The following is a 930,849-nucleotide window of genomic DNA, read 5'->3' as shown; positions in this document are numbered from 1 at the left end:
CCTGAGAGACACAGAGAAGGAGGCGGAGACACAGGCAGAGGGAGAAGCCGGCTCCGTGCGGGAGCCCGACGTGGGACTCGATCCGGAGACCTGGGGTCACGCCCTGGGCCAGAGGCAGACACTCCACCACTGAGCCCCCTGGGCGCCCCAGCCTCCAGCAATTTGTTAAAAATGCCAGCAAGCTCTTCCCCACTGGTGAGGCCTGGTGTGTGTTCCCCACTTGCTTTGCCTCAGGCCAGTCCGTGCCTACATCCCACCTCTCCTTGGAGGGGCCTGTCTGTCCAAGGGTTCTCCGTTACTTGGTGGCCCTGTGTCCCAGCTCTCTGAAGGAAATCCTGATTTTGTAGTTTATCTGACTGCTTGTTACTAGGGTGGGAGCGGCACCCTTTCTAGTTTGCGCATCCTGAGTGGAAATATGCCCTCCACTCACGCTTTACCCATATAGAGGTACCCCCCCCCATACACTGTGCATATTGGTTCTTTGAAGGGGTCCTGGACCTCCTCGATAGCCTTAAGAAAAATAAAAATCCTTTTCCTGACCCCCCTCCTAAATGCACACGTGATGCAATTTTGCCTACGGGCCCAAGAGCATCTTTACTTCATTTCTAGTGACTCATTCTCCAGATAAACTCATGTCAGTACAAGGATATCCCTGCAGAATTCGGGGGGAAATGACAAAATACTGGAAACAAGAAAATTAGTCACTTAACTGAGCGGTTATCGTGTGTCAGATGTAGTTAGGGTTTTACATGTGCAAACTCTGAATCTCCACAACTGCCTTTGGGGCTGGGCCTGCATCATCCCCCACGTTACCGGTGAGAAAATAAGGTGCAGAGCATGAAGGCCGATCGATCACTCAAGGTTTCCCAGCCGGTCAGTTTGAAACAAGGACTCCAACCCAGGCAAGTGGGTTCCAGAGTTTATGCTCCTGAGCATGTCTAAATGTCTGGTAGGAGAGCACTGGTTGGAGGAATTTTTTTTTTAATTTTTTATTTTTTTATTTATGATAGTCACACAGAGAGAGAGGCAGAGACACAGGCAGAGGGAAAAGCAGGCTCCATGCACTGGGAGCCCGATGTGGGACTCGATCCCGGGTCTCCAGGATTGCACCCTGGGCCAAAGGCAGGCGCCAAACCGCTGCGCCACCCAGGGATCCCTGGTTGGAGGAATTAAATTGAATTAAAAAGAAGGCATGAATTTGTGTGGACCAATCTCCGAAACCAATGAAGTAGAAAAAGCAGATAATAGCAAGATGTATAGTTAGTTTGTTATCACATCCGTGGGCAGGTGGGCGGGGGGGGCAGGGGGGAGAAAGAATGAGAATCTCCGCAAGGACACAAGACCAACTGGTGACTGGTGTTACTTCCAGAATAGGAATGGGAGTCCATGTGGAGGACGAGACTTTTCATTAGTCTCTACTGAATACTTTTGAGCACTATTGAGCACTACTTGGATACTTAACTGTATATAAATTTTTATATTTTGTAGCTTTATATATTTTTCATTTTATTTTATTTTTAAAAAATGTTACGCATACATCTTTTTTAAAAAAATTTATTTATTTACAATAGACACACACAGAGAGAGAAAGAAACAGAGACACAGGCAGAGGGAGAAGCAGGCTCCATGCCAGGAGCCCGATGTGGGACTCGATCCCGGGTCTCCAGGATAGCGCCCTGGGCTGAAGGCAGGCGCCAAACCGCTGAGCCACCCAGGGATCCCCTATTTTTCATTTTAAAGGATATCCTTTAAAAATGATTTAGCATTGTTTTTTGTTTTTTGTTTTTTTGTTTTTGGTTCTCTCTACACACACCATGGAGCTCGAACGCAGGACCCTGAGATCAAGAGTCACGTGTTCTTCTGACTGAGCCTGCCGGGTGCCCCTCAGCATCGTTTTATTTTATTTTATTTTATTTTATTTTATTTTATTTTATTTTATTTATTTTATTTTATTTTATTTTATTTTATTTTATTATTTTATTTTATTTTATTATTTTATTTTTTTTCTCATCATCGTTTTAAAGCACAGTATCTCGTTCACTTACAAGAGTCATATAAAATAGGAATTATGATTTCCGATTCACAGGTGAGTAAACCAAGATTTAATAAAGTTGAGTAACTAGTCTGTGATTATACAAACATTAGGTAACAGAACCAGGATTTGAACTCAGTGTGCAGGACCCAAGTCCACAGCTTATCTTGTATGGTGTTATCTCTATGCCTCTGTCTTCACTCACTCATGCCTTCTTTCCTAAAATACTTATTTAACACCTACGATGTGATCACCAGGGGGGAGTACCTGGCTTCAGAGCTGATTAATATTCTCTCCAAGAGATTGGATACATAAACATTTCTCCCCTCACCCCGGGTGAACAAAGAGAAAATGTATGGTAACGCACAATATTGGCCAGGGTGTGGGAGACACATTGTCATACACTGCAGCTGTACGCTGAAGTGCAGCATTGCACAGTTGGGCGAAAGCATCAAAAATCTGCAAGCCTCCAACCCAACTAGTCAACGTCAAGGAACGTATCTTAAGCAAATAACCAGGTACGTGTATAAGGGTGTATCTACAAGGAGGTTCGTGGCATCTTGATAAAAACCAAAATGTCTAAAGTGAGGGAATTTGTTAAATAAATGGTCACATGCACACATTGAAACACTATGCAGTCATGAAAAATGATATGTGATTATTTAACGACGTGGAATCTTATTATTTTGTTCATTTTGTTCATGTTCTACTGTTACATAAAGAAGATTGGTTAGAAAAAGCATGGACAGTATGTCTCAATTTTGGTTTTAAATGTAGAGATAAATATAAGATATGCATGCATAGAATGCAGCTTGGAAAGATGTATGTCGGCTTGATAACAAAGCCACCTTCGGATGGCTAGATTACGCATGATTTTTCCTTTGGTTTTCATGCCTTTCTGTGTTATCAGATTTGCTTGTTTGTTTTTTAATTTTCTTTCACAATAAGCCTGCATTGCTCTTAAAATAAAAAAGTAGACGAAAGCCTTTTCCATTCTGAAAAAATAAACATTAGCAATTCAAAAAAAAAGTAAAACAAACAACACATCTAATATTTGGGATAAGTTAACTCAAGTATGACTCACCTAGTTACAATCTAGAATATTATGCCTCCACTAAAAAAGATGATTCATTGAAGAATCTGCTGTGTGCCAGACATTGATGATAATGAAGGAAGCAAGGACTAGGCCAGCGCTCTCCTCATCACGAAGTCATGTGAGTAAGCAGGTGTTTACCACACATCGGGATTCCTAGTGTGATGAAAGTAGTTACCAAGTGATATTGAAACCATAGAGCAGAGCACAGAGCCTGGAACTAGGTGCGGGTGGGAAGAGGAGCGGGAACTCGCCAGGGCACAGAGACGCGGCTCATCCAGGCTGAAAGAACATCATGTGCAAATGTAAAGATGCACAGAATGGTCCCATTTATACAGAGAATGGTAAGAAACTGGGTAGGTTTGGAGCATAGTATTCCAGGCCGCGGTGGCAAAAAAAAAAAAAAAAAAAAACGAGGCCAAGAGGTTTGTAGATGATGAAATGCTGTACTGGGTCCTGAGGGTAATGGTAGCCTCTTAGGGGCTGATGTATGTGTAATGGGATGACAGAGTCATAATTGCTTTAGGGAAACATCCCGCCGAGGGCACCATGGGGTGTAGGTGGAGGGGGTGGTACCGAAGACAAGGATGGCAGCCAGAAGGCTGTTCCCAGTGAGAGGGGTGAGGACCTGAGTGATGGTGATGGCAGCAGAGGTAGGCTGTGGTGGCGCAAGGAGTCGGGGGTCCATGGACGTGTAACGTGTAGAACCTGAGAGATGAATGTGGGAGAGCAGGGTCGGGATAGCACAAGGGGGGCCCCCGGGGGGCTCAGCCGGTGAAGCATCTGCCTTCAGCTCAGGTCATGATCCTTGGGTCCTGGGATCGAGCCCCGTGTTGGGCTCCCTGCTCCGCGCAGAAACTGCTTCTCCATCTCTCCCCCGCCCCGCCCGCTCCCCTGCCCGTGCTCTCTCTCTGTGTCAAATAAATAAAATATTTAAAAACAGAAACACGGGATCTGCTTCTACGACGGGCGGGTAGGGCTGCCATTCTTCAGAGCAGGGCCTGAGGGAGCCACCGATCTGCCCCTGTGCTTGCTAGATTTGAGGGGCTTGAGATGTTCAGCAGGCAGGCGTGGAGAAGGATTTGAGCCAAAAACACAGGCTTCAGGGTCATCAAGCATATATATGATAGTTAAAGCTAATGGGTGGATATCACTCAGGGAAGACGTGTAGAAAATAGAGAAGAAAAACGTCCAGGGATGGAGCTTCTGGATTTTTTTTTTTTAAGATTTTATTTATTTATTTATTTATTTATTTATTTATTTATTATTTATTTATTTATTTATTTATTTATTTATTTATTTATTTATGTTAGACATAGAGAGGCAGAGACATAGGAGGAGGGAGAAGCAGGCTCCATGCCGGGAGCCCGATGTGGGACTCGATCCCGGGTCTCCAGGATCGAGCCCTGAGCCGAAGGCAGGCGCTAAATTGCTGAGCCACGCAGGGATCCCCTTCTGGGTGTTTAGAGGCCGGGCAGAGGAGGCCCGGCAGCTCTACTGAGAAGGCGAGATGGGCTAGGGCGGAAGACGAGGCCGGGAGAGGACGGCCCCGGGAGGGGGACCATCAAGGCAGAGCGGTCAGCGGTGTCAGATGTCAGAGGAAGCTCTGGAGGCATTTTATGAGAACCGTGGCGGGAGGCCGGGAGGGTGAGTGAAGGGTGGTTTCACTGGGGCTGCTGTGATTCGAGTAGTGGAGAAGGAAACGGCGGGAGCAAGTGAGGGCGAGGAACGGTCGTTGGTTCTACTAGGGTGTACCGGGCACCTTCTGGGGTCGGGTGCCGCCTCACCAGGAGCACACAGCTGGACCGGACGGAGCAGACGCAGCCCCGCGTGGACGTGGACTGTCGGGAGCACTTTCCGCGCCGAGCGCCGGGCCCCGAGGCAGCTCTGCATCCTTGTACGCCTGGGGTCAACAGGACACTGTGCGTTACCTACGCCAGACTCTTTTTAAAAAAGTATGAAAAAGAAAGAATGTGGACTTCTCTTGGAGAAGTTGGATGGAACTATGGATGAGGATGTAGACGGGTTTTGATTTTTAGGATGGACACTGGGCGTGTCTACACGTCAGAAAGGAGAATCCAGAGGCTAATAATGCGGAGCATTTGCCACGTGTGCCAGAGCTTGGGGCTTCCCGGCCAGATTCTGGGGAACAAAATGCCCATTTGACAAGAGCAAGAGAGAAGGAAGAGTAACATGTCAGGTGTGTTCCTGATAAATTGGACGTTGGAGAATGTGGATTTTCTCTGTAGGCAGGAACAATGGGTGACAATTAGCCACTCACTCACCGGGTCCTGGAGGCACTGGACACGCTCTCCTTCACACCCCAAGCACCACGGCCTCTCCGTGTACAGTGAGCCGCACGGAGGCCCAACGGACTTGCACACTCTCTCTGCAAAGAGGAGGAAGGCTCTGGCTGCAGTGCTCCACCCGCGCTCCTCAATTTACCCGTTGCTCCATCCTGCCTGGAGAGCAGCGAGTGGGGGCCTTGGGAAGGGCGGGAAGGTCCCCGAGCCCCCGCAGACACAGCAGGACTGAGGCGTGGGTTCCCCTTGAGCCAGCACTCTGCTCCCGGGTGCCCTGACTCACACTGCGACCCCCCACCCCACCCCGTGCAGCTGGGCTTGCCGCCATCCATGTGGCACCGGGTCCGTTAAATAATCGCCTGGAGTCATAGAGCCGAGGAGGTGCCGGGACCAAGGGTCCTGATCTGGAGACCTGGGTCGCACTCGTGATCACAAACGTCTCGGGGACGCGGTCTCTTGGGGCAAGAGGGGGTGCAGAGGCTGCGAGACCAGGGTGCCGTGAGCGAGACGGGGAGTCCCGCCCGGACGGGGCGCCGCGGTGGGGCAGGTGGGAGGCACCTGGAGGCCCGCGCAGGAGGCTCGGTGCCCAGAAAGGAATCGCTGGGCCGTGGCTTTAGAGGGTCCGCGAGCCAAGGGAGAGGCTGGGTGCGACCCCCTGAAAACGGTGTCGTTTCCCTCCCCTTGAAAATAGTTGGGCATTAGCGACTCTAAGGGGCGCGACGCGGCGGGGACGGTCCCCTGAACTGGCTCATGAAGGGCGGCGGAGCGTCCGCCCGGCTCAGTCTCCTGGACACTTGCTCCTGGGACGCAGCCACCGTACCGCGAGGAGGCCCGAGCCCCACAGGCCCGACCACACCCGGCATCCGGGGCTGGACACAGACGTGGGGAGGCGTCGGCGGTGACCCCAGCCTCAGCCCCTCGTGGTACGACCGTGCAAGATGCTCTAAGCGGAGCCGCCTCGCAGGGCCCTGGGCAACCCCGAGAGCCATGGAAGATAATCATAATCAGGGGGCTGCTGTTGTTCTAGGTCACGCGATGCGATGTGAGGAGACTCCCGGCGGCAGTGGTGACGCGGACGGCATTGGAGGCGTGACGCTGCTGCGACAACAAACAGCAGCCCTCACCGTGTGCCGTTGGCCTTAGGAGCACGTGGCGGGCAGAAGCCGACGGGCCACCGAGGAGGCGGAGCGTGGAGGGACCACCGGCCCCAGCCCCGGCGGGCCCTTGTCCCCGAGGCCGGCCGTCGTCATCACCAGCGTCCCTCAGGGGCCCTGGCCCCCTGCCTCCTTTTGCTGTGGCTTCCTTGCCTGCAAAGCCGCAGCTGTGACCTACGTCAGCTCTCAGCGCCCCCAGCTGGGGTTTGTGCTGATCAACGGCCACATGGTTTTCAGCCTCGGCCGCGGGGGCCCGCGTGGCTGCCGGGGTCACCCTGGGAGGGCTGCGCTGGCACCCAAGGGGCAGAGGCCAAGCCTGCCGGGCACCCAGCAACACCCGGGACAGCTCCCCGCAGCAAACACGGAGTGAGCCTACGACGTCCGCAACACTGACATGAGAGACTCAGCCACTGACCGCGCATCTCAGGTGGTGCCTGGGTCACCCGCCGGTCCTACTGCCCTTCCCTGGTTGGCTCGTCGGGTTCTCTTGGAGGAGCGTCTCACGCGTGTCACACGTCCTCTCCCTAAGTCACTGAGGGAACGGAAGCCATCGGAGGAGAGCCCCGCGCCCCCACCGGGCCCACCCCTCACGCCGTCCCCGCTCCTCCCGTTGCTCCAGGTGAGGCCACCCTGCACCCACGCACTAAATCCCCTCCCATGTCGCCTACTCAGGGACGAGGCCCCAGCGATCGATCCCCGCTCCCCTCCTCAAAATGTTCCTCTTTGCTTGATTATCCCCATAAATATGGCGTATAAATGTGCTTTTCTTTCTTCCGTCTTGACCGTCAACAACTCCAAACTCTCTCTTTTCCTATGTTTCCGTCCGGCTTCTGCGCATCTCCCGGCTGCCCTTGACGGCCAAGAACTGACGTGCCTGGGGGCTCCTAAGCTTGGGCCTCAGGGGCCCCCAACTGCGCCCTAACCAATGTCAGCAGCGACCTTCGTCGTGTCCAGTCCAGGTCTGGGTGCTCACCTCTTCCGTCTGGCGGGGGATGGGACACACTGATCACGTCCTTCTTCACACTGTCTTCACGAGGCTTCACCGGCACACCCCCCTGGGGACCATCCTCCTCAGACTGCCTTCCCGGTGCCGCCCCATCTCCCTAACCTCAGTACCGGGGTGCCCAGAGCTTGGGGCTTGCTCTTTCCTGTCTTTGCTTCCCGTCGGTGACCCGACAGCTGCACGGCGTTAAATGCCATCCGAGCACCGATGGCCCCCGACCTCCAGACTCTGGTGTCCAGCTGCCTCGCTGATGCCTCCACTTGCAGCTCCAACCCGACATGCTCGACCTCACCTCTCCGACGCCCTCCCAACCTTCTCCCACGATAAGTGCAACCTTTCTTTTTGTTGTTGGAGCCAAAAACCTTGGAGTCATCCCGGACACCCCCCCCCCACCCCGGCCTCACGTTTCAGATCCAATCTGGAGGCCATCCTGTTGTCTTTACATCAAAATGTACCAAGAATCCAACCACTTTGGCCATCCGGACGCCCTGGTCCCTTCACCTCTGGGCGCCCCGGGTGCCCTGCGCTCCGCTCCAGGCGGGCACTCTCCACTCCCAGCTGCCTGCAGCCGCTTCTTTCTGCCCGGGGTCCTCTCCACACCCAAACGCCTGGATGCCTCACTTCCTGTGAGTCTTTGTTTAAAAATCACCTCCTCCGTGAAGTCCCCGACCTCCCTGATTAAAACTGCACCGGCGCCCCCAGGCCTGCCCCTGTTCCCCCCCTTCTGTTGTGGTCCATTTTCTCCATTGTACTAACTATGGTCAGACCCACCGTATACGTGTCTGTTTATTTATTTATTTTTGTCGATCGATCTTCTCTCCCGTGAACCTGTACGCTCAGGGAGGGTGTGGCGTCTTGCCCATTTGTCGCCAGGCCACAACGCAGAGAAGACATTCAATAAGTAAATAATTTATTGAAGAAATGAGCGGATCCACTTCCTGCTTCACAAAGAAACTGATGGCCGTTAGTTGTCACCTTTGACTCCTCCTAACTGGGGACCTCTGGCAAGGCTGGGACCTTTAGGTCTAATCAACGGGTAAAAGATGGGCGTCTTGGCTACTGGGGGACTTTTCTTTGTCAGGCTCTTGGGAGGGATGCGGAGACTGTGAATGAGCTCATCACGGGCTTTCATCTCAGGACTAACGGGGCCAGGGGTCCACCAGGAATTAGTAGGAGAAGGACGTGGAGGGCCATGGTGGGGTGGGGTGGGGTGGGATGGGGTGGGGGTGCGGAGCCCAGGCAAGCTGGCACCGAGGTTCAGGCCCTGGAGTCAGCCTGCCTGGGGTGGAGGCCCACTGGGCCCTGCTGCGGCGAGGCCCTGGGGCAGGTACGCCCAGCTCCAGGCCTCTGCCTTCTCGCCTAAAAAACAGGGCCAGTGCTCATACCCATCTCCTGGGGTGTTCTGAGGACTCAGAGGATCATCCATGTAAGGCACCGGGCAGCACATGCTGGGGACTTGCAAGCAGAGACAAGGGACCAGGAACTTAGGGAATAAGGGTAGGGGCCTGGGGGGTACAGTATGCAGAGCCAGGGCCAACGCTCTACAGACTCCGAGTGCAGGGCTTTCGCCCCATTTCCTGTGTTGTCTCCACCTACTGGGTCTCTTGCCCTGCCCCGCAGCCTGTCGCCACCACCACAGCCCCTCAACTCAGGCAGGAGGCTCTTCTAGGTTCTCTCTCCTTTGTTTATTTATTTATGTATTTATGTATTTATGTATTTATTTATTTATTTAAAGATTTTTTTTATTTATTCATGAGAGACTCACAGAGAGGCAGAGACACAGGCAGAGGGAGAAACAGGCTCCATGCAGGGAGGCCGATGTGGGACTCGATCCCAGGACTCGAGGATCAGGCCCTGGGCTGAAGGCAGCGCTGAACCGCTGAGCCGCCCAGGCTGCCCCTTTATTTATTTATTTTTAAGGATTTTGTTTATTGTTTGAGAGAGAGCACAAGGCGGGGAGCACGGGGGCGGAGGCAGGAGAGAAGCAGACTCCCCGCTGAGCAGGGAGCCCCGGCTCGGACTCGGGGCTCCATCCCGCGACCCTGGGATCATGACCTGAGCCAAAGGCCTATGCTTAACCAGCTGAGCCCCAGGGGCCCCAAGATTCTCTCCCCTTCGTCTGCGGTTCTTCTTGCTGCGCCCGCCACGTGGGCCTGGGTTACCAGGAGGGGTTCTGTGGGACAGCTAGGGTGGGGGAAGGGGTGACTTTGGTCTGGAATGTGCCCTTAGTTCAAGAAAGCACCCCCTGTTCCCCACCCACTTGAGGGCTGGCCAGGGCAGCGGCCTCGGGAAGGGTCAGGGTGACATCAGCCCTGCGATGCAGGCTGGGCTGGTTTGCCCGTGGGTAGTCACCTCTCCCCAGTGAGCTCGGATTACCTCACCCTGGAGCAGAGCAAATGGTTAACCAGGTCCACATGGAACTGGAGGGCCAGTGGCCAGGGTATGCAGAGCCTTGAAGACCTGGCCTGGGTGGCACGTCTGCAGGGCAAGGGACAGATGAGCGCCTTGGGAGAGCTGGGTATGTGGCAGCCCCTGCTTCGGTACCTGGATTACTGCTGCGGAGTATTGCAAACGTGTGACCACAGTTCGTGTAAATACACATGCGAAATGGAAGACGTCCTGAGAGCAAACCACATTACACGTTTTGCATGAACTTAGGTGGCTTTTTATTCACCTAGCATCGTTCAAAAAGTGTACACCTGTATCTAAACCATGTAGGGTGTATATTCTTTAGTTTTTTTTAAGATTTTATTTATTTATTCATGACAGACACACAGAGAGAGGCAGAGACACAGGCAGAGGGAGAGGCAGGCTCCATGCAGGGCCCGACGTAGGACTCGATCCCGGGACTTGGGGGTCACGCCCTGAGCCCAAGGCAGATGCTCACCCATTGAGCCACCCAGTCGTCCCTTTACATATTTTTAAAAGAACACTGGGGAAAGATGAAAATTTAGTAATAGGTACTGGAATGGATGATCACGGATATATTGGTTCATCCCACAGATATTCAATGAGCTGCATTACCTACGCAGATATACTGAGTCCTGTGTTAGATACGATGGGGGAACAGAACAGGGCTTATCCCTTCTCTCAAGGGTTTATGGTATGTGGGATTAAAGAATAATATACTATAAACCGCACAGCTGGGTGAGGCCTGGCTGCTAGTGAGAGCTAACCTGAGTTAGAGACTAACTGATCTGCTTCCAGGGCTGGACAACGGCCCAGAGGCATCCAAACCACAGAAGAGGCCGTGGTCCCCCGCACAGGCCTGAGTGCACACTCCCACTTAGCACAAAGCACCCCGGAGCATGCACATTACATTTACTTAGAAAATTCCAGGCAGGGCAGCCCTGGTGGCGCAGTGGTTTAGTGCTGCCTGCAGCCCGGGGTGTGGTCCTGGGGAACTGGGATCGAGTCCCACGTCGGGCTCCCTGCGTGGAGCCTGCTTCTCCCTCTGCCTGTGTCTCTGCCTCTCTCTCACTCTCTCTGAATGAATAAATAAATAAATCTTTAAAAAAAAAGAAAAAGAAAAAAAAGAAAATTCCAGGCAATGAATGTGCTTCTCAGAAAGAAATCACACATCCTGACGATGCTGGCTCATTGGGCTGCGGCGCTAGGAGTTAGCCTCCGCAGTCCTTGAGTCTGGAGTTTGCCAGGACCCCCGGCCCTCGGGGAAGAAGTGGCCTCCCCGTCCACTCCGAACATGCTTTCATTTGTTGCAATCTCAGGAGCCTGGTCCCTGAGGATTCCCCAGCCCGTCTTCTCTCTGCCTGGTTCCTGCCCGAAGTATTAGCTACCCCCTGATGCAGATCCTTGAGCCGTGTGACACTCAGTTGCTGGTTTCCACGTGGTGTCTTGGACATAGCTGGGTTAGCAGCAGTTTGAAGTCCCTTGGGTGCCATCACTTGGGCCCTGCCCCATCAGATTGGTGGAAAAATATGGCACCAGAAGGCTTGGAGTGCAGCCAGGTGTAACCGGTAGATGGGCCATCTATCAGCTGCCCATCAGGCATTCACAGGGCGGAGAGCCAATCCCAAGGCCCTGGGAGTGCAAAGTCTCCCAGAACGGCCCCGTAACACCTGGCTAATTCTTTGGATGAGGAGTTTCTACTTGACTCCTCCTCTGCCTCCTTCACTGCCTCCTCTTCCTCATGTCCCTGACATGTTTCCTACACATCCGGGCACAGCAGATGCATTTCTGGCTTGTCCTCTGCTCTCCCAGGCTGACAATTCCCCATCTTATTGACCCCCATGCCACTCCCACACCTGCAGACCAGCTAAGCTATTTATTCTGATGTTTTCTTCTAGTTTAATGATTTTTATTAATTTGAGAGAGAGCGAACACGCAAGTGAAGGGGGAGGGGCAGAAGGAGAGGGAAAGAGAGAATCTCAAGCAGACTCCCCACTGAAATCAAGAGTCAGATGCTTAACTGACTGAGCCATCTGTTTTAAATAGGCTCCTCTTGGGGGATCCCTGGGTGGCTCAGCGGTTGGGCGTCTGCCTTCAGTCCAGGACCTGACCCTGGAGTCTCGGGATCGAGTCCTCCATCGGGCTCCCTGCATGGAGCCTGCTTCTCCCTCTGCCTGTATCTCTGCTTCTCTCTGTGTGTCTCTCATGAATAAATAAATTTTTAAAATCTTAAAATAAATAAATAAATGAATGAATAAATAAATAAATAAATAAATAAATAAATAAATAAATAAATAGGCTCCTCTTGAGAATACAAGTGAAATAAGCTGGACAGAGGACAAATACTGAGTGACTCCACTTATATGAGCTCCTCGGACTAGCCAAGCGCTTAGAGACAAGAGGTAGAATGATGGTAGGGGGCCGAGGGAAGGGGGTGGGGAGCCGCTGTTCAACGGGAGCAGAGTTTCAGTTGGGAAGATGAAGACATTCCAGAGATGGACAGTGTGATGGTCGCAAAATAATGTGAATATACTTAATGCCACTGGGCTGTACGCTTAAAATTGGTAGGATGGATGGAGCAGCTGCGTGGTGCAGTTGGCTAAGCATCCAGCTCTTGATCTCGGCTCAGGTCATGATCTCAGCGTCATGAGCCTCGCCTCGCCTTGGGCTCTGTGTTCTGGGCAGAGTCTGCTTGAGACTCTCTGTCCTTCTCTCTCTGCCTCTCCCCACCCCCACCTTGTGCTGTCTCTCTCTCTCTCTCTCTCTCCAATAAATAAGGTCAATCTTTTAAAAAAAATGGTAGAGCAGTCCATTTTGTTTGTATATTTTACCAAATTTAAGAAAAAAGCTCTATTTTATCAACTACTAGTTGATAAACATAACATTTTTATGTGATACTTAGAAGAGTTTTTACTAGAAGGGGATTGAGACCTTAATTTTATTTAATTTATTTATTTATTTTGGATTGAGATCTTTTTTTGTTTTGTTTTAAAGATTTATCCATTTATTCATGATAGACATAGAGAGAGAGAGAGAGAGAGAGAGAGAGAGGCAGAGACACAGGCAGAGGGAGAAGCAGGCTCCATGCTGGGAACCCAATGTGGGACCCGATCCCGGGACCCCAGGCCTACGCCCCGGGCCGAAGGCAGGCGCCAAACCACCGAGCCACCCAGGGATCCCCACTGGATTGAGATCTTTAAAAGAAGGCTCCCTCTTCACCTGCACCCCAGTGTTTACAGCAGCAACATCCGCGATGGCCAAACTATGGAAAGAGGCCAGGTGTCCATCGATGGATGAATGGATAAAGAAGATGAAATATTACTCAGCCATCAAAAAAAATGAAGTCTTAAAAAAAATGAAGTCTTGCCATTAGCAATGACGCGGATGGAACTAGAGGGTATTATGCTAAAGAAAATAAGTCAATCAGAGAAAGACAATTATGATTTCTCTCATATGTGGAACTTAAGAAACAAAACAGGATCATAGGGGAAGGGAGGGAAAAATAAAACAAGATGAAATCAGAGAAGGAGACAAACCATAGGGGCTCTTAACCATAGGAAACAAACCGAGGGTCGTGGGAGGGGCGGGGGGGAGGAGGGGTCACTGGGTGCTGCGTGTTAGTGAGGGCGCGTGATACAGCGAGCACCGGGTGTGATTTGCAATCGGTGAATCACTGAATTAATAATACAATGTTAATTAATCGAATTTACATAAAATTAAATTTAAAACAACTCCTCCTTTCACCTACACAAATCTAGTTCAACAAAAAGGCTTACGTTTCTATTTCTCACCGAGGGTTTGACACGCTAGTTACTGTTTTCCTAGCATACATTGTCTTTTTTTTCATTTTTAAAAAACAGTTTAAATTCACGCCTATTGAATCTTTGGAAGTGTCTGTCCTCGTACCATCCGGGACCATCGTGGATGACGGTGAACCCGCAGCAGCGCGCTCGCCCACGCCTTGCGACAGCCTGTCCTTCGGGGCTGCCTGGGGGACAAGGGAGCCAGCTGAGTAGGCCGTGCGGCCCGCGGTCCCCTCGCTCACCTGCCCTGGACGGGCCGCGTCACCTGGAAGGTGGCTGAGCTCTCCGAGCCCTGGTCTTAGCTCTGCAGTGGAGGTGCCGAGGGTGTCCGCCTCCCTGGTCGGTGCCGAGACTCCCGGGGCCACGCGTCGGCTCTCCTGCCTCGACTCCCGTCGCTGTAAGTGGGCAGAGGAAGGAGCAGTCCGTGGTCACCTTCGGCAGGTGACCCCCCTCCACGGCCTGGCCTGCCCGGCGTAGGTCCCCCTGTGCTCCCTCGTTCCCCGGGAACGGCTCCAGCGCAGCATTTGTATGGGTAGCTGTCGGGGTGAGTCACCTGCTCTGGGGAATGGGCAGCGGGCGGCAGGTGTCTGTACGGTGACAACACACACTCAACAGGTGACGCATCTTGAGCACGAGGGGCCTGGAGGAGGCTTCGGCTTCCGGTCCCTCGGGGGGCTCAGTGCAAGGACCCGAGGGCCCCCCCAACGAGCCCCAAGCTGCCGACCCAAGGCCAGCGGCGCTCATCCCGCCTCCCGTCCGGGCGGCACGTCGCGGGCAGCCAGGCCCCGCGGGAATCGGGTCTTGCCATTTAGGGCGGGGGGTGGTGGCTTCCCGCCTGCCACCCGCTCGGGGCCTCTCGTGACAGTCCGAGGCCATCAAAGCAAGTGCCATCACAGCGGCTTCCTAAGGTAGGAACGGGAAAGCAGCAACGGGGTGCAGCACGCGGGCTCGGGGGGCCAGCACCCACCGCCGGCTGTCGGGGCGCGGAGCCCAGGAGACGCAGGAAGCCGAGCGCCCATGGCCCGGCCCGGGGGAGGCACGGGCCGCTGGGGCCCACGGGACATCCAGCTGCAGCCAGGGGGACGCCGCGCTCAGACACAGAAGGCGGCGACGGCTGCTAACCGTGAGGAGCTGCCCGACGCCTCGGAGCCGCCCGCCCGAACCGGGATAAAATGCTAAATGCGGTGCCGCGTATATTACTGCGTATATTACTGTATTACTAGCGAGCATTTAAGGATGATATATATTGGGGTGCCCGGGGGGGTCCGGGGTTGTGCATCCACCCTCGGCTCCGGGCGGGATCTCGGAGTCCCCGGATCGAGTCCCGACTCAGGCTTCTGTGCTCTTACAAAAATATTACTATATAATCCAACATAGGTCCTACCACACACGTGTGACCAAGCAGCCGGACTGTCCTGGTAAATCCTCCTCTGCTGCGAACCCTCCGCGGCGCCTCTCACGCAAGCACCTGTGGAGGTGCGGGCCCCGCCTCCAACTGCGGCCTGGCTGGCCCCTCGCTCTTCCTCCCGACCCTCGCAGGCCACGCGTGCTGTCCCCTCAGGATTCCTCAGGGTGCCTCCCTCACTGTCTTCAGGTCTTCATTCTATTTGACGCCTTAGGGAGGTCGCCCTGGCCATTCCCCCCAAACCTCTCTGCACGACGATTTGTGACGTGCGGTGCACTGGCGTGTTCCTCCTTGACGCTGGGGTGGACGCTGGCTCGGATGGGCAGGCCCTCGTCCACCGCCTGACCGTCACCCCTAGTCGGTAAATGTCTGCTGAATGCGTCGGCAATTCTCGATTTCCTGTGACCCCGGGACTCAGAAGCACCTAACGGGGATTACCGTCGAGCGGAAGGGAGCACGGTTGCCCTCCTTCCGTCTGGACTCCTGGCTGATGGTGGCTGAGGCCCTTTTGGACGTCTCCCTGAAGTGGGGAGCCGCAGCCTGAGGCAGGCCACGTGGCAAACCAGTGACTCAGCATCCGGTGCTCCCAGCTGTGTCCCGGCGACAGGGCCTTGCCTGAGGCCGAGACCTGGCCCGAGAGGACGGTGGGCCAGGGCAGCCCCAGGAGGGGGCGGGGGGCGGGGGACGGCGGGGCACCGCGCGCTGCCCCTCGGTGGGCGGGTCCCCGGGCCCCTGGGTACCACCCCCGTCCCCCCTGGGGTGTGATGTGAGCAGCCTCTGGGCTGAGTGAGGTGCAAACAAAAGGCTCCGGTCGCCTTTGTCCTCTACCCGCCCCTTGTCCTCTGTTTACATCCTTCCTTCCCGTAAATGAGTCGGGCACTGGCCCCGCTGGCAGGGAGCCAGACACACCTGTAGGACAGGTTGGGCAGAGCTCGGGGGTGGGGAGGCGGCCGCAGTGCTGGCAGGTGACTCAGGCCCTTGGGGAGCAGCTCTGGGCCAGGGATTCTCGGGCAGCTGAGAGGATGCGAGGCCCGGGGGGCTCCCTGGCCCAGGGCGCTCCAGGTCACAGCTGTTCCAGGGGGCGCCTCCTCGAGGGAAGCCCAGGTGGAGGGAGAGGGAGAGTAGGGCAGCCAATAGGATCCGCGCTTGGGCCGCCCGACACCTGCTGGAGACCCCACGGTGCCCGGCGAGGGGCCTTGCGACCAGGGGATGCTCTGGGCGGCTCGGGTGGGAGCCAGGAGGGTGACCCTGGAGTCACAGCTGTGGAGGGAGCGACAGGACGCAGGCGGGGCAGGGGGTAGGAGCGGCCCACCTGGCGGAGACTTAGCAGGTGGAGCCTCAGGCCCAGGGGAGAAGGGCGGCCTGTGCCCTGCAGGTGGGCATGGGGCCGGGCCGGGGCCTTGTGGCTGGGGGCAGCGCCGTCCTCCGTGGGACGAGGAGCGCTCAGCCCACCAGGTCACGAGCCCGTGTCTCCCCGTCCTTTCCACTCTGGGCGGTGACGCCTAGACGCTGTCACCCAGTGCGCCCCACGCTTTGGCACCGGGAGCACAGCCGTCCCATCCCGAGCTCGCAGCCCCTGGCGAACCCCCGACCCCCGGGCAGCTGCCCTCCGCCCCCAGCACCCGCGTCCCTCTTCTCCAGCTCCTGGTCCCAGCCTCCAGTCTTCTCCCCGCCGCCCTCGCGGGGACAGCCAGGAGGTCGCTCAGGACCCTTGGGTGGCCTCCCCCACCATGCGGCGCCCACATGGTGACTCCCCAGAGGGCTGGGGGCTGTCTCCCTGCGGGGACCCGTGGCCGCTTCTCAGGATGGGGCCCGGCCTGCTGTCCGCAGGCCGCCCCCGCCCCTCAGTGGCCCGGACGCAATGGCTTGGGGTTCCTCGCACCTGCCCGCGTCACGCGCCGTGTGTGTTGGGGGCGCACCTGGGGTGAGCTCCTCTGCTTTCCTCTCGGCGGCACCTGCACAAGGCTCTGGGGACCCTGGGCCCGAGCTCCCCCAACAACCCCCAGTGAAGGTACGACCGCCCGGGGTGTGGCGGTGCTCCTATCCTGGCCCCGAGCCTCACCCCCGCCCACAGCCCCCAGCCTGGCCCCTGCAGCCCACGGCCACGGCCCACCGCCCACGCTCCCACCCCGACGGCCACCCCACCCGGAGCAGCTGCAGGTCACCCATGGGGGCCACTGGGGTCCCGAGGGGCAGACAAGGGCCTGGCCGAGGAGCCACAGCAGGTGGTACCTCTGCCCTCGAGCAGGGGGGTCTGGGTGAGCAGGTCCCCGGCCGAGCGCCTCTGTCCCCATGGGACCCCGCAGCTCTCCTTGCTGCCGCCTGAGTCTTCCAGAGCCTGGACTCTGCCTGTCTCCAGCCACGATTGCTCCGTCCGACCGTCTGTCACGAGGTCCCTCCTGTCCCCTAGGACATGTGTCCCAGGGCGCCCGGGGGGCTCAGCGGCGAAGCGTCTGCCTTCGGCTCAGGGCGTCGCCCCAGGGTCCCAGGATGGAGTCCCGCGGCGGCTCCCTGCTTGGCAGGGCCAGCCTCTCCCTCTGCCTGCGTCTCTGCCTCTCTGTGTTTCTCATGAATAAATAAATAAAATTAAAAAAAAAAAAAAAGGAAAAGAGGTTTCACAAATTACAAGCCCCTTTTTGTTGCTGTCCTATCAGCAGATACAGTCCTACCCCGGGGTCGCCCTAGAACCTCTGAGCACAGGCCGGCTCCTCTGGTGCAACACCAGCTGCGCCACAGGCCCCGACGCCCCGGCCTCGAGCACCATCCCCAGGGATGAGCCAGCGGCCGGGCTCGGGCGAGAGCAGCCTGGGCTGCAGACGGCGGCATCACTGGCTGGAGCCGGGTTTCTAGGACCTCTGGTTTCTGGGCCGGGATGGCGAGAACGTGGATGATCAGAGGAGCATTAGGGTTCCCCTGTGGTGCTCAGCTGATGGGGCCTCGGGGGAGGCCGGGCTTAGCCCTCTTAAGCTCCCTGGACTGAGCCCCATCTTGGGGACACTCGAGGGGCTCACGCTTCAAGGCTGGGGACAGACTCTGGACTTGGCCCAACCTTTGTTCATTCGATGCAAAAATGGGGTGGATGATGCCTTCTTATCTACTGATGTTCAACAGACATTTAGGAAAACACAGGGGAGCTGAGGCACAGGAGATGCTTCATAAATTCTGAATTTACCCCAGGACAGAGGAAGGTTGGTTTATTATTATTCACAACCGTGGAGCCTCTCCGCAGAGCTGCCCCGGGGCCACATTTACTCTTTAGTTTAACTACTCAGTTTATCTATTCCTGCATTATTTTCCATTCATTTCATAAACAGGGGCCCACCTGCGGATGCTCCCTGCTGCAGCCCTGCAGCCCTGGTGAGGCATCGGAGGCAGCAGGACGCAGGGCCTGGCTTGGTGGGGCGCCCACCCTGGGGGGCAGAACCGGGGGAGGGGGACATGGAGACCTGCTGGAAGCATTCACACTGGCTCAAATGGTCCCCAAGTCCTCCTAAAAGAGATGGAAGCTGTTGAGTGGATCACGCCGTGTGCACACGGTGGACTCTTGCACGCTTGTTAGAGACGGGTGTGGGGCTTCACGCGGTCATGGGGAGAGACACCCAGGATGAGAAGCAGGTAACAGCTGGGCATCCAGGATGTCGTGCCATTTATGTAAGATTTCCAGTGTGCTTTGCTGTGTTAGGATTGCCTGGGGCGCCCGGGGGGGCTCCGTCAGCCTAAGCACTGCCTTCAGCTCAGGTCGTGACCCCGGGGTCCTGGGATGGAGCCCTCCATCCTGCTCCCTGCTCAGCGGGGCGCCTGCTTCTCCCTCCCCCTGCCCCTCCTCCTACTCATGCTCTGTCTCTCTCAAATAAATAAATAAAATCCTAAAAAAAAAAAAAAAAAAAAAGAATTGCCTGGTGGGTCTCTGCAAACCAGAGACCATGCCTCCCATCAATACAGTCCTGTCCTGATATAGCCCCTTAGCAGGGCTTGCTGCTGGTGGAGAATCATTCCTAACTGAGCGCAGATTCCCGAGTGGTGTGTCATGGTCTTCAGATGTTTCCATTACAAAAAAAGTTGAGAATAACTGTCTGTATATATGCACAGAGAAATGTCTGGATGTGCACTCTCCCGTAGGTTATCAGTTTTACCTCTAAGGGTGAGATGTTTAGTTGAGTTTTACTTTTCGGTGCCGTTCGAATCAATATAATAACCATGGACAACTTTAAAAGTTTTCAATTAGCAAAAATCGCGCCTCAGATAAACCTCATTGGCTGAGACTGCCACTGTGCAAAGCTTCATGCACTACTTAAAAAGAACAGCTCTATTTTATATAGACATCATAAAATCCACCATTTAATTTTTTTAAGATTTTATTTATTTTAGAGAGAGAGAGAGAGCATTAGCAGGGTAGGGGTAGTGCATAAGAGGGGTGAGGGAGGGGGATAAGCAAACCCCTTATGGAGCACGGAGCCCCCGCAGGACTCCATCCTAGGGTCCTGAGATCGTGACCCAGGCCAAAATCAAGAGTCAGAAGCTTAACTGGCCGAGCCACCCTTGGGCCCCCAAATTCACCATGCAAAGTATACAATGTGGGGATCCCTGGGTGGCTCAGCGGTTGAGGGGCTGCCTTCCACCCAGGGCGTGATCCCGGGGTCCTGGGATCGAGTCCTGCGTTGGGCTCCCTGCGTGGAGCCTGCTTCTCTCTCTGCCTGTGTCTCTGCCTCTCTCTGTGTCTCTCATGAATAAATAAAATCTTAAAAAAATAAAAATAAATAATAAAGTATAGCATGCAGTGGCTTTTAGTATATCCAGACTTGTGTGACCATCAGCACCATCTTGTTTCAGAATATTTTCATCACCCCAAAAAGAAACCTGGTACCTGTTACGGAGGTATGGCCCCTCCCCCTAGCCCCTGGCAACCATGAATCTTCTCTCTCTTTCTTTCTTTCCTTTCTTTTTTTTTTAAATTAATTTATTTATTTGAGAGGGCAAAGGGCAGAGGGAGGAGCAAGAGAATCTTAAGCAGACTCCGTGCTGAGTGTGGAGCCCAACATGGGGCTCGATCTCAGGATCCTGAGCCCAAACCAATAGTCGGTTGCCTAACTGATTGAGCCACCTGCTGCCCCTACTTTCCGCTTCTACGGATTTGTCTATTTTGGAATTTTCATATAAATGAGATTATACAATTCATGGTCTTTGTGACTGGTTTCTTTCATTTGGCATTGGCCCCTGAACAACACAGGCTTGGACTGGCGGGGTCCACCTGTAGGTGTGTTTTCTACAGTCCAGTGCTGTAATTGTACTTCCTGTTCCTTATAATTTTCTCGGTAACACTTCTTTTTTCTAGTTTATTGTAAAAATGCAGTGTAAATACATACAGCATAAAAAGAAGTGTTCGTTAACCGTGTGTGTTATCACAAGGTCTTCTAGTCCACAATAGGCCGTGAGTAGTTAAGTTGTGGGGGAGTCACAAGTTATGCAGATTTCTGACTGTATGAGGGGCCAGTCTCCAACCCTCATGATGTTCAAGGGTCAGCCAACGGCATTTCATTCCTTTTTATTACTGAATTACATCTCGACTACATGTTACTATTACAGATAGTTTACCAAAGACCTGATAGGCCTTGAGTTTGGCGTAGAAATGAGAAGATATCTGAATTGTTAGCGTAGCTCATTTCTCAAAAATGTTTCTGTTGAGCATCTCTCCTTCGGAGCGCTGGAGATCCACCTGCGAACGTGAGCACAAAGCTCTGTGCCCTCAGGTACCTTGTATTCGAGTCGACAAGGGACACGTGATAACCAAGTAAAGAAAGACCTGGGTAACTTAGGTGATAGTAAGTGCTCTGAAGGCAGGACGGCAGGATGCGTGCTAGAGAGGCAGGGCAGGGTTGGGAAGAGGGTCTGGTTTTGATAGGGCGTTGGGTGAAGCCCTCTCTGAATGGGTCAGACAAAGCTAAGAGCTGTCTGGAGACAGGTGAGCCATGGGACGAGGGAATAGGAGGTGGGCCCTGAGACCGGGCAAGCTGGGTGTTTTAAGAAGCAGCAAAGCTGTGCGCTAAGCCCCGGGACCCCACGGCATGCCACAGGAGATGAAAAGGCAGGCCTGGAGAGCCAGAAGGCGCAGGGGCTCGAGGGCCACAGCAAGGAGCTGGGTGGCGCTCCAACCGAGACGGGCCGCCGTAGCTTTCCCCTGGGCAGTGACCCAGCCCGATCGCTGCTTGTAAAAGCTCACTCCGGGGACCACGTGGAGAGCACGCGGGGTGGGAGCAGGCACGGAGGAGGGACAGTAGTCAGAGGCCACGGCAGAGGTCCTGGGCGGAGGCGGCAGTACATGGACTGGACTCAGGATGGTGGGAAATGGGCAGATTAGGATCATATTTCGGTGGTAGAACAGAAAGGGCTTCTTGGTGGACTGGTGCACACACAAGACGTAGAGCCACCAACACGAGCATCACAGGGATGCTTAGGGGAGTAGCAGCGGGGCCAGGCCCGGATGACAAGCGGTCACCATTACTGCTGCTATGATCTGGAACTGTTTCCCAGGCCTCGTGGGGTCAAGACAGGGAAAGGCTAAGCCTGGCACAGAGGCTCGACTAGGTGTGCAAGGCAAGTATGGGCAAGCCCCGAGTGGCTTGATGAGGCCCCAAACAGTGAGTCCTGGGAAAAGGAAATGAAGCTGCCCCAAGATTCTGGTATCTATGACAACTGAGGCCGCCACATGCCCTGACGGTTCTCCCAAGGACCTCAGACAAGGCCCTGCTATGTTCCTCAAGCGCCCAAGCTTCGTGGGGGATGGGGCGAGGCCCTTCCCGCCCAGTCCTTGGCCTCCTTTGTAACCATAGATACACTGGTGTAACCTGAGCTGGTCTCACTGGTGTGTGGGCGGGTGTGGTCTGTGGGCCTGGGGCCAGAGAGCGAAGCTGAGCGTCAGACCTGTTGGCCAGCTGAGCTGGGTGCCAGCACTCTGCAAACAGACTCGAGTCACGAACCCAACAAACCACTGAGCTGGGTTGTCATCCCAGCACTGAGGGCAAATTGGCTGCAGAGGGTGGGGCTGGTCACACCGCGCTGACCAAAGTGTCCTTGCTATGGTCTGGGCAGGGTTATCCTAGGCAACGGGCTCGCCATGGGGGCAGACTAACAAGAGAGTAGGGGTGGCCTGGGGGATCCTGTGATCCTCACTGGAAACATATCCCGGGGGAATGAAGGTAGGTGGGGAGCCAGTAAAACTGCCTTTTCTGGTTTCAGGAATGGAAAGGAAGAGTGGAGCCCTCGTGTCCGTCTGCCAGCAGGCTTGGTTGGGAGACCCAGGTGCATGTGGCCACAACTAGGGGACGGATTCATATTAACTCAACAAGCACTTGTAGAGCCCTTACTTACATATAAGACAGAGCTGAAGGGAGCACGGGTTCTGTCCTTGTGGAGCTTAGAATCTAGGGAAGGTGAGCCAGGATTATACATTCCTTAACTTCCTGTGCCTCCCTCCCTCCCTCCCTACCTACCTCTCAATTTCTCTCTCTCCTCCCCCTTCCTCTCCCCTTATCCAACTCTCCATTTAGCCTTCCTTCCATCCATCCATCCATCCATCCATCCATCCATCCATCCATCCACTCATCAGAGCCCTTACCGCATTGTTTCATCATTGTTGGTTGATCAGCCTGTCTCCTTCACCCAAAGTCTTCACCCAGAGATTGTGTCTTGGGCACGACTGTGTACTCAGCACTTAGCACAAAACCTGGCACTTCGAAGGTGCTCAGTAAAAGTTTGTTGATTAAATAAATAAATGCATGATTGGCCATGACACGACACAGTGTGAGGTAAGTGCCGCAGGAGAGGTCTTGTGTCTTCATCGCTCACTATTAAATCTCAGGGTTGAGAGTGTAGTGGTTGCTCAATAGACATTAATTTTAAAAACGAACAAGTGAATGCATGGATGCATGGAGCTACAGAGTCGAAAGGAGGGAACAGTGAGGTCCTCCTGGAGAAAGGGGCACAAGGCCAGAGGAGGAAGCTCTGGTATCTGAGAGGGCTTTCTGATGAGGATCCTCTGAAGGACCCTGTGAAGGTCTTTGAGGTAGTGAGAACCCCTTGAGGTGCAAAATCACATTTAGAAAAATCTGGCCCTGGTCTTCGGGACCCCTTGCAGAGCTGATCCTTCTTGCGGTGGCTTGTGGAATCGTTCTTGCCTTGGTTTCACTGGGAAAAAATGTTCAAGTGCTCGAGGTGAGGAAGCCATGCTCTAGCGCTCTGCTCTGGGTGACCAGAGGACGAATCAAGGACCAACGGGCACTGGTCCCTTGGTGGCAGATGTTGTCTTAGAAGATTTCCAACCAAAGGACAGGCAATTTCCTTCTGAAAAGGGGACACAGACGTGTGTCAGCCAAGGCCAGAGGCCAGCGGGCAAAGGCTCACAACCCGATGCGCTCGCTAACAGGCTCATGACTCCCCACCACCCTGGACTGGCTCCTCTGCGTACTGACCACAGACAGTGGACACAGCAGGGCCACGAAGGAGCAGATGGACCTTCTGGAGAAGGTCCTTGTGGACCGGGTCTGCGGTGGAGAAACCCACCGTCCGGTTTCCCCGTCTGTGTGGTCATCTCTGCCCTCCTGTGCACCCATCCCCTCTCTGCGAGGGCCTTGACCTCACCTCCCATCCTCTCCACACACCCCCACGAAACCCTCCTTCCCTTCTGGCTTCGGTGAAACTTGGTTCCTCTCTGTGGTCACTTCTCCCCCCTGCAGCCAGGTCACACTGGGGGTGGTCAGCGTCTCGTGCCCTCGGGGGCTGGAGGGGAGGTCAACACGGTCTTCCCTCTCGGCTCAGTAGCTGGCACCTCCATTGTTGCTGTGGCCCCAAATCAACTTATCCTTGATGCTTCTGGACCCTTCGTACTTCAAATTTAATTTTTCCAACAATTCCATCAAACTTTAGAAGTATATTTATTCAGTTCTCCCTATCTTCACCCCTCAGAGCCTAGGTAGGTCGTCCCCCACTGGGGGCTACTTACTACATTAGCCCCTCAACCTCAATCTCCCTGTTTCCATCCATGACCTCCTGTAAATATTTTCCACAGATTAGCCAAAATGGTTTTTGGAAACTCTTTTGAAGGAAAACCATTTCCGACTCAGAATTCTTCACCTAGCTAAACCCTTGACCAAGAGTGAGAGGGGAATGTACATTTTCAGCTATTAATAATGTCAGAGAAGTTACCTTCCACATAATCTCTCTCAGAAAGCTACTGGAAGGTGTGCTCCACCAAGATGAGAGTGAAACCTTTTTGATTCTTGATCATTTGGGTGCGTTCTCTCCGTCTCCCTCTTGCCATTTATATAAGCTTGTAGGACTTTCTTTATTCCTGGAGTTCTGAAGATTAACTGTGACGTGCCTTTGCATGTATGTCTTTTCAAACATTGTCCCAGGTACTTGCTGCCCTTTGAAGTTGGAAATTGAAGGATATTTTGGTTTAGTTTGGGGACATTTTCTTGGACTATTTTTTTTTAATTTATTTTTTATTGGTGTTTGATTTGCCAACATATAGAATAACACCCAGCGCTCATCCCATCAAGTTTCTTGGACTATTTCAGTGATGATTTTCTTACTCCTGCTTTCTCTCTTCTCTCTTCCAAGAACCCCTATTTTTCAGAAGTGTAACTCTTCGGAGCTTGTTCTCTCATTTTCTCATCTTTTCACTCTTATTTTGTATCTCATTGCCTTGTAGGCCCATCTTCTGGAAGACTTCCTCAATTTTATCTTCCAACTGTTTTCTAACTATCGTTTTCATAGCGTCCTCTTCTTGCACATTTGTGTTCTCTTCTTGCACATTGTGTTCAAGGGCACATTTGCACATGGCTAAATAGCACATGACTCCAAAACATAGATTTGGTTCAACAATAAACCTCTATTGTCTCACAATTTCTTTGGGTCAGAAATTCAGGGGGGGCTTGCTGGGTGGGCTCTGGGTCAGAGTCTCCCAAAAGCCTTTGCTCCAAATGTTGGCTGGAGACTTGCAGGGACCAGAGGGTCCATTTACTCACGTTCTATTCTTCTTTTTTTTTTTTTTTTAAGATTTTATTTATTTATTCATTAGAGGCACAGAGAGAGAGGTTTTAGAGACACAGGCAGAGGGAGAAGCAGGCTACCTGCGGGGAGCCCGATGAGGGACTCGATCCCGGGTCTCCAGGATCAAGCCCTGGGTCAAAGGCAGGCGCTAAACCGCTGAGCCACCCGGGGATCCCTACTCATATTCTATTCTTGTAGATTGAGTTGTCCCTGGCCTTTCCCTCCACTGTCTTAGGATTCAGGATGTCACCGGGACATGGTGCCAATGGCCACAGCTGAAACGATCTGAACAACAAAGTAAGGGTAGCGCTGCGCTATAACCACGCACATCAAGTCAACATCCATGCACACACACCGTATAAATGCTTGTCCTGTTGGATGGCTCTCCATACTCAGCTTTTGCCTTGCTAACTGCATTTTTTAAAATCTTGAAACACAGACAAATCTCATTTGAGGAGCATTTCCCAAAATCTCCGACCAGGAGTCCTCAAAAATGTGAAGGTCACTGAAAACGAGGAAAGCCCGGGTGACTGTAAAGGCCAAGGAGAGTCTGAGGACATACGACAACTAAATTGAATGCGGTATCTTGGATGGGATCTTGGAACCGAAAAAGGACATCGGGTCAAAGCTAAGGAAACCTGACTGCAGCAGTCCCCCTTGGCCTGTGGTCTCAGTTTCCCGAGGTCAATCCCACTCAGGAAGCAGATGGCCCTCCTTCCGGAGAGTGGCCAGGAGGTCAACAGCGGCCTCACGCTGCGTCACTGCGCCCGCGTCACCCCCGCACTTCGGCTCATCACGTAGGCATTTTATCATCTCACATCATCACAGGAGCAGTGACCGCGGTCCAGTAAGAGACCACGAGGGAGAGAGAGAGAGGCCACATCCACATAACTCAGACGACTGCGCTTTGTTACAATTGTTCTATTTTATTATTAGTTATTATTGTTAATCTCTTAGTGTGCCTCATTTATCGCAGGTAGAGAGGTATAGGAAAAACCATAGATACACACGTTCAGTACGAGGGGCGGTTTCAGGCAACCCCGGGAGGTTGGGAACATACGCTCCTCCGTGGATACGGGGCGATCGCCGCGCGGTGTGGAATTCAGCTAACAATCTCGCATCAGTATTGGTTCCTTAATTGTGACCAGTGCCCTGTGCGAAAGTGAGATGTTAATAACGAAGGATGCTGGATATGGGGAACTTTTGGTGTTTTCTCAAATTTTCTAGAAATTTAAAATTATTCTAAAATAGAGTTTATTCCAAAAAGAGAAATATAGGGGCGCCTGGGTGGCTCAGTCGGCTAAATGTCTGCCTCTGGCTCGGGTCATGATCTCGGGGGTCCTGGGATGGGGCCACACGTTGGGCTTCCTGCTCAGAGGGGAGTCTGCTTCTTTATCTCCTTATGCCCCTCCCCAGCCACTCCCCTGCTGCTCGTGATTTCTCTTGGTCAAATAAGTAAATAAAATAAAAAAACGTTAACGAAACAATTAAAAAACAAAAAAATGAAACAAAACAAAAAGAGAAGTGTAAACCAGGTATGTCACTTGCCTTTTTAATCCCCAGTGACTTTCTATCACACATGAAATAAAATCTAAATCCCTTATCCTGGCCCTTGGAGACTAACAGATCGGCAGCATCTCCAGTCTTTCCCGCCACTCTCCCCGAGCCAGTCTGCCCCGGCTTCTTGGGGCTCCTCGAGCAGCTCATGCTGGGTCCCAGCCCCGAGGGCTTTTGCATTGACCATTTCCTCTGACTTCGGGGTCTCTGCTCCCAGTTGAAAGGTCACCGGCTCAGGGCTCCCTGAGCACCAGGCCCTTGGAGGCAGCTCAGTCGCTGCAGAGCCCTAATCGCCATCTGATGTTTCTCGTTTCATCGTTCTCCAGTGGCCCAGCTCCCTCGGTGGGGATGTAAACCCTGAGAGAGTGAGCCCTGTCTATCTCGTGTCCTGCTTTCATGCCCAGAACCTAGAACATATGGCCTATAAAAGGTACTCAATATTCATTCCAGAAGGGCGGGACCGGGCACCTGGCTGGCTCAGTCCGGAGAGCTCATGACTCTTGATCTCGGGATCTTAAGTTCAAGCCCCACGTTGGGTAGACAGGTTACGTAAAGATAAAATCTTTAGAAATAATAAGTAGAGGCAGGATCTTCAGAAGATATTTCAGGTTCAAATATTCTGTTCTCAGGTTCTGCAACCCAGTTTCGGGGAGCAAAATGTGACCACTAAATACCATTCGTTTGGACCCACCAGTCACGTCCCTGTTACTTCCTCCTGCCCTGTCCCGTCAGCTATCTTGTCATGTCACCCTGATCAGTGGTTTTCAGACTATGCTTTACGAAGTCCTAGTAGTTTCAGCTTTTGCCGTTAGGGGTAGGCTCTGGGGAGGATGCTGGCAACCCTAACCCCCGGCTCTATGTCTTTGTATATTAGACTTTGCTGCAAGCTCTCGTCTGGAAAAAAAAGTCTAAAAAAAAAAGAAGAAGTCTAGGACTCAAGCAAGTGTGGAAAAGCCCTAAACGGGACCATTTTGATGCCAAGCTATAAGTCTGGAGGCTCAGTAAGTACCGGACAGGATGCCAACGTCATCAGGGGCCAGGGAAATGCGAATCAAACCCACAGTGAGACACCCCCAGGGTGGCTGTAATGAAACAGAAGGATGAGTTTGTTTTTTTTTTTTTTAAGATTTTATTTATTTATCCATGAGAGACACAGAGAGAGAGGCAGCAACCCAGGCAGAGGGAGAAGCAGGCTCCATGCAGGGAGCCCGATGTGGGACTCGATCCCAGGTCTCCAGGATCACAACCCGGGCTGAAGGCAGGTGCTAAACCGCTGAGCTACTCAGGCCGCCCAGGAAAGCTGTTTAGAAATAGAACAGTTGAGCCCCTTGGGGGGCTCAGTGGTGAAGTGTCTGCCCTCGGCTCAGGGCATGACCCTGGGGTCCTGGGATCGAGTCCCGTGTCGGGCTCCCTGCAGGGAGCCTGCTTCTCCCTCTGGTCCCACCCCCCCAGCCCCCCGTGTCTCTCATGGATAAATAAATTCTTAAAAAAAAAGAAATAGAGCAGTCAAGGCCATGCTACGTGGAGTGTTACTCTGGGGCTCGATTCCTCCTCCTTTTGCCCTCTAAAGCAGGCCTAGAACAATCAGCAGAAGAAGGTTGTCCTGGTTGAACAGTGTTAAGTCCCAAGGCTGGGGGGTGGGGGGCTCTGTGCCCACCTGCTCTCTTGGGGGTATCAGAACAGTGCTTGGCAGAGAACGTTTGTTGGATGAGTGGATGTTGAACTGCTCCTTGGTGGATACAGAGACGAGGCCTCAGGGAAGAGCTTGCTGTGTGGACTGGGCGGTGAAGTCCCTAGAAGCTCCAGGTCCAGGACAGCTGGATGCAGACCCGGTGACTGGGTGAGGACCCCTGTCATCTCGGCCCCGCAGAGCCAAGGACTGGGTCTGAGTCTGGCAGCCAGGACTCCCTCCGGAGCTCCCCGCGGCCGGCCCGGCTTTCAGGGCGGCCCCACTTCTCTCTCCGCCGGCTTCCTCTCCTCGTCCTTGAGAAGTGTTGGCCCCCAGTATGCGTCGCACACTCCAGCGCTGTCGCAGCCCCTTCTTCCAGGTGCGAGGAGTCCTAGAAAACAGGTCGGAAGGTGGGTTTGGGGGCTGGACGCCTCCGTGTCTGGCTGCAGCGGGGACCCCATTGCTTATGGGGTGCAGCGCCCCCCCCCCGCCCCCAGCGCAAGGTACATTGCGGAGACTTCCGCTGGTGGTAAACTGGGGTGGGGTGTCAGTGGGACAGAACACACTGGAGTCTGTGACAAGCCTGGAGTCTGACCGAGGTCAGGGAAATGGGGTCTCTAAGGAGCGGGATGTTGAGAAGGCCACGGCTAAGTTACTGATGCTGTGACAGCTCAGGGCACAACAGGCCCCTGAAAGTCAGGTGTGGAAGTCCCGCCGAGGACGCCTCTGGTTGGACCAGAGAAGCGCCTGCAATGGGAAGGCCCAGAAAACCGAAGACCAGGCCTCGGATTTAAAAGTCAGACCACGGGGCGCCCGCAGGCTCAGCGGTGGAGCATCTGACTTTGGCTCAGGGCGAGTCCCGGGGTCCTGGGATCGAGTCCCGCCTCGGGCTCCCCGCTTGGTGGGGAGTCTGCTTCTCCCTCTGCCTCTGTTCTCTCTCTCTCTCTCTTTTTTTTTTAATTTTTATTTATTACTCATGATAGTCACACACACAGAGAGAGAGAGGCAGAGACACAGGCAGAGGGAGAAGCAGGCTCCATGCACTGGGAGCCCGACGCGGGACTCGATCCCGGGTCTCCAGGATCGCGCCCTGGGCCAGAGGCAGGCGCCAAACTGCTGCACCACCCAGGGATCCCTGTTCTCTCTCTCTCTTAAGTAAATAAATAAAAATATTGAAATTTTAAAAAAGTCAGAACATCTGGATTTTAAGCTTAAATATTCAGTTTATTATAAGGACGTCAGGGCCCTGGTTCCCAACGACTGTGACCCTGACGCCTGGAAATACAGGTACCTGCAGATGGAGACCCCGAGTGAGGCCCAGGCCTGCTATCCTGGCTCCCTCTGAGTCTGCGAGGGCAGCGGCGGCAAACATGGCCCGGGGACTTGACCGTTTCTACTTCCGCTGTCACCATCTGGGGGCTCAGCACCTTACCGGCTGCTCTGTGCCTCGATTTATTCACCTGTGAGACGGCGGCCACCCACCTGTAGGATAGGCAAGCCCGTCTACGGTGAGGATCAAATGGGGCAAAGCATTTAGAACCTTACAGCCCTTGGGGCGCCTGGGGGGCTCGGCGTGGAGCGACCACCTTGGGCCCCGGGCGTGACCCCGGGGTCCCGGGATCGAGTCCCACGTCGGGCTCCCCGCAGGGAGCCTGCCTCTCCCTCTGCCTGGGTCTCCGCCTCTCTCTTTCTCAGGAATAAATAAATAAAATCTTTAAAAAAAGAACGGCCAGCCCACAGGGAGAACCGACGGAGGCAGCCACCACGTCCTCCCTGGCTCTGCAGGACCTTACCTCCCGCGCCTGCGGCCCGGGGCCGTGCTGGTCGCCCCGTGTCACCGTTCACAGCGGGCCCCTTCACTCTCAGGTGTATCCCAGCTTGGATAATACCTTATAAGGTCACCTGGACCTTATCCAACTTAATCACCGGCATTCTCTGAGCCACATGTTGCCGTGTCCCAATTTACAGATAAAGAATTATGAGGCCTGGGGAATGTGATAATGTGCTAGTTGGCCTGTCTGAATTCCTGTGACCGTTCTGTCCTCTACCTCCAAGGGCTCTCATCCCTAGTTAGCAACTCCAGAAAATTCCCGGCAGCTGCCGGGGAGGCGGGAGAAGCCGGGCCCTGCAGGGCGGGGGCGGAGGTGCCCATCCAGCCGGGGCCAGATGAGCCTCCCAGAGCCCGGCTGCTGGGCGGGCTGGTGGCAGGCCCTTGACGGTTGGCTGTGCCACACCAATGCACACGGGCACTCCCCGCGCCTCAGGTCCCTCCCAGAGCTGTCACCACCCTGACCTACCTTCCTTTTTTTTTTTTTTAAGGATTTATTTATTTATTTGCCATGTGGGGGTGGGGAGGTGGGCGGAGGGAGGAGAGAGAGGGTCCCCAGGCAGATTCCCCAAAGAGCGCAGAGCCCCACCCGTGCGAGGGCTCTATGTGGGGCTCAGGGCTCCATCTCAGGACCCTGAGACCGTGACTTGAGCCCAAACCAAGCGTCCGACGGAGCCACCCAGGCGCCCCACCAGCCTTCGTTTTTGCTTTTGCTTTTCTCATCCTTAGCCATCGTAAAAATTTTTTTTTTAAATGTTATTTTCAGGTTGAATCTTTGTGACACCTGGGGCATCTTATCTTCCTCATCGGTGCTAAATGGTTGGCTTTTGGATTCCGGGAGTGAGGACATTGTGGGTGAGGCCAGAATAACAAAGTCACCATTGATTTGACATTTGCCAAACCATGAATTGCCTGATTGTATTCCTCTATTCCCCTAATGGAATCGGTCCTGTTCGGGCCCTCACTTTCCCTGGTGGAACCTGAAGCAAAAGGGGTGGCCCAGGTCACCTTTATTTATGTATTTTTTAAAAAGATTTTATTAATTTATTCATGAGAGACACAGAGAGAGAGGCAGAGACACAGGCCATCTTTAAATTCTGCAGCCAGGATTTGAACCTGGATTCATCCGAGGTCCCTGGGGGGCCCCTGGGAGGGCGTGGGTACTCGTCTCGGCCAGGGCGCCTCGGGGTAGCTGCCTTGTGCTGGGCGGTAAGGACCCCAAGGTGCCAAGGCCCAGGGCTGGCTCTCCAGGGTCGTTGCGGACAATCCGGCTGCCCAGGTGGAGGCGCGTGCTCCGCCTGCGGGAGGAAGATGGGGTTGGCTCTGCGGAGCGTAAGATGACCAGGCACCAGGCACTGTGCTGGGTGCTGGGCAGGACACAAGAGGAAGAGGGGCACCCTAGACACAGGGGCCATGCACCGCGGTGTGGAGGCGGGGGCGCTGCGGTTCTGGGGGGGGGGCGGTCAGCGTGGGAGGGAGGCAGGCTTGCAGCGCATCACAGATGTCTCTGCAGGTCCATGCACGGGGTCTGCCAGCCTTTTGGGATACGAAGATCCCTTTTTTAAAAAAAACCACTTAAGGGGCAGCCTGGGTGGCTCAGCACTTGAGCACCTGTCTTCGGCCCAGAGCGTGACCCCCGGGGTCCCGGGGTCGAGTCCCACGTCGGGCTCCCCACAGGAGCCTGCTTCTCTCTCTGCCTGCGTCTCTGCCTCTCTCTGTGTCTCTCAGGAATAAATAAAATATTTAGAAAAAAAAAAAAACATTTAAAAACACCTGAGGACCCAGAATCTTTAGACCGAGAAGACACGTGGGCTGGTGCACTTTCTCAAGGTGGCCTCTTCTCTCCTGTGCCCTGTGGACGTCTTTCCTGCAAGCCTGGGTCGCTCCCCCAGAGTGCCCTCCCTGCACCCCACCCCAGCCCTGCAGCCCACAGGACCTTTCCAAGCTGCAGATCTTCCCCTGGAAGAAGCCTTTGAGGGTGTCCCGTTGTCCCTAGGGTCAAGTCCACGGGGCTCGGCCCAGCTCACAGGCCACCGGTGACCTGAAGGCCTGTGCCTTTCCCTCTCTCTGTCCCTAGACCCGCTCTGTCTAGGTGCCGACAAGTGCTCCTAATTCCATTTCTGCGTGTTCCCCTTTTCCTTGTTGGCATCGGCCCTGCTTCCTGAGCGACCGTGCAAGACGGTGGGGGTCTGGCTGACGTCCACAGATGCTGCACGAGGTGTCCCATGCCCCTGACCGAGGCGGGCTCCTACAGCGGGCGGTGGAGGCGGCTGGCACGGTGCCTTGGGGCACGCGGTCCTGCCCTCTCTCCTTCCCCTGCCCGAGGTATGGGGAGAGCCGGGGCCCAGGCCCTCCTATCTCAGTGGGGCCCGGGCCAAGGCACCACCTGGTGTGAAGTAAGGTGAGGCAGATGTCAGCCTTGGCCTCCTGGACTTTGTTTGCGCTTCGTGGGGAGTCAGTGCTCTGCTGGGGATGGTGCGGGGGCAGCTCCAGGGCCTGCTCCAGGCCGCAGCGTGGCCTGGTCCCCCCCTTGCTCACTTGGTTTCAAGGTCCTGAAGGTGACTGGGGCGGGTGGCAGGTGCTGGGGCAGGGTCGACCCCGACACCCGGCCTCCCTCTCCCTGGCCAACCTCTTCCTTCCGAGGGGTGTTGCAGACCAGGGACATTGTTGAAGGAAGCCCACCCCCCGGGGCTGCTGTGGGACTTGAACCCATGGCTCAGGTTGTAGGAGGAGGCCCAGCACCTGTCCCCTCGCAGGTCAGTGAGGACCCACCAGACCCTGGGCTCTGATCCCATCTGAGGGCTTCGTGGAGCCTACCCCCCCGGACGGTGCTGAGGCGGGGGGCTGGGAGTCTGGGCCCTGATGCGGGAGGAGAGGGCAGGCTCGAGACCCGGCGCTGGGCTCCTGGCAGCTTGGAGAGCTGTTGCTCTAGAACCTGATAACTGCCTGGGCCGGGCCGAAGATAAGGGGCAGCTGTTTGAAGTCCAGAGAGATAAGAACTTCAGAGAAAGTTGATAAGAGGACTGAGATGCACAGGGTTCGGCTCCCCCATCTCGCCTTTCTCCAGTTTCGGTGCAAGTGTGCGAACCCCGAGTCAGACCCCCAGCTTGACGAGGGGCCTGCTGATGGGTGTGCGTCCCTGCCACCGCGCGTGGGTCTGTGGGCCTGTGCCCTGGCCCTACGGTGCCCGTTGGCAGCGGGTCCTGTGACCCCCCTCCTCGCCGCCCACCGGGCCGCCTTCCCAGGTGCACTTACTCATGCACTCATCCAGTTGACAAACACTGTGTGCACGTCCAGGCGCGGCTCCGGGCACCAGGGGTCCACCAGGCACGGTCCCTGCTCTCACGGGGCTCATGCTCCGGGGGCTGGGGACGGACCACGAGCCAGCAATGACAGCGACTGGGGTACAGCAGAGGAAATGGGGACAGGATGTGGAGGGTAATGGGGGGCAGCGGCTGGGTGCCTTGGGACGGCCTGGAGGATGCAAAGGGGCAAAGGGAAAACCTTTCTGGAGTCAGCAAGTGCAAAGGCCCTGGGGTCAGACAGCGCAATCTGTCTGGCGGAGAAGGAGGAGGACAAGGACAAGAGCAGCCGCAGGGGATCGGCAAGGCGACCGCAGCCAGAGAGCCCCACATGAGCAGCTTGCGGACGGTTCGATGCGCAGCAGGAAGCCACGGGACGTTGAGTCGGAGGGAATCTGACACACATGCTGAAAGTTCATTTTCGTGGCTGCAGGGGGACAGGCTGGAGGGGACAGGTTGAGGAGCACAGTCTGGGGGCACGAATCCTGGCTGTGCCACTTGCTGTCTGTGGGACCTTGGGCCGGTCACCTAACCTCTCTGTGCCTCTGTGACCATGGAGACAAAGCCAGGCTTTGTTTGTGCTTGGTGCCACCCCCGGGGGGCTCAAATGGGGAGTGGGGGGGTGGGGGGCAGGGCCCCTCGCATCCTGATGGGGAAGATATGGAAGCAGAACCCCGCAGGGAGCACCGCGTGCCTGGTGGGGAACTGGAGCAGGAGCCTATTGGCGGGACTGGGTGCGGTCAGGGGTCAGGATGGCGGAGGGGCGGGTTCAGCCCAGACCCACCTCCCCGAGGGGCCCGGGAGGGAAGGGGAGCAGAGCTCGGGGCTGGGCTGCAGGACCGCCTGGTGCCCCCCCGGCCCCCAGGCCTGGAGGAAGTGCGATCTGGGAAGAGGGGGCCTGAGGGGAAGGAAGGATCCAGAAGGCTCCCAAGGCCTCGGCCATGTGGGAACCAGGGCGGTTGCTGCTGCCTGGCGGCCTGCCCTCTGCCCCAAGGATCCCCGGCCCTAACCAGGCCCCCCCCCTGCGCCCCCCGCCTCGCCCTGCGGCCGGGCCTGGCTCCTCAGAGCAGGGAGCAAGGCGGCCTGTGCGACCCCTGGGGACGCAGACCCCTGCAGACGCAGCCTCCCGCCCCGCTCTCCGGGGTGGGGGGGAGACACGGGCGAGCCCAGCACTCCCCTCCCGTGTTCTGGATCCTGATGGATCCACCGTGGGCGGCTTCGCCTCTTAGGCCGTGGACACAGGCTGCGCCCGGCAGAACGACGCGGTCCCCGAGCTCCCACCCCGCGGGGCCCGGGGGAGGCACACAGTAAAATGTAGTCACCCATCAATAAACAAGTAACGATGCGTGTGTCCCTGGGGGGAAATAAAGCGGGGCAAAGGGATCGCGGTGAAGCCAGGGTCATGGTGTGGGCTCCGCAGAGTCCCGGTTCCGGAGCGCTGGGCCGCAGACCCGCGTGCGTCAGCCGTGGGCCCACCGTGAGGAAGGAGTGGGGCCGACGGCAACGACGGGGCGCCCGAGGCTGCAGGGGGCTGCCGAGGGGACTGCGGAGCGGCCGAGGGTGCGAAGACCTGGGGTCCAGAGCGGAGGCAGCGCTCGTAGGGTCTTTGCAGGGCTTCAGGGCTTTCACTTTGGGGACGACGACAAGCCACCCAGGTGCTGGGGCCGCCTGGCTGCTGTCTGCGGGCCTCTCCCCAACACGATGCTGCCTGTCTCGGGGGGGGGGACCCCTGCCTCCGCCCGCCGTCTGGGCAGGGCCAGGCTGTGCACCGGGCCAGGTCGGCTCATGGGGTCTGCTGCTCGGCTGGCCGCTGCGCCGCTGTCCTGGGCCCCCCGGGGCTCACCCAGCGCCCCCCTCAGGCAGTCGCCCCCTGCCAGCCGGGCTGGGCACCCAGGACCATGACCCGCGTGCTGGTCACTGCCTCCGTCGGCGCTGGTCAGGTCCCTCTGTGCCTGACTGTAAGGTCCCTAGGGGGACCGGGCTCCCCGACGGGTCTCCCTGACGGGAGGCCCCACACGCTGTGGGGGCCGCCTCCCCAGCGCAGGAAAGCACAGGGGTTCACGGCCATGGCCTGGGGGTTAGGGGACCTTTACCGCCCACCTGCGGAGCGATTGCCCCACTCTGACTCAGTTTCCCCACCTGTAAAGAGACATAGACTGGGCAAGGTCAGGGATTCCTACATTATTTTGAAACGTCCACAAAGTCTGTGGTTCCCCCGAGGGTGACGAACAGATCCGTCCCGCGGCGTGCGAAGGGGGCTAACAAGTCTCTAGACTTGTCCCTGACGCTTCTTTCAACTGTGACAATGTGGTTCCTGGTGCTGGGACTGTGACCCGGCCTTGGGGCGGGTGGGGGCAGGGGGCTCCTTCCTTGGCCGAGGGGCTGCTGCCTCCCCGTGGACCTGGGGCTGGTTTCTGCGGGCCTCCTTCAGGAGGCCCGCGACCCGCTTCTGGAGGCGGAGGACGAGTTTGTGCTCGGGAGCCTGTGTGTCCTCAGTCTGGCCCGGACCCGGGGTGGTGGGGAAGACGGGCCCCACCCCCATGCTGGCTCCAGGGGGTTCCCACGGGGGAGATGCAGCGAAGGCGGGAACAGAGGAGGCAGGGGCTGCAGGGCTGGGGGTACGGGCCCTATGCCTGCACGTAGACGCTCACCCTATGCCAAAGCCGCTGCGGAGAGAGGCCCCGTGGTCTGAGGCCTTGCCCGCTCCCCCCTCGGCTGGGCATCCGGGAGATGGGGGTGGCCCGGGGCCAAGCCAGGCACCACCCTTTCTCACCAGGTAGTGCCTCCCGGCACGTTCACACCCAGCGCTGTGCTGGTGAGGGCTGTAAACTGAGCCCTGGGTGCTGGGGGGGGGGGGTCCTCGGTCTCCCCTGCACCCTCGCGCTCTGAGGTCCACACAGGCCCAGCCCAGGGAAGAAGGTGCGTTCTCGTGGGCTCCGGACGGGCACGGATGAGGGCCAGAGGACAGGCCAGCGGCTGAGGCCGACTGCAGAGCCCCAGCAGGCCGCACCGCGCTGCCCTTTGATCCAGCCTCTGAAAGCTGGATTATGAGACGCGGCCCATGTTTCCATAAAGGGGAGGACGATTGTTTCCAAGCCAGACAAAGGACTCTTTGTACAGCCCCAGGACCCGAGCCCCGGGAGCCGCTGGGGGGGAAGGAGCGCCCCGCCCGGGGTGCAGGGGGTGGGGCAGGGCAGTGCCGGGCCGAGCCTGTCCCTGATGGGCAAAGGGCGTTAGTGACGTCTCGCGGCCTGAGAGGCACGCCCGAGCCTGCGTGGGGCGGACGGGGCTCCTGTGGGGTTGCTCCAGCCTTGGCCTCGAAGTGCATGCAGGCCTTCACCCCTGCGAGGGCTGGCGCGGGGGCACTCAGGGAGGGAAGGGCTGACTCCTCCTGTTGCCCGCTTCCCACACCTGAGCAAACAGGTGTCAGGGTAGAGAGTGAGGGCTTTGGCGGTACAGAGACCTGGGGGCCAGGAGAATCTGGAGAGTGTTGGAAGTAGGAAGGAAGAAGGGGGCACGGGGTGGGGGGTAGTTCCCGCTGCAGTAGAACCCACCGCCTGGCCCCCCCACCCGCTCTCGCGGCTTCCCTGGGGCCTCGCACAGAACATCCTCATAGTTTGCAAAACAAATCAGGCTGTTGCAGAGGGTGAGAGTGTTGCTCTCCTCCCAGCACAAGTGGGAGAAGCCTGGATTGGTGGGGATTCCATCCAACCCCAGTTGCACCCCTCGCCATTTGTTAGTTAAATCCAACCGTTTCCCTCCCTTCCATGTCTTCTGTCTGCCTGCGAGCGACAGGACGGGGAGGGGGCGGCCTGGCTGTGGACCGGCCTCCTGGTCGGGGCAGCTGTAGGGCAGGGAGCTGGGCTCGGGGCCCAGGAACTCCGGAGACACAGCGTTGGGGGGCTGCAGACCCGGTTGAGGGTCTACCCCCCAGGTAACAGCAGTGCAACCTCCTGAGGACAAAAGCCCAGCTAACGGGTCATCTCGGGGAGGGACAGGGCCACCTCAATGGAGGGTTGGCAGCCTTTGCGCAGGACAGCAAGGTCCACACGGCTTCAGAATTGGGAGCTGGTCCCAATGCAGCAGTCAGGGACCGGTGGGAACAGCAAAGCAAGCACTTTTGAAGCAAAGGATGTAAGGAATCTGAGGGAGCAAACTATTGAAACCTGCCCCAGCAGTTCTTGGAGCGAACGACTGGGCCTCTCACCTGGAACAGTAGTGCTAATGGGGCGATGGGATAGTCGAGGCACAGTAACGGGGCCATACATTGGTAGGTAGGTGTGTCCATCTGCGTCTTAGGGTCAGGCTGAGAGGGTGGGACCTCCAGGGGCTTGTTGGAGGGGCCGGCCGCGCTACGGTCCTAACAAGCACGACCAGACAGCGTGACGGACATGGGGGAGCTTTATACCCGGAGAACTTGGGGTGGGGGAGGAACTCCAGCTGACCCCAGAGGAGGCCGAGACCAAGTATGTGGGCAGCAGGTGCCAAACCAGTCCCTGCCCGTGGAGGCAGGCTTGTTGACTTTGGCAGCCCCACCCCGAGCCTCCTTCTACCCCAGGAAGGCCCGAAGCTGACACTGGGCCCTGCTGGGGCTGGAGGTATTCCCAACCAGGCCTGCTGGGGCAGGCTGCGGCCGGCTGCGGCCCTGGGGGGGCTATCCCAGGGTGGGGGCCTGGGCCCTGCCAGGTGAGGCCCCGGCCGGGCAACGTCAGAACCCAATGAGCGGCCTCCCGTGGGCCTCAGAGGGCAGGCCTGACAGACGAGGCTAAGGAGGAAGGGATGGGGGACGTCAGCAGGCATCCCCAGGGTTTGTCGTAATGGGGCACCGACGGCGCACGGAGATCCAGACGTGCAGTCCCCCTTCGTCACGGCAAACTGCTGATGGGTAAAGAGACGGGCGGCGGGTGCCTGGGGGACCCCGCTGGTTAAGCGTCCAACCCCCAGTCTGGCTGAGGGCATGACGTCAGTGTCCTGAGATGTAGCCTCACGCGGGCTCTGTGTGGGCGCACAGCCTGTCTCCTCCCCCGTCCCTCCTGCTCACTCGCTCTCTGAAAAGAAAGAAAGAAAGAAAGAAAGAAAGAAAAGATAAATAATATAATAACTAAATAACGAAATCCAAGCCCCTCCCCCAACCCTTCCATCCCATACGAAATAAATCCTCCCCCCTCCCACACTCCAGCCCTCACCTCCTTCCTACACGATCACTAATCCCTACTACGCATAGACCTCCTCCCTCCTCCTCACTTCCCCCTCCGCCCTCCAGCCCCCCTCCTCCTCCCTCCCTCCTCCCTCCCTCACGCCCTCTAATTTCTGATTATTTCAGGTAAGAGAAGACCCTATGTCCCGTGACCTTCAGTGACCTGGATGGACAGGACGGACCTGGACGAGCTCCTGGTGGAGCTGCTGTGGCTTCAAAGGCCCCTCCACAGCCTCCCGAGCCACGACTTGTCCCCACGGATGCCTCCGGCGCGGGTCGGGGTGGCGGAGCACGGGTGGGAGTGGCGGAGCCCAGGCTGGGGCAGAGGGAGATGGGGAGGTGCGTGTGTGCCCGCGTGCCCCCGAGGCCCCGTGCGCCCGACCAAGAACATTCGACGCTCTGCACACCAGCTCCGTGCCCGCCGCGCCCTGAGCACAGAGACGGGCCAGAGGAGGGCCCGCGGGGCGTGGGGGGCAGGCGGTGGGGGAAAGGCCGGGCCGTGGGCCGTGGGCTTCCTCCCGCCGCCGGGCGCCCAACCCTGGGGCCTGCCTCTGCCGCCCAGGGCTGGTCCTCGGGACGAGGTTTTGCCCGCTGCAGGCTGAGGGGTCGGGGCACTACCCCTGCAGGGGCTGGGACTGAGTGGAGGGGTCTGGGCTCCCGACAAGGAGATGCGGGGTGGTCCACCGGGCAGCGGATCTGGTGTCTGTCTGTGATGGGGGCTCTGTCTTCAGTACAGAGAAGGCCCGGGTCCTAGGGGGAGCCAAGGGCCACATTTATTTCTTCCTTTTTAAAAAAATTTCTTTGAACTTTAAAAACTTAAAAAAATATATTTTATTTATTTATTCATGAGAAACAGAGAGAGAGGCAGAGACACAGGCAGAGGGAGAAGCAGGCTCACTGCAGGGAGCCCAATGTGGGACTCGATCCCGGGACTCCAGGATCATGCCCTGGGCCCAAGGCAGTGCCAAACTGCTGTGCCACCCAGGGATCCCCTAAAAACTTTTTCTTCTTTTTTTTTTAGATTTTGTTTAAATTCAATGACCATATAATGTATTATGGGTTTCAGAGGCAGAGCTCAGTGACTCATCAGTTTTAGGTCACACCCAGGGCTCGTGACAGCAGGTGCCCTCCCCAACGCCCGTCACCCGGTGACCCCGTCTCCCCTACAGCGCCCCTCAGACTGTTTCCTGTGATTCAGTCTCTTATGGTTTGTCTCCCTCTCTGTTTCGTTTCGTTCTATTTTGCCGTCCCTTCCCCTATGATCCTCTGTTTTGTTTCTTAATTCCATATGAGTGAAGTCATCGGATAATGCTCTTTCCCTGATTGACTTATTTCCCGCCCCGCGATACCCTCCGGTCCGTCCACGGCGTGGCAAGATTTCACCCCTCTGGGGGCCGAGTGGTGTCCCACTGTGTGTGTGGAGCACATCCCCTTCATCCCGGTCTGTCGTTGGGCGTCAGGGCTCGTCCTGCAGTCCGGTTACTGTAGACACTGCTGCCGTGAACCCGGGGCGCAGGTGCCCGTTCGGATCACGACATCTGTATCTTTGGGGTAAACCCCCAGCGGTGCAATTGCGGGGTCATAGGGTAGCTCGATTTTCAACTTCTTGAGGACCCTCCACGCGGTTGTCCAGAGCCACCTGCACCAGCTTGCGCCCCCCCGCCCCCCGCCACCTCCACGTGCACTGGAGGAGGAGGCTTGAGGGTGAGGAGGGGCGGGAAGCAGGAGAGGAAGGCGTGGGCTGCACTCCTGGGTTTCTCACACCCTCTGACTTCAACCCCACACCGTCTCTCATCCACGCCTCAGCCTTCCCGAAGGGACTTAATCACAACAGTAGGAGAAGTCACAGCAGCTATTGTTTACTGAAAACATGTCTTGGGCCAGACACTTGGTTAAGTGACTTATTCTAACTTTATTTCTAAAATTTGGAACATCCTGGCAAGTTAGGCGTTCTTTTTTGTTTGTTTGTTTGTTTGTTTTTGTTTGTTTGTTTTTTTGTTTTTCTGAGAACAAATAATTTTTTTTTTTTTTTAAAACAAATACACCAAAGAATCATGCAATGCTGCCAGCATTGGAAGCAATCCTGGGCCACAAGTCTGCACACTCCTTTGCGACTGGTCCTGTAATAGCAGAACCTTTCATTTCACCTTTATTATTTACTATGACCCCCGCATTATCCTCAAAATAGAGAAACACACCATCTTTTCTCCGGTATGATTTTCGTTGTCAAATCACCACTGCTGGATGTACCTTCTTCCTGAGCTCTGGTTTGCCTTTCTTCACTGTGGCCATCACCATGTCCCCCACACCAGCAGCAGGAAGTCTGTTCAATCGTCCCTTAATCCCCTTCACAGAGATAATATACAGATTTTTGGCTCCTGTGTTGTCAGCACAATTGATGACGGCTCCTACCGGAAGACCCAGGGAAATCCGGAATTTTGCACCAGAGGACCCACCACGTCCTCGCTTAGACATCTTGAACACCGGAAAAGGACCAAGTTAGGCGTTCTTGTACGCATTTTACAGATAAGGAAACTGAGTCCCAGAGACGTTAAATAACTCTCACTTGGTTTAGGATTCCTTTTTTTTTTTTTAATTTTTTTTATTTTTAAGAGTCAATTTATTTTGGAGAGAGGGAGAGCCAAGGGGAAAGGGGCAGAGAGAGTGCTAAGCAGACGCTGTGCTGAGCGCGGAGCCAGAGGAGGGGTCAATCCCATGACCCTGGGATCAAGACCTGAGCCGAAACCAAGAATCAGACGCTCAACCGACTGCACCCCCCGGCACCCCTAGGATTCCTGTAAAGCCCGTCAGTCTTGTCTAGGGCCAATCCCGCCCCCAGATGCCAACCCACCCTCCTCCCCAGCTTTCTATGGAGACTGTCCTCCCCCGAGAGGAGGCCACCGGCCACGGAGCTGAGCATCCTCTCAGTTGTACAGATCACCACCTGAAGTGTCAGCCCCTTGGGGGTGGATTCACCCCCGTGTGCTCATCCCCTTACTGGTCTGGGCTTCCTCTCCCGAGACCAAGCCTTCCGCTGCTTTCCTTTGTCCTAGACTTTTCCATTTTGCCATTTAGGAGTCGGCCCACGACGGTTCCCCACGTGCTCACCTCAGCCCTTCCGTGGATTATTCCCAGCACCTGCGGCCTCGACAGGACCCTGGCTCCCTCGAGGACCCCAGCTCCCAGCAGCATCCGCGGGGTGACGGAGGCTCCCTGCTTTCCAGGCGTTGGGGGTGTCACTGCTAGAGGTCCCTCTGAGGCCCCTTCCCTGTGACTTTGCTACCTGTCCCCTCCTCATCACTCCTCTCGACCACCTGCTGCTTCCGTGACTCTTTCTTTACGGATGGGGGGACGTGCGGGGCCTCTCTCCTCATCCTGCCTTCCTCCTGGGTGCTTCCAAAGCCCACGGAGACGCCCCATCCAATCCAGGAGCCCCTTTGTTTGTTGGCCTCAACCCCAAAGACCCTCCATCACCACGGCCACGTCCCGTGTTTTGTGGTCACTGAACCGCCCTATGACCTCACTCTTGAAGTCAAGTACCCCAGGACCTCCCCTTTCCCTCTGCAGCTCTTCCAAGCTTCCTTTTTTTTAATAATAAATTTATTTTTTATTGGTGTTCAATTTGCCAACATACAGAATAACACCCAGTGCTCATCCCGTCAAGTGCCCCCCTCAGTGCCCGTCACCCAGTCACCCCCACCCCCCGCCCTCCTCCCCTTCCACCACCCCTACTTCGTTTCCCAGAGTTAGGAGTCTTCATGTTCTGTCTCCCTTTCTGATATTTCCCAAACACTTCTTCTCCCTTCCCTTATATTCCCTTTCACTATTATACAGAGTTTTGAAACCTGTGTCCCTGGTGCTCCAGCCTCGTCCCTGTATCTGTCCATACTTTTTTTTTCTGTCCATACTTCCTGCTTTCGTCCTCTGCGCATCCAATCCAGACCTCAGCCTGTCCTTCTAACCTCTTTGTGACTGCCCCCCCCCATAGTTCTTTTGCATACGTTGTCCGTGCTCTTAAAGGCAAACAATGGGGATCCCTGGGTGGCGCAGCGGTTTGGCGCCTGCCTTTGGCCCAGGGCGCGATCCTGGAGACCCGGGATCGAGTCCCACGTCGGGCTCCCGGTGCATGGAGCCTGCTTCTCCCTCTGCCTATGTCTCTGCCTCTCTCTCTCTCTCTGTGTGACTATCATAAATAAATAAATAAATTAAAAAAAAAAAAAAAGGCAAACAATGGAATCCCTTCTATTTTAAGCAACAGGGTTTTTTTTTTTAGCTTCCGAATTGTTGGCCAGGCTCAACACACAGAATCTTGGCTGAGCTTCCAGATAAAAATTCCCAAACACATCCCAGAATGAGGCTGCATCTGTGCTCACACAGGGGCTGTCAGCAGGGGGTTCCTGCCTGGCTGGGGGCTCAGAGCCTGCTCCTCGGGGACTGACTCCACCCCCCTGGGGCTGGAACTGGCCTTTAGTCTTTGCCGTAGATGCTTTCGTATGGCTCCACTTTGAAGAACAGCATTAGTTTTTTTTTTTTTTAATTTTTTATTTATGATAGTCACACACAGAGAGAGAGAGAGGCAGAGACACAGGTAAAGGGAGAAGCAGGCTCCATGCACCAGGAGCCTGACGTGGGATTCGATCCCGGGTCTCCAGGATCGCGCCCTGGGCCAAAGGCAGGCGCTAAACCACTGCGCCACCCAGGGATCCCTAGTTTTGTAATTAGAACCTATTTTATGGGCACCCCAGTGGCTCAGCGGTGGAGCGTGTGCCTTGGCTGGGGTTGTGACCCTGGGGTCCCGGGATCGAGTCCCACGTAGGGCTCCCTGCATGGAGCCTGCCTCTCCCTCTGCCTGTGTCTCTGCCTCTCTCTCTGTGTCTCTCATGAATAAATAAATAAAACCTTTAAAAAAAATAAAATAAAAAATAAAAAAATCAGTTTAAAACCCCTTTACCCGTGGTGAGCCGCTCCCTTCACGCAGAGCAGCAGCGCGTCTCGCCTGCCCCCGTCCCGGCCTGCTGAGGGCCTCAGCCTCGGCTTTGCGCCCTCTTCCTGCCGCCTCCAGTGGGCTCTCGACTGTGCCACGGAGCCGTGATCTTCCCCGAGCGCGCCTGTGACCTCAGCGCTCTTACCTGATGTCCATCTGCGACTCTCCGCCACCTGCAGGGTGAATGAAGCCTGGGTAAGGCCCCCCCCGGCCTGACCACAGGCCATCGTATCGCTACCCCAAACCCCTCTCCGCGGCTCCGGGCTTCTGCGGTTTTATTTCCTCAGCTGGGAAAACTCCTCTTCCCCGTCCTTGCCTGATTAAATCCCTCTCTCTAGATTTAGGCCTAAGGGGGTCCTAAGGCGCTTCCATGGCACCTCTTCCAGGAAGCATTCCCAGATTGCACCCCTGCCCCCCGAGTAACTTCTGCTCCTGGTGACTCTGTAGAGCTCTGTGCTGCTTGTTCAGTCATCGTCTCCTCTGGACTGTAAACTCCGGGGAGGATCTTGCCTCGTTTCCTGCTCCAGGCCAACAGCAGGCAGAGCTTAAGGACATTCGGCGCGTGTGAAATGAATGAATGATCACATTAACTCATTAATCAACAAATGCCCAGGCTCATGTAGCTAGGAGGTGCCAGACAGACCTGGCTCTGTCGTTTTACTTCACGCCATTCTGCTTCTCTGAATAAATCAGGACAATCTGGTTCTCAGGGTTGTTTTTGTCTTTTCTAACAGTTTTATTGAGTAACAATTGACATACGATTAACTGCAGATATTTAAACCGTACAATTTAACAAGTTTCAACATTTGCGGAAGCCTGTGGAACTAACAACACAATAAAAAAATAGGGAACGTATCCATCAACCCCCCCAAATTTTTCCGCAGAGCGAAAGATAGAACAATGGGTTTTAATGTTGCAGGGTACCAGACGTTCCCCGATACGGTTTCGGATCCCACAATTGTAACTAACCTCTAAGAAATTCCATTTGTTGAGTTTCAGTTTGGTGTCAAAGAAAAGCCACAATACAGATTCAGAGATCTGGAAGAAAAAAATGTAAAGCAATGTCATATTCTCATGAAAGTTTTTGTTTTAGAAAATGTTTTTTTTTTTATTTTTTTAAAGACTTTATTCATTTCTGAGAGAGAGAGAGAGAGAGAGAGAGAGAGGCAGAGAGCGCGGGTTGGGGGGATGGCAGAGGGAGAGGGAGAAGCAAGCTTCTTGCTGAGCGGGGAGCCTGAGGCAGGCCCGGACCCCAGGACCTGGCCGAAGGCAGACGCTTAATGGGCTGAGCCACCCAGACGTCCCTCAAATAGGTTTTTATTTTTATTTATTTATTTTTTAAAGATTTTATTTATTTATTCATGAGAGACACTGAGAGAGAGGCAGAGACCCAGGCAGAGGGAGAAGCAGGCTCCACGCAGGGACCCCGACGTGGGACTCGATCCCGGGTCTCCAGGATCACACCCTGGGCCGCAGGCAGGGCTAAAGCGCTGAGCCACCCGGGCTGCCCTCAAATAGGTTTTTAAATTAAAATGTTATTTATGACTTAATAGAGTGAGTTTATTATTGTTATTTTTAAAGTGATATTTTGAATCCTTCCGTTTTGATTTCTAATCTGATAAATAGCAGTAGAAGTCCCCCACATGAACAAAACAAAACAAAAAAATCTTTGGAGACTTCAATAAGTTTTCAGAGAATAAAGAGGTCCTGAGACCAAAACGTTGAGAATGACTGACATTCAGACCCGAGGTTGGGAGCGTCAGCTCTGAGGTCTGACTACTCGCTTCGGGATCCGGGCTTCACCCCCCGGCACTTTATAGCAGAACTTTGGGCAAGTTTCTGATCTCTGAGGTCCCTGGGTACCGCCTCGTACCTACCACAACAGGTTGTTGAGGATCAAATAAGTCAATGCATGGAAAATATTTAAAACAGTGCCTGGTGCATAAGGAAGTGCCCCATAAACTTTAGAAGGGGACCAGAGTGTGCCGCCCCGAACACGCCACCTTGCTGAAAAGATTCTTTTGAGCTTAAGGCAACTGAGGAAAAGCAGCGGAGGCAAAGCTCTCTGCCCTCCCCCAGCTGCCTCGAGACAGGGGGCCTCCCTGGGACGGTGCCTCCCCTGGGTCGGTGCCCCCGCTCTGCCACCAGGAAAAGAAGAGCCGTCTTTCCCGTGCAGATGAAGACAAGGCCGAGAGGAGTCCGCGCGATCGAAATCTTACTAAATAATCCTTATCTTCCAGGAATTCCCACATATATTCACCTTCCCACAATTACCACCTCCAAACCCCTTCCCCTTCATCTTCTCACAATTTATCCCTGTTTCTTAAAATGGTAAGAAAAAAAATGGGAAAAAAATTATTTATTTAAATCATCCCTACACCTGACACGGGGCTCGAACTCACCGCCCCGAGGTCAAGAGTCGCCGGCTCTTCTCCGGGAGCCACCCGGGCGCCCCCAAGGTATACGTTCACCGCCCTTTCTGTCTTCGCTTTGCCTCCCCGAAGGCCTGCACGCGCGCTAATATTAAAATACCAACGGCAACTACGGGGTAATCCGTGTAGGCCTTTTCTCCTGCTAATTTGTTTTTTTTTTTTTTTCATTAATTCTTAGAGTCTAGTCACCGAACCTAAGAGGGACTAGAAGACATTTCTTTCCTCCTCCACCTCGCAGTCACCGTGGCAGGCCGACAGCCCCGAAGGACCAAACACGCCTCCAGGGAGAGGCCTCCGGTCGTAGAGCATTTACCCTAAAGACCTCCACACATCGGCTGCAGGAGGAGCGCGCAGAAGCCGATGTCAGGCCGGGTCCCCAGGAGCTCCGGGAGCCACCAGCGTGATGAGAAAGGGGTGGAGTGACCTGGGCACTGGGACCCTGAGGCGCGTGTCCCAGCGCAGCCCAAAGGAGCCTGTTCTGACCCTATTCTCCCCACAGGCCGCAGGCAGGATACGATTAGCACCGGATTTCCCCGTGTGGACCCTGGGATTGGAGCCTGGGAATTAGGCCGTCCTCCAGGGTAAGGGATCATCATCCAGGTGAGGGGCCATCTTCCAGGTAAGGGACCATCGTCCAGGTGAGGGGCTACCCTCCAGGTGAGGGGCCATCCTCCAGGTAGGGACTGTCCTCCAGGTGAGGGGGCCGTCCCCAGGTAATGGCCAGTCCTCCAGGTAAGGGCCCATCCTCCAGGTGAGGGGGCCGTCCCCGGGTAATGGCCAGTCCTCCAGGTAAGGGGCCATCCTCCAGGTGAGGGGCCGTCCTCCAGGGTAAGGGACCATCGTCCAGGTGAGGGGCTACCCTCCAGGTAGGGACTGTCCTCCAGGTGAGGGGCCATCCTCCAGAGTAAGGGACCATCGTCCAGGTGAGGGGCTGTCCTCCAGGTAGGGAGGGTAATGGGGGCCGTCCCTGGGTAATGGCCAGTCCTCCAGGTGAGGGGCCGTCCTCCAGGGCCTGGGGCCCCTGTTTCCGAAGCGCTCTCCCGTTTGTGTCATGCCGGCCAGGGAGGCTTGAACGCCCGGGGGGGCTTTGCGCCCTGGCCCAGAGCCGAGCTGCCCAGACAGAGCCTGCTCACACCTGCACACTCCATGGATTCCACCCCTTATCTCCTTCCTCCCCATCTCAGCAGAGGAACGCTCTCTCTTCCTGCCTTGGTAACCCTGCCCCCCCACCCCCAGGGCTCTCAGGGACCTTTCCCCTTCTCTCCTTTTTTTTTTTTTTTTTTTCATTTTTTTATTTTTAAATATTTTCTTTATTTATTCCTGAGAGACACAGAAAGAGGCAGACACCCAGGCAGAGGGAGAAGCAGGCTCCTGCAGGGAGCCCGACGTGGGATTCGATCCCGGGACCCCAGGGTCATGCCCTGGGCCGCAGGCAGACGCTCAACTGCTGAGCCACCCAGCCCCCCCACTTTTTAAAGCGGTTCACTAGAGATACCAGCTCCATACAACAAAATACACTCCTCTTATGTGTTGTCCCGATGCGTTTGGTGCATGCGAGCCGTCCCGCACCTGCCACCACCGCGCCGCCGCCCGTTTCCCTGGCGCTCCTCTGCAGTACGCCTCCTCCTTTTCCAGTTCCGGACAAACCACTGGTCACCTCACTGTGGCTTCGCCTCTTCTAGAATCTAAATGGAATCATGGGATCACGAGCGCGGCCGCCCTTCCGCAGCCGGGCTCCGGGTCCAGCCGAGGTGCGCCGGGTGACGGGCGCCGGCCGGCCGGGCCGCCCAGCAGCGCTGATAGCCGCGCTGGCCCTGATCCTGGCCTCGAGTGGGTAACGCCGCGGCCGACCTTCCTGGACTCGACTCGGTGTGGACGTCTGCTTTCGTTTCTCTGGGGCTGGTCCTGGGGATCGGCAAGTCGTAGGATAGGGCCGTTCCTGGGACACTCCCCGTGCCGTGTCCTGGTGTGCCCCATGTGAGGCGTCCACTCGGGTGTGACGCACGGAGACCCCCTTCCCCGCCACGACGTCACACGCGTTCCAGAAGGCACAGGCCCCGGAGAGTTCCAAACACGCGTCGCCCACGAGTGGCCGGCATCCGCCTGGACTCTGCGGTCGGGGTGAGCGTGACGCAGGTGGAGCCGAGTGCCAGAGCCCCGTGGAGCTCGCCCGGGGGCGCGGCGTGCGGGAGCCACACGAGTGGTCCACGCTGTCACACAGCCCAGCCTCACCCGTGACACTATCCTTTCTACGGCATGAAAATTGCTTGCGGCCTCAGTTTCCCGCCAGTTGCCGTGCGCCCAATGGTCCCGGCGGGCCCACCCAGGAACGAGGGTGAGGCCGACGGAGCCGCCTCCCAAAGTCCCGCGGAGCGAGCGTGCCTGGCCGTACAGGCGCCTAGCACTGCCCGAGGCCACGCAGTCGTCGGTGGCGGCGGCCTTACTTCCCGATTTGGGGGAAATACGTCTCCAGAGGGCGTACGGGAGGGAGCATCTCCCTGCGACCGGGGCGCTGCCCAGACCTTGAATCGCTTCATAAAGCCAATTACATCTTCAAAAAAAGGGGGGGACCTCATATTAAAGTCCTCCAGATTCTAGAGAGACCTTGCCCCCTCCTGTGTCTCTCCGGGTGCCTGTGTGCTCCCGGCTGGCAGACCCTCGCCTCCCGCAGGCCCGAGGCCCCACGTCCTGTGTGGGACCCGCCCGCCCCCCCAACTGCCCCGCACAGCTTCTGGGTGTGGGCCCCACCACCCCCGCGCCCCGCCGGCTTGCCTGCTGCTCTCCTCCCCTCTGGAGGCTTCCCGGGGGTGGGTCTGTGTTTTCAGTCCTCTATCCCCAGGGCCTAGCCCAGTGCTCGGCACCCCATAAAGCTGAATAAATGTTTGCTGAAGGAATTGAATGAAGTGCTGGCTAGATGCCTCCTCAAGGTCTCTTCAGGCTTGATGAATCTCCACGGTCACTCCTCAATTAGCCCTCTCCCCCCTCCCCTGCCCGTCCCTTCTCCCAGCCTCCCGCACTGATGCACAAGGAAGGAGAAAGGCTCTCCCCACAGGAGCTGGAGGCTGTGGAGAAACTGAGGCAATTCTCTGGGTCCCCCTGAGCCCTTGCCCTAGGAGGTGGCTCGGCCACGTGTGAGAAGAGGGCCCACACCGCGTGTTTGGGGGCAGGAGATTCAGGTCCCTAGCCTTTCCCCGGGCACTTCGGGGGAGCTGCCCCCAGGGAACTCCTGCAGCTTCAGGAATACGCGAGCTTGATCACAGGCAACTCCCTCTACGTGTTTGTCCCGGGCCTACTGAGCTCGTGGGGACTTTCGGGGCTTTTTAGTCCTGAATTCCAAAGGCCCCTGATGACGCCCCTGAGTCTAAGGCGCCCAGGCCGAGGCTGGGACAGATGCTCCACTGTCATCCGAGAGCTCGGCTGGGGACGCAGACAGAGGGACATCACAGAGAGAATGATGGGGAGGCCCAGCGCGGAATCCTCGGCTGGCAAGGCCCCGGGTCTCGGCCCCGGGTGACTCCCCGCGTGACACTGGCACAGGGGCGTGCAGTGAATGGCCCCGTGGGACGGCAGCAGATGCCGCGACTGGCCTGGGCGCTGGGGTGCACCGTCCGTCGGCCCCTGTCACGGGGAGGGCCCGTTCGGTCCCTGCCTTCACGGCCCAAACATTTCCTCATCTCTCTTGGGAATTCGAGGCCGCGAGAGGTCCCTGGCCGAGGGAGGCTTCCGGAGGCGACAGCGTTGGGGAGCGGGGGCAATGCTTGGGTGAGCCCGGGACCCACACGAGAAGAGGCTGCGGGAGGACCGCCCGAGGGCACCTGTACCGCTCCACAGGGTTGGAATGGGGGGAGGCTGCTGGGGGAGGCCAAGGGCCCAGGCCAGGAGGCGTGGCTGCTTCGGGGTGCACGCTGAGCCCCAAGCAGCCAGGGCTGCTGCCTTTCTCCGGCCTTGCTGTTCAGAGCACCCTGTGTGCTCTGCCTCCCAGCAGGAGCCCCCTCACCTCACTGGCCGGGGTGCTCGGGGGCCACCTTGTCACGGCCTTTCAGAGATGTCGGCAGCTCCGCGTCTGCCCTGGGCTCAGGCCCTGGGATCCAGTCCCGCATCCGGCTCCCCGCGGGGTGTTGGCTTCTCCCTCCCCCGTGGCCTCACCCCCTTTGTACCTGCTCTCCAGCTCAAATAAATAAATAAAATATTAAGAAAAAAAAAGAAAGACAAAGGCTCATCACCACTCTCCTGGATATAAACTCGGGCATTCAGAGTCCCCTCCTATATACTAGTTTTTTTTTTTAAGATTTTATTTATTTATTCGTCACACACACACACACACACACACACACACACACACACACACACACAGAGGCAGACACCCAGGCAGAGGGAGAAGCAGGCTTCCTGCGGGGACCCCGACTCGGGACTCGATCCAGGGACCCAGCATCACACCCTGGGCTGAAAGCAGTTCTAAACCGCTGAGCCCCCGGGCTGCCCACTATTTCTATCTTCTGAAAACTGGGGCCCACACGCCGGGCGGCCCCCCGGTGCCCACGCAGGGCGCTCCCTGGGGCCCGCACAGCGCCGCGGGGCAGCGCTTGTCATCCCCGCCTCACCGATGAGGCTCAGGGCTGCCGGAAAGCTGCCCAGGTCCCCGCCGAGCTGCTCCTCCGACTTCTCCAGCTTCCGCCCTCTGACCATGGACCCCCATGTCGCCGGGGAAGGCTGGACCTTGCGACCCACGGCGTGGCCCCCCGTGACTGACCCCATGCAGCCCCCGGGGCCCAGGCTGGGGGTGGGAGGTGGGCAGCAGGAGGGGCACGGGGCCTTGCAGCCAGGAGAGATGGGTCGGATGCCACGCCAGGCCTGGGTCCCTTCGCACCCCCTCCCCGGGGTGGAACCGTTCTTTCTGGCAGAGCAGGTCCAGCCCGTGATGTCAGGCCACTGGGCAGGGCTTCCGGGGACGGGTGACACCTGGCTGGCGGCGGGTTGCGGTGGGGCCGCACGTCTCCCCTGTCCCCGGGGCAGCTTGGGGACGCACCTGCTTCTTTGGCAATGGTCATAATTACAAATGTCTCTCAGGAAGCCCTCCAGGAGGCTGGGGGTGCGATTCCCGGCGGGGCCAGCCCACTGCGAGTTTCACGCCTGGCCCTGGGATTCGAACCCACAGCGGCCAAGGGCCAAGACCGGTGATGTCCTGTGTGTCTCTCGATGGGTCGCTAGTCCCCTCTGGGCCTCCCCTGGGACATGAAGAGGTTGGAAGGGAGGGTTCCGAGCAGAGGAGGGGCGTGCGGGGTCTGGGCAGCCTGTGCTGTGCCCCGGCTGTCCTGCCCCCACCCTCCGCGGCCCTTCTCTCCCCTGGTGGCCTCAGAGCGAGACGGTGACTCATCGGGCTCCCGGCACCCAGTTTCAGCCTTGCCCCGCCCCCGCCCCGGGCCTTGCATTTGCTGTTTACTCTCAGAGCAGGTGCACTTGGGTCACGGCACGGCGGGAGGGAGATGGGGCCTGGGGACGCGGGTGGGGTCGGGGCACCATCCAGCCCCATCACCCGCGGGTGGCACAGGCCAGGATGGGGTCCTGAGGCCCCCAAGGCTGCAGAGGTGCGGGTGGCCTGGCACCCCGGCCCCGCTGGCCCTGCCCCTCCCATGGGCCCCGGGTTTCAGCCTCCCCCCCCACGCCCCGAGCCCTGGGCTCTGCCTCTAATCTCCTCCTGGGAGTCTTCCAGCCTCCCCTGGTCAGCAGCAGTTTCAGACTTCGTCATTCAGCAGCTCCTCCTATGGCAGCCCTGGCCCCACCCTTGACCCCAAGGCCCCCTCCCAGGGAGAGCTCAGCCAGGAGGGGTGGGGGGCTGGAGGGGCGCCCTGGGGTAGGGGGTGGGGGCTGGGAGGATGCCTTGGGGGAGGGCAGGTGGGAGGCTAAGGGAGCGCCCTGGGGGAGAGGGGTGGGGGGCTAGGGGGGGCGCCTTGGGGGAGGGGGTGGGGGCTGGGGGGCGCCCTGGGGAAGGGGAGTGGGGGGTTGGGGGGGCATCCTGGGGATGGAGGTGGGGGGCTGGGGGGGCCTTGGGGAAGGGGGTGGGGAGCTGGGGGGTCGTCCTGGGGGAGGGTGGGGGGCTGGGGTCCCTGGGCAGGGGGCACCAGAGCTGCCTGTCACATGGAGGAGGTGTGCAGGGGAGTCGGGCCCCACAAACCCTGTGTCAAGGGGCGTCTGGGCGGCTCAATGGGGTTAAGCATCTGACATGGGCTCAGGTCACGATCCCGGGGTCTCTTCTCAGGCTCTGTGCCCAGCGGGGTGGGGGCAGTTTGTCCCTCTCTTTCTCTGTCCCTCCCCCCTGCTCACTCGTTCTCTCAAATAAATAAGTGAAAAACCTTTCAAAAAAAAAAAAAAAAAAAGAAAAAGAAGAGAAGAGAAGGTGTGCGAGGAGTGGGGCTGGGGAGGCGCAGCCCAGGCCTGAACTCAGGGGGAGGCTGGAGGAGAGCGCTCCCCGGGGAGACCAGAAGGTGTGTCCACGACCTGGCATGTGGGTCTGGGAACCTGCATTGGTCCCCGCCCGCAGCTCCCTCCTGCAACCTGGTCCCACCCGCTGCTCTCCGGGGCCTCAGGTCCCCATCTGAACAAGGCAGGGGCGCGATGGGGTGAGGCAAGGCTCCTCCCAACCCCGCGCTCTGCGGGTCTCTGCGGGTCTCCCAGGTGGGCTCCTGCATCTCCCCATGGGAGGGACGACGTGTCAGCGGCCGTGGGACAGCCAGGAGTAGGTCAGCACTGCGTGGGGGCGTCCAAGACAACCAGGAGCTCCACTCCGGCCCCCAAGGAGCCCCTCTGCCCCCGGGCCCAGCAGGTGGATGGTTCCTCTGGCGTCCTGCCCAGGTGTCCCACATGGCGGCCGGGCCGCGCCGGGTGGGCAGCCGGGGGAGCTGGCAAGGGGCCCGCCAAGGCCTCTCCAGCGGCCGTCCCCCCGCGGCCGGGCACACACTGTCCTCCGCTCAGGCGGCAGGGGGAGGGGGAGGGCAGGGCGCAGAGCTGTGGGCTGAGATCCTGGGCTTCTCGGAACTTGCAGCCGTCAACCAGGACCCCCGCTGCGTGTCCCCGGGGGTCGCAGCTGCTGCCCGGGCACAAAGGGAGCCTGGCCAAGAGCGGCTGACGGCTGACGTCCCCGTGTCGGCTCCTGCGGCCCCTGTGTCCGCCTGGGGCCTGGGCTCTGTGTGTGTGTCGAGGCCCACAGAGCCCATCTTGCTCTGTCCCATCTCGGACTCGGGGACAACAGCCCGGCCCAGCCCTCCCGGCTAGGAGGCCTCGAAGCCACACCCACAAAGGGCCTGGGAAGAGTGAGCCGCTGCATGTGCGTGTGACCCAGGCCGGGGGACGGCACCCTTGCCGCGACCTCTGTGTCCAGGGGTCCCTCGTGTCCGGAAAGCCAGGGCACAGGGTGCTTTCCCCTCCACGCCAGCCCTCTGCTCCTCTTCCCCAGCCCCTCGGAGGCTTGCTGGGTCACCACGGCAACATTTCCCTGCTCCCTGGAGGCCTCTCCCCGGGTCTGGAATTATCTTCCAGAATGTTTACCCACAAGCATTTTATGTTGTCGGCTAGTTCAGGCGAGTCTTTCTGGGCTGAGGAAACCCCTTTGTGGCCTCGCCAGGTCGCAGGCAGCCAGCAGGCCCCTCGAATCCCTCTCGCGGCAGGTGCGCTCCTCCCTCCTCGGCAGGGAAGGCTCGAGGTGTCAGGGTGGGGCAAGGACAAGGTGAAATCATGCACTACTGGGAAGGCCACCCAAAGGGCATGTCCCACTGACCCGCAGTCAGCAGCCCGAAAGCGTCACTGCCAGTACAGGGAGCGTTGTCCGTCTGGGTGGCGGGAGAAGCCTCGAAAGATAAAGCAGGGCATGAACCCGACTCCGTGACAGCCCATTAGCTCTGCTCCGGGACCTGGCTGCAGTGACTCACTGACAGCCAATCAGGAGACGCTGAGCCGAGACCTTTCTCGGCCTGACACACCTGTAACCTGCTCGCCATCTGTTGGACCACACCCCTGCCCCGACCATTCCAGAAAGAAATGTAAATCTGTGTATAGGGCTGCCTTCGGAGGGCTCCGTGACTGCGCCCGACCGGCACCCACCCCGGGCGGCACTGGCGGGAGAGGAAGGGTCCCGGAGATTGCGGGGGACCTGAGTAGGCCTCTCCGGTGTCCGCCGCCAGCTCTCCTCGAACCATCCCTCCTCCATAAAACAAAAGCAAGCAAACAAAAAACACCAGTCAGATGGCAGCCCCACAAGTCCTTCCGTGGATACCGGGCTTTGAGGGGCCTGAAAGAGCTCCCGGCGAAGCCCACGTTCATAGACGGATCCCCGCTACGGAGTTCTCTATCCAAGGAGGGCACGAGGCTCCTTATCGTTGGCCAGGGCGTCGCCCACAGTGCTAGGAGCCTGGCCAGCCCCTGGCCACACGGGCCCCCCTGGAGGATGTCCCAAGAGGGTGCCCCCTGGGAGGCCACGGTGCGTCAGACATGCTCAGGGGAAGACCAACGTGCCACCTTCTTACCTTAGCTTGGAGCCCGGCCCGGTGTCGAGGGGTGGGGATACCCTGTCATTTCTGGCGTGGGACAAATGGCTGAGTTTTAAGCTCATTGGTGCAGGAGGGACCTGGATGGAGGGAGGTGGGGACAGCCTGCCGCAGGGTAACCCTGGAGGAGCCATCGGGAGAATTCCATTCATTTTCAAGTTGCCTAGAGGGGGGTGCTTGTGCTGCAAGGGCTGAGCCCCTAGGCTCTGCCTTGGCTGAAGCCTGTTGCAGGGTCGCAGGGTCACAGGGTCGCAGCTCACCCCGCCGGCCCAGCCCTGCTAGGAAGGAAACCAACGAGTGCGTGGAGTGGGCTCCGAGGGGCGCTGGGGGGTCCCCGTCCACCAGGAGCTGCCTCCCCACAGTCCCTGCTCGTGGAGGGTCCCTTCCGCAGAGGGCCTCCCATCGACGCTCCCAGGATCACAGGGTCCAGCGTCGGGCAAAGCCAAGAGCAGCTCTGCAAGCAGACGTGGGGGACTTCTGTGCTGGTCTAGACAGGAAGGGAAAGACAGGAACCCCACGAGGATTCAGGAGGCGCCGCTCTGACCCCGGTACCAAGGGTAGGGGCCGCCTGACGTCGTTCTCTCCCTCCGTGGGTTGGGGCGGGCTGGCTGTGACTCCAGGGCGAGACCAGCCCAGCCCGGGTGGGGTCTCTGGGTCTGTTGTCAGTCTCTGCATATGGGGGAACTTCCGCCACGGGCCCCACTGGGACTCTCGGTCTCCCTCTCTGGGGGCATTCTCTCCTTCTCCACCCCAGCCTGGGGCAACCATTAGGGTGGGCGTAGATTAAACTTTTCACCCTTGGAGAAGGGGACAAGACCCTCGAGCTCATTCCGGGGTCCCTCAGACTCCAGGTCCCAGCACCAAGGCCCTTGGCAACCCGTGCCAGGGCTGGACGGCCGGGTGGTGGTCGGCAGGTCCAGAGGCCTCACGCCGCGGACGTTCCAGGGGCTGCGCATCCTGAGCTCAGAGGTGCAGAGCCCTGTGAGGAGCGCTTTTTGTGGGACCAGGGGAGGAGGCAGGAGGGGGATGGAGGGGGAAGGAATACGCGGACGGAGGAAGGGAACAGACACGTATAGAAACCCGCTGTGTGTCAGGAATGTCGCTTGAGTATATAATTCGAGGCTCACAACCCCCTGTGAAGTGTGTGTGACTCTCCTCCCTTACACCCAGGAAAGCCGAGGGGCACACAAGTTGAGCGACTTGCCCAAGGCTGCAGGTAGCAACGGTGGCTCGCGCGGATCTGCAGTCAGGACAACCCAGCAACAGAGAAAGAGCGAGACACGCGGCTCCTAGGCCCAGGAGGGCTCAAGAGGGCGGTTCAGGGGCACCTGGCTGGCTCACGGGGCAGAGCCGGCGAATCTGGAGCTTGAGGTCTTGTTTGGGCCCCACCTTGGGCCTGGAGGCAACTTAAAAAGACAGAGAAAGCCGAAGTTCAGCTCTCTTCCCCTCGACACCTACCCCACCTGCGCTCCGTGTGCCGCCGGGCAGGTGCTGCCCAGGGAAGGGTTAAGCCTCCTCCTTGGCTCCCCCCTGCATTCTTTTGTGCTGAGCTCTGGCTGGCAGCTTATGTCAGGACATCAGGGCAAGAAAGCAGAAAGGACACGGCCAGGGCACCTGGCAATGAATAATCTGCTCGTCCTGGCCCGGCTGCCCCGCGGCTGCCCTGTGTGGGGCGGTGAGGGGGACGGCGGGCAGCGCCAGCGCCGAGGGCAGGGCCGGGGGCTGGGGCTGGAGCTGGCTCCGTCTCCCACGCAGTCACCATCTCAGCAGACCTCCAGTGGCTTTCCCACTGCCCCCCGCCCCCGGCTGCGGCCAAACCCTGAGCAGTCACAGCCGGGGCCCGGCTGTCCCCCGAGGTTGTATCCCAGTCTGGGTCCAGGCTCCAGCGGGCCCTCCAGTCGGCTCCTGGGGGCGCGAATCCTGTAGCCGTGTCTTAGGGGACGGCCGGGTGTGTGTCTGGGACCTCGCGGGGGGAGCAGACAGGAAAGGACGAGGATGCCCTCTGTGAGCTCCCCGGCTCCGTCAGCCTCACCCCGCTGCTGCCTGGCCCTTGAGCTCTCGGCCCCATGGTTCCGGGGCCAGGCTCTCCCCCGCAGCCGGTGACACTTGGCTTCGCCCCATCAGCTGGATCTGCCTGGAATCAAACCTGCCCCCAGCCACCCCCCCCCCCCCCCCCCCCCCGCTTCCTGCCAGGAAACGTCGCCCTCCCTCCTTTCTGTCGAACCAGCTCCCTCACCTGCACCCAGACTCTGTCCCAAAGAAACCCTCTGTGCGGCTTGTCTCTAGGAAGCCTTGACTCATCAAACACCTGCCCATTGCCCTCAAGCTCTCTTGCCCTGCTGGCCATCTTCACGCCCCCCTGCCTGCTGCCGGGGCCAGTACCACCCCTCGTGGGACCCATCCTATGTCTCCTGTCTCGTACCCGACGGTGTGTGCGTGTGCGTGTGCATGTGCTGCGTGTCCTCCGGGGACAGATCCAGCGCCAACAGCTGGGCCCTCCTGGAATCACATTTCTAATAAAGGAGCAGCTTCCGCAAGACTCCAGCCTCCGGCATGGGAACGAGCTGCCTTGAATGGGAGTGACCTGTCTGTCAAGAGGGGGTTTCAAAGAATGGCTTGCCCTTCCTCGGTGACAAATGCTTTTGAGCATTAATGAGGTGCCCGGCACATCGTAGGCAGTCAACAAACGTTGTTAGACAAATTCCAACACGACTTACTCCCCCCACCCACCCCTACAGTCATGTAAAAATTGGCGATTTTGTGCTGATCGGGCCAACCGGTTGGGTCCTGAAGCTTAGGCTGATGTTTAAAGCGTCCTGATGGGGGATCCGTCACCCAGAGGGGAGTCTGGGTAAGCAAGAGGGGACACGCAGTCACCCCTGCAGGAGAGCGGTGCCCCTCAGCTCCCTGGTCTCCCGAAGACCACCGTGGAGGTGCTCGGGATCTGCAGCTGGAACCTTGTCCGCCAGGTTCTGATTCCTGGTAACCAGCTGTGCTTGAGTCGGCGGGAACCCAAACCTTCCCCTGAGCCCAGACGTTCTCGCCTTGCTTCCACCGCTTCCACCGTGCTGCAGAGGGCTGAGGAAAGGCGCGGCGTGTCTGGAACGCGGCGCTGGGCTGGGGCAGGGGCATGGCTCGGCGAGAGTGAGAGCGAGGGACACGCCAGGGACGGGACACCTGGGGCGGCTGGATGGCTTCTCACCGAGCACCCTGGCGGTTGGAAGACTTCCTTTGTTGAGCAAGCCAGATGTTTCCTCACCCCCCACCCCCAGTGAAGGGATTTGGGTGAACACAGAACAAGTGGGATTTGGGGAGTATGCCTCTGCTTACTATTTATTTGTTCTTTCATTATTTTTAGTTTTTTTAAAGATTTTATTTATTGGGATCCCTGGGTGGCTCAGCGGTTCAGCACCTGCCTTCGGCCCAGGGCCTGATCCTGGAGTCCTGGGATCGAGTCCCACATCAGGCTCCCTGCTTGGAGCCTGTTTCTCCCTCTGCCTGGGTCTCTGCCTTTCTGTGTCTCTCATGAATAAATAAAATCTTTTTAAAAAAAGATTTTATTTATTCATTTGAAAGAGAGAGAGAGAGAGAGCACGAGCCAGGGGAGAAGCAGAGGGAGAGGGAGAAGCAGGCTCCCTGTGGGGACCCTGATATGGGACTTGATCCCGGGACCCTGAGGTCATGACCTGAGCCAAAGGCACACACTTAAGCAACTGAGCTACCCAGGCATCCCCCTATTTTTTTCCCCCCATAAACACACATATCAAGTGTCTACTGGATGCCAGGTGCCAAGGAGGCAGATGGGAAGATCCCAGAGTCCGGGGAGTCCGCGTTCTGGGGGCTCCCGGGGCCACGGCTTCTTCCCTGGGCTCCTCGGCAGGCGCAGCCCCAAGGCCGCTGGAATTGCTTGCACCCCGCTTGCAGCAAGTGTCACAACCTCCGGAAGAGCTGCAAAAGCGTGGGTCGCTCGGCCCACCGAGGGATCCTGATGGAGCGGGTCAAGGGGCCTGAGAAGGTGTATTTAAGTCAGTTTCCAGGTGCTGGTGAACCACGGACATGCGGTAGTGTAGACGTTGTACCTTCTGGAAACACCTTTGCCGTGCCCGCATTTCACTGCCACAGTGTCCCTGGGAGGCCTCGAGCCCGAGTGCTCCTTCTCGCCTTCGACCAAAACGAGGAAACGGGAGGACAGAGGGGTTCCGTGATTCCGGGGCACCGCCCTCGTTTCCCCCGGGGCCTTCACACTCCATCCTCAAGCTGTCTGGGAGCTGGTTTCTTCGTGGGCGCTTCCTTCTCTCCAGTGTGACCCTCCGGGGGGCGGAGGGTGTGCCCGTATGTCTGTCCACTGTTCCCGGAGTATCTCGGTGACGGCTGCACATAGCAGGTGCTCAGCAAGTAGTTGTGAGATGGATGGATGAGGGATGGCTGAGATGACAGGACTAGCTAGTCGCAGTGCTGGGGCCGGGGCTCGGCTCCCCTGACTTTTAGAAGCACCTCTGCCCTTCGGGGCCCTCCGCCTGTCCTCCCAGCGGGACCCCAAGGCCCCCTGGGCCTGGCACAGCGGGATCCAGCAGGAGTCGAGGTGCCTACACCCTCTTGCCCCACCGCGTCCGGTGCCAGCCGCAGCCCCTTTTCAGGCCCGGAACCCGGCGGGGGTGGGGCCTGCCTCAGCGTTTGCCCCCACCCCACCCCACCCCACCCCCACTCCCGTGCCCTGTCTCTTGAGCAGCTCTCTCCTGCTCTGTTGGCTGCAGTTTCCAGACCTGCAGCGCGAAGATCCGGGTCCGCCTCCTGCGGCCTGCGGGAGCCCAAAGAGCAGCACATCTGCCGCGGCGCTCACGGCTGCTGACTGCGTGGACCTTGCTCCGATCATAAACTAAGTGAACTCACTTCATCTGCACAACAAGCCTGCCATCATCCCCAAGAAACAGGCGAAGAAATTGAGGCACAGAAGGGTTAAGTGCTTGACCAATGCGCCTCCCCCCCAGGGCTCGTCCTTGGCAGGCCCATGAGGACCCCGTCCAGCAGGCCGGGCCCCGAGGGCTGAGCCGCAGGCCCGGGAGGCGCCTGCTCCTGTGATTTCCCAGGTGGCCCTGAGCAGTGCCCGCGCTGCCGGGACAGCCCCAGGCTCCGTCCTACGCTGTCCCCTCGCTCTCCTCTCCGGCAGCAGCGGGAAATTCCCAGGGAGAAGGACGGGGAATTCCTGGGATCAGGGACACACGTTCCCCAGGAAGCCTCTGCCTCCTGCTTGGTGCGAGGAACAGACGTGCTTGCAGCCTCCACCCCAGCACAGGGGCGGGGGAGTGGATGGGGGGGGCTCATGTTGGGGGCCCGCAGGAAGGGCGGGATGGAGCAGTGGGAGGGGACAGGACCGTCCACTATCAGTACCCCACAGACTACACACAAGCCCGGACCCCCAGCTGCCGTCTAGGACAGGGGATGGGGGGGATGGGAGAGCGGCCCGGGAGGATGGGGGGATGGGGGACAGGGGGACAGGGGGCATGGGGGGATGGGAAGATGGGGGGCGAAGGGGGGAGGGGGATGGGGTGACAGGGGCATGGGGGGGCTGGGGGCCGGGGTGACGGGGTAGGGGGGTGGGGGGATGGGGGCAGGGCTGAGGCAGGTGGGGTGGGCAGGGCAGGTAGGAGAGGCCGGCCTCCCTCCCATCACTGAGCCTCTGGTTCCCTCTAGTGGCCCCGGATGCTCCGAGGCCCGCACCGCAGGCCGCAGCAGAGGGGGCGCTCCTCCAGGGGTTCCCTGAGCGGGGCTCCGCGCCAGGCCCCCCCTCCCCGAGAGTAGGAAGGAGCAGAGGGCTGACATTCGGCTCATCACAAGCCGGCCCATGGCCAAGGGCTACCCCGTGTGGACACATGTTTGGTGGTGGGGCCCCGGGCATCACCCCCGGGCCTTGACGTCCCTGAAAAGTAAGAGGGCTGGTGTAGGTCATCCTTGGGGTGTCCTCCCGGGTGAGAGCTCCGTGGGGCTACACAAAGGAGGCATCAGGAGTTCACCCCCGGGTCCCAGCTGGTGGTGTCGAGCGGCCAGGACGCTCACGTGTGCATGAAGCACCCTGCTTACATCCGCTTACACCCGCTTATACCCTGTTTCCACGGGCCGGCACCTGGAGCGCCCAGGGGTACGGGTGGTGACTTCCTACCACAGCAGCCACCCCACCGGGTGGGAGGTCGTTTCCACGACAGCAGCCTCAGTGCCAGAGGCGTATGGAAGGACCGGACTCCCAGGGGCAGGTCCCGGGCCAGCTGTCCAGTGGGATTAAGAAAGCACAGTTCCAAGGGGGGCTCCTCCTGCCCCCGTCCCCCCTACAGAAGTTGTGAGCCTGAGTCCTGGTGCTGCCCCCGCTCCGGGGCCCCGGGGGGGTGGGGGGTGCTGGCCACACGGGGACAGTCGAGTCCTTGGCTGGTCCGACTTTCGGGTGGACTTCTGCCTCTTAGCTGTGACACCCTGGAGCCCAGGCAAGGTCGGTCCTGAGCCCCCTGAGCCCCCAGAGCCCCAGGAGGGTGAAGGGTAAGAAGCCAGAAAGAGAAGATGCTTGAAAGGCCAACGACCTTCCCTGACCTCGTCCCAGGGCACCTCAGGCTTTTTCTTTCCTCCTCCTCCCCGTCCTCCTCCTTTTTCTTGCCAGTCCTGTCTCCGGGTGGCGGGTGGGGCGCTCGGGGAGGGAGGGAAGCTGTCCTGCTCAGGAAGTCCTCCGGGACAGACATCTGCCACCGCCGTCCTGGGGCCCCGGGGCCTGGTGATCTGCAGCCCCGGCTCCGAGGCGCCGACATAGCAGCCGGCCTCCTCCTGGATTCTAGTGCATTTTCTTCTTGCGCCCCCTTCCTGGGCTGCCTGGGGGCATGGGGGCTCTGGGGCCTCACCCTGCACCCTCACCCCCCTCGGGGCCCTGACCTGCCTGCACCCCCACCCTCATACCTCCCGCCTTCCGCGTGAGCCGCACATAATTGCTTCCAGGACCGTGACCCGAGCGCGGCCCATGCAGTCCCTTGTGCGCAGAGCCCAGGCCCCCGCCCTTGTGCGCCTTCCCTCTAGCAACCTGCTCAAGTCCCCGGCCTCCCCTCCCCTCCACTGCCCTCGGGATAAAAGTAAGGGGGCCTCCGCCGCCCCTTCGGCTCCCCGCACCGGCTCCCGGGCTCTGTCCCCGCAGCCCCCGCAGCCCGGCCGCCCTGACGTGCCTGCTGGCTCTTGGGTGGTCGCCCGGCCACCTCCGAGGCCACTCCTCCACCTTCCCCATTGTCTGTCGGGCAAACTCAGGAGCCAGTGAAATGCCCGCTTGTCTGGAGCCCAGATCTCTGCGGGTTCCCTCGGCGACTCGTCCTCACCTTTCACGGCATCTATCACGCTGAACCGGAGTGACTTATTTACACGCCCTTTCCTCCTCCGACTGAAGGCCCCTCGGAGGCACAGGCCCTTTACGCTTCTGTCGACTGGAGCACGGCAGGTGCTCGGCGACTATTGCCCGCGGCACATGTCCAGGCATCGCGTCTGGATCCGAATGTGGTTCTCCAGGCTCGACGCCGCTGCCTGTTGCTGGCCGTCCACGTGGCAAGGTGGCTGGCGGCGGCCTGGTGCCTGTGAGGAGCTCCGGAGGCAGATCCAGGGCCCGGCTCGACCGCGTACCAGCTGCGTGACTGACCTCTGCGAGCCTGAGAAGTGGAAATAGTAACATTTGCTCCGTAGAGCGGTCGTGAGGGTTGACGGGGAGTCAGCGGGTGCTGGATCCAGTGAGTGTCTACTAAGGCACCGTGGGTAAGTTATTGTCTGGTTGTTTTTTTTTTTTAAGATTTTATTTATTTATTCATGAGGCCCAGAGAGAGAGGCAGAGACACAGGCAGAGGGAGAAGCAGGCTCCATGCAGGGAGCCTGACGCGGGACTCGATCCCAGGACCTCGGGGTCACGCCCTGGGCCCGAGGCAGACGCTCAGCCCCTGAGCCCCCGGCTGCCTGCGTTGGTCACCCCAGTTGGAGCGGCCGGCGGGTCGTCTCCCAAGGCAGAGTCTGGAGCCCGTGGTTTGGTCTTGGCGCCGCCTCTGCACCCCATGGGCCCCTAGGCCAGCCATGTGCCCTCTGGCTCCTGAGGCCGAGAGCGGGTGGCCTCTGAGGGCCCTGTGGCTCTGGTCCGCTGCTGCCCGAGGAGGAGTGTCCTGGAGGGCGAGATGCGTGAGGACAGCAAAGAGTGCTCTATGCCCAGCAGAGGGCCCTGCCCAGCGCCCGGCCAGCAGGGTGGGAGGGCGCAGCGCGAGTCTACTGGAGCAGGCTGGTGATGCCAGACGCCTGACTGGAGGCGGACCAAGCGGCCAGCTGCCTCCAACCAGTCCGCCCGGCGCCCGGGTCCCTCGCCCTCACCTACTGTCCGTGGGGCCGCTGCCTCCTGCTCGTCCGGCCATGCAGTGGCCGTGGCCGCTGACCGTCTCTCTTGCCGTGGTCTTGGCTGCGGGGCCGAGCAGAGTGTGGGGGGGTGCGGCCCCGCACTCAGGCAGGCACGGGGCTGAGGCCCAGGGGCAGCAGAGCCGGCCCAGAAGAGGCACTGAGGACGAGGAGGCCAAGGGGGTGCAGCAGTATGTGCCCGAGGACTGGGCCGAGTACCCCCGGCCCATCCACCCGGCTGACCTGCAGCCCACCAAGCCCCTGACGGCCACCAGTCCCGACCCAGACAAGGACAGGGGCGCCCCGGGCCGCGGCCCGGAGCCTCGGGGCAATCTGACGGGGACGCCGGGCCAGAGGCTGCAGATCCAGAACCCCCTGTACCCGGTGACCGAGAGCTCATACGGTGCGTATGCCATCATGCTCCTGGCCCTGGTGGTGTTTGCTGTGGGCATCGTGGGGAACCTGTCGGTCATGTGCATCGTGTGGCACAGCTACTACCTGAAGAGTGCCTGGAACTCCATCCTGGCGAGCCTTGCCCTCTGGGATTTTCTGGTCCTCTTTTTCTGCCTCCCCGTGGTCATCTTCAATGAGATCACCAAGCAGAGGTTGCTGGGCGACGTTTCCTGCCGGGCCGTGCCCTTCATGGAGGTGAGTGTGTGTCCTGCTAGAGGGAGGCTCTGGGGCTGCAGGCGCCAGGCTGTTGGGAGTGGGACGCGCAGGCGCGCAGGACCCCGGAGGCCTGGAGCCCTGTCTTGCTTCTCTTCCAGTTTGGGCAAGGAGACACCTGCTGTATGGGCTCCTGGGAGCTGTCGGGTAAACTCAGCGGGCAAGGTGGGGCAGGAACGTGTGCGGGAGCCGGCGGGCCGGCCCCAGCCTGGTCTCCCGCGCGGCAGATCTGTCCCCCTCCCTCTTTCCTCTGAGCTGTCCCCTCCCCTGCCTTCACCCCCTTCCATTTTCCTCCTAAAAAATCGCTCTATCTGGGCGGGGTATGTCTCCTTTTTCTCCCTTTGTACCACTGACACTGCCCTGTCCTTCTTTACTTCTTTTTCAAAAAATTGTTTAAAGGATTTATCTATTTATTCACGAGAGACACAGAGAGAGGCAGAGACACAGGCAGAGGGAGAAGCAGGCTCCCTGCAGGGAGCCCTGGGCGAGACTCAATCCCAGGACCCCAGGGTCATGCCCTGAGCTAACCACTGAGCCACTCAGCCGTCCTACCCTCCTTACTTCTGAATACCCTGCTTCCCTAAGCGGACTGGGAAAGGAGACCCCAGTGTCCTGCAGCCCTCCGACCCCCAGCCGGTGTCCACTCCCCATGAATACAAACGTTAGAAGGAAAGTCCCTTCCTTGCCATGATGGGTGTTGCTCTCAGAAACGGTGCTGGAGCCGGGGGTGGGGGGTCAGCGTCAGCTCTGTCTCTGACATGCAGGGGGTCGCTGGGCAGGTCACAACTCCTGCGCAGGTTGCTTAGCTCCCAACCGTGGGGTAGACCAGATGGCCCCGCCGGCAGGTTTCTCTACCCAATTCTGGAGTGAACCACCCACCTCCCTCTCCTTTGGGAACTTCCACCTTCAGACGGGCACACGAGCGGTGGTGGTTGTGTAGACAGCGTGCGGACGGCCGAATCGGAACATTACAGAGATACCCCAATAGACGTGCACCGCTGCAAGCCCCGGGCAGGCAGGCCACTGCGTCCCTCTGCACAAGAGCACGGCATCAGCAGGCGGCCTTTCAGACTTTGGCTATGCTGCAGGGGCGGGGACTAATGAGCACTGGAGTGACTGGCCTCCCCGGGAAGGCTGCCGCTCTAGGGAGGGCGGACGGGGTCGTGGGACCTGGGTGGAGAAGGGATTAGGGTCAGGTGTCTATGTCCTGTGCCCAACTCTGTCCCCAGTTCACTGCATATCAGTGAGGACTTCATGTCTGGACAGACGGAGGCCCAGCAGCTGGTGTGGCCCCCTGGTGTCCTCCCCAACCCAGGGAGACCACCCAACGGGCACCCAAAGTTACTCGAACCTGAAAGAAGATCCTACAACTGGGGCTAGCCTTGACATCCTCGTTGTCATGGGGGCACAGAGCCCAGCACCCCGTGAGAGGTAGGAACCGGGCTTGGCCCCTCACCAGCTCAGTGACACAGGTGACTTACCTAACCTGTCTACACCCCAGGTTTGCCCTCTGTCAGTTGGGGATAATAGTAATAATAAAAGTATCTCAATAGATTCTCGCAGGATTCAGTGAGTAATATGTACAAAGTCCTTAGAGTCAAACTAATTCAGTAAGTGTAGGGTTTTTGCGGGAAAGGGTCTAAGAACCGAGAGGAGGAGGGCAGATGTACGGGAACCCGTGCCTGCACGTGGCTGGCGGGCCGTGAAGCCTGGCCCTGCCTGACCATGGATCTCGACACACCTAACACCTCGGCGGTGGCCGACACAGCCCAGGCCGCCCGCCCCACACCTCCTAGAGGTGGAGATGCCCGGGAGCTGATCGAGGCCCACTTGAGGCTGCGTGGTGGGGTAGGAGGTAAAACACCCCCGCCTGGAGCCCCTCTGCAGGAGGGAGCAGCAGAAGGCAGCTTGGAATTCGGTTTTGTTTTTTGTTGTTTTTGGTTTTGTCCGAGCCCAAAGGCTGCCCCTCCGCCGGCCTGGGCTCCCCCGCCAAGTGAGGGGCACGGGTTCTCACAAAGATCCCTTGGTGGCAGTGCTAATGAGCCAGAGATTGTCTCCCCCGCCAGAAGAGGGAAGCGTTTGGACAGAAGGGGGAATCTGAGCACAATCCCTGAGTGTGGTTGGCCATCGCCCAGCAGCGTGGGAGGGTTCGCCCCTTCCTCTCTTCTCTTCCCCTGCGGCCCTGGCTTCTTCCCCTCAGCTCCTAGGGGGGTCTTCCTGTGTGCTTGGGGCTGCTTCCCCACGCAGCCAGGCCCCGGGGGCTTTTCTGGACAGGACAGGGAGACTGAGTGTGCGAGAGCGAGTGTGAGTGTGAGCCACGTTTGGAAACCATTCACCCTGATGCACATAATGGGACGTTGTGGGGAAGGGACTACGAGGGCCCGGAACCTCTAGGTGTTTGTCTTGGTTCCTCAGTAGAGAGGAGTTTCCAAAGTCTCAGCGAGCGCTCGGGCCCCCGGGGACCCAGGCCATTCACTCCCTGGCCCAAAGGCAGAGAAGGGGGGTGCACAGGGTTGGGCCGGCCTGCACGTGGCCCCCATTGTCCGGCCTGAGCGGCTTCTTCACCTGGCTGCAGGGGTTGCTGACGCGTGTGCAGGGCCTGACGCCTGACGCCGGGAGATGCTCACTGTCAGGCCTGTCCTTTCCGCCCTTGGCACTCAGGCCTGTCCTTTCCGCCCCGTCTCGGCCGGAACCGGGCCCCCTCCTGGCCCCCGGTTTGACCGCGCGCCCCTCTCCCCCACGCCTCTGCCTGCAGGTCTCCTCTCTGGGGGTCACCACCTTCAGCCTCTGCGCCCTAGGCATCGACCGCTTCCACGTGGCCACCAGCACCCTGCCCAAGGCGCGGCCCATTGAGCGCTGCCAATCCATCCTGGCCAAGCTGGCCGTCATCTGGGTGGGCTCCATGATCCTGGCGGTGCCCGAGCTCCTGCTGTGGCAGCTGTGGCAGGAGCCGGCCGCCGGGGGCACCGCGGACTCCTGCATCATGAAACCCTCGGCCAGCCTGCCCGAGTCCCTGTACTCGCTGGTGATGACCTACCAGAACGCCCGCATGTGGTGGTACTTTGGCTGCTACTTCTGCCTCCCCATCCTCTTCACCGTCACCTGCCAGCTGGTGACGTGGCGGGTGCGGGGCCCGCCGGGCCGGAAGGCCGAGTGCCGGCCGGGCAAGCATGAGCAGTGCGAGAGCCAGCTCAACGGCACAGTGGTGGGCCTGACGGTGGTCTACGCCCTGTGCACGCTCCCCGAGAACGTCTGCAACATCGTGGTGGCCTACCTCTCCACGGAGCTCACGCGCCAGACCCTGGGCCTCCTGGGCCTCATCAACCAGTTCTCCACCTTCGTCAAGGGAGCCGTCACGCCCGTGCTGCTCCTGTGCATCTGCAGGCCGCTGGGCCGGGCCTTCCTGGGCTGCTGCTGCTGCTGCTGCGGGGCGTGCGGCGGCCCCGACGCCCCGGGCGGCGGCTCGGACAGCAAGCCCAAGACCGAGATGCCCTCCTCCATCTACTTCCACAAGCCCAGGGAGTCGCCCCCGCTCCTGCCCCTGGGCACGCCTTGCTGAGGCCGGGCTGCAGGCTGGGGAGGCTGGGGAGCAGGGTGGGGGGGTGAGGGTGGAGGGCCGCCCCAGCCTGTGTCTGGTGTTTCTGTCTCCATAGGTCTTGCTTCTCTGCCCGTCTTGCTGTCTAGGGTGGACTTGCTTCCTCTCGTTGGGGTTCGGGTGCAGGCCTGTCAACGCCCCCTCCCCCGTCGCTCGCGGGGCCTTCCTGCCCTGTGCTCTCAACGGGTGGGTGGTGATGCTTCCGGGTCCCCAGAACTGCCTAGAAAGCCCCAGTCCCCCCAGCTGGGAGCCAGAGCTTCGCCTGTCTGTCTTGGAACGCTCTGCCCTTTAGTTGGGCCCTCTCTACGTGTCGGCTCCTGACACTCATCCGTCCTAGACTAGGGGCCCTTGGAGGCCAGCCCTGCCTGGCTCTTCTCCAGACCAGGTCTGCCCTGGGCTCGGACTCCTCCTCCTCCTCCTCCTCCTCCTGGCACCTGCTCTTCTCCCAGAGGATTGCTCTCTCCTTCCTCTTCCTCCTTGGACGTATCCTGGGCTGCCCGGTCCCCACCTCCCTTGGTAGGCCCCGCGCCCCGTAGAAGACCCGTCAAAAACAATAAAGTAGGTAGCAGCACCCCTGTGCCCACTGGAGTTTCTTGCCACGTCCTGCCAGCCCAGACGCACCCAGCCCTCCCCAGGACAGGCGGCGCCCCTGAGGCTTCGTGCTGGCCACCTGGGCCCCTCCCGGCCGTGGCTGGAGTCCTGGGCAGCCCCCCGGCCCCTTGGCTTTCGCAGGCTCAGGACGCAGAGCACTAAGCCTCCCTCCTGGCCTGACCCGAGCGCCCTTGGGAAGCCGAGAGCTGCAAACTCGTCTCTCCTGGAGCCCCCACCGCACTCCCCTCTCACAAAGCCCCCATTCTGGAGGAGCCAGCGGCCTGCCCTCCGTGAGCCCGGGGGGCTTCCAGCCTCTGACTCTGAGAGCTGCTCTTGTTCAGCTTCTAGAACAGACTGTTTTGCCCATAGCCGGCCCAGCTGGCTGGTCCCTGTCTGCCCCCACCACACCCCTTCCTGGCAGCCAGAGCTCCATCCTGCGCCCCCAGAGACCCTTCGGCCCCTCCTGCTGGCCCTGCCCGGGTGTCCCACTTCCGCCGGGTCCCCCCGGCGCCCTTCCAAAGGCTCCCTCACCCTGCTTGGGCCCAGAGAAGCTGGCACAAGGTCAAGCACAAGGGACACCTTGGCCTCGGCCACAAATCACCCCCTGCTTCCTTCAGAACCGCCCCCACCGCCTTCAAGGGCAGCCCTGGGTGTCCCTGGCCACGCCTGCCTGCCAGATCCACCTGGCACATGAGCACAGGGCCTCGGCAGGGTCCCAGGGGCTCGGGAGGATGAGGGACAGCGGTCACTGAGAGCCCCGGGCTCCTTTGTCCTTGTCCACCCCACCCACACCCCTTGGCCTCAGCCCTGCCCGGCCCCAAGCCTCCTTCCCCCCTCTTGGGCATCTTAATGGCCTTGTTCTCCCTTCCTGGCACCCACCCCCAGGACGGGTGACGCCAAGAGAGAGGGAGGCCGTTGCTAAGTGATGAGGCTGCCATGCGCACAGTCTTTGTGCTGGGGAATGACACCCACCCATCTCTCCGCAGACCTGTTGCCACAGTGACCGAGGCCCGCAGCTTTGTCTGTAGAAACTTAAGATGGGTGGGTGGGGGCCGGGCTGGAGAGGGGGCCAAAGGGAGGCTGGGTGCTCCGAGGCTACTGGGGCCATTCCCTCCGCACCCCCCACTCCCCCTCCGCCCCCGCTACCGCCCCCCCAGTCCTAGCTGCACCAGTGGCTTCCTCCGGGCTGTAGGGAGGGGGCTGGGGGTGAACCGAGGTGAAGGCTGAGGGCAGGGGAGGGGGGCGCCTCGGCATCCTGTTTGGGACGCCTTTTCCACAGAGGGCGCCCACCCCCACAGCCCTGCCTCTCGGTCCAGCTCCGGGCCTCGGGGGTTGGGCGGTGGTGTCTCCGAGGCCCTGCCACCACCACTGCCTCCCATGCCTGCCAACGTGAAGGGCTTGCAAGATTAGTCAGCAGGCCAGCAGGCCTTGGGAAAGAGCCACCGTCCCTCCAGCCTGGGCCAGCTGGGGGAACAATGTGGCATTTGTTGCTTAGGGGTCCCAGGCCTGGGCTGGGAGGGCAGGTTGGCGCAGTGGTGGGCGGCAGATTCGAGCTGGGATGCTCAGAGGCAGCGCGGGCATTCTCCCTCCCTGGGGCGCACTCTGCACCAGCCCTCAGACCCTGACGCCGGGGGAGGGCGACCACCGGGCCTCCCACAGCAGCTGGGCGCCCAGAGCCCAGAGAACCACCTCCCGCCAGTCAGACTGGACGCAGTTGCCGAGCCTCTCAGTTTCCTCATCTGTAGAATGGGAATAAGCCCTCCTTTGGAGTCATTAAATGGGACAAGATATATACGGCATCTGGCGTGACACCTGGCACCTTTTCTTCCTTGCTCCCTCTTGGGAAATGAATTCCCTAGTACCACAGGGTAGGCTTGGCCGGGGGACTCTCCAGGCTCACCCGGGTTTCGGCACTTCAGAGGGTCCCTGGCACGGGCATTTACACATACACGCAGTCTGTTCCTTGTCCAAATTTTACAAGTTCTTTAGGCAGTTAGGCACCTGCTGTGTGCAGGCCCCAGGAGGAGGATGCCTGCTTGCTGCTCACCAGCTCAGCCCGTCAGGTCTCAGGTGTCACCCTCACAGGGGACGCAGGACGGGGAAAGGCAGGTCAGCCCCGACACCTGCCCCGTCCTGGTCCCGCTCCCTGTGTGAGGGACAGGCCTGTCCCGGCCTCCCAGGCCAGGGGCGAACCGCTGCCACGTCTGCAGCCAGGAGAGCACGGGGGCAGCCCGGTCCCAGCTGCCACCTCCTTAACCAGGGGGCACGTTTCCTATCCCTTAGAACTGGAAGATACCCTAAAATCATTTTGCTCCATTTGCCAACTTCCATCCACGTTCTTTCCTCAAACTCCCCTGTCGGTGGGGAACCACGTCCCCCAGCAAGTCATTTCTGGCCAGAAAGTATCTGCAGGAGGGAGCCCTGGACACCGAGGGAGGGCTGGGGAGGCTCAGAGCCCTGAGCCCTGGGGTCCCTGCTCCCAGATCCCAGCGGACCGCGGCTCCTTCTCCCTGCAGACGCAGGAGCTGAGGGCCTGGAGCGGCGCAGGGCGGGCTCCACTTTCCAGGTGCTGAGGGACAGGGGGGGCTGGAGGGCGGGGCCTGGAGGGGCTGGGCGGGGAGCCCGAAGGGCGTGGCCGGGGAGCCTGGAGGGGCGGGGCCTGGGGGCCCCCGAGGGGGCGTGGCCGGGAGCCTGGAGGGGCGGGGCCTGGGCCCTGAGGGGGCGTGGCCGGGAGCCTGGAGGGGCGGGGCCTGGGCCCTGAGGGGGCGAGGCCGGGAGCCTGGAGGGGCGGGGCCTGGGCCCTGAGGGGGCGTGGCCGGGAGCCTGGAGGGGCGGGCCCGGGGAACCAGGGGGCGGGGCCCGGGGCGGGGCCGGGACCCTGGAGGGGCGGGGCCGGGGAGCCCCGGCTTCCCGCAGATCTGGGTCAAGGCGGCCCTGGATTTGGGTGAGCCGGGCCCCGAGGCTTTGAGGCAGCCGCCGCGGGGGGGGGGCGGCTCCCGAGGCTGGGGTCACTTGGGGAGGGGACGGGGACTGAGCCGAGGACTAAGGAGCAGCCTGTCCAGGAGGCCGGTGGCACCTACCCGGCAGGGAGGCGGGGCCGCCCTCAGCAGCGCCCCTGGGGAACGGCGGGGGGCTGGGGGCGCGCGGGGGCGGGGCTCGGGCTGCGGCCCCATCCTGGCTGCGGGGAGCTCTGCTCCCGCACCCGGAGCCCACAGGCTTCCTCGCCCCGGCAGCTGCAAGCCCAGGGCTGGAGCTCGCGGCGTGTGCATGCACGTGTGCAGGCAGGGCCGCGGGCGGGGGGGGGGGGGGGGGGGGGGGGGGGGCACGCGTGCGGAGGCTGCTCTGTGGGTGCTATTGTGTGCCCGTGTGAGCGCGTGCCTCCCTCTCGGGGCGGTCTGTGCCCGGGGCGCCGCCCGCCAGCCATTCCGCGGCCTCCACGCACAAATAACCAGGTCCCGACACCCCCCCAACACAAAACTGGTCATTTATTCTTGTTGTTAGGAGGCAAAAAAATGTACAGTTACAAGAATCATTTTCCAAACAGAGGTTAAATATGAGCTAAAAGTGTAAAAAAAGGAAGAGGAACATCACTTTACAAATCATTAAATTAAACAAATAAACAAAACAAAACCCAAAGAACCAACCCCCCATGCTGAGTTCTCTCCTTGTGCAACTCTGCAAAACGAGAACAGAAAATGAGGTGGCCCATGGAGTTGGGGGCCCTGGGAACCGGGCAGGAGCCGGGAGCCGGCAGGAGGGGCCGTGGGGGCAGCGAGGAGGCTGGCCTCCCGCCCCTGCGGCCCGGTGGTCTGTGGCACTGGGTGGTGCCCGCTGGCCCCCACTGAGACTGGGGGCGGAGAGGGGCGCCTCTGGAGGCTCCCTGTCAGCCTGTGATATTCAAGCACTGCAGGGACAGGCCAGACTGGCAAGGGAAACAAACAGGACCTGGGGACGTCCACGGGTGCCCAGCTGGTACCTGCCCCAGGTGTCAGCCTTCACTTCCCTAATCCCCACCTGCCCCCAGGCCAGCCCTGCAGCTCTTTCCTTCTTTCCAGACCGTCCCCCTCCCAGATCCTGACGGGCCCCTGCAGCATCAAATGCTTGATTTTAGTCTTTGCTTAAATTAAAAAATTAAAAGATATATACATATATATACTGTACACACAGGACAAAAACAGAAGAGTGTTGAAAAGGGCAGCGTGGGGGGGGCACTGCGGGGAGGAGGGCAGGGGCTGTGGGGCTGGGTCGTTAGGAGGATGGAAACAGGGTGGGTAAAGGGCGGAGGGCAAGAGGTTAGGGGATCAGAAAGGGGAGCAGTTTATTTTACAATAAAATCAGGAGTTGAAACCTCAGCAGAACAGGACTCTGGGATCCCCAGAGGACCCCTCCCCACACTAAGTGAGGAGGGGCGGGCTTAGGGGGGACGGTGGAGTGGGCGGGGAGCTCGGCTTCGGGTTTGGATGACAGCAGGTCCCTGGTCCGAGGGGGAAGGCCCGCAGTCTCAGCTTCTCCGTGACTTTGAGTGTTGAATAAGCCACTGTAGGGTGATGTCTGGGCGGGGGACAACAGAGAAGTTTATAGGCCTTCCCACGGTGGGCCGGCTGAGGAGGTGCAAGGCACACCCAGGGGAGTGGTGGGAGCCCTGGGCCTACAAACCACGGCTGGGGATCAACTTTAAGGTCACCCAGAGCCAAAGCATGGCAGGGGTATCCGGGTGCTGGGAAGGGGAGCCGCCATGGACTGCCCCGCCCCAAGGGGCCTGGGCATCACCTCATCCAACCCTGGGGCCTAGGCATCACTTCATCCAACCCTGTGACGTTACAGAGGGTGAAGTGAGGCCCACGGAAGGGGGCGATTTGCCTAAGATCACACAAGCCAGGAGTGGGGGGAGCTGGGGAGGGCGAGGCTGACGCTCAGAATCTGAGCCCCCCGGGACCTGTCCTACCGAGAGCTAGGGACTCTGGGCGTCAAGGCCCCCCCGCGCAGTGGAAACCCTCGAGAGTCCTGCTCCAGCACACCCAGAAGCGCCTCCATGCCACCCACCCACCCCCGGCCCTGGCTGTCCCCAGAATGCCAGCAGCTCCCCCATACCCACGCGCACCAATGTTGTCCTTTTCTTTGCAGGAGATGGAGTAGCAGCAGATCTCTCGGTCCTGGATGGCAGAAAGATTCCTGGGGGGGACCAGAGGAGAGCCTGCTGAGGCTAGGACTGCCCAGGGCGCCTGGGGCTGGGGCTGGAGTCCGTCCCTTTTGCCCTCCCCACCCCCCACCCGGGCGGGGTGGGCTCTGCTGCTGCCAGGTGGCCACACTGACAGCAGCAGTGGGCGCCTCCCCACCTCCTGGGAAATCCGGGAGGCGGAAGGCTAGGGTAACCACTCACATTTTCTCAATCAGCTCCTTCTCGTCCAGTGCTCCCGGGAGGTCTCGCTTGTTACCCAGGACTAAGACCTACAGAGGAGGGACGGCAAGGACTTGGTCCAGGGTGGCCGGGCCAGGCTATCTGCTTCCCGGTGTGTCCCCCCCCCCCCCCCCCCCCCCCCCCGCCACCCTGAGGGCGCCTGGCCTTCCCCTGCTTCCTGCCCTGCCCCCAGTGACTGCCCAGCGGGCTCCTTCCCCTCCCGCTCCGTTAGGGCTGCTGACCGGGATGCCCTGCAGCTGGGGTTTGTCCAGTAGGTTGTGCAACTCGTTCTTGGAGGCCTCAATCTTCTCCTGGTCAGCGGCGTCCACCATGTACCTGGGGGACAGACGGCAGGATGGGGCAGGCATGTTGACACTCAGGGCTGAGAGGTAGGAAGAGGAGGAGCTGTGCTTGCAGGGGAAAACATCTTGTTCCGGCTCGGTCACCTCTGCATCTCTGGGCCACCTGGGCCTCCTCCACGGCCCGCCATTACCCTGTCATCCAGTCCCCTCTAGAGAAGCTGTCACACGGGGTGTGTGTGTGTGTGTGTGTGAAGCTTGGCCCTTTCAGATTAGGTGTAAATCCCTCCCAGTGACCCTCTTAGGTCTGCATGGGAAGACTGGCCATGGTTGAATGAAAAAAGCAAAGGAATCCCCAGATTTTCTTACAGCGAGATACTTCTAAAAAACAGTGAAAATGAAACAATCTTTTGTTGGGCATGTATATACATACATCTACATACAGATAAGATACAATTATTTTTAAAAAGCAGGGGAATGAATCATTTAAATCACGAAACTCAGGATGGTGGTAACTCTAGGTTGGGGGAGGCAGGAAGACACCGGTGCCTTCGGTTGACACTCTGGCCCTCAGATTGGCCGGGAGGTGCTCCGAGTGCTTCGCAGGTGAGAAACATGCGGCTCGTGAAGTAAAGGCAGGCCCCGCATGGACTGGACGGTGTATCATGGACCGAGGTTTGTGACTCATCCGGTTCTGCCCCATGGTCCCCGCAGGCAGGGAGGCCGGGTGGCAGGGGAGGCTGAGCCCCGCGTCCTCCTCCCCACCTGGCCCTGCACTTACACGATGGCGCTCACTCCTCGGCAGTAGCGCTCCCACATGCTGCGGAATCGGGGCTGTCCCCCGATGTCCCAGAGCTGAGTGAGAGAGAGGGTGACATGTCTCAGCAGCAGCCCAGCAACCTGACCCAACCGGCTCCCTTCCCTCCTGTCCCTACAGCCCTTGGCCTGCCTCAGGCATCTTGCGGCCTTTCCCCAACTCTCCCAGCCTCTCCCGCCTCTCCTCCCGGGGTCTCAGACACCCTCCCAGCTCCCCCCGGCTGCCCCGCCCCAATATGCACACAGGTGCTCTTCTTCGCCTTCCTGCCGCTCACCTTGATGGTCACGTTCCCTTTGGTGATTTTGCGCATGTTGAAACCCACGGTGGGGATCATGTCCTCATTGAACTGTCCTGACTGCAAGGAAGAGTCAGAATTGGAAGGGGGGGTACAGATCGGTGGAACCCAGACGCGCCGTCCCCGGCAGCCACAGCCATGAGGCCGCGAGGATAAAGCAGAGGCCAGGCCAGAGCCTCGCGGGCCCTGTATGCAAGGGGCACGGGGCCATCTCCCGAGTGTCCCCTGCTTCCCAGCAGGACGGCCGTAAGCATCTCAGGGGCCCACCCCACGCCACAGCCCCCCCCACGCCACAGCCCCCCCCAACCCCCACCCCCGTGAGCACGAGGCACCTCCCCTCCAGGCACTCTCAGTCTCAGCCTACACCGAGAACAAATTCTTCCTGAGGTCTCACCAACATCTCTGTGTTGGAACAGAAGCCCCTTTACTGTACTGAGTCTCCAGCGGAGCAGAGGAACAATGAGCTCCCAGCAAAAGAATTTCAAACAGGTCATGGTAAAACAGTGGGGGGACCACAAGGGAAGCGGGCATACGGATCTTCAAACTAGCAGCAAACAGTGGGAGGGAAGATGAACAGGGCCCCCCAAAGTGCAGTGCACACCCAGCAATTTCTGGACTGTCTACGGTTCTGGTGTATTTGCACTACCCTCCATTTGTTAGGGGGGGTGATCCACACTCTACATCCCCTGTTGCCTCCTGCGTCCCCACGAGACTGAGCGCTTCCTGGGGCGGCGAACCCTGCCCCCCCGTTAACAACACTAGCACGTGTCTGCTGGATAATTAGGAGTGGACTGTAATTCCAGACCCCACAACCCAGTTTTTGAATTCTAATGATGTTCGTTTCTCCCCTTCTACATTGTCTCCAAGATGTCTAGATTGCTCTAAACCAGCCCCAGGCTTGAAGTAAGGCCAAAAAACTCCCTCCAAGGTCACCTCCATGTTCACAGGTAGGACACTTGTGTTTACTACCCGCCTCCCCCAGATGCAGGAGACGGGGCTTCGGTAGCCTGGAATCTCAGGGTGACAGCCGTGTCTCTGAACCATGCCATTGTCTGCTGCTAGCTGGTAGCAATAATTTGCCTCAGGTCACGTAAAAAAGTCAGAGGCTCGGCATCAGCCAGGATGGAGGAGGCATGAGCTCTTACTCAGAGCCTGCAGGCCCGAGTGAAGACTCCCAGGGTCCCGTCTGAATGAGAGTGATTGGTTCCCTTTCACCTGCGGGAATTGCCCAGGCTCATGCTCCAAGGCCCGGGAAGTGAGGACTGAGTCCCCATGACGGATGCTCACGGCAAGGTGCAGGGAGCAGGTCCCTAACCTGCGGGCCACACAGATGGACTTCGGAGAGTCCCTGAACCCCCTGAAACTGCACCTGACCTACATGTGCAAAATTTCGGTTTGTAGGGACACCTCTCTGGGGAAAGGGTCTCTAATGTGTGTTTTGTTTTAGAGAGAGAGTAAGTGGGGGTTGGGGAACAGAGGGGGAGAACATCTGAAGCAGGCTCCACACCTGCTGTAGAGCCCCATGAGGGGCTCAATGTCACGACCCTGAGATCCTGACCTGAGCTGAAACCAGGAATCGGAGTCGGGTGCTTAATTGACTGAGTCACCGAGGGCCTCTAGTTTTCATCAGATATCAAAAGGGTCCAAGAGCCCTAATAGTTAATCACCGAGAGAAAGGAGTGCCCTGGAGGAGGACGGCTTCCCACTAAATATGGAGACCCTAACCACTTGCCCTCTAAGTCCCAGACCCCAGCAGGGTGCCAGGGTGGGGGTGGGGGTGCCTGCTGGACCAAAGTCCACTCCTCCCCCATCTGGGCTTATGAAGAACATAAGGGTCTGAAGAAGAAAGCCCAGTTTTTGTTAATCACTCATCATGATGCAGCTTGGACAAGACACTTCAACATCTCTGGGCCTTGAGGTTCCCTTCTGCAAAATGGGGAGAAGGGTTTTTGTTTCCTAGAGACTGGAAAACAGGCTCACAAAGTGCTTGGAAATGGTCTGGATATACATGAGAAGCCATCTGGCGTCTCTGGCAACTAGAAGACCCACAGGCTCCCATATAAATGAGAAGCCCAGCCTGGCCGCATGTGATCCTGGGCTAGGAGGCCCTTTAGGGAACAGGCTCCCTGGCACCCATATTTCCAGTTCAGCTGTGAACCTAAGCTAAGTTGGAACCAAGTTATGACTTCATTTCCCTGCTAACACCTCCTGATCTCACAAGCTGTTCGTTTAAGGTTGGAAGTGACCCCAAAGTCACCTGGTCTAACCTCTCGTCCCAGACTTGAATACCCTGTGGCTCATTCCCTCTTAGGTGGGCTCCAATTCTCCAAGAGAATTCTTTATAATGAGTCAAAAATCCATCTTCCTATAACTGCCATCCCTTGCTCCAAAGGCTTGGGAACCCCAAGACTAGTTCTTGCACAGGACAGTCTTTTACATATTTAAATGGCTTGAGATATTTGAAAATGGCTCTCTTGTTTCCCTCAGGCAAATCATCTCCTACCTTCTACATGACAGCTTTTTCAGAAGAACTCCAAACCTAAGTTTTAAGTTCTTAGAAGTGGCGAGAAGTCTCTACATAATTTTTTTTCTCCAGTTCACATTAGCCTGCTGAGTGGCTAAGACACATAAACTCAATTTTATTTACAGTCGGGCCTCATATAGTGAGTAGAAAAAGCCAAATGGGAAAAAAGCTGAGGCAAACAGATGCCAAATGAACAGGAAAGGTGATTCAGAGTCAGTAGTGGGCATGGGAACAGAGCCCAGGGGTTCCGATTCTTCATTTCCTTCTGAAAGACGCTCTACTGTGGTTATACAGCAGGTGGGCAGAAATGTGAGTGCTGGAACCCGGGAGGATCTGAGAACACCAGTTCCCCTGATGCTAGAACTCCCACTGAAATCTCCATGAGGGGTGGTTTTTCTTTAAAGGGAAATTTTGCTTGCACTTTTTAGGATGTGAGAGCCAAAGTGGCAAATTTAATTTCAAAAAAGGGAATGCATGGGCTAGGCTGTCTCTGTACATCCCGGAAACTCTGACCCTGGCAGTGTCATTTGTGACTCTTGAGTTCTGTTCCTGTTCTGGACGTGATGCAGGTCTAGAGGAGGCCCTCCTGGCCAGGGAGTGGAACCCACCCAGGGGCCTGTGGATCTCCACCCAGGAGCATGACATTCATAAATGCCCCATGAGAGAAGCTTCCCTGGGGCCTGGAGGTGACACCTAGGCTGAGCCATCAGAGCAGCAGCAACTTGTTCCTCCTCTTGGCCTTACCCTGGAGACATGTCCCAGGTCAAAATGCCTAGAAGCCGAGGCACCCAGGCCTGCAGGATCAGAGTCCAGGCATTATGCTCCTGCCCAAGGGGCCCAAGGGCTTGAGTCAGTGCCAAATCTAACTAGGGGCCAGACTCTAGGGCCAGAGCCTGGGCAGACGGGAGCTCAGGGGTGCACGCTGCCTAGGAAACCGGCATGCCAAAACCCCCAGCAGGGGCCCGAAGGTCTCACCCTGGCAGATGAGGAGCCAGGAACCATGGGGTGGAGGAAGGAGCAGAGGTCATGTGCAAGGCATGTTTGGAAAAGGGAAGCTGGTGCCTAAACATGTGACCATGGGTCACCCGCAGCTCCAGGCCGGAGCCGAGGCGAGGTGCGGCCCTCCCGCCTCAGGCAGCGCTCCTCCTGGGATGCTGAGATGCGTCAGGGGGCCCTCTTCTTCCAGGAGGGCCGGGAACGCGGGCGCAGGGAGGTACCTCAGGTACCTCAGGTACCTCGCTGACCCACCACACTTCTTTGCTGACCTATCTCGCGATGCGCGTTTTCGGGCACTATGTGGCCAACCCGGCCTTCTCGGGGAGCATGCTGGGGCGAGGCGGGACCACCCCGGCCCGGCCTCAAGGCCCCCCGGAGTCCCAGGCCCAGTGCAGCCGGGTCTGCAAGGCAGGCCGCAGCCATTACTGCAGCCTCAGCTCACACTGCCATGGAGCTCGTCTTCCCTTTTTCTGAGACAGATTTTAACTCTTTCCCCACCACTCCCTGGCTGCGAACCGCCAATCGCGCCGGCCGGCCTCGACCCAAGGCCTCAGGGCTCCGGGTCCCCAGGGTGGGCAGCGCCCCTCCAACTCGGGCTGCGGTCCGGGGCTCCCCCCGCGGCAACTTCTGGGCGCGGCGGCCTCTCCAAAGTCCCTTAGGAGGCCGCCCTCCCGACCCCCAGGACCAGGACGCCGCGGGGTCGCCCAGAGGAGCCGCTGAGCCTCCGCTGATGCCCCGGCTCCAGCCCCGGGGCTACCGCCCCTCCCCCTCCAGCGCCAGGCTTCCTCTTCCGGCAGCGGGTTAGAGCCGCGGGGGCACCAGGGGCGCCGAGGGTTAGAGCCGCGGGGGGTCCGAGGGTTAGGGCCGCGGGGGGGTCCGAGGGTTAGGGCCGCGGGGGGTCCGAGGGTTAGGGCCGCGGGGGCACCAGGGGCGCCGAGGGTTAGAGCCGCGGGGGGTCCGAGGGTTAGGGCCGCGGGGGGGTCCGAGGGTTAGGGCCGCGGGGGGTCCGAGGGTTAGGGCCGCGGGGGCACCAGGGGCGCCGAGGGTTAGAGCCGCGGGGCGGGGCTGGGCTCGCCCGCGCCCCCTCCCCCAGCCGGCCGTCCGCACGCGGGGCGGGGAGGCCCGAGCACTTTCGCCCCGTCATGCCCCCTCCGCGGGGCCGGGGGCGCTGTGCCCTCTGGCGCCCCCGCCCCCCCTCGCGCGCCCGCGGCCCGGCCCCCGCCCCGCCGCGCCCCCCGCCCCGGGTCCCCGCGGCCGCGCTAGGCCCCAGGCGCCCGCCGCTCCCCGCCCGCGCCGCCCGCGCACCGCGATCACGTTGACGAAGGTGGTCTTGCCCGAGTACTGCAGCCCGACCAGCGTGAGCTCCATCTCCTCCTTCCAGAACAGGGCCTTGAACCAGTCCAGCAGCTTGTTGAACAAAGCGATCATGGTCGCCGCCGCCGGCCCCGCCCGGTGCCCGCCGCCGCCGCCGCCGCCGCCGCCGCCGCCGCCGCCCCTCGCTGCCCTCGCGCTGCGGCCCGAGCGGCCCCTCCCGTGCGGCCCGGGTCCGCGGCTCGGAGCGGGCGGAGGCTGGAGCGCGGCGGCCGACGACTCGCTGCCCCGGAGCCGCGCGCCGATGGGTGTGGCCTCGGCGCCCCCGCCCCCGCCCCCGCCCCCGCCGCCGCCGCCGCCGCCGCCGCCGCCCTCCGCCGCCGCCGCCGCCGCCGCCGCCCGGCGCGCCCCGGGCGCGGCCCCCCCCGACCCCAGCGGGCGGCCGGGGCGCGGGGCGCGGGGCGCGGGGCTCGGCCTGCGCCTGCGGGCGCCCGGGGAGACGCGCCACCCCGCGGCCCTGCCTCCCGCCCGCGCCCGGCACCGGCCCGGCCCTGCGGCGGGGGATGCGCCCGCCAGGGGGGGGGGGGTGGTTGGCGTCCGGCAGGCAGAGAAGGACGCTTCACCCACTTTCCGGGGCCTGCACGGAGGCTGATGGAGGCTTTTTGTTCCCGGGTCCTTGCCCCGGAGCAACCTAAGCAGCCGACAGTGACCGACAGTGACCACCGGGCCGGCCCGTCAATGCTCCGTCTTGTCCTGTGACCCACACTCGCCCTCAGCTGCTGGTTTGGGCAGCCCCGACCCCAAGTGGAACAGCTGCCCGCCGGTGCTTCTGTCATCATAATCCGTAGATAAACCCCTGCAGGGGAGGGGCGGTTCCAGGGAGGAAGACGGGCAGTGCTCGGAAAAGTTGGCCTGTTTTGGTGAAAGCCAAAGTTTTCTCCCAAAGGAGAGCCAACGGCGGGAGGCACAGGGCGGGCCAGGATGCTGCGGCCTCCGAGGATGCGGCTGCAGGGCCCGCTGAGCCCCCGAGCTGGCCGTTCCCCCCAGGCCCCAGGGCAGTCCCGACCCAGGGCGGGTGCTCCTTAGTATCTGGTTTTTCAGATGTACTCACAGTTGGGCGTCCGACCCAAACCCTATGTGTCAGGCCTACCCAAGGAGAGCCTGGATGACCAGTGGCCAAAGTGGAGGGATCCCAAACTATCATCCTTCTAGCTACTGCCTCTTCTAGGTCCCGACCTAGCTCCAAGGCACCCCTCTGCCCCACTTCCTAAACTGCAGTGTCACTATGCCACGTCTCAAGAACTTCTAGAAACATGCATGCCCTGGGGTAAGGGTCTAGAGCTCACTCCTGGTCTGTGGCATCTTACTCTGTTGCTGTGAAGAGGCTCCAAGGCTTGAGAAAAAGATGGGAAGAAACGAATCAGTCATCCAAAAAAGCCTTTATTCTTCTACCCGGTCCCTTCTCCAGAGCTTGTACTAAGTTCTAGAAGGGGTGGGGGCGGCGTACCAGGGAGGGGAGCCTGCGGGCCCACGCTTACACCTCTGTTTCCCTCCCTGCCCGGTCTGAGCTGGGCAGGCTCAGGCACTTGAGAGCTCCTGCCCCGCAATCCGGGCGGGCACAGCCTGTGCGCACCTCCCATCAGGCGCAGGGAAGGTTGGGGGGCTGGGGACCCAGCTCCCGGGGCTGCAAGGAAGGAGAGATTCCGTTGTGAGACCAAGCAGAAGCATGAAAAAAATGAACCTCCGTGTCCACACTGCACGCTCTTCAGAAGGGGCGTCATGCACAAGGAGACTCGGCTGTTCTCCAGGCTCCAGCTCCTTGGGGGGCTCCCGAACCGGCATCAGCAAAGGCAGCCCCTGGGGGCTGAGCACCCAGAGGGTGGCACTTTCCTTCACCCTCACGAGCAGCACATCTTGGATTCGAGGATGAAGGACCGGAGGTCTCCCGGGGGCGTGCAGGTGAGCCCTGAGAGTGATGGTGGGTGCCCTGGAAACTGTGCTGATACTGAGATGCCGAAGGGCGTTCGCTCTCTGAGATAGACTCAGAGGGATCCCAAATTAGCCTGAGGCCCCAGGTCCGCAGGGAGCGCTTTCACCCCGACTTGCTGTGGAAACAGCCAGGCTCTCCAGGCACACTCTGCAAATGCAGGGGGACGGGGGGGGGGGGGAGGCAGGGGCAGGCGGCTGGCTTTCTAAAATCAGGCCAAGCCCTTTGTTTCACCCTTTCTCCTCATTCCTTTGTACCTCCTGCTACCGAGGGCTCTCCTGAGGTCGTGGAAGGAAGACCGAAGATGCTGGGCCCTCCCACGGAGCAGCTGGGGTAAGCGGCTGGCAATTATGGAGGCAAGGACCCCGCTGGACTTCTGAGGGGTCCCCACGCCTCCCCTCTTCCAGAGGTTCCGACTGCCTGGCCTGGTCAGCCCTGGAGCCTGATCCCAGGACTCCAGTGTGGGCACAGGGGCGGTCTGGGGCCTTGTTGCCCTTCGGTGGGTGGTATCCAGCCCTTGCAGGTGTGGGGCGAGGAGACAGTCCCTGCGGGGATGCTGGGAACGTGGCCACGGTCAGGACCAGGCTTCTCTGGCATCCGGCCTGTGCTTGGGCAGGGCCAGGCAGCCGATGGTCTTGGGTCACTGTCTCGCCGGCCCCAGGACGGGGGCACAGCTGGCGCGGCTCCTGGGAGCTTTTCCCATTGCTTTCGCCATGGCAGGGAGGCACCTAATGTCCACGTCCCAGAGATGAAGCTTGCGGAGCGCTGTGGGCAGGACCCGGACACCTGGGCTCCTTTCTCAGCTGTCCTAAATGCCGGCTCCTCGCTCAAAGCCCAGAGGGACACGGGAGGTCCCCCAAGCGTCCGTTTGGGGCCGCTAGTGGAAGCAGAAGGGCGGCCCTGCTAAAGCCCTGAGTCTGCTGCAGCCTCCTGTGGCCGCGCGAGTCCACTGAGAGGGGCAGCCCTCCCCACGCCCCTCCAAGGGGTCCCTCAGGTCACGAGGCCCACGTTCCCAGCCCCCCCACCCCACCCAGGCCTGGGGGAATTTGGCCCCTGGGCTGGTGGAGGGCCCCCGGAGTCAGGGGCAGGGCCCCTCCGGCAGCTGGGCCGCATACAGGGCCAGGGTGTGGTGCAGGAACTGGTACTGCTCCGTGGTCTGGATCATCCCGCCCCTGTATGGGAAGCACGCAGACGGGGAGTGGGGAGGGTGGGATCAGGCCTCAGAGCCCTGCATGGGGGGTCCTCCCAGAGAACTGTCAGCCACTTCCCACCTTCATCCTCTGAGCTTCCTACGCCCTCCGGCTGCCCCTCACTCCTTCCCTACAAGGAAGGCCCCTCTGCCCCATAGTCAGGGCGACTCATACTGAGACTTGTTCTTCTCTGACCCATTGGCTCCCAAGGCAGGACCAGGCCTCGAATTTTCCCAAACCTCAAAGTTTCCGCCTCCCCATCTTAAAAGCAAGCATAACCATTCCATATATCTGTAGAGTAGGCTCTTATATACGAGAAAAGGGAGTTAACTCTTTCCTTACACCAGCTCTCGGGGGAAAGAGCCATTATTTCTCTCCAGATAAAGAGATGGGGCCTAGAGAAATACCAAGACAGCTCGGTAGGTGCAAGTCAGAAGGTGCACCCTGGTTCCCATGTCCAGGTCCAGGGCCTTCCATGCATTATCTAGAACCAACCGTACCCTGTTCTTCCACCTTCCCCTCAGTAGGGAATTTGGAAACAAAACCCAAACAGATTTGTGCTCAGATATCCACAGAGTGGCGTATTTAATTCTCAGCCTGCAAAGCTAAAATTCTAGTCTTTCCTGGGCGCTAGTTGCAAAAGAAACAGATCTTTAAGCCAAGAGTCCCTTTCTTCCTCAAGGGAAGGGCCCGATGGCGATGTGCCTGCAAGTTCTGTGGTGCCCAGGAAGCACTGATGCCAGTCCTCAGGTTGTGGGTCCCACCCACGTCCGCAGGCCCGTCCACCCACCCGTCCACCTCCAAAGACCCGCCTGTCCACCTGTCTACCTCCGCGGACCCACCCGTCCCCCTCCGCAGGCCCATCCTATCCACCCATCCACCTCCGCAGGCCCATCCCGTCCACCCGTCCACCTCCGCAGGCCCATCCCGTCCACCTCCGCGGACCCACCTGTCCAGCCGCAGTTGGCACACAATGCCCAGAATGTCCACTTCCCCTCGGGCCTTCAGCTGTTGGCAGCCAATGCGGGTGGCGATGAAGCAGCCGGTCCGGCCAATCCCTGCACTGGACACGGCCGGGAGGGGGTGGGAGGTTACAGGGCCCAGGGAACGTGGCCCCGGGCCCCAAACTACGGAGAAGCAGGGGGAACTTAGGGCACTTTCTTTGGGGGTGGAGGCCTGGGGATGGGGGAAGCTGGCGAGACTGTCGCGGGTGGGAGCTGGTGCTGGAGGAGGTTACGTGTCCCTAACCCTGTCCCAGGGCAGCGGCCATCCCTGTGGACGCTCGGATGACCGTCTCCTGCTTAGCAGCGGGCGGTGCTTCCAGCTTGGGGCCCCCCCAAGTTTGCTGAGCCCCCACCCCGCCCTCTCCAGCCGTGAGGCCCCCCCACAGCTGCTCATGCTCAGGGGACCTTCCCGGCGCCCCCTTCTTTGGGGAGACTTCTCGTCTGAACCCCGACAGAGGTGGCCTGTGGGGAGGGGGCCCATGAGTCCCTCTGCCTGTGCTTGTGCCCGTGCTCTGCTCTGGAATGGTGTCCTTGTGGGAAGCGCGTGCCTGTTGCCCCCTCCGTCCCACTCAGCTTCTCACTCTGCAGCCTAGTATTCCTCTGGCTAAATCCAAGTTTCTTAGCCAGTCCCAGGAGGCGTCTTGTCACGGGCCTTCCAGAGTGACTCTTAGCTCTCTCCTCGCCTCCCCCACGTGACCCCCAGGCCCCCCATGTCACTCTACTCCAGCAATGCGTCCGTTCAGAAATTCTGTCGAGGGGCCTTTGCACATGCTGTTCCATCAGTCGGGAGCGCCTCCCCTTTGCATGCCTCACTTGGCTACTTCACCTCTCGGGCTTTCACTTAGTTTAAACGTCCTTCCTCCTGGAAAAACTTCCCTGGCCCAAGTCTGGGATGTGCGACTTGGTCCTGTGCTCCCCGGCACCGCCACACAGCCCTCATCACCCTGTGTTGCACTTCGTCCTTTGATGTGCATCCTTCCTGGGGCCGTAAGCCAAGCTGTCTCCTCAGCAGCAGGGGCCATGACCCCTGCCCGCCCCAGCCGACGGGGAAGCTCTCTGATAGTGTCCGCTCTCTGGCCTGTGCCCCAGTGTCCGGCCCAGGTGGCCAGGCCCTGCCTGGAGGAGAGGATGAGCACGTGGTGCTTGCTGGTGGCCTAGAGGGCCCTTCCTGGGAGAGCTGGGCCTGCCCGACGCTGTCCTTCTTGGGCCCCTCCGGGGACAGACCCAAGGCAAGGACGGGGGCCGCGTACCTGCAGTGGACCACGATGGGGCCGGTGCTGGCAGCCGCCTCTGGGCTGTCCTCCACCTCGGCCACCAGGCGCAGCAGGGGCCCCGCCGACTCCGGGGTCTGGTGGTCAGGCCAGGCGGAGAAGAGGACGTGCTTCACTGGCCGGGTCTCCTCCTGGTGCTGTTACGGGGACAGGCATGAGGCCCGGGTCAGGCTGGGGCACCGCCAGGCTTCTCCTCTGGTGCCAGGGGTGGCGAGGGCCAGAATCACCCCATGGACCGAGCGGGTGGGATTGGGCCTCCCCTCTGCTCCCCAAGCCCCACCACTCCCTGTGCCGACGCGCCTGGAGGACTGTGCCCACCGACGGGGAGGGCCCAGGTTCAAGCCCTGGCTCTGCTCTAACCAGCACGTGACTCTGGGCACGTCCCTTAAGCTCATTCTTTTTGCTCAGGGAAAGGAGGCAGTGGTACCGTGTAGGACACTTCTCTGGACGCCTGGGGGATAATGAACTGATAGAGGAATCCTTGGAAAAGTATGAAGCGCCAGGTGCTGATAGAAGGCACTTCCCAGCCCTTGGCGTGTGTCACCATGCGTCTCCCGCCCTGGCTCCTCCAGCAGGACTCCGGGACCCCACCTCTCCTTTCCGGGGCCTCCTGGTGGCTCCTGTGGGTTCGTTGGCTCTGCCCTGACACTAGGGCACTACCTATGCTTCTCTTTCTTCTGTGCCTCAAGCTCTTCTTTTACTTTCTAAAAGATTTTGTTATTTATTTATTCGTGAGAGACAGAGGCAGAGACACAGGCAGAGGGAGAAGCAGGCTCCATGCAGGGAGCCTGACATGGTACTTGATCCCAGGACCCGGGGTCACGGCCTGGGCCGGAGGCAGACCCCCACCGCTGAGTCCCCCGCCCCGGGCCCCTCAAGCTCCTCATTTAGATGCGTGTTTGAGAAGGTTTGGAAGCGCGAAGCCCTGGCTCCCCGTGAAGGGTGGGCCTGAGTTTCCGGGTGGAGGTCAGGGGCCGCCGGGACTTCCTGTACCTGGATGCTGAGCTGCCGCACAGTGTACTCTGGACATTCTTTGGTGTCTTGGATGCGGATCTGGAAGGGTCCATAGGTCTCCTCTTCTGTGGGCCAGTAGTGGACACATTTCTAGGAGGGAGGGAGCTGGGAGTCAGAGGGGGAGTGTCTATCAGTGGAGCAGGGCCAGGATGCCAGAAAGGGGAGTGGGCCCCTCTCCTGCCCACTGGGGGGCTATGGGCGGCCTGGGTCAGCCCTGGGGCAGGGGGGCTCCTGGAGCTTGGCACCTGCTCGCTCCTCCCCGCCCTGCCTCTGACACTCAGAACTTTCTGAGAGGCGCAGACTGGGGCAGGGGGCGGGGGTGGGGGGCCTAGTGCTGAGCTGCCCCCTAGGGGGTAGGGGCCTGTGAGGTGCGGGAGGGGGTAGCCGGGCGGCTCCCTAGGGACTGCGGCCCCACCTCCTACCTCCTTGCCCTCCCGGAGCTGAGTGAGCATGACGATGAGTGACACTTCCTCCTGCCACACCATCTCCCAGAAGTCCGACACAGTGTTGGGCATGGGGCCCTGGGTGGCAATGTAGACCTTCTCCTGCCCGTCATAGCCCTGGGTGGGGGGGTGTGCAAAGGAAGGGCGGGAAGCAGTGAGAGAGGGCCGGGGCAGTGGTGGGGGGACCTGGACCCTGCAGGTCCTGGGATCAGGCCGCCCCACACGGGCTCCGGGAGGAGGAGCACGGGTTCAGACCACCGCTCTGCCCCCCTCTGCCGCGGGAAGCGGGGTGGCGGCCTCCGTAAGCCTCAGCTTCCTCCTCTGGGAAGTGGGCTCGTATCTGGCATGCGGGAAGCGGTACAGATCCGATTCCAGAAAGTGCACGGAGAGGCCGGCGCCTGTTCCGTCCTTTGGTCCTTTGTGGGGCGCGTCCCCTGCCTCCCCGCAGCCTTCTACCCGCACAAAAGAAGAAAACCGCGTTCAGCCCTTGGTGGAGGGACCGGCTGGCCGTTCCGCATCACTTTTACATATTTAGTAGCAAGATGCACTCGGGGCTGCGGCCCCTTCCTGAGCCCTCGGAGCCTCAGCTCCTCCAGATGAGGAAGCCCAGAGAGAGGCTGCTCGCCCCGTTTCTGCGGCTCATGGGAGGTCTCCTTCCGACCGCCGTCCTTGCCACCCCGGGCCACTAGGGGCGCTGCCTGGACAGCTACTTAGGGCCCCCGCAGAGGTGGGGAACCCGGGTAGGGAGCCACCGCCCCCTGGTTCCTACACTGATGTTAAACCATCTCCACGAAGGAGAGAGAGAGAGAGAGGAGACAGCTAAGAGCTCCTTTGTGTGCAGCACCTTCCAGGCTGAGCCCCGGGATGGAGGGGGCGGGGCAACGGTGCGACTTGCTCCCTGGGTGCAGGGCGGGCGGGGATGAAGGGCCCTGGGCTGGTATCATCCCAGCGTAACATCTGCTCTGTGCTCTGGCTGGTGGCCGGGGCCCCTTCGGGGTCTGCCCCAGCTTGGCGGGGCCGGGCAGCGGTGACTGGAGCGGGACCCACAGCTGGGAGGTGTTCTCTGGGGACAGATGTCCTCAAACACAGCCCACTCCCCGCAGGGCAGCGGCGGCCAAGGCCACTCACTCGGATGTAGTTGGCGTTGATGTAGTCTCCGTCCTCTTGGCTCTGTGCCCGGCCCAGGCAGACGCGGCTCTGGGGATCTGGGAAGTAAAGATCAGCAGAGGTCAGAGGTCAAAAGGGGACCGACTAATGCTAGCTCCCACGGGGTCAGGAAGAGGTGAGTCCCCGCGCTTGTCACAGCGAGTCCGGGATAGCAGGTGGCCACGGACCCACTAAATTACTTCGTGTGCAGACAATAGGAGCCGCAGAAGGCCTCTGAGCAGCAGAGGGACGTGAGCAAAGGACCTCCCGGGGCGGGTTGACCCGGCGGGTTGACCCGGTGGGGCTGTAGGGGACGGACTGTGGAAGAAAGGGTTTGGAGCAGCAGGGGCTCGTGGGCGGTCGGCGGGACACTCCAGCCCGGAGGGTGGGCAGGGGCGGAGCAGGACTGTGCCAACGGGGACGGAGAAAGAGACGTCGAGGAGAAAGCGTCTTCTCTGACGGTGAACACGGGATGTGGACGAGTGACTTGCTAAACTCGCACGGTGGTGACGAGGCGCCAGGACTCGGGCTGCACTGGGCCTGCCCAGCTCTGCCTCGAGCGGGAGGGCTGTCCCCACGCGAGTCCCAGCAGGGACGGAGGCCGGGCTCGTGAGCAGGGGAGACAAACTCCCCCAGGGCTGGCCTGGTTCTGGACGGGGCCCTGCAAGCGGGGGGACCTCCCCTCCGTCTTTGACTTGGGCCGGGACGAGGGCCACTCCCTCCCGCTCCCTGGGCTGAGTGCTGACCCACCAGGCGGGCAGGGGCAGGGGCGGGGGTGGGGGCGGGGATGGGGGCGGGGGCGGGGGTGGGCGGTGAGACGGCCTCAGGGCTGGGAGTTGCTGGAGGTGGGTGGGCAGCGGCAGGAGTCAGTCTCCCAGGGTCTGGAGCTTGCTTCTGTGCGGGGCCCTGGGCCTTTAGGGCCTGCGGGGTCAGCCCCTCAGAGCCCCGGACTCCCATCCCCAAACCTGCCACTGCTCTCGTAGACGCGCCCTCGCTGGGGCCGCGCCTGTCGCCCTCACACCGTCCAGCCCAGGGACGGCTGCACTCCCCTGACACGCGGTTCTTACTCGGCAGGATGGTCTTGTAGCGGTCCTTGGAGGCGTGGCCAGGGATGTCCAGGTCTTCAGAGTTGACGAAGTTCGAGGGGATCTTCTGGCAGAGGGAAGAGATGAGTGAATATCGACCCCCGTGCCCGCCTGCCCCCGCCGCCCCGTCCTTGTGTCCACAGGGGCTGATCCCGGCAATTCCCTCCTGGCCTCCGTGGGTCTGCAGGGGTGCAGCGCAGAGGGGCCCACGGGGTGGTTTTCTCCCTCGTGGGTTCTCTTTCCGGAGGCCCGAAGACAAGACAGTACGGTGCCCGCTGGCTGGCTGTGCTTCGGAGGCACACAGCACCGCGGGGGGACCCCAAGTTCTTACCAGGAATTCCTCCTCCAGCTGTTTGGGACTGGGCGGCTGGTGCTGCAGGGCCCAGCGGGTGAGGGGGTGTCCAGCTGTGCGCAGAAAGTGCAGGGTGACCTCCCGGGGCGTGTTCACTGAGCAAATGGGCTCCACGGCCCCCAGGGACCGCACATCCAGCATCAAAGCGACGTTGGAGCCCCTCCTGTGGGCACGACAACACCACTGGCTGCTGCTTTTTGCTGTTGCTGGTTCAGGGCACGTCTGAGGAGGCTGCTCCTGGTCTTCCCCTGGGCGGAGGCCCGGTGGGTTCGAGGGCTCTGGCCCCGCTGCGTTCCCTCCTTTTGTCACCTCGACGCTCCAGCTGCCTGCCTGCGCCCCTCCTGCCACACCCAGAGCGTGGACGAGCCCAGACCCAACACAGCCCTGCTCCAGGGACTACAGCCCCGCCTCGGGTTGGGGAGCAGCCCAAGGAGGCGGGAAACTTTATCCCGACCTGTCAGTGCATGCAAATGACATGCAAATGAGCACATCTGGGTTCCTTTCCAGGTTGGAGCCCTCAGCCCTCGGCCTCGGAGCTGTAGGGGCAGGCAGAGAGCACCGCGCAGGGTCTCAGGGCTGGGACACCCCCCGCCCCCCAGGAAAGGCCTCACCTCTCCTGCAGCCGCACGTGCTTCTTGGCCGGAGCTTTGCTGGGTGGCGGCTGGGTCATGGCTCCCCCCAAAGACCAGGTGGACGGCCGTGCTCTCGAGCACCCCCCCCAGTCCTGGACCATGCTGGGCTGGGTGCTGGCCTGGGGGAGGCTCACGCAGCCATGAGGTTCACCTGAAAGACAGGGCCCTCGGCAGCTGACCCCGGCCTCTCTGCCCACCTGAGAGGCACCCAAGCCCAGGCCCGCCGCCTGCTTTCTGGCACCTCCGCTCTCAGGTGTCGTCCCTTCTCCGAGCAGAGCTGTCGTTTTCACGGCAAGAAGGCCGGGGTCCCTACGAGGGGGGACCCAGGGCGGTGGGGTGGCCGGGGTTGGAGGAGGGACCCAATGAGGTATGGAGCTTGTGCGGGGAGGCAAGGTCAGGAAGGGCTCCAGACGGAGGGGGATGGGGGGCAGAGGCTGCCCGAGGCTGGAGCACAGGGGGCCCGCGCGGGGCCCAGGTAAGGAAGGAGAGGGAGGAAACAGGAGCCGCGCGTTCTGCGTGGAAGGGAGAGAGAAAGCTCACGGAAGCCACCTCCAGGCCGGGCCCGCTCCGAGATGAGAGGTTTGAGGCCTCTCGCGGCGGCAGCAGCAGAGCCAGCTGGGGACCCTTGGGGACCCTGTCCTCGCTGCGGGCGGGCCCAAGGTCATTCTGGCTTCTGAGGTCTCTGTCCAGGGAGGTAGGCTGGGGGTGTTTCCTTCTTCCCCGCCCATCCCCCCACCTCCCGCCTCTGTAACCGTCACAGGAAATGGCCTCACAAGCCCTTGAGCGGCAGCGCATGGTGAGGCGACAGCTGGGGGGACGGGGGGCACGGAGGTGGTGGGCCTGAGTCCTCCTGGGGGGGACCGTCCCCACCTCCCAGAGCCAGGCCGTGGCGTCCGAGGGGTGGGGGCGGCGGCGGAGCCGCTAAGCCCCGAGGTGAGGGGACACCCCGGCCGTGCAGATGTGCGGGGAGCGAGAAGCTCGTACGAAGCAGGAAGGGATGGCTGGCCTCTGGTCCCCCTGCAGCGCCCTGGGGCTCCCTCCCCGCGCCCCTCGGGGCCGTCTGATGGGGCAGCACCCATTCCCCGGCCACACAGCGTGGCACCCCACGCAGCCTCGCTCCCACCTGCCCGGAGTGCCCCCCCACCTCCCCGGGGTCCCCACCACCCCAGGACCACGGGGCCCCTCCTCCACCGGTCAGGGACTCACTGAGGCAGCCGTGGCCTCCAGGCCGCCTCTTGCCAGCTGTCTGTCTGTCTGTTGGTCGGTCTTTGAGGGCTGAGGAAGCTTCAGGAAGCCAGCTTCCTCCCTCGCCCCTCCTCGCTGCCACCCACGCACACCCCAGCCGCCTGCTGCCCTCCTGCGCCTGCTGCCACCACCAGGGGTCGGGTGCCTCTCGCCTGTGCCCCGGGGTGGGCTGCCCGGGTCCCTCGGGCGGGGGTGCGGGGACGGAGGGGGCCGGACCGCTCCCCGCCACCCTGGCTCCCCTCGCCCCCCGCCCGCGTGCTCCCTGGACTGTTTGGCCTCTGGGCTCTGGTCACGTGCAGCGTCAGCCCGCTGCCCCCAGCTCGCTGCTGGTTCTGGTCCCGCCGGCCCTGCCCGGACACTGCTTCCCACTGCCCTGCTTCTGCCTCGGCGCCCTGTGGTCCGGGGAGCCCTTGCCCCCTTCAAGCTCTGGAGTCAGGGGCAGGGGCTGGGGCACCTGCAGAGGTGGCTGTAGGTGGTGGGGCAGGCTGGGAGGGAAGCAGGGGCAGAAAGGCCCAGGCCAGGCCAGAAGGGCCGTCCCTGGGACTCGAGCCGCAGCCAAGCTGCCAGCTACCTGTGGTGGCGATGGACCAGCAGGCCCGGGAGTGGGTGGTAGACACGGTTCATAGGAGAATCTGGGGGGCTCTCCCCCTGCCTCCCCCCCAGCCCCTCCAGTTCTCCCCAGCATCCTGACATCAGTTCAGCAGACTTACAGATAGTGGACAGTCTCTGGCCCTCACGGGGCGCGGCGGGTGGGGTGGGCGGGGGGTGGGGGACTCCCATGCCTTCTTCGCGTCTGGGGTCCCAGGAAGTGGCCCCTGCGCCCAGGACTCCAGCGCCCCCTGCCCCCGCCTCGCCTCGGGAGGCCCCTTGCTGGCCAGCTGCCCAGCGGGTCATGCTCGCTGCACGGCTCCTTCCACCTCGTAACACCGCGAACACCCTCCCCGTCCCGGCCCCAACACGCGCCATCCCCGTCCTCTTGCGTCCTCCCATTTCTCTGATTCAGCTGTCAATGGTGACAGCAAAAAAAGAAACCATTTTCAACAGGGGGTGGGCACACAGGAGGGGCGGTGGGGAGGGGGCTGGCCATTGGGGGGGTGCTTGGGGCCAAGCCCGGGATGACTCTGCGCAGCTTGCGAGGCCTTCCAGCACCTGTCCGTGCTCCCGGGGGTGCGGATCGGGAGCCGGCCCCTTCCCGGCCCCTCCAGGGCTGGCTGGTCCCGGAGGCTTCTTCACTCTGGGGAGTGGGTGGCTTCCCTGAAAGGAGGAGCTGGAGCAGTAGCTGGCTCTGGTCCCCAGAACAGGGCGGAGGTGGGGGCAGGAGAGCCTGGGAATCCCTGGTCGACCTTCGGGAAGGGACCCGAGGTGGCTTCTGCCTCCACCGCTCCCCCAAACCCACCAGTGGGGCCCTGGGATTCAAAGAAGGGGGCAGGAGGGAATCAGAAAGAGGGCCAGCCCCGTTGGGCCAAGCTGTTGATGGTTATCGAGAACAGGAAGCTAGGATACCACAGGGGTGGGGAGGAGGAAGCGGGCCCAGCCTTGCCCCCTGGCCGGCCCGTGCCTCCAGGTTCCCACCAGGTTTCCCGGGTCTGAGCCCCACTGGCCGTGAGCACACCCTCTGCCCTCACAAGGGCCCGGCAGCAGGTTGAGGAGCTACACGCTGAGGGCAAGGAGGCCGGGAGCCAGGAGACGGGGAGGGGGGTGAGGGTGGGGGTGGGGGTAGGGGTGGGGGTGGGGGCAGCAGCGTTAGGCAAAACCCTGAGGATCTCTCAGTTCCCGTTGCGTATGTCTGGGGTTGGGGGAACAGTCACTCCCCGCCTCCTGTCCTCCCGCCTTCTGCTTAGAAGAGCCTGGACGTGCATGGAGGGCAGAGCGTGCCACCCGTGGGCCTGGTGCCCCCCGCGGGAGCTCCCCAGACCGGCCAGCCTGCTGGAATCAGGGCAGGCCCGGGGCTCCCTGGGAGTGGGGCCCCCCAGAACCTCCTCATTCCTGGGGGGGAACTGCCCAGATCCCTCCAGTAGCTGGCTTGCCTTCCAGAGTTGGGATTTGGGCTCCAGCCACCCTGACTCCCAAGGAAGCCTCGCAACAGCAGGAAGGCAGGAAGACCCATGTGCGATGGGCAGACTGGCGGCTCCGCTGCTGGGACCCTGGGGCGCCCCTGCACCGCCTGAGGCTCAGTGTCCGAGGCAGGCTCCTCCCCAGGCGGGTGATCGGCTCCTCTCTAGTGCTCGGGAGAAGCCGGCACGGCCCAGAGACGCGCGCGTGGCCTGAGGGTCTCCAGTCCTGCAGACCCCTCCCCACTGCCCGTCCGCACCCCCCTCCTCGCCAGTCCCCAGATCCGGGCCGCCGCCCCCAGCTAGCCGTGCCCTCCGTCGGAAGCCCCGTGGAGGGGCCGCTGTGTCTGGAATTCCTGGCAGCACCCAGGGAACAAGACCCCGCCGCCAGCCCCAGAGGCAAGGGCTGCCACCCTGTGGGATCCCAAGGGGACGCTCCTGGGCTTGGGGCCCGCAGCCGGCGGCCAGGACTCCCGTGTCCTGCACCCTGCACGCGCCCCAGTCCTCCTTAGGCCTCCCCGCCCCTCTCCGGAGAAGCCCTAGGGTCGTAGGTGCCCCCCACGTCCCCCCAAACCCCGGGCCAGCCAAGGCCTGCTGGCCAGCCCAGCACTCCAGGCCCTGCTTGGCTCTGGCGGAGGGGGGGGCCCGAGACACAGTGAGTGAGGAGCCGGGGGGCCTCTCCTGCCAAAGCCGGGGGGCTCAGGGGACCCTGGGAGTGGGGCACGGCAGCCCTAGGAGGTGGGCCAGCGGCCGTCTGGCCAGGAGATGCCAGCCTGCCCTGGGGCCCTGCCACCGAGCCGGCCATCCTGGAAGCTCACCCGCCCGACCCAGTTTCCCCAACACCTTTTGGGTACCTGCTGGCGAGGGGGACTTTCCCACACCCCACACCCCCAGCCGAGGACCGGGGACTCAGGTGGGCTGAGCGCCCGGGGAGGCCGGGAGGAGCCCATTCTTGGCCAGCTGCTGGGGCTCAGGTCCCTCCAGGGGGACTGGAGGCCCGAACAGACCACAGCCCGAGGGCCAGGGGGGTGAACATCTCTCCTACCATATGGTCCGCCCGTCCGGGACCCTCCTGTCCGTCTCCCCCTCCGCGATGCCCTTGGATGCCCCGTGTACACATGTGCCCACACGTGCTCGTGCATCCGGATGGGTGTGTGCTCCCCTGCAGCGCCCACCTGCAGGGTGTCCATCTGCCCGCGCCCATAGCCCCGCACGGCCCCCCAGCCCCCCAGGATCCCGGTCTACCCCGCCCCCAGGGACCTTGCCCAGGGTGTGGGAGGAGGAGTGGGAGCCTCGCTGTCCCGCGCGTCCATCCGGCCCCTGTCCTGCCGGCGACTATCCTCCCCTCGCGCGGGGGACACCCTGGCTCCAGGCCGGGGACAGGAGGGGCCTGGAGGGAGCTGCGTGGGATGGCTGTGGGCAGACACTGCTGGCTGGCATTTGGGAATCGGGGTGCCCTGCCCTCTCCAGAAGGGATCGGTAGGTGCTCTGAGACTCAGGAGGACCCCGGGGCTTCTCTAGGGAGAGGATGTGGGTTTGTCTGTGGGAGTGGTTGCCGCGCAGGAGACAGCCCTTGTGGTACTTTTTTTTTTTTTGCTGAATGGGGAGCCTGGGCTGGGGCGGCTGACCTGTCTGTGGGTTATGTCCACCCCCTCTGGGCCCCTCCTCCCTCTGCCGGGCGGGCGGGCAGCTGGCAGGTGCAGGCGTGCTCCTGTGGCCAGGTGTGGTCCTGCTTCCCCGGGACTGTCCGCAGCACCAGCTGGGGCATCTGTGCTGCCCCCCGGACCCCCCACGGGAGCTCGCGGGCAGCGTGAGACCCGCCCCCCCACCTATACCCTGTGTGGCCGCATCTCTGTGGAGGTTCTGAATCAGGATGTCTCCACCTCGCGTCTCCTCTTTGCTGCTGCTTCTGGAGACTGTGCTAGAAAGAGCAGAGGGGGTACCCCAGGCGCGGGGGGCGGGGCTGGCGGCACGGGGAGGAGGCTCCCCACCTCCTGGCCACACTGGGGCCTCTCCCCGGCTGCTCTCTGACCCCCTGCTCCCCGCTGAAAGAACACACGTGTGCATGTACACACGCACGCAGCCTGGAAAACCTGATGAGTGTGCAGCGCCGTTTGCAGGCCCCTATCCCGAGGCCGGGTAGGTGGCTGGCTCTGAGGTGGGGGCCGGGTGGGGGCCGGGTGCGGAGGGGGAAGGGCGGCGGCCAGGCTCTGGGCGTCCTCCTGCGGCCCCCGAAGTTCAGCTTCTATCCCGCCTGCTTTCTGCACCTGCCCCTTGCCACTTCCTGAGGGGGCGGGAGTCCCGGGCTCCTTCCCCAGGGCCCGAGCCCTTGCTTTCCCTCCTGCTCCCGCCCTTCTGTCGGGGTAGGGACACAGGGTGCGGGCCTCCAGGTGAGGAGCTGGCTCTAGGCCGGGGTGAAGCTGACCCGCTTCTAGGCCAGGCCTCGGGGAGGCTCCCCTGCGCTTAACCTGCTTGCAGCCTGGTGGGGGCGGGGGGTGCAGGGGGACAGGTGGGCACCGCTGACCTAGGTAGGGGAGGTGCGGACGGGAAGCCACCACCGCAAGACTTAGGTAGCTCCTAAGAGAGCTCCAGGCCGAGAGGACCCCAGTTGGGGGTTAGGAGCAGGATTTGCTATCTGGGGCCGGGGTCCCCCTCCGTGGAGCTCAGTGAGGATGTGGGAGCAGATGGGTCCCAGGGGCCAGGCGGGCTCTTCTAGACCTGTCATCGCGGTGGTTCGCGGCCTTTAGAATGGGGCCCCCAACACACACCCCACCCCACCCCGTCCACGAAGGCCTGGAGCCACGTGGGGGCACCGAGGGGGACGCGCTCCCAGCGGGCGCATCCCCTCAGCCCCACCCGTGCACGCGTCCCCAGCCCTCGCCTCCCCGGCTGGCCGCAGAGCCCCTGTGTCCGCCTGCTGATAGCACAACCGCACTCTTCTTTGGGGCCGGGGGTGGGGAGCCACTGCCTGTGCCCTGTGTGCCCGCTGGCAAGGCCACCCTTGTCTTTGTCCTGGACTTTCCCAGGCCTCCCTGGGACTTATCTGCTGGAGGAGGGGCAGGGCGGAGGGGGGTGTGCTGGGGCAGGGGAGGGAGAGGAGGGCTTCTCTGCAGCCTCACAGGTGCAATCGGCTTCCACCCTCCGGCCCTGGGGGCTGGGGGAGACTTGGAGCGGCCGAGGGCTTAGGGTCTGCGTCCAGAGACAGCCCCTTGCTCTTGGGCCGCCTGCTGCCTGCGCCTGCTTCCACCCCTGCCCACCAGGCGGCAAGGGGAGGGTTGGGGGGCCTGGCTCCGCCCCTGCTGCCTCCATCGTTCCCTTACAGCGTCAGGATGAGGTCCCCCGTCCTGTTTGCAGCCTTGCTCTGGCTCTGCGGTTTCCTGGCCAAGGTGCGGTGGGCCCTGGGGGCGGGGGGGGGGGGCGGGGGGCTCCCTCCTCCAGGGCCTGTCCGGCTGTCTGCGGGGCCCCACCGCCGCCCTCCCCAGATGGCCTCCCCGTGCCCGGCTGCCTCCGAGCCTGGCTGTGCCTGGGGGGCTGCTCTGGGGCCTCTCTGGGGCAGTGCCAGGCCCAGGACGGCCCTCTCACTGATCCTGACCCTGTGGCCCACTGCCTTTCACGGAGGCCCAGACCCCACAGCCTCTGCCCATCTCCTCCCCCTCCTCCTGCAGGGAGACGCCCCGGCTGGGAGCCCAGACACACCGAGAGGAGGTAGGTGTCTCCACGGGGCGGGGGTCCAGGAGGTCCGGGGGGCGCAGGGTCGATTTCTCCATGCCAGCTTTGGCCTCCGCTCCGGCCCTTTTTTCTGCCTTCCGTCCTGTAGAGGAGAGGGCATTGGGAGACTCTGGATGCACCCCTTTCCCTGGAGGGAGGCCAGGGGAGGCCGACCAGCCTCTTTCTGAGCTGGGCAGCCCCGGGGCCAGACAAGTTCAGCCGTGCCCTCGGCCTCACCCACTTGCGTCCCCCGGGCTGTAGAAGGGCAGCGCTCCGGGCCCGCACCTACGCAGCCTGCGCTCCGGGCCCCGGGCCGGAAGTCGCTCCCTGCTGGCGGGGACTGCCCTGCGGCCCTGTGGACGGAGCCCCGCCGTGTCGCCTGCGGGCTGGGGCCGAGCGGGAGGCGGCTGTCCCGGGGGGTGGCCAGGGACCAGGGAGCCCAGGAGGGCAACTTCTCCGAGGACCACGCTGGGACGGCAACCCGTCTAGAGGCCCCGGGGGGCCCCGGGGTGCGGCCCCTCTGGTCCCGACGTGCCGCTTCTCCCCACCTCTGCGCAACCCCCGCCGCTGTCCGCGACCTGCAGCTCCGGAGCCCCGGGAGCCCGTCCAGCCTCGAGGCCTCGTGGGCTGCTGCCCCGGGGGAGCAGGGGGCCTGCTGCCTTCTCCTCTACCACCTGGAGTCCCAGACGCTGGTGCGCAACATCTCCGTGCCACGGGGCTCCCTGTCCTACACTTTCAGTGACCTCCGGCCAGGCAGCGAGTATGTTCTGGAGGCCACCACCTGGGCCGGCGACCCCCAGGCCAAGAGCAGCGTCCGCCAGTGGACAGGTAAGGCCGGTGCTTGGCGAGGCCCAGACGGCAGCCGGTCTGGGAGCGGCGGGGACAGGCCAGAGCCGCACGGGCCGCCTTGGCCCAGCAGAGCCGGGCTTCCGCTCTCCTACCGCCAGGGCTGGTGCCGGCGCCCACCCCACGGCCCTTCGGGGCCTGACTCTGCTCTCCCCACCTTCTTCCAGCCCCCGTGTCCCCTCCCCAGCTGCTGCTGCGTGCCCTGGGCACCGGTGCCCTGCACGCCTCCTGGAACCACTCGGCTGGGGCCGCCGGGCTCCTCCTGGTGCTCACAGACCTCTTGGGCGGCACCAACCTGACTGCAGTGGTCGGACGCGGGGTCTCCAGCCACACCTTCCTTCACCTCTCCCCGGGCACCCCCCACGAGCTGACGCTCTGTGCTGTGGCCGGGCCGTGGCGGGCAGTGGGGCCCCACGCCACCGAGTGGACCTGTGAGTGCTGGGGGCAGGGGGACCAGGACAGGCTCCCAGCTCTTCTCTGGCCCAGTGGGTGGGATACGTGGGGGGGCCCCTTCGGGACCCTGCGGGAAGGGGTGAGGCTGGGCGGGGAGCAGCCTCCCTTGCTGCCTGGTGGGGGGCCACCTGAAGAACCATGGTGGTGTGACATCACCATCACTCCCCGTGCCAGCCACGGTGCCAACGCGGTCCTGTCGCCCCCAGTGTGTGGTAGGGGGAAGGGAGCCGAGGTTCGGAGAGCAGGCCAAGGTCAAGCAGCTGGGGAGTGGCCTTGGGTGCCCGCGGAGCCCAGGCTGACGTCCCCATGTTGCTGCGAGAAGCGCCGTCTTGCCCTGGTCGAGGGAGAAGCAACCGCACCGTGGAGCGGGTTCCAAACGTCACGGGTGCCCCTCCTGGCCGGGGGGCTCCGGGCAAACCACTTACCTTCTCTGTTTGTTTCTGGTTCGGTAAAGGGGGCGGTGATGACTCAGTTCGTGGCCTTGAGGGGAGTACACACGAGCACAGTGGGGGGTGCTTAGGACCTGCTGGGGTGGCCACGCTCGGTCACCGGCGAGCTGTTACTCCTGTTACGCTGTCACAGCCAGATCCCAGAATTCACCCCGAATGGCGGGTGGTGGTGGGTGGCGGTGCCCGCCTCTGGCAGTCGCGCGGCCTGGTGCATGGGGAGAGGACGGCGCGAGGAGGGCAGGCTGTCTCGCCCCCACCGGGTGGGTGCTCTGCACATATTTGCGCCCTGTCCCCCCAGATCCCTCTGCCCCTCTGGACCTGGTGCTCCTGCCCCGGCCCGCGGCGCTCTGGGCAAGCTGGAGGGCGGGGCCCGGCGCCCGGGACGGCTATCTGCTCAGGCTCAGTGGGCCGGCGGAGAGGAACACCACGCGGGGTCCGGGAGCCCTCCGTGCCACGTTCCCGGGGCCCCTGCCCCCTGGACACTACACTCTGGAGCTCGGGGCTCTGGCTGGGCCCTATGATGCCTGGGCCCGGGCCAGCGCCTGGCTGCCTGGTGAGTCTGGGCTGCGGGAATGGGAGGGGGCACCTGCCCGGGCACCTGCGAGGAGAAGCAGCCGCGTGCTCACTCCCCACAAGCTGCATCCTCTGCAGACTCTGCGGCCCAGCCCGCGCAGAGCAAAGGGTCCGAGCTGCCGCTGGACGGGCTGGCGGCCCCTGCGGAGCCGAGCAGGCAGGCCTTGCTCTACACCGAGGGGGCCCCGGGCCTTCCTGGAAACATCTCTGTGCCACCTGCCACCGCGCTCGGCACCTCCGGGGGGCCTGTACCTGGGGCCCACTCCTGGGTGGACATCGCCTCGTCTCTGAGAAACACTACCCGGAATCTCACAGACCACATGAGTGAGCGTCAGCCACCGTGTCCCCTGACCCCGGGGTGGGACCCTGCGGCTGGGGGTGGGTGACCGGGGGAGGAGAAAAGCGGCCTCACAGGGCCACACTCCATGCCCCCCTTACCAAACCGCCCCTCCTTCAGAGCCCCCGGCACCGCGGTCACTGGAGGTCACCGGCAGGGGCAGCCCCTCTGACCTGGCCATTGGCTGGGCCCCGGCCCCAGGGCCGCGGGAAGGCTACAGGGTCGCCTGGCATCAGGAGGGCAGCCAGAGACCACTGGGCGGTCTGGTGGACGTGGGGCCGGAGAGCTCGGGCCTGACTCTGAGGGACCTGCTGCCTGGCTCCTGCTACACCGTGTCCGTCTGGACCTGGGCAGGGAGCCTGTGCTCCAGCACCCAGAGGACCCGCGCCTGCACCCGTGAGTCCTGGGCCGCAGCCCCCGGGCCCGCACAGGACAGTGGGCGTGGGGTCCCAGCTTCCTCTCTGGGCTCGGAGGGTCGCGTGTGCATCAGGGTGGGCCTGCCGTGGATCTGTTTGCAAGCATGCTCCGCCTCCTACCACCCGATCAGCCATCCAGCCACCCGTCCACCTATTCAGCAGATATTTAATGAGCGCTTCCCATTGAGCGCTTCCCATTGTTTAGGTTTAGGGTTAGGTGCTGAGGCTAAGACTCACGAGCAGGACGGTCTAGGAAGGAAGACGACAGCAGACAGAGGAGATATGTGAATACATAGGCGCACATTTGTTACGCGTCACACAACAGACGTAAGCGAATGATGAGAATACGCAGCATCGATTTGGAGCCGCCAGCTGTGTTCTTATAGGTTAAAACTGATGACTATTGGGGATTTTATGAGGTTCCGTCTAATGTTTTAGGACTCATAGAAGGGCAACCTGCGTAGGGAGTCAGGGAAGGCTTCCTAGAGAGGGAGGAGGGTGAGCTGAGAAGCTTAGGGTCTGAGTCTGACAGAGAAGGGCTTTCTGGAGAGGCTAAGCACGTGCCAAGGCCCTGGGGTGGGGGGAGAGGGAGAGAGACGGAAGGGGCTGGGGGAAGAGAGGGGGAGGGTGGAGCTTGCAGGGAGTGAATGCCAGCAGGTGAGCTGGAGACAGGGCCCTGAGGGCCTTAAGAAGTAGGTGCTGGGTTTTGCGGGGACCCTGTGACCAGACCTCACACCCTCAAGGAGCCGCAGCGTGGGGACGAGGTGGGGGGCAAGCATCAGGGCAGGGACTGTGTTGTTCAAGTGGTTTTCTTTTTTCTTTTTCAAAGATTTATTTGAGACAGAGAGAGACAGAGAGAGAGACAGAGAAAAAGAGACAGAGTCAGAAACAGAGAGACAGAGATAGAGACAGAGACAGAAACAGAGAGACAGAGATAGAGACAGAGAGACAGAGACAGAGAGATAGAGACAGAGAGAGCGCGCACACGCCAGCGCACTTGGGGTGGGGAGGGGCAGAGGACAGGGAGACTCTCTAGCAGGCTCCCTGCTTAGCGTGCGGCCTCCATGGGGTTCCGCTCTCAACCCCGAGATCATGGCCTGAGCCGGAATCGAGGCTTACACGACTGCGCCCCGGGCACCCCGCAGGAGGCTCACCTGGGAGACACGAGGAGTGTGTCTGGAGCCCCTGGGACGTTGGCCTGAAAAGGGAGGAGGGTGCCGGTGACGGGGCAGGGGAGGTGGGTCACTCCAGGAGTGTCTCCACCTTGACCTTGCAGTCCCTGCTCCTCCTGCCAACCTGAGCCTGCGCCTCGCCACCTGGCCCCCCACCCTGACCGCCTCCTGGAGAGGCCCCCCCGGGGGCAGGGATGGCTTCCGGCTGCGGCTTTACCGCCTGGGGCCCCTGACTCTGGAAAGCAGGGACACTCTGGGCCCCGAGGCTCAGAACTTCTCCTGGGCCCGGCTGCCCCCAGGCGCCGAGGTTCTGGTTCAGCTGGTCACCGTGCGGGGCCCAGACGAGAGCAGCAGCGCCAACGCCATGGGCTGGACGCGTGAGTGCCCTGCACACCCTTCCTCCCCGGCCTCTGTGCTGCTTGGGTTCCCGGGCCACGCGTTCCCCGTGACGACTCTGCCATCTGTGGGCAGGCCGGCGGCTGGGTTGCTCCCGGACCTCCAGGCACCGGGGTCCCCACGTCCCTACCTGGGCCCCCCACCCCGGGGCATCCCAGAAGGTGGGCAGACCCCGGGGGGTGCTCTCATTCAGCAGCCAGGGCATGCCCCCCTCCGCTCTCGCGTGGCCAGGGAGACCCAGCCAGGACCCAGGCTCCAACACCCCCCGACCCCCCGCCCCGCCCCCCAGGCTGGGTAATAGCCGCAGTGGCTCAGGCTCACGGGTCCTCTGCTCAGGCCTCCCCGTGGTCTCCCATTTCCTCAAGACAACCAGCTTCGCAGGCGGACTTTACGGCTCTGTCCCTTTCACATTTGAGAAACTAAGGCACAGATAAGCCCCCTCACTTGCCCTGGGCTCCTAGCCCTATGTGGGGAGCCGGGGTTCCCTTTCCAACACTGTGACCCAGTCTCTGCTCCTTGCTGCTCGCTGCTGTCCAGGGGCGCGGGGCAGGTGCCGGGCTGGCGGGGAAGGCGGGCAGGGCTCGCTGAGCATCGCACGGTGGGTCCTCTCCCGCTCCCCTGAAGCCTCCAGGGCCCTAGAGCCGGGTTTGGAAGCCCCTGTCACACTGGCCTGGGTGCCCCCTTCTTGCTGGAGCCTCCCTCAGCTCGTCCTTGCCCCCACCCTCAGCTCGTTCTTCTCCAGTGTGGTGACTCCCTGCACCCCCTTCCTCCCAGGGACCACGTGACCTCAGGCAGGCCTCGGGGGAAGCTAGAAAGAGCTTCAGGCAGGAGACCCGGGTGTTAGCCGAGGCTCAGTCTCCAGAGCGAGACTCTGAGCCTCAGTTTCCCCCATTTGCAAAGGAGATGTTGACTCAATGACTGGGCCAGGCTTCTGTGACTCCAGGGCCCAGGCTCCAGCTGAGGGTGAAGGGGCCCCAGACAGTGCCTGCCCTTAAGGACCTGCCTGTCACGTGGGGGCCTTTATTTATTATTATTTTCTAAAGACTTTATTTATTCTTGAGAGACACAGAGGAAGGCAGAAACCGAGGCAGAGGGAGAAGCAGGCTCCCTACGGGGAGCCCGATGCAGGACTCGATCCCGGGACCCCGGGGTCATGCCCTGAGCCCCCTAGGCGCCCCACATGGGGGCCTTTAGAAGCAGTGGCCTACAGGGCCTGGGGCTGGAAGAGGCAGTGGGTTTAAGTCGGGAGCAGCCGGGGGCAGCCCCTGCCTCCCACAGGGATGGTGGGGGGTGGAGGGGGAGTAACTGGTGAGTGCGATGCTGGGTGAGCTTGTGCGCTGCTGCCGCTGCTCCTGCAGGAAGACCCTGGCCCACCTGGGCCACCGCCCCCTCTGGCAGGGTGAATTTGGTGAATTTGCAGGGGCGCAGAGTTCGGCCCCTAACACCTCCCTTCCGCTCAGCCTTGCCATACCTGGCTCTCCCCGCAGCCCCCCGCGCCCCTCCCCTGGTGCACGTGACCACCGAGGGCCCCACCGAGCTCCAGGCGTCCTGGGTCCCTGCGCCCGGGGCGCGCGACGGCTACCAGGTGACGCTGTACCTGGGGGGGGGCCTGGCGGGCTCCAGGACCCTGGTGGCGGGGGTGGGTGGCACCAGCTTCTCGGCATTGACCCCGGGCACTCGGTACGACGTGGAGGTCGTCGCACGGGCTGGGCCCCTCCTCTTGGCGGCCACCACTGCCTCAGGCTGGACCTGTGAGTGGGGGCTGCAGAGACCCCAGACCCCGGCCCCTCCTTAGCTCCACCTGCCAACCCTGCCCCCGTGCACCCCCAGCCCCCTCCAGCCTCGCCCCGCCCGGTCGGTACCCCCTGGCCTTCCGTGCCCATTCACCCGCTCCCCTTCCGTCCGCAGCTCCGCTCCTGCCCAACGAGCTGCTGGTGTCCATGCAGGCGGGCAGCGCCGTAATCACCCTGGCCTGGGCCAGCGGCCCCTTGGGGCACGGGGCATGCCATGCCCAGCTCTCGGAGGCCGGGCGCCTCCCCTGGGCGCAGCCCCTGGTGCTCGGCCAGGCCCGCCTGGTGCTCAGGGACCTAACCCCCGGACGCAATCTCTCCCTGTCAGTGCTGTGCCAGGCGGGGCTGCTGCGGGCAGCCACCCACCCGGTGGTGCTGCCTGTGGGTACGTGGCTGTGTGTTGGGGGGGGATGCAGGAGCCCCGGGGGCAGGCCCGAGGCCAAGCCACAGCGCTGCCTGCGCCGCGCGGAGCCCCTGCCCCTCCTGCTGGGCGCCTCCCCGCCCCTGCAGCCCGTGCTCCTCCAGAGGGGCGCTCGGGGCCAGAGGGGGTGTCGTGTGTCCGAGGGACCAGCGCCCCACCCCTTTGCCCCAGCGCCAGCCTCTTGGGGTGTCCTGACACCCACACAGCGAGGAACCTCTGATTCCCGCAGAGCCCGGCCCCGTGGAGGATGTGCAGTGTCAGCCCGAGGCCACTGGCATGGCCCTGACCTGGACGGTGCCCGCGGGGGATGTGGACAGCAGCTGGCCGTGGGGGGTCGCGCCCACCTCGTCTTCCAGGCCAGCACCTCCGGGGACGCTCTCCTCTTGCCCAGCCTGCTGCCTGCCACGTCCTACCGCCTCGGCCTCACTGTGCTGGGCAGGAACGGTCTGCGGAGCCGTGGGGTCACCCTGCTGTGCACCACCTCTGCGGAGGGTGAGCGCTTTCGTGGCCTCCAGAGCCGCCCTTGCCCTTACCCCAGCACTGCCCACTGGGGGGTTGCTCCCCTGTGTCCCCAAGCTTTGCTTTGGCCCTGATGCACACAGCACACCGTTGAGCCTGTGCCCGGCACCCTGGCCCCGGGGGTGGGGGTCCCAGTTCTTCCTTCCTCGTCCCCGTCAGGCACTGGTTGCCAGGCATCATGACAGGTGCTAGGGACGTGACCTGCCCTTGGCCGCTGGCTCCTGGTTAGGCCCTGGCTCTGCCCCGTCCGTCCCCAGGCTGGCACCCCCCGGACTTAGCTGCAGCCCCCCAGCTGGAGCCCGAGGCGGGGATGGGCGTGCTCATCACACGGGGGATGTTTGGCAAGGACGACGGGCAGATTCAGTGGTACGGCATCATCGCTACCACCAACCTGTCACGTGAGTCCCGGGACGGAGGGGACGGGGTCACCCTGGCTCCTGCCTGGTGTGGGACGGGCGAGGGGGCTGCAGACGCTGGACCGGCAGGACGAGATGTCTGAGGCTAGCGTGAGTGCTGCAGCAGGAACATTCTCAAAGACGGGGCTGATGTGGTGCGATGCCTGCTGGGCATCCGCGGGAGAAACGGGGGCAGCGAGGCCGCAGCCCGCCCGCCGATCTGCACTGGCCCTTCCTGTTCCCCTGCAGTGGGTCGGCCACCCCGGAAGCCCTCAACCACACGTGGCACGACCACTACTACGGAGGACGGGACTCCTACCTGGCCACCCTGCTCCCCAACCCCTTCTACCCAGGGCCCTGGGCCGTGCCGAGATCCTGGATGGTGCCTGTGGGCACAGAGGACTGCGGCCGGACCCGGGGAATATGCAACGGGCAGCTCAAGCCAGGTTCCTGGTACCGGTGAGGGCTGAGACCAGAGGGAGGGCGAAGCCGTTGGGAGTCTCCCGGGAGTACGGGCTGTTGGCACATCGGCTCCACAGATGCATTTGCCGGTCCGTGAGGTCCGCAGGGTTACTGACTGAGCCTCCCGGTGGGCGAGGCAAACAGGGAGCGCCCGTCTGCTACGTGGGTCTTTTGTGAGGGGGAAAAACACCAGGCCGGGGCGGGTGTGGACGGACTCCGTCTCAGCTTGCCTTGGCGTGTGGGCACCTGCTTCGGGGGCCTCTTGCTGTCCGGAAGGGCAAGGAGCTGGGGGGGAGTTAGGGGCAGCCGGTTGTGCAGTCAGGGGTACGTGGCATGTGGCCCCTTAACAGGCGAGGGGCGGTCACTATTCGAGTGTCCACCGCCCGGGACCCCGTGGTTTGGAAGGGGCTTTGCTTTCCTCCCCGCCCCTCCCCAGCAGAGGCTCCGGTGTCGCTGCCGCAGGTTCAGCGTTGTGGCCTCCCGACACCATCATCTCCTTCTCCGCCTTCTCGGGTAGGTGGGCACCGGCTGGGCCCCGGGGAGGGCAAGGGTGCTGCTGCAACTGCCCGCCCGCCTTCTGAGGCTCAGCCCCGACCAGCAGCAGGAGGGACTGAGCTTGGACTCCAGGGAGGGAGCGTGGAGACGGAGACCCAGGGCCAGTGACACAGGTGCTCCAGGCACCAGGCGCGGCCCGGGCGGGCAGAGGCCGAGGGGTTCGTGCTTGGTCCCTCCACGATCGCCCTACCTTCCTGCGTGGCCCTGTAATAAGCCGCAGCTCCCGGGCCACCGAGGCTCTGCAACAGCACCGTCCAGGGAGGCAGGAGCAAGCCGCGAGCGTGCACCGTAGGGTCCTCAGGTTCCTCGGGAGCTACGGCCCACGGGCGAAAGTGAACAGGCGACATGAATTTCTCTCACGTTTTATTAGACTGAGATAGTAAGCACACTGTCATATCCACACGCGACCAATCTTAAGAATTATTAACGAGATACTTTACGTTCTTTTGTATTACTAAGTCTTTGAAATCCTTTTTTAAAAAAAATTTTTTTTTAAATATTTTATTTATTCCTGAGAGACACAGAGAGGGGCAGAGACCCAGGCAGAGGGAGAAGCAGGCTCCCTGCAGGGAGCCCGGTGCGGAACTTGATTCCAGGACCCTGGGGTCACGCACTGGGCCGAAGGCAGACGCCGGACCCCGGAGCCCCCGGGCGCCCCTCTTTGAGCTCCTTACAGCAAATCTTACCTCCTGCAGTGGCCAGTTCAGGCACCCAGTGGCTCCCATGGCTAGCAGCTGCCCGACTGGACGGTGTGGTTGGAGACGGTCCAGGGCACCAGGGCCCGGCCCGCCCTGGGGGTGTCGGGGGAGCGTTTGGGGTACCCTGGAGGCAGGCCGGGGACCGGGGCTCCGGGTGCCCTGCGGGGCGACCTTGCTGGCATCCAATGCCGGCCTCCGGCCTTGGGCTGGGATTTGGAGCTGCGGAGGTGGGCGGTGACCGTGCGGCCCCAGGGGACAGCGACTGCGGGTGGAGGGATGCGGCCGACGGCCCCCGTTTGCGTCCATAGAGCCCCGTGCCGGCGTCTCCAGGGTGGCTGTGCCCCTGCCCGCGGCCGTGGGCCTCCTGGCAGGCTGCTGCCTTGGCGCCACCGCACTGGGCCTGCTGTGCTGGTGGAGGGCAAAGGCCCGGAGGTGAGTGGGGGGACGGCTGCCGCCCTGCGAGGCCCCCGCCGCGGCAGGGCTCCTCCCACCCGCCTCTTCATCCTCCACAGGGCGGACAAGAATCGGTTTTCCCAAGAGCTGACCCCTTACAACCTGCGGTGAGCGCGGCTGCCCGCCTTGGCTGCACCCCCGGGAGCCCCTGTGACCCTGCAGGGCTGGACATGGCCATGAGTGCACGGGGGAGGGGGGGACCAGGGCCGAGGCCGTGCTCTGTCCCCCAGCTCAGGGCGGGCTGTTCCCCGGGGCCCCTCGGCCCCCCCAGACCCACCTCCTCCCTCTCCTGCCAGGCGGACCCACCGGCCCATCCCCATCCAGAGCTTCCGGCAGAGCTACGAGGCCAAGAGCGCCCACGCTCACCAGGCTTTCTTTCAGGAGTTCGAGGTGAGGCCTCTGCGGCCCTGAGCTCCGGGTGAGAAGAGCCGGGGCCCCGAGGCCCTGCCACGGGGAGAGGTGGGTGGGCCTCAGCACCCAGCTGCCCCGATCTCCGCAGGAGCTGAAGGAGGTGGGCAAGGAGCAGCCCAGGCTGGAGGCCGAGCACCCTGCCAATGCCACCAAGAACCGTTACCCGCACGTGCTGCCCTGTGAGCGCCGGACGCCGGGCTGGGCAGGGGTACGGGGCTTGGCCTGGCCCGGGCACTGAGTGCACAGCTTCCCCCGCAGATGACCACTCCCAGGTCAGGCTGAGCCAGCTGGAAGGAGAGCCCCACTCCGACTACATCAACGCCAGCTTCATCCCGGTAAGGGCCACCTGCGGGGCCGTCTGTGGGCGTATGTGCCTGGGGGCCGAGCCCTTCGTGGAGGGCCTCCCGTGTGCCAGGCCCTGGCGCTGCTGACCCGCAGCCTCGCCTTCGAGGGAGCCCGCCGTGTGTGCACGGGTGTGCCCACGCGTTCACGCATGTGTGTGTCATACGTACCACTCAGCGTGACAAGCGCCATGCCAAGGGCACAAGCGTGATCCTCAGAGCGTGGAAGAAGGAGAGAGAAAGCCTACCTGGCAAATCAAGAAGGGCTTCTTGAAGGACGTAATCTCTTGAAGGATGCGCAGAGTTCTGATAAGAGATGGAAGAGGGGAAGGGCATAGGGCGGAAAGGACAGCCGGAGGACACGGGTGGGAGGGTCCGGGTGTGGCGAAGGTTTCTGAGGACGGAAGAAACATGGAGTTTGGACTGAGAAGGGCTGGTGAGGAAGTTGCGCTGGGAACGCTGCACGTTAGGACCTTGTTATTCCCACGGAGGTGTTTCTGGGCCCTCCAGGGTCGTGCCTGGGCGGCGGCCGTGGCAGTGGTGGCATCTGTGCAGCCACCCTCCTGGCTTGAGCTCCTGGTGCTCCTGCATTTGCACAGTGTGGGCACAGCACCCTCACTCCTGTATGTCGTTCAAGGGACGTTTACTGCCATGTGCTCGGTGGGGCCTGGGGACCAAGGTGTCCCCAATCAGTATGTCCCCGTCTTCTGCCCACAGGGCTACACCGACCCGCAGGAGTTTATTGCCACCCAGGGGCCTCTCAGGAAGACCATGGAGGACTTCTGGCGGCTGGTGTGGGAGCAGCAGGTCCACGTCATTGTCATGCTGACAGTGGGCATGGAGAACCGGGTGAGCGGGCCCTGCGGCTTGGCCACCAGGTGGCACACGTGCAGCCCTGTCTGGGAAGGCGGTCAGGCGGGAGAGGCCCAGAGGCGGGTGGGGTCCCCGGGGCCACCAGAGCAGGGACCGGCACTCAAGCTCCCAGGTTGACTCCGTGTCCTCTGACCTCTGCTGTTGCTCAGTGTGTCCATGTGCTCTCGCTGTAGGCAGAGGGGGGCAAGGGGGTTAGGAGAACGGGGCACGGCCGGCCACAGGGCAGGCAGCAGAGAGAGGACGTTCTGCACGCTGTCCACCAACGAGCCTGGGGACGTCTCCTCCATGCACTGTGCGATGCGGGGCCCTGGGCAGAGAGAGCCCCTGCTGGGTCTGTCCTCCAGCTGGCACGCTGCGGTGAGGCCACGCAGCCCTAAATAGAACCGCCCAGTTTTGCAAAAAAGCCCAGCAGCTGCCTGGGACCCCTAGGGGTCATACGGCAGGTGTGGGGGTGATGGTGCCGGCGCCAGCGGAGGAGAGGGGCTTCTGGATGAGGCAGCGCGGAGCTGGCTTGGTACCAAGAGCAGGACTTCAGCAGGTGGCAGAGACCTGAAAGCTGGCTGGGAAGGGTGGTCCCGGTAAACCGGAGGGTGGCAGTGACCAGGTGTGGGCCCACAGCCACCCCTCTGCTCTGTGCCCCTGGCCCTAGGTGCTGTGTGAGCATTACTGGCCCGTGGGCTCGACCCCCGTCACTCACGGCCACATCACGGTCCACCTGCTGGCCGAGGAGCCCGAGGACGAGTGGACCAAGCGGGAATTCCAGCTGCAGCACGTGCGTGCCCGGAGGGGAAGGCGGGGGGGGGGGGGGGGCACTCTGGGTGCCCTGGCCTGGGGCCTTCCGAGATCTGCCCGCTTGCAGCTGCGCCCCGAGGAGTCTGGCAGGGAGGGCACGGGGACCGCGGGGACGTTAGTTTTATCCAGGTCAAGGGTAGAGCCGTGAGGCAGCTTCCCCGCAGCCCTTGTGGCCTCACAACCGCTCACCGGGGCAGGAGAGCCAGGGACCCGCCTCGCCCCTGTGCCCGCCCCAGGCCAGACTCCCCGCGGGGATGCAGCGGGAGCGGCCCCTGCGCAGGGGGCGGTGACCGTCCTGGCCTTCTCTGGCCTTCCTGGGCGGCTCAGGGCGTCAGGGCCCGGCCCCAAGTGGAGCCCCGGGTCGGGGTGGGGGCGTCTTGGCCCAGCCGTGCGTGCGCCCCGAGGCCTGGCGGGGCAGGAGCGGGGAGCGGGGAGCGGGGAGCGGGGAGCGGGGAGCGGGGCTCGACCCGAGTCCTGGGGGGGCGGGGGGCGGGGGGCGGGGGATCAGGGCCTCTGAGGCCTGGGGCTTCGGTGCGCCCCTGGAGGGAGCGGGGAGGAGGGGAAGAGGCTGGGCCGAGCGGCGCCCCGGGTCGGCCCCAGGTCAGGCCCCTGCTCCCCGCCGCCCGCTCAGCGGGCCCAGCGGCAGCCGCGGACGGTGACGCAGCCGCAGTTCACCACGTGGCCCGACCACGGCGTCCCCGAGCCCCCAGCGCCCTGCTCGCCTTCGTCCAGCTGGCCCGGGAGCAGGCGGGGCCACGCGGGGCCTCGGCCCGGTGCTCGTGCACTGCAGGTGGGGCGGGGGGGGCCTGTGGCGGCTGCTCCAGCAGCTGCAGGAGGAGCGCGCGGCGGACTGTTCCACGCGGTGTACGCGCCGCGGCCGCTCCTGATCCAGACCCCGGTGAGCGCGGGGGGGCGGGGCGCGGAGGGGCGGGGGCGGGGGCGGGGCCTCCCCTGGGGCGCACCCCTGAGCGGCCGCCCCCCGCCCCCCGCCCCCCTGCAGAGCCAGTACGTGTGCCTGCACCGCTGCCTCCTGACCAAGGCCCTGGAGGGGCCGCCGGAGCCGTCCGAGTGAGCGGCCGCCCCGGGGTCCCGCGGGCGGGGGCGCCGGCCGTGCCCTCCCCCCACCGACGCCCCGCGGTGTGCAGGGAGCGGGAGCCGCGGAGGCCCGATTGCGCCGCCCGCCGCCCGCGCCCCGGGGTCGCAGCCCATCGCCGTGAGCCGCTGGGCCGAGGCCTGCGCGCGGAGGGCCGCCCACGCCAACGCCGGCTTCCTGCGGGAGTACGGGGTGCGCGCGGGGCGGGGCGGGGCGGGGCGGGGCGGGGCCCCCGGGGCGGGGCGGGGCGGGGCGGGGCCCCCGGGGCGGGACCCCCATCCCGATCCCCGCCCCCGCCGACGGCCGCCCGCGCCCCCAGCTCCTGCTGCGCGCCCTCCGGGACGACGCCGACTCTCCCGCGCCCCCTGCCGGCCGCGAGCAGCACAGCGCGGTGCCGCGTGAGCGCCGCGCCGCCCGAGGGGTCAGGGGGCCTGGGGGGCAGCGGGCCTGGGGGGGCAGAGGGCCTGGAGGGGGCACTCGGCCTGAGGGTGGTAGCAGGCCTGGGTGGGCACCCAGTCTTTGGGGGGGCAGTGGGCCTGGGGAGGCAGCATGCCTGGGGGGTACCCAGTCTTTGGGGGGGCAGTGGGCTGATGAGGGCATTGCACTGGTGGGGTCAGCGGACCTGGGGGGGTCACCTGGCCTGGGGGGCAGCAGGCTGGTGGGGGCAGTGGGGCTGGGGGGGCAGTGGGCCTGGGGGGGCACCCAGCCTGGGGGGCAGCAGGCCTGGGGGGTACCCAACCTGGAGGGGGCACCCGGCCTGGGCGCGGCTCCCACAGCCTCACCCCCTCGCGTTCCCTCAGGTGACCGTTCCCACCTGCGGTTTTCCGCGGCCAAGGAAAGCCTCACTAGCAAGATGCTGGAAGCCTGGCTCTTCCCTGTGAGATGCCGCCCTGTCCTTGGCCCCCCCCCCATCATTGGAGCTTCTTGGGCAGGAGCTCTGGGGGCCCTGGAGCTGCGCCGGGCAGGGGGCACCCTCAGTTCCTGGGAGCCAACAGGCTGTGCTCTGCAGGGCGGCCCTTCTGGCCACGACCACATTGTGGTGACCGGCCCTGCGGGGCCCGAGGAGCTCTGGGAGCTGGTGTGGGAGCACGGGGCCCATGTGCTGGTCTCCTTGTGCCCGCCCGACACCTGGGAGCAGGTGAGGGGGGCAGAGGGTGGGAGGGCTCAGGTATGGGGGCGGGGCAGGGGACCGCATGGGCTTGGAGAGCCCCCTGAGCAGCCCCCACGTTCGGCTCACAGCAGTCCTGGCCCACGGAGACGCAGCCCATTGTCACAGAGACAGTGACGGTGCAGTGGGTGGCGGAGAGCGTCACGGCGGGCTGGCCCTGCACCCTCCTGAGGGTCACGCACGTAGGTGTTGGAGCCACAGAGTGGGGGCGGGGGCTGTGTGGCCCGTCGTCCCTCTGCTCCTCCCTGCGCCAGCGCCAGTGTCTTTGCGCCCAGGGGGAGAGCAGGAAGGAGAGGCAGGTGCAGAGACTGCTGTTCCCGTGCTGGGAGCCGGGGCGTGAGCTCCCCGCCACCACCCTGCTACCCTTCCTGGCTGCCGTGGGCCAGTGCTGCTCTCGGGACAGGACGAAGCCGGGGACCCTGCTCAGCCACTGCAGGTGCTGCTGGACAAGGGCTGGGGGAGTGGGTGCCCACACCCCTCACTGCCCACTGAGCCCTGCTTGGGTCATGGAGCAAAAGGACACGGTCCCCCAGGGCTCCCACCTTCCTCCTTGCTCTGCCCTGATGGCTTCCGGCCATATGACATCTTTTAGGGATTTACCCCCCCACCCCCGGGCTCGCCAGGTGCCCGGTGTCCCCATATACCTGGGTACCCCAGCCTCCTCTGCCCTTCTGCGCCCCGCCCGCCCTGGCACCCCATCCAACTCGAGGTCAATTGCAGCAGGGGTGTGGCCCAGCTGGGCACTTTCCTGGCCCTGGACCAGCTGCTGCAGCAGGCGGGCGTGGAGTGCACCGTGGACGTTTTCAGTGTGGCCTTGCAGCAGTCACAGGCCTGTGGCCTCATGACCCCAACGCTGGTGAGTGGCCACCAGGGCTTGGTGGTGGGCAGGGGCACGGGGTGGGAGGAGGTGGCAGGGAAGGTTCTAGGAGGCAGGCGCAGCTCCTGACCCCGCGTCCCCCCCAGGAGCAGTACATGGACCTCTATCACTGTCTGAACAGCGCACTCCTGGATGGGCTGCCTTGAATCGGCGCTGGTCGCCGTGCTGCGCGGGAGCAGCAGAGGTCTGGGCCTGGCGTGCGGGGATGGGCGGCCTCGGCAAGCCTTCCGGGGCCCGGCTTCCCCAGGAGGGCAGCCTGCACGCCGGGCTCCGTGCCGGGCAGGGCCCGAAGTGAGGAATAAAGAGAGTGGCCGAGCCTGAGACTGAGTGTGTTTCGTGCGTCCACCCTCCTGGGAGGAAAGAAGCGGCCTCCAGGACATGCAGGACATGGGGCGCGGTGCAAAGTCCTGGTCGGCAGGCAGCCCTGAGCAGGGTGGGGTGTGGCCGGGGTGGCCGGCCCAGGCCCCCGTGCTGATGGCTTTCCTGGGGAGCAGCCCCCAGCGCCCCATCTTCCAGTTTTCCAGTGGCCTTAAACTCAGGTCTCTCATGTCTTGGGGGCCCCAGCTTCAGAGCTCCAGTTCCTCAGGGTTCTTCTGCCCCACCCTTTTCCCTTCTCCTGCCATCCCCAGCCATGCCTACCTGCCAGTGTCCCCGGGGTCCCCGGCGGGGCTGCCGGCGCCGCAGCCACACCACACCGGACACAGGAGCGACCAGGGGCTTTGTCGCTTCGTGGGAGGCTACTCCTCGGGCACAGCTGCCAAGTCTTCTCTGCTCCTCGGCTCCCCACCTCGTGCCCTCCGTCATAGGAGGGAGGGAGGGAGGAGGGAGAGCAGCAGGGAATTTGGGAGGTGAGAAAAACCAGGAGAAACCGGAAACAGGAGGGGGTGAGGACCCAGGAGAAAGCAGCCGGTGGCACACACGTCAGTGAACCCCGCACCGCGTGACACGACACGGCCTCGGCGCTCCTGCCTGACTCCCTGACCCGGCTGCACGATTTTGGATGGCCAGGCGCCTGATGCTGGACACCAGTGGTCCCTGCACAGGGCCCTGGGGGTGCGTGGGGGCACAGAGAGGGCCTGGGCAAATCAGAGCAGGAGGCCCGAAAGGCGGGTAGGTCCCCAAATGGGAAGGGAAGGCGGAGGTCCCACTGGCCAACCCGCGTTCCTGGTAGAGAGCAAGGGGCCGCAGCCCGAGAGGCCTTTCTCAGGCCTGGTTGGAGAAGGGGCACAGAGGCGGGGCTCCCTGCCCCCTCGGAGCCTTCTTTGGTGCACCCCCAGGGGGAATGGACGTCACGTCCTCTTCTAAGCTACGCTCATGGGGAGTCCCAGAGGTTAGCCCCACGGTGACCGTCCGGCTGGCTGGACACTAGCCCTGAGCGCCCCAAGCCCGCCACGAGGGCGGCTGTGGAGGTTGACACGGGCCTCAACAGTGGTCTTTGTAGTCCTGGCCCCTCGCACGGGAGCAGTGGAATGGGGCCACGCTCGGGAGGAGTGAGGCCGGAAGCAGGGCTGGCAGGCATCCGTGGGTCTGTCCGGTGGCAGGACCCAGGACCGTCTCTGGCCTTCCATCGGTGTCAGGGCCCGGCCCCAGGTGGAGCCTCGGGTGGGGGTGGGGGGCATCTTGGCCCAGCTGTGCAGCCCTGAGGCCTGGGCCGGGGGTGGGGGGGCAGGAGCAGGGAGCGGGGTTGCCATGTGAGTCGGTGGGGGGAATCACGCTGCCTCTGAGGCCTCCAGGCTTTGGGTACAGGTTCTGGAGGGAGCACGGGAGGTCAGAGCCCCCTGGGGGGACCGACCAGGGCCGACGGGGCAGGTGCTAGCTCGGCCGGGCCTTGGCTCACTGTGGAAGGCCACGGGCCGAGGCCCAGGCGGCCCCATCTGCACTGAGGAGAGGGGACCGGCCCCCCAGGCCCTGGGACTGACCGCAGGACCTTGGGCTGCAGCTGCCCAGCCGGGCTGCAGGTGGCGCCAGCCCGCCGACCTTCGGCAGCGGCCGGGGCTGCCCGGGCGGCTGGGTCCCCGTCGGTCTAAGCAGCTGGTCCCCGGGGCGCACCGAGGTGCTCCAGGGCCTCAGACCCCAGCAGGCGCGGCCAGCACCCTCCGTGTCCCGTCTTCTTGGGGGCAGGCCTGTGCTCGGGGAGGAGGCCACCCCCTGCACGTGGTGCGCCCCTCACCGCCTGACCCCCTGCAGGACACACAGTGACAGGGACAGACCCCGAATCCCCCACCCGGGGCTGGGCCTCAGCCACGTGACCTTGGACACTTCACTCCCCTCTGGGGACTCCCGCAGCCGGCGGTGGAAGGGGGGGCGGCCGCGGGGCCCTCAAGGCTGCTGGGGGGGGGGCGCCCTGCAGGTCCCGCGGGACTGGGGGCTGACCCCGCGGGCGGCAGGGTCCCGGGTGCGCCTGGGCCCTGGGCACCACCTGGTTTCCGGACAGGAGCAAGTGCAGGTCCCTGCGTGCTGCCTCTGCGGCTCTTAGGGTTTCTGGGCCTTTTTTTTTTTTTTTTCTTTCCTGGATGAAATTCCTGCCAGCTCGGAAGGAAGGAGGGAAGGGGAGCGAGCCACAGCGCAGAAAGTTTCCTTGACTCCTCCTCCCCTGTCTCCCTCCCCTGCCAGGCCCGGCCCGTGCGGCTCAACAGCGAAGATCACTCAACAATGCCTGCCCCTCGCTGACGGCCAGGCCCGTCCGCCGCAGGTGCCCACCGCAGGTGCCTGCCACCAGGTGCCCGCCGCCAGGTGCCCGCCGCCAGGTGCCCTCCACCAGGTGCCCGCCGCCAGGTGCCCGCCGCAGGTGCCCGCCGCCGCGATGCGCAGCCCGGCCGGCCTTGGGGCGCTGTGGCTGTGCGCTGCGCTGTGCGCCTCCCCCCCGGCGGGCGCCCCCCAGCCCCGCGCCGCACCCGCCTGCCCGGCGCCCTGCCGCTGCCAAGAGGACGGCATCATGCTGTCGGCCGACTGCTCGGAGCTCGGGCTGTCTGCCGTGCCCCGGGACCTGGACCCCCTGACGGCTTACCTGTGAGTACCGCCCGGCCCTCCCGCCCCTGCTCCCGGGCTTGGGCACCTGCCGGGCTGTGATGGAGGCCCCGGCGTCGGGGAGGGCTCCCGGCTCCCGGCTCCCCGCGGGCTGCAGCTGCGGCTGCGGCAGGCGGGGGTGCGGGCTGGGCTGCCCTGGGTCTCCCCGCGGCTCCCATGGGAGCGCAGGCCGGGCAAGAGGTGGGCGTCGGGACCCTGGGGCTGGAGGGCACCCCCCCCCCCCCCCGGGGCTGGCTGGCCCTCCTCCTGCTGCTGCTTTCTCACCGGCCACCGGGCAGTGCCCAGGACCTGGCTGAGTGCAAAGCCCACTGATTCCGGCAGAGGGGAGGGGAGGGGGGGTGCCCAGGGGGTGCAGACCGCCCGGCCCCCTGCCTCGGGAAGGAGAGCACAGCTGTCGCACCGGGGGGACCCCAGAAGCTGGGAGAGGAGCCTGCTCCCTCTGGGCTCCTCCAGAAGCACCCGTGCGGGCACTGGCTCCCTCTGCTGTGGCCTCCTGGCTCCCCCAGGGGCCTCCCTGAAGTCATGTCCCAAGAGGCCGTGTTGGAGACACTAATTTGTGGGCAGGCTCCCAGGCTGAAAACCAGAGAACCATTTTTAGAGCTGAGTTGGGGTGAGATGGCACGTGAAGGGGACCCTACTGGGGGCAGCTGCCCCAGGAAGGCTCAGAGGCGGAGGGCTGGGGGCATTGCCTGCTCCCCCCTGGGGGCAGGAGGAGGCTGTGAGAGCACCCTCCAGACCAGCTACCTCCACCCCCACCCCTGCTCCGGGGAGGAAGCCTGCCCCCCAGCCCTGCCCAGGCTCCTTCACCTTTTCTCAGGGGAGTTGGGGTGGGAAACTCGGGGACCAAGCATTTGTTGAGCTCAATGGGATGAGGGCAGTCAGTTGGGGTGGCGTCCTGGTGGCGTGTGGCGGTCCTTCCCCAGCAAGGGAGGCCCAGCAACCCCTCCTGGAGCTCCCCTCCCAGCCCTGCCCCTAGTCGGAAGCACCTCTCTACTTGGAGAGGCGCAGTTTGGGAATCGGGGCACAGAGTGAGAGGAGAAAATCGTGCCCATATTCCAGACAGGCAGAGTGACTCCTTCACAGCCCCGGGGGGTGAAGGCAGGAGCAAACACTGGGGGCAGTGAGGACGCTGGCTCTGGGCCCCATGCCTGCTAGAGCTAGGGTGGCCCCGCTTTCAGCCATTTTGTGTATTGGGGGGTGTGTGACACTGCTTCACGTGAAGACGGGGCTCTGGGGCTACAAGGAGTTTGCAGATGGCCTCTGTAGGGTGTTTCTCCAGCGGCGCAGGGGGAAGGTCCCTTTCCTGGGTTGAAGGGACCTTTGCAAGAGCGGTTGCTCCAACCTCTCTCAGCACCGTCTTTCCAGACTGACCCTCTCTCTGGAAGAACCTGGGGAAGGAGAGGCGCGATGCCACCTCTGCAATCCAGGCGTCCCACCATCCGTGCCGATGCAAGACATTCCGTCACCTTGTTCCCTGGAGCTGGGAGGCCTGCATTTGGGTCCAGTAGAGGTGGTGCTCTCTGAGCTTGTCGCGTGTCTCTGTGGGACTGGAGAGGCTCTCCCGAGGCTCAGGTTGTGCTTCAGAGAGTGGGAGAGGGGAGGAGACGGAGTAGGGTCCCCCGGCAATGTGGGCGACTTAGCAGTGGGCTCTGGAAGGCCAGAGGGAGCTGGGGGAGAGCCGTGTCCCTGCCCTGGGCCCCAAACCCCAGCTCCTTCCCCGCTTTGCCACCTACTGAGTCGAGGAGCTCCTGGAGCCTTGGGTTTGTCATCTGGGTGTGGAGAGAAGCGGGGCGCAGAGAGAGTTAGATGAGACAACGTGCACGCACGACGTCCCCAGCAGTGGGGACCCACGGGGCTGAGTTACCCTGTCGCCTGCTGCTGGGCGTTCAGAAGTGGGCGCCAGCTCCAAGAACACTTCCCACCGGAGGGAGAGGGAGTCGGGGGTGATGCAGAAATCAAGGGAGGGGCGCCTGGGGGGCTCTGTGGGCATTGGCAGAGCATCTGACTCTTGATTCCAGCTCAGGTCAGGACCTCAGATCCTGGGAAGGAGCCCGCCTCCGGCTCTGCGCTCAGCCTGGAGCCTTCTTGTCCCTCTGCCTTTGCTCCTCCTCCATCACCCACCTCCCTGCTCACTCTTTTTCTTAAATAAATAAATAAATGCATAATCTTAAAAAGATTAAAAAGAGAAAGAACTCAAGGGAATGGATTGTCGCAGGGAAAAGAAGGGCGTGTGCGAGGGAGTCATCTGCAGGCGCTGGTCTGGGTCAACGTTGGCTGTTCCGGGGTCCGGGGGTCCAAGGAGCTGGTTGACGGTGGGGGTGGCAGGGCAGTGGACACGTTAGTGTTCCCAACGGCGGCAGGAAGGGGGGTTGACAAGGCGAAAGGTGAGGTTAAAGCCGTCAGGTACACAGTCGCAGGCCGCAGGTCCCTGCGGATCTTACCGGGAGCCGCAGGTTGAACCCCAGGCGGCACCAGGAACCGCGGACTGCGAAGGTCCTGGGAGTCCTAGGCCTGCCCCGGGAAAACTTGCTTCCCATCTGCTTCCGGGAAGGGGACAGTCCCTCCTCGAAGCCGTCACCTTGCGCGGTGTGCACCCCTCTCCCTCCCGCCGTCTTGGTTCCAGCGAACACCAGAAAGTCCTCTTCATTCCCAACTGCTAGCCTTTGCCTCGATGCTCGACGCTCAAGTCCCCAAACCGTGATTCCTTGGGGCCCGATGCCCGATCAAGTCAAGGAGGACAAGGTCAGGAGGACAGACCACAAATTATGTCTTTTACGCCTTTTACGTCCCGCTTGTTTGTTAGTCTGCTCCCAAACAGAGCCTCCGTGGGCCTGGCCAGGGTTCGGGCCTCCTGCCTGGGTAGGGCCTGTTCTGGGCACTCACGGGAGCCCTGGGGCCCTGGGCCAGTCCTGTCTGCTGGTGACACGGAGGCCTCAGGCCTCTTGCAGTTTCCTCCCCCACGTCCACGTCCACACGGCAAAGCCTCGGGGCCGTGTCCGCCTGAGGGAGTCTGCCGAGTTGCTCTGTGTTCCCCCTTTTGCTTCCGGAGCCAAGGAGGAGAGGGCTAGGAGCCCCCGTGTCTACCACCCAGGGGGCTGTGCCTCGGGCCGCCCGGCTCCCCGCTTGCTGCCCTCAGGGCGGCCCGTGAAAACCACGGAGTTTGTTTGAAAGGTCAGCCGGGTGCGCGCATGGGTTCCAGGGAATTCGCAGTCTCATCACCGCCCGGGGCAGTGCCGGGGTCCAGGTGGAGGCAGGCCACGGGGCGCGGGGGCTGGGGGGCTGAGAGCTCGGCCTCGGCCATGCCGAGCAGGGACGAGGACCCATCACTGAGCCCTGTGAACCTGGCCCAGTGGCTCTGTGACTCAGTTTCCTCATCTGTAAATGGTGCTCATATCTACCGTAGGGCTGCCGTGTGGATTCTCCAAAGTGATGTCTGTAAAGGTTTGGCATGGGTGTGTGGCCTGTGGGGAGGGCTCAGTCAGTGCCCCCCAGTGCGGTTCCCAGGGCCACCAGGGCCACGGAGGGCCTCCTGGAGGAGGAAGTCCTGGCGTTGGCGTTCGGGGGAGGAGGAGCACTGCCCTGCGGAAGGAAGGGAATGGTGCATGTGTGTGTTGGGGGCACGAGGAGGAAGGGCAGGCAAGGGGGCCCGAGTGGTCATCCCGGGAACCCCGCCGGCCCATGCCACCTGGGGCGTTGGGGGCAGGAGGTGGGCAGCAGTGGAAGCGGGCAGCTCCTCCCGCCCGCTCCGCTGGGCTCCAGGTGGGGACAAGCACAGAGGCCTGCCGCTCAGGCCTCGAGGCCACCCCTCCTGGGCCGGGCCTCAGTTTCCCATTCAGGGAGATTCTAGGAGGCTGGGCCGGCTCTGCCTTCCCGAAGCCCGGGCTCTATGAGTTCCCATCAGCAGTCCCCCAGTTGCGGTCATGCGAGCTCCCCAGCTTTCCTGGACCTCGCCGTGTACACATTTTGGAGAAGAACTAGAGTGGGAGAGGCAGGGCGACAGCAGCCCTGAGGCCGCCCGCCATGGGAGGGAGCCTCCAGGGAGCCGGGGTGGCGGGGGTGCCACCTGGACAGGCCACAGAGGGGGAAGGGAAGCGGGGGGGGGGGGGGGAGCCGTTCCTAAGTGCCGCCCCGGGGGGGGGGGGGGCGGCCCATCACAGGGCGGTCCCGGAGGGGTTGCCAGGAGGGTGAGTGTGCGATGAGCCAACACCCCAGTTCAAAGAAAAGGCAGGAAGCAGCCCTAGGCATGAGAAAAAGGAAAGCTCTGGGCTCTGGCAGGGCGCGGCTGGGCGGGGCGGCTGCAGAGGGAGGAAGGCCTGGCTCAGAGCAGAGCACCTGGTGCCCCCGCCCCGGCCCCCCGGGCCCAGCCCTGATGCCCCACGGGAGCCCCAGCCACCCCCCCAGCCTCCCAGGCGGAGGGTCACCGGCGGCACAGGACGGGGCGCCGCGGGGAGGCCCTCCCGAGACGCCGGCCGGCACCTGCTGAGAGACTCTGCACACGGGGGAAGTGTCGCCTTCCGGGTCACTCCTGCCTGGAGGGGCCAGCTCCTCCCCAGGAATGGGAGCTCTGTGGCATTAGGGCCCGAGGAAAGGTGGGCGTGCTGGGGGCCGCTGGGATCTCTGCCCCGGACATGGCCTCTGCGCGCCGCGGGTGCTCGGGCTCATCCCTATGGGACCTCGGGCTAGAACCCACCGGCGGGCACAGGCCGAGGCAGGGAGCCCGTGGGGCCTTGGGGGGCACAAGACGTGGGGTGCCGCAGGGCTTCCCGACCCTCTTTCTCATGTCGGAAATGATGACTTGTTTCAGCCAAACTGAAGTAGACTCACTGGCTCGGGGGCTTAGGATGCCGGGAGCCCCTTTGGGCAGATTAGTTCCCCCCTGAAAAAAGGAGGTGGACCCCGATTTCTCTTGAGAATTCAGGTCTCTCGTCCCGCCTGTCAGACGTGGGAGAACAGGTCTCGGGAGGAGAAAAACACCCAGGAGGCCAAACTTGGGCAGGGAGCAGAGTTATTTTGGAAGCGGCGCGAGGACCTGGGGGGGCTGGGCAGGGCTCGGGGTTGGCAGGGCGCCCCCCGGAGTCATGCCAGGCCGGCTGGCAGCGGCAGGTGGGGCTGGGCCGGCACGGCGGGCGCCTCTGAGCCGCGGGGGTGTCCTCCTGCGCCATCCCTTCTCCCCCGGAGCTCGTGACCAAGGCCCGTGGCCCTCGTCACCCCAGCTCTGGGGTCGCGGCCCCCTCTGAGGACTCGGTCAGATCCAGACTCTAGTGGGGGCCGGGGAAGCGCCTCATGCCTGGCTTCCCGCCCTCCTGGCTGCCCTGGCGCGCCCGAGGATGCCCTCCGGGTTGGCACCTCTGTTCTCTGGGCTGTGACTCTTCTTCCAGGAAGAAACCAGGTTGGGGCACCCGGGGGCTTAGCGGTGAGCGCCTGCCTTGGGCTCAGGTCATGACCCCAGGGGCCTGGGATCGAGTCCCGTGGCGGGCTCCCTGCAGGGAGCTGCTTCTCCCTCTGCCCCTCCACGTGCCTAAGCTCTCTCTCCCTATCTCTGTCACTATCTCCGTCTCTTTCTCTCAAATAAATAAATAAAATCTTAAAAGAAAGCAGGTTGTCAGGAAGGTCACCCTGGGGGCCTGGATGCACACATCCAGGACGCTGACACGGCGCTGGCATCGCGGCCTGACCTGCAGGGGCACCAGCTGGCACTTTCTGCCTTATGTAGCCCCCCCTGCCCGCCCCGACCCGCGGTGGGGTTTCACCCTAATCATTGCCGCTCAGGGGGTCAGAGCTGGGGGTTTTGGAGCCGAGGGGCAAGACTGTAGCACCTTAGACTCCCAGGCGGAGCAGCCCCTTCCAGCCTATTTCCAGTTTCTTGCGTTTCTCGGAAGCGGTGGCGGCTTCATTCCGGTCCCTGGGCCTGCAGGGCCTCTGGGCGCTCCCCTGTGGGGCTGCTGGCAGGGGAGGCGCTGCGCCCTCTGGGAGGCCGTCGGGGCGGCCACGGCGGGTCAAAGGAGGCAGGGCAGCGTGGCTCCTGTGCCGGGTGGTCATGGGAGCGTCCCCAGCGGACCGGCAGGGAGGTCGCAGGACGCAGGACGGGGAGGACCCTGCGGGGCAGGGCAGGCCTGGGCAGGCCGGGAGCCTGGTACACGGAACAGCCTGGGGCTCCGCTGACCTCCCGGGACGACCAGCCTCACTCCTCCAGGCAGGATGTTCCAGAGCAGGGCTCCCGGCCTTTATCGCCTCGGGCCACACATTTTAAAAAACAAAAACTGATTCAAGGTGTTCAGCAGCTGGGATGAATCAACACGCTGCTCCCAGCCAAAGGCACATAGCCAACCGCAGGCAGCCTCCGGCCCCCAGGGGCTGCGGCCCCCTCCCCCCCACACCTGGAAGCACTGCTGTGGAGGAAGAAGCCTGCGTCTGCCCACTGACCGCCCGGGTTCAAGCCTCAGCTCCGGTGCTAACTGGTGGGAGGGCCTCCCTGCTTCTGCTCCTCTCCGGGCCTCTACTTCCTGAGCCTCAAAATGGGCATAAGAACAAACTCGGGGCGCTGGGGGGCTCAGCCGTGGAGCGTCCGCCTTCAGCTCAGGTCCCGAGATCGAGTCCCTCTGCCTGTGTCCCCGCCTCTCTCTCTGGGTCTCTTGTGAATGGATGTATAAAATAGTAATAAAAAAAAAGAATATCAAGCTTTTTGAAAGATGTTTGCAACTTGGCAGAGTGCTTGGCATGCAGCAAATGCCCGCTACACGGGGGCTGCTGATCACCCACTCTGATCCCCCTCGGGAGAAGCCCTTGGAAGGAGAAACTGAGGCTAGCACCAAGCGGCCTGGTGTCTCACGGGCGCAGCTCCACCGACCTGCGGCTTCGCTGGGACTGAGCCCCAGGGGGTGGGTTGTAGAGCACGGTTCTCCGCACCCAGTCTCCCCCTGCAGCCCCTCCCCACGGCCCCTGGAGGTGCTGGAGGAGGTGGGGCTGTCCCCGAGAGTGTGCAGACGGGCGGGTGGGCGGGAGGAGGGTGCCGAGTGCCTTCCACTGCTCTGGTGTCAGGGGCTTGGCCACGGTCCCGAGGCCCAAAGCCAAGGCAGATGGACCACTGAGCGGGGAGGAGGGGAGGGTGCTGCTGCGAGGAGGTGCCACCACCGCCTGTCGTCCAGCCAGCACCTAGCACCTGGCTAGGGTCCCTGCGGGCTGGGAGGGGTCCCTGCCCAGTGGCCTCGGGAGGACCCAGACTGTTGGCGTTGATTCCGCCTCCCGGTGTGATCTGCAAGTTTGAGTTGTCCCCTGACCCGGTTACCGCTGGCTCCTGGGAAACAGGCCAAGGCAGCCGCCGCTGAGGGGCTTTTAACACCTCCTGTAGGAAGGAAGCCTTCCCGGGTTGACCCAGCCCGAGGAGCCTTTCCCGGCTCCCTGGGCCTCTCCCAATTTGCCTCACGTTCCTTCTGCGTGTGGGCCTGTGCCGTCCTGGGGGGACATCTCCGTGGGCACAGCGCGTGCAAGCCCGGCTCCCAGTGGCCGCAGCGCAGTCCCCGCCCGGGCCCCTCTCACCCCGGCGCCTGCCGCACTCCCAGTCCCCTCTGCTAGTGGATGGTGACAGGGCCACGCACACTCAGGCTGAGCGGGACGCAGACGTCCCCCTGTTCACCTGGCAGACGAGGACTGGCTGCCGCGGCTCAGACAACACCGGGCTGACAGCTTCCTCCTGTGTCCACCGTCGGGAGGCCGGGACCTTGGTTCCTCCCCTCGGGGGCGGGGGGACCCCGGTGAAGGGGGAGAGCCGGGTGGCTTGGGGGCTCCAAAGCCCACTCTCTTTGCTCTGCCCTGGGGGCTCGGGGAGGGAGATTAAGCAGCGCACAGACAACCGTGACACTGCGGAGAGTGAGACGTACACCCGGCAGGCCCAGATAAGGAGCAAGGAGGGTGGGCTCAGGAAGGACGTCGAGGCAGAAGCCCGGGGGAGGCAGCTGTGCAAGGGAGAAGCCACAGAGTGGGCATGAGAAGCCCTCGGTCCGACATTCATTTGCAAAACAGAATAATCCTCTCTCTCCGGGGAGGGGTTGTATTAAGCGGGGGTCCTGCTGCGGAGGACGAGGACGCGTCTCCACCACCACCTCCCCTCCGCTGTGGAGACACCAAGTGGATGACCGCACACCTGTGTCTGTCCAGGGCGTGTGTGCGACTGTCCGTCTGTGCCCCTGACTGAGGCCTCGGCAGATTCAGAGTCAGGGTGTCGAGGTTAGAGTCCTAGCTCAGGCTCCGGGCAGGAGCTTGCTGGAGGCAGGGTCTGCGCGGCTGGCTCCCTCCCTCTTAGGACCACATCACGTCTCCCCTCAAACACCTGGGCACACGCACACGCACACGCACACGCACACACGCGCACACCTCCACCTGCAGGGGGCACTCGGAACAGGGCACAGCCCCCACCCCCACCCCCACCACCGGGAGTCCCCCGCCAGCCTCCCTCCCTCCCCCTGGCTCCAGATCTGGGGCAGCCCCAGGGTGGGGGGGTCTGAGGAAGGGGAGGTGGATCAAGTGTCCAGGGATTGTGAAGGTTGGGGCAGGAAGGGGCCGTAAACCAATCCGCTGCCTTTGTGGTGGACAGAGCCGATTAGGAGGCCGGAGGAGCCTAGGATGGAAGGGGTCTATTGTCTGAGACAAAGGCAAGAGGGAACAGGAATTGGGACGGGGCCTGGGCTCCCGCCCTCGCTCACCCGGGGGCAGACGCAGGAGCCAGCAGGACCCCAGCTCCCCGACACAGACCAGCTTCTGCACTAGGGAGCCGGCGGGGACGGGGCCCAGCCCAGCCCGGGCCTTCCTCGCGGGGTGTCACAGACGCCACCGCCGCTGCCCCGCGTGGACTGACGCGCTGCCCTTGCCTCTTCACAGTTCCTAACGATTTCCTAACAGGTTTTCTCCTGCGAGGGGTCCTGTCGATGATCCTGCTCCTCACTCACCGCCCCTCGTCTTTCTGGTTCATAGAACGAGGAAATCCCTTGCCCGGCCTCCGTTCCAAGTGGCCATAGAGTCACATGAGGCCACTTCTGCGCCTCCTGTGCTCTGCTGCTAGCACGGCAGCTACCTGGCGCCTGTTCTCACCGTTGGGGCAGACAGGGCACGAGGGCAGACAGGGGCAGATGGGGGCAGACGGGGCATGAGGTGGGAATGGATGGCAGGAGGGATCTCCCAAGGGATGCCGCTGGGTAAAAGAGGCAGCTGCCGGCTGCACGCATCTGGGTGGCCTCAGCGCCGGAAGGGACACTGGGTGCCACCGGGCTGGGGCACACCTTGGCCTGGGCAGGTGGCATTTTAGGGGGCAAGGGTCAGATGGAGTGCACAGTGCGCAGGTGAGGCGCGGGGCACACCTGGATCTGGGTGCGAGCGAGTGTTTTGTCAGACTCTGGGGGGCAAGGCCGTAGCTTGCCTGGCAGGGCCTCTGTGTGCCTTGGGCCCCTCCCTGTGTCCCGTGGTTGGGCGCAGCGCTCAGGGCAGGAGCTCTGGGCCGCCCTCCAGGGCGCCCAGCCCCCGGGCTCGGCCTCTTACCTGTCTGCCGAAGGACGGGCCCTTTGGTGCCCTACAGTCCCCACCTGTAAGTGCTGGGACGATAGCGACCTGCCTCGTGGGGCTGTTGGGAGGACTGACCGAGCTACTAGGTGGAGATGCCTGGGTGGCCGGCGGCGCCTAGCACACTCCGTGGGCGCTATTATTTATTCAGCCCACGAGAGTGACCGAGGGTGCACACCCCCCCACCCCACCCCCACCCCGCGGGGCCGGGCACCGTGTTCCACGGACACTTCTCCGTATCGCAGCCACAGCGGCCGATCCGGGGAGACACAGGTTTAGTGCCACCCTGTGTAGCCCTCCCCAGGACACCTGCCGGCCCTGCTGGCCCCGCCCCTGCTGCCCCGGCTGGCCCCGCCCCTGCTGCCCCTGCTGGCCCCGCCCACCGCCCCTGCAGCCCCTGCAGCCCCTGCAGCCCCTGCAGCCCCTGCAGCCCCTGCCACCCCCGCCGACCCCGCCCCGCCCAGCTCGCCCACCCTCCTGCGCAGTGAGGGGCCGCCCCTTCTGGAAGATTCCGGGGCTGCCCGTGTGTCCCCTCCTCCGCCTTCATCTGAGCCGCCCCCGGGACCCCACTCCGTCCTGTGCACCCGGCGCAGGAGGCCACCTTGCTCGGGCCTCTGGACAAGTCCTCTGGTCCCTCCGGGCCTGTTTCCCGTTGGGCTGGGCTGGCAGTTCCTGACCCGGGATGTTCTGGAGACAAATGACGGGGTCTGAGCGAAGAGGGGAGGGAGGAGAAGGGGAGGAGGAAGGGCAGCCAGGCCAGGCCGGTGGGGGGAGGGAGGTGCCGGGTCGCGGGGCCTGCAGCTCCCTGAGGTCCCGGGCGGGGCGGAGGCACGGCACCCCCAGCATCTCCAGGGCCGCGTGCCCAGCCAGAACAAGGCCCCCCATTAACTGTGTGCAGCCAGCGGAAGGAGGAATGCCCGCCCCCCGCCAGCCGACGCCACGCCAACCCTCGCCCCGCCGCCCGCTCCCCCGATCTGAATGCAGAAGCCCAGGGTGCCGCCTCCCCCTCGGCCCGCCCTGCCTCTACCTGCCAGAAAGTATTAGCCTCACCCTCCGGATTGGCATGGGGGTGCAAAGGCACCCCGCTGCGGCCCAGGGACCTGCTGGGGGTGGGCTCAGGGTCAGGAGGCACCTGGGTTAACCCCTGGGACCGGGGTGCCCAGCCACCGACAACCCTGGGGCCTTGGGGGGGCAGGGACCAGAGAGTGTAGGACAAGGGAACTTCTGGGGCCTCCTGAGGTGGTGCTGCAGCCGCTGCCCCCGCCCCGGGTGGGGGGACCCCGGGCCCCTCGCCCCAGCGCTTGCTGTAGCACTGCCCCTCGAAAATGTGATCATTGCTGGGAAGTTCTTCCCTGTGTCCTTCCTTCTCCTGCTCTGATATCCTGGAGCTTCCTCCTGCTTTGGTCAGGGCGGAGTGGGGGGGAGAGCCAGCAGCTACCCCCCATCAGCCTCCAAGGCCCCGACGGGTGGGCTGGGTAAGCTTCCCGCGGGAGCCTACCCCAGGGGCAGGAGGTGGAGAGGCCACAGGGTCCCCAGGGATGGGGGGCTGCAGGGGGCTCTCAGCGGGCCCCTCCGTGGGGCTGCCCAGCACTGTGGCCCCCTGACCCCCAGCACCTGCTTGCTGCCCCCAGGCCCCACTGTGCGGGGAGGGAGCGGAACTGGAGAGTGGAACGAGGGCTGGATGTGAGCCTCTGCTTGATCCCGGGGGCAGGCGCCCTGGTCCAGGCCCCGCCACAGCCGGACATTTCCTGGAGCCAGTCACGAGGGGCTGCTTGAAGAAGACCTCTTCTGTCCAGTCCCTTGGGGCCCTACTGAGCCCATGGAGCAGCCGTGCTCCTCCCCGCGCCCCAGCCCAGTCCCCGCCGTCCCAGAGCTCGCAGGCCACTGTGTGACGGCTGAGCCCCCGCTCTGGCCCCCACCAGCCCACTGCCTCCTGGTCCTCGGCTCTGGAGGTCCCCCGGCGCCTGCGCTTGCGCTGTGCCTGCTTCTGCCTGTCACAGTGGCCACGCGGGCACACGCATGCCTCCCCAGGGCTCAGCGAGGCTCTGCACACACGGGCACACGCACGCCTCCTGGGGTCAGTGGGGCTCTGCACATGGCGGGTACATTCACATCTCCCCGGGGCTCAGCGAGGCTCTGCACACGCAGGCACATGCACACCTCCCCCAAGGCTCAGCAAGGCTCTGCACACATGGGCACATGCACGCCTCCTGGGGCTCAGCAGGGCTCTGCACACGGGTGCACTAGGAAAGGGAACTGGGGCCAAGGGCAGCCTTCCAGCAGGGTGGGGTCTGACAGGCGCACCATGCCCAGTGGCAGCCTGGGGGCCAGGCCATCTCCCCCAGGCCCCACCACCTCAGACAGAACCTGGTTGCTGCCGTGTCCCCGGGCTTCTGTGGCCATGCTGGTCACACACGCGTGCACACACACGCACACCCACAGGGGCAGGGAGGAGCGGGGAAGGGGAAGGAGCCAGCCCTTTGCTCTTTCTTGGAGGAGGCCTGGGGGACAGGAATGTCTTTGGCTGGGGGACCCTGGCCTGAGATCAGAGGATCAAAGGATGCGAAGATCCTGGGGCAGGTGGCAGCCACTTGGAAGCAGCAGCTGGTGCCTCCTCGGGGTAGGGCTGACCCAGAACGCCCTTCCCTCCCCTCCCTTTCCCTCCCGCCTCCCTCCCTTTCCTGCGGCCCTACTGTGCTGCTTCTCAGGACAAGGGCTCGGGACAAGGGCTGGGGGTTGAATGCCAGCAGGGGAGGGACGAGAACTGCCCCTGGGTGGACAGGGCCACCACCCCATGTGACCTCCCAAGGGAGGTCCGCCCCGACACACCCTGTCCCTTTATCCTGCGCAAAAAAGGCTGAAGGCAGCGGCTGGAGCGTCAGCTAAGCAAGTGGCGCTGAGGACTGCGGGCTGCACACTGGGGCCCCTCCGGCCCGCAGGCGGCCCTAGTCCTTCCCACCGGGGCCCCCTGGGCGCCCCCAGCTCCTCTCCTGGGGTGCCGAGGGGAGCTCAGGGACTGCCCAGTCTGAGTGACGGTCATTCTCCCCCTTTGGGCTCCCGGGGAAAGGCACGTCCTCTGCAGAGGGCAGGCCGAGTCCGCTCCCCTGCACCGGCTCCCCAAGTGCTGCCCTCCCCTCGGGGTGGAGCTGGAGGTGGGAGCGGCGGGAAGGGCTTACCTGCGCAGGTGCCCAGCTGGCCCCGCTGCTGGAGAACAGACCGAAGAGGCTGCTGTGTGTTCCTGGCTCATGTGGGGGGAGCAGACGCGCGGAGGAGATGCCCCCCTCGCACTGGGACGGGGCTGTGCAGACACCCTGCACCCAAACCCTCACCACCACGATCCAGGGCCGCTAGGACCGGGCTCTCGGGGGCAGGGCTCGTGCATCATGGACCTCGCAGCTTCCTCACCTGGCCCGGCCCCAGCGTCGGGTGGTGGGTGGGCGGGGCGCTTGGTACTCGCGGTGGAGTGAGGAGGCCCCGTGGGAAGCGCGTGGAGCAGGTGCCGGCCCATCCTGGCTGCCTGCGTGCCCTGCGCTCCGCACCCGGGGGCCACTGAGGCACAGAGAGGTGACAGCGTGGCCGGCAGGGGCGGACCCGAGCCTCAGACACGGTCCACACCAGAGGCTGTGTCGTCCCACGTCGCCGTGGCGGTGGCCGTGCTCGCACTGCGCCGTCTGCGGTGGTGGCCCTGGCTTGCGGGGCCGAGAGCCCCGATTTTGGATTTGACTCCATTTGAGTGAACTTCCAGTGAAGTGGCCACGTGTGCTGGTTGGACTGTGGGGCTGTGCTGCCTCTCGGGCGGCCGAGGGGACCCCCTTGGGGTCCCTGCAGCTCGCGGGGGCTCTGCTCTGTCTCCTCACGTTCGAGGGCAGCTGTCCGCCCCTGGGCAGCCCCGACTGGGCCCCGGAGGCCTGTGTCTCCTCGACTCCCTGCCCGTGGGGCTGGCATGGCCTGGGGAGCACACACACTCTCACAGTGTGACCCTGGGGCCCCGCTCAGCCCCCAGAGCCTCCTCCCAGCCTGGGCCCGCACTGAGGGACAGTCCCCGGGGCCCAGGCTCCACCACAGGTGCAAGTCCCTGAGGCCGTGACTCCCGCCTGGGCCGGAGCAGCCCTGCCGCTGCCCCGTGGTGAAGCTCCGACAGGGACGCGGGGGCACCCAGGACGTCCCTCAGCCCCGGTGAGCTGCCCCCCACGAGGGGAGGCTCCGCCCTGGAACTCCGACCCATCCCCCGTGCCCGTGCCCCCCTTCGCTCCCGCGCCTTGGCAGCTGCCACTGCCATCGCATTTGCCCCTAGAGTTTGGTCTGGGGCTGGTTGTGACGGTGGCGCCTGACCACCGTTTCCCAGATGTGGCGTCTCTGGGTGGGAGGGGCCTCAGCCGGGCCTCCTCCTCCCTCCCCTCCTCCCTCTGCCCTCAGAACCTGACACCCCGCTTCGCTGACCTCACCCCTTCCTGCCCCACCTGAGTCCCCGGGTCACCTCCCCTCCGCTGGGCAACTCTTGGAGATGAGCCCCAGGTGGAGGCCGGGCCGCCCCGTCCAGCCCTCCCGCTCCCTCGTGCTGCCCAGAGCGCCATCCGCTCCAGGCGGCAGCCCGGAAGACGTGCTTGTCAGGAACAGGGGCCAGGATGTGACACAGTGAAGCAAGGGCCCTTCATTGGAAAGCACGGGGCCGTCCTCATGTAGGACTTTGTGCGAAGCCTGAGGGAACGTGTTGCGCGGTCATGCGTGTGTGAAGATGCACTTTATCCCGATTAGAGGGACTCCCTGGTTGGGAAATCTGGGGAAATTGCAAAAATCCAGGAGAACTTTGTGTCAACTGGTGTTGTTTAGACTCTCAAGACACAGCCGGAACCACGTGATCCCTGATAAGGAGGTGCCACCCGGGTGAGTCCCCCGGGCTGGGCGGGGGGGGGGGGGCGCTTTAGGAAACCCAAGATCAAGGAGGCGCGGGTGGAAGGAGCGTTGCCCCAGGGTCTGGGGGGGCCTCATCCTCGCAGCCATCAACCCGTCAACCTCCTGCGACCTTGGGCCACTCTGTCCTCCTTTGCATCTGCTTCCTCCCTCGTCAGCTGACCGAGCGCAGGGACAGGACAGTACCTCTCATCCAAGGGCTGTTTGGAAATCCCGGGAGAGGGGGGGTGTCGCGTGGTCACAACTCCTGGGAGATGCTGCAGGCCCTCAGGAGTGAGGCCGGGGCGCTAACACCCTGCGGTGTGTGGCCACCCGCGGCCGCCGCGCTGACCCCCCCGCACCGTGGAACACGGGACATGCTCTCCGGGTGCTTTCCACCCTGAACTCAGTTCTGCACAAGCGCCTCGAGTCTTGCATTCACCCCTCACTCATTTCTGCCCCAGGAAGCCAGGCTGCTTTATCCTTGGCCTCTCCTGAGCCTCTGTTTTGTCCACGTCTAGACGCACGGCTCCCGACTGAAGCGGGACGGCTGGAGGAGCAGTGGGGAGCACGCAGCACAGTACATACGCGGGGCTTTTTGTTGCTGCTCCGTGAGTCAACCACCCTTCGCTGCAGGGCCCCGCGCCCTCCCCGTGCTGTGTCCACGTCCCCGGGGCGGTGCTGTGGGAGCCCCCTGCAGCCCGCCGGGAAATACTGGTCTGCAGGTGGTGGGGGGCCCTCGGGCGGCCTGAGCCAGCCGGCTTCCCCGATTCCTTCCCCGATTCCACGTTCCCAGTGCTTTGCTCTGCGCTGTGTCACTCATGGCCCCGGGCAGCCACCTGGCCACTGGCCCTGCTCAGGGGAGGGACGCCCTGCCACCCCCACCCCCACCCCCACGTCGGGCTCGTCCTACACTGCCCGGTCCTGCTCCGTGTGCACCCCCAGCTGTCTCGGGTCCCCCGGTGGGTGATGTGCGCAGAGGGCGGCTGCGTCGGGAGGTTGTGGCGCACACTGGGCCCTGATCACGCTGCTGCCCTGCAAGGAAGGTGCCTGAGGGATCCTGCAGAGGAGGGCCACGCTCGACCCTCCCCGGAGGAGCAAGGGCTGTGAGCTGCGGGGAGAGGAGCTGGGGCAGGCTGGTCACCCACTGGTCTCCGTCTGTGATGCATTCACTTGGGCATTTCGTACACGCCCCTGTTTGCCGGGCGTCCAGCGAGATTGGAGGACACAGCCAGGCTGCCACGGTTAAGGCCCTGCCCTGAGGCTCGTCGTTGTCTGGGCGTTTCGTCCTAGTCCTCCTGATCCAGCTAGGGGAGTTCCTATTAGTGGGCCCCTTTATCAGGCCCCGCGCTTGTTTTATAGTTGGTAACTCATGTCATTGTCACCACGGCTAGTGTGAGGGGAGCCCCTTCCTACCCCGATTGTACAGATGGGAAAACGAGGCTTGGGGAGGCTGAGCGGCATGAGCAGGACCGGGTGCTGGTGCGATGATGAGGTGGTGCGGCGCCAGGTAGCGGCTGCAGCTCGGTCATCGTCACGGAGGTAGCGTGCGCAGGGGCTGGGCAGGGTGGCCCCGCGGCGTGGCCATGCCCAGGGACAGGGGCTCACCCGCTGGCCACCGGGATGGGCGAGCTCAGCCCACGGTGGAGACGGTGCCCGAGGGGCTCTGCTTCCGGGGCCGCTTCTCCAGCGGGGCAGGTGGGGGGACAGTGCCAGGCCTGCCCCAGCAGAGCCCCAGGCCGTCCGCTCTCCCGGTGTCTCCCCCACCCCGAAAGAGGCAAACAGAGCAGATGCAGCAGCGCCCTTGGGCGTCGGCCAGAGTGCCGGGGGCGGGGTCCCCTCTCGCCCCACCCCCTCCAGTTTCGGGTCCTACTTCTGGCTGCCCCCCCACCCCGGCATCCTCCCAGTTATCAAACCCGGCTCCTTGTCTCCATGGTGACACTGCCTCACCCAGCTTCCTTGGGTGGTCCGGTTGCCTCACAGGGTAAAGCTCTGAGAACATTTTCCGAATGTGTGGCCAGAAACTTCCCTTCCTGCGCCCAGGGCTGCCCAGCCGTCCTCTCCCTGCCCCGCATCCTGCCAGCCTCACCCGCTGACACCACCCCCCCTGCCCCGCTGTGTCCGGCTGAAAGAGCACGCAGCCCTGTGGGGACGGCAAGGACTTCTGACGGTCCTGCCACCCTCTGTCCCCCTCCCACGCAGTCCAGGGGGCAAGCGACTTGCAGGGCTCGGTGCAGAATGAAAGTGCAGGGCCGCGTGTTCAGAGTGTGCGGAGGGTGTCAGCTTCTGGGTGTGGGTGCATGTGAGCTACACGGGGCAGGTCGAGTGTCCAGGAACCGGGCCTGAGAGCGGCAGCACGGACGTGCGTGCGGGTGTGCACATGCATGTGTTCATAGTGGCCCCGGGTCAGGCATCGGGCGTCTGATTCAGCCGCAAGCTGGACCCCAGGGAGCGTCGCTGAGCCACCAGGCCCCTTCCTGGGGTCGGGAGCCAGACGGGGCAGGAACCTGAGCCCAGAGAAGGACCTGGTTCCCCAACAGTCACACAGCCTAAAAGGGGTTTCCAGCCCTGGGAGCGAGGCCTGGGCAAGGCTGATTGTTTCCCTCAAGGAGGACTCGTATGACTTAGCACCGCACGCGGCCCTGTCCTCGCCGCACACGCGGGCCCAGCACCCCCGAGGCAAGCACATCCTGGAGCTCGTGTGCCCTGCGTGCGGCACTCCGCTGCCCTGTGGGTACCTGCGGGTCCTCACGGCCAAGCCCAGGCCCCCGGGGGCCCCGCCCCAGAACCGCTGCTTCACAGTACAGCCCCTTTGTTCAGGGCACCCGCGTGCCCCACCAAGCTGGGGAGGGATCAGCTGGGGATCCAGCTCCGAGGCCCGCCCCGCACCTCCCTCTCTTGGCCTCCCTTCCTCTTCCTCTCCCTTTCCCAGGCGCCAGCCTTGCCCCTCGCCTGAGCCACGGGGAGAGCCACCCTCCCTGCCCCCTCCCCGGGCCCTGCGGCTGGATGTGGGGCGGGCTGGGGGGTCCAGACCCCTCCTCCCCAGGGGAGAACAATGAGGCCGCTCGTCAGGGTGGGGGGCGGGGCGTGGAGCCACATCAGAGTCTCCGAGTCGCGAGTAGCGGCCCCTGGGGGGACAGCTGAGTGATGAGGCCTGCGTCATGTGCCCGCGTGCTCCTTGAACTCCCGCTCCCGCTCCTGTGGAGACACGTCCAGAAATGCACGGGGCAAACGTTTAGAGGTAATCAGCTCTGGGGTGCCTCGTGCTCCCCGCCGGGCTGAGCTGGGCCGGGCCCGGGACTCGCAGAGAGGCGCAGGCTCAGGGCCTAGGCCTCCTTGCCCCGCCGCCCGGCGGTACCCCTGCCCGCGGAGCCCGGACGTGCCCGAGGGCCACACGCTGACGGAATCGAGCAGCCCTCGGGGTCCTGCCCCCCGAAAGCGGCTCCAGCAGCCCGCCGGCCTCCTGGCCCGCGCGGAGCAGGCGGGAGCTGTGGACACCAGCAGCCCTGCCCTCGACCGATGCCTTCCTTCTTCGGGGCACGTGCGTCAGAGCCGAAGCGTCAGGGGACGCAGAGCACAGAGACGAGCAGTCCTTATAGACTGGACCGGCCCGGCCCAGCCTCCCTCGGTTCCCCGGCCTCCGGAGCCTCCGCACGGCGCGCACTCGGGCCTCGGGGGAAACAGGTCAACGCGGCCCGGGGGTGCCCACCATCTGGCGGCCGGTTGCGCTCACCTCCGCACCCCACGGGCGGTGGGCTGGGCCGACAAGAGTTAGAAATAGCGTGGACCCCAAACGTCGGCCGCACGCGTCCCTGAGGCGCCGCCGCTCACCCAGGCGCGGGCTAAGGGACGGCTGATGCACGGGAGGCCTCCCTGTCCCCGCAGCCGTCGGACTGGGACTCTGGCCCTCGTGTTGCCGCCGGGCGTGTCCTGTCCAGCGGGCGGCCCGTTGGTGCTGGCTCACTTGTGAGGACCCGTTTCCGGATGAGGAAACCGAGGGCCACGGTGTCTGAGAGCCCAAGCGCTGATGGGTGGGGAGACGCAGCTGGCCTCGGGCCTTGTGATCTCAAGACGCTTTGTTTTCTTGTCCATGAAGCGCAGATAACAATGGAATCTACCTCGGGGCTGCCGAGAGGATTACTTGGAATTATGTGGTTAAAGGTTACCAGTGCTGACGCGGGAGCCGTAGTTAGGGGGTCACTCTGTGTCAAGGCATCTCTGGAGGACCGGTGACCCCGAAGCCACCCACCGGTCCCTCCCATGACGTGGGAAGGCTGGATCAATGCAAGCCGGGGACCCAGGGAGGGCCCAGGGTCTGCGACAGGAGGCTGGGCGGCTGTGGGGGCGTGCCCGGGGGTCCCCTGGTGGGGGGCTTGGGAGGAAGGCCAACAGGAAGGGGCAGGGAGTCCCCCCGGTTCTGGGACGGAACAAAAGGACGACGCCCCGCCGCTGTCGCGGGGATGAGACAGCAGTGCGTGACTGTCGCGTGAACTGCCACGGCCACAGCCGCGACCTCCGGGCTCCAGCCTCCCCTTTGAACCCCCCCCTTCTCTCGGAAACTCCACGAATGGTCCCCTAGCTTCTCCCTTGGGCGGGGTCTCCCGCACAGCCCCTCCCCGAGGGCCTGGCACTGGATGGGCCACAGCCGAGGGCAGAGCCGGAGGCCGTGGAGGGTGGTGTCGGGACCGGCCCCCCGCCCCGTGCTCCCCCCCAGGGAAGGCACCTGCTCGGCCAGGTTGGCTCTGGGGCCCGACGGTGCGGCGTCCGCGTGTGCTGGGGCCCAGACAGGGCGGCTCACGGCCCCTTCCCGTTTTGTCTCCACGCAGAGACCTGAGCATGAACAACCTCACGGAGCTGCAGCCTGGCCTCTTCCACCACCTGCGCTTCCTGGAGGAGCTGTGAGTAGAGGCCTCCGGGGCCTGGGGCAGGGCTTCGGGACCCTGGCAGCTGTAGGAGCCTGGGCTCCCCGGGGGGGCTCAGAGGAAGGGGCCCCGGGGCTGTTCCGGAAAGCGGGGAACTCAGCGGCCCCCGGGGCAGCTCTGAGTCCCAGGCCGGGTGGAACCACATGGTCCAGGGCTCTGAAACCTGGCCCGTGTCCTCGAGGCCAGCGCCTGCTTGCAGCTTCCCCGGCTGCTTGCTCCTCTCCCTGGGGTCATTTTGGACCCACTCCCTGGTGTCCAGCGACCAGCCACCCCCAAGTCCCGCTGGCTCTTCTCCGCGGTGCCCGTCACCTCCACCCCCCCCTACTCCCAGGGCCGCGGCCCCAGGGTTCACGCACAGCTGCAGGCCGCTCCCGCCTCCCGACTGACCCCCCACCCCCCCAGCCTCCTTTCATATGTACCCTGCCCGTCTTTAGGGGCAGCTCGCCAGCTCAGGGACCTTCTCTGACTCCCCAGCGGCCGAGGGGTCCACTCCTAAGGCCCTCCCCCAGCCTGGCCTGGACCCACCTGGCTGGCTTTGCTCTACGGAGGCCAGTCGTGTTCACTGTCCTGGCAGGAGACGTCCCCTCAACCTGTGCCCACCGTCTCGGCCACAAGCCGTCCCCGGTCACTGCCAAACACAAGGCCGTGTCCTCCCCCGAGTCCTCCCGGTCCCAGGCCTTCCCACGGCTGCTGCCCTGCCTCAGCCTCCAGGGGAGCTCAGGAATAAATCCTCTCTTGGGTTCAAGCACCCGGCCTCCCTGCCCAGGGAGGCCAGGTCTCTGTGTGCCCAGTCCTCCCTCGTTGGTCCTAATCCCCAGCCCCCTGCCCCCAGCCTGCTCGGACCTGGTTTGGCAGCACCACTGACCCTCAGGGCTCCCCTGAGGTCCGCCTAAACTGCAAAGCCTGGGCTCCTGGCTGGAAAAACATTCATAACCGCGCCCCTCCCCTGACTCGGCTGCTGCCCTGCCAGCACCCTGGACTGTGCCCTCCCCCCCCCACTGCAGAACGCAGTCGGCCTGCCCCTGCTGGAGTCAGCCCGGGGCCCTGGCCAGGCCGTCGGGGTCACACGCTTACTGAGCTCCCCCGTGGTCAGAGACGAGCTCCGGGTGCTCTGGGGGAAGCACGATGGGGACCCGCCTGCTGCCCTCAGGGACGTGCGGGTGAGGCAGCCCGCTGTGCTCGGCAAGGGGGCAGGTGCGCGGGCGGCTCTAGGCGGCCCCGCGGGTGGGTGAGGGACGGGGCCAGGGCGGCCTCTCACCCTGCGCGGGGGAGCTTTCCGGGGGAGGACCACTAAGCCCGCTCCCCAAGGCAGGGCAGACTGAGAGGCAGCAGGGGCCCACGAACAGGAGGAGCCGCGTCGTGGGGGGACTGAAAAGTGGGTGTGAAGGCGGAGGGTGGCGCGCAATGCCCGGGCTCGGTCTGCCAGCCGCAGGCTCACCTTTGTCCTCGCAGCCCCGGGAGGAGCTTGGGCCCCTCTAGAGGTTCCACCCGAGAGATCACGGGACAGTCCCGTGGCTGGCGTCCACCTGCAGAGCCCAGCTGGGGGGCCTCGCATCTCGTGATGCCTTCCCTGCACGTTGTGCTTTTTTAAAAAACAACAAATACCAAATAACAAGATTCTTATTAAAAAAGGAAAACGACAGCTTTCCAGGCAGCTTGTGAGGAATGTCAGCACAGCATCCGCATGCATAGCCCCTCGGGGGCACCCAGAGAGCCCGGGGCCTTCCGCACCCTCCGCACCCTGCGTGCTCGGTGCGTCCCGCCCGCTTTGGGCGTCGAGCATATCCTGTCGCACTTGCTCCCTTTAGGGCCGGCGGTGACCCCACAACAAACAGGGAGACGCTTCGTTAGGCCCGAATGTTGGGCTCATTCTAAACCGCCCCTTCCCTAAGGCTCCTGGCCGCACGGTTGAGGGCACAGGAGACCCCCCCCATGTTACCTGGGTCCCCTGCTGACCCGATGCAGGTGAGGGCGGCGGGAGGCATCCGGGTGAGGACGGGAGCCCAGAAGTGAATCAGGTCTGGGTGACAACTCCGTGCTGCCACAGCCTGCCTCTGTCACCCTCGGGGGAAAGTGTCGTGACCCCCTGTCCATGCCTCAGATTGCTCCTATATATCTAGGGACAAGCTCGCCACCCGACCTCCCGGGGTGTTGTGGGAGCCGAGTGACCTTGGGTGTGAAGCATCCACCACGTTGTCCACCTCCGTAAATGGTAGTCAGCACCCCGTGCCCGTCCCAGGCCCCTGGGCACCTGGCAAGTGAGGCCCGGCCCCATTTGGGTTCCCCGCCCGCCTCACTGTTGCCCCGTTTGCAGGCGCCTTTCGGGGAACCATCTCTCGCACATCCCGGGACACGCGTTCTCTGGCCTCTACAGCCTGAAAATCCTGTAAGTATAAGCCGTCCCCATTTTCCCAGGGGTGCGCCCTGGGGCCCCGTGGGCAGGTTCAAGATCCGTAACCGGGTCCTGGTGTGTTACTGGCTCTGCTTACTTCCTCTTTACTTCCCATTCTAATCATGATTTCTGTTTCTTTGTCTTCACCTTTTCTTTTCCCCTTCTTTTTTTTTTTTTTAAGATTTTATTTATTTATTCATGAGAGACACAGTGAGAGAGAGAGAGAGAGAGAGAGGCAGAGACACAGGCAGAGGGAGAAGCAGGCTCCCTGCAGGGAGCCCGATGCGGGACTCGATCCCGGGGTCACGCCCTGAGCCTAAGGCAGATGCTCCACCCCTGAGCCTGGGGGGGGGGCAGTCTTTTCACCTTTTCTATAACAGACCCTCTGATTATCTGTTAATCAGTCTGTTTGCTTGATAGTCATGGCAAACCCTCCAGGGAACTCAAGTATCTAAATATCTCCTTTTTTTTTTTTTTTTTTGGTGATGTGAATAGTGGCCAGAGAGGCGGGTCCTTACTGTCCCAGTCCCAGGCTGGAGGCGGAGGAATCAGGGTTTCCTTGCCTCTCTCCCTGCTGAGACCCAACCTGGTCTCCCGGCCCCGGCTCAGAGTCCCGTTCCCATGGAGTCTCTCTGTTCCCAGGCTTCCTCGTCCTAGTTCCCTTCATCTTTCCCTTAAAGCAGACGGAAAGTGAGGGTTGCGGAGGACCTTGTGTCAGTTTGGTGACTTTCCCCCTTTTGCTGTCGGGCTGATGGCCCATCTCAGAGAAGGAGCAGCCGAGGCACATCCCCTCCCTCCGCCCGCCCCAGGTGCTTACACTGTCCCAGCCAAGGCCGTCTGTCTCCCCCAAGGCCCCCCTCATGTTATGAGGAGTGAGGATGGAGGGCCGCGGGGAGGAAGTGGATGCACAGGGTCTGAGGGTGGGGGGAGAGGTTCCTGGGGAGGGTACATCACTACACAGACTGGTTTGGGAAGAAAATGAGGATCTTGAAGGCTGATCCTGGAGCAAGACAGTGAGCGCTCGGAGCTTCCCCGGACTGGCCAGCCATCGCCCAGCCCTGCGGCTCCCTAAGTCCTCACTTGACCTGCGGGTCTCCTCTGTCTGGTGGAGCAGGGTGTTCACTGCACAAGAGCATCTGGCTGAGGGGCTGAAAAGGGACCAGAATCCCGTCCTGTGCCTGGCTTGGGGCTAGCTCCACCTGGAAGGACGGTCTTTGTCGAAGGTGCTCAGAGCTGCTCAAGGCAGGCATGGCCCTGGCCCCTCGGGCTGCCAGCTGGTCTGCACCTGGTGCACGGCTCAGCGCTTCCTTTTCATGCTGCTGGTCTTGGACCCCTCTGGCCTCTAGCTCTGGTCTCTGCCCCACAGGCGTCCTGGTGTCTTGTGCCCCTGCCCCAGCCCGTGCGGTGCCCTTGGGTCCCACCGCGTCTCTCCCAGCCCTCCCTGGGCTGGCTTCTCTGTGTCAGCCCCGGCTCCCCTCCCTCTGCCCCTCTGTGCCCCCCTTCTTCCTGCTTCTCCTCGTGGGCTGTCTCCATCCCATCCGCATCGCTGCCCCGGGGTGTGGGGAGGCATCCTGAGCCAGACGCTCAGCGCAGGCAGCCTGCCTGGTGGCGTGTCTGTGCCCAGTGGCAGGCTCAGGCCTGCAGCCGGATTAGAGCGCGAGCTCTGTTTGCTGGGCCTTCAGAAGATGTGAGGCTCCCATCCCGTTCCTAAGGCTCCGGCTTAGAGAGGAGCCTTCTCTTTCTTCTCTGCCTGCATTAGGCAATAAATCAAAGCCTCCGAGAAACCGCAAGCCTCCCGCCCCCTTTCTGCCAACGGCGCCCGTGGCCGGGTGAGCTGGGCGGCCAGGAGAGGCCGCTGGCTGGGGGCCAAGGCCACCGGACCCCCACGCTGCTGCTCGAAGACCCCTGGCCTCCCGTGGCCTTGGCCTCCGTGCTCTGCCCGTGGAGGTCCCCCCTGAGAGATGCCCCGGGTGCCCCGGGAGCCTGTTCTCCTGCTCGGGCGGGCGCTGCAGGGCTCCAGAGCGGGCTTGTCCTGCCCCTGGGCAACCAGGCCAGCTCCTGCCTCCCGTCCTTCCCTTGCTCAGGGCTCAGAACTGCAAGGGAACGGGAGCCTCAGAGCCCAGCATCCGCAGGCCTCTCTGTCTGAACCAGAACTCTGTCCCTTTTCTGCTGCCCGGACTTCATCGGGGCCGGGACTCTTTTTTTTAAAGATTTTATTCATTGATTCATGAGAGACAAAGAGACAGAGAGAGACAGAGACAGAGACACAGGCAGAGGGAGGAGCAGGCTCCCTGCGGGGAGCCGGACACGGGACTCGATCCCGGGACCCAAGGTCACGCCCGGAGCCAGAGGCAGCCGTTGAGACCCCCAGGTGCCCTCGGGGTCTGACTCTTCTGAACCCTATCTTCCTTTCTCTGAGGCCAACGCTCTGCCTCTTTCGTCTCGGAAGCAAAGGACATAAGAAGGGGGGTTCGTTCCCTGTCCAACCGGCTCCTCCCTGTGCCCCCAGCGCAGCCCCCGCCCCACCTGGGCGCCTTCCCTCCTCCACCGATTCTTGGAGCCCACAGGCCCCGCCGGGCGCCTCTGCAGACAGCCAGCCCCGCCTTTTCTCCAGACCCTACAGGAGGGATTGTCCGTCCCCGGGAGTCAGGGAGCCCGAGACCCCTGCCCCTGCCCCTGCCCCTGCCCCTGCCCGGCTCTGTGTTGGGACTGTCCCGAGGGAAGTGCAGGGCTGGCCGCTGGCCTGTGGGAAACAGCCTGCCCCTCTGAGAGCGCCTGCCCTGCGGCCCCGTCAGGGTGAGGGGCCAGCCCTGTGACGGTGAGGGGCCTGCGGAGGCCGGAGCTCCTGCATCCTGACCCCCAGCCTGAGCATGTGGAGCCGGCCTGGGAGACAGACGGAGGGAGAGGGAGGGAGAGAGGATGTGTGCGCGCCCCCACTGCCTCTCCCCTCACAGGCCTCCTCCCCACGGCTGCCTCCCCCCAGGAGCTGCGTGAGGCTTGACCTCCCTGCCTTGTCCACCAGGCCCACCGCCTCACTGTGTCAGGTGGCTCTGGCCCGTCCAGAAGGCCTCCCGTCGGGCCCAAGTGGCTCTCCTGAGACCCAGACCCAGGAAACAGGGATCGGCAGCCCGAGGACGGGCTCTCCCCCGTGGCCCCCGGAGGCTGGGCACCACATCGTCCCCAGCGACCTAGTCCTAGGTTGAGCCTGTGGTTTGGGGTTCCTGGTCCTGCCGCCTCGGTGGAGCTCGGCCTGCAAAGAGCAGCCGCTGCCCGGGGAGCTGCAGCCGAACGCCCGGGGCCCCAGGAGACTGCCCTGGCTGGCCGCCCTGCTGCCCCCTCCAGGCTGCAGTGGGCCATCGGGGGCTGCCGTCACCCCGTCCACTCCCCACCTGGCCTCATGGCGGCCACGCCCGGCCCAGCATCGGGCTCCCTCGGGTGCCGATGACATGACCTGGACTGACCTGTGAGCTGTGCACGGCGGGCCGGCCGCTGGGAGAAGGCCCGGGGGCCCTGGGAGCCCAGGGAGCTCCTCGAGCCCTGCTGCCCCAGGAAGGGGCCACTACCGCCCTCGTCCCGTCGAAACGCGGATGTCAGGTGCAGCAGATCCCAGAACAGGTGTCAAGAACGACACGCAGACGCCTCAGTCTTCTTACTTTTAAAACGGGGACGTTGGATATGTTTCCCGACGCTGCCAGCTACAGAGCCTTAAAACACAAATGCCTGGGGCAGAAGTCCTGATGTGTAACTGGAGGGAGGGCGTCTCCACTTAGGGCGGACGAGGGGTGGGTGGACCCCAGGCTCTGTCTTGCCCACCCACCCCGGGGACCCCGAGGCCCCTCCGCAGAACCAAAGCAAGGGTCTTTGTCAACCGCGGGTGGATGGCCTCTCAGGAACTCATGGTTCCTGCCCCCAGTGCCTCTCAAGCCACAGGGAGCACCCACCCCCAGGGCTTCACAGGTGACCAAGGGAGGAGTCCTGAGGGCTCCGCTTCCCGTAGACTGTAGACTGAGGGCCTCGCAAAACCTACGCCCTGACATCCCTCGCCCAGAGGTTGGGCCCCGGGCCATCATCGGGCTGCGGTGTAACCTGGACATGGGGATTGGAAAAAATCCTCCCAGGTGGTTCTAATGTGTAGCCAGGGTTGAGACCCGGTGCGTCGGAGAGTCCGGCTCGCCAGGCGGATCAGGGCCAGCGAGCGAAGCAGGGCAATGTGGTCACAAAAGCAGTGGCCCCGGAGGCAGGACTTGGGCCTTAGGCCAGCTGCTGCCATTAGGCTGCTTTGTGACTGGGGGCAGGTCCCCTCCCCTCCCGAGCCCCCCCTTCGTCTCCTCATTTGGAAAACAAAGAGGCTCTCCCCTTCTAAAAGGTACTTCAGGCTTTGATGACCCAGTTGTGTTGCCCCAGAGGAGTGAAGGCTGGGAAATGAGGACTGGGACAGCCAGGGAGACAGCCCGGGCCCAAAGCCAACCGCCGCCGACCTCCGGCTTAGTGGGTTGGGATTCCACGGAAGCCAGGGCTTTCTGGACAAACAGACCAGACCGACTGCCTGGCGCGGGATGAGTTGCCTGGGGAGGTACCAACTTCCCAGGATGATGTGCCCTAAAGTGCGGCAGCCTCTGTGTTGGGAGGGAGGCAGGATTCGGAGACCGTAAAGATCTTTCTAGATTTGGGATGTGACAGAGGAAAGGGTAGGAGGGTCTGAGCACGTGATGGGGGTGGAGACGCGTTGGGGTGCCCAGGGGAGGCCGGGTTCTGCACGGAGTTGGCCAGATGCACCTCGGGGGCCCCAGGAGAGTGGAGGGTGGGGGGGGGGCTGTGAGGTGCCTGAGCAGCCTGCGGCCCTTCCTGTTTGCCCAACCGGGATTTCTCCATCTCCTCCCTCCGAGTGTCCTGGGGCCTCTGGGGGATGGAGTCAGGGCGGCTCCCTGAGATCTCCCGGTGAGGTTCCCACTCAGTAGTTGCAAGGGGTTGAGGCGTCTGGAAGGACAGGAGTACTAAGCAGGGCGGACGGCAGGACAGGTCCCCGGCCCCTGAATATCGTAGCTGAGTGAGGGTCTACGCGTTGTCTGGCAGCTTCTTCCTTTGAGAGATGAGACAACCAGGGCCCCGAGAGGGGAAGTGGTGAAACCACATGGAGGAGCAACACCTGCTGACGCGCCCCGCGCCGCGCAGGGGTTCTTCTATTGAATCCATTTAGTCGGCGCCTCAGGTCATTATCATCATCCCCAGTTTACAGGTGAGGACACTGAAGCCCACAGGAGTTAAGTAGACGTCACGGCCATCAGGCAGCTGGACAGAGGCAGAGCCCAGGCCCCAAATCCCAGGCTACTTCAGATCCTGCAGTGTGACGGCTACGCTTTGAGGAAGCCTGGACAGGTTTAAATTCTACCTTTTTAAATTTATTTTTTAAAGATTTTATTTATTTATTCGTGAGACACACACAGAGAGGCAGAGACCCAGGCAGAGGGAGAAGCAGGCTCCTTGCAGGGAGCCTGATGTGGGACTCGATCCCAGGACCCTAGGGTCACGCCCTGGGCTGGAGGCAGATGCTCAACCGCTGAGCCACCCGGGCGTCCCAACTTCTACTTTTTTTAATTAAAACATGTTTAAGATTTTATTTATTTATTCATGAGACACACAGAGAGAGGCAGAGACACAGGCAGGGGGAGAAGCATCCTCCATGTAGGGAGCCCGACGCAGGACTCGATCCCAGGATCCTGGGGTCATGACCTGGGCTGAGGCAGAAGCTCAACCACTGAGCCCCCCCCCGGGCGTCCCAAATTCTACCTTTTTTTAAAGGCTGACTTTTTTAAAAAAGATTTTTATTTATTTACTTATTTATTTGAGTGACACAGTGAGAGAGAGACACAGAGCGCAAGAGCAGGATGGGGGCACGGGGAGGAGCAGGCTCCTGCTGAGCAGGGAGCCAGATGCGGAACTCGATCCCGGAACCCCGGGATCATGACCTGAGCTGAAGGCAGACGCTTCAGCGACTGAGCCCCCCAGGTGCCCTTTAAGGTTGACTTTTAATTAATTAGTTAATTATTTGGGGAGGGGATGGGGCGCCCAGTGTGGAGCCCGAAGTAGGACTAGAGCTTACAACCCTGAGATCACTGCCTGAGCCGAAATCAGGTTGGGTGCATGACCGACTGAGCCCCCTGGCGCCCCCGACTTCCACCTCTGCAGCACGACTGTCCTCGCAGGGTCCGCTCCTGGGACCACCGAGCCTGGCCCCCTTGGCTCACCTGGCCTGGGGCAGGGCCCGGGGCAGGGCAGGCCGGACCCCAGCCCCAGGCTTCTCCGCCGTCGTGGGGGGCTGACTCCCCAGCTTTGCCGGCACCAGGGCTCTGCTCGTCTCCAGGCCAGGCCCACGGCGACGCCAGCATCCTTCCGTTCGTGGGCTTGTGGTTCGGTATCTTGAGCTCAGGAGGGGGCAGGTGTGGCCTGAGCGGGACAGTCACAGGGCGCTGTCTCCCTCCGCCTGGTTGAGGTCGGCCCCTCAGTGCCCCCGTCTTTCAACCTGAAGACGGGGAACGAGCTCCTCTTCCTAAAGCCCGGGGCCTCCGACTGTCCGGAGCCCCACGCGGAGCTCGGCCGAGCTCACCCCTCCGGAGGGCGTAGGGTGTAGGGTCGGGGGAGGGCCCACTCCCTCTGCCCCGGCGGGTGGCTGCCCTCCTCCCCCCATCCCGGGCCCAGCTCTCCAGGCCCGCAGGTGAGAGGCGCAGACGGCGATGCCCCCGGGGCCCGGGGACAGGCCGATTCCAGCCGAGCAGCCTGCCGAGGGGACCCCGCTCTCTGGCTGGCGTGTCCCCCCTCCCATCCCCCCGCCTGGGCTGTGTGAGGCTGGGCCGTCGGGATGGTGCTGACATGCCGACCTGGGTATCTCCAGCTGTTCCTGCGGACTTGGGCTCCACACCAACATACTTGCCCGGGGCCCTGCCTCCAGGGGTCTTGCCCCGTCCACATCCTCCCCTCCCCAGAGATGCCCCCTCTTTGCGTCGCACCGACAGGGAAACGGGCCTGGGGAGACCAATGCCGCCGCCGCCCAGGCCCTTTCTGACCAAACTGTGACAGAATGGCTGGTGCTCTGACCTCCGGGCGCTCGGGCTCCCCGAGCTCTCCTCCGCTTCCTCCCCGGCCCCCCACAGGCCTGCCTGGCCCCCTGCAGCCCTGCCCAGCCCATCTGACCCCAGAGCCCCCCCCCAGCTAATGGGCGGGTGGGTGCAGGGGGCTCTGGCTAATGGGCGGGTGCAGGGGCCCCCGGCTAATGGGCTGGTGCAGGGGACCCCCGCTAATGGGCAGGTGCAGGGGATCCTGGCTAATGGGCAGGTGCAGGGGATCCTGGCTAATGGGCGGGTGCAGAGGCCCTCTGCTAAGGGGCAGGTGCAGGGGACCCCCACTAATGGGCGGTGGGTGCAGGGGCCCCCTGCTAATGGGTAGGTGTGGGGGGCCCCGCTAACGGGTGGTGGGTGCAGGGGGCCCAGCTGCGCGCGCTCCTCCAGCCCTGCCCTCCCCTTACAGGATGCTGCAGAACAACCAGCTGGGAGGAGTCCCCGCGGACGCGCTGTGGGAGCTGCCGAGCCTGCAGTCTCTGTGAGTCACAGGGGGCCCAGGCCGGGCAGCTTCCTGGGGCCTGACTCACAGCCCGGCCTGCCTCGGCTTCCCCTCCTTTCTGCGCCCCCCCACCCTGTGTTCCAGACGACGTGCCGCTCCGGGGTTGGGTTTTTTCGGGGGTTTTTGTTGTCGTCGGTATGTGTGCGTGTGGATCCGAGAAGGAAGGCCCTGGGCCCCCCCAGGACTGTGGGAGTGGGACCTCCCGGGGTGGGGCCTCCGGGGCAGCAGCCCTGGGCGTCTGGTGTCCAGCCGAGGAGCCCGGGGCGCAGGGTGGAGACAGCCACCCCACAGAGGTCGGGCAGGGGCGACCCCCCCCCCCCATAGCTTGCTGTAGCCCCGAGGCAGGGGGGACGCTGGGCTCTGACACCATTGCCTTGCCCCAGGGCTGGGACTGCATTCAGGGACCCGCTGCCCCCAGGACACAGCCGGCCTGGCCCGGGGCCCTGCAGCTCCCGCCTGGCCCGGTGGGGGCATCGGCATCGCGGAGGCAAGGTGCCCAGTGTGCCTGAGCGCTGCGTCTCACTCCCGCGGGCACCTCGTGGGGCCTGGGTCTAGCGGGCGCCCGACGCGGGCCTCCTGAACCGCCTGACTTCCCAAGTACGCCTACGTTTGATGGGAGACTGAACAGATGTCCCGGGAGCCGTCAAAGTGAAGAGACAGGCTTGGGCATGACGTTTAGGCATGGGGAAACTGAGGCACAGCCAACAGGCACTGCATCTGGACGACGGCTTCTGGCCTCCCCGGCCGGGGTTCACCATGGCCCCCGCCCAGTCCACGGATGTGTCCCATTCTTAACTGTCCTGATTGATCCTCAGGGAGCGGGGGGTGGGGAGCGTGGCTTTCCGTGCTGTGACCCACACTGGGGCCGAGGTACAGCCGCGCCCGGCCGGCGGTGTGTGCCACAGCACCCCTGCTCAGGGCTCTCTGCTACCCCTCGCTGGCCGTCTCCCCCCTCCTGGGCCGCCCCTGCCTCCGCTCACTCTCGCTTCCCACCTCCGCCCCAACGAGCGTGGCCTCTGGCCCCAGACACCTGTTGTCCCGCATCCAGCCACACTGCGCATGAAGGTTCAGTCTTGTTTGTTCTATTTTTTTTTAATTTTTATTTATTTATGATAGTCACAGAGAGAGAGAGAGAGGGAGAGACACAGGCAGAGGGAGAAGCAGGCTCCATGCACCGGGAGCCCGACGTGGGATTCGATCCCGGGTCTCCAGGATCGTGCCCTGGGCCAAAGGCAGGCGCCAAACCGCTGCGCCACCCAGGGATCCCTAATTGAGAATCACATCTTTTGGCTGCTCGGGGGTCCCCGAGGCCTTGTCTCTCCGACGGCATGTGGCTTTGGGGGCACCGTCTGAACCTCCTGAGAGATGGGCAGGCCCTGCGGCCGGGGGAATGGGACAGCTGGCGTCTCCCCGCGGCCCTGTCAGTCCCCGTCGCATGGGGGGTCAGGGCGGGGTCGGAGGCCGGGTCCCCCACTCCGCAGCTCTAAGGCCGATGAGCAGGTTCCGCCTCTTGGAGCCCTGTGAGGAGGCTCTGATCCCGGACACCCTGTCCCTGTCCTCGCTGTGCCCCCCTTCCTCCCCCTGCCCGTTGGGGATGATCCCCTTCCCCGCCTGCCTCACGGGGTCGTCGGAAGGTCACGCAGGCGCTGGACACGGAGGCATCTGTAAAAAGAAGGCCCCACTCCGCTGCCCGGCGTAGCGGTGCTAACGGGATAGCGTTCGCGTAGCCGGGCACTGAGCCATGCATTGTACGCGTATTTTTGAGGCTTTGCTGGGGAGGGTTTGCAGCCTGAAGAGTCATCAGGGAGCGTCCACTGGGCAATGCGTCGGGGAAGGGCGTTCCGGGCAGAGGGAGCGGCACTGCCACGCCACGACGCTGGAGGACCTAGGAAATTGTAAAGGCTTCGCCAGGAAGTGGGCCCGGCTGAGCTTTGTGTGCGTCGGGGGCTGGCGGGAAGGGCAGGCGCGCAGAGATCCGGGGTCAGCAGAGGCCGCACCGTCGGGAGGGCGGCCCTCGCAGGGATGAGGACTCTGGGGAGCGCAGGAGGATTTCTAGCAGGACGGCAGGGTGACGGGGTTCGCGTCACTGAGAGATGATTTCGGCAGCAGTCACCGAGGACAGCCTGGAGGTGTGGAGCCCTGAAGGGGCCGGTGAACCAAGGGTGCTGAAGAAAGGCACGGCCGGTCGGTAAAAGAGGTTGACGGGCGCTGGAAATACCAGGATGGCCCGGGTCCGCGCTCTGGATCTGACGCCCTGGGGGGGGGCTCCTTCGCTTACCACCTGCGGGGCCCTGAGCGCATTGGATCACACGGCTCTGCTCCCCTGTGTTTACTGGTAAGACGGAGGTGGCACCTGCGTCCTCAGCAGGGCGGAGTGGGGGGAGTGGATGCGCGGTAGAACGGTAGCTCTGGTCGCTACTACTGCAGCTGCTGCCGCCGTGGGGTGGGCGGAGGTGGGCGTTGCGGGAGGAGCAGTCAGGCCCAGGCCGCCGGGCGTGCCCCCGGCTTCCACTCGGTGTGGACATTGGGAGCCGGGCACGCAGTGAGAGCACGGTGGGAGGCAGGCGGGCCGCCCAGAGGGTGAGCGCTTGGCGGGGGGCACAGGGAAAGGTCGCTTGGACCTATTGAACTTGAGGGACCCGTGGGTAGGGTGACGGGGCGTCTCAGACACCCTGGAGAGGGGGTCACGACCTGCAAGACAGCCGTGTGCGCGCGCATGTGTGCACATGTTGGGGAGAAGGGGGGCGCTTGACCCAACTCGAGCGTTCTGTTTGGTAGGTGTTTATCCTAAGCTGGGGTCCTGAGACCCTGTCCTACTAATCCGGGTTCCTGCATCACAGAGACAATACAACCAGCCCGGCTACTAGGCTGAAAGGAGAAGGTGGGAGCAAATGATAATTTGGGGAGCCCCTCCGTGTGCCTGCCGGATGCTCATGTGCTCCGTGAGATGTTTCATGTGCGTGGCCTGAGTCAGGGAGGACCCCAGGGCCCGGGCTGGGGAGTGAGGAAGGCAGGGCCATACCCCCACTTGCCGTCGTCGCTGCGCCCTTTCCATCCCAGCTGCAAGGGAGGTGGCTCTGGGCGGCCATCACTGGGTGCCCCCCCTTCCTGACAAACACCAACAAATAGAAATTTCCCCCTTCCTGTAGGATGTCGGTGGGTGGGTGGGTGGGGGCAGCGTATAGGAGACACATCCCTGCCCTCGTCCCTCCTGGGGGCGGTGCGGCTCAGGTCCCTGGAGAAGGCTGTTCCCTGCCTCCCGGAGGGAGAGTCCCCCACAAAGTCTGGAGCCCGTTCCTGGAAGCTCAGTGAAGCTCCGGACCGCAGTTCACCTTCTAGCAGCTAGGACCAGACGCGGGGGGATGGGAAGCGGCTTTGGACCAGTGGGGAGTGGGGCCAGGTTAGGGGACTGGCCCTAGGTGGCCAGCGGGGCCTGCTGTAGAGACTGTTTGGCTTGGCCCTGGGGCGGGTGGCACCAGCTCCACGTTCCCCCTCCCTGGATACACTTGCTTCTTCCCCGAGCAACGTGGGAGGGAGACGATGGCAATGCCAGATGTGTCACGCCAGGCTTGAGCCAAGGCCAAGAGAAACCACGGGAAGCCAGTGGAGCCTGGGGGAAAATAGAAACTGGGTGGGGGTGAGGCACGGCGTGGGGAGAGGCACGGAAAAGCAGAAAAACAGCCCAGAAAGACTTCGGGACGGGACGGGGCGGGGCGGGGTTGGGGGGGCGGGAAGCACAGGCCAGCTGGTCCCTGGAGAAGAATCAGAGAAGCACAGGGGAGAAAACAGGAGCACAGCCCCACCCTGGACACCCCACGGGGCAATGCATGGTCGCCAGGGGTAGCCTCACGAAGCTGGCGTGTGTGTGTGTGTGTGTGTGTGTGTGTGTGTGTGTGTGTGTGTGTGTGTGAGGCCAGGGAGGTGATGGGGAGCAGGGCCACAAGCTGAAACCCCGAGCTGGAGCCGGAGCCGGCAGGACCCTCTCCCTCCGTGCAAGCCAGCCAGCCTGCCTGCTGCCGTGGCGGGGGGTGGCGGAGAGCATTGCAGAAGTCAGGGATGGAGCGGGGCAGGGGTGCCCGCCTGCATGGAAGGAGCTGGGCTCAGGGAGGTGCGGGAAGGGGCTCCCGCTTACCATGCTTCCATCTCATTTAATCCTGAAATCCCTACATAGTAGCTTCCATCGGTCCCGTTTCATAGAAGGACAACCGAGGGCCGGAGAAGTTAAGCAACCTGCCCGAGGTCCCCCGGCTGGGATGTAACTGAGCGGGTTTCTATTTTAACTCTGACTCCAAAGTTCCATGTTCCTTTTTTTGATTTTTCTTGAAAGAGCAAGTGCGCACATGCAGGCAAGGGGAGAGGGCGGTGGGAGGGGCAGAGGGAGCTCGGGAGGGAGAATCCTGAGCAGGCTGCGGGGTCCGCGGGGTCCGAGCGGGATCCATCGGGGCTCGAGCTCACGGCCCAGAGATCGCGACGTGCTCTGGAGAGGCAGGTGCTCAGCAACTGAGCCACCCAGACGCCCCCAAGGACCAGGTTCCCAGCCTCTGTCTCCTCACACCCACTCTGGGACGCAGCACTGTAGGGTCCACACCCGGCTGCATCGCTAACTAGCAGAGGCCGCGGGCAGGCCCCCCGCCCGTTTCTGGGCCCCGGGCTCCGTACCTGTGCCATGGGGGTTCACGTGAGACGGCTGCCGACGGGTCCCAAGACGAAGCACGTCGGGCTCCAGAGATACGAGGGCGCCCCGATGGGGTTAAGGCCCTGTGCCTCAGCTGCCTGTGATGGCTGTGTGCTTGCTCTCGGGGTCCCGGGGTCTCTCTGTGCGACGCAGAGCAACCCCCTTGAACCCTTCCAGCCTCCTGGGAGCCTGTGAGGGGGGATGAGGAGGCAAGTCTCGAGCTTCCCCCGGAGACAATGGCTAACCCTCTCTGGCCGGTGCCAGGGGTTCTATGAGGGCAAGGATCGGAAATGGCGAAAGCACAGGGCTTCTGAGCAGGTGCCCCTTATTCTGTACGTGTGACCCCCTCCCCAGGACAGTTATCCCCCCAGATGGAGGGCCACAGCCCGGCTGATGACACCCGGCCCGTAAGTGGCACCTCCCATGTGGGAGGGGCTCATACTTCTTCCCTCTCTTACTCCTCCCCCGACCCGCCTGGGGTGCTCAGACTAGTAGTGTCCTTACCCCGTTTACGCCGGGGCAGACCACTGAGGTGCCGGGCGGGGCGGGGGTGTTGATGTGACTCGATGGAAGGCACTACAGTGAGTACGGAGCAGAGCCATGGCCCGGCCTGGAGTCCACGCACAGAACCGTGGGGCTGGGCTGCCTCTCGGGCGTTCCACGGCTGCTGGGTGAGCGGGTGGTGAGCCCTGGGGCCGGGTCATTGCTGGGGCTCTGGGGTCCCGGGTGTTTCTGGAGCCCCTGCCCCCCGGGCTGGGTTCGGGTAGGGTGCTCTGCTGGGGGATGCCCGAGAAGCCCAGATCGGGCTGTTTCCGTCCTCACTCTGGGAGCTCGAGGGTTGAATGAGCCCAGTTTGGGGGCCTCTGACCAAGCCCTGTGGACCGCGTGGCCCCGTAACCAGCAGAAGCCTATTCCTAACAGTGTTGGAGGCTGGGCAGTCCGAGACGAGCTTGCCAACACGGCGGGGTCAGAGGGTGAGGGTCCCCTCCTAAGCTACAGGCTGCCGACCTCTGTTTGCACTCGCACGTCTGGAGGAGCGGGGCGGGAAGCAGGCTGTGTCCCGGTTCTGACCAGGGCTCCACCCTCGTGGCCTCACCTAATCCCAATCACCTCCTAAGGCCTTAGCTCCTAAATCCATCACACCTCGGTCCATAAGAAGGCAAGAGGGTTGGTTGCCTGGGGAGCGAGGGCTGCTGACACTGGCATCAGCATCGATCCTGCAGGCCTCTGGCTTTGATCGTGACCCCAAAGGCTCCTTGAGGGAGGGCCTGCGGCTGGCTGTGCCTGATAACCATCTACTTGTGAAAAGCATCAAGATTTTTTCTTTTTTTTAAGATTTATTTATTTTAGAGAGAGAGAGAGCACAGCAGCAGGGGCAGCGGGAGAGGGCGAGAATCTCAAGCACACTGCCCGCTGAGCTCGGAGCCGACCAGGGCTCCGTGACCCTGAGATCACGACTGAGCAGAAGTCAAGAGTCAGACTCCTGACCGACTGAGCCACGCGGGCGCCCTGGGAAAGGTTCGCCCTTGCAAGGAGGTGCCCCTGCCTTTGTAGCCCAGTTCACAGGCCCACCCAAGAAGGACGGTACAGAGGGGAAGGGCTCTGCTCAAGATTCCCCAGTGAACTAGACATGGAGCAGGAATGGGAGTCGGCAGGGTCTTCCTGTGTGGGGGGAGAAGGGCCCGAGCATGACTCACCTTACCGCTCGCAGCCTCCCCAGGCACATCTCCGAGAGGCCCCAGTGCAAGGCCTGGGCGATTCCGAGGGAGAGAGCCAGTGACGCACGAGCCTGGGGAATTCCCTCAAGGAGGCGTGTCCCCCCCCCCCCTCTCCTGGGAACCTCGGGCAGGAGGAGGATATCCCTGGGGGGGATCGAGGAAGGTGCCCTGGGGGCACAATGGGCCAGCACAGTCACGACTAGGACTTGTGTGAAGTGTGCTCTCTGGACCTGCAGCCTCAGCAGTACCTGGGAACCTGTTAGAAATGCGAACTCTCAGGCCTTACCCTGGACCCACTGCAGCAGAGTCGAGGACCACACACACCAGCAGTCTACGTTTTAAGAAGCCCCCCCACCCCACCCCCCGCCGCCCTGGGGGTTCCGTGCACACTGGACATTAAGGATCCATCTTGGAGAGAGGAGATCTGTTTGCTGGCACTGCCACAGGGAGGCTGAAGACGACAGCGATCCATGCTCTCCGAGTCCTGGAGCCGGGGGGTTGGAAGTCCAGGTGTCGGCGGGGCCTCTAGCAGCTTCTGTCGGCGGCCAGTCTGCGCTCGCCGTGGCCGCGTCATCCAGTCGCCGCCTTCCCTCGGCACGCGGCCTTCTCCTCTCTTGTGCCTCTGTGTGCTCTCCTATCAGGACACTTGTCACCGGATTTAGGGCCCACGCAGGTAATCCAAACTATTAATGACATCTGCCAAGACCTTTCTGCTGAATGAGGTCTCCTGCACGAGTTCTGGGAGTTGGGACGTGGACTTGTCCTTCAGGGCACCACTCTCAACTGGCCACGAGGAGTAAGATGGATGGCGGGGAGGGTGAGCGAGCCTGCACCCCCGGGAGAGTGCCTGGGGTGAAGAGCTGAGAGTCGGGTCAGAATGAAAAGAGGAGGCTTCCCCTTGCCTGTGAGCCAGTGGTGCGGGCACCTGGCGAAGGAAGGCCCGAGGCTGGCAGGCCATGGGGAGGAGGCCCTGAGTCTGGGCAGTTCCGGTCCAAGTCACATCCTGAAGGTGCCAGGCTGCCATGGAGGAGCCCCGAGCTGCCCCCGAGCCCGTCACGCCATCTAGACAATATGATCAGTGCCACCCAAGCTTGCCTGCCAGCCAGAAAGGGCCCTGAGACCGGGCCATGCTGTGGGGCCCAGCCGAGGGGTCCCCAGGGACGCACGAGGTGGCAGATGGCCTCCCCGGCGCAGCTATTTTAGGTTCCATGATTATATGCTACCGTATTTGGATCTCCCCAAGGTTCCGGGAGTTGATTACTACATTCGTCTGGGGCAGAGGCTGCTCTGAGGTGGGTGGGTGGGCGGGCGTGCAGGCAGCCCCCCGCATGTGAGGAAGCTCTGAACGTGGGTAATTTGGCTCCTGGAGACTCTAGGAGAGTGTCCGTGGTGGGCTGGGCCCTGGGATCCTGTGGAGGTTTTTTCAGCGGTAAATACTGGTCTGGGATAGAGTCGGCCCAAGTGGGGCCACCCAGGAGCAGCGTGGTGCCTCACCCCGTGAGGAGCACCTCAGTCTAGACTGCGGGTCTCACCACCCTCCTGCCCCTGAGTCCCACGGGGCTCTTCCAGGCTTAGGCCCGAGAGGTCTGAGGAGCCCCCCCAGGTTGGGGTGTGGAAGCTGATAACTCAGATGCAGTTTAGGTGCCCATGGGCCCCAGGGAGAGCCAATAACCAGGGAACTCCCTTCCCCATGGGGAGAAGACAGGAGCAAGTCTCCTTCCTCCATGTTACTGCCCTCTCTGAGCAGCTGACACTAGGGCAGAGCCCTGGCCTGGGTTCTGGGTATGTCTGGGGGAAAGAGGAAATACAGCCACTCGTGCCCGACTATCCACCCACCTGTCCGTCCATCTATCCGTCCATCTGTCCTTCCATCCGTCCATTCATTCATCCATCCTTCCATCCATTTGTCCATCCTCCCACCCACCCATCCATCCATCCATCTATCCATCCATCCATCATTCCATTCATCCGTCCTTCCATCCATTTGTCCATCCTCCCACCCATCCATCCATCCATCCATCCATCCATCAGTCCATTCATCCATCCTTCTATCCATTTGTCCATCCATCCATCCATCCATCAGTCCATTCATCCGTCCTTCCATCCATTCATCCTTCCTTCCATCCTTCTGTCCATCTGTCCATCCATCCATCCATCAGTCCATTCATCCATCCTTCTATCCATTTGTCCATCCATCCATCAGTCCATTCATCCGTCCTTCCATCCATTCATCCTTCCTTCCATCCTTCTGTCCATCTGTCCATCCATCCATCCATCCATCAGTCCATTCATCCATCCTTCTATCCATTTGTCCATCCATCCATCCATCCATCAGTCCATTCATCCGTCCTTCCATCCATTCATCCTTCCTTCCATCCTTCTGTCCATCTGTCCATCCATCCATCCATCCATCCACTGTCATCCTTCCACTCATCCATCCATCCTTCCTTCCATCCGTCCTTCCATTCATCCATTTGTCCTTCCATCCATCTGTCCATCCTTCCATCCACCCATCCATTCTTCTATCCATCCATCCATCCATCCATCCATCCACCCATCCATCCTTCCATCTATCTGTCCATCCTTCCATCCATCCACCCATCCATCCTTCCATCCACCCATCCACCCTTCCATCCTTTCATCCATCTGTCCATCCTTCCATCCATCCACCTATCCATCCTTCCATCCACCCATCCACCCATCCACCCTTCCATCCTTCCATCCATCCATTTGTCCTTTCATCCATCTGTCCATCCTTCCATTCATCCATTCATCCATCCTTCCATCCATCCATCCATCCATCCATCCATCCATCCATCCATCCATCCTTCCTTCCATCCGTCCTTCCATTCATCCATTTGTCCTTCCATCCATCTGTCTATCCTTCCATCCATCCACCCATCCATCCTTCCATCCACCCATCCACCCATCCACCCTTCCATCCATACATTTGTCCTTCCATCCACCTGTCCATCCTTCCATCCATCCATCCATCCATCCATCCATCCATCCATCCATCTTTCCATCCATCCATCCATCCATCCATCCCTCCATCCATTGATTTGTTTGTTCAAGCTTTGCTGAGTGCCTGGAATGCCTGGCAGAAAAATTCCTGAGATCAATCATAAAACAAGGGCCTGCCTTTCAGCAGCTCGTGGTTTGCTGCGGGCACATCCACACACACCCAGACACCCGCCTTCACTCCACCCTCACATACACTATGCTCTTAAGCTTCCAAGACAGAAAATTGGTGCCAGTGAAATGACATAAAACTAGTGTGTGAGAGCAAAATGTGGGTTGACTAACATGATGAAAGCCAGGTGAAGCCCAGGAGGGCTGTGATAAGAATCCTACTGGTGGTTACTGTTGTTGAATGCTTACCCTATATTATATGGTCCGCAGCCCTAGGCAAAGGCTTAGCAGATATCACCTTTGTTCCTTGGAACAAACCTCGATGGGAGGGACCGTGATTTCCATTTCATAGAAGAGAAAATTAAGGTTTGGGAAGTTGATCACAGAATTGAGAAATGGTTCACCTGAGTTCCAAGCCTGTGCGTGCCCGTAACCACCGTCCTAGGCCATGCAGGAGGGCAGCTGGGAGGGACCCAGGGGTCTGGTTTCCATGGTCATCTTAGGGAAGCTTACAAAGTGCAGATTCCTGGGCCGTTTCTCACAGCACCTGCGCAGGAATCTTGAAGGCTGGGGCCCGGGCTGCGGATGTGAGAAACCGTCCTCCCAGGTGGTCTCTGAGGCAGGGCCAGATGTGGGAACCACATTCTGGGCCTCGCTACTCCAGCAGTGCTGGGCACGGAGCTGGGGAACGTGTCAGCAGTGCCCACTCTCGAGCTGCCATGGTCAGGAATCTATATTTTAACAAGACCCACCCTCTTACCTCCCAGGCAGCTGGTGCGCAATAAAAATTTGAGAATCACTGTTCTTTTGTGCAGGAGCTTCTGGGGCACCCTACCCCTCTCCCAATCTCGGTGAGGATGGGCAGTAGTCATTCTTTGCCGTCCACGTCCATTCAGCCCTGCCCGTACCCCTATACGATGAAGGACGGTCTATGCAAAGTCCTCAAGCGTTAAAATACATTTTTTGTTCCCTGCCATGACTTGCACATGTAGGGTCAAAACGCGAGGTTTGGGTTGCTTTGGCTGTGGACCCCCCTAAAGGCAATGAGGTGTATACCACGCGATCTCTTGGAGGATGCTTGTGGAGACACCGTGGTTAGACTTTGGGAAGCACTTCCCAGCTAAGACCCCAGGGAGGGTGAAAGCCTGAGCACTTGCTTCTGAACCTCTGGAATCACACTCCCCACCTGTGGTGGGGGCGGGGCGGAAGGGGTTTGACCCCATCTCACTCTGATCCACTTGTTTTCTGGAAGCTCACAAGGTCTCATTAAAAGTCGGTGTCACGGGGGCCTTCGAGGAGGAAGGAGGGGCCCCGCTCCTGGCAGGAAGAGGGGGCGCGCCTGCGTGCCTGCAGCCCGCCTGCCCCGGCTGCACCCCCGCCCGTGGCGACCGCCTCCTGCCTCCCGCCGCCGCCGCCCGGGGACCCAAGCCTGCTGGGGCTGGGAAGGCTGGACTTTGAGAGTCTGTGAGTCATTTTCCACCCGTTTATGAGCCCTCGGAGCCGGGGAGGCCGCCAGCGCCGCCGGGGTGTGGAAGACACACACGCCGACCGGAAAAGGCTGTGAGCACACGGGGCTCCCGCCTGGCCGCGGCATGACCGACCGCAGGACCTTGGAACAGCCAGCGGAAGGCGCGGCGGGGTCACCGGTCCCAGGCGGTTGTGCAGGTGAGGAGCCGCAGGGAGGGGAGGGCTCCCGGGCGCCCCGGAGCCCAGGGCAGGCCACAGACGCTCCTTGGCTCTGAAAGGGGACGACCTACCCAGGAGCCTCTGTGACCTCTCTGCCCCGTGGCTCCGAGCTCAGCTCTGGACCACGGCCCCGGCCCCCCTCCAAGGCGGCCTCCCTCCCCCACGGGCCCCAACACCTGGTTTTGGACTCGGAGCCACTGCTTCCCCTGTCAGCCGAGAGCAAACAAGACCAGCAGGAGCTGGTCGGGAGGACTCGGGGGCCCTGGAGGCGCCTGGGGTCTCTGCAGGCCAGAGGGGACGCCGCGGGGCTTGGTGGGCTCCAGCTGCTCTGGGGTGGCGGCACTTGAAAGGTTGCAGAGCCTTGGGGGCCGCAGCCCCGGAGAGCCGCTCACTGCCGTCCCCCTGCAAAGCCGGCACGTCCCTGAGGAACAGTGGCCGGCCTGGCCACCCCGGCTCGGTCCCCTGTCCCCGTGCCTCCCAGGAGACATGAACTCTGCATGTTCTCTGTCTCTCCTCCTGCGGACGTCCTTCTCCAGGGTTCTCTGGCCCGAGAACCGGCGCCGCCGTTCTGTGCGTCCCTCCAACGGGGACTCGGCAGTCGTCGCGGCCTGGGGACTGTTCATCCGGTTGCGCGGTCATAAGTCCTCCCATCCCCCGTGCACCATCCCCGGCCCGCCACCGGCCGCTTGCTGCCGCCACGGCCTCTGAAGGGTCCCCACTTCGCTCTGAGCCCACCGTCACCTGCCCCGCGCTGCAGTCCCTGGGTCTCAAAACACGAACCCCATCATGTCGCTCCCCTGCTTAAAGTTCTTCAGGGGCTCCCAGTCGCCCAAGGACCAAGCCCAAAGCCCTTGCTCGCTCCACGCGCCACCTGGCCCCTTCCCTCCTGCCCGCAGCCCACCCTCCGCCTCTGCTGGAGCCCGAGGGGGCGGCCAGCAGCTCGGGGCGCGGCCCAGGTGCCCGAGGGTTCTGGAACACTCGCTCCTGTTTCTCCTTCCGCTCACCTACCCAAGTCCTGCTCCCCCATTAGGCCTTAGCTTATTTATTTATTTATTTATTTATTTATTTATTTATTTATTTATTTATTTATGAGAGACCCAGAAAGAGAGGCAGAGACGCACAGGCCGAGGAAGAAGCAGGCTCGTGCGGGGAGCCGGATGCAGGACTCGATCCTGGGACCCCGGGGTCAAGGCCTGGGCCTGAGGCAGACGCTCAGCCCCTGACCCCCAGACGCCCCAGGCCTTGGCTTCAGTGTCGGCTCGGCAGGAGGCGTTGTGTGTCCCCGCTTGCACCGGGTGCCCTGCGATGCCCTCCCGGAGCGGCCTGCGGTGCGCCCCCCCTTCCTAGCTCGGTGCCGACAGGCACTCCTATACTCTGAGTTCCCGGAGGTGGAGACGGCGTCCCTGCCCTGCCTTGGGGTTCCCCACACCCGGCACAGCGAGCACCGTGGCCCCGTGGCTGCTGAGTGCAGGAGTCGCCGCGGGAGGAAGTGGTGAAGTGACTTGCTGAGTATGGGCCGAGGTGTCCGAAGGGGGCTGTGAGGTCAGCCCAGGGTCAGGCGTGTGATGCTGACGCCCCCGCGGGGAGAGCTGGGCAGCCCTGAGCCAGGCGGGGAGCCTGCTGCCCCCCACCCACCGAGGTCGCTTTTAGGGGAGGCCGGACGGAGGAGGAACTAAGAGGGGAGCGCGGCCGTGGGGAGGGGGCCAGGGGTTCAGAGGGAGAGGAGCGGGTCACCCCTGACAGAGGAAGGGCCTGCGAGGGGCACAGAGACCGTGTGCGAGGACTGCAGCCCCCAGCATCGGACACCTGCCGTCAGGGCCTGCGCCCTAGTGTGTGTATCAACCTAAAAGAAACAGAAATGGGAAATAGATTTATTTTTTAGAAACCCGCGTCGTTTTTCTTCCAGAGCCAAGAACAACATTCTCTGCAAGTACCTGCTACTCAGGGCTGGTCTCGGCCGGGCAGCCCCGGGGCTCTAAGATAGAGAAGCAGGGGCTGGGGACGCACCTCTCCAGGCTGACTACTGGGGGGCACTGGTAATTTCCAGGGCTCCGGGTGGGGGGGTGGGGGTGGAGAGGAAACCCCGGATTCATCCCAGCCGGGCGTTGGGAGGCCCTATCCCCCAGCCACTCCCCAATGCTTCCTGCCCTGTCGGCGCCGGTGGTGGGGCTGCTTGGCCTCCCCGGGGGCACCAGGCCTTCTGGGCCCGCGCAGCTGCCTCGGCCCCAGCGGGCTCCCCGGGCCCCACGAACCGTCTCTCAGCCACACATCTGCAACCTGCGGCCTGGAGGGCCCCGTAGGACAAACCCCTCCAAACATCTGGAGAGCAGGGGAGGGCCCACGGGCAGGGGAGGTGGGGGCTGGGAGGGACTAAGCAGCCCCTGGACTCTTAGTTCTGCTGTTCGCTGAAACAGAATGGGGGGGCCCCGGCTTCTCCACGTCGTCAGAGGGCACCCCGAGGGTGGTCTCGCTCCTCTGACCGGCAGCCACGCGCAGACCCCCAAGGACTAGCGGGGCAAAGCTTCGGTTGAGTTCCATCTGCTTGCCACCCATCGAGCAAAGTCGCTTCGCCCCACTTCCCTCTAGCTCCCCAAACCTGTCCCTTCCCCCCCCAAGCTTGGGCGTAAGCTCTTCCTCGCCTACGATGCTTTCCCCTTCTTTCCACCAAGCCTTGCCTCTCGACTTCCTGTATCAGCGCAACACATGCATCATCTCCTCCAGGAAGTCCTCCTACCCTGATTCCCTCTGGCTCTGAGCCCGATGGACACACAGGGAACACTCGGTCCCAGAAGCAGGGCTCCTCAGTCTTCACAACCAGGAGGGCAGGAGGGGAGGCCCCGGGCCAGAGCAGAGGGGGAAAGATTCCAGCAGAACTTTTTTCTTTTTTTTTAAGATTTTTTACCTATTTATTCATGAGAGACACAGAGAGAGGCAGAGACCCAGGCAGATGGAGAAGCAGGCTCCATGCAGGGAGCCCGATGCTGGACTCGATCCCGGTACCCCGGGGTCACGCCCTGGGCTGAAGGCAGGTGCTCAACTGCTGAGCCCCCCGGGGGCCCTCGAGCAGAACTGTCTCGTCTTTGGAGAAAAGCTGACCAGAATTCAGGCTGATGCAGAGGGACGGGGTGAGGGCAGAGGAGACACCAACCCCCTAGGTGCTGTCTAGAGTGTCTAGAGACCTGGCTTCAGACCTGGAGGGGACGGGGCGCTGGGACACTCGGTGGGCGCCTTCTGGGGGTCTGGACGGTTCTGAGGAGGGGCTCCCTGCCTCGCCCGGGCAGATGGCTGCTCTTCGGGGCTCGTCCGGCTCCTTGCTGTGAGCTGACAGGTGCCCCGCATCTGCACGGGCCCACGCCGCTTGGGTCGGAGAGGCGGAGGGCGGAGGAGACTGAGTCTGGGCGCACGTGTTGGGGCCTAGTGCCGTACCAGACACACGTGTGGGCTCTGTCCCCGACCCCTTAACCCAAACCGTTCGGGTCCAGCCTGGGAAGACCCCGCACAGGGCTCGCGTCCCCTGAGTCTTGGCTCCGTCTGGGGCTCCGCACTGCAGCGGCCCCGGGGAGCTGCCTCGCTCCAGCTCAAGCGGTGGCTTGTGACTCGGGGCCTTCTCTCAAGGAAGCCGCTGCTTTTCTTGGGCTGCATTTTCTAGATTGTCTAGCTCTGCTGTTCTCTAGATTCAGGATCGTGGGCCGATGGTTCTGAGCCTCCGTTTCCTGACCTGGAAACCAGGGATGAGAAAGCGATTGTCATGAAGGAGGCGACGCCGTATCTCTCACGTGCCGTCCACAGCAGGTGCGTCCTGCATGCACGTGGACGGTGGTCCTGCTCTAGACGAAACTCTACAATTGTCTTCCGCAGCGTCATCGTGTTGCCCTTGTGAGGGTCCTGCAGAATAGGGCCGCAGAAGGGGCAGGGCCCCCCAACCCCGGCCTGCCGTCAGTGAGTGGGGGGGGGGGTCTCACCCCCACGTCCCATTCCTTGCGCGGGTCCGTGCCAGCCGGGCCCTTGCGGTGACACTCAGGACGCGCAGGGCGTCCCGCGAACAGTCCCCGGTCGGCGGCGGCTGCTGCACTGGGGTGGGCGCGGCGTCGGGGGCGGATTTCGGATCTGTGGCCAGCGCCCGACGCCTGCTGTTTGCAGTGCTGAGAGGTCTGACAACCCAGCTTCTTTCTTTCTTTTTTTTTTTTTCTTTTTTGGTTTTATGTATTTATTTTCAAAGGGCAAAATACTTGGATGATTTAAAAGCGCGTCCAACGGAGTGACGCCGCCAAGCCAGCAGTGACGCCAAAACGCGTTCTCACTGGCAGATGCCGGCGGTGTGGTCTGAGTCTTCTCTCGGTGAGAAAAAAAAAAAAAAGAAACGGGGGTGAGGGGGTCTGATACGTTTCCTTATCCGCGGTGTCATCTACCATTTCCTGTGGACACACCTGAACTTTTCCACACTCATCTCAGGAATTTCAAACCCAGATCCATCGTCCGAGGTCATGGTCGCGTCCACGCGGTCCAACCAAGCTGGGGTCTCGTACAATAAGAGTCTCCCGAGAGCTCTTCTGGGCCAGGCTTGTCGCAGAGGTGGGCATGCCCGGGACACAGTCCTCGGTTCCTCTCGGACCTCGGGGGCGGGGGGCGGTCACTCCGACCTGGAAGCCAGAGCACACGCAGGAAGGAAACGCCACTGCAGGACGTGGGGCCCTGATACAGGTGCATGGGCCTGCAGCTGCTTCCCGAGCTCTCGGGCTTCAGAGCCCCCCCCCCCACCCCGGCGGGCAGCTGGGGACCCACAGGCGTCTGCGAGGAGGGGAGGAGTCCGAGCAAACGGGAGGCACAGGAGGGATTGGTGGGGCTGCTGCAGGATGGGGCCGGGGCCCAGGGGGAGGGGGCAGGCGGCAGGGCCTGGTGATGGCTTGGGCAGGTCAGGAGGCGGGGGACGCGCAGGTGACACGAAGCCGGCTCCCCTTGCGCTGCTCGCTCGCCCGCGCGAGCCCTGCGGGGAGCTCCCTTGCCGCCTCCCTCATCTCGGCTCTCCGCAGCCTGGGACTTAATTACACACTGACGCACTTTATTAAAAAAATAAATAAATAAAATGTTTATTTTTGTTCTGACTCACTGTACAGAATTTAGAAAATACAAAAAAAATAAAAAGAGGGAAATAAAAAATCCCCCACAAGTCTACCTCCCAGACACAAGCTTGTTAGCGCGGCCGTGCGGGTATTGCTCCACGAACGCACCTGCGCGTGCTTCTCTTATGCCACGGCCCATCTTTACAAACCGCTTGGGATCGGTTTTGTCGTTGCTCCAAGAGCGTACCGGTGTAGCGCCAGCGCGATTATTTTAGGTTGGGAGAGTCTTGAAAACCGAGGTGCCATTCACATGGCGGGAAGTCCCTCGCTTATGAGGTGGACGGTTGGGAAGGTTCTGGCACATGGGCGGACTTGTGCACCCACCAAGCCGATTCCAGGGCATTTTCTCGACCCGTTGGCTGTTATTCCCGCCCCCCTTCCCCAGCCCCTGGCGAGCGCTAACCCACTTTCTCTCTGGATTTGTTGTTCTGGATGCTTCGTGAAAAGGGAATCCTAAAGTAGGTAGCTTTTCGCATCTGGCCCCTTAGACTTAACACCATGTCCTCGGGCCTCACCCCTCCACGTAGCCAGGCAGGTGATCAACTCTTCATTTCTCTGCGTGGCTGAAAAATACTCCATCATATGGCCGTGCCACGTCTTGTTTGCCTGCCCTCCGGGCTGGTGGGCCTGGGGTTGTGCCTACTTTCTGGTTTTCATGAATAATAGGGCCACGAACGCCGTGCACACGCACGTTGTCAGTTGAGCATCGACCGGGAGCGCCGTTGCTGGGCCGCGTGGTCGCCCTACGTGGTCGCCCTACGCACAACCTTTTGAAGTGGCTACAGCCTCTCCCGTCCCCACCGGCGCGGGCTGAGGGTCTGATTTCTCTCCCTCCTCGTCGACACCTGTTGCTGTCTCTTCAAGCACAGTCCTCCTCGTGGGCGAAGCGGGATCGCGTTGTGGTTTTGGTTTACATTTCCGTAGCGACGCACGAGATCGAGCGTTTTTTTCACGTGCCTATCGGCGATTTGTTTGTTTTGTTTGGAGAAATGGCTGCTCAGATCCTTGGCCCGTTTTTGACTCGATTGTCTTCTTTTTTCATTGTTGAGTTGCAGGAGTTCTTTATATATTGTAGATACAAGTCCCTTATCGGATCTGTGATTTTTCAGATTATTTTCTCCTGTTCCGTGGCTTGTCTTTCTGTTTTCTTTTTCTTTTAAAGCTTTATTTATTTATTTTAGAGAGAGAGGGAGGCTGAGTGTCCAGAGAGGGGAGGGGCAGAGAGAGAGGGAGAGAGAGAGAACCTCAAGCAGACGTCCTGCCGAGCAAGGAGCCTGACGCGGGGCCCAATCTCACGACCCTGAGATCATGATCTAAGTGGAAATCAAGAGTTGGATGCTCCATTGACTATGCCACCCAGGCCTCCCTCCATTTTCTTGATGGTGCCCTTTGAAGAACAAAAGCATTTCGTTTTGATGAAGTCAAAGTTGCCTGTTTTTTCTTTTGTTTCATGTTCTTTTGGTGTCATATTTAAGAAACTCTCGCCTAATCCCAAGTCAGGAAGATTTATGTCTATGTTTTCTTCTAAGAGTTTTATAGTTTTAGGTCTTTGATCTGTTTTGAGGTGATTTCTGTAGATGGTGTGCGGCAGAGGTCCAACTTTGTTCTTTTGCATGGAGAAAGCCGGTTGTTCCAACACATTTTCATCACCCTGAAGACTGTTCTTTGAAAAGACTGTTCTTTCTCCTGAGAAACTGTCTTAGCACTTATCAACTGTCCATTAAAGTATGAATTTATTTTTAGACTCTCAAGTTCATTCGGTTGATCAGTATGTCTACCCTAATGCCAGGACTGTGCCGTCTTGATTACTTTAGCTCTGTGGTGAAATTTGAAATTGGGAAGTGGGAGTTCTCCAGCTTTGTTCTGTTTTGAGATCATTTTGGATATTCTGGCTCCCCTGCATCTCCATGTGGATTTTAGAATCAGCTTGTCCATTTCTTTTCTCTCTTTTCTTTTCTTTCTTTTCTTTTCTTTTCTTTTCTTTTCTTTTCTTTTCTTTTCTTTTCTTTTCTTTTCTTTCAGGGGTACAGGGGCGGGGGGGGAGAGTCCCAAGCAGACTCCCCCGCTCAATGCAGAGCCTGATGGGGGGGGCTCAGCTTCATGACCCTGAGATCATGACCTGAGCTGAAACTAGGAATCCGTGCCTTAACCTCCGCAGCCACCCAGGCGCTTGTCCATTTCTGCAAAAAAAAAGGACATCAGGAGTTTAACAGGGATTGTGTTGAATCTGTAGGTTAGGGCAGCCCCAGTGGCCCAGCGGTTTAGCGCCGCCTTCAGTCCAGGGTGTGATCCTGGAGACCTGGGATCGAGTCCCGCGTCGGCTCCCTGCATGGAGCCTGCTTCTCCCTCAGCCTGTATCTCTGCCTCTCTATGTGTCTCGTGACTAAATAAATAAAAATTAAAAAAAAAAATCTGTAGGTTAATCTGGAGAGTGTTGCCATCTATACGATATCAGGTCTTCCAACCCATGAATATGAGATAGCTTTCCACTTATTTACATATTCTTTAATTTCTTTTAACAATGTTTTATAGTTTCTAAAGTATAGATTTTGTACTTTTTGTTAAATTTATTCCTAAGTATTTTATTCTGGTTGATACTATTGTAGATGGAATTTTCTCAATTCCATTTTTGGATTGTTCATTGTAAGCGTGTAGAAATACAATTGATTTTCACATATCGATCTTATAACCCGCAATCTTGCTATATGCTCATTTATTAGTTCTAACAGCTTCTTATTAGGTATTTTAATGTTGGATAGGGGAAGTTCCAGTCTATTTTTCAGTTATATTTTCTCATCTATTTATTTTATGACACGATCTTTAGTTTTATTTTGTGAAGTTACCGCCAAACTCTGCCAAAAAATCCCTTTGGGATCTTACCTGGAAAGACATTAAATCTATAAGGTGAATTGTAGACAATTCACACATTTATAAAATTTATTCTCATACAGGACTTATTTCTCTTCATTCAAAACATCTTTTATACATCTTGGTAATCTTTTTGTGGTTTTTGTTTTTTTCATTAAGGACCTGTGTATTTCTTGCTAGAACTGTTTCACAATATTTATTGTGTTTTGTTTGTTCATGAGCTTTTTTTAAAAAATATATTTTAGTTATTTATTTGAGAGAGACAGCACGCAGATGCACAGGTTGGAGGACAGGCAGCGGGAGAGGGGGAAGCAGACTCCCCATCAAGCAAGAAACCTGATGTGGGGCTCAGTTGTGGGACCAGATCACGGGACCCCAAGATCTTGACCTGAGCTGACTGAACCACCCAGGTGTCCCTGTTCACGAGCTTTATTTTGGAGGTTATTAGTGATATAAAGAAGACACTTTCAGCATTATCTCCTGTTTGTTGTTGGAATTTAGGAAAATATTGCACATCCAATGGTATCTAGTCACTTTATTGAATTCTTTTATTAATCTTAAGGGTTTTTACCATTGGTTGTCTGGATTTGGAGCTATCTAATGTTATAAATAAGAAGTATAAAAAATAAGAAGTATAACTCTTCTGTTTTCTGCCTTATGAGTAAATCAGAATTTTCAGAAAAATGATTATGATTATTAACAGTTATGACAATGAACATATTTACCTTGTTCTGATTTTAGTAGTAAAATCTCTAAGATTTTCCCATAAAGTATGATACTTGATACATGTATTTTTAAAGATTTTATTTATCCATGAGAGACACACAGAGAGAGGCAGAGACACAGGCAGAGGGAGAAGCAGGCTCCTTGCAGGGAACTCGATGCAGGACTCGATCCCGGGACCCTGGGGTCACACCCTGAGCTGAAGGCAGATGCTCAACCACTGAGCCACCAGGCATCCCATTTCTTAACATAAATAGTACTTATCATTTTGAGAAAGCATTCCTCTATTTCAGTATTTTAAGTCTTTTTAAAATTAGGATTCGGTGATGTTACTAGAGTGATTTTTCAGTATATATTGAGATTATATATACTGAACCCGTTACACTGTAGTAGAATTCGTTATTTTATTTTATTTTAATTTTTATTTATTTATGATAGTCACACAGAGAGAGAGAGAGAGAGGCAGAGACACAGGCAGAGGGAGAAGCAGGCTCCATGCACTGGGAGCCCGACATGGGATTCGATCCCGGGTCTCCAGGATCACGCCCTGAGCCAAAGGCAGGCGCTAAACCACTGCGCCACCCAGGGATCCCCGAATTCGTTATTTTAATTATTATAGTATTCTTGGAGTTACCATGTCTTCGTGGCGGTAGATGGTAGATTATTCTCACCGTATTATTCTGTTGCCAGTGTTATATTAGAATATTTGTATACTAATAAAATATTCATGAATGAGAATGATCTATAGCTCATTTTCAGTGCTTTCATTGATAGCTTTTGATATTAGGCTAAACTGAGTTCAAAGAGTGAATTGGGTGTTGTTCTAGTTTTTTCTATTCCTGCAACAGTTTATAAAGGAAGCATGGAAGTTGTTTTTTACTTGGAGGTTGGAAGAACTCACTGATAAATTGTCTGGTCCCAGACCTTCTTTGAGAAGTGAATCCTTTGATAACGTTCCTAAATTGTTCTTCTTTACAATTAAAAATTTTGCCAGAATGTGACTAGCTACGAATTTCTTTTCATTCGGTTTACCTTTTAAACAATATAAACGGTATATTTTTTTGGCCTCAAAATACTTTGTTTTGTGTCTTCCCCTCCCAGGCAGAGCTACCTTGTGTTTCTGCTCCATTCACTCTGGCTTTAATCCTCTGGAATACCTATAGGTCTTAAGCTCAAATTCAATTCTCTCTCCTATTTATCTCTCCTAATTTTCATAACTTTCATCTTTTATTCTGACTTCAAAGATCAGGTCTCATGTTTATTCTCCGCATTGCTGATTCAGTTTTCTGCGTGCCAGTTGTACTATTATTACCTACAATGCAAATCTCCATTTTGCTCTTTCAACTTTACATTCCTTGCAGCATTCCCACATCCCACCCAGTTCCCTTTGCATTTCAACTTGTCTTCCAGATATACCTGTATTTTTTCCCATTTTAATGCTGTTGTTCTTCTGTCTCAGCTTTTTTTCTTCTTTGGATGTTTGCTTCTATTTCGTAAAGGTCATAATTTCTTAACAATTTCCTTATTAAGGATGCCAGATAAGCTTCTATTTTTTTTCCTCATTCTAGTAATAAATTATTTTTAGAGATTTGATCTTTCTCTGGGTTTTGAGATGCTATGACCCCTTTTTTGTTCTTTAGATTTTTTTTTAAAAAGTGCTTGGAAGTTTTTCTTTATCTTTTGAAAAACTGTATTTAAAGAAATGTGGCAAAATACATATAACATAAAATTTACCATCTTAACCATATTTAAGTATGTAGTTTAGCGGCATGAAGTACATCCATAGTGTTGTGTAACCATCACCAGCATCCATCCATAGAACTCTTCTCATCTTGCAAAACTGAAACTCTGTGCTCATTAAACACTAACTCCACGTTTCCTCCTTATCCCCGGTCCCTGGCAACCACCACTCTGCTTCCCGTCTATGAATTTATTACTCGAGGTAGCTCTCACATGAGCGTGACCGCTGTATTTCATGCAGCATCAGGTCTCCAAGGTTCATTTATGCGATAGAATGGGTCAGAATTTCCTTCCATTTTATAGCTGAGTGATGTTCCGTGGTATGTGCATACACACATACCATATTTATTTATCCATTCATTCGTCAATAGACGCTTGGATTGCTTCCACCTTTTGGTTCTTGTGAACAATGCTATGAACATGGATTAACAACTCTATCTTGGAGTTTGTACTTTTTCTCCTTATCTTTGAATAGAGTGGATTTTCTCTAGGTGCAGTAATTGTCACCAGGGAGGTAATGTGAGTTGCATTGTTTTGCTCTCTAGCCTCCAGGTGCTCGTTCAGTCAGCTTCTCAGATACACAGGTGGAAAGCTGGTTGGTGTGTACAATTCTCAGGCCAATTTCAACATCTAAGTGAAGACTCATCTGGTGTAGCTCTGGTGTCCTGCAGTGGAATCTTACTCCTCACCTAGGGAATAGTTCCCTGATTCCTTCAACCGAGGACTCTATGAAAGCCTACACCAGTGGTTGGCTACCTCGGCTGAACATTAGAATCACTGGAGGAAATTTTAAGTGATCATATGTGATCATATGTTTAGGCCCCACCCTGAACAAATTGACTCAGAAATTCTAGGGGTAGGCCCAGGCACCATGGTTTTAAGTAGCTCCTCCGGTGATGCTACCGTGGAGTGCTATCTCAAGAGGCATGACCACTAAGGCTGCCCTCTCTCGGCCACAGGACAGTCCTTGCCTGGGAGAAACTCACCTCCCAGGATGAAGGTGCCGCTTCCGGTCCTTCCGGAATAGGGGAATAGGGTGGTGGTGGTGGAAGGCACACCTGGTACCTCAGCAAGCATCATTCGCACAGTATAGGAACACAACTGTCCAGGTTCCTGGATTCTGGTTCAGAATAGATAGATGCGGAGTGAAGACTCGGTTCCATCGACCTCAGAACTAGCACAGGCCTGAGACCCTGGTTAAGTGTTGCTTTTGGTCAAGGTCTAAGTTTTCATCTTAAATCTGGGTCTTTACAGATGTTTTAATGAGAAGGTGGTTAAGTTTTCCCCCATTTGAACGGTAAACAACTTGTATGTTTTACTTGTTTCTTTCATTTCCCTCCTAGGCCAGAGGAGAGGGCTTATGGCTAGGCCCCCCGTGCCAGTGATTTTAGCATGGAGTTGGGGGACAGTGAGTACTTACAGATCAATCAGAAAGGACTGAGACAATGAGTGTAGGAAGGACCAGAACCATGTAGGGCTGGGTCAAGAAGTTCCTGAAGGAGAGGAGTTTTAAGTAGAGCTTTGAAGAGAGGAGGGAGAAGCATATTTCAAATAGTGGCACCAACCTTTCAAAGGAACAGAGATCAATAAACCATGAACTCTGGAACAAGGAAGGAGGTGGAGAGGCATATTTTCCAGATGAAATGGAGAGGGGGAGACCTTCAGAGAAATGAGGCTGGTGAGAGAATCATTCCAGGAAAGGAATCTTAGAACCCAAGCTTAAAAGGTTTGGAATTTACTGGAAGCCACGAATGACTCTGATCAAGAGAAAGGCAAGATCACAACATGGTCAGGGGAGGGTGGGTTGGTTCTCTTAGTCTGTGTGGATGGATGGACTGACGGATGGATGGATGGATGAGTGGATGAGTGGGTGAGTGGATGGATAGATGGATCAATAGGTGGATAGACTGATGGGAGGTACAGAGGTTGGGGAGGAAGGGATTGATGCCACACATCTACCCGTAGTTCTCATACTGGTCCACAGGGAGCCAGGGAGCCCCTAGAAATGAGGAAGGAGAAAACAGACTGTGGGAGGGACTGGAACCCTGTGTTGGGGAAGCCAGATCCAATCGAAACTTTTTCCTTTCTTTCTTCTCCTCCTCTTCCCATGGTACATTTAGTATTAATACGTGGCTTGGTTTTCCATGGTACCTATTACTGCAGAGTCTGCTGGGATGGCCTTTAAGTATTTTTAAGGGCCGCGATTTTGCTTATATTCCATAAACCTGTGACATCACTACCCCCTCTCTGGAGAGGCAAGTTGGGAAAATCCCCATCTGCCTCTACCTCTACCAACTACAGCCGCCTTTGCCAAGGGCAAGCATCCAGGCCCAGGCAACCACAGGACCCAGCTCTCGAGCATATCCCAGACAGCCCCGGAAGGTCCCCAGAAGCCAGCCTGATGTCTAGAATCCAATGGCTAGAGGCTGGGGGATGGATGAGATGGGTTTTTGTAGTCCCCACCCGAGGATTCCGGGATCATCACCCACAAAGCTGGCCTTCTGCCCAGATCTGTAGGTCTATGGCTTCAGGGGAAGCTCATAAAGGCTGTGTACAGAGTCTGCTCCCTGCCACCCTCCTGGAAGGGTGGGTAATTATTTTTATATATTGCTGCCGATTAAAACACAAGGACTGACTTGGAGGAATGCTCAGGTATCCTCCTTTGATGTATACAAAGGAAGCGCTTTCCCTGCCTCCTGGGGTTGTTCTTGTACATCCATCGCTTCTCCTGACAGATGGAGAGAAGGGTGATTTGGGCATTAGCATAGCCTGGAGAACCAGTTGAAATTGCCTTCGTTTTAATATCCCACCTTTGATCTGTTGAAAGGCTGACAGTGAGAGGGGAAGGATCTTACTAGGTGGCATAAATCAGAACTGATGAAATGACATTCCTCCAACAAATTCAGACCTTCCCCTGTGTAGGGAGAAGGAAGGAAAAGTGTTGCTGTAGCTCTAAGCTGCCATTTGCCCTTCAATCATGGGCGCGAACACAAAGATTAATTGAAGGCTCCATCAGTTCCCCCTAACCAGCCCCCTGCAGGAAAGCTGGAGTTCTCTAAGCTTCTGGTAGCTCAGTCAGGGTTCTCTGCTGCCCGTGCTCTCTGTCACCATGGGACCCATCCATCCCCTGTGGAGTGTTCGGGTTCCAGCTCCCAAGAGTATTAGTTTCTAGACTGTCAGAAGTTGTGCACACTCTGTGAGGGCCTGGTGATGGGTTCTAGTTGTGTAGAGACAAGGCTGGGACCCATATGTTGGACTGTGTTGGGAATGGCTCTTGGAGACCAAGCTCTTCATAAGACCTCAGCCAGCCACATAGTGAGGGGGGTAGCCATCCTCCTGTGTGGGGTCTCTGGGGTCTCGTAGCACTGTCTATGGGGGCAGAGGTTGATGAACATCTCCCAAGTGAACTAGGGTAGGAGAGAAGTAAATTCTGGACTCAAAGCCAAGAACCTTCTTTGGTTCTACTGCCTATGCACTCTCTGAGCTTGGATGGTCACCAATTTTCTCTTGGCTGAGGAGGGTCCCTTTCAGCTCTCACTTCTGTGACTGGTGGTCTCTTCTCAGCAGGTGATTCCCTGAGCAGTGCTGGAAGCATTCATGATTCCATCAGTTAGGAAAAACAAAACAAAACAAAACAAAAACACAGGTTGAATGCCCACTGTGGGCCAGTTTCAGGGAAAGAGACGGCAAAACCCATGCCCTCAGGGGTCTTCCAGTCTAATAAAAAGAAAAGCAATCAGAGTGGGAGTTTGGTAAAGTTGCTCAAAGGCCCAGTGTTGGCCTTAACCTTCTCCCACCTAGACCAGTCACCCCTCCCGGCTCTCTCTGGCCCCAAACTTCTTGCATTTCAAGTCTGAGTCCTGTTTCCAGAAGTTTTCTCTCAAAAAGCTGTTCTCCATTAAAAATCTACCTAATAATGCTTGCCAGATTTAAAAAAAAAATTAATAGACAACTTCTACACTCTAAAAGGGAATATTGTCCAGTAGGTAGAATTTTAGTCATCTTAAAATGCTTGGGGGTTATGGGGGTGGGTATTGGCTGCCCTAAGCCTCTGCATGACACCACATGCTTAGACGTTGGCCTGCTTAGTAAGCCCTTGTCTTGGGTACACAGAGACCCAGTGCAGAAGACTTGTCCAAAGAAGGTATAAACACCTAGAAGGTATTGACAGAGAGTGAGAAAGACACTGAAAGCTAACCCCCCCCCACCCCGCCCCCCTTGGCAGGTAAAGAAATCGAACCCAGAGAAGGAAGAGACCTGTCTGAGATCAAGGGCTCTGTGCCTCCGTAGGCATAAGCCCTTGGCCGGCTTCCCCTCCCCAACCAGACGTCTGTTTCTCAACCTGAGTTGAGAAATGCCAAACCTTCTCAGTGCCCACACGTTCAGGTTCAGATTCATAAAGCCCCCAAGGACCAGCACATTTTCTTCCCAACCACTTTCCCATCTTACCCAAGCCCTTGCTCCTGGCGCACACAGCCAGTTCACGTGTTGTGCTCTGGTCAGCGCCTTGGCACGCACTCTTCTCTCTGCCAGAGATGCTTGTTTCTTGTCCGCTTGGTGAGAATTCAGTTCTTTGTCAAGGAGAAACGTGGCTCTTCTGGGAAACCTGTCCTGCCTTCCCTTCCCTGGATGAATGATCCTCACCCTTCTGCTTGTTCCCCCAACTCTTGGTACAGGCCACACATGGATTCTCTGTCTCTGTCTCTGTCTCTGTCTCGCACACACACTTGGTATTCTATTTATTAATCTATTCATTCTCACGTCCATGAACCAAATCTCATTCATGTCTGTGACCCTAATGTCTTGCATTGAGCCTAACTAATTTCTTAGAGCCATGTTGTCCAGGACAGCAGCCACTAAGCATGTGTGTCAATTAAAATTAAATAAATTTTAAAATGCAGTTCCTCAGCCACGGCACCGTTTCTTTCTTTCTTTCTTTCTTTCTTTCTTTCTTTCTTTCTTTCTTTCTTTCTTTCTTTCTTTCTTTCTTTTCTTTTCTTTTCTTTCTTTTCTTTCTTTCTTTCTTCTTCTTTTTTTAATATTTTATTTATTCATAGAGACAGAGAGAGAGGGGCAGAGACACAGGCAGAGGGAGAAGCAGGCTCCATGCGGGAGCCCGACGTGGGACTCCATCCCGGGTCTCCAGGATCATGCCCCAGGCTGCAGGCGGCGCTAAACCGCTGAGCCACAGGGGCTGCCCGGCTGCGACATTTCAAGCGTTCAATAGCTACGTGTGTCTAGTGGCTACTATTTTGGACTCTGTGGCTGTTGAACGTTTCTCTCGTCACACAAAGCCCTATTGAACCTGGAAGAGACAAGAGACATAGAGCCCCCAGGGTGGAGGAACCGCGGTGTGAGGGGTCCTTAGCCGCCCAGACTACAGACACGTGGCTGCCTTGCCCGGGGAGATGTGTGAAGGGAAACCTCCAAGAACCGGGTCTGGAGTCTGATCACTTGGCTTCGAGGCCGGGTTGCTGCTTCTAGTGCAGACACCCCGCGACACCTTTTCCGGCTAGAGCCCCAAGTGTTGGCTCCCTCGCAGCCTCGCCGGCCCGCTCTCCCTAGCTGCGAAATTTCTTTTCATAGAATGGAACAGGCCCTCCAGGGCCAGTGCTGATGCTCGGGTCTTGCTAAGGGGGAGCCTCATCCGTGACTCTCAACCGAGTCGTGGCCCCTTCAAGGTGAGCGGCTCTGGTTCAAGGGTTGCTGAGCGTCTCCCTTTTCCCTTCCCTGAGCCTTGGCCTCCTGGGACAGGAACCTAAGGTGTTGGCTTAGACGAAGGTTGGACTCCCTACCACGCACCTCCCACGCCCCCGTGAGCTAGGGATCGGGGTGTTGGGGCAGCCTGACGTGTCCCAGCCCATGAGCAGCGTGGGCGAGACTTCTAGAACGATGCAACTGAGCCTGGACCCTGAGCATCAGGGTTCCTGGCCTGGCAGCCTTGGAAGACTAAGTGTGCTTTGCCGCGGTGTCTCACACACACCTCCCCTGTCTGTGCCCTTTCTGTTCTCCTGGGCCCTGTCTCTCTAGAACCTTCTTTTTTCATAAGGAGACCTCTTTGAATTCTGTGCTTGAGACAGCCTCCCAACTCCCTCCACCTTCACCCAGTGCCCCCACCCCATCTCAACACAGGAGCCTCTGTGGTCTTCCTCAAATGCTGAATTCAGAACCTGTGACCCGGAATTATCTGCCCCTTTCTGCTTTTATAAAAATACTTTATTTATTTTTTTATTTATTCATGAGAGACACAGAGAGAGAAGCAGAGACATAGGCAGAGGGAGAAGCAGGCCCATGCAGGGAGCCTGACGTGGGACTCAATCCCAGGACCTCAGGGTCACGACCTGGGCCCGAGGCAGACGCTCACCCGCTGAGCCCCCCAGGCGCCCCTGTGCTTCCTTCTCCGCATGTAAGATGGGGATAGGAAGATTCCTACTCCATCGGACTGGGGTGGAGGTTAAAGATAAAAATACGTGTCCAACGCGGAGCACACCTGCCAACCTGCGAGCACAGCTCTCGGTAACTGTCAGCTGGAGTCTTTATATTGTTTTGTGAAATAACGGAGAAGAGCCTGAGAGCGTGCGCAGGGGGCTCGGTTAGCTGCGTGCACCCTGGCCCTGAGCGTGACGCTGGCCCAGCGGGAGGCTTCAGTGAACGCGCAGTGGATTTAATCCAATCCACTGGATTGAATTTTTTAATCCTTTTTGATTGAACTAAATCCAATCCCATTGGATTCAAGACCAAAGGAATGACACTCAGTGGTTGAGACTAACGTACCAAGGGGCATTTCAGGTGACCTGACAGGCGGTGGGGCGACATCTGGGTGCGGTGGAGGCTGTGGAGCCCCGCGGGGAACCACCCAGGGCCTCCAGTGAGAGGCTGGGGTCCCCACACCGGAGCCGGGGCACCAGGGCGAAGGCGGAGGAGGGGCCCGAGCCGGGGGTCCGCCTGCCACCCTCCGCAGGCAGGGCCAGGCCTGGGGAGCCCCCGCCCCGTCAGAGCCCCGGCTCGCGGAGGCTGGTGGGCGACCCTGGGCTCCTCCTGCAGATGCCGGCCTGCCCCCGCGAAGCCTCGCCGCGCCCCGGGCAACGCCCGCTCCCCGTGCAGTGGTTCCCCCCAGAATAACCATTTGCACAGAGGCTGCCTTTTGTTCTTGATCCATCTTCCGTAGCCCCGTCCTTCCACCAGCCTGTCCCCGCAGCAGGGCCTGCGATGCCCCCCCGTCCCCCCACCCCCCACTGTCTCCTTCGTCCTGCTGAAGGCTGCCCTGAGCCTCTGCCGGCTCCAGGGGCCTTCGAGGGACGCCCCACCGACAGCCTTGGGCCTCCAGGGGGGCCTCCCAGCCCTTCCTACCCGCCCCCCCCCCCCCCCCCCCGGCTCACAACTGGGAATCGAGATCAGGTCTGGCGGGACCGGATGGAGGACGGGGCTCTGCTCCCGCCACCTAGGAATTCGGACTCACTTTGGAGAAGGGGCTTCACATTCCCGTGGTGTGTGGGGCTGCCCATCGTGCCCGGGGGCCCGGGGGGACAGCAGCTGCAAGGAGGGAAGGGGGGAGCCAGGCTGCAGTGGGGCTTGGGGCAGAGAGCACCCCGACCTCGGCAGGCCCCGGGCAGGGAGCTGGCCTGGGCGCCCCCTCTCTGACCTTCCTGTCCTGACGGGCTGACGAGGGAAGGGGACACCCGGAGCCTGAGGTTGGCCGGGGGCACCTCTGGGGACGGGGGCCACGGCCTGGAGGCGCCCGGCAAACAGCCTGTGGTAGAGGAGGGGCAGGAGTAGGCCAGTCCCAGCCCCCGGGGCCCCGCAAGCCCAGCCGTGTGTGTGTGTGTGTGTGTGTGTGTGTGTGTGTGTGTGTGTGTGTGTCTCCCCCCCCTCCCCGCCCCCCCTGCCCCCGGCCTCCAGCCCCTCTTCCTCCTGAGGATCCGGTCTTGTGGTCTCCCTGCCTTCCCACAGCACGTGGCTCGGAACTGAGAGGGGACCCAGGTCACACGTGGCCCGAGTGTGCCAGGACAGCCCGGCCCCTGCCTCTTCCCCCTGCCGCTCTCTTGGTCCTTGCCTTGGGACACACTGACCTTTGGAGTCAAAGTCACCCTGTGTCCAGGGACCGGGACTAGGGCGCGGGCACTGAGCTTAGTGCCTCACATGAATGATCCCCTCTAAGTAGACACCCGGCGACGTCCGTAGGTCAGCTGGTGGCCCACTAGGACCCCTGGATCTGTCCCTCTAGTACTTGACCAAGATCTGGTAGGAAATGAGATGCATGCGGGGAAGAAATTCCAGAAAGGACCCATCAGGCAGTCGCGGGCTCTGCAGGCTGCAAGGGACTCGGGTTTTCAAACATAGCTCGGAGTGTCTGCCCCTCTGCCACCTGATCCCTTCAGGGAAGCCGGGCTGGTGGAGGGAAGTGGAGAGGAGCCCGGGTGGGAGTCCCAGGCCTGCCACTCCTCGGGGCTTTCCCTTCGTCTCTCGGGCCTCGGTTTCCTTGCATAAAACGAGCGAGGCTCCCGGGCTCCGTGGGGCCCACATCATGCGCTTCCGAGTCGCACCACTGTCCGTCTGGGTCGGGCGGTGCACGGCCTCTCGTCGTCTAACCCCAGGCCCTCCTGCTGCCACATGCTCCCTCTTGGGGGTTTATCTCGCTTTAGCCCGGAGGGCCGGGTCCCCATGTCACCCGTTGTCTGGAATGTTCTGGCCAGGTGACTTTCAGACCACGTGCCCCTCGGGACTTGGACTTGGCAGGAAGGCGCCTCTGCCCCACTTGGCCTTTCCCAGCCCTGTCCCCCGCGGCCAGAGCGCAGGCCTGGGCCGGGGGAGGTGGGAGCAGTTGGCCGCAGAGGCTGAGCTGTTTCCCGGAGCCGGAGCCGAGCTGAGCAAGCCCCAGCTGGCCCGGAGGCCCCTGCGGCCCTGCCCTGTTACCGCAGGTAAGGGATCGTCCCAGGAGCCCGGCCACGTGGGACCGGGAAGGGCTGTCGGGGGGCGGACTTTGTTCCAGAGCTCAGTTGGTATAGTTGCCCTTTTCTTCCTGCCAAACCAGAGTCCGTCTGGACGGGCTCCCCCACCCGCGGACGGGGACCTGCTCTGAAGTCCATTGGTCCCAAGCGGTGAATCTGGGCTGCTCCAGCTCCTCCGCCCCCGACAGCATGGGAGCCCGGCCCACCTGCCTCAGGAGGGCCCCGGGCAGCCTGAGCCCCGGTCAGGGGAGTCAGCTGGCTCCTTCCCAGAGCACCCTCCCCGCTCAGTGGAGCCCTCTCGGGGCTCCCCCGTGTCCGGAGGTGCCTGAGGGACAGGGGACGGGGGAGACAGAAGCCACAGTGCCCCTCTCCCCCCTGCTGCCTCCCCACACCTCTCTGGGGTCCCTGGGGAGCCCACTTCGAAGAGGGGTTTTGTCCTCACAGCTGAACCTACCAGAAGGACCCATAATTGCCAGATGCCCAGAGCCTCCCTTGGGCCCCCAGGGCCCCCGTGGACAGCTCCTTGTTAGAAGGGAAGGTAATGCTGGGTCACAGGCCCGGGGGTGGCGTTTGTCGGCATCTGACCCCAAAATCACCCCCGGGGGGGGGCGGCGGTCTCAGGACAGAGCTGGGGAAACCCACCCCAGGTTAAGAGAGGGCCACGGTGGCTGGGTGTGTCCGGCTGAGGCCAGGCTTCCTCCCCGCCCCCCGGGACCGAGTATCGCCCGGGACCTGCTCCTTCCAGCAAGTTCTTCCTCGAGTACCCGAAATTCAGATGTAACCGGGCGCCATCGCGACATGGCTCGGGGCGTGTTGATACTAAAGATTACTTGCTATGTGTCCAAAATTTAGATGGCAGCGTGGTTTTACTTGCTCGGTCCAGCCATGCTGTGCGGGGCCCGCCGCCCGCGCAGGCCTGGGCCTGGGTGACACGCCTGGGCTTCCTGCTCGGCCCCAGAATCCGGGGCGGCCGACGGCCCCGTTGCTTCCCCGCCTTCTTGCTCTGCCGGCTGGCTCCATCTCCCCTCGGGCGCGTCCCTGTCCCCAGGAAGCAGGACCAGGCTGCAGCCCCAGGCGGGCTCCCCCACTGGGCCCCGGGGGTCGCCCGCCTTCCAGAGCATTCCTGCCAGCAGAGCAGAAAGGGGGCTGGAGGCTCGTCCCGTCCCCGCCCCGGGAGCTATCACTGAGCCAGCCTAGTCCCAGGCTCCCCGGCTTCCGGAGTCGCAGGGGACGCGGAGACCGTCTAACGGGGCCAGAGGTTCCGCGTGAAGGTGACGCTGCATGGGTGCGGGTGCACGTGTGTCCTCACCCGGACGCAGGCGGGAGGGGCAGCCCTGGAGCCCCCGGAGCCACGGGGGACAGCACCACTCCCTGGACCTCCCCTCGGACCACACAGCGGGACCTGGATCCCCGGCTCGGTCACACGGGCAGCAGGTGGTTGCGCCCCTCATGTCCCCGGTGCCAGCCTCACGCGGTGCTGAGCTACCCCGGGGGTCGCTGCAGGGCCGGATCATGCTCGGGCCCTGGCGCTGCACCTGGCACCGGCCACTGTGGTATCGGGTGTCGCCACAGGGCCGCACGAATAGGGCGTGCCTCCCCCGGGGCCTCGGGCCTCCTGAACCGCCTCTGGGTACGCCTGTCCTGGTCCTTGTCCCCAGGGCCTTGCTGGGCCTTATCCCGTCGACTACCTGGGGATGTCTGAGATCCGGGCCCACCTCTCCCGCCCACGCTGCCTCGTGTTCTCCTGCCCCGAGGCCTTGGCTATGACACCCCACTGTGCACCCCCCACTTGTCTGCACACCGGCTTTGCCTCGGGCCGTCTCAAGGGCACGTTGCCCGTGGCTCGAAGTCAGACGTGGGGCTCAGTTGTCTGTCTGCGGTCTCTGAGGCCCAGACGCTGCCCCGGCTGGGAGGAAGGAGGTGGGGCAGCGGCATTCTTATGGGATGCTAGGAGACTCCCGGAACTGCTGGATGACTTTCTTGTGCCAGGGAGCCTGCCAAGCCACCCGGTCCATCCCAGGGCAGGAGCAACAGGAGTCACTGCTCGGAGCAGGTCGTTCCCGGGGACGGGACACCAGAGTGGCCAGACGCACGCCTCAAGCCTCTCTGCCTAGGGCTGCCCCGTCTGCAGAGAGGCGTGTGAAGCAGCTCTCCGCCGACCTTCCTGCCTCCCGCCTGGTCCTCTTTACCAGCAGGGTCTGAAGAAATCCAGCTGCTTCTTCCTCAGCGCCCTTCAGCGGCTCCCGTCCTGTCCCGGGAACAGCTTTGCTCTCAGGCCCTGGGGCTCTGGCTCCACCTGCCTGCTGGCTCCACCTTACACTTTCCTCCCCTGCTTCCCCTCCCCCCAGAGCTTCCAGCCCCCCACAGGGCTGCACCCTGGGCGTCCCACAGGCCTTCCCTCTGCTTGGAATCCGTTTCCCCATGTCCTCCCCGGCCAGGTCCTCCTCAGCCACCAGGTCTTCTCCTGGAGGGCCTCCTGGATGCCCACGCCCCGTGCTTCCCCCGCCAGCTCTGCCCATGACTTTGTGGGCAGGGACATTGTCTTCTTCATAGCTGATGTTTACCCAGTACTTCCCAAACCTGTCTGCGTACGGAAACATCTGGGGTGTTCTTTCGAACAGAGTCGCAGGGGCGCTTGGGTGGCTCGTTGGTTTAGCGTCCAACTCTTGATCTTGGCTCAGGTCTGCATCTCAGGGTGGCGAGTCCAAGCTCCAAGTTGGGCTCCATGCTGGGAGTGGAGCCTACTTAAGAAAAAACCAGATTCCTAGGCCCTTTCTGGACCTTCTGAACTACACCATCCTGGGGAGGAGCTCAGGAGTCTGCATTCTCACCAAGTTCCAGCCAGTCAGACCATCGAGAGTGTGGTGACCATCATTGGTGGACGTATCTGGAGAGACAGGCCGTGCCAGTAGACAGCACTCACCAAAGGGTTTTTGGTCCTTTCGGGTCAGGTTTGAAGTGGGTGGGAGGTCTTCCCTAATTGCTAATTCCTAAAGGATGATCCAGATCAGTTTGCTCTCCCAGCTAAGGTTCCAGCGTTGACCAGTTCACCCCCCCTCAGTGGTGAGCCAGGGAGTTTCTCCTGGTGGTCCTTAAGACGTGTGGCAAGAAGGGCCCTGGTGAAATAGTTTAGGGAAGAGACAGCACTGCTGGACCTTCTTCCGCCCACCCCACACCTCCAGTCACATCAGATGTCCCTTAGGTTCAGGGTTATGGAGTCTTAGGGCCTTTGTGGACAAAGGCTGGGTGTCAATGACTTGGGTGCCATAGACGTGGGGGACACCCATGCCTCAGGGGCAAAATCTCCCTGAAGATAGTAGAAAAATTCAGGAGTAGGTCCATAATCACAGGCCAGCTTGTCTGCTCCCTGTGGGACCAGCTACCTCGGGTGATCCCATTTCAGCTCAAGTCCCAGACCAGGACTCAGAAGACAATAAATAACGTATTGATAAAGGACATCATAGCTGGGACACACCTGTAAAAAGCTAAGATGGGCAGTCTCCTTATTTTGCCGGGCTAAACTTCTAAATCTTCTAGAATGGGCATCACAAGTTCTCCCGTCACCCAGGAATCTCTGGGTGTCTCGCAGATGGGATCACCACCATCTGTTGACCTGTTCTGAAAAGTAGCACATCAAGGACTCCAACCATAGCATATGGGGGTGATCAACTGAGCAAGAAGGCCCAGGACTTTGGCAGGAGCTTCATCAAACTACTCGGTCCTTGAAGAGACCAGGAGCAAGCGGGGCTAGGGTTGGGTGACAGGGAGTGGCTTGGATGTTTGGGGGAGGCATTTTCTTTGGATAGGTCCAGAGGGAGGAGATTTCCCTCTACGAGTGGTGGGAGCATCCCTACTATATGGCCTTGAACCGGACAGGGTTGGGAAGAGTAGTGTGGAGCTAGTGGAAGTGGTAGTGGAAGAGTCGACCCAAAGCCGGGGAGCTATGGCATCGATTTAGAAGCCTGGGACTGGGCCACGGGTTCAACACTGGGTCTGGGAGGAAGAGTTGGTGCCATCCAGAGGAACACATGGCATAAAGGATCAAGAATTATGGGTTGGAATGGAGGCGAATCATGGGAACTTGGGGAGGTGTGGTATAGGATAAGTGGTGGCCAAGTCGCAGCTTTAGTCCTAGGGCACCCCAAAGGCCCCGTTGGGGTCCAGGCTGGCCCAGCTCAGCTCAGGCCCACACCTCAGTCTGCATCTTGCCCTGGATTGATCCTCTCCATCCTCTCTCCACCAGGCGCCTAGATGCCAACCTCATCTCCCTGGTCCCGGAGAGGAGCTTTGAGGGGCTGTCTTCCCTCCGCCACCTGTGGCTGGACGACAATGCACTCACCGAGATCCCTGTCAGGGCCCTCAACAACCTCCCTGCCCTGCAAGCCATGACCCTGGCCCTCAACCGCATCAGCCACATCCCTGACTACGCCTTCCAGAACCTCACCAGCCTTGTGGTGCTGTGAGTGCTGCTCCGCCCCTACACCCACCCTCACCCCCATCCCCGGCCGGGTCCTGCTGGGGCTGCATGTTTACCCCAAAGTTGGGTTGGAAGCCTGGATAGCTTTGCTCTTCTCTACATGGCACCGAACCTTCTGGCCTCAGGTTCTCCTTTTTAAAATGAGGATGATCATCCCCTGTGGGCCCCATGGGGGTTATCATGAGGCCAAATGACAGTAGAGCTGCAGAAGGGCTTCGAGAAGCCAAAACACTCTAATCAGAAAATGGGAATTAAGCTACTCGTTTCTCACTATGCAATTATAGTCACTATCCCAGGTGACGCAGTCTTACGCTTTGGCACCGGGATAGGATACAGTCGTCTCTTTTCCCGGGCTTGGAGGAGCGGGGGAGGCCATCACTTGTAATTAGACGGCAGAGGCCCAGCAGGGTAATTACCTGGGAGATAGTATCCCTGGCAGGAATTGGGGACCAGCCTTACCTCTGCCTCCCCAGTGAGAACCTTAGAATGCAAATTAGCTCCCAGCTAATTGCTCTGAACGATTGGTAAGTTTGCAGGGTAATTACTAAGGGCTTGGAGGTCACGTGTAATTGCTTTGGGGTACACACTAATTGCTACGGGAACATATGTGTCCGTGACTGCTAAACGGTGACCTTGCCTGCCCGGCTCTTGGAAATCTGGTCTGATTTTTCTGGATGATGCGTAGGTCCTTCTGAGAGCTGGAAACTCAGCCACCAATTTGTCTAATTCTTTGCCCTGGGAGACTGGACAGCCAAGGTGAGCATCCTTAGGGATCACGTCCTTCTATTGGGGTGGCCGTTCCATCCCTCCTTCTGGGAGTCAACGGGGGTGTTTATAGAGGGTGAACGGAGCAAGGTGACCAACTCTCATTTTGGTGACAGCCTGAGGGAATGGGGTCAGGTGTCCACGGGAGACAAGAGTGGGAAAATGAGGGCCACAGGAGGGGTCCCGGACAGCTGAGCAGCAGCAGGTGTTTCTAGAACCCCTTTGTGGGACGCTGAAGAGTCGAGGAAGCATGAGAGCAGCTGCTGCCCTCCAGGGGCTGACAGTCTAGTTGAAACCGCAGAATAAATATGGGAAATGGCAGCTGATGATGGGATGTAACCTATGCCAGGATAGCTGGTGATGGTGACGGATCCGTGCAGTGGTGGCTGGAGCAAGTCAGGGGCTGTAGGAAGGCTTCATGGGGAAGGTGGGGCCTGGGCCTGGGCAGACGATGAAGAACCAGACAGGTGAAGACAATGACGGTTGCTCCAAGCAGTGTCACGAGGACGCGGACACCGAGGGGCAAGTCCGGCTGTTTGGTGGCAGCGAACAGGCCAGTCTGGTGGGAGCGCGGGATCCTCTTGCAGAACGTGGGAGAACAGGCTGGGCAGGTGGGTTGGAGGGTCACAGCGTCAGGGCCGGGAGTTTGGCTTCTGTCCGTCAGCGGGGAAGGGGAGCTCCATGGCTTTTGGGTAGAGAGGAGCAGGGGTATTTCAGGGAGGCTAACGGGAAGATGGGTGGGAACAGAGGGACAGGTGGGAGGCTCTCGGCCCTCAGCCGACGTCTGGTCTAAGGCGGTGGTAGGAAGAATGGGAGGAAAGACGTGACTTCCGGGGTGTTCTGAAGGAAGGATAAGTCTGACCTAGAGATTTTCAGGGGGTGGAAGAGCAGAAGGAAGGAGAATCAAGAACGAGTCCTGCGTCTGGGTGGGAACCGGGGAATGGGATGCTAGGCGCGCTGTGGGTCTGAGGGGGAGGCCTCACCCGGCAAACGGAGGGGCGAGGGACTAAGGAAAAGAAACCTAGTGGTGCAGGAGCCCCGCTGAAGGGAGCTGGTCCCTTTGTGGGGGGCAAGGCCAGAAACCTCACCCCTTGGCCCTGCCCCCGCCCACCGGGACCTGAGAAGGGAGAGGGGGCTGGGGACGCAGGCCAGGGACTGCGGGACGTGGTCCAGGAGGCTGACAGGCTGTGGCAGGAGGGAGGAACCCGCGACGCACAGGAGTAGGTAGACGAGGGCGCCGGGCGAGGGCTTCTCTGGGATGGCATCGAGGAGCAGGGGCGTCCCTTGTGCCAGCTTCTCTCTTCATCCCGACCATTCAACCCCCGCTCCAGGCTGGGCTGCTAGAGGTGCCCAGGATGCCGGGTGGACGAGCAGTTCGGGGGGGGGGGGTGGGACCCCCAGAGCTGGATATTCAGGAGGCCTGGGTGGCGCAGACCAGAGCTGCCAGGGGAGGTGGAAAGGGCTGGAACGTGGAAATGAGGCTTCAACAGGAGGCGGGCAGGTGCAGGTGAGGAGGCAGCGGGCAAATCCAGAGCCCTGGCGGAGGGGCCGGTTCGTCCCTGTGGGCGGGGTACCGCGTGTCCTGTGGGACGGGCCTGTCCCCAGCGGCCGGGGGCGCAGAGCCCCATCCCTGCCCACGCGTGTCGGACGGGGCCTTCCCGTCTCTGGCACGTGAACATCTTGGGTGTTGCATCGTTTCTTCCCCTTGCACGGGATTTGCCTTCTGTGCCCGAGGAGGCTTCCTGACTCCGGGACTTCAGTGGCTCAAGCAGGACGCGCCGTGGTGTGGACGGCGGGAGCCTGCGGGCCGCAGGTGGGAGAGCCCTCTGCTCTGGAGACCCCGCGTCCGCCTTGGGTTCTGCTCGGCCGCAGCTGGTGCCGGGCTCCTCGGCGGCTCGTGGGGCCCGGGCACTGCCTCAGCGCCTGCTCCACCTCTGTGCTCCCACTCGGACCCCTCGTCTGGTTTAGCCACGTCCACGAGATGATCTGAAGCTGCTTCTCCGGCGCCGGTTCCATTCCATGGACCCTTGTTCCTTGGCTCAGGCTTCCTGACTAGTCCTTTGATGATGTGGCTTTGGTCCTCGGCATGCTCTTGTTGCCTGCGATGCCATTTTCTCTTTCGTTCTTAAAATTTCATCTTGGAAATACTGGGTTTTTTCCGAGCTCACCTTGTAGCAGGAGAGGCCGCCGTGTACGCGCCCTTCTGTCCTTCCTCCCGTGGTTGGTCTGTTTTCTTGGCGCGGAACCTCACCGGCCTTTGCACCCTCCCTTCCCCCCGGTGCACCCATCACTGCCACGAGGCCCCTTGCTCGGGCTGATGTGTGCACGGCTGTCTGCTAGGTCCGGCTGTGCCACCGTGGCCCCCCACCCTCCCGTGGTTGGCGGGCTAGCACTGGGGGAAAATGAGGTTGCATCTGCTTTCCGGGCCCTGGAGGGGGTAGGGGATGGGGCTGCACTCCTGGGGGGAGCCTGCTCCTGGGGGTGCCCAGAGCAGCCGGGCTCTGCTCCCTGCAGACTCAGAGTGTGAGCTCCCTCCGTCCCCCAGGGGGTCCCTGGGGCTTCCAGGCATTTCCTGGAGTCCGGAGGAGCTCGGAGCCTTGACTTTACTCCCCGGTTCACCTGTTTCCTCTGGAAGCCAGACACGGGGAGGGGAAGCAAACCTTGTCCACGGGGCTGCTTCCCTCTAGACTTGGGTTTGGGGGGAAATGCTCAGGATTTCCTTTTCTTGCCAGGTGGGGTCCCAGGAAAGTGGGGCCACTCGGGGGGCCGGAGCTCTTCCTCGGGCCCCAGTGTGCGCCGCGTACTCACGTCTGTCCGTGCTTTGCTGCTACGTGTAACGCTTGGGCTGCAGGCAGGGGTCTCGTTTGGGCTGTTCTTGCCCATTTCGCTAGGAATTGGGAGAAGGACATTGTCACTTGGTTTTGGCCAGCTGTTTACCTTGGAAATCTCTTCCAGTCTCCCCGTCCCCCCCTTCACGCCCCGACCCCCTGCCTGAACACCGGTCCAGGTGGCCCACCTGCCGGCCGGGCTGCACCAGCGCCTCTGCACAGCCGGCCCCGACTCCCCGGCCCCCAGCCCCTGGCGCCCATCTCCGAGCCCGTCCACAGCCTCTCCGGCTATGACGGAAAGCTCAGCCTTTAATTATATGTTGTCTGTGGCGGTTTGCTGCTGGCTCCCACCGCGTGTCTGGCCACTGAGTCAGGCGGCTGGGTCCTGGGGAGCAGGACCGGAGAGGAAGCCTCAGACCGGAGCCCCCCGACATCAGGCCTCTCTCCGAGACCCCGGCCTCGGCCTTGGGCATGCCTCTCGCGTTTCCCTTCAACAGGAAGGCAAAACCACGGAGCCCGTGGCCGCTGCGGCCTTGGAGATCGTCACTGCGGAGGTCCACCCTGGCCGGTCGCTTCGTCCCCGGAGACGGAGGGCTGGACCAGGGCTGGATCCTCCACCCCCGGGGTCACTCCGTCCGTGCTTCTGCCCCCACCTTCCTCCTCAAGCCGCTGTCTGCTCGCCAGCCCACCCCCACCCCGCGGCCCGGGCCCGATGCTGCGGGCACCCATTCTGACGTGCCTCTGCTTCCCACACAGGCATCTTCATAACAACCGCATCCAGCATCTGGGGACCCACAGCTTCGAGGGGCTGCACAATCTGGAGACGCTGTGAGTGCTGGGTTGGTGGGAGGGCCGTCCTGGGGAGGAAAGCCTGGATGCCTGGAGGCAGGAGGGGTGGCTGGCACAGGGAGAGGCGGGTGGGGCTGGGGTGCTGGGCTCCAGCTCGGGGCCTGCTCACCCACGGGGCCCTCCCTGGCACCCTCTAGGATGTCACTCTGGGGGCATTCCTTCTTCCTTCAGGTGGGGGCAGTGTGCCCTCCGGGAGTCGAGGGTGGCCCAGAGAGGGGGAACCTAGGACCCCAGCCCGCCGAGACCACCGAAATAATGAACATTTTAGGTGGGAGAGCCAGAAGAATGCTATTGAGCCTGGGGAATGGAAGGCTTGGGGTGCGGCTGGAGCCGACTTGGTGGCCGCTTTGACATCCGTTTAAGGGTGGCTGCTGACACAGGGAGGGTGATGCCACGGAGCCGGGCCGGCACGGTGGGCCAGTTGGTCCAACAAGCTAAGTGGTTAATGGGGAGGCGGCCCGTTCGGTGCTCCGGCCCGACTATAAAAAGCACCCAAGTTGTTGACTCTCGAAAAGCCATATTATTCACACATCATCATCTTGGAATTCAGTTAAGGTCAGAATGCACCCAAACCCTCCCATCATTTCCTCTGGAGGGCCGCCAGCCCCCGCAGAGTGGGCTGAGTGGGCCCCATTTGAGCAAACAACCGGCTGGGCTCTCTGAGCATGTGGCCTTGCCAGCTGGGGTCCCGCCGTCCCCACGAGGGAGCCGGCTGCCAGGACCACCTGGGGCAGCCCCCAGCGCCGGGAGACCCGGCCCAGGTCACCCAGGATGAGTCACTGAGGTTGGGGCAGGGCTCCCGGCGTCAGGGGCGCAGCCGCGGCACCTCCTGCCTCCCCTCCGCCGCCTCCTCCCTCCGCACCTGACGCCTGAGCTCCCAACGTGAGGGCTTTTCCGGGACCCGGGGCAGCCGGGGAGAAAGAGCTGGGAGACAAGCTACGAGCCGGGAGGCAGTGGTTTGGGGAAAACCGTTTGGCAAACATAGCCCAGGAGGCCTGGGCTGGCTGCGCTCATGGTTTCGGAGGGAAGGGGCGGGCGAGGCGGAGACCACGCTCCGTTCCTCTCCTGTGGTCGGGACCCGGAGCCGGGCAGCTGTCGTGGGTGAGGCTGGGCCCAGCTCTGACCGAGTGCCCTGGGGGCGGGCGTGGGAGGAGGTGCCCCAGCCTGGAGTCGGGAGAGCTGGGAGCCGGCCCCGTCTTCTCCCATCGTCATGGACGGCTGGGCAGTGAGAGCCGGACTCTCCAGCCTGTTCCGCCAACATGCGAGCATCCTGAGGTGCAGGGAAGGGGCGCAGTCACCCGGTTACCCCTCGGTTGGGGCAGAGCAGAGGTAGGACGTGCCACCCGACAATCGGACAGGACGTTCCTAGCTTGGTGCCCCGCTGTCCCCAGGTATCTGAGCAGAATGTGAACTGGGGGCCGGCTCTGTGCTGGGTGTTTGGAGTCCAGTGGGGAAGGGCTGGGAGCTGCCCCCGCCCCCCGCCCTCAGGAGCCGCAGAAGTCTGGGGGTGCCTGGAGCCCTGGGCATGGGCAGGCGGGAGGCGCCCCCGGAGGGGGGGGCGGGGAGGGGGCACGTGGGCCGGCCGTATGCTGGCACCCCTAAAAAGCCACCTAGCGGCTATTCCCTCCCTCTTGGGGCACACCGCGAATTCTTTCTCATCTCATCGAGCCGCTGGATCGCCGCGCTGGGCGTTCAGCTGGGCGGGAGCTGGCCGCCTCCCAGAGCACCCCACCGTGGGGTCCGCCGAACCTTTCACTGCAGGGCTTGGCTCCCCGCACGAGGCCGGCCCGCGCCCACGGTGCCGGTGGGAAAGGCGAGGCGGGGGGGGGGGGGGGGGGGCGGGGGCTCCAGCCTGGCACCGCAGACACATGCTGCCCTCGCCCTGCGGAGGCCCCGGGCGGCACAGCTGGTCCGCCCGCTGCGGGAGCTCTGTCCACGCAGCTCCTTCGTGAGCCTTGGCTTCCTGGCCTGCGACAAAGGCCACTGATCCCACTGATCCCCCACGCTTCACGGGGTTGACATGTGGGCTACATGCGAGGCTCCTACGGGGCCAGATCCGGGGTCAGAGCCCGCCCCGCACCCGCTCTTGTCTCCTCCGTCCCCTCCCCTCCTCCAAGAGCCTCACCCCTTCCCTCCCCACCCTGAGGGACAAGCTCTCCTTCCCACTTTTGATCTCCAATTAAAAAGGGGAAAAGTGTGTTCTTTATCCTCTCCCCCAGCATTTGCCAGGGGAGCCTGCAGGGGCAGCCAGATGTGGGAAGGGGAGGAGTGGCCGGGAGAATAAAAGGAGAAAGAAAGATTGTCAGACCTTTTAATTGTTGCATAATTGGCACACTTTGCAGCCTCGGTTATTACTTTGGAGCTTTTCATGTGAGCGGCTTCCCTGGAAGGGTGTCTCTCCCTCGGGCCGTAAATCTCTGCGCTTGGGCCTCTCATCTCCACAGCAGGGGAAGATCAAGCCCCCCCACCCCGGCCCAGGCTGCGGTTTGGCTCCGCTTGCAGGCTTCTCTGGGAGGCAGAGCGCACGGCCCTTCCCCGGGGAGGACGGCCAGGTACGGGCCTGCGCTCACCCACCGGGCCGCGCAGCAGGGGAGGCCCCCCGCCCGCGGGACCCCAGCCCGCAGCCCCCCAGCCCGCGGTACCCGGACGTACACAGCGTGGCAGCACCTCCTCGCTCGCCCTCTGCTCTGGAGGCCGGGCCGCTTGGGACCCTCCCGGGTGGCACCTCTGCCGGCAGCGCAGCGGGCAAGCAGGCTCCCCTCCATGAGCACACGGGAGGCAACACAGGGCACCTGGTTCTCCTTTACTCTGAAAGGCCAAGCAAACCCCGGTGATTGGGGCAGGCAGGGCCTGGGTGCTGCTGAGCCGAGCAGCGGGAGGACAAGCGTCGCTGCGCCGCGGGGAGGTCGCAGGGAGAGGCTCGGGGAGCTCCCTCATTCCCTGATGCCTTCACCATCATCCCAGGCCTTGCCGAGAAGCCCGAGCCGGGGGCGGGCAGGTGTCTGACCTGCATCCGCAGCTTCTTCAGCCCCACAATGAGGAAGTCCCTCCACCACTGGGAGCTTCAGGATCCGTACGAGCCAGCCCCAAGCCCCTGGAATACCGTTTCCTCCACTTTCCAGACCAGACCAGGTCCAGAGATTCGGGACGAGCTGCCCAAATTTCTGTAGTTTGTAAGCGACGGAAAACCACCAGAATCCAAACCTCCCGTCTGCTGATACCTCGCTCCGGTTAGCCCCAGCTCCTGTGGGGTCAGATTAGCTACAGGACTTCCCAGGTTGGGAAATAAGAGAAACACGACCGGGAACGATTCTGGGAAGACTCTCCCGGGGGGTCCCAGGGACCTGACACCAGGCCCTCGAGGCCTTAGCAGCCGCGGGATGCTAGTCAGCTGCTGTCGGGTCGTGGCCCCTGAGCCCCTAGCTGCATCTGCCCATAAAGTCGGTGCTAAATAAATAAGCAGATTAACCCCGCCGAGCAAGTGCAATTATAACCCACAGGGCCCGCCCTGCTCCCTGGAACTGGGGGTTTGGTGTCTGTGTCCTAGGAAGAACTCGGAGCCTAGGGCCTAGGATGGATCTGGGGACAACTGCGCCTCGCCGCCCTCCTGCCCGGGCCATGATATCTGGGCCCCATATGACCTCACTAAGCACGTCAGGCCCTGTTGGGGCCCCGGAGCTGGCTGGAGCTTTCCCCTGTGGAGCGGGGCCTGGGCTCCCGGCGGCAACAGCGACCTCCCGGCTCCAGCTCCCTGCACGAATCGGGACCAGCGTGGCCCTGAGGTCTGGGAGGAGAGGAGGCCAAAGCAGACACGTACGGAATTCTGCTCTAATAATATGGGGCCGTGCGCTGCGTGTAGACCCCCTCCGGTGCCAGGTGTCCCGGGGTCTGCTCCTGCAGGATGTCAGTGCTCCCACGGCAGCCGTGGCTGCAGCGGGTTCCTGCGTCCCAGGTCACTGGACCCACCCACACCCGCAGATTTTGCTCCGACTTGGTCCTGAGAGCATCTGGCCACCTCTGGGTCCTGGGCCGGACTGTCCGCCTGTGGCCGGGACAGAAAACCAGGCAGGTGTCCACGGGAGGCTCCTCCGGGGCTCAGGGGCATCCCAGGGTGGAGCTCGGGCTGGCCTTGCATCGGCGCACCTGCTTCCCTGCCCGGCTCTGCCGCCGGCATGTGACCCGTGCGAGTCACCGGCCTCTCGAGAGCCTCGGCTTCCACCAGAGGAGACGGGGATGCTGTTTTCTGACTCCTGCCACGGCGTTTGCAGCCTGGAGCACTGTGGGCGCTGAGGCGGTGTTGGCTTTGTGTCCTAGTCCTCCCCCTTAGTGCTGGAGAGCGATGTGCCCCCGCCCCCCGGCCCCGCTGAACTGGTTAATTAAATAACCTTTCTGTCTGTCCTTTCTTCTTTCCTTCCTGTCTTCCTCCCTCCCTCTCTCCTCCTCCTCTTCCTTTGGAACCGCGTCATGAGGTGGCAGAGAGGGTGATGCCCAGAGGTGCCATCTCGCAGCGGTGGGTGACGTGACCGTCCCCTCTCTAGGGCAGATAGGAGCCCCCAGGGAGTCGGGGTGTGGCTGCCGTAACAAATCGCCAGAGTTTGTAGCTTAAAAAAAAACACAAGCACCAGAAATGTGTTTCCCCACAGTCCTGGGCGGCGGCCAGGCGTCCCAAGCACAGGTGCTGGCGGGTTGGTTCCTTCTGGAGGTTGGAGGCAGGATCTGTTCCATGCCCCTCTCAGCTTCGGGGGCTGCTGGTGAGCTCGGCGCTCCGCGGCTCCTAGATGCACCCCCACCCCCGCCCACGGACGCTGCCGTGGCTTTGCATGGCCTCCTCCTGGTCTCCTCTCTTAAGGACACTTGTCATTGGATTCAGGGCCATCCTGCTGATCCAGGATGATCGCACCTCAGGATCCGTAACTTCCTTACATCTGCGAAGGCCCTCTTGCTAAATAAAATAAGGTCATGTTCCCAGGTGCCAGGGCTCGGGCTTTGGGCATATCATTGGGGTCGACCCACTGCAGCTGCCCCTGAGGCCGGGCGCTGTCGGCGGGGCAGACGGGATCGGATGAATGTCGCCAACTTTCTTTCTAATCCTAAGGCGAGTGCCGATCATCCCCCTGATGATTCCTGCGGTGACGAGACTCAAGAACAGTGTTCAAAAGGCTGTTGCCCCTCAGAGCTCCCTTAGCCCATCCCCGCCTGCCCCATGACCACTTGGTGAGGGAAACAAGGCAGGGATCGTGCATCCTTGCGTTACAAGTGAGGAAACCGAGGAGGGAGCCGTTGATTGCTCAAGGTCACTGAAGGCACTAGGAGCCCGACTAGAACCCAAGGTTCTCTGCCTCTGGCCCAGCTGCGGCCAGTCAGGCCACCCTGACTCCCAGGGCTCACCCTGTAAGAACCAGGGAACTCTTTCCTTGCCAGCTCTTAATCGGCTTACATTTGTGGGTTTATTAGCTGCAAATTTGTGGGGTTTTGTGGCTCGTAGAGGAATTTATTGTTCCATATAAAACTTTTTTTCTGGCTTTCCCCGCAGAACCACTAATGACTTCTCGCAGGCAGAAAATCGAGCTGCCCAGTGAGTTTGTCTTGACGAGTTATTAATAGTTCTTCCCGGTACAGCGTTCCCTCTGCCATCGCCCTGGTGCTCGGGGTGGCCGAGGTCACCATTCTTGTCACTGCTGCCCTTTCCTCCTCTGCTGGCATCGGGGCCAAGGCCTCTGCCCTGAACTTCCGCTGCTCCCACGGGCACCCTGGCCAGTGGGTCTGCCCTGGAGGGGGGACAGCAGGTGGAGCAAGGCAGGTGGGGGGAGCTGGGCACGGCTGGGTCCCCCCGGGAACCACTGGCAGCAGGGTCTCTGGTGGGGTTCGGGTCCGGCCCTGGGATCTGCGGGAAGGAGGAGGTGGTAAGAATCCATGATTACCGGGGCGCCTGGGGGGCTCAGTCGGGCAAGCCTCTCACTGTTGATTCAGCTCAGGTCCTGACCTCGGGGTGGGGAGATCCAGCCCCACGTCGGGCTCTGTGCTCAGTGCGGAGTCTGCTTGGGATTCTCGCTCTCCCTCTGTCTCTCCCCTGTTCTCCTCCCCTCCTCAAATAAATAACATTTTTTATGAAAAAAAAAAAAAAAAGAAACAGGGCAGCCCAGGTGGCTCAGCGGTTGAGCATCTGCCCCTGGCCCAGGGCGTGACCCCGGGGTCCCGGAATCGAGTCCTGCATCGGGCTCCTGCATGGAGCCTGCTTCTCCCTCTGCCTGTCTCTCTCTCTGTCTCTCTCTCTCTCTCTGTCTCTCATAAATAAATAAAATCTTAAAAAAAAAAAAAGAGACAACATCACCACTCTCTTTTCTGTTTCTTTAGATTTTCTCATTGCACAAGGCTCCAGTTAGTGAGCTTCTAGAACGTGCCCGGCCATCACTCTGAGTGCTGGGGGCACGTTTAAATGTAGCCCTTGCCTTCACAGAGTCGAAGGGCCTCTGGATCAGGAGTCCCGAGCTCTTTTTGACCTCTTACTAGTGTAGTGTTGCCGGCATTTGGGCCTCATCGCCCTGGCGCCCCAGAACCCGACTACCTCTCACCCCCGGCTGCCCCCAGGCCGGCCCAAGCCAACAGCCTCCCCTCACCCGGTCACTCTGCCTTTGTCCTTGTCATTTTACATCTGTTTTCAACACAATAGCTAGAGGGACTCTTTTAGATCTAGTCTTTTATTTTTTTATTTTTTAAAGATTTTATTTATTTATTTATTCATGATAGATACAGAGAGGGAGGCAGAGGCACAGGCAGAGGGAGAAGCATGCTCCATGCAAGGGGCCCGATGTGGGACTCGATCCTGGGTCTCCAGCATCACACCTGGGCCAAAGGCAGATGCTCAACCGCTGAGCCACCCGGGGATCCCCTAGATCTAGTCTTTTAGATCACGATCCTCTTCTATTCAAAACTCTCCAGTGGTTCCCTGATCATACTCTGGAGAGAAGACAAAGTTCTACAAAGTTCTGGAAAGAAGCCTACAAGTTCTGCAAGGTCTCAGGTGAGGTGACACCTGCTACCTCTCTGGTCTCACTCCTACCTCCGTCTACTCCAGGCATAGGGGCTTCCTTTGATACACCGGATAGAAGTGCTCCTGCCTCGGGGCCTTTGCCCTGACTGTTCCCTTTGTCTGGAATGTTCTTTCTGCAGTTCTCCACCTCCTCCAGGACTCTGCCCACATGTCACCTTTTTGAGCAAGGTCCTCACTGATCACCACTTTGCAACACTTCTTCTCCGTCTCCTTTTCCTACTTAGTCTTCTCTATGGCACTCATCAGTCTGATACCGATTTGTTCGTTGGATTTGGCCGTTTGCTGGTTGTCTGTCCCCCGCCTCTCCATGAGTTTCTGTGGCACCTGACACAGGGCCTGGCACGGGGAAGGTACTCAATAAATATTTGTTGAACAAATGAATGGGTGTACGGCCCCTGGCAGGTCCCTGTTCCTCTCTGGGCTCCAGTTCCTCCACCTACACTGAGGCAGCATCGGACTGTCCAGCCTCTGAGGCTCATCCCAGCTCAGTTCACCCGTATTTAGCGCGTGCAGAGTCTCCAGCCCAGACCTTCCCTCGTACAGATGGGGAAACGGAAGCCCTGGACGTGGACTGAACCCCCGGGGAGGTCCCTTCGCCTTGCCTGGGGGCAAAGTCCCTTTCCCATAAGCTCAGGACCCTGACGTTAGACCAGTGAGTGGAAGTCACTAGGACAAATCCTCGGGCAGCATTCTGCTCCGACCAGGGTCTTCAGGTTCCAGCATTGACGGGCCCAAGGCGTCTGGGTGGGGAGGTGCTCCCAAGGGTCTGCCCGCGTCTATCAGCCGGGGTCCCGGTGAGAACATGAAGTGTCCACACGCCCCGTCTACACCTTCAAAGAATGTGGGAGAAGCCGTGGGTGGAAGACGATGCCCGTCTTCGGAAGACAGCTCCACGTGTGTCACAGTCCTCCAGCCGACAGGCCTTGGGCCCTGGGAGGAAGCAAAGGGGGCTCCGCTCAGGTGGGCAGGGGTTCCTTCATCTGTCGAGTAGCCCGACGGTGGTGCCCTTTACGCCCAGCGGAGTCGGGGAGCCCTGCTGTTTGCATGATTCGAGCAGAAGCGGGACCCCCCTCCCGCCAGGATCTCCAGGCGAGTCCTGCGAGGGAGCAGATGGCCTGTCCTCCTTCGTCCCGGGCCCGGGCTTCTCGGACCCCGGTGCATGTTAGGGCAGGCAGGCCGGCGGCTTTCATGGCCGCTGGGGCTGCTGTCACCTGGGATGTTGTTTGCATCTCCTGGCAGGGAAGCAAGCGTGGGTGGAGGGAGGGCATGTCTGTGCCTCTGGAGGGAAGCAGAGGGCAATTGTACTAATTGCTGCATTTATTAATGGGTGGCCTTCCGTGCGGGTTGTTCAGAAGGTAGAACAATGCTGTGAGTCATAGTCCGCGGGTTCCCGGCTCTGCCCAGTCATCTGGCCCAGCCGAGTCCGGTGGAGAGAGGCTCGGCTGCAGGTCGGAGGAGCAGTGGAGTCAGGGATCTGTTGCCTGCCCTCGTTACAGGCCTTCGGGAGATAAAGACACGAGTTTACAATCAGAACCGGCTGTGTTTTGTGTTTCTCGGTGGGGATCTGGGCTCACCCGCATTCCTCCCGGTGCTCTTATCTGTGATCTGATAATCAACACAAATATTAGCCTTGAGAATAAAAGTGTAAGCGGAAGCCTAATTAATTATCTTAATCCTCCTTTATTGCTGTGATGCGTAAAGAGACCAACGTGTGTGTCCGCTGCGGTTGCAGCGTCTGATGAATACGCGTGTGGGTTCCGGTGTCTGGTGTGTAGTGCAGGGAGGAGGGAGGAGGAACGGGCGTCACCTGAACGTGTGCAGCGGGCGGGCTCTGGGCCCGGTGGACGGAGCAGTCCCATGTGCCGGGCGTCCCGGGTGCGCAGGTGGGGACCAGACAAGCAAAGCAGGGCGACTGGTTCAAGGGGACCCGCTGGGCCCACGGAGGCCCAAGCTCTTTCTACTCCGAGTCCTGTAACCCACGACGAGACGTCTAGCCTTGTGTGGCCAGCTGGCTTTGACGTGCTTGTCAGCACCCGGAGCCGCTCCCGTGGGAGTTTCTTCCCGCAGGAGGCAGCCTGGGCCTCCCCCTCCGTTTATCCTCCTTCCTGCTTCCCCTGAAACTGTTTCTCAACCCTGCTACTGGGAGCCGAGCTAGGGTGCAGCTTGGGAGGTGATACAACAGATTTTTTCCCCGGGACTCCGGGATCATGCCCTGAGCTGAGGGCAGGCGCTCAGCCCTGAGCCCCCCGGGCGTCCCTGGAAGAGATGTTAAACCAAGAGCCGACAAGCCCGATTTCAAGCCTGGGCTGTGCAACTTGCAGTGACCCACCTCCTCCCTCTGAGCCTCTGCTTCCTTATCAGTAAAAAGAAGGGACTGCAATGGGATGATGGTTGAATCCCTGCTGAGCCCCACCCCTGGGACCCCAGGAGCTGGCTGGCTCCGCGCAGCCAGGCGGGACAACCCCGGGATGTGGATCCTGGAGCAGCATGGGGCTTGAGTCACCCACGTTGGCCGATTGTGCGGGTCCTCCTCAGTTTTGATTGGGCTCCTGGACGCAGCTGAACAGATGGGGTGGCCGCCGGGGCCCCGCGGCCTCTGGGAACGGCTCCTCCTCCAGCCCTGCTGGCCGCAGGCCCCAGGGGGCTGGTGCCCAGCTCTAGGAAGAGCAGACTGAAGCCTCCGAAGGCTTTCCCAGCTGGAGGCAACAACGTCGGCTCCCACCCGGCCTGAGTGCGTCCGACCAATGAGCTTGTGCCCGGAGGGATTTTTCTGCAATCGCCCGAGGGCTGCGAGTCAGCTCCTGATCCCCAGGGGTGGGAGAGGGCCGTGGCGAGCTGTCCCCAGGCCTCGACGGCAGCTCCAGTGTTACCCTGACAGTGACTGTTCCCATAGCGGCCCCGGGCCTGGGCCTTAGGAGACCCCGAAGGGGACACACGGCCTTCCTGAGAGCAGCAGGCCCCTGTCTCTGGGGAGGATGCTACGCGCACAGGCAGCGCCCTTCTGGATGCCAACTGCCCGGGCCTCAGCCCAGCCCCTGCGTCCCGCGGTCCGAGGGTCCGAGTGCCTCTCTCGGGGCCTCAGTTTCTCACCTACAAGAAAGACGAGGGAAGCACCCACCTCAAAGGGTTGGCACAGGAATGAAACGAATTAATGTACATAAATAAATCACCCAGCGAGGTGACTGTTAGATGGTAATTACAGTTATCATCATCCTCATCACCCCCCCCACCACCGTTATTACCACCCTAGCGCTAAGCATGCTCCTGGACGAAACATCAGAAAAGCCCCAGGAGTGTGAGTGACTCATTCTGACCGCAGGCGTGGGATTGGGGACGCGAAGGAGGGCACATTTGAGCGACACTTCAAAGAGGGCTGGGATTTCGACAGCGCAGCGGAAGGAGGGGCATCCCAGGCTGCCAGCACAGGGCACGGGGGCCGAGGGGGTGGATGGAGCTGCCGGTCCCATGTGGCATCGCGGCCCACGGGGGATCTTGAACTTTGTTGTCGGTGATGAGGAGGCCTCTGCAGATTTCTCAGCAGGAGCGTGACACAGCCAGTCTGGCTTTCTAAAGAGGTCCCTTTGGCAGACGTGTAGCAGCTGGGGTGTGGACCTGGGACCCATACTGCCAGGGTTCAAATCCCCGCTGATGCTGGACTGTCTAGGTAGGTAGGTCGGGTAACAAATAGGCCAAAACATGTACGAGGCCTCAAATGCAATAGAAGTTTGCTTCTGGATCGTAGAATATTCCCAAGGGGGTGCTTCTGGGCAAGTAGTCTCCTCCACGTGGTGACTCAGGATCTTGCCATCCCCACAGCCTCAGGGCCTTTGGCATCTAGCTAGTGGAAGGGCAGACCGACCATGAAGGAGTCAGGCTGGATATTTAAAAATCCTGCACTAGGGGCACCTGGGGGCTCAGCGGTCGAGCATCTGCCTTGGGCCCAGGGTGTGACCCCGGGGTCCTGGGATCGAGTCCCACATCAGGTTCCCTGCAGGGAGCCTGCTCCTCCCTCGGCCTGTGTCTCTGCCTCTCTCTCTCTGGGTCTCTCATGAATAAATAAAGGAAATCTATATATTTTGTAAATCCTTACTAGGGGTGAGGGATGGGGTAACTGGGTGGCAGGCATGAAGGAGGGCACGTGGTGCAGTGGGCACTGGGTGTTAAATACAACGGCTGAATCACCTCTGAAATTAATAATACACCATATGTTATTTGAATCTAAATGAAATAAGACCGGAAAATATTTTTTTTTTTTTTGGAAAAGAATTTTAAAAGTAAAATTCCTGCACTAAATGTAGGACATGCCGCCTGTGCTCACCTTCTGCGGGAGAGCACGCCCACCGTGAGGGACACCCCCCCCCCACCACTGCAGGACAGACCTGGAAGCTTCGGGAGGCAGATGTGGTCCCTGGCACAGCTGTGGAATAGCTGGTGCGATTGCTCAACCGAGCTATGCCACCTGTTCTCAAACTCCACAGCAATAAATACTGCCTTTATTTTTTTTTTTTTTAAGATTTTATTTATTTATTCACGAGAGACAGAGAGAGGCAGAGACTCAGGCAGAGGGAGAAGCAGGCTCCCTGCAGGGAGCCCGACCTGGGACTTGATCCCCGGACCCAAGGGTCTCGCCCTGAGCCCAAGGCACACGCTCCGCCGCGGAGCCCCCCAAACGCCCCTAAATACTTCCTTTAAAGCCTCTCTGTCTCTGCTTGACCTGCCCGTCCTTCCCTTCCCTCTGCCTGTGGAAGTCCTGCCCTGCTGTCCTGTTGAGACCCAGCCCCGGTGCCTCCTCTCCACGAAGCCCTCCGGGTCTTCCCAACTGTCTCTAGAGGCCCAGCACCCACGTCGTCGAGCTGTGGCCTCCCCTGGCTGTCCTGTGCACCCGCCCCCCTGGACTATTTCCTGCCCATCGCGACCCCTGCTTACCCCGCAGACCCCTCTGTACCTTCGAGCAGGCCACAGACGTCCATTGCCCCGAACTGAATCCCGAGGGGCCGAGAGAGTTGCGAGGACGTGTTCCCTGGACAGCTAGGGCCGTCACGCGGGCACGCAGCCAAGGGGGCAGCACTTTGGCCCTCACCCAGCTCACTGAATGGGTGGAGATGCCCCAGGGGGCAGATCTGGGGCGCCCGCTGGTGCGGGCTTGTAGTGTTTCTTTTGACATTTGTACAGTTTTTATTTCCCACATTTCTCTGCCCGAAAATGGCCTTTTAGCTCCTGTGCCTTTCCCTACGTGTCTCTCCCCGCCGCGTGTGAGGCCCCCGGGCGAGTCGGCCGAGCTGCATGAGGGCTCAGCGACCGCAACACCATGTGGACTGTGGCCCCCACCGACCTAACGGCACCCTGCAGGGTGACCCGGTGCCTTGTCGGATGCCAGCCTCTAAATCTTAGGGACGTCCTGCCGAAGATCCGAGATATTCCTCCGAGCCCGTTAAGGCTTTTCATTAATCAATTTATCCAGACCTTTTCACCGATTCACTCAACACAGCCTTGTCGAGCTACCGTTCTGCGCCAGTATTTTGGGGTCTGGGAGGTGAAGCACAGTCTCCACGTTCCCCGGAACGTCCGTTCTCGTGCAGTGGGAAGAAAAGAAGCGCACAGGTGTCAGATATCAATATAGTCCACGAGGAGAGGAAGCAGGGTGGCTCATGATCGCTTGCCATGGAGCAGATCCACCCGAACATGGTGACGTGACACCGTCGTGTGTGGCTGTCCCACATCTGGGGATTGGCCGGGCTCCCGCCGAGCACCCCTGCTGGGCCTTCCCCGGGGCCGCCCTGGGGTCACTCAGCTGCAGGCTCGTGCACACGGACGCGGCTGTTGGCTTGTCTTGCCCTCGCGGCTCCCCTGTCCCCGGAAGCGCCGCCTGGGCTCCGGGCTTGCTGGTGGGGACGGCCCAGGAGGGCAGGGCTGTGAGGCCTCGCGACACCCAGGACCCGCTCACGCCCTATCTGCTGGGCCTCGTCCTGCTGGTGGGACCCAGCCCCAGCAGGGGGGACACTTCCTCCTCCGGCTTCACGGAGGCAGGGCTGACCTGTGGTGTAGGCTGAGGGCCTGCGGCCTGCCGGCCTGACACACGCGCGTGTTGCACAATCAGGAGGGTCGTGCCACTTGCAGTGCACCACGCGGCGGGTGCGGGCAGCCCGCGGGGGCCTGAGGGCGGCGGGGGCGGCCCAGCAGCAAGCTAGAGCGAGGCCGGACCCTGCATCAGTGAGTCTTGAAGCCAAGGTGCCCGGGTGCCACCTGTAGGAACTCCGGCTCTCCGAGGCCACCGCAGAGAGCTCCCGAACGGCTGAGGGCAGTTAGGAGGGCCCCTTGTTTTGGGGACATGGACACATGACGATGAAGCCTCATAAAACCCAAAGAGTCCGTGTCCCGATCCCTGCTGCCCCTGTCCGCAGCCCTGGCACCCGGGTCCTCCCGACAACCCTGCGTCCTGCCGGCGCTGGGAAGCCAGACCCCGCCCCAGCGCCTCTGGTGTCCGTGGGGAGCCGCGTGCGCACCCCGCGCCGGCCGTGGACCCTGGCTGTGCGCCCCTCAAGCCCCGCGGCCGTGGCGGGAGCAGCACAGAGCAGGGTATGCAGCCGGTCATCGGTGTCCTGGGGTGCGGTCACCCGGCCACGGGCAGTCCTCTCATGAGTCGTCGGGGCACAGACGGCTTCCGAAGACGAGGCAAGTTGGGCGGGGGCCATCCGGGGGGCCACTGGACCGGGCCCCGGCCTGCCGCCCCTGCCCCCTCCCACCGCCAAAGCCGGAGACTGCAGACCTCGGCCCGGGGCTCCGGAGGCACCGGGGCCACCCTGCAAGATCAGACACATTTCCGCGCGGGCTACAGCTGGCCGGCCACCAGGTGAAACGGAAGTCAACTTCAAAATCTTGGTCAAAGAAATATAAATTAAAATATAAAAATAGGGCAGCCCGGGTGGCTCAGTGGTTTAGCACCACCTTCAGCCCAGGGCGTGATCCTGGAGACCCGGGATCGAGTCCCGCGTCGGGCTCCCTGCAGGGAGCCGGCTTCTCCCTCTGCCTGGGTCTCTGCCTCTCTCTCTCTCTCTCTCTCTCTCTCTCTCTCTGTGTCTCTCATGAATAAATAAATAAAATCTTAAAAAAAAAGTCTTGAAGGTTGAGGGGCGCCCGGCCGGCTCCATTGGTGGAGTGTGCAACTCCTGACCTCGGGGGTTGTGAGTTTGAGCCCCACGGTGGCCGTAGAGGTATTTTTCACTAGAAAAATAAAATATTAAAAAAAATAGATTGAAACAAGTCTCGCAGGTCGATGACCTCTTCTGCAGCCTCCGGGCAGGGGTGGGGCTCACAACGTGGAGCAAAACGCCCAGAGTCTCCTCGGCACCTTGTGGCGTCTTCCCCAGGCCACCGGCACCCCCTCAAGGCAGGGCTCCCCGCCTTTGCGGCTTTCTCGTCCGTTGTAGGCGGGTCCGAGGCGGACTTGCTCTTGGGCTCCCGCATGTGTCCTCTGTGCCCTTGCTCGTCAGTGCCACCAGGACACACACGCCCACAACCCCTTGTGCAATGATGCAGGCAAGGCCATGACCACTGGGCCCCGGGCTGCCCCTGCCGCCCCGACAGCAACATGTGAGCCCCCTTGCACCGACGCCGTCACACCGGGTGTGGCCTTTCCTGTAGGACAAGCTCCTGGACTTGGGGTGGCTTGGGGTGCAAGTCACTGTTGAGTCACGTCTGCAAGATCGTGTGCATTTAACTCCGGCCGATCATGTATCCTGCATGATGTTTCCCTGCATCCTTTACAATCTGGGGTGCTGCTCCTTTTTTCTTTAAGATTTTATTTATTTTATTTATTTATTTGCTTGAGAGACGAGAGAGCACTAGCGGCAGGGGAGGGGCGGAGGGACAGGGACGAGGAGACTCTCCGCGGAGCAGGGCGCCTGACGACGCGGGTCTCCATCCCAGGCCCCCGAGCTCGTGCCCCGAGCTGAAGGCAGATATCTGCCTCACCCACCGAGCCACCCAGGCGCCCCTATTTGCTCCTGCTTTTTAAAAATGCATCAAATAAGTAAATTCATAAAATCTCTTTATAAAACACAGCTCCATTGTTTGCTGATTCTGTGTGTGTGACACATGTTCGTTGTAATAAAAAAAAAATGGTGAAATGAAGAAAAGCCTAAGAGAAAATAAGAACCAATTGTCGTGCTGCCACCCAAAGATCAGAAGCACTGATCCTTCTGATAGACGGCAGAGGCCCCCACTGGCCAACAGCCACCCGACGGAACCTTCCAGAGTCCTGGGGCTGGCCACGAGGTGGCCGGGATGACCTCATGTCCCCTCTGCCCCTCCCGCAGCTGCAGACGTGTGCACTTGGGGTGCTCCCCTCGGCTGGCGGGGATCGTTCCTGGAGGAGTCCGTCCGGGTCCCCTCCGTCCAGTGTCTCCTCCAAACAGTTCTGCGGCCGGGGAGGCTGCGAGCGGACGGTCTGGGGGCGGCAGTGGAGCACACACGTTCCAAACTGTGTTTCCAGGCTTGATAGGTGCATCGGACAGACCGGAAGACGCATCTCTGGGGCCAGGCCCGGGGCCAGGGTCCTGCTCCTCGGGGCCCTGACCTGCCGTCAGGCCGCCCCTGTGACCGCTGCTCTGCTTTCCCCTCCAGGGACCTGAATTATAACGAGCTGCAGGAGTTCCCCGTCGCCATCCGGACCCTGGGCAGACTGCAGGAACTGTAAGCTCCGAGCGCTGCGTGGGTGTCCCCAGCCCTCCTGTCCCGGGGGCGGGCCCAGTGGTCACACACCTGTTAGTGTGTCCCCAGCAGAAACGGCCCGGGCCGGCCTGGAGCCACACGCTTGAGCCGTCTCCGGGTGGGGGGCCTGGGCCTGCCCCTGGCTGCTTGGGGGTGTTGGGGGTGAATGAGGACAGTAGCCGGGGCTGCTGAACAGGGTCACGCCTCTGCCTCTGATCCCGAGGGGGCCTCAGGAGGTGCCTGTGGGTCCCTGCGGACACCGCCTGTGCGCCGAGCCCCATGCTGGCTCCTCGACGCCAACGAGGAGTGGGACGGGCCCAGGCTGTCCCCGGCCGCCCTTTGGGTCCAGCCAGGCCTGGGACAGCAGCTGAGCATCGGTCGGTAACTCCAGCCCTGATTGCACAGCAGTAGCTAAATGGGCCCCGGGCTGACAGGCACATGGCGCAGGGTCCACGTGAGGCCAGCAGCTCGGGTGGCGCAGGGAGGCTCTGGGAGCGGGAACGCGCGGGTAGAGGCTGGAGGCTGAGTGGGCCGGGGCGGCCGCCGGGGAGGCCAGCGAGAGGGCATCTGTGGTCGTGGGGTGGGAGCCTGTGGGATCGGTGGGCCTGGACGGCCCTTGACAGTGGGGACCCCCCCAGACTGGAGGATGTGAACGCCCCCCCGCACCCGTGGCCATGGGGGCAGTGGGGCCGTTGGAGGAGGGGCAGAGCCAGGAGGCGAGGCCAGCCCCCCTCCGCGGTGGGCGTGCAAGGGCCGTGGGTGCGTGTGCACCAGGGTCCGCGGGGGGAGCGCCTGCGGCTCCCACTCGGCTCAGGCGGGGGAGCCAGGGATGAAGAGCCAGGATGGACGGCGCCTGCTCGGGATTCTCGAGGGACTCTGTCTTGTCCCCTGCAGCCAACCCACCCCGACCTCCGCCCGCGGCCCGACCCTCGGCCCCCCACGGCGTGACCCCTCCTGCCGCTGCCCTCCTGGCTCCTTAGTGTCAGGGCCTGGAGGCCAGGCCTTGCTGGAGGCACATCTCAGGCGCTGCCGTCCTCCCACCCCCTCAGCTTCCTCCGTGGGGCCTGGGATCCCGCCTCCCATCCCCGAGGCTCCTCTCCTCCCCCCTTCACGAGAGTCAGAGGGGAGGCCGGCGTGTTAGGAAAGCAGCAGCCACGTCACAGGCCGGAGGTGGACCGTCAGTCCCCGGCCATGTCTCAGGCTCAAGGCCTCACTAGGCGCCTTCCAGAAGCTTCCTGGGAATGCACCTCTCCCTGCACGCATGTCTGCCCGTCCTCACTGCCTCGTGCGCTGTCTTCCAGGGGCTTCCACAACAACAACATCAAGGCCATCCCAGAGAAGGCCTTCATGGGGAACCCTCTGCTGCAGACAATGTGAGCGCTGAGCATGTTGGGGGGCCCTGCAGGGGCTGAGGAGGCAGGAATCCAGGAGGGGGCGCCCGGCCCGGCCTGTGGGTGAGGGGTCAGCCTGGGTCCCTGCTCCAAGGCCGAACGGTTAAATTAGGCTTTTGGGTCTGTTTCTTCCAGACACTTTTATGATAACCCGATCCAGTGTGTGGGGAGGTCAGCGTTCCAGGACTTGCCTAAACTGCACACCCTGTAAGTCGGACTCCCCGGGCCTCACCCCTCCCGCCGGCTCGCCTGCCTTCCACAGCTCTCGCCCGCCTTCCGCAGCTCTCGCCCCTGCCGGCACAGCCCCCAGTGCAAAGCCTGCCCCTCCGGCTGCGGCCTCTGCTCAGGCCTGGCCCCAGATCCAGCTGCACTCAGCCTCCCTCCGCCGCCCCGTGGCTTCTTCCCAGACCCCAAATGAGCACAAAGGGGCCCTTCTCCAGAGCAAAGGAGCTGTCTGTGGCCTGGGGAGCTGCTCCCTAAATACTGGCTGCAGGAACCAACAACGGGGCTCAGCCCTGCTCCTCCCGGAGCCTGGGGCGTGGATCCCGCGGCCCTGGGCTGCAGCGCCCTCCCTGCTCTGGGCCCCAGGCATCCCCGTGCTCCTTCCTCCCATTCTTGTTATTCCCAGGCCGTGTCCCACCACGGACTGCGTGCTACCTATGGCATCGCAGGAACATAACCGACACCTTAAAGCGTGGGCTTCCCTTATCACGTCCCTTGTCACCCTAACCGTGCGAGGCGGGTGGCGTCAACACATCTGTGGATGGATTTGCCTGCATTTTTTGTTTGTTCATTTTGTTTTATGCCAGGGCCCCGCTGCCAGTTTCGGGCCCTGTCGGGCTCTCTCGGGTCAGGTCCCAGCTCTCCGGGGACAAAGCTCCGCCCCAGAGGGCCTGGGCCGCTGGGTGTTCTGAGGGCGGGAGGGATGACAGCGGATCCCTGGAGGGACTATCCGCATGGGTGGGGCGCCCGGATCCCAAGATGCTCTGGCCCCACGTCAGATGCTGTCGTGCGTTTCCAGGTCCCTGAACGGCGCCACCGACATCCAGGAGTTCCCCGACCTCAAAGGCACCACCAGCCTGGAGATCCTGTGAGTGGGTGCCCGCCCCACCGCCTGGGCCCTGCCCCCAGGGCGTCCCCCTGCCCATCCCCCGAGGGCCGCCCACATTCTCTGCTTGCCCCTATGGGCCCGCTTCCTCTGCTGCCGGCCGAGGTCCCCACACAGCCCAGCGCCCATGGCCGCCCCGGAGGTGGCACGGCTGCAGGCACGGCCTCCGTGGCCCAGGCTTTGGGGGAGGAGGCGGGTCCTCTGTCCGCCTTGCGGGGATCCTCCAGACGGGCCATCCGAGCTCCTCACACGGAGCTGTGAGCGGGCCGAGGCCGTGGACGCAGGGCTAGGAGGCGTCCTTGGCCGTTGTGCAGGCAATTACCACAAGGACTTTGCTGCGACTTGTTATTGCAGCGGGTGGGGTGGGGAGGGTGGGAGCGCAGGGGCCTTGAGAACCCTTGGAGGTGTGTGGAGCAGCCAAGCAGACCCCGGGAGGGAGCGTGAGGGAGCGCATTCGGCCCGCATCCTGCCCTGCGCGTCCCCTGCTCCCGGAGGCCTGCTGGGGCCTGTCCTTGCCCTCCCCAGGGCGCGGGAGCAGATCCGTGCTCAGTCCCAACAGTTCGCATGGCTCCACTAGGGGGTTGGGGCAGTGTCTTCCTGCCGCCTGCGGCCACACCCCTGCAGGTGGGGCAGAGGCCATCCTAGTGGCCGTCCCGCTGCCCAGTGCTGCCGGGGGCCGCTGCGAAACTGGGATGCGGGCATTATGGCCAGGTGGGCAAGTGGCACGGGCGCAGTGCCCCTGGGCAGTGTCCCTCTGTTCCTCTGCCCCCCGCCCCGGAGCTCCGTGCACTCGCCGGTCTGCTCCCCTCGCCCCGCAGCCCAGCCCAGCCCTAGTGTCAGCGTGGCGCCCCTGTCAGAGCCACCCGAGCTGGGGCCGGGGGGCAGGGAAGGGGCCCGGGCGGGTGCCAGATGCGTGTCCTCTCTCCACAGGACCCTGACCCGCGCAGGCATTCGGCTGCTCCCGCCCGGGATGTGCCAGCAGCTGCCGCGGCTCCGCGTCCTGTGAGTGACTCGTGGACGTTGTCCCGTCTTGGCATTGGGCCCTTGCTCCCGGGGCTGGCCAAGGCTTTCGTCCCACTCGGCCGCCGCTCTTCCTGGAGGGGACGAGCTGGACCTCTGCTGAGCACCCGCCCAACAGGGCCCGGGCTGTGCTCTCTTGCCCGGGGCCACACCACGAGGCCCTGGAGCCGGACCCGGGTCTGAGGCCCTGCTCTGCCGCTGGGCCGTTGCACGCGTTGGGGCGCAGCCTCCGACCTCCTGGGGCTCCCGTTTCTCATCAGCAAAACGTGGATAAAAGTGTGAGGATCAGACAAAGCGTGCGTCGGGCGCATAGCACATGGTGCGGCACCTGACGGGCGCTGGTGAGCGGCATCAGTTGGCGAGTGATAAGAACTCAACGTCCTCCGGGACCGGGTCCGGCGTCCAGGAGAATTGCCTGCTCCCCCGAGTCCACCGGGAGTCGCAGGCCCCCGTGCAGACCAGGGCCCGCAGCTCGGGTGGGGAGGCTGGCACGCGACACATCTGGAGACGTGGGCTGGAGACGCAGCCCCGCTGCCGGCTCGAGTCCCTGGCGGCTTCTGTCCCCTCTGTGCCTCGGCGTCCTCGTGGGGTGGGAGGGGCCGGGCCAGGTGATCCCTCGGGCCCCAGCTTCACTCCAGCTCGCCCAGTAATGCCTGACACCTTCCCCGTGGGCCATCCCAGCTCTCTCACTCCGCCTCCCCAGGACCCCAGGGCCCCCTACTGGGAAAACGCCCCGGGGGCCTCGTCTGGCCCTGCTCCCTGTGCAAGGGGACTCTGGGGGAAGGGAAGGGAAGACTCAGCGGCGGCAGGTGTGTCCGCAGCCGCATCCCTGCAGGTCCTCCTGATCACGGCTGCCTGGCAGGGAGGCACGGCCTGGTCCGAGCTGCTTCTCCTGGCCCTCACCCCCACCCCGTCCCCCGCCAGGGAACTGTCCCACAATCAGATCGAGGAGCTGCCCAGCCTGCACAGGTGTCAGAAGCTGGAGGAAATGTGAGTCGGGGCGTGAGGCAGGGGAGGTGAAGGCACGCAAGCCGGGCCGGGTCCGTGGGGAAGGGTCAGCGCACACGCTCGGACGGCTATCCCTTCCCTGAGCCCGTGGAATCCGGGGGGTTGGTGCGGGGAGCTGGGCGGAGGCCCCGACACAACTTGTAGGGACCACAGACGCCGCACCCGGGAGCTGGCGCACGGACAGTCTGGGGTGGCTCTCTCGGGGTCAGTAGCAGCGAGGGCAACGGTGACCAGGGCCGGCGGGGGCCAGGCTGGGTAGGGTAGGAGGCTGACAGCCCAGGGCTATGGGGGGCCGAGTGCCCCGGCTGAGGCCGCCCCCCCCCCCCACGTCCACACCCCCTTCAACACCTGCATGCTCGTACCCGGGAGGACGACCTATGGCTCGAATCTGACGAGGCACAAAAGCCACTTTGAAAATGCTCTAAGCTCTTTTCACCCAGCTTCTGTTTGTGCCAACGGGCCGGGTCCCCTAGGCTCGGGGTCTGTCCCCTGGGCCCAGGCAGGATAGGGGCGGGCGGGCCTGTCCCATCCATCGAGGTGCCAAGGGAAGGAGGCTCTTCGGCGCTGTGGGGCCCGGGCTCGGTCCCTTTCCGAGGGGCCGAGCCCCGAGCTGTGCCCCGAGCTGGGCCAGCGAGGGGTCACCCAGGGGCGGGGCGGTGCTCTGCTGCTGGTCTGAGGTCAGGAGGCCCCGGGGCGAGGTTGGCTGGGCTGGGAGCCAGCCCGGTGGGAACCCTGGAAACCGACTCCCTTTCGGGCCAGAGGGATGGTTTTGTGGCTTTGTCTCCTGACCCACTTACCCGCGGCAACCGGATCCCCTCATGCTCCCTTTAATTCTGGAGACTTCCGCGGGCCGGGCCCTTTCTTCCCGCGCCAGGAGAGGGGAGCTCCGCTTGCCTCCTCCCGGTGCGGGGGGCGTGGACCCGAGCTGGGTTCCGAGCCTGCGGGCTCATGTGGCCTCTTTCGCTCCCCCAGCGGCCTGCAGCACAACCGCATCGGGGCGATCGGAGCCGACACCTTCAGCCAGCTGAGCTCCCTGCGAGCCTTGTGAGTACCCGCAGCCGCACGGGTGGCCGTCCCCGCAGCCCGCGGCTGCTATGTGCTCCGCCCCCCGCCCCCGCGCACACCCAGGAGGGAGCCTCCCCGTCCAGCGGCTTCCCAGCCCCTTTCCCTGTGGCCACAGCTGGGTTGGGAGCCAGGCAGCAGGTGTCTCCCCCGAGGGGCTGGAGGTCCCGCCCCTGGGGCGGCTCAGATGGGGAGCAGATGGGGGAGAAGCCAGGATGGGCGCAGCGAGCCCCACCCCCTGTGCTGGCCGCGCCCGTGATGCCCTCCCTGCCCACAGGGACCTGAGCTGGAACGCCATCCGCTCCATCCACCCCGAGGCCTTCGTGACCCTGCGCTCCCTCGTCAAGCTGTGAGTGCTCCCTGCAGCCTCCCCCGGGTGATGCAGCCCAGTGAGGACCGCGTGGCCGTGGGCGGGAGGGGGACATGCAGGACTGACCGCACATCCCGGGAGGCGGCCGCCCCCCTAATCAGTCATTCTGATGGTCGGCTTGACGGCCCGAGGGGCCTGGTAAACAGAGGGCCTGGCTCCTCCACACCCTGGGATGGGGCAGCAGGTGTGGAAGCCTGGGCCTCAGCCCAGCAGCCCCCTGCATGAGCACCACCCCCGAGGGCTGCCGTCAAGCGGGTGGCAGGGTTCGCAGGGCCCCCGCCTTACACAGGAGGCTCACGGGGAGCGTGCGGCGCTGGCAAGGGCCTGTGGTGCGGGTTGTGTACTGCACAAGGGCTCCTGTGCGAGGGGGAGCCCGCTGCCTGCCTGCACGTCCTGGAGGTGCGTCCGCCCCAAAGGACGCCTTTCTGAGTGACCCCCGGACTCCCTCAGGGCCAGCTCCAGCCCTGGCCTCGGGGGTCACGCAGCCCAGCCCCTCACCTCCCCAGGGAGGCCTCCAGGCCCGCAGCAGGGCCAGGGCCTGCCTCCCCGGCACACGCAGCCTGCCTCCCTGGGCGCAGGGCCGGGCCTCGCAACCTCGCACCTTGGTCTTCCTGCTCCTGTTTGCTCTGCTCCTGCCAGATATGTAGGGTGGATATTTTTATCCCTTTGAAAGATGAGGACATTGAAACTCAGGCCAACGTGTGACTTCCATTGGGCACAGAGGGAGGCGGGGACAGCACCAGGTTTCCTGCCTTCCAGCCCAGGCCCTTCCACGACGCGCAGTCCGTGGTCCTGGGGTCTGCTCTGGGGTCCCGCGTCCCCGAAACGGCTCCGTGCGTGTCCCCCTCCCTGGACCGCAGAACCAGAGAGCAGCTCTGTCCAGCCGCCGACCCCGGCCCGTCATGTGGGCGGGACAGCAGGTGCCCCCAGCAGGCGCCCAGGGACCCTCGGAGGGGGCTGCGGTCGGGGGGGCCTGTTGCTAACCACTAGGACGGCTCGGCGTGACTTCAGAGCCGTCCCTGTGCGTCGTTGGCCCGCGGCGTCTGGGGAGTGAGCCCGTGAGCAGCGGTGCGGGGTGGGTGACGGCTGGTCCGGCCGCCGTGCCCGCCCTCCAGCCCCGGCACGGACGCACCCGCCTCCCTGCTCCTGTCCTGTCCCGGCTCGGGTCCCCTTGGTCCCGCGCAGGCCAGTACCGCTGACCGCCTCTGTCCTAGGGACCTGACCGACAACCAGCTGAGCACCCTGCCACTGGCCGGACTCGGGGGCCTGATGCACCTGAAGCTCCGAGGGAACCTGGCCCTGTCCCAGGCCTTCTCCAAGGACAGCTTCCCAAAGCTGAGGTGAGGCCCCCAGCCCTGGGCTGGTTGCCCTGGAGCCACGGCAGAGGCCGTGGGGGCAGAGGGAAAACCGGAGGGCCCAGAGCCTTCGGGTCTAGCCACTGCTGAGTGGGACGGGCCTGTGCCCCCTGCCCGCCCCAGCACGTTCAGAGCGTGTCTTTCTGTCCCAAGCACCGGCCCGAGGGGATGCCGAGAGCCCCAGGACCTCCCTGTTCCCTGCTGTCCTCAGGGCAGCGTCCGGGCCCCGGAGTCAGGGCCGGGCCCAGGGCGCCGATGGGTGGGGGCGAGCTGCCCAGCAGCCCCCGTGCCAGTGACACACAGGCTGTCTCAGGACCCCTGTCTCCTTGGACAGGAAGGAAGGGCGGTCGGCTGGGTGGGAGCATAGCGGGGGGGCTGTGCGGGCTTGGGGGGCTGCTTGCCGCTCGGCGCCTCCCGAGGGGACTCCAGCAACGGTGGAAAGTTCATCGTCCCATTTCCTTCTCAGACGAGTGAGGGAAAGACGGGCAGATGCTCGGCCCCACAGAGGCTGTGAGGCCAGCACGCAGGAAGCCGGCCGCCCGCACCGTCCTAGGACACTGTGGGGTCGAGGGCCCGGCACCCTAAGCGCTCCTAAGGCAGCCCCTCCGCCCCCAGGATCCTGGAGGTGCCCTATGCCTACCAGTGCTGCGCCTACGGCGTCTGTGCCGGCTTCTTCAAGTCCTCGGGGCAGTGGGGGGCTGAGGACTTCCACCCTGCTGAGGATGAAGCCCCGAAGAGGCCCCCAGGCCTGCTGGCCGGCCAGGCTGAGAATCACTGTGAGTGCGGGGCCTGGGCAGGCGGCTGGGGGCTGGGGCAGTTTAGGGGGAGGCTCGGGGCCGAGAGGGGTCGTGGCAGGGGCTGCGGGGGGAGACCCCAAGTGCCTGGGAGGTGAGCCCTGCTCGCACCACGGCCTGGGACGCTGCCCAGAGGTGCTTGGGGAGGAGCAGACGGGGTGATGGGGACAGCAGTGATGCTTCCACACCCGCCGCACCCTCTGCAGTGCACAGGGTGCCTCCCGGCCGCGACACCGCCGTCCTTGCCACCCGCGCGTTCCCTCTCCACGTGGGCCCTTTGAGGGCAGGCCGCTCTCGGGAAGGACATCCACATCCTGGTCACCCTGAGCCAAGTGGGGCTGAATCAAGTCAATTAAGTGAAACCTGCTTAAAAGAAAAAAAAAAAAGGCCCTTCAGTATACGTCCTAGAGCCAAACGGGATCACGAGCGTCGCAGCCATCCTGCCTCGTGGAGACCACCAGGGCCGAGGGGACCCTGCGGGGACGGGCCCCAGGATCTGTTCCTGGAACCGCTGGGGTAAAAAGAAGGAGGGTGCAGGCGGGCAGCAGAGGGGACTCGCGGATCGTCACCAGCCGGTGTTTGGACAAAGGGCCGAGGGGAGCGCTTCCAGCCCCTCGGCTGCACGCCTGTGGCAGAGCCGACGTAGAATCAGGAGGAAGCAACATGGGGCCCCACGTGGAGTATTGGGAGTGTTTTCCAATCTCTGACCCCCTCCGTGTGGACGGTATGTCCATGGAGAAGCTGAACAGAAAAATCAAAACATAAGAAAAGCACCTTTTGGCGGTGTAGACGGACTTGGGGCCCAACCCCAACTGCACCGTTTACCGGTTGAGCTGCCTCGGCCACGCTGACCCCCCTTAGAGCCTCGTTCCTTGTGTTTGGTCTGTGGATGAGAAGCGCAGGCACCTGGGGCCTGGAGGATGCAGCAGGTGCACTGCCGCTGGAGCCGGGTGCCTCCCGGCCTGGACGGGAGGGGGGGCGTCATCCGGACACGGCTCGCCCGCGGGGTGGGGGTGTCCAGGTGTCCTTCCCCGGGGAGGGTGTGAGGCCGCAGCAGCAGCCCCTGGACAGCCGTCCCCAGGGAGGTCCCGGAGTCGGCCAGCTGCACTCCCTCAGGGCTGCAAGGAGCCCCAGAAACTTTCCTCAGACTCAGGCCTTGCAAGGCCCCAGGGCATCGGGTCGTGGGAGCCTGCGCCCCTCCGGGAGCTGGGCCGGGCCCCCCACTTCCTGCGGGGCTCATATGCCTGGAGGAGGAAGACCAGGTGCTTCGCTGCAGCCAGACTCGATTTCCTCCCCGCTTGAAGACTGGTTATTTAACACCGTGGCCGTGACCCTCCAGCTTAGATGCGGTCCGCGGGCTGCCCCCTGCACTGCACTCCTGCCCTCTGCTTTCAAGCACTCGCGGGCTCCATGCGGGGGAGCAGGGCCGGGCAGGGAGCACAGTGGGCGGGGAGGCCGGGCTGGGCCGCGGGCGTCACCCCGCAGAGCCTTCCCGCCCCCCAGGACAGCACCCAACCGAACGTGTTCACCCTTTGGGGACAAAACAAGCCACACGAGCCAAAGACGGGGACAGGCGTGACGCCGAGTGACCGCTCTGTTACTTGTGCAACAGAGGATGAGGCCGCGGGGCCCGGTCCCTGAAACCCACGCCCTGGACGGGCGTCCCTCCAGGGACGCTGGGCCACCCAGGGATCCCAAAAACCTCATTTGATTCAAACAAGTCGCAGGGTTTCTTTGACGACACGTTGGTCTTTCTCGCCCTTTCCTCGGGCGACAGGAGCTGCAGGGGCCAGACTTGGAATGGGAGGGATCCAAAAGGACGACCCAGTCCAGTCCTTTCTCACGTCAGGGCCTCTCTGCTCCAATACCTCGGGTGGCAAGTCACGCGCAGCTCACGCAGCTGCAGAGCCGCCCCGCCGCCCCCTCCAGGCGCCCCCCCCAAGATCGGCCCCTCACCCGGGAAGGCCTGATGGCTACATATCCGGGCTCTGGAGTCAGACAAACTGGTCAAGTTCTGCCCCGTCGTACTCCGGCTGGAGACCTCGGGCAAGCCACTTAACATCCGCGAGCCTCAGTTTCCTCATCTGCCCAACGGGTCCAGTCCTGCTTCATGCACTGCGGGAGGTTACTGAGACCACGAGGACGAGGATTCGCCGGCCTGGTGCAGCCCGGAGCCGGGTCGGGGGCCTCAGGCCTCACTGTTACATCCGCATGGCCGCTGACGGTGCACCCGACGGTGGACGCCTCCGTCCTCTTCCGTCCACGTGGGCTCCCCGTGAGCAGGACCACGTATTGCTGCCCCCACGTCGTCTGCACTTGCCCGAGGCCCTGCGGACGGGCGCTGCTGCAGCCCACGGGCCCTCAGCCCACCTCTCGGTCACCTACTGCAGCTTCCCCACATGCGTCGGCACAGCAGGTGCAGTGCGAGCCCTTGGCCCGAGTCAGTCCCCTGGGGCCTCTGACGGTTCAGGCAGCGGCCTCCAGCACCCACAGTCCCTGTTCACGTCCTCTGAACACAGTCCGGCTCCCTGCTCCGTCACAGAGGGGCCCTTCCTGGGGCGCCGGGCGGCTCCGTCCGCTGCCATCACTCTCTTGGTTTTGGCTCAGGTGGTCGTGTCGGGGTCACAGGGTCGAGCCCCGCATCGGGCTCCACACTGGGCATGGAGCCTGCCTGAGGTTCTCTCCCTCTGCCCCTCAACCCCAGCTCATGCTCGCTTGCTCACTCTCTAAAAAGCAAAAAGATGTTCTTCCCAGCTCATGGTGTTTGCAGCCACACCCGGAACGACAGTGGGGGACCGGGGGCTCCTGGGGAGGCAGCCCCGCCCCGTGTCTGAGCCGCCCGGCGGACGAGGCTGTGGGGGGGGGGGCGCGGCGGGACGCGACAGGCTGACTCAGAGCTCGAGGCGGCCAGTCTCCCACGCAATGTTTGCTGGGAAGAGCAGCCCGGCAGATAGTGGCTAGTGGGCCCGGAGCTGCACGGTCGCTCCCGAGAGTGGAGCAGACGAGCAGGACCGTGGGGACAGCCTGCGGGGAGCGGTGTACGTTGGGGTGACTACTTGAATGGCCGGCCCTTTGGATAAACATGGAGCTGGACGGTCCCCAGCCTGCAGCCCCCCAGCCCCCCTGGCCTCCGGGCCCCCAAGCCACTTTGTGGTCTTGCCTCTCAGATGACCTGGATCTGGACGAGCTACAGCTGGACACGGAGGACACCCGGCCACGCCCTAGCGTGCAGTGCAGCCCCGCTCCAGGTGAGACGGGCATGGGGGGCGGGTGGTGGGGGGGACGGGGAAGGCACAGCCAGCTACCTCCGTGAGGTGCCAGGCCAGCCCCCTACGGCTGTGACCATGGTTCAGGCACCGTCGCTGCCTAAGCACCCACATCCCGTGGGCTGCGCAGGCTCCTCTGGTGGTTCCTGGGGAGGGAGCTGCAGGTCTGCCCTTGGTGGCGGGTGCTGCAGGGTGTGGGGTGTGGGGTGCGGGGGAGCCAAGCAGCCTGCCCAGACGAACCCGGAGAAGGAGAAAGCGCCTCCCGGTGGAGGGAGCCCCAGGAAGGTGCTGTTGGCAGGTGCACAGGGTGGCGGCTGGGGCGCTCCCTCAGGCGGCCTCGCAGAGCCCTCGGGCCCTGCTGCGCAGAGAGGCCACGGCATCCCACCTGGGGGCCCGTCCAGCCCTTGGGGGTGGGGGGTGGGGGGGGAAGCGGCCTGGTGTCCAGCCTGAGGCCACCCTGCTGTGAGGGAAGGACGAGAATCCCCTTCCCTGTGATGCAGGGCGGCCAGCTGCTGAGCCAGGAAGCCGCTCAGCATTGACAGTGCTAGCGGGGCGCCTGGGGGCGCAGGGCCGGACAGGGGTGCCTCCCGGGATCGAGGCCGCATTGGAGTCCCTGCAGGGAGCCTGCCTCGGCCTCTCTGGGTCTCTCATGAGTAGATAAATAAAATCCTAAAAAAAAAAAAAGAATAAAGTGTTAGCCACGCCCCCCCCCCCCCCCCCAAGCAGTAGTGCGTTGCTTAAGCCAGGAGGGAGCTGTTGGGGGAACAGAAAGCAGGGCACAGTGTGCTTCCCCGCAATGGGGAGGGTGTGTGCCTGCGTGTGCCCCGCCTGCTGCCTCCCCTCTGGTTCCAGTGCCCTCCCCGACCCCACCCCCCACGCCCTCCCAATGATCCCCCCCACCCTCCCCATCGACCCCCTCCCCACGACCCCCCCCCCCCCCGCCCCGAGCGTTGGCGGCGCACCTCCTGGTGCCAGCGCAGAGCAAGGGCAGCGGGGCCTCACAGAAGCAGGTGGGTCCCCTTCTCCCATGGAAGCCCACCAGCCTTGGCGGCCGCGGGACCTCACACCGCAAACCAAAGACCAGGACGAGGGAACGAGGAGGCTCCCTCCCAAAGGCGAAGTCCACTCGCTCTCGCTTTAGAAGCGGGTGGTCTGGACCGTCCGACAAGTGACGGGACATCCGTGTGGACCAGCTCCCAGCAGGCAGCCACGGAAAACATGCCCTGCAGGAAGATGAAGATTCGGGGAAGTGCGCACGATGAAATTTTTTAACTTGAAAAGCGGGAGTTAAAAACTATGTATGGAAAATCCCAATTCAGTTTAACAACATGTATTTTTTTTTTTGTATTTTTTTTTAAATGGAGACACTAAAATGAGTTCTTTCAGAGAGGCGGGATGATAAGCAGTTTTAATTTTTCCGTGTTGTATTTTTCAAACTTCCTACAACGTATTTTCAAACTTTTTTCCATCTATTATATGGTAGTTGGGAGAAAATACATTTAAAAAGTAATTCCTGGGACGCCCGGGGGGCTCACCGGTTGAGCGTCTGCCTCCAGCTCAGGGCGTGACCCCAGGGTCCCGGGATCGAGTCCCGTGTCGGGCTCCCCACATGGAGCCTGCTTCTCCCTCTGCCTGGGTCTCCGCCTCTCCCTGTGTCTCTCATGAATAAATAAATAAAATCTTAACAACAAAAAGAAGTAGTTCCCACAAAAGCCTCCCAAGTTCCCAAGCTACTGGAAATACATTGCAGGACAGGAGTCCGAAGCCAAAGGAAATGAAGACATCATGCGTCCAAAGTCACCGGGTGATTTGAGGACAGAACCTGAGGGGGGAGACGGAAAACAGCACGATCTCACCCATTTGTGCAAAACCAGGTTGGAAAAACCCAGAGTCGTCTGCATTTTAATGCACTTACTGTGCTTTTCTTCCCAAATAGTGATGGCGGCCGGTTCCCGTCCCGGGGCAGGGACGGCCCGGCCCGACGCCGCGTGGCCAGGCTTGCGCACGGGGGTCCTTCGTGGCTCGCTGGGCACGGGCTGGGCTGGGCCCCCCGCAGCCACTCGTGCCTCCCGCCAGCCGCGCCCGCTCCGATGCCCCTCCTGACCTCTAACGGCTTCGGCCTTGGAGAGAGCGCCTTGCTGAGCGCGTGCCTGCCCTGGCTTCGTGTGCTGCCCACTCGCACTTTAGTACGGATACATTTAGTACACGTACAGATGGGCCGACCGCGTGTTTCCATTTGCCCCTCGGAAGAGCTGGGGTGCCCCCGCTACCCCCGCCCACCTGGGGGTTCCCAGGGGCCAGGTCAGCCTCCGTCAGCCGGGGCTCCCTAAGGACGCGGGCCGTGTCCCCGCGCCCCAGGGCCCCGTGTCACGCAGCCTGCCGGAGGGTAACGTCCGATCGTGTCTCCCGCAGGCCCCTTCAAGCCGTGCGAGCACCTCTTCGAGAGCTGGGGCGTCCGGCTGGCCGTGTGGGCCATCGTGCTGCTGTCCGTGCTGTGCAACGGGCTGCTGCTGCTGAGCGTGTTTGCGGGCGGCCCGGGCCCCCTGCCCCCGGTCAAGTTTGTCGTCGGGGCGATCGCCGGAGCCAACGCCGTGAGCGGCCTCTCCTGCGGCCTCCTGGCCTCTGTCGATGCCCTGACCTTCGGCCAGTTCGCCCAGTACGGAGCGCGCTGGGAGACGGGGCTGGGCTGCCGGGCCACGGGCTTCCTGGCGGTGCTGGGGTCCGAGGCCTCGGTGCTGCTGCTCACCCTGGCCGCTGTGCAGTGCAGCGTGGCCGTGTCGTGCGTCCGGGCCTACGGGAAGGCGCCCGCCCTGAGCAGCGTTCGCGCGGGGGCCCTGGGCTGCCTGCTGCTGGCCGGGCTGGCGGCCGCCCTGCCCCTCACGTCCGTGGGCGAGTACGGGGCGTCCCCGCTGTGCCTGCCCTACGCACCCCCCGAGGGCCGGCCGGCCGCCCTGGGCTTCGCCGTGGCGCTGGTGATGATGAACTGCCTGTGCTTCCTGCTGGTGGCTGCTGCCTACATCAAGCTCTACTGCGACCTGCCGCGGGCCGACCTGGAGGCCGTGTGGGACTGCGCCATGGTGCGCCACGTGGCCTGGCTCATCTTTGCCGACGGGCTCCTCTACTGCCCTGTGGCCTTCCTCAGCTTCGCCTCCATGCTGGGCCTCTTCCCTGTCACCCCTGAGGCCGTCAAGTCCGTGCTCCTGGTGGTCCTGCCCCTGCCTGCCTGCCTCAACCCCCTGCTATACCTGCTGTTCAACCCCCACTTCCGGGACGACCTGCGGCGGCTCTGGCCCTGCGCGGGGACCCCGGGGCCCCTTGCCTATGCTGCTGCCAGCGAGCTGGAGAAGAGCTCCTGTGACTCCACCCAGGCCCTGGTGGCCTTCTCTGATGTGGATCTCATTCTGGACACTTCTGAGGCTGGCCGCCCCCCCGGCCTAGAGCCCTACGGCTTCCCGTCAGTGACCCTCCTCTCCGGTCAGCAGCCAGGGGGCCCCAGGTCGGAGGGCAGCCACTTTGCAGAGCCAGAGGGAGCCCACTTTGGGAGCCCACCAGCCTCCGTGGATGGAGAACTGCGGCTCAGGGCCGAGGGAGCCACGCCCGCGGGTGGGGGCTCGTCAGCGGGCAGGGCCTTGCAGCCCGCGGGCCCAGCCTTTGCCTCACACTTATAGATGTCCGTCCTGGCTCCTCGCCCCCTCTTCCCTTCCCCGTCCTCCCAGCCGTGAGTGACGGCTGCTTGTGTGATAAACTCACCGGACATGTGATCCGCAGCGGGACGGCCCAGCGCCCGAGCCGCGGCTGCAGCGGTCTCCTCTGTGCGTGGCCGCGGCTGGCGTGTGCCTCCTGGCCTGGCTTCCCGTGGCCTCCCCTGGCCATCGTCCCTGCCCTGCCGGAGGCCGTGGGCTGGAGATCTCAAATCTGTCTTCTTGAGGGAAACGAGGAAAGCACAAAACAGTGTAGGGGGGTGGGGTGCCGAGCGGGTCAGGGGTTGGGGGGCAACGGGCAGGGGCACCTCTCGGAGAGAGACCTATAGGTGACCTGCCGGGGCACTTGGGCATCTGCCCTTTGACTCGCGGAACAGACCGCGCTCGGCGTCCTGTTAATCTCCAGCTGGGCCGTGCAACAGGACGTGGCCGAGTCAGCCGGGAAGCTCCGACGCGTTCCATCCCCCTCTTAGCCGTTCGCGGGGCACTTTAGCAGAGCAGAGCCCGCGGGGAGTCCGGCAGCCGCGCAGGCCGTCGAATGTTGTTTAATCCACCGCCCCGGATTATTTGACAGCAGCTTTCGGTTTGTCTGGTTGGTTCTCATGGGGCATCTGCCAGGGCCTCCCAGAGTCAACGGCGCTCTGTCGCAGGGCGCCTTCGCGGCCCTCGTCGGGCCACCCCCTGCTGCTACAGGGACATCTCAAGCTGCCCTTCCTGGAAACCCTGATGCGGGCGGTTCCACCAGGGACTTGAGGATCCCGTCGGGTACTTGAGGATCCCGTCTGCCAGAGGAGACTGCACGCCCTACCCTCTGGGTCCTCCAGGTCCCCCCGGGAAGGGAGGTCTCCTGCCCTCGCTGGAGAGGGCGTCCCTGGGGCCCCGCAGGGGACGCGCCGGGAAGCCCATGGCAGCCTGGCCTCCTGGCTCCACCGCGTGCCCGTCGTCTGCTCCCGCCATGGCCTGGCCCCTGCTCTGCACCCTGGGCCTGCCACCTCGTGGAGCAGTGGCACAGGAGCCTCGGCCAGCAGCCTCGGGGTATCTGCGTTGCACATACTGCTTTGTAGGAAGCGTCACAGGGCCACGGGTGCCCGGGCGCCCCAGAGAAGCACGACCTCCTGCCCTACGGTTTACAAGTGCCTCCAGGTGGCCCGGCGCTCACACCCCAGACATGCACGTCCTCCATGCCAGGGTGAGGGGGGAGACCCGGGACATTCTCGAAGACACGAGAAGGGAACCCAAGGCTCAGGAAAGGGGCCCCGCCATTAAGACAACTGAGAAGGTCCTTGCGCCTGCCCCGAGCATCTTCTCCCCTGCCTGCTCCCCCCCCCCCCCGCCCCATCCCCGCTCTCTCAGGGCCCAGGGGAAATCCTGACATGAGTCCAAGGGCCGCATGCTGCAGCGGAGGCAGAGGGCAGGTGGCGCTTGCCCATTTCTCTGTCTGACCGCGGAGCCGCCCGGACGCTTCCCGGCTCTGAAGCAAAGGGTGCTGAGCTTGACCTCAGGGTCCTGGCCCAGGGACTGTGCACCCGCTGGATGTGGGGAGCAACTTGTTTCACGGGAGGCGAGTCTGCTCTGCTTTGGGAACCGGGAGCCGGTGACTGTCACGAGGAAAGTTCTCCGAGGTGCCCTAAGGATGACAGCATTGGTGTGATTTGTTGGGATCGCAGGTCACCAGGCTCCTCCGCACGGCCACCCCCCGCCCCATGGGATCGTTTCCCCCTGGAGTCGGAGCCAGTGTTACGTGGGATGTGGAGCGAGGTGGCCTTGTGTGGGAGGTTGAGGAGTCGTGGGAACAGACCCCCGCAGGTGGCCTCTTGTGTGCAAAGGGCCTGTTGGCTGCAAGCTCTGGGGTGGCACCGCCGTCATTTCTTCCTAAAGATCCAGGCATTTGCCAAGCCTGGCCCTCCTGGGGCGGAGCAGGGGCGTGGGGGCAGTGGCGGCGTTTGCCGGGACTTGGTTTCATGATTCGGAAAGCCTTGTCCATGTGGCACATTCACCCGAAAGCAGGTGGCGAAGTAGTTTCATTGTTCCTGGCTTCCTAGCGAGGCCGTGTGTCCCTCTTCGGTCATCCCTGGTCATCCCTAGAGGACATGCAAGTTTCATATGCCTTTGACAACACACAAAGTCAAACGCCAAATAATCCAGCGCATGTGAAATCTTCCAGAACGGTGTCACGCAAAGGGCCATGGTGGTGTCGATGCTGGAACCGCTGTGCCCTGCCCGCCAGGGTCTCCTTGCAGACCCACGTGCGGAGGAGAACCTTCTGGACCAGGCCGCGGCCTTGACAGCACCTCTGTGCACAGCAGGAGCAAAACTTAATCCAGGGCTGAGACTTGAAGACCATGGACTGACCGTCCCCTGGCCTCCCTCTCCCCGTTTCTTGCTCCCCAACCCCCTTCCGATGCTCCTTTTCCGGGAAGACTGCGAGGTCTAAGGACGACGGGAGGCGGAGGAGGGAGAGTTGCGGGCCGCAGGGGCCTGAGTACTGAGGGTGGCGGGAGCCGCTAGGGCCCGTGGTCCCCCCTGCACCACCTCCTCCAAGGCCTCTGCCCGGGAGCAAGCTGCCCGCCCGCCCTGCGGCCCCGTCCCTGGGGGCCTGGCCCAGGCCCTCCGCAGCTGTGTGAAGAGTGAGACGCGTCCAGATGTAAATGTTTGGAGTCTTCTGTATAATAAAGCGCCAGCGACGTATCACGTGCGTCCCTCAGCTCTTTTCCGTGGCCACCCGGGAGCTCTGCGGGGCGCAGCGGGGGGCGGGTGCTGGGTGCCCTGGGACGGCGGCGGGGCCGGGGTCAGTGAGCCCCGAGCGCACCGGCAGTGGACTGCCTCCGTGGGCCGCCCGCTCCTCACCCCCGTGATGCAGGAGGCTCCCTAGGAGTCTGGTGTTTGAATACGTGGTACAGTCGCATGGTTCCAATAAAGTATATCTGCTCCACAGTCCCCGCCGGCCCGCTTCAGCCCTCACTGGTCACCAGTTAGACGTTTCTTACGTGTCTGCCCAGAGTTGCTTCCTGCACACACCAGGTGCGTGTGTCCTTGCTCCCCTCCGGCCGGGTCGCCAACCACATGCTGCTTCTGCCCCTCACCGACCCGCAGAGCTCAGACATCCTTATCAGTATAGAATGTGCGCGCGCTCTCTCGCTCTCTCGCGCTCTCTCGCTCTCTCAGTATCTCATACCTCCTAACACAGATGTGGTCTAACTTTATCCCCCACCCCCCCGCCATGGAAATGTGGTTTGCTTGATCTTTTGCTTCTACAAACACTGAGACAAGTAACGGGGGAGGCACATCATTTATACACGTGCGTCTGTAAGATGCATTACCAGGCGTGCCAGCGCTGGATCGAAAGAGAGTTCTAGATCGTGTTCCTTAAGTAGTGGAGCCAGACGTGTGGGCGCCGTGGTGCGCTGGGTGGGCGCACTAGGACTCCAGGGCATCTGGGCCTCGGGGGCACAGGGACGGGTGTGTGGGGCCTCAGGGGTGCTGGGACTGGGGGGCTTGGGGGCGTGGGGGGGCAACAGGTGTGTGCGGGGCCTCGGGGGCACAGGGATGGGTGTGCGGGGCCTCCGGGGCGCGGGGACTGGGGGCCTTGGGGGCGCAGGGTGGGGGACGGGTGTGCGTGGGCCTCGGAGGCACCGGGCCTGGGGGGCTCAGGGGCACTGGGGCTGCGGGGCCTGGGAGCCACGTGAACCCGCACCGCTCGGCCTCCGGGCGCCTCCCCCGCCACACTCCCTGCAGCCCCGCCACGTGGGCCTGGACACTGCCCTAGGCCGCCCTGGGTGCTCCCTGACCGCGTGGCGGCCATGGAAGGCAGCAGCCCTTGCAGGAGGAGACCCCGAGGTGGGACGGGAGCCCTGTGCCCACAGGGCGTCGGGGCATCACTGCCCCGCAGAGGCGCTGATGTTAACAACAACGACGATGGGCGTCTGGGGTAATAGCATCTTCCCCGACCTCACGGCTTCCTCCAGCTCGTGGCTGTGCCCACGGCCCGGACCCGGGGCTCCTCAGGCCTCTGCGCACCCTCAGCTTCCTTGGCCCCAGAGCCACGCCGCCCTCCCTCCACGAGGTCGCACCCGAGGCCGGCTCCCGCGTGGGCCCGGGGCGCAGGTGTGGGCGGTCCTCCGATGGGGCCGCGGACAGGTGTGGTCGTCGCAGCTGGCCTCTGGCAGTGGACGGCTCGCGGGGTCCACAGGGGACCCCGTCATGGGGTCAGCCCTTCCCACAGAGCCTCGCACAGGAGGTGTTCAGTTAACCTGGGGGGGTCACAAAGGTAACATATCAGGTGGGGTGGGGAGAATGTAAAGGGCAGGTGACAAGGTAGCCGAGGCCACCTCACCTGTGTCATCACGAAGCCTGACACCAGCGGGCTCTGTCCTTGGATCCCACAGGTAGTTTGAGAAGCACAGGACGGCCAGATATCAGCACCTGGAGACACGTGAGGCCAGGTAAGCTCCCTCCTATTTTGTAGAGGAGGAAACCGAAGGAGAGGAGCTGCCCATTGGCCCGCAGCTACTCTCGGGGAAGTGAGGAGACAGAGGCTTCAATACTGGAGCAGCGTCCATACGGTCATGGGCGATCTGCGGAGGGAAGCCTAGACTTTCCCCCCCGAAGGGGCCACTTCACCACCTGACCCTGTTGGGGCGAGTGCCCCAGACACAGCGCCCAGGTCGGCAGAGAGCCTAGCAGATGAGTCGGAACTTAGGATCACCACCACCAGCACCTCCTCCCGTCCCCAAGAGGAAATTGCCTCTGATGGGAGGTTTGGGAGAAGGATCCGTCGGCAGGGCCTCTCCTGAGGCCGGGTGGCAAGGTCCTGGTTAAAGGATGTAGACCGTGGGAGGAACGGGCTGTAGTCCAGTGAGGCTGCGGGGTCAGGGGGAAAGGCAGGCACGTGACGGGGAGAAGCCTGGAGCAGGGCTGGGAGGGACACTGGACAGCCTGTCATCCTCGACGGGGACTGAGAGCTGGAGCCAGGGATGGGCACTCGGTGGGGCCGTGGCGGGAGCCAGGGCAACTTGCCAAGAAGCCAGGAGACAGTGGGGAGTGTTGCTTGTGGGCAGAGCCCGTCTGCGTCCCTCACCCCGGGCCCACCCGGCCTCTCCCGGGCTTCCCTGGCAGCCCCGGGCAGGACTCTGGGCCGGGAGCAGGTTCGGAAGCCGCAGCCCCCTCCCCCCTCTGCTTTCCCTCCCTCGGGCCCCCTTGACCTAAACAGGACAGCCTGGGCATGGGGGCCACACGCTGATGGAAAAATACACACTTGGCTGGAAAAGGAGCTTTATTTGTGTGTGTTGAATTCCCACAGCAGCCGAAGGATAAATCGCTAGTCCCCAGCCTTCGCTTAGAGACTGCCCACTAGGTGGGTGGTAAAATCTGGTCTTATTTAGATAGCTTTTGGGGAGAGGTGGGGAGAGAGAATGGGGGCAGCAGGAGAGGGGAGCTTGGAATCTGCAATGTTTATATGATCAGTCACGGATGTCATCTCTCCTCTTTAATTAGGGGTTTGTAGCTGGGAAGCGGCTCAGCTCATCCTAGGAGCGGGGCAGACTGCGTAGGCAAGGGCACAGAACCACTCTTTGGGGCCTAACTGTGCTCGCACCCCTGTGTGTCCATCCCCAGGCCCCAGCTAAGCACCCAGGAATGTCAGCACTGTGCCAGGCCCTGTCCTGGGCGCTGCGTGCATTATCTTGGTCAATCCTTACGGCCACCTCCTGAGCTAGGTGCTACCATTATCCCCATTCTGTGGGAGAAATCCAAAGCCCAGGAAGATTGAGTAGCATACTGGGGCACAGAGCTGGTAAGCACCCCTGCAGGGGCTGGTCTATGGGCTCTTTGACCCCGGTGTCCATGCTTTTAACTCTTTCCCAGCGTTCCTGGGGCTGGAGGTAGGGACCTAGGCTTTCCTCATTCCCATTTTCTGTCATTTCTGTTCTCTAGCCCAAGTCCTCTGTATTTGCCAAGTCAGAGATGGACAGATGAGTTCTAATCATTTTTGGCTCTGTTTTTCTTACAATTAGAAGTTTCTTGTTGCCCCTAGAGCCCCAGCACTTGGAATCAGAGAATGTTCACACAACAGACACGTTTTCTGATAGGTACAAATGGTATGAATAGAGTCAATCAGGGTAATGGGCTACAGGCTGGGGTGCCCGGGACTTGAGGTGCTCCTTTAGGATGGGTTAGACAAGGACTTTCTGGGGCAGCTCCATTCGAGCTGAGACCATCATGGACAATGTAGAAATCCCCAAAGGAATGAGCTAGGTGTGTTCAGGAGCTTGGAAGTGGCTTGTGTGGCTGGAGTGTGCTGGATGGGGGTAGATGGTTTGCTGTAAGGATGGATGGATCAAGCAGGACTCGATCAGGGTCTTCTGGCCCAGGGAAGGAGACTGGATTTTTTTTTTTTTTCCTAATTGGAAAAGGAAGCCATTTGGAGGGGTTTTAAGGAGGGAAGTGAAATCTGGCTTTTACATCATCAAAAGATTATTCTCGCTGCCATGAGAAGCGTGGACTGTGGAGGGTCAAGGCTGGAAGCAAGGCGATGGGGTAAGGCTGCGACTACAGTACAAGGCAGAGGAGATGGCTTCAACTAGCGTTAGAAGAGGAAGTGGCCGGTGGAGCTGCCCAGACCTGGTGAGGGGTCAGTTGTGTTGGAGGTTTGGCCCATATGAGGGGCTCCTTCCCTACAACTATTCCAAGTCCGTCTTCTCTTTCATGTCTGGCTTCTGACCCTGCTCCGTCAGCACATGGCATTTCCTTGACCACAGCGACTGGCTTCAGGGTGGTCCAATTACAGGAGCTTGTGCTCTGCGGCCTGCTGGGTATGAATTAGAAAGTCCTGAATTACATAGTCCTGACTGCTGCTGGGAGTCACTCTGGATGGGGAGTATGGTTACTCCGGATGGCAGGTGGAAAGACTGACATCTTGGTATCGCTGGGCCTCTGAATACACCAAGCCAGATGCTCATCCTACCCCTTCCATTTATTCCATTAGAACTTCCTTGTCGTATTGTCAGCAGTCTGAGTTGGATTTCACTCACAACTGAAGGCATCTCAACTGATACACTGGGTTATCCAGGAAACCCCAAATCTGGCTTAAATATGTATCAGCACAGGACAAAAGACTGGAATAAAATCATTTCTGGGCCTTAAGAAGAAAACTAATTTTGAGAAATGGGTTCAAGGATTCTGGAGAAGTTGGAAGTTGACGAAGTGGGGGAAACAAAATAAATTTGTATTTTCAGTTTATGCCATCATGTCGTTACTGGATTATGTAAATTCACACTTCTTGTTTTGTTTGCCTCGTGTCCAATACCACCCGTGTTCTGCGGCAGGCTGTGTGAGTGAGGATACAAGATAACTGACTCATAGGTGGATGAGTGGAAACTGCCTGTTCAGAGATGTACCCGGTGCCCGGCCTAGATATACAATCACTGCACTGCGATAAAACTGCTACCCTGGGATATGGACAGGGACATTACAGTCTTTGTTTTTCTACCCAGGACGGACTCCTAATATCTACGTTCCTCAGAAAGTCTTTCACTGAGCATGGGCAGCCTCTTTCCACTTCAACGGATTTCTGCTTGAATCTGCTTTCTCTGCCATCTCAATAGAATAATAAAGTCCAAGTAGATTATAAAATCGTGATTATAAAAACCTGAATTGGAGATTCAAATTTGGGGGATCCCTGGGTGGTGCAGCGGTTTGGCGCCTGCCTTTGGCCCAGGGCGCGATCCGGGAGACCCTGGATCGAATCCCACGTCGGGCTCCCAGTGCATGGAGCCTGCTTCTCCCTCTGCCTATGTCTCTGCCTCTCTCTCTGTGACTATCATAAATAAATAAAAATTAAAAAAAAAAAAAGATTTAAAAAGATTCAAATTTGGCACCTGTCAAGAGTAGTACTTGCCATGAAATGAGGCTAGAGATAGAAATGGATTACAAAAATCCCTATTCATGTCTGATTTTTTTCACCATTATATTCTCAAACACTAGCACAATACTTGGTACATAACAAGTAGTCAATAAATATTTATTACCATAGTAATTCTGATCAGCTATGTAAATCACAAAAAGTGAAAACTGAAAAAAAAAAGTACATATTACCTTATTCCATTGTTTTTTTTTTTTTTTTTTAAGATTTTATTTATTTATTCATGAGAGACAGAGGCAGAGGGAGAAGCAGGCTCCATGCAGGGAGCCTGATGCGGGACTCGATCCCGGGACCCCAGGATCACATCCTGAGCTGAAGGCAGGCGCTAAACCACTGAGCCACCCAGGCGTCCCCCACATTCTGTTAAAACTTCCGCAAACCTAGAATCCCTAAAAGCCTAGTGGTAACTGAATTGTTTCCAACAGCTATTTTACATCTACGTCAAACATTCAATGTCCCTAGTGATGTTAGTGAGTTGGCAAAATAAAAGACAACAATTCCAAATATTTTAACATTCTTACTATCTAGCTTTCTGGACAGTTTGCTCCCAGAAACACATTCAGGATAAACACACACTCAACAATAAGTGGTTATTTATTTTTCAGGTTTAAAAGGTTTCAAAATACGTATGTACAAGCTAAATAAAACAAACTACCCTCCAGAGAATCAATGTAGAACAGAATACATAAGTACACAAGGTCTGTTTCATAGGATATGAAAAGTGATAATGTCATCAAATACAAAGAAAAATATTCAAGAAAGATAGGCAACTTAGACCATCTTAACAAAGAATATATTAACTATGACCAGGACAAGCCCCTAAGCATCAGGGCAAAATTTCTTTTCTATGCTTCCCAGGGGCCTGGCTTTCCTTTTCTGTGCTGTGTTGCATACTCCCGAGTCACCAGCCTCCGGTAGATCATCAGGCATCTCTTCCTCATCAGCCTAAAAAGGAGCAGACACGGTAAAATGTAAGGTTCACACTAACACCAGGATGGAGAACAAAGTGCTGTAATATTATTTCCAAGTACTTCTTTGTTGCCTGTTGTATAGGATATTCCCTTCAAAAGCATCTTCCTCAATCTTTCTGTGTTTTAAATTTTTATTTCTTTTCACAAGTAACTGCTACTTAATGCAACCTGAAGGATGTTATAACTCAGCAAGAACCAGCATATGCAAATCCTTGTCTTCCTAGCATTTGTAATGTTGAATGAGGAAGCTCTGTCCACTTAAGCTGGGGAGATTTTCCTGCTCCTTTCTATGAACGATCCCGTAAGATACGTTAGTTTTCCCCTCTCTCCTATAACCTCTCTCATTCCTGATTCCTGCAATAGTCCCTTCTCGCTGTTAAACAAGAAAACTGAGAGACTCGGAGCTACTTCTCAGCTCTCCCTGCTAACCTCAAGAATATAAAAAAAGATTAAGCAGATGATGCCTGCCCTCTAGTGTTGTCAACAAATGACAACTGTTAGGAAATCGCTCCTGCTGGTTGAGCTGCTAGGCTATTTTGTTGGATAACTATTTAGAAAGTTGTCATAGGTGAAAAAGACCAATCAGCTACTCTAGAGTACAGTACGAATTTGGCAAAGTTAATAACCACTTACACATGTACAGATAAATACACTTTTTTTTTTTTTTTTTTTTTTGATAAATACACTTTTAATGGACTAACGGCAGTAGCACAATCAGAACTGTACAATTACCGTACCTCCTGTTTCTGTCTTGCATGCTTCTCTGTCCACTGCCTGGCATTCTTGAGGAAGACTGGCTTATTGTATTTAAATTCGGAGGACTGAGAAGAAATCAAAGAGTCAATGGAGAGAAAAATGATTTTCAGTGGTTACGTTGCAGCTACCCTCACAAACGAAAAGTCAGAGGTATGAAGAAAGGAGGACCTGTGCTGCAGAGGAAAAGAGGACACTTACTATGTCTGCCATGAGCGGGTCATCAGGGTTGGGTTCCGACATGAGCAGCTGAATAGAAGTCAACACAGTTGCAATGTTGAGAGATGGTCTCCAGGCACCCTATACACAGACAGATAAGCAGCTGCTTTTGTATTACTAAGAATGTGATGCTCAAATGCTGTGTCCACCTTTGACCCTCCGCTCACCTTTGGTGGCAATTTGAGAACATCCAGACAAATCCTCCCGGCAGAATCAATGTTTGGATGATAGATGGGAGTCAGAAATCGGATCTGAGGAGGTTCAAAGGGGTACCTTTGAAAGCATAGGACAATAGGGAATTTTTATTAAAGTATTGCTTCATCATACACATATTACAAACAGCTTCCTGGTGACTAATCAGGAAGACAGCCTTTGAGAGGCAAACCTAGTCTCTCCTCAAATTTTTATTATGAAACTTACAAACAATAGAAAAGTTGAAATAATAGCATTAAAAACACTCCTGTACCCACCACCTAGATCAACCACTTTAAACCTCTAAATACTTCAGCACATATCTCCCAAGAGAAAAGTCATTCTCCTATATGTATCAGCAATATTATCAGTATACCTATGAAAAAATTAAAAATTTATTCCAGTATCATTTGCTCTTTAGATTTCATTTGCCCCCCACCCAGTTTTTTTTTAGATAGGTTCTGAAAAACAGGATCCAATTAAGATTTATACATTGCATTTGTTTTTTTTTTTTTTAAGATTTATTCATCCGAGAGAGAGGAGAGAGAGAGAGAGAGAGAGAGAGCGCGAGCGCGTGCATGCGAGAGAGCGCGTCCATGTGTGGGGGGGAGGGGTAAGAGAGGGAGAATCTTAAACAGACCCACCCCCACCCCGATGAGCACAGAGCCCATGTAGGGCTCAATCCCACAACCCTGGGATCATGACCTGAGCCAAAATCAAGAGTCAGACACTTAACCAACTGAACCACCCTGGCGCCCCCCCCAATGCATTCAGTTATGCTTTTTTAGTGAGACACAAACCTTGGAAAATTTCCAGTCTATTTTCTGAACTGACATATCACATGATTATTAAGCTACTTTAACAAGTTTGGCCAGCATCTGACCTGGTGAATAGACATCTACATATTGACAGTTACACATTCATTTTTTCCTTTCCCCATTCTGCACAAAACCACAACTACAACTCACCTGATGAGAACTAGAGGAGACCTGAATTATCAGAGAGATAGAAAGTAGACTGGTGGTTGCCAGGTGCTGGGGGAAGGGGAGCAAGTTACTGTTGAATGGGTATGGAGTTTCAGTCTGGGAATATGAAGGTTTTGGGGATGGACTATGGTGACAGGTGCATACAGTACAACTGTACTTAATTCCACTGAAACAAACACTTAAAAAAATGGTTTAGATTATCAATTTTATGTGTCTCTTAGCAATGTAGAAAAGAGGGGCCTTAGATATGATCTAGTCCATTTTTAGAGATGGAATTTGAACTCCAGCGAGATTAAACTAACTTGCCCAAGGTCACATTAGATCATGGTAAGACTAGGATTAAAACCTAGGACCTTTAACTCCTACATTTAACACTCTACTACATTACTCTATCTTCCAATAATCATATTTTACCCTCTAAGTTTAGAATCTAATTCACACTGGGTGCCTGGGTGGCTCAGTCCATTAAGCGTGCAACTCGATTTCCGCTCAGGTCATGACCTGATCAGCTGATCTTGATTTTGGATCAGGGTCGTTGAGATCAAGCCCCACACTGGGCGTAGAGCCTGCTTAAGATTCTCTCTTTTCCCTCTGCCCCTGCCCCACTCTGCATGTGCTCTCTCTCTGAAGCAAAACAAAACAAAAACTAATGCACACTAACCTCTCAGGAATGGTAACTTCCAGCTTGAAAACACCTTTTTCGTAAGGTGTGTCAGCCGCACCTAATATTTCTTAAAAGAAGAAAAGAAGAAATGAAGAGGTAATCGGATGATGTGAATGACCACACCAAACAGTACTAACAAAGTCTGAGGTCCTAAAGAAAAGCTGGGTCCAGGACAAGAAGTCTCTCAGGGCTTTCACAAGCTCTCATGCAATGCACTAATGTACCCCAAAAGCTGACGGTGTCAAACAAAGGACAAGATTAAAACAGAAGTTGGACGATACTGACCACAAGTCAGATAGAAGCTACAGACTTGTTTTGTCTGTGCCACAGCATTCTAATTATTTATGTTTCCTGCTGGCCTCACAGTCATTTGAGAGGGTCATCTTTAGTCTAAACACTCCTTCAGAGCTGATGCCCAAAATCTCAGCTACAAATCAACAAAAGGTATAATAAAAGGTCAAAGAAGAAACATCAAGCAAACCTTTTATACAAGCAAACAAATTAGGTTTAGAAGGACAGTATGGGGGCAGCCCCAGTGGCTCAGTGGTTTAGCGCCACCTTCAGCCCAGGGCGTGATCCTGGAGATGTGGGATCCAGTCCCACATCGGGCTCCCGGCATGGAGCCTGCTTCTCCCTCTGCCTGTGTCTCTGCCTCTCTCTCTCTTTCTCTCTCTCTCTCATGAATAAATAAATAAAATCTTTAAAAAATAAAAAAAAATAAAAAAAAAAGAAGGACAGTATGGCACTCTGACCTTGCCACCGTTCCCCTACTTTAGAATATACAAAGGTTTAGATTTCAGCATAATCTTTAATAGGGTCGTCATAGGCACGACATGATACCTACGAGCTCGCAGATCGTCCATTTGGTCGTTATCTTGCCAGCAAGTGATGCCTGGGGGTGGCTCTGTGGCTAACAAGTTCAGCTCTCTCTTTAGACGTGAAGCTCTCTGCATGGTCCCCAAGTAGAAGGAACACACGCTGTTCACTGTACCGCACTAGAAGCTGGTTGGGATTCACTAGGGAGAAAAGGGGCAACCGTGAAATAGGCAGCAATGGTAACTTGAGTTTTTAGCACATGGCTTCAATTTAGTGAAAAACAAAACACATTCTTCATATTAATCCCTATTCTGAGAAAGGAATCTGAGTTTTTCCCATTTCCTTCCTGCTATCTATTCAAGCAAATTTTCAAGATAAAGGGTAAAAAATGCAAAACGTTCTACAAACAATAAAAACACTACAAGTTTTCAATTAATGTCTGTTTCCACTGATAAATTACAAACTCACGAAGTGGAGCCGGGCTCTAATTTTGCTCCCCACTGCATCCTCAGTATGCCTGGCATAGAAAGGGCTTAACAGATATTAGCTGTGGAAGGGAGTCTATACATGCTTTGTGAGAAGGGAATGAAAATGATGGAAACAGTCTCACTCTGAGATATTTCTAAGTGAATGCTACATGTCTGAGGTTCTCTCTTCCACATCCTCCCGATTCTTTAGAATTTCCAATCCTTTTCCCACCAACATTCAAATATGCTCAATATCTCTCTCATCTAAAACACCCACACCGACACACACACTCAACACCCTTCGTAATTCTAGTTCTCCCTCTAGCTGCTGCTCAAAGGACACTGATCTTTTTTTTTTTTTTTTTTTGAATTTTATTTATTTATTCATGAGAGACACAGAGAGAGAGGCAGAGACACAGGCAGAGGGAGAAGCAGGCTCCATGCAGGGAGCCCGACGTGGGACTCAATCCTGGGACCCCAGGGTCAGGCCCTGGGCCAAAGGTAGGCACTAAACCACTGAGCCACCTAGGTGCCCTGACACTGATCTTTTGATATTATGAGTTACATATACTACCTCCCAGTCTGTGGCTTTGTCTTTCCACTTTATTCGTATCTTTTGACAGACACACAACTATTAACTTTAACATAATCTTAAAATCTTTTCCTTTACACTTACGTTTTTATGTATTAGTTTTCCTTACCCCCAAACTTAGGTATTTGCCTACATCTTCTAAATGTTTTACAAACGTAAGTCTTTAATGTAGTAGGAATTGATTTTTGTGCATAGCGTGAGGCAGAGGTCAATTCTGGATCTTTTCCTCCATAGGAATAAGCGACTCTCCTTAGTCCTTTTTATTGGAAGGGCCATCCTTTCCCCACTGATACAGTCATAAACTAAAATTTGCATATATGTGTGTGTGGATCTGTTTCAGGATTCTTCCATTTGTTCCACTGCTCACAACTGGATTATCTTTGAGCCAATACCTCACTGTTTGAATTAACTGTAGCTTATTTTTTTTTAATTTTTATTTATTTATGATAGTCACAGAGAGAGAGAGAGAGGCAGAGACATAGGCAGAAGGAGAAGCAGGCTCCATGCACCGGGAGCCCGACGTGGGACTCGATCCCGGGTCTCCAGGATCGCGCCCTGGGCCAAAGGCAGGCGCCAAACCGCTGCGCCACCCAGGGATCCCTAACTGTAGCTTATTAATAAGCCTTGATATACCTGAGTTCCTCCACCTTATTCTTTTTCTTCTGGAATGTCTTGGTTATTCTTGATCCTCTGCTCTTCCGCGTATGTTTTAGAATCACCCCCTAAAATACATACATACATCTCAGGATCTGGTTCTCAGTTTTGTGAACTTAAATTCAACTTGGCAGGAAACGCAGACTCGGTGGGGCTTAGATGTGATTTATTCCAGGCTCGTTCACAAAGACTTAAACATTAAAAGGCCGAGTTATTAACTTGTACAACTACAGTAAAATTTTTAATTTTAATCCCATACATTCCCGTTTAGCTATTTCTACCTGGGATGCCCGGTGTGTGTGTGTGTGTGTGTGTGTGTGTGTGTGTGTGGGCTGAGCACCTGCCTGCAGCCCAGGGCGTGACCACAGGGTCCTGAGATCGAGTCCCGCATCCACTCCCTGCATGGAGACTGCTTCTCCCTCTGCCTGTGTCTCTGCCCCCCTCTCTCTCTCGGTGTCTCATGAATAAAAAAATAAATAAAATCTTTTAAAAACAGCACACTGTGAAAGAGACTCAGACTGTAGCAATCTTTCAAGTCCGTCCAGATGCCCTAGGCGTGGGCCCGTAAGACCATCGTTTTTGGAGGCCAGCGCTTCCCTGGATAACTAGCCTCGAGGTGCAGGGATGCGCACTGCTCTTCTCCGTCCGCGGATCCTGAGAAGGCGACCACAGGCGGGTGGGGGGGGGGGGGGGGGTCCCGGCCCAGGTCTCCCGCCAACACGGCGGCGGGGGGCGCTCGCGGGCGGGCCTCTCCGCGGTCCAGCCCCAGCCTGCGCCCGGGAAGCGGCCCCCCCCCCCCCCCCGGGGACGCTGCCGGGTCTCTCCCCCTTCACCCCTGCAGACGCCGCGGGCTGCCCCTCCCCCCCGGGGACGCTGCCCAACCCTCAGCCCCGGGGTGCTTTTTTTTCCTCTTTTTTAAGATTCTATTCATTCACTTGCAAGAGACGCAGGCCGGGACCGGGGGCGGGGGTCAGGCTCCCCGCGGGGGCCCGACGCGGGGCTCGACCCCGCGACCCCGGGTCGCGCCCGCGGAGCCCCGCCCCTCCCCCCCCAGGTCCCCTCCGATCACGGGCACCCGGAGCTGTTAATCCCCGCCGGCGGCTCCTCCGCGCGCGGCTAAAGGCCCCGGGGCGGCGCACGCTTTACCTCCCTCCCGTCTCCACCTCGGGATGGACGGCGCCCGCCCGCCGCCCCCCTGCGCCCGCCGCCCCCACGCAGCTTCCGCTCACCTGCGCGCCTCGCCTCCCGCCTCCCGCCTCCCAACGCACCGCGCGCGCCACGGCGGTTGGCGTCGCCCCGCCCCCCGGGGACCCCTCCCCTGGGGGCTTCCGATTGGCCGCAGCGAGCCCGGGGGCGGGGCGACGCCTCCCATTGGCCAGCGCTCCGGGCGGGCTTCCGCTCCCGCCACTTTCAAATCGGAGCGCGCGTCGCCATGCGCCAGTCCGCGGAGCTGCGGGTGGGGCGCGGGCCCCGCGGGGTCGTACCGTGGCGCCGCCGCCGCCGGAGCAGGGAGCCGCTGCAGCCCGCCCCCGGGAGGAGCAGTGAAGGGACCGGGACTCCGCGCTGCCGCAGGGCCTCCGCCTGGCGGGTTTGCCGCGTCGGAGGACACACCGGCGCCCGGCGGGCGGAAGGAAAAGGGGCGCACGATGCGCCCGGGTAAGCATCGCCGCAGCAGAACCCCGAGGGGCAGAACAGGCCGATGGGCCGCTCCGCGGGCTCCTCCCGACTCGGGTGCGCGGGCCTGGCGAAGGAAGCGCCGGGTGACGCCAGGCCCGCCTGGACTTCTCGGTCCCGGCTCCGTGAGCGCCCGAGCGGGGCCCGGCCTGAATCGAGAGGTCATCTGGAGGTCATCTGGAGGTGGCCTGGCCTTGGGGGTCACTGGGCGCCCCCCACCCTCAGCTCGCTGCTCTCCGCTCCCTGTGTGGCTTCGGAGCCCCGGTGACCTAGGAGCAACGGCCGGGGCGCCTGACCGTGCAGACCAGGGTGACTGCGGCCCCTGCCCTGGGTTCTGCATGTGGTCCGCAGCACCGGGCCCGGGCCCGCCGCAGGTGCGGGACCTGACCTGCCGAGACCCACGCGTTGACCGGCTCCGCGTCCACGCCAACACCTCGGGGGCCGCACGTTGGCTGTAAGAACGACTCAACTAAGGGAGCTTGTGCGTTGCAGACCAGAGGAATCCGGGGACCGTCCCATCCAACCTGCAGTTAGCTGCTGGGGCTTTGCATTTCTTGCTATTTGCTCGTCCTCGAGTGCCTTCTGTTGTAAATCAGGAGCCGGCCGCTTGTTTTACTACTTTGTTTTTACTCCTTCGACGCCTCCTTTATTTTCTTGCTTACCCCCAAATGCAGTTTTATTTTGATTCCAGTTCTGGTGGCTCTCTGAGAAACGAGCCTTTAAAATGTCTCTTGGAAAAGAGCAGCAGCTGTGCTGAGTCTGGTGGAAAGGCGAGATGGTATCATAAAACAAGCAAATGCCAGTAACTTTGGCAACCAAACAAAGGATCGAATAAAAGAAAAAAAGGTAGGGCAGCCCCCGTGGCTCAGCGGTTTAGCACCGCCTTCAGCCCAGGGTGTGATCCTGGAGTCCTGGGATCGAGTCCCACGTCGGGCTCCCCTCAGGGAGCCTGCTTCTCCCGATGCCTGTGTCTCTGCCTCTCTCTCTCTCTCTCACTGTGTCTCTCATGAATAAATAAATAAAATCTTAAAAAAAAAAAAAAGGTAAAAAACTCACAGGCTAAATGTGCAGTTTCCATTTGACCACCAGAGGGAGGTCTGTTAACTGCTGAGAATAGAGGGAAGGCTGAAAAGTTTTCCTTACCTTTGTGCAGGTGTCCTTTTAAAAAGGGAGCATTCTAATATTGTGATTTATTTCTTAAGTGTATGTGTGGGAAAATATTTAACAAAAGTTTCTTTACACAAGAATCTATATGCATCATGCCTGGCTTACTTAGTACCTTGAAAAGCACAAAAATCATATTTTATTTATATATAGAATTGTCAGGATTTACTCATTTGGGTATAGAAGACTTTAGTATAGACTGTTTAGTAAATCTAAACTATCTTGTTTGTTTAATGGGCTGATTATATAAACTTTACTCTCAGAAAGTCCTGTTTTAGGGAAGATACTTCTGAGAAAAACTTTTGCGACTTTAATTTTGAAAGACTTTTTGAGCCATTATACACAAATTAATTTTATTTTTTTCGTGGCGTAACATTTTTTTTGGTTGAGCCAGTTAAATTACTCAGATTATAATAATTATTACTGCTTTTTGTAATCACATAGCTGAAGATACATTCCTCTCCTTTCAGGTAGGTATGTACTTAAATTATCCAAGGAACCTAGGACAGTCTCCAAAAAGGGTATTATAGGGCAGCCCTGGTGGCGCAGCAGTTTGGCGCTGCCTGCAGCCCAGGGTGTGATCCTGGAGACCTGGGATCGAGTCCCAACATCGGGCTCCCTGCATGGAGCCTGCTTCTCCCTCTCCCTCTACCTGTGTCTCTGCCTCTCTCTCTGTGTCTATGAATAAATAAATAAAACCTTTAAAAAAACAAAAGGGTATTATACTCTAACAACCTCAGAGGAGAAAAAAAGCAAATAAATTAGATATAGTAAGGAAGTGTTTCCTGGAATTCCTAGTACAGAGACTGAATTCTCCCTATTTAAATTTATCTCAAGAAGGGAAGGGTTTAACTTGGACTTGGCCAATGTTAGCTTATTTATACAATTGTAGCCAGATAGTTCTTCCCTGATTCTGAATGTGAAAATAATACAGCCAAAAGAAATGTAACATTTTTGATCTCCTTAATTATTGATCAAGGAGATTGAAAATTTTACTCCAGTTAAAACATTATTAGAGGGACACCTGGGTGGCTCAGTGGTTGAGCCTCTGCCTTTGGCTCAGGGCGTAATCTTGGATCTGGAGATCGAGTCCCACATGCTTTCTGCATGGAGCCTGCTTCTCCCTCTGCCTGTGTCTTTGCCTCTCTCTGTGTGTCTCTCATGAATAAATAAGTAAAATCTTTAAAAGAAAAATTCTAGTCTAATTTTGAGGATAAAGATTACTAAAATACATTTAAAAAATTCTTTTTTTTTTTTAAAGATTATTTATTTATTTATTCATGAGAGACACAGAAGGAGAGAGAGGCAGAGACACAGGCAGAGGGAGAAGCAGGCTCCATGCAGGGAGCCCGACGTGGGACTCGATTCCAGGTCTCCAGGATCACGCCCCGGGCCAAAGGCGGCGCTAAACCGCTGAGCCACCGGGACTGCCCTAAAAAAATTATTATTAGAAAACCATTGTCAGTAAAATATACAGTTCAATTATACATACTTTATTTTTTTGAGGAGCTACTGTGTTTCAGAAACGTAATATTAAAATGGTAAATGTGGATTGCTGTCAGATGTGCTTCCTGAAATTTCAGCAGTTTGTTTATGCCAAAACCTTGCCGCTCTTTACTTTTTTTGTGTACCATCTAGATTGGCAATGTTTAGCTGATGATGGTTTCTTGAAGACGGTTAAGCTTATAGCTAGGTATTCTTTCCTATCTAATATAATATCAGTGTTTCTTTTATCCTATAGAGAGAGTTCTATTTGAGAGCTTGTGGGCAATTTTATCAGCAAGAGGCTGAGTTGGAATAAGAAGAGTTTCCATCTTGACAAGTTACAAAGTAAATCTCATACAGAATTTTTTTTTTTAAAGATTTTATTTATTTATTCATGATAGTCACACAGAGAGAGAGAGAGAGAGAGAGAGGCAGAGACATAGGCAGAGGGAGAAGCAGGCTCCATGCAGGGAGCCCGATGTGGGATTCGATCCCGGGTCTCCAGGATCGCGCCCTGGGCCAAAGGCAGGCGCCAAACCGCTGCGCCACCCAGGGATCCCTCATACAGAATTTTTAATTGCAATAGGGGTGACAGGTTCTATAGTGACTAAATTATTGCACAATAGCAAGGAAAATGAAACTATATAAGGTATATTTTGTTGCATCTTGATTCTTTTTTCCCCCCTTTTTTTAAGGAGGAAGAAGGAGAAGTAGAGGGTGAGGGGCAGAAGGAGAGGGAGAGAGAGAATCTTGAACAGGCTCCACATGGAGTGCAAAGCCCAACGAGGGGCTGGATCTCACAAGCCTGAGATCATAACCTGAGTTGAAATCGAGTCAGACACTTAACTGAGTAAGCCACCCAGGTGCCCCCACATCTTGATTATTTTATTGCACATTGTTTTTCATTGTTCACAAAGATGCTGTAGTAAGAAAATTAGTATTTACAAAGTATTTAAGAATACCAAATAAGAGCATATTGTGGATGGACATCATATTCTTAAACATAATACTTTGCATTTGCATATTGTTTTCCATTTAATTCTCAGTTCATCTAGGGGAAGTTGAGTCACCCCACAAATGTTCACAATGGAATATAATAAAGTTTCCCTTTACAATGTCCTCATCACTTTTGTAATGTTTTTTAATGAAAAATTTTAAACATAAGACTATTTGAAAACTTACAGAACCTAATAATTGTATATGTTCTCTTTCACTATGGACAGCACATTTAATTATATTTTGTCCAGGGCTAAAGCTGTGGCGGGGGGGTGGGGGGTCTAAGGTATTAAATCAATTATACAGATTTTATAATCAAGTTCACTTTAAATATGAAAATGTCCTGTTCGTTGCCTTAGGAGTTTAGTATGCCCCATAATTGTCTTGGCGGAAATCACGAAAGATAAGGCATCCACTCTCTCCTAAGCATTTAAGATCCGTGAAAAGGGTAGTAGTGAAGGAGGAGGGAGAAAGAAGAGAGATTAATATTTATCATGAGCTGATTATGTGCCAAGTATAGTACTAGGTAGCCTTGCACGTAGTATTGAATCCAAGGACTATTCTGTGAAGTATTACTATTCCCACCTTACAAATCAGGAAAGAGGCTCGGGGAAATCAAGTAACTTGTTGAGGGATGTGAATTCACTCTGAAATGAGAGTTTATGTTCTTTCCACTACGGTTGGATGCATCCTTCCCTGGATCCTTTTAGGGCCTAAAATATACCTGTCTGGTTGAAAGAACGTTATGTATCATGTAACACTGTGTATGTGTCCATGCTCCTCCTCGTGCACATTTATTTACATTTACTGTGATTAATACACGTTACTGTATTATATGTTATAACGTGAAAGAAACTCTAGATTTAGAACCAGGGCATAGATTTGAGTGTTTCGAGTACTTTCTGTCTAGTTTTCACCAACAGAAAGTCGAGATAATTTCTTCTGCTTCTCCACTTCGAAGCCCTGATGTGATCATTAGGGAGCCCGGATTAGGCGGCCGTCGCCACAGGAATAAACTACGATTCCCGACATGCTTGACGAGGCGGACGCCGGCCCGGGACCCAGTTCCAGCTTTAGGGCAAAGGTGACCCCTCTGGGTCCCGCGGCGAAGTAGGGGGCAGCCGGTCCTCGCCTCCTTCCTGGTGCATTCAGGGATTCGTAGTTCCCTCAAGGCCCGGGGGTTGCCCTTGGGGTCCGCGTCTCACTACAAGTCCCGTGATGACCCGGGGCTCGGGCGGCGCCTGCGTGTTGAGGCCGGAGGCGCGTGCGGGCGGTGCTCCTGGCGGGAGGAGTAAAGATGGCGGCGCGGGGGTCTCCGCCTTCTGCTCCCGGCTGAGGCGCGCCGCGGGAGCCGCACTCGCAGTCCCGGGGGGTGGTTCGAGCCGCAGCCGCGGAGGCCGGAGCCATGGCGGAGCTGGAGCACCTGGGCGGGAAGCGGGCCGAGTCGGCGCGAATGCGGCGGGCTGAGCAGCTGCGGCGCTGGCGGGGCTCGCTGACGGAGCAGGAGCCCGCGGAGCGGCGAGGCGCGGGGCGGCAGCCGCAGCCGCGTCGCGGGAGCCCCAGGGTCCGCTTCGAGGACGGAGCCGTCTTCCTGGCCGCCTGCTCCAGCGGGGACACCGACGAGGTGAAGAAGCTGCTGGCCAGGGGCGCCGACATCAACACGGTCAACGTGGACGGCTTGACAGCCCTCCACCAGGTGAGCCCGCCTGCGGGGGAGCCGCGCTGAGCCCGCGCTGAGCCCGTGACCCTGCGGCCGCCCAGCACGGGCACCCGGGTCTGTACCTGCGGCCACCCGCGCACTCGGGTCTCTACTGCGGGCACCCGGGCACCCGGGTCTCTACTGCGGGCACCCGGGCACCCGGGTCTCTACTGCGGGCACCCGGGCACCCGGGTCTCTACTGCGGGCACCCGGGCACCCGGGTCTGTACCTGCGGCCACCCGCGCACCCGGGTCTCTACTGCGGGCACCCGGGCACCCGGGTCTCTACTGCGGGCACCCGGGCACCCGGGTCTCTACTGCGGGCACCCGCGCACCCGGGTCTCTACTGCGGGCACCCGGGCACCCGGGTCTGTACCTGCGGCCACCCGCGCACCCGGGTCTCTACTGCGGGCACCCGGGCACCCGGGTCTCTACTGCGGGCACCCGGGCACCCGGGTCTCTACTGCGGGCACCCGGGCACCCGGGTCTCTACTGCGGGCACCCGCGCACCCGGGTCTCTACTGCGGCCACCTGGGCACCCGGGTCTCTCCCTGCGGCCACCCGGGTACCCGGGTCTCTACCTGCGGCCACCCGGGCACCCGGGTCTCTACCTGCGGCCACCTGGGCAGCCGGGTCGGCGTGGTTCTCGGCCGCTTCCCCCGCGAAGCCAGGTCCTTCCGACCTCGGGGTCTCTACCTGCGGGGTAGAGCCCCCCCCCCCACACCTCGAGTCGTGGTCACCGCCGACCCGCCCCGGCCGCACGGCCCCCACGTAGCCCGGCCAGGGGCGTTCGTCCCGCGCGTCCGGGAGAATCCGCGTGTGGGGGCGCGACCCCGTGGGGCGGCCGGCGGCGCGGGGGGACGCAGACCTGTGCGGGCTTGCAGGACTCGGACCCCGCCGCCCTGGGAGGCCCGGCCCGACGCTCGCTCGGTGCTTGGGGGATGCTCCGCTTCGCTCTTCTCTGCACGCTGGTTTTTCTTTTCTTTTGTGTGATTTAGGGGAGGGGAGGGGATGGGAGGGGAGTGAGGGGAGGTTGGGGGGGGGGGGGAGGGGATGTAGGAAACGAGAGAGGAGAATCGCCTCTAATCCTCGAAATCATTCCTCTTCTTTTCCTTTCCCTCCCTTCCTTCCTTCCTTCCTTCCTTCCTTCCTTCCTTCCTTCCTTCCTTCCTTCCTTCCTTCGAACTCAGATGCCGTGTGTGTGGCTGTGTAGCGTGGGTGGCGGTCGCCCAACAGCGCGGGGCGCAGTGGTGACACTTTGCCTCCCCGCGCAGTGCTCCCCGCACGTGCGGCCGCCGAGCCGCCCCCAGGTGGGACTTCACGCACCTGGGGAGCTGGGGGCCGCACACTCGCCTGATCTTTCCCACTTGTCTTTTTATGCTTTGTGTACAAAGTGAGCATGTTGGCGTGAGAATCCACTTTTTAAAAAATATTTTATTTATTCATGAGACCCACATAGAGAGAGAGAGAGAGGCAGAGACACAGGCAGAGGGAGCAGGCTCCATGCAGGGAGCCCGGCCTGGGACTCATCCCAGGACCTGGGGTCACGCCCTGGGCCTCAGGCAGACGCTCCACCGCTGAGCCCCCAGCTGCCGGAGAATCCACTTCTTAGTAACAATTCAATTTTGTGTCATAGCACTTCCCTGAATGCATTAGGTAGTCTAAAATCATTCCTGTTTGCAGACCTCTTTCCGGTGGAAGGACCTTCTCTTCTCGTCATCCTATCTGTATCTGGGGTTGGTTGGTTTGGTTTTAAGGTAGCAACCAACATTTGTATGATCCTTCGCTGTTTAAAAATTCCTACATATGGCTTCCCCTGTGTGAATTGCCGTACTGATTCTTGAAGTAGGTGTGGCAAGCAGTGTTGTAATTCCCATTTTACAGATGAGGAATCTGAAGCTCAGAAAATGGTTACTTGTGCAAGATGACAAAGGAGACAAGTTGCCCTTTAGGCATGGATTTTTCAGACTTAAATTCCAGAGCTTTATGTCTTACCTAATAAGCAGCTGCATATAAATAAGATAGATGCTAAGAGGGCCATATTCATTATTTTTAGTTTCTGAACTCTTTGAAAAGGTGAATATTTGTTTTTCAAATATATTTGGGATGTTAAGGAGATTGAGATCTAGATTCTGCAAGGGACCATTTCTTGGGCTGATAGATCATAGGGAAATAGAATCCAGCTTTCTGGTCCACATGCTCCTTTACTGAACCTCTGTTCTATCAAAGCACAGTTTTCTTTTCTTTTCTTTTCTTTTCTTTTCTTTTCTTTTCTTTTCTTTTCTTTTCTTTTCTTTCTTTTCTTTTCTTTTCTTTTTTCTTTTCTTTTCTTTTTTCTTTTCTTTTCTTTTCTTAAGATTTTATTTATTCATGAGAGACACAGAGAGAGACAGAGACAGGCAGAGGGAGAAGCAGGCTCCATGCAGGGAACCCTATGCGGGACTCGATCCTGGGTCTCCAGGATCACACCCTGGGCCCAAGGCAGCGCCAAACCACTAGGCCACCCGGGTTGCACAAAGCACAGTTTTCTTTCTTTCTTTTTTTTTTTTTTTTTAATTTATTTATGATAGTCACACAAAGAGAGAGAGAGAGGCAGAGACACAGGCAGAGGGAGAAGCAGACTCCATGCACCGGGAGCCCGACGTGGGATTCGATCCCGGGTCTCCAGGATCGCGCCCTGGGCCAAAGGCAGGCGCTAAACCTCTGCGCCACCCAGGGATCCCAAAGCACAGTTTTCTTAGTGCAGCTCAGTAGTCTTGTTTCTTCTAAGGTGACTCTGCTACTTGAATCTGGTCCTTAACATGCACATTTTAATAATGCCCTGAGAAAAGCACCTGCTTTGAGGTTACTCTGATATATCTCCTTCTCATACAAGGTAACCACTTTTCTGATTCCTTCTGAGACTGACCTTGGTGCCTTTCCTTCTGTCTTACCTACCATCCCAGATTGTGCAGTACAACTTCTCTCAATATGCTCTTCACATTCAGTAATCTCTTGAAATAGGAGAGGAAGGAGATGACAGCTAGGAAGTTGTGTTTTTTTGCTTTGTTTTTGTTCTTTAAAAAAAGCAAAACAGGGATCCCTGGGTGGCGCAGCGGTTTGGCGCCTGCCTTTGGCCCAGGGCGTGATCCTGGAGACCCAGGATCGAATCCCACATCGGGCTCCCGGTGCATGGAGCCTGCTTCTCCCTCTGCCTGTGTCTCTGCCTCTCTCTCTCTGTGTGACTCTCATGAATAAATAAATAAAATCTTTAAAAAAAAAAAAAAAAGCAAAACACCTGCATGTGCAATATAGGCATTTGTCTCTGTTTATAGGCCTGGCAGTGAATTGAATTGAATAGGTATACTCAATACTAGACAAATTCAGCTGAAGATTAAGCTGCTCAAAGATTTGAGGCCAAATAGACCTTCTGTTGAGAAACCATCTCTTTGTTTGAATCAAGACAAGGAGCCTTTATTGGCTCAGGAACTCTTTTCCAAGTCAGTTCGTGGAGTGACAGTATGTTTCTCCATGCTCTAAAGAACTCTTTTAAGGTACATAAAAGGTTATATTCAAAATGTGGGACTGGGGCAGCCCGGGTGGCTCAGCGGTTTAGTGCCGCCTGCAGCCCAGGGCGTGATCCTGGAGCCCCGGGATCGAGTCCCACATCAGGTTCCCTGCATGGAGCCTGCTTCTCCCTCTGCCTGTGTCTCTGCCTCTCTTTCTGTCTCTGTGTCTCTCATGAATAAATAAATAAAATCTTAAAAACAAAAAAACAAAATATGGGACTGGAGCTGCCAGCAGCCGAACAACTTTGTGACTGATTGTCCTGTGAAATGGAAAGTGGTACAATATCTGAATTATTTAGTTAAAATATCCACGTTATATAAGCGATATGGTGCTCGCTTTGGCAGTACATATAACTATATAAGCACGATAGGAATTATCAGGATAATTGCTTTCTTTCTCCCTTTTGGCTCTGGACCAACTGTGAATTACCATCTTGGCATGTTGGAAGAAACCCCCAGATGATATTGGTGGTTGATTTCTCTCCTCCCCCAACAAGGTCACAGTAAATGATTTACACTTCAGGTTGTGGGGCCTTGATGCTACTTTTGACTTAGAGACCTTTCTTTCCTGGCAGCCTTTGCTTAGGCCACGAGGTGCTTAAGTCAATGATAAGCTCCAGGGGGCCTATTAATAATACTTGAAATAGACCGAGGTAAGAAATACCTCAAAAGGTTAGAACTTCTCTGATGAAAGCCTTAGATACTGATGCAGACTAACTAAACTTGGGTGAATAAATTGTGTTTGCCCTTAGTATCCCAGAGTCATCAATGAAGAAGACATCAATAATCTGATTATATAACCCTTGAAATCACTTGTTTGCTCACAAATTCCCATTTCATTATACACACACACACACACACACACACACACATGCTATAAGTCATGAAGTATGGGTTGATAATTCTGTGTGAGGTGATACTTCTTGAAATTTCTTCTATTTTTCTTTATTTATTTTGCAAGATTGTTATCACCTATCTTGGTGTCATTAGTATTACAATTTTGGGTGCTGTAGGGGTAGATACAGGCTCTTAAAACTGTATCTCCCAAATTGTTGGGCTGCTGCAAGAGGCAGGTGCTTGCTTTCAGAAAGGAGATTTTTCTGGGATTTGTTAGAATGAGTACCTGCATATTTCTTCAAAATATATTTTATTGACACTTGTAACTTTGTTGGGTGTAGTGAATACTAATGTCTGTCCACATAGAGACCAGAAAGATTCTATACTTGACTCAGAAACTCAGGTCGGTTTTGTAATGGTCTCAGAGTTCAAGTTTGGACTTCAGGGACACCCCAGACTGGAATTCAACTCCTAGGATTTTCTGTTATTCTAGAGCTGCCTCAATCTGACCCTACAGCTTCAGGGAGATTGAAATTATCTATTTCTGGGATCCCTGGGTGGCGCAGCAGTTTGGCGCCTGCCTTTGGCCTAGGGCGCGATCCTGGAGACCCGGGATCGGATCCCACATCGGGCTCCCGGTGCATGGAGCCTGCTTCTCCCTCTGCCTGTGTCTCTGCCTCTCTCTCTCTCTCTCTTTGACTATCATAAATAAATAAAAATTAAAAAAAAAAAAGAAATTATCTATTTATCTGGAAGAAAGGTACAGACAGAAACAGATGAGGGAAGGAGGAAAGGCAGAGCAATTTATATTCAGAGCAAGACAGAAGGAGCCTGTCCTTCTGATAACAGGATGATAACGTGTTCAGTTCAGTACAAAATAGTATGTATGTTTGTGGTATGGTATGGTGAAATAAAACTTGTATTCTTTCTATTTTTTTTTTTTTTTTAATAATCTCCATGCCCAGTGTGGGCCTTGAACCCACAACCGTGAGATCGAGTCACATGCTTTGTCGACTGAGCCAGCCAGCTGCCCCTAAAACTTGTACTCTTAACCGTTTCTCTTTTATTCCAAGTTCATTACGTATTCCTCTTATAGTTCCACCTGTGAAATGACTTAGCCTTGCCCTGCACATATTGATGAATTCTGCTAGTGTCAGGACCCAAGGCAATATGGGATTAAGAAAATCCTGTTGGCTTCCTCATTATTGTGGATCTAGAACAGTCATCCTGAGTCATTTTAGTAGTTTACCTCTTTAGATTGGTTGATGTGATGCATCAGACTATGTTGGGCACCTGGCTCCTTGCCTTATGAGTGTTAGTCCCAAGTTTCCATGCCATAGTGGACCTCAAAGCCAGATTTGAAAAATAGGCTTATTTATATGGTGGGGGTTTTTATGTTTTGTTTTGGAGTACAGATGCAAGTGATTTTTATTTGTTCCCTAGCTAAATTTTTGTTGCCCATTCTTAAAGTCCTGTAGCACACTACCATTTGGGCTTATAGAACTCTCTGTGTGAGTATTTTTCAATAGGCAAACTGTCAGTGCATGTAGTTGAAGCATAATTCCCCTAAAGGTAGAAGGTTGGACAGGTCTTGTTGGTAAGCTAAAATGTAGTCATTGCTTGCTTTTATTTTTAAGTATTTTAAAATTAAAGTATACATTATATACAGTAAACTTCACCTTTTTTGCATAGAGGGTTCTGTGATTTGTGACAAACACATGCAGCTGTGTAGCCACTACCCACAATCAACATATAGAATGTTATCACCATCTCCAAGATTTCTTTGTGCTTTTTGTAGCCAACTCCTCCTCCCACCGCCACCCCCTGGCAGCCATTCATCAATGTTCTGTTCCCATAACCACAGTGCCGTATAGATGAATCATACAGCATGAAGCCTTTTGAATCTGGCTGCTTTCACTTGCTATAATGCATTGACATTCATCCATTTTGTTACACGTGTCAGTAGCTTACTGGTCTTTATTGCTGAGTGGTATTGCAGCATATGGAACTACTACAGTTTATCCGTTCACTAGTTGAAGGACATTTGGATTATTTCCAGTTTTTAGTAATAATGAATAAAACTGCTAGAAACATTTGTGTACAGGTTGTTTTGTGGACATGTTTCATTTCACTTTGGTCAAATTCCCAGCAGTGGGGTAACAGTCCTGTGGCAATGAATATTTTACATTTTTAGAAAAGATTTTATTTATTTACTTACTTGAGAGAGTGAGCGAGAAGGTAGGAGGAGGGACAGAGAGAGGGACATGCAGACTCCATGCTGAGTGCAGAGCCTGACACAGGGCTCCATCTCATGACCTTGAGATCATGACCTGAGTCAGACGCTTAACCCACTAGCCACCCAGGCGCCCAAATGAATGTTTAACTTTAAAAGAAACTGCCAAACTTTTCCAAAGTGGCTCTACCATTTTGAATTCCAACTAACAATATATGAGTTCTAATTGCTTTGCATCCTTACCTGTACTTGCTATTATCTTTATATTTAAGCTAGTCTAATAGTTACGTCGTGATAAGTCATTTTTAGTGACAGTAGTAAGAATAGCAGTAGCAGCAGCCATAGTAGTCGGAGGAGTAGTAATTGTAGCTCTCACTTATGTGGTATTTACTCTGGGCCAAGGAGTCTTCTAAGTTCTTTTAATATATTTACTTGTGTGTAATACTCAAAACAACTCATGAGTGAGATACTTTTATTATTGTCTGGATTTTATAGAGATAGGGAAACTGAGACACTGCCCAAGGTCACACAGATAATAAATGGCAGAGCTAGAATTTATTTAAGCCCAGGCAGTCTGACCAGAGAGTCCATGTTCTTAATTTTATGTTGCCTCTTACTGGACTAAATTGCCTTTCATTCTAAAAAAAGTTAGAAAATGAAATTATAAAAGAAAGTTGAAAGTGATTTAAAATCAGGCTACTCAGAGGTATATACTACTAACATTTAGTGTATTCCTTTCAGGTTTTTTAAAAACATATTTATATGTATGTATATATAAAGTTGGTATCATAGACTGTCTCCTGATGTTTTCACTTAAAGTTCCTTGTAATTGTTTTCTTATATAATTAAATATACTTTGAAAATAAAGTTTTTGAAGTTCAAATAATAAGTCATCATTTGGACAACTATTATTTGCCTTGTTAGAGGTTTTATTAGATTGTTAATTTACTGCTAACATTGAATGCCTAATAATTGCTAAGTCTGTGCTAAAGTGTATATTTGTTGATAGGTACAGTTTCTGCCCTCAAGGAACTCACAGTCTGGTTTTGTAAATGAAAACAATTACTTTTAGAGTGATAATTCCTATGATAACAGGCAAAGGCACACTCCAAAGTGGAGGGACAAAGGATTACAGTCCATGATGATGCAGCAGTGTGGGCAGAGAGAGGGGAATAAGTATTGTGTGTAGGCAGAGGCGGACCCAGGAGAAGTCCTAATGGGTGCGTTTGGAGGGTTAAGGAAGGGGTGAGGATAACATCCTAGAGGACTTTGAGCATCAAACACCAGGCTGAGAATGCTCCATGAGTCCTTAGCAGAAGACTTTTTGTGGGTTTGAGCAGGGAGGTTAACCCAGCCGAGCGGCTTTAAGGAATATGAAGCTGCGTTTGGATTTCAGAGTGAATGGAAGGACACAGAGGAAAGAACCAGCTGAGAGAATGGAGATGAGAAGGGAAAGTATAATACAGGTCTAGCCTGTGAGTCTGAAAGAGTTTTGTGATTCAGGTGGAGATAGGAGTCAGTCTAAGTTTGGACTGAGGAGCTCTGAAGGCATCCAAGTAGAAAAACCCCTTAGGCATCTGTGATTCAAGGCTAGTCATCACCTCCCTATCTACATACACTCCAGTTTCCTCGTGTTTAAAATGAGAGAGTTTGATATTAACATAAAGGTGATGGTTGAAGCAATGAGTGTGGAAGAAGAAAGGAGAAGATATGAAAGAGAAGAACAAAAAATATTAGGCAGAGGATGCAGAAGTTCCCATTAGAGCCATAGGACTATGTGGTAGGCGGACTAATGGCACCTCAGAGGGGTCCATGTCCTAATCCCCAGAATCTGTCAAGATGTTACCTTGTAGGATAAAAGGGACTTTGCAGATATGATTGAATTTAGGGTCTTGGAGTGAGAAGGTTATCTTGGATTATCCAGAGGAGTCCAGTGTAATCACAATGGTCTTTATGGAAGGGAGGCAGGCAGGAGAGCAGATTCAGTGGTAGATGTGATGATAGAAGCAAGAGACGGGAGTGACCAGGCAAGGGGCCGTGAGCCAAGGAATGCGGGGAGCCTCTGGAGGCTGGAAAGGCAAGGAAACGGAGTCTCCCCTCAGAGTCTCAAGAAGGAACGAGCCAAGCCCAAAACTTGATTTTAGCCTGGGGACACTGAGTTCAGACTTGTGATCTCCAGATCTTTAAGATAATAAATATGTGCTGTTTTAAGCTACTGAGTTTGTGGTAATTTGTTGCAGTAGCCACAGGAAACTGATAGAGAGGAGAACCGAGAAAGCACAGTGGTACCGAGGAGTTTCAAGGAATGGGTGGTCAACAATGTAAAAGGACATTGCGGGGAAGACCTAAAAAAACCCCCAAAAACTGTTGGATTTGGTCATTTATAACCTTTGGAAGAGCAGTTTCTTTTCTTTTCTTTTTTAACGATTTTATTTGAGACAGAGAGAGAGAGAACATAAGCAGGAGAGCAGCAGAGGGAGAGGGAGAAGCAGGCTCCCAGCAGAGCAGGGGTTGGATCCCAGGATCTTGAGATCAAGCCTGAGCTGAAGGCAGACACTTAACCAGCTGAGCCACCCAGGTGCCCCAGAACAGTTTCAATAGAGATGTTTTTGAGAGCTTATGTGGAGAGTTTATGAAGTTTTTTCTTGTTAAGGGTAAGTTAATCTTTCTGTTGATTTTTGGAAGGAAAAAAAAAATAGATCTGCCATCTATATGTAAATTAGGACCCAAAATATGTGAGAAGACTCTTAAAAACCTGGCTTTTGGTTAATTGAAAATAATGAAAATGGTTTCATTACTTGTGGGTTAAGACAATTTTATTTTATTTTATTTTATTTTATTTATTTTATTTTATTTTATTTTATTTTATTTTATTTTATTTTATTTATTTTATTTTATTTTATTTTATTTATTTTTTAAGACAATTTTAGAATATTAACCTTGACACTGGAAGCAAAAAGGTTATAGTCCTATTACTGAAGGGCTGATGCACAAGTCGAGATTTTATTTCCCAGTTCTGCTTTGGCCCATTTCCCACTCATTAGCACTGTCACTGGAGGGCAGCCCTAAGGGAGCAGTGATAGGGAAGTTAGTATAAATAAACAGTTTCTTCTGCCATTTATTTTTTCACATTCATTTATTGAATGTCTACTCTGCCTGACTCTGTGCTTCTTGTTACTTAGTGATTGATAGGTTTTAGAAATGAACTAGAATTTTGGGAATGCTTTCCATAATAGCTGGTTCCTATTATTTTTTATAATAGGAAATTGGCTATATAGTGATTTTCTGTTTTAGCTTTGTGGTTCTTGGGGAATTGGAGGGAGAGTATTATATTCATCAGTACTTGTGATTATTTTTATCTATGCTTGTGGATTTATACCTTATACCTTTCTGCTTAAGGATAGTGAAAAATGGAAGTCTGGGATCTTTGATAAATCTTTAGTGTTTGAACACAGTAGTAATAAATCCAGATTAAGGATCTTGACCCAGGGACACCCTGGTGGCTTAGTTGAGCATCTGCCTGCGGCTCAGGGTGTGAACCTGGGGTCCTGGGATCGAGACCCGCATCCGGTCCCCGCAGGGAGCCTGCTTCTCCCTCTGCATGTGTCTGTCTCTCTGTGTGTCTCTCATGAATAAATAAAAATCTTTTCTTTTTTTTTTTAAAAAGATCTTGACCTAGAATTTTATAAAGGGCAAGGAATTGAAACCTCGCTTCATTTGTTGACTTGGGGCAGGGGCTTTGAATGTGTTGGGGATTTCCCCCCTGCTTTTGAAGTGTAATTTGAAAAATTGTTTCTTAGGGGCATCTGGCTGGCTCAGTTAGTAGAGCATGTGACTCTTGGTCTCAGGGTTTTTTGTTTTTCTTTTTTTTAAGATTTTATTTATTTATTCATGAGAGACCCAGAGAGAGAGAGAGAGGCAGAGACACAGGCAGAGGGAGAAGCAGACTCCATCCAGGGGCCCCGATGTGATTGGAGATCCTGGGTTTCGAGGATCACGCCCTGGGCCGAAGGTGACGCTAAACCGCTGAGCCACCCAGCCTGTCCTTGGTCTCAGGGTTGTTAAGTTAAAGCCCCACATTGGGTGTACAGGTTACTTAAAAATAAAATCTTTGAAAAATAAAAATAAAAAAGTTGCTTCTTAAATATTGGATTTTAGATTGTAACCAGTTTGAGTAAATTTGGGGGCTTGAAGTTTTATCAGGCGATGATGATTCGTTATATGAGTCAATGTAATTGGAAAACTGAATCCTTAGTTCTTAGTATTGAAAGTTGATCTGCATGTGGTTTCTTTTTTTTTTTTTTTTTTTGCATGTGGTTTCTAATGGAATATTGTAGAATGTTGTAGTAATGGAATGGATTTGTGTTAGAATTTAGAGAAGATTTTGTATGTAGTATTTTAAGCATTGTCATATTGTGGCAGTCTTTTGGAATCATATTCTAATGCAATTTTGGGAAAGTATTTTGCATTGCCATGTTCTGAATATACATGATATATATGGTATACAACCTGGCTGTTACTTAAGATTTTTTGGTCTAGTGACCCGCTTTCTTTTTATTTTTTTTTTAAACTTTTTTATTGTAGAGTATTTCAAAATATAAAATACAAAAGTAAAGAGAATAGTATACCTGAATTCTCAAACCTTACCAACTCATGGCCAATTTTGTTTCATTTATAGATCCTTTTCTCCTCATCACCAATATACTAGATTATTATACAATCTTAGATATACTTTTTATTTGTAAATATTTCAATATGTATTTCTAAAAGATGGAAATGTAATAAATACAATCACAAGCTCATTATCACACCTAAATATTGAACATTCATTCATAAAATGATAAAATATTCAGCAGTGTTTAAATTTCCCTGATGGGGCTAGTCCCAGTGGCTCAGTGGTTTAGCGCCGCCTTCAGCCCGGGGTGTGATCCTGGAGACCCGGGATCGAGTCCACGTCGGGATCCCTGGATGGAGCCTGCTTCTCCCTCTGCCTGTCTGTCTCTCTCTCTCTCTCTCTCTCTCTCTATCTCTGTGTCTCCCATGAATAAATAAATAAAATATTAAAAAAAAGTTGTTAAATTTCCCTGGTGGTTCATGGATTTTTTTTTTTAACAGTTTTTTTTAAGTTAGGATTCACATAAGGTCTGCATTGGCTCATATGTATCTTAAGACTCTTAATTTATAGTTTCCTCTTCACTTTTTTTCTCTGCATCTTACTTATTGAAAAACAAGATCGTTTGTACTGTAGTTTCCCACAATCTGGATTTTTCTGACTGCACGCTTGTAGTGTTAACATGTTCCTTTGTCTCCAGTATTTTCTATAAACTGGTAATCAGATCTAGAGATTTAATCTGATTCAGATTTGAATTTTTGGCAAGAGTGTACATCATAGGTGATGGTGTATGTTTCTCTCAGGAGGCATATAATATGTAGTTATCTCTCTCGTTGTAGTTTAATGGCTTCGGTGGCCTAACAGAATTTTGACATTTCAAGTCAGTCTTGACTAGACCTGAATTTTAGTAATTAATTCATTCTTTAAATTATCACATTTTCTTGTGTTGACCCTCTAATTGGGATACCAGTGATCAATTCAAAAATGTAAATTGTGAACATTGTGAATAAGATGGCTAATATTAATTGTTGGAAGGCTTGACATGGTACTCAGCAAATTTAGATTAGTACCCCTCATGTGTCAGTACTTATCAGTGATGATGACAATAGAGTAAACTTTATCACTTTTTCATATTTGTTCCATTAGCTCTCAACTGAAGTTCCCCTTATTTTGAAGTAGTCTTCAAAGTTCCAGTTCAGAAGTATGGTTTTTTTGTCCCCTAAGATCATCACCAGCCCTTGACCTTCATTATAAAAGAAAACGTGAGGAGTGCATGAGTGGTACAGTCAGTTGAGCACTGGGCTCTTGATTGCAGCTCAGGTTGTGGTCTTGGGGTTGTGCACTCAGCAGGAAATCTGCTTGAGATTATCTTTCCCTCTCCCTCTCCCCCTCACACGCACACATGCACGCAGGCTCTCTCTAAGATAAGTAAATAATTCTTAAAAAATAAAGAGAACTTGAAAGCCTCCAAAGAAAACTAAAAAAATAAAGAGTAAATTAGCTGTACAAGGAGAGGGAGACTTTCTTTATAGGCACCTGGCCATGTAAGGGAGAAGGTAGGAGGAGAAGCGTGCCCATTCCAAGTGCATCAGTTGTGGGCAGTCAACTGTAGGCAAATGATGTGCTTATCTTAGAAAATGGAAGTGACACTTGGAACATTCATATGGAGGTTGGGTTGGCTGACTTTGTGTTGTGCTCCTTGAGGTGGAGGGGAGATCTACTCTTCTAATTGAACATGAATTTCCCAATAGGGTGTATGGTTTGGTTTTATGAACTATGTTTTATTTATATGGGGCATTTCATGGGAAACAGGTTTACTTTCTTTCTGCTTCTCTGCAACATTTTTTGCCAGTTTTCTTATTTTAGTTAGCTATTCTTAGTCATTTACTTATTTTTTAAGTCAACTGGCCTAACTATGAGGTATGACTAGAAAGTGCCAAGGCAGATTGTGTTTGGGTCTTTTGGATGCAGCTTCAGTGTTTTATGATTGTGCCTCTTGTGTTGATTTTTCTTCCCATGTTTAGATTGTTTCCCTTTGACCGTAAGTAGCATAAAAAATGAGGTCAGAAGAATGACTCACCTCATCATAAATCACCAGAGATAATGGAAAATGACTTGAAGGGTGACTGAGCTGTGTTCCATCTGTTGAGAATCACTTCACCTATTGGAGAGCTCCTACAACACACAGACCGAGTGAGAAGGCCCCCTCCATTCATGTCTCACCAAGTGCCATACTGGGCCCATTTCAGAAGAATGTTACTGCTGGAACGCTTAAAGACTTAGTAGATTTGTAAAATAGACAACATTTTTTTTTTAAAGATTTTATTTATTTATTCATGAGAGACACAGAGAAAGAGAGAGAGGCAGAGACACAGAGGGAGAAGCAGGCTCCATGCAGGGAGCCTGACGTGGGACTCGATTCCGGGTCTCCAGGATCAGGCCCTGGGCTGAAGGCGGCGCTAAACCGCTGAGCCCCCCAGTGTTCCCCATATTTTTTATTGGTTTGAGTTTTCAGATGAGAGCAGAGACTTATTTGCCTTTTTTCAGTTCTTACTGTGCTATAGCAGGATCACCAAGGCTCAAGGGGTTTTATAGGGGAATAACTTTGAAATATAATGATTTTTATCTCTCTGTTTCTAGTCAGTATCTAAATTATTATTAGTAAGGCTCTTCTCAGGGCGCCTGGGTGGCCCAGTTGGTTAAGCATCTGCCTTCAGCTCAGGTCATGATTCTGGGGTCCTGGGATCAAGCCCTGCATCAGGCTCCCTGGAGCTCAGTGTGGAGTCTGCTTCTCTTTCTCCCTCTCCCCCTCACCCTCCCACTTGTTTTTGTCTCTCTCTCAAATAGATAAATAAAATCTTTTTAAAAAATATTAAGAGAAGAGAAAATTCCTGTTCTGCTTGTAATGCACTTCTGTGGTTGGATCTTTAAAAATTTGAATGGCCTTTTATTAATTATTTTTGGCCAGATATTTATGGATACTTCTAGATGCCAGATCTTTTAGTAGATGCTGGGTCCCTGATGGCAGAGTCCCTGCCCTTATGGATTCTGCAGTTACTGGGAAACTCACGGTTTTAAAGGTATAATCTGGTTCGTGTTGTTCCCATTTAGCATTGAATCCATTTCCTATTATCCTGTTCATAGTAAAAGTGGGAAAAAGGATATTGACAGTTATCTATAATTTGCCTTTGTATATTTTTAGATTATCAACTCTTTATCCTCAGCCTTGTGTAATTCAGTCCTTAGTCTAATCTAATGAGCATGGCCATCCCTTTAATTTAATTTAAGATCAATTTCCAAATCATTAATCATTTGCTATCTCTCCTGTGGATTTTTAATCTCTCCAGCTCTCTTTGGGCTCAGTGGCTCAGTAATAAGAGTCAGTAATGGCTTCAGCTCTGGGGACCAGCTCTAGGTTGTAAAAGACTATTATAGGGACACTTGAAAGTAGAGTTGCAAGACTAGCCATTATGTATTTGTTTTGTTACAGGATTATCAAATTCCAGGATATTATAGCAAAAAGAACACTAGAGGACAACATCTGATCCACCTCTGTCACTTTACAAATGCGAAATCTGAGGCCTAGAAAGAAGTTAAAAGAATGCTACTTGCGTGGAACAGAAATAAAATACAATGAAATGCTTTATTTCTAAAACAAAGGATCCAATTTCTGCTTGATATTCATTTCTATCTGTGAAAGATAAATTTGGGAAAAAAGTAAAATATTCTCTAAATTCTTTCTTTTGAAGAAGAATGATACTCTAGTTGTATTACTCTTTTGCAAAATTCAATATAATAGAAACCTCATGCTATAATTATTTGCATTTCAAGAGAATTAATCTCAGAGTTCCTTTAAAATATTGATTTCATATTTAATTTAGTCATTTCTGTATTTACTGCTAAGTAACAGCATTAAAGCAAAATTACATAAAAGAAAAAAACCAATTCATTAGTACAAATAATACCCTAACACACAGACTGTTTTCATTTTTCTTTGTTTTTTTCCTGGGCTATGTTAATTTTTAGAAATGTTTTAACATAGTGGAACTCAAAGTGTGTCATGATTATAGCAAGTACTTGTTTACTGAATGCTTACTGTGTACCAAGTATTGTAGTATGCATTTTGCTTTTAAAATTATTTTTATATCAACAACTCTACCACATAAGTGGTATTATTCCATTTGATAAGGAAGTAGAATCAGAAGATGATTTGCCCTTACCTGGGTCTCATTGAATCTAGGTCTGTGTGACTCAGAATCTTCAAGTTTTCTGTCTAGGTTTTGCTGCTTTTGTTTTTAAGATTTTATTTATTTATTTGAGGGAGAAAGAAAGAATGTTCATGCATGAGCAAGGGGAGGGGCAGAGGAACAAGCAGAGTCTGGCTCTACCACAGGCCCCCATGCCCTCAGCTGCCTGCAGCCAAAGTCAGATGGTTAACTGACTGAGCTCCCTAGGCACCCCATGCTGCTTTTCTGGCATCCTGGTTCTTCTTCATTTGCTTGCTTGCTTTCTTTCTTTCCTTCCTTCCTTCCTTCCTTCCTTCTTTCTTCTTTCTTTTTTTCATCTATCTATCATCTATCTATCTATCTATCTATCTATCTATCTATCTATCTATCTATCATCTATCTTTTCTGGCATCCTGGTTCATCTCTCCATTTAGAACTTCTATCTAGGGCAGCCCGGGTGGCTCAGCAGTTTAGCACCTGCCTTCAGCCCAGGGTGTGGTCCTGAGGTCCCAGGATCGAGTCCCACGTCGAGCTCCCTTCATGGAGCCTGCTTCTCCCTCTGCCTGTGTCTCTGCCTCTCTCTCTCTTTCTCTGTGTGTCTTTCATGAATAAATAAATAAAATCTTAAAAAAAAAAGTTCTGTCTGTCTGTTCATCCATCCATCCATTTTTTAAAGTAGGCTCTACACCCAACATGAGGCTCTGGGAAGTTTCAAGGAATTATTGGAGTGATATCACACATAGTATGCTTTAAAAGTTCCAGTTATCGGGATCCCTGGGTGGCTCAGCGGTTAAGCGCCTGCCTTTGGCCCAGGGCGTGATCCTAAAGACCTGGGATCGAGTCCCTCATCGGGCTCCCTGCATGGAGCCTACTTCTCCCTCTGCCTGTGTTTCTGCCTCTCTCTGTGTCTCTCATAAATAAATAAATAAATAAATAAATAAATAAATAAATAAATAAATAAATCTAAAAAAAAATAAATGCCAGTTATCAACTATAGCTTTAATTGAGACACTGAGGCTGCCATTTTACATTTCCAGGAGGATCTGCTTTCTCCTGTGCTTTGTCTGTGATATCCATTTGTATTCTTAATATCTGTCTTTGGATGGCTCACGGGTACCTCAAAGTCAACATATTTTATATGAACTGCTTCTCTTCCTGTGTTTCCTATCTTAGTAAGTGGTACCTCCCTCTACCGGTTGTTATCTGAACCCTGAGTAACATCTATGACTCCTTTTCTTGATTCATTTGTTCAACAGTGTTTATCTAGCACTTACTACGGGCAAGATCCTTATTAGCGCTGAGGAGTAGTAAGGAACAAAACAGACTGGATGCTCTCATGAGCTTACATCACATCCTGTGGATAGCCCCTCCTGAATGTCCCTCAGATCTGTCCGCTTTCATGTGTTCCCCTCACCATTACTGTAGTCCAAGTCATTATCTTTCACCTGGGTTACAGAAATAGTCTGCTGAATAGTTTCCCTGCTTCTACTCTGCCTTTTCCAACCATTTCCTGTGCTTCAGCCAAGGACAGCTGAACATTTTATACTTTCCTTAAAATCCTTCAGCGTTTGTCATTGCCCTGTTTTCCAGTCTCACTTCCTGCCATTCCCAACTTTGAATTCTGCACTTCACCTGTATTTCATTTCCTCAGTCATTTCATATTCCCTATTGAGTACATCTTCTACTTGTCCAGTGCTTACTCCCTCTCTTTGCTTACCCATTTATCAGGCCTCAGGTTCAATATGATCATCTCCAAGGAGCCTCCCCATAACTTACCCATACTATGTTTCCCCGTGTTAGGTACTTCTCTTACATTTTCCCTTGGTATCTGATAGCTTACCTGTCATAGCACTTGTCATATGGTCTTATAGTTTCTCATTTCTTTGGCTGTTTTTCCGTAATCACACTTCAAGCTCTGGGAGGGCAGGACTATGCCTACCTTATTTGCCATTGTGTTAACTGCATCTGCCACAGTACCCATTAAATTTTAGGCATTGGGAATAAATATTTGTTCAGTGAATAATTAGTGGAAGGGGGTGGTAGCAAGGGATAAGTAATGAATTGTTCCAGCCAATAATTTTTTTTTTAAGATTTTAGTTATTTATTCATGAGAGACACACAGAGAGGGAGGGAGAGATATTGGTAGAAGGAGAGGCAGGCTCCATGCAGGGAGCCCGACGTGGGACTCGATCCCGGGACTTCGGGATCACGCTCTGAGCCAAAGGCAGATACTCAGCTGCTGAGCCACCCAGGCGTCCCTCCAGCCAATAATTTAATGAGAATAATCAGAATTGGAATTAGGGTTCATATTTCAAACCTTCTAACTTTCTTTGCTTCAAAGTATATATGTGGGTTTTTTTTTTTCTGTAGTAATTCATTTCTGTTTTGGATTCTTTTAATCGGTTAAACTTTGGTTGGTTAGGACTTAGAGGGAATTAGGAATTGAATATCATATCCTTCGTCCTTTGAAGACCAAGTGAACAAGAAGGAGAGCGTAAACCAGGATTTTGGTTGCTAAAAATATTGAAGAATTTAGAGCCTTGACCTTCAGGCAGTGTGTCAGTGTGATGAGTGCGACTGTTAGGAATAAGTGTCTCTGATATAGGTTTTTGTAAAGTACAGACAGTTTGCTATGTCATAAGTATTACAGCTTTGAAATCAACTGGAAGCAAATCAAAACTATAAATTGAATGGATTGGTAGAAATGCAAGAGTTCTAGTAAGAAAAAAACATTTTTAGCATAGTTTGGGGATTGGTAGATAAGTGCAATGTTGTACATAAAGATAAGAATTGCATCCTTTTAGAAATTACAGTGAATTAAATTAGTCTATCATTTATTTGAATAAAAATTACACAGGAAATTGTTATTTGTAGTAAAGGAATGTGGAAAGGATCTTTAAAGTTTTTTCCTATATATAAATCTTAGTGTAATAGGATAATAGATCAAACCAGAGTACACTAGGGACTGTTTTCTTCAACCTGGTATCTTTCTCTTTATGGTTGCTGGGAGACTGTTGGTCAAGGACAACAGATAACTTCTGTCCACTGCACTCTGCTTAAGGTCTCAGCAGGATAAAAAAAAAAAAGTAAAAGGAAACCTTCTCTTTCTTCAAGAACTTTGTATACGTTTGGTGAGATAAGACATAGTTACAGGAAAACAACAAAACTGAGTGTTTAAGGTAGGACAATTGTGGAATGATTAATCTGGATAATTGGTATAGATGTTTTGAAGAAATAGAGGTTATAATCAATGGGAAAGACGCTGCTTCTGGCAGATTGGCCATCTCATAACTACTTACTAAACAGATTAAATATTTTGAAGCAAAGGAGTAATGTGAAAAGAGTAGTATTTTAAGTGATTAGTTTGATAAAATTGTATTGGATAGATTGATTTGAGGAGGGAGAAACAGCATAATAGCTTATGATCAAAAACCTCTATAGCAATTAGTGAAAGGCATCTAAGAGAATAGTAAGAGGTGAATAGGCATTTAGGAAAAATGCAGGATATTGAAACTTACTGGATATAGAAAGCAAGAGAGGAAGAGGTCAAAAACAAAAATTTCGAGGGTAATACTGAAGTTCAACAAATATTAAGTATACATTCCCTACAACATATTGAACTAGGCCCTGGGGGAAGATGGTAAGAAAGACAGTCCTCTTTCATTCTACACTAAACTGTAAATAGAAATGGTCAAGGCAAGAAAGGAAGCTGGTGTGGGGCTAGAGTAGAACTTAGTTTTAGGTTATTAATTTCTCTTAGATTCGGGTAAGATAGATACTAAACCTCTAATATGCACGGAACAGTTGGAATTTAGAGAAGAGTTTAGGATCTAAGATTATGAAGTTAGAATCAGCTGGGCTCCTAGTCCACTAGGCATCACAACTGCTCTTTTGTAAGTGCCCTCAACTTCCTTTAATTAGTCAGGTTCACTGTACTTACCCCACATCTTCTCAATCCTCTACTACGCTGCTCAGCAATGCTAGATAAAATTTTAGATTTCGGGCATCCCTGGTGGCTCAGCGGTTTAGCGCCGCCTTCAGTCCAGGGCCTGATCCTGGAGACCTGGGATTGAGTCCCACGTTGGGCTCCCTGCATGGAGCCTGCTTCTCCCTCTGCCCCCGCCCCCCGCCCCGTGTCTCTCATGAATGAATAAATAAAGTCTTAAAAAAAATTTTTTTTAGAAGATTTCTTGTTGGCTACCTGGCAAGCATGTTGATTTTTGTATTAAAGAGGCATCACAGTAGAGTAGTTCAAAGCACAACTTTGAATGAACCCTGACCATCTGGATTTGAGTCTTGGTTGTGCTATTTACTAGTTGAGGCAAGTCACTTAATCTCTCTGTGTGTCTCAGTTTCATCATCCGTGCAGTGAGGACAACAGAGTTTCAAACTCATAGAGGCTTTGAGGGATAATTGAGTTAATATATAGGAAAGTGCTCAGAACAGTACCTGGCACAAAGAGAGTGCTTGTGTATGTGTTTGTTAAGTAAATAAAATAAAATACCCTCATTTGGACCTTCATTACCACCTCCCAATGGTTTAATCATCCCTAGTGACTCCGTATCTAAACACATCTTTCCTTTTTTTCCTATTAAGAGCTGACCTGATCATCATCTACTCAGACAAAAAACAGAAAACAGAAAACCTCACATTCAGTACTCTCCTCTCCACCTTCACACTACTCTGTTGTCATTTCTCCTTCCCTTCTTTCAGGGGCTACTTATCATCGTTCCCCACCTCTTCTAGGATTTTACTAGATCAGTTATCTCTTCATTTGTGTCTTCACTCTCTTCTCCCCTACTTCCTCCTTCTTTTCTTTAAAATCCCTCAAGTTGTCTCAATTCTTAGAAATAAAAACAACATGGGGCGCCCTGGTTAGTTCAGTTGGTTAAAGATCCAACCCTTGATTTTGGCACTTTGGGCTCTGGGCTGGGCATGGAGCCTGTGTAGAATTCTCTCTCTCCTTCTCCCTCTGCCCCTTCTCCCCTCCTCCTGCTTCTGCTCACTTTCTTTAAAAAAAAAAAAAGAAAGAAAAAGAAAAATGACGTTAACTGGACTTTCTGTGGTACCCATTTTGCAATATATACAAATATCAAATCATGTTGTACACGTGAAACTATTAATAAAGTATCAATTATACCTCAAAACAATAAAAATTACCACCAAAATAACTTTTTGTCTTAACTCTCCCTTTCAAAGTACTGACTTCCCTTTCTCTCCTTTCTCCTCGAATTTTCCTTAAGGAGTGGTGTACACCTTACTGTTCTACTTCCATTCCTGCCCTTGTACTGATACTGCTGTCTCACAGGTCACCACATACTTTTTTTTTTTTTTTTAAAGAGTTCATTTATTTACTCATGAGAGACACAGAGAGAGAGGCAGAGACAGAGGAGAAGCAGGATTCATGCAGGAAGCCCGACATGGGACTCAATCCCGCGACTCCAGGAACAGGCCCTGGGCTGAAGGCAGGCGCCAAACCGCTGAGCCACCCAGGGATCCCCACCACATACTTCTTTTTTTTTTTTTCCCCACCACATATTTCTTAAATGCAGTACTTTCTTAGTTCTTTTCCTTTTGGACCATTTTAATAATATTTTGTCTGTTTGAACCCTTTTATTAATTAAAACTCAGTCCTTGGCTTCTAAAACATTGCTTTTTTTCCAGATCCTATTCTTACTTCCCGGATCACTCTTTTGTACTTTCTTCACTATTCCTCTTCCTCTCCCCACTTTTTTTCCAGACTTCCATTGTCAGCCCACTTTTCTCTCTTATTTCTCCATTTGTAACCTTACCCACACCCATGGTCTCATCTAGCACTTATGTACTCGTGATGTCCAGATCTCTGACCTCTTCAGTCTTTATCTTTTCTCTGGACTCCAGATTTGTATTCCAAGTCATTTACTAAATGTCTTGATCTACATGTCTTACAGATTTATCTCAGTCTCAGTATTTCCAGAGCAAAACTGTTTTTTTAAATTATTTATTATTTTTTAAGATTTTATTTATTTATTCATGAGAGACAGAAAGAGAGAGAGAGGCAGAGATACAACGAGCCCGTTGTGGGACTCGATCCTGGGTCTCCAGGATCACGCCCTGGGCTGAAGGCAGGCGCTAAACCATTGAGCTGCCCCAAAACTATTTTAAATGTAAACAAATTTAGCCCAGGAATCCAAGTCAGCATCCAAATGCACAAATTTTATTATTACAAATTATGGTCAACTACCAAACAATTGACATTTAGAGGCATATAGTAGCTTCAAACTTCATAGACTATCTGTCCATCAAGTCTTTTTTTTTTTTTTTTTTTTCATCAAGTCTTTTTGAGCAAGTCATGCTGTGGCAGGTGGAAGACTCAGGAGCCAAAATAGTTTCATTATTTACCTAATGTTTCCAGCCTAGGGCTACTGTGGCCCCAGTGGAGAGATTTATCAAATGGTTTTGATATGACCTGTGAATCAGAAGGAAAATGTATTTCAAACAGTATCTGTGAACATAAGTTGAACTTTGGATTATTGTGCTTGTTTCTATCCATTTTCTGTCCGCTCTAGAGAGGGAATACACCTGCCTCCTCCCTGACAGCAGAGCCCCGAATCTTCATGCTCTTAAACCTGCCTCATCCCTTGGTTCTGTCCTTCCTGGCCATCTCTTCACAGTGTCAGTAGAGACCTCCTCTCTGCTTTGCTGTAGCCTGCTTTGGTTACTGATTTAGTCTAAGATGTTTCCTATCTGTCCTGATAGATTATTTCTCTGAGCTTGAGTGCGTCCTTTTTAAGACCTCTTACTTCTCCAAAGAACAAATTGCGCATATTCCTTTTGAATTCTTCATATTTGAGTCATGTTCTGTTCTAACACTTGCAGGCCTAAGGTCTCCAGTATCTGGAGAAAGTTTCTGTCTCACCTCTTATTGGAGTTTCACATGGTTACTCAGGGTAATTGCATTACACTGATACCACTAGGATTTGTAAAGCAGTTACTTGCTTTACTAATGACTATCCATGTTTCTTTATCTTATTCACGGCTTGCTGTTTTTTACTGATATTTACATAAATTGTTTTTTAATACCATTTCCCTTATTCAGATTTCACCATTTCATCAGTTTTGCATGCATGTACATACATACATAGATACATACATGCTCTTCAGGTTATTAAAGCCACATCGGTCTCAGAAGATACCTGCAATTACTCAGTGTAAGAACAGTAACTATTTCTCTTCTGAACTTTAGTGAGGGCAGAAGTCTCTACTGATCACCTACCTTACTCTTATAGAAGAGGGGAAAAGCACACTTTTTGGTCTGACCTGACCTAGATTATCTGAGTATTGCCCCTTTGTGTTAAAGAATATTGGAGTGCTTTTGATGAACGTTATTGTGGTAATGTGTATGAATGTGTATGTGTTTCTCATCCCTCAGCTGCCTCTGGTAGCCTAGGCCAAGACCCAAGGAGCAGTACTCTCCAGCCAGCTTGCTCCTTGTCTTGGCTTTCAGTTATGACTTGTGAATTTCCATCACTGTTTTTCCTAAGCTAATAGGGGACTGCGTCTAGCTGCCTGTGTTTCCTACTCGTGCCTTTGGACCAGCTCAAAGACTTTCAAGTAGGAAAGTCAGTATTGCATTTTCTGTGGTTTCTGGGAATAGCTTAAGAAAAGGAAATCTAATACTTCTAAACCCTTCCTTTATGGTGTCCGTTAATATGTAGCATATTAATATTATTAGAATTTCACCTCTCTTCACCTTCTCATGGACTAGTAAGTAGTTTAAAGGCCAGAGTTATTAGGACAGTGGCAAGTTAGGAGGAGAAACAGAGGAAGTGGGAGATCTGTAAGCCAACAGCTGGAACTGAAAATGTCTGGATAATGGAGTCTCATGCAGAGCTCAGAGAGATGTCTGTAAATTATTGTCTCAGTAACTCACTTTAGATCCTAGGAATTTCTTTTATTTTACTCTTTTATTTTGAAATAATTGTAGATTCATAGAAACGTATACAGACATGTCCTGTTAATTCTTCTCCCAGTTTTCTCGCACTGTAACACCTTATATAACTAGCATATTATCAAAACCCAGGTATATCCATAGACCTTATTAGATTTAAATTCAGACTTACCTGCACTCATTTGTATGTGTACATATGTATGGATATGTGCAATTTTATCACATGTGCAGATTCATGTAAACAGCAACACAGTCAGGAGACAGCAGAAGTTGCTTTTAAAAAATTTCTAAGTTTTGATTTTGTGTCTATTAGGTAGTATGACTTTTTTTTTTTTTTTTGAGCAGTCCAATTTCCAACTTGAAAAGTGTGGAAATACAAAGCACTTTATGTTGGGGGAAATGGATATCTTTGAGAACGTTATAAAGATTGTGAAACTATCTAAACTTTGAGTTCTTTATGATATTATTTAATAAGTGATATCAGTAATGTTCAAATCTTACTAATCCATTGAATTTTTTTAGACTGATTTCCTTAGGTAGCAATAGTTACAGAACAGAATGAAATTGTCATCACATAATTTTTTCATCCAGGACAAGTAGGTAAAAATATTCAGTCACCTTTTAATATTTTTAATATTTTTTTCCACTTCATATTTTAAAAGCCGTGCGAGTTAACAGATTCTGTCAGGCTTGAATTTTAGACAGGAGGAGGCCCTATTGCTTGTCAGGATTATTTCTTACTAAAGTGAGGAGTCTTCCGGGGTACCCTCTAACTGTTGAGCTGTTCCCCATCCTTTAACTTTGGTCGTATATTGACTAACAGTATAAAGCACACAGAAGGGCCAGATGTGATGGCCAGATTTTTTCTCTCCTTGACTTACTATTTTTTTTTAAAGATTTTATTTATTTATTCATGAGAGACACAGAGAGAGAGAGAGAGGCAGAGATCCAGGCAGAGGGAGAAGCAGGCTCCATGCACGGAGCCCAACGCGGGACTCGATCCCAGGACCCCAGGGTCATGCCCTGGGCTGAAGGCAGACGCTCCACCACTGAGCCCCCCGGGCTGCCCAACTTACTATTTTCATAAATGCTTTCAAACCTTGCAGAGAATGATATAATAAATACCTTTGTAGCTGCCAACTAATTTAAGATAGCAAGAGAGTTGAACATAGTAATGTATTAAGTATTAGCAATATAGTTGAATATCTTTATATTTTTACCTCATGACTGTATTTCTAAATATGTATGTTGTATATATTTTTTAAATTATGTAAATGGCATCATATTATACATATCCTTTTGCTATCTACAATTTAATATTCTATCTGTTAGATTTATTTGTGTTGATATGCATAGCAGTAGTTTATTCATTTTTACACTGATAAATGTGACATTTTTGCTTCTTCACATTGTCCTGTGGTAGCCCAGTGATTGTGATTGTTCTAAAATTTATTATCTTCTTCTGCTGCTGCTTCTGTTGATGGATATATACATTGTTTTTAGGATGATGTTTGTTTTGCTATTAAAACATAATGTTGAAATGAAAAAGCCACAAAAAAGATATTACTTCCTACCCACTTGGATGGTTTTAATAAAAAAGATGGACGTTAACAAATATTGGTGACAATATGAAGAAATTGGAACCTCATACATTGTGGCATTGTAAAGTGACAAAGCCACCTTGGAAAACAGTCTGGTAGTTCCCGAAAATGTTAAATACAAAGTTACCATATGACCCAGCAATTTTGCTCTTGAGCCTATATCCAAGATAATTGAAAACATACGTCCACACAAAAACTGGTACATGGAGGCACTGGGGTGGCTCAGTCAGTTAAGCATCTGCCTTGGGCTCAGGTCATGATCCCTGGGTCCTGGGATTGAGTCCTATATCAGGCTCCCTGCTCAGTGGGGGGTCTGCTTCTCCCTCTGCCCCTCCCTCTGCTTGTGTGTGCTTTCTCTCTCTTATGTACCTTCTTTCTCAAATAAATAAATAAATAAATAAATAAATAAATAAAATCTTAAACCCTGGTACATGAATGTTTGTAGCAGTATTATTCATAATAACCAAAAAGCAGAAACAACTTCAATGTCCATCAACCCGATAAACGGATAAACAAAATATGGTGTTATCCATATAATGGAGTATGATTAGCTGTAAAAAGGAATGAAGTACCAATATATGCTACAGTGTGGGTGAACTGTGAAAACATTATACTAAGTGAAAGAAACCTGATGCAAAGGCTATATATTGATTCCATTTGTATGAACTGTCTAGAATAGGCAAAGACAGAGACAGAAAGTAGGTTAGTGGGTGCCATAGGCTAGATAGAGGGGGAGGAATGGGGAGTGTTGACTAATGGATGTGGGATTTCTTTCTAGGGTGATGAAATGTCCTGAAAATAGGTGCTGGTGATGGTTGTACAATTCTGTGAATATACCAAAAACTGCTGATTGTATGCTTTAAAAGAGTAAATTTTATGCTATGTGAAATACATCTCAAGGAAGGTATTATAAAAACACAAAACTCATAATGCTACTGTGAGCATTCGCATTCATGGTTCCATGTGTGAATGCGTTAGAGTTTTTCTAAGGACCGTATGAAGGATCAAATATTTGTGCATCTGTATCAGTGCTATTCCACATTCGTGGCTAGACCAATGTACGTCACCTCCAACTGTGTATGAAAGTTCCTATAGCTCCACATTCTCATCTTGTCAGATTTTTTATATCATTGACCTGGCATGTCAAAACTGATATTCTCCAATCAGTTGTCTACTGTTCTCAAATAATGCCAACAGTGTGGTGCTATTTGTAAATGCCTGTTGACTATTACCATAAATTTCTTAGTGATTAGCTATAAAGAGCTGAGCCTGACTGAGCCAGCCAAGCTCCCCTAGATTTTTTTTTTTTTAATGGCAAAATTCTGAATGAACATCTGGAAAAATAAACTTAGATCCTTTAAGTATATTTTCTATTTCAGTCATATAATAATTGCCACCTTTCCCTCTGGTTAAGTGTTACGGTTTAAATAATCATGATGATTCCGAGAACTTTTTTTTTTCTCCCAGTAAGGAGAGTCTTTATTAAAAAGGATTATTGCAAGATGGGAAGAGAGTATAGTTATAGGGGAAGAGGGATATTTGCAGTAAGAAAAACACTATGGCTATAAGATCTGCAATTTTAAGAATGGTTAACTTCAGAAATGTACATGTAAACCTGAATACTTATAATAGGTCCCTGGGTATTTAGTATGATCTGTTGACTTCCTCTAATTTTCAGCACATTTAAGACACTGAATAATTGGGAATCAGCTTGAGTGCTGTTGCATCTAACATGTTGACAAAGTTTTTTTTGTTTGTGTTTTTTAAGGGTGATATATTTATCTTACTGCTACTTGCTTTTTGTGATATGCTGGTGAGGACTGTTTTATGAGAACATATTTAGGCATATCTTTACCAAAGGACTGCCAAATTGCAACTGGAAGAATGGAATTATACAGCTTTTCATGACATCTTCTTTTACAAAAAGGAATGAAGATGTGGGGTGCCTAGGTGGCTCAGTTGTTAAGTGTCTGACTCTTGATTTCAGCTTAGGTCATGATCTCAGGGTCGTGAGATCCTGAGAACCCTGCATTGGCTCTGTGTCAGGCCTGTGGTGGGTTTGGAGCCTGCTTAAGATTCTCCATCTCTGTCTCTCTGCCCTTATCTCCCCTCACACTCTCTCCCCTGCCTCCAAAAAAAGAGGGAATAAAGACGAAAAATAAGTCAGCTAGGGGAAAAGCATGTTTTAGAAGACAGTGGCAATCCAAAGTCAGTCTGTTGTCTAAGAAAGTATGATGGTCATGTTTGCATGCAGTTGTTAATTTTGTGTCTGAAAGCCTTCAGGTGCTTACTGTGGTCTTTCCAGTGCCTCTAGGCTAACCCGGAAAAATTACTTTGCTCTTGGCCTTTCCCATAGTCTTTGAAAACAGATATATTAAATTATTTTAAGCTCTTGATTTCTGCCACTCACTCTTATATTGGAGAACTCTGCCGGTCTGTCATATTAACCAGTAGGATTAGTTGGTGTTTGGGGAAACAAGGTGGGCTAGTACTTGGTATATAGGATGTTTCGTTGATTTTTTTTTTTTTAATTTTGCAGAGCACAAAAGGTGAAACTTGGTCTCAAAAGGATAAAGGGATCATTGTTGTTTAATTCTTAAGTAGAGACTTTGGCACTTTACAAGCCTAAGGAATGAGTTGTGTGTTTGGTGTACTGGTACTTAGGGTTTATGTGAATTAATTTCAGAAGTTGATAAGTAGATAGCTGTATCTCAAAAAAGACAGTGTAAAAGTGCTGGCTATTTGCTGCTTTTTAAACTTGGCTTAATTTTAATGCTTCAATTTTAATACAAGATTTTTTTTTTTTTCTGAATCTCTTATGGGTAGAAAAAGATTCTTTAGTGACTTTGCCGGGGGGTGGGTGGGCATAAATAGGTCCATGATTACACCGTTTAAAAGCAAACTCTAAATATGGATGCCTTTCTACCTATCCCTTCAGATTTGACTATTGTGGTCATCTAGGTCAGATTCTACTGGGTGAGATTGCTTTCTAGATGCACTAGAAGTTTCACCTGGTAATAGGGTAATCATGAATAGTAAATTTGAGGTGATTCAGTTTTCTAAAACTGATGATAGATTCATTTATCTCTGGCTATCCTAAAAAACAGAATGTATGGTATGTGAATTATATCTTAATAAAGCTGTTTTAAAATTTAAAAAATAAACATGAGAAACTGCCCAGTTTTATTGTTAACCAGCAAAATGCAAATTGAAGCACTGGTTATTTTTGTTCAGTACTTTATTTTTTTTAATATTATTTATTTATGAGAGACAGAGAGAGAGAGGCAGAGACACAGGCAGAGGGAGAAGCAGGCTCCCTGCGGGAAGCCCGATGTGGGACTGGATCCTAGGACCCCAGGCAGGCCCTGAGCCAAAGGCAGACGCTCAACCCCTGAGCCACCTAGGAATTCCTTTTTCAGTACTTTAATAGAGATTTTTATAGTGGTTCTATCAATTGTAGGTATTGGTATGGAATTTGAATTGGGCACTCTTATTAAATACTGTCTTGTAAATGGGTAAATCCTTTTCAGAAGGCAGTTTGGAAGAATTTATAAAAATATATGCAAATTATTTGATCCCCAAGTTGTCTTTCTTTTCTTATATTATTAGAACATGTGCAGAAAGATGTTTGTACAGAAATATTCTTTCATTGTTTATAACAAAAAAATTAGAAAAAAACCCTGTTAAGTTTATACAGAATGTTTATACAGAATGAATGGTTGATTATATGTATAGTATAGAAATCTTTCAGTTATGAACAAAAGGTAGACCTCATAGACCTCTATATCATGGAAAGTCTATAAAAATATTGTGAATAGAAAGAAAAATGCACAGATAATACATATATCTTTTTTTTTTTTTAAGATTTTATGTATTTATTCATGAGAGATAGAGAGAGGCAGAGAGAGACACAGGCAGAGGGAGAAGCAGGCTCCATGCAGGGACCTAATGCTGGACTCGATCCTGGGTCTCCAGGATCACACCCTGAGCCAAAGGCAGATGCTCAACTGCTGAGCCACCCAGGCCTTCCCATACATATAATATATCTCTATGCTTTTAAAAATTCTAAATAATACATAAAAACATGTCCCTGTATAAGTATGTTTTGAAAACATTTTAGAAGGATATATACCAACCTGTATATAGTTACTTTTCAATTTTTTTTTACTTACAGTAAAAATATACTCTTGTGTTACTTTAAAAAATTATTTAAATCATTTTGAAGAAGAAGGTTGTAGTATGACCTGGTAGTGGATAGAGCCTTGGGCTGGCAGCTAAGAACCCCAGAGCATTAGTTCAGCTACAATCATGGACTTAAGCCCTCTTGAATGGTTTTATTCTCACGTAACACAGCATCAGGAAGTAGGATTAGTATCCATGTTGTTCACCATTATCACTTCCTGAGCATTACTTTCCATACCCTCTTATAAAAATAAAATACCTTATGCCCCTTTGATTCGCATGCCATTTGGCTAGGCCGCCTCCTTACCCTCTCATTCTTCAAAGACTACTCACAACTTCCTCTCAGTCTCATTACTATCAGAGCAAGTGATGAACCCAATTCTGATTTCTCTGTGCTTACACCCAAGTGGCTAAAAATCACAAAATAGTGGAGATTTTTTACCACTTTACATTCATGATCACCAAATTCAAATAGATCTTCCCCTTGTCTGGAAACCCCATTATATATGAACTCACTACTTCTTTCCCTGAAAAGATCATTTCCCACTTCCTTACCCTCCCCACCCTTCTGACCACTCTATTTCTTTTTTTCTCAGAAGATGGTACTACCTCCTACCACTCCACAAAATCTCTAATCTTGTTGTTTTCTCTATCACTGCACCAAAAAAAAAAAAAAACTCTTTAAAAAGCTTTAACATGAGACTTGAAAGTCTGGTGACCCTCAGGGTCTAAATTGAGAGTTGGTATAATACAGTAGTTCATAGTGTAGGCTCTGGAGCCAGACTGATTGGGTTTGAATGCCGGCTTAGTTTTCAGCTGTGTGACTTCAGGCAAGCTACTTAAGCTTTTAAAAATGAAAATAATAATATCCTTCTTAAAAGTTTGCTAGGAAGATTAAATTAATGTATAAGACAACACTTAACCCATGGTACTCAAAAATATTAACTAGCTAATATTTTTTTGCTAATAATATTATTAACTATGAAATCACCATTCTCATAATTCTATAAATAACATTCTATCAATTATATCATTAATGTGTATTTATTAAATATTAGTATTCAGGGCAGCCCTGGTGGTGCAGCGGTTTAGTGCCTGCAGCCCAGGGTGTGATCCTGGAGCCCCAGGATTGAGTCCCACATCAGGCTCCCTGCGTGGAGCCTGCTTCTCCCTCTGCCTGTGTCCTGCCTGCCTCTCTCTCTCTCTCTCTCTCTCTCTCTCTGTCATGAATAAATAAATAAATAAAAATCTTTAAAAAAATATTAGTATTCAATATAATAAACATTGTTACTCCTACCTTCACCTTCATTACTATTATGATTATTACTACTACTTTACAGATAAGATAGAAAACACAGAAATTAGAATTTCTTTAACTTTTCACCTACAAACCACTCTGCCTTAATCAGAAACACTCTTTTCTTTTCCTTCCCTTCCGCTACAATGGCAGAGGTGCTCTTACCATCTAAGGCAAAACCTTCCATCTTTGTTTTGGAACCTTTCTTCTGTAACCAAACACTGGTTAGTCTTTCTCTTAAATCCTTTCCTTTTATTTGGACTCCTCCAAGTGTCATTAAACATACTCAGATCTGTTCTATCTTGGAATAACAAAATCCCCTGGACTCCTCCCTGGCCTCTCGTAATCACCCTACCTTTTTCCTCCCTTTCTTACATGTATTTTTTGAGACTTACTCATGTTTTCCTTTTCCCTCACTCTTTATTCCCTTCCTATCTCAGCTTTGTCTCATTGCTGCATTGAAAGGCTTCTTGCTAAGGTCATCAGTGACCTTCAGATGGCTAATTCTGACATTCCCATTTTTCATCTTATTTGACTCTTAGCAACATAAACCACTCTGTACTTCTTGAAACCTTTTTATCCTATGACTTTCATGATAAATTTCTCTTGTCTTCTCTTTTGGCACCTTTTCTTCTCTTGTGGCACCTTCCTTGTTTGCACATTCTTCTCTACATGGTTTTTAAATGATAGAATTTTCAAAGCTTAGTGCTAGGTCTTCTCACTCCACTCTCTTTCCATATCTTGTTCACATGCTCAGCTTCAAATCGTCCTCAAAAGACATTGGCTGCTATCAAGATTATCATCACTATTCACCAGTCTTTCCCTTCTTTGGAGGACTTTGGGGAAGACCCATGGGAATATATTTAAAATTTGAGTATTTTGGAAGGAAAAATGGCATTATAATTGTATTTTATTATTTCGTTGAAATTAATCTGTCTCCAAAATACAATAGAACTTAATCCTACTGATAGACTTTATCACAAGATTGGAATAAAAAAGTTGATATGGTAAATCTAGAATTAGATACATGTTATAAATTAGCAACCATGGGACACCTGGGTGGCTCAGTGGTTGAGCATCTGCCTTTGGCCCAGGGCGTGACCCCGGGGTTCCGGGATTGAGTCCCACATCAGGGTCCCTGCATGGAGCCTGCTTCTCCCTCTGCCTGTGTTTCTGCCTCTCTCTCTGTGTCTCTTGTGAATAAATAAATAAAGCCTTAAAAAAAAATTAGCATTCATGAAGATGTCCAAATTCAGTGGTATTCAAATGCTGTACATTAAGTCATTTTCAGGCCCTAAAGGAAACAATAACGGTGAGGATGAGGATGATAGTAATAGAAGTATTAACAACGACAGTGACAAAAATTCAGCATATTCCTAATACGAATATCTTTTATATGTTGAGTTTTCTGTTCCTTAAATTTGGTAGATTCTCAGTGTGTGACCTCATGGCCTAGAAGATAGAGACCTCTGGAGAAACTGAGAATTCTCAGCCACTACATTGTACACACAATGCCCCCCCTCACCCCCCCCCCCCCCAAAGCAAAACTGGAAACCCAAGGACAGAGCAATTATGATGTCATTCCCACAGCAATCAGCTGGGATTCTACAAATGTGATGTTAAAGTAGAAAATGAGAAGTTCTTACTTCATGTTACGTCATCACACCTGTCGGTTGTGATCTGAGTCTCCATTGGACCTTCTTCATGGTACATGGTCCTTCTTCAGCATTTGAATGATTTTGATTTTGACATTAAAGCACTTTTCAGGAAATGTTTGCCAGTTACTTTGAAGTCCTTTTCCCTTCTAACCTGTTCTTCAAAAACAGCTTTGACTTTTAAGAGGTAATATGCCAGGTGTACTGGTTAGCCCGGTACTACCAGACACAAGGAACCTTCTGTCAGAGGGAATGTTGTATTGGCACAGAACCAGCTGGGCACAGTATCATAGCTTGCCTGGCAGAGGTCCAACAGAGAGGCTGAGAGTGGCAGGGGTGGTGCCTTGGGTTGCCCAAGCAACTCTGTTTGAGTGAGGATCTTAACTGGCTGAGGAAACATTCCTCCTTCAGTGGCCTTGGTGAAGCCTTTTGATCACTATTTCCTTAAGAATTTAAGAGCAGGATCAGAAAAGGACTCCTATTTTGTTAACTTCCTACCTCTTGCCATATGCAGCGTGTTCTGTTGGTGGAAAGTTCAGATTTCACTGTTGAGTTCCCTCTTTTACCTACTACCAAACACAGATTATTTTGTATAAATTGAGGTGGGAGATGGACTTTTGTGATGCTAAAAGCTAGTGTGGATTCTGAGATGCCTGCGACCAGGTAACAATGCCAGGACAAACTAGATGCTCACTGGGTATATGTAGGGATGAATATTAATGCAATTGATTATGTTGAAAATAGGATATTCAAAATTATATTTATATTTAGTTATAGTCATATGTCCTATAACTAGGATATTTCTATCCTAGTTACACTTAATGAATTAGGGTCTGTTCTGTATTGCTAATAATACCATTAAGCAAATCCATATTGAATGCTTTCTGTGTGTACAGCACTAGACTAGGCCCTGGGGATATAATTAGTAAGCTGTAGTCTGCATAGAAGGAGTTCATGGTCCGGTTGGTAAGTTGACAAAGATAAGTGCAGTAGAATGCAATGCACTTTAAAAGGTCCTTAGAAACACAGGTGGTGGTGACTAACTGCTAGGATGGGAAGGGCAGTCAAGGCAGGCTTTATAGAGGAGGTAATGTTTAAACTAAGTCTTTGGGACCACAGAAAAGCTCTAAGCAGGGAAGTATGTTCCAGCCTTAGGAAATGATATGTGTGGCCAGCTCCGGTGGCGCAGCAGTTTAGCACCGCCTGCAGCCTGGGGTGTGATCCTGGAGACCCGGGATCAAATCCCACCTCGGGCTCCCTGCATGGAGCCTGCTTCTCCCTCTGCCTGTGTCTCTGCCTCTCTCTCTCTCTCTCTCTCTCTCTCTGAATAAATAAATAAAATCTTAAAAAAAAAAAAAAGGAAATGACGTGTGAATGCATAGAGGCATATGAAAGTGTGGTCCATTCGGAGAATTCTATGGGAATGGTGTATAAGAACTGGTAGCGACACGCATGAACAGTTCTAGTGTGCCAGTCACATACTTAACATGCACAAATACTTAACATGTGTACATAGTAAGTCATGTCATCCTCATAAGACACTATAAGAAAGCTATTATTGTTATTCCCATTTTAAAGATGAGGTAACCAAGGCAGAGGGATGTTAAGAGACTTACCTATGATCTTATAGCCATTAAAATTCACAGCTAGCATTTTAGCCAGTGCCCTAATTGGGTGTCAGCAACCTTGAGCCCACGGGCCAGATCCAGCCCATGGCCTGGTTTTGTACAGCTTACAAGCTAAAAATGGTTTTTGCATTTTTAATTAGTTTTTTAAAAAAAGTAAAAGAATATTTTGTGACATGTGAGACATGTATGAAATTCCAATTTCAAAAAAAAATTCAAATTTCAGTATCCATAAGATTTTATTGAAGCACAGCTACACTCTTTGGTTTAGTATCGTGATGGCTGCTTTCACACGATAGCTGGCAGAGTTAAATATTTGCAAGAGACTGTATGACCTACAAAGCCTAAAATACTTACTGACTCTTTACAGAAAGTTTGCTGACCCTTGCTCTAAAACAATTCACTAGATTGCCTCATAGTATATTTTGTTTTCTAAAATAACACAGAGTGCGTGTTAATAGCAATAGTTGGGTTTATGTACTGCTCATCTTTTTAAAAAGCTATTTTCATATTTGTTATCTCATGTGTCCTTACACCAACCCTGAAATAAAAGGAGGGTTAAGTTTGGTGCTTTCTATCTTACAGCTAGGAAACTTAATTGTGGGAAGATTAGGATGGGCTATGGCGGTAAAGTTAGACTCGTTTGCCTGTACAGTGTCTTGTAATGTCCCATACTCTGTTGGGAAGTTTGCCCTCCACCTCTGTCCTAGATACACAGTTGCTCAGATCTTGGGCCCAAGGCCACTCCATAAATGAGACAGTTGAGATAGATTGAAAGAGCAAGGTACCACACACTCTTTCCTTAACCTTCAGCACCTCCGCAACAGCGTCTGAAATTCTCTGTCTTGGCAAGGTTCAACTTATTCTGAGCACACTGCCAGTGAAGTGCTCTGAGAGGCTTGTATTTGATTTCAGATAAGTAAGCACTTACCGTCAAAGGAGACAGGGAGCATTTCTCATTTTCATTTCCATAAAGGATGCCATTGCATTGTTTAGCTCTGTGGAAAGTCTTTGACTTAATAGTAAATTTTGAATCCTTATTTTTGGGTTTTCACTGGTCTATTATTCTGCCTTTGGAACATGAGATTTCTACTTTTTTTTTTTTTTTTTTTTTTTGCTATTCCTGATCTCTTCCAAGCTTAGGAATGCTGCTTCTTAATAAGTAAATAAAGGAGCTTTCCTGGTTACCTTGGCACTACCACCAAGCTAGTCAGGGAGAGTGAAGTCTAACTCTTATATTTGGTATGTTTGTGTTGTCTGTTGCTTTTTAGTATTCATCACACTCTCCTACCTTTAGGATTTATCAGTCTGAGGATTGAATTATAGGCCGTGTTTCTTATATTGTTGAGCCTAAAGCTTTCAGGAAAAAGCATTATTCAGATTTCTAAAGTCTTACCCACCAGCATCTTCTCTTTCAGTCCCAATCGTGAATTCATAGTATTAGCAAAATTTATTATACCCAGATTTGGTCTGTTAAGGCCCATCAGACACAAGATGGTACCTTAAGAGAGGTCAACTATGTTTCCACTGGTAGCCAGCATTTTCTTAGCTATTGACAGTGCTGAGGTCAGAGTAATGTAGAAAAACATTTCTCTGTCTCAGGGGTCAGATGCCTCAGGGTTGCTGAAATGCCTAAAGTGATGGAAAACACAAGTGTATACGTTTGTCAAAGCTCAGTAAATGTGTACTGAAGATCTGTACATTTCACTATACGTGAATTTTACCTCAACAGAAAAATAGTACACTAAACAAATATTGAACTCTTGCTAATGATACATGTGTGATGTGTTTGGGGAAACTATTATAAATGTCTGAAATGAGATGAAGGAGTGAAGGGATGGACATATGATAAAGTAAGTTTAGCATAGTGTTAGTGGTGAACAAACTATAGGTCATGTTAAGGTAGGTGGGTATTCACTATGAAATACTTTCAACTTTTCTATGTTTAAACATTTTCATAATTAAATATTTTGGGGAAATGCCTAAAAAGAATAGGCAGGTAATATAACTTAATAAAGCAGGCTAAGTATAGAATAGTAGAGGATGGTGGGGCATGGGGCATCAGGTGCTCATGCTCTGCCTAGAGAAGGCACCTGCCACTCAACCCTGATTAACTGCTACTTTACATTGCCAGATATTCTAATTTTTAAAAAATCTTGAATGTGGATTTTTTTTTTAATTTTTATTTATTTATTTATGATAGTCACAGAGAGAGAGACAGAGACAGAGGCAGAGGGAGAAGTAGGCTCCATGCACTGGGAGCCCGATGTGGGACTCAATCCCGGGTCTCCAGGATCACGCCCTGGACCAAAGGCAGGCGCTAAACCGCTGCGCCACCCAGGGATCCCCGTGGATTTTTTTATTTTTTTTATTTTTATTTTTTTTATTTTTTTTTTTTCCCGTGGATTTTTTTAAATGTGAAAAATGCTTATTTTTAAAATGCCACATAGGCCAAACAATGCTTTTGATTTACAACATTTTTCTATCCCAAAGATTTTAATTTTAGAGGAAAAATTGGAGGTGTCATCTTGAGTTGTACAGTCACCATTGTTATCAGCAACATGTGACTTTGAAGAGATCTCAGCAGTAGCGGAGACCTTCTGCTGTAACCTCAATTCCCCTGTTCTGTGGGCTCCTGTACAATAATGCTTTGCCAGGCCATGCTGCCGTATTCATGACACTGACCCAACCAGGGCTTTGCTGTGGGGCTGGGAACAGCTGTGAGATTGGGCTGGTTGGCATCGATTTCCCTGGGCTCACTTTAGGATTATTTAATAGGGAAAGGGCAGCGAGCAGTACACGCTATCTTGCTGCTCAGATGTAGTTCCTGGATATAAGTCACTTAGGCTTTAGCAGAAATTAGCACTAGATGGGAATCAGCAACAGAAAAGACTTCTAAGACTTCCTTATATTCCCTGTAATGCTGCGTGGTGTTGCAGTCTACCCAGTGTCCTGAGCTCTTTACTATCGCTTTGTTACCCTTCTTCACCGTGGCATTCTAATCAGCCGTGCTGTCCCTCCTACCTCAGGGATGTTTCTCAAAGCCATCCCCTCTTCCATGGCTCTACTGCCAGTACCTTTTTTCAAAACCTCATCCTTTCGAGCCTTGATTATAATTTTCTCAGTTATGTTTCTGTTGTGAATTTTTCCTGCCAGAAGTTCAGTCTTTACATTCCTACTACAGTTACCATTCTTAAGATACAGTTGTGATGATATTACTCCCTGTTTTAAAAAAAAACTCATTACTGGGGCACCTGCGGGGGTTCAGTGGTTGGGCATCTGCCTTTGGCTCAGGGTGTGATCCTAGGGTCCTGGGATCGAGTACCACATCGGGCTCCCTGCGAGGAGCCTGCTTCTCCCTCTGCCTGTGTCTCTGCCTCTCTCATGAATGAATAAATAAAATTTTTATTTTATTTATTGATTGTGCATCAGGTTTATCGCAATAAATAAAATTTTTAAAAAGAAAAAAACTCAGTACTTCCCTGTTGCCTTCAGGATAAAGGTTCAACTCTATCATGAGATATAGGGACTTTCTTTGCTGCCAACTTATCCTACCAGCTTTTCTTCCTTCTATTTCCCATTAACCTGTCGAGTAAAATTCAAATTCTTCAGTATGGCAAATGAAGCCCTGTTCAGATTTTCATGTTTACCCCCATCCGCATCTAAGTACAAACATCCCAACTTCTCACCATTCCAAAAGACTTTCTTTTTTTTCCTTTTCCCTGGACCTTTGAATTACTGTTCCCTTTGCTTCTGATGCTTTTCATCCCTGCTTTTTTACTTTATTTCATTTTATGTTATGTTATTTTGTTTTATTTTATTTTCATCCCTGCTTTTTAAATTGGCTAACTCCTCCTTTGTAACTCAGGTGAATAATAATATCAGTATTATTATTGTGAAGTGTTCCCCGTAATCCCCAAAGTTAGTGACTTCTTACTCTTTATTATGATACTTAAGACATATCACTCATTTTGTATCAGAGTATGATTTCTGTTGCATGTATCATTTACATACATCTTTCTACCACTAAAGGGTAAAGTCTCATTCATTTCCAATTCCGGCATCTCCCCTAAGGACTATGTCTGGCAGAGTGTAGGCCTCAGTAAGTTTGTTACATGACTAAATGGAAAGTCACTTTACAGTCAAGGAACATATTACTAAGATAAATTCTTAACCTGTTCTTTGGTAATATGAGTCAGTGTCAGATCCGGAACTTACATCTGAGTTCTCAGGTTTTCCGCCTGTACTAACAATAGACGAGAGATGGACCCCTCTGTAGCCAGTGACTCTGTTATGGCCAAACCCAGTATGCAGCCCCTGAACTTCTTTGCCAGCTGTAGGAGTAATTCTTCCACTCCTGGCTCAGTCTTCCCTTTCCTCTAATCCTTTTAATTTACTTCCTTCCCATGGTAGTAGAACCTGACTATGGTCTGTTGGCATCTAAGAGAACTTATGTAGTTTATGCTATATTTATGTTTAAATATACACTTTTTACCCTTTCTCACTCACTCTTAGAGATGAAGGTGGTGGTGGTGGAAGCAGTAGTAATAATATTAATAATATTAATACTAAGAGCAGCTTAGTGGCATTTAACTCTATGCTGGACACTAAGTATTTTTATGTACATTAGCTCATTTGTAACCACATGAAGTAGATACCATAATTGGTATGATAATTTTATAGATGAGGAAACTGGAGCCTACAGAGGTAACTTGTTTTAAGAACACAAAATTTAGTAGACCTGGGATTTGAGCCTAGGAAGTCTTATTCCATAGTCTGTACTCTTAACCAGTACAGTGTTCTGAGTGGGGTTGCTTTCTCTAGTACTTTCTACCACAGAGGACCGTACATGTGGGGAGAAATGCCAAAAAGTGATATAAACTATCCTGTGACTAGCTTTGCCCGTATAAAACTCTTGATGAAAATGTGCTGGAAAAAAAAAAAAAAGAAAATGTGCTGTGAAGAGTCACCTCTTCTTTTAATATCTCACTTCAGGGGTAAAATTTGCTGTGCTGATTTATACTTTCCGAGAATTCTGTCTTCCAGCAATTTCTTTGTGGCTTTTACTCCTTACCCTACTCAGATCCAGAATTGTCTTCCTTCTTTTCGCAAGGCTTACTTGACAGCTGTGGATCATTGCCCATGCCATAGCTTTCAGGCCGTACTCTTGTGGCTTATGAAACACTTGTTTATGGGCACAGAGTGATCTGGAGTTAAATAGAAAAATCCCTCTCCCTGGGACAGCAATTTACTCTACCTGCCAAGTTGGCAGCAGAATAGACCTTTGGGGGGCTGTGGTTAAGACAGGTAGCCAAGATATCCAGACTCATGCTAATAAACAGAGTGGTGACCAGCATGCTTTAATGGAATCTTTATGCTTTGCATTCAGGCCAGTCAGGAGTGACCAACTCAGATCAATTGGCCACATTCCTCATATGAAATTATTGGAGAGTTAGACTAGTATCAGTTTACCCGATATATGCTGAAGCAAAGTTATTTTTAGGAAGATAGTATCAGGTATTAAAAATGTTCCATGAGCCAAATGGTATCTGGAGACTGGCCCATGAACTCTATTTTGGATACCTCCAAGTTGGTCGGTAGAAAACATTTAGGTGGTTCTGCAACTGAATATGTGACCTTAAATAAGTCACTTAACTTTCCTGAGACTAGTTTCTCCATCTATAACATGAAAAGGCCTAGTGTTTTATTGCTCTAGCTACCATGTTCTTCCCTTCTTTTACATCTTTGTTTTAATAGGCTTTTCCCAAGAACCTATTTGATCAAATCTGTTCAGACGGATCATCCCCTTACTTGGTGTGCCTCAGGTCTTATATGCAGAGTTTGTAAGAAAATAACTGCAATAAGGGCTTTCTTATTTATGTACAAGTGTCTGAGTGACTCAGCTATGTATACACTCTTTTGATCTGAGAGAAACTCACGCTTGGGATTTTTACGATAATTATGAGGCCTCATTTATTGTTTCTCAACAATAAATTGATATTTATTTAAAATCTCAAAATCAGGATTACCAATGAGTAATGAGACAGAGATTTGCACACAGTGGAACTATAAAAGTTCTGTTTGAAGAATAACCATGGGCTATAAAAAGGATGGGCCCTTTCTTCTTTCTTCTCAACTTTCTAAAAATGTGCTTTGATCTAACAAGAGATAAATCAGATGAGTATAGCCTTATATGGTACGAAAGTTACCGAAGTAATACCTGTAAGACAACTTAATGGGCTTTTCTTCATTTAAGTGGATAAATGCATGGGGAATGAAGAAGGTTGAAGGAAACAGTTGAATAAGAGCTTGGGGCATTTAGAAAAGGCCTTAGTAGAACCAGAATGAACATGTTTTTGATATCTAAATATTGTCAACTGTTAGGCGGTATGATACTTGGCCTTAACTGAAGGAAGTTGTTTTCTGGTCCCAAATTGTAAATGTTTACAGTCTTGCAGGTGATATGCCAGTTTACTGAGGACAAAATCTTAGTGTGACACTCCATGGAAAATTCTTTACTTCTACTGTTTCTTTTGGCTATCGCTCTCAAAAGGCTACAACAGATCAGTGTCCAGAGCCTGTCTGACCACTGAGTACATAATCAGATATAGTTCTCACCATCTGGGAGCCAAACTGTCTTTGCCAGTGGGGTTGTGAGTCTTTCACACAGGGCTGACAGTTGCTGGAGTCACCTGTCATGTTGGAGCAGAATGCTATTATGATTCTCACTTGAGTAGTAGTTATACTATATCATGATTGGAATAGAGACGGGTACTTGGAAGGAGTGACTCAGGCACTGGATCAGTCAATCTTAACTACTAATACGTTAAAGCCTTCTCGTAGTGATGATCTGCTGATGGTTGAGATTTCCAAATTTACTGACTCCTTTATCACCTTTAATTTGCTGGTATAAATTCTAGTTCTGTGCTAAGGCTACCTCGTTGGAGCAGGGGGACTTTGAGCTTTGAAATGTTGGGTTTCACAGCAAATTCCTCAGTCAGCACTGCCACCCAGTTTCAGTTTTAGTCCTCAGCCAGAGTACTTCCATCAAAATATCTAGTGTAAGAACCATGGGCAGGTCTTTCAAGGCATTTGCTATTTAAGGCTAACAATTGGGGGTAAAAACCTTCTAAAACTTTCTGTTAAATATAGTTGTCTTTTAAATAGTAGTATAATTAATATTTTGACCATGTTTCATTCAGCAAAGAAGGGATGAATCACTGTGATTTTCATTAATACCAAGAGATAAGGATGTAGCAGACCCTTCCGGTTCTGATATCCTGTTCTCTGCCAGTTGTTTCTTTTTGTTTGTTTGTTTGTTTGTTTGTTTGTTTTTTCCAGTTGTGTTTTCTATGGCTTCAGTAACAAATTACCACAAACATGGTGGCTTAAAACAATAGAGATTTACTATTGCATAAGCTAAAATGTATTATCTGGAGGCTAGATGCCTGAAACCGTCTATTGATTGGTTGATCTATCAACCAGTTGATCTATCAACCGGTGTTGATAAAGTCACACTCCTTCTGTAGGCTATAGGGGAATATTTGTTCTTTGCCTCTTCCAGCTTCAGGTGACTGTCAACATTCCTTGACTTGTGGCTTTATCACCTCAATCTCTGCCTCTTTGGTCACATTGCCTCCTCCACTTCGGTCTGGTTCAAATCTCCCCTTGCCTATCACTCTTTCTCTCTCTCTTTTTAAAGATTGATTGATTGATTGATTGATTGATTGATTGATTGATTTGAGAGAGAGAGAGAGAGATAACATGAACTGGGGAAGGGGGAGAGGGAAAGAGAGAATCCTTAAGCAGACCCCGCGCTGAGCATGGAGCCCAACATGGGGCTTGATCCCATGACCCTGAGATTGCGACCTGAGCTGAAACCAAGAGTCAGATGCCTAACAGACTATGCCGCTCAGGTGCCCCTTATCTATCTCTTTTAAGGACACTTGTCATTGGAGTTAGGGCCTACTTTGATAATTCAGAATGATCTTGTCATCTCAACATCCTTAATTATATCTGCAGAGACCTTTCTTGTAGGTAAGGAACATTCACAGGTTTCAGTGACTAGGACATGGACATATCTTTTGGAGGGGCCACCATTCAACACACTACACTGTTGAAATGGAGATGCATGGCCAATACAAAATGGATGGGAGGCAGCAATATACAACATCCTTGACCTGGCCCTAGTCCATACATGGATGTGCTGTATGATTTTGTTGGAATCACCTTGGGGAGCCTAGAGCAACGTCTTTGGGTGATTCTAGATATCTGAGAATCAACTGAATGTATAGAAAATGTAACTTTCTATGCATTTAGGCATTTATTCTTCCATTTAACAAACATCTATTGAGGGCCTATTATGTACCAAGTGCTGTTTTGGTGTTTGGAATAGATCAGTGAACAAGTAGCCTTTGTGGAATTTATATTCTAGCTTTGCTAGGAATGACTTAAGATGTTCATATAGGTAATTCAGGAATGTGTAAGGTTTGTGTGAAAGAAATTATGCTCTTTGCTGTTATCTCCAAACATTGAGAGTTTTCAGCATAAAGTTGAAATTATATAATTTGGAGGATTATATAAATTTTGAATTATATACCCTGTATGTAAATTATTAATATTATTATTGAATTATATAAATTTTGGGAGGCTAAAGGACAAAATTGTGAAATGTATGGAATGGGGATATGTTACAAACATCATCACCTCCCAACACCTTTTTTAGCATGATTTGTTGAAATCAAGGCAAGTGTGAGCTGAAAAATCCAAACACATAGGTGGTATGCTGCATAAAGCCCAGCTTCTAATTGCGTCATCTGCCCTGGCATCTGCGGCTGGGTTTTGTGGGGAAGAGAGTTGTTCTGGGGCAAAGGCAGGTAGTTTTAGCAGTATTCTGACACACGAGAGCAAGGTCAGCTCTTGGAGCCAGCGGCACTTGGTGGTGGTGACAGTTGCAGGCTATTTTGGGAATGGAGGAGGCTTTGTTTTGTAAGGCTTTCTCTGCACTCCCAGATTTAACCCTGGCACTGAGCAACCATCAGCCACTTTTGTCTTTGATATAGAGGGAGGAATATTAGGTACAGTAGAGAGATCATAGTGCTCTTTTATCATTTTATTGGTAAAATCAAGTCTTTTTCCTTGGAGATAGCTTATCATTACCAGCAAAATGTAACATGCTGATTTTAGGAAGCTTTACATTATTATCTGGCAATTTTTCTAACATCTCTCTGGACTGATAATTAAATATTTCTTTTTGTTAAGAAGCTTAGGAGAACTTGTTATTTTAGTAATGTTCTGTGTGTCCTCAGGAATGAAAAATAGAAGGAAATGAATGAATGTAAGCCACAGCAAAACGAATTGGGTTAAATGCAAAGGATATTCCCATTGATGTCATGAGTAACGTCAGAAACTTCTTTAGCATCCTTTGCCTATTCAAGGAAAGGAAAGACCCATCTAGCTGGAAGGTTCGTCATAGCTCTATGTAGAGATATCGTGTTGGAGTCCATGTCCCTGGACAAGGTTTTATAGATAGATGAATCTGCTGGTCTACCAGGCTTCGTTCGTGAATGAGTCAGCAGCACAGCTGCAGATGGAGTGAGCAGAAGGGCATCTAAATTTAGTCATTATTCACTTGAGAAGGTTTTCAGTGACTATTTGTCTCTTCTTCATGGCCTTAGTCATATTCCTTCTTCTGGAGACAGAAACAAAAAGAGAATGGTCACTCCAAGATATTCATGAGCACGAGTGTCCTACAGCTGTGTTGATTGTCTCCGAGGATGATTCCCTTTCAGCTTAACCATTGTACATGCTATTTTATTCACTTAGCTCCTGAATTTAGGAACCTGCAGGATCCTGAACACTAAAGAGGGAATTTTTTGGAGTCAGACTTAATAAACAAGCTCTAAAATCTTGATAGTTCAAAGACATATTTTAATCAAACTGCCTTCCTCCTTTAAGATACTGGAGGTGGGGGAGGGCAGTGATGGGTGAAGAGTTAGTACAATTGGTGCTCTTTCCTGGAGAAGTTGCTATTTGTTAAACTGGTGGCTTGAAAACAACAACGTCAGGGTTTAGCTCCTTTGATCCTCACAAAATCCTATGAGGTAGGTGGTATTCTCATGCTATAGATGAGTACACTGATACTCCGGTTACATACTTCACTCCAGGTTAGATGTATTGGCAGAGCTGGTATGCGGCCGGGTCTGTTTGACATTAAAGCTGATGTTTTTGACAAGATGGCGTCCTTCGTTTTGTGGAGGGTATGGGGAATAACCCCGTAACTGTTGACCTACTTTATTTTCTCTGAGATGATTTGTTGGAGATTGATGATCTGCTAAAGTAAATGGCAGATTGGGCCAGCTTTTTGATGTCGTTGTCTTCTCAAACATCCTCACAATGTCTAAAAATACTAAAAATACTGTATCAAGAATTTGAGATACATAGACGAAAATATCACAAAACTCAAAAGGAAGAGAACTGAAGTGGTGATAGAGTGAAGGAGATTAAGAAGAGGAAGGGAGAGAAGTGAGTAAGAGAGACAGAAAGAGAAGTTTTCCCCTGTTTGATACCTGGACTCACTGGGCTTATTTTAGATCCTCTGGGATTTGGCTGCTGTCATCTTCAAAGGACAAAGAATGATCTTGAAAACTTGGCTTCCAAAAGTCTGCCTGCTGATGGCGTGGCCATTGGAGCTAAGTTTTTAGACTGTTGAGCCAAAGAAATTTTGCAACCAAGCAGGAAGCAGTTTACCCAGCTGTCTGACGCAGGTTGAGATGGCACATTTGATCTTTGTGATACAGGAGTTTATTATAACATGGGCCAAGCATTTTCTTCTCCTTAGACTTCAGTACCTTTTTTAAAAGTATTCCCTTCCATCTTTTCACGTAAAAGTCTTTATTAACAGTTTTTAAGCAAGGTACTCTGCACTGAATTGGCAAACCTTATCCTATGGGGACTGCAGACTGGCAGACACGCAATATGTGTGAAATATAGTGATAATAATAGTTATGAAATATTTTTTAAAGATTTTATTTATTTATTCATGAGAGACACACAGAGAGAGGCAGGACATAGACAGAGGGAGAAGCAGGCTCCCTGCAGGGAGCCCGATGCAGGACTCATCCCAGGACCCCGGGGTCACACCCAGAGCCAAAGGCAGATGCTCAACCCCTAAGCCACTTGGGTGCCCCTAATTATGAAATATTTTACATGGTATAGAAGTAAAGAGTAAGAAATGCTCGTAGAAGTTGATAAACCTAAGAAGAAAGGTTTGGTAGAAGAAATGTAATTTTTGGAGCTACTTGTTGAAAAAGAAGGCATTATGAATTTTGGCTATAAGAGTCATTTGGCTTCCAAAGGTCAGGTTAGAGGAATATATTATATTGCATCAAATCAAATCTAGGCTGATATAGTAGCTAATCTCAGTAATTGTAAAAAGAGCATCAAATGGCTTGGGGATAAATGAGCAAAGACGCTTTTTGGTAACTAGGGTTACCTAATTAAGTTTTCATCCAAATTGAATTAGTTGTTGTTCATCCATGCCCCTGCTTCTAGGCAGGATTGATATGAGGTTTATCTCTGGAGGAAGTTCCTGTAAGTCTCTGAGTAAGATATGTACTACTTAAGTCATATATATATATATATATTTATATATATATAAAATAAACTGCATATATATATATAGTCATATATATAGTCATATATATATATATTTATATATATATATAAAATAAACTGTAAGTGTGTGGTATGGAAGGATACAGTGAGGACTAGTACCCTTCAGTGCTACCACCTTGATTCATACTAAGGCACCAGTAGTTGTACCCATAATACCTTTTGTATCCTTAGTGCAAATGTCAACACAGTGAAAAGGGCAAATAATGTTTTTAAATTATTATTATTATTTTTTAAGATTTTATTTATTCATGAGAGACGTAGAGAGAGAGAGGCAGAGACACAGGCAGAGGGAGAAGCAGGCTCCCTGCAGGGAGGACCATGCAGAACTCAATCCTGCGACCCAGGGGTCAGGCCCTGAGCCAGAGGCAGACGCTCAACCACTGACACACCCAGGCATCCCTAATGTTTTGATATTATTATAGAAAATCATTTTGATCTGATAATAGCTTTTGAGCTAAAGTTTTAACTCCCACCACACTCCCACACTGCCCAAGGAGGGGACTTAAAGACAAGGTTTTTTTTGTTTTTTTGTTTTTTTAAAGGAGTTTCATTTGTTTCTGGGTCCTGAATTATCCCAACTGTTTTAGAACCATCAAAACCTTGATAATGACAACCTTTATTAATGTGGGCATTTTGCCTCCTTTTTATAGATAAGTTAAGACCGTGTTTTGGTCTGCAAATATCATTGCTATATGTGACTTTGTTTTAGGCTTATGGTAGCCTTAAAGTTTCTATCAAGGAGCTCGTCTGCTTTCTCCTAATTGTTGGTCTGAGATGGGCAGCTAAGGATTCCTAACCATCCGTAACTATAAATATACTTTGCCATATTGTTTGGAGTCATTAAAAAAATATGTGAGAAGAAAGTACATTTCTTCAGTTTGAAGTGATCATCTCATCCTTTCTCACCAAAGTAGGGATTGTTTGGCAATCCCAGAATCTTAATCTATAGCTTCCCACTAAGAAAATTGCATTTGATTTTGTGTGACTGTTTTCTTTTGAACTTCATAAGCAGATTAGTGGTTTCTAGTATGTCCTCTTTGATAGTATGATGATGAAACAGCTCACCCATTTATAGTGCTTTAGAAATCAAGCTTTCACAATTCATCCTAGTAGTGCTATAAATAAAATTAAGTATTATTATACTTATTTCACAGCTGAAATTTTTTAAGAAGACATTTATTTATTAGAGAGCACGTGTGTGTGGCTGAGTGAGTGGCAGGGGGCGGGGGGAGAATCTCCAGCTGAGCACAGAGCCTGACATGAGGTTCAATTCCATGACCCTGAAATCATGACATGAGCCAAAACCAAGAGCTGGACACTCAACTGAGTCACCCAGGTGCCCCCGCAGCTGAGATATTGAGGCATGCAGACATTTCAGGGGTTTGTATAAAATCACAAAGCTCAGAAGTCATGCTCTGGACACTTTTACCAGTATGCAAGAAATAGAAATTAATACATCATTACAACTGCTGTATTGTCAGTGCCCAGAGTAGTATCTGGCACACATAGTAGAACTCAGTTAAGTACTTGTTGAGTGAATGAATGGACTTTTCTTTTCAGGCCTGTATTGATGAAAATTTGGACATGGTGAAGTTTCTGGTGGAGAACAAAGCCAATGTAAACCAACAAGACAACGAGGGCTGGACACCCCTTCATGCAGCAGCTTCCTGTGGCTATCTGAACATAGCAGAGTGAGTCTCTGTATGGGTTTGGATTATTTGTAGGAGTAGCCTTCATTTATCTTTTGCTCTTAAAAATTTGAATTCATTAATAGTTATAATTTCTATTATTAATTATAAAAACAGGAGGTTGAATCATTTGTAAGGAATAATTGATACTGTGTTTTCATATACCTGCTAAATCCACAATTTATTTATTTATTTATTTTTTAAAGCTTTATTTATTTTAGAGAGAATGAAAGACAGTGCAAGTCAGGTGAGGGATAGAGGGAGAGAATCTTCAAGCAGACTTCCTGCTGAGCATGGAGCCCAACATGGGGCTCGATCTCATGACCTATGAGATCATGACCTGAGTTGAAACCAAGAGTTGGCCACTTAACCAAGTGAGCCCTCAGGTACCCCAAATCCACAGTTTTTTAGTTGAAATTTTTGTTCTGTCTTCAGGTAATTCATATTTGTTGAGATCTTTAGAGGTGGCTTCTGTTGCACTCTCTGGGTCACTTTCTTTTTTTTTTTTTCTGGGTCACTTTCTGAGCAGCTATAACAATATGTGGGCAGGTCTAGAGATTTTTTTCTGGGCTTCTTTGTAAACTTGTTTTGTTATTTAAGAAAAAAAAAATCAGTGCTCATGAAAGTGGAGAATGTCAGGCATACTGATTACAATACCTATATAATTAATAGCAGAAGAATGAGCCTAAACATGGAACAAAGGAAGAGTAGGGATTGGCATGTGTTCTCTACATTAGTTGAATGGGTATTTTTATTAAGACACATAAGTAGCACCTGACCTCTGTGACAACTAGTTGCCCCTGCCTTGAGCAGAAGAATCCAGGCCACCTAATGTCTGGGTTATAAGAGGTACTAAATAAATGTTGAATGAAGGAATTAGGGTTATTTTTATTTTTATATTACTTATTTATTATTATTATTTTATTTTAATGTTTTTAAAAGATTTTATTTATTTATTCATGAGAGACACAGAGGCAGAGAAACAGGCAGAGGGAGAAGCAGGCTCCTCACGGGGAACCTGATGTGGGACTTGATCCTAGGACCCTGGGATCATGCCCTGAGCTGAAGGCAGATGCTCAAGCACTGAGCCACCCAGGCGTCCCTTATTTATTTTTTTAAATTAGTTAATTAATTAATTTAAAGAGTTCAGTTATTTTGAGAGAGAGCACACATGCAAGCAGGAGGAGGGACAGAGGCAGAGGGAGAGAGAAAATCTCAAGCAGACTCCATGCTGAGCTTTTTAAGTAATCTTTACATCAATGTAGGGTTCAAACTCACAACCCAGGGATCAAGAGTCACATGCTTCACCGAATGAGCTAGCCAGGCACCCCTGAAGGTTGGTTTGGGTTTTTTTAAGATTTATTTATTTGAGAGAGAGAGAGTGTGTGTGTGTGTGCATGCACGTGTGTGTGAGTTGGAGGAGGGACAGAGGGGAGAGAATCTCAAGCAGACTCCCCAGTGAGTTGCAGAGCCTGTTGGGGCAGAGGAGGCTCTATCTCAGGAACCTGAGATCGTGACCCTGAGATCATGACCTAAGTCAGACACTTAACCAGCTGAGCCACCCAGATACCCCTGAAGGTTATTTTTAAATTGGAAAGAGACTTTAGCAGTTGAAACGTCTTTAAAATGAGGCAATTGAATGTATTCTAGATGAGAGCAGATTTAGGTTGATAAGGAAAATTCACTAAATAAAAACATGGTATTCTGTGATCCTTTGAAAATCAGATGCTTGTTTTAAGGCCCCTTTCCATATAATTAGAGCTCTATTACATTTTCTTTTCTTTTCTTTTTTTTTTTTTTTCTATTACATTTTCTTATCCAGCAAACAGCAGGGAGGATTATGTTGGCAGCTATGTGGAGGCCTGGGAATGGCTTCCCGCACAATCTGATTTGCCCAGGTTTCCTGGGGGAGAGCCTCTGTCTCTGTTTTGCTTTTGAGCCAGAGATGTTCAGTGGGAGAAGTTAAACAAAGGGAGAGTCAGAGCCAGAGAAACACTAGGCAGCAGTGCTGGTGTTTGACTGGGCTGCTTGTTCTAAAAAGTGGACAACGGCATTGGTGAACAATGCAGTTTTCTTTAGTCTCGGTTCTTCACCCTGTTCTAATTTAGTAAAAGTCAGTCACCTCTTCATCCCTTCGGCTGCCCTCTTTTCAGAGGCTCATAGGAAAGGCTCTGATTATCAGCCTTACCCACTAATGCCAACATCCTGATGTCTAAGAGTTGTGGTGGTTTCCTCGTATTTTGATTTTTACTTTAAAAATGTATCTAAGAGACAGTTATAGAACATGTTAACACCTCATTTTTTATATTTCATTATTTGTTCAGGTGGCTTGTTTGTGATTTTTGAGTTACCCAGATCTTGTTACATTCAGGAATTTCACTTTTTTCCGTTAGAAGGTAACAAGCAGAACTCATGCTTAGAATTAGGATCACTTGTGTTGGCATTGTCCATGGAGTCTCTTTTTTTTCTCCTTTTGTGAAGCTGAGTACAGAGAATGATTGTAAGTGTTTTTTTAGTGATTCCTTTAATTCATCTTTGTGGTGAACACAATTCCTTTGAAAATAAGTTCAAAATTTAATAATCTCCTGTGCAAATAAATATTACTTTGAGTGAAAGGAATCGGTGAGAGTTACTATATCCTTATAGAAATTATTACTCAGACATCAAAGTCTGACCAGGAGAGAGACGACCTACATTAGAATCTATTGCATAGGTGGGTTAGTGATAGGGATGGCCTTCTTTAATTTATCTTTCATTATGTATATCATTATTTAGACAGGTTTTGATCTTGTCATTATTTACTTGCAAAATATAGCATTGTTTTCTGTACAATGGAAAAGAACTCCACTGTTTATGTTACTCATTTTGGTTGCTTTACCTTAGGGGCTGTGAACAATGTTTTAGATAGGATTAGCCCTTGGTCATTTTGTCTTTTTTTTTTTTTTTTAATCTTAAAGATCTTAAATTTTATACTCTTATTCTCATTATCATAGGAATTCTAAATTTCAAGGGAGTGGAAACAAACAAAATGCAAACTAACATTCTAGGAAGAATCTACAGGGTGACTGGATGGCTCAGTCGTTAAGCATCTTCCTTTGGCTCAGGTCAGGATCCTGGCCAGAGTCAGCAGGGAGTCTGCTTATCCCTCGCCCTCTGCCCCTCTCCCATCCTGCTCTCTCACTCTCACTCTGTCTCAAATTAATAAATAAAATCTTTTCTTTTTTTAAAAGATTTTATTTATTTATTCATGAGAGACACGCAGAGAGAGAGAGGGGCTGAGACACAGGCAGAGGGAGAAGCAGGCTCCATGCTGGGAGCCCAACTTGGGACTCGATCCTGGGTCTCCAGGATCACACCCTGGGCTGAAGGCGGTGCTAAACCACTGAGCCACCGGGGCTGCCCCAAATAAAATCTTTTTTAAAAAAGAATCTACTTGCATTCTATTTCATGTTCCATTACCTTTTTGTCTCATATTTGAACTCAGTATGAATTCAAATTTTTTATATTTTTAAAAAGAGGTTTAGAGGCTATTATTTTTCTCATTTTGAGTTTAGGCTTATTGTTAGTTAGCTGGATGCTTTAATATTTTTATTACCAATAAGTGTTGAACTTAGAAGCAGCAGATTGACGCAAGGGTATAGCATTTAGTTTGTCTTTATAGTTTATTGGGATGCTAATTTATTCTGAGTTTTTAAGCACATTAAATTTTCTTTCTTCCTCCTTTAGATAATAAAAGTATCTTTTATCAATGATGAGTTAGAAAGAGTAGAAAGGCTTTATTTTCTAAAAGGCATATTTATTGAGCTAATGGGTATTTCTGAGCCCCTGGGTAATTATAAAGATTCTCAGGGGTAAAGTAAGTATTACTTTATAGATTGATATTTATTCTTGTTCAGGTAGAAGTGTGAAACTAAACAGGCTTCTACTTCTTTTTTTCCTAACAATGGTCTAGAAAACTAGCCTTTCTTAACAGTAATCTCTGATTCGTGGTAAGCCAGATTGCTTTCTAGAAAAGAGTCTTTTTGATTGTAAGCATAAGAACGTGTCAGAAAAGGGAAAAGCAGGGACCTGCATACCTAAGTGACATTGTCCTGCCTCAGTAAAGGATGCAATAGATGTCAGAGCAAAGTGGTTAAGATGTTTCCTTTATTTCAGGTGATATTTATGTAGCACTGAGAGAAAAGAGATGATGTCAGAATGTCATAGCAACGATAATAGTAAGACGCAGTTTCTGCCCTCAAGTAGCAGTTGCATCAATAGTGTCTTAGCAGAGGGAGAGGGGTGGGAGGAGAGAGTGGAATGAGAGGAAGGAGACAGAGAATTCAGTTGGTGAGAACAGGCATAGGCCACACACATGAAGGCAAAAGCTTTTTTAATGGACCTTGAGATATGGAGTTTCTAGAAGGGAAAGGATGGGGGGGAGGGTGTTTCAGTAGAGGAAGTTACTTGAGCTGTGGAAGAGAGCTGAAGTGAGCGTGGGGTGTCTTTGGGAACATTAAATGGTTCAGTTTGATGAGAGTATGGGATACAGTTCAATCCAAAAAGCTTTAATGGGGTGCTTACTGTGTGGATTATTTCCATTTTGATTTTTCAAGGTGGGAGGAGGTATAATTGAATGTTTCTTTGGCCTGAAGTTGAGGAACCAGGAGAGAAGCTATTGAATATGCGGAAATGAAGGAGTAACTGACGACAGAGAGGACTGGTACTTGATAGAGTTAAGAAAGCGGATACAGGGAATTAACCTTCGAATTGAAAATAATGTGTCTTTCTCTGAGACTGGGAGGGAAGGACAGAGACAACTGAAAATTAGATGACTCGGGAATGCTTTTGCACTTTATATATGTGCAGTTGAGCTAGAAATTCACGTTTATTGAGGCTCTGTTATACCGGGTACTAGGCACAGAGAAAGCAAAAACATGATTTTAATATAGTCTTTGTTGATTCTTTCTCTTTTGCCAACTCTTTGTATACAGTGACCATAATCTTGATTATCTCTTGAAAATCTATGATATCTAAAACGTGGCACCTTAAACATAGTAGGGGACCAATAAATGTTTCACCTACTTGAAATCCGATTTGATTAGTTTTTCATTCCCACTTTAAAATACTTCTGAGTATTCACTAGAGTTCCCAGCATTACTGGCCCAAAAGCAACTTGATCTAACTGAACAGATGAACTAGACTTAAAAATGGGAGGCTGGAGCCACCACCTTGGTCATTTGTCACATCTATAATTTTAGGAAAACGACTCAACACGTATGAACCTCAAGTTCTTGTGGAATAGTACTGCCCATGTTGTCTACTTCATAGGATTGTCTGACACATATAATTTTATGTGAAAGCACTTCAGAAATCAAAAAGGATCTATTTAGGGGATCCCTGGGTGGCACAGCGGTTTAGCGCCTGCCTTTGGCCCAGGGCGCGATCCTGGAGACCTGGGATCGAATCCCACATCGGGCTCCCGGTGCATGGAGCCTGCTTCTCCCTCTGCCTGTGTCTCTGCCTCTCTCTCTGTGACTATCATAAAAAAAAAAAAAAAAAAAAAAAGGATCTATTTAGGGTATTAAAACGATCAGACCTTTCTTCTTCAGGATTGAGTGTTGTATTTCAATAGAATCTAACTATTTAGAATTAGAATTTAACTATTTATTTCTTTAGTAATTTAGTTTCCCTCTTAGAGTGTAGAAGGTTTCATGTAGATGGCTGGTTGCAGGGAGAGTTTTGTGGAGGCATAATTTAGTCAGATTCATGCACATTTTATTTGATTATTTTTCTGTATTCATTCTCAGCACTATTTAATATACTCTAATGTGACACTGAGAAAGTTTTGTGAGAATTACTTGCATACAGATCTTCCAAGGGCTCTTATTGCCAACATTACAAGTATATAAGTAAGTCCTTTTGGGAATCTGTGTTTGGGCCTCAGGGATGGTGGGTGAGTTTTTATGGCTCCATGTCTTCCTTCTGGTGTTTAGAAAGTCTCTTTCTATCCAGCGAGAGTGAGAGGGTAGAAGTTAGGAATATGAGTGTGAAAGAAATCCAGTTTGTTGGTATTGCTTGTTATGAAATAGAGAAGCTTCCAGTCCTAATCATTGGAGTTAGAATTTAATAATGGAACAATATCTGGGACCATAAAACCCCCAAACAGTGGCCTTGCTCTGCATTGAAGACCACATACACAAGCATAAATTGATATTTGACAGATAATGTAGATCCTGGATCTTGTCTACGCAGGTATTTCATTAACCATGGAGCCAGTGTGGGTATTGTGAATAGTGAAGGTGAAGTCCCTTCTGACCTTGCAGAAGAGCCCGCCATGAAGGATCTTCTTCTGGAGCAAGTGAAGAAGCAAGGTAACCTAAGTGATTTGAAGGGGCCTAGAGAGACTCAAACATGCCACTTAGAAAATAATCCATTTGCTGTATAGAGCTTTTCATTAGCAAATGATAGGAGAGGATTAGATCTGTCTGCACAGCATTAGACATCAATTATCACCAACATTATGTATTCTCTTGATAACTCACACAAGAATAGGCTAAATGTCAAAAGGAGAGTGAATGGGTGACGGGCACTGGGGGTTATTCTGTATGTTAGTAAATTGAACACCAATAAAAAATAAATTAAAAAAAAATGTCAAAAGGATGGCTGGTCATTCCTTGTATTTGCCATGTCTGAGGATGTATACCTATTGGATAGTTGGGAGGAACCTCAGTGTTCTTTGATAATACAAATTAGGCTGATGAGGAGCATGAGGGTTTCTCACTGTGCGCACATAGATAGTATTGGATTTTGCTACATATTATAAAGTCTAAAGAAAGGATGGTATACAATGTAAATTTGAGTGTTTATCAAATTCTGTTTATGACTTTGCATCTTTTCTCTTGATGAGAGCTGAAAGTGGTGCTGGTGAAAGTATTATAACTTCTGAGATGATCCTTAACCATACTGACCATGAAAATCATTCTGTTGTTTGTTATTTAGAAGAATAAACTCTATAAATACTTATTTTAATTTTCAGAAGAATTCATATCAGAGAATAAGTCAGGATTTTCCTGAAGGTTTCTGTGTTCTTTTAATAAAAAAATACTGCAAATAGTTGAATGTCAGGGAGGACAGGTTTTAGGAAGTTTTTAAGAACCATCAAAAAACTTTGCAGACATGATTTGTAGTGATTTGTAGTCTTTTTGTTAACTTACCCACAGTCTGCACTTCATTTCAAGAGATTTAGCCCATGTGCCCTTTCCTGATATGATCCTTTAGAATAGGCTGGCCAATCCTGGTCACATCCATTTGTTCACATATTCCTGGAAGCTGCATTGGCACTACTACAACAGTGTTGAACAGACCGAATGGTGGAAAATATTTAATATCTGCCTTTTTGTGGAAAGTATGCCAATGCCTACCTTATGATAATGATGTTCTAGGGCAGTAAATATTTGTTTTTATTGCCTTCCCGTGTATAATTTTTGTGCCCTTTGAATTAAAGAATTTTACACAAATTTACCATTCAGTCTCACTCAGCCTTATGCTAAGATTGGCATTACAACTTATAAAAACTTTTTTTTTTTAACAGATGGGTTTTAAAAATAGCTTTGATTTAAGGGACTCCTGGGTGGCTCAGCAGTTGAGCCTCTGCTTTTGGCTCAGGTCATGATCCTGGGGTCCTGGGATTGAGTCCTGCATCAGGCTCCCTGCAGGGAGACTAGCCTGCTTCTCCCTCTGCCTGTGTTTCTGCCTCTCTCTGTGTGTCTCTTACAAATAAATAAAATCTTTAAAAAATTTATCTTTGATTTAAGAATCCAACTTAAAAAAAAAATGATCTATTTATTTGAGAGAGAGAAGGCGGAGGGCAGAGGAAGAGAATCTCAAGCAGACTCCCTGCTGAGTACAGAGCCCCATGAGGGGCTTGATCCCACGACCCGTGAAATCATAACCTGAGCCTAAATCATGATGAGCCAGACACTCAACTGACTGAGCCATCCAGGCACCCCATGAAACCAACTTTTCTATTTTGATTTCTAACCTGAATTAAGGAATATTCCTGTTGAAAGAGGTACTCAAATGTATGGTCAATTTTGCAGCACTGTTTACTCTGTGTGGAATTCTGGTATGTTCTAAATCAGATACCTCTTTCAGTTCATCAAGAGGATGTAATAGTCACAAATACATATGCACCCAACCTTTGAATACCTAAACATATTAAACAAATACAGATCTGCAGGGAAAAATAGACAGTAATACAATAATAGAAGGGGACTTCAGTACCCCACTGTCAACAATGGATAGGTCATCCAAACAGAAAACACTGGACTTGAACTATACTTTAGACCCTATGGACCTAGTAGGCATATGTAGAACATTCCATCAATAACTCACAAATATGTGGAGATTATACAACATGCTACTAAACGACCAGTGGGTCAAAGGAGAAATCAAAAGAAGCATTTTAAAATATCTCGAAACACATGAAAGTGGAAACACAGCATGCTAAAATGTATGGAATGCAGCAGAAGCAGTTCTTAGAGGGAAGTTTATGGTGACAAATGCTTACATTAGGGGAAAAATACCTGAAACAAACAACTCACCTTTACATTTCAGAGAACTAGAAAAAGGTACAAACTAAGCCTAAAGTTAGCAAAAGGAAGGAAATAACAAAGATCAGAGCATAAATAAATGAAACAGAGATCAGAAAAAAAAAATAGAAAAGATCAATGGAACTAAGAGCTGTTTTTTGAAAAGATAAATACAATTGACAAACCTTAAACTAGACAAGAAAAGACTGAAATAAAATAAAATGAAAGAAGAGACGTTACAACTGATAGCACAGAAATACAAAGCATTGTAAGAGACTACTGTGAACAACTATATGCCCACATATTGGATAACCTAGAAGAAATGAATAAACTCCTAGAAATTTACAACCTACCAAGACTGAACCAGGAAAAAACAGAAAATCTGAACAGACTGATAACAAATAAGGAGATTGAATTAGTAATCAAACAAGAAAAGCCCAGGACCAGATGATTTCTCTGGTGAATTCTACCAAACATTTAAAGAAGAATCAATACCAATTGTCAAATTCTTTGAAAAAAGGTGAAGGAAGAGTAGAGAATGCTCTCAAACTCATTTTATGAGGCCAGCATTACACTGATGCAAAAGCCAGATAAGGACAGTACAAGAAAAGGAAACTATAGGCCAATATCCCTGGTGAATGTAGATGCAAAAATTCTCAACAGAATATTAGCAAACCAAACTCAGCAGTACAACAGAAAGATGATACACTATGATCAAGTGGGATTGATCTCTAAGATGCAGGGTTTAACAGAAAAATCAATAAATATGATACACAACATTAATAGAATGAAAGATAAAAATCATCTCAACAAATGCAGAAAAAGAATTTGACAAAATACAACAACCTCTCATGGTAAAAATTCTGAAAAACTGGATATAAAAGGAATTATTTCAACATAGTAAAGGCCACATATGACAAGCCCACAGTTAACACCATACTCATCGGTGAAAGGTTGCAGTTTTTCCTCTATGATCAGGAACAAAACAAGGGTGCCATCTCTCACCACTTCTATTCAGCATAGTACTAGAAGCCCTAGCCAGAGTAGTCAAGCAAGAAAAAGAAATAAAAGGCATGCAAATCAGAAAGGAAGAACTAAAATTTCCTTTGTTTGTAGATGATTATGATCTCCTGAATAGAAAATCTTGAAGACTAACCACAAAAACTGTTAGAAGTAATCAACAAATTTGGTAAAGTTGCAGGATACAAAATCAGTATGCAGAAATCAATTGCATTTCTATACACAAAAAAACAAACTATCTGAAAAAGAAATAAAACAATCCCATTCACAAGATCATTAAAAACAATAAATTAGGGACGCCTGGGTGGCTCAGCGGTTAAGTGTCTGTCTTCAGCTCAGGGCGTGATCCCGGAGTCCTAGGATTGAGTCCCACATTGGGCTCCTTGCAGGGAGCCTGCTTCTCCCTCTGCCTATGTATCTGCCCCTCTCTCTGTGTCTCTCATGAATAAATAAATAAAACCTTTAAAAGAAACAATAAATTACTTGGAAATAAGTTTAACCAAGGAGGTGAAAGATCTGAAAAGAAAGAAATTGAAGAAGACACATATAAATGGAAATCCACCCATGTTCATGGATTGAAAGAATTAATGTTGTTAAAATGTCCCTACTTCTCAAAGCCATCTACAGATTCAGTGCAATCCCTGTCAAAATTTCAGAGGCATTTTTCACAGAAATAGAAAAAACAATCCTAAAATTTGTATGGAGCTACAAAGATTCCAGATAGCCAAAGCAATCCTGAAAAAGAACAAAGCTGGAGGCATCATACTTCCTGATTACAAAGCTTTAGTAATCAAAACAGTATGGTACTGGCATAAAAATAGATACACAGACCACTGGAACAGAATGAAGAGCACAACAATAAACCATCATGTACATGATCAACTAATATTTGAACAAGAGAGCCAAGAAGACTCAATAGGGAAAGGGACAGTCTCTTCAATAAGTGGTGTTGGGAAAACTAGATAATCACATGCAGAAAAACAAAATGGGACCCTTTTTAAAAAATACTAACAAAAATTGGGCAGCCCTGGTGGCGTAGCGGCTTAGCGCCGCCTGCAGCCCGGGGTGTGATCCTGGAGACCCAGGATCGTGTCCCATGTCAGGCTCTCTGCATGGTGCCTGCTTCTCCCTCTGCCTGTGTCTCTGCCTCTCTCTCTCTTTCTCTCTGCATCTCTATGAATAAAAAATAAATAAAATCTCTAAAAAAATTAAAAAAAATAAAATACTAACAAAAATTAACTCAAAATGGAGTTAAGACTAATGCATATGACCTAAAGCTATAAAACTCCTAGAAGAAAACATGGGGGAAAAACCTCCTTGACATTGGTCTTGACAAGTTTTTGGGATATGACACCAAAAGCACAAGCAACCAAAGCAAAAACAAGCAGATCCATATCAAACTAAGAATATTCTGCACAACGAAATATACAAAATAAAGATATCCTAGAGAATGGGAAAAAGTATCTGCAAATCATGTATCTGATAAATATATAAGGAACTCATACAACTCAATAGTAAAAGCAAAACCAAAAAATGGGCAGAGGAACTGGATGGACATTTTTTCAAAGACATACAAATTGCCAACAGGTTCATGAGAAGATATTCAATATAACTAATCATCAGGGAAATGGAGATCAAAACCACTGAAATCTCACCTCACACCTATTCAAATGGCTATTTTTTTTTTTTCAAATGGCGATTATTAAAAAGACAGTAAGTGTTGGCAAGGCTGTGGAGAAAGGGAACTCTTGTACACAGTTGGTGTGAATATAAATTGGTACAACAACTATGGAAAACTGTATGGAATTTCCTCAAAAAATTAAAAATAGTACTACCATATGACCCAGCAGTTCCACTTCAGGGTATATAACTGAAGAAAATAAAACTAAGCTCTCAAAGAGATGGGTGCCTGGGTGGATCAGTTGGTCAGGTGTCTGACTCTTTATCTCAGGGTCCTGGGATTGAGCCCCAGGTTGGGCTCCTTGTTCAGCGGGAGTCTGCTTGAGGATTCACTTTCCTTTTCCTTCTGCCCCTCCTCACTTAAATAAATCTTTAAAAAAAAAAAGAATCTCAAAGAGATATCTGTACTCCTGTTTTCAATGCATCATTATTCACAATAGCCGAGATATGGAAGCAACCTAAGTGTCAGTCTATGGATGAATGGATAAAGATATTATACATATATAATGGAATATTATTCAGCCATGAGAAAGAAGGAAATATTGCTATGTATAACAACATGGGTGGGCCTTGAGGGCATTAGGCTAAGGAAATGAGTCAAACAGAGAAAGAAAGAAATACATGATATCATATAAACAGAGAGTTGAATGGTGGTTAACAGGGGCTAGGGGTGGGGACGAACAGGAAGATATTGGTCAAAGGGTACAAACTTCAGTTATAAAATAACTTTTGTGGATCTAATGTATAGCACAGTCCCTGTAATTAACAATTCTGGGGCAGCCCTGGTGGCGCAATGGTTTAGCGCCGCCGCAGCCCGGGGTGTGATCCTGGAGACCGATATCGAGTCCCACATCGGGCTTCCTGCGTGGAGCCTGCTTCTCCCTCTGCCTGTGTCTCTGCCTCTCTCTTGCTCTCTCTGAATGAATAAATAAATAAATCTTAAAAAAAAAATTCTGTATTATGAACTTGAATGTTGCTGAGCTATCTTAAATGTTCCCAGCACAAAAAAGAAATGGTAATTATGTGAGGTGATACTGTTGTTAACTAACTTTATTGTAGTGATCATTTTACAATATATAAGTATCACATCAACATGTTATACAAATTTAACTTACACAGTGTTGTTATATGTCTATTGTATCTCAGTGACGCTAGAAAAAAAAAGAAATAAAATAAATTGCATACCGTTTTACCCCATCTGTCTCCCTAAATCAGACAGATAATCCTTAGATAGTTCATAGGTTTTTATTTATTTAATTTATTTTTTTAAGTGAGTTGAAAAGGAGTAGACCAAGCACAGATAAAGCCTGCTTATGAGTATAGAACTCTTTGGATGGGTATGTTTGTATTTGGGACATGTCATTATTTTATATAAGGGGGAATGCCCCACTCTAGCCCCTTTTCAGTGGCATGGATGTTGGGGAGTTGCTGGCTAAAGGGAGGAACTTTTTGGAGTTCTCTATAATGTTTTATTTATTTATTTTTAAAGATATTATTTATTTATTCCTGAGAGACAGAGAGAGAGAGGCAGAGACACACACAGGCAGAGGGAGAAGCAAGCTCCTCACAGGGAGCCTGATCCTCACAGGGAGCCTCAATCCTAGGACCCCAGGATCACACCCTGGGCCAAAGGCAGGTGTTTAACCACTTAGCCACCCAGGTGTCCCTCTATAATGTTTTATTTTTTTAAATTTTTTTCTATAGTGTTTTAAAGCAAAACAAAAGCTGCATTCCCTTGGAAGTTTTAACTGCACATGACCTACTCCGCTGCTCTAGGTTATATAGCTTCAAGTCAGTGTATTTCCCTACTATGGAAATGAGCATTAGAAGTAGATTAGTGTTTAAAGTATACCATACCCGAAACCAAGATTCTTTGAGACGAGTATTATGGAGTAGTAAGTGGGAGAGAGCAATGGACCGGGACCCAGGATGTCAGAGTTCCAGTGACAGCTCTAGTATGTTTTGTGACTTTGAGCAAGGCACCTAGCCTTTCTATGTTTATTTTCTCATCTGTTAAATGGTGACAATAATATCTATTATATTTACCTCAAAGGATTATTGAGAAGCTAAAGTAGTTTAATATGTAAAAGGCTTTTGAAGTGTGTAGTGTTGTACAAATACCATCATACAAAACTAATGTCCACTTTGGTCTTTATGTTCTTAAAATTGAAGACAATTTTAAGCATGTTTCTTTAATGGATCTGCCATCACACAGTATTTAAAATGATGATTTAACCCTAGTAAAACTACTAATATGTGTATAAATGTCATTGCTCATCTAAATAAAGAGTAAATTTGATGAATACCCAACTTGATGACTAAACTGTTATTTGTAGTTTTTTTATGATGTATTTAGAATCTAAGGGAAATATCCTGTCAGATTTAAATGGACCTTTACTAATGCTGGCTATCTGGTTTCTGCAGGAGTTGATCTAGAGCAGTCAAGAAAAGAAGAGGAACAACAGATGTTACAGGATGCCCGCCAGTGGCTCAACAGTGGGAAAATAGAGGATGTAAGGCAGCCTCGCTCAGGGGCCACAGCCCTCCATGTGGCTGCTGCCAAGGGCTATTCTGAGGTCCTCAGGTATTGTCCGTTTCCATTAATCAGGAGTTTGGTAGACCAGGGGAAGATGAGCTGGGTTTTGGAAGCAGGGGCCGAATTAGATTTTCAACTACAATGTGTTTCTTTCTTAATTGTTTTCCTCTCTGATCATGCAGTTCTTACTTATATATTGCTGATATTAATCCATAGATGGTCTCCCACCCTCCTGCTGTCACTCTAGCTTCTCACTGACTGTATGATACGAAACACGGTTGAGGTTCACTGGCCTAGAAGATGACCTTACGTGATCTCTTCCAGTTCTGTGATTTATCATTACTATCCCTGCAGGCTCCTCCTCTGGTGACATGTGATCATTTGGGTCCTTTTTGGACATAGATAATTTCTTTGCTTTCCTTAGATGAATGCTACAGGTCTTGAGTGTGTAGGGTCCCATTAGATAGGATAGTTCCCCCCACTGGCATGAGGGAATTTGGATTCTGCTCCTCTACGTGCTCCGTTTTTCCTTACATCCATACACACTAATGTAGCTTTTGGTGCTTACTGTTGACAGACTTTCCCAAATACATGGGTAGCAAATAGCATTGTCTGTGGGGCTGTTGCCAGAATCCTCCAGAGCTTCGTATCCCACCTACTCTGCGGTTTCTAATAGGCGTGACAGTATGTCGGTAGACCGTCTCTGCCTGAGAGTGACATTCATATTCTGCTCACTTCTTCGGTGTCTGGAGGCCCGTGATATAGGTAACCTCAATCAGGCCAGTACAGTTTGGGGCCTCAGGAGTCCTACTTTTCTTCCTTTACACACACAGATTATAGCTTTGTAGTTAGCAAGAAGTCCCTGCAAATACTTCGCAGAGTTGGGAGCTTGAGAGTCTGCAGTAAACGTATGAATTCCTCTAAAGATCAACTGGAAAGTTAGTAAGTGCCCCGAAGAGAATGGAGTTCTCATTTTAGATGTTCTTTCCTCGTACTGGGGAATGGAAAACACACCTTGTAGCAGAGTTGTGTGGTTTGGCAGATTTAGTTAGGCTTTAGTGAATCTCAGAGGTGTACACCTTTCTAAACACTCCTCTTATGTGACGTCACGCGGATGTGCCTGGGAAATACCCTGTGACCTTTCAGAGTGGATTGATAACTGCCCTGTGTGGTTGGTTCTCAGTGTAGGAACCGTGAAGCCCGAGTTGTGCCTTAGAGGACAGAAGTGATCACAGCTTCCCAGTGGTTCAGAGCCAAAATCTGAAACACCAATCAGGTGATAGTTTATTCAGCAGGAAGCTGTAATATAGAGGGTATAAATGTCTTGTTTGGGGTTTTCTTCTTAGACTTTTAATCCAGGCTGGCTATGAACTCAATGTTCAGGATTACGATGGCTGGACTCCCCTCCATGCTGCTGCACACTGGGGAGTGAAGGAGGCTTGCTCCATCCTGGCAGAAGCACTCTGTGACATGGATGTCAGGAACAAGCTGGTTAGTATGCCTGACTCTGAAAGGGCAGTGAAATCCGTGACTATGTCTCTAGAACAAAAGGCTTATTAAGATCTTAGTTAAATGGCCGGGGCTTCCTGTCCAGGGAAATACACATCACAGGTAGCTATGGCTCTGTTCCTCACAGCCTCCTCGCTGCCCACTGCCGCATTATCAACACAGAGATGTTCGCTATATAAAATAAGACTCTACTGATCAGCATTCTGATTCTGTTTATGTTTAAGCCCCTAAAATAAATATGAAAAAAAGATATTTGCTCTTGGCAGAAATGGGCATTGGGAAATCCTAAGATTGCTGTCTGTGGTGAAGTATGAAAGGTTTTATTTTACTTTATTTTTAATTCAAAGACTTATGATAGCTGAGCTCTACTCTCATCCAGTCTTTAAAAAAACATTATTGGGCGCCTGGGTGGCTCAGCTGTTGAGTATCTGTCTGCCTTTGGCTCAGGATGTGACCCCGGAGTCCTGGGATCGAGTTCCGCATCCCCGCATGGAGCCTGCTTCTCCCTCTGCCTGTCTCTGCCTCTCTCTGTGTGTCTCTCATGAATAAATAAATAAAATATTTAAAAATATATATATAATGACAAAAATCCTTGAGTATGGCTAAAAATAGTTATTCAGCCTCACTTCAAGCAACTTTAGAGGCCCTAGAACTCCTATCTCTACATCTAGTGATTTTCTAGGAATCCAGAGCATCCAGAGCCATGGCTTTTTATTTAGTAGCTGTTCTTACCTGCCTCACGTCTTTCCTGAACCTGGCTTTCATCTCCCGATATGGGCTAGGGTCCTGAACTGATGTTTCTTAAAAGAGACACTCTTCTCTCACTTAAAGGGGCATGACTGCTATGACTTAATCTTTAGTGCACATGTATACCTTCTTTCCGAGGCTTTTAAAAGCCCTTTACTGGATTTATTGTAGCAATTAAAACCATTTTAAAACAGGTACAAGTAGAGATTTCAATTGATTATTTGCCAAGAGGCAATAAGCGTTAGAGATAATGTGGTGATTTCCTCAATACTGTTTTATAAAATATAAAAACATATATTTAAAAGACTTGCTGAGTTTCGTTTTGTTTTAAAGGAAAAGAGTATGTGTTCAGGCAGGCTGGGGGGTGTGCAGAGTGGGAGAAACCGAGAGAATCTTCAGTAGGCTCCACACATGGAGCCTGCCTGAGGGCTTGAGATCGTGCTTGAGCCAAAATCAAGAGTTGGACGCTTAACCAACCGAGCCACCCAGGTGCCCCAGCAGACTTGCTGTTTCTTATAATGTTTCCTCTGTGATAGATGATGGTGTTACTATAATGTTGAGTAGATAAGTTAGGGAAGCTATCACTGGAACAAAGGCATAAAGTGGATATTGAATAGTTCTCTGATAGAGTCACAACATCAGTGCTTCTGTTTTCTGTTGACCATGGTACCCCTTTTCTCTGCCAGGGCCAGACACCGTTTGATGTGGCTGATGAAGGGCTTGTGGAGCACTTGGAGATGCTCCAGAAGAAGCAGAATGTGGTAAGTCTTTGGTTAATGCTTTTAAAGCTTTTGTAACAGTGCAGTCTGTACCAGGTACTGAGGTCACTTGTTTTAGTTATGTCTCCTGAGAGCTGAAATGGGCATATCTACATTTCGGAGATGGTAATTGTTCCCTCAGGGACTAGCAACAGTCTGTTAGAAAATATCCCAGAAGCCATTTGTTGTTAAAGTTCACTTGTTAAAAGGTAGCCTTCAAGCAGCTGAAAATAAAAAAATGACAAGAACAACAAACTGATAATTACTATTGAGTTCTAGAAAGTGAATGTGGTGTACTCAAATCAGAGTCTTTTCCAAATAGAGAGTACCAAGGTAGAGGACATCTCATAACTTTTTTCTTCCCTTATTGACTGAAAGGACATCTTTATTTAAAGTAAATTCATTACAGAGAGGAATATATTTCTTTCTTAACAAAGCAACTGGGGCCACAAACCAAACCTGTCTTTTGGCATTGGAAAGTAGTTGGTCAGTGATTCATACATATTCAGGATTTATCAGATACTCAGAATTCAATCCTCCCTTCTCATTCTAAATTTTTTATTTTTTGGTTACATGTACCATTTTGTTGCTTAGTGCTGTATAAGAGAGCTACCTAAGTATGGTACCCATGTACCGAGTGCAGAATGAAAAAAACCCAACCAAACCTCAAGATACACAGTGAATAATTCACATTTTCTGCCTGTAAGTGGCATGAGTAATTTGGGCAAGGAGAATAAAGATCAGCTACCGATGATCAGGGCTGATGTCTGAACAGAGTGGGACAGAAAAAAATCGCCAGCTTTCCTTTGTGTTTTCCTTTGCATGTGTTGTGGCTCAAGGTATGTGAACTCAAGTTTAGGACAAAGAGAGAAACTTAGAGTGGTTCTGAAAGAAAGAACTGTGGAGTTCACTGGTAGGACAGATCAACTCTATCACGTCTGGACCGGTAGAGTGAAGATCCTCATGACTTCAAGGTTTATTGGGAAAATTGCATATATAAAGTTCAGACAAACACAACTTTCAGTTCATTTTGTTTTCTTTGGTGAACATCTGGAATCTAGACAGACTTAGGACTCACCACACACAGAATCAGAGCTGTTCTCTAGCAGCATCAGCCTTCCTAAGATGTATACTTCACTTAGTTAGGTTTTTGTAGTTTTTTAAACTTTTTATTCTGAAATAATTTTTAGACTCACATAGAAGTTGCAAAAATAATATATCCAGCATGGTTTGGTATTTGAACATAAATAATATTTCACTAAATGACATTTCTACACTAGGAATGGTTCTCATCTTTGGTTCCTGCATAACTTTGGGGTCCAGGGATATAAACTCATTTTTTTCTAGAGCATATATCTAAATACCAATTTATTCTAAGGACTTATTTCCCCTTGAATACCTATTTTTTTTCTTGAGAACTATTGCCAGCCTAATTCAGTGTATGGTCATCAAGAATTCTTTGAAAGTTTCTCCCCTCCACACTTACCTTTTCTAATCCATCAGAAGCCAGGCTTCCCCTCCCCCCCCCTTTTAAGTTTATTTATTTATTTTTTTAGTAATCTCTCTACACCCAACATGAGGCTCGAAGTCACAACCCCCAGATCAAGAGTTACATCTTCTTCCGACTGAGCCAGCTAGCTTCCCTTAGAAGCCAGAGTTTTTTTTGAGGTTTGGGTTTGGATATTTGATAAGAGCAGTTTTATTGAAGCTCTAACACCATGATTTTTCTCTTACCTTGGATGAGGAATTTTCTCTGTCATTGTCTTCTAAGGAGGCCCAACCGATAGGTTCCTCTTTTTCTCAGTTCTTTCTTCTCCTTTTGGTGTCGGTCCTGTTTTCTTCAGAATAACAGTACTATTTTGAGTTCTCATCGCTGCTGATTTTTACTAATAGTCAACTTCTTCCCTTTCCTCTCTTGTTTTCTCAATTTCCAGCTTCGAAGTGAAAAAGAGACACGGAATAAGCTCATTGAGTCAGACCTGAACAGCAAGTTACAGAGTGGACTCTTTAAGAAGTAAGACATTCACGGCTTGGGAAATGATGAGCTCTGGTGTGTGTGGGTGCATATGTGTGTATGATGATGTACTTGGTTTAAGAATTTATACAGTAAAGAAACTGTGTTCAGCTTAAGCCAAATGATCTTTGAACACGTGGGATGTTTGAGAGGCAAGAAGGTGGCATTGATATATGGAGGAGATAATGAGGATGGATGAATGTGGTATTTATTTTTTATTTTTTATTTGTTTGAGAGAGAGCACATGCAATTATGGGCAGAGGGGAGGGAGAAGCAGGCTCCCTGCTGAACAGGGAGTCTGATGCTAGGGGATATGGCGCTACATCCCAGGACCCTGGGGTCACAACCTGAGCTGAAGGTACAGGCTCAACCGACTGAGTCACCCAGGCGTCCCGGGTGAATGTGTTTTAAATTTAGAAATTAATTGAGACTGTATACATTTCCCCACCAGCTTAGGGGTTCCTAGTCCTAGTTGCATCACTAACTCTAAGTTCTATGAAACTCTTAAGTTCTATGAACTCAGGGACCATGTGTATTTTGTTTACCACTGTACCAGGGCCTAGTGATTCCTGGCCTGTAATAAGCACTCTGTAAACATTTGTTAAATGACTTTTTGAAAATATTTACCTGCCTAATCACTGTTAAGATTCATGGGCCTCCTTTTTCTTGTGTGTTGAATGGGCTAGATTTATTTGAGTAATACTCTGAAGTCAAATGCTGAACCTCAATCTGCAAAAACCCAAGAATTCAGAAAAAGGTAGATGTAAAGAAGGATTTATTCTCCTTATGCTTGTCAGTGAACTTAAATAGTTTGCCATTTCTGAGCTACACTCAAATTGTCATCTTTAATTTAGCAAAGAGAAGATGCTCTATGAAGAAGAGATACCCAAGTCCCAAGAAATGGAGGAAGAAAGTAAAGAGTCCAGCAGCTCCAGCTCCGAGGAGGAGGAGGAGGGTGAAGATGAAGCTTCTGAGTCAGAAGCTGAGAAGGAGGCAGGTAATGCCAATGTGTTGATAGCACAGAACTCTGTCTCCATACTGCAGGGAGGTCACTGCTTGTCAGAGCTAAGGGCCTCAGAGGGCTCCAAAAAGAGCTTCAAGGTTAGTGTTCAAAGATAAGGTACCAAATTTCAAGTGAAAACTTTGTTGTGAAAGCTGTAAGCTATGTTAGAATATGTGTACTAGTTTCTATGTAGCCATATGCTAAGGTGCACAAAAATTCCTTTTTTAAAAAAGATTTATTTATTTTATTGAGAGAGAATGAGAGAGCCCTCACACACATGCATATGTTGTGAGCAGGCAAGGAAAGGGAGAAGGAGAGAATCTCCAGCCAATTCTGTGCTGAGCTCGGAGCTCAAAGGTGGGTTTGATCCCATGACCTTGAGATCATGACCTGAGCAGAAATCAAGAATTGGATGCTCAACCAACTGAGCCACCCAAGTACTTTCCAAAAATATTGTGTAAAAGAGCCAGCTGTCTGATCTTGGGTTGGTAGAGTGTAGAGACCAGATTCTAAAATTCAGTATGCTTAGAGGCTGAGGAGGTAAGATCTTGCAGAGGCACATTTGGTCAAGTATCCTTAACCAGCTGGTGAAAATTTGCATTTAATTCTCAGGTTCATCTGATTCCCTAAACAGAATCTCAAGATTCTGATTTCCTTCATTTTCCTTCTGATTACACGAAGGTCCTTCAATTCCTGAGTTGGGCATTGAAGAAGGAACAAAATCATATTTACCTTTATGACTCTTGTTGATATTATATATGCTTCATATGGCATCTCTTAAGTTTATCATACGGCAAGACAAGAAGCCCAACAGGGAGGGTAAGGTGCTGAACATGGTCAGATCAATAAGCTGTAGAATCACCCATAGATTATGATATACAGGCAGGCAAACACTGAGAAAAGAGTAACCACTGAGCCACCTACGTGCCCCAAACACCCTTTGATTATACTATACCTTTGATGACTTCTGTCCAGAAACCATCTACAACCACTTTCCCCACAACCATCTTTGCCTGTAGTATAAATCCCAAGTCCTGTAGCCTGACCTTCAAGATCTCTCATAATGTATCTTCAGCTGACCTTTCCAGTGTTGTCCATCAGCAGTGTCATCTACTAACCAAGTTGGATTGCTTGGTTTCCCCAAACATGCCCTGGGCTTCCCTATCCCTGAGCATTTATTTGCACCTTGGAATTCACTTCTGACCATCAAATGAATGATTTCTGTTAGAAGCCATAGGATTTACCAGGATGAAGAGGCCTTCCTTTAGGTTTTCCTATACCAAAAACTGAAAAGGAGTGGACCACCTCACTGTTCTCCCCTGAACATAATTGCTCTCCTGTTTGTATCCCTCTAGAACTTCATACTTCGTCTCTGTTGTAGCACTTAACGTTTCGGCTGGGAACTCTAGGGTGATCATTTACTCCTAGGTCTCTGCATGATGCCCAACACAGGACACACATTCACATTCATTAAATGCTTTTTGTTGGATATATCTAGGGGATACACGGGAATAGGAAGGCATATACATGAATAAAATACATGCCACATGAGAGGTATAAACATAGTCATTGGTATTCACTAGTAAGAAAGATTATATTTAGTTTGGGGGATTATAATGACACTTTACATTTGGGTAGTGCTTTTTTTTTAAATTTATTTTTAAAAATTTTGGGGGGTAGTGCTTTTTACTCTGCAGTGCACTTACAACCACACCCTGAGAGATGTATTATCACCACATTTTAGAGTGGGAAATTGACCCTGTAAGGGGTGAGGCAAATTGGGTTTCATAGCTGGTGAATGGTGTGCCTGAGATCCTGGGACTCCTCAGAGAAGCAGGGGCGGAGTGAAATGTGGAAATTATCTCCCTAAAAAAAATGGAAGCTAAAGGTATGGAAAAGGATGAGATTTCAAAGGAAGAGATTATAGAGAAAAGATGTACAAAAAAGAATCATGGGGCATCCTATGTTTAGGAAGTGAAGGAGGCAAAGAAGGTATAGTCAGAGAGGTTGAGGAAAAACAGGATGTGTGTTTCTGCATCACAAAAGCCAGGGTAGGAGTGGGATGGGAGAGGTCAAGAAAGAGACAACAGTTAGCACTTTGTGTAGACTGATGTAGGCAGAAGCCAGATGGTTCCAGCAAGCTTCCCTGCTCATTTCTGCCACTTGATGCTTTATTCATGTTTCAAAGCCCAGCTCAAATCAGCTTCCTTTATGAAGGAACTTGTATCATCACAGATACAAGTTTTTCTCCCCTCCTCTGACTGGTAGCTATTTGTTTGAACCTCTTTTATATTACTTATACTAGCTAATATTAGTGTTATTTCTTTCTCATCTCCTCTCTTCTTCCCCTACCAGCAAGTTTCAGAAGCACTGAAATGTATTGTGTGTCTTGTTTATCTTTCTGTCTTCCATAATGCCTAGCACTGGGCCTTCTACATGGTAGGTGCTCAATAAATATATGTTACCTAAGTGTATATTGGAAGAATGTGGGGAACTGAATTATGTCTAAACCTTTCCAAATGATGCCCAACACATTATGTATGTACTGAACAAGTATTTATTGAATGTGCTTATCCTGTTTTTAAAGATCCACAGATACGACCTCATAAAATGACAGTTTTCATGTGCCTTACACATAAATGTAGTTGTAAAGAATACTAATTCTATTTTGAGGTAAATGTAAGTAGTTTGATTTGGATTTCTATTTTCGACTTAAACATTTGGTATATTAGTTACCTATTGCTAAATGACAAGCCATCCCCAAATTTAGTGGTGCTTTAAATAACATATAGACACAACTCTATTGGTTGGCAATTTAGGAAGGACTTCACTGGGATGGCTTTTCTCTGCTCCACGTGGTAATACTGGGCTTACTCATGTGCTGGTGGTCAGTTGGTAAGTCAGCTAGGGGATGGCTGGTCCTGGATGGTCTTACCTTTCTGGTAGTTGATTAGGATATTTGAGGTAAGTGAACCATATTCATCAAGGAGACTAGCCCCTACTTCTTCACACAGCAGTTGGATTCCACAAGAAGAGAGGGCAAGGCTCAGTGTACAACCACTTTCCAAGCCTCTGCTGTGTCACATTTACTAATGTCCCAGAGGCCATAGAAAGTCACCTTGCCAAGCCCAGGGTCAATCTGAAAGGCCACTACCCAGAGGTCTAGATTCATGGGGATTTCTTACTGTAAGCTGTCACATTTGGCTAGTAAGGTATACTTCTTGGGGATAGAGATATTCAGATTATTTATATATATATATAATTACATTATAAATATATAATTATTTTTATATTATAAATATATAATTATAATATATATTATATTTATATATAATTATTTTATAAATATATATTACATAAGTATATATATTTATAAAATAAAGTGTTTTTTTAAAAAAGATTTTATTTATTTATTCATGAGAGAGAGAGAGAGAGGCAGAGACACAGGCAGAGGGAGAAGCAGGCTCCCTGCAGGGGAGCATGTGGGACTCGATCCCAGGACCCCGGGGTCACACCTTGGGCCAGAGGCAGACACTCAGCCTCTGAGCCACCCAGGCATCCCTTCAGGTAATATTTAAAGAATACCTTGAATATTCACAATAACCACAAGAAATGATGGCCAGCTCACTATGGCCAGAGTTATATGGCCAACGATGCAATTTAAAACATTATCTCTATAGGCAAGAATTAAAATCCCTGATTAATCAGTGAGAAAATAGAGGTTCATATATGTTAAATAATTTGCCCAATGTCACACAGCTAGAATATGGCTTAAAATTGTCATGTAATTCATAGGTGGATTACTCTGGGGCCCTGTTTCCAGAGAACATAGTTTAGAAGGCCCCACCACACCTCCTGGGTGCAGGCACTGATGTAGCAGCGAACGAGACAGTTTCCATTTAATGGAGCTTTAAGGTGGACTGCTGTTTATTAAGAGGGTTTGCCTACTATAGTTCTATAGCTTAACTCACAGTATCCTCTGTAATCCTTTCTACCTTTATTTCCTATTGTAATTCCAAGAATATTCATTACTTTAATTAGGCCTCCTTAAATTAGGCCTACTTAAGCTTAAATTTACTGACCAACAGATGGGTGTACTTTGATTTGAGTCATTACTCATACCCTTTCTTCCTCCTACCAGTTGGTATTTGTCTTCCAGCTTTCTCTATGGCATCTTTCCTTGTTGTTTCCTCCCTCAGAGGATTTACTCTGGGCTCATAAAGCCCTGTTGATCCAACTCAACCAATTTAGCACCTAACTTATATATAATCTTGTGTTGTTACTATTATTATTATACATCTTATCTCTTGTCATGCTTATAATTACCTACAAAGCAAGATGTATCTGGTTTTTCCTGCCCAATCTCTCAAAACAGAGTAGATTTTTATTATGTACTTACTGATGAATTTTGTATATGATACATAATGTGGAGAAAGTTTTCAGTTACATATCTGGGAATTGGAGCCTACAAGAAAGGAATTTTACTACTGACTTTATTTCCTTTTAGCAACAGTAGCTAGAGATTTCATTTTAGTTTAAGTCCAAGCATTACATAGCCCTAGTAATCTGTTTTGATAATGGTTAAACCTTTTCCGTTAGCAGAAAAGTGCATATATACAGATAAGGTTTTCATACTTGCACTTGATGCTTCTCTTGTCTTGAATAATAGATAAAAAGCCAGAAGCCATTGTCAACCATTCCAACTCTGAAAGCAAGAATATTATCACGGAACAGATACCAACACCAGCTCAGAATACCTTCTCTGCCTCTTCAGCTAGGAGAGTGAGTATTTTGCAAATATAGTATGAATATTATATTTCTCCTGCTATGGTAACATACTTTGAAAGGCTTTAAAGATACAGTCTTGCAAGATAATACAGATACATCTTACCTGTCCTAGTCTGGTTAGGCTGGCATAGCAAAATATCACCAACTGTGTAACTTTTTTTTTTTTTTTTTTTTTTTACCAACTGTGTAACTTTAAACAATAGAAATTTATTTCTCACAATTCTGGAGGCTGGGATGTCCAAGATCATGAGGCCAGCTGAATCAGTTGCTAGTGAGGACTCTCTTCCTAATTTGCAGACAGCTACCTTATATCCAAATATAGTCACATTGGAGATTAGGGCTTCAAGGTATGGATGGGGAGGTACATAAACATTGCATTTATAACAGTGCCCATAAAAGCTACAGATCCATCACTAAACAAATTTGGCTACAATGTATTTAGATAACATAGGATATAATAATTTGGGACCAAAGAAACTTTGTCCATTGCCTATTCAAGGCTAAGTAAGGTGAGTATGTGAAAAACTCAGACTGGGCTAGGAAGATATCTAACGTTCAGTATTAATTGATTTGATGACTTAGGTCCTTTTTTTACTTCCCGTTTAAAATTTTACATTCAGGGATCCCTGGGTGGCGCAGCGGTTTAGCGCCTGCCTTTGGCCCAGGGCGCGATCCTGGAGACCCGGGATCGAATCCCACATCGGGCTCTCGGTGGGTGGAGCCTGCTTCTCCCTCTGCCTATGTCTCTGCCCCTCTCTCTCTCTCTCTCTGTGACTATCATAAATAAATAAAAATTTAAAAAAAAAAAAAATTTTACATTCATAAGTAGAGTATGGTACTCATCATAATGAGTAGAGAGCAGAGGTAGAAAGAACTTGTTGAACAACTAATACAATTAGTTTTGAGATTAAGAATTGATAGGAGTTCTGGAAAGAAAGCTATTGAAAAAATTCTGTGGTTTTATGGATACTAACTTCCTGATCTTTATAGTACCCCATGAATTGAAAAGACAGGATTACGGTATCATTGTAGAGATGAGGAAACAAAGGCCTGGTTTCCTATTTATTCCTACAAGCATCACTGTGAATCTGTAGAGATGTTTCAGATAGAATTCCCCCCACTCATTACCTAGTCATTTAGCTGTACCTCACATACTGCTTCTAGGTGTGACTAGACTTTTTGCTTTTTTAAAATTAAAAAAATGTTTTGTTTATTTTTGAAGATAGCATGCATATGAACAGAGGGAGAGGGAAAGATAATCTTAAGCAGGTTCCATGCGCAGTGGGGAGCCCAATGCAGGACTCAATGCAGGGCTTGATCTCACGACCCTGAGATCATGACCTAAGCCAGCGGAACAAAATCAAGTGTCAGATGCATAACTGACTGAGCCAACCAGGTGCCCCTAGACTTCTTGCTTTTTTAAAAGACAAATACTAAATAAAAATTTTAAAAAAATACATGAGCACCTGGCTAGCTCAGTCAGTAGAGCATGTAACTCTTGATCTCTAGGTCATGAGTTCAAGCCCCAGATTGGCCATTGAGCTTACTTTAAAAAAATAAAATAAAATAAAAAATAAAACGTATACTTATTACACTTTGCTAAAATAATGCTGGAAAAGGCATTTTTCCTCTCAGAATCAGGATGGCTTTTAAAGAGCTGACATGATTGAGCTTCTAAAGCTGTATATTTATGTACATAAATATATACATTGAGGGGATCCCTGGGTGGCTCAGCGGTTTAGCACCTGCCTTTGGCCCAGGGCGCGATCCTGGAGCCCCGGGATCAGGTCCCACATCAGGTTCCCTGCATGGAGCCTGCTTATCCCTCTGCCTGGGTCTCTGCCTCTCTCTCCCCCTACGTCTATCATGAATAAATAAATAAAATCTTTAAATAAAAAAATACATTGAGATGACATTAAAAGAGAAAATCTGAGTGTGAGCTGGAGACGAATGATTTAGAGTTTCTATTGCATTTTCACTATACCAGGCAGTAAAGGTGGCCTGATATCTGGTGAAACACCAAAGCCGTCTTGCAGAGGTCCCCCAGATTCCAGGGAAGGACTGTTGACTGCTGTTCTAAAGACCAGTTTTACTTCAGACTGGTGTTTGGGCTAATACTAGACTATGATGTTTTCTATGGTTTATAGCAAAATGAGGTAATTACAGACAATGTAAGCTTTCCAGAAAGCTTTCTTTTCCAAAGTTAAAATGTTTTTCTTTTTAAAATCTTTTCTAAAGATTTTTATTTAGTTATTTGAGATACAGCACAAGAGGCAGAGGGAGGAGAAGCAAGCTCTCCACTGAGCAGGGAGCCTGACACAGGATCTCAGAGGACCCTGAGATCATGACTTGAGCCAAAAGCAGACGCTTAACTGAGTCACCCAGGCACCCCAAAATGTTTTTCTTTTTTTAATGAAATGATGGTGATAGAGATGGTAATCAAGTTTTTGAAAGACGTTCTCCTGGCAAAAGCTAAAAGATGGCAACTCTATGACATCTACCATTTTTTTCTTTTTTAATTTTGCTGCTTGGTGAAATCTGAAACACTTGGAACTGCTGCCAAGATCAAATAAGCTGTTTCTTTAAAATAAGCAATTAGAATCTGAGTGAAGTGAATTTTAGTATTTTTATTAGTATCAACCTAAATCAGCTTACCACAGTTATTGCGGTACCTTAAAGCTCCTCTGTGTTTTCTAGTCTCCACATACTGTAAGAAGGAATTAAGCTCATTATTACCATTTTACAGGTGAGCATATTGAGACCTAGAGAAGTAAAATGTCCTATTTTCAGTTACACTATGAGTCAAGCAAGAGAAGATGTTTTTACTAGAACGTGGATCTCCTGGTGTTCTAGGTCAGTACTCATTGGTAAGAGAGCAAATAGTGTTTAATTTCTCAGAGAGCAACTCTGTCAGTAGAAGTACTGTGTTAAGAATCTGAGGCTATTTCTGGCTCAGGGAGAAAGGGAGCCTTGAGCAGTTATTAGCGTCTGCCAGGTGAGGAAGGGAACATTGGCAGAAAGCCTGCCATATATTTGTTCTCCTTGGACTGCCTTATGTTGCCTCACTGAACTTAGTTAAGTGTGGGAAAAGGCAAGTAGGCTGAAAAGAATCACCAGGACCTTTTTTTCCTCTTTTCTTTGCTTCTTCCCTCTAGTTCTCCTCCAGCCTTTTTAACAAGCCGGAAGAACCCAAAGATGAATCTCCTTCTTCGTGGAGACTGGGACTCAGAAAAACTGGCAGCCACAACATGTTGAGTGAGGTGGCCAATCCCAGGGAAGCTCTAAGGGACCGAGGCTCTTCCATCTACCGGTCATCATCAAGTCCTCGGATTTCTGCTCTCCTGGACAACAAAGATAAGGTGCAGTTTAGGCAGGGTGTGGGGAGTTCCAGGGCAGTTCCCTTTTGTGGAAATTCAATCTCAGGAACAAGTGAAAGTGTTTTCTAGTCTCTAATTTGATTCTGGAAGTACAGAATCTTTAAAGGGAGATGGCACGTTGATAGTTTAATCAGTTGGCTTTTCACTTGCTATTATTACTTGGTCAAAGAAGAAAAACCCTTTACCTTTTGGCATACCTTATGTCATTCTTCTTTGCCCTCCTTAACTAGGACAAATAAAATAATAAATTCAGTCAGGAACATGAAAATTTGGATATGGCCTAAGTTTCCCTTGAACCAATTCCAGTAATTGAATTCTTTCAGTGTTTGGAAGCAAAGTTCCTTATCTGGTCTTTTGAGCCTAATGAAGCTCAGGCAACTTAGGACTTGGGAAAAAATGTTTAAGTGCCTTATTTTTTTCATTACTAGATATATGATCAGTTGACTTCACAAACAGTTCATCCACATAATCATCCAAAATCAGTACATTTTTATTTCTTAACTTTTGGTTCCAGATTTTCTAGGGCTCATTTGATGCTCTCCTCTGGGGTCAGGGCTTCCCTGTAACCATAGTCTCCTTGTTCAACATTGTGTTTCTGGAGACTCTTCAAGGAGGTGATGATATTGGTTGGATTAACTCTGCAGCATATTTGTTGTACATGAAGCTGCATTTCAAAGAGAAGACAGGCTGTGGAAGAAATAAGGCTTATTTCATGAAGAACTTTATTTTTTTAATTTTTAAATATTTTATTAATTTATTCATGAGAAACACAGAGAGAGAAAGAGAGCACAAGGCAGAGACACAGGCAGAGGGAGAAGCAGGCTCCATGCAGGGAGCCTGATGTGGGACTCAATCCTGGGCCTCCAGGATCATGCCCTGGGCTGAAGGCAGGCGCTCAACCGCTGAGCCACCCAGGGACCCCCTCATTAAGAACTTTAGAGTAGGGCAGCCCTGGTGGCTCAGCGGTTTAGTGTCACCTCCAGCCCAGGGTGTGATCTTGGAGTCCCGGGATCAAGTCCAGCATCAGGCTCCCTGGGTGGAGCCTGTTTCTCCCTCTGCCTGTGTCTCTGCCCCCACCCCACCCCCGTCTCTGTCTCTTATGAATGATTAAATAAAATCTTTTTTTTTTTTTTTTAAAGAACTTTAGAGTGGAGCTTTCTGTTTGTGGCTTTTCAAAGGCTCCATCTCTTTTGGCAAGGTTGCTGATTTGTGTAATTTGTGCTGCTGTTTTCCTTTTTTTTGGATCATCCTGGCTTTTCCCATGAGAATTGTTTCCCTACATATTGGTTTTTAATGGAGGAAAGGCAGGAATTAGTCTTTGAAAACCAGCCTTTTGTAATACTACTCAAACCGCAATTGTTACTGGATCTAGAAATAAGATTTTATAGGTGTATTGAGCTCTGCGTTTTTACCCAGAATGTTACACTGTGACAGTGTTGTACCTTCTCTGTGCTTTACTTGTTTTGATTTTACAGGAGAGAGAAAACAAAAGCTATTTTAGTTCACTAGCACCCCGGAGGCTCAGCAGCACAAGTGACGTTGAAGAAAAGGAGAACAGGTAATCCTAATACAGGCCAAAAGATGGTCCTCTTGAACTTTCCTAGGCATAGTGATGCCTTGGCCATCACTCTGCTGCCATCTTTCCGCAGGTGCCCTGAGCACATTATGAATTGTTTATGCCTTCTTCTTAGAACTCCTCCCAGCCCTTGCACTCTTGCTTTGCCAGTGCTTTGCCCTTTAGGCTCTCACTTCAGCTTGGGAATCACTGTCTTTAGGAAGCCTTCCCTGACCCTTCTAAGGGCGAATTTGTTTTTACTACGCCAGCAGACTCTGTAAAGGTAGGGTCTATGTCTTGCTGGTTTCTCAGGGACCCCTAGTGTTTAGCACATGACCTGTTCCATGGTAAACACTAAAAATATTATTATTTAATTATTGATCAATTTCTAATTTGTAAGTAGATAAAATTTCAAGTCTTCTCCATCAGTTAAAATGAATGTGAGGATTTCGAGGTACTGCTTGCTGCATCTCGGAGCAGAACCTGATCTAGAACCTTGCTGTTCAAGGTGTGGTCTTCCCAGCCAGCAGCATTGAAATCACCTAGAAGTATGTTAGAAATGCAGAACCTCAGGCCCCACCTCAGTCCTGCTGGATTAGAATCTGCATTTTAACAAAATTCCCTAGGTGATTTGAAGTTTGAGAAGGACTGCTCTGGAGAGCCACAGCTTTGGCAGCAAAGGCCCTGAGGGAACAATTGTGGATTAGAAATCCTACTACAGCCCTTTCTGGATGGCTTCCAGCAGGTTATTCTCTCTTCCTTTCCTGCAGTAGTTACCTCTTTCCCTTGTTACAGACTTCCTCATCTTCCCCATCGTCCTCTTCTCTGCTTCCATATGAGCTACCTATTGGCTTTATAAAGCCCTTTAAAGGAGAAACAAAAAAGTTACAAAAGAATTGGAGACCTTTGACATAAGGGTTTGGTACCTATTGAAATTAGTTGGCTTTGAAGTTGATAAAAGAAAGCAGACAGTAGTAATACTTGACCTGTCCTTTGTGTATACAGGAAAAAACCCAAGCATCCCTTGAAAAGTGTGTCTGTTTCTTTAGCCGTATTACAGTTTCCCTCTCCGACCCTTCTCCCAGTTTGCATTGTATCATGAACAAAACTGGTGGTAGGAATCAGTGCTTTGTTTTGTTTTTTTTCCATGCCTCTGCAGAGAATCAGCTGTGAATCTAGTGAGGAGTGGTTCATATACACGGCAGCTGTGGAGGGATGAAGCGAAGGGAAATGAAACTCCACAGTCAGTTGCTCCTTCTACCTATGTATCAACCTACTTGAAAAGGTACCAGGTTCCAAGGGGTGGGAGATGATATTTCTTCACTCTGGCCATGGGTGTATGGGTAATAATTGCATGCTGTTTTATATCCAATTAGCACCACAAAAACAAATCAAAAAATGAATTACTTTCAGATTTCTTGGGAGTAACATCTCGACTAATTATAAATTAACTTTATTTTCCTGACTGAATTAAAGTAAGCTGATTCCAAATTCTCACCATGAATTTATACTCTCTCCTCTCAGTCCTAATCTTCGACTGGAAGTGACTTCTAGTAATCCCTGAGCAGGACTGAATTTAAATCACCTTTGTCCAGTAGCTAGCTTTCATTTTTCTAAAACTAGAGAAGTTCTCATCTCAAGTTACATTTTTATGGGGGGGAAGGGAGGGACCCTATAGGGTGGTGAGGTGGGTGGATAATGGGGACAGTTTTGTTTTGCATTAAAGAAGTTTCATATTGAAGCCTGTTAATTTAGGGACTTGAGTTGTTTTTTTTTTTTATGACTTTAATGGCCCTCAGATCCATCAAGATGTGAAACTCGCAAGTTTGGTGCAGAGAAGGTACATGGGTTTTCTTCCCCTTTTCTCATCTATGTTCTCTTTTCTGCAATTATTTTCTTTGCCATGTACCAGCCAGCAAGCAAAGCACCTTTGCCAGAGCCATTATACTATAAGACGTACTTAATGAGTATTTTAATTTGAACTTTGCTGCTGATATGGAAGAGTCTGATTCTCATTGCTTACTTTGAATTCTTTCTTCACTTTCATTTACTCAACCCCTCCAACTGCCTCTTCGTGTCATGGGCTTCATCATTAGGTTTTATAGACGATGGATTGGCTGCTCAAGTAACAGCCTTTTGCTATAGACTATATGTTTGGGTTCAAAACCTATTTCCACTTGATTGGAAGAATCTTGTCAACTAGTTAATATCAGAACATGTGAATTAATAAAATTAGTAAGCTATAAAACAAACAGCCACTGTTGCCTTTTAATGGTCTTCAGTTCTGCAGATACGGTTCAGTGATCTCACTGAAGCTTCGTTATGTATATAAACTCAGTGTTTTTGGCTCAATGAAGCAATCACTTATTTGTCTTCAAGACTAAGATCTTAGTCTATCTAAACTTTTTTTTTTTTTTAATTTTTATTTCTTTATGATAGTCACAGAGAGAGAGAGAGAGGCAGAGGGAGAAGCAGGCTCCATACACTGGGAGCCCGATGTGGGATTTGATCCCGGGTCTCCAGGATCGCGCCCTGGGCCAAAGGCAGGCGCCAAACCTCTGCGCCACCCAGGGATCCCCTTAGTCTATCTAAATACATCATTACTCCTTACGGTTGTATCCAAGACCAGGAAAATTGTTCTAAGAAAATAACACTCTAGATCTAGGAAAGAGAAAGCTGCATTTCATTTCCAAGCATGTCGTTACATTGTGATGGGGTTGTTCTTTTTCGTGATCGAAATCATTAACAGAGGGGTAGAGTGAGTAGCATCTGGTTAGATAGGTATAGTTGGCATAATTATGGTAAACAGAGGAGAAAGGGACTGCCTCTAGTTAGGGTAGAAAACATGCTTAATTATATGAGTGCTTTTTGAAAGAAGATCCACAGCTTGATTCATGCTTTGGATTTCCAAATCTTCATTACCCTTAAAGCATTTTTTTGACTACACAAAATCTCGTTTTACGATCTTTTCAAAAGGGAAGAATCATATGCTATCGCTATTTTAAAAAGAAAGTGCAAGAAGACATTTGGCCCTCTTGGACTCTTCCAGGCCTCAACATACTTTCCATTTTCTAGTTCATCTCTTGTCCTTAGGCAGAAATTCCCTTCTTGTGTCCCAGTAAAGTGCATCTTTACCAAGTAAGCCTTCACAGCTTGTGTTGGTCACCCCCACTAGTGTCTCATTACCATAACAGTCAAGACGGTTTTTTAAAAATTCTAACCCAAGTAATGTTTTGCTTTAATTGAGATGGTTCATTCTTATCTTCCTTTGAAACAAAGGAAAGTTGCCTTCTGTTGCCCATGCAATGTTATTTCCTGTACTTAAAACTTTGAATCCTCCCAAAGACACGTTTGTTTTAGGCTTAATAACCACTGTCCTCAGAGACATTTTTTTTCCCCACAGAGCTTTTTTATTCTCCATTCTTTAATTTTAAATTTCTACTCCAAAACCTCTACAAATTCTTGGTCTTACTTTAGCTTCTGCAGTGCTACTTCTATATCAGGTAGACATTTGGGGTTGCATGATTTTTTTGCCTTGGGGTTTGTTGGGAATTACTTTTTCTAATAAAATTATTCTATTTGCTAAATGTTTCTCAGCCCCTATTCTATTCCTATATACTGCTCTTCTGCTTTCTCTTATTGCATATCATCTCTCCTCAAGCTTCCTTCACTCTTTTGGATGATTGACAGATGCCTGCTTGCTGCCAGTGACCCAGCTATAGCTGGAATTGATCATTCACTCCACTTCCCAATTGCCATATCCTCTCTTTGGTCTACATTCCTTTCAAATGCACAATCTGGGGGGAAGGTGGTGCTGGGGCATGGTGGGTGAGCAGCATGTCCTGAAGAAAGTGACTGTGTGCTGTTTTGCAGTGCCTCATTTGGTAGAAGTAGTGACCCCACAAGTCCCTACATTTCAGCCAATCGCAATTCATCTCCTGCTACCTCACCCATTACCATTGGTTCATCTACCTCTCGGGGCAGCAGGTGGCAACCTGCCTCTTGCCCTACACCAATCAGTGCAAACACTGCTGCATCTGTACACCATGGCAGGTAAGGCTTCTTGGGGCCATTTGAGTTACAGTCATCAAAACTCATGCCTCTGGATACACATAAGAGATTCAAACCAAAGAGACTTTGTCACTGTGGAACAAGTTTGAATTCGTGTGAAAATGTCCATGATTTAACAAGGATGTTTTGTTTGGACTTGTATTAGGCACTCAGCAGTTGCTCATTGAATAATCATAGGGTATGTGTCTTTGTACTTGGTGTTAGGCTTCGACTTAAAGTGACTGCTTTTGTGGAATTACTTTGTAAGGGTCATCCTATTATGGGAAAGCACATATTAAAAATATCCACATTACTTCACTTACATTGATTTTCTAGTCATCGTGAGTAGGAGTCTCTTCTACTTACTCTTTTTTTCGGACAGCATATAAACCCAAAACAGATGATAAGCTAACTCTTGTTCCATAAGCTTCCTATAGCCTTCTGAAAATTCTCAGCTCAGTTTTTGCTGGAAACACTGTAAGAAGGAAGAGATGTGTGTTTGTCTAAATTTGTCTAGATTTGTGTTGTTCCTAGGGCAGTAGTGTCTAGTCCTTCTAAAGGGTAGCATGGGAAAGACTTCATCGTGAAAGTGCACCAGGACTTCAGCTGTGGTTTTGACTATGGCTTTCAATCCTTTATGTGTATGGCCAGAGACCTTTTTACTTTGGGGTATGGCAAAGGGACTCTTTTTTGAGGTAGTGTTTCTAGAACTGACACAAAGAAAATGAAAAACATTAGTGATGATAGTGTTGCTGCAAGAACACTCTGGTGGTGTTGCTTGATTGGTTTTTGTCCATTTATTATATTTCTTTCCTTAAAATAAGTGGTGATTATTTGTTTGGCTGGGAGGGATAGGCTCAAGATGGATTATTAATAATAATACTGTACAATTATGTTGACATTTATTAATTAGGTCCTTATAATAGTTCATCTGCATAGGTGTAGTAAATATTATACCCATAGATGAAGAAACTGAAATGCAGAGAGGTTAATTGCTTAACTATTAAGAGTTGAGACCAGGGAAAAATAGTAATGGCTACCATTTGTTGAACCCTATCGTGTGCCGAGCACTGGCTTCGGTACTTATAAAAATTACATGAGCAAAAAAAAAAAAAAATAAATAAAAAAAAATAAAAAATAAAAAAAAAATAAAAATTACATGAGCAATTGGTTTATTCACATGTACCAGTAAGTCCTAATAACTGAGGCTTACATATGATAAAGCTTTATTTTTTTCTCTCACTTAAAGTCCAGAAATTTGCAGGGTTGGCACCACAGCTTCAGAGTCATCAAAGGATCCTATATCCTTCTGTCTTTCTGTTTCACAGTTCTTAGATCATGCTTCCATTTCCATGGGTTGCCTCTGAAGCTCTAGCTGTCATGACTGATTCTAGGCAGGAAGAAGGAAGAAAGGGGGAAACGCACCAAGAGGGTATGCTTCTGAACTGAGGTTTTTCCCCAAAGTGCTAATTTTCTGCTCATGTCTCCCTGGCTACCTCTAGCAGCCAGGGAGACTTTGGAAAATGTGGATTTTTAAGTAGGTGCAATGCTGCCCTCAATAATTGATGGATTCTGTTAGGAAGAAAAGGAAAATGAATATGGGTTAGCCATATCTCAGGCACACATATATTGTTCTTATTTTATAGGTGTGGAAACTGAGACCCAAAACTTAATCATCTGTACAAGATCACACATCTAGTAAGGTACTGAGGCAGGATTTGAACCTAGATTTGTCCATGTCAGAGCTTCTATTTCACTGTTAGTTTTCCACTGAGCTTGTATTTTACTCTGAGCTCTATACTAAGTGTTCTACATACATTATTTTATTTAATCATCATAAGACCCTTGACTTTTAAGGTATCATTATTCCCATTTTACCACATTTCAAAATAATAGTATAAGTCCTATTCTGTAATTCAATAAAATAAAATCCTTGGCATTTCCACAGGAGAAAAAAATCGCAGAAAGAACAAAACATGTTATTAACCTAAAAGAATGTCTGGTAAGGTTTTGATAAGTGTAATTTTTTTATAGCTTTGTTTCTGGCTACTTTTATTAGTATATCCTATAGACTCATACATCTTGTAAGTCTGAGGAATTTAGTTTCACCTTTTTTCTGAGTCATTAATTGTTTCTGGAGAAGTGGCTTGTGTTTTTTAGATACCAGTTCAAAACTGTTCTATTTTTATATTTGCATCTAGGTGCCATATTTAGATTTTTACAATCTAATTATTGCTTTCAAGTTTATTCTAATGATGTGATTATTTGAAAATGAGTTTATAGCTACTTATAAGCATTTTTGGTAATTGTGAGTAAGTGGGGGAAAAAAAGCCAGATTTTTAAAATTCCTTATTTTCATTGCTTTTCTCATCTCTGTGAATATCAATTTTGGATCTCTGTTACCCCAGCAACAAGCTGTGACATCACAAATGATAGCTTTTTGGGTGGAGAGCCAATGGTTGCTCTCAACTCTTTGTTAAGAAACAAAGATCTTGTTTTCATGTAAATGAGTTTAATTATACAGCTTGCTGTTGGAAAGTCTGCAGTTAAGGTTACATATAGAATCTTACTAGTTTTTGTTTCTGTTGCTCATGTATGCACTTAAGATTACAGACAATCAGGCATTTGGTTAAGTGGAAAGAGAGCAGTTGCTGAGCTAGGTAAGGGAAAACTAAGCATACTGAGGTTATATTTATCAAATATCTCTGGAATCCAAGAAGATGGTCATCTAATCTAGGCTGAGGACTACCACAAAGACTCTCACTGCCAAGAATTAAGGGGCAGGTGGAGGCCAATATCGTAAGTGACTTTAGTGTCGTTTTCATGTGTGTGGAGAGGCCCTGCCTCTGTGTGCCTGTGTGGAGACCAGATGGTACTCAAGAATCATTTAAAGCACTCTTGCATATGTTACTATCTTCCTTATGCCATAGTTATTTTTTTTTAATTTTCTAAATCTCAAGCAAAAAAAAATTCATGAAATATAACTCTTTGGGCAGAGGATATCAAACTAAATGTATAATCATACTGTTCTAAGATTTAAGAGCTCAGAATTTAAAAATCCAGTCAAGCAACAAAAAAAATCTGAGCAAGATTTCTCTAGGTACTTATCTCAAACCCTGTGTGTGTATGTGTGTGTGTGTGTGTGTGTGTTTGTGTGCTCCTGCTTTGTTATGTGGCATGCCTGACCATCCTTTTTCTGCTTGTGTTTTTTTGTTTTTGTGTTTTTTATTTCAGGACTCCTTACAAATCCCAGGCTGACTCAACAGTAGAGAAAACAGCAGACAATGTCTCTTCTAGCACCCCACTCTGTGTGATCACTAATCGCCCTCCACCTAACACTGCCAATGGGGTTACAACTGCCACTCTGCTCTCCACTCCTGGAACAGACTCCTCTGTGGAAGCCAGGGACAGGAGGAGGTATGTTATGTACTGATTTCCTTTGTAGGGTTCTGCTTTGAGGTAGGAGATAAAGAAATGGGTGTGAAGTCTCTCCCCCAATCCCAAATACATTTATGAAAGTAGATCTTTATGTTACAGTTTGGGTTGTCTATTTTGCTTCTGGGAGATTTTTGGCGGAGATCTTAATTTTTTCTGATTATTTAGCATAGATACTTATTCTGTTATGAATACAAGGCATATCTTTTTTCTATTTGTCTTAAAAAAGAAATCATGGTCAGACACTGTTTCCCCATTTTGTGGTAGAGAACCTAAAGCACAGAGAAAGATCTTTTCTTTTGTTTTGAGGAGTCTGTGAAGACTTCCCTGGCAGCAAGGAAAAGCCGTAGCATGAAAAAGGCTCAGAGAAATAAAGCTAGGATATCATTTTAATTAATTTAAGAATACCAGAAAAAGAACTGAATAGTGTAGGATGATGGCAGAAGGATAGTGACCGGTTATTTTACAATTTCTTTAGAGGAAAATGATGAGAGAGCAGTCATGAATTGGCACAGGAGAGATTTAAGGGAGAAGCTAAGAAGAACTTTTTGATTGTCAATATTAGAAGATGTTGGAAGATGTGACCAAGAAGAATGGGACATTTCCTCCCACTTGAAAAAGTAAAAAAATAGAATGCACTCCATGTAGCTGTTTCAGATCTACTTAAAAACTGAAGCCATATTTATTCCTTTTTTAAGACTAGAAAAGGAAGTGAAATCGTATAAAAATTTAGATTTCAGTTTGACCTCATTTTCTTTTGAATCTCCAAAGGAAGGAGATTTTGTATTTGTGAGTGTGTATATATGTATAATAAGTCTTATCATCCACAAGGTACAATGAGTTAAATTTTTTAGATGTTTGTTTATTATAATGGTAGTTCTAAAACTAAAATTTTGAGAAGCAGAAGAGAAATGTTAAGTGAGTTGAAAAATAGTGTTTCTCTTCTTTCATTCCTTCCTTTCTTTTTTCATTTCTTTATATAAAAATTGGAGAAAGTTTTCTGGGGTAATAGGTTGCAGAGCATCATCTTTACACTGGTTTCCAGCCAAGAAAATTTTTAATAAGTCAATCTTGGATATTGAATGCTTATATATATAATAGCTTGGATGTAATTTAGGTATTATTAGTTTCATCTAGGACTAAATGTGAAAGTAATATTTTCTGAATATTAGCTAGAAAAAACTCCATTTCAAAAATGCTTCTGGGCTGACACAAGTAAAATGAGTTAAATTCATCACTAAGATCATGACCCCTGAAAGGAGGGGTAAATCAGGCTTTTTATCAAACTGCATTATTAAATATTTAGGTGTACATACCATTATTTAGAGAAACCTAGAGAAACAGTTACTGTCTTCTGGGATTTTTATGACCTATGAACAATAAGATGGCACCTGCTACAGATACTAATTTTACTTGAGAGGTTTTACTTAAGCCACAAATATTTGTTATGTACTGTGTACCATATATTATCACTGGGACATAATTCCTCCAGAAGCAGCAAATATAATAATAAAAGAATTAAATTAAAATATCGATGAATTGGGCAGCCCGTGTGGCTCAGCGGTTTAGCACACCTTCAGCCCATGGCCTGATCCTGGAGACGCTGGATCGAGTCCCACATCAGGCTCCCTGCATGGAGCCTGAGCCTGCTTCTCCCTCTGCCTGTGTCTCTGCCTCTCTTTCTTTCTGTGTCTCTCATGAATAAATAAATAAAATCTTTAAAATATATATATATATATCTGGCAGCCCCGGTGGCGCAGCGGTTTAGCGCCGCCTGCAGCCCAGGGCGTGATCCTGGAGACCCTGGATCGAGTCCCACGTAGGGCTCCCTGCGTGGAGCCTGCTTCTCCCTCTGCCTGTGTCTCTGCCTCTCTCTCTCTCTCTCTCTGTGTCTCTATGAAGAATAAATAAATAAAATCTTTAAAAATATATATATATATATATCAAAATATATATATATATTGATGAATTACATGAATGTGGTGTTTCAAGATAAGCGCATTTTTAGGACGGCACAAAATAATAAACGGAGATATTAGATATTTATTAGATAATAGACAAATACAGTAATGGCACAAGATAAATAAGAAGACATTACATAACATTTGTTGGACTCAGTCACTAGCATTCTTTTTTTTTTTTTCAAAATATTTATTGAGTGTTTGCCATTGCAAAGTATTATGATGAACCCAGGTAATATAGTGGTGAACAAGCAAACAGTCTCAGCCCTTGGGAAACATACATGGTAGTGAAGAAAGATAAATATTAAATAATTATAATATATACTATGGAGAGGTAGTGTGAGTTGTATCCACCTACAGAAGACCTCCCTTCTCCTGCAGGGTAAGGTTATCCTAAGGGTATGATGCTCAAAATGTGTAGGACAAATAGTAGCTAGGAGAAGGGGATAAGCATTCCTGGCAGAAATATGGCTATTGAATACCACTAAGGTGGGAAGGTGCTTGATCCTTTGGAGAATCTGAGAGAGGATGTGACTTTGATGTAGAGAGTTAGGGAAAGAGCAATCTAAGGTGAGGCTTGGGGAATAAATAGGAGCTATATAACACAAAGTCTTATGGCTGAGGACAAAGATTTTGGATATATATGTTAAGAACCATGATGAGTTACTGGAAGCTTTTTTTTTTTTAACATCTTTATAAAGACAAAATTTATATACCATATAATTTAAGGTGTACAATTCAGTCATTTTCGGCATATTCACAGATATGTGCAATGATTATCGTGGTCAATTTTAGAACATTTTCATCATCTTAAAAAGAAATCCCATACATTTAGTCATTGCCCCCCTATTCCCACCTCATCTACCCACTTCCTAGACCGAAGCAACCACTGATCTACTTCCTGTTTTTATAGTGTTGCCTATTCTGGACATTTCATATAAATAGAATCAATATGTGGTCTTTTGTGACTGACTTCTTTCATTTAGAATAATGTTTCAAGGTTCATTCCTGTTGTGGCATGTATCAGCATTTTATTCTTTTTTTTTTTTTTTTTTTATGGCCAAACACTATTCCAATAGTGTTGGAATTCCAACACTATTCAAACAAATTGCAATGTGGATATACTGCATTTTGGTTGCCATTCATAAGTTGGTGGACATGGGTTCTTTCCATCTTTTGGCTATTTTGAATAATGTTACTATAAACATTCATGTACAAGTTTTTGTGTGGGCATATGTTTTTATTTCTCTTGGATATATACCTCAGAGTAGAATTGCTGGGTCATATAGAAAATATATAAAAATATAACTTGATCTCACATTTTCTTAAATTCTGGCTTTTATTCTGGTTACATTATTCCATATGCATTGGACAGGGAAAGATGGACAGGAATAGAGAGAGGCATGAGAGAGAGCAAGTAGCTTGCACATAGATAATAGTAAAAGAGATGGAGAAAAGTGAATGGATTCAAAATTTACTTAGGAAAAGGTTCTAGGAACATAGTAGATAGATTTTATAAGGATCCCTCTCCCATTATAAATGTAGGAAAGTATAATTGAGTTCAGAAAAGTGAAAGGGAACTGCTAGGTGACAAAACTGAAAAGAATCCAAAGACCAGAGTAGTTTGAGAGGCTCAGGGTTGGTTGAAGACCTATAGAGTAGATCTTAGCATCTGGAGGCTCAGATTTTAATGCCATGTGTGGTTATGGGAAGCATGGCTTTGGACCTGACTAGGCTAGGGGCTGTAACCAAGAACCTGTATAAAGCTAGAGTTCTCAAAAGGCTGCCTAATTCATGATAAGGGTACTTTGTCTGTGGCCCCAAGAAATGTCAAGGATAGGATAGGACCTATTCAAGGGTCTGGGCAGGGACAGAAAAATCTTTTCTGGGAAATTCTTACTACCCATATAGTGTGGAAATCCCAAACCAAGAATTTCTTCCTTAAAAGATTGATTGATTGATAGAGTGTGGTGAGGGAGAGGGGGAGTGCAGAGCCCAGTGCAGGGCTTGATCTCATGAGCCTGAGATCATGCCCCAAACCTAAAACAAGAGCTCTTAACCCACTGTACCACCCAGGTGCCCCCCCCACCCCCAGCCAAGAATTTAGCAAAGAAACTAGGTCTGCAGTCTTGAAATCTGGGGCCATTGGCACAAGCACTTTAAAACTACCATGAAGAAACACACTGACAACCCAGGGTACAAAGAATTTCTATAAAACAGTTGCTGACCGAAGACAAACTCACATAGAACCTTATAAACACTGAAGGAAATGAACCACTGTGAGAGAAAGTTAGCAGATACAGCTTCTTAGATACGCTTAGAAGTATTACATGCAGATCACTATGTAATAGAATTTTTTGGATGCAAAACAGAAACCTCAAATTATTATTTAATTTGGTAACAATAATTAGAAGTGACCAGTTGTACTGAAGATAGACACATGTATAAAAATGGCAAATTAATCAGAAGCAGTTCCTAGAATAAAAGATTTTGGAACTGTGTTGTTTGTATATAGAATCCTATTTAAATGGGAACCCACATATATAAAGCATCCATTTATTGAGAGACTGCTGTGTGCCAGGCACAGTTATTAAAGATACAAGGTTAAAGAAAAACATCTTTCCTGCCCTTGAGAGCTTAAATTTATCTATTGTGGGAAGGCAAACAAGCAAATCAAATAATATAGTCAGTTGTTAAGTGCTCTGATAAAGATATGTATAGATTGCTGTGAGGGCACGGAGGAGGGGAATCTAAATTAGGCTGAGTAGGGTGACGGAGAAGGTGTGCCAGAGGAGGTGACTGGAGTTGAATTTTGAAGACAACTAGAAGTGAATTATAAGTAGCAATAGGAGGGGATGGTATTTTAGAGGGAACCCAAGAAATTCAAAAAACAAGTTCAGTATACCTGAAGCTGGGAGATGGCAAGGCCAGTGTTGCATTTCTGAAGGTGTCTTTGTGAAACAGATTTAGATGAATTAATAAAAAAAAAAAAAGGCAGACAGTCTGTGGCCAAATTAGTTTGTAAAAGAATGGGTTAAGCAAAGGTAAACAGGATTACTCAGAAGCCTTTTCAGGATCCTTCCTCTCCGGGCTGGGGTGTTGGGGGGAGTTGGGTATGGAGAAGGGGGTAGTTAGAATTTGCAGCATTTTCCAAATTTCTGTGTCCATCGAATAGTTTTGTTTTGTTTTTTTTTTCACAGAAACCCAAGACTGGTATTCTACTGGGTATACTTTAGAAATTGTGGAGCTAGAGAGGTAGGCAGGAACCAAATCATGTAGATTTTTGTTGTGCTATGCTAAGAAACTTGAACTTCTGTTTTCAAAGCTATGGAATACCACTGAAGTATTTTCAGCTGGGGAATGACTTGATCAAATAAAACATATCATTTAAGCCTTTACAGAATTAAAGCCATTTAGAATTTCTCCCTCTAGAGAAACATAAGCTGAAAGAAAAAAAAAATCACATGTTTTGAAAACAGCTAAATTTTCCTTCTGAAAGAGCATGCTGGGTGCTAATTCTCTTGAAGCTGCAGCTTTCTCTGTAATCAGCTCATTGTGGAAGCATTTGGACTCCTGCTGGGAACCATGATGGAGGCCTGAAGCTCACATTCACAGGTCCAATTTGAAACAATTAGTGAGCACTGGGATAAATGGGGCTTTAAAACTGGCCACAGCGAGGCCCACCCAGTGGAAAAGCCACTTCTCAGAAAGAATCTCCATTTGTAGTGTAATTAGGGCATGTGGACTGGGGAGTGGGTCTTGCCATTAAACCTGCACAGCTGGCTTTTCCTTTCTGAGAATGTTTGGTCCTAAGGAGGGGTAAATAGGTGTGTGCCGACCCATTGGCTCATGATCAGTCTCTGCTTTACACCCTGTATGCTTTAGTCAATTCGTTATAACTACAGATACGTCATTAAATGGGCAGAGCTAGATACAAAAAATAGATTATAATACCAAACAATAATAAACATGGAGATCTTAACACTAGATTTTTCCGGGGGGGGGGGATTACGGACATTTTTTATTTTGTTTTTTTTCTATATATTCCAAAGTTCCAGAGTGATAAACTATTACCATTTTAAGCAGGGCAGAGAAAGGGAGCCTGAAAAAAAATTTTAATTCTAGGAACAAAGGTCTTTCTTATGATGTAAGTCCATGACGATGGCCATAATCACTGAAGAGTAAACACAAGAGTCAAGAAATTCAAGATTTGCAGCATTTTAGATAATTTTTTATTTTGCTACATAAGCTGAAATCATTTATTAGTTTTAAGATTTTGGATTTACAAAGTTCCTGTTGTTTTCTTTCCTGGAAAGCTCAAGTATGTGCACATGTATTCTGTTTACCTGATGTAAAGAATAGAAGTTAAACTTCCTGTTTTACAAATGCAAATGGTGAGGCCCTAGGAGCCTGGAGTGATTTGCCTACTATCACGTCTTGAGTCAGCCGCACCTGGAGGTCACCACCCAAGCCTCTTCGTCTCTTGTCCTTGAACTCACTAACCATTTCTTCTTTCGGATTTAGGAATAAAGATTTTGATTCAGGGGCCAGTCCATCTTACTTGGTAGCCCAGCATGCCCCAGTCTACCTTCATGGTACTGTAATCACCGCCATCCAGTCTTTGGCTTGCCCCTGAGGATTATAGAAACCAACAGGGTCATCTGATTGTAACGGGGTTGATTTGACTGGCAGACAGCAGGACAGAAATGGCAAGTGGCAGGCAGTTGGCAGATAACTCTGCAGGGGTATCAGAGCCAAGCGGCAGCTGTCACAATAGTGTAGTGGTTGGGTTCATTTTCCCAAGCGCCAAGTTTTCCTTAGCAACAAAATGTAAACAGTTCCCTTGGCTAATATTAGAATCTGATAGTGTCTGCCTTTGATCCTCTTGCTCTGTTTCTCCTCTAGCTTTTCTCCTCTCAACCCAACCCTGGATTTTACATCTTTCTTTTTTTTAACATATGCAACTTTAATAAGAAATGAAATATAGATGACAAAGTACTGCCATTTAACTTTATACTGAATTTTACATCTTTTTTATTGGTGTCTTTCCTTTTAAAAAAAAAGATTTTATTTATTTATTCATGAAAGACGCAGAGAGGCAGAGACACAGGCAGAGGGAGAAGTAGGCTCCCTGCAGGGAGCACGACGTGAGGTGGACTCAATCTGGGACTCAAGGATCATGCCCTGGGCCAAAGGCTCAACCTCTGAGTCACCCAGGCGTCCCTATTGGTGTCCTTTTCTTTGTAGAAACGGTTAAAATAGTTTTCCTCTACAAGAAGCTAAAATTGTTTCTCTTTCTCAGATAGCCCACGTGTGACTGTGCTTGGCCAGGATACCGTCCGTATTGGCTGAGTCGTATATACCACACTTATCGACCTTGAATCCCTTGGGGTCTTTATAAGCTAGGTAGTTATTCCTACTAATGTGAAGCTGTCAGCAAATTAATTTGGCATCATCTTTGGAATGTTAGAAACTTAAACCAAGTAATTAAACTCTGAGTCATGGTTTTTTAAAGACTCATTTCACTGTCTCCAAGCTAAAGACAGGCAGTTGTCAATTAATTGGGAAAGGCGCTCTAGAAAGGAGATTCCACAGCTCCTCCACTCTCTCTCAATTTTGGTTCTAAAATAGGTATTTTCTTTCCTTATCTAAAAGACTACAAAAAAGCTGAACTTAACTACGTTTTTCTATACTGAGATAGATAGTTCTCTCTCTTCCTGACTATGACTGTGGAACAGGGAGAGAGTGAAGTGTATATAGCAGTAGATACATTTTCTACCCCCATTCTAAGGGTTTCTAGGTTGCTTAGATGATACATTATTATGTTAGTTCATCAGCTTATAGAGACCGTGCTTGTGTGATTCCTTTCCTGCCTAGTTAGTGAGGTCAGTTTCTGTTGTTTTGTAACCAAGGACGCTCCATACTGTGCAATATTTGATACTGTTGATTCTACTGTGAACATTTTTCACATTTCACTGTATCTGAAATCAGAACGCCTTACTGCTAGCTGTCATTCCTGCACATGTGTGAATTTGGCATAGGTGTAATGTTACATCCACGGAGATGTGTGCATTGCTGTACAAAATATGTCTAATTCTAAAAGATCCCTTTCAATAACTATTAAATCAAGCAGTGAAAAGGTGATGAAAAGCGTGTGTGATTGGCGCTGCTCTTTCTTTTTTAGTGGTAAAGTGGCGGTACATCTCACAATGGGTGACGTTTTAGATTTGATGCAACATGGTACCATTTAGCCAGTGAGAATGATGCTGTTGATCTATATTTAAAAACATGAACTGGAAAGTGACTGCCAGTGCATATGCAGTTTCTTTTTGGGGTGATGAAAATGTTTCAAAGTTGATGATGGTGATAATTACATAACTGTGAATGTACTAAAAACCACTGAATGGTACACTTAACTGGGGATGTGAATTGTATCTCAATAAAGCTGTTTATAAAAATAATACTGTTTAGCTCCACCGAAGTATTCTGGGAAAGAAGACCCGGATGGTGCCTGCCCTGAGTTACTACAGTAATGTTTAAGGGTCTTGAATTTCCAAGTCTGTTATCTTTTTCCTGTATTTCTGTTGCTAAGCACAGCTATGGAGACACAAACTCACTTCATTTTCCAGAGACAGTGGCATTTGTCACATAATTCCTCAGTACGCCACTTAACGGTTCAGGAGTGGAGGTTTAAAACATTTCTCCCACCCCCTTGGGACACATGCATTCCAAAGGACAGGAATCCATTCCCTCCCTGATGCAGCAGAGCCTCTGGTGGTTCTATCCCAATTCCCCAACCACTTCAGAGTAAAGTGAGCAGTCACCCAACACCTGCTACTCAAAGCCCTTATCAGCTGTGTTTTTACAGTTAATCTCCTTTTGATAAAGTGGTTCTTTTTTCAGAGCTGTGAGTATTGGAGACGTGTGGGAGGGACCAAAATCTTGTGCCTTCTCTCAGACCCCCGCCCCTTTCTCTCCTACCGGTTGATTTTCCCATGTTAGAAGAAGACGGTCACTTATAACAATCTTACAAAATGAACTCTGGTGTTTACTAGGTTACTAGGGAAGGACAACCAGAGGAGTGGCCACCCATTTGTTGAAAATGGGGCTTCTGGGAAGCTGCTGCACAGGTGTGCGCAAGGTGTGTCAGAGGTAGTTTGACCTGCTCTATCCTAGAATAGTTTGATCTGGCAGTGGAGTTCCTTACTGTTCCTGGTTCTATGGAAATCCGAGGCACAGGGAGTTGATCTTTGTGTTCTGGGGAATTGAATCAAGCCCCTGCCATAATTTGCTAGCACCTTCTGTGTTTGGGAGCTAACTTTCGGTATGCTGAGTTGAGACATCAGGAATGGGCATGCAATAGCAGAAGCAGCAGGTAAAATTTCTTTGCTTGATGCCTTTGATATCCTAGACATGTGTTTTTTCCCTCAGTCCTCTTCTCTTCCCGATGGTCCCTTGGGAAGCTGACTTGCTTGCTTGTGTTATTTGGTGTGGTTGGGGGGAGAGGGAGAGGGTGGATGTTGAAGGATATAAGATGTCCAGTGTTCAGAATAACCAGTTTAGAACTGGTGTTTCTTCATATTCCTAAAGAATTTAAACATGTGCACTGACTTAAGGATCCCACCCAAGAGGTTAAAGGAGCAGAGGACAATTAAGAATTTCAAAAGGTAGGAACATACATCTCTTTTCAAGAGGAAACTGGTATTGGTAATGTATTCTTCTTAAGTTGGATGATAAATAGCGGTTCTGTTCTTTTTTTTATTCTTTTTTTTTTTTTTTTTTTTTTAAGATTGGCTTGTTCGTTTTAGAGAGGAGACAGGGGCAGAGGGAGATAGAGTCTTAAGCAGACTCCGTGCTAAGTGCAGAGTCCGACATGGGGCTGGATCGCCACCTGAGCTGAAACCAAGAGTTGGACACTTAGCCAACTGTGCCACCCAGGCGCCCCTGGTGGTTGTATGCTTTATAATAACTTTTTCAACCTTCAATATTATATAATGCATTTTAAGTAAATAAAACAAAAAAATTGCTGGATATGTAGGCAATTACAGAGAGAAGCTGGTTTAGGTAAATTAAGGGTTAGACGGCCTTTGAACAGGAAATTCTGAAATGCAGAGGCGAGCTCTTTGAGCTATTTGCATACTACAAACTGTACAGTCACATCGACTCTTCATGGAAGCCGGCGTTTCGCCCTACCTATAAGAAGGGAAGTTCCAGAGTGATCTTTTATGCCCAGAGGACCAGCTCCTGACAAAATCTGAAATTGTGCTGTGTCAGGCAGCGCAGAGGATTCTGTGGGTGGGTGGTTCTGTCAGCCCCGTGGAGAGATCCCTCAGTAGGCTCTGAGCTGAGCCCGTCCAGAAATACGCTGTTCTGCTGTTAGCATCTGTCGCTGTCTACGCTGCTTCTTGTGCTTTGGGTCTTTGGTTTTGCATCACTGTATGTACTCAGGGAGAAAACCCAGACCGTTTCCTGAACGTGGTTTACTTCTGTGACCCTCTGTGCGTGTGCTCGACTTTCTTTCTGGAATGGCCTTCTTGCCATTCCTTGCTGGATGAAATTCTATTCACACTGTAAGAACCCCTGTAGGTTAGAGCCCACCGCTGGCTACCCGGCTTCCCCAGCTCCAGCCTGAGGTCCGTATTCTCTCCTGGCACTTTTCTTAGGACTGGTTTAACCAATTAATTAATCAAATTGTGTGTAGTCTCTCTTTATTTCTACATTGTGAGCTTCTTGAGAGTGCTTTTTTATTGGGTTTTCTTCTTCCCACAGAGCCTGATATGTAATGGGTGTGGGGGGAGTATTTGCTGAAGAAAACGCCAACAAGTGCCCATGTCGTGGTACGCTCTGCCAGAAGGTGGCAGCAGAGGAGCGTCAGTTGCTCTGCGTCGTGTCAGGACCCAAAGACCGCTGTTGTGTTTGGGTCAGTCAGTAGATAAGCAGATCCACCCTGGTCCATGTGAAGTGGCTTAATCCAGGGAGTGCAGATGTTTCCTGGCCTGTCGAAGCCCTCGTGGAATTTGCTATGCTGCTGCTTCCCGAGAGCACAGCAGGCTCCCGGGTGCAAGGCAAGAGACCTGGTTTACTCTTCAGCCGCCTTCTCTGGCAAGCCATTCAATGTCTTCGGGCTCAATTTCTTAACTGGTTAATCAGTGGAGTGAAGGAGACTTGTAGGTAGTATCGAATTCCAAAATCACTGAATTCTGAGTCTTCAGTGGCCCTCTGACGCTGTGCTGAGATCCATGGGTGTGATAAGAAAGGGATGTGTCCTAGGTTGTGCCCTGAAGATCAGGGACACCAAATATGCATGTAGTAAGCCAAGAGGATACATTAAGGAACAGTCCATCCTTGAGTGCAACATCGTGTTCAGGTGTTAGGAGTTCGGAGAAGAAGGTGAAGGATGTAAGATGGGCAGGTTAGGAAGGGCTTCATGAAGCCACTGAAGATGAAATTTGAGCTGGCTTTCGAACAAGGGAATGGTTTAAACGTGGTAAGACAATTCATATATTTTAAAGCTTGTTATATTATATGCAAGCTCCCAGATGCACTTAATCCTCACAGCTTTGTGAGATAAGTAATACTGTTTTCTTAAAAGATATAAGAAAACTAAGGCTCAGAGACATTATGGAACCTGCCCGCAGCCACAGAACTACTAAACGGCAAAACCGGGATTCAGAACCAGGTCTTTTGGATTTTAAAGCCCATGCTTGCTGCTCCCACTGAGCAGATGTGTGCCAGTGCCTAGTCTTAGTTGGACTAACCTGTACCATAAGCTAGCAGTGAGCACAGTGGTTAGAACCTCTTGATATTTTTAACCTTCTTGATTAACCAATTAAGAAACAGAACTTCTAGTAAATGAGTGTTTGGGGAGATAACACTCCTGAAAATACAGCAAATTGGAAACTTTCTATCCTATCTGAAATCAAAATAGGAAATATGGGTTTTTGAGAAACAAATGAGAAGCTGCCTTGTGGGTCCACTGGCTTGTTCAGTATCTTGTGAGGATGCTAGGTATGAGAAGTTCACATCTGGGAGAATTCCAGAGCCATGGGCAGGCTTATTTCTATTTTAAGAAATACTTAAAAATTGGGATTGGATGACAGCAATTACCTGAATGGTTCATTGTTTCTGGTTTGTCTTTAAACCATTTTTCCCCCTTTCCCAGAGTCTCTTAGCTAATCCTGGGTAGTATAATGACCTACTTCTTTAAATTGTTTCCTCTGAATAAATCTTAGTCTTCTAACCTGGAAAAGGGAAATTGAATGTGATTCACAAATGTGGTGCACTTGTGCTGAAGTGGCTCACTGCTCATTGACATGTAAATAAAATATAGTAATAGCTCAAGGATCCTTCAAGAACTGCATTCCTTTATAATGAAGCTCACAGCGTTTAAAAGAAAGAACATTTGGCACACAAAATTTGTAAGCAGTGGGAAGTAGAGCTGCAGGCTTAGCTGTATCTGTGACAGAAATACTCCTGCACAAGGATTTTGTTTGTCCTTGACAGGTGCTTGTCCCTCCCATCTTAATAGACTTACCCCTGTTGCTGCACTGCCCTCTGGGGTCACCATGTCTCACTGTCTTCGCTGTTGCTCTTGGAAAAGCCCTCTCATGCCCCTTTATGCACTTCCTAGCCTCCTGTTCTCTCCTCAGCCTATTAAAGTAGACATTCTCCCCACCCTCCTGTCCAGTGAAATTGCTCTATCAGGGCCCTGTGGTGTTCCTGACCATCAGATTCCTCAGTTGCTTCATCTTTTACCTTGAACTCCCAGCAGCACACTATGACGTTGACGGCTGCCTTCCTAAATCTTTATTCTACGTTGACCCCTGAGATACCTACTACCATTCTTTCTTGGCCCACTTCTGTCCTTTCTGACTGCTCCTTCTTGGTATCCTTTTTAGCCCGTTTTCTTCCTCAAACACCTTACATATTGTTCCCCAGGCTTTCTTTGTTTCTCTTCTCAGGACTCTCTAGCTGATCTTGTCCACTCCAGGCCCTCAGCTGTCACACGTCTGTATTTCCAGCCCAGACTTCTCTGCTGAGCTTCATGCGACTGCGTGGAAAGGACTTACTAGAACAGTGCTTGACTTCCAGTAGCCACACCTAATGATAGCCATTTCTGGCCATTGTCACCCCCCCCCCCCGCCCCCATATTCATGATTTAAGGTATTGTTACAGGTATGCATTTTTAAGGATTCTTGAGTCCTCTATAGAAAGAGTATAAACAAACCAAACCATTCCCTTCCCTCTGACCCAGAAAAGCTGGAAAGAGAGAGAAAAGTCTATTAGTTTTCATGTATTTTTTTAGGCTTATTTATTTATTTGAGAGAGAGAGAGAGAGAGTGTGTGCATGTGAGCAGGGGGAGGGGAAGCAGGAGAGGGAGAGGGTCCCCAGGCAGACTCTCCACTAAGCCTGGAGCCCCATGCAGGGCTGGATCCCAGGACCCTGAGATCATGACCTGCACCGTAATCAAGAGTCAGGCACTCGGGCAGCCCCTGTGGCGCAGCGGTTTAGCACCGCCTGCAGCCCAGGGTGTGATCCTGGAGACCCTGGATCGAGTCCCACGTCGGGCTCTCTGCACAGAGCCTGCTTCTCCCCCTGCCTGTATCTCTGCCCCCCTCTCTCTCTCTCTCTCTGTATCTCTATGAATAAATAAATAAAATCTTAAAAAAAAAAAAAAAAGAGTCAGGCACTCAACTAACCAACCAGGTGTCCCAGTTTTCATGTATTTTAAAAAGTCTTTGTTCAGGTTCCTGCCTAAGTGTCACCCAGTTGAGAAGCATACAAATGAAACTAGAAGCCTTCTCTTTTACTTCACCAAGAAGTAACTTCTTCCTCACCAAATCCTGTCGTTCATTGTCAAGAATCCTTCAATTCCACTCCCTCCTCTCTATCCACGACCGCCCTCTGTTGACCTGGGCACTCCCAGCTGGAACTTTGACCTTCTCCCTTGCCCCCTCCCACCAGTCCATCCTCTACAGTGCAGATCTGATCAGCTCATTCTCCTGCTTGCAACGAGGAACAGTGCCATAAGCAGTGTTGTCCCGGCCTTGGTTTTAGGAGGCCTCTTCTCAGTCTCTAGGTTCTGTTCACATCACCTCCTCTATGTTTTATTTCTCACCCCTTAGACAGTACTAGGTTTCCTATCCAGAGCACAATCACTTTATAGCATGGCACTTCTTATCTAAATTTTAATTATCACTACTTTATCACGAGATCCTGCTGGGAGTCAGGCCTCCTTTATCTTGAAGTGTAGTATCTGGAGTAGGTAAAAAAAAAAAAAAAAAAAAAAAAAAAAAAGTGTAAGAGGGGACAATGGTCAGTTAAATGGAATAAAGAAAAGGAAGGAATGGATCAACACCCTGTTGATGAAACACTAAAATGCTAAACAAATAAATAGGTAATTGGGGCAATCTTTAAGACTATGATGAATAAATGGATCAATACCCTGTTGATGAAACATTAAAATGGTAAACAAACAAATAGGAAATTGGGGCAATCTTAAAACTATGATGACTTGAACTCTAAATTTCCTCCATAACCTTAATTGAGTCCAGTAACCATGTTGGAGCATCTACAATAGGCTAGGCACAGTGCTAAATGTAATGATGTCGTGGCAAAAAAATAGCCTCCACCTTCCTAAAACTTAGAGAATGGTGGCTACTGGTGAATAGAAGATAAGGAATTTTATTTCACAAGGTCTTAGGCTCATTTTTGTTATGATCTATAGGATAGTAGTTATACCTAATTTAGTGCGCTGGGCCAGTTACTGGTTTACTTACTACTTTTTAGTGTGAATGAAAAACTTGGTGTGTTCCTTCATTATCAAGTTTTAAAGCTTTGTGTGTAATGACAAGAAAATTCCCCTTCGGCTGAGACTTGGGGGAGATTGACTAAAAAGGGGCATGAGAATTTTGGAGGGTGATGGAACTGTTCTGTAATCTTGATTGCGGTCGTGGCTACCGGACTATACACACTTGTCAAAACCTGGAACTCATAGACCTCTAAACTTTTTAGGGCAGTTTTTACTGTGTGTAAATTATATCTCAGGAAACTTGACTAAAAATGCAACTGAGGCTTAATTAAAGGAATCTGAGTCCTCTAAAAAGTGTAGTGATTGGATAGGGAAGATAATAGATCTCTTTTATAGCCCTTCTCTGAAGAGAAATCTGATTTAAGTCCTTGAAGAACTTCTTTCCTTCTAGACCCTTCTCTTCTTCTTTTTTTTTTTTTTTAATATTTTATTTATTTATTTATTCATGAGAGACAGAGAGAAGCAGAGACACGTGCAGAGGGAGAAGCAGACTCCCTGTGGGGAGCCTGATGTGGGACTCGATCCCAGGACCCTGGGATCAGGCCTTCAGCCAAAGGCAGACGCTCAACCAGGGAGCCACCCAGGCATCCCAACCCTTCTCTTGTTAGCCCATACTTCAGGAAAGCCCAGAAATCTCTGAAATTGCTAGCAAAAATTTTGTTATACATAATTGCTTTTTTTTTTTTTTTCTGGGAAGAGAAGACAGTTTAAATCTGGTTGTCATAAGTAGGTTACTGTTCAGTAAAGGTTGAAAAACACAGGTTTGAGTGCTTTCCTACTTCCCAGGTGCCCCCTTTTTCCTGAAGAAGACCATGCTAGTGATGCCAGCAGCTGGAGACCCGTTTCTGGAGTGGGTGGGAGGAGTCTGTGAGTCTACGGACCTTAGTATGTAGAGCCCACCCGGTGCTAACACAGGCCTGTTCCTAATCCCCTCCTTACATGGGCTGGAGCTCCTTTCTCCACCTTCTTGAACCTAAATGCTGGCACCCTCTCTGTCCTAAGGCTGACCAAAGGGCTTTTTTTTTTTTCCCCTGATAATATAAATATTATGGTAGTATATCCTAAAAAGTACCTGTGCGTTCTATATCACTGCCAAATATGATAATAAAGGTTTTTTTCTAAGTGTAAATATAAATACATCGTTTTGTTTAAAACAATTCTTTGAATATTAATGATCAGTTTTTAAAGTTTGAGATGCCTAGGTAGCACAGTCAGTGAAGCATCTGACTTGATATCAGCTCAGGTTGTGATCTCAGGTCCCTGTGAGATGGAGGCCCCCCCTTCTCAGCACAGAGTCTGCTTGTCCCTCTCCCTCCCCCTTTGCCCCTGCCACCACTTGAGAACATGCATGCTCTCTCTCTAAAATAAATAAATAAAATCTTTAAAGCCTTTAAAGTTTATAAGTTTCCACAATGCACATATTTTAAATAGGAAATAGTTATTTATCCATAGTCTTCCCATGAGCCATATCCCTGCTAATATCTTCATATGTTGTGTTGATTTTGAGATTATACTGTAGCTTTTTTTTTTTTTTAAGATTTTATTTATTTATTCATAAGAGACACAGAGAAACAGAGACAGAGACCCAGGCAGAGGGAGAAGCAGACCCCATGCAGGGAGCCTGATGCAGGACTCGATCCCAGGTCTCCAGGATCACACCCCGAGCCAAAGGCAGATGCCCAACCACTGAGCCACCCAGGTGCCCCTGTAGTTTTTTTTCTTACTAAAATATTATTAAATACTACACAAATACCCAACATATCTATTTTCTGGCTCAAATAAGTCCTGGCTATATTAGCTTCACTATTTTTTTAAATAAAATATTAAAAATACAGTTAAACCCCTTGCGTAAGTCTCGCTTTCATCCCCGACTCCCTCCCTAGCTAGAGGTAGTCACTATACTGAATTTGGTGTTTTTGTGATTTGCACATTTTTATTAGTTACTATTCTGTTTCTATGTACACACATATTACTGCTTTTACATGTTTTTGTTCCTTATATAAATTGTATCATTCTGCACACATCATTCTGAAACCTGTTTTTTCATAGCATTCTTTTGTTCATTTTGGTCCATTGTGTAGATGCACCACAGTTTGGTTTTGGTTTTTTCTACTAATGGTCATTTAGGTCATTTTCTTTCTCTCTCTCTCTCTGTTTTCGTTAATGCTAATTATTCTGCTGTGCTGCTGTGTACATTCTTGTTCATGTTTCCTTATCTAAACATGTAACAGTTTCTCAAGGGTATTAATTTTCAAGTGGAATTTCTGGATCTAAAGAGTGAGTACCTCTTTACTTGAGATGCCAGATTGCTCTCCTGTTTACATTCTCACTAGCAACGTATGAGAGCTTCTACTTTACAACTAATGTTGTACTTGATAATGTCAGTGATTTTTGCTTTTGAGAATCAAAGGAAGATGGAAGTGGTTTCTCCTTGTTTTAATTGGCATTTCATGATCATTAAGTGAAACTGAACATCATCTCTTATGTTTATAGGCTTTTGGGGTTTCCTGTTTTGTAAATTCCTTGATTATACACTTTGTTATTACTTTTGGATTTTTTGCACCTTTTTAAAATTGGTATAAGTTCTTTACATATTCAAGATACTAATGTTTTGCAAGTTACGTATTTGTAGTAGTTTGTCTTCTAATGTCTATATAGATTCTGTCATATGAAAGTTCCTTAGTCTATTCAGTGGTTCCCCCCCTGTTGTTTTATATTTGGATTATTTCCATGAATATTTTGTGTGTTGACTTTCTTGAATATTCTTCTTTAAAAAAATTCAGTGGTGGTGCTGAATTTGACCTGGTCTATTTTGTAGCTGGTGATAAACATTCTAGACAGTTGGCCAAGTCCAGTTGGTACAGCCTGTGGGCATGAAATAAAGCAGCACTTGCACTTTTGGTGGCTGAATCTGCCATTCTTGGCATCCCTAACACCTGTTTTGACCAATGAACTAACTGTAGAGTGACCTAAATAAGTAAAACATTGTCATTTGTAAAGGTGGCTTTGGCACTTGAAACTGGAGTATTTTTAATGGAACAAATGTTCAGAGGCACAAGAATTCGAGGCAATATAGTACTTATCAAAGGTAGGTCACAGGAACACCAGACTCACATTGTTTGTAAAGCAGACAGAATTCTCTAAGCTGTAGTTCGGTGCTATATAACTTCAGAGGTTAGAGCAGGGGTCAGCATTTTGGGGGGTTTATGGGCCACATGGTCTCTGTTGCAACTGCTCAACCCTGCGCCTGCAGCACAGCAAGCAGTAGGCACACAGCCTCGCCCCTTGGTTGCTGTATTGTCTGTCACTGCTTTGGCACTACATGGAGTTGTTCCACGGCCTTGTGAAGCCTGGAATATATGCTATCTGACCCTTTACAGGAAGTTTGCAGACTTGGCGCTGTTGATATTTGGGTCCAGATAATTCTTTGTTGCTGCCCCCCTGGGGGACAAAATTGTTCCCTGTTGAGAACCACTGGCCTAGAGGATTCAAGAAATGCTTTGTTTAGCTGAGGGAAATCCTCCCTCTTTTTTTTTTTCTCCCTCTTTTTTTAAAAATAATTATTCTGCATAGTGGAGCTTTGATTCCTTGCTTAAGCTTTAGCTCTGATCTCAGTGTTGAATTAGAGAGGAAAATATGTCACATGAGCACTTGAATAGAATTGTCCTTAAACTATGAAATCAGATCATATCCTGATATGTGACACATATCATATCTGGAAGTCTTCCTAATCTGTAGGTAGCTTATCGACTTGAGCAGTACTTAGTCTCCCTGTGTTTAGCTTTAACCCATTTATGCCAGATCTGAAATTTGTCCCCACATTTGTCTGTCTTCCCCACATGTGTTCTTTTTTGTCTGCCTCTACCTGTTGGCCTTTGCCAGTGGGCTAGGCCTGAGCCTCTACTAAGCAGTATTTACAGCTCACTTGGATAGACACAGCAACTAGGATAGCCCAAGGGCAGATGAAATAATATCCAGAGTAAGAATGCAGTGTCTCTCTTGCTCTGTCTTCTTTCACATGAAGGAGCATTCCTCCCCCTCCCCTGTCTATGAAATGAGAAGTAGTATCGATTGGTTTGGTACAGTGTTATAAAATATGCATCTAATGGAATGGTATTTTGGGCACTATTAGCAGCATTGGCTCTGCCAAGCCCCAAGATTTTTGCCTTCCTCGCCTTTTCTCCTCCCCTTTCTTCTCCTCCTCCTTCTTAGCAGCAGGTTCTTAGCAAATTGCAAGCTTTGCCTCTGGCTTGCTGGATAGCAGTGGAAGTGCAAGCCTTTTCTAGTTTCCAAGGGAGACCGGGTGCTGAGACTGCAGTCTTGCCCAGCAGCCACTTACCTTTCTTGCTATTCGTCTCCACACATCTTTTGACCTTCATTCTGCTATGCAGGCCTGCTCGAGGAGGTAATAGTCTGTTTTCTTGGCGCTCTCTTTATAAAGGGGGCAGAGGGAATGTAGGGGGGTACGGGGTAAGGAATCTGGGGTTAGCAGAGAGTAAATGCTGCCATTAGGAAGAAAGTATCTCTGAAGTGTGCCGTATCTGTGAGCTTCTTCCTATTTGCTGTATCTATAAATATCTTAAAGGTAGGAGCCCCAGCACTACGTTGTATGACTTTAAAGCGCCACATGTAAAAACGCAAAATCAATGTAATAATGCCTCTGAGAAGCACAGAAGAAAAATGGGAACTTAATCTCTGGAAATTAAATAAGATCAATTGGTTTTAAACTTCACTGGCTGACAGCCTGCATTCTGTTAGGCTTATGTTATATGGGCTGAATCTGTTTTCAGGTTTAAGGAGAGAGCACGGTGATAATGTCTCTTAATTGGATTCTCCAGTCTTCTGGAGCTGTGCTTTCCAATATGGTAGCCAGTCGCCGTGAGTGGCTATTTAGATTTAAGTTAATTAAAAATTAAATAAGATTAAAAATTCATTTCCTCTACCACATTTTAGGTGCTCGGTAGTCACCTAAAGTGTGCTGTGACCAGCAGCTACCTACCATATTGGACTCTGAAGGTATACAACTTTTCCATTATCATACGAAGTTCGTTGGACCATACTACAACAAGTGACCTACAGAATATAGGAAATTTAGTATTTGACCAGAACCAATGAATAATGGACATTTTAGTGAAAAGACTTAGAGACTGTTTGTCCAGAATCAGCATATAATTATGGATTCACTAGAGTTTAAAGCAACATGGGACCTTAAAACTATAGACTTACCCTTTATTTTGTAAGTGAAGAAACTAAGGTACCAAGAAATTAAGTGATTCTCTTTCAGGTGAAGCAAGTAGTTAATGGCAGAACCGAAACTAGAACCCAGTACCTGTTCTTTCTGCTGTACCACAGTGTTAGCATCCCATACCCAACTGGAAATAGCAAGGAAAACTTGAACTAAAACCTACCCGCTAGGGCCCTAGCAACTGTAGAGTCAACATATCCTCTGAAAGAGACTTAGGTCCTTCATATCACCTCTCACTTGTATTTTGTTCATGACAGCTTTATAGCATGTTGGTGGCAACCTCTGAAAATGTAAAAATCACTCTTTCCCCAGATAGAGTGTTGATTATGGCATACTTTTGGGAAACCATCAGGGGAAGATAGGAAAAGTCTAATGCAAGATGTCTTTATTCACCAATTCCTGATACTGCTAGATTTGGAGAAAGAAATATCTTGCTTCATAAATCTACATAATTAGCATACCATGGTATGAGTTGTGAAGAAATAGTTTGCATCTCAGTGGTGCAATGTAAGAAACGCTGTACTAGAAGCAGAGACCATGGTTAATGGTCCCTTTAGGCCTGTGGCTGAACAGCATTGTGAGCTTAGGCTTATATCAACTCATCTTTAAGATAGGAATTTGTCATCTCTAGCTGAAGTCTTGGGATTAGATCAGATGACTTCTTGAAGCCATAAAGTCTTTAGCCACGGGTTTATGAGTCTGTTAATCCTCTGTCTCCCTCCCCTAAAGCTATCTCTGTATGCTTCGAGATTAATATCAAAGCAGTTTCTTTTTGGCCTTTCTGGAATACCTTTGTTCCCATATCCTTATACATAGGATACAGTCCAGGGAATGACAAGCTGTCTTACAAGGCCGTGAGATATTCTGTAATTAATGACCATGGTCCTTCCCTGTTTGAGACTAACCATGTAAGTACCCTCTCTCATCAGTAGAGATTTTAGAAACAAGACTCCTTAAAGCTATTTAAAAAACCAGTTTCTTATTCCAGACAAAATTTTATTCTCTCAAAATTCCAGGGAAAACAGCTTTGTTCTTGCCTTGGAGATCATGGAGATTCTTTCATTCTTCCCCTTACAGTAGTTTTACATTTTTTTAGGTAGCCCTTTGAACCTTTCTAGGGGATATTTTCAAGGGAATTAAGACCTCTTCCAAATGAATTATCCATTTCTGGTAAAAATAATTAAGGGGAACTCTTTTATTAGTTTAGATGGGTTGGGTGTTACAGTACTCTCGCAGCCTTTCTTTTCCAAATTACCACTAGTGAGCTTTGAATGTGTTGATGAAAATAATGTAGTGGGACACATTGCAGCAGCAATCAAGCCGCGCTGAGTACTTTCTATGTGCCAGCTAGTGTTCTAGGTGCTTTATGTGTTTTATTTGAGCTTTACAAGAATCCTGTCTGTACCTGCTAATATCTGTTACAGCTGTTAATATCTTCATCATATGAGAAGCTTGGGTTTAGAGTACTTAAATATTTCATCCAAGATCATTTAGCAAGGAAGTTGAGCCAGTGTTCAAACCAGGCAGTTTGATTCCCGTCAGGATACTTTATCACGACACTGTTGTTATCAGAAGGTATTTTAGGTCTTCTATTATTATTTATTGTGACTTTCTTCAGGTTCACTAGTGATTTACTGGGCATTTTGCACAGCTTCTTTTTTTAAGATTTATTTATTTATGATAGACACACACAGAGAGAGAGGCAGAGACACATGCAGAGGGAGAAGCAGGCTCCATGCCAGGAGCCTGACGTGGGACTCGATCCCGGGACTCCAGGATCGCGCCCTGGGCCAAAGGCAGGCGCTAAACTGCTGAGCTACCCAGGGATCCCCCTTTTGCACAGCTTCTTAAGATAAAACTAGTCCATCTAAGTATATAAAGGGTCCCTATGAATTGAACATGCAGAGAACAAATTATTTTTGTGAGGTCATGCTAATTCTCTGTAATTATTTGAATTCCACTGATTATGTAACCTCAAGGTCTTAGCAAATACAAAAAAAAAAAAAATGCTACCTGCCCTCTAGGAAACACATAGACAGATATGGTAATCAAAGTATTTTGGCATTGGATTCCTTTCTCTACCACTGAGTTGGGGATGTTAGCCTACTTTTATCTGGATGTCAGAAAGCCGAAATAGATGTAAACCCACGGCTTCTGCTATACTTTCTACTGTACTGTTTTGTGAACACAGACGTATCTTTTTTTCATAGCAATAAGGAATTGTGTAGCGCTCAGATTTCTTGGATGGTTCAGATGTTTCACAGAAAGAGCAAAAAAAAAAGAAAATTTCAATTTACTAATACACATTGAGAGGAAAAGTGTGACTGTTAAAATATAGCTTGGTTGGAGACTTCTGCTTCAGGATATAGTATATCTTTTTTTTTTTTTTTTAATCCTGCTATTCTTGCATTTCTTTTTTTTTTAAGATTCTATTTATTTATTCACAAGAGATACACACACACACAGAGAGAGAGAGAGAGAGAGAGGCAGAGAGACAGGCAGAGGGAGAAGCAGGCTCCATGCAGGGAGCCCGATGTGGGACTCGATCCCGGGTCTCCAGGATCACGCCCTGAGCCGAAGGCAGGCACCAAACCACTGAGCCATCCAGGGATCCCTAGTATTATCTTTTATTAGACAAACTCTCCCACTGAGAATAAATAGGAAAACTGGGTAGATATTAGAAAGTATCTTTGAAGGTATTGGAGAGTTATTAAGAAAATGAGGACTTGAGGGATCAAGATCCTGGAGAGAAGGAAGTCATAAAGAGGTGAACCCAACATTTGGCTGTGCTTTCCCACTTGAGGCATTTGCTGATTAATAAAGCCATAGCTACAAGACTAAGAAACTGGGCAGGATTTTCAATAGTCTCATGGAGCTGAGGGAACAAAAACTGGAGTTCAGGAAGTGGGACCCCATACATTCATCTGAGACCACTGAAGGACTACATTCTAGAACTAAAGGCTTCCCAGAAATAGACCAGCCCTTGCAAAGACTGAAGGCTAGTTTCTAGTCAGCTCCATCTCAAGGTAGATGAGGATCATTTGCCTTGACCCTGTAGTTCTCAAAGAATGGTCTCCAGGTCAGAAGCATCACAGAGCCCTAATTAGAAACGCAAACCTACTCCAGACATACTGAATCAGGACTTCTGGGGGTGGGGCCTAACAATTTGTATTTCACAAGCTCCCTAAGAAATTCTGATGTAGATGAAAGTTTGAGAATTATTTCCTTAACCTAACTGCAAGAGGAAAAGAATATCGTCTTATTAAAAATGTTTGGCAGTTATTCTCAACCTTCCTGGACTCTCAATGTCTGAGCAGGGATGGGTTCAGTGTTAAATGTGATGAATAGTGTATTTTGTATTGTTTAAATTGCATCTCCCATATAATGTGAGAATCATCCAAGAGAAGGCAGCTTCCTGCATGCAGTGTGCTTTTTTTTTTTTTTAAACAAGTAACAACTCTTTTTAAGAAACAGTTATTTTTACTTTGAAGTCATATTGATGAGAAGATGTATATGCACTTAAAATTTCCCTAGTAAAGACGTGTATTCAAGTGTAAAAAAAAGTGTGGGTTTTTTTTCTTTTTTTTTTAGAAATTAGCAGACATACCAAGAAATAAGACTGATTTACTAAAAAACCAAGAGGAAAAAACAAACAGTAAGAGCAGAGCCAGATATTGATGTTATCAGACATAGACTTTAAAATAATTATGGTTACTCAAGAAATTGGAAGATGGAAAATTTAACAGAGAACTGCAATTTATTTTGTAAAGAATCAAATGGGAATCCTAAAACCAAAAATTTAAATTTAAAAATCTAAATAACTCATTCAAAATTCAACTGGTGAGTTTATAGTAGACCAACTGAAGAGAAGATTATTAAACTAACCAGATGGACAGTAGAAATTATCTAAAATGAGATGCCCAGCTGGCTCAGTTGGAAGAGTGTGCAACTCTCAATTTGGGGTTGTGAGTTCAAGCCCCACATTGGGTGTAGGTAGAAGTTACATGTATAAATAAAACTTAAAAAAGAAAGAGAATGAAAATATCCAGAGAGAGAAAAGGATGGCAAATACAGAAAAAGCATAGTAAAGAAATAGGGCATGACCAATAAAAGTCTAACATAAGTAGAATTGGAGTGCAGAGGAAGAAAAAAGAAGAATTAGCTGCTTTTTTTCCTGGAATACCATTTTTTACTTGAAAGAATGACTGGGCAGACTATGATCATTTAGACTTGGGTTCTTGGCAGATATGTTCTTGAAAATGAACAAAGTGAACTTGTCACAAAGTATTTGTTGCCATTCATAAAGTTTTAAATTTCAAGAAGTTAAAATTTTGGAAAACTTATTTCTGCTACTAAGAGTGGTATAATTGACTACTTCCCAATATTTAAAGACTGTCCTAAGATCAAAGGTGATATTAAAGAATGTGATTTTTTTGTTTTATTTTTCTATAATTTTTTAATTGAGATACCATTGACATATCATTATATTAGTTTTAGGTATACAACATAATGATTTAATGAATATATTACAAAACAATTATTACAACAAGTAATATAACATCCATCATCACACTTAATTATAATTTTTTTCTCATGATAAGAACTTTTGAAGTTACTCGGCTAGCAACTTGTAAGTATATAATACAGCATTGTTAATTGTAGGCACCATATTGTACATTATATACCAAGGATTTACTAATCTTGTAAACGAAATTGTGTACCTTTTGAGCACCTTCACCTACTTTGCCCACCCTGTTCTCCCTGCCTCCATTAACCACAAATCAGTTCTCCATATCTATGAGTTTTTGTTTTTTAAGATTGCACATTTAAGTGAGATCAGATTTTTTTCCCTAATGTTTTATATGAGTTCTTTATCTATTTTGGATATTAACCCCTTATCAGTTCTATGATTTGCTAATATTTTCTTCCATTCTGTAAGTCACCTTTTCATTTTGTTGATGATTTGCTTTGCTGTGCAGAAGCTTTTCAGTTTGATACAGTCCCGCTTATTTATTTTTGCTTCAGTTGCCTTTGCTTTTGATGTCAAAAAAAAAAAAAAAAAAATCATTGCACGGCCAATGTCAAGGAGCTTACCCCCCCCCCATGTTACAGAATGTGATTTATAAAATTATTATTCTATAATGAAATGTGTTAACATTTGGAAGATCTGCACCAGTGTTTTCCACATGACCAATGTGCAATGACCCAAAGTTATGCATGGCTAAGAAGGTCCATTCAAAGTGCAAGATAGACCAATAGATTTCAGTGTAACAGAGTATGAACAGTCAATTAATATGGTTTCAGATTCCACATTGCTACTAACATTTAAGAAACTACCACTCATGATTTAGTATAGTATCCAAGAAGAATATCCATAATTATCTAAAAAGGCTATTATAATACTCCTGGCTTTTCCAATTATAGACTTACATAAGACTGTATATTCTTTATATATTTTAACTGAAACACCATTTTGCAACATATTGAATGAAGCATGTATGAAATTCTGGCTCTCTTCAATTAAGCTAACATTAAAGAAAATTATAAAAATGTAATACAACACTTATTAAATTTGTTTTAGATAATAGTTACTTTTCATAAGAGATGTTATTCATGGAACTTTTTGTAATAGGTCTATTATTTTTAAATGCATTAGTGCATTTTTTTTTAATTTCTCAGTATGAATTTCTGCTAAGGGTAAATATTAAGAGATGTACATAAACAAAAGCTCTTTGGAAGACATCAGTAATTTTTAAAAATGTAAAAGGGCTCTGAGACCAAAAAATTGAGAATCATTGCTACAGATACTAAAATGATAATTAAAATATATAAGAATATTATGAATAGTTTTGTGCCACTAAATGTAAAAATATTAAGTTTTTTGACAAATAATACCAAAACAGGAAATCTGACTAGGCACTGTGGCGGGATACAAAATCAGTGCCCAGAAATCAGTGGCATTTCTATACACTAACAATGAGACAGAAGAGAGAAATTAAGGAGTCAATCCCATTTATAATTGCACCCAAAAGCGTAAGATACCTAGGAATAAATCTAACCAAAGAGGTAAAGAATCTATACCCTAAAAACTACAGAACACTTATGAAAGAAATTGAGAAAGACACAAAGAGATGGAAAAATATTCCATGCTCATGGATTGGAAGGATTAATATGTATAATATATTAATAATATATTAATATTGTGAAAATGTCTGTGTTACCCAGGGCAATTTACACATTCAATGCAATCCCCATCAAAATACCCTGGAGTTAATCTTAAGATTTGTGTGGAATCAGAAAAGACCCCGAATAGCCAGGGGAATATTGAAAAAGAAAACCAGAGCCGGGGTCATCACAATGCCGGATTTCAGGTTGTACTACAAAGCTGTGATCATCAAGACAGAGTGGTACTGGGACAAAAACATAGATCAATGGAACAGAACAGAGAACCCAGAAATGGGCCCTCAACTCTATGGTCAACTAATATTCGACAAAGCAGGAAAGCCTATCCACTGGAAAAAGGACAGTCTCTTCAATAAATGGTGCTGGGAAAATTGGAGAGTCACATGCAGAAGAATGAAACTAGACCATTCTCTTACACCAGACACAAAGATAAACTCAAAATGGATGAAAGATCTAATGTGAGACAAGAATCCGTCAAAATCCTATAGGCCTGAATCAATTAAAGAAATTAACCCCTTATTTAAAACCCTCCTATAAAATCCAGATGGCTTCATTGGTGCACTTCACTGTTTAAGGAGGAAACAACCTTAATCTTACACAAATTCTTATAGAAAATAAACAAGGAGGGGCACCTGGGTGGCTCAGTTAAGCATTCGCCTTTAGCTTGGGTCCTGATCCCAGGGTTCTGAGATCAAGCCCTGCATTGGATTCCCTGCTTGATGGGGAGCCTGCTTCTCCCTCCCTCTGCCTGCCAGTCCCCCTGCCTCTCTCTCTCTGTCAAATAAACAAATAAAATCTTAAAGTAGACAAGGAGAAAACGCTTTCAACTTCTATAATCTTAATTCCCAGACCTGGTTAGGTTATTATAAGAAGGGAAATAATAGGCTAATTTCTCTAATAAATATGGATGCAGAAATCGTAAACTAAATAATACTGAATCTGTATAAAATAAATCTACATATAGAGGTGCTTGGCTGGCTCAGTCAGTAGAGCATGCAACTCTTGATCTCAGGGTTGTAAGTTCAAACCCCATGTTGAGTATACAGCTTACCTTTAAAAAATGAAATAAAATAAATATTTTTTTTAAAAAGATGATGATACAGTCATGGCCAAGTTGAGCTTATCCTAAGAATCCACTCTTACATTGTCATTCAAAAATTACTCGGTGTGATTCACCATATTAATAGAAAAAAGATGGAAAATGATAAAAATCTCAGTATATGGGGAAGAAAAGCATGTGATAAGTTTGACACACCCTAATGATTAAAAACCAGAACCACTAACAAAAAAACCTCTTAGCCTATTCCAATTGGAATGGAAAGGAATAGATTGAACTTGAGAAGCAGCGCAGTAGACATCACAGTGATAAATTGCTGAATGCTTTCTCTCTGAAGGCAAGAACAAAGCATGGAAACTTCCTGCTGTCACTCCTTTTCAACATGTCCTGGAGGTTCTAGCCAGAGCATTAAAGCAAGAAAAGAAAAATTGTAAGGATATGGAAAGAAGAAATGAAATTCTCATTTTACAAATGACATAATTCTGCATGAAGAGTAATACATGTATAAGTAATGTCTTGGATTATGCAGTTTTCACTGATAGCATTTCTATCATTTTGATTGTGTGCAAGTTCATTTTTAGATGTAGAAATCACTTCAGTATGTGGAAGTACCTTGTCATGCCTCAAGTACGTGCAGCAAGGGTCTTACTTGTGCTGTTACTTTTTTTTCTCTACAGGTCGTATCTGACTCCTGTACGGGATGAGGAAGCAGAGTCTTTACGGAAAGCACGCTCCAGACAAGCTCGGCAGACTCGAAGGTCTACTCAAGTGAGTGTGACCTTCTTTTTTATGTCATTTTGTCTACCTTTCTGTTGGAAGTACAATTAAAAAATCTTAAGATGAGCGCCTTATTCCAGCCGCTGTTGTAAAAGTTTTCACTTGTGTTAAGTCTTACACTACAGAGTATCAGATAAATTTATAGCTACATCTACCCACACTCACTTTTATGTCTCCAGGCTCAGAACAGGTTTATCTCCTTTCCTTTGCAAGATTACTCATTCCTTTTGTGTTTACAAAGCTACATTCTTGAGAATCCCTAAAGGAGAAGAGTTTGGCAGTTCCTTAAATTGTTGTATATATTACAGTTACCATGTGACCCATCACTTCTCCTCTTAGGTATATAGTCGAGAGAAATGAAAATACATGTCCACACAAAAACTTGTACATAGATGTTTATAACAGCATTATTCACAATAGCCTAAATTCCAAATTCAGTGTTATCTTTGAACTCTGGCCAGAGTGGACTTGCTATGTAGACATCCACTACGCATGTGTGGAGTTTGCAAGCTTGCTGTAGGGTTGAATCCTGAGCTCTCAGCAGCAGCAAGGTTTAGCCTTGTGTGGCTAAGTGTGCCTCAGCTATTCTCAGCAGATGTAGCAGTGGTGGGCATAGGCTGAGCCGTCGAGCAGACCAAATAAATTAAGCAGTTAGCATAACTGGGGAAAAAAGAAAACAAATTTCCATTAACAAAGGAATGGATAAACAAAGTATCCATATAATAGAATTTTATTTGGTAATAAAAAGAAGTGCCCTGATACATGCTAATGCTGCAATGTGCATGAACCTTAGGAAAACATGTTAAGTGAAAGAAATCAGAGATGATTCCATTTATCTGAAAATATCCACAATAGGCAAAGCCAAAGAAATAGAAAATAGATTAGAGAGGTATCTGGGTAGTTCAGTCAGATAAGCGTCCAACTCTTGATTTCAGCGCAGGTAATGAGCTCAGGGTCATTCAGCAGGCTCTGTGCTAGACATGGAGCCTACCTAAGATTTTCTCTCTCCGTCTCCTTCTGCCCCTCCCCCCCTCACTCTCACTCTCTCTAAAAAAAGAAAAAGAAAAGAAAATAGATTAGTGGCTGCAGGGGCGGGGAGAGGGAGGAATGGGAGTGACTGCTGATGGATGTGGAGTTTCTTTTTGAGGTGATGAAATATTCTGGAATGAGATGGTGATGATGGTTGCACAGCTCTGAATATGCTAAAACCACGGAACTATACAGGCATACCTCATTGCCCTTCACAGATACTGCTTTTTTTTTTTTTTTTTTTTTTTTTTTAACAAATTGAAAGTTCAGAGTTCAGTGGGGGATGTCACTGCAGTTGTGGTGGAAATAGCAGGGGGACTAGAATTAGCAGTGGAGCCTGAAGATGGGACTGAATGGCTACAGTGTCACGGTCAAACATAAACAGGTGAGAAGTTGCTTCTTACGGACAAGCAGAAAAAGTTGTTTCTTGAGATGGAACCTGCTCCTGGTGAAGATGCTGTGAAGATTGTTGAAATGATGACAAAGAATTTAGAATATTATGTAAACTTAGTTGATAAAGAAGTGGCAGGGTTTGAGAGGATTGACTCCAGTTTTGAAAGCAGTTCTGTGGGTGTAAAATGCTGTCAAACAGCATCGTATACGCTATCAAGAAATTGTTCATGAAAGCAAGAATCAAGCAATGTGGCACATTTTCTTCATTGTGGTTGCATTGTAAGAAATTGCCACAGCCACCCTTATCAGTCAGCAGCCATTAACATAAAGGCAGGATCCTCCACCAGCAAAAAGACAATGACTCCCTGAGATCTCAGATGATGGCTAGCATTTTTTAGCAGTAAAGTATTTTTTAATTAAAGTGTGTACATTGTTGTTTGGACATAATGCTATTGCACACGTAATAGACCACCGCATAGTGTAAGCATAACTTTTATGTGTACCAGGAAACCAAAAAACTTATATTTGCGATCACTATATTGTGATACGCACTTTATCATGGTGGTCTGGAACCAGACCCTCAGTATCTCTGAGTATGCCTATACTTTAGAAGGGTAGTTTTTATAATATGGGAGTTAGGTTTCAATAAAGTTATCTATTTTAAAGATTTATTTGTTTATTAGAGAGAGTGTGTGTACATGCACAGGGTGGAGGAAGGAGCAGAGGGAGAGGAAGAGAAAGAATGTTAAGCAGACTCCCTGCTGAGCCCAGAGCTTGATCTCAGGACCCTGAGGTCATGACCTGAGCCAAAAGCAAGAGTTGGACACTGAACCAGCTGAGCCACTCAGCTGCTCCTTCAATAAAGATTTTCTTTTTTTTTTTTAGAATTTGTTACCTTTACTTTTAATGTAATTTAATTATAAGTTTATAAAATTTATTTATTGTTTTATTGAAGTATAGTTGCCATATAATGTTATATTAGTTACAATCTCACCTCTGGTAACCACAAGTTTTTTTTTTGTTTGTTTTTTGTTTTTGTTTTTGTTTTTGTTTTTTTTTAACCACAAGTTTATTTTCTGTATTTATAGGTCTGTTTCTGCTTTGTTTTTTAATTTTTTATTATTTTTTATTTTTTTATAGATCTGCCTTATCCTTTTACTTTTTAAAATTTTATTTCAATTCAGGTTCAGGATCCCTGGGTAGCTCAGTGTCTGAGCATCTGCCTTCGGCCCAGGGCGTAACCCTGGGGTCCTGGGATCGAGTCCCACATCCGGCTCCCTGCATGGAGCTTGCTTCTCCCTCTGCCTGTGTCTCTGCCCCTTTCTCTGTGTCTCTCATGAATAAATGGATAAAATCTTTAAAATAAAAAAAAAATCCCTAAGGGAGCCATTGAAGTGCAGAAGAGTCTGATATAACCTGCGTTTATAAAAATATTTTTTATATAACACGTATTTTTTATATAACATTTATTATATGTTATATATACATATACACTCTCCATGCCCAGTGTGGAGCCCAGTACGGGACTTAAATTCATGACTTTGAGATCAAGACCTGAGCTGAGATCAAGAGTCGGAGGCTATGGGGCACCTGGATGGCTCAGTCACTCTCTCTCCCTCTAAAAAAAAAAATAATAATAAATAATAAATAAAAGTTGGACACTTAACAGATGCCCCGATCTGTGTTATATTTTGCAAAAATCACCATGCAGAGAATTGATGGGAGTGGTCGGCAAAAGTATGTTTGTCAAGGCAGGAAACAAGAAGACCTGTTAGGAGGCTGTCACAGTAGTCCAAGCTAGGAGGACAAGACCACGAACTCAGTCGGGATGCAATGGCAAGGAGACGGGAGAGAAAGCTGTGACTTGGCATTAAGGAGGTGGAGGATCGGGGATCCCTGGGTGGCTCAGCGGTTTAGCGCCTGCCTTCAGCCTGGGCCTGGTCCCCGAGTCCCGGGATCAAGTCCCACGTCGGGCTTCCTGCATGGAGCCTGCTTCTCCCTCAGCCTATCTCTGCCTCTCTCTCTCTCTGTGTCTCTCATGAATAAATAAAGAAAATATTTTTTTTTAATTTAAAAAAAATTTTTTAAATTTATTTATGATAGTCACAGAGAGAGAGAGAGAGGCAGAGACATAGGCAGAGGGAGAAGCAGGCTCCATGCACCGGGAGCCCGATGTGGGATTCGATCCCGGCACTCCAGGATCGCGCCCTGGGCCAAAGGCAGGAGCCAAACCGCTTCGCCACCCAGGGATCCCCAAGAAAATATTTAAAAAAAAATAAAGGCAGAGGATGATAAGCTGATGAAGCACAATTAAAAGGAGCAGCCAGAGAGATGAAAGGTAAACCAGGAAATAGCATAGGAGTACATGAAAAATCAGTTTCCAGGTAAAAGCTGAAGGTAACAGTTTTAAATGCTACAGAGGTTAAGCAGGAGAGCTGAGGACTGAAGAAAGGGACTTTATTATTTTTTTTAACTATGTATTTATTTGAGAGAGAGGGAGGGAGCACAAGCAGGGGGAGGGGCAGAGGGAGAGGGAGAGCAGAGTCCACTGAGCAGGGAGCCCGACGTGGGGCTCCATCCCAGGACCCTGGGATCATGACCTGAGCCAAGGGTAGACGCTTAACCACCTGAGCCACCCAGGTGCCCCAGAAAGGGACTTTATAAATAGCCACAAATGTACCCTTTTCTTCCCTTACTTTCCCAAAATAAGTTAAGTGCCCTTCTTTTGTGTTAACTATGATAGCTCTTACTTTGTTTTTACTTGATTATTTCTCTGTTTTCCCCTCTTAGAATGTGGGACCAGGATGGACTATAATTTTTTTAGTTTGGTTTGATTTATTGTGGTAAAATATACATAACATGCAGTTTGCCATTCTAACCATTTTTTAAGTGTACAGTTCAGTGACATTAAGTACATTCACATTATTTTGCAACTATTACCACCATCCATCTCCAGTACATTTTTGATCTTCCCAAAGTGAAACTCTACATATTCAGCAATAATTCCCCCTCCCCACAGCTTCTGGCAACCACCATTTTGCTTCTTATTTCTATGAATTTGACTAATCCAAGTACTTGACACAGGTGGAATCATACAGTGTTTGTCCTTTGGTGACTGGCTTATTTCACTTAACATAATGTCTTCAAGGTTTGTCCATGTGGCATGTGTCAGAATGTCATTCCTTTTAGGGCTGCGTAATATTCCCTTCTCCATGTATTCCATTGTATGGTTAGACCATAGTTTGCTGATTGATTCACCTGCTGATGGACACCTTTTGTCTATTGTGAATAATATTGCTGTGAGCATGGGTGTTCGAACGATCTCTTTGATTCTCTGCTTTTAGTTCTTTTGGGTAAATACTCAGAAGTGGAATTTGCTGGATCACGTTTCTGTCTTAATTACTTAACATTCCATTATACTCATCTGTTTTCTTATGTCTTTTCCATTAGGTTAAAAGGTTCTTGAGTGCAGCAATTATTTATTTGTCTTTGTAGTTCCAATGCTTAAAGACACTTAATAATTTATTAAGAGAATGAGTGAATAAATTTATGAATAGTTAAAACAAGTAATCTTATGTGCTTAACTACCTCCAGCTTCAGAACTTTCTTCTCCTGAGGGCTTGAGCACATAAATGCTCGAGTTAGAGTCCGCTCACTCCAGCCCTAACTCTTTCCCCTCTCTTCTGCAGACGGCTCCCACTTGCTTTTCTTCCATACTGCTGCTCCTAAGAGCCTGAGGGAAATATCAATTGTTGGAATGTCTCTGTGTGACTTTACTGGAGTTACTTAGGAAATCATCTTAGAGGGATGCCCGGGTGGCTCAGTGGTTGGGTGCCTGCCTCTGGCTCAGGTCGTGATCCTGGGATCCGGGATCGAGTCCCATGTCAGGCTCCCTGCATGGAGCCTGCTTCTCCCTCTGCCTGTGTCTCTACCTCTCTCTCTCTGTGTGTCTGTCATGAATAAATAAATAAAATCTTTAAAAAAAAAAAAAAAAAGAAATCATCTTAGAGTAAAGCTAGTTTAGTGGTGTCATTCTTGTTGGTTGGTTGGTTGGTTGGTTGGTTGGTTTTTGTTGTTGCTGTTCTAGCCTGCCTCTGAATTTTCACCTTTTTGAGCCTGGTTTTTCTTTTTCTAAGTAAAATCAAGTTTTTCTTATTATCCACTATTCAGAGAATCTCTCTTGGTAACCATTTGCTCTTGGGGAGTATGGAGCTTTCATATAAAGGTACTGAGAACTAAGGGTATGAGAGAAATAAGTCTACAACAGGCAGTCATCAGGGATGCCCTATTTTCTGGAACTCAAATTGGAAAAGCTGAAGCATTACATTTGAAATGTACCTGGACTCAGGCTGGGACTCTGCACACTGAGGTGTTTATTTTAAGCATATCTTTCTTGAAATGGCCTCATACATTTTGGGAGCTTCATTTGGAATTTGATACTATTAGACGTTGAAGGCAGTCTCCCTGCCCATTTATCAAGGGTTATTCAACAGTTAGGGTGAAACTTCCTTGACCTTTTGTCATTTTCCCAGGGTGTGACGCTAACGGACCTTCAAGAAGCAGAAAGGACTTTCAGCCGGTCGAGAGCAGAACGGCAAGCTCAGGAGCAGCCTGGCCAGAAGCCCACAGGCACCGAAGGGCTTGAGGGCAGCTCGGAGAAGCATGAGCCCCCAGCAGTCCCAGCAAAGGAAGCTGGTGAAGGCCGTCAACCCTGGAGCGGGAGTCTGGACGAAGAGGTGAGTCACTTCTGCTGGCACATACTATGCTAAAAACAGGGTCGTGGCCGTGGGGAATGCCTCCTCATGGATAATTGAGGCACAGCACTACGTAGCAGTGGACAGCCAGCGCAGAGAGAGCTCTGTTAACCTCTGTCTGTAGTTGGCAAGCCTGTGTGACTGAAAGAACTCAGAGGATATCTGTCCTTCAGTCATTGTTTTGTGCTTGGAGTTATTTGATGCTTATGTCTTATCCCGTTGAGGTGTTGACATGTAACATGGAATTGACATCTAACTTTTATTAATTTTAGACTATGTACATGATGATTTGATGTATGTACATATTGTGAAATTTTAACCACAAGCTCCATTAACTAAATGTATTCTTTAACTAAAGATATCTTTCGGGATCCCTAGGTGGCGCAGCGGTTTAGCGCCTGCCTTTGGCCCAGGGCACGATCCTGGAGACCGGGATCGAATCCCACGTCGGGCTTCCGGTGCATGGAGCCTGCTTCTCCCTCTGCCTGTGTCTCTGCCTCTCCCTCTCTCTCTGTGTGACTATCATAAATAAATAAATAAAAAAAATTAAAAAAAAATTTAAAGATATCTTTCCATTTTAAAGAGAGAGGTTATAGTATAATAAAAACACAAATAGAAATGTGAGGATTTATTGAGTGTCTATTTTATACCAGGCCTTATTTCAACTATTTCATATGCATTAATCCATTTAATCCTCAAAACTCCCCTCTGGGGTCAGTATTATTATTCATATTGTAAATGTGAAGAAATCAGGTCACAGAGAGGTTAAGTAACTTGCCCGGCATTTCACACAGATGACAAGTGGTTAAGCAGGAACTTGCACATAGGCAGTCGGGCTCCCAGAGCACTCTCTCCACCATGATTATATTGTTCTCTAAATCCCTACAAACCTAAGAGTTTACAAAGCAGCACCCCTTAATCCTCTGCCACAAGATGTCACTATTTTTAACCTCCGTTCCCATAAGTGGAGTTGGTAGTTAAAGGTATACGGTAATATTTAGGGTAAACGTAACTCCTAGTTTACCTAAGATGGTTCAAATTACACCTGTTATCTTAGTGTAATTATTGGTAACCATTCATCTTCGCTCTCAGAAGTGTGTCAACTGGGATGATAAATTTTCCCATCACCATAGTCAGAGGTGAAAGGAATCTCCTTGCTCCAGTTCTGAATGGCTAGGCTACATAAACTGAGGTTCCTTTGTTTATTTGTTCTGTCAGCTACTGTTTATTGATTACTTATTACTCGCTACTGTCCTAAGCACCTGATGTACATTATCTTGTATAATCCTCAAAAACCTCTCTGAGGAAGATATTACCCCTATTTTACATAAGAGAAAGCTGAGGCTCAGAGAAGTTAAGTAACTTATTCAAGGCCACACAGCTAGTAAATGCTGAAGCTAGAATTGGAACCAAGTTCTTTATGATTCTAGAGTTTACTATATTTTATTGCTTGTCTTTATAAACAAAAAGTATACAATCTCTACATGTAGTAAGAATTTCTCTATCTGCATCTTCAATAAACCAAGTTAAGGCTTATTGTCATACTCTTTCTCCTTGGGGAGAAAATTCAAGGTGGAAAATGGCAATGTTTTTAAAGTTTCAGTAAGCCTGGTTATGGCAGGTTGGTAGAGTTTTCAGAAATTGGTAGAATGTTCATATTTGGTCTCTGTTTTCAGATAATTCTGTATTATTTCTTCATATTCCCAGGCTTTTTATTTTTCTATATAAACCTTCCCTTTCATTGTTACCTCTTAAAAAGGCCATCATCCTTCTTATTTTCATTCCAGAATCAAAGGGATTTTTATTAACAAGGTTTGTGTTTCCTGGGCTACTACTATCAGCGTGATGGTGTTATCAGAATAGGAATCCAGAAGTTATTTCCTTTCTGGCTAATTAACTAACTTTAGTTCACCTCAGTAGCTATCTATTGTGCATCTACTATTAAGAAGCCTCTTGGTATATTAAAAAAAATAAAGCCCATATTTAATAAGCCTGCTATCCTTATCCGTTGGTTGGACTTGACCTCTACCATCTTATTCTGTGGATTATTTCCAGCCTGTCTATCGTCGCCTGAGGTATACAGCTCAGCCAGACAAATCCACAACACCGGTGTCTCCTTCTGCCTCAAGACCCTCTCTCTACACCAGTTCCCATCTGCTACGGACAAGCAGATCTTCAGTCCCTGACTCTGAGAGCACAGAGACCACCCCAAACACTGCAGTTGCAAAGGAAATGGACAAAAATGGTGTGTAGAGCTTCAGAATATACGGCCTCCCCCCTTAGTGGACATGCCCCCCCAGTCCCTGAGATCACACTTTGTTTTATCTCTGACCAGAGAGTGAAGAAGCAGATGTGGATGATCAGTCCTCTAATAGACTGTCCATCCGTGAGAGGAGGCGGCCCAAGGAGCGACGACGAGGCACAGGCATCAATTTCTGGACAAAAGATGTAAGTGAATTGGTCTGTGCTAGTACATGTCACATTACTCATTAATGCCATCCTTTTTGTTCCTGTGGATGCTGTCCTTTTTGTTGAGTTCAAAAAAAGAGAAAGGGCTCCATGTGGTCCCATGAATCTTGCAGATTATCAAGAACTACTACCAAGGAAAGAAAAGAAGAAGGACTCACCTAGGGTGGGGCTCCTTTGGTATATTCTTGGCTGGATGCCTCATGCCTAGAACAGTGCCAGGCATGTAGTAGGCACTCAGGAGATAAGTGGTGAAGAATGAATGAAAAGGCCAGAAATCTACAACAACCATATAAACAAATACAACAAGTGAATAAGCTTGTCAAACATCAGCAATTCTCCCTAATATTCTCAGAAAGTCATGCGGTTGGTTAGTCAACAGTATTATCACATGTAATCAAAAATTCTAACAAAATATTTTAGGAGCATTACAAGAATTTCAGGGAATGTAAAATCTGTTAGTAACACAAGTTCATCTGACTCAGTTTTACTCTTTTGAAGGAAAAAAAATATATATAGAACAGATAAACTATGACTTTAAAATAAAGACAGCTATACCAGTGCTTACTAACTGCAAGCACACATTCAGTACTTTAAATCACCCTCTTCTTCTTTACCTATCTCCCTCAACTTTGTTATTGGCATTTTTTTTTTAATTTTTAAAAAGATTTTATTTATTTATTTATTTATTTATTTATTTGCGAGAGAGAGGAGAGAGAGAGAGTATACAAGCAGGGGGTTAGGGCAGAGGGAGAAGCAGACTCTCCATTGAGCAGAGAGCCTGAAGCAGGACTCAATCCCAGGACCCTGGGATCATGACCTGAGCTAAAGGCAGATGCTTAACTGACTGAGCCACCAAGGTGCCCTCATTGCCCTCAATGCCCTCAATTTTGGCATTTTAAAAGTCAAGTGACCAAGAATCAGGAGGTCCTTTGCTACCAGTGACTTTATTTGAAAATTAGATGAACCTTTCAGTGAGACAGAAATGAAACAGTAATAGTCATCTATTAGAAACTATTTTTAAGGGGATCCCTGGGTGGCTCAGCGGTTTAGCGCCTGCCTTTGGCCCAGGACGTGATCCTGGAGTCCCAGGATCGAGTCCCGCATCGGGCTCCCGGCATGGAGCCTGCTTCTCCCTCTGCCTGTGTCTCTGCCTCTCTCTCTCTCTCTCTCTATGTCTATCATAAAATAAATAAATCTTTAAAAAATAAATTAAAAAAACTATTTTTAAGATAAAAGTATCTCATTTTTATAGGACCAAATAGACTGATAACTATTGATAGAGTTGAAATAAAGCCTGTCCTTTCTAAAGATACTCCTTTCCTGCCATGTTTATTTGACATTTTTGATGACAGGCGATGTTCCAGAGCTGTCTGCTTATGGTGGCTGTTAAAAGCATCAGTAACAGAGCATCACTTGGCAGTCAGTTCTCACTGCCCACGTTTGAAATGCCAGGATGCATAATTGATGGGAGCTGACCTTGTTGCTTTCAAGGACGGCTGTGACCATGGTCCTCTTGTTTTTCTCCCTCCTTCCTTTCAGGAAGATGAAACTGATGTCTCTGAAGAAGTAAAAGAAGCACTGGTAAGTGGCAAGCCAGTGAGGCATGTCCCTTTTGCTTCAACCTCTCTCATGTGCATACAATTTTAATAGAAAAGAGCAGGTCCTATGCAGATTTGCAAAGAGGAAGGGTTTGAAGATAGACGTTGCTTCAAGAAATGTGGCAGGTGTTAGTTGATGGTACATTGTCTCAGATGCCATAACAATACCCATGATCTTAAGCAAGTGTCCTGCACTTCTCTATGCCTTCTGCTGATCCCTGACACAGTTCTAGCATCTGCCTGTCTGCTTTTCTCTCTTGTGAATATGTCATTCAATTGTACAAAGTACTTTGAAATTTTTGGAAGAAAAGTGAAGAATGAAACTATTGTTTTTATGATCTGTACTTATATACAGAAAGGGACATAAATGTGAAGCATGTAAACATCACATAATCCATAAGTCACTTATATTTGACTTTGAAATAAGGTTAAACTCTTGACTCTTCTACATCTCAGGCCTGGCATCCAACTTTTTCTCTGTAGCAGATAACCTGGGCCCAGCTTTCCTGATATTCCCGGTTCCTGAAAGCCCCTCAAACATGACAGAAACTTGGTGATTTCCTTATCAGTACTATTTTTTCAGGAAGGCAGGAAGGAATTTCGTTTTGACTAAATGAATTGAAACTACATATGCATTTCTATCGGAGATTATGTAACATGATGCCCTTTTTATATCCTGTAGTTAGTTGAAAGTATGTTCTCGGAATATATTTGAGGGGCTTCTGGGTGGCTCAGTTGGTTAATAGTCCAACTCTTTTTTTTTTTTTTTTTTTTTCAAGAGGTTGGGGAGAAGTGGAAGGGAAGGGAGAGAGAATCTTAAGTGGGCTTCATACCCAGTGTGGTCTACTTAAAAAAAAAAAAAAAAGTATATTTGATACACCATACTGAAAATCAACAACTCATTCTTAGCAGAGGAAATAGAAATAATACTATATTATGTCATTGACCTGCCTATATTTTAATCAAAATCCAAAGCGATCATAGCAGCCCCGCGGAAGGCAATACCCTGATGATTAGTGCTGACATAGGTGTGAAGTCCCCACCCTTAGTTGAAACTAGGCCACTCACAAAGATGAGCCATGTCAGGTGGAAGTACCACAAAGAGGTTCATGCACATGCAGAAATAACAGCAACTCTTCAGTTCTTCCACTGAAAGGCCGGGAAAGCCTTTTGGAGATGTAAAGAGTGGATGTAGGAAAGTTGCTTTGGGGAATGATGAAATACCTAAAGAGAGAATCTGAATAATAGATTACAGAGAACTGAAATGGACTCTAATCCTTAGAGGTTATAGGAGCCATTGAAATCCATAAAGAGAATGACAACAAGGATGGTGTGGTTGTGACAAAATGTCTTTTGTCAGTGAACATTTGTGTCTCTACCTTTCCAAACCCCTTGGCATGGGAAAATCCTAACATACGGCACCAGGGAAGGAAAGCCAAGGTGTTCCTGAATCAGTCCTTCCAAGAGTATTTCATCTTAGGACCACTGAATTAAAATTATAGAAAAGACTTTTTGTTTGGTGAGGAGGAGCAGAAACTGTTGAGGTTTGATGAGAAAGTGCTTTGTCAAACTGAAAAACACTTCGCTCACCCAGTTCCTTGAGGCATCTGTTAGTGTCTGCCGTGTGTCAAGCAGACTCCAGTGTGAATCTTGAGAAGAATGCACAGTCTGTTATCTCTTGAAGGTAATTTTGAATGTATGCAGGCAAACCAGAATTGGTACAAGGATATCCCAGGTGCCATTCTCCAGCCCTACCACCACGTAGAAGGAAAGACTGGTGACAAGTCAGCACAGGGCGAAGAATCCTTTAAAAGCCTTGTGTTTGCTTGATTCATCACCCCAGTGTATTGCAGTGAGCCACTTATCTGGCCTTCACCATCTCCTCCACTGCAGACTACGTGAGAGGAGCTAGGCCAGCCCAGGTGAGCAACCAGCCCAGCCACGGCCTTGGCCTCGTATGGCTTTTGTTAGATAGGATTACAGCCTTAGCATTACTTAACTGAAGAGGGAAAAAAAACAACAACACTTACCTGTTTTTCTCCCAAGTACCCTCTTCTAACACCAGCAGGCATGATGCCATGATCATCATAGGACCCGCAGAGCAACATGCTGGGCCATGCATAGCCCAGTGTAAGCTGCAGTTCTACTTGAAGACAGTCAGACGTCTCTTAGAACCTGGCTTTCTCCCCACCCCACCCCCAAATGGCCTTCCATCAGGCACAGAATTGCACCAGCCAAGGGAGGGGCGCTCTGTTGAATTAGCACTGCTAGCTAATCAGCGTGGATACTGGTGAGAAGCCAGGACAATTCACTTTCCTTGGTTTTTGATTTAGTAAGACTATATATGCTGTTGACGTCCTGACAGCTCCCTTCTCTTTCTTAGCCAGTTCCTAAAGAATGGTGGTGACATTTTTAAAGTTAACTCTTCCCAAGACTCTGGCATATTTTGTATTTATATATATAAAATATATATATATGACTTACAATCAAACTTCACAGATCTTAAGTGTACTATTTGGTGAGTTTTGACAATTGTATACACCAGTGAAAACAATACTCACATCAAGATATAGAACTTCTCCATCACCTAGAAAAGTTCCCTCATGCCCCCGGCCCTGTCCCAAGAGGCAACCATTGTTCTGATTTCTGTCACCATGCGATTAATATTGCCACTTCTTGAACTTCATATATATGAATCATACAATAATATTTCATTTTAAGAATAGAAAGGAAATTTCAGGGCTGCCCAGGTGGCTCAGCGGTTTAGCGCCGCCTGCAGCCCAGGGCGTGATCCTGGAGCCACGGGATTGAGTCCCACATCAGGCTCCCTGCATAGAGCCTGCTTCTCCCTCTGCCTGTGTCTCTGCCTCTCTCTCTCTCCCTCTCTCCCTTCATCTCTCTCTCTCTCTCAGTCTCTCATGAATAAATAAATAAATAAAATCTTTTAAAAAATACTTTTTAAAAAAAGGAAACTTCAGTGGTTTTTATCTGTATCTTGTGTTTCATTTACGGTTAGCATTAAAATGACTCCAAATAAGTAAAGATTTTGTTTCCTCCTCTTAAAGATTTCAAAAGAAGATTCTTTAACCTCTCACCCATGTATCAATAACAACAGCATGGTTAAGAAGACCTCTTTCTTGTTCAACCTAAATGTCTATTGGTATCCTTGAAATGCAGTTCTCCTTTCTGTACCTGTGCTTGAAGAATGTCACCAGCATTTGTAGAAAGATAAAATTTATTGCCAGGAAGGGCCCATGATGTTTGTTAACAATTATTTGATAGGAGAAAGACCAGTTGTACGTTTCTTTGTCCATGACACCAAGGAATGTTACTTAGAAGCCTGGGGACTTTGCTTAAGCCAAACATACTACATGATTTCAGTCAGAACCCATCCCCATTGGTAAATCCATGAACAGGTGAGACTGGCAATGCATAATTTGATGTCTTAGCACCTCCTTGACAAATGCATTCAAAGCATATGTTAATTATCCACATTAGGTATGTAATAGATACTTTCCAGAAGTCTTAATATATCATTTGTCTTGCTAAGTGAAAAAGAAACTGTATCTAGATCTTAACGTGAGGAAGAAGGGTATTCCAATCATACCTGAAAAACCTTTATATTCAGGAGCGTGTTTGTTTTCTTCACTAGAGGTAATTGTAGAGGTAACTTCTTTACAGTGTTCTGAAGGCACAGTCATAGGTACACTGCGGAAAGTGATGGAAATTTGGCTTCTTTCCATCTCTTTTTCCCTACATCTTTGGCCTCCCTTTCTTTTGCTTAACATTGATTTTTATGTATTGCATCGTTGCTGCTTTCCCCCATTTACTCCTCTGGAGCAGATTGTTTCCTTCGCCAATTCTGTTGTAAAATTAAGTTCATCACTAGAGGGCACAGGCGGTCAATAGAAAAGATGCTGGTGAACAAGAATGATGCCCTAAAGAAGTTGAACAGAAGACAGATTCTTTTGTTTTAAAGGAATTTTTAAAAAGATTTTATTTATTTATTCATGAGAGACACAGAGAGAGGCAGAGACACAGGCAGAGGGAGAAGCAGGCTCCATTCAGGGAGCCCGGTGCAGGATTTGATCCCAGGTCATGACCTGAGCCAAAGGCAGACGCTCAACCACTGAGCTGCCCAGGCACCCTGTTTTAAAGGAATTGTTAAAGAACCCAGTTTAGTGTAGCAAAGTTACTTGCTTCCCAACTTTTGAGAATTTAGAGATAACTTGGGTTAGGGACCTCAATTGACAGTTAAGAAAATTGAGGCCCAAAGAAGTTAAGAAGTATTCAGGGACATGAGAGCTCTGCTAGTTGAATACCCATCCTGTACCCTGCATCAGGCACCTTTTTATTTGATTTTAGTGAAACAGATCTGAAATCAGGGCTTATATCCAGCAGTATTCCCTGTTTATCCATTTGGTTTTTACTTAACAGATTAAATGTTCAAATTGGCTTGCCAGGAGCATCTCACTTCCTTAGTGAAGTAATGTCTTCTTGATTTTATTTTTTTTTATTCATGAGACAGAGAGAGAGACAGGCAGAGGGAGAAGCAGGCTCCATGCAGGGAGCCCGATATGGGACTCGATCCCAGGACCCCGGGATCACACCCTGAGCTGAAGGCAGACACTCAACCACTGAACCACCCAGATGCCCCAGGAATGTCTTCTTGAAAGACAACTAAAAAGCCTACTCTGAGTGTTCAGTTTCACACAGTGGGTAGAATGTCAGCATTCTTTGGTCTTTGATGTAGGTAGGCACTTACATATTACAGGAAGTAAGAATTTCCATACAAAATACTTCCCTTCAGGTAGCACTCATTCTGAACAAAATCACTGAAACCTCACCCTCAATATTAGCAATGTAGTTTTCCCAGTCCAGAATGGAACCAGTAGATCTGGATTGGTAATGACCCATCAAAATGCATTGGTACAGGAGATACTGTTCAGGAATTACTAATTCATGGACATTAAGGTATCTGTCTTAGATAAATGGTGGCATGCTACCGCAGAGATATGTTGGTAAAGTGTTCCAAAAGAAGTAAGCCATTAAATGTAAGATTTTCAAATTAGATAAAAGAGAGAACCATTCAGAAACTTGCTGGCAAAACTTAGTTTTGAACTAAGCTTTAATAGAAAATAAAACTTGGGGGCACCTGGATGGCTCAGTGGTTTAATGCCTGCCTTTGGCCCAGGGCCTGATCCTGGAGACCCAGGATAGAGTCCCACTTCGGGCTCCCCGCCGGGCACCTGCTTCTCCCTCTGCCTGTGTCTCTGCCTCTTTCTCTCTGTGTCTCTCATGAATAAATAAATAAAATCTTAAAAAAAAAAAAAGGCTCTGCTCTTATGGAATTTACATTCTAGTGGAAGATATAGACAAGAAATAAATGTATGAAGTAAATAGTATGTGAAAAGGTGGTAAGTGTTTTTGGAAAGCCCATAAATAGTAGGATAGGAAAGAATCAGAAATGCTTGAGTGGGATAAGAAGTTGACATAGTCAGGATAGACCTTGCTGAAAACACATCATTTGAGCCTAGACTTAAAGGAAGTAAGATGGGGGGCTATGTGGACATATGGGAATAGAGAGTTTAGGCAGTGGGAACAGCGCTTGCAGAGATTTGAGGTGGAAGTGTGCCTGATGTACTTGAGGACCGGTGAAAAGACCAACGTGGTAGAGCAGAATGAGCAGAAGAGCCCAATGGCATAGACTGGTAAGTCCTCTTAGGGGCTGTAGCTTTTGATCTGAATAGCCATTGTAGAGTTTGGAGCAGAAGAGTGAGGTGATTATACTTCTATTTTAAGAAATTACTCTGCCTACTATTTTGAGAATGTGTTCCCGTGGGGTTTGGGTGGAAGTAGGGACATCAGTTAGGAGGCAATTATAATTATCCAGGGAATAACTGATGGTGGTTTGGACCAAAGTGATAGTGGGTAGTAAAGATACTGAGAAGTTTTCAGATTCAGATTCTGATTCTGATTCTGTAGTTTGAAATTGGAACAAGTAAAATTTGCTGCTGGATTGGATATAGGGTGAAAAAGTTAAGGGGCATGGGGAAGTATAGTGATCAAGGTTGACACTGAAGTTTTTTTAGCTAAGGCAACTGAAAATACAGAGTTTTTGTTAACTAAGACAGAGAAGACTGTGGAAGGAATGGATTTACAGAAGGGAAGAGCAGGCATGTAGTTTTGATTTTAGGACTGTTAAATTTAATATGTCTGATTGGCATCCATGTGGGAATGTTAAGAGAAGACTTAGCAGTAGGAGCCTGAAGTTCAGGTGACAGGTCCAGACTGGACATACGAACTTGAATGTCAGCAAATGTACAGATTGTGTTTAGAACCATGAGATAGAATGGGATCACCAAGAGGATGAAAGTAGACAGAGAAGAAATCCAAAGACAGAGCCCTGGGGTTCTCTAAAATTCAAAATGAGAAGGGGAAGTGGGGAAGAACCACAAAGGAAACTGATGAATCCCAGCACTTAGCTCTGAGAATGTGAATATGACTGTTTTTGGCTAAATCAGAAGAATTCTATTGATTAACCATATTTGCAGGTGTATCTTTTACGTTGACTCCGCTTTTGGTCCCCTTTGCTTTGCCTAATCTCCTTCAGCTTTATTACATCTTTGAATAAGTAGCGCTTCCATTCCACTTGAGAATAAGAGGCTTTCTTTGGAAAACTTATTTGAGTGCTATCGTATACTAAACTCTGAGTTAGCTCTGTGATGGCCAGAATAGCTATTATAGACTGAATCTTGGAACTTCTTATTTTAAAGATAACAACTAAGCCCAGAGATAGTAAGTAACTTGCCAGGACCACATAGCTGGGTTCCTCGTCCATGGCTATTGTACTACCTTCAGGTGAATCTTTGTGTCTGTTATCTGTCTTGTGTGGTGTACTGTGGTGACAGGCAGTATCGCATAGTACTTAAGAGTGCAGCCCAGGAGCTAGATGGACTCCCTGGGCCACTTAACTACTTTGGGTAAATTGAAACTGAGGAAACTTCAGTTTCCTTATCTATAGAGTAGGGATAATCATGGTAGCTACCTCTTAAAGTCATAAAGTGAAAATAAATACATTTAAATAGTTAGAGATGATTGAGATTCATTCATGCTGTCTTCCAAATCTATAGGTTCCTTTCTTTTTTTTTTTTTTTAAGATTTTATCTATTTATTCATGAGGGACACAGAGAGAGAGGCAGAGACCCAGGCAGAGGGAGAAGCAGGCTCCATGCAGGGAGCCCGACACGGGACTCGATCCCAGGACCCCGGGGTCACATCTGGAGCTGAAAGCAGACATTCAACCACTGAGCCACCTAGGCGTCCCAATCTGTAGATTCCTAAATCTGTATGAGTGTAAGGCTTTTAGAATACATTCCTTGACCTTAGAATCATGTGATCTTTTTTCCTTTTTTTTTTTTTAACTTAAATTCAATTTGCCAATATACAGTGTAACACCCAGTGAGAATCATGTGATCTTGAAGTTATTTATTAATTTATCCATAAATAATGGATTCTTTGGAGAGTCAGAGAAGTAGTCCAGGCTCCTCTGTAATTCCAGTATAATGTCTATGTTCTGAAAATGTGCCTGATGAATTTTGAGATATTTTATATATTTTTTAAATATTTTATTTATTTAAAAAAAAAAGATTGTATTTATTTATTCATGAGAGACACAGAGAGAGGCAGAGACATGACACGGGCAGAGGGAGAAGCAGGCTCCCTGCGGGGAACCTGATGTGGGACCAGATCCCAGGACCCCAGGGTCATGCCCTGAGCTGAGGGCAGGCGCTCAACCGTGGAGCCACCCAGGTGACCGAGAAGTAAGTTTTATTTATTTATTTATTTATTAAATTTTTATTTATTTATGATAGTCACAGAGAGAGAGAAAGAGAGACAGAGACATAGGGAGAAGGAGAAGCAGGCTCCATGCACCGGGAGCCCGACGTGGGATTCGATCCCGGGTCTCCAGGCTTGCGCCCTGGGCCAAAGGCAGGCGCCAAACCGCTGCGCCACCCAGGGATCCCGAGAAGTAAGTTTTAAAAGGGGTTGCAGAAGTAGGAGAACTGAGTAATGAATAGAAAGGGAAGAAACGAGAACTAAACATTTTCAGTTTTGCTGGGAACTCTGAGCACCTGATCAAATCAAGCCCCTGCAAATTTCTCTGTCAATCAAGCAGACTTTCATTTCTCTGCCTTAGTTACCCCTCCCGTTTATCTTTCTCTGCCAGCAGTTCTAGTTTTGTAGATCTTTACTCCCCGCCCCTCCCCCACACACGTACATGCTATCTGTCTTTGAATAAAATAGCCGCTTTGCTATTGCTCTATCTTTTTCACAGCTTTGCTTCTGGCTATTTGCTGGATCTTGTCCCCTCTCTCAGGCCATATTTTTTTCATCTTGTTACTTAATCTTGTGAAGCCCCTTAATCTGCTGGAAACATCCAGTGAATTTCTGTCCACTCTCCACCACTGGGCAATATTTTGCCATTCTCCTTTTAGGTAAAAAACTAGGACTGTTTTTGCTTTCCCCTCTCTGGGGCTTGATTACCTAATATGGTAAGGTATGTCCCAGGCAAGACTTCACTGTTGAGATAGAACAGTTCGACTAAGTTTAAAGACACCGTAGGTGAGCTAACAGAGCTATCACGGTTAGTTACTTATGTAGTAAAGTAATATTTTTCACAGTATACCGTATAACAACCACAACCTTGTGGGTTTTTTTTTTTTAAGCAAGCCTCTCTTCCTTTTTTAATCAAGTGAAAGGATAAGAAAATAAAGGTTTTCCTCCCTCAGCCTCTTTATCTTTAGCCAGATCAAAAAAAAAAAAAAAAAAATGAAGAGAACAGGATAGTTTGTCCTCAAATTGAGAGTTTTGAGGCGTCTGAGAAATTTGGTTATATAAAAATGCTTATAAGGGTATTAAAAATAGGATAGATTTAATAAGTGATGGCTGTTATAAACAGTCCTCTCGTAGCCAGCCTGTGGGAGTTGGCAGGCATTCACATGAAGAAATGCAGGCTGTCCCGGATTTGTACAATTGATGACAATGGGCAGCCCCAAGGAAGGAGATGGAGACTGAGAGATGGCAACCAACCAACTCTGTGTGTGGGAAGCTGCCTTCTATCCAGTGTGCACTAAAGAATCTTCTCGAGTGGTTCACTCCCCGTTAGCCTGAAAGGATCTTTCCCTTCACTGTACATTTGCTCTTGCTTTGCGACTGTAGTTTCTTAAAATACTGCAGATGCTGTGATTTTCTATATATGGGTCATACAGTGCCTTGCTCTAGCCCAAGCTGTATAAACCAACAGTTTCTTTTGGCATCTTCCTTTTAAGGACTCTATTAATTTTAGGTCGTGCTGTTGCCAAGGAAATCTCAGTAATCAAAGCTCACATGTATTCCTTTGAGACCCTGTAATTTTTGGACCCACTGTCCCATTACATCAGTAAATTCTGCTCTAGTCAGAAATCTTTTCTTAAGATAGAATAAATTGACCTTCAAGGTATCTGTTTGGGCTTTTCTCAAACTTCTTATCCAAAGATGTGGAAGGTTTATTAACTAGTGAGTGTAGTACAGTTAACCCCTTGACCTTTTACTTTTCTTCCGATTTCTTTCTTCTGCTTCAGTTTGCCTTCAAGGTATTAGTTTGTGTTAGTGACCTGTGACCTCCTCTCTCTGCATTGGAGGGACACTGATGAGCTTGAAACTCTCCTGGAACTTTTTTTATGATTGTAAAGGTAATATATTTCATTATAGAAAATAGATGAAGTATAGAAAAGTATAAAGCAGTGGTTCTCAAGAGCAGCAGGAACATTTCTAGAGGTTCTAAACAGTCATGGGGGGACTTTGAAGGGTCACAGTGATGGGGGATGTTCTACATGCATTTAATGGACAGGGGCTAGAGATGCTAGATGTCCTAGTGTGTCCCATATAGCAGTTGTCCCTGCAGCTTGCCTGACTTTTAACTATCTTCCTGGACAGTCATAGATGACAACATCTGTTGTCTGAGTCCAAAACCAAACTTGATTTCATGTATAAACTCACATTTTATGGCAGAATTCAACTGCCGTGTAAACTGAGGAAAAACTGTAGTTTTAGTTTTACTCATTCCGGACAGCACTGACACTTGTATTGTATAACTGCATTGTTATAAAACACGTTCTGCAGATCTGCATCTGACTTCTGTTTTCATGGCGATCTGTGATGAGCCCAAGCCTCTGACTAGTTCATTATACTATCTAGTAGTATTGGCCCAAGACTTTATACATTGAAATACATAATTCATTATAAACTTCTTTTGTTTTCTTCATGATTTATTGTTGTTTTTTTAAATGATTTTAGCTGGGACGCCTGGTTGCCTCAGTCGGCTCAGTGTGATCCGAGGGTCCTGGGATCCAGTCCCACATCGGGTTCCCCGCAGGGAGCCTGCTTCTCCCTCTGCCTGTGTCTCTTATGAATAAATAAATAAAATCTTTAAAAAATAATAGAATAAAATGATTTAAGCTAAGTTTTATATCTATGAGTTTTATTTCAGGATAGAAATGATTGGGGGGGCAGCTTTTAGAAAATATTTGTTATAAAGGGATTCTGTGTGTTTATAAAGAACAAGAAAATATTGCCCAAAGTTATACGACTCAGAGGAAATGATTGTTTAATATTCTGGTGAATTTTCTGCTGGTATTTTCCCTAAGTTTTTTTTTTTTTTTTAACATATTCAAGACCAACTAATGACATTTTTAAGAAAAGGATAATTTCCAACCTAAGCATTCCTGGGACCCCTTCATTACCATGATGACAATCTCATAACATTGTCTTCAAAGCACTTGGGTTCAACTCTTTTATCAAAGTAGTCAGGCCTGTGATGGCTTTGATTACAGAGAGCCTCCAGGAATAATTGTTCCTCTTTCAGTTGAAATCTAAGGGTTACCTTAGTTCTGAAAGTATTCATTTCTTCTGTTGATAGCATGGCTAGAGAGCTTTAACCATGGCTTAGGCTTAGCTAATGTCGGAGTTCTAGCCCCATGATTGAGGTAAAAAGCTTAGTGTGGGATTTGCAGCTCTTTTTCAGCAAATGGAGTGTTTATAGATTTGCCCCAGCAGGAATGTTGCCCTCAAGGCATTAACAGATGTTACCTTTAAAGGTCTTACTCTGGTAGGACCTAAAAGGTAGGATAGTTGGAGAGAAAATGTAAAGATAAATGGTTACAATCTACCAGTCTTAATTTTCTGTATACCATCTCAGTTTTCGATGAAACAAGCTCAAAAATCTGCGGCCATTTAGTAACATGCATTTCTTTCATAGAAAACCCATAGTTTTATATACAGATATGATTTTTCAAGATATTTATTTATTTACTTTAAAGATTTTTATTTATTTATTCATGAGAAAGAGAGAGGCAGAGACACAAGCAGAGGGAGAAGCAGGCTCAGGGAGCCTATGTGTCCCGATTTTTCAAGATATTTAAATGATATTACAAGTGTGACTTAATAGTATGTGCTTTTAAGAATACTTGGCTTTTTCTAATGCTTTAAAAATGTTTTCTTACATGGGCAGTCCAGGTGTCTCAGTGGTTTAGCGCCGCCTCCAGCCCAGGGCCTGATCCCGGAGACCCGGGATCAAGTCCCACGTCGGGCTCCCTGCATGGAGCCTGCTTCTCCCTTTGCCTGTGTCTCTGCCTCTCTCTGTGTGTCTCTCATGAATAAATGAATAAAATGTTTTTTTTTAAAAATGCTGTGTTTCATGTTTGAAAGTTGCTAAGAGAACAAATCTTAAAAGTTCTCATGATAAAAAAAAATTATGTATGGTGAGAGATATTAACTAAACTTCTTGTGGGGTTTATTTTGTAGTATATACAAATATCTAATCATCATGTTGTACATCTGAAGCTAATATAATGTGTGTCATATATGCCTCAATTAAGAAAACATTGGCAAGTTAATAGCTCAAAGTAAAATTACTTAGATGTTGGGGGACTTTCAAAAGTGATACACCAAATGGATGAGTCACAGAGCTAGCTCTGGTGACCGAATATTTGGTTTCTCATTTCTAGTATAGCTGTTTGCTGGCTCTCATGGCAGGTCAACACTGCCTTTGTGAAGTCCACGGGGAAGGCAGATGTCTATACCTATTCTCCAGCGATGTGTGTTGGAGGAGGGACAATAGGAGCAGGGCCAGCCTAGTTTTCATCTGTGGTACATGACACTCTCTGGATCAAGGTTTAGCAAACCTTTTACATAAAGGGCCTAATTGTAAATACTTTCCACTTTGTGGTCCATTTACTCTGTTTCTGCTACTCAACTCTGCTATTATAGAGGGAAAGTAACCATAGATAATATGTTAATAAATGGAATGGCTATTTATTTATTTATTTATTTATTTATTTATTTTGAGTGGCTATGTTCCAATAAAACTTTACTTATAAAAGCAGGTTGGTGGGCTGGACTTGGTTTATAGCCCAGGCTGCAGTTTACTAGCCTCTGCTCTTAGTTATAGATTCAGAAATGTTTGCTGATGTAAATGTGACTCCAAATGTCAGTTTGCTCTCATCTAAGCACTTTTCTGGTAATTCAGCATTTTTCCAATTCTTAGTGATTCTTTAGTATCATTGACACTTTATGGGGCAAGGGAAGTCATTCAGAGGGATACATGTTGTTTGTCCTCACGTGGAAAAGCATCACGCTGCAGGAAACAAGCTATAAAGATTCCTGAACGAAGGAATAAAGGCCAGAGAGTTTCTCCCTTGTCATTTTAGATGTAGTTTCTCTATTCTTTCATTACCATTTTCCTCCCTTAAACATTTTTTTTTTATCTTTTTAATGCAGTTGACACTCAAAGTTACATTAGTTTAGATACAACATAGTGATTCAACAAGTCTGTAGGTTATGCTTTGCTCACCACAAGTGTGGCTACCATCTGGTGTTTCATTACTCTTTGAGGAGAAAGTCTGAAATGTTTGATTCTCCTAATATGTCCCTATCTACTTTTTTTCATTTGATCCTATCCCTTCTTACCTCTCGAAGACCTGACTTTGAGGTTAGCTAAAATTATAGTTTGGGGATGTATAATCACTTGACACTTGAGAAATTCTGCTTTTTGTAGGTTATGGCCATAAATAAGTTTGCCTTTAAGGCTTACAGATTCTTGGAAGGGTACCTGTCATTCACTTTAATTACTGGTTGTCATTTGAATTCCTTAGTCAGGAGTAGGTTATGGAGTTTATTAGGTTTTTTTTTGTTTTGTTTTGTTTTGTTTTTGCCTTGTTAACTTTCAATCTGCAGAATATATACAGGAAGAATTTGGGGGAGATTTACAGAGGGAGTGACAGAAATCTTTAAAGCTTCAATGTGCAGCTTGCTTGAATTGATAGTTAAGAGGAGTGGATTTTTGGAAAGAGAAGCTAAAATTCGGGTTATCAAAAAGCTTTAAAGAAAAAAGTGAGGAGAGCTTGTCGACAGTGATATGTCACAGTAAAGACTCGTATCACATATGGGAAATTAGTGATGAGGTGGCACAATTTTGTGCCAAGGAAACAAAACCAGGTCCTTTCCATACAATAAAGGTCTGCTTGGGATCCCTGGGTGGTTCAGTGGTTTAGCACTGCCTTCGGCCCAGAGTGTGATGCTGGAGACCCGGGATCGAGTCCCGTGTCGGGCTCCCTGCATGGAGCCTGCTTCTCCCTCTGCCTGCGTCTCTGCCCCTCTCTCTCTGTCTCTCTCTCTCTCTCTCTCTGGGTCTCTCATGAATAAATAAAATCTTTGGAAAAAAAAAAAAAAGGTCTGCCTAATATGACATGTTGTCTAAGTCTCTCCAGTTCCTGGTGACCTCTGGTTCTCTAATAAGACTAATGAAATGTTGTTTGAGCAACTTATAAATCATTTCTGGGGTGTGTGACTTAGAGCTAAGGGCAAGTTTGGATACTGCTATCCAGCAAGCTGAGCCATTTTCAATAATCATTGCCTAATAGGTGAAGCTTCTATAGTAGTCTTCCTCAGCCTTTTCAATAAGAATCATTGGGGTCAGGCAGCCCGGGTGGATGGCTCAGGGGTTTAGCGCCGCCTTTAGCCCAGGGCATGATCTTGGAGACCTGGGATCGAGTCCCATGTCAGGCTCCCTGCATGGAGCCTGCTTCTCCCTCTGCCTGTGTCTCTGCCTCTCTCTCTCTGTCTCTGCCTCTCTCTCTCTCTGTCTCATGAATAAATAAATAAAATCTTTAAAAAAAAAAAAAAGAATCATTGGAGTCATTTGTTTATCATACAGATTTTCAGGCCTCTCCTCCTTGAGATTCTGAATTAGGAGGGGACGTGTGGTGGTGGAGAGTGCAGAGCCTGGGAATCTGTTTTGTAATAGAAGTGTCCCAGGTGATTCTACACAGGCAGAATTGACAAACACTGTCCGTACAGGCATAGTATTTAGGGATTTCTCATATCCCAAGCAGGTCATTATTAAAAAGTAGGGCTAACTGTGGCACACTGAGGGGACTTAGAGCCGGTCTCTACTCCTTCCTCCATTCCAGAAATGCCCAGTTAACCCACAGAGAATCGAATTCTTAAAGGCCCCCTAGGACAGTCCAGCTCCATTCAGGAAGTCTTTGGCTCCCAGAGCTGCATGCCATTATTCAATCAAGAAACAGGAATTGGGGATCCCTGGGTGGCGCAGCGGTTTGGCGCCTGCCTTTGGCCCAGGGCGCGATCCTGGAGACCCAGGATCGAATCCCACGTCAGGCTCCCGGTGCATGGAGCCTGCTTCTCCCTCTGCCTGTGTCTCTGCCTCTCTCTCTCTCTCTCTCTCTGTGACTATCCTAAATAAATAAATAAAATATTTAAAAAAAAAAAAGAAAGAAACAGGAATTGGTTACCTAGTATGTGTCAAGCATTAAGCATTGGATACAGAAATGTATAAGGTAGATAAGGCTCCTGCCCCTCATAATACTCACATTTTAATGGGGCAGGAGGTATTCCTGTCAGATATACAAGTTGAGATACGATGTAGGCAGTTGAACACAGAAATCTGGTGTTTGGGCAGCCCGGGTGGCTCAGCAGTTTAGCGTCTGCCTTCAGCCCAGGGCGTGATCCCAGGGTCCCGGGATCGAGTCCTACATCAGGCTCCCCACATGGAGCCTGCTTCTCCCTCTGCCTGTGTCTCTGCCTCCCTCTCTCTCTCCTTGTGTCTGTCATGAATAAATAAATAAAATCTTTAAAAAAAAAGCCGTATCTTTCTAAAAAAAAAAAAAAATCTGGTGTTCATTCATGGGAGATAGTAGAGCTGTAGATAGAGATATTTGGGAGTCAGCGCCTTAGAGATGATACTCAGAGATGGATGGTAGAGTGTGTGGGATCTCCCAGGAAAAGACCATAAAGAAGACAAAAGAGTCGGAACAGGAAAACACCTACAGATAAGTTGGTGGATCTCATATGGGGAAAATGAAGTAGTTCTGAATTGACTTTCTGTTACACACACACACACACACACACAGGTTTTTATATACCTAGAGAGCAAGTAGAGTTTATTAGTGTCTAAATGAAAGGTAATGAACTAGGTTTCTGATGGTAAGTATGGTTTGAATGGGAGGAACTTAAGAAATATGAAAACTCAACAGGATTTGATATTTTACTGGATGTGGAGAGTGAACATAAAGAAGAGTTTAGAGTGGTTGAGAAGATACGTGGATTGGTAGAAACGATATTGGCTTAGAGCCAGGAAGCCTAGGTCCAGAGCTAGTTCCATGTCTTATTAGCTGTATGATCTTGGAAAAGTAATTTAACCTCTCTGAATTCTGTAAGTGCTTTAATTGACTGTAAAAATGAGGTTGTTATCCCATATCCCTATCTTGTAGGCTTGGTGTTAGGACAGGAATAATCATGTATTTCACTTTAAGTAGTGCCTAGCTTTAGCAAGTTTTTAATAAACGAAAGCTGCTAGTATAATAGCATTTCAGCAGTCGTTTCCCCCCCCCCAATATCTTTGAGTGTTCACACACGTTATTCCCATTTTCTAGGATGCTCTTCCTCCTACTTTACTGCCTCTTTCTCTCCCCACTCCCCCTTTTTTTTTTTTTTTTTTAATACTCATTCATGATTTAGGTTAGGCTCCTCCTCAGAGTAGACTAGGTTCTCCTCAGTATCTTGAATTAACCTTCAGTACACAGAGATGATTATCACTATGTGGTATCCACCCATGAAACTAAAATCCTTAAAAGCAAGGTGTGTTTCTTAGTATTTTAGCTCCCTACAATCTAGTAGAATATTTACTTCTATGAAGATTTGTAGAACAATCCACTGGTGACACTCATGTTTCCAGTTTTGTTGACTGCATAGATAATATGCCATGAATAAGATTAGGAATTCAGGAAGAAGAACCTGTTTGCAATGAAGATAACATGTTTGCTTTTGGACATACTGATTTTGAGGTACTTATTGACATGAAATTATCCTACAGGCAATTAGATACACAGTCCTAAAGTGTGGGGAAGTTTTGGGGCTAGAAATAAAGATTTACAGGACATCAGACTGCTGGTAATAGTTTCGAGCTATGAAATGGATAATATTTTCCAAGAATAATTTGTAGAATAGTTGAGTCTCAACTTTTTTCTTCCCCAGTGTTGTGAGGGCTGCACTCACGTGAGTACCTGTGGTTCAGTATCACAATGATTCTGAAACAGGGTGGACACAAGGAGCACATTCCCCCGGGGAAGCCTCTCAGAATGTTTGTGGGATGCTGAGGAGGAGCACTGCTGTGAGAAAGGAAGAATAGACAGTTTAGAACAGAGGCCAGGCCACACCAGTGCTTGAGGGATAAGCCAAGGAGGAGCCCACTAGGGAGGGGTAGCCTGGTGGCCCAGCGGTTTGGTGCCGCCATCAGCCCGGGGTGTGATCCTGGAGACCCGGGATCAAGTCCCGCATCGGGCTCCCCGCAGGGACCCTGCTTCTCCCTCTGCCTGTGTCTCTGCCTCTCTGTGTGTGTCTCTCGTGAATAAATAAATCTTAAAAAAAAAAGAAAAGAAAAGAAAAGAGACTAGGGAGGAAATGGTCAGAGAAAGAGGAAAAGAGCCAGGAAAGAATATGATCTACCAAACAAGGGGGTGAAAAGTTTCGAGGACACCAGGTGACAGAAACTTCACTTCATATAGCTCAAGCAAAAGGCTTATGTAACTGGGAAATCTCCCCTTGGTCCAGGCTGATGCCAGGCATAGCTAAATGCAAGAGCCTGAAACCTGGTCATCAGAGCTCTGCCTTCTTCTCTGTGTAGACCCCAGAGGAAGAATACCTTCCCTGTCCTGGAGTCCATATATCCAGTTGACCCTGCCTGGGTCAGGTAAACTTCCCTGAATTAACTTCTATAGCCAGAGATTAGACTGTTAGAGGGGCAGCGAAGCTCAGTGGTTAAGAGCCAGTCCTCTGGAACCAAGTATTTGAGTCCAGATCCCTGCTCTGCTACTTATTGTGCAACCCTGAAGCAAACTACATACTCCTTCTCTGCCTCAGTTTCCTTAACTCTAACATGTGAGAAGTAACAGTGGCTATCACATAGGTCATTTCTTTAAATGAGATGATACAGATAAAGCTTACCCACAGTGCTAGACATGTAAGTGCTCAATAAATGTTAGCTCTCATGGTGATGGTAATGATAATGGCAGTGGTAGTGGTGGTGGAGATACTGAGGAAGCAGCGGCAACAGCTGCCACTCATTGCAGGGGTAGGGTCAGGAGAGGGTCAGCTATGTGGATGGCTCCCCACAGGATGAAAGGATCCTGTTACCACAAGAAGAGAAAGGAATGAAGTGCTAGAAAAACAAACTTTAGCTACCACAGTGCTCTGTAATCACGTCCACGTAGAGTCTGAGAACCCCAAAGTGCGCAGTGGATTTGGCAATAAGATTTTGCTGGCTTGTGAGAGCAGTTTGGTGGACTGGGTGGCACTGAAACAGGGGTCCCTTCTCTTTGGGATTGTCTGCAGTAATGGTCTTGATGAGTTTCCTGGGAGTTAATAGCATCTGGTTAGTAGCCATTTGCTCTCTGGGCAAAGCTCCAAGATGCTTTGCTGTTAAAAAGAGAGAGAAAGAGAGAGAGAAAGCAAGCAAGCGAAGTCTTCATAAAGCCCTGAAGAGTTCAAACACATCTAATTACCCTCTTATTTGGCAGATTGTGGTGACTGATTCCATGCTTTACTCTGAATTGGGCTTCCTCCTGACAGACCTTATTCCACATTTGGGCTTTCTCTCCTTGTTTAGAACAGATCAACATTCTTGCCTGCTCCTGCAAGCATATTTTGAAGGAATGAAAAGCAAATATTCCTCTACCCTACCCTAGAGGAGCATTTTCCACGTTATGCCAGCAATTACGAAAGGAGTTAGTTATTGGATTAGGTAGTGACTGTCAGCCACCGTCAGCTTGTCATTACTGGTGATGTTATCCAGACCTACCATGTTTCCTCTGACCAACCTACTGCCTTTTTTTTGTGTTTCACTTACTTATTTACAGAGAGCCTTCAGAGGGAAAGACCAATTCAGGGTTGACAAAGTTCTAAGCCATCCCAAGATTGTTGTAGCTAGAGAAGTTCAACAGAGTGCAGTTGTGGGAAACAGCCCTTAGAGGTTCTGGACTAATCTAGAATGGCTTCCTGAAAGAAAAATTCTGGAAGAATAATATGGGAACCTTTTCTTGCCAGCATTCCCCTCCTCGGTTACATCATCATCCCAGAAAAGTAACACAAATAAAACAGATATATAACAGATAAATGTTAGGGAAAACTCAAGAACTGAGAGTTCTAGCTTCCAACTTGACCATTAATAAAAGCACATTGCAGTGTAACGACAAATAGGCTATAAATAAACTGTTCCCAGCTATGTATTTAGGTTAGTTCCTTAAAGAAGTTTTCTTCCAGAATTTACTTCCTAAAAGTTTTTTTACTATAACTTACCACTGAGCCTCAAGGAATAAATTTGATTTAGATAATAATGATTATTAGAAAACTATTTCAAGATGGACAACTGGTTAACATTTATAAGGAGAAGTATATAACCTCTCTAGTATTAAAACTATAAATTAGTATTATAAGTAGGGCTTTTTTTTTTTCACCAACCAAAATAGGCAAAGATTTTGAAAAGATAATCCCCATTTTAGGTGAGAGTATAGTGAAATGGGCATCCTCATATATTACCATGGGGAATGCAAGCTCATACTTCCTTTTCAGAAAGCAAATTGTCAAACTATGAAAAACCCCAAATTGATACAGAATTTCCACTTATGGGAATCTTTCTCTAAGAAACTGTATAAAAGGGTCGGGGAGCTTTATGTACAGAGATTTTCAGCCCAGGGTATATTATATATATGTAGCTCTATAAACATTTATTCATTTAATAAATGAATATTGAGTGCCTATTATGTGGAAAGCTGTTTGCTAGGTACTGTTGAACCAAGCAGATTGAGTCCTTTTAGTTCTTTGTAATAGTGGAAAAATTGGAAACAACCTAAATGTCCAGTGTTCTGGCAGCAGTTAAGTAAACTATGATTCATCCGTGCAATGGAATACTATGAATCATAGTTTGCTTTACTGTTCCTGACTACCAGCCATTTAGGGGTGTTTCTTTGGAACAGAAGAGTATGAGGCAGCCATTTAAGAATGAGTTACAAACATAGTGCAATAACCTGGATAAATGCTTATGATAAAAGATCACTGACTGAAGTAGATGCGCAATTGTGTGTGGAATAGGAGTGTAACTGTGAAGTGATGGAGGGCACCCAGACCCAGGTAAAAAGACCAGGGGGAAAGTCTCCAGAGTGTTACCAGTGATTGTGTTTCTAAGGTGAGACTAAATATGGCTGGGTTTTTTTTTTTTTTTTCTCTATTTTTCTTCATTTTCTTTAATGTTCCTCTGCTACTTGTAATTTTTTTTCTTAAATGCTTTGGCCACACAAGCTTCCTGAAAGTGAAGGCTTGCCTAATAGTGAAGACTGCTTGAACCCAGTGGGAATTTGGTCAGAGCACTTTTTCCCTCCCTGGTGGTGGTTTGCGTGTTTCTGGTAGAGTGAAGTATTGGGTAGTGAAGTCGAGAAATCTGCTGGGCGCCCATCCCACCCCACATACAGCAGGGTAGATGCAGTAGACTGTGGCTCACCTGTAGCGTTGTGGATGGTAAGGTACCTTCCAATGAATATTGTTTTTGTTTTGTTTTTGTTTTTAGAAAATATCCTTAGAAAGTTATCTGAAGACTGCTTGGGGGTGGGGCTGGTATATGCGAATTAACTTCCATCCTTCACCCCTGTGAAGTTGGAATCTACTTGGTTTTTAGTGCAATGTGGTGAAATTCAATAGTTGGTATAAATTCGCACTGTGAACATAGTCAAAGTGCTGAGAAACTCTGAGATTTATTACTGAGTTTTCCTTGCCACCTTAACCTAATTATATATATATATGTGTGTGTGTATATATATATATATATACACATATATGTATATATATATAATTTTTTAAAAGATCCTATCCATTCATTCATGAAAGAGAAAGGAAAGGAAAGGAAAGGAAAGGAAAGGAAAGGAAAGGAAAGGAAAGGAAAGGAAAGGAAAGGAAAGGAAAGGAAAGGAGGAAGGAGGAAGGAAAAAAAAGAGAGAAAGAAAGAAAGAAAGAAAAAGAAAGAAAAAGAAAGAAAGAAAGAAAGAAAGAAAGAAAGAAAGAAAGAAAGAAAGAAAGAAATGCAGAGACACAGGCAGAGGGAGAAGCAAGCTCCATGCAGGAAGCTCAATGTGGGACTCGATCCCAGGACCCCGGGATTACCCCGTGAGCCAAAGGCAGATGCTCAACCAGCTGAGCCATGCAGGCGTCCCAGTTTTTATATTTTTAATCCACTCTTCCTTCTTTTCAGTAGAACTCCAACTTTACTCTTCCCTTCCTCATTCTCTTCCCTACATTTCTAATCACATGAAATTTCTAGTTGTGCAGACTTTACAGTGTACAGAGTCAGACCCCTCATGTCCTGTGACTTTGCAGCATGCTGCTTACTTTTGCCCCTCTCTGCACTTTGATGTGGTCAGTTTGAGATTTATTTTCACTGTCTTCTCAACTATCAGTGACAGACATGTTTGTAGAAAAGACCTGTTTTCCTTCATGGTGTCTGGGACTGTGTGTAGGGAGTTTGTTTTGGCCTAGGCTGGTTTGCTTTTCTCTATTTAAAACTTAGATTGTAAAAAGGAAAAAAAAAAAAAAAACTTAGATTGTGTCTGCACCCACACAGAAACATCATCCAGTCACCCATAAGCTGTTCCTTTGCAGAGTAGTGACCAGAAAAAGCCATACTTCTGGTAATTGTTAGTTTCCATTTTTGAAGACTGATTTCAGGAATGCACGGTTTTCTTCCTTTACCTGGCAAGTTATTTACTCAGCGAATTGAAGAATGGAAGACTCAGCATACTTATGAACTACCAAAATGTTGAGATCACAGAAAATTATTTCTGGAAGGTACTTTAGAAGCTATTCCAGGCCAACTCCCTTATTTTACAGATAAACTACCTGGGGCCCCAAAAGGGATCATGGCTTAACCTGTGCTGTACAATAGCTTAGTGGCAGAGAATGAGCTAGAAAGGTTGTGAATTCCCCGATCAGCATTCTTTCCATCGGGCTGATGGCTGTCATCCAGGTGCAGGAGTGCAGGTGGTGCTTATTACAGGACTCTGCTGGCTGCAGTGCTGTGCCTAGGGTTGTGGAAAGCACCCTCCTCTTCTGCTCAGTCTGATTCCATTTATGGAAAACAGTGGTAGAGTTCATACAGAGGTCCTACAATAAAGTGTGCTACCATCCCAAGCTTTTAAAAATCATCTTCCCTCCATTTCTGATTTATCAATCTGTCCATTGTGTATTTCAATTCAAACTACCTCCAAATAATCAGAATATTCCTCCACTAGAGTTAATTTTGATTTTGAACCTTTGGTATATTTGCTAATATTTATAGACTGGTGAGGTTAGGAGAATCAAACAGTTACTACTTCAAAAATAAAAGCTACTCTAGTACCTCCAGGTCAGGATGGCAAAATAAAGACACTGAATCCCGTTCCTTTCATTATAAAATTAAGAATGGGTAAATATTTTTTAAAGATTTTTAAAAGTACACAATCATACTTAAAAACAATAAAGAAAATCTCTTTGGGCCAATAATGGAAAGAAAAGCCACTGTGGTGGGGGAGCTATAAATGGATGTAGGCAATTGGGTCAGGGTTTTTTGTAAGGATTCTGCGTACTCAGAGCATAAATCTTGGAACCAGGAACACACTATGCTATCTGCAAATGTGGGCCAGGTTCATTCAGCTCATCCCAGTAGCATCACAGAAATACACAGCTTGCACCTGACAAGAAATCAGAAAGGGCAGTGAGAGGCAGCAGCCACGAGGACCTATTCAAGATAGAACCCTGAGCTGTCAACCTAAAGTCTGGCTGAAGGCCAGTATCTAAGCTGAGGCAACTCAGAACTACACTGCAGACGAAGATACTCCTATTTTAACACTGTCATAGAAATTGAGTCCTCAAAATATTACAAAGAGTTCATAAAATTTAAGACCATCAAAAGCAGTGAGCAGACCCAATAAATGAGAGAATTGATGCCTGAGAGAAAAGATAACAGAATAATGTAAAGAAGGTCTTAAAATAAGTTAAAATTCTCAACAGACAAGAGACGTTAGATCCCACAAAAAAAGAATAACAGGTAATGAAACAAGAACAGGAAGATGTGAGAAAGAACCACTTCGAAGTCTTGGAAGTGAAAATGTACTATTGAAATGAAAACAGTATCTAATGTTGAAGTGACAGCAGAGGAGACTGCGTAGCGTACTGCTTCCAGCATCAGAGAAAAACCAGTGAACTGGAAAATAGGGCGGAGGAAACGTCTCAGTGCAGCATCGAGATGGAGGTAGGAGACTTGGAGAAGTGGGACACAGAACACAGCCTGAGGAGCTTGAGTACACATCAGCCAGGAGGCACAAAGGAGCAGAGAGAGGTAATGAAAAAGAGGGGAGAAGAATAATGGAGATTGAAGTTGGATATTAATCCATGAGGTCAAGGAGTCCTCCGAATAGAAAGACCCTACCCATAAAGCAGGATAAATAAACCTATAACTACTAATCACTTAGGTAGGGAAACTGTAGATATTAATGATGCAAAGAAAAAAATGTTTTTAAGATTTTGTTTATTTGAGAGAGCAAACACAAGCAGGGGAGGGGGGCAGAGGAGAGGGAGAGAGAATCCCAAGCAGGCTCTGTGCTTGGAGCCCGACATGACCTTGAGATCACAACCCGAGCTGAAACCAAGAGTTGGACGCCCAAGTGACTGAACCAGGTGCCCTGAGAAAGTTTTAATTGCAAAGAAAAGATACAGATAATATATCTACAGAATGGTGGTCAATTGTCATTAGGCTCTAGCAACAGTAGGTAACAGTATCCTCAAAGTGCTGTGGAAAAATAATTATAAACCTACACTTCTATGCAGTGATTTCTATATACAAAAGTGAAATAAAGGCATTTGCAAATACACAGAGGCTAACTTCTCAACTTCCAAACTTGCTAATGAAAGAACCGAGGATGTTCTTCAGCAAAAAGAAAAGTACATGCAGAAAACAGTGGGATACAAGAAGCAAAAGTATTAAAATATGATGATAAAGCTAATTTTTTTCTTATATGTGTAAAAAATGATCTAAAATTCTATCAACAACAATGTGTTAAAGATATATAAAGTATACTAAGGTCTTTTTTTTGAGTAGAGAGGATATTAATTAAGTTTATAAACTTCTAAAGGAAAACTATATTTAAAACAGTGTGTAAAATGTAGGAATAACCACTAAAGTAACTGAAATACAGAAATAGAACGTACAACTCCTAAATCAATAGCAGAAGAATTGCTAATTTTTTTATTAAAGTTTATTTACTTAAGTAGTCTCTTCACCCAATGTGGGGCTCAAACTCATGGCCCTGAGATCAAGAGTCTCATGCTCTTTTGACTGAGCCAGCCAGGCACCCCTGGAAAAATAGGTGATTTTTTAAAAAATTTATTTACTACATTCAGTAGAAGGCAGGAAGGGAGATCAAAAGAAGCAAAGGGAAAACATAGTAAATAGGAAATATTAAAAAAATACATATGTAATCATAATGAATAGAAATTCATCTACAAAGCCAGGGACACACTCAGATTATTCTACTTAACGATGTGCTGTCATCAAACTGATAATGAAAGGGATAAAGAAATATGAGGAAAAATATATGCAGATACTCAAAGGGAAAAAACTAATATGGCAACATTAATAACCATCAAAAGATAATTTCAAGCAAAAAGCATCAGATTATAGGAAGGAAGAATCTACAAAGAAGATATAAAATACTGGACTATAAACACTGAAAATACAGTTTCAAAATTTATGGAACAAAAGCTGACAGAGTAGCAAGGAAATATTGTATCAACATCCAGAGTTGGAGATTTTAACATAACTCTCTCAGAAACTAATGTCAAACAGACAAAAATACATAAGGACATAAAGGATTTGAACAACATAATTAACCAGTTTGATCCAATAGATACAAAGCACACATGGGAATGTGTATACCATGAGGATCACACTAAATTTAAAATCAACAATCACTCATTCACTCATTAAATATTTATAGAATGCCTGATATTTGCCATACATTGTTCTAGGCACTTGGAATACATTAGTCAGCAAGACAAAGATCCTGACCTCATGAAGCTTAGCATCCTAGCAAGGAGGAGGCAGATAGTGAGCAATAAACATAATAAAGTATATAGCACATTAGACACTGCTTGATGCAGTTTCAAATGACGAGTTGGATAAAGAGGATTGGTGGAAAGAGGACAGATTGTAGTATCAGATAGGTTGCCTAAGTAAACCTTGTTGACAGACTGAGATTTGAACAAAGATTTGAAGACGCTGAGGGAGTTAGCCACGTTATCTGTGGGAAGAGTGTTCTAGGTAGAAGCAGCTAGAGCAAAGGCCGTAGGCTGGGCACGTTCTAGCACATACAAAAAATTATAGAGGAGAATATAGGAAAGAGAATCAGACCATGTCGGTATAGAGTGTTATAAACCTTTGTCTTTTACTCTGAGTAAAATGAAGAGCCATTGTAGGATTTTGAGTAGAGGAGTGACATGATCTGACTTAAGTTTTAGAAGAGTCCTTCTAGCTGCTGCAGTGAGATTAGGCTTGAGACAAGAGTTGAAGCTGGGGAACTATTTCAGTAATCCAGGCAAGAGGTGATGGGAGCTTGGATAATGTGGCAGCGGTAGAGGTGTTGAGAGGCGATAAGATTCTGGATATGTGGGATGTAAGTTCTGAAAAGAGGAGTCTTGGATGACTCCAGGTCTATTGGCCTGAGCAATTGGAAAGAGAGTTGCTGTCAGTTGAGATGGGGAAGTGTGCAGATGTCAAAGGTGGGGAGGAAAATCAAGAATCCAATTTTAGATGTGTTAAGTTTAAGATACCTATTAGATATCCACCTGGAAAAATGACAGCTCTGTTGCATCTTTGGAGCACTTAATATTTAAAGCAATGAGACTATTTAACGTGATGGAAAGGCAATATAGAAAGAGAACTAAGGGGATCCCTGGGTGGCGCAGCGGTTTGGCGCCTGCCTTTGGCCCAGGGCGCGATCCTGGAGAACCGGGATTGAATCCCACATCGGGCTCCCTGCATGGAGCCTGCTTCTCCCTCTGCCTGTGTCTCTGCCTCTCTCTCTCTCTCTGTGACTATCATGAGTAAATAAATAAAATCTTTAAAAAAAAAAAAAAAGATTAAAAAAAAAAAGAGAGAACTAAGAACTAGAACAATAAATATATTTGACTAATTAAAACGGATTAAAGTCCTATTTTAGTATATGTGCTGCCGAAGCGAGCTCTGGATTAAAGTCCTAAATGTGAGATCTGAAACCATAAAAATCCTAGAAGAGAACACAGGCAGTAATTTCTCTGACATCGGCCATAATAACATTTTTTTATGATATATATCCTAAGGCAAGGTAAACAAAAGTAAAAATAATCAGTCAGGACAACATCAAAATAAAAAGCTTTTGCACAGGGACATCTGGGTGGCTCAGCAGTTAAGCATCTGACTTCCGCTCAGGGCTCAGGGTGTGATCCTGGAGTCCTGGGATCGAGTCCCACATGGGGCTGCCTGCATGGAACCTGCTTCTCCCTCTGCCTGTGTGTGTGTCTCTCTCTCTCTGTGTCTTAAATGAATAAATAAATAAAATCTTTAGGGGAAAAAAAAAAAAGCTTTTGCACAGCAAAGGGAAACCATCAACAAAACCAAAAGACAACCCACTGAGTGGGAGATGTTTGCAAATGATATATCCAGTAAGGGCTTATCCAAAATATGTAAAGAACTTATTCAGCTCAACACACATACACACACATAAAAATCAGATTTAAAAATGATCAGAGGACCCAAATAGACATTTTTCCAAAGAAGACATACAATGGCCTACAGACACAGGAAAAGCTGTTCAGCATTACTAATCATCAAGGAAGTGCAAATCGAAACCACAATGAGATATCACGTTATACCTGTTTAAATGGCTAAAATAAAAAACACAAGAAATAACAAGTGTTGGCAAGGATATAGAGCAAAGGGAACCCCTCAATGCACGGTTGATGAGAATGTCAGTTGGTACACCCACTGTGGAAAACAGTATGGAAGTTCCTCAAAATATTAAAAATAGAAATACCATATGATTAAATAATTCTGCTATTGGAGTATCTACCCAAAGAAAACAAAAATACTAATTGAGAAAGAATTATGCATCCCTATGTTCATTGCAACATTATTTACAATAGCCAAGGTATGGAAGCAGCCTAAGTGTCCATTGGTAGATGGATGGATAAGGAAGATGGGGAGGAGGGGGTATATACATACACACATGCACACTCGTACAGTGGAATATTCTGCAGCCGGAAGAAAGGATGAGATTGTGCCATTTGAAACAACATGGATGGACCTAGAGAGTATTATACTAAGTGAAATAAAACAGAGTGAGACAAAAGACAAATACCACATAGTTTCACTCATTAATAGAATCTAAACAAACAAAAAACACCAAATGAAGAAAAAAAAAAAACAAAAAGCAAGATCAGATATATAAATATTAAGAACAAACTGATGGTTGCCAGAGGGGAAAGGGGTAGAAGATACAGGCTCCCAGTTATGGAAGGACTATGTCACGGGGATAAAAGGTACCGCATGAGGAATATGGTCAATGATCTTGTAATCGTGATGTATTGAGTTAGGTGGTGGCTCCACTTGTGGTGAACATAACATAATGTATAAACTTGTCAATCACTAGGCTGTGTACCTGAAACTGTTGTAACATTGTGTATCAACTTACTCAAAATATTTAAAATTTAACAAAGACATTTGACTAGTTATACCTAGGTAGTATAAGTTTCTCTGGTGGGAACATCAGACTTTGTGATCCTTCTGAGCAGTTAAAAATAGATTTGCTTTCAGGGCACCTGGACAGTGCAGTCAGTTGGGTGTCTAACTCTTGGTTTTGGCTCAGGTCATGGTCTCAGGGTAGTGAGATCGAGCCCTAAGTCAGGCCCCATGCTCCGCGCAGACTCTGCTTGAGATTCTCTGCCCTGCCCCAGTAGTGTGCACATGCATGCTCTCTCAAATGAAAAAAAAATATTAAAAAAAAAAAAGACTCACTTTGCTCTTGGAATTTGGATTCCAGTTTTAATGATAGGTTTTGTGTACTGTCACTCAGTCTGTATTATTATTATTTTTTAAGATTTTATTTATTTATTCATGAGAGACACAGAGAGAGAGGCAGAGACACAGGCAGAGGGAGAAGCAGGCTCCATGCAGGGAGCCCGACACGGGACTCGATCCCGGGTCCCCAGGATCACGCCCTGGGCTGAAGGCAGCACTAAACTGCTGGGCCACCAGGGCTGCCCTCAGTCTGTATTGGAGCAGTAGTGTATATTTGTAAGATAGCTAGGTCGTTGATAGTCTGTGGTATGGAAAAGGTATTTTATTTCTGGCTTGTTTAAATATATGCTAACTAAACATATAGTGACTATGTCCATAGAGTGACTGTGCATTATTACCACCACCCAAATTGACTAGCCCATGTAGTACCATTACACGCAGCATCTTGCAAACTGATTAGAACAGTGCCCAGGGCACTCCAATACTAGTTCTCATATGCTCTTTATGCTCAAACAAAACAATACGTGGTTTTCTGTATGCCAGTCAGTCAGTCATCATGGAGCTTAGTTCTTTCCAGAATTGCATACTAAGCAACAGGCTCCAGGAATCTAATTAATTTGATCCCCACATTGGTCCTTTTTTGCACAAACATTGCCATGCCTCATGATCCTCACAAGTTGTGTTTCTTAGAGAAACGCATATGTGGCTCTTACACTCTGCAACAGCGTTTGCCTCCGCATAATTGTGTTTATGTGGAATTACATTGGCATTACAATGTGGGAATGACAGGGTTGACAGGACCATTAACTTGCGTACCCTGGGAATTGCTTCCTCCCTACCCCCATGGCTGATGGAAGGAACTGTGTTTCTGAATTATATTACGGTGTGGGAGTTTGAAATGAATCTCTTACTAAATAGTACATTGATTGTTCTTTTCCTGCCATGGGCAAAAATAATCTGGACAAAAAAATAGTACTCTCCCTATGAAATGTTTTATCTTTCAACTTTTTCTCTGTAATGAATGGCTTTTTTTTTTTTTTTTAATCTCTTGTATCTCATACAAAGTATAGGAAGAAACTTTAATGTCATCTTCAGAGTCACGGCTATACTTTTCAGCCAGAGCCAAAGCTTAAACTTCCTTTGGCAGATCCCTAGTGAAGGGGCAAGCTTATGTCCAGTGGAAATGAAAAGGGCAGAAAAAGGAAAAATTGGATATTGAGAGGATTCACTTGGCACAAAAGAAGATAACTTGAACATAAGAGAAACGAGAGCAGTGGCATCTTCCATTTTCAACTATTTTGAAATATTTTTAACTGAGAGTATGGACATAGAGCATATATAGGTAGCACATAGACAACCCATAAAGCATTTGGACAAATATGTCAACAGTATCTGCAAAGCAGGAAGGGTGCATACTGGCTCATTGCAGACTAGGAAGGTTCCCTTGTGTGCTTTTCCTGAATCTGAACTATTATAAGAAAATTAAGTCTTGACTTTCTAACTACATTTTTAGTGCTAAGGAGGTGGTATTCTTAGTAAACCTAGATGAATGGAGCCGACCTTATTTCTGGACCAACTATAAATTCACAATTATGAAAACTAGGTGAAGACTTAGAATTTCTATATGAACCATACATAGAATGCTTTTCTTAATAATGGCCTTTTTTCTTAAATCTCTGCAGTTACTAATAATGGGAAATACTGTTCCTTTTCTTACCACCTGTTGGAATATTCAGCCAAATTTATAGGCTTTAGAGAAAATTACCAAAATATTACAAAAAATAATAAATCAGGTTGATGACAGATAAAAAACAAAAATAGAATATCTGAACCTTTATATTATAATTTATTTTTATAGACTTCTATTACTCTGATGCTTATGATGGTTCTCTGATTTTATACTTTTAAGTTGTAGGTTTCCTTTTTTTTTTTTTATTAAGATTTATTTATTTATTCATGAGAGACAGAGAGAGAGAGAGAGAGAGAGAGAGAGAAAGGCAGAGACACAGGCAGAGGGAGAAGCAGGCTCCATGCAGGGAGCCTAATGTGGACTTGATCTCGGATCCCGGGATCATGACCTGAGCCAAAGGCAGACGCCCAGCCGCGGAGCCACCCAGGTGTCCCAAGTTGTAGGTTTCATTGTCAAGAAGCTAATTATTACCAAATAAGGAGCCTGAGTTTAAGGAGTGTTACCACGGGACAGTAGTGCATTTTGCCTGACATACAGATTATAAGCACAACATAAATGTCAAACATAACTTTATGCACTACACAAATTTATTTATTTTAAAGGCTAAAGTAGGGATCCCTGGGTGGCGTAGCGGTTTGGCGCCTGCCTTTGGCCCAGGGCACGATCCTGGAGACCCGAGATCGAGTCCCACGTCGGGCTTCCAGTGCATGGAGCCTGCTTCTCCCTCTGCCTGTGTCTCTGCCTCTCTCTCTCTCTCTCTCTCTCTCTCTCTCTCTGTGTGTGTGTGACTATCATCAATAAATAAAAAATTAAAAATAAAATAAAATAAAGGCTAAAGTATAATTAAGTGTAAAAATGTAGTAGTATTCAACATCTTTTTCCTTGACTTTTTTTTTTTTATATTTTATCCATTTATTTGAGAGAGAGAGAGAGAGAGAGCATGAGCAGAGGTGGGGATTGGGGTGCAGAGAGAGAGGGAGAAGCAGACTTCCCTGCTGAGAAGGGAGCATCATGCAGGCCTTAATCCCTGGACCCCGGGAACATGACCTGAGCTGAAGGCAGATGCTGAACCAACTAGACCACCCAAGCACCTCCCTCCTTAACTTTTTAAAGCAATTTTATCAAGATAAACAACTTCTTAAAACAACTCTTGGGGTGCATAGGTGGCTCAGTCAATTAAGTGGCTGGCTCTTGATTGTGGCTCAGGTCATGATCTCAAGGTTGGGCTCTGCACTGGGAACTGAGCCTGCATAAGATTCTCTCTCTCTCCCCTCTCACCCCCCACTCCCACCCCCACCAACCCACACTCACACTCACACTCTCTCTCAAAAATTAAAAATTAAATAACTCTACTGAATATTTATAGTTGTAACAAATGTTTTAGATAAATCATACTGTTTTAAGCTATTTATTCAGTGTTTAACCAGCCATATAAACTTAGAGAGCCCTTTGAGGTAATTTTAAGCTAATCAAAAAATATTTAATTTGCCATTAGTGCTTCTGATCAGTTGAAGCATTTTGACTCATCAGGGTACTGTGAGCATTTTGACAGAGTAATTATTTCTTCCTCCTGCGGCTCTTTGAGGAGCAGAGTAGTAGGACACCTCCAGTGTCCCTGACCCTGGCCTACTAAATGCTGATAGCACTCTGCAGTCATTGTGAGAATGCCCCTGAGGGAGTATTGCCCCCACTCCCAAGCTTACCCTTGAAAAACCTCTACTCAGGTTCTGGGTTGCCCCCTAGCTCTAACTTTACTTACTGCTCTTTCTAACAGATGTGGCCTGTAAAGAAAGTGTGACTGGAGGAAAAACTGCCTAAGTCACTCACATAAAATACTCTGCCTTTCTAAGCTGTTTAAATTTAATTGCAAAACACTAAACCTATAAACTAATTCTGGGACAGGTGTCTTAAAGGGCCCATAATAATCCCTTACCCTTAAGTGAGTTTCTGAGATTTAAAGTTCTTTAACACTAGGACATTATTTAAGTCCTATGAGAGCAAGATGGGAAACACTCTGGAGAGTAATAAAAATTGGCTAACTCCATGCTAGGCAACTTTAAGGTCTTATCTTACTTTGCCTCTGTGTTACTGCCTTGTATCTCAAAATGGCACGGTCTCCTCCCCCGGCCCCCTCCTTCAGCAACCCACCCGAGTATACACAAGCCTTTTAATGGATGTGTTTTGTTGGTCTGATTTTTAGCTTTTATTGCTTTTTCATAAAGAACACATGTCAAAAGCCCTTTATTAAATGGAAAGAATTGCATGGCTTCCTTCTGCTCTTTGTTTCCTTATATTGGATTGAAGGCTGACTCTTTACTCTGGAATGATTCACTTCACTTCACTCTAATAGAGTGATTTTGTGGTAAAATCCCTAATAGGTCTACCTCACTCAGGAGCATCTCTGCAGGAGAAATCATTAAACGTGAGTCAACACCATTGATCTTTCCCATCCTGAAAGAAGGGGGAAGATTTTCATATCACATAAATTAAAAATGAGGATTAAGATGGGAAAATAGAAGGACAAAGGAGTTAAGTGACAAAGAACTTCCTGTTCTCTTGAGAACTTCTCATATATCCTCTTTCCCCCAAATAATGCTTGTGGCCCTTCTAGAGGCCCAGTAATAAAAACAACAGTATAAATACATGGAATAGTAAATGCAGCTCTTATTCACTCTGACTTTTCTTCTGACTTGGCTGCGTCCTATTGATGGTCTCCTTTAAAAATAGCTTATTTATTTAGTATGAAATTAGAAATTACATAAGAACATATGGAAGAGTAGGGCTTGATTGGGTTTCTTTAGAGTTTTTTTATGCTTATAATTTTTTTTTAAGATTTATTTATTTGAGAGAGAGTGCAAGATTGAGGGAGCGGCAGAGGGAGAAGGAAAGGGAGAAAGAGAGAGAGAAGCAGACTCCCTGTGGAGTGCGGAGTCTGATGCGGGGCTTGATCTCACAATCCTGACATCATGACCTGAGCCGAGACCAAGAGTAGGTCGTTCAACCAGCTGAGCCATCCAGGCATCCCTACAATTCTTTTTTTTTTTTTTTTTTTTAATGAACTATAGCTGGCATACAGTGTTAGGTTAGTTTCAGGTGTACAGCATAGTGATTTGACAGTTCTCAGCATTATGCTGTGCTCGCCACAGTGAGTACAGTCACCATCTGTCACGGTGCAGTTATTACAGTGTTACTGGCTATACTCCCTATGCTATGCTTTTCATCTCTGGGACTTATTTTGTAGCTGGAAGTTTACACCTCTTAATCCCCTTCACCTGTTTTGCTGACCCACCACCCACCCCTCTTCTGGAAACCACCATTTTGTTCTCTGTATTTATGAATCTGTTTCTGTTTTGTTTGTTCGTTTTGTTTTTTAGCTTCTACACATAAGTGAAATCATACAGTATTTGTCTTTCTCTGTCCGTCTTTTCACTTAGCCTAATACCCTCTAGGTCCATCTTTGTTACCATGAATGACAACAGTTCGTTCTTTTTTAAGGCTAATATTTCATTATGTTTACATGTACCACATCTTCTGTATCCACTCATCTATTGATGGACATTTAGGTTGCCTCCATGTCTTGGCTATTGTACATAATGTTGCATACATCCTTTCAACCTAGTGTTTTCATTTCTTTGGGTAAGTACCCAGCAGTTTTGTTACTAGATCGTATGGTATTTTTCAAGTTTTTGAGGAACCTCTATACTGTTTTCCATAGTGGCTGTACCAATTACATTCCTACCAATAGTGCATTAAGGTTCCCTTTTCTTCACATTCTCACCAACACTTGTTATTTCTTGTCTTTAAAAAAAAAAAAAAAAGAGTTTATTTATGTGACAGAGAAAGCAAGCACAAGGGGTGAGGGGCAGAGGCAGAGGGAGCAGCAGGCTCCCCACTGAGCAGAGACCCTGCCCTGGGGCAGGGGATCATGACCTGAGCCAAAGACAGATGCTCAACCACTGAGCCACTCAGAGCCCCTCTTTCTTATAGCCATTCTGACTGATAGGAGGTGATATCTTATTGTGGTGCTAATTGTTAATTTTAGCAGTATGAAGCCCTCACTTTGCAATTCTATAAATCTTGAGATTTCTTATAATCTCTTTGAAGACAATAATCATGCCTTAAAGAACTTTGTATCATCCTAATAGTACCTTGCATGAAATAAGTACTTAATAGTGTTAGGTGGATTGATAGAAGAGAAGTATCAGCTGATTAAAAATAAAAATATTTTCTTTGGCCCTTATATTCATAAATGGGGCTGAAAATGATTGCTCTGTTTCAAAAGTTCCAAAAGGAGAAACAGGGATCTTAAACTATGTGTAATTTTTAATTGTTAATATTTGACTCATTACCTTCTTCCCTAAATTTAAACTAAAATACTGTATATTGTGGCTACTCAGAAGTTTATAAACTACCAAAAAAATTGATTTACAGGAAGCAGCATAAGGATTTTTGAAAGATTAGGTAATGTCTGCCAATTTAACAATGTCCTTTAGGCTTTGAAGACCTTGTGGTTTGGAAGCCATGCTTACCTTCAAGAGGAACTTTCCTACCCTTTTGCTATAGCTGATGAAATGGGTGATGGGAAAGGATTCCTTTGGCACTATGCCAAAAATAGAATTTTAGAGATTACAGTTCTAAATGATTGAGTTGCGGGTTTGAGGCCCCATCAGAAAAGTCTAGGTCTGAAGTTTCTGGCTACAGTCATACAACATTTATTTATTGACTTAAACATCTCATAGTTTAGGCTCAATTCTGACATTCACAAGTGCTAATAGAGAGGGTCTTTTCTGATCCCCTTAGCCAGAAGCACTTCAGAACTTAATTCTGTTGTTCTATTTCCTTTTTTGCCACAAAGGAACTTGAAAGTTATAGATAGGGACCATTTGAGATTGTGAAACCACTCTGAGATCATTTTAATTTTAAAAGTAACTAATTCCAAGAGATTAGATTTTGTATGACTTTATAGAATGATAAAGCCTCTGTGGGTTTTACAATCTAATAGAATTATGAGGTTTACTTTTAGCAGTTGTTCATAATTAATACACCATTTTGCAGGTATATCCACCCCCTTCCTATGTACAAACACTTATATTTATATATTCTGCCCTCAGGAATTCAAAAAAATGAGTTTGGCTCTGAACCAAAGAGCAGATTATGTTCTTTCTAGCTAGCTATTGTTTCACCTGTCTGTCCTTATATACTCTTAACCTTTGCCCTATTTCACATATTTACCAGATGAACTTTTAAAAAAATATTTTTTAATCTATCCTGGATAAATATCAGGACCCCTTCTATAGGCTACTAGTCTCTGTTGAATAGCAAATATAGCAAGCAGAGTATCTAAAATGGTTTTTTCTGTAAACTTAATAATACCATGTTTGATACCCAAAATTCAAATATAAGTTCCAACTATAGTCTCCCTCTTCATGTGGCAATGAACACTGTTGGTCTTGAATTATCAGTTTACTGGAGAAAGGGGGGGGGGGGGGGGACTATGTTCTTTAACTAGGAAAAGAAAAAGATTTGGAATTCCAAACATACCTTTTTGAGATGATAGTTGGGTATACTGGTTCCTCTAGTCAAAGCCCTTCAGTGACATTCAAGGAGTCTCCATTCATCCCTTAGATGACACAAAGGATTTTCAGGGTGCATTGGGGTAGCCTGAGTGTTCATATGGTGAAATTCTGATAGTCTGGACCTAGAGATAATTCTGGGAGTTGTATCAGCCATAATAAAATCCTTCTCTCTGGTGTTTGTCCACCAAATCCCACCAAAAAAGAAAAGTTTGCTTAAGAGGTAGTGACTTTTTGTAGCCTTATCAGATTTTACTGGTCAAACAGTATAATATTGGGTCAGATTTAGTTCAAAGCACATGTTTTTTGCCAGTTTGATAATCAGGGATGAGATAACTATCCTCCTATCATGTCAGAGTAGAAACTACTCTTTCTCTTCTCACCAGTGAAGGACTTATACAGGCTCTTTCTTCTTGGCTTTCAAACTTTTTTGACTGTGACCCACATAAGAAATGCTTTTTATACTATGACCCAGGGTACATATAGATATATTCTGTCTAACAGAAACAGCAGTTGCATGAAAACACACCCTTACTCTGTGTCTAATGTACTCTGATTTTGCTATTCTATTGTACTTTTTATTGATGTGGTTGTGAACCACCAAATTGATTCATGACCATCTAAGGAATCTTAGTTCATTGTGACTTTAGCCCAAGTGACTACTTACTGCCATTAACAACCCCAATTCTTTGGTGAACAAAGAATCGTAATTAAATCTGTAATGAGAGACTGTCTTTCAAAGGTTCTCTGGAGTAACCTCTGAAGTTACCTCATTTGCCTGCATTTCCCACCTTCATAATATAAAAGAACTGAGTAGCTTTTTAACTTTTTATTTTTAAACAATTCAAATTTACAGAAATATTTTGAGAATAAGTATAGGAGTGCTTGGCTGGCTCTGTTTGTTAAGCATCTGACTTCAGCTCAGGTCATGATTTGGGGTCCTGGGATGGAGCCCTGTGTGGGGCTCCCCACTCAGTGAGGAGTCTGCTTGTCCCTCTTAACTTCCCCCCACTCGTGCTTTCTTTCCCCACCTTTTCTCTTTCTCTCTCCTTCCCTCCCTCTCAAATAAATAAAATCTTAAAAGAAAAAAAAAGAATGGTACAAAGACCCCTTGTATAACCTTCACCAAGAAACCACATTCAAATTTCACCAGTTGTCCCAGTAATGTTCTTCGTAGCAGAGGGCTCCAATACAGGATCACACATTAGACCTGATTCTCGGGCAGCCCCAGTGGCTCAGCGGTTTAGCACCTGCCTTCAGCCCAGGGTGTGATCCTGGAGTCCGGGGATCGAGTCCCACATCAGGCTCCCTGCATGGAGCCTGCTCCTCCCTCTGCCTCTCTCTCTGTCTCTCAAGAATAAATAAATAAATAAAATCTTTAAAAAAAAGAAGAAGAAGAAGACCTAATTCTCATATCTCCCTAGTTGGTCTTTCCTTACCTTTCATGACCTTGGTATTTTTTAAGATGACAGGCCTGTCATGTATGTCCCTCAGCTTGGGCCCAGTGTTTCCTCATAAGTAGACCCATTTTATGCATTTTTTATACAATGTCACAGAAGCAATCCTTTGCTGTTCTCATTTTGTCCTAACAATTTGTCCCTACTGGTAGTGTTGAGCTTTGATCACTTGATTAAGATAGTGTGTGCTAGGTTTCTCCATAGTAAAGCCCACTTTTCTTCCCTCATGATTAATAAATATTTTATGAGGCAATACTTTGAGATTATGTAAAATCCAGTTCCTCATCCTATTTTTATCTATTAGCTTTGGAATCCACTAATGTTCCTTTCTTGGATTGATTTTACATTGATGTTTGCCAAATGGTGATTTTTCTAATTTCATTACTCCTTCTACATTTATTAGTAGGCATTCTGTTGTAAGGAAGAACTTTGTCTCATTTCTTTTTTCATTCATTTATTTGTATTAGTGTGTGCTCGTAGGTTCCTATGTTGTTCAATGGGTTATAACTTTTCACTATCATTATTTATTTTGATGCTCAGAGTGTTTCAGGTTTGGCTTTTTTAAGCAAGTCTCCATGTCCTTTTGCCATGTTTCCATTATTAAAGTGCTTCCTTACTTTCTGACACGAAAGACCCAGGCCCATTTTCTTATCCCTGCCCCAACTCTGGAATTAGTCATTTCTCCAGGGAATCCTGTTCCTTTTAACAGAGAGTGGAGCGTAGAAACTGTGATTTGAGCGCTAGGTGCACGGAATGCTGCTGGAGTGTTGCTCTTCCCACGTTTCTCAGTGCAGAGAGCTAGGAAATACATAGATAGGTGCATTTAGTTAGACACACATGCACGCACATATCGTTACATCTTTAGTTATTTAGGTCTGTATATATTGAAAATACATACCTTCGATACCTTCACTCCTGCATATCACAAGGTTTTATTCTAAGTTTCTCTTTTTTCTTGTTTATACCTACCTTCTCCAGCATTAAGAAACCTAGCTCCCATTGGCCTCAATATGATTATTTATTTGCTCTACCCCCCTGTATAAAGCCAGTCGTCTAAGTAGAGCAGGTTACTGTCTCTCGGTATTGAGAGAATCAGATGAGATAATATATGTTAAAACACTTTAAAAGAGTTTACCACTGCCTAGGAGTAGATATAACAAAGAAGTGAAGAGACAGGAATGATAGTTGGGAGTAATAGGCTTTTACATTTCCTCTTCAGTTGCCAATGAGTAATGAAATCACTGTATAAACTGTACAGAAACAGATCAGGGAACTGACCACATTTCATCTTGCCATGCTTTGAGGAATAGTGTAACCTGGTGACTTGCATTCTGGAGAGTGAAAAAGTATCCCTCCTAATCCCTCCCTAGACAATCTGTGCTTGCTATGGGAATGTTACTATTTAGGTTTACATCAATATTTCTTTTCTAAGTGAAGAGATCTATAGAGAAAAACTCATTCTTATTAGATGAGATTAACTATATAACTAGGATCTAAAACACAAGATTCATAGATCTGAATTCCCAAAATAATTGGCCTTTCAGACACAGTCTAGTTCTGGCTTGTGGTGGAATTGAGCAGTCTTCTTCAGTTTTTTAGATTGAGAATGAATTAAGACCTCTTTTATAAACCCTCATCCACCTGTATTCCTCAGACCAACCCCCAAGTAGCTGATCACTTCCCTTCGTTTAATTTTACAAAATTGGTCATAAGAATAAAGAAGATGTCAAGATAATTAGAGGGAAAAAGAGTGGCATGCTGGGAAGAATTGAAGGAAAAAGTATAAATTTCATGTAGGAAAAGGAAGGGCAGGATAAAGTTTCCAAGAGCCCAGAGGGAAGTGAGTTGTTACTTTGGGGCTAAACCTATTGGCTTAGAAAGCATTTGGCCTAGAAATGTTGGATAGGGTAGTGATGACAACAGAGTGCAAAAGATTAAATTTGAGATGTTTCAAGGCCAAATCCAAAAACCTTCAACACCAAGCAAATAAATTCCTTTCTTTTTAACTCTTAATTGTCCCTGTGGGTAACTCAGCCCTGCATTCTCACATTTCCGCTTCTGTCTCTGCTTTTTCTCTTCATTTCTGACTCTTTCCCTCCCCTTACCTATACCCTCTTTCCACCTTGTTCTTCCCTGATTACAGCATTTTAGAAAATGCTGGTAAGCTGTATACTCAGAGATTCAGCCACTGAAGTCTCTGATGTACAGAGAGCTTCCTTTGCAGTGGGCCAAAGTTTCCATTTGCTGGGCTTCCTTGTGGTGTGGCAGGAATGCCATGTCATCAAAGTGAAACATAAAGGGCCCAAAGGTGCGTTGACTCATGTGTCTGTCAGGGCTTTGTTACTTGAGAGATCCAGAAGTTGAAAAGTCCCCCTTCTCCTATCTCGCCAGCTGTTTGGAGAAGTCAGCCGGTGAAGCCGCTGCTTACTCTAACTAACGCGGTGGATACCAGAAGGTTTGGTGGGCTTTGCCCCTGAGCCTGTCCCCAAAGAGCCTCCCTTTATTCCTAGAAGCTGGCAGGCTTTCTTTTCCTCCTGCAAGTGGCAACCCGAATTCTGAGTTGAAAGTGAATCTTTGCCCTTGGCTCTTCTCCAGCATTCCTCGCTGAGCGAATAGGGATTTGGAATGTCAGAAAATAGAAGAGGGGAGGGGAAAAGATGTGTGTATGACTGTGAGTGTTTATATGTAAAAGCAGCTTCGTCTGGGAGGACTTAGGGAAACTTGACTTCCTCAGATGGCTTCCTTCTCATAAACTCTTGGTTCCTTATTTGTATTTTTGTTTTGTTTTTTTGTTTTTAAGTTGTTTAACCTGAATTTATCACGGCAGTTCTAAACCCCTTCCAGCCCAAGTGGAGTCAAGCTAAGGAAAGAGCATGATTTCCAGAGCATTTCTGTTTCTTCCCTCTGGATAAAGTGACGGTAGTTCGTCCCAGGCTCATCTCCGGCAGGATCCAAGGTCATCTTTCCTCTGGGATTTAATCTGGTGTCATCGGGAAACTAGACTCAGGTTTTATTGGGGAGCAAGTCTCAATAAGAAGTGTCCTTTGGGAGAATCAAGGACTCGATCTAGGCATACAAGGTGTGGCTCAGCACAATACCCTCCGTCGTAAGCTACCAGTCCCGAGCACTTGTGGTTGAAGCTGGACTGCAAATATTGATGGAACACGCCTCTCAGACTCTGTTTAACTGTGGACTGGTTCAGAGCACAAGACTATAATTTACAGGGTGGCTTTTATCCTTTATTTAGTTCTATCCAAAGTCTTCTTGCATCAACTCAAAAGGAGAGATTCCCTGAGGGTAACCTGCAGGGGCAGTTTCCCAGCTTTGCGTGAAGAATCCAGTGGTTGAGTGTCTGCCTACATCCTGAGGAACCATGTCCTCTTTATATACCCGAAGTAAAGAATTCACTCGGAATAGGAAATCTCAGTCTGATTCTCCCCCAGCATCTCCTTCCCCGACTGCCAAGACACTCCGAGTAAGCAGCGTTTTATTTACATATGTTCATAGTTGTGTTAAAGGTGGAGAATGTGTCTGTAACTTGGGGAGTTAGGTTTAGAGCGAAGGCATTTCAGAGCATGTGGGAATCGGTAGAGGAAAAAAGAAAATTTGCAAGTAAAGATCCCGTTAGTTTCTCTGCAGGAGGTTATAGTTCATAATACTTACTGTAGTCTTAAGTAAAAGCAGATTTAAATATGTTAGACTTACAATTTCTATCTTTTAGCTTTTAACCGTCAGTTGTAAGCTGCCTGGGAGTAAGATTTTAGAGTCCTTGTCACTCTTACAGGCGTTTCTTAATTTCTGTGGTTATTTTTAGTTGCTCCCTTTCCTGTTTTTTTGTGGGTCAATACTATGTTTCTAGAGAAAAAGCTCCTAAATGGCCACAAAACAGTGTACATTAAACTTCAGTTATGTGCAAGCTCCTCGTGAACGTTCGTGTAGGCGTGTGTGTGAGAGCGAGTCTACCCTTGCCCGTGTTGTGTGCCCACTGAGCGATAGAGAGAAAGCAAAATGAGCAAGGAGTTACGGACACTCGGAGTCTTTCTTCCTCCTCAGTCTAGAAATTTCATGCTTACGAAGTCAAAGAAAGAACCCCTAGCTATTGACAACCAGCTGTGTGGAGGTGTTGGTAGTGCCCTAGGCAGATCCACTTGAGTTTTTTTCTCGAGTGTGTGTTGTGGAAGTGATTCGCATCTGACTTAGTGTCTTCCTCTGATGGGAACTGAAAATGCAAGGACTGCTACCAATAGCAGGCGATGAGAAGCCCCGATGGGCATATTAGGTAGTAGGCAAGGTAGCAGCTCCTTCTTAGGGAACAGGATTGTGCTCTGCTATCTACACAGAATAACAAGTACGATGGCTGTAGCTTCCTTATTTGGGGAGCTGTGGGGGAAAATCTGCAAGAAACCTGAATTGACTACTGCATTTCTTTTGAGTTATCTTCTGTTTGTTTTCAGCGTCTTTCTCATGGGATAGATTACCAGACAGTGGTATTTGCTATGTAACATGTGGGTCTGGAGCATCAGCTAGGAAAGTTTACCAGAATTCCAAAAAGATTTGGTTATAAAGCTCTTTCATTCATGAGTTCTTTCTGTGACAGGACTGAGAAGCTCGAGTGTCTGTGTCACCATTGTTGAGTTCTGGGAGTTTCACAGGCTGAGTCTTTCCTTTCTAAGAAGCCATCGATGAGGGGCGCCTGGCTGGCTCAGTCGGCCCAAGCCTGAGCTTGGTTTGGCTCAGGTCATGATCTCAGGATCATGGGATCGAGCCCTGCATCGGGCTGCAGACTGAGCATGGAGCCTGCTTGGGGTTCTCTCTCCTCCCTGTGTCCCGCCCCGTTCACACACACGCTCCCTCCCTCCCGCTCTAAATTAATTAGATAAATAAATAAAAATAAAAGGAACTGTAAACATAGTTATTTAAAAAAAAAAAAAAAAAAAAAAAAGAACAAGCAGCAGCAGCAGCCACAGACTGCTTCCCCCTCAGCAGCCCTTGGGTACTTTTTGGTGACTACCATTGAGGTCCACAAAATGGAGTACTTTTACTTCAGTAGTGTTTGTTTGTCTGTTCCCTCTTATCACACTCAGCGGCACCTTTGGTGTAAAGAGCCCCTTGTTAACATTTGTTCACTGCTGTGACACAGTTCCTGGAGTGATGCGTGACACCTCATGAGCACTCAACAGAATCTGTTTAGTGGCACACACCCCTTTTCCTTTTTCTCTTTGAACCCATTTCTTCTTTATGGTTAAGTGCTCCTTTCTTCTTGTCTCGGTCCTAACAGCTGCCACCCACCCTTTCTACCCTCATTCCATCCCCCCATCCCTGACTTTTTAGACAGAGGTCACAGTGGGAGAGAATTTGAAAATTCGGTTTATAGGAAACCAACACGTGGATGGCCTTAATAAGAGACTGCTTCCCAATTTCAGCGGTCAGTGGCTGTGGAGTCCCATAAGAGTGCCCGTTTACTGTAACCAGCTTCCAGGTCCACATGGCCTTAGGCTCTACTATAGAGAATGTGGATTTTCATTTATCATTCATGGTCCATTATGTCGCTTGTGTCTGTACGTCTGAGAGGGTGAAAGATACGCCAGACCAGTTTGGAGGCTGTTGGTACTAAAACTAAGACTTCTCTCCTAGGCTTCCCCTGTAGCCTGTTTGCTCTCACGTCCCAACTTATTAGGGTGCTGCTTCCCAACTGGTTTAAGGCTGCGACCGTCCCTCCCCTCACTGTGTGTGGTGCTCTTTAACGGCTAGTGTGGCCGTGGTGATGCTCATAGGCCTCGGATGCCCGGTTACCTGCCTGGCTGCTGCTTCACTTTCCTTACCTCATTTAATCCCCAGCCACCCTGAAGGGTGGGTGTTGCTGTCACCATTTTACATACGAGGAAACGGAAATACACGGAAGAGAAGTGGCTTACCCACCCCGTCAGCTAGTAAGCAGCAGAGCCTGGTCTCTCTGGCCTCAAAACCCGTATTTGTCCATAACGCTGGTTTCGTGCCAAATACACTGGAAAGTTAAGGAATCAAAGATGACAGTCAAAAGCTTGGGTAGCTGTGGGAATCCAAAATTTAGGCATAATGAGGACCCAGAAAACTACAATTATGGAAAGAGGAAAGCAGTGTCTGCAGACCAAGGGAGGGAATTGGCAAGCTATACGGAATCTCCCACGCCTGATTCTAGAACCCTGGTCAGAGCATAGGGAACCGTGGGTCCCCCAGAGCCTGAGCCCTTGTGGCTACAGGTCTTCATATCTCTCTCAGAGGCAGAGAAATACTTGAGTAAGGATGCTGGGAAGTGTCTGTGCATCTCAGAGTTAAGGTCAGAGCCTCTCTCTCTCCCCATGCAAACTTGACCAAGTGCACATTCACTTTTCTGTTAGAAACTGCACAAAGAGGTGTAGCCTCTGAAGCCAACATTCTTCAAAACAAATTATTGAAATTTTGAGCCAGCGTATAAATATTTGTGATTTTTTTTTTTTTTTTACTGTTGTTAAAGAGGCTAAATATTAAGTGTTTCCATATAAGGAAAATGCTTTCACAGGGAATTTTTAAATGATAGCCATTCACACGGGGAGGATATTTAGAACACCTTGCCCTTAGCCAGATGTTCAAGAAGCGGCATGTGCAAACTATAAACTGCAACTCAAACACATATGATTTTTAACTTGAGAAAACCAATAGCAGGATGATTTCTCAGTACTAGAAAACAAACTTATCTTACCATTCCTTTACTTTTCAACTCTCAACAGCTTCTGGTACTTTTAATATTATGTAATTCAGTGTTTCTGTACTCGATAAACTAGGACCATTTTAGTAATATAAAAATGTAATGCTTGCCTAGAGATTGTGCAACTAGTATCCTCCCTAATGAAAAAATCACTTATATACGGAAGATAGCGTGTCTTACCAGCTAAGATTCTACTTTCTCTAGTTTGTATTTCAAAAACAATATATTTCCATTCTCTGAACACAAAATTACACTGTTAAACATGGTCTTTAAAAAAACACCCCTCTCTTGGGCAGCCCAGGTGGCTCAGCAGTTTAGCGCTGTCTTTGGCCCAGGGCGTGATCCTGGAGACCCGGGATCAAGTCCCACATCAGGCTCCCTGCAGGGAGCCTGCTTCTCCCTCTGCCTGTGTCTCTGCCTCTCTCTCTCTCTCTCTCTCTCTCTCTCTCTCTCTGTGTGTGTGTCTCATGAATAAATAAATAAATCTTTAGAAAAAAAGATACCCCTCTTTCCATAAGGAAAATATCCACCATCTATTCTTTTAGTGTCTCCACCCCCCATCCCCCACTAAAATTACTATTCTAAGTGATATGCTCCTGATATTCCTGTTTTGGTTGACCCTGAATAGTGAAATAATTTTTTTTTTTTAACGAGTCTTTTGGCTTTCACACTAGGTTCACACTAGTTCAATATCTCTTTGTCTGTAAAATTTGGGGAGTTCCCTGAGTAAAAGATCTACTCATCTCTGATTTTTGTACCCAGGGAAGGCAAAACAACTTCCAGATTCATTCAGATTTTTTTTTAAGATTTTATTTATTAAAAAAAAAAAAAAAGATTTTATTTATTTGAGATAGAGAGAGCACGAGTGGGGGAGAGGGAGAAGCAGACTCCCTGCTGAGCTCAGAGCCTGCCTCAGGGCTCCACACAGGCCTGGATGAGGGACTCAGTCCCAGGACCCTGAGATCACAACCTGAGCGAAGGTCAGACAGCTAACCGACTAAGCCACCCGGGTGCCCCAGTTCACTCATATTTCTAATGGGAACCACACCAGCTATCTATGTATAAGAATTTGAAGGCTTAGCCACTGTTCTCACACTCTGAAGCAACTACATGAGGTGCAGGGTTCACACAATTAGTAGAACAACTTCCTTTTGATGTATTTTTCCAACATTGAAAAAGTAAGAATTCTGAACTACAAATACATTACACACCTCTAGCTCTTGCTTTTTAATCACCATTTATATGATCGAGTCTCAAGTATATAAATTCTGTTAATTTAGAAATTAGTCAATTTAGATGGTTTAGCAGTTCTAAATCATCTTGAAAACAAGAGCAAGGTAATCATTGGTGGTCAATGCTCTCAAATTATTATTGGTAATTTAGCAAAATATTTTTCAATACAGGTGTATCCAAAGATAACAAAATACAAAAGAATGTCCACATTGTAGGGCTTTAGCTGATATTACATTGAATAGTCTTGAAGTAAGTAGGTCATCAGCCGAACCCTGGGAATCTTTTAACTAGACAGATTTTTATTGAATTGGTTGGTATTTATGATAATAGGATTGGGCCTGCATCTATAAAACAAGATCAGTAGCATTTTCCCCATTTAATCTGGATTTATATGTCAACTGAAAATACGGAGATTTTTCACAAGGTTTCTCTCCCCAGCAATTAACATAAATAAAGGGAACAATTAACCAACTTGTTTTGTTTTATAACCAGCTCTACAAACTAATGAGAGAGCATTTGATAAACAAGCAAGTGATGAAGGATTTCTGCTTTCACGAGACCTTGTCTATGTGGCCACTCGGGTTCGGAGTCTCCCCTCTGCCTCAGCATTTCAGACTGTCAGTATTGACGGTTGTTCTTTGCATGTCCTTTCTGCTCTCCTGTGACAAACAGCAGTTTAGTGTATAATCTTACCCTTTTTACGTGTCATACTACATCTGGGCACTACCAATCTGGAATTCATTTTTCGCTTTGCTTTATAATCCATTGTCATGAAATGAGAAACGTTTGTCTGGGTGAATAAGGCTAATTAACGGTGCAATCTGTTAACCATTTTTTTCTAATTAAAACCACTAATGTATCTTTTCTTTCTTTTTTTTTATTTCATTCAAGAAAAGTCAATAGCAGTAATTCTATGACCCAATGAATCTTCTTTTTTTTTTTTTTTTTCCAATGAATCTTCTAAGCAAGTGTAGTGGAACCTGTAGAAACAAACACAGTTCCCCGTTTGGAATCTTAGCTATATAGTGGACTAGTTAACCCATGTCCTACAAAAAACTGGATGAGATGGCGTCTGAAGTCATGGTTTTTTGACCAAAAAACACTGGGAGTTTTGAAGGCATCAGTTCCTTTCTGGGAGTTTCCAGGTGACAACACAGATGCAAGCCCAGTCCTACCTTTGGGCCTCCAATTTTCTGGTTCCATGATAAATGTTTATCAAGCCCACCTCTATTTTGAATCTTCCCACCATTAACATTTCATGAGCATCTGCTGTGCTGTACACTGGAATTAAAAAATGACAGGTACAGCCCTTGCCTTCAAGGAATTGACAGTCTAACTGGAGAGAGAAAAATGAAAATCGAGTACAGCGTGTTTTTTGTTTTAGAAGATCAGTCAAGTGGTAAATGCATTAGCCAGATGTTTAAAGAATAAAAGGGGCACCTCAGTGGCTCAGTTGATCGGCTCAGGTCACAATCCCAGGATTCTGAAGTGCCTGAAGCAGCCCTTCAGGCTCCCTGCTCAGTAGGGATTTGCTTTTCCCTCTCCCTCTGCCCCTCCCCCTGCTGTGTTCTCTCTCTCTCTCTCTCTCTCTCTCTCTCACTTGCTTGCCTGGTCGCAAATAAATAAAATATATATATTTTTTAAGATTTTATTCATGAGAGACAGAGAGAGGCAGGGACACAGGCAGAGGGAGAAGCAGGCTCCCTGCAGGGAGCCCGATGTGGGACTCGATCCCAGGACTCCAGGATCAGGCCCTGGGCTGAAGGCAGGTGCTAAACCACTCAGCCACCCAGGCTGCCCCAATAAAATATTTTTTTAAAATAAAGAACAATAAAAGATAGGTGGTCAAAGGAGGAGGAAATTGCATTACAAAAGTGGAAAAAATATATGAGAAAGTATAGGATTATTTTGAGAGCTACAGACTGGTGAGGCTAGAACAAAAGATATATTTAGGAATATAATAGGAAATGACACTAGGGACACAGCAGGAACCAGGTCATATGGGGCTTAGTATGTCATTCTAAGGATTTGGAGAGTTACCCTGTAGATAACTTGAAAAGTTGAAGTAAAGTGGCTGTGATCAGAACTGCTTATTCAAGAGCTATTTCTGGCATCTATGGAGGCTGGATTGTAGAGGCAGGGTCTGAAGGTTGAGCCTGTTGCCCTGAATGCCATACTCCAGGTGAGAAGTGATAAGGGCCTGAACAGAGACATTCCCCAGGCAGTAGGGAGAAGCACTCAGCTACTTGGAAGGTAGGACTGACAGACGGGAACCGATGGGATGGGGGCGAGGATGAGCCTGTGAGAGGGCAGAGTGAGGGCTGGCTCCCAGGTCTCGGGTCGAGGTGATTCAGCAGAAGATGGCATGTGCGGGAGGGAACGGGACATGAAGTGGGGAAATGATTACACTTTTGAGAAGTCGAGTTAGAGGTTCGGAGCGTTCAGATAGTGATATCCAGGAATGATTTGGTCTAAAGCTCAGGAGAAGATTATGGGCCGAAAACACTGATATTTATGATTAAGCCACAGAAGTGGTGAGCTTGTCTGAGGAGCAGATGAAGCATAAGGAGGGAGCTGAGAATAAAACTTGGGGGCGGAGCAGGTGGTAACACCTAGCAGGTACCCCAGCTTCTCCCTGTGGTTTTCCGGCCCGGGCACCGCTGGAATCCCAAGCAGGAAAGCAGGCGTGTATATTGTTTATTTGTTTGGAGGTACTATAGTCAACTATGATACAGTGATGAGCTTTAGTTCCCAAAGAATCCAGAAATTTAGGAGGTCAGTTTAGGGTCAGTTAAGAGTTTACGGTTCTAGTTTTATTTTCTGTACATAATCAGCTGTGCAACCTCAGGTGGTTTTTCAAATTTAAAAAAGTTCCCAATTTGTTCAGTATTTTTTACTTCTCTTTTTTGATCATAATATTTGTGTGAACAGACAACAATTATTGTCAGAAGACCCAAGGGAAGCAACTCGAGTTGGCTTTCATCTGCCTTTTACTCTTTTTCAGCCCCTTTTTTCTGTTCTAAACCTGTTTATTTTATGTAGTGAGTGGCAGTTATCCATCCGCAACGGAGGGGTTAGTTCTCATCACAGCCAGTCTGCTTAGGTTACACAGTGCAGGGAGTTTTACCAATGCGACGATTAGGTAAAGATACTCAAATTATGTCTGGACTTTAACCTTTATGGCTCATTATGAAAACAATATTTTCATATAGGAGTTTTTTTTTCCATATAGGAGTTTTTATACTTTTGTGTTTATTAACTTCATACAGTTGGTTATTTGGGAGAGAGTATAACTATCCAGACAGTAAATAATGACCTTAAATGTCTGTAGGTTAGAAAGGGTAAGTAGGAATTGGCCTGGATTATCAAAATCTACAAATAATCAAAACCGTTTACTTGAGTGCCAAGGAATTTGTTTGAGCTTATTACCCTTGCAGCCAACAAGCATTGGCAGAGCCAAAGGACCAAAGAGCAATGGGAGAGAGGATGGAAAAACAGAGAAAACTGTAGTTAATATCGTTGCTAATACTCCTCAAACATTCACTATATGCCAGTTGCACTCCCAAGCACTTAACATCTGTTGTCTTATTCAGTGTTTTTGATAACATCATACATTGGGCACCATTTCCCCTACTTTACTGATGAGGACACTGAGGCAGAGAGAAGTTAAATAATCATTTAAGGTCATGGAACAAGTAAACGCTGGAGCACTTAGCCAGTGAGCTGTGTAGCCAATCCACTAAAACTGTTGTGTCTCCATTAAATAACTCCTAAATTATTGCTAATATCCCTGACCACTTAACCTATTTTGAAAAGAGAGATTGTGATCATTAAACTGTATTTAAAGGAGGAAAATCCTTATAGAATAATTCAGGAAGAGGCAAATATAAATTAGTAAAAAGTCAGAATTTTGCATCATCTCAAAATAGTTATATTATTTGTAAGTATCTGTAGTAAAATGGTTGCTAAGGAGCAAAGATCTGCAATCTCCTTAAAGGTTGTAATCTAGAATTTTTAGTGTATTAATTGTATATAAGTAGTTACTCTAAAGCCATTTATAAGTGCTCAAAAATAGATCCTTTAAGCAAGGTCATTTCCCTTATTTTGTTTATACTATTAATTTGCTTTATAAAGTCATGTTTTTAAAACAGATGGTACAAAGGGTCTCCAAATGGCTCAGTTGGTTAAGCATCTAACTCTTGATTTCGGCTCAGGTCATGATCTCAGGGTTGTGAGGTTGAGCTCCGTGTTGGGCCTGGATATTGCTTAGTATTCTCTCCTTCTCCCTCTGCCCCTTGCCCCATAAAAAATAAATAAAGATACAAAGGTATGCTTGAATTCAGGACTTCCCAAATTATAACAAGTTCTGAATTCAAAGAGTCTGAATTACTGAAGCTTTTCTTATCCAAGGGACTCTTCTCCTGCCAAAAAATCAAGCAAATTGCAGTTACATTCCCCCTCCCAAATGTCTTCATTGTAAAATATCTGTTTTGGGAGCAAAATTTAGCTCCCTAAATCGAAAGACTTATGCATCTAAGGTCTATATGGGGGGTATAAAATGGTTTTAGTGGAAAAAAAATTTTTAAAGCTTCAGTTATCTTTTAGAGCTTCCAGTAGCAGCACTCTGGGATAACTGTGGCCCTAACAAGGTCCCAACTTGTGCCAGACTTCCCCAATCACTTATGATAGTGTCTTTCTTCATGACCACCTAGCTTCAAACTCCAGACCATAAACCCATTGGGCCTGTTCTTTCCATGAAATGTTGCTGAAAATCTCTAGTCAGAATTGGTCTCTCTCTCTCTTCTGGCTACTTTTTTATTTGTCGTGTGTAGCAGAAAGTCTAGTGTTTGATCACTTTCTTGCCTCCTCCTCTGGTTGTTTTATGGATGTGCTTTTCGCTCTTCCTCAAAGAAGAGCTCTTTGGTATCAGAGGCCCATGTCTTAGATTCTGCACGTATCTATTCTATTCCTCTAAGTATCATTCACAGAGCTGGGCACACAGACGCACTTAAAATATATACAAAGAATGAACACTGCTGCCTGTTTAGATCTGATCTCTCTGTTCCTACCCCATTTGGCCACCTGGAAAGGAGGTCAAAGGCCACACACTAGAAAATCCTATTTCTGAAATGTAGGCCAACCATAGGTCTTCCCAGGGCAATTGAGATAGCTGTCTATTGCAGTTTGCTAGTGCATCTATAGCTCTAAAATATGCCAGTTAATATTTTAGCTTCTGTGGGGACAGAAAGAGAAAGGGCTAAGAGCAGAGGAAGCCCCTGAGTTTGTGTAGGACCTACTGAGAAGTTAAAAGGTTTACCTTACGTTATTTAGGTTCCCAAGTAATTATTTCCTCTTGAAATATGAGGTCTGGAGGTTTTGATTCATGGCCTCTTCCAAATTTGAAATAACTGCTGCCCAAGCAGGCTGCTAAATGCTAAATGGTGCTAAAGTGACACCATTTAAAGAATATCCTTCTCTTCCCAGGCTTAATGGCTGAAAGAGTTGTTAGTGGTGGTCAGCAACGGCGCCTGTTGAAGAGCCTTAACAGAGGAGTGGGATGAAACTTCTAAATGTAGGACTTCTTGAATGCAGTACCTAACAGTATTTGGGGTGGATGATCAGGCTGCTCTTCTCCCGTGTGCACTAAGCCTTGCTCTTTTGAAGCCTCTGAATGTATTTTATGGGCTACCATTGTTTCAGGTGGCTGGCACAGCAGTGAGGACCTAAAACTCTGAGTTGTGTGGACAGTAAAAATATGTTTTAAATGTGAGAAATGTGACCCACGTGCGAGAGTCACAAGTTTTAGAGCTACTCATTCTCCTCAGTCATTTTTTTCATCATGTATAGTATGCAGCATGTGAAAGGCTAGAAAGAGAGTGTGCCTGAGCCTGCAGATACAGTCATGGATAATAATGGCTTACAAATTCTCTTAAATATAAAATGGCTTGCTTTGGATATTTTAGGGAGACCTAAGTATATGCATATATTTCCTTCTATGATAAATGTGATTTGTGAGTTCCAAAGGAGAAATTCTTCAGTAGCTAGGAATATCCACAAAGAAAAAGCATAGGCCTGCATAGAAAATAAGAACCGGGAAATTCCAATATTGAGGTAGCATCATCTATAGATACAACAAAAGATAACTACTTCTATAATTTAATAAATAATGATTTATCTTTTAAAATGTAGTGGGAAAAAATAAAAAATAAAAAAATAAAATGTAGTGGGACGTCTAGAATAATGTGACGGGGCATTACATCATCTCAATTCTACACGCGATATTACATTGACTGGATAGTCCCAACCTGGCAATGATATTTTTCAGAAATATTTATGATCCAGGTGCGCCTGTGTGGCTCAGTCATCAAGCATCTACCTTCAGCTCAGGTCATGGTCCTGGAATGCCCAGATCGAGCCCCAGGTCGAGTCGGGCTCCCTGCTCAGCGGAGATTCTGCTCCTCTCCTCACTCGTGCATTGTCTCTTGCTCACTTGATCTCTCTCTCTCTCTCTCTCTCTCTCAAATAAATAAATACTTGTGATATAAACTGAATGTTAAGGACTGTATTTGACTTTCTTGTTTGTTTTTGTTCCACCTGCGTTAAGTAATTAGGAAAGACAAATCAAAGAGTATAATATGATAAAGCTATATGCAATTTAATACTTTTTTATTTTTGCAATTTAATACTTTTAAAAGCTAAATTGTGTTTCAAAGCACACTCACCTACATGTGCAGCTGCTTGCATGGATGTACATGTTTCCCCAGTGCAAGACTGTGCCCTCAGCATTATTCTAGTTCTGAATGCATATAATCACCTAATTGCAGCTGATTGGCCATATACTATTGATGTTTCTTACCTTGAGGAAGCTATAAACTAGACTGTGTTTTTCTTTTAAAGGGGGAGTCTAAAATGGTTGGGGAAGGGCAGCCCCGGTGGCTCAGCGGTTTAGCACCACCTTCAGCTTGGGGTGTGATCCTGGAGACCCGAGACCGAGTCCCACATCAGGCTCCCTGCATGGAGGCTGCTTCTCCCTCTGCCTGTGTCTCTGCCTCTCTCTCTCCTCTCTGTGTCTCTCATGAATAAATAAATAAAATATTTAAAAATAAATAAATAAATAAATAAATAAATAAATAAATAAATAAATAAAATGGTTGGGGAGTCTTTTATGGTTGGAGTCTAAAATGGCTTCCCAAAGAATCTGGCCTAATCTCCAGAGCCCAGAAATATGATGAGATGGTTCTCCTCTGATTATGTTATGTGACACAATTCCCCTTAGGATGGGGAGATTTTCTTGGGTGGCCCTGATCTAATGACATGACCCCTTAAAGAAGCACTTTCTTGGCTGATGACAGGGGGAGCCAGGGAAATTTGAAGTGTGAAAGGACTCAGGATGCTGTTACTGGCTTGAAGATGGAAGGGGCCACATGGGAAGGAAGGCGGGCGTCTGTAGGAGCAGGGAGCTGCCCCCAGCTGACAGCCAGCAAGGAAATGGAGAGCTAAGACCTGCAGCCACGAGTAACTTGGTTCTGCCAACACCCTGAATAATTTTCCCCCAAAGCCTCCAGATAGGAGTCCCGCCAGCAGACACCTTGCTCTCTGCCCAGTGAGAACCTGAACAGGGAACCCGTAGATCTATGCTTGACTTCTGGCCTGCAAAAACTGTGAGATAATAAATGGATGTTTTGAGCTACTACATTTTATTATAATTTGACAGCAACAATGGAACACTAATGTAATTGAATTTTTGTATGATATTTAGATGTGGAGGAAAAAAACCAATACAGGTTTCATCATCACTATCCTCTACTGTCACACCTTGGTGTAAATCTTGAACGTTTTTTGTTCCACCCACATGTATATTTCCAAACTGTGCAGGATCCCCAAGGAGATTACTGGAACGATACAGACTCAGATCTCTTTCAAAGCTAGAAACTGGTAGACTCTCCTTTCAAGTTTCTTAAGAACCATCTGTTTGAGTTGTAAAGGGAATTCTTCCCTTACGGTAGAAAGCTAGGAGACCTCTGCCTCTCTTAGACATTTGTAGGAAACCAGAATGATTCTTAAACTCAAGAAGTTAAAAATTAATGAATGAATGAATGAATAAATAAAACAAACAAACAAACAAACTCAAGAAGTTATAGAATTATATCACCTGTCAGCTCCAAAAATGAGTAGATTTGCAGTCGCCCTACGCATCCACAAGGCTCCTAGTGCTTGCAGCTACACTCCCATCATTGACTTGTTCGTCATCAGGCATTCATGTGAGGACACTGAAGGGAAAGGCTGGTTCTCTGTAGGCCGTCCCAGAATAGTTCAGATTGTTGCCCCTGGCTCAACTAGTGCACGAGAACATGATATAAAATGTTCTTTCTGCTTCGTCCCTTTCAGGGAAAATGTAAATAGGAGATTTTTTCCCATCGCTGTGGGGTCAAGCCCTAACTCCAAAGGAACATAAGTTAAACCCTTTTCAGTCTTGGCAGTAGACATGTGACTTGGTCTCATTCCTTTCCCTTGGGCCCAGCTTTCCAGAGCCACAATTTTATTTTAAACTTGGTCAAAGGAGTTTGGTTTTAATTATGTGCCTTCCTGAACTCCTGATAACTTTCAAGTTAAAAGCTTTTGTGGGGATTTTTCTAAGCCAGTCTCTGGTGTTTTGAGAGCCCTACACATTTCACAAATCAAAACCGGCCTGGTTCCTGTCCCTTTGCCGGGTTGCCATCTGAATTAATGGCGATCTTCACTCTGTTCTTTTATTAGAAACAGGTCCCAACCAATGAGATTATTATGGGAGAATTTCAAGAGGCATGAAAGGAAAGAGCCTGCTTCTTGGTTTGGTTTTTTTTTTTTTTTTTTTTTTTTTTAACTATGGCCGCCTTCTAACTAATTCTTTTTATCTCTGTTTTCTGTATTCATACTGGTTTCTGAACAGCTTTTTGTCTCTTCCGCTCCAGGGTCTCACTCACCATATCTAGTGCCCCCAGCTGGGCCATAAAAGCGGTGAAAATAATTCCTTCTATGAACAGTTTTTATCTAGTATCAGACACACCAGTCTCGCTTCAATGGCCATCATTCCTCTTCAGTAGAAGGTGGAGGAGCAGCACTCTTTAACTAAAACATTCAGAGAAGTTCCTTATACGACTTCCAGACCAGAGCGTGTGACATCATACACATGTGCATTAACCTACAAACAGGACAGATACTCATGCCTTCTCTAAAATATATGATGTCATCACGCACAGAAAAGCTCTTCAGACCCTATTGAAATAGTAGAATAAGAGTAACTGTTCTGTTTTTAAAAGTGAGAGCCCAGGGGCACCTGGTGGCTCAGCTGGTTAAGCGTCCGACTCCTGATTACGGCTCAGGTCCTGATCTCAGGGTCTCGAGATCAAGCTCTGCACCATGCTCTGTGCTCAGCACACGTTCTGCTTGTCCCTCTCCCTCTACTTCTCCCCCTGCTGTGTCTGTCTGTCTCTCTCTCTCAAACAAATAAAAATCTTTTAAAAATATAAAAGAGAGGCACCTGGGTGACCCAGTGGTTGAGCGTCTGCCTTTGGCTCAGGGCGTGACCCCGGGGTACCGGGATCGAGTCCCACATCGGCTCCCCCGCATGGAGCCTGCCTCTCCCTCTGCCTGTGTCTCTGCCTCTCTCTCTCTCTCTTTCATGAATAAATGGATAAAATCTTTTTAAAAAATAAAAATAAATAAAAGAGCCTGCAGAAAAGAAATAGGGCTATTGCCAGAACATAGGTAAGAGGAACTCACATTTCTAACTTCTAGAAGATCCTAGATTTAGCTTGGGTCCCTGAGCCCTGTGTTGTAGGGCATCTTCTTATTTGCTGCCCACTAGGCCGACTTCTTAGAATCTTCTCTTGGAAAACCTTTGGTGTTCATTTCCCCAGCCTGTGTTCTGCTTGCCTCTTATGATGTCACTTCCTGGCTTGCTATTCCCCTGAGTCCACTTAGGCAAGCTCCCACTCTATCTTGTCTCCCTCTCTCCACATTCACTCAGGAGTCTCCCTGCAGGGATGGCAGTCAGCTTATTAGAATGAGAAGCAGTGTCAGGATAACAGTGAACTGTGCTTAGTTTGATTGACAGCAGGATAAAAAGGGGAAATTGAAGTTAAGTCTCTACCAATTCAGAACCTCTGCTCCTTTTACCCAAGACACCCAAACTTTTCTCTCCCTAAATCTAACCAGTGTTTTTCATCAAACACCAGATTATCTTGAACATCAAGCCAAGCAAAACAATGGTTTCTAGAGGTATTCCACCCATGAGAAAATGAGGAAGTGTGATCTAAGGTTTTTATCAGAAGCTGGGAAATTGTACCCTAAGTCCTGTATATGTTTTGTTTTGTTTTTAAGAGAGAGAAAGGGTGGCAGGAGTGCGAGGGAGAGGGAGAGAGAATCCTAAGCAGGCTACATGCCCAGCCTGACATGGGGCTCAACCTCAAACCCCTGAAATCATGACCTGAGCTGAAATCAGGAGTTGACCGCTTAACTGACTGAGCTACCCAGGCGCCCCATCTCCTGTATACTTTTAAGCTGGCTTGCCTTCCAGCCCTATGGGAACACTCCTCATAAACTAATTTCTATTACGATGAGAACATCATTGCCTTTAGAAATCCCAGTTGTCTTCCTTCTTTGATACCGTTTGTGTTATGGCAATGTACTGCCTCTACTGTATCCACATCTTGATTCTTGAAGTTTATATGCTCTCCTCTAATTGGCTGGGTTGACCTTCCCAGGACATAGCTAAGGTAGCCCTTGAAAGCAATAAAAAATAAAGAAAAAATTAAAAACCTAAGGAGTCCAGATAGCTCCAAAAGTCAGGTAAAAGCAAGGGGCAGGGGGTTGGGGGGTTGGGCGGCAGCAGGGGGGGAATGTCAGAGGGAGTGAGGAAAGATCAAGGATTAACTTGCAAGTCCTACTTTCTCTCCTCTCTGTCTCCCCTCGTGTCTACTGGATCACTCATCACCTAGACATTATTTTTATTAAAGTTCACCCCAAAATCAATTGATAGCACAAATCTTAACATGCCTAAAAAAAAAATGATGAACAGTAGACTGTGATATTTGCTCTTGGTTGTTCCTGGGCAGAAATCAGGGTCATTCACCAGCGTCTCAAGTGGCTGTAAGACACATCTCCTGCCGGGATGCCTATAGGGACAAGAACTGGTATGGCAAGCACACATTTGAGCACCCTTAGCATTACCTTCCTCTCCATGCCGTCTCTGGAGAGATTGTTTTAGGCCTCTTGAAAAGCCTATGGAATCTACCTTTTCATATCCAGGAACTTGATTGCTGCTTGGCAGCTCTTACCTTTTTTTTTTTTTTTTTTTCTGTCTTTAAGTGTTCATGTTTTATATCCACCTCCTCAGTGGAGGCCAGACTGTATACACAGCCATACTATACTGCCACAGATCTGTCTGAGAACTTCCTTAGGGGTGATGACAGGGCAAAAATAGCTTTATAATGTTTTCAGGTCATTCTAAATGAAAAAGGTTAATTATATGTCATTCTTATAGGACTAAATCAGTAGAAATGATTAGCATACTTTGATATATATATATATATATATATATATATATATATATATATATATATATATATAGGCTATAAGTGATCCCTGATAAAATCCTGATTTACTTGTCTTAGTGAAAAGAACACCGTTTCTTCACTAAAGAGATAACTGCCAGAGTCTATAGGGCAAGCAGAACTTAAAGCTCAAGACATCTGTAGCTAAAATCTTACCCAACAAATGAGTTATTTACAAAGGAAATTAAAGCATTTTCAAGTGAAGCCCCACAGTTTAGCCATAACAAAGTCAATAAATGAACATGATTTGTCAGGAAATTCATCGGGTCTCAGTCGGTGTACACCATGTGAGGAAGGCTTCTGTTGTAGTCCGGAGGAGGCAGAGCAGTTTGGTTAAGCAGGGGTCCTCCTCCCTGCCGGAGAGGTGGTGTGGCATGTCTGTCTTTGGAGAGACTGATAAGAATGGTTCTCCCAAGGCGGTGGAGGGGGGTGGAGGAGGTGGGGATGGGGAATGGTCCTCCTGGATGGATGATGAAGTTTGAAAAAGTTAGCTCTGCCTAGAAGCAGCAAGAGAAAGTAAGTGGTCTCCTAAATTGTTAAATTGTTGTTTCATTTGCTTGCCTGTGACCTCAATTCCCTGAATCAAAGGTCCTATGTTACCACTCTTACCAACATCAGCAGCCAGTATAGTATTTTTCCACCCAAAAAGGGAATGGGGGAGGGGTGCGCGCAGGACAGGAAGCTGACACTTTGAGAATGTACCTCCTCGCAACTATCACATTTAATTCTGACCGTGAGGGTACGTGGTAACTTGCTCAGGGTCACGTAGCAAGCTGTCGGAACAACTGGGGCTCCGCTTCAGCCAAGGACATCACACTCCTTCCCGGAAACAGTAGCGGTTTGGTTCAGTGAGTCTTTACCGAGCACCCGTCATGTTCTGGTCCTAAGGATGTGCCCGGGAGTGCATGTGTGTGGATCGCAGGCCAGGAGACCTCCCCCCGTAACAACGTGGTTTTTTAAATGTATGTGTGTATGTCCTTGTGTTTCCCTCACCTTATCTTCTCAAAATTCATGACTTTTAGGAAGCCTTCATGGGTGGGCCCGCTGGTTACCCCTCTTCTCTCCTTAGCACTTACTCACCTGTTGTCCCACGTTGCTTCGGACGAGCTTGTTTATTATGTTCCTGGTGCTCTCCCTGCTGTCGTGCAGCTTATTCTGTTTATGCTTCCTTGGTGCCTCTTCTGCAGGGCTTTGCACACAGTGGGTTCTTTTTTTTTTATTTTTTTTTAAGATTTTATTTATTTATTCATAGAGATGCAGAGAGAGAGAGAGAGAGAGGCAGAGACACAGGCAGAGGGAGAAGCAGGCTCCATGAAGAGAGCCTGATGCGGGACTTGATCCTGGGACTCCAGGATCACGCCCGGGGCTGCAGGCGGTGCTAAACCGCTGCGCCACCGGGGCTGCCCACACAGTGGGTTCTTAAATTCAGTAGACCCTTAACATTTGCTGGTACGGAGTTCATTCATAATTCATGAATCTTTGGCATGTCACAATTTGTAGTTTTCCTGGGATGTGAATTTGAATTCACCTAGATGCCTTAAAGGCTGGATCTTACCACCAAGCTGGCGAGTGGGGCAAAGCCAACAGTCTGGCATCTCAGTTTTACCTGAGTAGACTTGGAGCATTTTTATACATTAATTCTTGAGAAGCGATTAAAATGCAGTTTCTTTTTTTTGAAAATAAGCTTCAAGCAAGAGAAAAAACCTTAGTTAATGTTGAGAAAGTAGTCATTGATAGTGTGGGCCATGCATATGACTCCCTGAAGATCAGTTGTAAATGAGAGACAGGGAAATTCCTCAGTTCCGGGTCTGTAAGTTTTAGGATATTCAACTCCAAGTGTATGAGAATGCTAAAGATACACCATATACTCTTCTTACTGGCCTCCTCATCTCAAGTGGGACACATCCTCACATTAGAAAGCCTTTGTTCAAGTCCAGTGGTGCTTGACCAGGGCTGTACAACAGAAGCACCTGGGGGACTTTTATCAAAGTCCTGCAGGATATTACTAAAATTTTTTACTTACTTACTTTTTACTTTACTTACTTAAAAGATAAATATTTTAAATAAATGTATTAAATCACCTAGGGGATATTTATTTTAAAAAAAATACATGTAAGAAGGCCCTACTCTAGACCTAGAGGAAGAGAATCTCTAGGATTGAGATTGGGATGTATACATTTTTGAAAAAGCACATGAAAGAATTCTGATGAATATACTCCTGATTTAGAGAGAGAATTCCTTTCAGCAAATACTTCTTGACAGCCTTAGGGGGTGGGATATATTGCGCTGTCGTGCTGTGTTGGTTGACAAACCAGTGGCTTCCAGGAACCATTTAATGCTTCTTCAGCAGAGCAGTGTCACTCAGCGACTCCTCAGTAGTCAAAGGATTTATTACTCGTTTTGTAGATTGTTGGACCTTTGTTTCTCTTCTTCCTTCTTTTGTGTGTCCTCTAGGACTTTGTTGCTCTTCAGTATCTCCAAAGAGAAAATAAGTAAATATATTCAAATCACCTGAGTTTTTATTTGCCTGAGTTCTTTGGGGGGAGAAAAAAAGGTGGAAATAAGAGGGTAACAGTCATCTATGATTTTTAAAAATGTAAATTATCAACATAATCATTTTTTGTTGTTTACAACCATACATAGACCATTGATAGATAACCAAGCTTATGATTTATATCTACATCCTTTCTTTTGAGACCCCAGAGTACTTTCTTCTTTTCATTTGCTAACCACCATCCTAGGGACTAAGGTGGGACTTCCCTGCTCCCCACACCCTCTGGCCACCTTTCACTACAAGTCTAGGCTAAAGCCAGGAACTGTCCTGAGTTTTAATATTTTTAGTTTGCAGTTTCACTGAGGGCAGGGTTGGGGGTTTGTGAACTGAAGGAAGTTAATAGAATGTATATTGAGATCCCGAGAGGCCAAATGCCACACAGAAAATCAGTCCCTCCTAGAAGACAAGGCTGGTTTGTTAGTTGGGTGGTGGTGGATAGGGGTGGGGGTGCGGTTTTTTATCATTTTATAGTTTGCTGACTTCCAGTTAAAAAAGATGCTCTCCCCAAAGTTGCAATCTACTGAGTCAATGAAGATGAGCTAAATAGCCTTTTGTGTAGTCAGTTGAGTTGCTTTTCTTAAATTGCACCCATATCTCCAACTGTGAAGTTGAGACATCTGATTTGAAAAGTGCATTTATAAATGGAAATAATAATTATCAGTCCCTTGCTAATGCTTGTTTTGTTTTTGTTTTGTCTCTTCCTTTCTCTAGCATGAAAGACTTTCTAGGTAAGACCTTTCCCTGTTTTATATGCATGCTTAATACTTGTGAGAAGTGCATGTGTAATTAAACTCAGCTTTAAATCATGTACTCATATTTCTCACCTCCTTTCCTTCCTTTTCATTTCCTCAGCCACCACAGTAGTTCAGACTTTTATTATTTCCTGCCTAAGTTAATGCAGTAGCTTCTCAACTCACCTGCTACCTTCAGATTCTCCTCCCTCCAGTTCATTTTGTATGCTTCCACCACATTGATTTTCCTAAAGCACCTACCAGGCACCGTGCTACGGAAACAACATGAATAAAACACTACCCTCACCTTCAGTAAGGGCCAAGGTAGTCGTATGGACAGGTATTATGAGCAAAGAGAAGAGGCCATTAGCCTAATCTGGTTGTTCACGGAAGACTTGCAGCGTAGATGCCCAAATTGAGATTGAGTTTAGATACGGTCATTTAATAGTGGAGCTAACACGGTTCCTTCTACCTAGATGGTGCTCTGTGATAATTTACTGAATGAGCTAAAGACCAGTGTTGCAACTGCTGAAAAATTAAGGAAGCAGATCATCAGAGTTTGGGGGAATGATCGTTTGTAATTTTTCACCTAACATTTGAAGATACAAAACTGATCTTCCTGAAGAACAGAATAGAAAATAGTAAAGATTAAGGAGCCGAAAGTATGAAGCTGTCTCCCTTTCCACCATTCCTCTGATAGAGAAGTTAAGAAGAGGTTGAGGGGAAATGTAGTTATGGGATAACATTGGGCAGATGAGTCTTATAATCTGTTTGATAACTGAGCTTGTTCTACCTTAATAATATATTCTAAAACGTATAAGCTTGCATGGGTTCTTCCTCTGCTTACCCTCTCACCAGGCACGAGCTGAAGATAAATAATTTACATCTAACCTAGCAGAAAATTAGTTTTGTAAATGTGATAGAGACTGGTATTTTGCTATAGTTAATTTTTTTGAATTCTGTTATATTATAATGGCCATTTATGAAAAGAGACTTTCCCTATAGACCTCAAAATATGTTATAAAAACTAATGCTTAAAACAGCGAGATACTAGTTCAAGAATAAACAAAGATACCAATGGAACACAATAGTCCCCCAAAAGTCACGTGTATCAGATGATTTTTCAACTCTGGGGGGGAAGAGTTATTTAATAAGTGATCATTGGGACAACTGACTGTTTGGGAAAACACATCCTTCCCTGAAGCCATACCAAAAAACAAAAGCAAAACCCAATTCAAGATGTATTACAATTTTTTTATTACAATTTTTAAGAGAAAAAGATTTTACTACAAAAGCAATAGAAGAGAATATTTATAATCTTTATATAGGAAAGACTCTCCCAGGCACGATACCATAGGGGAAAAATTGTCAAATTTAGTTATATAAAATTTAAAATCTCTGCTAGTAAGAGACACCCTAAACAGACAGAAAGTAAAGTGAGAAAATATATGTGCAGCTTATGTTAGATATTTTAAAAGCCTTGCTATATAGGATGTTCCCACAGTATAACAAGCAAAAGATTAACAAAGGCTATGAAGAGACAATTCAGAAACAAGCAATCAAAGATACTGAACCTTCCTAGTGATCTACAAATATTAAAATTAATGACAATGACCTGTTTCTCCTATTGGAATAGAAAGGATCTAGCTCTGAAGGACAGTATAGCAATACGTATATCAACATTTAAAATTACACTTACCTCTTGATCAAAAAGTTCTACTTCTAAGATTTTATCCTAAGAACATAATTGGACAAATGCTATAACTAAAAGTTATAGACAAGTCTTCTCACTGTAGCATCATTTATAGTAGCTAGAAAGTTCAAAATAATACAGGTTTCTGTCAATAGAAGATTAAATTATTATACAGCCATACAGTAGAAGACCGTGCAGTCATTTTTTTTCTAATGAGGCAGATCTATATCTACTTACATAAGATAAGGTGAGATGCTTCCGGGCATAGTGATAAGTGGAGGGAAGAGGAGGAGAGTTAGACAACAGTATGTATTATCTGGTTTTATTCATAGAAATATATATTTTTTAATGTATTTATGTGTTTAACCTTTTGCAAGGATAGAAGTAAAGTGTTAATGGGGGTTATTTCTCAGGCAGGATTATGGAGTGACTTTTACTTTCTGTTTTAGACACTTCGGCACTACTTAAGCATGTATTGCTTTTGTAATCAGAAAAGTCAGTAAAGAGGTTTCTATTTACAAAATTTTTTTTTTAAGTGTAAGAAGGAAAAGTTGTGAAGAATGTTGCAGGCCTTAGCATCGCTGTAAGACCAAGTCTCTAGGAACTCTGCCTCTCCCCCTCTGTGTCCTCCTTATTGCTCCTTGACTTCCTCTAATACTTACTTCGGCTCCCCCACCCCCAACTTTGGCAATAGCTACCACAGGACAGAGCCATCAGATGGAAGTTCCACAGCTGTGACTCTGTACACATCCCGGGTCGGGGATGTAGAGCTCTGCAAGGCTGGTTTGTACATAGCAGTTTTATGTGTGCCACACTTTCGTTTGGAAAGAACAAAGTCTGGGAAAAATGTAAACCACTATCAAGGAGCAGGATGATCATTACACTAGTGTAAACGGATCATCAGCTGAGAGGCCCTTCCACTAAGGAGCTCACTGCTCCTGGAAATGAAGCCACCATCAGCTCTCAGAGCTCAACTGCTGGAAGATGTAGCAATCCTCATCACAGGCTAACAGTCGCAGTGTGGACTGGGGAACAGAGGGTAGAAAAATAGCTGTTTGGGCACGGCGGTGGTACCCTGAAGTGAGATTCCAACTAACCAGCAGTACACCTAAAAAACGTAGCCCTCATTGCCACCCCCTCCCTATCCACCCTCCAGCTCAGAACTCCAAGTCCATATGTTTCTGATTCATTGACAGTTCATTGGAATCATTGTCTAAGAGCCATTGAGATCCAAGAAACTTCTTTTAAAAGCACACTCTTCGAGGAAAGCTGTTGAACCCCAAACTAATTTGAAAAGCTCTGAGATTTAAGTCCGTCCATGAATCCAAACAGCCAGTTTTTCATGTAAGCTCCATTCTTGGCAAATGACAGCTTCCTCCTCCAAGCCGGTGCAGCTTAACCCCAAGGTCCAAGAATGCCGGCAGAGGAGATTCAGGGAAGGAATGTGCGTTGTTTTTGGCCAGAGTTCTTAAGGGCTTCTTAGAAAAGGCGTAAACTACCCTGAAGCATTACCTTCTCCCCCATTTCTTCATTCTCAAAACCAACATTTACCTTCCATGTATCTGCCACAGGTTGGAATCAGGAGGTAGTAACCCTACAAGCAGCGATTCCTATGGGGACCGGGCCTCAGCAAGAGCCCGCCGGGAGGCCCGGGAGGCCCGCCTCGCCACCCTGACCAGCCGCGTGGAGGAAGACAGCAACCGGGATTATAAAAAAGTAGGCTCCTTGGGATCCCTGGGTGGCGCAGCGGTTTAGCGCCTGCCTTTGGCCCAGGGCACGATCCTGGAGACCCGGGATCGAATCCCACGTCGGGCTCCCGGTGCACGGAGCCTGCTTCTCCCTCTGCCTGTGTCTCTGCCTCTCTCTCTCTCTCTCTCTCTCTCTGTGTGTGTGTGACTATTGTAGATTTAAAAAAAAAAAAAAAAAGTAGGCTCCTTTTGCAACTTTTCTGTTGTTGGGCTACAACACATAAACTTCTCAGCCTTTTCCCCAGTGTAGAAAAATGAGCCTAGTTCCCATGAAGCAGTAAATAGTAGCAACTAATTTCTTTCGAGCTTCTTGGTCTGCTCCACCTCTTCCTCTAATGTCCTCAGTGCAGTAAATGTACACCTCGAATCAGATACTTAGAGGTATAGGAAAAAGTAAAGATCGACAATTGTAGACAGGAGAAATAAAAGTAGTGCTGTGTGTCTGAGCCCAGAGAGTCATTTGTAGACAGTGATGTTATTAACAAACACATGCTTTTACTGAGGACCTGCCAGTGTCAACCAAATACTTCTTGGTGATGGTACATGATAATCTGGTTTGGAGGGAGTTGAAAACATCTTACAGTTCATTTCCTTTGGTTCTTGCAGAGGAGTACCTAGCTCCAGGGGCAGACTTGAAGGCTTCCCTTTCAAGTGCTGAGATGCTGGGGGAGAAAACCATTTTTGTTAATGAAATGTTTGTTTTGTTAATGCTGTGTTAAGCAGAACTTGACTAAAATCGATATACACACTAGATTGGCTCTAAAAAAAAAAAAAAAATTATCTTTGTATGGGGAACCACAATGACTACATTTCTCCCCGGAGATTAGTATTTTTGAAGTTGGAGCACCATTCTATTCGTGTTTAGCACCTGGGACTTCACCAATGTTAAGAAGCAAGAACCAATTGGCCGAATGTGTTCTGTTTCCTAGGCTTCCTCCATCTTCTCCGTGTGCCCCACAATGATGATTTGGGGGGGGTTCTCATAGGATGAAACTGCATGAGTGCTAATCCTGGGAGCCCTGCCTCGTAGGTGACCCGATTCTCTTTCCCTCCTCTCAGCTCTACGAGAGTGCCCTGACTGAAAACCAAAAACTGAAAACAAAACTTCAAGAGGCCCAGCTAGAGCTAGCAGATATAAAGTCCAAGCTTGAGAAGATGGCCCAGGTAAGGGAGAAGAGGAAATAGGGTGGGTGGCAGGGGGAGTATGAGGAGGCAAGGTAACCTAGGGGTCAGAGATGGCAAGTGACATGGAATTAAGATTGGCCCTTCTCAGAGACAGAAGACAGAAGCCCTTTAGATTCTAATTTGATTTCAGGGTCCAATTAGCATTTAACTTAAAATGGAAAACCGATCGTTCAGTGAACAATTCCTAACATCCTGAATGCTAATAATTAATATTATGGATTATCTACTTATTTCTTTTTTTTTTCTTTTTAAGATTTATTTATTTATTTATTTATTTATTTATTTATTTATTTATTTATTTATGATAGACATAGAGAGAGAGGCAGAGACACAGGAGGAGGGAGAAGCAGGCTCCATGCCGGGAGCCTGATGCAGGACTCGATCCTGGGACTCCAGGATCGCGCCCCGGGCCAAAGGCAGGCGCTAAACCGCTGAGCCACCCAGGGATCCCCTATCTACTTATTTCTTAGTAGAAAAGTGTTGACCAGCATCACAAGATTAGTCCTAGGCAATGTCTCCTGTCTTGATCATCATGTTTCAGTTCAGTTTATCTACTATCACCTCCTAGAGAGAGGAGCCCAGTAAACCCAGTGCAGAGAGATAGCAGATTAGCCCAATAGAAATAAGTGGCTTGTGTGGGTCGTATAAGAAATCAGGGTCTGGGGCGCCTGGTGGCTCAGTCAGTTAAGCATCGGACACTTAGTTTTGGCTCCGGTCACGGTGTCAGGGTCGTGAGCTTGAGCCCTGAGTCCAGCTCTACACTGGGGCCTGCCTAGGAGCCTCTCTCCCTCTCCTGCCCCTCCCCCTCCTTCAGGCTCTCATGCTCTCTTTCTCTAAAAAGAAAGAAAGAAATTAAGGAACAAAGGTGTTATTAGAATGTGCAATCAGGTCCCAAAGCCCAGGTTCTGTCCCGCAGCATATGTTACCTCCTCAAGCCACCACCATTTTCCAGCCTAAGAATAGAGTGTTAGTGGCAAACAGACCAGATAAACCATTTCCTCTCACTGCCAGGCCTGATTTAATTAGGCAGTGCTTTAGAGGGTCCTAGAAGCAATAACCTCATCACCATTGAGACGAACACTGTAGCCCAAAGCCAGAGCAAGTGCTGTCTTGCTTGGTTATTGCTGAGTTAACAGGAAACTTATTGAGTTATTGCCCTCCCGGAATGCCCGGGGACTCAGAACTTTGAGAGCTGAACTGACATAAAAATGGCTCTTTACTGGGAAAGCATAAATGAAAACTAGAAATGCCTGGTTGTTCTGGCCATATGACATAATCCAAAAGCAAAGACTAAGATGCTAGGACCGTACGGTGCAGAGGACACGGTGCTCGGGGAGCAGGGCTGTTAAGTACCTCGGAACAGCTTGTGGCAACCCTCCTGGGATGGGATGGGATGGGCCAGCGCGTGGAAGACAGCACCCCAGCACTCGCCTGAGACTTCCGCAGGACAGCCAGGACACCGCGTTTGCCAGAGGGCGCGGCAGGGTGCCCAGTGAAGGGCCTGGCCCACGGCTGGTAGGAGGCTCCCCCTCTGCCTGGTGGTTAGAGCTGAACGCGGCTCTTCCGCTGCGGAGACTCACTGCCCCAGAGTGACTCAGTGAGACCAGGAAAGTGGGTCTCGATCCAGAAGAAAATCTATATGCATGCGCATGAGCATGGCAGGGACAGACCACATAAACCTCAAGGAGGCTCTTCTGGCCCGCAGCGTTCCCGGGCAGGCAGCGGGTCTCATTCACAGGACACGCTCAGAAGGTGCCCAAGGCGGACTCTTACTCTGAGTGGTGCCGTGAACTGACAAGGATTAATTAATACAGATCTTGGGCTGCTTCTCATCAGGAATCACTGGGGCTATTTTGCAGAAAATTGCGGAGCAGCCCTATGAGGATCCACAAGAGGACCCGATTTCACCTGCTCCCCACTCCCGCCAGAAGCACTCTTCTGACAGCACATTTTTTGACCTTTAGGGGTTCTTGGCTTTTCCACCGGCTTGTGCTTCGGAACAGCGAGCAGCCTAACAAGCTGCTGACATTGGCTTGCACGGAGGACACTGAAAATAAAATCAGCCTTTGCAGTCACTGGGGAGCAGGGTCTACTTTCTAGCCAACTGCTTTGCTGGGTGTGTCGGAGTACACTTAGTTTTGCCAAATACAAGTTACTGAAATTCAGAAGAAATCACGGTGCTGCAGAGCAGTTCTCTGCTGTTTACCACAAATGGAGCTGCCTGGCCCGACCGAGAGCAGGGCCTGTCAGCCCCACACGTTGTAGGGAGACACTTACCACATGGACACACTCAATGTTTTACATGAAAGGTCCACCCTAACTCTTCGGGGGTTAAGATTTAAAAAACAAAACCAAACCAGTTCTTTGGTTCAAACAAGCCAGCTAAGTCACTCTGTAGATGTGAACTAAGTGAAAATCGTGAAATCAAAAAAAAAAAAAAAGAAAGAAAGAAAATCGTGAAATCACGACAGCTTCTGTGCATCTCAGGCTCAGGGAGAGAGACCACGGAGGATATAAACAAGCTCCAGGGTCTACTGCTGCCTTTTTTTCTTTTCCTTCCACTTCGTAGTAGATTCAGTGTAAAGGCAGATGGCCATGGCCTTCAGAACAGAAGGTGAAAGCCCAGGACAGGAGCCAAAAATCAAGAGTTTTACTGTTAGTTCCAGCTCTTCCTTTATATTCTGGAAAAAGAAACCCCTGCAAGAAGGCCAGCATACTTTCTATATTTATTAAAATTTTTTTGTGCATGGTACCAATCTAAATAAAAATAATCACCCTGTGTAGGTAAAATGTCTATTAAATGTGAGAAATTCTACAATGCCAAAGCCAAAAGGAACTCACGGTTCATTTCCATTCCCTATTTAAGAGTCACTGCCCGAAGTTATTCTACTTTTGAGCTGTAGTGGCTAAATCCCTCCCTTGGCCCTCCTGTGAAATGTATAGCAGAAGTCAAAGATGTTCTAAAATAAAATTCTGATCTTTTGTTCAGATAAAATCACACCCTGCCTGGAAGCTCAATATACAAAACAGATAAAAGTGGAACTATTCAGTTCAAAGTAGGGCAGATTGCGCGAGGGGGCTCCTGAGAACCCCTGGAAGCCCATCCACACATGAAAACGACTGCTTTTAAAAGAAAGTCGCGTCAGTGCCCAGAGCAGAAAAAATAGGAGTGCAAAGGGCTTGCTTGGAAGTGTGCCGTGGGGCTTGGACACTCACGTTCATGAGTCTCTGGTTTTCACAGAAGAAAGCCACTTCTCATGCCCTCTGGGTTATGGGATCACCTCTCTGGTGTCTACCAGAATCTGTGTGCTGGGAGCCTCTGCCGTGGCAAGAGCCCAAAGCCCTGACATCTATCTCTGGATGTCCCGACGGCGGAGCTAAACCAGACTGGGCATCCCGCTGACCCTGAGACAACCCAAGTGACCGCTGTTTCTTTTCAATTTGCACTAGCAGAAACAAGAGAAGACCTCTGACCGATCATCAATGCTGGAGATGGAGAAACGGGTATGTGTGTGCTTCTCTCCCCGCCACCCCCCACCCTGGCCCCCGTTCCATCTGAGTCTCTCTCTCTCACTTTGTTGTTCATGCCAGTGGAAAAAGTTTGTCTTAAGAAGGCAGGAGTCCTGCCACATTCCATTCCCGGCTTGATAATAAATTCTTTTTGTGTGATTCTGGACAGCAATTTGATTACTAGTCCTTTTGGCTTCTTCAGATGGTCCGAACTTTTCACTTATTCCAGCCTTAGGGTGGGAAGGTCCTTGGAAGGTCACCCCATGCACTGGTTGGGTGCATAGCAGACCTGCACGCACACACGTGCCCAGGACCAAGGTCTCTTTACCCTTCCTGTCACCTTGGACAAAAAGGACATTTTCAGGAGGACCCTCTGCCGTTGATTTTGGGCTCCTGAGCTGAAATATGAGCCAGCAGAGTCTTCCACTCACTCTGACGGGGGGTGGTGAGGGGGCATTCTGGCTCAACTGTTGACCTCCCCCTGACTGCATTCAGAATATTTTTCTGGGATTTGACGTTCTTGGATTGGGAAAACTCAGATTTATTGATGAACCCTAGCTGCGATTTGAACCCCAGAGGTTTAATATGTTCCCATCTCTCCTGTTTAATTTGGAAAGCAGCAAAGTTTTACATTTTATTTCCTTGGCCTGTAACAAAACCTCCTTGGTATCTCAGCTAATCAAGGAATCTCTGAGTTCAGACTAAATGAGGAGTCGGCTGCTGGAAGAGAGAGGGGGAGGGGGAGGGGTGCGGTTTCCTCCTAGATGATACTTCCCCACTCACCATCTGCTCCCTATCATGGTAGAAGCAGCTCCTTAGGAATTTGGGGGGAGCATTACAGACGATAAGGATGCCTCTTCCTAATACAGAGCAAGGGCCCTGGTCACTTGCAGTCATTTGAAATTCCATGAAATCTTCAGCTTGCGCAGAATGGCGATGGCCCGACCATTTGCTTATCTTCTAAATGTCTGATGGGAGATTTAGGTCATGTGATTTCTATCAGTGAAGTAGTTCCATCACACAGATCTGAGCACTCAGTCCCCTGCATGAGGTTTGCCTGAGACGTGACGCTGCTGATCACATGGCACCTGGGAAGCAGCATTTTGACTCCCCTCTAAACCCAGTAGATGTTCAACAGTCTCATTGTTTCTAAACAGGAGAGGCGAGCCTTGGAGCGGAAAATGTCAGAAATGGAAGAGGAGATGAAGGTATGGAGAGATCTCCGTCCTCTCTGTGTGCGCCCATTCTCCAAGTGCCTGCCAGGACTGGGTGACTGAGCGTAGGCCCACCCTTCCGGGTCTCCCCACACACTCAGCCCCCTCAAGAAGCGATGTGTGAAGAGGAGCTGAGCCTCTCTCCTCAGCCATTTCATAAGCGCTCTCAGATCACACAGCATCCCCTGTGGGCACCCCACCGCCCTTCTGGGAACCAGTGCTGCCTCTGGTTTCAGGGGAGGTGTCTGGCTGACCTGAGACAAACCTAGGTTGAACCTCTAAGATTCTCTTTTTTTTTTTTTTAAGATTTTATTTATTTATTCATAGAGACACAAAGAGAGAGAGAGAGAGAGAGGCAGAGACACAGGCAGAGGGAGAAGCAGTCTCCATGCAGGGAGCCCAATGTGGGACTCGATCCCGGGACCCGGGGTCACGACCTGAGCCGAAGGCAGACGCTCAACCACTGAGCCACCCAGGGATCCCAAACTTCTAAGATTCTCTAAGCAATAGCTTTGTCCCCAGGGGCTGGATGAAAAGGCTAAGACAAGGTTGCCCCCTCTGCAGGCCTCACATTAGGCGCCTGGGGAAGCCTGAACATGGCCAGAGACCTTCCTGCCGGGTGCACCTCCCTGTCTCAGCTCCTTGCCGGAAGAGCTGTTTGAGTCATTCTGCAGCAGAATGCAGATTGGTTCACACATCGATTTCCTGCCCCAGTCCATTTCCCCAGAAGTCCGCAGTAATACTCAGCACTCGCCCACTAGAATGAGCTCAGGGCTCATGCCTCCAGTTATACTCCATGGCTCACTGCTTTCCTCTCCTGCACCGTGACCGGCCTGCAATGACCATCATCTCCATTAGCCGCTGTAATGAACAGCCGCCACCCTGGGCAGCTTTGAGTGCTAAGAACTGACAGTCCACCCAGAAGAGTCCGTTCCCTGCTGCGGAAGGGGCATGCGAGCGGTAGGGAGTATAGAGCTTCCCGGGTAGCCACCTGGATGGGATTCGGGAGCACCTGAGCCCTGCAAGTGCATGACGCCACACGCCCGTAATCACCTAGGGCTTTTGCTGGGCCTTGGCTTTTTTTTTTTTTTTCTTCAAGGATCTTATTTTACCAGATGTCTGTTACAAAGCATTCATCTGGCGAAACTCAGGTTTCTTTGCCTGGGAACCAGAGCACTGGGGTAGTATGAGGCAGATCCCAGGTCTCCTGTGAGCAAGCATCCGTAATATGCAATCGGAGCACATTAGGAGAGACGTTTATTACAATGGCCAAAAAAATTAGGTTATTTACTGAAAAAAAAAAAATCTTTCTCAGGACCTGACAAGGCCCCAATTTACACAAGATCCAGCACTCATAGTGGATCTTCTCATAGTCCTGTTACTCTTTATAATTCCAGAACAAAGAAGATGTGCCCTGCTCTTGAGGTCTTACAGTCACGGTTCCAAGGCTGTAACTGATCATAACTGATCACATTCACATAGAATTTTGAGTAATACCTACTTATATCTCCAGAAAGCAGCACTTACTTCTTTCAAGTTGATGTAAAATAGCAAGAAGTACAAATAACAAATGGTTGATTCTCCTGCAGTGACGACCTCCCCCTTAGCGTCTCCGTCTTCTGCTCCTTCCAGACCCACCTGGCCTACCACACAGGTGTTCACTCCCACGTAGAGCAGTGTGCTAGTAGCGCTAAGCAGTTGTTGATGAATCCATCTCCACTGCTCTTGGTTGTTGCACTGGGGGTTTCCTCCATTTTTGAAACTCCCTGAGTGATGCCATCTGTACTCTACTGTGAGGCAGCTGTCCGTGATGCTCATTAAGGAATAGCCTGCATGCTGGTCAGGAGCATGTCAGTGAGGCCAAAGCTGGTGCCTTCTAATGAGTACCCAGGACCCCAAAGCCAGCCCAGACCCACTGGTCGTGGAACTCTGCACCACGTCCACCCTGGCCCACGCACAAGACCCAGAAAGTCCCCAAATGGAGCAGTTGAGTCCTTCTGTCCTCCTATCCCAACCCTAAATTACTGGGCATGAGAGCCCCTTCCAGGGTTCTAGTGGCTCCCAGTCCTATGGTTTGAGACAGGCTTACGTATTTTTCTCTCCCTACCCTATGAGGTTGTCATTTCCTAAACTAGGTCACGACTTCCTTTCTTTCCTCAGTAGAGGAAAGTAGTACATGAAGGTGTTTGCTCTCTCAGCCTTAAGTCATTTACCAGCCAACTTCAAATTCAGTTGTTTAAATTATCAAATGGAACCAGATCCTGAGTGTTTAGACCTCAAAAAACAGGTACACCAATTTGAAGCTGTTTTTGTTTTTGTAGTTAAAAAAATGGACCCATTCGGTCAGTTGCCATTGTTCTCCATCACCAACTGCAAAGCCACATGGAGAAGAAACACCTGCAAGTCCTAAAGCCCCTAAACGCCCTTTGCTCAGAGCAAAGCCCAACACCAGGTTTCCGCATCGTCCAGCTCCCCTAGAGGGGAGGGGGCAGGAACACCACGCCACGAAGCCAACACCTTGAGATAGGCAGAAACTCCCCATATGTAGATACAAACATCATGAAGCTGCTGTCGCTGGCCTTCAAGGAGCCTTGTAAGCCGCTTGGGTAGCCTTCGGGCCTTCCCTGGGGCCACAGCTGACGGTAATGAACATCTTGGGAGTGGTCAGTGGTCAAAATCTGTGCTGTAGGCAGCCAGGCCACCTGGGACCCAGCAGAGCCGCGGGCCGGTTAGCCCCTGGCCTGTTGTCCATTTGGTTTATACAGACGCTCAGACCTCTGGGGCAGTCAGTAGGGAGCAGGTCCTCCAGGGACCCCCGAAGATGCGGTAGGTGCTGGAGGACACAACGTGACTCTGGCGCCTGTTCTCGTGACTCTGGCAAATAAAGTGCCAGAGCCAGGTTAAAAGGGGACCATGCGTCGGGCTCCCCCAGATGTACCGGGGCTCTGTGCTTGTGACATGGGTGGTGCCTCCCTGGCCTTACCTGAAGGGTAAGTATTTCTGAGCTCTGCCCAGGACAGACTGCGCTCGGATCCTGGACTGCAGTGGGATTCCGTGCCAGCCCCTGACAGCTGTGCATGTCAGCGCGAGCCGCTGCTCTGGGGCTTGCCTACCTCCGACCTGACGACATTCCTGCTGCACCCTCCATTCAGCCTCGGCCTCCTTCCCAGACCCTCGCCCTCCCTCTCCCGGGTCCTTGCATGAGGGGCCCAGCAGCCACTCCCCTTTTAGATTGGTCTTGGAATTTTTATTTTTACTTACTCTGGAAATACCACTAGTTGATCCTGCCCTCGCCCACCTTGCCCTGTGCCCTGCCCTCCCCTCCATCTCCTTACCGTGCCTTGTTTCCAGTTCTGTTCCCTATGGAACATTCCATCAGATTGTTTCCTGCCTCTCTCCCTCATGCTGTTAGCTTCCAGATTCTTCTACCTCGATCTGCTTGTACTCACATGTTAGATGGAATCATTTTCATAGTTCGTGTCATTAACAATATTCCCTGGGAGGCAAGGACCACTCCATATAATGACAATGATTATGTTGAAAGCTTTGGTCCAACGTCAACACCAAAGAAGGGTGAGAGCCAGGGACTTTCCGTTGGTTCTTAACGTTTGTTCCCTGCCCATTTCTTTAAATATTCCCATATGCTGCACCATGATCTCCTCTGATCCCAGTCCTCTCCATGGATGAGATGCTTGCAGAGGGTAAAGAGCATTGCCTGGCCCCTGCCCTTCAATGGCTGCTCTACCTTTTTCCCAAGGTGCTCATTCTCCCTCTTTGGGGAAAGAGAGATTCAGCAGTTTGTCTCTGCTTGTTTTTCGTTTTCACTGTTTTTTCCCCTTCATGCTGCCTTTCATTTTCTTGCTTCTTCACTTCCAACTATGACCCACTAATCCTTCATTTCTATCCCTCACATCCATGTGGGTATGAGAGGCTTCTCTCTGGTTTGTCGTCACTGTAATCGACAGGATTTTTCATCTTCCTCTATGAAGCCCCATTTGCATAATAAAATCATTTCCTCCTCCCAAAGAGCTGATGGTCTTGGTTATGGGGTCAGTACAGATGACCCCTTAGGCAAGGACAAATAACAGTAGGCAGGCCGGGGATACAATGCCGTTTAGTGAAGTCTTTAAGGTCCTTTATGGGCCACAAGGTATTAGGAACAGTGTCTGTGGGCTGTTGTTCTGTTCCATCGGTAATACTTACAGATAGGTCTGAACTAGTACATCATTCTAACCAATTCTATTATCTTGGACATTTATGATTTCTCCAACTTCAGTGCACAGCTGTAATTTTCAGAGTATGAGTGTGTATGTTGTAAACAGCTGCCAGCCTCTTCATGAGCTGCAACAAAGAGCGCACGGTTAGCTGTGAACTCCATGATGCACGTAGTCATACAGCAGGTCAAAGGCGAGGTAGCAGTTCTTGGATCTTGGAACAAGCCTCTGGACTGCAGAGGAGAACCAGCAGGGTTAACGAAGCATCATCCTACCAAACAGGTCAGAGCACCGTGCAGACAGCTGCCAGTGTCTTGTCTTCGTATGTGCCACTTGAACCTTCTAAACAGTGCATGCCTTGTACAGGTACTTAAACAACAGGCCCCTCTTTTGTTTTCCTTGTTTTATTTATTTATTTATTTTGAATAAGAAATAAAAGAAGGACCCAGAAATAAAAAGAAAACACAAGTACGAATAGGGGGCCAAGTATGGGGACGAGAGGAGAGGAGGGAGAAAGGAAAGGGCCTCAGCTGGATTTAGGAACACGGAGTCCTCAACTCCAGGTCCACTGACGATGAAGAAGGGCCCCGAGGCTCGGGCTGCACCGCGCTGAATCAGCTCAGAAGGCCCCAAACAGCGTGTGGACTATGACTCTCAGAAGTGCTCCACATGCGCTGCTTGAGAGCCTTGTGGTGGTGTCCACGTGGCCGACCTTCAGCCCCCCGTAGGCCTCAGCCGAGACCGTAGGCCTGGCTCCCCCCTCGCTGGCGCATTCCTCCCTGTCCCTCCCCCTCCTGCACCATCACTCCTGCCTTTCTCATTTCCTTTCTTGCATGCGGACTAAAAACAAAAACAAAAGGTCACGTGATTTCTTTGTCCTACTTTGATCTCTTCTGGTCTGTCTTGTCTCTTTCTCTCTGTCTGTCTGTCCCCTCCATGTTTCACTCTCTACAGAACCTCCACCAGCTAAAACAGATTCAAACCCTGAAGCAGATGAACGAGCAACTGCAGGCTGAGAACAGGGCCCTGACTCGAGTTGTGGCCAGGCTCTCGGAGTCCGTCGAGTCCTCGGAAGTGCAGGAGCTCTAGTTCTTGCCCCTCCTCTCCACCTCACTTCCCTCCTCCACCACTGCAGGCACGTTCACCCTTCTTGTTGGGCCCAGAAGCCCTGTGCTCACCCCGCTCCACCAGAGCCGCCACACGCGGTGCCTATCCGTGTCAGGCATCTGCAGGTGGAAGGAGCCAGGACTGAGATCACGGATGGGACAGGACAGCTTAGGGCGACGAGGGCAGTGGGGGGTCCTTGCCTGGGCTCGTGGTCTGTTTGGTAAGAGCAACATGCGGCCTTCTCCCCCCCTGCAGACCGAATATGGGTTTGCTCACGTGGCTACTCGGCTACACAGAGGTGTACATGTGTGTGCTCACACCTGTGTCTGTGCACGTTTCTTTGGTGGAGTTGTGGGTTGCTGAAGCGGTTGGGGTTGGTCCTGGACTCCAAATTGTTGTTGAGCCTGGGGTAACCAAGGGCAGGGGCTCTCAACCCTGGCTGGGAACTTGAAACATATGGTACCTGGGCGTACCCCCCCACAACGCACGCCCCAAAATCAGTCGTCTGGGTTGGGACCCCGGCATCAATAGTTTTTCAGACCTCCTGTGTCTTTATGATTCCTTTATGAAACCAGGGTTGGAAATGGCCCTTTGCCTACCAGACAGAGCTGAGTCCTCTGCATCCGACATGCTGGATGGGGCCAGTGGCGCAGAGGCCAGAGCTGCACGCCAGCAAACGCTGTGCATCCCGCCGTCTGAGTAGAACTGGATATTCTTTGCCTCCCTCCTGCAGTAATCTCTGCTTTCTCCCCATCCCCGGGAGGCATCGCTCGCATCCCTGTCACAAATCTCTGAGCCCTAGGGATGTGCCCCCGGACCCCCACCCCTCGCCCAGCCAGACGTTCCCTAGCAGAGGTGGCTTTGCAAGGGAGATGGCAGTCAGTGGAGCAGGGAGCAGGGCGTTTATTTCAACCGAGAACTGCAAATATGTGTGGTCTGCAAGACAAGCTCACAGATAACTTGTTTTCCCATCACGATGCTGTGATGGGGTCGCCACTGCTGAGCGGCTTCACCCTCTGAAATGAGTTTTTAATTTTCAGCAACGATCTAATTAGTCCTGACCAACGTCTGTTCTTTTCTGTGCCTATTTGCTTGTGCCTTCAGGGTCAGGGGCTGCCAGCTAATACCCACTAGATCTGAAGCCCCCAAATTACCGTAAGGGCTGAGCTAATATCTGCTGTAGATGCCATCACACACCAAGAAAATTGAAAGGGGAGCGATACATAGCCTGGCACCAAGCTGCTCCGGTACCCGACGTGGTGCCGTGTTAGGTCCAAACTCCACGCTCCACAGTAAGCCTCAGGATCGTGGGGAGATTCGACAGGGACGAACTAGGGACCCCAAAACAGATCTGCCATTTGTGTTTAGTTTCCGTCTTTGTGCAAGATAGTCTAGGATACGGGGCAAAACTAGATCGTGTGCTTTCAGTAGTTAAGACCTACGGTGACAGTTGTCATTTATTAAGGCCTGTGCACGGAACTTTTTTTTTCCATAAAGATTTTATGTATTTATTCCTGAGAGACCCAGAGAGAGGCAGAGACACAGGCAGAGGGAGAAGCAGGCTCCATGCAGGGAGCCCGATGGGCACTCCATCCTGGGACCCCGGGGTCACGCCCTGGGCTGCAGGCAGCCGCTCCACCGCGGAGCCCCCCAGGGGTCCCTGCACGGTAGTTTGTATGCTTTTGCCTCAGTCCCCAGAACAATCATTGTACCAGATGGAAAAAATGAGTTACAATTTAAATAACCTGCCCGAGGTCACCGAGAGTCAGGGTGGACCCGAGGTTCACACAAGTATGCCAGGCTTCCAAGCCCTCGGCCCCGGGAGGGGAGCTGTCTGGTGTGGGGCGGAGCCCGGCCGCTTGTTGAGCACGGGGCCCGAGCGTGGTGTGAGGGGTCCTGTTGGGCCGTGCTGTGCCCCGCCGTCGCTGCTGCGGCACGGAGGGCGGCCCTGTGCGCTCTCGGCCTCTTAGCAAGCCCCCAGCCACCTGCCAAAAGATTTTGCCACTGCGAAGAGGCCTTGACGCAGTACACGGCTCCTGTAGCGGACCCGCAGACGGGCCCCTCAGTCTGGCCCATGAGCCGTAGAAACAGGCTGGGGGCGGGATCAAGAGAATATTCCGTGACATGTAAAAATATATAGAATCAAACCTTGGTGTCCAAAAATAAAGTTTTACTGGAACTGAGCCCTGCTCACCTGTTTACATATTCTCCTTATGCCCTAAGTACCTGTGTGCCAGGAGCGGGGCTGGAGTTGGAGCAGACGCATGCCTTGCTAACCCCGAGTCCCTGTTGGCGGGCCCCTCGCAGACGCCCGTGCCGCCCCCTGCCCGAGGGAGACGGTGGCTAGGCCACCGGTCGGTGTGCTCAGGGACTCTGTCCTGCCTCGTCTTTGTGCTGGTCCGTGGGGATCCCCTAAGAGGTGGCGCAAGCCCCTTGCCCCGGGTGTAAGCAGCGGGGCTCCCCGCCCCCTCCCTGCCTGCGCCTGGGTCGCCCCAGCCGGCCTGGCCCCCCGGGGCTCCTGGCCTGCAGCACAGCCCCACCCCAGGCCGGCGGCGGTCGCACTTGCCCAGGCCAGCGTCCATCAAGCTGCCGTAACCTAGAAAGTCAGAAATTAAGAAAAGCTGGCCTCAGGGGCTGCCGCGGAGCCTGGTAAACCTCGTGCCCCTGCAGTGCCCCCGCCTGTGCCCCTGGTCAGGCTGGAGCCCCGTGTGTCACAGCACCTGGGCATCTCCTCTGTGGGGTCAGGTACAAGGCTTTTGCCCCTTGATTTGTGCATCGCGCTTGCTGTGCCCACGCTCCCCCTCCGTGTTGGTTGTCGTGCGCTGCGGCTGCCAAACTACCTCGGCCAGTTGTTTTTTTTTCCCCAAAGCATCAAGTCCCTAACGTGAGATCACACCACGGCTCAGCAAGTCGGCGTTTCCGAAGCAGGGAGGGCTCAGCCGAGCTCCAATTCGATGAGCTGTGGCAGCCCTGGAAGGGCCCGGGGGGCTCGGGGCGCCGCTCATGTGCACCCAGGGGAGCAGGGGGAGCAGCGCGGGGCGCCGCGTGTGCAGGTGGAAGGGCCTCCGCCCCCCAGGCGCCCACCGCCGGGAAGCCCGCCGTCCCCGGAGCTGCTGCTGCGGCCCCACGGCCCCCCGGGAGCCGCCACGGGAGCTCTGGGCAGGAGCTCGGTGCATACACGGCCCTCTTGTGCCCCCAGCGCCCGCTGGGTCCCTGGCCTCTCGGCTTTGGTGGTGGGCGCGGGGGTCCTGGTGCATCGCGTCACAGCCCGCGCGTGGGGGCCCTGGGGCCTGGGCCATCCCCGCGGGCGGCACCTCAGCCCCGTTGGCCCGGCGCTCCTTCCTCCGTCTCCCGCTGCATCCCCGCGGCTCGCGTGGGCTCCCGTGGGCTCCCCTCCGCGAGCTCAGGGCAGGAGCGACGGAGAGCCGCCCGCAGCCCGGGAGGACGGGAGATGCAGGGAGGGGCGTGCGGTACAAGGCCGAGGCCCAGCGTGCCCGTTGGCAGGCGGGGGGCCGTGGTCCCCCCAGTACGGACGGGCTGGCCCAGCAGGTGCAGGGGAGAGCCGCCGGGGGGGGGGCGCTGCAGGGGCTCACGGCGCCGGCTGCCCCCCGCCCGGCTGGCCTGGGTGAGAGGGTGCGGGGCGCGGGCCAAGCTCTAACACGCCTGTCCCCTGTCCCCTGTCCCCGCAGGTGTTAACAGAGCTGAAGTCCGACAACCAGAGGCTGAAAGATGAAAACGGCGCCCTCATCCGAGTCATCAGCAAACTATCCAAGTAGACCAGGCTCCCGACGAGGAGGCCCGGCAGCGCGGGCTGCTCTCCCCCTCGTTCCGGCCGCCGCCTTCCGGCCCCAAATGGTGAATGTTCTGGTGGAAGGACTCCCGCACCCCCCTGCAGCCACCTCCCCCGCGCACGTTCCCTCTGCGCTCTCAGCGTCTGTTCCGCCCGTGACCCCCGCCCCCCCAGCTCCAGCGTGGTCGTCGGAGCCGGCTGGAGAGGGCCTTGGGGCCAACACGGGGCTCGGCCATGGATCCCGGCCTCCTGCTGCTCAGCTCCTTGCCCACCTTGGGTTGGGCCCGAACCTGTAGGCCTCAGCCCACCCAGTAGCCCACAGCCTTTTCCGCGGACCCCACGTCCCTGGTCTAGGGGAGTCTTACGGTGGCCCCTCCAGGACCTGCCCGGGACGCCAAGAGATCAGGATGTTGGCATAACCGTGGGCCGGCCTCCGGAGCCGAGGTGACAGGCACTCTGCGGCTCTCAGGAACCGACTTTGCTCCGGGGTTGCTGCTCTCTTCTCTGTCGGCAGCCCGGCACCATCCCCGCCGTGTCTCGGTTCCGTGTCCCCACCCCACCCCCCTGCCCCCTCCCCAGGCTCGGATGACCTGGCTTCCTTCCTGTCTCGGTCCTTTCATCGTCCTCGCCGTCGCCCTCAGCCTCCGCCCCCCACGGTGTTGGCCTAGGACGGAGCGTGTGACCCACTCGTCTGGCCACCATGGAGCACCGTTCTTGGGCACCCGGGAGACCAGGCGAACTGCCTTGACAGCACCACCGGCCCTCGTGCTGCGAAGCCAGATCCCGGCAGCTGTCCACCCCCGGTTCTCCTCGCCTGCCCCTGTTCCCCAACCAACACCCCCCGCCCCCCCCCCCCCCGTGACCTTGTTCTCCCCTCTCTGCACCGGCACCTGCTCCTCCGGAGAAAGGAAGTCCTTGCGAGGAGGCCTGAGAGCTGGGGAGGGAGGCTGGGTGGGGGGCCGACCCGGGCCACCAGCCCGTCGGGAGACACGGATGCTGTCAGCAGGTGTCTGGGGACTCTGGCGGCTGCATCAGGGGACAGACCCCCGAGAGGGTGGAGGGACGAGCTGCTTCCAGCCCGCTGATGGGGTCACGGCATCTTAGAGCGGCGAGGCCCGGAGGTCGCTTGGGGGAGCTTCCCGTCGTCGGGTCGCAGGGACCCGCACCTGCGGCGAGGCCACGGCTCTGCCCCACAGCCGGTGCTCCCGGTGGCTTCATTCCTTGAAATGTGGGCAGGTCTGATAACCAGCAAGCTCCTCCCAGTACGAGCTGGGGTCTGCCTGCGGGGGCTCCGCTCGGCCCTTGGGTCACCTCCCCGTAACCTTCCTTCAGGTGGGCGCCTTCTGGGCCTTTAGGGCGCCCCTCACGGCGTCCGCTCCTGCCAGTCCCACCTCGTCTGGCCTCCGCTGGACAGAAACGGCCTCTTAAAACAGCCAAGCCCAGGCGTGGCCAGCTCCTGCCTCAGCACAGGGGCAGGCGGCTGGCCGTGGGGGCGACCCCCTGCCGCCCCTTAACCTGTTGGTCCTTCATCGGTGTCTCCGCCCGGTTGGCTTCTCTGTAGTGCAGCTCGGGAACTCCTTGGCTGGGATATTCAGCGCTTGCAGGGGCCGTTCTCCGAACACATACTACCTCTGGCCATTTTTAATTTCTTTCCAGAAAACGTCAGTGTAGTGCTCTGCGGCCCGTCTGAAACATCGCATGCTCTTTAAACCAGAGGCTGTCATTCAGGATCCTAATTCCAGAATAGGAAATGTGTCCCCGCTGGCAAGGCCCCATACAGCATTCTTCGTTCCCAAGCACTACTACTGATTGGGGTTTTGCATGCGCAGGGGAATGCTGTGGGCTCCGTTCTCGGCAAAAGCTAAGTCAGGGTAAAACGCTTCCTCGCGGCCACGACACACATCCCCTGGTTTTGGGGGGCCGGGGGGGGGGACCAACACACCCCGGGCACTGGGCAGGGCTTGGGTGTGGTTGCTGCGTCTTCCTCAGGGACGGAGAGCATCTCGCCCCTCTTCACCGGGCAGCCTGGGCCCGGCTTCCCGAGGGCCCCCTCCTCTGCTGGTGCCTCGCAAGAGCGTGGGACGGGATCTTAAAACTCTGAGGTTGGTGTTAGGCCCCGCTACCACACGCAGCCCTTGCACATCAAAGATGCCTTTTCTTGCCAGAAAGTTCTCCTTGTGATGAAACATTTACAAGCATTTCGATCTCAGGAATATTGGATTCTATGCCCAAGAAATCGTGAAAGTGTAAACCATCCTGGGTAATTTCAGACACTCTCTGTTAAGGAATTGATTTTATTACACGGACACACTCAGCATCCCGGTCCCTTCCCAGAGGGTCAGACGCCCTTTCTTCACAGCTGCCCCAGGACTGCTGGTTAGAGACCAGCAGGAGGCCTCCCTTCTCTTGGGCTGTCGGCCTCTTCGGTGGCCACAGGTGCCCTGTCCTCGGCCTACTGGTCTGGATACCCGGGCACCCCAACCCCAGGGGCTCAAGCTGCGTGAATACGGCGGGTCTGGCCAACGGCCGGTGCTCGGCTGCACCGTCAGAGTCTTTACGGGAAGTGCCACGATGGGGCAAGGAGGTTTCAGTACAACTTTCCATCCTCTCTTCTCATGAATTTGATGTTTTTCAAAACCAAGCCACACCTTTGGGAGTAGCGGTTCGGCCATTCCAGAGACTCTGGCTGAAGTTTCCCTGCTTCGCCTGTTTGTCTCCAGGGCTTGTTCTCCAGACGGCCCTGGGCCTTGAGCACTGCCAGGGCTGCGTCTGCTGCAACCGGCTCCCGCACGTCCTGGGGCGTCGCCTCTAAGGAGTCTGAGGCCCAGGCCTGCCCTGGGCTCCTCGGGGTGCTGAACCCCGTTGGGCGGTCTCGCTCACTAGTCCCTGGACCCTCCCTGTCTTTTTCCATCAGCCACAGGACGCGTTCGCTTCTCTTCTGGGCCTTCCCGTCTCCCACCCCAGGTTGGAGGCCAGGGTGCATTTCTTGCTCTCCGAGGCCACTGAAGGGGGCCTCATCTCTGGTTTGGATCATTTCACGTGCTTTACCCCCCCAAAACAAAACGTGCTTATTTGACGGTTCTGCTCAGGAACACAAGGCTGAAGGCCACCAGCCAGCCTGTGAATCCCACAGGATGTGTGTCAACCCCTGTTTTGCCATCAAGGGCTTTTAATGGAGTCAGAAGCAGCCCTGCCCTTGGTTTGGTCTTGGGATTTCTGGCAAAGGAACCCGCCCGCAGCCAGCCTCCCCTCCGGGGTCCTGAGTCTGCCTCCTGAGGACGTGGGCACCCCTCGGGGGGGGCGAGGTGTGAGGGGAGAGGACGGAGTCGGTGCTTCAGCTTCCAGGCTGCTTTGCCCCCCAGAGTCCGAGCGGAGGATTCAGCAGCTGAGCCATCTGGAGGAGGAGTCCCGGGGCCTCCCCCGGGTGAGCCACCGGCCCCCCTGGAGCAAGCTGTGAGGTGGCGCCGCAGCCCCACACCTGCTGTGTTGTCGTCAGGCCCAGTCATGGTGCGGGTCCTGGTCCCCGCACTGGTGTTGGGGGGGAGGCAGCGCGGGGGGACAAGTCCCCCAGAGTCAGAACCAGCAGCCGGGTGCTGGGCAGCCCTGCGGCCCCCGCAGTCCTCTTACCAGTGTGCACAGCGCACTTGGACCCCATAGCCCTTAGGGTCCTTTCTCAGCTTAAAATTCCGGGGTTTAGTTATTCCTACGACGATTAGGACATTTCGTGAACTCCGAATTCTTGCTCTTTCTAACGGCAGAAAATCTTGTTTTCTTCTGGATTCTGTGACCCAGGTTGCCCTCCCGGCCTTGCTGCAGAGCGGACCTGACGCTGAGGGTGACTGGCTGGCGGAGCGGTGGCTTTGCGGCCTGGTGGGAGCCCGGGGTCAGCTCGGGGGCTGCAGCCACAGTAGCTGCTGGGCCGGGGCGCGGGGCCCTAACCGCCGCCGCGGGGCGGCCCCTGCCTCTCTGGGGTCACCAGGGTCGCTTCTCCGTCCGACCCTCGGCGGCAGGCGGGTCCTCCTCAGGGCAGCCGCCGCCTGGAGTCGTGCGCCGCTCCCCGGCTGCTGACCCGCAGCGCCCCCGGGCCGCCCCGTGGAGCTCCCGTGGGTGCACAGCCGCCCCGCCCCGCCCCGCCCCGCCCCCACCCCACCCGGCGGGAGCTCGGGGCCCTCGGAGGTGCTGCTTGCAGCGGCCCCGCCACCTGCCGCAGGAGGCCCCGAGCGAGGCTGGGGGCGGGCAGTGACCACGTAGGGGTGGGGGCGCCTGTAAGGCCCCGGTCGCCCCGCCCCTGCCCCCTCCCCCCCAGCCGAAGCGCACGTGTGACTCTTGGGCCCACGTGTGGATTCACTTGTTGTAAATATACGGGGGGGGGGGGGGCGCAGATCCGCTTTGTGAATTGAATGTATTTTTATGCAACTCTGAGTGGCCTTTCAACCGCCAGACGCGCGATGCCGCCGCGCTGGTTGGCCGTAGTGTTAGTGCCCGTGTTCGCGAGTTGGAGTAATAACAGTCACACCTGCGGCGCCTGCAGACACAACCGTATTTATAAACAAGTAAATAAACCGTGTTTTGACTTTGTGACTGCGCCTCCGCGGCTCGGGAGCTGGGTTCGCCGGCGTCCGCGGGGCGCCCGGGGCCAGCAGGGGCCAGCACGGGGATCCCGGGCGGAGGGCGGGGCTGCGGGACACGCGTGGGGGGCTCGGGCCTGGGGCCACCCCGCAGCCGGCTGCTGTGAGTCGGGGGCTCGGGGCGGAGGGGCGCTGCGCAGGGAGGGGGCGGGCGGCTGCAGGTTGGGGGGGCCTCGGGGGGGAGGGTCCAGGCGCCGGCCCGCGGAGGACACGGCCCCTCGGTCGCCGTCAGCAGCTGCTCGCGGCCCCGCAGCCACGGGAGGAGCCAGGCCGCAGGCCCCAGGGCGGCCCAGCCCGGACGCAGGTGAACCCTGGTGAACCCAGGTGAACCCAGGCGCGGGCCGCTGGGGCCTCGGAGCCGCCGCCCCACCTGCCGAGGAGCTCGCGCGGGGCGCCTGGCCCGCGACACCGGAGGAGCCCCGGGAGCGCCTCCTTCCCCGGCCCCGGGCGGCGGCCGCCATGTCTACACCACCGGCCGCGGCCCGACCACCTGCTCACGGGAGCCTCGGCCAGGCTCCGGGGCGGCCCCTGTGAAACCTGGAGCGCGACCCCGTCCACCTGGGAGCCGCGGGCCCCGCCTGCGGCCCAGGGCGTGACCCCGGGGCCCGGATCGAGCCCCGCCTCGGGGTCCCTGCGGGTAGCCGGCCTCTCCCTCTCTCCGGGCCTTTTACGAATAAATAAAATCTTGGGGATCCCTGGGTGGCGCAGTGGTTTGGCGCCTGCCTTTGGCCCAGGGCGCGATCCTGGAGACCCGGGATCGAATCCCACGTCGGGCTCCCGGTGCATGGAGCCTGCTTCTCCCTCTGCCTGTGTCTCTCCCTCTCTCTCTCTCTCTGTATGACTATCATAAAAAATAATATAAATAAAATAAAATAAAATAAATAAAATAAAATAAAACCAATGAGAGCAGGACCTGAGATCAGCTCGGGAAGGAGGCGGAGGTCGGGGCGCCGCGGCCCGGGGAGGAGGGGGTTCCCGGGAGGCGCCCCTGGAGACCGGCCGCGGCGCCTTCCCTCGGATCCCGGATCCGCCTGTGGCTAAACCTCCGGTTTGGGCGGGAAACTGGCGTCATCCGAGCTCGGCCCAGCTGGGGAGCCCCGGCACCGGCCTGCAGCCCCTCCACCCCCTCACTCGCCCCGCCCCTGCCGCACTCGCGTCCCCCCAAATTCTGGGGCTTCGTCCTCCGCCCCGACTGAAGCTCTTCGCAGGGGGACCCAGGACCTTGTGGACACGGCCTGGCCCGCGGGAACGGAGTCAAGGACCCGGGCCCCTCACGACCCCCAAACCCCCGTCGGAGTGCTTCCCCTAGAAGAGAGCCCCTCGGCCCGGGGACTCTCCCCTGAGCAAGATGCTGGGCCCCAGGTCCTCGGACCCCCCCCCATGCACCTTGCACACCCTCTGACCCCCCCCCCGCCCACCTTATACACCCTCAGAAACCGCCCCCCCCCGCCCACCTTGCACACCTTCAGGACCCCCACTCACCTTGCACACCCTCAGAACCTCCTACGCCGACCTTGCACACCCTCAGGATCCCCCGCGCACCTTGCACCTTGCACACCCTCGGAACCCCCCCCCCCCGCCCACCTTGCCCCGCAAGCCCCGCAGAAACTGGAGACACGCGCCCCCCAGGCTTCTCTCAGCTCATTTCTTTAATTAGGAGACGCAGCTCGTTACAAAATAACAGGTGGACGAGACAGGAAACAAGAACGAAAGCCCACGGGGGGGGGGGGGGGTGCCGCCGGGCGGAGCGGGCGGGGCCGCGCGTCCTTCCTCCCGCGACCACGGCGGGTCCCCGTGGGGCCGCCCCGCCGGGTCTCGAAGCTTCCAGGCCCCGGGATCGGGGGCGGCCGGTGGGTCCTTCGGGGTGGAGACATCCGCGGGCCCGGCCTCCTGGAGGAGCGGCCGCGCCCCGTGCTGCCCCCGCTCGGCTCGGGCAGAGGGCGGAGGGCGGCGCCGGACCTGGGCTCCGCGTCCCACGGTCCCCAGGGTCCCGACCGGGCCCCGTGTCCCCCGCAGGCGCCCCTCGACCGTCGCACCCCGGGGCGCGGGGCTGGGAGCGGGAGGGTGACGGCGGGTGAGCCCTTCACGAGTGGGGGGCCGGTCGGGGCACGGGGCGCTTCTCCGGCGGGAGCCCCTCTATGGCTTTTCAGTTAGTTCACGGGGGTCGGGGGCAGGGCGCAGCGCACAGGGCGCCCACCGGGACCCGACGCCGGGCGGGACGCAGCGCAGGTGCGGGCCGTGGGGACGGGCCTCCGGGGCGCCCAGGTCCGCGAGGGCGGGGCGGACACGGGGCCCCGACGGGGTGACACGGGGGCTCGGGCCTCGGGGGCCTCGGGGGCACCGGGCCGGCATGCAGCGGATCTACAGGAGGCGGAGACATGCAGGCGAGTGAGGAGCCCGGGAGGTCCCGGGGGCGACCTTGGGTCACATAACCGGATGCACTGGGGGTAGGGTGGGGGGGATGAGGCCCCCATGGCTTCGGAAGGTTCTTGTTTTGTTGTCACTTAAAAAATAAACTATATTCGCGTGTCTTCAAGTCACAGTGGCCCCTTCTCAGTGTTACAGCTCGAAAAGCAGGTTAAGACCCTCGGTGACCAGGGTCTGGCCCCGGGACCGGGCAGGGCCGCAGGGCGGGCGCACAGCAACCAGGACGCCCTGGACTCGGATGTCACAGGGACGACCCGCCCTGCCCCCTACGCCCGGCTGGGCCCGCGACCCACTCGGCCCGGAGTCCTTTGCTGCTTCTCCCAAATGCCACCCTACCCGGCATCCTCCAGGCGGGCGTGCCAAGGCGGGCAACTGTCGTGGGGCCCGGGCCTCCTCCCTGCCCGCCACCAGCCAAGGCCCCCAGGAGGGCCACGAGCAGCCCCACAAGGAGGGGCGGGGAGGGAGCAGGTGCAGGGGGGAAGGGGCGGGGGGGGGGGGGGCAGGTGCAGGGCGGCGGGCGGTGGGGGGAGGGGCAGGTGCAGGGGGAGGGCAGGTGCAGGGGAGAGGGCGCAGGTGCAGGGGGAGGGGGCGGGGGAGAGCAGTTGCAGGGCAGCGGGCGGTGGCGGGAGAGGGCAGGTGCAGGGGGAGGGGGCAGGTGCAGGGCGGCAGACGGGGGGTGCATGAGGCCACGCATCAGCACACAGCACGGCCACCCGGACTCTCCGTCCCACTCGCGACCCGGGGCTTCTCGGCCCCTCTGCTCACCCACCCGCACCCCTGCACGCAGCCCGGGCGCTCGGGAGCTGGCTTCACCCACGGGCGGCCGCTGCCACCGCCCCTGTGGCGCCGGGAGCCCCGGGACAGCCGCCCGGCCCCCCTGATTCCGCGGGGGCAGCTGGGCTGGTTCCAGAGCCGAGGGGGGACCCCCCCACCGCCCCGGCCTCGGCTCCCGCCCCGCCCGCAGCCTGCCCCGGGCTCCCCAGCAGCTCTGAAGGGCCCGCGCGGCCGCCAGGCTCAGGACGCCCGCGGCCAGGGTGACCTCGCTCTCAGCTGCGGAAAACCCACGAGCCAGGGCGCTGCCCGCCGAGTTCACGGGGCCCACGCCGGGGGCGGCCGCGCACCTGGGCCCGGGGCAGCGGATCCAGCCGCCTTGCGGCCGGGGAACCCAGAGCCCCGGGGGGGGCGACCGCTGCCCTTGCGGCCCTCGGGGGGCGGCGGCCGTTGGGCTCCGCGGGCAGAGCAGCATCTCGGGCGGCGGAACGCGCGGGGCGCAAAGGGAGGGCGTGGGCTCCGCGGGGCCTGGGCACACGGTCCGTGGGGAAGGCGCGGAGACGCCCCGGGACCCGCAGCTCTGGGGCTGGGCGAGGAGTCCCCGCACCCGAAGCGCGCCCCCCGCAGCTCCCACGGCCCCCGCGGGCGCGACTCTGGGCTCGGCACGGACCCAGCTGAGCTCCCCCGGGCCGGGCGGGAGGCGAAGGGCGGCCGCGGGGGGCGGGGCACAGGGGGCGCGGGGCGGCTCCGGGGCGGGGGGTCGGGTGCAGGGCGGCTGCGGGGCGCAGGGGGCAGGCGCAGGGGGCGCAGGGCGGCTCCGGGGCGCGGGGCCCTCGCTCGCCCGCCTGCCTCCTGCCGGGCTCCGTGTGGGGGGAGGCTCGGCGCACGCGGGACTCCGCGCATATGGCTTTTTACCCGGGCGGGGCCGGGGGCGGGGGGCGGGGGGCACGAGTGGCGGGGCCGGGCCCAGCAGGTGCAGCCGCTGCCGGGCCGGTCCTGCTTCTCGGCGCCCACGACGCGGGCCTCCCCGGGTTGGGCCAGGGCTCGGCAGCCCCCCGGGCCGCAGGGCGGCGGAGGTCACGCGCACCTTCCTCGAGGCGCGGCCCCGGGCGACGACGGCGTTGACAGCGGCGGTGGGAGAGAAGAGAAGCGCAAGCGGGCGGGGCGGAGGCAGCGCCCGAGCCCGGCGCGGGCACGAGCGAGGCCTGGAGGCGACCACGTGCCCCCGAGGCCCGGGGGCGGGGCGGGGCGGGGCGGGGGCGGGGCCTCGGCGTCGGGCTCCTCGAGCACGCGGCCCCTGCACCCCGCGCATGCGCCGGGCCCGCTCAGCGCCGGAAGCGGAAGCGCGGGAAGGCGGGCGGGGGCGGGGGCGGGGGCGGGGCGGTGTGGCTGGAACCGCGGCGGCGGGGCGCGGCGGGGCGCGGCGGGGCCGCCCCTACTTGTTCTTTCCCAGCAGCGCGTCCACCTCCTCCTCGGGCTTGAGTGAGTGCCACTGCGCGATGGGCCGCCGCGGGTTGGCCAGCATGTCGGACCAGTGCCGCAGCTCCGTGCCCGTGGCGTTGCTGCCCACGAAGATCTTGCCGATGGCCTCGTTCTTGCCCAGCTTGTCGTAGTCCAGCACGGTCACCACCACCTGCACTTTCTGCGGGGACGGACGGGGTGAGACGGGCGCCGCCCCGGGGACCCCCCCCCGCGGCCCCCTCCGCGGCCCCCCCCGCAGGCGCGGCGGTGACGCACGGGCAGGCGCGGCGGTGACGCACGGGCAGGCGCGGCGGTGACGCACGGGCAGGCGCGCAGGCTCACGGCGCACGTGACACGGGCCACGCCCGCGCTGCCGCTCACGTGCGCCGTTTAAGGGACAAAACGGGGTCGCGGGAGGGAGACAAACCGCAGGAGACCGCGAGTCCCAGCAAGACTGGCGGGTCCCGGGGGCGGGGTCGCTGCGGGACGGGCGGTGGGGGGCGCGTGACGTCACGAGCACCGGGTGTGACGTAACACACGTGGTGGGCCACCGACCTCTGCCTCCGGAACCACTGATATACTACGTGGTGATTATTTGAATTCAAACAAAAAAATACATAAAAAAATGAAAATAAAATGTCTTTAAGAGGCGATGCTAGGGGCGCCCGGGGGCTCAGCGGGTGGGCGCCTGCCTCGGCCCAGGGCGTGGCCCCGCGTCCCGGGATCGAGCCCCGCGTCGGGCCCCGCAGGAGCCAGCCTCTCCCCCGCCTGTGTCCCCGCCTCTCTGTGCGTCTCTCATGAATCAATTTTAAAAATCCTGGAAAAACGAGCCGTTCGGTCGAGGTAAGCGCGAGGGCCTACGGGGACGCAGACAGGCGACAGCGGGCTCAGGGCGCTGCGGGCAGCTCCGCAGGGGCCGACGCACGGACGCCGCGAGCAGGGCAGCCAGCGGGGCGGACGGCGGGGGGGCTGCGTGGACCCGTCAGGACAGAACCCTAGCGCGGAGGGGGCTCCCGGAGCGGGGCTGGGGCAGCGGGAATGGGGTGCGGGACGCCGGACAGGACCTGGGGGCCTCCCCTCCCCCACGGCTCCTGCCACCCGCTGGGACCAGGCTTGCTCCGGGAAGCCTCGCTGTGGGGCGGCCGCCCCCTGCACCTGCACCTGCACCTGCACGCCGACGCCCTCACCTCCCGGGGCCCCTGCCTGCACCTGCTCCCCCCCCCCGGGGTCCTTCACAAGGGCCGTGTCTTGGACACACGTGTGTCTCCAGCACCCGGCAGCATCCTGGCACGTGGGGAATGCTCCGCAAAGAGTGTTGGACACACGAGGGGGGAAACAAAGGGCGGGCGCCTGGGGCGATGCCAATGCCCCGTCTCTTCCCTCGGGAACAGAAGGCAGAGGACAGAGGCTGCGCAGACGCCGCCCGGGGAGATCATTCTACGGGTTTGGGGCGCACGGGGGCTGGGAAACCCCTGGGCCGCTGCGCTCCCATCAACCATAAGTGGGGGCACAGCCCAGGCAGGCAGTAGCTGGACCCGAGGAGCAGGAGGGGAGGGGTTCCCGCCGCCCCCCCCAGCACCTGGATCTGCTCGAAGGGGATCTCGAAGCTGAAGGACTCGTTGAAGTAGGGGTTCAGGGTCTTCTTCTTGACCGTCGTCTTCTTCTTCTTGAGCCTCTTGCCGTTCTGCATCAGGTGGATCTTCACGTAGGGGTCTGCGGAGAAGCCCCGCCCCAGAGCCTCCTTAGCCTGCGCCCCCACCTCCCCCACCTCCCTCTGCACCCCCCCCCCCCCCAGCAGAAGCAGAGGCAGCAGGAAGATTCCAGCTGGAGGACCAGTTCGGGCTGCGGGTGCAGGGGAGGCTGCCTGGGGCTCAGGCTCTAGCAGTGACCCTGCGCCGCCGTCCCAGGTGGGGGGCAGAGGGGGCTCACACACGCGGCCATGCCCCCACCCACCTCCCCACCTCGCGGGTGAGAAACTGAGGCCTGCAGAAGGTCGGGGAGTGAGCGGCGCTGAGCGAGTGGGGTGTGTGTGTGCGATGGAGCAGGGTGGGTGTGAGTGAGGGGGGGTGACAAGCCGGGGTGACCTGGCCGGGCTGGCCGCAGGACTGCCAGGGGAGCCCCCACCCCAGCCTGATGCCCAGGAAGGCGGCGTTCCCCCCTCCCCGCCCCCCCGCGGGCAGGGCCTGTGCAGGACAAGTGTCCCCAGCTCTGGGCAGCTCCCAGGGGCGGGCCTGGGGCCCAGGACAGCGGCCACCTGGTGGGAAGCGAGGCCCAGCGCCTGGCTCGCCGGTGCCATCCCATGGCAGCCGCCAGGCCTGCAGGTACCTGACAGGCCCCCCACGTCCATCTTCTTCAGGTTCTTGGCCTCCAGGATACAGACAGTGAGCTTCCCGGCCGTGGGCACGTAGCGCAGGGAGGTGCAGATGTCGCCCAGCTTCTCTGGCTGTGCCGGAAGAGCAGCATCCCGGTCATCCGGGCCCCCCACCCCATGACCGCACCCCGGGGATGGCTCCCGCTCCCCGGCAGAGCAGTCGTCCCGGTACTCTGTCCCTCTCCTTGGGTTACTGTCATGGTGACGCCCTCCCGTGGATGGGTCAGGGCTCCTGGTGACCCCGAGACCTCCACAACGTCCCACAGCAAGGGCACCAGGGGCAGGATGGGAACCCAGGGCTCCTGCTCCTAGGAGCTCTGCCAACATCATGCCCGGGTGAGCCTCTCGGGGATGGGGCCCACCTGCCCGGTCCCTGCTCAGGGGCACAGGCCCGGCTTCCTCAGGGTGAGCGCCCGGTCAGCAAGGGGGTCCTGGGCGTCCCTCCCCCCCCAGCCTGGTACGCTGCTGGCCTCGCGACCGGGACTTGGCCAGACGAAGGACCGATGCTGGAGGAGCAGGGGCTCCAGGGAGCATGTGGCATATGGCAGGTGCTCAGCCCGTGCCTGGTAAGCCGTGGATGCTGTAGCAGCTGCTGGGAGGACAAGCCCCCGTGCCGAGACACCTTTAAAATAAATATGGGCTTGCCCTGTGGGTAAACTGAGGCACGAAGTGACAAGTCAGGGGCCCTCAGGGACAGCAGAACCGCAGCAGCACGACGGTGACACTGCTCCCCTAACGGGGGAGCCTCCTCAACGCCAGAGGCTAGGCCAGACTGCGGGGGGCCCGGGCCCAGGGGGTCAGCCAGGTGCCCGGGGTCACACAGCGCAGCCGCGTCCCACCCGCCCGCAGCCCCTCGGCGCTTGCCGCTCTCACCTCCTCCTTCTCGCCGCCCTGCAGGTCCCTCCACTCCTCGATGGGCTGGCCCAGGTCCACGGTGTTCATGGGCACCTTCACCTCGCCGATGATGTCGTGTTTGGAGAAGCGGTCGAAGTCATAGATGGCCATCACCAGGGTTTTGCCCCCCAGCTCCTGGTAGGGCACCTGCAGGGCACAGCAGGCGGGGAAGGCCAGGGCCCCTGAGTCACACGCCACGGGGCCGCCCGGCCGAGCCCTGTCCCCGCGAAGCCCCAGGACAGGCGGTGACGGGGCTCTGGGGAGGCAGGGCGTGTGGAGTGGGGCGCCGTCCTACGGACCGAGCAGTGGCCTCAGGGCGCCCAGCGCCCAAGCCACCGTCCCCGGCTGCAGCCTGAGCCCCCGCCACCCGTGAGGCCCCCAAGGGTGCGCGGGGCTCAGGGGCCCCAGGGTGCCATCCTGCCCGCCTGCACCTTGAAGGTGAAAGTCTCATTGAAGGCGGGGTTCAGCGTTTTGCGGTGGACTTTGGTCTCGTACTTCTTCTTCTTGTCTGGAAGGAGGAAGACTTTGACGTAAGGGTCTGAGGTGCCCCCCATGTCCAGGGCTGGCAATTCAGCAGCTTGCAGGACGCCGACGGTGAGCTGCGGGGAGAGAGGACCGGGCCTGAGCCCCCCATCACCCCCCTCACCCCCCCGGGGACACCAGCCCCCCAGTGGGGACAGGCCGCTGCGACCCAGGAACACCGGTCCCGTCCCTACCCCTGGATCCAGGTGACGTCAGGGAAGCGGGTTTGCCCAAGGTCGGCGGGGTGTTGACAGCGGGGGCCCTGAACTGCGGACCCCTCTAAAGCGATGATGCCGGGGGCTCATGGGGGCACCCGGGGGCGCACGCCTTTGGTCTCCAGCCCCGCCCACCCCATGGAAGGGGGCGGCCTGGCCTGTGGGCGTGCCTGCTTCTCGCGCTCCCCCCCCACACACCCCCAGCCTGGCCGCCCTACCTGGTTGGCCTGGAAATCATAATCCAGGGAGAACTGCAGCTTGCCCAGGTTCTCCGGCTCCTTCTCCTCCTCTCCCTCGCCCTCTCCCTCCGTCAGGCCCGTCTCGGCATCATCGTCATCCTGGGGGGACTGGGCCGGACAAGGGGCGCTCAGGGGACAGGACGGGGCCTGCCTGGGGGCCCCAATCCGCGGCCCTCGGCCCCCCGGCCGCGGCTTGCACGCGCCCTACTTCCCAGCTCAGGGGCCGCCCTGGGACACTTACCCGGAGCACCGTCGGCGCATCCCAGAGCACGGAGAGCCCACGGGGGTGAGAGAAGGAAAGTGACGTAAGAGAAAGTCCTGCGGCCGCACCGGCTGCCACCAGGTGGGCCACCCGCCGCCCTGTAGCCCGCCCCCACCCCACGTGACATGGCGGGCTTCTCTCGGCCACGCACGCGCACGCATGCCTGCACACACAGGCGTGTGCACACATGCACATACACAGGCACGCGCACACATGAGCGCCCAAAGGCCATTTAATCTCGCTGACTCCGTGAGGCCACCTTCCTCCCGGGCCTCACACTGATTTCTTGAGCACGAGGCTCTCGTAGTCGCTCCCAGGACAAGTGAGCAGCGGTGGGTCAAAGCGAACCAGGGGCCTCAGCAACCAAACGGGGGAGCCAGGATTTACCCAAGGACTTTCCAGACTGACCACCCCCAACACAGGGGCAAATAAACTATTATCGTGTGACCAGGGGTGACTCCACTGGGCTCGGTCTTGGTGCCTCGGGACCATTCTGCTGCCTCAGTGGATCCCCGCCACCCAGTGGAGGCCTCCAGCGGGGTTTCGTCCTCCAGCGTCTTCTGGCAGGACCACGCAGGGTCCGTCCCTTCAGTGTGGCCTCCTGGGGCCGGGGGTGCGGTTCTCTTCCCCACGTTTTGTGCCCTGGCCCCTCTGGGGGTCCACGCACGGTTCTCCTCCGCGGCCTCCACGAGGCTGAGGCCGAGCTATTGGGTGGAGGAGACCCCCGTTCCCACCAGCGGCTGCACAGACAACAGTTGCCAGGGCACATGGGGCCCTCCCGAGGGCAGCTGGTCCGGCTGTGGCACCTGGAAGCCTGTGCCACAGCCCCGGCCTCGGAGGGGTGGGCTGGGCCCGTGGTCCCGGCCTGCGCGCTCCTACCTGACCCCCTTTCATGTCCTTCATGTTCATGGCGTTCTTCATGCCTTTGCCTTTCTCCTTCTTGTTCTTCTTCTTCTTGCAGCAGCACTTCTTGCAGATGCAGAAGCAGCAGGTGAGAAGCAGGAGGCCGGCGACCACGGCAATGGCGATCAGCGCCCAGGGCGGTACTGGCCATGGAGGAGCCGGGTCAGCAGGGCTCAGCCCGCCCCCCGCCCCGCTGCACGCGGCCACGGCCACGGCGCTGCACGTGAGCCACGTCTGCTTCCCGGAGCCTGCTCAGCCCTGCCCTCCGCGCCCACGGGCCGTGGACAGAGACCCCGACCGAGGCGCAGGAGCTCCGGGGCCACCCCGAGCCGGCGGCCCAGGGCCCTGGCCGCGCCCCACACCCCACGCCAGCACCTCCCACGGGGGGGGGCCCACCCGCGACCTCCGCCGGCACCCGAGCAGCCCCTGCCAGGACCTGGGAAGGTGATGGTGGGGGGAGCTTCTGTTTCCCAAACTAAGGTAACACGACGGGAGATCTTCAGCAGGGCCGTGTCACGCGGGTTCCCACCCTCCTCCGGTTTCAAGCGCCGGGTGTCCGGGTGCTGGCAGCGGCCCTTCCCCCCCGGGAGGCTGGGGCGCCCACCCTCCCCAGGGACGCGCAGCAGGCCCGGCCCGGGGCACCCCCGCGGGCACTCACAGGGGATGCTCTGGATCTTGTAGAAGAACTTGTCCTGTATGTAGGTGAACATGTCATCCTGACTCGGCCTGGCGCCCCCGCTCTCCGTCGAGTTGTCTAAGAGCCCGGTGGACACTGTGGCCGTGGTGGTGGCGGGAGCCACGATGGGCTCCTGGTTCCTCTTGAAGATGTTCCTCATGGTGGCGGAGGCGACGGCTGCGGGCGGCAGGGGTGGGAACAGGTGAGCGGCCGCAGCCCGAGTACACACAGCTCCGCCCAAGGACTGGAAGCCTCTCTCGGGAGCTAAAGGCCTAGGGATGCCCGCGGGGTCAGTGGTCGGGCACCGCCTCCGGCCCAGGTCGTGACCCCGGGGTCCCAGGATCGAGTCCCGTGTCGGGCTCCCACAGGAGCCTGCTTCTCCCTCTGCCTGTGTCTCTGTCTCTCTGTGTGTCTCTCATGAATAAAAAAAAATTTAAGCCCACTAAACGCTATTACTATCGATCCCTTTATAATCCAAAGATGGTTCCCATAATGTGAACGACTGTGGCGAAATGACGACACGACCCTCCTCCCCACGTTGGCTCGTCCTGGGTCAGGCGCCGCGCAAAGCCCTCTCCGTGCGTGATGTCGCTTAACCCAGACTCAGCCTCATGCTTGGCCACTGTTCCCGCTGAGCAGAGGCGGAGGGGGCTCCGGGAGGCCGGGCCTCCACCCCGAGGGCTCCTTCGTGACCCTCTGTCCTCCTTGACCTGTCCCTGCCGTCACCGTCGCCGCCTCCCGCCTCCGGCACCATCTCGCGAAAACGGGGGGCAAGAGAGTCAAGGAGCAGCTGCCCAGGGTCTGCCGCCCGGAGGCACATCTGCTTCCCATCTCGGGGCCACTCGTGTTCTCCGGGGTGTGTTTTACGTGTGGAGACCCCCACTCCCCGTGAGGCCCTGCTACCCACGATCCCCCATTCTGCCTTTTTTAACGTAAAATTTTACCATCTGCCTTTTCTTTCTCTTTTCAAAAAAAAATTTGCTTATTTTTTTTTAATATTTTATTTACTTATTCATAGAGACAGAGAGAGAGAGAGAGAGGCAGAGACACAAGCAGGCTCCATGCAGGGAGCCTGACGTGGGACTCGATCCCGGGACTTTGGGATCACACCCCAGGCTGCAGGTGGCGCTAAACCGCTGCACCACAGGGGCTGCCCAAAAATTTGCTTATTTTAGAAAGCACGTGCGCACACGCAAGTGGGGGAGGGGCAGAGGGCGAGAAGCAGGCCCCCCCCACCTGAGCACGGACCGCGTGGGGCCCTAACCCGGGCCGGGGGGCCTGACCGGAGCAGAAACCAAGCGGGCGGCCAGCGCCCCAGGCCTTCTCCATCAGCGACACTGTCCTTTGCCACCGCAGCTGGGCGCCCAGGGGCCCCGTGTGGTCCACGCTCCACCGCAGGCACCGGAAGGCCCGCGTGGGGCCGCCGAGGGGCCGCCCGTTGCAGTGCGGCAGGAGGACAGCGTGTGGGCCCCGCGGGGCCGGGCGGGCGGGCGCTGCTCCCACGGAGGAGCCCCCGGACCCCAGCGAGGAGGAGCCCCCGGACCCCAGCGAGGAGGAGCGGGGCCGTGGCAGGAAGGACGACACAAGGCCCTGCGCTCCCTCCCTCCGTCGCTGGCCTCGTGTCATGCGCGTGGAGGGACTGCGCGTGGAGGGACTGCGCGTGACGTGGAGCGAACGACTGCGGCGACTGAGGTTCTGGCTGAGAACAGCCGCAGGAGAGATGCCTGGTCCGAGTCTGTAAGGGGCGCCCGGACCCACCTGGGGGAGAGAGCGCTTTCCTGGGGGCGTGACCGAGGCCGGGGCTTCCCCCCAGGGGAGGGGGACAGGGGTGGCGGCGGGGCGAGGCCACATGGGCCAGAGCAGGAGGCGCTGACTGTGAGCCCGAGGGAGCGGCCCGACAGCAGCACGGCCCCCCACGGCCTGTCCCAGGCTCACGGAAGCCATCAGAGGGTTTAGGGACGCAGGTAACGTGGACAAATTGACATTTTGAAAACTGTGCTTTGGCGGCAGCGAGTTAAGGCCTGAATCCACCACGACCCCAGAGGGAAGGGGAAAGACCTCCAACGACCCAGTGACGGCTTGTCAGCCCCAGGTCCCCGTGAGGGAGTCTGCGGTGTCCTCGGGCAATCACCAGAGGGGAGTGACACAGGGGACGTGGGCTGTTCATAAAGCGGCAGCACATCGGGGCCTTGTCCAGGGCCTGGAGCCCGGAGGCCCTTTTATTTATTAATTTTTTTTTTAAAGATCTTATTTATTCAAGAGACACACAGAGAGAGACAGAGACACAGGTGGAGGGACAAGCAGGCTCCCTGCGGGGACCCCGACGCGGGACTCGATCCCGGGACCTGGGGTCACACCCTGGGCCCAGGCAGATGCCCGACCCCTGAGCCCCCGGGCGTCCCGCTGCCTGATTTTTGTAAATACACTTTTACTGTGACTCGGCCACACGCGAGCGTCCCCGCCTCCCAGCGCAGCCGAGTGGCCGAGGTCGCCGGGCCGCCTGCTGCTTGAGGAGGGGGCCGCCTGCCCCGCCGAGCCCCAGGCCCTGGACATGCTGGGAAGCACCAGGGAGCAGGAGACGCACGGGGGCCCGGGCACCCCGGCCCTCACCGCACACGTGGAGCCGTCCACGCAGCAGCCACTCTCACAGGCGCTCCTCCCGCGCAGGTCAGGGCTGTCCCGGCAGCCGCCCCACGGTCACCGCCTCCCGCAGGCACTGGGCCCACTCGGGGCCGGCCTCCAGCAGCTCACGGGGGGGGGGCTCCGCGCCACTGCCCCGTCCGTCCCCCCATCCGTCCCCTGTCTGTCCCTCTGTCCGTTCCCCCGTCCATCCCCGGGTCCGTCCTCCCATCCATCCTCCCTCCCATCCCCCTGTCCGTCTCCCCCGCCGTCCGTTCCCGTCTGTGCCTCCTGTCCATCCCTCTATCTGTCCTCCCGTCTGTCCTCCCTCCCGTCCCCCCGTTGGTCCCCCATCTGTCCCTTGTCCGTCTCTCTGTCCGTCCTCCCTCCTGTCCCCCCGTCCCTCCCCCATCCATCCCCCGTCCCAGGTCACTCCCGGGCCCAGCACACAAGCCCTATTCCCGTGACAGAGCCTGCCAGCTCCCCGCCCGCCTCCGGGGTGAGGTCCACTGTGAGGCCACCTGCCAGGAGCGGGGGAGGGTGCGGCCCCGCCAGCCACCCGCACCCCCGGCCGCCGTCCTTGTTGGGGGCGCCCATCACCCCCCACGTGCCCCTCGCTGGGCTCCAAGCTCCGTGGACGGGGACAGGAGAGCAGCGTGCAGCAGGCCCTCCGCGCGGCCCACGTCCCCCGCCTGGTACCTCCCACCAGGAGTGTCGGGACACCACCGCCCGTTCCCACAGCCCACACGGTTCTCCCACACGCTCTCGTGTCCCCATTGGGGAAGCCGCAGGGCTTGGTTCCTCCCCGACCTGCCAACTCCCTGGGTCTCCCGCCTCCTTCCCCAGAATCCCGGGAGGGCGCGAGGGTACATGGGGGCAGGGGCAGGGGATGCAAGGGTGTGGGGGGGCTGACGTGCTGTGCCCAGGGTGGCCCTGGCTCCTGCGACCTCAGGCCCCATGGAGGGCAGCGCACCTCTGGGGGCAGCCTCCGCCCCCCTCCCCGCACTCCCGCCTGCTCCAGCCCTCCTGCAGCCTCCCCACCCCCTGCACCCCTGCACACCGCTGGGCGACAGCGAACACCTGGCCGCTTTGTCAAGCACTGCGGGTCACCAGGGTGGGCCGGGGACGCGTTGCAGCAGGACAGGCTGTGAGGTGTGCGCACAGCCGGGAGCCCCTGCACACTTGGGAGCACGCCGGGACCCTCCAGGGCCTCACACACTGGGGAGCTGCTGGGACCCCAGCACTGGCTAGCTGCCTCCGGCCCCCTCTGGCAGGGTGAGCAGCCACATTTGCCGCAGTTGGTGGCGGGGGACAGTGGTAGGGGACAGTGACAACCTGGTCGACTTCTCCTTTACCTTATCCATCCCTCTCCCAGCACGGAGGCCCAGGGCAGGAAGCAGGACCGTGGGCGGGGTCAGGGAGGTCCTGCGAACCGAGGCAGCCCTTCTAACAAGCCGACAGCACGTGTCTGGAGGCCGTGTCCTTGACTCCCAACACCCAGAGGTGCTCAGAGCTCAGCCGTGACACCCTTGACCGTCACCCATCGGGTAGGAGGGGAGGGGGGTGGACAGGAAGCAGAAGCCGGCCTCACACCCACGCACACTCGCACTCACAGGCTCCCGCACGCGCTGCTCTCAGTCTGCGCTGAGCCTCGTGCAGGGAACACTGCGCCGGGGCTTCACCCTTTGGGTGCAGGTGTGGACGGCGTCAAGAGAACGGGGAACAAGAGATGACCATGCACAAGAGGAAGTGTCGTGTCGGGGGGCGGAGGCGGTGCTGCACGGGCACTTACGTATCCAGAGTCGGGCACTGGGAACACGCACGCGGCGCTGGTGACATGCGTCGTCGTTGCTTCCGGGGAGGGGATGTAGGGAGGAGCACCCAGCAGACCCGTCCCTGGGCACCCTGCTGTATTTTTGGGATCTTGAAGCACACAAATATACCTGCCTCCCCGCCCCAGCCCAGGCTGCTTCAGAAGCAGGAGCCCAGGCCCCTGCGGCGCAAAACAGGGGACCGACGGGGATGTCTGTAGCCCACTCTGGACTCAGCCAGCCTGGGGCCACCCAAGACCTCCCTGTCTCACCCGCAGGCCACCTGCCTCCTCAGCCCACATCTCCTCTGCCCTAGAGAGGGCCAGGAGCACTGAGGCCCCGCAGGCTCCTCCAGCTGGCCTGTGGCTCCTCCCGGGGGAGGCTCCCTTCCAAATCAGATTCTGACCCCACATCAGAGGTGAGTACGCTTGATCCCCACCCCCCCAGCCAAAGCACACAGGCGTGTGTACACACACACACCCGCCACCGACGGCCACCGACGGCCACTGACGGCCACCTCCCACCAATTCAGTACGACCTGGGGACTCTGCGCTTCTCCGGATTATCACCCGCAAGCGTGGCCTCAATTAACAAAGATAACGGGGAGCTGGGGGGATGCAATGTACTTAACCTCTCCTCACCTCGGATTCGCAGAAACCCAAGTAACAAGGTGGAAACAGGTAACCAGGCGCCTGTGACCAGAGCTAGCAAGCTAACAGATCCACGCGTAAGAATAAGTTTCTTTCTTTACGTTTTGAATCGATGCTCCAGCCCAACACTTGGTCCTGGGAGGCAGAGGATACGGTTTCAAATAAATTACTTTTCTAGCTCATTTTGAAGATAAATTACCCATTTCTGGGAGTCCTCTGCGTGGCCAGGCCGGTAGGGCCTCCTGGGGCAGCCGCGTGCACCAGGGCTTTGCAGCGAGGCTCCCACGGCCGCGTGTAGGAGCAGAGCCTGCTCTTGGCCTGCCCGGGAAAGCTCGCGCCGCAGGGCTCCAGAGAGCTAGAAAGTCCTGCCCGGGTCTAACTTCAATCTCTCCTGCGCAAGGACACTCGTTCCCCGGCTTTTGCATCTAGGCCGAGATCAGCAAATCCCAGACCACCCGAGACGAGGCCCTGGGCAGAGTCCACGGGAGGTGACAGGCCAGGTTGAGTCCTTCCTCACTCGGGCAGTCAGCCGAGGTGTGCGACCTCGGGCCGGCCCGTCGCCCTCCGGGCCTCTGCGGTGATGATGGGAGGCGAAGGCTCCTGCGCACCCGCTGCGGGCTTCATCGCAGGCAACGTAAGCCCTGGGCCGCGAGAGCAGAGGGAACCCGGCGACAGCACAGTCCCAACCCCTTGCCTGAGAAATGAAGAAATGGGCCCCCAAGGGACGTGAGCTGCCTCACATCACACAGGTAAGGAGGCTGAGCCGCCGTCTCCTACTCCAGCCCGGCAGGCCCTTGGGCGCAGCTGCTCCTTGGCCGAGGGCAGGGTGCAGGGGGGCGGTGGGAGGGGCGCGGGCCCGTGTGTCCGGCGGGTGGGGGCGCAAGGAGGGTGGGGAGGGCGCCGCCCGTGTCCCGTCCACACAGGGGGGCAGCGCCAGGGGCAGCACTGGCTGGGAAGGGAGCCCTGTGGCGGGGGGGCTGTTACCCCACTTGCGTCCACAGGATCCCTGCTGCCCCCTGCGAACTGCGCCATCCGGGCCAACACCGTCCCTTTCGTGCCAAATGCACATCTTCATTTGGAGCTAAAACCCCTTAAACGCTGATGCGTCTCCTGCCTCCCAACCGGTACAAGCTCCAAACACACGAGCTCGGCCTCGCCAGGGGGAGCAGGGCTTACAGGCGGGGGGGGGAGGGTGCAGGGGGGGCAGACGGGGGGTGGGGGTGGGCGGAGGGGGCAGACGGGAGCCGGCAGCTGGCGTCCCTCAAGTCAGGGCCCAGAAAGGGGAGCCGCCGAGGCCCCATTAGCCGAGTGATGGAGCAGAACCGCGCTGGCACCGCCGTGAAGAAAGGGGCCTTGCGTCCCTCAGACCCACGGCGACAGCGGCACTGAGGGACCATGACGTGGCGGGGGGGGGTGCAGGAAGGGCCCCGCGTGTGAGCCCAGGACGTGTGTGCACCACGGGTGCCCGGCACCAGGAACACGCGTGTCACGCAGCCTAAGCGGGAAGGGAGAAGCCCCAGGAGGGACCCGGGGGTGGCACACCAACCACCTGGGGACTCAAGGGTGGCAGGAAAGCCGTGGTACTTGGAGGCTGAGCGGGTGGGACCGCAGCAGGGGCGCCTCGGGGACCACAGCCTCGGGTGGGAGACGTGGGCGCACAGCCCCACTGCGCCGCCGCCAGCACCTGTTGCCAGTCCATCGGGGTGCCCCGGGGAGGGACAGGGGACTCCCCTCCTCCCCCGTGTTCTGGGCCTCTGCACGTCCCAGGGTGGCCCACGACCCTCCCAGATGCCCGGAGCCCTACCCCCTGGGGTGAGCCGCACGAGGGCAGCAGCGAAGGGGGCAGACGTGGACTCTGGGACCCGGGCTGGCTTGCACCCGGCGCCGGGAGCTGGGCGGGGGGCGGGGGGCCGGAGGCTCCGGCTCCGGGGATCCCAGGGCTGCCTTGGGAGACTGACCCCAGCCACGGTGCCCCCCACAGAGCCACCCCTGCACCCGCGCGCTTCCTCTCACTGGTGCCCAGGGCAGGGCTGGCCGTGTCCACGCGGACCCTGGGCGCGAGGTCAGGCCCCGTGTGCCTGACGGAGGCTGCAGCACTGGCCGAGCCAAGGACTGTGCCATCCGGACGCCTGGGGCCCGGAGGTGGGGGGCGCTTCAGAGGCCAGAGGCCGGGGAGCCTGTTCCTGGGGACACGCCTGGGCAGGGTCACCCACGTGCACCACTCAGCTTCCCGGACGGTAAGGGCTGCGAGGCAGCAGCTGTCCCATTGGCCTCCGCCCTCAGCAGCAGCCTGGCTGCGGGGCCTGCTGGCAGGAACGGGGAGCTGGGGGTGTCTCTGGGCTCGGCACCCCCCTGGCGACCACATCCAGCAGGCCCCCCGCTTCAGGGGGGGCAGACACTGGGGCTGGGGGACAGGACCAGGGCCCGGCCCCCACAGCCTCAGGCCTGGCAGGCAGGCCCGCCGTCCTGGATCGCCCAGCAAGAGAGCGGAAGGGCGTCCACGCAGTCCAGGCCCCGGAGGGTCGTGGGCCGAGGGGGCGTGAAGATCCCTTCCCTGATGAGCGACCGTGAAGTCGCCCCCCTTGTCCTTGTCCCACTGTGCAGGTGACGCCGGGTGAGCACCCGGGAACAGGAGAGGAAGAAGGCTCAGCCCGTGGCAGGCAGCTCGCAGAGACACACTCAGGCCGGCCCAGAGGCGGGGCCGTGGACCCCGATGACAGCTCGCCGCCAGGCTCTGGCCCCAACGTGTGACCTGGAACCCCGACTTGCAGGCACCCAGCCCAGGGCTCTAACCAGCCTCCTAACCAGCCGCCCGGCCCGCAGCACCAGGAGCAGGGGACAGAAGCTACCGGGCCTGGGCCCACGTGGGAGCCGTGTGCCGGTCCTAGAGGCTCCACGAGCACCATGCTGAAGTTCACGTCACGCTCGGCCCCGTCAGGTCGACACTATTATTCCCGTTTTACAGATGGGGAGACTGAGGCGGAACGGGGCACACAGGCTGCCTCCCCTGCCCCGCAGGATGGGAGGGGCTGCCCTCGGGAGGCTGCGTGGGGAGCCAGGGGCAGTCAGAGGTCGGGGACGCCCGGGGTGCCCCCAGAGGGACGTGACGGGGCTCAGCTGCGGAGGATACAGTCCGCGCCCCCGTGTCCCTCCCACGCGGGCCAGGCCCTTGGCAAAACCACGCCTGTTACCACCAACGCCTCCCACAGCTCAGGGCCTGCGGAGAACTAGGGTGGGTCTCGCCAGTCCCAGGGGCACGATTACAGCCCCGAGGGCGCCGCCTTCCCCACCCCCTGACCCGGGCCCCCAGCCTGACCCGGACCCCCTGCCTTGACCCAGGACCCCCGCCTGACCCCGCCAGAACAGGTTCGGGGACAGGGGCCCAGAGGGGGGAACCATGTCCTCAAAATGCCAACAGACTGGAGGAGGGGAGGAGGGAAGACATGCAGGACGTCCTCCCTCCCAGTGGAACATCCAGCAGGGATTCCACGCAGATGCGACTGGAGGCAGGACTGGGGACGCACTTGGGTCCAGGTGGGGCAAGTGGGCGCCTCCACATGGCGCAGCTCAGCACCCGGCCTGTGGCTCAGAAGGCCCTGGCCCGCGTCCCCGCCGCACCTTGCAGCCCTGCAAACATGGGCAGGGAGCTTAGCCCCACCCCCACCCGGGGCTTCTGCATCTGGAAAATGGGAAAGAGGACTTACCTGCCATGGGGCTGCGAGGGTCCGTAAAGCGCAATCTTGTGCCCAAGGGGCTGGAACCCACAGGGAGCACGCGGGGTGGCTGGGGGAACCCATGGTGGCCTCGTACTTCGGAGACTGCGGCTCCCCCCTCGCTGGCCCCCACCCTCTGCTCCAGCCCAGCCAGCCTCTTAGCACCCTGCCGTGAGCCCCATCGGGAGCCCCAGCCCCGTGCAGACTGCAGACGAGCCCCCGCCTCCAGCTGGTCCACACCCGCTCCCGCTGCCCACGTTTGCTCAAGGAGGAGGGGCCGCGCTCCCCTCCGGCCACCTCTCCCTTTCTGCTGCGACAGAGCTGGGGCAAGGCGGGAGCTTGTGCTGGGGCCCCGAGAACATCCCTGCCCGCCCCGGCCATGCCAGTGGGCCACCAAGCGAGCGCGGCGACGACCAGGAGGTGGGTGGTGGGCTGGGGGCTGCTCCGGAGCGGGCCACTGGGAGTCATTAGCACAGGTGGCACGGTGGCGGGGGGCGGGGGATGCTGGGAGAACAGTCCCAGGCTCGGGGACATCACGGCAAGAGGGGAAGGCCAGGCCCAGCAAAGAACAGGAGAGCCCGGGAAAGAGAAAGCTAATCTGTGGTGACAGGTGACAGCGGTGGGTGGGGACACAGGCAGCCTCGGGGGCCGGGCAAGCAGGAGACACCAGTGGGTCACACGAGTTGTTGGACCTCAGTTCACCTCCACCGAAAGGACAACAAGGGGGGCCTGGGGGCTCCGTCGGGGAAGCATCTGCCTTCAGCTCAGGTCGTGATCCCGGGGTCCTGGGGTCGAGCCCCAAGTCGGGCTCCCTGCTCCACGGGGCGTCTGCCTGCCCCTCGGCTGCTCCCCCTGCTTGTGCTCTCTCTCTCTCTCTCTCTCTGTCAAATAAATAAAATCTTAAAAAAAAAAAAAAAAAAAAGAACAACGCTCAGAGGAGCCCGCTGTCCCGCGGGTCGGTGGTCAGCGCTCCATTCGGTCTGCGGGGGACTGGGTGGCCACCGTGGGAGTTACCACGGCCCTGCCCGGGTGAGGGCACCGAGTGGCCCCCTGCTGCCCCTGGCCAATCGTAGGGGCTCCCAAAGGCACGGAGGACCCGGAGCACCACTCTGGGGAGGCTTCCTGGGAAGGCGGCCCAAGCCAGGGACCCAGGGATGGGCTTGGAAGGGGCTGACGGCTCTAGGCAAGACCTCAGCAGGGACGGGGGGTGGGGTGGGGGGGGAGGGTGCGGCGCAGGGAGGGGGTCTGACAACCGGGGACCAGATGGGGCCACAGCTGCAGGGCCCGGGAGGCAGAGGAGAGACGTCGGACGCGGGCAGGTGGGTGGTGCGGCGGGGCAGCGGCCTGGCTCCAGAGAACCCACCTGGCCATACTCCCCCAGCCTGGTCGTGGGCTGGGAGCGTCCCGGGCCAGGACCCCGAGCCCCCCGCTTGCTCTCCCGGGAGCTGAAGCATCGCTCTAGGCCCACTGTCGCCGAGCGTGTTGCCAGCCTCTGCCACGGGCTGCACGAGAGGTGGGAGGGGGCGGGCGGAGGGTGGTCCCCTCCCCGCGCCTGCCGACACCGAGCCTTGGGCGCCGCCTGGACGAAGCCCACCCCCGCGCAGGCTGCAGCCTCTCATTTCTGAAGGTCCACGCGCAACACACCTTACGGCAGGAGAAACCGGGAGCTAGAAGGCGGGAGGGACGGGCCCAGGTCGCAGGCTTTGGGGGGCTCAGGCTCGGAGGGTCCTGCGCTGGGGTCCCCTGTGCCCCCCAGGCCCCCTCCTCCCCCGGGGCTCTCTGGCCTCAGGCTCAAGATGAGGGAGGAGCTGTGCGTACCAGCACTTTCCAAAACCCCGAAGGGACACAGGCTCGTGGGGTCATGAGCGCCCCGTCACTGAGGGTATTCAAGCTGAGACCGGACCCTACTGGAAGGGAAGACACAGACAGGGAGGGGGCACACCTCGGCCTCGAGGGGCTTCAAGGTCCCCCGTCCCGCCCTGGGGGTCCCCCACCTGCCACCACGGGCCTCGGGCACCCAGGCCCCACCAGCTCCCAGGCTGCGCCGGGGAGGAGGGGCCACCCCGATCCTGAGGGGGCTCCCCCCACTGCGGGGATGGCAGGGGGCTCGCAACTCAGTACACATTGGAGCCCCCCTGGAGAAAGCCGGCCAGACGCCCGGGGCCGCATGGGCAAGCCTGTGTCCGGCTTCCTCCAGGAACGTTAGCTCCCGGTTCCCCGACTGATCTTAAATGCGCACAAACTCCTGCCACGTGCTCCTGATTCACTCGGTGGTTTCAATTCTGCTGTTTCTGGGTTTTTGACAGGGCTCGGGGTAGGATGGGGGGACAAGCAGGACGAAGGAGGGTGTGGGGGGCCTCCTCCCTGGGGTGGCTGTCAAGGGGAGAGGGGGCCGGCCCAGCCCTAGGGGTGCACTGGAGGAAAAGGTGAGCGTGGAGCCTCATCACGCCCACGGAGCTTATAGTGGGACCCCCAGGCACTGGGGGCGGGGGAGCTGGGGACGCAGGCGGGAGCGGCGGACCCTGGGGGCTGTGTGGCCACCGCCCATGGGCAGGGGCGCTGGGAGATGCCACACCTGATGCCCACCGGGCAAAGAGGTGAACCCTGGGGTGACTGTGCCCCACGCAGACATAGAGGGAGAAGCGCCGGTGACACCCACCTGCCCCGCAGCACTTCGGGGCCCACCGCTCCCCGACACTCTGCTCAGCTTCCCCGGGGCCCAGCACCCCTCAAAGGTCCTTTATATCGGCTGTACCTGCTGTGCAGGCTTCTGGACTAGACAGCCGTCACTCAGTCCTCCCCCTGCCACCTGCCAGCCTGGTGACCTTGGAGAAGGACGCCCCTGTCCCGCACTTGTTCCCTCCTCCACAGAGGGCACCACCGATCCCCACCACTCAGGGTTAGGTGCACCAGCCCAGCCTCCGGGTGCCCGGAACGCGGCAGGACCTCCACCCGCAGGTTTCGGGGCACAGGGAATCCGGAGCAAAGGGAGGGCCTGGGAAAGGCAGGGCTGGATGGCGGATGCAGAGGGGGCGCGGCCGCCTAGCCTGGGGGGCCGGGCGTGGGAAACACTGGCGCCCTCCCTGAAAAAGGGGGGGCACCGGGGGAAGCGGGGGGGAGGGGTGTGCTGGGTGCCTCCCCACACGTGGTCCCCGGCCAGGAGGCAGCCCCAGCCCCAGAAGCCGACTGGGGGGCTGAGGCTGTGGGGCCTCCAGGCTCTAGGGAGCAGAATTCCAGAGGGACAGGCGTCCAGATAAGGGAAACCAGGGACAGCAGTGCAGGGGAAACGGCTCTCTTCCTGGCTTAGCCCATAGGAGAAGGCCCTCGGCCGGCAAGGGCTCTAGGACGAGGGCGGGGGCTCTAGGATGAGGGATGGGGGCTCTAGGATGACGGATGGGGGCTCTAGGACGAGGGCGGGAGCTCTAGGAGGACAGAGGGGGCTCTAGGACGAGGGAGGGCTACAGGGCCCTGCCCGCCACCCCGCTCAGCCCCAGCCCATCCCGATTACACTCTCGGGGGGAAGCGGGGCTGAGCACCAGGGTGACCTGGGGCCCTGGGCATCGACTCCAGCCCCCCTCGGGGCTCAGGCTGCTGAGGATAGAGCACGGGGCTCACACAGGCCCCAAGAGCAGCAGGCACCTCAGGATCCTTACTCCAGCCGCTTCCTGAACAACGGGAGGCCAAGACCCAGGGAAGGGAAACTGCTTGCTTGCTTTTCTTTTTTAAAAGATCTTGTTTATCTATTCAAGAGAGACCCAGAGAGAGGGGCAGAGACCCAGGCAGAGGGAGAAGCAGGTCCCTGCGGGGAGCCCGACGCGGGACTCGATCCCGGGACCTGGAGTCACAACCTGGGCCGAAGGCAGACGCTCGACCCCTGAGCCACCCGGGCGTCCCGGAAATTGCTTTCTTTCTTTTTTAAAAAGATTTTATTTTAATTTATTTTAGAGAGACAGAGAGCGCATGAGGGGGTGGGGGCGGGACAGAGGAGGAGGGAGAAAGAATCAGAGCAGAACCCGATGCAGGGCTCGATCTCACAGCCCCGAGATCATGACCTGAGCCGCAATCAAGAGTCGGACGCCCAACCAGCTGAGCCCCCAGGCACCCCAGAAATTACTTTCAAGTCAGTGAGAGAGCCGGAGCCTGAATCTAGGACACTTTGCACCACCCTGCACTTCCCACACCCCCACCCTCAGGCACAGAACCCCCGCCCCCCCGCCTCTGAAACTGCACCCGGGAAGCTGTATATACCGGGGGGCCTGAAGTGGGGCTCAAAGGGACACAAGCAGTTCCCGAGGCCACGGAGCAGAATACACAGAAGTGCAGGGCGTCTGGTCCTCTTTCCCAGGAGGCAACGAACACCTAAGCAGCCGCTCCTACGGGCGGGGCAGCTGCTGGGGGCTCTCTCGTTCCTCGTCGCCTTCAAACCCCACACACAGAGGCACAGGGCGAAGGGGCCACTGGCAGACCGACCGCGTTCAGGTCCTGGCTTTGCTCGCTCAGCGTCCTCGGACGCGTCACTTGGTCTCTGGGCCTCGGTCTCCTCATTTTGTACAAGGAGACGAACAACAGTGCCCACCTCACAGAGCATATGGAGGTGATCCCCGCAAAACACCTACAACAGGGGCTGAGAAAAGGTAACTTTCAAAAGTAAGTGTATCACTCGAGCCAGCAGTTCCACTCCCAGGAACGCGCCCCGGAGGCGCAGAGATCTCTGTTCTCTGGGGACCCTGCACGGGCAGGGCAGGTGGAGCACGAGACTCTGCATCTCGGGGCTGTGAGTTCGAGCCCCACGTTCAGGGCAGGGATGACTTTAGAAAACAAGCCCTTACGTGAATGTGCGTTAACAGTCAAAATCCAACCCACAGGTCCATGGGCTAAGACGGCGGCAACGTGTGGTCCCTCCGCACAGCGAGATATCTCTCAGCAATAACAAGAAATGGAGTGGCACCTGCGACACCCCAGAGGGGCCCTGAAAACAATGTAGGTGAAAGAGGCCAGACGCGAAAGAACACACATCAGGGGCAGCCCGGGGGGCGCAGCGGTTTGGTGCCACCTGCAGCCGAGGGCGTGATCCTGGAGACCTGGGATCGAGTCCCAAGTCGGGCTCCCTGCAGGGAGCCTGCTTCTCCCTCTGCCTGTGTCTCTGCCTCTCTCTGTGTCTCTCATGAATAAATAAATCAAATCTTAAAAAAAAAAAAAAAGAAACCACACATCAGATGATCCTGTTCATGGGAAGCCTCCAGGAGGCAGGTGCGCAGAGGCAGGCCGCAGGACACCGGTTGGTGAGGGCTCGAAGAAAGGAAGGATGAATGGCTGCAAATGTGTGCAGTTTTCTATTTGGGGTGGCGGGGGAAAAAAAAAAAAGCTCTGACATTAGATTGTGGTGGTGTTTGTACAACTGCGACTGCACTAAAAACCACTGAGTCGTGCCCTTGGGGTGAATGAACTCTTTCAATAAGCTTTTTCTTTTTTCTTAGTAGAAAAAGATCAATGTGCCCCCTGGACGTAAGGACGTCCGATCCCAGTTGGAGGGGAGGGCGATCCCGCACCTACCCCGATGTGCCTAGCAGGCTGCAGGACCTGACTTTGTGCAGGACCTGACGCTGTGTTATTGGTTCCGGGCTCCAATTCCAGGGCTCTTTCCTGAAGCTTCTCCTGAGACCTAACGCAGCCCAGACTCCCCAACGTCTTGGGCCGATCTTCCGTTCCCTCCCCCGACAAGGCCACTCGGCAAATCCCCCGGCTGTCTAATCTACGTCCTTCCAACGTCTGGAGGTACGAGGCACAAGGAGATGTGAGGTCAAGGCCAAGGTCGCAGGAGACAAGCAGCAGGCTGCGCCCCTACATTTCGAGCCAACGCCTGACGCCTTCCCAAGCCTGGGGAATGGAGCGGGTGAAGGACAGTGGACTCTGAGCATGAGCTCACGGCTGACTTTGGAGGCGACCTTGGCAGAGCAGCCTCAGCTCTGGGGCTCTTGGTAAAATGATATTTGGAAAGAGGCTCCGAGGAGGGCCCCAGAGGCGACATTTCCAGGGCCCCGAGTAATTCTGCAATAAAGAGTCCTGCCCTCCACACCTGCCGCTCACCCCAGGTGACCAGCCGTGGGACAGCGGGCATCTCTCAGCCGCTGGCGCGGGCACGTGCAGCCCAGTCACCCCTGCAGCCCTAGGCAGAGAACGCCGGCGACAGCACGTGAGACCCCTGGCCTAATCATCAAACCGATACTGTCAGCAGGTCAGCTTGGCTGACCCCCCCCCCCCCGCCCGCCCCAGGAAGCACACAGATTGAAGGGGATGTAAAAGTGCCGTCAAGCAGGGTCCCTGACTCACCTGGCAGGAATGGTGCTGAGCACGACATTGCCCCGGTGCCCGGCTCCCGGGCAGCCCCTTCCCCGCCTCCCTGCTCTGCAGACGCCTGCCGAGGGTGGAGGGGAGGCCGGAGAGCCGCCGGTCCTGGCCATCCCAGGGAAGGCACGACCCATCTGTGTGCGGCTCTGGCCAGGGCGTCCCAGTGTGAATGGGGCTGTTCTCCAACCCTCCTGCTCTCTCCTTGCACAACTGAGGCCACGTCCAGAAACACTCTGGCCGCCTGGCCCAGAAGCATGTAGAGACCCAAAACCACCATCTCTTTTCCAGCCCAGATGAAAAAGAGCAGACACTAAGAGAGGGCCACGGGGTCGGGTGCCGTTTGTAGGAGGTCCAACGGCCGGAGCCTCAGCCAGGAGGCCCGTGTGCCTCAGGGGGCTGGGACGGGGCTGCGTCCTCTAGGCACGCTGGTTTTTCCAGGCCATCACCCACTTCACTGGGTCCCCGGGACACCTCGGAAGGGGTGAGAGAGACAGTCGTCCTTCTCCACCTTCTCAGACGGGGACAACCGAAGTCCAAAGATGGGAAGCAGCAGCAGGCGTGGGACCACGTGTAGGAAATCGGCAGTGCGATCGCAGCCTCCAGGTCCTTCGGATGGAAGCAGTCACACCCCCGCCTCACCCCACTCCTAGCTCAGTGTTACGTTTCTTTTTCTACACAACATCCGTCTCCGTTTTAAGAGACACCACAACCGGGGCTAAATCTTCATCAGCGCCCTAGGCCCGATGCTCCCTTCTCACACTTATCGTATCCGCCCGACGGCGCACCCACGAATGTATCTCTGTGTTAAAGATGAAGAAACCGAGGTACCGAGTGTTTAAACGACAAAATCCCAAGGGGTTGGGGTTACCTGGCGCCCTGGCCTCTGAGGCCTCAGGCCCTGCAGCAGCGCTGAGCGTCCAGGAGGCCGAGCCTGCCGCGTGTGCGGCATCCAGGCTGGGGAGCCACCGCGGAGGGTGGGGGCGGGCGGTGCGTAGCCCTGGGGCCGGGTGCTGGGGGACATGGGCACAGGCCGCAATCTGCCTCTGAGCAGCTGGCTGCCCCCGAGCCCAGCCCCAGCCAAGCAGCAGGCAGCAGGCTGCAGGCGGCTCGGAGGTGGCGGCCGGGCCCACTGCAGGCAGCAGCTCCCAGAGCCGCACCAGACAGGCGGGTGGTCAGGCTGCAGGTCTCCTGGGGCTCGGGGCGGCTGGTGGGGGCCGAGGGGCTCCCTTCCTCCCCCCTCCTCCCCACCCCCCCAGCCCCTCAGCCCAAGCCGCAGCAGGGCCAGGCCCGGGGTGGGGGGGGCACAAGGGCCACAGGTGCAGCCCGGGTGGCAGTGGTGGCAGCGCGGGCCTCCAGGAGCCTCACGGTGGCCTCTTGAGGGCAGGTGAGGGGCAGGTGAGGGAGCGAGCTCACTGGTAGAGTGGGGAGGGGAGCTCGAGGGCCCACCCCGTGAGGCCAGGCTCCCCAGCAGATCCCGGGAGGGCAGTGGGTCCAAGGCTCGAATCCCTGCTGCAGGGCAGCCCCCCCCTTCCAGATGCGCCCGTTGTCGGGGTGCAGGGAAGCTCCACGGGCAGCGCCGGGATCGCGGAAGCCACTAAGCGGCCCGGCAGTGGGCTCCAAATCCATTTCCGCCGAGGAAAGGCTTGGGCGGACCCCCAGCCCCGACCCAACCTCAGGGCACGGAGAACACGGAAGTGGGATGCGGGGGACAGGGAGGGGGGAAGCTAACAAAACAAAGGCAAAGGGGAGAAAAAAGCCATTCGGAGCCTCTGTCGACCTGCCAAGGACGTTCCGCATCTTTCCCGGGCGCCGGGGCCCAGATAAGGAGGCAGCGGCCTCGCTCAATGGGCCATCTGCTGCGACGCCTTTCTGCAAGAGCTGGGGCCGAGGTGTCAGCTCCGAACGATACAGGAAATGTGTTAAGGATCGGGCGGGGCGGGGGGGGGGGGGGGGGGGGGTGGAGCCACGGATGCCAAGGGTCAGCGGAGGCCAGAGACCCAGGGGTGCCCCTTTAGGAGAGCTCACAGCCCTCCCAGCCCCACTCCAGGACTGCGCCCCCCCCCCCCAAGGACTGATGGCCACCAGGCCACCACAACGGCGGGGCACGGGGGAGGGAGCGTCAGGAAGAAAGCCCAGAAGGGATCTCATGCTCCGGGCCGTGATATTTCTGCCTTTCTTCTGCTCTGTGTCTCTGTCCCCCGTTCCTTTTTCACGCGCATTTGCGTTGACTCCCGCACAGTGTGGCTGTCCCGAGGCCACGAGTGTGCCTACCCCGACAGGCAGGACATGACAGGCGGCACAGCAGCAAGAGCTGCAGCCCGGGGCGATGGCCTCGGATGCTGGGCCACCTACTGCTGTCAGTGCTGTCACCTGCAACATGGGAACGCCCTCAGCACGGGCGTTGGAGGTGCCTTCCCATTGGCGACCCAAGTCCCTTCTGCAGCAAGCGAGGCCTGTGGCCTTGTGCTTGGAGCTGGAAGGCACCTGCCTGGGGCTCAACGGCGGGGTGGAAAGAGCTGGGGACGTGGGCCAGCAGGTGCTGGCGTGGCGCCATCTGGGGTGCGGATGTGCCGTGCATCCCGGGAAGCCCCTCCCCGAGTCACCGTGTGCCCATGGTCAGAGTCAGACACTGGAGGACACGAACCCCCAGCCCCTCAGCACCTCGTGCCGTGGTTCCGCTTGCCTGACATGCGTGGAGATGCCTCTTGCCCAAACCTGTTCAGCTTGCTCACAGCTGAGGTGGAGCGGAGGGCTGGGCCGCCGGCGGCCTGTGTGCCCTCCTCAGCCAGAAGCCTCCAGCCCCTCCAGCCCGCCGTGGCGAGGGGCGGTGAGGGCAGGGCCCGCCAGGCCCAGAAGCTGCGGGGTCCGTGGCACCTCTGGCTCACAGACACTAGCCCCGAAGACCGTGGGTGGGACTCACCTAAGGTGGTGTGGCCAGTCGGGAGACCCCAAGTCCTGGCCCTGCCGCCCCCACACAGCCCACCGCTGCACCCCCACCCCTCCTGGCTCTGGGGTCTGGGACCCTGAGCGTCCCCCAAGGCCGAGCTGGTGCCTCTGCCAGGCCTGCCACGCCAGCCCTGACGTGGGATCCAGGCTCGGCAATCCCTGGGCCTCAGCTGGCTCACTCCTGGAAGGTTCAGGAAATGCAGTACAGCTTCCATGTGTCCTCGTCACAGAAGGGACCGGATGCGTGGCAGAAAGTGGGGAAGGGAGAGCTAGAGGCAAACAAGTGTGAGGGCACAGCAAAGTCAAGCAGGTATTTTTCTTTCACATGAAGTTTCTGCTGCAGAATGATGCTACCGGTGAGAGGGAGGGAGGGGTGAGGGAGGGAGGGAGGCAGGGAGGCAGCACTGCTGCTCCATTCAGTAGGGAAACGGGAAGTGCTGGAAGCCCAGGGGAGATCCCAGGGCCCTGGCAGGGAGGCACCAGCAGCCCCGCTCCCTGCTCCCCTGCTCCGGCTCCCACAGGCTTCTTGCCCGCCTGACTAGCAGCTACCACTGAGGACGCCGAGGGCTCGGCACTGGACGAAGCATCTTCCGTGTGCTTCGTGCTTAACGCTCACAACCATCCTAAAATACCACCACTATTTTCATTTCCACTGAGTAACTGAAGCTCAAAGATGTAAAATACTGTATCTGGCTCAAGGTCATGCAGCCGACAACCCGCAGAGCCCAGGGTCTCCCGAGGATTCACTCCAGGGCGTGCAAGGCCCAGAAGGTGGAAGGCGGCCCCTCCATACAGGGCTTGCAGTCTCCAGCCGCCTCCACCCCGGGACAGACAGGGCTGGGAGGGGGTGTACACCACCTGCCGCCGTCACCCAGCCAGGCCCCTGCCAGCTATTCAGACACCGTCCAGACTTTCAGCCCCAGAACTGGGAGGTTGGCAGGGCCCTGGGAAGTGATCTAGTTCAACCCTCTTGATGGACAGGTGAGGAGAGCCAGAGGGGGGCTGGCCCAAGGTCACACAAGGTCACACAAATGGGAGGCAGAGCCTGGACTTCAACTCAGGCCTCCTGTCCTAAACCAGGACTCTCCCCCGCAACACCCTGAGGCCCAGTGAGAGGCTGCTGTTCCGTCTCAACTGCAGACAAAACCAGGGTTCAGGAGAGCAGGAGTGGGAGTGATGGGACGGTGAGGCTGCACCCCGGGCTGTGGGGGCTCCTGCAGTGGGGAGCTCTCCTGACAGAGAGCCGCTCTCTCTAAACAGGACTCCTTCAGGCCACCCTTGTCTGATGCGGATGCAGCCCTGTCTGGAGCCAGGGGCCAGCAGCATGACCTTGGGGGGTCCTTGACCCCCTCCCACCCTCGCCGGTGTCACTGGGAATGTCTCCCCCTGGAAGGCTCTGTCCCCGGCCCGGAGGACAGAGGACGTGTGCACTGGAGAGCCGGATAAACTACTGGAAAGAGACGGTGCATGAGCAGGCTGAGGGGCTCCAGGCCCCGCCGACTTTCTGGGGTGCTGGGGAGCCAGTTCCCCTGAGGCAGCAGCTGGTGAGGCTGCGCCCCACCCACTCCTTCCCTCGCCCTCCCCTGCCCGCCAGGCCCCCGGGAGTCCGAGGCGGGAGGTGTCCTGTAGGCAAGCTCCGGAGCCCCATTCCGCAGATGGGGACACTGAGGTTCAGAGCGCCGCGCCAGTTGTGCAAGGTCACGGGCTGGGTCAGGATGGAGGCTTCCCGACGGCCCCTGGACCCGCAGGTTCGCGGCTGGCTCCAGGCTGCAGCCCCTCCCCGGGCACGGAGCGCTCAGCCTCAGGTCGGGGTCTGCGCGCCCGCCGCCCGCCGCCGCCCCCCGCCCCGTCCGGGCTGGGCTGGGACAGCGCCGTGGCCGTGGCCGCGGGCTCCAGGGCGCAGCACCCCGGGGTCGCCCCCGCCCCCCGCCCCGCCCCTCCAGGCGGCCGAGCGCTCGGCCCCCGCCCCCGCCCCCGCCCCGACGCCGCCGCAGCGCTCCCGCCGCCCAAGTTCGCCGGGGAGGGGGGCGGGGGGGCTCCGTGCGCGGGGCTCGGCGGGGGCGGCGGGGGGCAGCGGGGCGGGGCCAGGGCGGGGGGCTCCGGGGCGCGGGTGGGTCTCGCCACCCCCCCCCGTCCCGCGCGCGCTTCGCCCCAAAGTCGGAGCGTCCCGGCCGCGCCCCAGGCCCTCGCGGCGCCCGACCACGGGGCTCTTACCGCGTCCAGGCGAGGCGGCCGGGCCGAGGTCGGGCCCCCCTGCACCTCGCGGCCGCCGGGTCCCTGCGGCTCCCCCGCCGGCTGCGCCCCGCCCCGCTCCGCTCCGCGCTCTGCGGTGGTGCCTGGTGCCGCGCTCCGGCTCCCGCTCCCCCCGCCCATCCGGATGCTCCGCCCCGCGCGGCCCCTCGGGGCGATCCCCCCTGCGCCGCGGACCCCGCCCCCGCGCGCCCCTGCTCGCGCCGGACTCCGGGCCGGGGGACCCCGGAGCCGCGGAGCCCCCCGGACCCCTGCGGAGGAGCCTTCCCTGGCCCTGCGCCCCCAGAGCCCCCCGGATCCCTGCACCCCCCCAGCCCTCCCCGGCCCTGCGCCCCCGGAGCCCCCGGGCCCCTGCACCCCTCCAGCCCTCCCCGGCCCTGCGCCCCCAGAGCCCCCCGGATCCCTGCACCCCCCCCAGCCCTCCCCGGCCCTGCGCCCCCGGAGTCCCCGGGCCCCTGCACCCCCCCAGCCCTCCCCGGCCCTGCGCCCCCGGAGCCGCGGAGCCCCCCCGGACCCCTGCGGAGGAGCCTTCCCTGGCCCTGCGCCCCCAGAGACCCCCGGATCCCTGCACCCCCCCAGCCCTCCCCGGCCCTGCGCCCCCGGAGCTCCCGGGCCCCTGCACCCCTCCAGCCCTCCCCGGCCCTGCGCCCCCAGAGCCCCCCGGATCCCTGCACCCCCCCCCCAGCCCTCCCCGGCCCTGCGCCCCCGGAGTCCCCGGGCCCCTGCACCCCCCCAGCCCTCCCCGGCCCTGCGCCCCCGGAGCCGCGGAGCCCCCCCGGACCCCTGCGGAGGAGCCTTCCCGGGTCCTGTGCCCCCGGAGCCCAGGGCGGGGAGCGGGCGCCGACGTGCTTGGGGGGACGCGGGGGGACGCGGAGCAAGAGACAAGAGGACCAGGGGAGCGGCGGGGTCCAGCTCGAGGGCGGAGGCCGGGTGCAGGGGTGCAGGGCCCGGGACAGAGCAGGGGTACGCTGCGCTGGGCCTGGCTCCCAGGGAGGAACCCCCCCCCCCCGGGGCTCCCCAGTGCCCACAGGTCAGCTCCCTCCCTCAACCCTCCCCAGCACCCGGAGGACCCAGGACCGGGCATCCCACGTGCAGGGAGGCCTGACCTCAGGCCCCCAGCTCAGGACCTGCTGGTCCCATCTGGGCTGCTCCCAGCCCACCCCACCCCTGCCCTCATCCCCACACCCTCCCCTTCACCCTCGGCTTTCCTCGGGCCTGCTCCTGTGCTGCATCTCAGACTCAAGAACCAAGTTTGGGGTTTGACCCAGGAGTTGATCCTCCCCCCCCAAAATATGCTCTATGTGTATGTGTTGGGGGGGCGTCGCTCAGAGCCTCCCAGGGCTTCTTATCTGCACCAAGTGGGAGATCCCTGGGAATCCCCGGGAGCTACAGCGAATCCCCTGTCCCCCACCAGCCCCCCGGCATCCTCATCACCCCAGCCTGGCCACTGCAACACTGCGACACCGGCCACGGGCAGGCGGGAGCCTGTCTTCAGAGCAGCAGCTCGCTCGTCACGGCCTGGGGCTGCAGAAAGAGCTGATTCAGGGATTTCCAGGCTGCAAGCCACGTGGGGGAGCGTGTGTCACCCATGTACCCGGCACATCGGTGCTGGGGAGGGGTAGGAGGGGGCAGGGGACAACAGAGATGCTGAGACTCTGCAGTCAGCTTTGCTGACCCCCCCTCCAGGGGGGACAGGGGACCTACCACCAAAGCCTCAAGGTCAGATGCTCTGCAGGAGGACATGGGGATCCCCCGCCCCCGCCCCGGGCCAGCACACCCCTACCACAGGGCTGCGGGGACCCTGTCATGTCACTTGGCTGCTCCCCTTCTGTTTGGGGGGGGGATGCTTCTCTTGTGAAAGCTGCCCAAGGCTTTTCTGCCAGGAGGGAGGAAAAGGCTGAAAGTTCAGCGGGTGGCCGCGGCAGCCAGACCAGGACATGCTGAGACCCTGCCCTGCAACCCTGCAGCTGCTGGCCCCGGAGAGGGAAGCCCTGAGGACTGCAGTGCGCCTGGATCCGGGACAGACAACACGAACCCCGCTCCTCCTGGCAAAACCCAGGAAAGGATACCGGAGTCTGTTCACGTGGGTCTAAGCACAGAAAACAGAGCATTTATATGGGACCATGTCTGCTCCTCGGGAAATACCTGTGTTTAGCGTATAGGATTCCTGCGCGGTGCCCTCTCCCCTCCAGGGCAGTGGGACTGTGAGAGGGTCAGGGGGGTCACGTGGCACTCGCACAGGCGGGGCTGGGTCAGGATGGGGACGTGGGAGCATCACGCTGCCTTGAGGAGAGCCAGCGTCAGTTTGCTCAGAGCCCCCAGGCCCCCGAGGGGACCCCCATGCAGCGAGGGGCGGGGGCAGCAGCCTTGATCCTTGCCAGCAATCCCCAGCAGGGAAGCAAGGGAGGGACACTTCTTCACGCCCTGAGGGATAGGAAGCCCCCAGGGGCCAAGGGACCCACTCGGGTACCTGTGTGGTCTTGGTGCTGAGTTACGGCAGGGAGGCGGGTCCTGTGACTTCAGATGCTGACCCTCGTCCAGGGGACGTGAGCTGGCTGCACAGCTGCAGCTGTGGCCTCTCCCAGGGGGCTCCTGGCGGTTACACCCCCATCCCCCCCATCCCCGCCTCCCTGTGGGCAGCTCCACCCCTCACCCTCTGAGCCCAGCCGCCCTGATGTCCTCACAGGTCCTGAGGAGCCGTGCTCTTCCCTGCCACGGAGCCCTTGCACATGCTGCCCTGCTGCTGCGGGTCCCCACTGCGGTGCCCCCGCCCTGCCACTCTCGGGTCCCCTGTGCCTCTCGTCTGTAGCACTGGTCACCCTTGCCGCTCCCTGTTGGAGGCGACCCCCTGCCTGGGCTGGGAGCTCCAGCAGGGAAAGGACCCCTGCCGCCCTGGCCGCTGCAGAGCCCGAGCCCAATACACCGTAACGGTTCTGAGGCTCAGGTCCTCAGGTCCTGGCACTGCCACTTGTGTACTGGGCCGTGTGACCTTGGGCAGATTCCAGGGCTTCTCTGGGCCTCAGCTTCCTCATCTGCAGCCTGGGGATTTTAATTATAAAATAGGGTCCTGGAAAGAACTGGGGGGCAAGGAATGGAGGGACCAACCCGGTGCCGTTCCTGGCCTTCCCGTGTTAAAGACATAGAGGCTCTGAAGAAATACAAGAGGAACGAGGGCTGAAGGGTGGCGGAATGGCCATATCCGTGTGCTTGCGGCCTCTCCCTGGGGTGCCAAGCGGGTGATGGCAGGGGCGCTGGCTCCTCCCCGCACTGCCCGGGGTCTCTCAGCCCCTCGGATCCTCTGCTCGGGGCCTGTGGTGGCTTCTGGAGTCACAGGAGCAGGGCTGCTCGGGGCTGGTGGTGGGTGGCGGGCCTGGGGGCGGAGGGGAGCCCCCTTCAGTCTGTACCTGTACCAGCGGCTCCATCCCTCCTCCCCCCTCCAAGGAGATGCACAGGAACCCCATGCCCGGGCTCTGGGCCGCAGTCCAGCCCCGCGGGGTCAGGCTCCCGTCCATATGCTCCCTGGGCCCGAGCCTGGAGGGCGGATGGGGAGTGTGTCCTGAACAGGACTCGCAGCCTCCCGGGCGCCTTCCTGTTGCTGTTCCTACGGCCTCCCTTCTACTCCCTTCTATGGGAGCGCCCGGCCCACCCTGAAGGCCACAGCCCCCTGCTCCAGCCTGGTCCCCGGGGAGCGGCGAGGGCAGCCCTGCTGAGAGCCCCCACCCCACTGCCCCAGCCCGGGCTGATGCGAGAGGGAGAAAGAAGAGGCTCAGAAACCAGCCCAGCTCTTCACCTTGACCGAGCTGCCCCCACTTCAGGCCTGTCCAGACAGAGTAATGGCTCGCAGGCCTTCCCTTCCAGAAATGCAATTGGATTTCTGCAAAGAGCCTCTAAATCCTGCAGCCACCACCAAGACCAGCACCAGTGCGGGCGGTCCTCCTCCCCGTCCCCTGCGCCCTCAGCTTCACTGAGCAATCCGAGCGGGGTCTCTGCTGTTCGTCAGCGGCCACAAGACTTGGGGTCTTCACAGCAGTCCTGGGCGACAGGGCGGAAACTCGGCTGCGCAAAAATAGGCGCAGCCGTAAGCCCTTGGGCAACTTTCTCAACCTCTCTGTGCCTGGCACCTGGGTGGCTCAGGGCGTGACCCTGGGGTCCCGGGATCAAGTCCCACGTCCGGCTCCCTGCATGGAGCCTGCTTCTCCCTCTGCCTGTGTCTCTGCCTCTCTCTCTGGGTCTCTCAGGAATAAGTAAATAAAATCTTTAAAAAATGGTCTCTATCTCACACAATAATTTGAAGATTGCATGAGAAATACATGTGAGAAACTTAGAAAAATGCCTGGGACACACTGAGGACTCAGCAAACGTCAGCTATTATTTGTATATTATTTATTTCTCATCTTGCAGGTGAGGAAACATAAAAACAGCTCCTATTTCCTCGGTGCGCGCTCTGTGCAGCGTTTAGCGTGATCGTGGGGGCGGACCAGTCCGGGATGGGCCACAGCTCAGAACCACACGCATGTGGTGAGCCTGGGGAGTGTGTTGACGTCCCTCTCGTGGAGTATTTATTTGCATCCACTGGTTTACAAGGGGCCCAGAGCGCACCCTGCCTACGATGGGCTCCTGGCACTTGGAGACGTAGCTGGCCGACTTCAAATAGACGTTTCCGATAAATAGTCAAGAAGGAGGAATACAGGGTCCGAGGACGCCTGGGTGGCTCAGCTGATTGGGCGTCTGCCTTTGGCTAAGGTCATGAGTCTGAGGTGCTGGGATCAGCCCCGCATGGGGCTCCTAGCCCCGTACAGAGCCTGCCTCTGCCCCCCTCCTGCTGTGCCCACACGCTCACTCGCTCTCTCCCTCTCTGTCAAATAAATAAAATCCTTAAAAAGGAATACGAAATGAGCCAGATCGCACAACAGGGCTGGGGGCAGAGGGAGAGACCCCAGGTCGGCTAGCGCGGCTGACCCCGACCATGCCGGACCCCGCGGTCCAGACAGACAAAGAGCAGGGTGGCCGAGGGGCTCTCCAGAGCCAGTGCTCTAACCCTCCAGCCCGCTCAGGCCGCCCTGCCCCTCGAGTGAGCGCGGGGGACACTGGTCTCACTCTCCCTTTCGCCAGAGCCTGCGGAGCAGCGGGCGGGAAGGTGGAAAGCCTGGGCTCGGGCACGTCAGCGGGGGCGCGGGATGGGCAGCGGTGTGTGACGACCCAAGACGCAGCCTGGGTGGCGAGCGGCAGCCCGAACCCGTGTCACTGCACGCACGGCCTCCCCGCAGGAGCAGGCGGGTGTGTGGAGCTGACGCAGGGCAGGTGCAGACGCGCCCATGACCCGGATGGCCGGCGACAGGAAGCACACGTGGGGCGCAGTGTGCCAGGCACCGCTACACGGGGTTTTCTTTAAGATTTTACTTATTAGAGAGAGAGAGAGAGAGCGCGCGCGTGCGCATGAGCAGGGGGAGGGGCAGAGGGACAGGGAGAGGCAGGCTCTCGCTGAGCAGGGCACCTATGTGGGGCTCGATCCCAGGACCCCAGGACCATGACCTGAGCTGAAGGCAGAGGCGCACCCACCGAGCACCCAGGCGCCCCAGGTCCGGCAATGTTTGCAGTCCTCAGCATGAATTTATTTCACGCAACAACCTTAGGAACGAGGATCATTCTTATGCCCAGTTTACAGGAGGAAAACGGAGGAAGACGGGTAGAAATAACTTGCCCAGGGTCCCACAGCCCGGCAGGGAGAGACGCAGGATGTGCATTCTGATCCTCTGCATGAGGCCACACCCGAACCCCTCTGCCGCACAAACATCAAGTGTCCTCACTCCTAAGCAATAGCTGGGCAGGGCGGGCAGCAGGCTCCAGGCACTGGGTGGAGGGGCCCTGACGCTCGTCCACCTCTTGGGCTTGATGTGACTCGCCCACGACCACACAGCTAAGTCCAGGTTCTCAGGCTCTAAACTCAGCTGCAGCCCTACTGTCACAAGAGAACGAGCTGTGTCCACGTCCCCTGCTCCTGGACGTGACGAGGGAGCCCCGGGCTCTCTAGTCTCGGGCCGGACGCGAGCCCACCTAAGTACGGACGTTTGGCGGAGGGTCCTGAACGGCACAGGGGTTCAGGTTGGGGGATGTTCCCAAAGAATTCGAGGAGCCGACGTAATCAAGTCCCATAACTGCGGCGGGCGGGGCGCAGCGTGAGGAGCTCCGTCTGCCTGGACGAGCCTCCTGCCTCCGGGTCAGCCGGCCGCAGGGGAGCAGGGGAGCAGGGCCCAAGACCATCACCGAAGGGCCCTGTGTTCGCACAAGGCGACACCTGCCACCGCCCGCCGGTCAGAGCACGTCCATAAGGACACAGCACGTGTGTACGTTCCTCCCAGTGCAACTTTGGTCCAGTGGGTCCTCAGGGGACAGAGAGGGAGCCCAGTTGGCACCCTCCCATCAAGCACCTGCTGGGTACACATGCCGCCCCCGCGCTGGGCCCCAGAGTGCAGTGCGCCGGGGCAGGACGGCGGCCAGGGTCTGATGGGGAGCGGCCCGGGAGCACAGGATGAGCGAGGGAGTCGAGGCCCAGGTCAGTGCACGCTGAGCCCTGGAAGCAGGGCCGGGGCCTCACGGGGGCGACGCGGGCGTGAAGATCGCCCAAGGGACATATGGTCTGAGCCCCCAAGGGCGCCCGGGACTGGATCCCAAGGGAAAGGAGGTGGTGCTCACGTGGGGGGTACTGTGCGGAGTCAGGAATGCACTGGGTGTGTTGGCTGCAGGGCGGGCAGCAGCTGGGGTGCCAGAGGGGCAGCGGGACCCCCAGGGTGTGGGGGTGCTGGAGGGGCAGCAGGATCTCTAGGGTGGGGGGGCCAGAGGGGCAGCGGGACCCCCGGGCCGGCCCGCGGGTTGTCCACGAACCACCTGCTTTAACCCCCGCAGTGGGGGTGCCCCCGAGGCCTGCAGGCGGCCGTCAGTCCCCAGGTGAGATCTGCGGCCCTGCCCAGGGACTGAGCCAACCCCACCTGCCCCTGGGGAGCACGGTGGGGAGGCTGACACGGGACACGGCCCTCCGAGCCCACCGATCCCTACACCAGAGGAAAGCGAGCTCTGAGGATGCTGATGACCCAGCAGGTGGCCGCCACCCCCCCGACCCCGCCGGGCGCTCGGGGCACAGGCCTCCCCCACCCCGCAGCCCCTGCTATCCCTAGTTAGCACTGGTCGTGTCTAGTCTCTGCTCCGAAGCCATCCTGCCCATTTTACAGAACTGGAAAGTCGAGGCACATTTCTAAACAAGCCACACGTGGCGCAAGGATCTTGGGGGAGCTGCTTCCTCGGCGCAGGAAGGGCCGCCCTGCAGCGAGACCGCCCCACTCCTCGGCCCCAGGTGGGCGCCTCGTCCGCTCGGCAGGCTCTGGACACGGCCTGCGGGGAGGGGGCACCGGCCAAGGGCTGTGGGGCGAGGGGGGGGCGACGCCAGTGCTGGGGCTCTGCCTCCATCTTCGCCCTTCCCTGGGGTCCCCCAGACCCCTCCTCCGCACCCTCCGCAACCGAGGCCCCTGCCCTCCTGCAGGACACCGTCCACACCGCTCCTCGCCCCTTTCCCTGTCTCCGACACCTGTGATGGAGGCCTGGGGCCACTGGGAGGCCACGTGCTGCAGTGGGGTGACCCTGGGTCCCCGCCCACCGGGTGCCCCTGGGTCCCTGACCACCCCGTGCCCCTGGGTCCCGCCCACCAGTCACCCGGGGCTTAAGCAGATGGCCAGAGCACCCCTCTGTCCCCCTAGACCCAGACTCCGTCAGCCTGGGGGCCCGGGCATCCGCCCTCCTCTGCGTGGCCATGGCCACCACCAGGGGTGAGAAGGGACCCCGCCAGGACCAGTCTTCAGACCCAGCACCTCCCCAGGCTCCGAGCGAGCGCGCGTGGTGCCCGAAGGACCTACGCCCTGAGCTCCGATCCCTCCTCTGAAGGACCCCGCGCCCCGGGTCACCCAGGGCCACGCAGGTGGAGCCCGGTGCCCGAGCGGGGCTGCCCTTCCATGCCTGTCACTCCAACTCCCTTGGCATCTGGGATTCTCTCCTGGGGCAGCCTGGCCTGGGGCCCCAGCTCGCAGCCAAGGCAACCCGCCCCCAGCGGGAGAGTGTCCCCAACTCTGCACATGGGCGGGGCCTCTCAGGCTATGACCTTAACCGATAGCCCTGGGCAGCACCTACTGCTGCAGTAGCTAAAGGGCTGCCCCCTGGCCGTCGACCCCCCCAGGGCTGGCCCCTGGCCATCAGGTCCCCCCAAACTGGCCCCGTCTGATGAGTCCAGCTCCCCTGCTCCGCCCCCGGCGCTGACTCCCCGAGCCAGCCAAGTGGCCACCCGCACCCTTCCTGCGTGGTTACCCAAGCACCCAAGCACCTGAGCACCTGGCATTAGGCCTCGAACCCCCTCCACCCAGGACCATCTCTTCCTTCGTGGCCCAGGCCTCCCCAACGGGCCCTCACAGTGTAGGATTTGATCCCACACTACGTGCCCCCGGGCCCTTCTCCAGCCGCTTCGACTGTAAACTGGGCCTCAGGGCGCCCAGGGCTCATCCCCGCAGTTCCGTCCAGTGGGGCCCAGGCTCCATCCAGCGCGGCAGGTGCCTGCCCAGCCTGGACGACGGACCCTCACGGGCATCGGAGAGACACCCGAAGCTTCGCCCCCACGACCGTCCCCGCAGACTGGAGCGGGGAGTGCGGGGACCTTCAGGACCCGTTTCCAGACAGAAAACAGACACTGGGTGCTAGAGTCCTGGATGGAGGTGGGGGCCCCTCGGGGGCGCTCGGGGTGAGCCGTGTCCCCTGACCCTGTCACTACACCTCGTGGCCGCCAGTTAGTAGCTACACGTCTCCTCTGCTCCTGAGGAGCAAGTCCTGGCCCAGGAGGCCGGGAACCAGGGTTCTGGGTCTGCCCCGTGGGACGGGGCTAAGCTGTTCTCTCTGGGGTGACCCCTCAAAGCCCCAAAAGCCCTGTGTCTCCATCAGAAGGTCCGTGAGGGAATGGATGGCCCAGGGCTCCGGTGTCCTGGCAGCAGGTTTTCCACCAGCTCCCCCCGCCCAGGGTCCCACTCACCCCACCCCGGGGTCCTGCTCTCCCCCCACCCGGTCCTGCTCTCCCTCCCACTCCAGGCCCCAAACAGGGGAAATCAACGGCGTGGTCAAGCGTCCCCCCTGCCCAGCCACCGCCGAGCTACGGGGAATCAGGGAGACACTGGTGCAAATAATTGAGTGTGTTTCCCAAACGCTCTCCAGGCCCCGTCGCTGGAGTTGCTGCCTAAAAGGACGAGCTAATTAACTACTGGTTCCCAAGGATTAATGCTTCCTTCCAGTCACGTGACCTAGAGCTCGCGCCCCAGGAGGCCCCTCCGCGGCCCGCACCCCCGGGGGCGCATCGGGGCAGAGCCCATGGCCCCCCTGCCACCCCATACGCAGCCCAAGACCGTATCCCGCGGGACCAGCCCCAGGCCCAGCCTCGTCCCACCCACCCCACCCACTCAACGGCTTCGTGTCAGTGCCGCCACCTCATGCATCACACACTGTTCTTGGCATTGAGGAGCCAACAATGAGCAAGAGCAGACAAGGCCGTGCCTCACGGGGACTCGGGGACTCGGGGACTGTCCTTGGGGACAATCATGCAGCAGCAAACACACTTCCCGTCAGGTCTGTGCTCTGGTCAGCACCGTGGAGGGGCGCGGACAGGGCGGCTCCCACAGACAGACTGGGGACATCAGGGACGGCTTCCTGGAGGAAGTGGCCCTTGAGCGGAAGCTTGAAGGCTGTTCCTAGGGACAGGTGCAGTTGTCGCCGCAGGTGGGGAGATGTGGGTCCCGTGGAACAGTCGGGGGGCCCCAGGAGCTGTGAGGCCCCAACCCCGTCCAGCGGGTCATGGGTTCCCCCTTCCCGAGCCAAGGAGCTGCCTGGCTCCTCCACCTGCAGCCCCAGACCCTCCCCGAGCACAGCGTGGGGCCCAGAGGTGGGGGAGCGCACCCCTGCTTCTCAGAATGGGGCGCCAGGCTCCCCGAGCTGGGCCATGTTCCCGGGACCGGTCTGCCGGGGCCTTCCCACTCCCACATGTCGGGTCGTGGCCCCAGGAGGGGTGGGTTCGAGCCCGAGGACCTGGGTGGCCCTGAGCGCGGCGGCCAGGACAGGGTGTGGGGCTGTGCCTGTGTGCGGATGGGGCTTGGGGCCGGGGCGGAGGGGGGGGGGGCGGGCAGGACCTCCCGGTGGGGCGGCAGCAGGGCTGCGGGGGGTAGTCAGGCTGGGAGGCCAGGACTGGGCCCGCATGCGCGGCGGGAAGGGACAGGCTTGCCTACGGAGGGCCCAGGCCGCCGGCCCGGCCCCGTGCCCCCCACACGGGCAGGACCCAGTCTTCCCGGGCCGAGGGGGCCGTGCTGAGCCGAGGATCGGGGCTTCCCAGCGAGAGGTCCTGGGCTCCGGGCCGGGACTTGGGGGCACACGCGCGTGCAGGCGGGGCGCACAGACATGCAGGCACACTCGTCCCCATCAGGGAGGCGGGCCCAGCCGCGGCAGCCCAGGCCGAGGCTCGCTGCTGACCGACTCCAGGCGAACTGGGGGGACTCCGGGGTGTGCGTGGACTCCTGGGCAGTCGGCAGGGACTTCCCGTGACCATTTATACGCTGCTCCCGATCGAGTCCAGAGGCAGGTGTTCACATAATTTACGATCTCACGTGGGGATGCCGGGACGTGGACCCGGCCCCGATCGAGGTTTCCCGCGGGCACAGCCCAGCGGAGGAGCCCCCGCAGCGACCCGGGGAGACCCGGGGAGGCCCCCTCTCCCACCCGGAGGCCGTCCCTCCCAGGCAGACGGGGGCCCGGCTCCCCGGGAGGACGGGGTGCACAGGAGGTGTCCCCACGCCCGGCCTCACCCTCGCCCTGAGGCCGGTGCCCTGGTCCAGACGCGGAGGAGGCCCCGGGAGCCCCTCATTGTCCCCGACAAGCTCTGGAAGAAGGGTGGGAGCCAGCAGTGGGGACAGGGTTCCGGGGGGCGGGTGGAGGGCCCTGGGGGGCTGGCAGGTGGCGCTGACCCTGAGCCCGCCCCCCCTCCCCCGTGTCAGGTCTGCCCTCCTCCTCGGCTGCCTTGAGCGCCCACCTGGGGGTTGGTCACGGTCACGGAGCCCCCCAGGGCCGTCACGTGGTCCCCTCAGTGCGGCCCAGTCACTTCCCGCCCCCTCTGCGTCCCGCCCAAGACCAGCTGTGCCCTCAGCTCAGAGTGACCTTGGGTCTCAGTTCCTCGCTGATACGTAAAGGGCCCGGGCTGGGGGGGTCTCTCGGGTCCCCTCGGCTCTGATGGTGGAGGCGGCAAGCTGGGACACGGAAGTGGGGGGCTGCCGAGGGCTGGAGAAGGCGGAGAACACGGCGGGGTGGCCTCACACCAGGCGGCGCGGGGACGGGCAGGTGCCAGGGCACAGTGACCGAGCACGACACCGGGCGCCCCTGGGGTCCCACCTGGGCCTCGGGCCGGGGGCAGGGGCCGGGGACTTGCCTCCCCTGCTGGGCCGGGCCAGGTGGCGGGTGCCGTGTGGGCCTCGAGCAGCCGCCGGGCAGCCTGCACCGCTCGCACAGGCACTGCAATGCAGTGGCAGGGTTTTTTTTGTTGGTAGTTTTTTTCCAAAAAGTCCTCATTTCCCAGGGAAATGTGCAGCCAAGTGGTTGCGGAAAGCGGTGGCCAGGTTGCCGGGGGGTGTGTGAACCCGCCAATTCCGGTGGCAGCCCCCGCGTCTCGGCCCTGCCGCGCAGCCCCCCGCCCTCTGCTCCTGGTGGACCCGGGAGGCCGGGGTAGGGGGCGCGGCCCAGCTGCCCCCCAGGCCGGGACACGGGGTGACTGGACTTACATGCTCACCCAAGTGGAAGCGCGTCTCAGTTTCCTGACCCCGGGGGCTCTGGCTCGGGCCTCGTCCCGAAGGCACAGATGCCATCAGATTCCAAGAGAATCAGTCTCTCTCTCTCTCTCTGAATGAGCATTTTTGGGGTTGGGGGACAACACCCCCTTTAGGGCATCAACGACCACGTCCGCTCAGGTCACCCCGGGGCTGAGTCGCCGACCCTGCCTGTGGCTGCCCGCGCCCGCGCAGCACACGCCCTGCACACGCTCTACTCCCGGGGTCGGCTTCCTCGGGCTTCATTTCAAAGGAACTTTTCTTTCTTTCTTTTTTATGGATTTTATTTACTTGACTGAGAGGGCGAGCGAGAGGGCGAGCGAGCCCAAGCAGGGGGAGCGGCAGGTGGGGGAGCGGCGGGCTCCCCGTCTCTACCCCACACTCCGGGATCCTGGTCTGAGCCCCAGGACGATGCTTGCTTAGCTGACTGAGCCCCCCAGACGCCCCTAACGGAACTTTCCAACCCAGCTCTGCGCCCCCAGTCAGAGAGGTGATGAGGTCAATGGCTATGAAAGTAATGCCCAGGGGGAGCCTAGAGGAACAGGGGCAGACCCAGCCCTGCCAGCTCTACCCCCTGGGGGGGGCACTGCACTGACCGGGCGGGAGGAGGTGGGGGGAGGTGGGGGGAGGTGGCAAGGATGAAGAACTGTGGGGGGCCACTGGGTCTCAGCCATCAGCCATGAAGAGGTCAGAGGTCGCTGGGAGCCCGATGGCAGCTGCGGGCCCGCGTGGGGCTCTCCGGGCTGAGCTCTCTCCGCAAACCTGGAGGGGCCACGCAGGCCCGTGGGCCCCTCTCTGTGGTGCTGGGTGTCTCTGGGCACAGATGGCTCTAGCCCGGGGGCAGCAGGACACGGCCGAGCCATCTGCGCTCAGCCCAGGGGAGGCGGCCAGTCTGCCATCTGCCGAGCAGGTGACAGCCACGACTGCGAGTGCGGTGAGAGGCAGGGGCGCGGGGGCCGGGAGGGTCAGAGCTGCTGCCGTGGGGACTGTCCCGCCACCAGGACCCCTGGCCCCGCAGGAGGGGCTCCAGGCTGCAGTGGTTGCAGGTCTTTAAATGACCCCCCACGCGTGTTCCCATGAAAGCACGGGCCGTAGATGGAAGAGGGGTCAGGGCGGGGACTCCGCCCAAGCACGGTGAGGGAAGGGGGGACCGCCCGAAACAGCCCGCAGGACAGCAGAGGGAACCCCACGCACGGCGGCTGTGCCTTCTTGCTGTGTCCCCAGGCAGGGGGAGGACTCCCTCCTCCTCTGTCCTCGCTGTGGCCCTAAGGGGCTGCCCCGAACTTCCGGGACAAAGTACCGAGATGCTGCGGGACCCACGGCGGTTGGTTGTACTCCCACCACCCCGGGGTGGGGGGGAGCAAGGCAGGGAGTCTGCACCCCAGCAGCCTAACCAAAGGTGCGCAGATGCAGGGGCGGGGGGGGCAAGCAGGTGCAGAGGGGGGAGGAGAGTGTCCAGCAGACTCCGCTGGGCGTGGAGCCCCACGTGGGCTGCGTCTCACAACCCTGAGACCCTGACCTGAGCCAAGATCAAGAGGCAGGCGCTGGACTGGCCGAGCACCCAGGCGCCCCAAGGAGCCTTCACGTGCATCAAAGCCCCCCAGAAGCTTCCAGACAGTGAGTCCCAGGCCCGACCCCCAGGCCTGACCCCCCCCAGGCCCGCAGCAGCGGGTTCCATCGCGTGGTCCGTGGGCCTCGTTCCGAGAGGCGCTGCCGCAGAGGACGGGACACACGGTGCTGGAACCCAGGCCCCTGGGCTGCTGGTGGCGGGGACCCCGGCACCCTCCACCCCCGGCGGCGAGGTCTCTCCTGGGCTTTGTCCTTCCTGCGTGGGTGCCCACGGTTCTTGGGCGGCTCCTCACGCAGGAGACCCCCAGGGAGCACCCACTTGGTTCCGGGCAGCTGTAGGTGCTGGGGGGCGTGAGCGACACAGACCGCCTGGCCCTCGCCACCACGCCGTTCGTGTGCTGACTCGCTGCCTCCGTCCCTCGGGCCGAGGACCCCGGAGCGCCTACCCGCCCCCCCCAGGCACGCGCTGGTGCCGCGGCGACGTACGATGGGTCCTGACATAGGACAGGTCGTCCTCGTCAGCCAAGGCCAAGGGAGAGAGGCCCTGGGGCCCTGAGCACCCAGCCAAGGCGGAGCAACCTGGCGGGGGCACCTGCCAGCCCCGCTGCTGCAGAGTAGCCATCTGGAAGGCACACGTGGCTGCACCCCGCCCCCCCCAGCTTGCTCGTTGTCACTGCCCCATAGAGAGGACATTTCTTCCTCCCGCTCCCTGCCTGGCCCCCTCTGTGATCCCCGCCTCATAATTACGTGTGAGGCCAGGCCGATTCCCCCAAGCCCCGCATCAGGCCATCGATAGCATCCCCTGCTACCGCGCTGCACCCCTCGGCCACCTCGAGCCACCTGGCAGGGGCGCTCGGCCTCTGGCCTCGGTGCGTCATGCGTCTCCCGCATCGTCACCGGGTGCCAGCGCCGGTCCCCGCTCCACGGGGGCAGGTGTTCAGAGAGAACGCGCTGCAGGCGCCGGCCCACTCCCACGCCCTGCCCGCTGCTCAGCAGGCACGGAGGGCCTTCGGGATTCACCGGGCCCAAGCCCTGAAGACGTGGTAACGGGCCCCGAGTGGGGCCTTCGGGGGCTCGGAGTGGGTCACACATTCATCCACGTCTCCACCTGTCAAGGACCTGGAGGGTCTGTTGGGTACAAGGCGCTGCTCGTCACAGGACCCACGTGGATGACTGGGGTCCATCAGGGACCAGGGACCAAGGTCCATGACCTTAAGGGGTCACGTTCCGGGTGGGACACACACGTCACACAGCACCAGAGAGCGAGCACGCCGGGCCCCGTGATGGGAACAGAGGAGCTGCCGGGGCTCCTGTGTGGAGCTTGGGAGGGACGGGAAGGCCATCGGGGCAGAGGGCACGTCCTAGGCAAAGGCTAGGAGTGGCAAGAGGCTTGTGTGCAATGTGGGCGGTGGGGCTGGGACCCCGGATCGCCAGGTCCCGTGACTTCTCCTCCCCTGCGGCCTGGTGGCTTCCTAGGGATGCAGGGGCCACTCATCCCGAGCGCGTCCGCGGGAGGGCCTCCCGGGGACCGCAACCCTGTAACTAGCAGTGGGCTTTAGGCTGACCCCAAGGACCGACACGCCGGGGGCTCACACTTGGGGCCTCACCCTCGGGGCCAGTGGCTCCTCTGCAGGATGGGAGCGGGGCCAAGCGCCACCCTTCCCCCGGCTCAGAGACAGGCGCTGGGCTGCTCCGCGTCACAAGCGACGTGGGTGGGTGAAGCCGAGGGGCTGGGGGCGGCCGTCGTGTCTGAGCCGACCACGTGTGCCCCCAACTCCTCCGGGCCGGTGTGCCAGGCTCGCTGGGGGGACCCTCGGCACAGCGACTGCAAGGACAGGCTTTGGCATCACGCAAAGCTTGGTTCCAGGGTTAGTCCCGCCATTTACCGTCCAGGTGGCCTTGGGCAAGCCCGGCGACGTGTCTGGGCCTCGGGAGCATCATCTCTAGGAGAGGATTAGTCATACCCACCCTGGGAGGTCGCCAGGAGGTGCGCAGGGTCTACACGGGCGGCTGGCCCGGGGCCCGGCCCACACGGGGCAGCGGAGACACGACTGGAGAGACACAGGCGCTCGCTCCTTCTCGGAGGAGAGAATCCCCAGCACACGTGACCCTAAATCCTTGGCTACACCGTGGCCCAGAGTCACCTGGACCAACTGGCCCGGATTATTCGACCTGTCTTGGCTTCATTTGCTCCTTTCACTTTTCCCTGTAATGGAAATCGTATTTCGGGGCGTTATATGGCAGCGAAGCCGTCCTGTGCATGGGAGGCGCCGGGTGCTTGGTCCTGGCATCCTCGGGGGCCTCTTCCCTGCACTGGCCTGGGCTGGGGGGCTGGGGGGCAAGGAGCCAACCAAGGGCGGCAGGTCCCCACCCTCGGCAGCATCGGGGCTCCCGACGCCCAGCGGCCCGGCTCCCCTGCGGGTCTGCGTCCCATCCGCGGTGCCTCCCGAGCCACGAGCTCTCTGCACCTGCTCGTGGACCGCAGCGTCCCTAAGTCTTCTCCGCTGCCAACCCTTCAGCACAGCTTTTTAAAAAGACTTATTTCTGGACATTTTCAAACTTACACAGAAGTAGGAGGAAGAATGTAATACGCCTCACGCGCTCGTCACCCGACCTCCACATTTATGAACATGTGCCATCTTGTTCTACCCAGTATCCTCCACACGTTCTTTTTTTTTCTTCTGGAGTATTTTATGTTTTAAAAGATTTTATTTATTTATGTGAGAGAGCGCACATGTGGTGGGGGAGGGGAGGGGAGAGGGGAGAGGAGCAGGGCGAGGGAGAAGCAGGCTCCTCGCTGAGCAGGGAGCCCGGCCTGGGGCTCGATCCCGGGACCCTGCGATCCTGACCTGAGGCTTAACGGAAGGTGCCCCTTTTCTGGGCAAATTTTAAAGCAAATCCAGACATCATATTAGTTTTCCTGTAAATACTTCAGTGCTTCCCCTGGCCTCCCGCCACAGCCCTCTCGCCTTGCATGCCCCACTACCCGTCCACTTGCGTGTCTCCCCTCCGCGGGGCCTTCCTTCGGGGCAAGGCGGCCCTCGAGTGCTGTCCCCCGCGGCCTACCTCTGTGCCTGTCCTGTACTAAGCATTTCACCACCACGTAGGGAGCATGGGCAGCTGCCCCAGCAGCGGAGCTGGGCTTGCAGGGCGGGGGGCAGGACCGGGTCCGCGCCGGGTGAACCATCAGCCCGCGCAGCAGTGGGAACCCCAGGACCTAGAGGAACCTCCCTCTGCAGACGGTGGAGACCCCCTGGCGCGCCCACGTGTCCTCGCTGAGCGCCCTTCACCCCTCGCCCCCGGCCTTCCCTGGGTGAACCGACGCTCCCCAGTTCGCTAAGGGAGCCCTGCGCTGGGCAGGAAGGGCCACCCAGCGGCTCAGGACTCAGCCCCTGTCCTGAGCACCCGGGGCTCCAGCACTGGGCGCTTCCCAGGACGGGTTCCCCTTGCTCTGCTCTGCGCTCCTTTTCAGATGAGCTCGCAATCCCAAAAGCTCCTCCCCTGGATGCAGCTCAGCCTAATGACAAAGCTCCAGGATTCCCTGAGAGTGCCCTCCGGAGCTGGACTCCAAGCAGAATCGGGGGTGGGCGGCGGGGGGCAGCTCCCCTGCCCTGCGCTATTCTCGTCATGACCTCCCAGTACCAGTCTTCGCCTCGCGCCCACAGGCGGGGGGCAGGTGCACCCGTCGCCTGGAGCTGGGTGTCCCCAACAGAGGACAGGCCGGCTAAGAGGGTGTTGTGAAGACCCTGCACGAAATGAGGAAAGCAATTCCTGGTCCCTCTTCCCAGCATGAGGCCCAGACGTCCTTAGGAAGTCTAACCTCAGCTCCCAGCCTGGCTCCACCCCAGCCAGGGAGAAGGCAGCTCGGGACCGTGCACGTCGCTCCCCTGCACACAGGAGCCACAAAGCCCAGTTCCTTCGTTATCTCTATTTTCAGGTTTTCCAATCAACTCTACCAAGGTGCAACCACCCACAGACGATAAAATGTACTAAGTGTAAGTGAACAGTTTGCTGGATCTTCATTTCACCCCTTCAGGGGCAGTGCAGCCCCATCGCCCCCAAAGTTTCCTCATGCCTCTTTGGGCTCAAGCCCCCATCATTCCCCAGCCCCAGGTAACCATGGGTTTGTTTTTCTCACTATAGATTCATTCATCTATTTGAAGAATCAATATAAAAGGAATCACACAGTACGCGCCCTCCGGGGCTGGCCTCTTTCACTCAGCATAATTATCTTGAGACTCACCCATGTTGTTGCAGGTGATAGCAATTCATTCCTTTTTGTCGCCGAATATAGTATGCCACTGTATGGAGCGCCTATTTATTTATTTATTTATTTATTTATTTATTTATTAAAAATGTTATTTCTTTATTCATGAGAGACACACAGCAGAGACACAGGCAGAGGGAGAAGCAGGCTCCATGCAGGCAGCCCAACGCGGAACTCAATCCCGGGACCCCAGGGTCACAACCTAAGCCCAAGGCAGACACTAAACCGCTGAGCCACCCTGGCTGCCCTGCAGTACCTATTTAAATTTAAAATAAATAAATAAATAAATAAATAAAGTCTCAATTTAGAATGATTTAGTCATCTCTTTCTGCCCACGGGTCCTGTCCTCATGCTTTAATAAAAACACCTTTTTGCACTGAAGAAAATAAAACAGAATAATTTAAAGGCTATTTATGCCTTCTGTTCTTTTTTTTTTTTTTAAGATTTTATTTGTTTATTCATGAGAGACACAGAGAAAGGCAGAGACACAAGCAGAGGGAGAAGCAGGCTCCATGCAGGGAGCCTGACATGGGACTCGATCCCGGGACCCCAGGATCACACCCTGGACCGAAGGCGGAGATAAACGGCTGAGCCACCCGAACTGCCCTACGCCTTCTGTTCTTATCCTTCCTCTAGTCTCCTGTCCTAAGAAGCTCTGCTGCCTTTTAAGAGAAAAGAGTTTGTCTCTGGGATAAGCCTGGGAAAGGAAAAAGGGAAATTGCAAATAATAATAATAATAATAATAAATAAAAATTAAAAAGGAGAATTTTTGCTACTACTTCTTACAGACAGCATGAAGTCAAAAGGTGATGCCTGGGCCGGGGAGAGGCTGAACCAAATAACCTCTTACACTGCTTGTCAGCTCTCTGATTCCCTTTCTGTGACATTTACCGATAAAAATACGAGCACCAGGACACTGGGTGGCTCAGTCAAGGGAGCATGTGACCCTTGATCTCGGGGTCATGAGCATAAGCCCCATGTTGGGAGTAGGGATTACTTTTTAAAAAAATGTATGATCACTTGCTAGGTCTTCAACCCTGGGCTGAGGACACAGGACACGTTTCCTGCGTTCAAGGCCCTTGTCAGGGAGGCAGGCAGACAAACACGTTTCTACGCTGGGCCACAGCTGCAGGGAAGGCCAGGAACCATGTCCGGGCCTTCAGGCAGAGTCCACACCTACAGCAGGGAAATAAAACTCCTCAAGTCTCTAGTGAAGTCCTGGAAGGCCATAGGAGAGAGGCATCACGTGGTGAATCACGTGGATTTCTAGACATTTCTGTCTTGCCCCGGGTACTGGGGTCTCTCACAGGCTCTGAGCAGGTTTTTCTCCCCTTCCCACCCACCCCCGACTCCCTTGATCTTTGTCTCTCCACATTTTTTTTTTTTTTTATGACAGTCACACAGAGAGAGAGAGAGAGAGAGAGGCAGAGATACAGGCAGAGGGAGAAGCAGGCTCCATGCACCGGGAGCCCGACATGGGATTCAATCCCGGGTCTCCAGGATCGCGCCCTGGGCCAAAGGCAGGCGCCAAACCGCTGCGCCACCCAGGGATCCCTGTCTCTCCACATTAATGGGTCCTGTAGTCCCAAATTTTTATATTTATTATTTTTGGGGGCTTTGTCGATGGGCTTTTGGGTTCACGATTCCTAGTTTAAGAAGCAGATAAATGGGACACGAATTTATTTCTTTAAAACGCTAACTAAAAGGAGTTAGTTTTGTCTGCAGCTTGTCAGGAGGAGAAAAGATTACCTGGCCCCTGGCCTCGATGATGCCAAACAACTAACTTAAATTTCCCCGGTGATCTGACAGCCTGACTGGTGGTTTCCGCAGAATCTGGATCCAATGTCCGCTCGTTGAAATGGTAAGATTCTCTTCACCCAGAGAAATCACGGATCCAGGAAACTGAGCCAGACTGGCACCCCACAGAGCCATCCTGCATGGAGTATGACCCCCTAGGACTCTGCAGCTTCTTTAGGTCTTACACATAATGTGAAAAGAAGGGAGAGTTTAAGGGCACAAGCCAAGTAGGGGGAAAGATTTACTGCAAAGAAAAATAAAAGAAAGAAACCACGACCCCTCCTAGAGCTGGTCCAGGGACAGGAGGAGGAGGTGGCCCTATTAGGACCCAGAATCTGGGGCCACCTATTAGGAACTGAGCCACAGAGGAGACCCGGGTGCTACCAGAGAGGCCTCCTGGGGCGAAGGAAGAAAGGCCCCTCCAGCCCTCCGACGGCTGGACGGGCCCAGATGCCGTTCACAAGGGGCTGGCAGTGAAACTGAGGCAGGCCGACAACACGGGAACAGAATAAAGGCAGGAGACCGCGAGCTCCCCCGAGTATGAAGGTGTGGGCTGCATCTCGGACAGCGGCCCCTCCTGCCCACAGACGCGTGTAAACAATCATCCGCTTACATGCTCGCCCCCGTGTAGCCTCAGACACACACCTACCAACTGTGGCGAGAACGCCTGACGCGGCTTTAAATCTCTTTCCAGGGATCCCCGGGTGGCGCAGCGGTTTGGCGCCTGCCTTTGGCCCAGGGCGCGATCCTGGAGACCCAGGATCGAGTCCCACATCGGGCTCCTGGTGCATGGAGCCTGCTTCTCCCTCTGCCTGTGTCTCTGCCTCTCTCTCTGTGTGTGACTATCATAAATAAAAATTAAAAAAAAAAAATCTCTTTCCAGTGTGGTCTGGAACTCTCGGGAGGGGTCTGGGAGGTACACCGAGTGAGACACGTAGAAGCGGTTTACAAAGTTCACGGCACGTGCCTCAGACAAGGGCCAAAGTAGAACGTGGGTTCCGACTTTATTCTGTGGGTAGTTTGCTGTGGAGGGAGGCTGCTAGCGGCGCTTAGAGGTAGAATCTTTGCCTAGATTTGCAAGGTTTAGAGATTCTGGTATAAATAAAGAGGAGCCGTGAATTCGGGGAAAATGTCATGAGGACAACCGCCATCTGTCGCGTGCTCACCACGTGCCGGGTCCTTGACGGGCATCATGGTCCTTCCCCGGGAGCGTTTCTGAGAGGCGGGCAGCACTCTCCCAACTCTCAAAGGAAACGGGCTAAGAACCAGCGGAAGAGCTCGGGGCTGCCGAGGGCAGAGCCAGGCCTGGGCTTGGGCCTGTCTGGGTCCCAGCCCCACCTACCACGGCGGGGCGTCTCCGCCAAGAAGGGAGTCAAGGCGCTGCTGAGGGGCACCTGGGAAACCTCACGGCTTTCACTTGGAAGCCACGTGTCTTTCTTGAAGCAGAAGCCAAAAAGAGTTAAATCAGGTAGAAAGGATGTGAGGGAGAACGGCTGAGTGGAGGAAGAGGATGTGGTGGTCAGGGGCCTCATTTCTGTCAACCGTCTGGAGATTTTGGAACCCGTTGGTGATTCGGGAAGTCTTGAGCTCCAAGAACAAGTTGGGAGTACATTAATTCCACACAGGCCACGGAACTATCACTACGAATGCAAAATTAGATATTGTGAGTCACGTAACTACCCCAAGTCTTTGTATCTCTTTACATTTTGCGTTAAATTGCGTGGTAAGACACCATTTAAAAATACGAGTTGAGGGGGATCCCTGGGTGGCTCAGCGGTTTAGCACCTGCCTTTGGCCCAGGGCACGATCCTAAAGTCCTGGAATCGAGTCCCGCGTCAGGATCCTGGTATGGAGCCGGCTTCTCCCTCTGCCTGTGTTTCTGTGTCTCTCTCTCTCTCTATCAGGAATAAATAAATAAAATCTTTAAAAAAAAATAAAAAATAAAAAAATAAAAATATTAGTTGAGGTTTAATCCTTACCTTTAATAGATTTTAAGAACCACAGTTGAATAAATAAATAAGTAAGTAAGTAAATAAATAAATAAATAAATAAATAAATAATAAATAAAAGAACCACGGTTGAATGGAAAGACACAGACGTGCTCCCCTCACGCAGTCTACTTACCCAGGAGCCCCGGACCTCAGATTGGGGGGTATAACTGAAGCACGGCCACCTGCCTGGGGACAGCTTTCCTGGTTGATGTGGGAGGAGAAGGTCTGATGACTACAAGCCTTGCAGTCTCAGCCCCAGCGAACACTGGAGTCACACTCGCCCCCAGCATTGACCGGCTGACACTCACCCTCAGACACACGTGACCGTGCTCCTGAGGGGGATGGGCCTGGAGCAGCCCCAGAAAGGAGGCAGACCCGAGGACAGCCCCGCGCTGTGAGCCAGAGGTTGTGGGGGGAGGGCTCTCCGTGTTTAGGGTGATGCTGGGATGTTAGAATTTAGCTCCCCTGCAGGTTGTCAGGTCCCGTGGGGGACTCCACCTCGAAGAACTCTGGAGCAGATGGTGAAGGAACTGAGGACATGCTGTCATTCTAGAAGCTCGGGGACCTCCAGAGAGAATGGGGTTGCGGCTAATAGAAAAGCGGGCGACTCGGGCGCTTAAGTCGTTAACCCCTACAGCGCCGACTGTCCTTTCGCACCCAGTGAGCTACTGGCTCCAGAGCGGGATGAGGCACCTGAGGCTCCACGCAGCTGAAAGAACCAGACCTCCCCGCCGCGCAGCGAGCCATCGCCAGGCATGAACAGCCTTCTCTGCCCCTTTCACTGGCTGGAAACATGAAGGGGAAGGGGGAAGGCGATGCAAGTGCATTGGGCACTAAATCAAGATTAATGAAGTTCCTGCCAGGATTAATTACTGCACTCCCCGGGAGCTTGCGAGCATAACGCGGGCATGACCATTTATAATGGCCAGGCTGGCTGTGAGCAGCCCGGTGGGACGTGTGGGCGCCTTAACCCTCTCCCACCTGATGTCTGAAGGCAGCTGTGAAGGGAGGCACCCCGGACAGCCCTGGGGCCCGCTCGGCATCAAACCTCACCCTTTGTCCCAGTTCTTCCATCCGTTTTGATCAACGTAGGCTCTGAAGAAGTCATGCTCGGCCCCCGGAATCATTGATTAAACCAAAGAAGCAATGTGTTCAACGGCCTGCGGATGGGGAGGCTGAGTTTAAACACAACTTCCCCTCACAGACTCTTCCTCCCCTTTCTGGACCCTGACTGTGCATCACACCAAGACTTCCCAGGACGCTCAGGCCAGCTGAACCTGTTCGTGTGGTCGGTGCTGATCTCGGTGCATCCAAAGAATCAGCTGTGCTAAGTGACCCATCATTTCCCCGGGGCCTCGGCTGGCCTCATGAAGCAGTCGGAGCAACAAAGCATAAAGGCCCCCTCACCTGCCCCCCACAGCTTCACAACAGCCACGCTAGGTCTCAACCAGTGCACAAGTGCACAACGTACAAGAGGAGCCTCCCCCCTCTCCCCCGAAACAAAGCCGTGACCATCCTCCCTGACTCCTAGGGGAAAAAAAAAAAAAAAAAAAAAAAACAACCCTAAACTAAAAGAAGTTTGGGGAAGAGTGAAGACCAGAGCCAGACCTGCGACCTGTGATCTCAGAGTTGGTGAGAAGTGTCACTGCTCTGGCTCTCCCAGCACCAGGTCACAGCTCCAGGACACCTTCCTGGTCACGGCCGCGGGGCTGTGGGTGGCCAAGTACGCACAGGCCAAAACGGGAAGATCCATTTTTAGTAAAGGGAAATCAAGTAGTGAAGATCCATCCTCCCACTGAAGACAACTAAGAAAAGCTTGATGAAATACAAAATCATCTCTTTTTTTTTTTTAAGTTTTATTTATTTAAGTCATCTGTACACCCAGTGTGGGGCTCGAACTCAGGATCCTGACATCAAGAGGCACAGGCTGCTCCTCTGACTGAGCCAGCCAGGGACCCTACTACTACAAAATCATCTTTTTTTTTTTTAAAGAGTTTATTTATTTATTCATGATAGACAGAGAGAGGGGGGGGAGGGCAGAGACACAGGCAGAGGGAGAAGCAGGCTCCGTGCAGGGAGCCCGACGTGGGACTTGATCCCAGGACTCCAAGATCACACCCTGGGCCGAAGGCAGTCGCTAAACCACTGAGCCACCCGGGGATCCCGTACAAAGTCATCCTAACAGCATCAAAGACCAGATCAGATAATGAGGAGGCCCTCGGCCAAAACGTGGCAAGAAAAACCTGCAGACACAGATCTGGAAGTGAAGGCGCCTGTGTCCTGGCGGCGTTTATTCATCAGGGGGATACTGCTGAGCAACTGAGTACAGCACCTCTACCCCTTTGGCAGCCTCCCTCGGTCAAGGAAATCGAAGTCAATGCCCAGAGCCCACCGAAGCAGGACTGTGATAAACTATTTATTGTTTTAAACTATGGTGTCATCCTTTGAATGCATTTCACAACGGGACTGGAGGGCTGTCTGGTCTCTTTCATTCCCTGATTACAGAACTTAGAGCCTGAACTTGAATTAAGACGCCCCGCTCGGTGACGCCCGGCAGCCTGCGGAAGGACCCAAACTCCCCTCCAGTCTGCCAAGGACCGTCCTTAGCACATCACAGGAGAAAATCAGACGTGGGAGGAGACGAGATCCCACGGACAGGAACGGGCAGGAACGACACATAAAAGAGAGAGACCCACGGGCGCTCCGGGCGTGAGAGCAGCACATGCCACGTACCAGCCCACCTGCCATGTGCGGGCTGATAAAAAGCCACCCTTGGAAATTTGAGCAGGGGACTGAAAACTACAGAAAGAACCATGTGATACTTTTTGAAGGAATGAAATGTAACGCTTGTAAGTGATAAATACAATAATGGAAAATAAGAATTCAGTGGGCAGGGGATCCCCGGGTGGCTCAGTGGTTTGGCACCTGCCTTTGGCCCAGAGCGTGATCCTGGGGTCCCGGGATCAAGTCCCACGTCGGGCTCCCTACATGGAGCCTGCTTCTCCCTCCTGCTGTGTCTCTGCCCCTCTCTCTCTCTCTGTGACTATCATAAATAAATAAATAAATCTTAAAAAAAAAAAAAGAATTCAGTGGGCAGACTTTGCCACGAGCTTCACACAGCAGAAGAGGAACCAATGAAGCAGAGGATCGTTCAGAAGAAAGGATCTGGTGCAGAGCGGCAAACACTTGGCAAATGCGAACACAGAGGAAGAGACCCAGAGGAAAGAGTGAGAAGAAAATATCTATTTAATTGGAATTAAAGTAAGAAAAAGGGACCCCTGCGGGGCTCAGCGGTTGAGTGTCTGCCTCTGGCTCAGGGTGTGATCCTGGGGTCCCGGGATCGAGTCCCGCATCAGGGTCCCCGCAGGGAGCCTGCTTCTCCCTCTGTCTGTGTCTCTGCCTCTCTCTCTGGGTCTCTCATGAATAAATAAATAAAATCTTTTTTTAAAAAAATACAGTAAGAAAAAAGAGCTGAAAGGGTAGAGGTGATATTTGAAGAAATGAAGACTGAGATATCCGGGGCTGATATTCAGAGCTGAAGAGGGACCATCAACCCACAGAGTCAAGGGCCCCAGGAAGTGCCCAAGCGGAAAAGGGACTGAAATTCACACGCAGACTTCTCATAGAGAAACCGCAGAAAACCCAAGAAAAAAGGTCTAAAAAACAGAGAGCCGAAGCAAGCAAAGCGAGGGCCAGGAGAGCAGTGCCGATGCCAGCTGTCGCGTAGCATCCAGATGTTGGCTAGGGTGAGAGCCGAATGAAGAGTGTTCACTCCCTGCCTGGACATCTGGGCCCATGGACGTGGGGGCAGGGAGAAAAGAAAATCTTGGGGATAGAAAATGAGAAATGAGAGTACACCAAGTGTAGACGGTGGGCTGGACTGGGTTTATGGGACCAGGAGGAGGGAGATGTGGGAGTGAGCGCTGCTGATAAGCCTCCCTTAGAGGGGGACGGGAAGTCTCCTAGAATAAACAGCAGGATGATCTCGCAGGACTGTGCGACGGGTCAACTCAGCGTCAGAACCCGTACGTCAAAAAGTAAGTGGAAAAGGGCCCGGACGGTGTGAAAAAACTCTGGGCCTGAAACCTCAGCTACTTTCCAGGAAAGAATCAGATTCCGGCAATCTGTATCCAGTTTGGCCCCCAAACATCTGGATGTTTGGTGTAGACACTCCACAAACACGGGAAGTCAGCTCTGACTCAACCAGTGCTTCTCCCCCCGAGACGGGTCCGACGATACGACGTTCCCGTCAAGAGCTACACTCACCCCTACTCCCAGGGAGGTCCGGGACGCAGCGCCTGGGCAGGAGGCCACGGTCACCCTGGGGTAGCCCCGGGAAGCAGACTGGCCCACGCTCGCAGCCCCCCGCCCCCCGTGGGCAGGTGGAGGCCCCGCGGCTGGTGCCCCCTTGCAGGTCTGCTACCCTGTTCCCACACCGTCTCCAGCCACGTCTGGTTGTTCAGACTTTAATGCATCCTCTGATGTGTGCAAGATCACTCGAGGCAGGGAGAGCTCTTTAGCACACGCGTGCTCCACGGAGAGGACAGTTCCTCCCAGGGCTCGGATCCCATCTGCCGCTAGAAGCCTGGACGAGAAGCCCGGGGGATGGGCGGGCGAGGCGGCGGGCTCCGGGGAGAGGGGCCTGCGTGCAGGTGCATTTACACGGATGTGAGGTGCGTGTGGGCCACGGGAAGTCCCGTGCGGGCAGGTTCGCGCGTGAGTAACTCGGTGTGAACGACGCAAGGGTACAGGTGTGCCGGACGACGCCCGAGCCCGTGTGGACGTCCGTGTGCGGGAGGGTGGACGCCGGTGCAACGCGACGCTCCCTGTGTGCAGACCCTACGATGAGCTCCAGCCTCCACCGTGCGTGTCACCGCCACTGCCAACCGGAGGGTCCCTCCTAAACGCTGAGCCCCTCCCGCTCCCCACTTGGCACCCGCCGAGCGTCAGTGCACTCGGGAGGAGACCCCGGCTCCTTGATTTGCCCTTGGAGCCCTTGGGTGCTGTAGCCCGCCGGCCACACCATTCCCCGCACTGTGCCAGGCGTGCCAGCTCCCTGATGTTTCCGCCACCACCGCCGGCGTCTCCCACGGTATGTAGGCCCCTCCGCCCGTGGGCTGCACCCCAGGCCCCCAGCACCCCTCCCAGCAGCCCGTGTACCTCAGTCTGTTTGGGCTCCTATGAACACACCGTAGACCGGGTGGCCTGCGATCAGCAATCTTAGGGGCGCATGGATGGCCCCGCTGGGAGAGCGCGCAACTCTTAATCCTCGGGGTCGTGACTTGACGCCCCACGTGGGTGTAGAGCTTACTCTGAGAAATAATAATAATAATAAATAAGTAAGAAGCAACGAGAGACTTCTTTCCGAAGGCTGCTCAGCCCGGGACGAGTCGCTGGCAGCGTCCGTATCTGCAGGGGCCGCTTCCCGGTTGGTGGAGGGCGTCTTTCACAGCGTCTGCACCGGCGGAAGGAGCGGGGGCTCCCGGAGTCTCCCCTGTGACGGCTCTAATCCACCCACGCGGGCTCTGTGTTCAGGACAGTCGCCCCCCAGGCCTCACCTCCCAACACCTTCACCTTAGGGTTCGAGCCTCAACATACGAATTTGGGACTCGGCCTGGTGCCAGCCCCACTGTGTCCCCTCCGCTGAGGTCAGGCCTCAGGACGCGACCGTTTTCTTCAGGGCACGTACTAGCCTGGAGCTACCTTGTCTGTGTAGCCCACTGGCTTACGTCTGTGCCGGCCCCCCCTCTTGGTTACGTCCACACCCCTGGGAGGGCACCTGGCACCTAGGAGCAGCTCTGTGCATCCGTGGGACGAAGGACTTCACGTGTGCAACCACACGATGTACACGCGGAAGGGCAAGGTGCAGGGGGTATCTGGAGACTTCAGGCGCACGATTTAGAAGGCGGCCCCGTCACCGCACGTGCAACCTAAGTCCTCCAGTCACCAAGCACCTGCTGAGCCCCCGGCGGACGGTCCGGTGGACGTGGGGACACGCTGGCGCTCTCCACCGGCCCACGGGCTAGCGGGGGAGACACGGCCGCGGTGCGCGAAGCATAAGGTCACCCCCAGACTGAGGCCACAAAGCGCGGAGAGCCCGGAGCTCTCTAACCGGCACACGTGGCCGTGTGAAGGCATCGCGGAGCCGCAGGCACAGCGGGCTGGGACAGTGGCCCGGAGGCTGCAGCTGTCACCCCAGAGGCCCTGAACGGAGCAAGAGCCTCCAGCGTCTCAGGCTGACACACCCTCGTTCGCTGGCGCCCGGCTGGGTCCCTCCCGGCCTCCCGGCAGCTCTGGCCCCGGCCCCCCACTTCCGTTACCTGATCCAACACCAGGGCCCCCACAAAGCTCTTCAGCTGAGGCTCAGGCCACCTGCCACCTGGCCGTCACCGCGTGGCTGTCACTGCTGACACTCGGGCACTTCCAGCAGGCGCAGGGTGTGTCGCGGGGCGCTGGGGCCCTCGGCCTCTCACCGACACCCATGGCCAGCCAGGCAGCTACCGGCCTCCCCGGAGGACAGACGGGTGGACTCCGTGGCTTGTCCCCACCATCCCAGGACCAAGCGGCAGAGCCAGCTTCCGCGACGGAGCCAGGCTCTCCAGCCACTGCCCGTCCGCCCTCCAGCAGGGGACCCGCGGTTGCCGCAGCCCCAGCCCAGCTCAGGGCCCCTGCCCCAGAGTCCAGCATCCTCCCTTCCCCCGCCAACCCGAGCCCCATTTCCCACACGCGACACGATTTCTGGAGCCAAGTGCCCGTCCACGTCGGCGGGTCACGCGTCTGCCATGTGGGGACACGTGGCGCAGCGGCCCGGCTCAGGCCGAGGGGCAGTGGCGCTGGTCGGGGCGACAGCTGTGTGGCCGGTGGGACGCAAGGCTGTACTGACAGCCAGGCGGTCGCAGGGCGAACAGCTGCCCCGGCGCCCTGAGCTGAGCACCGGCCCCGACGCCGACGGCCGGGGAGTTCGGCTCTGAACTTCACGACTCGAGGCTGAGCTAGAGAAGTGGGGGACAGAAGTACATGGGGCAGAGGGTTCCGCTTGGTTCAAGCACCGAACCGTGTCGGGGCGTCCCCTCCCGTCCCACCGACGGTCCGCGGCTCCGTCTGTCCAGCCCCTTGTGACGCTGGCTGGTCCTGGGGCTGCTCGGACCCGTGGGTTCTGGACGCGACGCCACCCATGGCTCATCTCTCCAGGGCCCACCTGGGAGCCCAGGAGGCAGAGCAACCCCGGGGGAGCTCCAGCTGCAGCTCCAGCGTCCGGCCGCGCCAACGACCCTTTCGAGGGCGACCGTCCGGCCTCGACCAAGCCACCGCCTCAGGGCACAGAGACGGAGCCCTGCCCCCGGTGTCCCCACAACAGGCTGCTTGCTGCTTGAAGGCCCCAGGCGCCCGATGAGGGACCGTCAGGTGGGCTGTGGTGCTGGGATGTTTGTCATGTTTTTCTATTTAATTTTCCCAAAACAATCTTAAAATACAATGACCTTTCAAGACTGAGTCTGTGATTCCGCAGTCGGGGACTGAGGCGGCGTCCCCCCCACGCACTCCACCCCTCCGCTTCTTTCCTCTTTGCATTTTCAGGCTCTGGCTCCCTGACTGCCCTCGGCCTCTCACCCACTTACCCCCTCGATCCCTCGTCCCTCGTCCCCGGGAGTATCCCTCTGGTCCAGGGCTCCTGCCCTGCCCCACCCGTCGGGCTCCAGCCCACGGCGCCGCCTCCCTGCTCCTGTCCCCGCACTCCCGCCAGGGGCCTGCCTGCACCCGTCCCCGGGGCCTCCGCCTCCACTTGCCTCGCCTCTGCCGCCCCAGAGGAGCTGAGTTCACTCCACTCATGAATTTAAAGGCACGCGCCGCCACCGGCTTCCCGCCTCCATGACCTCTTCCCGACACAGCCACGGCGCCCACCCGCGTCCCCTGACCCGACCCGGTGTGCCGGTCCTCAGGGGCACAGCTCGGCCTGGCCTCGCAGCTCGGGGTGGCCGCACCCCGCCCCTCGTCTCCCCTGCCCGACACGCAGCCCCGCGCCATCCACTCGCCGCCCGGTTCAGGGTTCCAGGGCCGGCCCGACCCCTGCCTCCCGCGTAGTCAGTGCGCGGCTCTTCCCGATCAGCTGCAGATGGTGCACCCCACGGCCCGGAGGCCCGGGCCTCGCCGTCCCGCCGCGCTCCGTTGCCTCCCAGCCGCCCGCCCAGCCTGCGCCCTCCACCCCGGGAACCACCCGGGCGCCTCCCGCCACGGCGAAGCCTCTCAGCGCACCCTGATCACCCTGCGTGTCAGCCAGCGAGGGACTCAGCCCCCACTCCCGGGACGGCCCCCCCGCCGTCTGGCCGCCCCCCGCGGGCCTCTGCGCCGAGCAGGCCTTCCTACCGCATCCCTGTCGTCCCTCCACCAGGACACCCTATTCAACAAGGGGCTCTGCTTGTCCTCCAGGGTGTGGGCGGGGGTGGCCTCCTCCCACCGCGTGGCCTCCCTGCGGGCCCACTACCTCCACCCTCCTGGGCGTCACCTCGCCCGACTCAGGAACCCGGCAGTGTGTCAGTCTCCCCGGGACACGGGCCCCCAAGAGCTGAGGCCGTGGTCATCGTCTCTGTACCCCGGGACCCAGCACGGTGGGTAAGAAGCGTCCGGACTTGGGGATCCATGCGTTTTGCCTCCTAAAAATCAAACACGAAAATTCGGAGGATTCTAATTCTAATTTGGGAATCGAATCCCACATCGGGCTCCCGGTGCATGGGCCACTGGGTAACTGACGCTGAAAGGGGAAACCTGCCCATGCGGCTCCTGCCTCGCAGGCTGCGGCCCGTGGGACCGACCCGTGGCATCTCTGTGAACGCGTCTTCCCCTGGCAGAGGGGAGCCCGTTGGCCACGAAACGTCAGTCTCCCCAACGATGGAACACGAGGCGGGGAGGTGCCCGGGGCAACGGGGCAGTAGCTCCAAATCCTGCGTGAGCTCGGAATGTGCATCGTTCCTGCACACGCTCCAGGGCGCGCACGTGCGTTTCCGCGGGCTCCACGGACTGTTGTGGGGCCCGGGCAGGTGACACTGAGCCACGCTATCGGGTGACTTGAGGAGAAAGCCAAGAGCCCCTGCAAGAACGGCGTCCCAGCCCTCTGCTGGCACCCAAGGCCACCATTGTGCCTCACCGTGGGATGCCTCGGCGACAGGAAGAAACAGACAACAGGTGTGGGCGGTGTCGGGTGGAAGCAACGGGCACAGGCGTGTGCACCTTGAAATGTGTTGTTCCAGGTCCGGGCCTGACCCTCCGACCTGCGAGCCAGGGGCCCCAGCTGCAGAAACGCGCATTTCTCACCCCCCACAACCGGGACCTGCCCCCTGCGGTCAGGCCGCCGGCACCTGCCGTGTGGGGTCGGCATCCACCTGCACAGCTACGGTCCCCGTGCCTTTCTGTGGTGATGATACATGCGCTCAAAAGCTCTTAAAGATTTTTTTTAAAGGTTTATTTATTTATTCATGATAGACACAGAGGGAGAGGCAGAGACACAGGAGGAGGGAGAAGCAGGCTCCATGCAGGGAGCCCGACGGGAGACTCGATCCCGGGTCTCCAGGATCACGCCCTGAACCAAAGGCAGGTGCCAAACCACTGAGCCCTCCAGGGATCCCCGCTCTTAAAGATTTTATTTTTTTTAAGATCGTTTATCTATTTATCTGACAGCAAAAGAGCGGCAGGCGGGGGGAGAGGGAGACCAGGAGCCCCGCAGAGCGGGGACCCCAGGACCTGGGGATCGTGGCCCGAGCCCAGCAGACGTTTCACGGAGGAGCCCCGGGCGCCCCTCGGGCACAAGCTCCTTAAAAGAAAAGCGAGCGTCGGTGCAGATCCCGGCCCAGGAATATGACGCTGACGGTGCTCCCCCCACCCCCCATCCAAGGGTCCGGCCCTCTGGACCCCCTGCCCCGAGCTGTGACGTGCTGACGGGACTCTCCACCTGGGCCACCTCCAATCCTGCCCCCTGCTCCTGCCACGGATGCCCAGCCCTGCGTCCACACCCTGACCACGACCGGGAGACGCCACAGGGGTGGGGGTGCGGGTGGCGGCGTGGGTGGGGGTGCAGGTGGGGGTGCGGGTGGCCGTGGGGGCCAGAGCCCGACCCACCGGGACGCCCGGCCCGGGATGCGGCTTTAACTGGGATGGGGCAGCAGCGGAAAGGGCCGGGCCAGCACCAAGGAGGCAGCAGCAGTGTCCTTTGGCGTCCCACTGCCTGTCCCCAGGGGCCCCGTCCCCGCAGCACCACTGCCCACACCAGGGGGCCTCCACCTGCAGCGCACACGGTCGGTGGGATTTAATCATGAGGCCCAGGCACCCAGAGGTTAGGCCCACGTGCCCCTTCTTCCTGTTTCTGAAGTCCCCACCCTCCCGGGGTCTCCTAGGGTCTCCCGAGGTCTCCCGGGGTCTCCCGCGCTCTGGGTCCCTTCCCAGGTGCCAGCCCTGCCCGCCCCACCCATGCGAAGGGCCGCGGGCGCCCTAGGAGGCTGGTGTCGCCAGCAGGTCCCCGCGGTTCCTTCCTACTGCTCTGTCGCGAAATGCAGCGAACGTGTCATCTGGATCCACACGGCAGGTATTTCGGGGTGACTTCCCCATGGCCTGTCACAGCTCAGGGAACGACTGCGCCCCCAGCACCCCCAGCACCCCCAGCTGCGGAAATAGGCTCCCGTCTGCGAGGCGAGGCCCCGGGACCATCGCACACAGAGCCGTGGGGTGGGGCGTGGGGTGGGGCGTGGGGGGCACGGGTGCACAGGGCTCGCCCCCCGGGGCAGGAGGGCCTGGGCCCCTGGGGCAGGGCAGGGGCATCCACTGGACAGGACCCGCCTACGGGGGCCGCCCCTGGAACCCCCCAGCACCGCCATCCCGGCCCGCGGCCCTCCTGTCTGAGCTGCCTTGGCAGCATCCCTGCTTTGGATGGACAGATGGACGGGCAGACAGGGTCTCGGGGGAATGAGGGCAGCCACCGTTTCTGCCTGTCTTGAAGGTGGAGTCCTGATGCCTCTGTCCCAACGAGACGGAGAGCAGAGGCAGAGCGGGGCAGGGGCTTCCCGTCCCAGGTGGCCCTCGGGGACCAGCCATCCTGACCCCGTTCCCTGCGCTCTGCTGCGCGGCAGGTTGGCAAGGGAGCTCCAGCCAGTCCCCGGTCCCCGCCGTCGCGGCGGGGTAGGACCCAGGCCCCCACACGCCCCCGCCCTAGCGGCCGCCTCCCACGCTCTCCAGGCCAGTCTCCGCGTCCGTCCTGCCACACCAAGACCCCAGGACACGTCTCCCGCCGCCCCCCTTCCCGTCCTGCCCACTGACCGTTCCTGGCCCTTCTGGGGGGTTTCTCAGCCCCTCCACCCTCCTCCCTGGCCCTGCAACTCCCCGCCCAGGATCCTTCCCACCTCCGAGCCCCCCTCCCTGCCAGTCCCTCCGCTAGAAGTGCCTGTCTTCCCCTTGTCCGTCTGGAATATGCCTGATGCTTCTTCCAGCACCAGCTCGGCCTCCTCCTCTATGAAGCCTTCCCTGATTCCCTTCAGCGGAACCGACAGGGGCACCTGGGCCGCAGGGTCAGGTTCGCGTCCACTCCTGGTGTTGGCTGCGGTCGGGGTCGCGGGGTCCTGGCACCCAGCCCCGGTCTGGCCCGTGCTCAGTGGGCGGCGGCTGCAGAGCCTCCCTCCCTGGGCCGCCCCCCCGACAGCGGCCTTGAGGCCTCGCCCTCTCTGCCTCTCAAATAAATAAACAAATCTTAAAAAAAAAAAAAGAAAAGAGAAAGAAAAGAGAAAGAAAAGAGAACTGACAACCCTGCGGCGCCCGCGGAGTGTCTGTCTGCGCTCAGCTCCCTGTCCCGTGGGTGCGAGGCGTCGTCATCCCGCAGTAGCCCCGGCGCAGCCAGTGCCCGTCGCTCGGCGGGACTCAAGCGTTTGCCAAATGGGCGCGTGAGGACTCTCAACGACCCCAGCAACAGGTTTCCGGCGCGAGCGTCCTGCTCCAGGAGGCCCCCGGCCCGCAACCTCGCAGCGCTCAGCGTCCTTACGCCCCTCGGATCCCAGAAGCCTGTCCTGCAAAGCTGTCGGCCACTGCCGCGGGTGCCCCCCGTGGGACGGCTCGGCGTTGCTGGGCCCGCCGGTCTCTCACCTCCGTGGGCCTTTGCTCTGAACCTGCTCCGTATGCCCCAAGGGCAGAGACGAGCCTGGGCCTGCGAAGCCTGCGCTCGGAACCCGAGGGACACAGACGGCACCCTAGGGGGGCTGCCCTTGGCCCGCGCGGGACAGCAAGACCCCAACGAGGACTCCCAAGGCACGTGGGGCTCAGACAAGGACGGGGCTGCTCCGTGACACACAGCCTTGCTCGCTTGCTTGAAGGACGGATCCCCTCCCACACCATCGGTGTGTCCCCGGGAACCCGAGGCAGGACAGCGACCCTCGCCTCCCCGCTGGGCCTGCTGATCCGATCCGCCACGTCCTCTGCACTTGACACTGAGCTGGAGCTAAAAGAAGCAGGGACAGTCTTCGCGGCTGTCACAGCTCCGAGGGCGTGTCAACGGAAAAGGGACGGGCGCCCGGGCGGCTCGGGTGTTAGCTGACTTGGCCTCAGGTCCTGAGTACCAGCCCTGAGTTGGGCTCCGTGCTGCGCGTGGAGCTACCTCAAAAAAAAAAAAAATTATAATGGAACAGGGACAGTGGCCTGGATGGCGTCTCTAGATGCGTGTCCTCCACGCCCCGGCCATCCCGTTGGCCACGGCCCCTCCGGCGGCAGAGGCAGCTTCCGTGGCAGGAGCCTGGCTTTCCGGGCACGGCTGCTCCCCCCATGAGAGCACAACCCCAAACACGCTCTCATCTCCCACTGCCGCGTCAACTCCGCCAAGTCTCAGTTTCCCCATCTGTAAGACGGGCAGTGACACCTGCCGCAGCGACCCTCCCCCCGCCCTCTACCCCCGGCACCAGCAGGGTGAATTGGGATGCAGGGAAAGCCCGCTGAGGTTTTCATTACTCCCACAGCAAGCACGACCCTGTGTGCAATGCGCTGGCCCGCCGGGGGGGACATGGTCCGGGTCCCCAGGAGGCAGCTGTCCCACTGGACGGCGCCCAGGTATCGCCCAGGTATCAGCGGAGAAACGTGTCAAGCTGCAAACAAGACAGCGACGGAGGGACCTGGCTCTGGCCACCCCGAGTCCCTTTCCCCTCCTAGGAGCGCTGCTCATCTCTCCCCCACCCACGATGCAACATGAGGCCTCGAGAGAACCACAGACCCGCAGACCCGAAGCCCGGAGGACAGTGGGGGGTGATGCAGCGGGGTGGGGGGCTGGGGGCTCAGGCCTAGGAACCCCTGCCCGTGGGAGGAGCCGCCTCTCACCTTTCTCCTCGGGGCCTTTCAGAACTGGGGAGGGTGGGGGTGGGTGGAGAGCCCGGCCTCGGGCAGCCCTACCTGCGCCTGCTGGGGCGGGCAGAGGGGGGCAGAGGGGGAAAGGGGGGCAGAGGGGGGCAGAGGGGGGCAGAGGGGGCAGAGGGGGACAGGGACTGGCAGAAGGGGGCAGAGGGGGGCAGGGGCAGGCAGAGCGGGGCGGAGGGGCAGAGGGGGTACAGAGGTGGGGACACAGGTCCATCCCATGGGAGTCGGGGTGCACGGCTTCCAGCTGAAGTCGGAGCCAAAGGGCAACCGCCCCCGGGGCAGCGTCGGGAAGGCGGGCCACCCGCGGGCGGGGAGCGGGGTCGCGGCCAGGGAGCCAGCGGCCCCCCCACCCCCCGGCCTTGCCCTCCCTGACATCCTGGCTCCCGCACACTCCTCCCCCTGGGCTGATCGGAGGGGACCCGTCCTCCACACACACGCATGCACATACACGCACAGACAGACGCAGACACACGTGCACACACACACACGTGCATACACGCTCACACAGCACATACACACATGTGCACACACTTGCACACCCACACATACACACGCGTGCACACTTGCACATATGCACATGCATACATGTGCACACACATACACAATGCGCACCCCACTGAACGCAGACATGTACGCACATACAGACGCAGACACAAGTGCACACGCACATACACTCATGCACAGCACATACTCGCACTTGCGCACACACGTGCACACACATACACATGCACATTACACGCACGCACACATACAGATGCATACACACAGCACATACACACACGTGCACACCCACACATACACTCGCACGTGCACATGCACACACGCACTCCCATCATCCCACCCCCCCAGGGGACCAGCCAGCCTTCCCTGCACAGCTGCTGGCCGTGGTAATTCTATCCCCGGGATCCCGATGACATCACTCCCACAGGGTCAGTGTGGAAGGGGAGGAGGGAGGACAGTGGGGTTGGGGTTGGGGTGGGAAGAAAGGGCCCAGCGTCTCTGCATGCAGCTCCACAGCGCCCAGCTCCACAGCGCCCAGACCACTCTGAGCTCTTCCTTATCTGCATAAGGGGTGGTTGGGAGTACCCACGGGGTGGGAGCTTTGTGGAGGGGAGGCCTTGCGCATCCTCGGTGCACCATCAGCTCCTGCCATCCCTTCCGGCATCCCTGGGGGGCTACACGCCGCACCCGGCTTACTCCTGACCACTCTCACTGTAGTTCGCCAACCTTCTGCACACAGGCCGTAATGCCACCCTGCAGGCAGGCAAGGCCAGAGTACAGGAGCACGGGCCCCTGCCCCTTCCCCTGGAAAGTGCGCCCCGAGGAGGCTTCCCCACAAGACCCTCTGCACAACGCGCACCTGTGTGGGGCAGTGGCCGTGACCCCCGATCCTGAGAGTCAGGGAAGCCCAGGAGTCCCACACCTACCGGGAGGGCAGCATGAAACATCTGATTACACAAACCCGCCACGGTCCCTGCTGAATATTTCATGCAGGAGCAATGATCCATTAGTCACCATCAATTATTCATCCTCATCACGGCCAGTGCCAGGGACGCCGCCTGGGAGCAGCTGGAGCTGGGACCCACACATGCTACCTCCACTCCCCCTCGAAGGCAACCAGCCGCCTCCCCCGCCCCCCGGCCCACCTAGGGTCCAGCTGAGCACCCATCTCTGAAAAGTGTGCACCGCAGTCAGATGGCCATCACCCCACTGAACAGATGGCCAGCAAGCCACAGGCCAAGCCGAAGCTGTCGCACGTGGCCTCACAATGAGGATTTCCAAGAAACGAGAAGGAGACGTGCTCTCTCTACCGAGTTCAACAAGAGCGTCTGGCAGCAGGTTGACGCTGCAGAGGCGGCTGGGCTGAGGGTGCTGGGCTCTGTGTCCTTTTAAAGGCTCCCACCGTCGTGCCGGTTCTGGCCCGATTCTGGAGGTCTCCTTTCTTCAAGAAACGTCAAAAATCATGGATTCTCAGAGTTCAAGAGAAAAGGCCCTGGGGACCAGGCCAGCAGGGTGGCAGGTGCCCCTCCAGCAACACAACAGTTAATACACCTACGGACAAGGTGCCTCTGGAGAGAAGCCACCGAGTGTTTAGACGGTTCTGACCCTTTAATATTCGGTCCGTAAATATTTGCTAAGTATCTTCCATGTGCCAGGCGCCGAATGAGACACTAGGTTTACACCCAAAATTCTTGCTCTATTAGACCAAATTGTTCTTGTTCTTTTTTTAATAAATTAATTTTTTTTTAAATTTTTTATTGGTGTTCAATTTACCAACATACAGAATAACACCCAGTGCTCATCCCATCAAGTGTCCCCCTCAGTGCCCATCACCCAGTCACCCCCACCCCCCGCCCTCCTCCCCTTCCACCACCCCTAGTTCGTTTCCCAGAGTTAGGAGTCTTTATGTTCTGTCTCCCTTTCTGATATGTTCTTGTTCTAATAGACCGAATCCTTGCTCTAGAAGATCTTCCTAACCGTGGGTCAAAATTAGTCTCCTCGTATCTTGTGCTCTCAGCCGAGGAGGAGATGAGCAGCATCCATTGTCTTTAAGACCAAAGCCTTGAAAAAAAAAAAAAAAAAAAAGACCAAAGCCTTGGGACACCTGGGTGGCTCAGCAGTTGAGCGTCTGCCTTTGGCTCAGGGCGTGATCCTGGAGACCCAGGATCGAGTCCCACATCGGGCTCCCTGCATGGAGCCTGCTTCTCCCTGTGCCCCTCTCTCTGTGTGTCTTTCATGAATAAATAAGAAAATCTTTTTTTTAAATTAATTTATTTATGACAGTCACACATAGAGAGAGAGAGAGAGGCAGAGACACAGGCAGAGGGAGAAGCAGGCTCCATGCAGGGAGCCCGATGTGGGACTCGATCCCGGGTCTCCAGGATCGCGCCCTGGGCCAAAGGCAGGGGCCAAACCGCTGTGCCACCCAGGGATCCCAAATAAATAAAATCTTAAAAAAAAAAAAGACCAAAGCCTTGGGCTCCCTGCAGTCAGACGGTGGGGCTCAGCTTGCTCCTCCAGGCTGGCCTTGCACTCTCAAGGGCAATGGTTTCAGGACCAGACCTGAGCAATGGACACTCTTGCTACTAGAGGTTTAAGCTTCCAGTTCTCCGTCCCCCTATAAGAATATTGTACCCACGAACGCAAACACCAGTCCTCTCTGCCAGGCGAGAGATGTGCTCTGCCCCTCCCCACCCCGACTCCACTCCCAAGAACTGGTTTTGCCCACTGGTGAGGGCGGCGGTGAACCACCTGGTGCTACAAATGACACAGGAGAGAGCACTGCCTCAAGTACGCTCCCCACCACCATGCCTGGAATCCCGTCATTATTTATCCAGACTTTTTTTGGGTAGGCATCGCTGCCTGTTCAACATGCAGATGCCTTTTTTTGGGAGGAGTGCCATGTTCCACAGAGGAGCAGTTTGAATCTGTGCCTGGGGCTGCAGAATAAGACGTGCTGCACTATTCTCAGGGCTGGGGAAAGGGAGATGAGGTGAGTGTCATGAGGGGGGAGGCCTGGGTAGCACAGGACAGCTGCAGGAGGCACTTCATGTCTCTAAGGGGAGAAGCACAAAAGGGGAGGTAGGAGGTAACCTGAATATTGCCCTGAATTTCCTTTTCGTGTTAGGTAAGTTATGGAGGGTTCCGAGTGGCTCCCCCTAGTAAGTAGAGCCCGAGCTGCCCGTCTAATGACAGTCACACATTCCCCCCAAACTACATGCCCTAGGCAGGGAAACAAATGCTTGGATTATCAATTTAGTGAAATATACAGTGGTCAAGGAAGAAATGTAGATACAGGGGAGATGAGAAAAGAAGGAGCTAGAGGACAGAAAAGAAGAGCTTCTTTCCCCGCACAGAATCTCCAGGGGTCTGGAAGCAGAGGAATGACCCCATTTAGATGACCAAACGCGGAAAAGGTGATGCAGTCCTGCTACAGGCGCATCGGGACATACTCAAGGGCTGGCACCCTATCTCCTCTCCCACGATCACAGGCTCCCCCAGCCCTCAGGGCCTGAAGAGCTCCCAGTCTCTGCCCACCCAGCCCCACACCTGGCCCCACGCCAGCCTTGGCAGCCGTGCCTCCTCTTCCTGTTGCAGCCTGCTCCCCCGGCAATCCAGCCCCCCCACAAGGGCGGGGTGGGGTGGGCGCTCAGTTCTCACACCCTGCTGACCTGCCAACGAGGAGAAGTCTGGATTCTGCACTCTAAGTCCTACACAGCCCCTTCTCAGGGATGCCCAGTCAGCTCCAGCTTCACTTCAGGCCTCTGGCTTCAGCTAAGCTTCACACTACTGTCCCTGCCACCCAGGTCCTCCCCTCCTGCCAACCCAGGCTAGATTTTGCCCATGAGTGGAGCGGGCACTGAGGTATCTGGAGTGTGAATATTACAGGGAAGATGCACCTGCTCCAAACATCGCAGCAAGCTGGAGGGAGATGCAGGTCACTGACTTTGGGAGGCCTCGGCTAGATTCCAGGGCCTGAGGCCGTGTATTCCTATCACCTGCAAGCTAAACTGGCCCTCCCCTCACCAGGCCAGGTGTGTCAGGACTACTTTTAAAGACCTCCTGGGGGGCAGCCCAGGTGGCTCAGTGGTTTCTCACCTGCCTTTGGCCCAGGGCACGATCCTGGAGTTCCGGGATCAAGTCCTGCATCGGGCTCCCTGCATGGAGCCTGCTTCTCCCTCTGCCTGTGCCTCTCTCTCTCTCTCTCTCTCTCTCATCTCTCATGAATAAATAGATAAATAATAAATAAAATCTTAAAAAAATAAATGAATAAAGACCTCCTAGGAAAGATGATTTTGCCCAAACGGGGAGGTGGTTTGAGAGTGCAAGGCCAGCCTGGAGGAGCAAGCTGAGCCCCACAGTCTTACGGATGCTCAAGCTCACAGCATATTGGGAGTTCCCGCTCCTTTGACAGAGTAGAGAGTGGGATCCAGGAGGAGGACGTACCCTGGCCAAGGTCTCAGTCAGTAAAAGGTGGCAACAATTTTCCCAATTTTCCACAGCACGATTCTCCTCCCACCCCTGCCTCGAGCTTGCAGGAGCGGGGGCTCTGTCCGTGGTGCTGAACCTCCCAGTCCTAACAAGCCAAGATTTCCATTAAAAAAATTTTTTTTTTACTTTTATTATTATTATTTTCAAGATCTGCATTTTAGGCACTGTTGGTGTTGGGGCCTCTAGCATTGTAAGGGTGCTATGGGAGATTCAGGGGAAAGTTGATAATATAATCCAGGAGACCGTCTACATGAAGGAAGCAGAAACTAATTTCAAAAGGATAAAGGGGCAGAGGTTCCAGAGCGCGGGGAAGGGGAATGTACCATCCCTACTCTCACCACTTCTCATCACCTTGAACTGGGTTTGGCCCCCAAAATATTCTAAGATACTGAGATACAGGTCCTTTCAGAGAAGCTAAACGTGAGAAAAACAACATGACTGATACTGGTTGGCTTCAGTCTTCAAGAGGAAACTTTCTTTTTTTTTTAAAGATTATTTATTTATTCATGATAGTCACAGAGAGAGAGAGACAGAGACAGAGACACAGGCAGAGGGAGAAGCAGGCTCCATGCCGGGAGCCCGACATGGGACTCGATCCCAGGACCCCGGGATCGCGCCCTGGGCCAAAGGCAGGCGCCAAACCGCCGAGCCACCCAGGGATCCCCAAGAGGAAACTTTCTAAGAAAGAATTCACCAGAAGGGAAGGCCAAGAGAAATTTGGAGGATATGTAAATGATAGGAGAGTCTTCAGAAGATGTGGGGCGATTTTGAAAGGTTCTCTCATGAGCCGGGAAACTGGGTATTAGGATCTTTCAAGGTCACATCTCCCAAGTCCAGAATCGTGACTGTGGTTCCTTGGAATCAAGTGGGGGACGGAGGGGATGTCAGAAACAAATAAATGCACTGTCAGGATTGTGTTAAATACAAGTTGAGTCCAGCCTGAGCCCCAAACTGGAGTCCAGGCTGCAAAAATCTAGAAGCCATACCCTTCATGAGGTACCTGGCTCTTCACTCTCTTCGATCTTGAGGCCGAATGATTGCAGCTTGTTGGCAAAGCAAAAGTTCATCACATGTGAATGGACCCCACACAAAGGGACTGTTTCGGGGGCGCCTAGCTGGCTCAGTTGGCAGAGCATGCGACTCCTGATCTCAGGGTCCTGAGTTCAAGCGCCACGTTGGGCTGGGGGTAGAGCCTACTTAAAACAAACAAGCAAACAAACCAGAAGGAGCTGCTTTAGCAAGAGATGAGGAGCATCCCAGATTTAAATGGGCAGCTCACATGGCAGCAGGCATCCCCGTGTCCTGCAGGTTTGACTTTCATAAGGAAAGTCTCCTGATGCTGAGTAAACACACACACACACACACACACCCATCCCCTACTTCAGAGATGTCATTCCAATACTGATAAAGAGGCTTTCACTCTCCTAAGCCCAGTTATGCCCAGCATTACTCTCTTCCCCCCTCCTCCCCTCCTCCTCCTCCACCTCTTCCCCACCCTCCTCCCCTACTGTGATACATTCATTGAATACGAGTCAACTATAACAACTGCACACAGTCAACTCTCTCCAAAATGTCTACATCCACACTTAAGAACCCTGGGAGGCAGAGCATCTTGGCAGTCAAGCTCTCCTTTCTACCTACCTGCCCTGTCCCAGACTTTCTTCTCTTTGGAGATCTCACCATCTCTTTGGTCTTCTGTCACAATGTCTAACCACCTTTATCAATCAGAAGTTCCTCTTTGTGTCTATCTCAAGTCCTTCATGCTCTAGGCTGCCTTTCTAACATTATGAGTCACTAAAGATGAGGAGCATCTTCCTCGGTGGGAGTGGGGGGTGGGCAGGTTTCATTGGACCTTTCACAGTCTACAGGAAGACACACGCACAAGTGCAATACTCGCCCGACCTCCCCACACACAGAAAACCTGTGACCACGGGTAATGACAACAAAAGAGTCCAAGGACACAAAGAACCCTCAAGATGGCATCTGATTGGGATCCCTGGGTGGCTCAGGGGTTTAGTGCCTGCCTTTGGCTTGGGGCGTGATCCTGGAACCTGGGATCAAGTCCCACATCGGGCTCCCTGCATGGAGCCTGCTTCTCCCTCTGCCTGTGCCTCTGCCTCTCTCTCTCTCTCTCTCAAATAAATAAATAAAATATTAAAAAAAAAAAAAGAGAAATGGCATCTGATCTATCCCCCATTCATAGAGACGGGACTGCCTCAGGATCCCAAGAGGGCCTCGTGGGCTACCCTATCCCAGGCCTTCAGGGAACCCGTCTCCAGCCCGTTTCTCGGTCTGAAACATGAAACAGCCTGGCCCCCCTCAGCCCCAAACCCAGCCTCCCAAGCAACCATATTGCCAGCAACAAATACGCTTCTCAGACGCTGCATTTACAGTGGGACAAGAGAGCAGAGGGGTAACTGGGCTCGATTTGACTGTGACAATTGCAGTTAAGCCACATGTGTCATCTGGAGATGTGAACTGGGGACAGTTCATGCTCAGAAACTCATTCATTCCAACTCATCCTCCTCCCCAGACATCCAGACGGCGCTGACATCGGTGGCAAAGCGAGATATCCATGGGCTCATCTGAGCGCGAGACCTCAGGAGGTCGCCTATCCACCCCGCCTCCACTTCCACACACACTTCCTCAGAAAAGCTCTTTCTCTGCTTTTCTTGAATACCTTTGTGACGCCCTCTCTTCACCCCTTGGTGGCCTGCTGGGTGTCTCAGTGCAGTAAGCATGAAAGTGTTGCTGAATGTCTAACCTAACCCTGCTTCCTTCAGGTTCAAACCCTTGCCCTAGTCCTACCCTTGGCACAATGACAGCACCCTTATCCTGTTATGTCTCCATCCCTGATTCCAACCACTCTGGGGACACGCCTGCCATGCTTACTCCTCCATCTGTGACACCAAAGAACCACAGTCCCCGGGCTCCAGGCTTATTCTCTATCTCCCCCCTGCTCTCTGGAGTCAGTGGCCAAGGAGCTTTCCCATCCTTGTTCCCCGAGTTCCTTTCTCAGTCTCCAGAAGAACGACAGTTTGACTTAAAACTTCGAATGCTTTTCTGGGAGCTCTGGGAGGGGACTGCAGGGATGTCCAGTCAAATATCCCCATTTTACAGAAGAATGAACAAATTCAAAGAGGGAAAACAACAAGCTCAGGGTCGCCAGGGGGATTAGAAGCAGGGCCAGGGAGTGCCCTGAGGTCCCATGAGAAGGTCCGGGCATGCCTACAGCCCCGCATAGCTCTTGGGTCGCGGGGGCCACACGCCCACCATCCCCACCCAGCTGGGCGCCCCCATCATAAACCCTAGGAGCCTTGAGCTCGTCTTACTTCACGTCCGATATCATAGTTGCAATTAAATAATCAATTGTGTGTTTCTTTTCCTCAGTGTCCCACTTCCCTCAGACTAGCAGGTCACGAGGGCAGGGGCAGTTGTGCCCTTTCTTGGTCCCCACGGCAGCCTCGCTCATGAACGCCTGTTGCGTGAAGGAGTGAATGAGTAAGTAGGTGGATGAGTGTGAGCGAGCGTGCGGAGGGCCGAAGTGTGCACGCAGACCACCCAGCCGCCGTGCCCCCCCGCCCCGGGGCCGGACCCTAGCCCAGGACGCCACCCAGAGCAGTTCTGGTCCAAGCCAGGGAGTGGCAGGTGGAGGGAAGGGGAGGACACATGTCTCCTGGAAAAGTCCTCTCCAACCTGAAGACCAGGTCTCGGATCCGATTTCACTCTCAATTCCCGAGGAACGTGAGAGGGACGCCCCGCGGCCCACAGGAGCCTGCAAGGGCTGTGGGGGGGCGGGTCTGCACCTGCGCGTCTGCGGGGAGCCACGGTCCTCCCGCTCGAGCCCAGTGCTCCGGGATGCCGCTCGCCCAGACAACAAGCAGGTGCTCCCCGAAACTAGGGCACTGGGGTGGACTCTGCACTGGGCTGCTGGGCTCTGCGCCCTGGAAGGACAGGCCCTGTGGAGGCCACCCCGTCCTGCCCGTCCCCCGAGCTGCCAACCGGGTCAGCCTGCAGGGAACCTTCTGGATAGAGAGGAAGAGCCAGAGGGCAGGAAGTCGGTTCGCACATCCAGGGCGCTGGGGCTTGGGGATCAGGGACCCAAGCCTGCTGTAGCTCCAGGGTGCACGGGACAGCTGCCGGGCCTCGGGGCTCCCCCTCCCAGGAAAGGACAAAGTGCTCAGGCGAGCCTCACCCAGGGGGGCTCTGTCCTTCCCATCCCCGTGCCTCCCTGTGCCAGGACAGCTGTGCTCCCTGCTGGGCCCCACGAGCAAGCAGACACCTGACCCCGGTGAAGGTGGCCCTTCCAGCGTCCCCCGTACCCCGAGCCTCCCAGGATGGAGCGACCAACTCCCCAGTGCCCGGCACAAGCCATGGGGAGACGGGGTGCCTGCGGGTCCCTCCCGAGGGCAGAGTGTCACCTCCCCGCGCGACGATCAGGACACTCGGTCTTCAGTCTTCGCCACGGCGGCGGGCGGGTGGGCGGACCCGTAACTGTGCCTCCAGCCCACGGCCTGGGGCCGCGGACACCCAGGGGCCACACTCGGTACAGTCGAGGGCAGCCCCTCCGGCGGGTTCCCCTCAGGGACTGCGCTCCCCAGCAGGTGGCCGTCGGGAGCGCCGACGGGGGTGGGGGGGTGTTCAGGTTCTTCCCCCAGACCCAGGGTGGAACTGCCCTCCTCCTTTGGGACAGTTCTCCTCCTAGACGGGCGGAGACCCGGGTTCCCTCCACCTCCCCAGGGCTGTGTGCACACGGCACCGCGTCCACACTCCACCAACACGATGGGGTCTAGACGCCACCCGGGACCGGGCCACCCGCTGCGAAGATCGTGTGTCCCCAGGGGGTGAGCACCACACGCCGCGAGGTGGGAAGGGCTTCGTGTGTCCTTCTCATTTCTTCACAAAGAACATTAAAAAAGACGTGCTCTCAAGAGTCCAGATTTTAACGCAATTTGATATCTTTACTTCTCCCTCAGAGAAACTCTTAACTGAAACTGGTATTTATTTGCTTGCTTGATTCTTCCTCCCGTCAGCAGGCGTGTGACAGAGACATCCAGCGGGGGACAGCCTGGTGCGCCTGCACGCCCTCCTGCACTCCCTCCTGCACCCCACCTGCACCCCTGCCTGCACTCCCACCTGCACCCCCTCCTGAACCCCTGCCTGCACTCCCACCTGCACCCCCTCCTGCACCCCTGCTTGCACCCCCACTGCACCCCCACCTGCACCCCCGCCTGCACCCCCGCCTGCACCCCCTCCTGCACTCCCACTGCACCCCCGCCTGCACCCCTGCCTGCACCCCCTCCTGCGCCCCCGCCTGCACCCCCACCTGCACCCTCTCCTGCACCCCCTCCTGCACCCCTGCCTACACTCCCACCTGCGCCCCCTCCTGCACCCCCGTCCTGCACCCCCACCTGCACTCCCACCTGCACCCCCTCCTGAACCCCTGCCTGCACTCCCACCTGCACCCCCTCCTGCACCCCTGCTTGCACCCCCACTACACCCCCACCTGCACCCCCGCCTGCACCCCCTCCTGCACTCCCACTGCACCCCCGCCTGCACCCCTGCCTGCACCCCCTCCTGCACCCCCGCCTGCACCCCCACCTGCACCCCCTCCTGCACCCCCACTGCACCCCCACCTGCACCCCCTCCTGCGCCCCCTCCTGCGCCCCCGCCTGCACCCCCTCCTGCATCCCCACCCCCACCCGCCAGCTGTCCAACCCAAGGCCTCAGGACCCTCGCCGCCCACATCCGAGAGAAACAGCCAAGAACCCGGGGCTTATTCTGAAAATGGCTCTGACCCCGCGACTCTCTGAGCACTTCCTGGGGACACACAGGGGTCCAGGGCCCTTTCCTCTGGGAGATGGCAGCCTGGGACACCTCGTGACCCTCCCAGGGGGGCCCCTCATGGGTGACGACCTCTGTCTCCAGATGAGGACTCTCAGGCTCAGTTCCTGACCTGGCAGGGACACCAGGCAAGAGGTGCAGGTGGGATCTCACCTAGGCAGTGGGACCTGGACCCGACCCTGGACCCCAGACCCCGGACCTCGAACCCCGGACCCGACCCCGGACCCCAGACTCAGCCACGCGCCTGCCGCTTCCCTCATGTCCTGCAGATCACGCAGTGGTGGGCCATGACCCCGGGTGTCAGCGCTGCCCTCCCCCGTCCTGCTGCAGCTCCCCCCAGTCCCCATCACCCCTCCCTCCTCCCCATCACCTCTCCTCCATCCCCACTGCCCCGCCCTCCTCCCCATCACCCCTCCCGTGTCCCCACCGCCTATCCCCACCGCCTCTCCTAAGTCTATATCCCAAGGGAAGCCCGAGGACACCTCCCACCGCTGCGGTGCGGTGAAGCCCGTTCCCCTGCGCAACTCTGGGGCTCTAGCAGCAGGACACCTGCCAGGGCTGGGGACCACAGTCTCCCCGGGAGCCGTCAAACTCGGGGTGGGGCGCTGAGCTGCCCCTTGCAGGTCCCCCGCTTCCTGCGGCACCAAGCGCACGTGCCAGTGTCAAAGAGCTAATCCAGTTTCTCTGTCGTGCTTCCCCCTTCGCCTCCTGCAATCCAGGATTGATCTGGAACCAGGGCAGCCTTATTAAGTGATGCCTCTTCCTCCCCATGGGAGACTCACACTGGGAGACGGAGCCCCCTGGCCTTCCCTCAATTAACTCCAAGTGTCCCGCTGACCCCAGCCCAGCCGCAGCCATCCTCTGATTCCTGGGGCTCACCTCTAACTCACCTTGGCTCCTAGGGGTGAGGCTGGGTTTCAGCCCCCAGGTCTGCCTCCCCAGGACCCCAGAGCATCTAACCCAGAGCATCATCCTCCACACGTTCCTCAGACAGGTGGGAACACAGGAAGCCCAAGGGTCTGGGGCCTAACCTCGCACCCACGTCCATGGGCCCGTGACTGTGGTCCATGGCACGGTCGGCACAACGAGGGACCCACGGCTCACAGGCTGTGCAGCCATGCAGCCCCACGGAGGATGGAGATAAACGTGCGTTTGCTGAACACTCTCTTCTCCAAATAAACGCAGGCGGTGAGAGGCATGGAGGGTCCCAGAGCCCACCACCCTTAGCGCAGGCCACCCTCACACCCGCCAGGCCCTCCTCCTCTGCAGGAGCAGAAACAGGTAAGGCTGGATGCCAGAAAAGAGGTCTTTTCCATAAGGACCCAAGGGCCGCTCCCCCCTCACTCTGGGGGACAGGAAGCTAAGGGGGCCCGGGGACGGCTCAGGCGAGCCACTGCTGGGCCACCAGCACCCCCGCCAACCGCAGCGGGCTGCTGGGCCTCGACCCGGCTGGTGTCCCCTCCAGGTCCCGGCCTCGGCCGACTTGCTGTCCCCCCACGTTCCTCCTGGCAAGAGCCACGCCCCGTGTCAGCGGTCCCACCTGGTGGCGCCGGGCCCTCCAACGGCCACTCACACTCGGTATCGAGGTACACGGAAGCTCCTGGGGAAGGCCGCCCCGGGCAGTGCCATTCCATCGCAGCTCCCAAGCTACGGCACCAACCCAGGAGGCCGACGGGGGCCGCCGACCCCGTCCCACGAGGCACCTGGTTTCCACAAGCCTCCGAGGAGCCTCCCTGACTCCCCGTTCGGCCAGCACCCGCCGTAATCCCGGGTGCCCAGCGAGGAGGCCCTCGGGTTCCCGGTGCCTCTGTGGGGAGATGGAGGGAGCGAGGTCCCAAGGCTGAGGGGAACCTGCAGGCGGCCGTCACCCTCCCCATCTCGTCTCCCCATCTCGTCTCCGTCTCCGGAACTGGAAGCGGAAGGAAAAGGAGGGCAGCAGGGGGGCGGGAGGGTGCAGGGGCAGCGCTGGGCTGGAGCCAGGGTACCCCCTCGGCCTGGCCTCTACGAGAAGCCGTTGACTCCAAGCGCGCACACGGGCACGCGTGCCTACGTCCTGCTGGGCTTCCGGGAACTGGCCGGTGACGGCCGCCCCCCATTGCGGACGCGGCTGCCTGAGGCTGGGGCAGGTGCCCGGCTGCCTCGTCATTGGCGCTGCGCAGCGGGTGCTCCTGGTGGGCGAGTCCCAGAGCAATCCAGCAGCGGACTGAGAGCACCTGGAGCACGGATTCCGCTTCTCCAAGGGATCGCTGCCCGTCCTCTACCTCCCTGCCACCGACGTCAGGGACGGGTCCCTGCTCACCCCCAAAGCGTCACCGACTCTGAGGACCCCTGGCTGAGTTGGCGGGTCCACACCTAGACGGGTCTTCTGCGAAAGAGCAGGAAACGCACGGGGGGCTCCCTGAGGACGAAGGGTTCTGACCAAGCGGCCCCAGCGGCCGGGAACGACCCCGAGGTGCCCAGGATCTGGGTGTGAGACCTCGCTCCGGCCTCGACAGTGCGAGGATTTAAACCGTCACATGACGTCTCGGGGCCTTGGCCTTTTTGTGGTACGAGGGGACTGTGAGACAGAAGGGAAGGGGGCGGAGCTGGAGAAAGGGGAGGCCTGACTCGCAGGGCTCTGCGTCTCCTGGCCACACACGCCCACTCCCGCGACGCCCTGATGGCAGGGTGGCCTACGGAGAGGCTGGGATCCTGAGCCCCAGACAAGGTGGTCAGAAAAGGGCCTCCCCCAGCTTTACGACCGCAGGGCTGTCCTCTTCTTGCCTTGTCCCCACCCCCGAGGGAGCTGCTTGGTGGCGCCTGACCCTCCACGGACGGACCAAGTGGCGCACAGCCTGCTGCCCTCCGGATGCGACCTCCTCATCCCCGGCATTCAGTGCTCTGGTCTCCTGACCACACAGGTGGGGAAGTCTGTCCTAGTCTAGAAATTATCCAGGGAGGAAGCTTCTAGAACATTTTGCGTACCATGTATTTGGGGCATCCTTCCTAATGTTTAATTTTAGGCCCCTTGCCGACGCTTAGACCCGTGAGTGTGTGTAAGCGTTGGGGTGGGGTGCGGGGCTGGCAGCTAGGAGCGCCCCGAGGTCTACTCGCAGCGACTGCTCGCGTCCCTCGGGGCCTGCACCCTAACGTGCCCACCGTTCTGGCTACTACCCGAACGACGGTTCCAGGGGTGACAATGAAGAGTTGCCGGGACAAATCCTCCCTGGAAACTGAGCTTTGACAACATACGGCTTTGTCGGGCATGAAGAACCGCCTGGAAGTTGAAGGAGGAAACCCCGGGAATGGCCACCGGAGAAGCCGGAGCAGCCCCTTCCTCTGGGTTTTTAGGATTAACAGAGCTGGGAAGTGGTCCGTCCGGCAGGCAGGGTCCCGTCCGCGGGCAGAGGATGGGCGGGAGGCCCGCGGGCGGCACGAGCTCGGCGGAACCACCCGCGAGGCCCTCGCTGTTCTAAACCCTGTGCAGGAACCACTTCGTTCACCGTCGCCCAGAACCACCTACGTCACAGGTACGGACTCTGTCTCCACTGCACAGCCGGGCAGGCGGAGAAACAGGATTTGACTCACTTGCCCGAAGTCAGAGCGAGTGGTGGCACCGGGAGGAAGCGGGGCAATCTGGCTACAGTCACCAGGCTGCCGCGGTGACGTGACCTTGCCCCGCGAGACGGCCTGAGTCATCACAGACTCCCCGTGCTCCTGAGAACCCAGGGCCAGACCCCAGCTTCTCTACCTCAGGGTCTCTGACCTGGTGGAGGACGAATAACCAACTGGTTGCGTGGATGATGATTATTCACGTCGGAACTCTAGGATGGCGTCCGTCCAGGGGGCCGTATTAACAGGTCATCATTTACTGAACACTTGCTACCCTGGGGGGCAAACACCCTTACCTCCGACGCACCCGGTATGCCTTCCTAACAGTTGTCGAGTTGTGATGAGTTGCTTATGTAATAATCTGCTTATTCTGTGTGTTAGTCACTGGAGGGTAAGCGTCATGAGGGCGGGAACCAGGCCTGTTTTGTTCCCAACTGAACCCCCGGGGCCTACCGCACCCTGGGCGCACAGTAGGCTCTCAAAGCTAATCGTTGAATCGACGTAGAACTGACCTCAGAGTAGCTGAGCAACCCGCCCGGGCCACCTGGACTGCAAACCCCACACACACCGGGGTTGTCTGTTCACGGCAGCATCCACAGCGGCTACAACAATGCACCTAGTGGGTGCTCACGTAGTAGGTGCGAACCAACAAATGTCCGTTGCACGAATGGAGTAATCAAGTACACACTTTGTACCCGGAGGCCCTGGGATTTTAAGCCAAGCCCGTTGGTTTGCTGCTTCCTGTTAACCACCACCCCGTACCGAGTAAACACCCTCCATCGCTCCCTCTGGCTTGACATCCCGGTTCTCAAAACTCGCCTCCCTCGGTCTGCAGCAAGCCCAGCTTCAGCCGGAGCCTCCACCGGGAAAGCCCAAATGCCAAAGCCAAATGAGGCAGCAAGCCTACCGTCCACAGCCTCTGACTCCCCTGAGGACGCTTCTGTCCCAGGAAGGGGCTGACAGCCACTCGGGCCGTCCACTGAACCCCGAGACCACCCCCCGCACCTCGCTGGCCTTCCCACACCCTGGATCCCGGGGCACCTGCTGCGCCCCTATCTGCTCCCCGCAGAGCGCTGCACAGACTCCCAGGGCAGGTGGGCAGGGGCAGGAGACTCAGCCGGGGGAGGACAGGGTCTGGGGGAGGACAGGGTCCGGGTCGGGGCAGAAGGGTCCCTGGAGGTCAGGCTTGCCTGGGGCTGGGAATACTGGCTCAGGGAGGCAGGGGAGAGGCTGCTCCCCATCTCCAAAGCGCACCCAGCCCTGGCTGTCTGCAGTGCCAGGTACACCCTCGTCACAGCTGGGCCTGAAAAGGAGGACGACCTCTGGTCTCTTCCTCCTACGGGGACAGTGAGCCAGGTCTGTTGTGACTTGAAGTCGAACGCTTCTATCTGCCTTCCCCTTCTCAGCTTTCCAGAAGCCCCCAGCTCCTCCTTGGCCAGAGCACGGAAAGTGGGCCAGGAGGGGCCCAGAAAAGGCAAGTCCCCCCACGGTGTCCTAGAGGAGAAAGCCAGGGATCTGCCCGATGCCAAGCGGGACAGAGGCTGGCTGCAGCGGGGAGAGAAGCCTGAGCTGGCACTTGTCATTCCCGGGGTGTGAGGAAGAGAAGCAGCGAGGGGTGGGCTTGCTGCCCAGGTCTGTTTGCAAGCCGTGGACCCCTGATGCTGACTCAGCCCTGGGGCCCACCCAGGCTGCAGGCCTGCCCCTTCCACCTGCCCCTCTGGCCCCATCTTAGGGACACTGGGCAATGGCTCTTCTTTGGGTTTCTCTAGTGGACACAGATGTTTCCGGCAGCCCGGGGTCTGCACTCGGACCTAAGCAAGGGGACAGGACTGGCAAGGGTCCGGGCTCTGGTCTTCCTCATGCTCACACCCTCCGATGACGTGCCCAGGTCACCAGGAGCTGGATGGCTCAGCTTGAGGATAATCTACTGCCCGGGGAGACCCTCTCGGGGCGGCAGGGGACCAAGAAGGGGAAGGCACCCCCAGAGCTGGCCAGGTCACACCTTGGCCCACCTTCCTGTCTTTCCAGGTACACAGGGCCTAAGCACTTGCTCATCCCTGTGCCCACCCCTTCCAACCGGGGCCCCCGCCCGTCCAGCCTCTGCCCTTCTCCGCAGTGCCCCCCTCCTGGGCCATCGCCTACGTCCTGCGCCTTCCCGCTGCCACAGGAGAAAGCAGCCGGAACATCTACTTGTCCGCCTCAGCAGGGAATGGGGGGGTGCTGCGGAGGGGCAGCTGGGGCTCTAGAGGCCCCCTCCCGCCTGGCCGGCTGGGGCTGGGGGTGTCGGGAAGGCACCTGTGGAATGTGGGGATGGGACCAGGAGAGGAGAGTGGGGGAGGGACTGGGTTAATGGGGTACGAGGACAAATCATCATACAACCTTTTTAGTTATAAAATAAATGAAGCCCCCCTCCGTGTCCTGAGGGAAAGGGGCGTAAACAGAGACGCGGAGGGAGGGGACCCCAAGTGGGGAGGGCAACGAAGGAGTCGGGAAGAGCAGGTGGGCTTGTGCCCTTCTGGGGCCGGGAGCCCAGCCCTGCGGGAGGGCTGAGCGGGGACGGGACGTCCTAGGTCGTGCTGAGTCATGAGATTTGGAGGGAGGCTCGGGGCGCTCCATCCCCCTCTGGCGTCCCCGTCCCAGTTCCTCCCGACACCCGATGGTCCCCCGCCGCCCTCTCCCAGGTGCGGGGACGCCGCCCCCTGCAGCCCGCAGAGCCCCCACCTGGCGGGCCCGGGGTCCCCGAAGCGCGGCGGGTCTGGGGCAGCCGGGGAGGGGGCCGCGGGGGGCCCGAGGCCCGGCGGGAGGGCGGGCCGCGGAGCCCCGGGGCTGGGGAGGGCTGGGGAGGGCTGGGGAGGGCTGGGGACGTCGGCCGGGCTCCGCTCGCGCCCCGCGCCCCGCGCCCCGAGCCCCTCGGCCCAGGACGGAACCGACCCGGAGGACGAAGTTCGGGGGAGCGAGGGGCGGGGGCGGGGGCGGCGGCGGGGGCGGACTTACCCGGGCGGCGGCGCGGAGGACCCGGTGCCCGACGAGAGGGCGCGCGGGGGGCGTGCGTCCCCGGGCCCGGTGTCCCGCTGCGCCCCGGCCCCAACTCGGCCCGAAGTGCCTTTGCCGCAAGACTTGCTGAGCTGAGCCGTCTGCGCCCCGGCGGCGGGAGGCGGGAGGCGGGAGGCGGGAGGCGGCGGGCGCTGCAGTGAGGGGAGGAGCCGCGGCCGGGGGCGGGGGCGGGGCCGCGGGGGCGGGGCGGGGCCTGGCGGCCGGGGGCGGGGCCTGGCATGGCCGGGGCGGGGCGGGGTGGATCGGGGGCGGGGCCTGGCGTGTCGGGGGCGGGGCCTGGGCTGGTCCCGGGGCGGCCTGGGGCGGGGCGGGGGGCGGGGCCTGGAGGGCCGGGGGCGGGGCCTGGAGGGCCGGGGGCGGGGCCGGGGCGGGCCGGGGCGGGGCCTGGCGGGCCGGGGGCGGGGCCGGGGCCGACCTGTCCTGCGGGGCCCGCTCCCCTCCGCGCCCCGCTCCCCTCCGCGCCCCCGCCCCGCGCTCAAGGTCACGGCCGGGCTCGGGCCCCGCACAGTCGGACCGGAGCCGGGCGTCCTCGTCCCCGCCCGCGACGGGCCGCCGCCCCGAGCCGGAGCGTCACCCCCGCCCCGGCCTCCGGAGCCCAGGGCAGCTCGGGGCTCCCTTCCCGGGCTCGGGAGCCCTCTGGCCGTTTGGGATCGCCGAGCCCCGTCCCCACGCGCTCCTCCACGTAAGGCCCCCGAGCCCGGAGGGGTGACGACGGGGATGCTTGGGAGAACTCAGGGCGGGGGTGGGGGGCGCAGGGCGGTGGGGGCGGGGAGGGTCTGGGAGGAGGTGGAGGGGAGAGAAGGGAACCCCACTCGCTGAATGACAGCCCCGAGACGCCCGGTCAAGGTGGGCACGAGCGGCGCGCGAGGAAGGAGCCGCCAGGAGGCCACGCGGGAGGAGGTGGCGCCGAGCTGCAGGCACCGCGCCCCCTCCTCACCCCGGGCGGGGCCGCAGGAGCCGCCAACGGCACCATCGGAGCAACCACGTCCGCTCTCCGCGCAACTTTGATGAAGGCCGGGCCGGGAGCAGCCGCCTCTGCGCGAGGGACAGGCGGCCTTCGGGTCTGGCCGGTGTCAGCCCTCAGGCCGCATTTACCGACTGAAAGAACACAGGTGAAGGACTGCAGAGAGGACACGGATCTGAGGCTGGAGGGCAGGGGGAGGCAGCGGTGGGACCCCGGAGAACACCCCCAGCCTCCTCGCCCCAAAGCACTGGGGCAGGGCTGCCCGAGCGAGAGGGGAGCGAGCCCGCCGGCCCTGGGCTCACACTCAGCCCCGCTCACCTGCACCGCACCTGCGGCCCAGAGTCTGATGTAGGAGGGACTGAACGGGCTGCCCTACACTGTCCGGAGGACGCTCAGCGCCAGCCTCAGCCGGGGTGCATCCCCGGAATGCTGCATCCCCGGAATGCTGCATCCCCGGAATGCTGCTTCACCGGAGGGGCTCACCCCATACCGAGCGCGCATCTGCAGGGGCATCTGCAGGAGCTTCCCGCAGGAGCAGGCTCGGAGTGCAGCCTCATCGCTCGGAGCCAGCCGCGCCAGCTGGCCCCACTGCTGCCTGTCCCCCAGCTCTGAGTCCACCTGGGACCCTGCCGCAGGGTGGAAGCAGCCCGCCAGCCTTTCCAGAATATTTAGAGTCAATGCCACAATCAGTTTGGTTAAATGAAAAATGCAGCGTCTCTGCCTATGGCCTTAATGTTCTTTTAATTCACCAGGACCAGGAGTGTCTGGGCTACAAACCTAATCAGGAGATCAGCCTCCCTCCCGCTTATTCCCCTGGGCTTCAGCTGGAGCAGGAAAGGATGGAAGTCACCCACCCTCCACCCCCAGCCAATTATCTGACCCTTTGTTTTTCAAAGGTTGGTCCTGGGAAAAAGGATGAACGCTGCGTAGCCTTAGACGCCGGCCCCCACCTGCATGCACTCCTGCAGGGGCCATCCAGAGGACTGCCCCCCCCATACCAGCCCCCGCACTTTGCATCCATGACGGCAGGAAGGTTGCCCAATTCCAGGAGTTCTCTGGGGAGAAAGAGCCTGTAACTCCACCGGCCACAGGGTTTCAGCACATTCCACTGAACAGAGCTGCCCGGAGGTTTCACTTCTCTGGTTTTCCGTAGTAGGAGAGCACAGAGCAGGGAAATGCAGCCTCTTCCCCCATCACACCTCTCCCCAGGACAGACCCAGCTTCCCTGCGCCTCCCCAGTCAGTGGCCTGTCTTCAGTAAATAATCCCATTCTAGGACCCCCTCTCCCAGGGGCCGGTAGCACTTGCACTTCCTAGCACACGGATACTTTCCCCCTGGGTTCTGGGGGAGCCTTTGTCTTCCCAAAGCTTTTCAAAGCTCTGCTTTTTGTCAGAGCAAATAGAAAAGAGCCGGAGACAGGCTAGCCAACCGCAGGCACAGGCCAGGCCAGCTCCCTGTTTCCTGCTTTCTGTTCCCACACAGCCGAACACTCACAGGCCCTAAAGCTGTGGTTCCCATCCTCCCTCCCCTCCACGGGTCCCTAGGACTCTTCTGGAGCAGTTCCTATTGTTTCTGACAACTAAGCAAACAAGGATTATACTCTCCACTGAAGCACACCTGCTTTACTGACGGGCATTGAGCAAACAGTTGTATAAATTTACTTATGTGCAATTCCTGTCACTAAAGGCCTTGGTTTTCACCTGCTAATCTGAGTTTGGACGTACCAACCTCAAGTGTATTTAAAATCTTACTTAAATTACCATATTTCATACTAAAATCCACTTAACCTTTAGATATCACATAGAGATGTTCTTAATACAGAAGACATTAACTCATCAGATGGGGGGGAAAGAAAACCATGAACAAAATCACACATCATATAATCCAAAGCAGTGGTGACCCCAGCATGATTCTATCCCAGCATGAATGATCTCCTCCAACAAATACCCTACCTGCAACTGTGGGCCTTTGAAACCTAAAGACTTCAGTGTTTCTATTTATCCCAAGTTGGTGTGTGTGGTTGAACTGGAATCTTCCCTGAAGCCTAACTCAGTCAAATTTTGGGTTATAGGAAGTGATTCCCGAAATTAGTGATTTTGTGTGTGTGTGTGTGTGTGTGTGTGTGTGTGTGTCTAATAATATTCAGACTGGAGTTCTATGATTTTTATTTTTTTAAAAAGATTTTATTTATTTGAGGTACAGAGAGAGAGAGACAGAGCACAACCAGGGGGAGGGGAAGAGGGAGAGGGAGATGCAGACTCCACGCTGAGCAGGGAGCCGGATGGGGGCTCCATCCTAGGACCCTGAGATCATGACCTGAGCTGAAGGCAGATGCTTAACTAACTGAGTCACCCAGGTGCCCCTGGAGTTCTGTGATTTTTAAAATGTAATAATAATCATTTCTTATTTGGAAAGAAAATAATTATACAATCCACAATCCTTAGGTTTAAATTAAAAATAAAAAAATCCCTGGTTTCCAAAAGGCCAGTGAAGGCCACCTCCTCCAGGAAACTGAGTAAGTGAACTGTAATTATTCCCTGTGCAAGGAACAAAACAATAAATAAAACGGAGTCAAATAAAACTCTTAAATACAACAGAATGAGGAGGAGGAGGGTGGAGAAGGACTTCCTATCTATAATTTATAATTTTACACTCCTAGGGGGGAAGCATTTTAATGTTTTCAGGACCATATCTGGCATATAAAAGAAATTCACAAAGTCACAAATAATAACTTCAGAGTTTTAACATATTCCAGGAACTAATAAGTATCATGGGGACTTCATTTTTTTCATATTCTTCTATCCCCTAATTTGTCTAAAAGTGTTTTTTATTTTCCATCTCAGATTCAAAGGGAGTAATAATCTTACAGGTGCCTGGCTAGCTCAGTTAGAAGAGTGGGAGACTCAACCTTGGGGTCGTGAGTTCAAGCCCCATGTTGGGTGTAGAGATTATTTAAATAAATAAGAGTTAAAAAAAAAAAGGAGTAATATTTTAAACACCAGAATAGACAAGTCCTCCTTCCCCCGTGAAGCACCAGTGACATGGCTTCACTTCCCAGGTAAAAATCTCTGAGCGTTTTTTCACTCCTCTAATAGAGAAGATGGTTCTTCTGGATTAGTCTGCCCAGTAATTAGTGCCTCCTCGTCCAGCCACTTCAAAAAGCAGCAGGAGGTGGTATATGCAGAGACGTGCTTGCTTTCTGGAATGTGAAGAACAAGCAGCTCAGAACTAGGAATCATCCAAGGGTAGGATGTCTACTCCCCCCGGAGGGCAAACACGGGCTTTAAAGCTACCCATCCCTGGGGCTCCTGGCTGGCTCTGGCTCGGCTGGTAGAGCTGGGACTCGCTCTTGGGGTCATGAGTTCGAGCCCCACGTTAAGGATAGACTTTACTTTGAAGAAAAAAACAACTTTTAAATAAAAAATAAAGCTACCCATCATCAAGGAGATGGAAAACAGTAAGTCGTAACACTTCCTGAATCACTAACCCCGGCCCTTAAATGTCGCGAGTCCTTTAAAACCCTCCGTGAATTGAGGCTGTAGCACAGCTCTGCCCCTACCTGCGCCCTAGCTGTGGGAGGAAAGCATGGAGCCGGAGCAGGGGACATCTGGGGAAGCAGCTCCAGGACTGTACTGCTTGCCTGGGTGTCCCCAGGACCACCTGCCACCCTCCCTCTCAGCCTTGGGTGCAAATCTGCAGACTCATTGACTCCTCCACGTGTTCACCATCGATCCCGCCCACAAGATTTTACCACCAGCAAGGATCTTATCTGCCTGGTGTGCTGTTAGGGCCTGGAGGTCAGAGCCGTTAGGGAAGTTAGGGAAGGCATGTGGGGAAAGGGGCAGCCACACGCAGGGAGCCACAGGCACCAGCAGAGGAGTGTATGGTACTGGGGCAGGGGTGCAGGGGTGGGGGTGGGGGGGGCTGGAAAGAGCCAGGGACCACGTGGTTGGAGGCAGGAAATATGGGCAGGCTTCCCAGAGGGGTCACCTTCAGCTGCCTTCAGGGACAGGACCAGTTGGGAGGGGCGGGGTGGGGGGGATGAAGGGACAGGCTCTCCCGGCAGAGAAGGCAGAGAAGCCATAGGTCACAGAGGCCTACACCCCCGGAGATCTTCAAGGTCAGGGTCAGACAGCCGGGACCTTGGACACCTGACCTGAGGCCTCCACTTCATGTGCTGAAGCCCTTGGGCTCACCTGAAGGCATTGCCGTGGAGACACAGGCGCAGCGGGTCTGGAAGCGCTGTGAGGGGCCTTAACAGAAGCCGGGGGAGCACTCTGCTTAGGGAGGTGAAGATTGCTGGGGCCCACGGGGCAGTTGTGGGACACAAGGGGAAACGCTTCATGATGGGTCCTCGGATCGGCCGCTTGGATTTTCCTTAGGGGGCAACAGAAACCGTGGGGAACACAAGAAGAACTGGATCAGTTTTATGTTTCAGAAAAACCAGTCATGGGGGTGGGGGTGGGGTGCAGGGCCCTGTGCGGTCCCTTCCCCTGCTGGCTCCTCCACCGGGTGGCCTCCAAGCCCAGCTGCCCCCACAGGGCCTTAGCACGCGGCTGTGGCAGACAGGTGCTGAGGACCACCCGGAGCTCCGGGAGGCAGCAGGAGCCCTGGGACTCGCCCAGGGGAGCTGGCGAGTGTAGAGGCCCGGGCTACCTGCCTGCTGCACACGAGGCCTAGGGCACAGCTAGGGCACGGCTAGGGCAGGCTTGGTGGGCACGCCACGCAGGCCACGGGCTTCCATGGGGGTTGGGAGGCACTGACCACAGCTCTCCCGGGCCTCCCTGCCAGAACACGTGGCCTCTGCCCCACAGAGGGGAGGGGGCCAATGCGGGGGAGGCCCCCGGGATTTTTTTTTTCCCCAACAGAAACCAGTTTAATGACAATATGCTGCTCTGGAGTAGGCCTACCATCCACACTGGCTAGAAAGCCTGGTGGGGAGTGCAGAAGGGAGGAAAGTGCATCGTGTTCCTAATGGGAATAAAATGGACACAGCAGGCGGGCCAGGAGCCCGAGGCAGTGTCCACAAGGCTCACAGTGCTGCCTGTGCAAGGGCAAGGTGGGCCAGCTGCATGATGACACCTGCCAGGTCAGCAGCCTTGTCCAGCTTGATGTAGGTGTCTGTGCGGTGCCCCGAGGAACAGATATGGGATGGTGACGACGCAGCTCGACACCCAAACCACTTCGGGACACGATGTTCACTCACTTCTCTTAAAAACAGGCTCCTGCAAACCTTAGCCTGCCGCTGGTGGGGTTGAAGCCCACAGCACTTAAGCCCGAGGGTACTCGGGGGCCTCCCCGCTTGTCCTTATGGGCCCAGACGCTGGACGCTGACTGTCTGGGTTTGAATCCTGGCTCCTCTCTGTACAGTGGGACGGGCCTCAGCCTTAACCTCTAAATTCGTTTCTCATCTGTAAAGTGGATTCAGCGCCAAGGCCACTGGGATGTTGTGAAGACTAGACGAGTTCATACACGCAAAGTGCTCAGAAGAGTGCTCAGCACATGCTAAGGGTTGTGTTGATTTATGATTTCCCATCACGGTTCCCATTTCTTGGCCTGAAATGCCTTCTCCCTCGACTTGCCCGAGCCCACGTCTTGTTCCCGCCACGCTGTGAGTCCGGCAGGTGCTCGGCGGACTCCCGGCCCCTCCGCCTCCTCCACGCGCGGAGCAGGTCTGCATCCAGGGCTCCGCCCCTCGGTGGAGCTGGAGGCGACGCCAACCCCCCGGGGTGGGGAGGCGGCTGTCCCGGGACCCGGAGGCCGGAGGCCGGCGTCCACCTCCCGGGACCCTGTAGGCCAGTGTCGACCGGCTCAGCGGCACCACGCGGCGGGCACGTACTGGACTGGACTGTTCGGGGTCGCGGGTCGGGTCGAGTCGAGGTGTCTCTGTTCTCGGCCGTCCAGGTCCCTCCCGCGAAGCTCGCAGCTCCTGGGCTTCTGTCCTCCGCATCCCGGGCCCGGCGCGGGGCCCCCGGGACGCCAGCAGCCCAGGAACTGGCTGTGCCTTAGGGCTTGGACCTCGGGTGCACGACGCCCCCGACGGGGAGGTGGCCGCGGACCCGGGAGGCGCTGGCCCTGCCCTCGGCTGCATCCCAAGGCGCCGCAGGGAGCAGCCGGCAGGTGCGGGAGGCCCGGCGTCCACACCCGCAGGCCCCCCGGCTGGGACCCGGGCAGAGCCGCCCAGCCCCGGGCCTCTGCTGCCCCCTGGTGCTGCCGCGGGGAGGCTCCGGCGCGAGGCCCGCCCGCCCGGGGGAGAGAGAGAGAGACCGAGACCGCGACCGCCGCCCTCCGCGGCCCCCGCCCTGGGTGCCGAGCGCCCCCCGTCGGGAGGCCGGGCCCGCGACGAGCGAGAACCGCCGCCGCGCCCCGTGTCCAGCGCAGCAGCCCACGGCAGAGACCACGGCACCCCGCGAGCGGCGGGAGACGCGGCGCGGAGCCCCGGGAACCACGCCCGGCAGCGCGCGCTCCGGGGCCCGCCGGCTTAGGGGCGCCGGGCGGTGTCTGGCCCCCTCCAGCCCTTCGCCACGCCCCGCCCCCGCCCCCGCCCCCGCCCCCCGGCCACCCGGGGACCCGCCTGCGAAGCCCCAGCTCGTACCCGCCCGCGGCTCCAGGCGGCTCGGCCCCGCCCCCGGGTGGGGGGCACCCCCAGGGCCGACGGGGCCGTCGTCCCCAGGCTCCGGCCTTCCCGCTTTCCCCTGAACTTCCACGTAAACCCACTGGACCAAAGCCAGGAAAGGTGGAGCGTGAGCAGGAGGATCGGAGCCCCAGGCCCGGCCCGGACCGGTCCGGCCCGCTCGGCCTGGAGCCCAGCAAACCCGCCTCGGCACCCGGGGCATCGTGGCATCGCGGTGCCCGCGGGGCCAGGTCAAGGCCGGGCCGGCTGCTGGGCGCGCAGGGGCCCCCGCGGGGCAGGTGGAAGCCGGGGCGGCCCCCTCGGGGCATCGTGCAGCGCCGCCGGCAGCAGCCCCCTCCCGAGCCGGGAGCCGGACCGCGAGGCCGCACCCCTTCCTCAGCACACTCTAGTCCGTCCGTGAGTACTCGTTTTAATTGTTACATAAACCAATGGATTGAGGGAAAAGGGAAAACCATCTGTATAAAAACTAGATGGGGGGGGGGGGTCACAGCAGGTGACTGGCTGGCACGTGACTCGATCCCAGGATTCTCACCTTGGGTGTAGACGTGACTTGAAAAAAAACATCTAGATTGAGTTGCTTGTAAAACTTGATACTGAATTAGATACAGATGAAACCCCGCAGACTGGAGAAAGGAGTAAATTTTCTAGAATTCTTTAGTCCAATTCCTTCCAAATTCCTTACCCATTTTAAATGCCCAAGCTAGGGCACCTGGCTGGCTGTCAGTAGAGCATGTGACCCTTAAATCTTGGGGTGGGAAGGGGATCCCTGGATGGCTCAGCGGCTTAGCATCTGCCTGCAGCCCAGGGCGTGACCCCAGGGTCCTGGGATCGAGTCCCACATCAGACTCCCTGCAGGGAGCCTGCTTCTCCCTCTGCCTGTGTCTCAGCTTCTCTCCTGAATAAACCTTAAAAAAATAAAAAATCTTGAGATGGGGATTTCAAGCCCCACTTCAGGGTTACGGTTTAAAAGGAAAGAAGTCCCAGCTGAAAAGCAGATCCTACATGACGGTTATGGTGAATGAAGGTCCTTCCTTGCCTTCTGTGATTCTCCTCAATTTTAGGTTTTATTAACTGTGCACGACAGGCTAACTTCTATGTACAACTTTTTCACACTTAACTGACTTTTCAATTAACTGTCAACCTGCTCCAATCCTATGTAAAAGGGGCTTTTGAAGTTCCCGCTAAAATTATGGTCCAGGGGAAACCACTGACATGGGCTGAGGAGTCAGGGCCTGAAACCGCACTCCTCTCCAACTAGACTGGGAGGAGGGGAGGTTTCTTGGGTACTTATTTTAGAAAAAATGACTTATTTCCTTAGAAAGGCAACTTTTTAATTTCTCTTTCCATTTAAGGGGAAACAGAAAGAATAGTCCTTTGGCCTCCACTCACCTGGAATACATCAAATGACATCACAATTCCATCCCTCGATGGCAATGCAGCAGGTTATCCTGAAAATAAAAGATACATCCAGACTCACCATGTCCCAGCCCTTCATCCTATACAATTAACCCAGACCCAAAACAGGGAGCTGGATGACCTGTTGTTGGCTGGTTTAAACCATCCCATTCATACCGACAAAAATGTAAAGAGGTATTCCTATGCAAGCAACCATGAAACATGAAAACTCGTTTACATAAATTTGGAAGACTTGAAATACACTTTACAAATTGATTCTTTATACTTTCAAAATGGATTTACAACAGTTTTACTTTACACAAGTTCCTAACTTTATACAATGTTTTGTTTAGGCAGCTTTTCAATAACATTTCTATTACAAGTTATACATGGAACCTCTCATGAAGTTGGGAGGCGTGAGGAGCCACATGCTAGGTAGGGACTGATGACAGGGGCAAAAGGTGTGAGGCCATCATCTCTGGTGCTCAACTGGGAGCTGAGAAAGGACTCTGACTCTCATGGAGCTAAATCAAGGCACTGGATCTTCACAGTTTTCCTCAGCTCTTCTTCCCAACAGGCAACCTTTCACCAGAAGAGGGCTGTGTTCTCTACATCAATACGGCAGACAGACCTCTGAATGCGAGCTGATGCCTAGCACGGACTAGCACGGACTAGCACAGTCAGGTACTGAATGGTCATGGGTGAGGACTCTTGAAATACTTGTTCAATTCTATCTCCTGTTACAGGCAGACCATCTATAATCCATTCCAGTTTGTGTCCTACGGCAGCAAACCTAGGCAGGGCTGAGCCCACAACCACGGGCACTAAACATCCATCAATGCCTGATCCAAGCCACAAGTGCCAAATACCCAGCAGGATTATAAATGTAAAAGCAGAAGAGGCCGAAACCCAATACAAAGGGCCTTCAGAGCCCAACAAAAAGGGATGAGGCAAAACCAAATTTTACCCCCTTCAAGGTAGGCATCCACTCTGTTGGATCCACTCTCAGGGTTTCCTGCACAAACACCCAAAAGGTCATGTTAATTTTAATAGCAAATTGACTCAATCTCAGATACTTCTGCCAAAACATGAAATCATTTTTTAAAGCTGTCTGGCAGAATGAAGCGGGGAAACTCGGGTTTTTACCCACCTCTGCCACCACAGATGGCATCCCTGGCTTTAGGCTAACCTTGAGATACAAAAGGGAGTTCCACCTCCCAGGACGCTGAAATGAAGGTGTAAAGACATCCACCTCCTTGACGGCTAGTCCAAATCACACCATCTTTCTCCAGGCTGCAGAAGCAGCAAGCCCTTTCTGGGTTCTGCCTAAGAAACCCCCAGAGTCTGATTTGGAAGGAAGAACAAAAACACAGCAGCCACTGGCATGGGGGCAGGGGCACTGGTTCACCCTTCGGTGCCAAGCGCACTGGCTCCTTCACCCCCCGGGCTCAGGCTCTGGCCACCAGTCTTTCCTTCTCACACCTCATGCAGCTGCAGGACCACTGACATGGAGCATCAGTTTCTCTGTGTGTTTTCTGTTTCTTCTCTTCTTTCTCCAGGTGCAAAAGTTTCTCCAGGACACAGACCGGCTTCATGGCTAACACACAGTACACAAGGTTCTTAGGTGACATCATTTTGTGGTCGAGCTGGGTACTTAACAGAAGGTACCGATTAGAAGGTAGCTGTACCTCTGTTCCCTTGCTGTGTCAGTGCACAAGGTAGGAGGCAAAGTACAGGAGACTTGGAAGACGCTGCCCAGCCTTTGTCATTCACCAGCAGTATCACCTGGGCAGCGGACACTCTCACATGGGAGAGGGGGTAGCAAATACACACATCCTTGCCTTTCCTCCTCTAACTCATAGAGGCAGAGAATCTACGTCACCAGGATGCTGTCGTCAGGGATTGTGAACCCATAGGTGAGGAAGAAACCGAGTAGGGCCAAGGAGGTGCATACCAGATGGGCAAAAGTTCTCTACAGGCAAAGGCTCCATTTTAGCTGCAGTGTCCCCTTTTAGCTTATATTCCCAAAGGAACTGGGAGAGCAGGCATTTTGTCCCAATGTCAGGGGGTTCTAAGGATTTGGATACTTAAAAAAGTCCAAACCACTACTCTTCCAGATTGTACTCTGGAGACTCTTCTTCTCTGTTGGCCCCAGAACCCCCATCAGACAAGGAGAGACATTGCAACGACTATGGGAAAACTGCAGACAATTACAAGTCATTCTTAAAGAGATTTAATTATTTGAATTGCATCAAAGGGGATATAGTACATTTAAATCTCTGCTACATTACAAACTGCTGTTTTTGTTTTATTAAAGACCTACTAGTTCTACCCATCTCCAGGTTTATGGCTATAGAACGGGGGAAAATAAGTATTACCAACAGAAGAGGAAAAACCAAGCAAGAGTCTGTTCTCTGTTCACCAGAAGGTCTTCTCCACTGCAGAACAGAGCCCTTTGAAAAAGAAAAGACGGGAAAGGCTGTGGACTATCAACAACCAGTAACAAGAGCTAGAGTTAGAAAAAGACAGGAAACGAAATCACGGAGGCAGAGCCTGTGTGTTCACAAGCTGTCCCTTGACCCATAATTTCCTAGCCCTCCGCAAGGATCATCTTCCTTAGATTTCCTTTGGACATCTTAACCCTAAACACCAAGTGTCCCTGTCAACTCAAATATAATAAAGACATCATTTCCACAAGGAGGGCTGACTTGAGGATTGGAATGACTTGCCACCATTCTGAAAATCTTATTTAAAAAAGCATGGCTTTAAAGACAAATTCTATTCGGTGAAGACTGGACGGGGGTTCTTTATTAGCAGAGACTGGAGGCATATGGCCCGCCAGACACTGCTACTACAGCCTGGCTGGGCAGAGGCAAAAGCAAGCAACCCCCACTCTAGCTCTTCAAAGCCCACAAGGTAGAGGGGCATGAGAAGCTGTATGTAGTCTAATGGCTCTAAATAACCAGCATTTAGTGTTAAATTAGGACCAAGGATTTATTCCACAATAAAAACTGCAACATTTGATACAAGCTACCAAAAAAATAGGAGAGGAAGGAAGGGGCAGGGGAAAAGCCAAAATACAGCTGTGGCAATTACTTACAGAGCAGTCTCTTTTCTACATCACTAGTTCATCAGTGACACTAGAAACTAGACATTTGTGTTCTGTACATCAACCAAATGCTAAAGCACCAACACACTGTTTGGAAGTTTGTTTTGTTTTGTTTTAATTCCAGCCACTGAAACCAACATAGAAGTTATTGCTTAGATAAATAAACCTAGTCTACCAGGAAAAAGAAAAGCGGATAAAGAAACAAAAACCCCAAAAGTGAAAAACTTAAGTTCCCCGATATGGTAACAGAGTAAACAAGAGAGAAATTCCTCAAATGAGGATTTACTGGAATTTCTGGTGCCCTTCTGGGCACTGAAACTGAGTTGGACTCTTAAGCCGGTAAATCCCAGACAGAGGTAAGGTTTTAATGCTGTACATGAAAAGGTGCAAGCTCCAATGCCTTCCAAATTGGTGGAAACCCCTGCAAAAAAAGCAGTCGGCATTTCAAACCTCAACAACCACAAACAGCTCTTAAGGAAAAAAATACAAAAAGTGTCAAAAAATTTTTTAGTTGTTTTTTCTTTTTTTCAAAGAGTTCTGGAAAAATGATCCCGTAAGGAATAGAAATAGCACCGTTTACAGGCTGGTTTGAATACCAGTCCTGTAGCTTTGCTGAGAAATTGAAGAAATCTTCTCGGTTGGAGTCCTGAATTACATTAAGTGGGTGGGGGTGAGGGGGGTGTTTGTGTTTGTATTTTTTATTTTCGGCTTGGTGCGTCCTTCACAGTACAGCGCACACAGATGTAGTCTTCTTTCTCTGCCATCTCTGGAGAAACACCAACACAGACCTGGTGAAACCACTGATTGCAGCTGCCATCACACTGGACCCAGTCCACCTGGTTACAAAGAGCAGGGAGACGGGGTTTTCAGAGGAAAAGATGTGATTCAAAATTGGGCAGGCCAGCCTCAAGATAGTCAGGCCGTTTGCCACTAACGGCCACTGTCCCACCACTGGGACCTCTGGCACAACAGCTACGCCACATGAGTGTAGCTGGCCCACCAGCCAAAGCAACCAAGTCAAAGCCATTCTTCAAGTCGTGACTGCTTTGGGGTTAAGACAGCGCCGCCCTGTGATAAGTAAGCAAAAGGGCATTACATCAGCATCCCTCCCACCTTCTTAGCGCCGGGAAGGTGAAAGCTGGAAGAGCAGGAAAAGGAAAAAGGGAAGAATAAGAGTTTCTTCAAGAAAAGGGAGAAGACCCAGGAACGATGGTAAGAGCAGAGATATCAGTGGGGGAGGGCTGAGCAATCCATTCAGATCAGCTCAAAGCAGATAAGCAGAAGAGAAAGACCCAGCGAGATGAGGTGTAGCTTACAGGGTTTCTGAGTTAAGGGAAAGCACGTCCTCTATGGCCCAAACCTCACTGACCTCATCTCCTTCTGGCTGCAGGCAGCTCACAGCTGGGCAGATGGCATCTTCATCCTCAGAGTCCTCCTGTTCAGAATAGGATGTGTCTGAGGGCAGGGAATGGGTTTCGGCAGAACGGACTAATTCATAGCTACGCTCCCTCTCTAACTTGAAACTGTTCATGTCCTTGGAGTGGCTCAGTTTGATTTTCTTCTTTTTGGGGGTCCGCATTTTTTTCACTCGATCCCATCGATCACTGGAGAGGCCTTCTCTTTCCAGGCGTCTCTTAAGTTTTCTCTCAAGATTGTTGATTCCATCTCTCTTCCCGCGGCAGCACTCATTCTGGAGGGAAGATAGGTTCAATTTTAGCCCACAGTGTGCGTGTTACTCAAACCAGTGAAGTATTAGCTGTATGAGAAACCAGATGGGGGGATCCCTGGGTGGTTCAGTGGTTTAGCTCCTGCCTTTGGCCCAGGGCGTGATCCTGGAGACTCAGGATCAAGTCCCACCATTGGGCTCCCTGCATGGAGCCTGCTTCTCCCTCTGCCTGTGTCCTGCCTCTCTCCCTTTCTCTGTCTCTCATGAATAAATATTTTTTTTAAAAAAGTATATGAACTTCATCAGGTGTTTGTTTAAAAAAGAATGAAAGAAAAGAAAAAAAAAAAAAGAAACCAGATGGTCTCATTTGAAAAATCCTGCAATCTCAGGTGCCCGGCTGGCTCAGTTGGAAGAGCACGTGACTCTTGACCTTGTCAGGAGTTTGAGCCCCACATCAGGTGTAAAGAAGACTTACATAAAATGAAAAGTAACACTGTACCCTGACACCACTGCCACCACGTCCCCTCATGTCTTATAGGACAACCTGTTTGAGTGTAGCTAACTTAACTGTTGGAGCTATCAAAAGAAATAGTGGAAGCAGGAAATGTTAAAGGCATGATTAGCTTTCAAATTAGCACTAGGAGACGGGGGAAACTCCTACATTCCTCTCTTTGCCAACTCCATGAGGAAGAGACTACCAAGTAATTTCTAGCTAGGCGCATATGCTTGTCCTCTGACCTACAGAATTCTAAGGAGCTGTGCTAATCCCTTCCTCTTTAATCATGATTTCAGGGTCGTGGGATGGAGCTCCACATCGGCTCCACATCAGGCTCCACACTCAGTGGGGAGTATGTATTTGAAGTGAGATTCTTCTTTATCCTGACTATATTCTCAGGAGTTCTGAATGTTATAGGTCAGCTAGCTCACTACTGTAGTAGTGGCATCTTTATGCTAAGAAACAGGACATACATGGTATCTATCCCTTCAAGTAAGTCAGCACTCCACAAACAGGCACCCCAGTCTGAGGACCCAGTCCTCACACCAGCTGTACTGTTAGGGTTAAAGCAGTTAAAGCATTCATTAAATGTTAGCTCCAATATCCTCTACATTCTGAAAGCTTTATACCAAAAGGCCTTCCCAGCTATAATTACATTTTCATCTCTACAGTATTTCTCTTACAGAAGAAAAATAATTCTGCTTCTAGCTATTATCACATGAAAATGATGAGAAGCACCACGCTAAAAAGAAAAGAAAAGTCTTACAGTTCATTTTAAAAACAGCACCAAGGGATCCCTGGGTGGCGCAGCAGTTTGGCGCCTGCCTTTGACCCAGGGCGCGATCCTGGAGACCCGGGATCGAATCCCACGTCGGGCTCCCGGTACATGGAGCCTGCTTCTCCCTCTGCCTGTGTCTCTGCCTCTCTCTCTCTCTGTGTGTGTGTGTGACTATCATAAATAAATAAACATTTATTAAAAAATAAAAATAAATAAAAATAAAAACAGCACCAAACTCCAAGATGTGAGTCTTAGGAATGGGGTTGTGAGGTAGATAGTCTGCACCCTTTTCTGGATCAAGACAGTATCTTGGGCAGCCCAGGTGGCTCAGCGGTTTAGCGCCACCTTCAGCCCAGGGCATGATCCTGGGGACCCCGGATTGAGTCCTGCATCCGGCTCCCTGCATGGAGCCTGCTTCTCCCTCTGCCTGTGTCTCTGCCTCTCTCTCCTCTCTGTGTATTCTCATGAATAAATTAAAATAAAAATCTAAAAAAAAAAAAAAAAAAAAGACAGTATCTCATCGACCAAACTATTTAGACAGAATGACACTAAATATCAAACTCTCCCACCGTAGACTGGATTCCCCTGGCTGCCTGTCAGACACTCACCTTCTCACTGCTGGGTCTAGCTGGTGAGCTTCGGTCAGTTTGCTGAGCAGGGGTTGGCTTTGCAAGTAAAGTCTGGTAAAGTTCCTGAATTTCAGGAAGGGATACCTGGAGCAACTGGGCTTCCATCAACAGCTCATTCACTTCTGGACTAACACCTGTTAAAGTGAGGACAATAAGGAATGTTTCATATGGACATTTAGACCTGCAAGAAAAGCAGGACTACCCCTCATACCACTGCCGCCCTGTCCTTATAAAATTACATTCAGTTGAAGTTAGGTTCACTTAATGTATCTAAAGCCACAATATAAGAGCTCAAGCTACACCTTCTCAGTCTTCTGATTACTAGGGAAGTACTAACTTTACAGTGAGTCCTCTCTTCACTTAATTATTGTGAACGCAAAGAGGCCATACATCTGCCTTGACAGCTTTTGTTATCAAGCACAGAATAGGCCAGGCTGTGAGCAATCTAAGTGGATTAGGTAGCTCCAGCCCCGTTACCAAACACACTAAGGATCAGGGCTCTAGCCACGGCTGCCCCAGAACTCACAAGGCAGTCATGTATGCGTACAGCTGACCCTTGAACAATGTGGAAGGCGTTGGGGGTGCTGAGTCCCTGCAGAGTTGAAAATCCATGTGTTACTTTCGACTCCCCCAAAACTTAACTACTAGTAGCCTACTGTTGACTAGAAGCCTTACCAGTAAACATGAACAGCTAATTAACATATTTTGTATGTTTATGTATTATATACTGTATTCTTAGAATAGAGCAAGCTAGAGAGAAGAGAATGTTAAGAAAACCCTATGACAAAAAAAAAAGAAAACCCTACGAAATAAATACATTTACAGTACTGTACTATACTTTTGAAAAAATCTGTGCATAGGTGGACCTGTGTAGTTCAAACCTGTGTTGTTCGAGTCGACTATATAAGAAAAAAAAAGAGGTTAGGTTTCAAGTATAGATTATCTCTAAGGTCCCTAGGGAGCCCATGACTTAGCATCTGACTGAAATGACTGATGTGGAAAAGTCAGTTGGCCTGGGATTAATCCTTTCAACCCCTGAAAGCAATGTATTAAAGGCTTCTTCTATTTGCTTTGCATTATAAACCTTCAAAAGCATGATTCTTCTCCTACCTTACAAATACACAGTAGCCCATAACCAACACTTGAGGATAGTCTTTTTATATATCCGAACAACAAAAACCTAGTGCAAAATCACTTGTTACTACCCAATCCCAATAATAATAATAATAATAATAATAATTACAAACCATGGAGGGGGATACAGCTCCGGCCAGAGGAGAAGGGAGAGTGTACATACGAGGCTCTGCTGTCCCAGTCATCAGGCAAGGAAAAGGATGTTGTGCCCGTAGGCTGAGACACCTAATGGAAAGAAAACATTTTATAGAAAGGCTTTTTCAGAATTAAAAATTCTTCTAACAGTGCAAGGAAAGGAGTTTGGGTTATCAAGCAGGCAAGCAGGAAAGAACTTCTTTCCTGAAAGTAAGTCTCAAGGTACTTTAGATTTAGCCAAATCAGCTCCTATGGACCAAGCCTTTAGTCTTCCTGGTTTTATCTAGAATGATTCCAGAGAGGTCAAGAGCACTATTGGGAAATAAGGCACATCTACCTTCCTTCCTTCTTCAATGTTTATTAAAAAGCACTAGGAGGGGCACCTGGGTGGCTTAGCGGTTGAGCATCTTCCTTTGGCTCAGGGCGTGATCGTGGGGTCCTGGGATCAAGTCCCACATCGGGCTCCTTGCAGGGAGCCCACTTCTCCTTCTGCCTGTGTCTCTGCCTCTCTCTCTCTCTCTCTCTGTGTCTCTCATAAATGTATAAATAAATAAAATCTTAAAAAAAAAAACTCTAGGAGAGGGGGATCCCTGGGTGGCTCAGCAGTTTAATGCCTGCCTTTGGCCCAGGGTGCGATCCTGGAGACCTGGGATCGAGTCCCGTGTCGGACTCCCGGCATGGAGCCTGCTTCTCCCTCCTCCTCTATCTCTGCTTCTCTCTTCCTCTCTATGATGAATAAAAAAATAAATCTTAAAAAAAAAACACACACACACACACACACTAGAACACTCCTTTAACTATGAACTAGTAAATAAAGGTAAAGTTCTAGCGCATTTTGTGTAAACAAGAATATAAATGTCTCCCCTGTAGGCTGCCCAAATAATCACAACTCCTCCTATGCAACAAAAATTTAATTCATCATTTGCTAAGTGCCAGGCATTGACTGTATTTTACAAGCCTGGAAAGAAATGTAAAAGAAAACAAGGAAACAAATATGACAGAAATCAATTTTTTATCTTTATCTTTGATCTGTTTGACATTTAACTCATAATTCACTGTGTTAGTATAGCACATGAGAGCTTTGAGATCTCTGCTAGAGAAATCTGTATGAGATCTAAAAGTCATCAAGTCAAACTTGTATGAAGACTGAATAATGCCTTCCTGATTGTAACTTTCCTGATATTTTCACATTCTTTTCCTGCAGTCACCTCCTATGGAGGAAGACAAAAACCTCTGCTCATCCCAGTGATGGTCAAAAGAAGCTAGCTTTTTAGCAGAAAGAGCATGGGTGGTATGAAACCCTCTGCCTTTCCTCTGAAGCAGCACAGTACTCGGACACTTCAAAACCTATTCTTTCCTCAAAGGGTGGTAAGAGACACAAGGCAGAAAGCACTTTCCCTTCTGGTCAGTGACTTATATGAGAGGAAAAGGGGGAAAAAGTCAAGCAAAAATTATAAAAATTCATGTATATGAATTTGGATACATATTTTATGTATCTGGATACATATTTTAAATATGTATCTGGATTCATACACATAAATGGGAAAATTGTACATATCTACGAAAAGGTGAAATCTGCTCTACAGAAGCAGACTGGCAGAGAGACAACTTCTGATTGCTAGGAGCACAGGAAAGTAAAACAACACAGTAACACACACCCCTCAAAGTGATAGGAGCTGAAAAGTGCGTGCTGGTAGGTCAAGCATCACCAGGAACAGCAGCAGTACCAGAGCGAAAGGGTCTGCGGAAAGGGACAGAGCTCGGCAGATTCCAGTAACCGGCGAAGTCCAGACTCACCTTGTTGGTCTCAGACACCTGTCCTGCTGAAGCTTGCCATCTGCTATACCACAGTCCTGAGCCCACTCGATCTTGCACAGATCTGAGATTCCCTGATGAAAGCAGCTGCTGGGCTCTATGTTGCCAGTTCACGGTTCTCTCAATCATGTATCGAAGTGCATCTCCCTCAGGAAGGCGAACTCGGATACGCTGCAGGGAGGCCAGCAGGGGCAGAATTTTCTCTAAAGGAGGTTTCTCTGACCTCCGACAATGGGGACAAAGCCAGATTCGGGGGCCTTGTGAAATACTGGGTACCACCACACAGCTAGTGTGGAAGGCATCCCTGCAGAGTTCACACTGGATCATAGGGGCAGCTGGGGCCTTCTGACATAGGCAGACTTTCAGCTCCACATCTTGGACAGGTGACAGTAACTTCCCTTCATTGGCTAGTCTGAAAGACTGCAAGGCTTCCATTTCTCTTAGGCGGGCTTCCCCAAGTGTTGCCATCTAGAAAGGAGTTAACAGTCAAGGACCATGTCAGAGAGAATTTAGCCCTCTCCTAAAACTCAAGGGTCCCAGGGTAGATGATCTACATTTGAATCCTGTCCCACTGAGTTGTGTGAAGGACCCTGGATAGCATGTCCCACTGTGGCTAAATTTTCACATGTTATAATATGGAGTTAATAGTAAGGCCCACTTCCAGGGCTGCAGTGACGATTAAATGAGGGACATGCAATAGAGCAGAGCACTCTCTGCCCAGCACACAGTAAACAATGTGAGCAATTACTCAGCACACGTTACTTCTTGAAGTCCAACTTCCTTGCACATTTACCTCTCTTGAAAGATACATGCTTTTCACATTCTATGTAAATTAATTCCTGAGGATCTCCGTGTTTTCAACAGCTTTTGTGTTCTTTTACAGATGTATTTGGATGGAAAAGTCTCTAGAGCAGCCACTACCAACAGTAGTTTAAACCTCCTACTACCTTTAAGATTAAAGCCTTACATGTGTGCTGGACACAGCCACTGCAGGTAATGAAACCGGATACCTCATGAAATAACCAAACCACTTTTCCAGACTTTTCTTCCATCCATGCACACATGTACATGCTATAAAATAAGCTCATTAGAGCACAAAGACAAGCTGCTTTTCTGCAGAGTGGGAGGTATATTCAAATGGTAAAGTCTCCTCTCTATTAAGATGAGAGTCACATTCCAGGAAAGTAGGGAGTTCATTTAACCTGTATAAATGACTTGAAGAGAACACATAAACAGAACGAACTACACAGTAAAAAGCTAAAGTGATACTGAACATATTCCCGAACAATATTTACAAGATGCTTGTAAGTGGAACTTTATATGAACAGACTAAAGCACCTAGTTACTACACAAGGTATCCAATACTGAAACAAGTCCAGGCATTATGGATTTATTCATTATGCACCATCAAGTAAAAAGCCTTTTAAATATGATAAACTAGGGGATCTCTGGGTGGCTCAGGGGTTTAGCGCTTGCCTTCGGCTCAGGGTGTGATCCTGGAGTCCCAGGATTGAGTCCCACGTCCGGCTCCCTCAATGAGGCCTGATTCTCCCTCTGCCTAGCTCTCTGCCTCTCTCTCTCTGTGTGTGTGTGTGTGTGTGTGTGTGTGTGTGTGTGTGTGTCTCTCATGAAAAAATAAAATCTTTAAAAAAATAAAATAAATATGATAAAGTAAAATCACTAGCCCGGGTGGCTCAGCAGTTTAGCACCTGACTTTGGCCCGGGGTGTGATCCTGGAGTCCCGGGATCGAGACCCATGTCGGGCTCCCTGCACCCTGCATGGGGCCTGCTTCTCCCTCTGCCTTTGTCTCTGCCTCTCTCTCTCTCTCTCTCTCTCTCTGTGTCTCTCATGAATAAATAAATAAAATATTAAAATAAAATAAAATAAAATAAAATCACTGGATATGTCAAGAGTTAGCCACTACCACCTTGAACTTAATATCCAGTTTTCCCAACAAAAGGCTTGACCACCAAAGCCCTCCTCCAGCACTTCACTGATACAGAAATATAGATAGAGGTAAAGCACAGATTTTTATTTTATTATTTATTTATATTTTTATTTTTTAAAAGATTTTATTTATTTATTCATGAGAGACACACACAGAGAAAGAGAGAGGCAGAGACACAGACAGAGGGAGAAGGAGGCTCCATGCAGGGATCCAGACGTGGGACTCGATCCCAGGACTCCAGGATCAGGCAGGCCCTGGGCCGAAGGTGGTGCTAAACCGCTAGGCCACCAGGGCCTGCCCAAAGCGCAGATTTTTAAAACTGAGCTTTCCCCTCTAGAAAGAGAAGCCAAAGGCTGCAGGAACTATTCTTTTCCCCAATTCTATTCCCAAATCCTTAAAATTTTCATCTGTCACAGATAAAACCATTCACAGTTATCATACCCATTAACCATCAGACCCCATTATGATTCACCAGATGAGGTGCCTGGAGGCATACGGCCAGAATGAACTCTTCGTTATCTCATTTTGGAATAGGAAGAAAATTTATGAATGATTAAGAAACAAATAGATCTAGAAGTAAATCAGGTTACAAACCTTTGGTATATTTTTTAAAAATCCACTTATTTCTGTAGACAAAAACAATGTACAGGCAGTGTATGTGGGTTACGTGATAACAAGGCACCCCCTTAGAACTTAGAAATGGAGAACAGTTTATCTTTCAGAGCTTTACTATGAAATCAACAGGTAATGTAGGAGCTCTTAAGCCAGAGATTCACAGACTAGATGGGCATAGACTAGATAGACTCTGAAAGATACAGCATGCAAAGTTCAAAACGGATAATGCCTTTAACAAAAATAAACCACAGAGGGCAGCCTGAGTGGCTCAGCGGTTTAGTGCCGCCTTCAGCCCAGGGCGTGATCCTGGAGACCCAGTATCGAGTCCCACGTCAGGCTCCCTGCATGGAGCCTGCTGCTCCCTCTGCCTGTGTCTCAGCCTCTTTCTCTCTCTCTCTCTCTCTCTCTCTCATAAATAAATAAATAAATAAACCAACCAACCACAGAAATAATAGTGGGAAGCAGCACCTTAAAAAAAAAAAAAAAAAAAAACCAGAATGATGCTCAAGCAGCAAAATCTGATCAGAACCTGACTCATGGGCAGCCCAGATGGCTCAGCGGTTTAGTGCCGCCTTCAAGCCCAGGGCGTGACCCCAGGGCCCCGGGGTCCCACGTCAGGCTCCCTGCATGGAGCCTGCTTCTCCCTCTGTGTCTCTGCTTCTCTCTATGTGTCTCCTCTATCATGAATGAATGAATAAAATCTTTAAAAAAAATAAAAGAACCTGACTTAATATACAAATACCCCCTAAGGATGTGCCAAAATACACAAATCAAAGCAATCCCATGTCAATCACTAGAGAAGTCAGGCAGTTCCAAAGGAACAGACTGGGAGGAAGGTGCCCTGAGCAGAGACTCAACCCATCTGGTCCAGTCCTTGGAACCAGTGTAGTCCAATTCTACAATGGGCAATGCTTAGTGCCACTTAAAGCACCCCGATGGGACTACATCCAACTGAAAAGCTTCTGCACAAAGGAAACAAAGTAAAAAGGCGACTTAGAGAATAGAAGAAAATACTGACAAGACACATATCTGATAAAGGGTTAATATCCAAAATAGATAAAGAACACAAACAACTTAAAAGAAAAAAACAAACCTAGGCAGAGGACTGGAGTATTTTTCCAGAAAAGACATACAATGACAGGTACATGAAAAGGTGGTCAACCATGAAACTGCATATCAAAATCACAATGCAAGATCACCTCACACCTATCAGAATGGCTATTATCAAAAATGCCAAGAAGTAACACATGTTGGTGAGGATGTGGAAAAAAGGGAACCCTTGGGCACTGCTGGTGGGAATATAAATTAGTGCAACCACTCTGTAGAACAGTATGGAGGTTCTTCAAAAAATTAAAAATAGAATTACCAAGTGATCCAACCATTTCACTTCTGGGTATTTATTTGAAGGAAAGAAAAGCACTACCCTCAAAAAGCTATCTGCACCCCCATGTTCACTGCAGCATTATTTACAGGAGCCAATACATGGAAGTGACCTAAGTGTCCATCAGTGGATCAGCAGACAAAGAAAATGTGGTGTATGTATATACAATGGAATATTATTCAGCCAGAAAAATAAAGGAAATCTTGCTACCCACAACATGGATGGACTGTAATTGCGTTAGGCCAAATGAAGTAAGTCATCCCCAACAAAACAAAACAAACAACAAAAAACCCAACCCACAGATACAGAGGACAAATAGGTGGCTGCCAGAGGCAGGGGGTGGGGAGTAAACCAACTGGGTAATGGCAGTCAAAAGGTATAAATTTCCAGTTATAAAATTAATCTTGAGGATGTAAGGGTACAGCATGTTGACTATGGCTAATATTCTTACCACAAAAAGTCTGTAACTATGAGCAGTGATGGCTATTAACTAGACTTAGTGTGATCAATCAAATCATTATGGTGTATGCCTGAAACTAACATAATGTTATATGCCAATTACAGCTCAATAAAAGAAAAAAAATTTTAAACATCCAAATCACCTACCATCATCTTTTGTCCTAACACTGTGGCTCACATGAACTAGACTCTGCTTCAGCTTAGGATGATACCATCTTTGAATCCACAGTGCTTACTAAATGCAGTCAGATTCAAAGGTACCCAATATTCTTTTAAATGTATTTTTTAAGCATGTGTGTGTGTGTGTGTGTGTTTTACTTACTTACTAAGCTCTATGAACAATGTGGGGCTTCACCTCACAACCATGCGATCAAGAGTCACAGGGCAGCCTGGGTAGCTCAGCAGTTTAGCACCGCCTTCAGCCCAGGGCGTGATCCTAGAGATCCAGGATCGAGTCCCACGTTGGGCTCCCTGCAGGGAACCTGCTTCTCCCTCTGCCTATGTCTCTGCCTCTCTCTCTCAGTGTCTCTCATGAATAAATAAATAAATAAAATCTTAAAAAAAAAAAAAAAAAAAAGTCACATGCTCCACCCAACTGAACCAGCCAGGCACCCCATATGTGTATTTCCTGTTGTAAATTACTAAGCTGGCAGTGCAGTTTCACTCATCTGTTAACCTTGATTTCTGCTGTCAGCATCCATCCTGGGGTCAACCCATAGGACTGACAATTGAACCTGCAAAACCCAGACTGGGAGGCTTCCCTGTACCTGCTGCACCTTTATGCATCTTCTACTAGGAACTTTTACATTTGACAATTTTCAGAAAGTCTTTTTGGAAAAACTGAGTACACTCAGGGTTATTCTTCTAGATGCCTTAGCAACAGCCCTGCAAACAAGAAAGGGTTAAAATCATCCTCCCAAAGCAACAAAGAAGAAAAAAAAAGCCCTACTACATACAGCTGAAGCAGTCTCCTTGCTTTCACTTAAAGCTCTCTCCAGGTCACTCAGACTCTCTAGTTTGGTGCTTTTCTTCTTTCCACTTGGCAAGGGCTCCTTGAACTTTCTCTGTTTCCTCTTCAATCCCCAAAGGCCAATGTCACATCGAGGACACAACACCTAACGTGGGGGAAAGCACAACCAACCAATTAGACAGATTTCAGATAAAGCCTTATGAAGCCTCACAATAAAAGCCTACCTGTGGAAAGGATGTAAACTTCTTAGCATCTAACATTTTCTCTGTAACATGCTGCCCTGAAGCCAGAAAACTCTCCTCTACAGAGGAGGAGGGAGGGAGGGAATGAATTTTCACAAAAGAATGACTTTGATTCTAGACTGGATGAAACAGTAAGTTCAATGTGATATATACCAATTCCAGTCATAGTGCACTACCAGTATCAGCTTAAAAAAAATACAAAAAGTACAACTATAGCACTTTATGAGAGGTGGATGAGACCATTTACCAGGCTTATTAAATGCAAATGGTGAATTATGGCCAAGGTTAAAAGTCCAATTTCAACACAGATTAAGGAACGTCAATGAGAAAAATGTTCTTCCTTAGACACTGAATGCTATCCCTAAATGTATCCAGATAACATTTAAAGGTTACTTCACTGGAAGTTTAGAAGAATCTCCCTGGCTCTACTGAAAAAAGTAACTCACAGAATGTAGACCAATCAGTGAAACCAACACCTTTGAGAGAGAAGGGAATGCATGTTCTATAAGCTAAGAGATCTAAGGTCTTGTAGATGGGCTGGTTGCAAACTTACCTCTAAGAGAGAATATGGAGAATTCTCAGTCAAGAATGTATTAGCAGCACATTCTTTCCAAGCCTGAACCTCAGCTACTAGTAATTCCAGTCTTGGTAAAGAATTCAGATGTACCGGGATAGATCGACCTCGTGTAACAAGTTCTATGAGTGTGTCTAACACTGGCACACGTCCTCCAACCTAATGAGTCAATAAAAATTGTACCAACTTAGAAAAAAGAATATTTATCTACAAAGTGAGAACAGCACAATTCAGAATAGGCCTACTCCATGATTTCAACATGTTAATTTCACAGAGATGGACAAAACTTGCCAGTTGACCAATTGCGGTGGGGTTAACATGTGTTCCTTTACTTAACACACACTTTAAAAGAACCTAGTTTGTGCTAGCCCCCAAGTGTACAGCTATGAACATGACATACACTGTGATCTCCTTGACTTTTAATGCCCTTCTAATTCTTTTTTTTGAAGATTTATTTATTTATAATAGACATAGAGAGAGAGAGAGAGAGGCAGAGGGAGGGAGAAGCAGGCTCCATGCCAGGAGCCTGATGTGGGACTCGATCCCGGGGCTCCAGGATCACGCCCTGGGCCAAAGGCAGGCGCCAAACTGCTGAGCCACCCAGGGATTCCCCTCCCCAGCTTTTTTTAAGAGATTTATTTATTTACCTTCTAATTCTAAATTCACTTATCTTGATCCCTATAGATAGGTTGAAAAAATTTCAAGAAAAATGTAATTTGCAAGAACTCAAAACATTTTCACACTGACTTACGTCAATAAAAGGAACAATATTTTACTCCAATCCACCCAATGATAAAGTAACTCTGGGGAAATTATTCAGAAAACTAAAATGAGATTAAAAGTCCCACTGGTTTTCAAACTTTCATATGAATTAAGAATCATCTGGAAAGCTTTTTTAAACCATTTCTGGGCTCCTTCCCCAGATATTCGGATTCCGGTCACCAAGGAAGAGTCCATGAATTTGCATTTCTTTTTTTTTTTGTTTTTTTTTTTTTTTTTTTGAATTTGCATTTCTTAACAAGTTTCCAGGTGATGCTGATGCTTTTGGTACTGGGACCATGTTTTTGTTTTTTAAAGATTTTATTATTTATTGGAGAGAGAGAGAGAGAGAGAGAGAGAGAGAGAGAGAGAGAAAGAATGAGGGAGGAGATGCAGAGTTCAGAGGGGCAGAGAAAAAGCAGACTCCCCCCTGAGCAGGGAGCCATTGTAGGACTCGATCCCAGGACCCTGGGATCATGACCTGAGCTGAAAGCAGATGCTTAACTGACTGCACCATCCAGATGCCCCTGGGACAATTTAAGAATGAGACACCCAAACTGGAAGAAGAATAAAAGCGTAGAATGGGAGTGGGGAGCACTGGTGATACTCTAATACAATGGTAAATCTTAGCTTCACTAAGTAGGTCATCCAAACATATCTCCTGATGTGATGCAATACAAAGTATACAGTATTACCTGATATTCTGATATTATTCCAAGCAAAAAATATTTAACTTCAACCCATCAACTCTTTGAAATTAACTTCTAATTTAGAAGAAATACAGAAGATAGAATACACCACAAAGAAATAACCAGACAAATCCAGAAGGCAGAGCTTACCACAGGGTAACTTCTAGACAGTGACATGAAAGAAAGGAGGTAGGGAAGAAAACACCACAAGATTCAAAGAAACTTAAAGACGTATGTCATTTAGGGGCAACACGTGGTCATGGACTAGATAAACAACCAGAAGGGACATTTTTGGGAAAATTGGGGAAAACTGAATATAGACTGGGAACCTGATGTTTTACTGCTTTTGATATTTATTCTTACAGAATCAGATCTATAAGGGCGTTTCTACTAGAAACTTAAAAAAGATGACTCATAAAATACATGCGATCGGGGATCCCTGGGTGGCGCAGCGGTTTGGCGCCTGCCTTTGGCCCAGGGCGCGATCCTGGAGACCCGGGATCCAATCCCACATCGGGCTCCCGGTGCATGGAGCCTGCTTCTCCCTCTGCCTGTGTCTCTGCCTCTCTCTCTCTCTCTCTCTCTCTGTGACTATCATGAATAAATAAATAAAATCTTTAAAAAAAAAAAAATACATGCGATCTTTAATATTTAATTTAGAAATAAATGGAATACTCCCTATGTGTGAAGCAGAATACTGAATAACATTGCAAAATACATAATCCACTAAATATGAAGAGGCTCCATGTTGTCAGTTATATTTCTCCATTAGTCCTTTAGTATATGATGCAAGTAAACACCAGGCTATTATTTCAGGAATGGACCAAAACTTGCTTTTCGTCCCTATGGGCACTACTGAAAACACATTACCTAAGTAGTAAATACCTTACAAAATATGAACAGAATAAGCCTATCCAGAAATATGTGCTCTTTCTGATTTCACATGCTTATCTCTCCTTATTGCAAAGACCTCACCTCACCTTTCCGGCTGCTAGCAATCATAAGTGAAAAGGGGGCCTATGACATGACCAAAACTAATCACTATAGTTCCAACTACCATTAACAAGAGCCTATATCTAAAACTCTTATTAAGAAAGTTTACTGGGAAAAAAAAAGAAGTTTATCAGGATGCCTGGGTGGCTCAGCAGTTGAGCATCTGCCTTTGGCTCAGGGTGTGACCCCCAGGGTCCTGGGATCAAGTCCCACATTGGGCTCCCTCTGCAGGGAGCCTGCTTCTCCCTCTGCCTGTGTCTCTGCCTCACTCTCTCTCTGGGTCTCTCATGAATAAAAAAAAAAGTTTATGGACACAGTAAATACTTCCCTTGGTTTGTTCTCTGGCTAACTGGAGTTTACTCCTTAATTATGTAATATTATTTATCAAACAATAATATCTTCTCCCCCCCTTTCTTTAAAGATTTTATTCATTTATTCATGAGAGACCCAGAGAGAGGCAGAGCCACAGGCAGAGGGAAAAGCAGGTTCCATACAGGGAGGCTGATGTGGGACTTGATCTTGGGTCTCCAGGATCACGCCCTGGGCTGATGGGCAGCACTAAACTGCTGAGCCACCCGGGCTGCCCTTCTCTTCTAACTATAATAGACAACCAGATGTTTTGTTGTAAACAACTGGCTAAAACTGTCTGATCTGCCATTTCTTGTTAGCAAAATTAATCAATTAGCACTACTTAGACAAATATTTAGAAAACCAGATAATTTTTTTTTTTTTTTTTTTTTTTTTTTTTTTTTAAGAAACAAGATAATATTTTTTATTCTTAGAATCCAATGGCTTTGGACACCTGGGTGGCTCAGTCAGTTAAGCATCTGCCTTCGCCTCAGGTCATGATCCCAGGGTTCCAGGACTGAGTCCCACACTGGGCTCCCTGCTCTGGGCGGCAGGGGCGGGGCGGGGGGGAGCCTCCCTCTCCCCCATGCTCGTGTTCTTTCACATGTCCCTGCACTTTCTTGCTCTCAAATAAATAAATAAAATCTTTTAAAAATCCAATGGCTTCAACAAAACAGAACTTGAGACTCAAGAATGAGATCAACTAAATTTTTAAAAACCTAGCCCATTAAATAATTCAAAGATCTTTTTTCTCAATAGGTCCATAACATCTACTGATTTACAATGAGTACAAAGATATAGACACTCCCCACCAACTTTTCAAATGACATTATCTAGCTACAACCGGGTAAATCACAGAATGAATTTGGTCTGTACCTTAATAATGCTACAAGCAAATTTAACTCCTTTTATAATGTATGGGCAAGTCATCAGGTAGGACATCTAACATAGGATCATATATACTTAGTGCTAATTACTTTGGAACTTAAGTTTCATTTCTTTTGTAGGGGTGGGGAGGCATTTTTTTTTTTTTTCCATTTTTTTTTTTTTTTAAGTCACTACATCGTGAAAGATTCTGGGCCTTTGGGCCTACATTCTCATTGTAATCATGTAACCAGATTCACTAAATGTGCTACTCTTGATTATCTGTTCTCTAAGTTGTTAAGCCAACAAGAGACAACTGTACTCAAAGATTTAGAAACTACCTTTCTCCCACAACTTCCATCTTTAGCTTTTTCTTTGATCCTTAACCAAGTAACTCAAGTTTGTTCAGAGAGGATCCCAAACTCCCAGAGAAAGTTGGTTGACTTATCTAAACTTTAAATATTTGAGCCAACTGGTCAGGATAATAGATGGGTGAGTATATCTACATAAGATTGAACAAAATTTTTGATTTGGCCAACCGAAAACACCGAATCTGTGTGGTGTGATCCAACACAGTACCCTCCTTTATCATTTTTTAATTATTGCTTTTCATAGATGCACTTATACACTCAAGACACTTTTTTCTTAAACCAACCTGCAGGGCCTCTACATCCTGAAGCCAGTCCCTGGCTCTCTGCACCGAGTCTTTCAGAGCTACACCATTTGGCAGATATGCGGGGATCTCCTCAATCTCCTTAACTGCCGTAGCAAGGCTGTTCAATGAATGCCGAGGTCTAAAAAAATGAAATATAAGAACTACTTAACATTTTACATGGTGGTTCATTTTTCTTAAGGTTTACTAAAGAAACCAGAAAAACCATTTCAAAGGAAATTCTGTATAAATAATTTTTTAAAAGTCAGTAACTATTAGGTATCAAGTTAACGAGTTTCAAATACATGCGTACAATTTAAAAGCCTCTAAAATAAAGGAAATGACTCAGTATTTAAGTTCTGCTTATTCCTGATTTTATGCTGCTATAACCACAGACTTTTCATTCGCAGAAGGTAACTTAATGATTATTTACTGTATTGAATTACATATACTGTCAAAATTCATATAGTTTCACTAAGAAAACTTAAGTTCTCTAGGATAGCAACATTCCAAAAGCATAGTATCAAAAAATGTGCTCTTTGCTCAATGACCACTATTTTAGGATTACAAAAGTATGTCTGTTAACCATGTATTGTTTTTGTACTTTATGTTGTCCATCAGACTAATGAAGAGCTGTCAGACGAAAGCAAAATTAAGGGAGCGACTGATCTTTCTCCCCTCAGATAGTTTGCCTGAGTCCAATTAAATCTCTCCAACACAAGTAAGATGTCCTGAATCACAAAGAAACAACAAAAATGTACATTTCCTATTTCTGATGGTAATTACTGGCTATCTTCATTTTATAGAACGGTGCATATTAACTTTCAGACATTTTCAAGACTCCTTGGGAACTTATTTATTAACTGTGGGTTGAAATGGTTTTCCACTTGTTTGTAAAACTTTTTTCTTCTCTCAAAGATGGTATCATTGGGGTCCAAAGAAATTTCATTAAAACAACTCTAGAAAAGGCAATTCCACTTGAATCATTCATTTCATAATCAGTAAAGTACAAAAAAAATTAATATTCTTTTACCTAAGTTCCAAAGCAATTCCAAACATCTCAGCTACTTCTACATGTGTTCTACACTTTCAGCTGCAGCTTCTGGACATTGGTCACATACCAATCACTGTGCTCTAGTGCTCTCAGATGGACATATCACTCAACCTTCCCCAAGAGAAAGGTAGATTTGGTTTTTTACCTGGCCTTGAGAAGACTCTTGGCTTTGTCATCCCAATGCTCTGACACTGTGAGCAGTTCCTGAAGTCGGGCCATTGCTTTTTCCACGGCTGAATATGGGGCCAGACCCACCCCTAGGTCTATGAGACGTCTCATATCATCTAATGTAAGGGAGCTGGGGTCTAGGCAAGCTTGTTGCACCTCTTCTAGCCAACGGGCCTGCTCCAGACGGGTACGCATCTCAGCAAGCTGTGGAAGTTCAACATCAAATTCAAAGCTGACATCTAGCAAGTCTTGCAGCTCAGCAGCACTGGGCATTTCCTCAGAGAGCAATTTCTGGCTATGCTGTTGGAAATCTTCTACACGGTTCAAAAGATCCTAAAAAAACACAGGTTGTTGTATCAAAATACTTATTTTAGTAATTTGGATTCTTTCATACTCAAAATCTTCAATACATATTCAATGTGACCCTCTTCCCTCTCATAGGATTTTAGCAATAGTATGGGTAAATGAGATAATATATAAGCCAACTGACAGCTAAACAAAGTGACTATAACAGACCTTTTACCAACTGCAAGTGGTTACTTTCAAGGTAAAAACTTCCAACTTTCTCTCTCTCCTTTGTAGGCCTATTACAGTCTCTTTATACATATATACCAAAAAACACTCCATAGGTATTAAAAACATCTGCAAATGTTTGTATAAATTAACCACCCAAGAAGATGACTTAACATGTCAATTGAATTTATTTACAAAATATAGGATTACCAAAGTACTTTCCCACACATCCCTCTGTAAGCGTTACCTTTAGCAAAGGTGTTTGACTGAGGACACATGGAAGAGCATACAGCTGTGTCACAAACTGTCGGAGCTCATTCACTGTCAATTGATTTTGGGATTTTCCTCCACCAGATCGGTATCTATAAAAACAAAGGCCCAAGGAAGCCATGAGAACATGATATTTTCACCATTCCCAGATTCAATGTCACAGGAATACAGGACAGAAGGAAAAACCAGTCACAAAAGGTTTCAAAGTTTAGCCACCAAAGAGTCCAAACTCAAACAGAAGTATATACCTAGTTTGCCTTTTGCCATTAAGCAGCTGTTGTGCAACAGAGGCACACTTCTCTGCATCCTGTGTGACTAAGCGAAGGTGACGCAAAAGATCATTGTCTGGGAATTTCTTCATTTCGGATTCTTCAATTAAAGCCTTAAAGCTGACAAGGCCTAGGAATAAAGAAAAGGTAATCTTTTCTGTTATCATTATGTTTATTATGAGTGGTATAAAATATAGGAGGAGAGTTTGCTTTTATACCTTATCTAAAGTATGATTATTAATAAATTTGTTCCCTTGATTGGTCTTTTTTGGGCAAGGGTAGAGGCTTTTACTTTTATTTATTTACTTTTTAAGTTTTATTTATTTTTATGTAATTTCCATACCCAAATGTGGGGATCAAACTCATGACCCTAAGATGAAGAGTCGCATGCTCTTCCAACTCAACCAGCCAGGCACCCCTTTAGAGTGTTTTAAACAAGTGCCTAGAGTTGCTCTTCAACGTGGAAATGTTTCAGAGATGGAAAACAATGGACTTGTCAAAACAAGGCAAATGCGGATCCTCATTGTTGCACATACCACTCCTTTCTCTTGCACTTTGTAAATGATGGGAAAGGAGTTTTAACTTTCGAGGTAATAACAAAAGACAGAAACTGTGACATTGATTAGCACTAAAAAGTAATCAAACAAAAAAGTGATTAAACCAGAGACCCCTAATTTAGTAACATGCTACCTTTATCTTAAGATTTAGGTTTTAAAAAAGGTTTTTCTAACATTCTATATAAAACGTAAAATATTGTTTCTGAGACCAGAGGTGTAAAGGTCATTCCATTTTCTAACAAGATGATCTTTGTTACAAAAAACACGATCCTGTACATCAAGATTTTCCTCTGATATAGGGTATCTGCCTAACCCACTCATGGCTTTAAAACTTTCTCTGCTAACTCTCCAAAAGCCTGGCTGAAAATGGGGGAACTAAACAAGGACAGAGTCAGATTGTTTCAAGTAATCTGTTTGTTGATAACTATGTTAGCTACATTATGATCAGTCCCAATTTGCCAATCACCAAGCCACACTGTATACCACATACTTTTCTTTTTGTTAATCTTTGCCTCCAAAGCTTCATTCACATTCAGGGCCCATTCATTATAAGATTCTGCGCGAAGCTTCAGTGCATTCATCATGGGGTAGAGATCATCCAGAGTGTATCTATACCTGGCAACAGGATAGCAGACTTAGTTTTGAGATATTTGGGTTTGGAAAAAATCATACATTTTATGCTCAGTATTTCAACCCTAGAATAGAAATATCACTTTATTAAAGATTTAGGGTTTTCCATAGAAAAGGTTATTCTTTCTACTCACCTCAGTTTATATTTATAAGGAGGACAGGAACACAATTCTTTTACATGATGCAGGCAAACAAGCAGGCCAGGTTTACAAGAACAGGAGATGGCAGACATGAAGCATGTGGTTTTACATTTTATACACTGACGCTCATCATCCGGTAACAGCTCAAAATCCATTCTTTCCGAATCAATTACTCCCTAGAATAAAGTATACTTTAGAGACCTCCAAAGGATAATATAATCCATCAGTCCCCCAAACACATAACAGTTGAGTTTAGGGGAAAAAAAAAAAAAAAAACGGGTGGGGGAGTATGGGGGAGCCCCACCAAAATAAGAGTGCATATGTGGAATACAAACTAACAATGATCTAGCAGCAAATATGGTCAGGTAAACTACCTCACTTGTTTGGGGAGAACCTCTTTTCGGACAAGGTAGATCCTTATGTTTGGCCGTTTTGGTCAGTATGAAAATAGTTATTAATAGGACTGTAAACTACTAAGATTTATTTTGCTCTTTGTGCTACTCCAAATTGGCCCTATCCACACTTTGGGTATAGATGATAAGAGCAAAAGAACTGTATATACTTTCTACTTCAGAGGAAATATTATATAGGACTTCAGAGTTATACCACTAGAGAATCCATAAAAAGAATAAAAATAAAAAAGAAAGATGAGAAGATTATCATGAAGGGATTATTGAGGGGTAGATGCTGAGTAGTCAATTAGCTTTCACACATAAAGTTACCTAAAGGGTATTATTTATCTGAAAATGTTAGAAATATGTACAAGACACTAAAGTCATAATAAAGCATTTCCTAATTGAAACAATGTCAAGAAAAATGAGATCTTAAACCAGTAAATTTCAAACTGTAGTTTGCAACAGCTAAAGAACGCTCCCTAGGATATACGTTTTGTCATTGAAAGATCAAGCTTTGACCACCTTTTCTCCTTATCTAAAACTGGACCCAAATCTAACTGTGAGAATGCCAGAATCTGATCAAGTCACTTTATGAACCACCAAGCAAGCTCCTCTGTTTTACTGTTTTATTCTGTATTTTAACCTTTTGACCATTTTACTTCCTGCTGATGACATGAACCAACAAAGACAGAGGAGAGTAAGGAAACCGCTAATCAATGAATTTTCCTTTTAAACTGGAACTGATCATTAAAAAGGACTTCGAGATAAAAATGGTTGTAATTTTACTTTAAACTAAGATTAAAGACCAATTTTATGGTTCTTAGTTGAGAATGAATCATATACATCTCACTCAACTTGAATTTCTCAATTTCCACATTTGGAAAAAAATTTACTCAAAGTTCCACAAATGAGTTACCATTATTGATATAAGGCCATGTTAAGACACCTAAACCGTACCCTCTGGGCATTGTTTTCCCTAACTATAAAATATAAGGAGAAAGTGAATAAGCTTGCTGTTGGTCCATAAAAGGCTTCAGAGAGCCAACATTCAAGAGTTATATCTAAAAAAGTCACACTAAAAAAAAAAAAAAGAAAAAAATCCAATGTGACTCTTTTTGCAGATACCACTGTCCCAAAACAGCACAAAAAAAGCTAACAGAACTACTGAGTTTAGCAAGGTTGCAGGACATAAAAAGTCAATATACAGAAGTCAATTATATTTATAAATACTAGCAATAACCATTTGAAATAAAAAATTTTAAGGTATCATTTATAATAGTACCAAAAAACAAAATATTTAACTATAAACCCAAGAAAATATGTGTTAAGATCCATATGCTGCAATCCACAAAAAAATGAAAGAACTCAAGAAGACTTAAATAAATGGTAGATATATGATGTCCATGAATTGGAAGAGTCAACATTGTTAAGATACCAATTCTCCCAATTATATTCATGGATTTAATGGAGTCCCTGTGAAATCCTAACAGGGCTTTTGGTAGAAATCAGTAAGCCAATTCTCAAATTTATATGGAAAGCAAAGGAACTAAAATAGCCAAACCAATTTTTAAAGTAAATGAATTGGAGAACACACACTATCTCATTTCAAGCCTTATTACAAAGGTATAGTAATCAAGATCATATAGCAACAGCAAGAGAATAAATGCATAAGTTAAGAGAATAAAACAGAGTTTAGCAATAGACCCATTTATATGCGGTGAATTGATTTTCAACACCAAAGTGCCAAGGCATTTTAAAGGAAAAAGAATGGTCTTCTCAAGAAATGGTGCTAAAACAATGAGACATCTTTTTTTTTTTTTAATATTTTATTTATTTTTTCAGAGACATAGGCAGGGGGAGAAGCAAGTTCCATGCAAGGAGTCTGATGCGGGACTCGATCCCAGGACCCCGGGGTCACGCCCTGAGATGAAGGCAGATGCTCAGCCACTGAGCCACCCAGGGGTCCGTCCCACAATGAGACATCCTTATGCAAAAAAAGAATAATCTCAACCCACACATTGCACCATAAATAAAAATTACTTGAGATGGATTAAAGATTTACATGTAAAACCTAAAACTAAAAAATTCTAGATGAATAAACAAAAGGTCTTTGTGACTTTGGGTTAGGTAAGATTTCTTAGGTACATAAAAAAGATGCAGGGGCACCTGGGTGGCTTAACAGCATCCAACTCTTGGTTTTGGCTCAGGTTGGCTCCTGTCATGATCCTAGGATCAGAAGATTGAGCCACACCTCAGCAGAGAGTCTGCCTGAGATCCTCTCCCTCTCTCTGTCCCTCCCCCAATCTCTTTCCTCTCTAAAATAAAAAAATCTCTAAAAAGATGCATAAAAGATGGGACGCCTGGGGGGCTCAGTGATTGAGCCTGCCTTCAGCCCAGGGCGTGATCCTGGAGTCCCAGGATCCAGTCCCACATAGGGCTCCTTGCATGGAGCCTGCTTCTCCTCCCTCTGCCTGTCTCTGCCTCTCTCTCTCTCATGAATAAAATCTTAAAAAAAAAAAATGCATAAAAGAAACAACTGCTTAATTGAACTATCAATTAGAAAGACACTGCTCTGAGAAAAAAAAAGATAAGCAACTGACTGAAAGAAAATACTTGCAGAACACTCATTTGATAAAGGACTGGCATAGAGAATGAATGGAAATCTCACAACAATCCAATAAAAAAAGGAGGTGGGCAACAAAATATATGAACAGACGCTTCACTGAAGAGATACATACACAAGTAGTAAATAAGTACATACATGATAGGATGTTCAGTAAATCAGTGGCCATTAGAGAAAATGAAAACCAAAATGAGATATTAATACACATCTATCAGAATGGGTCTTTTTCTTTTTCAAATATATTATATATTTATTCAAGAGAGACACAAAGAGAGGCAGAGACACAGGCAGAGGGAGAAGCAGCAGGCTCCTCGCAAGGAGCCCGATGTGGGACTCCATCCCCAGACCCCGGGGTCACGCCTTGAGCCGAAGGCAGACGCTCAACCACTGAGCCACTAGGCATCTCCAAAATGGGTCTTAAAGGAAATTAGCCTAAGAAAAGACTTCTTAAAATGAGATTAATTTAAGAATTTTACTAAGTAATATCCAGAGACACACCAATTGGGATTCCAGAAATCTTACCAATTTACGAACAGTTTCTCTTAAAGCTTTCTCATCCTCAATCATAATGGCCATATCTTTCTGAACAGTTGAAGCCACTACGACATCTAGTACATCAGCCTTGGAAGCCATCTTGCAAATCATCTCATCGTGGGAAAATACACAATAGCGATGAAGCAAGCGATAATGCTCCACACACTGTCGGCCTAATGGCAGCTGTTTCAAAAGACAGAGGATAATACATGACATTTATCTTTCTTTCTCCTTTTTATTTCCAAAGACTTCTGATCATTATCACATTACCAAAGAGCATATTCTGGGTCATAATACATTTATCAACCCTATAGCCAGACTCTAAGAGGCCTTGGCCCTTTTCTAGCCTTTGCATCTCAAAGCTCTGGCATGTCAGGTATCTAATTAAAAAGTAGTTTAAAAAACCCAATGTATGATGGTGCCTGGCTGGCTCAGTCAAAAGAGCATGCAACTCAATCTCAGGGTCATGAGTTCCAGCCCCACTTTGGGTATAGAGATTAATAAAGACATTTTTAAAAAACCCAATGTATTAACAACGTGTCAATGTTCAGTGTACAATCTAACTGGACATGAGAATTTACACATTTCCTGAAATAACAATGCTGACTTAAACCTGCTTCAGGGAATTAACGATGCTCTAAACTATTTAATGGAAAATAATTTCAGGTACAGGTAGTACTATTACTCAGTAAAGCACTGAAACAAGGTTATAATTCATTAAATTTAACATCACACACTTGAACTAGATCTTTTTATGTAAAAGAAAAGTATTAATACCAATATAAAAATTCCACCTTACAACTAAAACCAAATGCATCATTAAAAATTGCTGTATTATACATTAAATTTAAACTAGTGTTACATAGGCTTAAGACTGAATGAACTTTTTGTTACAAGTTTGCAATGAGATACTGAATTTTCCCAAAATGTAAATCAACAGACTCATTTATTCATCAAGTCTCACTTTTACAAAAGAAAAACTTATCAGCTAAACTGAGCAGTGTGCTTAGTCAGTACAGGCTTGATATGTGGTGCCAAGTGCTTTACCCCACTGTGGATGGTAATCAATTTGTAGACCAGCCATTTGAGGAGCAACAGGTTTAAGCAACCACACACATGAAAGCTTCTCAAGTATCATATACTACACTTCAGTAGGAAAACAATATATTCAAAAAGGCTAAGTCATAATTACATACCCAATCGACAGTGCAGAAGTTAACAGCCTCAGCAAAATTAAAACCTTGATTAAAACCACTGTGGTAGGCTCTTGGAAATGTAATCACAAACTCCCCAGCACACTGATTAGTTCTGTAAACCTAGAGAGACAAAAATTGGGGATTTTTAGTGACATTCGTGAAAGACAATCTGGACACAGACTATCAGATGATATTCCAGAAAGAGAAGCTTTCTTCTAATTACAAGTGAGCCAACAAAAAGAATTATGGTAGAATGATCATAGAGATACTCTATTCGGCCACAAGATGGAGTAGTATTCCAAACTATGAGGGTTGATTAGGCTCTAAATAGAAAACATGGATTTTACTATAAAAATTGGCTACATCCAGGATTAGGACACATCTAAATATAACTACAATTACGAGTATTCTAATATTATTATACCAAAATAGCATTCTTTTACCACCAATTAATGAAATTCCACTGTTTTTCAAGTATGTCATTCCATAAAGAGATCTTATTATAGCCCTCAAGCTTACCTCCCTCCAACAATTCCTTTTCCCACCCCAACTCAAAAAAACACCTGTATTAAGGCAGCAATCTCTTGGATGTCAACCTTAGCAATATTTTTCTGGATAGGTCTCCTTAGGTAAGGGAAACAAGCAAAAATAAACTCTTGGGACTACAGCAAGTTAAAAGCTTTTGCACAGCAAAGGAAACAAACCATCAATAAAAATGAAAAGGCAAGCTACTGAATGGGAAAAGACATTTGCAAATGATATATCCAATAGGGGTTAATATCCAGAATATATAAAGAACTCATTTAAATCAACACCAATAATCATCATTGAATTGAAAAATAGACAAGAATAGACATTTTGCCAAAAAAGATATACAGATGGCCAACAGATACATGAAAAGATGCTCAATGTCCCTAATCATCAAAAAAAATGCAAATCAAAACCACAGTGAGAGGTCTTCGCTCATGTATTAGAATGGCTAATAACAAAAAGACAACAAGTGTTGGCGAGGATGTGGAGAAAAGGGGACCTTCGTATACTGTTGGTGGGAAGTAAATTGGTGCAGTCACTGTGGAAATATGTGTACCCCTGTGTTCAATGCAACATTATTTACAATGACCAAGATATGGAAGCAATCTAAGTGTCCATTGACAGGTGGGAGTAAAGACGTAGTATAAATATACAAAAGAATGTTTGTATATTATTAATATTCCGCCATAAAAAAAAATCTTGCTGTTCACAACATGGATGGACCCAGAGAGTATTATGCTAAATAAGTCAGAGAAAGAAAATATCATGATTTCATTTTTATGTAATCTAAATAAACAAAACAAAACCAGGAACAGACTCAAATACAGAGAACCAACTGGTGGTTGCTAGAGAGGAGGGGATTGGGGGCATGGGCAGAAAGAGATTAAGAGGTACAAATTTCCAGTTATAAAAAAAAAGTAATAATAGGAAGTCACAAGGATGAAAGTAGAGCATAGGGAATATAGTCAATAACTACCTGGTGACAGATGATAACTACACTTACTGTAGTGAGCATTTTGCAATATATAAAACTGTCAAGTCACTATGATGTACAACTGAAACTAATGATGTCATTAGTTTGAACTAATACAGTTTGAACTAATAATAGTTTGAACTATTGAAGTATAGTTCATTGAACTATATTTCAATAAAGTCTTTTTTTTAAATTTTTTTTCAATAAAGTCTTTTTAATTAAAAAATCCTTATTAATCTAGGCACGCACACAAATCCTCAGATTGAATTTACGAAATAATTAAATATCATTTCAATATATCTTTCTACATCAACAGTTGTTCAAAATGTAGTTCCCAGACTAACAGTATCAACACCAACTGGGAACTTGTTGGAAATGCCAATTCTCAAGCACCACCCAGACCAACAGAACAAGAAACTCTGGGGACGCCTGGTTAGCTCAAAGGCTGAGCGTCTGCCTTCGGCTCCCTGCCACGGTTCAGGGATCAAGTCCCACACTGGGCTCCCGGAGGAGCCTGCTTCTCCCTCTGCCTGTGTCTCTGCTTCTCTCTGTGTCTCTCATGAACAAATAAAATCTTAAAAAAAAAAAATCAACAACACCCAAGAAACTCTGGGGGTGAGATTCAGCCAAGTGTATTGTCACCTGCCATTCAGGATTGATTCAGATATAGTCAGAAGTTTGAAAACCACTACCCACCACACAAGTACAATCTCTTCTACTCGGAGTACCTCCTCCCTTCCACCCCAAATCTGCCAAAAGTATTCCTTATTAGAGCTCCAAGTCCTATTAGTTCAAATGGTCACTATAGGTCCTTTCTAATTCTCCAGAGAGTTAAAAGGTCAGCTACCTTGTTGACACCACTGTCAAACCACACCACCATGCCATAATCTGTGTAAACATTATCTGTCTTTTCCCTTAAATTGAGAGTCCTCAAATGTGCAGATTCACTCATGTTATCTCTATGGCCCAGAATCAAGCCCCAAGGGTTCCTCAACTTAATAATGGAGAACCATGGCAAAAGGTCTCATCTAGGGGCAAGTTACTTATAACAAATCAGAAAGATCAATCAATATGAATGGGAAAACTTCAATGTGGAAAATACCAACAACGAGGAGATGATGGCATTTTGGGAGTTACTGATCATTATTTTTTAAGCTATTGTCCATAAATAATTTTATTCCCTCAAAGAAAAAAACCTTTGCATCTGCCCTCATTTACTAGCCTATGAACCCCAAGGCATGAAGTTTAGGTCACATCATCAGGAATTCACTTTAGCACAGAAAATGTTATCATTCACATCTGGTCTCATAAAGTATCTTCAGAGCATTCTCCAACAGGAAGCCTATATACAAATAAGTGTCACTTTGTAGAGGAGCATCAGAGGCAATATCAGCAACAGCACCTTTCAGTCTAGAATCCAAGCTCAAGGACTTGAAATTAATTTTCTCGTTAGGGGCACATGCCTTCAGCTCAGGTCATGATCTCTGGATCCTGGGATAGAGCACCCCGCCCCCCTGCCACCGCCCCCAGCTCCTGCCCCAGGTCCCAACGCCCTGCTCAGTGAGAAGCCTGCTTCTCCCTCTCCCTCTGCCCCTCCTCTCCCTACTCAAGGACACTCGCATTCTTTTTCTCTCTCAAATAAATAAAAATCTTTAAAATAAATAAATAAACAAGCTTAATTAGGGGTAGAGGTATAATATAACTATTATCTACTAAGCATGCAAATCATTTCAGTTTATCATTCAAAATTTAGTTCATATAGATTCCATAAATTATTTTTTTAAGTACGGACAGGGTATCAAGGATTCTGACACTAGAGTTTAGATCTAATTGTAACAGAACCTAGACATTTTCACAGTAAATCATACAAATAACACCAAGGTTTTTGTTTTGTTGCACTGAAAGACTGAAGTTATAAGAAAAATTATAATTTAAAAAGCCTGAATTAGACACTGAAAAAGAAAAGGAAGCATCACATTTAATATTTGCAAAATATGGCTGCTTAGCAACCTAGTTATTAACCACAACAAATTAGTTTTTATGGTGTCCAAGGATCCAGTCTTATTGGCTTGCTGCAATATAGTATCATATTCCACCAAACAGCTGCTTCTGCTATCTAGTTATGGTATGGGACACACGTAACTAAACCAACTTCATAAAAAACTGAGTAACAAGAAAGAGAAGTGGTGGATTAAGCCTGAGTGCAGGAAGATTGACCCAGAACATACAGGCACTTCATGAGTCATCAGGGTATTGGGGTTCATGATGGTCACAAGCTGATGGAGAAGATCTGGCTGGGACACAAAGAGCTCTGGAGCTAGTTTCTTCATTACATTTTCTAGCTGCTCGGCAGCATACCCTGGGACTCCATACCAGGTTTTTGGCTCACCCCTGGAAACAGATTGTAAAAATAAATCAATCTTAAGAAATACAAAAACATGAAATTTCATTAGAAAAAAATCAGTCTGCAACTCTAACACCAACAAAATGGTTAACAAGCTGTATTTTTCAGGCCCTGCTTTGTAATATTATGCTACAAGGAATGTTCAAACTGAGTAAGTGTCATTAGAAATGCGATCTAAACATATGTGATGTGGGATCCCTGGGTGGCGCAGCGGTTTGGCGCCTGCCTTTGGCCCAGGGCGCGATCCTGGAGACCCGGGATCGAATCCCACATCAGGCTCCCGGTGCATGGAGCCTGCTTCTCCCTCTGCCTATGTCTCTGCCTCTCTCTCTCTCTGTGACTATCATAAATAAATAAAAATTAAAAAAAAAAAAGATTTAAAAAAAAAAAAATAAAATAAACATATGTGATGTATTTTCCCCCTTCAAGTATAGAGTTTAAATATGAGACTTTCCATCTGAGGTCACTCTTCTCCCTCCCATTTTTATATGACTCTTTAGAAAATATAAGTATCTAGAATTTCTAAGAATATAAGGTATCATGCTAGCTACAGGGTATGTGGTTACCACAATTTCCTATAGCAACTGATAAGGGATGGCAACTCTCCATCTTCCTTTTCCCTTGTCCATTCTGACAGGCGAGGTTAAAGCAAACACTAATAAGGCAATTAGCATTTCTAAAGAGCTCTTATTCTTCAAAGCACTTTAAACTGTCGACCAATTAATCTGTAACATCCCTATGAGATATGGTAAATATAATCTTCATTTTACAGCTGGGAGCAATTGCCTAGGGAGACAGAACTGATGCTCCACATATATTTCCCAACTCGCTCTTTCTTGTGGTACATCTTCAAATTCCTTGTAGGGGCTTTTAAGTGAGTTACAGATCTTCAAATACTTCCGTACTTAGAAAAGCAAAGGAAATGGAGGAGGTAAAAACAGATGTGAAAGAAGAAATGGTTTTGGCTAAAGAGTTTAAAAAGTTTAATTGAAAAGTCTATCTGTACGCTGCCACCACACACCCGCGCACTGAAGAAGCCCTTTCTACAGTAATGACTGTCAGAATTCAGCACAAAACAGAAGTTGGCAGTCCCGGGGACCTGGAGGACGGTGGGTCCTATTCTCCACCAGTTTTCCCAGGGGTATCTGGGCTGCCACTGCCACGTGATGGGATTTCTCGATAGTAAAAGCAATGCTCGGTGCTTTTTAATCTTGCCATGAGTGAAAGCTTCTTTCACTAAAAGCTGTATATAAATCCCCTCCCCAAAAACATATTATACTTGAAAAACTGTGTGCAATTTCAGGGGATTTACGGATTTCCTAGGAATCTTTCAGAACCACTGCCTTAACTTATTAAGATGCTTATTTCAAGAGTAGTGAAAACTTAAGGAAAAAATAGTTTGTTACACTTCAGACACGCTTAAAAAGTTTCTAGCCCAGCTTACATCCTATGCGTAGGTTATGAAGAACTTCTTACCAGTGCAGGTAGTTAATGGAGTAACTCCAGTGGTCTTCAATATGCCAACAGAATGAAGAAAAGCACATTCCCACATACAACCAAGGAAGTTTCATGCCGCATATATCAGCAGTAATGTGAGCAAGGACAGACTGCTCCATCACTGGCATATTGTTCAAATTCCAGCCACTATCAAGATATTCCTAAAAAGGACACCAAAAAGGTATAAAGGTTTAGCCATATCATGCTAACATTTTAGATTCTGAATGCTTCAAAAAGCTGGCTGAAAAGTCTTCAAAATAAAAAGGCTGGGGTCAGAGAAAAGGAGGGGAGACCACTATGCTAACTTCTTAGATGCCCATAGATTAGATGCTCAGTTTTGAGCTTTAATATAAATAGATTCATATAGCATATACTTTTGCATTTGCTCACGCCCTTGTGTTGGCTACAGAGGAAATACACAGTATGAGTCCATTTATACCAAGTTCAAAAACAGGCAAACTAATCTGTGGTGTTGTAAGACAGGATAGTGGTAGTCCTGCGACAGGGAAGGTAGTAAAAGAGGGGAAGACAAAAGGGGAACTTCTGGGGTAAGGTTTGGTAAAGTCCTAATTCTTGTTCTAGTGCTGGTTACATGGGTGTTTTCAGTTTGTGAAAATTCATCAAGGTGTGCACATGATTATGAACTTTTCTATGTATCTGTTAGATTACAAAGTGGTTTAAAAAAACCTGACTTCCTACTAGGATAGGAATAGAAAACTTCCTAGAAGTTTGTTATTGTGGCAAATGATAGATTTATAAGCACTAAAGTTCAAAGATAAATTTAGGTCTGGCCTCAATCCCTCAAATTTTCATTGGAAGGCGATACCAAGTTACAGACTAAAGGCAAAGGGAGATTAAGTAATCTCCCCATATCATCAAAATATAGTTGAACAGCTGGGACCTGAATTCCTCTCTGGGCTCTATCTGTTTTTCTCAAAGTCATTCAATATCTGGTAATCAGGGGCACCTGGGTAGCTTGGTCGGTTAAACATCCTACTCTTGGTTTTGGCTCAGGTCATGATCTCAGGAGTGCTGGGATCAAGCCCCATGTCAGGCTCCCCACTCAGCAAGGAGTCTGCTTATCGCTCTCCCTTGCTTGTCTCTGTCTCAAATCAATACATAAAGATTTTTTAAAATCTGGTAATCGGGCAGCCCAGGTCACTCAGCGGTTTAGTGCCTGCCTCCGGCCCAAGGCCTGATCCTGGAGACCCGGTATCAAGTCCCATGTTGGGCTCCCTGCATGGACACTGCTTCTCCCTCAGCCTGTGTCTCTGCCTCTCTCTCTCTCTGTGTTTCTCATCAATCAATAAATAAAATCTTAAAAAAAAAAAATCCGGTAATCAAGAATGTGCTGAAAGTAGTCAAATTATTTCGAGCCAACCAAATAGAATTTTAATTAATAATTCAAGTTCCAACTACATATATGTATGCAGTAGGCAGTAAGTACAGTAAGTCCTGTACTATTAGCTTTAAATACAGGCCTCTGCTTGAAAGAGAAGTGCCTCACAGCTAGAGCCTACCTCCTCTTCAGGTGAAAGTTTAATTTTCCCATCTCGGACAGGGAAGCCACTGCCAAATTCTTTTGAGGCAATATCAGCTCCATATTCTACTGTGACATCCTCTTCAATAGTGCTTACCAGTCGCCAAAATTCTTTCTCAACTAGTTCTGTGGGAACCATCTGGAAACAAAACAAGGAGGAAGACAAGAAACTGAATTTTTTCACAGACACTCACAAACTACCCATGACCAATCTGAAAAGATAAGCTAAATGACAGGAATCACAGGACAGCACCCTGAGGAAAATTATAAACATAATGTTCCACAATTGATCCCAGGCAGTTCAGACATGGGAAACAATTTCTAAAAGCAATTTTATAACTAAAAGAGTTAAGTACTGATTAAGAATATATGCTCCTAAATCACCAACCTGACCACTATACTAAAAGGGAGTCAAGGAAAGCTAAATTCTGACATTCAAAAACTAGAGGTTTGGGAACCCTGGGTGGCGCAGCGGTTTAGCGCCTGCCTTTGGCCCAGGGCGCGATCCTGGAGACCCGGAATCGAGTCCCACGTCGGGCTCCCGGTGCATGAAGCCTGCTTCTCCCTCTGCCTGTGTCTCTGCCTCTCTCTCTCTCTCTCTCTCTGTGTGTGTGACTATCATAAGTAAATAAAAATTAAAAAAAAAAAAAAAAAAAAGAACAAGGACCAGAAATGGTAAACCTTGTTTAAAAAAAAAAAACTAGAGGTTTTTGTGGGTGAGAAATATAACTTGGTTGACCATTATACAGTAATAGCTGTGTTTGAATCATACTTCGTCCTTCGAGATGTGCTATAACACATTACCTGAGTCCATCCTTTCATTAATGACCTAGCTGTGAGTAATGCAGGCAACCATGATGAAAAAGACAGAGTGCAAAATTGAACAAAAGGAGCAACTACTTTGCAGCAGCATGTAGTAACATAAAGAGCCACGAGACTGAGTGTCTAGGATCTGTTATTAATCTGATGCAAGTTTAGAGAACGGGAACTTAAATGCCTCAATGTCCTCAAAGTCCTCATCTTCTAAGTAAAATAAAAAGCCAACCAAGGATAGAAAAAGAGAGGTCATATACGCACCACCACGACTAGTTAAGCAAACATACGGGGAAATCATACAATGTAAGAGGGGTCAAAATAACTGAAAGTCAAATAAAGTATAACTTGAATTTTATAAGCTCATTAAGTATTTTAAATAACCTAACAGCTTTTGTCAGTACTATCAGGAAAAACAAGTTCACACATACATTATGGGTTCCCATAAATGATACAGCCATTAAAGTGGGGAAAAAGTGGATAAATACTGACCTCAGTAAGCATCCCAAGAAAGCAATCCAACTAAAAAGAGACCTATATGTGTGAAGGGTCATCTATAGTACTTTGTTGGGGAGGAAAAAAAAAAAAACAGCTTAAGTGTCCAGTATTATGGCAGAAAACCATTCAATTCTGGTGTATTCACTTGATGGAATATAAAAATGCTGAATGAAAAATGTTCATGCTTCTAAGAGCGTAAAAGAGAATTTAAAATATAGTCATCTTAAAGTTTTAAGATACCAACTTTTGTGAACATAACAACATATAATGGGTTCCCAATGCACAGCATGCTGACTGGCACAGAGGAATCATTCAATAAATTGTGAAGTTTTCTTTAAATTAAATTTGCACTAAAAAGATTTCTGATGATTTCCTTTATTAACATTGTTATTCCTGCTGTATGATTTGTGTGGCAAAGACCATCTTTAGAGAAATCAAGTGAAAAACCAGAATCATTTTAATGTAACGTGGACTTTTAATACCACTAAACAAATTAAAGGTTTCACTGTTTATGATAACGATTATCAAAAGTAAGTACCAAGGGAAATCGTCTTCATACACCTTTTTTCTAAAAGTTACTAAAATCCCATATCAAAGCAGTATGTATGTACATACATGGACTGGCATGTTGAAATAATCAGATTTGAATGCATCCGCCATTTCCCCAAAAGTACGGAGGGTATAATCTCTGGCTGCTTGTTCAAAGCCAAATGCTTCTTGTGGCTTACTACATTCCTGCCAAAAAGAAATAAAAAAAAGGTAAAAAGAATATTTTTACTTACATATAGTAATATTTTGATGTATTTTTTAAAAAACAGATTAGTAGAATTACTTATATAGTGTTTGTTTAAAATAGAAAAGTCTGGGGATCCCTGGGTGGCGCAGCGGTTTAGCGCCTGCCTGCCTTTGGCCCAGGGCACGATCCTGGAGACCTGGGATCGAATCCCACATCGGGCTCCCGGTGCATGGAGCCTGCTTCTCCCTCTGCCTGTGTCTCTGCCTCTCTCTCTCTCTCTGTCACTATCAAAAATAAATAAAAATAAAAATAAAATACTTAAAAAAAAAATAGAGAAGTCTGGATTGATAAAGATCAAAACAACTGTTGTCTATCAATTGTGAAATCATACTATTTTTAAGTCATTCAGTCTAAGAATTTTTGCAAACACCATGCAATGCTTTTTTAAATGAAAAAAAAATTTTGGTAAATATTTTATTTATTCACGAGACACATAGAGAGAGAGGCAGAGACAAAGCAGAGGGAGAAGCAGGCTCCCGGCAAGGAGCCCAATGTGGGACTCGATCCCAGGACCCCGGGATCACACCCTGGGCCAAAGGCAGAACACTCAACCTCTGAGCCACCTGGGGGTCCCCCAAGCCCAATTTTCTCTTTTTTTTTAAGAATAGTTAAAATTTTTTTTCTGCCTCTTAGCTCCTTGCATAGCTCGTGGGACTCACTGCCAAGACCTCCTTCCTAGTCAGGCCACTTTTTTTCATGAGACTCACTGTTATCAATTGCTAAATCTAAAACCTAAAAGCAAACAAAAAACATCCTAAAGGAAATTTTTTTTGTTTTTTGTTTTTTAAAGAATTTGTTATTTATTTATTCATGAGAGACAGAGAGAGAGAGAGAGAGAGAGAGAGAGAGAAAGAGGCAGAGACACAGGCAGAGGGAGAAGCAGGCTCCACGCAGGGAGCCCGACGTGGGACTTGATCCCGGGTCTCCAGGATCACAACCCGGGCTGAAGGCAGCGCTAAACCACCGAGCCCCCGGGGTGCCCCGAAGGAAATTTTCTTTTATTTTTTTTTTCTTAGTATTTTATTTATTTATTCATGAGAGACAGGGAGAGAGGCAGAGACACAGAGAGAGAGGCAGAGACACAGGCAGAGGGAGAAGCAGTCTCCATGCAGGGAGCCCGATGTGGGGCTCAATCCTGGGTCTCTAGGATCACACCCTGGGGCTGAAGGTGGGGCTAAACCACTGAGCCACCCAGGCTGCCCCCCCAAAAGGAAATTTTCTAATGCTATCTCTGCCATTAGTTCTTACCTGAGCCAAACACTTAGGACACCTCCAGTCTCCCTTGGGAACATCATGGAGAGGTGGGATCAAGCAAAAGGTGTGGTAACTGTCGTCACACCCATCACACAAGAGAAGCCGGTCTTCATCGTTGCCACTGCCACACAAGAGGCAGACATACAGATCCACCTGCAGCAATAAAATAGGTACAGAACCAAGGAGCATGAGCTACATTTGATTTTGTCAAATTCTAAGGATGCAACGGAGAGAGGCATAATCTAGTTTTTCTATCTTTCAAATGAAAATGTGTCACCCCCAGAAGAGGTATTTTAAATAAAAATGCTTCTTTTACAATGCTTAAGGCATTCCCAACACTAAAGTGTAATCTCAAAACATTTTCAGCTGTGTTTTTTTTAAAGATTTTTTTTTAAATTTAGGGGCGCCTGGGTAGCTCAGTTAGTTAAGCATCCAACTCTTGATTTTGGCTCAGGTCATAATCTGAGATCTCATGCCCCACTGACCCTCTCTCTCTTTAAAAAAAAAAAAAAAAAATGAGAGAGAGAGAGAATGCACATGCATGGGAGGGGTAGAGGAAGAGGAGAGAGAATCTCAAGCAGACTCTGGCTAAGTACAGAGCCAGAAGTGGGGCTCCATCCTACGACCTATGAGATCACAACCTGAACCAAAATCAAAAGTTGGATGCTTAAAAAAAAAAAAAAAAAAAAAAAAAAAAAGTTGGATGCTAAACCAGGTGCCCCTCAGCTGTGTGTTTTAAGATTTGTTACTAAGATATCAAGCTTCTAGTAGCTTGGAGAATGATAATCTAGAAAAAGAACATGTTGGGCAATAAATTTATCAACTTAACCAAAACTAGAATTTATAAGGAAAAAAATTCAATTTTGCCACATTTAAAGGGAAAGAAAAATGCTTAATTAACCATATTAAATTCCTTTATATTTAAAAAAATAATAATAAATAAATTCCTTTATATTTTAATTAAGGGTTCATGGTTAACAAGTTCCTCAAATACACAGTAATAAAAAGAAATAAAAATAAATAAATACACACACACACATATTACCTATTATGGACAGAACTGTGGTCTTCCCAAATTCATATCTTACTGTCTTAACCTCCAGTTATCTCAGAATGTGACTATATTTGGAACCAGGGTCTTTGAAGAGGTTAAGGTAAAATAAGATCATACCGAGTGGACCCTAATGCAGTATGATTAGTATTCAAGAAGAGATAAGGAGATAGACAGGTACAGAGGAAAGCCATGTAAAGACAGGGAGAAGACGACCTATAAGCAAAAGAGAGAGGGCTCACGAAAAAAACCAACCCTACAGACACCTTGGTCTTAGACTTGCAGCCTCCCGAACGCTGAGAAAAAAAATTCTGTTGTTTAAGCCACACAGTCTGTGGTACTTTGTTATGGCAGACTAATAGCTTGCAAACTAATACCATTACCCAATAAAATGGAAAGCTAAGAACTCAACTAATCCGGGAATCTTACTTTTTCAGTCTTTTTGTTGTAGCAAATAAAAACCTGGTTTCTGATCATTTTCTGATTGTGTTTTTTTTGTTTGTTTGTTTTTTGCTTTGGTGGGGAGGGAGGGAGGAAATGATATTTATGAATAGAACGACACCTAATTGGAATAATTCCAAATTCCAAGATAAAAAGCATTGTGGTCAAGCTACTCACTGAGCTCTGAGAAGAGGGCAGAGAAGAAAAGCAACCAGATGTTCTTTAATGTCCTCAAGCCTTACTTTTCAGTTTCCATTTCAGTAAATGGCTGCCTAATCCTCCAAGTTTTGCTGAGGTCTCCGTTCCTATCCCAACTCCTTTCCTTTTCCTTCCCTATCGTAAAGTTGGAAAACATCAAATTGATTTTTTATCTAGCTCTCAGCTCATTTGGAGGTGACCTAGTGATTTATGAACATTCCATATATGATCCAGCTCACCATTATTTATCTCTAAACTGCATGTACTCCAGAAAAATGGCTGTGGATGCTCCCTATATGCTACTATTAGCCTCATAATGCATTTGTGTATTTCCTCAATTAAAAACTGATACTACAAATGGACATGAAAAGGACTTTTAAATTCTGACACTCTAAGCTAGTAGTCTTAAGTGAGGCACAGAAGGACAAAATGAGGGGTAAAAGTGTTTTAAAATGTCAACTCACAGCATTGGTGGTTTTTTTAGATCGGCTCTTGGGTTTTTCCTTCTCGCTTTCTATAATGTGTTCTTTCTTCTCAGTGGGTTCTTGCTTGAGGATGCCTTTCATTTCTTTTTCTGTAAGAGGCAATCCGAGTTAGTGCTTCCTTTTTTTTTTTTTTTTTTTTAATTTTTATTTATTTATGATAGTCACACAGGGAGAGAGAGAGAGAGAGGCAGAGACATAGGCAGAGGGAGAAGCAGGCTCCATGCACCGGGAGCCCGACGTGGGATTCGATCCCGGGTCTCCAGGATCGCGCCCTGGGCCAAAGGCAGGCGCTAAACCGCTGCGCCACCCAGGGATCCCAGTTAGTGCTTCCTGTACTACACTTTGCTCACCTTGCTCCTGCACCTCTCACCTCTCCCTCCCCAAACCACACACAGGACACATACAACTTCCTTGTTCTTTTCAATGCAAGAGCAACAACACCCAGTATTACCACATTCAAGGGCTGGTGCTGATTACTTTATGATAAAATGCAAACTCTCACACCATTTAAATGTAGGCAATTCTGGATATGGGTACTTCTGGAGTTGTTGCTAAGGTTTGTAGGCTTTTAAAAGATACAGTCTCCTTAATGACATGTTACCCAGACAAGACACACATTGATGAAAGGAGATTCCTGCCAATATTAACTGTAAGAGACTAACAATATACCAACTGTACCTCCTCCACATTAGAGATTATCCCTCCATAACCTATGACCACTTACTACCCCCAACTTTTCAGTTCCAAAGACTGAGAATTTTGGCTATGAATTAATGACCTATCCTATGGTGGGTGCTGTGCTAAATGCTTTCCATAGATTTAACCTTTTGCAACAAATCCATTTCAAAGATAAGAAAATGGATAGTAAAAGTCGTCAAGAAATACCTATGGTCATAAACCCATTAGTGCTTAAGCCAGGAATCAGATTCAGATCTATATTTTTAAAACTCCATCTACTTTTCACTACATTGTGCTGCCTTTCCACTAAACTCACCAGCCACTAAGACAAACTAATTTTAATCACGTCTTCATTTCTATGTGCCTGTCTATATAGGATTTAAGATTTTTTTTAAATAGGGGATCCCTGGGTGGCTCAGGGGTTGAGCGCCTGCCTTCGGCCCAGAGCCTGATTCTGGAGTCCCAGGATCGATTCCCACATCGGGCTCCCTGCATGGAGCTTGCTTCTCACTCTGCCTGTGTCTCTGTCTCTCTCTCTGTGTGTGTCTCTCATGAATAAATAAATAGAATCTTAAAAAAAAAAAAAAAAGTTTTTTTTTAATAGTCCTGACCTTATCTCTCAGTGACTGACATCAAACAATGGCCAGCCAAGCAATTACCAACTAAAACTCAGATTTAGAAACCATGTCTACCTGCCATGCCTGAAATAAACGTATCATGTATCTTGTCAAGCACCTATGGTGCTCAGAAATCACTTCTTTTCAATGAATGCTATTTAACCAAATTGCAAAGTAGCAATTGGTGACAGCTGAGAAACTCAATCATATTTCTAATATGCATATCATCATCTGTTTACTTTTACTGGTTACTATGAGTCTAGAGACATTAACATATTAAGATTTTATTTTGGGGCTCAACCCCACTGACTAGTATTTAATAGTTGTTATAAGTGTTTCCTTAATTAACAAATGAATGATTTTTACTAATTTACATTATACTTCTTTCCTATTCATGGATAAACCTTCTTACCATTTTCACATTTGGGAGTTGGACAGCCCATTCGTCGTCTCAGGTTATGAGTTCTGGCTTCTGTGGTCTCTTCTGGTTCAATTTTAATATTCATGGCCTTTAAAAAAATTGTCATATACATAAATATTTCCTTTCAAAAAAGGTATCTTTTAAAAAAAAAAGGTATCTTTTAAAATCCAACTGAAATCTCAAGGTGACTACAATCTTATAAATTGTCTCTATTAATAGGCATTCAAAACATTCTTCTCTCTCCCCATGGAGATCTACCTTTAAAATTACTATTATTTATGGAAAGAACAAAGATCTTAGAAGTTACAAGAGTATCTCCACTTTGACAGGTCAAAAAAATAGGGAAGAATCAAAGGATCAGGAACAAATTAAATTGTTATTACAAGCTACTCTTCTAACATCACTAAATTAGTAAGGATTCCCCTATCCTTAAACTGGTCTCAATTTCCAATGTTTCTTAAAGAGGTAATACTTATCAATAAAACAACCTTTGTGAGGTGTTCGTAGAACTATATATGATCGTTTTTGCCTGTGTTCATTCATATGTACTCAGATGTCCACTGATGATAAAATTTCTCCCAGGGTGCTGTCATCACCCTATGTGTCTCTCATCAAGGCAAACCTAGGCATCCATAGCACCTGGGCATCTCTTATATTGAAAGATCAAGATGTGCTCAGTAGCTGTTTTCTTTTTAATCTTGACCAATAATTACTAATAATCAGAGACTGATTTAGACACCTGATTACCGCCACGAAGCTTCCCAGTTCCAAAATGCTCTCATACATTATCACTGATTCCTAACACTTACATGTCCATCAAGCTAGGCAAGAACCCAAAATTCCTATCTCTGTATGGAAACAAGGTAAGTGGGAAAATACTCTTCTCTTCCTTTCCCAAGGGAAACCTCTCAGAGCAGAAAAATCTTGAAGTAAACCGTCTTTCTCATCAGTTCACGCCTCCTGGTCTTCTATTCTGGTCTTTTATCTTATGTATTAAATGCCTCAACCCCCATGCTGCCTAATTATTTTGTCTTAGTTCTCTATTCCTTAGCCTTAATCTCTCAATAAACACTGCCCAACTTCATGAGGGTAACAGGCAAACCAAACATCATCATAATGAACCCCTCTTCTTAATTCTGCAAATAAAGCAGCTGTCTGTCCAGGCAGCATAAACCTAGAGAGAGTCCTTTGATCCCTTATCCCTTTGGCAGTACAGTCCCCCCAAGTATAAAAGCTAGAGTACAAACAGTTAACAAGAGTTAATAAGACAAGAGTCTACAGTTAACAAGGTTCAAAACTATGAAGAGCACATGCAGGAGAGAAATCCAGTTAGACAGACATTGGTACGAGGGCTCACGAATTCCATCTAATGAACCTCATGAGGCCCTCACCTCTGCTCTCATGCGTTTTGCTCGTCGGGCTGGGGGACATGTTTCTGAGGGCTGCACAGACTGCCTCTGGGGAATATCATGAGGTTTGTACTCCTTGTCCTTTGTGTCTGTGTTCAGGTTTGGCTTCTGCAGACACTAGAGATAAAACACAATTTATTAATGAATTTCCTCTCCTTTTTAATCTTAAGAATTTCAACGTATTTTGCAGTATATTTTACAGTTATGTATTGATACATAAAAGGTCTACAATTTTTAAAATCTAAATAAAACACAAGTCTGCAATTACCAATCATATACCCACACACATATTAGAGTTTTAAAACTTTTTGCAGGTGAATGGTGTTGCTTCAATTCATTTAACTGTTCATGACATCAGGTTACACCAGGCCACAGCAGGCTTAAGGCACTCCCAATGGGCCACCTGTAATTATCCTTGCTTGCAACTGTCAATTAACTGAAGGCTCAAACTGTTAGAAAGGCTCCTTATAAGTTCCCAAAGTAACTTTCCATATTGAGAATATTTGATTTTTTATAATGTTTAGAGGAAAAAAATATGGAATCCAATAGGTTTTCTACATATTAGAATTCTACAGTTTCAAATATAACTAGCAATGCTCTGTGATCAAAGATATTATCTGAATTGAGAAAACATGTAATTTGACTGATGTGTTTTCCCTTATAATAGTGCTTTCACTTACTTCAACATATTCCTACAAGGTCTAACTCACAAGACAAGGGTTAATAGGTAACCCACAGCAATAACTGGTTCTGATCAGAAAAGAAGTTTCTCTTGCTTTATTTTTTAGTTTGACTCTAAGCTTGCTGATAAAGAGTATTTAATGCCCACACAATAAAACATGGTAACATCAAAATATAACCACCGAATCTACTATGAATTTCAAGTAAGTTAACACTCCCTTCATAATAGGACCCACGAGTACCACAGGAAGTATTTTTAAAAGCAGGTTCCAAATTGTAACCACTTAGGATATATTATCTATGCTAGAATAAGACACAGTTATCCTTTTAGAACTCCTGGCTCTATGGATACCATTACTACCATATAGTCTCACTATTGGCTCCTTCGTAACATGTGTAAAAAGAATTCAGAAAATTGGGGGTGGGGGGGACAAGAATAACAAAAGCAGAGTAATCACCTGTCAGAACCCATTTCTAACATCTAAGAAATATACCACAAAAATACTGATAGATTACATAATACTCTAAACAAATAAATAAACCTACCACTGGTACAACAACCTATATATTAAATATTCTGCTAATTCTAATTAAACTCTTACATTAATTTGATCTGGAAATGTTAACTAATGTGGATTATCACCATTCTGTAACAAGTCCTCAAGTTGGGACACGTGGGGGACTCAAGGGTCAAGCGTCTGCCTTTGGCCCAGGGTGTGATCCTGGAGTCCCGGAATCGAGTCCTACATCAGGCTTCCTGCATGGAACCTGCTTCTCCACTTCTCTATCTCTCACTGTGTCTCTCATGAATAAATAAAATCTTCAAAAAAAAAAAAAGTCCTCAAGTTGAACGTTTAGAATATATTTAATGAAAGCATGCAGATTGGAATAAAATCTGCCTATCATTTAATTAACCTTTTTTATGTATTATGTAAGCTTTCTATTTGAGACCTAAAAGTATGTAGGTAGAAACTGAATTGAATCAAGAAATTTTATCAAGTGGATGGTCAGATATTTAGAGATTAGGGGCACCTGAGTGGCTCAGTCAGTTAAGTATCCGATTTGATTTCAGCTCAATCTCAGGGTCATGAGACTTTGCCCCTTCCCCACTCATACCCACATGAGCACTCTCTAAAATAGTGTTTTGTTTTGTTTTTTTTTAAGGAAATTCAGAGATTATGTGGTCCCTATCTCTTACTTCCATTAACTATGGTCTGCTTCATTCTAGAAGGACTTTAGAGATCTAAGGTAAAATCAAGCTCAGAAACTTTCAGAAGATATATGAAGAGCTTCTCTTTTTAAAAATTTAAATTCAATTTGCCAACATATAGTATAACACCCAGTGCTCATCCCATCACAGACCCTCCTCAGTGCCTGTCACCCAGCCATCCCATCCCCCCACCCACCTCCCTTCCGCAACCCTTTGTTTCCCAGAGTTAGGAGTCTCTTGTGATTTCTCTTCCTAATTTTTCCCCAGTTTCCCCCCTTTTCCCTTATAATCTCTTTTCACTATTTCTTATATTTCCCATATGAGTGAGAACATATGATGATCATCTTTCTCCAATGGACTTATTAAACTCAGCATAATACCCTCCAGTTCTATCCACATCAATGTAAATGGTGAGTAGTCATGCTCTCTGATGGCTAATATTCCATCATGTATATAGACCACATCTTTATCCATTCATCTGTTGAAAGACATCGAGGATCCTCCCACAGTATGGCTACTGTGGACACTGATGCTATAAACACTGGGGTGGTGCAGGTGTCCCTTCATTTCACATCTGTATCTTTGGGGTAAATACCCAGCAGCCCAATTTTTAACTTTTTTATTTTATTTTAATTTTTTAATTTTTAACTTAAGGACCCTCCACAATGTCTTCTAGAGTGGCTGTACCAGTTTGCAGTCCCACCAACAATGAAGAGTTTTATTATGTTGTTTCAAACCGCAATGCTGGACACAAAACTGAGGTGTTTGCTTTGTATCTAATGCTAGTACATGTAGACTAATTTAACCTCTGAGAACCTGAGATTGAGAGGTGACTAATAACCACAGCATGAGGACACCATCCTACAGAGAGCAATCGACTGAGGTATTTAGAAAACATGGGAATACAAGAGGGCCACCTGAATGGCATAGTCGGTTGAGCATCTGACTCTTGGTTTTGGCTCAGATCTCGGGGTTGAGAGATCAAGCCCCCACATTGGCTCCATGCTCAGTGCAGAGTCTTAAGAGTTTTTCCCTCCCTCTTCTCTGCCCCACTTCCCTTTCTCTAAAATAATAAATAAACCTTAAAAGAAAAAAAAAAAGAAAGAGCCTCTGTCCCACAGCACCGGTGCCTCTCCACTCAACTTTCTTTAAGCTTCCCAAAACTTACTCTAGGCTTTGGGTCACCCTTTAGCAACAATTCCTTTGTTGGGCATCATTTTTTCCCCTTAATATTAAGGCTTTATTTTTAGATAAGTTTTAGGTTAAAATGAAGGTGGAGATTTACACTATATACATCCTGCCCCTCCCCCATGCACAGCCTCCCCCATTGTCAGCATCCTTCACCAGAGTAGTGGCTCATTCGTTATAGCTGATGAACCTGCGCTGACACATCATTATTAGCTGAAGTTCATAGGTGACATTAGGAGTCACCTGTTGTGCTGAACATCCTGTAGATTTGGACATGTGTAACGGCGACGGAGGATATTTTCACTGCTCTAACAATTGTCTGTGCTCTGCGTATTTTCCCCCACATGCCCTCCTGCCCCCAAACCCCTGCTGATCTTTTTACTGTTTCTATAGTTTTGCCTTTTCTTGAATATTAAATGTTTGGGACCATAAAGTAGATGTAGCCTTCTCATGTTAGTTCTTTCACTTAGTGATATGCATTAAGACTCCTCTCCTTGTCTTATCATGACTTGAAATCACTATCCCTTTTGTTTTTACATTTCTTTTCTTTTTAATTTTTTTTAAAATTTATTTATGGTAGTCATACAGAGAGAGAAAGAGAGGCAGAGACACAGGCAGAGGGAGAAGCAGGCTCCATGCACCGGGAGCCTGATGTGGGATTCGATCCAGGGTCTCCAGGATCGCGCCCTGGGCCAAAGGCAGGCGCTAAACCGCTGCGCCTCCCAGGGATCCCCGATCTCTTTTCTTTTTAATGCTGAATAATATTTCACTGTCTGGATATGCCACAGTTCATTTATCCATTTACCTGATGAAGGACAGCTTGGTTGCACTCATGTCTTGGCAATTAAGAGTAATAAAGTGGCTAAAAACATCCTTGTGCAGGTTTTGAGTGGACATAAGTTTTCAATTCCTTTCAGTAAATACTAAGGAACATGACTACTGAACTGTACGGTAACACAGTATGTTTAGTTTTCTAAGAAATGGTCAAGTGTCTTCAGAGTAAGCTGTGTCATTTTGCATTCCTGCCAGCAATGAATGAAAACTTCTATTGTCCTTACCAGCCTTTATGTTGTCAGTGTTCTGAATTTGGCCATTTTAATAGGTGTGTGGCAGCATCACGTGTTCCTCTCTTTTAAAATATATCTATTCCATTTATCCTTTCTCTAAGAATGATTTTCAAAAATGGGCTAAAAATTAAGTACAAAAAATGGCCATCACAGTATAATAAATATAACATTCAACAACAGGGGAAATCAAAGTCTGGCTATAAACACAGAATGCCAGAGTCATTCAACTATAGAACTGCAAAAATATTCAAGGACATGGCAAATACTCATGATATATTAAGCAGGGGAAAGGCAGGATAGAATACTGTAAATGAAGAATACAATTCCAGTGTGTGCATATATGCGTAAAAACAGCCTTGAAAGAAAAAACAGGTTGAGAGGATTACGAGTGATTTTACTTTCATCACACTTTGTTTTTAAGCTTTCTGCAATGAATACCTTTCAGTGCCTAGAACATACTTAGTACAGAGTGGGTCCCTCAATAAATATTTATCTGTCTTGTAAATGTAATGTTTGTAAAAGGCATCTTTTTTTAAAGGCATCTTTAAATACCTATTCATTTCAGACTACAATTGAGTAAGTGCTTATATGCTTTTCAACTATGAAACTTACACTACACCTAAGAATATGTATTTTTTTTTTCAATGTTGCAAACCATAAAGCAGGTAGACTCTTTCCTCTTATTGTGGCTTCCACACTGAAACAGAAAAGTTAATAAGGAGAAAATCTACTGTAGGCAACTCTATATAGATGTGACTTTATGGAAGCATAAAGGTTCCACATACAATGTTCTAAATAATTTCATCCCTGGGTTCATTAAACATTCACACATGTATATTTTAAAAATGAAAACTTTCTGAATATTAGATTGGTCATGCCCTTCTAGGTTGAAAAGAAAGCTCCCCTGGAATCAAGAAGGGAGAAAGGGAAGAAAATTGCAATGCTATAAAAATCTATAGGATTTGAGCATTACAGATGCTATCTCTATAATATGAAAACAGACTTCTGATTAGTAGTTTGCCCTCTCGAAACTATGTTATTATCTTTCTACTTCTCCATAACACAGTAACAATTCTTAAAATTATAGGGCTCAGGGCTCTTGCCTTAGAATAACTCAAAGGGTGTAAACCGATTATGACATTATTCTTTCCAGCAGGGTCTTGAAATAAGATTTTATAATACATTTTAATTACGACGAAAGTTATTTGAATACATTGGCAAATACCATCTAAGAAAACAAACATGGCTACACAGGAACTATTAGAAGAGGGATCCATTAGCTATACAGCATTAAGTCCCCTACCTTTTACCCACATCAGCATTCTATCTGAAAATCTCAGAGATCTCAGCAGGCAAGAGAAAAGGTAGCCAAGTTATTTCACAGGTGGTACTTTCATGTGACAACGAGGAATATGCTCTCCAAAGTATGTGAAGGCAAAAGTACAACCCATAACAAGATAATAATCAACTTGTCATTAGGAAGACACAGCGTTAATGAAGTTAAATACAGACTTTGGCTTCTGACAGCAAAAGGCTATTTCCTCCACAATCTTATTCATTCCAAAAACCCACTCTAATATGGCTGTTCTCAAAACAAAACAGAAACATAGGAGGAAAAATTCACAATATGAAGTCTTCTCAACGATGCTCTCCACACAGAATTAGGCCTCTTCATTCACCCTGAAAGACAATATACAAATAAGCTGTGCAATAAAACAGGTTAAGATTGGCATCAATACTTACCCTCAAACTGTCTCCTGACAGGAACAAGTTGTAGGGATTGAGGATGCGTTCATAATGCCCTCTGATATGGGAGCCCACAGCTTTGCCAGGAGCAAATCCCATCTTGGTGGCAATTTTGGTCCATTTTCTATCCTTGCAAACAACTGCAAATCCACCTTCTTCTGCAACTAACTGTTAATAGCAAAAGAAATCAGAAACACCTGTACAGAAATCACTTCTAACTCCTTCTTACCTAGGTATGACTCCAAGAACAAAATGTTCTTGGCTATGGTTATTTTTAAAAACACATTTTCCAAGTCAAAAGAAAATATACTTGCACTACTAATTTCAACCTAGAAAATTAAAAGATTGCTTTTAACAATATAGTCCATAAACATTTTGTACCCCCAAAAGCTACTTCTCAGTTCCCCAGAGCAGTCAAGATTTTCTGGGAGGACGAACAGATCAATAACTAAATCTCTAATAATGAATGAGCCCTAGTACTTTGTCCAACTCAGTGGTCCTCAAAAATCTCCATAAACTGGGATGCCTGGGTGGTTCACTGAGTGAGTGGTTGAGCGTCTGCTTTCTTTTTCTTTCTTTCTTTTTTTTTTTTTTTTTTTTGAGTGTCTGCTTTCAGCTCAGGATGTGATCCTGGGTCCTGGGATCAAGTCCCACATCGGGCTCCCCACAGGGAGCCTGCTTCTCCCTCTCTGTGTCTCTCTCTCATGAATAAATAAAATCTTTAAAAAGAAAAAAACTGCATAATAAGCCAAGGGAGTGGGAGAGATGGCACCATTTTGGGGTAAAGAATGTAGGTTTTTTCAAAAAAAAAAAAAAAAAAAAAAGAATGTAGGTTTTACACTGAAGTAAACCTGAAAACCTGAATTTCAAGTACTGAATTATGACTCAGCCTTTAGCGCTGGTCAATTTTCTTCTTGAGCCCCATTTGCTTGAACTGTAATAAAACAGAAAGGAGTATCCTACAGAAACATTGTTAAGTTTTAAAATGACACACACAAAAGGTGGCAGCAAAATATTTCACAAGGTGAGGCTTTCAGATCGGACAAGTAGAGCCCGAACATCACTAAAATGAATAGAGAATTTCATTTTACATATTTCAAACAATACGTTTCTCCATAAGGTGAAGAAGATCAAATTCAGGCTGGCAGAAAGATACTAAATGAGGGAGATGGCCATTAGCCTCTTACCTTATTGAGCTGAAACAAGTCCAAGATCTTCCTCTCCACATGTGGAATTTTCAGAGTACTTCCCTGTAATTCCCAGTACTTTGCAATCTGATCCAAGAAATTCAGCTTTACTCGAGTTTGGGCCTAAATGACAAAGAAATGAATTTTAATCGCATTTAGCTTCTTTTAAAACTCCTGTGTATTACCTATGTGTGTGGTATTTTCACTCTTAATATAGTTAAGTGAGGCGCACCTGGGTGGAACAGTCAGTTGAGCATCTGACTTCCTTTCAGCTCAGCTCACAATCTCATGGTCGTAAGATCACGCCCCACATGAGGCTCTGTGCTCAAAGTGCAAAGTCTGAGATTCTCTCTCCCTCTGCCCCTCCCACATATGCTCTGTTTCTCTCTCTAAAATAAATCTTTAAAAAGAAAAAAAGAAAACCTAAGTGAAATAGCACTTCTTTATTTTTTGAAAAGATTTTATCTATTATCTGAGAGACAGAGAGAGCAAGAGCACAAGCAGGGGGAGCAGCAGGAGAGGGAGAAGCAGGCTCCTAAAAAGGGAGCCCCATGTGGGGCTAGATCCCAGGACTCTGGGACCATGACCCGAACCAAAGGCAGATGCTTAACTGGAATGAGGCACCCAGGCGCCCCATGAAATATCACTTCTGAATTCAATACAGAAACTACCAAAAAATATATATACAAAATAAAGCTGGTTAAATAATTATTTAATTCAGCCCCTACTATGTCTCAAGCAAAAAGTTAAGCACTTAATAAGCCTTCCCTTAAGTAGCATTCTGAAAAGCACTTTCACTTACTCCTATATTTTGTTATTGGTTAAAATTATATAGCAAGTAATGGTCTTTTGGTCTTTTTACAATCGAGGTAATTTTAAAGGTCTATTCTTTTCAAGTACAAGTTTTCTTATTTTCTCAAACACAAATCCTTTTTTTTTTATTTTCTAAAGATTTTGACAGAGAGAGAGAGAGAGAGAGAAAGAGAGCGCACAAGCAGGGGGAAAGGCAGAGAGAGAGGGAGAAGCAGACTCCCTGCTGAGCAGGGAACCTGATGTGGGGCTCGATCTCAGGACCCTGAGATCATGACCTAAGGTGAAGGCAGATGATTAATCAACTGAGCCACCAGGTCACCCTCTCAAACACAAATCCAAAATCAGATTTACAACAGAGATTCCATATCAATTTTAATGAGTCCTGACAAGATAACAGAAAACCAGAGGAAACTTTCTTAATTAATTGTATTCATTTAACAAATTATTACTGTTGTCTGTAAGTTATTAAAATTTTTTCTGTCATTTTTCTTTCCTCTCCTTGAAAATTAAAGTCTGATAGTTTTAGGAGTTTTATCTTGCTCAAGAGCAAAATTGAGATGAATGTTCAAATGTTCCCAAAGGAACTAAGGTACTAAGTACAAAGGAACAAAGGTACTAAGACCTCAAAGTTAGTACCCATTTCCTATCTTTTAAGCTCATGTTGAAAATATAGACACTAGATGCTACTACCACCAGTGTTCACAGAATGCCAGTGAACGTATATTCCATTTAAGTTAAAAATGTTTTTTTTATAGAAAAGCGTGATTCAATATGAAAGGTTTTCAAAATGTTAACGTAAACACTACTTCTAGATTATTAATACTTAAGCCTTCTTCACTCCATACTTTAGGATTTCAGTAGCAAACAGATTGAAGAAACATCTCTTCTCTAGAGAATACCCAAGTATTCCTCACTCCTCCTTAAGAAATTAAATTTTAGGGGATCCCTGGATGGCTCAGCAGTTTGGTGCCTGCCTTCGGCTCAGGGCAAGATCCTGGGGTCCCGGGATCGGGTCCCACATCAGGCTTCCTGCGTGGAGCCTGCTTCTCCTCTGTGTCTCTGCTTCTCTCTCTGTGTGTGTCTCTCATTAATAAATAAATAAACTCTTAAAAAAAAAAGAAATTAAATTATGTTATTAAATCTAAGTGAAGATGTGTATTTGGAAAAAAATTAGAGTTGGAAATTCCTTTCCATTAGATAGTCTCAAAGTACATTCCCTTCAAAATCTAAATTCTTGGGCAGCCCCAGTGGCTTAGCAGTTTAGCGCCACCTTCAGCCCAGGGTATGATCCTGGAGACCCGGGATCAAGTCCCACATCAGGCTCCCAGCATGGAGCCTGCTTCTACCTCTGCCTGTCTGTCTGTCTGTCTCTCTCAAATAAATAAATAAATAAATAAATAAATAAATAAATAAATAAATAAATAAATAAATAAATAAATAAATAAATATTAAATCTGATTTCTTGTGGTTGTCATCTAATTTAAAAGGATTTAAATGAATTAAGAGGCCAAAAGTGATTGACAAAAAGTGTTTTCAATGAAATCTGGCTTGCTACAAAAAGGCCTTTTTGTCATTTTCATAGCAAATTTGTTTTACCGTGATTATCAATTATTGGCTGTATTTTAGCTTCACTAAAACCAGTAGATTTGTGACAGAGATTCTTTGAAGAAAGTCCCTCTACAATACAGTCCACCAGAACAACAGTTAAGATATTACCTCCAATTCATTCAGCCTCTGGATACGAGGGGTAAAATGAAGTTTGTCAACATCACATGCAAATGGTGGCTGCCAATCCTAGGGGACAAGCAAAGGCTTTGATTAGATGAATTTATAATTCTGAAATTATAAAAATTCTGTTAAAACCCCAGCTTAGTAAAACACATTATCTCTAACCAGTCATATAAAATAGAAGATGGGTAGTAGTTTCTCAAACTCTTTTCCACCAGAATAGCAGAATATGTACGATTACCCTACCCCATATAAATGATGCATCCCGTGCACACCCCTCTTCAACCCTTCCAAATGAATGTTACTGAACTGCAAGCTGTTGAAATTTACCTGACTTTGAAGTTTTTATTTTTAGTAATATCTACACCCAATGTAGGGCTCAAACTCATGACCCCAAAATCAAGAGTCACACACTCTCCTGACTGAGCCACCCAGGTGCCCCGAAAAACCAAACTTTGAAAGAGATTTTGATTCCTCTATACACAGAAGTAATCTTTTTACAAAATAGCTAAAACATCAAATCATCCAACAACTATATTTATGTATATATATAAAACCTCCTAGTTACCTTAACTTTTATTATAAAATTGAGGATAAGTTGGGGAACAGGGTGGTGGAGACTGCCATTCAAAAACTAATTTTAGGGCAGCCCGGGTGGCTCAGCGGTTAGCGCCACCTTCAGCCCAGGGCATGATCCTGGAGACCTGAGATCGAGTCCCGCATCGGGCTCCCTGCATGGAGCCTGTTTCTCCCTCTGCCTGTGTCTCTGTCTCTCTCTCTCTCTCTCCTTGTGTCTCTCATGAATAAATAAATGAATAAAATCTTTAAAAAAAAAACAAACCTAATTTTAAAGAATCATCCTGGGGCACCTGGGTGGCTCAGTGGTTGAGCATCTGCCTTTGGCCCAAGTCATGATCCTGGGATCCCAGGATCAAGTCCCACATCCCTCTGCCTATGTCTCTGCGTCTCTCTCTCTCTCTCTCTCTCTCTCTCTCTCATGACTAAATAAAATCTTTTCAAAAAACTTTTTTAGGGACGCCTGGGTGGCTCAGCAGTCGAGTGTCTGCCTTCAGCCCAGGGCATGACCCTGGGGTCCTGGGATCGAGTCCCACATCGGGCTCCTGCATGGAGCCTGCTTCTCCCTCTACCTGTGTCTCTGCCTCTCTCTCTCTCTCTCTGTCATGAATAACAAATTTTAAATAAAAAAAATTTTTTTAAAGAATCATCCTCAACATATCTAGATTCTTAGAACTATCATGAGGAAATAATCAGACAAGGAAAGTATATATGCCACCTGTGAGTAGAGAAAACTGCAAACAACTTAAGTGTCCACAATGGGAGAATAAAGGATAACTTTTAAAAAGTATTGCAATATTATGTTAGAAAGATATTACTGGTATTATAACACTGAATATTATACAGCATTTTAAATTTCTAGACTTACAAAGAACTCCTACCAATAAGAAAACACAGAAAAATGGGCAGATTGTGTAGTAGTTAGCAAGAAAAAATGGCCAGCTGTAAAAAGACTGGTGTCCAAGTTCACTTAAAATTCAAGAAATACACAAGATCCCCTTGTTTTTACCTATCAGGTTCGCAAAGATTTAAACTATATACACCATCAGCATTAGGAGTATGTGAGGACCCTGATGATTAGTAAGCTGTTTTCAGAGGTGGGTTAGAAAGCATCAGATTTTTAAAGGCCTACTGACTCTAGAGATCCCTGGGTGAGAATTTACAAATATTTGTCACCACTCACAACACCAAGATACAGACACACAAAAGGAAATTCACTGCAGAGTTGTTTTAACCTAAAACCTTAATATTGGGGCACCTGGCTGACTCAGGAGGGTGGAACATGAAGCTCTTGATGTCGGGATTTAAGTTTGAGCCCCACACTGGATGTAGAGGTTACTTTAAAAAAAAATAAAATCTTGGGATCCCTGGGTGGCGCAGCAGTTTAGCACCTGCCTTTGGCCCAGGGCGCGATCCTGGAGACCCGGGATCGAATCCCACGTCAGGCTCCCGGTGCATGGAGCCTGCTTCTCCCTCTGCCTATGTCTCTGCCTCTCTCTCTCTCTCTCTCTCTCTCTGTGTGACTATCATAAATAAATTTTAAAAAAATTAATTAAAAAAATAAAATCTTAAAAAGAAAAAAAAATTATTACTATCAATGGAGAGTAAAGGTAAATAAATGTTGACATATCAATAAATAAAACACTTTGCAGCTGTAATAAAGAAAAAAAGATCTACAGTTTCTAAACACAGAAAGATAGCCAACATTTTATGAGTAAAAAAAACCCAAAACATGTAAAATGGCGCCAACAATATGACATACATATAAATTTTAAAGACTTTCAATAGGAGGGGTGAAAAGGTTACTGTTATTTCAAATCTGTATTATTAGACTTTTTATTACTATTGATTGCCTTTAGTTTAAAAGTAAAACAAGGTCTGGGGCACCTGGCTGGCTCAGTCCATGTAGCATGTAATTCTTGAGGTTTGGGGTCATTAGTTCAGGCCTCACGCTGGGTGTAGAGCTTACTTGGAGAAAAAAAAAAAAAAAAGTAAAACAAGGTTTTGTTTTAGTGATTGGGAGACTTCAGCAAAAATGCCCACCACCAATGCCTGATAAACTATTGTTAAAAAGATTACATCTACCACAATTTATTTTTAAAAGGAAAAAAAAGGCAGATTACAAATTGGTACGAAGCTATTTACTATTATACCAAAAAGAAAGAAAAAAATGGCAGCACTACCTGTTTAAGAAGGCCATTACAGATAAGGCCGTCAAGTATTTTAATGCTGTCACATTGCTGCTTCCACAAAGACTATGGCTCCTGCTTCAATGTCAGTTGTCAGTTAAAGAAATATTACACTTAGTTCATCAACTTAAAAATACTATCTACTCCATCCTCGATCAGAAAAATTAAAGTAATTTGCTTTTGTTTAGTTTGATAACTAAAGATAAGGAAAGCAATTTGTTTTAATTATACAGAACACAACAATGTAGTAGAAGAAAATCACATTGCTCAACACTATCACAGGCTAAATAAGAAGATTTTATATTGCTCAGAGCTTTGCTCTCTAATAGTTCATAAAAGCTATAAGCTTTCTGAAATGAATTGATCTGGGTTGAAGGTTAGACCAAAAACATCTCAAAGATACTACGTAAGAAGATACAAGTAAATGATTAACATACTGTCCACATGGCCTGAGAATTTTATAAACTAAGACTTATGGTTAATATATGACATTCCCTGATTAATCAAATAGGCCTTTTTCTTTTCTAAACAGGCCTTCTAATCCCAAAACACAATGATAGAAAACTTAATTTCTTTTTTTTTAAGATTTTATTTATTTATTCATGAGAGACACATAGAGGCAGGGACACAGGTGGAGGGAGAAGCAGGCTCCACGCAGGGAGCCCGATGCAGGACTCGATCCTGGGACCCTGGGATCACACCCTGAGCCAAGACAGACGCTCAACCACTGAGCCCCCAAGGAATTAATTTCACCTTTTGTATACGTTAAAAGTTATATATTACAGTGAACTGTGTGTCTTTGTATGTATGTGTATATATGTATCATGGAACATATGCTTATTTTATACTGAGGCTTTTTCAAATAAAATTAATCCCAAAAACAAAGCACCAAGAGAAAAACAGTACAAATCTATCACTAAGGAAGTTCACACAGTGGGCATAATATGTTAAAAACTAAAAATTTTGCAGAGGAGACCACTCCATTGAATACAGATTGCTGAAAACTGTCACCTCTTCTGGTTACAAAGAAAGAGGGAAAATGGGATAAATGTCATTTAGTTTCAAGACTTTCATTATCAGCTGCAAAGCTTTACTCTAATAAAAGAATTACATATTATTTTCAATGCTCACTGAAATATTAGGATTAAGATATCCTTGGCTGAGTCTGGCCTTGATGCAATCAATGTAACTTTTACACTGGGGGCAGGGTGGGGGTAGGTGGAGAAGCTATTAAAGAAGGGAAGAGACTATTAAATAACAGTGTGATAATTCTGGGTTTGACACTTAAGTATCTAAAGGGGATATCATATAATCTAACCAAAACTTTTAACTTCTAACAATAAAACGGTTCATAAATCATTTTTCTAACATAAAACAGCATTTCCATACTAAATAGGTGTTGTTAGAGTTCATAGATTACAAGGCATCCCATGTAAATTCCCCGCTAAGATCCACTCACTTTTAAAACTTTAAAATGGCTTTTACTTTAAGCCTTCATTTTGAAAGGCTTATTATTTATTATTATTTAACTATTATTTAAAAGTTCAATTATTTTCCTAAGCACTAAAAAATATATTCCTTGAGAAGGCAATTAAGTAGAAAGTTGAAGCTTCAAAAATCCTCAGAGACCTGGGAAACATCAAGCAAACATTTTCGTTAGTCCCAGCACTGAGCAACAACTTACAGCACATTTAACTGAGAGAAGTGGGCGACAAAATTGACCTGTGGGAGAATAACTTTCAGAAGATGCTAAGGATTTTTCAAAAACTCCATGAAAATTCACTCTGTAAATGATCCACAATGAGTATCCACATATCAGAATATTGTCTTAATCTTTCTATTACAGGGAAGCTATCACCATTTTGAGATCTAGTAATCAGAAAATGAGAATGTACATTCTCATAAAGGCTACTCCAAAAACGGATTCTCTGACTCCAGCAGACAAAACTAATTTTTAAAAATCAATGTCAAAAGCTCATTCTGGTTAGTCTATAAAGAATAACATTAACTAAGGACCAATGTATTTTTTAATTGCATGCTCTATTAAAGCCAATCATCATAGAATAAATGCACTCAAAGGACCTTTAATCCAATGTAGCAGAGCTAAACTCTGTGTTTTAATCCAGCGTTTTAACAGTTTCTAGGTTATCAACACGTTAATACAAAACTATAGTGGCAAAATTTTAAGGAACTAAACAAAGCATTTATCTTAGTGTTTTAAGGCAAGTCAGAAAAATTTTCAGTTGAGCATGCCAAGACTTATCGACCTGAATAAAGTTTTGTTTTGTTTTGTTTTTTTAAAGACTGTATTTATTTATTCATGAGAGACAGAGAGGCAGAGACACAGGCAGAGGGAAAAGCAGACCCCAGGAGTCTGAGGTGGGACTTGATCCCAGGCCTCCAGGATCAGGTCCTGGGCTGAAGGCGGTGCTAAACTGCTGAGCCACGGGGGCTGCCCTGAATAAAGTTTTTTTAATGACTTATTTATTGAGGGGGAGGGGTGGAAGCAGGGCAGAAGGAGGGAGACAGAGAATCCCAAGCAGGCTCCACATGCAGCACAGAGCCTGACACACACCAGACTCAATCCAATGACTCTGAGATCCATGACCCAAGCAGAAATCCAGAGTCAGACGTGTAACCAACTGAGCCACCCAAGCGCCCCTCAATCTTAATAAAGATTTGACTAATACACACGTGAAGTACAATATAAAAGACTACTCTTCCATCAAGTTAATGGTTTTTATGTCTGTATGACGACACCTACCAAACCTAAAGGCAGAACTAGGCACACCATAATCATTATAACTCCCCCTCTATAAATTAAGACAAGCAGAGTCTCTCAATGGAATCCAATGACCACTCCCTGACAGATGTCTACCAGGAAAGTTCCAGAATACAAAGGACTTCAGTGTCTTCCAAACAAAAATAAGTTAGATAATGTTAACTTCTCTCTTTCTTCTTACGTCCCTCAGGGTAGGCTTGGCAACAAGCAGCTTGATTAGCCACTCATTTGCCCAAAGTCTATTTAAGATCTCCCATCCTTAATGAGCCACTAGTTTAAGAAAAACAAAAACCACTGAGGATTTTCTTCTTAGACTTTAGAATCATACTTTCATTCCTTAAATCAGAGGTTCTTAAACTGTATAGAAGTGGGTGTATGAGGATATTGGGAACAGTCCATATTCGGGCTCCTCTCACCAGGGTTTCAAAGGGGTAAGGGGTCTGTAACCTTAAAAAAAAAAATACATGTTAAAGTCTTCAGACAGGTCCTGGCATTTACAAAGTAAATGGTCAAAAATATTAGTTATCGGGAAAGGTTTATGTTGCAAAGTTTTAGTTCCCAGGAAGCCTAATGCAACCTTGTTTTGTTTTATGATTGGTTATGTTTAATACAATGGTTTCAATTCTCTAATCTCCATTATAAAATTGTAAAAAATGGCATTCATAAATTGATATAGAATATCCAAGGCCCATTAACCTTATTTTTTGCTGTATTTTTTCAGATTTATTGATAAACATACAACCTTGCTGCTTTTTTTTTTTTTTTTTTAAGATTTCATTTCTTTGAGAGAGAGCGAGCAAGCACAGAAGCAGGGGGCGGGGAGGAGCAGAGGGAGAGGGAGAAGCAGACTCCTCACTGAGCAGAGGGCCCAACAAGGGGCTCAATCCCAGGACCCAAACCAAAGGCAGACGTTTCACTGACTGAGCCACCCAGGTGCCCCTACAAAAACTGGCTTCTTATACTGTCGGGTTTCCATGCTTACAGAGCTCTTTCTTTTTTTTTTTTTTTATTTATTTATTTATTTATGATAGTCACACAGAGAGAGAGAGAGAGAGAGGCAGAGACACAGGCAGAGGGAGAAGCAGGCTCCATGCACCGGGAGCCTGACGTGGGATTCGATCCTGGGTCTCCAGGATCGCGCCCTGGGCCAAAGGCAGGCGCTAAACCGCTGCGCCACCCAGGGATCCCTACAGAGCTCTTTCTAAAATGGTTTTAGGTATGTAATTCAAGGGTAGAAGTACTTAACAATCTGCTGAGAGGAGCTGCTAGAGTGGCAGTAGAATTCAATTTCTATACTGTAAAAATTAACACTGTGGTGGACAAGCCTATGTATGGTTCCATAGTATTAGCATTTTATATTAACCAAGCTATCTCCTATATGGTCACTATATAAAACATCCTAACTGCATATTCTCTTATTAGGGCAAAAGTTAAGCAACAGGTTTAAAATAACTTTCCCTAATACAAAAGTAACGATCCTTACTAAACTATCAGAGAACACACATAAAGAAGAAAAATGTAGCCATCTCAGAGAGAACCCACTACATTTTGGTACACATTTCCAGTATTTTCTAAAATTCTATCTTCATAATTTTCCAAATATTTTAATAATAATTTACATATGTATATATATATATATTTCCTTATACTTCTCATACCTTATTTTTACTTATACTGTGAACCCTTAAGATTTCATTGCAGTGATACTTTTTAAAATTTATTATCAGACATTTAGGTTATTTCCTTTACTTTCCAATGATACTCATCATAAATAAAACATCCAGGGGTACCTGGGTGGCTCAGTTAGTTAAGCTTCTGGTTTGATCTCAGCTCAAGTCTTGATCTCAGGTCACGATTTCAAGTCCACCAATGGTTTCCACATTGGGCATGGAGCCTCCTTAGAACAACAACAAAACATCCATACCTTGGGGTGCCTGGGCAGCTCAGTCGGTTAAGTCTCCGACTTGATTTCAGCTCAGGTCATGATCTCAGAGTCATGGGATCAAGCCCCAAGGTGGGCTCCACACTCAGTGGGGAGTCTGCTTGAGAGCCTCTTTCTATCCCTCTGCCCCTGCTCTCTCAAATAGATACATAAATCTTTAAAAAAATTTTTTTTAAATGACCCATACTTCTAGGAAGTTTGTCTTAGCCTCATTCAATGGTCATATTTTACATACTGCAGTTACAGAAGGAAGAAATCAACCTGACCACAGTGATCCCAGCAGCTTAGAACTCTTAGGGGCACCTGAGTGGTGCAGTCAGTTAAGTGACCTCCAGGGCTCATTGGGGAGTCTGCTTGAAGATTCCCTCTCTCTGTCCCTTCCCCTGTGTGTGCCAACTCTCCAACTCTCTCTAGAATATATAAATCTTAAAAAAAAAAAAAAAAAAAAAAAAAAAGAAGAAGAAGTTTATTCTGGCTCTACAGATAGAAACCAGATATAAGTATAAAAATTCTTTTTAAGGAGGAATTTAAAATTACAATTACCTTCACAGAACAGTACTGAGGATGTTCATAAATGTTACTGAACAAGTAAAAATTCTAGTCAGGAAATTTAAATGTCTCTACAAAAACCTAAAGATAAAAAGTCAAAAAAAAAAAAAGTCAAAAGATCTGACTGGTAAATTTTACCAATGAAGAACTTGCTAAGACTTTGTAAACAAAGAGAATAGTTTAGTAAAAATATGTCATGCTCCTAACTGGAATGAGATATGGGTAAAATATCTATCAGGTGAGGTGAGCCTCTTGTTGTTCCCCCCACTCTTTTTTTAATATTTTATTTATTTATTCATGAGAGACACACAGAGAGAAGCAGAGACACAGGCAGAGGGAGAAGCAGGCTCCCTGTGGGGAGTCCAACTGGGACTTGATCCCAGATCTTGGCATTAAGGCCCTGAGCCATTCAGGCGTCCCTTGTTGTCTCCTTTAAAAAAAAAAAAAAAAATCAGGGGCGCCTGGCTGGCTCAGTCAGTGGAGCACGTGACTCTTGATCACAGGGTTGTACATTCAAGCCCACCTTAGGTGTAGATATTACTCAAAAATAAAATCTTAAAAATAAACTTAAAAGTTTTTTAAAAATCAGTTGCCCATGTATGCAGTCTCACCATGAGAAAAACAACAGATAACTCCCAATAATGGCACATCCTATAAAATACCCAGTCAGTACTCCTCAAAACTGTCAAGGTCATCAGAAACAAAGTCTGAGAAAGTACAAGAGCTAAAAAAAAAAGCCTCAAGAGACATGATAGCTAAATGTAATGTGGTATCCTAGATGAGATCCTGCAACAGAAGAAATATATTAGCTAAAAACTAAAGAAATACGAATAAAATGTACTTTTATTAATAACAGTATCAGTTCATTAATTATATATTATAATAATATAAGCTGTTAATAAAAGGTGAAACTAGGTTGAGGGAATATATGGGAAATCTTCACAACTTTTCTGTAAAAATAACAGTTCTTAAAAATATTAAATCGACTTTTAAAAATCACTTGATCAATTTTTATGTTTTATGTTCCAAACTTCTGACCCCAAAGGCAGCTCTCAAGAATCAAAACACATGGGGGTGCCTAGCTGGCTTAGTCAGTAAACCATGAAACTCTTGATCTAGGGGTTGTAAGTTCGAGACCCACTTTGGATGTAGGGATTACTTAAAAATAAAATCTTTGCTCAGCCCAGGTGGCTCAGTGGTTTAGCGCCGCCTTCAGCCCAGGGTGTGATCCTGGAGACCCAGGATCGAGTCCCACATCAGGCTCGTTACAGGGCTGCTTCTCTCTCTGCCTGTGTCTCTCATAAATAAGTAAAATCTTTTTAAAAATTAATAAATAAATAAAATCTTTAAGGGACGCCTGGGTGGCTCAGTGGTTGTTGAGTGCCTGCCTTCGGTCTGGGGGTGATCCTGGGATCGAGTCCCACATCGGGCTCCTCTCAATGAGCCTGCTTCTCCCTCTGCCTGTGTCTCTGCCTCTCTCTCTGTGTCTCTCAGGAATAAATAAATCTTTAAAAAATTAAAAAATAAAATCTTTAAGAAAAGCAGCAAAAACAGGGACACCTGGGTGGCTCCGTCAGTTAAGCATCTACCTTCGGCTTAGGTGTTAATCCCACAGTCCTGGGATCCAGCCCCGAGTCACGGGACTCCCTGCTCAGAGTTAGTCTGCTTCTCCCTCTCCCTTTGCCCCTCCACCCATGTGTGCACACACTCTCTCTCTCAAAATCTTTGCAAAAAAAGGAAAAGCAAAAACAATCATCTGTTTATTATAAATTTTATACAACTAATAAAATGACAAAATAAGACCAAAAAGGCCTACTTTGTACATTTTAGTTGATCTTATTAGTTACATGAGAAAATCTGTTGTTTTCCCCTTAGGAAACACTTTTAAATTTTCATTTCACTTCCCAGAAGCAACAGATAATTGGGAGTTTTTACTAAACCCTCTACTGGTTTTGTGATGGCCTCTGTAATCACTGTACCTCTTACACATGCATCGATCCTAGACTTTTTTTTTTTAAAGATTTTATTTATTTGACAGAGAGAGTGAGTACGAGTACAAGCAGGGGGAGCGGAAGAGAGAGAAGCAAGCTCCCCACTGAGAAGGGAGCCTGCTGCGGGGCTGTATCCCAGGACCCTGGGATCATCATGACCTGAGCCCACCTGAGCTGAAGGCAGACACTTCATCTACTGAGCCACCCAGGCACCGCCCCCCACCCCCCACCCCGATTGATTTCAAATGGGTTAGGCCTTCCCAGAACTAAGTTTCTCTTCTTACTGACTACAACTTCAATTTCTTGGCCTTAGGATCGCTCTAAAAACTCTTAAAAACTGAGGACTTCAAAAGAACTTTATAGTCTATATGGTTTTTATCTATTCACTTTAATCACAACAGGTATTTAAAATATTTTAGGGACACTTGGCTGGCTCAGTTGGAAGAGCATGCAACTCTATCTTGGGGTCAAGAGTTCAAGCCCAACATTGGGTGTAGAGATTACTTAAATAAATAAAAACTTAAAAAATAAAATGCTTTAAATGAATTCACTTAAGCAAAAAAAAAAAAAATAAAGTAACATTGTTTTATGTTGCATGTATTTTGCAAATCTCTTTAATGATTTGGCCAAATAGAAATAAGCTGGATTTTCCTATCTTCTTCTATAGTCTGTCAATCACCTGTAGCATCTGGTTTTAGTTAAAATATATCATGAGACGCCTGGAAGGCTCAGTGGTTGAGCGTCTACCTTCAGCTCAGGGTGTGATCCTGGAGTCCAGGATTGAGTCCCACATCGGATTCCTTAGGAGGGGGGGGAGTGTGGGGGGGTGGAGGGTCTGCATCTCCCTCTGCCTGTGTCTCTGCCCCTGTCTGTCCCTCGTGAATAAATAAAATCTTAAAAATAAAATAAAATAGGGGCAGTCTGGGTGGCTCAGCGGTTTAGTGCCTGCCTTCAGCCCAGGGCTTGATCCTGGAGACCCAGGATTGAGTCCCGCATTGGGCTCCCTGCATGGAGTCTGCTTCTCCCTCTGCCTGTGTCTCTGCCTCTCTCTCTCTTTCAAATAAATAAATAAACAAACAAACAAACTTAAATATATAAAGAAAATCTGGTTACAGATGCTTAATTGAAAACAGCAAGTTCCCTTAGACCTGCTAAAAGGATCCTGAACACTTCAAGAGTCAGTCCTCAACCCAAACCCTGGAAACAACTGTCTTAATAATCCTAATTCCTACAGAATTCCCAATCTGTCCCCCCAAGAAACTCTATCCATCCAGATTTTAAAAGCAGTCCCTCGGGACGCCTGGGTGGCTCAGCGGTTGAGCGCTGCTTCCAGCCCAGGGCGTGACCCCGGGGTCCTGAGATCAAGTCCCACATCGGTCCCTGCATGGAGCCTGCTTCTCCTTCTGCCTCTCTCTCTCTCTCTCTCTCATGAATAAATAAATAAATAAAATCTTTTTAAAAATTTTTTAAAAAGCAGCTCCTCCACTGTATTCTCTATTTGTTAGCAAGGATTTCTTAACCTATTTGTATAACGCCAACATTTTTGGAAAAGACATTATCAATGTCAATCAATCCAGTCTTCCCTAAAAGCCCTACCCCACCAAAAAGATCCTGAAAATGCCACCATAATCATTTGCAAACATACAGGGTCATTTAACAGTTGTACTAAAGGGGCACCCAGGTGGCACAGCCAGTTTAGCATCTGCCTTCAGCTTGGGTCATGATCCCAGGGTCCTCGAATCAAGCCCAGCATTGGGCTCCCTGCTCAGAAGGGAAATCTGCTTCTCCCTCCCCCCACAGTTCTCATGCTCTCTACTGCCTACTCTCTCAAGTGAATAAATTTAAACAACAACAACAGTCATACTAAGATATTAAGGACCTTTGTTAAAATTGTAACTCCTATAAATTGGCAGGGCCTGGTAAAAGCCATTAGTTTTCAGTTACACAGACACCTTATTTAAAAGAATATTAATATGGAGGAGTATCTATTAGTAAATGAAAACACACTGGTAAAAGAGGGACATGCCATGATACTTTTTAAGCATCAGTCCCAGTGAGGTCCTCTTTCATCACTTTTCATAAAACTTGGCGGGCAGCCCCGGTGGCACAGCGGTTTAGCACCGCCTGCAGCCCAGGGCGTGATCCTAGAGACCCAGGATCGAGTCCCGCATTGGGCTCCCTGCATGGAGCCTGCTTCTCCCTCTGCCTGTGTCTCTGCCTCTCTCTCTCTCTCTCTCTCTCTCTCTCTCTAAGAATAAATAAATAAATAAATAAATAAATAAATAAATAATCTAAAAAAAAAAAAAAAACAACTTGGCAATAACAACCTGTATTTGCAGGACCTCTAAATGACAAATTTATTATTGTCAAAACCGTGTGAAGATACCATGGAAAATGGTCCTCCCAAAACTTCAAAAAGATGTGTTTTCCTTTCCAGGCCACTTTATAGGAACAGGCTAAGCACCGTTTTGTTTATAAACAATATGAGTAACGAAATAACAAGATCACATGAAGACCTTACTCTTTCAAAATGTCCCTAATAAATGTCTAATAAAGTTACCTACTAAAGTGATTCATACAAACTTTTACGAATATCCCCCAAAGTCCAAAGTCTTACCTATATGCCTCTATATGGAAGCATCCTTTTAACAATTACCCAGAAGGACAATAAGAAAGGTAAATCCCTACTAATACAAATCATCTTCCACTCAAACAGGCTGAGAGGTCCATCATGAAAATTTAAGAGAAAAGTGTTCTTTCAGATCATTCATAGACATCTCATGACACAAAAGTCACCGAACGGAACCAGAATTTCAGATTCTTCTCCCCACAGCAATTATACTCGGGGCAAATATTACTTCTATATGCCTATACCAAGCCATGTTACCATCAAGTGGTTACACTACCACAGTTTCTTCCCCAAGGAAATTTAATAAGTAGTTTTGACTGTTTTCTTTCATAAGTACAATCCCAGTGTGGAAAAGATAGAAAATTGAGGCTACCAAGAAGAATTGAGGCTACCGAGGTTAAGAAAAGATAACTGGCATACTTCAGAGAAAAGTTCCAGAAATGATTTGTCAGGGGAAGGGGTTGAGGAAAAAAGTTGGACTCTACCCCTATCACCTTCTCCTCAGCAACACCCAAACCCACCTGGGAACCAAGGGCAGGGAAAGGTAAACAGCTCACACCCTAACATTAAGGTCTCACTGAATCCGTCAACACATGTTCTACAGCTTTAATACTTTACAAACTGGATACTCCCAAGATTCAAAAGCACAGTCACGAAAGGGACAGTAGTGACACTAAAATCAGCCTGAGTCTCTGAGAAGATACTGAAAGACTACAAAATCTTTGTTTTGCTTGATGTTCCATTTGAAGATACATTTGGCAATTGTACTAAAAAAGGGCGGGGTGGGGGCACCTGGGTGGTTCAGTCCATTAAGCATCTGCCTCTGGCTCAGATCATGATCCCAGGGTCCAGGGTTGGAGCCCCTCGTCAGGCTCCCTGCGCTGAGGGGAACCTGCTTCTCCCTCTCCCTCTGCTTGTGCGCACGTGCTGTCAAATAAAGTCTTTTTTTTTTTTTTAAGATTTTTAAAAAATTTATTCATTCATGAGAGGCACAGAGACAGAGAGAGAGAGAGAGGCAGAGACACAGGCAGAGGGAAAAGCAGGCTCCATGTAGGGAGCCCGATGTGGGGCTGGATCCTGGGCCTCCAGGGTCATGCCCCGGGCTGAAGGCAGTGCCAAACCACTGGGCCACGAGGGCTGCCCCAAATAAAGTCTTAAAAATAAATAAATAGTAAGCCATTCATTTCCTGGATACAAACATTTAACAGCTATTTAGCCTTGCTGCAATCAACTGCAAGCCTAACGTTAAAAGTGGAAATAATTTTAGAGCCTATACAATTCCTAACAGCCATATTTGAAGTAAAAGACTGAACCCTGGGCTTGAACAGAAATTGTTAGGAAGCTGCTCCATTCATCCCCCTGCTAGATCATTTAATATTCACATAAGGGCAACATGCAATTCTACTCAACCCACTATAATTCTGACCATGTTTGAAGGTTAATAGACCTCCTTGAAAGAAAAAAGGATGCACTAACAGCCATTCTCAACTTACAATGGTACATAAATAGATCTTATCCCCAAAGGTCTTAAATTTATCCTAGGATAGATCTCAAACCATGCTATTACTGTAGAGATACCACTATTAACTGCCTTATTTATTTCACACTTATTGCCACATTTAATAATAATTTGATTTAAAAGATAATCCAGGGATCCCTGGGTGGCGCAGCGGTTTAGCGCCTGCCTTTGGCCCAGGGCGTGATCCTGGAGACCCAGGATCGAATCCCACGTTGGGCTCCCGGTGCATGGAGCCTGCTTCTCCCTCTGCCTGTGTCTCTGCCCCCAACCCCCTCTCTCTCTCTCTCTCTCTCTCTCTCTGTGTGACTATCATAAATAAAAAAATTTAAAAAAAGATAATCCACTTTAGCCTAAAATATGCAGAAATTGCAACCTAATAAAATTGATCATTTGAATGGCTACCTGGTATCAAAAGGCCACACTATAAAAACTTTTCTACTATCTACTTTTCCAGGGTTGGTTGGTTGGTTGGTTGGTTGGTTGGTTTGTTTGTTTGTTTATTTATTTATTTATTTATTTATTTATTTATTTATTTTTAAGATTTTATTTGGGCAACCCGGGTGGCTCAGTGGTTTGACACCGCCTTCAGTCCAGGGTCTGATCCTGGAGACCAGGGATCGAGTCCCATGTCGGGCTCCCTACGTGGAGCCTGCTTCTCCCTCTGCCTATGTCTCTGCCTCTCTCTCTGTCTCTCATGAATAAATAAAATTGTTTAAAAAAAAAATTTAACACAATATCCATTACCGACACACATCACACCATGTAATCTAGCTGTAGATCTCTCTCACCAATAGACAGTGAGTTCCTTTAAGTCAAAGCTATGTAATTCATTTCTATTTCTAAAACTCTTAATACAATGCCCAGCCCTTATTGATACATCAATAAATGTGCTGAACTAGGGTGCCTGGGTGGCTCAGTTGGTGAAGTGTCCGGCTCTTGGTTTAGGCTCGTCATGATCTCAGGATCATGGGATCAAGCCCTGGGTAGGGCTCCAAGCTCAGTATGGAATCAGCTTGTCCTTCTCCCTCCCTGCCTGCCCCACCCCTCCACTCATGCTCTTCTTTCTAAAAATGAGTAAATAAAAATCTTTAAATGTATTGAACTCAACCCACAACCAAACCCACGGACCCAATTCGTTTCTTCATTCACCAGAGCTGACAAAAAGAATTCCCTAGTTTCTGGTAGTAGAACTGAGAAATTCTACTAATTCAAAATCAACAGATAGAGAATTCCTTATATTAACAACTGCCTAAACCGCATCAGGGATCTATCTGAACCAGTAGTTTTTTTGTTTTGTTTTTTAAAGATTTTATTTATTTATTCATGAGATACACAGAGAGGCAGAGACACACAGGTAGAGGGAGAAGCAGGCTCCATGCAGGGAGCCCGATGCGGAACTCGATCCCAGGACTCCAGGATCATTCCCTGGGCCGAAGGCAGGCACTAAACCGCTGGGCCACCCAGGGATCCCTAAACCAGTAGTTTTTTAAACCCAGTTGGGTTTTAAAATGACCAGAGGAACTTCTTAAAATTCAAACATATGGGCATCCCATGACTCTAATTCAATTCTGGAGTGGAATCCAGGATGATTTTCATGGGCAGGAGGGCTACATTCGCGGGGCCTAAGTCCTAAATACTCTTCCAGTTGAACCTAGGTGGTCCCTAGGAGTTTCCATATAAATGGGTCAAGCAACCAATAATACATGAAATGCAAAGCTCATACATATTAATAAACTAAAAAAATGAGGACATAGGATTTACTTAAAATTTCATAAATAAATTTTAGAGATAGACAAAATGAAAAAGTGTTTTGTTTTTTTGTTTTTTGTTTCTTCTTGACAGAGAGAGAGAGAGAGCACAAGCAAGGGGAGCAGCATATAGAGGAAGAGGGAGGAACAGGCTCCCTACTGAGCAGGGAGCCCAGTGTAGGACTCAATCCCAGGACCCAGGATCATGACCTGAGCCAAAAGCAGACACACGAGACACCTGAGCCACCCAGGTGTCCAGGAAACGGTATTCTAATATCATCTGACATCGTTACTAATTTTATTGATTTCCCTTCAGATGGGGAGAAGGAAGCCAGGGAAAACTACTCTTCTTCCTGAAAGGTCTGTAAGGGGATATGAGAAGAGCTGCCTAATTCCTGGGACCTATTAAGGGAGCCACTATAAGGGCGCCTGGGTGACTTAGTGGATTAAGGGAGCCACTGTGTATCAGTAGGATGAACAGTGGACTTGGAAGTAATAAAGCCATGATTTGAAAGTCTCCAAACTGTCTTTTAAAAGTTGTGTCACCTTACAGGCACCTGGGTGGCTCAGTCAGTTAAACAACTGCCTTCAGCTCAGGTCACGATCCTGGAGTCTCTGCATCAAGACCTGAGACGGCTCCCTGCTCAGCGAGGAGTCTCCTTTTCCCTCTGCCCCTCACCCCACTCATGCACTTGCTCTCTCTCAAATAAATGGGTAAAATCTCTAAAAAAAAAAAAAAAAAAAAAAAAAAAAAAAAAAAAAAAGGAAAAAGAAAAAAGAAAATGTTTAAGAATAATATAAAGATAATGAAATAAATAATAATAAAATGATAAAAGATTCATAATTTTTCATCAACTGTCTCATGTAATCGCAACTGTATCGTTAACTATGGATCTACGAGGCAACATACATAGTAGTTAGGTGCAGTATAACTCTAGGTTCAAATCCTGACTCCACCACTTAATAGTGAGGCGACCTAGAGTAAGTTTACTTACCTCTTTTAGGCCTCACTATATAAAACAGGGCCAGCATTATCCCCATCTTATAGACAAGTTTAACGGAATAAAAAACTCTGAAAATAGTCATGACCCTCTTAAAGCTAACAGCTCAAGGGTAACACATCAACAGTGGAACACACATCAGAAGGTAAATGTTTTGTTTGATTCCTACTCTAGTATTCTTTCCATCAAATCTGTTCTCTTCAAGTTGTCATCTCCTAGCTAGCTAGTACCAACCTCCAAAAACAAATTACCTTGGATCCTAAGTCAAATGCTAAACTCTGTTCCTCTCAAAAAAATCTTGATAAGCAATTATTATATAAGTGAAAGATCCATTTTATAAATGCAAAAGCTACAAGATTAGCAGTGGAAAAAAAGTGGAGAGAGAGAAGCAGCCAGAAGAATGGACTGCCATCAAGTACAATTTTTAAAAACCCTAAAGCTACACCCTACACAAATCCCTGAAGCCAGCTTCCTACTAGAAAATCTGGTGGCTATTCTCAATTTATCCAAAATACATCATTACTACCGGAGAAGAGCCTCTCTGGGAGAAGAAAAAGCCTGGAATACTTGAAATTTTACAAAATGGAAGTTACACTCCAAAGAGTCCTTGTAGACCTCTCTCTCATCTCCATTCCCTCACCCTGTCTCACAAATAAAGATACCATAATACAAATCCTAAGAGATCCCGCTTTCCCCATCTCTTTCCTCCAAGTTAAAGACTGGCAAAGATGAGACGTTACCATCTGGTTTAAATATCACCAAATGATGAGTTGGTACAACCACAAAGAAAACTGGGAGGATCTTGCCTTAAAGACCTTGTAATTATGTGGGTTTGATAGGGATTTGTTCTTTGTTTCGGGAGTTATGAGATTAAAGTAAAATGGAACATTTCAGTATCTGTAGTCTGGCATATGTATGCCACATAGGAACATGTGCTTAATAAAAGTTCCAACCAAGTGCTCAACACAGTTCTCTGAACATTACAATCAGGTCAAGCCAATGAGATGGCAAGAATTAGCACAGGAATGCACAAAAATCTGCCTAAGGCCACATAAGGAGTATACCTCAAAAGAGAAATCTTAGGCTACATGCATGCTCCCAACTAAAATACTCAACAGTTAAAGACTTAAAATTTATATTAAAAACTCTTTAATGTATATAAACATCTAGAAAGTAATACTGAATAAACTGCTTGATTCAAGATAAAAACAAGAAAACCAGGGGCACATGGTTGGCACAGTGGGTTAAGCCTCCAACTCTTCTTGGTTTTGGCTTAGGTCATGATCTCAGGGTCAGCAGGATTGAGCCCCACAGTGGGCCCCAAGCTCAGCACAGAGTCTGCTTGAGATTCTCCCTCCCTCTCCTTCTGCCCCACCTATGCTTGTGCGCTCCCTAAAAAAAAAAAAAAAAAACAGTAGTAGAAACACAGTATATATGGGTCCACTTAAGAGGTAATGTTATGAGGTCCGATAACAAGATATATTCAGACAAAAAACTGGGAAATCCAGGTCTGTATGGGAGTTCTCATTAGCTTTATTATTTTTCTTAAATCTGCCTAATTGTTTACTAAAGGCTCAGGTTCTGTGCTGAGAATCAAAATAAACATTTTCCCTGCCACCTTTTTACCTTTCTCCCCACTTTAGAAGAAAAATAGTCGTGGAATATTAAAGACACAACCTACTGACTGAATTTCCTACCTAGCAAGAATTGGGATTATTTAAATTGCAAATTCCATTTGCAGGGCTTCAACAGCATCACAGCCATCACATACTAGAGAAACTTAAATAATTTTAAACATTTCTTAACACAAAGCTCACCTAATACAAACTCCTGCCTGAACAGGCACACTACACAAGACATACATAACACATGCACCTGTAAATTTTCTGAAATAGTTTGTAATAGCTGTACTTGAAAAAAGATTTGAATCTCACTAATTTTTTTAATCTCACTTATTTTTAAAAATATCCAGGAATAAACAAGCTTCATGTAGGCCAACAGAAGAATTACAGTCTGTACATTGTAGTTTCGATGCTGAACTTTTGACTCTTCAAGTTTCACTTTTTAAAAATCCCTTCACTGTAGGGGAAAAGGAGGGATACATATTTGGCACTAGCTCCTGTCTCGCTAAATCTGTCCCCAGACTCTTCTTAGCAGTGAACAAATAAAGCTTTAGGATTTAAGCTCCTTACAATCCATCAATTAATTAATCTGGACAGCAGCCCTAGGTCAGTGTCGGATCCCCTTAAAGCAGATGAGAAGGCATACATTGGAGAAAAATGACATTGTCCAAGGTCGTGACAGAATTAGACTCAAGACTCTACCCACTCATTTCCTAAAATCTAGAAACACCCTACTCCTCCTTTTGCATAATAAAGAAACAGACTCTAGGGGCGCCTGAGTGGCTTAGTCCATTAAGTGTCTGCCTTCAGATCAGGTCATGGTCTCAGAGTCCCAGGATCGAGCCCCACAACGGGCTCCCTGCTCAGGAAGGAGTCTGCTTCTCTCTCTCCCTCTGCCCCTCCTGCCACTAGTGATATCTCTCCCTCTCCCCCCCCCCAATAAAATCTTTAAAAGAATAAACAAGACTTTTAAAAAATAATCTACATCCACTCCCCTTGATTAAACTTATTTTTACTTATGTACAATGTTCTCTAAATTTTACATCTATTGTAAAATAACACATTACCAAGTTAAATGGTATTATCAAGTCCTAAAAAACCATTCATATGTGATCTGCTTGGCCTTGTTTAACCAGTTTCCTATCTAAGAAATTAAGTTATTATTTTGGTGGGGAAAGCAATTAAATTTTAAGGAGTTATTGACACAAAATATTTTTAAATGACCTGATTTTTAAACTGTTCCCTTTAAACTTTTGAAACCACAGAAATGTTTAACAACAATTCTCCTGAAGCAGAAACTGCACCATCAAGGCTAAGGCCAAACTACCACTCTTCACAGAAAAATGAACCTAACAACCTAACCAACAACTCATTAGACCCTTTTTTCTCATTTCCTTAAAACTCCTTTTCCAAATGAAATTTCAGATTCTTCTCCCCTATAGTAATTGTAATTGGTGCAAATATTAGCATGCCTGTCCCAAGCCATGTTACAATGAAGTAGCTATACCACCACCAAGGGAGAAAACAGTTGAGATATCCTGGCAGACAGGGAAATGGACAGAGACAATGGAAAGATGCTTGCAGAGAATGCCCTCCAACCACCACCACCAAACTTCTGGATGCCAGGAGTTGGCCTGAAGGTCAAATTTCTGCATAGGTTCCAAGAAATGTGTAATAAATTAACAAAGCCACTGATTAAAATTGAGAAATACAAGGGTGCCTGGCTGGCTCAGTCGGTGGAACATTCAAGTCTTATCTTCAGGTTGTAGGTTCAAGTCCTGTGTTGGATAGAGAGATAACTTAAAAATAAAATCTTTAAAAAAAGGTTTTTTTGAGAAATACAGTCCCCATTCTAATTGAGCAAAGTGACCATCATTCACTAAAGGCTAGAAACCTCATTCCTAACTGCTCAAAGCTCACTCACACCCTGAATAGGACGAAAGCTAAGCGAAATTTTCTTTACAACTGAAGGTCACTAGCTTATTCTCAATCCCAATGCTGCTAATCTGCCATCTGCTTTTCTCTATCCAGGAAAGGGGCTATTACATTCCCTATGCTTTTGTGTCTGAGTATTTTCATAGTATTTTTAAGATTTCATTTATTTGAGAGAGTGTGAGAGAGAGAACACATGAGCAGGGCGGAGGCGACAGAGGGAACGGAGAGAGAGGGAGAAGCTGACTCCCCTGCTAAGCAGGGAGTCTGATGTGCAGCTTGATCCCAGGACCACCTGAGCCAAAGGCAGATGCTCAACTGAATAAGCTATTTTATCATAATAAAAAGATCTTACTTTACACACTGGAAGTGACAGCTCTGGAAAAGTAACTAAACTTTACACCCAGAAAGTAAGTTCATATGATGAAAAAAGAAAAAAGAAAAAAAAAAAAAGATATACAGATGGGATGACTCTAGGCCCAGCCTAAAGTTGTAAGGCAATGAAACTTTGAGAAGTGGTCTCCAATGAAAGATCTGAATGTTTTAAAAAGGGGTGGGGGGAGAACTTATAAGAATGCATTTAGTCGGGATCGCTGGGTGGCGCAGCGGTTTGGCGCCTGCCTTTGGCCCAGGGCGCGATCCTGGAGACCCGGGATCGGGAGCCTGCTTCTCCCTCTGCCTGTGTCTCTGCCTCTCTCTCTCTCTCACTGTGACTATCATAAATAAATAAAAATTAAAAAAATTAAAAAAAAAAAAAAAAGAATGCATTTAGTCAAATTCCACATCTTTGTTCCAAACATCACACAATTATGGAACAGAGATGTCTCACTGCCCTGGTGGCAGCTTTTCCTCATTAGTCTGGTTCATAAACTTGGGGATTATAAAAAGCACATTCACCATAGAAATCATCTAATAGTTAATAACAGAAAAAGCAGCATTTTTGGAAGAATTTTTGGAGGTGTACAAAGAAAGGTAGCATCTCATTTAATTTTTCTCTTTAATCCCATGCTAAGACACAGCAGTTAATAAATCCTTGCTATGCTGCATACAATTCTAGGGTTTCAAAAAAGCTTCTCACAAATCAGATTTTAAATCCCAGTTAGAAATTTCTCAAACTTTAATATAAAGCAAAATTTGAGGAGCCCAAGTGATACGGCTTTCCCAAAGAACCACTCTACCCAGCCACTTACTCCAAAGGGACTCATCAGTTTGCCTCTGGTGATTCCTCCTCCAATGACCCAAACTTAAAATTTCAGAAAGGAAAGTACAGACAACTCTTCAATTCCCAACATTTATTCCACTTTTTTTTTTTTTTTGAGATTGTTCTGCATTTAAAACAGGTATATTAGCATAATCTCCAGAGAATATCTAAATCTCTTAGCAAGGAAAAATCACACCACCAACTCAACACAACTCAAGCTGAAAGGTCTGTATAAGGAGGAAAGCAAGGATTTTCCAGGCTCCTGGTTTTTTAAACCTATACACGTCCTTTGGAAAGAGGTGCACAAGTTTCCTAGAACCTAAATCTATGAACCTAATTAGCACTTTCATGCAGTGGAGGGGGGTATGAGTTCTCCCTTTATCCTTCTCTATAGTCAACCTTTAATGTAGTCCAATTAAGACAAGAAGTTACAAAAGTCTAGAAAAAGATCCCATTTATAGCACATAAACCAGATTCAATTTTTTTTTATCCAATAACTTATACAATGAATTTTTTTCTTTTCTTTTCTTTTCTTTTTAATTTTTATTTATTTATGATAGTCACAGAGAGAGAGAGAGAGAGATGGGCAGAGACACAGGCAGAGGGAGAAGCAGGCTCCATGCACCGGGAGCCCGACGTGGGATTCGATCCCAGGTCTCCAGGTTCACGCCCTGGGCGGAAGGCAGGCACTAAACCGCTGGGCCACCCAGGGATCCCTTTTTTTTTTTTCTTTCTAAAAGAAAATTACCTCACTGGAAGATTTCTAGCTGCCTACTAAAGTACCCTAAACATCCTAAACTTTGTTGTCGTCCCCCAAATTAAGCAAATAAATGAGTTCTGCTGATCAAACAGAAATACTCTTAAATTTAGGCCAACACATCAGAAAGAAAATTAAGGGCCTTTGAGACAAAGATTGAAGTTGAGAGCTAATAAATTTCCTCTAATTTTTTTTTATCAGTGTATCTCAATAATGAAAGAATATAAACCCCAACTTTAACACAACACTAATACTTTTCAAAGGCAATTCTCAATTTGTTTTGTTCTTTAAAGAGGTTTAGGTTGCCTGTTTAAAAACAAATCCTGTAATCTCTGGTAGGGAAATTTTTCTTGGGGGTGGTGGTGGTGGTATGAATCTTAAGCTGATCTGCCTCACCTTTTTGCACTATCACTCACATTCTATCCTAAAAGTCTATTAATTTTGTTGATTAGTTCACTAAAAGTTAACAACTAGGTGGAGAGGTTCATGGCTCCTAGTGTGACTAATTTACCATTTACCACCGGCAAAGTCAAATTCAGCTAAACACCCATTCAAAGACTAATAACAAATGGAGTTTGTTTTTACTTTAAGACAGACACTTTCAAGCTACATCTATAGGACTTAATTCAGCCTCCTAAGTGAGAAAAAAAGTTTTTCTTCTGAGTAGTATGGTTCTAAATTTGTCTTAAAAGGCAGTTATAGGAGATCCCTGGGTGGTGCAGCGGTTTAGCGCCTGCCTTCGGCCCAGGGCATGATCCTGGGGTCCTGGGACAAGTCCTGCATTGGGCTCGCTCCATGGAGCCTGCTTCTCTCTGCCTGTGTCTCTGCCTCCCTCTGTGTGTGTATCTCTAATGAATAAATAAAATCTTTAAAAGAAAAAAAAAAGGCAATTATAAGTGAGCAAAAGAGGGTTTCTTTTAAGTGTGATGAAAATGTTCTAACATTTGTGATTGGTTCTAACATTGGTGATGGTTTTACAACCCTGAAACTACTTAAAACTACTACTGATAACATTTTAAATCCATGAGTTATATGGTACACGAGTTACATTTTAATAAAGCTGTTATTTATTTTTTGTTATATTTTATTTATTTATTCATGAGAGACACATGGGGGGGGGGCGGGGAGAGAGAGGCGCAGAGACAGAGGCAGAGGGAGAAGCAGGCTCCCTGTGGGGGGAGCCCACCCTGGGACTCCATCTCAGGACCCTGGGTCACAACCTGAGCCCAAGGCAGATGCTCAACCACTGAGCCACCCAGGCGTCCCTAAAGCTGTTATCTTTTTAAAGTAATTGTAAGTTTTTCTTTTGCTCAAAGAAGTTTCTACTGATAAGCCTTTTTCTCCAAATGTTAAGAGGCCTAAGGTGACTAAAGAATCACAATCAAGAGAAAAACTCCAGGACACCAAAGGAACTGGGAAAACAACAGAGAGGGTTAGGTCAAAGTCAATCAAACCTAAAATTAGGGAGATTGATAGGCTGGGAGGAGAGTAAAGGAGCTCTAGATCATTAACGCCTCTAACCAGACAAAGACGTGTATTTAAGCTCCTCCCTGCTCCTAATGGTAGAACCCGCAGGCGCACTCAAAGACGCTGACTGTGTTAACACACTTGAAAGTTTTTCGCTTTGGCTATAAAGATGAAGGGATCAAAATAATGACCCACAGAAAGTTAAAGCTGAAAAAATGTGTTTACTGTGCCATCTGGGGTTTGATTTAAATCTCTTATTTTTGGACACTGGCAAAGAAGAAATATGTGGAATCTGCCTATCTATGGCCAAATGTTAGGCGTTTGAGGGCAACAAAGAAAGTCATTAAAGCCATCAAGTATATTCCAATCAAACTTGAGAGACCCAAAAAAGTATCCACCGAGCAGCCAACTATTTTTTGCCTAATGGTTACACTCCTAATATTAATCATTTCCAAATACCACAAAGCAAGATGAAAATTTGTCCTTAAAAAGACATCTAAGCACATCAAGGAGGAAATGAGAGTGTACATTTTAAAGGCAGCAAAACCAGAAGTCGGACTAATTGTAAGTTTAAAAAAAATTTTTTTTTTAAAGCCCAGGAAATAAATCTGGTTGTCCTACATACTTGATGTAATCTGAAAGACGTTTATGTTCCCCTTTAAACTTTCAATTCAGGATCTAAGTCTTTTGAGCGTGTTCCCTTCACCGCATTTACCTCACTAGATCCTCACAAATTTCCGTGAAGCCCAAGTTTGCAGAGGGACGAGAGTTCGGGAGCCTCACGGAGAGCAGCCACGGACGCGACGTGTGTAAACACCATTAATTAAAGATACGGAGATGAGGGCAGGCGCAACCCGCTGCGGGGCTCCTCCCCGGCCCCGGCCCCGGCCCCGGCCCCGGCCCCGGCCCCGGCCCCGGCCCCGGCCCCGGCCCCGGCTCGCCCGGGAGCCGCCGCCTCCGGACGTCACGCACACAAGTCGGAGCAGCGCGGGCGCCGCAGGCCGGACGGCGGAGTTCCCGGGCCCTGGGGTCTGCGGCCACTTGCCCACAGCCTCGTGAGGCAGGCCCCGGGCGGTCCCTGACCCTCGTCCCAACGAGGCGCTTCCCGGGCTCCAACTTCTGGGAAGATCCCTTCCGCGCTCCTTCCAACGGGCGCTGCCCGGGCGGCACAGAGTTCGCCACACAAAGGACGACGGGAGCCCCGGGCACGAGGGTCTCCAGCGCGGCCTCCCGGCGCCCCCTCACCCGCCGGCCTCGACGCCCTGCTCGCCTCACAAGATGGTGGCCGGCGTGCGTGTGGCAGCGGGAGGCAGGCCGAGGACGGCGCCCCGGGCTCCTCCCGCCGCGAGGCGAGGCGAGGCGAGGCGAGGCGAGTCAACCCACAGGACTGTGGGTGCTCGGCACACTCGGGGCGCCTTCCCGGCGGGGCACAGGCTCAGCTACGCGGCAAGGCTGAAAGGCCAGCTCGGCGCGGCCGCCTCAGCCTCCTCGGCCCCTTCAGCAGCCTCGGCCACCTCATCCACCTCAGCTACCTCGGCAGCCACCTCGGCCGCCTGATCCACCTCGGGAGACAAACGGTGTATTTTCAAACGTTTCCCCCGGACGAGCGGACGAGCGGGCCAGCCGTCTTCCGGGGCACGGATCTCATCTCCGTCTTCAAACTTGTCCGAGAACCACCAAGGCGGGGAGCCTGCGTTTAATTTGGGGGAGAAAGGAGGCGGGAGACAGCAGGACCCCCGCCACTGAAGTGTCACTACAAAGGGCGAGCCGGGCGGGGGCGGGGGCGGGGGCGGGGGTCTCCGACGGCAGCCCCAGCGGCCCCCGCCCCGCCCGGCCGCAGGCTCAGGCTCTCAGGCTCCGCGGGGCCGCCAGGTGGGCGGGGGGCGGGGGCGTCGGCGCGCGCCCAGTTCCGGGTGGGGGCGGGGCGGGGCGGGAGGCCGGCGCCCGTTGGAGCCGTTAGCGAGGACTCCGCGCTCGCAGCCCCCGCGCCCCGCGCCCCGCGCCCCGCTCGCGGCTCCGGCGGGGCGCACCTCGGCCTCGGGCGCGGGCCTCGGGCCCGACACGTCCGCCGCCCCCCAGCCGGGCCCCCCGCGCGGCGCCGGCCCCCCGCCCCCCCGGCGCCCCCCGCACACTTACGGCCCCCGCAGCGGCCGCTCGGCGCCCTCCCCGCGGCCCCCCCCGCCCCCGGCAGCGCGGGGCGCCCCCTGCGGCGGCCCGGCCCGGGGGACCCAGGAGGCCGGGGCCCGGGGGACAGGGGGCGCCCCCGCCTGCAGGGTGGGGCGCCCAGGTGAGGGCCGCTCCGGGCCGCCGCCGCCGCCACACAAAGGACCAGGGGCTCCCGCCGCCATATTGAAAACTTTCGTCCGCGCACGACAACTCGCGAGTCCCCCACCCCCACCCGGCGCGCACCCCCGCACCCGGCGGAGGCGAGCCCCGGCCCGCCGAGCCGCGCCGCCCGCCGCCGCCGCCCCCGGCAGGAAGCGCCCCGCGCCCAGCGCGGCCGCCGCGCCGCCCGGAACCGAACCCGAACCCCCACCCCCGGGCCGGGCCGCCCTCCCGTCCGCCCGGGCCCGCGGGGCGGCCCCGCCGAAGCGCCCGGGAGGAGCCCCGGCCCCCGCCCGCGGCCTCGACGCCGACCCCGGGGCAGCCCCGAACTTGCCGCCGCCCCCGCCCCCGCGCCCCGGGCCTCCCCGGCCGCGCGTCCTCGCTCCCCGCCCGGGCCGCGAGCGGGCTCCGGGGCGCCGGCGTGACTCACCGGCGGCGGCCGCACCTTACAGATCCCCGTCTGCTCGGCGATGGGCCGGATCTTGTGGATGAAGGCGAAGGGGTCGGCGAACTCCTCCCAGCTGGGCTCGAAGACCGGGCACTCGGGGGGCGGCAGGAACTCGCCCAGCGGGCCCGGGCCGCCGAGGGGCAGCGCGGGGCGCGGGCCCGGGGGCAGCGCGGCGGCCGGCTCCATCGCCGCGGGGCGGCTCCGGCGGCGGCGGGTCCCACTTGTACTCGCAACGGCAGCACCTTGGGCTTTTTCAGCCTTCCTCCGACGACGTCTCGCCGCTCCCCACGCCGTGCGCCTCCGCCGCCACGGCGAGGAAAAAGAGTCCCTCCCCGCCCCCCGCCCCCCCGCGCCCGGCGCCCGGCCCCGCCCCCGCACCGGGCGGGGCCGGGGCCTCGGGGCTGCGGGGCCGCGCGCCCGCGCTGCTCGCCGGTGCGCTGGGGCCGCGGCCGGTGCCCCCAGAAGTTAACGCGCGGGTGGAGGAGGAGTCGCGCCCGCACGCGGGGCAGGCGCCGCGACCCGAGGTCACACACTTGGGGAAACGCCGGGGACCGGCAGGCGGCGTTCGGCACTGGGGGGGGGGGGGGGCGGGGGGGCGGGGAAGGGTCCTCCAGGTGGGGGGAGCGCCTGGAACATACCAACAAAATGGAGGCGAGACAACAATGGTTAGGATGTTAGTAACCAGCCGGCCCGTGAGCGCTGGCCCGTCCCGGGCACCGCGTCTAAGCGCTCCGCAGGATGCGCCCCCGAACCTGCACGGCCACCCCACGGGGCAGGTCCCCTCCTTCCCACTTTACAGACAAGGAGTCGGGGAGGCCCAGGTCAGAAGCAGTTCGCCCAAGTTCGCACCGCTAACAAGTGCTGGAGACGGTCCCTGGGAGGGACGGGGGTCGCGGGAAGAGCGGTCCTCGAGCCGCACGATAGCGAGGTGGGCGCCAGGGAAGCAGAAGACAAAGTAATGTAGACGAGAAGGGGGTGCCGGAGTGAGGACAGCGGTGCTGTCCGTCAGGAAGGGGGATTCAAATGTAGGAGATCAATTAGGACCGCGACACATTGCGGAGGGACAGTAAGGTGTCCGGGATGACTCGGGCGTGGAGGGTCCGCCGCCGGAGTGGTTGCGGCCCGGCGGCATCGCTGCGGCATCCCCCAGCTTGTACACAGGAGATCAGCAAGAGAAGGGAGATAACGTGGTCCCTCTGGATGCGTTGAGTCTGGTCCGTCGGAAACCTTTAACAGGCCGGACGGCACAAATCTGGAGATCAGAAGTGGAGATGAGAATCTGGAATTCTTTAGCCTGTGAGTGGCAGCCATTATCTAATGCTCACTGTGTGTAACGCAAATGCTTTGCCTGCTCGTGTTGAATGTCCACACCATCCTGAGCGGTGGGTACTGCTATCCTCTCCATTTTGCGGAGCAAGCAATGCAGGCACAGAGAAGTAACTGTAAGAGATGTGAGCACTGTGGAGGCGGCAGGGAGGGGGGCAGGTTGAGTGCCTGGTGTCCTGCCCAGAAGAGGACAGAGGACATTCAACAAGTAGGACCTCAACACACACAGAAAGATCGCGCTTATCCAGCCCACCCCATGGAGGTGCCGCTTGGGTCAACAGGGTCCTAGCTCTGCCCTCAGGTTCACCTTGAGGAAGGAAGTCTCTCTGACCCTTAAGGATTCAATTTAAAAAGAGGGGGAGGGGAGAAGCCTGCTCTCCAGGAAGCCCCTCCCACAGGTACCTGGGCCCCAAGGAGTTCAAGAGGTCCTTGCAGAAGGTCCTCCTCCTCCTCTTAGCTCCCTGAGCCTGCTGGGCTCCCCCCTGCAGGGCAGACAGGCCGAGGGGCAGCTGGCATCCCACCCGCACAGGGTCCCCGGACGGTCGGGACACAGTGAGCTACGGTGAAACGTCAACGGTAGACCTGGGTGGGAGGTCTGGAAGGATCTGCCGCCAAATTCTTTTAACTTTGCTGGACACTGGAGCATTTTTCGTGGTGCAGCGCTGGAGGGAGAGTCGCTGCGCGCGGCCGCGGGCGTGCGGCTCCGGGGGCTCCTGCTGCAGTTTGATTTCCTGTCATGTGCTCCTTCCTGGGGGAGCGCTCGGGCTGTCCCCGCACCCAACGCGGGCGCCGGCGCGGATCCGCCAGACCCCGGGGAGGCCGCAGCCCCCGGGCCGTGGCGCCGAGAGCTCCGCCGACGCGCCGGGAAGGACGAGCCGCGGCGGGGCCCCGGGAGCCCTCGCGCTCGCAGCCCGCGGGCTCCCTCCACTTCCGGTAGTGCCCCTCGCCGCCGAGCTCGCTGGGCCCGGCTCCGGCCGCCGCCGCCCTGCTCCCCGCGGGCCCGCCTGACATCGGGGGGCGCCGGCGGGGGCGCGGGGGGCGCGGGGGCGCGGGGGCGGCCGCTCCCCCGCCCCGCGGGAGCCGCTTCCCGTGCCCTTTATGATGTGTGTTTACATGCGCGGAGGGATCCCTCCCAGCTGACAGCCACACCGCGGCCGGCTCTTCTTTTTTTAAAGAGCCTGGGCGCGGGCGCTGATTGGCCGGGGCCGGGGCGCGTCAGCCGCGGGGGGCGGGGCCCGGGCCGCATTGTCTCGTCCCGGGCTGGCCCCGCGCCCCGGAGGCCGGACCTGGGCAACCCCCGCCCGGAGGTCCCGGGGCCGGAGCTCCCGGAGGCCCGGGCGGCGGCGCCCCGACCGGTCCGGTCCGGCTTCCCCGGGACACGGGCTCGGAGCCCGGTCGACCGGAGCGGAACCGAGCCCTGCGCCGAGTGCCACGTCTCCAGGAACCCCTCCTGCCTCCGGGACGACACTCCGCCCCACCCGGGCCTCCGGCCCCAGCCCGCCCGAGCCGCGCAGCCCCGGATCGCGGTCCCCGTCCTCCTCCGGCGCGGCCGCTCCCAGCCCCCCAGGGCCCCCAGGCCCCGCCCGCGCCCCAGGCTGCCCCCGCGGCCCCCGCGGCCCTTCCGGTCGCCTCCGTGGGACGCCCGCGCTCCCGGCTGGCAAACGGGGAGCGACTCTCTCCTCCCCCCGGCCCCGGCCCCGGCCCCACCCCGCCTCCCGCAGCCGGGCTGCTGGGGACCCGGCCCGCCGACGAGGGGCCCGCCCGGCTACCCTGCAGCCCGGGAGGGGGCGGCGGCCCGCGTAGCACGTAGCGCACGTGTAGGGGCAGCTCTCCACCCCCCGCCCCTCCGCCCTCCACCCCCCCCGCCCCTCCGCCCCTCCGCCCCTCCACTCTCCACCCCCCGCCCTTCACCGTCCACCATCCACCCACCCGCCCCTCCACCATCCGCCCCTCCGCCCCTCCGCCCCCCACCCCCCGCCCTTCACCGTCCACCATCCACCCCCCTCCGCCCCCCCGCCCCTCCGCCCCTCCACCCCCCCGCCCTTCACTGTCCACCATCCACCTCCCCTTTGCCCCCCGCCCCTCCATCCTCCACCATCCACCCCCGTCCGCTCCCCCGCCCCCCACCCCTCCTCCCCTCCACTCCTCCACCCTCCCTCCGCCTCTGCACTTTCCACCCTCCGTCCGCCCCTCCACCCCCCAGCCCCCTCCCGCCCTCCGCCACCCTCCACCCTCCACCCCCTGCCCCTCAACCCTCCACCCCCCCACCCTCCAGGCCGCCGCCTCCCACCACTTTCCCGGGCGGGGGTGTCCGCCTTCAGCCCTGACCTCCGGCGTCTGCGCCCCTTCCAACAGCGTCCTTCCCTTCCCAGCCTCGCGGATCCTCTCTTGCTCCTTTCCCCCAACTGCCCCGGCGGACGGGCCTTTCCTCAACGTTTCCACGTCTGCCTCAGGCCCTGCGCCAATTCGGGGTCATCCTCCCTCTCCCAGCTCTCCTGGTGTCCCGGAATGTCTGGTGTAGCGCGTCCCCTGCGGACCCCCACAGACCCGGCACCTCGAGAGGAGCTGGGGCCTCTGGCCGCCCTGTGCCATGTATCCCGTGTACCCCACCGCGGCCCGGGACAGCTGTCCCCTAACTTAGAATGTGTCTTTCCCGCCGGGTCTTGGCCTATACCTGGCGCTCCTCCAGACTGGAAGCCGCCGGAGGGGAGGAGGACGGTCTCCAGCCCCTGCACCAGGCGCGCGGTAGAGACCACGAATCTCCACTGAAGGGAAGGGGAAGTAGCCTGGAGGGTCTGTGGCTCCCACTGGCTGAGGATGGAGAGGAGGAGGACCTGGCTGCCCAGGTGAAGCACCAGAAGACCTCACAGTGGATGAGCATGTGGGGGCTGGGGGCCCAGCGCCGGGGTAAACCCATCTTCCTCCATCCCCTGCGCTGCCCGTTTCCCTGGAACCAGCAGCCCCTTGTCCTCTACTGGACTAGTCTCTACTGGGGGGCTGCTTTTCTCCACTACGCCCTACCCTAGCTAGCTACCGGGGCATCTTCTCACATTAACTCGCTCCATGACAAAGGGTCTCTGCTCTGGGAAGCTGGGTCTGGATCCTGGGAGACACCTGATAACTAAATACCCACCCCTTCCTCCTCCTCCCCACCTCCTCCCAGGGGTCCTGGGCGCCCTTCTCTGCTGACTCAGCCCGAGGGGATCCAGGGAGCGGGGCTTTGCTTGACTGGGGTGTGGGGCCCAAAGGGCTGGACCACCCTTGGGCCCCGTCCCCTGGGAGCCTCCAACAGACACTGGCAGGTGGGGCAGTTCCCACGGCTGGTGCAGCCGGCCCTGCCCGCAGGCGTGGGGAGGGGCAGAGTTACCCACACACCACTTCGGCTTCCGCTTGGGCTTGGGGGGGGTTCCTCCCTTTCTGGTTGGACCACTTTGCAGGCCCTGGGCTCCTGTGGCGCAGCCCTGAAGCCCTGAAGCCGAGAGGCAGAGAGGGAGACTCCCGCTCCTGCTCATCCCAGAGCCGCGGCCCGACGGAGGTCTGCGTGGAGGCGGCCCTCTCGGCTCGCAGTCTGGCCTTGGAGACTTGGAATGTTTGGAATTGTCTGTATCAGGGATGAAAGTCTTCCAACAGGAAGAAAAGGACTTCTACACGAACTGTGTTACAACTTCGGGGACACTCCAAAATCCACCACGCTCACTGGAAATTCACGGTGTTCAGCCAAATGCGGTTGAGTGACCAGCGCAGGGCGGGACACACCGAATGCTAAATGCAGGTTCCGCTGCTTCTCTCCCCAGGCAGGAAGTGGGGACCTGCGAACAGCTAGAAATACTGTACTGACAGCGTGACCCGTGGCTGCAGGAACCCGCAGTCCCGGGCGTCGGCGCTGGGAAGTAGGTGGTATCGGCGGCATTGCTTTTCAGATGGGGAAATTGAGACTCAGAAAAGTTGACGAGCCAGAGTCACACAGATAATAACAGAGTGAGGCCGGCGCGGTGATCCCAGCGCCTTTGATCTTCCCCAGACACCAAGCTGACTTCTCTTCAGCCGAGGAGGCAGAGGAGCCGGCTCTCCCCAGTGGCCGCCACGTCCATTCTCTCCCCCAAGCCGCAGAGGCTCCAGACGCTGGCTGTGATCCCCCGTATACTTCTGTTTATATCCCACGAGTTCCACGAAACAATAAAAGTTTCACAGAACAGCACTTGCCCTCACACAGGGAAGTGCTTCCATGCTAATTGAAACCCATGCAGCTGGTCTTATGGCCGTCACCGTGAGTTTTTCCTGCTGTTTGGGCGGTTTTCAAGATGACACAGATCGAGCAGTGAGCTCGCTCTACTCGTGCCCATCTAATCTTGAATTTTGGCCCCGGCCCCTCCCCACCCCCCTCCACGTCTTCTGTAAGTCCTCCAGAACGTTATCTACATCATATACAAAATTGATCATCTCTGATCTCTTCAGTCTGTTTTTCATTGTTCATGATTCACTTGTCTGCAATCTTCTATTCATTTTCTTCCTACCCCTGTCCAGGGCACTTCAACCTCAGGGGTGACTCCGTGCCTCATCTTTGTAGCGCCTTATCCCGAACTAGGTGGCCAGGATGAGACGGGGATCTAGCGTAGCCTGCCAGTCTCCCAGGACCTGACTTGGAGCAGTGGCCAAAGACTTCCATGCCCATGGTGGGCAGAAGTAACAGGAAACTCAACCAGGTGGAGTCCGAAACTGAGAAAGCATGTTCAGTTAGGGGGGCCATCACCAGTCAGGCCAGGGTGGCAACAAGGTGCATTTTTTCAAGAGAAGCCAAAAGTCTAAGTTTTTACATGAGCTCTCCTCATTTTTAAATATTCAGTTAAAAACAGATTTTTAAGAACCAGAGTGTGGGCCAAATGGGCTTGTGATCACCGTGTTCTGTGTGGAGCCACCTGCCCCAGAGAGGCTAGTTGGACGATGAGATGAGCTTCAGACCTCCAGAAAGAACGATGGTTGCCAAGGGAGCATCAGCCGAGGCACCCAGAGAGAAATGCTGGAATGGAGGTGGACTCCTGCCCCGTCCCTACCCTGTGGGTCAAGCTCACGCTCCTCGGAGAACTCTGACTTCCAGCAAAGTCCAGAGCCCACACCCAGGACATACCGTGGCAACAGGCACAGTGCCATAGATGGCCTACCTATCACTGCAGTGCTCACGAGGGACCCGGGCGTGTCAGTGCTTTTCAATGCGTATCCCCCAGTTCTTCTTATTTTGCTGCCTCTAAAGCTCTCAGAGAAGTGGAAACCGAATGACAAGACATGGAAAGGTCTTCAAAGTGCTATGCATCAGAGTAAGAATCTAAAAAGTTGAAAAATAAATAAAAATCAAAAAATAAAAATAAAAGTTGAGGTGAAGCTTTCGGAATTAGAGACGGACCTCACACACGTGAGGGAAAAGAAGACAGTGCTGGGGCACCCGAGTGGCTCAGTCAGTTAAGCACCTGACTCCTGATTTTGCCTCAGGTCATGATCTCAGGGGCATGAAATCAAGCCCTGCATTGGGCTCTGCACCGGGCATGGAGCCTGCTTAGGATTCTCTCTCTCTCTCTTTCCCTCTGCCCCTCCCTCCTTCTATAAATAAATAGCAATGCTGTCATGGTTGACAACAGTTGTTCCTTATAATAAACAAGCTAACATTTATTGAATGCCTGCTATATGCTAAGCAATTTAGTGTGAATGAGATCTTAAAATCCTCGTAAGAACTCTTGAGAATAGGCATCGCTCTCTTCATTTCCTAAGTGAGGAACTGGGGTTCAGAGAGGCTGAGTCATTTAGGCAAGATCACACAGCCAATAAGTTTAGCAAAAACAGATCCTGTCCAGGCTGAGTCCAGAATCTGCACCTTTAACGGTCACCCACACGTTGCCCATCTCTGGCATGCTGTCCAGTCCTGGTACTGCTGTGGCCCTGGCACCTAGCACAGTGTTTGTTGACGACATACATGATCTTTCACCATTATCACATAATGCCTGATAATTAGTGAGCTAATAAATACTTGTGGAGCATGTCCTCTGGGCCAACCACTAGGCAAAGCACTGTAGACATCGCATCGGAGAAAATAAAGTCCCTGCCCTTCAGGGGCTTCTGCTCCAGCCCAGTGGATAGAGACACAGCACATACGGGTAAGACTTTGTAGTAGAAATCAACGTGAAAGAAAACAGAATATGGACTCGAGGGATGGGCCGGCGGGGTGGGAGGGCGGGGGAGTGGCACTTTAGGCACAGTGACCTGAGGAAGAAGAATATCCGGACTCAAATCTGAATGTTGGGAAGAAGACGGCTCTTGGAACGTCCACAGAGAATAGTTCCGAGAAGAGGAGTACCATAGGATCTCCAAGGGATGATGCCCGTCCCCACAAAAAAAAAAAAAGCCATTGGGTAGGGGGATGGAGTCAGAGGCCGGCAGGGGCTGCATCAGCCAGGATCTCGTAGGCCGTGGTCTGGAGTTTGGATTTCGTCTTAGTTTCAACGGCAAGCCACTGGAGAATTGTAGGTCCAGAAGGGATATCATTTGATTACAATTTTAAAAAGTCCCTCTGGGGGCCCCTGAGTGGCTTAGTTAAGTATCCAACTTTTTATTTTGGCTCGGGTCATGATCTCAGGGTGCTGAGATCAAGCCCAAGGTCTGGCTCCCTGCTCAGCACGGTATCTGTTTTGGGATTCTCTCTCCCTCTGCTTCCGCTCCCTACCGCACTCCCTCAAATAAATACATCTTAAATAGTGTCTCTGACCGCCACATGGAGAATAGATTGCAGGAGCACAGGGGTAGAGGTAGAGACCAATTAGAAGGTGGTGCGATAGTCCTGGCAGGCTTTTGCTGTAGTAGTAGAGGTGGGTGAGAAAAGGTCAGGCTGGGGGATACATTTTGAAGGAAAAGGGAACAGGACTAATAGAAGGTAGAGGCTAGTGGAAGAGAGGCGTCAAGGATGACTTGTAGGCTCTTCCCCTGAGTACATGGGCAAATGGTGGTGCTGTTTCCTGAGATGGGGAAGACATGGGGGAGGTGTGCAGAATCTGTGGTGCTGTCCTGGCTCTGTTCAAACAGATCCCTCTTACTCGTCCAAATGGAGATAGATACTCAATGGTCAGATCATCTGGGGCTCGGGACAGGGGTCAGGGCTACAGGTAGGATCAGCCCTGGGTCATCAGCATGCTTGTGTATATATACGTATGGACCCGCAGGCTTATAGATGTATAAGCCCATAGATGGGGAACCACGTATATGGGTATAAATACATATGCAGGTACACTGTCTATGTAGGTACATACTTACACACACATGCATGTAAAATAAACTGAAAGGCATGGGACTGGGTTGGATCACCCAGGGAGAGTGTGTGGAAGAAGCGAGCCAAGGACAGAGCCCTAGGACATTCCTACATTGACAGGTTGGGAAGAGGATGAGCCAGGAAAGAAACAGAACCATCAGTGCAGCAAGAATGACGTCAGGGAAGAAAGTGTTTCGAGGAGGAGGCAGTAGTCAACCATGTCGAAAGCTGCGGGGAGGTTGAGTAAGAGGAGAGAAAATGTGACATGACGTGGGGCTGCAGCTAGAGGCAAGGCTTCCAAGGAATTGTGCTGTGTTAGGGCCGCAGAGAAATGGGCAGGATTTGGAGAGAACATGAATTTATATTTTTAAGTTTTTTTTCTAAGATCTTATTTATTCCTGAGAGAGGCAGAGACCCAGGCAGAGGGAGGAGCAGGGTTCCCGGGGAGCAGGGAGCCTGATGTGGGACTCGATCCCCAGACCCTGGGGTCACGCCCTGAGCCGAAGGCAGGCCCTCAGCCAGAGCCACCCGGGCACCCCAAGAGAGGACATGAACTTAGGGATTTTGCTTTTTGGTCTGTTTCCCACTGGGATGTAGGGGAGCCCCTTGTCAAGATGATGGGAATGGCCCGGCAGAGAGGGAGAAAGAGGGTCCTCCACCCCACGCAGAAGAGAGAGAAAGGGTCGTGGCAGGGGTGAGGCGCCTGAGGCGGTGGAAGGGAGAGGGAGTCGAGCCGAGTAGGGCGCTGGGCTCCAGGGAAGTGCAGGGCAGGGCGCTGGGAGCCTCGGGGTCCTTCTCTGGATGAACAATAACAACAGCTGCAAGGCTTGAAGCGCCCAAGGCGCCCTCTACCTCCTGCTCCAGAGCATCTTGGGGGGGAGGGGACAGGAGTAACCTCGAAGGAGCTTAGCTCAGGGTGGGATGCCCAGAGGCCTCGGCTCCCTCTGCTGGCCTCACCCCCTCCGCCACTGCGTCGACGGCCCCTCTGCACCCCAGCCCTTTCTCTCTCTTGCCCGCCTCTTCCAGAAGTCTGTAGGCCTCGGGGGCTCGGGGGTGGCCCTCCGCTGGGACCTGTAAGTGGCCAGGAGGTTCGGGGGGCCAGAGGCGCCCGTGGTGGTGACCGGCTGTCCCCGCCGAGCCTCTGGCCCATAGGCCGCGGGAGCCCCGCGGGGGGGCCGCCTCTCCCCGTCTCAGGTGGCCCTGGTCTGGTCGCCTGGTGGCGCGAGGTCCTGGCACGGGGAACCCGGGTAAGAGTCTTCTCTGCGAAGACTTCCTGCCGTGTTCACGGTGTATCTTCGTGACTGTCACAGCGAAGTTCCATGGTTGAGGGAGAGGAGCGGCTCCCCGGGGGAACAGTGGCCCCGATGCAGAACGCAGGGGCTGGGTCAGGGCCTCGGAACACAGACCTTGCCGCCGGGATTTCCTTGCCTTTGCTGGCAGGCATGGAGGGGAACCAAGAGCAGGCCGCGGGGTATTAAGGCGCTTCCTGTGATCCTTTAGAAACAATCGGGGAACCGCGTTCTCGCTGGAGAGAAGACGTAAAGCGGAGGAGGAAAGCGGTAGACGATGCTTCGGAGGCTGAATCAGCCTGAGGTCCAAAGCCCAACATCACGGAAGGACTTTCCCCCACGCTCACAGATCGCGTTCTGATCAAGGAACGTGAATAAGGATTAAAGACTGGAACACATTAAGGACGTCCTTTATTAAAAACTAAGAAAGGCGCCAAATCCCTAGCACTCAGCAGCAATTCAAGTTCAGCAACTGTAGCAAACGGACTTTTGTTTTAAAACCGCAAGGGTAGGTGGTGGCATCTGCTTCCTAAGCCCTGAAGCCCCAGCTGCCCTTCACCGTGTTGAGAAGGGAGCCCTCTGGGAAAGTTGGATCTCAACAAACCTGTAAGGAGAAGGCAGCGGAGGTCACAGGACAGGTGACATTCTTTCTTTAGTCAGGGAATGAGGCTGTCATGCTCCCTCAGGTTCCAGCTCAGGTGAAAAGAAGTTAACGAGGAAGAGGAGGAAGGATAGAATTTGGGGGAGCGAGGCGGCCTCCAGGTGATGAGGGAGAAGCCCTGGGCGAGGGTGGATGGAGACCGGGCCCAGCTGCTGAACACGTCGCCTCTCTGCTGCAGGAGCCACGGCCCGTCCGATGCCATGCGCTGCTCCGTCAGGCGCTGCCTGGTAACCCTGGTGGCCATCGGCTTCCTGTGGCTTTTTGTCACTTTGAGGGTCCCCGAGGAAATTGAAGAGGATGAAGATGTGATGACCATCAAAGGCCAGGTAGCAGCCCTTGCTCTCGGGGTGGGATTGAGGGGGAAGGGTGGGATTGGTGCGGGCAGGGCGGTTCTCAAAGCCCTGCACCTTCTCACCTGAGAGCAGGAAGCTCCGGAGGGCGTTGAGCTATGAACGCGGGCCCATGGGTCCGTAAGGAAGCTGCTCCCCCCAGGATGTGCCAGGGTATGGAAGAGAGGAAAGGCCTTGAGCCTCCCACACGCCAAGCCCGGGCGGGCCTCACTCTCCTCCCTTCCCTGGAAGAGCTTATGAGAAGCCTCGAGGGGCTCAGCCCTGTTCTTTCTACGAAAGGAGGTTCATGCTTTGCCTTTTGTCAATGCTCTAGGAGGACAGTTACGGCAAAAGGAAAGACCCGAGGTCGCTGGAAGACTGGCAGAACCTTACCTTCAAATATATTCAAACAATTCAGTGGAGAAGAAAGAGTGAGTTCCAAGGAGGAGCCTGGGGTACCCTGGGGGGAGGGGGGGTAGAGGCGTCAAGGGCAGCACGGGAGCCAGGAGGGAAAGCAGAAGGGAGAGGAGAAAAGCGGGCCTGTGCCGGGAATGTTTGAATCCGGCAGACGATTCCACGCCCCCCTACACACACACCGTGACGTTCCCGTATCAGGAAGGAGGAAGGAGGAGGGGAAAGGTCCCTGTTCCAGAACCGGCTTAGAAAATATTTGGAATAGGAGAGGCTTTAGATGCATCGTCCAAATTCCTCAGTTTTGTGGATCAGGATCTAAGCTCAGACGTCAAGGGACTCGCTCAAGGTCACACAGTCAGTGGCAGAACTGGGACAAGAACCTAGGGCTCCTGACTCAGAAAGAAGTACTTTTCCCTTCACCCAAAGGTGAGCTTTGGGAAGATGAACTGGGCGAAACAACAAGAATCATAATAACTATAAAATTAGCTAATACTGACCGAGCACTTAAACCATGTGCTACAAAATCCTGGCTCCACGAAAACTCAAAGGGACCCGCAGGGACTCAGAATCACCCAGCTCAGTGCTCCTCAGACGGTACTCTGCCCACAAGGGTACTTCACTTGGCGATACCGTTAGAGGGCAGGTTCCGCTTATCTAGGAACTCAGACTCTGCGTTCCCAACCGGCTTCCACATGACACTGATGTTGCTGCACTAAGGACCACGTTCTGAGTGGCACGAGTCGAAGCGTCCTCTCCACCACGACAGAGCGTAGAGGGGAACTAGGAGAGGGAAGAAAGGCACAGGGACGGTCCCAACAGCACCGCAGCCCCCAGCCTCTGGCTGCCTTTACCCCCAGCCCGAGGTGCACTGACAGTTCCCCTGTTTGCCCCTCCTTAGCATGGCTGACAGTGGGCATCTCCTCAGCGACACAACCAGATCAAAGAAACCTCCTGTACACCCTGGTCTCTCTGTTCCGTGCCTCCTCTAAGACTGAGCAGAAACGTCTCACAGTGCTGGTCCACCTGGCACACTCGGACCTCACCTGGCTCAGAGAAACCGTTCTCCGTATTTCAACCCTGTTCAGCCCACAGATCTTGGCAGGGCAGTTGCTACTGATCCATGCTCCGTCCGATGCCTACCCGCCCTTGGAGGACATGAGGAAGGAGGCCCATCACGGGGAATTCTACTCCAGGCAGAACATAGATCACGCCTTCCTCGTGAGCTTTGCCGCAAGGCTCTCCGAATACTTCCTGTTACTGGAGGACAATGTCTTTTGTGCCCCCAGTTTTATCACCCACATCCACTGGAAGGTGGACACCATGAAGTCTGACCCCTGGGTGCTCCTGGAGTTCTCTAATATGGGCTTCCTTGGCAAACTCTTCCACAGCAAGGACCTCCCACTCCTGGCCCATTTCCTCCTCCTCTTCTACAAGGAAAAGCCCCTCGACAGGCTGATCCCCCACTTCCGTACCCTCCTAGCTCAGAAAACCCCAATCATCTGCAGACCTTTCCTTTTCTACTACAGGTTCTCCTACATCTCTAATGACACCCAGAAGGCCTCCCCCATTCAGAAAAAGAACCTCGATGGTCCTCACAACCCACCCGGAGCCATTTTCACCGATATGAAGGTTTTTGATGTTCATTTCCCCTGGGAGGCCTACACTCTGGATGAGTCATTCTTCTGGACCCACAATGTCAGTGCGGGGAACCACCTGACAGTCATTTTGAACCACCCAGCGAACCTGAGCAGAGTGCAAGTGTTGACGGGCACCATCGTGGATGGAAAGTACACCTTAGAGAAGGGCGAAGTGGAACTGGGCTATGACCCCGAGGGGATGCCTCAGTACTGTACCAGCTTCACCTTGCTGGGCCATCTCTTGGAAGGGCAGATGAATCAGGAGATATTTCTGAAAAGTATAGGGTACAATGTGAGCTGCATAAGGCTGGTGGTGAAGGCTAGTCAGGTCGGCGGTCTTATAATCAGGCATATTTACCTCTGGGAGGAAAATGCCAACGATACGGAAGCAGCTCAGAGCTGAAGGTGAATCAGTAGGAGTGTAAAAAAATTAAAGTCTTGAAGCCGTTCCATCCCAGCCTATCTGAGTGACAGAGGGGAGATGCCAGGGAACCAAGCGCAGAGAGGGAAGCCTCTATGATTCTTTCGGTGCCACCATGATGTTAGTAGACCTGTTCATTCTTTTTTCTCCCCAAACAAGTGATTCTTATAGGATAGTTTTTTTTTTTTTCTGGGAGCAGATACAGCTTAGCCTAACTTGGGGAAAGACCTTGGTCACCTCTAGAATGTTTAGATTTGGGGGGATGCTGAGATCAGGTCAGAGTGCTTGTGTGGGTGCAAACACACACTTACATGTTGACCACAGTCAGAGGCGGGGGGAGTGTAAAGTGGTAGTAGGAGGGTAAATGGGGAAATCATGGGATGTCCCTAAAATTGACATCATAGGGAGCCAAGAAAGTGACTCTCATTAGAAGTCAAATTCTCTGAAATTCAGGAAAGCAGCAGATGGGCTGATAGCAATAAAACTAAGCCCTCAACTCCATCTTCTATCTTTTTAAGCTGTTTCATCGTCCCTGTCTAGCTTCATCCTTTCCTCACAAACAAACTTGGACATAAATAGTTTGTAACTAAAACATTCCCTCCTTAACTCTGGCTTCTACATCTGCAATACTTGAGAGTCTTCCCTATTATGATGACAAAAATAGTCAAAACCCAGTTGTATTTTTTTCAGAGCTCGTTCCCCGTAACTCTCTGCATACTACACGGTACTAACTAGTGTTCCTTCTTGAAACAGCCTTCTTGGCTTCTGGGATCCACCCATTCATCAGATACTTGTCGAGAGCCTACTATGTGCCGGGCACACAAAAAAGCTGCTATTGAGGTTGAGTGCGTGGTCTTTTGAAAGTACAGACCCGCTCTTCCTAAAACATTCTTGGGGGCTTAGGAAAGGCTTCTTGGAAACTATGCTATGTAAGCCTAGACCTGATAGATAATTAGAGAAGATACCCAGGTAGCGTGGGGAGAAGGTCAGGGAGATTTTCCAGTAGAAGAAACAGTGTGCTGAGAAGTAGGCCAGAGGTGAGAAGGGACATGGCTCATTTGGGAAGACACATTTAGTGGGACAGGAGATGGAGGGCAAACTGGAGAAGGGGTGGAGCAGAAACTGAAGCCCCAGGACTGAGAGAAGACCAGCTGACATAGGGCCACGGACAACTCAATGGGTAGAGGGATAGTCTTTTCAACAAATGGTGTTGAAACAACTGAATATCCACATGTAAAAGAACGAGGTTAGACCCCTGCCTCACACCATATAAAAGATTGACTCAAAATGGATCATAGACCTAAATGTAGGGTAAAAGCTATAAAACCCTTAGGGGAAAATATAGGGTGTAAATCATTGTGACCTTGGATTAGGCAATAAGTATATATTAAGATATGACACCAAAAGTATCAGCGATCAAAGAATAGATGAATTGGACTTCATCAAAATCGAAACCTTACATGCTTCACAGGACGCTGTCAAGGCAGTGAAACAGTAATACAGAGAATGGAAGAAAATATTTGTAAATCATACGCCTGATGAGAGACTGGTGTCCAGAGTATTACAAAGTAGTCTTACGCTTCTTCGTCATCACCCATTAAGACGGGCAAGGGATTTGAATAGAGATTTCTCCAAAGAAGACACACGAATGGCCAATGGGCAGGTGAGAGGATGCTCCTCGTTAGTCACTAGGGAACCGCAAATCCAAGCCACAGTGAAATACCACTTCGCCCCCTGCTAGGAAGGCTCTAATTAAAAAACAAGCAAAATAAGTGTTGGTGAGGATTTAGAGAACTCGGGCCCCGCATCCATTGCTGGTGGGGTTGTAAAATGGGACAGTCACTTTGGGAAGGTGTTTAGCAGCTCCTCAGAACGGCCAGCGGATCACCACGTGACCCAGCAATCCCTCCCCCAGTCTATACGGGAACACGAAGCCTGCATCCACACCAAGACTGATACGCGTGTGTTCATAGCAGTATTGTAATAACCCACAAGTAAAAACCACCTACACGTCCACGTGATGAAAGGGTACGCACGCTGAAGTACACGCCCGGACAGTGAAGTAGGAGTTGGCCATTAGAGGAAAGGAGTCCTGACGAGCCACCAGCGGCATGAGAGCCGGAGGCCACGTGCTGTCGGATTCCGTCTACAGGAAATGTCCAGACTGAGCAAATCTACAGAAATAGAAGTGGGTTAGTGGCCAGGGCCTGGGAAAAGGGAGGAGCAGAATGACCCCCAGGAGCCCCCGGGTGGCTCAGCTGGTTAAGTGTCCAGCTCTTGATTTCGGCTCAAGTCATGATCTCAGGGTCGCGGGATTGAGCCCTGCATCGGGCTGCACGCTGAGCGTGGAGCCTGCTTGAGAGTCTCTCTCTCCCTTTAGTTTTGTCCTAATGCCTGCTGGTGATCGCTCTTAAAAAGAAAAAAAATAATTTTATGGTACATGAATATATCTTAATAATAATAATAAAAACCCTGTAGAAGCACATAAAGGGGTTCTGACTACTCTGCTGGCAGCAGGGAATGCCTCAACAGTTTTAAGCAGGAGAGCGAACGTGACCCGTGCCGTGCTCTGGAAAGGTCACTGCGGATATCCTATGCAGATGGCGCTGAAGAGGGTCAAGACGCGGGACCCAAGCAGAAGTCCACGGGGGAGAGATCCCGGGATGGCTCAGCGGTTTGGCGCCGCCTGTGACCCCGGGATCGAGTCCCCTGTCGGGCTCCCTGCATGGAGCCTGCTTCTCCCTCTGCCTGTGTCTCTGCCTCTCTCTGTCTCTCATGAATAAATAAATAAAATCTTAAAAAAAAAAAAAAGAAGTCCACGGGGGAACACAGGCAGGGGTCTGTCTCGGCCCGCAGCACACGATGGGCTCTTCATAACGACGCTTCCCACCCCCTCCCCCCACCTTGGCTCAGCGGTCCTGCGGCACTCTGGATTTCCACCCGCCTCTCTTGCTGCGGATGCCTGCCACTGACGCTGCTCCCTCTGCCCCCCCAAACACGGGAATGTTCCAGGGCCCTTCACGCCTTGTCATCTATACCTTCCTTCTTCAATTTCTGTGACACTGTGCTCAGTCATCCGAAGGAGCTGCCGGGTGCTCCCCAGTCCCTCTGAGCCTTGGTGTCTTCTTTCCAGCTGATGACAGGCGCCCTCCCCTTGGCTCTCCCACTGTCACCTCCAGTCACCATGTCTAAAACCAAATTCCTCAGCTTGCTCCAAAAGCCAGTCCGTACCTTCCAGACCTTTCTACTTCTGGCCACGGTTACCTTACATACAGAGACTCAATTTTAAAACAGTGTCTTTTTAAAAAAATATATTTAATTTATTCATGAGAGACACGGAGAGAGGCAGAGACAGAGGCAGAGGGAGCAGCAGGCTCCACGCAGGGAGCCCGATGTGGGACTCGATCCTGGGACCCTGGGGTCACACCCTGGGCCGAAGGTGGCGCTAAACCGCTGAGCCACCCAGGCTGCCCAACAGTGTCTTCAAAAAGTGGTCTACAAACTACCTGCATCAGAATCAGCTGCAATTGCTTGTTTATTTTATTTAAAGCTTTTATTTATGAGAGAGAACGAGCAGGGGGAAGGGCAGAGGGAGAGAGAGGCTGAGTCCCGGGGAGCAGGGAGCCCGATGCAGGGCTCGATCCCAAGACCCTGGGGCCAGGACCTGAGCCAAAGGCAGGCACGTCCTCTGAGCTAAACCTCTGAGCCACCCAGACGCCCCTGGAATTGCTGGTTTAAAATTATTTTACCGAATCTTGCCCATTCTCCACGCATGGAGCTTCAACCTCTGATTTTCTATTTTCGTAGCCGCTCGGGGTAGACCTACCGCAGCTCGGGCAGGCTCCCCACAGAGCGGCCTCCAGGAGCCAGGCGCCGGCTGTGTCCCGGGCACCGGGGAGAGGTGACGGGCTGTCCATTCTGGCCTGGTCCAGCGTGGGGACAAGTGACACAGAATTCCGGGTCCTGCGCCTGGTGCCTGAGGTGGGCAGTGACCCGGAGCAGCTCCCAGGTGGGAAGTGGAGGGAAGGGTGGCCCGGGTGGAAGTGGAGGTGAGCAGTTCAAGGGAGGGACTAAGGTCTTACCAGGGCACCAGCTCCTGGGGACGCGCCCAGCCCTGGGGTCGCAGGGAGGGCAGACAGGGACCCGGGTGGGCGGCTGTGGGCGGCAGTGAGCGCAGAGCTTCAGCGCAGATCCGTGTCCTCCCCCCGCGTCCTGCCGCCTTGTCCTGGGCCCCGCAAGCCAAAGGCCTCCAACAAAAAGCTAAAGGATGGGATGCCTGGGTGGCTCAGAGGTTGAGCGCCTGCCTTTGGTTCAGGATGTGATCCTGGAGTCCTGGGATTGAGTCCCACATTGGGCTCCTTGCATGGAGCCTGCTTCTCCTCCCTCTGCCTCTCTTTCTGTGTCTCTAATGAATAAATAAATAAAATCTTAAAAAAAAAAAAAAAACGAAAGCTAAAGGAGTCGGATTTTGCTTGAGAGGAAGATGAGGGGTGATATCAAAAAGAAATTTTAAGTAATCTCTATACTCATCATGGGGCTCGAACTCACAACCCCAAGATCAGGCGTCCCGTGCTCTACCCTGGGCCACCAGGCACCCTCAGGGGCGACATCCTCAAGGAAAGGAAATATTGCTTTTTTTTTTAAGATTTATTTATTTATTTGTTTATGATACACACATAGAGAGAAAGGCAGAGACACAGGAGGAGGGAGAAGCAGGCTCCATGCTGGGAGCCCGACGCGGGACCCAAGGACCATGCCCCGGGCCAAAGGCAGGCACCAAACCGTTGAGCCACCCAGGGATCCCCAGGAAATGTTGCTTTAAGACGATGTTTTAGAGGGTTGAAAAAGTAAGGTTTTTTTTTTGTTTTGTTTTGTTTTTTTAAGGAGGTTGGGGATGCCCGCAGGGGCTCAGTGGTTTCGCGCCTGCCTTTGGCCCAGGGCCTGATCCTGGAGTCCCGGGATGGAGTCTGGGGATTGAGTCCTATATCGGGCTCCCTGCATGGAGCCTGCTTCTCCCTCAACCTGTGTCTCTGCCTCTCTCTGTGTCTCTCATAAATAAATTAAAAAAAAAAATCTTTAAAGGAGGTCTTGGGACACCTGGGGGGCTCAGTGGTTAAGCGCCACCTTCGGCCCAGGGCGTGACCCTGGGGTCCTGCATCAGGCTCCCCGCAGGGAGCCTGTGTCTCTGCTTGTGTCTCTATGTCTCATGAATAAATAAGATTAAAACAAAAAGGGGGGGTCTACGCTGAGTGGTTACCACTGCAGCTCTGGGAGGCCCAACAGGGCATGGAGCTCAGCAGCGACTTCCAGCAGCGAGGACACACTCGGGAAGTCAGGTCACCGCAGCCCAGCGCTGAGTAGGGGGACGAGTACACGGAGCCCCCAGAGCATCGCAGGTGCTTAGTAAGCACAGGCTCAGGGTTGGCGTCGCTACAGGACAGAGGATCGCATTGCTGTGTTGCCGCCACCCAGCATACCCCCCAGCAGCCAGTCCCCCTCCTTTTCTGCGTGGCTACCCCCCACCCCTGCAGGCTCCCCTCCTTTCAAAGAGCTCCCGGGGCAAATGCACCCAGATTGGTCTGCACAGTGGGTTCCTGCTTCCCTCCAAATCCGGCACCCAAATGCTGGGGTGTTTGTTGAACGACTGGACAATTCCTCTGCTTTTCAGTCGCTCGAGTTCCATGAAGCTCCCGGAGGGAAGCCCTCGTCTGCCTTAATTTCCGAAGCACACGGTAGGCTCCGAGCCGCCAGTGGCCTGGGCCTTGCAGGGGTGGGGTGGGGCGGGGCGGGGCCGTCGTCCCTGCAGCAGCCCCCCCCACCTCATGCTGGCTCCGGGGCCATTGCTCGGCCTGTTTCCGGGCCCAGACACCTGTCCAGCGAGGGCTCCCCGAGGACCTCCGGTGCCCACCGAGCGAGGCCAAGGCGTCCTGCTGCTCCCTGTCCTGCCCCTAGGACGCACCCCCAAGGGCCCCGCAGGCCCCTTCAGGCCTCTCTCCCAGGGCTTCACAGGACGAACTTGGCATTTTATTACCTACTGAAAGAGAATGTGGAGGAATCCCGGGGTCTGGGGCAGCTTGGCACCCGCTCCGGCTCTCCCTCAGCAGCCCCATGGGCCGGCAGAAAGGAGCAGCGGGGAGGTGGGAAGGCGGGTCTGACTTTTCCCTCCTCACTCCTTACTGCATAACTGGAGATTCGGGCCTCCCGGCTCCACTCCCCTCCCGACCCCAGCGGAACTCGCCTGTCCACCGCCACCTCGGCTTCAGGTCCGGGTCTGTGCTGGGCACTGGGCTCCCCCGTCAGCCAACCTTCCGGCTGCTCCCGTATCTCCCCGCTGAGGAGCGGGTGCGGGGCCGGTCCCAGCCGAGTCCTGTCCCAGCTGCCGGGCCTTGGGCGAACCTGCCTCGGGACCAGTTTCCTCATCTGCAGAGCAGGGTGGCCACCTCCAGAGACGGCTGGGGGTGGGGGTTCACCACACTGGGTCCGCACCGGTGCAGCGAGGCCACCATGCGACACTCCCTCGTGCCTGAGGTCACTGTTGCACAGAAGCTGAGCGGCCAGCGCGCTCCCACCGCTGGTCTGGAAGCCCTGTCCTTGCCCGCGTGCTCACTCCGTCACGCCAGGGCCACAGTGAGTGTCCAGAGGTTTAGGGCATTTTATTTTATTTTGTTTTTTTTAAAGATTTTTGTTTATTTATTCATGATAGTCATAGAGAGAGAGAGAGGCAGAGACCCAGGCAGAGAGACAAGCAGGCTCCATGCAGGGAGTCCGACACGGGACTCGATCCCGGGACTCCAGGATCACACCCTGGGCCGAAGGCAGGAGCTAAACCGCTGAGCCACCCAGGGATCCTCAGCTTAGGGCATTTTGACTCGAGTTCAACAAGTCATTGACCTTGAGGTGTACGCTGGGGAGTCTCTCCGCTCGCACAAGGTCTGTGCTGATGTCCGAGACAGGGGCGGAGAAACTTCTCCCTCCCTGGGGGCTGAAGCCCCTCTTGGCCGGTGTCACCAGGTCGGTAATGAGGCCTGGTGGGCCGAGGAGCAGTTACAGGCTCACAAGGGATGACGGGAACTGAAAAGTTAACTTTAACCGCAAGAAGTGAGGGAACGCTTTTTTTTTCGTTTTCAGCTATATTTTGTTTGGGCCGAGCACGTCAGATTGACAAACAATTTTTCTTCCTTTTTTTTTTTAAGATTTCATTGATTTATTTGAGAGAGATTGGGAGCACAGGCAGGGGGCAGGGGGAGAAGCAGGCTCCCCACCGAGCTGGGAGCCGTCATGAGGCTCGACCCCAGGGCCCCAGGATCACGGCCTGAGCTGAAGGTGGACACGTAACTGACCGAGCCACCCAGGCGCCCGGCAAACAAGTTTTCCAGAAAGTACGCAGCACCGGTGGCTTTATTGCGCACCTGCCAACGTCTGGGGCCCTTGAGCGGCGGCCCTCAACTCTGGCCGCACACTGGCTTCACCGAAGACTTTTAGAAAAACAGCAGAGCTTGGGTCCAAGGGCAGGCGGACGGGAGCTCCAGGGCAGACCCTGGCCCCCAGTGCTCCGAGGTGCAGACCGCCCTGGGCCCGTCCCCCTCACAGGGCGGGCTCAAAGCGCCATCCCCTGGGAGCTTCTCAGGAATGCAAGTTCTCAGGCCCGACCTGGGCCCGCTGAAGCAGGAACGGAGTGGGGGTGGTGACCGGCCCCAGGGTTGACCCCTCGGGGGACCCTGGTCCAGTCAGGAGCGAGCAGCATGGCCCGGAGTCTGGAGGCCAGCAACAGCCAAAGAGGCCATGTTCCCCAAGCTTGACCCCAGGACCCGGAAAGGGCGGGAGGGCCGTCGGCCTCCCAGGGCTGCCCAGAGGTTGGGGGCAGAGGCAGGCCTAGAACCTGGGCGTCCCTGGCCTGGCCGTTGTCCTGTCCACGCTTGAGCGGTCTTAGCTCCGAGACAGCCTGCAAAGCAGCCGCCATGCCCCATCCCCGGGCCCCTGGGGGTGCACCTACCCACGGGGGGTGGGGGGGCACACTTCGTGTCCCTCCGGCGAGTCTCTGGGCCGTTGTAACAAAGCTCCACAGACCGGGTGCTTGAGACCAGGGAAATGTGTTGTCTCCCGGCTCCGGAGGCTGGAAGGCCGCGGTCACGGCGGGGGGGGGGGGGGGGTCATGGCCACGAACCCGCGGGTGGGAGCACTGGGGCCGGCTCTCTTCTGGGGCTCCTTCCAGGATCTGGCCATGCTGTCCTGCACACGGCTTTCTCTCTGTGGACGTGTCCAAATGTCCCCCCCTTTTCTTAAAAAAAAAAAAAAAAAAAAAGACGCAGAGAGAGAGGCAGAGACCCAGGCAGAGGGAGAAGCAGGCTCCATGCGGGGAGCCCGACGCGGGACTCGATCCCAGGACCCGGGGTCACACCCTGGGCCGGAGACAGATGCTCCACCACTGAGCCCCCGGGTGTTCCCGAGTTCCTTCTTTGCAGGAGGACGCAGGTCACACTGGAGTAGCGGTGGGGCCCTCCCAGGTAAGGCCACATTCGAAGGTCGGGACTGCAGCGGAGGGTCGTGGAGGGGGCACCGTCCAGCTGGAGGGCCTGTCGTGCACTCTTGGCCCTCGGTCCCCGGCCAGGCCCACGATGCAAGGGTGAGCCACCGCCGTGTCCCGCAGGGGCCTGGAGGGGAGGGCGGGCGGGCTGCACTCCCAGGAGAAGCCCTGGAGGAGCCGCCGCCTGTCGCTCACGTAGATTTGGGTCTGGCTGCTGCCTGGGTGGCTGGGAGGTGGGACACATTGGGCCGGGCCCCCATGAGTGGCCCCTCTGACCCACCTAGAAGCTTCTGGGAGCCCGGCTGTGAGCGGGCAGGGGCGGAGCGGGGTCCAGGGGCGCTCTGGGCGGCGGTGCCAGGGCGACAGGAAGCCTGGACTGAGCAGCGGGGACAGAGTGTCCTCCGAAGGCCTTGGTTGGGGGGAAGGGAGGGCATCGAGGAGGACACAGCTGGTTATGGCAGGAGGAGCCGGGGACCGCGACGGGGCACCCAGAGCAGGGTGCGGGGCCCCTTCCACCCACGGGGTGACGCTGACCGCGGCCCCGCTGTCCACACGGTGGACGCTGCCCCGGCCCGGCCCGGGGGTAGGTCAGCCTTTGCCGGCTGGCTGGTGGGCGAGGGGACAGACGCCCAGAACGGGACAGGTCACCCTGCGGGCCGGGGGCCGAGAGGACCTGGTGCCCACCTCCCGCCATGGTCCCCACCGCAGGCCTCCCAGAGGCAGAGGCTGCGGCTGCTCACACTCCACGCAGGAGGCCACTGAGGTCATGGGAAAGCAGGTGTGGAGGTGGGGGACCCGTGGACACCCCACCGCATGTGTGACCCCACGGACATCCCACCCTGCGTGTGAGTGTGTGACCCTGTGGACACCTCACCCCACGTTCCCTCCTCTCTGCCTCCCTTCTGTGGCCTTGTCCACGGAGGCACGTGGCTGGGTCTGCCGGCTCACCCACGAGGGGTGTCGCACCTGAGGGGTCTGTGGGGGGCGCCTCTTCCCAGCCGGCAGTGGGTCCCCACGCCCCCTGCTGCTCCTGGGAGGCAGGGCCCAGGGCTCCGTGGCCAGGTCTGCGCCCCCGGGTCTTCCCCCGCCCGGGAGGAACAAGCCCCCCAACACGGCAAGTAAGGGGCGGGGGCGACAGGTGCTCGGCGCGGCCCGCCCCCGCCCCTCCCCAGGCCCCCTCCTGCCCGCAGACCCGGGTGGCCGCCCCACATGCCAGGACCTGTGGCTGCTGGGGCTTGGGGGGACCCCGGGAACCCCCACACACCCGCTGCTCCCCGACACCAAGCCTCGTCCTCTCTGGCCACGGGAGCGAAGTGGGTTCTGCTGCTTTAGAGGAAGGGGCGCTGGCAGCCGGGACCCCGGTTCTCCCAATGCTAGCGCGGCTCTCAAATAAATAATCTTTTAAGAAACTAAAAAATAAAGTAAAACCCAGAAGCCGGATCCCAGCCTCCCCGCCGACTCCAGGCTCAGGCACTTGGTCCGAGCGCTGCCCGTGGACGGGCCACGGGGCGCAGTGGCTCCAGCCCCCCACCCCGCCCGGGCCCTGCTCGCAGCTGCCGCGACCTCTAGGGAACCGGTTGGGATCTGAGCAGCCCCTCGTGTCTTGGGGCCGCAGTTGCGGGCGGACGGGGTCTGTCCGGGCTGCTCCCACCAGCCGGGGCACCCCCTGCGGCAGACACCCCCAACCGTCCTGCGACAGGACCCCATGTTGGGAATCGTCGCTTCCACAGGCTTCCCCGGCTGCCGGCCACCGAAGGCCTGACATGGGAGGCCGCGGCCCCCTCGGACCGTGGCACACAGCAGGCCGCGGGAATTCCTCGCGAACCGAGGGCGCAGCCGGGCTCGCAGCTCAGAGCCGTTCCTGGCGCCGCCGCCTCCATCTCAGGCCTGGGCTGCGGGTCCTCGGCCACCTGGCGGGCCCACCCGTGCCTCTGGGGCCTCCGCTCGCCGTCGCGCCGGGCAGCCTGGCCCTCTCCCCACGCACCCACCCCGCCCCCCCGGGCTCCTGCGCCAAGGCCTCCGGGACGGAGCAGCCGGGAGCCTGTGTCCCCCGGGGGCACCACGCACACTTGTCGCCCGTGAGCTTCAGAGAAGAGGGAAGACGGGCGGGCAGCAGGCGGGTCCCGCGGGAGGCTCCATCATGGACCCCCAAGGCCGAGGACCCGGACGCCGCCGTGGGGCTGGGAGCTGCGGTTGCAGGGAGGGGTCGGGTCAGCAGTCGCCCCCAGGACCTACCTCTCGCCTCTGAACTCGCAGGAACCGCACGAACGCGTCCCAAGGAAACCATCACGGCCTGGGCTCCGCAGCAGGAGGCTCATCGCAGCTCTGGGAGACGTGGGGAGCAGCGTGAACTAGGCCTTGCTCAAGAAGTGCCCGGGCGGGGGGGGGGGGGGGGTGAGGCCTCCACACTGAAGCCTGGGGGCAGGGAGGATTTCTAAGATGGGCTGGCACCGTGGAGACGCTCTAACCCTCCCTGTCCTTGGGTCCTGCCCCTTAATGTCCTGGGCCCCCAGCAGGATAACCTCCCTCCTCTCCAGGGGCCCCGCAGAGCCCACTTCCCAGCGGGCGCCTGGGTCACTTAGGAACGGCAGGGGGTGGTGCCCACAGGTAATGCCTCCTTAGGGTCCACCGTCCAAGAGCGTGCTCGGGGACATGCTCGGGGACGCGCTTTACTTGCAGACCTCAACTCCCAAGGCAACCACCTCTCTGCTTCTCCATCATTTCCCCACCGAGGACCCCAGTTTGGAAGGAACCCAGGCTGGACTCTCCCTGGGGACCCAGGGACGCAGCTCGACTAGAGCTCAGTGGTGGCTGTTGGGAGGGGAGTGGAGTCCAGACACAGGCTTAACAAAAAGATTCTTTCGAAAATACGCACAAAAAAGGGACAGGAAGTGAGAAAAGAGGACGTGCCTCACCCCTGGTGCGGTTGGGGCCAGGAGAGAACGCAGTGGCAGGTTCACCCCAACGCCTCACCTGGCCTGCTCCGCCCCCCCTCAGCCCTCAGGTACCCCGGCACGGGACAGGCTCGGGGTTGGGTGTGTGGTGGCCCGGAAGGAGGGTCCCTACCTCGAGGGCCGAGCCCTCAGAGGCAGAACTGCTACTGTGTCAACGGCTGCAGCAGGCAAGGGCAGGAGCAGGGGGGGAAGGGGGGGAAGGGGGGAAGGGGGGAAGGGGGGGAAGGGGGGAAGGGGGGAAGGGGGGAAGGGGGGGAAGGGGGGGGAAGGGGGGGGAAGGGGGGGGAAGGGGGGGGAAGGGGGGGGAAGGGGGGGAAGGGGGGGAAGGGGGGGGAAGGGGGGGGAAGGGGGGAAGGGGGGGAAGGGGGGGAAGGAAGGGTAAGGGGGAGGGAAGGGAAGGCCCGCTCCCGGGTCGGCATGAAGACAAGCAGCGCGCAGGCCGGACGCACGTGGCCCAGGTCTCCAGACGGCGCTGGGCTTTTCTGGCTCCTTCCCCTTCCTACTGTGCCTTCAGCCCACCTCTGCCCCGAGCCCTGACGTCCGGAGGACCCGCAGGGAGACACCCGTTCGCAGCCGGGACGGGCCACTCGTGCAGGGGCGCAGTCCCCGAAGCTTCCCCGAAGGGGCCGAGGTCTGTGGATGCAGCGCTCGGATGGAAACGCCTCCCGGGTCCACCCGGCAAGGCTCATGGATTGGGAACCGGTTCCTAGGTCAACACCCAGAAGCCCGGCCCCGGACCCAGAGCAAGGCCACGCTGGCGACGCATCCAGGAGGGCCCAGGGCTCGCCGGGCCTGAGGACGAAGCAGGCACACGTCCCGAGCTACAGGTAGTCCCGAGCTACAGGTAGAACCGAGCAACCGAGGCAGGTGGAGTGAGGCCCGGAGCACAGGCTGCCCTCCGGGTCGGGGGTCCCACGGGGCGTGGCCTTCCTCGGGCCCAGGGGCTTCTCCTGTCACCCCTGCACCTGGGCCACGCAGGCTCCTCAGCTGCCCCGAGGCCACAAGCAGCCGGCTCCCAGACCCACGGGGCCTTTCTCATCAGGGACCCATTAAAAATAAAAAAACAAACTTTTCTTTTGCCTCAAAGGCTCACAGGCACTTTCAACATTATCTCAGACGTTCACGGCCCCGCCGAAGACCCGTGTCCCAGGAGCTGGGCGTCCACGCGGCAGCGGGCGGCCCCACCCCGATGGGCCTGGCGCACAGACCTCTGCCTGCCCAGGGGCAGCCAATGGTACGACCCCTCCCAGGGCTGGCCCTTCCCTGGTCTTCCCCGGCCGGCTGGGGACCTGGGGACTGGGGGACACGCCACGCAGCCCGAGCCCCGGCCGGCAGTCAGGGGCCTTGATGGCGGGGACAGCGCCGCCGACCCCTGCCGGCAGCCACCCTGCCCTACGACTAGGGGGACACGGAAGTCGCCGCTCCGAGGCCTGCGCCCGGCCACACCGCATGTCACGAGAGCCCCGCGTCATCTAGACATTGACTGTATTTGTGGGGCTTAGCGAAACAGAACAGGGAGCCCGACCAACGGGCAGGTGCCAGGAGCCCTAGAACTCCTTGTTCTCGTCCTCACTGTCCACCGACTCCGCTCCCATTTCTTCATAATCCTTCTCCAGGGCAGCCAGGTCCTCTCGGGCCTCCAGGAACTCTCCTTCCTCCATGCCCTCGCCCACGTACCAGTGCACAAACGCCCGCTTGGCATACATCAGGTCAAACTTGTGGTTAAGGCGGGCCCAGGCCTCGGCGATGGCGGTGGTGTTGCTCAGCATGCAGACTGCCTGCTGCACCTTGGCCAGGTCGCCCCCGGGCACCACGGTGGGCGGCTGGTAGTTGATGCCAACCTGAGAGGAAATAGCGGGTGGCGTAAGACCCTGGTTCCGCGTTGCTGGGAGGGGGTCTGTAGGAGTCCCACACCTGAGACACGGCCGGGCCCCGGGTGGGGCGTCCACCAGTCGGTAAGAGGCGTGGGGGTGACAGACATGGGTGCAGCACCCAAGGAACAGACAAGTCCAGAAGGTGGGACTTTCAGGGCGACTAGACTAGTGCCTTCAAGTCACCGTCAAGAAAAAGGGCGGATGTTATATGTTAAAAGATTTAAGAAATGAGGACCCCTGGGAGGCTCAGCGGTGCAGCGTCTGCCTTCAGCTCAGGGTGTGACCCGGGGTCCCGGGATCGAGTCCCACGTCGGGCTCCCTGCATGGAGCCTGCTTCTCCCTCCGCCTGTGTCTCTGCCTCTCTCTCTCTCTCTCTCTCTCTCTCTCTCTCTGTGACTATCATAAATAAATAAAATTTTAAAAATAAAAATAAATAAATAAAAAAGGCTTAAGAGGCACATATAATGCCGAGGCTTGGATTAAATCCTGACTTTGAAAACCTGACGTGAAAGGCATCTGTAGAAATTGGGAAAGTTCGGATGCTGCCTGGGTATTTTTAATTTGGAGAACTATTATGAATCTTGTTAGGCACAAAAACGAACTTATGTGTCATGAAAAGCCGTAGGCCAGTCTAAGTGGGTCAGCAAAGCAAACGTAAAGGAAACCCAGGTGCTGAATCCAGGCAGTAGGCACTCGGGTGTCAGCTGTGCTCAATCTCCCCACTTTCCTGTAGTTTAGAAAACAGTCTAGGGACTATGAAACCTTGTGAAGATCCCCAACGGGATCCAAGCCCCGTCTCCTTAAGCACTGCTCTGCCCCGGACACAGGGAGACCCTCACACTCAGCACTGAAAAACAGAAGGTCGCCTCCGCTCACTGCCCCTAAGGGCTGCGGGCCTACGGAATGCAGGTGCCACGCTTTCCTAATTCGGAGCTGGAGGATCCGCCTCCAGACCTCCCAGCACCTGTCTCTGGTTGAGCTACGGGGCAGCTCCCGAGTCCTAGCAGGTGACGGCTTGCCGCTTCACGACCCTGCGTCCCCTCCCATCGCGCTCACAGCTGCACCAGCGTCACCGGGCAGGGAAGCCGCGTTTTCCTAAACGTCACAGCTGCCACCTTTAATCTTTCTAAGCTCACCCTGGAACAACCCATAAAACTTCAAGTAGGCCACATGCCCAGCAGCCTTGAGGATGTGGAGACAGAAGCGAGAGGGGCGTCGGGCAAGCCTTCCCCACGAGTCTTCAAGGAATGGGCCGCGGTCACAGATCCTCCGACCCGTGTCCTGTCCCGTCACTGAATGGTAGGCCCTTCCGTGTCCCCAAAAGCCCTCCCCTGGGAGCAGGGGCCGTGTTAGGCGGCTGCGCCCCCCGCACAGGCTGACACCTGGCCCCCGCCGGAGCAGCCGCCCCGGGGAGCGCCTATCTGCCGGGCGAAGGGACAGGAGACCCGCTCTGCCTTGTACGAGCCGAGCTTGTTGAGAACAAAGCTGCTGGCTGCCTGGTTCTCCCCATTACCAGCACCCCTGCCCTGCCTGCAGCTCCTGGGACGCTCCCCTGGGCGGGCACACAGCCCCGCACCTCCCACCCCCACCTCACTCCCAACTTGCCTTGAAGCCCGTGGGACACCAGTCCACAAACTGGATGGAGTGCTTGGTCTTGATGGTGGCGATGGCGGCGTTCACGTCCTTGGGCACCACCTCTCCCTGGTAGAGCATGCAGCAGGCCATGTATTTGCCATGGCGAGGGTCGCACTTGACCATGTGGTTGGAGGATTCAAAGCAGGCGTTGGTGATCTCTGCCACTGACAGTTGCTCGTGGTAGGCCTTCTCGGCTGACACAATGGGGGAGTAGGTCACCAGGGGGAAGTGGATGCGGGGGTATGGCACCAGGTTGGTCTGGAACTCCGTGAGGTCCACGTTGAGGGCCCCGTTGAAGCGCAGGGAGGCGGTGATGGAGGACACGATCTGACCGATGAGCTGGTTGACGTTGGTGTAGGTGGGGCGCTCGATGTCCAGGTTGCGGCAGATGTCGTAGATGGCCTCGTTGTCCACCATGAAGGTGCAGTCCGAGTGCTCCAGGGTGGTGTGGGTGGTCAGGATGGAGTTGTAGGGCTCTACGACCGCGGTGGACATTTGCGGAGCGGGGTAGATGGCAAACTCCAGCTTGGACTTCTTGCCGTAGTCCATGGAGAGCCGCTCCATCAGCAGGGAGGTGAAGCCTGAACCGGTGCCACCCCCGAAGCTGTGGAAGATGAGGAAGCCCTGGAGCCCAGTGCACTGGTCTGTCTGGGGCAGGAGGGGACACCGTTAGGATGGAGGGGACGACCCCGGCCCCGGCCCCGGCCCTCTTCTGTCTGCAAAACTACGGGGGCCCTAGGCTAATGGTATTCCCTTCTGCACTTAGGAAAATGCTTTGCAGCACAATTGGTACTTAGGGGTATACGTTTCATCGCACGTACGACGGACGGTGTGGCAGGGTGTTACCTATATTACCAAACTTCTCGATACAGAAACTCCCACCATTCCAGAAAGTTCTCTTATGCTCCTGTGCTTCGCCTCGGTAGAGGTGAGAAGAGAACACCTGCAGGGGTTTGGAGGTCTAGGGGACAGATGACCTCCAGGGGCCCTGCTGGGTGTGTGAAGGGGCATGAGGGGCAGTGGGAGGGGAGGGCAGAGGAGGGTCAGACAGGGCGGACAACTGGATGTCAGAGCTGGGCCCTCTCCACTCGGTAGCCTGGCCACCTGGCTGCAGGACAGTGGGAGGCAGGGGAGGCGGGGGAGGCAGGGGTGGCATCTTGTCGAGCAGAGATTCCCAGGACTGGAACACAGGGACCCGCGGGGTTAACAAGCGCCCTCGCTCACTTCTGACGTAGCTGGTCCTTGGGCTACAAGAGCATCGGTCTACACCGGACGCCCCGGGAGGGAGGATATAAAAATTCTCCATTGACTTGCGATACATCCATTTATTGGATCCCTACACCGTCCGCTTGAAACTAGCACTGTGACAAGTCTATCTCAATAAAAATCACTTAAATGAAAAACAAACTTTCTGCAAATTGGTGACAACAGAAACATCCCCCCAAGCAAACTAACACACTCCAACCCTTCGATAAACCTTTTAAGAAAACCCTAAGCCGGGGGTATGTTGTTCAGCAAGCATCGAATCCCAGTCCCCAAGTCGATGGCAAGTCCTCAGCCTCCGCTGGTGCATGAGCAGCAGAGCGTCTGTCTGGGCGATCTCTCTAGGGACCAGTGCCAAGGAACTGGCTGCTAGTTGGCCTCATGCCCGCGCTCCGTGCCTCCGGCGAGGGGTGGGGTCAAGTGGGAAGTGGTTACGCTAACCAGTAAGCAGGAGCCTCTCCGGGGCTCTGCCTGGGAGCCGAAGCACAGGCTGCCCCCACCTACTTGCTGGGGCTCAGAGGAGGCTTGGATTGGACAGAGGGACCTGCCAAAGCTGGGAGCCAGCAGGGCGGGGGCCTGGGTCCACACTCACGGCGAACAGGTCCCTCAGGCTCCTCGGCCAGGCCGCACACCCAGGCCCCAGCACCCCCCGCCTGCCTCCCGCAAAGCAGAGGAGCCACCAGGGCCCGGGGGGCGTGGGTCACAGCCCAGGCCTGCGGTTTCCCTTTCTTCCACATGTGTCCGGCCTCCCGGCCAGGCAGGAACACCACACACATGGGATCCTGCAGGTGTCGAGGGCACTGGGTGCACTCACCAGTTTTCGGATCCGCTCCAGCACAAGATCGATGATCTCCTTCCCCACCATGTAGTGGCCTCGGGCGTAGTTGTTGGCAGCATCTTCCTTGCCAGAGATCAGCTGCTCAGGGTGGAAGAGCTGCCTGTACGTGCCAGTTCTCACCCCATCTTGGGGGGGAAGAGAGAGGGCAAAGGTAAGAGGGGTCTCATCCCCACAGGCCACGGGCGCCAGGACCCATGCTGCCAAGCTGCCCTGGTGCACCTGCAGGAGGGAGCGGGGGCGACGGCCTTGCAACGCCCACTTCCAAAGTATAGTTAGTCCTTCCTGGACCCGGGTCAGGGGCTTTAACTGTACCTTCCCTCACAGCCCCGTCTACCTGGGGAGGAACCAGAGCGCGTCCAGGGGAGTCTCACTTGACTTTTGGCAGGACAAGAACACACACTGATGCAGAAAGCCCAGCCCACAGTGTAATGTCCACAAAACGGTCTCTGGAAAGATGAGGACGGAGCGAGGCGTCTGGGGGACTCGGTCGGTTAAGTGTCTGACTTTGGCTTAGGTCACAATCCCGGGGTCCTGGGGCTGAGCCCCTCGTGGGGCTCCCTGCTCCGTGGGGAGTCTGCTTCTCCGTCTCCCTCTGGGGCTCCCCCTGCTTGTGCGCACGTGCTCGCTTTCTCTCAAATGAGTAAAAACTTAAAAAAGAAAAGAAAGATAGATGAGGAGAGGGGTAAAGTTTTCAGGGACAGGAAACTGAGGAGATCCAGATGCAGAAAGGAGGAAGCAGAGAACCGCCTGGGAGCCAGCGACAGCCAGGTCTCTGCGCTCAGTTCCGTAGGCAATGTGATCCTCAAGGGTCTGGGGGGAGGAAAGAGGCAGCTTAAAGTGTCTGTGTTTACGCCCACTCTTTGCTGCGGCCTTCATCCTGGGCCGGGCCCCTCACTCCCACGTCCAGCCGGGTCTGGGCTGCCGTGACCTACCATCCTCTCCGCACACGAAACCCCGGGGAACCCCCGGGAGTCAGAGTCCAGACCAGAGCGGCAGGCTTCAGTGCTGCTCCTGGCAGGGCCTTGCCTGTGTCCCAAGAGCTTCCTCCCTGAGCAGGGCTCCCCGCAGACTATGGGGCTGGCAACAAATACCCTCCCGGCCACTGACCTATGACCGTGGGCTCTAGGTCCACAAAGATGGCCCGGGGCACGTGCTTGCCAGCCCCTGTCTCGCTGAAGAAGGTGTTGAAGGAGTCATTGCCGCTGCCCAGTGCCTTGTCACTGGGCATGGTGCCGTTGGGCTGGATGCTGTGCTCCAGGCAGTAGAGCTCCCAGCAGGTATTGCCCATCTGCACGCCCGCCTGGCCCACGTGGATGGAGATACACTCGTGCTGTTGGGGGAAGCCGAGCCGTGAGGCGGTGTGAATGCAGGAGGGAGCCAGGTGGGGCCAGGAAAGGCCCCGGATGCATCCTTTTATCTTTCCTCTCCAAGGCCTGAGGCCTAGCAGTGAGTTACAGGGTCTGAAACCCAGAAGCCTGGGCTCCCTTTCCAGGCCGGCCCGTGCTCTAGGCCAAACGGTGGTTCCCGCTGTCTTCATTCACCGCCTAAAGCCTAGGTGTTCAGGGGCAGGAACCCGGGGAAGCCGCCTGGTGCCTGTGAGCTGGCCAGGGAAGGAGGGGGACTCGGAGCCCTGTGCCCCAGGACAGGCCGGCCAGGGCTCCTGCAGGGCCCCGGGAGCCGCGGTGCCAACGGGGGCGCTGTGTCCCCCACAACCCCGGGGGAGAAGGCCAGGGGCAGGTCTGGGGGCCGACGGAGGCAGCGGCTGCGAGTCGGAGCCAGTGCGAAGGCTCACCCAGAGCATCCTGCTGGCGGGAGGGCCCGGCGGGGTCGCCCTTGCCCCGCGCAGGGTGGAAGCTCGGCTCGGTGGTCAGGACGTGGGTCCGCACGGCCGGGGTGGGCTGTCCTGGGCCGCTCCCCCCACTCGGCTTCGGCGCCCCCGCCCCGCCCGCGGCCCACGGGGCCGGCTCTCCAAGGCTGCAGCGCCCCAGCAGGCCGCCCTCCGCCCCCCGCCCCCCGCGCAGCACCCGCGCCCCCCGTCCCCCCGGGGCGCTCTCCCGCAGCCCCCCTCCCGCCTCCTGGCCCATCCCCCCCGGGCGCCCTCCCGCAGCCCCCCTCCCGCCCCCTGGCCCGTCCCCCCGGGCGCTCTCCTGCAGCCTCCCGCAGCCCCCCTCCCGCCCCCTGGTCCGCGTCCCCCCGGACGCCCTCCCGCAGCCCCCCTCCCGCCCCCTGGCCCCCGTCCCCCCGGGCGCCCTCCCGCAGCCCCCCTCCCGCCCCCTGGCCCGTCCCCCCGGGCGCTCTCCTGCAGCCTCCCGCAGCCCCCCTCCCGCCCCCTGGTCCGCGTCCCCCCGGACGCCCTCCCGCAGCCCCCCTCCCGCCCCCTGGCCCCCGTCCCCCCGGGCGCCCTCCCGCAGCCCCCCTCCCGCCCCCTGGCCCGTCCCCCCGGGCGCTCTCCCGCAGCCTCCCGCAGCCCCCCTCCCGCCCCCCTGGTCCGCGTCCCCCCGGACGCCCTCCCGCAGCCCCCCTCCCGCCCCCTGGCCCCCGTCCCCCCGGGCGCCCTCCCGCAGCCCCCCTCCCGCCCCCTGGCCCCCGTCCCCCCGGGCGCCCTCCCGCAGCCCCCCTCCCGCCCCCTGGCCCGTCCCCCCCGGGGCGCTCTCCCGCGCAGCCCCTACTCCGGGCGCCCCTTCCCTTCCCTCCCCCTCCCCCTGCGCCCCAGACGCTCTCCCGCGCCGGCCCCCGCGGGGACTCCCGGGCCCGCCCCAGGCGCCCCCTCACCATGGCGGCTCCGGGCGAGGTCTGCGGAGGGTCGCCGAGGGTCGCCGACGGCAGACGCGCCCCGAGTCTCCAGCCTCATCACGAAGCCCCGAGCGCCCCCCGGGCGCCGCTTATAAGTCCGCGCCCAGCCGCGGCCGGGCTCCAGCCGGGCTCCCATTGGGCGGCGGCCGTCCGGGGCCCGCCCCCTGCGCGCCCCCATTGGGCCGCGTTCCCCCGAGGCCCGCCCCCCCTCCCCGCCATTGGCCGGGCGCTCGGGAGCGACGCCGCCGCGACCGGTGATTGGCCGGTTTGTAAAGCCGAAGGGAGGGAAAAGCTCGAGCTGCGGTCCTCGGAGGTCGCTCTGCGCTCCTGCCCGGGTGGGAGCTCCGCGGAGGCCGCCGCGTCCCGTGCCCAGGTCTTCCCCGCGTAACGTGGCGGACGTGGCTGGAAAAGCGCAGAAACCTCGGGCGGGGGCGCAGCCCGGAGCCCTGCAGCCGTCGCACGGGGAAGAGGTGCCGCGGCGAGAACCAGGTACCGAGAGCTTCTGGGGCGGCACAGCTGCTGCTCGGCTGGGGGTCGGCGGGCCGGCAGGTGTGGGTGGCGGAGGGCAATGATGGGCAAGTAATTGGAGTTGACCTCCCTTGACTGAGGCAACCTCCCGGTCAGGTGAGGTCAGGTAATTGCCGAGGCGCCGGCCCAGGTGCCCGGAGCCCACTGGAGAAGACTTGGAGGGCGAACATGGATGTTATTCTGGAGAGTCTCACAGGAGTCCACGGGCTGTGGGGCCCTCGAGGGTGACCGACAGAGGCGTGACCCATGAGCGGTATTTCAGGGAGGTCATAGATGTTACTTGGTTGTTTGTTTTGTTTTGTTTTTATTTTTTATTTATTTGGTTGGTTGGTTGGATGGTTGGTTGGTTGGTTGGTTGGTTTTCCCAGCGGTGGTTTCGTGCGTTTCCGAGCCAAAGGGCACGCGCACTGTCCCTCCTCCACAGTTTCTGAGCTATCTGTGGTTTTACTTATAAATACGTAAGCGAAACAAATGGGCCAGTTTCCTGGTTTGGGAGGGTTAATTGGCCTTTGGTTCTATCAAATGACTGGACACCCCACAGTGATGACCTTATTCCTTCAGCACATTCCAGAGGAATCCAAAGCATCTGTAATCTCCTGCTCTCACGTCCCACTGGGAAGGTGCCTGAACCCTAATTATGCCAGCCTGGCCTGGAGATTTGAATCGTTGCTTTAGGAAAATCTGCAGCTGTAATGACTTCCTGTTGCCACAACCCAGGAAGACTCAAAGTTCGTGTCACCTGCACCTGTTTTTCCACAAGACTCTAGACGTGTCGTTCAAAAGTATCCTGAAATATTTTTCAGACTGCGTCGTGGTCTAGGTGGCTTGGTGGTGTGAATCCAGGGTGCAAAGGTTAACTTCAAACTCTGGAGAGTGTCCTTTGATCTCAACCCTTGTGTTTTATGAGGCTGCAGCTGTGAAGCGGTGCTCTCCAGGCAAGGGATAAGGTGAGCGTGCGTGTGAACATCCAAATAAGTACTTTAAAAACTGAGTACAACGCGGAGACCTGGTTGTTCCTGGTCTGTCACTGCCCCAAGCAAAACTTCCCAAATGTTACATCCTCCTGAACATGGGCAAGTCTGATTAAAACGAAGCCATCTGGCCGTAAACTCAACACCATCCTCTCCTCCTTGCCAGGTCCTGTCCGGCGTTTCAGCACCGGCTATTGGTGTCTGGCAGCTAAAAATGTCCTTCGGTCTCTTTATTGGACAGAGTGAGTGGGCCCTACCCAAGTAGACCTGTGTTTGCGACAGTGACCCTCAGTGTTGTCTGTGGAAGTGACACACACCAACCTCTCGACAGTGTGCTTCTTCACAGCGCACACATTACAGTTCTCTTATAAGGTGTTTGGATTCCTATTACCTAGGTGGCTGCAGCGTTTACATTCTTTTTCTACTCTCCACCGGTTTTTTCTCTGCGTCACTCCACCAACCCCGACCGTAGTGCCACTGTAGACATGCCGTTTCCCACGGTTCTTCAGGAGTTTAAGGTGTTACAAAGTTCGGAGGCAAAGGCCTCTAGGTTTCTGCATCCTTTCCCTACAGGCACTCTCTCCCTATCGTGCCTGCCACGTGGAACCAGATGACCCGGAATTCATAGGACAACCACACTCCGACTCCGGGAGGGAGGAGCAAAGAAGATGGAGACTTTGTGGGAACAAGAATATCCTGTTCATCCAGCAGTGAAGCGTCAAGGGAGACAGGGAGACAGGGAGACACAGGGCCGTGCCTGGGCTACTCGTTCTTGAGCCAGTGCCAGTACTGGAGAGGGACCACCGGGTTTTCAAATGACTGATTTATTTTCAAATATTTTATTTATTTATTCATGAGAGACACAGAGAGAGAGAGAGGCAGAGACACAGGCAGAGGGAGAAGCAAGCTCCATGCAGGGAGCCCAGTGCAGGACTCGATCCCAGGACCCCGGGGTCATACCCTGAGCCAAAGGCAGACGCTCCCCCGCTGAGCCCCCTGGATGCCCCAGGACTTGTTTTTGACATCCAAAATTAGAACCATTATTGTAATACTTTGCTGTGGGTACACACAGTTTTGTGTCACAGGCTACAAATTACACATCATACGTAACATTGTTTCCATACAAGGCTACATGAATTCAAAGTTTCAATAGTTTTGTTTGTTTTTTTTTTTTTTTTAGTTTCAATAGATTTGAAGTGAATTTGGTGGACATTTCCCTCACCTGACCTTAAATTCTAACATTTAGACATATTTAGACATATTCTGGGAATTTAATTCTTCAAACACAAGAACACCTTGGTCACAATTGAAAGGTTGGCACTACTGAAGCTAACACCTTTATTTTCTTACCCTATGGACTTAGACAGGGTCATGACCACACAGATGTGCCGTGCGATCTTGTACCACATCTGCTTTCATTGTCTTTATCAAGAAGTATTGGGGAAAAAAAGTGTAGTACCTAATTTTTTTGAAAATTTTATTTAAATTTGACTAATTAACATATAACATATATTCTTGGTCCCTACCCTTATGGAATTTATCTTCCTTAGAGGGAAGCAGAGACAAGGTTTAATTATTAAATGTGTATAGATGTAGGAGGTAATAGAAAAGAAGTGCCATCCAATTCTGAAGGGAAGAACTAATGTTTAGGAAAGTGGGTGTGGAGGCGCTTGGCTGGCTCAGTTGATTGAGTCAACTCCTGATCTTGGGGTTGTAAGTTCAAGCCCCATGTTGGGTGTAGAGATTACTTAAAAGTTAAAAAAAAAAAAAAATCTTTTTTTTTTTTTTTTTTTTAAAGATTTAAAAAATTGAGAGGCACCTGGGTGGCTCAGCAGTTGAGTATCTATCTGCCTTTGGCTCAAGGAGTGACCCCGGGGTCCTGGGATCGAGTCCCACATGGGTTTCCCCACTGGGAGCCTGCTTCTCCATCTGCCTGTGTCTCTGCCTCTCTCCCTGTCTCTCATGAATAAAATCTTAAAAGATCTAAAAAATTGATTTGAGACAAGGAGAGCGAGAGAGGGAGAACGCACAAGAGTGGGGAGGGGCCTAGGGAGAGGGAGAAGTCGACTCCTTAATGAGCAGGGACCCCCTGGGATCATCACGGGAACTGAAGACAGGCGCTTAACCTACTGAGCCACCCAGGTGTCCCCAAAATAAAAAGTCTTTTTTTTTTTTTTTTAAAGATTTTATTTATTCATGAGAGAGAGAGAGAGAGGAAGAAGCAGGCTCCATGCAGGGAGCCCGATGTGGGACTCGATCCCGGGTCTCCAGGATCACGCCCTGGGCTGAAGGCAGCACTAAACCGCTGAACCACCAGGGCTGCCCCTAAAAAGTCTTAAAAAAGGAAAATGGGAGTTGTGTAGGATCATTAGTTACATTCTCTCAAAATCTTGTTATGAAAATACAGCATATATGCAGAAAAGTGCACAAAAGACGTACAGCTTAATAATATGTTACAGAGCCACTATCCAGATAAGAAAACAGCAGTTCCAGCGTTGCAGGAACCCTCCTTGTGCTCCCTCCAAATCATCACCCCCGCTTTTGTCATAAATCAAGGTGTGACATGCGTGGGTCTGTTTGTCCATTCTTGTGACAATGTCCGTCCAACAGAGAAACTCTGCCTCTTGTGTTCCTCCATGGCTGTCCTGGCTAGCCCGGTCCTCTGCACTCCCATAGAACTCATACAATCAGTTTGATGAATTTCATGAAATGTTTTTTTTCCACCAGGATTTTATTAAATTTATACATCAGTTTGTGGAGAAAAGTCGACTCTTTACAAAATTAGTCAGGATTTGGCAACCTTTTTTTTCTTAAAGGACCAGTTAATCAATATTTTAGGCTTTGCAGGGTAAGAGGTAAAATTGGGAGATACTACATAAGAACTTCTGTAACCATTTCAAAAGGTAGAAACCATTCTTAGGTCACAGGCTCCTGAATCTCAATAAATCAGATGCTAGCCTGAGTGGATTTGGCCTCTGGGCTGTAGTTTTCTGGCCCTATAAATGTGTTTCCTTTGAATTGCTCTCAGGAATGTATAAGGTTTTGTGTTTTAGTCTTGCAAATAAGTGAGAATTATTCCTAGCTCCCAGTTCTCTAGTTCTCTCTTCAGCTATGCATCATCTGCTGTCAAAAACTTCCACTGAATTCTTAATTTTGGTTATTGGATATTTTTTTTTAACTCTAGGATTCATATTTTTTTCACATGTCCAGGTATCTGTTCAAATTCCCAAAACTTGCTTATTTCCTTGAACAGAGTAAGGAATTATCTTATAGTCTGTATTTGATTGCTCCACTATCTGTGGCTTCTACGGGCCTCTTTCCATGGCCTCGTTTCACTGGTTTTTTTCTTTCTTTTTTTTTTTTTTTTTTTTCTTTCTTTTTTTTTTAAGACTTTATTTATTCATGAGACACACAGAGAGAGGCAGAGACACAGGCAGAGGAGAAGCAGGCTCCATGCAGGGAACCCGACGTGGGACTCAATCCCAGGACCCCAGGGTCATGCCCTGGCCAGAGGCAAACCCTCAGCCACTGAGCCACCCAGGGGGTCCTCACTGGTTTTAATATCCTGTCTCATATGCCTGATTTCATTTTGTCACATTCAGAATATGGTATTAGCAAAATTATTGTAGAAACAAGTCAAAATTAAATTTTCCTCCAGAGAGCATTCTTACTTGCTTATGCCAAGGGTTTGGGAAACTACCACTTTGGGATCGACTTAATCTAATTTCAAGGACTCACATTGTTGGAAGACAAGCTGCAGTCCCCTCAGCCTATTTCCTACTTCTGGCTCACCCCTATTCTTGGGGTGCAGGGGACTGAGGGCCTCACCCCCATGTGAGAAGCATTTACCTGGTCTACCACTCTTTGACAGGCCCAGACCCCTACTTCTGGAAGGCTGTCCCAATCACCCGCCAGCCCCTGCACTGCCCCCTTTGACATCTGGCAAATGCCCCCAATAGAAGAGCAGCCCGTAACACAAAGCCCACTTTTTGGGGCCTCTGTCTTCTCAGTGCTCCTGGTCCAGGAGCACTTCAAACACACGTTAGCTCACCAATGCCTGTCCGGCCTTTCTGGCTGCTTTCAGTGGGATGGTCAGTCCGAACGACCTCTCCACCATCGTCAGGAATAGAAGTTCTCAGTGGTTACACATCACAGTTACTGGAGTAGGCTCACACGTGGCGTAGTAACAATATGTAAAATGTCAGTACACCACTGTCTTTGTGTTAAAAAAAGAATTTTGTAGGAAAAATTAGGCCTAGGAAAAATCAATTGCTCTCCCTAACAGGACCCGCAAGTTCCTCTACTCATGGGCTGCGTCCGCCTACCTGTGACAAAGCAGATAATGGTTTCACAAGTCTCTGCTGAGAGCAGAGAGCCCATTATGCATAAGGGGAACAAAGAGGTGACATTCTCATTTTATAGCAAACACTGAGTGATTAACTTACGAGTTGACAGGAGGGTTGGGTCTCCATTCTCCTCTGCTTTTTCTGATTGCATATTCTTCCCAAGGACATAGAGGAATCTAATTTCTACTGTTTACACGCCTTTATTTCTTTCAAATTAAACTGCAAAGGCAAGAATAACAACTTGGTATTTTTGGCTACTGGGGCAACAATGTTTGGCAATTCTGTAAAAAAACCAAAAATACAAATGACCAACAAGTATATAAAAATTTCATTAAACATAAAATAAATGCAAATTAAAACAATGAGATACTTTTTCTATAAAGTGGCAAAATATTTTAATGATAATAAATACCCAGTGTTAGGAAGGTTTCAGAGAAATCAGTGCTCTTTTATACTGCTGAAGGACGGTGAATTAGCACAGCTGTTTCTGAAGAGTATGTGTCAAGAGAGCAAATCCATGAAAACGTGCATACCCTACAATTCTACTTCTAGTAATGTAGAAAATAGTTAAGAATTCGTATCCAGATTTAACTATAAAGTTGCACGTTACATCACATCGTTTATAAGAGACTGGAGACAATCTAATAGTAGATTGTTTAAGTAAATTATAGTACAGAAATACAAGGGTGTCCATAGATGGTTATCTGTTAACATGGGAAGTCAGGATTTTGTCAAATGGAAAAAGCAAGTTATAAAAGAGCACAATCTGATCTCTTATCTGTTTTTAAAAACCATACATTTTTCTATATACATATAGAAAAAACACTAAGAAGGGTATATACCACACTACCATAGGCAATCTCCGGATGGTGGAAATGAGTGATTATTTTTGTGATTAAAAAAGGAAAGAAAAGTCAAAAAGTCTAATCTAAAAAAAATGCTTTCCGTAGGTTTTGGCTTGTGATAGAAGGGGCTACATGCCCCAGAGGCATCTACTTGGTTTTGTTCCTTCTGACCTGAGTGGATAATTCTCACAGTTGTTTTACTACAAATGCCATAATCATAGACATTTGACTTTGTCTAGGGAACAGTTCTCTCATTTTCAACTACAGCTCACTGAAGCGATGACTGCGGAAGGAAGCCACCTTCCTTGGTAGGTTGATTGCAAAGCCCAAGGCCCACAATTTACCTGGGGAGTCCTCAGAAAAGTTCTGGAGAGAAAGAAGGCAGGAGCAAGCAGAAAACAGACACAGAAGGATGGGCTGTAGCTTGTAAGGGTTCTGTTTAGTCCTTATATCAATTCTATGTTCTCCTCAATCTTAGAGGTAGGACTTCTGGGAGGACACTCAACACCTAGCCATAGAGATTCCTTTTAAGACACTGAGTCACTTCAGAAGAAAAATGACAGAACAAGTGATAATCATATTGAAGGGCTGACAAATTTGCTAACATCAAACTGAGTAACCCCACAGCTACAGAAGATAGTGGCATTTGGGCAGAAATTTGTGTTCTGGATTGGTCCAGGGATTCTAGCTGAACCAAAACTCTGAGGACCATTCTTAGTGGGCTCAGTAAATAGTGACGCTATCCAGCAGAGAAGTCTTTCCTAGGAAGAGGAAGAGTTACTTGCCCAGATACGACAAACCTGCAAAGTCATGGATAATGTGGCAAAGGATAATGTGGGCATCCTCCACCCTGATTTGAAGCCAGGGCTGAGTTTTCCTTGGCGTGGCTGCCAGACAGGGTTGAAAATCTGATTCTCAATGTATAGGCTATAATGTAAAGAGAAACCACATCAAGATTTGAAGGGAGGAGGGGATACAGTCATCTTCACCATAAAAAGTCACTATCAACCCAGAGGGTCGGCTCTCAAATGTGACGTTACAGACGTGTCCAAAGTAATGTGTTTCCTATTAGCAGTTTAAATACTGAAGTCTGTAAATGCTATACTTTTAAAAAGAATAAACTACTGTAGATAAAGCTAGCCATCCAACAAAGTCACTTGTATGCTTTCTTGAATGAGAGAAGGTGGGGTTTGAACTGTGAGCACGAGCATCATCTGCTCTGTGTCATCGTGGCTGAGACTGAACACTGCTCTCACAGAGCAAGAAACAAGGGAGTCCAGGGTCGGAGAGCCCAGGCAGGATGTCAGGGATGGGGGCAGATTTGTGAAAGTGTTCCAGTGTCCTGCCACTGGGAGAAAAGGGAGAGGAGGAGATGCTGGGATGCAACGTGAGCTGGGAAAGAGGCACCCGCTTGAGGCTTTAGGGACACGGGATCAGCCCTATGCATGTTCAACCGGACGTGCTGATACTCATCATTTACATTAGTACAGAGAAGGGGCAGCAGCACAGTTACACCAGGTTAAATGCCAGTTCTTGAGGGGAGCAGCTTTTATAGCTGGCGGTGGAGCCGAGTCCCCCTCCCCTCAGTTACTCATGGGAAACCCGTTCCAAGGCCACATAGAAACTGTTCTTGTCATCCAGGCAATGCCAGCCAATCGGTCCGATTTCACAGTCTGCGCACACCAGAAACTTGATGTTGCCCACGTCCTTGGTGAAGCCCACATTCTCGAAGATGAACATGTCGTCAACCAGCCAGTGTTCCTGGAGGAGATCGCCATCAGGATTGCTGCCGTCAGCCAGAGCTGGCTTCTTTCTCATGGAGGGAAGGAAAAGCTGCAGTGGAAGAGAATACAAAGAATACAGACGCTGACTGGCCCACTTGCATCATCGTCCCCATCCTGCCTACACTTCACATTCCCTGGCAGTTTCCTGGACTGAAAACCAAATGAGGAGCCCTGTCATCACGTTAGAGACGAGGATGCTGGGCGGCTCTTCTGTTGCCTCTGGTCTGCGCCCTGATCCTTAAGAGACATAAGTGACATGCTCTGGTCATGTGGCTCCAACGCCTGATCCTGATCTCCCTGGAGGTCATTCTGCTATAGCCACACAGGGTGAGTGTGCTCTGCGCCCTCAGATCGTGGCAAGACTGGCTCCTTCATGATATTCTGCTCAAATATAACCTCTTCAGGAGGTCTTCTCTGACCAAACAATCTGAATTAGCTTCCTATACTGTCCATTGTATTTTTTATTTTTATTATTTATTTTTAAAAAGAATATTTGTTTATTTGAGAGAGAGAACAAGTAGGCGGAGTGGCAGGCAGAGGCAGAGGGAGAAGCAGGCTCTGAGCAGAGAGCCTGATGTGGGACTCGATCCCAGGACCCCAGGTTCATGACCTGAACTGAAGGGGCTCAACTGACTGAGCCACCCAGGTGCCCGTATTTTATTTTTTGAAATGGCTTTACTGGGGTGTAATTGACACATATACTGTACATATTTAAAGTGTACAATGTGATATACTTTGGCCCATGTAAATACTGATAAATCATTACCAGCAAGATAACACATTCATTACCCCCAAAATTTCCTTATGCCACTACCTCTTTTATTTCTTACTTATTCTCTGAAATTATTTATTGGCTTAGCTATTTACTATGGGTCTCCCTCCACTAGAACGCAAGCCGCAGGAAAGCAAGGAGCTTACCTTTCCTGTTCATTACTATAACCCCAGTGCCTAGAATAATAACTGACATGGAGCAAGAACTCAAATACTTATAAAAAGAATAAACAGAGGAGATCTGGCTTTGTTCTATTCTATCAGTGTTGTGTATATGCTGGACTTATCTTACAAAAAGAGTATTGAGGGATCCCTGGGTGGCGCAGCGGTTTGGCGCCTGCCTTTGGTCCAGGGCGTGATCCTGGAGACCCAGCATCGAGTCCCATGTCGGGCTCCTGGTGCATGGAGCCTGCTTCTCCCTCTGCCTATGTCTCTGCCTCTCTCTCTCTGTGTGACTATCATAAATAAAAATTAAAAAAAAAATAAAAAATTAAAATAAAAAAAAAGAGCATTGAAAAGGAAAATCTAGTTCTAGAATTTGGAATATCATCCCAAGGATCCTCCTACCCACTAATCAACATGACTTCCTGATCATTAGGAGAAAGCCATTTCTTCCCTATGGTTAGTTTACACACCTTCCGCTGCCCCAGAGTATGAGAGGATACAATGCCAGCAAAGCTCATTACCCCTCTGCTCCTTGTCATTATGGCTGCTGCCAATAAATTTATTTTCCACCCCATAGTACATCTCTACTGCATCCCCAAACTCTAATACAATAGGATGCCCCCAGTGTGGTTGTCTGGCATTAGCAAGCAGAATAAAAGCAAAAAAACTTTCTTTTTAATTAAAACACAAACAAACAAAAAAACCACTGGACGTTAATTAGTTCAAAAGAGGCAAATGCTTTGATAGAGATGAGCAAGCCTCTTCCTGAATGCTACAGTTAGGGTATCACAAAGCTGCTAGTGTGCATTAAACACGCTGGGCCGTCGTGTGGCTATCCCTGATAGAGGAGGGAGCACTGATCCAGAACATCTCTGCTTCCCATCTTCCAACCACGTGGCCTGCTAAAACAGGTATCTGTGTACCACTCTACACTGTAAGATCACCTGAGGACATCAAAAAATAGGACAGTCCCTCCTCCTGTTATATGGTCATTCCAGTCACCCTTTTCTTTTTTTTTTTTAACCTCATCTAATGTTTTTAAGGAGTCCCCAGTGCTTTGTTTTACCCTACGTGAAAATGGGAACAGGCAGAGGCAAAGAGGAACCAAAAAACAGGGACCGGGGAGACCTAGGTTCCAGCCTTAGCTGTATCTCTCTGTGGGCCTAAATTCCCCCGAAGGTGTTTCTGGCCTAGTCTGTAGGTGTGAAATCAACATCTTTACTACAGGTAAGGTGAGTGAAACATTAAGGGGAGAAAAACCAAAGACTTTTTAAACATTAGCCTTTAAATGTCCAACAAAGGAGCCCCAGCTTCCCTCCCACAGTTAGTTTGCTTGTTTTTTTAATGATGCAAAACACCACCTCTGCAGTCTCTTTTGAGTAGTGATTTGAGAGAAATACTATTAACTGATCATTCAAGGGTTCTCAACATTCTCATTTTTATTTAAATCCTATCAGATCCATAAGACTAGACCTACATTTAGGCACATTGTGTGTGTGTGTGTATTTGTATGCATCTCAACCCTGTCTCTGCAGTGCCCAGGGCTATTGCAGGGTCAGCTTTGGGGATGTAACATTTGGAATACAATTAGGCTTTCTAGATAGACCACTGGGGTGGAAACCAAGAAATTACTACCTCATTGGGGGCTGCTAACTCAGAGGGCCAGGGGCCAGAGTTGCCAGTTACATCCCTGACTGGGTGGGCTAAATGCTTAGGACCTCAGCCACTACTCTAATCCTGGACCATCTCCTCAGAGAGACGTAGAATACTCCAACTCCGGGAGATGGTCAGGGGAACTCCTTTTGCTCTCTCAAGAAAGAGGCAGCTGAGTAGCTCAGTTGGTTGAGCACCTGCCTTCAGCTCGGGTCATGATCCTGGGGTCCCGGGATGGAGCCCCGCATCTGGCTCCTTGCTCAGTAGGCAGTCTGCTTGTCCCTCTCTGCCCCTGCTTGTATGCTCTCAAATAAATAAAATATTTGAAACGGAAAAAAAAAAAAACTGTTAACTGTCCTTTTAAAAATATTTTCTCTTGGGGCATCTGGGTGGCTGGGATGGAGCCCCGTGTCGGGCTCCCTGCTGGGGAGGGGGTGCTTCTCCTTGTCCTGCTCCCCCTGCTTGTTTGCATGCTCTTGTTGTCAAATAAATAAATAAAATCTTTAAAAATTTTCTTTGTAAAAATCCATTCTTATGGTAGAAAACTTGGCAAACAGGCTACAATATAGATGAAAATAAAAACTGTTACAGTACAGAGTAAATTTTTGGTATCTTTTTTTTTGTAATTTTCTCCCTTCTGTGAGTATTCGTGGTGGTTTTTTGTGACCAACCATATATACATAGCATAAAACCATTCTTCAAAAAGATCGATTTACTTCAGAGAGAGAGAAAGAGCAGGGGGTGGGGCAGAGGGAGAGAGAGAATCCCTAAGCAGGTTCGCTGCCCAAATCAAGAGTGGGATGCTCAAGCAACTGAGCCACCGAGGTGCCCCTAAAACTTACCATTTAAGTCATTTTTAAGTGTGCAGTTTAGTGGCATTAAATACATATACTCTGTTAAGCAACTACCACCACCACGCATCGCTAGAATTTCTTCATCTTCCCAAAATGGCACTCTGTACCCATTAAATACTAACTCCTCATTTTCCAGTCCATGCAAACCACCATTCTGCTCTGTCCCTATGACTTTGGAATTTGACTACCCTCGGTACCTCATGAGTGGGATCATACAATATTTGTCTTTTTTGTGACTAGCTTATTTTACTTAGCATAATGTCCTGATTTTTAAATTGTTTAATCAGTCTTAAAATTTTATGGAGGTAACTGTGGGTTCACGTGCAGTGAAGAATATAAAGACATATGTACTAATTATTTCTATATCAAGACACAATACAGAGATGCCACATACCCTGTGTTTGGTGACACAGTTTTCCCTGATGGTATTATTCTGCAAAACCGGAGCATAATCTCATAACCAGGACATCGACACTGATTTTATTCAGAGTGCCCTGTTTCTGTGTGATGCGTACACACTTCGGTCAGTTTTACCCCAAGGAAGTTCATGTATCCACCACCACAGTCAAGACCCTGAGCAGCTCCACCACCAGGAGAGCCCCTCCTGTCACTTTTATTTATTTTTTTTAAATTTTTATTTAATTTTTATTTTTTTCCTCCTGTCACTTTTAAAACCACACTTCCCAGAACCCTCAGCCCCCAGTTCCCAACCCTGGCAGTCACTCATCGACTCTCCATTTCTAGAACTCAAAAATGTCACAGAAATGGAATCATACAGTATGTATTATTTTGGGCCTGGCTTTTTTTTTTAAATTTATTTATTTATGATAGTCACAGAGAGAGAGAGAGAGGCAGAGACACAGGCAGAGGGAGAAGCAGGCTCCATGCACCGGGAGCCCGATGTGGGATTCAATCCCACCTCCAGGATCCCGCCCTGGGCCAAAGGCAGGCGCTAAACCACTGCGCCACCCAGGGATCCCTGGGCCTGGCTTTTTTCACGCGGCACAATTCTCTGGAGAGTCACCCAAGCTGTATAATATGTCAGTGGTTCATTCCATCGCCGTTCATCCAACCAAATGGCTACAGCAGTTTGTTTGACATCCCCTGCTAAAGGACACCCGGCAGTTTCCAGTTTGGGCCAATATGAAAATCGGTGCAATGAACATTGATGTACAAGGTTTTGTGTAAACCTGTTTTCACTCCCCTGGGGCAAAGGTCCTGAGGTGCACTGGCTGGGATGCAGAGAAGTACATGCTCCGCCTGGGGAGACACTGCTGTTGGGTGTGCCCTCGGGGCCTCTGCTGCCCTGTCTCACCAAACACTGCTCTCTTCTGAGTTCATCTTCCACTGCCCACTCCTGCCACGCTTCTCCCCCCTCCAAAAACTGTAAAAAACAAATTACTCTTTTCTAACCTCATCTGTCTTTCCTACATTCTCAACCTTTGGTGAGTGTTTCCCTTTTCTCTTTGTCTTCATGGAAATATGGCTCCTTGGTGCTGCCCATTGTCTGACACTCCGCCTACTTTGGGATCTTCAGGATGGGGAGTGGGAACTGGTGCTCTCCTTGCTCCCAATTACTCCTACACCCTCACATGCATGTTGGCTCCTCTACGGATCCTGGCATGTGGTGACTGACCCCTTGTGATCATGTGAGGTGGCCTGGTCACTGCCCTGTCCACCGCCGATGGGCACCTGGCTCAGCGTCCTTACTGGTCCCGTGTCCTAGCCCCATGCGTGGGCTTCTACCCTCCAAGGGGGTGGGTCCTCCCCAGAGCTCCCTGGCCTCCTCTACTGCAATCACCTTAACTCCACCTGGCTGCATTACTTGCCAGTTTTATTACATCCTGGCTTTCTGGCCACGTTGAACTTTTCAGTTCTGAACTGAAAGAAAGATAGACCATACTTCTCCTTCACCTGCTAACTATGAAATATCACACCGCCGTTCCCTCCATCTCCATTCAGCTTCGTCATAATTTCCTGTCACAAACCTTAGATTTCAAGAAGTTCCGAGTTCAAGGGTATGAGAGGCCGGTTACAGGATTCACGAAGAACACGTGCTGCAGCACGGTGACACACTAATCCGTTCCATCCATGCTGACCCATTCTCTACACTGGGCTCCGGTTCACTGATTTATTTAAATCTAAATATCTATTAAGTTCTTACTTATGTGCACAGTCTCAAGGTAGGATAGAGGGGCGGGCAGGATACACGATCTCACAGGCTAGTGGTGTAACAGCGCATCCTGGGCGCGGGCGCTCGGGGTGGGGCGTCGGCCTCGGGCCCAGGCGTGACCCCGCGGTCCCGGGATCGAGTCCGCACCGGCTCCCCGCGGGGAGCCGCTTCCCCCTCCACCTGGGTCTCTGCCTCTCTCATGAATAAGTAAAGTCTAAAAACAACACTAAAGGCGTCGTGAGAGGGGCTGGGATTGTGGGCGGGAGTGAGCTCTGCGCCGTCAGGCCCTGCTGCCCGAGCCTCGTGCTGCTGACGCCGGGAGGGAGACTTGCGGGCCGAGGGGCCTCGCGGGCTGGCGTCGCCTTCGCAGGTGCCGGGGCCTGAGCGCGCCCCCGAGGCCCTCCCCCGGCCCCTCCCCCGAGGCCTCCCCGCGAAGGCAGAGCGGCGGGGCGCACGCGGCGGGGTCACACCTCGGTCACGCCTCACCAAGATAAAGAGCCGTTTCCCACTGTCCGCTCCGGGGAGGCGGCAGCCATGAGGGAGATGCAAGCGCGAGGGGAAGCGTCCGTCGGGGCGACTCCGGGCCTGAGGCGCGGCCCCCACCCGCCGGCGGACCCCGGAAGCCCGGCTGAGGCGCAGGGCACGGGGATCACCGGGTCGCGGCCTCGGGGCGCCCTACCTGCCGGCGGGAGAAGAGCGCGGCCCCGGGCTGCAGCACCCGGGAGCCGCAGCGCTGGCACAGCACCGCCTTCCGGTTTCGGCCCTCGGCGGACACCAGGTCGCTAAGCGGCTCGGCCGGTTCCATCGCCGCCTCCGCCGCCGCCGTCGCGTCCGGGGCCCGACCGCGCAGGCGCTGTCTCCGCGGCCTCTGCGCAGGCGCGGCCTCCGGGGCGGGGCGGGGCGGGGCGGGGCCACCCCCCTGCGCAGGCGTCCGCGTCCTGCTCCGCCGCCTCTTGCGCAAGCGCCGCGCTCAGCGCCCGGCCGGGACTCGCCGGCTTTGTGACCCGGGGCCCGCGGGGCCGTGACGCGGTCTCCACGCTCCGCGGCCCCCCTCGCCCTCGCCGTCGCCGTCGCCCTCGCCCGGCGGTAGACGCGGGCCGCGCCTCCCGTTGGCGGAGACTGGAGTGGCCTCGGGACGCGGCCTCGGGACTTCCCCGGAGTGCGGCCGCCTCTGGAGGAGAGCTCGTCGGCGGTGCCCCGCGCGGGGGGGAAGCCGCGTCGCCGCTGCGCTCGGCGGCGGGTCGTGAGCAGGCGGAAGGCCGCGTGGACACGCCTCGGAGCCCGCCTCAGAGCCGCCTCAGAGCCGCCTCGCCCGGCGCTCGCGGGCCCCGATCCCCGCCGCCCCGAGGAGCCCTCGCGCCGCCGCTGGCCCGCCGCGACCTCGTCCGGCGGCGTCTCCTCCGCCCAGCGCCTCAGGAGCTCCCCGTGCGGGACCCCGTGTGCGCGCGACGGGGCCCGCACGGCGCAGGGTCACCGGCACCGGCCCTCAGGCGGGCGGCACCGGGAGGCGCCCGGACCCCGCGGCCTGCGACGACGACCGGCACGGGATGAAGTAGACGGAGGCCACGGCTCGGGAGTAATCCCCATTTGGGGAGTTAGAAAAGGGTCTCCCTACGCGACATTTTTCCTTTTTTTTTTTTTTTTTTTTTTTAGAGATTATTTATTGGGCAGCCCGGGGGGCGCAGCGGTTTGGCGCCGCCTGCAGCCCAGGGCGTGACCCTGTAGACCCGGGTCGAGTCCCGCGTCGGGCTCCGTGCATGGAGCCTGCTTCTCCCTCTGCCTGGGTCTCTGCCTCCCTCTCTCTCTGTGTCTCTCATGAATAAATAAGTAAAAATCTTAAAAAAAAAAAAAGATTATTTATCGATCTTTTATCGACCCCTCGATCCCCAGACCCGGGGTCAAGCCCTGGGCGGAAGGCGGCGCTAAACCGCCGCGCCCCCCCCAGGGATCCCGCTACGTGACATTTTAATTAGGCATCAGAGTGTGGCCAGGATTTTGTCTGAAAAGGGGATTTCAGATAGAACAGTAGAATACCTGAGCAAAGAGGAGAGCAAGTTTAAGGACGTGCAGGAGGCCACTGAACACGTTTTACCTAAGGGGAGAGCAGAGCAGAGGAAGGGAGGATCAGAGGGGCAGAGTGGGCCCAGCACCATGGGTCTAAAGTCATGGGAAGGAATTTTGAACTTCATAATATGGGCAATGGGTATCTATGGAATAAAGGCCAGAAAGAACTTTGATATTCACTGAAAATTTGCTGTGTATTAGGTGCTGTGATGACACTGATGACAAAATGGAGGAGCTAGACTGGAAGAAGGAGAAGAGAGGCTATCACTCCATGAGTCTGGGCAAGGGATACAGGCCCGAACTATGTGGTAGCAGAGGGAATACAAATATAGGAATGTACGAGGAACTATTGGAAATAAAGTCATTAAGGACCAAGAAATAAATTGGATGTCTGTATTGTAATAGGGGTGACACAATAAATGATAAATCTCTGAGACTGGAGACCTATTTGGCTGGTTGCCATCCAAGAGACCTAGAAAAACAAGAGGAACCCCCAAATTAGGGGTACATCTGTGTATGTGCATAAACAAAGTGTGTAGGATTGGGAAGAGTGGGAAGAGAGCAAAGTTTTAGATGTTTTCTGTAGAATACTCAGCTGTGGCTGCCATAGAAGAACTATTTAGGAATTTGGTCTGAAACTCAGAAAAGCAACCAGTAAAGATAGTCCAGGAGCCCTCAGTTCTTTACCCCCATTTCTCTGCCTCCCCTGGATCTTTTCCTGAGATAGGATGAGTCACATGTTTCATAGCTGTGGTTTGATCAGCAGGCACAAACCATCTGCTGAAGAAAGGTTGGCAGGCTTCTTTAGAGAAAATAACTTCCTTTTTGGCTCCCTCTTTCCTTTGCTCTGGAAATACCAGGATTTTTTGCAGTTTTGCAGGCCTTCTCCATAGCTATTTATATCACGTGCCATAAATCTAAGCAAATAAAAAAAGGACCGGAGTGACTTAACACCCTAAAAGTCAAGTGGGTACTAAATTAGCTCAAGATGGATTCCCCTTTATTCTGTTTGGTTTTCAAGTAAACTCCAGGTGTGAGAGGAGTCAATAAACATGCAATTTCATATAAATACTTTACTGATGAGAATCTTGGCAAGGGTAAAGGGGTAGCTACCTCTTACCCATGTCAGAGAAACATAGTGGAGCTAGTTGGCAAACACACAGGGTAACAGGGAGGAGAGAGAAGACATACAGCTGATCACTGTGCCTGCTCCCCCCTCCCCACCCCACCCCCAGTATCTGCAAGACCATGCTGGTTAGCCACAAACTCTCCTATAGGCATTTGAGACCATTGATTTTTAATATTTTATTAAAAAAATACAAAGGAAATGAACTCTTGAGGTCAATACAACTCGGAAAGAGAAAAAAATGGAATTTCAGAATAAAGGGAAAGTGCATCCTTCTTTAGGTTATCACATCCCCACACTTACAATACCCACAAAACTAAGACTTTCACTCCAAAACACAGGGGGAGCCTTGAATGGTGGCTCAGAAATGGCGATAGCAAGTACTGGAACTAACAAAAGGATTTTGGTTGTTCTTGATTATTCTGTCCTGGGATAAATAAAATCCACCCTAAGGACAGGCGAGGGCCTTATAGTAGGAAAAGGATGAACTGTACCAAACACAGCAGAAAAACCACTTCTCAGCAGAAGGGTGCCCTTAAAAGAATGGGGCAGTAATCAGGTAGCTGAACTTTTTGGCTGCTGCCACCCCCACCCCACCCCAAATAAATAGTAATGAAGTATAATAGTGTAGTAGTATTTGATTCAACACAGAGAGATAGTGTCTCACCTACTCAAGGCAAACCATGCCACGGGTAGATGAGCCCTGGCAGGAAATAAGACGATTGTAAAATCACAGGTACTTCTAGTTTGTTCCCAGGCATACTGAACTCCCACGTTCATTCCATCTCTGCCCATCCCGACACTCGTTCACTCTTACTCTGTCAGTCTCTGGTGCCAAGACGCGCACCATTCTGGTTCAGAAAGTCCATGGGGAAATAAAAAGATCCTTCAGTATGACCACCCTCTCTTAAGTCTTCCAGGTTATACTTTAGTGGTGTTCTCAGTTCACTCACCTTCCATCAAATTCTTCTGATGTCCCTACTCTAAACCTGGTTCTGATATACCAACCCTGTCCCTGAAGGGAGTGGCAGGACTCTCTCCAAGCCCCCAAAGTGGGACAGGGGGCTCTCCCCTTTGTTATCCTCCAGAATGGAACTGCTGCCCCTAGCTACTGTAGACTAGGAAAGATCTTCCTGGAAAACAAGACTTGGATTTTACCCAGCTTCCTCAAGTTGGTATCCTTCCGATCATCTACGCTGGATACTGCCCACATTCTGTAGGTCACACTGATTCTTAAGTGTCTGCAATACACGAGGCACAACAGATACAGAGATTCTCCTGAGCACATGAGAGTGCTGTCTAGACCAGAAGAGGTGACCTGGCCTCTCAGATCCATTCAGTATGCACTGTCTTCCCTTGAGTGTCTGTTACCCACCCTCCTCAGGGACAACTACCAGCGTAAGGTGGAGTGTGTGTTAAATAAGTACAATCATCACTGCACTGGTGCTTGTAATTACCCTGTGCACACAGTGAGAAATAGATATTCTGGAAAGGATCCTTGACTCTCCCGTAAACTGTCCCTTGGACTGGTCACTAGCTCTGGATGGCGCTCCAACAATGGTCACTTCTCCCGAAGAACACAAACCCCAGCATCACAGCGCTGGGTTCCCATGGATGTCACTACTTCCCAGCTGTCGATGATAGGGTCATAGCACTCAATGCTACTCAGCAGGGAATTCCCATCATATCTGAATGGGGAAGAAGCAAAAGAAGAAAATGAACTTTCTAATCCTTTCCATACAGTCCTACATTAAAGGCGGCCACTGGAGATGTCTCCCCCAACCCAAAGCCAGTCTTGATCCAAAAATTCAGATTGGATCATGTGGTCCTCGATCCCTGAGGACTCTGGTCTGGCTTCCAAATCCTTACCCTGCAATAGCATAAAGTCTCCCTCGAAGCACTGTGGCCCCGACATAACATCGCGGAGTGGTCATACTAGTGACAGTTGTCCAGGAATCGGTGCGAATGTTGTATGCTTCAACAGAAGAAAGGTGGGCTGTCCCATCAAATCCCCCCACCACATAAATATGGTCATTTAGCAGGGCTACACCTGCACCTGGGGGAAAAAAAAAGGTATAGCAAGTAAACACTACTAAGCTCAGGATCAGAATTCTAAAAACAAAACACGATCACTGAAAGCTAGCTGAATTCTACAGCAGCTGAGGGTGTGGACAAAGGCCAGACAGGCCTAGAATAATCTAGTTGTCTTTATTCTCACTATATGTAAAGACAAGCAAAGGAGAGAATGTGGAACCTCATTTACTCTAAGCGTAAGTGAAGAAAGAACTACAACTGATTTGCTGATACCGTATCTTTGGGCCACCACTGCATATACAAAGATTTGTCAGCACGGTCTATTGTCCTCTCCCTTAGGTATGACTGGGCTTACCAGAGCGCTTGGTGGCCATTGGTGTAACATTAGTCCAGTGTCCTGTGTGGGGATCATATTTCTCAACAGAATTTAAGATATTCAAGCCATCATATCCTCCTGAAAAACAAAGTACAGACCATTCAGAAATATTGGGAAATCCTCACGTCCATTCCCAATCTGTCTTTCTCTCAGTGTTTCAACTAATTCTTTCAGTTTTAGTTCTTAAGAGTTCCAATAATCCAAAGAGAAATCTGACAGTACCCGGTTTCCTGCTTCCACGAAAAAGAATCCCAGCTAACAGAAAAAATAGGATGACAGACTAGGATTTTAGTTGAAACAAGTCTATGAACTTCATCTTGATAAAAAGAGATCCCCACCCAAAGGTTGCCACCCATGTAGTTCCTGCCCATCTCTCCCTCCCAGATGGAATACCTAGGCAGTAGATCACTCCGCTGGCCACAACTAGCCCGGCACCCTCCCGGGCTGTCTGCATATCTCCCAACATGCTCCATTGGTCAATGTTTGGGTCATACCGCTCCATACTGGTATGACGCCTGCTTCCGTCAAAGCCTCCAGACACATAGATCATATCTGCTCAGAATGAATGAATCACAGACTATTAGAGGATGAGAGATTTCTAAGGACTCCTCTCTTTGCAAATTCCCCACAAGTCTTTCAAATGTTTGGGAGCAAAACCAAAGTGTTTTTCTTGGGTAAGCCAATTAAGTTTTATAGGTAAGGAAGACATCACGGTTAAGACACCTAAAAAGATGGGGGGGGGAGCCTACGTGCCTCGGCTGGGCGTCCTTCTTGATTTTGGCTCAGGTCATGATCTTGGGAGGATCCTGGGATCAGGCCCCATGTCAGGCTTCGTGCTCAGCAGGCAGTCTGCTGGAGATCCTCTCCCTCTGGCCCTCCCCACCCAATTCCCACTAGCACATGCTCACACTGTCTCTCAAATAATAAATCTTAAAAACAAAACAAAACAAAAAAACAAAAAACAAAAACACAGAGAGGTGCCTGGGTGGCTCAGTCGGTTAAATGTTTGACTTTGGCTCGGGTCATGATCTCATGGATCCCCGTCTTGGGACTGAGCCCTGAGCTCAGCAGGGAGTCTACTTTTCTCTCTGTCCCTCCCTCTGCTCATGCACTGTCTTTTTGTCTCTTGTCTCTCTCTCAAGTAAATAAATAAATCATAAAAAAAAGAAAAGACATGTAAAAAGAATGGGGTCAGATGGAATCCTCAAAAGCATTCAAAGACCAGCTGGAGTTTGCAAAAATATAACTAGCACCAATTCTCCACTGAGCACACTGGAACTTGATTTACCAACTCTGTCATCGGTGTTGAAATATCCATTAATACTGAAAAGCTTTGGTAACAATATTTCCAAAAGCAAAAAGAAATATTTAACCTTCCAGTATCCTCCACATTTCATGCTCCTGCCAGACAACAGGAATGGTATGAACCCTGATCTGGCCCAACAAAATGGAAATAGTGCCCTGCACACCAAGCATACCTCCTAGGGTTGTGGCTCCAGCAAGGCCTCGTCGGACGTTCATAGGGGCAACAGAATACCAGACCCCATCCTCATCTGCCGTATAGTCTAGACATTCCACTGAACTGAGGCGGGAACGGCCATCATAGCCACCAATTACATAGATCCGGTCATGTAGGGACACTGAGGCCACATAACGTCTCTTACGAGTGATGCTCTATGGATTCAGGAGAGAAGAGGTGCAAATCATTTCAGTCATGTAAGTCTTAGACCCTACCACCTTTTGCTGACCTTCCCGTTTTTATCTACATCCCTCTCCTTCTTCACTTGTCACCACGAACCCTTCCTGAGACAGTGGTTCACCCTCAAGTGGTCTCCAATTGCCTGCTGAATGAATACCCTCTTGCTTGTTGTGATGCTTTTAAAGATGTAACCCTTCTGGACAGGTGTCTCTTTCCAAGGCTTCCAAAAAGTTTAGTGTCTTTCCATTATCCAGTATCTGATTCCTTTCTATTCCACTGTCTATTCCAGGGCTAAAGAACTGGAATATATAGTATCTTTCTATAAAGTAGAAAAGTATCCCCAAACTGTTAATCAAAGGGCCTGGGGTCCTAAAAGTTAGTAGGATAGGTTAAAAGATTTCCATGTTTTCTGGGGGTGCCTGGGTGGCTCAGTCAATTGAGCATCTGATCTCAGCTCGGGCCATGATCTCAGGATTGTGGGACTGAGCCTCGTGTTGGGCTCCATGCTCAGTGAGAATTATGCTTCTCTCCTTCTACCTTTCCCTCTGCCCACCCCTACTGGATCCTTTTCTCAAATCAATCATTTAAAAAATAAAAAATAAATAAAAAGAGATGTTCATGTTTTCTCAAGATTATTATTGTTCATCCAGCACTAAAAAGAGACATATGAAGGGAGAAAGATACAAACTTTAGACTTCAAATGAACAGTAGGTCAATTTAAAATAACTTGGCACTGAGTGCAGTTTAACAGAGCAAGCTGGGAGTTACACAGATAGCTCAGGGAGGTGCCCAAATAGTGGTGGGCCAGGTAAGTTTAATGTGACACAGGGCCTTTGATATTTCTGAAGTCTGATCTTCTATCTAAAAGGTCAATAACGACTGATTGATTTAGAACCTACCATGTGCATGCATGACACTGTTATAAGGACCATCATGCTGTTACTAGGCTTTGCTATTTTTAGGGTTGGGTTACTTAAGATCTAGAGTCAGGGACTCAGGACATTTAAATTCTTTCCCCATGACTAGTTCCACCATTACTTACTGGCAAAAAGCTCCACTCCTGCGTCTTGGGGTCATATTTCTCTACCACGTCAATGGGAGATTGCTGGCTTCCGAAGCCCCCAACCACTAGAAGCACCTCATTGGCTCCTGAGGACAAAGGAGAAGATACATAGGTTACTTCACCGTCTGAGGTGAAACATAAGGAGAAATTGTTGTAGGATTTTATGTGGCCCAGAGAAGGAATCTAAAATAGGACAGTCATCATAAGGCTGCCTAACAGGATATTTTATTTTTAATGAGGCTCTAGCTCTTGAGGACTTGGATCTCTGAAATTAAAATTTCAGGACAACATAAAACTCCAGAAGGCAAACTTGAACAACACATCATACCATTCCAACCTATCTAGAGGACTCTAGTTGATATAAGTGAGTTTCTCAGTGCAGGTAGGGGGCTAAAGGAGCTCCCTTATCTTCTCAGCCTGTAAAACTAAAAATGGGAGTTTTTTTTTTTTTTTTAAGATTTTATTTATTTATTCATGAGACACACACAGAGAGGGGCAGAGACACAGGCAGAGGGAGAAGCAGGCTCCCTGTGGGGAGCCCGATGTGGGACTCAAGCCTGGGACTCTGGGATCATGCCCTGAGCTGAAGGCAGACACACAACCACTGAGCCACCCAGGCGTCCCCAAAATGGGAGTGTTTTGTAATGGGGAAAGAATATTCTAACCTTGTCTCAAGGAAGTTAGAAGTTATAGTTTAAGAAACCAAGTAATAGATTTTAAAAAATCTCTTTCCAAGAATTTTTCCAATTTAGCCAACTTTATGACCATGTTCCCTGCCAAGTCATCACAACTGCCAGGTAATCATAACAGCAGTCTTTTAAATAGAGTCTTTTTCTCTACTATTTTTCCAAAGTAGGTATTTTGATTACCTTTATATTTTCCCCTCTCCCATAAGGCCTTCTCATGATAAAATAATTCTCTTTTGCCCTTTTTCAAAGAGCAAAGTCTTTTGAGAAGATCTTCTGTACATGTGCTCTACTAGAGCTCATGGAGAGAATGGAGCATTTCGTACAATTCAATTACTAGGAGGGCTTTTTTTAAAAAAATTATTTGTTTATTCATGATAGACACAGAGAGAGAGAGAGAGAGAGAGCGAGAGAGAGAGGGGCAGAGACACAGGCAGAGGGAGAAGCAGGCTCCCTGCGGGGAGCCCGACGTGGGACTCGATCCCGGGGCTCCAGGACCGTGACCTGGGCCAAAGGCAGGCGCCAAACCGCTGAGCCACCCAGGGATCCCCTCTAGGAGGGCATTTTGGAGACCAAGGCGATCTTAAAAGTGACTGAACTTGAAAGAGCAAATGGAGTACCTATAAACGGACAAAAACACAGATACATCCCTAATGAAGTAAATGGCCCTGACAATTATCATCAATGGCTACTATAATCATTAGGGAAAAGCAAAGAAACTACTTTATAGTAGAATCTTAGCTCAAATAGGAAGTACACCACCATCACCTATGTAGTATTTTTGATAAAAAATTAACCTGAATCTTAAAATTTACCAAGCCTCTAGTCTAATCACCAGTTTATACAGTTTATAGACAATACAGGGACAGAAGAACATACTAAATGACACTGCATGAATGCAATCAGCAAAATCCAGAATGTGGGAAATTCTACAAGTCAAACAGCCTGGTTTCTTCAACATATAAATTGCAAGGAAATACCAAAGTAGGAGGGAAAAACCCATGGATTAAAAGAGACTGAAGAGAGATAGGAACTCAATGCAACATGTGGACCTTCTCTGTCTGGATCATGATGACTGGGGCAACTTAAGTGTTCAAACAGAAACTGGGGAAATATGAACAAGTAATTGATATCTGATGAAAATATAGAACTGCTTGTGGGTTTCCTCTGAAGAGTGAGGCATTTTAGATATATTTTTAATAAATCTAAATAGCATTTTAGATATATTTTTATAAAGCAATATCTTTCAAAAATACACTTGAAAGCGTAATATATATGGATGGAATTACATCCTGAGATTTGCTTCAAAATAGGCCATGCATTGATAATTGTTGAAATGGGGTGATGGGTATGGGGAATCTGTTTTTCTGTTTCTGTATATATTTAAAATTTATCTTAATAACCCACAAATAAACCCTGAAGTTTAACCTCATTAAAGAGGGCATCTCTCTTGTGTACTTGCCAAATAAAGTAAATGAACCCTTTTCCAAGGTGAGCCAGTAAGTAGGTCTCAGCAGTCAGTTTCTTTTAGAAAAGTAAAGCATTTGAACAAAGGATCCTTTCATTTAAGCTTATTTGTGCATAAAATGCCTTCAACCTAGGAGAGGCCAGGACCACAAAGTATTTATTTCTTCCTTGGAAGCATCATTCTCTTATTTTCCCCTTTCTTACGGCACCTCTTTTCTCCCTTTGACTTGAATAGAGAAGATACAAACAGTCCTTCTATCCACACACATTTCCCTTTATAGATAAATTAGGATGCCAGGGGGCGCCTAGATGGTTCAGTTGGTTAAGTGTCCAACTCTTGATTTTGGCTCACGTCATGGTCTCAGGGTCCTGAGATGGAGCCCTCTGTCAGGCTCCATGATATGTGTGGAGCATGCTTAGGATTCTTTCTCTCCTGCCCCTCCTCACCACTAAAAAATAAAAAAATAAAACTCTCTAAAAAAAAAAAAAAAGTGGGGATCCCTGGGTGGCGCAGTGGTTTAGCGCCTGCCTTTGGCCCAGGGCGCGATCCTGGAGACCTGGGATCGAGTCCTACGTCGGGCTCCCGGTGCATGGAGCCTGCTTCTCCCTCTGCCTATGTCTCTGCCTCTCTCTCTGTGTGTGTGTGACTATCATAAATAAATAATAAAAAAAAATAAAAAAATAATAATAAAAAAAGTGATGCTAGTCAATGATATCTGTATGGCTAAGAGAATGAAAATACTCCACAGTTGAGAGGTATTTTCTATGTTTTGCACATTTAAAAAAATGTCCACTGTTTCCAGCTGTAATTCTTGCTGCTTTATGTAATTCCCAGAAATGAAAAATGACAACAGCAAAAAAAAAAAAAAAAAAAAAAAAAAAAACCTAGAAAAAATCCACTCTTTCTTGATAATATGGTTTCACTCAGGCAGCTTATGAAGGATGGAGACATAGAAACAGATTAAGAAATATTTAGATTAGGTCACAAAACCCAGAGAAATAACAGCACTTGTTCTTAGTTCAAAGTTTCTCAGTAAACATTCTGGTCATATGTCTATAGTGCAACGTGGACAGAGGTGTCAGTGTGAATCTCCCAGGGATTTTATGGTTCTAAATGCCTGGGGCCCTAAACCATTGGTTCCTAAACTTCTTTGCCATGAAGGACTCTTTTCATTATTTTCCCTAGATCTTTTTTTTTTTTTTTAAGATTTTTATTTATTTATTCATGAAAGACATAGAAGGAGAGAGAGAGAGGCAGAGACACAGGCAGAGGGAGAAGCAGGCTCCATGTAGGGAGCACGATGTGGGACTTGATCCTGGGACTCCAGGATCACACCCTGGGCCGAAGGCAGGCGCTTAACCGTTGAGCCATCCAGGGGTCCCTAGATCTTGTGTTTTAAAAGACTACTGGGCATCCCGGGTGGCTCAGCAGTTTAGCACTGCCTTCAGCCCAGGGCATGATCCTGGAGACCCGGGATCGTGTCCCGCGTCGGGATCCCTGCATGGAGCCTGCTTCTCCTTCTGCCTGTGTCTCTGCCCACCCCCCCGCCAAGAATAAATAAAATCTTAAAAAAAAAAGATTATCTACCAAGCTGCATCTAACTAACTTCCCCATTGCTGCTGGAGTTACGTGTAAATGCCAACAGAACTTTTGAGAAGTATGAGAGCACCAGTGATTTCACCATGAACATCATTTTAATCAATTCTGATGTCTTTTTTTAGTCTGTGTAGCTCTTTCTAGCACGAAAGCCATTTTATTTTAGAAAATATAAAACATAACTTGAAGATTAATGTAATTGTCATCCTTACTTACTATTACTCCCTGGTTAAAAAGATTTAGAAGTTATATTTCTTATGATTATAAAACATACATAAACTACATTCTCACTGCTAAAAGAATTTAGAAGATATAGACAAATATTATGAAAAATGTTTATCCATAATTCCACAATATGAAGACACACCAAAATGTAAGAGATTATTCCTTTTCAGGCTTGTTTCTAAATATTTATAAACATAAATGGGACCATATTAGTTATATCCTGTTTTTATTTTTATGATTTTATGTTTTTAAAGTAATCTCTACACCCACAACCAATGTGGGGTTTGAACTCACAACCCTGAGATGAAGAGTTGCATGCTTCACCAACCGAGCCAGCAAGCGCCCCACTTCCAGCTGTTTATATTTAGTTTTCCCAAGATATTAATAAAATCTTTTGATACATAATTGTACTATTCTTAGGCATTTCAGATGTTATTGTAATTTGAGATTATAAACAATCACATATAACCCTGTGATAAGTATGCTTGAATTTGAAATTCCAGTTCTTTTCTTTTCTTTCTTTTTTTTTTTTTTTAAAGGTTTTATTTATTTATTCATGAGAGACCCAGAGAGGCAGAGACACAGCAGAGGGAGAAGCAGGCTTCCTCCAGGGAGCCTGATGTGGGACTCGATCCCGGGACCCCGGGGTCACTTCCTGAGCCGAAGGCAGATGCTCAACCCCTGAGCCCCCCAGGCATCCCAGTACACTCTTTAGTGTTTCTCTCATGTATTTTTGTTATGAGCTCTTTATGTATAAATGAGCTTGATTCTGCTGTCGATGTAACAAATCTACTTTCCTAATTTGTCTTATAATGTTGTGCATGATTTTTATTTAGTCAAACTCACTGACCTTATCCTTTGTGAGTTCTTCTATGGTTCTGTGCCTCATTAAGTCTTCCTCTAACTTCTAAGTGTTTCAATGTCTTCAGACCCTAAGTTGGGGACTACTACTCAAACTAACATGAAAAGAGCTAGAGAAAGGACTGAGTAGAAGGAAACCTGTTTGGGATCCCTGGGTGGCTCAGCGGTTTGGCGTCGCCTTCAGCCCAGGGTGTGATCCTGGAGACCCGGGATCAAGTCCCACGTCAGGCTCCCTGCATGGGGCCTGCTTCTCCCTCTGCCTGTGCCCCTCTCTCTCTGTCGAATAAATAAATAAAATATTAAAAAAAAAAAAAAAAAGGAAACCTGTTTGTTCTTTGCCAATGAATGGGGTGGGGGAGGAGGGGGCAGGGGATGGGACTTGTTAAATTAGATTTTGTCTTTAGAATGAGGAGAGTATGTCTAAAACGCCTGACAAAAACAGTATGAAAAAGCACATTAGTAAAGCCAAGGCATCTTGACAGCACCCTTGTCATTATTTGGGGAGGGGAGATAGGAATGTGTGCAAGCTGTGGTATGCAGTCAGAGGACTATAGTAGATACGACTGCAGGACTGCTAACATCACAGGCTTCAGAGACGACATTTCCACATGTATTGCTCTTTAGCTCAGAAAAGGAGATTGTGACAAATTAGAAATGGCAATATCCACTGTATTCTCTGTGAGAGAGTTATGGGTAAGAAGTAAATAACTAAGACAAAATCCCCACCCATTATTTGGAATGCCATCTTTATGTAGCTGTAAATTTAATTTCTTTATGCTGTATGCAGAAGAGTCATTATCCTGGTAGCTGGTTTAGCAATTGCTATGAAGGGAGATGAGTAGAGAACATGATAGTAGGAACAATTTATTTCTAAGACACTGACAAGGAGATGCTAATAAAAGAATCTAGTTGAAAGGACACCTGGTGGCTCAGTGGTTCAGCATCTGCCTTCAGCTCAGGGAGTGACCCTGGGGTCCTGGGATCGAGTTCTGTATCGGGCTCCGCGCAGGGAGCCTGCTTCTCCTCCCTCTGCCCGTGTCTCTGCCTCTCTGTGTCTCAATAAAGAAAAATCTTTAAAAAAAAAAAAAAAAAAGAATCTAGCTGGAGACAGCTTCAGAATTTGTTTTCCGGAACTTCAGAAAAATAACCTCAATACCCTAAGGGCATGTAGAATCACATTCGAATCTCTCAAGATCTTCTCTGTATTTCTAACATTTCCATACTGACATACACTGACATATGGTACTTATACAATTAAAACAAATCAGGGGATGAGTCATCATTCTTTATTTTTTTTTTTAAGAGTTCATTTATTTATTCATGAGAATACACAGAGAGGAAAGAGAGAGAGAGGCAGAGGCACAGGCAGAGGGAGAAGCAGGCTCCATACAGGGAGCCCGACGTGGGACTCAATCCCAGGTCTCCAGGATGACGCCCTGGACTGAAGGTGGCGCTAAACCGCTGAGCCACCGGGGCTGCCCACGAATCATTCTACTTCAAACTATCAGTGAACAGCTTAATTATCAATTAACACCCTCATATACACGAGTCCACAGTTAGGTAAGAGAAAAAATAGACAATACCAAAAACAAAACACCACCCCATAGATCATTTATAACCTACAATAGTGGAATAGGGAGGATAGGAAACAGAAGCGAGGTAATATCTGAGTACTTACTACCCGTCAGCTTCAATGTCAGGCATTTAATCTCCACAAACATCCAGGGAAATAAGACATTAGTATCCTCATTTTCCAGGCAGAAGCACAGGCTCAGATAAATTGATACCTTACCCAAGGTCAAACAACCAGTCACTGGTGGAGCTGTGATTTGAACCTAAGTCTCTTTGCTAAGATAACAGCTAATGTATACAGCACTTGTCGGGTGCCAAGAACTAGCCCAAGCCTTTTACATAAATCACTTCATTTAACTCTTCATAACCACCTTTGAGGTAAAACTATGATCCCACTTTAGAGAGGAGGCAACTGAAGCACAGAGAGGTGAGATTTCCTGCCAAAGCTAATATACGTGCCAAGTAGTCAGCTGGGATCGGCACCCACACAGTCTGGCTCCAGAGTCCAGGCTCTGAACTCTTGTACGTCACTACCAACACCCCTGTACTTTATACTGTCCTGCTGCTTTTTCTTCCTCGTTTTATTCCAGAATGGCGAAATACAACTTGGCATTTGAAATAATTTCTAATTCACAGGACTCCAAAAATAGTGAAATAAAATTATAACTCATGCTGCATAATACTCGACAATTTAGAAAGTGCTTTTACACACTCTATTCCATTTAATCCTCCAGGTATGTCAAATACATAGGGAAGGTATCCTTAGTTTATAGGAGAGCTCAGAGTGGTGAAGTGACTTGTCCAAGAGGACGCCATTACTAAAAGATTAAAAACAGGTCCGAAACAGGTCTTTGTATTTCTTCCTGAATGTTCTTTTTAACTACATCATGCCACCTGGCAAGGGGGAGTTGAAAAATATCCCCTCCTTCTGCCAAGATGCCAGCTTACCTAGACGAGCCCTTGTTCTGGGTCCCTGCATCTGACTTCGCAGTTCAGGCCTCAGATGAAACTTCTTTGCTTCATCAACTAGATCCCTGCACTGCAGACTACAGCGGATGAAAGGCTGAAACACAGCAGATGGTAGAATGAGCCACAGGGGCCACATCTTGAATATGAATATAAATGGCACATATAAGAAATAACTTCTTGGTAGAGAAAACCAGTTTCTAAAGCTCTGTGGTTCCAGAAGGGCTGCTAGCAATTATGTAGTCTCCACAAATTAAACTAAAAAATTTTAATAGACAATATATCATTACATGGTTCAAAAATCAAATGACATAAAAAGAAATCCTGAGGAATATTCCCTATCCACCTCAGCACTAGGCATTAACTACTTTTATTTGTTTGTTTGTATATCCTTCCAGTGATTACACAAACTTAAGTGCGTAATAGTTAATAAAAATTTTAAGGGACAACCAAAAGGCTTCTGTTAATTCCTGGGATGATAAGAAATAGTAAATCTTATCTGAAATAATTTCCCCAAGGTTCATAGCACCGTCACAATGCCTCTGTCTCCACCTGACGGCGCTCTGTAATGGGCAGCTCTTCACATTCCTAGATTCACTCTGCATCCTTCTCCACTCTGCTTGCTGGTTTAGGAGATTGGCCTACATGAAGTAGGTCATGTGGTCCCCAGGCCCTCTGGGTTCTGGCTGGGCTCAGCCAGTGAGGAGCTGTAGAGGAGCTCAGAGAGAGAAGGGGAGTGAGGCCGGGCTCCCTCAGGGCAGGACGAGTGGTCAATCTGGGATTTCAGTCCTGAGTCTGACTCGAGAGTCTGAGCTATGGATCACTATATAAAGAAATAGACATGATGGCTACAGGAGTTGCTAGAAAGAAATTACAAATATGAGAAGAGTTTGACACATGGCACTAACCAGCCTGCAATTTTTCTAATGTGACCTGGAAAACTATATATGTAGTTAAGTCCCCAAGAGGTCTGGGGCTGGGCCAGAAGGAATGCATTCACTGACCTGGGCTTCACCTGTATGTTAAACAGCAGTACTTGTTTGGTCTAGGTCAATCGGTGATATATATGGTAAACATTATGAAAACACAGCACACACCAAGAACTTGGGCTAGAGAAACACTTTTATTAAAAAAACACAGTATAAAAAAAAAAACACAGTATAACCCAAATTGATATTAAAATCCATTAAACTACTTTTGTGTTGGTTTCACGAGAGGTCAAAAACAGAGACTTGATAAAGCATCTTTTTTAGAGTAGTTTGGAACAACTTATGTTTGATGAAGGGGACGTTATCATCTGATGTTGCTTATGTAAAACACATAAGAATATATAAAACAAAAAGACAAGAAAACAGAAAATTAAACCATAGATTTCCATTTCCAGAAGGCTGACTTGCCATGCAATTGTGGGGAGACGACCTCGCAACCACCGTCTCCGGCATTCCTAGATAGGCTAACTGGGAGGCCTGAGTACACAATACTAAGCTGCAAGAGATATTCAAGGTTTTGGATCCTATGTGTTTTGCAGGTCTTACCTCAGCATCTATCACATCCGTGATGTACCTGGGGGTCAGCAGGGGCATCCGGACATACTGTAGCAGGTCAGGCAAGGATTCTTCACGCTCCTTCTTGGCATGCTTCACCCAGTTGATGACTGCTTCAAAGACGGGCTCTTCCGAATCTACCTATAAATGTATAATTACACCTCATGGAACTCTGCTTTTCCAATTATCTCACAATCTCAGAAAGTAATGGTGCCTTATTGGTGCCTGTCTCCTTCCTGTTCCCTATTCCCTACCACCATCATTTCTTCTCTTCCAGATAGCTAAGCTCTTGGGAAACCATTCTTGTCTGACACAACTAAGACCAACAAAAGAGCTGCAGTCGAATGGGGTAAAGAATCTGAGACAGCGCCAAATAAACCATCAGTCACCAGTCGGCTTTGACTTCAGAGGTTTTTCCATTCCTAAATATTTTTTCTGGTCGTTTTTGAGACTTTACAGGGGGAGGAGGAATCTGTTGCCCTATTCAAAACTGGCTTTATTTTTTTTAAAGTATGTTTAGTGCTCAATGTGGGCCATGAACTCACGACCCTGAGACCAAGACCTGCACGCTCTACTGACTGAACCAGCCAGGCACCTCCAAAATCGGCTCTTGAAAACAACTTATGTTAAGTGTAGTCTAGTGACCTCCAGAATTGCTCCCCAACTCCTCCATCAAGCCTGTAAGGCAGGAACTTCTCACATCATTATGCTATAGCACTGCAGTTTCCAAAGAATCGTCAGTTCGTATCTGAACAATTACCAGTTGGCAGGCGCTGGGCTTTGAGATGATATATGTAATTAATCACCTGGGGAGCGTATCTGTTTTGAGATACCTTTCAAAACATGACAGTGCCTAGATTAAGACATCACTCTGTGAACTTTTCCCAAGAACTAAAAATAGAGAAAATATTTCAGAATGTTCCTTCACTGGATTTACCAAACATCTACTAAGTGCCAGGCACAATGCTGGAAGCTGGTTTTACATCGGTAACAAATTAGACATGAACTTTGCTTTTACATGGGGAGATAACAGTAAAATGAACAATCCCAATGTCATTAAATACCATGCAGGAAAAGTACAGGGGCTATGAGACAGACAACATGATGGGATCCCTGAGTGGCTCAGCAGTTTAGCACCTGCCTTGGGCTCAGGGCGTGACCCCGGGGTCCCAGGATCGAGTCCTGCATCAGGCTCCCTGCATAGAGCCTGCTTCTCCCTCTGCCTGTGTCTCTGCCTCTCTGTGTGTCTCATGAATAAATAATAAAATCTTAAAAAAAAAAAGAGAGACAGACAGACAACATGAGATTTCCTAATTTAGACTGATGGGTCAGAAAAGGCCTCCCTGCAGAAGAAACAGATTTCAATCTGATGGATGAGTAGCAGTGAGCCAGGAAGAGTAAGAGAGTACTCCAAGGCAAACAGAAGAACACAAGCAAAAACCCTAGCGCCGTACTGTCCAATACGACAGCCATTAGCCATGTATGGCTATTTATATTTACATTGATTACAATTAAATAAAAACTCAGCTTCTCAGTCCCATTAGTCACATTTCAAGTGCTCAACAGTCACATGTGGCTCGTGATTAGCAAACCAGACAGCACAACTATTGATCCTCTCCATCTTCGCATGATGTTTTACTGGATAGCACTGTCCTAGAGCAGAAACGAACTGACCGTGTGAGAAATGACAGAAGGCTGGTGGGGCAGAGTGAATGAGGCAGAGAAGAATGGTAAAAGATTGAGCTGGAGAGGTGACCGAGGGCCAGCTCAGAGAGAGCATTAGAAGACTGGAGTTCGCTCTAACAGCAATGGGAAACCCACTAAGAGGTTTCACCCAAGCTTGTGATCTGAGCATACTGAGGTCTGTAAAGATTACCCTGACTACTGTGGGCAGAACAGTGTGGAAGGCCAAGGGCTGGGACATCAGTTAGAGCCTCCTCTAGCACATTAGGCAAAAGGTGGTGGGTGCTTAGACTATGGCAGTGGTGACAGAAATTTATGCACTGAATTTATGAGAGGTCAAACTGACCAGCCTACTGATGGATTAGATGCAGAGGAGTGTGCAGAAGGCTGTCCACAACTAAAAAAAAAAAAAAAAAAAAAATTTTAATTTTTTTTAAGTTTTTTTTTTTTTAATTTTTATTTATTTATGATAGTCACACAGAGAGAGATAGAGAGAGAGAAGCAGAGACATAGGCAGAGGGAGAAGCAGGCTCCATGCACTGGGAGCCCGACGTGGGATTCGATCCCGGGTCTCCAGGATCGCGCCCTGGGCCAAAGGCAGGCCCTAAACCGCTGTGCCACCCAGGGATCCCCCCCAAAAAATTTTTAAAGACAAGAATGACAAGCTAATAGTCATAAACAGCTACATGCTAGCTCTGACATATTCTAGGTTAAATTAGATATATCAACTTATGATGTTGTTTTTCAATCATGAACAGAGATCCTTGATCTTACTGAAAACAGAATAAACTAGAATTGCAGAGAAATAGCTAAATTAGGAGGAAAACACCCCTGCATCAATGCCTCACTGCGAAGAAAAATTTCCTAATAATAGATTTCACAGAGAACTATTTTATGTATCAGGCACGGATACTTGTATTTAATGATCAGAATGGCCGTATGCACTAAGCATGACTATTATCTACAGAAAAGGAAACTGAAGATCAGTGGTTAGGTTAACACATGTCACACAGCCAAAATAAACCCCAGCCTGATTCTAAAGACCATGCTGTTTTCACTAGTACATTATACTGTTTCCCATTGGGTTAAGTACTATCGTTTTATACAATTAGAGGAAGTATTAGTTGGGAAGTAATATGTCTGGTTCCTCTTTCTGACTGGTACATGGAAAAAAAAGTGCCATTTGCTGTCTTTCCAGAAAACAAAAACATAAACAAAAAAACAGTCCTGACAGATGCTGAAAAAAGATTATATAAAAGAGTTCTCAAACTCTTTTCGCCTTAGTTTCTGAACAAAAATGTTAGTCTTTTGCTCTTCCTGCTCTCCATTTAATTTTATTCCAAAGTCTATATAGTTCTAAAATAAGTGATTGCTGTAACTGCTTGCTGATTTGGTCAATTAGAAAGTAACTAGGCAATCTGCTCATAGTTTCTCAGTCCAGAGCCAGACTGCCCGGATAGGAGGCCTAGCTCTACCACTCACTGGCTCTAGTATGGTGGGTACCTTTGAAGCCTCAGTTTCTGCCTCTGAAAAACAGAGACAGTTCTGAGAACTACATAAGATGTGATATTCCACGAATGGTACCCATTGAAAGGAAAGTCCAGGGTATAGGGATTTTTATCTGCTTTGGCCACAGTCAGATTGCTGGCACCTGGAACTGTTCTGGACACACAGTAAGTGCCCAGTAAAAATTAAATAAAGGAACCAACAGTAAATGTTTAGTAAGTTTATCTCTTTTGTTATTATGTGCAGTGAACTTCCAAGTCTTTAGTGCTCATTCTATTCACTATTATTTTCTAATGTATGGATAAATCAAGACGAATCAAGATATCCTAGCAAGTTATCAGTTTTCCAAGTCAGAAGAATGTGCCATTTGTCTATACGTGAAATTTCAGTGCATGGACACAATGTCCTGCCATAGCAAGAGTGAGAACAAAACTTTAGCAAATATTTGGCTCAGTAACATTTGTAACAGCAGTTTCTCTGGACTAATATGACACCATGTCAAATTGGAAAATGATTCCTCATTAGCTGGAAACAATGTCACCAGTGTGCCTTAACCAATTTTCCCTCAGAAAAGTCAGTAGGGGGACACCTGGGTGGCTCAGCGGTTGAGCCTCTGCCTTCCGCCCAGGGCGTGATCCTGGAGACCCGGGATCGAGTCCCGCATCAGGCTCCCTGCATGGAGCCTGCTTCCCTCTCTGCCTGTGTCCCTGCCTCTCTCTCTCTCTGTGTCTCTCATGAATAAATGGATCAAATCTTAAAAAAAAAAAAAAAAAAAGAAAGAAAAGAAAAGTCAGTGGGGGGCGGGGGCGCCTGGGTGGCTCAGTGGTTGAGCATCTGCCTTTGGTTCAGGGTGCGACTTCAGGGTCTTGGGACTGAGTCCCATATCAGGCTCCCCACAGGGAGCTTGCTTCCCCCTCCACCTGGGTCTCTGCCTCTCTCATGGATAAATAAAATTAAAAAAAAAAAAAAAAAAAAAAAAAAGTAGGGAAAGCAAAAAAAGAAAAAGTTGGCTAAAATTTGATAAAAAATATTAAGACTCTTTATTATATTACATGAGAATCCTAGTTTTAACAAAATAGGTTATCATTTGGTTTACGGAAGTATATTGTAGGATTTTTTTTAGCAAATTCCTTCTATAACACTTTGACTATTTATCAGACTTTGATTCTTTTCAATATATCTCTTGTTTCAACTGAAGTGCCACTAACTTCTGGGAATCCACTAATTCAAAGGAGAATGAGAGGAAAACCAATGAACTCTTGGCGTTCCTAGAGAATTGAATTTCTCCTGACTGGAGGAAACAAAACCTTACAGATGGACTTCTTTCCTATCACTTGGCTCTGCTAGGCATTTTCTAGGAGCTACTAACTAGAGAATCTGATCACTAGAGATTAATGCCTTGAGCTTCAAAGACCTCTATAGCTCTATAATGGACTTCTCACTCCAACTGTTAGCCAAACTACACACCTCTATGCAATAAAAACTCTGCTGAACTATTGGCACTATGACTTAGCGTCAGGACTGACAAAGATCTTTCTTGCTGGGGTACATCCCTGAACCGTTGCCCACCCACAGGTGGTTTCTATTCTGCTCGGTGAAACATGACTCCTTCCAGGCCTAGTTCACATGTCCCTTCTTCCCACCCCCTCATACCCTCATTAGGCACTTAGAATCTGCTGCCTGCTTATGATTGCCAACCTATTTTCACTTCCTTTTTGCTCTAATTTTAACTTGGAAGGTTTAATTCTTCTTCTAATTTCTTCACTTTGAATAAGTTCATTATTCTCATTAGACTCTCTAAGTTTTGTCTTTTTATCTGTCTCTACCACTACACTGAATTACTGAAAACGAGAACTGCATTTTACTCACTTTTGGATCCATAGCATCTGGCACATAGAGTTTGAGATTATCTACTGCTGTATAGTATTCTCAACGTTTGTAAAATGAGTGAATGGGTAATAGAGAAGTGTTCGACAGAACTCTACTTTCCTTCCAATATCTTATTCTACTCTCTTTAATAGTGACTCTTCACCACTGGGATCATATATTGAGGAAGGTGGCTAACTCCCTCCCATAAAAGTGCAAATAAATTTGGCATATACTTTCAGGGGCTCTGAGTGAATATTGATATATATCAATATTGATACTTTTTTTTTAAAGATTTTTTATTTTTTATTTATTCATAGAGACACACAGAGAGAGGCAGAGACACAGGCAGAGGGAGAAGCAGGCTCCATGCAGAGAGCCTGACGTGGGACTTGATCCCAGGTCTCCAGGATCACGCCCTGGGCTGCGGACGGCACTAAACCGTTGCACCACCGGGGCTGCCCGCCAATATTGATACTTCAGATGCCCTGCTATAGAAGCACAGTAATTCCACCTTGCTTTTTCCAAGTTCTGTAATGGCCCAGTCTTGAAGAAACCCTAATACCAAGCCAAATTTGTACCTGAATTTCATCACACTTGATTAGCTTTTCCACCTCTCCTTGACTCAGAAGAATGAATTCTTCATGCTGTACCACTTCAGGAAAATGCTTCTGGCTAAAAACCTCAGCAGCTTGCATCAGGTCAACACAATTGTGAGTTTCAGCAAAATCCCTGATACCCAGGCAATTAGAGGGGTCCAACTGACTTTCTAAGAACTCACAGCAGGCTTGCTTCACACCTAGGACAAACACAGACAATGAACACTTCAGGATACTTGACCAGGTGTGAACTGGTCTACATTCTTGGATCGAAACCCCTTCTCTTCATGGTAACAGAGGAATCCTGGTTCAATACTGAATGATCAGGTTAGAAATTTTACGCTTAAGGAATTCAAATGCAATTTCTGTCTCCTGCGCTATGTGACCCTCAAGCAAGGCCTTTATAACTGTGTCTGATTCAGCTTTAAAATAAGTATAGTAAGACAAATTGTTTCTATGGACACTGGCACAATTAATCCAAAATGCCCATACAACTCTTGGGAATCAAGCTTTTATAAAACCAATCATAATTTGATATAATGTACCTAAGTTTACTCTATATGCAAACTTACTGAAAGACTCCTATGAAGGAAAAGTTAGAGATACTAACACCAATCTTTTATTTCTCTAATTGGAAAGTTCAAAGTACAAACCTAAGTTTTCAATTACGTATTAAAAAAAGAAAATTTTCAACCACGTGTTTAGAAAAACTGAAAATCGCAGAAATATTAGTGCAAGAAAGATGGACTGGGAACAGGAATGTCTAGCCCTGTAAAAACATTATGTACTTTCATTTTTATGTGTCCACTTAAATTTTCAATAGATAATTTACATGATTCAAAAATTAAAAGTACAAAAGGGTTTGCTGTGAATAATCTCCCCACCCTCCCTACCCACCTGGCCCTCTAGTTCCCTTTCATGAAGGCCGTGAATAGTATCAGTTTTCTGTGTTTCCTTGCAGAGTTCTTGTGTACATATACGTAAGAAAATGTGGTTAGCATTCCCTCTTCTATTTTTTAAAAAATGGAAAAGATGTAAATGCTCTCTTCTAAAGAGCCAAATATTCGTATGTGGAGACGTTCTTTTATATTATGACTGAAATCTGATCTTCTGTGCCACAGGCAGTAAACGTGAGCACCCACAGTCTGTCTCCATAACGTCCATAATTAAGTTCATATCGTTATTTTTAAACATCTCCAAGGCTGCCTTGGCAGGTCAGCAATGTTAGCATCCGTACCTTTCAGCTGGAGCAGACAGGCTGCAGGGAGCAGTTCTTGTACATTCTCCACTGTCACATGTACTGTTTCAGTGTACACGAAGTCCAACAGAATTTCCATGGTAGAAGCAGTTAAACCTTGAATATCAACATAAGGTTTCCCCTTCTCTGAAAGCTGAAAATTCAAAGGGTGTGAAATAATGGTGGTTATGATCCCACAAAAGAAAGGCCGAATCTCATATCTAAGAGCTTGAAGGGACATTAATTGAATACACAGCTTTAATAAGTTATGGTCTAATTTGTTGGATTTGTAGAAAGCAAGTATGCCATGTATCTGGTAGCTTTTCAAACTGGGGGCAGCTGTATGCAACCCAAGAGCACACGACGAGGTGACACTGTGGAATATCAATTTTGCCAGTGAATAATTTAAAATGCTGCCTTCATAATAAAACAAGCCTAGAGCTTTTACAGAATAGAATGCAAAAGTTCCACGAAATACTATCAGTGTCCAGGAGCTTTTAAGATAAAACACAAAATTTCAATAAAGTTTCATGCTTGTAGAGGACCCTGTGGCTTACAGCTCCAGACTCTCTAAAACTACTCAGTATTGTTCTATTTGTCTTTAGACTACATTTGGTAATGACAGAAGATGCAGCTCATCTTAAGGGGCCCTTCTACTGTGACACTGTCTAAATATAAGGAACTTGTTTGATACTTTCTCAAAATATTGGATTGACTCTATTGACTCTATTGTTAGTGGCATGTTTAGTCTAGAATATACTCTTGGAGTTATGAATATCGAAGATGCCAGATAATCATAGAAAATTGTTTGAATAAGGGTGGAAATCTTCAGTTTTATAGGACAGGAAGCTATCTGAAAATCGATAACCTTATGAAAATTTTATTACATATTAACCTTAATTAGAAATTCAAATTACAAAACTCCAGTGTACTTTAATTCTGAACTAAATGTCTTTATCATCTTTGATTCCTCCATCAACCCAAAATAATAATCAAAAAGTGTTCTCTACCAAAGCCATTAACAAAATCAATCCCTGACATTAAAAATGTCACTAGTATATTATTTTGGAAAAACTAAAATTTTATTAGCATTGCACATAATAAAAAATATTTACAAACAAAAATATGTAAGTACATTTATTCCAGAAATTTCTTATTCAATAAACCATTCTCAAATAACTTAAATATGAAAATATTTCACTATTAATTCAGAGCAATTTATAGTATTTTACATTTACATCTGCTTTATAATTTTTCTGAGAGTTATTTACTATCTTATTTACTTATTTACTATCATTTCACCCAATTCTCATGGCAACCTGATAAGGACTTAGAGTTCTGATATTATTCACACTTAAGACATAAACGACCTAAGGTTCAAAGAAGTTACGTGACTTAAGCAAGCTCTCTTAACTAGTAAGAGACAGATAAAACTCAGAGGTCCCTCTTGCTTCACTCAAATGATCTTTCAGTTGGACCACATTTGAGGAGCATTTCAGGACTAGGGGGGAACAATGAAACCATCTAGTTCAACTACTTTATTTTAAAGATCAACCCAGTGAAGTTAAATGGTTGCCAGGATTCACAGAGTTCAGCTAAGAGAATTGAGCCTAAGACCCAGGTCTCTGAACCCTCTCCTTTAAATCAACTGCTCCTAAAAATAAAAGACAAAACCATCTGGTATTTTCTTGCCTAATACCAGTTTTTAAAGAAAGACTATAAAATAATCACTGATGAGAAAAAGGAATTCTTTTATAGAACTCCAGATTTCAACGTGCAGAGAGAGTAAAGACAGACTAATTTTCCTCAAGCTGACAAAGAACAGTATGCACAACATATAATTAGTAGTCAGCAGTCCTGATCCATTAGTACTTCATGCTCAGCAGCTGCTGAGAGAACCTTCCTTACCCAGTTAAATGCCAAGTCCTTCTGATGCTCTTGGGCAGATATTCCTTCTGGAGCACAATATGGGACAGGGATGTGTGATGATGTATTACACAAGAGCATTTTAAAATTAGCCTGAATTAGCTGGAATATCTGTCAGGTTTCCATGTTTTTTTCTACCAGCCATGTGACCGAGCATTGGCTCAGAGCATCATAAACTATTTTTTCTTTGAAATTATAGAATATAAAAATCCACATATCAGAGGCTGAGGAAGCAAAGAAGTCAAAATTTCTATAAGGCAAGTAAGATTTGTATGAAGCAATATGGCATATATTCGTAGCTTTTCAAATATGGCATATATTGTTTGGGTTTAGAGTCAGAAAATTTAGGAATAAACCCCATCTCTACCATTTATAAGCCATGTGACCTTAGGCAAGTCATTTAATATCTGAGCCCTTGTTTCTTCTTTTGTAAAATGAAATGGTAACATCTAATCCTAGCATGAAAGAAATACAGCAGTCACTTAACACAGTACCTGGCCCATAAAAAGAAGTTATTGTCATTTTTATGTTACCACCTCTCCTATTCAGATCCAACAGCAACATCTTCACTAAGGAGATGAGATTAACTAAAGAAAACACTGGTGGTTAACAAGATTTGTAACAAGATTTGTAAAAAGGCTCCTGGGTGGCTCAGTCAGTTAAGCCTTGGACTCTTCTTGATTTCAGATCAGGTCAAGATCTCAGGGTTGAGAGACTGAGCCTTGTGTCAGGCTCCCTGCTGGGCATGGAGCCTGCTTAAAATTCTCTCTCTCCTTCCCTCTGTCCCCTCCCCACCCACCCTTCCTAACCACCCCCCACTTTTGTGTGCTCTCTTAAAATTTTTTTTTAAATTACATTAACGTAATGTGATATTTTAGGCATATATATAAGTATATGTACATGATATAATACACACTGGTGTATTCTCACTCAAGCTTAAAAAATTCAAGACAAGGGACCCTTGTTGGTTAAGCATCCAACTCCTGACTCTTGATTTGGGCTCAGGTTATGACCTCAGGGTCCTGAGATCGAGCCCTGTGACGGGCTCCATGCTCAGCAGTCTGTTTCCCTTCTTCCTCTGCCTCTGTCTCTCCCTCTGCTCTTGTGTGGTCTCTCTCTCTAAAATAAATCTTTAACAAAAATTCAAGATAATTGACTTAAAATTTAAAAATCAGACTTGAGATTTTGAAAAAATAGAAAAGTGCAGTGTTCTCTGCTGTTTGGCTTTCTAACAGTACTTCACAATATATTCAACAGCCTCACTCTACAGTGCTCTGTCAATTACTAAACCAATCTTTTTTTAAAAAGATGTATTTATTTATTTGTGGAGCAGGGCAGAGGGAGAGAATCTTCAGACTCCGTGGTGAGTAGGGAGCTGAAGGGGAGCCAGAGGGGAGGAGGGGCTTAATCCCAGGATCCTGAGATCACAACCTGAGCCGGAACCAAGAGCTGGATGCTTAACTGACTGAGCCACTCGGGAGCCCCTAAAGCCTTTCAAGACTTCATTTATTTATTTGAGACACACACACGGAGGGAGGGAGCACAAATACTCGGGTGCTGGGGGGAGGAGAGGGCAGCAGAGACCCCGTGGAGGAGGAGCCCAGAATCAAGACCTGAGCAGAAGGCAGACACCTAACCCACAGAGTCACCACCCAGACACCCCACAGTCTTTAATACCTATAAGCACAACCTTTTATCTTGTCAACCTTTTCTTTATTCCCTTTAACTGCTTATACTCCATAGTCAGCATCTTTTTCCAAGTTGTACTTCACACGCCTACACAGTCATGAAGTCATTAAGTCCTCCTCCCATCTGAAATCTACATGGGTAGAACAAATGTTGATTTTCTTCATCTACTGTTCGGTGGAGTTGGATGAGGACTGCATCTTCTCTCCTCCCCTTCCCTTTATCCCCCTAGTATTCACTTAAAAATATTTGATTTTAGAAGGAGAAAAAAAAAAAACAGCAAAACAATTTTTAGAAATAAGTAAAATCTAGTAGCTGACGTTTGTGTTTTACCACATGCCAGACACTGTTCTAAATACTTCAGATGTGGTTTTCTCAAAGAACTGTCACAATAACCGTGTGTGATCGCATACTGCTATCACCCTTGACTTAGAGATGGGGAAAATAAGACACAGTCAAAAGGCAGATTTGGACCAGACTCCGCCCACTAACCCACCATATACCATAGGAATTCACTACTACATCAAATTTCTACTATTTCATTCAGTGAAATGAGACAACTATAAGGTTACAAGTGTGAGTTCCATTTGCAAGCTGGTAACTTACCACTTACCTCACTAGTGAACATGGCGCAGAAGTAATCACTACAGGCAGCTAGCACAATTCGATGTGCGGGGAAGTCTTTCTGCTCTACTCTCAAAGTCACATCGCAGAGGGTATTGCTCTTCCGGAGAGAGTTCATTGAATTGAGGATGGATTTAGCATGAGTATTTGTCATTATGTCTTTGGGGGCCATAATGCCTCCCATCAAGCAATATGGAGAAAGAATGAAAGGGGTCCTTGGATTCTGCAAGTACAAGAGGAAAAAACCCAGAGCTCGCTTGAAGGACTAGGAGAACTAAACATATTCCACACAATTAAGCTACATAATTAAGGACGCTTCCTCAGACCCAAATGCAAGTAGAGGGTACGCCTATTACTGGTCTTCTCGCAACAATCCAGCCACTAACTATCCCAAGTAAACACAACCTCTTCCTCTGAATTCTAATATGGAGCGCCCCTAACACTTGACATTTATTACGATCAACACTCAACTATTGTAAATAGAAACCACACATATCTTGCATAGCTTCACAATGCTGTCATGTCAAATGATAAAATGAAAACATAAAACTTGGGCAGCCCGGGTGGCTCAGTGGTTTAGCGCCAACTTCAGCCCAGGGCCTGATCCTGGAGACCTGGGATTGAGTCCCACTCGGGCTCCTGCATGCCTGCTTCTCCCTCTGCTTGTGTCTCTTTGCTCCCCCCTCTCTCTGTGTCTTTCATGAATAAATAAAATATTTTTAAAAACCCCAAAATTTCCTAAAGGTGTGATTATCACTATTATTTAATATCCTTGAGTAGATTAAGTAGACAAGTATTTAGAAAATAGCCTTGTTTTATATATTTTTTCCTACCACAGGAGTTATTACTTAGAAATCAAATGCAAGAAAAGAAAAATTGTTTGACTTAGAGCGATAAAGGCCAGAGTCAGTGAAAGTGTACTTTTTTTCGAAAGAAGTATGCAAAATTATAACTTCCAAATATACCTGGATTTCTTCTTAAAATGATACGCTGAATAATGGAGACACTGCAAGCTTACCTATGGACTTTCACGTGATTAAGTTCTCGAAGCTTTTCTGCGGAAGGGCCTTCCCCCAATATGTTACTAGTAAACGTGCGGTAGGAATTCTCCTATACTGAAACTAAGAGCCTAACTACTAGGACAGAAACTTATTAAAACTCCATTACTAATTTTACTGCCATACCCAGTCGCTTGCAAAGTTCACTTGTATGCATCAATTAAATAAACTCAGTAACATATATTAAAAAAAAAAACACCAATGTACTTTTTACTTTGTTGACAGGCTTTTAGTGACACTTTTTTTTTTTTTTTTGTTTCAAGGAACAATTTCTGGGGGAATAAAATGGGATGGTTATTAAGAGAGTCTCATCTGGAATCTAAAACTTTCTGAAATAATCCAAGAAAAAAAAAATCAGAGTATGATCTTCACGGGTCCACGACTCGCACCCATCATTTCGGAGTAGCACACACAAGGTCCTGAGTGCTCCCCTCCCCTAACCCTATGTCAGCACAGCATCCCACGAGCGCCCTGCATGGCCTCCCCGACAGCCTGCAACATCCATGTCGCAGGGTAAGAGCTGATCCACCGAAGCCTGTGGCAGTTTCCGAAGAGACTGTCCTGGAGCCTACTTACTCGTGGCCCCGGAGATGGGACAGGAGCCTGCACGGACGCCCGATTGCGGGAAAGCTCACCTGGGCAGGCTCGTGGGCAGGCACCAGGGCAGGCTCGTGGGCAGGCACCAGGGCAGGCTCCTGGGGAGGCACCTGGGCAGGCTCCTGGGCAGGAACCAGGGCAGGCACCAGGGCACGCACCTGGGCAGGCTCCTGGGCTCGGCCGGGCCCGGGGTCCACGGCTTGGGCGTCCCACCGCGGTCACCGGGGCGCAGGGCAGGCTTCCTGCTGCGGTTCCCGCCCCTCGCGCCCCGGCCTCGCCGGTCACCCTCACCCTAACATCCGGCAGGGGCTCCACGGAAGGTCCGGGGGAGGCGCCCAGGCGGAGAAGGGGAGGAACCCGGCCGCAGGCCTCCCTCCGCCGCCGGCGCCCGCGCGTCCCACCCCGGGGGAGAGGACGGCCGGGCGGGGGGGTGGGGCACAGCCGCGCCGACTCACCTCGGCTCCAGCCACGAGGGCTCGCCGGGCCCGTCCCCCGCCCGCGGGGACCCCGAGGGGCGCGGGGCCAGCAGGCGGCTCAGGAGGAGCCCAGGCGCCGCCGCCGCCCCCACCCGCAGGCTCCGGAGCCGTCACCGTGGTCGCCCGGGCTCGGCGCTCCGCGGCCGCGCGGCGTGATGACGCAATGCAGCGCGAGGCCCCGCCCCGGCCGCGTCACGTGAGCAGACGGCGCCACGTGACCTCCGGGCGCCCGGGGGCGGGGCCGCGGGAGCATCCCGCTGCGGAGGCGCAGGTTGCTGCAGGGACTGTTACCTGCCCGGTGTCCCGGAGCCCTCGCACCTCGAGGAAACCCGCGGGCGCCTCCAGGTGCTTCACCACAGCGGCCTTGCCCCGTGGGCCACGGCAGCGGCGAGAATCCCGAGCCCTGCGACCCACGGACCTCGGCGTTCTCGGCATCACAGTGGGCCTGTCATCCCCTTGAGGTGGTTCTCCGCCACCTGCACCACCCGCACCTGGACGACCAAGTGGAGGGAGTTTAGGGTCCCCAGTGTTGGGCGCCGTGAGGGGGAGCGCCGAGGATCCCAGGAGTCATCCATCATTTCCCCTTTGTCTTCTGGCGACTTTTCACCAGCTCCTGGGTGCGGAGTGTCCACTTCAGGAATTTTGCTTCGAATCCACTCTGGCAGTTACCTTAGTGCTTCAAAGGGCAATGGGGCTCCTCGATTCAACTTCTGTCAATGTCCAAACTAATTATGCTTAATTATACAGCAGTTGCCCCTTCACTAGGCCCCCAGGGGATGCCTGAAACCATGCAGAACACTGAATACTATTTATGCTGTTTTTTCTTATACCTGCAAATGAAGTTTAATCGATAAGCTAGGCACAGTACGAAATTAACATTAGCTAATAACAAAACAAGTTGCATGAAAGTGGTTTCTAAAGATGTTGTATCATGCCCACTCTTCTCATGGTGTGGAGATGATCAAATGCCTACGTGAGATGAACGGAGGGGTATGATGTAGACACCGTGACAGAGGTTAGGATACCCACTGACCCGGCAACATGTCCGCAGATCATCTGCTTCCAGACGGCAGTGGCTACTGGTAACAGATGTGCAGAAGGGAGAACCATGGTACTGTTTTCCTTTGCAGAGCCTTTGATTTATGGATAATAAAATGATAGCCAAAAAAAAATTTTTTTTAAAAATGATAGCCAAGTGGGTAGCAATCTAATTTTACATAGTGTTTCCATGTTTCATATCATACCTCTCTGATCCTACAGCATCCCTGATTGGGGCACCTGGGTGGCTCAGTTGGTTGAGACACGGACTCTTGGTTTCCGCTCAGGTAGTGATCTCACGGTCGTGAGACTGAACTCCACCTTGGGCTCCCTGCTCAGTAAGGAGTCTGCTGCTGTTCCCCCTTCACTCCTGTTGTGTGCAGGTACTCTCTCGAAAATAAATATTTTTTAAAAAAGATCTTGACAGGGATGCCTGGGTGGCTCAGTGGTTGAGTGTCTGCCTTCTGGCCCAGGGCGTGACCCCGGAGTCCCGGAATCGAGTCTCATATAGGGCTCCCTGTGAGGAGCCTGCTTCTCCCTCTGCCTGTGTCTCTGCCTCTCCCTCTCTGTGTCTCATGAATAAATAAAATCCTTAAAAAAAAGAAAGATCTTGACAGCATAAGCAGTGGGGAGCAGCAGGCAGAGGGAGAAAGAGAAGCAGGATCCCCACTGAACAAGGAACCAGACAGGGGGCTAGATCATGACCTGGGATCACGACCTGAGCCCAAGTCAGACACTTCACCAACTCAACCATCCAGGTGCCCCAGAAAGAGCATTTTGAAAAATGAAGTGATCTAGGAGAGACATCATATGCATTTTATATTGTAGAGTGCTGTTTCACAAAATGTTTGAATATTGTAATGTGTGTACACTCTATGCGTGTCCACACACAGTCATCCTACCAATGTGCAGTTCCACCAGCAGCATCTGGTCTGCTCCACATCTATACCAACACTCAATATGATCTTTAATTTGTGCCAACCTGATGGGACTGAGATGGTTTATCACTTTGATTTTAATTTACATTTCCTTGATTACTACTTGAGGTTAAGAAACTTTTCCTTTGTGTTGGCCTAATTGGATTATTTTTTAAAAGAACCATTTGTTCTCCCAGTTGTACAAACTTGACCTTTGAAGTGAACCCAACTTTGTAACTCAAGAACTGCCTACAGTTAGGGATTACTGCAGACCATATGCCATCTTATGAATACAGCACACGTCATGCTGAGTGCGATTCGAAGAGAGACCGAAAAGCATAGAATAACTTCTTGATGAGGCAACCTTAAGCAAGGCACTTTTAAAAGAACTAAACTCTAAAGTAATATGTAGTAGAGCTTTGAACACAGGGATATATTCCCAGCACCTTCAAGAATCTTCTAATTATTTAACTCTACTGTGGCAAACCAAACTTTCTAGCACGATGTCTGTGTGATAAGTAGAGAAAAATAAAGCTGTATTGAGGAGCAGATGCTGGAAATTCAATTAGGCTCATTCATTGGCCTCATTAGCCCGTCAATTAATGCCTCTGATTCAAACCTGTATCTCAGCAGAATCTGAAACTATTTTACTGGTTTTAATCCTTTGGAGTTGTGTACAAATAGTTGAGACCACACATGTCAAATCTTTGAATGCCAAGTGTCTTCTGTACTTTCTTTTATTATCATCATAGTCTTTGCATCAAGATACATAGCAACGATAGCAGGTTTCTTTTTAAAGCTTAGTATTAAATATTAAATATCTTTCCCCATTTTAATTTTACATTACTCTGCCAAGAAAAAAAAATTAAAAGTCAAGTTACTTGAAGCCTGGACACACTTCCATGATTAGCCGGGCTATGTAAAAGTTGGTGGCTTTGTTCTTCCTGCTGTAAAAGCAGATCCGGGCCCAAGAAAGATGGGACCAGGTTCTAATTGTTTTTGAAAAGTGTGCTACAAAAATGGATGGCCTGTTATAAGCCAGGTTACAAAGTAAGGATGGGGGTAAGGGAGGGATATTTTTCTCCAGAAACAGAATTTCTGAAGAGTCCCAGTCCATCATTTTTTCCCAAAATGGTTGGAGGAGGGGTAAAATCTCAACATGAGCTTTGACGTACTGTCTCTGTGAGGGGACGGTAGTTGCCTTGCCAACGAGGGAGGGGTGCTGAGGAGGAGCAGGGCTAAGCTGGACCATCCCCACCCTCCTCAGCTAGGGAAATGGAAAGTTTATTGCCCAGTGGGTGTGAAAGTGGGCTGAAGCTCGGTTGGTACTGAATTCTCTAAGAGGTTTCTTCTAGAAACAGACAACTCAGACTTCCTCTCACGTCAACAAAGAAGTTATTTTTAAAAGCACTTGGGAAGTTCCTCCTCCACCCCTCAGGTGGGGAGGCTCAGAGAAGGGAATCGTCAGTACAGCCACCCTCGAGGCCGTAACGGAATTCTTGAAGGTTGGAGACCCCGTAGAAGTGGACAAAGGCTGCGGCCACCACCAGGACATGGAAAATCTGATGAGACTGGAACTGGAGGAATAACAAGAGAAGGGCCTTTAGGACAGGGGCCAGGAGAGATCAGAAGTAAGCATCAAGCATTTGCCTCTTCTAGGTTCTCCTTAAAAAAATTTTTTTTACATCATAAAAGCAATATACTAGTGGTAGAAAATTTTTTTTTAAATCTTGTCAAGGATACACCAAAATGCTAATATTGGCTATCCCCCTGCCATTTCTCCTTTTGCACATATAGGTACCCTGGAACACTATGTGATCCCCACGTCTCTTACCACCTTGTACTCAGACCTTTAACTTTGGCTGGTCTCTCACCATCACAGGCCCTGCTGGAAGAGTCATTTCTTACCCATATGTCAAATTTTCCAGGAAAGAAGCGCTCAGGAATTCGAGCAGCATAAAGGCCAGCTCCGGTGATGTACATCACAGCCATGAGGAAGAACCAGCCCATCTGGCCCACTGTGGTGGCCTTGACAAAGCCCTCAGCGATAGTAAAGTGCATGGTGGGCACAACACCGCTCAAGCCAAGTCCCAGGAACACTCCTGAACAAAGCAGACATAAGATGGTCAAGGAAGGAAACAGCCACCACGTGGAAGGCACTGTTGTCTCCCTCCAGAATTCAGATGTTTATTATGACAATTAGTTATTTTCCGGTGAACAGGACATATTTAGGAAATTGAACCACAAGATGGATAACAGTCAGCAGACGTTTCTGCAACATCCAGAATAGGAAGAAGGCCGTGTCAGTGCTGATACAGCTATTACCTTTTAAGGAGGACAAGAACCAACATCCAACATTCTTTATTATTTGTTAAGAAATGTGCAGCCTTGGCCAAAAGTCTATGTCAAAACCTCCCCAGGCTGATTTGGATACAGGTCCTAAATGGCAGGGCTGCAGGCAGGTGGCTTCCAAGTCCGAGAGGAGCTAGGCAGGTTTTCCAATAAGATCATAAAAGACTTAAGGAACAGGACTCTGACCTCCTGAGTAGACAGGTACACCCAGAACAGAAGTTGTCAAGGTGACAGGGACACACAAGAAAGGTTAAGAGGAAGGGAAGAATGGGTATTTGTCTCAACATCACTCCACTACACATAACTGGAGAGCAGGGATGACCTTCCGGATTTTTGTAGATGCCCTTGTTAGAGCACAATGGTTGGTGCTTGATGAATATTTAATTCTTTTAACTGAAGGTTTAAAACACAGCACATATTAAGAAGTCCCAAGGGCCTGAAAATGAGTGGCAACTAGTGTGCTGCTGCAAAAATAAAGCATAAAAGGAGAGTCTAGACGAGACAACACAAAGATGTTTATGCTTGTTGCTATTACAATAGTTGTGACCAGTGTTTATGCTCAAGGAAAGAGAACTCCAGGTGTTCTAATTTTAACCTCTTGGTTTGAATGCCTAGAATGTAGGGTCACTAAACTGACAGTGCTCTGTACATTTTTTAACTTTCTCAAACCAAATTTAAGAACAGTCGTTTTGATACTTGCAGCGAACTGACCAGCTTGGTAGTAATATGTCCTGCTAGCACTCCACTGAGATACTATGAAACATGGGGGAGAACTGAACTTTGAAAATTCATGGTGTTTTCTAAATTCTCAACACAAATCAGGATTTGGATGGGGTCCCCAAACTACAAACCTTAGGGCCCAGGGTTCAATCTATTAGGCTCAAGGCCCAAACATGAATATGTCTTCCTACCCACCTGCTCTTGTCTGCCGGTGCTTAGGAGTGGCAAACCGGTCCCACTGTGCCACAATGATGGCAGAAATGCCCAGGACACAGACGATGGAGAGGTAGATGAGCCGTGGCTGTGGGGAGCAGTAGAAGGAGTAATAGAGCCAGGGGACAAAGCTCCCCATAATCAGTAGAGCAATCCCTGAATAATCCAGTCTAAAAAAGAGCCACAAAAATGAAATGAATCAGTGGGAGAAATGAAGAACTCCTATGGCTTGCTGAACTTGTTCCTTCTGTTCACATGCTCCCAGACTTGATCATCTCCACCCAGTCTCCCTTCGTTTCCCATTCAATCTATCCTACATCCTGGACCAAAAACCAACCAGATCAAGCACATCTATTTTGCAGTGGCAAAGTTTCTAAGAATCCCTCCTCACAGGACTTCATCCCTTCCCTGAGCTGTGGGCAGCCATGTCTTCCCCTAGCGGAATCTGCGACCCCGGAGTTCTGTCAAGTCCGGCTGATTCCCAGCTTCCCATGCAGGAAGGGCTCTGAATGTTCTTCAGTTCTGATAACTTGAGTTCCCAAAACAAAACCCTTGAGTTGGGAGTATTCTTTAGAAGTACTGTTCTGATTTAGCTGCCTTTTTAAATGATAAAAATGTATTTCTGTTATTGGTGTTATGGGAAAAGCAAAATAACCTGCCGCCACCACCACCAAAACCAACAACAACAAGAAGCAAATAGACAGAACTCTGCACACAGTTGGGGAATCTGAAAAGCATTAGATTATGGACATCTGGGGCTTCCAGCAGTTCATGGGCAGCAAAGATAAGCTTAACTGCATGGGTAGATAGAATGAAGTTAGCAGAACGAAGCAGGGAGTACTCTACCATGCCCTGCTGTGGCTCAGGCCAACGGGAAAGTCAAACGGTACTGGCTTTGACTCAAACAGCAGCCCGCTAGCACCCCAGGTCTCACAACAGATAGTACCATTCCGGTAAAATCCATTCTGTTGAGGAGGCTGCAGTGCATTTTTCATGAAGGATTTAAGATAAAAGCTTCACCGCCCTATTAAACCCACAAAATAGAAAGCCCTTCCTCTGGGACATCAGGGAACCTTTTAGGAGTTACAGGAGTTTCCAGTATCCAGTCAGCCATCAATCACAAGATATGAGAGTCATGTGTGGTCTTTCCTGATGTTCTTTCAACTCACTTGGAAAAAGTCCGGGAGACTTTCTCTGAATGACAATAGACGGTGTGAAAGAGCCAGGAGAAGCTGAGGCAGAGCACTGCACCCAAAAAGAACATCCCAAAAACCACCTTCTCCTGTAAAGGGGCCATGAAGTACATATTTGGTCTGAGCATGGTCAAGATTCCCAAAAAGAGAAACAGCACAAAACCTATAGAAGGGAAAAGAAAAGAAAAAAAGTCTAAGGAAAAAAAATACATGCACTTTCACAGTTGATGGTGTTAAATCAGCACTAAAACAATAGGGTTCAGCTGTGGGAACTGTAGTCTAAAATTTTAGGAGAAAGAGGCGCCTGGGTGGCTCAGTAGTTGAGCATCTGCCCCTGGCTCAGGGCGTGGCCTCGGGGTCCCGGGATCGAGTCCCACATCGGGCTCCCTGCTCCCTGCTCCCTTCTCCCTCTGCCTGTGTCTCTGCCTCTCTCTGTGTTTCATGAATAGATAGATAAAATCTTAAAAGAAAAGAAAATGGCATCAGTCATAAAAACCCAGACAAGAAGAGCACTTTTTGAAGGGTTCACATTTTGTTTGGACAGTGGGAATTCATAGAAAGAATAGAAGGAATCGCCTCCATTGAGGACAGTTCTGCCAAGGATCGTAAGAGAACATCTAGTTGCAATTTCTTCTCCTGGTTCTAAGTCTTCCTCCTCTAGCCTCAAAGATCAATGATCAAGGATTAGTCAATCAGTCAGAATAACTTTGCTCTTTTCCTTCCCATGGACAAAGGGCATAATCCCTTGGCATTTAAGGAGACAGAAAAATTTGGTTTCTTCCCAAATCACTCACCAAGCAGATGGGTCCAGATGTTGCCAGTTTCTGTATGGATGCGGAAAATGCTCTTGAAGCAAGCCCGGAAGGAGGGCATAGGTGGTCTATGGCCATGTAGCAAGTAGTCATTGTCCTTCAGCCAGTCAGGGAGTACGTCATATGGGATGACCCTCCAACGTCCCTCCCAGACCTGGAATATTAAATACACTCTAAGAAGGGCCCTAAAGAATGCTAGTTTCCCCAAGGGCAAGGAGTGAAGGAGAGCCAGTCTAGGAAAATGTCAACCAGGCTTTGGGTGACAGGTAATAGGGACTCAACCTGGACTTACAGATATCTGAGACACAGCATGAGCAAGGCCATTGCTACTATGTATCTTGACCAATTTTTGCTAAGGCCTTTCTTTGTTCTTGCATCATGTTAGTTTATCTAGATATGCTTTAGATAAGTGCACCTCAATCTTGGAAAAAATATGTCAGGACTGTCTTTAACCTACTTGAAATTTCACAATTATGTAATATAGAGTGAATGAAAACAAAGAAACAGAAATTATATTTTATGGTTTTGAAAACATACATCTTATCCCTCCTTTGCCCCTCAAATCCAGGAGACTCCAGTTGATCCCTGCTCAATCCTTTCCCCTAGTAGATTCTAAGGCCTTCCTAGGCTGAGGCTATGTCTTTTTAGAGCAGGGGTTCTTAACCCAGGACACACAGACAGTGAATGGATAGAATCCAGGGAGGGATGAAAATGTGAATGGGAAAAAAATTATCTTTTATTTTCACTCACCTCTACCTGACATCTAACACTCTCCTCAATGATAAATGTGACCAACAAAGCACACTAGTGCTAGAACCTGTGATGGTCATGAATAGAAATCAGAGATGTTTTCAATCATTAGTTTTGCAGATATCAAAATATTGTTACTCTTCACTGCTTAGAAATAATAAATTTTAATAAAATACATTATCATTCTGGGCAGCCTAGGTGGCTCAGTGGGTTAGCACCTGCCTTCAGCCCAGAGTGTGATCCTGGAGACCCGGGATCGAGTCCCACGTTGGGCTCCGCGCAGGGAACCTGCTTCTCCCTCTGCCTGTGTCTCTGCCTGTGTCTCTCTCTGGGTGTGTGTGTGTCTCATGAATAAATAAATAAAATCTTAAAAAAAAATACATTATCATTTGTCATTAGTGCATATTTAATGTGTTAAATAAAGGAGCCCACATTAAAATTTTCAAAATTTTAAAAATTAAAAAATTCTGATGACTGCCAAAGGGATCCATAGTAAAGAAAAGCTAAAAACTTATGTTTTAGAAAATATTTTGAACAATGCCCAACACGGTAGGTAGTAAAAATGTAGCTAGTCTTCTCCCTAATTTACTGCATCTTAAGCAAAAACAAACACACGCATCAGAGTAAAAGTTCTTCAATGAGTGTTTGCCAGCGGGAGCACCCAGGACAGAAGCTACTGTGCTATACCTTATACACAAACTCCTCCATCTTCTCCATGGCATGGTGGGCTTGCAGGGGAAGCGTCAGTACCCGCACCTCCTCCTCCTCTTCCTGGGGCACTGGGCATGTTTGCTCTTCTTCAGCCTACAGGCATAAAAAATACACAGAAACTAATCCTAAGAGCCATCTCACACACTGCGCTAGTCCAGGTCAGACAGATCCAGAGAAACCCAAACTCAACACTTTCTGCCTGGCCTCTCTCCTACATGTAAGACTTGTGGCTTTTTCTCTAAAAGCATGACGGTGAGTTTCTAACACTGTAGTTCAAGCTTTATTAATACTTTGCAAATGCTGGAGTGAAAGCTCAATTCAGCACACAGGAGGTAGTGGATGGGGGCTGACGTGAAAGGGACACGGGACTGCCAGTCCTAAATATTCTTTAAGTTTGGATAGCCCCTCCTTACCTCTCAGACAGTGGTTCTCAACTGTCCCCAATTTCCCAAATATCTCTCTATTCTAGACCACTAAATTCTCGAAACGGTGGAAAAGGCAGAGTCTCAGAGATTCCCATAACAATTTCAATCTGTTCATGGTTCTCTGTTCGACTCTGGGGATTATATCATGACTGAAACTTTGTATTCCTAGCAGCTCCCAAGAGTATCAGGGATGCCACACTGGTTCTGTAGAAAGCAGCAGCTCTGAGTCCTAGACCCCAGGAGCCTGGACACAAAGTGTGCACATGGGAGCACACTTCCCCATCAAGGAGAGAGACTTTTTTCTCAGTCCCAAGGCTCCTAACCATGGAGATGGAGAGCCAGGCAGTTCAAGTTCTTCTCTTTCTCTCTCCTGTTGATGGTCCCTGGGAAACAAATGGTCCCTCTTAAATTCTGTGGTAGAGATCCCTGCTTGCCTACCCAATGTCCATTCTCTCTTCCTCAGTAACAAAGTCCTTGGTTTTATTCAGGGGTGGCAATGTTACTGTAATGTTACTCAGGCCCAATGAAGAGGCTGTATTGACTAAACTCCACTGCAGCCGAACATAACTATGTTACTAAGTTCTGGCCCAGGGGATGAAGTTCTGACCTTGTGAGGGACTTCCAAAAAGGGTGGGCTCTTCCCCTCTTTATCCTTCCTCTTTTGTGGGGGCTGCTATGGGGGTGTGTGATGGGTAACATTCAGAATGGAGGAGGAGCAAGACAGGGGGCTGACAGTGGTGGAGCCTCTGCATTGGTTACTTCTAGAATTCTTCTACATAAGACACAGACTTATTCAGACTATAGGGATTTGTGTTATATGAAGCCAAACCTAATCCTAACGGATGCTTCCTTCATCCCTTCACAAGTATTTACTAATTACTTACTGGACTTCAGGCCTTGTGTTAAGTCCTGGGGTTATAAAGACTAGTGAACTTGCAAAAGCTTACAGTGGGAAAAGGATACAAATAAATAAGATACATATAATCCAGTATGATAAGGACTGGGATAGTGATATTCCCAGGGTGCGATGGTGGTTCCTCCTTTGGGGAGAGAGGTGAGATTAAAAAATGGACACTGACAGAGGCCTAATGAGAGGTTCAAGGCAATGACTCCTAAGAAGACAACTTACTTTGGTTGGGTTGGCAATTATCCGTTTCCCCTTCTCTTCCAGCAGGGGTCCGAGTTCAGCCAGCTCCACCGTGTCTGTTTCCCTGTTACTGGCAGGAGCCCCATTGCCCTGTGCCACCACAGATCCTTTGTGAGAAGACATCTGGCTGGTACCTCAATACCCTGCAGCTTCAGCTTGGGGAAAGGTTGGGGTCTCTCAGCCCCAGGGGGCAGAGAGCTCCCTGTGATGGTAAACACTAAAAGCGAACAGAAACATGGAGGGTATTGACAACTGACTCCGCTCACAGTTTCATTTTCATGAGTCAACACTGAATAAGACACAGATAGTCAACTCGCACCCTGTCTCCAATCCCAAAGGCCAGGTAATTGCTAAATTAAGGTACTTAATGTTATTGGTAAGACTTCTGGTCAACAGTAGGCTAGTCGTTAGCCTCTGGGAAGTCCAAAGTTATATGTGGATCTTCAACTGTGCCCCTGCCAGTGCCCCTAACATCTGTGTTGTTCAAGGGCCAACTGTACTTCAAGACCACCCAAGCTTGAAATAAATTAAATGCCAACTGAACTCAGTCGGGCATTTTCTACAAATGCTCTGACATGTGTGACTTGCATGCAGGAGGAACTTGGTTGTGAGCTAGATGGGCAGTGGTTAATTCCTCTGCAATGTCTACTAATTCTATTGTAGGATTATAGCCTGGGTTCCACTTGGATAGCAAGCTTTCATCATAATCCCTCCGGAAAGTAAGCAATAACTTACCTCAGAGCAGGAAGTTGAAGACAAGGAGGCAGCCCCAGCCTTGCCTGTTGCCACACACATACCAAACAACCAGCTCAGCAAGAGCTTGTTCCAACCACCATAACTCATAACCTAAGTCCCACTCAAATTAGTTTTTCAGAAACTAGAGACAGGTATACAAATCCTTTAGGAAAATCAGAGAAACATAGAACTCCGTTTTCAAGGAAAAACTTCAAATGCTTGAGGTTTTCCTGAGTTGGACTACAGGCAGTGGTCTTTCAATCAAGAAAAATGATACTGAAAAGAGGAAAGGTGCCCAAAGATGTTCACCATCTTGGACACTACTACTACCCCCCCAACCAACAACAAAGGAGTTTATTAGTCATAACAACAGTAATGACCAGAATATTAGCATTTTTATCCACTGGTTATCTGAACCCAGTGACCATCAGGCAATGCAGAGAGGGTCAAGCAACGCCTGCACAGGGAGTGGGCTGCATTACCAAAGAGGAAATTTAATCTTAGGGAACCCAAACCTCTTATAATAGGCAGTAATCAGGACTGCTCATGAGAGAGACACTGTCTACCTCCCACCGCTGCTCCCTACACACATACCTTTGATATCTTACACCAGTTCTCTTTTTATGTAAGACTAGTTACGATTCCTTCCTGGGGATTATAATTGGATATATGCAGTCAGATGAGTGCAGTCCTTAAGTTTCAAAAGTCATGCTATGCTACACTCACAAGCACGGCTGAAAGGAATAGGCAAATCTAGTTCAAGAAAGCAAACAGTGACTCACTGCACAGCAGACCTTTATACAGTGTCAACACATCGACAGTTCTTCTTCCTTCAAATGTGCAAGATTCTGGCAAGACAGATGCCAGCCCGCAGCCATAGCCAACAACTGAGCCTAAGGAGAACAGGAAACGGGGGCCCCTGAAACCCTCAGGAAATAGGGAATCCACATAAGAAACACTGGGAAATCTTTTTCAATGCGTTGACCGCAAAACGTATTTCCTTAGGGTGAGGTGCTACTGAATAAAAAGCTTTACTAAGAAATAATCTATATTAGAGCAAAGAAAAAGAAAAGGCTTTGGGCACTTTGGACAATTCTGAAGAGGGACATACACATAGCTTAGAACACCGCTGCGGGGGCAAAACAAAAAACAAAAGAAAACCCCAAACTCAGGTTCTGCCATATGGACCCTTGATTTTGGTCAGAACCCATATTTCAAAATGAATGAATGAAGAGGGCAGCATTCTAGTCAGCAAGCTTCTTGTCACTAGCTAAGGGTTTATGCACTTTTTCTTGTGTTTGTGTGGCTTTCTCCTTTTCCCCAGAGTAAGCCAATAAAGTCACTGAATATTTCACAAATATATTCAGCACTAGCACCCTAAGGCATCCCAAGGTACTGTGCAAAATACACAGTTGAACAAGTAAGTGTCTTTTTTTTTTTTTTTAAGTAAGTGTCTTCAAAGGAGCCTACGATCAGATGGCGTGAGGCCATTTGCGACATGTACAGTTAGTGATGCGATTTCACTGTTCCAGGAGGGCAGTGGAGGGAGAGAACACATACCCTAGAGTGGCCACGTACTAAATTCAGATATTTTGAATGCTGTGTAACTATTTTACTAGAGGCAATGAGAATAACATAGACAAACTTTCAGTTGGGCAGTTGGGGTCAGAGATCAAATGCAGAATCCAGCTCGGTATTCTAATTTCCTCATTTGATCTGCAAAGTTTTTATGCCTTCAAGCCTACCGTTCTCCTAGATGATCTTTGTCTCTTCACCATCATGTCTTTTCCCTTTCAGTCCAAATCCCTCTTAGTTCTTCTGATTCCCCCTAGCTCCTGTACCAGCAGCTCCTACTCCTCCCCTCAGCATCGTCTTCTAGGCCCAGAGTCACTGAACCTAACAGACATCCCAGTTAACTCACAAGCCAGACATCAGCTACAACTCATCATGCATCATGTAAAGTACATACAACGGAGGTCAATGGAGATCATGTCATCATATGAGCAAAGTCCATTGTCCAGTTTGGTCTTCTAAACTGTAGCAACACAGAGACAGGAAAGGGAGAGATACGGATCGGCGGTCTGGCAAGACAGAAGAGCAAATAATACTAGGACCTGGAAAGGTAACTGCGGGCAGGGCAGCCACTCACCAACAACTGGGAGTTATTATAAGCAAGTGTTTTTGTCTCTATTATATAAAAGCAGCATAAATGCCTATGGTGTTAAGACTGATTCTGGGAGCACTCAGAAGAGCCAAATTACTTCAACTTTCTGCCAGCTTTCTATATCCTTAGTATTTTAGAGGAAACACATTTCCCCTCAAACTCACCACACCCAAATTATAACTGGGCCAAACTTCACTGAGTGCATTTTTGATGGGATTTCTTCAATTCAAGCTAATAAAATCTTTACCACTAAGCTTTCCAACTGGATAAACCTATGATATTAAAGAATAAAGCTGTGGAGGCAAGGAGGTGTTTGTGCTCTTATAAATAAGATAATCCTGTGCCACACTTAGGAAAGAACTGATTCTTAATCACCGGCCAGTTGGCCCGAGAGTTTATTTCCCTCGTAGTTTCTGAAGACATCTATTCTGAGAACCAGTTCCCAAGTTTTCCAAGCACACTCCTTCCTTGGAGTCAAAGTCACAAAGCTGCTTCTGGGAATTTTTAATCTAGAGTCTCCGGACCCTTAGAGATTCTGTGGATAGGCATAGGCAGGCTCGACCTATTACTGCCTGACTCGCTCTAAAGAAAAATTAGTTTAGCAGTAAACTAATAGATTAGTTCTCTTCTATATGTGCTCTGTTAGGGGACGTGGTTCCATAGCACTGCTGGGGAAAAAACGAGTCAAGGCAAAGACCTACGTTTGAAGATTACCAAATTGCAGCAACGGGGCGTTAGCTTTCTCACTTGATGCTAGGTGTCATCGGCTTAGCGTCTGAAGTGAAAAATCACAATCTAACTTCCCTTGTAGCTCTTCTCCAGCCATCCCAACAGAAGACTTTTTGATTCCAAACAGAGATAGATAAGCGTTTCAAGTGCCAGGACAAAACAAAACAAAACAAAACTACACAGGCTGATGATGGAGTTTCACACCAGTCCCTGTTTTATATTTGGCTTTCAACTAGATGGCAGCCCAGTTATATGTTATAGCACTTTACACTGCATGCCTTGGAAGCCCCAACCTAGGTACATGCCTGAAAGCCAATCAGTTGGAATTGGTTTGCCTACAGGGCACTTAAGGATCCTTTCAATCCAAGATACAAACTTTATAAACATTAATCACACCCCCAACATTTCTGAGCAGGAAAAGGGAATTAACTGGTGGGTGATATCAGAGAAAAATGGACAATTAAGAACAAAATGTAGGGGACACCTGGATGGCTTGGTGACTGAGCATCTGCTTTCAGCCCAGGGCATGACCCCACGGTCCTGGGATCAAGTCTTGCCCAGGGCTCCCCGCAGGGAGCCTGCTTCTCCCTCTGCCTGTGTCTCTGCCTCTCTCTGGGTCTCTCATGAATAAATAAATAAATCTTAAAAAAAAAAAAAAAAGACAAAATGTAATGACTTTGATGAGTATCAGTACCAGAAAAAAACAACAGCAACACCATAATTAATAAAGCTTCTGGGTTAAAACATGACTTTAGTTCACCAGTGTGATCACAAGTAGATGAGACAGGATAATACAGCAAGAGTGTTAAAGAGTTCAGTGTGGCTTGATATTATAGGAGCCAAAGGAAATTTCCTAGGGAATTAGAAGACAAACTTAACTGGCCTAGAAAGCAGCACAAATTCTGTTCTTTATCCATCTGACAATACCTACTGATTATTTACAGTGTACATGGCATTGTAGCTACAGAGATAAGGCAAAGGAGAATCAGAGGCACGACATGGTTGCTGGCCTCTATTTTATTTTATTGTTTTTAAAAGATTTTATTCATTTATTCATGAGAGACACAAAGAGAGAGAGGGAGAGGCAGAGACACAGGCAGAGGGAGAAGCAGGCTCCATGCAGGGAGCCCGACATGGGACTCGATCCCAGGTCTCCAGGATCACGCTCTGGGCTGAAGGCAGGCGCTAAACCGCTGAGCCACCCGGGCTGCCCGCTGGCCTCTATTTTAAGAGGGGACGATGACTTTTGTTTTTACTAACATCATTACAAGACTAGATGCCACGAAGTGCTGGAGGAATTCAGAAGAAAAGCTCAGTTTTAGTTGGAATGACTAAGAAGGGTTCTGTGGAAGACTTTGGGAGCATCTTGATAGGGAAACTGGGAGCGGTGGCCCTTCCAGAAGCGAATCCAGTGTGCAAGGCAGGCTCCAAAGAACAGTCCCCAGGACAGTGAATAATCCACTTTTCCATAAGGGAATCTTTCACAGATAAAAGGAGGCCAGACTTTAAGAAACTGAAGGTAGCCTAAAAGCCTACTTAGGGTGGTATCCTTTGTGCATCAGCAATGGTGAGCCTAGTGATTCTTTCCTACTTGCAGAGTGGCCGTTTATTTCTAAGTCCCTTGGGAATCTCGTAATTTCTTGGCCACTGAGAACGGAAGGGCTTCAAATTCTCGTCTCCGAGTAGGTGTAGGGTTTTCTGGAGGCCTTCGGGGTAACACACCCGCGGTCTTAACACCGATCCCCAAGTGCCAAGTACTACGTGGGGGCGTAGATGTCACCCTGGTGATCAATTTGGGGGCTGCGAGGCTACAGAGGCGGCCGCCCAGCAGGTGAGCCCTTGCACGACCTGGCCTGACCTGGCCCAGCAGCCCCTGTGCCCCCCCCCCCGTGTTGTCAGCCCACCCGCGGAGCACCCGGGGGAAGCGGGAGGCGAGGGCAGCAGGCGGCACGCAGGCCTCCCTCCCGTCGCGGTGGCGCCCGGACGCGCGTGGGCCCGTGGGCTCGCGACCGCCTCGCCGCTCCCCGGAGCCCGACGGCAGGCTCGGGGGGGGGGGGGGGCGCGCCCCTGTTTCATCTTCTTGGAGACCAAAGCCCCGGAGACCACGAGTCTCCCAACGGGACGGGGACGCCGGGCGTGCGGCTGCCGACGGGAGGCAATCCCGCCCTCCCCGCCCCAGTTCCGATTTTGCTCACATTCCAGCTTCGGGATTAGCTTCCAAACGCGGCGGGTGGCCCACTAATCCCCGCGCCTCCGAGGGCGGGAGGCGGTCGCGGCCGGATCCGCCGGAGCCTCGGGGTCGGGAGCCTCGGCGCGGCCCTGGGACCGGCTGTGCCCCGGCTCCGGGCTCCACCCCCGCGGCGGGGACGGGCGGGCGGCGACGCCAGGACCCGCAGCCCCGGAGCCGCGCCGAGCCCGCCCGGAGGCGGCGGGAGGGGCCGGAAGTGCTACCGCCCGGTCCCCGAGCAGCCCCGGGGCGCGGCCGGCTCCCAGGGCCCCGCGGGGGCTCGAGACCCTCGGGGCGTCCGGACCCCCCCACCCCCGCGGCCGCCCGGGAACTTACAGCCGGCGGGCGGGCTCTGTGGGGCCGCGGTCCCCGGCGCTACATCCCGCGGCGCTGGAGGCGGCCTGCGGCCGAGCGGCCCCGGATCTTCAGCGCCCTCCCCGCGCCGGAAGGGGCGCGCGACCGCACGGCGTCACCTCCGCGGCCGCGTCACGCCTCTCGGGCGCTCCCCGCCGCCCCGCGTCGCTCCCGCAGCCCCAATCACAAGCCGCCGCAGGCCCCGCCCCTCAGGCCCCGCCCCCCGCGTTGCGTCGCGTCGCGTCACGGCAGGCCCCGCCCCCGACCCGTCCCTTCCCAGGCCTCGTCCCACGCCACAGGCCCCGTCCCACCCCGCCGCAGGCCCCGCCCCCACGACAGGCCCCGCCCCCACGACAGGCCCGGTCCCCGCGTCGCGTCGCGTCGCGTCGCGTCGCGTCGCGTCACGGCAGGCCCGGTCCCTTCCCAGGCCCCGCCCCGCCGCAGGCCCCGCCCCCAATTCAGGCCCCGCCCCGCGCCGGCTGCGGCCGCCAACCCCGCCCCTCAGGCCCGCCACGGCCACACCCCAAGCCCCCGAGGGAGCGCGTGACCGGGAAGGAATTTCGGGGAACGAGGCGGAGCCCAGCGCAGGCCCGCCGAGCCCCGGCCAGGCCGCCTCTCCCCCGAACGGGGAGGCCGCCTGCGCTTCGCCTGTGACCCACGCCGGTGGCGCGGGGGCTGCGACGCGTGATGCCGCCAGCGGGGCCGCGGGGCCGCCGAGACGTCGCGCCCAGGCCCAGGCCCAGGCCGCCTCCCGCTGCTCGTCCCCGCCCCGGCGCCACCTCGCAGCCCGGAGACCTGAGGGAAGCGGGTGTCCCGGGGCCCGCGGGCACGAGCCGGTGACCTGCTGGGAGCCCGCCTGGAGGCCTCGGGGCAGTGATCTCCGGAAGACGGGAATAAACCGGTGGCGTCTCAGGGCCGGCTTAAAAGACATTCCTTAAAAAAAGAATCGTTCTATTTCACTGGACCTTGGCCGGGATTAAATGAGATAATTTCTGCAGGCTCTTCGCGTGATGCCCGGCGAGCGGATGATGCTTCGTCAAGTTGGCCGTTACGAGTCGCCACTGCGTCAAGCCCTCGGGAACGTCCACCGTCCACAGGATTTTCAAGTCCCTTTAACGCGACATCGCGAAGGTCTTTATCAGCTGGCTCTTACCCACTCTCAGGACTCCTCGCGCTTTACTTTCCTTCTGGCATTTGGACCCCAACGACCTTCCCCGAATATGAACTTCTCCTTCATTCCCTCCAGGCTTTGGCAAACGCCGGTCCTTCTGCTGGGTTGCCCTTCCTGCCATCCTCTGCTTAAAAGAGCCGAGGAATCGCAATGCCCAGTTCTGGGTTTGGCTGTGGCCTGAGCCAATCCTCGGCTCCCATTCTGCTCCGCCGGCCACCGTCCAACTGTATGACCTGCAAATCCTTAATCTTTGACTCGCACGATTATCATCAGGATCAAATTATACAGAAGAGTACTTAGCACAGCACCTGTTACCCGGCTAACTCAAAAATGTTCTTTTTCTTCTCTTCCTCCTGAAGGGTTCTTTTCCAAACCCTTCCCGTTTGTACCTCGTGTGTCTACCATACTATTAATCACACCGCATGCTGTGTTATAATTGTTTATCGCTTGTCCATCTTTGCTGTAGATTGAGTTCTTTGTGGCGGGGGAGGGCTAAGACCTACCTTGGTCAGAACTGTATCCTCAGGAACCAGCACAGTGCTTGGCAGGTGGCAAGTCCTCTTGAATGTTTGTTGAGTGAATGAGTGAAACCCATGTAAGACAAGGAATGTAAGACAAGCTTTTGGGTGGGAAATTGTGCGTCAGGTTGCTTCACCATTTGAGCCTAATGATCCTATGCAAGATCTTTCTTTTTGGAGGCGAGGTGGCCACGTGTGCCTCACAGAGCACGGCGGCACACACACTGGCTGATCAAGAAATGTTTGATGGAATACTAGTGACAGAATTTACTGAGGACTCTGCTATGCAGAGGGGTAAATTCTGTGGGTCCCACAAGCCTTTCTTTTGGGGCCCAGGGAAAACAAGACATAGTTGCATACAGAGAAGCAATGTCAACCTTCCTCCTGAGACTGATTTCCTGTTCTGTCCCAGTTGGACTAACAAAGACCTGAGGAAGCTGCCCTAGTCCAACCCTGGGAGAAGGGGCGGATTATCACAGCAGAGGCCAAGGGCAGTCAGGACGGATGGGCCCGGGGGAGGCCAACTCTATCCGGGCACCAAGTCTGGCTGGGGCTGGTGAGATCAGGTTACTAGTTAAAGGAGAAAGCTTCCCTCCCAAACAGCAAGACAAGACTTTAGTTTGCCAGGTGACCTGAAGTCCAAGTACGGTGAAGGAAGGACCAGGAGGAAGAAGGGAAAGGCCAGCCAAACCAAGCGACCACTGTGATCTTACCTGGGTTCCAAAAGCATCTGCTCTAACTTGTGTTCTCCTCCCCCACCCTTAAAAGCCTCCAGGGAGAAGCTGAGCTTCTGGCTCTGCAGAGGCAGCTGTTAGGTGATCCCTGAGTTCAGTGGCAGGTCATATTTCAGCACATGGCACTACTGCTCAAAGGTTCTCCGGAAGGCCTGGGAGAAATTCTGTGCTGGAAAATGCTTCCTCCCAAGATCCCCAGGCATGAAATGCCTTAGAAATAAGGACCCCAAACACAGCAACCCCTTAGGTACAACACAGGGGCCTGAGCCCCATTTATTTGCATAGCCAGAGGTTTCTGCCACAGGCATGTTCTTAGACTGTGGGTAGTCGTCTCCTTCCAGCCTGGGCAGGGGCAGGGAGAGACACACACACAAACATATTTCAGATTCCCTTCTCTGGGGTCTAAAGAAATCATTTTCTCCCTTCCTCAATCTCTATGAGACGGTGTCTGTAAGGCTGCTGCACGTGCACTCGCACGTGCAGAATCTGCTTGGGTTAAGCACCAAATATTAAGGAAAACCCATTACGCAGATTGTTCCTTTCGTCACACACACACACTGTGATGCTACCACGGAACGAATGTACATGCTTCCTTCTTTCTGATCCATGGAAGAAATTGCTCCATGGGCCTGAGCTGGACCTTCAATCACAGGGAGATTAGGGCTGTGGGGGTGGGGCTTCCAGAGAGCAATTCAGCCTCCGCCCTCTTCCATGGCTACATGGGTTTTGTTCCTGCGGGTGTCATCCAGATTTGGGCTCCAGAGTTAAGACAAAAAGGCTGATACTGTCAGGAAAGGAATCTAGGGCTTATAGCGTGAGTACTGTCTGAGGATAACTGCAGGGAAACAGGACCCCAAGCAGGATGCTCAGTAGGTGAATCGCATCTTTTGTGAGTAGCCCAGTTTGTCCAAGTTAGGATGGCAGGCCAGCTGCACCATTGGGGGTGGCCCACAGAGCAGCAGCAGCACGTCGTCCCCTGGGGCGGGCAGGTGCTCCCGGATCATGTCAGCAGTCACGAAGCCCTTACTGTAGGCCCAGTCTGAAGTAGAGAAGAGAGGAGAGGGCAGATACTCCAGACTCTCGCTGGCAAGGGGGCAGGATACGAGAAAGTGGGGAGGGGTGAATCCTGGGTAAAGCCCCCTGAGAAGGCATCAAATGGTAGCAGCAGCTAGGTGGGAATGCCTGGTCAGCTCCAGCTGCACAGCCGTCCCCACCAGCCCCGGAAAACAGGGACCAGAAGGAAGGGGCCAGGAGAGCACTAGGTCTGTGCACTCACACTTGGGAGTTTGGCAGTGGCACTGGTGATCGGTTTCACTGAAGTCAGAACCCCCAGGGGCGGGGGGGAGGCCCTGATTTGGGGACATCCCGAAATGGGGAGGGTACCTTCTGGGGGGTGATCCAGAGTGAACCAGAGCTTGAATCGATTGGGATATCGGGCCTGCAGCTCCTCCAGGTCCTCCCGCAAGATTATGTCCTTTTCGGTCTGAAAGGGGGAAGCAGGGGATCCCTGGGTGGCTCAGCGGTTTGGCGCCTGCCTTTGGCCCAGGGCGTGATCCTGGAGTCCAGGGATTGAGCCCCGCGTCAGGCTCCCAGCATGGAGTCTGCTTCTCCCTCCTCCTGTATCTCTGCCTCTCTTTCTCTCTATGTCTATCATAAATAAATAAATAAATAAATAAATCAATAAATAAATCAATAAATCAATCTATCTTTAAAAAAAGGTGGGGGGGAGCAAAGTCTTAGGAACCTCCTCAGGCCCACAGAAGAAAAGGCTCTCTGCTGTAATGAGCTTCCAACCCGGAGAGAAATAGAAAGTTCTAGGAATAAGCAAGACTTTTAGAGAGGTAGCATGAGGGGAAGGACAGGGGAAGAGGCTTTATCTACACACTCTGAAGAAGAAAGATGGACTATTTAACAGGGGAAATCCAAGGAGCAACCTTCGACAGCTAGAACTAGGTTCCTTAACTGTTCTCTTTTCATTTTCCCTTAGGGGCCAGGGAAGGATTTTGCTCAATGCTCTGTCTTCCTTGCGGCAGAAAAGGGTCCTGTGCCGTGCAGGGGGACCTCGGGCAGAGGCCGCAACAGGCACTGGAGCAGCTCTGCCTGCTGGGGCCACATCGCTCCGCCTGCCTCCGCCACCACTCTGAAGACTGAGGCCTGACGTAAGTAAACCAACCTGGTTGGCAAAAAGCAGAGAGCACTGGGTTGGATCTTCAGGGTCTTTCAGGATGGCCTGGATCAGCTGTAGCATCGGGGTGATTCCTGCAAAAAGACAGCCCACAGTGAGCTAGGATGGCCCCAGCCCCTGCCCAGCTCCTGCTCCTTAGCTGACCAACCTCTCATCTTCGTTCTGCTCCGTCTTCCCTTAGCACCCTAATCCTGTCCTCCTGTGCGTCCTGCAGCACTGACATTGCTTGACCCCACACTCACCTTCATAGGCGAACTGTGGTCATGCTCACTATTCACCTAAGATCATGCCGTTGAGATCCCTCTAAGGAACCAATATCAGACTCTTCCTCTGAACGTCTATTGGAGGCTAGGACTCACATGACTACCTACTGATTCAACAATGAAGGTTCTGGAACACTGGGCTTATGGGTTCAGTGCATGGGCTTTGGAACTGGACAGAGCTAGATACTAATCCTGCCTCCGGATGTTATTATTTAACCCTGTGGAAACCATTCCGCCTCTCTGAACCTCCACTGTTTTCATCTGTAAAAGGGAAAAACTAACATCTGCTTCATAGATACGGATATAAAGTGAGTGGAATAGCGTCTGATATTTAGAAACATCCAGTGTTTGTTCATTTTCTTCCTTTTCGACTCCTCTATTTCTAGCTGCTTCTCTATTCTCACCTAAAGATTATTAGAGTCATTCAATTGGAGGTCTTGGGAGCGGCCACCTGGTTTATTTCTCTCATTCTATTAGTTAAAAAAAATTTTTTAAAAAAAGAAAAAAATTTTTTTTGTTTCTACCTGATTATGATTTTGTTTTTCAGATACTGGGAGGTCTAGGCATTGCCAGGAATCCCCTGATTAATAGCTTGGCTGTGATTACCGAACCTTCTGAGGGTCACTTGGGTGTTTTCATGGCAACAATCAACAATGGTGGGAGAGAACGGCCCCTCAAGGGACATACACCTGTTCCGCCGGCAATCATTCCCAGTTTCTTCGCCACTTGGGGTTCTGGCGGAGATTTTTTGTTGGGCTGAATGTTAAAATTCCCTGAAAAGTCCAGAGAAGAGAGGGGTGGAAGAAAAAAGTCAATATAGGGAAATAAGAAAACAAATACAAAACTGAAAATATGTCCCAGGCTGCTCTGAAATTTCAGCTGCTCTGAAATCAGATCCTGGAGCTTCGATGGAGGCTTGAGTTGAGCAGCCCTGACAACAGTACACTTGAGGGACAATGGGGCCAGGACTATCTGTCCCATGTGGCTAAGTACCAGTCAGCTTGGGGCCGCCGCCCGGTGAGTCATCAGCTGCCTCTGGCAGGGGGTCACTTCCTGGGGAGGGCGCCAGGCAAGGGGCCAAATGTGGCTGTGTTCCCGAGTGGCCCAGAGCAGCTCCAGGGGCTTGCTAATGCCCGCAGCTGTTCCCAGGGGCAGGGGCTAGAGGAGCGGTCTCTGGCCACCTGACACTCTCTGTCTGAGAAGCGAATCCCTGAGGGAGGGAAAGGGAGGCACCGGTTTGCCGCAGACACCTCCACAGCCCTCACGGCTGGGACTTCTGGTGGATAGAGAACCGATCCCTGGGGCTAGCGGAGCTGAGAAATATGCCTTCCGTCACACTGATGCTAGTCTGAGGGAGGCGCAGCTCTGGCCCTTGCCAGTGAGCACACGCACGTGCACGCACACGCACAGCCGCCCTGTGCCAGGACGGGGGCGCCGGGGAAGTGCAAGTCCGGCTCAAGGAGGGGAGAGGCGTTACCTCTCCCCGTGTAAGTGAGCAGCCCGCTGGGCCCTCGGAACTCCACCACGTCCCCAATCTTCAGGCTGTTCAGGTACTGAGACATCTTCCCTCCGTCAGGAAATTTGGGGTGTACGCCCTTCATGTAGACCTGGTGACACAGAGCGGAAAGCACTTTACGTGGAACGTCGCTGCCTTCTGAGCTCCTGCCGGGCGATCCTCCCTGAAGCTGGGGCAGGAATGGCGCCCGCACTGGCCTCCCCAGTCCACGTACCGTCTTCATGTGCCCCAAGCGCACACGTGCCTCCCGTATCAGCAAATCTCGGAAGTTTACCAACTCCAGCAGGAGAAGGACAGGGAGCTCCCGAGGGCTCCTTTGTGCTCCCTTACCTTGATGACAAGGTCCACGTAGCCTAGGTCCTCGTCACTCGTGACAGGCGTGTACGGCCTGATGACCAGGCTGCCGTCGATCCGGGCAGACAGGTAGACGTGTTTGCCTGGGGGCATGTGGAGAGCTACACGAGGCCGCTGGCTTCCTGTCAGCTTTCAAAACACTCAAGGGGGTTTGGGAGGACTGGGATGTCTTGCTTCCTGGCATGGTTCCAGTGAGCTACTCAGCAGCGAGGACCCTTTGGGCCCCCAGTTGATCACTCATAAGCCCCCCTCACTGGAGACACTCCTCAGTTACTGCCAGGGCCTTAGCAGCAGCGGGGGAGTGAGGTCTGGGCAGCGAGCGTTTGCTCCAGGGGAGGTGGAAACAAGCCCTGCAGGGAGGAGGAAGAAGGGGGAGGGCGAGGGATGTCCGGGGCACCCTGCAGCTCACGGGTCCAGAGCTGGGGAGGGAGTGGGAATCGCCAGGGACAGGGGCCGCCCGCGCGTCCTTACCCACGGGCAGCCCCAGGACGTGGTGGGCGCTGGGCAGGGCGAAGCGGAACCTCTTGGTGTTGTGGCTCACGGTCTGGGGGAGGCACGACGCGGTTCACCGGCAGGTCCTGCGGCCAAACCCCCGAGGGCGCCCGACCCCTGGGACGGCCCGACCCCGCCGCCCTCCCGGACGACTCACCGTCCTGTCCAGCAGTCGCAGCAGGTACTTCTCATCGGGGTCCAGCAGAGTGACCTTCGGCCGGCGGGACCTCCGGGCCAGGTAGGAGCCCAGGGCCAGGCCGAGCACAGTCAGCAGCCCCACGCCCAGGGAGGCCAGCAGCGCGGGGCCCTGCGTGTAGAGAGGCCGCGTGGCCGTCACGCTGGCCGGGGGCTGGCCGGGGGCTGGCTGTCCGGCTCCCGACGACCAGCCGCCCCCGCGGGCGCCCGCCAGCTGCAGCGCCGGAGCCTTCCAGGGCCGGGGGTCACCGACTGGGCGTCCAGGGCGGGTGCACAGCCCTCCGGGGCGGGCCGGGGCCGGAACCCCGGCTCGGAGTTGGGTGCACAGCCCTCCGGGACTGGGCCGGGGCCACCGACGCGGGGCAGGGCGAGGGTCTTACCGGCTGGAAGCCCATGACCGAGCACCTCGTCGTCCGCCGCGGGGTCCGCCGCCAGATCCCACAATGCGCCGCGGGGCGGGCGGGGGCCTGGCGGGGCGGGCGGGGCGGGGCCGGGCCCAACGGGGCGTGGCCTGATGGGGGCGTGGCCGGGGCCTAGCAGGCCCTAACGGGGCGGGGCCCGATGGGGGCGTGGCCTAGGGCGTGGTCTGACATGGCCGGGCCGGGCCCTGACAGGGCGGGGCCGATGGGGGCGTGGCCTGGGGCGTGGCCTGCCATGGCCGGGGCCCTAACGGGGCGGGGCCTGGCGGGCTCTAACGGGGCGGGGCCGATGGGGGCGGGGCCTGGGGCGTGGCCTGCCATGGCCGGGGCCCTAACGGGGCGGGGCCTGGCGGGATCTGAGCCGCACCCGCTTGCTCCCAGACTCGGTGGCCCGGTGGGGGGCCGGGAGCCCCCGGATCAGTCCAGGACCCCTTGGGAGCGCCGCTCCAGCCCCCTCCCCGTCTAGCCTTCCGCTCCTGCCGCTTCGGTCCGGTCCGCTCACCCGAGCTACACGGGAGTCGGTTACGTGCAGAGCCACACCGCGCTGGGGGCTGGACCCCGGGTCCGCGGGCGCTGCCGGGAGAGCGTGTGCGGCAGGAGGGAGGCGCGGGGCTCCTCCGGGGGTGGACGGTGCGGCGGGGCAGCTTCGTCTCCTGGTCTCACCACACTGGCCCGGCTGAGCAGCGCCGGACCGCCGGGGCCCCTCGGTAGCTTCCCTTGGGACAGGTGCCTTCCTGTCCTGCCCTGGGTTCCCCGACCTCGGGGTCAGAGACCCGGGACCGTATGGAGCCTAGTCCGCGGCCCTGTAGTGAGGCTTAAATGAGACCCGTAGTGTTCCTAACGCACTAGCTGTTAGAGCAAAGCACTCGCCAGATGTCAGCTACCCTGACGGCTCAGACGATTGCACTGACAGTGTCTCAGCACTGAGCTCTGCTGGCAGCAAAATGGGACAAGAGGAGTCAGAAATAGATGCTGAGAGTCACCGGCGCGGCACATTTGCCAAGATGGCCATTCCGTCTCGTTCACAGTTTCCCAACCAGATTCACGTGTGTCCTTGATTTCTTCTGCGATCTCTTGCCTTGGCTCATAGATACACACCTTGATTTTCACAGGGTGTCGTCTGTGTGTGTGTCCTATTCTCCTCTCCTTAGAAGGTCACTGGTCTTATTGGATTAGGCCCCACTCTAACGACCTCTTTAAAGACTGTCTCCAAAGAGAGATCCATTCTGAGGCTAGAGGCTAGGACTTCAATATATGAATTTTGAGGGGGCAGGTGACACAATCCAGGCCATAGTAGAGGGGTCCTATTTTAAATGCCACTGCTTCTTAAAATTTTGATTTCTAGTTATACATTATTAGATAGAAATAGCCCGATTTCTATGTGTTGATCCTGTATTTTGTGATCTTGCTAGGCTCATTCATTAGTTCTAAGAAGGTTTTGTTTTGTTTTGCTTTTGATCGATTTCTTGGAATTTACTATATCATGTCATCTGTGAATATAGTTTTGTTTCTTCCTTTCCAGTCTATATGCCTTTTCTTTTGCTTGCCTTATTGCACAGACTAGTACTACTGCCTAGTTCCCCATCTTTGGAAGAAAGCATTCGGTGTTTTACCATTAAGTGTGATGTTAGCTGTAGGTGTTTGGTAGCTGCCCTTTATCAGGTTGAGGAAGCTCCCTTAATTCCTAGTTTTCTAAGAGTTTTTTTTTTTTCTTGCATGGATGCTGAACTTTGCCAAATGTTTTATTCTATATCAATTGATATGATCATCTTTACATTATAACATAGTGGATTATGTTGGTTTTTTTGTTGTTAATATTGAGCCACTGTTGCTTTCCTGGGATAAGCCCCACTCGGTTCTTGTGTATTGTTCTTTTTGTACATTATTGTGCTCGATTAATATTTTGTTGATAGTTTTTACAGCCACATTCATGAGAGGTATTGCTCTGTAGTTTTCTACATCCCATACTGTCTCTGTCTGGTTTACATTTCTAAAATGTATTGTTTGGATCAGAATCCGAATAAGGTCCATACACGAGATTTGTTTGTCTCTCAGGTATTTTTAAAGGTATAGATTTTCCCTTCGTCTCTCACTGCTTTTTTCCCTCTCACAAGTTTATTCACTGAAAAAAAAAAAAAACAAGAAGGCTATAGACTTAACCACTAATAAGGTGCTTGTGGAAGGTATTTGAGGTCCAGCGTTCGAAAAGCACAGCAATCTCTAAGTTTATAAATATTCCTGGGTGAATCATAGCAATTCCCAGGGGCCCTACTGACTAGCAGGAAGGCAGATAGTTGTAATCAGGGAGCTATGTTTCTCCTTCTCAGATAGGGAGATCTGTCTGGGTGCAAATCTATAGTCCAGGATGGTAGTGCATCTCTTACTTTTAGAGGGTAGATCAAAGAAGCAAATATGAGCATTTAGTGTGGGGCTGAGGCTAGAGGGTCAGAGAATGGATTTCAACAGGGATGCGAATGAAAGGATCAGAGGCAGGCAGGAGCAGCTGGATTATGAAACCTGGGGGAATCCAAGAAATAGAAAGTTGACAAATGGCAAAAATCATCATAGAACACACTTGCCACACTTGCTAAGGCCTATCCTGTTTCAGGCACTATTTTAGGCATTAGGGGATATAGAGTTCAACAAGACACAGACCCTCCTTAAAGGAAGTAAAAATCTGGGGGCTCCAATCCTTAAAAAAGAAGCAAAACCAAAACCCCATTCTTGGCTCCCTGTTGTTCTTAGAATAAACATCAGGCGTAGACTCCAAACTTCCTAAAAGAAGTTCCTTTCCTTACAGACTCCATCTGCTTTCTCTCCTTTAGCAACACCACACTTTTTCTATTTTCTTACTAGTCTTCACAAGTACCATTCCTTTTGCCTAAAACATTCATCTTCCATCCTTCCACCCACCCTTCACCCAGGTTTTTCTAACTTATTCAGAGATTGTTGTAGGCACAAATTTAAGATGGCTCCCAGGATTCCTACCCTCTGTCAGACATGACCTGAATACTTTCCTGCCTTTGAATGTCGGTAGGACTTTTGTCTATGATGGGACAGTCCCTCTCTTGATTAGGTCACTTAACTTTTAAAAAAGATTTGGTTTATTTATTTTGACAGAGATAGAGCACAAACAGGGGGAGCAGCAGAGGGAGAGGGAGAAGCAGACTCCTCTCTGAGCAGGGAACCCGACACAGGGCTCAATGCCAGGACCCTGGGATCGTGACTTGAGCCAAAGGCAGATCCTTAACTGACTGAGCCACCCAAGCACCCCAAGAGTAGGACACCTTACATATGACTTGTCTTAGTAGACCACGGAGAGATTCCCCACTGCATTTGAAGGAGACGACTGCCATGTTGTACGAGCGCCTTGGAGCTGCTCCCTGAGGGCTGCCTTGAGATGCTGAGAATGAGCCCCCGGTTGACAGCCAGCAAGAAAACTAGGACTTCAATCTTATAATCACAATGGACTCAATTCTGCCAACAATCTGAATGGGCTGGAAGAAGATTCTAAGCCTCAGGTGAGATTGTAGCCCTGGCTGACACCTTGTTTTTATCCTGACCATAAGACCCAGGTAACCCGTGCTTGGGCCCTTGACCCATAGAAACTATGTGATTATAACTTTGCATTATTTTTAGCTACTGTTTGTGGCGATTTATCATACAGCAATAGAAAACTTGTATAGAGCTGAACTAAAGCAGCTATTCTTCAGAGGAAGCTTTTTTTCAGCCACTCCTATCCTCAATAACCTGATCTCCTTAGACATCTTGACTCTGTCCTACTTTTTCCTAGACATGGTTATGTCTGATCCATTTTGTAGTCAGTTATTTTCTGTTTCCTGCCTAAAATTTCATCTCCATGAGGTAGGGACTGACACATTTCCTGTACCTTACAAAGTGCTTTCTTACATTAGTGGTTCAGTAAGTATTTGGGGCATATATGCTGTTTTAGTATTACAGCACAAGAAAGGGAAATTGTCATTCAATTTCTATGAACACAAGTGTAAAATTCATAAATGAAATATTAGCAAATTATATACAACATTTATTTATTTATTTGAGAGAGAGAGAGAGAGAGAATAAGTGGGGAGGTACAGAGGGACAGAATCTCAAGCAGACTCAGCACTGAGCATGAAGCCCAACATGGGGAGCCCAGTGTGAGACTCAATCCCACAACCATGAGAACCTGAGCTAAAACTAAGAGTCAGACCATCAACACACGGAGACACCCAGGTGCCCCAACAATCATTATTTTTTTTTATTTTAAAGATTTATTCATTTATTTGAAAGAGCATAAATGGGAGGGGCAGAGGCAGAGGGAGAGTGAATCTCAAGCAGGCTCCATGCTGAGCGCAGCAGAGCCCAATCTCATGACCCTGAGATCATGACCCGAGCCAAGACCAAGAGGCTGACACTTAACTGACTCAGCCACCCATGTACCCCTCCAACAATTATTATTTTTTAAATATTTATTTATTTATTTATTTGAGAGAGAAACAGAGAGTACAAGCTGGGGGGAGGGCAGAGGAAGAGGGACAAGCAGACTCCCCGCTGAGCAGGAAGCCCAACGTGAGGCCTGATCCCAGGACTGTGAGATCATGACCCAGGCTGAAGTCAGACTCAACCCACTGAGCCACCCAGGAGCCCCAACAATTATTTAAAAAAAAAAAACAATAAACCATAATCATGTTGGTTTTATCTCAGGAATATGAAGATAGGAAATCTTTACATAAAATTCTCTGCACTAACAGATTTTTCAAAACTATTTTATTCATTTACTCATGAGAAATACAGAGAGAGAGACAGAGAGAGAGAGAGAGAGAGGCAGAAACACAGGCAGAGGGAGAAGCAGGCTCCACACAGGGAGCCTGATGCGGGACTCGATCCCAGGACTCCAGGATCACACACTGGGCTGGAGGCAGGCGCTAAACCGCTGAGCCACCCAGGGATCCCCTGCACTAACAGATTCATGGAGAATGATCATATGGTCATCTCATTAGTTGCTGAAAAAAACACTTAATAAAATTCAACCCCATAATTCTTAGGAAGCTAGGAATAGATGAGAGCTTCTTTAACTTGATTGTATATCAATGTTTTACTGCAAATATCATATTTTAGATACATTTCCATTAATCAGGAAGAAAACTAGAATATCTGTAATCATGCCATTATTTAATATGGTACTGGAAATCCTAGCCCAAGAGTTGGCAAACTTTTTCTGTTTGGGTTAAATAACAAATATTTTAGGACATACAGTCTGTGTTGCAATTATTCTACTGTGCTGTTATTGTATGAAATACAGGTGATACATGAATGAATGAAAGTAATGTGTCCCGTTAAGACTTTATTTACAAAAACAGGTAGTAGGAAATATTGGGCATACAGGCCATAGTTTGCCAATCTCTGTTCCAGCCAGTGCAATAAGATAAGAAAAATAAATGAGGAATTAGAACTGAAAGTGACAAAACAGTCATTAGTGACACATAGTATGCATCTGCTTAGAGAGTTCAAGAGAATCAATGAGCTCACTATCATTAGTAATAAGAAAATTCACGGTGATTTCTGGATATGAGATCAAACTAAAATACTAAAATGTTCAAGGGCACCTGGATGGTTCAGTTGGTTAAGCATCAGACTCTTGATTTCAGCTCAGGTCATGATCTCAGGGGTCATGAAATCGAGTCCTACATTGGGCTCCATGCTCAGCGGAGAGTCTGCTTGAGATTCTCTCTTCCTTCCTCTGCCTCTCCCTTTACTCGTGCTCTCTTTCTCAAATAAATAAGCAAACCTTTTAAAAAGTTTATTATAATTGATAACTATACCTATAAATATTATAGAATAGTTTAATATATTAATATCAACAGAAAGTATAAACTATGTAGGAATAAATATAATGAAGGAGGTAGGGCAGCCTGGGTGGCTCAGTGGTTTAGCGCTGCCTTTGGCCCAGGGCCTGATCCTGGAGACCCGGGATCATGGAGCCTGCTTCTCCGTTTGCCTGTGTCTCTGCTTCTCTCTCTCTCTCTCTCTCTCTCTCTCTGTGTGTGTGTGTCTCTCATGAATAAATAAAATCTTTGAAAAAAAATGAAGGAGGTACAAGGCCCTGCTGAGAAATCTACCAAATTCCCTTAAAAGACATATAAAACACTCTTTCCCATTTCAGTGGTGGTGGTGGGATGCAGCTCCATCTTTCCAGTGATTTGGTCAAAAACCTTGTGGAGTTATTCTTACTGTTTCCTCAAACCCTACAACCAATCATTCAGGAAATTCTCTTGGATTGATTTTCAAAATGTATTTTTAAAAATCTAACCACTTCTTACACCTCCACCACCACAACTCTGGTCTAAACCATTTTCTCAAAAAAATAAAAAAATAAAAAATAAAAAAAATTTAAAAAAATAAAAATAAATAAACCATCTTCTCTCACTTGGATGCCTGTGGAAGCACCCTAATTAACCCTGTTTCCAACCCAGTCTGTTCACTACCCAGAAGCTGGAATAATCCTTTCATAATTTCAGTCAGATCACGTCACTTCTTTATTCAAACCCCTGCAGTCTCTCGCCTCACAGCTCTCCTGCGCCTTGCCTCTCCCACTTCCATATGTGCGCACCACACGGGTAGCCGTCTCGGTCTGCTTGCTGATGCATCCTGAGAGCCTACGACAGTGCAAACAATAAAAGAGAGAACTACTAGCTCCAAGGAGAAATTACACATGAAAGAAAATATAATCACAGATTGCTGCTGTGAGATCAAACAATCAAGCAGTCCCTAAGCACAGTGTAGCTGCTAGGTTGCCTCGCCACACGCCACAAATCCGGTTGCTAAGGAAACAAAGAAACCGTTATTACCCATGACACAGCAGGTAGCGCGGGCTTCGTGATGCAATAGTTCCCTTCGCTCCCTTCCCCGAGGTCCCCCTGGGGAACCTGGATCTGTGGATCTGTGGATCTGTGTCGCAGCTGAAAACTGCTAAACTTTGGAGGCTCCTAGTCTTATAGGGGGACTGCAGCCAAGCCCAAACTTCACCCCTCAGGGAGACATCGTCTTATTATCCTGACGGAGGAAACACCTTCTCTGAGGAGCCTCAGGAGGGCTACATCTCTCCAGAGACAGTTACTGTCTTAGAGCAAATCTGCCCTGTGGTGTGGCGCCGCCGCCTGTGGCTTCTAAGACGGCTCTGCAAACGTCCTTGAGAGGGGGCCCAAGCCCTGGAGAAAGGCCTGAGAATCGCCGGCCCGTGGTTGGTTCAGCGGTGACTACTTCACGAGAGAACGTGACCACCGGGAAAATATCATCGGAAGACCGGAGGGATCAGCGCCTATTGTGGGGCAGCATAGAAGGGCCCATGCTCTGTCATGTATGACAGTTACGTACATGAAATGTATATGAAATAACCGAACAATGGTAGTGTAAGCACATTATGTGGAAATATGGGTGCAAACAAACACCGGAAGGAACAGTTAGAAGAACTCGAGGTGGCTATGCGAGGTCACGCTCACTTGCTCTCCCTCCTGTCCCTGTGTCGACGCTTCCTCGAGTTCATCTGCTCAGCCTCTTACCGTTGAAATCATGCCCAGAGGCTCGGCCTCTGAAAACCTCATGGCTTTATATGCTGACAAATTTCAAAATTTGCAACCAGGACGTCATTAGAAATCTTGACAAGGGCAGTTTTGGTTGAGTGGCAGGGGCAAAACCCTGAGTGCAGAGGGTTGAAGAAATTCATAGATTTATAAAGTATGGATATACCTCCATGAGGAATCAGATCATCTTATCACAAATCCCAAGTAAAACCTTTTATGTGAGGAAACACCATAATTCAAATGTAAAGAAGCATACGGTTAAAAGAAATCCTAGTAGAAATTCCTCAAAACTTCACACTCACAAATTCTGTTCTTTATAGACTTTTTCTAGATACATATTTTATGCATGCCATGACTTACTGAGCTAGTGGTTTTATGTTTTGTGGCTAGAATAATTTTTTGATCTGTCAAAAAATTATGTGATAATTATGGTATTATGTGATAATTCCATTTTCTCCTTACATCATTTTTTAAAAAGATTTATTTATTTATTTATGATAGACATAGAGGGAGAGAGAGAGGCAGAGACACAGGCAGAGGGAGAAGCAGGCTCCATGCAGGGAGCCCAAAGTGGGACTCAATCCTGGGACTCCAGGATCGCGCCCTGGGCCAAAGGCAGGCGCGAAACCGCTGAGCCACCCAGGAATCCCCTCCTTACATCACTTTGACACTTCCTGCTTTTGAAAAATTGTTTAAAAGTAGTGTCATTCTGAGGTGCCTGGGTGGTACAGTTGGCGAAGCGTCTAACTCTTGCTTTTGGCTCAGGCCATTATCTCAGGGTCTCAGGGTCATGATCTCAGGTGAGATTGAGCCCCGTGTCGGCTTCAGATTCTCTCTCCCTTTCCCTCTGCCCCTCCCTCTTGTGCTCCCTCTCTCTCTCTCTCTAAAATAAATAAATAAATCTTAAAAAAAAAAAAGTGGTATCATCCTGTCAGGTGTGCTGCTGCTGCTGATCCATTGGAATGCTGGGTTTTCAACATGACACTATTGACATTTTGGGTGGGATCATTCTTGGTTGTCAGGGCTGTTCCAGATGTTGCAGATTTTTTAGCAGCACCCCCCACCCCGCCTCTTTGCACTACATGTCACTAGCATCCCCTGGTTGTGACAACCAGAAATATCTCCAGACGTTGCCAAATGTTCCCCGGTGGGGGTTGGGGGCAAAATCAACCCACGGTTGAGAACCACGGCTGAAAAGAGGGTCAGGGAACTATGGAGCGCAGGGGGGCTGGGAGGAAGGTGCTTACACAGCGAGGGTGGAATGGAAGCAAGACCCAAAACTTGTTATCCTAGTTGGTCTTTGTCTTAGTTCTGGTCTTTGCCATTCTTTGTTGTTGAACACAGTCCGCCGTCCCCTGGAGATGCTGTGTCTGCGTTCCCATATCTGCTCTGCTTACGGTGTGTCTTTCTTGGGATGGCACAGGTCGGGGATGAGAGGCCGACAGTCATAGACAATGCTTCCCTGGGCACAGAAGAGCTCTAGAAATGGCTGAGGTGGTTTTTCTCCTTTCTTTTTTCTTTCTTTTTTTTCTTTCTTTCTTCCTTTCTTCTTTCTTTTTCTTTCTTTCTCTTTCTTCTTTCTTTTTTCTTTTTCTTTTTTCTTGTCTTTCTTTCTTTTCTTTCTTTCTTTTTTTCTTTCTTTCTCTCTTTCTCCCTTTTTCTCTTTCTTTCCTCCCCCTTCCAATTGTTTCTGCAACCTTTGTTTTCCTGCCCACTGCTCCTCGCCATGAGTGCTACTGTGCCTAGATCAGTCTTTGTGAAGGACAGTTGTGTGAATCAAGTCTGAGTTCTTCGTGCTCCGTGAACATGGTAATTTGTCAAAGAAGAAAGGCAGAAATAGAATTTTGGAGAGTAAGTATAGTGTAGGATGGCCGGTAGAAGGAGAAGTAGCAAAGGAGCCGGCAGATGTAGGTAATGGTTAGACTGTATTTTTGCAAAAGAATTAGGATTTCCTCTATATAATAATACTAAAATTAGGGCACCTGGGTGGCTCAGCCAGTTAAGCCCCTGACTCTTGATTTTGGCTCAGGTCGTGATCCCAGGGTCATGAGATTGAGCCCTACGTTGGGCTCCATACCCTGTGTGGAGCCTGCCCAGAGTTTTTCTTTCTCTCCCTCTGCCCCTCCTCCCCCCCCCCCTCTCTCAATAAATAATCTTTAAAAAAATAATAATAATACTAAAATCATTTAAATAATAAAGATAATAGTCATAACTAGGATTAACAAACCCTTAGTACATGCTTAATACTATTTTAAGTGTTATGAGTTAATTAATTTAATCTTCACAACCCCGTGAATACAATTTTTTTAAAAAGATTTTATTTGGTAGGGAGAGAGACAGAGAGAGCAAGCAAGCGAGCAGGGGGTGGCAGAAGGAGAAGGAGAGAGAGAAGCAGGCTCCCCACCAAACATGCTGCAGGGCGCCTGAAGCAGGAATCGACCCCAGGACCCCGGGATCATGACCTGAGCCGAAGGCAGATGCTCAACTGACTGAGTCACCCAGGTGCCCTGATTTTTGTTTTTTTAGGTAGGCTGAACAGCCAGCATGGAGCCCAGTCCTTGAACTCACAACTTTGACATTGAGACCTGAGCTGAGATCAAGAGTTGGACGCTTTTTTTTTTTTAATTTTTTATTTATTTATGATAGTCACAGAGAGAGAGAGAGAGAGAGACATAGGCAGAAGGAGAAGCAGGCTCCATGCACCGGGAGCCCGATGTGGGATTCGATCCCGGGTCTCCAGGATCACGCCCTGGGCCAAAGGCAGGCGCCAAACCGCTGCGCCACCCAGGGATCCCAAGAGTTGGACGCTTAACCAACTGAGCCGTCCAGGCACCCCAAGAATGAGCGATTTTTATTCCCACGTTAGAAATGAGAATATTAAGGCCCAGAGGGGGTCAGAATAACTTGTCCAAGAGGCAGAGCTGTGTTTCGAATTCATATACCCTGCTTTTAAATCCTCATTTTTAAGCTCAGTGTCATCTACAAAAGACACGGCCTCTCTAGAAAATACCAGTGACACTGAGAACGGCTCTTATGGAACAAGATAAAGAAGAATTATTAGGCCCATGAGAAAAAAAGGTTTCTGCCAGCTGACTAAAGCTCTGTTGGAATTTTTTAATGGAAATCTCACCGAAAGATTTGCTTTCATTTTATTGGTCAGTGAAATTGCAAGGAACATGGGAATTTTGTTCATTTTTAGATGCATACATGGTCTCCCATGATGTTATTTATTCATCGATTTAGAGAGAATTGATACCTATATCGATCAAGTTTTCTATGTCACACAACTTAATTACTGATTTTGTTAAGTTCCTTGTGGTATCATCCATGGTTAGTTCACCTTATTATTCATACTGTCTTTAACAGCACTTAACCTTAAGTAAGTAATATTTGCTGAATAGATACATGAAAGAATATATAACCCTAACTCCTTATTTTTCAGTGGAAATAGATTCCTGATGTAAATAACATGGCTCCTTCCCTCAAGAAGGTTATGCTGCTGTTATACTATTAACTTTTTAGAGGCAGATATGGTATTTTTTTTTTTTTTTTAAAGATTTTATTTATTTATTCATGATAGTCACACAGAGAGAGACAGGGAGGCAGAGACACAGGCAGAGGGAGAAGCAGGCTCCATGCACCGGGAGCCCGACGTGGGATTCGATCCCGGGTCTCCAGGATCGTGCCCCGGGCCAAAGGCAGGCGCCAAACCGCTGCGCCACCCAGGGATCCCTAGATATGGTATTTTAATGCTGTGATGAAAGTATTTTCTTCTCAGAAAAATGCACATGTGGATTCCTACCAAATTTTGTACACAGGTCTAGGGGATTCGTGGCTATTTTAAATGTTTGTTCCTGAATCCCAACTAAGCAAACTTTGCTTCAGCAAAGTCTCAGCCTCAGCACCTTGGAAGTTTCGGTCTTGCTATGGCTTGAATACGTCCCTCCAAATTCATACGTTGGAGCCCTAACCCCCGGGGTGAGGGTAATAGAAGATGGAGCTTGTGGGAGGTGATTGAGCACTGAGGGGGGGGGGGCTTTATGAGTAGGATCAGCGCCCTTAGAAGCCTGAGGGCTCCTAACCCACCTCTGCCCTATGAGGATGCAGCAGAGATGCAGCCGGTCATGGGGAACCGGAGAAGCAGGCCCTCGCCAGACAGCGCGACCGCCAGCACCTCCGCCAGCACCTCCGCCAGCACCTCCGCCTTGGACTTCGCAGCCTCCAAAACGGTGAGAACTAGATTCCTGTTGTTTACCAGCCACTCAATCTATGGATTCCATTACTGCAGCCCAGACGCTAGGCCCGGGGTCTGGATCTGGCCCCGCGGTTCCAGCACGGTCAAGGTCCCAGCGCAGAGGGCTGCTGTCACCCTACGCAGGCGAGACCTCCCTCAAGGAGAGAGCTCGCAGTGTGATGCTCTCCCGCTGATAGTGCCCCAAGGTGGCCCCTTCCCCCTCTGTGGCCTCTGAACCCCGAGGACGCGGTCTCGTCTCTGCCCCACTCCCACCGCGCCACCTCCCTTGAGTACCCCAAGAAGTCACACCAGGGTGATCGCACATCTCGCCTGTCGGCCGTGTGGGTTCCCATCTGCGGTTCTAGCGTGAGTCTCAGGAGCCCTTCCGTTCCCCGAAGTGCCCGGGATAATAAGCACACGGCGGCTGCTCAGAAGGAGTAGGCCTGGAGCTCAGCTTTATTGGCGGGCGGCCGAGCGGGTTGGGGCGGGCCCGGCGTCCTCCCCGGAGGCCGCGGGCTCGGTGTCCGCCTCCTCGGGCCGCGTCCAGACCCTGATCTGCCTGACCAGCAGCCAGGGCTCCTGGGGCATCAGCACGAGCAGCCGCAGGCAGCTCAGGCGCGCCTCGGAGAACACGGCCTGGTCCAGGCGCCCGGCCACCAGCGGGCCCAGCAGGGAGTGGCGGCCACAGTGGCCCGCAACCCACGGCCCGAGGCCCAGCTCCACGCGACCCTGGTGCAGTAGGTGCAGCCCGTGCGGCTCGGAGCCTGTCAGCACTGCCACGCGGGCTACCCTCTGCGGCCTGTCCCAGGCCACGGCCAGGTAGTTGCCCCGCACGGGGCTGAGCACGGAGTAGCACTCCTTGTTCAGGACGTAGGCCACCTGGGGCGGGGCGCTCCCCGCGGCCATCATGTCGCTGAGGACAGTGGCGGCTGGGTTGTCCGGCTCCCCGGACGCCTCCTCCTCCTCTTCCTCCTCCTCCCCTGGGGGCGCGCATGGGTCCCCAGCCGCCGAGCCCCGGCCCGAGCCGTGGAAGACCGCCGGGTTGAAGCGGATCGGGGCGTCCTGGGCCAGGAGAAGACGGAACTCAGAGAGGAGCGAGGGGATGGGAAGGTCGGCGGGGAACAGGAGAAGGGAGGCCAGGCGGCCCAGGTCCCCGGCGTGCACGACCTTCCCCGAGAGGCGCAGGCCCGAGAACTCCAGGACGGCCCAGGGAAGCGCTCTCCAGGCCCACAGGACCCGGGAGACGCTGGAAATGAATTCGGGGCTGCAGCGAACGCGATCTCCCATCACCAGAAAGTATTCGGACAGGTTGTGAGCGAAGTTCATGAGGAGCGCGTAGCTGGCCCTGTGCCCGGCCCACCGCGCCCCGCAGGCCGAGCCGCGACTCGGGGAGCCCGGGTGTCCCGGGCCCGGGGCCCCCCCGAGGCCACCGCCGATCACCAGCAGCCTCCCGGCTTCAATGTGGCGCCCGAAGAGCCCCGAGATGTTGGCAGTCGTCTGGCCGAGCCACGCGGGGTCACCCCCTGACAGGTGCACCAGCACCAGCACGTTGTCCAGCTCGGCTTCTGACGAGGCCTGGAAAAGGGACCGCAGGGTGTCCAGCAGGTAGGTCCCGCGCGGGCCCCACTCCGAGGCGATGCCGGCCACCAGCAGCCCTGGGCGGGACGGGGGCCTTAGGGCCTCTCCTCTCGCCCCCCTAAATGCCACGCCCAAGGCAGGTTGACACCCTTTCCCAGGGACAGCGTGTCCGCACCTGGTGCCCATCTGTGGTTACAGGTTGCGGAGGGGCCTCACTTGGTCACGACTTTCAAAGGCTGGTGGCGGGAACTAGGACAGGCCTGTTTGATGGCGGAGGCTGCCGTGTGCCAGAGGCCGGCTAGCCAGGCTTTGGCCCCAGAGCTCCCTGGCCGTGGCGGTCACGGGCGGACTAGGGGGTCTCGGGAGCTTGGCCGGGGAGCAGCTGCTCGGTGCACCGCCCTTGTCTTCCCGCACCTGGCGCCCCCTCGGCGCTGCCTCTCCCGCGGCCTCCGGCCTCCACGGGCCAGCCTGCACCCCTCCACGCCTTGCTCGCGGGGCGTGGCCGCCCCCGGCACAGCCTGCTTTCCTCACCGGTTGCCAGCCCGCTTCCCTCTTGTCGGGGTGCCCCGGGGCCCCCCAGGCGCCCCACACTCACTCCTTCCCTGCGGAGGGGATCCAGCCAGGAGCCGGTAGGTGGCCTGCTGGAGGACAGGGGCGGCTTCCCGCATGTCCTTGAAGGCCGCCAGGTGGTCCCTGCTCTCAGAGCCGAGTTGCTCCTGATTGAGCCGCCACAGCATTTTCTTCTTTTCCTCCTGCTGAGGATGAGATGACTATCAGCCCCGACGCCACCCTGACGCCCCGGGACCCTCAGGGGCACACCCCTCCTTTAGGACAGCGGGGAAAGCCCGAGTGGAGTGTCAGGGCTCAGCTGGCCGCTAGCCCCACCTCTACGTGAGGACACAGGGGACTCTCCAGTAGGGGCGCGGGCCCTGCAATCAGGCTGGAAGCAGGGGTACCTGTCGGGGTTCTAGAGCCCTCTGGGGGGACTGCCTGCCCGCCGCGCCTCACATCTAGGTCTTCCCGCGTTGGCGGGCTGGCGAAGGGCGCCCAGCCGGGCTTAGGCCGCGAGTGCCCCGGCAGGGCTGAGACCCCACAGCGCCTGCACCCCAGAGCTGGCCCTTGTCGCCCCGACACGCGGCATCCCTGCACCCCTGCCCACCTCCGCCCAGGCCGGGCCCCAGCCGCCCTGAGGCATTAAGGAGAACGCGGACGCCCAGAACCTGGCGCGCCCGGTGGTGAACGTGGTCCTGCCCTTGCACAGGTGGCCCGCATGGGGGAGGGCACTTCAGGGCGTCTCAGGCCCTTCATACAAGAAGCGGGATGAGTGACATCCTGGACGCCAGGCTGCGGTGCGGCCCGGGGCCCGTGGTCCCGCCAGTCGGCCTGCTTTCCCAGACGTGTCTACGCGTTGCCCTTGCCACACTTCAACCGCCCTCTCTTCCTCCTTTTGCCTTTATTCACATTTTACACATCTTTCAAGGCTGGCTCAATATTTATCTTTCCTCGGATACACTCCTGACCATCCATGTGCCCTCTTAGAACCTCCGAGAACGAGTGTTGGTGTGAGTGGAAAACCCCGCTCCCCCGAGGGATCCCCGAACAGTCCGACGCCCGTGTCCGGTCCTCACCAACGATGGGTTCTCCGTGAGATGCTCTTCCTCGTTCTCTTGGAGGAGGAAGCTCAGGACGACGAGGGGCACAGCAGCTATGACACATCCCCACGGGCGGCCGCGCATGCTGCGGGGCCTGGAGCAGCTCTGCCAACAAATGCGAGCAGGACAGGACTCCCGAGCGCCCCGGCCTCCCCTGGCCTCTAGCCCCCCACTTCCTTTCCCCTCTTCCCTCCTCCCAGACCCGAGGCCCAATCATCTCAGTTACCTTCACTCCCCCACTTCAGCCCTCCCCTCCCCCGCCCCGCAGCCGTCCAAGGAGACACAAAGGCCAAGGAGTCTGATTCTACCCCACTCCTACTTTCTTCACCTCCTGTTTGGGTTTCCAGGCGAAATTGGAGTAGTGCCTTCAGTTTATCAGCCCTTAGAGACCCGACCAGAGAGGCTGTGTTGTCAAGATGAGGAAATGAGGGGTTAAGCCTTAACCATATTCTCCCTAAACCCCAAATCCAAGTCACAGTCTCTGCTTGGATGCCGCGGGTGAATACTCCGAGTCCTGTCTCTTAGTTGCCCGTTTACCTCTGTCCCGAACCCCACCCCCCCGCCCCCCGGTGATGTTACGTAGATGACGATGTTTGAGTCAAGTCAGAGGGACCAAGGGAAGCCCTTGCTAGTCTATCTCCCCCCATCCTGAACGGGTAAGCAGGATGCAAACCTAAAAAGTGACCAGAAATTTCTAATCCTGTGCAAGTCTTTGCCACGTTTGGAGCGCTGCAGCCATGTGGGCTTTTTGTCTAACAGAAGGTATGGCTCGGGGGTCTGTCAGGGAGTGGAATTTCTCTGAAATCAAGGAGAAAATACCTTAATATTTCTGTGTCTGCAGGATGGGGGTCCTAGAGTGGCTCCTCTGAGGTAGCAGAAACTGGTCACCTCTCCCGGGAGACCCTGCTTGACAACCATTGTCCCCCCTGAATGGGCACTGGTTACCCCTCCGGCCTCACATCCAGCACCTGTTTCTGGGTAAGGTGAAGCTAAAGTTTTATTTTATTTTATTTTTATTTTTTTAAGATTTTTTTTTTGAGAGCGAGTGAGCACGAGGGAGGGGCGGGGCAAAGGGAGAGGCAGAAGCAGGGAGCCCCACCCAGGGTCCTGGGATCCTGACCCAAGGCAGACTTGACCAGCTGAGCCCCCCAGGGGCCGGGGCCTAACATCTTAAAGCTGGCTTCCAGTCTTTTATCTCAAACTTGGAAGTGTGGAAGTTAATGGTCAGTCTGAATGTGATAGTGAATACGACGGGTCATCCCCCCACCCCAGGGCTGCCGCAGACGGTCCCCGCAGGGGTTGGGGCTCCCATTCGGCCCCTGCGCAGCCAGCCAGGGGGTGGCCGTCACCGCAGGTTGGTCCTCAACTTCTTACGTCGGCTGCCCACTTCCCAGAGCGGCCCAGGGGCCTCTGAACCTTGCTCCTCTTCTCTTCCTCCACTCGGCTCAGGACCCGGATGGCACTTGGGGTTCGTCCTGGCTCTCCCCGCGCCGCCCCCCACCGGCCTTGGCATCAGGCAAGAGGCAGGTGCGGCCTCTGCGAAGAGAAGCACAGAACCGAATGACCCCGTCTCTGACCAGGTCGGCTTTCTAGTTATGGAAACCAGAACCCGCATTTAGGGTAAGATTCTACTCACAATAGTATTTTATTTCCTTTTGGTTTTAAAGATATTCTTTTTTTTTTTTTTTTTTTTTTTAAAGATTTTATTTATTTATTCATGATAGACACAGAGAGAGAGAGGCAGAGACACAGGCAGAGAGAGAAGCAGGCTCCATGCACCGGGAGCCTGACGTGGGATTTGATCCCGGGTCTCCAGGATCGCGCCCTGGGTCAAAGGCAGGCGCTAAACCACTGCGCCACCCAGGGATCCCCCTTTTGGTTTTATTGAGATGACGTTAACGTCCAGAACTGTCTATGTAAGCTTAAGGCGACAGCGTGCTGCCTTTACTTACGCATGTTGAGAAATGATGTGGACGTAAGTTTAGTTAACACCCATCATCTCATGTATAGACACACACACACAGGAAAAACACATTTTTTTCTTTGTGATGAGAATTTTGAGTATTTACTCTCTTAGCAGCTTTCTTTTTTTTTTAATTTTTATTTATTTATGATAGTCACACAGAGACAGAGAGAGGGAGAGGCAGAGAGAGAAGCAGGCTCCATGCACCAGGAGCCCGACACGGGATTCGATCCCAGGTCTTTAGGATCGCGCCCTGGGCCAAAGGCAGGCGCTAAACCACTGCACCACCCAGGGATCCCTCTCTTAGCAGCTTTCAAATACACCATACGATGCAGTCAACCTTAGTCGTCACGTTGTACCTTCTATCTTCGGAATTTACTTCTTTCACAACTGGAAGTTTGTACCTTTTGACCACCTTCCTCTACTTCCTTTTCCCCTCAGCTCCCCACTTCTGGTAGCTGCAAATTCAATCTTTTTTTTTTTTTTTCCTGTGAATGTGTTTGTTTTCTAGATTCCACATATAAAAGACATTGTATAAGATTTGTCTATCTCTGACTTATTTCATTTGGCATAATGCCCCCTAGGTCCATCCAGGTGTAACAAGTGGCAGGATTTCCTTCTTTTTTGATGGCTGAATAGTATTACACACACAGACACACACAGACACACACACAGACACACACACACACACACACTTTTCTTTACCCATAATAATGCTGTTTTGAGAAGGCCATGCGTTTAAAGACTATGGTCTTCTAACAGGACCTAACGTCTTTGAACTCAAACTCTTTTTTCCTCCTACTCTTTTCACCTCTTTGAATCCTCTTCTTCCAATGTTTCCTCTCTCCTCCCTTTTCTTCTAGGAGCCAAAAAGCAAACGAGCAAACAAATAAACAAGAAATGATTATATCAAAGTTAAGATGGTTAAAGAAAATCTAGAACTTTTATTGCATTAAAATTTATGTGGGCAGGGGATCCGTGGGTGGCTCAGCGGTTTGGTGCCTGCCTTTGGCCCAGGGTGTGATCCTGGAGTCCTGGGATCGAGTACCGCATCGGGCTCCTGGCGTGGAGCCTGCTTCTCCGCCTGTATCTCTGCCTCTCTCTCTCTCTCTCTATGTCTATCATAAATAAATAAATAGGGATCCCTGGGTGGCGCAGCGGTTTGGCGCCTGCCTTTGGCCCAGGGCGCGATCCTGGAGACCCAGGATCGAATCCCACATCGGGCTCCCGGTGCATGGAGCCTGCTTCTCCCTCTGCCTGTGTCTCTGCCTCCCTCTCTCTCTCTCTCTCTGTGACTATCATAAATAAATAAATAAAAAAAAAAAAAAAAAATTAAAAAAAAAATGACCAAGAAAACTTAAAAAAAAAAAAAAATAAATAAATAAATAAATAAATAATAATTAAAAAAATAAACTATTAAAAAAATTATGTGGGCAGCCCGAGTGGCTCAGCAGTTTAGCACCACCTTCAGCCCAGGGCGTGATCCTGGAGGCCTGGGATCGAGTCCCACATCAGGCTCTGCATGGGGCCTGCTTCTCCCTCTGCCTGTGTCTCTGCTTCGCTCTCTCTCTCTCGCTCTGCCTCTGTCTCTAATAAATAAATAAAATCTTTTTAAAAATTATGTATGATTTTGATGTTCAATGTAGTATTTTTTTCTTTTATGTCAGTGATTTTTTTTTGGTCCTGTTTAACAAATATCACATTATGAGGTTGCAGAGATTGTCTCTTATGTTTCCTTCTAGAAGCTTTGTAGTGTTAATGTCCTGCCAGTTTTATCAAGGTATATGGTAATTGACAAAAATCATATGTATTTGAGGTGTATGACTTGGTGTTTTGATACATGTTTACATTGTGAAATAATGACCACAATCAAGCTAAATAACATATCCATCACCTCACATAGTGACCATTTTCTTTCTTTTCTGCCTTTTTTTCTATCTCCTCCTTTCTTTTGATGAAAGCCCCTAATATCTACCCTCATAGCAAGTTTCACGTATACAGTATCGTTAACTAGTATTGTTAACTATCGTCACATTGCTCTACATGAGGTCCCAGGAGCTTATTAATCTTGCGTAACTGAAACTGTTCTCTTGGACCAAGTGCTCCCATTTCCCTGCCCCCAGCCCTGGCAACTGTACTGCCGGCTTCTAGTAGGTGTGTACTGGTATCTTATTGTGTTTCTTTTTCTTTTGTAAACTCAGATATAAGTTTTATACGGTAAAATCACCTTTTGTAGCAGGGTTCTGAGTTTGGGCGTGCACCTACTGTCATGTAGTCACCTCCACATTCTAGAATAGAGAACACTATTGTCACCTCCTCACATGCCCTCATTATTTATTTATTTATTTATTTATTTATTTATTTATTTATTTATGATAGTCATCACAGAGAGAGAGAGAGAGAGAGAGAGAGGCAGAGACCCAGGCAGAGGGAGAAGCAGGCTTCATGCAGGGACCCCGACGTGGGACTCGATCCCGGGACCCCGGGGTCACGCCCTGGGCCGAAGGCGGATGCTCACCTGCTGAGCCACCAGGTGTCCCCCCAACTGTGTTTTCTGATTAGCACACAACAAATTGCTTTTAAAATGGACATAAAGATAGCCCGATGTCGAGATTCATATAAAGTGGTTGGGACCAACAGTAAGAGAAACAAAAAGGAAGTCGTTACGGAAAAGAAGCAGAGAGCGAGCAGTGAGCAGCGAGGGCAGGGCAAAGGCAGGGGTGGGAGGCGGTCGCCGGCGGCTCCGCTCCGCAGCCAGCACAGCCCTGCGGGCCTCCGTCTACACCCCGACACCAGGACCTGAGCCGAAATCATGAGTCAGACCGAACCGACTGAGCTGCCCGGGCACCCGGGGACGACCCAGGTCTGTTCCAGGTGTGGGCACCGTCCAGGACCTGAACATCTACGCCCAGCTTCCGCGTCAGTGCTTGTGGACCCTGGGTGGGAGGGAGCCAAAGTCCACCCCCTGAACCCCCACCTGGCCTTTCCCGCCTGGGCGCCGGCCCCTGAGGAGGGGGCCCGTTTCCAATCTGTGCAAGAGAGCAGTAGGGCTGGGTTAGGGTTAGGGTAGGGTTAGGGGTTAGGGTTGGGTTAGGGTTGGGTTAGGGTTAGGGGTTAGGGTTAGGGTTAGGGTTAGGTTAGGGTTAGGGTTGGGTTAGGGTTCGGGTTCGGGTTAGGGTTGGGTTAGGGTAGGGTTATCGCAGTTTCAGGAAACCTCAGACAGGCTGCTGCAGAGGCTTCAAGGCACGTTCGCCTTGGGAAGAGCCCTGATCACGTTCAGATTGGCCCAATTTAGTGACCCTGGTGTGCTAAGTCAATGGGGTAGTGGGCGGCACAGAGGGTGGGAAGTGTGTCTTCATCATTGCTGGAGCTTGAACCCTGGAGGCAGCAGCTATCTGACCAGTGGCTTATGCTCCTCTTGGCAGGAGACCAACTGCCACATTTTCGTGGTATTGTCGCCGAGGCTATTGCTGTCCTTGTGAGGCACAGACCTGCTTCTCCATTCGGGTTAGGGAGCAGCTCCTCCCTAGTTCCCCCTGGTGTCTTCCTGAGGGGACACCCCACAGAGAGCTACAGCACTCACTGCTGTGGTCGGCGTCAGAGCCACGGCTTCTCCTCCTCTTCAGTGTCCTCTGCCACAGAGCCTAAATTCTCACCGCAGGGCTGACTTTGGCAGAGCTTGGCGGCGTCCTTTCCCCGTGGTGTGACCCTATCCTTCGTTCCTAGGAGGTCTGAGTTCTTGTCAACCACAAACCTTCTTGTCCTAGGGTTGCTGCAATGTCTGTTCATGGTGTCAGTAGGGCGGGGAGTACTTGCAGGTGCCCAAGTGGGTCACCTGGGTTCCACACGCATTACTCTCTGCTCTCGTTGTGTGAAAGTAACCCTACCTCTTCTTGGGGATCAAGGACAGTTACTCTTCACACAATGGTGACTACTTGTCTTCTGGTCTCTGACACAAAGCATGTCAAGTAGGGCCCTTGCTGTGCCTTCAACCTCTTTGGGAACCAGCACTTTCAACCCTGGAGAGTGGAGAGTTGCCCAGATGGGAAGCACAAAATCACTTGGTAGGTCAGGAGGAGTGATGGTAAATGGGGCCCACTCTGATTCCGCCTTTAGGTTCCCAGACCCATATATTCTTTCTTTTGAGAGTCGTGTGGATCCTCTGATTCCATGTATATACCGCGTCCTGAAGGGTGCCGTCACATACTTTCAGGGTGTCTCTGAGCCAGTACTTCAGCTGTAGCTTTAGGAAGGCATTCCAGTGCTCTATGAGGTCAGCTGCTTCTGGAGGGTTCCATGTGATATGACCAATGGCTTCCAAAATCAGGGGCCCACTTATGTACCTCTTTTGTTGTGAAATGGGTCCCCTGATTGGATGCCATTTGTGTGGGATTCCATGACTGATGAATCAGGCATTTCATAAGCACCTTGACAGTGGTCCTGTCTGAGACTCTGGGGGCAGGAAAGAACAACCCGTACCCCAAACAGATCCCTCTTCCTATGAGGATAAACTACTGGCTTTTCTAAGATGGAACTTGCCACCAAGTATCTGGCTGGTCTTCTCAAGGAATGGGACCATAATGGGGACTTCCATTGGTCTCTGTTGTTGACGGGTTAAGTATTCAGAGGTAGCAATAGCCAGTTCAGTCTTGGCAACTGGGAGTCTATGCTCTTGAGCCCATACGTGGCCTCCGTATCTGCCACCATGGCCACTCTATTCATGTACCTATTGTGCCACTTCCACGTTGCCTAATGTCAACTGGGTGAGTCATTTGTCTACTTAGTTGTTCAGAGTGTCTTCCATGGGGATATTCACACCTCATGCCCTTACCCATGTGTCCCTTCCACGTTCCTCTATCCCAGTCCTTTGTATCTTCAGGCTTCTCATCCTCTCTCTTCTAGGTCTCTGATAAGATGGCCAGACCTTTGGTCACTGTCCAGAAATCATGAATGACCAGACACCTGTTTAGAGCTCTGCCCACCAGGAAGATTTTCCTCTACTGTCTTTCAAAGTCACCCCTAAATGTGTCCATATGCAGCCGCTATCTGTTTCCAGCTTATACACACATGTAGAGCACACGTATATGTAAATCCAGCTCGGCCTTTCCCCTTTCCTCCAGCTAGCACTATGGAACCCTCCATAGGTATGAGCTGGGGGAGGGTATGGTGTAATTATTTCGGGTGGTATGAGTTATCTACTAATGCAGCTTATTTCTGCCCATTTTCATCTTTTGATGGACTGCTGCTAGGGCTGTCTGACTTTATGACTTGGTGGGTCTAACTGAATTCCTCTCATAATGGGAAGTTGCTGATACATGGTCACCAGGTCCTCCGTCCTCAAGCATTTTGTATCTATCAGGGTTCAATTACATGCCAAGAGCTATTCTTCAAAAGGTGTATAATTTTCTGTTGCAAATGGCTTGATTTGGCTCCAGAATCCTAGGGGACTGCATTGTGATTCTCCTATGGGGGCTTTTCGTAAACTTCACACTGCATCTTTTCCCATCAGCACAACCTCTGATACCAATGAGTCTGCTGGATTGTATGATCTAAGTGGCAAAACTCCTTGTCTTCCAACCTGGACCTGCTGCAAAGCTCCTTCTTGACCCAAGACCCATTCAGAGCTGGTAGCGTTCAGTATCATCCAGTAAATGAGCTAGAGTAGCAGTTCTAGATCTGGAACTGTTGCCCTCAGAACCCAAAGAGGCCTAGGCACCAAGCTTTGTTTTTTTTTTGCAGTAGAGGATGCAAATGCAGTAATTTGTCCTTTACTGTGGAGGGAATATTCTGGTACTCCCTTGACCACTGGGCTCCAAAATACTTCACTCAAGTGGCAAATTCCTGCATTTCACCCTCTTACCAAGACCTCCAGCCTCCAGCCACTTACTTGTCCCATCTCATCAGTATGATGATCTGTGGGATGTCCAGGCAGTCCAGATCTCTCTGGACTATATTACGACAGAGGGCAGGAGAGTTTACATAGTTCTAGGGCAAAAATGTGAATGAATGTTGTCAGTTTATGTGAATGTGAAGTCTTTCTGATTTTCTTTTCTAATAAGAAAAGAATGCATTTTCTAAGTCAATGGCTGCATGGTGTGTACTCAAGGGCATATTAATCTGCATCGGCAACGATGGTGTATCTGACACAGCAGCTGCAGTCAGGGCTACTAAATGGATGAGCTTGTGGTAGTCTATGGTCATTTTTTAGGAGCCATCCAGTTTCTGCATGGGCCAGACTAGTGAATCAAATAGATACTCTAGGGACCTCCACAATTATACTTTAGGTCTCTATTAGTGACATTAATCTCTGCCATCCTTCCCCACTTGGCATAGAATAGTTTTAGATTGACTATCTTAGCCAGGGGTTGGGGCAGTTTCAGAGGTTTCCTCTTGGTCTTCCCCTCTATGGTAGCTCTTACCCCATAGACCAATTTGGGGTTACTCCAATCACCACGTACCTCAATTTCAATAGTACACTTAGGGACTGGAAAAATGACCATTGGGTGGGCCTGTAGACACGGGGGTCCCCCTGTAAGCATGACTTTGTCAAGGACACCATTTTAATGGGGCCCGCTTAAGTTCCCATTCTAACAGGAGGCTGTGATTATGCTTTGAATATCTGGATATCAATATCAACCTAGATCTTGTGTGTGATGGTTGTGAAAATGTCTGGATATTTCTCCTTCCCCAATTGTAGAATTATCCAAATAAATGGTGGCAGGTCCCCGTGGGGGGAAAAAAACTGGGGAAATCAGTACAGGATGTATTGTTACAGAGTCCTTCCCTCTAGGGACTCGGCCACACATTCTGACTATGTATGTAAGCCTAAAAATTGGTTTGAGTTTAAGAACTAAGCAAGAGATTGTGACTTTTCACTGGAGTGACTGCCCTCTACCTCCTGTTCCTCCATTTTTGCCTTTTCTTGCTTGTAGATATTAAGTAGCAGTCTTCTTATCTGCCTATTTTGTCAATAGTGATGACAGGTTCTATTAATCTCTTTCAACCTCTATTTCCACAACGTCCTGAGTAGCCAGTCCCAAATCCTCACCTTACTATCAGTTCCTCAGAATACTCTCAGTACCCTTTGTATTAGTTCACACCTGCCAAGAAGCTGACATGAAAATAGGATTAGTCATCCAAGAGTTTTATTATTGGGGGAGAAGGCACGAAGAGGCTTCAGATTGTAGTGAAGGTCTGAAAACTGTGGAAGGTGACAGAGAGGGAAGAAATTGCTACGAATGTCTGGGGCTGCAGCATTGTTCCAAGAAAGCTTCAAACAGACTGACGGAGAGTCCTTGAGCTAGTGTCACCTGTTAGAGGAGTCCCCCATCTTACCAGGATGGGCCTTGCTAGTACCCTTGCTGTAGTCACTCGCTGGCTGGGAGCATTCTGTGGGAAGTATGGCTTTGGCACCAACACTGTGGTGGACCCAGAGAATAGCAGTGGAGCATCAGTTAGTCATGATGCTTGTAGCAGGAGATTTCAACAATACCTTTTCATGGCTACCATATACACTTGCCCCATTTCCCTGCATTTGATGCTCCCAAAGCTTCTCCCTCTCGTCTTTGTTTGGCTTCCTCCACATCTCTCTCCTTCTTTCTTTCTTTTTTTTTAAAGATTTTATTTATTTATTCCTGAGAGACACACACAGAGAGAGGCAGAGACACAGGCAGAGGGAGAAGCAGGCTCCACGCAGGGAACCCAACGTGGAACTTGATCCCGGGTCTCCAGGATCATGCCCTGGGCCAAAGGCGGCACTAAACCGCTGAGCCACCCGGGCTGCCCTCTCTCCTTATTTCCATCCCATTAGCCTGTTTCCAAATTCTCCAGCTCTATTCATTTTTATTACAGCTCATTTGCACATACTGCCTGTTTTTTTATTTCATTTCTTTCCAAATATTCCTCTTAAAGTGGCCTTTTCTTTTTCCTTTATTCTCCCCTTCATGGATCATTTATGGTTCTCCAGCCAGCGAAAACCAAACACTGCACATTAGTTGAGTTCAGGGCCTGCTTAGAGCTCAGATTTTTCCTGGAACAGAGATATTATAGCAAAGCTGAACTGAAAAAATGTTAGTAAAATATCCAAAGTTTTTCCTATCAGAAACATCCCAGTTACCTTATAGTCCCAGGTTGTGGAGATAGGCACAACCAAAAATTAGAGAAAATTATTTTTTAGCGATTTTGATGCTATTTAAAAAGGAATACCCTGACATATTAGGTGACCATGTAGGAGATAACTCTGCCCAATACAAAGGTTTCCCAGTAAATACGTATCGAATGAATGACTGCCTTGTAATTGGATAATGAGCTCACGGAGAAAACAATCACGCTCCTCTCCTGACCAACCAATATTTTTTGGTCACATGGGAAGTTCAGCCTTTAGTGACTATTTCTTGACTGTTGGAAAGATGCTCTGTCTTCTCTTATGCACTGCTAGAGTCTTGGGATATGAGCCTCAGTCAGTTACTCACCTGTTCCTGTTGTCTCTAGAAGTCTGTGTTCTTGCCCCAGGGGAAGAATTTGGTATGGTAGATCCTTTTGGATAGAAAACCAGGGGAGGGTTAAGAATCCTGCCTCTTCCACTAGTCTCTCTGGGACCAAGAGGATGTTTATAATCTTCAGTCTGCCTTTCAACATGCTGTGTTTCTGTATTAAGTCTTGAAAGGACCCAAGAGTGAGATGTCCTTGACCAATTTCAAGACTTTAATTTTTTAAATTTTTTAATCTCTGTAAATTCTAACCACCAATCTGATCCCTCCCAGAACTCCCAATGGCTTCTTCACTATTATTACATTTCACTTAGTCCACAGGTTGATGTGCCTGACTATTATTCCAGAGGGTGGAGTGGCTATCACAAGCAGTCTCACACATTTTACCTTCTTTCCAGACTCAGTAGATAACACCTGCTTATTCAGGGTGCCATTTTCCAGTAGCCCCAGGAGAATATAGTCATCACAGTCATGGACTCTATTAGTAGCATCATAGCCCAGTTCTACTTGTCCCTCTTCCAGGTGATTCTTGCCTTTTAGGTGAGAGCCAGTCAGCACTTGAACTCGGGATACTCTGGCAGGTACATCCAAAACCACAGTCAGATGATTGCCAGCCTCAGCCGATTTGGCATAAAAGAAATTCTTATCTAAGCTATAGGCATTCACGAGAACAGAGATATTGGCAACTTTCAGGTTAGTGTAGATGGAAGCAGCAGGGTTGCTGGGAGAACTAGGGTCATTTTCCTCAAACTCTTTATCTTTGAGGCTCTTGAATTTTCCCTCAAAGGAGTAATTACCCATGGGCTGAAAAAGGGAAGGGAAGAACTGGATTGGTGTTTGTTGTATGAGAAGGTCATAAAAATTAGAGAGGAGGTAGTCACAGGGCATTTCTTGGCAGAAGAGGAGAAGGAATTGAACTAAACGGGGAAGGTCTCTAGTATGAAAGAGTTTTCCAATGAAGCCGAGCTGAGAGAAGTTCAGAGTCATCCAAAGTCTGTTTTCCCAGGCAGACACTATAGTAGCTATCTGGGTGACAAATCCTGGAGCACATTTCACATCATCTGCGATCATCAGGAAATAGTCAGAGTGGTTGGTAGCAAAGTTCATGAGGAAGGCATAATCCATTTTCTGCTTGGAGTAGAAGGCTACATGGGCTGGGATGTCATTAAAGTTTTTCTTTAAGTTGTTTAAGAGAAGATAGCTTGTAAGAGGTGTATTGATCACTACTAGCTGTCCTGCCTGGATATACAGTTTAAATAAGGTTGAGATGTTGGAGATCATTTGACCAAGCCACTTGGGGTCAGGATCTGCCAGGTGTACTACGACAATGAAGTGTTTCCGCTCAGATGAGGAGGAAGCAAAGAAGAGAGATTGCAGGGTGTCCAAGAGGGAGCTGCCATGGGGATGTTGAACTGAGGAAATCCCTATGGTCAGCAGTTCTAGGATTGGAGAGAAAAGAGAACCTTTAACAAGTTAGAGAAGTGAGGAAAACAATTGCTATGTGTGAGGTTATAATACTTTCTTAGGTCTTTCCATATGCTAACTTTACTTGTTCCTGTGATTGCTTTAAATTTTCTCTCCCTCAGGCCTGGCTATGGACTGTATTAGGAGTTAATATCTGGCCATAAGTTGTGAGTTAAAAAAAATATATCTCTGTATAACTATTGTAGGAGAAATAGATGCAGAAGATAAGCTAAAAACACTGCATCTATGTCTCTTCCCACTCAAAATCCCACTGAGAAACCAGGAAGATTGCCACGAGAGAATCATTAATATTTGGAGAATTCCTGGAAGATAGAATAGGAACAGGATTGGTGGAGAAATCTAAGTAGAATTTACAGCCCAGGGATCCCTGGGTGGCGCAGCGGTTTGGCGCCTGCCTTTGGCCCAGGGTGCGATCCTGGAGACCCGGGATCGAATCCCACTCGGGCTCCCGGTGCATGGAGACTGCTTCTCCCTCTGCCTACGTCTCTGCCTCTCTCTCTTTCTCTGTGTGACTATCATAAATAAATAAAAAATTTAAAAAAAGAATTTACAGCCCAAAAGACACAGAAAAAACAACTACACAGATGCATCTGTATCAAAAGCCTCAGAGAATTTCTAAGTTTGAGCCACCAAACACAGAAGTATGGGCTCTAGGATGGTCACTTGGATAATTACAGAACTGTTTCCAAAACCACTAGACCAGTGATCACCAAGGGGCTGATGGTAGCAACACTTGCCCCCAGGCTAACGTCCTAAGGATTTCTGTCTAAATAAAGTGGAAGGTCTGCCAGGCAAAAGCCCAGGATGTGAGTCCTGGGGCTGGAGAGAACATCAGAACTTCAGCCAAGAATTCTAGGCAACAAAGGGGGAAAAGAGATAGGGTGACACGGCTGACTGTGGCATTCACCTTCAGGTTCCCTCAAGTAGACGTTCAAAAATGTAGAGGGTGACAGAGCGTCTAAGCAGGTAAATGGGAGAAATCCCCCAGATGACTTAGGGTTATACTAGGAGAGATAACAGGACACTTCACCCAGAAGATCTGCTTCCCACGTTCTTTACTGCCCCCCCTCCGTTACCTAACGAGGCTTCTACAATCACAACATGCTTCGACAGAGAGGCAAGAAGGGTGGTTATTTGTAGAGAATTACACTGTTCATTCTAGATCCTTGGATATAGATCTGAAACAAGAATCATCAAACATTTGAATATATTTATGAAACAAGAATCACCAACGTAATGGAAGAAAAACAACAACTCAACTGGAAAAAGAAACTCCAAAAATATAATCGGGGAACAGTGAAATGAAGAACATTTCAAATATATTACATCAATCTTCAGAGGGATCGAAGAAAAAATCATACTCTTTGGTAAAAGAATAAGGCTTGTATGAAAAGAATTTTATAGAAAATACGGACATGGTGATTTGACCAAGCTCAGCTTAGATTTATCTGGCAATAATATTTCATGGTTTGGTGATATGTTCTTCCATCATAAGGGGCACAATGGCAAATGGTTTCTGTTTTTAGGATGTTAGCGGCCTTTGGTGCTCAGTGTCTAGATCCATCAATACTCTAGCGGTTGTAATATGGTGATACTCTAAGTCAAACATTCCTTCGCCATTCATCATCTGGGAATGTTTCTATGAAGTAAAAATTTCCCTAATCTCCTCTTTGGTTACCCAGTGGTAAAGTGAGAGAAGTATTTTATTATTTCCCTTTGTTTACTAGCTTTCAAAATAATGGATTGGTTTCCCAGCATTCTCCAATGATGACAAAATTGGCTAGTTGGCTTTTGGTTTTTTTGTTTTTATTTCTTTGATATTCAATCAACTCATGAATTGAATTGATTGAATCAATCATTCAATCAATCAACTCATGAATTTTGTTACAAATTTTATCCTTATCAATGTTCAAATTGTCCTATCTTAGGCAAGGAGCCTCTTGAAGTTGGATCATGAGCCCATTTAATACAATTTTAGTCATTTTTCTTTTTTTCAAAAGATTTATTTATTTATTTTAGAGTGGGAGAGGGGAGTGGGAGAGAATCTCAGGCAGACTCCCCGCTGAGCATGGAGTCTTCCCCGAGGGGCTGGATGCCAGGCTGGACACAGAGCAACATGTGGGGCTTGACCTCAATACTCATGGGATCATGACCCGAGCTGAAAGCAAGAGTGAGACACTTAACTGATGGCCACTTAGGCACCCCTCAACTTTAGTTATTTTTGAAAGATTCTTTGATATCTGGTATGACATTTCCTGCCTTGGGCCTGGAATCAGCCATCTTTTACAAGGTGAACTGGTTCTTTTAGCATAAAATGGTATTTATATAATGGGTACTCATTGCTAATGCGTCATTTCTGGGGCCTAGTGGACAGAGCTAAAAATATATTTTCTAAAGATAAAACACATCATGGGTTCAGACTGATATTTCAAATGCATTCAATTCAAAAATGCATTTAAACTGGGGCACCTGGGGGGCTCAGTAGGTTAAGCATCTGCCTTGGGCTCAGGTCATGATCCCAGCGTCCTGGGATCAAGTCCAGCATCAGGCTCCCACCCCCTGCTCAGTGGGGAGTCTGCTTTTCCCTCTCCCTCTACCCCACCTTCCTACTCATGCTCTCTCTCTCAAATAAATGAATAAAAATCTTCCAAAAAGTGCATTTAAACTTAAATTAAAAAGTAGTTCTTCCTTGCTGGGAGTTCTTTGTATTTTTAAGACCAACAAACTTAAGCCCTCTTGGGCTTAATCTTATTTTATTGACATAATAAATAGCTTAGCACTGTCCTTTGGATTCTTAAAGTGTTTAAGTCAGTTAATGCTTATTCTGTCCAACGGTTTATTTTTTTTTCTTATCAAATACCATTTGCGACTTAAGGGGATCAATGAGTGCCAGAGCTGGACCTCAGAAGGGCACACAATGCCAGAATGAAGCTTATTCAGCAAGAGAATCAGAGTCCTGGTTGAGCTGACAGATAAAAGCCATATATCCTCTAGCCTTAGACTTCATGACAGACGCTAGCACAGTTACCAGCAACAGGGGAAAAGTGACACGATTGCTGCGAAGTCAGTGAGGACCACGCACAGACCTCAGCTGGAGCTATCATTTTGAGAGAATAATTAGCATATGGATGGCAGTTAAGGCTGAGACTAGCCGAGGTCACCAAGACAGTGACCTTTAGACACTGGACAGAGAGGACAAAGCAGCAAAAGAGACCAAAGATCTACTAGTGAAGCTGGAGGAAAACCTGAAGAGTTTGGGGTTCTGTAAGCAACTGGGGAATGTTAAGAGAAGAGTGACCTGCCATATCAAATACTGTCATGGGTCCATTTCCTTTCTACTGGCTTCTGTCTCTACTGTCGTCTGACCCACCAGCACGTTCCATACCCCTTGTGCATACTCACTTTTTTTCATAGGAGGAGCTCCAATCAAGATATGGGAGTTTATATTTTTGAGCAGTTCTGAGTTTTTCTGCATATTTTTGAAGGTTTCCAAGGGGTTGGTTCTACCGGGGTGGATCTGCATCCGGGCTCTCTGCCAAGCTACCATCTCCCTTTCCTCCTGAGAAAAAAGCAAATTTTAGCTCTATGATCCAAGCCCTTTGGGGATAATAGTTGCATGGATTCCCTTTGTATAACACAGTGAAATATCTCCAGGAGACAGGGAAGGTTGCTCAGAGCTGAATTCAGTTTCTTCCTTATTTTCTAAACAAGTTCTACACGTGGGGTTCTTGTACAGGTTGTACAAGAGTCCTGGGGTGAAGGGAATTGGGATTTCTTTAGCTCTCCTGGGTTAAATGTAGGAAATTAGACAATGTCAGTCTATGTCATTCTTCACTCACAGTCATCCCTGTGATGACGGCCTGATATAGGGACCACGAGGGGCAGGACATATATTAAGTGTGAGAGACTCAGGAGACAAGGTAATTCCACCCCATTGTCCCAATCTGAGCTCTTTCCTGTTGGGCACTTCACCCTTCCACATTTGTTTGCCACTCTCCCTTTTCTGGGTTTTTGTGCAATTTTCTCAACTCTTTAGACTTTTTCTTGGCTTAGATAAATGACTTAGCTTTTCTGAAATTCAATATTCTATTGTAAAAAATGGGGGGGATATATAACTTTGAATCTGAAGGAAATTTTCTAAAATGAGAAACTTATTAAACAAAACCTTTTAAAATTTATATCTCATCAATTGGTCTTTAAAAAGGGCCAACTTTGCTGAAGTATTAACTAGGTGTTATTTTTTCCCAGCCCAAAATTCTTTCTTCTAGAGTGCCACATTCCCTATTGTCTCCATCAAAGAAAAATGATACGTTGAGTCCTCAAGCTTTATTATCTTTTTTCTTTGAATGTCTACAATGTTTGTGAGAATTTCACACAAATAGATACTTAGATAATATCTCTGTTTTTTTTTTTTAAGTCAAGGGATTTCAACTTTGTCCCACCTATCATTTCTGGTACTCACGAAAGATAGGAAACTTGTAGTATCAAAGGGATTTTCTCTGATGAAAAAGAGAATTGAGAACATCATTACTGTTGCAGTGATGAATATCCATAGGAAGTCTTTCATGGTGTTGGGGTTGGAAGCTCATAGAGTTGTTTCTCAATCTGTGATCCTTGGATGTATGTTCAGATGTCTGCAATTTATACATTATTGAAAAAAGTTTTCATTTGACAGTAAGATTTTTTTCATGAATCAAGGAAGTTAACACTACACAGTTTACTTGTATAAGTAGCACTCTTTAAAAAAAACACTTTAAAAAGAGTAGTTTTAGGTTCACAGCTAAATTCAGAGGACAGTACAGGGATTTTTGATATACCTCCCACCCCTACATATGCATAGCCTCCCCTATGATCAACATCACTCCCCAGAGTGGTGTATTTGTACAACTGATGAACCTACATTAACGCAGCTCTATCACTTAAAGCCTATAGTTTACATTATGGTTCAGTCTTGGGGTGTATTTTATGGGTTTGGACAAAGGTATAAATGACATGTACCCATTATTATGATATCTTACAGAGTGTTTTCCACTGCCCTAAAAATCCCCAGTCCTATGCATCCCTCCCTCTCTCCTAATCCCTGGAAACCACTGATGTTTTTAACTTTCTCTACAGTTTTGCCTTTTCCAGATGTCATATAGTTGGAATCATCTAGTGAGTAGCCGTTTCATATTGGCTTCTTTCACTTGGCAAGATGAATTTTCAAGACTTGATAGCTTACTTATTTTTAGCACTGAATAATATTCTATCATCTGGTTGTACCATGATTTATTTACCCATTCACCTACCAAAGGGCATCTGGGTTGCTTCCAAGTTTGTCCACTTATGAACAAAGCTGCCAGAAATATCCATGTACAGACTTTTGTGTGGACACGTTTCTCCTTTGGATAAATACCAAGGAGCTCAATTTCTTAATTTTTTTTCAATTTCTTAATTGTATGTTAAAAGTACATTTAGTTTTGCATAAAACCACCACACTGTCTTCCAAAGTTGCTGTACCATTCTGCATCCCCGTGATAATATCAGAGTTCCTGTTGATCCACGTCCTCACCGCATTTGGTTCTGGATGTTGGCCATTCTGAGAGGTTTGTAGTGGTATTTCTCATTGTTGTTTTAATTTTCATTTCCTTGATGGCATATGATGTGGAACATCTTTTCATATGCTTGTTTGCCATTTATGTATCTTCTTTGGTTAGGTGTCTACTAAGGTCTTTGGTTCATATTTTAATTGGGCTGCTTGTTTTCCTACTGTTTTTTTGAATTTTATTTTTTATTAAAAAATATATATATATTTATTTATGAGAGAGAAAGAGAGAGAGCACATGATGGGGTGGGAGGAGCATAGGCAGAGGGACAAGAGACTCCCTACTGAGTGTAGAGACCTACTCAGGACTCTATCCCACGACCCTAAGATCATGACCTTAGCTGAAATCAAGAGTTGGATGCTTAACCTACTGAGTCACACAGGCGCTCCTGTTTTCGTACTGAATTTTAAGAGTTCTTTGTATGTTTTGGATGACAGTCTTTTATCAGATGTATCTTTTGCAAATATTTTCTCCCAATCTATGGTTTGCCTTCTAGTTCTCTTGATATTGTGTATGAAGATGTATAAAATTTATAACAATTTTATGTTTATAAGATTTAAATTTTAATGAAGTCTAAGTTATCAATTATTTCATATGTCATGCCTTTGGTATTATATCCAAAATGTCATCACCATACCCAAGGTTGTCTAGGTATTCTCTCATGTTACCTTCCGTCCTTCAACTTTGTTCTTCTCCTTTAGTATTGTGTTGGCTATTCTGGGTCTTTTGCCTCTTCCTATAGACTTTTGAATCAGTTTGTCAATATCCATAAAATAACTTCCTGACTTTTTGCATTGGGGTTGCACTGAATCTACATATTAAGTTGGGAAGAACTGATATTTGACAACATTGAGTCTTCCTATACACGAACATGAAATCTTCACTTTTTTTTCTTTTTGATTTTGTTCAAAATTTTGTAGTTTTCCTCATATATATCTTTCACATATTTTGTTAGATTTATATCTAAGTATTTTATTTTGGGAAGGGAGCTAATGTAAATATTATGTTTTTAACTTTAAATTCCATTTGTTCATTACTGGTATATAGAAAGGTGATTGACTTTCATATGTTAACCTTGTGTCCTGCAACCTTGCTATAATTGCTTATTAGTTCCAGGAGGGGTTTTTTTGGTTAATTATTTTGGATTTGTTAAATAAGTGATCATGTCATTTGCAAACAAGGATAGTTGGTTGTCTTTCCTCTCAATTTGTATACTCTCCTTTCCTTTTCTTTATTGCATTTGTAAATACTTCCAGTACAGTGTTGAAAAGGAGGTGGATTTTGTCAAAAAGCTTTTTCTGCATCTGATAATCTTTTTCAATCTGTTGATGTGATGGATTACATTAGCTGATTTTAGATGTTAAACCAGCTTTGCATGCCTGGGATAAATCCTACCTGGTCATGGTATGTAACTCTTTTTTACATTGTTGGATTCAATTTGCCATATTTTCGTTGAGGATTTTTGTATCTAAGTTCATAAGAGTTATTTTGTTTTCGTGTATTTTCTGTGATTTTGGTTATTAGAGTAATATCAGTCTCATAAACTAAGTTGAGAAATGTTTCCTCTTCTATTTTCTGGAAGAGGTTGTGTAAAATTTGTTTTAATTACTTAAATGTTAGGTAGAATTCTCCAGCAAACCCACCTGGGCCTGGTGCTCTTGTTTTGTAAGGTTATTAATTATTAACTCAATTTAGTAGATATAGTCCTATTCAGATCATCTATTCCTTCTTGTGAGTTTTGGTGGATTGTGTCTTTCAAGGAATTAGCGTATTTCATCTAGGTTATCAAATTTGTGGGCATAGATAATTGTTAGTATTCTTTTTATTATCCTTTTGCTTCCCATGGAATCTGTAGTAATGTCCCCTCTTTCATTTCTGTTATTAGTAATTGGTGTTCTTTCTCTCTCTTTTTTTTCTTAGTTACCCTGGCTAGGGGCTTATTGATTTTATTGATCTTTTCAAAGAACTAGATTTTGTTTTTATTTTCTCTATTGATTTCCTGTTTTCCGTTTCATTGATTTCTGTTATGATTCTTATTATTTCTTTTCTCCTGCTTACTATGGATTTAATTTGCTCTTTTTCTAATTTCTCAAGATAGAAACTTAAGATTATTGGTTTTAGTCTTTCTTCTTTTCTAATATATGCACTCAATGCTATAAAATTTCCTTTAAGCACTGTTTTCACTGTATCCCACAAAATTTGATAAGTTATATTTTCATTTTCAGTTAGTTCAAAATATTTTAAGATTTCTTCTCTGACCCATGTGTTATTCAGAAGTGTTTTCTTGGCTTAAGCTCCATGTATTTTGGATTTTCCAGTCTTCTTTCTGTTATTGATTTCTAGTTTAATTCCACTGTGGCCCGAGAGCAGACATTGTGTAATTTCTGTTTTTAAAAATCTTTCCACTCTCTGGCCCCTCTGCCCTGAATTTTGCTATTTCAGTGCAGCATTCATAAAGTTTTCAGTTTTTAGGGAAGGCAACTCAGATGGTAGAACATAAACATGTTTCTTTTTATTTGAAAGATTTTTCTCAAAAAAAGTTTTTTCTTTTATGGTTTATGAATATGAATACTTAGAGCCAGTTGTTTTTTCATTCTTCCATTGCCTTATATTTGTCAGTCTTGTCTCCTCTATTAGCAGTAAGTTCTGTGAAGGAAGAAGCTATTTTTTCTTTGTGCTCCCCATGGCATTTAAACATAGTGCTGACAATACAATGGGTGCTTAATAAATTCTTACAACTTTTGATTTTATCCTTTTTTAAAAAAATGAGATACTTTTAAAATACATTCAAAACCTTCTTAAGACTCATGCCAGCATGGTCAGGGCTAAGTAATATACGTTGTGGGAAATGACTGAGCTTTTGATCTCTCCAGAAGTCTGTTGCTACGTATATAATTGTTAGTGATAATTGATGGAAATGGCTACTATTAAAACTAGGGCTTCTAAACAATTTTTAATCTATATATATGCCTGTTCATGTGTTGGTGTAAAATGGAATGTCAAAGAAACACTGAGAATAGAATAGTAATATATGAGATGGCAAGTGGAAAATAAAAACAGAAACTAAAGGCAATAAAAATATAAGGTAATTATGATTTCATTCTACTGGGTTCTTTTTATGTTCCTTTAAATTTGTTTTTTTTTTTTTCCTTTAAATTTGTTAAGATGTATCTTATGGCCCAGAGTATGGTCAATCTTGGTGAACACTCCATGTAAACTTGAGAAGAGTATGTGCTCAGCTATTGTTAGATGAAGTAGTCTGCAGAAGTCAATTATGGCTAGCTGATTGATAGTGTTGTTGAGATCAACCATATCCTTACTGATTTTCTGCCTGCTGGATCTGTCCATTTCTGAGAGTGGTGTTGAGGTTTCCAACTATGATAGTAGATTCATCTCTTTCTCCTTGCAGTTCTATCAGTCTTTGCTTCATTTACTTTGATGCTCTGTTTTTCGGTGCATACACATTAAGAACTGTTATGTCTTTGTGAGAAATTACTTCCATTATCATTATGTAATATACTGAAAAAACTCTGATAGTTTTCCTTGCTTTAAGTCTGCTTTGTCTGAAATTAATTTGGCTACTCCCTCTTCCTTCCCTTTCTCTCTCCCTTTCTTTCCTTCCTTCCTTTCTTTTTCTTTTCTCTCCCCCCCAAACCATTTTAACCACTTTTAAAAATTATTTATTATTTATTATTACCACTTTTAAGTGTACTCTTCAGTGATATTTAAATACATTCATATTGTTATACAACCATTGCCAGCATCCATCCCCATAGTTCTTTCCGTCTTGTAAAACTGAAACTCTATACTCATTAAACATCAACTTCCCATTCCCCCCTCTCCCCCCCCCAGCTCCCGGAAACCACCATTATACTTTCTGTCTTTATGGTTTTGACTGCTCTACGTACTTCACATAAATGGAATCATGCAGTATTTGTCTTTTTGTGACTGGCTTAGTTCACTTAGCATGATGTCCTCAGGGTTCATATGTTGTAGCATATTGCAGTTTTCTTCCAGTGTGTATGTGTGTGTGTGTGCATGAGTTTCCTTCCTTTTAAGGCTGAATAATATTCCATTGTGCACATACACCATATTTGCTTACCCATCCATCCATTGATAGATACTTGGGTTGCTTCCCTGTTTTAGCTACTGTGAATTATGCTATGATCATGGGTGTACAAATATCTTTTTAAGATTCTGCTTTCAACTTGGGGGGTAGGTATATACCCGTAAGTGGAATTTCTGGATCATATGGTAATTCTATTTTTAATTTTTAAAAAAGATTTTATTTTATTTATGAGAGACAGAGCGAGAGAGAGAGAGAAGCAGGCTCCGCGCAGTGAGCCCAATGCAGAACTCGATCCCGGGACTCCAGGATCATGCCCTGGGTTGAAGGCAGGCGCCAAACTGCTGAGCTACCCAGGGATCCCACTATTTTTAATTTTTTGAGGAACTGTCATACTATTTTCCATGGTGGCTGTGCCATTTTACATTCCCACCAATGGTACACAAGGGCTTCAATTGTTCCATATCCACACCAACACTCGCTGTTTTTTTTTTTTTTTTTTTTTTTAACAGATTTATTTTATTTGAGAGAGAGAGAAAGAGAGAAAGCACAAGTAGGGGCAGGGGGAGAGGGGACAATCTTCAAGGAGGCTCCTTGCTGAATGCAGAGCCTGGTGTAGGGCTTGATCTCACAACCCATGAGACCATGACCTGCGCTGTAACCAAGAGTCAGATGTTTAACCAACTGAGCCACCCAGGTGCCCTCTGTTTCTTTTTTTTTTCTTCTTTTCTTAGATAGTGGCCATCCTAGTGGGTATCAGATGATATCTCATTGTAGTTTTGATTTACTTTCCTCTAATGATGTCAAGTGTCTTTTCATGCGCTTATTGGCCATTTATATATCTTCTTTGGAGAAAAGTGTACTCAAGTCCTTTGTCTATTTCTTAATCAGGTTGTTTTGTGTTTTAGAGCTACTCTATATATTCTGGTTGTTAATGTTTTTTTTTTTGATACTGTCTTTATGGTGCACAAAATTTAAAATTTTCATGGAGTCCAATTTGTCTATTTTCTCTTTTGTTACTTGTGACTTTGGTGTCATATCCAGAAAATTATTGCTGAATCCAATGCTGTAAAGCTTTTTGCTTGTGTTTTCTTTTAACGGTTTCATTATTTTAGATCTTACATTCAGGTTCTTGATACATTTGGAGCTAATTTTTGTATATAGGGTAAAGTAAGTGTCCAACTTCATTCTTTTTCATGTGGACAACCGTTTTCCCTGGCACCATTGATTGAAAAGACTGTTCTTTTCCCTATTAAATGGTCTTAGAACTCTTTTCAAAAATAATTTGTTCATATATCCATAGGCTTATTTTGGGGCACTGTATTTGTCTTTATGCCAATACCACACTGTTATGATTTCTGTAGCTTTGTAATAAGTTTTGAAATCAGTGTGATTCTTACATTTTTTCTTTTTCAAGATTATTTTGGCTATCTGGAGTCCCACAGTATTCCATATGAATTTTAGGATGGATTTTTCTTTTTCTTCAAAAAATGTCATTGGGATTTTGATAGGGATTGTACTGAATCTATAGATTTCTTTGGGCAGTACTGACATTCAACAACGTTTTGTTTTCTAATCCATGAACATGGGATGTATTTACATTTATTTATGTCTTTCTACATTTCTTTCAGCAATGCTTTGTGGTCTCATTGTATAAGTCTTTTACTTGTTAATTCCTAAGTATTTTATTCTTTTTATGTTATTGTAAATGGAATTGTTTTTTATAACTTCCTTTTCAGGTTGCTCATTGTTCATGTGTAAAAAATACAACAATTCTTGTATTAACTTTGTATCCTCCTTCTTCACTGAATTCAATTATTCGTTCCAACAGATTTTTGTGTGTGTGAGGAATCTTTAGGGTTTTCTACCTATAAGATCATATCATTTGCAAATGGAAAGTTTTACTTCTTCCTTTCCAAGTTTGATATCTTTTATTTGGGTATCTTTTACTTCTTTGCCTTGCCTTTCTTTCTTTCTTGCTCTTGCTAGAACTTCTAATATTATGTTGAATAGAAGTGTGAAAACATGTTTCAGTGTTTGACCATTGAGTAGGAGTTTTTTATCATGAAAATGTGTTGAATTTTGTCAAATGCTTTTTCTCCAGTGAGATGATCACATGGGGTTTTTCTTTCATTCTGTTGATGTGGCATATTAGATTGATCAAATTTTGTATGCCGAATCATCCTTGCATTCCAGGAATATATCCTACTTGGTCATGGTGCATCTACCTTCTAATATTGAATTTGGTTTGCTACTATTTTGCTGAACATTATTGCACCAATATTCATAAAGGATATTGGGCCATAGTTTTCTTTTCTTATGGTGTCCTTGTCTGACTTTGGTATCAGGGTAATATTGGTCCCATAGAATGATATATGAAGTATTTCTTTATCTTCAATATTTGGGAAAAGTTTGAGAAGGATTGGTACTAGTTCTTTAAATGTTTGATAGAATTCATCAGTGAAGCCATCAGGTCCAGTGTTTTTTGGCTACTGTGGGAGATTTTTGATTACTGATTCAATCTCTTTACTAGGTATAGATCTATTCAAATTTTCTATTTCTTCATGGTTTAGTCTTGGTAGGTTTTGTGTTTCTAGGAATTGGACATTTCATATAGATTATCCAATTAATTGGCATACAATTTTTCATAGTATTCTTATAATTCTTTTTATTTCTGTAGAATTGGTAGTAATGTCTCCACTTTCATTTCTGATTTTAGTAATTTTACTGTTCTCTTTTTTTTAGTCCATCTAACTAAAGTTTTTTTTCAGTTTTGTTGATCTTGTGTAGTTGTTTTATTCATTACTCAGTTATTGAATTCTTCAACTATTATTTTTTTTAATTTTTTTTAAGATTTTATTTATTTATCATGAGAGATAGAGAGAGAGAGGCAGAGATACAGGCAGAGGGAGAAGCAGGCTCCATGCAGGGATCCCGACGGGGAACTCGATCCCAAGTCTCCAGGATCACGCCCTGGGCTGCAGGCGGCGCTAAACCGCTGAGCCACCGGGGCTGCCCTCTTCAACTATTATTGTGTAACTATTTCTCCCTTCAATTGAACCGTGAATTTTTGCTGATTATATTTTGATAAACTGTTATTAGGTATGTAAATGTTCATAATTGTTATATCTTCTTGCTGTATTGAACATTTATTAATGAACACTTTTAATGTCCTTCTTTGTCCCTTGTAAAAATTTTTGATTTAATATCTATTTAATGTGCATTTTGTCTTTAGTTCAGCCACACCTTCTCTTTTGCTTAGTATATGCATGGAGGTTTTTTTTTTCTCTTTTTTTAAAGATTTACTTATTTATTCATGATATATAGAGAGAGGCAGAGACACAGGCAGAGGGAGAAGCAGGCTCCACACAGGGAGCCTGACGCGGAACTCAATCCCGGGACTCCAGGATCGCACCCTGGGCCAAAGACAGGCGCTAAACCGCTGAACCACCCAGGGATCCCCAAGCATGTAACTCTTGATCTTGGGGTTATAAGTTGGTGTAGAGATACTTAAAAATAAAATTTTTGAAAAAGACAAAAAAAAATAGAGTTTCTCACATGTAGCAGAGAGTTGGATCAGATTTTAAAAAAGATATTTATTTATTTATGAGAGAAAAAGAGAGAAAAGCATCCTCTGCTGGGGATGGAGCAGAGGGAGAGGAACAAACAGATTCAGGCTGAAAGTGGAGCTTGACGGGGGTCCAATCCCACAACCCTGAGATCATGACCTGAGCCAAAATCAAGAGTTAGACACCCAACCAACTGAGCCACCCAGGTGCCAGGATCAGATTTTTAATTCAGTTCTGCCAATATCTGTCTTGATTGGAGATCAATTTACATTTAAAGTAATTACTCCTAAGGACTTATGTCATTTCATTGTTTTCTAATTGCCTTATGGTGTTTTTGTCCCTTATTTCCTACATTACCATCTACTTTTGTGTTTAGTTGATCTTTTCATAGTGAAATGTTTTCATTATCATCTCATTTCCTTCTGTGTGTATTTTATAGCTATATTCTTTGTGGCTTCCATGGGAGTTACATTTAGCATCCTAAACTTATGACTCTTTAATTTGAATTTATACTGGCTTAACTTCAATAATATAGAAACTGCTCCTTTACAGCTCTACTAAATATATGTATTTTTATATACATATATGTAAATAATTATATATTCATATATATAAAAGTTTCAACCACAACACATGAAAGTCCTCACCTTTACTGGAGTTGTAGTTCTGAGACTTCTTTTGGGGGGTGCAGAGGAATTCAGCTTCAGAACTCTTGAGAATTAAAGACTTTCTCCAAAGTCAAGAAAATATAATGTTTGGGGAGCTGAGATGGGCCCAGAATATGCATGCTTTGAGGAAAGACAAAGTTGGTCACTGCTTTCAGGTGACACTCCCCCTAACAACCATTGTTCTCCCTGAATGGGGCCTGTTTACCCCTTCAACCTCACACCAAACACCAGTATCTTGGTGAGGGTCCCTAGGGAAATGGTCAGGAAGTTCTGATATCAGCTTCCTGAGATTCTGACCTAAATTCAGGTCTATGGACTGTCACAACTTCTACTCAATAAAGGAAAAAAGTAAGAAAAGGCTTTTGGCTTGAAAAGAGAGATAAAACTGTAATGTGATTGTATATAAAGAAAATCACAAAGAATCTACAAACCATTAGAGTTCTTATGTGCAATTAGCAAGGTCATGGAGTACGAGGTCAGTATACAAATACCAATTGTATTTTTCTATTTACTAAACACAAATAATTAGAAAATAAAGATTCCAAATGATAGTATTTATAATAGCATCAGAAAATGCCAATTCTAGGAGCAAATCTAACAAAAGCTTTTTATTTATTTATTTTAAAAGTTTGTGTTTTTTTGTAATCTCTACATTCAACATGAGGCTTGAACCCATAATCCCATGATCAAGAGTTGCATGCTCTTCCAACTGAGCCAGCCAGATGCCTCTAAAAAGAGCATTCTTTTTTTTTTTATTTTTAATATAAGCTCTATGCCTAATGTGGCACTTGAACTCAAGACCCTCAGATCAAGAGTCATATGCTCTAATGACTGAGCTAGCCAGGTACTCTGTAACAAAAGCCCTTTAAATTGAAGAGTACAGGGGCTCTTGATCTTGGGGTTGTCAGTTCAAATCCTATGTTGGGTATAGAGATTACTTAAATAAATAAAACTTAAAAAAGGCAATGGAAGATTATAAAACATTGTAAAAAATTAAAAGAGAAATAAATAGAGGAATATAATATATTCATGGATTAGAAAATTAAATACTATAAAGATTTAAATTCTGTATAATAGATCTATAGATTCTTGCAATAATAAAAATTCCAGGCAATTTTAAAAAAAGATTTCGTGTATTTATTTGAGAGAGAGAGAGCATGCAGGAGAGGGCAAGAGCATGAGTTGGGGAGGGGCAGAGGGAGAAGCAGCCTCCTCACTCAGCAGGGAGCCAACACAGGACTCTATCCCAGGATCCTGGGATCATGACCTGAGCTGACTGAGCCACCCAGGCATCCCTCAATGCAGTTTTTTTGGGGTGGAAATTGACAATCTGACTCTAAAAGTGATAGGAATGTGCAGTGTCAAGAATAGCCAATCCTGAAGAGTAAAGTTAAATAACTTCACTACTAGTCATGAAGATTTGTTATAAGGCTAAAGTAGTTAAGTCAGTGTGGTACCAGCATAAAGATAAGTAGATCAATAGAACACAGTAGAAAGTCCAGCAATAGATATATGCATATATAGTCACCTGATTTACGACAGAGATGATACTATAGTACATTGGGGGAAAATATGATCTTTTTGAGCAAATGCTGCTGGATACCCATTTGGAAAAGAATGATAATCTCTAACTCATACTACATACCAAATATCAATTCCTTATGTCTGTTACTATGCATATAGGAGAATGGTTATTCAGTAGGTATTTTAGTGATGTATTTATAGCTAGTAAAATAAGTCTCATTATTCTTTTAGAATTTTGAAATTGGGGGGAAAATTTCCGGAAACACAAAACTTGCCAAGACTGAATTAGGCCCAACAGAAGAGCCTGTCAAAAGAAAGAGAAAATATGAATAGAGTATAACTAGTAAGATTGAATCAGTAATAAAAAATCTCCTGACAAAGAGTAGCCCTGTATCTGATGCCTTCACTGGTGAATTCTAACAAATATTTAAAGAAGGTCTGACATCAATCCTTCTCAAACTCTTTCAAAAGATTGAAGAGAAGGGAGCCCTTGCTGACTCATTCTATTAAGCCAGAATTACCCAGTCAACTTGACTGGGCTAAGGGATGCCCAGATGGCTGGTAAAACATTATATATGAGTGTTATCTGTGAAGATGTTTCTGGAGAGATTTGCATTTGATCGAGTGAGTGAAGAGCTCCACCCTCACCTATGTGAGACGTTTTTGGTGTGCAGTTTTAGAAATGTTAACACATGCATAGATTCATGTAACAACCACCATAATCAACATACAGAACAGTCCTATCACCCCACTAAAATTCTTTTGTGGTGTCCCCTCATCATAACTTCCCCTCCTTCTAACCCCTGGCAACCTCTTGCTGTTTGTTCTCCATCACTGTATTTTTTTTTTTTTTTGAGAATTCCACAGAAAAGGAATCATATACTATCTTAACTTCTCAAGACTGCTTCTTTCATTCAGTGTAATGCCTTTGAGATTCACCCACGTTTTTGCACGTGGAACAAGTTATTCCTTTTTTATCACTAATATTCTAGTTTATGGGTTATCACAGTTTGTTTATCCACTCAGCTGTTTAAAATCATCTAGATTGTTTCCAGCTTTTGGCAATTATGAATAGAGCTGCTAGAAGCATTTGTGTACATTTGTGTGTGAACATATATTTTAGTATCTTCTGGGTAAATACCCTGGAGTATGAATTCTGAATAATATAGTAAGTGTATATTTAAGTTTATAAGAAACTGGTAGATTAGGTTTATAAGCAACTGCTAAATTGAGGCTAAATTGTACTGTTTTGCATCCCTACTAGGAATGTATGGAAGTTCCAGCTGTCCTGCATCCTTGTCAGCACTTGGTATTGTCAGTATTCTAAGTTGTGTAATTGTATCTCATTATGATTTAACTTTAAATTTCTCTAATGGCATCTTTTGAACACATTTTCACGTGCTTACTTGCCATCTGTATATCCTTTTTGTTGAAGTGTCTAACCCATTTAAAAATTTAAGTTGTTTGTATTATTTCTGTTATGCCTTCATAATTCTTTAAAGGACTTCATTCAAGTCCTTTATCAGATATGATTTGCAAATATTTCTCCCCAATCTATATATAGCTGTCTTTTCATTGTTTTAACAGTGCCTTTTGCAGAGCAAAATTTCTCATTTTGAAAACCAAATTGGAGACCAATGAATCAATCTTTGTTTTGTGGATTGTGGTTTTGGTGTCATATTTAAGAACTCTTAGCCTACCCTCAGGTCTCAAAGGCTTCCTCCCATGTTTTCTTCCAAGTAATTTATAGTTTACATCCTATATTTATATATGATACTTTTTGAGTTAATTTTTATATAAAATATGGTTTAGATCAAGGCTTATTTTTTGCATACTGATGTTGTTTTACCTTCTTTGTTAACAAGATTTTTTCCATTGAAATTGCTTTTGCACGTGTCAAAAACCTATTGGCCACACTTGTGTGAGACTATTTAGGGACATTCTCTTCAGCTTCATTGATTGTTGTGTCTATCTATTCCTTTGCCAATGTCACGCTACCTTGATTACTGTAACTCTGTACTAAGTCTTATCATTGGGGGTAATGATTAATTTTATATATCAAATTGGCCAGGCTGTGGTACCCAGACATTTAGTTAGAAACACTAATGTTTGAAAGAAAGAAAGGGAAATTACCTCAGAGGAGTTTGCAGACTCAAAGTGCAAAGCATATGATCAAAGATAGTCAACAAACCCAATGAATAGAAGCACTCCGGAGAAAAGGTAAACGATTGCGCAGTGGATCAAAAGAGGGGTTTATTATTTTTTTTAAGATTTTATTTATTTATTCATGAGAGACACACACACAGAGAGAGAGAGAGAGAGAGAGAGAGAGAGAGAGGGGTTGAGACACAGGAAGAGGGCGAAGCAGGCTCCATGCAGGAAGCCCGATATGGGTCTCCATCCAGGGACTCCAGGATCATGCCCTGGGCTGAAGGCAGTCGCTAAACCGCAGGCAGAGCCACCCAGGAATCCCCTCAAAAGAGGGCTTTTTGAGTATATTTAAGATCCTTTCTTTTTTTAAATTTAGGATTATTTATTGATTTATTCATAGAGACAGAGGGGGTGGGGCAGATGCAGGCAGAGGGAGAAGCAGGCATCATACGGAGAGCCTGACGTGGGACTTGATCCAGAGTCTCCAGGATCACGCCCTGGGCTACAGGCTGCGCTAAACCGCTACACCACCGGGGCTGCCCTATATTTAAGATCCTTAAAGAGATAAATAAAAGAATGCTATCCTGAAAGCTAGAATAAAAGGTTATAAAACAAAAGAGGCAGATATTAATTAGGATTGAGTAGCTATGAAAGAGAACTAATTATAAATTAAAACTAAAAATAATATTCACCAAAATATACAAAAATAAGCAACAGACAGGGTTATTTTTTAGTGGGGTTACTTCTGATGGCTTCTTGTATTCTACCTTCTGAGATAAGGCCCATGGTTCTGGCCTTGGGCACAAATATACTGAAGCAGGACCAGAAATCATTTCATTTTTCTTTTTTATAGATTTTATTTGAGCGAGTGAGAGGGCACAAGCAGGGGCAGAGGCTGAGGGAGGGGGAGAGGCAGGGTCCTTGTTGAGCAGGGAGCCCAATGTGGGGCTTGATCCTAGGACGCTGGGATCATGACCCAAGCTGAAGGAAGATGCCCAATTGACTAAACCACCCCCAGAGATATTTTAGGACTCTACCTGGTGTTGGAGCTATTTTGTGGGGGCTAAGCTAGGTCAAATTAGATCAAGATTGGAGCAAAGAAGTGAGACAGTGCTTGCTACAGCCAAATACCAGATAAATCCTTTCCTTCTTGTCCATTGGTCTTTGGGTTCTGTAAGCAAAGAACAGGTGCTGAACTGATGTTCTTATCCAATATTCTCTGGAGATTATTAGATAGCCTCGATTATCCAGAGGCTTGCTACTCCAGGAGCTCTGATAACTCATCTGGCTTCATATAGACATCTTGGGAGGACAGAATGTTGTTCAAGACCTCTCCCTTTGGACTTTCAACTATAAATTTCTCAAGGTTATCTCAGAGGTGTTGTGGCCAAGAGCAGGGAATCATGAAAGGTTAAAGGAGCATATGAGGGATGCCCGGGTGATTCAGTGGTTGAGCTACCTCTGGCTCAGGGCATGACCCTGGGATCCTGGGGTCAAGTCCTGCATCGGGCTCCCTGCATGGAGCCTGCTTCTCCCTCTGCCTCTCATGAATAAATACATAAAATCTTTAAAAATGGGCATGTAAGTCAAGATGTCATCTGAACAGATGACGACTATTTTATAAGATTATGAGAAATCCATTCATTAGTCCTAGGAAGAATACAAGGTCATCTGCCAGAAGAGCCCAACATATGCTTTGGCTGATGCCAAAGGATGAAAATTCATTAAAATCTAACATCTATGGAGATGGCCCAGAATGCTGGTGATGTTTGTCTGCCATCCTGTTGAGTGATCCTGTTGAGGCTGTAGCAATCTTAAAACTGAGGTGTTTTTCCTGTTCACACAATGTGCTGCCCTCCTTCCCCCAGGGGGAACCAGTGGCTTGCTGAATCTGCACTGCAAGTTGGTACAGATAGGTTAGGGAGCAAAGCAATCAGGATTCTTCAGTTACAAACAGAGAAAAACAACTCAAAGTTGCTTAAGATCTCAGACATGTCTCATGAAAACAAGGAAAGGAATGCACCTGGATCTCACAAGTAATTGTAATAAGAACACAGAAAACCTACTTTGAGTCAGAAATCTAAGAAATACCATCTTCATCTCCTGTGCTGTTTCTGGGGGAGTTTGCTTCATTCTTTGCCAGATAAGTGGATAGATACAAACCTAATCCACTTGACGGGAAAGCAGTCCCTTAGAACCAGGTGTATCCCGTCAGTCATATGTAAGATGTCTGGATCAGCTTCATTTACTTCAAGTTAAGAATCATCTCCTGGTAGGTGATTGATTTATCTCAGCTTTGATAACACGACAGGATGGGAAGGTTGTTTTTGACTTGCAGAGTATGAAACTGATGTGTGAGGTAAAGTGAAGGCTTAAGTATTTTAGGTAATAATGTGGTTGTCGGTTTGAGTTAGTCTGAGGATCGGGGGGAAATGTGGCCAGCGTTTCAACATTTTCCCACATTTCAACCTTCTCCCAACAGTTGGAGCTGTCAGCTCTTCCCATGTGGCCAAGACTTGGTCCTCAAAGCCCTTTCACGTAGCCTCGTTTATCTTAGCATTCACTGAGAGATAGAGCTTGCCATTTTAAGCTTTGTGTGGTTTTAATCTCTATTTCCCATCTACTTATGCCGAGCCTGATCTAAACCTGTGGTTCTCAATAGCTTTGACTTTGTTCTAGTGCAAGCTTTCCTGGACAGGGGCCTAGAAGAACAGTCATTTACTTTATCACTGGAAGGAAGAAACAATTAGTTGGCTTAATAAGTAACCAACCCTCCCTTCCTCCTTCCTTTGTCCTCAATCTGTGGATGACACTCTTAGTCATTTATGGTGGGTGGGGCCACCAAATACCAGTCTGGTTGTTTGGCTCCGCTTATCCTGCCAAGTACAAGACAAAAAAAAATATGACCTATTAAGATACTTTTGTATGTGAGGAACAGTGTTCCATCTATATCAGATGTGGAAAGAAAGAATTCCTGAGTGGGAGTCTAGTAGTAATACCTTCTGGTATGGTGACAGTGGTTAGGCAGCAGCTATAGGTTGAGGTGGCTTTAGGAATTTTTAAATGTAATTCTCAGAGCTCTGAGCTAATTATAAGTTGCAGGTATCGTGTTTACAGGTAGCAATGCAGTTCCATTTTATACTGTGGCCGCCACTTGTAAGTTAGTAACCTGATTCCTAAACTTTGTAGGGCTAATAATTTACAGAAGCAAGGCAGTGCACCTACTTGGAGTGATACTCACCCTAAACAGAGCATATGAAGAGAATACAGGTTAAGGAAGAACAAATAGCTTCTTCACTGTGAGGAGATTGCTACAGCCTCAACAGGATCACTCAACAGGATGGCAGACAAACATCACCAGCATTCTGGGCCATCTCCATAGACGTTAGATTTTAATGAATTTTCATCCTTTGGCATCAGCCAAAGCATATGTTGGGCTCTTCTGGCAGATGACCAGATAGCAAGAGAACTAAGGATGTGAAATGCCAGGGCGTGGAGGGTTTCAAGAAGGATGGGATCTCCATAGAAATACAAGAAGGAGAACTCAGAAAATACAATTAGGAGATCACTGGTGACCCTGGAGAGTAACTCCTCAGTGAACAAATGAGCTTTGAAGCCAGAGTTCAAAGACACCAGAAATGACTAGGTGCTAAAGCAACAAAGGCCCTGGGTAAAGCTGTATTTATTAGTCATAAATGATAGAGGAGGGATCAATGTTTGGCATAATTTTTTTTTGGCATTTAAAAAAAAATTTTATTTACTTATTTGAGAGCAAGAGCCAGAGAGATCAGAGACAGAGGGAGAAGCAGCCCCCCGCTGAGCTGGGAGCCCAGAGTGGGGCTCCATCCCAGGACCCTGGAATCATGACCCGAGCCGAAGGCAGATGCTTAACTGACTGAACCACCCAGGCACCTCAGGTTTTTTTTTTTTTTTTTTTTTTTTAAGATTTTAAGTAATCTCCGCACCCAACACAAGGCTCGAACTCACAATGCAGAAATCAAGAGTCGTATGCTCCACTGGCTGAGACACTTGAGACATAGATGTTTTCAATACAGAACAGACTTGTGCATAACTGGAAACTAGAGAAAAGAGCTTATAGATAAAATAGTTATATTCATTTTTATAATTCTGATATGTTTAGTTTAGCAGTCAATTTTCAGGTTTCATTAGTCCCTAAAATCATGATCCTGAATGAAGCTATATTGCCCCCATGTGGTATAGGCTGTCCAGCAGCTTCATTCTAAACTAGGGGTTAAAAAAAAAACAATAAACTAGGGGTTGGCAAACTTCTTGTAAATGGTAAATATTTTAGATTTGAGTGAAAGTAGCCACAGATAATAAATAAACAAATAGGTGTGATGATGTAGTTAAAACTTTATTTTCAAATATAGATAGGGAACAGATTTGTCCTATAACCACTGGTTTGCTCACTTCTGATCTAAACCTCAACATGAGCTGAACATTAAATTCATCTGGGAATCTTTTTATTTATTTTTTATTTTTTATTTTTTGGGAATCTTTTTAAAAAAATGTGAATGCCCAGGTCCTACCTCAGCTTACTGAATAAGAACCTTTGGGTGAGGGGTTAGGTCACTGGTACTTTTTGAAATCCCACCAGGGAGTCTAGTGTGCAACCAAGGTGGAGAATTACAGATTCAAACCAATAAGCTTCTAGTTTAAGTGTAGCAAATAATGACAACTAATGTTCATTAAGTGGTTATTATTATATTTCAGATTTCCATATATTATCTTCTTTAATCTTCACAACTCTATTAATTGAGTACCATTATTATTATGCCCATTTTATAGATAAGAAAACTGAATTTTGGTGAGATTAGGTAATTTGTTCAAGGTTGAGGGTACAGAACATGCCACCCCCAAATATACCACTTTGGTATAAAGATTATTTTAAGTTAAGGGCATCTGAGATTCAAGAGATGCAGAAAAGAAAAGCTTTTTAGAGCTTCCTGTATCTGCCTAAAAGCAACACCTCTGGGAAATAAGACTACCATAAATTCTTCTCGAGGGCAGATCTACTCCCGGAAGGAGGCATGAGAATGAAATAGAATGAAAATGGGAATGAAAAAGAATGAGAATAAAACCTACCTCAAATCCCTTATTTAGGAAAGTTTTATGGCCCTAAAGGAGATGAAAAGACCACTTGTACCAACACAGAAAATGATCATCACAGACTTTATTTCCTGTTTGTTCTCCTGAAAATCTACTTATCCTTCCAAAAAGTCATTTGTTTTCCTCTGAGTGCCTTTCTCCTCCTTTCACCTACTAAGATGCTATACATAAACCAAAGGACTTAACAGTCTCGGAGCCCTTGCTTCTTAGTGTTGAAATTTTGAAAGGGGGCAATTAGCAGTTTTGGTATTAGCACTTCTTTCATTCCAATGCATTAAATTGGTAGCATAGGAGCATCTCGGGGGCTCAGCAGGTGAGCACCTGCCCCGGCCCAGGCCGTGACCCTGGGGTCCCAGGATTCAGTCCCACGTCGGGCTCCCCGCATGGAGCCTGCTTCTCCCTCTGCCTGTGTCTCTGCCTCTCTCTCCCTGTGTCTCATGAATGAATAAATAAAATCTTTAAAAAACCCAAAATAGTGTATACCACTGAAAATGAGAACATTTCAGTTCAAACCGTTAAGTTTGCAACAGAGGCGGCGTTTTCTTTTCTTTTTTTATTTACGATAGTCACAGAGAGGGAGAGAGAATGAGGCAGAGACACAGGCAGAGGGAGAAGCAGGCTCCATGCACCGGGAGCCCGACGTGGGATTCGATCCCGGGTCTCCAGGATCGCGCCCTGGGCCACAGGCAGGCGCCAAACCGCTGCGCCACCCAGGGATCCCAGGCGGCGTTTTCAATAGGATTTTTATCTTTTGCACCTTTAACTTCCTCAGAGTCTTGATGCCGGGGTGTTTTAAGCAGAAATCCACGTGGACGTCGGCTTCGTTAATTTTTTTGCGGCCAACGCCGTGAAAGGAAAAGGCTCGGTGCTCAGCAGCTGCGTTTTGAACCTGACAACAAACGCGCGTTACGTACACGTGGGAAAATTATTTCAAGCACTTTTTCTCTTATTTTTTTTAAAGATCTATTTTTATTTATTTATGATAGACATAGAGAGAAAGACAGAGAGGCAGAGACACGGGCAGAGGGAAAAGCAGGCTCCACGCAGGGAGCCCGACGCGGGACTCGATCCCGGGACTCCAGGGTCACGCCCTGGGCTGCAGGCGGCGCCAAACCGCTGAGCCACCCAGGGATCCCCCAGTTTCTCTCAGTGGACAGCCCGCTAGACCTCTGTGTTCAGCTAGACCAGGGCAGCTCGCGGGTAGGAGCCGCCCCGCCGGGCTGCCCCGGCCTTCTCCTCCCCTGCCCCGCCCCCGCCCCTCCCCCCCACGGGGGGTCCACCACGCGGGCGAGCCGCGGGCCGCCGGCGGCACAGCACGGCGCAGCCTCCCTCCGCTCCCCGGACGAAGGGAAGGCCGCCCCTTTCCCCGTCGAGGCTCCCAGTACCTCGCTCGCAGGCGCGTCGGGCCGCCGCGACCTCCGCGGGAGAAACGGGGATGCTCGCGGAGCCCCGCGGGGCCGCCGGCGCGAGGGCCCGGCGTGCGGACGCCCGGGCGACCCCGGAGGCCGCGGTGCGAGCCGGTCCCCGACCGGCGACGCCCCGCAAGGGCCGCGGGCGGAGGCACGCAGGCGCAGGGTGATGACGTCCTCGGCAGCCAGGCGTGGACCCGCGGGTGCCGGATGATGACGTACTCCGAAGCCAGGCGCGGATTGGCTCCCACCTGGGGCGTCGGCCGCCCACGCGACGCGGAGCCCGGGCCTCAGCCTCGCGAGAGCCGCGGACTCCGGGGCGGGATGGCCGCTGAGCCGGGCGGAGCTGGCGCGCGGCTCCTGGAGCCGGCTCTCCGGCCCAAGACATGGCCCGGGGGCCCGGCCCGCTAGGCCGGCCTCACCCCGACTCGGTCGCCATGCCCAAGAGGGGGAAGCGACTCAAGTTCCGGGCCCACGATGCCTGCTCCGGACGAGGTGGGCGAGCGGGCGGGGGCGGGGCGAGCGCCGGGCGGCGCGTAACGGGAGGCGCTGGGGCGGCGGGCGGGAGCGGTGGGGCGGGGAGCTCGGGCTGCGGGCGGCGGGGATCTCGGGCTGCGGGGTGGGAGCTCGGGCTGCGGGCTGCGGGCTGCGGGGCGGGGAGCTCGGGCGGCGGGGAGCTCGGGCTGCGGGCCTGCGGGACTAGGAGCACGGGCGGCGGGGCGGGAGCTCGGGCTGCGGGGTGGCGGGGAGCACGGGCCCAGGCCGCCCCTGAGGTGGCTGCTGTCTTTCAGTGACCGTGGCGGATTATGCCAACTCGGACCCGGCGGTCGTGAGGTCTGGACGGGTCAAGAAGGCCGTCGCCAATGCGGTGCAGCAGGAAGGTAGGCCTGGCGGCGTGGGGCTCCGCCTCGGTGTTTTCCTTGCGAGAGCTCCTGCATACCTTCCGCGGTCCTGCTGTATTCGGAGCGGGTGAAACGGAGGATTCGCCAAGACCAGGGACATTTTATTCTGTAGCAGAAATACCTTATTTCTGTCTCTGCATTTAAAAAAAAAATCTTTGCATACTTTTTTTTTTTTTTTTTTTTTTTGTGGTTTCCACTGCTTGCTTCTCGGTTATTCACCTTTCCCCCTGTGGTTCACATTATATTCCCCCGTTGTTCTGTGTTTGCTTCTCTGTGTGATGACCCTGAAGGATGCTTCTCCTCTCTGGCTTCTCTTACTTTAAAGCCTGTTACTCACAGGTCCCCGAGGCTTGTACCTTTAGGGCGCCTACTGTCTCCACCTGGGAGCAGGGTCCAGCTGGATCCCCTTTCTCTCCAACATTGCTCCTCAGAATTTGTGCAAATGAGAGTAGCATTCACTTTTTGTTTTTATGCTACAGGGTTTGTAGTCGGAGAATAACGCCCTCCCTTTTTCTTCAGATCTGAAGATGACTCTACTAAGGAGTCAGTTTTGTGTTTGTACAAACATTGTACAGATATTTGTATATGTTGGAATTTGCCCATTGCTTTCCAGTTTTCTGTATTTAAAATGCTAACATAGGTGCTATGCGTTTTTAGGCACTAGGTGGCCCAGCGGTTTAGCGCCACCTTTGGCCCAGGGTGTGACCCTGGAGACCTGGGATCGAGTCCCACGTCGGGCTCCCTGCATGGAACCTGCTTCTCCCTCTGTCTGTGTCTCTGCCTCTCTCTGTGTGTCTCTCATGAACAAATAAATAAAATCTTAAAAAAAAAAAAAAAAAAAGTAAAATGCTAACATTTCTCTTTGGTTCTCACTTTCCTTCAGCCGACCCTCTCACACTATTCCCCCCTTCCTTATTCTCATGGGTGTTGATGTCCTGTCTGAGTCATTTGTGTTTCTGGATGGGACTCTGCCATTTCATTCTTCCCTTATTTTCTTCTTCTAGTAAAATCTCTCTGTGGCTTGGAAGCCTCCCAGGTTCCTGCAGTGGAAGCGCTCTCTGGGGTTGGTGAGCCCTGTGACGTCATTGACAGCAGTGACGAGATGGATGCCCAGGAAGAGAGTGTCCATGAGAGAACCATCTCCAGAAAGAAGAAGAGCAAGAGGCACAAAGGTATGGGTTCGCTTGGATTAGTCCTGGTGATACCTGTTCATTTTCTCAGTAGCACAAGAGGTGATACTGGTGGAGAACCAGGGTCTGGATCTTAGTAGTGGGACAGATTTAATATACCAGGGCATTCTACGTTTGTCCAAATTTGAGAAGAGATTGGTAAGAATCAGTAGATTTCTGAGCAGTAAACTCGACTATATTAGCCATTCCCTGAGAACATGTCATCATTAGGTAAGATTCCTATGGTAACATGAATACAAAAAGCCTTTGCATTTCTGGATTTCCGAGCAGGTAAGGACACAAAGATAGGACAAAAAAATGTTTTCTCAGATATGTGGATTATATATAACCGGTTGCATTTCAGCTGAAGTTAGGTATCAACTATGGACTTTAAAGTGGCCTGCAATTTTTAATGTCTGCTTTATGTCTAATAGCTACTGTAGGAAATAGAAAAGTATGTGATTTTATATTTTAGGGGCAATAAAACTCACACAGTGAAACAAAAATAAGCTGATAGTATATAACGTGCCAAACGTTCATGCAGTGGTTTGCTCTATACTTAGTGAATCAGACTTTTTGGGTTGCAACCAGAAGCTTTTTCTCTTTTCTTTTCTTTCCTTTTCTTTTTTTTCTTCTCTTCTCTTCTCTTCTCTTTTTTATTCTTTTCTTTCTTAGCACAAGTGAGGGGGCAGTAGACAGAGGGAGAAGCAGGCCCCCCACTGAGGAGAGAGCCTGACCTGGGGCTTGACCTCAAGACACTGGGATCATGACCTGAGGTGAAGGTGGACCAAATGAGCCACGAGGTGCCCCCAGAATAGCCATTCTTAAAGCTAAAGTGGTTCCAGTGATCACCTAGACTTAGGGGATGCTAAAGTAATAAATTATACGTATATTTTTGGTTTCAGCTCTACCAGAACTTTTACCTGTACTTAAGAGTCAATTAACAGTTTGCAGTTATGCCAATTACTGTCATTGATACCATTCTTTTCCAGAAGACCAAAATTAATACTGATGTTCCTCACACTTCTTTGTTCCTTAAATTCTTTCTTGAAATCCCTACTCATCGTCACCATGCTATTAGAGATTCAACATGCTCTATTTTGTGTTGGGGCACACTCCATAGAACACCTTATAGACTTCTAAAACACGTTTATGGACACAAAATTCACTTTTTTAGAGTGTACAGTTCAGTGGTTTTAGTAGGTTTACATAGTTGTGCAGCTATCATCGTGATCTAAATTTAGACCATTTTTATCACCCCAGACTTATTAGCATTATTCCCCATTCCCTCCCAACCCTCCCACTGCCCTACAGCCCACCCTGCAGACACCACATTGTGTCCCTATGGATTTGCCTGTTCTGGACATTGCATATAATTAGACTCATATAACATGCAGTCTTTTGTGTCTAGCTTTTTTCACTTGGCATGTTTTCAGGTTCACCCATTTTGTAGGATGTATCAGTCCTTCAGTTTTTTCAGTTGGCTATTTTGATAATGCTGCTGTGAACACTCTTGGACAAGTTTTTGCATGGACATATATTTTCATTTCTGTTGGGTATGAGTGAAATTGCTGAATCACATGATAACTAACTTTTTGAATAATTGCCAGTGTGGTTTTTTCAAAAAAATGTTTTATTTATTTATTAGAGCACGTGTGAGAGAGCATGAGCCAGGGGGAGGGGCAGAGGGAGAGACTCTCTGTTCAGCCTCCAACAGGAGGCTCAGTCCCAGGACCCTGGGATCATGACCTGAGCCAAAGGCACACACTTGTTTAACTGAGCAACCCAGGTGCCCCGCCTGTGTGTTTTTTGAGGTTTCCATTTTGCATTCCCACCAGCAGTGTATGGAAGAGGTCCAGTTTTTCTACATTGTCACCAACACTTTTTATTTTCTGACTTTTTTTTTTTTTTTTTTTTCTGACTTTTTAAATCACAGCCATCTTAGTGGATGTCAAGTGGTATCTCATGGTTTTGATTTGCATTTGCATTTTGCTAATGATGTTGAGCCATCTTTTCATGGGTAGGTGCTTATTGCCCATTTGTATGTCTTCTTCAGAGAAATGTCTATTCAAATCCTTTGCCCATTTTTTAAGTTGGGTTGTCTTTTTATTACTGAGTTGTGAGAATTCTTTTTATATTCAGGATATTAGTCACTTACCAGCTATATGATTTGTGGCTTACAGACTTTTAACTATAATTCATCCTTTAGGTGCTTGCTCTGCTTTGCTCTGATTAGGTTCCTTCTAGTCAGACTGGTCTCCCTCCTCCCCCCTCCTTCTTTCTTTTAGCTTATTTTTAATGAAACAAATACAGAAGAAGAGAGGATAGTATAAGGAATCCCATCTAGCTCTTATGCAGCATTAACACCAACTCATGTCCATTTTTGTTTCAACTACTATTACTCACCCCAACGCATATACTGTGCTTTATTCTGTAACAATTTCCAGGTATTGTGTTATCATCTCTAAATGTTTTGGTAGTTCCCTCCAAAAGACAAATACTCTAACGGAAATTAATCATGTCTAAAAATGTTTACAATAATTTCTTGATAGCATCAAAATCCTGTTAGACTTGTCTTTATTGCCGTCACATGTGTTTTGTTTTTCTAAGTATCTGGGCTTCATGTTAGATTTCACTTGGAATACTTTTGCTCGTAACTATCAAAGTTTATTCTGTCTTTCATGGCTTATCTCTGTGAACTTTTCCTTTACTAATTCTATTTCCTACGTTTTGAAGTTTCTTAATAATGATGTTTAAAACACTAACAATTCCTTGTCAGTAATTACTGAGCTTTGTCCCTAAAGACAGCATTTTTAAATAGCATTTTAAATAGCAGTAAACATCCTGATGGGTCTCAGAAATTGTGATAGAGAGTTAATGTGGGAGAAGATGGGGTCTAAACATGGTAGGACTGAGCCTTCAGTGATCACTGGAATCTACAGGAAAGATTAGGAACCAGAGAAGAGGATGTTTTAGAGGTACTGGTCTCTGGTATGAAGAACCCACTGCAGTAACGCAATTGAGTCATACTGCCGCAGGAAGCAGTTAGCTCAAAAGGTAGAGGCAGCTTTGGAGAGGTAGTGTAGGGTCTTTTTGGAAAGAAACAGAAAGAAGAAAGCTGGCTTTTTGTTAGTTCTGTGACTAGGTCTGAATTACAGGTTAGGGGTAAGGTTTGCCCGAATGCAAGTGTCCTTATGGAATGTGAGTTTTTACTTGGACCTGAGACACCTAAATGTACTTAACGAAGTGTGAAGGAGAATGAGGTGGGGATGCATTGTCACAGGGCATCTTTGAGTAGTGAACACCGTGGCTGGCAATGAAATGAGGAACTAGAAGGAGAGGAACATGCCTACTGGCATTTATTGAGTAATGAAAATATACTGTAACTTACTTATTGAGCTTGCACTTTGGGGTTTCCTCATATCATTTTAAAATCAGTTGTTTTAAATGATTGAACTGAAGAAAATGTTTGGTGGAAGGGGATCACGAGGGGGAAATCAGGGGCAGAGTTTATAGTGCAAAGTTAGAATTTGGAATAGAAACCTGGGTGTTTACTGTAACTAGTGGTAAGATTATGTCTTCTGACTAGTAAAATGGGCTCAGTAATATTTTCCTTGTATCTGTTGACGAATTATTAGAGTAGAATGATATAACGTGTAAAACTTTGAAAAACTTTGAAAACTTCAAATAGCAAATACATAGTATGTGAATAGTTGTTAAAGAAAGGGCTTAAGAATGAGACCCAGTCACTTGGGCAACAGGAAGCAAACATTTCCAGTAGCTAGAATAAGCAGGAAATGATTAGTCTGAGAGGCTTCGTTGGACCTATTTTAAACTCTGCAAGCCCTGGGAGAATTGAAAGGATTGGGGATCTTTAGATATGTGCATAATCGAAGGTCAGAGGTCATAGCTCTTTTTTCTGTTTCAGAAGACCTGGACGGAGCTGGAGGAGAAGAGTATCCTATGGATATTTGGCTATTACTGGCCTCCTATATCCGTCCTGAAGACATTGTGAATTTTTCCCTGATTTGTAAGAATGCCTGGACTGTCACTTGCACTGCTGCCTTTTGGACCAGGTTGTACCGAAGGTGCGACCTCAGAAACTTACTCTATTATCTGTGTAGCTGATTTCATTGCTGTTTGTGATTTGGAGCTACTTCCTGGACAGTGACCTCTTTTCATTTTCTCTACTCCATGCCTGGGCATGAGCCTGGCTTTGGATTCCTTGAGCCCCTCTCTACTTTAAAATTGGTATTATTAATTTCTCCAGATAATTGTCTTTCCTTTGGTTGCCCCCTCCCCTCATTCAGTGTCCACTTTCAGCAAAAAGTCTTACATCAAGTCTTAAAAAGAATGGTTTGACTTGTCTTCAGAAGTTTATCTTAGCTAGAATTTTCAAAAGCTGCAGATGCCTATCTTTTTTCCTTTCTAACTGAATTAGCTGTTTCTTAGTTGGGTGGTTATCTGGAAGTATCATAGTTTTTGCACTCATGCTTCCCTATGCATAGTTGTAGTAGTGAGTAAATGACAGGATTAGTAAGACAACTGGCTTTTGATACCGGGTGTGGAAGTGTAATGAAGATTATAAACTGTCAGTAGGGGTGTTGTGGGAAGGGATGTTGGGGTAGAAGGGTGTACAGAATTTGCTGAGACCTATGATGGGACAACCTGGTGGCTCTTCAGTATACATTCCTTTTGAACAACTGAAGTATATTGTACTGGTGTCATTTTTTAGAGTAAAATAGGATTTAGAATTTTAACATGGATGGAGTGGAGGATTATAAGGTATATGTGAATTGGGTTTTGCATAGCAAAGAAGCAAAAGTAGCCAAGAAATGAAGGTAGTGATGTGTGCTTGCGTGCGTGCGTGTGTGTATGAGGGAACACTGGACAAGCTAACTGCTGGGCAGCAGAATAGTATAATTAAGTTCATACAGAGAGTCCTAGGAGACTGACCTAGAGCAGGAGAGACAGGTCGCATATTGGTAGGAGTAATGTGTCATGTTTCAGGCACTACACGCTGGATGCCTCTCTGCCTTTGCGCCTGCGACCAGAATCAATGGAGAAGCTGCGCTGTCTCCGGGCGTGTGTGATCCGATCTCTATACCATATGTATGAGCCCTTTGCTGCTCGAATCTCCAAGAATCCAGCCATTCCAGAAAGCACTCCCAGCACATTAAAGAATTCCAAAGTAAGTGAGGATTATTGTTGGGGGCTAACTAGGGGACTCTTATGGTGGGCCTCTTAATATGGCTTGTCTCCAGCTTCCTTGATGGGGAGGGCTAGGGCTATATGTCCCAGGCTGTTAGAGGTCTAATACAAACTTTCAGGACTCAAAGGTTTCACTTCTCTAAGACATTCCTGCTCTGCTGGGCTGGTTCCTCTTATCTTTATAGCTTTCTTGTGCTTTTAGCATATTCTTTATTCTCTTTAATATGTTCTCATGCATTGTACATTGGACCATTTTAGATGATTTTGATGGTTTGGGTTAGGAAGAGCACAACTCGAATGGTAGATGTAAACCATAATTCTTACAAGATGCTGTAAATCATGATGCAAAGATATAGCATGAACACCTTAGTATTTTCTTTTCCTAATGTGACCTTGATATCTGGGATTCTTTCTTCTTATTGACCTCCTTAAAAGATTTTTGTGTGGACTTTTAACATATGCTAATTGCCCACTATTGCCAAGCTCTCGGCTAGGTCATTTCAGAGACTATAAGGTATTCCTACCCATAGACTTTAGCTCTCTAAAATTCTTCCTGTGTCCTAGGCTATTTCTTATATCTTGGGGTGGCCCTAGTAGTTTATATTCATACACTGTATTCAGGTGTTCGGCATTCTTTTGATTTGTAAACAGATCTGTTAGCCTTTGGCCCTTTCTCCCTTTTTCTCCATAATGAAACATCCAGGGAACCCACCTTTGCCAAGCTACACCAGTACAACAGATAGGATGACTTAGGCAAGTTGATGTCTCAGCCTATTTCTCCTTCAACTAATACCAGTGTCTGAATTTTGTATCTTTCAAGTTGGTGGGTAATTTTTATTACTCTGTTCCTACCCCAAATCTAGTGTTCTGTAGCACTTTCTGTTCTCTCCTTTTTTTTTTTTTTTTTTAAATATTTTTTTTCTTTTATTTATTTATGATAGTCACAGAGAGAGAGAGAGGCAGATTCACAGGCAGAGGGAGAAGCAGGCTCCATGCACCGGGAGCCCGATGTGGGATTCGATCCCGGGTCTCCAGGATCGCGCCCTGGGCCGAAGGCAGGCGCCAAACCGCTAGGCCACCCAGGGATCCCGCTTTCTGTTCTCTCCTATTTTGTTTTTGTGTGTTCCGTAATGAAGCTTCTCCCCTAGTTTAGCTCCACTGTGATAATATTCCACCTGGCACATATCGATCGAAAGGGTACTCTTGGTTTCAAGATTATCGAGGTTCCTTTGAGAGTTGCAAACTGAGATGGTCAGGGCCCTAGGCTGAGCTCAATTTAACATCACACTAGCTGGTGGCTTTAGGGTGGAGGAGAATGCGGGGCGAGTAGAATTTCACCAGCAGCTGCTGCTTCTAGTAACACGAGTGGACGGTGTATCATCTCGCACTTGCAGTTTCCCTCCCCCAGAAACATTTGATAGTATCAGACCAACTGTGACAAGGTGGAGATCATCCCAAAGCTAACCATGCCAGGTGTGAATCAGTTGCTGGGCGTAGAGCAGCGTTGGACAAACTCCTCATGCTTGACACATCCTAGCGGCTCCAGTGCGCAATGCAAGTGCTACTGCCTAAATCGAAAATACCTGTGTCTAATATTCTTACCACTGTATATTAATTTTTTGAAAGAAGATTATAAAAAGCCAAGGTGGTGATAACTGAGATGTTAATCCAAACAGTAAGCCTAGGCCACCTGGCTGCTGCTTTTGTGCCTTGTTGTTAGAGATCTCTGAAGAAGATTGGGACCTGCAGTGACAGGTGTCCCATGCATGGCCTTGCCACGTGTATAACCATAATAGCATGGCATTCAGGGAGTTGGCAGCACACCTAAAGGAAGTTGTCCCACGTTCCTGGACTCCAGCTTTTCGTATTTGATTCTCCCTCTCTCTCTTTTCAATAGCATAGCTTGTATGGGACACTGGAGCCGCTGTGATGGCAGCAGAAGTGTTTGCCCCTTAAAGCCAAGCCCATTATTTTTGATGGAACAGCAGGACGTACAGGGCATGTCTGAAGGGCAGGACAGCTGGCACGGCGGACGACCCACCCCTTGTCCCCTGGGAGGTACTTAACTTCTTGTGTTAACCCTAGCTGTAGCCTGACTTTCCTGGAGGGGCTTACTCTAGACTGGATTCAGCCCAGCTCTGTCATTTTCACACCGGCTCTCTGCTCCCAGGTGGTCCTGAGTGGCTTGCTCCTATTCAGGGCCGGCCATCTCTGCCTGCCTTACGGCTTTGTTATCATCTTGCCTGGTGGCTAATAGCTGCCCTTATATTTTTATATAGAGGAGTAGCTTGCTGAATCAGAGAATGTCCCAGTCTCTGGAGACCATGTTTCTGTCTTTAAAGATGAGAACAGTGGGGGTTGCCCTCTACAGCATCTGAGGTTGACTTATATTGGTCCCTCTTCTCTTTACTGAATGGCCTTGGGACTGGCTCTTTTCATGTTGCACCAGTGTCAAACTGGGGGGCGGGGGGTTCTCTGTGCCAAAGTAAAATCTCAGCATTGGGACTGTGGCTGGCTTTGGAGCTGTCAGACAGGTTTTTGCTGATTATTTTTTGATACTTTATTTGGATTTTTTCCTTTTCTATCTTTTATTATTTATTTATTATTTATTTTTATTTTCTTACAGTGCTTACTTTTCTGGTGCAGAAAGATTGTTGGGAACAGACAGGAACCAATGTGGGAATTCAACTTTAAGTTCAAAAAACAGGTATGTAGTTGTATCTTCTCTTTGTTTTTTAGGTGGTATGTTCTAATAAATTTCACTAGGTATAAAATTGCCTTATTAAAATCAATAGTACCCATCAAAATTTACAATAATGTTGTGAAAAGAAAAGGAAGAAGAACTATTCTACGTGAAAGAGACATGGCAGGGGCACCTGGGTAGCTCAGTGGTTGAGCGTCTGCCATCAGCTCAGGTCATGATCCCAGGGTCCTGGGATGGAGCCCCACATCGGGCTCCCTGCTCCGCGGGGAGTCTACTTTTTCCTTTCCCTTTGCTGCTCCTCCTGTCCCCTGCTTGAGCTCTTTCCCTCTCTCTCTCTGTCAAATAAGTAAATAAACTATTAAAAAAAAAGTAATGAAAAAGTCATGGCAGTATAATAGCTGAATGTAAAGAGTAAACCTCGAGTGGGTACTGAATCAGGGAGCAAACAGCTCTAATAGACACTTGGGACAATTGGAGAGATTTGAGTATGCTATAAATGTTAGATGATGTGAAATTATCATTAATTTCTCAGATGTGATGATGATACTCTGGTTCTATATAAGTGTCTATTCGTGCCAAGTAAGGGTCCTGCGTGAGTGCTACTTTCAGATGGCTTTGTCCCCTCCACCGTTTTATTTTATTGTTTTATTTTATTTTTTAAAAGATTTTATTATTTATTCATGAGAATACACAGAGAGGAGACAGAGAGAGAGGCAGAGGCACAGGCAGAGGGAGAAGCAGGCTCCATGCAGGGAGCCCGACGTGGGACTCGATCCGGGGTCTCCAGGGTCACGCCCTGGGATGAAGGCAGGTGCTAAACTGCTGAGCCACTCGGGCTGCCCTCCTCCACCGTTTTATACATAACATGAGAGGTGAGAGGAGAGGAAGCAAATATGGTGAAATATCTAATGGTAGAGGGCATATGGGAGTTTATTGCATTATTTTAGTAACCTTCTGTGTAGTTGATTACCTAAAGGTGGGAAAAAGGGAAAAACGTGTTATAACCATGTACTGAGGTTATTTGCCTGTAATTTTTTGTTTTTCAAAGCACATGTATTTGTAAACAGCAGTAATTTATGTGGTTTTACACTTCAGGCCGTTTGGGGAAGTCATGAGGAAAGGCACTAACTGCAAGAGGCTATTTATAAGAAGAATAGATAGTAATCTCTTTCTGCTTCTTGCTTGGACTGTACCCGAGATCTTGGCCAGTGTGAGGATCTACTTTGCCTTTACTTCTCCTCAGCAGCCTCATGTCTTCTTCTGTCTCCCCTTCTTAGTATCTCACTGAGGAGACACATTACAAATATGATCAGTTATCCCTCACTTGATGGCTGGTGAGTTACAGATAAGTTTATAATGAAAGTAAATCATATTTTTCCATTGGTTTTTCATAAACATGGTTTTAGGGAAGAATTTTGGCTTCCAGTCATTTGATATTAATAAGATGTGTTCAAACTGTGATACCCATTAGATGTTGATGGAAAGTCCACCATAGGACCTTTCTGGGAAGGGGCTGCAGAGCGGTCTCAGCGGTGTCCAAGCTGAGACCAGAATTAACTGTAGGAAGGTGAATGCTCAGCTTTCCTTTAGGTTTGAGACTTGTGGTTCCTTTATTTATGGTGCCTAGAATTAGATGGCCACGTCTGCTTCTATCCCTTTTGTGCAGCAGATGTTCTTTGGAGTCTGACGAGTCATGAGGAATATGCAATCTTTGAAACATTGGCGAGCCTCTGACAGAACTCTTAAGTTTCCATTTCTTGCCAGGTGGCAGGAAATACCGTCTAAGTGAAGCGTATACCCACTGCCATGTTGCTCATCCAAATGTGTCTCCTCTTCTTTCAGAGGGCAGGTTTTCCTTGATCTCTGTAGAAACCAATATGCAATATGTATGTAAAGAGAGCCATAGGATTTTCGCTGAAGTCCCAGAGTCATCAGCATTTCCTCTAAGCCATTAGAGTAATTCTGTTTGCTTCAGTCCCCTAGATTAAAGAGCAAATGTATGGGAGGCTTGCAGCCTCCCATTCAGTATGAAGATGTTCATACCAACCCAGACCAGGACTGCTGCCTCTTACAGGTCACCACCCTCAACTTCATCTTTATTCCAATTGTCATGGGAATGATATTTACCCTGGTAAGTGGAGACGGAATGTCATCCTTCTCTCTCTCATAGACTCTCACTATACCTATACCTAAAACCTATACCTAAACCTATACCTAGGTTTTTATTTTTATTTTCTTTAAAGTTTTTATTTATTTATTTATTCATGAGAGACACAGAGAGAGGCAGAGACACAGGCAGAAGGAGAAGCAGGCTCCATGCAGGGAGCCTGATGCGGGACTCGATCCGGGACTCCAGGATTATGCTCTGGGCCGAAGGCAGGTGCCAAACCGCTGAGCCACCCAGGGATCCCCTATACCTAGGTTTTTAAAGAAATTTGTAATTTAACCATTGAGGAAGAGATCTTGAAGAATAATTTTTTTAAGAGTCTGAAAGCAGACTTGTGTATTAGGAACAGATTTATGGAGAAGTTAATTATATCCGAGAATACTTGTTTTTTTCTTATAGTAAAGGGAATATTTTTATGTCTTCTGTGTCATGATCACTAATATTTGAGAAACATTATCCTTTCAGAGATAACAATGAGGCTTATAAATGAGCACTGTATGTCGGGACATTGAGGCACGCTTGCAGTGTCATAAATGGAATACTGAAATGTAGGGTCACCAGCTCTGTCCCTTATGTGATGGTGACTATTCAAGCTTTAGCTAAGAATTAGAGTAGTAAATAACAAATATGTCTCTGGCACATTTTCCAGGTTTTTAAAATTCTCAACTGAATTGAGAACTTGAGAGAGTTCATGTAATTTATCTTCTCTGTCCTTTAGCCTTATGTTCAGAGATACATGGAATTCCTTCTTCTATACTGAAAATAGTTTTATTCTTTTTTTTAATGGTAAAATAAATAATACTTCATGTAAAGAATGTAAATAATACATAAATACATTAGAATGTAAATAATACATAAATACATTAGTAAAAAATAATACATAAATACGTTTATTCTTCTCTAACTACTAACCTTTTGGGAACTTTTTTTTTTAACATATCTGTTATGTATTTGTATACGCCTAATCTCTTAAATAAATGTATATAATTGAGATTATATCATATATGCTGTATTGGTTGTGAGGCACCTGTCCCCTCCCTCTAGATTAAGTCACATTAATGACCTAGTTATATATTCATTTTCTGTGTACTTGATACTCATACAGTCCTGTTCAAACTAGTGTGTATATAAACAGATTTAGAGATTTTGTGGTTTATTTTACCAAAAATGTGATCAGATGTATGTGTCATGCATCTTTTTTGACTTGCTCAACAATATCTCCTCAGAACCTCTTCAAATCAGTTCGTATAGTTCTAACACAGTTTTTAAAAATTGGTTTCAGTGCTAGTCTAAGTGCATGTATCCTAATTTATTCAGTCATTTGAGAGGCTTTCTTTACCATAGTTTAAATATGAAGAATTTCATTTTGTGGCCTAGCTAGGGCCTAGCTAAATTTTGTCTAGACTGTCTTTATTTCAGAATGAACCATGGGAAAACAGGGTTGTTTAATTTGGGTGCTGAATTTGCTCTTCCCTCCTAGTTTACTATCAATGTGAGCACGGACATGCGGCATCATCGAGTGAGACTGGTGTTCCAAGATTCTCCTGTCCATGGTGGTCGGAAACTGCGCAGTGAACAGGGTGTGCAAGTCATCCTGGACCCAGTGCACAGCGTTCGGCTCTTTGACTGGTGGCATCCTCAGTATCCGTTCTCCCTGAGAGCATAGTTACTGCTTCCTGTCCCTGAGGGCAGCGCTGAGCTAGGCCAGTCCATTAGTAATCAGATGCCAGTTTGGAAGGGGTGTCTGGATTGTTTATCTGGTTAGTAATGCACATGCTCCTCTGGTTCCTGGGGCTCCTATTAGGGGAAGGAGAAGGATTGAATCAAGAGGAAAAACAACTATGATTTATAAACATATTGTAATGTAAAAATTTGCATTTGAAAGGAAAAACCTGGCCCTATTTTCTGTGTTAAAACCCCATTTGGTGCTATTGAGTTTGTTGTTCTTTATTCTTTTATCCCAGCAAAAATGGATGATCTTGCTCTAGGGAAAAATTAAACCCTTCAATCTCCAAACAGGGAAGTTTCAGCATTCCCTTGTGATCAGAGAGGAGGCTTCAAGGCCTAAAATTGTTGCTATTGTTACTTCCCATTAAGCTGCCCCTCAAATTCAAGTGAATATTTTCTCTTCTCCCTTTACCTTTCTCCAGAAATAAAGCAGGTGACAGGGTTTTCAGAATCTTATAAGATTGACTTGTGTATCTTTCTTTAAACATATTTTTTGGATGTTTATTGCGTAAATATTTTTCTGCCGAGTTTTGATTTTAGGTAGTTTTTGCATGAGGCTTGATGGTGGTGATTGATGGCTTTGTGCCTTTGGTACTTTACTAGGAACTTTACATAGTATCTTTAATTCTCGTGATCCTGCAAGGTAGGTGACAGTATTCCCATTCTGTGGTTGAGAGAACTGCATGAGTGATTTACCCAAGGCTATGCAGCCAGGTCTTCTTGCTGTACCAGAGTTAAAAAGTTCAGGTTCATTCCTTGTGGTAGACGGTGGCAAAAAGGGAAGGCAGAGTGTACACAAAGTAAAAATTTGTGGTCTGTACCTTGTCCCTAATCAGCCTGAAAGGTATAGGAGATTGATCAAAGAGTCTTTGAAATACGTGTTTCTAAATAAATTGTAAAACTAACCAAGAAAAGCAGGAAGGATAAGAAGGATAATGGTATTTTCATTGAGTTGTTAGAAAGGCATTTATATGCTGAAGGTCGTTTAAGAAAAATGTATCCAGTGTTGAAACCAGTCTCCTGAACTATAAACATTTAGTGACCTTTGTCTGCTCTGCCCTGTGTGGCCCATCATCCTCTGTGCCTCCAGAAGCCTGACCTCTTCATTCCTGCAGAAATGCTAATGTCCTATTAGTCAGAGGACTTTCTGTCCCTGGTGTACTCTGAGAAGAGCATCAGGGGTGGGATTTTGGTTTGATTTTGTTTTTGTTAACAGATAACCTTGCTACTTGTCTTCCCTTCTCAGCCCTCCGCATTAGCCAGTGAGCTGGAAATTAGCTGGATGGTGCCATGAGATGGGCATGACGATAATATTCTTAAACCACGAAAATCTTGTGGGGGCAGTTATGATCACAAACCAAACTGTTAAATTATTATGGTTTTTTCCTAAACCGTCGTCCCTAGCCTCTGCTATTTAAAGAATATTGTTAGGAAGCATCTGCTTCATACTGCTGCTAACAGTGAAACGTTACCTTATCCTGAGGTGGGGGGGGGGGGGGTACTGAAAGCTCTTCTCACGGAAGGCCTGGGTCAGTGAAAATCAGAGTTTGGGCGCCTAAATGATAAAACGGACCCAAGGACAGTGAGCGCCTTAAAGAAGCACCTGCCTCAATCACAAGTTGCTTCATTGAGGCAGAGGACGGAGTTCTAGCTCCCCTGACCAAAGGTGCCACGAAGCAGAAGGGAATCCCTGGTGGATCGTGTGTCGTCACCGTCGTCGTCGTCGTCGTCGTCGTCGTCGTCGTGTCCCCCGACTTGGGAGGGGCCTTTAAAAGGGGAGTGAAACGAATTTGGCTTAATGATTGTGTTCTGACTCAGCCTCCAAGTTTTTATCTGAAACTTTATGATTCTAGATAGTGTCAGGCGTCTCCTCAGCGGTGACCGCTGGTGGCGCGACGGCTCCGCGGCCTTCCCCGGAGGGCTGGTGTGTGAGCGACCGGGCGGGGGGCGGGCCCCAGGGTCTCCTCTGGAAGAACCCGACCCCACGTCCCCGGAGAAGGGCTGGGACTTCCTGGGCTCCTTTGTGAGAACTGCTTTGTGATTTTCACTTTGAAAATACACCTCTTGATTTTGCTCTCGGGGCCGGACAGACGGAACGACACAAATTTAGCCTCATTTCTCACCTCCTCCTAGATGACAACGTCTCGGACCGCCCCGCCTTCTCCCGGAGACGCGCCAGGTGCGGACCGCGCGGGGGAAGCAGGGGGAGGCCGCGGGGGACGCGGGGCGTGCGCGGGCTCCTGGCGTCGGAGCGGCGCCCCCGGCTCGTCGCGGCCTGAGGCGGCCTGAGGGGACCCTGCGTTCCGGCCGCGGACGGCGCGATGCGGGGCGACCTGCGGCCACGGGGGGCGCGTGTTCCAGGAGCGCGGCGCGGGTGCCGCCGGGTGCCGCCGGCTGCCAGGGCCCCGAGGGCGCAGGGCGGGTGTCCACGCCGCAAGGAGCAGCTGCGGCGACGCGACGCGGCGCGGCGCGGGCGGGGCGGGCGGGGCGGGCGGGGCGGGCGGGGCGGCTCCCCAGGCGCGGCCAAGATGGCGCGGGCGCCGCGGGGCTGCGGTCACGTGCCGGGCGGGGCGGGGCGGGGCCTCGGGGAGCGCGCAGGCTCCGCCCCGGGGGTGGGGCAGGCCCTGGGGGCGGGGCGGGGCCTCGGGGAGCGCGCAGGCTCCGCCCCGGGGGTGGGGCCAGGCCCTGGGGGCGGGGCGGGGCCTCGGCGCCGGCGGAGCTGCAGCTGCCTCGGCGCCGGCTCGGCTCGCTCCGGGACGCGGCGGCTCGGCGGGCCGGGGGCGGCTCCTCCCGCTCGGGGCTGCGCCGCCGGCCTCCGGGACTGCAGGCAGGTGAGCGGCCGCGCCCGGTGGGCGACGATGCCCCGCCCGCCCCAGTCGGGGAGGGTCCGTCTCGCGCGCCCCGCGAGGCCGCCCCCGCTGGCGGAGCTGCCGCCGCCCCCGCCGCCCCCGCCGCCCCGCGCCGGCCTTTGCGGTGCCCCGTGCCCTTGGGGCGAGGCTGGGGCGGAGCAGCCCGGGGGGACGGCCGGGGTCGCGAGCCCCCGGAGCAGGTGGACGGCCCGCGGCCGCGTGTCGCCCGGGTCGGGAAGCGGCACCTCTCGCTGCGGGCCCGCCGCGCTCCGGGGGCGCCCGAGGTGCCGGGGCTCCGCGCTCCCGGGGCCTTGGCGCCGCCCGCCCTGCTCGCGGCTGTGCGGGGGCCCGGGGCGGGGGGGGCCGAGGTCGGCCGGGGGCGGGGAGAGTGGGCGCCCCGGAACGCAGGGCGGGCGCGGAGCCTGGCCCCGGGGGCGGGGAGCCGGGGCGACCTCCGGCGGGGACGCTGCGGGGCTGCTGCCTGCTGAGAAGACAGGTCGGGCTGCGGGACCGGAGATGTAGTGTGGGTGGAGGAGGGATGCGGGACGAGGTGCCCCTGGGCGCTGATGTCACCTTGGAGGAGAGGCTCGCTGGTAAGTACCCCCGAGAGGGACGTGTGCTCAGCGCGGAGACCCCCTCCTGCTGGGAGCTCCAGGGGCCCCTCCAGGAGCTGGTTCCCGGGACTTCCCGCAATCCTCCCAGGGGTGCTGGAGCCGGTGCCTAGTACTATGTGCAACACCCAGGAAACATGTGCTGGGCTCCTACTCTATGCCCAGCTCTGTGCTGTGTGCTGCGTCTTCTGGAGGCAGTTCTGGGCCACGGAGCAGCTGAAAAGGCCCACACAGGAGGCATTCCCTTAACAGCCCCTGCCCCCCCCCCCCCCCCCCAATTTGGTACATTGCTCTTAGATCATAAAAAAGCAGAGCCCTGTCCCCATGCCTTCAAACAGCCGCCTGAACTGGATTCCAGTCCTCCCTCCCCCCACCACTGTTAACTGGCCAGGTAGCCCCAGGAAAAGCTGCCTTAGCTAAAGGAACAGTTTGCATGCTTTCCCTTGGCTCTTTTCTCGGATTTTGTCCGAGATATCTTGTCCAAGATAAACAGCATCTCAAAATCATGAGATGCTCAATAGCACGATGAGTACTGGGGGCCAGTACTGGACACCCGGCATGGTGGGAGATGCCCTCCCCGGAGGATGGAAGGCTGTGGGGGATGGGGGTGTGGAGGGGAATCTTGTCCAGGGGTATCTGGGCGTGTGCGGACGTGTCTGTCGTGATGTCAGAACCGTGGAGTATAAGAGGCCTGGCAGTTGGGTGGTGGGGAGGGGTGGGAGGGGCAGGGCAGGGCAGGGCAGGCAGCCAGGCTCCTGAGCCTCTTCTGAGTTGATTGCCGGAATTTTAGAGTCGGCAGGAGTCATCAGGGATTCCAGTGGGTCCTTTCTGAGCCTCTGAGAATGGCAGGGTGAGAGCTGGGGAGCAGAGGGGGAGTCAGCGGTGAAGGCTCAGTAGGGCCAGGGAGCTGGGGGCCAAGGGTCTTTAGGATGCAGAGGTACTAGCTGAGGCCTTTTACTGCCAGGGACACTATCGCCTGGGGCTCTAGGCCCTTGGATGGGTGCTGTGGAAGCCGGGTGTGGCTTCGGACTGGCACGGAGTTGCCCGTGGCACGTGTGGCCCGGAGAGGCGCAGGTAGGGAGCAGGAGCGGAGCGAGAGCAGCCTCAGAGTCGAGGTCCCAGGTATGGGATCAGGAGAGGCGCTGGAGGTCAAGGGAGGGGTGGGGTGGTGTACCGCAGGCTTGCCAGGCCGCCATCTGTCTCCCCTCTGGCCCGCTAGCTCTGCCCTATAATTAGCTCTGGAGGGCATACGGTGCTGGCTTGCGGGAGCCGGGCGCTTTGGTGGCCAGTGGGGCAGGAAGTACTGGGCGGGCCGTGGTGCAGGGGGCGGCTTTCAGGGGACCCTCGGGCCTCGCTGTGCTGGGACGGCCCGCGGGACCTGACAATGCCACGAGTGGGGGGTGGCGGTGGCTAGCACGGCCTGCCGCTCCAGGGCCGGGGCCGCCTGCCCACCTCTCATCGGGGGTGCCCCAGGCCGGCCGCCCCTTGCTGCGCAGCTTGTTGCTCGGTTCTCAGGCCCCGGGGCCGCACACCCCCTCCAGGGAAGTGGCTCCCACACAGCGGCTGCCTCCTGCGGGGCGCGGCCTTGGCTGGGGCTCCCTGGTTCTGGGAGCTGGGGGAGAAACGCGCCCGTTCATGCAGTCAGTGGTGCTCCGGGTGGTGCTCCTAGCCGCTGCCAGGCCGTGCAGGAGGATGTTTAGTCCCGTGCTGCTCCCTGTTGCTTCCGGACCCCCTGTGTGTACAGAGGCCCCCCTTTCCGCGGGGGACACAGTCCCACCCTCGGCGGGTGCCTGAACCACACACACCGTGGACCTGGATGTTCTGTTTTCTTCCCGGGCCACACACCGGTGATGATTTAGATGGTAAGAGGTTAGCAGCAGTGACGCGAAGATAGGACAATATAACAATATACCGTAATGACGGCTGTGGGAACGTGCTCTCTCTAAACACCTCACTGTGCTCACCCTTGTCATGATGCAAGATGATAAAATGGCTGCGTGATGAGATGAAGTGACCGAATGACACGGGCTTTGTGACGCGGCGTTCGGCTCCCAGTGATCTTCTGATGACGCATCAGAGGGAGGACCGTGTGCTCCCATCAGTGTGACCGCGGGGGACTGAGATCGCGGACAGTGAGGCTGTGGGTCGGGGGTGCCACTCCGAGTGGCAAGTAGACTGGAAACGCTTTGAGGGCTGACAGCTGTCTTACGTGCCTCTCGTATCCATGACGACGCCTGGCTCAACATTGGATTCGTGGAAATCTACTCAATAAGTAATTGTTGGATTGGATCCAAGAGGTCTGTTTGATTCCCTGGGTTCAGTGAAGCAGGGCCTCCTTGCAACTAGAAATATTCAACCCGGGGCAGAGAAGCCTCTGGGGACCCAACACAGTGGCGTTACGTCTCCGCAGGTGGTAGATGAAGTGAAAATCCCCGAATCTCCCATAAAGCATGGTGTATGGGCTTAGGTTTCTTTTCTTTTCTTTTCTTTTCTTTTCTTTTCTTTTCTTTTCTTTTCTTTTCTTTTTTTTTAAGATTTTATTTATTTATTCATGAGAGACACACAGAGAGAGGCAGAGACACAGGCAGAGAGAGAAGCAGGCTCCACGCAGGGAGCCCGACGCGGGACTCGATCCCGGGACCCTGGGGTCATGCCCTGGACCGAAGGCGGCACTAAACCGCCGGGCCCCCCGGGCTGCCCTGGGTTTAGGTTTCTAATGCTGAGCAATGTTCGTGTACAGAGTAGACGTTATATACGCTCTATGTTAATCGTATAACGTGTACAGTGATCTTAAAAAGAATACGTGCTGTACAATGTAATTTTGTAGTTAAGCGTCAGGTGAAATAGCTGGTTTGCGTCAGAGGCTGTTACTGCTTATTTTGCTCACTCGAGATAGTTGAATTCTCGTAAATATGTGGCTCATGTGAGTCCATGGCCGCTTTCATCAGATTGGTAACTGTCATTTCAAAGGGGAGACAGGCTTCCATTCAGTTTAAGAAGACGTTTCCTTGGGACAATGAGGGCTTCCTCTGTTGGGGTGAGCTCCTGTTCCTGAAGGACAGTCTTACAGACTGAGCTGTCAGGGGGAGGCGTGGAAGGCCGTCGCACGCCTTGTGGGACCTCGGAGGTTCTAGGGAAGGGGTGGGGTGGGGGAGGCCGTGGATGGTAGGGGACCCTGGCGGCCGCTACAGAACAGGACTCACCGTTGCCCAGCTTGGAGAAGGATGCTGAGAGTGGACGCTTGGGGCGACCAGGCAAGGACCTTGGCCTGGGCTGTTTCGGGAGGAGCGACCTTCTGGGAGACCCTGGGGGAGCCCCACCATCTCTAAGGCACGCGGAGCCCGGGGCGTGGGAAGCCGTGCAGCGCAGCTCTGATGGGTGGAGGGCGTAGCAGGGTGGGCCACGTGCAGCTCCTCGGCCTCCGCTCACCCCGGGCCACCTGCGAGTGCCCCAGAGCCCTGCCCCTTGCTTGGGGCAGAGCGCCTGGAACAAATGGGATTTTCATTCTTTCATTATCATCGCTGTCCCTCCCTCGTCTCCGTCTCACATCCTCACACAGGATCAAGACCACGCACGCGCTCACACTGCTTCATGACCAGGTGTGTGCTTGCAGGACACATGCACACGCGTGAGCGGTCAGGAGCCCACATGCCCTTCTGAGCATACGTGGTTTCCTGGCTCTAGGGGCACATGCTTACCTGACCACACACTCACGACACATCGTCGCGACCAGTCATATGTCCCGAGCTCGTGACATACGACGATGACGCACAGTCTGTCTCCGCGTTGTGTGTAGTTTACCCCCGTTACACATACCACGCACTGCCTCGTGCACACGGTCCCAGGACCTGTTCTCATGGCCACACTCTTACACACACGCACCTCGCAGGGCCGTCCATCACGCCACACCCTCCCATGACTGTGCTCTTACACGCTGTTGCATGGATGCACACGTGCCCCCACATTCTCTCTCTTTCATCACCCTCCCCCCCACACACACACCTTTTGTGACCACGGACACACACATACTTGGTGATGCAGTTCTGAGTACTCAGGCACCGGACAGCACTTCCCTCTCATGTTCCTCATCCCCCCGGGCAGTTCTCTTTTGCTGCATGACAGCTCCCGATCTTTGGGCTGGTTTCCTCACGCAGAGACTTCTGAACTTCTTTTTTTAAGATTTTATGTATTTATTCATGTGAGATACAGAGAGAGAGGCAGAGACACAGGCCGAGGGAGAAGCAGGCTCCATGCAGGGAGCCCGATGCAGGACGCAGGACTCGATCCCAGGACCCCGGGGTCACTCCCTGGGCCTGAGGCAGACGCTCAACTGCTGAGCCCCCCAGGGTCCCAGGAAGATTTGGAACAGATGGGATTAAATTAAGAAAAGGGAGTTTCGAGCCCTCTGCAGTGTCCTCTCCTCCGTGCCGAGTCCTTGTCCCCAGGCAGCCCCTCACGGACCCTCTCAGTCTGCAAATCCGGTCTTCATTCCAAGAGGTAGTTGTGGTGGCTGTACTTTGGGGCATTTTAGAAGAGGACGTATTTAGAAGAAGAGACTCCTAGCCCCCCTTTCCCCGCTAGCCTTTGATGTTAGCACTGAGCTCACCCCGTGGCCAGGGGTGCAGCGGGGGTGGGGGGGTGGTGGCTCAGTTTACCCCTGCGCCCTGGGGGTTGTTAACAGCGCCTCCATCATTCTTAAGAAGGGCCTGGCTTGGGCTGTACCATGTGGGCTCACCCCGGTGAGATGCCAAGTCTCGGGAAGCAGTGGCCCCAACCTAACTTCTTGGGGTGCAGCCGGGCAGTGGGCCTCACAGGAGTGCGCCCAGGGGAACCTGCTGCCTAGAGACCTCCGCTCCGTGTCCGCGGGACCACACCTGGCGTCAGGGGTGGAGGGTCGGTGGCGGTGGCACCCACCGGTACCCGGTAGCGTTTTCTACTTCCCAGGTCGGTGTGTCTCATCCCCTTTGACCCTCATGAACCTGCAAGCTCACCAGCGCGCGTGTGTGTGACCATCTTCATGTTCCAGATTTGGGAACCTGGAGCCCAGAGAGACAGAGTCTCACGGATGGTCTGTTAGGGGCCCGGGCTGGGTGCTTTTGAGGGGATTTGTGCAGCTGTAAGAAGCCGTCGGAGAGCTTTTCCAAGAGTTTTTCCTGGGAATGGCTTCCCGTAGCTAATACGGATTTTCACTTTGCTTAGAGCGGGCCCGGCCTTGGGTGCTTTAGGGGCCTAGGCCCCAGGAGTCGCCGTGGCGCCCATCAAGATCTCAGCCCTGGGGGCACTAACTCCCCAAACCAGCGGCCTGTGGTGCGCGTCACTACCCTCCCCGCTTCACAGGTGAGGAACTGAGGCTCTGAGATCAAGTCTTTGCCGAGTCACCCGAGTGGTGAGCGGAGGAGCCGGCGTTCAGACCCATCAGCCCCAGAGTCGGCCTTGCAGGGCACGGCCCCCGTCTTGCTCTCAAGAAGCTTTACCTTTCAGAGGGCACGGGGCGCCCGGGGCTCAGCAGGTGAGGTCTGCCCTCGGCCCCGGGATTGAGTCCCGCTTCGGGCCCCCCGCAGGGAGCCTGCTTCTCCCTCGGCCTGTGTCTCTGCCTCTCTCTCTGGGGCTCTTGTGAATGGGTGGGTTAAAATCTTAAAAAAAAAATTCAGAGTTCCAGATAAATGAACATATTCCCAGGCCTCGAGCCAGTCTGTACTGTTTCGGAGTTCCTCTTCTTTGAATTTGGTCGGGGAGGGTCTGCCCAGAGCGATCCCGTCACGTGTCTCTTCAGTTCCACGTATGTTAGGGCCCGTGTGCGCGCGTCCAGCGGTAAGTAGGAGATGGTTCTCGGCCCAGAGTCTTCGGATGAGACGACGTGTCACATAGAGAGGTAAAGGGCCATGCTGGGCCTGTGGAAGGCCCCATCTAATCCACGAGGGCTCAGAAAAGGCTCCAGGGGCGAGATGGGCTCCTTAGACACGAAGGGGAGACTGAGGCAGGCTGGGTGAGATGCTAGAAGCTCGTGAGCAGTGGGTCAGCCTGGGAACGTGACGGTGTGCAGGAGTGGGGGGGCTCCGCGGGCTCTTGGAGGAGAGGAGGAGTGAGGGCAAGGCTTTTGGGATGGTGGGCTGAACAGGGCGAGGGAGGGGAGAGGAGGGGAAGCTTCTGGGCTGGAGGGAAGGAGAGGTGGGCAGCTGGACTTCACTGCCCTGGGGGATGGTCGGGGTTAGGGAGCTGAGTGGGAATGTGGGGGGGTGGGCAGGCCCCGGGGGTTGCTCACAGCTCGGTTTGGGGCCCCTGGGGGAGGGGGTGGGAGAGATTCGGAGGGTGGTGGACGGGGCTGTGGGTGTGGGTCACCCAGCGGAGAGTGTGGCGGCCGCGGTGCAGAGGCTTCCCGGCGGGCGCGGGTGTGGGAGGCCCCTCGTGTGCCCCGGGATGCGGCGAGAAATCATGGGGGAGCCGTGCTCTCTCCTCTCCTCCCCTTCTTCCACCCCCGTGCCTCCTTGGCGCCAGACAGACTGGGGTGGAATCCTGGTTCTTCCCCAGAGCAGCCGTGTAGACGCGGGGCCTGACTCTGGGGCCCCATCCTCCCATCTGCGGCGCGGGAACTGTGAGCATCGACCCACGGCGCCTGGCGCGGGGTGGACACTGGGAAATCAGGGCCGTGCTCAGGCCTGGCGCGTTTTCCTGGAGGCCCACCTCCCTCCCGCCCTCCAGTCTGCCGGGGGCATGGCCATGCCCTCTCACCTCTTTGCTCGGGGGAGAGGGGGCTTGCACCCTGAGGCACCTGTGTGCCTCGCCCACGCCCGCTCACTTGAGCACAGCCCGCAGACTCGGCCCTGGCTCTGTGGCCTCCACAGGGCTGCCAGCTTTGCCCTCGACAGGCTCCCTCAGCGTGGCGGGGCCTGCCTGCCATCTGGTGGGGCTGCGGGGAGCCAGGTAGCGCGGTGTGCATGTGTGCATGTGTGTGCGTGTGCGCGTGTGTGGCCAGAGCAGCAGACCCAAGTGCACAGCCCTCTTGTCTGTTGGGAAGAGATGGGGGTGACTTCTGGGAAGCCAGAGAGGCCGCAGGTTTGCCCTTGTGTGTTTAGCGATACGGGTCTGCCCCCCCCGCCACGCGCACACGCACACTCACCCTCGCACCTGCTCTGGGGTGCCCCCCCCCCTTTCACAGCCTGCCCACACTCCTCCCGGGTGAAGCCCCTCACATGCTCACTTGGGGGCTGGTAGCTGGCGCCTCCGAATCAGGACGTGTGAGTGACACTTAGAAATTGTGCAGGAGTCGAGGATGCTCCTGTTGGGCTGCGATGACAATCACGCGATTCCCACGGCCCTGGAGCCAGAGGCCCGGGCGTCCCCGCATGGCAGCCCCAGAGGGTCCCTGTGCTCTCGGTGCTGCGCCGACCACTGGCCGGGGTCTTGGGGCATCTGCCTGGCATCGCCCTCTGGGCTCCACCTGCCGCCATGGCCCGTTTCCCGAGGGGTTGCGGGGCTCACCTGGCACCCGGTTGGGGGGAGGCTGCAAAAGAGCCCGTGGCCGCCAGCTTCTCGGCCGCCAGGACTACCAGAGGATTCGAGGAGGGGAGACCACGACCAGGACCATGACCACAACCACCTCCAGGGCTGACCCTGCCCCTGCAGGCCCGCGGGGCTGCCTGCCTTTCCAGGCTGTTCTCTGCGGTCCCTGGAGGCCGCAGAAGGGGTGGGGGTCCTCACAGCAGAGCTTCCCGGAGTGGCAACAAGACCGAGGTCACCTACCTGCTCGGAGGCGGCCTAGAGGTCCCAGGTCCCAGCTCCCTGGTCTCCACCACCCGGCAGGACACCTAGGGACCCTTGGGCCGACGCTGACCCCTGCCTGGACTCCTGAGCTCCCGGGGCTCTTCCTTGAAGGACAGATTCTCCCCCAAGCGGCCCTTCCTCCGCTTGCCCTTCACTCCCGCTCTCTCATCAGTTCGTGGAGGGGGGAAAGGGGAGGGGGAGGGGCTGCTGTTCCCAGCACTGGATCCGTGACAGTCCTGACTCTCGGGGCCCTAACCCTCCACGGTGGCTGCCTAGCATGAGAACGGATCCCCTGGGTTAGTGTCTGTGTCAGTCTGTGTCTGGGGCGTGTGTGTGGCCACTGTGTACGTCCCAGGCCGCCTGTCTCCGTGTCTGCTTGTACGGGTATGGGCCTGCCCACGTACCCCACAACTCCTGGGCTCCCTTGCCAGGTGCCCAGTCCAGGTCCACCTTCCTCCCCAGCCTCCCCTGCTGCCCTCATTTCTGTCCAGATCCTGAGTACAGTGCAGGGGGCCCAGCGGTGGGTGTCCCGCTTCCCACGTGGGGTCTGACACCTCCTGTCCTCTCCCTGCCCATCGGAGTCTGCCTGTTGCCCGAGGGGTGGACGAGACGCTGTCCCTGTGTCTCCCAAGTGGTAGAAGGTCGGAGAGCACCGTTCGTGGAGCATCTCCCGGGAGTGCGCTGCGGTGCCCCTGCCTCACTCCATCTCTCAGGCAGCAGGAGCTGTGACGCCTGATTACCGTGGTGGCCTCCCAGGGTGGGCAGGGAGTCAGAGGCTCAGGGCAGCGGGAGCAGTCCCCAGCTGCACGCTCCGCACCCCGTCCTGTCCCCGCCCCGGGGCTTCCCTGTGCGCAGTCAAGGTGCACGTGCTGCCCGCCCAGCTGGGCCTGCCCTGGCAGTTCCCCAGGTGGACGAGGGGCCTGCCCGCAGCAGGAGAGTGACCCCCCGCCCTTCCCGCCCTGGTTCCTTCAGGTCACTCGGCTCCTGCTCCAGCACCGGGAGGCAGGCCGTGAATTCCGAGTGGAAGCCGGCCCCCCCCTCCCCGCCAGGTGTCGGGCATGGGGAAGCCGGGAGCCTCTGCATGACAGGTGTGGAGTCGGTCAGGGCTCCTGCCACCCCAGGGCCCGCCCAGCCCTTCCCGGGGACCAGGCCGTGTCAGTGGGCAGGCTGGGGGCCCAGGAGTCTGCGTGTGTGCGTCCCTGGGAACCCTGCATGCGTCTGGCTTCCCCCGGCCTGGTGCGGGGAGGATGGCTGGGGGCACAGCATCCCCGTCGTCTCGGGAGGACTCTGGGCAGCCTGCTGCCTGTTCCCCTGCCACTGCCTGAATCATTTCTATATTTGGCCGGGGAGCCACGTGGGTGGGGAGCCAGTCCACTGCGCCGCTCCTGACAGCGGGGGCGGGGAGCTGAGGCAGAGGACGGGGCGCGCCCTGGGAGCACTGAGTGAGCGAGCCTGGGGAAGAGGCACCCTGTGTCCTGCTGCCCCCCGCCCCCCAGCCCGCCCCCACGCCGTCCTCACGGCCACCTCTTCTCCCGCAGGCCGCTCTCCGGGAGCCATGGGTGTCGCTGGGCCCAGCTGGGACGCTGCCAGGCTCCGACGCTCCGCCTAAGCGACGGGCCCTCTCCCAGGCCTGTGCTCGCTGCCCGTCATGGCCACGCTCGGCTGCTGCCCGCTCGTCTGGGGACCCCGGGCACCCAGCCCCAGCCCTGAGAGGTTAGGCCAGGCCCTGTGGCTCCTGTGCACAGGGGCGCGCCCGGCGCCAGGCCCCTTTCAAAGCCAGAGCGACTGATGCCATGGGCGAGGCCCCTGCCCACCCGTCCACTTGCCTGGCGCCCGCTCCGAGACCCATGCACCAGGTCCCCCTGGAGGTGCCAGCCCCGTGAACTCCTCCCCTGTCCCCCGACGCTGAGAAGGCCCGGCCCCCCAGCCCGCCATGTGCGAGGTCATGCCCACAATCAACGAGGGGGACCCCCTGGGTCCCCCCCATGGCGCCGATGCTGACGCCAACTTCGAGCAGCTGATGGTGAACATGCTGGATGAGCGGGAGAAGTTGCTGGAGTCCCTCCGGGAGAGTCAGGAGACCTTGGCTGCCACGCAGAGCCGGCTGCAGGACGCCCTGCACGAGCGGGACCAGCTGCAGCGCCACCTCAACTCCGCCCTCCCCCAGGTAAGGCCAGGTGTGCCCCTCCGTCTCACCTGGCTCCCCCCAGCCCTGGAGCCGCCGCTCTGGGCTTTCCATCATCTGCATCTATTTGCATATCAATAAATGTAATTTTCCTGCGTGACCCTCCACGGAACCCTGTCCCTGTGCACCTGGCACCCCATCCTCAGCCGGACTTGGCTTCCCCTGGACCCCGGGCCCGGCCGCCCGCCGCAGGGAGCCCGCGCGGCCAGCAGGTGGCGCCCAAGGCTGGAAGGCGCCGCGCCCCGGGGAAGAGCCCGGCTGCAGACGGATCACCTGGTCCACCCCTCACTGCACCCGTGGAACACATGAGGCGTCGCGTAGCAAATGCTAGGCAGGGCTGGACCCACAAGCCGGGGACCTTGAGCCCCAGGGTCAGCGCGCTGCGGCCTCGCCTTGTGCTTGCAGCTCCAACCTGGGTAGCGCCTGCTACGTCCGTCCTCTCTGTTTTACACACGATAACAGTGAAGCTTGAGATGAGCCCGGTGCCCGGCCTGCATGTGCAGGGGTGGGGGGCCTGGGGCGGCCCCCTGAGCAACCCCCGCTGCAGACTCAGCTCCACGCCCTCCCCCACGTGTGGGGACAAGAGTGACGGTGGAGCCGGGTGGGCGCAGGGCTCAGACGAGGTGGTGGCAGGGCCTTGGGATGCCTCCTGGGGGGCACGGGGTCCTGGTGGAGGGAGGACGGGGCGGCCGGGGGTTGGAGGAGCCAGTCCTGCCCTGGGGCTCACCGACGAGGCAGGAGGGGGACTGGAGGACCGACCCCGGGGTAAGAGTCGCTGCCCAACCTGTGCTGCTCGCTGCTGGGAGGCCTGTCCTTGTAGCTTCCAGGTGGAGACGGAGCTTCAAGGAGGCTGGGCCGCTTGTCCGAGGTCGCAGGGTTGATGGGACGTGGCTGGGGTTTGATGCAGGCCCATCCTGGGAGCCTCAGGAAGGCAGGGGCTGTGTCTGTGTTGTCACTGTGTCCCCAGGGCCCAGCGCGGGGCCTGGGACATGACCACGCTCACAGTGTTGGTGGCCGCAGACCGGCTCCTAGGCTGGGGCTCTCCAGCTCCGTCCCAGCCGGCGTTAGCGGGGGAGGCAGGCTTCCCCCGGGGGTCTGCGAAGGCCCCAAGGACGTGCATCCCCCCGACACGGGCTTTGAAACGTAGGCGTGATCTCATCAGGGGCTGACCGAGGGCTGGGCCCTCCGGGGGGACGGGAGAGGTGCGGAACCAGGAAGGCTGGTGGAGGGCTGCACCCAGTGGGTGACCGGGCTGCCCGGATCTTAGGGTGTGTGCAAAGAAACCATGAGAGGGAAATCTGAAAACCAGGACAAGAAGTTTGTAGTCGGCGTTGTAGACGGTGTCACGCCTCAGGAGGTGGTCCTGGCAGCAGGTGTCAGATGGGCTGGGGTCGCGGAGGAGGCGGGTGTCCTGGGGTGGGAGCCCAGGGTGTTGAGGGAGAGAACATGGGTCCCTGGGGGGTGGCATGGGGCTGGGGGCTTGCGAGTCCTGTCTCTGGACGTAAGTGTGTGTGTGAGCTTGCTGTGCGTGTAAACTGAGGCGTGGAACAGCCGTGGGGCCAGGCCTGGGTTCCTAGGGTGTGAGGTGTTGGCCACCCCTGGCCATTGCCTTGACAGGCCAGGCTTCTCCCGCTCTGCCCTCGGGCTCCCGCGGCCCTTCCCACAGCCCTGCCTGCCGAGGCCCCGTGTGGGTGGCTCGGGGATGCCTCCTCCCGTCCCGAGTCGCCGCGTGTGCAGGAGACCTCAGGGTAGGGCCACTCCAGGCCCTGGGCGCCCGCAGAGCATGGCCCAGCTCTCGGAAAACTCCGGGGCGGGATGATGTCTGCGTCAGCCAGGAGGGTGCGAGGGGCCTGGGAGCGCGGGGCCAGCCTCCCCCTCAGGATGCGTGTCCCGACCCAGACAAGCTGGGCCGCGAGAGCGCCTCGGCGTGTGCGGGCCTGACGTGCTGGGAGCAGGGCTCCCGGAGGGGGGACCCCGAGCGTGGCGCTGGGCGAGGCCGGAGCGGGGGCCCTGGACCGTGGCGGGGATCCCTGCGACGTGTGCTAGAGCCTGGGGCCTCCGGCCAGGTCTCCCGGCCGCCTTGCTCTCTCTCTCTCACACACCTACGCACACGCACATGCACACACGTGGGCCCTTCCCTCGCCCACTGGCCCCGTAGCTGTAGAGCCCTGGGGAGGGCGTGCAAGGCAGCTCCCCGGGGCCCTCGCCTCGAAGCCCGCTCTCTTCCTTGTGCAGCACCCATGGGTCTCTGTCGGGACCTCACCCAGCCACACGGGAGGGGAGACTCCCCTCTGGGTCTCCAGGCCTTGGTGGGTCCTCGGGATGCCGGGGAGACGACGTAATCAGGCCCTACTGCGGCTGGAGGAGGCAGGGGCTGCAGAGCGGATTCGGGGACTCTCTGGCTCCTGTTTCCACCTCGTCCCCTCGCACCCTAACACATACGTGGAGTTCGTGGGGGACCCCGCGGTCCCCCATGATGTGGCCCCCGCCCCCGGGACGCTCTGCAGTGAGGATGCCTGGGGGCTTTCCTGGGGGCAGCTGCCCCAAGCAAGGGGTGGGTGCGAAGAGCCCATCAGCGATGGGGGCAAGCAGGAGGCAGCTCAGGGGAAAGCCCCTGAGCACTCAGGGGCCTTGGGGGCTTGCAGGAATTTGCCACCTTGACCCGGGAGCTGAGCATGTGTCGGGAGCAGCTTCTAGAAAGGGAGGAAGAGATCTCAGAGCTGAAGGCAGAGCGGAATAACACCAGGGTAAGCGGGTGACCTGCTGTGTGTGGGGGCTGAGCCCCGCCGACCACGGGGGTGGCTAGGCCAGGGCCAGGCATCTCCTGCCCGCTGCTGACCTCCTCCTGTCTTGGGGGGGTGGCCCTGGGAGGTCGGGGCCCTGGGGTGGAGACCAGGGCGGCACGGGTGTCCTGCTGTCCCCCCCCAGTGGTCCTTGGCCCCCCTTCTGGCCCCCGGGCACCGGCTCACCGCCCTCCCCTTGCGCTGCCCCTGCCCCTGCCAGTTACTCCTGGAGCATCTGGAGTGCCTGGTGTCACGCCACGAGCGGTCGCTGCGCATGACCGTGGTGAAGCGCCAGGCCCAGTCGCCGTCAGGGGTCTCCAGTGAGGTGGAGGTGCTGAAGGCCCTCAAGTCGCTGTTCGAGCACCACAAGGCCCTGGACGAGAAGGTAGCTGGCCCGGCCCCGGCCAGCCTTGCCTCCCCGGGGCCTCCCTCCGGGGGTCCCCTCTGCGTGTTCCTCGGCCTGTGTGCAGGGGACAGCTGCCCTCTCCTCCCAGTGGCCTCACTGCCAGGCCCTCGGGGAGGTGCTCTCGGCCGCCTCCTGCCCCAGGCTGTGCGTGGGGCCCAGGCTCCATGGGCACGAGTCCCTGGGGCCCCGTGTCCTCTCCGTCTCCCCCTCCGTGGACAGGTGCGGGAGCGGCTCCGAGCGGCCCTGGAGCGTGTGACCACCTTGGAAGAGCAGCTGGCAGGTGCCCACCAGCAGGTAAGTGGCCTGCGCCCCCTCCGCCTGGACGCTGCAGTCCCCGCTGCTCTGCCGTCTGTTGTGCGTTGGGCTCCCCGCTGTGGGGGCGGGGCCGGGCCGGCTGGCCAGTGCGGCTGGGATGGGCGGGGGCGCAGGGAGTCGCCTTCTCTGTGACTCACTGCCCCGGGGGCTGCACCCTACAGGTGTCTGCCCTGCAGCAGGGGGCAGGGGTTCGGGATGGAGCGACAGAAGAGGAGGGGACCGTGGAGCTGGGACCCAAGCGGCTGTGGAAGGTGGGTCCTGGGGAACCATGTGGGGGTGGGGGGCCGCCCCCAGACGGGACGTCAGGGCCCTGCCGGCCTGGGTTCAGGAGAGCAAGTGCTGGAATGACATCTGGGGCTGTCTCCAATATTCCCATCGCTCTTTCCTTCTTCCCCCACGCCGCCTGCGAACAAATCTGTGGGTTTTTCTGTCGTGTGCCCGACACGCAGCCGGGCACCTCTACGTTGTCCACTTGGACGGTCAGGTGCCACCTGCCTGTGTGTGGGTGTCGGGCAAGGTCCCTCCTGCGCCTGAGCCTTTGTTCCCCTAGTGCTGCCCCTTCCTGGGTTACGGGATTCTCAGACAGCAGGTGGAACCGGAAAGTCCTTTCAAAAGAGACACAGGGGAGCAAAAGTGTTTGGTCAGTGTATGGGGTGAGCTCCTGGGGCCCCTGGGGGCACAGCTGGGATGTGCTCTGGGGGTGCCGGCCCCGGGCGGGCCGGGAGCCAGACGACTGACTGATGGCTCACCGTCCCTGGAGGACGACGCGGGCCGGGTGGAGGAGCTGCAGGAGCTCCTGGAGAAGCAGAACTTTGAGCTGAGCCAGGCTCGGGAGCGGCTGGTCAGCCTGACGGCGTCGGTGGCCGAGCTGGAGGAGGACCTGGGCACCGCGCGCCGGGACCTCATCAGGTCAGAGGAGCAGAGCAGCAAGCATCAGCGGGACCTCCGGGAGGTGAGAGGAGGCCCCCCGGCCCGGCCCCATCTGCTGCGCCGGCGCTGGGCGGGGGGGCTGCTTGCGTGCCCTGGGTGTGCAGCGAGGGCCAGGCCGGGGCGGCCTGCTGGGGCCACTGTGGGGAGGAGTAGCGAGAGGGCCGGGTCGAGCTCAGGCCCTGGCGGGGGGCACGGGGGACGCTGATGGCCCCTGGCCCGTCCCCTCCGCTCCTACCCCAGGCCCTGGCCCAGAAGGACGACATGGAGGAGAGGATCACGACACTAGAGAAGCGCTACCTGGCTGCTCAGCGTGAGGCCACGTCCATCCACGACCTCAACGACAAGCTGGAGAATGAGCTGGCCAACAAGGAGTCCCTGCACCGCCAGGTAGCCCCCCCCCTTTGGCCCAGAGCCCCTGGGGCCCCGCCTTGGGAGGGGGGAGGCCGTCCTCGCGTGGGGAGCAGCCCAGAGCCAGGTTGTCCTCGTCCCCCCTCCCCCCCGCCTCCCGGCTCCTCCGGCCGGTCACCTGCTCTCTCCTGAGCCTGGGCGCTCCCTGTTGACCCCCCCCACCCACGGTGCTAGTGTGAGGAGAAGGCCCGGCACCTGCAGGAGCTGCTGGAGGTGGCGGAGCAGAAGCTGCAGCAGACGATGCGCAAGGCGGAGACGCTGCCCGAGGTGGAGGCCGAGCTGGCGCAGAGGATCGCGGCCCTCACCAAGGCAAGTGGGCCCGGCCCGCCCGTGGCCGCCTCCTGAGCCCCCCGGCGCGCGCAGGAGGCGCAGAGCGTGGGAGGCACTCGGGCTGGGAGCCAGGAAGGCGCCTCGCACTGCGTGACTCCGGGATGCGCCTGTGATCCCTGCCCTCCTCACCCCCGGGAGCGACCGTCCCTGGGAAGGGCCCAGGAACCCTGGGAGACATGGGTGAGACCCCGGGGGCGCAGAGCGCTGCGTCAGCTTGCCTTTGTTGGGGGCCTGGGTGGAAGATGAGGACGTCGTCCCCGGAACGAGGAGATCCGAGAGGAGCGGTGAGCAGCGTGGGTGCAGGGGGCATAGGCTGAGCGTCGCCGGCGTCCTGCAGCTGGGCCCTTCCGGATCTAGGGATCAAGCTCGATCGCTTGAGGCCTGCAGCTTTAGGGTCGGTGCAGGGCCTGGGTTGTGCCCGACGGGGTGTAACAGTTACTGGGAGGCGTCCGGGCTGGAACCGCCCTCGGGTCTGGAGGAGTGGGGTCGACGCACGGGCGCAGGCCGGCAGCAGGGGTTCCAGAGGACTTAGGGGTGTTCGCAGCAGGTTGACGCTTTCCGGGGACCTCGCTCGGGGCCGCCTCCACCCAGCCAGGGAGAGAAGGACGTCCGTGTTGTGTGAGCATCAGGCCCCGGGGCCTCTGGAGCCTGGGGGCCCCCGACTGTCCCCGCCACCCGGGAAGTCGTGCCCCTCCTGATGAGGCGTTGGGGCCGTCCTCGTGGCATCACCTCTGTGACGTCGGGTTGGCCTGCGTGCTAGCTCCTAGGGATCTGGGTTTAAGGACGTAGGGGACCAGGTTGGGGTGCTGGGACGGCAGCTTAGCATGTCCCCAGAGGGACAGGAAGGGATGGACTGACGTGATTAATAGGTTCACACGAGTCACAGCGGGGCGGCTCTAGGGAGGGTTTCCCGACTGCTGGATGTGTGACAGTCTCGTCAGCGGACGCAGGCCTGGAGGGAGCCCACCCACCTGGGGGGTGACAGCCCGGCTAGCGTGTGCTGCGTGTGGCAGCGGACCTGTCGGCGTGGATGGTCTCACTAGTCCTCACAGTGTTCAGTGGGTTAGGGTTAGGGTTAGGGTTGGGTTGAGGTTAGGGTCGGGATTAGGGGTTAGGGTTGGAGCTAGGGTTAGGGGTTGGGGGTTAGGATTGGGGTTAGGGGTTAGGTTTGGGGTTGAGATTAGGGATTTGGGTTGGGGTTAGGAGTTAGGGGTTAGGGTAGGGGCTAGGGTTAGGGGTTGGGGTTAGGGTTAGGGTAGGGTTAGGATTAGGGGTTATGCTTAGTGTTGGGATTAGGGTTTACGGTTAGGGTTGGGGCTAGAGTTAGGGGTTCATGTTAGGGTTAGGTTTGGTGTTGGGATTAGGGGTTAGGGTAGGGTTGGGGCTAGGATTAGGGGTTGGGGTTAGGGTTGCAGTTGCGGTTGGGATTAGGGGTTAGGGTTGGGGTTGGGGATTACGGGTTGGGGTTAGTTTTGGGGTTGGGGTTGGTTTGAGGTTAGGGATTAGTGTTGGGGTTGGGTTTGGGGTTGAGGTTAGGGATTGGGGGGTTAGGGGTTAGGGTTTGGGTTGTGTTTAGGGTTAGGGATTAGGGTTGGCATTGGGGTTAGTGTTGGGGTTAGGGATTAGTGTTGGGGTTGGCGTTGTGGTTAGGGTTAGGGGCTAGGGGTTAGGTGTTAGGGTTGGGTTAGGGTAAGGGTTAGTGTTAGGGTTCAAGTTTAGGGTTAGGGATTAGGGTTAGGGGTTAGGTATTAGGAGTTAGTGTTAGGGGTTAGGGTTGGGTTTGGGGTTGGGATTAGGGGTTAGGGTTGGGGTTAGGGGTTAGTGTTAGCGTTGGGGTTGGAATTAGGGGTTAGGATTTAGCTTGGAGCTAGGATTAGGATTTAGGGGTTGGGGTTAGGGATTAGGGTTAGGCTTGGGGTTGGGATTAGGGGTTAGGGTTAAGGTTGGGGCTGGGGTAAGGGTTAGGGGTTGGGGTTAGTGGTTAGAATTAGGCCTCAGGTTGGGATTAGGGGTTAGGGTTAGGGTTGGGGCTAGGTTTAGGGGTTTGGGGTTAGGGTTGGGGTTGGGATTAGAGGTTAGGGTTTGGTTTGGAGCTTAGATTAGTATTTAGGGGTTGGGGTTGGGGTTTGGATTAGGGGTTAGTGTTGGGGTTGGGGTTGATGTTACGGATTGGGGTTGGGGTTAGGGGTTAGGATTAGGGGTTGGGGTTAGAGTTCGGGTTGGGGTTGGTTTGAAGTTACAGTTTAGGTTTGAGGTTACAGTTTAGGGTTGGGGTTAGGGTTGAGGTAGGATTAGGGTTAGGGGTTAGGGTTTGGGCTAGGGTTAGGGATTACGTTTTGAGGTTAGGGGTTAGGGTTAAGGTTGGGTTTGGGGTTAAGGTTAGGGTTGGTGTTGGGGTTAGGGGTTAGGGTTGAGCTAGGGATTAGGGTTGGGTTGGTGTTGGCGTTGTGGTTAGGGTTAAGGGCCAAGGGTTAGGGTTAGGGTTTATGGGTTAGGTTGGGGTTAGGTTAGGGGTTAGGGTTTGGTTAGGGTTGGCTTTGGGGTAAGAGTTAATGTTAGGGTTTAGGTTTAGGGTTAGGGGTTAGGTATTTGGCGTAGAGTTAGCGGTTAGGGTTGGAATTGAGGTTAAGGTTAAAGTTAGTATTTAGAGTTAGGGCTTAGGGTTAGATGTTAGGTATTAGGGGTTACGATTAAGGGTTGGGGTTGGAGTTAGGGGTTAGGGTTTAGATATTCAGGGTTAGGGTTTAGGTTTCTGGTTAGGGAAGGAGGTATGGTTTGGGGTCATGGTTATGGTTAAGGGTTAGGGGTTATGGTATGGGTTAGGGTTAGAGTTAGGATTAGGGGTTAGGGTTAGGGGTTAGGATTAGGGGTTTGTGGTTAGTGTTGGGGTTGGTGTTAGGGTTAGGCTTAGGGGTTAGGGTTGGATTGTGGTTAAGTTTAGTGTTAGCGTTAGACGTTAGGGTTGGGTGTGGGATTAGGGTTGGGGTTAAGGTTGTGGTTAAGGGTTAGGGATTAGGGGTTGGAATTAGGGTTGGGTTTTTTAGGGTTAGGGGTTGGGGTTAGGTTTAGGATTAGTGATTAGAGTTAGGATTAGGTTTAAGGTTAGGGATTAGGGTTAGGAATTAGTGGTTATGGTTCAGGTTGTGGTTAGGGTTACGTATTGGGATTATGGGTTATTGGTTAGGGGTTAGGGTTAGGGTTAGGTTTAGTAGTTAGGGTTATGGGTTGGTGTTAGGTTAATGCACTTTATGGGTGCTGTTATCATCCATCTTTATAGTCTAGGAGATTCAGTCACATAGGGGTCCAATAACTTGCCCATCACCACGTGCCTGAGAAGAGAGGGAGCCAGGATTTGAACCCAGAAAGTCTGGCTTGCATCTCTGCCCTTAAGTGCAGGTCCATCCATCTACCTGGAGGCATAAAGGAGATTTACAGTAGCTCATGCTTTGAAGTAGAGTTTTTTTCTGGAAGTGTGGGGTAGTTTGGACCACCAGCTGCAGGCTCGGAGCAGGAAGAAAGGGTTGGGGAAACAACAGTCAGGGTGTGGATATTGCTTGGGAAGAAGGGCAGTGGTGGTGGCAGTTGTGCTTCCAGGTGAGAGGCCCCGTCCCGGAGAGTACCCTGGCTGAGGGTGTGTGGGATGCGGGCCCTGAGCAGGAGGGCCGAGCATGTACGGCTGCACTGACCCATGCCTGCTTCCAGGCTGAAGAAAGGCACGGCAACATTGAGGAGCATCTGCGACAGCTGGAGGGTCAACTGGAGGAGAAGAACCAGGAGCTGGCGAGGGTGAGGGCACCGGGCTGGGCTCCCCAGGGAGCCTCCCCAGATGGCATGTGGATAGGCCTAAGAAGAGTGGGCGCTGGGGGGATGGGGCCTGGGTGGGGACAGAGCCATGGAGGGGCCAGAGGAGGTGGTCCGGGAGCCGGAGCGAGGGGCTCTGGGCCTACCAGTAGGGGTCGGGTGAGTGGGCTGGCGCCGGGCAAGGCGCGGGGATGGGCGGCCCCGGGGTGACCTGGGAGCAGGGGTGCTGGCTCTGCAGGTGCGCCAGCGGGAGAAGATGAACGAGGACCACAACAAGCGGCTGTCGGACACCGTGGACAGGCTGCTCAGCGAGTCCAACGAGCGGCTGCAGCTGCACCTCAAGGAGCGAATGGCGGCCCTGGAGGAGAAGGTGTGATGGGGTCGGGGTCGGGGTCACAGGTCTCGGTGGGCGGGCCGAGGGGAGCAGTTGGGGTGTCAGGGGCGGGGCGTGTCCTGGACATAGGCCCGGTGGGCAGAGCTGGGGAGGCAGGGGCAGGAGGGGCAGGAGGGGCGGCGGTGGATCCCCAGCTCCCGGCTGTCCCCCCAGAACACGCTGATCCAGGAGCTGGAGAGCTCCCAGCGGCAGATCGAGGAGCAGCACCATCACAAGGTACCGCTGCGGGCGGCCTGGGCGGGCCGGGCTTGGTGAGGAAGGAATGCGGGCGGCGCCGGGCTGCGCAGACGTTATTTCGCGGATCCTCGCTAGAGCCCGTCGCGGCGGACGCCTCGCCACCCAGGGTGAAGACGCGGCGGAGGCCCTAGGCGTAGGGCATAGGGCGGGCGGAGAGGCAGGGCCCGGATCTGGTGGGGCCTCGCTCCAGGTGACGCAGGAGTCCCTGAGCCGGGAGGACCGTCCCTGGCCCTGCCTCAGCCGCGTCTGTGCCGCTGCCGCGCATCGGGGGGCCAGGGCTCAGCAGCTCTGCTCCGCTAGAAGCCTGCCCTAGACAGACCCTCCCCTGGCCCTGCCCCTCTGCCGCCCCTGCCCACCCTTCTGCTCGCTTTCCAGTCGGACCTCTTCTCTTGGTGTCATCTGTGGGCCTGGCCGGGGCCCCTGGCTTTGGACTTCGCAGTACATTCTGCTTCCCCCCAACTCTGCTGTCCTTTTGTCCCTCTCTCCCCTCTCCGCCCCTCCCTGGCCCCACCCCCACCCCGGGTCTGCCTGGCACAGGGCCGCCTGTCTGAAGAGATTGAGAAGCTGCGCCAAGAGGTGGACCAGCTGAAGGGTCGAGGGGGGCCGTTTGTGGATGGCGTCCACTCCAGGTACTGGAGCGCGGGAGGCTGGGCGTGCTGGGATGGGGTCCTGCCCGGACCCTGAGGAAGGAGGCTTCCTCCCACCAAAAGACCGCCCAGGACCTCAGGGTCCTCCTCCTATCTAGGGTGGGACACCGAGACCCCAAGAACGTGGTCGAGGTCACCTAGCTCACTTGGGCAGCCTGGAAGGGGCGCCAGGCCTCTGAGCAGAGGCTGCTGGGAGGCAAGGAGAGGCAGGATGCTCCCGCCCCAGTGCCACGGGAGATGCCCTCGATGGGTCTGCGGGGGACGTGCTCACCTGTGTCCTGTAGGACCCGCTCACGGACAGTGTGTGGCTCATTCTAGTTCTTTGGAGACACCGTCTTTAGGGCTCTGGAGGATTGTTGTTTGAGTGTTCAGGCCACCGAGGTTCAGATAGCTGGCAGTGGGCAAAGGGCAGCACGAGGGACGGAAGTGAGGCATCCAGAACTTCCCTACTGTTGGACGCTGAGGTGCCATGTTGTGGTTGTGACATCCCCTTTTCTGAGAGCATTTTAAGAGATGGTGAGTGGTATTTTTTAAATTAGATCCATGTTTTGGGGAACTTCTGGATTTTTCTCTACATGTTGTGAAGCGATTGACATTGAACTGAGACCCCAATCCCGCCGCTACTTCTCCGCCCAGAGTGGCAGGGTGAGGATGGAGGATGCTGCTAGTAGATGCCACTCAAGGTTCCGGGCTCCTGGCTGTTTTCTCTCCAAACCACGGTCTCACAGAAGAGCGTCTTTGAGGTCCCTTGAGTGATGCTCTTGCTGTGTCAGGGCAATAGGGATCAGCTTCCCTGGAGGGGTTCAAGGAAACGTGGAGACGCAGGGCTTGGATTAGGGAAAGGGACGATGACCTGGAGGAAGAGCAGCCTGTGGGCGTCTGGGTGGTAGAGACGTGAGTACCGTCTTCCGCTTCATCAGGAGCTACTGTATGGGAGACGGTGGGGAGAAGCAGGCAACGGAGGCAGGGAGTGGGAGTTGGGGTTCCTCTGACTTCTTCCTTCCTGTAGGTTTCTCAGAAGAGACCCCCCCACCCACCCCAGTGAATAAGCCTCATGACTCAGGAACACCAAGCTATTTGCACTGCTTGCTTTCCTTGGTGGTTGAGGATTCTTGGCTTTGGCCATAGGAATACTGGACCCATCACGGAGTTGGGGCTGAGGTGCAGGACAGAAGGGGGGATGAGCAGTAACGCCCCCCTCTTCCCTGCAGCTACCTCATGCAATGCACCATAGGCTTGCCCTGTCCCCGGGCCCCGGGCCCCTCAGGCCCCCTCACACCCCAAACTCGGAAGGCGAAGGCATGGGGAAGAAGTCCAGGAGGGAAGGCATCCCAGACATTACTGGGATTCTGAAACCTCACCCCAGGGGGCATCCGGCCCACATCCCTGATAGAACAGGGCCTCTTGAAGCCTCCGGGGGATGGGGAGCGGCCTGGGTTCATTTTGGCCAGGATTATGGGGGAGCCCACGGGCGGTCGCCGGGGAGAAGACAAAGAAACAAAGACCCTCAGAGCTAAAAAAAAAAAAGGATCTTTAGAGACCCTCCCTTCTAGTCTCTCAGGGCCACAAGCCCTTGGCCCGAGTGCCCCTTTAATGGAGAGCTCAGCTTTTTTTGAAGCCACCAGTTGCATCCTGAGCCAAATCTTGCCATCCGAAGGTGCTGCTTACGTTAGATGGAAGCTGCTTCCCTAGAACTTTCTGGATCGTTCTGATCCCTGGGGCACCAGAGGCTAAATTGCATCTCCTGTTCACACGGCGGCCCTTAAGCCATCACAGTAGCCCTCTGCCAGCTGAGGCTTCTCTCCGCCAAGCTGAGATCCCTCAACTCTTGGGCCTGGTGGCTGCGCCCGGGGCCTCAGCCTCAGGGCTGCTCTCCCCCCCCCAGGTCGCGCTCAGGCAGTGCAGCGGATGTGCGCTTCTCCCTCGGCACAGCCCCCCACGCGCCCTCAGGCCTGCACCGCCGCTACTCGGCCCTGCGGGAGGAGTCTGCCAAGGTGAGGGTGGGGGGTGAGTGTGGAGGGTTCTCCCCAGGGAGCTTGGGGTCAGTCCGGCCGCGTGCCTGGCTCCGGTTTCACAGACGGCTGGCGTGCGGCACAAATCCTCCCCCTCCAGTCCCCGCGTGTGGACAACAGCTGCAGCCCTGGGGTTGGGGCCATTGTTAGCTGCAACAGCTGTGCCCCTCACCTCGGCCTCCTGGTGGGCAAGTGGCGGGGCTGGTGGCCGGCTGGTCCCCGCGGCCCTGCTGAGGCCGGTGCACGTGTGCCCGGCGTGCAGGCGTGTTTCTGGTGGTCAGGGTGGGAGATGCAGGGCTGAGGTGGACTTGGCAAGCTTCCTGGAGCAAAAGCTGTGGTTTATGGGGTGGGGAGGAGGGAGGGAGGGATGGCGGGTCACGAGGCCCTGGGGATGGCACCTGAAGCTTTCCGAGAAGCAGCCTTGTGTTCCTGCTGAGACTGGCCCGGGGTGGGTGGGTGGGTGGGTGGGCGCGGGCAGCGGGGGGAGATGCAGGCAGGGAAGGGCCCCTGCGTCCCACACCCTGCCCTGAAGCCAGGCCCCGCCTTCCTTAAGGCCCCGCAGGGTCCGGGGGAGGCGTCCTTTCATCTCGCTGTCCCCTCGCCCTCAGCTCTCTCCGTTGCTAAGAATGCAGCAGGAGCCCAGGAGCTGGAGACGTGCCTGCCGGGCTCGGGGCTGTGGGAGCCGGAGGATGGCTTAGGGCACCTCGCTATCCCAGGCCCGCCCCCTGCCCTCCTGGCGCATGGCCCACATTTGTGCTCTCTCCTCTTCCCCGCTTTTGTGGGCTGGAGAGGTTTGTCGGGTGCCTTCCGAGCGGCCACCACCCCAGAGGGCTGACCGCGGGGTCCTGCGGTGGAGACGCAGACAGACAGGACCACTCGGCTTCCCTCGGGCCCTGGAGCCCCATAGTCACTCTGTATGCACAGAAGGGGTGGCCTTTACGGAGTGCCCACTGTGGGCCACACCCCGTGCTAGGTGCTTCCATGCGTGTCCCCGCTCTGCTCTCACCGTCACCTACGACGTGGGCAGGCACCATTACTGTCCCCGTTCCACAGATGAGGGAACTGAGGCACAGAGAGGTCAAGCAACTTTACGACGGTGGTGCAGCTACTGGTCAGGTTTCCCAGCAAGGCCGCCTCTCCCTGGGACATGTCCCTAACCATTCTGCTACCCGACTCCTTGAGCTGTGCTACCAGGTCCCCTGGACACTTGTTACAGTGCAGGTTCTGAGGCCTGAGGCCTGAGGCGGGCCCGGGACCCTGCGCTTGGCGAGGGTCCTTGGGAGAGGCCAGTGCGGCTGAGATGGGGGCGGTCCTGCTTCTGGGCTGTCTGGGGTCTTATTATGACTCTTGTCCCCTCATTCGCTAAGGACTGGGAGCCGTCCCCACTGCCTGCCGCCGCCCCGGTCTTTGACAGTGACCCCGAGATCTCCGACGTGGATGAGGACGAGCCCGGGGGCCTGGTGGGCTCCGTGGACGTTGCCTCCCCCGGCGGCCACTCGGATGCGCAGACCCTGGCCATGATGCTGCAGGAGCAGCTGGACGCCATCAACGAAGAGATCAGGTGGGGCAGGGGCGGCCCCTTGGAAGCGGGCTCCCAGGACGCGTGGTCTCGCAGCCGCACCTCCGAGTGCTCCGTCTGGGCCCGGGCGCCGGGCGGGAGGGTGCGACCTCGGCTGACCCTGTGGGCCTGACACTGGGGCCCTGAGCCCATTGCCCCCGCCGCCGAGGCCCAGTCGCGGGAGGGCTTTGCGGGTGTTCCGCTCGGCCGTACGTCTCGGGGAGGCAGCGCTGCTCCTGCTTCCCGGGGAAGGGACCAGAACCCGGGCAGCTGGGTGGTGTGGCCGGGGCGGAGGCAGAGAGCCGGGCTCCCGTTCTGCAGTGTCCCTCATCCTGGCGAGGCTCGCAGGCGGGGAAGGGGACGCCCACCTGGGCTGCAGCTGCCCCTGGGGACGCTTAGATGCGTGTGACCTGCCGCCAGGCCACACCTGAGCCTGGCCGCACCAGGCTTTACGGTGCCGAGGGCCACGGCCTCCATGGTTCCCCCACTTCTGGGTCTCTCAGACCCGCTGGAAAGGAGGCCTCCCTCCCTGACACGCGCGCGCACACACACACACACACACACACACACGAGGGCGCCAGCGGGAGAGTTCGCACGTAGGGCTGCCGACTTGTGTTCTGCAAAGGAAAGCACCAAGGGCCCTCGTGGCCCCTGCACGCCCCCGGGCCACAGGGGAAGGGCCTTCTAGCGCCCTCGGGTCTCGCTCCCAGTCGGCGCACACGCGTGTGCATGTGTGAGGGTGTGCGCACGCGTGTCTCCCGGGTCCCCTCCCACCCCAGCCCCTGCAGGGTTATCGTGGGTTTTCTCGTTTCTCTGTGGAACAACCTCCATCAGGGGACGGTGTCAGTTAAAGGACGTGCGTTTGGGAACATCAGGTACGGGGGAAACTGAGGCCCCTAAGCCAACTTGGGGCTGCCCGTGTACTCTGGTAGGTCGAGTCCTGCCGTCCGGGATGGTTTGTGTCCCACCGGCTCAGGGCCTTTTTCCCGGCGACGGCGTCTGTTGGACTGGGGAGCTGTGGTCGACAAGGTCAGCTAAGGAGGAAGGGACGAGACGTGTTGTGAGCTGCAGGGGGAGCAGCGCCTGGGGCCCAGGTGGGGAGCATGGCGCAGGCCTCGCTGGGGCCCACGCAAGGCCTGCTTTCGCCTTCCTCCCAGGATGATCCAGGAGGAGAAGGAGTCCACGGAGTTGCGTGCCGAGGAGATTGAGACTCGAGTGAGCAGCGGCAGCGTGGAGGCCCTCAACCTGACTCAGCTGCGCAAGCGTGGCTCCATCCCCACCTCACTGACCGCCCTGTCCCTGGCCAGCGCGTCCCCTCCACTCAGTGGCCGCTCCACACCCAAGCTGGCCTCCCGCAGTGCTGCCCAGGACCTGGACCGCATGGGGGTCATGACCCTGGTGAGCGCCCTGGGGCGGTGGGTGAGCAGCCCGGGGGCTCTCGGGCCTGCTGGGCTCCGTCCTTGGGGGGCCCGGCGTCCTCTTCCTGCGATGTGTGCCGACCCAGTGTGTGGGGACCCCCCTAGGGTCATGGAGGGCCTGCCACACGTCCTCAGCCTCGTCTCACGTAGGTGCAGAGTGCTCACGAGACTCGTGGCCGGCCCAGACGTGCCCCTCTCGTCCAGAGGTGGCCCTGGCTTCGGTCTCCGGGCTAGCTCTTCTCCGCTGTGGGGTTGTCTCCAGGCCTGTGGGAGGCACTGACCCCTATGTTCGCCTCCTAGGACCCCGGGCCCCCCTTGGGTTGGCTCTCGGGACCCAGAGGGTGAGTCTGAGCATCCCCTCCCCTCTCTCTTCCAGCCCAGTGACTTAAGAAAACATAGGAGGAAGCTGCTGGTGAGTGCCACCCAGCCGAGCCGGGTCCTCACGGGGTCGCCCCCCCAGGCCATCCCCTTTGGCCTCCCTCCCCTGGGCCCCAAGTCCGGTGTGGCTCAGAGAGGCCCCCCTTTCCCGCCGCGCTTCTCCAGGCTCCTCTGCCTCGTCTGGGCTGGGTAGGCAGGCCCCAGGTCTCTCCCTCTATTCCCTGACGGCTCCACTGTCTGTTCAGTCGCCAGTGTCTCGGGAAGAGAACCGAGAGGATAAAGCCACCATAAAATGTGAGACTTCTCCTCCTTCCTCACCCAGGACGCTGCGGCTAGAGAAACTTGGCCATCCAGCCCTGAGCCAGGAAGAAGGCAGGAGGTACGTGCCCAAGTCCGCGGACCCCAGGGTCGCCGCGCCCCTCCCCTGCCTCTGCAGGGCCGAGTCTCCCCCGTCCAGGCATCTGAACCCCCCGCCCCGCCTCTATTTGAAGGACGCGCCCTGTGTCCTGGCTCGCCTGCTCGCGCCCACCCTGCCCCCACTTACTGTGAGGGCTCCCTGAGGCCTGGCCCCCTGCCCGTGATAGTGAAAGCGTGTTTCTCCCCGTGGCTGTCGTCCTCAGTGCTTTGGAGGATCAGGGCAGCAACCCCAGCAGCAGCAACAGCAGCCAGGACTCCTTGCACAAGGGCGCCAAGCGCAAGGGCATCAAGTCGTCCATCGGCCGCCTGTTCGGGAAGAAAGAGAAGGGCCGGCTCATCCAGCTGAGCCGGGACGGAGCCACGGGCCACGGTGTCTGTCCTCCCCCAGCCAGCGGGCGCCCGCAGCGGGCTGGGGCGGGAGGGCGTCCTGGGACCCTGGCTCGTGGGCCTGCGGGTGGCAGCGGCCGTCGGGCAGATTCAGCTCGGGGGGCTCCCTGGAGGCGGCGGGCCACAGGCGGGGGCCTCGGAGCTTCCAGGCTGCGTGGAGGTTTTCTGTGCTCGGGACCTTGGGGAGGACCTTCCCGGTTCTTCCTCGAGGACCGTCCGCTCCCGACTAGGACTGGCCTCCGGGACGCAACGTGTCCTGGGCCCGTGGCTCCGTAGACGTCCTGTGGGCGGCATGAGCACCCGGGCAGGCCTGGCACTCACTCCTGTGCGGATAGAAAGTTCTGTGCACTTGGCACGGGTCGGCGTGCAGTAGGTACTGGCCTCTGCCCCACCTTCCCCAGGCCCATGTTCCTCTCCATCCCACTTTCCCTCCTCTATCCAGTCAGACCCTTAGTGAGCAGCTGCTGTACACACTGGGGTCAGAGCGGGGCCTTCCTTCGGGGAGCGTGGTGCCTCGCAGCAAGCAAAGCGATGGCCCTAAAACCTTGCGCTGGGAGCCGGGAGCTGGGGGGCGTCTGGCTAGAGCTCAGCCCTGCGGTGCTAGGAAAGCCAGGGCGGCTTCCTCTGCTCGGCCGCAGCTGGGCTGCTGCTGGAGGGTGATGTAGGAGGCCGCCCCATAGGGACGGGCATAGGGACTGCAGGCCCCAGGGAGGCAGGTGCTGGGTGCAGGGGCTTCGTACGGAGAGGGGGGGCTGGGGGGGCAGAGGTGGCTGCGGACCCCTGGCTGGGGCAGGTCTGAGGGGCCACGACATGTCCCCCAGGGCAGCTGGAGCAGGGCAAGTGCCTGCCGGACGGGGGGCGGGGGGGCAGCTAATCAGCTACAGGGAGGAACCTTTAAACCCAAAGGTGTAATCAGGCCTTCCTGCCACTAGTGGAGGACGAGGGGGAGGGAAGGAGGAGAGGAAGAGGGGGTTAGGCACCTGTCCTCTGCTAGGAAGGAGGTAGGGCATCCTGCCCCAGCCCGCAGGGGTGCAGGGGGTGGGGAGGGAGCCCAGGAGGGTGGCCTGTGGGCAGCCGTGCCGTGGGAGGGCCTCCGCTCCCCACACCAACCCTTAGACGGCATCTCACGTGGTGTCTGGGTCGCCCACACCCACTGCCGTGTGCGCTGTGCGGAGCAACTGAAACTTGGTGCGTTCTCCCCTGTGACCCTTGCGCGAACACTGCGGGGTTGGCGTCTGTTCAGCGACCCTTGATAGGAGGAGACAGAGCCTGGAGGGTTGCCCCTTGCGGGCCTGCAAGTGAGGAAGGCTGAGGGGCAGTGGTCTCGGGTGCCCGTGTTTCTCCCCCGGTCAGGTCGGGTCATCCGCTCCGGCCTGGGGCCCGTTCACACTGGGCTCTCTGGGTTCCCTTGGACTCGCTTGGGAGCAGGGCCATGCCCTGCGTGGGCTTCTGCTGCTGTGGGGGCACCGCCTCGGTCCGTCTGGCTGGGGCACAACTGCAGGGCTGAGGCTCCGGGGAGCCTCTCTGGGCCGAGGAGGCCGAGGAGGAGGAGGACCCCGGAGGCGGTGGGGGGCTGGACGGGGACCTTTGGAGGCCGTGGTGGGGCTGCTGGGTGTAGGGACAGAGTGCAGGCCCCGGGGCAGCAGGTGGTCCCGTCAGGCCTCCCGGGCTCTCGAGCACCGAGGAGCCTCCACTGCCCAGCTCAGGCCCGGGCCAAGGGGGTGGGGGGGCCAAGCTCACATGCCGTCTGTCCCCTTCCAGTCATGCTGACAGACTCCGAGCTTGGTCTGCAGGAGCCCATGGTGCCTGCCAAGCTGGGGACCCAGGCAGAGAAGGACCGGCGGCTGAAGAAGAAGTAAGAGCTGGGGGTGGCCGGGGCCACCGGGGCAGCCGGGGCTGGGGGGCAGCCAGGGGGGCAGCCAGGGCAGCCGGGGCTGGGGGGCAGCCGGGGCCCGTGGCCTGTCCCTCAGTGCTGGGCCCGAGCTCGGCAGCCGGAGTCAGGCCCAAGCCCTTCTGAAGGGGGTTGCTGGCCACACGGGACCGGCGGGGACGGTGAGGTGGTTGTCAGGATGAGCCGGGGGGAGGCTGGGGGCAGGACGGGCACCCTAGTGCTCCAGGCGAGCAGCAGGGGTGGCGCGGGGCTGGGGGGGTGGTCAGCGGGGCTGGGCCAGGGGGACAGCAGTGAGTCTGTTCCTCTTCCCACCAGACACCAGCTGCTTGAGGATGCTCGCAGGAAGGGAATGCCCTTCGCCCAGTGGGACGGCCCCACTGTGGTCTCCTGGCTGGAGGTAGGCCTGAGGGGTCCCCTGGGCCCGTGGGGGGGCGGGCACTCTCAGCCGGTGTCTCCGGGGCCGGGCGCCCTTCCTCCGCAGGGGCAGGGACGGGGCACTTGGGAGGTGGAGCCGATGCCCCCCGGAGCTTGGCGTGGGTCAGGGACGCGGCATCCCGAGCCACGCGCCCCCTCTGGCGGCCCCAGGAGTGAGGCACCGCGTGGTCTGGGATCCCCGCATGTTCTCGGGCCTCAGATTTTCCATCCGTAAAACGGGAAAGAGACGCATCTGGTGACAGTCACTCCACGTGTCTGATTCTTCTGCTCTGCTTGCTCGCGAGGCCACGGATGCGCCAGGCTCCTGGCGGCGGGGCCCAGGTCGGGGGAAGGGGCTGGACCTGCTCCGTGCCTGTGCCTGCAGCTCTGGGTGGGGATGCCTGCCTGGTACGTGGCCGCCTGCCGGGCCAACGTCAAGAGTGGCGCCATCATGTCGGCCCTGTCGGACACGGAGATCCAGCGTGAGATCGGCATCAGCAACGCCCTGCACCGCCTCAAGCTCCGGCTGGCCATCCAGGAGATGGTGTCGCTGACCAGCCCGTCCGCCCCGCCCACCTCCCGGACCGTGAGTGGCCCCCCACCAGGACGCCCGGGCGCCGGGGAGACCGTCCAGTGATGGGACGATGGCAGGCTTGATTCCTGCCCTTCCCGCCCCTCGGAGGACCCCCTGTCCCCAGGACGTGGCTTCCGGGGGGGCTCAGCAGCCTAGTTCCTCCACGTACTGCCCGTGGGCCCAGCTGCCTGCAGAGCTCTGGGCGGGAGGGCTCCGGGGGCTCTGTGTCGATCGGAGGCAGGCAGGCAGGGGCGTTTGTGACCTTGCTCCTGGCCGTGCAGGCCGTCCACAGGGTGCGGACCCTCGGGGTGGCAGCTCGCAGTGCCACCCGTCTCTGACCGGGACCAGCCCGTGTTCCAGACCCACACTCTCCATTCATGTTCGTCCAGAAAACATTTGCTGAGCATCTCCCGGTGATCCCGGGAGCTGCTCAGGCTGACAGTGCGGGCTCAGGGCCGGGCCTGGGGGACACCCGGGGGGGGGACGTTTGTCCTCGTGCTCGGGCTTCCTGGCCCCAAGGGCGTCTGGAGACCCGCACGCAGGCCCAGCTAGGCTTCCTCTCTGCCTGCAGTCTTCTGGGAATGTCTGGGTCACCCACGAAGAGATGGAGACTCTGGCGACACCCACCAAGACAGTGAGTCTGGCCCTGGGCCTTGGGCCTGGGCTTGGGGCTGATGACGGCCGCAAGGAGGAGGGGACGGTTGTGGCGGTGGGGGGCGCAGATGGCCTAGCGTGAGGTTGGTGCCTCGTGCGTGTCGGGTCCTGTCATCAGGTGCTGGGGGCTGGGAAAGAGGTGGATGGGAGAGTGTGCAGGGCATCGGTCCCTGCTGCGCTGCGGGGGGCAGGTGTCGCGGCCAGAAGCCACAGGGTCCCTGCCTCGGGCTTGAACCCGGGGCCGGGGAGCGGAAGAGCCTGCGGGGCACGTGGGAGCGTGTGTCTGGCGCCCGCGCAGTTGCTCCCTTGTGTCCCAACAAGCTGCCCCGTGCTACCCTCCCGGCCCCTGGGTGTCTGCTCCCTCCTTGGGTTGGGCCCGGGGTGGATGCTCCCAGGGGTCTTGACTTTGCCTGTTTCCCCGACACGCTGCGCTCATCCCTGCAGGACAGTGAGGAAGGCAGCTGGGCTCAGGTAAGACCCCGCGTGCCCGGCTCTCTGCCCCGCGGGCCTGCCGGTGTCCCCGTCTCTTTACGTCCCTGGAGGGCCGTGCCCGGGCACTGGCCTCCCCCCCTTCCTGGGGGTGCCGACCCCCCTTCCCCAGCCGAGCCTGCTGAGGCCCCTTTGCTCACAGGCAGACGCCTGCTGAGCTACCTCCGGGGACCAGGCCCTCTGGGTCTCCGGGCGCAGAAGTGACAAACCGCGGCCCTCCCTTGGGTCCGGCAGAGGCGAGCACTAGATGCGAGCACACACGTGGCCCTAGGAGTCCTCACAGGGTGACCTGGCCAGGCCCTGGGCACGAGAGTCCGCATCCTCACCCCATGAAGCCTGCAGCACAGGACATGTCACGTCAAGTGCAGAACCCAAGCCCAAAAGATTCATAGGATTTTATAGCAAAGCTCAAACACAAGAACCTTAATATCTGTTTTTAGAGGAACATACATCAGTGACCACAGAAACCGTAAGAACATTTTTCTCCAGCAGGGACGTGATAGCAAAGTGAGCCTAGCAGTTACCTCCAGAGGGGCAGCGGGTGGGCGCAGCCGTGGGACGCCTGGCGTGGTCGCTGTCCATCGGCGGTAACGTCACTTTTGTGCTGGATAACGAGCACAGGCTACGCTCATTTTTATTTGTATGATGGTTTCATTCCAAAAAAGTAAAAAGAGGTTTTCCAATCTAAAGCAAAATGAGGAAGGGTGAGGAGGCAGTGATGGGGGGGCTCCTCCCACCTTCCTGGAGCTGGGCGGCCAGAGAAGCCCCCGCTGCCGGCAGTGGGAGGCCGGGCCGTGGGGTGCGTGCAGGGGACCCAGGGCGCCCCGGACGGACAGCGGCCCTAGAGTCCGGGCGCCGGGCGTCGCCGTGGCTCTCGAGTCAGCATGTCCCGCTCGGGGCTGCAGGGGGCCGGTCCTGTGGACGCAGCCTGTACCCAGGGTCCAGGGCTTAGGTCGGGTCAGTGTGCCACCGACACCGCAGGTGCGGCCCCGAGTCGCCAGGAAGGGCTTCAGGGGATCTTGCTTCTGCTCATTAGTGCAGACAAGTGACCCGTGGGTGGACCCGTATCATTCTGAGACCTTAGAAAGTCCCACTTGGCACCCGCAGCTGCCATCACTCCCAGCTTCTTAGTGGGAAGTAGGCCGCCACGGAGGACGGAGTGGGGTCTGTCCCCACTCGGGCGCCGGCTGCCTCTCCCATCCGGCCGTCCCTGTCCCTGCAGACCCTGGCCTACGGGGACATGAACCACGAGTGGATTGGGAACGAGTGGCTCCCCAGCCTGGGGCTCCCCCAGTACCGCAGCTACTTCATGGAGTGCCTGGTGGATGCCCGCATGCTGGACCACCTCACCAAGAAGGACCTGCGGGTCCACCTGAAGATGGTGGACAGCTTCCACAGGTGAGCGGGGCTGCGGCCAGGGTCGGGCTGCGGGGACGCAGGCGCCTCTGGGGGCCCACAGGTCTCCCCTGGCCGAGGCCGGACGCGCGTCCCGTCCTGCCGCCCGCGGGAGGACCCGGGCCTCTGGCCTCCCGCCCTTCGCGCCCGGGAAGTCGCTTCCGCGGCTTCGCTTTCCGGGAGATTCCCCCAGCCCCATGTCGTTCCCTGCCTTCGGGCCTGCGGACCTTCTCCGGGCCCGGGCGCTCTCGGCCTGGAGCCGCGGCCCCGCCTGGGTTCCCCGTCTATCCCAGTTGAGGGGAAGGGCCTTTCCGGGCCCTTGTCCTGCCTGCGCCCGGGTCTGGGGCCCTTGGGGGCGGGTTACCCTCCGGCTCTGTCCCCGCTGCCGAGGTCTCCCCAGCTGGCCGCCCGTGGGCAGACGTGGGCCCAGGTCGTGTCGTTTGGCCGACTCGGTATTTTAAAGATCGTGAAGTCACTTACCAGTATTTTAACACTGGGACATTTTACACGATGTTCTGGATGTCTGGCTTCTCTTTAAAAACAACGAGAAGATCTGTTGAGAGGCCGTAGCGGGGGGGTGGGGGGGTGTTCCGTCTGTGCCCTGGAGGCTGCACCTGTCCCCTCCCCAATGGCTGATGGGGCTGCAGACACACGGCCGCTGGCCTGCGGGGCTGGGAAGGCCCCCGGAGCACCTCAGCCTCCACGCGCGGTTCCAGGTCGGCTCCGTCTTGAGGTCTTCGGGGTTCCTGAAGCATCTCCGTGTTCCTCACCTCGACTACCTATAACCTGCTCTTATGCCATGTAGCGTTTCACAGGCATGCTCTAGTGTCTTTAAAAATTCTTTTAAGTCATAATGTTAATGATCAAAAAAAAAAAAAAAGATATTTGAGAACTCTCCTTTTAGTGAGGGAAACAAGCCCAATAGAGATCAAGCGTGACCCGCTCACTCAGCCAGGTGGTTGCAGAATGGGGCCCGCACCCTTCTCTCTTGGAGCTTTTTTCCTTGGAGCATAGTGTTCTCTTTTTTAAAAAAGATTTTTAAAATTTATTTATTCATGAGAGACACAGAGAGAGGCAGAGACACAGGCAGAGACACAGGCAGAGGGAGAAGCAGGCTCCTGCGGGGAGCCCCATGCAGGACTCAATCCCGGGACCCCGGGGTCACGCCCTGAGCCGAAGACAGACACCCGACCGCTGAGCCCCCGGGCGCCCCAGGCCGCAGCGTCCTGTGGAGCAGCTCTCCTAGAGTTTGGAGAGTTTGGCTGTTTTGAGGGAGGCCCGGCACACACAGGGATCAGCACTATCCCCCGAAGTGGTGCTGCAGCTGGGTGCCCCGTCCTCCAGGCACGAGGCCGCGCTGCTCCGTGCTGCTCCCCTGTCATGCCCGCCGCTGCTCTGCGGGAGGGGAGGGCCCGGCTCCCGGCTCTGAGGCCATTCAGACCCCAGTGGATCTGACTCTACGTTTTCACTGTGCTACGCAAACGCTTTGAAAGTCCTAGGAATTGGACAGAAAATTATAGCAAGTGAGAGCGGAGGCACACAGACGGCATTTCCGGTCAGGAGGCACGTGATCCTGCCCCCCCCAGGGGCCTGCGTGGACCCGCCCGAGCCACCACTGGTTGCCTTGAGCCAGTAGAGTTCCTGGAAGTGATGCCTCTGAGCCCCGAGGGCTTGTTCTAGGCAGCCAGGCTGGGGCGGTGCTGGGGTGGGGGGAGCAGGCTGCACGATTTGACTTCACGAGGCTGCTGCGGCCTCCACCATAGAGCTGGGGAGGAATGACTGTCCTCCACTTGATGGATGACAACCCCAGAGGCTGAATGACCAGCAGTGTCCAGGGCAGGGACGAGCACTGCAGCGGAGGTGGGCGAGCTGCCTGACAGGTGCTGGGCTCCCTGTCACTGAGGTGCTGGGCACAGGCGTTTACACTCCTCAGTAGGACGCGACCCAGGTGAGGCCCGAATGAGACTGGAGCTTGGACTGCTGGCCTGTGCGGCCCCTTCGACCTACAGATTCTGGGGTTCTTGGCCTGGCGCAGTTGTTATTTATTGAGCGCTTACTCTATCCGGTACTGTTTAGGTTCTTTTAGTACTTTCTGTGAACCAGCTCATTTCATGCAGTAAACATTCACAGCATTTACTATGTGCCAGGCACCCTCCCCGGGGTTTGAGATTTATCAGTGAACAAAACAAAGTTGCCCTCATGGAGTTTCCACTCTAACTGGGATTGATCAATTGATCGATTGATCCATCCATCCATCTGTTGATCCATCCATCCATCATCCATCCATCCATCCATTATCCATCCATCCATCCATCCTTCCATCTATCCATCCATCCATCCGTCCTTCCATCTATCCATTCATCTATCCATCCATCCATCCATCCATTCATCCATCCATTCATCCATCCATTCATCTATCCATCCATATATCCGTCCTTCCATCTATCCATCCATCCATCCATCCTTCCATCTGTCCATTCATCTATCCATCCATCCATCCATCCATCCATTCATCTACCCTTCCATCTATCCGTCTTTCCATCTATCCATTCATCCATCCTTCCATCTATCCATTCATCTATCCATCCATCCATCCATCCGTCCTTCCATCTATCCATCCATATATCCATCCATCTATCCATTCATCTATCATCCATCCATCCATCCATCTATCCATCCATCCTTCCATCTATCCATTCATCTATCAATCCATCGATCTATCCATCTACCCATTTATCCATCCATTGATCCATCCATCCGTTCATCCATCCATCCATTCATTCATCCATCCATCCATCCATCTATTGATCTATCCATCCATCCTTCCATCCACCCATCCATCCATCGATCTATCCATCTACCCATTTATCCATCCATCTATTGATCCATCCATCCGTTCATCCATCCATCCATTCGTTCATCCATCCATCTGTCCATCCATCCATCCATCCATCCATCCATTGATCTATCCATCCATCCTTCCATCCACCCATCCATCCATCCATCCGTTCATCCATCCATCTATTGATCCATCCATGCATCCATGCATCCATCCATCCATCCATTGATCTATCCATCCATCCTTCCATCCACCCATCCATCTGTTCATCCATCCATCCGTTCATCCATCCATCTATTGATCCATCCATCCATCCATTCATCCATCTATCTATTGATCTATCCATCCATCCATCCACCCACCCATCCATCTATCGTGTGTGTATATATATATTAATAGATATATTAATGTATCTATTAATATATTAATAGATAAAAAGTGCCAGGGGAAAAAATGAGACCAAGGTAAAGGGGATGAGCCATATGGGCTGCGGTGATGAGGGTGACATTGCAGCTTTAAATCAGGTGGACAAGGTGACCAATGAATTGAGAAGATGACATTTAAGGAGAGACATAAAGGAGACAGGGGTGAGTCATGCAACGGATTGGGGAAGGAGTGCTGCAGGCAGACAGGAGTCAGTGTACAAAGGCAAATCATGTAGCCTACATAGGTCATTGTGAGGACTCTGAGTGAAATGGGGAATCAAAGAAATATCTGTGGGGCTCTTTCTGTAGCATCATATCGTTATGAGTCAGATACCTGTAGCATCATTCTAGTGCCTAAAGAGTGGGGGGGATGTTGCTTCATTCAGAGAACTGTCCTTCCAACAATCAGACCCATACCCGGCCTAGAGGGAGGACATGGGGTGGGCAGTGGAGGGGAAGGAGCCTTGGACCAAATCCCATGCATGCCCCTGGAGGAGGAGGCGCAGGGGTGGGCTGGGGTGCAGCGTGTGCCGGGAGACATGGGCCTGGACATGTTGTGGCTGGCGCTGGACGTGGGGCAGAGGACAGGGACGTGGCCCCACTGAGGCTCTGCTCAGGGCTGTGTGCCTGCAGGACCAGTCTTCAGTACGGCATCATGTGTCTGAAGAGGCTCAATTACGACCGGAAGGAGCTAGAGAGACGACGGGAGGAAAGCCAGCATGAGATCAAGGGTAAGCTTGTCCAGCCCAGCATGGGGGCAGCCTTGGGGGGCAGGCCCCTGCCTCACCGTCCCCTGCCCCGCGTGAGTGGCGGGCGGGGGAGGCATTCCGTGTCTCAGGGAAGCTCCAGACCTAGGGACATGGTCTGTGCCCGAAGGGTGTTGCCATCTGGTGGAGAAGAAACAGTTCCTGCCCAGTCAGCTGCACCCCCCACCCCGCCCGCCAGTGGCCACCGGCTGGACCAGCACAGTGAACCCCCAGGCCGGTCCTGTAGACGGGTGTGGGAAGGTGGTCGTGCGGCTTGGTGATGTGGGCGGCACTGAGCAGTAAGGAGACAAGTCTGAGAAGACTCTTTGGAGGTGGAGAAAGAAGGGGATGGTGCCAGCCTAGGGGCAGGAGGCGGCCCCCGCAGGGGCTCCGGGGGAAGCCGAGAGCCACCTGGCCTGGAGTCTGGCAGGGGTGGAGGGTGCTGGGGCTGCTTCTTCAGGAGCCCGGGTGCCGGGGAGGAGGGAGAGGACACGGGAAGCGGGTGGACTGGAGCACTGGGCGCGGGGAGCCCCGCTTCTGCAGGCCGAACCTGTTGCTTCTTCCTGCCCCTTGCTTGCCGTGCCCTGCAGACGTGCTCGTCTGGACCAACGACCAGGTGGTGCACTGGGTGCAGTCCATTGGGCTCCGGGATTACGCAGGAAACCTGCAGGAGAGCGGCGTGCACGGAGCCCTGCTGGCCCTGGACGAGAACTTCGACCACAACACGCTGGCCCTGGTCCTGCAGATCCCCACGCAGAACACCCAGGTGGGCAGCCCTGTCCCGTCCCCCCGCCCCACTCTCCCGCCCTCTCCCCCTCCCGCTCACACACACAGGCTAGGGATTTGTTGGGGGGACTGTGCTAGAGCCTGTGTCGGGGGGACACGATGTCCTCGAACCCCCAAGCCGCCTAGGAAGCAAGTGTCCTTCACACGTGACGGGCAGGCACCCAGACCACGCTGCCGTGGGCACCCTCACCCTCTACAAGCCCCACCTTCACCTTTGACCGCTGCGGCGACCTTTCCTTGCTCTGCTTTTCTGACCTGACTGCTCTTAGAGGAGGACTAGCCCTGGGGCCCGAGGGGACCCGAGAGCCCGCCGTCTCCTCTGTCCCCGCCTGAAGGACAGGCCTCTGGGCCCCGCGGGTGGAGAGAGCTCACTGCACCAGATGCCACAGCCCAGAGCCTCCCCGGGCCAGGGCTTTGTGTCCCTGCCACAGCTGAGAAGACGAGATGTCTCCTTGAATCCCATTTCATAATCACTGCGGAGCTGTCGTCCAGGACTACCTGAGCTCCCTTGGGCTAATTTACACATTTGGCCTCTTGAACTTCCTGTGGGTGGCGGACGCTGGAAGTGCTACCTGTTGCCCGGAGCCCCTCCTGTCGTGCTGGCTCCCGCCGTCCAGGCCTCCTCCACACTGATTGGGGTTGACCCGGCCTCACCTCTTGTCATTTCACCGCCTCTGATTGTGTTGCGCGGAGCCCAGGCCTTTGGGGCTCCAGACGGAGTGGTCCTAATTCTTTTAGGCTTTCCTCATATAGACGCGCCTCCTGCCCTGATCGGTTTAGCCGCCCTCGTCTGGACTGTTTGCAGCTGTCAGGTCTCTTGAAATTCAGCCGCTAGAGCCACAAAAGCTATTCCGAGAGCAGATGTGTCTCGGCCTGCGTGAGGGTAGGCTGTGTCGGCCCATAACCTGGGGGCGTGCTGGTACTTTGGGGGTGCGGGGCGGCACACGGGCCCGGTGGGCCCCCCGCTGACCTGCAGAGTGAACATGGATCCTCAATTCCCTAAGCAAAGCTGAGATCCCCCAGTTCCCCCGCACGTGCTCGCCCGCCCCACAGCTTTGGGGGACGGTCACCGGAGGAGCAGTGTCATCTGGATGCCTGGAAGTGGACGATGCTCCTCCTCTTGCATCACTCATGAGAATCACCTTCTCGATGCTGACAGTTCCTGCGAGGCTCCGTGGTTAACGTTTTCCACCCAGAAATGGGCTTGTTCTTCTCCAGCGTCGGTCTCCTGTCCACACGTGTCCGCGCCTCTGCAGAGCAGCAGGAGGCCCCTCCGGCGCTTGCGAACCTTCCGGTTTTCCTGCCTGGTCCATTTAGCGCAGCTGTTAGGGGCGGCGGGAGCCGACCCGGTGTGGAATTCTTCACCAACTGTGGTTGAGAGTATCTGGTGGCCGTTTACAAAACTTTGTTGTTTCTGACGTTTCCCAAATCTCCTGCTGACTTAGGCTCCTGGAAGGTTTGGTCAAGGCCTATAGGCACGAGTCCGCCCAGGAGCCACAGGCCGTAGGACTGCGCCATCCTCCTGATTTAAATTTGTGATGTGGAGCCTTATGAAATAGGTTTCTTTCATCTAAATACACTAAGTCCTTATTTTCCATGGTCTCCATGCTCACTTACCCTCCAGAAGGGTAGTGACGCATGATTTTTCCCATATACACAGAATGTAGGGTTTTCCCCCCGTAAGTGACCTGTGCAAACGTATTCTGTGGTCTGACTTTGTGCAAAGTTACAGTTTTCTAATGGGCCCCACAGGAAAGAGTCCTAAGGCTGACAGGTCCACTTCTAAGAGGACACTGAGGTTTGCCTGAAGGAGCAGCGTTGGGGCTTGCGGGTTAAATGCACCGAAAGCTCCATCTCTGCCCTTGGGCCTCGAGGAAACAGGAGCAGCCTGGCAGAGAGGTCACTAACTCTACCCCTCTCATCTCTCCGTCTCTGCATCCATGGACTCCAGGCACGCCAGGTGATGGAACGAGAGTTCAACAACCTGTTGGCCTTGGGCACAGACCGGAAGCTGGATGATGTGAGTCCTTGGCTGTGAATTAGGGGCCCTTGGGGTTTGGGCATTGGTGGTTCGTTGGGTTGAAATTCCTGAGCTGTGCTTTCCTTGGGCCAAAGATCGGTGGCCGAAGGGAGGAAGCTGGGGGGAATTGGGATGATGGTGGGGAGGCGCAGGGGCAGGCCTGGCAATAGGCCTAGGGACGTCTCATGAAACTGCTCGCACAAAAACCAAAGGCTCCTGTGGGTCACGCGTCTGGCGTCTTCCAACTCTGTGCCCCGCCGCCCTCCTAGGCACGCAGGGTCACGGGTGCCCCACAGAGGCCACCGCTTTGAGATCACGCCTTTTTCTTAATTTCCGACCCCATGTCTCAGTGCTCTTGGCACTGCACAGCTCCAGCCTGCTTATCAGGATGCCCATGCTGTGGGAGCGTGCTGGCTCACGGGGTGGCATCTGGCCGAGGCCCTGCAGTGACCGGCCTGCCTGCTCGCACCGGGGCACGTGGCTCAGATGCATGAGCAGCGCGCGGCTTCCTCCCTGGTTCTACTCTTGAGTTAGCTTCAAGCCACGTTAAGGTTCTCCTCTCCTGACCCCCTGGTCAACGAAAAACCGGCCTTTCCCCCTGGGTTTCGGGGGCCTTTCCCTGAGTTTAGGCTGCTCTGTGTCCAGGAGGACCCGGGAGGCCCTGGGCCTGTCGCCCGAGGATGCAGCCCTTTCCTCGGCCCTCCTCCCTCTGCTCCCTCCCTCCGCTCCCTTCTCACTTTCCCATCACCAGCCTCGTCTACCTTTGCGTATCAGGTCAGCGCTGGCCGCCTGGGCTCCAAACAAGTCAAAAAAGAGCCCAGATTATTTATTTTTAGCATCTCCAGCTTCAATCAGGTCTGTTTCTTCTGATCTCCGTGGTCTATGTAGCTTCCCTTTCTGCACACCCTGCCCCGCCCAGCGCCGCTGTTTGGACTTTGGGGCCTGCTTGGGGGACACCGTCAGTGCTACCGACCTGTTAGTCTTTCTTAGCCAGGCTTAACAGGGCTAACGTGCCCCTCCGTGCACCGGCCGTTCTGCTTCAGCAGACCAGACACACGCGGGAACACACAGAATTCGTGGAGGGGTGTTTTCTTCAGAGGTACCTTGAAATTTAGACTGTGATCTTCACACACACATGCGATATACGTGCGTGCATGAGCGTGGCCGTACCGGCTGCCCCCGCTCTCAGAGGTCTGGATTTCCCCAGGGCCCCTGCCATGTGGACCCTCCTCTCACTCGCCCCCACACCTAGGAGCTTGGTTTTCTTGATGCTGCTTAGAAAAATGACTCCCATGGATCTTAGCGTGGTGCTTTCTAATTAGAAATCTACGTATCTCTTCAATCCTTACAAAAATATTCTTCGAAGGCCCTCTCAGGGCCAGGCATTGGCCCAGGCATGGGGTAGAGTGGTGGCCGACGTCCCTTTACACATCACGTGGACCAGGTCATGATCCCACCTGACGGGCTGATGAGGGACTAAGCCCACAGGGGACTTGCATGTACCACAGGCTGATGTGCGGCAGAGCAGGGACGGAACAGAACCGCCTCTGGTTCCTGTTCTCTCCTCGACACCCTGCTGTCCCCTCGGAGTGCACAGGGCTAGCCAGCCTCTCAGGCTTTGGACCCTGGGGTGGGGTTACTGAGGTGATGATGTCATCGATGATGTCATCTTGGCAGCACAGCGGACTTCCGGGATACAGCGAGGTGCGGGCTGCAGAGGACTGGTTCTTGCAGGAAGCTCACAGTGGAAAGGCCAGGTTCTGGGAACGAGGTGAGGTTTGGTGATGGTGGGCACAGTGCGGGTCAGAGCTCCGGGGAGATGCTTCCTGTCTGGCCGTCTAGCACAGCATCAGCAACTGTGAGCTGACTCCAGCTGCCTCCTCTTTCAGTCCTGGTTCTCAGTTTCCCCTCTCCGGCTTCAAGGCCCCGAAGGCTTGCACAGTAGGACTTGAGGGAGAAGAGGAGGGGAACAGAATGAACGTGTGGTAGGGGACAAGTGATAGGGTCGGCTGAAGGTGGAAATGGGGGGGAGCAGGGAGGGAGAGAGGAAGGGACAACAGTCTGGTTTGGGTTGAGGGCAGGATCCTGGAGCAAAAGAAACGAGGAAAGTTCCTGATGAACTCATGGATGGGAAGCCTGCGGGGGAAACCAGCTGACATCCATTCCTTCAACGGCCATTTATTGAGCCCTACAGTGTCCTTAAGCACTACCTTGGGGGCTGGGGATATGTCGGTCGGAACAAAAAAGATCCTGGTCTCGGTCCTGTGGAGCACAGAATTTGAAAGTCAGCGGGAGAGTTGAGGGAGTGGGGTGGAGGGACGTGGAGAGAAAGCTCAGGGAAATAACCTAAGCACAGGAAAACACGACGCTACGGTGCGGTGCGTGCCGTACCTGGTGCCAGGAGTCATAGGGGCCTTTGGCCTTGGGACTGGGCCGGGCTGCGGGGCCCTTGCGCCTCTGGCAGCTCTCTGCCTGCGCCGGTTCTGAGAACACGGGTGGGTCTCCATTGGGGTCGGGGCATGGGGAGATGAGGCACGGCTGCCAAGCAGGGTGGGAGTGGGCTCTGCAGGGCGGGAGGGAGCCGTGCAGAGGGTGGGGAGGTGGCCGTGCAAAAGGGGGGGGAAGGGGCTGTGCATAGGGCTCTGCAGGGTGGGGAGGGGGCCATGCACAGGGCTCTGCAGGGCGGGAGGGGGCCGTGCACAGGGCCATCCCGCAGGCCAGGGCTCTGGGTGCCCTTTGGCAGATGGTTCAGAGGCGCTGGCAGGCGGCAGAGGGCTGCACACCTCTTCTCCCTCTGGACGAGCCTGGTCCCACGGCCTCGCACCTGACCCCTCACAGGTGCTCTCACCTGGTCCTCTGAGGCCGGGCAGCCCGGGAAGGGGCGGGGGAAGCGGTAGAGAAAAGCCACTTCATGGGGAGGCTCAGAGCGGCCCCTTAACTCACCCGAGCTGGCTGGTCAGACAGCGGTGGGCGCCCGGGGCCTGGGCCTGGGGTCGCGGGGCAGCAGGGCAGCTGCAGTGGGGGGGGGGCATCCCCGGGCGGCGGGGACCCCCACCTGGGCCACGACTTCATCCTACAGACCCTGCAGGGGCGTGGGCGGGGACTGAGCCCCCGTGTCCCGATAGGGCGACGACAAGGTGTTCCGCCGAGCACCGTCCTGGAGGAAGCGCTTCAGGCCGCGAGAGCCGCATGGCCTGCTCGGCGCCTCGGCAGAGACGCTCCCCGCCGCTTTCCGCGTGGCCACCCTGGGGCCCCTGCAGCCCCCCGCCGCGCCGCCTCCCAAGGTCACGCCCGAGGGTGAGTGATGGGCCTTGGGGCCTGCGGGCGCCACTGCACTAACGCTGCCCCCGGGCCGGCGGGTGGGCCCCACCCGACCCTGACCCCCCACCCCGGCCCCCACCCCGACTGCAACCCCACCCCGGACCCTGACCCCACCCTGAACCCCACCCCGACCCCACCCCGGACCCCAACCCGACCCCCATCCTGAACCCCACCACGCCCCCGACCCCCACCTGACCCTGACCCGACACCCACCCCAACCTTGACCCCTACCCCGACCTCAACCCCACCCCGGACCCCACCCCGACCCCGAGTGCGCCCACTAACCGCCGCTCTGTGTTCTCCCAGCCGGGACGGTGGGGGCGCCAAGGCTGGAGGCCTCCACGGTCCGGACCTACTCCTGCTGACCCCCCCCTCCCGCCCCAGCCCCCGCGGGGTGTGCCCGAGGCATGGGGTAAGTGGGCAGCCCGGGCCACACGCCGCCGCCCCCTTCCCCGCCGGCCCCTGCTCGCTGCTGCTTCCCCCGCAATCTCCCCACCACGTGCAGCCTGCCCCCCTCACGTCCCCACTCGCTGTCGCCGCCCCCGCCTGGCACCTGCTTGCAAGCTGGGCACGTGCACCTGCGCCTGGGAGGAGGCTCCGCTCACCACGCAATGCCTCTCTCTCTATCTCTCTCTCTCTTTCTCTCAGCTCGCTCCCACTATCTCTACGGTCACATGCTCTCCGCCTTCCGGGACTAGCCATGGTCTCGGCCTGTCCCCGCTGGGGTCCCCAGGCCCAGCTGGCCCGGCCCTCCCACCGTTCCAGCCCTGCCGCGGCCCCCAGTCTCCGTGACTCCAGCGGCCCTGGATCTCAGAACACCCTGGACCCCCTTGGCCTCCCACCCCGAGTCCCCCCGTGGGCCCTCCGTAAGTCTCTCGTGGCCGTGGCTGGTGTCCGTGGCTGGCGTCCGGCTCGTCCCTGCTGGGGATTTCTGCAAAAGGCGCAGGACGCAGCGGCCTGGGGCGGGCGTGACCTCACCCTCCCTCTGGGCCTAGGCTGGCCTGAACTGCGACCCCACCGGAGACCGGGACCTGTGGCAGGCCCGGGGACGGCCCTCCAGGCGCTGCCTTGCTCAGGCTCTGGGGCCTTCGGGTCCCAGGCACGTCACAGCTGCGGGACCCCCGGTTCTGGCGCTCCCGGCCTTCCCCGTCTGTCCACAGGACAGCTCCTGGCTCCAGGACCTCCCTGGGGCCCGGCTGGGAGGGGCTGCGGAAGGACGGTGAGGCTGGGGCAGGAAGGCTAAGCGGGGACTCCAGGCGCATGCCCAGGATCCATCCCCAACGTGACCTGGGGACGAACCGGAGAGAAATGGGGCCCTGAGTTCTGAGCCAGGGTTAAGGATGGGAAACCCGTGAGGCCTGCCGCCCAGTGAGAGGTGCCGCCCGCCCGCTGGAGGGCGAGCCGGTGGCCTGTGTCCGCCTCAGGCCCAGATGCCAGGGGACCGGCAGGTGGAGCTGCCGCTTGGGGTGGGGCTGGGGCTTGGGCTTGCGTGGGGGCTTGGCTCTGGGGCAAGAGAGCTACCCCACAGAGCCTACTTTGCTCCCAGTTCCCGCCCCTACTGTCCGCCCCTTTAGTAACCCAGACCCTAAAAATCTACGTTGACCTTGAACCAGGCCTGGGAGAGGTGGCCTGAGGCTCTGTTCCCCTGGTCTCTCGGGAGGAGGCCAGGCGTCCCATTCAGCGAGCCCTAGCCCAGGTCCAGGAAGCCCAGTTGCTCCAGGCCGTCGCTCTCCCACCTGGCCCTAAATCACCCACCCCTCATTCAGGGCTCTTTGGGGGCAGGGACTGCCTCCTCCAGAAATTCCTGAGACCCCCCCCCAACTCCCGTCCTTTTCATCGCTTTCCCCAGCAGCACGGTAGTGTCCAGGGCTGGGGGTCCAGGTCCCAGCGTGCTCGGAACGTCACGCCCAAGAAACCCCTCTTCCTTCCCCACCTCCTCATCTTGCTAGAATGCCTGGAAGTGTTTGGGACCCAGGTTTGGGGGGAGCTGATGGGACCCAGGGCTTCATCCGAGCGAGAGGAGAGGAAAGGGGCTGGAGCGTGCTTCCTGGGGAGGTGCCAGGGCCGCGCCGTCTTCCAGGCGGCCGAGCAGCTGGTGTGCAACCCGATCGACTTGGGTTCGAGCAGGGGCTTGGCTAGCAGGTGGGAGGGTGGGCCAGAGCCCCCTGGCCAGAGGCGTGCAGAGCCGGGGCAGTGCCAGGGCGCAGAGCCCCCTGCTCCTTCTCAGTAGAGGAGGGGTGGCCCCGGGGTGGGGCAGAGCGGGCTACCCTCCCCGTCCTCGCCCTCCCTGCCCCTCAGGCTGTTGCAAGTGCAGCTGCTCATTCTCGAGCAGAGAACGTGGTGGATGGAGAGAGAAGGCCCCTCCCTGGGTGGTGGATGTGAGGCTCCTGAGACTGTGGGGGTGGGGGCCACAGGGACGCCTAGCTGCAGCAGGGACACTTGATGGGCCGAGTGGGAGATCCAGTCCCAGCTTCTCTGGCACGCTTGGCCTTGGCCCCGGCCCCATCATGGTCGGCCACGTGCCTGGGTCCTTTCAGGGCGCCTTGGGAGGGGCCGCAGGGCGGTGGCGGTCGGGAGAACCCATGTGTGCTGCGATGGGAGGCTGCAGCTTGGTGTGCCCCTCACCCCACAGTCCACGTAGTTTTTACTTGGAGACTCGCCAGTGACCCGAACCCCCATCGCCAGCCCCGTGTCATGCTGGTCCCCTTCTCAGTACTGTACTGGCTCCGCGCGCCAGGGCTGGGGTGTGGGGTGTGAGTGTGAGCGTGGCTGTGTACGTACCAATAAACAACCTGGTTTTAAAACAACCTACACACGGCTCTGGGCCTTTTTTTCTTTCTTTCTTTCTTTTTTTTTTTTTTAACTTTAGAGTCCAGCCTCTTCCACGGTGGGAAGGGCTGCTCTCCTCTGGGAAGCAAACACCCGGGTTTAGGGTTCAGAAGGAGCACAGCAGCCGGTTTACTTACAGGACCAGGGGATGGAGGAGGATTGGTGTTCGGGTTGCTTGTGCCAAGGGAGTCAAGGAAAAGGAGGAGGAGCCCCGGAGCCGGGCTTCCTGTATTCCCTTCTTCCTTTCTGGGGCCTGGCCCAGCTCCGCCCTCCCCATGGCCTCCCCGAGGCTCCCTGGGCATCGGCTCAGATGGCCCCTCGCTCTCACTGTAGCAGCCCCGGCGCCCGCGAACACAGGCCCTCCTCCCCCGAGACTTGGCCCCGGTGCCCCTCGCCCGTCTCAGTCCCCTGGGCTCAATGAGGTGGCTAGTCCCATCCCCAGGAGGCAGAAGGGTACCTCTTGCCTTTGCAGCCGCGAACCTTCCAGACCCATCTGGAGCATCACCTGGGAGGCATGCCCAGCCTCCCCGCAGAAGTAGATAAGCGGCGACTGCTCCCTGGGACCTGCACCCTCCCGTGCCAGGTGCCCTTTCTGCTTGTGAGGAAGCCCCTTGGGTCTGTCGTGTTGGTCTCCAGGTCCCTGGGTGGACACACGTGAGTGAGCAAACGAATGAGCCTTATCTCACGAGTGTCACGAGGGTTATTATTTTGTAAAGCAGAAGTCACAAGGAACTACTGGGCACCGGGCACGCTTGAAGCGCTCGACGCGTCGGCTTGGGCAACACTCGCGGCCCTTGACGTGTTCTCCCCTTAGCTTGCGGGACGCGAGTCGTGAGGCCAAGTGTACACGGCTGGTTGGAGACATGCAGGTTCCAGAGCCAGGTCTTCGGCTGCGACTGCGAGGCTTGTCCTCCCTGACGCCAGGACTGCCTGCGGGGGCGGCTGCTCCTCTCCCGAGTGAGCGCGAGCCCCCAGCTGCCCCCCCGGACCCACACTCCCGTGGTACTTGGCTCCTGTGATCCTCGGACTCGGTTTCCTCTGCTCACTTAAACCGCGGCCTCCTGGAGGGCAGCTTAACAAACCGTATCCTTTCCAAGGCGACCAGTGCCCCCAACACTGGAGGTACAGGATGTGGGGTCCACAGCTCTGGTGCTGGCGGCGGCCACACAGGCACCTGCGAGCCTGGAAGGGCACCGAGCGGGAAGGTGCAGCCTAGTGCCTCCGAGCCTCTGGGGGGCTCCCACCCGCCCGGTGACCAAAGGTGGAAGTGACCAGGCTCGGTGATGAGCTACAAGACGGGATCCGGAAGGATCCAGAAAAACTTTTTTTTGGGATTGAAAACCGTTTCCCAGTGTTGCCATCCACTGGGATGGGGAATGGGGAAGGGATAAGCTTATGTACAAATGGGAGTCGCTGAACTTTAGGGGAGACCCCCAACATCATGCTCCATCCACATTTGTAGGAAAGACAGATCCTAGGTTTCTCTCCTAGATCGCTTCCCTTTGCCTCCCTTAGGGATGTTCTGAGCAGAACGAGAGGCAAAGGGTCTTGTCTGGCCGTTGTCTGAGGCTGAGGGGTGAGGCCCGGCCAGACGTGCCATGGGGCGGAGACCTGGGGTTCCCACCCGGGCCTGGACTGTGAGTCCTCAGCCGAGACCCCAGCTGACCCCAGAGCCTTCGGTCCTTCAGGGGCTCCGGTGCCTCAGCTTGAGCCTGGAGCCCAGCAGCTGGACATCGGGCAAGTCCAAGGGATGGGACGTTGGTGATGGGGTCTCATCCCTGCACAGATACCCGATTTGAGGGGGGGCCTCTCCTCGCCCTCCATTGTCCCCTCACCGCCCCATCGGTGGTCCAGCTACCGCTGCACTAGCCGCACTGAAAAGATTTTCCCGTTTGTCCAATAGATGAGCTTAGAAGTCAGGAGACAGGACATGAGAGACCCCTAACTCTGGGAATCGAACTAGGGGGGGTGGAAGGGGAGGTGGGCGGGGGGTGGAAGGGGAGGTGGGCGGGGGTGGGGTGGAGGTGACTGGGTGACGGGCACTGACGGGAGGCACTTGATGGGATGAGCACTGGGTGTTATGCGATATGTTGGCAAATTGAACACCGATAAAAAATAATTTATAAAAAAAAAAAAAAAACAAGCAACGAATAGAAGCCGAAGAAAAAAATGGCCTGGGAGGTGCGCTGCCGTCACTCGGGACGAGCGTCCTGTTCACGCGCGACACTGGACTTCCTCGCTTTTCGTTCTAGCGGATTCCCTGAAGTCCCGCACCAGGTAACACCGGGTTAACCTGGCTCGATTTAATCGCCGGCGCTTCCCTTGGAGACCGGATTGAAGCTAATTTCCCTGAAGAACAACTGCTCATTATTCATTAATTGGAGTCTTAGTACCTGTAATTTAATTGTGAAGCCTAAAGCGTTCATTTTAGGAAAGGCCCAGGGCGTTGGTGACAATTTATTCTGTGCAAACAATGAATGAGGGTAGGCTTCCGTGTGGCCAATTTGCCGGTCACACCTGTGAGGTGCCAGCAACTTGTCGCTCTGGTGGGCGGCTTACAGACTTTTTAAAAAATTAATTAATTAATTAATTTATTTATTTATTTATTTATTTATTTATCTATTTATTTTGCCGCTTACAGACTTAAAGGCCAAAGGAGAAATAAGAAGAAATGGGTAGACAGTCGCCTCCCTCCCCCGCCAATGGTCGGGGACCGTGGACCTGAGGGCCACGCTGAGGACGGCCCGCGCTTACCGAGGAGGAGTATGAGCCCTCGTTTCCACTTGACGCAACAAGAACCATCAACGGGAGAAGCAGGCCCAGGCTCCCGAGCCTATCAGCTGCGTGGTGGAGAGGACACGCGGGTCCTGGGCTCCCCCGAGCCCTCCGGTGAGAACCAGGGCACGGCAGGTGGAGGGATCGTATCCCCCCAGGAGCTGGGCAGATGCCAGGGCAGCGGAGGGGAGCTTGAGGGGAGCCGGGCCCGTGGCACATGCAGTGTTGGCAGCAGCCATTGGGGGGTGAATGTGATCTGCACCAGCTCGCGGCTCTGCTCGGCTCCGAGGGCAGCGAGCCAGGGTGCTCCATCGTGCACAGGACGCGGGTGTCCTCCTGTCCTTCCAAGAAGACGGGGGACTGTAAACCCAATGACACAAGCTCAAGGAGAAGCTCCCACCATGGGGCAGATGGACGCACAGGGCCCGGCTGGTTGATGGACGCACAGAGGCCCGGGTTCGGGGGCCCGGCGGGAGGTAAAACTGGCTCCCGTCCACCATCGGGGGCCCCGAAGAATTGAGTGGGGGCCGGACCGTGTCACGCTCTGGATCCCCAGACTCCTTAATGATTCTCAAACTTATAATTTGCAATAAATCAGACAAATTCAGCCTAAAGCAGTTGGAGTTAGTAAGACTTTCATAGACGTGCGCAGTCCATTCAGCCTCAGCTTGTATTCTCACTCCCCGCCCTCCCCCACCTCCTCCCTTCGGCCAGTCATTGGAAGGAAGCGGCGCATGAACACAAGCCCAGCCTCCCTCCCTTTGACTGTCCTTTGGGGCCCTGCCCCTGCACCCATGACCGCGTCCATCCTCCAGCCGTGGGCAGGGGCCTGGCAGGATGCAGAGAGGAAAGACTGGGTGGCCTGCACGGACGTGACGGCGTCTGACCCCAATCAATCACACCGACCTATTCACCTCCCCCCTGCAGGGCTCCTGGACCCTCAGGCCAGAGGAGAGGCAGGGGTGAGGGACGGGAGACCCACAAATTCCCATCCATCACTCTGCAAGCTGGCTGTGGGATGAGAGCTGGGCACAGGGCATGCCCATGGGTGGAAGGGAACGGGTCCTGGGGTTTAAGGTGGAGCTCATATACCCGGTGCACGGTCTACGGTCTAGTGTCCACGAACCAGGGGGGCCCCCAGTGCCGGCCGGGCCCTTCTCCAGGTCTCGAGGCGTCCATGGGTCTGGCCTTCACCCACCCCGTGGGCCACACCCAGTGGCCTTTGTAAGGAGCCGGGCTCCCAGCAGCTGGTGGGACCAGCAAAGTGCTGCCTCAGCTGCTCTCAGAGCCCCACCAGGTGCAGGCCCTGGGAGTTCCCCACCCTGGGGCTGTGTCTACACCATCGAGGGGAACGGCCGGGCTGGCGGGCACCACCCCCCGACATCAACACAGGACGCTCTCCTAGCACCCAGTCTTTATTCATTTTTTAAAAAAGAAATCCAAATAAGTTAGCAAAAAAAATTACAAAACAATGTCAAAACCACACGATGCTTAGTTAAGAAAGGAAATCACCCAAGACCCCTGCCCCCCTCCCTGCCTGTCCCTGGCAACTCGTACGCAGGAGACCTTGGTCAGATGGCAGCATCGCAAACACAAGACATGAAACCACTGGAAGTTTCCCAGGATTCACTGCAAAGCTTGCCCCACCCCACCCCCCCGGGACCCAGGAGCAGGATCGTCCCCCTCCCTTGTCTCCCAGTGCAGGGCAGGCCCAGCCCAGCCGCTGGCATCGGGAGGGACAAGCGCGGGAGGCGCACAGCTCGTCCTGGTCAGGACCAGCTCGCCTCTCGCAGTCTCTATCGAGGGAGGAGGTGGAGCATCAGGAACAAAGGGGAGCTCCTGAGTCTGGCCCCTGACCTGGGGCACACACGGGGCACACGAGGGGCCCTCTGGTCCCTGCTTATCTCCCTGGAGACAGGCTGCTCCTTGCCCTCAGGAGTCAGCTGGGAGAGCGGCCACCCCTCTGGGGGGACGGTGACTTGGCCTTATATGGATGGGGGGGGGAGACTGGCGCTTGGCAGCCCCGGGCTGGCTCTCTGGCATCAGGACAGCCCGGCTTAGGAAGGCGTCTGCGGCCAGCGGGGGGTAGGGGGGGACGCTCACGGGCGCCCTCAGTTGGGCATGGCTTCATCCGGAAAGGCCGCAGAGACGTCTTCCACCGTGATGCTGTCCACGATGGACGTGAGAGAGTGCAGGTTGTGGGCGTCCGAGGGGTCGGTGGCGAGCAAGTGGTCTGCGGGGAGACGGGAGGGTGTTACCCGGGGGTGACGGGGCCCTCGGAGTGGCATGGGTGCTCCAGGATGGTGGCTGGGTGGGAGCCGGGGCTCCTGCTCCCCAGGCCCTGCCTTTCCCGGGCCTGCAGGGAGGGGGTGCGGGTGTGCGTGTACGTCCGTGTGCCTGCTGAGCACCCAACCCCCCTCCCCCGCCCGTGACCTCCCCGCTGGTGTGAGTGGAGCCGCCTGTGCACCCTGGGGACCGCCGGGCGCGGAGGGGCAGGAGGCCTGGCCTGCTCCCCGGCTCCCCGGCTCCTGGGCCTCGGGAGGCAGCCTCGGCAGGGAGAGGCCTGGGGCGGGAAGTGAGGCAGAGGCCTGGGCTGAGGGGTGCGGGGCTCACTCACCCCCGGGGCTGGGGCCGAACTCCAGGGTGCTGCCCCACTCGGGGCTGCAGGAGGCACTGTGGGAGCTGCAGTCACTGGGCACCTGCAGGACGCGAAGCCCGAGGTCAGAGCGCGGCCACTGCTGGCGTCCCTCCGTCCCTCTGTCGCCGCCGCGGGGTGGGGGGTGGGCCCCAGGGCCTCGTCGGAGACTGTGCCCCCGCTGGCCACACGCCCCCTGCCTCCGGGCCTTTCCTGCCCCCCGTCTCTGGCCGTGGCCCTGTCCTCCCAGGCCACCCAGCCGAAGGGGTCCCTGGTTTTCCGGAGCCTCAGAGGTGAGGGACGCGGCTGCAGCAAGCGGGGCGCTGGGCCACACGCCCCCTTCACCCTCGCCCCCACCCAGGCCGGCTCCGGACTCACCCTCGCCTCCCTCCTGACGCCCGCCCCCCCCCCCGCCTCCAGGTCCCCCCGCCGCCCCCAGCTTGGCCTGAAGGACAAAGGGACACGGGTTAGCTGGGCAGCCCGGCTCTGCCGAGGGGCCCCCGCCGTGTCTAGGCCCCCCCGGCGCCTGCTGCAGCATCGCCCCCCCCCCGGCCCCGCGCGGGCACCGGCCTCCCACCCCCCCGGGGCAGCTGCGAGGGACCAGCAGCCACTCACCCCCGGCTGGGGCCCGCCCCCGCCCCGGTAGCGGAGGTCCCGCTCCTCCTGGTTGAGGGAGCTGAGCAGGGCCTGCAGGCGCTCGATGTACTGGATGGCGCTGCGCAGGATCTCCACCTTGGGCAGCCGCTGGTTGGGGTTGAGCAGGGTGCTCCTCTTCAGGGCCTCGAAGGCCTCGTTCACTTTCTTGAGCCTGCGCTTTTCCCTCAGCGTGGCCGCGCGCCGCCGGTCCACCGACACCGACTTCCTCTTACACACCTTGCACGCCCACGGCAGGCACTGGCCCAGGCAGTGCTCGGGGGTCCCCAACCCCTTGTCTTCGAGGGGCCCCCGGGCCTCGGGGCTCAGGCTGAGCTCAGTCCGCTCGTAGCCCGGCGGCTCGAAGGCCTGCAGGTGGACTGGCAGGTAGCTCTCCCCGTCATAGAAGTGGGGCTCCTGGTAGAAGTAGGGGGACGTCTCATAGAGCTCCATGGGGTCGGAAAGGACCTGCTCCTGCCACCGGCCCCCAAGCTCCTACAGCCCCTCACGCCAACTGCTGGGTGCCATTTAAACCCTCCCCGCTGGCATGGAACCAGAGATAAATATAGCCGATGCCGCAGAAACCTGAGCCCCCCCTAAGCTGTTGCTGCACATCAAGACGTTTACAGTGGATTAGATGTGATTCCCCTGCCCTCTCCCCAGCCCCCGCCCGGCCAGCCCGCCTGCCCCGGCCCGGGCGGCTCCTGTGCACCGGGAGGGAGGCCGTTGCTGTAATTCGATTAGTTTTCATTTCTCTGCGGCCCCCAGGAGGCAGGGGAGGTGGGGGAGGACACACGCTCCCCTCTCATCTGCTCCTTTCAATTACTCGGGGCTGGGCGGCCCGCCTGCCCCGTCCCTGCCAGCCCCAGAGAAGTGGGGTGGGGGCAAGGGGAGGGCACAAGGGGCACGGGGTCGGCTGGAGGGGGCCTGAGGAGTCAGCGGGCACAGCCCTGGCCCAGGCCCCAGCAGTCAGCAGCAGGAGAGGGCTTCAGATTTGGGGCTCGGGGGGCTCGGTGTCCAGGGATTAGAGGGAACCCGCAGACGCAAGTGGGTTTCCAAAGCGGCCTGGACATCTAACAACCTCAGGTCTCCGGCGAGGGCGGAAGTGGAGGCAGGAAGGACTCCCCGGTGTTTGGGCGGGGACCTTAGGGGCTTCCCTTCCACGCGGCTGGTGGGGGGCAAAGCAACATCAGGACTTACAGGCTACCCCGCCCCCTCCCCACCGAGTGAACCTTGTCTTCCCCGTCTGTCCCTCTGGCACAGGGCGGCCTTTTGGGTTTTGGGCGGCAATGTGCCCCCTTCTTCATTCTTTGGTCCCACTCTTTTCCCTAGAAACTCTTGAACTAAGTCTGATCCCCCCTCCACTTGACATCTGAGATTGAGGCTAGAAGTTCCAACCAGGGTAAGGACAGTACGGGGAGGAGGAATGGCGCTGGGGACTCAGAGACGACCCCCCGGGGGAGGTGGGACCCAGTGGAGCCCGAGGGACCCGGCTTCCCTGCCGCTCACGGTCCATGGTGAGGAGCCAGGAAAAGGCTGGCGTCTGTCTGGGGCAGGGAACAGAGATGAGGCGGGGCTGCCACTGGGCACTGCAAACCCCCATGCATGTTGAAGGGGGATCGGGGAGGTCTTCACTGGGTTCTTGGCCTTCCCAGGGCGGCCGCTCGGGGGCTCTGGGTTCCAACCACACTTTGGCCAGCTAGGCTGAAGGAGGATTGCTGTTTCTAACACGCATCCCGCCAAGCAAGGGAAAAAGAAAAACCTTGCCTCAGTTTACACTCCATCCCTATGAGCCCCGAGAGAAGAAGGGATGTTGAAGTTACTATGGAAACGGACACATTGCATCGTTTCGTGCTTCTGGGATACAATCTGCCTTGCCCCTCGGCGGTGCGTTCGCACCCTCTAAAAAAGGAAGCAGGGAAGCTGGGCTTGTGATTTCTAGGATCTTTACTCTCTAGTTGGCGAGCGTGGACTCCGACACGCGGATGGTGAATCGCAGTGTAAGAGGGAGCTGTTTTAACGCAGCAGGAAGCATGGGGGCCGGGATCGATGACAAACGAGTGGGCTCGCCAACCGGGCGCTTCAGTCGAGAAAGTCATAACTGCCGAAGTCGGGGTCTCTGTGGAAGGCGGAGGCTTGCAGGGGAGCGGGCAGCCGGGCTGGACAGCAGGTGGGATTTCGGGGGAGGGAGCGGAGGGGCGGGGGCTCAGGGAGAGGGTTTGGACGGCCCGGGGTCCCGACGGGTCTGTGAAGGTGGGAGGGGGCCCACCGGGCTCGGCGGGGCTTGACGCTGCACAGAGAGCTCGCTGCCCTCATCCCGGGGCGAGGGTCGGAGCAGCCCGGTCAGCGGGAGGCTGGGCGCCGCCAGGAGGGTGCACGTCAGCTGGCAGGGGTGTGGCGCGGCGAGCGGCGGAGCGTGATGGGAAGACACTCACTGTCATCGCGGTAATGCGAGGGCACCCTACCGTAACCCAGACGTAACCCTGAGAAAGCATTTGTCGGCCTCCTCCTTCCCGGGTAGACCCAGTTTCCCAGGAGCCCCTCCCTGCCAGTCCCTGGGGTTGGGTCCAGTCCTCCTGCCATCAGGCCGGGCTGTGAGTGTGGCCTCGTGCGTGTGTAATGTTCGCTTCGAAAGAAAGCTGAGGGCAGGGCTGGGAGGCTGGGGCCATCTCACGTGTCTGGGTTTCATGAAATCCCCGTCCGTCCATGTGTTTGTGTATCTCTGTCCGAGTGAGTGGCCCGAGGCCTGCATCCGGGCGCAGCTGTGGGGCATGGAGCCTCCCAGGAGGGAGGGCATCCCTGACCTCGAAGCCCTCGTGGGGGGCTTGCTCCTCCACCGGCCGTGTTCCTCTTTCCTGGCTGAAGCGCAGCGCAGCGCAGGGCGCCTAGGGCTTTGGCCTCCCTCCCCTGCACAGTCGTCCGCCCCACGCAGGCTGCCCTCTGATGGATGGGAACACATTGGTGCCAAGCACAGAACAGCCTTTGTGCTCCGCCACCAGCCGTGATCCATCAGCTCTAACCTGACAGCGGGGCGTCGGGCCCTAATCCCCACCCCTGCCGGCTTGGGCACACGGGGCCCCTGCCGGACCTGAGCCTCCCCTAGCCGTCCTGCTCCCTCCAGAGGAAGCCCTTGCCCGGTTGTGCTCCAGCCCCGCTGGCTGCTCCGTCTCCACTCCATTTGGTCCATTCGCATGCTGGGCTGAGCTCATTTGCATGGCGGTCCTTGGGTTTCAAAATGCCCCAAACCCCCTTCGCTGCCTGGTCTGCCCTTCCTTCCACCTTGGCTACACACCCAGCCCTCCTCCCTGACTCCTAGTCTTTTCCTGTTCTGCCACCTCACAGGTGGGCTGACCCGGGCCACCACATCACTTGGCCAACATCAAAGCAAGTTTCCCCGTCTGGAGTCTCAAGTGTCTGGCAATGGAGAAGCAAAAAGAACAGTCTGGAAAGGGTGCGGGCCTCTGGGTTCTCCACACAGGCCCCACCTTTTGTTTTCTTATCCTGGGTCTCTGGGTGTTGTAGATGAGAACTAGGTGGGGCTTGGGTGGCAGCAATGTGTGCACGTGTCAAGGACCTAGACGCATGTGCATGTGGCGAACAAATCAGCTTATTTGAGGATTTGGGGAGCAGTAGCCTGGCAGCAGGGTGAGGGCCCATCACAGGACCGGAGGATGTCAGAGCTGGGGGGCAGCCCAAGGGTTACTGGTCCACCTTCCCTCTACACACCGGGAGACTGCGGCCCAGAGTCCGAGCATGCGATTTACCCCAGGGGCACGGAGCACTGGTGTCAGAGGTGGGAAGGGGGTTGGCTCTTGCACTGCCTGACTTTAAGCCTTGGGGCCGAATCCAGGTGTCTCCTCTCCCTCCGTGAGGCTGACACATGAGGAACACGCTTCATGGGAGCACGTGCTTTCCAGGCGGGAGGCTGTGGGGGGACTGGAGGTGCTCTAGGCTTTGAGCGGAGAGTCATGGAGACGTGGAGTCACTGGGCCAAGGAGACGAGGAAGTCTAGGGGTTTGAGACAGGAGGAGAGATCTCGAGGCAGATGGGAGCCCCAGCTGAGAGGTGAGGTGCAGGGGGCCTAGGCCTCCGGAGGCCACACATTGTTTCCACTGAGGACTGAGCATCAGATAACCACTGGGAAATCCGTCCCTGCCTGGAATCTGGAGCTCAGAGCCAGGCTCATTCATCAAGAATCTCTGGCTTTGGGGTGGGGGAAGGTGTGGGCCTGGAGGCGGAAGGGAGTGGGTCCCCAGGGGGTGGGGGGTCACGGGGAGGCGATTGGTGGACGCAAAGCTTGGAGCTCAGTTTAAAAATAACCAGACCAGGTTTCAGCAGAGTGTGTGGCCGTGTGAACCCGGGGGCCTTTGGAAATATGGGTGAAGATTTGTTATGAGTAATCCATATTCCTGTGTGAGCTGTGCCCTCAGCTGTGGATTAAAACAAATACTGTGAGGAAGTTAAGGGCAAGTGGAAGAAGGAACCCTGGATGAGGAGTCGGGGCATGTGGCTGTCGTGTCTCAGTTTCCCCGTTTGCAAATCAAGATGCTGATCTGAATGATCCAAATGGCCCTTTGAGGGGTAACATTCCTTTTCTGACTCAGCATGTGGGTCTGGAGGAAGTGCTCATAGGGTCAGAGTAGGACTGTTCGGAGAGTTGTTTTTGGACCAGGCCCGGTCCTAAAGAATGGACTTGTAGGATTAGAAAGGGCAGGTTTCCTGGAATCTGTCTGTCCTTTTCCCATATCCACGGCTGCTCCCAGACTTCATCTCACTGAAAGGTGACCACATGGTCCTCTGGACTCATTTCAGTTTCTCTAGAACTACCTGGCATGTATTTGTCACACTTGCCCTCAGACTTACCCCCCTCCTAGCCCCTACCCTCTAGCACCCCCCATCCTGCCCTCCATGTGGGTTCAGAAGCCTTCGGCCCTCCCTGTGGGTTCAGAAGCTGCCCCACCCCCTTCCACTCCATGGACAGCTTCTATTTCTGCCTCTTTGACAAGTTGTGACATATTTGGGAGCAGCTGCTGCCTGGGTGGAGATGCCTTTGCTTTTCTCCTGGCTCTGTCTTCTCCTCCCCAATACCTCTCCCAGCAGCCACCCTTTCCCAGAATGTGCTGGAAGACCCTCCCTGCATTCCCCTCTCGGAACTCAGACATCCAGCTTTTCCTATGTTTCTATAGGAGTGGCCCAGGCTCTAGACTGATACAAAGGGAGCCTCCTGAGATAGAAAGTCAGGTGGTTGGGCATAGGGTTAGGATCTCTTCCGCCAAGTCCCAAGATGTGTGGTTTCAGGCAAATCTCTTCCTTGTCCTGGGCTTTATTTTTCTATCTTTTAGATGGGAGTGATGAATAATGTCTTCCCTGCCAACAGCAAGTAGTTTTGCCACCTGTTAACTGTAGGAACTTGGGAACTCTCCCTGTGCTATTGCCCCCATTACTCTCGTCTTCTCTAAAGACTTTATTTCACTGTGACCCACAAACAGAGAAAAATCAGTCTATTGAAATGGATTCAGAAATGGTAGGGAAGATAGAGGGGCGCCTGGGTGGCTCAGTCAGTTGAATGTATGACTCTTGATTTTGGCTCAGGTCATGATCTCAGATTTTGTGAGATCGAGCCCTGGGTTGGTCTCCTTGCTCAACCGGGGTCTGCTTGAAGATTATCTTTCTCTGCCCCTCCCCTGTGTGCACATGTTTTCTCTCTCTCTTTCTCTCTCTCTCATGAATAAGTGATAGAGAAGATAGAATTAGCAGGCAGGGCCATTGAAAGAGCTATTATAAATATGCTCAATATGTTTAAGGATTTAAAGGAAAACATGAACATAATGAAGAGAGCATTAGAAGATACAAAAAGGAATTACAATTTCATTGAATAGGATTATGTATTAGTCTGCTTTTGTTGCCCACAACAAAATACTACAGACAGGATGTCTTAAACAGCAGAAATTTATTTTCTCACAGTTCTGGAAGCTGGAAGTCTGAGATCAGGATGCCAACAGGTTGGGTCCTGGTGAGAGCTCTCTTCCTGGTTTGCAAACGGCTGCCTTCTTGCTGTGTACTCACACAGCCTTTCTTCAGTGCGCGTGTACAGAGAGAGATAGCAAGCTCTCTGGTGTGTCTTCTTAAAAGGGTCACTAATTCCATCAGACAAGGCTCTCACCTTCATGCCCTAATTACCTCCCCAAGGCCTCATCTCCAAATACCATCACATTGGGGGCAAGGGCTTCAAATATGAATTTGGGGGGAACACAAATATTCAGTATATTACATATTAACAGCAAATTAGACATTGCCAAAAAAAATTCACCAAATCTGAATACAAAGCAATAGAAATATTCAAAATGAAACATAGAGAAAATAATATATAAAAAAGTTTCATTGACTCATGGGACAATATTAAGTGGATTTACATACCTATAATTAAAGTCCGAGAAATGGGGCAGAAAAAATGTTGGAAGAAATAATGGTCCTAAGTTTTCCAAATTTGATGAAAACTATAAACTCATAGATCCAAATCATTTATCGTTAAAAGCATAAACAAGGAAAACCACACCAAGACACATCATGATCAAATTTCCAAAAACCAGTGGTAAAGAGAAAATTTTAGAAGCAGACAGAGAAAAAGAGAATCAAGCTAAAAAAAAAAAAAAATACTGATTTATCATCAGATACTATGAAGTCCAGGAGACAATAGAACAGCATCTTTAGGGGTGCCTGGGGGGCTCCGTTGGGTAAGCGTCTGCCTTCGGCTCAGGTCATGATCCCAGGGTCCTGGGGTCGAGCCTTGCATTGGGCTCCCTGCTCAGAGGGGGGGTCTGCTTTTCCCTCTGCCTCTGCCCCTCCCTCTGCTCGTGCTCTCTCGCGCAGTCTCTCTCTCGTGTGTGCTCTCTCTCTCTCTGTGCCAAATGAATAAAATCTTTTAAAAAAAGAGTAGCATCTTTAAAGTGCTAAAAGAAAAACTATAAACCAAGTCTTCTATACCTAATAAAAATATCTTTCAAGAATGAAAGTGAAGTAAACACTTTTTCAGACAGAGAACAGCCGGCAGAATTTATCACCGGGAAAGAGTCACTATAATAAATGTTAAAGGAAGTACTTTAGGTGAAGGAAAATGATACAGGATGGAAACTTGAATCTCCATAAAAGAACAAAGGGCATCAGGGGTGCTGAACATGCGGGTACGAAAAGGATTCCACTCCACCCCCTCATTTAAAAATTTCTTTAAATGATAGTTGCCTATTTAAGGCAAAAATAGTGACCATGTGTCGTAGGGTATATAAGAGTAGAATGTACGAGAACAACAGCACAGAGAATGGGAGGTGGGAAGTAGAATTATACCGTTATAAGGTTTCTACATTATATGTGGAGTAGTTTAAATTATTTGAGGGTAGACTGAGAAGTTAAAGATGCATATTGTTAACACTAGAGGAACTTCTAAAAAATAAAATGTAGACCTACAGCTAATAAGTCAATACCAGAGATAAATGGGAATATTGAAAAATACTCAGTTAATCTAGAAGAAGACAAGAAAGGAGACAAAAAAACGGATAACTGATGGGACAAATTGAAAGCAGTTTGCAAGATGGTAGATTTACTCCCAACTATAACTGCATTACATGTAAGTAGTATGACTGGATAAACAGTGATATCCAACTATAGGCTATTAAGTTCAGGAAATGAACTTAATGTGTAAAGATAGTTAGGTTGAGAGTAAAATGTTGGAAAAATACATCCCATGCAGACAGTAATCACAAGAAATGTCGGAGTGCCTGGGTGGCTCAGCCAGTTGGGGTGAGTTTGAGCCCCATGTTGGGTGTAGAGATTACTTAAACATCTTAACAAAAAAGAAAAGAAGTGTGGAGTGGCTGTATTAGTATCATAAGAAAAAGAAGATTTCAGAACAAGAAATATAACTCGGGATAAAGAGACACCCTACATCAAGGGATCAATTCATCAAGAAGATATTAATTTTTGAATATCTATGCACCGAATAATAGACCTTCAAAATAGATGAAGGAAAAAAATGACAAAACTGAAAGGAAAACCAGATAAATCCAAAATTTTAGTTAGAGATTTCAGTTTTTCAGAAATTTTTGTTTTTTAAGCAGACTCCATGCCCAGCATGGAGCACAATGTGAGGCCAAAACTCACAACCCTGAGATCAAGAGCTGAGCCGAAATCAAGAGCTGGATGGTTAACGGGCTGGGCCACCCAGGTGCCCTAGTTAGAGATCTCAACAATCCTCCGTCAGTAATTCAGAGAACAAGTAGGGAAAATCAATATGGAAACAGAAGACTTTGCTCATTCTATCGATTTTCCAGCTGACGTTTGTAACAATAAGCAGCACGCGGAGCCCCGAGTGAGGCAGACCATGTGCTGAGCCGCTGAAAGTCTCAATAGATTACAAGTACTGATAACAAAGAGCATGTGCTCTGGCCACAATGGCATTACGTTGGAAGCCAATGACAGAAATTTCTAGAAAATCCCCCAATGTTTGGAAATTAAACTTTTAAATAACCCCTGGATCATTACCTATCGAGCCCTTTCTAGATAAACTGTATCCCACTGAATCCTCACAGTAATCCCCACATGATAATCACTGTTATCACCATTTTTCAGATGAGGATGCAGAGCCCGGAGAGGGTAGGCAGCTGGGAAGTCGTAATGCCAGGACCAGGAGCTTGGAGCCGGCTCGGGCCAAAGCCCAGCTCATGATCAGTTATTCCGCAGCCGAGGAGAGCCCCGCTGGGCCTGGGGTGGGGGAGAGTGTGGCTGGGCTCCTGGTCTCCTCCCCAGCGCCCCTGCCCAGGCTCCACCCCCCCCCCCCCCCCCCCCCCGTTTGGTGCTGCAGAACCTTCCCTTGGAAGGCTTCAGGTTGGATGTCTCCTGTGCTCTCTGCCCAGATCTCCCTCCGCTCTGGGGCTCCTCTGCCCGCGGCCAGCTCTCTTCACGGCGGGTCCGCTGGCCGTCTGCGGGTGCTCCTGGTCTCCCTCCTCCAGGGCTTCCTCTTCTCTTGCCCCCATCCTGGCTCCTCCATCCTGCTCTCTGCTTCAGGCCTTTCTGGAACCTTGTCCCTGGGCCCTTAGTTCCAAGCAAGACCCAAGACACCATGCCCCTTAGACAGCCTTCTCAGGCCAGACCCATGGGCGCCCGGCACCTGGAATCCACAGTTGTCAACGTTTCCCAGCCTGCCGAGCACTGCTCAGTGGCTTGCTTTTTCTTGGTCTTTTACTTGAAAGACCCTTGAGCCAGACTGCCTGGATTTCAATCCTGGCATTGTCACTTTCGAGCTGTGTGACCTTTAATTCTTTAAAAGGGTAAAAAGTAGGACCTGTTTCGTGGAACTGTTGTATAGATTAAATGGGTTCGTATTTAGTATCTACTCAACAAACTTGGCTCCGTTATCATTATTGAATTGGCCTTCTGTCCTTGTCTCCTCCATCGGACTGGGAACTCCCTGAGAGCAGCAGTAGTGCCGTTGTCGTTGTCGTCGTTTTCCATCACTCTGTCATCCTGGGAGCTCGCTGGGGAGAGAGGTGCATCTTCCCTAACAAGTGAGGGGCTCCCCGAGGGCTCCCATTAGCCGGGGACTGTGTCTGCGTCCTCAGGCTCTGAATTTCCTTCTCTGCCTGTCCCTCTGGACTCAGGATGGGGACATGAGTGTGGCAGCCCAGGCGAGCTCCCGGAGGTTGAGGATGTTGCAGGGAGAGGCCCCATTAAGGGACCCATGTAGACAGATTCCTGCCCAGGGCGAGGCGGCACCCAGAGAGAGCTCGGTGGCTCCAGGAATGAGGTCTCAAGACGGCCTCCGAGGGCTACTTCTTTCCTCAGGAAGGGGCCAGCCCAACCTTGTCCCAAGCCCTCTGTCTCTGTCCACCACGGGGGACATCGCCTGCTGCCCAGCCTTACCCCTTTCTCTCCATCGGGAGGTGCAGACGGCACGGAGTAAACACATGAGGTGACACTGAGTCCGGCTCTGCCACTTGCTAGTTGTGTGACCTTTAACTCATTTAATATCTCCGAAGCTGTTTTTTCACGACACAAGGCTAATTAGAAAACCTGTTTCTCCCGGCGGATCACATGCTCAGTGTTTGCTGAATGAATGAATATTTGTTTCTTTTGGGGGCGAGGGTCAGGGGTTGGTACAAGCAGCCATGCGTCTGGCCAGTTGGATCCCAGCATCCGCGGGCTGAACGGGTCATTGGGATGACATTTGGTTCCCTCCCAGCCTTTAATCCATTCCAGGCACACACTTAAATAAGCTCCCAGAATGGAACCCGTGGTGATACATTCCCATGCTTTGGCCATGAGAAGATCCCTTCTGACGTCCCTTCCCCACCCTTAATGGCGCATCATGGGCTTGTCTCGTCTTTGAGTCTCCGCGCCGGGGTGAGGAACGCGCGGCACCTCACTGGGCCGGCAGCCGGCACGACTGTGTCCTGCTCCTAGTTCCGCTCCGGACTCCCGTGTGGCCCCGAGAGCCGAAGCCGATCTTCGCAGAGTCTCTACCGAGAGCATTGCCCCACGCTTCTCTCACAAGTACGTGGGGTGAAGGCAGGGTCCCCGTTTCACAAAGGGGAAACGTGAAGCTCAGAGAAATTAAGGAGCCTTCATCGAATCACGACACAGCTTGTTTTTATTTATTTTTTCTTTTTAAAATAAAAAAAAAGACTTTATTTATTTATTTATTCCTGAGAGACACACACAGAGAGAGGCAGAGACCCAGGCAGAGGGAGAAGCAGGCTCCATGCAGGGAGCCCGATGCGGGACTCGATCCTAGGACCCTGGGGTCACACCCTGAGTCAGAGGCAGACGCTCAACCGCTGAGCCCGCTGGGGCCCCCACTTTTTTTTTTTTTTACAGATTTTATTCATTACACAGCTTTTAAATGATGAGTCCCTGTCTCTGACTCCATAGTTCCTTTCCACTGTGCTATGCTGACTTCTCCAGGGGCCTCAGTTTCCCCCTCAGTAAAACAGGGAGATCCGACTCAGGCTTCCAGAGGGTCCCCTCCAGCCGTGGCATTTTGTCACCTGCTGCTCAAGGCCTCTGAAAGGAGCTCAGGAAGTCCGGGCTGGGTGCCCTGGCTCGGCTCCCCAGCCCCTCCCTGCCCTCCTCTCCTGCTTAGTCTCTCCCTGGGCCCCCCTCACCATCCTTCTCCAGTGAGTTGGTGTGAAACGAGGAACCAAATGTTTCCCTGGAGTTGGGGCAGGTCCATCTGCCGCGTTCCCCGAATAGCGGGCTGTGGGAACTCGGCCTTCCGCCTGGGGCCCCGGGGCCTGCGTGCTGGCCCTGCTTCCCCACCCCGTGGGGACGGCTGCCTAGGGGTGGGGGGGGGGGGCGGTGGACTTGCCTCCAAGGCCCAGGGCCTTTTCCTCCGGGGGCCGTTTTCATTCCTAACGTGCCAAGCCTCGCAGCTGCGCACATGGAGGGGTCACTAACTCGCCTGCCCCGCACCCTCTCTCCACCTTGGCTCCGCCTCCGTGGCCTCAGGGCCCTGACCTCAGATTTTCAGCCTTGGCTCCTGTCAGCCTATGGTTTGCTCTTCTGCATTTATAGATGGGGAGGTTGAGGCCCTGGGGGGGGTGGGCGGGCCGGGCCCCCACCCCGTCTTCAGGAGCACTGCCTTCCCAACGCTGGCTCTGGCTTCCCCAGGCTCCAGCAGCTGGTCCCCATCTATTTTCGCCATAACCAGGTTTTGAAAGAGCCTGTTCCCTTTGTTGGCCAGTGAGCTCTCAGGCGTCCGGGGCCAGGGGTAGGCAGCCCCGTTCCCTGGGATTCCCCAACCCAGGGGCAGCTGCCTTCTCCGTCTCACGTCACCTGCTAGGCACGGGCTGACCAGGGCAAGCACCCCGGCTCCAGAGCAGGAGCGGCTCGGCGTGATGTGGCGACCATTCCTGGGCCGTCGTCAGCTAGGGCTTTCCTGTCCACCAGGCGCGGCGAAAAGTGCTTCATACACACAAACTCTTTGGTCCCTACGATAATTCCATGAAGTAAGTGGTATTTCTGCAGTTTTCAGACTGGGTGGGAGCCATGGTCACGGAATTTGTTACCAGCACAACTGGAAGGTGGAGGCAGGATTAGAGCCGAGGCTGGCCGACCCCGAAGTGGGTGCCAGGGTCCTTCACTGATGTCTACTCCCTCGTCTCAGGGCCTAGCCCTGCTGAGCAAGTCTGCAGTGGGTATATAGCAGGTACTTAGCAAGTGCATGTGCACATGCCCACTACACACTTCCTGGTTACCTGAGCTGAGCAAGGGAGCCCATGTCATCAAAGCCTGTCCCCTCTGTGGCACAGAAGGAGGGTTTGGGCCATTTTTCCTTCTCTGGGCTCACCTGAGCTTCACGGCCTCCACTCTGTGACCGGGGAGAATTCCAGGCCCTTTGGATGCTGGTGGGACCCAGCGGGGCGAGCGAGGATGTCATGGAGACGGGCCTGGGACTGTCAAGGACTCTAGACCCCGGGACCTTTTCAAAAGGGCTGTTAGGAAGCGGCGAGCTGCTCTGAGCTGCCTGGGGCTTTGCTTGTTCGGAGAGGGACAGCCTCGCTCCCAGAGTCCTGAATTTAGGAGCATCCCACCCCACGTGACACGCCCGGCCCGGCGCCCGTAGCCCCGGGAGTGGGCAGCGCGGGACTCCAGCAGCCTGCCGGCCTTGCCCCCAGAGCCACCTGCACGCTCGTGCTCCCTGTGACTTTGCCGCCTGCCGCTGGGGATCACCTGGGTGCACGTGGGCGCACGTGCGTCATGTACACGCATGGGAGCACACGTCCTCCAGGGCCTCCCCCCGGCTCTGCCGGCCACTCTCCCCTCCAGCCCATCGGAGGTCCTGGTCCACATTTCCACCGCTGCTGATCTTGCCTCTTCGGGTGGGTTAGGACCCATGTGACCGTGGAAGGTGTCTAGACCCCGACCTCCCCTCCCTCGCACGCAGCAGGGGCGCCCGGCGGAGAGCTTCAACACTTGCAGTCCTGAGGCCTTCGGTTGGTCACTTATCCTCACCAAGCCTCGGCCTTCTCACCTGGAAAATGGGCAGAATAATGCGCTTAGAACCCACCTGCAGTCGGCTGCATATGAGTTGGTTACTACTTACTACTGTTGCTAGTGGGACTATCAGGATTCCTGAGAGCAGCGCTTCTCTGGGGCATGTCCCGCCTGCTGGGGGCTGGGGCTGGGGTTCCACGGCCTCCCGGGACACACGGACGCACGGACAACAACCAGCGTCCTGGGAGCCCTCGGGAGGTTCCGATCCTTACCTGCCCCGTGCATTTCAGCCATGGCCCTGGCTTCCCCGGGTCGGCTCTGCCCGTTGCGGGTTGTGAATAAGCCCCGGCCATCTGTCCTACGAAACCCCGATTCTGAGGCCGAGAGCAGAAGCTTCCTAGGTCCCCGTCTCCATCCCTACCTGTCTTCAGCTGCTTCTGGCAGGATTTCTATTTTCTCTGCTTTAGAACGTGCAGCTCTTCCCAAGCCCGTGTGCGGACGCCGCATCCCCGCACATGCCGAGGGGGTCTCGGGGAGCGGTTCTTTTGGCAGGAAATGCCCCCCGAAAGCAATGGCACAGAAGCACCGTGTCCCCCGTACGCCGTGGCTGGGCAGGGCCGGGCGACTGGGCGACGGCGCGGGCGCTGGAACCGGCTGGGCCTTGGAGCAGGTGCCCGCCAGCAGCCCCGGGGCTCAGACGCGGTGGCCCTCGGAGCCCCCAGGGCTAAGAGCCCGCAGTCCCATTGGGGGAACTGAGGGGAGGACCTGGGCCCTTCCTGCCTTCTCCCTGCTGCCCCCCCACAGCGCGTGAGTCCTGTGGGCCGGCGCCGCCCCACCTGCCGGGCCGAGCCGGGAGTGATGACAATGAGCTGAAGGCGGCTGCCAGCCGGTCCGGCCGGCTCTGCTACAGACGGGACCGTCGTGCGCCCCCGGACTGGGATGTTGAGGCCCTAAAACCCGAGGGACGGTCTCTGGAGACGGAGTCCCTGGGGGGCCATTGGGTTGGGTGAGTTCCTGAGGGCGGCGCCTCCTCGGAAAGGACACCTGACAGCCTGCCGTCTGCCCGCGGGAGCAGAGTAGGAGGGTGGGTGTCCTCGGGGACTGTGAGGAGGAGGTCCTCTGCAGGGGGTGGCCGTGGGCTTCCGGGCCGGGAATGCAGCTGTGCTGGGGGACCCTCGCCGCCGCCGCCGCCGTTGGGCTGTGGCTGGGGGTAGGGAGCCCCTCAGTGGCCTCTCCTCGATCCTTGGGCTGGGGCGGCCCCCAGAAGTCCCCGAGCCTGTGACACACGAGAGGTTTAAATGTGTCAGATTTTACTGAATAGAAAGTGGTGTTTGCAAGTCATAGGGTGCGACCATGAAGTGCAGCAGGCGCTCAGGGCCTCTGTGGGCTGCGGGCCACAGTGCCCCCGGCTGACCCTCAGCTGCCCCCAGCTGACCCCCGGCCTCAGCCTTCCACCCCTGAGCTCAGGTGACCCTGGTCATGAAGCCTGCGCCTCTGATTTCCTTGCCTTCCTTCAGGCTGCGTCACGCTTCTCTCCCGAAGTGACCCGAGGCTTCGTCCCCGTGTCTCTGAACGTCTGGCCCGTGGCGTCTGAGGCCCATCCCTGGGGGCCGTGGGGTCCTTCGCGTCCTGGTCCGACTGCTGGTGGGGAGGGTCCTCGGGCTGGAGGGTCATCCCTGCCCCGCGGCCCGGGGGTGCACACGCAGGTGCACCTGCTGCCCCGCGGCCCCGGCATCTTCACTTGGTTCCCTGACGTCAAGCCTGTCGCTGAAGGTGACTGCACCGATCTACCCGCCCCGAGGCCTGATCGTGTCAGACTTAACAATTTGGTTTGTTTCTCGGGAGGGACGATGATGGCATCTCTCGGGCACCTGGAGGCCCAGGGGGCAAAGCAGCTGCCTCGGCTCGGGGCATGACCCCGGGCCTGGGACGGAGGCCGCGGCAGGCATCTGGGCTCCAAGGGGGCCTGTGGCTACCCCCACCCCGCCATGCCCTCTGGGTCTCTCTCTCTCTCTCTCTCTCTCTCTCTCTCTGTCAAATAAATAAATAAAATCTGGGGGATCCCTGGGTGGCTCAGCAGTTTAGCGCCGCCTTCAGCCCAGGGTGTGACCCCGGGGTCCCGGGATCGAGTCCCACGTCGGGTTCCCTGCATGGAGCCTGCTTCTCCCTTTGCCTGTGTCTCTGCCTCTCTCTCTCTCTCTCTCTCTCTGTCTCTCTCTCTCATTGTGTCAGTCATAAATAAATTTTAAAAAATAGTAATAATAAAATAAAATCTTTAAAAATAAAGTTTGCACATCCTTAATGACTAATAAAGTTGAACATTTTTTCAGGTATCTATTGATCATTCGTATTTCTTCTTTTGTGAAATTCCAGATCAAGTGCCTTGTCCATTTTTCTATTAGGTTGTTTATTATTTTCTTACTGATTGTAGGACTTTTCTCATATATATTATATTTTTTAATGAATAGGCTCCCTGCCCAGCACAGAGCCCAACATGGGCGTGACCTCGTAAGCCCTGAGATCAATACCGGAGCAAGACTCAGACACTTAACCGAATGAGGCACCCCAGTGCCCCTCGTTTCTTGATAGCAGTTGTTTGCCAGAGAGGAAAATGACAGGTATCCTCTCCCGCTCTGGTTTCCTTTTCACTCTTAAGATGTCATTTTGCCTCTTTTCCTTTAGACTTAAGAATTTTTGTTCCTGGGATCCCTGGGGGGCTCAGCGGTTGAGCGTCTGCCTCTGGCCCAGGGCGTGACCCCGGGGTCCCGGGATCGAGTCCCACGTCGGGCTCCCTGCAGGGAGCCTGCTTCTCCTCCTGCCTGTGTCTCTGCCTCTCTCTGGGTCTCCCATGAATAAATAAATAAAGTCTTAAAAAAAAAAAAGAATTTTTGTTCCTGTTTAAGAAATCTATTACAAGGTCATGAAAATACTTTTCCCTGTTTTCCTCCAGAAGTGGCTTTGCTTGACCTTCCACACTTAGGCCTCCATGTCAGAACTGAGTCTGGTACGTGGTGTGAGGCTGTTGCTGTCCCCACAGGGCAGCCCTTGGGGACCCTGATGGCACGGCCACGTGGCCGACACTCATAGACCCCACTTGGTGTCTGTTCCCAGCCACCTCAGACGTCGTAGCCAAGCCAGTGTCCCCAGCCGTCTTTCTCCGTGGGTATTTTCCATGTTTGCTCCATGGCGTTTCTGTAGGTTCTTATTGGACCTCTGAGCCCTCCCAGGGCTGTTTCTGCTTGAGGATAGCTGTGTGTCGTTTTTTTGTGGGGAACAAAGCCTGCTGTCCCCTACTCTGCCGTCTTGCTGATGTCACTCCCAAGTTCCTTTTGCTCTTTATAAATCCTAAACCTGCAGTTGTTTTTAGCACTTTAGAAGTTTGCTCCATTGTTTCCTGGCTTTCACTGTTTCTGTTGAAGCGTTTGCTGATTGTATTACCTCCTTGGCAACAAAGAATCTTTTTACTCTGTCTGCTTTTAAGATTTTCTCTTTGTTTTGTACTATGGTGTATTTATGGGTTTCTTGTTGCAGGGGAAGGGGATGGATATTCTTGAGTCTATGGCTCCACTTCCGTTGTTGTTGTTACTGCTTTGTTTTTTTCTTCATTTCTTTTTTCCCCCTGTGTGTGTATGTGTATCTTATTCAGGTAGAGTTAACGTGCAGTGTTATATTAATTTTATGTGTACAATACAGTGATTCGACAATTCTATGTATTATCCTGTGCTCATCACAGTAAGAGTGCTTTTTTTTTAAAAGATTTTATTTATTATTTATTCAGGATAGACATAGAGAGAGAGAGAGGCAGAGACACAGGCAGAGGGAGAAGCAGGCTCCCTGTGGGGACCCCAATGCAGGACTCGATCCCAGGACCCGAGTCATGCCCTGAGCCTCCCAGGTGTCCCAGTAAGTATGCTCTTAATCCCCTTCACCAGTTTCACCCATACCCCCCCACACCTCCTCTACTATTTTGGAATATTCTAGGATTTGGAATGCTTATGTTTGTTTGTTTGTTTGTTTGTTTTTAAGATTTTTTAAATTTATTTGAGAGGGGGAGGGCAGAGACATAGAGAGAGAATGAGCAGGGGGAGGAGCAGAGGGAGAGGGAGTAATAGGCTCCCCACTGAGCAGGGACCCCGATGTGGGGCTCCATCCCAGGACTCTGAGATCATGACCTGAGCTGAAGGCAGATGCTCAACCGCTGAGCCACCCATGCGCCCCAGAACACTTATATTTGAAGTATCTTTTCAAATACTGCGTCTATCTTACCTTTCTTCTCTCTTCTCTGGCACACCAGTTACATATATGTTGGGGTTTTAACCATATATTGTGTGTCTTACACATTTTCCACCTTTCTGGGAGAGTGATTTTTGACTTTAATCTGATTTGTTTCTATTGATCCATCTTCCAGTTTACCGATCCTTTCTTTTGCTTAGTCTATTCTGTTGTTAGGCCCAGCAAATAATTGTTTGTTGTTAATTATGTTATCCTATTTTTCAGTCCTAGGCTCTCTTCAAGAGAAGAGAATCTTTCAAGATTCTAGTCCTCTGCTGAAATATACTATCTTTTACTGTATTTTCTTGAATATGTTAACCTAAATCTGGTAAATAACTAATCTGAATCACCTACGGGGCTGGGTTTTCTTCTTGGAGATAAGGGCCTTCCCCCCCCCCCTTGGCTTTCAATCTCTGGTGTTGACAATTTTTGATTGATTGCTAGATATTGTTTCTGATAAAATGTAGAAGCTCTAGATGATGTTAACTTCCTCCAAATAAGGATTCAATTTTCTTCTGGCAGGCAGATAGATTATGATCAAATTAACGTGATTCAATTGAGGCTTGTCTGTTTCCATGTTCCCCTTACTTCTAGGATATAAGTTCTTCCAGCGGCTAAATTGAAAGCCTGGAGCCCCAAACTCTAATTTGTCTCTTCTGAGCCATAGCATTGCCTTGCCAAAATTTCTACTTGGTTCCTCGAGGCACTGCCTTACATATGAACAATTGAGACAAATTACTTGATGGAAGATTATCTTTAAAATGTTGGGATCAGCTGAGCACATTTCCCTTCGCTTTGGACTGCGGCCCTTCACCCAGGATGGCTGCCGCCCATCATGCCTTCAAACAGTTTTACAAAGCTTTTAAAGTTCTCGGTGCGAGGGATAATCTGATACCAGTCATGTTTTTATAGGTAGAAGCAAAAATCCCCCCTAGATTAAAAACTCAACAAGAGCAGGGACCATGTCTATCTTGTTCTCCCCTAATCCCAGTTTCTAGAGCAGTGACTAGAACATCGTAGGTGTTTAATAAATGGGGCAGCCCAGTCTTGCCGTCTACATGGGTCACATTAGAGCTGTGATTTGCCTCAGGAATTGCAAGTGGACCTCAAAATCCTGACAGATACCACCCCTGGACCACTGTGGCATCTCTTGGGATTTTAATTGGAATTGCATTGAAACGATCAATTAATTTCACAGAGAATTGGCATCTTTATAACTTTGGAGAGAACTGACGTCTTTATAATTTTGTGTATTCCAAACTATAAATAAGATGCCTCTGTCCATTTATTTAATTCATCAAGAAAGGCAAAGTAATAGGTTCAGAGCATGCATTCTATGGCTAAACTGCCTGGGTCCAAATCCCAGCTCTCTCGCTCACGATTTGCCATTTTGTGGTAGTTTCTAGTTTCCTCACCTGTAAATGCAATGATTATCATAATGACGTCTCTCTCATGGGGATCGTTTTGAGAAATTAGTAGGTTAACAATTGTAAATCATTAGAAGCACTTGATATGTAGTGTGTTTTGCACAACTGTTACATGAAATAACAATTCCCGTTTAATGTTTTTAAATAAAGTTTTAAATGTTTCTTCATAAAAAACTTGCAATCTTCTCTTAGATATATTCCCAGTGACTTTATATTTTGCTGTTATTTTGAATGACCACAGTTCTAAAAGCTGTGTCCTCTATCTGTTTTTGCTGGTTCTTGGAAATAAAATTAAGTGAAATTGATTTTTGTATATTGATATTTTTGGTCAGTGACCTTGCAAAATGCTTCAGTTTGTTCTAATTACTTATTTGTGGATTCTTTAGGATTTGGATAATCTTATCATCTGTGAAAAATAACAATTTTGATTCTCCCTTAGCAGTTCTTATAACTTTCCCCCTCCTTTCTTTTTCTCCTTTCCCACTTTCTGTGTCTTGCTTAGAACTTCCAGATGATAATGTATATTCTCTTCTTGTTCAGATCTTGTAGGAAATATTTCAAGGATTCGCCATTATGTATAGTGTTTGCTGTGAGTTTTTTTTTTTAAGATTTTATTTATTTATTCATGAGAGACACAGAGAGAGGGGGCGGGCAGAGACACAGGCGGAGGGAGAAGCAGGCTCCATGCAAGGAACCCGACGTGGGACTCGATCCCAGGTCTCCAGGATCACACCCTGGGCTGAAGGCAGCGCTAAACCGCTGAGCCCCCCAGGCTGCCCTGCTGGGAGTTTTTAAAGGCTCTCTTTTATCAATTTCCTTCTGCTTCTAGTTTGCTAAGTTTTCATGATGAACAGATATTTAATCAAAAATTTGTAGTAGCAAGTGAGATGACTTATCGCCTTTAATCTGTTAATGTGTTTAATTACATTAAATGTTTTTTTTAAATGATAGAACACCTTTCATCCCCAGAATAAACCCTTGTTCAAGATGTAGTATATTTCTATATGTTGGCATACCTGACTTGATTTGCTAATATTTTGTTTAGATTTTGCCTAGATATTCATGAGAAAAATGGCCTATAAAATTTTGTCCTCATACTTTTTTTGATCTGGTTTTGGTGTTAAGGTTATGTTAAGTAAAATGATATGGGGATTTCCCCCTTTTTTATATTTCTAGAAAAGTTTTTGTAAGATGGAATTATTTCTTGAATTTTTGGTAGAACTACTGATTCAATTTTCTTATTGGTTACAAGACTTCAGATTTTTTTCTTCAGTTAGTTTTGGTAAATTATATTTTCCTAGAAATTTTTCCATTTCATCTAAAGTTCTAAAATTTTACACATAGAAGTTTTCTTAATATCATCTTACTCTCTTTTTAAAATCCTTGTAGCAATGTAATTTTGTCTCCCTTTTCATTCTTCATTTTTTTGTGTCATGTCTTTTCTTTTTTACTCATTCATTCTTGCCAGAGTTTTATCAATTGTATTAGGCTTTTCCAAAAAGCTAACTTTTGGCATTATTGATCCTCTCTGTTTTCTATTTTATTAATTCTGGTTCTTATCTTTATTATTTTCTTCCTTCTACTTTCTTTGAGTTTAATCTATTGTTATTTATTAAATTTCTGAAGTTAAATAGCTAATACATTAATTTTTAATCTTTTTCTTTAAAGATATATTTATTTATTTTAGAGAGGGAAAGGATGAGATAGCAGGGGGTGGAGAGGCAGAGGGAGAGAGAAACTTAAGCAGACTCTGCCCTGAGCACCACCCTGAGATCACCACCTGAGCCAACACCAAGTTGGATGTTTAATTGACTGCGTTACCCAGGTACCCCCAGTTTTCAATCTTTTTATTTTCTAATGAAAGTGTTTGAGATTATTATTTCCTTCTAAAGTACCACTTTAATTATATTTAACAAATTTGACATGTAGTGTTTTTGTTTTAAAACTTTTCTAAATATTTTAAATTTCCATTATAATTCATTATTTAATCCATAAATTATTAAATATTTTTATATTTCTTTCACAGATGGTATTTTCATTAAGAATAATAATTTTAGGATGAAAAATTTAAAAAGCGTATTAAGGATATAACTCTACTGTCCTCTGGCTTTCACTATTGATGAAAAAGCAGTCAGTCTAATTGTCCTTTACTTGCAGATTATGTATCTTTTCTTTCTGATTGCTTTTAATATCTTCTCTTTCTTTTGAATTAAAAAAATTGAGAGATTCTGATAATTTCACTGTGATGTGGCCTAGATGTGGATTACCTTCTATTTCTATTGCTTGTGATTAGCTGGGCTTTCCAATATAGTGGACAGTCATCAGTTATCTATTCTTTAAGAAGATGTCAACCATTAACTCTTCAAATATTGTCTGTTCCTTCTCTCTCTCATGTCTTCCACAATTCCAGTTTAATTTTTCTGTCATACTTTCCATCTCTTTGTTCTCTGAACTGCAATCTGGATAATTTCTTCAGATCTGTCTTCCAGTACAATTATTCTCACTTCAGCTTTGTCTAATTTGCTATTAAACCTGCCATTTCATTTTTAAAACTTTTTTTTTAATTGGGAAAATACAACACAATTCAGAAAAGTGTGAACAAATTAAACACGTATCTTAACAATTAATTATAAAACAAATTCCAAGTAATCACCCTAGAAGTATAACATTACCAATAGTCCCGAAACCCTCATGTGTCCTTTCATGATCTCTAACTCCTTCCTCCACCAGAGATAACTACCACTCTGACCTCGATGTAATTAATGTCTTTGCTTCTCTTTATAGTTCCATTAGCTCTGTCCATTTTTGTCTGTTCTCTTCTAACCTGATAATCTGTATATATTGGGAGTTTTGCTTCTTTCCTTCAACATGCTGTTTGAAAGCTAACCCATGTTTGTACCAATGATTCGTTTACTTTCACTGCTGTGAGATAGTCTTTTGTATGAGTATATTATACATTTTCATTATATTTTGTTGCTTTAGCTTTTTCCCTTTCTGAGGAGGAACCACTTTGAACAATGCTGCTATGAACACTGTAAATATATTTGTACATGTATATGCATACATCAGTGTATATGTATGTTGGAGCACATGGGCATGGGTGTCTCCAGGCTGTGCATTAGGAATAAACTTGTTAAAACAAAACAAAACAAAACAAAAGGAATAAACCTGTTGGGTCACAGACTATGTATATCTTCAATTCTGCTAGATAATTCAAAGCTATTTTCCAAAGATGGTTGTCCTACTAATTTCTAAATTTCAGTTGTTTTGCTTAATTCTTTTTTTTTTTTTTTTTTGGTTTTTCTTCAAATCTGCTTGACAATACAACCCATTGCTCTTTACTCATATGTTAAATTTCTTCAAGACTGCACCTTTATTTATTGCATGTACTATTTCTGATCATTCCAAAACAGAAGCTTTGCAGGTTTGATTCTGCTGTCTCAGGTCTTCTCAACTTTGACCCTATTGACATTATGGGATAGATGAATCTTTATTGTAGGAAGCTGTCCTGTGCATTTTAGGATGTTTAATAGCATCCCTGGTGTCTCTACACACTAGATCCAGTAGCACACGTTTCTCCCTTTCCAGTTATGACAAACAAAAATACCCCTGCAGGGCAAAATTGCCCTGGACTGTGAACCACTGTGTTTTTTTTTTTTTTTTCTCTTGTGTAACCTCACTCATGGGGTCTTGTTTCCTTGTGTTTTGTGATTTGTTTTTACTGTCAGCTCATGTTTCTTAGAACTATGCCCGTGGAAATTCTCCGACACCTGGGTTGAAGGTGTTTTCTTCCAGGACTGTTTTTCCTTTGTTACTGCTAGGCTCCTGAGGGCACTGGCAGCTCGGGATTGCAAAAAAGAAAATTATTGGTTTTGACTATTTGGGCCACCTAGGTAGTGTGAATTTGGGCAGCAACTCTGCACAATGGCTAGCAGGTAGTTATTCATTCTTGAGAGATGCTTTTCTCCCTTCTGTTTAGTGCAAGTAGGTAGAGCATGGATTTATTTTGAATTCACCCTAATAATAAATTGTAGCTTTTGGGTTCCAGGTTCACAAGTTTATGCTGGGACTGCAGCCTCCTATTAGACTCCTCACCTTTAGCAAGCCTTCCAATGCCTTGTGAGGTTTGTGAAAGTTAAATCTCATTGTACATGTTGACATCAGTGTGAGGATTCTCTCTGGCTCCTGTTTTCACGACTTTTGGCCTCCAAATTTCATTCTTTTCCAGTCAATTGATGCATTTAAAAAGAGGTGTTTTTGCTTGTCTATTTGGTTGGGTGGTTTGGTTTGGTTTAAGAAAAAGCCCCAAGTCAATATGGCTTTTATTGCACCTTTAAAATACCACAGGTAAGTCTGAAAAGTCACCTGGCATTTTGCTGTTTCTGTAGCCGGACAACTTACATCTTATTCATCAACCTGCTCAGAAACATAGATATCACCCAAAAATGTTCTGATATCCTTGCTTTTAACTGTCGTTGCTTGCTGAATCAAAATAGCTGAGTTTGATACAAGTTCAACGTCATTCCTACAAGAATTAACTCATCTTTCTAGGCTTGAGATACTGAACAAGCAACACCTGGCCTAATCCAAACTCTGTGAATATATTTTTCACCCACAAAATTTCAGATTTCAACCAGGGAACCATTCTCCTGAATAACAATCTTGTTGGGGAAGTGAGCATACCCGGACCTCATCCTGCAATGGAAGTCCAGTGTGACACCCTTGATCACGTCCTGTGCGTGACTACAGAGAGTTGAATTTCTTTTCTAGATCCCACCATTCGTCAGCTCGGAGCCTCTTCTTTTTCTTTCCAAGGATACTGAGTTCTACATCGATGTGATTGTAGTCCCCTTGCAGGGTTCCCCTGGGGTCCTTCACAGTAACAGCTTGTCCCTTTAGGGTCACGTCAACATTTCCTGGAATGTCAACAGTCTGATTGCTGAGAATGGTCTTCATTCTCACAGCAGATGAGGCAAAGAGTAAAAAGATTTCAATTATTTTGTCCAGTATTTTTAGTTGTCTTTAGTGAGGGGATCAATCAGTAAGCTCCTCTGCTATCTATACTCAAGAACCTGAAATCCACCACTTTTAGAAATTAATAACAATCGTGAAGCTAGTTGAACAAATGTATGGATTTTTAACAGCAGCACAAAAGCAGTACAAATCGAATTAACATGGTTTACCCAGCAGTGCCCTCCTGGGTACCTACCCTAGATGTGGGTCAGTTTTGAGAATATCAGTGAAGTCCATGAGGACAAGTGTTTAACAAAGGGAGCAGTGGAGTGTCCTTTGGTGAGGCAGGTGTCAACACAGCCCCCGGATGTACATCCCTAGTGGCAGTCCTCAGTGTTAGTCTCAGTTGTTCTATGAAAAGAAGGAAATAGACCCAAACATCGCCTAGAGTTAGGCCACACAATAGGCACCTTACCTAGTGCATTCTAAAATCCTAGGAAAAGTAAGTCTTCTTGGTGAGCATAATTCACTTCCATCATAAAAGTTCCCTGGAGATGAAGCCCCATTGATATGGCTGATGCTCTATGATTAGGATCCATCCTCAAGTTTATGAAAAGCGGTCAAGAACGCTGAGGTCAGACTGCCAGGGTCAGAGTCCAGGCTCCTCCACTTTTAAGTGGATTTTGCTTCTTACCCTGAGTCTCTGTTTCATTATTGTGAAATGAGAATACCACTAGGAACTACCCCCACAGCTGTGTTTTGCAGCCTATATGAATAAGTGCACAGAAGATGCCAAGAATAGCACCCAGAACATATTAAGCACTCAAAAGACGTTAGCTTTAAAAAGGTAAAAATGCTGAAACTTAAAGCAAAATTCATTCTTATCAAAATCCAAGAATTTCTCCTAAAATGGGATTTCTTGCCCATCAGATAGCATTGCATTTCTTCTTCTTAAGATTTTATTTATTTATTCATGAGAGACACACAGAGAGAGAGAGAGAGAGGCAGAGACACAGGCAGAGGAAGAAGCAGGCTCCATGCAGGGAGCCCGACACGGAACTCGATCCCGGGGCTCCAGGATCAGGCCCTGGGCTGAAGGTGGCGCTAAACCGTGAGCCACCCAGGCTGCCCTTTTTTTCCCCCAAAAGATCTTATTTTATTTATTTGAGAGAGAGAGAGAGAGGGCGCACAAGCAGGGGGAGACGCAGATGCCCCACCGAGCAGGGAGCCCGACACAGGGCTCCACCCCGGGACCCAGGATGAGGACCTGAGCCGAAGGCCGACACTGCTGAGCCCCCAGGCGCCCCGATGGCCCCGCATTTCTTCACCACTGGTGGTTTCACTGTATCGGGCAGATTCCAACAGATTCCCCACTTTGTCCGTGGGTCCAGCTCAAGTTCAGTGTGAGCACGTCCTCCACCCAATGCATCAGCAGTGTTTTACTTTCAAGATGAGTGTTTATACGTCTTGTCACATTACTAAGACGTGAGCCGCCCGAGGTCTGAGGAGTTGGGTCCTTCAAAGCCTTTTAATTCCCTGTGGTGAGAAAGCAGTTCAGTAAACTTCTCGACAAGTTTCCATGACGTCATCACCCAACAGCATCAACATAAACTGTGTCTCCATACTCTGCTTCATCTTCTTCCAAACTTCCAATAAACCAACAGAAGCCCATAAAGAAAGAAAATTCACATTTTTGGTGACTTGCTCCATGGAATCATGCCACGAATGCGATTTGCAAAGTGCACGATCCATATTCCTCAAAGGAACGAGGCCATGCACAGTCCTTTCACTGGGATAGGCTGCCGACACCCTCCTGCCCCCATCTTCCTTCGTTTGTGAGCCTCGTCCACCCGCAGTGAACTCTGCTTTTGCATGTTTACCGTCACACTCCTCTTGGGAGGTTGAGGGCTGGTCTCATCAGAAGTCTCTGGAGCACTGCTCTGCGGGACCAGGGGCCTCAAGTCCTTTCCTGGCCCCCTGGAGAGAGCCTAGTCTGGTAAGTGTGAATCTTGCTTTAAGTCTCTGCACTTCTTGCTTGTTTTCTTTAAGTGAGCGTGCATTGGGTGCTCAACTCTGTGCCAGGAACTATTCTAGGTGCTTTCCATGTGATTCATTCAACTGGGGAGGCAACAGGCAGCATAAGCCACATTTGGCTCTTCATGATGGGTAGGAGCAAAGCAAGAGCGAGAGGCCCAAGTCACAGCCATCATCTGCCTGCAGACCCACCCTTGCCCTGCGCTTCCGGACACAGGCGGCGGCTCCACTGTCCACCCAACCTCCGAGGCGGGGACCTAGAAGGACCTCCCTGCCTTCCCACCTCCCATCTGCTCCCCGCCCCTCATGCTCTCTCCCTCACTGGCTTCTCTCTATTGCAGCACTTTTCACATCCATCTGGAACCATCTGTCTCCCTCTCCGTCTTCCCCTCTTAGGACAGAGACCGTCTTCCATCGCTGAAGGCTCGGTGCCATGGCAGACCCTCAAAAGATGTTCACTGCACGAACGAACAATGTTCTATCATTTCTACATAAGGATTTATTGACTTAATCCCTCTGTCCTCACCCCATTAACTGCCCCCACGGAGGGTCCTGCTCTTTCCCATCAGAACTCTTCAGGTAACCTCCCAACTGATGTTCCTCCTCTCCACTTACTCTCACCACTTTCCCCATCGTCTCAAGGGTCATCTCTCCAACACACAATTTAGAGCGTGCTATTGTTTTGATTAAACACTGTAATGTGGGCGCCGGTGCCTTGGCACAAGTGCCTTCTACCTAGGATGCTCCCCCTTTTCTCCACCTGCCAACCTCCTGCCCATCCTTTGAGATGCCCAGCTCATGAGGATTTCTGGGACCTTGGAACCTCCAGCTTCAGAGGATTAGACCTCTGGTCGAACATTTGTTGATTGTCGTTGCTCACATATCCATGCCTGCTCTCTCCCTACCTGCTAGACTCTGAGTCCCTTAAACTTTGGAGCTTGGTATCTCTAACTCCTGGGGAAGCTTTAAAAGATACTGGCAGGCAGCGGGAGGAAGGTGGGTATCTGCTATGTACGGTGGAAATGGCATTCAGGGACCCCTGGGTGGCTCAGTCCGCTCAGCGTCTGCCTTAGGCTTGGGTCATGATCCCGGGGTCCTGGGATTGAGCCCCGCATGGGGCTCCCTGCTCAGCGGGGAGCCTGCCTCTCCCTCTGCTCCTCCCCCACCCATCCTCTCTCTCTCTCTCATTCAAATAAATAAATAAAATCTTAAAAACAAAACAAAATAATCACCACCTGTTTTCAGTCCAAAGACCCTGGAGGAAGAGCCTGAGTCAGTTCTGTGGCCGACACGGCTGCTAACGGTGGTCCATGGGCTTCTCTTCCAGCCTCCTGTCATCTCTCCATCTGTGCTGTGCTCCCTCCTCCTTCTCCCCCTCCCCCCTCCTCCTCCCCCTCCTCCTCCCCCCTCCTCCCTCCCTCCTCCCCCTCCTCCTCCCCCTCCTCCTCCTCCTCCTCCTCCTCCTTCTTCTTCTTCTTCTTCTTCTTCTTCTTCTTCTTCTTCTTCTTCTTCTTCTTCTTCTTCTTCTTCTTCTTCTTCTTCTTCTTCTTCGTCTCCTCTCTTATTCGTTTTCCTTGCCTTCCTTCTTCTTGCTGCTATCTAGCATTAATCAATCATATATTGCACAAAACAATATTACCACAATGGTAGTGGCAATAAGTGGTAATAACAGTGCACCCACAATTCTGCTACCACAACCAATCTGATTGTTTTCATTCGTCTAGCTTCCCTCCCCATCTTTGTATCATTTTGTAGAGTTGTAATCATAATGCAGCTTTAATTTTGTAGTCTGCTTTTTAACTTAATATCAGAAGCATTTTCCATGCTCCTGCATCATCTCCATAATTATCATTTTAATGGTTGCATAATATTCCGCAGACTAGATATGCCCAGTTTTACTTAACTGTTTCCTTCCTACTGGACGGTCCCAGGCTTCCCGGCTGCAGAGATGGCTGTAATCCGCAGACCCTTTCCCTTCTGTTTCTTGTTCCCCCCTGGTCCCTTGTCCTCACTGCTCGTCTCTTTGCTCTCTCTGATGTCTCCTTCTCTCTCCTGGACCACAGCCGTCTCCTAGAACAGTAATTTGCCCCCAAGCGGGTATGGAAATCATCTTAGGGGACCCAGGATTTTGGAAGAAAAAAATTATTACAGATTGGTTTGGTTTTAAAATGCTCCTAAGGTCACTTCTGGTATTTTTGTGCCCCCAAAACAGTGGAAATAGTAACCCTTCATGCCCACAAGGGGTAGGAAGAAAGAATTAAGCAGTTTATGAAAGAAGGCTCGTCCCCATGTTTGTAATGGAAGAAGAATAGAGGCGATCTAAGTGTCAGTCGATAGGGAAACAGCTAAGAAAAGCACGATATGTCCACGCTCAGAACACTACGTACCCCTGAAGGAGGCTGCCGTGGATCTCGGTAGGTATCTGCTTAGGAAGGGGAGACACTTTCTGTGTTTTTTAGTGAATTTAGTTGCAGGATACTTGTAGTTACAATTTACATAAAAAATAACAGCAAAACCTGAACCCACATGATAGTACCCGTTATCTTATTAGGCATATGTACAGACTGGCCGGGAACCGTGGTCACCTCTCTGTTTAGGAGGTAGGCTGTGGATCTGGGGACCCGTCAAAGGGAATTGGAATCTGAGTGGTAGTGGTTTCATTTTTTATTTGAATCAAGGAAAATGTATTCACCCATTGCTTGTATAACAAAAAATTAATCAAACGAAGGTTGCCACTGCTGTGTCTGTATGTTTGCATTGAACGCAGACTGGCCCCGACCCGGGCGCTGTCGGGGAAGAAATGAAACTAGTAAGACAAGGCTGCTAAACCTGCAAATGTCCTGTTGGGAAGAGTGGGCTTTTGCCGTTTCCCCAGGTACGTGGGTTGTTGTTTCAGGCGGTGCTGCCTGGCCCGGGGGTAGGGGGAGCAGGGCCGCTCTCCCAGGACGTGGGCATGGCCCCGAATCGTCCCCGCCGTCAGCCAGGCCTCCCCACCCCCAGCCTGGCAGGTGGAAGCTAAGGGTTTTGAAGTTTAGTCTCTTGCACTGAACCCTGGATGGAGGACAACAGATGGGGCCGCACAGCCTTGCTGCTCAGACCGAGGGGAACAGGTGGAGGCTCTGGGGCCAGAGTGTGAATGCTGGCGATTCATGAGTGGCGCAGGCAGGCGGGGTGTCCAGCTCACGGCCAGGGACAGCTGGGCAGCACGTGGGCGGGAGGGGAGCAGGGGCCTGGGGGTGGGCAGCGGGTGGCTTCAGGGCAGAGGGGAGGCGGGGAAGAGGGAGACTTCCTCCCGCCTGCCCCCCACCCCCGCTGTCCATTGGGAGATGGCCCCGGAGGGAGGTCAGAGGTCCCAGGCTGACCTGAAAGTCTTAGGCAGCAGCAGACTGAGTGGACACAGCAAGGGGGGGGATGTGCTGCTCCTTTCCTGCCCCCCCCCCAGCTGTCCTCTACCTAGCCCTAAACCCGAGGCATTTGGGCCATTCCAGCAGCTGTGCCAGGCCTTCGGCTGGGTCAGGCCTGGCAGGGGAGGGAAGCAGCTGCCACCCCTCCCCTCAGACAGGGGGTCGGAGCACGAGAAGGTGACCAGTTGGGAAGTCACTGACGCAGGACAGTACAGTCCTCACTGTTCCGCCCAGAACTCCCACCTGCCTGCTGCAGCCTCCCCGTTTCTCTTTAGTTAAGTGAGAGACTGGGAGAGGTTAAGAGAACTGTGGAGGTAGTGATAACTGCTCGCAACATTTACGGAATACCTACTGTATGCACAGTGCCGCTGATTCTCCCTGTGGGGAGTGGAGGTGGGACTCGATCCCAGGACCCCGGGATCACACCCTGAGCCACCCAGGTGCCCCCTGCTATTGACTTTATGATTTATCACGGTGCCCTTCCAGCAGCCCACTCGGAAAGCCCTGTAACTTCCATTTTACAGGTGAGAAAAGTGAGGCTTCTTGGTTAAGTAATGGGCTCAAAGCCAGACACTAAGGATGTCAAATTTGTTTGACACAAGTGACCAGGCTGTCATAACCTTTGAGGAGGACTGGATGGGCCACGAGCGCCGCTGAGGCCCGCTGCCCCCACTTCCAGGAGCAGGAGAGGCCCATGCGCCTGTATTAGCAGAACTGCCAGCAGTTAGAGGAGGTCGGGGAAGTCGGGGGCAAGTCAAGGAAGCCAAAAATCTTTTTCTCTGGAGGGGTTTTTCCGAATAGGAGCGCCCAGGGGCGCCCACCCCTATCCCTTTGGGCTGGTTTAGGAGACTCGGGCTGGAACGAAGGGCACCGAAGGGCACCGAGCGCCTTGGGTCGCGCATCGCGAGGCGGGTCCACGGCCTCCGCAGCCCCCACCCCCGGGCTCCCTGGTGCGCTGGGGCGGGGGATCGGCTCACCTGCCGCCTGGCGCAGTGCACCTGCCAGGCCCCCGACCCTGCGCCCACATACGGCTCCTCCTCCCTCGGGAACCCAGCCCGGAGCAGGGGAGGGGGGGAGGGGGGAGGACTGGGTGGGGGGGCGCCCGAGGGAAGGGGGTCGATCCGGTGTTAGGCGGCGAGCTGGTCAGGGCATCCGGGGAGGGGACCCGGGAGTTGGGGGGCCGAGCCGGGGAGGGGCGTCTGGGGAGGGGGTTCCGCCCCGCACCCCCCGCCCCTCTCCCCACCCCTCTTCCCCCACTCCCCGCGCTCCCCGCCCCCTCCCCCTCCCCCCTCCCCCCACCCCGCGCCCCGGCCGCCGTCCCGCCAGCAGGGGGAGCCCGAGGCCTGGGCAGCGGCGGAGCTCCCGGCGGGTCCCCCGCACCCCCAGCCGGGCCCAGTCACGGAAATGCCGGCCCCTCCCGCGTCCGCGGAGCCCTGGGGCCAAGCGACTTCCAGCAGCGCCGGGCGCCCCGCCCTGAGGTCCCTGAGCCCCGCAGCCCCCCGCGGCCTCCGCCGGGCCGCACCCCTGCCCTGGGGCAGCACCCAAGCGGTTGGGGTGGAGGCGTGGGCCGCGGGGACCCTGTGCCGCCCACTCGGGGGGAGACGGGGGGACACGGGGGGGACACAGGAGGACGCGGGGGGACACACGGGGGTGACACGGGGGGACACGGGGGGACACGGGGGGGACACGGTGGGGACACACGACAGGACACAGGGGGGATAAGGGGGAGCCACAGCGGGCAGCTCCTGGGGTCAGTGGGCACCTGCTGCAGGTCCCGCTAGGTCCTCCCGCCTGGAACTCGGGACTTTGGGGTGAGGCCGCGGGGGCAAGGCGCCCAGGCCACAGCCCCTTCCCACCCTGACTCGAGGAACATGCACTGTGCAAAGCCTGCGACCTCACACCCAGGGCTCTCTGGTGACAGGACCTCGGGTTCAGGGCAGCCATGAGTGGAATAACCCGCCGAGCATTCAGTCCCGCCTAACATCAGGGTAAGACTGCGGCCCAGAGAAGGAGCTGAACCCCGAATCCGTGGCCGAGCCTGAGGTTTTCAGAGGGCTCTGTCTGTTCTTTCCCCAAGAGCGCGGAGCAGCCCGGATGCTGCCGTGTGACCGAGTCGTGCCTCGGGCGGGCTCCTGGCTCCGTCCCCGCCAGGCCCGCTGCTGTCAGCCGGTCGCAGTGGGAGCCTGGGCCAGGCTTGGCGACAGCTCCCAGGGGTCACTGGGGTGCAGGAGAGAGGCCTTTCCACCTCGCCCCCTCCACGAAGCCTCAGCTTCAGTCTGCTCCTCACCCAGGACACGGTCCCCGAAGCACCCAATGAGGACTTCAGCGTGACGAGGGTTATGCGGCTTTTCAAATGCCAGATGTTTTGTTCCCCCGCGTGGACCACAGCTCATCATGAAGAACCCTGGACTGGGAATAGGAGGCCTGAGCTCCTGCCCCAGTTCCAACTCGTGGTGGTTCCAGGCCTCTCTCGCCTGTGATTTAACCTGTTGAACAGGATCAGAAGAGCTTCTGCACCAGGCAGCGTGACAATACCTGGGATGGACGTGACAAAGGCCCAGGCCTGTGGTCCTGCCCCTCCTTCTGTCCGTATCTACCCAGAACAAGTGAAAACATATGTTCACACAAAAACTCATACACCAATTTCATAGCAGCATTATTTATAGGAGCCTGAAAGTGGAAACCACCCGAACGTCCATCAACTGACGAATGGGTAAATACAACGTGGTACAGGCACGAGATGGAATATTACTCAGTCCTGAAAAAGAATGAGGTACGGACACGTCCGATAGAGAGGGACTTGGAAAACGTCACACCAAGTGGAAGAAGCCAGTGCCCGGGCCCCCAGGGCATGGTTCCATCCACGTGGAAGGTCCAGGGCAGGAGCATCCACAGGGACGGCAAGCAGAGGAGTGGCTGCTGGGTCTGCGTAGGACTGGAGAGGGCTCAGGGAGTGAGGGTGATGAAAATGTTCCAAAATTAAATTATGGGGATGGCCGCACAATTCTGTTAATTATGCTGAAAAATCATGGAGTGTTACACTTCAAATGGGTGAACTTCATGATGTGTAAACTACACACCAATAAAGCTCTTTAAAAATGTCTCTGGGTGTCCTGAGTTTAATCTAGAAATGCTACTTGTGCTCCTCCTTCCCTCTCTCCCCCGATCTTCAGGGCCTTCTTCTCCCTCTGAGAACATACAGAGGTAACGGGCCTCCTTCTCCTTCCTGAGGTGCGAGGGCACTGTTTGATGTGTGGGAAGGAATAGGGAAGCTCTAGGGAGTCCGGATGCCACCCTGCCTGACCTCCGACAGCCACGGGAGCTCCCCTGCCTTGATTTACCCTTCTGCCCACTGCAGGGAGAGGAAGCAGGGGATCCCGGCCCTTGCATCCTGCAGATGGTGTCTGGGGAGTCCGGGAAGGTGGGGAGCCTGTCTTGGTCAGGATGGGGTGGCTGGGCAGGGAGCTCTATTGAGTCTGTTAAGTGATGGAGCCCACTCGGCGTCTCCAGGTGGTGTAGGGGGGCAGGTGGGCTGCCCAGAGGTACCACTCTGGCTGCAATCGGGCCGGAGAAGCCAAGCAGTCCGTGGCTGGCGCCCTGTGGGCTAGGGTCAGGGGCGGGGCTGGGCCACCCGCTGCCAGATGAGGAGATGCTGGTGCCTGGACAAGGCTGATTCTTTAATTGGTGTGCAATGTGGCGGGCAAACTGCTGGCACGTGTCTGCTGGGCGCGGTGGGGGTGGGGCAGCGCCGGGCAGGGGGGGTGCTCCGGGGGAGATGCTGGAGAACTAGCACTCCCAGGGCTGTGAGCACCCGCCGTGCCCAGCCGGCTGTCATCAACCACTTAGGGTCCTTGACAAGCAGGGTCTGTTCTCAGTTGCTCTTCCCTCTGATTCACCTCTCCTTGCCCCTGCTTCGCTCCCTCGGCTGTGAGCATGCTCAGATCTCCCCGCCTGAAACCAGCCTCTTCTCGACCCCAGTCTCCCGCCGCCAACTGTCCAGCTTTTATTCCCTTCCCTGAGGCCCCCCCCCCCCCGCCAGCGTTAACCCTGGAGACAGATGGGGCCTCTACTCCCGCTCCTCCCCTTCTGTCACCGCATCCTACCACTTCCCCCCTGGGATCCTGAGGCACTCAGCACCCTTCTTCCTGAAACACCTGCTAGCCCGCTCCCCCTCTGGCTGTTCCCCTCCATTTTTCCTTCTGCATGCTTCCCCGAGCGACCTCATCTCTCCCAGGGCTTTGACCTCTGCCTCATGAGATGACCCAGCTGGAGCTGTGACTGCCTCCTTGGCCACTTGCACAAGCCTGCTGGCCCTTGCTCCTGGATGTCCCCTTACGCACATCCCACCCAACCTGTCCTCCTTGCTCAGTCCCCGAAACTTGCCTCTCCTGTGTCGTGTCCGCCTGACAGTGGCCAGGACCCCCCAGGAGCCCAAGTTGGGGATCCGAGTCAGCGCCTCTCCATTCTCCCTGGCTGCTCTGCGTGACTGGCCAAGGAGCCCTGGGGGGTCCCATGTGACATCTCTCTTGTCTATTTTCTCTGTTCCCACCATTTCCTCTTATGGTGGCTTCTAATCTTCTGTGGCCAGGACAGGTCTTCCTGTTTTACCTCTCGCTCCTCCAGCCCGCTCTGCACAGGGTCACAGAATGATCTTTCCAAAGCATCTTTCAGATTCTTCGGCCTCCTGCTCAAAAAGGCCCAGAGGCTTCCCGTCTCCCATAGAGGAGATCATGATATTCGCCCAGTGATTTACAACCTGAAAAGCACTTACAAACAAACAAACAAACAAACAAACAAAAAACAGGCAATGTAATTATTCCTCTTTTATGGAAAAAAAGACTGAGGCTTGGAGAGATGTGGTGAGTGCTTGGGTTCACCTGGTGCTACGGGGTGGAGCCGGGGCTGAGGCTGAGGCCTTCTGGGTTTAACTAGATGCATGGCCCACTCGAGTCTTCTCAGCCTCCCCCGGGAGGCCACCAGCAGCATGGCCCCCAGCCGTCACCCTGCTGCCCAGCCTGAGGTCGGTGCCCTGGCCAAGGCCCCGCTCTTGCCCAGAAACCCCTCCTCCATGCCACCAGAACTTCTCCACAAACACAGAGCACCCTGCTCCTCCTCCAAGACCCAACCCGGGCCGGGCAGGCCCAGGGAGGTCCCGGAACATATCCCTTGGAGCTTCAGCTGATTCTAAGCAGGCCTGACCCAGGCCTCTGGGTCCCACGCTGCAAGCACTCGGAGGGCACCTCGGACTGGCGCTGTCTCATGGTAAGTCTCCGACACATACCGGTAGAGCCAGCAAATGCATCCATGAGGCTGCTGGGGATTCTCTCCTCCAAGAACCGCTTCCAGATCAACGGGTGCAGCGACTCCCATCACCCTGACCCTCCCGTGCCCCTGCATGAGCACAGGGCTCCGCATCTGGGTCAGTACCGGCCCTGCCAGGCGGTTCCCTCTGACCTCCCGGGTGCCGCTGACTGTGGCGTTGCTCTCTGCCGGGCGTGCGGTGAGTATTAGAGGGGCCGCTCCGCGTGGAACATAATGTGCGTGTTCACAGATGTTAACTTGCCGTGCCGCTGCCACACCTCTATCACCGTGGCGTGGCGTCGTGGTCCACCGGATGCCGCTCGGCTGCGTCTGGGCCTCCTCCCTCCCGATGAGCAGGTGAGGCTGAGAGCCCGGCGGGTTTAAAGGGCTGGTGCTCAAAGGGGTCCGCGGACCCAGGCCAGAGTGTGGCTCACTTGTGGCCATCTCCCCCGTGGTACCGGGCTCTCCCCCATCTCGTGGGTGGGTCTGACCAAGTTCACTGCTCCTCTGGGTCTCGGTTTCCTTTGTACACAATGATGAGGTTGGGTTGACGTTCAGATTTTCTAGTATTTAAAGGCACAGAACTAATAAACTCTTACCTTGACATAAAGCCTCACACCAGGAACCCACACGGGAGGTCAGCGCTCTAGCTGACGCGGGGTGGCTCCTTCCCACCCCGGGGGTCCCAGAGCTCAAGCCCCGAAAGCCTCGCCCACAGCCCGCGCCCTGCCTGCCCACTGGTGAGAGGGCTTGGCCAGCCTGCAGCTCTGGCATCAGGCTTCTTCATCCCTCCTGAAATTCAGCAAGAGGAAGGTGGGGTAGACTGAGGCTGGAAAGACCTCCCACTCCTCTGCCTGACTGGAGCGCTTTCTGAAACTATGGGGGGAGACTGGTTTTCTTCTCTCTCTGTCCCCGGTGCTCGGCTCACTGTCTGATCCAAAAAGGGATCTGATAAATGCTTGTTGAACAGGACAGAAGGAGGAGTGGATGCACGCAGGGGCACCGGGGCTGGGACAGAAGCCGAGGGGCGGCCTCCTTCGGGAACTCGCACTGGCTGCCCGGCCCGGCCCATGCCTCCCCTGCCCTCAGCGGTGGGAGGACACGCGGGGAGCACACAGGCCACTCTGCGCTCCTTCCCTGGCGTCTCCTCCTCAGGAGCCTCTGACCTGGGTGCCGGAGAGGGGATAGGGGACGAGGAGGCAGAGAGACCTGGAGTCCAGACCTGAAGGCGGAGGAAGTCACTGCAGGGGCCTGGAGGTGCGCTCCCCGGAGCGGGGGCAGGGGGAGCGGGGCTTCTCCTCCCACCTGAGGCCCTGGCGCAGCCCTCCTCCCCCTCCTTGGACACACACCGCCCAGAACAACGCCGAAAGACACCCAGGGACCAGATAGCCTCCCGCCCGCTGGAAAGGGAAAGAGGCCAAGCTCATAACCTTGTCCACTCCCGCAGGCTCTTGGGTGGGGCCGCTAGCTGGCCTGGCCTGGCTACACCCTTCCCACCGGTACCCGGAGGAAGGCGTGCTCAGCAGTGGCTTCTCTTGCTGGGAGGACTCTAGCAAGGAGGGCATGCAGGGTTGCCCTCAGTGGTGCTCCCACTTCAGCCCCCTCTCTTCCCCCTACACCCCTGCTGGCAGCACAGAGACTGCAGGAGTGGGAGGCCCCGAGCAGCCCAGGGTGGGGCTCCAGAAGCAAAGAAGTGGGACCAGAGGTGAAGGGGCAAAGCCCTAGGGGGACTGAGATCTTATTCTCCTGCCCCCAGAGCCACAGGCCAGAGAGAAGCTTTCGCTGGGTAAGGACTCCGTGAGTGTCCCCAGCTCTGGAACCTGTGGGATCAGCATGACTGGCCGCGTGGAGCCGAGTCCACCTGCCTGGTGCCGCCCACTTGCCTTGTGGATAAAATCCCACCCACACCCCGCAAGTCGGCTCAAGGCCTCACAACGACGAGGCGAGGTGCAGTTCCCACACCCATTTATGGATGAGGAAACCAAGACTCGGCTGTTCCAGGCGGGGGAAAGCATGGAGGCTCATGGTCTGCAGAGCAGGAGTGGACCCTTGGGGGTCCTCTAGTTAGGGGTCCCGGACAGACTTCGAAAGCCAGAGTTTTTGGCTCGGTGCAAACTCTCCGTATCTTGTTCCCTCTGCTCTGCCCACACCTTCCCATGTCGTCTTCTTCCCACTATAGACCCGACGTCCCCCTTCCCCCACCACAGAGCTCTCCTCCACTCCGTCCTGGAGTCTGTCCTACGTGGGGCAGCCAGGACTCAGAAGGTTTCCAGGTAGGAAGACCCAGAACCCGTGGTCTCCATGTTTCCTACCTTGGAACGGACTTACCAGCTGTTGGAGCAGGAGAGGACGAAAGATGTCAATCGGCTAAGCTGACCGATGGGTAAACGGGCACCCAGGGAGGAGAAGAGATTTGCTTGGACCCCCATCCAGTGAGTCAGCTTCCAGCTCTTCCAACTCTTGATCAAGTGCTCTTCTCACTGCACCGAATGGCTCTGTCACCCAGGAGCATTGTGTTCACCACTGACCTGCCAAAGACTTGAGGAGATGGTGTGTTTTCCAGGATACTCTGGGAGGGACCCTGACTGGGCCAGCTCTGTTTTCAGACAGGCCAGTCTAATCCCCCAGGAGGCCTGGCCCTGGGAACAAGCAGAGGTTGAGGGAGGAAGGGAGAGAGGGAAGAGGGTTTTAGTTCATTTTACCCAGAACCGAGGAAAAACAAATGATGTACAGGTATTGCGCAAACGTATCCACTAAACGTCAACCACCCACAGTTAGAGGAGTTGGGGGTGGGCTCAGGTGTCCTCTGCAGCTGAAGATGCTGGAAGGTGACATAGGGTGATGCAGTCACCACCCCTCTGCCTCCACCACCACCACCTGCCTCCGCCCCAAGCTAGACCTGCCGGGGGCTTCCTGGCTCTTTCTGTCATCAGCTACATGAGTGAAAATCGGGGGGCTGAGTGAGAAATCAGAAGAAAACCTTGACCCCAGAAGAACTTGGGTCAAGGCCAGGGTCCAAGGCAGGTGGGGATAGACCCACAGGTTGGCGTGGGGCTTGGGGGGCAAGCATCACTGGGGGTGTTAGGGAAGTCTTAACCTCCACGCAGTCCACGCAGGGGTGTGGAGGGACAGCGGTCAAGGAGAGTGCCCCCCTCCCCATTTCTCCAGCTGGACTCCAAGGACACTGCAATTTTAGGAAGCTATCTTGCCCTGTCCTGGGTTTCTTCCTCCTCCTCCCCCAGGATCAACCCCATCTGACCTTCTCCTCCCGCTGCTGGGCGTCCTGCCCCAGCCCATCACTCCTGTGCTTCGGTGCCCCCCTTCCCGCCAGCCGAAGCTACACGCTCGCTCACCCTCCTCCCAAGACCCAGCAAGGGGGCAGTGCCCTCTGGGGCCTGGGTGTGGTCCGGTGACACTGGTTCTCTTTGCCCTCCCAGACCCATTTCCAATATCCACCAACAAGGGTTTCTCAGGCCAGGGTCTCTGCAAGGCACCAGGTTCTGGGTGAGGCACCAGTGGGCCACCTAGATGGCACCTGCAGCAGGAGGCAGCCAAGAGAGGCCAGGATGGGGCAGTGTGGAGAGCACTGTGTCGGGAGTCAGGAGCCTGCTTTCTTCCTCTGGTCCCCTTAAGACCTGCTCTGTGATGTCTTGGAAGCCCCCTCCGTCCCGAGTCTTGGGCTGGGTTCCCCTGGGCTTAGGTGCTGGGCCATGGAGAGGGCGGGGAGGCAGGAAGGGGGCACGGGAGGGGGTGACAGCGGCTGAGATCCTCTTGGGAAGATCGGTCACTTCCCCGAGGCCCATCCGTGCAGCGGACCTTGCTGGGGGCCAGCGAGCAGCCCCGAAGGACGAAGGACGGCGGGGACGCGGGAGGGATGTGGTGGCTTAGGCCAGAGCCTGGAGCCTGCAGCCCTGTGCTGGGGCTGGGGGCTCCGGGCCGGGGTCGCCTGGGGGCGCGGGGGCCGGGCCGGGGCTGGGGGCGCGGGAGGTTCCCGTCCTCCCCGGGGGCATCCACCACCCCGCCCGGAGCTCGGGGCCGGCGCTTCTCCCCAGAATCACTTCCTTTGTCTGGAGGAGGGGGTGGGGGAGGAGGCGCGGCGAGGAGGGAGGGGCCGCGGTGCCGCCGCCCCCGCCTCCCCCCGCCCTACCGGGGCGCGCAACCGCTCGTCACTCGGCTCCCGCGGGGGCGACGGAGGCGCCGGAGGCCAGGCCCGCGGCTCGGCTCGTCCCGGGGCCCGACAGGCGGCGGCGCGCGGCGGGCATCCCCGGAGGGCGGCGCGGAGGCGTCGGGCCGGGAGGGCGCTGGGCCACGGCGCAGGTGCTCGGAGCCCTGCCCGCCCGCGTGACCTTGGGTAAGTCTGTGCCTCGGGTCGCCGCGGCTGCCGCCGGTGGGGGGAGCAGGGGAGGGTGGAGGGGGCACCGGAGTGCCCCTCGGGGCGGGCGGGGGCGGGGAGAGCCCGGGCCGAGAGGGTCCCTGCGGCGGGACCGTAGGGGGCTGCGGGGCGGGGGGCGCAGGGCTGCGGGGGGCGCAGGGTTGGGGGGCGCAAGGTTGCGGGGCGGGGGTTGCAGGGCTGCGGGGCGGGGGCGCGGGGCTGCGGGGCGGGGGGCGCAGGGCTGCGGGGCAGGGGGCACAGGAACGGGCGGCGCAGGGCACAGGGGCGGGGGGCGCAGGGCTGTGGGGCGGGGGCGCAGGGTTGGGGGCCGCAGGGCGCAGGGCTGCGGGGGGCCGCAGGGTTGGGGGCCTCAGGGCGCAGGGGCCGGGGGCGCAGGGCTGTGGGGCGGGGGCCGCAGGGCTGTGGGGCGGGGGCGCAGGGGTGCGGGGCGGCGGGCGCGGGATGCGGGGAGGGTCGGGGGAGCCCGCCGCCGGCCGCCTGCCCGGCCCGGGTGACCCGGGCGCTACGTCTTTAAAGGCGCCCGGGGCTGAGCCTCCGCGACCATGTGACGGCTCGAAGGCCGGGAGCTGCGGCGGGAGCCGGGGCCGGTGAGCGCCGGTGCCCTGCCCTGCCCTGCCGGCCCCCGCCCCCCGCAGCCCTGCCCGGCCGGCCCCCGCCCCCCGCAGCCCCGTGCGCATCCAGGTGCCGGAACTGGGGCGGCGCCCGCGGACCCCGGTGTCCAGCGGCCGAGGGTGAGCGCCCTGCGGCCGGTGAGGGAGAGGGCGGAGCCGGCCCGGGGACCCCTGGCGGGGTGTGGCCTGGGGCGCCGCGCACCTGATAAGGCGGAGCAGCGAGCACTGCTATTTTAAGTTGTTGAATGGAACCTCCGGGGATGATAAGGGGAGGGGACAAAGATTAGGCGGAGGAAGGGCCAGGGTACCCGCCAGCCCCGGCAGGCTCTAGGGCGCAGTGGGGTGCAGCTGCAGGGCGCGCGGGATCTCGGAGCGGCCTGGACTCCCCCCAGGCAGGCCTCCCCACCCCGGGCTTCCCACCACAGGTACCTGTCCCCGAACCCTCCGCGCCCACCTGCTGATGTGCCCGGCCCGCGCCTGCCATGCCGCCCGCCATCTCGGCCTTCCAGGCCGCCTACATTGGCATCGAGGTGCTCATCGCCCTGGTCTCTGTGCCCGGGAACGTGCTGGTGATCTGGGCAGTGAAGGTGAACCAGGCGCTGCGGGATGCCACCTTCTGCTTCATCGTGTCGCTGGCGGTGGCTGACGTGGCGGTGGGCGCCCTGGTCATCCCGCTGGCCATCCTCATCAATATCGGGCCAAGGACCTACTTCCACACCTGCCTCATGGTCGCCTGCCCTGTCCTCATCCTCACCCAGAGCTCCATCCTGGCCCTGCTGGCGATTGCCGTGGACCGCTACCTCCGCGTCAAGATCCCACTCCGGTGAGTCCAGAGCAGCCCAAGGTACCCGCTGCGCCCCACCCTGCACCCCCGGCCGGGGTGCACCTAGAGAGGATGACAGGTAGAGCAACAGACCCCGCGAAAGCCAGATTGTGCCCCAGCCCTGGCTCTGCCCTCTGTCCCCCGCTCTCCCCGGGAGCAGTGAGCTGAGCTGAGCGGCAGTTGAAGCTGCGGGGGGCTGGGCGGCTGGAGGAACGTGAACCTGGTGGTGCCCGGGCCCCCAGAGCTGGAGCTGTGGCTGTTCCGATACAGCCGGGGAAGGCCAGGCTGCCTGGAGGGTTTGCGCAGAAAGGGGTAAACGGAGCCCCACTGGCCCCAGGGAGGTGGAAGGGGCGGAGCCGACTGCCTGAGGGGTGAGGATGACCTAGGTGGCCCACGACGCCCAGTGCTGCTTCTCCGGCAGATCCCAGCAGGCGTCCTGAACGCACTGGTGGCTCCTGTTCTCTGTGGCCCTGGCCGCCAGCTCCACCCTCCGGGGCTGTCCCCTTGAGCCCCGGCGTCTGATTACCTCTGCCCAGCGTCCACTTACGGGATCTCTGCACCAGGCCGGGGGGGGGGCGGGGGGGCGACGCAGGCCCTGTTCTCTGGCTAAACTGTGTGCGTCTATGCCGGTCCCAGCAGAGGTGCTTACGCCGGGTCCAGGCAGCACCAGGGTGGCGGTCCTCATGCGGGTGTCCGGTCCACGCCGGGGCCTGCCAGGCCGTAATGTCGTCACCAGGCAGTGCCTGGGCCACCGAGTGCCAGTGAATGCCTGGGCGCGCTGCCAGCGCTGGTCCTGCTGGGACGCTCTTGCTCTTGTGAGGCGTGCTTGCCCCCTCCAAGTCCTGTCACCAGCAGATTCCCCTTCTACCAGGGAGCTCTGGCCTTGTCTGGCACCCGCCTTCCAGAGCAGCTTCCAGATCTGGGACACGGGGCCTCTGGCCTCGCTTGGCAGCTTGCCCGGGGAAGGCTGCGGCGCCCACGGCTCTCCCGTTTGCAGTACATTTGTGCACGTTTACCTTTTCCAAGCTTTTCTTCGTGCAGCACGTCTTCCCTGTGTCCTCCATGATCCTCTGAGGGAGGTGGAGTAGGAGCTGCTAAAGGAGAAAGTTGGGAAAGATCCAGAGGGTCTCCCGAAGCAGGTGGGAGCGCAGCCTAGATTCCACTGCCCACCTCCCTTCCTTCCCGAGCCCCCTGCCCGGGCACCGTCATGCCTGTGCCCGTGCCCGGCCTCCCACAGCAACGCCAGCTTCCCAGGGCAGGTGGGTGAAGAGTGCTGCGGGGACGGGGTGGGGGTGGAGGTGGAGGAGGGGCCTCGCTGCCACCATTAGTCGCAGGCGGCTGGGGCGGAGGAAGCTGGTCTCAGCCCATTAGAGCGGGCTGGGCCTCCAAGCCTGTCCATTAGAACCAAGTGTTGCCACGTTAGGAAACTCCCGCAGGTCTGCAGAGGTAGGAGGGCCGCTCCAGAAATTGTGTGGCTCAGCGGGTGCCAAGGTGAGCCAGAGGCCTGGTCCTAAGTGACAGAGGTTGCGGGCCTCAGAATGTGCTCCACTCGCCCCATGGGGACGGGCGGGGGCTGTGCGGGCAGGAACCGCAGGCTCCACCTCCCCCGGGGCAGCTGTGGCTGCTCCTGGCTCCAGCCTCCAGGAGCTGGGGTCTTGAGGAGCTTTCCTCTCTTCTCCTTCTCTTCCTCCTTCTTCTCCTTTTAATATTATTATCTCTATTTTTTTTTTAAGATTTTGTTTATTTGAGAGAGAGAGAGCACGAGTGGGCGAGGGGCAGAGCGAGAAGCGAACCCCCGCTGAGCAGGGAGCCGATGCCGGGCTCCACCCCAGGCCCCCAGGATCATGACCTGGGCCGAAAGCAGACGCTTAACTGACTGAGGCACCAGGCGCCCCGACCAGCTGCCTTCTGCGGGCCGGGGCAGGCGAATGCATAGAGTCCAGGCCTGGGTTCGAATCCTAACTGTGAAGTCCTAGCTGTGTGACCTTGGGAAAGTCACTTCTTCATCTTGTGAACCTTCAATTTCCTCATCTATAAAAGGGAAAATTAATAATAGGACCTTCCTCCTCAAATGAATGGAGAAATACAATGAACTCCTATATAGAAAACCCTTAGGGCTACAAAATGCACGTAGTATCACCTGCAGGCCGTACGTGGTATGTTTGTGTCCGTAGCTTTATCAGCAGTATTACCGTATGGCTCAAAGTGGGTCTGAATGAGCAAGCCCTGGCACCCCACCCAGTGCACGCTCGTGCTCTCACACACCCACACACATGCCGCCCCCCCCCCCCCCCCCCCCCCCCCCCCGCCCCACGAACACACGCTGCATCCCCAGGGAGGTTTCAAAATACTGTCGGGTTATATTTATACATGTTTTTCCTTCCCTGGTGGATTGTCAGCGTGTTCAAGGCAGTGACCCAGGCAGCGACTGCACGCGGCCCCTTTCTGCCAAGTCTCTCCAGAATGCCTAGCTCAGTGTCTGGCACACGGCGGATAGTCAGTAAACGTCCATTGTGTTGGATGCGTCTGCAGAGCTCACAGGGTTGAGCCTCCGGCAGGCCTTCCGGGTGTCTGACCTCTAACCTTCTTGCTGGGAACTAGACCTCCTCTGCATTCTCCTTCAGGGATCTGACCACAGCTGCCCCAGCAGCTCGCACGATTCCTTGGGAGCCGCACCCCAGCAGCACCTGGGGGTGTCCTGCCCCGTGGAGAAGTCTTCTCCGCAGTAGAAATGGGGCTGGGGCCTGTCTCCAAAGCCAGGGTCCTGGAGGCTGGTCTGCCGTGATGGCCACTCCGGGCCCTGGCCCGTCTCTGCCACGTCCCCTTGCAGGGGGAGCCGCAGCCCTGGTCAGCGAGCTGCTGGGTCTGGGGGAGTATCTCTCAGCCGAGGTCCCCCTGCCCTTGGCTTACTGCCCTGACAGGCCAACCGGATGCAGATGCGCTGCACTCAGGGAGGGGGTGAGGCATGTGTGGGGCAGCAGGGTGACAGGAGCGGGCTCGGGCCCCTCACTAAGCAAAGCATGCAGTGCTCAGTCCACCACAAATCGTATTTCATTCCATTTGGCAGAAAGCCAAGAGAGAAAAATGGTTCACATCACATAGTATGATCCAGTTACAAGAAAGAGAAAGAAAAAAAGACAGAAAGAACTCAAATTGTTGATTCATCCATAACCTGTGGCCATTTCCATGTGTTTTGCATCTTATTTGCATCGCGCCGCAGGCCTGGTAATCCATACCCTGTTCCCCTGAGCTCTTACTTCTAGGGAATCTCCTAGAGTCTCCTTTCACCCACCACCCCGCACCCTGAGTTCCCGGGTGGCTCCAGGGGGCTGGTTATGGGGCAAGGTGCCAGCAGGGGGTCCCTGGCCAAAGCCCTCTCTGCGGGAGGGGAAGCCGAGCAAGGGCTCTCTGCGGCCGGGGAGGTTGGGGTGCTGTGACGGGGTGGTGGGCATCTGGGAGCCAGAAACCTCGAGTTGGGGCCTTGCTCCGTTACTACCTAGCTGTGCATCCTTGGCAAAACTGGGCACCTTCTCTGAGCTCCACCCCCACTTCACCAGTTAGATGAAGGGACTCGAGCTGAGGCCCCGAGCTTCCCTTCGGCTCTAACACTGTGGTTCTTCGCATCGTGGCTCCTGCTGACGTGGTGTTGAGACCCTGGGAAGGTTGTGCTGGGGTGTGTTTTCTAGCTCCTAGTCATTCTGAGCTTGGCATGATGCTACATGCTTTTTTGGTTTTTGGTTTTCGTTGTTTTACGTGCTTCAATGCATTTACTGTTCCTCACCTCTCACTAGTGGACGGTTTTGCTAGACCCATTCCGTGGACACTTGTGTAGGTAAGCTGAAGTCTGGGGGCCAGGGAGGTTCAGTGATTTGCCCAGACAAACATCGTGTCAGGAGCAGAGAGAGGCCTTGGATCCAGGCCTAACAGATGTCTTGCACCAGGGAGCCCATATGTGTTGGAATCTGCCCCCAAGAAGCTGTGGGATTTATGGAGGAGTTTCCTCAAGGCTGTCAGTGGGGTGACTTTTCTCCTCTGATCTTTGCCAATGGCTTTGGTATTTTGCTCGCTGCGCCGGGCGCCTCCCTCTTAGACCCACTCACCTTCGCGCCAGTGGGCAGGGGAGCGCCTGGCAGCCCTGCCTCTGTGCTCAGCTGGACGCCTGCCCAGCGGGGCTTCGGACTGGAGCACAGCGGGGAGTGTCGGAGGCCAGCATGCTGGGCCAGGGGACAAACCTGGTAGATGAGGACGTGCTTGCTGTTGGAAGTCAGATGAGCTCTTCCCACCCTGGTGAGCCGGGATCCTTTTTGATTACCCGAGTGTCTCCTGGGCTTGTACCCCAGCAGTTGACCAGGTGACCGGCTGTGGCCTCCGGGGCCCCAGAACCTTGTCCTCTGTGATGCCATCTGCTCTCAGGGGTGGTCGTCTGTCTGCAGCTCCCCTAGGGGTGGGTGAGTCACAGGCCCAGAGCAGCTGCGGGGAGAGGAGCCCTGAAGCTTGACTTCCTCACTCTTGCAGAGGGGGAAACCGGGGCCCAGGGCTCGGCTACGAGCTCTTCCCTCTGCCCAATCCTGACTCTCGCCCGCAACCTCTGATGTAAAAGGCTTGGGCGCGAGGAGCCCTGGGCCTTCGGGTCCTCGGGGAGCAGCACAGAGTGTGCAGCGAGCCAGGTAAGTCAGCAGACCAGCTGCGGCCTCAAGGCAGACAGTGAAGACACGTCACTTTGAGATGAAAAGGGAAATGTCTTTGACTTGGGGCTAGCCTCCAGGTGGCTTATGCTCGGAGCCGCTGAGGGAGGGGGCCTAGATTCTAGCCCAGAGAAACCTGGATGCGTTTCAAGGGTGAAAGAAAGCTCCCTGCCGGCCTCCAGGAGGCTGTGTCGTCTTCAGGAGCAAGCCGCCCAGGTGCCCGGGTGCAAGCTCTGGAGAAACCCCACCGAGGCTCATGGGCCCGAAGCCTGGAGGCCGTGCCCCGGCAGGTGGTATTTATTTCTGAGCGTGGAAGCAATCGGTGCTCGTGGTGAAAATGTTGAGAAACACAGGGAAGAATAAAGACGATAAAGTCCCCAGTAAATCTCCCGCCTACAGATGACTGGTGTTCACATTCTGGTGTTCCAGAGACTTTTCCCACGTGTGTCTCTATATATATCCGTATCTCTAAATATACAGAGACATCAATATGATTTTTACGTGGCGGAGAGCAAGTGTGGCTTTATAGCCCACTTTATTTACTTACCGTATCATAAGTATTTCCCTATGTCAATAAGGATGATTTTGTAAGAATTTTATGAGGGTAAAATGTTGGATTGCCTTTTTGTTCATTTCTGGGTCTGAGCTAAAACAGCCTCTGGCCCGGGAGGACTCCTCTGACCCCCTCCCCCTGGACCAGGCTAACCTCTGTTAGGTACTCAGGTGGCATCTACTTCTTCGCAACCCCTCATGGTGCCACTGTTTTTCTGAGCTTTGCTAAACATGATCAGGGGCAGGAACATCCGTGTACGTACCCACGTATCCCCTGTGCCTGGCACCGAGTAGGCCTGCTGGAAACATTTCTTGAATAAATGAATTTCATGTTTCACGTATTCATTCTTATATTTTCGGCTGTTTGGATTGTTACCAATTTGGTATGATTACGATGAACACGACAGTGATACGCACAATTCACGTTGTTTGTGGGGTCGGGGCCCGGCCTGGACCCCTGGGTGCGTGTCCTGGTATACAGCACAGCTTCCGCCCGTCAGGATTTTTAAATGAGGTTAAATATTTCCCGTCTCTCTCTACTCCAGCTCTGCCCACTCCTCCTGCCCAGCTTGATGACACTGCAGGTCCCCGGAGGCGCGCCTGGTACTCCTCTGCCCCTTTGCCCTTCGGGGCCAGGCAGGGCAGGACTGCCTGCCTGAGACTCCCCCTCATGGCCTAGTCTCTATTTCCGGAGGCCTGGAAGTTCTGTTTCTTTGCCTCTTGGTGAGGAGAGCAGTCCCGGGGTGGGGGGTGGGAGGAGGCTTGGAGTGCAGCACTTTCTAGTTGGCCCCACTTGGCAGGACAAGCACATGGTTCCATGGGCCACGTGAATTGCCTCTTGAGCCTCAGCCTCCCAAACTCAAGCCCAGAGGAGGCTGCCAGCTGCTGTAGAACAAAGAAAAGGCTGGTGGGTCATGGTGGGATGGGAGAGGAGGAGGAGGCAGGTGGGTGGTGCAAGTTGGCACCCACATCCCCTTGGAAATGCTGGCTTGGGGGCAGGCAAGGAGGTGGAGGCAGCTGGCAAAGGCCTTCCCTGCCCCAAAAGAAGAGATGAGACACCTTCCCCTGCATAGCTCCTTGCCCTGGGAGTTTTATCCCTGGCGGGGGTAGAGGCATAATAAGGTCAGGGACATGGGGGCTTCCGTAGATGTATTTCATAAACTGACTTCTGCACCTGCCACTTCGCAGGCACTTTGCACGGCTTACACCTGCAGATACAAAGGTGAGCAGGCTGCTCTGCTCTCTCCCTTAGCACCTGTTGAGATGGTGGATTCCTACAGACCCAGGTGGCCAAGCACAAACTCCCAACCTGCCTGGGGTGGGAGCGGGGGTGTCAGGAGACTGGCCCCTGACACCTTGCAGTGCTTGGGGGGAAGCTGGACCCTATTCCACACCCGCTCCTTGCTGCCCAGCTCACGTGGGAGAGGTCCTTCGGGACACTCTTCCGGCCAGAACTTCTGTCCTTCCAGAGAGCACAACTGTTACCCTTTCTCATTCTCACCCAGGGCCCTGATATGGATAGATCTATACTGCGGAATGCTTCCTACCGCCAGGCATTGTTATCTGTTATCATACCTGGGGTACGCTCGTTAACAGAACAAAGACCCCCCGGAGTCTGCATGCTGACCGGTTTGGAGGACAGATGCTAAATAATAAATTAGCACAATACCTAGGATGCGGAGTGCTAGGAGGTAGCACGTGCCCTCGGGAGAAGGTAAGGAGCAGGCTCAGCGGAACTGAGGTGCCCGGTGGGGGCAGAGGGCTGCAGCTGTAAATGGGGTATCGCTGAGGCCCCCTGGGGAGGTGCCATTTGAGCAAAACCTTAGAGGAGAGGGACTACGCCGGGCAGATATTACAACTTTCACACAGAGGAAATAGGGAGAGTAAAGGTCCGGAGGAAGGAGTGTACCTTAAAGGGTTGGGGTCTGTGCCGCGGGGGTGGAGTGATCAAGCTGGAGACTGGTCGGAGACCCGGAGAGACCTGGAGCGGAAACACAGTGACCTGCTGGCTTGGAGGCTGCTGCAAGGACAGCTTTACCCTGAGGTAAATGGGGAGCCCTTGCAGGGTTTACAGCACAGAAGCTGCATGATTTGGCTTAGACTTTATTTATTTATTTATTTATTTATTTATTTATTTATTTATTAATAAATTTATTTTTTATTGGTGTTCAATATGGCTTAGACTTTAAAGGCTCACTCCGCTGCTGTATTGAGAGGGCACTGAGGGGCAGGCAGGGACAGTTCGCTACTGCGGCCACCACATGAGGGAGGGAAGAGGGCGGTGGCCAGAGTCAGAATGGCACAGAGCTGGTGGGGAGAAGTGGCTAATTCTGGGCGTGTATTTTCAAATTTTACTTTTTATTGAGGTAAAATGCTTATATAGTGAAATGCATGAATTTAAGCATATTGCTCCATAAATTCTTACATGCAACCATCTCCCAGATCAGTATTTGGAACTTGTTCAGCTCTCTCGAAGGTTCCCTTGTGTCCCTCCCTTGCCCTCTGAAAGGTCACCATTACTCTCTGACCTTCATCCGCATAGACTGATTTTTGCCTGTTCTTGAACTTTTGTAAAGGGAATCAAGTGTAAGTTTTTTTTTTGTATCTGTCTTTTGAAGCTTAAAGTTATGTCTGAGACTCATCCCTCTTATTGAGGGAAACGGTAGGATTTTTTTGTTTGTTGGTTGGCTTGTGGTTTTTTTTCCCTCATTGCTAGAATTCCATCGCATGAATGTACGATGATTTGTTAAAATTCCGGGTGAATTTTGAAGAAAGAGCCAAGGAATTTGCTTATGGATTGGATGTGGGATGTGAGAGAAAGAAGAGTCAAGCGTGACCAGAATTTCAGTCCGAAGCAACTGGCGGGGTGGAGCTGGCATTATCCGAGGTGGGAAAGACTGCGGGTGGTACAGGTTTTGTGAGCAATGGAGTTCAGATTTAGACACGTTGAGTTTGGGGTATCTGTCCAATACCTCTGTGATGTTGAGCGGGCGGTTGGATGGATACGCAGGGATGGATTTCAGGAGACATGTGGACTGGGAATAGGGTTAGGGAGAGCCATTGTGTGCTGATCAGGTCTAAATCACTGAGGAGCCTTGATGAGGTCTCCAAGAGCAAAAAATACAGCTAAAGAGGACACAGAGCACTGAAAGGTCAGAGGGGAAGAGACAGCGTGGATGTAGGAGGAACACCTGGAGCCCCAAGTAAGTGTGGCTCCAGGCAGCAGAGCTTTGCAAGGTGTGGAGGGGAAGGAGGGGTGGAGCGAGGCGGGGGAGGGCTGAGAACTGAGAAAGACCAGGATTTAGCAGGAACAGTGCCAGTGGGGTGGAGCAGGGAGCCTGACTGAGAAAGCTCTGGAGAAGAGAGGAAGGACTTGACGCCAGTGGGCATGGGCTACTCTTTGAAGAATTTTGTTATGAAGGGGACAGAGCGATGGGGCAGAAGCTGTCAGAAGCGGGAACAAGAGATTTTGTTTTGCGTTGTGGAGGGATGTTAGCATGTTTGTGTGCCCACAGCTAATGGTCCCAGAGTGAGTGCCAGACCTGCGCTGGAGCCCCAGGGCCCGCCGGGTCGGCCACACTCAGAGGGCCTGGCCTGGCGCGCGGCTTTCAGGCAGGAGGGGTGAGTGCGTGGGTGCGGGCAGGTGGAATTGTCCTCCGGCAGGTGGAATTGTCCTCCGAGTGTCTCAGCTTTCTCAGGGAGGTGGGGAGCGAGGTCACCCCCGGGGAGGGAGGATGGCGAGGGTGGCGAGGGTGGCGAGGGTGCAGTCATGCTCGGGAGGTCCAGCGTCTCTGGGGGCAGCGCTACCGGCTCGCCTGGGGTTCATGGTGATGAGCTCCAAGCAGCCGTGCTCAGCTGCGCCCGTGCAGGCGTGCCGACCGTGGAGGGGTCATTCTGGATTCATCCACAAGTTCCGGATTCCGTGCCTGTCACTCGGTGTCTCTCGTCACGGCCACGGCCAAAGGGGGGGCCCGTTCCCGGAGCTCAGGGACAGGTGGAGGGAGAGAGCCGGCACACAGGTAAGCGAGCAGGTAGCCACGGTCACCTGGAGGAGAATTCAAGGGGGGAAGCCGCCCCGCTCTTCTCCACACCCTGAGTCAGTGTCCATGCAGACCTGAAGGCACCTGAAGACTTAGGTGGGGCCTTGTAGGCCTTGTGGTCCACGGTCAAGAGTTTGGATTGTATTCCAAGTGTGCTTTGAGGCCTCTGAGCGCTTTAAGCAGGGGGTGACATCATCTAAATCACATTTTTCAAAGGTCAGAATTTGTCAATGAAATATTAGCAAATCAAACCCGGTGGTAGATAAAAAAATTAATACACCACCACCAAATAGGGTCACTGCACGTGTGCAAGGGTGGTTTGTCGGAAGAACTCCACGTACTCGGCAACATTGATGTACAAGGTCGCCCTGCCTGGGGGGCGCAGGAGACTGTAGGAGGTCACGGCTGTCCGCGGGGCTGGGGGCGGCCGGGGGCTTGGGAGGCGGTGGAGATGGAGAGACCTGGAGGGAGTTAGGGTTAGACCCCCAGTAGAGGCTGGGGGTGCAGAGTAGGGGAAGGGGTCAGGTTGGTTGGCGCCACTGGGTAGCTGGTGGTGGGGAAGGGAGAAAGTGGAGCAAGGCTCAGAGGCCCGAGTGGGGCTGGTGCGACAGCGAGCCCTCCGGGTTTCTGTCTCTTGCTGGCTCCCCTCCTCCGTGCCTTCATGAGGTCGGCAGGTGGGCCCCTTCCCGCCCCCCGTAGCCCAGGATGGGGCCGCTCAAATGTCCAGCGAGCCTCCCGGTGCCTCTGGCTCCACCGCCGACTGTCTTCTCGCCTCACTCCTTGGGAGGCCCTTGTTGGGTCTCTTGGGCTGGAAGCACAGCAGGAAGGACAGGCGGCTTGGGCCTCCTAAAGCTTCCAGAAGGAGCAGCAGAGGGGTTCTTCCTTCCTGCCAGGCTCCATCCAGAACGAGACACAGTGGCTTCTGGGACAGCTGGGCCCCCGCATCTGTGCATCCTCAGGGTCCCTCGGGCGGCTCTGCCCCGGGACTCTCCGTGGGCCTCCGGAGCCGCCTGGATCCCATCACCCCTCCAGAGCGGCTGTCCCCCCAACAACAGCCTCCCCACCTCCCCTCCCCCGAGCCACTGTGGGGCACTGAGCCGCGCAGGTTCAGCCGAGGCAGCAGAGAGGATGGCCGGGCATGAGGTTAGCAGGTGCCAGCTGTGGCCCCGCCCTGATGGGCAGGGCAGGCAGCATGGGGAGCCCCACCTGGGCCTCCGGCGCCTGGGCCCAGAAGCCCTGTCTGTCCTTCCACAAAGAGGCCGGCTCCTTTAGCCTCGTGCGGCAGAGAACGCTCCGCAGGGCAGTTTGCAGGCTCGGCACAGACGCCAGTGGCCAGGCCTCACGGCGGTCACCGTGCAGCCTGACCTCGGAGGTCACTGGTTTCCGATCCTCCCGTCTCCACCGCGGGGGCGGCCCTGACCACAGCATGGTGAGCGCTGCTTCGGGCCCTCCTTTTCCTGTCCCAGCAGAACCAGGAGCTTTGATGCACACCCGCCGGCTGGAGTGGGAACTCACCGGGCAATGGTTCTCTCGGGGGCACGAGGGGTAAGATCTGTCTGCAAAAAAAGCTCCTCTACCTCAGACTTTTTTTTTTTTTTAAGATTTTTTTTATTTATTCATGAGAGACACAGAGAGAGAAAGAGAGGCAGAGACACAGGCAGAGGGAGAAGCAGGCTCCACGCAGGGAGCCCGACGTGGGACTCGATCCCAGGACTCTGGGGTCACACCCTGGGCTGAAGGCAGCGCTAAACTGCTGAGCCCAGTCAGGAGTCCGTGGGATCTGTCGCACTCACCCCATAGGGATGGCAGGCACTGAAGCGTGAGGGTTATTTCGTGAAAACATTCCCGGGAGGTCAGCGGCGGGGGAGATTCCGGTGTCTGGACCCTGGCCTGGCTCCCTCCGAGCTGCACACTCCTGTTCCGGTGGCGGGGGGCTGGCATCCGAGAGAGCTGAGCCCCTCCACCCTGGGGCCGCAGCTCCGCACCCGCTCTCGGGGGACCCTGCTGCGCCGGCAGAGGAGCCAGCTGCCTTCGGGGCTGACAGTCAGGGAGGAAGCCACTTGGCTCCGGGGCGTGTTGCGGTGCCACCACCTGCCAGCACCGTCAGGGCCGTGGGGAAGGAACCGGCAGCCACCTGTGGGTAGGTGGGCAGGGGGAGCGGGGGGGCCCGGGGCCTCCAGGCCCTGCCGGGGTCACTCAGCGAGGTGGGGCCTCCCCGGGCTTCACTATGCCTGTGAGGTCGTGGCCCGGCCTGAGCTCCGCAGGCCACACCTGAAGGACAAACAGTTCAGGCGAAGCTCCTGTGAGGATGAAGGAGGCAGGGGCCTCCTCCCTCCGGGGAGGCTGCGGAGCCGGGATGTCCCCACTGGCCAGTGCCGACGGGGCGAGGGTGCCGGGCACCGGGAGGGACCCCTCAGGGCCCAGCCACCTGCCTCGCCCGCGGGACCGCGTCCTCCTTGCTGGGGAGCACTCCTGTCCCCTACCCGCCCTGAGGGGTGCACGTGGGTCTGGGGGCGTAGAGCCCCGAGCGCATCGGCAGCTGGGCTGGCACGCTGGTGCCCCTGGTCCGATCTCCGTCGAGTATGTCCATCGTCGTACTGAGGATGAGCGGGTAAGCACACCAGCTCCCTGCTTGGTCACGGGCTCGTCTGGCCCCTTTCCTGCCCGCTGCTGGGAGGGAGGAAGGCAGGTGGATAACGGGGTGTGGGGTGTGCGTGTGTCTTTGTCTCTGCTGTGGTCGAGGACAAGTCGTCCTCCCCAGGAGGCCTCAGAGCCGGGCCTGGGGAAGCGGCCGAGGCAGGCTGGGAGGGCGCAGCCCCAGGTGAGCAGTGTTCTGTTCTGGCACCAGTGCCTGCCCCCCCCCCACCTGCTCAGGCTCCCTGGGGGCCCCAGTAGGCCGTGGGCCTGTGTGGGGGGCGGAGGACGCGGCGCCTGCACGCTGGTGCCTCCCTCAGCAGCTTATGTGGTTTTCCGTGAGGCTGAGCTCAGTGTCATTTCACACATAGGACAACAGGGTACCAGGGGATAAGTCACCGGGAAACTGTCACCCGGCTCAAGTAGCCACACTCGGACTGGAGCGAGGTGCCTGCCAGGTAGCAAAGCAGATGCCACTGGGGAAACCCCCGCCCCTGCGCCGCGTCCCTGGGCTTCCAGGCTGCGCACACAGAGCCCGTCCTCAGGGAGCTTCTAGGCCCAGAGGGACACAGAGCAAGATCCTGCAGACTGTGAGATACATCCATGTAGGCAGAGCTAGGACGGCTGGGATTCCTGGGGCAGCGGCTGCAGGGGGGCCGGGGCCTGGCCTGCCGCCTGGTTTCCTCGGGGCCTTGCCTACTTCCTCTCAGGACCCAGGTTGTGCTCATTTGCTCAGCTGCTCCACGCACAAGCCCAGGGAAGCTAAATCCGGAGGTGTTGGCAGCGTTACGGTAGCAGAAATGATCCCACGAGGTCCACGGAGGTGAGAGTGGCGGAGATGGGCTAGAGAGGCCCCCCCAGGAGGCCTGGGCTGGATCCTGGGCTGGGCACCGAGGGGCTCAAAGGACCTTCTCTGCCAACCCGCAGGAGTGCATCCTACAAACTCCTCTGGCCGGAGTCAGAGGAGCCTGTTCAGTGCCGGCTCTGACGCTCACCAGCCAGGCTGTGGTTTAGGGCACTCGCTGAGCCTTCCTGGGCCTCAGTTTTCCAGTCTGCAAAATGGCAACACTCTGCCCTTTGTTTGCCTGGCGAGCGGATGTTTGCAGCAAGTGGGCCGCTGGCCAGAGAGCTTTGTGCCTGTGCTGGGCTGTGTCGTTACCCTGTTGCCCAGATGCAGAGCCTCTCCCCCCTCCTTCTCCAGGGCTGGCTCCTGGCCTTTTCTCTCTCTGCGTGGCGGACCTAGCCGTCCATTAAGAGAAACATGTCCTGCAAGTGGATTTGCCATGGATGGACTGGCGGGGACTCGTGTTCCTGTTTCCTGTAGGATCCGAGACAATGCCTCCTTGCCTTTTTCTGGGCTCCTCCGTCAGCCTCCTTCCCAAACAAGGGCGAAGAGGGCGACCTTTGTGCCAGATGTTGTGCCGAGTGCCGCTGGCCCCAGCTCACACGCACTCTCTAGTCTGAGCAGCTCCGACACTACAGGACACGAGGACTGGAAGCCCGTGGTCCTGTGCTCAGGCGTCCTGGGAACATCAGTGTGGGAGACACGCAACACGGCCCTCGGAGGCCGCCAGCCCGCGTTGCCAGTCAAGTTCCGGCCAGCAGCTCTGTGACCTTGGGCAAATCACTCTTCTCCTGGGATGACTGAGGAGAGAGGGAACCAGAGGGTGTGCCAAACTCTGTGCCAGGTGGTGTCAAGGGACACCCTGGGGCCTGGGCTGCGCAGACCTCAGCTCCATTTTACAGACGCGGAAATCCAGACGCTGCAGGGCCGTGCAGGTTGCTGACACAGCACGTCAGAGTCCGTTGGAAGCCAGGCCCCCTACGGCCCCACATGCCTGTCAAGGGCCTGTTCGTGCTGTGCTGCCCGAGCTTCTGGCCCATGGTGCGACCCGTCCGAGGTGTGAGGAGTGGCGTGGGGGCCAGAGGAGGGACAGGTGTGGGTGCTTGGGCCTCTGCAAGGCTCAGATGTGAAGGCGGCCTTCTGAATGGCCCAGATGGTTGGCGTGGGTGTCAGGGAACCGCCTCCCTCACGCCCCGGGCTGCAGGGGCTGCAGTGCGTGTTCTGCCGGCTTCTTGCCTGGCTGCGTCCCCAAGGCCCATTACCGCCAGCTCCCTGCATTTTCATTTTCCAGCTCTGAGCTCGGCACTTTGAAGTTTTCGTGAATGGTAGATGGAGAAAAAAACAGGCTTTGATTTAATAAGCTTCCTCCTCCCCCACACGCATCATAATGTGCGGTTCCCCTCCAGGGTCGCGGCAGACGTGAGTGATTTACAGGGCTTTGCACAAGTGGGATGACTGAAAATGAGCGGATCGATCAGCCCTCAGAAGCTGCCTCGCCCGCCTGGCACTGGGGCGCTGCCAGCGGCTCAGGGGCCTTGGCCTCCTGGTGCACACGATGGTGCCGGCCAGCTCCCAGCAGAAGAGAGAACAGGCTGTTCAGTCCTCCACCGGGGCAGGGAGGAGGGGGAGGAAGGAGGGGAGGGGGAGGAAGAGGGGGAGGGGGCACCGGTCTCGCAGCAGGAGGAAGTGTGGCTGGACTCTTGCTAGAACTACCTCATTAAGTGGCTTAGGTGCAGCCGTGCAGGGATGCAGGCGCGGGGAGGGGGGGGGGGAGACGAGGGCGCGGGGACTAAGTGGACCTGCGGTCCCGTGGATGCTGTCCTGCTGTCTGAGGCACCTGGTCTACGTGTGCCCGTCAGGAGGGAGGGTGCGGAGAGGTTGCGGGGAGGGTGGGGAGCTCAGGCTGGCCCCTGACCTGCCCCGACTTTATCCACATTTAAAGTGATTATTGATGTCATCCGCTTGCTGTCTACAGTGCTTGCGACGGCTCTCTGTTCCCTGGATTATTCCTTATTCCCTCCTCCTGCCCCTCTTTTTCTGCCTTCTCTGGTTTTCTTTTTTAATATTTTATTTATGACAGAGGGAGAGAGAACGCGCGTGTAAGTGGGGGGAGTGGGAGCGGCTCAGTCCTCGCCCAGCGGCGTCCGGGCGTCCCGTGTGGGGCTCTCCCCAGGGCCCTGAGATCATGCCCTGAGCTGAAGGCAGACGCCTCACCCTGGTTCTAACTGAGCATTTCACATGCATCCATTTTCCTTCCCCGAATATTACTGGGTGCCGGCTGTGCGCCAGGTGCTGTGGCAGCTGCTGGGGGCACAGCTGGTTCCTGTTCTCGGGGTTCCATGGTCCAGAGCAAAACGACGAGTTCCACTTAGTGTCCTGCATGGGGCGGAGGAGGGCATCGGCCTCCAGCGGTGACCCCGGAGGTCCATTCTGCCTCCCGCCCCATGAGACAGGAATCTGGGCCCTCCCTGCCTCCCTTCCCTGCCCAGCGAGGCTTCCACCGGGTCAGGCCCTCCCCCTGCCCCCCAACTCATTCCCAGGCTGTGGCAGAGGGAGGGGGCGACCAGGGCCGATGCCGGGGCCCAGCAGCCGGGGCCCAGCAGCCGCGCTCAGGGATCCGTGTGCTGCCGCCTGGGCTGACCAGGCAGGACTGGGGCCCAGCCTGGGACTCAGCCGCGTGTGGCTGGGTGAATGTGTGGGCGCAGTGACACACACCAGCAGCAGAGGGGACATGGGGAGCAGCCCCGGGGGCGCTGCAGTCCTTGCTGTGGGTCCCTGTGGACAGAGGCCAGGGCCGGGCAGCATGTAGCCCCTTCCAGGTCCCGAGAGCAGCACCACCTTGGGTGTAAGGCAGCCTGGGGGACCCAGGCAGCCTCAGACAGCAAAGCAGGAGCAGCCAGAGAGGAGGCCTGAGGGCAGGGTGGGGAGAGATTTCCATGGTGGGCGACCCTCCGTGTCCTGTCTGTCCTCCATATCCTGCCATCTGTCACATCTTCTAGGGAGAGGGTGTAACTTTAGGAAGCCCCAAAGGCCCAGGCAGCAGAAAAGGGGAAAGAACCCGAGCCCTGTGGGAAGGGCTGCCTCCCCGGGAGAGCAGGGAGAGCATCCCGTCCTCCCCATCCTCCTCGCCAGGGGAGCGCTGGAAGGGGCACCGCCTCCTGGGGCTCCCAGGCTGCTCCCCACTGGCGTGGGCTCTCCCCACGGGAAACACATCCGACAAGAAAGCTTGTCGGAAACAGGCTTTCTTTCGGGCATGAGGGCAGGGGAAGGGGCTTGGCTCAGCGTCCCCTGCCTCCAGCCCCCACACCGGCCACTTGCCCCAGGCGAGGCCCTGGACCCAGCCGGGAGGCGCCTTCCCGGGGGCCCCCGTATGGGCTGAGCTCGCTCCCACGCCCCTTGGCCGGGGAACACGTGCTAGTTGGCACCCAGGTCGAGGTAGGTGGGAGAGCTGGCTGCAAAATAGAAACTAGAGCCGTGTGACGGGTCTTCCAAAGTCAGACAAGTAACTGTTTTATCCGCGGGCCTGCAGCCTGTTCCGTTCCCCTTTGGGAGCCACCCCGCTCTCCGTCGAGGCGGGAAGGCCGGGAAGGCCGCGCGGGTGCGGTCGGTGCCGCCGAGCACCAGCTCCAGGGCCAGGGGAGCCTGCCGGGCGCGCCTCCAGCCGCTGTGCTGCGTGAGGACGGAGCCGGGCCCCGGGGGTCGTGTCTCGCTCAGGGCCACCAGCTCTTAACTGTAGAGCCCGGCTGGAGCTCCGGTGACCCCATGGCATGCCTCTGCTCCTCGACACCCTGGTCTTCCCTAGAGAGTGAACCCTTAGGGGAGGGACTCCTTCGGGGGAACTGTGGGCGCTTCACAGCCACAGCCCCTGGGCCCCTCCCCCACAAACTGGTCCTCGGGGGTGCTGCCTCCTTCCCATTAGCGCCAGGCTCAGTTCTCCCTATGGAATGGCCAGATACATTCCAGAAGAGGGGAACGCGACCCGCAGGGCTGGGGAGTCGTCCGGTGTAGCCCCACATCACCTCCATGAGAACACGACGCCCCCAAGGGGAAGGGCCTCACCCAGACCAGCTCACTCCCAGCGGAGCCCAGACGGGAACCCGGGTCTCCCGACCCACGCCGCTTTGGAGGCCGTACTCCGAGGGACGGCCCTCCGTCTCTGGGGTCCTGATGTTGCTGCCATGCAGGCAGGCACCCTTCGACGGGCAGCATGGGCCTCTCTGTGCTCTTGGGCCTAGGGAGGCGCAGATGTTCCCAGGACCCTCCCGCCCTGGCCCTGCCGATGTGCCAGCGAGACCGCAGGCTCCTTGGCCGCCTCTTGTACGTGTACGTGGCCACTGTCTGCAGAGGCCACAGGGGCCTGTGGGAACAACCCGATCAGCTCCCTTCCCCAGAGGCAGCTCTTTCCACTTCAGTGGAAAAGGAATTTGGCCCCTTTACGACCATGGTCATCATGGTGAGGCCTCGCTGCGCCAGCCACTCACAGGTCATTAAATCCCTACGCAGACAGGATGGGTTTTTCCGTCCCACCCACTGGATGAGTCAGGAAGTCGCCCAAGCAGGTGGGGCCCTTTGGCCTCGGAGCTTTTGCTGCCTTGGCCTTACCTGAGAGCAGAAGGGGATCAAGTCTCAGGGCAGGAAGTAGCAGGGACATTGAGGTCTGGGCCCAGTCTCCCCAGTTTAGGGATCCGGCCAGACACCCTCGTCCTCCAGGAACACCTCCTCCCTGGGAGTCGGAGGGTTGCTTCAGATTGAGGGGGAGGGGCTGCATCTCGGAACCACCCAGGGCATCGTTTCAGGGCAGCCCCTGGGTGGCCGTGTGGGGACATGCTGGGGGAAGGATGGGGGACGGTAAGCAGATCGTTGGAAAACGTGCCTCCCCGATGTCTGAGAACCCTGCCCGCTGCAGCCCCTTGTGCGCCCTGAGCAAATCCAGGTCCCTCTTTGTGAGGATAGGACACACCAGAGAGAAGAGAGCTTGGCCGCAAGGCATGCAGGCCCGTGGCAGACTGGCCCTGCCAGGTCCCCCTGCAGCCTGTGCGTCTGGGCTTCGTGCATCTCGTCACGCCCGGTGCTCCCTTGGGGCAAGCGCTGTGCCCACCTGTCGGACAGAAGGTTCCCTTGGGACAGGAGCTCTGCCTTTTTCTGCTCACTGCCGGACGGGGGAGGAGGCTCTGGATGGGCAGCAGGGAGGGGAGGCGAGATTGTGGGACAGTCACAGGCAGGCACTCCCTGGTCTCCCCACCAGGCCGTGGAGTTATTTGTCTCCAGCAAGTGACCAGGAGCAGTTTCCCGGGCCCATTTACACTGATAACCTAATCAGTTTATCGGCTCTTTTCTTTCAAGGAGCTCAGAGCATCTGCGCCTCCTCCCTGCAGCCTTGGGGGACCCCAGTGTCAGGGAGAGTGACCCTGGCCCTGGAGGTGGTGGCTGATGCCACAGGGTCATAGGCGAGATGAGCTAGACGCAAGGCAGGATGATTAGGATGCAGACATCCCGGCCCCTCCCCATGCCCCTGAGCCAGACTCCCCTGGGCAACGTTACTGTTAAATGTTTGGCCCCGGGAGCCCGCCCAGTGCCTCTGATTGTATCTGATTTCCTGTTCTCCTTTGGGAGGAAGAATTTCTCTGCAGGAAGTAGTTTAATAGCCTGAAAGCCTTACTTCCCTGGTCTCCGGATCCAAGTTTCCAGCTGCAAGGGGCCAAGATCCTTGATACAAAGGGAGGCAGGAAGGGGAGACAGAGGGTGGGGAATTCGTCCCCGACTCTGCAAACTGCAGGGCCCGAGACCAGGCCCTGGGGCCAGCGAGGCCTGAGGGCCCGGCCGGTCGCAGTGGTTCACAGGACACCTCATCTCCGTCTCCGACAGCCGCGTTCAGCCTTTTCCACACCACCCACGTGGCCTCTCTCTCCTTCTGGGTCAACACGGGTTTGTTAGGAATCTGGTCGGTTTTCTCAGGCCCCGGCCAGGGGTTCTCTGTGCTCACTGTTCTGCTCCCGGGCCGTTGGGGTCTGACCCGAACTCAGAAATCACTGAGGTGCTTACGGCAGGGGAACTGGTCATGCAGGCGATGAAGGATCTGAGGGGCTGATGTGATAGCGAGGGGTCCGGAGGGTAGCCCTGGGCCTGGGTGATGGGGGGAGGCAGTCCTGGAGCGCGGGGCTGGAGCCCAGGGCCCTGCCGGCTAGAGATGAAGCCAGCAAGGGGATGTGGCCGCTGCCTGAGGCACAGGGAGAGGGCTGGAAGTAGCCTGGCTTTCCTCTCTGTCCTCTGGCCCCACTGACCGGGCCTGCAGGACTCAGCTCGGCTGCTAGGAGCAGGGCGGTGGGCGGTGGGCGGGGGTGGGGGGGTGGAGGCTGAGGAGATCCGGCTTCAGGACCAGCACACTCCAGTCTTGTTCGTGCAGTGATGGAGCGGCTGCCTTCCTCAGCCTGGCAGTGCCCTGTCCACCCAAGAGAGTTCTCTAGGGCCCTATGCCCTCCCCTCCTCTTTCCTCTGTCCAGTGCTTCTGTCCTGCCTGTGTCCCAGGGTCTGTTCATCACCTGCTGACGTGCTGAGCCTTTCCTGCTCGTAGGAAGCTTTCTGTTCATGTTCCCAGAGTCAGCCTAAGTCAGTCCCCCAGGCGTGTCCAGGAAGAGCCCCTCTCCGAGGCCGTGGGCAGGGAGAGGCCACTCTCCACGCACAGCCAGGGCCTCCGACTGGAGGTGATCGTGTCTGTGAAATGGGCCTGCTTATGAGGCGTGGGACCAACAGGGAGCCCACGTGCACTCATGGTTCCCCCCCAAGACTTAACCTGAGATGCAGACACAGCTTCTCTGGGCTGCAGGCCGAAGACTCCAGGGAAGCCAGTTCTGGCCGGGGAGCCTCTGTGGGGTCACAGTGTGCAGGGGCCGCGCCAGGGCCTGTGCTGCTGTGGACATGTTGGGGACAGGCTGGCGACCTGGTGCCACTTGCTCGTACGTCTCGTAAGCGGCCATCGTCAGAGTGGTCTCGTGTCGCAGGACCTAAGCAGGGTGCCAGCAGTTACCCAGGTCAGCAGTGCACTCCCCACAGCTCCCAGCGCGACGGGGAACGATTTCCCGCATTCAGGACACCGTAATTGCTTCCGCCACGGCAGTACCTTTCTCCTCTGACCTCTCTGACTGAGCAGCTACATTTCATCTTTATTTCTGGTTCCCCGAGATGTACTCACATGGTAGGTTCTCAGTCGATCGTAAATCACATTTTTATTTATCTCTGATTCAGTTTTATTTATTGCTGAATAAACTATAAGTGATTGAATAAGTGGGTGTACGGATTCACCTTCCTATTTTTACACGTATGTACTCATGTGCTCAGCAAATAGTGATGGACCACGGCTCCAGGGCCTGGGGCTGCCGTGGTGAACCTGCGAAGTACGGGCCTGTCCTAAATGGACCTTACATTCTGCTGGAGAGAAATAGAAGATAAATGCATATATATATGGAGAGAGAATGAGAGAGACAGGAAGTGAGACGCTCTATCAGGAAAATTAAGCATGGCAAGAGGTCCAGAGCGATAGGGGCTGTTTTCGCGGGGTGGTCGGGGAAGCTTCTCAGAGGAGGTGACATCGGATCTGAGATCTGAGTGAGGGGAGATGAGCAGGAAGTGCAAAGGCCCCCAGGTGGACACAAGTGAGGGTCCAGCATTGTGGTGTGGACCTCACGGGCAAGGGGAGTGGGGTTCAGAGTAAGGGGAGGGGCCCCTGGGTTGGGGAGGGGGACACGGGCTGGGGAGACTCAGGAAATGGCATCTCCTTCTGCGCGGTGGCCCGGATCGAAATCCAAGCATCATCCTGATTCTCTGGGTCACCTGGACAGCCGGAGTCAGCAGCAGGTCCTGTTGGCTTCATCCCCAAACGTGCCTCAAAGCCATCCGCGTCGTCCCACGTGCCCCCACTGCAGTGCCAGCGAGAGCGCGCCCCCTCGGGCCTTGCCTGAGGCTCCTTTGCCTTCCCTGCTGTAACACATTCTCCACAGGGTCATCTGAGTTGGCTTCTAAGAACAAAAATTGGAGACTCTTGCTCCTTTGCTCACAGTGGCTTCCCTGCAGTTAGGATGCGCCCCAGAACCTCGACTGTGGCTCTCCCAGCCCCGGGTGGCTGTCCCTGACGCTGGCTGTGACCGACTGCCCTACCTTGCCGGCCTCACCAGCTTCTCCGTCCTTGCCCTCTGGCCACAGCTCCCTCACTGGCTGTCCCCTCTGCCTGGAAGGCTCTCCCCCTCCCCACACCCGCCAGCCCCATCTTGGCCTGAGTGGCTCTTGGTGATCATTTAGGGCCCAGCTCAGCGTGTCCTCCCTGGGGAGGCCCCCCTGCCCACCAGCTACTCACTCTCTCGGGGTGTCCCATTGATCCCACTCTCTGAAATGATCTGTTTATTTGTTCATACATCTATTTCCTGTTCCCCTGCCTCTAGAAAGTTCCTTTCATGAGAGCCTGCCCTCTTCATATTTCTGAGCCTGACCTTTACCACTTGGTACCCGGCACCTAAAGGTGTTCGGTGAATATCTGCTTAATGAATCAAAGGGAAGTACCTTGTTTGCTAAGTTGCCCCAACACCCACCACTAATCAGCTAGGCAGCTCAGGAACAGACCGGTCTGGGGCACGAAGAGGTCAGACTGGGGGGTGGATGGAGGCTCCCAGGCTGGTCTAGTGGCGTCCTCAGAACTGCTGGATCCAGGAGCTTGCCTGGAGCTCACCATGGCTCCCTTCCAGCCTGAGGCTCCACCCTCCAAACCCCCTACACCCATCCTACAGCAGGGCCAGAGCTAGGTCCAGCTTGGGCTTTGGACTTGGAAAGATCTGAAGCTTAGAAATTCTTTCTCTGCCTGTTTCTGGCGAAGGGACTGGGGAGGTCTCATAATCTGAGTCTCAGTTACTGTAATTAGAAAATGAAAATAATGATCATAATAATACCCAACCCATGGGGCTCTCTATAGTCAGTGCTGGGCCCGGGGAAAGTATTAATAAATGTTAGCTCTTATTAGCATTGTTGTTATCATGATTAGTGATCAATTAGCTTTTATTTTTCTTTTTTGTTTGAAGATTTATTTATTTATATGAGAGAAAGAGAGAGCACATGAATAAGGGGAGGGGACGCAGGGAGAGAATCCCAAGCAGACTTCCTGCTGAGTGCAGAGCCTGATGCAGGGATTGATCTCACGACCCTGAGATCATGACCTGAGCTAAAACCAAGAGTCAGGCACTCAACCGACTGAGCCTCCCAGATGCCCCTGTTAGCTGTTTTTTTTTCAATGTCCCCTCTACCTTTGCCTTCAGAACCTCCCTCTTCTGTGTGGCAGCCCTGCCAGGGTGCAAGGGTGTGGCAACGGTGTCCTCTGCCTGTTGGGTGTCCTGTTGGGTGTGGGATTTGTAGACCTCCCAACCCCACCGTATCCACCTCTGAACCACTCTTACTCTGGCAGCATCTGTGATGGGAGATACCTTCCCACTCAGCCAGGCCAGTGCTCAGTGACCCGAACGCCCTTCCACTCCTTTCTCCAAGCTCTCGCTGTCGCCCCCACTGCTCCAGGGACAGTCTTCATGTTGTCACCATCATCAGCGTGGTGCTGGCTAATAAACTAACTCATACTCTGGAGTTAGTACTGTCTTGGCTTTTAAAAATAACACAGAGGGACGCCCAGTGTCTCCGCAGTGGAGCGTCTGCCTCTGGCTCAGGGCGTGACCCCGGGGTCCCAGGATCGAGTCCCACATCAGGCTCCCCGCAGGGAGCCTGCTTCTCCCTCTGCCTGTGTCTCTGCCTCTCTGTGTGTCTCATGAATAAATAAATAAAATATTTTAAAATGCACACACACACACAGAGGGGCCAATTCTTAACCCAAAGGAGCGTCTCACCAGTGGTGGGATTGTAAGCACTGTGAGGAAGATATGGGAGGTGATGGGGCTGGTTCCTTCGATGACATCCTTAAGGCCCTGCCCGCCCTGCTTGCCTGAGGACAAGGCCCCATTGGGGCTTCAGTGTCTCCGTTCTTTTGCTCGCCTGCCTTTGTCTCCCTGAGACTGCACGCTCCCGGGCACAGCCATCTCTAGTTCCCAACACAGTCCCGGGGTGGTGAGGCCCCAGACCCCAAGTCGGGAGGGGCAGCCCAAGCACTGGAGATGCGTTCAACATGCTCTCCCCTGTGTGCACCCAGGACCTGCAGCCTCTGCCTCGCTTTCCCACGTGTGGGGAGAGGTGAGCTTCTCCTCGGCCCTGGGCCCTCTCCACTGCCCTTCCTGTGGGAGCCTGCCCCACCTCAGCCAAGGTCCTGAGTCCAGCCCTTTCCCACCATGGAGAAAATAGCAAGAAAAACAGATGAGAACTGATACCCTCAGCTGCAGGTCTGCTGGGACCTGGCCCTGGAGGAGCCCCAGGAAAGCTTTAACCCTGGGGCTCCAAGGCCATCAGGAAGGGGGAGGGGGAGGGGAGGGGGCGCCTCTCTAATGAGAAGCTGCCTCTCCCCTCTCTCGCACCTGGGTCACCGTTGGGACCCACTTCTCTCAGTGGGTCATCACTGCTTCCCCCACCCCCAGGCCTCAGGCTGGCGGCAGCGCGAGGTCCCCTTGTCCACCCCCCTATCTCTGGGCGTACCCTCTGTGAACAGGGTCCAGATGTTCCCATTTTAAAGCTCTTAGGAAAGGGACGTTCCCAATCTGCCCATCATCCCATATCTAAGTGACCTCAGTGAGCCTGATGCCTGGGAGGAGAGCTGTCCGTGGAGTCAGGAGACCCGGGTAAGTTATTGGCCATTTCTGGGCCTGGGGTTCCTAATCTGTGAAACGGTAATCCCGTTGTATGCTGTGTCACAGGGTGGTTCCAGCAATGACCTGAGGCACGAGTACAAAGGGCTGTGTCAATGGCAAACGTGATACAAATCAAACGTGCAATGAGCCATGATGGGGGTGCAGGCAGGTGCCTGGCCTGCCATGGGGGGTGCAGGTAGGTGCCCGGCCTGCAATGGGGGGGTGCGGGCAGGTGCCTGGCTTGCATCCTTCCTCCTGCAGCTGCAGCCCTATTAGGTGCTGCTGAGGCTCACCCGGGAAGCCCACCTCCCGACCGCAGCCTCCTGACGGCGTCCCTCAGCCTTCTCTCTCCGCAGAATCATCTCTGCTCCTTTGCTCTTGCTCCATAGATGCGCCTAGAGCATCTTTCACCACAGAATGTGTGGGGAGCACTTTGAGATCAGTAACAAGTCCCGAGCCAGATATTTGCAGAGACGTTACCGTGTTTGCTGAGCATCTAGAGATACCGCAGGTGTTCCAAGTGTGAGTGTTACTAGGGGCTTGGAGGGGAGGAGCTCAGGCACAAGCACATGGGTGGGGTGTTTACAGACTCTTTCACTTAGGTTGTCTCATCTGGTCCTACTTTCTTTTTTTTTTTAAGATTTTATTTATTTATTCATGAGAGACAGAGAGAGAGAGAGGCAGAGACACAGGCAGAGGGAGAAGCAGGCTCCATGCAGGGAGCCCGATGTGGGACTCGATCCTAGGACCCCAGGATCACACCCTGAGCCGAAGGTGGCTCTAAACCGCTGAGCCACCAGGGCTGCCCTAGTCCTACTTTCTGAAGCGGGATTCACTGCCTCATTTTACAGAGCAAGAGTTGATTGATGTAGTAGTTGCACCTTCTAACCTCTGGCTCCCCGGGTGTGCACCAGGCTCTCCATCCCACTGGGGATCCAAGAGGCAGGAAGGGCTTCAGTTACAAGATAATAAAGATTGTGTGTAAGAAAAGTTAAAGAGGTACAAGGGAACTGGTGCTTTGGGGACACAAGGACCCTATGATCGCAGAATGGGTGAGGAGGCGCCACACTGAGGTGCTGGAGTCATCTAGGTTCCTCCTTGTCCCCACTGGAATGATGAGGACATTGGAAAAGAGGTTCCGAAGGTCCCTCCTAGTTCTTGCTCCCTAGATGGGGCGAGGGGGCTGCTTTCTCCCATCCCCCAAGCCGTTCCCCTGCCCATACCTGCAAAACCTTCCCAGGGGGAAAGGGTCCAGGTGAGAAGGGCCTTAAGTATCTCATCCCTGTGGAGAGGAAAGCCACAAATTCTGCAGGCACAGGAGTCGGAGCGAGGCCTCCTGGGTCTCGGGGGCTCTTCACACGCTCAGGAGGGCTCCCTGTCCATCTCAGGAGCTGCCCTGGAAAATAACGACTGGGCCCGCGGTGCCTCCTGGGCGCAGAGTGGGCGGCCCCGGGCCCCAACCCCCGGTCCAAGGCGGCCTCTGGGCGGAGGACGAGCTGCCTGCTGCTGTAAAGGGAAGTGGGGAGCCCCCAGGACGTTGGCGCCCTCCGCCCTGGGGGGGCACAGTCGCCGCCCGCGGGCAGCCTTGTCTGTCTTCTGTATCAGCCATGCGGTTCCATTTTCTGAGTGTCATGACCGGAGGAGGCCTGGGCAGGGGGATCCCCTGGACTGACCTGTTCATTCCCTCAAGGGACAATGACAGCCGTAGCCGTCTTGTGTGTTTATGTCCGTGTTGTCTCTCTCTTTGTCCAAAATGTGAGCGCAGAGGGCCGGGCCCTCCCTCCCTCAGCGCCCCGCACGGAGGGCGCCAGCGTTGGGTTTGGCTGAGTGGACTCACCCATGCACGCGTCCATGCAAGGGCCCTGCTTGTAGCAGATGCTGCGTGAACGTCGGTTCTCCTTCCCGAGGTAACCCTGTTAGCTTGGGGAGCTCCGGCCCCCCTGGAGATGAGCACTGGGCAGTGATTGGAAGGGGAAGGGGAGTAGGGGCGCTGGCAGGGCCTGGGTCAGAGCGCAGGGGGGAGGCGTGCAGGGCCATCTGGTCTCCGGGGAAGAGCGCGCAGTCCTCACTGGCTGGCTTTGCCAGTGTAGACGAGGAAGCACAGCCAAGTGCTGTCGCGGGCGCCATCGCCGAAGCTTCCCCTCGTCCCAGGAGCTGCTGCCGCAGCGTGACATGACCTTGCGTGTCGGGGTGAGCGCCGGGGGTTTACTGCGCTGGTCTGGGAGCTCCTCGGGGGCGGTCCTGGGCTACCTTCTGTGATGGTTCTGTCTTGAGTTTTAGTCCGTCCGATGTTCCCGCCGAGCAGGTTCCCGCCCGCCCGCCTGGCCCAGATCTCAGCTCCTGGCCTCGACCTCTGCCCGAGCCCTGCGTCCCGCTCTCAGCCCCAGTGGGACAGCCCCGCCTGGAGAGCCCGGGCCGGTGGAGCCTGGGGTGGGGACTCACGCTATGCCCTCCCCCCAGGTACAAGACGGTGGTGACTCCGCGGAGGGCGGCGGTGGCCATCGCCGGCTGCTGGATCCTGTCCTTCGTGGTGGGCCTGACCCCGCTGTTCGGCTGGAACAGGCTGGGGGAGGCGCAGCGGGCCTGGGCGGCCAACGGCAGCGGCGGCGAGCCCGTGATCAAATGCGAGTTCGAGAAGGTCATCAGCATGGAGTACATGGTCTACTTCAACTTCTTCGTGTGGGTGCTGCCCCCGCTGCTGCTCATGGTCCTCATCTACCTGGAGGTCTTCTATCTGATCCGGAGGCAGCTCGGCAAGAAGGTGTCGGCCTCCTCTGGCGACCCGCAGAAGTACTACGGGAAGGAGCTGAAGATCGCCAAGTCGCTGGCCCTCATCCTCTTCCTCTTCGCCCTCAGCTGGCTGCCCTTGCACATCCTCAACTGCATCACCCTCTTCTGCCCCTCCTGCCGGAAGCCCAGCATCCTCATGTACATCGCCATCTTCCTCACGCACGGCAACTCGGCCATGAACCCCATCGTCTACGCCTTCCGCATCCAGAAGTTCCGGGTCACCTTCCTTAAGATCTGGAATGACCACTTCCGCTGCCAGCCCACGCCCCCCGTCGACGAGGACCCCCCAGAGGAGGCGCCCCACGACTAGACGCCACCTTCTCCCGCCTGCCCACGTCGGGGGCGTCTCCGCCCCGGCCCACCCCCCCACTGACCCACTCCTGAGCCCTCCCGGCTGGGCTGCGGGGTGTGGGCGCCTGCACCTTGGGTCCTAGAGGAGGTTTGGGAGGACGGCCCACGGCGAAGGAACCGGGTGCCCTGAGGAGACGGAGAAAGTGGCTCGAGCCTCCCCAGCTGTGTGACCGGCCCACGGGCAGCCCGGTGCTTCAGGCCAGACGGACCTGGGGACACTGGGGCTGCGGGGGTCCCGTGGGCCCGGAAGGCAAGCTTGGGCTCCCGTGGAGGTCAGGGAGCCCGCTTGTCGCTGGTGCTGCTGCTGAAGCCCTGGAACAGAGCCCGAGGACGGGGGAGGTCCCCTCCGAGATGCAGGGGATGGAGAGAAGCTGGACATCAAGGTCTTGCTTCCTCTCCTGTTCTGTAGAAGGTGGGAGAGCCCCTGGGCAGGAATCAGGGGTCCTCAGCCCCTGCCTCCCGGGACCCTGAGCTCCTAGCCACGCTGGGTGCCGGGGGCCTGCCCCTCTTGCCCCAGGGCAACCGGGTTTGCACTTGGGATGGGCGGGAAGAGCGGGTCCAGAAATCATTCCCAACCTTTACTTGATCCTCCACCAGCCCCTGGCCCCTGTCGAAGGGCCTGCCACACACAGCCACCAGGTGGCAGCCCCGCGCCGGCTCAGCCGAGCCCCCCAGGAGCGGGAGCAGCGGGGCTGTGAGGGGCCACCTGGGCTACCGCCCCATTAGCCCTAGAGGATGCCTGCACTCTCCTAAGTGACACTGGCTGCTGCTTCTGGGCCGGGGACAGGGGGGCGCAGCCTCCGGCCTTGCGAGCGCTGCCCGTGGGCGCTCCCGGTGTGACTTGGCACAGGCTGCACCGCCTGAGGCTGAGGCAGGAAGGTCTTGCTGGCATTTAAATACCCTCAGGACCCCTGGCACTTAGCAGTTTCCAGGGCCTTTGGGGCTCTGCACGGTCTAGATGGGCTTTAGCGCATCCAGGGAAGGGTCCGCCCTCTGCCAAGCTCAGGGCCCGGGGCCCTTGTCCAGGGGGTGGGGGCGGGGTTCGGAGTGTGAACAGCAGCTCTAGGCCTGGATTCCAGACCCTTCCCTTTCTCAGAGGTAGGCTCTTCCCTGGCTCCCAGGGGGGCCACCTTCTAATAAAAGACTGTGGGTCTTGACGGAGCGCTCACCCTTGACTCCCCACCTGCACCGCCGTCGGCTGAGGGGAGCAATGCGGGGGTCGGGGCGGGGGGAAGCGGGGACGCGTCAGAACAAGGAGGGTTCCAGAGCAGTGCGTCTGTTCCTATAGTTATGCTCTCGGCCGAGCACACCCTGAACATGAAGGCACGATCCTAAAAAATCTCACATCTGGAGAGCCCCGTGGCATCCGGAGTCCCTCCCACCAGCACGTTCCTCCAGGTGTCATGTGTGGAGACCCCCTCAGCTGACGCATTCACCCCGCTCACGGTGACACGGCGCCTCCCATCGCCGGGGTGCTCACTGTCACGGAGGCCCCACACGGTAACACCACACACCTTTATTTGAGTGGCTCTCACCCAGAGCGCGACTCTGCAGGGCACCCCAGTCTTTGCACCTTCCGGGCCCCTCACGCCCAGGGAGCCTGGCCTTGGCCCTGCCAGGCCTACCCTGGCTTCTGGGCTCCAGCCTCTGGGGGGGAAGAGGCTAGGCAGGTATTGGGGGCAAAGCCATCAGCCATCACCATGGAAACTGGGCTCTGGGGCATGATCCTGAGCCTGGCGGGCCCCGGCTCCCCAAGTCTGCAGCACCTGCCAGAGAACATGCTGCATGAGCCTGGTGCTGGGCAGCCCTGGGCCCCACCGCCCTGCTGAAGACATGAGCCGGGGCAGAGGGACGCAGCCCCCCGTCCTTCCCAGGCCCCCTGTCCTATGCACACAAGGCCACCGCGGCTCCGGGAGGCCTCCCAACTGGTCCAGAGCCTCCCAACCACCTTGGGGTGGGGGGGACTCAGGTCCTTGTTCCCACTTTGCTGACAAGGGGAGCCAAGGGAATGCCCTGGCCGGGGGCACTCAGAGCCAGGCCTGGACGCCTGTCCTATGCGCACGCAGCCCGGGACTGCGGGTTTGTCTCCATGGGCGACTACCACCTTCCCCTGTACCCCCCACCCCTGTTCTGGGCTCTGCACACCCCGAGGCAGAGGGTCCAACCATTTACCGTCCTCATCGCAGCCTCCTGTCGCTCCTCAGTGTGTGGCTGACGCTGGAAGAGATGCCACAGTCAGAGTGGGGGACCCAAGCCCAAGCTGGGGGTCATGGGAGGAGAGGGGCTCCAAGCAGCCCAAGTGGCAGACTCAGCTACCTCCTTCACCCACGTGGGGCCGTCCTCCCGCTTGGGAAATCCTTCTGCCAGCTGGCCCTCTCTGTCTTTGCTGTCCCATTGTCTTGCCTCGATTGCAGGCACCCAGGCTCGTCGTGCCCAGCAGGAGAGGAGGTGGCCTCTATTAAGGGACCACCCCTGGGGAAGGACTTTCTTCTTACCTTTACCTTTGACCTCCAGCCGGCAGTCCACAGACGCCTCCCCTAGCACATTGATGGCCTTGCAGGTGTAGACGCCCGAATCAAAGGGGCTGGGCTTACGGATCTCCAGAGTGCAGACGCCTTGCTCCGAGAGGGCACGGTATTTGGGGTCACCCTGGATGTCCATGTTGTTTTTCATCCAGATGATCTTGGGCTGGGGGGGCGCGGGCAGAGGAGGGCCGAGGAGGTGATGGGCTGGGTTGGGCTTGGAAGGAGCTGCCTGGGAGACTCCGCAAGCCCCCCACCCCCCCATCCCCCCCGGCACAGCGGGGCCTGGCCCTCACCTTGGGCGATGCTCGGACACTGCAGAAGAGCTGCGTGCTGTAGCCAGGGGTGGAGGTGTGGTCAGCCAGGGGCTGGGTAAACGACGGGGCTTCGGAGAAGTCTCGCTCCACAAACCCTTTAGTTTTGGCAACAATATCTGGGTTCAGGAGACAAAGGGGGCAAATAGACCTCTTAGAGCTGACTTCATCCATTTTCCGAAAATAATCACTCTAGCGTACAGTTGGGTCGTCTCACTTAACCTACATGGCATCCCTCTGCAAGGGCGTCTCTGTTATCGCTACCGGACAGATGGGAAATTAAGGCCCTTCATGGGTGAGCGAGTTGCCCAACATCACTTGGTGAGTTTGGGGCCAAATGATAGGAAATCACATGATGACCATGGCTCCGGGCAGAGAGCCGACGGCCTGGAAGAGGATCTTGGCATCACAGGGGCAGGAGACAAACCATTGCATTGCTGCTGTGGGATAAAGGAGCCGCGGGCAGGACCCTGGGCCCCCGGGGCCTTCGGGGAGCCCGGCATGGCCACCATGTGAGAACTTAGAGACAGACGGTCTCAGAGAGGCAGAGGAAAGCCGTGACCGTGCCTAGGTGGTCGGGGAGGGGACGGGAGGCAACGAGCAGGGAAACGGGCCAGATGAGATGCTCTTGGCCAAGGCTGGGAACTTGCAACCCAGAAAGACCACATTTCGTCTCTGTTGTCTTTGGAAACCTGGCTGACTTTCCTTTTTTAAACCAGAATTTCTTCCTAATTCTGTGCAGCACAGGCTGGTGTTAAAAAGAGTGTGCCTTCCGGAGCCCACACAGACTCCGTGCGGCAGGGGGGCCTGGAAATGGCAGGGTGGCGGGGAGCAAGGTCTTGGCATTTCGTATTTGACGCAAGCAGGTCACGGGGCCGTGTGGAGACAGTAAATACCCGTATCTCTCCTGTCCATCTGGGTGCCGTTCTATTGGGGTCAGGAGGCTTGTGTTGTAGCCGACTCACCGGGCTCCACCCACCCACGCACACACTAGGCCCCGGAGGAGCTCCCCGCAGCTCCCCAGGAGCACCCTGCACACGAGCCCCAGTGACCGCTGTGAGGCTGGCGGCCACCAGCAGCTTCAGAACAAGCGTACAGCCTCCCACGGGGTGCATCTCCTTTGCATGGGCTTGTTGTGATGTGTTTGTTAAGATCGATCGACCACATCCTATTTCTTTACAGTCCCTCGTGTGAATGCATGAGCGTGTGCGTAACTGTGCGGTGGGCGTGCAGGGGGCACAGCGAACGCTCTGGCGAGCAGCACCCATGAGAGGCTCACCGGGAGGGATGCTGATGCTCTGCAAAGGCCGAGCTGGGGGCTGGGGCAGGCCCGGCTTGGTGTTGGTCCCACACCCGGACCCACCTGCCTTCTGGATGCGGGCTAGCTCCTTGGTGGTCGCGGCCGTGGCACTGAGCCCGCACTGGTTCTCCGAGAAGACCCGAAAGGAGTAGGCGTTTCCCACGATGAGGTCAGAGATGGTGCAGGTGGTCGGGTGGTAGCGCTCCAGCACCGTGAACCATTGCTGCGGGGACCCCGGGCCCGTCACCCTCTCCTCTGACTCCTGTGCTCCCCATCTCGCTCACCCTGTGGCCCCTTCCAGGCCCTACCCCTAGGGGGCTGAGCCATCCAGCGTTGGGAGAGGGGGTTCCTGGATCACTCCGATGACCTCCCGGGGGTCCTCAGAGAATTCTAAATTCCTACTGCTCCAAGAGGACCTGCAGACTCAGAATCACCTGGGAACCTCTTGCAAGCCAGGATTCAGCTCCAGCCCCAGACCTACTTAATTAAGGGCACCAGACCAGGTGATTCATAGGTACACTACCCTCCCAGAAGCTGCTCTAGACCTTGAAGGGCCTCAGAGAGCCCCCACTGCAGCCCTCAGGAGGCCACGAGGCCCAGAGAGGGAAGGGGTCTTGCTAAAAAAAAACACCACTTGAGGAGTCAGGCTAGCAGTGGTTAGAGGAGAACTCGGCCCCTGGACTCTTGGAGGGCTGGGCCTTGGGGGCCACCTTGGTCGCTTCCCCACCCGTCGGCCCCAGCAGCCTCACCCCTGTCTTCCTGTCTGCCTTCTGCACCGTGTACCCCAGGAGCTCTGTGTTGCCTGTGTCCTGAGGCGGCATCCACTCAAGGGCAGCGTTGCAGCCCCAGACGTCCAGTAGCCGGATGCTGCTGGGGGGTCCAGGTTTCTCTGCAGGACCAGAGCGTGAGGGGGGATGAGGGGGATGCCAGGGCTTGCCGCAAAATCTCCACCCCCAAGATTGGGCTCCTGTCACACTCCCTGGCCCAGTCCCATCAGCGTCAGCTCTGGTAGGAGGTGGGGTCTCAAGGTCCCAGCCGGGCAGCCCTGCCTCCCCTGGCCCCGTACCAATCACCAGGATGTCGATGGCTGCCTTGGCCTCCAAGCCTTCCAGACGCATGGTGAGCTCGTAGCAGCCGGAGTCGGAGCGCTGGGCCGAGCGGATGAAGAGGATGGAGTCCTGGTCCCCGGTGCGCACATTCACCCGCTGGGCGTCCAGAGCGTGGCCGTCGTGGGTCCAAGATGCCTGAGGCTTGGGACTCCCCTGCGGGGAGGAGCTCTCAGGGAAGGTGCAGGAGGCACTGGCACCCCCAGCCCCTCTCAACTCCGGGGATCTCTGGAGTTGTGCTCGGGGGAGCTGGCCCGGCAGCCCTTCCCGGGAGGGGCAGCGGAGGCTGGAGTCCTGGGTGCCACTCAGCCTCATTTTCCAGGTGTCCAGCCAGCCTGGGACACAGGCTGAGGAGTCACAGCTGAGGCGGGTGTACAACAGAGGGACCGTGAAGCTATCTGGGTGGGTCATAGGCCTGACCTCATGGGGACCCTGACGTTTCCTGGGCTCCTCCGACACACGCCATGTGGTGGCTGTGATTTCCACCCAGGCTGTTGTCCTGGGCAGGAGCCGTACGTACCTGGAAGGGAATCTGCAGGTTGACGGTCTCTCCCACCTGGCGGATGTAGGTCTGACGAAGGTGGCGGGGGACTCGGATCTTGGGGGGCTCTGCGTCAGAGGGAGGGTCTAGGCTTAGCACACATGGGGTTGCTGGCTGGAAGCTACTGTGCAGGCTCAGGAAACCCCTGGGAAGGTCCCCCCGGGGGGGGGGGGCAGGGGGCTCCTGGCAGGTGCGGGGCTGCCTGCCTGTGGGAAGCGCAGCTCCAGGGGCCCGGATCCCCCAGGGCGGGCCGGGAGCTGAGAGCTGGGAGGTTCCGGGAGGGCAGGGCTCCTTGGTGTGAACCCGTAAGCATCCCGGGCACTCCCTCCGTGCCCTGACCCTGCCAGGCTGGCATTTGCCCCACAGCCCAGGCATTCCAGGGCTCAGCTGGGGCCTGGCGGGCTCCTTGGTGCCCCCAGTGGGGAGCGGGTGCTGCACCTGTCGCCAGCCTTCCCCCTCCTAACCCAGCTCCCTCCATTGCACAGCAACCCAGAACCTCCAGAGAGGCTCCTGTGGGACCCATGTGCCCGTCTCTGCGTGGGAGGCCGTAGGGGAGGGTTGGGATCTTCCCCTAGATGGGGCCGAGCACGTGCACCCTCTTCTTCCTCTGTCACCTCCCCCACTACCTTTCAGTCTCACGGTTGGAAATATCACTGAAGTATCACTTCCGTCCTTGTCCCCTGGATGGCAGGGAGCTCCCACTCTGACCACCACCTAATCAGGTGCAAGCACCAAAGCCATCGGGCCTTCCCGGGGAGGCTGCGCGGCCCCTGCCCTCCACCCCCCTTCCCGGGTCTGGGGGCAGGAGTGGTGGTAGCTGAGGCTCCTCGGCAGCAAACAGGTGGCAGCAGTTGGTCGGTGGCACACAGGCTGCAGGGGAGGAGGTGGCGAGAAGGAACACTGTGTCTCCGAGGATTAGCTGTGCAGGCGCTTGGCCCGGGAGCCTAAGGAGTGGAGGCTCCAGGGGCAGCTGCGGGGGCCGGGAATGCTTGGCAGCTGCAGGTGGCTAAGGAGGGACAGCTGAGCAGCCCAGGATTCTGGGCGAAGTCCCCACCCCGCCTGCGCGCGAGGAGGGCCTGGCTGGTCCCTGTTGCCCGTGGCATCCTCCCCCCTCTTCTCTCCAGGAAATCCCCTTCTCTCCTGCCGGAGGAACTTTAATGGAGTTGTGAGTGCTGAGTCCGGCCGGCTCCTTGAGCGCCGGGCCATGCGGTACAGGGCCCCAGCCTCCGTGCGCCCCCCCCCCCCCCCCCCCCCGAGTCTGAGCTCCCTGGGGCAGGCCCAGGACCCTCCAGCACCTCCAGGCTAGAGTTGACGCGTCCCTGCTGTGGCTGCCGGCGGGGGGGGGGGGGGTGGGGGGTGGGGGGGGGCGGTCCTGTCTCACCCAGACTCGAAGGGCAGGAGGGTCCCCGAGAGGACCCCATAACTCTTGGGGGCATGTCACTGGCCCTGTGTGCGAGGCCGGTCCTGGCGTTGCTGCTAACGGGGTGGGTGATCTCAAGGCGGTCCCTGGGCCCCCCGGACAGGTGCGGCTTGGATGCACCGGCGGCCACAGCCTGTGGCTCTGACCTCCCTTGCCCCAGGGCCCCCATCTCTTGGGCCTTGAGGTTGAGAAGTATTTCCTTGAATCGAACTTGACCCCTGCCGTGGCCCCGAAGCCCCCTTGTTTTGGAGGCCTCGTTCAAAACTGTGGGTGTGAAAAAAAAAAAAACTGTGGGTGTGGAAGAACAAGAAGGAAGGCGGAGAGGGCTCGGGCCACCTGCTGGCTTGTGTCGCTCTTCACCTTGGGCCCTGGGCTGTCCCCAGAGACCTCGGATCAGACCAAATGACTCACTGCCATTAACAGACCGAAACCCGATCGGCTCTGGGAAGGGAGCGAGGGCAGGTGGGAGGCTAATGCCCTGCAAATAGAACTGCAGCAAAGGGACGGCAGCTGCCCCCCAGCGCCCCGCTGCCCTCTGGGGACGGAGCAGGCTCCGTGGGCCCGCAGGCTCTCATCTTTCTCCCACTAGGGACTTGGTGGGATAAGAGGCAAGCAAAGACTTCTCTCTGTTCCAAAACCTTTGGGAGGACCTAGAACTCAGGCCATGTGACACGAGCAGAAAATGGGCAGGAAAGAAGCTCCCATGGCCGCTGGAGGGATTCAGATGAGCTGGGAGGAAGAGCAGAGCGGCTCTTAGCACTGGGAGGCCAAGGAGGCTGACCTGGGGAGCTTGAGCTTTCATTTCTGGGGGTCAGGGAGCCCCTCTCCCAATGCTTGGGGCTGGGCCCCTCAGGCGGACGGTCTCTTTGACCTCCTGAGGCTTGCAGCTGAGGAACCTGGAACTTTCTGGAGGCAGGGTGGGGAGAGCGTGAGGCTTGTGCACGTGCCGGGGGGAACGGGGAGGTGCCTGTTCTCTTTCCTCCGCCCGTTGGCCCACCTATCGATGAGGTGCCTGGGACGGGCTGGGGGGCAGGAGAGGAAAGGATGGGCTTTACCGATGATCTGCTGGATGTGGACGGGCTGTTTGAGCACCGCTGGTGGGCCGGCCCCCGCAGAGCTCACTGCAGCCACACGCAGGAAGAACTTGTCTCCCAGCGCCAGGTTCCGCACGGTCTGCTGAGTCACCATCACGGGCCGGGCGTTCACAGGCACCCACTCCGAGGCTGGGGAAAGCGACGGCACGGAAGGCCCCGGCTTCGTGACCATGGGCGCCCTACTCACCGGGGTTTTCCTTCTCCCTGGTGACCTGGGGAAGCTGACCCTCCTCCCATCCTGGGCCTTATTTCTCTCTTGCTCTCCTTCTCTGACTTCTTGTCAGATGGCACCAAAGACACCTGGTGTTAAAACCCAGGGAAGGTGGCCGGGGGAGGTGTGGCTACGGCCTGGAGAGGGCAGGACACATGTGCCAAGTCTACCGCAGGGTGGGCAAGGGCAGAAGCCAGGCTGACCTTGGCCACCACGGGGGTGAACAGGACGTGGGCCGCGGCCCTGGTCCCCTGATTCTCCCCACTGTCTCCCCTCAACTCCTGGCTTCCCTGGCCTCTACCTCCTGCCTGCCCTCCCCAAGCAGGCTCCTCTGCGACCCAGCGTCTCCACTTCTCATGAGAGCAGCACCCACTGGCCCCAACCCTTCTCTCTCTGTTACTCACCCAGAGGCTCCCCGGAGCTGGAGGACGGGGTGGGGGATCTCCCAAGGTCATTTGGACACCCCCTGCCTCAGCGGCACATGGGGCGAGCAACAGGTGGCAGGTGAGTGGCTGGAGGGGCCCACGTGCACTTCCTTCCTCTGTATCTGCCCCCAGGCTGGCCCAGCCAAGCCCACCTCCCCGGTGTCCGCAGGGCTTAGCCCAGAGCTCACCTCCCTCTCGGCAGAGCTCCAGCACGTAGCCCTGGAGTCCCAGCCTCCCCAGGCTCTCCGGAGGCTCCCAGCTCACGGTCACCGAGCTGTCACTCACATCCTCCACGGCCAGCAGCAGCGGGGCACTGGGCACGTCTGAGGGAGAAGTACGGGGAGCTGAGGAGGTCCACCCACCCCACTCTCCCTGCTATGCCTGCCCCCCTCCTCCACCTGCCCCACCTCTTGTCACCTTCACTGGGAGGTGCAGCTTTAGTGGCTGCGGGGGCTGCAGGGGCTGTGGGGGCAGTTGCCTGAGAGGCAGGCTCTGGAGGGGTGGGACTCCTGGTCGACTCCGATGCTGCCCCGTCTCTGGAGGGCTCTGCGGGGGGTGCCTGGGCAGGCTCAGAGCCAGTGTCCTCCGGACCACAGGTGGGGGCCTCCGAGGTGGCTTCTTCCGTCATTGCCGGGCTGGCTGGGGGCGGGCAGGCTGCAGTGGGCAGGGGTCAGCAGGGAGGGTCTGGGCCTCCAGGGTGCCCGGGACACCTAGGTCCAGGCTTATATAGTCCGGGGCTGCCCCACCCCCAGCCAAATGATGATTCCCAGCTGTGGGGTCAGGTCAGGCAGGGGGACTGGGGGGCAGGGAGACGCCTAGGCCAGGAATAGCTCTGGGGGAGGAACCGCAGGGTCCCTGGAGGAGCGTGCGACCTCGTCCATCACAGCAGTCAGGGTGTTGGTGCCGGATGGGAGGCGGGCACAGATGGGTGAGATGGGACATTGCCGGGAGCCCGTGCCAGGGACCAGCGCAGTGGGAACAAGAGCTTCCATCTGGAGGAGGAACCCAGACCAGGCTTTGGGTCTGGGCCTCTGTGGGGCCACTTGTACCCAGGGCTTCTCGGCCTGGGTGCTGGGACCCAGAGAGCCTGAGACGGCCTTCCCTGGGGAGCACGCCCGGCCTTGCTCCTGGGATCCCACAGTCCCCTTGGCCTCACGGTCCCTGCGCACTGTCACGTGCGCTGTGCTGGGTTGAGGGTTCTGGAGAGGGAGGGGGCTGGATGCCCAGGGTGAGGCTGCTTGGAGGAAGCTCTTCCAGCGCCCCGGCCCCAGGCCCCCTGTTATGTCACTGCCTCTGCTGGAGAGGCTGGATCAGACTCGGGCTCCCCAGTCCCGGTGACAGTCCCCTAGCCCTCGCAAGTGAGGTGAAGTCACCGGGCCCGGCCGGAAGAGACCCCAGAGGAGGGCAGCACTCTGACTCTTCGAAGCCGGGCGTGGGCATCTGCGAGGAGGGTAATGGGGTCAGTACCACCGAGTGTCCCCTCACTGATTCATTCACCCAATAAGACATTCAGGCTGGCAATCATTTAAGGAGCCTGAACATACCCCCGTGTCAGGAGGAGGGGAGGCCACAGAGCTGCCGTTGCCGGCGCGAGGGGTGGTCAGAGGCATCCCTTTGGAAAAAGTGAGGTGGCACCTGGTAAAAACAGAAAATGGGCCCATCTGCGGCCCAACAGCGACAGCCCTGGAAACATCACCCGCAAGCCCCGGAGACATGCTCGTGGACACGCCCAGCAGCATCACCTGTGGTAGCCCAAGCCGGGGCAGCAGCTGTCCCCCCACTGCGGAGCGCGCGCCCCCATAACCAGAATATGGGACCCGACGAACCAACTGCAGCTTGCCTGGGCGGGGGTGGGGGGCGGTGACGTGACAGATGGAACAACTTCCAGGCGAATGAAGGGAGGAAGGCTCACAGAGCGGCGGGACCCCCCCCATGTTCGGTGCAAACACAGGCACCCCCAGGCTCCCTTCCTCCAGGGGCTTCTAGATGATGAGACCCCAGAGGGAGGCAGAGGGGTCAGGAGTGGCTGCCTGCAGGCGGAGGGATGGGGGGTCTGAGCTGGAGGGGTTTCGGGGACACTGCTGAGGTCTCATTTCCCATCCCGGGGGTGTGGGGTTTCACCGGTTCTCACCAGTCATTCTCTAAATGACACAAATCCATCTCGCACATTCTTTAGCGTGTATGGTATCTCCCAACATTTAAAAATAAATACACATGTCGTTGACTTAGGGCCCCCAGCCACACGCGGGCTGTCCCCCTTGCCCTGGGGCTCCTGTCGCTGCCGGCCATCTGTGGCAGAGTGGCCGCAGAGGGCCTGGGGAGCCCCGGGGTCCGGCCCGGCCTGGGTGCCTTGCCCTCTGCCAAGTGACTCAGTGTCCTGCCAGGCAGGAGGCGGGCCCCGGAGACCCGATCCCCATCCCTGGCCTCTGACTCCACAGCTATAAGTGAATGTGACTAACTCTGCCGGACCCTGAGTCAGCCCGGGGAGCCTGGCCCAGGCTGGGGGAAGGGTGGCTCCAGGGAGGAGGACGGGGCTGGGCTACCCTGGAGGGTGGGCAGCCCTGGGGTTTCGAAGACCCTCGTGTGGTGCGGTGGGCAAGGGGCAGGGGTTGGCGAGCACCCGGCCACCTGGCCCGCGATGTGCTGCCAGGTGCCCTCCTGCGGCTTTGGCCACGTTCTCACTTTCTTTGCCTTTAGTGACCTTGGGATCAGTTGCATCTGCCCAGCTCCAGCCGGTTCAGGTTTCAGGGTGGCCAATAGGTACCTCCTTCCCTACACCTCAAACCAGTGTCACAAATGGATAGTCCACACAGGAGGGAATCCACACAGAAATTCCCTTTGACTTTGGAGTGTGCATCTGGGCTCTGGACACAAGGGCTGCTGGGGGCCCTGGGAGATGCACAGAAACCTGATGAGAGCACTTCTACCTCGTCAAGGCTGGAAGCCTGGCTGGTCTTTGGAGCCCACCCCATGTAGTCCCATCCCACTGCCTGCCGGCTCGTGTCCCCAGCCAGCCTGAGGGCCCAGTGGGTCCCAAGAGGAGAGACGAGGGAGGCAGAGGGCTGAGCTGCGGCCCTAGGACACCTGTTTCAGACCAGCAATGGAGGGGGTCCTTAAGTTCATGAGCCACCTACGGCCTCCGGGAGTCTCCGAGGAGGCCGAAGAGCCTGCAGAGGCTCCAGCCTGGGCTGGGGGGAGGGTGCAGGAGGGCTCCGGGGTCTTCTTCTGGCCCTGAGTGGCTAGGGTCGGGGCTCTCTCACCTGGCCTTGGGTTGGCTCCCTACCCCTCCCAGGCGCTCAGAGATGAGGGTTTGGAATGAAGCGACTTCCTTCCTAGCACCTGCTACCCTCTGGGAAACAGAAGAGGCTTCTTTGAACAAGGAACTGCGTCAAGAGGCCTGGACTACGTCAATACCTGGAAAGCCGTCAGTCCTCCTGGGTTAAATCCTCGGTGGATGGATCTGAGGGGGTTGGCCCCCTTTTGGGGCTCCCTGGGGCCCAGAAGAGGCCAGGGGAGCCTCTCCTGCTGCACCTCCTACAAGCTCCAAGCCCCCAAGCCTCAGAGAGGAATGCGGAAGAGGCGAGGGAGGGGAGCCCCGGGAGCCCCGTGGGGCCACAGAGACGGGCCAAGCAAGCGCCAACACGCGAAAGCCCTGGTGCTTTATTGAGCCGCGGCTGCGGAATTAGGAAGGGGAAGTGGTGGGACATGGTCATGTTCCTGGCCGCAGGGTTTCAAGTTGGGCCCTGAGAGGGCGATTCGTGCGGCGGCTGCTTCGTGGGACGTGCTTGGCTGCGTGGGGCAGCACTGGCCAAATGGCCTTCTTTGGCAAGGACGCCTGGGGAGGGGGTCGAAGGCACCTCCGTGTGGGGCTGGGGCCATCGAGCATTTTCACGAATCCGAAGGGGTTGCTGAGCTGTGTCCCGCGCTCTGCCCTCCCCAGGCCCCAGCTGCCCAGGGCCCCCCTCTACCCGCTTGTGCACCGGAGCTGAGCTGGGGGCTCCTCTACGGGGGCCCAAGGCAGGGAGACTGAGGCTGGGGGGTGCTCAGCAGGGCGGGCGATAGGCTCCTGGCCAGCCAGAGCCAAGGGCGAGGGCATCCCTGCCCCCCCTGTGAGCAGGACACAGGCTAGGCCGCCGTGAGCGCATCCTTGATGGCACTGGTGAGGGGGAAGCGTGCAGCCCCACCACATAGGGTGCCCCGGAAGTCGTCCAGGTCCAGGGCCCACACCATGGCGCCAGCCAGCTGCCTGTTCCTCAGGTACTGCACCTGCGGGGAAGACCCACAGCGGGCAGAGCTGGGTTCCCCTGGGCTCCCTGAGGGACAGGACCAGCAGGCACCTCCAGGACCTCGTGCAGGGACCTGAATCCGGGCTCCCTTCCCCTCTTCATCCTGGGGTGAGGCCTTGAGAGCCTACCTTGTTTTTGACGCTCTCCTGGTCATCATACCCCACCCACTGGTTGCCCTTGGTGGCGTAGGGGACCTGCTGGCTGGTGAGCCTGTGGACCGAGGCTCCGCGGAGGAAGTCACAGATCTGAGCAGAGGACAGGGCAGGTGGCACGGAGAGCTGCGTGAGACCTTGCAGGGCACAGGGAGATGCCACTGCCCAAGTCTCCTTCAGTCCCTCGCTTCATCCTGCTCAGCTGCCCCCAGCCCCCAGCCCCCAGACTGCAGTCTTCATGCAAATTTATACAAACTAGATGCAAATGCCCCAGGGTCCTGGGGGTGCTGTAGCCTGAGGCCACTGGGGTGGGGGGTGGACTCTGGTTTGCTTCTGGCATCTTAGAGCGGGAGGAAACGAGGAGGTGGCACGAAGGGGCCCAAAGCGGTAGAGAGCAGCAGAGGGGTCCAGGCAAGGGAACCTGCCCTTCGACCATCGCTCTTTCCTGGGCTGGAAGGAAGACCTCAGCTAGGACCAGAGGGCCGCGTGGGAGCCAGGCAGGCAGCCAGGTGTGCCTGCAGGGGACTCGGGAGCAAGAGGCCTGACCTCTCCTCTTCTCCCTCCTCAGGGTGCTAGGTTCACCGGAACATAGTGTTTTACTCGCAAAGGAGCAAAAAGAGGGGGGCAGGGTGGGAGGCTCACCTCCTCGGGGCCTCTGAGTGTGTGAGGCTCTTACCTTCTCCCTAGCTCATACCTCATAGTAGGCCAGGATCCCCTCCTCCTTGGTGAACTGGCCTGATAATCCCGGCCCTGAGATGGGGGCACCCACACCGGTCTCAGAGGAGGCCAGAGTGAAGCTCCTTCCAAAGGTGGGGATGCCCATCAGCAGCTTATTGGCTGGGACCCCCAGCCTCAGCATGTAGCTCACGGCATAGTCCTGGGGAGGGGGGGGTTATGAGCTGTTAGTGTGCTGGTGGGGCAAGGTGGGCAAGACCGAACAGCTCCCACTGCTGCCCTGACCAGGGGCAGTTCCAGGTGTGCTGGGCATCTGGGATTCACTTCCTTCCAGGAGCTGATAATAGCAGTCTAGAGTGCATTTTGTAGTTCCATTCTCTAAAAATATTATCTTAGGTAGAGGAAGGGATTATTACCGTCAGCAGCCAATCGGGCTCAGGTTACCCAACAAGTGCAAGGCTGGCCTAGACTAGACTCTTGCCTCCTCCCTCCTGCAGCCATGGAGAACTCACAGACTATGGGCCTCAGTTTCCTCATCTGTGGAGTGGGCCCCATATGTCCTCCGTTGCAGGATTCCCCAGGTGTACAGGGCTGGTGTGTGAGCACAGGCAGGTGACAGGTCTCTGGGGCCCCCTCCTGGCCACCCACCCGCCTTCCAAGCTCACAGCATTGTTGAATCGGTCAGAACTTGCATCCATCTGGCCTCGGAACAGGGGGCTGTGGTGTCCGGTGGTCTGACGCCAGGCTCCGTGAAAGTCATAGCTCATAAGGCTGATGAAGTCCAGGTGTCTAGGGAAGAGAGGTCAGAGGGCGAGGCAGGAAATTAGAAAGTCTTACAGCCTCACGTCCATTCCCCAGCACGATGTGATGGGCAGCCAGGCAGGCCTTTAACCCCTAGAGCCCCGGATCCACTGTCCAGGCCGTGCCAGGGAGTGGGCTCCGGGCCCCGCAAGTGCGCCCAAGGCAAGGGTGGAGTTGCTCTGCTACGTCCCCAGCACACAGTCGGGAGCCGGCCTCCGTGTTTCCCTTCCACCCTCGTCTGCCCCTGCCACGTTCATCCTCCTGAAAGCAGATTGAACGTGGCATCAACACAAGGCCTGGTGGGGAAAGAGTTGGAGCAAAGGATGGCCTGAACCCACAGGCCACTGGGGCGGGGAGGAAGCTTTACACACGCATGTGGATTGCGTGGACATGAGCTTCAGGTGTTCGGGGCAGGTGGTCGAGAGCGATCTAGCTCCTTCCTCCTGAACGGTCGGTTTCAACACTGAGTCTACACCTCCCCAAGATCATAAAGAAGCTTCTGAAAAGTCATAGTGAAGAGCCTTCGTCTTTACTCCTGGGCTCCCTAAGGTCCGTGTCTGCTTCCACTGAGACATCAGCCCCTCCTGGCTGAGCACTGCTCATCCTCGTGTGCAGAAGAAGGCAGGGCGGCGAGGAGGGGTGAACAGGGAGGTGTATGTGTGTGAAGGTGCCTCGGGGTCTAGAAATGCCCAGTGTTGTTGCTGCTGTGCCGCGTCCCCAGTGGCCACACTCCGTGGAGGAAAGCCCCGGGCGGAGAACGTGCTCGGCGGTGATGGGCCAGATTGTGCAGCATTTCCTACTTCCTTTTCCGCAAATGCATTCATAGAGACCCTCTCAGCTGCGTAGCACGATACCCGCGTGAAAGAGGAGGGACAAGGATGACTGTGCCCCCTTTGATAGACGGGGAGACTGAGGCACAGAGAGCAGAAGTGACTACTTGCTCAAGGCCATACATCAAGTCTTTGGAAGAACGGCGGATTAGAAAGCCAGTCTCCTGACTCCGCGCGGAGGAGACTCACCGGGAGATCTGCGCCACGTCGTAGCCACTGTCGATGGTTACCTTCCCCGCAGACACTGCTGCGCTGAGCAGCAGAAGCTGCCCTGCTCCCGCCTGGGCTTCCCTCGCAAACTCAGCCTTCATTTCCTGGTCGAGAGAGAGAGAGAGAGAGAGAGACAGAGAGAGACAGAGACAGAGACAGAGAGAAAGAGAGAGAAAGGGGCCCCGGCTGTGAGAGGGAGTCTCTGGACACAGGCCAAGGTCTCCTCAAGGTCGCTGATCTTCCTCATCAGACGGGGCTTCAGGGGAGTGATAAACCGACCCATTGGTGGCCGCACCTTGGTCTCACCCACCCTTTTCCTAAAAAACCATTTGGACCAGTCACATCCGCACACCCCACACGTCCCCATCGATGCTCAGCTGCTGCCTGTCCCAGAGGGACCGTGAGGACAGACGGTGGTCCTCGTTGGCCCACAGATCGTGTTGGAAGAACTTTGTTTTTCAGTTTGTGTTTTGTTCATGCCAGTAAATGAGACCACAAAATTAAAGTGGTCTTTAAAATTAAAATAATGTTGGCACTATGGACAATTTGTTTAGACAATCAGTGTGCCCCTGGGTGATAGAAATGCTCGGGCCGCACCCTTCAGATACGGCCAAGGCAGTGCCTGCTGCGGATCAAACAGGTGGTAATGATGCTCCCTGCTCAGTAGGCAGTGATGGGTGACGGTGCGGGGGGTGCTCTGCTTGGTGCCCTCCGGCCTCTGCGGACCCCACCGCACCTCCAGCACAGTCACGAGATATCCCCCTTGTTGTCTAAGATCTCGGGGCACAGGCCAGTTGGTCCTTCCCTGGTTTGGGTCCCAGACCCCAGACCTCAGACCCCTGTCCTCCTGCCCTCGGGGGGCCAGCGGCTGAAGACAGCTCTGGCCCACCCCACTCCCTGGGGCCAGCCCCCCTCGCCCCCGCTCTCCCCGACCGACCAGCACCTTGACCAGTGTGGTGAAGTGGCGCTTGTCTCTCCGCTCGGGGTGGAGCCAGGCCAGGTCCAGCCCGTCGAAGCCGTGGGTTCGCAGAAACGGTGGCACTGACTTGATGAAAAGCCTGCGACTCTGGGTCTTGGAGGCTATTTTGGAAAATCTAGGGCCCAGATCACCCCGGGAGAGTGCTCAGCGCTGACCCGCTGGGGGCCATGGCTGTCTCCAGGGGTTTCTGAGGCCTTGGAAAGCAGGGGCCTGAACCCCAGCACCCCAGAGGGCATGGCTGGGGCAGGACCCACCTCCGGGCCCCTGAGACAGAGCTCTGGAGCGGCGGCTCCGGTTTCCAGGCCCTGCGATAACGCCTACTAGCCAAGCCACCTCGGAAAGTTCGCAGCCTGCATCTCAGTTTCCTTGTCTGTGAAGTGGGGACAATTGCTGTGTGCCCGGTGCTGCTGGGGGATCACCTGTGGTCGTGGCTGGGTGGGGTGCCTGATGCCCAGTGGTCACTCAGTAGGTGGGAGATATCAGAGCTGCGTCTGCCCCCCCCTTCACACCCTGCTCCAACCCTACCCACTTCAGGGAGTCCTCCAGGCTCTCTAACTCCCAACTTTTCCATTCTTTCCATCTCTCTCCTCCCAGTGCTTAGGGCAGTCTCTCCCAGAAGTTCTGTGTTTTCAACTTTGGGAGGCAGTAAATGGAGCATGGGCAGAGTCGGAAGACCGACTGGCAACGGGCTATGTGACTCTTGGCAAGGCCCTCTTCTTCTCCAGGCTCAGGTTTTGGGGCTGTTCACGGGGTGGGCGCCTGGCAACCATTTAGGCCCCTGTGCCTTATCAGTCTGGGGCTCTCAGGACCCTGCAGAGTGGGTGGGGAAGGTCTGTGCCTCCTCACCCCCATTCCATTCTCCGGGAGTTGGCTCCTACCTTTGAGAACCAAAGCTCCATCCTCCAACAGACAGGAGGGTCTTCAGGTTGGGGTTCCTGTGGGGCACAGGGAGGCAGGAGGGCTGGGTGGAATGAGGCTGTTGTAACATGAGTGGCCCCGGGGGTGGGAGGCTGCTGAAGGCTTTCAGCGCTGGGCGGGAGGGCCTCCCAACCACCCTGAGGTACGCGGCCCACGTTTGATCCCCTGAGTGGGGAAACCAGGATACGGCAAAATAGAGTCGTGAGCATTTCCCATGTTCCCTGGAGAGGCACCGCCAGTGGGGGAGAGGGCTGCCCCCCCCCCCCACCCTGCCCCGGGAGCTCCACTAGGCTCCTTCTGTAGCCTGCCTTCGCCATCACCAGGTCTGGCCCAGCATGGGTGCTCATCACCTGCTCCCACGGAAGCCCGGGCCCTCGGATTCCCCAGCAGGGTCCCGGGGGCCGTCACCCGCGTCCCCAGCAGAGGTGCCGTGCCCTGAGACCAGCCGGTCTAGCCCTCCAACTCCCTCCTGTCCTGGCAGTCTGTGGCCCAACCTGCTCTTGAGTGTGTTCAGCGTGTCATAGAGCGTGACATCATTCCACTCCCAGGTGTCGATCTCGTTGTTGCTTATGTTGGCGAAGCTGTAGATGACGTGGGTGCAGAGGAAGGGGTCGATGGCATCGGGAAGGCAGCTCCCATCACCCTTCCGGTACTGGGACCAGTTGGTATAGTAGCAGACCAGTTTGTGTGCAGAGCCTGGAGAAGAAGCCTGGGGTGGGGCCTGAGCCAGGCCTGAGCCGGCGCCTCCGGCTGAGCCCTGCCCTGAGCGCAGGCCGGGCTGAGATGTGAGTCCAGTTAGAATTCTAAGCATAAGGCGCTGGCTCAGCTGCCCCCGCCTCTGATGAGAAGAAGGCCTATTCTGAAAATGCTTTGAGCAGATAAAATGCAGTGGGTAAGCATCCCGCAGATGTGCCCTGAGGGTGGGGGCTGGTGACTAAAGGTAAAATGGGACTCGGAGCAAGTAAAGAGGGCTTCCTGGAGGCAGTGGCCTGGAAGGAGAGGAGGCACCCAGCCCAGAACTGCCCTCAGGGTGGAGACTAAGGACCCCTGCAAGGGGTGGTCCATCTGGGATGCTCTGGCCGCTGCTTCCCTGCCTTCCTGCGGGACTGTCCCTAACTTGTCACCCACCCGGGATGGCGGTCCCCGGTGCCCCTCAGCCCGTCCCCCAGGGCGGGCACAGGCACAGAGGACCGGGAAGTCGTTCCTCTCCTCACCCTACGCCCTCCTGCTGCGGAGTGAGCCTTTCCCGCCCTCGTGGTTGCGGAGGAACAGTGGGCGTCCTCACCCAGGCTGCCCCTAGGCCCACCGCGGTGCCCACCAGGCCAAGACGGGTCCGCGCCCTCAGTGCACCAGAGCCTTTGGATGGATTTTATTTTGAAAAATTTCAAATGTACGGAAAAAATAGAGAAGAGCGTAGTAAGCATCCACATGCGTATCGCCTTGGTTTAGCAGCTGTTAGTGTTTCTGAGCCATTTGAATCACAGAAGCAGCTGGCAGGTGCTCCCCGCTGCCAGGACCGAGGCCCCCACGTCCCCTCCACATCGCCCTCCCGCGCCCATCCAGGGGTTACTTACAGCTCTGCAGCAGGATCAGGACCACAAAGCCTGGAGGGGAATCCAGAGTCAGGCCCCTGAGAGCACTTCCTGCCCTTCCTTCTGCTCCACCCCACCCAGGCAATGAGGCCTTAACACCAATTGCCCGGCCTCTGTCTCCTCCTCCTCCTCCCCCCTTCTTCCTCCCTTCAGTGACTCTGTTTCCCCTCCCTCCCCTCCCCAGGACAGAGGAGGCCAGCCCCTGTGTGCAGTGGCTCTGAGGGCTGTCTGGGGCTCTCAGCCCGAAAACCCACGACCAAGCCGGCCTTGAGTGCTGCAGGCACCTGTCTGAGCCGCCCTCAGAAGCATCCTGGCTGCAGTGGGTGGGGCCGTGGTGTGGCCGTGTCTCCTGCGACCTCAGCTCCTGAGTGCAGCTGCCTGGACGGGGCCTCTTCCCAGGGCCTCGCACTTCCTTTTTATACCTGTCCCATTCCACTCCCACTGGCCCCAAGACATCCCATTTATGGGAACTGAGCTGTGTTAAGGACGGAACTACCGGCTGGGACATGGCCTGGGAGGAGCATGGGGGCCACCAGGGGAAGATTGAGAAACCTTGGAGAGTTTTGAAAACCTGGGCCAGCTCTCGGGCGGGCAGCACCTGCCACCCACGATCCTGTCGGCGGTTCCGTGAGTGAGCCAGCCTCATTCCGAGACACCTCCCTCCCTTGCCGTCTTCCCGCACTGTCCCACACACACCCCTTTACCCCTTCACTTTTCTGCCTGCAATTTCCGGGCTTTTCTGGCAGCCTCTCCGTTGGCCTCACAGGGGGAAACCAGGCACCGCTGAGGTCCGTCACCCGCAGTGCCCCAAACAAGGCTGCAATTTACTCTCTTCCCCGGCCCGCAGCCCCGGCCTGATCTGCTCCCCTCTCGGGCTGTCTCTCTCCAAGCCTCTTTCCCACCAGCCTGGCCTGAGACTCAGGTGAGGGTTGGCAGCCTTTTAGCAGTTGCTGTGCTGATTATGTAAGAGAGAGCTGGGGAGGAGTGGGAAAGCCACCCCGTAGGCTGCTCTGGGGCCCTATGCCATTTGGCTTCCTTTTTGGGATTCCAGTTCCAGGGAGCCAATGGGGATCCTCACAAGCTTGGGGCTGCAGTGAAGAACCAAGGAGCAAATTCCCACAGGTCCAGATCTCCCCCAGGAGCAGATAATCCCAGAAGATTGATAACCTCCCTAATCTGACACCCAGACCTAAGGATGTCACCCCCACCCCAAGTCCTTGAGTGACCCCTTATCACTCTCAGGGTAAGAACCAAACCTCCTCCTCCTTCTCCTTCTCTTCTCCTCCTCCTCCTCCTCCTCCTCCTCCTCCCCCTCCCCCTCCCCCTCCCTCTCCCTCTCCTTCTCCTTCTTCTTCTTCTTCTTCTTCTTCTTTCTTCTTTCTTCTTTTAAAAATTTTACTTATTTATTCATGAGAGACCCAGAGAGAAGCAGAGACACAGGCAGAGGGAGAAGCTGGCTCCCTGCAGGGAGCCCGAGTGGGACTCGATCCCGGGACCCCGGGGTCATGCCCTGGGCCGCAGGCAGGTGCTCAAGCACTGAGCCACCCTGGGGCCCCAAGAATGAAACTTCTTAAGGAGGCTGTGCGGGGTTTGCCCCTGTTTGGAGATACTTTCTTTGGTCAGAGATCCAGGATGACTTCATTGCAGGCTGCAAAGGAATTAATAGGTGGTGAGTGAAAACTTCCAAACTCCAAAAACCAGGGTGGGTCAGAGGGCTTCTTAACAAAGTCCTTTCATTTGTACCATGACATTAGGTAATAATCGGACACGAGCCACCCTGGTTTCACAGCTCTCTCCTGGTGAGTGAGGTCTCTCCCCTTCTCCCTCTCCTCTCCCTTCCCGTCCCTGTAAAACTGGAACAATTCTTCTTTATTGGTCAAGGGGTAAGATAAAGTGGTTCGTGCAGAGTCACTGTGTACCTCTCCCTTTTGAGGTGACTGCCTTCTTTTGGACCCTACAGGGTAGACAGCAATGCCGGCCAGTGATCACTTTTCCTCGTTCACGTGGGCACTGGAAAGTAGACTTCCTCTAATCTTTAACAGAAGTATTATAAAGTAGCGTGCAGGAAATAATTTTGTTACAGGGTGAGGTATAGAAAACACTTCCAGTTTTTACTTTTCCTTTGTTAAAAATTATCTCATTGGCTCAGATTGGCCCAAGCCTTGTCGTCCTGTGCCCTTCTCCAAGCCAGTTTGTTAATTTACATGCTCTGCATGGAAGTGGCTTTGTCACCACAAATGGCCAAGAAAGCCCTGGGGCTGCCTCAGCAGCAGTGGCTGAGGGTCCATGGCTTGGGCCTCCAAACCTCATCTCACCTCATGGCCCCTCATCCCTGCACTCCGCCCATGTGTGCCTTCTTTCACATCCTTTTATTTGCTCTACTCTTGCTCACCACAGGGCCTTTGCATATGCCATCTACTTGCCTATCAATAACTGAAGGGCCTGAAGTGTTATGCTGCTTGCAAGCTAGTTAGATAGCCAGCCAGTTTCATGGATTCTTGCAGAAGAACGGAGAATCCTAGGTCAGAGACCACGGACTTATCATTCATGGCACAGCGAGAAGCATGAATTTCATTGTTTGTGTCATTTTCTGTGAAGGGAAAGCAGCTATTTTGAATTGCTGTCCTGACATTTTCTACTGGGACAGACAACCCTGCTCACGCTGCATCTGGACGTTCAGATAAGGACCTGAGCTATGATTCCTGCCACAAGTTCCTGCTTTGCTTTTCCTGATGTCCCTTTTAAAACAACCACCTAGAGTTGAGCCCATGAGAAGTTAATGACCCTGTCCCAACCACCTTAACCCCAGAGAACAGGTGCCTGTTCTCTATCTCCTGCCTGCTTGTCACCTGGGACAGACAACTGCTTTTCTCCCTGATGATTGTCCTTTATCCTCATTTCTGGGATTTGTAAGTCAAAAATCTTGTGGTGACTGTATTGAAACCGTGCCTTCAGTCAAAATGGCCTCAGGGTTTTCACTTCCCCCAGATGGGAGCTCTGATGCTGGAGGTGCCACCTGCCAACCTCATGTGGATGGCTGGTGCCTCTTCACTCAGCGGGTCATCATCTGCATATTCTTAGTGTAACTTCCCGGTTATGGGCTCCCATCTCCCTCCCCTTGGCCCCAAGTTCCGGTAGGGTGACGTTGGAGCAGCCCAAGTGGATACTGGGCATGCAATGGCTTGCAGCACAGCCACGGAAGCCTGACTTCAAGAAACCCAATTCTTTTATCATAGCAGGAAGCCTGCCTCTCCTTGGAACTGGGTGGAGACATTATCTTTATTACACTGACAGTCAATGAAGCTGCCTTTTGTACTGTTTCTGTCTTCCAAGGCTGTTTGCTATACAAACATCATCAAAAAGGTAGCATAGAACTCAGCGGTTTGGCGCCTGCCTTCAGCCCAGGGCATGATCCTGGAGACCCGGGATCGAGTCCCACATCGGGCTCCCTGCATGGAGCCGCTTCTCCCTCTGCCTGTGTCTCTGCCTCTCTCTCTCTCCCTCTTTCTCTGTCTTTCATGAATAAATGAATAAAATCTTTAAAAAAAAAGTAACGCAGAAATGCAAAAGACCCATGGGGCGCTGTCTCCCAGTACTCCCCTTCTGTGTGGCCTGCTTACTCTTACACATCCTTCAGATGGCAGCTCAGCAAAGCACTTGCAGAAAAGGCAGGTTCCTTGGCAAGAGAAGCCCCCCGACTGGGCCTGTCAGAGTACTTTGTACCCCCTTTCCTGGTACTTGGCGGGGTTATAATTTTACATCTTGTGTGTGGATGTGGGTGTCTTATTAATCTCTGCCTCCCTCAGTAGACTATAGACTCAGTAAAGGCAAGGACTGGACCAATCCTTTTAAAGTTTATTTTTACATATTTTTTAAAGTTCAAGTACAATTAACATACAGTGTTATATTAGTTTCAGATATATGTACAGTATATGATTTGACAACTCTGTGCATTACTCGGTGCTCATCACAGGAAATGTACTCTTAATCCCCTTCACCTGTTTCACTCATCCCCCTGCCCACTTCCCCTCTGGTAACCACCAGTTTGTTCTACTTAAGAGTCTGCTTTTTGTCTTTTTGTTTTGTTTTGTTTCTTGAATTCCACATATTAGTGAAATAATATGGTATATGTCTTTTTCCGACTTCTATCTCTTTGCATTACACCCTCTAGATCCATCCTCATCATTGCAAATGTCAAGATTTTCTTTTTTATGGCTAATATTCCATATCTATCTATCTATCTATCTCACATCCTCTATCCATTTATGGATGGATACTTGGATTGCTTCCATATCTTGGCTATTGTAAATAATGCTGCAATAAACATAGGGATACATGTATCTGTTTTAATTAGTGTTTTCATCTTCTTTGGGCAAATACCCAGTGGTGGAGTTACTACATCATATGGTAATTCTATTTTTAACTCTTCGAGGAACCTCCATACTGTTTTCCATGTGGCTGCACCAGTTTGCATTCCCACCAACAGTGCACAAGGGTTCCGCTTTCTCCACATCGTTGCCAACACCTGTTGTTTCTTGTATTGTTAATATTAGCCATTCTGACAGGTGTGAGGTGGTATCTCATAGTGGATTTGATTTGCATTTATCTGACGATGAGCGATGATGAGCATCTTTTTGTGTGTTTGTTGGCCATCTGTATGTCTTCTTGGGAGAAATGTCTGTTTATGACTTCTGCCCATTTTTAGTTAGATTACTTGTTTTTTTTTTGGAGTTGAGTTGTATCAGTTCCTTATATTTTTTGAATATTAACCAGGACTGGGTCAGTTTTATTCACTGTTGTATCCATCCCAAGGGATGAATCTAAGAATCCATCAAGTAGATTCTTAGTAAAGTACTCACTGAATGGCTGATTAATAAATGAATGAGTGATCTCAAGATGGTCTGTAACTCCAAACTCTTCTATTTTGAGGTTTGGAACCTGAATGTCCATGAAATTTCATCTCATTCAATAGTTCTTGTCACTCTGAATAAGCCCCAATGCTACACTGGCCATCCATTACTCATTCAACCAATGCTTATTGAGCACTCACAATTGCCTTGCATGGTAGGGTATGACAGAGACAGAAGAGCGAAAACAGAGTCAGCCCCTGTCCTCTTGAAGTATATGATCTGTCAGAGAAGTTGGACGTTAAATAAAGAATCACATAAATCAGTAATTTATTACAATTGTGAGAAGTTTACCAATAGAATTCCAAGGGTTGGGAGACTTTATAACAGGGGATGTGGATGTTCAGGGAAAGCTTCCATAGAAAGTGATGCACAAACTGTGTCGGGAGAGAAGGGTAGGTGCTGGCTTGGCTAAAAAACATGTAGGGCAGAAGAAAAAAAAAAAAAAAACTGGTAGTAGGGAGAGGCTGCCATGTTCCAGGAACTGCAAGATCTCAAGAGAGGTTGAGGCAGGGAGGGGAGTGAGGGAGGCACGGACGAGGCTGGTCCAGGAGCCGGAGTGTGGACAGAACAACCTCTCTCGGGATAAGTGCCTGGACCCCTGAGGTGGCCTCTTGGCCATAACTGTTCGGAGGATCCCTTCCCTTTGCATGGGGTGTCAGAGCAGACAGACGTGGTGTCAATTTCCTGCGAAATATTTGAAGGGGAAGTTCCCCTTTTACAGATAAGTCTGCTACTACTAGGTAGGAGTTCAAATTCATTTCCAAATCCTCAGCTCCTGCTCAGTGTTGCTGTTAGCACATGATACATGTTATCAAAGACTCGGACACAAAAACGTTTAGGCAAGAAAACAATTACTTGGGAAAAGGGAAAAAGAGTCAGATTTCAGGAAGAAAGATTGGCTCATCAAATACAAAACACAAGTATCTAAAGGAAAAAAAAAGATGACCAAGGCTACCGTATTCATGGTGGAGATCAGCCACTTGCTTATATGTTCATCACATTTATGGGATGTCTAGTCAAATCAGGGGTAAAACTGTTTTTGTCAGAGAGTCCATACTTATGACAACTAATCCAGGCTTATTATTCTGGAGCCGTGAACCAGTCAGGATAACCTGTTGTTTTGGGTTTTTCTCTGGATGCACAGTGTCCCTCCACTGCCATCCCCAGTGGTATTCAGTCTGGAACAGGGCAGGGTCAGTTTTTGTTTCTGTGGATTTTATTTCCTTGTGGGTAAGTTCTTGTTATTGAGAAAACTTTAAGTCAATTAACAATTTTCTGATGCAACGTCATTAAATTAATATTTTGTTTTATTTGATGAAAATCTATTTCTGTAGGCATACTGTGAGACCTCGAGTAAGACACAGACACCTTGTTTTTGAATGGTTTTGAGCCGCGGCTGCTGACACTGCGGTGAACTGCCTCTGGGGGCTTCGAAAAGCTCCTCAGGCTTTATTTTACTCTTCTGTGCCTGAAGAGCTGTCACCATCCTTTAAAGAAAGTTTTTATCTGTTTGTTTATTCGAGAGACAGAGAGTGCAAGAGTGCAAGTTGGGGCAGGGAGAGGGACAAGCTGAGCGCGGAGCCTGACGCAGAACCTGATTCCACAGCTCTGGAACGACCTGCCCTGAAATCTAGAGCCGGATGCTCAGCCGACTGAGCCAGCAGGCGCCCCTTTACCACCTTTATTAGCCCGATTTTCTCTAAGATTCCCATATTTGTTAATAGTTCTGGCCTGCCAAGAAGTGAAACTTTTTACTGCCAGTAATAATGGTTTTGTCATACCCAATTCAGCAGAATGTTTGGCATAGTCAATAGCCAATTATATTCGGGGAAGAAAAAGGACAGATTCCTATTGAACCTATATAAATAATCGTCAGTATCAATTCCCTTTAGAGGCAGATAAACTATCAATTTGGTTACATTTCCCCCCCCCCAAACTTGTAGAATAGGGAATTTGGTCACAAAAAGTAAAGGAACACAGTAAAGTCACTTTCCATATTATTTAACATTTACTATTGGTTTGTGGATGAGGCCAATTAATTGATCTATAAAATCTATAGATTATTAATCTATAAAACTATTTTTTTCATTGTCCTGATGATATATTAGCTTATAATCTATATTAAGATCTCTCAGAATTTTTTTCTTTTGAAATTTGGAAGTTTAATTGGGACAAAATGACATTGAGAGTGCTTTAATGGGCTGTAAGTATAGAAATAAACACTGGATTTGAAGATCTAAAATTTTTAACATGTAAAATATCTCATTAATATTTTTTAGATTGATTATAAGTTGAAATGCTAATATTGTGGATTCACTGGATTAAACAGATTATTACAATTTTTTTAAAAAAGTGTTTTAAAAAAATGTGACACCTGGTGGCTCAGTGGTTGAGCATCTGCCTTTGGCTCAGGGCATGACTCCGGGGTCCTGGGATTGAGTCCCACGTCGGGCTCCCTGCAGGGAGCCTGCTTCTCCTTCTGCCTATGTCTCTGCTTCTCTCTGTGTGTCTCTCATGAATAAATAAATAAAATCTTAAAAAAAATAAAAATAAATAAAAAGTGTTTCATTCTAGTTTATGTAGGTATAATCTGTTGAGGGTAAGAAATTAGTGGAAAAGAAAGGTTTTTTTCTTCTGTGAGTTAATGTAAATATTAATTATAATGAAATCTGTTCATTTAGTTCTAGGTAATTAACTTTTATTTTGTTGCTCTTGGGTTAGGTAGTCTACTTCTATGCAGTTGAATCTTTCTCAGCTGTTTGCATCTGCAACCACTCAGCTCTACTGTTGTAGTAGCAAAGCAGCCACAGGTAATAGGAACCCAATGAGCATGATGGTGTTCCAATAAAACTTTATTGACAAAAAGAGACAGTTGGATTTGTCCTGAGGGCCACAGTTTGCTGACCCATGTTCGAATTTAGACCAAAGCCACTCCACAGATTCTGACTCAGTCACTTAGTTCAGCCTACCAGGTCCCTGGGAAAGATGTCAGCTTACACAGGGAAACTTGTCCCCATGGGTATATGTTCTGTGCTATCAAAAGTCAACAGTTCAGTTCTTTATTGGTGTCCTTTTGTTATTTCTTCCAGAAGACTCAATTCCTGATCTTGAGCTTGTAGCAGGGGCCTTCAGTAGATGCAGGGAAAAAGGAAATATCATCTGTAATTATACGATTAATTAATTATCATCTGTAATAATGAGATTAAATGGTTCTGGTTAATCAACAAGAATAGAGGAACTTGGAGTCTTTTATGAAGGTATAATATGCAATCAATTTGTGAGACTGAGGGCATTAACAAATCCCCAGGGCCTTTATTTTATACCATAAAGTAAGAATGTTACCAATTGACAAGGATAATTAAACCTAAGAACAAAATTTAAAGTAAATGACTGTGTTGACAATTATTGTGTCAGTTTCTGTCCATGAACATCAGAATATTTCTTTTCAAAGTGAAATGTGAGCATGATTGTTTTCAATAGACTCATTGAAATGTTTAAATCAATACATTTTACTTATGAATAATTAACCTTAGTAAAGCTGAATGTTTCTTTTTGATAAGCAGGAATAAATAGGATGGCTCTGACAGTTGTATATCCATCTAATCAACCCTCTGGAGAATGTCAAAGAGAACTCACTGTTTTCCATATCTCCCATTATCCATGTGTTAACTATGGCCAGCCAAAAAGCAATCTACAACTAGTTTGGTGTAAAAGATGTCTTCACAGATTCTGCATGTGGGGCCTGAATTTTGGCAAGGTCAAATTTGAAAGAGTTGTCCAAGGATACAAGATATGGACCTACTAAGGATTTAAGGACAGAAGCCAATCATAAACAATACATTTAAAAAATACACAGCAATAGGTAGTAATAATTTAGGAACATTAACATGTTCAAAAAGCAGGAATTTATGTTAAAATGTAGAAATATGACAAAAGGACAGAGAATTAACAGAATATGTTTATAAAAAGGGACTTGCATTGTTTAGGAGTGGGTTACACTGGTTGTAAAAACAGGCCGAAAATCTCAATTCTAGGTTTGTTCTTTGTATAGATCATTAGTGTAACAATTTACAGTAAAGAATACAATACTAATGAATAACTTAATTAGCATTAAGCCAACTGAGTAAAAAAAATTAACACATTATTTCTCCTTTCAAACTCATTATTTATAGCTATTTTATACATGAGAAAATGAATTTTACCTCTCCTCATACCATCTAAGCTTGTATACAACTTCAAATTTGTCTCTTATGGGACACCTGGGTGCCTCAGTGGTTGAGCATCTGCCTTTGGCTCAGGTTGTGATCCCAGGGTCCTG

The 930,849-nt window shown here is 52.4% G+C and overlaps 24 protein-coding genes, 8 long non-coding RNA genes and 2 pseudogenes across 93 annotated transcripts; 13 read left to right on the top strand and 21 right to left on the bottom strand.

Moving 5' to 3' along the window:
• Positions 1–40,800: 40,800 nt before the first annotated feature.
• LOC100684738 lies at positions 40,801–41,298 on the bottom strand (annotated as a pseudogene).
• A 21,669-nt stretch (positions 41,299–62,967) lies between these two features.
• On the top strand, positions 62,968–67,972 carry GPR37L1 (G protein-coupled receptor 37 like 1). The gene is made up of 2 exons (XM_038541889.1): positions 62,968–63,788; positions 66,562–67,972. The coding sequence occupies exons 1-2, from the start codon at positions 63,159–63,161 to the stop codon at positions 67,363–67,365; spliced, it is 1,434 nt and encodes a 477-aa protein (XP_038397817.1). The 5' UTR covers positions 62,968–63,158; the 3' UTR covers positions 67,366–67,972.
• Positions 67,973–71,459: 3,487 nt separating this feature from the next.
• Positions 71,460–79,793, bottom strand: ARL8A (ADP ribosylation factor like GTPase 8A). Of its 2 annotated transcripts, none has more exons than XM_038541888.1 (7): positions 79,627–79,793; positions 74,781–74,861; positions 74,471–74,544; positions 73,633–73,726; positions 73,373–73,440; positions 73,094–73,186; positions 71,460–72,543 (listed from the first exon to the last, which is right to left on the bottom strand). In XM_038541888.1, coding segments are annotated over exons 1-7 (534 nt in total). In that variant the 5' UTR covers positions 79,750–79,793; the 3' UTR covers positions 71,460–72,542. The 2 variants fall into 2 exon arrangements, with proteins under 2 accessions (XP_038397816.1, XP_038397814.1); XM_038541886.1 differs by having other exon boundaries at positions 73,094–73,164.
• Positions 79,794–81,052: 1,259 nt separating this feature from the next.
• Positions 81,053–91,117, bottom strand: PTPN7 (protein tyrosine phosphatase non-receptor type 7). 4 transcript variants are annotated; one of them, XM_038541883.1, is made up of 11 exons: positions 90,963–91,094; positions 90,297–90,438; positions 89,736–89,907; positions 89,104–89,287; positions 88,755–88,839; positions 87,670–87,746; positions 86,521–86,658; positions 86,078–86,188; positions 85,064–85,221; positions 83,759–83,872; positions 81,053–82,791 (listed from the first exon to the last, which is right to left on the bottom strand). In XM_038541883.1, exons 3-11 carry the CDS (start codon positions 89,855–89,857, stop codon positions 82,698–82,700), a joined length of 1,083 nt encoding a protein of 360 aa, XP_038397811.1. In that variant the 5' UTR covers positions 89,858–89,907; positions 90,297–90,438; positions 90,963–91,094; the 3' UTR covers positions 81,053–82,697. The 4 variants fall into 4 exon arrangements, with proteins under 4 accessions (XP_038397811.1, XP_038397812.1, XP_038397810.1 ...); XM_038541884.1 differs by having other exon boundaries at positions 90,306–90,438; XM_038541882.1 differs by lacking the exon at positions 90,297–90,438 and having other exon boundaries at positions 90,963–91,117.
• Positions 91,118–96,381: 5,264 nt separating this feature from the next.
• Positions 96,382–112,571, top strand: LOC607201 (receptor-type tyrosine-protein phosphatase V-like). Its single transcript, XM_038541734.1, is given in 30 exon segments — positions 96,382–96,443; positions 96,718–96,757; positions 97,345–97,588; positions 97,774–98,037; positions 98,807–99,061; positions 99,160–99,405; positions 99,539–99,814; positions 101,111–101,383; positions 102,890–103,153; positions 103,311–103,577; positions 103,843–103,923; positions 103,926–104,105; positions 104,390–104,525; positions 104,777–104,986; positions 105,429–105,502; positions 106,551–106,674; positions 106,755–106,802; positions 106,992–107,085; positions 107,195–107,285; positions 107,365–107,441; positions 108,165–108,296; positions 108,970–109,092; positions 109,713–110,010; positions 110,113–110,397; positions 111,006–111,082; positions 111,215–111,343; positions 111,445–111,555; positions 111,649–111,809; positions 112,094–112,229; positions 112,337–112,571. Coding segments are annotated over 30 exon segments (4,818 nt in total). The 3' UTR covers positions 112,397–112,571.
• A 134-nt stretch (positions 112,572–112,705) lies between these two features.
• LGR6 (leucine rich repeat containing G protein-coupled receptor 6) lies at positions 112,706–218,469 on the top strand. Of its 4 annotated transcripts, XM_038541878.1 has the most exons (19): positions 112,706–113,303; positions 114,864–115,259; positions 134,543–134,614; positions 136,953–137,024; positions 144,552–144,623; positions 179,498–179,713; positions 184,081–184,152; positions 199,847–199,915; positions 201,235–201,306; positions 201,460–201,531; positions 202,346–202,414; positions 203,363–203,434; positions 204,377–204,442; positions 205,433–205,504; positions 205,800–205,871; positions 207,107–207,232; positions 207,863–208,023; positions 211,209–211,289; positions 213,720–218,469. In XM_038541878.1, exons 1-19 carry the CDS (start codon positions 113,251–113,253, stop codon positions 214,973–214,975), a joined length of 3,141 nt encoding a protein of 1,046 aa, XP_038397806.1. In that variant the 5' UTR covers positions 112,706–113,250; the 3' UTR covers positions 214,976–218,469. The 4 variants fall into 4 exon arrangements, with proteins under 4 accessions (XP_038397806.1, XP_038397807.1, XP_038397808.1 ...); XM_038541879.1 differs by lacking the exons at positions 112,706–113,303; positions 114,864–115,259 and adding an exon at positions 134,340–134,451; XM_038541880.1 differs by lacking the exons at positions 112,706–113,303; positions 114,864–115,259; positions 134,543–134,614 and adding an exon at positions 135,676–135,798.
• Positions 218,470–223,502: 5,033 nt separating this feature from the next.
• On the bottom strand, positions 223,503–230,538 carry UBE2T (ubiquitin conjugating enzyme E2 T). 4 transcript variants are annotated; one of them, XM_038541874.1, is made up of 8 exons: positions 230,470–230,523; positions 229,220–229,308; positions 227,556–227,727; positions 226,709–226,778; positions 225,037–225,142; positions 224,852–224,950; positions 224,635–224,718; positions 223,503–223,871 (listed from the first exon to the last, which is right to left on the bottom strand). In XM_038541874.1, the coding sequence occupies exons 3-8, from the start codon at positions 227,662–227,664 to the stop codon at positions 223,746–223,748; spliced, it is 594 nt and encodes a 197-aa protein (XP_038397802.1). In that variant the 5' UTR covers positions 227,665–227,727; positions 229,220–229,308; positions 230,470–230,523; the 3' UTR covers positions 223,503–223,745. The 4 variants fall into 4 exon arrangements, with proteins under 4 accessions (XP_038397802.1, XP_038397803.1, XP_038397804.1 ...); XM_038541875.1 differs by lacking the exon at positions 230,470–230,523 and adding an exon at positions 230,387–230,405; XM_038541876.1 differs by lacking the exon at positions 229,220–229,308 and having other exon boundaries at positions 230,470–230,538.
• Positions 230,539–235,841: 5,303 nt separating this feature from the next.
• PPP1R12B (protein phosphatase 1 regulatory subunit 12B) lies at positions 235,842–440,976 on the top strand. 15 transcript variants are annotated; one of them, XM_038541861.1, is made up of 26 exons: positions 235,851–236,255; positions 283,240–283,370; positions 289,602–289,720; positions 297,065–297,224; positions 298,523–298,667; positions 300,119–300,193; positions 302,125–302,204; positions 303,059–303,201; positions 307,877–307,989; positions 311,151–311,354; positions 312,848–312,930; positions 314,087–314,212; positions 316,801–316,980; positions 320,212–320,394; positions 348,348–348,438; positions 354,402–354,605; positions 356,679–356,868; positions 356,959–357,071; positions 358,632–358,673; positions 417,915–417,931; positions 421,199–421,343; positions 422,435–422,539; positions 426,014–426,064; positions 427,228–427,278; positions 432,453–432,633; positions 436,295–440,976. In XM_038541861.1, the coding sequence occupies exons 1-25, from the start codon at positions 235,965–235,967 to the stop codon at positions 432,585–432,587; spliced, it is 3,177 nt and encodes a 1,058-aa protein (XP_038397789.1). In that variant the 5' UTR covers positions 235,851–235,964; the 3' UTR covers positions 432,588–432,633; positions 436,295–440,976. The 15 variants fall into 15 exon arrangements, 14 of the variants coding, with proteins under 14 accessions (XP_038397797.1, XP_038397798.1, XP_038397796.1 ...); XM_038541860.1 differs by having other exon boundaries at positions 235,853–236,255; positions 426,011–426,064; XM_038541863.1 differs by lacking the exon at positions 432,453–432,633 and having other exon boundaries at positions 235,854–236,255.
• LOC111096579 lies at positions 348,893–358,650 on the bottom strand. Its single transcript, XR_005361784.1, has 3 exons — positions 358,569–358,650; positions 357,251–357,368; positions 348,893–349,107 (listed from the first exon to the last, which is right to left on the bottom strand). It is a non-coding gene; the product is annotated as an uncharacterized LOC111096579 (long non-coding RNA).
• On the bottom strand, positions 395,529–412,974 carry LOC102154785. 2 transcript variants are annotated; one of them, XR_005361783.1, is made up of 4 exons: positions 412,818–412,970; positions 403,616–403,714; positions 401,018–401,102; positions 395,529–395,896 (listed from the first exon to the last, which is right to left on the bottom strand). It is a non-coding gene; the product is annotated as an uncharacterized LOC102154785 (long non-coding RNA). The 2 variants fall into 2 exon arrangements; XR_005361782.1 differs by lacking the exon at positions 403,616–403,714 and having other exon boundaries at positions 395,534–395,896; positions 412,818–412,974.
• A 966-nt stretch (positions 440,977–441,942) lies between the features above and the next one.
• LOC119876404 (collagen alpha-1(I) chain-like) lies at positions 441,943–445,533 on the bottom strand. The gene is made up of 5 exons (XM_038541733.1): positions 445,109–445,533; positions 444,220–444,874; positions 443,221–443,384; positions 442,742–443,073; positions 441,943–442,223 (listed from the first exon to the last, which is right to left on the bottom strand). The coding sequence occupies exons 1-5, from the start codon at positions 445,531–445,533 to the stop codon at positions 441,943–441,945; spliced, it is 1,857 nt and encodes a 618-aa protein (XP_038397661.1).
• Positions 445,534–445,594: 61 nt separating this feature from the next.
• Positions 445,595–524,540, bottom strand: SYT2 (synaptotagmin 2). 2 transcript variants are annotated; one of them, XM_038541859.1, is made up of 9 exons: positions 524,400–524,540; positions 451,747–451,941; positions 451,065–451,231; positions 449,903–450,022; positions 449,379–449,546; positions 448,927–449,094; positions 448,008–448,125; positions 447,262–447,395; positions 445,595–445,863 (listed from the first exon to the last, which is right to left on the bottom strand). In XM_038541859.1, the coding sequence occupies exons 2-9, from the start codon at positions 451,922–451,924 to the stop codon at positions 445,657–445,659; spliced, it is 1,260 nt and encodes a 419-aa protein (XP_038397787.1). In that variant the 5' UTR covers positions 451,925–451,941; positions 524,400–524,540; the 3' UTR covers positions 445,595–445,656. The 2 variants fall into 2 exon arrangements, with proteins under 2 accessions (XP_038397787.1, XP_038397786.1); XM_038541858.1 differs by lacking the exon at positions 524,400–524,540 and adding an exon at positions 472,066–472,177.
• LOC119872475 lies at positions 446,321–452,201 on the top strand. Its single transcript, XR_005361780.1, has 3 exons — positions 446,321–449,085; positions 449,463–450,266; positions 451,147–452,201. It is a non-coding gene; the product is annotated as an uncharacterized LOC119872475 (long non-coding RNA).
• A 692-nt stretch (positions 524,541–525,232) lies between the features above and the next one.
• LOC111096578 lies at positions 525,233–527,397 on the top strand. The gene is made up of 2 exons (XR_005361545.1): positions 525,233–525,571; positions 525,764–527,397. It is a non-coding gene; the product is annotated as an uncharacterized LOC111096578 (long non-coding RNA).
• Positions 527,398–528,034: 637 nt separating this feature from the next.
• On the bottom strand, positions 528,035–614,163 carry KDM5B (lysine demethylase 5B). 6 transcript variants are annotated; one of them, XR_005361779.1, is made up of 29 exons: positions 613,945–614,148; positions 587,273–587,350; positions 584,744–584,866; positions 583,554–583,724; positions 577,647–577,781; positions 576,247–576,343; positions 574,519–574,628; positions 572,359–572,517; positions 570,930–571,049; positions 568,984–569,142; positions 567,443–567,624; positions 565,791–565,953; positions 562,059–562,178; positions 560,851–561,045; positions 557,305–557,486; positions 557,031–557,155; positions 555,963–556,113; positions 555,692–555,806; positions 554,909–555,264; positions 553,713–553,851; positions 549,384–549,563; positions 548,575–548,733; positions 543,197–543,682; positions 541,378–541,489; positions 540,110–540,264; positions 537,931–538,251; positions 533,447–533,505; positions 529,620–529,800; positions 528,035–528,622 (listed from the first exon to the last, which is right to left on the bottom strand). XR_005361779.1 is itself a non-coding variant. In XM_038541855.1 (28 exons), the coding sequence occupies exons 1-27, from the start codon at positions 614,146–614,148 to the stop codon at positions 533,467–533,469; spliced, it is 4,536 nt and encodes a 1,511-aa protein (XP_038397783.1). In that variant the 3' UTR covers positions 532,450–532,606; positions 533,447–533,466. The 6 variants fall into 6 exon arrangements, 5 of the variants coding, with proteins under 5 accessions (XP_038397783.1, XP_038397782.1, XP_038397784.1 ...); XM_038541855.1 differs by lacking the exons at positions 528,035–528,622; positions 529,620–529,800 and adding an exon at positions 532,450–532,606; XM_038541854.1 differs by lacking the exons at positions 528,035–528,622; positions 529,620–529,800 and having other exon boundaries at positions 533,367–533,505.
• A 7,135-nt stretch (positions 614,164–621,298) lies between these two features.
• Positions 621,299–627,358, top strand: LOC102151492 (alpha-1,3-mannosyl-glycoprotein 4-beta-N-acetylglucosaminyltransferase-like protein MGAT4E). Of its 5 annotated transcripts, none has more exons than XM_038541848.1 (5): positions 621,299–621,431; positions 624,552–624,627; positions 624,705–624,852; positions 625,190–625,286; positions 626,168–627,358. In XM_038541848.1, the coding sequence occupies exons 1-5, from the start codon at positions 621,314–621,316 to the stop codon at positions 627,307–627,309; spliced, it is 1,581 nt and encodes a 526-aa protein (XP_038397776.1). In that variant the 5' UTR covers positions 621,299–621,313; the 3' UTR covers positions 627,310–627,358. The 5 variants fall into 5 exon arrangements, with proteins under 5 accessions (XP_038397776.1, XP_038397779.1, XP_038397778.1 ...); XM_038541851.1 differs by lacking the exon at positions 624,552–624,627 and adding an exon at positions 624,077–624,373 and having other exon boundaries at positions 621,319–621,431; XM_038541850.1 differs by lacking the exon at positions 624,552–624,627 and adding an exon at positions 624,077–624,503 and having other exon boundaries at positions 621,319–621,431.
• Positions 627,359–640,273: 12,915 nt separating this feature from the next.
• LOC100855995 (tubulin alpha chain-like) lies at positions 640,274–653,291 on the bottom strand. 3 transcript variants are annotated; one of them, XM_038541844.1, is made up of 5 exons: positions 647,188–647,326; positions 645,523–645,745; positions 644,392–644,540; positions 642,285–642,962; positions 640,274–640,646 (listed from the first exon to the last, which is right to left on the bottom strand). In XM_038541844.1, exons 1-5 carry the CDS (start codon positions 647,188–647,190, stop codon positions 640,353–640,355), a joined length of 1,347 nt encoding a protein of 448 aa, XP_038397772.1. In that variant the 5' UTR covers positions 647,191–647,326; the 3' UTR covers positions 640,274–640,352. The 3 variants fall into 3 exon arrangements, with proteins under 3 accessions (XP_038397772.1, XP_038397774.1, XP_038397773.1); XM_038541846.1 differs by lacking the exons at positions 645,523–645,745; positions 647,188–647,326 and adding an exon at positions 653,153–653,291; XM_038541845.1 differs by lacking the exon at positions 645,523–645,745 and having other exon boundaries at positions 647,188–647,304.
• LOC119872474 lies at positions 647,496–648,850 on the top strand. The gene is made up of 2 exons (XR_005361776.1): positions 647,496–647,697; positions 648,298–648,850. It is a non-coding gene; the product is annotated as an uncharacterized LOC119872474 (long non-coding RNA).
• A 72-nt stretch (positions 653,292–653,363) lies between the features above and the next one.
• On the bottom strand, positions 653,364–662,155 carry RABIF (RAB interacting factor). Its single transcript, XM_038541847.1, has 2 exons — positions 661,978–662,155; positions 653,364–655,731 (listed from the first exon to the last, which is right to left on the bottom strand). The coding sequence occupies exons 1-2, from the start codon at positions 662,101–662,103 to the stop codon at positions 655,486–655,488; spliced, it is 372 nt and encodes a 123-aa protein (XP_038397775.1). The 5' UTR covers positions 662,104–662,155; the 3' UTR covers positions 653,364–655,485.
• A 2,492-nt stretch (positions 662,156–664,647) lies between these two features.
• KLHL12 (kelch like family member 12) lies at positions 664,648–691,962 on the bottom strand. 2 transcript variants are annotated; one of them, XM_038541843.1, is made up of 12 exons: positions 691,816–691,962; positions 689,695–689,928; positions 685,470–685,623; positions 684,215–684,432; positions 678,570–678,719; positions 677,017–677,131; positions 669,640–669,746; positions 668,377–668,572; positions 667,292–667,450; positions 666,878–666,976; positions 666,358–666,544; positions 664,648–666,176 (listed from the first exon to the last, which is right to left on the bottom strand). In XM_038541843.1, exons 2-12 carry the CDS (start codon positions 689,887–689,889, stop codon positions 666,050–666,052), a joined length of 1,707 nt encoding a protein of 568 aa, XP_038397771.1. In that variant the 5' UTR covers positions 689,890–689,928; positions 691,816–691,962; the 3' UTR covers positions 664,648–666,049. The 2 variants fall into 2 exon arrangements, with proteins under 2 accessions (XP_038397771.1, XP_038397770.1); XM_038541842.1 differs by lacking the exon at positions 691,816–691,962 and adding an exon at positions 691,399–691,514.
• Positions 691,963–694,495: 2,533 nt separating this feature from the next.
• Positions 694,496–708,462, bottom strand: ADIPOR1 (adiponectin receptor 1). Of its 2 annotated transcripts, none has more exons than XM_038541840.1 (8): positions 708,306–708,462; positions 702,097–702,331; positions 700,519–700,635; positions 699,064–699,235; positions 698,246–698,432; positions 697,059–697,246; positions 695,700–695,893; positions 694,496–695,368 (listed from the first exon to the last, which is right to left on the bottom strand). In XM_038541840.1, exons 2-8 carry the CDS (start codon positions 702,235–702,237, stop codon positions 695,240–695,242), a joined length of 1,128 nt encoding a protein of 375 aa, XP_038397768.1. In that variant the 5' UTR covers positions 702,238–702,331; positions 708,306–708,462; the 3' UTR covers positions 694,496–695,239. The 2 variants fall into 2 exon arrangements, with proteins under 2 accessions (XP_038397768.1, XP_038397769.1); XM_038541841.1 differs by lacking the exon at positions 708,306–708,462 and adding an exon at positions 707,938–707,954 and having other exon boundaries at positions 695,170–695,368.
• A 2,533-nt stretch (positions 708,463–710,995) lies between these two features.
• On the bottom strand, positions 710,996–713,525 carry CYB5R1 (cytochrome b5 reductase 1). The gene is made up of 3 exons (NM_001160425.1): positions 712,920–713,525; positions 712,130–712,229; positions 710,996–711,785 (listed from the first exon to the last, which is right to left on the bottom strand). Exons 1-3 carry the CDS (start codon positions 712,992–712,994, stop codon positions 711,613–711,615), a joined length of 348 nt encoding a protein of 115 aa, NP_001153897.1. The 5' UTR covers positions 712,995–713,525; the 3' UTR covers positions 710,996–711,612.
• Positions 711,571–767,092, top strand: LOC111096577. Its single transcript, XR_005361773.1, has 5 exons — positions 711,571–712,905; positions 713,113–713,502; positions 727,851–732,192; positions 732,664–732,834; positions 766,617–767,092. It is a non-coding gene; the product is annotated as an uncharacterized LOC111096577 (long non-coding RNA).
• MGAT4F (MGAT4 family, member F) lies at positions 728,441–732,131 on the bottom strand. Its single transcript, NM_001375383.1, has 5 exons — positions 732,034–732,131; positions 731,543–731,617; positions 731,191–731,319; positions 730,158–730,314; positions 728,441–729,639 (listed from the first exon to the last, which is right to left on the bottom strand). Exons 3-5 carry the CDS (start codon positions 731,296–731,298, stop codon positions 728,441–728,443), a joined length of 1,464 nt encoding a protein of 487 aa, NP_001362312.1. The 5' UTR covers positions 731,299–731,319; positions 731,543–731,617; positions 732,034–732,131.
• On the bottom strand, positions 740,299–757,208 carry LOC100682872 (alpha-1,6-mannosyl-glycoprotein 4-beta-N-acetylglucosaminyltransferase-like). Of its 2 annotated transcripts, none has more exons than XM_038541839.1 (6): positions 757,019–757,206; positions 747,614–747,785; positions 746,554–746,710; positions 742,054–743,105; positions 741,649–741,712; positions 740,299–741,206 (listed from the first exon to the last, which is right to left on the bottom strand). In XM_038541839.1, exons 2-6 carry the CDS (start codon positions 747,716–747,718, stop codon positions 741,196–741,198), a joined length of 1,389 nt encoding a protein of 462 aa, XP_038397767.1. In that variant the 5' UTR covers positions 747,719–747,785; positions 757,019–757,206; the 3' UTR covers positions 740,299–741,195. The 2 variants fall into 2 exon arrangements, with proteins under 2 accessions (XP_038397767.1, XP_038397766.1); XM_038541838.1 differs by having other exon boundaries at positions 740,302–740,595; positions 757,019–757,208.
• Positions 744,007–746,462, top strand: LOC111096575. Its single transcript, XR_005361774.1, has 2 exons — positions 744,007–744,518; positions 746,027–746,462. It is a non-coding gene; the product is annotated as an uncharacterized LOC111096575 (long non-coding RNA).
• Positions 767,093–767,541: 449 nt separating the features above from the next.
• TMEM183A (transmembrane protein 183A) lies at positions 767,542–781,593 on the top strand. Of its 3 annotated transcripts, none has more exons than XM_038541836.1 (8): positions 767,543–767,748; positions 768,045–768,134; positions 769,160–769,327; positions 773,256–773,412; positions 774,335–774,515; positions 777,162–777,242; positions 779,215–779,370; positions 780,887–781,593. In XM_038541836.1, the coding sequence occupies exons 1-8, from the start codon at positions 767,640–767,642 to the stop codon at positions 781,070–781,072; spliced, it is 1,128 nt and encodes a 375-aa protein (XP_038397764.1). In that variant the 5' UTR covers positions 767,543–767,639; the 3' UTR covers positions 781,073–781,593. The 3 variants fall into 3 exon arrangements, with proteins under 3 accessions (XP_038397765.1, XP_038397764.1, XP_038397763.1); XM_038541835.1 differs by having other exon boundaries at positions 767,544–767,748; positions 773,253–773,412; XM_038541837.1 differs by lacking the exon at positions 779,215–779,370 and having other exon boundaries at positions 767,542–767,748; positions 773,253–773,412.
• A 1,039-nt stretch (positions 781,594–782,632) lies between these two features.
• On the top strand, positions 782,633–829,326 carry PPFIA4 (PTPRF interacting protein alpha 4). Of its 13 annotated transcripts, XM_038541825.1 has the most exons (32): positions 782,633–783,058; positions 783,268–783,313; positions 793,894–794,522; positions 797,186–797,287; positions 797,544–797,708; positions 797,949–798,023; positions 798,206–798,295; positions 798,805–798,996; positions 799,215–799,361; positions 799,557–799,691; positions 803,415–803,498; positions 803,752–803,883; positions 804,061–804,123; positions 804,682–804,773; positions 806,677–806,785; positions 808,171–808,364; positions 809,519–809,759; positions 810,156–810,191; positions 810,403–810,536; positions 810,778–810,944; positions 812,723–812,816; positions 813,168–813,249; positions 813,652–813,852; positions 814,412–814,474; positions 814,939–814,965; positions 816,206–816,381; positions 820,276–820,373; positions 820,979–821,154; positions 823,126–823,194; positions 826,320–826,491; positions 826,822–826,927; positions 827,164–829,326. In XM_038541825.1, the coding sequence occupies exons 3-31, from the start codon at positions 794,289–794,291 to the stop codon at positions 826,878–826,880; spliced, it is 3,609 nt and encodes a 1,202-aa protein (XP_038397753.1). In that variant the 5' UTR covers positions 782,633–783,058; positions 783,268–783,313; positions 793,894–794,288; the 3' UTR covers positions 826,881–826,927; positions 827,164–829,326. The 13 variants fall into 13 exon arrangements, 11 of the variants coding, with proteins under 11 accessions (XP_038397753.1, XP_038397756.1, XP_038397752.1 ...); XM_038541828.1 differs by lacking the exons at positions 782,633–783,058; positions 783,268–783,313 and adding an exon at positions 783,875–783,965 and having other exon boundaries at positions 799,584–799,691; XM_038541824.1 differs by lacking the exons at positions 782,633–783,058; positions 783,268–783,313 and adding an exon at positions 783,875–783,965.
• Positions 829,327–833,531: 4,205 nt separating this feature from the next.
• On the bottom strand, positions 833,532–835,903 carry MYOG (myogenin). 2 transcript variants are annotated; one of them, XM_038541749.1, is made up of 3 exons: positions 835,370–835,903; positions 834,737–834,818; positions 833,532–834,352 (listed from the first exon to the last, which is right to left on the bottom strand). In XM_038541749.1, the coding sequence occupies exons 1-3, from the start codon at positions 835,838–835,840 to the stop codon at positions 834,231–834,233; spliced, it is 675 nt and encodes a 224-aa protein (XP_038397677.1). In that variant the 5' UTR covers positions 835,841–835,903; the 3' UTR covers positions 833,532–834,230. The 2 variants fall into 2 exon arrangements, with proteins under 2 accessions (XP_038397677.1, XP_038397678.1); XM_038541750.1 differs by having other exon boundaries at positions 835,487–835,903.
• A 22,571-nt stretch (positions 835,904–858,474) lies between these two features.
• On the bottom strand, positions 858,475–859,026 carry LOC106558980 (annotated as a pseudogene).
• An 8,078-nt stretch (positions 859,027–867,104) lies between these two features.
• LOC102152802 lies at positions 867,105–876,130 on the bottom strand. 7 transcript variants are annotated; one of them, XR_005361763.1, is made up of 3 exons: positions 875,221–876,130; positions 873,116–873,245; positions 867,105–872,583 (listed from the first exon to the last, which is right to left on the bottom strand). It is a non-coding gene; the product is annotated as an uncharacterized LOC102152802 (long non-coding RNA). The 7 variants fall into 7 exon arrangements; XR_005361765.1 differs by lacking the exon at positions 875,221–876,130 and having other exon boundaries at positions 867,105–872,300; positions 872,465–872,583; positions 873,116–873,924; XR_005361764.1 differs by lacking the exon at positions 875,221–876,130 and having other exon boundaries at positions 867,105–871,311; positions 872,091–872,583; positions 873,116–873,706.
• Positions 875,164–903,402, top strand: ADORA1 (adenosine A1 receptor). Its single transcript, NM_001003279.1, is given in 2 exon segments — positions 875,164–875,589; positions 901,565–903,402. Coding segments are annotated over 2 exon segments (981 nt in total). The 5' UTR covers positions 875,164–875,248; the 3' UTR covers positions 902,205–903,402.
• Positions 903,403–903,741: 339 nt separating this feature from the next.
• MYBPH (myosin binding protein H) lies at positions 903,742–912,873 on the bottom strand. The gene is made up of 12 exons (XM_038541823.1): positions 912,723–912,873; positions 911,596–912,618; positions 911,367–911,501; positions 910,504–910,671; positions 908,008–908,096; positions 907,448–907,643; positions 907,131–907,270; positions 906,445–906,604; positions 905,064–905,200; positions 904,741–904,933; positions 904,418–904,462; positions 903,742–904,011 (listed from the first exon to the last, which is right to left on the bottom strand). The coding sequence occupies exons 2-11, from the start codon at positions 911,804–911,806 to the stop codon at positions 904,446–904,448; spliced, it is 1,446 nt and encodes a 481-aa protein (XP_038397751.1). The 5' UTR covers positions 911,807–912,618; positions 912,723–912,873; the 3' UTR covers positions 903,742–904,011; positions 904,418–904,445.
• Positions 912,874–915,303: 2,430 nt separating this feature from the next.
• On the bottom strand, positions 915,304–921,930 carry CHI3L1 (chitinase 3 like 1). The gene is given in 10 exon segments (NM_001177807.1): positions 915,304–915,444; positions 915,593–915,709; positions 916,311–916,493; positions 916,957–917,080; positions 918,112–918,236; positions 919,076–919,226; positions 919,990–920,046; positions 920,524–920,725; positions 921,604–921,633; positions 921,906–921,930. Coding segments are annotated over 10 exon segments (1,155 nt in total).
• Positions 921,931–930,849: the final 8,919 nt, after the last annotated feature.

Source organism: Canis lupus, chromosome 7 (assembly GCF_011100685.1).
Source record: "Canis lupus familiaris isolate Mischka breed German Shepherd chromosome 7, alternate assembly UU_Cfam_GSD_1.0, whole genome shotgun sequence".
Lineage (NCBI taxonomy): Eukaryota > Metazoa > Chordata > Mammalia > Carnivora > Canidae > Canis > Canis lupus.
The sequence above is the reverse complement of the archived record's forward strand: the minus strand, read 5'-3'. Positions and strand labels throughout refer to the sequence as shown.

Bases quoted from the DNA above. Each gene is read 5' to 3' on its own strand.
- CYB5R1 (NM_001160425.1), bottom strand. From the start codon at position 712,994: ATGCTACAGCTGATCCAGGCCATCCTGAAAGACCCTGAAGATCCAACC. The intron at 712,230-712,919 runs GTTGGTTTACTT...TCCCCCTTTCAG, and splicing joins CTCTGCTTTTTGCCAACCAG to ACCGAAAAGGACATAATCTT. The intron at 711,786-712,129 runs GTACCCTCCCCA...TCTCTACTTCAG, and splicing joins TCTGGATCACCCCCCAGAAG to ACTGGGCCTACAGTAAGGGC.
- PPFIA4 (XM_038541825.1), top strand. From the start codon at position 794,289: ATGTGCGAGGTCATGCCCACAATCAACGAGGGGGACCCCCTGGGTCCC. The intron at 797,288-797,543 runs GTAAGCGGGTGA...TGCCCCTGCCAG, and splicing joins CAGAGCGGAATAACACCAGG to TTACTCCTGGAGCATCTGGA. The intron at 804,774-806,676 runs GTACTGGAGCGC...TCCCCCCCCCAG, and splicing joins GTGGATGGCGTCCACTCCAG to GTCGCGCTCAGGCAGTGCAG.
- ADIPOR1 (XM_038541840.1), bottom strand. From the start codon at position 702,237: ATGTCTTCTCACAAAGGATCTGTGGTGGCACAGGGCAATGGGGCTCCT. The intron at 700,636-702,096 runs GTAAGTTGTCTT...TTATGCCTGTAG, and splicing joins TAATTGCCAACCCAACCAAA to GCTGAAGAAGAGCAAACATG. The intron at 695,369-695,699 runs GTAAGAAATGAC...TTATTCCTCCAG, and splicing joins CTGGAAAATTTGACATATGG to TTCCAGTCTCATCAGATTTT.
- TMEM183A (XM_038541835.1), top strand. From the start codon at position 767,640: ATGGCCCGGGGGCCCGGCCCGCTAGGCCGGCCTCACCCCGACTCGGTC. The intron at 773,413-774,334 runs GTGCGACCTCAG...GTCATGTTTCAG, and splicing joins TGGACCAGGTTGTACCGAAG to GCACTACACGCTGGATGCCT. The intron at 777,243-779,214 runs GTATGTAGTTGT...TGTTTGCTTCAG, and splicing joins ACTTTAAGTTCAAAAAACAG to TCCCCTAGATTAAAGAGCAA.
- RABIF (XM_038541847.1), bottom strand. From the start codon at position 662,103: ATGGAACCGGCCGAGCCGCTTAGCGACCTGGTGTCCGCCGAGGGCCGA. The intron at 655,732-661,977 runs GTAGGGCGCCCC...CTTCCACTGCAG, and splicing joins CGCTCTTCTCCCGCCGGCAG to CTTTTCCTTCCCTCCATGAG.
- KDM5B (XM_038541856.1), bottom strand. From the start codon at position 614,148: ATGGAGCCGGCCGCCGCGCTGCCCCCGGGCCCGCGCCCCGCGCTGCCC. The intron at 561,046-562,058 runs GTATGTAATTAT...CTTTTGAAACAG, and splicing joins ACTTCTGCACTGTCGATTGG to CTGCCATTAGGCCGACAGTG. The intron at 548,734-549,383 runs GTAAGTTTGCAA...CCCCCACGTTAG, and splicing joins CTCCATATTCTCTCTTAGAG to GTGTTGTGTCCTCGATGTGA.
- LOC100855995 (XM_038541844.1), bottom strand. The intron at 644,541-645,522 runs GTCAGTGGCCGG...TTCCCCCCCAAG, and splicing joins CCTAGAGCCCACGGTCATAG to ATGGGGTGAGAACTGGCACG. The intron at 642,963-644,391 runs GTGAGTGCACCC...CTCCTGCCCCAG, and splicing joins TGGAGCGGATCCGAAAACTG to ACAGACCAGTGCACTGGGCT.
- UBE2T (XM_038541876.1), bottom strand. From the start codon at position 227,664: ATGCAGAGAGCTTCACGTCTAAAGAGAGAGCTGAACTTGTTAGCCACA. The intron at 226,779-227,555 runs GTAGGTATCATG...TCTTCTTTTAAG, and splicing joins AATGGACGATCTGCGAGCTC to AAATATTAGGTGCGGCTGAC. The intron at 223,872-224,634 runs GTACGGTAATTG...GCTCCTTTTTAG, and splicing joins ATGCAAGACAGAAACAGGAG to GCTGATGAGGAAGAGATGCC.
- PTPN7 (XM_038541882.1), bottom strand. From the start codon at position 89,857: ATGGTCCAGGACTGGGGGGGGTGCTCGAGAGCACGGCCGTCCACCTGG. The intron at 88,840-89,103 runs GTAAGAACTTGG...TCCCTCTGCCAG, and splicing joins AGCTGGAGGAGGAATTCCTG to AAGATCCCCTCGAACTTCGT. The intron at 85,222-86,077 runs GTACAGGAAGTC...TCCCCGTAACAG, and splicing joins TGCGGCAGCTCAGCATCCAG to CACCAGGAGGAGACCCGGCC.
- MGAT4F (NM_001375383.1), bottom strand. From the start codon at position 731,298: ATGCGCGGCCGCCCGTGGGGATGTGTCATAGCTGCTGTGCCCCTCGTC. The intron at 730,315-731,190 runs GTGAGGACCGGA...CATCCTCAGCAG, and splicing joins TCACGGAGAACCCATCGTTG to GAGGAAAAGAAGAAAATGCT. The intron at 729,640-730,157 runs GTGAGTGTGGGG...CGTCCCGCCCAG, and splicing joins ATCCCCTCCGCAGGGAAGGA to GGCTGCTGGTGGCCGGCATC.
- LGR6 (XM_038541878.1), top strand. From the start codon at position 113,251: ATGGCCAGGCGCCTGATGCTGGACACCAGTGGTCCCTGCACAGGGCCC. The intron at 203,435-204,376 runs GTGAGTGACTCG...GTCCCCCGCCAG, and splicing joins CTGCCGCGGCTCCGCGTCCT to GGAACTGTCCCACAATCAGA. The intron at 208,024-211,208 runs GTGAGTGCGGGG...CTTGCCTCTCAG, and splicing joins CGGCCAGGCTGAGAATCACT to ATGACCTGGATCTGGACGAG.
- LOC100682872 (XM_038541838.1), bottom strand. From the start codon at position 747,718: ATGAAAGACTTCCTATGGATATTCATCACTGCAACAGTAATGATGTTC. The intron at 743,106-746,553 runs GTGAGTATGCAC...CTCCAATCCTAG, and splicing joins AGCTCCTCCTATGAAAAAAA to AACTGCTGACCATAGGGATT. The intron at 740,596-741,648 runs GTGAGTAACTGA...GGTCCACCACAG, and splicing joins TCTAGAGACAACAGGAACAG to TGTTGGTGCCAAAGCCATAC.
- LOC102151492 (XM_038541848.1), top strand. From the start codon at position 621,314: ATGTCCTCTGGGCCAACCACTAGGCAAAGCACTGTAGACATCGCATCG. The intron at 621,432-624,551 runs GTAAGACTTTGT...ATGCTCCCTCAG, and splicing joins TAGAGACACAGCACATACGG to GTTCCAGCTCAGGTGAAAAG. The intron at 624,628-624,704 runs GTGATGAGGGAG...TCTCTGCTGCAG, and splicing joins GGGAGCGAGGCGGCCTCCAG to GAGCCACGGCCCGTCCGATG.
- GPR37L1 (XM_038541889.1), top strand. From the start codon at position 63,159: ATGCAGTGGCCGTGGCCGCTGACCGTCTCTCTTGCCGTGGTCTTGGCT. The intron at 63,789-66,561 runs GTGAGTGTGTGT...CTCTGCCTGCAG, and splicing joins GGGCCGTGCCCTTCATGGAG to GTCTCCTCTCTGGGGGTCAC.
- PPP1R12B (XM_038541860.1), top strand. From the start codon at position 235,965: ATGGCGGAGCTGGAGCACCTGGGCGGGAAGCGGGCCGAGTCGGCGCGA. The intron at 300,194-302,124 runs GTAAGTCTTTGG...CTCAATTTCCAG, and splicing joins TCCAGAAGAAGCAGAATGTG to CTTCGAAGTGAAAAAGAGAC. The intron at 316,981-320,211 runs GTAAGGCTTCTT...TTTTTATTTCAG, and splicing joins GCATCTGTACACCATGGCAG to GACTCCTTACAAATCCCAGG.
- KLHL12 (XM_038541843.1), bottom strand. From the start codon at position 689,889: ATGGGAGGCATTATGGCCCCCAAAGACATAATGACAAATACTCATGCT. The intron at 685,624-689,694 runs GTAAGTGGTAAG...TTGAATTTTCAG, and splicing joins GCGCCATGTTCACTAGTGAG to CTTTCAGAGAAGGGGAAACC. The intron at 666,545-666,877 runs GTAAGCCCAGTC...TTTTTCCCCCAG, and splicing joins AATGGCCACCAAGCGCTCTG to GTGCAGGTGTAGCCCTGCTA.
- ARL8A (XM_038541886.1), bottom strand. From the start codon at position 79,749: ATGATCGCTTTGTTCAACAAGCTGCTGGACTGGTTCAAGGCCCTGTTC. The intron at 74,862-79,626 runs GTGCGCGGGCGG...TCTTCCTTGCAG, and splicing joins CCTTCGTCAACGTGATCGCG to TCAGGACAGTTCAATGAGGA. The intron at 73,165-73,372 runs GTGAGTGGTTAC...GGTCCCCCCCAG, and splicing joins AAGGAGCTGATTGAGAAAAT to GAATCTTTCTGCCATCCAGG.
- LOC119876404 (XM_038541733.1), bottom strand. From the start codon at position 445,533: ATGCGCGGGGTGCAGGGGCCGCGTGCTCGAGGAGCCCGACGCCGAGGC. The intron at 443,074-443,220 runs GTGGGCGCCCTG...TCCCGCTCCCAG, and splicing joins CCGCCCGGCGTCGGGTCCCG to CCCCGCGCCCCGGGGTGCGA. The intron at 442,224-442,741 runs GTGGGCTTTCGT...CCCCCTGCGAAG, and splicing joins CGGCACCCCCCCCCCCCCCC to AGCTTCAGTCGGGGCGGAGG.
- MYOG (XM_038541749.1), bottom strand. From the start codon at position 835,840: ATGGAGCTCTATGAGACGTCCCCCTACTTCTACCAGGAGCCCCACTTC. The intron at 834,819-835,369 runs GTGAGTGGCTGC...CGCGTCCTGCAG, and splicing joins GGGGCGGGCCCCAGCCGGGG to GTGCCCAGTGACTGCAGCTC. The intron at 834,353-834,736 runs GTGAGTGAGCCC...GTCTCCCCGCAG, and splicing joins GTTCGGCCCCAGCCCCGGGG to ACCACTTGCTCGCCACCGAC.
- SYT2 (XM_038541859.1), bottom strand. From the start codon at position 451,924: ATGAGGAACATCTTCAAGAGGAACCAGGAGCCCATCGTGGCTCCCGCC. The intron at 448,126-448,926 runs GTGAGAGCGGCA...CTTCCGGCACAG, and splicing joins AGGGCGGCGAGAAGGAGGAG to CCAGAGAAGCTGGGCGACAT. The intron at 445,864-447,261 runs GTGCTGGGGGGG...CCGTCCCCGCAG, and splicing joins TCCCCTTCGAGCAGATCCAG to AAAGTGCAGGTGGTGGTGAC.
- MYBPH (XM_038541823.1), bottom strand. From the start codon at position 911,806: ATGACGGAAGAAGCCACCTCGGAGGCCCCCACCTGTGGTCCGGAGGAC. The intron at 911,502-911,595 runs GTGACAAGAGGT...CTTCTCCCTCAG, and splicing joins AGCTGCACCTCCCAGTGAAG to ACGTGCCCAGTGCCCCGCTG. The intron at 905,201-906,444 runs GTGGGTCCGGGT...TCCTGAACCCAG, and splicing joins AGCCCGCATCCAGAAGGCAG to ATATTGTTGCCAAAACTAAA.